This window comes from Schistocerca nitens, chromosome 5, assembly GCF_023898315.1.
Source record: "Schistocerca nitens isolate TAMUIC-IGC-003100 chromosome 5, iqSchNite1.1, whole genome shotgun sequence".
NCBI classification, from domain to species: domain Eukaryota; kingdom Metazoa; phylum Arthropoda; class Insecta; order Orthoptera; family Acrididae; genus Schistocerca; species Schistocerca nitens.
In genome coordinates, this window is record NC_064618.1 from 497,926,313 (window position 1) to 499,079,745 (window position 1,153,433).

At 42.7% G+C, this 1,153,433-nt stretch overlaps 1 protein-coding gene across 1 annotated transcript; it reads right to left on the minus strand.

The window, feature by feature from the left end:
- Window positions 1-25,332: 25,332 nt before the first annotated feature.
- On the minus strand, window positions 25,333-522,162 carry LOC126259379 (inhibitory POU protein-like). Its single transcript, XM_049956129.1, has 7 exons — window positions 522,114-522,162; window positions 225,517-225,630; window positions 152,851-152,907; window positions 58,694-58,873; window positions 41,247-41,331; window positions 40,918-41,120; window positions 25,333-30,130 (listed from the first exon to the last, which is right to left on the minus strand). Exons 1-7 carry the CDS (start codon window positions 522,138-522,140, stop codon window positions 29,651-29,653), a joined length of 1,146 nt encoding a protein of 381 aa, XP_049812086.1. The 5' UTR covers window positions 522,141-522,162; the 3' UTR covers window positions 25,333-29,650.
- Window positions 522,163-1,153,433: the final 631,271 nt, after the last annotated feature.

Sequence of the window (1,153,433 nt, forward strand, 5' to 3'; positions counted from 1 at the left end):
CTTAATATAAGTCTCTTTCTACAATGTTTGTGTCTCAAAATCATGTTCTACGTTCTTTCCAGATGCGAATCCGTCGAGAATCACTCTCCACACCAAATCGGGACTTGTCTGTGTAAGGAACATTGGCTCACTGTTCGATCGTCCAGGTGGCATGTTGATGACTCTTCTGTAGACGCTCCTTTCTGTGAAGAAGCATCAGAGGCAGGCACACAGCAAGTCTCCGACAATAAAGGCCACTCTGTCGAAGCCTTCTGTACACCGCTTGCCTCGATAAAACACGTTTAGTGGATGCTGCGATATCAGATGCCAGTTGCTGAGCAGTACCAAGGCGATACCGTTTCACCCTCACAGCCAAATAACGGTCCTCTCTTTCTGATGTCACACATGATCGGTCCTACCCTGGTCTTGGGGATACAGTTTCGGTCTCTATAAACTGTCGCCACATCCCGGAAACAACTGAACGATTCACATTAAGCCAACGGACCACATCAGTTTGCGACTGTCCTGCTTCCGTAATTCCTTTGCCTCCCCTGCAGAGAGTCTGGTAGGCGTCTTCTCTGAACCATACTGCACCGTCTGTCACTGTGTAAACAGCGATTGTGGATATGGGACTACCCGGCAAAATCGACCCCATTTTATAGGTGCCCTGACGTCATCGTTGGCTTGGTTGTCCGTTGACGGCAATGCCATCTCCTGTGCAGAGCACGATCGTATGAACATCTGTTGAAGAGTTTGTGTGATTATATTGTGAATTAGATCCAAGACGAGGAAATAGCAGTTTGTTGTTTTAATTTTTCACATCAGTGTAGATTATGTGCTAATACGAATGTTTTATCTTAGCCACCATTTATTACTCTTACTCTTCCTGTACAATGTGCTGACACGTTTATTTGAGTTGCAGCGACATCCTGGAGTTAACTGCAATAAAAAGAGTTTTTTTCTATGTTCCTAGCCTCAGGCCACACAGATGATATCATATCCTGTTTCGATTTCTTTTGAAATTTTCATCAAATTATTTCAATACTCTAGAAGGTAACTAGTTAAAGTATTGACGAGATAACTTGAAAAATACGTGTTTCAATGTAGATAGAGATTCTTGTTTGTGAGATTAATTTTATTTGGGAAATGGAAACAGACATTTTCATTTTGCTAGTGTATTTTCAATCCATACATATTGTAAAAATGGATGTATGCTTGTGAGTGCATGTTTATATGTTCCACAGCTCCTCCTAAACCACTGGACGGATTTCAACCACACTTACTAGACGTATCCGTTACTGTCAGTCAACAGTTACTGTGGGGGTAAGAACCACCTGTCTATCATAGTTCAGGAGGTGTGATGTCATGAACTCTGTTCGCGGCACATTTTTCGGCGGTGTCCAAAGATGCCACTGAATTTATCTACAAAATTATATCATTGTATGCCACATAGTTCAGGAGATGAGTGAAAAACTGCTGGATTATGCATGACGTTTAAATTTATTACTTCTTTGCTGATAATTCTATTCACAACAAATTTCGCAGACAGGATCCATATTTTTCGCTGAATGTACTAACACAAATAGATCATTATAAGACGTGTAGTTCAAGAGATGTGACACTATAAACACTGAGATGTGTGAAAATATGGCGTATTATGCATGAAGTGTTAGCACATTTATTCTTTACCTCACTTTACTACAAAGACACTTCTACAGTCTAGTCAACCGAAGGAAATCCCTGACACTTACTGTCAGCGCTTTTAACAGCTTTCAATTGCGAAGCGCAAATGGCTGGAGGTAAAAATAATGGCCGTCTATAGCGCTATGAAGCGGAGTACCCATAGAAGCATTTGATAAATCGCGTTGTACACACACGAGGCAGCTGCACCCATCGTACAAAAACAGTTCGGGATCATACCACAACGAATCTACTTCGTGAGACGTATAAGGTTTCGTTTCTTATAGAAAAGAGGAAAAATGAATACCCGGTGAACGCCAGGACTATCATATAGTAAATACATAAATTTGATGTAAAACGTTTTTGGTCATGGATTTTATTTTTCAGTGATGTGAATCCATGTTTCATATTTTCAATGTAGAATAGATTGAAATGACAAAACCTGTCACTAGTCATCATTCTACACCCGGTTTCATGGCAGTCTAGCTTATCTTCGGAAGCATATTACTAACATATAATTACAGTTGCTTTTCCGGATATCAAGCGTCACTTGTTGAACGCCTTTCGTATTATGTAATGGCAATATAGAAAAGTAGTTGTTTTCTTGAGAATCGAATGTCTCCAAAGGACGTCATAGAATGATAAAAAGTCGTCGAGTCAAGTATGTTGTACTGCAGCTACGGCCAGCACCGATCGATTTAGCGCTCGGAAAGCACTGGCTTCCTGTACCTCTACTATCTACATCAAGATATGAATTCCATAAATCACTACGCACTTGACAGTGCACTCTGTGTTTCTTATCATTATCAGTCGCCCCGTTTTACGTTTTATTCGTTTAAGGAATGAAACAACGACAATAGTAAGTCTTCGTTAGCATTGATGAACTTCAATGCGAGATGCCTTTAATAGGTTCCACAACGAAACATTTTCTCGAAATTTGGTAGAAAATCCGAAGAAATTCTGGTCGTATGTAAAGTACACAAGCGGCAAGACGCAGTCAGTACCTTCGCTGCGCAGTGCCGATGGTATTGTTACCGACGACTGTGCCGCTAAAGCGGAGTTATTGAACGCAGTTTTCCGAAATTCCTTCACCAGGGAAGATGAATGGAATATTCCAGAATTTGAAACACGAACAGCTGCTAGCATGAGTTTCTTAGAAGTAGATACCTTAGGGGTTGCGAAGCAACTCAAATCGCTTGATACGGGCAAGTCTTCAGGTCCAGATTGTATACCGATTAGGTTCCTTTCAGATTACGCTGATACAATAACTCCCTACTCAGCACTCATATACAACCGCTCGCTCACCGATAGATCTGTACCTACAGGTTGGAATGCGCAGGTCGCACCAGTATTTAAGAAGGGTAGTAGGAGTAATCCATCTAACTACAGACCTATATCATTGACGTCGGTTTGCAGTAGGGTTTTGGAGCATATACTGTATTCAAACATTATGAATCACTTCGAAGGGAACGATCTATTGATACGTAATCAGCATGGTTTCAGAAAACATCGTTCTTGTGCAACGCAGCTAGCTCTTTATTCGCACGACGTAATGGCCGCTATCGACAGGGGATCTCAAGTTGATTCCGTATTTCTAGATTTCCGGGAAGCTTTTGACACCGTTCCTCACAAGCGACTTCTAATCAAGCTGCAGGGCTATGGGGTATCGTCTCAGTTGTGCGACTGGATTCGTGATTTCCTGTCAGGAAGGTCGCAGTTCGTAGTAATAGACGGCAAATCATTTAGTAAAACTGAAGTAATATCAGGTGTTCCCCAGGGAAGCGTCCTGGGACCTCTGCTGTTCCTGATCTATATAAATGACCTGGGTGACAATCTGAGCAGTTCTCTTAGGTTGTTCGCAGATGATGATTTAAAAGACCAGTATCAGTTGCAAAGCGATTTAGAAAATATTGCTGTATGGTGTGGCAGGTGGCAGTTGACGCTAAATAACGAAAAGTGTGAGGTGATCCACATGAGTTCCAAAAGAAATCCGTTGGAATTCGATTACTCGATAAATAGTACAATTCTCAAGGCTGTCAATTCAACTAAGAACCTGGGTGTTAAAATTACGAACAACATCAGTTGGAAAGACCACATAGATAATATTGTGGGGAAGGCGAGCCAAAGGTTGCGTTTCATTGGCGGGACACTTAGAAGATGCAACAAGTCCACTAAAGAGACAGATTACACTACACTCGTTCGTCCTCTGTTAGAATATTGCTGCGCGGTGTGGGATCCTTACCAGGTGGGATTGACGGAGGACATCGAAAGGGTGCAAAAAAGGGCAGCTCGTTTTGTATTATCACGTAGTAGGGGAAAGAGTGTGGCAGATATGATACGCGAATTGGGATGGAAGTCATTACAGCAAAGACATTTTTCGTCGCGGCGAGATCTATTTACGAAATTTCAGTCACCAACTTTCTCTTCCGAATGCGAAAATATTTTGTTGAGCCCAACCTACATAGGTATGAATGATCATCAAAATAAAATAAGAGAAATCAGAGCTCGAACAGAAAGGTTTAGGTGTTCGTTTTTCCCGCGCGCTGTTCTGGAGTGGAATGGTAGAGAGATAGTATGATTGTGGTTCGATGAACCCTCTGCCAAGCACTTAAATGTGAATTGCAGAGTAGTCATGTAGATGTAGATGTAATGTTTCTTCCTTTAACCATACTTTTTAATGTAGTCCTTTTTTTGGATCTAAACATTTTTGCAGAGAATACGTTCCAAGCCACAAGTACAGTTGTAGAAGGTGTACAAAATATCCATCAACTGTTGTTCCTAGCGTTCGTATGCGAAATATGTTAAATTGCTAATTCATACTAACACATCCAATGTATAATGTTTCCATTTTAGAAACTTGAAAATGAGTTAAGGCTGAAATTGTGCAGTCGTACATCAAGTAAAGAGAATGGCACAGAAAGCATCAGAAAATCATTCAAAAAGTTCATCGCTGCTGCTGTAGACCCTCTCATAACGTAGTTTTTAGTGAAGAGTGAATTTCTCAGTCTGCCACAGAGAAGGCGTTCGTTTAACATATTTTTGTTCTGCTGGAACGTACAGGGCAATAACGTAAACCAAGTGTCAACTGGTTCCACCAAAAAGGTTTGTTTATAATTTTTTGCTTTTATTTCAAATGAATAACTTGGATAAACTTTTTGATTTTGGACACTTCATAGCCAGTGGATATTTATCAAAAACTCTCCTGGATTTTTGCTTATTGAATTCGTATCTCACCTCAACATTGTTCTTTGACATACTGTTTTGTCACTATGCGACTTCGTTATGAACTAAAATGTCACTGTAACGAACAGTAACTTCTTATTTCAGTACGAACAAAGATTTATTATAGATATGAAAACTACCTGTTTATTAGATACTGTAGTGAATGAGAGAGAATGACAGACAGTGTGTTACTAGCTGAACCTCCGTTACTTAGAAAAACCTTTGTTGTCTGGAAACTTTCCCCGAAAGGCGAGTGATTCTCAGGGTGGGTGACCACTGTACCTTGGGAGGACTTAAAGGCTTTCTGCGCCAGTAAAACAAGTCCTTGCCTATTAATGAAACACCGTCTGGAGGAACAACACGTGGCGGTGTTCAGCCACGCCACAGTCATTCAGTATCTCTCAATGTGTGTAAACTTGCCAGAGATACGTCGTGGGTCACCTCTGGTGCTGAAGGAGTGCCCTTCAGGGAACATGAACCCAAGAGAACGTTTACAATTCATGAGGACTAGAGGACGCAGAAACTGACCGCAGATACAAGATTGTTGAAACTTTCTCAAAAGTCCAGCAGAAAAATTGGCGCAGTGGAACGAGGAACTATGAGGAACAGAACTACCCAGGAGGGATGGCCCATAGGTTGGCAATGATATATCGCCAGCCAATGATAGGATATGACGAAAGTTCAGCGCTCTAGATGCACATGAGTGAGAAGATATGGTTGGGAATGATATATCGCCAGCCAATAATAGGATATGACGAAAGTTCAGCGCACTAGAAGCACAAGAGGGAGAAGATCTGGAGCGAAGCGTCCGAGCAATGGAATGGAAGGCAACGTTTGTACCAGGATATCATATGGAGAGTTGGTTTGAGGAATAGTGTGCATTTGCTCTTCATGCTGATCTGATGCCATGCAGATTTATATCTACTCATTTCTGCAGTGAATTCCCATTCCAATCTGCATCAGGCTTTAGTCCAGTGTGATGATCATTTACTTGAGCATTCGCCTGTTTTTTCACCTTTCTGATGCCTGTCTCCAGGCCCTGAACATGATGCTACTTTTGCAGTCTGTTTCCAATAGTGCTTCGAGTTCTGGATGTTGCAAATGAGTCATATTCATGAGTTGCCTCATTGTGCTTAACTCCGATTACTTTGGTGTTACTTCTGCAATTCCAGTACATGCGTAATTCCACTCCTAAGCTAATTTCAATTCATTTCTTGTCCTACTGATTGGAAGATGACATTGCGTCTGTTGTCAAATCAAGGAGTTCTCTTATGGTTTTGCCGAAGCCTGAAGCCTCGGCTTCTCTGCCTCGTGATGACTGGGTGTTGTGTGATGTCCTTAGGTTAGTTAGGTTTAAGTAGTTCTAAGTTCTAGGGGACTCATGACCATAGATGTTAAGTCCCATAGTGCTCAGAGCCATCTGAACCATTTTTGAAGCCTCGGCCGGCAAACAGGGGTCTTAATTAGGCGATATTCGAACAAATAGACCGAAAGATTTACCTGCCGACCACTTTCAATCAATTGTTTTCCACGTGAAGATCACTGATTCACATGCATTCAAGACAGCATCAAACCGTGCATGCCGTCATGCCGGTCATATCATGTCATCGCTCCCCAACTGCCAATTCTTCGTCATCGACAGCCGAAACAAGCCGTGGTTGAAATTAAACTACCATTTCATCTCGTCAGACAGAGCACATAGCGTTCTACAGACCCAGTAATTGTGACTTTTGAGCCCATTCAAAGCGCCCAGAGATCAAAGATCCCTTCTGTACATCGAATTCATTCATTTCCTTACTCTAGTACACTGACCTTAGAAGTTACAACCCCTGTTCATTACTCAGTTACTTACGTATGTTGCCTCCACCACCACTACAAGTTTTATTTCAGCAAATAGGTGATGTTTTCTGAAGGCATTTTAAGTCTGTCAATTCAACTACAAGGAAACACTGTGATAAAACATACTGCTTCTGCTCCTGTATCATGCCCATAGCAAGTGCCAAAAATTTGTTAAAATGTAGTACGTTGAAATTTGGCTAAAATATTAATTAATCTGTTTTTTGCGGGGTGACAGGCTTCGTCGCCATTAATCATGTTGTTGTTGTTATGGTCTTCAGTCCTGAGACTGGTTTGATGCAGCTCTCCATGCTATTCTATCCTGTGCAAGCTTCTTCATCTCCCAGTACCTACTGCAACCTACATCCTTCTGAATCTGCTTAGTGTATTGATCTCTAGGTCTCCCTCTACGATTTTTACCCTCCACGCTGCCCTCCAATGCTAAATTTGTGATCCCTTGATGCCTCAAAACATGTCCTACCAACCGATCCCTTCTTCTAGTCAAGTTGTGCCACAAACTTCTCTTCTCCCCAATCCTATTCAATACCTCCTCATTAGTTACGTGATCTACCCACCTTATCTTCAGCATTCTTCTGTAGCACCACATTTCGAAAGCTTCTATTCTCTTCTTGTCCAAACTGGTTATCGTCCACGTTTCACTTCCATACGTGGCTACACTCCATACAAATACTTTCAGAAACGACTTCCTGACACTTAAATCTATACTTGATGTTAACAAATTTCTCTTCTTCAGAAACGCTTTCCTTGCCATTGCCAGTCTACATTTTATATCCTCTCTACTTCGACCATCATCAGTTATTTTACTCCCTAAATAGCAAAACTCCTTTACTACTTTAAGTGTCTCATTTCCTAATCTAATTCCCGCAGCATCACCCGACTTAATTCGACTACATTCCATTATCCTCGTTTTGTTTTTGTTGATGTTCATCTTATATCCTCCTTTCAAGACACTGTCCATTCCGTTCAACTGCTCTTCCAAGTCCTTTGCTGTCTCTGACAGAATTACAATGTCATCGGCGAACCTCAAAGTTTTTACTTCTTCTCCATGAATTTTAATACCTACTCCGAATTTTTCTTTCGTTTCCTTTACTGCTTGCTCAATATACAGATTGAATAACATCGGGGAGAGGCTACAACCCTGTCTCACTCCTTTCCCAACCACTGCTTCCCTTTCATGCCCCTCGACTCTTATAACTGCCATCTGGTTTCTGTACAAATTGTAAATAGCCTTTCGCTCCCTGTATTTTACCCCTGCCACCTTCAGAATTTGAAAGAGAGTATTCCAGTTAACGTTGTCAAAAGCTTTCTCTAAGTCTACAAATGCTAGAAACGTAGGTTTGCCTTTTCTTAATCTTTCTTCTAAGATAAGTCGTAAGGTTAGTATTGCCTCACGTGTTCCAACATTTCTACGGAATCCAAACTGATCTTCCCCGAGGTCCGCTTCTACCAGTTTTTCCATTCGTCTGTAAAGAATTCGCGTTAGTATTTTGCAGCTGTGACTTATTAAACTGATAGTTCGGTAATTTTCACATCTGTCAACACCTGCTTTCTTTGGGATTGGAATTATTATATTCTTCTTGAAGTCTGTGGGTATTTCGCCTGTCTCATACATCTTGCTCACCAGATGGTAGAGTTTTGTCATGACTGGCTCTCCCAAGGCCATCAGTAGTTCTAATGGAATGTTGTCTGCTCCCGGGGCCTTGTTTCGACTCAGGTCTTTCAGTGCTCTGTCAAACTCTTCACGCAGTATCTTATCTCCCATTTCATCTTCATCTACATCCTCTTCCATTTCCATAATACTGCCCTCAAGTACATCGCCCTTGTATAAACCCTCTATATACTCCTTCCACCTTTCTGCCTTCCCTTCTTTGCTTAGAACTGGGTTGCCATCTGAGCTCTTGATATACATACAAGTGGTTCTCTTCTCTCCAAAGGTCTCTTTAATTTTCCTGTAGGCAGTGTCTATCTTACCCCTAGTGAGACAAGCCTCTACATCCTTACATTTGTCCTCTAGCCATCCCTGCTTAGCCATTTTGCACTTTCTGTCGATCTCATTTTTGAGACGTTTGTATTCCCTTTTGCCTGCTTCATTTACTGCATTTTTATATTTTCTCCTTTCATCAATTAAATTCAATATTTCTTCTGTTACCCAAGGATTTCTATTAGTCCTCGTCTTTTTACCTACTTGATACTCTGCTGCCTTCACTACTTCATCCCTCAGAGCTACCCATTCTTCTTCTACTGTATTTCTTTCCCCCATTCCTGTCAATTGTTCCCTTATGCTCTCCCTGAAACTCTCTACAACCTCAGGTTCTTTCAGTTTATCCAGGTCCCATCTCCTTAAATTCCCACCTTTTTGCAGTTTCTTCAGTTTCAATCTGCAGTTCATAACCAATAGATTGTGGTCAGAATCCACATCTGCCCCTGGAAATGTCTTACAATTTAAAACCTGGTTCCTAAATCTCTGTCTTACCATTATATAATCTATCTGATACCTATTAGTATCTCCAGGATTCTTCCAGGTATACAACCTTCTTTTATGATTCTTGAACCAAGTGTTAGCTATGATTAAGTTATGCTGTGTGCAAAATTCTACAAGGCGGCTTCCTCTTTCATTTCTTCCCCCCAATCCATATTCACCTACTATGTTTCCTTCTCTCCCTTTTCCTACTGACGAATTCCAGTCACCCATGACTATTAAATTTTCGTCTCCTTTCACTACCTGAATAATTTCTTTTATCTCGTCATACATTTCATCAATTTCTTCATCATCTGCAGAGCTAGTTGGCATATAAACTTGTACTACTGTAGTAGGCATGGGCTTTGTGTCTATCTTGGCGACAATAATGCGTTCACTATGCTGTTTGTAGTAGCTAACCCGCACTCCTATTTTTTTATTCATTATTAAACCTACTCCTGCATTACCCATATTTGATTTTGTATTTATAACCCTGTAATCACCTGACCAAAAGTCTTGTTCCTCCTGCCACCGAATTTCACTAATTCCCACTATATCTAACTTTAACCTATCCATTTCCCTTTTTAAATTTTCTAACCTACCTGCCCGATTAAGGGATCTGACATTCCACGCTCCGATCCGTAGAATGCCACTTTTCTTTCTCCTGATAACGACGTCCTCTTGAGTAGTCCCCGCCCGGAGATCCGAATGGGGGACTATTTTACCTCCGGAATATTTTACCCAAGAGGACGCCATCATCATTTAATCATACAGTAAAGCTGCATGTCCTCGGGAAAAATTACGGCTGTAGTTTCCCCTTGCTTTCAGCCGTTCGCAGTACCAGCACAGCAAGGCCGTTTTGGTTAATGTTACAAGGCCAGATCAGTCAATCATCCAGACTGTTGCCCCTGCAACTACTGAAAAGGCTGCTGCCCCTCTTCAGGAACCACATGTTTGTCTGGCCTCTCAACAGATACCCCTCCGTTGTGGTTGCACCTACGGTACGGCCATCTGTATCGCTGAGGCACGCAAGCCTCCCCACCAACGGCAAGGTCCATGGTTCATGGGGGAAGCCATTAATCATTAATCATAGCAAACGTTATTTAATACTTTATTTGTGTGACTATGTTGTCCATAGTTGCATTATTATTGTTGAAGGTATTTTAAAATCTGTCTATGCGACTTCACGAAAATGCGCGTTTTTGTCACAAAATGGGTTTAGTTTTATTAAAATATACAGCATGGTGGTCTGTACTGTAAAATATTTACAATCTGGTTTGCTTTCTGAGTCGAAAAACCCTTCGTACGAAAGATGTTGACTTTATTTACGATATTTTATGTCCGATTTCCGCTCACATCAGAAAACGTCGTCTGCTTGCACGAATTTTAGGTATTCCGTTGTTTGGCGTTGCTGTTTTCCGAGTGATCCCACACTGCTTTGATGTGAAGCACAGTACTCAGCAGCGCCAAAACTCTTTGTTTGTATCCTTCTGCCTAAACATGTCTCTCTGCGTATTGTGGAAGTATTGTTGCCAATTTAACCGCTGGTTATTGAATAAGCTACACTTATTACTGTTTGTTTCCTACATTTCTGTATTACTTTCCTTTTAACACACTCCGATTATTTGTGATGGTTCTGCGTATGCAGACTCGTGTGCTTTAATCTATTTCATTTTAGACCTTCTTCTGTACTTGTATTTTATGGGTATTGATTAATTGTTATTTGACAGTCACTTCAGCTTTTAACGCACTTTTAATTTACATTTCAATATCATTTGTTAATTCCGTTTTGATTTAACACATTGTTATCTTATTTTCCTTCTTTCCTCCTTTCTGCGCACGTATTTTGCGGAGTGGGTTACAACATCCCACGAATTTTGAAATTTTTATTTTTCTACGTCAGTAAGTTTTGTGATTACATGTATTTTATTTGGTGACTGACTTCTTTGAAAATGCTTCATAATGACGATGCGCCGAAATTGCAAGCGAAATAAATAATATTTTAGCAGCCTAAAGCGGAATGACTTCATTCAAAAATTTCACGCAGTCTGTAAACCCAGTCTTCATAAAAATAACGCCTAGTATTAGTTTTCCCATGATTTAAAAAGATTCTCTCTTTCTGAAATTCGTCGCATGTATCTTATCTCATTTCATTATGTTACCAAGCATTTATTCAGTGTGTAAGTGAAATGAAGGTGAACATTTAAATAGTAATCAAGGAACACGAAAACTACCGGTTAAGTTGGCTACACTACTCATTCAACACACTCATAGACAAGTTTGTTCAGAAAGATATAAATAAACAGTAGTGCTGCTAGGTTTTGTCGTGTTTCACACCAAAAAATATACAATTCAGTAAAGCAATGTGGGATTAAGTGGACAAAAGCAGTGCCCAATCGAGGGACTACCCCAAAAACGTACTATCAGGCGACGATTACTGTTGTGAGTAAAAATCGGTCGTACAACGCCTAACTAAAATCAACGTTTCTCGATCTAAAAAGTAAATCAAATTTCAAATATCTTTTTTTAAAGATCACTGATGATGTTTTATTTATTTTTTTTTAAAAGAAACGCGATTGGTGACAAAAGCACGCATTTTCTTGTAGTCGCAAACACGGATTTAAAATACATTCAATACTTATAAAATAAATTTGGACAATAGGGCCACACAAATGAAGAGGGAAGTGACGTTTGGTGTAATTAATGACGTTCAATCCTGGCAGCTATCAAAAGTCAGATTAATTAAAATCGCACCTCAATTTCAATTTAACATATTTTATTAAAAATTTGGCACCGACCGTGGAAACGATACAGCAATAATAGTAGCATGCTATACCACAGTAGGAATTGTGTCCACATGCTTATAGCTCCTATCTCTCTGTTTTCCTTAAAACATACGAATAGATTTTTGTCCAGTTATTTCAGAGTTTCGGATTCCATCTTTCTGTCATGTTGATACTTTGATGAAATAGTTCACCGTGTTCCTCGTGAAATCAACAAAACTTTCAGAGAAAAAGTCAAGCTGAGTATTCAAAAAGTGAGTTCTGAGGCTCCTCAAACCTCCTAACTGCTTCAAAAAATCGTTCAAATGGCTCTAAGCACTATGGGACTTACCATCTGAAGTCATCAGTCCCCTAGACTTAGAACTACTTAAATCTAACTAACCTAAGGACTGTAGTCGAATTAAGTCGGGTGATGTTGAGGGTATTAGATTAGGAAATGAGACACTTAAAGTAGTAAAGAAGTTTTGCTATTTGGGGAGCAAAATAACTGATGATGGTCGAAGTAGAGAGGATATAAAATGTAGACTGGCAATGGCAAGGAAAGCGTTTCTGAAGAAGAGAAATTTGTTAACATCGAGTATAGATTTAAGTGTCAGGAAGTCATTTCTGAAAGTATTTGTATGGAGTGTAGCCATGTATGGAAGTGAAACATGGATGGTAAATAGTTTGGACAAGAAGAGAATAGAAGCTTTCGAAATGTGGTGCTACAGAAGAATGCTGAAGATTAGATGGGTAGATCACATAACTAATGAGGAGGTACTGAATAGGATTGGGGAGAAGAGGAGTTTGTGGCACAACTTGACCAGAAGAAGGGATCGGTTGGTAGGACATGTTCTGAGGCATCAAGGGATCACCAATTTAGTATTGGAGGGCAGAGTGGAGGGTAAAAATCGTAGGGGGAGACCAAGAGATGAATACACTAAGCAGATTCAGAAGGATGTAGGTTGCAGTAGGTACTGGGAGATGAAGAAGCTTGCACAGGATAGAGTAGCATGGAGAGCTGCATCAAACCAGTCTCAGGACTGAAGACCACAACAACAACAACAACCTAAGGACATCTCACATATCCATGCCCGAGGCATGATTCGAACCTGCGACCGTAGCAGCAGCGCGTTTCCAGACCGAAGCGCCTAGAACCGCTCGGTCACAGCGGCCGGCTCTAACTTCTTGAATTATTGACTACAAAAGACGTGTAATGTAGATCCATTCTGTTGCCTAAGAGTTTAGATACCCGAATGGCACGCAAAGACACACTCAGTCATTTTATATTCAAAATTGGACTCTTCTTTGAATGTCAGTTCCAAAAAGACTCTCTTAATTTCAACAAAGCTTCTAATAGGTGAGGAAACAGCTCACAGAAGTGCTTTAACCATTCTCATTTTTGCATAAGGCTTTCACCGACTGTTTAAGTAGACCCAACGTAATTTGTAGAGGTGGTAATACAATTCCTTTCTATCTAAACAAGAAAAGCATAATCAATCTTAGATCAGGGACAGAAATTTTAGTGGAAATGAAATAGTTGTGGCTTAAGCGTGTTCGTACGGTAACGACGGTGCACTTGATTCAGTTATAACTGTAATAGGATCTAAAATTTTCATTATTAAAATCAATAGAAATACCTTTCTTTTGTACGTTACATGTGAAAAAGAAGTTGTGCGTTATATTGCTTATTTTGTGTCGTATTATGATTCAGCACACAAAAAGTTACAAGAATAAGTCACCTTCATGACAAAAAGTATAATCCACGTGCTGCACATCCGAAAAACTGCAACAGCAGATGGGAAATTCGAGAAGGGATAAAGTGTATTAGACGAAAAACGCTTAGTGGTGTACCAGACGAAGAGCCGAAATGGAAAAGATTCTCATGTGAAATCTCATATTTGTCAGAAAAATCGAGAAACAACCTATCTTTTTTTGTACACGAGTTGTTTCTGTCTAAAAAATCGAGATGGTAGTCTGAAACCGCAGGATTATACTGCCCATCTCATCACAGCAAAAAATTATGAGACAAATGAGAAAAATAAATAATTTATTAAGAACGTTCTATGTGCCATACCAAGAAACTGATTCTGTGTGGTAACAAGAAAGTTTTTTTTTTTCTCAAGTGCCATTAATTCAGAGGCACTACGCTTTATTTGTGATAATACAAGTACAGAAATACTGCAGAAATATTTTAAATAGTGGAACTGTAGTCAGGAAAACCATTCATCATATCTTTTAAAGTTTTTACAAGAGCAAAACGATATTATAATCAAGGAAACAAATCTCTCACTATTGACTTCTGTTTCTTACACAAGTTCATTCTTGGGAATATTTATTGCAAAGTTTACTGTAACACTCTCTATAATTCAAGTTTCTCATAATGGGTAATTAGAAGGAGCGACCTGCATGTACTCTAAAGAAATTTGTTTTAGCCAAGATAGCATTCAAAACTATTTTTTATTTGCCGGTTTCGACAGTTAACTGTCGTCTGCAGATCTGTACCATTAGGTTTTCTTCAGCGCCTGGCGGAGCACAATTTGATGTGATATTGGGGAGCAGATGGTAACATCGTCAACAGGTCTTTCTGTTCTGCAACTAATAAACAATGGCTGGTCTTTCAGGTGAAGTACCAGGTGGCATATATCTGCTTTGGTCTTTCCTCTTCCGAATACACTGACATTTCTCCATTTTTCTGTTTCAGAATATGTGTTTATGTAGAGCTATTTGAGATGAATAAGTATGAGACATTTCGATTGCATTGCATTTGGCTATCTTACATGCGAGGAGGGTGACAACAATATTTCAGCAGCATTTTTAAAATCAGAGAAGTAAGTTGTATGCTTAAAACGACTGCAAATGTTTTAATTTTTCAGTTGTATGTGTTGAAATTAAATGGAATTGCCTTGAAACTGTAGCTGACTCGACGTTCTAGTGAAATCTTATGGAACAAAGGCCTTGCTTACCTTTCTTCGTTTCTCTATAATATCAACAAAATTATCTCATGATGCCGACCACAGTACAGGAACTATGATGTCATAAACACTGAGATGCGTGAAAAACTGCCTCGTGTGCATGGCGTTTAAATTTATTACTTCTATTCTACTAACTCAGTTCGCAACATATTATGGTGACAGAATCCAAATACAGCACTGAATGTACCTGCAAAATTATAACTTGTACGGGACATTGTTCAGAAGATATAACGTCATAGAGACTGAGCTGGGAGAAAACGAAACTGGAGGACGAAATTCGCTACAGATACAGAAAAAATATGTGTACATATATTTGGGAAACTTATTAAATGTGTGAAATATGTGTCACATGTGAGTACTGGACGCGGGTAAAAAGTTCCTTCTGAACCACTTAATCGATTTCAGCCAAACTTGGTAGGCATATTACCTACTGTGTTGAAAGGGCGGGGATGATGATCTGGAGAAAACAAGGGGGGAAAAGCAGGTGGAAAAAGGGGGGAAGGAGAAGATGGACCCAAATAGTTGGAGTAGGATGTGTACAGACCGGGAGCGGGGGGGGGGGGGGGGGGGGGAGGAAATAGACAGAGAAAGGGAAGAGGGTGAGATGAACGGGAAGTGGTGGAGGGAGAGATGGACAGAGAGAGTGGGGAGGACGAGATAGGCAGAGACTGGGTGAGAGGATATTGAAAGAGGTGGAAGAAGGAAATAGCCTAATGGGATTGGAATACATACCCGGGCATTCCGAGTACTCGCGCAATATGTCATAAAATTAACATTAAAATTAAAATTGCGCCTATCTGAATATTTCTCCCACTGTAGAGAACTGCTGTTGTTGAAGCCGTTTCAACTGGACGCCGCCCAGACGTTTGATCAACTATCCATTCTCTCTAGCAACTGGGCGACATATGTTACCCTTGGCACCAGTACTATATTCTGGTACAGAAGAGTGAAAATCAATTTTGTAATATTTTTTAAATAACGTTATGTTTACATGAATAGTGTAAGTTTTTGAATAGGTCTTGAAGAGTGAGAGTGGATTAACGAATGAAGAAAAGCGGGTTATTTTAAAAAGACATACAGTAATTCATATCTTCGTAATGAACAAAGTTACAAGAAAGGCAATCATACTGGTTCATGTCACCCTGGTAGCTAAAGAACATTTGCTAGCCAATTTTTTTTTTAATTTTGTCGTTGTAAAAAATGTTATCTGAGTGGTTAAGGTAAATGGAGCATTATTACGCCAGTGAAAGCATGGGGCTGTCTTCCATATTTTAGAGTCTAACATCCTTTTAGAACACTTTATTGCCTAGATCTCGAGTTTTGTTACATAGATAACCAGATTCAGGCACTTCAACGGCCGTCTTGAGATCTGTAAAGGCTTAGAACGAAATGCAGTTCTTTACATTTTATCCAAACCAAAAACGTTATAATGCAATTAAGTAGAGTATATAACTTATACAATAATATCACCGCTGATAAGTAACTAATCGAATGTTTGTGTTCAACACGTAAAAATGTAACAATTTACGAAACTAATCCGAAGCCATCATATGTACGTTACCCATAATCCCAGAACTTGCATCATAATAGACGTTGTGAGCACTCTCACATAGTGAAGAAAAAAGCGTAGAATCTCATTTGTACGATGATCTTACTCTTTCTAAGATAATAACCATAAACAATATAACACTTTACCCTGTATGACTGAAGTTTCCCACTGATGGGACCAGGCAAACTAACTGCTGCGGATCATTTAGACCTTAAGTCGTAGTCATTGTCACCAGGTGACAATACAGTATGGTAAATCTAACATGTGAAGTTACTCCACTGCATGTTCCGTTATAAATTAAAAAAAAACACCAGTTATCTAAAACCTATTAGTAGCCGTTAGATTATATGTTACACGTAACGGTGTGTAATAGAACATAATGAAATTTGTTACATGCCTTTAACAATAGGAGGATCATACCAATTAATTTCATTGGTGAGCATTGTCTTGCATTTAATAAATAGTGTACGTTTTAACTTAAGGGTCTACTACTTCAAGGGTGGAGAATCATGCATTTATATCAGAAAAGGAACACAGTTCAAATCAAGACATGACAGTACAGTAAGTGAAGATAAACACTTTGAAATATCAGCTGTTGAATTAACAGGGCTTGATATCACCAAGAAATTGACCATTTTGTGTGTGTATAGATCTCCCAGTGATAGTGTGGACGATTTTTTCAATAAATTAACAGAAGTTCTAGATAAAGTCTCAAGTACAAAGGTCAACATAGTTCTGTGTGGGGTCATTAACATCAACACTAATACCGTAAATGAATCCAGCAGCACCTTCATAAACATCCTCCAAAGTTTTAGCATGTCTCTGTTGGCCAATAATGCAACAACGGTTACCAAATGACTGCATCAGTAATTGACCATGTGGCCACAAATATGGACAGGGAAAAATTTGATGTAGCTGTAAAAGATCTCGGACTATCAGACCATCTCTGTCAAGTAACAACAGTAAAATCGGGCATCGAATCATTCCCTAAACTACAAGCCTACAAACGACAACTGTAGGATATCAAAATAAAAGAGTTTTCAAAAGAACTAGAAAAACAAAGCTGGGATGAAGCGTATAAGGAAACCAATGTGAATATGAAATTCTCTAAATTCTCCACAATGTTTAAATTGGACTTTGAAAAGGGATTTCCAAAAGTATGCATGTCTGTATCAACATCTCACAAAACAGATGGATAACAGCAGCTATTAAGAAGTTCTCCCAAACACTTAAACATCTCAGTTCCATGAAAAAGATTCGCAGTGATCCAGTATTCTTAAATTTCTATCATAGATACAAAAAAGACCTATAGGAAGGTGCTGACTGCTGCAAGAAAGTCATTTAATGACAAAATAATATATAATGCAATGAATAAAAGCAAAGCAGTCTGGGATGTTATGAAAAAGGAAACGGGGAGAGGCAAACAAACGTAGAATAACATACTGCTTGGGGAGGGGCATAAGGCAATAAATGATTCACAACACTTAGCAAACTATGTAAAGAGTATGTTTCAAGTATTGCAAAGACGTTACAGCAAAAATTCCCCAAAACAAATATAACACCTGTATATAATGTTGCCCTAAATGCAATGATGTTACTTCCAACCACAGAGAGTGAAGTCAATAAAATTGTTCAAAATCTAAAAAATAAAGGTCAGTAGGCTTAGATGAAGTACAAATGTGTGCTGTGAAACAATACATAGGGATTATACAAGGCCCCTTAACAAGTATAATAAATGAATCCTTCACATCAAGAACTTTTCCAGAGCAGTTAAAACAGGCAAGAGTTGTAACTTTGCTTAAGAAAGATAATGCAGAAGACTGAAAATTACCATCCCATTTCCCTACTGTCAGCATTCTCAAAAATAATAGAAGCAATTATGAAAGACAGATTAATGAATTATCTGAATAAATACAATCTCTTAAGCGAATCACAGTTTGGTTTCCAATGTGGCAAAAGTACGGAGTCAGCTATAGCAGAATTCACGAAAGTTGTACTTGATGCTCTTGATAAAGATGAGAGTGTCACAGGCATATTTTTGGATATTTCTAAGGCGTTTGATACAGTCGATCACAAGATTCTATTAAATAAATTAGAAGTATTAGGAATAAGAGGGATAGCTAATGACTGGTTTCGATCATACCTAACAAGTAGGGTAGAAAGAGTAGAGTTAACACATACTTCAAATAGATCTAAACATTTCGTTAAACACTTATCAAAATACATTAATGTAGAGGTTCTGCAAGGTAGCATATTAGGACCAATACTCTTCCTGATATACATCAATGACTTTCCCAGTAGTGTTACTCATGGTGAAAAAATTCTCTTCGCTGATGACAGCAATATTATAGTCACTGAGAAAACAAGAGAACTCCTTGCCGAGAAAGCAAATGAAACTCTCGAGGAAGTTTATGACTGGTCAATAAGCAATACAGTGACATTGAACATAAATAAAACTGAGGCCATAAATTTTAGTTTGAAGAGGAAAAATGACAATGTTAAATTAAATGTAGATGGTACCTCTATAGACTGTGTAGCAAATGAAAAATTTCTAGGAATGAATATTGATTCTCAGTTGAAGTGATGTGAACACCCAAAGGTACTTGCAAACAGAATGCCATCAGCATGTTATGCCCTTAGAATCCTATCATCAGTGTGTAACATGCAGTGTCTTTCAGTTGTATATTATTCATATGTACACTCAATTTTTAACTATGGCATTCTTTTTTGGTGAACAAATGCACAAACTCCAGAAAAAATCCATAAGAAAAATAACCAAATATACTAGTCCAGCTCATTGTAAAGAGATGTTCAAAATACTTGGGATTTTAACTGCTCCATGTGAATGCATTTACCAGTCAGTTATACACATCAAAAATAACATTCATAATTACTGCACAAACAGCTCTGTCCATGACCATGCAACGAGAGATAGACTCAACTTACATTTACCAAGAAAAAATAAACGTAAAACTCAAAACAACATTTTCTACCAAGGAATAAACTGTACAAGAAATTACCAAAAGAGACTAAAGAAATTGCAAAAATACGCTTATTTAAACAAGCAGCTAAAAGTACCTTTTATGCAACACATTTTACGTGTTGAAGGATTACTTAGATAAAACAGAGTAGGGGTTTGATTAAAAAAATGTTATACAAATAAATAATAATAATAATAATGATTATAAAACATCCAAAATTCCACATAACACCATTATTTTATTTTTTCCTTCTTTTTTCCTTTCTAGAAATACTTACCCCCAAGTTATGCATAGCACTGTACTACCACCTCTTCCTCTTTCTGAGCTCAACATCTCAATCATTATGGAGGGATGCTGACTCAGTTTTTCAGGATAGCAAATGGGAAGCTGCGATTCAAAAAATGGCGCAGAGATCACCAGTGTGTGTGTGTGTGTGTGTGTGTGTGTGTGTGTGTGTGTGTGTGTGTGTGTGTGTGTGTGTGTGTGTGTGTGTGTGAATAGTGAGCGAAGTGCTATGAAACAATGTATGTATGGTATGTGCAGTGACTGATAGTGAAAATTGAGTGAACAGTGTGGCATTACATTATTTAATAAGTTATTTGTGAAAAGAAGTATTGTATACCAGGGCTAAATCTAATGATTGTCTCTGACTAGAAGTCTGCAAATATATGTGTATATGAATTAGTTTATTTTAAATTGATCTAAACATGTAAATACTTTGACATGTCGTATATCCTTGTAAAAAGAGATCTACAGATGAATAAAGGTACTACCACTACTTGTTTTTCATGACTTTTAATGTACCTTGGTGATTTATGGTTTCTGTAAAAGACAAACGTTTATTACAAAAACGGAACGACTTATAAACATTTTTACCTTAAATGGTCTCAGCCTGTCACTCTGTCCGTTGAGATACTTTTTACGTTTCAAGTCTGTAAAGGCTCAACAAAGGATTTTTTTTATCCGTCTAGCTTATTCTGTTTGATTGTTATGATCTTGTTTCCTCTCTCTCTTTACATTTCACTTCAGTTAGTGGAATAGCGAACATACTTAAGTTGCTGTTCTCTGTCAACAAGCTGTTGCGCTCTGCAGAAGTTTAGTGCTCCTCCTCATTACTATGGCCCGAAAGTGTTTTCATCGAATGAAGAATTACTGAATTTACCAGAAGAAGATTCTGCAGGAGAAGATAGTTTGAATGTCGTGAGTTGAATGGTAAAGATGACCAAGATTATAAAGATGGCACGGAATATCAGCCCCACGAAACAGAACAAGGTCAATCATCAGAACCGGAAGATGAATTTTCAGAACCAGTACAACAACATACGAATATCTAGTGCTTCCATGTTAGATTCCAGTGGCACAACAAATTCCTACTCGCAGTCGAGTAAGAAAATGGAAAAAATCGCATCCATCTCAGCATCCGGAAGATGGAAGGGCAGAGACTGTAGCCGACGGAACATGCTGGACTCGAATTGCACCAGGGCGTGCACCTGAAAGATTAGGGCATCACAACGTGTTGGTAGAAACTCTTGGGCCAACGTGTAACGCTAAGAAACTTACAGTCGCAGATAGTTACTTGAGTGAATGGCGAGTGATGATAGGCAATAATATTGTACAAAATATAAAAAAATTTGCAGAAATTTGAGAACGAGAACTTCTCCAGGATGACATTTGGGTACTTGATATTGCACTATTAGAAGTTTCCATAGCTATAATGTATGTAGTGGAGTGTATAGAGGAAATAATTTCCCCGTCAAATTGTGGTCTCAAATGCGGTGCCCAGCAAGTTTTTCTCGCCCTATGGGAAGAAATAAGTTCATAGAAGTCACGCGATTTTTAAGATCTGATGACGAAACACACTTGGACCGAAAGACTCAAGACCGATGGCTTCGCAGCAGCTAGCCCAGTCTGGAATTCATTTGTAGCTAACTGTACCCAGAACTATAAACCAACTTCATTTATAACCGTTGATGAGCAGCTCTATCGGTGCAAGGCACGGTGCCGCTAAATACAGTACATGTGTAAAAACCAGACAAATTTGGTTTGATGCTCTGGCTTGCAGTAGAACGGGTTTCCTCACTTGGGTAACCAAAGTGAAAGATCTACTAACATACCTGTTGCAGAGTATGTTGTCACTCGTATCATGCAACCTTACACTTCCAAAGGAAGAAATGCAATATGTGAGAATTTCTTCACAGTTAATCCATCAGTGAATTCTACTGTCGGATCTTTGTATGATACTATTTTATGCAAACCTATTGACCCAACAATTACTTGTTATCAGGGTAAGACCAAGAAAAATGTTCTTCTATTGAGCACAATGCACCAGTCAGTTGCACTGGACGAACAAACACAGAAGAAACTCCCTGAAACTGTGAGCCTCTACAATTCCACTAAATTTGCAGTTGATATTCTGGACCAGATGTCTCGTCTGTACGTTGTCAAGTTTGGCTGCCGCAGATGGTCTATTCACGTGTTTTTCAGCGATCTAGACCTTGCTGAAGTCAACATCTGGATCCTTTACAGAGTGAAAACAGAAGAAAAAGTGTGCCAGCGAACATTTCTTTTCAGATTAGTAGAAGATATATCCACTGTGTATGTAAGGGAAAGGATCTGTTCATCATTCATTGCGACGACTGAAATTCGTAAGGTACCGCCAAGGTAGACCCGCCAGATAGGAGGATGCAAAAGGTCGAACAAAACTAAAGATATGTGTGTGCAGTGCAAGAAATTCGTATGTGGTCCAAGTGCTAGACGTGTTCACTACGTATGTGCAATTTATTTTGACAAAGATGGTGACTTTGATTGAATAGAAGTCATAGTTATTTTCTCGTTATTGGTACAGAAGTTTGTGTCCATTTGTCTTTATTTTTTGTACTGAATGTATTTTTATGACCTGATTGGGGTGGGTTTTTATTGAGTACAAGTTAAACAGATAAAATGTTATTGTATAATTATATGTTTATTTGCATTTGCAAGTTTAATTTAAATTGATTTTATATTTAAAATGTATTCTTTACTTCGATCTCTCTTATGTAATTAAACATACCTTCTACAGAAATTTTTAAGCGTAACACATTTGCAGGATAAGCATAATGCACTACTGACCTATAAAGACACCACAGTGAAGTAGCTTAAGAAGTAAATCTGGAAACAAAGAGGAAAAACTTCACCGGTCCAAATGAGCTGTAGCGGTCCTTCTATGTAGGTCGATAATGCCGGTCCTCCTGCTGTTAAATACTTAAAACATAAGCTACTCAGATATTTAAGGTAAGAGATTTAAGTTCGTTATTCAAAATTTCCTTTTTGTGAAAAACGCCATTAACAGAGACGCACTCGTGTAAAAAATGGTTACAAACAACCTGATTTCCAATAATGTGTTAAAAACTATAAGCTGCACAGATTTTTGAGGTAATAGATTCAGGGTGATTTTATTAAACTGGTTACATGAAAACACCATCAGACAGAATAGTACCACGGCAATAAGTCCATATAAACAACCTGGCATCCGGTAATTAAATGGATGGGAACCTTTGACAACTACTACATTACGATTCATAAATAGTACATGCACAGAACATGTACATGAGACGCACTCAAATACTGCAGGTGGGAGTACTATTTATTAACTTCTTGATGTAGTACGTTCCAACATATGACCGGTAGAGAAAGGTGCTTTAGAAATATATTTGGGAACGTAATAGGTCTCATGTATCTTTTCTGGCGTTTTTCTCAAAACCAATTTTGATAAACGAGCTTGAGTCTCCCACATTAAATTTCTGTGCAGCTTATGTTTTAAGTATTTAAAGGCGTGTAACCAGTTCCAATATTATCTGTTATATATTATTATGAATGACATAAAGGATTTAACAAAACTGTACGACACAAATTGCAGGAGACGTTACTCACACGTAGGCACAATAACCATGGAGAACACACACGAACAGAGCTCACCAGCACACCGCTTGCAACTCTTTCTCGCAGGAGAGGTTCAATATGCTCTTCTTGAGCATTGAGACATGCATCAGCCCACCGTTGTAGAGAAACTCGTATGGGCTGATGTATCTCTGGAGTATTGAGCAAGGTTTCTTATCCTTTCATAATACGGGCACGGAGACTCTCAGAAACTAGTACTGGGGTTCCATACACACGAGCTTTCAAACGAACTCCACAAACAAAAGTCCATTGGGCTTACCTCCGGAGAGCGCGAAGGCCTGGAAATTGGTCCATCTCTTCCTATCCATCTGTCACCGAATCTGTCATTTAGCGCGAGCGTCATTGCCGTGAGCTAATCCATACATCAAATGGGCATCTGCCATCTCTGTATTTGTGTACTCTGGCATTGCACGAGGCAAATCTGTGATTAACTATACTTAGTAACCAGTAAGCTTTCGTCGAACGCACTGATCGTCAGAACAGTTGATGTTAACAAGCAACGACGTAGGTCGTAAGGCAACAGGTACACGTAAAACAAAACACTGGCGGTACACAACGTAACCAGACATCATCGAGAGTGCATGTTCCACATGATTCTAACATTCTGTTCTTGCGTGTTTTCCATAATCAACGAATTGCAGAGAATGAGTAGTAACATGGAAACAAAGCTTTTTCAGACTCATGTTCATATAACATAATTTCTTCGTCTACGTGAGAGGAATGCGTCCTGCAGTTTGTGCCGTACATTTTTGCTACACACTACATAGTCTAATGGTTACTAACAGATTTTAGGTAAATCATGAATTTTATTTTATTTATAACGAAATATTCAGTGGAGTAACTTCACATGTTAGATGTGTAATAATGTACTGCTAGCTGTGACAATGTCTGCGACATAAGGTCTAAATGATCTGCGGCAGTTAGTTTGCCTACTTCTGTCTGCGGAATAACTTCAACTGGTTCTCATGTCATGCAGGATGGCTTGTTATATTGCTTATCGTTATTATCTTAGAAAGTGAAAGATCACGATACACGTGGGCTTCTGCGTCGCACTTGTTTCCCTGTGTGAGAGTGCTCAGTACCCTATACAGTGTCTAATATGTTGCAAGTTCCGGGAGTGTGTTAATGTACACATCGTGAGTTCGGATCAGTCCCGTAAATTATTGTATTTTTTACGTGGTGTACACGAGTATGCGATTAGTTATTTAACAACATTGATATTAACGTATAGGTAATATACTCTGCTTAATTGTATTACGACATTTTTTGCTTGGATGAGATGCATTGACCAACATTTCGTTGTAAACCTTTACAAATCCAATGAAAGCCACAAAACTGTCTGAAAATGGTTATCTATGTAACAAAGCTTATGTTCCAGGCAATAAACTGTCTTAAAAGGATACTAGACCATCGAATTAACACACTAAACTACACTACGCCAAATACCATAGATGAACATGTTTTTCGTTCTCAGCTGTGTCATTTGTAGTGGATATACCACCACGAGTCAGGTGATCAGTTATCGCTGTTTTGAATACGCAGACAGCCTGTTTTCAACTCTTCAGCTTCTTATCTAAATGACTCTCAAGGCGCGAAGGAATGGTAATTTGCTGCGGCATTCGGTTGTGACCGAACTGGTATACTTACACTACTATGCAACTTTCCGGACTGTCACAGTCCGATATTGTGGGGGGTCATCGTACCCCCATTTCATGCACCAGCCTTGAACATCACCTGCTGGCAGCTGTTTATCAGTTCAGCGGAAATCAGCCTCTTGAAATCCCTGTAGTTAGATTCAAGCAAACGTGCAGAGGAGAAAGGGACTGGACGTCGAGAAAAAAAATAAATCACAGTACCACACTGAACAGTTTGATATGTTAACACCAAGACTTTATTTTCATTGAATGAATTTTATGTCTTAGAACATGACATTGAAAGAAAATGGCTTTTTGTGATGGAAACAGACTCTACAATACTTTACGGTAAGGCTTCATGGAAACTACGTATAAAAACGAGCCTATTACTTTATATATGAAGTACCCACGTGACTGCCCGACACAGCAGGAGGTCCGTGTGACAGCAGTCGTTTCTATGTAAAGAGTCCGGTAATATCTACACAACAGCGCCCCGCCGGCGCTTACAATGATATGTTGAAGTTGGCGAACGCCGTCACTCATTCCTGGCTTACAGAAAAGTGCGGGCTTACGACAAAGGCGACACATTCGTCCTGAGACAGGCGCTTTATACTCTTCTTGAAATGATATGAACTTTTACCCTGTAGTAGCACATTTGTCCGAATGCATGGAGAAGATGCAAAACACAAAATTCGGGATAGCTCTTTATTATATATATATATATATAAACTATGTACATATTTACTTTTCTGCGACTCTTGAAATTTATTTGAGCTTATATGAGGCTATAACTGCAACAATTTGAATACAGATGTATCCACAAAATATCCGTTCATTCCATGCAGCACAGCGATAGTGATAATAAAAAGAAATAAGTATTACGTTACAATTCTACAATATGCAGTGGTACTTAAAGCTCTTTAAAAATATTTACTTTCTAAGAAACATTAGAATAAAACACCTTTGTATCATAACATGAAAATAATGTTACTTCTTCTTCGAGTACTCAATACAAGTCACAATACTGTGTACATTAATATCAAACATAATGAAATAAATTTAAAGCAAATGACTAGATATACGTCAAAAAACATGTTTCACGAGTTGATAAACAACCCACAGTTCATAAACAATCTCAGCGTTTGACCATTAATTATAACAATTGTGTATTGTGATTGTAAAATGAAGGAACAAGTTTATTGTGAGCGCAGTTCGTGTTGGTTGTTCATTGATTCCAAAAATATGAGAAAAAAATGAATAACTGACAAACGATTGCGTTTTATAGTTTTTATAAAAATACGACATTGTATTACCCACGCGAAATCTCAACAGTTACAACAATGGCAAAGAATAATGTCAAGGTTGTGAACTGGTTTCGTATGACTATTCCTTCCGCTGAATATGTTTCTCTGTAAGGGAAAACCTGAATGAAGTTGTGCTAATGGCAAGAATAGTTTACTAAATTGCATATATACGTTGTTGAGACATAGGTCACTTAGCACTGCTTCGAAAGGTATCTAAGTCTAAATTTTATTTATTGCTTTTATTTGTACCTCAGTCCACAGAGTCCAGTCAAGCACAGATCGACGACGACTGTATTTCAGTTTCGGCTTGTAACCTACACCGCAACTCTAGTGCCAACAACGTGACTAATAAATATTATCACAGAAGTAATAGTCCCATCTGCATATTTTGTGGATACTCTGCATGTCGCCTAATTCGTAACATCATCTTTCATACAGACACAGACACAAAATTTGTACGCACTCACGGTTCTCTCGTGGCCAGCTGCTCTGCTACAAACGCTAGCAAAATAAATAAATTAATAAATAAACAAACAATTTGCTCCGAGATCACTATGAAAGCTATGCTAACATACTTAGGCATGTGTCGCTGGTAACCTTAAGTATAACTGATATGTACACAACATCTGCTGGGTGTTTTTCAACAGTCCCATTGTCTGGGTAATATTGCACAAAGACTGGGGCTCCTGCGAGCCCCCACGAATCACAGTTCTCTCGTTGCACCATTCACTTTCCGCCACAATCCACTCACTGGTAAGGCGCCCGTCGAACGCAGCACTCCAGTCATTCGCAGCTGTCCACCGTACGGACACTTCCGTCTCAAGTTCGAGCGCACGTCGTCAAACCGCCTTATGGCAACTCTCAACATGTCCTAAAGCAGAAGTGGAAAAATTCTAGTATTCACTATACGACTTCGAACTTCTTTGAACTTGAAAACGTGCAGAAGTTTTTTTTGTGTAAAAAGTCTGATAAATCCTTTTCTGCTGAAAAAAAAGAGTTAGCTTTACAGCAAGCAGATATTTTTCAGCGCTTTACGTAGAGTATATCACAAATTTTGAGTTTCCTCCTGAATAATGCAAAGATGAGAGCTCTGTTTAAGTTTCATAGCACTGAAGTAAAATTGAGTCCATTTTCAGTTTTGTTCCACAGGCAACTGACGTCCACTGTGTTTCACAAACGAGAAGCTTGACAACATAAATCGTGGAAATATGAAATGTATGTGTTCGTGAGATTAGCAGTGAGATCCGTTCCGAGGTACAGGAGGATGCTTGTGTAGTGTTACGATGATAAAATGATTTCATACAATCATGCGCCTACCGCAGTCATGCCCTTGCATAGAGCTTCTGTCAGGTTTCCTCAATTTATGCTACATCTGTGTATTGACATTGTTGAACTGTGGTGTCTATTTGGTTTAAATTTTTGCTGATCCATAATAATTTTAATTTATTTATGTAATATTAAGAAAGGTCAGAAAATTCTGAACGATATAACTGCCTTATTTACGGTGTTAAATACACCCATCCCTTCCCAGTGTTAAAAGTAAGGTACAGTATAAATGAATAAATGAAGTAACAATCATGCGAGGGACGAGTTGGCGCAGTGGTAAGACATACATGCCTCTCCTTCAGAAGGTATCTCTTTAAAACGAGTTGTTCGCGATTTTCCTGGTGAGTTAACAGAATGTTCCTGAGGTAATATAGGGTGTATCAAAAAGAATCATCCGATTTTTAAAAAATCATAACTGCTATGTTATTTGAAATATGTGCTTGAAAAACGTACTGTTGGAAAGAGCCATCTCTCGAGTTTTACATGGTTCCCGCTAGGTAGCAGCAGTGTGAGTTCATTTCAGTTCTAGTAAAAATGGTATCGGACAACAGAAAGCGTTTTGTTTTCTACGTTTCGCGCAGTGCGAGTCAGAAATAACTGTTATCGATGTGCTTCAGAACTTTCTTTTCCCACAGTTGGAAACTAATTCGAACGACTTCATTTACCAACAGGATGGGGCACCACCACTCTAGCATATGAGAGTGCGGGAATTTTCAAATCAAAGGATTACAGAACGATGGGTCGGGAATTTCCATGTCAAAGGATTACTCAACGATGCATTGGTCGCAGTGGACCAAATGATTCAGCCTTACATTACTTGCCTCCAATGTCACCGGACCTCACTGTATGTGATTACTTCTTGTGGTGGTTTATAAAAGACTGTTTATGTGCCTCCGTTAACCAACAACAATTAACGACCTGAGAAAACGCATAACAGCAGCTGTGGAAGCTGCAACTCAAGACATGCTCGCTGCAGTGTGGGAACAGTTTGAATACTTTATTGACATATCCCGTGCATCTGAAGGTGGCGTATTGAACACCTTTCAAAAGGTATGAAAAAAACTTTTTCAGTTCCCCGTTAATCAGAAAACAAAATTCATTGTATATATTTATTAGTTTGAGGAATGCCATGCCAAATCGGATGATTCTTTTTGATACACGCTGTATAATGGCCGATAATTACCGTAATAAATGACTTATCGAACTCCGGCAATGATATTGGATATTGGATGCTAACCATCATAAAATTTAAATCATGAACTTCTTTGAACTTTTCGGTAAAAAAGTGCAAACCGCGGTTGGATTCATGGAAGAATTTCGGAAGTTCGTTGAATAACGTTAAAGTTAACGTTCGGTAATATAATTTTGTACTGATTTTTAATAATAACTGTATGCAGTGCCTCGTAAACAAACTCATTGCTATGGCAGAGAAGTCTTACGGTCGCAGATAATTCACGTTTACTGTGCGAAGCTGAGGTGGGTCTTTAGTTGAAGAATATTTTTTAACACCGGTTAATGGTGTTGTTTCATGACGTCATTTCCAAACCGAACCGGGATTGTTGTACGAGGGTTTGGACTGCCAACCTTCCAGAAGAACAGTGTCTTAACCACTGCACCACCTCGATAGATCCAGTGTCTTGTGTTCTGCACTACATTACTCAGTCGTCGATGTGATTACGAATGATAGTATATGCAAGGCTGTTTGCGGTAGACACATAAGGAGGCAGACAGGTGCGTCACCCTCGGGTGTGGAGTAATTTAATTTTGAAACGAGTATATAACACAGAATGTGAGTAGTGAGTCGTCTTTTCGACGGGGAGAAAGTCTTCGTGTGCGAGTGAAGCCTCCGCGTGCGAGTAGGTGTACGTAGTCCCAGTCGACGCGGGGAGTGAAATGTTTGGCACTTTGGAGTGTGGTGGGAGGGCCGAGGCGCTCAGATGCAGTGTGGGGTGGAGGGAGGGGCGAGGGCCCCCCCTCCGGCCACTTGTCAGTGCTGCGCGGCGAACTTCATGCGCTTCTGCTTCTGGCGCTGGTTGCAGAACCACACGCGCACCACGTTCTTCTTGAGGTCGAGCTTCTCGGCGATGGCGGCGATCTTCTCGCCCGAGGGCCGCGGCTGGACCGCGAAGTAGGCCTCGAGCGAGCGCTTCTCGGGCGCCGCGATCGACGTCCGCTTGCGCTTCTTCTCGCCCGCCGGCAGCACGGACGGCGCGTCCGGGTCCCGGCGCTTGTTCTTGGCCTGCGCCTCCGCCTCCTCCAGCCACGCCTGCAGGATGGGCTTGAGCGCGATCATGTTGTTGTGCGAGAGCGTGAGCGACTCGAAGCGGCAGATGGTGGACTGCGACAGCGCGCCCACGCCCGGCAGCTTGAGGTTGGCCAGCGCCTTGCCCACGTCCGCCTGCGTCACGCCCAGCTTGATGCGCCGCTGCTTGAAACGCTCCGCGAACGCCTCCAGCTCGCGCGGGTCCTGCAACAGCCGCACATCGGTGCTCAGTCTCTGCTCCACAGGCGGATATTCCGACCCAATATTGGTTCCCAGATAAACACTACTAGCCATTCAAATTTTACACCAAGAAGAAATGCAGATGATAAACGGGTATTCATTGGACAAATATATTATACTACAACTGACATGTGATTGCGTTTTCACGCAATTTGGGTGCATAGATCCTGAGAAATCAGTACCCACAACGCCGGCCGGTGTGGCCATGCGGTTCTAGAGTCTTCAGTCTGGAACCGCGTGACCGCTACGGTCGCAGTTTCGAATCCTGCCTCGGGCATGGATGTGTGTGATGTCTTTAGGTTAGTTAGGTTTAAGTAGTTCTAAGTTCTAGGGGACTGATGACCAAAGATGTGAAAGTGCCATAGTGCTCAGAGCCAGTACCCAGAACAACCACCTCTGGCCGTAATAGCGGCCTTGATACGCCTGGCCATTGAGTCAAACAGAGCTTGTACAGGTACAGCTGCCCATGCAGCTTCAACACGATACCACAGTTCATCAAGAGTAGTGACTGGAGTATCGTGACGAGCCAGTTGCTCGGTCACCATTGACCAGACGTTTTCAATTGGTGAGAGATCTGGAGAATGTGCTGGCCAGGGCAGCAGTCGAACATTTTCTGTATCCAGAAAGGCCCGTACGGGACCTGTAACGTGCTGTCGTGCATTATCCTGCTGAAATGTAGGGTTTCGCAGAGATCGAATGAAGGGTAGAGCCACGGGTCGTAACACATCTGAAATGTAACGTGTACTGTTCAAAGTGCCGTCATTGCGAACAAGAGATGACCGAGACGTGTAACCAATGGCAACCCATACCATCACGCCGGGTGATACGCCAGTATGGCGATGGCGAATACACGCTTCCAATGTGCGTTCACCGCGATGTCGCCAAACAGGGATGCGACCATCATGATGCTATAAACATGACCTGGATACATCCGAAAAAAACTGACATTTTGCCATTCGTGCACCGAGGTTCGTCGTTGAGTACACCATCGCAGGCGCTCCTGTCTGTGATGCAGCGTCAAGGGTAACAGCAGCCTCGGTCTCCGAGCTGATAGTCGAAGCTGCTGCAAACGTCGTCGAACTGTTCGTGCAGATGGTGGTTGTTTTGCAAACGTCCCCATGTGTTGACTCTGGGGTCGAGACGTGGCTGCACGATCTGTTACAGCCATGCGGATAAGATGCCTGTCATCTCGACTGTTAGTGATACGAGGCCATCAGGATCTAGCACGGCGTTCCGTATTACCCTCCTGAACCCACCGATTCCATAATCTGCTAACAGTCATTCGATCTCGATCATCGCGAGCAGCAATGTCGCGATACGATAAACCGCAATCGCGATAGGCTACAATCCGACCTTTATCAAAGTCGTAAACGTGATGGTACGCATTTCTCCTCCTTACACGAGGCATCACAACAACGCTTCAACAGGCAACGCCAGGAACTGCTGTTTGTGTATGAGAAATCGGTTGGAAACTTTCCTCATGTCAGCACGTTCTAGGAGTCTCCACCGGCGCCAACCTCGTGTGAATACTCTGAAAAGCTAATCATTTGCATATCACAGAATCTTCTTCCTGTCGGTTAAATTTCGCGTCTGTAGCACATCATCTTCGTGGTGCAGCAATTTTAATGGCCAGTAGTGTAGTAAATTGTCTGTAGGCTAAAACTTAATGGTGGCACCTTAAGTCTCTGTTTGGGACTGGAACTCTCTTACGACACCTTGCTTTTCGAGGTGAATGATATCGGCCTTGCCGCAGTGGTGACACCTGTTCCCATCGGATCATCGAACTTTGCGCTGTCGGCCTTGACCAGCACTTATATGGGTTACCATCCGGTTTTGCCGAGAGCTGTTACCAAGCGGGATGCACTCAGTCCTTGTGAGGCCAATTGAGGAGCTGCGTAGCAGCGGTTCAGCTCACAAAAACTGACAACGGCCGCGAGAGCGGAGTGCTGACCATAGGCCCATACGTAACCGCATCTATGGACGCCTGTCGGTTGAGGATGTCACGGTGGTCGGTCAGTACCGTTGGGCTTTCCGAAGCCCGTTCGGGCGGGGAGTTTTCGAGGGCAGTGCTCTTCTCGGCAATTCGATTCATCAGACCTTTTCCCACAAAAGGAAAGGTTCTGAATTTGTGGTCTGTTAAGGACTGTACAAGATGTTCGACGATCATTCTAAAAATGAACAACGATTATGAAATATTGCGTTGATACTCGGCGGAACATAGACATATTAAAAACTGAAATATTCAGTACTTGAAATTGTTACTGTCAACAAACACCACTCACAGAATCCTGACCTTTCCCTTAAGACTCAAACTGTTCAATTATTTATTTATTCATTTGTTTATTTAACCTGGGCCGATTTAGGCCATCAGGTCCTCTCTTACATCGGACCATTGTTTCACACATACAATATATATTACACCATAGGTACCTAAGAAAATAATATGCCACCTAGGCACCTAAGAAAATAGAATGGCAACTGGTATCAACATGATTTGATTGTCTGCAATGATGGTGTGAGTAAATTATACTGACTATAAACTAACAGAGTCAATACTGACATTACTTGTACTACTGCAGCTGCAGCCACTAATATTGATAATAGTAATAATAATTATAATAACATAATAATAACAGCAAAAACCATGACAATAATTATGACGTTAATAACAATTATGACAGCTGTAGATAAATGAAGAGTTCTGTAGGCCAACATAAAATATGTTTTCTGATATAGCAAGTTTAGGGAAAAGGAAATCTGAGGAGTCTATATAGGCAAAGAGTACTGGGAAATGAGGTAGATCAGGCTGGAAGGAGGGATGTGGAAGGGTAACGAGTGCATACAGGGTCAATGATAATCTTATTGTTGCTTTAGTTCAAACGTCATTAATGGTCTTATGAAGCTGGAGATGTCATTTAGTCCTCCAATATAATGTGGAAGCTCTTCCAGGGTCGAGTTAGTCACCTTATAACACAGTCAAATAAGAGTCCTACGATACCAGAGGGTATCGATTACTTCGGATGCGTAAAAATAGCTTCGCATAATAATTGTTCATAAAGACTAATTATTCCACACTTAGATACTCCTGTTCTACGTATCTGAATTAATGCGGAAGCACTGCTCTTAAAATTCTGTAAATTCGGTTTTACTAACTTTTAAAGATAAACAGCGACGGCTATTATCAAATATGTAAACTTTGGCGTAAATGCTGCATCTCTGTTCTTGTTTGTTGTTGCGCTGTCTTGGCGGGAGCATATTTGTAATAGAGTTAGCGGGAGGTAGTAGTATTAAACAGAAGTGAAGTGCTTCTGCAGGACTGCTGAAAGCTGATGTATTTTATATTACTACCTCAGAATGTGAAATATTGCTGAATATAATTATTGAAAACTTAGGAAACTGTTTTGATTCAGTCAACTTTGGAAGCCACCTGAATGTCACGATGATTTCATCAGTTAATGTTCCTTTGTGTGAGAATAGCATACGCGACCAGCATCCTGCCTACAGAAGACAACAAACAACCAACGAGATAATCAGCTACTAATAACTTAGAATTTTGGATTTGGCTGTGCAGTTAGATGCAGCTTAATTGAAAATAATGTTAAAATTCTAGTTCGGAGACAAATCATTGAGTATTTTGCATCGCACGGGATTATCCGAGCGGTCTAGGGCGCTGCAGTCATGGAATGAGCGGCTGATCCCGGCGGAGGTTCGAGTCCTCCCTCGGGCATGGGTTGTGTGTTTGTCCTTAGGATAATTTAGGCTAATAAGTGTGTAAGCTTAGGGACTGATGACCTTAGCAGTTAATTCCCATAAGATTTCACACACATTTGAACATTTTTGAGTATTTTGCACTGAAGAGGCGCATTACAACCTTTGCTAAAGTAGTAGCAGCCTGTTAGTATTATCTCACCGTAAGATAATATGTTTGCTATAAATAGTATAACTGTTCTCAACCCACATTCCATCGACTCCTACCTTCCCTTTTGGTCTGCTCTTCACATCCACCAGTTATCCATACAACGTAGTAGTCTATACCAGTATTCACTTCTCTATTGAGCTGTAGATCCTTATACCTTTCATCCTTGAGAGTAATGTAAAGTTTAGCTGTTCACAGCTTCTTTGTGTATTTCATTATGCATATGTTTTTGTATGGTTATATTTTCGTAAAAAAGACACATATGTTTGTGAAAACAGTCATTGTGGTGCTGTAAACCCTCGCTGAAGTTGTCTGGACTACTTGTTTAGCTTTAAGTTGTCAGAAGATAGCCTAAAATGCCGACAGCCTCTTCATAACGAACAACAAAATAAATGTTAATGTGTGATATCGATACTACTGATTTCAATTTTTAAAATATGTGAATAAAAATCTTGGTTCAAGATCACTGGAACTCATATTTTTGATAATTAATTTCAGCTCATTGACGAGCCATCAATAAAACTTTTATTACACATTCCATGTATACCAGCCGCCATTGTGATAATCTGTTCAGCTGAATCACTCTTACTGTCTTGTACATACAGTCAGAGAAATCACAGCCGTCAGGCAAATACTTCCTTGTCCCTGTAGTATTGCGAGTGACACATATAGCCACTGATTGAATGTATGTAACCACGACGACCTACTTTAACTTACGCATGACAATAAGAGTGATAATAGATTATAACGATGTTTAAGGCCTGGTAACTGGTATACATGAAAACAAGTAATAAAAGGTTTACTGATCTGAAGATGGCTCGTCAATGAGCTGAAACAATTTATCAAATAAAGAAATTCCAGTGGTCTTGACCTAGGATTTCTTATCCACTTATTTTAAGACAATAGATCGCATATCTTCCGATTTGACAATGTCAAATAACAACGTAAAGTTCAGTTTTTAAAGTACAGAACGTTTGATCTGTCGAACCTTGCAGTTCTCCCCAATCCTCACCGCCGTGTCACAGACCTTCCTTATCCGTTGGTGCTGGTATTTACGCCAACAGTGAACAGGAATAGTTGCTTGGTATTTACGAGCATTTGTCCCATTTTAAAATGTGCGACAGAGTTAAAGATCCCGCCAAGCGTGTGGTTCGTAGTGTAATACGGCTTCCGAATAGGCGACATAAAAGTCCATCTTCTCGAAATTTACAGACAGATGATCACAATTAATGGAAATATTATGAATGAAGTTTCAGTTTGGAAATGGTTCCTCATGTTTAATGGCGGACGGATGATTATTCATGAAGAACGATGAGGCCAACCTCTAGCTGTGACTGGCAGACTCAAAATATTCAACATTATATACATTTCATTACAGACAGATTGAGCTGGTGCTATCCTGAAATTTTACAATTAGTTCATTATCAAAATTACCCACTTGGATAGTATTACGAGACTCGGGGAGGCGCGCTGTCCCCAGACCGAATCCGCCCGGTATACCGAGCATCCTGGATGTGATTTTTAGGGGCTTTCCAATAGCTGACTAGGTGAATGCCGAGCTGGTACCTACGTCCCGCCTCAGTCATACGATTCGCAACCTCTTAGAAAACGTTCGCATACTTTAGCGTGGGGTAACACTAGACAGATGGGGTACACATACTCTGTCCCAGGAGATGGATCGGGGGGTGGTGACTGGAAGATCATCTGCTCCTCATCTACCACTAACAGTGCCAAATACAAAATGACGCAAAGAAGAAGACGACGAACGATTTCCTTATCAAATTGTTAGTGGGTTGAATTGGGCTATGGAAAAGCCAGAGAAATCTTGAGCACCAGAAGGTTTATAGCCACAGTGTTTTGATCGATTAGCAAGACCTCATCGACTTTTAAGTCTAGGAGAGAGACCATAAATGAGGGAGCCTACTGTCAAACCCTTCACCATAACACTCGCCTACATTATGTTGCGTTGAAGAAGAATTTTCTTCTGCAGTTTAACACCGGTTAACTCTCGTCGCAAAGAGAGCAGCTGTTAGACAAGATCAAAGGAGTGTCCTGTTTAAACTATCTGGGGTGTTCTGCTCCAGAGCCGTGACATCACTGTGCGTGGTGCTTAGAAAACACCCAACTGATATTACTGTCAGATATCGGACAGCAACGTACTGGCTAAAGATTGGTACACTAGACCATGTTAGACTGTAACCATTGTACCTATTAACAACAAGCACGAACTTAAAATATGTAGAATGGAGACCTAGGAAGGTGAATGAGAGGTCAGCGATAAGGGACGATTTCCCCGACGTCTCAGAGCGGTTAAGAATGGAACTTGTCGAACCTAACCGCGGCATGGTGCATTTTTTAACTGGAGACAGGCCTTATACCATGCACTTTAACCGTGTGAGTCTAAGTCAGACACAAAATTGCACAAAGGTTGAAATGGCTCCAAGCACTATGAGACTTAACATCTGATGTCATCAGTCCTCTAGACTTAGATCTACTTAAAACTAACTAACCTACGGACATCACACACAACCATGCCCGAGGCAGGATTCGAACCTGCCACCGTAGGAGCAGCGTGGTTCCGGACTGAAGCGCCTAGGACCGCTCGGCCACAGTGGCCGGCGTCACAAAATTGCACATGTGGGGAATTAGGAACCCCAGAACACTGTGCGTTGGAAAGTTGATCAGTGGAATGATCTAAATAAATTAGCAGACGAAATTTTTGAAATATCTTACAAAAAATAACTAAGCGCTTGGTCATGCAGAGGGCAAGTTAATATCGAGAAAAAGGAGAGAATCGATGAGATGGAAAGAGAAGAAGAAGACACATTAACTGAATATGAACTCAAGACACTTTGACAACAAATATGTTTCATTTAGAGACATTAGGCTAAATAGAGGTCGGTCATTGTTACCTAAAAGTCACTTTAAAACTGTACATATAAATACCGTAGTATTTTTGGCAATGCCAGTGTATTGTTACCTAAGACATTATAAACCTGTACATAAGCGTACTTATACCTATATTATACCCAGCAAGTTAGATCTAGCTCAATCATATTGTCTTACCAGTGATACGCAATAAAGTATGATGTCTGGAGATCAACGTCTCGATGATATATATCGAGGCATTCACCTGCAGACATCAAACGGGCGCCTCTAACATCTGACATCTACCCTATCTTCTGTTTCTTTTCTCCTAAGTTATCAAAAACTTGTTCACATTTACCTTTCACGGAACTGTTGTTTTATTTTAATCAAGTAAAAACTCGTTTCAAAAAAAATGGCCCGCCTCTACTTGGCGGACATGGGCAACGGTGTCTGTGGAAACTGGTTTTCTATTTTTCCTTCCTTTTTTTTAACGTCCGCATTATATCCCGGACTTGCCCCAAAACTATTAGCTTTTTTTCCCATACTGAAAGTTTTTTGGGCGGAAAGCAGTACGGAAAAAAACGAACTTAAAGACAACGTCAGTGACTTGTTCAAAAACTCAGCAGCAACTGGGTACGCAGTAGACAGAGGAGAGCTTGTGGAGCGCTACAAAAATTGTTTGATCTTCACGGCGACTACGTTAAAAAAAAAAGCTAAGGTTTCAACATACGTTGTGGAATACGTTTTCTTTCATTTTCTTTCATTATCTCCCATTAACATGAATTAAGAAACGAACATTCTTCATTTTCTGAATGACTCTCTCATTAAAAATGTATACAAGATGCAACCTAACGACACCGACAGAATTTCTAAGGCCGTTCAGAGATATTTTCGGAGTATTTTACTACAAGGGGTCCATGATCTCTTGGGGATCGTTATAATTCTAAGACGTCATTGTGGACTGAATCTTTTACTGTGCACTGGAGAGTGCGTTGTTTTGAAATTTCCTGGCGGATTAAAAGTATGTGGCGCCCCGGGACTCGGACAAGGAACCTAGCCTTTCGCAGGCAGTGTTCTTTTCTGATTGCATTATCCAGCCACGACTCCCAATCACCCACCTTAGGTGGAAGTGAAACATGGACGATAAATAGTTTGCACAAGAACAGAATTGAAGCTTTCGAAATGTTGTGCTACAGAAGAATGCTGAAGATTAGATGGGTAGATCACATAACTAATGAGGAGGTATTGAATAGAGTTGGGGAGAAGAGGAGTTTGTGGCACAGCTTGACTAGAAGAAGGTATCGGTTGGTAGGATATGTTCTGAGGCATCAAGCGATCACCAATTTAGTATTGGAGGGCAGCTTGGAGGGTAAAAATCGTAGAGGGAGACCAAGAGATGAATACAGTAAGCAGATTCAGAAGGATGTAGGTTGCAGTAAGTACTCGGAGATGAAGAAGCTTGCACAGGATAGAGTAGCATGGAGAGGTGCATCAAACCAGTCTCAGGACTGAAGACCACAACAACAATAAGAAACTATATATTTGGTAAGCATTGTGTGTTGTAGACATAGAGGATCTCTTAATTAAAGTAACGCAAGAAATGTGTAAAGATAATGTATGCCTAATAAAAACTGGTAATATACGTCCAGGGAAACATAAAGCAACCATGGCCATTTTATTAGGCTGCGAATGCATCAGTGCTATTTAAAATATGTATAAATATTTATCTCCTGAAATGGTCCAGTAAATATAAGAGAATGGGATTAGAAACTGTAGATGGAACGTATCTGCACCACTTACCATTTGCTGATGAACAAGCCATCTTCACACAACGGGAGGATTCAAGTTATATATGTAATTAGCTGGCGATAAAAATAGTTATCAAAAAACGGAATATCTTTCTAACGAACTGGATGAACTGTACAGAGCGGGGAAAATCGAAAAGCTGGATTTCTGGAGAAGATCAGCAAAACCCTCAAGGAAAAACAATACAAGGAACACCGAAGCGATAAACATAATGGAAGTGGAATATGTGTTGTAGTGCATCGAAGATAGTTACAGTGGTTACAGTGGTACGGACATGTAAGAAGAATGTAGCAAACAAGATCATCAAAACTGGTACCCTGGTGGAAAGCTGAGGGAAGAAGGAGAGTTCGACCGTTGATTACCTGTCTCCAAAACATGTAGGTGACAATAAGAAAATATGGTGTAGAATCAGAGAATACACAAGATGGAAGTAAATGGAGAGAGATAATGGAGATAATGTTGAGTATTTGTACACTGAAGCGCCAAAGAAATTGGTATAGGCATGCGTATTCAAATACAGAGATATGTAAACAGGCAGAATACGGCGCTACGGTCGGAAACGCCTGTAAAAGACAAGTGTCTGGTACAGTTGTTAGATCGGTTACTGCTCCTACAATGGCAGTGAGTTTAAGTGAGTTTGGACGTGGTGTTGTAGACGGTGCACGAGCTAGAGACGCAGCATCTCTGAGGTAGCGATGAAGTGGGGATTTTCCCGTACGACCATTTTACGAGTCCAGTGAATACCCCGAATCCGGTAAAACATCAAATCTCCGACATCGCTGTGGCCGGAAGAAGATCCTGTAAGAACAGGACCAACGACGTCTGAATGGAATCGGTCAAATTGACAGAAGTGACAGCAAATTGCTGCAGATTTCAATGCTGGGCCATCAGCAAGTGTCAGCGTGCGAACTGTTCAACAAAACATCATAGATATGGGCTTTAGGAGCCGAAGGTCCACCCCTATACCATTGATGGCTGCACGCATAAAGCTTTATGCCTCCCCTCGCTTCGTCCGACATTGGATTGTTGATCGCTGGAAACATGTTTCCTGGTCGGACGAGACTCAAATTGTATCGAATGGTTGGATGTGTACGAGTATGGAAACAACTTCATGAATTTATGGACCCTGCATTACAGTATGTTCAAGCTAGGCAACGGCCTATCCGCAGTGGCTACACCGGTTCCCGTGAGATCACCGAAGTTAAGCGCTGTCGGGCGTGGTCGGCACTTGGGTGAGCGACCATCCAGCCCCCCCTGCGCTGTTGACATTTTTGGGGGTGCACTCAGCCTCGTGATGCCAATTGAGGAGACTGAATAATAGCGGCTTCGGTCAAGAATACCATCTTACGACCGGGAGAGCGGTGTGCAGACCCCACGCCCCTCCTATGCGCATCCCCCGTCGAGGATGACACGGGGGTCGGATGGTCCCGGTAGGCCACTCGTGGCCTGAAGACGGAGTGCTGTTCAAGCTGGTGGAGGTTCTGTAAGAGTGTGGGACGTGTGCAGTTGGAATGATATGGGACCCCTGATACGTGTAGATACGAATCTGGAAGGAGACACGTACGTAAGCATCCTGTCTGATCACCTGCGGCCATTCATGTCCATTTTGCATTCCGACGCACTGGGGAAATTCCAACAGGACAATGCGATACGACACCACAATCGCCCAGAAATGCTACAGAGTGGCTCCAGGAACACTCTTCTGAGGTTAAACACTTCCTCTGGCCATCAAACTCCCCAGATACGAACAATATTGAGCATATCTGGGATGTCTTGCAACGTGCTGTTCAGAAGAGATCTACATCCCCTCGTACTCTTACGGATTTATGGACAGCCCTGCAAGATTCATGGTGTAAATTTCCTCCAGCACTACTTCAGGCATTAGTCGAGTCCATTCCTCGTCGTGTTGCGGCTCTTCTGCGTGCTCGTAGGGACCCTACACGAGATTAGGCAGGTGTACCACTTTCTTTGGCTCTTCAGTGTATATCCATTGCAATAAGTTCAGAGCATCTTGTTATGTTGGAGGGAAAGCTCTGTATTGAGGAAAGTCTCAGTAAATAGCATTCATAAATTTTTACTCTTTGGTGTCACAGGTAGCTGTATAATCAAGTATACGGACAGTAGAGTACGTACAGCAGTAACAAGCTGTGCCGTTACGTACCGTGTCGGAGTCGGGGTGGAGGCCGGCGGCGGCGGCGGCGGCGGCAGCGGCGGCCATGGCCGGGTGGTGCGCGGGGTGCCCGGGGTGGGCGGGGTGGTGGTGCGCCGGGTGGGCGTGGTGCGCGCCGGGCAGCGGCGGCCCGTGCCCGTGGTGGTGGTGGTGGTGTGCGTGGTGCGCGTGGTGGCTCGCCATCACGTTGCCCATCGGCCCGTACACAGCTGGCGCGTGCCCGTGCACCTGCTGGCCCGCTCCCGCGCCGCCCCCGCCGCCTCCTCCGCCTCCGCCGCCGCCGCTGCCGCCTCCGCCACCGCCGCCACCGCCGCCGCCGCCTTCGCCCATCGGCGCCAGAGTCGTCATCGAGGTGCTCGAGATGGGGTCCAGCATGTCGAGTCCCTCCATGCCGTGGTGTCCCATCTGCAGCATCCACAACTGCTTGTCAAGCACCGCCTCCCGGCCGTCCTGCGGTCACAGAAACGAGACACGCCTCCGTTTAGTGCTCGTCCTGGACTTATGTGCTACTTTGCATCGTCATTAATCCAACAAGCACAATTTTGATTAAGTTCTCATGGTTGTGATTCACAGTCATATAATATTTCTTAAAAGACATCATAGTCGCCGTTGACTGTACAAAATATTTATTGTTACTATTGAAATTTCGGCCTTATAGCCATTTTCAAGTAAACTGCAAAAGTTACATTCTGTCAGAATGTAATTTTGACGACGACATGAACTCATGTCAGATAGTTTTATATTCTGACAGAATGTAACTTTTGCAGTTTACATGAAAATTTCCATACGGCCGAAATTGCAATAGTAACAATAAATATTTTATACGGTCAACGGCGACTCTGATGTCTTTTAAGAAGCACAATTTTCATCATACACATTATCCAAAATAAAACTGGCCGTAAAAGTATTTTCGGAATTTCATGTCAACATATTCATAAAATCAAGAAGATTCATACACTATGTGACCAAAATTATCCGGCACATGCTTACTAAAGCGGTATTGTCAACTAGACGTCACGAGAGGTGGATCCACCAGTATAAAAGTAGGCGGAGAGTATTGTGTTATCACTAGAAAAGCAATAACAGCTTATTGGGTCGATCAGGACTCAGAACGTGTACTAGTTTTTGAAGTGCCATCGAACGTGGACTAGTCGCTGAATGTCACCTGAATAACAAATCCATCAACGGCATTTCAACTCTTTTAAAGCTACCCAAGTCGACTGTCGATGATGTGATTGTGAAGTGGAAACGAGAAGGGACAACAGCAGCGAAACGAAGACCAGGCGGACTTCATGAACTGACGAAGAGGGACCGTCGAACATTGCAGGGGAAGGTTGTAAAATTCGCATGAAATCAACAGAAAGATCACTCATGAGTCACGAAGTGTTGTCAGCAGTTCATCAAGCACAATGACTGTGCGCAGGAAATTAAAACGAATGGGATACAATGAACGAGTAGCTCCTCAAAAGCAACACATTTCTATAGTCAGTGTTAAACAACGCTTTAGGTTGTGTAAGGATTCACGCCACTGGACAATGGATGGATGGAAACAAAGGATTTTGAGTCGTGAATCACGATATATCCTCTGGTAATCCGATGGAAACGTTTCAGTTTGGTGAAATACTGGAGAACGTTACCTACTTTCTTGTATAATGCTAAAAGCGAAGTACGGGGGATGTGTGTTACAGTGTGGGGTGGCCGCGCGGGATTAGCCGTGCGGTCTCGGGCGCTGCAGTCATGGACTCTGCGGCTGGTCCCGGCGGAGGTTCGAGTCCTCCCTCGGACATGGGAGTGTGTGTTTGTCCTTAGGATAATTTAGGCTAAGTAGTGTGTCAGCTTAGGGACTGATGACCTCAGCAGTTAAGTCCCATAAGATTTCACACACATTTGAACATTTCTTTGGTGTGGGGTGCTGTGCGTGATTAGGGTGTGGTCCTCTCGTTGCTCGTAAATACACTAAATGCGAAAGGATGTGAACACATCTTACAGCAGTGTGTACTGCGTACAGTAGAGGGACATTTCGGAGACGAAAACTGTATCTGCATGGTAATGCACCCTATTATGAAACAGCATCTGCCCTGTGTCCCGACCTGAACACGATGGAACCTGTTTGCTATGAGACCCCAGCGTGCAACATCACAGCCTTCTATTGTTTCGGCTCTTGACGACGTACGCACAGCCACTCCTCTACAGACATGTAGACACATCACTGAAAGTATCATCAGTAGATTTCAAGACGTCATTCAGCAGAAGGGTGGACACACCGCATACTGTCCACTAATATATGTCCGGATCCCTTTGATCAGGTAGTGTACCGAACAACGTCTTCTTCCACACATACTTGTTTCCAGAATAACTATTGACTCGGCAGCTTAATTCTTCTGGCCAGATGAAAAATGTGTCCCACACCGGGAGTCGAATCGTGGTCCTTCGCCCTTGGAAGCTAGGAGGGGGGGGGGGGGTCATTAACGGAATTGACGCTTTCACGGCATGTCGTATTTGTGGATAGCTCAGTCGCTAGAGAATTTGCCTATAATAAACATAGGCCAGGTTCGAGCCCCAGTCTGTCACACAGTTTTACCCTGCCAAGCACTTCCCCTATTATTTGTATTTTGTCACTGCACTAGGCATTTCAGTTTCTGTAGCCTCATTTCCAGATGTATCGAATTACATTAATTTTCTTTGTCTAGAACAGATTGATGCTGGACAATAGTGCGTTCCTGTTGTTAGAAGGTAGTACTACAATAATGAACAATTATCGGTACTAAACGACAACATAAAACGCAGAAGCATTCTACACAGAGAATTATGTTTCCCATGATTTCCCGGTTAATCATTCTTATTAGCTTTTTTTCACGATTTCCAAATTTAATTTCTAACCTTTTAATAACAGGAACGTACTATTTTGAAGCATCATCACATTTAAGAGCAATAAAACTTATGTAATTGCAAGATACACCATAAGATGGAACCACAGGTCTTGAAATGCACGGTATTGTATAGTGAAACCTAATTATTGATGAAGGCATTGTTCAATTACTTTCAGTGTATTCAGTCTTGTCACGTCCACAACTACGGAATGTGTATAAAATTAAAAATACTCTTATTTGTATAAACCTTTTTCTACTTACTGGTGGTTCGTGTAGATCTAAACATTAACTGGTAAATTCACTACCTATAAGTAGTGAAGCACTATAGTTCAGCTACTATTGCATTAAGATTGAATACTGCTGTAGGTTACACAAAAACGAAACACTTGTTTATCCTGCATATTTCATTTCACTAATGAGTTACTGAATCATTTTTCGGAGGAAAGCAACTTACAGGCATACTATTTTCAGAAACTTTTTGTAAGAAATGACATTTTTCTCCTCAGCTGTTCTTAAATGTATTTATTCAAATTCACTATTTCGGTATATTATGCCATTGTCATGACAGCTCTAACAACATAAACTGCTTAAAGACAACTTCAACTTTAAGAATACATTCTGTTCTCAAGACTTTCTGCGAAAAGCAAATTATCAATTTTTTTTTGTTTTACTATCTTGCTATGAAGTGCGTCTATGTACCATCATCATTTTGAAAGAACATTGTCCTCGTGTCAGGCATGTTCACATATTTCATACGCATAATGAGACAAAAGTTTCCGTCACCTATATATAATGACACTGCTCTCCACTAAAACGAGAAAATTATGTCAACTGAGAAAAATGACATCGACTTGTTCACGAACTGTGTGGTTTCAATCGTGAGACGATAACTGGAGATATGTCTTGAATATCAAGCGATTTCTGTGCATGCGTTGGATTTTCGGTTAATTTTCATCCTCCCTATGCGTATTCTGCAAAATCAAGTAAAACATTGTGATACTGTTGCCTGTAGTTGAGTATGAATCTACTGCATAACGAAAATGATGCTTAAATTTATAAGCTGTTCAGTCGTAGATATGATACTTTGAAACGAAAGAAGTGAACTTAATTACTTAGTTTAAACAAATGTAATCTGTAAAAGCTGTATAAGTATTTTGTTATTCGAAATCGGCAGTACCCGTAAGAGAATTCTAGACACCATATCGGCATATACCGAGGCTGAACAATGCAATATAGTGTACTTCTGTATCTTCCGTAAATATTATTAGTATCACTAAACGTATCACTCATTTTATATCAATCTATTTCTGTTTGCGTTGCGCTGAACAGGCGTTAACTTTTAAATTCGGTGGGGGCGGTTGCCAAGGCTCACGATTAATTTTGAACAGAGCCCTTCGGCTTCCTGAGCAGGCGCCTTTGTGTGGGAGCTTGCGAACTGGGGTGCATGAAATCTTTACTTCCGGCGGCATCACACATTCCACGGGACCCAAGGCAAAAGAGAGGGCACCTGCTACCGTGTGTTAACAATGTGTCTTGCTCCAAAATAAAAATTTGATGCTTACATAAATAATGTAATAAATAATTTATGAACCCAACGGATCCTAGGGACGGCACATTCAACGCGTCATGTATTTATTTCATTTATTTATTCATTGAACGTGATCAGATTACGGCCTTCAGGACATCTTTTACAAGGATGCGACTGACAGATGTTATCCTCAGTTTTTCCTTACTTACTCCCAGTTCCTCATTTTTGTGTATTCACTACATCGAGTTTCCTCTGAAGTTTAATCTAGCTATTCCACTCTTACCTTTATAGCCTGTCTGCATTGGTCTATTGACTGCTACATCGATTACTTCTCTGAACACGCCCTATCTTCTGCTTGACATTCCACCTTGTGAATACTGTATAAATAATCTTTCATTATGCGATTGAGCAACCGATTTATTCCTTTCCTCACTAATACTTTAGTGTCCTCATTTCATCACCACGTTAAACAGCAACGTCAACTGTAATATATTAATATTCTGTTTTTGTTTTTCGCGTTTCTTCTTTCATACGATCGAACTCGATTTCATAAATACTGATTTCCCTTTTTTGTGTCATCAGTCTTCTGACTGATTTGATGGTGCCCGCCATGAATTCCTCTTCTGTGCAGCACTTGCTAGCTACGCCCTCAGTTATTTGCTGGACGTATTCCAGCCTCTGTCTTCCACCACAGTTTTCACCCTCTACAGCTCCCTCTGGTACTATGGAAGTTACTCGTTGATGTCTTAACCCGATCCCTTCTTAAAGTCAATGTTTTCTATATATTCCTTTCTTCGCCGATTCAGGGGAAACCTTCTCATTCCTCAGCTTATCAGTCAAGTATTATTTCAGTTTTCAGACGCGTCTCTTACTGAATCTTCTCTGATTCGCCTTACACAGCATTCTTTCATAAGCATTTGCTCAAATTTACGCCATTTGTTCATTAGTTATAAATGTTTCCTTTGGTCACATCTTCGACTAGATTACATCATTTTGCTTTCTATTTAAAACAATGGATACTCCAGATTGGAATATCACCAGTACACGTGTAAGGATAGATTGCTACTCACGTGAAGACGACACGTTGTGTTTGAGTTACACTATGTGATCAAAAGCATCCGTACATCTGGCTGAAAATGACTTATAAGTTTGTGGCTCCCTGCCTCGGTAATGCTGGAATTCAATATGGTGATGGTCCACCCTTAGCCTTGATGACAGCTTCCACTCTCGCGGGCATACGTTCAATCAGGTGCTGGAAGGTTTCTTGGGGAATAGCAGCCCATTCTCCACGGAGTGCTGCACTGAGGAGAGGTATCGATGTCGGCCGGTGTGGCCTGGCACGAAGTCGGCGTTCCAAAACATCCCAAAGGTTTTCTATAGGATTCAGGTCAGGACTCTGTGTAGGCCAGTCCATTATAGGTATTTTATTATTGTGTAACCAATCCGCCACAGGCCGTGTAATGTGAAAAGGTGCTCCATTATGTTGAAAGATGCAGTCGCCATCCCCGAATTGCTCTTCAACTGTGGGAAGCAAGAAGGTGCTTAAAACATCAATGTAGGCCTATAATGTGATAGTGTCACGCTAAACAACAAGGTGTGCAAGCCCTCTCCATGAAAAATACGACCACACCGTAATACCACCGCCTCCGAATTTTACTGTTGACGCTACACACGCTGGCAGAGGACGTTCACCGTGCATTCGCCTTACCCACACCCTACCATCGAATCGCCACATTGTGTACCGTGATGCGTCACTCCACACAACGTTTTCCACTGTCCAGTCATCCAATGTTTACGCTTCTTATACAAAGCGAGGCGTCGTCTGGCATTTACCGGCGTTATGTGTGGCTTATGAGCAGCCACTCGACCATGAAATCCAAGTTTTCTTACCTCCCGCCTAACTGTCATAGTACTTGCAGTGGATCCTGATGCAGTTTGGAGTTCCTGTGTGATGGTCTGAATAGATGTCTGCCTATTACACTTTACGACCGTCGGCGTTCTCTGTCAGTCAACAGACGAGGTCGGCCTGTACTCTTTTGTGCTGTACGTGGCCCTTCACGTTTCCACTTCACTATCACATCGAAAACAGTAGGCCTAGGGGTGTTTAGGAGCGTGGAAACCTCACGTGCAGACGTATGACACAAGTGACACCCAGTCATCCTTCGTGAGTTCCGCGGAGCGCTCCATTCTGCTCTCTCACGATGTCTAATGACTACTGAGGTCGCCGATATGGTGTACCTGGCAGTAGGTGGCAGCACAATGCACCTAATATAAAAAACGTATGTTTTTGGGGTGTCAGGATACTTTTGATTACATAGTGTAAACACAACGAAAAGACTGTCACACCTTTAGCTTTCATGTGAAGCCCTCTTCAGAAAAGAAAACGCACAATTCATTCAGACAAGCAAGCGCATTTTACGCACACCTAACAGCCATAACCGGCTATCCAGTCCGTACGTCCGTACGTACATTTGGAAAATATGTTACTGATGTATCTATAACGTAGTTATTATTATTATTATTATTATTATTATTATTATTATTATTATTATTATTATCATTACAGGGCATAATAAAAGACATACACATACGTACATTGAATGTAAGAGGTACCGTGACTAAACACATCATCAGGACTTAGCGAAACATGACACCCACAACAGTGCAACTGGATATTCCATTAGTTATGTTAGTCGTTGTTCACTCGAGCCGACTTGACCAGTATTCAAAGAGAAATTAGTGTAAGTGAACACACAGAACGCTACATTTCGGTACATAATAACAAGCAAATTCATGTATGAAATTAAGTAATTCACATATCATTATAGTGTATTACGCTACCTGCCATTATGTTAGGAATTTGATATTACTGAAATGCCTACCAAGACTACACAGGCACGCACTCGTTCTTTCCAAGAAATTTTTCGTAACTTTTCGACATACTTATACATCCAGTTTTGAAATTACACACTGTATCTCGGCCTTGAACTCTGGAAGTGACAGTGATTTGCTAGCGTACTTCGAGATTTCAAATACCGCCACGCATAGAAATCACGTGCCTTCAAATCATAGGATCTTGAAGGCTAATTCAAATCAGCGTTGTGAGAAACCACCCTTCTAAGAAACCTCTCTCATAACAAATCCATTACGGCAGTCGATCTGTTACAAGTTGTGCCGTCTTTAATGAAATCAGACTTCTTTAGCATTCACACATTACAGTTGAGACCATAAAAAACTCTCTTTGCATACTGCAGTAGCGTTCGCCGTCCACTGTTAGTGCGTTTCCGGCGACATTTTCGCACAAGTATGGCCCTCAGTTCAAACTGCACACTACACACTCATTCTCAATAATTACTCGCTGATTTTCTGTGCCTCTAATCCCGCAATCTTGCTTCTTTGCGAGGCCATTCTACAGAAAGTGCGCCTCGTCAGTGAATAGAATTTTCTTGATGAAATTACTGTCCGCTCTTTGTTCCGCAAGCACTCAGTGGGCAGATTCTCGGCGCTTTCCGTGATCGTTCGGCTTCAGTCCTTGTATCAGTTGGTTCTTATAGGCTCAAAGTTGCGGATCCTATTTGAGAATTCGTTGCACGCTGGTTCTGGGGATATCTTATCATCGTGAACATCAGCGAATAAATTTACAGCCACATTTTTATTCACGATGACAATGTTTTCCGCAGGACTAACACTATGACGCTCCCAGGGTTCAATGATCATAACCGAACCGGTATTCTAAATTATCAATCAGTCTCACCACAGTCGACTTACTCGGTGCATTAGGTTGACCAAACATTTCATGGAGTTCGTGAACAGTCTCTGCATTACATTCATCACGTTTTTAATAAGTTTTCCTTACGACAACATGCTTTTCCGCCATGAAGCTCTCCATTCTTAATCACAAATAAAACAGATGAAAATTTTGCCGCCTTACTATAACTTAAATTGTGGGCATTTCAAAAGTTTCGTTCTTTCTGGCACACCCTTTATGCTGCCACGTATCCTCTTTACACTCAGGTTAGGTAATGTGTACTTTATATTAATAGATCGTTGTAAATTGTTGCAAGTCTGTGTTGCCATCATTTCTGCCACATTTTGCCTAAATCTCTTTTCTCTCTAATGAAGCGTTATAGCAACTGCGAGCAAGCGATCCACGTCATAATAGCGACTACGAGGGACATTCAGTAGGTAATGAAGCACTTTTTTCCTCAGCCCGTTTCGTTTGAAAAAATGCAGGATTTGTTATGGGACATTGTGGAATGTTCCCACTTCAGAGCTATAGTTTCATGAAGTTCTGATATGTGAAGGCGCTATACGGAGCCTTCAAAATGGCGTCTGTAATGGAGGTGTGTTCGAAGCAGGGTGCTGACGTAGAATTTCGTTTGAAGCAAAAACCAGAGCATCGCACTTGCAGAATGTCTGCGGAGTTCTGAGAGTGCACAAAAGCACGGCGAGTCGTTGGGAGAGGCGTCTGTCATCATCTGAACAAGGTCGCGGAAATCTGTCCAATCTCCCGCGTGCCGGCCGGCCACACACACAGCTGTGAGCCTTGCAAAGTTGGAGCGTGCTGGCATTCCCATTCGAGGTGATCGACGGATTACAATCGCTGCACAACTGGACGTATCTGTTGGTAGTGCTGATACACTCGTCCACTAGTTAGGGTGTGTGTATTTGTGTGTGTGTATTGAACGAGGGAATTAGAAACGACGGAGAGGCTTCGTTCCGCCGTAGCCCTCAGTGGTTCACAACCCCAAACAGGTCACAGCAGTCCACTCACCAAACCGCCGCCCCACACAGAACCCAGGATTATTGTGCGGTTCGGCCTCCAGTGGACCTCCCCTGGGAACGTCTCATAGCAGACGAGTGTACCCCAAATGTTTGCGTGGTAGAGTAATGATGGTGTACGCGTACGTAGACTGACATAGTGTATGTTGTTGTTGATGGGGTCTTCTGTCCAGAGACTGGTTTTCTACGCTATCCTGTGCAAGCTTCATCTCCCAGTACCTACTGCAACCTACATCCTTCTGAATCTCCTTACTGTATTCATCTCTTGGTCTCTCCCTACGATTTTTACCCTCCACGCTGCCCTCCAATACTAAATTGGTGATCCCTTGATGCCTCAAAACATGTCCTACCAACCGATCCCTTCTTCTAGTCAGGTTGTGCCACAAATTTCTCTTCTCCCCAATTCTATGTAATACCTAGTTATGTGATCTACCCATCTAATCTCCAGCATTCTTCTGTAGCACTACATTTCGAAAGCTTCTATCCTCTTCTTGTCCAACCTATTTATTGTCCATGTTTCACTTCCATATATGGCTATACTCCATACAAATACTTTCAGAAACGAATTCCTTGAATAACAACGGGGATAGCTACAACCATGTCTCACTCCTTTCCCAACCACTGCTTCCCTTTCATGCCATCTCGTTTCTGTACAAATTGTAAATAGCCTTTCGCTCCCTGTATTTTACCCCTGCCACCTTCAGAATTTGAAAGCGAGTATTCCTGTCAACATTGTCAAAAGCTTTCTCTAAGTCTACAAATGCTAGGAACGTAGGTCGGCCTTTCGTTATCTTCTAAGATAAATCGTAAGGCAGTATTGCCTCACATGTTCCAATATTTCTATAGAATCCAAACTGATCTTCCCCGAGGACATAGTGTAACTGAAGTGGAATAAGAGGAACCAGCCCGCAGTCGCCGAGGCAGATGGAAAACCGCATAAAAACCATCCATAGGCTGGCCGGCACACCGGACCTCGACACTAATCCGCCGGGCGGATTCGTGCCTGGGACCGGCACGCCTTCCCGCTCGGGAAGCAGAGCGTTAGACCGCGCAGCTAGACGGGCGAGCACAAAGGTTACTGAAAGATGTGTTTCCAATGGGTTTCATAGTTACCTAACAGAAGAACATAAAGAGCAAAGGACCATCTGCGCAGAATTGCTTCCGCGTTAAGACGCTGGTAGAGACAATATATGTTGAACATTATGATAGGTGATCAAAAATTCATCCATCACTTTGAACCGGACACAGAACGGCAATACATGTAGTGGCGGCATACCACCTATCTCCGAAGAAAAAGTTCACAGCCACATCGTCATCACGTAAACTCGCGGCGAGGGTCTTTTGGGGGCTCTGAAGAGGTTATTCTATTTCATTTCCTACCTCATGATGCCTCAGTCAAGTGTAAAGTGTATTGTGCTACCATCAGGAAACTGAAGGTTCATCGTGTTCGTCGCCACAAAAATGCAAACGATCTTCTCTTTCTCCACGACATCACAAGGCTTCACACACGTCTGCCCATTCGAGAGAAGCTCACAAAACTTCACTGACGCTTCTTTCTTATCCATCCTACAGACTGGATCCCGCACCTTACGAGTTCGATCTGCTTGACCCAATGAAGGATGCGCTCCACGGGAAGCAGTACGTGGGCGATGGGGAGGTTACTGATGCAGGAACGTCTTGGCTGCCACGTCGACAGGTGGAGTGATACCATGGTGGCGTGTCGACCCTCCCAGTAAGATGGCGTAAGGCCGTCGCATTTAACGGAGATTGTGTTGAAAAATAGGGTTTTGTAGAGAAAAGAGTGGGAAATAATTTTGTGTATTGGAATTGAGGAGAAATCCAATTTGGTTTCAGATAATAAATGTGTTGTATTCCTTATTGAACCCCCTTCGTACTTTCGGAGGTAGTGTGTTCTTTCCCAGCCTTATTTATATGTTTGGTGCCTAAAGCATTTGGTGAACACAGCAGTTGTAACAAAACCTTTCGTGGTAGAGAATGCAGCATGGGTTCAGCCTAGGGATCTACACTCCTGGCCATTAAAATTGCTACACCAAGAAGAAATCCAGATGATAAACGGGTATTCATTGGACACATATACTATATTACAACTGACATGTGATTACATTTTCATGCAATTTGGGTGCATAGATCCTGAGAAATCGGACCCCAGAACAACCACCTCTGGCCGTAATAACGGCCTTGAATCGCCTGGGCATTGAGTCAAACAGAGCTTGGATGGCGAGTACAGGTACAGCTGACCATGCAGCTTCAACACGATACCACAGATCATCAAGAGTAGTGACTGGCGTATTGTGACGAGCCGGTTGCTCGCCCACCATTGACCAGACGTTTTCAGTTGGTGAGAGATCTGGAGAATGTGCTGGCCATGGGAGCAGTTGAACATTTTCTGTATCCAGAAAGGCCCGTACAGGACCTGCAACATGCGGTCGTACATTATCCTGCTGAAATGTAGGGTTTCGCAGGGATCGAATGAAGGGTAGAGCCACGGGTCGTAAACTGTAACGTCCACTGTTCAAAGTGCCGTCAATGCGAACAAGAGGTTACCGACACGTGTAACCAATGGCACCCCAAACCATCACGCAGGGTGATACGCCAGTACGGCGATGACGAATACACGCTTCCAATGTGCGTTCACCGCGATATCGCCAAACACGGATGTGACGATCATGATGCTGTAAACAGAACCTGGATTCATCCGGAAAAAAAAAAAACGCTTTGCTATTCGAGCAACCAGGTTCGTCGTTGGGTACACCATCGCAGGCGCTCCTGTCTGTGATGCAGCGTCAAGGGTAACCGCAGCGATGGTCTCCCAGCTGATAGTCCGTGCTGTTGCAAACGTCGTGGAACTTTTCGTGCAGATGGTTGTTGTCTTGCAAACGTCCCCATCTGTTGACTCAGGGATCGAGACGTGGCTGCACGATCCCTTACAGCCATGCGGATAAGATGCCTGTCATCTCGACTGCTAGTGATACGAGGCTGTTGGGATCCAACACGGCGTTCCGTGTTACCCTCCTGAAGCCACCGATTCCATATTCTGCTAACAGTCATGGGATCTCGACCAACGCGAGCAGCAATGTCGCGATACGAAAACCGCAATCGCGATAGCCTACAATCCGACCTTTATCAAAGTCGGAAACGTGAAGGTACGCATTTCTCCTCCTTACACGAGGCATCACAACAACGTTTCACCAGGCAACGCCGGTGAAGTGCTTTTTGTGTATGAGAAATAGTTTGGAAACTTTCCCCATGTCAGCACGTTGTAGGTGTCGCCATCGGCGCCAACCTTCTGTGAATGCTCTGAAAAATTAATCATTTGCATATCACAGCATCTTCTTCTTGTCGGTTAAATTTCGCGTCTGTAGCATGTCATCTTCGTGGTGTAGCAGTGGCCAGTGGTGTATGTTTGGTGCCTTAAGGATTTGGTGAACACAGCAGTTGCAACAAAACCTTAAGTGGTAGAGAATGCAGCATGGGCTCGGCCTAGGGGTCTACATATCATAATCATGACCGTGACCACTGGTACTTTCGACGATATTAACGTCCAGAAACGTTACTCTTTCTGCCCCGTCGCTTATAGGACCTGCGAAGGGTCGTGCCTATGCGAACGTGCCCACGCTCAAAAGTTTCCCCCGACACTGCGGATCTCAACATTATTTCAGCCACTCGCCGTAAATCAGCCCGTGCGCCGGCCTCTGACCGAAGCCGTTGTGGACGTAACTTTTTTGCCGTTAAGAGAGACTGCTGGCGGCGCGCGGTCGGGCCGACGTGGCGTTTGAGAGGCAACCCGCAGTGTGGAGCGCGGCGCAGCAGGGCAGAGCGGAGCGGATTTATTTAGGCGGGCCGGCCGCTTGTCAGCCGGGCGACAAATGAAGCGTAACGCGGCGCGGCGCCGTGGCGGGCCGTCCTCGGTTCCCATTTAGGCGCACTAAATTGTGCCGCGGCGCCGGCCGGGGGCGGCGCGCTAACGATGAGCTATGCGGCCGCTGGGAGCGCCGGCGCGGCGCTGAATCATGCGGTCCGGTCCGGCCTCGCGCGTCCCCCGGGCTGCCCCCGCCGCCGGACACTTGCTGCTCGTGTCGCAGCCGCGCGCGCCGCCCGCCGCCGCCGGAATGAGCTGTTTGTCCGTCATCCCCGCTGCGGTCCGCACTCGTAAATGACCGGCAGCGTCTCATCGAGCGCCTAACTACACGCCACACTGGCCGAGTGTCTCGCCCGCCGCACGGCCCCATCGATATCCGACCGTCCATTATCTGATTGGATTCTGCTACACGACTCTCTCCTACGAATTAATTCCCTGTCTCTCGCGGCAGTTCACATCAGAGCAGAATTTGAGCCTTCCTTTTTTTTTTACTTCTTTTTGGTTTAACGTGTCCCGTCGTGAATTCCTCTCCTCTTCTGTGTCAACCTCTTTACCTCACAGTAGCATGCTCTTGCACCCTATCGTCATCAATTATACGAGGATGTATTCCAGTCTCTGTCCTCCTCTGCGGTTTTTACCCTCTGCAGCATCCATTAGTACAGGAGTGTCCAACACGCGGGACATGCGGGCCAAAGCAAGTACCAAAGCGACCTAACAAGGGTACCTCCCCATCCCATCCCCCTCAGATTTAGTTATAATTTGGCACAGTGGATAGGCCTTGAAAAACTGAACACAGATCAATCGAGAAAACAGGAAGAAGTTGTGTGGAACTATGAAAAAATAAGCAAAACATACAAACTGAGTAGTCCATGGGCAACATAGGCAACATCAAGGATAATGTGAGTACAGGAGCGCCGTGGTCTCGTGGTTAGCGTGAGCAGCTGCCGAACGAGACAACAGCTCCCAATTCCAGTCAGTAAGAGCTAACAGTAGGTTACGAGTGTGGCGCTGAACCCAAAAAGGCATGGACCAAATAGCTATTAAAATTGGTACTCTGAAGCAGAAGAACAAAAAAAATCAATGTATTCAAAAGAGAAAACAGAAGTCAAAGTTGAGAGGTGTTGTCCTGAATACCTCTGTGTTCTTATTTCTGCTACTTCTTATTACTCGTACTATCGTCTTTCTTAGATTTACTCTCAGTCCATATTCTGTTACTCATTAGTCTGATCGTCCCATTCAACAGCTGATGTAATTCTTCTTCACTTTGATTCAGGATAGAAATGTCATCAGTGAATCTTATCATTGATATCCTTTCAACCTGAATTGAAGACCTCTTTTTAACCTTCCTTTTAGTTCCGTTATTGTTTCTTCGATATGTAGATTGAACAATATGGGCGAAGGAGTGCATCCCTGTCTTCCATCCTATTTAATCCGAGCACATCGTTCTTCCTTTTCGAATGTTATTCTTCCATTTTGGTTCATGTTCATATTGCATATTACTTGCCTTTCCGTGTAAGCTACTCCTATTTTTTGTCAGAATTTCAAACATCTTGTACCACTTTACATACATTGTCTAGGCCACCCGACGTTGGGCTTTAGACTATTGGAAAACTGTGCCCTGGTCAGACGAGTCCCAATTTCAGTCAGTAAGAGCTAATAGTAGGTTACGAGTGTGGCGCTGAACCCAAAAAGGCATGGACCAAATAGCTATTAAAATTGGTACTCTGAAACAGAAGAACAAAAAAATAAAATCTATGTATTCAAAGGAGAAAAAACCTTGGCTGCTGTATGAACATACGGTACTTCATCTGAAAGACCAGCGACGTTTATGCGTTGCAAAAGAGAGGAAACTATTGAGGATGTTGTCATTTCTCCGTCAATAGGTCAGGGAGTTGTAAGAAACAGAAGCCAAAGTTGAGAGATGTTGTCCTGAATTTCATTTTGTTAATCTCGAGTAAAAGATTTAAAAGTTATGAGAAAATGTTTTTGTTGACTTAAGTCCTACTAATTAAAATATTACTGTTGTATTTCTGAACTTGTGCTATCGCAAATAAAACGCAGTGCCTCGGTATTGATGGCACCTGGAAGAAAAACATTCTTATTGGCACTTAGAATCAGTCAGTTCCAGGGTATGGTACTTAGAACGTTTTTAATAGATTATTTAGCTTCTAATTTGCTCATTACAGTTTTCAGTGACATGGTTAACAACATATTTCTGTGGTATGAAAATAAGTTCTACTTTGCTTTTTTGATTCTCCAGACAAATGTGTGATATGGCACTTAGAATGTTTGACATTTTCACTTTTCATTTATATTTGTGGTGTAAAAGCATTGTTAGTCGTTAAAATTGTTGTGTTGTTTCTCTCTCTTTCCCTTTAAATTAAGGAAACCTGTTATTCAGCATTTTACCTATATGTCAATCACTCAATCAATTTAAAGAGGAATTCTGCCTTGTGCAAGACTTGTGTAATTTTGTTTTTACTCAGACCCGTTCCAGAATTTTTTGTGCTATCTTCAATAGGTTTATTTGTGTATTTTTCTTCTGCAAAATTGTTGTTACATGTTATCTTTAAAGAAATTTTTGGTAAAAATATTTACATGTGTAAAATGAGCGATTATTGTCAAATAATTTACATTGTTTACACAACCGAGGCATGTATCACTGTGTTGAAGCATTCTATGTTATTTATCTACTATATTTCTAAATTTCTTAGTTTTGTAGTATGTTTGGAAATAAAGTGGATGTATGCCTTTGTTTACATACCTCACATGAAGTTAACGGATGTTTATGTTAGTAGCTCTACGTCTAAGTCTACTACGCAATCTGCAGCTTGTCATCTGTAACCAGCAAAACGTTATTTTGTTTTTCTGTTTACTATTAATTTCCGACCGAGACCCACTATGTACCGTGTTAATAACGCTTTATAGAAGAAAAATAAACAAATAAACCCACTGAAGATAGCGCAAGAAGTGCTGAAACACTTCTGAATGGAAACAAAACTGGAGAGGTGTCATGATGCATAAGGTGGAATTCCTTTCCAATTTTCTTAGCAAGCACGAAATAGGAAGAACTGCAACATTCACAAGATGACCAATGAATCAATGTATTTGTATGTTCTCATATTATGTCACTAATATGTGTTTTGTGCTGTATGACAGTTAATTACCTTTTAGCATTCTAAATACTGAAGGCCAAATAAAACAAAAGAAAAAGAAGAGAGCAGTAAAGAATATTGTCGGATTAGCTACAAGTACAAGGGACGCACCATATTGCTTTACACATTATTGTTTCCCATAGTTCAAGGTGCACCATTTGACTCTTCGTTGCAGTTGCAGCTATGTAGCGCTTTGGTCTAACCAAAGGCTGTAGGATACTCACTAGAAGTGTAATCCCTGCACAGTACAGCCCATTTTCCAGACTGCTGTCTTAGCGTGAGCTGGCAATATGGAGTGTGATGGTCAAGAAAGACGCTGCACACCGTGGTTTCTGTGGAAGGAGGGTGTGAACAGTGTGGGTATTCGGAGCCTATTAGTGTCGGTGTGTGGAGAGAGCGCAGAATTACGAAAAGTGCTCTTGAAACAGAATTCTCGTCCCCATACGAGTAGAAACACCATGGCTACCATCACTGAAATGTGGTTCCAGCTATTGTCACACCCACCGTATTCTCCTGACTTAGCTCTTTTATGTAGAACCTCCTCGAACCCCTCTGGAGTCTGTAGCACGCACTACCGGACAGCTGCTCGCAGTTCCTGGAAGTCTGCGAAGTGATGTCCGCGCAGAGGTTTCTTCATAGCCCCGAATTCGTGGTGATGAGAAGAGGCCAAGTCAGGAGAATACGGATGGCGTGACAGTACCTCGAATACTATTTCAGCGGTGGCAACTGCATTTTGCCGACTCGTATGGGGACGAGTGCCAACGGACTTGCCGCAGCTGTAACACTGGGTGACGTCAGATCACCGAAGGTAAGTGCCCTTGGGCTTGGATAGCACTTGGATAGGTGATCGTCCGGGTCTGCCGAGCGATTCTGGTAAGCGGGCTGCCCTCAACCCTTGTGAGGCCGCTTGAGGAGGTACTTGATTGAGAAGTAGCGGCTCTGGCTACGAAAAGGGTGTGTTGATCATATGCCCCTCCATAACCGCAACCAGTGAGGCATATCGGCTTAGGATGTCACGGCGATCGATCGGTGCCGTTGGGTCTTCCGCGGGCTGTTAGGACAGAGGCATGGGGACGAGTGTTGTCATGTTGGAAGACAACTTTTCGTGGCAGTTCACATATGTACATACTGCCACCAATCACCTGCTATCCACAATTTACACACTCCTTCCACAGAAACCACGTCGTCCAGGGCCCTCCTCGATGATCACACTCCGTGTTGTCCGCTCACGTTATGACAGTTGGTGACATGGGTTTTACTGTGCAGCGATTACACTTCTAGTGAGTGTCCTGCCACCTACGGTCAGACCAACGCACTACGTACCGCCAACTGTTATGATATCTCAAATGGCACACCGTTAATGCCGGGACAAAATAAAGTGTAAATCAACATGGAACGCCCTTTGTATTACGTTGAAAATTGGGAAGGGTGGGTGGTTATTTGAAGGTTAATTGGATTTGCAATGAGTTCTGTGTTGTTAATGCTTCGAGACGATGTCAGGGTGGCAACTTGGCCTGTGGTGGGGTGACGCCGGGAGTGTGGTCTGGGCTACCTGGTGCGGCCGGGCTCCGGGCGCGGGGTGCGGCGCGGGCATGCCGTGGTGGTACATGACGTCGTGCTTGAGCTGCGGCAGCCCCGGCGTGGCGCTCGCCTGGTGCTTGCCCATGTCCACCGCCGCCAGCGCCTCCGCGCGGCTCAGCAGGCCGTCGTTCAGCCCGCTGAACAGGTCGCCCTGCAACACCGAAACACGCGCACACCGTCAGCTCACATGTCATCACTCACTTGTTAGCAACACAGACCTGCATACACTGGTATCCAAAATTAAAGCAACAACCCGCTATTTTCCCGTCCTGTGTCTAGTTCACGACATAATCATAGAAACTGTCAACAGATGTCCGTATGACCGTGTTCTGCGCGGAAGATGGCGTTGAGGTTAACGAACAACCCCGTCGACGATGACGTCAGGGCACCTACCAAATGTGTGTTCGCCGGCTAGTCTCACATCCACAATCACTATGTACACAGTCATAGATGGAGCGGTATGGCACAGAGGCATGGGGACGAGTGTTGTCAAAGATCACTTTTCGTGGCAGTACACACCTGTACCTACTGCCACCAATTGCCTGTGATTGTCCACGTAGTCCGGTGTGGGATCCGTGCTAGACAGGGTTGATAGAAGAGATAGAGAAGATCCAATAGAGACAACGCGCTTTGTTACAGTATCATTTAGTAATCGCGAAAGCATTACGGAGATGATAGATAAACTCCAGTGGAAGACTCTGCAAGAGAGACGCTCAGTAGCTCGGTATGGGCTTTTGTTAAAGCATCGAGAACATACCTTCACCGAGGAGTCAAGCAGTATATTGCCCACTCCTACGTATATCTCGCGAAGAGACCATGAGGATAAAATCACAGAGCCCACACAGAGGCATACCGACAATCTTTCTTTCCACGAACAATACAAGACTGGAATAGAAGGGAGAACCGATAGAGGTACTCAAGGTACCCTCCGCCACACACCGTCAGGTGGCTTGCGGACTATGGATGTAGATGTAGATGTAGATGTATAGAAGACGCCTAACAGACTCTCTGTGGTGGAGAGCCATACGAAGAAGCAGGACAGTCACAAACTTAGGTGGCCTGATGGACCGAAACTCTGTCCCGAGTACCAGGGCATAGCTGAACACGTGTGACATCAGAAAGAGAGGACCGTTATTTGGCATTAAGGGCTCGACGGCACCGCTTTAGTATTGCACGGCAACTGACTTCTGACCTCGCAGCATCCACTGGACGTGATGTATCGAATCAGTGTACAGGAGGCTTTGGCAGAGTGGTCTTTCCGTATATGTACCTCTGCACGTCTTCACAGAAGGGAACGTCTAGAGTGGAGTCGTCAACATGCCACCAGGACGGTCGAAGAGTGGGCCAATGTTCTTTTCACAGGTGAGTCCAGATTTGGTCTGGAGAGTGATTCTCCTTGGTTTCACATCTGGATGGTATACGATTTCGGTACCCAAACATTGTGGAAAGAGCCCGATATCGAGGAGGAACTCCAACGGCATGGGCAGGGATTAAGCTGACCACTCGAACACCTCTTCATGAAATTGTATGGGTGAATCGGCAAGGTTTAACTGCTGTCAGGTTTCGTGACCTGATCTTGGGACCTTGTGCGTGGATGTTGCGAGTTCTGTGAGCCCACACTTCTAACAGATTGACGATAGTGCTCGATCTCGTAGAGCATAGTTGGTTGATGTTTTCTTGGAAACGGAAAATATTGCACTCGTGGCGTAGCCTGTTCCCTCTTCCGATTTGACTACCTGGAGCATGTCTGGTATGCACTAGGGAGACGCGGTGCATCACGTCAGCATCCGGCAGCCACTCTCCAAGACTTGCAAGCAGCTCTGCAGGATGAATGGGCCTTATTCCGACAACATGAGAGTGATTACATAATTTACAGTACACTCCGTCGTTGTCAGGAGTGTATTGGTGCCAGAGGTGGCCACACCCCATACAGAGCACATTAACCAGTTGGCAGAATGTGCGTGCAAATCCGTTAAGTTGGAAAAAAACGTCTACCGTTATGAATGTTGCAGTTGTTTATGTTCTGTATTCTTTACATTATTTCCACTTTATTATCGCCTGTTTATAGTCTTTTGTGGGAAAATAAAAGCAACCTTGAAAAATTTCCGTTTGTTGCTTTAATTTGGGACGCCTGTATATTTACAAATGGTTCAAATGGCTCTGAGCACCATGGCACTCAACATCTGAGGTCATAAGTCCCCTAGAACTTAGAACTACTTAAACCTGCAACCGTAGCAGTCTCGCGGTTCCAGACTGAAGCGCCTAGAACCGCTCGGCCACACCGGCCGGCTGTATATTTACACACTGGTGTCCAAAACTTAAGGACGAAAGTAGCTTCCGCATGATGTGTCTATGCCAAGTAACATAGCTCGATAAAACTTGGACGATACATACAAAGAACAACAACGGTATGGTAGATAAGGTAAATGAAAGAAATACGTAAAGAGACGAACAGAAATGGCTCTTTTACTAAAACACAGTAATTACACTGAAATTACTCTGATTTATGATGGTCCCCTAGACAGTGCAAAGAGCGGGACGTGATTCTTAAAGGGATGTGTGATCACCACGGACGGCAATGCTTGCTCTCCAACGTCCTCTCATGCTGGCCAGCAGATGGGTAAGGGGCTTTTGCGGTAGGTCGCTCCGTTCCACCACCAGCGTCACTGTTAACTGTGGGTGGTCTTTGACGCTTGTGGACATATTGGAATTCATCTCTCCAACATATCCCACACGTGATCGTTGGCCGATTTAAGCTGGGGAGTAGGCAGGCCAGTTCATTCGCCGAATATCCTCGCATTCCAAGAACTTCTCCACCTGTGGTGCTCGATGCGGTGGTGCACTGTCATCCCTAAGATGACATCATGGCTAAATTCACCTCTGTAGAGACGCAGTTGAGGAAGGAGCATATTGTCACAATAAGTTGATCGGTAACTGTACTGTGCTCGCAGACTTGGGGGTCAGGACGCCCATGCAACATTATGCCTCTACACGCCAGAACACCTGGACCACCAAAGTTGCCACGTTTGACAATGTTCCTGTGTGCGTTTTGCGTTCCCAGCTGTAGCCATATGAGGGCACGTCCAGAACCACGACTCAGACTGGATCTGCTCTCGCCCACGAAGAACATGCGATCCCATCCTCGTTGGTGCAGTACGTGTTGGCAACATCACAATCGGTGGCGTCGTTGTGCGAATGTCAATAAACGCAAATATATTCCAAACCTCTGCAGTTGCCCAATTATACGCCACGTTAAATGTATATATCGAAATCTAATCGCTTTCATTAAGTTACATCCAGCAGTCACCGACCTATACGTGGTTCCACAAAAATGTACAATGTGAGATCTGTTGTTACGGAGTTAACTACACAAATCGAATGAGTTAGCAGACAGTTCGGTTGGAAAACAATTTAGCTGTAAAGTACTTTTATTTGTGAGTACATGAACAGCTGGAGCATGTGCAGGTTTTCCCTGAAATTAAAAACCTATTATTCTTACAATTAAGCGCCCACTACAAGCGCATTTAGGATGAATAACGGAAAATTCCGGACACGTTGTTTGGTTACTCCAAATGCGACAACTGTGGCGACTACTGCATCCGTTCACAGGAGAATCCGACTGAAATATAAGAAGTTACATTGGCATCTGTCCCCCTTAGTATATTATATAGGAGCTCGTGGCTTCGTCCTATTACTCGCTGTGGTTTCGCGGTGTAGATGAATTTTGTATGAGTGCTACCCGAATGTGGACTGGATAAAATCGTGGGAAGTCGAGTGGGAACACCAAGTTTCAAACTTAGGTGAAGACGAGATGTGATCCGGCGTTGGCGGAAACACTGTAGAGTAAGCTCGACATTCTCTTCTGGGTATGAACACTTGTGCCTCATTCTTCTCTTCTCAGCTACGCTTGCTTCTCTTGACTTACTAAACGAAGCAATGGATTTATCATTTGGAACACTACAAAGTATGGAAGGAAGATTGAAGTTTAACTTTCCTTCAATAACGAAGCCATTGAACAAATAGCACAAGACAGGAATTGAGAAAGATCCCAAACGGAGCAGAGAAATCGTGGATTTCAGCCACCGCATTATACTTCCCGCGTTTTAACCACTACGTCATATCGCTTTGTTTGCAGCGTATACGCTTGTACACATTCGTACACGTTTCCTCCAAGCTCCAAAATCAAATTTAAGTTCGGAAACCACAAAAAGGAAAAGTGTATTTGTATTACACAGACACCAGGATATTCTCGTATTAGCCGACTTTCAACCGGAATGTTACAATCGGCTACACAGCAAAAATTTTACATACATCTTGTATACAGATAATTATTGTGACAATAGTTTGTATTCTTTATTTGAAAACTCTATATAAGCTAGTCAAATACTTGCAAGGAAGTAGAACAGAGACAAAATTCACAATCGCGGATAAGACACTAAACTTTAGAGCAAAGTTCATAAAACGAAAAAAATTTCTCCGCAGATGTATGTCGTGTACAAGTGTTTCTAAATAACCTCTTTAGGGTCGTCTGTCACACAAAAAGGATCTCGAAAGGCCGAGTAGAAAACAGTAAGTCAGTGTATTCAGCCTGAAACCGGAAACATTAAAAAATCATGAAACGCTTATTCCTGGCTCTGTTCGGTATTGAGATCGTTAATCGAAAATAATAGCGTTGTAATCAAACCTCTTCTTTTTGGAATAATTATATCTACTGAGGAAGTTAAGTTCTGTTGATGACAAAAATGAATATTATTTCGTGATCTTTTGCCTTTGATGTAAGTTGTAAGACACGCAACGGAAGCCTGCGTTGTATTCTCAGTTCGCTTGTTGTTAGTTTCATGTTGTCTACCTTCACGATGTCTGTTACGAGCTATACATGATTCGCTCTGTGAGTGGACTTTATTTTCATCCTTTGATACCATTTCTCTATAGTTAATAGTCGCCATTTCTCTTATACTGAGATCATTTGCAATCTACTACAATTATCCCTAGTGACAGACACTCGACAAAACCTCACCAACGCCTTAGAATACCTGTATAGAGAAAAAGCTTTTTGAATTACGTCTTTCAATCGAAAACGCAAACTTTAGAGACAGCAGCTGTGGATGTTAACGTTGTTCACGCAATGGGTGAATCTCATGACAAGACTGCGTTACCACACTAAAGCTATGAATAGATACGCCCACAATTTCGTTACATAAGGGAAAAAATCATAACAGTAGATAGTTTTGTCTCTATAATTTTGTTATTGTTTGTTTTGTAAGATATCCGATTTACGGTGAACAAGCTTGATTACATAATCTGTTCAATTTTTTGTAGGAAAATACTGAAGAGATACCTAAAATCTGAGGTGTCATCTCATGATAGAACTAATCAACTGATCTGAAGGCCATTAGGTTATTACAGGTGAGGTTAGTTATATCATGATACGACAATCCATTTGCCACAAACGAGCTGCGGAAAAAGCCACCCCTCCCCCTCACTCCCATCCACTCTTTCATGAATTTAGCCGTTGCGATTCAAAGAAAACTATGCAACAATTCTTCTGCCTCTATCGTGTATATAACAACACTATCACGACAATTATAGGCAATTAGGCTCTCTCTGAGATGTGTCATCGGTTTTCCACTCCAGCTGCGCGGTGACATTTACAAACGCACACATGTGTCTGCCCATGTATCATTCGTACTTCAGAGCTGCATCCGAGCCGACTCCTCTAGTTCCCATGTCCTCCTTCAGTTCGTCCAGCCATCTTCCTTAGTCTTCCTGACGATCTCCTACCAATCACGTCTGAATGTAGCCATTGGTTTGATATCCTTCCCTCGCCCATTCGTTTAACATGGGCAAATCACCTCAAAAGAGCCCTTGTCAATTTTTCGTAAGGACGTATACTCCTTCCCTTATTTCTTCATTTCCTATCGTATCCTTCTTAGTTTTCTGTGCCATGGTCGGTAAGAGCTTCGTTTCTGTGACCTACAGTATGCTGTCGCTCTGTTTAGTTGTTGTCCTGTTTTCTACACCATGTGTTACTAGGCGATAAGATACAAATATATTTTGATTTGTTCTTTCCAGAGGATTTCCCAAACTTGATGGCAGAACTGAGACGATTTTTTATTCATTTACTGATCTCAGGCTGAATCCTGTTACCGCTTGAAGTGATTGTAAGGTTTTAATATGTTTTTTGCCACTGTGAATAATTCACCTTTGCTGTACTGGGTCAAGGATGCATGAGCGAGCTGCCCTAGTAGTGGATAAGATCCTCGACTTTGTGTTTAATATAATCTGTGCTTCGCTTGGTGCCAGCCAATTGTGCAACGCTGGGACATTATTGTTACAGACATAGTAGCAAGCAGTTGAGTTTTAGATATGTAGATCTGATATTTGTGAATTGAGAGAAATTATCTAGAATACTTCATTATGGCGATGAAAAATTGTTCATAAAACTATTTTATTGACTGTATTGACAGAGAAGATATTTGGAGGAATATTTCAAGGTAACCCATACGCGTGCAAAAATGAAATGTTTGTTAGTCAGAACAATCAATTGAAGGAAATCTCCGTCCCTTAGATAAGTAATAATATTCATGATTTGTGTACATTTGATCTCTTTGTTTTCATTGTGGCAGAAATTACGCAACTCATCAAATGAATTCTCAGTAACGAACAAGGACTATCATCAGCTGTAGAATGGAATGACGACAATGAAAGGCTGTGCCGGACCGGGATTCGAACCCAGATTCCTTGTCTTACCATTTATCTACCCGTGCATGACTCACGGCCAGACCCAAACTTCCATATGTTGTTAACCATGCGTCTACGACCCGTACTCGTACATCCATTATGTATATTCCTGTAAAGGTCACACGTTGTACTTGAAAGTCGCTTGCCCTGTATCGGCAAATAAATACGATATGGAACTGCCTGTGTTATTCGTATTACGATGCAAAGTTCCTTTGGACACGCATATACAAATAACAAAGGCACTGCAGCAAGGTACATATCGTATTTACGCAACTGGTTTAAATGTTTGTAATTTTGTAATGAGAGAGATCCGTATTTGTTAGAGTGTTCTTTAGGTTGTACAGTATTTTATAAAGTAAAACCCACCTCCATCATTCGTAAAAAATAAAGTTTAAAATGTTTTGTCGTGTGCGGATTGGGCCGTACGCCACACGCAGACAAGGACTGTTTCTGATGAGCCAAGAAAAATGTAGAGTAGATCATTTTTGTTTAACTGCTGCGTTTACTGATTCCAATTTACTTTCCGGAAGTGCAGTACACCATAAAAAAGCACGCTGGGCGAGAGGTAAGTTACTTTTATTTCAGGGCAGACCTCATTTTGCATTCTTGTGGGTAAACGGTACGGAGTCAGAATTTCCAGGTGTTGTGCTAAGTAGGCAGATTATGCAACAGTAAACAGTGTATGTTGTCTTAAACAGTTATTTTCTATCGTGTTGAGCAATATTTTATTTTGTGGATATTTCAAGTATTGCACTTGATGTTACGTAACTTTTATTATGAACTTTAGCACCGAGTGTCAATAAAATAATTTTCTCTGGGGATATAGTTGGTTTCTTTTTTCATTTAATTAGATTTATTTTGATTATTTCAAATTCAGCATTTCATTAAGATTTAAGATGTGTTTCACGAGACTATTCACAAGGGTAACAAAGGACCAACAAGGAGTCAGTTTTTCTCGGCAGTTGAATACAATGTCTAAAACACACGCTAAGCGAGGAGAGAATTTTTTAAAAAAAAAAAACAACATTGCGTATTTCATATATAGATGAATTGCATAAAAAGCTTACATGATGCACCCAAGATATTTGTAGTGATCTCCTGTTTCCAGCTGTGTATCTTCCAGTCTTATTTTTCCTTTCTTGTTCTGTCTGATAGTTAATATTACAACAGTTATTTATCTATTTATTACTAATCCATGTGTTTCTTCTCTGTATTACCCCAAATTCATTGTTGTTCTGCTCCATTCCTTTAATTTTTGCCTCGGTCAATACCCCGACAAGGGATAGGACACAAAATCACTAGTACTGGTACGAAGTACTCCCGGCCATGTACAGTGTGGTAACTAACAGAGCATATACGGACAACATATAGTGACAGAAACTGTTGCGTCACCGCGTACCATGTTGTTCCGCACCGTCGATCCTCTTCAGGAAAAAAGAGTGAAGCTGGTCTGCGAAACAGCGAATTTCGCGAGCCGGTGGCAGATTGCGTGGGGCTGCGTTTACAGCGTGCGCCCGGCGCAGCGCGACCGCAGGGGCGCAATAAATGGGGAGGGGGTTAGGAGGGGAAGGGGGTTGCGGGAGGGGGCTGGGGAAGGGCGCAGGGCGTCCACTTGACGCAGCGCCCTCGCTCCCCTCCGGCAAAACTACTAAGTTTGCTGGTAAAATATTTATGAGCCCGACTCTCCTTCTTTTAGGCCGCCTCCTGCAGGGAAACAGTCCCCGCAGAGTCTCCTGTTTTGTCCGCGTGTTTTCCCCGACATTTGTCGTCCTCCTTTTGCCGTTTATACGCTGCGTTGTCTCTTCTTCTCCGTCTTTCTCTGTCTCTCTCTACCTCCCCCATCCCCCTCTCTCTCTCTTTCTGCACTGTGACTCGCATACGCAGTGCGTGTTATTCGCCGGCAGCCCTTGGCAAATATGACTTGAAAGTCTCTCCTTGCATGGGGAAATAGAACCTATACCTAACACGTGACGTACATACGGTAAATGTATATTTTCAGGAAATTGAGAACTAAACTTATTCCGTCTTCTCGTCATGAAATGTTCGTGCTTTCGCAATATCCAAAGTACGGGAGTTTACAAGTGAAAAAAATCAATAATTCGAATGGTAGTGGTAATATGAGATGCAATAATTGCAGAAATACACAGACAAAAAATAGTACTAAATATTTATTCTTGGTAAATTTACATTTTCAGCTACAGATGGGGTTTTCCGCCTATTATAGTAAACACTGATCAAGCTTTGAGGTGCGTGATTTAACGATATTCCAAATAACATGGGATTATTTCGTTTTTGCTGCTATATACGCGGAAGTATTATTTGGACCTGACGCTTTCTCTTAATTTAAAGCACCCTCAGTTATTGATATTTTTCGTTCCTGTTATTTCCGTGCTTTCTTCTATACACGGGCGTTCATTTGTGTTTAGTAGAACCCCTGGCATTAATCGAGATGTTAAAGAACTGACCACTGAAGATGCTTTAAAAATTTGTATTAGGTCTGGTCCAAACGAGACTTCGTACTGTTGTAAACGGCGGAATCCACACGTTAATAACAGAGGGAAGTGTGCCGAGTAAGCCGGCCAAGGTGGCCGAGCGGTTAAAGGCGCTACAGTCTGGAATCGCACGACCGCTACGGTCGCAGGTTTCAATCCTGCCTCGGGCATGGATGTGAGTGATGTCCTTAGGTTAGTTAGGTTTAAGTAGTTCTAAGTTCTAGGGGACTTATGACCACAGCAGTTGAGTCCCATAGTGCTCAGAGCCATTTGAACCATTTTTTTGTGCCGAGTAAAAATTGTACAGGGAAACCAGGTTGAAATGGATGCAGGATGTAGTAGTTGTTTGGATGCAAAGAGGCTCGCTCAGCGTAGATTAGTGTGGAGAGCTGCATCAAACCAGTCACTGCGCTGACGACCACAACAATAGCATTACCACTTAGGATGAGCAACGACGACTCGAAACCAATATATTGAGATTAACATCTCAATAAATGGTAAATCTGTTCCAGGTGATTTGGTTCATTTTGAGAAAAGTGTTCTCATGCCGGGACGAAAATTTTGAAGGAACTAGAACGAACAGGGTAAACTTCGTAACAGCTGATCGAAGTACACTAACGTACAGGGTACCTCATACCTTTTGGATGAAATGGAAACTGGTGATGTTGGGTCCACAACCTATTATGTTAAGATCGGGAGTGCAATTTTACTGTGTTATGAACATACAAAGCTTACATCGCATAACAGCAATGCAGTTAAAATTGACGACCGCGAATCTCACTGCGTGTGTTGCAAAGGCGCATGCAGATCTACCACACTCTCACAAAGATCCCGGGAATCAGTCGTCATAAAAGCTGTACAAGTTTTCAGATATAAATGTAAAACAAACGGAGATGTTTCTGGAGAATTATACACTTGAAGAAATAAAAGATACAACAGTCACATGATGGACAATTACAGCACACCTGATCGGTAGACCAGTAGATAGAGTACACAGAAAGAATGTATAAAATTTTATATACAGATTTTTTTACAGGTTATACGGCACTGAATGTAGCGAAAAATGCCCTGCGAAATCACCCTACAAGCGTTGAAGTTCAGCTACAAGATACCGTTTCAGTGGAATGTTTGTATTCCGCAAGGAACTCTCTTACATGAAAATTATTGTGGTTCTGTGGCCGTTGAAGTGGATACTTTCATACTGCATTTATCGAAATCCCCTGGCCCTTTGACGTGTGAGCTGAGAAACTATCTTTCATTTTCTCCACATACTTCAGTTCAAGTTAGCTACACCAGCACGACAATCCTAACCAATAGTAGCATGTACTTTACAAGCTGCACGGTATGTCACATTATAGACACCATCGCCTATGTTCGACATAAAAGTATAGTAACCACTCAAAAACGGTAGGTGGCGGCACTAGCAGTGGAGGGTACATAAAGAGTGTCTGTAGGGCGCAGAAAACAGGGCATCCGTTGTTATAATGCGGAAACGGTCCCATTTACCTGAAGCCCAAGGGCCTGATCATTGGTTTTCTGCCCAAGGATGGAAGCATTTCCTAAATAGCCAGCATGGTGAAAGTATACCGTACATGGTAAAATGGCGCTTTACAAAACCAGCTCCGAGGCAACTGTGGTGCACCACGGGAAATAGATGACAGTGGTGAACGACGGCTGGGGAGATGTGTACGGGCGAATAGAAGTGCAACTGTTGAGCAGATTACCGCCCAGACAGTGTATAACTCCTGTGAGTGACGTCATCTGATTATGCAATAGCTTGACAGGTGCGATAATAAACATTTAAAACATAGTAAAATGGTTAGTTACCGAAATCAAAAGCTATATAACAGTAAACTAAAGGAAAAAGACAAAGAAAATTGTAAATGTGGTAGTACAAAAGAACGAAACAATTAAATATAATTATGAGTTACTAAAAAAAGCAAAAAAAATTCTTCCACCCCATAGCTGAGTGGTCAGCGCAACAGAAAGTCAATCCTCATGGCCCAGGTTCGATTCCCGGCTGGGTCTGAAGTTTGCTCTGCTCAGGGACTGGGCGTTGTGGCACCCTAATCATTATTTTATCCCTATCGACGCGCAAGTCGCCGAAGTGGCGGGCTACCAACAGTGTATCCTCAAAACCCGTTCAATGAGCGTTGCTGCGGATTGGCCTCAGGAACAGGTAACTTGGTGCGTGCACCCCTGTTGAGTGATGTCCATCTCTGACGAATGCTGAAATTTGCACATCAATACCGCCCGACTCTCCTTCTTTTAGGCCGCCTCCTGCAGGGAAACAGTCCCCGCAAGAGTCTCCTGTTTTGTCCGCGTGTTTTCCCCGACATTTGTCGTCCTCCTTTTGCCGTTTATACGCTGCGTTGTCTCTTCTTGTCCGTCTTTCTCTGTCTCTTTCTACCTCCCCCATCCCCCTTTCTCTCTCTCTTTCTGCACTGCGACTCGCATACGCAGTGCGTGTTATTCGCCGGCAGCCCTTGGCAAATATGACTTGAAAGTCTCTCCTTGCATGGGGAAATAGAACCTATACCTAAGACGTGACGTACAAACGGTAAATGTATATTTTCAGGATATTGAGAACTAAACTTATTCCGTCTTCTCGTCATGAAATGTTCGTGCTTTCGCAATATCCAAAGTACGGGAGTTTATAAGTGAAAAAAATCAATAATTCGAATGGTAGTGGTAATATGAGATGCAATAATTGCAGAAATACACAGACAAAAAATAGTACTAAATATTTATTCTTGGTAAAGTTACATTTTCAGCTACGGATGGGATTCTCCGCCTATTATAGTAAACACTGATCAAGCTTTCAGGTGCGTGATTACCTGTAGTATTGAATTTTAAAGTTAAGCTTTCTGCATTTAACGATAGTCCAAATAACAAGGGATTATTTCGTCAAATCGAAGGACTTGCACCCGGCGAACAGTCTATCTGACGGGAGGCCCTAGTCACACGACATTTACATTTACTGAAAAAAATTGTGAAATAGTGTGAATGTGTTGCAAATGTCAGCGAGTCGTGTAACTGAGGCGGGACATGGGGACCAGCCCGGTATTCACATAGTAGGATGTGGAAAACCGCCTAAAAACCACATCTAGGCTGGCCGGCACACCGGCCGTCGTCGTTAATTCGTTGGCGGATTCGATCCAGGGCCGGCGCGCCTACCCGAGTCCAGGAAGCAGCGCGTTAGCGCTCTTGGGTATCCTGGCTGGATTTTTGTTTTGCTTTAATATTATGGCCCATATACTGAAGAGCCAAAGCATCATGACCACCGCCTTAATAGCTCGTCGGTCCATCTTTGGAACGCAATACAGCACTTACTCTTTTATCATCGCCTATACAATTTATTAGTAGGTTTGTGGAGGTATGTGGCATTTGCGTACCTCGGGATAGCGCCCGGTAGCTACCCAGAAGGATTTCATGTACTTCACATCAGGCGAATTTGGTGGCCAAGATATAAACGTAATTTCAATATCATGCTCTTCTAACAACTGTAGCACGATTCTGGACAATTACACTGCTGAAAGATGGCATCGCCGCCAGAAAGACATCAAGGATGAACACATGCAAATGGTCCGTAGCTGAAATGATGTCTTCGGTGACTGCATATGTATCATACAAGAGCAGGAGAATGTTTTCCATGGCATGATACTACTCCTACCAGTGTGTGCCCGTACCGCTATGCATGTTTGGAGACACCGTTCGCCTCGATGACGGCGTTAATGGTGATTGTGGAGACGACCATCGACCTGGTGTAGGAGCCGATACGTTGCCAATGATACACGGTCGAATCCAAATGGTCCCGAGCCCAGTGCCGTCGTAATTGTCGATGTTGTTAGGTCAACATGGGAACACGTAGGAATTCCAAGTTCAACTATGTAACATGGACAGTGTGATCCGAAACACACACACACACACACACACACACACACACACACACACACATCCACACCCACACACACACACACACACACACACATATATATATATATATATATATATATATATATATATATATATATATATATATATATATATATATATATATATATCACAGTAATGTATATGGTCGAAAATGCATACCTGAAGAGCTAGATCAATTTTTCATCTTCCATACTGTTAAACAAATGTCTTCTACTGCAAGTTCTTTGCTTTCCATATTTTGGGTATTGGTAGTGTGAACCAAAACAAGAAAAAACGTCCAGTAATCATAAGCTTTAAAATGAATTCCTTAAGAGCTATGAGCACTTGTTCATCTTTACTACTTTGAAACATAACTCTTCTAATGATCAAGTGCTCGTAACTTCTAAGGCATGCATTTTATAGCACATATTTCCTGTACATTTATTTTTTCTTATTTTGGTCCACACTACCACTGCCCAAAATATGGAAAGCAAAGAACTTGCAGTAGAAGAGATTTCTTTCACAGTACCGAAGATGAAAAATTGCTCGTAGCTCTGAACGTATGCATTTTCGACACTATGTTTAGTGAGACTGTTTTGCTTCTAGTATCGTGTATGAGTTTACGCCATTAATTACGATACAGCCTTTGTGTATATATATGAATCCACTACCAGCGAAAGTTCGGTGTGGCGGATGCTGAAACATCGACAAGTGACTAGTTCCAGGCCACTACAATCGGTGAAGGCTAAAACTCGTTGATAACATGGTACTCACAATTATATATAACAAATGTCCCTGAGGGCGGTGCATAATAGGTCCTTCTGAAATGTTACAGCTTAACACAGAATGAAAAGACCGCAAGCATACATCAAACAAATGGAAATGGGAGCGATAAAAGTGGAAAAGTAAGGGAAAATGGTAACATGTTGTTTTGAAATCTTGAATGCGTGTCAGGAGGTTGGAAGTAGTACTACGAGCGGCGTAACGCAATTAAGCGAATGCCGCACGTGCGCTCCGGCGCCCGTCGCGGAAAGAGTGCTAGAATTAGTGCTGTCCGCGACAAAAATGCACCGCGAATCTGTATTCAGTAAATTTTTAATCTCGTTCACTCATTAACATTAAACGATTGTGTTTGCAGTTAATTCGATATAAAATTCCGGTTATCTAGGGAGATCAAAGTGCCGAAGTTTGAATATGAAAATATAATATTCATTGGTTTTTATGTAGATTAAATAACCAATATATAAAATTTTGTGTGGTTTTATTATGCATTAGTCGAATATTATTTCGCGATAATTAAAATTACAAGGTAATCTCTGTGTCTATTTGCTCGGCTTCCGGCGACTTGGCATTTAATAAAATAACGACACGAATCGATATTTCACGCTACAGAGAAAGCAGAAAACGCCAACGTTCTGAATTCAAATGACGACCTACATGTGCCTTTAAAGCTTGTTGTCGTTAAGCGCTACCAATTCCTCTTCTAACTTACTTAGCATCTGCTTTACCGGCAAAGCTTTGTTCTTTTCTGATGATTATTAGCGTTCTGTATCGAAAACTCGTAACTGTGGCTTAAATTTAGCGTATCTTTGATATATCCTTGTGTCTTCTCCTAAAAGAAGCATGTTATCCATTGCACATAAAATTTTATCTACATATACAGTTTGTCCCAAAAAAAGAAAAAAAACACCGAAAAATTTAGAGTCAGGTTCCTTACACAGAAATAACTAAAAAAACCTTGTAAACTTAGGTTCTAAAACCCATATTTAGGAAGATGAGAAGTTGTTTATACTATGAAACTGGTCTCTTCTACTGCAAGATCTTTGCTTTCCATTTATTGGGAAGAAGAAGTATTGACCAAAACAAGAAAAAAGTCCAGTAAACATAGGGTCTAAGATGCATACCTTTAGAACTATGAGCACTTGTTCATCTTCACAAGTGTGAAACTCAACTCATCTACTGAACAAGTGCTCACAACTCTTAAGGTATGCATATTAGAGCTTGTGTTTTCTAGATATTTTTTATTGTTTTTCTCCATTTTGCTCTTCCCAAAATATGGAAAGCAAAGACGTTGCAGTAGAAGAGATGTGTTTCATAGAATCGAAGATGAGCAAGTGTCATATCTCTTCAGGTTTGCATTTTAGACCCCTCTTTACTAGACTTCTTTCCCTGTTTTGGTGTAAGAAACCTGTCCCTGAAGTTTGTCGGTATTCTGCGACGTCCTGTACATCAACACGTACATACAGGGTGTTTCCGTCAAAGCGCGCAAAAATTTAACAGCACATACAGAATGCTCCAATGAACAATTTGAGGTAGAGAACCTGGGGTCTCATACACAAGTGACTTTAGATATCCCCATAGGAAATAATCAAGGGGATTCAGGCCAGGTGACTTCGCAGGCCATGGAATAGGACCTCCCATTCCATTCCAGGAAATACTGTAGCGGTATGCATGTCGATTTGTACCGTACGTCTCTAAATAGCACTGAGTAATGACTGTCGTTGATTCATAGCACGTTCTGTCATCGGACAATGTAAATACGATACAACAGAGCCACCTTATGGAGAAGTAAAATAATCAAAACCTGCATCATGACTTCATGGTAATCAGGCTTGTCCTCCTTGTATAAAGAATGTGCATGTAAATAAACAGCTCAGTACGTAAACTTGTACCCATATTAGTTGTAAATAAGCTGGAAATAGTAATGTAGACGAAGCGGTAGACGAGTTACTTCCCTATCTCCTTAAGCTGGCTTCTCCGATCCCAGGTTCCCTACCTCAAATTGTTCAGTGCAGCGTTCTCTATGTCCTGTTAAATTTTTGCACGCTCTTACAGAAACGTCCTGTATACAGGGTGTTTCACAATCCGTATTACTGACTTATTTGGGTTGTCGAGAGGAATTAGTAGATAAATTTCTGTCAAGGAACCCACGTCCAGACGTGTATCATTTGGATATAAAAAGTAAGTCTGAAGATCGTATCACTTTCTGATCTCCCCCTTCACGGCAGGCACAAAAAAAAGGAGAGCGCCATTGTCAGTCCCTGTTATAATAATATCACACAGTATTATCGTATGACTGTGACAAAGGCTGCAAGAAAACGGTACGTTCGCAAGCTAGGAGGATTGACTGTGGTGCTCCACTAACGCTCCGCACTCCCGACTTTGAAGAGGACGTCCTTCGACACGCAGAACAAAGCCTGACGACAAGTACGCGAAACATTGCCCACGCCATGGGCTCCAATAGGATGCAGGAAGATTTGAAACTGGTCCGATCTTCAATTTTACACACATTAAAAAAATTTTTGCATCACCTCGGATCCGAGAATTCCGGAATCTGCACACAACATTGAAATAGAGATCAACATAAATATCATTTCGGCACTTTTTATTACTCATGAAAACTACACATTGCATGTTGTACCATCATACAGCGAGACCTTCACAGGTGGTGGTCCAGATTTCTGTGCACACCGGTACCTCTAATACACAGTAACACTTCCTCTTGCACTAATGCATGCCTGTCTTCGTCGTAGCATACTATCCACAGATTCATCAAGGCACTGTTGGTCAAGATTGTCCCACTCCTCAACGACGATTCCGCGTTTAATCCCTCAGAGTGGTTGGTGGGTCACGTCGTCCATAAACAGCCTTTTTCAATCTACCCCAGGCATGTTCATAGGGTTCATGTCTAGAGAACATGCTGGCCACTCTAGTCGAGCGATGTCTTTATCCTGAAGGTCGTCATTTACAAGATGTGCACGATGGGGGCGCTATTTGTCTTCCATGAACACGAATGCCTAGCCAAGATGCTGCCAATATGGTTGCACTATCCGTCGGAGGATGGTATTAAGAGGATGGTATTAACGTATCTAACAGCCGTTACGCCACCTTCCATGACCACCAGCGGCATACGCCGGCCCCACATAATGCCACGCCAAAACATCAGGGAACCTCCACCTTCCTGAGCTCGCTGGACAGTGTGTGTAAGGCGTTCAGCCTGACCGGGTTGCCTCCAAACACGTCTCTGACGATTATCTCGTTGAAGGCATAATGCGACACTGATCGGTGGAGAGTATGTGATGCCAATCCTGAGCGGTCCATTCGGCATGTTGTTGGCCCCATCTGTACCGCGCTGCATGGTGTCGTGGTTGCAAAAATTGACCCCGCCATGGATGTCGGGAGTGAAGTTGCGCATCATACAGCCTATTGCGCACAGTTTGAGTCGTAACACGACGTCCTGTGGCTGCACGAAAAGCATTATTCAACATGGTGGCGTTGCTGTCAGTGTTCCTCCGAGACATAACCCATAGGTAGCAGTCATCCACTGCAGTAGTGGCGCTGGGGCGGCCTGAGCTAGGCATGTCATCGACTGTTCCTGTCTCTCTGTATCCCCTTCATGTCCGAACAACATCGCTTTGGTTCACTCAGAGACGCCTGGATACTTGTTGAGAGCCCTTCCTGGCACAGAGTAACAGTGCGGACGCGATCGAACTGTGGTATTGACCGTCTAGGGATAGTTGAACTACAGACAACACGAGCCGTGTACCTCCCTTCTGGTGGAATGACGAACTGATCGGCAGTGGGACCGCCTCCGTCTAATAGGCGCTGCTCAAGCATGGTTGTTTACATCTTTGGGCGGGTTTAGTGACATCTCTGAACAGTCAAAGGGTCAATCAGCTGTCAAAAGCTGCACACGTCTGTAGTCAATGGTAACGACGGTTGAGGTGGTGTAAAGAGCAGCCGCACTGGGTGACTGGAAACGAGTGATCTGGAGTGAACAGCCACGTCATATACTATGGCAATCCGATGGAAGGGATTGGGATTGGAGAATGCCGGACTTTGTCTTGCGTCATATGCAGTCCTAACAGTGAAGCACAGAGGTGGTGTTATTGTATGGGGATGTTTATCGTAATTAGGGCACGCTTCCCTTATTGCGTTTAAGAAGACGCTAAATGTGGAAGGATGTGCACACATTTTACAGCATTATGTACTGCTGACAGTAGAGGACTAGTTCAGATACGATGACTGTATGAGGATGTCAGTCAGCCTTGTCAAGAGTCAGCGTCTGTGAAGCAGTGGTTTGTGGACAATAACATATTTGAAATGGACTGCCCTGTCAAGAATCCCGAACTGAAACTAAGGGAAGACTTTTGGTATGAATAAGAACGTCAGCTTCGCACAAGACCCCAGCGCCCGATATCTCTATCTTCCGTGGCTTAGGGACTTGAAGAAGAATGGGATGCCATGCTATTACTCCACGGACATTCAGGCACCTCAATGAAAATGTCCGTACAAGTGATCATAAATGTGAAGGATGGACACAGTCCATATCAGTGTTCGCTAACAGGTGGCCAGATACTTCTGATCAGATACTATGTAACAGGGAGAGGGAGACCACCCCGTTAGATTATCGTTGAGATACGCAACGTTTGCAGGCATGTTGTTTGGTATTTAAATGCTGAACAACGTAATTTCTGAACGTTTTATTATTTAAAAATGAAACAAATGAGCCGTCGGTCACAATTTTTAGTCTTATTAACCAGGTTTCAACACTTCTAAAACTTGTATTTTTGTTTTAACTTTACATTCTCTACTTCAATAAACAGAGCGTACTAGTAGACGTACGCCTATTATAGAGTCGTGTTTCTTTGTAACACGCTACTAGATAAGATAGTGATTCGAAAGGGAGGTTGCCAGTTGCGAATAAATTAAATGTACAAGAATTTTTTAATACTTTTCAGTTTTAGGTAGAGTGGGCTGGTCGAATAATGATCCGTGTAGAGCCAGGGACCTTCCAGGCAAATATCAGGCAAGGTAGTATATAGGGCAGAGGGTGCCTGAGTGGGGAATATTTTGGAGGAGATTTCAAGTTCCGACATTTGCTTTAACCAAGAGGGACCTTACGAAAACCTTGTTCAGAGCAGGGGGATCAGGAAATTATTTTATTTATTTCTAGGACAATATGTCTCAAAGAACAAAATTGAAGCCTGGCGTACTTGTAAGCGTACTTGTTTATGGGTGTACAGAATAATGTCAGTGACATTTTCGACATGATGGTGAATACGAAAATCATGTAAAAATGTATCGCTGTAACATATTAAACATGCCTGCCACAGCGAGTCAGGATTCTGCATCTGTAACTTCAGTAAGTCGCACTCTACCCTACCTGAAAAAAAATTAGAGGACGATACTGACAGATTGAAACTTTAATTGATTCCGAGGATGGGATAGAATGATACAATGATACAGAAGAAAAATGAATTTAAGTCTTTGCATTTCGCAGAAATGTCCATTTCAGCTCACATTTATCTGAAGAACGATTTTTTCACCTTTAACTGTTGCCTCTTAATCAGAGAGAAGATCCTAGTTGTTTTAGGAGCCTATACAGGCGCATGATCACAGTGAACTTACAACAAGTGTTGGATGAATATAAGTGAGAAGAAAGCCGCGCTAATCCTTCACTGGCAGCCTCGTAAACATCTATTGAGAATCAACTCCGAGCTTTCTGTTCTGAAGTAGTGATTTCGCGATTACAGAGTGCAGACAGCTACGTTGTACGAAGGTGACATTTTAATAACAGCTTCCAGTTTCTGTTTGCCGGTTTCCTTGAGATTTCCACGTGCACCTGTCACCGCGGAGATGGGAACGTGAGATACAACTATCCCATAATGTCAGAAACACAGAGACGACAACTGCGCCTCGCTTCGTTACATTGTATTTATATCTATTCTACATCTACGTCTATATTCTACAAACCATTGCGACGTGAATAGTAGAGGCTTCTTAGAGATTTTTTCCGTTCCATTCGTGAAAGAGACGTAGACAAATGTAGTATATTCCTAGATTCCTCGCTTCATACTAGTTCTTGAACCTTTTAAGTAGACTATCACGTAATAGCTGGCATTGCGGCTTTCTTCGAGTGTGTCTCAGTTCAAGTTTTTCGACATTTCTGTGACGTTTTTCCATAGGTCAAATAAACATGTGATCATACGTGTAGTCCTTTGTATATGTACGACATCCGCCGATCTATTAGATATGGATCCCACACGCTCAAACAATATACTAACGTATCCTCACAAGTGTTTCATAAGCAATCTCTTTTTTAGACTAAATGCATTTTGTCACACATCGACGACATAATGATTTGTACGCTGTTACGCTTAAGGCTATTGCAGTCATCTAGAGCACTTCAAGGTAGGAAGTCACAGATACAATGCAGAGAGTAGGCAACAGCGGTAGCGTTTGGGTTACCGGAGATAAATAGTAACACTAGAGCTGTGTAAATTTCAGATGCTCTCTGCAACTGTCCCAGGGGAGAAGTTTCACTTCAGAGCATTGACTGGTAACTCCATCCACCTCCCAGACGCTGTCGTAAGGGGTAAGATGGCCACGAAAAGGCACGTCTTAGCAGAGACAGCAAGCTTGATACTTGCTCCTGAGAACTACAACGTCGAAGGTCGGAGGGCGGGGCCAAGTGACGTAAAACACTTGTTGCTGGCCACAATAGGAGTGGAAATGGCACTTAGCTTTCAGCTGAGCGCTGTTGATACCAAACATGGAGTTTGTTAATGTAAAATTCAGAAACATCGTTGCCTACAGAGTAGGAGTAGGGGAGGAATCTAAATGCGGTAGGCCAGAGGCACCCTGGAGGTGCAGAGCCACTCGCCAGATTGCCCCAAGCTTGTTAAGTGCCGGTGTATTGCTGAGTCGTATATAGAAAGAGAGAAATGGTGCGTCGCCACGATACTTTAAAAGCCTATGTTTTAAATTTCAGATTTCTGGGGCGTCGACTCCGTGTCGCTCGTGGCCAGTCTTGGTGAACTCCGACATGTCTCTTTTCCGCACTTTAAGTAATGATAGTGTCCGCTACTTCTGTTAGCAGCCGTCCCCGTAGCTGCAGACGCAGACCTGTTGTGCAACCAATTACCTCCTTTGCTTTTTCTAATGTTTAGAATTAGTCTGATCGCAAATAGTGTTAATCAGACCCCTGAATTCCATGAGTCTCTTGCTGCAAGCATCCTGTCGAGTCCCACAATCTGCATTTCTCGTAGGGGCCCTATGAGAGTGTTTGGCGCTGATCCAAGTCATCAACCTGCCTTTACTGGGAATTTGTTTTTCTGCATTTGCTCCTCGCCGTTCCGAAACTGGAGCCTGACCTTAAACCCCCTGTCTTCCCTCCATCCCGTATCAGGGCACGACGATTTTCACTGTGCCCTACTAACGAATTGGAAGTCTGGCACCTATATTTATCTACGGCTGGTTACTATACGATCATTCTGTTTACACTGTCCAGTTACATTAATGTGAGCACCTTTTGTCGGGCGAACCGCTGCGAGACGTGCAGGAACAGGGTCAATGAGTTTTTAAAAGGTGCCGACAGGGACGTGGAGTCGTGCCGAATCCAGTGCCTGCCTAGCTGCGCTAGGTTTGTCGGTTGAGGATCCACGGCGCTAACAGGCCGATCGTAGTGGTGCCACAAATTCTCAATTGGGCTTACATCTGAGGGTTTTGGTGGCCAGCGCATTCTGGTGCTCTTCGAACGTACACTATGAGCTGTGTGACACGTTGCATTGCCTTGCTGGTAGCTGCTATCTTGCTGAGGAAAACCAAACTGCATATAAGGCTGAAAAGGATCCCCAAGAACAGATGCGTATCTGTATTGATCTTTTGTGCCTTCCAGAATGAAGCTATCACCCAGGGAATGCCACGAAAACATTCCCCAGACTATACCGTTCCCTCCTGCAGCCTTCTGACGATTGTTGCAGGCTGTTTGCTTTCAGAAGTTTCACGTCGTACACGCCAACGGCCACGTGTCCGATACAGCATAAAACGCGACTCATCTGAAAAGGCCACCCGTCGATACTCAGTGGACGTCCAGTTGCCGTATTGGCGCGCAAAATCCAGCCTTTGTCGTTGATGAACAGCAATCAGCATGGGTGCAAGAATGAGGCGCCTGCTAAATAGGCCCCTACGAAGCAAAGGTCGCTGAACTGTCGTTGAGGAGATGCTAGCAGGTAGCCCCTTGGTTCATTTTTATCTATCGTCCGTGGTAACCACAGTTGCCTCAGTGATGGTTTTGGATAGCACCGTTTTACTATACACGGTATATGTTAACGACGGCGGCACACGAAGAGTTTACAAACGTAGCCGTTTCGGAAATTCATCCATGGCCTGGAAGCCAATGACTACTCACTTTTGGTGTCAAATTAAACACTCCGTTTCCCCATTCCGCGTGCACCCGGCACGCTTTTTATACCCTTCACTATTAGTAGTGCCACGTGCCGTCTGTGAGTGGTCGACTGGACCGTGCATATCCGTAAAAGCTCTGTAGCATGGTACTTGTATCAACGGACTAATGCCAGTTGTAACTTACTGATGTTGTAGTCATCGGATACTACTTGTTTCTTCGGTTTTATAAGTTCACAGATTTGCATTTCTGAACATTTAAAATAAGGTGCCAACTCTTGTACCGGTTTTAAGTCCTATCAAGATCTTAAAGAATTTGTGTGCACCTATTTTCAGACGTTATAGACAACATTTTTTTACCACGACGAAGTGTTTACAATTCAATAAAACCGAAAAAAGGCGAAGAAATAGCGGGACGTCTAGTCACATTGATTATTAGTGCCAACACTGAGAAAGCCCGTGACCTGATTTTGAATTATCAGCGAGTGACTCAGAATGCAATAGCAAAACAAACGCAAAGTCTGTGAAAAATGGTTCTGAAAAAACTCAGCGATGAGCACAAGCGTAATCATATCAGAATCTGTCAACAACTAGTCGACACTCAATGAAGGTGAAACATTTTTGAAACGAGTCGTTACTGTAGATGAAACGTGAGTTCATCACTTTGAACCAGAGAGTGTACGTAGAATGGAACCATAGAATGGAAACATCTCCAGCCAAAAGAGATTAAGAGTTGCCCATCTGCAGGAAAACTGATGTTCATAGGATTTTTTTGGTACGTATAAAGTACAGTTATGAATTATTGAACATTACCTGGAAATGGTGAAAAGAAAACAGTCAGCAGTAGATAGTCAACATGAAACAAAAACGAGTTGAAGCACGTAACTCGGATCAAACGTCAAGGCTATTGTCTTACTGCATTCCTTTTCTGGATGAAAACAAGTGTCCTCAAATCACCGCTCAAATCGTTCAGACACATCACAATATGGATTTCACGGTGTTGGAGCATCCTGAATACAGTCATGTTCTCACCCCGTCAGCTTTGCATTTGTTTGGTCCACTTAAAGATGGATTAAGAGGTCGTAGGTTCATCCTGTGAGGAGGTGAAGAAAACTGTGCATACATGGCTTGCTGCCCAAACTAAAATCGTTTTTTTGGAGGTTTTGGAAAACTTGTGCAAGGACGGAACAAGTGCATTGAAAACCAAGAAGAATATGTTGAGAAATGATACTGTAATTTTTGCACTGTTGCAATAAATTAGAGAAATGTTTTACAAGTATGACTTAACTTTGTATTAATGCTTTCTCCCGGGTCATTAATATACAACATTAAAAGTAAGGACACCAACACATTTTCGTGAGGTACACTTGAAGATGATTCTGCGTATGTCGACGACTTTGTATACAAGATAACATTCTGCTTCCTCGCTGCCAAGAAGCACGTAATCCGGTCACAAATATTGTTTGATGCCATCAGACATTCGGAAAAATATCACGCACACAATACAGAAGACATAAATAGCTAATAAGCGTGGGGACTAACGCACAATCAGCTTAACAGATAATGCGTCAAATTTGCTGACGAGATTAATATACGGAAGAATGGAAAATAAAATTAGGGGTATGAGGATCAGGTTGGCTTTAGGAAAGGTAAAGGTAGCAGAGAGGAAGTTCTGAAGCTACTCCTAAAAATGGAATCAACGCTTAAGAAATATCACGATTTGTTCATTGGATTGTGAACCTAGAAAAAAAGTTCGACAATGTAAAATGGTTCAGAATGATTGAAATTTTCAGGAAACTAGGTGTAAGCTATAGGGAAGAAACAGATAAACTAGAATATGTACAAGAACGAAGAGGTAGTAACAAGAAAGAGGAACAAAGTGCTTGGATTAAAAAGTGTGTAAGCCAGGGCTGCAGTCTATGGTATACATAGAAGAAGCAATGATGGAAACAAACTCAAGTTTCCAGAGTGGTATTAAAATTCGGGGTGAAAAAATTTCAATGATAAGATTTGCTGATTACAGTTTTATCTTCACCGAAAGTGAGGACGAATTACAGGATCTGTTGGACGTAATGAACACTCGTTTAGGCATCGAATATGGATTGAAAGTAAGCCGAAGAAAGACGAAAATAATGAGGAGCAGCATAAATTAGACTGGTGGTAAACTTAACATCAAAACTGGGGAACCACAAAGTAGTCGAAGTTACATAATTTTATTATCTTGGATGCAAAATAACACATCACAGCCGAAAGCAAGGAGGGCGTGAAAAGCATAACAGCACAATGAAAGAGGGAATTTCTGGCCGACAGAAGTCTACTAAACAGTTTTTGATGTTGCTGAGCGACAGTCTACAATAATTTTTGAATGAACACAACGCCATTTGACTGTGTCGTTGTTTACTTTATTATGACCAAGGTTTAGGCCTTTTATGTCATTTTCAAGAGATTGAGTTTATGTCATTACGATATACTGCAGGGCATCAAACTCAAAACTGACCATAAATTAAGAAAAATATTCGCTCCCCACGAAATACCGGATGTAAGATGATTTTGTATCTGACATTTCGTCTACATCTACATCTACGTGATTGCTATTCACAATAAAGTGCCTGGCAGAGGGTTCAATGAACCACCTTCAAGCTGTTCCACTCTCGAACGGCACGCGGGAAAAACGAGCACTTAAATTTTTCTGTGCAAGCCCTGATTTCTCTTATTTTATCGTGCTGATCATTTCTCCCTATGTAGGTGGGGGCCAACAGAATGTTTTCGCAATCGGAGGAGAAAACTGGTGATTGAAATTTCATGAGAAGATCCCGTCGCAACGAAAATCGCCTTTGTTTTAATGACTGTCACTCCAATTCACGTATCATGTCTGTGACACTATCTCCCCTATTTCGCAATAATACAAAACGAGCTGCCCTTCTTTCTATGTCATCCGTCAGACCCACCTGAATAGGGTGGACAAGCGTGGTATAAGCAGTCTCTTTAGTAGACCTGTTGCACCTTGTAAGTGTTCTGCCAATGAATCGCAGTCTTTGGTTTGCTCTACCCGCAATATTATCTATGTTATCGTTCAATTTAGGTTATTTGTAATTGTAATCCCTAAGTATTTAGCTGAATTTACAGCCTTCAGATTTGTGTGACTTATCGCGTAATCGAAATTTAGCCGATTTCTTTTAGTACTCATGTGAATAAATTCACACTTTTCTTTATGATTTTTTTCGTGGTGTAAGAGGATGATTTTACATCTGGTATCACTTTAAAATGGCATAAAAGGCCGACACCTGGGTTGTAGTTAAATAAACAGCGATACAGTCAAATGGTGGAGTGTTCATTTAAGAAATAATAAAAAGAGGTCTACTACTATCAAACACCATTCTTCATTTGAGAAAGAAATTTGTGACAAAGTACGTTCGGAGAAGAGCATTGCGTGGAAGTAAGTCATGGAATGTGACAGAACAGCCGGCCGCGGTGGCCGAGCGGTTCTAGACGCCCAGTCCGGAACCGCGCGACTGCTACGGTCGCAGGTTCGAATCCTGCCTCGGGCATGGATGAGTGTGATGTCCTTAGGTTAGTTAGGTTTAAGTAGTTCTAAGTTCTAGGGGACTGATGACCACAGCTGTTAAGTTCCATAGTGCTCAGAGCCATTTGAACCATTTGAACCATTTGGGAGAACAGGAAAACGAGAGGTGCTATAGAAGGTTATTGGGAATTAGGAAGAGTGGTAAGATCAGAATTGAGGAGGTTCTTGCAGAATCGGCGAGAACAGGAAGATTTAGAAAACACTGAGGAGAAGAAGAAGAAGAAGCTAGACAGATGGTAGTACATGGGTAAGACTTGGAGGAATAACTTCCATGGTAATTGAGGATGCTGTAGAAAAAAACCAACTGAATACGATCGTATCTTCATTACCTATGTTTGATATAGGACTGATTCATTTTCGGAAGTCAACAAATACTGTGTCTAGCTGACTGCCTCGATCCATATCCTTCAGGACATCATGTGAAAAAAGAGTAAGCTGGTATTCGCATGACCGATGTTTTCGAAATACAGGCCGGTTGGCATGGATAGGGTAATTCCGTTCGAGATACCGCGCAGCGTCAGTCCACACCGAAAGAGTAGAGCTTTTGAAGGAAGCTCAGTTGTGCGTAAGCGGCATCGGCGCAAAACATTTGTTTTTTGCCTTTAGAATGGAGAGAAAGAACCGTTAATGCACAGCACCGTGAGTGTGTGTGTGTGTGTGTGTGTGTGTGTGTGTGTGTGCGTGTGTGTGTGTGTGTGTCGCTCTCCGGGTATATGAGATAAATCCGACAGGGGAAGAGGTGAAGTGCGGGGAAAGACATGGTGGCGGGGGGCGGGGGGCAGGGGAGGGGTGGCACAGCGACGGACGGGTTGGGCCGGGAGGGGGAAGCGTGTTTCAGCTGTTGCGTCTCACAGAAAACTCGATTACTGCCGTCGCAATCAATCGATTGGAGCGCCAGCGCGGCCGGCCGGGCCGCGGTTACGTGCCCCAACTCGCTCCTCACTCCACGGCTCAAAATTACTGGCCGGCCGCGCCACGTGCTCGTCTCCCACGGAGTTTTCGCTGCGCCGCAGCGCTCCGCTCCGTCCGTACACGGAATGACGAAACGCGACCGCACCTCGCCACGTCACGCCACGGAAAGCTGTCTCTCCGGCCTCGGCTTGCGTCGTTTTCAACCCGCTCTGGAGAGCTATTTCTGCCGGCCGCCCCAACACGCGCGGGCCATCACAACGCAGATACACTGCTCGTCCTGTGCTAGGTGCTAAAAGGAATGCGCAACCCTATAGAGTCTTGCAAAAATGGTTCAAATGGCTCTGAGCACTATGGGACTTAACATCTGAGGTCATCAGTGCCCTAGAACTTAGAACTACTTAAACCTAACTAACATAAGGACATCACACAGCCGGCCGGGGTGGCCGAGCGGTGCTAGGCGCTACAGTCTGGAACCGGACGACCGCTACGGTCGCAGGTTCGAATACTGCATTGGGCATGGATGTGTGTGATATGCTTAGGTTAGTTAGGTTTAAGTAGTTCTAAGTTATAGGGGATTGATGACCTCAGAAGTTAAGTCCCATAGTGCTCAGAGCCATTTGACATCACACACATCCACCCCCGAACCTGCGACCGTAGCAGTCGCGCGGTTCTGGCCTGAAGCGCCTAGAACCGCTCGTCCACTGCGGCCGGCAAGATTGCATATATAATGAAAGGTACTAAGCTGGAGTACCACACTCATAGCTCCATATTTAGCTGAACATAATACCTTCAGTTTCAACCATCTGAAATCTAAATCCTCATTTCAAAACATCCGGTGCAGTTAGAACTAAGGTTAACTGTTCTTCACTTATTGAGTCATTATTTGGCACTTCTGGCCAAAAATACGTCATTCCTTGTTTCTGGAGACATTTTACATTATATGTTATATCTGAATCAATGACTGAACCACAACAGCTTGGAACTTCAGCAGTTTACGACTAAAATTTGCTTTTCTTAGTTGTAGGCACGTTAACAATTGAGAAAATGAGGCTTCGCCTGTATACCGATGTTTAATGTTTGTGTTCCTTAGTTACGCACAGTCACTGGAATCAAAATTGTTTAATAAATCATGTATCTGTAATCCTGGAGTAACAATGACCAGTGGTCGAAGTAACCCCGAAACAGAGAAATCATGCACCTGACTTCAGAAATCGTAATATAATGCAGACATATGAGCTAAAAACTAATCAGTGCTTCATTCTGAGAATTAATCGCATGACATACATGATACAGCTGAAAACACCGATGGCTTTGCAGTTAGATAATATCTGTGGATTTTGCACAACCATGTTTAAACACGCTTTTCGTACACAATTGTAAGTTGCATCAGGTTCAGCAGAAGTAGCGCAAGCGCAAAAATGTGAGACTGCGTGGCTCCATCTAGCGGATACTGATGAAACTTTACCACCAAACAGCATACACTAAGAACCTAACTGAGAGCTAGCAGAGAGCTGTAAAACTTTTCGTGTATGAGAGATCAAAATAGCCGTGGCGATCGACGTGTACCCGTGTTGCGGTACGATGTCTGGCAAAAGAATCTACTAGTTCACTAAAAAAATGTTAAAAATTTAGACAGCCTTGAGCGAAGTAAAGTAGACAGGTGTACTATAATTAACGAGGTAAACATGTAGCTGAAAGTGAACGATGCTAGGAGCAAAAAAATCTTAATAAAGACAGATGCGCAAACGTTTGTTGTCTTTGTTGTTACCAGCCACCACTGATTTGATTCTGTGTAAACGTCATCCCAGTTAGTAAAAGGTATCACTAATGCACATTGTTAAGGTGGTAGACGAAGGCAACGCTCGATTTTCGAACCGATATTCATGATCCTTTCTTCAGTGAAATAACAGGCAGTTTACAAAACTAACTTTAAACGTTTATTGTGCACCCTTAACATTGTGTTATGCTTTTTTTAAGTAAAAGAATTGCTGCCATTGACGCTCCACGACATCGACGAAAGACATTAGCACAATGTGAGGGCGGTTCGTGGGAGTTCTGAATGCCACAGTTTTAAACCGAGAACAAATTTCAGCAAACTGCTTTGAAACTGACTATTCTGTCTAACGTATTACGTAGGGATACTTTAAAAACATGGTTTTCAACAAAATGGCGGTGCTCTGAAATAAAAAGTTTTCTCGACAAAAAAGTAGCTATAAAAACGTGCACTAAAAATCGAAAGTAAAATATATCGCCGAAATGCCACGAGCTGAAGTAGGAAAAACGTCGCCTCCTAAGTTACAAAAAGGTATAATGTAACTCTATGTGTATTTCATCAGTTATATATGGTCCTTCATCAAAGATCGATAAGTGATATCAACATCGCAAATGCCCCCTCCCCTATACCCATTCTCCGCATTTCTCTCACTCCCTCCTTCCATCGCACACGTTTACTGACTCTGTACTGCAGAAAATTGCGCGCTATGTACACTCGATGTACTTGAATTACTGAGTAACTGGAGTGCTTGCGGTTATTTTATTTATCACTTGCGAAGCTCGCAATACTTCGCAATTCCTAAATATGTGTGACAACTGGATATATATCCTAAACATCTTCCCTCTCTCTCTGCCCATCTCCTCATTTTGTCCGTCTCCTACCCCTCCTCCAGTCTGTCTTTGTAAATTACTTCCTCTACCCTCCCTCTTTCCATTTCCTCCTCCCCCTCTCTATGTCATTTTCCACCACCCCTCGCTATCTTCTTATTCATATCTCTGACCTTGAGCCTTGTTTATGATTACTGCAAACAAAACCTTTGTTTTGAATTCAGGTAGCTTAAAACGAATGGGTAAATTGGTTGGGATCATTGGTATGTGGGGTATGAGAGAGACCTCATCAGTTGCTGGATCTGTGAGGATAGTATCTTCAGTGACAGTATATCGCATAGTTGTATATGCGAATGGATAGGATTACAAAATTTCGATCGATTCAGATTCCGTAGCAGTATTCTAATCATAAGTCCATAAATCATAAACACACCTTTCCTGTTTTCTGTAAAACCGACGACAAGGAAGAAAACAAAATACTTTGTTATATCTTCTGGTAAACCTTCCGGGATGTAAGGTCGTGGTCTATGAAACTCTTCAGCTCTAACGTTTCGTCCAGAGCTGCGCTGGACATCTTCAGAGGGGTGTTTCTCCTCCGGTGAGTCTTGCCCGAAAAACGATGGAAGAATACAGTCTCTCTCCCTTTTATAAAGGAAGTAACGGATCAGATTGGAAAGATTTTAAGTAAACATGATATTAGACCTGTTTTGAGACCAACGAAGAAAATTTGTCATGTTCTCCGGTCTGTAAAAGATAAACGCGCTCCTCTATCAGCCAGTGGCGTATATAAAATTCCGTGTACATGTGGTAAAGTTTATATTGGAACAACAAAAAGAAGCGTAAATACACGGTTAAAAGAACACAGAAGTCTTTGCCGATTAGGAAAAACAGATAAATCGGCTTTAGCAGAACACGCTTTTCAGGAAATCATCAAGTGAGGTTTTCCGAAACATAAATTTTATCTACAACGACGAACTATTACCCACGGCTTTGTAGAGAAGCAATTGAAATATATAAACATAGGGATAGTTTTAATCGGAAAGAAGAGACCATGAAACTTAGTGATATTTGGACAGTAGCACTACAGAATTGCTAGACAGTTTTATCCGTGACGAGATTACGATCGATACTTCAGTTTTATCTCTGACAAAGATTATCTCTGCATATCACGTGTAACTCTGGTCACGCCCACTTTCTACGATATATAAGTCGCTCTCAGACGTCCGACCCGTCAGTCGGCAAGACTCACCGGAGGAGAAACACTCCTCTGAAGATGTGCAGCGCAGCTCTGGACGAAACGTTAGGAGCTGAAGAGTTTCATGGACCACGACCTTACATCCCGGAAGGTTTACCAGAAGATATGTCATCCGGTCGTGAAAGCCTTCATACAAGTTTTATTATAGTTTAAGTGTCTTCCTGCCGTAGTTGAAATTGACTGCGAAAAACAAAACGAGACCACACGTTTTCACAGCACAGCATTTTCTTTCCACAGCCAGTTTTACAGAAAAAATGGAAATGAGCGTACGGCTTTGTGGGCCGGGAGTCCCCCACTCGGGGAAGTTCGGCGGCCGAAAGTAAGTACTTATTGCATTCGACGCCACATGGGGCGACTTGCACGTCGGTGATAGGGATGAAATGATGATAAGGACAACACAACACAACACCCAGTCCCTGAGCGGAGAAAATCTCCTGCCCCAGCCGGGAATCGAACCCGAGCCCTTTGGCATGGCATTCCACCGCGCTGACCGCTCAGCTAGCGGGGCGAACAGTTTTACAGACAACCTGTAGGCTGTCGTTTTAAAAAAGATTGAAGTAAAGCTGTCAAGAACTTTTCGCCATTTTTGGTATCAACGTTTCCCGTTAATACATTACATATAAATTTATGTATTCTATGTGTTACACAATATGTAGCTTATGCCCGTCCGAATGTTCGTTATAGTGTCATATAAAAATTGAAAGTGAATCAAATTATATATACGAACATTCGGACATAGTCTTTAATATACAGGGTGTACATAAATTCCGGGAACAATGTCAATTATTTATTGCACAAGAACTAAACATTGTACAGATGTCATACATATCGCATTTTGAAGAGAAACTCTGAAAGTTTTTTTTACAAACGTTCGATATGCGAACCGTGAGTGACCCGGAAGACGGCAGTACAATAATCGAATTCTTGTTGTACCCGTCTGCGGCAGTCGTTTGCCGTTTTCTCTCCCGGAGCTCTGCTACATCACGTGGTAGAGGCGGTACATACACCAGATCTTTAATCCCACAGAGAAAAGTCACACAGAGTGAGATTTGGTGATCGCGGAGGCCATTTCATGAAACAGCTGTCCCCTTCCGTTGCACGGCCGATCCATCGATGCGGCAGCTCCGTGTTCAGGTACCCACGAACTTCACGATGAAAATGGGTTGTAGCCCCATCCTGCTGAAAGATGAACGGAGAGTCCGATTGCATTTGAAGCATCAGCCATTGTTGCAAGATGCCCAAGTGGGAATATCCAGTGACAGTGCTCTCGGCGAAGAAGAATGGCCCGTACAGTTTTCGACGTGACAAGGCACAAAAAACATTTACCTTTGGGGAATCACGCTCAAATCCAGTCCATTTGTGTGGATGCTTTGTACCCCAGGTTCGACAATTATTCCTGTTCACTTTCCCATTAGTGTGAAAAGAGGCTTCGTCGCTAAAAATTAAGTGATCAACAATGCCATCCCCATCCTCATTCAACTGTTGCAAACTGCGAACAAAACTCAAAACGTTTGTCTTTGTCGTCGTCTTTGATCTTCTGCACTAGCTCCAATTTGAATGGTTTCATAGACAGCTTCTGTCGCAGGACTTTGCACATTGGAGCCATTTCGAGTTCACGGGATGCACGACTCATCGATTTCTTTGGACGTCTTACGAATGTCTCTCGTACGCGCTCCACATTCACTTCACTCACACTGGGACGTCCTGTTGTCTTTGCCTGGCACAAGCAACCCGTCGTAAGGAGTTTGTTGTGCAAGAGGTAAAAGGCCTTCCTTGTTGGTGGCTTCTTACCGTACTTGGTTCTAAAAATCCTTTGAACAGCTGCAGCACACTTGTTTTTGTCGATCTCCAACACACAGAAAGTTCACTCCGCACCTGAACTCGCCATGTTTGCGATTAGCGCTATCGGCAAATTACCAAAATACGCTGTGGCGGTATACATGAAAAAAAACTTCAGGCTTTCTCTTCGAAATGGCCTGTGCATGATTACCTGTACAATGTTTTGTTCTTGTGCTATAAACAAGACAACCTGTTTGCCAATATTACATAAAAATAAAAGTTTCTTCTCCTTCTTCCGCGTCTTTCGGAAGTAGTGGAGATCTGGGAACTAATTGTAGCTGTGTTTTGATCCTCCTTCTTTACGCTCAGACCATCTCCGAGGCCGAAATGCTCTCACCAACCATCTTACGGACTCACTACGAGCACAAAATGCATGTTGACAGATGATAACAAACGCAGATTTACATTTTCAGTATGAAAGAACGGTCTAGCGTACAAAAATAGTGTAAGCTTTATTGAAGCGCTCCGCATTTTTGAGACATCTCTAGAAATCGTGTAGCAACTGCGGGTAACGCATTAGTCATAATTAGTCGAAATTTTTGCTATGTACTGTCGCCGAAAGCATGCAACTATGCTTAGATAGGGCCACATTTCCAAGTCTGACACAAATACTGATATACAAATAGTGATGGCCGTGAATACACGACCACACACAAGCACACTGCATTGCTTCCCCGTTGGCATTTCCAATATAAATTTAATGCCATTGCCTTTAATGCCATTAACTGCGCGAAGACTGCCGTACCACGACTTACAGCGAAGAAGATAACAACGAGAACGCTCGTAGGGCGTAGGATGGCAGATGACAGTTAACGGCCACTCAGTTGGAACAGCAGTTATGGAATGGCGCAGGGCACAGATCGAGAAGGTGCTTTATGTGTAGTTGGTATGTTATCTTGCGCACGCTCTACGTGTTAGCTTTAACACATCTCCGAGCAATTGCAGTCCATGTGCTTTTATCTAACTTGTGAAAACAAGTGTAAATTCACGGAGCTGCAGGCTTTTATATCTGCGTACTATTGTTCTCCGCATCATCCGTAAGGGCCCCGCGCGTATTAACACTGACGTGAAACACTTGTCACACAGTGCGTGATAACTCGGGGCCAGACAGAAGAGGCGGCGGGGCACGAAGTGCGGCCGCCAGCCACGGGATCAATAAGGAGAGCGGCGCCTTTGTGCCACGGCTAATGCACGCCGGCCGATTGCCATCGCTGACTACAGGACGACAAGTTGGCCGATAAGCGTACCACGTCTCAGCGTCTTGCGTGGCAATTAACAGCGCGACAAATCGCGCCCACAGACGAGCGGTGGCTGTCAGGACCTGGTACTCGCCACGGTCGGCGGCGGGGCGGGCACTACTTTTATCAGGCCCTACCTGTTGTCTTAAGCACGTCCTTTTATTGTTGCACTGCAGAGGACGGAGACGTCTGGCAGTGTTGCAACGAACACAAACAAAGTGTAACAAAACAACACGGGGACACGGAAGGCTAATCGTAATTCAGCAGTTGCGTTCCAAGGTATCTACGAATGCAAAGAGAACTTCAACTCAGATTTAACTGAAGTCAAAGCCTATTTGACAAATAAGAAGCTGACCGAATCGAAAGTGTGGGTAAGGACGGAAATACGAGAAGCAGACATTAAATTAGAAAGTAAAATTTTGCCATCAGTCTGATAAGAAACCTTGAAGAGTAAGAGTTTTTGTCGTTCATGAAGTGAGTAAGTGGATAGAATTTGCAGCCTACGGTAGAAATGGCGGTTACTGCTGAAATAACTGGTTTTCGGTCATGTCGTTTCTTTTCATGCCTCAAAATAAACGGTTTCTGAAATAATCCACTTTCGGCTGAAAAATATTGACTCTCTCAGTTTCAAGATAACTAGAATCAATATATTAAATGAAACAGGCATATAAAAGATAAATCAGTCCGTTCGCCTTCGCTGCTTATCTCGAAAAGTGATAAGTAATTCAGTAGTGCAAAAGATCAGCAGTATTCCCCTAGAGATTCTAATTTTTTGAAACTCTGCTCAAAAATCATTTTGCTAATCGAGGATCGTACCACTATTTGGGCTTAACGAATAGCCTGCAGTACTAAAGGGTGAAAACTGAGGTTGAAGAACTCTGTTTTTCGTGATAATTTGTCCGTTGTCAAGGTCTACAAGCAAATAAAGGTATATTATGTAGACACAGGCAGCACATTAGCTACTTTTTATTTTTATTGAATACTGTGAATGAATAATTTTTAATTTATTAGTGTTATTATAATTTCATTCTTTTATTATTTCATAGATGTGGCAGACGAATATTTACTCAAGCACTTGGATCGTTGTACTCCACTGCTACGTCATTTTATAAAAATATTTCCAGGCTAGGGTTGTCGTCATTCTGCAACACAACAAATGTCCGGCGACGACATAGAGAAAGTACCGGGCCAGGAGACCAGGTGGGGGTAAGTCTTTCACACTGCACGCACACGCACACGCACGCCTTAAGCCACGATCCACGATAATGGAGACGTTATTGCCTCAGCAATACTGTACCAATTCTTAACACTTGTTGCTCGTTTCTGTGGCCATTGTTATTAAAATAGCACAATCACTTTTCCCGTTTTTTATAATAACGCAATATTTCAAACCAATTCAGATTTTAAGAATAAAAGTTACTCGTTTTCTAAAACAGGTTTATTTACAAAGGAAAAATTTTAGCGCCGCTACTAAAACAAATCGTTATTTCCAGAATGAGATTTTCACTCTGCAGCGGAGTGTGCGCTGATATGAAACTTCCTGGCAGATTAAAACTGTGTGCCCGACCGAGACTCGAACTCGGGACCTATGCCTTTCGCGGGCAAGCACTTGCCCGCGAAAGGCAAAGGTCCCGAGTTCGAGTCTTGGTCGGGCACACAGTTTTAATCTGCCAGGAAGTTTCTTAATCGTTATTTCTTTTTTTTTACTCGGTTGTTAGCAAAAAAAATTTAAAAAATGCTTGTTATAGCCGAGAACAAACAAATACCGAAAAAAAAAGATTATTCAGAACTTGAACACCGGTATAGGTTTTAACCAATGGGTTTTTCCCATCCCTCGATTACGGGCCATTTGCCCCTCTACCAGTAACCCGTCTCACACCAGCGTTGTGCAAGTGGCCTAACACGACGATGTCACAGGGGCCGTACCAGTAGACGGCAGGCAGAAAATCATGCACGTTCACCAGGCCGGAAGGCGGTAGCATGAGTGCCACCACATGCCTCTGGCCCAGCGGACCTTATTGCTTCCGCGAGTCAGGTGGTCCCAAATAGCTCCAGTTGTACACTGGCGCCGCCCTGGTGTAGGCCAGTACCGAGCCTCTCCAGGCCAGTCTTTTCCTTCCAGGCCTCTGGACCAGACGCCGACTGCAGCAGTGTTCCATCAGTCAGAGCTTTCGCTATGGGAACTGTCGAAACCGTCAATGCTGTGCCACCGCCAGTCACCGCCGACGTGGGACCTCCAGAGTCTACCTCACGTATTGCCTGGAAGTGGCCTCTACACTAGGCACTGGAAAGGACTTCGGTATTGGCCATTGTTCCACTACAGAGTGAACTCTGACTTTATTTGTTATTGGGGTCTTCTGCTCGTATAAGAACGTGTGTAACAACTGTGCCTGCCTTGAACTTCTACAAACAGTTCTTGTAATTAACTTACTCGAGGGAAGAGCTTTTTGGTGGTAAGTTCCTATGGGACCAAATTGCTTAAGTCATCGGTCCGTAGGCTTATACACTACTTAATCTAACTTACGCTAAGGATAAACATACACACCCATGCCCGAGGGAGGACTCGAACCTCCGACGGGGATAGCTGCGCGGACCGTGTCAAGGCGCCCTAGACCGCGCGGCTACCCCGCGAGGCGAAGAGCTTTATGTACTTATTAATAAACTTGTTCTGCATTGTTTACTTGGGCTTCATTCTCATTACACCTGAACCACCGCAGGACATAGGAGTCATCCATTCAGTCGCTCAGTGATTATACTTTCATCGAAATGAAAGATGGTTGAGGGAAGGCCGAAATAGTCAGTTCTGTCTTTCGAGATTATTTATTGTGGAAGATCATATGTTCTCCAGTTCAATAATTGCACGAAATCCAAAGTGACAGATATTGAGATACACTGATGAGAGAAAATACTACGACCACTGCCCACTGCGAAACTAAAAGCCACCTGCTTGCATAGGCGGCACGCTGAAAGGTTTAGACATTAAATGAAGTGATATTAAATCACAGTTTGTTCGTTACGTTACAACTTGGTGCACCTTCGAATACAAATACAGTGAAGGTTATCAGTTTATTCAGAATCTTATCACCTTAAATATTATTGCATGGTGAACACAAGAGCGATACACCTTCTCTGGTTCTCAGAAGTTGCCCTATTTAGTAGAGCGCGGGCAAGTAAACAGGTAATGCTCGAGTCGAGGCCTACGGCAGTAGTAGTTGCTGAATAATGGAGAGAGGGTGTTGTACCATGGCGGAATTGAATAGTACTGCATCAGGAATCCAAGAAAACGGATTTTTAATAGAAGTATTTTGTAGAAGGAGAAATTATGGCGTATGACAATGCGGAGAAAGGAAATGCTAATTATTCATATTAGTTTGAATATACGTTTGTGTCAGTAAAAGGACTGAACGTGATTTCAAAGTACTCCCTTTTGTCATTTATAAATATTGCAGTTTGCCGTGAACAATAATTAATAATTTTGAAAAGAGAATTATTAAGCTAGTTAGGTAAAACAGCAATTTAAAAGAAATAGAATAAGAAGGCAAACTGTCGCGCAAGTGATTTATTTGATATCATCATCTTGATCCTGCATGGCCGGTGGTTCTAGGCGCTACAGTCTGGAACTGCGCGCCCGCTACGGTCGTAGGTTCGAATCCTGCTTCGGTCATGGATGTGTGTGATGTCCTTAGGTTAGTTAGGTTTAAGTAGTTCTAAGTTCTAGGGGACTGATGACCTCAGAAGTTAAGTCCCATGGTGCTCAGAGCCATTTGAACCAATTTTGAACCTAAATGAACATTTTGACAGAACGTTAGGAACAATTTTCAGTTATTGAAATTTCATGTAAATTCAACAGATGCGTTTTTGTAATGAGGCACATTTAAATAACGCATTGTTACTTTGTGCCAGGAAGTGCTCGCAGCAAGGGAAGTGTCCAGGCGTCTCGGAGTGAACCAAAGCGATGTTGGTCGGACATGGAGGAGATACAGAGAGACAGGAACTGTCGATGCCTTGCCTTGCTCAGGCCGCCCAAGGGCCACTATTGCCGTGGATGACCGCTACCTAAGGATTATGGTACGGAGGAACCCTGACAGCAACGCCACCACGTTGGACAATGCTTTTCGTGCACAGGACGTCGTTTTACGATTCAAACTGTGCGCAATAGGCTGCATGATGTGCAACTTCACTCCCGACGTCCATGGCGAGGTCCATCTTTGCAATCATGACACAATGCAGTACAGTACAGATGGGCCCAACAACATGTCGAATGAACCGCTCAGGACTGGCATCACATACTCTTCACCGATTAGTGTTGCACATGCTTTCAACATGACAGTCGTCGGAGACGTGTCTGGAGGCAACCCGGTCAGGCTGTACGCCTTACACACTATTCAGCGAGTGGAGCAAGGTGGAGGTTCCCTGCTGTTTCGGGGTGGGATTATGGGTGGGGATGTACGCCGCTGGTGGTCATAGAAGCCGCCGTAACGGCTATTCCATACGTGAATGCCATCCTCCGACCGATAGAGCAACCATATCGGCAGCATATTGGTGAGGCATTCACCTTCATGGACGACAATTCGCGCCCCCATCGTGGACATCTCGTGAATCACTTCCTTCAGGATAACGACATCGCTCAACTAGAGTGGCCAGCATGTTCTCCAGACATGAACACTATCGAACATGCCTGGGACAGATTGAAAAGGGCTGTTTATGGATGACGTGACGCACTAACCACTCTGAGGGATCTACGCCGTATCACCGTTGAGGAGTGGGACAATCTTGACCAACAGTGCCTTGATGGACTTGTAGATAGTATGCCACGACGAATACAGGCATGCATCAATGCAAGAGGACGTGACGGTGTGTACAGCAATCTGAGCCACCACCTCTGAAGGTCTCGCTGTATGGTGGTACAACATGCAATGTGTGGTTTTCATGAGCAATGAAAAGGGCGAAATGATGTTTATGTTGATCTCTATTACAATTTTCTGTAGAGGAACTCTCGGAATCGAGGTGATGCAAAACTTTCTTTGATGTGTGTACGTTACTCTGCTGCAGCTAGTCACTCCAGGTGTGTTTCTAGGAAGAGCCTAATACGAGTGGAAATGATGAAGTATGCCGCAAGGAGATTAATGACGGAATGGCTCGCCTCGACGTACCGGTTGCGGCTGAGACGGACGGCCACGTAAATAAGGACTGCAAAAAACTGAGCGAACTTAGGGTAGAACAACAGCATCTGAGCAGTTTTATACACTCGCCTTTCAGAGTCGACTAGGGCCACCAGCACCTGTCTCCAGTACCAACAAAAGCAGGTGTGATCTGAATCATCCGCCTCCGATCCTTCTCCAGTCTAATTCAATGGCGAAGGTATCTTACCGTTGGCAAAACGCGGCTATGTAGTGCTGAAGGCAGCGGAGGAGTATAATGTTCTGTGCCCATGGCGCCAGGCTGTCGGAAGAGTATCCTTCCGACTATAGGTCGCAATTGGCGACCTTCTTACCAGCCTAAAGCTTTCGAGGCAGCTTTCCCACCATTATTTCCATTAGTAAAGTTTACCCTACTAAATGTGCTATCTATGTCACACTTCATCCAGCGAAGATAGAAATGAGGGCAGTTTTGTGGGATGACAGTATACCGAAAAACACTGGAGATTTTAGAGCGGACGAGGAGAAAAATTTACCGCGGATTTCCGTGTGCGAAATCGTCATCCACCAAGGCAACATAGCACGCATCATAGGAAACGAGGCCTGTCTACGCAACAACTAGTTCCATCTTCTTCACTGGCGATCGTGGCAATCCGTCGCGATCACTGCATAACAAAAGACATTGTGAGCCGTTCCGCCAACGGTCCGTCAGCGTACAAACTTTTGTTTGCTGCCGATTGGATGGTCTAGTGGCAGGCGCCGGCGCCTTTTAACTTCGACGGTCTGTGACGTCGCTGGATGACGTTTCTGGACAGGGCTTCATTTCGCAAGACAACCTCTACGATGTCTCGAAGTTCGTCGCAACATCTCTGGGACACCCGTATATCAGGGAAAATGCACTGTTTCCGAAGACTGCTATCCTGTGCCCTCCACGTGAAGGCTATTGAACGTTGTTCTTCCGTTAGCAACATTTTGTCCGCAACGAATTTTACGTTTTTTGAAGGATGGACGCAAGCTATTTGCTAACTTAAGGTCATGTTGTCTACTGTTTCTTGTGGGTTGGGCCATACTGTTATTCAAATATTTTGAATTTTTTGTAAGGTTATCTGAGGTAAACAGTCAACGAGACATCCTAGTTTCCACGTTATCTTCTGTGTCAACAATGGAACTTACTGATACAGTCAAGTTCTCCCAGGATAGTAACATGGTGTGAAGTTAGATTAAAAAACAAAACAATAAACCAAGTTAGCACATCAGTTGTAGCGCTTACTGCTTTCACCAACCTGAACTTGCAAGAGAGTGGCTGGAACCACATTATGTAGTTCATAATATCTCAAACTTCTAAACTATCGGTATAGAGTGAAACATGAAAAAGACAATGTGGTTCTTCTTTCTAAGATATCCTTCTACCAGACTCCATATTACGCACACAGACCGCACAGACAGGTCAATGCGTGACCGTGTACTTCGATTATTAATGTCTTTTTTGCCTCTCTTCTCGCCCTGATATTTCTCAAGGCGTTTAAGTTAGCAAGGTGAGAATACGTATACGTACACGTATGCTGTATCTACTTTAACTGTTTTGGAACAGACCGAAAATCTCTTATCGCCCTCTTTCTGCCACCGTCAGCAAACGTAATTAGCTGAAATTATTGATCTTTCCCTGTTTTCCTCGGTGTTTTTAAGGACCTTGTGCCCACTAGCTAATAATTTATTAATCTGTCAAAATAGTAAATTAATTAATATTAATCAATATAATGAAAAATATTTTAACCATGTTTAATTTTGGTATTCTGTCGTCTTCCATTCTTGTGCGATGGTTCTTCACATTCCTGTATTCCTTACTCTGTTCATTTAAGCTTTTCCTTCCCAGTTCTTTTCTATTGTCAGCATTCCTCCTCGTTTCGGATCGTATGTACCCAGTTAACAGTTTCAGATCAATAAAACTTGATCTTTAGATAACAGTGATACAGGTCGTTTCTATCACGGGCTAAAAACGTGTTTTCTAATATTTTTTATTCCAGTCTTTGATCACAATATGAATTCTTTAGACGATGACCGGTTTCAGTCCGTAATGACCATCCTCATATCTTTTTTACACCATCTGAGAATGGTCATTACGGACTGAAACCGGTCATCGTCTAAAGAATTCATATTGTGATCAAAGACTGGAATAAAAAACATGTGACAGCATTGGATCACTGTTTGTATACGCGACTATGTCGCAATTGGTGAAAATGTGTTTCCTACCCAACCGGCACTAAATGAAAGTTTCAGAGCGTCTTCGACTGTTCAGAGTAAGTGCCTGGTCTGTGATTCTGTCTCTTATTAATTACATTTGCTACCGTTTGCGTCCCTGTGCTTCTCCGATGGAAAATGTTTGTAAAATATATATTCTGTGTGATAATCATGGAGAGTAATAATTAAAAAAATTGCTCCAGTGATGTGCTTGCATTTCACCAGGTGTCTTATTTGCTTCGTTTCTCACAACCTTAACAGCTGTATTTACGCAGACAACACATATTCGTATTATATGTCGAGTTATTCCTCTGTAAATGTATAACATTCGCTGCAAAGTCTGTCTTCCCAGCCATTCATAAATCAAGCCATTAGGTAGATGTTTTATGAAATAAGCTGTTTATGGCACAGTTGCTTCCAGAACGCACGCAGGGGGTGAACATTACAAGCTTTAGTTCGAGTTAAGCAGCCAAACCACCGTATTGGGTGGAAATCGACATTTTGTGCTGGTGGCGTGTTCATAATGTACAGTTCCTTGCGTGTGACGCTTATAAATGCAAGGTAGGCGTGTTTCGGAAAGGAAGTTTTATACATCGGTTGTGGGGAAAAAAACTAAAGTCTGCCGAGTATATCTTACGCAAGACATATGAAAATATCAGGATATATGTTTGGAAAAGAGTGAAACCGATTACTGATATTTGTAGCCGTTGTGTTTACAGAATCGTACAAAAACCAAGCAACACCTTATTACGCACTACTGAAGACTCCCTCTTAACAAAGGATCTTCACGAAATGATGCTTAGGCGTTAACGCATGTGCGCTTGTCCACAAGTAATTTCATTTAGTCTTATTTCATTTGATTCTTGTGTGAACGACATGTAGCAATATGTTATACTTATTCCAAGTGTAAATTAACAGCACTTTATTCTAAGGCCTGGTATAAGAGCCCAGCAACTTCTTGGCTCACAAGAAATTAAGAAGGCATTATAACAGTTTCGTACACTTAGCTTAGTTAAGTGTTTAATTTTAAACTTATGTATTTGCATTGGTAACAAATTATAGCATTCGGTAATCATCTTAGAAACGTTTGGAAAAGTGTGGAGGTATGGAACGTTATACCACTGAGTTCGTATCTTTATATGAAGAACAGTATACAAAACAATTCCCCAAGCTTGCAAGAGAAAAAATCTTTCAGTTAGTTATCCACGTATTCCAACACACTGGAAAAAATTTTCCTGGCGTGCATAGAAGGAGCAATCCAGATATTTTTCTATACAATTTTAGGGTCATTACGGAAGACCTAAATTTATTTGAACGGCAGCTCTCCCGAATGCGAAGTTCCATCCACCACCACTGCAATTTCCTGTTAAATCAGGAAAGAGGTAGGCTCCTTGCTTCCTTCGGTCGGTTCTAGTAAGATTAAAAACAAACTCTGAGACAGAAAATATTATGGCGAAGTGAACACTTGTTTTTATATTATAACGAGAATACAACGGAAGATTACAGTGACGATACACAGCTTTCTTTTAAGGAATCCATTTTCTTATCCTTGCTTATATCTAAGAGAGAATATTAATGATAGGGTCAGGTAAATACGTTCTTTAAATATAACTATTAACTGCTGTTATATATTGAAGACACGGAAGGTCGCTTCGTCAGATGTCGTTCTCTTCACTTCATCTCATGACACGGATCGATAAATTGAATTTATCATTTTCGTAAGCAAAAATTCAAATAAATCATTATAGATTCGTTTTGATGTCAAGTTTGTATAGACAACGATTATCGTGATACTGTCGCATCTGTCGCAACCAAAACTATTCGTAATTTTGCATTAAATTTTTATTTTTACGATACAAAATTCAAATTTCCCAAAATAATTATCTCATTTTGTACAATTAATGTATATGAATCAAAGTTATTGTAATAAGCCTACAAAAAAGAAAACTTAAAACGAAAAGTAATATTGTTTGTCAACTCACAAAAATCGTATTCTATTATCTTTTTATGTGATTTATGGCATTCATTTCCCTAGTATCGAAAGTTTTGCTTGACTTAATTGTATTACGATTGTATTATTGCAAGCGGTGACGGAAGTTATGCATGACCAAGCAAAGTGCTATACCGTTTGACGACCAGGACGTTAAGAATAAGTGGAAATGTTATTCAAAATCATATGTTGAAATCGAATCAAAAATCACCAGTTCCACAAGTTTTATGCAAAATCCAAAGAATCCGGGCACCTAGCGGAATAACTTCAACCAACATTTCTCGAGAATATCAGTCCAGAAAGATAAGTATAATGTATGTTTCGGTTCCTGTTCATGAATGATTATAAATGCGTTACAACTAACGCATTAATTTGGAGTAAATTGCAGTTGCAGTTAAGGCATATGTAGAATCAGTTGTCAAGAATAGAGAGAGCAAAAGTGTGCACTGAACACCCCGCATATAAAATTAACATCTGTCTTCTATAAGTCTATCTGCAATTAACAAGAAAGTTTGGATTTGTTTCAAATGATAATTGTGAGCACCCTAATAACTGAAATCTCGTCTGTGGAGAGGAAAAGTTTACGCACCCTATGCTACGGGACGCTTTAGCTCCGTGGTTAAGGCGCTGAATTCGCCGTCGAGACGAAATGAATTCAAATGATTTGGGTTTTCTTGTAACAATTAAGACGAATGCCGTTCTGGTTCCTTTGATCATTCCAAGACCGGTTTCATACCTCGTCCTTTTCCATTCTGAGGTTGTACTCCAAGTGTAGCGTCTTCGTCAACGGTGGGACGTTAAATTCCAGTGTCCTTTCCTTTCCTTTGGCTCTTTGTTAACGTCAGTACAACGCCTTACCAAACTCACGCAGAGACAACAGCGAGAAGGTAAGCTCACAATGGTTCTACGATAGGCTAGAAATAAGAACAAATCTTGAAGAAACGGGCAAGAGTGTTTTAAATTGCAGACTACTAAACAATTTGTTTACAAAACAAATAGAATAAAATGAAAGATTCCTCTTTTAATAGTAGAGATTACGCTTATTGGACACAGCTGTAATTGTTTGCTACAAGAATAAAAAGAGGCGTCACAGATTAGTAATTGTTTCACTGCGTTTTTCTGATATTAGTAAGGTACAGGACACTTAAATATGAATGTGTTGTGTAGCACAAAACGAGAATAAATATTAACTGGCATAGTGGAGGGCAATTGCCACGTTATGAATTTTATGGTTTTGTCAGTGAAAGAGGTGGGGTAAACAGTGCTGTCTGTAATTCGGTTTTCAAAAATCATAGTGTGAGGATAATGTCGTTTTCTTAAATTAATCAGTTATGGTTAAAATGTAATGGAAGCTACTGCCCAAATAAACCACAGAAAGCTAACCGTAAAATCTCTTATCTGAGGCATGCCACAAGCGTATCGCCTGCTGTGTATGTTTATCTGCAGTCCAAGATCCTGGTGATTTGAGCGCCGGCGCAGTATGCGATGTCTATTGGCCCATCAAATGGCTCTGAGCACTATGGGACTTAACATCTGAGGTCATCAGTTCCCTAGACCTTAGAACTACTTAAACCTAACTAACCTAAGGACATCACACACATCCATGCCCGAGGCAGGATTCGAACCTGCGACCATAGCAGCAGCGCGGTTTCAGACTGAAGCGCCTAGAACCACTCGGCCACAGCGGCCGTCTATTGGCCCATCGACAGGCCACATAGTTTAATCGGGTTCAAAGATTCATAGTTAGTTCCTTTAATGCATGGGAAGTATTTGCTTCTGTTGAACGAGGATCTGAGAAGCCTTGGCTAATGCCAATAGAACCCTTCGGAATTCGTATGGTTATACTATTATAACACTGTACGAAAGTTCTGGATATACAATTTATCAACATTTACCATACACCTTTTGTTTATTGAACAAAATGTGATAGTTGTAAACATTGGTGATATTTACATATTTTCTTCTTCTCCATTTCCACCTCGAACACATATCCGGCCAACATTTCTCTTCCTTGCATCTGTAGACATCTGAAAAGCAAAGCGCAGATCCGTGGCTAACCGTCTTCCGTTACATACTAACCTGCTCCTCTGATGTACACCAAAGAGAAATGTAACCTTAATCGACGTTTTGTTCATCGAGAAAACTGTTTCGTTAGGAAATAATTCTTCTTGCGATTGTCTGTATATGACTTGTCGACATTTTCTGCAATATCATCCAGTGGTAAGTTGCCTCTAGCCAAAATGATAATACATGTATAGGAACCAAGCTATTCACACGTGAATTGGCCTTCCATTTTACTAAGTAACGTTTTGAGTTTCCGCCAGTGTGATAACTGGAGGTAATGCCACGTTATTACCTTGACTAAGGTCCTAAGAAGATGAAAATAAAGGCACAACAACTGGTGCGAGTACTTGTACTTGAACGCAGTGCATCTGCAGTATAACCAAAGCTGTTACTGAGCTATGCAGGAGCACTGAATTACAATCCAATATATAGTAACTATTACTTGTTTGTTCTGTTCTGTTCTCATCTTTGTTCGTTTCAGCTTGTAGTTCAGCAGCGTCTTTATTCTGGTTCCATCTGTTATTGCTACTTATTTCTTAAGTTTGATTCTATTTCTCATTATTTGCCATTCAGGTTAAATATCTTTTAAGTTTCCCCTGGATTCTTTTTCCACCAACTTTCTAAAGATTCTCATCTCTAGCTTGTTTTCACTTAGAAGAAGTGTAATTAGATGAATGACGAACGCTAACTTCACTTACCGAAGGTTTATTCAGCACTTGCTCATACAAGAGCGCGGAGCGAACTGCCTCCGGCCAGAATACGTACGGTATATACACTTACAGAACATTCCAGTAGAATTATTCTTGATATTTGTGGATACTTCTAAAATGTCCTCGCACGGAGTATAGAAATTAAAATTTTCCAGTTCAGAGGAGTTTTGAACTGACCACCCTCCATGCAACAGTATAGTATCATAATCGCTACATCACAGTGACGGTGCTAATAATTTTTTTCTGCGAAAATATTATCTGTTATTCACAGCCATAGAGTATTACAAGCACTGCTTACTATATCTATGGTGCTATTAAAAACGTATCTCAGTACAAAATTTAACTACATTAAATTTCCTATAAAAATGTTCCATCATTTTTGTGTAAGACTAATAGTTTGCGCAAAGTACTCAAGGGAATATTAAAATCTCGAGCTTGGTATTTGAAGAGTTTGTGGATTGGGGCATCTGAATCACACTGTGTGAGCAGGGACGAATGGTGAGTCACTTTAGTGACAATGTGGTCCGCAGATGGAGAAATCCACCGACACAATCGAGTTCGACAAAGGGAAGATTTTTATGAGCCGCATCTGTGAAAGAGGTATTCGGAAACGACGAAGGTGGTTGTCTTACAGTGTGATAATGTTGCGAGCACCTGTGGAAATAAGGTTGAAAACCGTGAAACCGTAAGTAGGCGACAAGGTGATGAGGGGCCACAGCTCATCACAAACATGGCTCTGAGCACTAAAGGACAACTTCTGAGGTCATCAGTCCCCTAGAACTTAGAACTAAATAAACCTAACTAACCTAAGGACATCACACACATCCATGCCCGAGGCAGGATTCGAACCTGCGACCGTAGCGGTTGCGCGGTTTCAGACTGAAGCGCCTAGAACCGCTCGGCCACACCGGCCGGCACGCAATACGTCAATAATGATAAATCCAGGCTGGGAAAATTTCGTTTGTGTTTCCCGAGAATCGTAATATCGTCGAGAAGGAAAGATGACAATTATGTCAGTTTTCGCATTCTCTGTTACTGCTGGAAAGTGTGAGGAGACAACAGCAGTACTGAGTGTGATAAAGGACTGTGCGCTCGTAAGCGCGTGCTCTCGCTATTGCCTGCGGTGCCCGCTTGCCGAGGAGCGTGACGGAGGCGGCGTTTCGGTTTAGTGGCCGGCGGACGTCGTCGGCGGAGAGCCGAGACAGGCGGGGAGCGGCCGGCGCGCTATCGAGCGGCGGGAATCGATGTGGGCCTGCTGGAGAGGCCACGGCGAGTTTTCAAAGTGCGAGCAAACACCGGCTCCGCCGCCGCGCCCCGCCCCCACGTGCTACCTGCCGCTGCCGCGCCTGCAGCAGCTCCCCTACCTGCTACCTGCTTCGTGGTTCTCTTCCTGCTCCACACCACGAGACGCTATACGCTTACACAGTGTTGCTTCTACGTGTTTACGACTGGTGCGCAGTGCTCTGATAGCACAGTGACGCCTTCCCCGTCCTCCCTCCGACGCCATCGTACACACTTCCCAGAACTTTCAATTTGATAAACCGAAATATGTCCGCCCCTGGTAGCTGAGTAGTCAGCGCGGCAGAATGTCGTTCCTAGGGGCCCGGGTTCATGCTCGCAGCCAAAGTATGCCCAGTAGTACTAACAGTTTTTTTTCTTTTTTTTGTCTAGGATACAAGCATCACCTAGTGGAAAGTGCCAACTACTCATAATTTTTTTTTCATGATTTCCTTTACTATGTGCCCTATAAAATTTTTTATTGTTTACTCACACCTTCCTCTCTGCTTCCCTTATATAATATGATATAATTATTCTTTCTTCTTCAATTTATGTATGCTGTTGTTGTTGTGGTCTCCAGTCCTGAGACTGGTTTGATGCAGCTATCCATGCTACTCTATCCTGTGCAAGCTTCTTCATTTCCCTGTGCTTACTACAACCTACATCCTTCTGAATCTGCTTAGTGTATTCATCTCTTGGTCTCCCTCTACGATTTTTACCCTCCACGCTGCCCTCCAATGCTAAATTTGTGATCCCTTGATGCCTCAGAACATGTCCTACCAACCGGTCCCTTCTTCTTGTCAAGTTGTGCCACTCCCCAGTTCTATTCAATACCTCCTCATTAGTTATGTGATCTACCCATCTAATCTTCAGCATTCTTCTGTAACACCACATTTCGAAAGCTTCTATTCTCTTCTTGTCCAAACTATTTATCGTCCATGTTTCACTTCCATACGTGGCCACACTCCATACAAATACTTTCGGAAACGACTTCCTGACACTTAAATCTACACTCGTTGTAAACAAATTTCTCTACCTCAGAAACGCTTTCCTTGCCATTGCCAGTCTACATTTTATATCCTCTCTACTTCGACCATCATCAGTTATTTTGCTCCCCAAATAGCAAAAATCATTTACTACTTTCAGTGTCTCATTTCCTAATCTAATTCCCTCAGCATCACCCGACTTAATTCGACTACATTCCGTTATCCTCGTTTTGCTTTAGTTGATGTTCATCTTATACCCTCCTTTCAAGACACTGTCCATTCCGTTCAACTGCTCTTCCAAGTCCTTTGCTGTCTCTGACGGAATTACAATGTCATCGGAGAACCTAAAAGTTTTTATTTATTTTCCATGGATTTTAATACCTACTTCGAATTTTTCTTTTGTTTCGTTCACTGCTTGCTCAATATTCAGATTGAATAACATCGGGGAGAAGCTAAAATCCTGTCTCACTCCCTTAACAACCACTGCTTCCATTTCATGGCACTCGACTCTTATAAACGCCATCTGGTTTTTGTACAAATTGTAAATAGCCTTTCGCTCCCTGTATTTTACCACTGCCACCTTCAGAATTTGAAAGAGAGTATTCCAGTCAACATTGTCAAAAGATTTCTCTAAGTCTACAAATGCTAGAAACGTAGGTTTGTCTTTCCTTAATCTATTTTCTAAGATAAGTCGTAGGGTCAGTATTGCCTCACGTGTTCCAACATTTCTACTGTATCCAAACTGATCTTCCCCGAGGTCGGCTTCTACCATTTTTTACATTCATCTGTAAAGAATTCGTGTTAGTATTTTGCAGCTGTGACTTATTAAACTGGTGGTTCGGTAATTTTAACATCTGTTAACACCTGCTTTCTTTGGGATTTATGTACAATCTGTAGTATATGTAAGAAGGTTTTCTTCCACCTCTGCTCCATCTATCATGCTGATGTTTCCCCTCATACTGTCCCACCTAACAGTGCAAACTAGAGGAAGAGATCATACCAGAATGCACAATGTGCCTGTGGCATAACAAGTGCATCACATACAAAAATTTGAACTCAAAATCAATATGTCGATGCTACATATAAATTATTATTCCTGTCCTGCAATGCTTTACCCAAAAAAGACGACAAATGGCCATGTAGAAGGGTTCAAGGAACTACAATAAGAGAAAAACGAAAAAGAAAAGAATATACAAACCAAAACATACAAAATGACAAAAATGTTAACCAAGTCTAGGAACATAATAGGTTAATAGAATGAAAATTTTTTAATGTATAATTGTTAATATATTAAAGTAAATATATATGGTTACAAAAAAAGTTTCGATTCTCGGCTGGGTAGGAGATTTTCTCCGCTCAGGGACTGGGTATTGTGTTGTCCTAATCATCATCATTTCATACCCATCGACGAGCAAGTCGCCGAAGTGGCGTCAAATCTGAGGACTTGCACCCGGCGAACGGTCTACCCAACGGGAGGCCCTAGTCACACATTTACATTTATTTTAAATGAAAATGAAAAATAAAATGACTTTTTTTCCTGATGTTATTTTATTTCTTGGTGCGATGGTTTTACTGTTAGTTTTTCGGTTAATAACCGTCCCCCTACAGATGTTACCACTGTGTTCACGGTTCTGGTCTCATTTTTACTAAAACTGCAGTCCATGTGGGGGTTGTGACGAAATAAGCCTTTTATCGGATACTGTAATACTGTTTCGTATGCTTGATTATTGGTAAATAAGTCTCAGATGAAGAAAAACACATTAGATTACTATCCTTTATGTTTATGATCATTAGCTTACATAATAATCGTTTAATATTCTCGTGTATTGAGGAAGCAAAGGTTTCTGACGCATACTATAACCATTTTCGCGACCAACGACACGGGTCTTGTAAAACTCGTACCAACTATTGCTAGACCGGGAGCTTTGTTTTTATGCACTTTTTGAGCCAGAGTGGGTTTTAACTGATGGTTAATTGACTTTCCCATGCTTTGTTAGCGATGCTTCTTTCTGGGCAGGGCGAGGCAGCGAAGACAGTCCACCCGAAACATACAGAATGAATAAAGATATGGTGTGGGTAAATTTACCCAAGCTAATGCGGACAATATGGCAAATTTCCTGGTGTTTGCAAGTAAGTTTTGTCGTCTATAGTAGCCGAATTACGACACCGACTTTCTTTCTTTCTAAATGAAATACAAACTTTTTTCTGTGACGTTTAAAAGAAGCTTCTAAGAGAACGTGAACGATATAACATGTTTTGGATCTGATCAAATATTATAAGGATAAAGGCCCCACGAACTACTGTCCCGCCGTCAGGAGAAGACATTCCTCAAACACCTGCCCTATTATAACATGTTTTGAAGTGATTGTAGAGAAGCAATACTGCATGTTGAATTTCATCTGGAGTTAACCGAAGCACAATCCTGTGTTATAAGCATTTCATGCCGTTCGGGGGTCGTCGGTGTTTCTTAATAGACTTCTTGTTTTAATTTTAGGCACAGATGAAAGTATAAAAGCGTTACGTGTGGTGAGTGTGCAGATCATTTTGCATTTCATGAACAACCGTTCCAATACTCCCCAAATCTTCTCCTAAGAGGGGCTGTCATATGCGTAATGGAAGGGATGATGGCTCTACTCTTAGTGCCCTATGTTCAGAATGAATAAAGGTATGAAGGTGCTGGTAAATTTACCCAAGCTTCCAATAACTGCGGCAGCAGCGTAGCTTAGAAGCTCGAGATACCTGAGAGTATTTAAATGCCCATCAATAAAACAGTGACCAACGACACGGGTCTTAAAAAACCCGTACCAACTATTGCTAGACCAAGAGCGTTGTTTTTATTCACTTTTTGAGTCAGCGTGAATTTTCAACTGATGGATAGTGCGTATTACTAAGATTGGCTTTCCCATGGTTTGTTAACGATGCTTCTTTCTGTAACATAATTTGGAAGACATTGCCATGAAGTTGTAGACGCAGCGAAATGTAAAGAGAATGAAATGGGATGATTCATCCCTCTCGTACTTCCGAGATGCCTCTTAGTGAAATTTTCATTCTGTATTCCTGCTACTAAAATGTTCGCTTCATTTCTTTCACCAGTTGCTTTTCTTTTTTGTTGGAATATTTTATTCTCCACACTTCCAGTTTCCAGAACTTTCTTTTGTAATGCTTTCAGAGGCAGCACGATCTTTATACTCTCCAGCGTACAATCACACAGCTGCTCTAATAATTTGGCGATATTTTTCATAAACGACATTCGCATTTTCGACTCTCGTATACATTGTGAATGTCTCAATACACCGCGCGGGGTGAGCGCGCGGTCTCAGGCATTTTGCCACGGTCTGCGCGGCTCCCCCCGTCGGAGGTTCGAGTCCTCCCTCGGACATGGGTGTGTGTGTTGTCCTTTGCGTAAGTTAGTTTAAGTTAGATTGAGTAGTGGGTAAGCTTAGGGACCGATGATCTCAGCAGTTTGGCCCCATAAGACCTTAACACAAATTTCAAATTTGTCTCAATAGTTTTACGAACAAGCTATCTGACTGCGTCAACAGCACTGGCTCGCAGGTAAACACAAGAATCATGCCTAATTTACGTGTTTGCTTACATTTGGTTCATTAGGCCAGACGTTTGTGGATCCTCTTCTCCCGACGGCGGGACAGTAGTTTGCGCCGCTGTTGTCTAGGCACTATTTGTTTAAGTCCCATACATGTTGCGTCGTTGAAGCTCTCTTAGTTCTTTCAAATTCCACAGAAAAAGTATATAACTGAATTAGAAACAATCATAGTCGGTGTCGTAATTCGCTGACTATAAACGATAAAAATTACTTGCCATACGGCTCGCTATATCTTGGCGCAAACCGCCTCTCGATATATTTACTGATTCTGGATAGATTTTGGGCAGCTTGTATTAGCTTTCTCGTCCTGTATAAGTATAGTATTTTGAGAAACAATTTTTCTTTAAAAATGGCGACGTCTTGTACAAAAATCCGGAATGTCAACCAGATTAATAGGGGCTACAAATTGATACATTGATACTTAGCTTAAAAATTTATCTTTTTATATAGACTTCTCACATTTCAATAATTTACATCTCTGTGAATTTTAGGTTATGTTAAAAATGTTGAGCTGGAATAAAGTTCAAGTATAAATTATATGAACTGCGTCTCAAACTGAATTTCAGAAAGACCCTTGATTCACACAAATACTGCTACTAATATTAGGTTTGTATTTTTGTAGCAATAAAAAAATATTTAAAACTTGAAAAGACTACACTAAACTATAATATTTGACGGTATCAACAATTAGCCGGATCAGATTACTTGGGCTACTGGACATCGGAACGCTGAACTGTAACTGTTCAGAACACAGAAGTGCAGTTACCAACATGTCTTTGATGTGTAATCTGTATCTGAACATTTATCGGCGCCCATCATAAACAAGTCAGTATGTAAGAATTGTGGTGATCGTGCGGCATGTTGGCACAGAGAAACTGAGAAGCGAGTTGTTCGTCAGGTGTGTTATGGGAAAAACGTATATGCGATTTCTATGTAAGTGAAACTATTGAGCAGTGTTAGTGTCCATGTTTAAACTTAAATGGATACGATAAACAAGTGGAATCAGAAGCAAAAATAAACCATCAAATTTACTATAACTGACGGCCTTTCGATAATTTACTTCGGATAGTTTCACAAGATCAATTATGTAAAATTCCTGTAGAACTGCTACTTCGAACCTGGAGACATTTACAAGATCGTCAAGAACAAAGCTATGCCCTCTAGTTTGCATCAGCCTAAACGGATCGGAAGTGAACTTACATCATGCGTGACGGCAGATGCTAATTCCCTCGAGATTTCGAAGGGTGAATCTTACGAGAAACGTTTATGCAATATGCTATTTCACTTTTTATTTAACAAGTATTAAGTGATGAAGTTATAACTGCCGATGAGCAAGTAGCACCCATGTAGCAAATCAGAGCACAGAATCACTACACTGGTTCGAAGTCAGCTAAATGAAGGAGCCCAATGAACTTCCATACTGTGTGCAAATCAATGCATCTAGCATTCCTCGGTCACATGCACTGATTACTATGAGTACTTTCTTCTGCTGTCAACTGCCTCCTACGGTATACAGAATGCTTTCACAGACAATAAAGTACTCATGGCTGCAAGAGCCAGAAATTTACATGGGGGTCGTCGACAACAAGGAAATTCGCTTAGCCTGACCCATGGGCTTGTCGTTTAACTTGTCGAATCGCGCTGTGTAACACCTGACGTCTCCCTTCGTTCCCTTCCATCTAGAGCAGCGTCATTACTTTTCTTATGTTGGATTTTATCCTATATATCCGTAAAGCAACGCTTCAGTGGCCAACAACCTTGCCGCAGTGACAACACCGGTTCCCATCATGTCATCGAAGTTAAGCGCTGTCGGACTTGGCTAGGACGTGGATGGGTGACCGTATGGGTCTGTCGAGCGCTAGTAGTAAGTGGGGAGCATTCAGCCCTTGTGAGACAAAGAGGAACCACTTGACTGAGAAACAGCGGCTCCGATCTCGTAAACTGACAACGGACGGCACAGCAGTGTGCTGAACACGTGCTTCTCCACATCCGCATACAGTGACACACATGGTCTGAGGATGACACGGCGGTCGGTCGGCATCGTCGGGCCTTCCGAGCCTTTTTAGACAGAGAGAGAGACTTGCTCGAATCTTTATCTACCTCACCTTCTCACATTTCGACTTTACAAACAGTGAATCTCGTGCCTAAAATCATTTTAATTCGAAAAGTGATTGTTAAAGAGTCAAAGAGGCACAATATGTTTGCACCAATGTGTATATGCACGTCTCTCTTGTACCACCTGTCACTGATGTTGGATGAGTATTTCTGTGACTCTACCATGCTTACTGAACGAGCCTGTCACTTAACGCGCTTCTCTTCTTTCGCTCTTCTCTATTTCAGCTATGAATGCAGACCGACGAGCAAACTATAGTATCAGTCAAGCTAGATTTTTGTAAGCCACCTCATTCGTTGATGGATAAACTTCCTGAAACTGTTCCTATGAATCTGAATTTGGTATCTGCCTTTTCCACGATTAGTTTAATTTGGTCATTCAGTTTAAAATCTCTCTGTACAGAGAGAGAGACTTGCTCGAATCTTTATCTACCTCACCTTCTCACATTTCGACTTTACAAACAGTGAATCTCGTGTCTAAAATCATTTTAATTCGAAAAGTGATTGTTAAAGAGTCAAAGAGGCACAATATGTTTGCACCAATGTGTATATGCACGTCTCTCTTGTACCACCTGTCACTGATGTTGGATGAGTATTTCTGTGACTCTACCATGCTTACTGAACGAGCCTGTCACTTAACGCGCTTCTCTTCTTTCGCTCTTCTCTATTTCAGCTATGAATGCAGACCGACGAGCAAACTATAGTATCAGTCAAGCTAGATTTTTGTAAGCCACCTCATTCGTTGATGGATAAACTTCCTGAAACTGTTCCTATGAATCTGAATCTGGTATCTGCCTTTTCCACGATTAGTTTAATTTGGTCATTCAGTTTAAAATCTCTCTGTACGTACATTAATGGATAGCAACCTATTTCATGTATTTTTTTTATGACCAGTGGCCAAAACGGTTCAATAAATATAATATTTGAGGTCAACACAAACGTAAAAGTAATTTATATTCATTTAGTTATGACCATTACATGGCAACGGCCTTGCCGCAGTGCTTACACGGGTTCCCGGGAGATCACCGACGTTAAGCGCTGTCGGGCGCGGTCGGCACTTGGATCGGTAACCATCCAGTCCGCCATGCGCTGTTGCCATTTTTCGGGGTGCACTCAGCCTCGTGATGCCAATTGAGGAGCTACTCGACCGAATAGTAGCGGCTTCGGTCAAGAATACCATCATAACGACCGGGAGAGCGGTGTGCTGACCCCACGCCCCTCCTATCCGCGTCCTCTGCTGAGGATGACACAGCGGTCGGATGATCCCGATGGGCCACTTGTGGCCTATAGACGGAGTGGTTATTATGACCATTACATCCCAGTTTACGTTCGTTCAGTATAGTTCCTAGTTTATCAGTAATCAAGGTTTTAAGATCTCTCTATCAGTATGCACAGCATTTTCACTTACCCCTACAGTCCATGAATATGTATATATGACTGTAGTTCATTGTATCGATTTTTTATTTAATCGATATTTCTTTTATACTGTAATTATCGATATTTTTCGCTAAGTACATACGACACTTCGTGAAAACGTGATGGAAAGAAAGCTGTGTGCACTAAAGATTACGTAGTTCTATTACATATTTGTTAAAATGCACTTTTCTACCGGTTTTTGTGCATTTGATGCATATTAGCAACACAAAGTAAAAAAAATCCTCGCTGAATGGGGCAGGCCGTGCACCGAGTCAATATCGCAAATTAGGCGCGGCGGTGCGCAGCGCAGCGCGGCGCGGCGAGTGCGTATTTTAAACTATCAAACAAACGCGTCGCGACGTCATCCACTTACCGCCGGCGGCCATCTCATTACGGCGATGACTGCGACGAAGAATCGGCGGAGCGCGCGAAAGCTTTTTTAAGTCCTCTCTGGCCTGCGCAAATGGTGATTGAGCGCTCGCCCTAATAGCAGCTTAGCTCCCAAATGCGAAATCAGCACATTAAATAAAGTACCGTAGGTATAATTTCTAAATTAACTGACTAATCCCCAGTCATATTCAAATTAATAACGGGCCGGCCTTGGCGTGGTGGGGGGAGGCGGGGTTAGCTAGCGAGCCCGCCGTAAATAATCGCCGTAATACCGCCCGCCCAGCCACGCCGGCGCGTTTCTGCCTCTGCGTCTCCTCCAAAGCTGCGCTGCAGCTGTCAGCCGTCTGTGTGCTGGCATTACTGCTGTCTGTCCTCTCCCGTTCACGGGCAGCCGCGCACTGTCTATGCGACTCCACACATGTCCCAGTTCATCACGTCCTTGCGGCACTCTAGCCGTCTCCGTCTTTTAAGCAGAAGGTCGAGAGAGTTATGGCACTGGCTTTCACGATTGAAAAACCATACAGAATATCAAATAACAGAAGAATATATGATTAAATTTGTAAGTGGAGTGAGTACAGTATGCGAAAGTTAGGGAGCAGAGCTGACACTTCTGACAGCAACAGCGAGAGAGCATCGAGTCCGAATGGACTTGGATAACAGATATATGTGGGTACTTCGTTCCATGCTGCTTCGTACAGATTTAAACTGGTTACTATAATTCCACGTGCCTCAAATAGTCCTATGAAGACAGCCCTGTTAGCATAATTCGTTGTACTATACAGGGTGTTACAAAAAGGTACGGCCAAACTTACAGGAAACATTCCTCACACACAAAAAAAGAAAAGATGTTATGTGGACATGTGTCCGGAAACGCTTACTGTCCATGTTAGAGCTCATTTTAGTTTCGTCAGTATGTACTGTACTTCCTCGATTCACCTCCAGTTGGCCCAATTGAAGGAAGGTAATGTTGACTTCGGTGCTTGTGTTGACATGCGACTCATTACTCTACAGGTCCGCAGCTCGTGGTCGTGCGGTAGCGTTCTCGCTTCCCACGCCCGGGTTCCCGGGTTCGATTCCCGGCGGGGTCAGGGATTTTCTCTGCCTCGTGATGACTGGGTGTTGTGTGATGTCCTTAGGTTAGTTAGGTTTAAGTAGTTCTAAGTTCTAGGGGACTGATGACCATAGATGTTAAGTCCCATAGTGCTCAGAGTCACTTGAACCATTTTTTTGTTCGTACGCTTGTCAACAACAGATTCGGTGACCGATGGATTGGTAGAGGCGGACCAATTCCATTGCCTCCACGCTCTCCTGACCTCAAACCTCTTGACTTTCATTTATGGGGGCATTTGAAAGCTCTTGTCTACGCAACCCCGGTACCAAATGTAGAGACTCTTCGTGCTCGTATTGTGGACGGCTGTGATATAATACGCTATTCTACAGGGCTGCATCAGCGCATCAGGGATTCCATGCGACGGAGGGTGGATGCATGTATCCTCGCTAACGGAGGACATTTTGAACACTTCCTGTAACAAAGTGAAGTCACGCTCGTACGTCCTGTTGCTGTGTGTTTCCATTCCATGATTAATGTAATTTGAAGAGAAGTAATAAAATCAGCTCTAACATGGAAAGTAAGCATTTCCGGACACATGTCCACATAACATATTTTCTTTCTTTGTGTGTGAGGAATGTTTCCTGAAAGTTTGGCCGTACCTTTTTGTAACACCTTGTATAGGGTGTCTCTCCAAAGAGTCTTCAGTCTCTTTTTCTCTGATGTTTCGACAACTAGCTGCAATTTATACAGGGTAAACATTAATAAAATCGACAAACTGCAGGGACTGATTTCTATATTTCCAGAAGGTTTGTGACCGTGTACCTCACAAGCGGCTTGTAGTGAAATTACGTGCTTAGGAATATTGTCTCAGTTATGTGACTAGATTCGTGGTTTTCTGTCAGAGAGGTCACAGTTCGTAGAAATTGACGGAAAGTCATCGAGCAAAACGGAAGTGATTTCTGGCGTTTCTCGAGGTAGTGTTATAGGTCCTCTGCTGATCCATATTTATACTATAAACGGTTTAGGAGGCAATCTGAGCAGCCGTGCTAGGTTGTTTGCAAATGATGCCGTCGTTTATCGCCTAGTAGAATCATCAGAACACCAAAACAATTTGCAAAAAAAAAAAAAAATGGTTCAAATGGTTCTGAGCACTATGGGACTTAACATCTGAGGTTCCCCTAGAACTTAGAACTACTTAAATCTAACTAACCTAAGGACATCACACACATCCATGCCCGATGCAGGATTCGAACCTGCTACCACAGCGGTCGCGCGGTTCCGGACTGAAGCACCTAGAACCGCTCGGCCACACCGGCCGGCGTACCAATTTGCAAAAAGATTTAGAAAAGATTTCTATCTAGTGCGAAAACTGGCAATTGACTCTAAATAATGAAAATTGTGAGGTCATCCACATGAGTGCTAAAAGCAATCCGTGAAACTTCAGGCCGTAAATTCAACTAAATAGCTAGGAATTACAGTTACGGACAACTTAAATTGGAAAGAGCTCATAGAAATATTGTGGGGAAGGCAAACCATAGACTGAGTTTTATTGGCAGAACACTTAAAAGCTGCAACAGATCTGCTGAAGAGGCTGCGTGCCGTACGCTTGTCTGTCATCTTTTGGAGTACTGCTGCGGCGTGTGGGATCCTTACCAGATGATATTAGCGGAGTACATCGCGAGATTTAAAAAAGAGCAGAACTTCTGTACTATAGAGAAATGGGAGAGAGAATGCCGCTGACATGATACAGGAATTGGGGTGGGCAAAACTGGAACAAAGGCGTTTCTCGTTGCGGCGGAATCTTCTCACGAAATTTTGATCACCAATTATCTCCTCGAAAGGCAAAAATATTTTCCTGGCGCCGACCTACATAGGGAGAAATGATCATCGTAACAAAACAAGGAAATCAAAGCTCGCACGGAAAGATATGTTGACTTTTCTTCGCGTGCTGTTCGAGATTGGAATAACAGAGAATTGCCACGCACTTAAGTGTGATTTGCAAAGTAGCCATGTAGATGTAAACAAAACCCAATGCCAATCCCGAGTCGAACATTCCTTCACAATTTTTTGCTAATCTGTAACAGATTCCATGGTGTTATGGAGTACGACGTGGTGCTCGATATGATCTTCGAGGAAGGGGATCCGCATAATGCAATGGTCTTCAAACAGTCTGTTGCGGTTCATGACGTTCTGTAGCCTCCTCGTACACCGAATTCAGTTCTGTAGCACTCAGCCCACTGTTCCTTTGAAACAAAAGTCGTAGATGTCAATCATCTTGTTGGCCTGTAGTACGTGGACGGCATGTGCTGTGTGTGAGTCCTCAACACTATCTGTCGATTGGAACCGATTCCGTGTCGCATCACATCAGTTAGACTTCGGTACACTAGTAGGGAAACTTCCCTGGTGACAAGTCTTCTGCACGTGACGATGCGTCTCGATCATTCGTCGATATTATCCTCGGTAGCATGATGGATGTTCACTCTTCGGCTCCACAGACTCTCTAACGAGTCCCTACTGGTGCTTTAGTTTCATCTAAAATGCTGCAATCCTGCCCGTAGAAAGAGCTCATGGTAACTTTGTCTATGGTTACAAAAATCGTCAGGGGTGACCTTCACATCGGCACAGGAACAGTGTCACAATAGCAAAATAGCTTCTCATCCACGATATTATTAAAGTTGGTCGTTATCGGAAACACTCGGTGACGTTGCAGTAAACAAGTAAAGTGTTGACTAAGGAAAACGAACCGCACTGTGAATGCTTTCAAGACAGCTGTGCATGTACTTCCATGACGATTGCGCGTTGGCTCACGATAAGCGGACCGAAGTGGCCTTATTCCGAGGTGCAGTAATACCGTGGTAGACTTATATTAGCACGACATATCGCGATGATGCAAAAATTTTGTTGATGTTTGTACAAGCAAAGTGCAACACGCGTCTTTTGATATTTCTACTTGTTTATATCCTCGCCAGGAGGCAATTATCTACTTCAACTATCCTATAACGTTTTCAATATCCAATAAACGATGTATTTTGTCAATAAATGAAATTGCTAATTCCGCTATTTTGTTTAAAGCCTATCGGGTATTCCGTGATTGGTTTGTCGTTCTGTAGACAAAGGGACAATCTCTTCATTACATTTATAGCAGAAAAGCTGTAATTTTTTTTTTTCAGAAGAACTTTATAAAAGAACGTATGAACTCAAGGAAGTGAAGTTTAGTAAAGCTATGAAAATTGTCTGGAGTACGATGAAATATACAGCGAGAAACATGATGCATAATTTACAATTTCTACTTTAATTAGTTATTGCTAGGGCAAAATTAGAGAAAATCGGGCGCTGGTGGAATACACATGTAGACTGTTCAGACGTTGAGATTATTATTTAAAAGAAGCTATAGAATTGAACGGTGATGTTATTGAATCTGTGAATGAATTTGTGTACTTAGGAGAACTGAAAATGAAAAGTGTTAGGTTATGATATAAAATAATAGCAGAATAGGAATCATAGAATTGATTTGTAAATAATGATGCAGTATTCAAAAGTTAATTCCCAACTTACTCGAAACTTTAAGCATAAAAATGAAAAACCGACGCAGAAATTTATAGTTTATCAGAGGAACAAGGAATAATGAAAAGGGACAGGAAGATGATTAAATTGGTGAAGGAATAGACAGGAGGAGTGGACAGATCCGGACGAACTGATTTAGCTTGCACCAAAGAATTTTTTTGGAGGTTTTGCTAACATAATATGTAGACGAAGACCTAATAGTTGACTAGCAGACCACATCATAAAAAGGGGAACAGGTACCTGGAAGTGTAAAACTGAAGATTATAACACGTGGAATCTGAAAGATTACTTTATGCAACAGTGCATGAAAAATACAATGAAATCATGAAATTATGTATAAAACAACGGCCACGAGGATTACATTTACGTTACATACTGACTGAAAAAAATCGCAACACCAAAACATAATTAATGTAGAGCAGTGAAATCCCGGGTATACATTTGTCTAGGTTACATATTTAAGAGATTAACACTGCAGGAAAACAGGTTCATGTTAGCTCGAGATAAGCTACTGAAAAAGTGAACTGCTGGTACATTAACAACCGGTGTAACCGCCAGAATGTTGAGTGCAAGAATGCAAACCAGCATGCATCGTGTTGTACACGAACCGGAAGTCAGTTTGCGGGATGGACTTCCATGTCTGTTGGACTTGGTCGGTCAATATAGGGACGCTTCGTGCCGTTTGTGGATGAGGCTGAAGTTGCGTTACAACAGCGATATGTGAACGAGCGTCATCCCGTTAGAAAACACTCCCTGGAATGCTGTTCAGGAATGGCAGCACAACACTTCTAATCATCAGACTACTGTAAAAATTTGCAGTCAGCGTGTGTAGGAATACCACGAGACAACTCCTGTTGTCATACGAAATCGCAGTCTAGATCATAACTTCAGGTATAGGTTCAAGTGTCTAGCATGCAGACAGGTCCTCAACTAGTCTCCTTCTAACCAACACGCGGTCATCACTGGCACCGAGGAGGATCCGTCTCTCATCAGAAAACACAACAGACATCCACCACTGGCCGAGCGGTTCTAGGCGCTTCAGTTCGCAACCGCGCTGCTGCTACGGTCGCAGGTTCGAATCCTGCTTCGGGCATGGATGTGTGTGATGTCCTTAGGTTAGTTAGGTTTAAGTAGTTCTATGTTCTAAGGGACCGATGACCTTAGATGTCAATTCCCATAGTGCTTAGAGCCATTTGAAACATTTGAACCTGACGTCCTGAGCTCTCGATTGACTACACTGAAGTCGCAAACGGTGATGGTTCGGCGTCAATGGAATGCACGATACAGGGCGTCTGGCTAGGAGCTCTCCTTGAAGTAACCGGTTTGTTAACAGTTCGTTGCGTCACCGAGGTGCCAGCTGCTGCCCAACTTGCAGCCGCAAAAAAAAAAAAAAAAAAAAAAAAAAAAAAAAAAAAAAAAAAAAAAAAACCGTGTGGTATTGATGGCCTGGAAGCCCCAGCGGGGTAAGTTCGGACGCCGAGTTGGAAGTCTCATTTCAGGCCACGCACCGTTGGGCGACTTGCATATCAGTGATGATGAGACGATGATGAAGGCGGACATCGTTGTTGCAGTACTATCCCAAACGCCGAAAACTATGGTCTTCCCTCTCGGCAGCGCTACGTGGCCGTCCGGATCCCGGTCTCCTTGCGTCTGTACATTCTCGTGACTACCGCTGCCAGCGATAATGTACAGTGGCTATACTCCTGCCAAGTCGTTCTCCAATGTCGCAGAAGGAACACTCATCTCCTCGTAGCGTTCGCACACGACCTTGTTCAAACTCAGTGAGCTGTTGATAATGGTTCAAATGGCTCTGAGCACTATGGGACTTAACATCTGTGGTCATCAGTCCCCCACTTAAACCTAGCTAACCTAAGGACATCACAAACATCCATGCCCGAGGCAGGATTTGAACCTGCGACCGTAGCGGTCACGCGGTTCCAGACTGAAGCGCCTAGAACCGCACGGCCACACCGGCCTGCTGTTGATAATGGCGTCTTTGTCACGTTAAAGACATTCTTGACTAACATTTAGTCACTATGTCCAATCTCAATGGTAATTAATTAGAGCGTGTATTTAAAGCAAACCTGATATGCGTTCTTATAGTGCCACTACAAGCGTCACTCTTACGCGACCGGCGTGAAATTTAAATAGACATCACTTTTCAGATGTAGAAACATGCCTACTAACTTTAGTTTATGTCGCTCAACTCCCTCTTGGTGCTGCGATTTCTTCCGTCAGTGTATAAATGTTTTAACTTTTCTTGTCTAAATGTGTCTGCTTAACAACCACTTTCGTTATTGAATCTGGTTTCTGAAGTATGTAATGTAGAATGACCGCGTAGCTAGTGTGTCAGCAACTGAATCCATCTTGAGATGAACAATCTAAATATATTTTAGCAAGAATGTAGAAATGTTTCAGTCCTCAATAAATTTTTAAATTTTCATGTAAATAACAAATTATTCCGTTATTACATGAGAATTCAGGCCTTCGGCGTATCTTGTCGGGTTATCTGTCCAGTAATCCCGTAGGGTTGAAGGAACGGTTCTGACAAGTGACCTAGTTGTGAATCGCAAGAGAAAACTTGTCGGAATAGCTATGCTAATAATTTTCAGTACGGTAATTGCGATTCTTGTAATCATTGTTCTGCATGTGCCGATAAACAGAAGAAAATTCGCAGCAAAACAAACACTGGGTCATAAAAACTGATACGTTATGCTACCACAGCTTAAGTGAAGTTGTATACGTTCAAATATGTGAAAATGCATATCACTCTATACTGATCTGCTGTATGATGTCAGTAGCGCCCTTAATTATGAAGTACATCGTCACACAGCAGTCGTCAAAACAGCAGAATTAAAGCTATAGGTACGGTGTCATAAAAAACAAAGAATGGAGACAGATTTGTGTACACATAGCAGAAGTTTGCTCCTAGTAAACTAAAAACACGACGAATGAGCGTGTTTTCGCTGTACCTAGGAATAGGTTGAATAGCATTCACGTGACTACAAATAGTTAGTCGTGTGTGTGTGTGTGTGTGTGTGTGTGTGTGTGTGTGTGTGTGCGCGTGTGTATACGCTGTCGCAAAACAAATCCTGGCATTTCCGTCTGCTTGTACAACCGTAACTGGCTGTTTGGTTGACAATGCTCAAATGAAGGAGTATGGGACGAAAATGTCACATCACATCACGTGGGAAACAAAATCAACGAATCCTGAATTAACAGAAGGAAAAAAAATTCTGTTATTCTACGATGCTTTTCAGAGTTCATGATGTGTGTTCAATGTTATTTTTTATACTTTATACTGGATATTGATCCATAAAAATAATTGTGAAGCCATGCGAAATTATTTCTTGAAAGAGAACTACACAAGCTTATTTCATTCGCTATCATAAAATACTGACATAAAAGACACTTTTTAGCTACTCAATTCCTATCATATGCAATGTATCTGCTAACGAGGAAATAGATATTACTTTATGCGATAAAATTATCGATAAAATACTTATAACAGTGCCTCTGACAGTTTTTGCGAATCGTATTGTCATACCAATGCTGTTGTTGTTGTGGCTTTCACCTGGTTTATTTCGGCTACATGCCATTACCGTTGTTTTAAGTTTGTGCATAATTATCTTCTAGCCATTTTCCAAGACACTATACATTCCGTTCAACGACTTTTCAAGTCCTTTGTCGTCTCTGAAAGAATTAAAATGCCATCAGCAAGCCGCAAAGTTCTTATTTCTTCTCCTTCAACTTTAATTCCCTTTCCAAATTTTTCCTTGGTTTCCTTGACAGATTATTCAATGTAGAGACTAATAACACTAGGGACAGACTGCAGTTCTCGTACCCTTCTCAACTACTGCTTCTCAACCCTACCCACACCTTGAGGTGGTAATTGTATATTACCTCCACAGTTTTTTCATGCAAAAAATTATATAAATAATATAAACAATGAGTCAATATATACAAAATTTGATTTAAGTTACTCCAGAATTTCCTGAGTTATGCTTCTGTCATCTCCTTTTCACCGCAACTCTTAAAGGAGGCAAGTGGTTCTTAACTCCACAGAGCTTCTTACCTGATCATAAGTGGTATGTGTAACAAGTCTGGCTGGTATCGGTCCAGTGGCTTCAGCTATGACGGGTACTGTACACTAAAGACCCCAAAAAATTAGTACATCTGCTTATATCGTGTAGGGCCCCCGCGAGCACGCAGAAGTGCGGTAATACGACGTGGCATGGACTCGACTAATGTCTGAACTAGTGCTGGATGGGATTGAGAACATCAGTCCTGCAGGGCTGTCCAGAAATTAGTAAGAGTACGAGGGGCTGGAGATCTCTTCTGAACATCTCAGATATGCTCAATAATGTTCATATCTAGGGCGTTTGCTGGCAAGCGGGAATGTTTTAATTCAGAAGAATCTTCTTGGAGACACTCTGTAGCAATTCTGGACGTGTGGGGCGTCGCATTGACCTGTTGGAATTGGCCAAGTCCGTCGGAATGCACTATGGACATGAAAGATGTAAATGATCAGACAGGATGCTTACGTAGGTGTCATCTGTCAGAGTGGTATCTAGACATATCAGGGGTCCCATGTCACTCCAACTGCTTGCGCCTCACACCATTACAGAGCCTCCACCAGCTTTAATAGCCCCCTGGTGACATGCAGGGTCCATGGATTCCTTACCCGTACACGTCCATCCTCTCGATACAAATTGAAACAAGACTCGTCTGAGCAGGCAACATGTTTCCAGTTATCAACAGTCCAGTGTCGGTGTTGAAAGGCCCAGGCATGGCGTAAGCCTTTGTGTCGTGCAGTCATCAAGGGTACACTACTGGGCCTTCGGCTCCGAAAGCCCATATCGATGATGTTTCGTTGAATGGTTCGCACGGCGACACTTGATGGCCCAGTATTGAAATCTGCAGCAATTTGAGGAAGGGATGCAGTTCTGTCACGTTGAATGATTCTCTCCAGTCGTCGGTGGTCCCATACTTGCAGGATCTTTTTCCGGTCGCAGCGATGACGGAGATTTGACGTTTTACCGGATTCCTGATGTTCATGGTACACTTGTGAAATGGTCGTACGGGAATATCCCCACTTCATCGCTACCTATGAGAGGCTGCCTCCCATCGCTCACTTAAATCTTAATAACCTGCCATTGTAGCAGCGGTAACCGACCTAACAGTGCGCGAGACACTTGTTGTCTGTATAGGCGTTGCCAACCGCAGCGCCGTATTCTGCCTGTTTACATATTTCTGAATTTGAATACGCATGTCTACACCACTTTCTTTTGCGCATCGGTGTACATACACACAGGGTTGGACAAAAATATGCAAACTTAATAAATCATAATTAATCGCATCGTAAATGGGCTTACAGCATCAGTACTATACATATGTCGTTCTGGTGGCAGGAAACAACAAAATATCGCAAACAAGGACAGAATCGTGTAGAAAAGCTAGCGTGGCACTGCACTTTGGTTGGAACAAGATTGATTTTACACCATTTGTAGCACGAATAACACTTAAATCGGATACAACTTTTCTAACATGCTACACAACTAGCTGGTGGGGAAATATGAATATTTTCGACCAATTTTACTTACATCCGCTTTCAGCTAGACTGTACATTTCTCTGGTTGAGCTCTTCAACCACGTCAAAGGGAGTTTTGTACGTTTCATTTGCGAGATGACTCCACAAGGAAAAATCCAGAGGATTGTGTTGTATGCCAGCGTACAGGAACTGCTCGAGCTGTACACCTCATGGCGCGTTATGTGCCGTCATATATCAGAAGCAAAATATGACAGTGTCCTGTTATACATCTACCACAGTCGAAAATGTTACACAATTGGAAGGGCCTCAAACAATACGGGAAGATCCTTTGCTGAAACCGAAGGTAGCCTTGTCCTTCTGTTCAAAGATTGTGTGTCCCAGTGGGACTATCACTCATCGCTGCTGTTGCGGTTTGATACCACAGAGGTATAATAAGGGGAGTTATCGCGACATCACAAACTTTTAAGCCGACTTCTGCCATGTTAGCTGTACCAAATATTAGCTTCTGGTGGAAATGCCGAAATGCCGATATGCGTCATTTACGAGTGTAATAACCATTCTGACTGTAGACTAAACTGCAAAAGAATCACATTTAATTCGTAAGTGCCCTAGTTAAAGCGATATTTTTTTATATATTCATGAATTTTGGCTGCGCTGTTTACTTTTATTGTAGTGGTTTTATTTCTGTCATTTGACTTCAGGTTTCCGATCCATCCAACCCGAAATGCTCTCTGGGAGGACAGTGTGAGAAGGAAAGGTTGCAAACCGACCCAAACATAGCAAAATATTTCTCAGCATTTTCGGGAAGAGGACATAGTCCAAACATCAGTTTCGTCAGTCCGTATTAAGAAAAATTGTGAAATACGAAAGGAGCCTTCTCATGTAACATATTTTTCTTCTTGGTTATTCGAAACGTACAACAGAAGTTACACTGACGAGGCGAAATACGTCATATTACTGGACCAAATACGGGTTTAAGATCAGAAAAAAGTCTTAAAAAGTCTTCCTGGTGCTGTGTTATTCAAAAATATTCTATTTAAAACAGCAGTTGTGTACATGCGACAGCAACTATGAACAAGAAGCAGTCGTTAACAGAAGTCTGCTAATGTTTTGGGGCATCTAACATGGCGGCTCCAGCTTCAAAGCAACGTATAGCGGAAGTCTGTAGTGCCATTTCCCCTTATTATACCTCCATGTTTGATTCTTCCAATTACAGACACTCTGACTGTACTGATTATCTGTGACTTAACCTGTGTTGTTTACGCCATGATGTATGTTCTTTCCGAAATAAATAAATCTGTGCTACACTGGAATTTCAGTGGTGTGTATCCATAATATTTTGGGACCGAAACGTGTAGAAGTTGCGATTTCCTGCATGATTTCAACAAGTAACGGGGGTCGACAGAAGCGTCCGATCCCACGCGTCGGCTTTGACCCGTGACGTAAGAGTGTTGTCGTGTGTGACGTCATGACGGCGCGGTGTTTGGTTTGAGTGTGGCTGTCTCCAGTTCTGTTTTATCTTATTTTATTTACTTTTCTGATCTGTTCGTTCTATCTCGTGAGATTTGTTTTTATTTAAAAACACTTATTACTTATTTTAATTATCTGTTTCCTCCAATTTCTGTTTTAGTTTATTATATTTATCTTTCTGATCTGTTCGTTCTATGCCGTGAGATTTTTTTTTTAAACACAAAAAACACTAATCAGCTACTGAAGCATCTTTATCTTCTATGGGTTGCAGGGGTTACGACCCCTGGGGAGGTGGGTGGGTATTCATGCATGGCTGTCTTCACTTACACGTTGTAGCTACGCAAGGCGTCTAAATTTGTTTATATTTAGTTTGCCCCCCACCCAAAACACCCCATTTCCCGCGCTTGTCCCGTTAGTGTCATTAGGCTTCTTGTGGAAAGTGTGTGTGTTTGTTTTTGTTTCCGCCATATTTGTGACGTCATGGGTCGAAGCAGACGGGCGGGATCGGACGCTTCCGTATTTCCAGTAACGGATTACTTCACGCTGCAGGAAACGACGTCGGACCGCATCACAAGGTAAGTTTATTCTATACCATCGCAAAAGAATGTTTACGGCGTGATTTATGAACTTTGCTTTGCATTGTTAGATTGTAAGGTTTCGCACAGAGCAGCAAATAAATCAACAAAAGTTTAATTCGTTTTACATTTAAGCATATCCTCTCTGTCAGACGTCTAAGAAATTTACATATGCACTCAAACAATTCTGATACAGCCGTCTTTAGACATGTTGCCAGACAGAACACTGGCGAGCGAACTTCAAAAGAAAGCGAGCTACGCTAAGAACTTACGCTACTCAGTTTTGCACTACAGTATGCCCGTTCGACGATTTAGAGCACTACAGGGAACGTTTTCAAGACACAGCATAGAAGCTCGTTTCTTTGAATGACGCTATTAACATTTTTCTCTGTAACAATGAATGTGACGTAAACCTGCCGAACTGTGAGGAAAATATAAACGAACGTTACTGATGTGGGGTTACGTTAAATTTCAGCCAGTTAGATGGGAACGACATGGAAAGGTCACAGTCACATTTCAAATACGGTGTTTCATACTGTACTGACTGGCGAGTTGTAGCCACACATTCGTAATTATTTCGCCAACGGTTCGTCTGCTGAGCTATTTTTACTAGAACGATTTACATCTATTGATGTATATGTACACCCGCGTTAGTCATTCACTATTAAATATAAAAGACGCTGTACATATTTCTGTATAATTACGTCATCAGCTTCATTCTCACGGATTCTTACTACCGATTTTGTTCGAGACACAAAAATTTTCTCAAAATCAGTTAATCCCAGACGGTGTTATAATTCATTTTCAATGCTCTCTGCTGCAATTTCGTTTCATTGTAAGAGATCTATTGTGCCGTACCCGCTTCTAAATTCAGCTTGTTCCTTTGCTTGATTAAAATCCAACATTTTCTTTCAATTTGGCTGACGATAAGTTCAGTGAATATCTTGTATATTATCACATCACATGCACTGTTTCCTCAAAGTTGAGGATAATTGCTATTCTAAATTTCTGGCAGATGATCATGGTGGTGGTAAACAAACTGTTAATAATGTCAGACGGAGTAGGTGACGTCTAATTGAGCCAAGCTTTGAAAATAATCGTAGGTCCGAAATCCACCGTTTCGGGGCAATGGACATAAGCGACAAGCGCACTATGGTTTGTCCTCTAAGTGAACGTATCTAAATATGTTTAGCAGTGCGGTCTTGTCCGCCTAATATCTAAACAAATTATCAGTCTTACAATAATTTAGAATAGCTGACTTAACAGGTATTATGTGGAAAATATTAGCTTAAAAGCACAAACTTCCACACTCTAATCACTGATTGGCTGTCGTTTGTTTGCCGATGTTCCGCAATGGTGCATTTCGGATTTACAGTTATTGGAAAATTTCGCTCTGTTAGACGTCCCCTACTCCGTTATGACTTTGTCAGGTTCATCTCTCCCATCTTGTATAGGCACACGGAATCCTAAGAAAAGACAAATTTTTGGAATGATTGTATGATTGCATTCTGGTACACCTTATGGAATACACGCAGCTGCATATTTGATCGTGAGCACCGACTAATACTACTGTGGGGAAGATCTCCAGCATGCGCCTCTGTGTTAGGAGCTTTCTTAAGTTGCATTACTGCCTCAAGACTACCGCTAAAACCTGTCATTCTAAAAGAAAAAAATTATCAAAATTGTTGTCAGATATAGTGCTGTTGTTGTGATCGACATAGTGAAGAATGGTCTCATGTTGGTGTTCAAGCTACTCTATGCTGTGCAACTCTCTTTATTTCTGGAAAACTACAGCAACCTACATCAATATAATCCTGCTTACAGTATTCATCCGTTGGTATCACTCTTCAGTTTTCATACCCACACTTAATTCCATTGCCAAATTGGCTATTCGCTGATGCCTCAAGAAGTGTCCTATGAACCGATTTCTTCTTCTAATAGTGCTGTAATATAATTTATTTTTCTTCTTGTCATTAGCTATTCGAGCTACTTATTTAGTTTTCATGACTCTTCAGTAGCACCGTACTTGAAAATCTTCTATTTTTGTCTGAGATATTTACCGCTTAAGTTTTTCTTGCGTACAAGGCCACTCTCGACATAATTACCACCAGAAAGGACTTATTGTCACCTAAATTCACAGTCAATGTTAACAAATTTCTCTTTTTCAGAAATACTTTCTCACTATCGCCAATCTGTGTTTTACATCTTCTGTATTTCGTCATCGTCAATAATGTTCCTACCCAAATAACAAGACTCATCGACTACTTTTAGTGTTTCGTTCCCGAACCAAATTCCCTCAACATACCTTGATTTAATTAGACAACTTTTTTTTTAAGAAACTACCCATTCTGTTGAATTACTCTGCCCTCTGATAGAATTGCAATGTCATTGCCAAAACTTGTTGTTACTTGTTCTTTGTGAACTTTAATTAGCCGGCCATGGTGGCCGAGCGGTTCTAGGCGCTACAGTCTGGAACCGTGCGACCGCTACGGTCGCAGGTTCGAATCCTGCCTCGGGCATGGATGTGTGTGTTGTCCTTAGGTTAGTTAGGTTTAAGTAGTTCTCAGTTCTAGGGGACTGATGACCTGAGAAGTTAAGTCCAATAGTGCTCAGAGCCATTTGAACCATTTTTTTTGAACTTTAACTCTTTCTCCAATATTTTTTTCTTTTTTAATTTTTGGCTTTCCTTTAGTGCTCGCTCAATGTACAGACTGAGTAATACCGAATGTAGACTACTGCACTATCTCACTGCCTTGTCAATCACTGCTTCCCTTTCATGCCCAGCGACTATTATAACTGCAGTCTACGTTCTGTAGAAGCTGTAAACAGCTTTTAGTTCTCTGTTTGTTATCCAAAAAATGGTTGAAATTGCTCTGAGCACTATGGGACTTGAAACTTCCTGGTAGATTAAAACCGTGTGCCCGACCGAGACTCGAACTCAGTTCATATCAGCGCACACTCCGCTGCAGAGTGAAAATCTCATTCTGGCACTATGGGACTTAACAGCAGAGGTCATCAGTCCCCTAGAACTTAGAACTACTTAAACCTAACTAACCTAAGGATATCACACACATCCATGCCCGAGGCAGGATTCGAACCTGCGACCGTAGTGGTCGCCTGGTTCCAGACTGAAGCGCCTAGAACCGCTCGGCCACAACGGCCGGCGTTTGTTATCCCTGGAGTTTTCAGAAGTTTAAAGATTGTATTTCAGTCAACATTATCAAAACTTTATATAAAGTATAAAAAACATTTTGCAATCACGACCATCCTCAGAGCAACAATTATGTCATGTTTCTCAGGATTACTTGTTATGAGATCGTCATTCTCGCGGCGTTTTGCAGATAGTGACAAATCGGTCAAACTGAAATTAAGATTATGTCTACGTACCCTGCAAGGCCACGACTCAGAAGAGGTCGAGGACTGGAATCCGCCATCAGCATCCCCTGTTTCCTTAACAGTTACGATTTTTGGTTGTATTTCTTATAAGAAGTTCCATCTCAAGTACTCGACCGTATCAGTCATATTATGACTTTCGTCTCGGTTAATACTGTCATTGCAGAGACGAATCGCGTCTTTTGTTACAGAGACTCAGTAGTCGATGCGAAAGAGAAGACCTTCATTTTCTCAAAGTTGATCTTGTGCTCTTCCATAAGGTTGAGGGCCACTATCGCTGATCTCTCCAGATTTCACTTGATGTGCCATGTTCAGTGTAACGCTGAGCTACTGTGACGATTGTCTCGCCACACTCAAACTATTATTGCTTCTTCCGAATTTGGCCAACTACCTCGTACAGACCTCGTAGAACTTCATGCTGGTTCATTCTTTTTCTTTCTTCCAAGAACCTCTTCATTCTTTCACTTCTTTTCTCTGCTCTTCGTAAATGTATATACATGGACCTCCTTTTTAATGATTATTCTTCAAATAATTTTATGCTGTTGAGTTTGCTTCTCAATTCTTCTGTGTTTTGAATCATCTGTAGTGTAGTATCAGTTCGTTGTGCATCTCTTTTGACTTGAGTGGTGTAAAGTATTTGAAGTTGTATTTGCCCAGTTATTTTTCGTCCATCCGTACTAGCCGTCCATAAAATTTCAATCATTGTTGGGTTCGTGATTGTTTCTTTACTTGCACGTCTGAAAGAATAGACACCGTTGACGATGCACACCTGAACGAAATACTTCGCAGTTAATTCACTGACTGCAGATTCATTAGCATCAGCTATGCTAGGTATAAATCTACTACCCGACAGCGATGTATGAAAATTTGTGCCGGACCGGGACTCGAATCCGTATTTTCCGCTCATCGCCGGCGGTCGCCTTAGCCATTCAGCTATCCATGCACGCTCCCCGGAGCGACAGACTTCCGGGTGTCACACTGCCTACATCGTAAATCGAAGTCCACTACAAGTAAAGTTGCGAGCATTAGGTTACGAATCTAGTAGACTATGATAAAAGGTGCAGGCAGTGTGACATATGGAAATTTGGGTCAGTTCACGGAGAGTGCATCGTTAGTAGGAAATTAGTGTTCGAGCCCTGGTCTGGAACGAATTTTTGTGTGGCACTGTTCGGTAGATCTGTACCTAATACAGCCAGTGTCAAGCAGTTGCAGTCAGTGAATTCATTTAGACTTGATCTAATCGGTACACCTCTAGAGCTCCTCGTTTTCTTCCTCTTCCAAGTTCTGTTTGCAGTTCTCAGGGGTCCCAGAATTTTTTCGGGAACCTTCGTTCTGACCATTTCAACTTTTTACACCTGCTCCGGATTTTTCTTTCAAAGAGAAATAAAATGCTCCTAATAATAGAATCCTTCTGGTTTTACAACTGAATTACAGTTGCTGATTTTACCCTAGTAGAACATCGCTCGTTTGTTGTGCATGTTCTTCGTTAATGCTGAGTGTTAAAACCATTTTAAATGTCCGCCAGAGGCTGTCAAATCCTTTAAACAGAAAAAATTTATTGCATCATGTATTATATGCTCTGTATTAGTATGTAAGCAAGGTCCAGTTTTCTAGTTCTTCCTTTGACTATTTATTTACCCATTTCACTGGGTTGGACTTTCTTAAAGTATTCGAATTTATCTGTACTTTTACACTTTCCGTGCATTAAATCCAAGCATTTCTCGTCACGCTGTCTGTGTGCCATATATTAGGTCTTTTCATATGGGACTTGGAGATACGTTTTCCCAGCGATTTCATATAAGACCTCTGTTTTTGTAGGCACCAGGTAATTTCAAGTTCAGGTTGTTTTTCATTGGACGCAGCTAATCTTTAACTTTTCGCGGTGGTCAGCATATCGGCTTAGTGCCAGAAAGTACACTACTGGCCATTAAAATTGCTGCACCACGAAGATGACGTGCTACAGACGCGAAATTTAACCGACAGTAAGAAGATGCTGTGATATGCAAATGATTAGCTTTTCAGAGCATTCACACAAGGTTGGCGCCGGTGGCGACACCTACAACGTGCTAACTTGAGGAAAGTTTCCAACCGATTTCTCATACATAAACAGCAAAAAATGGTTCAAATGGCTCTGAGCACTATGGGACTTAACAGCTATGGTCATCAGTCCACTAGAACTTAGAACTACTTAAACCTAACTAACCTAAGGACATCACACAACACCCAGCCATCACGAGGCAGAGAAAATCCCTGACCCCGCCGGGAATCGAATCCGGGAACCCGGGCGTGGGAAGCGAGAACGCTACCGCACGACCACGAGATGCGGGCCATAAACAGCAGTTGACCGGCGTTGCCTGGTGGAACGTTGTTGTCATGCCTCGTGCAAGGAGGAGGAATGCGTACCATCCGACTTTGATAAAGGTCGGATTGTAGCCTATCGCGATTGCGGTGTATCGTATCGCGACATTGCTGCCGCGTTTGTCGAGATCCAACGACTATTAGCAGAATATGGAATCGGTGGGTTCAGGAGGGTAATACTGAACGCCGTTCTGGATCCCAACGGCCTCGTATCACTAGCAGTCGAGATGACAGGCATCCGCATGGCTGTAACGGATCGTGCAGCCACGTCTGGATACCTAAGTCAACAGATGGGGACGTTTGCAAGACAACCACCATCTGTACGAACAGTTAGACGACGTTTGCAGCAGCATGGACTATCAGCTCAGATACCATGGCTGCGGTTACCCCTGACGCTGCATCACAGACATGAGCGCCTGCGATGGTGTACTCAACGACGAACCTGGGTGCACGAATGGAAAACGTCATTTTTTTTTCGGACGAATCCAGGTTGTGTTTACAGCATCATGATGGTCGCATTCGTGTTTGGCGACATCGCGGTGAACGCACATTGGAAGCGTGTATTCGTCATCGCTATACTGGCGTATCACCCTGCGTGATGGTATGGGGTGCCATTCGTTACACGCCTCGGTACCTCTTGTTCGCATTCACGGCACTTTGAACAGTGGACGTTACATTTCAGATGTGTTACGACCCGTGGTTCTACCCTTCATTCGATCCCTGCGAAACCCTACATTTCAGCTGGATAATGCACGACCGCATGTTGTAGGTTCTGTACGGGCCTTTCTGGATACAGAAAATGTTCGACTGCTGCCCTGGCCAGCACATTCTCCAGACCTCTCACAACTGAAAACGTATGGTCAATGGTGGGCGAGTAACCGGTTCGTCACAATACGCCAGTCACTACTCTTGATGAACTGTGGTATCGTGTTGAAGCTGCATGGGCAGCTGTACCTGTACACGCCATCCAAGCTCTGTTTGACTCAATGCCCAGGCGTATTACGGCCAGAGGTGGTTTTTCTGGGTACTGATATCTCAGGATCTATGCATCCAAATTGCGTGAAAATGTAATCACATGTCAGTTCTAGTATAATATATTTGTCCAATAAACCCCGTTTACCATCAGCATTTCTTCTAGGTGTAACAATTTTAATGACCAGTAGTGTATTTCAGTAACATGTGCCCGATGAGGTCACTCCGCAGAACGGAAGGAATGCTGTTGGTTTGTCTCGACTGCGATTTGAAGAGCTGAACACCGAGGAGACTTGATACGAGTTGTACCTGTTGACGAGTACGTCGGCAGAGATGCGAGGTTCGGAGAAGGAAGCGACGAGAGTGTGGGAGGGTCGGGTCGGTCGCATTTAAAGCGCGTCGCTCGCCGTGGCGTGGCGGCGCCGGGCGGCGGCAGGTCCCGGCGGGTGTCCGCCTGCTGAAATATACATCAGCCGCGCGCCCCGCTCACCAGCGCGACAATTAGCGACGCGCGGACAGCTGCGACGTAGCGGCCGCCGGTCGCGCCGGCCTCACGGCCCACATTCACCGGCAGCTCCGGCACGCTCTACGCAACGCTCTCGTCGAAAGTGGTTAGGTCGTGTCTACCCACCATTGTAGCCACAGTAACCTGAGGTTCAGGCCGCTAATGATAATGCGAGCAAGGCCCCTAGCAGAAATGTTTTAAGGGGGCATGATCTGTAATAATGTTACTACGAGGGTGAGTCAAATGAAAACCTTACCTACACCAAGAAGAAATGCTGATGATAAACGGGTAATCATTGGATAAATATATTATACTAGGACTGACATGTGATTAAATTTTCACGCAATTTGGGTGCATATGTCCTGAGAAATCAGTACCCATAACAAACTCCTCTGGCCGTAATAACGGCCTTGATACGCCTGGGCATTGAGTCAAACAGAGCTTGGATGGCGTGTACAGGTACAGCTGCCCATGCGGCTTCAACACGATACCACAGTTCATCAAGAGTAGTGACTGGCGTATTGTGACGAGCCAGTTGCTCGGCCACCATTGACCAGACGTTTTCAAGTGGTGAGACATTTGGAGAATGTGCTGGCCAGGGCAGCAGTCGAACATTTTCTGTATCCAGAAAGGCCCGTACAAGACCTGCAACATGCGGTCGTGCATTATCCTGCTGAAATGTAGGGTTTGGCAGGGAGCGAATGAAGGGTAGAGCCACGGGTCGTGACACATCTGAAATGTAACGTCCAGTGTTCAAAGTGCCGTGAATGCGAACAAGAGGTGACCGAGAAGTGTAACCAATGGCACTCCATACCATCTCGCGGCGTGATACGCCAGTATGGCGATGACGAATACACGCTTCCAATGTGCGTTCTCCGCGATGTCACCAAACACGGATGCTACCATCATGATGCTGTAAACAGAACCTGGATTCATCCGAAAAAATGACGTTTTGCCATTCGTGCACCCAGGTTCGTCATTCAGTATACCATCGCAGGCGCTCCTGTCTGTGATGCAGCGTCAAGGGTAACCGCAGCCATGGTCTCCGAGCTGATAGTCCATGCTGCTGCAAACGTCGTTGAACTGTTGGTGCAGATGGTTGTTATCTTGCAAACGTCCCCATCTGTTGACTCAGGGATCGAGACTTGGCTACACGATCCGTTACAGCTATGCGGATAAGATACTTGTCATCTCGACTGCTAGTGATACGAGGCCGTTGGGATCCAGCAAGGCATTCCGTATTACCCTCCTGAAGCCAGCTATTCCATATTCTGCTAACAGTCATTGGATCTCGACCAACGCGAGCAGCAGTGTCGCGATACGATGAACCGTAATCGCGTTAGGCTACACTCCGACCTTCATCAAAGTCAGAAAAGTGATGGTACGCATTTCTCCTCCTTACATGAGGCATCACAACAACGTTTCTCTAGGCAACACTGGTCAACTGGTGTTTGTGTATGAGAAATCGGTTGAAAACTTTCCTCACGTCAGCACGTTGTAGGTGTCGCCACCGGCGCCAACCTTGTGTGAATGCTCTTAAAAGCCAATCATTTGCATGTCACAGCATCTTCTTCCTGTCGGTTAAATTTCGCGTCTGTAGCACGTCATCTTCGTTTTGCAGCAATTTTAAGAGGCCAGTAGTGTAATAACAAATCGAAATTTCGCGCCGTTATCCTGTAAGTTGATAAGCGTGCTATAAACAGCATGCAGAATGGCCTGTAGGTGGCAGCATAGTGCAGATGCGACGGTTCGCAGTATCAGTACTAAGATGGCCACCCCACTTGCGACTTGCACCAGGGAAGAACAGCGTTCTGTTATTCGGTTTCTGCGTAGCGAATGTGTAAAACCTATTGAAATTCATCGACGATTGAAGGTTCAGTCCGGTGATGCATGTTTGTCACAGCACCAAGTCTACGAATGGAGTATGAAGTTCGCAAATAGTGTGACTTCAGTGGAAGATGCTCCTCGTCCAGGTCAGGCACAACGAGTTGTGACTCCATAGAACATTGCAGCAGTTGAAGCTATAGTGAAGGAAAATCGCCGACTGTCACTGAATGACATTGCAGCATGTTTACATATTAGTCTTGGGTCAGCACACCACATTGTGCATAATGTGCTCCAGTTTCACGAAGTGTCTGCAAGATGGGTGCCACGGTAGCTGACTCCTGAAATGAGAGAACGACGTGTTGATGTTTGTGAAGAACTTCTTCGGTGCTTTGAACGAGAAGCTGATGGCTTCCTTGAAAGAGCCGTTACTGGGGACGGAACCTGGGTTCACTTCCACCAACCGGAAACGAAGAAAGCGAGCAAGGAATGGCGCCATTTATCATCACCAACACAAACGAAGTTTCGAACAGAACCATCAGCAGGAAAGATTATGTTGACTCTCTTTTGGGACGGAAAAGGCGTCATTTTGGAGCATTACATGCCTAGAGACACAACTGTCACCAGTGCATCATACACAGATCTCCTAAAAAATCATCTGCGGTCTGAAATCAAATCAAAGCGACGTGGATTGCTATCAGCACGGCACGTGTCCTTTTGCAACATGATAATGCAAGGCCCCACACTGCCCGTACAACAGTTGGAGAGTATTTGAAGAAAGTCAAACACGAAGAGCTCCTGATAAAATAAAACATTGTTCATGCTACTTTCATACATAGTTATCATGTAATATAAAATTAGTTTAAAGGACATCATTTCGGTTTATTGCTCTACAATTCTTTATTCCATTACTGTAATATCGGCTTTACATCACCGTAAGGCTTGAATACTCTGTGCCTCGTCACGGCACAGATGCGAGTACACCCTTACAGGGAAGCGCTCGAAGGCCGCAGCCGAGACCATTGACGCAACTAACATAACAACTAAACTTGTGGTATTTACATACCGGTAGAGATTATTTGCATCAGGCTATATCGTAACACAGTAAGAATTCTTCTACGCAGCTGTCCGCAGCTCGTGGTCGTGCGGTAGCTTTCTCGCTTCCCAAGCCCGGGTTCCCGGGTTCGATTCCCGGCGGGGTGAGGAATTTTCTCTGCCTCGTGATGACTGGGTGTTGTGTGATGTCCTTAGGTTAGTTAGGTTTAAGTAGTTCTAAGTTGTAGGGGACTGATGACCATAGATGTTAAGTCCCATAGTGCTCAGAGCCATTTGAACCATTTCTACAGCCGGCCGAAGTGGCCGTGCGGTTAAAGGCGCTGCAGTCTAGAACCGCAAGACCGCTACGGTCGCAGGTTCGAATCCTGCCTCGGGCATGGATGTTTGTGATGTCCTTAGGTTAGTTAGGTTTAACTAGTTCTAAGTTCTAGGGGACTAATGACCTCAGCAGTTGAGTCCCATAGTGCTCAGAGCCATTTGATCCATTTGAACCATTTCTACGCATCTTGATGTAACTAAATTTATGCTATTTAAAACTTCTAATCTATTTTGCCGTCTCAGAAGCATTTTTATTTTTCTGGTATAATCATTTTCGATCGAAGCTGATTATCTTCAAATGTCCGCAGCTAGTGGTCTCGCGATCGCGTTCTCGCTTCCCGAGCCCGGGGTACCAGATGCGATCCCCGGCGGGGTCAGGGATTTTCCCCTGCCTCGGGATGACTGGGTGTTTGTGTTGTCCTTATCATTTCATCATTATTCATGGAAGTGGCGAGATTGGGCTGAACAAAGGTTGGGAATTTGTAAGGGCTCTGATAACCACGCAGTTGAGCGCCCCACAAACCAAACATCGTCATCATCATCATCATCATCTTCAAATGTATGAAGTGTCGTAAGCAATGCGTCGTGTCTGTATGGAGCTACACATCGGTTCACTGTATTCTGATCATCTTCAGACCTATCAGAATACAATACTCTGATGTTAGTTCCATATGGACAAAAAGACGCCTCGCTCATCCACTCACGTACATCTGAGGAGATCAGCTTTGATGTTAACTACTGATACCACAAAAATACATGTGCAACTTAGAAGGCAAAATAAGCTATAAATTTTAAATAGCAACGCTGTTGCTGAATTTCTTGTGACGAATATATCGGCAGCAGTGAATTTTGTGTCACATGAAGATGATCGTTTCGTGGAAGCGTTATTTCATCAGCAACTTTTTTCAAATGTGTAGTTCGAGTTCGAGTCTAGGTCCGGCACACAGTTTTAATCTGCCAGAAAATTTTAATACAATGATCGTTTAAACATGGCACATGTCTGAATTGTCTGCGTGGTGCTAAAGTACCCCCGTGGCCTACAAGATCTTCAGATCTGTCCTGAATAGAACACGTAGAGCCAGCTCGGACATTAACCCTATCACAGTGTCAATATCCAGGATATCAAGAACCAGTTACAACAGTCGTGGGACAGCTTGGCTCAGGAGAGATTAGAACGGCTGTCTGACATCCTTCCAAACCGAATCAATTCATGCATCCGGGCTAGAGGGTTTACAGTGTCATACTCATAAGTGGGCTGATAGTGGCAAGTTCTCTGTAAATGTTACACTATCTCGTAATCACTGAAATACCATTACGAGCCCTATCCTTCTCCGCCTTCTGGGTGCTTTCCTGTCAGGCAGAGACGATAAGCCTAATTTGATAGTACGGTTGACGGCGATTCCCAGTTGTAATCATGTGATCTCTCACTCTTTTATTAAAGCACCTCCTCTCATTCTGAGCATTCAGTGCCTGCGCAGTACCTGCAGATAAAGAGGAGCAAGTTTTAACTGCGTGTTCTGACTTTTTAAAAAAAGAGAGAAGATTGAAACAACTTTGAGAAGTTGCAGCCGTAACAATTTTAACGTTAATAGTATCTCCTTTGAGACACCATCTGCGGCAAGTTCTGGCGCTTGTTCCGGGAACGCTATTAGAATGCTTAACGCGTAAGTGGGACATTATGTGTAATAAAGCCGAGAAGTTGTTAAACGAATGACAGAGCGGAGTGGTGTCGCGTCGCGGGAGAGCGCGGCCTGCAAGTCGTTTGCCGGTCATTATAAGTTGGGGCTGCGCGCCGCATTAAATATTTAGCGCGCGCTTGTTCGGATGTTATCGTGTGATTTACGCCCGGCTCTGGAGAGAGCACGGAACTCACGTGCCGCGTGGCGCCGAAGTGTGTCGCCACGCCTCACCCTACCACCCACTCTTCCAGTGGCGCAGGTAACGCGCACCGTTTGTACTCCAGCTGGCGCGGCGTTTAGCTGTAGCGAATAAAAATACGGCGTTCGAGAACCCGTCACTGTGAAGTAAGGAATGGCAATTATGATTACTGAGGATTACATTCGTGATGCCATACCCTCAAGAAACGGCAATAAAATTTCAGAATTAACTGAGCTCGAGAGAATGAGGCATTTAGGGCTAAAATTAACACAGAAAAGTCTGTAGTTAATGAGAGTGAAAACTTGTACAAAAGTGTTCTTTGTGAAGGATGATAAACGTGTGTAAACGGTAATTACGTCGCGTCCCAAACGTGAGTGTTGTCGCGGATTGAGCGACAGGAGCTCGCTGGGAATGTATTAGCCGATTGGCCAATGCGACAGGGTGTCTTGACCTAGCTATTCTGACTAGTAAATCAGTATAAGGACTGGAAGGTAGCTTGAGATAATCTCCCCAAGCAGTGCTTTACAATTCCTAGTTAATTTCCTAAAATGGCTTCTCTTTTGCTACTCTCACTGGTTGGGTTTCGTACCCATAAAGAGACCAAGTCTTTTTACAGAGACGATGATATGACAGCATAGTTCCGTCTATACTGAATGTTGTTGTTCATTGGTACTGTACCCACTCTACGACAAACATCTCTGACTGACTATATTTCTGTACTATTCTCAGACCTTGCCGCTCTGTCGAGGTCCAGCCCGTGTGGCCGAGCGGTTCTAGGCGCTTCAGTTCGGTATCGCGCTGCTGCTACGGTCGCAGGTTCGAATCCTGCCTAGGGCATGGATGTGTGTGATGTCCTTAGGTTAGTTAGGTTTAAGTAGTTCTAAGTTATAGGGGACTGATGACCTCAGATGTTAAGTCCCATAGTGTTCAGAGCCATTTCAACCATTTTTGCTCTGTCGAGGAGTGCCGTGCTCCAGAGTTTTGTTCAGCCTTTCCCCTTCATCCCCGTCTGTCTCTGACATGATGTGATGCTGAAAGTCTGTTGCCTTCTCAAAGGCTCTAATCTGCAGTGAACATATAGTGTGTTGTGGGGCGATCACTCTGTTGTATAAATAATTCAAAAGCGAAGATCGCTTAAACACTGTTTACTAGATGACCGGTTTCAACACACTAAAGGTGCCATCATCGGATCTGTGAAGATATAACATGACAGGTTTGAGGGAGGGCTTACATGAGTTACACTACATACATTACTATTAGTACAGCACCAGATACCTGAATGTAACTTAACATGCATAAATCATTTGGATATAACAATACATGAGGCAGACCAGCTGTTATAAAATTATTGTCGCATAAATAAAAATTAAACAATTGTTTTTAATTTTTTTAATTTTTTATGTAGTGAGGAGACTATACATGAGGCACACCAGCTGATATTAAATCATTGTCGCAGAAATAAAAATTAAAAAATTCTTTTTAACTTTTTAATTTTTATTTCTACGAGAATGATTTTATATCAGCTGGTCTGCCTCATGTATCGTTATATCTAAATGATTTATGCATGTTAAGTTACATTCAGGTATATGGTGTCATACTAATAGTAATGTATATAGTGTAACTCATGTAAGTCCTCCCTCAAACCTGTCATGTTATATCTTCACAGATCAGATAACGGCACCTTTAGTGTGTTGAAACCGGTCATCTAGTAAACAGTGTTTAAGCGATCTTGGCTCTAATTTGTACTCGGTCTTAGTAGCTTTCCCTAGGCTGGGTAGAGGGGAGTCCATCCGTGCAGCGCGGGTCTAGCCTGTCAATGGCTACCCAAAACGTATATAATGAGGAGACAAAACTCATAGGATACATCCTAATGTCCTTTCAGACCTTTTTCCCGCCGTAGTGGCAGGTCCCCTGCAGAAATATTGCGATATGCTGCCTCTACAGCCGCCCATAATGGGTAAAGTGTTGCCGATGCTGAGTTTTGTGCACAAATTAACATTTCAGTTGTGTCCCGTGACTGTTAGATGCGATTCATGTCGGGTGATCTGGGTAGTCAAACGAATCGCTCGAACTGTCCAGAATTTTCCTCAAACCAATCGCGAACAATTGTGGCCCGGTGACAGGGAACAATGTCATTCACAAAAGTTCCATCGCACGTGCCTGCAAATAGTCTCCAAGTAGTTTACCATAACTATTTTCAGTCAATAATCTGTTCAGTTTGACTAGAGGAGCCAGTCAGTTGCATGTAAACACAGACCTCATTATAATGGAGCCACCACCAGCTTACACAGTGCCTTTGGTCCACGGCTTCGTATGGTCTGCACCACACTCGAACCCCACCATCAGCTCTGACCAACTGAAATCGGGACTCGAAGGACCAGGCCACGATTTTCCAGTCGTATTGGGTTCAAACGATATGGTCACGAGTCGTGAGAGTCGGTGCAAACGATGTCTTGCTGTTAGCAAAGCCACTCGCGTCAGTGATCTGCTACCGTAGCCCGTTAACGCCAGATTTCACCGCACTGTCCTAACGGATACGTTCGTCGTACGTTCCACCTTGATCTCTACGGTTATATCACGCAGTGTTGCTTGTCTGTTAGCACTGACAACTCCACGCAAACGCCGCTTCTCTCGGTCGTTAAGTGAAGACCATTGCGTTGTACGTGATGAGAGGTAATACCTGGTATTTGGTATTCTTGACACTTTGGAACTAAGAATATTGACTTTCCTAACGTTTCCCGAAATGGAATGTCCCATGCGTCTAGCTCCATCATTCAGTGTTCAGTCCTTTAATTCCTTTCGTGGGGCCACAGTCACATCGGAAACCTTTTCACACGTATCACCTGAGTGCAGATGACAGTTCCTCCAGCTCACTGCCCTTCTATACCTTCAGTACACGATACTGCTGCCATATGTATACGTGCATATCGCTAACCCATGACTTGTGTCACCTCGGTGTAGGTTCCCTTTCCAGAATACTTCTCTCTAGCCCTGTACTCACAATTACTTCGGAAAACATTCAGTTTCCTTATGATGACCTAGATGTGTATTGATTACTCTTGGCAGGGATGTAATGCTGCTGTGTTGACGTGCTATCCGCTGGTCGCCGCCACCCTGTTGCCGGCTGTGTACTCGCTGTCGTGTGACGCCTGACACCCTGCCACTTCTCGCTACCGCACTGTATCTGACTTACACGACTTAGCCTTTTTTCCTCTCCATATACGACAGCTATTTACAACGGACCACAGTGGCGAAAGGGTATTCGAGACAAAAAATTTTATATGGGGCGCTTAGGCTCCATCGAACCGGGTAACAACCTCAAACTGGCCAATAGAAAGCATCTAATCCACAGTGCACAAGCGTCACGAGCATTTTGCTCCCGCCTCTTAAGCCACCGGCTTCATCTGTCGTAGCCGTTTGAGCTGAATTCATTTTCTCGTTAAAATCACTCTTAAATGTTGGACACACCGTTCTTGAACTAACAAACTGTAAAATTGACATTTGTCTACTTCTGCCTCAAAATTTTCTGAGTTTTAACAGTGTAAAATGAATAATTAAATTGTGTTCTTTCTCTGGCCTCCTTACTATAAGACGTTTGTTCTTGCTAGGATTAAGTTTACATAACATAGTACACGCCTATAGTTTTGAATAACGTTTAACCAGTATTCTTTCTTTCATTACCGTCACGCGAACGTTATAATTCCAATTGTTAACTAAACAAAAAATTTCGAAGGCATGACCGCCTTAGCCGGTTGCATTTAAGTGGAGCTTAGGTGTCTTTGTAACCCAATTTGAGGTTGTTTCCTGGCTTAATAGACCAGAAGTGTTCCTTATAAAATTTTTGGTATCGGCTTCCATTATATAAATTTGATACAATGATCGTTTACATCCTGTAGATATATTTTTGCCAGGTCATAGTGAGTCGATTCCTAGTTGTATTAAAAAGTTACTGATTATCGCCAATAGTCCGATTTTCGTTATAGCTAAGCCCTTGCAGGAACTTGAACGCTTTCACATGCAGCAATACACCTGCAAGGTGACGGTAACAAGTGCCTGGAAACTTTACGTCCCACGGTGGTCCTTCCAGAACCGCTGCGAAAGACTTTCTTTGAAAACAGAGTTTTTAAACGTGTCCCAAAGAAAAAAGTAGATCACATTTTCTACACCCTTCTGGAGAAGTCCACATGCAATCCCACGGTAGCACTGTCGCTTTACAGGCCACATAGAACAACAGTTGATGTGGAATGTCATAGCAGTATTCTTGAGTTCTGAACCTTCATTATTTTAGGGAAGGTTGCCGGTTTACAGTGAGCTAACTGTTTAAGCACCTTGTTGCTCGTTCGTCACAAGGACTTCATTAATAAACATTACTATCGAAAGTACGACTGAAACCAATCCTCTGAGGCTCTCTCTCTCTCTCTCTCTCTCTCTCTCTCTCTCTCTCTCTCTCTCTCTCTTTCGCTGTCTCTCTCACGAGCGCGCGCGCACACACACACACACACACACTTTTATGTACCTGTTCGTTCGTGTCTATCTACATCTACATGACTACTCTACAATTCAAATTTAAATGCTTGGCAGAGGGTTCGTCGAACCACAATCATACTATCTCTATACCATTCCAGTCCCGAACAGCGCGCGGGAAAAACGAACACCTAAACCTTTCTGTTCGAGCTCTGATTTCTCTTACTTTATTTTGATGATCATTCCTACCTATGTAGGTTGGGCTCAACAAAATATTTTCGCATTCGGAAGAGAAAGTAGGTGACTGAAATTTCGTAAATAGATCTCGCCGCGACGAAAAACGTCTTTGCTTTAATGACTTCCATCCCAACTCGCGTATCAAATCTGCCACACTCTCTCCCCTATTACGCGATAATACAAAACGAGCTGCCCTTTTTTGCACCCTTTCGATGTCCTCCGTCAATCCCACCTGGTAAGGATCTCACACCGCGCAGCAATATTCTAACAGAGGACGAACGAGTGTAGTGTAAGCTGTCTCTTTAGTGGACTTGTTGCATCTTCTAAGTGTCCTGCCAATGAAACGCAACCTTTGGCTCGCCTTCCCCACAATATTATCTATGTGGTCTTTCCAACTGAAGTTGTTCGTAATTTGAACACCCAGGTACTTAGTTGAATTGACAGCCTTGAGAATTGTACTATTTATCGAGTAATCGAATTCCAACGGATTTCTTTTGGAACTCATGTGGATCACCTCACACTTTTCGTTATTTAGCGTCAACTGCCACCTGCCACACCATACAGCAGTCTTTTCTAAATCGCTTTGCAACTGATACTGGTCTTCGGATGACCTTACTTTTATTTATATAGCATTATAATCTCCCCGTCGCTCCTTAATTTATGTTAGAAGTTTGATCATAATCATAGTGATTCATGGAGAAGCCACAGTTAATTACGCAGGCAAGTACGAAAAGAAGCTGATGTGTCGCGCTCATGAAATGATGCTGTAGGGCAGGCGGCCATTTTAGTAAGGGCAGACGACACCAGGAAAGGATTTTACACACCCAGAAATTTTGAAAAGTTGAATGACGTTGCAAATAAAATACGATTTCCTTATGTTTTTTGGAGCAGAGGATATGAAAATGAAGCTTAAACTTACTGAATGATGCTCAATTTTGAGCTACTGATGCTCACTGCGTACATCTTACAAGAAAAGATGAAAAAGTATAAAATTTCTTAATTGTGTCTATTTGCAACACATCTTCGGAACTGTGAGGAAGGATGTTCCTCTTTTCCATCCACTAATAATTATTTAGCATGGCTCCATCAGTGCTCGCCACATTCACCCTTCAAACCACAAGAATTTAGAGAACGAAATCATGGTTCATTGCAAAAAGTACATTTTTAGTAACAACTCTTTCTATTAGACTACAACAAGACTCGTATTAGGCAGAACGGAAAATAAATAACACCCATTAGTATGGTTTCTAGGTTGCCTTCAATTCATAGTCAGTCCAAAAGCATTGCGACAAATTTTTCCATTCATCCACGCTATAAGAACACATAGTACAGTATACTTACGTTTTTTGGTGTGATTCGTTATCTTTCAGTTACAATTCAAACAAATATCACTAGTTCCTCGGAGCTAATATCATATCACTGAAAATACAACAGTAGTTGTCTGCATTCTTAACAAATACATATACAAGACGTTCTTGTACATGGGTGTTAATAGATAATTTCCAAGAATATTACAGCTTTCTCATGAAAGCTCTCCCAGAAGTGTCAAAACTCGACCACTTCATTACAACAATCTGCAGGAAATGAAGACATATATCTATCCACAACGCTGCTGATCTCGTAATGAACACGTGATAACCGTCTGTGGTGTCACGTGGTAATTCCACGCTGTGGAGAGTACGCGATATGCTCAGAAGAGGTGCCAACTATTTATGCGTAGATCCCTATATTTAGCGATAACAGTACTTACAGGTAATGTACGAAGTTCGAAAAATAGAGCTAATATACTAATTTTAATGCAGTTTAGAATCTACTAACATCAAATTAAGAATGTGTAACTCATTACATTTCGATAACACTTTGTCCGTTGAAGAACATTATACTTTAAAAGTTTGTCTCCATACAATTTCGAGTAGCAAATGTGACAGTAAAGTAACGCGAATGATATTTTTTTCTGCAACCACAGTCTTTTATTTTTAAAAGTCAGTGTTACCCCATTCAGAGCAGTTTTCTTGAGCAGCTTCCAGTCTTCGTCACACTGCAGAAAAACGTCAGCTGAAACGCACAGCTACGCACCTTTGAATGTTACTAACTGTAACAAAGTGACGTCATTTTAAGTTGTTATTAATCTTCAGAAACAGGTAAAAGTTACTCGGTGTTCGGAAAATGGAAGTTGGAGAACCGCAGAAATATTTCGATATTGATTTTATTGTCAGTAACTAGATGATTGAAAATGGCAGGGTGGCAGGGAGCATTGTCATTGTGGAGCATCACATTGAGTTCCGTCTGAAACAGATCATATCTTTCCCGGCCTTCAAGGATTTATTTATAATTACAGGATTCGAGAAAAATATGGAAATACCAAAAACACATCACCATGGTTAACACGGCGTAGGAAAGCCGTATCTATCCAAAAGAGCTACCAACTATCTCGGAATCGATAAATGCAGCTCCGGTACTGTTTTCAAGGGACTGTTATACCATTATTTGCGCTAAATGATGGCATGTTCAGGTAACGGTGACGGAGGTGGTCACCCACCGTTCTCCCAAAGTAGAACACAATGGCTCAATAATATTAAGATCTGGTAACCGTTGTGACCAGGAGGATTGCAACTGTTCATCCTCGCGCTCGGAAAACTAGTTCTAGAAGATGCGAGCTTTGTCAACAGGAGTGCTGTAGTCTTGGAACACAGCACTCCATCGAAGAATAAACATGGGCTGGAGCTGATCAATCAAAATGGTCAGATAATCGTTGACAGTAATGCGACCTCATACAAAAAACGCGAGGCCCATAGAGTACCACGATATGGCTCCCCAAATCAGCACCGAACCCCCACTGAGTTCCACTGTTGGGACATACACCAACCAAATGACATTGCTCCATACTCCACGTTTTGTTTCTTCGACTCCACGTTTTCCTGTTACGGGCTTTGCACCACTGATGAGTAGCTTTGGAATTCCAGCTCGTCCTCCAGTTTCCTACTTATGGACCTCACTTCGTGGTGTTTTGGAGCTGACAGGCACGAGAGCGACATCCAGTTCTTCAGTGATTTTTACAACTCTTATTTTTCGTCATAATCCTCTTCTGTGACTGTCTGTCACAATCACTCGACACATACTTTCGACTGCGTTGAGACTTGGAGGATGATGGTTTTTTTCCGTAGGAGGTATAAATCTTTGGTATGGTGCCGCTTGAAACACCAAACACTTCGGTCACCACTATAAGAGCACCAAAAATTTCCCGCAGTTCGAATTGACTTATCTCTGTCATAACGTACTCACAACTATATAGAACACTCTTCTGATCACGACTAACTCTTGCAAGTATTTAGGAGATTGCACGGATGCTGTTCCTGGTAAAATACAACGGTATGACCTGCAGGCTTGGCTATCATCTGCATTTATGGTCAAATTTTCATTTCTCGCGGTATTTCCATATTTTTGTCTAACCGCTGTACGTGTAAACATGTTTCTCTTATTCGAGGAGTCTGGGTTATTTTAGATTCAATCGAGAATTCTGCAAACACATTCCTCGCATTGTCGCCTGTTGTGTTGTGAGATATTTTCGCAAACACCTTAGAACAGCTCTATCTCGTCTCCAAATTTCTATTAAAAATCTGGTGACAAGTAATATTGAGGTTATATTCCCAATAGACCAGTTAGCGGGAATATGAATGTACGATCCAATCAGTAGAGCCATTCACTCGTTATATGCTGTTGGCGCTTAATAATGAATCGCGCCTCGTAGGAATATTGCAAACATGCTGCAGGACAAAGGAAAAATCGTACTATTGGTCACGCGTCAATGTAGCTCCGACAATAACTAGTTAAATGAATATAAGCACCTACTATACCAGAAAAATAAATAAATAGAAGCGGAACCAATTGGGTGGACGTGACAGTTGTTTCTCGGACTAGGGAGAGAAAAAATATTTTGGAAGGAATGTGGATTACAAGGTAACGAAATACCGGGTGATCAAAAAGTCAGTATAAATTTGAAAACTGAATAAATAACGGAATAATGTAGATAGACAGGTACAAATTGACACACATGCTTGGAATGACATGAGGTTTTATTAGAACCAAAAAAATACAAATGTTCAAAAAATGTCCGACAGATGGCGCTTCATCTGTTCAGAATAGCAATAATTAGCATAACAAAGTAAGACAAAGCAAAGATAATGTTATTTACAGGAAATGCTCAACATGCCCACCATCATTCCTCAACAATAGCTGTAGTCGAGGAATAATGTTGTGAACAGCACTGTAAAGCATGTCCGGAGTTATGGTCAGGCATTGGTGTCGGATGTTGCCCTTCATCATCCCTAGAGATGTCGGTCGATCACGATACACTTGCGACATCAGATAACCCCAAAGCACGGACTGAGGTCTGGGGACCTGGGAGGCCAAGCATGACGAATGTGGCGGCTGAGCGCACGATCATCACCAAACGACGCGCGTAAGAGATCTTTCACGCGACTAGCAATATGGGGTGGAGTGACATCCCGCATAAACATCGTACGTTCCAGCGGGTGATTATGAGTCAGGCTGGGGACGATGCGATTCTGTAACATATCGGCGTACCTCTCACTCGTCACGGTAGCAGTTTTGCTGTCCAGCGCCATCTGTCGGACATTTTGTGAACTTCTTTTTTGTTCTAATAAAACCCCATGTCATTCCAAGCATGTGTGTCAATTTTTACCTCTCTATCTACATTATTCCGTGGATTATTAAGTTTTCAAATTTATACTGACTTTTTGATCACCCTGTATATGCTGAAACATAGCACTAAATATACTGAAGAAACCGAGTGCTGAGGTTGATCCACAGTGGAACTAAATCTGATAACTGTTTTACTATGTTGAAACCACTGGATTGGAAAGTGTGATAGAACTTATGAGTTACGAAAATAATTCTGGAATATAGCGATTTGTAAGTGGAATTTCGTGAGGATTGTGTTGTGCCAAAACTGAAAACAGATTTAAAGGAACTAACAGCACTAAATGAAATACTGGTTTTACTTCAATTGTAATTTTAGTCTGGGGAACGATCATGACAGCTCTATCTCCATGAGTTTTTTCAGCACATTGAGAAAAATGCTTCCAGAACAGGTTACTACAGAGTGGACTTCTTTGTATTAACTGAATTTTACTGCACAGTTGGACGAATAAATGTGAATTAGCATACGTTATGTTGTGATTAACATACAAATATACACAGTTGACCATCGTGCTGCGGTTACAATAGTGAAGTTCCTTATAACGTCCAGTAGATTTGCCGCAGCACATTCCAAGTCACGCATGGACCACGCGACTATATCTAAAATATAGTCAGTGAAGTTCCTTATAACGTCCAGTAGATTTGCCGCAGCACATTCCAAGACACGCATGGCCACGCGACTATATCTAAAATGTAGTCAACAGGGCTTGTGTCACATCACCTGGATAAGCCAGGTAACGACTCTCACGTCCTACGTGTGTTCTTCGCACTAGTGTGACATGATGGCAAGGTTAGTTGCCTTAGTGAAAGTTCATAATTCAAGCAATGTGCTGTAGGTGAACGAACCGTCGCATATCGTCTACCAATGGGTTCCGTATTAGCAACGAGATCACATCAGACTTCTGTATTATTCCCCTGTAAAGTCGGTAGTACATTCACCCCTTTTATAACGCGTATGCACTTTGCAGGCAGAGGTACTACCAACAACTTTGATTCACTGGTGTCCGCATTACGTAGGGCACTCTAAATATATAACATGAATGTTTCGCGACCTCTCCCAGCAGTAGGAACACTTTTACGTCACCATCTTGACATTATGTAGTGGCTAAACAAGTTCATATTTAGGTCTCTCAAAGAGCTTTGATCGAATAGTTTCACCATGTTTTCGACAGGGAATATGTTCTCTGTTTTACTTAGTACTTTCTTCAACCGTTCTTGCGTAACTACATTTAGCAGTGGAATATAATTTAGTGAAGTGCCTTTTACTGTTTGTATACGACAGCTGGAGATCAGAACTGTTCAGCAAACTTTTCAAAAAGACTTTACGCATGGTGGCACTCTGTATTAGTTAATTAACAACAGAAAACAAGCACTGCACAGACATTTCATTTTTATTATGGCTTGATAACAAGGGTCTCATCAATAAAAATATTCTGTCTCGTAGCGCTGACTTGCATCTTATGATATAATTAAGCAGTAATAGGATGCTACAAATTTCATGGAATAAGGCATTCCAACGTGGGCAGGTTAAAGCATATGGGCATTAAACTACTCAGTTAGTTAGTTACGTGTTCCATAGATTATTTGAACGATTCTTTTACTGAATGATATGGAATGAGTCAGTTTACAGGAAATGTATACATGATTAGTGTTTTGTAAGCCAGATACCAATAACAAACAGCATCTTGATTAGTCAAGATTATCGTTGATGTAAGCGACCCTACTTCTTTGAATAGTTTTTAAAAATTGAATCATCTCGTTTTCCATGCACTTTGAATATGCTAAGCTAAGTGGAGAACTGGTGCTCTTTCTTTGCTTCCTTCAGCGCCAGTAGTAGTCATAATGTAACAAGTGAAGTACATATAACGACCTTTCAACGTTCCAACAGCTCTGAAATTGATAATTATTCATTTTGACAGCGGAGTCAATCGGTCGAATAGAAGCATGGACAAGGAAAATAATATCTCTTCAGCCTTAAAGCAAAATTTATAGCTCTGTAAAGGATCATATTTTGTAGATTCTGGGTAATCTTGGTTCCCTCTGTAGTCTCTGTTCTTTAGAAAATGGATTGACTATGTTATAAAGAACATGCCACGCATTTTCTTCACGAATGTAAATCTGCAGATTACGATATGGACATGCTTCTTTTATATAAATAACTTATATAGTGTTATAATTTCTTGGAAACTAAATCTACAGTTCATGCACCTTCGTTATTGTAGCCAAGTAAGCATTGACACGTGCTTAGATGAATTATAATATTTCTCCAATTTCACAGTAAGCTTATATACAGGGTGGCCAAAAACAGTGTGGAAAGCTTGTGAGGGTGTTGCAGGGGAGGATGTGCTGAGAAATGTTATTAAAAAAAAATTCGATACGTTTCGCCGTTTCCGAGTTGTCAGGTCACTGAGCGCGCAGTTTCAAACACTTGCACACGCGAAAATGCGGTAACGCACAGGCCGTATGTCTGTCCGTGCGTTATCACTTGTTCAGATGCTCATTACCAGTTAAAATATGAGTTTATCGGAAGTGACAAATTTAAGATAGGTAAGCAAGAGCTACTTTTGTCCGATTTGAGGACACCAAACGAAGAAAAAGTTTGGCGATATTGTCTCTGGCAGGCTGCTTCAATTACCTTGCGCGACGACATGGTTTTATTGCTTCAATGCAAAATAACTCGGAACGGCACAACGTATCAAACTGTTTTCATAAGATTTATTTCTCATCATAACATCCCCTGCAACATCCGTACAGTCTTTGCAGACTATTTCTGACCACCTTGTTCATTGGTGAGTTGAACAAGTAGAAAAATTTCACACTTATTCAGAAGCAATACAATTCTGGTCAAACAGCTATTTAACAAATCTTGTGCTATAAATGTACACCTAGTAAAATAAAACTAAGACATATTTTAAAAATAAATCTTTTTCGTGTGTAAACACCATTGTTTTGCCTTGATAGTCGTAGTAATGTTTTGTAACATTGGAATCTCCTTATTCGGATTATAATTTGTAGCGACAGTTAGGCTGTGCAGAGCAAAGAAGTGATGATTATGTACAATTGAAGCCGCGATGACATGATGTAAAAGAGTATGCAGTGCGTTTCAGTACATTCAACTGACAATATTTCCAAAAGTGGTACTTCTGCAACGAGCATTGCAGGCTATGAAAATAATGTCCCTCGTTTTGGAACTGCTAGTGCCATCTTCTGGCCTGTGTATGTTCTTTTCTTGTTTGAAATAATTTTAGAAATGTTGAGGAGGGCAATCTAATGCTGTAATTTATGATATTAGAATCCAAGACTACCTGATGTGAAATAGTTTATTTCATGACCGGTTTCGACAGTAGCTATCATCCTCAGATCCCCAGATGTTCAGCCGGCCGGTGTGGCCGTGCGGTTCTAGGCGCTTCAGTTAGGAACCGCGTGACCGCAACGGTCGCAGTTTCTAATCCTGCCTCGGGCATGGATGTGTGTGATGTCCTTAGGTTAGTTAGGTTTCATTAGTTCTAAGTTCTAGGCGACTGATGACCTCAGAAGTTAAGTCGCATAGTGCTCAGAGCCATTTGAACCATTTGAACCCAGATGTTCGGATACAATTCATTTAATGTAATAATGTACATGAGGGTACAACAGTTACACACAAGAAAACACATTATATCAATTACATGGCAGTCACGTCGACATACTGAGAACATGATTACAATAATACAGCTCCACACTGGTTTGTCAAATATATAAAAATTGCTAAATTAAATATCCATAGCACCAATAAGGAGCACAGGGGCAAAAATAGGTACATCATTAAAGATTCCTGGTTATGTACTTTTATGTGCTGTGAGTCATGTTAGAGTTCATTGAAGTTGGAACTACGTTCCTTTTTAGTTTTTGTATGTAACATGGTTTTTAAAAAATTGGTGTAAATAGTTGGTTAGTACCGCCTACGAAATAATCACGAACATATCGTTGCTTTCTTACGGTGGCGACGCCTGCTGACCGACCTTGAAACCACTTAACATGTGCTCTAAAAAGCAGCGGTTCAGTCTTCCTGAGTCGTCATCGACGCTTCATCTTATAGATCTGACAAACCAGCGTGGAACTGTATTATCGTAATTTGAGCATGTTCTCAATATGTCTACGAGACCGATGTGTAACTATTTCTGGGAGGTATGTAATTTTTATTATTCATGGTTCCTTGTCTATAGCTGTTGGACGACCATGCAGATTGCTACATTAACGTTATTCTATCTGTATCTTGAGAATCTGAGGATGTCAGCTAATTACTGTCGAAACTGGCCATGAAATAAACTATTTCACATCAAGCCATCTTGGCTTTAAAAATGATAAATTACAAGTATTTATCATTTATTTGAAAGTAAAAAAGGAAAAAAATGTAGCTTTTGCATGCATCTTATAAACAAAGCAGATAAAAAGTTTTCAAGCATTAAAAATGTAAGAAAATCGATGTTTAGAAACATGCGACAAAACTTAATCGGTTTGTAACGTACATTATGCCGTGGAGACCAGGAGTTGCACATAATGGACGCATCCTCAAGAATTCGACTCTGTAAATAAACAGGGAAGACACAATCAGCATTGGCTATGCAGTCTCCAAACAACGCGTCGCTTTCTTCTCCCACCTGAAGAGAGACATAATCAAACACAAGAAGCACATTAAAGTCTAAGTTTCCTTTTATGGCTAAAAATGAGACAAGTGAAACCCGCAGATCGACGATTTCACCTATTTACTATGTACGTAAGAAATAATAGTTCTGCAGCAACTGTTGGCTGACTAAACTCGACCACATATTATAGGTTAACCAAACTAACTCGCGTAAATTATATTTAACTTGTGTTCAACACAAGAAAGGTATCATTTCTGTTGGTAAACTGTGGCACGTGCACCGTGTGTTTGCCTGTTGGGCTTTAACCGTAGAAGTTTGCACCTCAGCACCATCGAACTGGACGAGAAATGAACAGGAAGGGCGTCGTAAACGGCAGCACAGTATTTTGTTCACTGCGTCGCGACGCACGGAAGACATTGATTCAGAGTGGCAGGAGGGTCACGTGACAAAGGCAGTCGCCGGCTAGCGGAGACAGTGGATATTCCTGGCTCCTTCCAGCCGTACGACGGCACGGAAGGCGACACGGCACGACGAAGAAGCGAACTTCACTGCTAAGTGTCCAGTCTGCATAATATAAACACTGGTTGTTTTGTTACGAGTTCTGTTAATCACGGTGCAGAATGTTTCGTAACGTCTCAATATTTTCAGAAAAGTGAGATACTTTCTAGGTACATGGTTAGCAGTAAAACAGTGTCTCACTTGATTATTTACGAGTACATTGAACGGAGATTTAGCTTCGTATCTGTAAACACACACACACACACACACACACACACACACACGCACACGCACGCGCGTGCGCGCGCGCGCGCGCGCGCTGGCACGCACACACGTTATAATAATCTCTGTTTGAAAAATTCTTGTACAGAAACTTATAAACTTCGTCTGTTACTCTCCCATCGCCAAAAATACCACTGAGTTCAAGGTGTTCCAGGAAACTCAACTTCTTTTCCTTGACACACGTCCCCCACATTACCAAAATAAAAGGAAGGAAATCAAACGAAACCTCTACAGTTCGTGTGTGTATTCTTAAGTTACCTAAAATCAATATCATACTAATGAATTTTCCGTCAGTCCATGGTAGAATATCTCGACCATATGGATATAAAAACATTAACTATTAATTGTCAATCCATTGATAGCTTATAAGGATATTATCATTTCTTTATTTAAGTCAGAATTTGCTTCTGTTAACATCGACATCCCCATGAAGAAATGTATCAGGACAATAAGTAAATACTGCAGCAAGTAAATAATAAGTAAAGTCATCAAAAGTACAATGGTCATAATAACAATAATAGTATTGTGACGGTATATGACATGAATTTCAAAATAGTAATGAGAGCAGGGTAGGAATAACGTGGGTTCCATGCTCTTTTGTTGGGATTAATCTTTCAGTGGCACAGAATGATTTACGAAAACCCTTATCAGAATAGTAGGACCGGTTAACAACCGCGAGGTGTCACGAAAAATAATTTATCTTAATTTAACGTAAATTTCAACAAATCAAGTGAAAATATCAGTTAAGCAGGTGGTAAGTATTACAGCTGATAACGGAAATAACTACACAAGGAGGATGCTCTCAAACTGCGGTGTACCACTGAAAACTTGGCCCGACTTGGATGCTGCCCCTGTGTATTGTTGTGGTAGGAGTATCAGAAAAATGTTTATTTTTCGAGTTTTTCAACATCTTTCGGAGTTACTGTAATTTTCAAAGTTGTTCACCAGTATGATGTAGTCTTTCAGAACGACAGTCAGTTATTTTCTTTCAAACTGAAAATAGTTAAGCAAGAAAAGAACTGGCTAACAGGCCGTAGAATCTTCCAATTTGTGTATAGCATTCATAAACATAAAATATTACTACAAGACAGGAATTAAGGTGCGTGGAATTTTACTCGAAATGGCTACAGAATTTAGTGAGAGCCTCGATCTCTGTCGTTATCTCCCTTTGTTTATGCCATATCAGTTCTATTGTGCTTGTATATCCTTGGTCTGTAAATACTACCTGCGTTTAAAATATATGACATAACTGGCAATCTTTTTTTTTTCTTATTATATCAACTGCGTTATTTAGTGAAAGAATAACTATTGGTGATATGAAAATTAGTGCTAGAGGGGGACTCGAACTCAGATTTCTCACTTTTCATGAGTAGGCGCCTTAAACACTCTGCTATTTTTTTTTAAGGCGACGGTGGGGGCGCGGGGGGCAAAGTGGGCAGGGGTCGAAACCTGAGGCCTGGCCACAGTGTCTCCCCCACCACCACCGAGCCTGTGGTGCTTAGGGAAATAGGAGACACAGGAATCAACATTAGTGGAAGGCGTTGTTATTTATTTATTTGCATGTGTTTTTGTAAGATTCACTAATATCATGAAATTATGGGAACACATCGGCGAAAAAGAAAAGAAATATAAATTCTGGTTAAAGAAAAAGAAGGGAAAAAGGAAAAGCAAAAATAAATAAAATCCGCGCAATCTGCGACGCGCTCTCCCATCCGCGGAGGTCAGAATTAGAATAGATCGTAGGCGGTTGAAACTCAGACACCGCCGGGGGAGGAGCCAGGTACCCCCCAACTCAGTGGAGGTCTAAAAAAGACCGCTCGAAGATAGCAAATAATGTTCGGTAACGTGGCGAGTTTTCGAGAGCTGCATGGGCTGTTCGTAAATAGGTCCAAAAGTCGAGGCGGGATTTAGGCCCCTCATGAAAGAGATAAGCGACCGCCCATCCTTTGACCCACGTAATAGCATGATATTTGGCGGCGGGAAAATGTCGGTCCTCCGGGTATAGGAACATTCGAGGTTCGATTGTGGCTGGTAGCACCCGGAGATAGCAGGCAATGATTTGCTGCACGAAGCGCCATACATCTTGCGACGAGGCGCATGTCAGACGGTGTTCATCAGTGTCCAGATGCTGGCAAAGGAGACAAAGAGGGGATTCTGACAAGCCAATGTTGCGCAGGCGCTGCTTCGTGGCAAATTTCCTGTTGACGATGTGATACCACAGTGCCCGGACGTTCGTAGGGAGGAAGGGCTGGTGGACGGTAGTCCACACTATGGGCCACTGGATGGAGGGATGTTTGGTCTCCATCACATTCCGGGGAACACAGCGCAGCAACAGGCTGTAAAAATCCTTAGTCCTAGGTGGGCGTGTATCCGGGAGACTGGTATGTATGTAACTGTAGTCGACGAAAAAGGTCGAAATATGGGACAAATAAGCCACGATATGGCCGACAGACACCGGTGGTGAGGTGGAAGCAGGTAGGAGGACTTCAAGCAGGCTGCGTGTTAGAGATGTACCCTGGCCCATCCACTGTTTTCTCATGGTACTCATGTACAAGGCTGCAGCTCGCATACGGACATTGACGAGCCCGACGCCACCATACCGTGAGGGCAGGGTAAGTGTCTCATAACGGACTTTAAACATTGAACCAGCCGTGAGATAATAGCCAAAAGCCGCTTGAAGGTTGCGCCCAATGGCAGTTGGCAGAGGGAGAACTTGCGCGATGTGAACCAATTTTGATGCCACATAAAGATTAATAAACTCAACCCGCTGAAGTGTGTCCTGGCGGCGCAAGAGGTTCTGGCGGACATCGTTGCGGATGACGTGTAACAGGCGACGGAAATTCGTTGCCGCTGTGCGTGTTACCGTGGGGGTAAAGGTAATGCCCAAGTACCGGAAAGTCCGCACAAGCGGCAGGGGTGCAACTTCACCCTCCTGGAGGCCTCGTCCAATGTGCATTGCAGAAGATTTGGTGACATTCATGGCACTGCCAGCGACAGCCCCATAACGGGTAATCAATTCGAGGATTCCCGAATCTCAGAGCCGGAGCGAATGAGGAGGAGGAGGTCATCAGCATATGACCGACAGCGAAAAGTGTGTTGGCGTAGGGTGAGGCCAGAGAGCTTGGTCGTCAAGCCACCAATAAGGGGCTCAAGGGCAATGGCATACAGGAGGGTAGAGAGGGGGCACCCCTGCCGTATCGAACGGCAGATAGGTACCGGCCCTGCCAAACGTCCATTGACTTGGACACGTGAACTGGCACTGTCGTAAAGACGCCGGATGACGTCGAGAAACGGACGGGGGATGCCCATTCGGGCTGCCACCGAAAACAGGAAACGATGACGTACTTTATCGAAGGCGCTGTCGAAGTCTATAGCGACGACCGCTGCCCGGAGTCTGCAGGCCGCCGCTATCGCAATTAAGTCGCGGCATTCCCCTGTGGCAGTCTGTATGTTAACCTGTCCGCCAGGCGTCGTTTGCTCTGGCGAGAGGATATGAGGGAGTGTAGTTCGGAGCCGCATTGCCAGTAAGCGCGCGAAAATCTTGTAATCGGCATTGAGTAGGGTGAGCGGTCTGTAACTCGTGACCATCGAACCTCGGACTGGTTTGTGGACCGATATAATGATGCCCTCAGCAAAGGCGGGTGGGACTGCTTGGTCAGATGTCATCAGTTCTTGATACATAGTCGTTCACCGTGGTGCCATGAGGTCCCGAAAGGTACGGTAAAACTCAATCGGTAAGCCGTCAAAGCCGGGCGATCTGTTGACTGCACCCTTGGCGATGGCGTGGTCGACTTCGTCTAGCGTGACCGCCACTGTCAAAGCATCCGCCTCCGTGTGGGGGAGGGTGCGCGTGACGTAGTGCAAAATGGAGTCATCTGCTGCAGTTTCAGCGTCTTCATCACTATAAGTACGACGGTAGTGCTCGACGAATGCGTGGACGATGTCATTCTGAGTGGTCACCTGCGTTCCATGAGGCGTGGTCAGAGTGCTGATGATCTGCCGACGACGCCTTCGTTTGTCGGACACTATATCATGCATGGATGGAATTTCTAAATCCGCGTGATCGTGGCGCCGCGTCCGTATCACGACCCCTTGCAGTTTCCGGCGCGCCAGCGCAATTATCTTCGCCTTAGTTCTTTGCCGTTCCAACTGGTTGTCCGGGGTTGGCGGTTGAGCATCCAGATCTCGGAGAATCGCGTAATAGAAGTCAACAGTGGTGCGATGCCAGTCGGCCATGTCCTTCCCGTATCTCATCATTGTCCTCCGGATCGCCGGCTTGGCACAGTCCAACCACCATGTCAATGTCGAGTGGTAGCGGGGAAGGCGTCGTTCGCAGGCTGTCCACGTTTCAGTGACTTGTTGGCGACACGCCAGGTCATGCAAGTGTGAGGTATTGAGTTTCCATGGCGCACGGCTGCGCCATACTGATTGCGGCGGAAGGAGGACCGTACAGATGTAAGCGCAATGGTCGGAAAACGCCAGCGGCCATCGTTCGGCGCCCCGTATCGCAGATCTAAGAGTTTGTGAGACATATATCCTGTCTAGTCGGCTTGCGGAATGACGTGTAAGAAAGGTATGGCCAGAAAGGTCAACGTGTTTAACTTCCCAGGTATCGTGAAGCAGGAGGTCTCGCACCACTATACGTAACTCCTGGCATGTAGTATAGTGGGGAATCTGATCTTTAGAATGCAGAACGCAGTTAAAATCACCTCCTAGTAGGCAATGGTCATAACGCCCTACAAACAGGGGAGCGATTTCCTCGGAATAAAACTGGGCTCTTTCATGCCGTCGGTCGGTGCCTGAGGGAGCGTAGACATTAATGATGCGTGTCCCCATGGCAGTGAGTGCCATGCCCCGAGCTGATGGAAGGAAGGCGACATCGGTCACATAAATCCCGTGGCGGACGTAGATGGCCACCCCGCGGCCCATAGGATCACTCGCGGAGGCGTGGGCGGTATAGCCATTGATATCCGGGAGACTAGCCAAGTGTACTTCCTGCAGAAGGGCGAAATCAATATCCGAAGCCCAGAACATCTCCTGCATAAGGCGGATTTTCACCCTGGAACGGATGTTGTTGGTGTTGATGGTTGCTATCCGGTAGGCCTGGTGTCGGATTGCTGGAGGCTGGTCCACTCCGCTGTCCGCGCAAGGGTGTGGGCGTCGCAGCGGAACGTTATCCCGCTGGCCCGCAGGGGAGTCTGGGGAGAGTATGATTAGTGGTGCGGCCGTGACGGCGCAGGGTCCCGTAACGGGTCCTGCTCCTTGACCTCCTCCTCGTGCCACGCCGTGGAAGCGGAAACTGGTGCATCGTCCATTTTGTCTGCGGAAGATGTTGTAATTGTGCGTGGTGTAGTGTCGCCTGTGTTACGTTCATGATTTAGTTCAGCGTCAGCACGGGGCGCAGGCACACCGATAGATGTCTCCGCGCTCATAACGTCTTCGTCAGCAGTAGCGGGTTCTGAGGCCTCGTGCTGGTCGACGGTTACGTCCTCCTCGACGTGTAACGTCTCCTCTTGGCCGGAAACGGTGCGACGTCTTCGCTTGCGACGTTTCGGGGAACGTTGTTTCCTTGTGCGACCCTCCGTGTCAGACGACGCAAGGGAGTCACGTCGTTCTGGCAGAAAGGCCGCTGTAGGAACGATGAGCGAGTCGATCTCCATCGTGTTTTCGAGGCCAGGGTCAGCGTCTGGTTGCGCCGGCATCTTCGGAGCGGCGTCGACGGCCGGCCGAGGCGGCGGGTCGTCCGAGGCGCTCTCCGTCGGTGTCGGGTCGGGCTCGTTGGTGGCGTCGTTTGTGGTGACCGGGCGACGTTGCAAAGCGGTAGGAGAAGCTAGAGCAGCGGCATAGGTCACCGGTAGCACCGTAGGTTGCGACGTGGGTGGTTCTTCGGCAGCTGGAAGTTGCGTAATACGCCGTTGTAGGCATTCGGATCGAAGGTGGCTTTCTTTGCCGCACCCGCAACAGGTCCGAGGCTGGCCGTCGTATATAATTATTGCACGGCATCCGCCAATCTGTAATTAGGACGGGACGTGGCTTCGGAGATCTATGGTGACCTGTCGGACCCCGTTTAGGACAGGATACGTCCGAAACTGTGTCCACTTCTCCGCAGTGTGGCCATGGACTGTGCCGTATGGGCGTAGTGCCGCGACGACTTCCTCAGCAGGAAGTTCGAATGACAATTCGAAAATGCGTATCGTTCGCATACCGAAGCCTGCGTGGTCGACGGTTACCTCCCCCACATTGCCATCAGCGTGACAGAAGCGGAGCCCCTGTTTGGTCGCACGTAGTATGCGTTCGCACGCCGCGTCGTTAATGATTTTCACATAGACCGTGCTGCTCACGATGGACAAATGTATGCCGATAATATCGGTCGCCGGGATCTTCACTTCCTCTCGCAGAAAACGCTCCACCTCGAGTGCTTTGGGTCGGGCATAATCGTTGCAGAAAGTAAATCGGAGTGTTGATTTACGGTAACGGTTCGTCATGGATCGTACAAGGTAAGCCGGCACTTAAGCAACGGCCGTCAGAAAGTAAACAAGGCGAGCTCGCGCGCCGCACGAAGTCAACACGTACGCGTCCGCTCTGTTGCCCTGCCGAAGGCAGACTGCTGCAATCACACTCGCGTTGCATAGGTAAGTCTGTGGTGTGGAGGAATTTAGTTATTTGTGATAATATGGTAGCGAAATTGCTGTAGGATCATTTGAAGGGTTGAGAACAGGCGGTTCTGCATCGTCAGTAACATGCGAGTACGTGCTGAAGGGTATTGTATACGAATATTTCATGTGATGATGCTTTAAAGATTTCTAAATAAAACAAACATTATTAATACTCTACGTCTTCAATCTTCATCTCTACGTATTTGCAGCCCTCTGCCGCTAGAGGGCTCTGAATTGCAACGTGTAACATGGTGGCGTGTAACGGAACTATGTCGGTGTGTGAGAAACAGAATGCCTAACCGAGCGCTGCGACATCAATAATCCAATGCTTTCGGTTCACTGTCATCGATCGTCCTCAATGCCGTCCAGATTTGGCTCCATCCAATTTGCATCTGTTTCCAGAACTTAAAGAACACCTCCGAAGACTTCGCTTTGGATAGTGATGGAACTGTGCAAGCAGAGATGGGTTTGTGGCTCCGTCAAACAGATCAGACATTCTGCAGTGACGGTATCAACAAACCGGTCTCTCGTTGGGAGAAATTTGTTCGTGGCCAAGGTGATTATGTCAAAAAATAAATATGTAGACATGAAAAATAAAGATGTATAATGTCAATAACGTTTGTCTTATCTAAAAAGTCTTCATATAAAAAAATTCAGAGGGGCCTTTCAGCACTCCTTCGTGATATACATGTGTTACTGCTTGTTAACAAAATATTGTGTCCCGCTGAGAAATTTTTTGTTCCACGCAACTTTGTTACTTGAGTATTGCCTTTATTTGTAGAACTATTTTTCGATCCACAGGATAAAAACAAGAAAAGCTGTAAAATTTTATAAATTTAAATTACCAAAAAGAATAACTCCATCGTCGCATATAAAAAAATCTGACACAATGGAGGGTTATAAAAATGGCGTACTTGTCGTATTTAATAATTAGTGGGTTTTGTCTACAATCAGTGTTAAATTCTTCGGTCAGTTTTGGTTCTTCCGTTCGGTAATTGCATAAAGTACTATAAACAATTTACAAGCTTCATAGGAGAAACATCTTAATTGTCTTCTGCGGATGAATTTTTTATTCTATCCTATAAAGTTATCACTTTTCGTTAGAATGGTAAACGCTGTAATCGAACTTGAATCTTTTTGACATCGGTTACAATTGCCTGGAAGAGGTATTTCACCCAGATCCTCAAATAGTATGATGATATGAACTTCTTGAGAGGTAGAAAACGTTCTTGAACAATCCTTGAATGACTTCTTGCAAACGGTTCCAGGTGAGTGCAAAGCAGTTATGGGAGCCCATAGAGTTCACACAACGTATGAGCTGACGGTAATTGAGGTACTTCGCCTGTTTAAAAGCTGTTCTCTGGTGTAAACATTCTCGTCGAATATTTTCAAATAAGAAATAACATATCCATCGGTGTAATTCATAGCATTACATGGTACTTGCAGCTTGTTTGGTAGTTTATCAAAATGAGGAAAGCTTATAGTAATGGATTAAAGATTGACGCGTGGGATTAGCCGAGCGGTCTCAGGCGCTGCAGTCCTGGACTGTGCGGCTGGTCCCGGCGGAGTTTCGAGTCCTCCCTCGGGCATGGGTGTGTGTGTTTGTCCTTAGGATAATTTAGGTTAAGTAGTGTGTAAGGTTTGGGACGGATGACCTTAGCGGTTAAGTCCCATAAGATTTCACACACATTTGAACTTTTTTCTTTTTAGTGAAAGATTGCCCGCCCTCTTGCAAAAACACAACTTCGTTTTGTTTTATTTTGATTTGTTTATTCACCAAACATTTTTCACCACAGTTGTGACATCCTCAGAAGCTTCTTTCTTTTACTGTTTTTGAAATATACACACAAAAATTTTACGTAGGTTAGGAATATCATCAGATTATATTGTTGTTTATGGTACGTGCGAGCGCGCCTATCGATGTTTATTACTCTCACCTATCTTTGTTCAGAGAATTCTATGAGTTCTCTAGCCGGCCTAGACGGCGCATGTTCAGTGAGGGCAACTTTATTAAGCGGCTCCGCCAACAAAGGGAAGGAAGTTGCTGACTGCAGTCATTGTGGACAGTTTTCCTCGTGGCTGCTGGCTTGTCACAACACCGGCAGTCGGCTTGGCTGGTGATTGTGTGTGAGACCGGACGGCGGACTTCGATCTACATTGATGTTGATTTTCAAGCGGCACCGGTTATATGGAATTGTATCTGAGAGAGGAAGGCAGCCTGGACTTACGAATGTTGGTCTACTTCTGCAACGAACGTGGACTGGTTGTCGCCGAAACAAGATTGCGTGGTGAGCAGTTTATGGATTTTACACTCCCTGTGTTGTCGAAGGTGGTTAACGAGGCTGATATATATTGTTCGGCACGTCAGACATTTGTAGTTGCCCTCACCGGAGTAATCATTGATTAACCTTCAATATCGAGTAGATGAGTTGTTATAGAATATAATAAAAAAACTGCAGTTCGGCTGTCCTGAGAGTATGACAGTACTATTTTCTTCTGGGTCGAGTTAATAAGACTTACACATACTACTACGGATTTTCCGTCTTAATTCTATAGAGTTTAACACTGTATATCATAAAGGTGACTATACGTGTGTGTTTTATCTGTCCTAATACTGGTCACTGTTGTCTGGCCAGTAATAACTGTCGTTTTGAGGGGCGTACGGGTTAGCCGCTCAACTCCAATTTATCTGCTGCTACTACAGCGGTTACGCTCGTGGAAAGCTATTGGCTGCGATTCACGTAGTTCACTATAAATTTTGAATTGTTGCCAATAAGCGGAAGTTATCTATCGTGACTGAATTTGGTTTTGAACGTACTTGGAGCGGAATATAAAATTAATTTTACTATTGCTCCTTATTACTTAAGGCATTTACCAATCGGCTCGCCTGAACTTGACATTTCGGCGGCTTTGGTTTTTCTGCCGTGTCTTTATCTTTTTTTTGGGGGGGGGGGGGGGGGCGAGGGGGAGACTCAAAGAAATGGCTAGTTTCCTGTTTTATTCCTTATATTAATAACATAATTTCTTAGCAGTTTAGCCGGCCTGAGTGACCTAGCGGTTCTAGGCGCTTCAGTCTGGAGGCGAGCGACCGCTACGGTCGCAGGTTCGAATCCTGCCTCGGGCATGGACGTGTGTGATGTCCTTAGGTTAGTTAGGTTTAAGTAGTTCTAAGTTCTAGGCGATTGATGACCTCAGAAGTTAAGTCGCATAGTGCTCAGAGACATTTGAACCATTTTCTTAACACTTTAAGTTTAAATAAAAAAGCATTTCTTGCACAGTTGTAATTGGAAAAACTGTGCCTTTCATTTAATCAATGGCGTTCAGCTGATCAGACCTTGTGTTTTCTTTTAATTTTCGAGTGTGTTGCTAAATTGTTTTGTTATTATGGATGTACCTCGACTAAAAAGTTTATAAGTGTGTTATTCTCAAAAAGCAGGTAGTCGGCATCTGTACAATCTTGCCAAATAGTGATTGTTATACAAATTGCACTGCCTTCTGATTCCTTTGATCGCCTTTTGCGTATTCTGCTATCTTTTTCCGATTTTTCTTCACTAATTTCAAAAAAGTTATCTATTGGAATTTTCAGTAAAAATTTTTGTACTTGTGTATTAAAACGCCTTATACGTATTTTGTTATTTTTTTCGAATACCTTCGGTAATTTTAAAAAGGTTATCTTTTGATCATTTTATTAAAAAATTTGTAACTGAATATTAAACAATTATCAATAAAGGCTTGTGCGATATTCCTGGCTAACAAATTTAACACTGGCAGTTTCCACTCCATTTCCCCTACCTCCTTATCCGTTTAGATTACATATGTACCTTAGCTGTTCTTGCACTATGCGTTCCCTGTGCCTGTCAACAAAAACCAGTGTAGCCGGCCGGTGTGGCCGAGCGGTTCTAGGCACTACAGTCTGGAACCGCCTCGGGCATGGATGTGTGTGATGTCTTTAGGTTAGTTAGGTTCTGGTGCTCAGAGTCCAGCCAAAAACAAGAGAATGTTGTGGTCCTGTAATATAGAGTGTTCTGTGTTACGGTAAGACGGTGATATGGTGACCGCTTCGGTTACAAATGCGTGCGCTCTACAGCAGTCGACGTACTGGACTGGAGCTCAGTTGGAGTTGGCGCGAAACTCGGCGGTGAGTGGCCGCCGTGCGACGCCAGCTCATTGCTGGTGTTGCGAGATGACACCGCGGTGCCGAGACGGCTCGGAGAGCACCGGCAGCGGAGGCGGTGTGTGCGCAGCTGATGGCGGCCGAGATTGGAGCGCCGCTATCTGCGTCATCAGGGGCCGCCGCTGCCGCGGCTTATCCGCGCCCATCGGCAGCTCGCGACCGCACAAAGGCGACACGCGCTGTGACGAGCGAGCTTGCCGGCTCCACGCAACGAGCAGAGCGCAGCGCACTAGCGCTCAACTCGCTTCACGCTATTTCGCAGCTCTAAAACGATGAGCTGACTCGGGTATAAATATGGGAGGTCATTCAAGGGTGATTCCAACGTCTTCATTGACTGACGTAGTTTGTCCAGACTGCACGTGTGATTGAAGTACTCTGACTCCTTGGGGGTGTATCTGACTTTAACGTATCCGTAACGGTTTCACGTGGCACAGAAATACGGTTAATGACTCACTGCCGGACAAAAAATATGAAGCACGTGGAAGACACAATTGGATGCCAATGGAACTTCGAACACGTACACAGTATCGGCTGGTATGTAAATGTTTAAAGTTGCAACTCTCTTTCACAGCTAGAACGGCCATCAGAACGTATTATTGTTGTTCGTGTTGTTACCAGGCCTGCTAGGAATGGAAGGGCCGTGGACAGAGTCAGATGTTGGCTGATCGCTGAAGCGTTAACAGCACCTCACAGAGTCAGAAAGGGGCCGCATTGTGGGTCTCCACTTGGCAGACTGCTCGAATCGTGCAATATCAAGATTTGTGAGGCATTCGTATATGTGAGTGGCCCGATGTTATACTGCTAAGGTCATGGTCGACCAAATATGATCAACAGAAGAGACGATCTCTTTGTAGTGCATCAAACACATCATAGCCCATTCACACTTGTGTCTGCCATCTGAAAACAACTGCCTTATTACTTGCAACCTTTTTTGTCACCGTGCACGACCGGTCGGAGACTAGCAGGAACCAGATTTGGGAACTAATATCCCATTCGTTTGCTGCCACTAACATCACAACACAAACAACTGCGTTTGGAGTGGGGCAGGCACCGGGAAGCAATGCTGCTGATTAGCAATATCATATTGTGTCCAGCGATGAATCGCCGCTCCACTCTACCGCGGATGTTCATCGTCGACGAGTATAGTGGTGACCTGGAGAAAACATCCCACTCTTCTAATATTTTTGGAGAGGCACAGCAGTGTTACTGCTGGGTCATGGAAACCATCGAACATAACTTCAGGTGACGACTGACAATGATAAGGAAACTTTGATGTCACAAGAGGACGCCACCGACATCTTTTGCGACAGTATTGTCAGTATGACAATGCTTGTCAACACATGGTACGCATCTCTATGAACTGTGTGCGAGTTGGTGTTCAGCATGATCCCCAGATCTGTCTCTATTACACTGTATACTTTAACCACGACGGGACGCGAACATGCGTCGGTCCAGCTCAGATGCCAACGCCGTCCCAGCCCCAGTACACCAGCTACAACATTAATAGAGGATAGGCTACAGCAGCGTCATGACACCCTTTCTAACCGTCAGTGCATGCGTCCAGACCAGCGAAAGTGCAACAACATACTGATAAATAGATTGATACTTTTAAGTTCTTCGTAAATTTATCTCGATTTTGTAATCACTGATATCGCAAACTCTCTCGACTCGTGAAGTTTCATTTCGTTGCCTTCTTCCCTTGTGAGTGCATCACATTTTTTGTCAGGCTGTATAGACTGTAAACATAATTCCGCTCATTATTTCCTTGTGTCTTTGTCAAAAATGGGTCAAATGGCTCTGAGCACTATGGGACTTAACATCTTAGGTCATCAGTCCCCTAGAACTTAGAACTAGTTAAACCTAGCTAACCTAAGGACATCACACACATCCATGCCCGAGGCAGGATTCGAACCTGCGACCGTAGCAGTCGCGCGGCTCCGGACTGCGCGCCTAGAACCGCGAGACCACCGCGACCGGCGTGTCTTTGTCCCACCTCAACGCGTTATTATGGAGTTGGCGTTGTTATTGTCAGAGCGTGGCTGGATGCCTTTCCTGTCGCCACCCCGTAGCTCGCAGGATTGAATTAATGTACCCCGGCTGTCTGCGTCTAGTGTATGCCACGGAATAGTGCGAACGTGTTCAGATGTCTGCCAGTCGTGTAACTTAGGCTGGACGTGGGGACCAGCCCGGTATTCATCTAGTGGGATGTGGAAAACCGCCTAAAAACCACATCCAGGCTAGCCGGCACACCGGCCCTCGTCAGTAGTAATCCGCTGAGCGGATTCGATCTGGGTCCAGCGCGCCTACCCGAGTCCAGGAAGTAGCGCATTAGCGCTCCCGGCTAACCTGGCGGGTCTGTAAACAAAACTTCGCTAATACTCTACATTTCGGTTTTTACGGATTTTGTTTCCGATATGAATTTCAGAGCGAAAGCTCCATCGTCAGGATTTATGAGAACCAAGTAAGGTTTTCTTTCATGACCCAGTGAAGCACTCGCGCGTAATGAATATTACTTTGTTACAAAAACGTAAAAAGCACATACAATCTCCTTAAAAGCCAGCGCTTCTAAATTCTTGCATATGCGACAGTCGGATCACTTCTTGCTCACTGCGAGATTTCTCTAAATTGCTTACTTTCGTTGCACATATATCGTCAACAAACGAAAGTGTGGGAACACTAGAAATGAACACTCTATCTCACCAAATGTATCCGCGTAACGTAGTTCCACACTATAAATCTGTCACACTGGGCAAACAGCACTACTGTCATGACTATCATTTGAGATTTAGCGAGATAGATATGTAGCAGAATTGTGAAATAACGTTTATTATTTACTTACCAAGTGATTTTTTTTGTTTCATATTTTTCATTTCTCACCCAAACGCAGCAGATGAGAATATTGCAGACTTCTCAGTTATTATCAGCCGAGCAATGAAATTCCCAGTTGGTAATTTTATGCAATTAATTAAAAGTTCCGTCATTTGTTTCACAACCATGGCAAACAGATTTCGGGTGCCGTCATTCGAGAGAAATTAATAATTTGTCCAATACGGGACCGCCGTTAAAAATATTCTAGTTTAACGATCGTGTCTTGTTTGATGTAAGGTGTACACAAATACATAAAAGCCCACCGTTCAGATGGTTGAGGTTGCGCCAGGTTAGGAAAATTCTGCGACAAAAAGGAAGTGGCCACTTTACATGGCCCGGCAGGAGAGAACCGGCCGCTTGACCACCCAGTAAATTTGCACCACAGTTTTTATTTTTATTTTCCAGCGGCACATGCACTCTAGTGCGAAGCACCAGCCAGCTACTAAACACCTGACCGCCACTGCACCCTTCTGTCCTGCAAGATCTTCTCAGGAGGAGCACCAGCTACCGTCTCGTCCATAACCACCTCTTTCCTTGAGGCATGTACCGCCAAGCTGCTATAAAGTTTAACTGTTCATGCAGAGTTTAGCAATGACGCTCGGATTCGGTCACCGTTTCAATCGGTTGGTGATTGCGAGTATTTTGCTAAACTCTACGAGAGCAACGACACTAACCATGCCCTAAGCCTCACCTAAACCTGTTAATCCCACCCCGTTCCTGTTGTTGTCCAAACCTAGTTCTAATGGTTCAGCAGACTGTCCTCGACCTGTTACAGTTAAGACTGTGTGGTTCTACCTCGACGCTCATTCTATACAGGGTGTTATGTGTATAAATGCAGATACTGTTATTGATGTCTGAGGATAGCGTACTGAACAACATTATATCAGTGTTCACTTGATTTGTAGGCGGTTATTGAAGTGTGGACTCGTGGACGGAAAAGTAGAAGTCTAAACTGACAGGCGTAGTCAAAATCGTGGTGCCGTTACGACTGTGCAGAAACCATCAGACAGTAGTCCGCCTCGATAGCTGAGTGGGGTCGGGTTCGATTCCCGGCTGGGTTGGGGATTTTCTCCGCTCAGGGACTGGATAAATTATGTGACATGTCTGGGGGAAGACTGTAAGACATAGGGAAAAAGTTGCTAACACACTGAACCGGGTACCTATTCAGGTACCAACGATCACAGTATCTGTACCTATGAGGTGTGTGAGAAAGGTAATGAGACTGATTTTATATGCTCCAAAGTTTTTACTTTTTTGCAGCAACAATACTGTCACCACCAAAGTAGGTCCCTATGGCAGCCATACACCGGCAGTCACTGCAACCAGGCTTGGTAGCATTGTAGCGGAGCTGAAAGACTTCAGCCGGCAGGGCCTTTAACACGTCGATCACTATCTTTTGAGTGTTCTCCAGTGGCCCAAAATGACGTCCTTATAAGACATTTTTCTATTTCGGGAAACGAAAAAAAGTCACAAGGACTCATCCCTTTTGTCTGCAATATACGGTCGTACCCGCTTCACCCTTTTCCTGAACCTTTCGGTGACATCTTTGTAAAACATTTGGTTGACAGTTTATCCTGGACGAACAAAATCTTTATACACGATTCCTCAGCTGTCAAAAAAAAAAAAAAAAAAAAAAAAAAAAAAGAGGGAGGTTCATCTTCAATGTGTTCTTGGCATCCAAAAACTGATCTGAGGAGGCGAAAAACTTGTGCTCTTGATAAGCAATGTTCCCCGCAGGTCTGTTTCAACTTTTCCAAGGTCGCATTCGCGGATTCGCCAAGTTTAACTCAGAACTTGATGGCGTAACTTTCCTCTAAATTCCGCAGTTCCACTTTCGTAACACGCAACATACAGCACCATTCATTCATGGCGCTCCCAAAAATCACCTGATAGCAGTATGGAACAGAAAGTGGGACTGAGCATCTGGAACGGATGACCACACCGGTCTACTCAAGTACAGCAATACAGAGTAGGCAGATCGCTCGCAATGTTGTCAGTCTCATTACTTTTCTCGCGCACCTCGTATTTCTTACAATACAGAATAATATCAGAGACGTTCAATATTAACATTTTTTGTGATACACAGTATTCGAACTATCGCTTTTGAACCTCTTTACAATACGACTTCAAACATACATATGTAACCGCGGACCTGCGCTCTGGACAACAACGATTTCAACACGAGGGTTGTGGACTTGTAGAAATAAATTGATAAAACTTTGTCAGCATCTTCAGGAGGGATTCAGGATTCACACTCATTGCAGTGGAAGTTCGAAAACATAACAAATAAATTTTTTTACGTGCGAAATTTCATCATTTTTTTCACTTAGTAATTGCTGCATTTGTTGCTATAGGTACACTTTTCTTCACAAGTTAGATTCTTCGATGAATTTTGCACAGCATACATACTATATTCACAGGTGTATGAAACTCTAGAATTTATATAATTTATGAAAAACCAATGAACTGTTATATTTTAAACTTCATGTTCAGAAAAAACACAATTTTATTAGTTAATTACCTCAATTTTTTCCACAAGTTTTAATAGATTTGGAAAATTCTAACCGGCCGCGGTGGCCGTGCGGTTCTAGGCACTTCAGTCTGGAACCGCGTGACTGCTACGGTCGCAGGCTCGAATCCTGCCTGGGGCATGGATGTGTGTGATGTCCTTAGGTTAGTTAGATTTAAGTAGTTCTAAGTTCTAGGGGACTGATGACCTCAGATGTTGAGTCCCGTAGTGCTCAAAGCCATTTGAACCATTTTTTGAAAATTCAAGAGTTTCATACACCTTTAAGTATGGTTTGTATGCTGTGCAAAATTCATCGAAGAATCTCTCTTACTTATGAAGAAAAGTGTACCTATAGCAACAAACGCAGCCATTAGTAAGTGAAAAAAAATGATGAAATTTCACATGTAAAAAAATTATTTCGTTATGTTTTCGAACTTCCACTGCTATGGGGGTGAATTCTAAATCCTTCCTGGCCATGCTGGCAAAGTTTTATGAATTTATTTGTGGAAGTATAGACAGTGGAAACTAAAATGTTCTGTGGTGCCTCTCCTGCTCCAGGTCGGCCCGTTTGACATCCTACCTCCCTTAAGATTTTATATTTACTTCGCTCCTAGTTTCGATGTTTCGTCAACGCCCTCTTCAGGCCCGTAAACTTTGATGAAATCAGTTGTGTGTGGGCCTGAAGATGGTGGAACTAGTAGCGAAGTAAACATAAAATCTTAAGTACAGCTGGAGGAATTTCATTTTTAATAAAATTTATACCAGCTGTGTCGTCCAGTTTAAATATGGATGTACGAAGATTAAATAATAGGTATAACTGAGTGTGTTGTCACAAGGCGCGCCACAGCAAGTGAGAGTGGGCGGCAGAAGCGTCCTGGCTCTGGCTGTGCGCCCCAAGTCGTGACCGGAATGGGGGCGGCCGGTGCCCGCGGCGACCTGGAACGGGCCCGCTATCGACGCGCTGCTATTTCCACTGCGGCGTTTCGACCCGTGACGGCGCGGCATCTTTATGACGGGCACGCACGCGCCGCCGCTCGCCAGCCACTTGTCTGGCCGCGTCACGACACGCCGCTCTCCTCGCTGCTCGTACGTCACGCCACACAAGCCGCGGGCGCACTCTGTTTCCCAGATACGCTCACTTAAAAAGAAAGCGCGCGTGTGGCTGTGGTGGGGAGCGTCGCATTAATTTGATAGCAAAGTGGCGCGATGTGGCGTGACCTAACGTGGTCAGTAGTAATCGCATGCACAATGCAGTAGCTCTCGTGTTCACACACTTCACTACTTCACGCTAAATTTATTCAACTTTACATGGGTCTGTTCCAAAAATAAATCTGCTTTATTTGGTTCAATGTAAGCAGAAGAAAACATACAACGTTTTTAATAAATGTGAGATTCAACCAGACCCATATTATGTTTATAGTACCGAATTATGTTCGTGTCATGCAATATGAATTTGAGTTTTGCGTGAAAAGCTACTGAGGAACTAAACATCGAACAATAGTAACCAGCACGTGTTCCGTATTTAATACCTGTGTGGTAGATAACTTCGTACAGAATAGTATGAAGAGGTGGGCTATAGAGTGGTGCAGCAGCTGTAGTCGTAGGAAAGCTGGACAGGAGCAGCAGTCATGAGTGAAGAAGCAAATACCGGAAGATCAAAAAGTCAGTATAAATTTGAAAACTGAATAAATCGCAGAATAATGTAGATAGAGAGGTAGAAATGGACACACATGTGTGTGTGAGCCTGAAGATGGTGGAACTAGTAGCGAAATAAACATAAAATTTTAAGTACAGCTGGAGGAATTTCATTTTTAATAAAATTTATACCAGCTGTGTCGTCCAGTTTAAATATGGATGTACGAAGATTAAATAATAGGTAGATCTGAGTGTGTTGTCACAACATGAGGTTTTATTAGAAGCAAAAAGATACAAAAGTTCAATAAATGTCCGACAGATGGCACTTCATCTGATCAGAATAGCAATAATTAGCATAAAAAAGTAAGACAAAGCAAAGATGATGTTCTTTACAGGAAATGCTCAATATGTTCACCATCATTCCTCAACAATAGCTGTAGTCGAGGAATAATGTTGTGAACAGCACTGTAAAGCATGTCCGGAATTATGGTGAGGCATTAGCGTCGGATGTTGTCTTTCAGCATCCCTAGAGATGTCGGTCGATCACGATACACTTGTGACTTCAGGAACCCCAAAGCCAATAATCGTCCGGACAGAGGTCTGGGGACATGGGAGGCCAAGCATGACGAATGTGGCGGCTGAGCACACGATCATCACCAAACGACGCGCGCAAGAGATCTTTCACGCGTCTAGCAATATGGGGTGGAGCGCCATCCTGCATAAACATCGTACGTTCCAGCAGGTGTTTATCAGCCAGGCTGGAGATGATGCGATTCTGTAACATATCGGCGTACCTCTCACCCGTCACGGTAGCAGTCACAAAACCAGAATCACGCATTTCCTCGAAGAAAAAAGGCCCGATAACGGTAGATGCGGTAAATCCAATACATCCTTTAGGAGCAATCCCTCTTAACTGCCTTACGCCACCCTGGAACCAGCGCCTGTATACCCGCACGGTAAAATTCTGAACCAACCTGTTGGAGCCACTGTTTGGCAGAGTGCACAAGCGAGTCATCATCTTCAAACCTTGTTCCACGAAGAGAGTTTTTCAGTTTCCCAAAGAGATGATAGTCACATGGAGCCAGGTCAGGACTGTAAGGCGGGTGTTTCAGTGTTGTCCATCCGAGTTTTGTGATCGCTTTCGTGGTTTTTTGACCGACATGTGGCCGTGCATTGTCGTGCAACAGCAAAACATCCTGCTTTTGCCGATTATGAATCTCCTCGAAGGGAACGATCTATTGATACGTTATCAGCATGGTTTCAGAAAACATCGTCCTTGTGCAACGCAGCTAGCTCTTTATTCGCACGAAGTAATGGACGCTAACGACAGGGGATCTCAAGTTGATTCCGTATTTCTAGATTTCCGGAAAGCTTTTGACACCGTTCCTCACAAACGAGTTCTAATCGAGCTGTGGGCCTATGGGGTATCGTCTCAGTTGTGCGACTGGATTCGTGATTTCCTGTCAGGAAGGTCGCAGTTCGTAGTAATAGACGGCAAATCATCGAGTAAAACTGAAGTGATATCAGGTGTTCCCCAGGGAAGCGTCCTGGGACCTCTGCTGTTCCTGATCTATATAAATGACCTGGGTGACAATCTGAGCAGTTCTCTTAGGTTGTTCGCGGATGATGTTAGAAAAGATTGCTGTATGGTGTGGCAGGTGGCAGTTGACGCTCAATAACGAAAAGTGTGAGGTGATCCACATGAGTTCCAAAAGAAATCCGTTGGAATTCGATTACTCGATAAATAGTACAATTCTCAAGGCTGTAAATTCAACTAAATACCTGGGTGTTAAAATTACGAACAACTTCAGTTGGAAAGACCACATAGATAATATTGTGGAAGGCGAGCCGAAGGTTGCGTTTCATTGGCAGGACACTTAGAAGATGCAACAAGTCCACTAAAGAGACAGCTTACACTACACTCGTTCGTCCTCTGTTAGAATATTGCTGCGCGGTGTGGGATCCTTACCAGGCGGGATTGACGGAGGACATCGAAAGGGTGCAAAAAAGGGCAGCTCGTTTTGTATTATCACGTAATAGGGGAGAGAGTGTGGCAGATTTGATACGCGAGTTGGGATGGAAGTCATTAAAGCAAAGACGTTTTTCGTCGCGGCGAGATGTATTTGCGAAATTTCAGTCACCTACTTTCTCTTCCGAATGCGAAAATATTTTGTTGAGCCCAACCTACATAGGTAGGAATGATCATCAAAATAAAATAAGAGAAAGAGCTCGAACAGAAAGGTTTAGGTGTTCGTTTTTCCCGCGCGCTTCGGGAGTGGAATGGTAGGGAGATAGTATGCTTGTGGTTCGATGAACCCTATGCCAAGCACTTAAATGTTAATTGCAGAGTAATCATGTAGATGTAGATGTAGATGTAGATGTGGTCGAACACGACTCAGGTGAGCTTGAAGTTCCTTCAGTATCGTCACATATGCATCAGAATTTATGGTGGTTCCACTTGGCATGATGTCCACAAGCAAGAGTCCTTCGGAATCGAAAAACATCGTAGCCATATCTTTCCCAGCAGAAGATGTGGTTTCGAATTTTTTTTTTTTTTTCCTTGGGTGAATTTGCATGATGCCACTCCATTGATTGCCTCTTCGTCTCTGGTGAAAAATGATGGAGCCGTGTTTCATCACCTGTCACAATTCTTCCAAGAAATTCATCTCCACCATTCTCGTACTGTTCCAAAAGTTCGCTGCATACCATTTTTTTTTTTTTTTGAGCCACTGTCAGCATCCTGGGAATCCACCTGGCACAAACTTTTTTAACGCCAACACTTTCAGTATTCTGCAAACACTTCCTTCCCCTATCCCAACGTATCGTGACAATTCGTTCACTGTGATGCGTCTGTCAGCAGTCACCAATTCGTTAACTCTCTGCACATTGTCTGGAGTGTGTGCAGTACGAGGCCTGCCGCTGCGAGGACAATCCTCAATATTGCCGTGCCCCCTTTCATCACGCAACCTGCTTGCCCACCGGCTAACTGTACCGCGGTCTATAGTAGCATCTCCATACACCTTTTTCAACCTGTTGTGGATTTTTCCCACTGTCTCGCTTTCACACCACAGAAATTCTATGACAGCACGTTGCTTATGACGAACGTCATATGTAGCAGCCACCTTGAAGACATGCTGTGACGGCACCACTCACGGGAACAGGTTGAAATAAGTTTGAAAACAAGCGGGAAGGATGTATCTACACACTGTAAAACTTTCACACATGCACTATTTTGCAAAAATAGTGTGCATTTCTTTTGGAGTGTCCCTCGTCCAATGGTCATTTCTTCTTGTGTAGGTCGGTGTCAACAAAATATTTTGTTACTTGGAGGAGATAGTCTTTGTTTTAAATTTAGTGCAAAGATCTCGCCTTTGTTTTAATGACTGCCACCCCAACTCACTTATCGTGTTTCTGATACTCTCTACCCTATTTTGCTATAAAACAAAACGTGGTGCCCTTCGTTAAACTTTGTCGATGACCTCCATCAGTCTGACCTGACCTCGTACCATGCTCCACTACTCCAGAACAGGACAGACAAGCAGACAAGCGTAGACTTGGCAGTCTCTTTAGTAGATATGTCGCACCTTCTAAGTGTTCTGCAATAAAACGCAGTGTTTGGATTTTTCTCCCACAGTACTTTCTATGTGAAGTTTCCAATTTAAGTTGTTCATAAACTGTAGTTTCTAGATATATAACTGAATCGACAACGCTTCCACCACGGTAGATGGGGATCAGCACAGCAGAATAATCAGTGAAGGGGTCCGGGTTCGATTCCCAGGCGGGTAGGAGATTTTCTCTTCCCGGGGACTAGATGTCGTGTTGTCCTTATCTCCGCAGCGTCATAACTGATACGAGATTTTCCTGAAAGGCGTCATATGACAAGTCTAATCATAGGTAACTTCGTATCATAGTATGGCTTGGCCTCATCAATGTTCTGAACTGTCGAAACACATTGTCGTATCTTCCACTGTTGAGATGCCTATATGAGCACGCCCCGAAAGCCTTTATCGACAATGTTTACATTTCTGTGATTTATCGAGAAACTTAAATTTCGCGGAATTTTTTAGTATTTCTGTGTAGGACCTAACACGTTTTTAATCTATAGGCTTGATTGCCACTTTTCTTACCATGCACGTATCTTTTCTTCCTCAAGTGGTGACACCAGAGAAGTTGGATATGTTGCAGCTGGAGTCAGGAGCGAGGTCGATGTTCTAACTCATGGAAAATGTGCTCCATCGGGTCCATGACGGGACTGTCGGCAGGCCAGTCAATTTCAGGAATTTCTCCACAAACCATAACCACATAGACGCTACTTTCTGACGGGATGTATTGTCATCCTGATGTAAACAATTATCCTCTCCGGACTGTTCCTATAGTGTACGCAGCATTTCCTTAAGCTCAATAAGAGGACCACACCCTACATGAAATACACCCCCAAACCTCATCCACACTTCTATGTTAGCACCACACGTGATGGCATATACCTTTCTGCAGGTATTATCCAATCCCAAACCGCCCCCTGAAACTGCTAGTGGCTGTGGTGTGATTCATCACTCCAAATCACTCGTTCCCACTCTTTCACTGTCGCTCTTTACACCACTTCAAGAGCCGTTCAACATTGACTACATAAATTTGTGGCTTGTAAGGAGTTGCTCGACCATCGCACCCCTTCCTTTTATCCATCTACAGTCATTGTGCTAGCTGGATTACTGCTCTTTGGAACTCAAGAGTGATTGCTTCCGCTGATTTCATGCCAGTTTCTGCAACCACTCTACGCGATGCTCATCTGTCTCTATCCATCAGTACATGAGGTTTGGCTGTGGTTGTTCCCTCGAGTTTCCACTTCATAATTGCATCATCAACAGTCGACTTAGTCAGCTTGATGGATTTGTTACACCCAATGACTAGTCCATTTAATGAGTCCTCATGATTCACCATTTCAGGTGTTACTGTTTCACTGCTGATAACACAATACTCTCCTCCTCCTTTTATACCGGCGGGCCCTCCTCTTGAGACATCTAATTTTCGCATTGAGGTGTCAGTATAGTTTTGATCAGATCGTGCGTTTTCCTATTTATCCGATGTACTTCTAGCGTAAATACGAGGAACGTTCAATATGTAATCCATCGCATTTTTTCTGAGCCAGTTCCCGTTGAAAAAGTACGGAATTCGGTGTGGGACATCGTGTAACACTTCCGCTTCAGCCCCATACTTTCATGAAGTTCCAAGTGGTGGCAGCGCTAATCGGATCCTTCAAAGCGCGTTCCAAGCTGTGACCCTTCAATGAGTTTCTTTTGGCTGTGAACCGCAGCGTTGCAGATATTCATAGGCGCTTGTGGAATGCCTATGGAGACCTGACAGTGAACAAAAGCGCGGTGAGTCGTTGGGCGAGGCGTTTGTCTTCATCGCAACAAGGTGACGCAAAACTGTCCGATCTCCCTTGCGCCGGCCGGCCGCAAACAGCTGTGACTCCTGCAATGTTGAAACGTGCGGACACCCTCTTTCAAGGAGATCGACGGCTCATAATCAAACACATCGCTGCACAACTGGACGTCTCTGTTGGTAGTGCTGACACACTCATCCGTCAGCCGGGGTACTCAAAGGCATGTGCCCGCTGAGTTATTCGCCGCCTAACACAAGACCATAAAGAGCAACGGTGGACCATCTGTGTTTGCGTGTTTTTTTCAACATCGTCACAGGTGATGAAATAGGGCTTCATCACTTCGAACCGGAAGCTAATCGGTAATCCATGGAGTGGCCACACACTACCTCTGCACCGAATAAAATGTTCAAAGCAACATTTTCAGCCGATAAAGTCATGGTGAGGGTCTTCTGGTATTCTGAAGAGGTTATTCTGCTTGATGTCCTCACTTATGGTGCAACGATCAACTCGGAAGTGTACTGTGCTAATTTCAGGAAATAAAATAAACGACTTCACCGTGTTCGTGTCCACAAAAATCCAAACGAACTTCTCCTTCTCCATGGCAACGCAAGGCCTCTTACGAGCCTGCGCACTCTAGAAAATCTCACAAAGCTTGAACGCACTGTTATTCTTCATACAGCCCGGATATGGCACCTTCCGACTTCCATGTGTTTGGCCAAATGAAAGATGCACCCCGCGGGAAGCAGTACATGGATAATGAGGAGGTAATTGATGCAGTAACACGTTGGTTCCGATGTCGACTAGTAAAGTGGTACGATGCGTGTATGCAGGCCCTCACAGTAACGTGGCATAAGACCGTCGCATCGAACGGAGATTATGTTGAAAAACTGGAGATTGTAGCAAAATGAGTGGTGAACAGTATGGTGTACTGGAATCCTGAATAAAACCAACCTGCTTCCAGAACAAAAATTTGCTGCACTACTCATTGAATGCCCCTCGTATCTATAGACATCAGCGATTCTGAATGTAGGTATGAGGGTAATCCCAAATGTAATTTCTCCTAATTTTTTTTTCTAAGTACATAGACCTGTTTATTTCTACAATGGTTTACATCAATTTACAGCTTGAACATTTAGCTATTTTTCGACATAATCACCATGCATTTTTGTAGACGCTGTGGCAGTTTCTGTATGCCGATGTCATACCAGCTCGCCGCCATGCTGTTCAGAAAGTTATCAACCTCTTCTTTCACCTCGTCGTCGGAGCTGAATCGCTTTCCGGCCAAATGTTCTTTTACCCTAGGGAACAGTTGATAGTCACTGGGCGCCAAGTCAGGACTGTACGGTGGGTGGGTGATTATGTTCCACTGAAATTGTTGCAGGAGAGAAACGGTTTGCCGAGCAATGTGTGGGCGAGCGTTGTCATGGAGAATGTGTACGCCCTTCCTCAATATTCCTCTTCTCCGGTTCTGAATTGCCCGTTTCAGTTTTTTCAGAGTATCATAGTATCTGTCAGCGTTAATTGTGGTCCCAGCGATTCATCTCCGACGACGAGGCGAAAGAAGAGGTTCATAACTTTCTGAACAGCACGGCGGCGAGCTGGTATGAAATGGGCATACAAAAACTGCCACAGCGTCTACAAAAATGCATCGGCAGAAATGATGATTATGTCGAAAAATAGCTAAAGATTCAAGCTGTAAACTGGTGTAAACCATTGTAGAAATGAACAGGTCTACGTCATTATAAAAAAATAGGAGACCTTACTTTTGGGATTATCCTGGTTCAAATGGCTCTGAGCACTATGGGACTTAACTTCTTAGGTCATCAGTCCCCTAGAACTTAGAACTACTTAAACCTAACTAACCTAAGGACATCACACACATCCACGCCCGAGGCAGGATTCGAACCTGCGACCGTAGCGGTCGCGCGGTTCCAAATTGTAGCGCCTAGATCCGCTCGGCCACTCCGGCCGGCTGATTATCCTGGTAATTAGTTCTATCAACGCATGAAACAGTGAATCAAATTTAAAGATGGATATATGAAAAACAATGAAACTCTCTGCACGAAAAAAATATTTTCTCCCGTTGTTATTGTAAAAACTTACAGGGCCGACCTCGTATGTTCCGTCACCAGTGGTATCGACGAGAGTAATTACCTCTATACGCTAATAAGTAAGGTGCAGAGTGCAGCCGCGGTCGCAGGTTTGAGAGAGTGGGGGTCTTCAGCTGAGCTGCCAGACGTCCTCCACGGAAGCGTCTGTTCCAAGGAAGCGGCGCCGCGCCGCGCGGCGCTTAACAATGTTTTGCGAGGAGCGCGCGTAACGAAATGTAACACTGCGCGCAATAATTAGCCCCCCCAGGAGGGGTGTGGGAGGCTGGATGGGTGAGCGGGACAGGGTGGGGAGGGGGGAGAGCCGGGCCGTGGCACCGTCACAAGAGCAGCGGGGAGGGGCGCGTTCCCCCCACCCCTCGCCCGGCCATCCGACAGCGCTGCCATAATGAGAATTGTATTATCTATGTGCGCCGGCGGCCTGGGCACAAACGGAATACCTGATGCAGCCGCGTGCAAAACTTTGTTTCAGTCATATCCTGATGATGAGGCAGCAAAATACTTGCGAGCACTTTTGCGCGCTCCTCCTTCGTCGAAAAAGGGGTCGCCTTCGGAAAGTGGACGTCCTACGGTGGTAATCAACTCGGCCTGCACGACACAAGGGGCCTCGGCCAACGCCATCGAGGCGCGCCCAAGCGGCAAATCACCTGTCCACGTGTCCTGAGAGGCCCGAAAACCGTCGTTCATGCGCGTGGACATGGTAGATTTTTGTGTCGTCGTAACATGGAATTTCACTTCCAGAGCCTACCGAAGCATGAAAGACTGAATAAGACATGTCAGATTTCTTCCTCTTTGAGAGTAACCATGAAGCATTTAATATTATTCGCGATGTCTTACTATAGACACCCTGAAGTTTGTTAGTATGTGTAGACGCAGCATCTCCCTGTATAGGGCAGGAATACAACATTACTCGATGTTTTTTGTCTATATTTGATGTCGGAGATTGCTTTTTCTGTTGGGGGGCGACCTTCTGTTTATTAATGACGTGAAAATTAAAACTGTTCATATGTCTCATGACCACAACGACAATAAATGTGTGAATTATGTGCTATTTTCACTTTGGTAACAAACAAAGAGACTGACATACAATACCATAAATGTAACAATCACATACTCGTTTATGTAGCCAGTCCATATATCATTCTAAACAATGATTTGTTGTTTTTTTCATAATAGTGAACGAGTTATCCAGGACTTACTGTAAAAATTCTTGAAAGCCTACCATTGCTTCACATTACAAGCTAGTCGTATTGCAACACAAATCTATTTTTATGTATTATTCATCTGTAATCGTCATGTTGTGGGGTTCTTACTGTCTGTATGGTAAATGTTTTGCGCTGATGGTGTGATATTCTGTAAGTCGTACAAAATATTTATGTAACTGGATATAAGGACTCTACTGTCTCAACCATACGCTATAAAGAAATAAAAAAAGAGAAGGTGGTGAAGATCGCCTTATATGTCACAAGCAGAGCCATTTGGCTTCTGTGGTGGATATTTTCAAGCTGTAGCATTGTCTTCCTAGTTCATAGAATCTAAACACCGAATGGTATAAGCTGGTTCCTCACTCTGTATTAAGCCTACATCATCTGCATATAGCAAAGCGTTCAGGTAATTGCTTCTTTTCTTCTATCGTCTTACGGGATCTTCAGTATATAAGTTAAAGAGTGTCGGTGAAAAGCTACATCCTTCCCTGACATCATTCATGCTGGTCAATTGCTATAACAAATCCTGTGTCGTCTCCAACACAACTGCAGCGTTGCCACCAAACGTCAAAGTTTTAATTTCTTCAACTTGAACTTTAATTTTCTTTCCAGATTCCTCCTTCGTTTTCTTCACTAGTTGCTTAATGCACAGACTGAATAACATCTGGGACATCCCTCTACTTTTCTATTTGCAGTCTGGTTCCTCTACAAGTTGTAGGCAACTTTTCGCATGGAGAAGTGTGGAAATTTTTCCCCAGCATTGTCTCAAAGTTAGATGATCAAGAACCAGTCACAATTTATCCTTACCTTGTCGGCATAATTTCTTCCACCACCACCACCACCACGATTCGAAGCGACTATCTCCGAGTTGGTCGCCACAGCACAAGCGTGTGTTAGCGATGTCGGGTACGGTGCGCGATGCTACTTGTGTGATTAATTTCGTACCAGTCAAAATTCATCAAGCAGTACAGGTTCAAATGGTTCAAATGGCTCTGGGCACTATGGGACTTAACAGCTATGGTCATCAGTCCCCTAGAACTTAGAACTACTTAAACCTAACTAACCGAAGGACATCACACAACACCCAGCCATCACGAGGCAGAGAAAATCCCTGACCCCGCCGGGAATCGAACCCGGGAACCCGGGCGTGGGAAGCGAGAACGCTACCGCACGACCACGAGATGCGGGCAGTACAGGTTCATGTATGTAATGACAAGAGAGAACTCGTCAAGCTTTATAACAATCGCATCTACCATGAAGAGGAAAACGAACTTTACTCTAAAGTCTTTCGTGACATCTAACAACGAAGTCTTTGGATCTAACAAATTTTTTTACTGTGAGAATTTCACGTTTTTATACACAATAAGTATTACTGACAACATTACTATATTTCTGATCCCATTGATAAACTATTGTCCAAACGAAGTTTTGTTGTATAATTCCTTCAAGAAATCCATATTTTGAATGTTGAAAGCACTTTCATATGTTGCCCCATATTTGGCTATCATGAACCAAGAATCGATAGCAACGAGCGGCCGTATTAGCATAATAGGTTTCATTGGGGACCATCTTATTTCGCATATTCGAAAATTCTTTCGCATATGGACAAAGTAACCTGTTGCATAACATTCACATTCACTTAAATGACTGTTGGAAAAAGTGACAGTTATTCAGCAGAAGTTGGAGTTCAAAGGATCATGATTTACACATTCAGCTGTAATCCAAAGGCGTCAGCTGTATTAATATTACCAAAATGTATATCAGAACTTTTAATAGTCCCTAACTTCGGAAATATTACAGAGTAGCACAATATAAAAATGATTTTGAAATTAACAGGAGAATTTCTTTAAAAATAAAAACTTCTCAGTATTTTAAATTTGGTAAAAAATGTGCTTGCTTTATTTGGCTGTTACGGCAGACATATTTGAGGATATAATAATGCAATTAAGTAAGTTTGCTACCACGTTAATATACATGCAGGCAGGTTTAACGTACAAAAGGAAAAATATTGTAAGTTGATAAGTTAATAAAAAGAAAGAGCTTGGAAGCGTATTTCTTTTAGTGCATACAATATTTCACTCGTCTTGTAGCGTCACACCCCTTAAACTTCTAAGGAGACTGATATGTTGAAACACACTTTATGCAGTCGTCAAGCGACAATAGAGATTATGTTGATCTATGGTAGACCACGTATATCTACAACATTTTAATTTATGTGAAGTCCAGCCATATGTGGAATTGGCAATAGTGTAAATATTTCCTATGTCAGTCATGCGCGAGTTCAATCACTTGTTTTCAGAATAAATGCCGCGCTAGAAAGACATGTTCTTATTAATCGATAATGGCGCTGCACATATCTGTAACATCCTACAGCACAAGGGAACTTCAGCACTAGAATCCTAAAGTCGACTGTATTATATTTCTTAAATCCACATGCTGCGTTTGTGCGTTGCTGGCGTTATGTAGCATCGGGACCCAGACTCTTTTAACCGACGCCAGGCATAGGTGACGCCCCAAGGATTGTCCTTAAACCATCCCGACCGCTTCTCACCATAACCCTTGGATCAGCTCTACCTAGTGGTGCCATAAGTGCCTTTTTTCGTGGGAATTCTATTTTAAGGGGTGTCATGTCCCATGCGACGTAAGCTGTGTGAATGACGCCAAATATTCCGACTTTTGGAGACTGCTAACAATTAGAAATACAATTCTTATTCACTTAAGAATAGTCGATTATGTGGGAGCTCCAAAATAAGTTTCTGAACACGTCGATGGCAGCAAACGAAGAAAGTTACAATATAATATTTTAGGGGTTCGCAATCAGCCGATGAAGTAAAGTAACCCCTCAGCGCATGTTCGAGCAGTACGTTTCGAAAACAGCCGCGTTGCTTCAATTCTCGCATCATTACAACCTCGGTGCTCGTTTCTGAACAGTGTTCCAACTTCACCCCTCTCGCCAACTGATTAGCCGCGACTTCTTGCCCATGAATGCCCCTACCGCCCGCCTACTTACTCGATTCATGCTTTCATTTGAATGCGAAGCAAAATCAGTTCTTAATTGTGCACGTTTTTCTTCATATATAATCACTTTAGTGCCTGGTATTTTTGAATTGCGAATTCTTTGTAGAGAAATTTATGAGTCATACATGTTGGGAAGATCAATGAAAAATCCAAGTTTTTTGATTTTGGTGTTGATTTATTTTCTCCAAAATGTTGTGTATCGTCATATCGCGACACACAGCAAGTTCCACCCCACTCAGCAGGTGGCAGTAAAGCCTTCGGCACACGGGCCGTACTACAGAACGTCAACGCTGAGAGAGTCAAGTACAATGTGCTGCTAAACGCTCAGAAGTGATTCAGCCTGTGCGTACGATATGTGTGCCTCAAAAGCGGTGTACTCGATTGCACCGCGCTCTGGCGGCAGTTGTCGGCTGTATCTGGCTCGCAAATCACTCGGTTTACGAAATGGACGGGCGTGATATGCCTACGTGAGGTCTATTAAAACGCACATTTCCTCCCTTGTCCATATACTAGTCATGTTGTTCTGTCTGTAGTACACATAAATAAAGACTTCAGTGTCCTTGAACATATTATGAGGCGAAAAAGTAAAGTACCATGTCCAGTCAGTATGGACATCGGTTTATAGCAGTTCCATTGCAAACGGTGCAATACACATTCACAATAGCTCTTCACATCAGATAAAAATTACTTCATCCTCACGTTTTAGTAACACCCTAACGTAATCCTTACTTGATCACTACTCCTATTCTGTAGTAGAATCTTCACAACTTTTGAAGTACAGAACTTGAGAGGACACGGTGAAAAATATCTTACGACAAGTAATGCAAGTTGTCTTGCAGATAAATCCAATCGAACAAACTCACTCTGCAGGAAGATCGCACTTATATTGACGTAACATCGAATATTATAGACTATACTTCCATTAGACTAATGAAAAGTATAAGAACTTATTATAAAACGCGAAAGTTAGTAAAAAATATATTTAGATTCAGTGAGATTCGAACGAACAACAAACAGATCTATTATTTTACAAATCTACATCTCCCTTCATTACGCCATTCCACCCACGAGTGGATTAAGACCATACTCTGTATGTTACCATCGAATGAAAGCCTTAATAATTTCATTACAACAAATTGTATCATAAACAATGATGTATTTTTGATGGATCAACAATGTACCGTTGCGTTGAAACAGCGTACTTTCGTAGCACTCAAGTTAAAATAATTATGTAACCATCAATACGACGTTTCCTGTCATTTTATTACAACAAATCGTACAATTAAAGACGGCTTTTCGAGAGATTCTCAATTTTCTGGTGCTTATAAATGGCATATATACATAAATCTTCAACTGAAAGCTAATGTCGTGTCTCACGGCTCTGTGCTGAAGAGAAATGGCGTCATGTGAAGTAGGTGGCTGTCACCCGTCTCACTGGTCTAATTTCAAACGCAAGTTCAGAATATCTGACAAGCTAGGCATCGCTCTGAACGTTCGGAAAGACTCCCCAATGCTCTTTTTCCACGCTTTGACGTCAGAAACTCGGCACGTTCAACATCCGAATGCACGGTCTGTGCGCCGACTGCGTAAGGCTGCAGGAGCTTCCTCGCCTTGCCAAGAGGGCGCTAGTGTGAAGAGCTGAGGCTTGACAGTGCCACCAGGAACCGAGAAGCCAGCGGCCGCTGTGACTGAGAGGCGTCTGTTGTGGAGCAGCGGAACAGCCTTGTGTTGTCACGTGCACCTATCGAGCCCTGTGGCGGATGGCCACTGATAACGCGAGAGGGCTCCCAGACGCAAAGAGGACGGGGCGGCCAGTGTTATCTTGGTGTCCGACGAGGCGTTCCCAGCTGTTCCTAGAGAGTACAAGGCTTCCCAAGGACCAGTGCGAACTTGCTTTCTTATCTGCCAACTGTACAGGTGTCTGGCTGTACTGACAGAAAATAGAAAAGGCGTTAGTGTATGGAGTTCACGTGAGCAGTGATTCTGTAAAAATTGGTCATGTGGTCGTTACACTTTAAATCGCTCTAGACGCAGATTCATATATATTTAATTAGTGTTACGATTTCCAGTTGATATCGGCCAATCATGTAAGCTAAAAGCAATTAGTTTTCCCTTCTACTTATGCACAGAACGTTACATTTGTTTTTGGTATCATTAGTATCGAGCTTTTATTTATAAGGTTTTGGTGTATTTATTGTGAATTTTGATCACTGTAACGTGAAAGATAGGCACTGACTTAGCACAGTGTAATTTAATTCTGCAATTTTTTGTTACAATTAGTACTGCCCCTTCATTCTTCAGATTTTGTTCTATTCATTGTGGGGTTTAATTACTGTTGCGATAATTTTAGGCAGTGAGCTTTGTTCCTCATAAAACATGTTTTAATTATTCGGCATTTATTTAGCAAATTTTTATATACTGGTCTTGCAGCTTGTAAGATGTAATCTTGAGTGTGATGAAGGGTTTGCTATATTCATTCTGCGTAATTGACTGTCCATCATTACCTTGGAATTTTTAATAGAAGACTTTGTTAAAGATTTTGCTGTTTGTTTGCAATTGTCTTGGTGATACTGTACTGAGGTTAAAAAGTGTGTCTTATGATAAGAAAAGTGTACGCCCCCCCCCCCCCCCCCACCACACACACACAACCTCCCGTCACTTCCACTCATCAGCCTACGCTACTGGTAAACTTGCCGTACAGGTTCCAATCTTCGTTTTGTAGTGGACATGTGCATCGATATGCATAACAATAAACCTTCTTACGAGTTAAAAAACAATGTTTAAATAGCTTGTTGACTTATGCTGAAGCGCATGAAAAACATTTTATCATCAGGCAAAAACGGTGCTTTTGATGAGCAGAACAGAAATCAGAAATTTTGAGTACAGCTGTACCAAAGTAGCTATAAAGTTCATAATACAGAGCGTTCATAAATTCTCGTTACAGACTTCTAGGACTCGTAGAGCGGAGTCTGTATGTAATATTTTGAATAGGAACCCATGTCCGGAAAAGTACCGTTTCCGTTCTAAGACTGTTCAATTCATGTGTTTTAACTCATAAACGTCTACTTGAGAAATTAAATTAGACGCGATGCAGTTCAGTTGCTAGGTAAAAATTAGAAAGAAAACATAGCGAAACATCCATTTATCACTTAATGACATTTTTCATATTAACACTTAAACATTACGTGTTTACATGATTCCGAAACAAAAAGGAACACAGCATACTGTACGTGCAGAAAAGTACTGATGCCTTACGTGCCGACCGTGAACGTTGTTTCAGACAGTATGCTTACGAAGAATGTTCTGGCACACACACTCCATCCTACCTTGTGTCTTCCATTTCTAGTGCAGCGGCCAGAACTCATGCCAGCAGCTCTTCCTCTACCTCTATAGGAGTTTCGTAAATTAAACTTTGCATCAGGTGACTGTCGGACGTAGTACAAATCGTTCTGTCTTGCCTATTGCATAACAGGACAAACAATTTTGAGACTTTTTTCCGTAACCAGACAGGACGCATTAGACATCTGAATTGAAACTGTCGTAGAACGGAAATGGTACGTTTCCAGACATAGGTTCCTATTCATTATTATGTATTCACTCTCCTGTAGAAGTACTAGAAGTTAATAGCGGGAATTTCCGAACATCCCGTATAAGGAAATATGTATCTAGTGATTGAAAACTGTCCTTTTTACGGTTTGGCATCTCAGTCGGCACAGGATCACTTTATTGTCCGTCTGTTAAGCCCACCTTTTTACAGGAAGGGGTGGACGTATCAAGTTGAAATTTACGTCAAGTACTAAGGACTACGGTCCCTTGGCAGTGCAAACAAAATTTAGCTTCCAAGTCAAAGGAAGCAAAAGATATGACCATGTCACTCATTTTGATACTCGCATACGCACTCATCGAAATCTATAGCGTACTTTTCTTTGACCTAGAATCATGAAATGCGACAAGAAGTAAGATTTAACAATACAAGTCAAAGAAAAAAAAACTAAAAAATTGCTGATATATAATTATACACCGAAGAGCCAAAGAAACTGTTACACCTGCCTAATATCGTGTAGAGTTCCGCGAGCTCGCAGAAGTGCCGCAACACGACGTGGCGTGGACTCTACTAGTGTCTGAAGTATTGCTGGAGGGAATTTACACCATGAATCCTGCAGGGCTGTCAATAAATCCGTAAGAACACGCCGGGGTGGAGATGTCTTCTGAAAAGGGCGTTGCAAGGCATCCCACAGGTGCTGGTCCCATGCCACTCCAGCTGCACACATCCGACACCATTACACAGCCGTTACCATCTTGAACAGTCGCCTGCTGACATGTAGGGTCCATGGAATCATGAGGTTGTCTCCATTACCAGTGCACGTCCATCTGCTCGATACAATTTGAAATAAGACGCGTCCGACCAGGCAACATATTTCCGGTCATCAACAGTCCATTATCGGTGTCGACGGGCCCAGGCGAGACTGAAAGCTCTATGGCGTACAGTCACCAAGGGTACACGAGTGGGCCTTCAGATTCGAAAGCCCATATCGATGATGTTTCGTTGAATGATTCGCACGCTGACACTTGTTAATGGCCCAGCACTGAAATATACAGAAATTTGCGGAAGGATTGTCATTCCGTCACGTTGAACGATTCTCTTATGTCTTCATTGGTCCTATTCTTGCCGCGCGGGATTAGCCGAGCGGTCTAGGGCGCTGCACTCTTGGACTGTGCGGCTGGTCCCGGCGGAGGTTCGAGTCCTCCCTCGGGCATGTGTGTGTGTGTTTGTCCTTAGGATGGTTTAGGTTAAGTAGTGTGTACGCTTAGGGACTGATGACCTTAGCAGTTAAGTCCCATAAGATTTCATACACATTTGAACATTTTTTTGGTCCCATTCTTGCAGGATCTTTTTCCACCAACAGCCATTTCAGACATTTGATGTTTTACCGTATACCTGATAGTCACGGTATACTCGTTAAATGGTCGTACGGGAAAATCCCGACTTCAACGCTACCTCGTAGATACCGGCCGGAGTGGCCGAGAGGTTCTAGACGCTACGGTCGCAGGTTGGAATCCTGCTTCGGGCATGGATGTGTGTGATGTTCCTAGGTTAGTTAGGTTTAAGTAGTTCTAAGTTCTAAGGGACGATAGTGCTCAGAGCCATTTGAACCTCGTAGATGCTGTGTCCTATCCCTCGTTGGCCGAATATAACATCACGTTCAAACTGGCTTTAATATTGATAACCCGCCATTGTAGCAGCAGTAATCGATCTAACAACGGTGCCACACACTTGTTGTCTTACGTAGGTGTTGTCGACCGCAGCGCCGTAACCTGCCTGTTTACGTATCTCTGTATTTGAATACGCATGACTATATCTGTTTCTTTGGCGCTTCAGTGTAGCAGTGGTTTATTAAACCACTAGCCCCTAAGAACCAGACCTTGATCTGACAACATCTACATCTACATTTATACTCCGCAAGCCACGCAACGGTGTGTGGCGGAGGGCATTTTACGTGCCACTGTCAATACCTCCCTTTCCTGTTCCAGTCGCGTATGGTTCGCGGGAAGAACGACTGTCTGAAAGCCTCCGTGCGCGCTCGAATCTCTCTAATTTTACATTCGTGATCTCCTCGGGAAGTATAAGTAGGGGGAAGCAATATATTCGATACCTCATCCAGAAACGCACCCTCTCGAAAGCTGGACAGCAAGTTACACCGCTATGCAGAGCGCCTCTCTTGCAGAGTCTGCCACTTGAGTTTGCTAAACATCTCCGTAACGCTATCACGCTTACCAAATAACCCTGTGACGAAACGCGCCGCTCTTCTTTGGATCTTAGTTCATCTGTCAATCCGACCTGGTACGGATCCCACACTGATGAGCAATACTCAAGTATAGGTCGAACGAGTGTTTTGTAAGCCGCCTCCTTTGTTAATGGACTACATTTTCTAAGGACTCTCCCAATGAATCTCAACCTGGCACCCGCCGTACCACCAATTAATTTTATATGATCATTCCACTTCAAATCGTTCCGCACGCATAGTCCCAGATATTTTACAGAAGTAACAACACTACCCATTGCTCGACATCTCTGGGCTGTTTATTGTGAACTTTAATGCAACTCTAGATTTAGAGAAACTGGACGCTTAGCGGGTGCACTTGCTAAGGAGGCAGCGCGTACTGCGCCTCGTGATGACGACAGAGCTTCCGGAGCGACGTAAGAGAGCGTGCGCCCAGGTGGGGCGGTCGTGCAGGCCTCTGCCGCCTCCACCCGGCGAGTCCGTCCAGCGCGCCGGCTCGCGCCGTCTGCGCTGCCCCCGGCGTCGCGCCGCGCCGCGCCGTGCCGCGCCGGCTTATTAATAACGGATGGCGCGCCCCGGGCCTTTGTCTTGCCGCCAGCCCCTTTTCGCCTAATTAGTATTTTATGAGCCCACCTTTACGAGCGCCGTGTAGGTGTCTGGTCCCACTTACGACGGCCGGCACGGAAGGGGTCGGCTCGCGCGCCGAAAGAAGGGCTCCGAAATTTTCTCAGAAGTGGAAATTAGCGTAAGAAGAAAAGAAAATGGAATTTATTATTCTGGGCCGTAAACGGAGCACATTAGAGGGGCCCGGCGTGCGTGCGACACCGTCTGCAGCCGGCCTGAATTAAACATCGACAGCCGCTGCACCGACGTTTTTATGGCGCGGCGCGGCCCGCTCTCTACAGCCTGCTGTCCCTCTCCCTAAAACAATCAGCGCTGCTGATTACGTTCCCTCCTTGGGCGTATCTTTGGCACTGTATTACAAAATACCTACTACATTAACTACATACCTCTAATGTTTGAATACTCCATTAGTAGTGTAGCGCTTGACACAGTCACTTCGATTAAATATTTGGGCGTAACATTCCAGAGCGATATGAAGTGGGACAAGCATGTAATGGCAGTTGTGGGGAAGGCGGATACTCGTCTTCGGTTCATTGATTGAATTTTGGGAAGATGTGGTTTATCTGTAAAGGAGACCGCTTATAAAGCACGACCTATTCTTGAGTACTGCTCGAGCGTTTGGGATCCCTATCAGGTCAGATTGAGGGAGGACATAGAAGCAATTCAGAGGCGGGCTGCTAGATTTGTTACTGGTAGGTTTGATCATCACGCGAGTGTTACGGAAATGCTTGAGGAACTCGGGTGGAAGTCTTTGGAAGAAAGGAGGCGTTCTTTTCGTGAGTCGCTACTGAGGAAATTTAGAGAACCAGCATTTGAGGCTGACTGCAGTACAATTTTACTGCCGCCAACTTTCATTTACCGGAAAGACCACAAAGATAAGATAAGAGAGATTAGGGCTCGTACAGAAGCATATAGGCAGTCATTTTACCGGAGAGAAGATGCTAGTTGTGGTACGAGGTACCCTCCACCACGCACCCTATGGTGGATTGCGGAGTATGTGTGATATAAACGAAAGTGGGAAACTGTGTTACTACATCTTGTAATGCCACTTCCTCGAACGAGAAATAAAAATCAAAAATTAGCTCAAAAATCCCCAAAGATTCCCCCAAAATAAGTTCCAAATTCCATGAAAAATGAACAAGCAAACAAATTATTTGGATATTAACCAGTAATTGAATCAGGAATCTAATACTTAGTAATTTATTAACATACGAAAGAAAGATAGGGATCCAATAAAATCAAACTCAAAATTCAAAATTATAGTAAATCGCAAAATCATTATAACTAAAATTCGCAAAGTAGAACCAACGTTCTCAAAGAATACTCCGTGTGAGTACTCTTTGAGATTCGTGACTAACGGCTTATTCAATCCATTGTCACTACGTTACGAGAGTTAGCCGAAGCAGGTCATACTTTTGAATGCTCGCATATGTAGGCGAAATTAGATTGTTTTTTCAGAATTGATTATTGCGATCTGCTATGACGCAGTGAAACGATACTTTGACTTCAAATATTACGTTATTTAGAATTCAGATAGAGGATTTGCATATATTAGACAGAAGTGACTTTTAATTAGATAGCCTGAAGTTAATATTATTTAGGAAGTGAACACAGATAGACAATTTCATTCGTAATAACTTATGAACTATGGCGATAGTTATGAAGCATATAATTAATAATTCCCCCCAACACCTGGGAAAGCTTCTTCCTCACGACTTTGTTAGGAAGTGACTAATATTGTGTAATAAACCAGCATATCGTGTCAATTCACGCATGTATCATTCAAGTTTTACAATATTATTTATAGAGATAACGTGCTGGGATATGATTTGACTGAAGCGCTCGATGCTTATATAGAAACTCCTTGACTACAGGAATTAATAATACTCTTACGACTGATTATAGATTTGAAATTACAACCAGTCTATAGAGAATTTTGGTGTCGCCGAAACTAATTTGAACTTATCATTAATATTTAAATAGCAACTGATAAACCATCTATTACAAACGATTTAACTACGGCATTTGGTGAAGTAAATATCTCGCACAAGTCGCGAGTTTAGTTCATCAAGGTTATTTTCGTAACGTCGATACCGATACATAAGAAATAACAATCTCATTCCTCAACCGCTGAGTGTTAGCCAAGACCGAAGATCGGAAGGACGTTACAATCTGAAAGATGATGGCACTTCCAGTTTAGATACAGTCGCATGATATTGGTGCCTGTAGCGCCACTATAAGGATGCAAACCAGATCTGCTTTAAATGCACACTGTAACGGTCGTCAACGTTAGTTACCATTGATGTTGGACGTGGTGAGTTGATTTTAGTCAAGGATACCTTGATGGCGACAAAGAGGCCATTATCAACACCTAACAGTTTGAAAGAGATGCTGCAATAGGGCTACGACGGACTAGATGTTCTTCCTACAATACTGCAGAAACATTCGGCAGGAATGTAGCTACAGTATTTGATTGCTGTCAGTGATGATCACGCGAACGTACCGTCGCAAGAAGAGAGGACTCCAGACGGTCACTCCAGACTGCCTAGAGGGCATGGCTCCCGCGCATCGTACTGCAGCAATCTGAGCATGAGTTGGCATCACAGTGACGCCAAATTGGTTATTCCAAGGACAGCTCCGAGCCAGACGCTCCGTAGCAAGCATTCCAGTGATCCCAAACAACCGCCGTTTGCGATTTTAGTGGTGTTGAGCGAGAGCTCATTGGAGGGCAGGGTGGAGACCTGTTGTATTTTCTGATGGAAGCCGGTTCTGCCTCGGTGCCAGTGATGGCCGTCAGCTGCTTAGAAGCAGGCCAATAGAGGTCCTGCAACCAACCTGTCTGCGTCCTATACACATTGCACCTACACCTAGAGTCTGGGTTGCAATTTCGTATGACAGCAGGAGCACTCTCGTCTTTATCCCACACATCCTGTACGTCAGTCTGCTGATACGTCTCGTTGCGCTGCCATTCACGAACAGCTATGGAGTCTTTTTCTAACAGTATAACGCTCGCCCACATACCGCTCTCGTAACCCAACTTGCTCTGCAGACTTGGCCTGCTCGATCACCAGATCTGACCTCAGTTGAGCACATACGGGACATCATTCGACGACAACTCCAGCATCATCCACAAACAGCGTTAACGGTTCCCGTGTTGACAGACCAAGCGCAACAGACATGGAACTCTACTCCACAATCTGACATCCGGCATCTGTACATCACAATGTATGCACGTTTACATGCTTGCATTCAACATTCTGGTGGTTGCACCTGTTGTTAATGTACCAGCATTTTACATTTACAATGGATTATCTCGAGCTTACACTAACCTCTGATCTTGCAATGTAAATCAGTTAAATATGTTCCCTAGACAAATGTATTCCGGAAATTTCATTACCTTACATTAATTACTTTTTGGCGTTGTGATCCAGACGATGACTGTCACTTTAATCGTCTAATTTAATTAATAAACTTTGTCGCTGAAGAGGGGAGAATGTGAACTGGGGAGGACAAATTTTTAGAAAACTGTCGACGAAGTCCATGTTACATATGCAAACGTACTGATGTGTCGCTGTGTGCTGGGAAGTTAATCCAGTCGTGCTAGAACACAAGGCTACACTAAGCCAGAGAAAATGAAATGCACCGCTTCATAAAGTGTTTTTCTGATATCATCACTTTTCAGACGTGAAAATAGCACTTGGTCAAATTAATCATTTTTTGGTGATCTCTGCATAAATTTAACTGTACCGCCATTGAAATATTCATCTACAGGAGACTACATACCAATAGCACCTAATGTATAAAGATATTAAGCTTAGGGAAACAATTCAAATCGACGATCGCCAGTCGCAACGTAGATAGAATTACGCTGAGCCGTGTGCCTCTGATATTGATCCATTTGCTTGAGGAACACTTTGAATTTCGGTACCTAGCTGATGGTTTTCTACCGTCTCGGTATGGGGGTCTTGTAGCCGCTCGAGCGGGATTTTAGTGCTCGCATAACTCGTAGATGAGGCATAGCTGCTGGAGGTTGACTGTCTGGGAGGGAGTAACTCTGGATGGCGGCTTGAGCTTGCTAGCTGTCGAGGACCTCTCGTCCCGTTTGGACGGAGGATGTTTACTTTGAGGAGCGTGACTCCCTCCCTCCCCGTATCTCCCTCTTCTTCTGCCCCATCCCCCTCTCCTCCAGGAGTCACCGCACTGAGTTATGCAGAGTATTTCTTTTCACGGGAAAAGTGATAGGTGTGTACTGCTTAATCTTTTCCTACAAGGTCCAACAGTAGGTAATGAGCGAGGTAGCGCAGTCGTTAGCACACTAGACTCACATTCGGAATGACGACAGTTCAAACACGCGTCCCAGCCATCCAGATTTAGGTTTTCCGTGATTTCCCTAAATCGCTTCAGGAAAATACCGAGATGGTTCCTTCGACAGGGCACGGCCGATTTCCTTTCCCAGCCTTCGCTAATCCGAGCATGGGCTCCGTCACTAATGACGTAGTTGTCTACGGGACGTTAAACACTGATCTCCTGTTGCTCTTCAACAGGCCAATAGTTTTGCATAGAGAACCTGAACGAACCCTCTACGAATGGAACGATGTTGTCTTTGTGAGTTTCTATCTATAACGATAAATTTCTTCATGTATTGGTGACTACAGTTGCGAAACTTTCCTCTGTACACTCGTTCGGCCTTACGGACACTACGTACTGTAGCATCATGCAGTTAAATGCACGGCGGCAAGATCCTGTAACGAGTAATGCTTCATATTCGACAAGCAGCCATGAACTGTAACCACTGGTAAACTCGATCGTATTTACTCCATAGACGCCCGCGTATTGTTTTTCATGGTACAGCCGCCATCGTCCATACGACATACATTTGTTTATGAGAACTTGACATGATGATAAGTGGAGACAATTCCGCGAAAACTGAGTTATCATTCTAATACTTTTATTGCAGTCTGTTGTCCTAATTTGTCTCTTACAACGATTACCGATTTCGTTCATATTCTGAACATTTTCAGATACCAGAATGAGATTTTCACTCTGCAGCGGAGTGTGCGCTGATATGAAACTTCCTGGCAGATTAAAACTGTGTGCCCGACCGAGACTCGAACTCGGGACCTTTGCCTTTCGCGGGCAAGTGCTCTACCATCTGAGCTACCGAAGCACGACTCACGCCCGGTACTCACAGCTTTACTTCTGCCAGAAGTAAAGCTGTGAGTACCGGGCGTGAGTCGTGCTTCGGGGCGTGAGTCGTGCTTCGGTAGCTCAGATGGTAGAGCACTTGCCCGCGAAAGGCAAAGGTCCCGAGTTCGAGTCTCGGTCGGGCACACAGTTTTAATCTGCCAGGAAGTTTCATTTTCAGATATATTTTAACAAAAGTACAAGACATACTAAGTTTAATTTCACGCAACTAATCTGATGTCTGGTAAAATTAATAGTCTGTATGATACCGATTGTAGTTGCAGAGAAACGCGTCAATTTTATGTGGTGTTCGCAGCCTCCACAACTCACTAATGCTCATAAGTTACAACGTGAGGAACTTTAAATTAGTGTTGGTAAGCATTTTAGCAGTATCGACCTCTATAGGTGAAGTCATTTTGTTAAAAAAGAGTTAAAAGTATGTGTTATGTATTAAACTAAAGCCATAATGGAAGAGTATCACGCATTTCACATTCGACCACGTTTTCTCCAGTTTTGGAGCTTAGTGTGCATCTCTTGCAAGTATTCCACCTGTGGGTGACGTTTGTTCTTACTTCGTGCAGTTCAGCCCCGCTGTCGGACTGGTCTCGTTGTCGGGCTCGTTTTAACATAATGATTTTACCATTTTGATGCACTAGATACCTCCCAATATGCTTACTCAAATTTCTGATATTACAGTTTACGTTCATTAATGGCTGTCCACAGTACAGAAAAATCTACTGGGTTCCTCTTCAACTCCAATGGGCATAGTATACACTGTTATTTTTTATCGTAGGCGTGTTTCAGATAATTTATGCAAAAATCAAACCTAATGTGTGTTTTATTTGCTTTCACAGATCTGAAACTGTACATAATATGAACGAAGCGTGTAATAATTGTAGAGACAAATACGACAACCGACTGTGATAATACATATGAGAACAACAAATGCATTTTTTGTTGTGAAAGTAAGCAGTTTACAAACAAAGGCGTCACAAGTACTGCACATTCAACATTTCATGCCGTCTGAAATACTCATATTCCACCATTGCTTTCCAGTCTCAAAATATTCTGTTTAAGATTACTGCGTGTACAATTTTAGCCCCAATACTGCTTTTCTCCCGTGATTTTATCAGCATGGAGTTCGCCCAACCGTCCATACGTTCCATCTACCTAAATGAATTCTCCCTTAACTGATTCCAAATAATTCTTTCTACTGCTCAGCCCATCACCAACGGAATGCGAACCTCTTATGCCAACTACCCAGCAGAAAAAGGCTACTGCTTACTCTTTTTTTCGCTGAAGGGTGGTAAAACCTGATACTTTTCAGCTAGCGCGTTGCAAAGGTATGTGCTTCATTCTTCTAGTCTAAGTTTTTCTCATCACCATCTCTCTTGGAAACAAGCAGCCAAGTTTTCCATAGAATCCAAATCGACGTTACGATAGCCAGCAAGTGCAAACATTTAGTTTGCCCCGGCGGCCTAGTGCTTGGTACACCATTTATCCTACAAGCTTGCCAAATGGGAAACGTCTGTTACTAGGGCAACAATCGATATTGCTTTTTAAATAAATTCATGGTCAGTGAGAACGCTACATGCTCACCCGAATTTATTTGCCATGACCATATGTCACTCACAAAATAAACTTTTCTTAACAAAATTTAGTTTTACACTTTAATTAAAAATATGCTCCAAGTGTTTAAAAGTGACTGCAAGGCATATTTGAAATCGCCGTTCGAGAGACATGGACAGATGAAACTACACCGGAGGATACGGCTTGCAAGCAATGAAGATTCGACAGCGTACATCGTCTGGCGTAGTTTGGGCTTCATGACACGAGATAGGTCCCATAAGTTTCCGGCCTGAGCTTGAATACGAGCGCGTAGGTTAAAATGCCTTGGAGGGGAGCTAGCGACGTCTGTCAGTAGATGCACACACGAATCGGAGTCCGCTACTTAGTCTCAGGCGAATGGTAACACTCGTTTGAGTAAGACGTTGCGATGCTGAAATGGGTAATTTCGAGTATCGTGCAATGATAATCTTCCTTACAAAAGAAGGGCTTGCACCAGCTGAGCACTGAAATGATTGTCTGTCTGTATGGGGCTTATGGTGATGCTCCCCTTCATACTCCACAGTGAAGGAATCGTCTAAACAGTTTCTTCTGGGCAGATGGAGCACTGCTGATGACGCACGTATTGGTCGACTTGAGGTGGCGACTGAGGATACCATCGCTGTTGTTGAAAATGTAGTTCTGAGTGGCAGGCGGTTGAAACTCAAGGGACTGCAGCAAGGTTAGGGTTATGTAAAACAAACGTTTTCCGGATCACGCGTGATCATTTGCACATGAAAAAGGTCCGTGCAAGATGGGTGCCCAGGCTTCTCTCTGCAGTGCAGAAGGAACAGCGCATGACTTGTTGCACCAAGTTTTTGTCGTATCCTCCCCAGTGGACGCAGGCGGAGCTGGGCGCGCTGAGACAGTTTCCGCCCTAATCAGCAATAGCTGCGCCGCCACCGCCGGCCGAAGTGGCCGTGCGGTTAAAGGCGCTGCAGTCTGGAACCGCAAGACCGCTACGGTCGCAGGTTCGAATCCTGCCTCGGGCATGGATGTTTGTGATGTCCTTAGGTTAGTTAGGTTTAACTAGTTCTAAGTTCTAGGGGACTAATGACCTCAGCAGTTGAGTCCCATAGTGCTCAGAGCCATTTGAACCATTTTTTGCGCCGCCACCAATGAGAAGGACTTCCGCCTTGTGGTAACCGGCGACACCAGGCAGCGTGTTCGGCGTTGGCGTACGACTGCTCTAACACAGAGTCCCAGGACTGCAGTTAGTGGCTACAGTTCGTAGTAGAGATCAGCCGAATGACAATGGGGCGCCCAGGTCGGACATACTCTTGTTGACATTGTATTCAGTAATGAACGCCTTGTCAGACCACTGTCTGTCGGCCTCGGAGCACCTAAACGTAATACGTCGTGTACGAGCCGTTCTAACCAGCCGGCCCCTATACATCAGATTTTGAAGCTGTGCCTTGGCAACGAGAAAGAAGTACCGGGATCCATTGTTACTGAGGATGAAACCATTGTTCTTTATTATGATCTTCTGTGCAAAAGAGAACCTCTTGAATGGCGTAAATCACGTAAAGTTCCACCAAGAAACACTAAGGTCACGCAGTCCACAAAGAATGACAAGGGGGGGGGGGGGGGGGGGTTGGGTTGTTTGCGGGAGGTGACAACGCAGCGATGTCAACGGTTTCACAGGTTTAGTGAAGGACGGGGAAGGAAGTCGGCTGTGCCCTTTCAAAGGAACCATCCCGGCATTTGCCTGGAGCGATTTAGGGAAATCACGGAAAACCTAAATCAAGATGGCCGGACGCGGGATTGAACCGTCGTCCTCCCGATTGCGAGTCCAGTGTTCTAGCCACTGCATCACCTCGCTCGATGAATGACAAGGCAGTAATCTTGTGGGACTCTAGAGGAATTCACTTAAAGTTGATTTCAAAGAAAGCAGTACCACTGTGAACGTACAATACTATGCTTCATTTCTGGGCAAATTACGACACTCAAAGTACAGAAGTGAGGAAGGTTGCCATGTGGCGTTCGTCTTCTCCACTATAATGCGCCAGTGCTCACGGCGGCAATTGCGAAAGCTGCGGTAAAGAACTGTGGCTTCCAGGAGATTGACCACCCCCTGCAGTCCAGATCTAGCCCCCAAGTGACTACTATCTCTGTAGAAAGATCTTCGAGGAAGGAAATTTGATGATCATGATGATGATGCTGATGATAATTGAAAGCTGCTGTAATGGAACATTTTGCCGATAAAGAATGATTTACTGTTTCAAAGGCATAGAGCTGTTATTCGCAGACGTGAAAAGTGTATTGAAATAAAGGGTGATTAGGTTGAAAAATAGTATCATTGCTTTATTTTTACATCTTTAAAAATATAATAAGGCCGGAAACATTTGGAACCTGCCTCGTAGACTGCATGTTTCACTGTCCCCCATAGAAAGAAATCAAGAGAAGTCAAATCGGAGGACACCGCCTGCTATTGTATTGAAGTATTCCGTCCTATCCAATGGTTAGGAGACGTTTCATTCAGTATTTGTGTTGGAAAACGGGAAGAGTGGGGTGGAACTTCGTATACTGAAGCTTATCCAGTGGTACGTTTTCTTGAAGAACGGGTAGAATGTTAGCAAGAAAGTTTGCATGCTTATTTTCATTCAACACCCCTGGGATGAAATAAGGTGTCATACGATAGGCTACACTCCACGGTCGTCGCCTTTGTATCTGACGGAGCCAGCACTACCTTCTCCGACTGCCTGGTTTAGTGACAGATGATAAGGGTGGAATTTAAGTCGATGCTCGCGACATAGTCCTCTATTTGACGTTGAAGCTGCCTGTTCGCACTGCTCGCCTAATAATTCGACGCGACAGACAGCGACGATCGGGATAGACGATCCCATACCACCGTACAGTTTCGGCAGCATTTCTTTGAAATTAATCGTGTAAAAGTTGCATCTTCAACTTCTCACAGGTGTACATGTCTGCATGCTAATAACGTTGAAGCAGAAATGACCTGCCGATAAATGACACCACCCTCCAAGTTCTGCAGTGCAGACAAGTAAACAATCGGAAAGATTGATAAAACAGCGTAGCCTGACATAAGGCGTGTTAACAATGCAACAGTTGATTATAGCTGACTTGGCTTGACATTTTAGAATATTCCTCGGATTCTTTTGCGAAGAGTTTCAGCATCAAAATTAACAAACTTTGTACCACTATACTTTTCTTCTCGAACGTTCTCGTATGCCGTTCCTTAGCGTACGATCAGTGGCCGAAAACCTCGTTTCAGTATCTTGAACCGTTCACGAAATACAAAGGATGTTACTTCTTACGTGACACACCCTGTATATGTTACGTGAACTGAATCTGATCCTACACAATTGTTATTATCATGGTTTATAATGAAGCCAACTATTCACAATTTGTGGCTGGCGCTAAGCGACAATAATAGCTATGATGCCGTACGATTATTTATGACTATAACTGAACTCCACAGCTTTTTATTCGTTATTGAGTGCATAATGTTTTCTGTTTTAAGTTCACTGGAATAATATTTTGAGGTACCACACGATGAAACTGGTAATAAATAAAGTTGTTTGTTAAATCATTAGCTTATCTAGATGAATTTTATGTTTTTTTTTCAGGAATTCATCCTTTTACTTTACCCGCCACATATTACGAGCTTTTATTTTGGTATAGGAGATATATTTGACGTACGTTTTGAGCACAGAATTGTACTGAAGTGAATCATGGGCTGTGGGAAAAGTGGAAAAGAAGAGAATCGAAACGTTTGGGATTTTGTGGTATAGAATGTTGAAAATTGGATAGACTGATAAGAAAGAGGAGGTTCTTCCTACAATCGCCGAGGAGACGAACATGCGGAAAAACTGACGAGAAATAGTGATAGGTTGACAGGTAGAGGAATAACTTCAGTGGTACTTGATGGAGCTGTAAGGGGAAGGCAGGGGTTGAAATATATCCAACAAAGAATTTAGGACGTTGGATGAAAGTACTACTCCCAGATGAAGAGATTGGCACAAAGGAGAGGAATTCATAGAGAGGCGCCTCAGACTAGCTAGAACATTGAGAAAAGTTTAGTTTGATACATTTACACTAGTAAACGAAAACCCCTTCCCTCCCATAGCATTAACCGTAGAACAACAAAGTTGGTAAAATACTTCATTGCCACTAAACCATCGTAAATATTACTTCTCCAAATTTTATTCAAAGGAAGACATAATTTATGAGTTATGCATTACTTAATTACAACTCTCAGATCTCCAATAGTATAAAGAACAAAATTTCATGTTTTATACCCTACTAAAATTGTTAAATTCGAGAGAGTATAGTAATCTAGGGTGAAGGAAAAAAATATTTGGCAAAGTCAATATTATTCACACTAGATTACTAAACCCTCGTAAAATTTACGAATGCAGATGATACCAATTCGCGGTTCCCGCCAGTCTGGTGTTGTCAGATTGGGCGTAAAACAGGACATTTTGTACTTACTTTGTATATGTCATACCTTATACCTTATAGCTGTAATTAAGTAGTGCATAGACAGTAAATTATGATTTCCTTTGAGTAAAGTATAGAGCACTAAAATTTACGATGTTTTAGTAACAATGTTAACGCTTTCTGCTATCAGTGTTCAAGGGTTAAACCAGAATTTACAGAATTTTGGGGACCCATAGTTTGCTATTTCCCATTTGAAAACCTTGTCATTTTGCAAAGATAGTGTTTTTGTTCCAGCGGGTTGATTCTCATCAAGAGTACTCACATCCCGGTAAATTATTCTGCCTAAAATGACGAATGGATACTGAGCAAATGTGCCGATGACAGTGCGAGTAACGTTTCTATTGACGATTTTACGTGGAAAGCTTGAACCATGATAAACATTATCTTGCTAACTATAACGTTTGCAAGTTACATCGGAACGACGACGCGCAGCGAAAAACAGGGTTCTGTTTCTCCAAGAACTGTACAGAGAGTAATTGAAAATGTAATTGCGCTACCGCAGCAGACTCTGTGAATGACTGAAATCCGCTGCCAGGTTAATGAGCACTGTTTGAGAATGTAAATCAAGTTTGGGGAACGTATTGGCGTGAGAAAGCTAGTTTAAACAAGGCGTTGGCAATCAAAGGGCCCGTATTTGCGGCGTGTATTAGTGCAGGCACGGCGAGCCGTGGCCACAACAGGCTCTGTTTTGCCTTCAAACACTTCGTGTTGTTTGAGGACTATTACGGGCCGCGGTAAAGGTATTGCGTCGGTGATTTGCACTGCAAAGTGCTCGTCATATGTATTATACGGGGACTTGTTATGATACGCATGCGCGGCGGTGCGACCCCACGCGAAGATGGAAGGTCGTGGAGTGGGAGGGGAGAAAGAGGAATAAAATGGCGGTTATCAAGCGACCGGCTTGCATACTGTCCGTGCACGTTTAACTGGATGTGTGCCTGTCAGACTAGAACAGTTCTTCTGGAAAACATATGTCACTTGAATCTACGTATATCTACAAATTGCTACTACTATTCTCTGCGAATCCCCGTGAACTTTGGGTAGAGGACGTTTCTTATTGTTGCATTTATTAACTTTTTTTTTAGTCCCATTCGCGGATGGTGTCTGGAAGTACGACTGAAGGTTGGCGCTAAATCTTCGTATGAGCTCTTATTCCGCAGATTCTCTCGTCGTGGTAATTACGCGAGACGTATGTAGAAGGAAGTAATGTGTTGCTCGACTCTTCTTGGAAAGTACAGTTTCGGAATTTCTGCAGTGAATCTTTCCGTGATACACAACACCTCTCTTGTAGCGTCTGCCACTACAGTCGTTGCACATCTGCGCAACGTTCTCGAGCTTACTAACCGATCCCGTTTGTTGTTGAATTTTTTTGTATTTCTTCTATGAATCCAACCTGGTAAATGTCTCAGAGTAATGAAACAAACATATCAGACATGTTTTACCTATTTCAAATCAAAGTCGTATAGGATAATTTTCTGGGGTAACTCATCACTTAGAAAATATTGACTGCACAAAAGTGAAGAGAGTAAGAATGATATATGATGTTCACCAAGGATATCATGAAGTTACCTCTTCAAGGAGCTAGGCGTTTTAACTGCGCCGTCACAATACATATTTTCCCTAGTGTAATTCGTTATAAATAATTTATCACAATTTGAGAAGAACATTGATGTACATACCTACAACACTAGAAGGAAAAATGACTTTTATTACCCGTTGTTAAAGTTGTGAGTGACTCATAAGGGAGGTCAGTGTGCAGCAATAACATTTTTATCATTTGCCCAATAATATAAAATGTCTAACACGTAGCGAAGCAAGTTGTAAATCTAATTTAAAATCATTTCTCTTTACTTCTAGACAACTCTGCTATTCCACTGATAAAGAATTTCTACTCAAAAACTCTTAGCCGGCAAAATAAATAAATAAAATAAAAATAAAAACTGTTTTAAGTGTAGTTGTATGACTCGTTCCACATCATTTCGATAAAAGAATCGTTCAATTTACACGTAATTAACTAAATAACTAATTGAATGAGCAACACTCAACAATTGGTTTTAGAAGTGTGGATGAATTACATTTCCTTAATATTCTTCCAGTGGTTCTTAGCCAGGCATCTGATTTTCCAACAAATTGTGTGATGTGGTCATTTCTGTTTAGGTTGCACCGATCGGGTACTGCTACGCAATAATATAATCGAAAAACAATGAAATTTCTTCCTTTAATTCCAGTCAATGAACGCACAAAAATTGCCCTCACACATTCGATTTTGGTCCATAATGCCCATCTTGCGATTTGATCCAAACTGGAGACGCCTAATGTTCTGCCACTTTGGCTTGATGATATTAAGGATAATATGAGGCTTCGTCTGTTTTAATCAGATCTCGAGACGGTTATTATGAACAGAAATCCACAGTCAATTTGTGATCAATGACTAGAATGAAAAAAGATATTCTGTATTTCCTGGATGACTATCTTTATTTGCGTCTTTGTCGCAGCTTGTGGATTTTTTCGCCTATTTATTCGCAATACGTTGTTTAGTTAATTTTAAGATCAGCTGCTAGTCCCCCTATGTGGGACATTCCCCGTGTTCCAGAAATGTTGCGATAGACTTTGGGGGGGAGGGGGGGGGGTTCTAGGGAGCGACTTGACAGTTTTAATGATAGAGATGTAATTGCCTATCGTACCTACCATAAGTTTGAAATTGCTAATAAAGACTTTGGTAAATCTGCTTATGATTCAACCTCTCCACTTTTATTGTATACACGTAACAAGAGAAAATTGAATCGCCGGCCGCGGTGGTCTCGCGGTTCTAGGCGCTCAGTCCGGAACCGCGCGACTGCTACGGTCGCAGGTTCGAATCCTGCCTCGGGCATGGATGTGTGTGATGTCCTTACGTTAGTTAGGTTTAAGTAGTTCTAAGTTCTAGGGGACTGATGCCCGCAGCTGTTAAGTCCCATAGTGCTCAGAGCCATTTGAACCATTTTTTTGAAAATTGAATCCTAATGAATCTGTATTTATTTGGATTAAAGGTAAAGGTGTATGTGAATATGTAAAATTTGTTGGTGATTGTACTGTATATTTTCATAAATAAAGATCTGTAGCGTCAGCCTGTAACCGGACAAGGGTACATCTCGAACCGGGGGCTCAAGGATGCAACAGTTTGAAAAATATTATAAAACATAGTTCCCCATACTGGGAACACGTGTCCGGAAACGTCATCCGACACTAGAAAGCGTCGAAGTTATAGGCAACTAAACCACTTCTTCGGCAGCAAACGTGATTTTGTACGCTTGTTTGTTATTCTGTGATAGCGACTGGTTGCCGCAATCGCCATGGAAGAAGCTCGAACTGGCTGCTGTGTGCACAGGCCTTGCCTACCGAGTGAGGTGGCGCAGTGCTTAGCGTAATGGATCCGCATTCGGAAGGACGACGCTTCAATCTCGCTTCCGGCCATCCTGATTTAGGTTTTCCGTGATTGCCCTAAATCGCTCCAGGCAAATGCCGGGATGGTTCCATTGACAGCGCACTTGCAAAACTTTATCTACTGCGATAAATGAGTAACTACACACTTTTCCAATGAAATAATGTGTATTATCTTCAGGACCATCAATAAGTTGCGAAACGAAAATTAGTATAGGTTTATAACACCATAAGTGAAAGGGTCACAGCCGGCCGGAGTGGCCGTGCGGTTCTGGGCGCTACAGTCTGGAACCGAGCGACCACTACGGTCGCAGGTTCCAATCCTGCCTCGGGCATGGATGTGTGTGATGTCCTTAGGTTAGTTAGGTTTAATTAGTTCTAAGTTCTAGGCGACTAATGACCTCAGAAGTTGAGTCGCATAGTGCTCAGAGCCATTTGAACCATTTTGAAAGGGTCACACATTTATTTTTATACCGAGCATGAACTTTTCACAGTCTTTTGACCTGACATCCGCAAATGTATGTTTAATGACAGACTGTTTCAGGATTCTATCGTAATTTCCAATGTATTACCATTTTAGATAGGTGATAGTATTAGCAGGGAAAGAAGCATGAATGTGTGAGAGAGAAACTGGGAGCTGACGATTTCTCTTTGTATATTTGTTTGTATTGCACGTAATTAGAACCGCATATCGTTCAGTGTTAGTCCTATGTCCATTCTGTATCCTCACAAAATATGAATTGCATACCGTGAGCAATAAAAATTAATTAACCGCCTAACTACTAAGCTTTTATGCAATTAAAACAATTTCTTTTAATGCAAGTACAGTTTACATATACAAGTAAAGTTATACTACATTTCTTTAATTTTTTGTACTCAATAAAACGTTCTTCACCATGATCAAGGGCAACACTTTCTTGTTGTTACTGATAAGTGTAAAAATAATACGAGAGAAGGAAAGTTGCTACTCACCATATAGCGGAGATGCTGAGTCACGATAGGCACAATAAAAAATTTCACAAAGTCATAGCTTTCGGCAAGTGTAGTTTCAGCTCTCTGAGACTGCAGACGTGTGTGCAAGTTACGCTTGCGTGAGTGTGTGTGCGTGTGTGCGTGTGTGTGTATGTGTGTCTACTGTTGACAAAGGCCTTAATGGCCGAAAGCTATGATTGTGTGAATCTTTTAATTGTGCCTATCGCGACTCAGCATCTCAGCTATATGGTGAGTAGCAACTTTCCTTTTCTCGTATTGTTACATTCCATCCTGGATTTTCCATTGTTTGATAAGTGTAAAAGTTGTTTATGGGTAACAGAAACATGTTTTCTGTAATTCGACGAAGTATTTAGAGAGACGTTTGATATGTTTTTGTTTTGCACTTTGTTACAGTACTTATATAGCAAAACCGAAACTGTCAGACAGGAGGATAACTGTCTTGCACAAAAACGTTCCTGGGTTTACACTGTCCTTTATATATCCTCACTCAGTTCCTGGTCGGTCCACCGCTTCCAGTTTCTAGGGGAATCAGTGAAACACTGATCGTATGCGGAAAAAAAGCGATCGAAATGAGGTAAACCCTAATAGGTATGCAACACGCCTAAAGTAGAGGTAACGCGCTTACGGTGTTATTTGACCAAAGCTGTTAGGTAAACTACCGTAGTCCATGTTTACCCATGAAAATCTTCGATGGCCTACGGTACTTTTATAAATCCCTTGAGACGATATCCAGTGATTAGTCCCCGTTCGAAGTCACTTTGCTCACTTGAACGCACTGTTCTCTGTAATTTCTTCTCTGAAGACAACACATCTGTCTCTAACTCTTTTTATAGTGGTTGGTGCGCCTCTTATTGCTTCTAGTGGTCAGTTGCGCATTATATAGGGGTGCCTGGATACTTTTGATCAGATATTGTATCGATCGTCAGACAGCTTACCAAAAAGCAAAAGCGATACAAAGAAATATCTGTGGTGACAAGCTGTACTGCTGAGGCACTCTTCTGGGGCTGTGGTGGGGAGGAGGGAGTGGGCGGGGGGAGGGTGCTTAGGATACTTTGTGCAGAAGGGAAACTCGTCAGCTCAGAGTGCGCGTTCCCTGGCTGCCCCTCGCGAGTGGACGCGAGCTTGATGCCCCAGGACTTTTTAAAAGCGGACTGCGTTGCATGCGGGCTCCGCGAAATGGCTTATGACGTCACGCCACGCGCAATCTGCGCGCCGCGAGGCCAGAAGAGCCGGCGAGAGGTGTCTCCGCTGAATAGTTAATGCGGTCTCCAGGGGCGCGCGTGCGACTCCCTCCTGACTGATTTCTCCGCTATCTGCAGGCGTCTCGAGCGTCACACCACCACACCTCTCGCTGTGAGTGTCACTGAGTCGTTCCTCACATAAATCTTCCGATTAATGCTTACGACACATAGGAACTTCCTTTATGATGCGTTCGATCAAAATAGCTGGACCACAGTGTAACCTTTTCACTAGCATTTTTTTGGTGTGAAAGAAATTATTGTGTGGTTATTTTAATTTTCATAGTCAGAACTGACAATATGGAAAAAATGTCAGTAGTACCGTTTTGCAACGTAGCTAAAGGTGGGACGCACATGGTTATTCTTTTCTGTCTGACTGTCGGCTACAAATTTTGCAATTAATTTAAAACTAACTTTCCGATGAGTTAGAGACCTGAAATTTTAAACATAGCTCAGAACTGGTTGACAATACAGTATTAACTTGCTTTCTTGTCTATCCGTCCAGTAAGAGTGGGGCGGGCATGGCGTGGGCCAAAAAGGTTAGTAAGCCCAGACATCAAGGCTGCCGTGCAAGACTAGCATGTTATGCAGGTAGTATTGGAATGCGTTATTAGCATTATGTGAATAGACGAAGAAGGCTGTGCAGAGAGAGGCTGTAAGATATGATGGACAGAGAAAGGGGGAGTAGGAGATGTGTGTAATATATGTGACATGGACAAAGCTGAGGGTAAAAAGCTAGTTCATATGGAATGAGATTGTCATTCTGAAAATATTCCCCACGCTGTTTCAAAGCCAGGTCTCCACAGTATCCTTTTTCCGGGATTGCTAGTTCTGCAAGTTTCGCAAGAGAGCTTCTGTGAAATTTGGAAGGTAGGAGACGAGGTACTGGCGGAAATGAAGCTATGTGGAGAGGTCGTGAGTTGTGCTTGGATAGCTCAGCTGGTAGAGCACTTGCACGCGAAAGGCAAAGGTGCCGAGTTCGAGTCTTCGTCCGGCACACAGTTATAATCTGTCAGGAAATTTCAGCTAGTTTATACACAAATAAAAATTTAATCTCATCAAAATGTTGAAAATCCATTAGGCCTGCACCATTTCTTTTATCTCTTCCAGCGGTATGCAAGTGGGTGTTAAGAATACATTGAAAAATTATGTGAAGGAGAAGATGAGAGAAGATTCAGATTGCGTAAGCGCAATAAAAGGCGAAAGAACACCGGTATAAATTTACTTGTGTTTGATATGAGGATGGAAAGTTACTAGTGCAATTAATAAAAAATAAAACAGTTGCCATACATAAGAAAGGAAATCCCAAAGGCCGCTCATATTACAGAAACTTAGCATTACTAAAGCTTTCTTCAAGAATTCCACCGAATAGTGTTAAGGAAAGACTGAAACCTAAGATTAACCGTGATAGAGGAGGAGCGCAATTAGAATTTAATAAAAGAAGAGAAACGAAGGCAGTTACAATGACACTACAGATGATCATGGAAAGAAAAATTGAGGTGTTCAGGAAACTGTAAGATGCATCATTGATCTAGAGAAGGCTTTTGATAGATCGGATTGTAAGATACTGTTTGGAAGAGTGAATAAAACTGGAGTAGGCAGATAAAAGATGGTTTCTCAGTCCATGCAAAAACCAGGAGCATGTATCAACGGCACTGAGAAAGAGGCTACGATAAGAAGATGTATCCGACGAGGCTGTCCTCTCTGTCCATATTTATTTACCTTATTTGTGGAAAATACAAAACAAATAAAGGGATCCAAATTAATGTTAAGCAATTGCATAGTAATCGATTTTATGATGGTGTAGTACTCATGGTAGCACTCTTAGCATATTTTGAAAAGTGCCTCAGTTATATGTTAAAAAATTTGTCTGCCACTGGACTTCCCAAACTAAAAGTAAGCACAAATAACACTGAAGTAATGGTTATGCATAAATTGAATAGACAATTAAGGCGAAGCATTACGATAAGAAATAAGAAACTAACGCAAGTTTAGGAATTTCAGTTCTTCTTCAGTTAAGTAACAGACGACAACAGAAGTATGATGAAATAAGAATTGCAGTGACTAACCAAGCTTTCAGAAATACTGGTGAGTTATTAGCCTTAATATAGAAACAAGAAACAACAGGGAACAATTTAACCCATGGTAGTGAAGGGTGGTCTCTGGTGAGACGAGAAAAAGAAAATCATCGTTATCTTTTTCGAATTGTAGTGGATCACTTACACAAATCTCATGAGGGAATAAATCTACCATGAAGTAGTAATCACACTGTCTGACTCCTGAAACAAATGTCTGCAAGGTGGTTCTTACAGCGTGTGTCAGAGAACTGAAAACTTCCTTTGTTAAAAATGAGTTACCCGAGAACATTATTCCATACGCATTTATTGAATGAAAACAGGCATAATACACTGAACGAAAAATATCGCAAAAGCAAAAAATAATATAGGGTAACGAAATCTCGGGATTACATTTGGTTAGGTAGCATATTTAAGTTATTAACGTTGCAAGATCACAGATTAATGTACACTCGAGATAAAGTATTGCAAATGTGATACGCTGGTGCATTAAAAACCGATGTAATCTCCAGAATTTTGAATGCAAGTATGCAAACGTGCGTACAGTGTGTTGCACAAATGCAGGATGTCAGTTTGTGGGTTGGAGTTTCATGGCAGCTGCACCTGCTCGGTCAATGCAAACTAATCCTGACTGTAGATGATGCTGGAGTTGTCGCCCGATAATGATCGATATGTGCTCGTCTGGAGACTGATCTGGTGGTCGAGCAGGCCAAGGTAATATGTCGACACTCTGTAGGGAATGTTGGGGCACAACAGCGGTATTTGAGAGAGCGTTATACTGTTGGGAAACACTCCCTGGAGTGGCAGCACAACAGTCCGAATCAGCAGAATGTCGTACAAATTTGCATTCAGGGTCTGTGGGGTAACCACAAGAGTACTTCTCATAACATACGAAATCGCATCTTAGAGAATAACTCCAATGTGCCTAGCACGCAGTCAGGTTGGTTGCACTTTCTTAACTGGCCTCCTTGTAACCAACACACGGCTTTACTGACACCGAGGCAGAACAAGCTTTCGTGAGAAAGCACAACAGACCTCCACCGTTCACTTCAATGAGCTCTTTCTTGACACTATTTAAGTTGCAAATGTCGGTGGTCTGTGGTCAGTAGAATGCGCACAATAGGACATCTGCCCTTAAACGATTTATAACGGTTCTTTGTGTCACTGTGGTTACACCTGATGATCAAATTGCTGCTGCAGATACGGTACGATGAGCCAGATCCACACGCCGACCATGATGGCCATGCCTCCAGGTAATACCACGTGACCATCCAGAGCCCGAACTTCTTGCGACCGTAGCCGCGCGGGATTAGCCGGGCGGTCCGATCGCTGCAGTCACGGACTGTGCGGCTGGTCCCGGCGGAGGCTCGTGTCCTCCCTCGGGCATGGGTGTGTGTGTTTGTCCTTAGGATAATTTAGGTTACGTAGTGTGTAAGCTTAGGGACTGATGGCCTTAGCAGTTAAGTCCTATAATATTTCACACACATTTGAACATTTTTTTCTTTCGACCGTACATTCTCGAGCAGCTGCCAGCAGTCATGCTCAGTGGCTACATTCCTGCTAAATTTTCTGCAATATTGCAGAAGGGACATCCATTTTCTCACGACCCTATTACACGACCTCTGTGGGGTGTTGATAATGGCGTCTTTGTAGTCTTAAAGGCATTCTTGACTACCATCAACACACTACATCCAGTCTCAGTGGTAACTAACGCAGCGAATACTTAAAAGCAAACCTGATTTGCATCCTCGTAGTGGCGCTACTAGCACCACTTTTATACGACCTGCGCGAAATTTGAATGTACGACATCTTTCAGATGCAGAAATACGCTTATCAATTTTGGTGTATGTCGTACGACTCCTTGGTGTTGCCATTTGTTTTTCCGTCAGTTTATACGAGATACGGTAGTCGATCTAAGATAACGTCTTGTGTAACTGTACAAGTGATTTCTCCCCACTCAGAAGAATCGGATATCAACGTCCTTGAGAAGTCTGCATAATGTTTGTAAAAGAGGTTCAAAATGGTTCAAAATGGTTCAAATGGCTCTGAGCACTATGGGACTTAACTTCGGAGGTCATCAGTCCCCTAGAACTTAGAACTACTTAAACCTAACTAACCTAAGGACATCACACACATCCATGCCCGAGGCAGGATTCGAACCTGCAACCGTAGCGGTCACGCGGTTACAGACTGAAGCGCCTAGAACCGTTCGGCCACACCGGCCAGCTGTAAAAGAGGACTCATGCCTATAGCACGAGTAGCTGTTGGAGTCACTTCACGCAGTGATTTTATGACTTTATAGTGCATTCGTGTTTGAGGGTGGGGAAGTGAGCAGGACCCTGCGCGATGCGTTAGGTCCTCGCTGGCGACACACTACGAGGCTGGTGAGAGACGATCCCGCGGCTAGAGCTGCAGAGCCGTGAGTAGGCAATTTGTGGGATTGGCGCGTCGGCGCAGTGGCCGCAGCGCCGCCTTAATTGTCCGCCGAGGTCCACGACGGCAATTAGAGTAATTGTGCGAGGAGCCGCGCCGCGGCGCAGCGAGCGCCCCGTGACACATGACGCCTTCCCGCCCGACTGGGCCGCGCCATTTGGCCTGATGACGGGCGGCCAGGCTTGGAGGTTTGCGGTCCGACCGCAGTCCGCCGGCACTCGAGCGCTACGTCTTCGGCGCGCGATCACAGTGCGGGCACTTAGTCCCGGGTTAGACTCCTTGACAGTTGAGGTTCCCACTCAGAAAAGTGAACCATTTCAAGTTACAGAGGTACCACTGAGATCTGATGAGTAGCCGTGGAACTCTGGGGTCACCTGTCAAAAAAATTTCTGAGCACATGTTTGTTTCCAGTCCTTACGCACAATTATCAGTACTCTCCCATGACGTGCATATTCATCTAGACGGTACATTACTAGCAGAGAATCCACTATTCTATCGTAACGTAATGCGCCAAGTATACTAGAAACTGCCGTACTATCATGCATAAGTTCGTAGCATTTTTGTTTGGCATGTTGGTATTCCCGTTGCTACGAGTTTGTTTATCGATTGTCATTTTTTTGTAGTTCATTGTTGCTGTTTGAATTTACAAATTGTCGCTTTGTCATAGGTCAACAGAAATAGTGAGTGGAGCTGTGAACGCTAGAAAATCGAGTGCCAAATGGAGAAATCGGAACATTTCCGATATATCAAAAAAATGTTCAGATGTGTGTGAATTCCTAAGCGACTAAACTGCTGAGGCCACCGTTCGTACACTTACAACACTACTTGAACTATCTTAAGAACGACACACACACCCATACCCGAGGGCGGACTCTAACCTCCGGCGGGAGGGCCCGCGCAATCCGTGACATGGCGCCTCAAACCACGCGGCTGCGACAAATCGTTCTGTTCAATACAGGGCTGATGGAAGGGGAGGCCAGAAAAAATTGCGCCGTGTATGGGGTAATGCCACTGTACAGATCACGGTAAGAGGAGGATCATTTTGACATTATGGGCTCTGCACGTTCAGGTAGACTTTCGGTGTTTGGTGATGATCGTTTAAACGCATTAACACACAACGATCGAACTCAGTGTCCTCGAAAACTGGCAACAGTGATTATCTGTGATCATTCCACCATCGTGTGACATTCGAGTGCAGTGGGGAACGTTCAAAATTAGTGTGTGTGGGTACCGCATGCTCTGAGCCAAAATCGCAAAAATCAGCAGGTGGCCATAAGTGCATCTCTGCATGCTTGTCATCAATTGGTTCGACTATTTTTGTTGTATATCGTTACTGCCTACTGGGAATCGTTTCTTCATGCTAACACAAGGAAAACAAACTAATGGTTCAAATGGCTCTGAGCACTATGGGACTCAACTGCTGTGGTCATCAGTCCCCTAGAACTTAGAACTACTTAAACCTAACTAAACTAAGGACAACACACACACCCATGCCCGAGGCAGGATTCGAACCTGCGACCGTAGCAGCAGCGCGGCTCCGGACTGGAGCGCCTAGAACCGCACGGCCACCGCGGCCGGCAAAACAAAATAATGGTTGGGCCCAAACAAAGCAGCAATTCCCCGTACAACATGAGCTCATTCACAAAATATAACGTTATGCATCTGGAGGGGCAGCGATGGTGTGGTTTACTACGAAATTCTCCCCCAAGGTGTAACCGTCACTGCAAACATTTGTTGTCAACAACTGAAACGTGCTGAAGACGTCATCCATGCAAAACGACCAGGAGGTTGGTTGGTTTGGGGAAGGAGACCAGACAGCGAGGTCATCGGTCTCATCAGATTAGGGAAGGACGGGGAAGGAAGTCGGCCGTGCCCTTTGAAAGGAACCATCCCGGCATTTGCCTGGAGCGATTTAGGGAAATCACGGAAAACCTAAATCAGGATGGCCGGACGCGGGATTGAACCGTCGTCCTCCCGAATGCGAGTCCAGTGTCTAACCACTGCGCCACCTCGCTCGGTACGACCAGGAGGACTGCGTGAAGTGACGCCGCTCCACGATAATGCACGCTCACATTCTGCTTGTCTGGCAACAATACTATTTAGGAGTTGGTTGGGAAGTGATTTCGCATCCACCTTATTCACCTGATATTATGCCCTCAGATTTTCACCTTTTCCGCTCTCTATCGAACAACCTTTGAGGAATTTCCTTTCCGCGAGAAAACGCTCTCCGACCATGGACTTCTAATGTCGCGGAATCAAAAAGTTATCCCAGCGTTGGCAGACTGTTGTAAACAGCGAAGGAGAATATATTATTGATGACTTAAGTCTCTGGTATGTGTATCTGTTCTATTTATTAAATTTACGGAAACACGCTACGAACTTATGCATGAACTAATTACGTATATACCTGTGGTTCTAATGCACTGAAGGGAGAAACTGTAGGACATGTTTCTCTGTTCATAAACACAGGTCTTCAAGATGTTTAAATTGTCGAAAGAAACTTCGTTATTTTCTGTGGAAGCAGACCTCGAAATAAGTTGGATCCCTTCAAGTTTCCACGGTCCTCATTCCATCCGATTCGATGTCAGTTTTGAACTCACTAGGGCATAAGAAGTGAAGTTCCAAAACAAGCAACTTCAAAAATGGCTCTGAGCACTATGGGACTCAACTTCTGAGGTCATTAGTCCCCTAGAACTTAGAACTAGTTAAACGTAACTAACCTAAGGACATCACATACATCCATGCCCGAGGCAGGATTCGAGCCTGCGACCGTAGCAGTCGCGTGGTTCCGGACTGAGCGCCTAGAACCGCTAGACCACCGCCAAGCAACTTCATCGTAGCAATCATTTGGCAGTGCATCCAGTGTGAAATTTAAAGCCAGATGTTAGAATTTCTGTGTGTTAAAACTCACAGCAACACTTTTCGTAATAGAGAAGTCGTTGTCTTGTTCAAGCCGCCACAAAACCAAGAACTTCGATCGACTTCAAGCTTTCACCTTCTGAATTGTATGTTCTGGGTACACAAAATGCATTTAGAAAATGGTAAAAGTGCTGGAAAAGATATTACTTATAAAGGGGAATGTATTATTTCTGGCCGGCCGGAGTGGCCGAGCGGTTCTAGGTGCTACAGTCTGGAACCGCGCGACCGCTACGGTCGCAGGTTCGAATCCTGCCTCGGGCATGGATGTGTGTGATGTCCTTAGGTTAGCTAGGTTTAAGTAGTTCTAAGTTATAGGGGACTGATGACCTCAGCAGTTAAGTCCCATAGTGCTCAGAGCCATTTTTTATTATGTCTGTATTCAGCCTGTTACTGCATGTATACATGTGTTTCACGATATTCACCTACCCAGGCGGCTAATATCCACTAATACACCATCAGATTCAACCATGAAAGTTTTCCGTTGCACATTCTCCATACTGCACTGAATGCAGCTCTGTTCACTGATTGAACAAATATGACAGACAGCAGCATCAGTCGCATTTTCTTTTCACGTGCGTAATGGGAGAGGAAAAGACAGTTCTTTTAGCACCAATTATATTATCTGAAGGCAGGCTCTCTCCAGAAGAGCTGCGATTCTGCTTTCTTTGAGTAATCCCTCACTTAATAAGTAGCTTTTAAAAATCTGACAAGCTACGTAGATACCTTTGGAGTATTAACGTATCACTAGGAATATGTCAACAGTCTTTTCTTGTTAATACCTATTTTACATCTACAGTTATTCCATCTTAGATCTAGAACATTTGTATCGGTACTGTTTTATATTTATTTTCTCTATATTTCTTAAATTTGTGGTAACACAACAACTATTGCAGTCCAACTACGATGTAAAATTGTACACAGTATAGCAATAGCCTTTGTTAACATGCATTTATGTATTTATATTTGTGCAATAATACCATTGTTAAGCGTTAATACTGTTATATTATTCCTCAACCTTTCATTTAAATTAACAAAACCTATTGTTCAATATTTTAAATACATATAAATCAACAGGACCTTTGTTAAACTTCTATACGTTATCATACTAAGCCATCAGTTTATGTTTTGTATTGTATGTTCGTTATTTACCTTTAAGCTGCCTAAATGGCCATTAAATGCCAAAAGCGAAGAAAAAAAAACATGTATTGCTTTGAGGTTCTTACATGGAAGTGTCCTCCAAGGAATTTCTTCAGTATCGCTATTGCTTGCTAATAATGAGAACGATGAGAAAACCAACAAATAATGGAATAAAACGAAATTCCGGACCTGTAAATGACCAGCTGTTTATTAGGCCATAATCATTGCCTCTAAAAGCAGAAAAGAAGAGCAGTGTTTGACATCCTGTCGATAAAGAAGACGTTACGGTTTGAGAATTTGCTCGAATTCTAAAAAAGTTGCGTTAAAGTCGACCATAACTAGTCCAACAGGCTCATCACGGCCTTTGCTTGAAGAGATTTAGGGAAAGCGTGAAAAGGCTACAGCTAGACGCTCTCGTATTATCCTACTTGTCGTCATTCTATATCACATTGATATAACAGTTCATTTTAGAGAAGGATGGAAATTCGATCCTAATAATATCGTCTCCGAAATACTCTTGAGAAACTGCAGTCTTAAATTAACGAAAGCTAAATAACTTTTTCAGAAAACCAGTATCTGCTCTCATTAGTCCTGTTATTATCAATAAGAAACACGCAAAACTGTTTTGGTAACACAACAGACTTATTCGAGAAAGTAGCAGTTCGAATTCCTGTCCAGACATCCTGATTTAGATATTCTTTGGTTTCCTAAATCGTTCAAAGCGAATACCAGGATTGTTCGTGCTGCCTGTTTTCTTTTCGTGTTCCATCTTTTAATGTTGGTCAATAGCTCATCTTCCGCTACATATTGCACATGTCGATACAGTTAAGGAAGTAGACTACTTGATGCACTTAATTAATTTACTACATGACACAAACATGTTAAATATTATAATTTCACATTTAGTATAGCTTTAACGACATCAATAAAATATTTTTGTACACTTATATACAAAACGTGTTCAAATGATGAGTCTGACATAAATAATATTAAATTTAATTATTTTTCAAAAAACTTATCTTTTTTATATAATCGATTATTTAGAAATTTCGTTATTCTATTATATTACATTCTGAACGTATCGAATTTAAACAGTTAATCATAAAGTTTTACAATAAAATGAATACTGATAAGTAACTCATTTGTTATGTAAAAGAATTTCTATGATAGGTATATAATTTTTTAGTTAGCTGTACGAAGTAATAGTTGTATGTTGTTGGTGTGACGTAGATGTAAATGTTTCCACGTACTGCAATTTTTAACACTTGTAGGTTGGTGATTTTCAATATGAAAATAAATTCAAATGATTCCGTATAATGTAAACAGCCAGTGTAATCACGCTTTGATGTATTGTTTTGCTTATGTAAACCTTTTTCTTTTAAGGGAATGTATAACTTATGATTTGGGGAACCATTGTGAATTAAACATTAACAGCTGTCTATTTAATAAGATAACATTGACTGAGGACTTTTAAAATTTAAAATTCTTAAGAACATAACAGTTTAATGAAGCCTTGCGAAAACTTAGTTTTTTGAAAAAGAATGTAAAATAAGGGGAATAGCACTATAGCTGACAACGATCAGTGACATTCAATATACACACATCAAAAAAAGTTTAGCATCACCTCGGTTCCGAGAGTTCCGGAACTTGTACAGGAAATTGGAATAGAGATCAAACATCATTTCCGCCCTTTTTATTGCTCATGAAAACCGCACATTGCCTGCTGTACCACAATACAGCGAGACCTGCAGAAGTGATGGTCCGGATTGCTGTACACACCGGTACCTCCAATACCCAGTAGCACGGCCTGTTGCACTAATGCATGTCTGTATTCGTCGTGGCATACTATCCACAAGTTCATCAAGGCACTCTTGGTCCAGATTATACAACTCCTCAACGGCGATTCGGCGTAGATCCATCAGAGTGGTTGGTTGGTCACGTCGTCCATAAATAGCCCTTTTCAATTTATCCCAGACATGTACGATAGGGTTCGTGTCTGGATAATGGGCTGGCCATGCTAGTCGAGCAATGTCGTTTTCCTGAAGGAAGTCATTCACAAGATGTGCACGAAGGGGTCGCAAATTGTCGTCCATGAAGGCGAATGTCTTACCAAAATGTTGCCGATATGATTGCACTATCGGTAGGAGGATGGCATTCACGTATCTTACAGCCGTTACGGGGCCTTCCATGACCACCAGCGGCATACGTCGGACCCACTTAATGCCACCCAAAAATATCAGGGAACCTCGACCTTGCTTCATTCGCTGGACAGTGTGTCTAACCCGTTCAGTCTACCTGGTTGCCTCCAAACACGTCTCCGACCATCGTCTGGGTTGGAGGCACATGCGACACTAATCGGTGAAAGAAACGTGATGCCAATCCTGAGCGGTCCATTCGGCATGTTGTTGGGTCCATCTCTACCGCGCTGCATGGTGTCGTGGTTACAAAGATGGACTTCGCCATGGACGTCAGTAGTGAAGTTGCGCATCATGCAGCCTATTGCGCACAGTTTGAGCCGTAATACGATGTCCTGTGGCTGCACGAAAAATATTATTCAACATGGCGGCGTTGCTGTCAGGGTTCCTCCGAGCCATAATCCGCAGGTAGCGGTCTTCCACTGCATTAATAGGCCTTGGGCGGCCTGAGTGAGGCATGCCGTCGACAGTTCCTCTCCCTCTGTATCAACGCTTTGGTTCACTCCAAGACACCTAGGCACGCCTTTTTGAGAGCCCTTCCTGGCACAAAGTAACAATGCGGACGCGATCGAACTGCAGCATCGACCGTCTAGGCATGGCTGAACTACAGACAACACGAACCGTGTACCTCCTTCCTGGTGGAATGACGAACTGATCGGCAGTCGGACCCCCTCCGTCTAATGGGCGCTGCTCATGCCTGGTTGTTTACATCTTTTCGCGGGTTTCGTGACATCTCTGAACAGTCAAAGGGACTGTGTCTGTGATGCAATATCCACTGTCAAGGTCTAGCTTCAGGAGTTCTGATGTGTTTATAACTTAAGCCTCAGATCAGTCTGTCATGGATGACGGGTTTCATGTGGAGGGGGAGGGGATGGGTTGAGACAGATGGCTATGTAACTAATAATGTGCTGTGTAATTTGAGTTAAACAGTCAAACCGAGGATTATTGCTATTTTGAGTCAGAGTCATTCAAATGACCAAGAAAGAAGAGGAAGCCAAGTGTAGCATTTCTTTCACAGATTCACTTTTTGAATGTGAGATGGTGGCATAGATGCCAACTCAGAGGTATAGCTTGAGCGACATCGACGCTGGACTACGACATGTTGTTGGCTCCTGTAGCACTTGAGAATGGCTTGCAGGGCCGAAATTGGCCAAACATAATAAAGTAAATACTTCTTAATTAAGCAACAGCCAAGGTAGAACGATTAAAACGTTCTTAAGTTGGGTTTAACGAACTTGTATGACGGAAAACCAATATTAATAAAACTATTGACCGTCGAAGTAGCTCTTAGACAACGAGAAACGTTATGCAATATCTTAACAGTATAATTTACACAGTTTTTCTCTTAGGTTTCGCGGTCACTGGGTCCAGTCTGTAATTTGATGTTGCCATTTACGTAAGGCTAGGCTTTTTGCGTATGTGATAGCTAGCTGTGACATTTCATAATAATGCATACAGTTATATTACGCAAAAAATACTATTTCGTCCATATGAAACCTTACATACTAACAACTTGTGAACGTACATAATTTTAAAGTCTCCTAATAAATTCTACGACGTGTAACGAGTGCTGGGCAGATAATTGTTTGAATTGGAACCATTGTCCTCAGTCCTTCACGAAAGAGAACTTGTATGCTGATCTCCATGAATGCCTGCTGTGTCAAAGAACGATTATAAACCCAGTTCAGTTACTCTAAAAGTGGCCAGCGTCAATCATTGCTAGTGCATTAGTTACTCTGCTAACAAGGGAACCTCCCCATCGCACCCCCCTCAGATTTAGGTATAAGTTGGCACAGTGGATAGGCCTTGATAAACTGAACACAGATCAATTGAGAAAACAGGAAGAAGTTGTGTGGAACTGTGAAAAAATAAGCAAAATATACAAACTGAGTAGTCCACGGGTCGCATAAGCAACATCATGGACAAAATGAGCTCAGGAGCGTCGTGATCCCGTGGTAGCGTGAGCAGCTGCTAAACGAGAGGTCCTTGGTTCAAGTCTTTCCTCGAGTGAAAATTTTATTTTCTTTATTTTTGCATAGTTATTATCTATCCGTTCGTTCATTGACGTCTTTGTTCACTGTAATAAGTTTAGTGTCTGTATTTTGCGACCGCATCGCAAAACCGTGCGATTAGTAGACGAAAGGACGTGCCTCTCCAATGGGAACCGAAAACATTTGTTCGCAAGGTCATAGGTCAACAGATTCCTCCACAGGAAAACACATCTGATATATTCTATACGACACTGGTGACGGCATGTGCGTCACATGACAGGAATATGTTGTCGACCCACCTAACCTGTACACTTGGCGAAGGGGTAAAAAGATTCTTCAACCTTGCCCGATTTAGGTTTTCTTGTGGATGCGATAATCACTCCCAAAAAAGTGATGAAAACATAAGAGTTTGTCACATAAACTGAAAATAAAAAATTAAAGTTTTCACTCGACGGTAGACTTGAACCTAAGACCTTTCGTTCCGCAGCTGCTCACGTTACCACGAGACCACGGCGCTCCTGCGTTCTCAGTCTCCTTGACATTGCATATCTTCCCATGAACTACTCAGTTTGTATGTTTTGCTTATTTTTTCACAGTTCCACACAACTTCTTCCTGTTTTCTCAATTGATCTGCTTTCAGTTTTTCAAGGTCTATCCACTGTGCCAACTTATAACTAAATCTGAGGGGGGTGCTATGGGGAGGTTCCCTTGTAAGAAGTAACAACTAGCGGACGGAGTAAATATCAGTGATTGATTTGCCAGTGTTTGTGAGAGAATTGCTCACGTTATCTTACATGTTCTGCACTCAATGTTCCTGGAAAATTAATACCCTTTTTCTATTCTTCCCATATAATGGAGGATTCAGATTCCCCTACCACTGGGTTTTAATCAACCCACAACGCCCTCAAGTGCTACATACAAGATTTTCATACTCTCTCGCCCACTACGTGCAATTTAATAGACCCACAGAAAGAATGACCAGGACCTATTTGTAGGAAATTTAATGTAGTTAAATTTTGCACTGTGATAAGTTTTTACTAGAGGCCGCAATTTCGAATTATACAAGAAAAAGTACAAAAGCGCTGTTCAAACGCGTTTTTGTTGAATAACTGGAAAACTACGGCCTCCAGCGATAAGGTATACCAGCAAAAAATTCAACTGCACTAAATTTTCTACAAAAGTATTGTTTCTGTAGGATTAGCAGTTTGTCCAGAGCGAACGAGAGACTAAGAAAGCCTTGCAAGTGGTTTTTGAAGGCGTTGCGGTTTGCACAAAACCGAGTGGTAGGTGCAGCTGACTCACCCTGTTTGTAGATAGTCTGAAAATGTGTGCCAACAATAAAGCGGGAACAAAGACAATAATTTCCGTTGGCAAACCCGGTGGATCAGGAAGTGCCGTGTTTCAACTCTGTCAAGTAGCAGTGGGTATGGCTACGGATGACCGTTCTGGAAGCATGGAAAGGCATAAATTTCTGTTGCAAGCCTTGCGATCATGCAGTTTTACGGGGTTTTTACGAACTTCCACGCAGTTATTTCATGTGTAGGGTAGCAAACGGCTACTGTGGTGCCCATCCTTCTCCCTTGGATGAGCATTTTGACGAATCTCACACAGTGGGTACCTTCGTCAAAATATTAATCAAGTTGGCCCACTCCATGTTGGCCACCACGATTAGGTGATTCATTACTCTTTGACTTCTTCGTTTGGGAACCTTTCATGAGCATCACGTCAAACGATCCTACCGCCTTGACATAAAACAAAACTAAAATACCCAACTACTGAAGTAAAGCACTGATTAAGACCCTGGACTTGCATTTGGTTGGGAAGATCTTGAAATTCACGTCCGACTATACTGATTTAGTTTTTTTCCCTAAATCGACTGATGCGAATACCGGGATGATTCTCCTAAAAAGAACACAACCCATTTCTATATTCATACCAGTCTTATCCCAGGTTTTTCTCCGGATTTAATGAATTGGTTGTCGACGCAAAGCTAAACCCAAATCTCTTTACTCCCTTTCCTTTTCATCAGCAGCTTCGTTGCTGCAGTGCCAAACATCTTGAATGTTATAAAATATTTTGGCTACATATTGACCAGCAGTTTCTGGCTTCAGCACCTGTCGGTTGATAAGAACGAAACAAAGTGTATGTTTTATTACATGGGGGTTCTGTTCACCTGTGCTGTCTGTATGAATGCGAAATTTACAGACACTGTACTTTGCAAGCCACCTTCTTGTGTGAGGCGGAGGGAACTTTATTCCACTGCCACTTACCCCATTTTCTGTTCCAGTCGTGAACGGTCCAGGGGAAGAAAGACTTAATAAGGCAGCGTGTGAGCTCTGATCTCTATTACTTTATCTTCACGGTCTTTTCGCGAAATACACTTATATGAGAAAGCAATGTGTTGACTCCTCTAGCAACGTATTTTCACGGAACTTTAATAGCAATCGGTGTTGAGATGCAAAATGCCTCTTTCGTAGCGTCTGCTAGTGGACTTTCCAGAAATTTCGGTGACTCTTTAACGCTTACTAAATGGACCTGTAATGAAACGCGCTGCTTTTCTCCTCTGATGAGCAACATTCAAGTATTGAACGAAGTTTTTACAAGGCGCCTCTTTTGTGTGTGAACAACACTTCCTGAGGATTCTTCCTACGAATCTGTCTGATTCTGCCTTAACTGTTACTAGTTTTATGTAGTCTTTCCACTTTAAATCGCTCAGCATGCATACTCCTGGACATTTTACTCTTATAACTACTTCCTGTGATTATTCCTGAATTGTCTAATCATACAATAATGACTTTCCTTGCCTACTTGTGGACTGTACCTAACATTCATGTTGAGGATCAACTGCCAATCCTCACACAAAGCGTCAATCCTTTGCATTTGCTATTATTTTTCTAGCGTTGCGAGTTTTCTGTACGCATCACCATCTACGAAAGGTTCATGGAACTTCCGACGCTATGCAGTACGTCATTTATAATCATACTTGCTGACAATCCTACCACTGCCCCGTTGTTCATTTTGCCAATTTTCTATTAGAAACGGAAGCAGAAGATGAACAGTGAGTGTAATGTAATATCTAAAAAATTTCCTTTCCATACGTTCTTGGAAACACTTTTAAAATTATGGAAAAGTCGTACAAAGAACAATGCATAATGTACATACGTATGAGTACAGTTGCATTGCGTGTCTACAACGCAATTTAGTAAAGATCTCTATAGCAACGCCTCTTTATAGACGGCTCTTCTTCTACACACGGCTATTATTTTCGCCTACAGCCGTTTGCGCTTTGTAGTTGGAAGCTGTCAAAAGCGCTGCCAGGTGTCAGAGATTTCCTTGAGTTGACTAGGCAGTAGGAGTGCCTTACAAGGAGAGGTCCTCAGCTGTGCGATCGACTTTTTGAAACTATCTGTACTGTGATGTACCTTAAGATTCCATGTATCACACACTGCAGACACTCGCCCTGGTTTGTGAGTAAATGACAAAAAAATATTCGTAATTTTGTGTGATTTCAATATCATTAAAAAAGTTCCTTATGTAGGTTGGTTGCGTGGTGTAATGGATAGGATAACAGCCTTTACATTTAGGAGGTTTTGGGTTTGAAACTTCTCAAGTGTAGTAGGTTTTTTTAATTTTTTAATCTTTATCGAAATGACTTTGATTATCATTTATATTAAATTAATTGATTTAAATGTAATTTTTTGATTCCATTCGTTTGCCACATAATTTTAATCGTAATATCAGCTTCTTCATTTGCTCTCATTTTTCCTCCTGTCATTCTTTCTCCACTTGAAATATTTGTTCATGTGTTTTTAATTAATTTTACGTATTAGTTTCTATTCCATTTATTTTGTTTTATCACACTGTTTTTTCGTCCACATTATTGCGTTCATTGTAACTATTTCTTGTTTCACTTAAATTTCGTTTTACTTATAAACCAGTCTTTCATTTAAATTTTCATCTGCGTTATTTTGTCCATAGTACAATAAGTATTTAGGTAAAGTTTTGAGTGTTTGCACGACGATTTCCATGCAAAAAAAATTACACATCTGATAACAAAAATACGTTTTTCACACCATTACACAAAACAGACTATTTCGATTTTTAACTGGCATATCGAAATTTTCAAATAGTTGAATATTAAAATAGATAAATATAACTAAATTAATATTTACAAAAATTCCGACTGGAAGAAGAATAACATAAAGAAAAATCAAACAAATGAAAAAAGTTCATACGGTGATTAAAATAAAGTGGCATAGGAATAAAATTAAATAAATTGAATTTAAACCGGTTAACTGAATAAAAATAATAACCGAATTAATTTCGTTAAAGATTTTAAAATAAAAAAAAAATCCTCTTACACCCGACGAGATTCTAAACCCACAACCTCCCGCATATGAAACTGAGATTCTGTCCATTATAGCGCGTAACCAGATTATATGATATAGCTTGTTTAATGTTTTTGAGTATCATACAAAATTACGAATTTTTTGGCGTCAGTTACTCGCAAACGTGGGCCCACCAGGGTGAATGGCTGCAGTGTGTGATACCTGGGATCTTAACCTACATCACCGTATAGGTAAGGTCGATCGCACCGCTGGGGAATTCTCCTTATCAGTAGTAGAGAATAAATGAATTAAAACTTCATGCATGATGCGATATTTTTTCACGGATCTCAGTGTTTGTGACGTCATATCTATTTAATTGTGTGTCGTAAAATGATGTATTTGCGTAGGTACATTCAGCGGCGTATGTGGATACTGTTCGTGAAATACGTTGCGAGTAGAGTTAATAGAAAAGATGAAGTAAATTTAAACGCAATGCATGGTGCAGTACTCATTCACAGATCTCCGTGTTTATGACGTCACATCTCTTGAACTATGACGGTTATGTGGTTATTACTCCGACAGCGATTGTTGCTTGACAGTAAGCAATGTGTGTACTAAGTTTGGTTGAAATCAGTCCAGTGATTTAGAAGAAGATGTGGAACATACATAAATACACACCTCATTCATCCATTTTATACGGTGTGTGGATGCAAAAAGGTAATGTTTCATTAACACTCTCTTAGGGTTCTACCAAGGGGACTTATACGTCTGAAGGTTTCTCTCCGTTGGAATTCAAGCTATGTTCTATTTGGTGGAAACTCTTGAATCCAGCCACACCGCTCGTTTGATATTCCATGCTATCGTATTTTGTTTATTAGGTGGGTGTGAGGAATTTTATCGAACGCCTTCTAGAAGTCTAGGAGCACGGCATCAACCTGGGCATCGGTGCCTGCCGCCTTCTGCGTCTCGTGGACGAACAGACCGAGATTATTATTATTAGATTCGTCTTTGGTTTTGTCCAGATGCTTTAATGTCTCCATATTCACAATCATTTATTTGTAATGGGACAGTGAAGTCAGTGCACCTGCACATCACTAATTACTTTGAGACTGATCTAGCGATTCGACGAAACAATTTAGAGAAAATATTGTTGCCGGCCGTGGTGGCCGAGCGGTTCTAGGCGCTACAGTCCGGAACCGCGCGACCGCTACGGTCGCAGTTTGAATCCTGCCTCGAGCATGGCTGTGTGTGATGTCCTTAGGTTAGTTAGGTTTAAGTAGTTCCAAATCCTATGGGACTGATGACCTCTGGTGTTAAGTCCCATACCGCTCAGAACCATTTGAACCATTTTGAAAATATTGTTGATAATAAGAACATATACGAGGACATCCACCGGATCAAAAAGTTTTGTTTGTGCTTTCTACACCTATAAATGATAAAAGAAACGGAAAATATCGTCAGAGACGTCATAGAAAAGGAGCCCTACTACTTCTAGGCGGAACTCCCGATATATGGGATTTAAATTTCTAATCTATTTACCGAAAAGCCGGCCGGAGTGGCCGAGCGGTTAAAGGCGCTACAGTCTGGAACCGCACGACCGCTACGGTTGCAGGTTCGAATCCTGCATCGGGCATGGATGTGTGTGATGTCCTTAGGTTAGTTAGGTTTAAGTAGTTCTAAGTTCTAGGGGACTTATGACCACAGCAGTTGACTCCCATAGTGCTCAGAGCCATTTGAACCATTTTTTATTTACCGAAAAAGTGATAATTATTGGATAGTTAATAAAAATAGGAAAGAACTGAATATCAACTGGTATTGACGCACTTTTTCTTTGCCGTTATCGGAGGGATGTAGAGAGGCGTGGACGAACCGGGCTCCATCCCAGACGGCAATGTTGTGGGGGGCGGAGGTAGCTGGCTGCACCTCCCGCATGTAGTGCTGCCAACAAGAGAAACGGGACCTGCATTTAGTACTTCGTGCCGACCGCCTACCCAGCTCAAGCAGACATACAGAGGTAAGATACACTGCAAACGGCTCGTGTACGCATGCATGGTCTCACGGCGGATATAAACTATTAAAATTTTTTCGAGCTTCCAGCCTTGTCAAGTGGTTAAATACTCTCTAGTTTTCGGACAAGAGTCTTTTAGCCACTACTTGGCAAAGGCCGAGTAACATTCGTCTGAAACTTGCGGATATTTAACCACATGTCGCATCTGGAATCTCAAGAAAATTTGATTTGTAAATGACTCATTTAACAGATTCAAACATTGTTCTCCATGGCGCCCCAGTAGATGACACCTATGAGGGACCAACAGCAGTATCGTTATTGGCTGACATATAGAATAATCTGTACGGCGCATGCAAACTCAAAACAGTTCACCATCGCTGCAGTAGTTAGAACAGTGCAGCCACATTGCTTCATTTAGAGGTGGGGAACGTGCTGTCTGAAACTCATACAAATCAGCTAGCATTCCTGTTAGCTGGCCGTCGCTCTGTTAGCAGACTCGAGGTCGTTGGAAATTCATCCACACAATAAGTAGAATATCCCGATCTTTGCCGGCCGGAGTGGCCGAGCGGTTCTAGGTGCTACAGTCTGGAACCGAGCGACCGCTACGGTCGCAGGTTCGAATCCTGCCTCGGGCATGGATGTGTGTCATGTCCTTAGGTTAGTTAGGTTTAATTGGTTCTAAGTTCTAGGCGACTGATGACCTCAGAAGTTAAGTCGCATAGTGCTCAGAGCCATTTGAACCATTTGAACCATCCCGATCTTTGCTGCAACCTGTAGAGCAGTAACAGGTGCCGAGAAGCAAAGAACGATTCTGTTCTTCACATGCTATTGCAAATTAAGATATGCATCTGACGACCTGAGAGTGTCTATTCGTTAACCAGCAATTGCCCAAATTTTGTGAACCTGCAATCCCACTTTTCAAAAGAGAGACTGTGTTGCAACAAACAATTTCTGGCACGACAACAATATGTAGAGTACGAAAATGTTCGTTGTTAAAATTTCATAGTTACGGTACTTCTCTAAATGACCCTCTTCCAGGAACTTAAGTGTGAAGTGCAGAGTAATCATGTAAAGCTAGATGTAGACAACGTCCAATTCTAAACATTATTTGAGTTAAGTGACATCAACATCCAGTACTTCACCAAAAACTGATGAGATCGCCGTCGCCATTTTCAGACTCACACAGAGTATTGGAAAAATAGCTGAACCTGCTTGCACGCTTCTGGGCAGTGCCCCAGTTGAGATGGTTTACCGTTGCCTTTTTCTAAAGAGCCACGAAGCGTGAAGTGTGTGTGGATATTATACTGGTGACTGTGATGAGGTCTTTGGCATTCTAGCGCCTTGTTATGTGTGGAGCGGAAGAAGAGAGGCTACTCATTTGAACAGCACCCTTCTACATCTACGTCTACATAGGTGCTCAGCAACCCACAGGTGCGTGGCGGAGGGTACCCTGTACCACTACGTGTCATTTCCTTTTCTGTTCCACTCGCAAATAGGACGAGAGGAAAACGACTGTCTGTATGCCTCCGTATAAGCCCTGATTTCTCGTATTTTTGTGGTTCTTTCGCGAAATGTACATTGGCGGCTGTAGAATCGTTCTGCAGTCAGCTTCAGATGCCGGTTCTCTACATTTTCTCCCTAGCGTTTCTCGAAAAGAAGGTCGCCTTCCGTCCAGGGATTCCCATATGAGTTTCCGAAGCACTCCGTAAAACTTACGTGTTGTTCGAACCTACCAACAACAAATCTAGCACCTCGCCTCTGAATTTATTCGATGTCTTCCATCAGTCCGACCTGGTACAGATCCCAAACACTCGAGCAGTACTCATGAATAGGTCGCACCAGCGTTCTGTATGTGGTCTCGTTTATATGTGAATTTTTCTTTCCTAAAATTCTCCCAATAAACCGAAGTCGACCATTCGCCTTCCCTAGCACAGTTCTCTCATGCTCGTCCGCAATAACTTACATTTTTCCACATTTAGGGCAAAATGCCATTCGTCACACCAACTGGAAATGTTGTATAAGACGTATCTTTCTACAGTCACTCAACTTGGACACCTTAACGTACACCACGGCTTCATCAGCAGACAAGGGCAGATTGCTGCCCACCCTGTCTGCCAAATCATTTATGCATATAGAGAACAACAGCGATCCTTTCACACTTCCCTGGGGCTCTCCTGACGATACACTTGTCTCTGGTGAACATTCGCCGGCGAGGACAACTATTATATGAGAAGTCTTCGAGCTACTCACATATCTGTAAACTTATTCCATACACTCGTACCGTCGCGCGGGATTAGCCGAGCGGTCTAGGGAAGCTGCAGTCATGGACTGTGCGGCTGGTCCCGGCGGAGGTTCGAGTCCTCCCTCGGGCATGAGTGTGTGTGTTTGTCTTTAGGATAATATAGGTTAAATAGTGTGTAAGGTTAGGGACTGATGACCTTCGCAGTTAAGTCCCATAAGATTTCACACACATTTCAACGTTTGAACGCTCGTACCTTGGTTAACAGCCTGAAATGGGGCACCGTTTCCGCTTTCACCCGTAGTCCTCAGTATACCATGAGAAAAAAGAGCAAGCTGTGTTTCGCACGATGGATGCTTTCTAAAACTATGCTGATTCGTCGACTTTAGCTTCTCAGTCTCAGGAAAGTTTATTATATTCGAACTGAGAATATGTTCAAGGATTCTGCAGCAAACAGAAGTTAGGGCTAATGTTATGTAATTTTGCTGGTCCGTCTGTTTCCTGTTTTTAGCGATGAACTCTATGCAATCCTAAAGGCACTGGGACAGAGGTACAAGCGCTGCAGTAAATGTACCCTGCAGAGAAAGTGATCCAATTAATAAGGAGACACTGTTCCTCCTCCAACAGTTGAGGATGCAAGTATCATTCTGATGGGTACCAGGGCATGTGGGAATTCAGGGAGTGATCTAGTAGACGTAGCAGCCAAGGAGGCTCAAGGGAATACATAGTGATATCATGTACTGTTCCTCTGCAGACTGCCATTTCGTTGTTGACTAAATAAGCCATGCAGCTGTGGGAGGAAGAGTGGGAAAGCACGGGGCAATAAGCCAACTATCCGGCCGTGTCATGCCTCATACTCCATCAGGATGACGCCACCCTGGCCTGCCTCTGTAGACGGCACTCTCCATGACTTCCTACTCCGGCGAGAAAATCTCCCAGTCTGTGGTGCCTGTGGCGCATTGCAGTGTATCACCCTTAAGTCTTCTGTTTACATCAAGCTAACTGCTTTCGGCAGACTTTAATGCCAAATCTTCCAACACCGATAACCAATTGTTCTGGGTCGACAGCCTCACTAGAAAAGTTTCACACTGTGAGACAAGGAGAATTATTGTAAACAGACGTATTTGGCCATCTTACAGTCGCGAACACCCAGCGTCCGTTCAAAAGGCTCGTCGAATTGTAGGGCAACCAATGCAGAAATACTGAAAGCTGTACATAAAAGTAGTCTGTCATCGCAAAAAGATTCCGGTGGATATTGAAAATGAAATGAGAGTAACTATTACAAATGAAACGGGGTTTAAATGGTTCAAATGGCTCTGAGCACTATGGGACTCAACTGCTGAGGTCATTAGTCCCCTAGAACTGAGAACTAGTTAAACCTAACTAACCTAAGGACATCACAAACATCCATGCCCGAGGCAGAATTCGAACCTGCGACCGTAGCGGTCCTGCGGTTCCAGACTGCAGCGCCTTTAACCGCACGGCCACTTCGGCCGGCCGAAACGGGGTTTACTCACATCCTTTATAAACGTTTCCATCTTTTAACATTTTGACAAGTAAGGTTTGTTTAGTGTATCTATTTATATTGTCTAATAAAGCCTCCTTCTATACAATAACAAACCGTAAGGCTTAATTTTGCCTCTGTAACACCCTCAGACACTTCTAGTCCTTTCTGACAGCTAGTACAATCCACCATCCACCTGTCTTTCACCGATTAGTATTATCTGCTCCCACCCATAGAAAGTTTACTCAGGCGCCTTATCTCTGAAAGTGAGCGACACGCCTCTGCATTCTCCACCGGTCCAAGGCGAAACTGTCACCCTCTTTCTTCACGCTGTTTCCAATTCCTCGAACTGCTATTACCACTTCACATTTGTACTATCGGTCCCGACTCCGGACCAATACCACCGCAGTCACTGCTTTTTCCGTTCCAGTACCCCGATACACAAACCTTGGCCTTTGCCTTCTTTTGATTGGCAACTACTTCTCATTGGTCACTCAGTTTCCTGCTACCCCACTGACTCTCTTGCTCTTCCCAGATGAATTTCAATTTCCCGGTTGGTTATAACTGTGCCCTGGGAGCCAGAGCTGTTAGTCAACCAGGGGCGAGTCTAGAAGCTGGTCATCGGGGGAGGGGGGGGCTAGGCTAATGGCGGGGGGAAGGGGGGGGAATGGAATATCGCTTAACAAAAGGAGAGTTGGGGACCTCCACTGACAAAATGGTAAAATTTGGTGTTGCTTAAGGTAGTTTTTGGTAACTGTTTTGGAGTTCAGGGTAAAAACGTGTCTACAGAATGTGCGTGACCGGGGAAATAATACGATTTGACCCAAATGTCCGGCGATTTCGAAGTTTTTATCTGAGGTCAGCAATTTAAGTATTGGTAGGCATACCCGGCATATTTCGCTTTCTTGATTATCGTAAGTGGTGCTCGTACATCCATTCTATATTTATAGATAATAAGACGCCCATTTTAAATTAAATGATGTTTATTGGTTTAGATAGTAAGCTGTTTGTAGGTCTTATTCTTTTGTTAAAATGTATTTGAAATACATTGCAGCCTATATTGCTACATCATTATAAAAAAAAGGAGTGAATCTGTTGAACTAATATATTCGCTGATTTCTGGTCATTTTATGCAATGCAATATGACACTCAATTTGGGTGGGGGGCTATAGCCCCCATAGCCCCCCCCCCCCCTCCTTTTCCACTGCCCCTGCAGTCAACAGGAAGGTAAGACCTGGCGGCTGCCGACATATCTCCATTCTTGGTTTGTAAAATAGCCTAGGATTTCCCAGAGAGGCTGTAGTTCCATAACAATTGCAGGGATCGCAAGGCGTCGTGTCAAACATATCCAAGGACGGTTGAACACGGTTGTGTCCGGCATCTGGCAGCTGCCGCGAGACTTCCATTGTACAGGATCTTTCATATATTACACAGTTTTTAAACAGAGTGGTGAAATTTTGTTTTCAAGTTTACAGCACAGTATCTATTAATTTTCGATTTTCATTCCGATTACTTGATCAATAGATGTTTGTCTATTTCAGGATTTCAGCGGTTCACAAATAAGAAGCGTGTTATTACTGTGAAAACCCATTATGGAACCGGGGAGTGCTGTGCAGAGACTGTTCGTAGACTTCGCGGGCCCTTCGGACGTAGGCTAATAACGCCGCTGCAGCATCAACAGAAGTTGATAAGGAAATTCGAGGAAACTGGGTCCGTTGCAACCATAAGATCTCCCGGAACGAACCGTATAGTCCATACCGAAGAAAACATTGTATTGGTGCAGGATCGCGTGGCTGTGATTCAAATGGTTCAAATGGCTCCGAGCACTATCTGAGGTCATCAGTCCCATAGACTTAGAACTACTTCAACGTAACCAACCTGAGGACATCACACACATCCATGCCCGAGGCAGGATTCGAACCAGCGTGGTTCCGGACTGAAGCTCCTAGAACAGCTCGGCCACAGCGGACGGCTCGTGGCTGTGAGCCTTCACAAGTCCCTTCAATGTCGTTCTCGACAGCTGGAAATTTTGACAGCCTCTTTGCAAAGAATATTGAAACAGGATCTTCATATGCACCCTTACAAGAACCAGTTGATGCAACATCTTAAACCCACAGATAATCTGAAACGGAGAAATTTCGCCGAGTGGATTCTCACAAAACAAGAAGAGGACAACAATAAAAAAAGGACATATCCTCACTGACGAAGTATATTTTCATCTGTGTGAGTTCGTTAAGCGAGAAAAGTGCCGTATTTGGGGAGATCCAAGTGAGCCACATGCATTCACTGTGAACCACCGTTTGGTATGGATTATGGACAGATGGTGTAGTCGGCACCGTCTTTTTTGAAGATTTTGATGGTAGTGCAGTGACTGTTAACGGTGAGCGTTATATTTAAATGGTCAGGAACATCTTTTGGCTTGCTCTGGATGAAGTGGATACAACTAATATGTTGCTCCAGCTGGATGGGGCTACGTGACACACATCCCGAGAGGCAATAACCGTACTGCATACAACATTCCCTGAGTCTCACTTCTTGGCGGCTTTGAATGGTCTCCCAGATCTTGTGACCTTACTCATTGTGACTTGTTATTACGGTCTTATGTGAAGTCCAAGGGCTACAAAAACAAACCACGAACAGTTCTCCAACTTAAAGAAGAAATTCATCGTGTCATCAACGACATCAACAGAGATGTCTGTGAAAGGGTCATGGCGAACTCCATAGACCGAGTAATTGCCCACAGAGACAAGAAGGTGGATGTATGCCTGATCCGCGCTTACATGGGAGTGTATGTAGATGGAAATAAATATAAAGAATGTTTTATTTCGTCGCTTTCTTGACTTCAGTATTGTATTTTTTTAAATTGCGTAATATATGAAAGACCATACAGTTTTCCAAATAACCTCAGAGTTCCCACACTGCCGTGGTTTCATAACGACTCTAGGGGTCGCAAGGTGTCTTGATAAGCATTTCTAATAACGGATTGAATTCATTGTGTCCAGCGTTCCCAGGGGTCTCGTCTCCTACCGAGCGACCAGCCGCTACCTCCATCGCACTCTTGACGCTATTGAAGTCGCTAACGATTTCCGAAATGAAATGTCCCATGTGTCTAGTTCCAACTACCATTCCGCTTTCAAAGTCTGCTAGTTCCCGTCGTGTGTCCGCAACCACATCGGAAGCCTGTTTACAAGATTCACCTCAGCAAAAATGACAGTTCCGGCAGTGCAATATTATTTTATATCTAGTGTACGCGATATTACCGCCATCTGTGTATGTGTTTATCGCTTCCCATGACTTTTGTCACCTCATTGTAGTGTAGTACACAGAGGTCACTGAATAGATTAAGAACAAGAGTCACAAATGGGGCAACTCTGAAGACGACAAGCCCGAATGCAGATAAACACAGTTGATTGAACGTCTGCTCATTTATCCAATATGGAATTCCTTGCGCTGCATCTATTTTTATGGTCCGGCAAGGCTACGTGCAAAGTTTTGGAAGAAGTGAATTTAGATCTTGCCCGGACAGCGGAAGAAAGTGTCTACGGGGAAGGGAGTGGACAGTAGGATAGGTAAGGGCCCCGCTGGTTGTGCTGCGGCCGCAGCTTTAAGCGAGGAAAGGAAGCGCCGTGGCCAGCGTAGGCGTGCCGGCCGGTCGATAGCCGGCGGTCCCTCCCACCGCGGCCTGAGCGCCGTCTTAATCGTCCGTGCTGGCCCAGCCGCGGCCGACAAACGTTTGCGGTGAGCCCGTCTTACGGGCGCGCGTGGCGCCCGAGCAGTGCCGCGAGCCGGAGGGGTGGGGGGTGGGGGCGTGACCCGGCGCCGCGCCCGCCAATGGGGGCGCGCCCCGCGCTCTGTCCGCCGCCGCCGCCGCTGCCGCTGCCGCACGCAGCGCATCGATCGCGCTGCGTGCGCGCCGTAGTCGGCCATGATCACTCGCTAAGTGGAGACAGGCGGAGGCGCGCTTGTCACGTTAGGCGCGCCAGATTTGCCTCTCGATGCGCCGACCTGTCACGCTGCGGCAAAAAACCGCCCGCCTACGCCGCCGCTCGCCCCCCGGGACGCCTTTGGCTCTCGGTAACAGCTGACGGCGCGGCGTCCTTGTGGCGATCGCGCTCTGGGACGGCCAAAAGCGTCAGAGTGAGACACCTCTACGCAGAAATTTTTCCGAGAGAGGCATGATTCAAAAAGTGCCTTTTTTATTGCTTTCTTGAGTTTGAAAGCGTGTCGTGCCCCAATAAATAAACTTGACAAGAAGTACACTAATTTGCTGTATCTCAAATGTTTCAAACCTATCTAGTGTTTGAATCTTCCAGGTTCTTGGCCGTGCTTCTCGAAACTTTTCCGTTGTTAACGCTTTGTCCAGAGGTCCTACTGAATCTAGCCGACTGACAGGTTGGACGTCTTAGAGTGACATACATACTCTGAAAAATGTGTGCGTAAAGCAACTGTCTAGTATCACTAAGTTCCAAGGCCTCTTCCTTTCTGCGTGAAAAATGTGTGCGTTGTAGAGGATTACATGTTGTCGGCAGAAATAATTCTTTTCCGAGAGAAGTCTCAGGTATCGATTATCAGAGACAAAATCTATCGATTCTGTAAAGCAACTGTCCAATATCACTAAGTTTCAAGGCCTCTTCCTTTCTGCGTGAAAAATGTGTGCGTTGTAGAGGGTTACATGTTGTCGGCAGAAATAATTATTTTCCGAGTGAAACCTCAGATATCGATTATCGCTTATCAGTGATAAAATCTATCGACCCTGTAAAGCAACTGTCCAATATCAATAAGTTTCAAGGCCTCTTCGTTTCTGTTAAAATTATTCCATAGTTCATAAATTTCTATGGCTTCTCCTTATAGCCATGCACAGTAATTCATTGTCATGGATAAAATTTTGGTTTCGAAATCTTCACTTCGTGATACCATGATGTAAGAGAATTCCCAGCTAGAACTGATTTTTCTATTTTACCTAGATGGCAAGTGGAGCCATCGAAATATATAAACATGGCGATAAAGTCAACAAAAAAGAAGAAGCCATGAAACTTAGTGATGTATTGACAGTAGCTCAAGAGAATCGATGGATTTTATCTTTGACGGGTGGTAAGCGACATTTAAGTAGTTAACTAGTCTGCATAAATTATGGCTATATGGCTGCAAGTCGGGCTCGGTTACGCCTATACAATTCCAAAAAGTCTCAACGTCTTTTGAACCATAGTATTTCATAATTTTTTCCAAAAAACTAAAATATGACATTTCTTAATGCATCTGGATCCACAGATGAAGTACCGGCGAAAACATGTTTTATCTCTGACGAGGATTATCTCTACCGATCACGTGCAAAACTACCGTAGGCCTCTTCCATACTATTTATGTCGCCCTGCAACGTCTGATGATTCAGTTAGCACGTGTCAGCGGATCCAAGAGCACCTGGGCAGATCTCCAATGAAGCTCTGACCGGAGCGTTGGAATGCTTTCATGGAGCACGACCATACAACCTGGAAGACTCACCAGAAGCTAAGACATCCGGTTGTGAAAGCCTTCGTTGTATATCCAGTCAGTATTTTTTGAAGGTCTATTACGGTTATACTTTAAAGGGAAGCATATTTCATTAGTATATCCAAAGTACATCTGTTTATATTATTAGTACGCATATCGATGGGGGAAAACTTTCAAAACACCATCAAACTAATCGGTAGAACCAGCTTTTAACGAACTGGCACTGAAACAAAATGGTTCTGGTCTCCCTGGTGTGGCACGTCATCGTGTGCCCATGGCAAGTGGTCTGCATAAATCATGCCCCTATGGCTGCATGTCGCACTGGGTTGCACCCCATACAGTTTCAGAAGGGCCCAACATCTTTCAGACCCTGATATTTCATAATTCTATCCTGCGTTACACGTAAAAAAAAAAATAAAATAAAATAAAATCTTAATGCTAACGGATCGACACATGAAGTAGAGGCGAAAACAGGTTTAGAATGACCTCACCGGGATCTCTACAGTTTATTACAATCGCTCTATCTTTTAAAAATGAATTATTATTACTGTTGATATGAAGTACTGCAGCAGGGGATGTCTTGTGGAAACTGATGACGGGTTTCGAGCACGTAACTTAATATGCAGCCATGTTTATAACGTGTAAAGCCTTTCAACTGCCCATTTACGCAGATCGTCAAATTCTGTACAAGGAAAAGACACTGGAAAGATCGAGAACCCTTTTCCTTCAATGTTCTACAAATGTTCACATCCGCCAACATTGCAAACCAACGCCAATTACACCATGACAAGCAAAAAATAGAGTGTATGCTAAGTTAATACCAAATCTGCGGTTTAGTAGAATCACAGACAATAATATCTAGCATTTTACATTGTTGACTGGAATACTCTCTTCGAAATTCTGAATGTAAAAAATGGCTCTGAGCACTATGGGACTCAACTGCTGAGGTCATTAGTCCCCTAGAACGTAGAACTAGTTAAACCTAATTAACCTAAGGACATCACACACATCCATGCCCGAGGCAGGATTCGAACCTGCGACCGTAGCGGTCTCGCGGTTCCAGACTGCAGCTTCTGAATGTAGCCGTGGTAAAAAAAACAGGGAGCGAAAGGCTATTTACAACTTGTACAGAAACCAGGTGGCACTTACAAGATTTGAGGGGCATAAAAAGGAAGCAGTGACTGAGAAGAGAGAGAGAGACAGTGTTGTAGCCTATCACCGATGTTACGCAATCTGTAAGTTGAGCAAGCAGTTTTTTTTTTTTTGGTCATCAACCACGAACTCCTTTCCTGTGCTAACCTCTTCATCTCAGAGTAGCACTTGCAACCTACGTCCTCAATTATTTGCTTGACGTATTCCAATCTCTGTCTTCCTCTACAGTTTTTGCCCTCTACAGCTCCCTCTAGTACCATGGAAGTCATTCCCTCATGTCTTAGCAGATGTCCTATCATCCTGTCCTTTCTCCTTATCAGTGTTTTCCACATATTCCTTTCCTCTCCGATTCTGCATAGAACCTCCTCATTCCTTACCTTATCAGTCCACCTAATTTTCAACATTCGTCTATAGCACCACATCTCAAATGCTTCGATTCTCTTCTGTTCCGGTTTTCCCACAGTCCATGTTTCACTACCATACAATGCCGTACTCCAGACGTACATCCTCAGAAATTTCTTCCTCAAATTAAGGCCGGTATTTGATATTAGTAGACTTCTCTTGGCCAGAAATGCCTTTTTTGCCATAGCGAGTCTGCTTTTGATGTCCTCCTTACTCCGTCCCTCATTGGTTATTTTACTGCCTAGGTAGCAGAATTCCTTAACTTCATTGACTTCGTGACCATCAATCCTGATGTTAAGTTTCTCGCTGTTCTCATTTCTACTACTTCTCATTACCTTCGTCTTTCTCCGATTTACTCTCAAACCATACTGTGTACTCATTAGACTGTTCATTCCGTTCAGCAGATCATTTAAGTCTTCTTCACTTTCACTCAGGATAGTAATGTCATCAGCGAATCGTATCATTGATATCCTTTCACCTTGTATTTTAATTCCACTCCTGAACCTTTCTTTTATTTCCATAATTGCTTCCTCGATGTACAGATTGAAGAGTAGGGGCGAAAGGCTACAGCCTTGTCTTACACCCTTCTTAATACGAGCACTTCGTTCTTGATCGTCCACTCTTATTATTCCTTCTTGGTTGTTGTACATATTGTATATGACCCGTCTCTCCCTATAGCGTACCCCTACTTTTTTCAGAATCTCGAACAGCTTGCACCATTTTATATTGTCGAGCGCTTTTTCCAGGTCGACAAATGCTATGAAAGTGTCGTGATTTTTCTTTAGCCTTGCTTCCATTATTAGCCGTAACGTCAGAATTGCCTGTCTCGTCCCTTTACTTTTCCTAAAACCAAACTGATCGTCACCTAGCGCGTTCTCAATTTTCTTTTCCATTCTTCTGTATATTATTCTTGTAAGCAGCTTCGATGCATGAGCTGTTAAGCTGATTGTGCGATAATTCTCGCATTTGTCAGCTCTTGCCGTCTTCGGAATTGTGTGGATGATGCTTTTCCGAAAGTCAGATGGTATGTCACCAGACTCATATATTCTACACACCAACGTGAATAGTCGTTTTGTTGCCACTTCCCCCAATGATATTAGAAATTCTGATTAATGTTATCTATCCCTTCTGCCTTATTTGACCGTAAGTCCTCCAAAGCTCTTTTAAATTCCGATTCTAATACTGGATCCCCTATCTCTTCTAAATCGACTCCTGTTTCTTCTTCTATCACCTCAGACAAATCTTCACCCTCATAGAGGCTTTCAATGTATTTTTTCCACCTATCTGCTCTCTCCTCTGCATTTAACAGTGGAATTCCGGTTGCACTCTTAATGTTACTACCGTTGCTTTTAATGTCACCAAAGGTTGTTTTGACTTTCCTGTATGCCTAGTCTGTCCTTCCGACAATCATATCTTTTTCGATGTTTTCACATTTTTCCTGCAGCCATTTCGTCTTAGCTTCCCTGCACGTCCTATTTATTTCATTCCTCAGCGACTTGTGTTTCCGTATTCCTGATTTTCCCGGAACATGTTTGTACTTCCTCCTTTCATCAATCAACTGAAGTATTTCTTCTGTTACCCATGGTTTCTTCGCAGCTACCTTCTTTGTACCTATGTTTTCCTTCCCAACTTCTGTGATGGCCCTTTTTAGAGATGTTCATTCCTCTTCAACTGTACTGCCTACTGCGCTATTCCTTATTGCTGTATCTATAGCGTTAGAGAACTTCAAACGTATCTCGTCATTCCTTAGTACTTCCATATCCCACTTCTTTGCGTATTGATTCTTCCTGACTAATGTCTTGAACTTCAGCCTACTCTTCATCACTACTATATTGTGATCTGAGTCTATATCTGCTCCTGGGTACGCCTTACAGTCCAGTATCTGATTTCGGAATCTCTGTCTGACCATGATGTAATCTAATTGAAATCTTCCCGTATCTCCCGGCCTTTTCCAAGTATACCTCCTCCTCTTGTGATTCTTGAACAGGGTATTCGCTATTACTAGCTGAAACTTGTTACAGAACTCAATTAGTCTTTCTCCTCTTTCTTCCTTGTCCCAAGCCCATATTCTCCTGTAACCTTTTCTTCTACTCCTTCCCCTACAACCGCATTCCTGTCGCCGATGAATATTAGATTTTCGTCCCCCTTTACATACTGCATTACCCTTTCAATATCCGCATACACTTTCTCTATCTGTTCATCTTCAGCTTGCGACGTCGGCATGTATACCTGAACTATCGTTGTCGGTGTTGGTCTGCTGTCGATTCTGATTAGAACAACCCGGTCACTGAACTGTTCACAGTAACACACCCTCTGCCCTACCTTCCTATTCATAACGAATCCTACACCTGTTATACCATTTTCTGCTGCTGTTGATATTACCCGATACTCATCTGACCAGAAATCCTTGTCTTCCTTCCACTTCACTTCACTGACCCCTACTATATCTAGATTGAGCCTTTGCATTTCCCTTTTCAGATTTTCTAGTTTCCCTACCACGTTCAAGCTTCTGACATTCCACGCCCCGACTCGTAGAACGTTATCCTTTCGTTGATTAGTCAAACTTTTTCTCATGGTAACCTCCCCCTTGGCAGTCCCCTCCCGGAGATCCGAATGGGGGACTATTCCGGAATCTTTTGCCAATGGAGAGATCATCATGACACTTCTTCAATTACAGGCCACATTTCCTGTGGATACACGTTACGTGTCTTTAATGCAGTGGTTTCCATTGCCTTCTGCATCCTCATGTCGTTGATCATTGCTGATTCTTCCGCCTTTAGGGGCAATTTCCCACCCCTAGGACAAGAGAGTGCCCTGAGCCTCTATCCGCTCCTCCGCCCTCTTTGACAAGGCCGTTGGCAGAATGAGGCTGACTTCTTATGCCGGAAGTCTTCGGCCGCCAATGCCGATTATTTATCAAAATTTAGGCAGTGGCGGGGATCGAACCCGGGACCGAAAACGTTTGATTATGAATCAAAGACGCTACCCCTAGACCACGGGTACCAGCGGTAAAGGATGCTAAAGAAAGATTTCGAGATGAAATTATAGTTCAGGCAGAAGAAACAAAAACTTTGATGTTTTCCGATGACTTTTTAATTATGTCAGAGGCAGAAAAGTACTTGAATGAGCAATTTAATGCTATGAAGAGTTTCTTGAAAGGGGGATATCAAATGAACATCAACAAAAGGAAAACAAGGATAATGGAATGTAGTCGAACTAAATCAGGTAAATAAATGTCGTGTGACTAGGGTAGACCAATCGCCGGGTGCGAGTCTTTCGATTTGACGCCACTTCGGCGATTGTGGGTCGATAGGGATGAAATGATGATGATTAGGACAACACAACACCCAGTCCCTAAGCGGATAAAATCTCCGACTCAGCCGGGAATCGAACCCGGGCCCTTAGGATTGACATTATGTCGCGCTTACCACTTCTTTTTTCGATATAGTTCGTCGCGTTTGGTCTGGGCGGACGCCACAAGATCGTAGTTTCCTTTACTCAATTTTTTTTTTATTACAGAGGGCAAGCAGCCCTCTGACCGAACAGGCTGAACTACCGTGCCGGCCTTTTAATTGGTTCAAATACCTCTAAGCACTATGGGACATCTGAGGCCATCAGTCCCCTAGGCTCACTTAAACCTAACTAACCTAAGGAGATCACACACATCCATACCCGAGGCAGGATTAGAACCTGCGACCGTAGCAGCAGCACGGTTCCGGACTGAAGCGCCTAGAACCGCTCGGCCACACCGGCCGGCAGACCACTCAGCTACCAGGGGCGGACATTAAATCAGGTGATGCTGAGGGAATTAGATTAGGAAACGAGACAAGTAAAATAGATGAGTTTTGATATTAGGCAGTAAAATCACATGGTGGCCGAAGTGGAGAGGATATAACATGTAGATGGACAACGGGAAGAAAAGCGTTTCTGAAGAAAAGAAGTTGTCAGCGTAGCCCTCTATGCGCTCTGTATAAACGGGACCTGGCAGCCAGTTGTTGACTCACCTCGGCACATGTTGCCCGCAGGTGGCAACGAAACGTCAGGAAGAGAAAGTCTTACAGATTGACGACGGTCTCTCAGCCAGGAAGTTCTAGCTAATGTCAACGTCTGATATTTTGTCGGTGGGGTCGGGTTCACCCTGTCTACAAATAAACATTTGCAGTTCCTATCCTAATAGTATTTTTTAAACTTATCAACTGTACATCGGTTTAAGTAAAATACCAATGCAAGTGCAAGTTTTCTAAGGTAATTTTCCGCCCCAGTTTCTTGCAGTTTCCAAAATTCTCTTCCATACAGACAGGAACAGCGTCTGTCTCCCTGCTCCCTGTCTTCTCCCTCTCTCTTTTGTGTTCATTTATTGAACGTAATTACCATAATAAATGTCACTGAAGAGGCAGATACGCTTCACTAGATGCAAGGCAAATCAGCTTCGTACTTTAACTCACTCGGAAGGTACCTACACAAATATTTGGCTAAGTTATTTTTCACTGGAAGAGTAGCGTCTCAGCATAACTGTGGATTTCAGGGTATTTCCCTTGGTTATATGGCAAATGCAAGACGTGGAATTCCCAGCCAAGCATTCCCAACTGGCAACTTTCACCCCAATCCCAATTTTCCAGGAACTGTATAAAAAGATCCGTACTCTGCAATGGGTCGCGATTTCAAGCAGTCTGCCTTACCAAACAGAATAAGAAATCAAAAGTATAAGAGAAAGGGTAAACTGACAAAAAATTAACAAAAATTTGCGAAACAACACTCACGTTATAGATACAAAAAAAATGTAAAAAATTTGAGTAACCTCAGTTTTGTCTAGTGACGGACATTGGAGAAAGAAAGACCACTGAAATGGTACTTTGCAGAATGGTAAGGGTATGTGCGCGACTATAAGACAACAGAAATGGCACACTACGAGATCAATTGAACATCTTTGTTGCGAATGACAGTACTATAGATTAAACGTAAAGATGATACGAAAGGAAAACTATCATTGACCAAAGTTAGCTGTCACGTACCAAACGGAGCTATGTAAAGCATGGGGATACCGACGAAAAGGTAGGTCGAACGACTGAAAGAAAGAAAATAGACGATTAGAATTTTATGTCCCGTCGACGACGCGTTCATTTGAGACGAAAACGCAAGCAAGGTTAGGGAAAGGTTGGGGAATATTTCTTTTTTAAAATAACCACATCGGCATTTTCCTTGAGAGATGGATGGCCTGGATCTGAATCGCAAGACCGGAATTTGAACAGCTACCCGTCATATTTCAATGCTTCACCGTAAACACTCGTTTAAAATGTGGTGCTGCGGAGTGATGTTATACATGTAATGCAAAATGAAGATGAGCTACGACAGAACAGGTGAAGCAGGAATGCTGAGGGAATTTATTACGACAGTAGTTTAGTGAGAGACGTACCAAGGGATTCAAGACTATTCCACCCTATTAAGAAGGGAGAAGCAGCGGGAGGAAACCGCAACAGATAAAAAAATGTTCAAATGTGTGTGGATTCGTATGGGACCAAACTGCTGAGGTCATGGGTCCCTAAGTTACACAATACTTACTGTAACTTAAACTAGCTTACGCCAAGTACAACAAACACACCCATGCCCGAGGGAGGACTCGAACCTCCGACGTGGAGAGCCGCGCGCACCGAGACAAGACGCCCTAGACCGCGCGGCCGCAGCAAATAGACGAAAATCTGTGTAATAGATGACAAAAGATATAGAGCATAGCGACATATGGATAAAGGAGGATAACGTCAGATCAGTTTAGAGACTGATGTATTCTGGCTTAGAATATCATGCTTCCTCATAATTGTAATGGTTAATTCAGCAAAGGTTGTTCCATCAATCTCACTCTGTTCCTTCTCTCATCTTCACTGGAGACAAAGCAACACCATCTCAAATGACATCGTCTTCGACTCGTCTGTAAACCCTATAAACAAAAGAAGCAAATGAAATAAAATAAAAACAAACAAATGAAATAAAATAAAAACAAACAAATGAAATAAAATAAAAACAAACAAATGAAATAAAATAAACGAACAGAAAATAAACAAAATAAAAGTGAATCAATATATAAATGGTATAGATACTGTGATGATTGGTGCCTTAATGTGTACCTACTTCAGTGTGTTAGTCTTCCCACAAACACGTCACATAATTTACTACCTGATCTTTGTTGCATGCTCGTGGCTGTGCCACTAAATGGACTACGCCTGTCAATATAGACATCCACACGTCCACATTTCACCATCTGCTTGTGACAGCCAGAGCGAGAGCACCAGCAGCAGCGAGTACTGTTTGTATAAAGCGTTTATTTTGCATTTTGTTTACGACCTTCCACTAAGGAAGGGATTCTTTTAGTGTTTATCTGCTCTGCATAGTAACTAACAGTTCTTGATAAAACTTTACGTAGTTTTCGTGTTAGATTTCTTAGTGTTTTCTTGATCGTTTAGAACAGAAAGCGCCCCAAAACCGTCTTTTGTTTGTTTCGCGGCCGTTAGCCACTAGTCACTTGAATCAGCAGTTGTCTTGTGACAGCCAGAGCGAGAGCACCAGCAGCAGCGAGTACTGTTTGTATAAAGCGTTTATTTTGCATTTTGTTTACGACCTTCCACTAAGGAAGGGATTCTATTTGTGTTTATCTGCTCTGCATAGAAACTAACAGTTCTTGATCGTTAGGAGAGAAATTTATTTTGTACTTATTTGCTGCGCTTAGCTTTTAAATAGTTTTTCTGGGAAAACCTAGCGTAGTTTTCGCGTCTCGTATTTCAGTGAGTGTTTCTTGATTATCAGAGTAGCTCATCAGAAGATTATCTTGGGAATTTGTCACCGTATAGAGTAGGGTAAACATAGTCATGTGTAGGGACTGTGGTTGTTGTGAGCGGACGCAAGGAGAATTGGCCACTCTTCGGGGGCAGGTGGAGGCTTTGTCTGTTAGGCTCATCGAGCTCGAGGCGCAGGCGTCGGCTCGTAGTGGCGTTGGGGCAACTGTGGTGAGACCTATGCCTACTTCGGTGGCCTTGGAATCACATGGAACCCCTGATGTCGCTGCGTCTTCCGGCAGTGAGCATCTTACCGGTCAGCCATCACTCCAGGATGAATGGCGGACAGTGGTGGGCTCGCGCGTGCCTGGCCGAAAGGCGAAGGTGGGATCTGGCCGCGTGGCAGCTGCCTTACCCCTTTCCAACAGGTACGGGGTGCTTCCTAGTGGTGATGACATCGTTTCCGAGCCACCACAGGATGCCTCGCCTGTTGGGCCAGTGGCCGATTCTCCGGCAAGGTCCCGACAGTCACAGAGGGCGGGCCTATTAGTTATAGGGAGCTCCAACGTTAGGCGGGTTATGGAGCCCCTCAGGAAAATAGCGGGTAGGTCGGGGAAGAATGCCAGTGTGCACTCGGTGTGCTTGCCGGGGGGTCTCGTCCGTAATGTGGAGGAGGCCCTTCCGGCAGCTATTGAACGCACTGGGTGTGACCGGCTGCAGATAGTAGCACATGTCGGAACGAATGACTCCTGCCGCTTGGGTTCTGAGGCCATCCTTGGTTCCTTCCGGCGGCTGGCTGATTTGGTGAAGACAACCAGCATCGCACGCGGAGTGCAAGCTGAGCTTAATATCTGCAGCATAGTGCCCAGAGTCGATCGCGGTCCTCTGGTTTGGAGCCGTGTGGAGGGTCTAAACCAGAGGCTCAGACGACTCTGCGACTATAATGGTTGCAAATTCATCGACCTCCGTTATTGGGTGGAGAACTGTAGGGCCCCCCTAGACAGGTCAGGCGTGCACTACACACCGGAAGCAGCTACTAGGGTAGCAGAGTACGTGTGGCGTGCACACGGGGGTTTTTTAGGTTAGAGGGACCCCCCCTTGGGCGAAACGATAAAATACCTGACGGCTTACCAGAGAGAACATCAGCATCGTTGATAAAGAACGTCCGTCCTCAGAGACCAAAAACAGGAAAAGTTAACGTAATATTGGTAAACTGCAGGAGTATCCAGGGCAAGGTTCCTGAATTAGTATCGCTTATTGAAGGAAATAGTGCGCATATAGTATTAGGAACGGAAAGTTGGTTAAAACCGGAAGTGAACAGTAACGAAATCCTAGACACAGAATGGAATATATACCGCAAGGATAGAATAAACGCCAATGGTGGAGGAGTATTTATAGCAGTAAAGAATTCAATAATATCCAGTGAAGTTATTAGCGAATGCGAATGTGAAATAATCTGGGTTAAGTTAAGTATCAAAGGTGGGTCAGATATGATAGTCGGATGCTTCTATAGACCACCTGCATCAGCAACCGTAGTAGTTGAGCGCCTCAGAGAGAACCTGCAGAACGTCGTGAAGAAGTTTCGTGATCATACTATTGTAATAGGGGGAGACTTCAATCTACCAGGTATAGAATGGGATAGTCACACAATCAGAACTGGAGCCAGGGACAGAGACTCTTGTGACATTATCCTGACTGCCTTGTCCGAGAATTACTTCGAGCAGATAGTTAGAGAACCAACTCGTGAAGCTAACGTTTTAGACCTCATAGCAACAAATAGACCGGAACTTTTCGACTCCGTGAATGTAGAAGAGGGTATCAGTGATCATAAGTCAGTGGTTGCATCAATGACTACAAGTGTAATAAGAAATGCCAAGAAAGAAAGGAAAATATATTTGCTTAACAAGAGTGATAGGGCACAAATCGCAGAATATCTGAGTGACCACCATCAAACGTTCATTTCTGAGGAAGAGGATGTGGAACAAAAATGGAAAAAATTCAGAAACATCGTCCAGTACGCCTTAGATAAGTTCGTACCGACTAAGGTCCAAAGCGAGGGGAAAGATCCACCGTGGTATAACAATCATGTACGAAAGGTACTACGGAAACAAAGAAAGCTTCATCATAGGTTTAAGAGTAGTCGAATCATAGCTGATAAGGAAAAGCTGAACGAAGCGAAAAAGAGCGTAAAGAGAGCAATGAGAGAAGCATTCAACGAATTCGAACATAAAACATTGGCAAACAATCTAAACAAGAACCCTAAAAAGTTTTGGTCATATGTAAAATCGGTAAGCGGATCTAAATCCCCTATTCAGTCACTCGTTGACCACGATGGCACCGAAACAGAGGACGACCGAAGAAAGGCAGAAATACTGAATTCAGTGTTCCGAAACTGTTTCACTGCGGAAAATCGTAACACGGTCCCTGACTTCAGCCGTCGCACGGACGCCAAAATGGAAAATATTGAAATAAACGATATCGGAATTGAAAAACAACTGCTATCACTTAGTAGCGGAAAAGCATCCGGACCAGACGAGATACCCGTAAGATTCTACAGTGATTATGCTAAAGAACTTGCCCCCTTTCTATCAGCAATTTATCGTAGATCTCTGGAAGAACGTAAAGTACCTAGCGACTGGAAGAAAGCGCAGGTCGTTCCCATTTTCAAGAAGGGTCATAAATCAGATGCGAATAATTATAGGCCTATTTCGCTTACGTCAATCTGTTGTAGAATAATGGAACATGTTTTATGTTCTCGTATTATGACGTTCTTAGATAATACAAATCTCTTTCATCATAACCAACATGGATTCCGCAAACAGAGATCATGTGAAACTCAGCTCGCCCTATTTGTCCAAGAAATTCACAGTGCCGTAGACACTGGCAAGCAGATTGATGCCGTATTCCTGGACTTCAGGAAGGCATTTGATACGGTTCCGCACTTACGTTTAGTGAAAAAAATACGAGCTTACGGAATATCGGACCAGGTTTGTGATTGGATTCAGGATTTCCTAGAAGAAAGAACACAACATGTCATTCTTAACGGTTCAAAATCTGCAGATGTAGAGGTAATTTCGGGAGTACCGCAAGGAAGCGTGATAGGACCTTTATTGTTTACAATATACATAAATGACTTAGTTGACAACATCGGTAGCTCCGTGAGGCTATTTGCAGATGACACGGTTGTCTACAAGAAAGTAGCAACATCAGAAGACTCGTACGTACTCCAGGAAGACCTGCAGAGGATTAATGAATGGTGAGACAGCTGGCAGCTTTCCCTAAACGTAGATAAATGTAATATAATGCGCATACATAGGGGCAGAAATCCATTCCAGTACGATTATGCCATAGGTGGTAAATCATTGGCAGCGGTAACGACCGTAAAATACTTAGGAGTTACTATCCGGAGCGATCTGAAGTGGAATGATCACATAAAACAAATAGTGGGAAAAGCAGGCGCCAGGTTGAGATTCATAGGAAGAATTCTAAGAAAATGTGACTCATCGACGAAAGAAGTAGCTTACAAAACGCTTGTTCGTCCGATTCTTGAGTATTGCTCATCAGTATGGGACCCTTACCAGGTTGGATTAATAGAAGAGATAGACATGATCCAGCGAAAAGCAGCGCGATTCGTCATGGGGACATTTAGTCAGCGCGAGAGCGTTACGGAGATGCTGAACAAGCTCCAGTGGCGGACACTTCAAGAAAGGCGTTACGCAATACGGAGAGGTTTATTATCGAAATTACGAGAGAGCACATTCCGGGAAGAGATGGGCAACATATTACTACCGCCCACATATATCTCGCGTAATGATCACAACGAAAAGATCCGAGAAATTAGAGCAAATACGGAGACTTACAAGCAGTCGTTCTTCCCACGCACAATTCGTGAATGGAACAGGGAATGGGGGATCAGATAGTGGTACAATAAGTACCCTCCGCCACACACCGTAAGGTGGCTCGCGGAGTATAGATGTAGATGTAGATGCCATGCTGCTCAGGGGAAAATAAGCATTAATGGCTTGTTCTCGGCACATGGGCTACTCTTCACTCCTCCCGATCAGGTCATGAAGGCCCAACGGTACCGACTGGCCGGTACACCTCTCTCCCAGCCGTATGTCATTTTCCGAGACCGGGGCCGCTACTTCTCAATCAAGTAAGTCCTCAGTTTGTCTCACAAGGGCTGAGTGCACCCCGCTTGCCAACAGCGCTCGGTAGACCGGATGGTCACCCATCCAAGAGCTAGCCCAGCCCGACAGCACTTGACTTCGGTGATCTGACGGGAACCAGTGTTAACCACTGTGGCAAGGCCGTTGGAAAATACTACTCCTAATAATTATTAGTCTGCAAATGAAGTGATGTAATGTTGTTCCGTACACTGTCCCCAGTCACCCAAAAAAATGTCTGCGCTTATAGCCCTAACACCTGCATGCAAAGAGTTTGTGGGTGAACTTCTCTTGTGTGGTGCGTACCAAGGTTCCCCCGTCCCGTTTTGCACTATAGTGGTTTCATTGTGGTGCTGCTATAACTGAGAGTTCGAAAAAAAATCAGAGAACACAGAAAATGACTTGAAGGGTAAAAGTCTATTCCTTTGATACAATGATAAACCAAGATGAAATTTTAAGTATCCCAATAGAGTTCCTAAATTTTCTCAATGCACCCTGTATGCCGTCGCAAAAAGGCTCCGAAACAAAATAATAGAAATGGAAATATTAACCCGGCTCTAATGGCTCTGAGCACTATGCGACTTGACTTCTGAGGTCATCAGTCGCCTAGAACTTAGAACTAATTAAACCGAACTAACCTAAGGACATCACACACATCCATGCCCGAGGCAGGATTCGAACCTGCGACCGTAGCGGTCACGCGGTTCCAGACTGAAGCGCCTTTAACCGCACGGCCACACCGGCCTATTAACCCGGAAAATGGTTCAAATGGCTCTAAGCACTATGGAACTTAACACCTGAGGTCATCAGTCCCCTAGAACTTAGAACTGCTTAAACCTAACTAACCTAAGGATATCACACACATCCATGACAGAGGCAGGATTCGAACCTGCAACCGTAGCAGTACCACGGTTCAGGAGTGAAGGGCCTACAACCGCTCGGGCAGAATGGCCGGCAATTAACCGGGAAAGGAGAAGGTAAGTCTGTATGCACAACTTGAAATGCACTCGTCTCAACCGACTTATTGGCCATGAAAGGCTCCAAGTTCCGATAATATAAGCGCGCAGTAGAAATATCAGTAAAGTACAAAAGCGAACCTTCCAGTAATGCATCGACAGTTTAAAAGAATCGTGTTCCTTGCACAGACTGCCGTTTGGTTAAACGTATTTGTCTTTGTACTCGAAAGCAAACACCAAATTTAGTTTGTAAGAATGCACTTTGAATGACTTACATGCTCCACCTTTTCTTCCTATGATAAAAATGTGGGAGAACACCTAGCGATCGGGAAGTGAGGTACTGAGGCCCGTATGAGTGGAGATGGTTTCCCCCGAGCTGTGTAGCTAGAGCTAGCAGCGCCTTAGGAGAGAAAACGCCGAGGCTGTGCCAAGTTGAGAATGAGGGACGCGCCGGCAGAGTTAGGGGTGAGTGGCGGCGCCCCCTCTACCCAGACAACCCTTCCCGGCCACCCGTTAATTAACTATTAATTTATAATGAACGCCCGTCTTCTTTATAAGCCGGGTAAAAATTGACATCCATTTCTGGAGTGTAAAGTGGGGAGGTGCGCAAACCCCCTGGGCGTGCACAACACCTGCGGGGATTTCATGACTCAATTAACGTCGACGTCTGCCGGGGACGGGTTCGCGCGAAATCCCCGCGCCGGCAGTGTTTGGACGACTGCCATGCATCCATGAAGCCAGCTCGCGTCGAAAAAAATCTTTCACGAGGCACCACCATGGACTGGTAGCGTGAACATTAATTTCACTTGCGCTCTTGTGCCACTTTATGTTCGGAAACTGTGCGAATGTTTCCACTACAGCAGCACAAACCTTCACGCACACTAATATTTCCATACATTTCTTTTAAAGTGCACATAAATTAAGAAATTACGTAGCTCAAGGGTGTCAAGAAGTATCGACACCACTTATGAAAAGGAGCGAATTGTTGATACTTGTTGAGTTATCTTAACGATTACACCTTGCTATTTGAAAAGGACCCTCTTTTCTTGTTCTTTATTTTACATTTATTTTATGAGTTTCCTAAAAATGTGCAATTGATCATATCATTTGCACAAGGTCTAACTTATTAAAAATATGTTTGGCATTTCGATTTCGGATGCGAAACCAAATTAGTTTTAATGTACTCCAAAAAGCGAAAGAACTGCCTATAGCTGTCGGTGCGTGAGTCTTTTAATTTCACTCCGATTTAATGGAATATCAGCTCTTGGCTTTTTTATAGTCATTCTTTAGGCTAATCTCACCAGAAACTTGGAGCCTTTTGTGGCTGATGGTAAGGTAGCTGAAAGAAGTGGGATTCGTGGTATGCATACTGATTTGCCTTTTCCTTTCCCGGTTAATATTTTTGTTTGTGTGATGTTGTTTGGAAATGTTTCCGCGCGAGCATACTGGGAACACTGAGCGAATTTAGGAATTCTGTTGAGAAGGTTACACTTTCTTCTCGGTTCACCAGATTGAATATTTTTTTCTTCATCTAGTGACATATTCTGCATTTGCTAGTTTTCTTGTAGAACTTGATGTTGAAATTGTAGGCTCACAAAATCACTGTTTTGTACGTTGTTTCTCTGTATAAGCGGATACACTTTTTCGATGAACTGTTCCTCTGTATTTACTGCTCAACTCATCAGTTAAAATGACTTTACCACGGTGCAGATGAATGCGATATGTGCCTTTTTCCAAGTTGAATTCTAAAACATTCGCGAATATCCTGGAGCGTTCGAAAACATTTGTTAACATTCTAGGATATTCGCAACAGTTCAAGGAAACTATAAAAAATACATTGATATGAAAGAGAAGACGTCCTGGTGAGCACCACAGTGTGAAGGCGACGAATACGCACACGTATCTCCACAACCTCAACCGCTACCAACACGCAATCTCTAAAGTGCACCACGTGAGAACAAGGGCCAGCAATAGACACAAAAGCCTGTGTTTAGCGGTGGGCAGTTTTGGAAATGTCGTCAACCTCACCCACAAACACTTTAATTTATATACACATGGTGTTAAAAGTACTCCAAATTTTGTTGGTGATACTAAGTTCCGAAACGACAAAAAAAGTTCTCAGTAAAAATTGGTTCTCAAATGCATAGCTTAAAAGCTCGTTCATCTTTGCCAGTGTGAGATACTTCCCGTCTACAGAAAGCTCTTTGCTATTACGAACAACCTACAGAGTTCTGTAAATGAATAAACAAATGCGAACACATTATTCTCAGTACTTGAGACGCCTATAGGCATTTAAATAAATGAACGGTGTAGGCTGAAAATTTGACCGGAGCGGTAATCGAACCCGAATGTTCCGCTCCTGTAGAACGGTTGCATTAACTGCCTCGTCCATCCAGAATGCTTCCCGTCTAACTCAAATTCTCAACCTGTGACGTGCACGTAGCATCTCCATCCATAATCCCGCAGGGATTCGGCAGATGTGCTGTATTCGCACTGAAAGTGCCTAGAGTCATCGTCGCTCACATACACTGAAGGAAAAAAAGTAGTAACACCTAGAAGGAGTCGTGCGACAAACGAAAGTTGGTTATCGTGTTTCTGTATCTGAAAGATGCCTATTCAAATTTCGCGTTAGTCACGTAAGACTGGCGCCACTAGCGCGACTTTGAGGATGCAAATCAGGTTTGCTTTAAATAGACGCTGTAACGTTTATGCGCGTTAATTACCTTTGAGGTTGGACTTGGTAAGTTGATGTTAGACATTCGTGCCTGTAAGGCGACAAACACGCCATTATCAACAACCCACTGAGTTTGAACGAGGTCGCGTAACAGCACTACCAGAAGCCGGATGTTCCTTCTGCGATATTGCAGAAAGGCTTGACAGAAAAGTAGTCGCTGTACATGATTCCTAGCAGTGGCGGTCACGATTATGTACAGTCACAAGAAGAACAGGCTCCGGACGGCCACGTGGCACTACCGAGAGGGAAGACCATCGCGTTCGGCGTCTGTTTTTGGCGCACTGTACTGCATCTTCAGCAGCAATGTGAGCAGCAGTTGGCAACACAATGACGCAGTCTCTACCACTTGGGCAGTCGGTTCCCAGCTGCTTCACTGACTTTCCATAAGAAGTCCATTGCTGTGAAGTCCTCTCTTGTCAATTATAGCTTCGAACCCAACGCCTTCAGTTCCAAACAGGAATCGTCATCACGGATGAGGAACTGTGCGCTCCAGTGCCACATTTCCTCGCACGGCTATTCGGGGCTATGTTGTGGAGTTACAGCGGCATGCAAGGACAAACTATGTACTGATTTGCTTTTGTTGAGGGTCAGTTGACAGTCCCTGTACCAAGAGCTCTTGAATCTTGCTACTGTTATGCGGCGTCGAGACTTTCCTTACGCTGCAGCACTTTTGGCAGACGGTCGTATGGATCATCCGACAGATAGGGAACGGTAATTCTCCCATCATACTCCTTTGGGTCCCCTGAATGCTAATTTCGCATCGGTGAGTTAACTGCAGTGTCTCTGCCTCCGCGGTGTATAGTACGCATTTGAGGATGTTCAGATTATTTGTCCAAGGTGTGACATCTTCTTTATCGGACAGTGTATGTTACTCGAAACATTGTTTAACAGGAACACGTTGTTCTATGACCCTACAGTGTGTCACTGAGCACTATGGGACTTAACATCTGACGTCATCAGTCGCCTAGAACTTAGAACTACTTAAACCTAACTGACCTAAGGAAATCACACACATCCATGCTCGAGGCAGGATTTGAACCTGCGACCGTAGCGGTCGCGCTGTTCCAGACTGAAGCGCCAGAACCGCTCTACCACACCGGCAGGCCTACAGTGTGTCCTATGGCCCCCAGGGCCAAAGGTGAGCGGATGACTAGGGCATCGTCTGCGTACTTTAAGATAACAATGTAATTCTCAGGCAAGAATATTTAGAATTTTTTTCCACAGACGCACCATGTAGCAACAACTTTAGTGGGTAGAGCTGTTCAAAAAGACAACCTCCAGCCTCAATCCTGCATTTTAACATGGTCCATTAAGAGCACTGAATTATCGCTTCAGAATCTTTTACTTACAAATTTTTCTGTTCGACTGATACTATCCACACTATATTCTTCGTAGTGAGAATTTCATGGGAAATGTGACGGGTTGTACTTGATGAATCTTGTCGCATGCTATCCAATACGACCTCCTGAAATTATCTTCGGCGAACAATTCGCCAGGTTTCTCCGACTACAACGAAATTTCGCTCCACGTGAATAAAATACTTCCATTTAGGCTGTCACCAGATGCGGAAATTTACGCTTTTCATTATTTAGGATTTAAGGACACTACACTGTCTGACAAAAAAAAATTGAAGCAACTAGAGCACATAGTCGGATGTCAACGTAATTTGGTACACGTACACACCAGCTGAGGGAGTATAAATGACTACAGTTGAAATTCTCTTCGAAAGATAGAGTGGCCACCAGGGTGCATAGTGTTCGTGTTTGGTGTTGTTACCTGGCCTGCGTGAATACCGGGCGTGAAACGCATTATGTTGAGTGATCACTTTGAAAGACACGGAAATGACGCGTACACATTGTGAGACAGCGTTATGCGCACCTGACAAAATTTGAAAGGGGCCTTCTTGCGGGTCACCATCAGGCGGACTGATCGAATCGTGCAGTATTAAGATCTGTGTGGCTTCGGAAGTGACAGTTGCCCGATGTTCAACTGCATGGGAACTTGAGTGCAAGCACAGTCGTCGACAAGGTTCCGGTAAACCACCTGTGACCGCCACAAGGGAGCTTCGCCCTGCTGTGCACCAAGCAAGTCATAATACCTTCACATCTGCGCCTGCCGTGCGAGAACAAGTATGGGGCTAGTTGCCACATTCTGCGTCATACCACGCCGTTGTCAGAGATTAGTAGCAACCGCACAAGCAGGGAAATACCGCGTCATACGTAGGCTGTCGTTAGCACAACGGAAACGGCTGCATCAAGAGTGGTGGTGTGACCGGGAAGCATGGATTGCTGATAATGGCGTCACATTGTGTTTAGCAGCGAACCGTGGTTACGTGTATCCCGCATGATAATAGTTGGCGAGTATGGCCGAAACTTGACGAAAGGCTCCACTGTTTTCGAGAGGCAGAGCGGTTTTACTCCTGGCACCATTGTTTGACGAACCATATAGTATGAATTCAGTTCACATCTTATTGCGACTGAGAGTTGACTGACGACAAAACGGTAAATCGCGAACATCATGTATTCTGATGTAACGATATCGTGGTGGCTTTTTTCAACAGAACAATGCTCGTCCACAAATGTCACGTGCCTCAACGAACTGTTTGCGTGATGCTGTGGTACACTGATGGTCTTGCAGTATCATCAGATCTATACCCAATATAAAATGTGTGGGACCAACTTCGACATCAATTTTGTCCCAGTACCACTATCCACTACATCAAGGACCATTTACAATCGCTGTGGACCACCCTGCCTCAGGAGGGGATACAATGGCTTTATGGCACCCTTCCCAACCGCATCAGTGTATGCATCCGGACCAGATGGCGTGCAATGTCATATTGATAAGTGATATCACATTGCTAAGTGGTCTCGGTCTTGTAGTCACTGAAATAACATCACATACTCTCTCTACCGGGAAATTCCATTTTTTTCGTCCTCCCATTTTGGGTGCTACACCCCCTTTTTTTTTATACAGGAAATGTACATGTTGCTCCACCACATACAGAGTGAACCGGACTTAACTAATAAAATTTAGGAATTTGTTCAGAGATATTATCTGAGTATTTTGGTACAAAAGACCCGTGGTGTCTGGTGGCTGTTCATCGAGTAATTGCGTTTCTTTGTATTTCTAACTTCCATTTAGTTTTGTATCAGCTCACAGCAGTGCAAATCTTGGCCGTATGTGATGTGCGTTTTGTTCTATTCACTCGCCTTAGTTGCTGTTGACGACAGAAATGCCCAGTTTTCTCAAGCTGCTCCTTTCTGGCTCGGGTTTGTTTCTGCGCAGTATGGACAAGATTACTGACGAAGAGTTGAGCGATGTCAACCTCGTGTTTGATTCACAAAATGGAATAGAATAGCGGTTATGCTGAACTTTACTCACAGCGGAGGCAACCACATCATAATAATTTGTTTCGTCTGAGTGTTGTTAATTATTCTGTTTATGTTGAACGTTTTGGTGAGTGCATTTTTACGCTTTTTCGGTTTTGTGGAGTTACGTACATAGGAAGATAGGCAATTATGGTAACAAACGCAACAGACCACAATTAAATTATTATTCTGTAACGAGTCAGCGAAGACCACGGTATCGCTGATACCAAAATCCTCATAAAATACACCTGAATACCCTCCGTAATTTTGTTGGTTGGTTCAAATGGCACTGAGCACTATGGGACTCCACTGCTGTGGTCATCAGTTCCCTAGAACTTAGAACTACTTAAACATAACTAACCTAAGGACATGACACACACCCATGCCCGAGGCAGGATTAGAACCTGCGACCGTAGCAGTCGCACGGTTCCGGACTGCGCGCCTAGAACCGCGAGACCACCGCGGCCGGCAATTTTGTTGGTCGCGTTCGGTATCAACACATATTAAAGACATAACAACAAGTTCTTTTAACGAGCAATAATCCACATTCAACTGAATAGTCAAGAACTGTGAACAGTGCTAAACTTTCTGTGGGTACATCAAACAGTGTTGTGTATTATTTATGAAGGTAGTGCTACTAGCGGTGTCGTAGTAGGGAATTGTTTGTTGTGAAACATACGCGGCTTAAAAAATAATGCCTCATCAGTGTTTATACTCACGGCTTCATAGCACCAGAAATGTATAGGGCGTGTTATTTACCCTGACCGCACCAGTTAACTTTTCGTCCAAAAACAAAATTTTAAAAATGTGTGAAGCAAATGATGATTAACCACCATTTGACATTAACCTGTGTGGCTGCCTTTCCTGTAACTTTGTTCGTTAAGAAGATGTGACCAGCAGAACATCTTCTTTAAATAGCATATTTTTATACAGTAATCCACTTCCACTCTCTATGACCGTTTAAAAAAACTTCTCACATTGCTCAATTTAACGCAAAACCTAGGCTCTGCTTCACTAGCACACATCGAAGATATCTGAGGTGTCGTTAACTCGTCTTCTTGCTGGAGTTGACAGCAAAGAGATGGAAAGAGGAGAAAAATGCACAGTACTAATTCAGTCACCTGTCTTAATTTCAAGATTAATGCAAGTGCAACAATGTACGCCAATGAAGTGAAGGTAGAGATGTTACTTATTTATGGCGTATGTACACCACTGGCCATTAAAATTGCTACACCACGAAGATAACGTGCTACAGACGCGAAATTTAACGGACAGGAAGAAGATGCTGTGATATGCAAATGATTAGCTTTTCAGAGCATTCACACAAGGTTCGCGCCGGTGGCGACACCTAAAACGTGCTGACATAAGGAAAGTTTCCAACCGATTTCTCATACACAAACAGAAGTTGACCGGCGTTGCCTGGTGAAACGTTGTTGTGATGCCTCGTGTAAGGAGGGAATGCGTACCATCACGTTTCCGACTTTGATAAATGTCGGATTGTAGCCTATCGCGACTGCGGTTTATCGTATCGCGACATTGCTGTTCGCGTTGGTCGAAATCCATTGACTGTTAGCAGAATATGGAATCGGTGGGTTCATGAGGCTAATACGGAACACCGTTCTGGATCCCAACGGCCTCGTATCGTTAGCAGTCGAGATGACAGGCTGTAACGGATCGTGCAGCCACGTCTCGATCCCTGAGTCAACAGATGGGTACGTTTTCAAGACAACAACCATCTGCACGTACAGTTCGACGACGTTTGCAGCAGCATGGACTATGAGCTCGGAGACCATGTCTGCGGTTACCCTCGACGTTGCATCACAGACAGGAGCGCCTGCGACAGTGTACTCAACGACGAACCTGGTTGCACGAATGGCAAAACGTCATTTTTTCGGATTAATCCAGGTTCTGTTTACAGCATCATGATGGTCGCATCCGTGTTTGGCGACATCGCGGTGAACGCACATTGGAAGCGTGTATTCGTCATCGCCATACTGGCGTACCACCCGGCATGATGGTATGGGGTGCCATTGGTTACACGTCTCGGTTACCTCTTGTTCAAACTGACGGCACTTTGAACAGTGGACGTTACCTTTTAGATGTGTTACGACCCGTGGCTCTACCCTTTATTCGATCCCTGCGAAACCCTACATTTCAGCAGGATAATGCACGACCGCATGTTGCAGGTCCTGTACGGTCCTTTCTGGATACAGAAAATGTTCGATTGTTGCCCTGGCCAGCACATTCTCCAGATCTCTCAGCAACTGAAAACGTCTGGTCAATGGTGGCCGAGCAACTGGCTCGTCACAATACGCGTCACTACTCTTGATGAACTGTGGTATCGTGTTGAAGCTGCATGGGCAGCTGTACCTGTACACGCCATCCAAACTCTGTTTGACTCAATGCCTAGTCGTATCAAGGCCGCTATTACGGCCAGAGGTGGTTGTTCTGGGTACTGATTCCTCAGGATCTATGCACCCAAACTGGATGAAAATGTAATCACATGTCAGTTCTAGTATAATATATTTGTCCAATGAATACCCGTTTATCATCTGCATTTCTTCTTGGTGTAGCAGTTTTAATGGCCAGTAGTGTACCAATCCACCTGGCAAGGCACGTTCAGTTCAGAGCAGGACGTGAACGCAAGACATTATGTGCTTGCTGGACATCCATAGTGTTGATACCACATAATCTTTCTGGTTCTTAGTGGCGCTTCATCCAGAAGGCGAGGAAGAAGGCGGGTGAGAAAGTTGGTGTATGCCCTGCCCTTCACGGTGCAGTTAACAAAGTAAGAGCCAATAATTGTAGTACCAAGCATCCCACACTAGATATTAACTCTCCATTTCCGCTGGTGTTCCACCTGTCTAACCCATCGTGGGTTTCGTTTGACCGATAATGCCTGTTCACTGGTCTGGTGTTTGAGAAGGAACATTCATTGGTAAAAAGAACAACGGAGGAAAAGCTCTGATTGGAGAGGATTTGATTCTGCGCTACTGATAGAAATTTACACGATTCGGGATGTCTTTCGCACGCAGTTCTTGGTAGAAGTGTACATGATAAAGATGACACTGGCGACGTCTTAGGATGCGATGTATACTGAATTTAGGAATGCATGTCTCCTGTCCAAGCTGTTCTGAGCTGAAGCGTCACAACAAGACGATAAAACATCCTTCGGGAAAAAATGACCTTATGTCAGCATATCGCGCTCTATAGAGTTCCTATACCCGGGTAGCATTACGCCTACCTTGAACCACAACGGAAGAAAAGTAATTATGATGCAGTTTTTAGTCAAGCTAGATATCGTTTAATAGTTGTATAGTACTGCGCTACACGTAGCCGTATTCTAAATAAGAAAACATTGTTGCTATTACTGTTCTGCTGACATTCTTTATAGATGAGTGGTATTTATACTTTCTCTTCAGTGGCGTACATTGTTCTCACAGAAACCTTAAACCGAAGACGGTGGACTGAATGACTCTATGCACTTTCCTTGTATTTGCCTGTTTACTGTCAACTCTAGCTAGTGTACGAGATACGTTACTCATGGCACTTGCGTTATATGCTGGTACAGAAGAGTGAAATTCAATTTTATATTACGTTTTTAATAACATTATGTTTGCATAAATGGTGTATGTTTTTGAAGTGGTCTTGAGGAGTGAAATTGGATGAACGAATAAAAAATAGAGGATGTTATTTAAAACAGTCGTAGAGCTATTCATATCTTTGTCGCGAACGGAGTTACAAGAAAGACAGTCACGCTGGTTAATGCCCCTCTAGTAGTAGCTATAAACATATATTAGATAAAGTATTTTATTTTGCTTCTGCACGACATGTTATCTGGGAGTTCAAGGTAAATGGAACACCCCGTACATTACGAAATCGAATTTTTCGCGGTGGCATCCTGCTATAAAATCTTTGCGGTTTTATTTAAATGAGTCCAGTTTCCATCAACCAGCACCAACGCGTTTTATCCTGAGCACTTTATTATACAGAGCGCAGACGGTTTCAGACAATGATAGCCTGAGACTGAAAATGAAACACCTTATGAATCAGTTCAGGAAAAACAGATACGAACAACGTCACATTAAAGCGGCATTTACCGGTAAGTGTAGACGCAAACCGACATAGCCAACGGAAGAAGACAAAGCCAGAGTATTCCTTCCATTCTACGGGGCGACCGCAAGCAAAATGGGAAACTTATTACGTAAATATAGTATTACACCAGTATTCCGATCTCCACGGAAAATCAAGGACTTGCTGCGCAAAGTGAAACATAGCTCTGATTTACGAGTACCCGGTGTCTACAATGTACCGTTTGAATGTGACGAAAATTACGTAGGGCGGGCAATCCCCACTGTAACCGGGCACTGCACTGAACATGCAAGGCATATCATGTAGAGAAATCTTGGGAAATCAGTGACAGTGGAACGCAACGTAACGGGAGGACACAAGGTCAACTTTGAGAAAAGGAGGTTCCCATCTCACTCATCGACGTATTGGGCTTCCGCAATAAAAGAATCTACGGATATTTACATCTGCAGTAACAATTTTAACAGCGACGGAAGTTTTAATCCGAGTGGTGCATTGTGGCGAGCAACTGAGACAGAGCCTCAAAGAAATACAACCAAACATTGTAACTCTTAACAGGATAGGTGATGCTGAGGGTTGTCCTACATTCTTTATAGATGAGTAGAATTTATACTTTCTCTTCGGTGGCGTACATTGTTCTCACAGAAATCTTCAACCGAAGACGGTGGACTGAATGACAATATGCATTTTCCTTGTATTTACCTGTTTACTGTCAACTCTAGCAAGTGGTTGTCCTCCCGCCCCATAATCGCAGTTCGGTGAGGAGGATCTTATCGATACATTTCCTGCATTTGCGCGTGCGATACCCTCCCTGCAGCTGATCCATGTGACGTCACAGCCAATAAAAGTTAGAGCTCCTTGTGAAGTCACAAGCTTGAACTTCACTATGAAGAACGCAGACTTCACCCCAAGCAGAAATCTTTTGATAAAGAACATTTTGCCACTTCCTGGCAGATTAAAACTGTGTGCCCGACCGAGACTCGAACTCGGGACCTTTGCCTTTCGCGGGCAAGTGCTCTACCAACTTTTTTTTTTTTTTTTTTTTTTTTTTTTATTAAAGAGTGTTCAGTTATGAGTAGGTGGAGACAAGGCGGGCAGGGGTCGAAACCCGAGGCCTGGCCGCGATGTCTTCCCCCCTCCCGTCCCTGAAGCACTCCCGCAAAGTAGCTTTTTGATTTATTTTTGTTTTATTGTAATTTATAATTTTTTTTTTACCAGGAAAAGGGTAAATGAAAAAAAGATCTTTATTGGTACAAACTTAAATACAACAGAAATGCCATCCTTCCGGTGAAAATAACACAAGACAATATACTCGTACAAGGCGAGGAATTTTTTTTTTTTTATGAACAAGGTGTAGGGAAAAAAAGAATAATAATTCTGATGTAATCTAAGAGGTGTGAAGCAATATACAGTGGAGTGAGGGAAAGACCAGTGTTGTCTGGGGTAGTGCATTGAAGAAAGGAGGCGCGTGTCCATGCGCCTACTCCACTGTGGGGTACAAATGTAGAAAGTAGCGCGGGGAGTCTCACATGTCAGCAGGGGGGGGCGGGAGTGCTGTCGGCGTGTGGCACCATCCAACTGAGCGGGGGTGAAGTAAAGATCGCATGTAGGTAGTTGGCGAAGAAGGCGCGGTAGCACGGTCGCTGTTCAACTTCACTGTGGGCGGTTTGTAAGTACTGCCAGAAATCAAGGCGTGATTTGTCGCCACCATTATACATGTAGGTGATCGTCCACCCCTTGACCCATACAATCGCATGATTTTTGGAGGCGGGGAAATAAGAATTCTCAGGATGGATAAAAGTCCGTGGGTCAACCGAGTCCGGCGGAACGCGGAGGTAACAGGCAACAAACTGTCGGGCAAGTTTCCAGACGTCACTGGTGGCAGCACAAGTCAGTTGGTGGACATCGTCATCCACGAGGTGGCAAAGGGAACAAAGTGGAGAGTCCTGTAGTCCGATGGCGTGAAGGCGATGATTTGTGGCGAATTTTTCATTTGCGACTTGGTACCATGTTGCCCGGACGTTGGAGGGAAGAAAAGGTTGGTGGATGTGACGCCAAACCGTTGGCCACCGCGTGGACGGATGTCTCAGTTCGATATTGTTGCTGGATATGGAACGAAGGAGTGGGGTGTAAAAATCTTTAGGTCGAGGAGAACGCGTGGTCGGTAAGTGCGTATGAGCATAACTGAAGTCGACGATGAAATCAGAAATGTGGGTCAAATGGTGCTTGATGTGTCCGACTGGTACTGGTGGTGTTATGGTCGCGGGCACAAGAATTTCCAGCAAGCTGCGCGTAAGGGAGGTGCCCCCGTGCCACTGCTTGTGCATGGTGGACAGGTACAAGGACGCCGCTCGGAGTCGCACCAACTGAGCTACCGAAGCACGACTGACACCCGGTACCCACAGCTTTACTTCTGCCAGTGGGTACCGGGTGTGAGTCGTGCTTCGGTAGCTCAGTTGGTAGAGCACTTGCCCGCGAAAGGCAAAGGTCCCGAGTTCGAGTCTCGGTCGGGCACACAGTTTTAATCTGCCAGGAAGTTTCATATCAGCGCACACTCCGCTGCAGAGTGAAAATCTCATTCTGGAAACATTTTGCCAATCTTCGAAAGCTCGAGTTTTAACTCCAACTGGGCGCGAACTGAACACTGAGAATATTTAGACCCTGTACATATCCGACAATTGGGCTCTAACTTCAGAATACTCAGTTTAGGTTTGGAGTTATGTGCGTATAATTCTGATTCTATATGTGCTTCCATTACTTTGTCCACGCTGTTGTTACTCCCTCCATGTGTGGCGAACAGTAGCATCTGCGGTGTGCGGGACACCCCAGCCACACCGCACCAGCTTTCAGTGCGCGGTCAACGAAACGTAAAATCACAACCTGCGCGGCGTGCGGCGTCCGGCGTCCGGCCGAGCATCTGGACAGAGGGGTGGCCAGCGAGCGTGTCCCCTACCGGGCTGCGGCATGGCGTGTGAGAGGCGGCACTTGGCGCGCCGCTGACGCAGACGCCAGCTGCGACCCTCGGCCCGCGCTCCCTACAGCGGCCGTTATTGGCGTTATTAATTACGCTTGTCGCTAGCGTGTCCGCGCGGCCCTAATGATGAGTTGCTAATGGCTATTAGGCCCCCGTGATTATCAGCGTAATGGACTAAGGACCGGCCGGTCTCTCCAATCCACTCGAGCCCGCCGCGTTCTTGCCGAGTGTTTTTATAGGGCGGTTGCGTGGCAGCACGCTATCAGCCGCATCGCGTCCCTGCCCCTGTCCCTCTGCGCAGATTCTATCGTCCGCCCTCGTGCGCCTCGTCGCTCTTCCGAAAGCACAGCGGGACCCTGCTGCGGCACCATCTGGATTCGTGGCACTCGTGGCTGCACTGTAAGCGCCAGCTTATTCGACACAGCAATATACACTATGTGATCAAAAGTACACGGACACCTGGCTGAAAATGATTTACAAGTTCGTGGCGCTGTTGGCCCACACTTAGCCTTGATGACAGCTTCCACTCTCGCAGGCATACGTTCAGACAGATGCTGGAAGGTTCCTTCGGGAATAGCAGCCCATTCTCCACGGAGAATTTGCTTATTTTTTTCATAGTTCCACACAACTTCTTCCTGTTTTCTCGACTGATCTTTGTTCAGTTTTTCAAGGCCTATCCACTGTGCCAACTAAATCTGAGGGGGGTGCGACGGGGAGGTTCCCTTGTAAGTTCTAGGGGACTGATGACCTGAGATGTTAAGTCCCATAGTGCACAGAGCCATTTGAATTTGAACCACGGCTCAATGCTCGTAAAACAAAGTTCACTAATTACGCAAGTACCGACGGTTGAAAGCCTGCAAAGTGAGGTGAAGTGTCTGCATATATCTTAGGAACAACTGTAGCTCGAGCCCTGTGTGTTTGGATTGCTAGATCGGTACTTAGCCAGCCAAGTTACCGGAAGAGATTGAGAGAAGGGGAACTTGTCGGTGATTGTTTGCTAGGCAGCGTGCGCCAAGCGCGGCCCTCTCGTCGAGTGAGGGCGCGCTTTGAGAGCGCTGCGGCCGCGGGCACGGCGAGCACGCCAGGCGAGGCGGGGCGCTGCGGCCGTAATCTGGCGGCCTGATCTGCGACGCACCGGCTCCTCGCTTGATCGATAGAGCGCGCAGGACGGCCTCATTTCCATAATCTCGTGTGCCCGGACAGATCCCATCGGCCGTGCGTGCTTAGCACCCTGCCGCCCTCTGCCGCTTGCAGCAAGTGGCTCTGCCCGGACGCCCCCAGAACCGCTTCCGCTCACTCGGCCTCACTCAGGCCAAATTTGGTGGGCCCACAGGTCGCCTTCCTCTCACCTAAGGGTCGGGCAGTCTGGTAAGGAGTCATCCAAACAGAGTGCTAAGCCTTAAGGATTCATTGCGTAAGACGTACGGAAGTAAGCTATGCGTCGTATGCTGATGAGCCAAAACTTCATGATCACTTGCTCGATATCATGTTGTTCACCTTTGAAACGTAATACAGCAGCGATACTGAGAGGCATGGATTCCAGTACTCCTTAGCATGTTTCCGGAAGTAGCTGTCTACACACTGATCACGCAATTCTCGTAAATTTTGAGCCTGTGGTTTGCAAGCGTTTAGCTGGCGCCTGGTAGCGTCCCAGATGTATGCTATCGTGTGTATATCAGGCGAATTTAATAACCAAGATTCACATACTCCGTGAGCCACTGTGTCGCGATTCCGGCATTCTGAGACGTGTAATTATACTACTGGTAAATGTCATCGCTGTCGGGGAAGACATCAACGCAATGATATGAATTGTGGGTATGGCATATTTGACCGGGAGTCCACTTCTGGGGAATTTGGCCGCCTGATACTTCTTCTTTTTATCTGAGACGACTTGCACAAGACCGCGAGCTGCTGACGTCAAAGCAAAAATGCTCACGTAGTCCATAGTTGTCATGATGCCTTCGATTCCTACCACCAGCCCCATGAGAGCTCAGGTGAATTTCCCCCTTAGTGTACTACCGGCCCCACCGGCCTATGTCCATAGAGCTGTAGCAACAAACGTCACTCATCAGACCAGGTGACACGTTTCCACTGGTCCACGCCCCAGTCTCGATGATCCCGTACCCTCTGCAATCTAACTGACAATGTCTTTGGTTCAACTTGGGAACATGTACATGTCCTCTGCTGCGGAGCCTCATGTTGAACAATGTCTGTTGAATGGTGTGCTCCGAAACACTAGAGCCTGCACCAGCGATGCCACAGAGCCTACTTTACGTAGCAAGCAAATCTCTGCTTTCAACCTTCGTGATTAGGCTTGCAGCTCCAATCCATTGTGCTTAATAGTGGTTTCATAGTCCTTCAACGTCCGCTCCGATAGCTGAGTGGTCGGTGTGACGCATTGCCGTCCTACGGGCCCTGGTTCAAAAATGGTTCAAATGGATCTGAGCACTATGGGACTTAACTTCTGAGGTCATCAGTCCCCTAGAACTTAGAACTACTTAAACCTAACTAACCTAAGGACACCACACACACCCATGCCCGAGGCAGGATTCGAACCTGCGACCGTAGCGGTAGCGCGCTTCCAGACTGTAGCGCCTAGAACCACTCGGCCATCCCGGCCGGCGGCTCGGGTTCTATTCCCGGCTGGTTCGGAGATTTTCTCCGCTCAGGGGCTGGGTGTTGTGTTGCCTTCATCATCATTTCATCCCCATCCGGCGCGCAGGTCGCCCAACGTGGCGTCGAATGTAATAAGACCTGCACCAAATCGGCCGGAACTGCTCCGTAAGGGGCCACGCAGCCAATGACGCCAACGCTCATTTCCATAGCCCTTCAATCACTTTTCATATACGCTCACGAAAGTAACATGCGAACAGCCGATCAGCTTCGCCCGTTCCGAAAGATTGGGTTTAACGTTAGGCCGGTGAAAGGGTCATTACAGATGGACCTCTGGCTCACACAAAAGAAGGAAAAGTCAGGAAATAGGCCGTGTTCTTTTGAAAGGAATCCTCCTGCCATCCATGTAATCGATTTAGGGAAATCACGTAGGATGGAAGTATGGATGGTACAGCGGTCACTTGAATATCTTTGCTCTCTAATGCGAATGCAGTACATTAATCACTGCGTCTCCTAGCTCTTTGTTTACACCGGAATAGGAGAACCAAAGAAAAGATTTTATTCTGTTAGATTTGCCATCATTTGTCAATCCTCTTCGCAAAGATGTGCGTGATGCTACTGGACACAAAAGCGCTTCGTGCAGGATATCGGAGGACAGCAGCAGTCCTTGCGGTTGCACTGGAAAAACCGGTGTCCCTGTGCAGACCGCATGAAGTGTCCTCCCTGCGAACGCAGCAGCTGCCGCGTCACCTGCCGCCTCCCAACGCCGACCTCCTCCCGCCCTCCCGCCTCCGCCCCCACCCACGCACCTCCCCTACCCACGGCCATCCATCCCCAGCAGGGCTATCGACGCCCCCACCGCTGCCTGCCTCGCCGGCAGATCCGATCACCCCGCGTCGCTGCACGGCCCCTTTGCCAGCCACAGTCCCCGTTTGTCAGTGACACCTCGAATCTCCTCAGCTGGCCACGTGCGTCCTCTGCAGACACACACACTGTCGAATCGCACTATGCCTTTCAGTGTACCGAGCGCAGCTGGCGATGTGGGCATATACACTGATGACAAAAAACATTGTGACCACTGTCAAAAAAAATGGTTCAAATGGCTCTGAGCACTATGGGACTCAACTGCTGTGGTCATAAGTCCCCTAGAACTTAGAACTACTTAAACCTAACTAACCTAAGGACATCACACACATCCATGCCCGAGACAGGATTCGAACCTGCGACCGTAGCAGTCGCACGGTTCCGGACTGCGCGCCTAGAACCGCGAGACGACCGCGGCCAGCTGACCACTGTCAACCTCGAGACTGAATTCCCCCATTTGACGCTGCGGGCACGTGATGAAGTAAAAAAAGTGTGTATAATTGCAATGGAGACGAATACGGAATGATGTTAGCGATGATATAATCGACTCTGACAAAGGGCAGATTGTTAAGGCCCGACACCTGCCAACAAGCATCTCTGAGTCGGCGCTGACAGTGGTTCGAGTGTTGAGAGCATCTATGGAAATTGGTTGAAGGATGGCAAGACCTCGAGTGGGCGAGAAGGCGTTACCGTCCACGTCTCATCCCAGAATGTAGAAGACGAAGACTTACCTGCAGAATAGGTGGCGATCTCTGTCATGTCTGGAGACACAGTTTATGTGTTTTGAAGCATACCATTCAGCACACATTACCGAACGTGAGACCGCAACAAACGACCCCAGCGCCAGGTCGCTGGTCGTCTCCGGATACGCCACCTTCCAGGCGAACAGCTGCTCGAAACTTGCTCAATGCGGCAGATGAGCCATGCCCGGCTCGCGTTGATGCCATTTGTCCTTTGGCGTTCCGTCGCAATCGAGCGGCATCTTATTTCTCCCCGAGTTACTACCATAACGAGTTGCTGACTTGCCTCCGTCAGTGGCAGCAGTAGCACTTATCGATACTAGTACTGCTGTACCATGTTTGTTTTGGTGTGACCGCTATATTTCCGTGTTGTGGTGTATGTGCCAGTCGGTCGGTTGGGACAGAGCAGCGAGGAAGTCTCCGCAGCGCGAGGTCAGACCGGGAGCACTGGCGGCGTGCACGCGTGGTCGGATTGTGAGGTGCCAGCTGCGAGAGCTACGAAGTTTGTTGTCCACCAAACCTGGACACTGAAGTTGAGTGATCAGTTAACCTGTTACGAAACCTCAGCTGCTGTGACAACTCTTCATTCATTGCTGATTGTTGCTTCCTGGGCCGTTCCAGCTAGCAGCAATGTATGGTATGTTGGAGTCAGTGATCTTTAACTATTAAATTGGTTGTTACTTATGAGTGAAGTGTACCAGCGGTATTTTCTGCCTTGTGGCCGTTAACACTTAAGTTACATGCCCTGGACGTTAGCCCAGTTTTCCGGCAGTGTGTTCTCCTCGCCGTGTTGATGCTGTCCGGCACAGCATGTAGTTCGACAGCCTTTTAGTTGTTTGCTCTTTTTTTTTTCTTAAGACGCCAATTTGGAAGACATAGTGCTGCTGGTATCTTCGTCCTCAGCTCACATTTTCCGTTGTCGTACCGTCGGTCGGGCGGAAGAGAACTGATTAGGTTGTTGGTCGGTCCATCAGCTGTCCCGCGGTCGGGTTGCCATCCGATTATTTAACCTTACTCTTGGCTGCCTGTTTCACCCCACCTTACGTTAGAGCTACCTCGTCAGGTCGACCCTCAGAACATTTATGAGCACCACTGTTCTGTTGATTTTAGATTGTGATTTTCATTTTAGTCTGATGTACTGTGCAAGGCCATCAGCCGTCTATTAATTTAGTTTGTTTTAATTTCAAATAAGGCCTTATGCGACTTAAATTAAAAATTTGAAGATTGATTTGTTTAATAATTAAAATTTTGAAAGTTTGTTCTATCTGAAATTCTTGTTACCAGGCCCTAAGTCCTGAGTTGTTCAATGCCCAGTGTGTGGCATTCAGCCGAGCTTTTACATGAAATGTTCTTAAGATAAGGCATTCAGCCGTTTTAAATTAAAATTTTGACAATTGATTTGTTTAAAACTAATTTTTTTTAAATTTGCTCTATCTGAAATTCTTGTTATCCGGGCCCAAGGCCCTGAGTTATTCAGTGTCTTGAGTGTGGCCTTCAGCCGAATATTTAAGTGATTTTTTTTAAATAAGGCCTTCAGCGACGTGTATTTGTTTAAAGCAATTTTTTATAAATTTTGTTCAGGCCTTCAGCCGTTCTTGTTTTAGGTGTGGTTTTGGGCCTTCAGCCCTGGAGGTATCACACGTTTTATTAACTATGCCTTCAGCCATATTGTTTTAATTTGATCATTTTAAGGCAATGTTTAATTAAGTGGTTCCTAGGAAAATAAAAGTCTGTGTGTTTTGTGCAACTAACAGTAACTGATGACGGCCCCCTCCACAACGATAACCACCCGCTGTATCCTGCGAAACCAGATTTCAACAGACTCAAGTCGATCCGAGTAGTATTAAGGTACAGAAGACATTCAACTGGACTACTATGGGATCTGTGATAGTAACCGAAGGCATCATAACATCTGCAAACTACGTTAACGTTATTGAACTCCACCTGCATAGCATCTAACTGATAGCTATGGCATTTTCCAGAAGGACAACTGTCAGTCTCACAATGCCAGGATCGTGCTAAAATAATTTGAGGCTCTTGACAGTGAACGTACGATGATGTCTTGGTGACCAGATTCACAAATGTGCCCCCAACGGAAAACATCTGTCACGTTATCGGTGACCAGATCCGCGTCCAAAAATAACTGGTCCATAATTTAAGGGAATTGTGTGACCTGACACGTGCACACACAGTTGGTGCCACATAGCTGCAGAATCTTACGAAGGACTTTTCGAGTCCATGACACGTAGAATCGCTGCTGCATTGCTTTCCACAGGTGGACGAGCATATTAAGAAGGTGGTTATACTGTTTTGGCCGATAACTAGTTATGTTTCACTTTGAAATACCGGGCGATGTGGTGCAGAGGTTAGCAGACTGGACTCTCGTTCCGGAGGGTGACTTTTCAAACCCGCGTCCGGCCATCCTGGTTTAGGTTTTCCTGGATTTTCCTAAATCGCTTCAGGCAAATGCTGGGATGGTTCCTTTGAAAGGGCACGGCCGACCCCCTTCCCCATGCTTCCCCAATCCGACGGGACCGATGACCTCGCTGTTTTGTCCCCTCCCCCAAATCAATTAACCAACGAACCCTTTGAAGTGTACTGCACAACCACCAACGATCGGTGCGTAGTTTGATTCGGTTTAGTGTTTCCGCGATCTAGGTTATAACGAAGATAATAAATAAATCTAAAGCGAGTGATTATTAAGTGCGTGTGTTAGATCGTGCTCCTGTCAAAGATATGAATTGGGTGGTTTGCTGTAGATACCAGCAAGCCATTAAAGAAAGGTAGACAGGAAGAAATCCAGACAAATGCGGTGTTCTGTGCCGTCCTCGCCCGTATGGCTAGCACTGTACCAAAATGAGATCCACTGCGCTGCAACCGGAAAGGGATTCGACCTTATTCGGATGCAGGGGAGCAGAGGCAGCCCCGCATTAACGCCAGTGAGCACTGGAGCCAAACAAGCGTCTGCGCTGATACGGCACGATGATGCCCGGCGTGCGCTGCGCGAACCGGCGCAGATCGCCGCCGCCCCCGCCCCTCGGCCATAACTGTTTTATGCCTACCGGCTCGGCGCTGCGGGCGCGGGAGACGGCGGCGCTGCGGCTGCTCCGTGGGGAGCCGTGCGTTCAGACGTTAAGGCCATTTAGGGATTTACTTCTCGCTGTGTGTAAGCCGCTTGTTTCGGTGGGATGTCGCTGCACCGCCGCTTTTATTTCCATTTTGCTCTCAGGGTTTTGCTGCGAAGCTCGCGTAAATCGACGGTAGTGGACTCGCTTTTGCGCATCTCGCCGAGTCGGACATAATCTGTCCTTGTCAACTTGCGCTGTAGCTCTCCCAGTCACGCCTGACAGTATGCTGTACCCACTATCTGTTACTTAATTTCGCAGTTACAGCAGGAAGACAAGGTTCCTCTGGATCGGCGACGCTTACCTTGAATAGGTCCCCTTTGTTGTCCAGTTGCAACAGCTGTGTAATATAAGAAGAACGATCAAAGTTTTAATTATCACATCGAAAAAATCAAACTTCCAAACTGTACGTTTGTATTAGTCCTCCTACACATTTTCGTCCTCCAACTCGACACGTATTTGCCAATATATAACTTGGTGACGAGATTGGCTATACAAGGCGGTTACAATTAAACTTTCGCTGCTTGAGCCTTCGTGGACGGAAAATTTTTACCGTATGGGCAGCTATCTTTATGGGAATAAAAATCAGACTGTGCGCTGAAGGATTTGCGTTGTTAGTAGTGTTAGTGCCATGAGTCACAGTTAGGCGTCGGTACTGGTACGGACATGTAGGATTGAAACATTACAGCTGCAGACAGTCAACATGGATCTGGACAAGATAAGCGGGACTACAAGTAAAGCTATTATACACTACTGGCCATTAAAATTGCTACACCACGAAGATGAGGTCCTACCGACGCGAAATTTAGCCGACAGGAAGAAGGTGCTGTGATATGCAAATGATTACCTTTTCAGACAATTCACACAAGGTTGACGCCGGTGGAGACACCTACAACGTGCTGACATGAGGAAAGTTTCCAACCGATTTCTCATACACAAACAGCAGCTGACCGGTGTTGCCTGTTGAAACGTTGTTGTGATGCCTCGTGTAAGAAGGAGAAATGCGTACCATCACGTTTCCGACTTTGATAAAGGTCGGATAGTAGCCTATCGTGATTGCGGTTTATCGTATCGCGACATTGCTGCTCGCGTTGGTCGAGATCAATGACTGTTAGCAGAATGTGGAATCGGTGGGTTCAGGAGGGTAATACGGAACGCCATGCTGGATCCAAACGGCCTCGTATCACTAGCAGTCGAGATGACAGGCATCTTATCCGCGTGGCTGTATCGGATCGTGCAGCCACGTCTCGATCCCTGCGTCAACAGATGGGGACGTTTGCAAGACAACAACCGTCTGCACGAACAGTTCGACGACGCTTGCAGCAGCATGGACTATCAGCTCGGAAAACGTGGCTGTGGTTACCCTTAACGCTGCATCACAGACAGGAGGGCCTGCGATGGTGAACCTGGATGCACGAATGGCAAAACGTCATTTCTTCGTATTAATCCAGGTTCTGTTTACAGAATCATGATGGTCGCATCCGTGTTTGGCGACATCGCGGTGAACGCACATTGGAAGCGTGTATTCGTCATCGCCATACTGGCGTACCACCCGGCGTGATGGTATGGGGTGCCATTGCTTACACGTCTCGGTCACCTCTTGTTCCAACTGACGGCACTTTGAACAGTGGACGTTACATTTTAGATGTGTTACGACCCGTGGCTCTACCCTTTATTCGATCCCTGCTAAACCCTGCATTTCAGCAGGATAATGCACGACCGCATGTTGCAGGTCCTGTACGGGCCTTTCTGGATACAGTAAATGTTCGATTGTTGCCCTGGCCAGCACATTCTCCAGATCTCTCAGCAACTGAAAACGTCTGATCAATGGTGGCCGAGCAACTGGCTCGTCACAATATGCCAGTCACTACTCTTGATGATCTGTGGTATCGTGTTGAAGCTGCATGGGCAGCTGTACCTGTACACGCCATCCAAGGTCTGTTTGACTCAATGCCCAGGCGTATCAGGGCCGTTATTACGGCCAGAGGTGGCTGTTCTGGGTACTTATTTCTCAGGATCTATGCACCCAAATTGCGTGAAAATGTAATCACATGTAAGTTCTAGTATAATATATTTGTCCAATGTATACCCGTCTGTCAACTGCGTTTCTTCTTGATGTAGCAATTTTAATGGCCAATAGTGTATTTGCCTATAGATAACTTGAGGACGAAATATTACAAGGTGGTTACAATTAAATTTCCGCTGACTGAGCCTTCGTGGACGGAAAATTTTTACCGTATGGTCAGCTATCTGTAGGGGAATAAAAATCAGACTGTGTGCTGCAGGATTTGCGTTGTTAGCAGTGTTAGTGCCATGAGTCGCCGTTAGGTGTCGGTACTGGTACGGACATGTAGGATTGAAACAAAAGCATCGGTGTCGATTACAGTTGCAGACAGTCAACATGGATCTGGACAAGATGAGCGGGACTTTACGAGTAAAGTTATTACATCAAGACAACAGCAATAGTGGTAGTGCTCTTCGCAAATATCGACGCGTTAATGGAATGCGGAGAGGTCCGCTTTCCGCGCCGGGGTTGAATACATGTCTCTCAAGCCCGAATTAAGTGGAGATTTGAGAATTGCTCTGGGAGAGGTCGACAGTCAATTGCGCGAGAAATTGTTGTAGAAGTTGCTGTTGGCATGGCTGAGGATGTTGGACGCAATGTGCAGTCCTCAAGCAGGCACAAGTTGTGTCACGACAGTTGAATATTCCACAGTGCACCGTTTCGAGAGTGTCGGGAAAAATGTGAAATGTTTCTCCAACACCACGAACTTGAGACATAGTAATCATGAACGTCCGATAACCGAGAACATCACGAGGAGGTACCTGCTCCAAAGACGTAGCTGTAGACTTAGTAGTAAACTATTGCATGATGATAATATATGTATTTTTGTCCGTGGTAGAGGTGTTGATATGAAATGTAAAATAGTTGGTGATATGACTGTATATAATAGTATGTAATAAATATTATTTTTAGTTAATGTATAATTGTTTTTTTTTATTTTAATATACACTTGACAGCAAATAAAGAGACGTGTTGGATCAGCATGAATGACCCATCCCAAATAACCCATTCTTGTATACTTATTTTCTAATTTGTGTGTTTTGTGTGTGCTGCGCGCTAAGTTTGAATAGTGCGGTTTCAGGCTGTCGTGAATGCGGGTAGTCGTCACACTGAGCAACGTCTGTATCATGGAAAGTGAATATGGTACGTAGTTAACAAAGCTTACACTTTCATGTATAAAATAAATTGTGTTTCTTTAAATGGTTTAGTCGTCATTTCTATTCCGCATATCTTTGCAAACGTTTCCTCGAAGTTTGATTGTCGAACGATATCGTTTTTCATGGGTTCCCTCTGCTGTAGCGAAAGTTTAATTATAACCACCTGTATTTTGCGCGCTCAGGAGATGTTTCAACTCTAAAATCAAGGTGCTGTCATTTTAGAAAAGCCTTCTCTGCGATGACACAGTCATCCGAAGAAAGAAGAAGGAGCCAATCGCTTCCTTGCCAGGAGAAAATTCGTTCAAATTTAATAGCCGAAGGACGCAGAACTTGTGACTGTGTCCCGTACACAATATACTGAGACGTTGTTGGGGAGTAAATAAACTCGCCTGGATTGCTTTCTGCGACATTTCGTCCTGTCCTGCAATCCTCCGGCCAGCACGTACTCTGATGAGGCGCGGGCGTCCAACATCGTCTCACGTGCCTGTGATTTCACCAAGGTCTACCACAACTAGTCGCAGCTGGCTTCTAGTAATAGAAGGATGCCATGATGTCAACTGATAGATTGCTATTTTTAATGCTGTTACTTTATTTCTCAGTCTATAAAGGGAGCAGTGATTTTCGAACGCGAATAGAAAAAGAAATTAAACTAATATCATACATCGAGATAATGTTAACGTTTAATGATAAAATCTGAATGCAATGTATCACTGAAAATCTTCTAACACTAGAAATGAATTGTGACCTGAAATGTTCAAGTTTGAAAGGAACTGACTAACAGTACATCCACGTGCCTGCTATGTGCTTTCTAATGCTTAACGCCGATTTCAGTTCGTTTCGCAAGATTCTTTAATGATTTGAGACTCATTTGAGGCTCAACAGTAGGTATGATTTATTCTTAAAAGAACCTTTTGGCTTTGACCTTGCTTCTATGCCTTCTGTGTACCTGTGTTTATCTATTCTGCTTCCCGGGTACCAAATGTACCTGTATATCCCTTCAAGGTTCTCTTTGTCAGCTATAGCATTTAGTCCACTAATATGTCCGCCAGTGGTGCTTTCTTCTTATTAATGTTCAAATGTGTGTGAAATCTTATGGGACTTAACTGCTAAGGTCATCAGTCCCTAACCTTACACACTACTTAACCTAAATTATCCTAAGGACAAACACACACACCCATGCCCGAGGGAGGACTCGAACCTCCGCCGGGATCTTATTAATGTACACATCTTAGCGTACAGCAAGCACATGTTCCATCACATTTAGCACAAAACCCAGTTCCCCTGCTGCATCATCAGTGAATCCTAAGTCTGTAGTACTAATTTTCTGTACTTGACAAAAAACAAAACTTCTATAATTCCATTTTCAAAGGACAAATAAAAATCAATGATGACACTAAAGTTGCCTTACAGCTGTCTTGGTTTTCACTTTTTATGTGGTGTCACCGCCAGACACCACACTTGCTAGGTGGTAGCCTTTAAATCGGCCGCGGTCCGTTAGTATACGTCGGACCCGCGTGTCGCCACTGTCAGTGATTGCAGACCGAGCGCCACCACACTGCAGGTCTAGAGAGACTTCCTAGCACTCGCCCCAGTTGTACAGCCGACTTTGCTAGCGATGCTACACTGACAAACACGCTCTCATTTGCCGAGACGATAGTTAGCATAGCCTTCAGCTACGTCATTTGCTACGACCTAGCAAGGCGCCATTACCAGTTTATATTGAGCATATTAATGTACCGTCAAGAGCGATGTACTCCAATTATGGATTAAAGTTAAGTATTACAGCAACTGAGTCCGTTTTTCTAAGTTCTCATTTCTCTGACCTGTTCCAGACCTCACGCCAGTCTGCGTGTAATTAAACGCGTGCATTTCGGCCTCCTCTAGCAACACGATGTTGGCTCTGATGCCAACACAGCATTTTATACAAAGCTTTAAGTTCAGACTATTATAATTCGCTTAAAGAAATGGGTTTCCCCCTCCGTCTGTTGTCGACACATGGTAGAAAAGGAAAAAAAATATTTTATTTCACCCCACATAAAAAATCGCCTTTGCATATTTATAGCACCACAGTAAGCTCCGAAATACTACGTCATTTGCATTTTTAATGTCCTTTCTACTCCACATATCCAATACACAATCGTTTCGCAGTTTGTTATATAAGCCAGCCGCGTGGCGGCGCTGCAGTAGCGAAGTTGTATAAAAAACGGAAGGGTGTTTTTATTTAAATGGTGACCAGTTCCGGACCTTTGTAGTTCTTTATCAAACCATTCACGGAAGTCCAACCATGACACCACAATGTGTGTTCGCTGGCCGCATTGTTTGTATGAGTGGCTCAGTGCGGGATACTATTTTATCTTACGCTTAGCCATTCATCCAAGCAATGTGGCCAATGTACAGTCATTATGGTGTTATAGTGAGACTGATTTTTTTATCCACGAAAAGTTTTATTTTCTTTTTTCCAAAAAATAATACTGTTCCCTTCAAAGTAGTTCCCTTCGGCAGCTATACGCCGGTGAAGTCGAGGTTCGCAGTCTTGAGAGCAACACTGAGCGGCTTCAAGTGGTAGGATCTTTAACATATCGCTCACATTCTTTTGAATTTTCTCCAGAGTCCCGAAATGACGTCCATTTAAGGCGTTTTTCAATATCGAGTAAAGTAAAAGTGTCACAAGGACTCAAATGAAGTGAATAGGGGGAGGAGTTGTAAAACAACAGGAATACCTTTTGAGGTCAAAAATTCCATGATGGAAGCTGCCGTGTGACTGGGGCGTTTGGCATGATGCAACAGCCACTTGTCTGAAATGTCCGATCTCACTCTATTCACCCTTTTCCTGAGAGTTTCAAAGGAATCTTTGTAAAACACTGTTTTTTCCTGGAAGAACAAATTCTTTATGCACGATACCCCTATCGTAAAAAAAAGCACATTAACATTGTTTCTATCTTTGATTTGCTCGTTAGACCTTTTTTCTGTCGAGGAGATGTCTTAGTTTGCCACTCCTCACTTCGCCGTTTTGTCTCATAACCGTACTGAAAAATCTAGGATTTATCACCTGTGATCACACGGTTGAACCATTCTTTGTTATTGGCAATCCTCTCAAGAATATCAGCTCAGGCGAGTCTTCTGTTCAGTTGTGAGGCACTATTTTGGCACAAACATTTCGCAGGTGCAAAACTTCGGTTAACAATTGATGTTCGGTGAGAGTGTTTACGTTTAACAGGTCACCCATCATACTTATTTTTAAACGTCGGTCTGATGTGAAGTGCAACATTTTCGTTGGTTTTTGAAGTTGCGAGTCTCCCTGAGCAATGTTTCCCTTCAGCGTGTTCTCGGTCTTCCAAAGATGATTTGTGAAAGTGAAAAACTCGTGTTGTTAATAAGGAATGTTCCCCATAGGCCTGTTTCAACTTTTCAAAGGTCACACTAGAGTGTTCCCTAAACTTAACACAAAATTTCATGGCATATCCTTGCTCTAAATTCCTCTGTTTCATTTTCTTAACGGAGAACAAAAGCTAAACTTCACTAATGGCGCTCTCAAAACTTACGTGATGGCTGAAACTCGGACGGAGCATCTGAAAGGGATGAACACACAGTTCTACACAAGTAGAGCAACACAACGTTGCCAGATCGCTCGCATTATTGTCAATCTCATTACTTTTCTCACACACCTCTTTACGTGGATGGACTGCAAAGTTCCGGAATTGCTTACCATTTAAATAAAAACTAACTTCTTTGTAACTTTGACGGTTTTGTGATTTTACTAGAAGTCGCCTATGTGGAAGGATGTGGAAGGATATCCCGATTTGCGGTCTATATCGCAGCTAGAATAATGCCCCCTTGTATCTTATTTTTATTTTCGCAAGCGTTTCATTGTGGTCAAGTTTTGGCAATGGTATTCTTATTTAACTTTGCAGCCGGATGCCCTTCGCATCTTCATTGTCGTTACTTACTGAGGGAGGGAAGTCGTCTCGACCACCCTGTCAGTGAATGTTGTTCTGTGTGTGATCATAATACACCCTTTGTGTCCCCTATTTTCTGATACAGAAACTAGGAACCAGCCCAACATTTTCTTAAACGAGCGTCCGAAGTCGCCTAAAACTTTACACAGGATGGCTGGTCCAGCTACCAAGGGTGATAATCCATTGGGCGGATTCGAGCCGGATCTGGCCCACCTCCTTGTCTCGCAAGCTATACGAGCACATACTTCCCATTCGTCTTTGGCCCATTTAAATAGTTACCGTACCGTGTCAGGTGCCCGTAATGGTAGCAAAAGTCATTCCGTCACGCGGTAGGCAGTAGATATCAGAAACGAAGCGAGTACGAATCGAATGTTGCAAGTTCGATACTTCATACAAGGACAGCCGACGCTGTTACATTACAAATAAAGCGCCTGCTTGGTTCCCGCAGTAGTTCCACGAATATGACGAGTCTGACAACTGTGGTTCTGCGTTCGCTTCGTATTCGTCGACTCATTTTCTCTTACTGACAATCAGGAATGTGAGGCTAATCATGACTTATTGTTAGTACGAGAGATGGTTCAAATGGTTCAAATGGCTCTGAACACTATGGGACTTACCTTCTGAGGTCATCAGTCCCCTAGAACTACTTAAATCTAACTAACCTGAGGACATCACACACATCCATGCCCGAGGCAGGATTCAAACCTGCGACCGCAGCGGTCGCGCAGTTCCAGACTGTAGCGCCTAGAACCGCTCGGCCACTCCGGCCGGCGAGAGATGAATATACGATCTTGGTGCTGTGAAGTAGCACTGTGGAGGGCGTAAGACGAAAATTAATTAATGCAAAGTACACAACTGCAAATGTGTTCCATTAGAGAAGGAGTGATATCTGGACTAAGTTTCACTCTATACGCCACACTTCAGATGAAGAACAAAAATTTTGTCCAATGCAAACAAAATGGTTCTATTCTTATTCATTCCACCTCGACTTCTTGAAAATATACCTGCTGCGTCAAACGAAAACTGAGCACGGAGTAACGTCACTGTTATTTATCTGTGACAAGAAGGCACGCTGTTTCTATATTCATTTGGTTATGACAACTTGCTTTTATGTGCTAACAGCGACTTGTTTATCTTATCATTCACTTCTCTAATTTATTTCAATAATTAATCACCGCTTAGAGATGGCACTCATGTCATATTTTCTGCGACTGTCGTTGAAGACTCGCTAACGCCTCAGAAGTGTGTATATGTCAACGTAACTATTAGATGTTGTCTGAATATATGTTAACTGCTAAAATAAATTTATAGCTAATCGATCATAAGTTATGTTAGGATAACTCACTTCTGTCCTTCAGGCCCACCGGAGGTTCGAGTCCTCCCTCTGGCATGGGTGTGTGTGTTGTTCTTAGCAAAAGTTAGTTTAAGCAGTGTGTAAGTCTAGGGACCGATGACATAAGCAGTTTGGTCCCATTTGAACATTTTTGTCATTTAGGTAGGTCGGACATTTTGTGGCATTTCAGCTTGCAGTTGAGAATGAGTGTAAGGCCGAAATCATGATTACGTGAAATAAATTAATAGCAATTTACAGTTTAATGACAGCAGTTTCTTTCGAAACGCTTGCGCATGTGGTGGGAATGACGCGAGTCCGTGGTTATACTTGCGAACTCGTATACTCGCTCTCCTTTCTGAGCGAGTCGAGTCCACCTGTACCCGACAACAGACTCAGGTGACGAGCGGACTGTGACGGGGACTCACGAGTCGAGGCTACGAGTACACGGAGACGGTGAGTTCGGAGATGACGTCTCAGGACTCGATGACCTGTTTAAAGTGAATACGCGAAGTTCACTTATGATCTCTAGTAGGCAGTGGTCAGAATGTTTTGCCTCTTCAATTTATGAAAGTACTGTTGAACCCACACCGAGCGATGACCAGACACTGGACTCGTATTCTGGAAAACTGTGGTGCAAATCGCCGTCCAGTCACGCAGATCGCAGCTTTCCGTCATTTCCCTAAGTCGTAAAAGGCAACTGCTGGTACAGTTCCTTTGAAAGTGCACGTCCGATTACCTTCTCAGTCCTCCCCCAAACCAATGCCTGATGATCTCGCCGTAGATGGGGGGGGGGGGGGGCAAACTCTAATGTTCTTTCACTTTTTTTCCTTCGTGTGCCCAGGAGAAGTTAAAATAAGACGCTGACCACAACATATTCGGAAATATTTTACTAGGCACGGACTATATGCTCTATATACTACACGTGGGGTAGAAATATATACACAATATATAGACTACTTGTCCGCCGATGGCGATTCCCACGTAGTATCTCTTCTGGAATGTGTGATAATAACTGCAGCCTCTGAACTCGCGTCATGGACCGAATCAAAGCTTCGACGCTCGCAAGTTTACTCCCTCACTTCATTCGGATTCACAGATGCCCTTCCGTGCGACTGTCATCTCCTAGATGATAGATACTGCCTGATCTACAGCCTCAACATTGTTCCTGAGACTTTGAAACTCTCCAGGAGAATCCTGAGACTAGTTCCATTGTTAAGTCGACCTGAGCAGCATTATTGACTACACAACGCGTATCGTAATAAAGACGGAAGGCAGTTCTTTTCAAATCAATTTTAACGTCCAACATGCAATCAATTATAATGTTTCAACAAACCTCTAACAGTTTGACGTGCCTCAGAGAAAAACTGAAATATACGAGGGCTATTCCGAAAGTAAGGTCCGATCGGTCACGAAATGGAAACGACTATGAAAATCCGATAAAGCTTTGCACAGATGTGTTGGGTAGTGTCTCTAGTATAACCCCAGTTAGCATCACGTCGCTCTTCTCATTTCTGAGCTCGCAGTGAGTGCGTAAAGATGTCTAGAAAATAGTGTCTGCCGCCAAGTACGGGGGCCTGGTGAGAAATTTCCCCTGAAGCTATGCAGCTAACATTACATAACTGTCGTGCTGTTTCGTCTTCAAGACAATTCTCAGCCGCATTCTGCAGGGGCAATGAAGATGCTCCTGCATCGTTTTCAAATGGAAATGTGAGATTACCCACAATACAGCCCGTAATTGTCTCCCTCTGAGTTTCAGCTCAGGTCACATGAACCGCTGGTTATGAAGACAACATTTCGGCACAAGACAACGAGCCGTAGGCCAGCGTAGAGAATTGGCGGAGAGCACTGGCGGCTGCCTTCTATAGCGAGGGTATGGGAAAGTTGATACAACGCTACGATACATGTCTAAGTCGGGTCGGCGACTATGGAGATTAGTAGCTGCAAGGTGTATCTAACTGTTGCAAATAAAACATTTTTGATTTTTACCGTGGTTTCCATTTCGCGACCTATCGGACCTTACTTTCGGAATAGCCCTCGTATATATTTTATGAATAAAACTTCGTGGACTGTTTGTAAACTGGCTTTTTTAGATTCTTACTTCTAAGAGGTATTTCGGAGTGAAAACTCCATTCTCAGGCTATCCAAGACTGGTTCCACGCTTTTTGTCATGTTCTGGTGATGCAGTCGCACCTGCATACTGGTGGAATCTGCCTCACTAGTGGTCCTTGATGAAATTACTGTTTGATTTGCATTTCACTTATCAATCTGAAGTATGAAAACACTAGAAAGAATTGTAATATAATGGAACCTTCGCTTCAAAATACGTATTGGAAACAAAAACCTAAAATGTCGAAGTACATACATTTGACAAAAATTTACTCATAAGACATAGGTTATGGGATATTAAGCCCTATTCTACCTTCTTCATTCGCGTGATATCAGTCCCCATTTAAGTCCCATAGTTAGAAGAGTCAGACTATAAACTAATCTATTCACGTTATTTCAACGAATGAAGAAATTCTCATGTCGTTGATCGAGTACATGGGAAGCACTGCAGTACATGAGAAACATTTGGAATTGCAACCCATTATTTGTTACAGTTACAATACCTATTCTTAAGTTTTTTTGTTTTGTTAAAACCACTGTCAGTTTACTGTGTTGATTACTACACTAAGCAGCCAGTTAATAGACCCTGTTAGTTCGGTTAAATCTCCTCGTCCCAGAGTTGGCGAATACTAAAGGACGGCTGGCGTAGCCAGGAAGTGTCAGCGAACATTTTTTTCTCTAGTGAAAGTTGTTTGCCATGTACCATCCTCAGACATTTGTCGTAAAGAAACATCCTGTACAATAATAATAGTTCGTTAGCGATATTCAATAACTTTATTTATTATGGCGGACGGCTCTTGAGGTCAGCTTGAGAAATTGTTGTATTGAATTTTAATCAAGAATTCATTTGTGTCATTTATCTGACGAATGATCTGTATTACTTAAATTGATTAAAATAAAACAACTGATCATCAGCAATTATGGCTTGTCAAAATTAAAGGCTGAACTCTACTGGTCAAACAGAGAACTCTATACAAGCGTTCGAAGTATCAGACCAGCTTAGTGCTTATTTTCAAGAGTTCATAGCAAACAGAGGACGATATGTCATTCTCAACGGAGATCAATATTCTCACATAAACTGACTTGGGGTGTACCCTCCATGACGTTACTCGCACGTGATATACAGAAGACGTAACGCTTCAGGATCATAAAGAACTGCACAGAATCGACTCTTGGTAAAGGGGTTTTCAGGGGACCAACGAAACTGATATACCGTGCGTATAGAGACAGAAAAACTCATCATTTTTTCATTCTTAACTTCGTTCTCCTTTTGTATTGTGTTGCATGTAAAATTATGTTAATATTTACCACTTTTCGCTCGTCTGATTGCAACTGAATTAAATGATTTTTTTCAAACCCCATACCGACAGATACACATATACACAATGACAGTACCACACAGAAACGAAGTGCATGGTACACCATGTTTTACACACAGAACGGCAAAATGCTAAAGAAACAGGGCTTCCATACAGATTATAAGCCTGTGCAAAATCTACAAACAAACGTAAGCTGACCAACACCCTAGAGTGAGAAATTCCATGGATCAGGAATATACCAAATTGAATGTCAAAGTTGTGGTGCAGTGTACAAAGGAATGGCATGTAGGAATTTTAAAACGCGCTACAGGGAACATATCAGACGGAAGCGTGAAACCAACCAAAAAACATTCACAAATCACTTAAATCACCAGTACTGTCATCATACCGATCCGGAAACACACATGAAAATCATCATCGTAAATAACCATAAGAAATGCCTTATCCCAATACAGGAAAACTATCATATTCAGAAAGCGAACAGGTGAGAAACGACCACACACATACCAACAAAAACGCTCTTCTAAACCTAATAAAGGAAATGTCAAAGGAAAAAATTAAAAAGGAAACGCATCCTAAAATACAAATTCACACGCGCTCACTTATACATATGAAAAATGTATACACCTAACCATAGTAAAACAAATAAAGGCGGACACACACACACACACACACACACACACACACACACAAACACACACTGTTCTCCTGATAAATAATGCCATTCCATCATTTCACTGTGTTTATTATGAATGGAAATGTCAGTTAACAAATAGTGAATCATAACTTTAATAAAAATAACACTTTTATTTTTAATCATTAATCACACCCAAACGCTAGTGTTCACAGTAAGTTAAAATTTGATACAAAATAAACAAAATGTCAAATAGGAAGTAATTTTTTTCCTATCTATAGAGCACTATTATTGGTGTATTAGCGACCTGCCCAGCTTTGTACGGGTAGCACTAAGTGCATATGGCTGGATGACTTATCTGTAACGTGGCGAAGAACGAGATAAAGCACCAACGCTCTCGATGAGAGTCATGTCGCAACTCGCTATCAGAGGGAATTTCCGAAGAGCAGGTTAAACCCTGATGTTCTTGAGCCGCAGCAAGTCTCTCCTTACCATTTTCATTGGATTCTTGAACCTACATAGTTGTCAGTCGTTTAACCATTCTAATATACTGATAAAGACTCAGCTGTTTTCTAGGCGTCCTTATTTGGAAAATAGAAGCAATCAAAATGTAGTAAGCAGACATCCAAATCACAAAGGAAACTTAATAAATTCGTTTTTCCTATCCAGGAAGTCAATTACAAATAAAACCTGTCAATAGAAGCAAGCCAGTTTCGTTAATTATTAAGACACAGAGCGAAATCACAAATTCCATACGTCCTAGCCAAGTAAATTTAATGCTAGTTTGCATTCGTAAAGATAAGATTGTGGTGCTTAATTCTGCCAATGACGTAAATATCCGAAGATACTTATACTGAGGTAAAAAAAAACTAATAACACCATGTATTGTTTGGTTGGTGTTCTACAAAACTAACAGCGCCATAGATTGGTTCTGTGGTGTACTAGGTCGTGATGATCATGTCACTGAGGTAAACATCCACACTATTAAGCTGATCAGACGCCTAAAAACTTAAATTGAGATATATTCTCTTCTGTGATTCGATTTTGACGGAATAAAGTCTTTACTTTGCCCCAAGCTAGCTCAAGTTAAGTGTGAGAATCCCATAAAAATTAGTCTAGTAGTTCTGGAGATAGCAGTGTTCAAGAAGACTGAGAAAGTTTTTAAAAATAGTCTTATTGTATTCTGTTACACTCCCTACATCACAATCACTTTTTGTAAAATATTTTCAAATAGGTTCGCACCCGCTGCTTCACTCGTGTTTACTGTATGATTTGGACGAATTTCTTTGTTTTCCTGTATTCGAATTTTTATGTTGTTCGCAAATAGCAACAACTTTATAGTTTTCACGCGAATTAAGGCAGTAGAAGCATCGTCTTTACCGAAATTACTTCTGAGCACAAAATGATTCTGGCAGCTGGAGTCTGAGCTCTTTGTTAATCGTGCCTTTTGAGTTCTTGTGGTGATATTTGCACAGACATTTCCATTCTCTACACATATTTCTGCATATGGCAAATACAAATTTTCGTGGTTTTTGTTTAAAAAATGTTTTAATGTAATGAAATATTTTCATAAAAATGTTCATCCTCAATTTTGCCGGCTTAGGGGTTTAATTTCCAAAAACACTAAAATATGCATGTTTTTATCCCCAATGGTGAAGTCAACTACCAATTCTCATAGATGCAGCTTTAAAAATGCTTTATTAGTATTTCAATAATAATTTATTTAAATAAACTTCCACCCACTACTTTGCCCGCCTAGTGGTTGAATTCCCAAAAATGCTGAAGCACGTATATATTCATTTCTGATCGAGAAACCGAATACCAGTTTTTTGCTTCTGGCTTCAAAATTGTCTTAATAGCGACACATTTTCAAAACACCGTTAGTCCTATTTAACCCCCTTAAGGTTGGAATTTCGAACAATCCCTTACTAAACGATGCATACAGTGCAAGAGCTACACCAGCTATGAATTTCAAGTTTCTCTCCTTGGCAGTTTGGGCTGGGCAATGATAGTCAGAACATTACCTTTTATATATAGAAATCTACAGTCACGACAATAAGGTGTTTTATATGCAAGCATTAAATTTACATTATTTCGACGCGATTAGTAATTCAAAACAAAAATTTTCTTTTAATACAAAATTATGACTTAATATTCCTAAATTAATATTTACGTGTATGCAGAAAATCGAAGAGGCCCATTCCGTTAAGTCTTTATTAGACTAGTGGACGAGATACTGCGAGAAACACAGTGTGCTCTTAAGCTTTCCCTACTGGGTGCCTGTAAAATGTCAAGCAGTTACGTACTCCTTAAACAATTTAATGAACAGTCGTTCATCGGCAGTTCAGCTGCAGCGAACGCTGAGCTTTTGAGTGGCTGCGTGTGTGAGAGGAGTTTGCCACTCTGGGAGCACGGAGCACGTCTGCTGTGCTCCTCCCTGGTAGCCGTCCATCTGCAGATAAGCGGGAGAGGGCGCAGGGGTGAGGTGCGCCCAGTGGTCAGCGGCGGACGTGTTTAGTGCTCCCGGGGCCAGCGTCACTCTGCGAGAAATACTGGCGGTCGCCGCTGGATTTACGGCGCGCACTAAACTAGCGTTTTATAGGCCGCAGGCCGGCTCCGCGCCGCAGGCACAAAGCTGGAATTATATTGTCCGTGGCCGCAGGAGGCTGCGGGCAAGGCGCTCGACCGCAGGCGCACCAGCAGTGGTACACGCTCGCACACAACTTGCGAGGCTCCCTGTTGTACCATCTTACTTTTTCTCCTCGGTTGCTTCGACTTCGTCTACGAAATGTACGGGAGAAAAATGCGATGTACTGTTGGTACGCAGGGTAACTCAGCTGCCCCTACCGATAGGCTTTATGCAGCCCGCAAAGCCTTCAAAACCCAAGCGCTATATTTTCACATTCTCTTGCTTGCTACGTGCGGACTATTGGTCCTACAGAAAAAAAGTGAACAGGACCTTTTTGTAGGCAATTTTATGTAGTTACTGTGAAACGTTTTTGCAGGAGGAGACAGTTTTCGAGTTATTCACGAAAAATGCATTTGATGGTCATTTCCTTGAATAATTCGAAAACTACATCCTCTAGCGAAAACGTACCCTAGTACAGAATTTAGCTACATTAAATTTACTACAAAAATGTCCTGTTCATTTTTTCTGTAGGACTAAAAAATTGCGTGTAGTGAGAGAGAGGATATGAAAATCTTGTGCATAGTATTTGAAGACACTGTGGGTTGCATAAAACCAATCAGTAGGGGCATCTGATCACCTTGTACATAGAGTTAAAAGACAGGGGATTGTTTTACAGGTAATTCATCTTCTGACTGGCTTGATGGGCCCACCACAAATTCCTCTCCTGCTCCCACATTTCCTATCTCTGTCTTATACTATAGTTTTCACCATCAACAGCTCCCTCAAGAACCATGGAACGTATTCCTTTATGTCTTAACATGTCCTATCATCCTGTCCTAACCTTTTGTCTCTGTTTTCCACATATTCCTTACCGATTCTACATAAAACTTCCTCGTTTCTTAACTCCCTACCTAATTGTCAACATCCTTCTACAGCATTACATGTCAAACACTTCGCATCTCTTCTTTTCCTGTTTTCTCACAATCCATGATTCATTTGCATTCAATGCTGTACTCCAAAAGTAAATACTCAGCTATTTCTACCTAAAAGAAAGGATTTTGTTTGATACTAGTAGACTTTATGTACCCAAGTATGTCGTCTTTGGCTGAGCTAGTCTGCTTTTGTGTCCTATTGGTTCGACCGTCACATGTTTTTTTGCTTCCAAAGTCTACTTCGAGATCCCAAACTGGGATGTGGAGTCTATGGCTAATCACGTACGTGCTTCATTTTATGTAGCAAATTCTTTGGGTTTTTCCCCGTGGGAAATTCCATCAACAGCTTGTTTCATACATTCCACATCATCAGTATCGCAGTGATAGGCTAGAAGCACGTGTGACAGGAGAGTGGTTCAATTTTTCGTTCGGTTCTACCGTTTTAGATATATCGTTCCAGGTAAATGCTGGGATAGTCGTCCTTTTGAAAACGACTCGGATATTCCCTTTTGTTTTCTTCCCCATTGCGTTTTTGTGTCCCGTCGTTGACGATGGGGCGATAAACCATAAACTTCTTTCATCCACACACCACTTCTCAATGCTAGAAAATTTAGATCTGTTCCGTTCGGTATTTTTTTATTGGTCACAGCACTGAGACGTCATGGACTATTTGTCTTGGTCTTTCTTGTAATATGTGGACTAAGCCCAGCCAAACTCACTTATAATCTCACTTCGCGACTTCCCACCCTCAGAAGCATCCAAAACTCGTGACATAACGGAAGCACTTCATATTATCCATTGGGCGTCACTAGCAAACGATTTTCAGCAGTCGGCACTTGGCATAGGTCCTGGGTTCAGTTTTCAGTCGGCCCTAGAATTTCTTTTCCTGTTTCTAATCAATTCTTTCCCGTCTGGCACTGATTTGTTAATGTGAAAAATGCCAAGATATACCGCGGTTCGTAGCCCACGATTAACAGTAGATCCTCGTGTAGCTCTTATGTATCACTACATCGAAATTTTGTTTGTTAACAGCGCAAATGTCTCTGACACTTGTATTCTTTGGCTTAACAAGCAATAGATGGTGAACTTTACCTTCAAGTATTTTGTACTGTGACACGTCTTTTCTCTCGCCGGGCTATTATCGTGTCGCACCGATAATTAATGCTTGAGTGGCGAGTGCCTTGAGGCAGCAGTGGTTTAGAGTTAGAATTTACGACCGTCTGAATTAACATCTGGAAATACGGTCCGGGGAAATCTACGTGTGAAAGTTGAGATGGGAAGTATTTAAGCAGTTATATAGAGATGAATATTATTTGATACATGAAGGCTAATTAGAGGATCACGTCACCTAGACAGTCAAGTGGGTATTGCAAATTTTTATTGTTATTTCTAATTTTTTTCTCATTTAAATTTTTGTCTGCTATTTTCGGAAAGGAAGATTAGAGTTGAACGAAGCGTCATTAACGCGGTCGTTAGAGATGGAGCACAAGCACGAATTACATAAGGATAACGAAGGAAATCGCTCTCGCCCTTATCAAAGAAACCATCTTGGCATTTACCTTAAGCGGTTTAGAGAAATCAAGCAAAACCTAAAGGTGGATGGACCGACATTCGAACGCGAGTTCAGAGTGCTAACCATTACCACACCTTGCTCAAGTTGATGTTCTATGACGTTCTAGTATAACTCATTGTGGCCTGTGTACCGAGCAGGATAGCCACGTCCCGGAAGGCGAGCTGACCAGTAACGCACAGCCAATACGGAGCGAGGGGGAGAAATCACTTGCTGGCTGCCAACCGTTGCTGGAGCGTCGGATCGAGAATGGAGAAACCCTTTGGCTCCAGCTTTTAGCGTGCTATGGCGTTAACCATCTAATCTCTCCCCTTATTTTTTCAGATTGTTCTGACACCAAAACTAAGAATTCCCAAGGCCACTACACTGGCAAATGGCCCCGTAGCCCAACTCGGGCGGCCAAATTTATGCCGAATCAGAGAGTATGGTGACATGCTTTCAAATGAACTCTTTTATTTAAAAAGTTCCCTTCGGATGCTCATATCCTCGTCTTTCCTGACCAGGCCCTTCTGCACCTTGACAAAGTGAATTAAAGAATCTTTCACATCGGGCAAAAGTAAATTTCGGATGTTGTTGTTGTTGTTGTCTTCAGTCCTGAGACTGGTTTGATGCAGCTCTCCATGCTCCTCTAACCTGTGCAAGATTCTTCATCTCCCAGTACTTACTGCAACCTACATCCTTCTTAATCTGCTTAGTGTATTCATCTCTTGGTCTCCCTCTACGATTTTTACCCTCCACGCTGCCCTCCAATGCTAAATTGGTGATCCCTTGATGCCTCAAAACATGTCCTACCAACCGGTCCCATCTTCTTGTCAAGTTGTGCCACAAACTCCTCTTCTCCCCAATTCTATTCAATACCTCCTCATTAGTTATGTGGTCTACCCATCTAATCTTCAGCATTCTTCTGTAACACCACATTTCGAAAGCTTCTATTCTCTTCTTGTCCAAACTATTTATCGTCCATGTTTCACTTCCATACATGGCTACACTCCATACAAATACTTTCAGAAACGACTTCCTGACACTTAAATCTATACTCGATGTTAACAAATTTCTCTTCTTCAGAAACGCTTTCCTTCCCATTGCCAGTCAACATTTTATATCCTCCCTACTTCGACCATCATCAGTTATTTTGCTTCCCAAATAGCAAAACTCCTTTACTACTTTAAGCGTCTCATTTCCTAATCTAATTCCCTCAGCTGCACCCGACTTAATTTGACTACATTCCATTATCCTCGTTTCGCTTTTGTTGATGTTCATCTTATATCCTCCTTTCAAGACACTGTCCATTCCGTTCAACAGCTCTTCCAAGTCCTTTGCTGTCTCTGACAGAATTACAATGTCATCGGCGAACCTCAAAGATTTTATTTCTTCTCCATGGACTTTAATACCTACTCCGAATTTTTCTTTTGTTTCCTTTACTGCTTGCTCAATATACAGATTGAATAACATCGGGAACAGGCTACAACCCTGTCTCACTCCCTTCCCAACCGCTGCTTCCCTTTCATGCCCCTCGACTTTTATAACTGCCATCTGCTTTCTGTACAAATTGTAAATAGCCTTTCGCTCCCTGTATTTTACCCCTGTCACCTTCAGAATTTGAAAGAGAGTATTCCAGTCAACATTGTCAAAAGCTTTCTGTAAGTCTACAAATGCTAGAAATGTAGGTTTGCCTTTCCTTCATCTATTTTATAAGATAAGTCGTAGGGTTAGTATTGCCTCACGTGTTCCAACATTTCTGCGGAATCCAATCTGATCTTCCCCGAGGTCGGCTTCTACCAGTTTTTCCATTCGTCTATAAAGAATACGAGTTAGTATTTTGCAGCTGTGACTTATTAAACTGATAGTTCGGTAATTTTCACATCTGTCGACACCTGCTTTCTTTGGGATTGGAATTATTATATTCTTCTTGAAGTCTGAGGGTATTTCGCCTGTCTCATACATCTTGCTCACCAGATGGTAGAGTTTTGTTAGGACTGGCTTCCCAAGGCCGTCAGTAGTTCCAATGGAATGTTGTCTACTCCCGGGGCCTTGTTTTGACTCAGGTCTTTCAGTGCTCTGTCAAACTCTTCACGCAGTATCGTATCTCCCATTTCATCTTCTTCTACATCCTCTTTCATTTCCATAATATTGTCCTCAAGTACATCGCCCTTGTATAGATCCTCTATATACTCCTTCCACCTTTCTGCTTTCCCTTCATTGCTTAGAACTGGGTTTCCATCTGAGCTCTTGATATTCATACAAGTGGCTCTCTTTTCTCCAAAGGTCCCTTTAATGTTCCTGTAGGCAGTATCTATCTTACCCCTAGTGAGATAAGCCTCTACATCCTTACATTTGTCTTCTAGCCATCCCTGCTTAGCCATTTCGGATATCAAATGTGAAATTTACGCATGGATATCCGCTGTTAGTGTGGAATAATTTGTAGGCTATCTTACTACAGTTACAATCAAATTCATATTGAAGTAATATGGAAAAACGGTGACTGTCTGGGATAAATGGATTTTGATTTGTGAATTACGTCAGTGTCAATGAGACGGACATAGTTCTATAAGGAAAGTCAGTGGACTTCGTTTTTTGTTTCATAGAATCCTTATCCTCACTGGTTATTAATTTTGTGTGGTCGTTAATTACACGTCGAGGGCAGCAGACTAACGTTTTCGTCCATTGCTGTTTGTAAGCTCTCTCTCTTCAGAAGTTAAATGAACTGTAGATTTTCGAAAAATGCGTAGCTAAATAAGTCACACAAGCACATGCTTGATTGTTATTCGGTACTATGAGAGAGAAAAACGAATTAATTAAAAAAAATTACTTAGTACACCACAATTTGGATTGTAGATGTGTTACTCAACTGAGAATCCTATTTACACGTTCACTTAGCAAATATAAAAAGTATTAAAAAACAAAATGTCGCCAGCTGGATTTTTTGTGATCTTTCCAATGCAATGGATTGTGTAAATAATGTTACACTCTTAGAAAAACTTGAGATTTATGAAATTAATGGCTGGTTTGAATTATACCTCTCAAGTAGAATGGAAAAAATTTATTCAGACAATGTTGGGAAGTCCATTATAATTATCCGGGCTGTTATGCCGTGGTCGGTTGATGAATTCTGTGTCGATTCCCAACGTTTCGTCTCCGACTGCGGGAGACATTTTCAAGGGGGTCCGTAGCTCGATGGAAGGTCCAACACACCCACTGGCTCGCTACTGACTGCCGCTAAATTCCGTGTCCGCGCGCTCCCATGCCGCGGCGTGACGTCACGTGTTTTGAAAACGTCAGTGCAATTGGCCGCTGTCCGTCACCGTCGATCGCCGTTGCCTTCACCCAGTAGTGGACGGATGGTACACATCTTCTTTAACACCGGCATCCATATACCGTTTAATTTCACGCCCTCCTCCTTTCGGTTGAAGTTATTTGGGTGTTTAGCGATTTCAATTACCTCCCTGTAGAGCCTTTCGTAATATCCGCTTGTGGCCGCTAGTACTTGCGTCTCCTCGAAACGAATATTGTGGTTCCCTGGCTGGAAAGCATGCTCCGCAACAGCTGATCGTTCCGTTTCTCCTCTTCTACAATTTCCCTTGTGCTCTTCCAAACGTTTAGAAACCGTTCTTTTAGTGGTACCCACGTAAACATCACCACAGCTGCATGGGATCCTATACACTCCAGCTTTTTCCAATGGTTTGCGAGCGTCCTTGGCAGGTTTAAGGTATTCCTGTATCTTCCTCGTGGGCTTGTAAATTACGGTAATATTCCGCTTCGTCAAGATCCTCCCTATTCTTTCCGTTACATTTTTAACAAACGGCAGGAAAACCTTAGATTTTGCAGTAGCCTGTACGTCAGTATGATTTCTGCGTGGCTGCCTCAACGCACGTTTTATTTCGGCGGACGAATATCCGTTCTTCATTAGTGCATTGTGGAGATGTTCCATCTCAGCGTCGAGCAACTCAGGTTCACATATGTTTCTAGCTCTGTCCGCAAACGTCTTGATAACACCCCGCTTCTGTTGTGGGTGGTGGTTCGAATCCCGGTGCAAATAACGGTCCGTGTGCGTGGGTTTGCGGTATACTGAGTGTCCTAAACTACCATTTTCGTTTCTAAAAACAACCACATCGAGGAAATGTAATTTGCCGTCTACCTCCTCCTCCATTGTAAACTGAATTCTCGTGTTTATACTGTTCAGATGTTCGTGGAACCGGCTTAGTTCCTCCCTACCATGTCTCCACAGCACAAACGTGTCATCCACGTATCGGAACCATACATTTGGTTTTTTGCTGGCAGTACCTAAGGCCTGTTCTTCGAATTTCTCCATAAAGAAGTTTGCAATTACGGGACTTAGGGGGCTTCCCATAGCCACGCCATCCGTTTGCTCATAAAACTGTTCATTCCACTTGAAACATGTGGTCGTCAAACAACACTTAAACAGTTCTGGAATGTCGGCAGGAAAAATTCGATCCAGCTGTTCCAATACATCATTAAGTGGAACCATGGTAAACAGCGATACCACATCGAAGCTGACCAATATGTCCTCCGGCTGGACCACTATGCCATTCAATCTGCTGATGAAATGTGTCGAATTCTTTATATAAGAGTCCGAACGGCCCACATGTGGTTTTAACAGCGTAGTCAAAAACTTGGCTAACGAGTAGGTGGGCGAACCAAAGGCCCCTAGTATCTGTCTGAACGGCACATTTTCTTTATGAATTTTGGGCAATCCATAAAGCCTCGGTGGTAGCGCAACCGAATTGCAGAGACCTTTCTGTACACTCTCTTCAATGGAGGACTTTTTTATTAACCGCGACACAGTTCTGAGAACGCTGTTAGTGGGGTCCTTATTCAGCTTCCTATATGCTTGCGGATCCAGTAGATCAGTAATTCTACTCTGATAGTCGACCACATCCGTAACCACCGTTGCGCTTCCTTTGTCAGCTGGGAGAACCAAAATACTATCGTCGTCATTCAGGAGTTTTAAAGCTCTTCTCTCACCCACAGTTATATTACTTTTCGGCGGTTTTGCATTGGCTAATATTCTCACTGTTTCTATACGGATTTCTTGAGCTGTTACAGAATCCACACTGCGAATTCCTGCTTCTACACTGGCTATAATTTCTTCCGTGGGCACAAAACGCGGACTAACAGCAAAATTTCCTCCCTTGGCAAGCAAAGATGTCTCATCGTCAGATAACGAACGTTTGGACAAATTGATAACGTTCCGGGAAACGTCTAAATGCCGAACAGTCTGATTAGGTAGCAAATTATCGAACTTCTTCTTCTGTCTACTAGACGTTGTCAACATACGTTGGGAATTGACACAGAATTCATCAACCGATCACGGCATAACAGCCCGAATAATTATAATGGACATGATATTTCCGCCCGTGAAAGTCTACATTTTAGTAATGTTGGGAAGGTTAAATTTTAGTGACAGGGAGGAAATCACAAAAGGAAGTCCAGCAGGTGTTTCTCTGAAAGTGGACTATCCCTAAATTTTGAGAAAACACGCTGTATTCAGCTCTGTTCAACAAATGGACTGATACCAACAACTGATTTAGTATATGAATTGGACTCAGTAAGTAGGCAGAATGCTCCAGATTTTTGGGTGTACGTACTGATGAAAACTTGAACTGAAGGAAGCGTGTTACTGAGTTTCTGAAACAATTAAGTTCAGCTACTTTTTCTCTTCGTGTAATTGCTAGTTGTGGAAGCAAAAGACATCGACTTCCTGATACATCTTGCATATTTGCACTCAGTAATGTCTTATGGAATAATTTTCTGAGCTAACTCTCACTGAGAAAGAAAGTATTAATTGCACAAAATTGAAGAGTAATAAAAATATATGTGGTGCTCACCCTCACCCCTCTTCAAAGAGCAATAGAACTTGCACGCTGCTATTCACAACCTACTGAAAAAAACTGTCACTCTTTTACCCTCATTTTTCGTGTTTTGAGTGTAGTTTGGCTATAAACTTTTCGATTAGGTTCACAGGACGGCGCGCTCTCAACTGGCAGAACCTGTGTGCCATATGGTATCATATTGATGCGGTACGTAGGGGTAGGGGTTACCACAACACTCTTCCGATCTTTGACGGTTTTCCAAACCTTGTAACCGCTACTTCTCAATCAAGCAGTTCTTCAATTGCCATCACGAGGCCGAGTGGGCATTGTCCCGGTCCCCCTAACAAGGAAAAAACACTGACAGTACCGGGAATCGAACACGGCTCCTCCGCGTGGCAGCCTGGCACGCTGACTTTTTTTTTTTTTTTTCGTTACAGGAAAACCTTGTGAGTCTCTTCGCAACATGAGCAAGAGAAAATAAAATGCCATGACAAATCTGATAATACAAGAATCACATACCAATTACAACTGCGCTCTTAATTTGTGTAACAAGTGGTATTATATAAATAGTGTAACAAATAATAAACATAAACTGCTTCTTTCAGTATACAAAACAATAACGGATCACGTCCCACTTCGTGGGCACGTTCCTTTACGATCCCGTTGTACCACGTGTTGGAGTCGGACACGTCTTCGCGTGTGATGGTGAATCCTCTCTGCTTCCTGACCCTTTCTTGTTCAGAATCTACATGTAGATGTAGATGAATCATTATATCTAATAGTAAGTCTCCTACGCGGTGCAGTCCAACGGGGTGGGGTTCAAGCAAGAGTAATTTATTAGACATCTCGGATTTTTCAAAATCACTGACACGTTCTCGTAGAAAAGCCTAAAAGTCTAGCACATTCTTATTGCCCTCTCGGAGAAGGTAAAGTGCAGTCAGAGCCCGGGTATAAGTCACTCACTTGGTCTCCGTTCGGAGAAAGTACGTCATATCCGAGAGAAATGGTACCCGTGGTTCAGTTACTTGTGGCACCACACGAAGGAGGAATGCCATCATTTTTTGGACCGCCACTAAGCTACGGAGTATTTCGACACTGGCTTCAACTCAAAAGTGACGGACGGAAGGGAGTAAAAGAAGTAGCTCGCAATACAAAGTGTGTACCTCGGACGTAAATACTGCTCCAGGCCATAGACGCAAAAACCGCCCCGTGCTGTCGAGTACAATGTCTTTGGCGCAATAACGCGAGTGGGGCAGTTTAGTCGACGGCGGATGGAGGGCGAGGAACGCTCCGGAGCGGGCGACTGGAGGAGGGCAAATAAAGGTGAAAAGGGCAGGGCGGAAGGGCGGAAGGGCGGCAGGACACGCGCCTGGCGGCCGTTTCTCTTCCCGAAATATTCGGAGCCGGCCCTGCGCTGCGGCCGTGCCGTAAGAGGGACACAATAGCGGCGTAAAAGTCTGCAGGCAGAAGGCACGACGCAGCGGGCTCCAGATGCGTCCCCCGGGGCCGCGATAACTTCAGGCCGGAAGTAACGCAGCTTCCGGGAGACATCTGCATCCCCTCTCCTCCCCCTCCCGCGGCCTGCCGCATGCAGACGGCCGCTTAAAAGCCACGCACGCCGCCTCAGACACGTCCGCATTACGGCTTCCCCAACCCGCCGCGCCTGCCTAATCCACATTACCGTATACCGCCACTGCAGCGCGCCGTGCCATCGTGGAGTACTTCATGCCGCCGTTCTTGGACGTTTTTATTTCTGTGCAGCAGCCGCTGTTAATGTAGTTTTAGAAGCTTGGTGCAATACCGCGAAATGAAGACGTAACGGTGGTGTAAGAAATTTTTGCAAGAAGTCGGAATGAGAGAGAAGTCGTGGTAGTAATAGTAGTAGTAGTATTAGTAGAAGATTTATAAATCCGTAAATCATTTTATAACGTAACAACTAAAAGCCATCTTCTGCAAAAGATTTTCATGTGTTGCATCCCTATCGACAGGGTGAACATAAAGTCTGTTAACATTTCAAGATGCACAAATTCAGGGAAAAATGTAGGTAAAGAGGTAACTGCATCTACATACATACTCCGCAATCCACCATACGGTGCGTGGCGGAGAGTACCTCGTACCACAACTAGCATCTTGTCTCCCTGTTCCACTCCCAAACAGAAAGAGGGAAAAATGGCTGCCTATATGCCTCTGTACGAGCCCTAATCTCTCTTATCTTTGTGGTCTTTCCGCGAAATGTAAGTTGGCGGCAGTAAAATTGTACTGCAGTCAGCCTCAAATGCTGGTTTTCTAAATTTCCTCAGTAGCGATTCACGAAAAGAACACCTCCTTTCCTCTAGAGACTCCCACCCGAGTTCCTGAAGCATTTCCGTAACACTCGCGTGATGATCAAACCTACCAGTAACAAATCTAGCAGACCGCCTCTGAATTGCTTCTATGTCCTCCCTCAATCCGACCTGATAGGGTTCCCAAACGCTCGAGCAGTACTCAACAATAGGTCGTATTAGTGTTTTAAAAGCGGTCTCCTTTACAGATGAAACACATCTTCCCAAAATTCTACCAATGAACCGAAGACGACTATCCGCCTTCCCCACAACTGCCATTACATGCTTGTCCCACTTCGTATCGCTCTGCAATGTTACTACCAAATATTTAATTGACGTGACTGTGTCAAGCGCTACACTACTAATGGAGTATTCAAACTTATGGGATTCTTTTTCCTATTCATCTGCATTAATTTACATTTATCTATATTTAGTGTTAGCTGCCATTCTTTACACCAATCACAAATCCTGTCCAAGTCATCTTGTATTCTCCTACAGTCACTCAACGACGACACGTTCCCGTACACCACAGCATCATCAGCAAACAGCCGCACATTGCTATCCACCCTATCCAAAACATCATTCATGTAGATAGAAAACAACAGCAGACCTACCACACTTCCCTGCGGCACTCCAGATGATACCCTCACCACCGATGAACACTCACCATTGAGGACAACGTACTGGGTTCTATTATTTAAGAAGTCTTCGAGACAATCCCATATGCTCGTACCTTAGGAGTCTGCAGTGGGGCACCGAGTCAAACGCTTTCCGGAAGTCAAGGAATATGGCATCCGTCTGATACCCTACATCCATGGTTCGCAAGATATCATGTGAATAAAGGACGTGTTGCGTTTCGCAGGAGCGATGCTTTATAAAGCCGTGCTGATGCATGGACAGCAACTTATCTGTCTCAAGGAAATTCATTATATTCGAACTGAGAATATGTTCGAGAATCCTGCAACAAACCGATGTTAAGGATATTGGTCTGTAATTTTGAGGATCCGCCCTTCTACCCTTCTTATATACAGGCGTCACCTGCACTTTTTCCAGTCGCTCGGGACTTTACGTTGGGCAAGAGATTCGCGATAAATGCAAGCTCTCCACACATATTCCTGAAATGACACTGGGCTTTAGTGAAACCGAAAACGACTGCAAAAACCGGGCATCTGATGGTTTTGGACATGCAGGGTGCAGCTTTCCAAACTGTCAACGTGACGGGTGCACTGATGGCCGGGAGCCGCCACCTGGGGAAGTTCGGCCCCGAGTTGCAAGCCTGTTCGGTTGACGTGACATTGGAAGACTTGCGCGTCGATGATGATGAAATGATGATGGGAACAACACAACAGCCACTTCACTCTCGGAGAAAATCTCCGCCTAGCCGGGCATTGTACCCTGGCCTGCTGCAGGGCAGCTGATGACTCAGCTAAAGTGGAGGATGGATGGTGCGAAGTACGCCGATATGTTACAGAATCGCATCATCCGTAGCGTGACTATTAAACACCTGTTAGGAGGTACGACCACAAAGACGTGCCTTCTTGGTGTCTTACGATGTCAGCCTTTTGCCCTGGCCCACCAGATAACCAGACTTATCGCCAATCGAAAATGTGTGGGACATGGTGAAACGAGGGGTGCAGCACTGTGATCCATTGCCAACCATCCCAGATGAATTTTGGAACCAGGTGAATGCAACATGAACGGTTATGCCACAGGACACGAATCGCGTCTTATACGCGTCGATGCCATCACTCATGGAACAACGTATCAGGGTCCACGGCTGACCCTGTGCCCACTGGGCAACCGGACACATGCTCAACCGGGGTGAATGATATGCTATTCATTTCTGCAGAACATACTAATTTACATATCCTGTGAATATCAGCGTCCTGTCTCTAGTCCTTCAAGGTGTTCTGTTTTCTCTGAATGAAACCATACTTTAAACGTTATGTCTAGCCAGATAATCGTATTGCTTGGTACGAGAACTTGTGCTCGATAGGACGACATGACTGACTTCACAAAGACATTCTATCGCCTCCGCCGGCTGCAACAGGTCCTTTCGCTCACTCCCGTGAATGTACCGGCTTTTAAAGTAAAGACACTTTTCTTGTGCTATTGAGATGCGCACCTTGAAGCTACGTCGTCCAGGAATTTGATTAGATGGCTGGTGGCTCGCGCTGCTTTTGAACAAATATATATTATGTGATTGTTCATGGGTGACCATCCGGTCTGCCGAGCGATCTTGGCATGCGGAGTGCACTCAGCCCTTTTGAGGCAAACTAAGGAGCTACTTGATCGAGAAGTAGCGACTACGGTCTTGTAAACTGACATACTGTCGGGAGAGCGGTGTGCTGACCACTTGCCCCTCCATATTCGCACCCAGTGATACCTGTGGTCTGAGGATGACACGGCGGTCGGTCGGTGCCGTTATGCCTCTATTACCTGTTCGGATGGAGTTTAGTTTTTATGTGATTATTCAGGTTTACTTACGCGAAGTATTTTGTAGTTGTATTTCAGGTGAGCAATGCTAGCTCGAAGTTCGAACTCGCGTTTGGTTAGAACACGTGAGGATCGACATTTAATTTCTTTTCGATCGTCCGAGTACACAAGTCGCTTTTCTCATTACCTTCCCACTGCATATTTTTAAAGGCGTCTTTATGAATATGGGGATATTTTTCTGGTGTTATAAATGTGCAAGACTGTAAAGACACGCAGTCCGTTGAAGAGCATTTGTATGTATTATTCATGAGCTTTTGTATCCGCTTTCTGAACAGTACAGAAATTTAATATTTTTCAGTTCTTCGATGTTTATGTAAATTCACACATGTGCCCACTTGAACCTTGTTCAGGAAAGGTCACGTTCGATTGCAATACATTCTGCTATAAGAGCCCATAAACTACCTTGAGCAGAAGCAATACTTCTTGATTTAAATGAATTTTTCGCCTAAATACGGTGAGTATGAGTTGCAGTGGGTTTTCGGGACACGTGCTCTGAAGTGAGAAACATTCCCAGATTTCGCCTTTAAATGAGTCACTTTCAGTTGTTAAGTATAAATAGAATACAGTGTGCAGGTGATATTTATTGCAGGTATCTTTCCTCTCAGGTGTGATATGCTAACACTGATAGGTTGATTTAGGTCAGTCGAAGGTTTTGGTTGCAGTTTATCTTGACTCAACAGATATTAAATGACCCTTTATTGTTCTGCTGCACTTTGAGATGGTTGGTAAGCTACAACACATTTATTCTTAATAGGCAGATCATTTATAAAATGCTATGTACGCGTAGGTTAAAGTTTACATGGAGTCATTTTCACACACACACACACACACACACACACACACACACGCGCGCGCGCGCGCGCGCGCGCGCGCGCGCGCGCGCACTCACGCACTCTAAATTGACATTTATCTTATGCCATTCACGTATTCGTATGGATCAAAACAAGAATGGAAGTTTAGTAAAATTTGTTCCAAACTGCATACCTCAAGAGCTATGAGCACTTGTTCGTCTTCGACACTGTGGAACGCAACTCTTCTGCTGCAAGTTCTTTGCTTTCCATAGTTTGAGTGGAGGTAGTATGTACCAAAACAAGGAAAAATTGTCCAGTAAGCAAGGATTCTAAAAGGCATACCTTAAAAACTATGAGTACTTGTTTAACAGAAGAGATGTGTTTGCCAGTAGCGAAGAAGATCAAGTGCTCATACCTCTTAAGCTATGCACTTTAGAACCCAAGTGTCCTGAATAAGCATGGAAAGCAAAATAGCTTTTAGTGGAAGATACAGTATGTGTCTCATAGTCATAAAGATGAACGAGTACGCTTAGCTCTTAAGATACATATTTTCGAGCTATGTTTACTTGACATATTTTTCTTGTTTTGCTCCTCTGAAACTTTGTGGATGGAGTTTTGGGTCACCCTGCATATTTTACAGGTACTAATATTTCACATAGAGAACTACTTAACTCATTTGACACGTAACTGTGCCTATAATTCATCTGAAACTGACAGCAGAAACTGCTTGTTTCGAGAAAAAGGTCTGTCACTAACAACTGCCTGATTCTTCGCTGTTATACATCATGTTATATGTATCTGTGGTATTTAGCAAAAAAAATTTTCAAATGTATGTGAAATCTTAGGGGACTTAACAGCTAAGATCATCAGTCCATACGCTTACACACTACTTAAATTATCCTAAGGACAAACACACACACCCATGCCCGAGGGAGGACTCGAACCTCCGCCGGGATCAGCCGCACAGTCCATGACTGCAGCGCCTTAGACCGCTTTTTTTCCCTTCATTTTGTTCGATATAGTTCGTTCCGTTTTGGTCTAGGCGGACGTCACAAGACATCCGTTCAGGTTGATCGTTGATTCCTTGACTCAGTTTTTTTTATTACAGAGAGCACGCAGCCCTCTGACCGTACACGCTGAGCTAACGTGCCGGCAGAGCGCTCGACTAATCCCACGCGGCGGTATTTAGCCGTGTGGTACAATCTTTGGCCCCGAAACATGGTGACAACATTATTGATTCACTGCAATCTTCATTCCCGCGACATATTTGACGTATTTAACACAAATCAGAGACAAACGGCACTTCATAATTTAAAGATTTTAAATAAATACACTAAAGAAATATTAAAAAGACGTTTTAGAACATTGTTATATGTCACCCCTTGTCATCCCTGCCGCCATCCTCTGGGGTAGCAGGGCTGACGTACTCCCACAGTAGTTTTATACAAATAATGAGTGATGTGGATACAAAATTTGGTTGAAATTGCTTCAGGCCTTCCTAAATTGAACATTCACACCCTGGCTTTTCGCCCCAAACCTCATCCAGAGAGGGCTAGGGGCATTGTATTGCCACAGTAATTTTTCCAGATGGCAAGTGGTACGTGTGTCAAGTCTGATAGGAATTGCTTCAGGAGTTAGAGGGATACGCTGAGATGTCTGTCTTTAGTCCGCATAGGAACTGTGTGTGTATGGAGGGGGAAAGGGACGTGTGTGTGTGTGTGTGTGTGTGTGTGTGTGTGTGTGTGTGTGTGTAGAAGTGAAAGACTGTGTTCGTGAAAGTCCTGTGAATAAATATTGACATCACAGAAACCACAGAAAACTTTCGTTGCGATAAACGGATGGGCACTTGAAGCCATCTCCTCCCGAATACGATTTCAGTTTCATAGCGAATCAGCTACCTATATACGCGAGGACGCTAAGAAGCATACAGTCGCATTACAAATTGCACAAATATCCAGTCAGATCTTGTTAAGATATCTGTGTGGTTCATAGATTGGCAGCTTGCTTTAATTGTACAGAAATGTAAACTTTTGTATTTCACAAAAGCAGTATTCTGTCACTGTAATATCAGTGAGACATGAATGGAATCAGTCAACTCATGCAAATAGTTGGGAATAAAAATTTAAATGGATATGAAATGGAATGATCTCATAGGTTCAATCGTAGGTAAAGCAGGTAGCTGACTTCGGTTCCTTGTCAAGTTACCGGGAAAATGCATTCATTACACAAATTAAACTGCTTATAAATAGTGCGTACCATTTCAGAACATTACTCAGTTGAGTTGGACCCATACCAACTCGTATCACGTCTTCTGACTGGTCAGATGCAGCCCGCAGAGCATTCGTCTTCTGCGCTAAACTCTTCATCTGAGAGTAGTATTTGCACCCTATCGGTCCGCAGCTCGTGGTCGTGCGGTAGCGTTCTCGCTTCCCACGCCCGGGTTCCCGGGTTCGATTCCCGGCCTGGTCAGGGATTTTCTCTGCCTCGTGATGACTGGGTGTTGCGTGATGTCCTTAGGTTAGTTAGGTTTAAGTAGTTCTAAGTTCTAGGGGACTGATGACCATAGATGTTAAGTCCCATAGTGCTCAGAGCCATTTGATTTTTGCACCCTATCTCCTTAGTTATTTGTTTGATATATTCTAATCTCTGTCTTCGCCTTCGCCTACAGGTTTTACCTCTGGGAGAATGGAGGCTATTCGATGATGTTTTAACGGATGTCCTGTTGCAATGTCCCTTCTTCTTGTCGCTGTTTTCCATACGTTCCCTTCGTCTCCATTCCTGCGGGAAACCTACTTATTCCCTACACTATCAGTACACCTAATTTTCAACATTCTTCTGTAGCAGCACTTCTCAAACGCTTCGATTCTCTTTTGTTTCTGCTGCCCCACTGTCCATGATTCATTACTATTTAATGCTGTGCTCCAACGTACATTAACAGAAATTACTTCCTTGAAGTAAGGCCTATGTCTGACTCTAGAATTCTCTTGGCCAGGAATACCCGTCTTGCCTGTTTTAGTCTGCTTTTTATGCCCTCCTTCCTTCGTCCGTCATGGGTTATTTTACTTCCAAAGAGGAAGAATTCTGTAACTTCGTCTCCTTCATGTTCACCAATTCTGATGTTAAGATTCTCGGAACTCTCATTTCTGCTACTTCTCATTAATTTTGTCTTTTCCCGGTTTACTTTGTCTATGTCATGTACCAATTAGATGTTCACTCCATTCAACAGATCCAATAATTTTTCTTCGCCCTCACCGAGATTAGCAATGTCGTCACCGAACCTTAGCGTTTATATACCTTCACTCTGAATTATATTCTCGCTCTAAAATCTTTCTTTTATTTGCGTCATTGCTTCTTCATTATGTAGACTGACAGGTAGAGGCGAAAGACTGCATGTCTGTCTTACACTCTTCTTATTCTGAGCGTTCCATCCTTGGTCTTCCAGTCTGATTATTCCCTTTTGGTTCTTGCACGTACTGTTTACAACCTGTATTTCCTTATAGGTTACTACTATTTCTCTCATAATTTCAACATATTGCGCCATTTTGCATTGTCGAACGCTTTTCGCAGATCAACAAATGCTATGAAAGTGTCTTGATTTTTCTTCAGTCGTGCTTCCATTGTCAAGAGCAATGTCAGAAACGCCTTTCTGGAAGCTTTAGGTTGCCTGAAGCCAAACTGCTCCTCATCTAACAGATCCTCAACTTCATTTTACATTCTTCTGTACGTTATTCTTGTCAGCAACTTGGACGCAGGAGCCACTACACTGACTGCGCGATGGTTCTTGCAATTCTTCGGAATTGTGTGAATAATAGTTTCCTGAAAGTCTGGCGGGACGTCGCTAGTCTCATAGATTCTACAAATCAACGATTTTAGAAATTCCAATGGAATGTCATCTATCCCTTTGGCCTTATTTGATCTCAAGTCTTCCAGAGCTCTTCTAAGTTCTGACTCTGATACACGATCCACTAAGTCTTCTAAATCGACTCAACTATTTTCTTCGACCACATCATCAGACAAGACCCACAGGGGACACTGAACGTATTTAAAGAAGAGCAGCATGTGTGATGAGAATTTTGTTTGATATGTTGGAGAGCGTCAAACTGGCAGTAACGCGTATTTACACTATGTGATCAAAAGTAACCAGACACCTGGCTGAAAATGACTTACAAGTTCGTGGCACCCTCCATCGGTAATACCGCAATTCAGTATTCAGTAGCCTTGATGACAGCGTCCACTCTCGCAGGCATACGTTCAATCAGGTGCTCGAAGGTTTCTTGGGGAATGACAGCCCATTCTTCACGGAGTGCTGCACTGAGGAGAGGTGTCGATGTCGGTCGGTGAGGCCTGGCACGAAGTCGGCGTTCCAAAACATCCCAACGGTGTTCTACGGGATTCAGGTCAGGACACTGTGCAGGCCAGTCCGTTACAGGTATGTTATTGTCGTGTAACCACTCCGCCATAGGCCGTACATTTTGAACAGGTGCTCGATCGTGTCGAGAGATGCAATCGCCGCCCCTGGATTTTTCAACAGTGAGAAACAAGAAAGTGATGTGTTGGCAGAAGAGCCAACACCGTGTTGTTAGAGGAGGCCGAAATGCACGCTTTTAAGCTCACGCAGACTGGCGTGAGGTCTGGAACAATTAAAGGAGTTGAGTCTAATAAATAAAGTACGAAGCTCTTTGAATACTTAACTTTAATCCATAATTGGAGAACATCGCTCTTGTTGATACATTAATAACAATCTCAATATAAACTGGTAATGGCGCCTTGCTAGGTCGTAGCAAATGACGTAGCTGAAGGCTATGCTAACTATCGTCTCGGCAAATGAGAGCGTATTTGTCAGTATATCATCGCTAGCAAAGTCTGCTGTACAACTGGGGCGAGTGCTAGGACGTCTCTCTAGACCTGCCGTGTGGTGGCGCTCGGTATGCAATCACTGACAGTGGCAACACGCGGGTCCGACGTATACTAATGGACCGCGGCCGATTTAAAGGCTACCACCTAGCAAGTGTGGTGTCTGGCGGTGACACCACAGAAAGTGCTTAAAACACCAGTGTAGGCCTGTGCTGTGATAGTGCCATGCAAAACAACAAGGGGTGCAAGCCCCGCCGGCCGGAGTGGCCGAGCGGTTCTAGGCGCTACAGTCTGGAACCGCGCGACCGCTGCGGTCGCAGGTTCGAATCCTGCCTCGAGCATGGATGTGTGTGATGTCCTTAGGTTAGTTATGTTTAAGTAGTTCTAAGTTCTAGGGGACTGATGACCTCAGATGTTGAGTCCCATAGATCTCAGAGCCATTTGAACCATTTTTTGCAAGCCCCCTACATGAAAAACACGACCACACCATAATACCACCGCCTTCTAATTTTAATGTTGGCATTACACACGCTGGCAGATGACGTTCACCGGGCATTCGCCATACCCACACTCTGCAATCAGATCGTGACTTCGTGTTCCGTGATTCGTCACTCCACACAACTTTTTCCCACTGTTCAATCGTCCAATGTTTACGCTACTTACACCAAGCGAGACATCGTTTGGCGTTTACCGGCGTGATGTATGGCTTATGAGCAGCCGATCGACAATGAAATCCAAGTTTCCTCACCTCCCGCCTAACTGTCATATTATTTGCAGTGGATCCTGATGCAGTATGGAATTCCTGTGTGATGGTCTGGATACATGTCTGCCTATTACAAAATACCACCCTCTTCAACTATCGGCTGTCTCTGTCTGTCAGCATACGAGGTCGGCCTGTACGCTCTTGTGCTGTACGTGTTACTTCACGTTTCCACTTCACTATCACATCGGAAACAGTGGATCTAGGAATGTTTAAGGGTGTGGAAATGTCGCAGTCAGACATATGACACAAGTGACACCCAATCACCTGACCACGTTCGAAGTACGTGAGTTCCGGGGAGCTCCCCATTCTCGTCTCTCATGATGTCTAATGACTACTCAGGTCCCTGATATGGAGTACCTGGCAGTAGGTGGCAGCACATTGATCCTAATATGAAAAACATAAGTTTTTTGGGGTGTCTGGATACTTTTTATCACATAGTGTAGATGGCAGTCTGATGGAAGCCAACTTACAAAGATTCAAAAACTAGCTTTATGTTAATAACCTTGAAATCTACGCATCGCTCCTGCAGTAAGTGCGAAGACAAGATTAGACGAGTTACAGCTCGCACAGAGACATGTAAGCAGTGTTTCCGCGCTCCATGTGCGTTTGGAACAGGAAGAGACCCCTCACATGTGGGGTAGCGTTGAGTACCGCACACCATACACTTCACAGTGGTTTCTAAAGAATGAATGCAAATGTCCAAATGTGGAACGGCTGTAACGCAAAGCATATCCAGGCCGTTTCGTTCGTGTGCCTGCGGTGCAGAATCGTAAAATTTTTCGCAGTTCTGGCGTGACTTGGCGGACCACCATCTCTCTGGCAGCCACCTCGCCACTGTCGGAGACGCGTTAGCAGAGCCTAATTACGGTTCCTCTACGGCCGACAGCCGGCCACTGTTCTGGCCCGTCAGATGTCACGTCACATCCGGTTCGATGACATTAGCGGATGCATTTACTGGGATCGCCGCTGACCCGCGACTGACGTTACACGCGCACCGCCATCTCCATCCGCGCCGTGTTGATTGCCGGGAAGAGCGTGGCGGGCGGGAGGAGGGGCTTAAGATACCTGCCGCCATGACGGCTGCTGAAGCGGTCGCTGCACAGTGTCTGCAGCAGTAACAGTCGATTCGATCGACAGAAAATTCTACTCTGCGTGTTGGCAGTATAACATGCCAGGAGCAGAAATATCAACCCGTTAACAAGGTGGCAGCAGGGTAGGGGACACCGAATCTATCAACATTTTCTAGATAACGAGAGGTTGCAAATGCTCTATTTCGAAGCTAAGAACGTGAACTGGCAGTAAATCAGCCTCAGTTTGCGAAAGTTTGAAGTCGTGAAAATCAGTAGTAACATGCCAGGAATTTTGGATGGGATGCATCAATTATTTCATCGGCTATTATTTTATTTATTTTCTGTTTACTAGTTGACAAACCCGGCATTGCCCGGGTATTCATTTTGCCAATTTTTTGTTAGAAACGAAGAAAAAAGGACTGTGTTGATAGTGAAGTATTCGTGAAAACACCTTTGATATTATGAAAGAGCCGAACAAGGAAATATGCATAATGCGCAAATGCGTAAGTATAGTATCCAGATTGGGAAACGTGATCGCGGATACTTTCTGTATGCTGGGCGCAGCTGCCTCGCGTGTCTACAAGGCGATTTTATAAACGGGTCAATCGCCACGCCTCTTCATACCTCTATAGATGGCTATCGCTTTCGCCTACAGCCGTTTGCGCTTCACAACTGAAATCTATCATAAGCCCTACCACGTGACAAGAAATTCCGTAAATTGACTGGACGGTAGGAGTGTCTTAGTAGTAAAGATTAAATGTATTGCGACTTCACGCACGATGCAGCAGTTTTTCACGTGTCTCAGTGTTTATGTCATCATATGTCTTGAGCTATGTGTCGTATAGTGATATATTTGTGTAGGTATATTTAGCGGCATATGTGGACACTGACAGCAAAATATATAGCGAGTCGAATTAGTAGGGAAGAAGTAATAAATTTTAAACGTCGTGCAAAATGTGTCAGTTTTTCACGCATCTCAATGTTTATGACGTCATTTCTCCTCACCTATGACAGGTAGGTGGTTCATACCCCCACAACAATTGTTGCCTTACAGTGATGGAAATGTGTACGAAGATTTGTTGACATTCGTCCAGTGGTTTTGGAGATGTCGAACATCACACACACACACACACACACGTACTTCCATTTTTATAACATGTATTAATTTGCTGACATTAAATTTAGACTTGCTGCCTAGGCACTACAGCAGTGGAGTAGCAACTATTATTAAAAGCTGTTGGTGTGTAGAATATATGAGTCTGGCGATATACCATCTAACTTTCGGAAAAGCATCATCCACACAATTCCGAAGACGGCAAGAGCTGACAAGTGCGAGAATTATCGCACAATCAGCTTAACAGCTCATGCATCGAAGTTGCTTACAAGAATAATATACAGAAGAATGGAAAAGAAAATTGAGAATGCGCTAGGTGACGATCAGTTTGGCTTTAGGAAAAGTAAAGGGACGAGAGAGGCAATTCTGGCGTTACGGCTAATAATGGAAGCAAGGCTAAAGAAAAATCAAGACACTTTCATAGGATTTGTCGACCTGGAAAAAGCGTTCGACAATATAAAATGGTGCAAGCTGTTCGAGGTTCTGAAAAAAGTAGGGGTAAGCTATAGGGAGAGACGGCTCATACACAATATGTACAACAACCAAGAGGGAATAATAAGAGTGGACGATCAAGAACGAAGTGCTCGTATTAAGAAGGGTGTAAGACAAGGCTGTAGCCTTTCGCCCCTACTCTTCAATCTGTACATCGAGGAAGCAATGATGGAAATAAAAGAAAGGTTCAGGAGTGGAATTAAAATACAAGGTGAAAGGATATCAATGATACGATTCGCTGATGACATTGCTATCCTGAGTGAAAGTGAAGAAGAATTAAATGATCTGCTGAACGGAATGAACAGTCTAATGAGTACACAGTATGGTTTGAGAGTAAATCGGAGAAGGACGAAAGTAATGAGAAGTAGTAGAAATGAGAACAGCGAGAAACTTAACATCAGGATTGATGGTCACGAAGTCAATGAAGTTAAGGAATTTTGCTACCTAGGCAATGACGGACGGAACAAGGAGGACATCAAAAGCAGACTCGCTATGGCAAAAAAGGCATTTCTGGCCAAGAGAAGTCTACTAATATCAAATACCGGCTTGAATTCGAGGAAGAAATTTCTGAGGATGTACGTCTGGAGTACAGCATTGTATGGTAGTGAAACATGGACTGTGGGAAAACCGGAACAGAAGAGAATCGAAGCATTTGAGATGTGCTATAGACGAATGTTGAAAATTAGGTGGACTGATAAGGTAAGGAATGAGGAGGTTCTACGAAGAATCGGAGAGGAAAGGAATATGTGGAAAACACTGATAAGGAGAAGGGACAGGATGATAGGACATCTGCTAAGACATGAGGGAATGACTTCCATGGTACTAGAGGGAGCTGTAGAGGGCAAAAACTGTAGAGGAAGACAGAGATTGGAATACGTCAAGCAAATAATTGAGGACGTAGGTTGCAAGTGCTACTCTGAGATGAAGAGGTTAGCACAGGAAAGGAATTCGTGGCGGGCCGCATCAAACCAGTCAGTAGACTGATGACGCTGAGTGGTCAGCGTGACGGAATGTCAATCCTAAGGGCCCGGGTTCGATTCCCGGCTGGGTCGGAGATTTTCTCCGCTCCGGGACTGGGTGCTGTGTTGTCCTAATCATCATCATTTCATTCCCATCGACGGGCAGGTCGCCCAAGTGGCGTCAATTCGAAAGACCTGCACCAGGCGACCGGTCTACCCGACGGGAGGCCCTAGCCACACGACATTTCATTTCATTTCATAGTGGATTAGTGTGTTATTAAATTACAGCTACGTTTCTTGTAGTGCAATGGGACTTCAGAAAGTGAATTACACGTTGTTATGATAGGACAAGTAACATTAACTGAACGCTGCACTACACATGAAAGCGGTACCGTTACCGGATACTGTTTTCAACAAAGTCACCAATTCTCTATACAAAACAGTAGAAACGTTTTACCAGTTGTTCAGTTCCTCGGCCATATAATTTCAATCCTTGGTCGAGAACCGCTGTGTGAACATTCTCTTCGTTGGAAAATCTCTTCACTGCCCCCTCCCTTTCCCCGATGTCCTTTTAGCTTGCCAAACAGAGGGAAATCGCCTGGTGCAAGGTATGGACTTCCCCATCAGTATCTCCCACTTCTATGCAGCCTTGGTCAAATTGTTGCCACTATTTCAGTACCGACAGACATGACGTTCCATTTGGTCCTTATGCCACCAGAATTTCAAGGATCCTCTGTGTGCAATTTAGACGTTTCGCCTACAAGAATCGCAGCGTCTGGCGTACTTCAACTTTGGAGTGTGTTTCTAGTTGCCGCATCATTTCACTTGCGCATAGTACTGCACCTGTTATCCGTAACGCATCAGAACTGTGTCTGCAGGAAACGTGGAACATGTAGTCGCTCCTGGTAACGCATCACTTTCGGTGCGGATTGGTCTTAGCGTAGGTGGACAAGTCAACTTATTTTTTTGAAGTTCCTACGTCATATGTTTGTGTTTTAGTATATTATTATAACTTTAATTTTCTGGCACATGTCTTAACGTCATTATTGTATCATAACCAAGTAAGAAAAACATTGTCTACATCTACATCTACATCTATACTCCGCGAGCCACCTTACGGTGTGTGGCGGAGGGTACTTATTGTACCACTATCTGATCCCCCCTTCCCTGTTCCATTCACGAATTGTGCGTGGGAAGAACGACTGCTTGTAAGTCTCCGTATTTGCTCTAATTTCTCGGATCTTTTCGTTGTGATCGTTACGCGAGATATATGTGGGCGGTAGTAATATGTTGCCCATCTCTTCCCGGAATGTGCTCTCTCGTAATTTCGATAATAAACCTCTCCGTATTGCGTTACGCCTTTCTTGAAGTGTCCGCCACTGGAGCTTGTTCAGCATCTCCGTAACGCTCTCGCGCTGACTAAATGTCCCCATGACGATTCGCGCTGCTTTTCGCTGGATCATGTCTATCTCTTCTATTAATCCAACCTGGTAAGGGTCCCATACTGATGAGCAATACTCAAGAATCGGACGAACAAGCGTTTTGTAAGCTACTTCTTTCGTCGATGAGTCACATTTTCTTAGAATTCTTCCTATGAATCTCAACCTGGCGCCTGCTTTTCCCACTATTTGTTTTATGTGATCATTCCACTTCAGATCGCTCCGGATAGTAACTCCTAAGTATTTTACGGTCGTTACCGCTTCCAATGATTTACCACCTATGGCATAATCGTACTGGAATGGATTTCTGCCCCTATGTATGCGCATTATATTACATTTATCTACGTTTAGGGAAAGCTGCCAGCTGTCGCACCATTCATTAATCCTCTGCGGGTCTTCCTGGAGTACGTACGAGTCTTCTGATGTTGCTACTTTCTTGTAGACAACCGTGTCATCTGCAAATAGCCTCACGGAGCTACCGATGTTGTCAACTAAGTCATTTATGTATATTGTAAACAATAAAGGTCCTATCACGCTTCCTTGCGGTACTCCCGAAATTACCTCTACATCTGCAGATTTTGAACCGTTAAGAATGACATGTTGTGTTCTTTCTTCTAGGAAATCCTGAATCCAATCACAAACCTGGTCCGATATTCCGTAAGCTCGTATTTTTTTCACTAAACGTAAGTGCGGAACCGTATCAAATGCCTTCCTGAAGTCCAGGAATACGGCATCAATCTGCTCGCCAGTGTCTACGGCACTGTGAATTTCTTGGACAAATAGGGCGAGCTGAGTTTCACATGATCTCTGTTTGCGGAATCCATGTTGGTTATGATGAAGGAGATTTGTATTATCTAAGAACGTCATAATACGAGAACATAAAACATGTTCCATTATTCTACAACAGATTGACGTAAGCGAAATAGGCCTATAATTATTCGCATCTGATTTATGACCCTTCTTGAAAATGGGAACGACCTGCGCTTTCTTCCAGTCGCTAGGTACTTTACGTTCTTCCAGAGATCTACGATAAATTGCTGATAGAAAGGGGGCAAGTTCTTTAGCATAATCACTGTAGAATCTTACGGGTATCTCGTCTGGTCCGAATGCTTTTCCGCTACTAAGTGATAGCAGTTGTTTTTCAATTCCGATATCGTTTATTTCAATATTTTCCATTTTGGCGTCCGTGCGACGGCTGAAGTCAGGGACCGTGTTACGATTTTCCGCAGTGAAACAGTTTCGGAACACTGAATTCAGTATTTCTGCCTTTCTTCGGTCGTCCTCTGTTTCGGTGCCATCGTGGTCAACGAGTGACTGAATAGGGGATTTAGATCCGCTTACCGATTTTACATATGACCAAAACTTTTTAGGGTTCTTGTTTAGATTGTTTGCCAATGTTTTATGTTCGAATTCGTTGAATGCATCTCTCATAGCTCTCTTTACGCTCTTTTTCGCTTCGTTCAGCTTTTCCTTATCAGCTATGATTCGACTACTCTTAAACCTATGATGAAGCTTTCTTTGTTTCCGTAGTACCTTTCGTACATGATTGTTATACCACGGTGGATCTTTCCCCTCGCTTTGGACCTTAGTCGGTACGAACTTATCTAAGGCGTACTGGACGATGTTTCTGAATTTTTTCCATTTTTGTTCCACATCCTCTTCCTCAGAAATGAACGTTTGATGGTGGTCACTCAGATATTCTGCGATTTGTGCCCTATCACTCTTGTTAAGCAAATATATTTTCCTTCCTTTCTTGGCATTTCTTATTACACTTGTAGTCATTGATGCAACCACTGACTTATGATCACTGATACCCTCTTCTACATTCACGGAGTCGAAAAGTTCCGGTCTATTTGTTGCTATGAGGTCTAAAACGTTAGCTTCACGAGTTGGTTCTCTAACTATCTGCTCGAAGTAATTCTCGGACAAGGCAGTCAGGATAATGTCACAAGAGTCTCTGCCCCTGGCTCCAGTTCTGATTGTGTGACTATCCCATTCTATACCTGGTAGATTGAAGTCTCCCCCTATTACAATAGTATGATCACGAAACTTCTTCACGACGTTCTGCAGGTTCTCTCTGAGGCGCTCAACTACTACGGTTGCTGATGCAGGTGGTCTATAGAAGCATCCGACTATCATATCTGACCCACCTTTGATACTTAACTTAACCCAGATTATTTCACATTCGCATTCGCTAATAACTTCACTGGATATTATTGAATTCTTTACTGCTATAAATACTCCTCCACCATTGGCGTTTATCCTATCCTTGCGGTATATATTCCATTCTGTGTCTAGGATTTCGTTACTGTTCACTTCCGGTTTTAACCAACTTTCCGTTCCTAATACTATATGCGCACTATTTCCTTCAATAAGCGATACTAATTCAGGAACCTTGCCCTGGATACTCCTGCAGTTTACCAATATTACGTTAACTTTTCCTGTTTTTGGTCTCTGAGGACGGACGTTCTTTATCAATGACGCTGATGTTCTCTCTGGTAAGCTGTCAGGTATTTTATCGTTTCGCCCAAGGGGGGGTCCCTCTAACCTAAAAAACCCCCGTGTGCACGCCACACGTACTCTGCTACCCTAGTAGCTGCTTCCGGTGTGTAGTGCACGCCTGACCTGTCTAGGGGGGCCCTACAGTTCTCCACCCAATAACGGAGGTCGATGAATTTGCAACCATTATAGTCGCAGAGTCGTCTGAGCCTCTGGTTTAGACCCTCCACACGGCTCCAAACCAGAGGACCGCGATCGACTCTGGGCACTATGCTGCAGATATTAAGCTCAGCTTGCACTCCGCGTGCGATGCTGGTTGTCTTCACCAAATCAGCCAGCCGCCGGAAGGAACCAAGGATGGCCTCAGAACCCAAGCGGCAGGCGTCATTCGTTCCGACATGTGCTACTATCTGCAGCCGGTCACACCCAGTGCGTTCAATAGCTGCCGGAAGGGCCTCCTCCACATTACGGACGAGACCCCCCGGCAAGCACACCGAGTGCACACTGGCATTCTTCCCCGACCTACCCGCTATTTTCCTGAGGGGCTCCATAACCCGCCTAACGTTGGAGCTCCCTATAACTAATAGGCCCGCCCTCTGTGACTGTCGGGACCTTGCCGGAGAATCGGCCACTGGCCCAACAGGCGAGGCATCCTGTGGTGGCTTGGAAACGATGTCATCACCACTAGGAAGCACCCCGTACCTGTTGGAAAGGGGTAAGGCAGCTGCCACGCGGCCAGATCCCACCTTCGCCTTTCGACCAGGCACGCGCGAGCCCACCACTGTCCGCCATTCACCCTGGAGTGATGGCTGACCGGTAAGATGCTCACTGCCGGAAGACGCAGCGACATCAGGGGTTCCATGTGATTCCAAGGCCACCGAAGTAGGCATAGGTCTCACCACAGTTGCCCCAACGCCACTACGAGCCGACGCCTGCGCCTCGAGCTCGATGAGCCTAACAGACAAAGCCTCCACCTGCCCCCGAAGAGTGGCCAATTCTCCTTGCGTCCGCTCACAACAACCACAGTCCCTACACATGACTATGTTTACCCTACTCTATACGGTGACAAATTCCCAAGATAATCTTCTGATGAGCTACTCTGATAATCAAGAAACACTCACTGAAATACGAGACGCGAAAACTACGCTAGGTTTTCCCAGAAAAACTATTTAAAAGCTAAGCGCAGCAAATAAGTACAAAATAAATTTCTCTCCTAACCATCAAGAACTGTTAGTTTCTATGCAGAGCAGATAAACACAAATAGAATCCCTTCCTTAGTGGAAGGTCGTAAACAAAATGCAAAATAAACGCTTTATACAAACAGTACTCGCTGCTGGTGGTGCTCTCGCTCTGGCTGTCACAAGACATGCTAAATTACTCATTTCAGTGTGTTAGATGTTTTTCCTCAGCATATAACAGCCTTCCCACAAACACTTCACGTGATGTATTCTGCAGAGTCGTAACTGCACCACTAAGTGCACTACACCTAACATAATAGACTTTTCGTTTTCTGCCCACACTTCAATACCTGACCTGGTTCCCAGGGGAAATAAACATTAATGGCTTGCTTATGCCACGCATACTTGGAGGTACTAACCATCCTGAAAACATTCTACCCGTAATAGCTATAGTTATTAGTTTGCAAATGAAGTAAATACCGATGCAATGTTATTCAGTATACTGTCCTCAATCATCAACAGAAATATTTGCATTTATATCCCTAATACCTTGTATAAGTCTTTACCATCTGTTTTCTACTGTTATTCCATCGCAGTTCTACAGATGTGAGACGATCAATAGAGAGTGTGACTTCCTCGACGATGTTAACTTTGTAGCGATGTTGCGAAGTCCATGGAAAGGTAAGGCTACCTGTCGTCATGCAGATGCGGATCCACACGACGTGTCTGCCAAAATTCGATACAATCGAAAGAAAACTCACGTATACTTTTAACTGTATAGAGTGCAGGAAAACAGCTTTGTAATTAGGTCACAGTTAGTTGAAGGACGTCGAACTATCCATGCAACGTTGTAGTGTTAGGACTATACAGCGACAGCCAATCACCGACTGCCGTGTGGTATTGGAGGCGCGACAGTCATTGGCAACATGCCAGGAATTTTGTAGAGGACGCGTCAATCTTTTCTTCAACGATGTCAACTTTACAGCGATGGTGGGAGCAAGAATTTCGAGTAACTGCTGTAAAAAATTTGATTTAAGAAAAAAGTGTTTAAAATTTAATTACTGTTTCCTCTTTCACCACTGTCTTAGTTTACACCTATTGATGTACTGCTCTTGTTAGAATAAAAATTCATTCATGCTCTCTGTACATTACCAAACATTAAAACAGACTTTATTGTTAACGGCATTATTCATACAGAACCACAGGCCGACTAGCTTAATGCAGTGTTTTTTTCTGCAGAATAGCTTATTTTCTTAACTGGTTAATGATATTAAGGTACTTTTAACGTAGACGATAATAGTCATGCTTTACCCGGTAAACATCACAGACAATTCGTGTCTAAGATAACAAGCAACGAATAGGAATTTAAAATTTGCCTCGCTTTGGTTGTTCAGCTGACATCATTATCTTCAGCAAATTTAATTAGTAACTGCGCTTTTAAGCGTAAGAGGTATTAGCTGGAGCATGTTAGTTTAAATACACACACTTCCGCTCGTTCCCCGTTGATTGTCTTTCGTTTTATGGCCGTAGTTCTACAGTAGCTCACTTCCGACCTATGCTCATATGGAAAATTTTGCTCCGTACGATGTTGCTCACCTTCCTCTGACCTTATTGTCAGGTTGTTTTTCTCCACTCTGTATAATTTACTGTTGATTCACTCACCGTATATGACGACTTCGTAGTCGATGGGATGTGAATCAGTAGGCTTTACATATCTGCGCAGCTACTCTGCAAGCACTATACTGTGGACGACAGGCGTCACTTCGTACCAAAATTAGCGATTTTCTGTCCTATTTCTGTCACCTATTGAGCGACCAAAAAGTGGCAATATGCATCTATAGGCGCCTTACTTGCTGTTAATTTTTTCTCCCGATCCTTACACAAGATATATGAACAAAACTCTGTTGTTGCATGCGATTTCCTCTAGAGACGCGCTGCTATTTTCCAGAGCTGTTTGAGAAACTCTGAGTCTTCCAACCGCCTTCCTCATTGCTGGTTGTAAGTGTTAGTCTCATTTCATATCGCTTCTAACAGTGGACTGTTTCAGTCCGACATGTCGGAAAACTACCCTGAAAATTTTCACGCAGGAAGAATACACCTAAATAAATGTAGTGTCAAATATTTCGCTGCTAAAGCGCACTCAAAGTATTTTAAAAAATTGAAGTTCTTCATTTTACCTTCACGAAGAACCACTTTTAACTGGGGATATTGACATCTAAACTGCTGTAGAGGCAATTGCTACACAAGTGACTAACAGATGAAAAAAGTCGAGTCAGTGTATGATAGACGACTTCCGTCAATTGGAGCTTTAATTTGTTAACATTAGATACGTTATAACAGTTCCTCTAGCAAAGTTCTTATGATAATTTCTGAATAATTTCTAAAGTTTTTTAACAAGGAAACAGGTCTCTGTTTATTTGCTCTATTCGCACTAAAATGCGAAGTGCTTGTCGGATGGCGAAAATAAACATTTTATTTACACCAGGCCCGCCTAATAAAACAAAAATTAATACGTTCAGGCACTTCAGATACATTACAATTTTTATTCAGAGAGAATTGGAATCGGGCAAGAAATTGTTGTGGCCGTTGTTCTGCATATCGTGCTACGTACCAAACATACTTGATCAAATTCGTAAAATGTGGTATTGCAAACTCACAATGCAGAAACGAGTGAAGTTTAAAAATACTGTTCCGCTGATAAACCTGAAAATACAAAGAATTATTGTAAATTATATTGCTCGGAAATCATTTGAGAAGTGCTTTACACTGCTGAACTTTTTTCATCGAGAGGCTGCATCACCCTCTTAGTTGCGGGTGGAATCCGAATTGTACTATCTTTTCGTCGTCCTAAACAGGTGTCGTTATGTCTTAGGCCAAGAGTCTACTAAATGATATAAATTATCCTGTCCTGCCCTTTTCTTTGTTTTTTTTTTAATTTTAGTTCCCGCAGACTGAGATAAAGCTGCGGAAGAAGTAATCTACTGACACTTATCACTGGCATTGTTGTATACGAATCAGTTGCAGTATTCATAGACTGCACAAGTGACTTTCTTCTTTTCGCTCGAAATGATAAAAGTGCGGTTTGCACAAAACGTAACTGGCTTTATACGAAAATTTTATGGGATAAAAAGAACCTTCATTTTCACGGCAGCTACGAATTTCTCTACTGTATTACCTATTAATATATAGTTTCTTTTCATATAATTTACTGAATTTGTTAAACCAGGTGGAAGCAGCCTGCAAATCAGTAATGATCATTTCCCTTGCATCTCCTCAGACCACACAGTGTCGTAGGTCTCCCCTGGTAATGGTGCATCGACTTTCACGAACGGTTCTAAATCTTTAGAATAGCTTTTTTTTCCCTTTCTAACTTCTGCGAGTTTCTTTTGGTAAAATATATCGTACTTCGTATGAATCTTTGTTTCATTTATGCAATCTATGTTCAGATTTTACGAAACGAAATCGGCTTTGACACTACATAAGTTTAAGCATTTTCTTCCTCCTTCACTTAATCAAAAAATTTACAGATTTTGTTTCTCACTGAACGCTATTACCCTAGACCTTTTTTTGTTATTTTTTTGAGCTTGGAAGATACTCTATTCTTGTTTTGGACTTCAATTAGCAAAACAGTCATCATTCGAACCACAATTTACGGGATCGTTCAGGCTATTTCCTTTTTCAGCTAATGTTTCCACAATTCTAAGTGAAATGTCAACTTCATTTGAATGAACGTCTGAGAAAGTAACTGATAAATAACATACGCAGTCTTTAGAATAAATAGGTGATTCCATTTGCATACGTCTTACATCTCTGCAGCGTTGAAAACGTTAACTGGATCCCAGATTTCTGTGAAATTGTAGAACCTGTAAAAAGTCAGGCTATTAGCAAGCACATGCTAGGAAATGAGAAAGAAAATTAATTCAGTTTTATCTCCGTTGTTAACACTTCTCGATACCGCAAAGGCAACTGCTAATTATTACGGATATAAGGGAACTGCAAACTTCGAGCGAATAGTAACTGTGAACAGTTTTGTCAGAGAAACTATGAACAGAAACTGAAATTCGATTTTACAGATTACTATTGCATTGTGCCGTGTTATCTGTTTAACGAAGTGCCGTCAACCAAGAATCGTGTAGCGCATGTGCTGTCCGCTACAACTACGGAAGGGGTGTAGATTTCGCCAACAGCCTGGAGAGCTAGGAATTTGGTAAACTTCAGCAATTAAAAAAAAAAAACTTGCAATGTGTCATAGAAGCTAAAATTCTGACATTTCGTTTCTTTATGTGTATCGTTCCTGTATAGAGACTTCAGAGCGTGTTTCGACATATGAGATTGGACAATTCCCGTGTCAGCACAGCCAGTAAAAACATACGGTGAGTAACGTGCTCCAAAAATTCGACTTTAATATTGTAATCGGATATTTTTTCTTTACTTTAGTCGTTATCCTTTATATTTATGCACACTCATTACACTAAGGCAGATTTTGTACAAGTCTTCCTCCATTTTTTTACAATCGTCGAACGAAGTTACTTTTTGCAGACAATGGTATCATATGCGAGTAATTTTACAGGGTGTTTCAGAAGTGATGATCAATATTCAGGAATATTGACAGGAACGATCATTCGACACAAAAAAGTCAAATGCACATGGGCTCTAAAACTCTGAAGAGCTATGAGCAGTTTTTGATCTTCGACACTGTAAAGCAAATCTCTTCTACTGTAAGCTATTTGCCTTCCATATTTTGGAAAGTGGTAGTATGGACCAGAACAAGAAACATCCGGCAAACATGTGCTCTAAAATGCATACCTTAAGAGCTATGAGCACTTGTTCATATTCACTAGTTTGAAACACAACTCTTCTAATGAACAAGTGCACATAACTTTTAAGGTAACCATTTTAGAGCATATGTTTACGGGACATTTTTTCCTTGTTTTGGTTCATATTACAACTTCCCGAAATATGGAAAACAAAGACCGTGCAGTAGAAATTTGTTTCACAGCATCGAAGATCAAGAATTGTTCACAGTTCTCTTAAGGCATGCGTTTAAGAGACCATGTTTACTTGGCTCTTTTTATTTCGAATGATCAATTTTGTCATCTCTCTGAGTGTTGACCATCACTTCTGAAACATCCTGTGTGGTGCTATTGATCGTACAGTACATTGATAAAATGAGCCTAGAGGTCTCGGGGCACACATTGCAATATGGTGTTGAACACCATTCGGAATTCTAGGAGGATGGTGTTCCTTACTTTCTCTGCTGTATAACCCATGGCCATGGCCGAGGTTGCTATAGCATGCTAATCTAGAGACCATCGACCGGAAGGAAGCTTAGAGTTTAGAGTTCTGTCGACACTGAAGCCATTGAAGCACAAACTGGAATTGGGGACTGTTGGGGAAGGAAACTGGCAGTGTCCTTCTTAAAGGAACCATCTTGGCATTTCCCCTATACGATTTAGGAAAGCCATGGAACACCTGCATTTAAATTGCCATCATCCCGAATAGGAGTGTCTTTGCGCCATCTCGTTCGGTGGATTCGAGAGGAAGAATCGTATAGGTGTCTGCCAATTTCTTGGGCAGTGCAGCATTGGTAGAAGAGGGTATCATTGTTGCTGGTGGTAATGCCAGTGCTAACAACATGGTGCTGCTCAAGAGAGGTAAGACAGATATCAAGGTTTTCACTTCTTCTTATTATTATTGCTCTCTCTTTACCTCCCTCCCTCTCCTTTCCCATCTGCATGAACAAAAAATGTTTCAAATGGCTCCGAGCACTATGGGACTTAACATCTGAGGTCATCAGTCCCCTTGAACTTAGAACTACTTAAACCTAACTAATCTAAGGACATCACACACAACCATGCCCGAGGCAGGATTCGAACCTGCGACCGTTGACCTAGAACCGCTCGTCCACTCTGGCCGGCCTCTGCATGTACAGTTATCAACACTCAATAGTCATACAGAAAGACACAATGCCCATATTTTCAATTTGACGGAGTTTAGTGAGTGAGAATAATAACACAAAATAATCCCATTAAGTCACTGGATTCCAAGGGACTTCCCCGTCAGCATTGCTATTCGGTAAAAACATTTTTGCTATTGAGTGTATGGCATAGGTGTGTTCTTTACTACTCAAGGACAAAAGCGTCTATAAAAAAAGTACCTATTTCATTTTGTTGCTCTTCACCACGTGTATTGCAGTCTCTTTTCTCCCTTGTTAGTAGGATTTACCGACCTTTCGACAGTAGCAATTCGCGTGAGCAAGGGTAACGAATATTCCCTGCGTTCTTCTTGAGAATTATTTACAGCACTTGCACCTTTTGAGTATGAGTACGATGTCTTACCAATTATACTCGCATGTTCATTGGTGAATCACAAGAAATAGCTCTCGTATGCAGTTTCACTAGGGTTATCCACGTATTTCACATTGCTGACACCCAAAAATTCTTCCACTGTCTCGAAATAAATTTGTGACGAACAATAATTACACTGTTAAGACGTGTTGTTAGGAACATCAGTCTTAGCCGGTTTTTGCAGGAGCTAAATACGTTCTTATGGCAGATTAACATCACACTTAAAAAAAAAAATTAAATTTTCACTTTCGTTAACTCGAGGTACTTATCGGATAGAACAGTAACATACTAACTGGAAATCTGCGAGTTTACATCGTTTCCTTTAAATTTAGTCATCATTTTAAAATAGTGGTAAAAATTAAAAAGAAAATAAAGCTTTCAGTTACGACATTTTTTAAACATTTCCGCCCTACCAGCTGTATTATTTTGCCTGTCGTTTCCATATCAGTTGTAATCATTGTGTCCAAGCGCGAATTTGCTAGCGTGATGGTGCACCCAAGTGATGAAACCGGTTACGCCATCACCACAACACGACTGCGGTGGGCAATATTGGACCGTAGATCGATAGAAACGTGTCGTGTTGTCCGATGAATAACATTTCTTGTTACATCAGGTCGATATTAGTGTCCCGGTAAGTCGTCATGCAGGTGAAAGTATGCGCGAAACACGCACTGCTCCACGGGCTCAGGCCTCTTGCAGCATTATTATGTGATGCAGGCATTCACCTTGGCTTCCATGGCACCTAAGGCAGTATAACAGCCGTGGATTACCCGAACATTGCTGTGGACGACATGCACCCCTTCATACTTGACGTCTTCCACTACGGCGAAGGCATCTTCCAGCAGGATAACTGTCCGTGCCACAAGGCCAGAATTGTGCTACAGTGCTTTTAGGAGCATAACAGTAAACAAATGGAAATATCTTGTTGGTCAGGTCTTATCTGAGCCCGATGCAACATATATGGGACGCTGTCAGGCTATAGTTCAGAGCCGAAAAACCATGCAGTTTTAATTCATGGGAATCGCGTGACCTTTGGACAGGGATCTGCTGCCACATACTTCCGGAAATCTACCATGGACTTGTCAACTCGATTTAACGTAGAATCGCTGCCAGATTGCGTTCCAACGGTGGCTAACACGCAAAAAGCAGGTGGTTGTTTCGGCTTAACAACGTATATTCTTAACCATGCCTTGGAGTACTATGTGATATATCAGTTTCTCCAGACCCGATGTTACGCAGTCTAGCTGCATTATTAACATTCTGGATTGTTTTACCCTGCTGATTTTCAAGCTTTCTACCTACATTGAAGCGCCTAAGGAACTGGTATACGCATGCGTATTCAAATACAGAGATATGTAAACAGGCAGAGTAAGGCGCTGCGGTCGACAACGCCTCTATAAGACAACAAGAGTCTGGTGCAGTTGTTAGATAGGTTACTGCTGCTACAATGGCAGGATATCACGACTTAACTGAGTTTGAACGTGGTGCTACAGTCGGCGCACGAGCGACGGGACACAGCATCTCCGTGGTAGCGATGAAGCGGGGATTTTCCCGTACGACCAACACGAGTGTACTCTGAATACCAGGAATCTGGTGAAACATCAAACCTCCGACACCGCTGTGGCCGGAAAATGATCCTGCAAGAACGGGACAAACGGCTACTAAAGAGAATCGTACAACGTGACACAAGTGCAACCCTTCCGCAAACTGCTGCAGATTTCAATGCTGGGCCACCAACAAGTGTCAGCATGCGAAACATCATCGACACGAGCTTTCGGAGCTGATGGCCCACCCGTGTACCCTTGATGACTGGACGACACGAAGCTTTACGCCTCGCCTGGGCCTGTCAACACCGAAATTTGACTGTTGTTGACTGGAAACATGTTGCTTGGTCGCACGAATCTCGTTTCAAGTTGTATCGAGTGGATGGACGTGTACGGATATGGAGTTAACCTCGCGAATCCATGGACCCTGCATGTCAGCAGGGGACTTTAAAGCTGGTGGAGGCTCTGCAATGGTGTGGGGTGTGTGCAGTTGGTTTGATGTGGGACCCTTGATACGTCTAGCTACAACTTTGACAGGTAACACGTACGTAAGTATCCTGTCTGATCACCCTCATCCAATCATGTCCATTGAGCATTCTGACGGATTTGAACAATTCCAGCATGACGATGCGACACCCCATACATCCAGAATTGCTACGGAGTGGCTCCAGGAACAATCTTCTGAGTTTAAACACTTCCGCTGGTCACCAAACTCCCCAGACAAGAACATTATTGAACGTATCTGCGTTGCCTTGCAACGTGCTGTTCTCCACCCCTTCGTACTCTTACGGATTTATGGACATCCCTGCAGGATTCATGCTATCAATTCCCTTCAGTACTACTTCAGACATTAGTCGAGTCCATGCCATGTCGTGCTGCGGCACTTCTGCATGCTCGCCGGAGCCCTATACGATATTACGCAGGTGTACCAGTTTATTTGGCTCTTGATTGTATTAGCCTTGACACCAGCGCCGATGTCTCTCGTCAGAGACAATATGTACACACGATTCTGAAACATATTATAAAAGAGAGTTAATTCTGTTCTGATAGTCAATGAAAACGGATCTTTTTTGGCAAAGTGCTTCTTCTAGATGTACTTGTGCAGTTTCGAGACCAACAAATTATATCTTACAAAACAGTTTAATTAAAAGCGTATTTTTTATGACTCAGCCTTTTGTTTTAATATTCGTTATATTAAATCCATACGTATTATAAAAATGTATGCACTTACGTATTTATGTATGTTTCACATCTTCATCTGAACTACTAGATCCATTTCACCCAAATTTGGTATACATGTAACTTGCTATCTGGAGAGAATAGCAGCGAGAGTAAAAATGATTTACCCCTCAAAGGGGATGGATTGCGGCTGAAAAACGTACGTAACGCGCCTAATGCAAATACACTCCTGGAAATGGAAAAAAGAACACATTGACACCGGTGTGTCAGACCCACCATACTTGCTCCGGACACTGCGAGAGGGCTGTACAAGCAATGATCACACGCACGGCACAGCGGACACACCAGGAACCGCGGTGTTGGCCGTCGAATGGCGCTAGCTGCGCAGCATTTGTGCACCGCCGCCGTCAGTGTCAGCCAGTTTGCCGTGGCATACGGAGCTCCATCGCAGTCTTTAACACTGGTAGCATGCCGCGACAGCGTGGACGTGAACCGTATGTGCAGTTGACGGACTTTGAGCGAGGGCGTATAGTGGGCATGCGGGAGGCCGGGTGGACGTACCGCCGAACTGCTCAACACGTGGGGCGTGAGGTCTCCACAGTACATCGATGTTGTCGCCAGTGGTCGGCGGAAGGTGCACGTGCCCGTCGACCTGGGACCGGACCGCAGCGACGCACGGATGCACGCCAAGACCGTAGGATCCTACGCAGTGCCGTAGGGGACCGCACCGCCACTTCCCAGCAAATTAGGGACACTGTTGCTCCTGGGGTATCGGCGAGGACCATTCGCAACCGTCTCCATGAAGCTGGGCTACGGTCCCGCACACCGTTAGGCCGTCTTCCGCTCACGCCCCAACATCGTGCAGCCCGCCTCCAGTGGTGTCGCGACAGGCGTGAATGGAGGGACGAATGGAGACGTGTCGTCTTCAGCGATGAGAGTCGCTTCTGCCTTGGTGCCAATGATGGTCGTATGCGTGTTTGGCGCCGTGCAGGTGAGTGCCACAATCAGGACTGCATACGACCGAGGCACACAGGGCCAACACCCGGCATCATGGTGTGGGGAGCGATCTCCTACACTGGCCGTACATCACTGGTGATCGTCGAGGGGACACTGAATAGTGCACGGTACATCCAAACCGTCATCGAACCCATCGTTCTACCATTCCTAGACCGGCAAGGGAACTTGCTGTTCCAACAGGACAATGCACGTCCGCATGTATCCCGTGCCACCCAACGTGCTCTAGAAGGTGTAAGTCAACTACCCTGGCCAGCAAGATCTCCGGATCTGTCCCCCATTGAGCATGTTTGGGACTGGATGAAGCGTCGTCTCACGCGGTCTGCACGTCCAGCACGAACGCTGGTCCAACTGAGGCGCCAGGTGGAAATGGCATGGCAAGCCGTTCCACAGGACTACATCCAGCATCTCTACGATCGTCTCCATGAGAGAATAGCAGCCTGCATTGCTGCGAAAGGTGGATATACACTGTACTAGTGCCGACATTGTGCATGCTCTGTTGCCTGTGTCTATGTGCCTGTGGTTCTGTCAGTGTGATCATGTGATGTATCTGACCCCAGGAATGTGTCAATAAAGTTTCCCCTTCCTGGTACAATGAATTCACGGTGTTCTTATTTCAATTTCCAGGAGTGTAGCTAGACTATATTCATACAGTATTTGAGAATGAGAGAACTTTATGCGTGACATCGAATGTTTACGAAACTTTTTTCTCGCTGACATCCCTGACAAAAAGATGAAAGGATAAAGGTTCTGCCGCGCGGGACTAGCCGAGCGATCCAGCGCGCTGCAGTCATGGACTGTGCGGCAGATCCCGGCGGAGGTTCGAGTCCTCCCTCGGGCATGGGTGTGCGTGTTTGACCTTAGGATAATTTAGGTTACGTAGTGTGTAAGCTTAGGGACTGATGACCTTAGCAGTTAAGTCCCATAAGATTTCACACACATTTGAACATTTTGATAAATGTTTATCTCTAACTACGGTTTTAATTTTCTTGCATTAAAATTGGCACATCTGGTATGAAGTTTTAATTTGTTACTTACTTATTAATAACGCTATTCGCTGCAAGTTTTTCAGGCAGTGTGTATCTATACCACAGAACGTACCTGAAAAATCGTGTAACTGTACGACACATAGTTCAATAGATATGACGTCATAAACCTGCCGCATCGTGCATGCAGTTTTAATTTATTACTTTACTACTAATGGAATTTTCAATACATTTTGTAGGCCTTATTCACTCATACGTACCTGCTAAATTAAATCATTGTGCGACACATACTGCAGGAGATACGAAGTGGTAAACACTGAAATGTGTGAAAAACTGTTGCATAATGTAGGACGTTTTCAGTGTATTATTTCTTTACTAACTAAATCTATTCACAAGAATTTTATCAGACAATATCCACATTTACCGCTGAATGTACCTCCAACATTATATCACTGCACGACACATAGGGCACGAATTATGACGTCATAGACATCGAGCTGCGTGAAAACGAAATTGCAGGGCATAATTCGCTAGAGATACAGGCGAAATATGTGTGCAAATATGTTGCAGGTATGTTAAATAAATGTAAGATATGCGTGAAATGTGCGTGCATGGGCGAAGACGCCGGAAAAAGCCTCCTTCTAAGCCCCTGGATAAATTACAATCAAATTTGTACGCATATTACTTAATAGCTGCAAAGAAATACTGTGGGAATAAAAACACCACCCTCCTGTTTAGATGGTGGTGATAACGTGTTGATGAACGGAGGATGGGATGAGAAGGAGATCGGCAATGGACACAAAGGGGGAAGGAGGAGATGGTTAGAGGTAGGAGGCAAGAGGAGGTGTACAGAGAGGAAGAGGAAGAGGAGGAGGAGGAGGAGGAGGAGGACTAGATGGACATGGAAGGGAGCGGAAGGATATGGAGAGTCAGAGAGAGGGAAAAAGGAGCGGACACAGATAGGGACATGACAAGATGTACAGACATGGCAGAGAAATGAGGAAGGAGGAGACAGACAGAGAAAGGGGGGAGGACTACATGGACAGACAGAGAGGAAAAGAAAGTGATGGATTAATATAAGATGAGATTAAATATACGGGGTGATTCACGAAGATATGCAAATATTTTAATATGTTATTCTACAAGCAGAGTCGAAGAAAAACGTTCATATAAACATAGGTTCGTAAATGTTTAGTTACGGAGTTGCGGATAATAAAAGATTTTGCCTGAAATTTAGCAACTTCGCTAATATGAAGCTATTGCAAAACTGTACGAGGTTAAAGTAAAGCACGATTTCCATTTAATTCGTTGTTATTGATCTGGCGAATCTAATAAAACATGTCCCAGACGTGTATCTGCAATAGTTTTCCAGAACATCAAGACAAGCAAAGCAGTAATTTTGTAAAACTTTTAATTTATTAACTACTTGGTCCAATTTGTTTTTAAACTCCAGACAATTGCACAAAGTTTTCAACAGAAGCTGTAGAAAATTTAGTTTTGGAAAAATGATGGTAATAACATTAACTGAAACAGTAAGACTGTGTCAGATAATCTACTTTAATTAATACCATAGCACAAGTGAATTCATGTTAAACCGGAAAAAAACAAAGCTCAGTGTTAAGGAAGTTGTACAGTGTACATACAATTTCACAATACATTCACAATAAATGTTCAAAAATGTCTCCACCGCGTTCAGTGCTTTAGCTGAACGTTTATGAACAGAGTTTGTTACTCGTTTCAGTTTCACAGGATTGTTCTTAATTCCATTTATTGCATTCATAATGCGAGCAAGCAATGCCTCACGTGTACTGACTTTGTCCTCATAAACTCTGTTATTCATCCATCCCACACACACAAAAATCCATCGGTGTTAAATCGGGCGATCTGGGTGGCCACAGACGTGTAGCACCATGACCAATTCATTTCTGATGAAAACGTTAATTTCAATGTATAGTAACGGCGTTGGTGAAATGTGAAGACGCGCCGTCATGTAGAAAATATGAGGATTGATTGAAAAGTAATGCGTCCATCCACCTTCGTAGCTCTTCAACAGTTGGCAGCATTGATATGCAGCAGGTACTGGCTTGTTCCGTGGCCTCTTGTCTACAGCTCCAGTTGGCGGGGAGCCTTAGCATTGAACGGTTGTGTTGTTACAGTGTAAAGTATGGAACCCTTTGCAGACGGTCGGCCAATGCGATTTAAGCAACGTGCAGTCATTGAATTCTTGACAGCAGAGGGTGTCACCACAAAGGGAATCCATCAGAGAATGTAAGCAGTTTATGGTGATTGTGTTGATGTGAATACTGCGTCTTCATTCTCGTAACGCGAGAGAAGTTCCTGGCAAATTTCAAGTCTGTGCGCTTTTACTTCAGGAATCAGCATCAGGGGGACCCATCGTGCACAGATCTCCCGACAGCCAAGCAAAGCAGTAATGTGACCCACACGTCATTGTGAAATGTCGATTGTGCTTGCAGTTTCTCTCTGAGTCATATGACGATCATCCTGAATCATTCTGTCAATATTTTGCTTGCGAAACTCGGTGGTTTCTGTCACAGAACGTCCAGCTCTTTGTTTGTCACCGCCGGCCGGGGTGGCCGAGCGGTTCTAGGCGCATCAGTCTAGAACCGCGCGATCGCTACGGTCGCAGGTTCGAATCCTTCCTGCCTCGGGCATGGATGTGTGTGATGTCCTTAGTTAGCTTTAAGTAGTTCTAGGTTCTAGGGGACTGATGACCTCAGATTTTAAGTCCCATAGTGCTCAGAGCCATTTGAACCTTTTTTGTTACGCAGGTCAGATGTTGCCGCCTCGGAATCTTTAAACTCATAAACTGCTTTCGTTCTCTGATGAATCTCCTTTGGGGTGACACCTTCTGATGTCAAGACTGCACGTTACTTAAATCGCATTGACCGACCGTCTGCGCAGGGTTCCATACTTTACACTGTAACAACACAACCGTTCAATGGTAAGGCTTCCCGCCAACTGGAGCTGTAGAGAAGAGGCTACAGAACAAGCCAGTACCTGCCGCATACCAATGTTGCCAACTGTTGAAGAGTTACGAAGGTGGAGTCATTACTGTTCAGTCAACCCTCGTACATTTGCAATTGCGGTGCAAGTGGAACATCATCGAGGAAGTGTGGCATTTATTCTTGAAGGAATTGTGAGTACGTCTCGCCAGTTAGACGTCCTGGGAAAATGAATTGTCCAACAAAGATTTTGTTCATTATACCATACCACATATTTATGCTAAATCGTTGCTGAAAATTGCGTTGCACTGTTGCATATGGGTTTGCTTCAGACCGTAAGCGCTCGTTATGTAAATTGTTTATACGTTGTCGAGTAAACTGTGCCTCATCAGTAAGTAAAATTTATTTGTATAACCGCCGATTAGTGTTTAACCAGTTGCACAACTCCAAGCGAAGGGCAGGATCTCCCGGATGTAAACGATGCACTTTTTGTTTATGGTAAGGATATATATATATATATATATATATATATATATATATATATATATATATATATATATATGGCTCTGAGCACTATGGGACTTACATCTATGGTCATCAGTCCCCTAGAACTTAGAACTACTTAAGCCTAACCTAAGGACAGCACACAACACCCAGTCATCACGAGGCAGAGAAAATCCCTGACCCCGCCGGGAATCGAACCCGGGAACCCGGGCGTAAGGATACAGATTATTGTACTTAAATATACACCATACCTTAGATCGTGAAATGCCTAAGCGTTGAGAGATACTCGTTTACCGGTACCCGGATTACTTTGAAAAGCACCCATAAGATCCTCATCATCGTCTTCAAATATCGAGCACTCGTATTGGTTATCAATTATGGTTCGTGCACTTGTAATCCTCCGAGTTAGATAACATATGCAATATTCGTTAACTGTAACCGTAACATTACCGTCACATCTGCCATAAATAAACACCATATAGGCATATTCCTCTGTCGTAAATTTGAAAGACATCCCCGTTTCATTAATAACTACAAATTACAATAGTTACTATGTAGTTTCACTTAAATACACTGTTGTTATTATGTTCTTTCACTGCACAATACAGAAAACTAACTCGTTTCAAGGTTAGGAAACGACTGAAACAACTCACTAACGGTTGCCAACGATGACATAAACGTTTCTACATTCTTAATGGAAAGTAAACAAATTTGCTGATGTATTACTCTTTGCTTCTCTGGATGTTCTGGAAAACTACTGCACATGCACGTCTGGGGCGCGTTTCATTAGATTCACGAGACCAATAACAACTAAATAAATGGAAATCATGCTTTTCTTTAACCTCGTATAGTTTTGCGATGGCTTCATATCAGCGAAGTTGCTAAATTTCAGGCAAAATATTTTATTAGCCGTAACTCCATAACTAAGCATTTGCGGACCTATGTTTGTATGAACTTTTTTCTTTAGTTTTACTGGTAGAATAACAAATTAAATATTTGCATATCTTTGTGAACCTGTGGTTAGGTAGTATTCTGTATAAATATCCGTTTCAGCTTATTTGTCCTACCTCTTAGTACGAAAATTTCACGTTGTGCCTTCACGAAAACAGAGTTTTGCTTTGTATAAAAGTTGACACGGAAGAGAAATAGGACGACGGATCGGAAAACATATTAGTGTGTATTATGGCGTCACATGATGATTTCTTATTACCTACTGCGGCATATACTCGCCGATAGGTTTCTTCTCTAATTGTTGAGAAGTAGTTTCTGGTGCTTACGAAATTAAAAAGTTTCTCCTTCTCAGTTAACTCCAACCTAAACAGATATTATGAATACTTGAGTATAGAACCTTCTCTATTTATAAGTCACTTCTTTCTAAACGCCCAGTCGAACAGTAAATGAAATGAATTAGTGATAGAGGAAAAGAGGAGAGAGGGGAATAGAGTGACAGCGAGTTTTCTTCACTGACATTGTGTGATGAACATCACACCGCAACGAACTTGCAATAGGGTATGTTTGTGTTAGCCCAGTTTTACAGAGTGATATCTTCAACAGCGTTTTGTCGGTCAGGAAAGCCCCTTTCTTGTATTCGCCGTTGTGTTGCAAACCTGTTGCTGTGTCGGTTAGCAGAGAGAAATGCGCAGACGAGGGCGCCGAAAACCAATATCTCATCTTTGGACATCAACAGATGAAGAAATTTCTCGTGTGCATAGCACAGGCAGTAAGAACCAGAGGTTCATTCGATAAGGCAGTCACACATTGGCGGTATCGCAGAAATATTCAGGATGAAAACGAAACCGTCAAGCAAACTATATTTCTGTGATACCTGATAATAAAGGATTCTCCAAGACCGGAAAATTGTCTCAACCGTACGCATATTATTGCCAGGTTCTCAGAACGACTTTACAAAAACTGAAACACGGAGAAAAAGTGATCACCAAAGTTGTAGTATGTGTTATCTGTTCCGGCTACATACACAAAAAATGCTCTCTATAGTTAAGACTGCGGCTCGAAATAAAAATGTGGTGTCATCAGGCGGTAACATAATTACTTCAATTATTAGGATTTTTATGCATAAATGTTTAATGTAACAATCGTGATATTTAATACAAATATTGTTTTATTTACAGTTCGTGGGAATATAAGCTATTTATATACTAAATATTAATATTATAATTTATTTATAAACCACCAGACTGCAATTAGGCTCAGTTTCGTACCAGGGAACAACAAAATCATGCAAACACTAATTAAAATTTCAAAACATACGTCTGTTTGTGCAATAATTTAAAAATAATAATGCAAACAAGGAAAAGGTTATTCCTCGTGCCGAAACGAAGGAATGGGTACTCGAAAGAGTCCGTCGTTACCACTCATAAGATGAAAGAAAAAATATGTTTCAAGGGCAACACATAGTATTAAGGTAGTCAGTGACAACTTCTGATGAAAATGTGTGAATGCGTAACGTAAGCGGGAGAACTTCTGTGAAGTTTGGAAGGCAGGAATGGGATTATCGGGGAAGTGAAGATGTAAGGACGGGTAGCGAGTCTTATTTGAAGAGCTTAGTCGGTAGAGCACTTGCGCGCGAAAGACAGTGGTCCCAGGTTTGAATCTCGATCCGGCTCACATATTTAATTATCCAGTTACAGAAATTTCCACCAAGGGTAGGGTTTCAAGAAAATGGTGCACTCCCCGCTTAGGGTTATTTGTTCGCCAGTTGATAGATGAAACCTTTCCGGGCAGAGTTAAAATTCTTTCTGAATTTTATGTCATATTATGGACATGTTTCTTAAGTTACAACTTTTGGTCGTAATTAGTAAAACGGATTTGTGACGTTTTCTGCAGAATTTTTGGTAAGTCATCACACCTTGCATACTGCTAACAGTTCGTTTGTAAAATGTACGTTAATTTATCATACAATAAAAAGATGTTACTATGCTACACTCCTCAATGTAAGACAAACGTTGATAGCATCATTGATTTTATACCGAACATTTTTTGTGTGGTAAGCAAACAGGAGACAGAGTATGAAGCGAAGATTCCAATGAATGTGGTGCTTTTTGGCAGGTTTCGGTCACTACACAAGTGATCTCTAATAACGCAAATGTCTCATACATAAGGTAGCTCCTGGCGCGATGCAAGCAGAATGTTCAGACAGCGTCTTTCTCTGTTTGCAAGAATTTGTTTCTAAGAAACTATGGTAGACACAGGTATGCGGTTTGTTGCGAATAGTAGCTTAGCGCTTGAAGTTTTTATGGATACGTTTTTAACATTACGTTGCAGCTCAGTTACGGAAATTTCCACCAAGGGTAGGGTTTCAAGAAAATGGTGCACTCCCCGCTTAGGGTTATTTGTTCGCCAGTTGTTCTCTTTAAAATAATGACTAATGTCCGGCCTGAGGACAGGTCATTGAATATGCAGTGCTCAAAAGGCGCATAACAATACCTAAAAATTTCGGCGATATTTTTCTTTGTTTGTCGAAATTGTCAAGTATATTTTGAGTGTACCTTCAAGTATCAGGTAGATTTCTCTATTTGCTACACTCGTGTGTTTGTTGTTTGTGCACCAGTCAAAAAAATGTTCAAATAGGTGTGAAATCTTATGGGACTTAACTGCTAAGGTCATCAGTCCCTAAGCTTACACACTACTTAACCTAAATTATTCTAAGGACAAACACACACACACACCCATGCCCGAGGGAGGACTCGAACCTCCGCCGGGACCAGCCGCACAGTCCACGACTGCAGCGCCTTAGACCGCACGGCTAATCCCACGCGGCTGTGCACCAGTCACTCAAGCTCATGGTACGTGAGCATACTCTACTACCCCATCTAATGTGTCATCTCCATCTAAGTTGTTTAAGAGCAGCTTGAGAGCAGTATCCCCGAATATGGGCCCAATATCGACCCCTGTGGGCAGCTTTTGGCGGTTTCCTTTACAACTTTTTGGTAACCTGCTCTCTTTTCTACAATTCTGTGTTCATAGCAACCAAGTAGACTATCACACAGGGTTGTTGGAACTTGCATTTTTCTCAACGCTGTGATGTAGGTGCTCCAGCCCTATGGAATGATGCCAGACGCCTACGCGCTACGGCCCTAGTCGGCCCTGAGACACGCCGTAACCGAGGCGGGCGGGGACCCGTGAGTTGCGCCCCAACTGACGTGTGTCTTTTTTCTGCGGAGGGCCGCAGCCGTCTCGCGGCCGTAAACCGGGGCGCCAATAAAATATTCACCGGAATTTAGACTGTAAGCTGATAAGTGCGGAATAAAGGCGCGCACGGCCGGCACAGTTTTACGGCCGGTCGTGCCGACAGCTGCCGCGCCGCGCCGCGCCGGGGCACGCGCCGCCGATTTAATGACGACAACGACGCCGACGCCGCTTCCGATCAATACGGCGGCGGCGGCAGCGCCTAGTGCCTCCTCAAATCCAGGCGCCCGCCCGTGTCTGCAAGCCGCGCCACGCCGCCAAAGCAAGCGCCCCTTGTTCAAGACGTCAGTCTCCGCGAAATCATAACCGAGCTCTGGCTTCAGGAGCCAGCAAGCGTCCCTCGGTCGCGGTAGGGTGATGCCGCTCAACACGGGAGCGGGTAGCGTCCCAAACGTGCGTGTTGCTTGGGACTGGGCGACAGAGTTCGGGGAGAACGGAAATAGTCGATTGGCCTAAGTAGCAGGGAATCTTCACCTGATTACGTTGTTAAAATTCCCTTGACACAAAAGGTAAGGCGTGGAACAGGTAGTGAAATGATAAACATTATGACTATTTTACTACTTCTGCCTTCCTTCAGAAAACAATATCAGCTCCTAAAATACTCACTCTAAAGCAATTCTACCGATGAAGAGACAAATTATGTCTACTTAAAATGGAACTGTCGGTACTAACTGAACCCGCACCCAGACGTTGATGTCCGTAGCTTAACGACTAACCTTCCATCGGCTGCAATGCAACTACTGCAGATAGCACTGCTTAACTCTGCCTTGCTATTCTCTTTGGTTGCCTTAGCTGATACAAATATCAACTTCCTAACCTGACTGCAACAGACCTCAGATATTCCCTGTTTACGAGTCCTACTCAGTTTTCCACTTCGCGCCCGCCAGTCCCTGACATGGCGTGTTGTCGAAGGCCCCTCACCGTCTCATTCTCTCTAGTCGTGCAATATTCTTCGGAGACTGAGTGTAGTGAGCGAGGCGTCTGTTGTCACATCATGACTTAGGTCTGCTGTATGCTCTTCATGACGTTTGACTGCCCCTTCCAAAGACTCACTCCCTTTATCCCTGTCTTACCTCCTCTCCTTGTCTGCAGTTATATCACTCTTGTTTTTACTATTTATGGTGTTATCACTACACACAACCTCGCTATCCTCAAGCCTCTAGTCAGTGTTTACCTCGATGCGTTTAGGAGCCTCTGAAATTTCTTGTAACCGCCCTCCATGGTTTCGCTGTTGTCACGCACCGGCGACCAGCGTTTCTTGACTCTTAACTTTCCCTTTGTTATGTCGTGAACTAGAAGACTCGGCCGTTTCCCGTGTGTACTATAGGGCGCGTGTTCGAAAGCCTTTCATGAGAGGAATTTTCGTCACTGCAGTTACGGCTTCGAAGTCTTTCTCCATGGAGTCTTTCGAAGAAAAGTTCTCGGCTAAATTGCCCAGTTAAATTCGGATAAAATCGGAAGCTTTCAATGACTGCCACTATCATCGTCGTCTGGGGCTAAGTGAAACTGGAGAGGCTCTCATTGTTATATCAAAAGGATGGCATCTGATTGGTTGGATTTCGTCATGATCGATCACGGAAACTGCTTGTATCAGATGACGTCTTCTGCATCCATAGATTACATTTGCGCTCCCTATCCAGCGTCGCTTGCGGCGCCATCACTCACATCGGGCGTTAAACTGCGAGAAGCGTTTCTTTATGTTCTTTCTTTATCAAGTGTACTTTCCTTTCGTGCTAATTGCACAGCCGGTGTCTCTATTGGATTTTTTATCACATAGCTTAATTTCCATTGCTTCTCTAATCAAAGGTCCCCAATAGCTCGAAGTGTGGGTCAGGATTCTCGTATGTTCGAAAATAACGTTGTTGCTCTTTAACAGGTTCGGCCGCCGCTGATTCTCTAAACGCACAAACCTCTTACCTATACCTCCTCCTACGGCACCATCTGCGTCACCTCAGTGTTTGGCAAGGTCTTATAATTCATCATCTCCCGCTGCATCTATCAACACCCAAAGCGACACCACCTCCTTTCCGTTAACCAATGTGGCTCGCGTCCGAATTTCCCCTGTATTGACCAGCTCCTGCACCTCCCCATCTCCCATCCCACCAGCTCAACCCGCGTAAATCAGCTATTTTTGTCTCCCTCGATCTAGAGCGATCGTACCACCGTGTCTTGCAATCAGGTCTACTCTTCAAACTCTAGGTAACCGCACTTCCATCTAATTTTGTCTGCCGTAATCCCTTCCCCTCTAATCGTCTATCCTTTGTAACTGTCACCAAAACCAATTGCCATATCTTCCATTTCACTGCAGGAGTGCCCAATACTGGTTCAAAAATGGTTCAAATGGCTCTGAGCACTATGCGACTTAACTTCTGAGGTCATCAGTCGCCTAGAACTTAGAACTAATTAAACCTAACTAACGTAAGGACATCACCCACATCCATGCCCGAGGCAGGATTCGAACCTGCGACCGGAGCGGTCACGCGGTTCCAGACTGAAGCGCCTTTAACCGCACGGCCACACCGGCCGGCTGCCCAATACTCTGTTCTTTCTCCTCTCCTTTCCCTCCTCTGATCTGCTGATACGTCCAAACCACCTCCACCAGTTTACCTCCCTCAACGTGCTGGACACGGCTTCCCCGTCCTCATCCCTACACTGCAGAAATCCTAATCGACCTCAATCAGCTTATCTTCTGGTGTAAACAATGGCTCCTCAAGATCAACCCAGGCAATAATTATAGAGACGGGCTACGCACACCTTCCATCTCCATGACTTTTATCTTACCATTTACGACCGTCCTACCCAGTTAACTAACACACTAAAATATCTTGGACTAACCTTCCACCGGCAACCAATGCGGAAAACTTACCTACTAACCATCCAGCAGAAAGCCCACAATAGACTAAAACTATTAACAGACTGAAGTTGGGGATTACACATGTCTACTATTCTCCAAAACTACGAAACCCTGATCCAACCATCCTCTGCTACGCAAATACTGCATGGGTCTCTGCCCCACCGAAGTTCTATAAGTCCCTCCAAATCGTGGAACGTCATGCACTCCGTCTCGATTTCCGCATCCGTTTACCTTCCCCACGTGGATCCTCTATCATCTCATCAAATTTATGCTCCTCCTCACCCACACTGAACAGTTCCTTATCTCCTACACTATCTCCTCTGATCAGCAAACCTGGTATCCTGCAGCGTCTTTACACACGCGTCCCACCGTCCCTACAGCTACACACACTCCATATCCTATCCCAATGCAACTTCAACCAACTCCCTCTCCCATACAGTGAGATCCACACCGATAATTATCCCTTCTATTGACTTTAACTCTTCCCAACCTACATCACACCTCATCAGGACTTCTCTCTCTCCTTTTCCTTCCCTATTCATCCGCATCCTTTTTGTTACCACTGCCCTACCCACTCACCAAACTCCTCCTCACCATCTTTCTTTTCACCTTCTGTATTCCCGATATTCATCTCAATCTTACCTTCATTTCCATAGTTTCCATACCTAACTGTCCTGAATGACTTCTATTTCCACCCCTCAACCGTATAAACGTATTCTGTCCTCCCGAAATACTTCACACCCAGTGCAGGTCCTTCCGATTTTAAGTGAGGGTGCAATGGTTCAGGGATTTTTCTCAGAATAAATTCAACCCGTTGCGATATGTTTTTCAAATGTATATATTTTCGTTTTTTAGCTTTCTGTCTTTGATTTTTAATTTAAAATGTTATATTTTTTGATTCCCTTGGCTGAAGAGAAATAAGGTTTGGGAGGGGGGTGGCTCCTATACTACGCAAGGGAGACGAAATAACAATAAAGGAAAAAAGCCCAGCTAATCTTACAGAATTTTTGCACTTAACCTGATGTCGGCAATAGTCTGTATAGACTGACCCCCGTAAGTGCCGCCTCACTGGCAAGGAATGTTACAAACCCTTGGTACAGTAGTTATAACTCCAAGGGAGGTAAGGTGTAGAAATCCAGGCCGGCTTAAACGACTTATGGAAATGCAGCCGGGTAGCGTCTTCGACAACCTCCGATGTTCCTACAGGTGAACACACCGTCATTTTCAAATCCCTATGACCACGAGAGAGTCCTGCACAAGGATATTTAAACCATTGGTAGGTGGCTCTAAGCACAATAAAAACCATATTACGGCATATGCAGAACGACAGGATCGATGGAACCGAAAGCTTTTGCTTCAGTTTTGTTTGTAACCCCGCTCTCTGCCTGTTCAAGTAACGGAGGGATACAGTTCATGCTGCTTGCTCACTCATTGCTAATTAATATTCACTATCGATAACGTCTGATGCTGGTCATCTTTGATTATGTCGTGGATCTAGTTGTTTATAGTGAGTTTGTGTGTTGTCTTTCCACATACACCATATGATCGAAAGAATCCGGAAAGCTATCAGTGAACATTAATATGAGATGTACCCACCCCTCGCCTTTACTACTGTTTGAACCCTGCTGCAGGCAATATCAACGATGTGTCTGGATATCTGTGTTGGATGCTGGCGCTTGAAATGAAGTCGACTTTCTAACTCATCGCAAAGGATTTCCATTGAGTTCATGTCGAGACTCTGAGCAAGCTAGTCCATTGTAGGAATGTTATTGTCCGCAAAAGCAGGCCGGTGTGGCCGTGCGGTTCTAGGCGCTTCAGTCTGGGACCGCGTGACCGCTACGGTCGCAGGTTCGAATCCTGCCTCGGGCATGGATGTGTGTGATGTCCTTAGGTTAGTTAGGTTTAAGTAGTTCTAAGTTCTAGGGGACTGATGACCGCATCTGTTAAGTCCCATAGTGCTTAGAGCCATTTGAACCATTTTTGTCCGCAAACCACTGCCTCACAGTTGCTGTTTTATGACAGAGTACATTGTCAAACTGATAAATCAACCATTGTCTCGTATACTGGGTGTCCACTTCTCGTGTCATCTAATGGTCGGTTCCGCATTTCATAGGGTAGTGGTAAGTTCGATCAGATAGTGGCCGCTTCATATGCCTGTTGAAATATATGTTTCGAGACCAGCTTTGTAGCGTCTGAAGCCACTACGTCGTTTCTATTGAGTGAGAATGAGTTATTTGTAGATGCTAAACCGCTGACTCATCAGAGCCCTATTGTGTGAGGTACTGAGTAAAGTGAGGCGGTGAATAACGCACTTGACTCTTCTAAAAGATAATGCTTCCACCATTTGCCTGTTATTGATTTACTTCTGGATACACTACTGCAATTCGGCTTTGTAGGCATTGGCAAGCGATTTGTTAGTGTTATTCCGAACAACATCATTATTTGACCGACAAAGGTCGTCATATTAACGCCACTCATACGCAGAGTAGAAGTGAAGGTATCGTGCAGGTTTCCAACAGCTCTATACAAGAGTCAAGGTTAATTCTAACACGGTATGTTAGACTACAAAGCGAAAGTAGCATATAGTTGGGCAACAAATTCATACAAGAGCCTGTAGTAATTCTTTTACAGAGCATCCACACGATCACAGTAACTCCAAAAGTTTGCATTTCTTCATCGTTTTTCCTTATATCTCTGTTTGATATATTCCGTATTTTAATCCTCTACAAGCGAAACCATGTTATAATGGTGAAACAAAATTATTTCTAGTTATCTGTCGTTTAACCAAATCCATAACATAATATGTTTAAAGTTTTGTACATTATTTTCTTGTTGGTGTGAGTCATATTTTGTACTTTTATTTCTTTACAAAACATGTAATAGAGGGTGGTCTTCGTCATACGTTACCGACTCAGGAAGTTAAGAGAGCCTTTAAACTTGTTCGTAATTTACAACTCAAGTTCGAGAGCATTTTTATAAAGGCAGTCTACTGACTGCCATACACTGTCTTTTACACCCATATCAGGTGATATTTATATTCTCTTCTTCGCTGTAGGAGTACTTTGGTGTATCCACAATTCCTATTCGAAAGAAATATTTCTTTTACAACCCGTTATTAATATTCCAGTCTCGAATTAGTTATATGAGAGCGTTCCGAAAAGTGACACCCCCAGATCTTTTATGTGAAAACTCTTAAAGCTTCTTAAATCAAACAAAAGTTATTAACATTCTACGTCTTTATTCTTCATGTCAATGTATTTGCAGCTCTCTGCCGCCCAATAGCTCCGAATGATAGTGTGCGACATGGCCGTGTGTAACATAATTATTTCGGTGAGTGAGAAACAGAGTGCTGTGAACGAGTTTCGAATTCGAAGAGTTCGTTCACTCATGGAGGACCCTTTTCTTCAGCATGACAATGCCAGAACACGCTCGAGCGATGCGACATCTGCAACAATCCCACGCCTTGGGTTGACTGTCATGGATCATTTTTCATACGACAGACTTGGCTCCATGCGATATCTGTTTCCAAAACTTAAAGAACACCTCCGAGAGCTTCACTTTAATAGTGACGGAGCAATGTAAGCAGAGGTGAGGTTGTGGCTCCGCAAACAAAGCCAAACGTTCTGCAGTGACGGTGTCAACAAACTGGTCTCTCGTTGGGAAAAATGTGTTCGTCACCAGGTTGACTATATTAAGAAATAAATATGTAGACATGAGGAATAAAGATGTAGAACACTTTCAGATAAAAATTCGGAGTCGTTGCTTTTCAGCACCTCTCGTAGGAATGTTTCTTGAGTATGTAGTTGTCGAGTACCATTTATGTTGCGGGATTCATGCTTGTACACATCCTATACTCCTGTTCTTTTTCTAGATGGTTTCCCATGTTTCCGACCATATCCCTTCGGTGTCTTGTTTCCAATTATATGGTTTGCAGAGAGTATATTTATGGCTTCTTATGGCCTTCTGTGTTGGAATTGAGGATTTTCAAAATTAAGTATCGGTTGCTGTTCATTGTGATTGTGTCGTAATAGTAAGCACTTAAGCCGTATACAAAACACCCTTACAACTGTGGGGTTGTTGTAACATTCCTTTGTGTCGATTTTGTTACTCATTAATATAAGTTGCGAGACGCAATCTTTTAAGTATATTGGCACTGAAACTCTTCGTCTACTGATATTCAATGTATGATTGACATGTGGCAAATAGGGTAAATTTTGAGGTGAAGTGATGTGTACTGTCAACTGAAGATCAGCAGATGTTTGTTACAGATTTATCGGTGAATGCCTTTTCTTGTCACATTTCAGGTATTACATGTGTCTTATGCTTAGTACCGTTTATTTTAGCCAAAGTATTACTGGTCCATATACTGTCATATATAAATTTTCATTCTGTAAAATCGTAGATGAATAACAACACGCACAAAAAAAACGGGTAACAAGTACGTGTGGATGGATAGAAGTACAGAAGCTACATTAAAAGGTCACGAATAGACGTCATGGGAATGTATATATGTATATATTTACAACTCGTTTTTCATATCTTTCGTCATTGGATTGTCCCCAAACATCGTATAGCTTTCAAGACCTCTGCTGCTGACTCGAAGCAAAGTACATCCTTCACTTCTCTTGTCTTGCCGGGCCCACTGATGACGTAAAGGGTAAGTCCACAGGCTCAAAGCTCATTTTCCTGCTTAACGTAAGTGCCCGTTCCGCTGCTGTTCCCCCTCGGCGCTTTTATACCATCTTACTTAATGCACATATATTTAGGGTAAAAAAATCCGTAAAAAATACATAGTAAAAATACGGAGAAAACTTTATTCCAAGGAATGCTTTCGATGGATGAGTGTTTCCATTACGTGCTTTGTCACCTTCTTCCACTTCAGCTGAATGTCTTATAGAGTTTTCACATGTTGCTCCTTGTGAAGTGTACAAAATGGTATTATTTCAAACTCAACAAATTCCAAAGTGCAGTAATAACGCAGCTGCGATTGTACGCATGTACTCAGTTGCTTACCGCTGAGCAAGGCAAACCATAACACTTTCTCTTAATTACTCATCTTTCTGGAATTCGCTCTCATATTTCAAACATCATGACAGATGCCACACAGCGAATAGGTGTCTATAAGAAGTATTTTAGATACGTGTGGTAATGAAAGTTAACCAAGCATGACAAAATAAGACGCTATATACAAGAGAAGGAAACCTTAGTGTAACTAGGACCGATTTTGCTGCTGATTGCCCTATATGGGCTGGTCGTGTTAATTACTTATCACTCACGCATTTTTATAGATACGTTCAATGCTTAGCGGTCACTGAGCCTTTTCATTGATCACGAGCTGCCTTATTAAGTACCTGACGTCCAGGTTTTACTTTTATTTATGCATGACTAATCAGTTTTTCCTTTACTAGCTCAAATTAACATAAATCCTTAGTGGAGGTTCAGCATCTTGAAATGCGTTGTTTTTTGCTTACTGACAAATTATTTGTACACACAAAGCCTACTCTTATTTAAACTGAAGTTTTCTTGCAATTTTTTAAATAAGGACATTATTGGAGGAAAGTACAGCAGTACTACAGCTTGCTCCTACAACTTGGTTTTAAGACTTTTATATCTTTAAACAAAAGCACAATTATCGATTTGGAATTCAATCTTCATTGGACGGCTTGCATTGTTTGATCAGAACTTATGGTGCGTTGACCTACAGGTAAGCTGTTATAGGATAAAATGAATCAACAGACTCAGACTTCTGCCAATGATCATGAAAATCGGTAATGTGCTAAAAGAAACTCCCCTTTGAATCTTACGGAAGAGATGACCGCTTTGACTTCTTTAATTTTTCCATTTTTTAGTTAAGAAAAAGAAGCTTTTTGCCAGTGAACGACATTCAAGCTATTCTTGATGTTTGCAGAATCACGTACATGTGCATGAAATCCCATCAGCTTTCCATTCCCGCAAAAGGGTGACACAAACAGCTTAGCGTACTTGTGAGATAAGAAGCTAATGTTCACTAATGAAAACAGAAGCAACTTAAGCTCATAGAAAGTCTTCACATTTGAACACATTTTTGGTCTGCCTGATTGCGATCCCAGAAATGTGAAACATACTATGTAATCAGTAACTAAGTTAAAGTGGAATGCGCAACTAACAGTTGAAATAACAGATGTTACAACTGAAAAAATATAATACAGATAAAGTGTAAAATGACGGAAATAAAAAGTCCAGGAGTGGGATTAAAATTCATCGTGAAAGGGTACCAATGATGAAAGGTGCGTATGGTATATTTTGACCGGGAGACTCCTATCGAAGAGCTCGACCTCCTGCTGCAAGCCTTTTTATTTAACGCCACTTCGACGACTTGCGTGTAGATGATGACGAAGCCAACACTTCACCCAGTCCCCAAGCGGAGAATATTTCCGACCGGCGAGAATCGATATGAAGGAGATCTGTTCGTGCCTGTTAAGAAAATGTACCTGAATGGGAATCGAAGCAATACCTTACCCATATCAACTTTTTCTTCAGTGGACCCTTCCCTGTGCCTCAAGGGAGAGGCGGGTTCAAAGCGGGCAGGGGTCACAACCCAAGGCCTAGCTACAATGTCCCATTCCCTCCCCAGGGACCAAGCAAAGGGAATGAGGAGAAGAGGTAAAAAATACATTAATTAAACTTTTTTCTCTTCTTTCTCTTCTTTTTAGGATTGCGGACAACTGCACAATGACGTTCATTAAGAAAGTGCCAAAAATCAAGAACATTTTTTCTCGCTGTCAGCACGTAAATATTGAACTTCGTCGCCACAAATCCGTTTCGTGGAGTTCATCTTCGTTTGTGGTAAGTATCGCGAGTCCGAAAAGACGAGCAGGTGAGGAGGTGTCCGATGAGAAGAGTCGTACGGGTAATAACGGCCAGCATCTGTCGCATCAAGAACCAGACACTTGTCACGAATGATTAAATGAATGTTATAACGCATCGGGAATAAAGTTTTCTGTAGATGGTAGCAAACAAACCACGCTCATATACACAAAGGTGACAAAAGCCTTGGGGTACCTCCTAATATCGTGTCGGACCATCGTAGTGCAATAACTCAGCGTGGCAGGTATTTCAAATGGTTCAAGTGGCTCTGACGCTATGGGACTTAACATCTGAGGTCATCAGTCCCCTAGAACTTAGAATTACTTAAACCTAACTAACCTAAGGACATCACACACATCCATGCCCGAGGCAGGATTCGAACCTGGGACCGTAATGATCGCGCGGTTCCAGACTGAAGCGCCTAGAACCGCTCCGCCACACCGGCCGGCTAGGGATTTCACAAATCGTTGTAAGTCCCCTATAGAAACGTTGTGCACGAACTGACCTCTCTGTTATGTCACATAAACGTTCGGTGGGATTCATTTCGGGTGACCTAAGTGGCCAAATCATTCGCTCGGCCGGCCGCGGTGGTCTCGCGGTTCTAGGCGCGCAGTCCGGACCCGTGAGACCGCTACGGTCGCAGGTTCGAATCGTGCCTCGGGCATGGATGTGTGTGATGTCCTTAGGTTAGTTAGGTTTAAGTAGTTCTAAGTTCTAGGGGACTTATGACCACAGCAGTTGAGTCCCATAGTGCTCAGAGCCATTTGAACCATTTTGAACCATCATTCGCTCGAATTGTCCAGAATGTTCTTCAAACAAATCGCGAACAGGTTGTGGCCCAGTGACATGGGGCATTGTCATCCATAAAAATTCCCTCCTTGTTTGGGAACATAATGTTCAAGAATGGCTAAAAATAGTCTGCAAGTCAATGATTGGTTCTCCTGGACGAGAAGACCCAGTACATTTCATGCAAACACAGCTCATACCATTATGGAGTCGCCACGAGTTTGCACTGTGCCTTGGTGACAACTTGGGTCCATGGCTTCGCGTGGTCTCCGCCACACTTTAACCCAACTGAGCTCGGGACTCATCTGACCAGGCCACGGTTTTCCAGTCTTCTAGCGTCCAACCGATATGATCACGAGCCCAGGAGAGGCGCTGCAGGCCATGTCGTGCTGTTAGCAAAAGCACTCGAATCGGTCGTCTGCTGTCACACCCCATTAACACCAAATTTCGCCGTTCCGTCTTAGCGAATGCGTTCGTCGTACGTTCCCCATTGATTTCTGTCGTTATTTCACGCAGTGTCACTTGTCTGTTAACACTGAGAACTCTGCGTAAATGCTGCCGTTCTCGGTCGTTAGGCAAGAGCCGTCGGCCGCTGCGTTGTCGGTGGTGAGAGGTAATGGCTGAAATCTGGTATTCTCGCCACACTCTGGACTCTATGGATCTCGGAATATTGAATTTCCTAACGATGTTCGAATTTGAACGCGTGTAGCTCCAACTACCATTCCGCGTTCAAAGTCCTTTAATTTCCGTCGTGTGGCCTTAATCACGTCGGAAACCTTTTCACATGAATCACCTGAATACAAGTAACAGCTGGGCCAATGCACTGCCCTTTTACAGCTTGTGTGAGCCGGCCGCTGGTGGCCGAGCGGTTCTGGCGCTACAGTCTGGAACCGCGCGACCGTTACGGTCGCAGGTTCGAATCCTGCCTCGGGCATGAATGTGTGTGTTGTCCTTAAGTTAGTTAGGTTTAAGTAGTTCTAAGTTCTAGGGGACTTATGACCTCAGCAGTTGAGTCCCATAGTGCTCAGAGCCATTTGAACCATTTTTTAGCTTGTATGAGCGATCCGCCATTTGTATACGTTCGTATCGTTATCCCGTTACTTCTGTCACCACGGCGTGTTGTAGCGTGTAAACATAGTGTAATGAGTAGAAACCTGGCGTTGTGTGTAACTGGTCCACGTCTCGCTAGTTCCATTGAATTTTCTAAAAGTTTCTGATTTTTTGTGTTAATTTAATATAATGTTGTTCTGTACTACTGGGTGTTACGTCAATGTAAGTGCACTTTCTCTCAGGAGTGACTCTGTTGAGTTGGGTTTATCTACAAGAGAGCTAGGACTAATTGCAGTAACATGTTTTGTACTTACTTATTGGGAGTCGTGTTTTTTAAATGTTCTAAAGATTGTGCTACTGAATAGAAACAGTAGTTAAGTAAGAAATATCGTGGTGTTTAACTAAAAAGTACGAATGATGAAATAATTTTTATCTATTGTGGAAGTCTATTTCACCGATATTCTTACTAACTGGACATGGAACTTAGTTTAGCTTATAACATGTTCATCAATATTGAATTTTTTTATTATGTATGCTTCAGAAAGTACGACTAATATATGGACGAGGGAAAAAATATGAGTTTTAGTAGAGCTAACGTAGGAATTGTATAGCCGTTCATTTTCGTAAACGCACTGCGTGATTTGCGAACCAGGTACATGCGATAGCTGTAGCTGGAAAGCATTGTAGTTATTGTCCATTTCGAGAACTCGTGTGTACCGTGTCGTTGGCATGAGTAGCCTGTAGCGGCGAATTGAGTGTACTGCAGTTGCTTACACCAAGCAGATTGTTTATGCCTAGAGTTGTAAGACTACAGTAGGCTACCGTAGACTATCGTAAGTAAGGGTAGACTACGGTACCGACCGAGGTGGCGCAGTGGTTAGCACACTGGACTTGCGTTCGAGAGGACGACTGTTCAGACCCGCATCAGGCCATCCTGATTTTGGTTTCCCGTGATTTTGCTAAATCGCTTCAAGTAAATTCTGGGAGGGTTCCTGTGAAAGGGCAAGGCCGACTTCCTTCACCATCCTGCCCTAATCCGATAAGACCGATGACCTCGCTGGTCACTTGTCCAGGATCAACCAAACAATTACAGTGGTTTCCCTAGCAGCTTTTGTCAGATAAGGTTGTATGTGTGTTACATGTATGTTAGGTGTGTTGCGTACCTATCAGGCGTTACCGCATAACGATCACTTTCTTTGTCCCCTGTAGCTGAGTGGTCAGCGCGACAGAATGTCAATCCTAAGGGCCCGGGTTCGATTCCCGGCTGGGTCGGAGATTTTCTCCGCTCAGGTACTGGGTGTTGTATTGTCCTAATCATCATCATTTCATCCCCACCGCCGCGCACGTCGCGAAGTGGCGTCAAATCGAAAGACTTGTACCCGACGAACAGTCTACCCGCCGGGAGACCCTGGTCACACGACATTATTATTATACTTTCCTTGCGTATGCGATCAGTGTTTTATTTGGTTTCCCCAAAAACTGGAAGTGGTGAACTGTCTATAAAGAGAGAGGATATATAAAGGGTTCTTTCAGTTTTTCAGTCGATGTTTGTTTGGTGATTTTTCTAATATGTGGCCATGAAACCTTAAAAATTTTTGTATATAAAGGACCATGTAACCTACAGAACATTTTTGTTCTACGTGGTTTCCCTATCTGTTGCTTAAAAGTAAACAGTGTTTATAGTAAAACTGACATTTTCGATGTTTAATTCTGGTTTTATCCGAAAATTCTCGATTTTTAATATGAAACACAAGGACATTGTAGTAAAAATAAGGAAAACAGTTATGGAATTATCGTGCAGCGAAATTTCCTCTACAAAGAGATAAAATTAAAAACAAACGTAAAACAAAAATATATCAAATAATACTTCAATACTTCATCGAACTTACATAAAACATACGTCTTTTGTTCATAAACAACTTATGCATTTGTCAGTTCAAATGGTTCAAATGGCTCTGAGCACTATGGGACTCAACTGCTGAGGTCATTAGTCCCCTAGAACTTAGAACTAGTTAAACCTAACTAACCTAAGGACATCACAAACATCCATGCCCGAGGCAGGATTCGAACCTGCGACCGTAGCGGTCTTGCGGTTCCAGACTGCAGCGCCTTTAACCGCACGGCCACTTCGGCCGGCATTTGTCAGTAATAACAGGAAACTCCTGACTTTGACATGATGAAAAACGTTCTATTGACTACAAAATAACAATAGTTATATACAAGTTTGTACGTTCGTGTATGTAAACTGTACTTGCAGCAAAAGTAGTTTCTTTGGTAACTAATGTTCATTACTTATAACATGAAATTTTAGAAAAAATGGCTCTGAGCACTATGGGACTTAACATCTGAGGTCATCAGTCCCCTAGAACTGAGAACTACTTAAACCTAACCAACCTAAGGACATCACGCACATCCATGCCCGAGGCAGGATTCGAACCTGCGGACGTAGCTGTCGCACAGTTCCAAACTGAAGCGCCTAGAACAGCTCGGCCACACCGGTCGGCATGAAATTTATATTCTGTTAGGATATAAAATACATAATGGACTAACACTGAATAATTTGCTGTTCTGTTTACGTGCGAAATACATATGTATACACAAAGCGAAACCGTTGGCTTCCTGTTTCTTCCTTACACATTCATTTACTTTTCCTTCCCAAACAACGCTACGTCGAATGCTACCGGTAATCCTACCATTTACTATCGCAGAACAGTACTTTTGGTCGAGCGCAACTCCGTTTCTTCCGGATCATTTCTGAGCGTTCAGCAGCACGGTGGAGATCAAGCCAGCGCGTTACGCGTTGTATTTCACGGACCATCTGACGACGGCGTGATGTCCGATCTATTTGTCTACTACATTACGGCAAGACTAGTTGTTCTTATGAATAAGTTTTTATGAATTTTCAAAGTTGTAAAGTACTTTTAAAACCAGCCTGTGGTTTTTCGCATGTGTTTGGTGGCAGTGGGACTTGGTTTATTGGCCGGCGTCGCTCTAGACCGCCTGCCGTTTGATTCCGCGCGAGAGGTGTGCGACAGAGCAGCGTGACAGCGCAGCGCAGCACACCACGGCGTAGACCAGACCGCTCTGCTCGTGTATTCGATTACGGAGGCAGCACGTCGGCTGCTGCTGCTGCCCTGACTCCCCCTCCCCCCCCCCCCTTTCGCAGCAGACGCCAGCTCCTTGGCTTCCCTCTGCCCCTCATCCCCCCTTCCTGCCGGCGCCACGGCAATTCCGGGAAGCCAACAACGCGCCAGCAAAAGCCCTTCGTTTTATTTTATGCCCGGGGCCGGCACAGTCATTCCGTTTCTCTTTCCCATTCGGCGGCCCGGGAGGCGGCCGGCAAGTGTCAGGAAGTGTTGGTGGTTCAATCCCCTATCAGCCGTAACAGCGGCCCGGCCCGCCCAACCAATTCCGAGTTTATTGCCGCGCCGTATACAAGGCGATTTGTGGTTGGCTGCCGAGCCACCGGCGGCCCCCTTCCCGCCATTGGCCGAGCCGTTTGTTTGGGTATAAAGTGGATTGCGAGCCGTGAGTCTGCCCTCCTATCTCGCCGCCTCTCCCTCTTCTTCGCCTCCTCTTTTCTTCCTCTCCGACGGAGACGCGCGTTGCCGCTCGCCGCCTGTCGCCGTATTGTATTGCCGTGGCGCGGTCCGCCCTCTCGCGCTGCGGCGTCTATGCGCTCGCCTCTGCCATCGTGTTACACTCGCGCCAACAGAATACCTCTCGTCCCGCAGTGTTGCTCACTCTAGCAGTTTCCTCTTGTTTCCCACCTGCGCTATTTTCTGCATCACGAAAGTTAGTCCAGTTTCTGTATAACATCTGTGTAGAGGAGCAAAGCCACGATTTTGCAGCCTTCGCCCCTACTTGCATAAAACACACGGAGGTCATTCTAAATCTAAATTCTAAATTGATGTGACGAGCCGCGCTGTTCCTATGCCACTCCTGCCCGAGTGTCACAGACCTTCCTAATCGTCGGCGCCAGTATGACAAAAAACGGCAGGACTCGGTAATCCAACCAATATACCAGGTGATCAAAAAGTCAGTATAAATTTGAAAACTTAATAAACCACGGAATAATGTAGATAGAGAGGTAAAAATTGACACACATGCTTGGTTGACATGGGGTTTTATTAGAACCAAAAAATAAAAATAAAAACGAAGTATTGCTAGACGCGTGAAAGATCTCTTGCGCGCGTCGTTTGGTGACGATCGTGTGCTCAGCCGCCACTTTCGTCATGCTTGGCCTGCCAGGTCCCCTGACTTCAGTCCGTGCGATTATTGGCTTTGGGGTTACCTCAAGTCGCAAGTGTATCGTGATCGACTGACATCTCTAGGGATGCTGAAAGACCACATCCGATGCCAATGACTCACCACAACTCCGGACATGCTTTACAGTGCTGTTCACAACATTATTCCTCGACTACAGCCATTGTTGAGAAATGATGGTGGACATATTGCGCATTTCCTGTAAAGAACATCATCTTTGCTTTGTCTTACTTTGTTATGCTAATTATTGCTATTCTGATCAGATGAAGCGCCATCTGTCGGATATTTTTTGAACGTTTGTATTTTTTGGTTCTAATAAAACCTCATGTCATTCCAAGCATGTGAGTCAATTTGTACCACTCTATCTACATTATTCCGTGATTAATTCAGTTTTTAAATTTATACTGACTTTTTGATCACACGGTACTTAGCTTGGTGTATAAGTTCGTAGCGTTGTTCCCTAAGCTTCATTAATGCAACAGACACGTATAACAGAGACTTTGGTAATCAGTAATATATTCTCCTTCACTGTTTCCAATAGTCTTCCAACGCTGGAATAACTTTTCGATTCGTCCGCTGTAGTCATCACACGGTCTTGAGGCTAGCAAATCGTCGAGCCACGTTTAGAGCGCATTTTCATCTGGAAAGGAAGTTCATTGAAGGTTGTTCGTTAGAGAAAGGATAAGGTGAAAATCTGAGGGTGCAAGCAAGATCTGGTGAACAAGGTGTGTGCGGAATGACTTCCTAACCCCTGTACAGTGTTTTTCGGTTGTCTAACAGAATGCTGGTGGGTGTTATCGAGGGGTAGCTTCACTTCGTCCCGTCTTCCTGGTCGTTGTTCTGCAAAGTGTCTCAGTTCCCGACAGTAAACGTCAGCATTGTCGGTTACACGTCGGGAGATCAATTCGTATACATTACACCGTCGCTGTTCCACCATATTCATAACATTATCTTTTGTGGATGCTCGCAGGCCTTTGTACGGGGAATTGCTATTTTATTTGGGCTCTAAATTTCCTTTCTTTTCCTTATTTTAGCATAAGGATACCATCTCTCATCACCAGCAAAGGTACGGGATAGGAATGGTCGGTGTTGTTCACGAGCCAATTGATAACATCAAATTTTTATGATTTTGGCATAGAGCATGCAGTACCTACACACCAAATTTTTGAAACTTCTCATTGCATGCGAATGTGGAAGGATCACAGTTCATTACATCTATCAGTTGTTGAGCACAGTGACGTGCGTTTAAATGATCTTCATCAAATCCTAAGTTCTTCATGAGCGCGAACTTCGATGAACATCTGGAACATCTACGTCATGTTTTTGGACGATTGAAAGAGGCACGTCTAACCGTTAAACCGTCCAAGGAAAGTGTCGCCCGGAGCGAAATATCCTTTTTGGGACATATTGTGTCCTGCAAGGGAGTAACTATTGATCATAGCAGGACGCATGCTATTCATGCCTTTCCGATTCCTAAAGATAAAACGGCTGTTGCGCGTTTCGTCGGCATCGTGAATTTTTTTAGGAAGTTCGCACCGAATTTCGCTCAACTTGCCGCGCCTATTAACCAATTGCGCAGGAAAGGCGAAAGGTTTGCATGGGGCGACTCCCAACAGGCAGCCTTTGTCGCCTTGAAAGCTGCAATAAGCACCGCTCCAGTATTAGGGATCCCTGATTTCAATCGTACATTCATTGTTCAAACTGACGCGTCGAACGTAGGGGTGGCGACTGTTTTGCTGCAGGAGCAGGACGGGGAAAGGCGTCCTCTTGCTTACGCATCACGAACTTTGTCACCAGCCGAGACTAAGTACTCAGTGTACGAATTAGAGGTTTGGCGGTCATATTCGCCTTGGAAAAATATAAATTCTACACTCCTGGAAATGGAAAAAAGAACACATTGACACCGGTGTGTCAGACCCACCATACTTGCTCCGGACACTGCGAGAGGGCTGTACAAGCAATGATCACACGCACGGCACAGCGGACACACCAGGAACCGCGGTGTTGGTCGTCGAATGGCGCTAGCTGCGCAGCATTTGTGCACCGCCGCCGTCAGTGTCAGCCAGTTTGCCGTGGCATACGGAGCTCCATCGCAGTCTTTAACACTGGTAGCATGCCGCGACAGCGTGGACGTGAACCGTATGTGCAGCTGACGGACTTTGAGCGAGGGCGTATAGTGGGCATGCGGGAGGCCGGGTGGACGTACCGCCGAATTGCTCAACACGTGGGGCGTGAGGTCTCCACAGTACATCGATGTTGTCGCCAGTGGTCGGCGGAAGGTGCACGTGCCCGTCGACCTGGGACCGGACTGCAGCGACGCACGGATGCACGCCAAGACCGTAGGATCCTACGCAGTGCCGTAGGGGGCCGCACCGCCACTTCCCAGCAAATTAGGGACACTGTTGCTCCTGGGGTATCGGCGAGGACCATTCGCAACCGTCTCCATGAATCTGGGCTACGGTCCCGCACACCGTTAGGCCGTCTTCCGCTCACGCCACAACATCGTGCAGCCCGCCTCCAGTGGTGTCGCGACAGGCGTGAATGGAGGGACGAATGGAGACGTGTCGTCTTCAGCGATGAGAGTCGCTTCTGCCTTGGTGCCAATGATGGTCGTATGCGTGTTTGGCGTCGTGCAGGTGAGCGCCACAATCAGGACTGCATACGACCGAGGCACACAGGGCCAACACCCGGCATCATGGTGTGGGGAGCGATCTCCTACACTGGCCGTACACCACTGGTGATCGTCGAGGGGACACTGAATAGTGCACGGTACATCCAAACCGTCATCGAACCCATCGTTCTACCATTCCTAGACCGGCTAGGGAACTTGCTGTTCCAACAGGACAATGCACGTCCGCATGTATCCCGTGCCACCCAACGTGCTCTAGAAGGTGTAAGTCAACTACCCTGGCCAGCAAGATCTCCGGATCTGTCCCCCATTGAGCATGTTTGGGACCGGATGAAGCGTCGTCTCACGCGGTCTGCACGTCCAGCACGAACGCTGGTCCAACTGAGGCGCCAGGTGGAAATGGTATGGCAAGCCGTTCCACAGGACTACATCCAGCATCTCTACGATCGTCTCCATGGGAGAATAGCAGCCTGCATTGCTGCGAAAGGTGGATATACACTGTACTAGTGCCGACATTGTGCATGCTCTGTTGCCTGTGCTTATGTGCCTGTGGTTCTGTCAGTGTGATCATGTGATGTATCTGACCCCAGGAATGTGTCAATAAAGTTTCCCCTTCCTGGGACAATGAATTCACGGTGTTCTTATTTCAATTTCCAGGAGTGTGCTTGGAACATCGTCGGTTCCGCTTGGAAACTGGCAATCAGGCCCTGAGTTGGGTGCTTGCTCGGCCACGCAAGACAGGAAGAAAAGTGCGTTGGGCCGTGAGAATCTCGGCGTTCCAGTTCGATGTTTGTCATATTAGAGAGGGACAGAATCAAGTGGCGGACGTTTTGAGTCGCATGTTTCAAGTCGAGGAAGGGGACGATCATTTGGAGCCCCTTGAAAAGAGAAAATCATTTCGTGCCGTGCTCTGTCCAATGGAATTATCGCCAAACTCGGTGGAAATGTTTTTGGTTGCCTCTACCGCTGTCGCCTCTCTACTGAACTCAAACAGTAAAATCGGATTTTCCGATCTCCCCACTTGGCACTCCATTTTCTAGCGTCTTGATAACACCCCGCTTCTGTTGTGGGTGGTGGTTCGAATCCCGGTGCAAATAACGGTCCGTGTGCGTGGGTTTGCGGTATACTGAGTGGCCTAAACTACCATTTTCGTTTCTAAAAACAAGCACATCGAGGAAATGTAATTTGCAGTCTACCTCCTCCTCCATTTGAATTCTCGTGTTTATACTGTTCAGATGTTCGTGGAACCGGCTTAGTTCCTCCCTACCATGTCTCCACAGCACAAACGTGTCATCAATGTATCGGAACCATACATTTGGTTTTTTGCTGGCAGTACCTAAGGCCTGTTCTTCGAATTTCTCCATAAAGAAGTTTGCAATTACGGGACTTAGGGGGCTTCCCATAGCCACGCCATCCGTTTGCTCATAAAACTGTTCATTCCACCTGAAACATGTGGTCGTCAAACAACACTTAAACAGTTCTGAAATGTCGGCAGGAAAAATTCGATCCAGCTGTTCCAATACATCATTAAGTGGAACCATGGTAAACAGCGATACCACATCGAAGCTGACCAATATGTCCTCCGGCTGGACCACTACGCCATTCAATCTGCTGATGAAATGTGTCGAATTCTTTATATAAGAGTCCGAACGGCCCACATGTGGTTTTAACAGCGTAGTCAAAAACTTGGCTAACGAGTAGGTGGGCAAACCAATGGCACTTAGTATCGGTCTGAACGGCACATTTTCTTGATGAATTTTGGGCAATCCATAAAGCCTCGGTGGTAGCACAACCGAATTGCAGAGACCTTTCTGTACACTCTCTTCAATGGAAGACTTTTTTATTAACCGCGACACAGTTCTGAGAACGCTGTTAGTGGGGTCCTTATTCAGCTTCCTATATGCTTGCGGACCCAGTAGATCAGTAATTTTACTCTGATAGTCGACCACATCCATAACCACCGTTGCGCTTCCTTTGTCAGCTGGGAGAACCAAAATACTATCGTCGTCATTCAGGAGTTTTAAAGCTCTTCTCTCACCCACAGTTATATTACTTTTCGGCGGTTTTGCATTGGCTAATATTCTCACTGTTTCTATACGGATTTCTTCAGCTGTTACAGAATCCACACTGCGAATTCCTGCTTCTACACTGGCTATAATTTCTTCCGTGGGCACAAAACGCGGACTAACAGCAAAATTTCCTCCCTTGGCAAGCACAGATGTCTCATCGTCAGATAACGGACGTTTGGACAAATTCATAACGGTCCGGGAAACGTCTAAATGCCGAACAGTCTGATTAGGTAGCAAATTATCGAACTTCTTCTTCTGTCTACTAGACGTTGTCAACATACGTTGGGAATCGACACAGAATTCATCAACCGACCACGGCATAACAGCCCGGATAATTATAATGGACATGATATTTCCACCCGTGAAAGTCTACATATTAGTAATGTTGGGAAGGTTAAATTTTAGTGACAGGGAGGCAATCACAAAAGGAAGTCCCGCAGGTGTTTCTCTGAAAGTGGACTATCCCTAAATTTTGAGGAAACACGCTGTATTCAGCTCTGTTCAACAAATGGACTGACACCAACAACTGATTTAGTATATGAATTGGACTCAGTAAGTAGGTAGAATGCTCCAGATTTTTGGGTGTACGTACTGATGAAAACTTGAACTGAAGGAAGCGTGTTACTGAGTTTCTGAAACAATTAAGTTCAGCTACTTTTTCTCTTCGTGTAATTGCTAGTTGTGGAAGCAAAAGACATCGACTTCCTGATACATCTAGCATATTTGCACTCAGTAATGTCTTATGGAATAATTTTCTGAGCTAACTCTCACTGAGAAAGAAAGTATTAATTGCACAAAATTGAAGAGTAATAATAATACACTCCTGGAAATTGAAATAAGAACACCGTGAATTCATTGTCCCAGGAAGGGGAAACTTTATTGACACATTCCTGGGGTCAGATACATCACATGATCACACTGACAGAACCACAGGCACATAGACACAGGCAACAGAGCATGCACAATGTCGGCACTAGTACAGTGTATATCCACCTTTCGCAGCAATGCAGGCTGCTATTCTCCCATGGAGACGATCGTAGAGATGCTGGATGTAGTCCTGTGGAACGGCTTGCCATGCCATTTCCACCTGGCGCCTCAGTTGGACCAGCGTTCGTGCTGGACGTGCAGACCGCGTGAGACGACGCTTCATCCAGTCCCAAACATGCTCAATGGGGGACAGATCCGGAGATCTTGCAGGCCAGGGTAGTTGACTTACACCTTCTAGAGCACGTTGGGTGGCACGGGATACATGCGGACGTGCATTGTCCTGTTGGAACAGCAAGTTCCCTTGCCGGTCTAGGAATGGTAGAACGATGGGTTCGATGACGGTTTGGATGTACCGTGCACTATTCAGTGTCCCCTCGACGATCACCAGTGGTGTACGGCCAGTGTAGGAGCTCGCTCCCCACACCATGATGCCGGGTGTTGGCCCTGTGTGCCTCGGTCGTATGCAGTCCTGATTGTGGCGCTCACCTGCACGGCGCCAAACACGCATACGACCATCATTGGCACCAAGGCAGAAGCGACTCTCATCGCTGAAGACGACACGTCTCCATTCGTCCCTCCATTCACGCCTGTCGCGACACCACTGGAGGCGGGCTGCACGATGTTGGGGCGTGAGCGGAAGACGGCCTAACGGTGTGCGGGACCGTAGCCCAGCTTCATGGAGACGGTTGCGAATGGTCCTCGCCGATACCCCAGGAGCAACAGTGTCCCTAATTTGCTGGGAAGTGGCGGTGCGGTCCCCTACGGCACTGCGTAGGATCCTACGGTCTTGGCGTGCATCCGTGCGTCGCTGCAGTCCGGTCCCAGGTCGACGGGCACGTGCACCTTCCGCCGACCACTGGCGACAACATCGATGTACTGTGGAGATCTCACGCCCCACGTGTTGAGCAATTCGGCGGTACGTCCACCCGGCCTCCCGCATGCCCACTATACGCCCTCGCTCAAAGTCCGTCAACTGCACATACGGTTCACGTCCACGCTGTCGCGGCATGCTACCAGTGTTAAAGACTGCGATGGAGCTCCGTATGCCACGGCAAACTGGCTGACACTGACGGCGGCGGTGCACAAATGCTGCGCAGCTAGCGCCATTCGACGACCAACACCGCGGTTCCTGGTGTGTCCGCTGTGCTGTGCGTGTGATCATTGCTTGTACAGCCCTCTCGCAGTGTCAGGAGCAAGTATGGTGGGTCTGACACACCGGTGTCAATGTGTTCTTTTTTCCGTTTCCAGGAGTGTAAAATAGAAGCCTGCCGGTGTGGCCGAGCGGTTCAAGATGCTTGAATCTGGAACCGCGCGACAGCTACGGTCGCAGGTTTGAATCCTGCCTCGGGCATGGATATTAGTGATGTCCTTAGGTTCGTTAGGTTTCAGTAGTTCTAAGTTCTAGGGGCAGATAACCTCCCATAGTGTTCAGAAACATTTGAATAAAATAGAAAACGGCCTGCACGTCCACTGCCAGTAACTGCTGGACCCGTAATTTTGGCACGAATCGAATAACCGTTTCGTTTGAAGGTCCTTGGGCGGTGGATACGTCTGCACCCATTGACGCGAATAATCGTATCACCGCCCCGGGAATAGCTCCAAAGCTCTGTGCGGCGGTGGTGGTTTTTCTTCCGAAGAGATTAAACATCGCGTCCGCATCTCTGAGAGCGCGCCGAGCAAATAAAGTGGAAGAGCGGCCGATGTGGTCGGCTGGGACGACCGGAAAGCATCTGGCATCAGCGTTCGATTCCAGCGCGGGCAAGCAGGCAGCGGCGCGGCCGGGGGCTCGTGAACGATGAGGTAATTTACGCCGACGTTACGGCGCGCGCCGTAAATAATTTATAAGCCGCTGTTATCGCGGGGCCCTTTGTAGCTCATTGTCTTCGCTCGCGCGGGGGATGCAATCAGGTCGAACAAGCGCCGACGCTGCCCCGCGTGTTTCCTCGCGCCAGTGCCCGCAGCCAGCAGCCAGCAGCCAGACGCTAATACTCGACGACAAACATTCTGCCGCGATGAACCGCTTTGCGTCGCAGCCGGCGCTGCTGCAGTCGCGGCGCACCGACGAGCGAAAGGCTGGTTCTGCCAAACCCTTCAGCTATCACGAGGTTACTGGAACGGGCTCACCAATCTACCATAGCTCTGATTTGTTGACATAATATTCCGGAACGTTGGAGTCGTAACGAAAACTCGAGAAGCTGTTGCTTTGCAGCAGGAGCTCCCGCTTTCGTGCACCAGAGTGCAGCAGCGACAGTACAAGGTGCAAACAAAGTTTACATAGTGGTTGGCAATTTTCTGCAAACAATTACATTTTTAGAACTAGATTTTCATTCTGCAGCGGAGTTTGCGCTGATATGAAACTTCCTGGCAGGTTAAAACTGTGTGCCGGACCGAGACTCGAACTCAGGACCTTTGCCGGAAGTAAAGCTGTGAGGACGGCTCGTGAGTTGTGCTTGGGTGGCTCAGTTGGTTTACCAGGTGTGAGAAGAGACAGAGAGATTGCAGATGATGGACTGATGAGAGTCATAAACGGTAATTATAGGGTGTTTCACTCTCGCTGAACGAGAATACGACCAGTGCATCCCGCCGTCTGGCTGCTGTGGACAATCCCCGAGGGAGAAAAAAAATAGAAAAAAATCAAAAATAAATACATAAGAACAAAATGTGCAACAAATAAAATATAATACAGTATTGTACCCTTTCCTTTCTCCTTTTATTTTTTAATAAAATGTTCAGAGGCATATTTAATTTTTCTTCATGGCGGAACCTGAAGTGGTGGCGAACGGCCGCCCTAGTTGGCTTTTGGATGAAAGTGGCGGTAGCACTAGATTTGTTTTTGTTTTTAGGCTAGATATGTTTTTGGGGGTAGTATGGGTGATAGGGGCCAACACCTGAAGTGGAAGAGGTAATTTTCTTTCTTTATATCTAAATAGAAATAACAAAATAGAAAAAAAATAAAAAATAAAAACAAAAATAAAAAACGAAAAACGAAAAAGTAACAAAAAATTGGTAGAGCACTTGCCCTCGAAAGGCAAAGGTTCCGAGATCGAGACTCGGTCCAGCACACAGTTACTTTTTTTTCATATTTCTTTTTTTCCAACCAGGTGCTCATAGCGTCGTTCTCAAGAGCTTCTGCTTTTTTCTCTTTTTTTTTGTGTTTCAGTGATCAGTCTTCTGACTGCTTTGATGATGATATTGGTTTGTGGGGCGCTCAGCTGCACGGTCATCAGTGGCCGTACAAATTCCCAATCTCTACACAGTCAAATTTAGCCACTTACACCGATTATGATGGATTGATGAGGCCAACACAAACACCCAATCCCCGGGCAGAGAATATCCCCAATTCCGCCAGGAATCGAATCCGCGACCCCGTGATCCAGATGTAGTCTGCCTAGTTTGATGCGATCCACAACCGATTTCTCCCCTGTTCTAAATTCTTTATCTCAGGTTAGTACTTGCACCCTACAGCCTCAATTATTTGCTGGATGTATTCCAATTTGTGCCTTCCCTAGCAGTTTTTACCCTCTAGTACCATGGATGTTATTTCCTGACGTCTGAGAATATGTCCTATCATCCTGTCCCATCATCGTGTCAGTGTTTCCCGTATATTACCTTTTCCGCCAATCCTGCGGACAACTCCTCATCCCTTATCTGATCATTCACCTAATTTTCAATTTTCTTTTGTACCACCACATTTCAAACGCTTTGACTCTCCTCCGTTCCGGTTCACCACTGTCTATGATTCACTTCTATAAAATGCTGTACTCCAGACGCATATTCTGAGAAATTTCTTTCTCAAATAAACGCCAACAGATTTCTCTTAGGAAGGAATGCTGTCTTTGCCTGTACTAGTCTGCTTATTATGTTCTTCTTGCTTTTTCCGTCGTGAGTTAATTTGCTTCCATGGTAGCAAAAATCCATAATTTTTTCTACTTCGTGATCACCAATTTTGATGTAAATTTTCCCGATATACTCATTCCTGCTATTTGTCATTACTTTTGTCTTTTTCCGGGTTATTCTCAATTCATATTACAATAATATACTCTTCACGTCACGATTAATGACCTTGCGAAGAGTATTAACGTTAATGTCAACTTTCCACAGAGGGTACAGTTATCTACAACAAGTACAGTCCGAATGAAGTTGCACAAATATTCAATCAGATTTTGATTAGATTGCAAAGTGGTGCAAAGATTGGCAGCTTGCTTTTAATCTTCAGAAATGTAAAATTGTGCACAATTGGTAAACTCATAAAATTACCTGTGCGTAACACATCAAAGTGACATGAAATGGAACAATCACGAAGGTTCAATCGTGGGTAACGCAAGTAGTAGACTTCTATTTATTGGTAGAATACTAGCGGAATGCAGACAGCCTAATAAGGAGATTTCTTACATGACACTCGTGTGACCCACTCAAGTGTGTGGGACCCATACCAACGAGCACTAACCTGTGAAAAAAAATGGCTCTGAGCACTATGGGACTTAACATCTATGGTCATCAGTCCCCTAGAACTTAGAACTACTTAAACCTAACTAACCTAAGGACAGTACACAACACCCATCTAACCGGTGATACTGAATGTATACAGAGAAGGGCAGCACGAATGGTCACACGCAGGAGAGTGTCACACAGACGCTGAAAGAACTGGACTGTGCCACTCTTGAAGATAGTGGGAACTATGCCAAGGAAGTCTATTAATGAAGTTTCAAGAACCGGCTCTAAATGATGACTCTAGGCATACAGGACAGCCCCCTACACATTGCTCTCATGGGGATCACTCCCATTCGGGAGTACGACGATTCACATCCGCGTCCAGCCGGCCGCGGTGGTCTAGCCATTCTAGGCGCGCAGACCGGAACCGCGCGACTGCTACGGTCGCAGGTTCGAATCCTGCCTCGGGCATGGATGTGTGTGATGTCCTTAGGTTAGTTAGGTTTAAGTAGTTCTAAGTTCTAGGGGACTGATGACCACAGATGTTAAGTCCCATAGTGCTCAGAACCCCAACATCCGCGTCCGGCCATCCTGATTCATGTTTTCCGTAATTTTCCAAAGTCACTTCATGAAAATGCTGGGATGGTTCCTTTGAAAGGGGCACGGCCGACTTCCTTCCCCGTTCTTCCTTAATCCGATGGGATTTATGACCCAACTGTTGGACCCCTCCCCGAAATCAACCAACCACCCGTCATGGGGATCGTTAGGGCAGCATTAGGTTAAGTACAGCATGCACAGAGGCTTTTAAACACTCATTCTTCCCGCGCTCCATTCGTGAATATAAGAGGAAAAAGGCCTGATAACTGGTACAACGAGACGTACTCTCCGTTATACACTCCAGATTGGTGTGCAGAGTATAAATGTAGAATAGAAAAAAAAATTAAAGTTCGTTTACAGAAGCGATTGGGAATGGTGCAGCGATCCCCAAAGTAGTATCAAAGAATGAAACACTCAGTTTTAAACAGAAAGACAGACACTGAAGAAATCCAAAACAGAGGAGAAAGGAGTAAAATTTTCGGTCCAAATTATACTGAGGGAGGAACATATAGCATACGAGGAAATAAAAAAAATTGAAAAGTAAACCAGTACTTGTCAGGATATGAAAGAACCAGGTTAAAATTCTGTGGACAGAATGGGACCAAACAGATTAGTTAGACAGCGTGTAGAATTGTACGAAACTCGCACTAAAACTAAAATTGAAACATTAAAAGGATAGGTGTAGTAAAATAAGTCCTGAAAGGAGCAGGAATTTTCAGCCAGAAAATTCACAACTGGGCAGTTGATCTGACAGAAAAGGCCAGAAAGACTGGAACAACTAGACCTGACGAGCGGGAAGAGCGTATTCTGAGAGAATGAAAGTGATGTGGGCACAAGGAAAAGCTAAAATAGAACTCTGAAACTTGTCCTTGTACATCGCGTTGTCCTATAGCGTCGAAACGCGAATATTAATAATAATAATAAATAATGAGGAAGTATACCAGAAATGCAGAGAATATCACAAGTAATGGGAAAGCGAAGGTAAACCTTCTTGCGATACCTCTAGTGCATGAATAAGAAAGGGCTCATGAAAAAAAACATTTCTGAGTTTCTGGAGAAAGAAGCCAACAACTGCATTAATTACAGACATAAAAATAGAACTAGAAGAACACAACATATAAGACTGACAGAAAGAAAAATTTTCAAGAATAAAGTGCTAAAGGTTTTCAAGGCTGATAAAATGATAAATTAGGAAAAAATGGTACAGAAAGAAGTGAAAAGAAGACATGTGGGGAAAATGAAGGAATACTAGAAAAATAGGAAACAACAGAGAAAGAAGAGTAATATAAGCTGATCACGCGATCCTAGCTAGGAAATATAGAAATGAAGAAATAAGGTAACGCTCTGTAGCTGCTATTTTCAGAAGAAACTCTTCATGAGCTACATACCTATAGATAAAACTATCCTTGTAAAATAATGGAGATCGTCAACCTTGAAAGTCTTTCGGATAAGTCTGTTAGAAACATGCAACGACGCTTCAGAACGAGGTTTCACAAGTACCCTCGGAGCGCCCGTCACTCAGTAAATTACCTGATGTAGTGACCATTCGCACAATTTCTACCGAAATATTTGTCTTGTTTGCGAGTATGGCTGCAAGTTGGCGGTTACTGAATAGCGCAGGAACTTCAATTAATAAAAATTAATAAATTAGTCTTTTTAACTACAATATTTGTTATAAATTCGACAACTGCATTTTCGAGTTTAATATATTTTCTAGTGTTATAAATACTGTAACACTGCAACTGCCACTGCCTGAATGCAAGTGAAAAGCGAAATTGCAGTTGTTACGTGCAGTCAGTGACGAAAATATTGTCATTACTAAGCAGATAAGATTCGCTCCTTGTTGTTTTCAGGTGTAGTTACTGCACAATGAAATCCACACATAGACAATAAAAGAGGAATCCGTCCGCATTTGTCTATTGCACTCTGTAGGCTGCGGCAGAAGAGATGGTTCACAGCAGCAAAGGTGAACAGGTGCTCATCGTTCTTTGGAAATGCATTATAAAACCCCATGTTTACTGGATATTTTTGTCTCTATTTGGTACATACTATCACCTCTCAAAGTATTGAATACTTTTTTTAGCATCCTGTGTAAAAACTAATCCCCTGTTGGACTACTCACTTAACAATTCATGTTTGACATATTTCAGTAATAATTTGAAGGAGCGTATATAAGTACTTTAGTCAATAAAATGAATAAAACGGCATGAGAAAGTCTGCATTGTATTTTACGACACAAATGATATGTCTCCGTAACAAGCTGCTACATTACGTGAAATAGGACGACAATACATTAGTAAGTTTACGCCGTGTGAATCTCTATTATTTAATAGCTTTAAAAGATTGATATCGGATATTTATGTAGGCCCTAATCTTACACAGAACGATTATTCTTACCAGGGAACATTGAACATACGCCGAGATTCGTATGATGCAGTGGGCACTGAAGTCTGGCGTTATCGCCTCGGCAACGTCACAGTCAGCGAGGCAGATTGTTAACCGTGTGGGACCGGGTTCGATTCCCGGCCGGGTCGGATATTTTCTCTGCTCGCGGACTAGATACTGTGTTGTCTTTACGTTCGTATCGCAATAATGGACATTCCACTGCTGAGATGGCTGTGTGGGTACATCCTGGCAGCCAACAAAAAAAGTCTGGCGTCCTGCTTCTTTCTTTATTGAAAGAATTTGCTCTCTCTGAGAGAGGCAGCAGGCGAACTCGACCCATCGTGTGCTGACACTGTTTACATGGCAGATGGAACGAAGTGCAGTTGCACATTTTTAATTAGATTATATGTTTCGACCCCTCTGGATTATCTTCAGATCCGACCAGTTGCGTCAGCGTCAGCAATCTGTCTTTGTCTACTCAGGAGCACATATTGAAGCGTGTAATTTAATTAAAAATGTGCAATTGACACCGAACAATAAATGAGAATTATCTTAACTATCAATACAGTTACTGAATTTCTCAGTACGATTATGTCGTCTGTAGTGGGAGTGAAGCGTGGTTATAAAACGTCGTTGGAAATATTGAAAAATCCAGCAATTGCGAACTCATTGTGCTTCTTTAAATTTATCGGCGTTTTTTCCTTCAGAAACTCAAATTTATAATTTATCAAGGACGGTCGGCAACTATAATTTTACTCCTCGGAAAACATTATTTTCTACATAATTTTTTTGTAGGGTGTGTGCACCACTTCCGTTCTCTCCACCCCCACATCCTCCACCTCCAGACACACACAAAGCAGTTATTTCCTTTGTAAGGTGTGTATTTCCTTTTGACTTTTGTAAGTTATCGATGTGCATATCGGTGTGTGTGTGTGTGTGTGTGTGTGTGTGTGTGTGTGTGTGTGAGAGAGAGAGAGAGAGAGAGAGAGAGAGAGACAGACAGAGGGAGCAAGTTATGTTACTGTCAAATAGAGCAAGTTATGTTACTGTGAAATAATCTTTGTTCTTGTTGTGGTACAGTCTTTACCTCTGAGCAGTCTGATACATTCCTAGTTCAACTGTAGTAAGTGATGGACATATTCGGTACCGCTATGTGACTTGTGATTGTATGTGTTAGATGAAGAAAGATTTATTCTAAAGGACAGCAAGAATGAATACGATGTATTTATTGAAGGGTCGAAAGAATATAAATTTTGAATATTTTATCGTTTTGAAGAGAGGTAGTATGAGATAAGATTGCTGCACTGCGCAGCTGGTTTGTCGGAATAATTATTGTCAGCTAGTTAACTTTGTTCACTTGCTCAGAGTTGAGAGAAAGACTCGCCACTTTCCTGAGTCATGCATTAACATATCTACCGATTAAGCTGTTTGGTTTTTATAGAGATGGTCGTGCGGTAGCGTTCTCGCTTCCCACGCCCGGGTTCCCGGGTTCGATTCCCGGCGGGGTCAGAGATTTTCTCTGCCTCGTGATGGCTGGGTGTTGTGTGCTGTCCTTAGGTTAGTTAGGTTTAAGTAGTTCTAAGTTCTAGGGGACTGATAACCATAGATGTTAAGTCCCATAGTGCTCAGAGCCATTTGAACCATTTTTATAGAGATTCTGTAAACATTAAACCTTTTTAAATCATTCTTCACTTTTATAAGCATAGTATTGTTCAGACCAATGTCGTGTGTGAAGAACACGCGAAGTTTTACTCTGTCTTCTTGAATACTTACTTCATTCTAAACTCGTTATCTTGGAATATCAATTCTTTGAAATAGATACTCTCCCCAGCCCACTGTTCAAAGACGGTATCTTCACGAGTACCACATTCAACCACACTGCATGCAACAGTTTGAATATAGTTTGGAAATTTTATTTCAAAAATATAAATCTAGCTTCGGTGCTGCCTGAAATTTTGACTAGGGCCAGGTAAGTGTTTTACTTCAGTTGTGCATTTAATGTAAAGACAAGTTTTATTCAGACCAGTTACAGATCAATTCAAATTTTGTTCTGTTTGGTCAAAGGTTAGCATACGAATTTAAGTTGGATAACAGTTTGTGGGTACATAGTTTTTGTAATACGTAGACCTTTTATAGAGTGGGAGGTAAATTTGGGCTAAATTTCGTACAGAAACAGGTAGAGGAGAACTTACGACTGTAACGGCTGTGAGAGAGGCTGTATTCGCTCCGGAAACTGCAGCACTTCACCTTCCGTGATGTCACGCAGCTGTATGCAGCGCGCCACGACCGGTGTCCAGGCGTGGCCGCCGGGACGCCACAAGCGGCATTTCACGGCGCTGCGCTGCCAGTGGACGCAATATTACATTTGTCAATAATTTTACTTTGAGCGTGGCGCCGCGTCAGAGGCGCGCGCCTGCGGCGCAGCTAATTACGTATTCTCACAGAGCGACGCGCCACGCCCGCAGAGTGTAAACAAATTGTAGCGCGGCGCTGGCACACACAGTGCTTGAACAGCAGCCGCTGTGTACGCGGCTAGCAATTGTGCGTCCGCTGCAGCTGCCTCGTCTTACACGCGCCTCTGCGCAAACTAGTCGCTGCGCAAGCCGGCGCGCTAGTGGATCGAGCTGTGCGACAAACCCGGCCACGTTGTGCTCTGAGCAATAACACACGTTTTGTGACGATAGGCCGTAGTCTGTATCATCGGCCGCTACGGTTACCACAGTTAGAAATAAGTTTGTCAGTGTAGTGTGACGCAACAAACGCACTCGGTTACTAAATTACGCCAGTCATTACACTGACGAAAACAAAATCGCAACACCAAAAACAATTGTGCGACACAAACGAAAGTTGGGACTCATGACTCTACATCTGAAAAATAACGTTTATGTCTTCTAAAAGATGATATGAAAGATGATGTCTGTTTGTGTCCACTTTCGCGCCAGACGCCTAAGAGTGCGCTAGTACCACCAATATGAGGATGCAAATCATGTCAGCTAAAAATACACGCTGCAAGTTACCTTTAAAATTGAACGTGGTGAGTTGGTGTTAGTTAAGAATGCTTTTTGTCGCGCGGCATTAACCGAGCTGTCTAGGGCGCTGCAGTCATGGACTGTGCGGCTGGACCCCGGCGGAGGTTCGAGTCCTCCCTCGGGCATGGGTGTGTGTGTGTTTGTCTTTAGGATAGTTTAGGTTAAGTAGTGTATTTCTTAGGGACTGATGGACTTAGCAGTTAAGTCCCATAAGATTTCACACACATCTGAACATTTTTGAAGAATGCTTTTAAAGCGCCAAGAGGTCGTGTAACAGGGCTACAAGAAGCTGGATGTTCCTTCTCCGATATTACAGAAAGAATTGGTAGGAACATGGCCACTGTACATGACTACTGTCAGTGATGGTCACGAGAATCTACAATCACAAGAAGACGAGACGGCCAAATGGCACTACAGTGAGGGACGACCATCGTGTTCAGCATGGCGCTCTGGTGCATTGTACAGCATCTGCAGCAGTAATTTGAGCAGTATTTGGCACCACAGTGACACAACCAAATGTTACAAATTGGTTACTTCAAGGACATCTTCGAGCTAGACGCCTGTAGCGTGCATTCCAATGACCCCAAATCACCACCATCTGCGACTTCAGTGGTGCTCATTGAAGGGCAGGGTGAAGGTTTGTTGTGTTGTCCAAAGAAAGCTGGTTTTGCCTCGGTGCCAGTGATGGCCGTGTCTTGGTTAGGCCAGTTGAGGGCTCAAGTGGCTCTAAGCACTATGGGATCATCAGTCCCCTAGACTTAGAACTACCTATACCTAACTAAGGACATCACACACATCCATGCCCGAGGCAGGATTCGAACCTGCAACCATTGCAGCCACGCGGTTCCAGACTGAAGCGCCTAAAACCACTCGGCCACAGCAGTCGGCCCAGTTGAGGGCCTGCAACCAACCTACTTCCTTGCCAGACACACTGGACCTACACCTGGGAGTAATGGTCTAGGGTGCGACTTCGTACGACAGCAGGAGCACTCCGTGGTTTTCCCACGCAACCTCACTGCGAATTTGTACTTCCATCTGGTCCTTCGACCTGCTGTGTGGTTATTCATGAACAGAACTCCAGGGGGTGTTTTCCAACCGGATATCTCTTGCCCACCTACCACCATTGTAACCCAACATGCTCTACTGGGTGGCGACATATTGCCTAGCCTGCTCGATCATGAGATCTGTCTCCAGTTGAGGACATATAGAACATCATCGGACGACAACTCAAGCGTCAGCCACAGACCGCTTAATGGTCCGTGTATTGACCGACCAAGTGCAACAGACATGAAACTTCATTCTACAAACTGACATCCGTCAATTTTACAACGCATGCACATTTGTATACTTACATTAAACAGTCTGGCGGTTACAAAGGTTATTAATGGATGCGCATTTCACATTTGCTGTGACTTATCTCCCTTTACATTAACCTGTGATCCTGCAATGTTAATCACTTAAATATGAATGTTTTCCCGAAATTTCAGAACTCTACAGTATTACTTTTTTTTCTGTGACGCGATTTTCTTCCGGTCAGTTAACTCTGGTCGACAAGTGTTCATGAAGGTCGGCGAATAAGCTAATTACGACCGTATTCCCTACAATTTGAATCCTCTATCCGAAAATATTAGTATAGTTTTCTATGTTCCAATTCAGTTGCTTCAGGCTGATAATACAAAGAACAACCGTTTCATCTTCCTAAACGGCCTGATTCAAGGTTTTTAATTTGGTGCCTCTTTGGCGACTTTTGTGTCCTTAACGTACGCTAGCAATATCCGACTTGGTTTGAACTTGCGGGCCGGATGGTATGGCCGAGCGGTTCTAGGCGCTACAGTCTGGAACTGTGCGACTGCTGTGGCGGCAGTTTCGAATCCTGCCTCGGGAATGGATGTGTGTAATGTCCTTAGGTTAGTTAGGTTGAAGTTCTTGGGGACTGATGACCTCATACGTTAAGTCCCATAGTGCTCAGAGCTATTTGAACCATTTTTTTGAACCTGCGCCCTTTCGGATTCCATGTACGAAGCTTTACCACTAGGAAATTTCTTTTGTCTTTGTTCTTTCAATCAATCTCTTCGTTGTTTTTTCGTCAGTTTTTCTATGTAGATGTCGCATGGCATCTTTAAAACTCTGTCGATGACAACAGTTCATTACGTTGCAGTCGGTGGGTAGTCCCCTGACCGAACGCGCTGAGCTACCGTGCTGGCAGATCATTAGGCTCAACATTTTTGGAATGTCAGGATGGTTCCTTCACTGTACGCCATGATTACTTCTTTGGCCAATGATACCACAACAGAGAAAGCAATGGGCCTCTCAAGACGTCCACATTCTAGTCTTTCTGCCACATCTTTGTTCACGCTAAACGTAAGTATTGTCAAGTACACGCACATTTAGAGATTTTCCACCTAAATACCCAGAAATTACAATTAGGAAGTGTCCTATCGTCCAGACACCACCATGCCCTACCAAAATGTCGATACCACAGACATTAGCGATGGCTCGCTACAATCTGCAACAACAAATGGGAGACGTTCCAGAAGACACATCTTCCCACTCAGCTTAGCAGCGCCCTCACGCTAAGGTCAATATAGTGTAAAACGTGCAAGGGCTCTCTCCCAATCCGAGACCTCAGCTACAGCAATCAACATCATAGTGTAGGACCAAAGTGTAGTTAAAGATTATGATGAAATGTGCTTTTCTAAATTTGTATTTTGTACTGCAAGAGAACAGTTTGTTAATCTTTTTATCAGGTGATGCTTTCATAGTCAACAACAGTAGTAACTTATCAAGAAATGTTGTGGCAAAGAAGTGCGTTAAATCTTTTAATAATTTATCTAATTAAGTTAATTAATATTTTTTCTTGTGTTCTAGTTTGAGGAGCGGTCTCACCGAGCGATCAAGAAACCCACATTTATGGCCGAAAGAAAGCAGTTTCATCTGGTCACAAGACAAACATTTTAATTTGGAACCGTTACATAGAAAATTTTGTGGCTAAGGCGTACCAAAGACTGCATTTTCTTGGCGGAAGCCTTGGATGATGCAGCAAATGTGCTAAAGGAACTGTCAACGGCACACTTGTTCATTGTCTTCCGAAGTGTTGTTGGCTGATGTGAAATCTGTGACGGAGAATATCGAAAAAGTTCAAAGATGGGAACTACTTTTGTATTATCGCGAAATAGCGGAGAGAGTGTCACGTATATGACCCGAGAGCTGATGCGGCAGTCATTAAGGCAAATGCTTTCACGAAATTTCAGTCACATTGTTTTTCATCTGCTGCCTTACATTCATTCCATACTTTCCATACTTTTTTAGATCACATCCATACACACGGCCCACATTTCCACTTGACCATAGCTGATAACTTAGAAGGTTGGCAATAGATGGCATTGAGTACTTTCGCATAGCATACGTATGTATAGGATGATTCAACTGCCCCTATTTGCGAGTTTCGCCCGCATCTCGTGGTCGTGCGGTAGCGTTCTCGCTTCCCACGCCCGGGTTCCCGGGTTCGATTCCCGGCGGGGTCAGGGATTTTCTCTGCCTCGTGATGGCTGGGTGTTGTGTGATGTCCTTAGGTTAGTTAGGTTTAAGTAGTTCTAAGTTCTCGGGGACTGATGACCATAGATGTTAAGTCCCATAGTGCTCAGAGCCATTTGAACCATTTTATTTGCGAGTTTCATGCAACCCACAACGCACCTTTTTGTAGGAAACTTAATGTCGTTTAATTTTGTACTGGGATACGTTTTCACTGGAGGCCACGGTTTTCGAGTCGTTCAAGAAAAATGCATTTGAAGATCACTTTTATACGTTTTCTTGAGTAACTCGAAAACGACGGCCTCTATTGGAGACAAGTCCCAGTACAAAATTTAACTACATCAAATTTCCGACAAGACCTATGTATACATATATATATGTATATGCAGGGTGAGTCACCTAACATTACCGCTGGATATATTTCGTAAACCACATCAAATACTGACGAATCGATTCCATAGACCGAACGTGAGGAGAGGGGCTAGTGTAATTGGTTAATACAAACCATACAAAAATGCACGGAAGTATGTTTTTTAACACAAACCTACATTTTTTAAAATGGAGCCCCGTTAGTTTTGTTAGCACATCTGAACATATAAACAAATACGTAATCAGTGCCGTTTGTTGCATTGTAAAATGTTAATTACATCCGGAGATATTGTAACCTAAAGTTGAGGCTTGAGTACCACTCCTCCGCTGTTCGATCGTGTGTATCGGAGAGCACCGAATAACGTAGGGATCCAAAGGGAACGGTGATGGACCTTAGGTACAGAAGATACTGGAACAGCACATTACGCCCACATGCCAACACCTTTTTATTGGTCTTTTTCACTGACGCACATGTACATTACGATGAGGGGTGAGGTACACGTACACACGTGGTTTCCGTTTTCAATTACGGAGTGGAATAGAGTGTGTCCCGACATGTCAGGCCAATAGATGTTCAATGTGGTGGCCATCATTTGCTGCACACAATTGCAATCTCTGGCGTAATGAATGTCGTACACGCCGCAGTACATCTGGTGTAATGTCGCCGCAGGCTGCCACAATACGTTGTTTCATATCCTCTGGGGTTAGGCACATCACGGTACACGTTCTCCTTTAACGTACCCCACAGAAAGAAGTCCAGAGGTGTAAGATCAGGAGAACGGGCTGGCCAATTTATGCGTCCTCCACGTCCTATGAAACGCCCGTCGAACATCCTGTCAAGGGTCAGCCTAGTGTTAATTGCGGAATGTGCAGGTGCACCATCATGCTGATACCATATACGTCGACGCGTTTCCAATGGGACATTTTCGAGCAACGTTGGCAGATCATTCTGTAGAAACGCGATGTATGTTGCAGCTGTTTGGGCCCCTGCAATGAAGTGAGGACCAATGAGGTAGTCGCCAATGATTCCGCACCATACATTTACAGTCCACGGTCGCTGTCGCTCTACCTGTCCGAGCCAGCGAGGATTGTCCACGGACCAGTAATGCATGTTCCGTAGATTCACTGCCCCGTGGTTTGTGAAACCCGCTTCATTGGTAAACAGGTAGAACTGCAACGCATTCTCTGTTAATGCCCATTGACAGAATTGCACTCGATGATTAAAGTCATCACCATGTAATTGCTGATGTAGCGACACATGAAACGGGTGAAAGCGGTGACGATACAGTATGCGCATGACACTACTTTGACTCAGTCCACCGGCTCTCGCAATGTCCCGTGTACTCATGTGTGGGTTCATGGCAACAGCAGCTAACACACCAACTGCACCCGCTTCTCCTGTGACGGGCCTGTTACGGACCCGTTTGCGTGCTACGACCATACCTGTTGCATACAGTTGGCGGTAGATGTTTTGCAATGTGCGGCACGTTGGATGTTCTCTGTCCGGGTACCGTTCTGCATACACCCTGCAGGCTTCAGCTGCATTTCGTCGACACTCGCCATAGATGAGTATCATCTCCGCCTTTTCAGAGTTCGAATACACCATGGTCACAGTTCCTACAACACTACACTATCACAGACGTCTGGTAACACGGTGTACTACAGTTGGTTTGCGTGCGGAGACGAATGCAGAATAACAATAGCAGCAAGCGCTACATGTGGACACTGCGACAGCTAGACCAAACCACAACAGTGCATTACAGCCACACTCGTAAACACGGTCGTCATCGTAAACATGTCCCTGCAGATGCTGCTCGCCGACCGTGGCCCGTGTTTGTTACAACACGCAACTGAACGTCGGAGGTATCAAGCGCCAACTTTAGGTTACAATATCTCCGGATGTAATTAACATTTTACAATGCAACAAACGGCACTGATTACGTATTTGTTTATATTTTCAGATTTGCTAACAAAACTAACGTGGTTCCATTTAAAAAAACGTAGGTTTGTGTTAAAAAACATACTTCCGTGCATTTTTGTATGGTTTGTATTAAACAATTACACTAGCCTCTCTCCTCACGTTCGGTCTGTGGAATCGGTTCGTCAGTATTTGATGTGGTTTACGAAATATATCCAGCGGTAACGTTAGATGACTCACCCTGTGTATGTATACATATATACGTATATACTGATTATTCTCCACACCAGATTTGGATAGAATCAATGAGGAATAAAGGTCAAGAGAAAAGGGAGCCTTTCAAGTGTAGCGCATTCCTCACATATGTGGGTAACAGTCTAAATTAGGCAGACTCTTAAAGAAACATTACGTTTAAGTAATCTTCTGGAGACATGCATGTACCTGTGTCCGTCGCGGCTCTGTAAAAGATTATCTGAGTGGTGCGAAAGGCTGGAGCCTACATGCCATGGTGGCAAACACCCCATTAATCAGTCCACACGTACAGCATATGAAAACTGCTGAACATGTTCGCCACAATCTCCTGTCACTGGCCCGTAAGTCAGCCATATACGAGCATTGTATCTCCATAGGACAGTCTACGGATTGTTTAGCCACGACGAGATCATTCTGGGGTCCAGTTACTAGAAACCGTATCGAAATATGTTTGGCGGTTTTCAGCTTGATAAGGAGTGAGGCTCAGTGACTTTTTTAATACATCCAAGAATATGAAACGATACGCCTATCAACAAGTCCAGCAGCAATTGTTTTTATCATTTTGACCACTGTAGTTTAACTCCGCGGGTCCGTATATCGACAGAGGGCTTGCACGCAATGTCACAGTTAACACACGCGCCTTCGCGCTTCAGATGGAGCAATATTCGACAGTGGTCCGTAGCTTGGCAGAGACCGGTCATGTAACGGTGACTTGTCTCACGTGACAATTCTTTGCTTTAAACTTAGTGACGTGCAGCAGCGATATTCATTGTAAAACCTACTTGTAAGATGGTTGAATGGTTGAAACATCGTGGCAACATGTTAACGTCTTCCGGCTGCAGTCCTGACACCTCATGAAACATATTTGAATTGTTTTCACTTTATGACTCCTCCTATTCAGTCCAGATTAGAATTAAGCACAATTCCGTGTCTGTGAATAGACATCACGTAACGGTATTTATTGGCGATGTTGAATCTGTCGTTCAGTTGATACGTTTACCGTGAATAAGATCTGTAGAAGATGTAGCTAACTATCCCTAATGTGAGTACTGTGAATGTGGAGGTTTCGCTTCCTTCCTGACTGTACAGTAACCAAGAAAATGATGCTTTCGAGAACGCGACAGAAACATATCCCTCTTTGTAGGTAATGATGCGCAATTTCCAACAGTTTTAAGCCCTAGTAACTAGACGACACGGACGAACTCGACGAGGAAAGGGAATTACCTTCGGTCGTCGGGGACGTAAATAGATGTAACCTGGTACGTCACGGGAAACTGTAAAGGGGTTTGGGTGACGCAGAGGGAGGGAGTCGCCTTATTTCCGAAGACTGTCCGGGTCATTAATGACTGGCAAGCCGCCTGTCGCTTTGTCATTAGGAGGGCTCTCCTCAAAGCGGCCGTCTGCCCTGTACCGTAATTCCATTATTGCCATGAATAAGTGATCGCCGACACAACGGCCAGAGTCGGCCGCTCCTGCCAGGCGGCACAGAATTGATCCGGTCCGTCGACGTACCTGCTGGGTTGTGATTACAGTTCGTCCGCAACGGATTACAAAACGTACCGCCGTACCGTACCGCTGCCTCTGACGCGGGATCGACTTCCCTGTAGGAAACAAGACACTACAGCTGACAATGGATGTGTCGACGGTGAACGTAACTCTTATGACAGAATGTTCGTACAGCGCGTGTCTGCATGCAAGGACCCACCAATCGATTTCATCGCCGCGGTAAACTGAATAATGAAGAGCTGTGTGCGACTTCCAGGAAAGGGCATACCACCCCGTCTTTGGATTCCAAGTCGTTACATCACCAACGCAGAGTGCAGGGAACTTAGAATAATACTCCAACACGCAGTGGCTATGGGACACCCATTTGATTGCGACAGGACTATCTATACATCCACAGAAACGCAAGGTTTATCTGCAACAACTTTATTAAGAACGGAGACAGACGCGGTTATGCTTACTCGGATATATGCTGTCATCACATGGGGTGAAAAATTCATGTCGTCTAAAACGCAATAATTATAACAGTAGGACATATGTACCGTACAGGTAACTCTTCTATGCGGTGAGAAACATCTGGATGACAGATCGGTAACCTGTGTGAATCCAGATTCACGCTTAAATTGCCGAATAGTCTTACAGTGGAGGAAACAATCAAAAAATGGCTCTGAGCACTATGGGACTTAACTTCTGAGGTCATCAGTCTCGTAGAACTTAGAACTACTTAAACCTAACTAACCTAAGGACATCATACACATCCATGCCCGAGGCAAGATTCGAACCTGCGACCGTAGCGGTCTCGCGGTTCCAGACTAAAGCGCCTAGAATCGCACGGCCACCCCGCCCGGCGAGGAAACAATCGTCCACTAGCATACGACATCATGAATCTGACATTTGTGCTTACTACTAGCAATCAGGGTGTTACCAGTACTCATTAAATGCTTACTGCGACGTTTCTGGAAATGACACTGTAGACGTGCTAACCGAATCACCCACTCAAAGACGGATGATACAGAAATGGAAAAGATTACGACGCCTTGGAGATAAAGCAACTGGTTTATATTCCTCTATTAATTAATTTTTATATAGTTTACACAATTTAACGGCATTTCACAATACCGTTCACTTTTTCAAGCAGCCAGTGCTCATCTTTAGAATAAAGGCACATGCTACAAGTTTTCAGTGTTGTTGACAACGCCGGCCGAAGTGGCCGTGCGGTTAAAGGCGCTGCAGTCTGGAACCGCCAGACCGCTACGGTCGCAGGTTCGAATCCTGCCTCGGGCATGGTTGTTTGTGATGTCCTTAGGTTAGTTAGGTTTAACTAGTTCTAAGTTCTAGGGGACTAATGACCTCAGCAGTTGAGTCCCATAGTGCTCAGAGCCATTTGAACCATTTTTTTTTGTTGACAACGAAACGAAAAAGGCTTGCAAGTTGTACGTTTAGACCGAAGCTAACCACTGGCTGGCCGAAATGGCATTTTGAAATGCTCATGTGACTGTAAAAGCAGGCCGCAATGGCCGAGCGGTTCTAGGCGCTTCAGTATGGAATGGCGCGACTTCTACGATCGCAGGTTCGAATCCTGCCTCGGACATGGATGTGTGTGATGTTCTTAGGTTAGTTAGGTTTAAGTAGTTCTAAGTTCTAGGGGACTGATGACTTCAGATGTTAAGTCCCATAGTGCTCAGAGCCATTTGAACCATTTGACTGTAAAAGATAGCACACAGCTGCTGATCAAATCTGCAAATAAGTTATCAGAAACAAGTGGAAAGAATGGCAGAAGTCATCCAAAAATAGAGGCACAGCTTATACTTACATTAACCTGCCACTGATGACTAAGTTCTATCAGGAGTCGCATCAAGAAGATTCAAGAGCACTACAATATGCATTACGTTCAGTCACTGTTGCTACAGGTCGCACGTACGTCGCACTGGCTTAATGGACGGCTGCGGAAAGGAAGAGGAAGCGAAGTGCATCGTGTTTGACTGCCGATACTGTATTACAACTAATATAAAATGTGGTCAACGTGATCCGCCGCCAGAAGACTCCTATAACCCTGCTGGTATGCCTAAGGACTTTAGAGTACTATGAAAAATATTTGGAAAGTGCGAAAGCGTTTTGAGGTCAGCTGTACTATTTATTAAAAACACATGAAAATTTGTGCCTGACCGGAACTCGATCCCGGATTTCCCACTTTTCGCGAGTGAGCACCTTAACAATTTTGCTATCCCTGCGCGCTCCTGGGTCCGATATAAACCTTTATATGTCACACTGTCCACTTTAAAATACACAGCCTATTATTTATGTTTACGAGGGACGTTCAATAAGTAATGCACCACATTTTTTCTGAAAGCAAGTTGGTTTGATTCAGGATTCGAATACACCATATCATTCCTCACTATTTTGGCTAAGAAACCCTGTTTTTCCATATAATCTCCGTTCAATGCGACGGCCGTACGACACCTTATTCGGAGGACCTGTATGCTCGCATCTTACCATTCTGCTGATCGACATCGATTCCAACGTCTTGCTGCATCAGTAGCTTCCCCACCACACGCATACTGCTTCCCACGGAGTGCATTCTTCATTGGGCCAAACAGATGGAAGTCGGAAGGAGCGAGATCGGCGCAGTAGGGTGAATGAGGAAGAACATCTTTGTACAGGGAGTCGACGACGACACTTTCCCGCGCACTACGACACTATCTGCTATCAGACGCTCTTGCCGCTCTGCCAACCCGATAGTTAGTTTACGTAAATAGAGAAGAATAACGGCCCTATCTCACTTCCCTGAGGCGCACCTGGAAACACTCGCCGTCCACAACAACTTACTGGGTAACTTAAGAAGTCTTTGAGCCACTCGAATACCCAAGAACATACACTATGTGATCAAAAGTATCCGGACATCCCCCAAAACATACATTTTTCATATTAGGTGCATGCTTCTGCCACCTACTGCGAGGTACTCTATATCAGCGACCTCAGTAGTCATAAGACATCTTGAGAGAACAGAATGGGGCGCTCCGCGGAACTGACGGACATCGAACGTGGTCAGGTGATGGGGTGTCGCTTGTGTCTTACGTCTGTACGTGAGATTACCATACTCCTAAACACCCCTAGGTCCACTGTTTCCGATGTAATAATGAAGTGGAAACGCGAAAGGACACGTAAAGCACAAAAGCGTACAGACCCACCTCGTCTGTTGGCTGCCAGAGACCGTCGACAGTTGAAGAGGGTCATAATGTGTAACAGGCAGACATCTATCAAGACCATTATACAAGAATTCCAAACTGCGTCAGGATCCACTGCAAGTACTATGACAGTTAGGCGGGAGGTGAGCTTGTAATTCATTTTCAGCCAGGTGTCGGGATACTTTTGATCACACAGTGTATTCGTTTACAGTCCACAGTGAGGCACCGTGTCAAACGCTTTCCGGAAATCTAGAAATATGAAATCTACCTGTTTCCCCTGATTCACGATTCGCAGGATATCGTGCGGGAAAAAAGCTAGGAGAACACGGCAAGCGCCACTACTCGATTCTGCAGAAACTTAGCTGAGCTTAAGAGGCCTCATAGTAAGCTAACACATGTCTCAGTTTACCCGTAGGTACCCGTCCGTTTCTGAGAAAACGACAGCCACATTTCCTGCCTTAATTTATATGCCGTGTAACACGTAATTACGTCAGTTGAAGCGTTGGCGCAGGTGATAGCGTCACGGTTCAGCACTTTCGCGCCCAGTGTTCGAAACACGATTATTGTTTTCATTTCATTTTTTTCTCTCTCATTTATCTACCCATGTCCGTAGAACGTTACTACACGAATGTCTCTCAACAGGTTAGAAGATACAAGCTCTCGTATTAATTGTAAAATTACAACTAGGTTTCACAATAAGTGTCGTACATTTGTTATATGATATACGTGCTTACGGTCCATTTCCGTCTGTTCGGGAATGATATGTTTCCGTTAATGATTTCTTCAATAGGATAACACCAGGTGGGTAAGTGAGAATCGACTGAATATAAGACCGTCCTTCTAGGATGCAGGAATAAACGAGTATACTTGCTGGCCGACCGAACCCTGCTTTTCGGGAACAGGTATGTAACACTACCAATGTTATTGACAAGCCAAACAGGAATTTGACAGCAAACAGTTCCAAATTTTTTTAGTTCAAATGGTTCAAATGGCTCTGAGCACTATGGTACTCAACTGCTTTGGTCATCAGTCCCCTAGAACTTAGAACTACTTAAACCTAACTAACCTAAGGGCATCACACACATCCATGCCCGAGGCAGGATTCGAACCTGCGACCGTAGCAGTCGCACGGTTCCGGACTGCGTGCCTAGAACCGCGAGACCACCGCGGCCGGCATTTTTTTAGTTAATTTATTATTTTACACATTCGTGTAGTAATTTTCATCGGACATGAGTAGATAGGCTAAAAAGTAAAAAATAAAAGTAAAATAAAACAAAAGCAATATTCGGGTTTCGAATCCGGAGCGCAAAAATTTGAAACTGCGACGCTAGTCACTATGCCAACACTTCGACGTAGGTGGTTATTTTGAATATGATGATGGTGATGATAGGTTTGTGGGGCGCTCAACTGCTCGGTCAACAGCTCCCGTACCAAGTCCCAATATTTTCACAGCACAGTTTCTTACACAGTCCAGTCTAGCCACTATCACGAATGATGATTGTAAGACGTTGTGGTCTCCTGACCTTCATTGCTTACATATTCCGCCCTCACAATCATATTCCGCACTTCAAGACGCTTCATTCGAACCCAAACTCGATAAGATAAAGTCAATGTTGTATGAATTCATGTAAACTATATGCAAATAACTAGTAAATCGCAAATGCGCTCCGAGATTGAAATACTCGAGGCTGACGTACACACACACATTCAAGACACGACGGTCACACAAAAGCTTTTAGTTCGGGAGAGCAACCGCATGCCAGGAGGCCGGTCCCAACCCCCGGTGACCGCCCGTAGAGCAGACAGCGTTTGCCCGAGTGAAAGGACGACCCTGTGTTTGGCTTAAAAGTAAATACCGCTACATTGTGCGGGAGCGGCCAGCCTACGCATTCTTTACACATAGCACGCAGTTTCAGAGATTTTCACAGGGAGACAGCAAACGCCAAACGCCGATACTACAGATTTCCGGACTGGTCGACTTAAACGAAAAGTCAGTCTCCCGTTTCAGAAGAGCAACGCTGATTGGCAGACAATATTTCTGACGCCTTGATCTGAAGGAGTAATGGAAGAGACCGAAAGATATACCCCTTCACGTCTGGCGTGGAGAGGGGCCGTTCCGTTGTTGCTCTTGGAGCGAGAACACGTAACGAGAGCGTGCACGCTCGTACGTGTACTCAAAGAGCGAGGAACAAGTCTCTCCTCGATACTTCACTGGGAGAGCACCTCTGTCGAGAGCGAATCGAAGTGCGACTCTATATTGAGTCCTTGCGATTAAGCGTTGTTCACTATGTTGGCCGTCACACTTATTGTGCGGTGTGAACGGACAGAGTTATAGTTACTCGCCTGCGAGCGAATTTTGAGTGGCATTGCGGTGGACTGGTTATCTGACCGGTGTACCACGCCAATAGTTAGACTAGGGGCAAATAGGATTCCTTGACTTCATCAAGGCGTAGGGAAAGTTTGATTGGCGAAGGTCAATCCAGATAGAACGAGAGTTATCTTATTTGTCAGCAGCGAGCGGTGCAGACAGCAGTCATCGCAACTTACGGTATTGTGCGCTACAGCTTTTGCGAGCCCCATATTTCCTCCACAACAGTACACTTCACTGCATTTCACATGCGACAGCCTCGACCGTACCTAGCAACATTCTAACGGATAATTATTCAAGTTGAGTAGGCGTGGCTCTCAGCCATTCTGCCAAGTCAATAACAATCTTAAACTTTGTAAAGAAATTTCATTAGCGAATCCTATCCTTGACAGGTATCTTCACATTCCGAAATGAACCTGGAAATAAATTATTCAGTTCATAACTAAAAGTGCCATTGTGATTTCTCAGAATTTTTGCAAAATAAATAATAATTTTCATTAGTTTCATGTTTTTCTTACACTAACTAGCACTACTCCAGTACCAAAGTATCCCACTAGTTACGTAAGAAATTGTGTGAATTTTTGTGTCATTTCCCTACAGCGGACGACTCCAGAAGATATTTATTGCTGAAAGTTTTCCAGGCATTACTCTTTAGAACGTTAGGAGCGTCTGTCTGACTTCTGTAGTAGTGTGGGGGTGGAAATTGCATCTTGCAGGAACCACAGGGTAAAGGGTACATCTCAGATCAATCCCACGCTCACATGATGATGATGATGATGATGATGATGATGATGAAATGATGAGGACAACACAAACCCCAAGTTCCTCGGCAAGGAAAATGCCCAACCAGGCCGGGAATCGCACCCGGGACCCCGTGATCCAGAGGCAGCAGCGCTAGCCACTAGACCACGAGCTGCGGACTATTTTCGATATAAAGTAACCCAAAACATTGTTGTTTTCTCAGAAACTGTCGAGTATTTACGGATAAGCCTGGACTAGTGTTCGCTTACTTTGAGCCCCCTTCCACAGAACGAAGTTTCTGGAAAATCGAGTTATGATACTTGCCGCGTTCTCCTGGTGAGTTTCACACTAGCGATGCTTCCTGAATCCACCTTCATTTGTGGACAGAAGTCTCATCCTTCGATTAAATGGCCCACTTGTAAAGCGTTGTCGGTACAGATTGTGATGAACGCGAGATCGAGGCTTCCTCAAAATCTACGATTCCCAGACCGAGCAGCAATTCATACTCATCGCTGCGTTAGACAACTTTGTTACCGGGACGCAAATGGTCCGCGATTACATGATTATACATATATATATAGCGAGGGACCAACAGGACGTTACCGTCAAAGTGTTTACCGGCAAAAATCTGCCACGAGCGGTGAGCGATCACGGCGTGCAGTGTGTGACACGCTAACAAAAGAGCGCCGGCCGGCTGCGGGTTTTCCGGTGTGCCGCGGGCTTAGCGTCACCTGTGGCAGGCAGAGAGAGGCGTGCCGCGCCGAGCTGGGCCGCGCTCGTAGGCGCCCGCTGCGCCGAGCCGTGAATCAATAATGGCGCGCGGCTACACCGCGGCCTGTCGCGCACACGGCGTGCGTACGGGGGCGCCGGCAGTCTTCCGTGCTCCAACTGACGTCCAGGGTCGCAGCGTACGGACCTGGGCCTCCGCCAGCACCCACACGGCAAGACATGACGGGCATCAGGGCTGATGAGAGATCGCGGAAAACTTACTCGTTCCACATGTAACGTGGCTTAATTATTCATGTAGCGCCGCCCTACAAATTTTATTCATGCTTTTCTGCTCCGATAACATTCCACAGGACTTTAAACGTAATGAATGGTTATTACTACTTGCAATGTGCATGTTTAATTCCACATGTTCCCTACGGTCAAGCCATGAATTGAATTAGCTGTCCACTTCGATCTGTGAGAAGCTATATTTTTCCGTTTATTCTGCACAACAGCCTAACAGAGAGAGAGAGTATGGAGGGATGCAGGCATTCGCGTTTCGTCACGTCCATAAACGTGTAGCTTTAACTGGTCTTCACGGCCAACCCAGCATCGCCACCCCCTTCCATCCCCTTTCATACTTTCCCCAACTCAGGACTGGCCATGTTCATGCAGCGGGAGGTAACACGCCGGCCGGCTAGAAAGTGCTCGTGCAAAGACGTTATATTGTTATTTTATGGTTTGTAATACTTGTTTTCAAATGGTGTATTGAAACGGCCATTGAAACTAAACTCGCCTTGTGTATGTTTCTTCGTATGGTAATACACTGAAGCACCAAAAAAATTGTTATAGGCATGCGTATTCAGATTCAGAGATAAGTAAAGAGGCAGAATACGGTGATGAGGTGGGCAAAGCCTATATAAAACAACAAGTATCTGCCGCTGTTGTTAGATAAAAAAAAATTGTTCAAATGGCCCTGAACACTATGGGACTCAACTGCTGAGGTCATAAGTTCCCTAGAACTTAGAACTAATTAAACCTATCTAACCTAAGGACATCACACACATCCATGCCCGAGGCAGGATTCGAACCTGCGAGAGTAGCGGTCGCGCGGCTCCAGACTGGAGCGCCTAGAACCGCTCGGCCACTCCGGCCGGCTGTTGTTAGATCGGTTACTGCTGCTACAATAGCAGGTTATTAAAATTTAAGAGAGATTGAACGTGGTGTTATAGTCGCGCACGAGCAGTGGGACACAGCATCTCCGAGATAGCGATGCAGTGGAGATTCTCCCGTATGACCATTTGACGGATGTACCGTGTACATCAGGAATCTGGTAAAACATCAAATCTCCAATATCGCTGTCGCCGGAAAACGATCCTGCAAGAACTAGACCAACGACTACTGAAAAGAATCGTTCAACGTGACAGAAATGCAACCCTTCCTTAAATTGCTGGATATTTCAATGTTGGGCCATCAACAAGTGTCAGTGTGCGAACCATTAAACGAAACATCATCGATATGGGCTTTCGGAGCCGAAGGCCCATTCGTGTATCATTGATTGCACGACACAAGCTTTACGCCTCGCCTGGGCCCGTCAACACCGACATTGGACTGTTGATGGCTGGAAACATGTTTCCTGGTCAGAGGAGTCTCGTATCAAATTGTATCGAGCAGATGGATGTGCACGGGTATGGAGACAACCTCATTAATCCATGGACCCTGCTTGTTAGCAGGCGACTGTTGAAGCTGGTGGATGCTCTGTAATGCTGTGAGGCGTGTGCAGTTGGAGTGATATGGGACACCTGATACGTCTAGATACGACTGTGACAGGTGTCACGTACGTAAGCATCTTGTCTGATCACTTGTATCCATTCATGTCCACTGAGCATTCCGACGGACTTGCGCAACTGCAACGGGACACTGCGACACCGCACACGTCCAGAATTGCTATGGAGTTGCTTCAGGAAACTCTTCTGACTTTAAACACTTCCACTGGCCACCAAACTCCCAAGACATGGACATTATTGAGCATATCTGGGATGAATTACAACGTGCTGTTCAGAAAGGATCTCCATCCTTTGTACTCTTGCAGATTTATGGACAGCCCTGCGGGATTCATGGTGTCAGTTCCCTACAGCACTACTTCAGAGTCCATGCCACGTCGTGTTGCGGCACTTCCGCGCGCTCGCTGGTCCCCTACACTGTATTAGGCAGGTGTACCAGTTTCTTCGGCTCTTCAGTGCATGTTCGTAAGAAGCGTATCAGATTTATTGTTGCGCGATCCTGAGTCCGCTGACAGTCGCCTCGTTCGCCAGTCTACCAGCATCTCTCAAAGTCCACGACAACGTAGTGTAGCTTAAACTTCCTAGTGTAGTACGAATGACTAGAAAGAGTAATATTTACTTTCGAGTCTCACCTAATTATTTATCAGAGGTGAGGAATAGTTTATTTCTTCCTTGAATACAACTTTTACTGACGAGCTCTTATACCTAGCATTCGCAATTACACTACTGGCCATTAAAATTTCTACACCACGAAGATGACGTGCTACAGACGCGTGCTACAGACGCGAAATTTAACCGACAGAAAGAAGATGCTGTGATATGCAAATGATTAGCTTTTCAGAGCATTCACACAAGGTTGGCGCCGGTGGCGACACCTACAACGTGCTGGCATGAGCAAAGTTTCCAACCGATTTCTCATACACAAACAGCAGTTGACCGGCGTTGCCTGGTGAAACGTTGCTGTGATGCCTCGTGTGAGGAGGAGAAATGCGTACCATCACGTTTCCGACTTTGATAAAGGTCGGATTGTAGCCTATCGCGATTGCGGTTTATCGTATCGCGACATTGCTGCTCGCGTTGGTCGAGATCCAATGACTGTTAGCAGAATATGGAATCGGTGGGTTCAGGAGGGTAATACGGAAAGCCGTGCTGGACCCCAACGGCCTCGTATCACTAGCAGTCGAGATGACAGGCATCTTATCCGCATGGCTGTAACGGATCCTGCAGCCACGTCTCGATCCCTGAGTCAACAGATGGGGACGTTTGCAAGACAACAACCATCTACACGAACAGTTCGACGACGTTTGCAGCAACATGGACTATCACTTCGGAGACCATGGCTGCGGTTACCCTTGACACTGCATCACAGACAGGAGCGCCTGCGTTGGTGTACTCAAAGTCAAACCTGGGTGCACGTATGGCAAAACGTCCTTTTTTGAGATGAATCCAGGTTCTGTTTACAGCATCATGATGGTCGCATCCGTGTTTGGCGACATCGCGGTGAACGCACATTGGAAGCGTGTATTCGTCATCGTCATACTGGCGTACCACCCGGCGTGTTGGTAAGGGGTGCCATTGGTTACACGTCTCGGTCACCTCTTGTTCCCATTGACGGCACTTTAAACAGTGGACGTTACATTTCAGATGTGTGACGACCCGTGGCTCTACCCTTCAATCGATCCCTGCGAAACCCTACATTTCAACAGGGTAATACACGACCGCATGTTGCAGGCCCTGTACTGGCCTTTCTGGATACAGAAAATGTTCGACTGCTGCCCTGGCCAGCACATACTCCAGATCTTTCACCAATTGGAAACGTCTGGTCAATGGTGGCCGAGCAACTGGCTCGTTACAATAAGCCAGTCACTACTCTTGATGAACTGTGGTACCGTGTTGAAGATGCATGGGCGGCTGTACCTGTACACGCCATCAAAGCTCTGTTTGACTCAATGCCCAGGCGTATCAAGGCCGTTATTACGGCCAGAGGTGGCTGTTCTGGGTACTGATTTCTCAGGATCTATGCACCCAAATTGCGTGAAAATGTAATCACATGTAAGTTCTAGTATAATATATTTGTCGAATGAATACCGGTTTATCATCTGCATTTCTTCTTGGTGTAGCAGATTTAACGGCCAGTAGAGTATAAGTTCCCTTCGTCTTTATCAGAGCAAGAACAAAATCGGAGTCATTAACAGTACATTCAACAACAGAGATAATAAAAATCAGAGATAATGCAATTTTAACGTTCGTTTTCCTTATACAAGGATTAACGTCTGTGTTTCCTACGCACAGCACAGTATCTGACACAGTTATTTCTGTAATAAAATGTGGTATTACGACGAGATGCCTACATGGAAAATGCTTTCTTTATTTAACCCTCTGAGTCATCTAAGTTTTACACATAATTAACTTTTATTAATATAGCAAGCAATGAATACGCGAAGAAATTGGCAAAAAGTTAACAATAAATTGTTTTAACCCTTGAATGGACGCGCCTGTGTATAAACTGGTACAATCACAAGCAACATTCTCTTGTTGTTTTAGAGTTGCAAACACATACCTATTCCTTCCTCTTAGCTTCAGAGAACACCGTGGTAAGTTATGTTGTCAGAGCAGCAAAATATGAAATAAACAGCGAGCAGGGTGAGAAAAAATTAATGATACATGCAAGAAAATGACACATATACTAAGCCAGCAGCACCAATCGCACAATGACGCAATTGTATACGAGTTAATTAGTAATGTTATGAGCATTTGGCAGGGATCTCATACAACTGCGCTGTTTAATGCTCCGAGGGCATCACTACTGTGGGGCAACTCTTGTACACGGCAACAGAGTGATACAAATAACGCTTATTTTGTTATTGTCTAATTAAACAGCGGATATAGTATAAGTTCATTTCATCGTTGTCTAACTAAACTGAAATTAAACTATGATTTTTTTCATCCGCGTTTTAAAGACAGCTATTCTCTACACGTGTACAAAGTATGCCATGCGCCAGCTTGTGTTACAAAAATCGGCGTGCCTGCTCTAGTGTTAAAGAGATGTATCACTTTGGAATATAATCGTAAAATTTATTACAAAATTAATAATTATTATCATAGCAAGCAATGAATACAAGAAGAAACTGGCAAAAAGTAAACAGTCAGTTCTTTTAAGACGGCGGTTTCATTTTAGAGCCCCTGTGTCATACAGTTTTCAGCATCCCGTCATTTCATGTGATATATTTGAAAGAAAATTTGCCTTTTTCCTAGACAAAATACCACATTTTGAAACTTCTATGAATTCATAAAGCCTAAAACAATTTACAGTCCTCAATAAGAACCAAAAATGAGCAGGCAGCTTGGTAATGCGCAGGAGTAACAGACGAAGAACTGCAAGAAGTGAGGAGACGGAGATGTTTGTTTTAGCTGCAGTACACCGTGACTCTCATGTCGGCTTGCGAGCCGTTGCTGCAGTCACTGGTGTCAGTGTCACATCTGTGTGGCGTATAGTACACGGCCACAGGTTTCACCCGTACCACCTGTCACTGATCCAGGAGCTGCATGGGAACGATTTTCGTGCGAGAGTTACATTCTGTGAATGGGCCACGCGTAATTTCACGCTGGAGTCTTTACAAGGTATTGTGTTCTTTGATGAGTCCACATTCACAAATTATGGTGCACTGAATCACCATAACGTGCACTACTGGGCCGCAGACGATCCTCGGTGGGTACGACCTGTCGACTGACAACTTAGGTGGTCTATTAATGTATTGGTTGGAATCCTTGGGGATGAAATCATCGGTCCACACTACTTCCCAGGTACACTAACAGGTGCGTTATATAGCGCGTTTATAGTCGACAGTTTGGGTGGCCTCCTTGAACATGTGTGTCTACACACGAGAGTCACTCAGCCCATTCTGTGCGTGCTGTTGTGGAAGAACTAACAGGTTTGCAGGAAGTTGGTTGGGGCGCCATGGTCCTCATACATGGCCCGCAAGGTCACCCGATTTAACAAAAAAATGGTTCAAATGGCTCTGAGCACTATGGGACTCAACTGCTGAGGTCATTAGTCCCCTAGAACTTAGAACTAGTTAAACCTAACTAACCTAAGGACATCACAAACATCCATGCCCGAGGCAGGATTCGAACCTGCGACCGTAGCGGTCTTGCGGTTCCAGACTGCAGCGCCTTTAACCGCACGGCCACTTCGGCCGGCCCCGATTTAACACCATCAGATTTCATTTTGTGGGGATATCTTAAGGATCGTCTTGATGTCACTGAGCCCACATCCCCAAATGATCTAAAACGGCGCATCGAGGACGCATGTTGCTCCGTGACACCGGCGATATTACATCTCGTCCGCAGATCCTTTACAAGTCTCATTGCATTGTGTATTTAGGAACATGGACACACATTTTGAACATCTCATTTAAATCAACTTCCATCGCCAGAAGATCCACCACACAGCCATGTATTATGTACAGCGTGTAGTATCTGCCCCTGAAACTTTGAAAGGTTGTAGCTCCCAAACTAAAAGTGATAGGAATGTAATTGAAACGGATGTGTACACAGCTGGTGTTACTGATTCCAGTGCATGATAGAAACAACTATTGTTCCATTTAAAAAATTGTATCTTTTTGCTGTAGCTCTTTGGATAATAACACAATATACTACACTCCTGGAAATTGAAATAAGAACACCGTGAATTCATTGTCCCAGGAAGGGGAAACTTTATTGACACATTCCTGGGGTCAGATACATCACATGATCACACTGACAGAACCACAGGCACATAGACACAGGCAACAGAGCATGCACAATGTCGGCACTAGTACAGTGTATATCCACCTTTCGCAGCAATGCAGGCTGCTATTCTCCCATGGAGACGATCGTAGAGATGCTGGATGTAGTCCTGTGGAACGGCTTGCCATGCCATTTCCACCTGGCGCCTCAGTTGGACCAGCGTTCGTGCTGGACGTGCAGACCGCGTGAGACGACGCTTCATCCAGTCCCAAACATGCTCAATGGGGGACAGATCCGGAGATCTTGCTGGCCAGGGTAGTTGACTTACACCTTCTAGAGCACGTTGGGTGGCACGGGATACATGCGGACGTGCATTGTCCTGTTGGAACAGCAAGTTCCCTTGCCGGTCTAGGAATGGTAGAACGATGGGTTCGATGACGGTTTGGATGTACCGTGCACTATTCAGTGTCCCCTCGACGATCACCAGTGGTGTACGGCCAGTGTAGGAGATCGCTCCCCACACCATGATGCCGGGTGTTGGCCCTGTGTGCCTCGGTCGTATGCAGTCCTGATTGTGGCGCTCACCTGCACGGCGCCAAACACGCATACGACCATCATTGGCACCAAGGCAGAAGCGACTCTCATCGCTGAAGACGACACGTCTCCATTCGTCCCTCCATCCACGCCTGTCGCGACACCACTGGAGGCGGGCTGCACGATGTTGGGGCGTGAGCGGAAGACGGCCTAATGGTGTGCGGGACCGTAGCCCAGCTTCATGGAGACGGTTGCGAATGGTCCTCGCCGATACCCCAGGAGCAACAGTGTCCCTAATTTGCTGGGAAGTGGCGGTGCGGTCCCCTACGGCACTGCGTAGGATCCTACGGTCTTGGCGTGCATCCGTGCGTCGCTGCGGTCCGGTCCCAGGTCGACGGGCACGTGCACCTTCCGCCGACCACTGGCGACAACATCGATGTACTGTGGAGATCCCACGCCCCACGTGTTGAGCAATTCGGCGGTACGTCCACCCGGCCTCCCGCATGCCCACTATACGTCCTCGCTCAAAGTCCGTCAACTGCACATACGGTTCACGTCCACGCTGTCGCGGCATGCTACCAGTGTTAAAGACTGCGATGGAGCTCCGTATGCCGCGGCAAACTGGCTGACACTGACGGCGGCGGTGCACAAATGCTGCGCAGCTAGCGCCATTCGACGGCCAACACCGCGGTTCCTGGTGTGTCCGCTGTGCCGTGCGTGTGATCATTGCTTGTACAGCCCTCTCGCAGTGTCCGGAGCAAGTATGGTGGGTCTGACACACCGGTGTCAATGTGTTCTTTTTTCCATTTCCAGGAGTGTATGTTCATAGCTCCGCAGAGAGTGTAACGTTTCTTATGGTGACCAGCGCAATAAATATTTCCGTCGCCTATTACTTCGTAACTTAACAGAGGCAAACACATTTAGTGAAACACCGTGTATACTGAAAGCCAATATGGCACCTTGCGACTCTGTACAGAAGAGAGGTAGTATGCATGTGATTAGGTGGCGCTCTTCAATCTCATTGGTCTACGTTCAAATGCACGTTCAGAATATCTGACATCCAAGCTGTTGCTCTGCACCTTCGGAAAGACTTCCAACGTGATTTTCCATTCTTTGATATCAGAAACTCGGCACTTTCAACGCTCGAATGCACGGTCCGTGTGCCGACAGTCACACGGACGATAACGTGTACGTGCGTATTTGTGTGGTTAGGGCGTCCCGTCGAGTGGATCGTTCGCCTCGTGCAAGTCTTTTTAGTGCCGCCACTTCTGAAAGTCAAGTGTCGGTTAGTATGAAATGATGATGAACACAAGACAACACCCAGTCCCCGAGGGGAGAAAGTCTCCGACCCGATCGATAATACGATCCATGCCTCTCGCTAGGTGTTCTGCCGCGCTGACAATTCAACTATGGAGCTGGACTAGACGATTATAGGCTCTTGCGGCGTTGCTAGAAGGAGGCGCAGGTTGGGTTGACTACCCGCCACACGGCTCTATTACACGTGCTCAATGCGTTCGCTAGCCCCTTGGCCAACGCTGATCGCCATCTCCTGGTCGGTGTAGTGCTACATTCGAGGCGTCTCCCGACAATGGCGACTCGGCCACTGGCACAGCCAGTTCCCGAGTGAGACTCAGACGCCGTCTAGGAAGGGTTAATATTATGACAAAACTATTATTCAAAAGAGAAGAATCTCCTTCATCGTTATTGTTAACGTCACGTGAAAACCCAGACACCCTTCACTTCTTTACACCTCTAATTATGTCACTGACAAGGTAATCTCCACAGAACCATAAACACATTGAGTCACACACTCATCTGCATCTTCATTTTCGCCAGAAACGTCTGAGTAATCAGCGTCAAAGACTTCCGATAGTATTTCAGATTAATTTCTTTCCATCTTCTGAAAAGGCCATCTAAAAGCTGACGGCAAAATTGTAAGTATCTGGAATATCAAAATACAATCAAAACGCTAAATAAGCAAAAATTACATGAAGGCAGTCAAGTGTGATAGACTGACAACTGCCGGCCGTTGGTGGCCGAGAGGTTCTGGCGCTACAGTCTGGAACCGCGCGACCGCTACGGTCGCAGGTTCGAATCCTGCCTCGGGCATGGATGTGTGTGTTGTCCTTAGGTTAGTTAGGTTTAAGTAGTTCTAAGTTCTAGGGGACTTATGACCTCAGCAGTTGAGTCCCATAGTGCTCAGAGCCATTTGAAACATTTGAACTGATAACTGTGAAAGGTCTCTGTTGGATTCCTTTCATGTTTAATTTCTCAAATTTGTTGTCTTTTATGGAATAAATTCCTCTTCTAAATTTACTGTGGCGTTTCTGACTATCTGGGAGGAGACTGAGTAGTGGAACGTGTTACTTTTACATGTAAACAAGAACGATCTCTCACACTACTACACTTTAAAGCACAGTTTATATGTAATTCTTATATGTAATTCATGTCACACAGTCTCATACGGAACCTACATCCGCTTTCTTTTATATACTGTGTATGATAAGATACTGTCATCCCCCTTCCCTTCTGTGTGAGAGGATGAATGATCAAATGTGTTTGTAGCTGCATGCTTGAGGGTAGCAGACAAGGCTGTCTGCTAGAGAACAGTAGGACCAACGTTGAAACAGGTAGCTACGGTTCCTAAAAGCAGAGAGGTTTCCATTCTTAGTATGGTCCGGTCCGTCCCCTGTCATGTTGGTATAGGAAGCTGCCCCTCTGGCGCCTTCCGTTTGTCTTTGTGAGCGACTCTCAGGAGCACGCTGGGTAGTTCAGTGGTAGTCGGCAGTGGGAGTCTGGCAGCTGGAGAGTAAGCAGTTGGAGAGTTGCAGCCGAGCGTCTGAAGTGGTAAGATCTCCGGCCAAGCGCGTGTCTGTTAAGTCCATAGGACAATGGATTTGTTAAGTTCAGGTTAACTGAGAATTTAATCATTTTATTTCGGGTTAGCTTTAAAATGGCTAAGGTTATCTTTAATTGCAGCGGAGTGTGATTCTCGTGTCCAGTTCAGATTATTTGGCGGTAGTTGCTTTGTTACTACTTTGTGAGTAAAGTGGAACCACGTGTTGGTCAGTAACTCTAAGTAAGATCAATCTTAAATGCAAATGCTTGTGTGATTATAACGTATCGTCTTGAAAAGATTTTGAATATACCAACTTTTCTTTATGTTCAACCCACGTGGCGTGTACTTTGTGAGACCAGTACCACGTGCTTATATAACTGTTTGACCCATCAGGTTAATAGTAAGACGTTAGTAACCAGTTCGAGGTTTTTGTTTTGTAATTTGCTTTTTGATCTAATTTATTTTTATTATCTAAATTATTGCGGAGTTATACGCTTTCTGTAAACCAAGTTGACCACGTGAAGGGTAATTACAAGACGGACAGGATTGTGCTATGAAAGTAATCTCTGAATCTGTTTGTAGTGATTAACTTTCTCTTGCATGCGTTTCAATGTTCTTTGTGTGTTGTTTTATGAATGCAGTGTTGTATCCAGTCTCCCAATCTTGATTCCATATTTTATGTGTTCCGTAATATTCCAATCTCACAGTCTCACAATCGTAAATAAGGCACCAGCTCAGTTATAACTCACGTATAATATGCTGAAATTTCAATGAACAATCTTTAAAATAAATTTGCAAATATAAACTGATTTCTTTCTTTTTATTTAAATTCTCCTTTTATATAGATATATTACCGGTTGTTGTATGACTGTAAAAGATTATAATCAATGATAGACTGATTGGTAATATGGTAAACTTAGACTAGTTACCTGCTGAAACAGTGGCCCAGTAAACGCACGGTTAACCTCCCAAGACAGCTCACAGTTTTAAACCGCTTTCATGGTCTAATTAGCACCCGATTTCAGCATACCAAATTCAAGTCACAATCTTACGCTATTCAGCAAAGCAAATTAGAGTTACAATCTTTCACATGGCGACCCTGTTCTGTGATTCCGCTAGACTCTGGAATCTCTGAGACGTTAGATTGCAAGCGTTGAATAATCTTAATTTTTTTCCCTACAGCGCTCAAACAACTTTTGCGTTGTTTCCGAGCAGACGTTCAAAAGATTAACGGCGTTGTTGATCGGCGTTGCGTTGTTTGTCTTGTTTTGTTTTCTATATTTGTGTGTTTTATATGTGTGTGTGTGTTTTTTTTTTCTCTCGCTTGTAAATTCCACTGTTTCGATCTAAGATAAAAATTTGTTTTGCGTGTAAAAAAAAAAGTGCGTACTAGGTTGGGTATCTTTCGTGTGACTGTCGTAATTTTTGGGGGACACATTTATTGTGATTACTGTGTTGCGTACTGGGTGTAAATTGCACTAATGCTGACACGTAACCAAGCTAAAAGTAAGCGCTCCGACAACTTAAGCAACATGGACCAAGGGGATAATTTGATTTCCAATATTAACGCGTCGGGCGGTTCCGAAAATTCAATGAGGAATACTTCAGACGGAATGCAAAACAGCACGAACGGGCTCACATCAGAGCCAGAAATTAATTCGCCTCCAACTAACCAAATTGATTTGGCGGAACTCATGAAAGCCTTACTGCAACAAAATAAAGAATTGTTCCGAGAACAAAAAGAATCATCCGAAAAATCGATCCGCGAGCTAGGCGAACAAATGACACAGAAATCAGAAAAATCTGAGAAATCGATCCGAGAGCTAGGCGAACAAATAGACAAAAAACTAATCCAGCAGACAAATAAAGTCGACAAGTCGATGCAGAGAGTGTCCGATGATATCTCACAAAGAATAAACAATCTGGCAAGTGAAATAAAAAGCGATATTATGAAAGAATTAGGCCGAACATTTGAACAGATCGATGACCGTCTGCAAGCGTTAGAACAGAGCAAGCGCAGTGGCGAGGCCGAATCTAAAGAAAGCGAAGAACGGCTACTTAGGAATTTCCAAGAGCTGAGAGAACAATGCCAAAGACATCGTCAGCAGGTACTCTCGAGGGTCCAAGAGGCTGAAACGCATTGTCCCACGGTCGTTAGCAACACAATAGCGGACAACAGTTTAGCGATCCACGCGTTGGAACTGCAGGTCGAACAATTGAAGCAGACTGGGGCGGAGGACAAGAGACAAATAGATGAGAAGATCGCGGCATTAGCGGACATTGTAGGCACGATGAAGCTGACGGAAAGCGAGAACAATATCACACAGGTAGCGGCCGCAGAGACCGAAGAAGTGCGTTCGCTTCTTAAATTCCAGAAGGGACAGTTTGAAGTGAACAGACAGCACAAAGCTGTAACAGGCGATTTACAAGAACGCGTGGCGCATCTGGAAAACCGCATGGCGTGTGATTCCGAACTCGCCAATAGCAATAAAAATAGCCGTACGAACAGTGCAGAGAGGGACTCCGGCCACGAGGGAGATTGTGACGACAGGGAAAAATGTAATTTAAGGGGCAGACATGAGACAAATAGAAACATTCAAGGGCCTCGCCAGGAGGAAATGCGGGGATTTGATTTCAAACATTTCCTTACGGTAAGAAAGTTTGAGATATTCCGAAATTCTCAAAAAGGCATACATCCACGAGCATGGCTCGAGCAATTTGAGTTCTGTCTTCCTCCCGACTGGGCAAGTTCACATAAAATAGAGTATATGTGTGGCTATTTGGAAGGCGAACCGGCGAGTCGTATGAGGTCGGCAGCGCGTCACTGCAACTCCACTCGGGAGTTTCGACAAGCCTTTCTCTCCGCCTATTGGTCGGAAGCGGCACAAGATAGGGTCAAACATGGCATAATTATGCTGCCAAATTTGAACCAGTCTGGTTTCGGCAGCCCTGCACGCCTATTCGACCACATGCTGCAGGCAAATCAATTTTTATACGACCCATACGGACCTGCGGAACTAATTAGGATATGCATCACCAAATTGCCGATGCACTTGCGGCACGTCATTCTTGCGGGACGATGCAAAGAGGACGTGGAAACATTTAAAACGCTTCTCCAAGAGTTGGAATACAATACACCAGAATGCCCGCCTAATCAGGCACAAAGTTATTACGGGGCACAGCAGCGCGATCGCAGTCGTGGCCGTATTACTAATCAACGGCGTGACTGGTCGTCGCGACGCGAACGAAACAATAATCGGGACAGGCCGTATAGAAACTGGGGTAACAGTCGCGAACACAGATGGAGCAACAGAAATGATAGAGGATGGGGACAAGATCGTGAGCGCAACAGGTACGGCAACCAGCATCGTTACTACGATGAACACGGTGGGAGTAGAATTGTAGGCGGAGCCCCACATGATGTCGAAATTCGGCCGGCCAACCCCAGACATAATCCAACAAATGGGAATGAACGAAACCGGCAATGACAAATGATCAGCCCAGAAGGCGCCAATCGGAACAAATGAGCGACATGGCAAATGAGTACATAGGATTTATAGAGAGGAGAATGAATTGATTAGTTTAAATTTGTGGCGTATGAATTTTGAATAATATGTTAGTAAAAATAATGATAAAGATATTTTTATGTGATTGATTGAAGTGATGTTGTTAATTTGTTTTCTTTCCTTGTGCAATTAGGATTTAGTTTGATTCAAACGTAAAGATAAAAGGTTTCCTTGTGAACAAGTGAAATGCTATTTTTTGTGTCAATTGAAAAGAGTCGCTCCTGAGAGAAGCAAGATCGTTGCTGAAATTGCAAAAACTCAGGGGAATATCCGATCTGTGGATATTATGGGTCTGGCAAACCCAGGTCCCCAGCTGTTAGTAGCCGTGTTTCCGATTTTCTGTTTTCAGTGCTACTATCTGTCTATTACTATTCTATATCTGTCAGTATAAATGAGGATCTCTTACTATAGTATGCGTGCTGTATGAATATTTTAAGATAGGAGAACTCTGAGAAAGGAATGAGTAAATCTGGAATCTTGAAAACAGGATGCGATAATACGATTGTTTAACCATTGGCTTCCCAATATGCGATGATATGTTAATATTGATAATATATGTTTTTTTTGTTCTTTATAGCTGAGTACGTAAAGTGATGTCTGTGGATCTCGTAAGTATATTGATTCCCTTCAAGGTGAAAGAAGAATTGTGGTTTGTGTAATTTACGTGGCCCTGAAATATTATTGTGGTAGTCATACGAGCGGTTTTTTTAGCAAATGGAGAATGGAACGGAAATATGGATCCTTTTTGTAGTCTTGATTGATGTTGAGCCAAAGCCCGAAAAATTATTCTGCGTGAATACTTGTCCCAGAAAAGCGACGTTTATGTGTTTTGCTGATGCTGTGAGCATTACAGCATACTGTTTTCGCTGGTGCGGGATGCACTGCAGCTTATATGGTTTGTACTGAGGAAGTTTCCCTCTTGAAGGTAGAGGATGATTAAATAATTTTTGATTATGGGAACGAAGGAAAGCTTGGTTTAAGGTAATAAGGATGAAGCAAAACATTTGTCATTTATACTACAGGAGGATTCAGATCTTTTGTGTCGGTTGTAAGTTCAATGTTAAGATGATACTGTTTTACAGAATAGAGGTGACCACAATTTTGCCATTCATGAGAAATGAATCCAGAATAACCACCACAGGAGAAATAACTGATTTGAAGGCGAAAGGTAACGTAAAGAAGGAACGAAATCGAAGCAAAATGGGTAAGAGAATGTAATATAACCTGTATAATGCAAATAATTTAACCTTCTCAGAGCCATCTGTGTGATTAATTCTTGTAATAACATAATTTTAGATGAAATTTTCTTACTGTTTTATGTGTGAATCTATGAGTATGATAAATGTATAATTGCGAGTCTCTTTTCAGGTGTGAGAACTGGTATAACTGTTTTTGCGTGTAAATAACCATTGTTTTTTTTTTTACTGTGTATGTTTAAGGAAAGTTTCTACATATTTATCATGTGACAAGACGTATGCCGCGAGCGTCAAGAAGAGTACGAAGTATAAAAAATGTTGTAGTGGTATAAACACTTTGTTGAAGTAGCATTGAAGTGGCTTGTGGGATTAATTAGTAGTGGATAGAAGTAGAATTATGAGTAATGCATGTGTATGGGTAGTTAGTTTGTAGAATAGACAACAGGTGTGCATGTGTGTGTGTAAATAACATGTGAACCCCATGCTCTCCTAACCTATACTTGCGCAAGGTATAACCCTATTCATTTTAGTGAATTAATAAGTGGCATTTGATTTATTAAAACACAAGTGAACCACATTAGTGATGTGGATTTAAATATTGTATTGTCAATTCATTTAATTTTTATTTTTACATTGTAAAGTCATTTCACTTTTATTTTTTTATATTGTCAAGTCATTTAACTTTTAATTTTATATTGTCGATTCATCTAACTTTGTTCTTAAAAATTGTGAAAGACAATACTAAGTGATATTATGTATGACATTGTGTAATCACATAAGGATGATGAAAAATTTCTGTGAATGCAGTTGAGAACGTGAAAGCGAACCGGCAAAACTCTTAAGAGACAGCGGGAGCAGCCAGCTAGTTGTAAACTGGCGGGTTTCCCAGCGGGACACGCTGTCAGCCAGGCCAGTTCGGGAGCGCGGCCGACAACAAAAGACCCTACGCCGCAAACACTTTCCCGTATACCTGCAGCTAATGGAGGGCCGCCCCGCGCGACCCTAGCTGAAGGGAATGACCTGAGATGGGCGAGCGGTCCACCGCGCGGAAATCCATCTCCTGGCAACGCACGCGACCGTGACGAGACGGCCGCGGAGAAACAACACAAGGGGCGTGGAGCCTTTTGACAGGTACTGTCCAAAGAAACTTGCAGACGTCAACGACGCCTATCGACATTTCCTGACGGATGCCTACTGTCAAGCGACAGTAATTCATGGTTAGATGTTCTCTGGTCGCTAAGGGTGACACGAAGAAGAGCCATTGAAGTGTCATCCTTGCCCAGGAATATCAACCTGGCATGTCAATCGAGGATACTGCATGAATTTGACAATACAAACATGGAACAAAATCGAGATGTACGTGACACAAGAGAAACTTCATGAGAGGGCAGAGACGGCGGGATCGCACGCAACAGATGGACAAAAAATCCCTACTGACAGCTGCGGCGACGAACCCCCTCCCCCTCCCCTTATATTGTGCCACGGAACAGTGTAACTAGTGAGTGTATCAGTGAACAGTGATTATACGGTTCTTAGTTCAATGCATATACGTGTGTTTCTGTCACAGAAACTTTGACTCGTGTGTTTTGCAGGGACTCGATTCATTGATGTTTATTAAACTCTGACTCTTGTATTTTGCAGGTGTTCTATATTTTTGTTTTGTTTTGAAACTTTGACTCTTGCATTTTGCAGGTGTTTTATTTATTGGTGTTTTGTTTTAGATGTTGACTATTGTACTGTTTTATTGATCAATGTTTGTTCTTGTGTTAGCTATTAGATTTGTGTTATTTTGTTTGGTAAATTCATTGCTGTGGCACTGCTTCCTTTATCAGTCAGATTGCTATTCATTCTCATTGGACTGTGATCGATTAGCCTTTGCATGGGGCATATTTATTGTGAGGAACCCCTTAAGGGTAACAATCACACAATTATTGTACTTTCAGTATAATGACACAGTGCTCATTGTTTGCTAACTAACTGAAATATTGTAGAGTGATTAAATTAGTGCCACATAGTTAGGTTAATCCTACAGATTATTAGTTTTATAAGATATAGAATTTTTTTGCGATAACCACTTAGTAAAACATGTTTTTTTTTGTCGATTTTTTGCCTTTTGCGAATTGTGCATTGTAATGTTCTACTTTATGATACTGATGTTATTTGATGTTCTTTTTTTTAATTGCTGTGGCACCTTTGCTATTTTCATAAATTTTGCCTGTTAATAAACAGTCATAAATTTGCCTGTGATCAGTTGGCTCTTGCAATGAGCAAATACTGGTGAACTCCATAAGGGTAACAACCAGAAATTGTTTTCATATTAATGACACAGGAACCATTGTTTTTACTTGCTGACCGATTTAGGTCTACATGATCTTTTAAATAGGTGTCACAGATTGTGTGTTTTTATTTTTCTCTCTTTGAAATTGGTAGATTGTAAAGATGTTTGAAATTATTGTGTTTTAGCAAGTAGCTGGTGACCTTTTGCCTTTTTCTCTACACTTTTGGTTTAAGTAGGGTGTGAGAAGCCTGCTTGGGAATGTCCTAGCATGGCCAGAAAATTCCCTGCACAGTCTTTTCCCGGAGCGTTGGGGTTATGAAAGGTCTCTGTTGGATTCCTTTCATGTTTAATTTCTCAAATTTGTTGTCTTTTATGGAATAAATTCCTCTTCTAAATTTACTGTGGCGTTTCTGACTATCTGGGAGGAGACTGAGTAGTGGAACGTGTTACTTTTACATGTAAACAAGAACGATCTCTCACACTACTACACTTTAAAGCACAGTTTATATGTAATTCTTATATGTAATTCATGTCACACAGTCTCATACGGAACCTACATCCGCTTTCTTTTATATACTGTGTATGATAAGATACTGTCATCCCCCTTCCCTTCTGTGTGAGAGGATGAATGATCAAATGTGTTTGTAGCTGCATGCTTGAGGGTAGCAGACAAGGCTGTCTGCTAGAGAACAGTAGGACCAACGTTGAAACAGGTAGCTACGGTTCCTAAAAGCAGAGAGGTTTCCATTCTTAGTATGGTCCGGTCCGTCCCCTGTCATGTTGGTATAGGAAGCTGCCCCTCTGGCGCCTTCCGTTTGTCTTTGTGAGCGACTCTCAGGAGCACGCTGGGTAGTTCAGTGGTAGTCGGCAGTGGGAGTCTGGCAGCTGGAGAGTAAGCAGTTGGAGAGTTGCAGCCGAGCGTCTGAAGTGGTAAGATCTCCGGCCAAGCGCGTGTCTGTTAAGTCCATAGGACAATGGATTTGTTAAGTTCAGGTTAACTGAGAATTTAATCATTTTATTTCGGGTTAGCTTTAAAATGGCTAAGGTTATCTTTAATTGCAGCGGAGTGTGATTCTCGTGTCCAGTTCAGATTATTTGGCGGTAGTTGCTTTGTTACTACTTTGTGAGTAAAGTGGAACCACGTGTTGGTCAGTAACTCTAAGTAAGATCAATCTTAAATGCAAATGCTTGTGTGATTATAACGTATCGTCTTGAAAAGATTTTGAATATACCAACTTTTCTTTATGTTCAACCCACGTGGCGTGTACTTTGTGAGACCAGTACCACGTGCTTATATAACTGTTTGACCCATCAGGTTAATAGTAAGACGTTAGTAACCAGTTCGAGGTTTTTGTTTTGTAATTTGCTTTTTGATCTAATTTATTTTTATTATCTAAATTATTGCGGAGTTATACGCTTTCTGTAAACCAAGTTGACCACGTGAAGGGTAATTACAAGACGGACAGGATTGTGCTATGAAAGTAATCTCTGAATCTGTTTGTAGTGATTAACTTTCTCTTGCATGCGTTTCAATGTTCTTTGTGTGTTGTTTTATGAATGCAGTGTTGTATCCAGTCTCCCAATCTTGATTCCATATTTTATGTGTTCCGTAATATTCCAATCTCACAGTCTCACAATCGTAAATAAGGCACCAGCTCAGTTATAACTCACGTATAATATGCTGAAATTTCAATGAACAATCTTTAAAATAAATTTGCAAATATAAACTGATTTCTTTCTTTTTATTTAAATTCTCCTTTTATATAGATATATTACCGGTTGTTGTATGACTGTAAAAGATTATAATCAATGATAGACTGATTGGTAATATGGTAAACTTAGACTAGTTACCTGCTGAAACAGTGGCCCAGTAAACGCACGGTTAACCTCCCAAGACAGCTCACAGTTTTAAACCGCTTTCATGGTCTAATTAGCACCCGATTTCAGCATACCAAATTCAAGTCACAATCTTACGCTATTCAGCAAAGCAAATTAGAGTTACAATCTTTCAACTGGTGTAATCACCTAAATAGGCGAAGTACTTAAAATATACCCTAATCAAAAAGAAAAACCACGCAACACTAAAGAATTATCCGAATGGGATGGGTATCGTTAGATGTGGTAGACATATACAAACAAGCAAATTATTACAGTTTCAGAAGAAGTGGATGATTTATTCAAAAGAAATACCTTCACAAACTGAGCACGTCAGTAACGCTTTGGTCCACCTCTGCACTTATGCAAACAGTTATTCGGCTTCGTATAGACTAACAAGTTTCATGTCCTGCTAAGGAATATCGTGCCAAATTCTGTCCAACTGGCGTGTTAGATCATCAATATCCCGAGCTGGTTGGAGGGCCCTGTCCATAATGCTCCAAACGTTCTCTATTATGGAGAAATCCGGTGATCTTGCTGGCCAAAGGATGAGTTGACAAGCAGTAGAAAACGGAGCGTAAAATATCGCCGACGTTCCGGTGAGATATAAAGGCGCCGCGGATGACAAGCAAAGGAGTCCTATCGTGAAAAGAAATTGCAACCCATACATTCACTGGTGGTTGTCGGGACGTACGGCGGAAGACCATCAGGTTGGTATCCCACCACTGTCCATGGCGCCTCCAGACAAGTCGTCGCTGGTTATCAAAGACTGAAGCGGGACTAATCACTGAAGGCAATTCTACTCCAGTCAATGAGATTCCAGGCCGAAGACGTCTCTGGAGACGCTCCAGTCAGAGGTGGGATACCAACCTGATTGTCACCCGACATACGGTCCAACAACCAGCAGTGATGAACTGCGATGCCGTTTCTTCTCATGGCAGGACTCCTTTGGTTATCATCCGCCACCATTACAGCAGAGCAGTACGTCGGCGATATTCTACGCCCTGTTTTGTTGCCCTTCAGGGCAAGCCATCCTGGCAAGATAATGCCCAGCCGTTCACGGCGGGGGTTACTACTGCTTGCCTTCGTTCGTGCAAAACCCTAACTAGGCCAGCAAGGTCGCCGGGTCTCTCCCCAATTGAGAATATTTAGGGCATTATGGTCAGGGCCTTCCAGCTAGCTCGGAGGTTTCGTCGATATAACGCACCAACTGGGCAGAATCTGTCATGATATCCCTTAGAAGGACTTCCACGAACTGTAGCAATCAATGGCAAGCCAAATAATGATTGCGTAAGGGCCAGAAGTAGACTAACGCTTTACTGACTTGCTCAGTTTGTGAAGCTCTTCCTCATGAATACATCATCGAATTTTTCTGAAATTGTTACAGTTGTTTGTCTGTACATGTACATCACATTAGCGATTGTCGTCCAGTTCGAATGATTCATTTTTGGCGTGTCGCATTTTTTTTTTTTTTTTTTTTTTTTTTGTGAGTATATCGCAGCAGATGACATCTGCAGACAGTATGTAGAAAACAAAAGCGATGTATCTCAAGATCCATCCGTAACGGATGGCGCGCGTGAAGCTAGTAAACCCGGGATCCGTGTGCAGTGTGGTATGGTCGCATAAGCTGCAGCCAAGCTGCCTGACTGCCAGTCTGTTTGCCTGACTGCCCACTCGACAACTGTTTGCCCAGCCTTGTCCGCCCGTGCCTATGGCCTGCCGACTGCTTACCGGAAAGCAGGTGGTTCGGGACAGCCTAGACTCTGTATTGGTAGCTGTAGGGAAGCTGAAGGACAAATACGGTTGGCTGATGCAATATGGAGAGGGCAGCCGGCAGCTGCCGTGATTTCACACTACGTACAGTGTGTCAACCAAATCGTCCGCGACGATGAGATGTATGCACGCTGGGTACCGAAATGCTTACCAATAAGAGTAAAGACGCAAAAAGAGCAATTGCACCCAATCTGCTGCACTATCGTTCAGAGGAGGTCGTCGGAAGTATGTCTTTGAAGATACAGAGAACGTTAAAACTAGTCTGCTGAGGATGCACGGCCACGATTTTTACCGAACAAATATCTATGCTTTCTCTTTCAAGATGGGTAAAAACTGTGGTTATATATAGTGATTATACTGAAAAGTAACAACTTAATCGTGAATGTCGCAGCTGTTATCCTATGCAAATAGTATTTACTTTTCTTGTAAAATAAAAATGAAGAAAAATAGCAAGCATTACATCCTTACGGACCCTCGTATCACGTGCTGGGTAGAGGTGCACTGTGGCATTCCCGGCAATACAAAAGTAAATAAGCTAACTAAAGAAGATAGGTGGAATACCAGCCGCAAACCATTAAAAACTTATCAAATTAATAATCAGAGACAAGTGGATCACACAAAGGCAAAGTTTATCGCAAAGCGAAACCGGAGCTGATTACTAGCTTCTGCCACGAGAAACGTCGATACTCCAAACAGGGTTTCTTAATCTTTTCGGTAAGTGGAGCTCTTTAAGGTGCTCTTCCGTCGTGCACACCTCGTTTGTTTTTATTTAACTGTATTATTTGCGACCAAAATACAAGTTACAAAATTGTTTAGGCTTTCGTGGCCACTTGTTGACAAACTGCCTATTGGCTTCTGTCTCGGGTTCTTCGGCCGACGTTCATCTAATGATTTTTCTGACGTTTCGCCAGCACGAGTGGCTGGCATTGTCAAAGCTTCACCCTCCATTGCCGGCAATGGAGGGTGAAGCTTTGACAATGCCAGCCACTCGTGCTGGCGAAACGTCAGAAAAATCATTAGATGAACGTCGGCCGAAGAACCCGAGACAGAAGCCAATAGGCAGTTTGTCAAAATACAAGTTGTTTCATAGAATGGTTTCAAAGTTAACCCAAAACTTCTGGAAGTAACTTAAATTTAAAACAACATAATAAAATAAAAATCTTACGAGGTTGAAAAATCAACCAACCAGTTGCAAAAAAAAAAAGGTTTACTAGCCCTTGACCTAGGTTTCGATATTTTTTAAAATAGATGCTTGAGAAGGAATGGGCCTTGTTGCGTCACACGATGGTACATTAGATTAGATGAAGCCGAGCGGCTGTTACGATACACAAAATTGACAAACCAAAAATAATCCCAAGCCATGGCTTAAGATAGCAGCCAGATTACATATATCGTACTGGCTGGCATCTAAAGCCATAGCTTGGGATTATTCTTGTTTCGCAACTGGTTGGCTGATTTTTCAAAAAAAAAAATGGTTCAAATGGCTCTGAGCACTATGGGACTCGACTGCTGTGGTCATCAGTCCCCTAGAACTTAGAACTACTTAAACCTAACTAACCTAAGGACATCACACACAGCCATGCCCGAGGCAGGATTCGAACCTGCGACCGTAGCAGTCGCACGGTTCCGGACTGCGCGCCTAGAACTGCGAGACCACCGCGGCCGGCCGCTGATTTTTCAACAATTTCAGATTTACATAGTTGCTGTTTCGCAGTTATGTTTAAGATTTTTTAAAAATCTTACATTTAAATTTTAATGCCATCAGGGGTACTGGTTCTTATTTTCACAAATATACGGAGTGACCTAAAAGTCCATCAGAATCTGAAAACGCATTAATTCACGGAAGAATGTGGATAGAGAAGTAAAACTTGACACACAAGCCTCAATTGACATGGGGTTTTACTGAACCCCTGAGTGAAAAAGCCGGCCAAAAGCCGTCGTCTCCGCTCCAGACCACAGCGCACAGCGTTACTGTCTTCACTGGTTTCGGCGCCTGAAAAAGAACGTGCAGCCATTCTTTCTCAGACATTCAGACAGCTCATTGGAAGTGTCCCTAGCTGATTTTAATCCGTCATAAAGGCAAAGTCTTGACGTACTGCTTATTAACGTCCAGTGACAGGTGTTCAGATACTTTTGACCAGCTAGTGTGTACCTCTTAATACTCTGTATTAACTTATCTGTAGCATTCTGTAGGTGACCCAAAGTGCAAATCACGTTAACGAACTCTTGTTATTACGGACCCACACTGAGGTGACAACTCACGGGATAGCGACATGCTCATATACAGATGGAGGTAGCATCGCACACACAACGTATAAAGAGGTAGTGCATTGTTGAAGCTGTCATTTGTACTGAGATGATTCTTAAGAAAAGATTTCCGACGAGATTGTGGCCGCATGTTGGGAGTTAACACACCTTGAACAGGGCTATTAGTTGGAACTATACGCATGGGATCTTCCATTTTGGAAATCGTTATAGAATTCAATATCCCGTGATACACTCTGTCAAGAAGGTGCCGAGAACAACAACTTTCAGGCATGAGGGGACGTCCAGGCAACACAGTGACCAAAGGCCATCACTTAACGACCGAGAGCAGCGACGTTACGTAGAGTTGTCAGTGCTAACAGACAAGCAACACTGTGTGAAATAACCGCAGAAACCAACGTGAGACATACGACGAACGAACCCGCTACGACATTGCACCGAAATTTGGCATTAATGGTCTATGGTAACAAATGTTGGACGCGAGTGACTTTACTAACAGTTTGACACCGCCAGCAGTGCCTCTCCTGGGCTCGTGACCATATATGTTGGACAGATGTGCCCGATTGCAGTTGGTAAGACTTGATGGTAGGTTTCTAGCATGGCGAAAACACCATGAAGCCAAGTAGTCAACAAGACACTGTGTAAGCTGGTAGTGGCTGCATAATGGTGTCAGCTGTCTTTGCAGGGAATGTACTGTGTCCTCTGGTCCATCTGGAAATGGCTATTTTCGGCTACTTGGAGGCCATTTGCAGCCATTCGTGATGTCCCGAAACAAGTGACCAGGCCACAACTGTTCCGGATTGGTTTGAAGAAAATTATGGGTAATTCAAGTCAACGATTTGGCCACCCTGATCATTCGACACGAATCCCATCGAACATTTATGGGACGTAATCGGGAGGTCAGCTCGTGCAGAAAATGCTGCACCAGGAATACTTAAGCAATTATGGACAGCTAAGAGGCAGTATGGCTCAATATTTTTGCAAGGGACTTCCAGTGACTTGTTGAGTCTGTGGGACGTCGAGCTGCTTCACTATGGCAGGCCAAAGGTGATCCTTCACGATATTAAGATGCATCCCAGGCGGTTAAAGGCGCTGCAGTCTGGAACCGCAAGACCGCTACGGTCGCAGGTTCGAATCCTGCCTCGGGCATGGATGTTTGTGATGTCCTTAGGTTAGTTAGGTTTAACTAGTTCTAAGTTCTAGGGGACTAATAACCGCAGCAGTTGAGTCCCATAGTGCTCAGAGCCATTTGAACCATTTTTGATGCATCCCATGACTTTTGTCAAAATGGTTCAAATGGCTCTGATCACTATGGGACTTAGCTTCTGAGGTCATCAGTCCCCTAGAACTCAGAACTACTTAAACCTAACTAACCTATGGACACCACACACATCCATGCCCAAGGCAGGATTCGAACCTGCGACCGTAGCGGTCGCGCGGTGCCAGAGTGTAGCGCCTAGAACCGCTCGGCAACCTCGGCCGGCTGACTTTTGTCACTTCAGTGAGAAGCAGTGATGAGGATGCGCAGACTAATTGATCCTGCAAGGGTGGTATTTGATTCTGATGCACGAAGCACTCTCCGCCACATACCGTTAGGTATAATAATAATGGCGTGTGGCTAGGGCCTCCCGTGGGGTAGACCGTTCGTCTGGTGCAGGTCTTTCGAGTTGACGCCACTTCGGCGACCTGCGCGTCGATGGGGATGAAATGACGATGATTAGGACAACACAACACTCAGTCTCTTAGCGGAGAAAATCTCCGACCCAGCCTGGAATCGAACCCGGGCCCTTAGGATTGACATTCCGTCACGCTGACCACTTCTTTTTAATCTCATTTTGTTCGTTTTCGTTCATTGTATCTGTTCTGGGCGGACGTCGAAAGTCACCCGTTTCAGTTCGTTGTTGATCCATTAACTCAGTTTTTTTTATTACAGAGAGCAGCTAGCCCTCTGACCGAACACGCTGAGCTACCGTGCCGGCAGTAAAAAATTACAAAAAAAAAGTAGGGCTCGTGCGGGATTTGAACCCGGGATCTCTCGCACCCTAAGCGAGAATCATACCCCCCACCCCCCCCCCCCTTTTTTTTAATCTCATTTTGTTCGCTTTCGTTCGTTGCATTGGCTCGGGGCGGACGCCGTAAGACATCCGTTTCAGTTCGTTGTTGATCGGTGCACTCAGTTTTTTATTACAGAGGGTAGCTAACCCTCTGACCGAACACGCTGAGCTACCGTGCCGGCTTCTCATTTTGTTCGCTTTTGTTCGTTGCATCTGCTCGGGGCGGACTTCGTAAGACATCCGCTGAAGTTCGTTGTTGATCGATTAGCTCAGTTTTTTTATTACAGAGGGCAGCTAACCCTCTGACCGAACACGCTGAGCTACCGTGCCGGCAAACTCAGCTACCGGGAGCGGACATACCTTAGGTGAATTGAATTGTATAGATGTAGCTACGTGAAGATTTGTATATTGGCATCGGTCTACCTCGTGAGAGAGGTGGTTAGATTAGGGCGCAGAAATGTCGTCGCTACATGAGCCGGGGCAGACAAGTGTGCACGTGTGAGGTGGGCGCTACGACGACCGCCAGCAGGTGTTGCGGCGCAAGCTGGGCGAGTGAGAGGCGCGTGACAGCGCGAGACGGCTGGAAGTGACAGCTGGCGGCTGCAGCGCACCGGCTGACAGCGGCCGCGGTCTGCAATTACCGGCTGTCCGCCAGTGGCGCCGGCGCCGCCCCCGCAGGCTAACGTAATTCTTGTTAATATTGCACGCCGGCCGGCGCGCCGCGTTGTGCGCCAATTAACCGCGCCCGCTAAACCAGGGGGGCGGGCCTGCGCGCGTCCACCGCCGCCGCTGCTCTGTTTTCAAACAAGGCCGCCTCCTGGCGTTGGGCGCGGAAACTAGGGGCCGAACGCTGACACGTAGAGACAGGCTCTACGTCACATGCAACGTGATGCTGGAAAATCGAAGGGCCTAGTAATACCAGATGCTACGCTGTGAAACGTTGAAGCAGTAATGTATACAGGGTGGTCCATTGATAGTGACCGGGCCAAATATCTCACGAAATAAACAGGCTCTACGTCACATGCAACGTGATGCTGGAAAATCGAAGGGCCTAGTAATACCAGATGCTACGCTGTGAAACGTTGAAGCAGTAATGTATACAGGGTGGTCCATTGATAGTGACCGGGCCAAATATCTCACGAAATAAACATCAAACGAAAAAACTACAAAGAACGAAACTCGTCTAGCTTGAATGGGAAAACCAGATGGCGCTATGGTTGGCCCACTAGATGGCGCTGCCATAGGACAAACGGATATCAACTGCGTTTTTTAAAATAGGAACCCCCATTTTTATTACATATTCGTGTAGTACGTAAAGAAATATGAATGTTTTAGTTGGACCACTTTATCCCTTTGTGATAGATGGCGCTGTAATAGTCACAAACGTATAAGTACGTCGTATCATTTAACATTCCGCCAGTGCGGACGGTATTTGCTTCGTGATACCCGTGTTAAAATGGACCGTTTACCAATTGCGGAAAAGGTCTATATCGTGTTGTATGGTATTGTGATCAAAATGCCGAACGGGCGTGTGCTATGTATGCTGCTCGGTATCCTGGACATCATCCAAGTGTCCGGACCGTTAGCCGGATAGTTACGTTATTTAAGGGAAAAATGGTTCAAATGACTCTGAGGACTATGGGACTTAACTGCTGAGGTCATCAGTCCCCTAGACTTAGAACTACTTAAACCTAACTAACCTAAGGACATCACACACATCCACGCCCGAGGCAGGATTCGAACCTGCGACCGTAGCAGACGCGCGGTTCCGAACTGAAGCGTTAAGAACCGCTCGGCCACTCTGGCCGGCCCGACAGATGATACGGCTGGTACATGCATTTATATGAAACAGAGAATGGGGTAAGAAAGGGAAGGGATGGGTGGGAATTCGTGACTTCCAGTCACACAGAATATTAAGGTAATGCAATGGCGATAGTCGAAAATGTCTGCCGAAACGGGACTCGAATCTGGATTTATCGCTTATCATGAGCGGTTGCCTCAACCATTTTGGCCAGCCGGACACGGCACCTGACCGTCTCAAATTTCCAACGCAACGCACTCTGCAATGCAGCGTTCCTTGTGCATTAACCCGAACTTGCTAATTGATTCCCTTAGGAGTGCGCACGATATTTGTGCGTCCGCACTGAAACAAACGTTAAGAAGCCGTCGCGCCCTTACAAATTTATAGCCTTTATATTTGATTCGTGTCATTTCTGCCGGACTTGTTTCAGTGCAGTTGTACTAATATCATCCGAACTCCTACGAGAATCAACAGTTTGCGAGTATGCGGTCGATGTACGAGGGACGCTGCATTACAGCGTGTGGCAAGTTGGAAATTTAAGTTGGTCAGGGACCGTGACGGGGTGGCTGAAGCGGTTAAGGCAGTCGCTCATGAGAAGCGGTAAATTCGAGTTCGAGTTCTGGTCCGGCACAAATTTTCAACTTTTGTCATCGCATTACTACGGTGCCCTGTGCGGCTCGAAGTGACAAATTCCCGCCCATGTCTCACCTTTCTTAATCCTTTCTCTAGTTAATAAGCCGGCCGCTGTGACCGAGCGCTTCTAGACGCTTCAGCCCGGAACCGCTCTGCCGCTACGGTCGCAAGTTCGAAGCCTGCCTTGGGCATGGATGTGTGTGATGTCCTTCGGTTAATTAGGTTTAAGTAGTTCTAAGTTCTAGGGGACTGATGACCTCAGATGTTAAGTCCCATAGTGCTCAGAGCCATTTGAACAATCTATTTCATATAAACGTTGAAAAAGGTCTGCTCTCTCTCCTCACTCCATTACATTGCTAAAGTAATTGTACGCATAAACCCACAAGATGCATGCTTGTGTTAACCTATACTGCACGTGGTACTCAGTATGTTCTACGTGAAACACACGTTCGGGGACTGGCTAGTGAAGGTATTTGGATCTGCATGCGATACGATAATAATAGTATCTTATACGGAGTTGTTTGGTCACGGTAGCTAGTCACACCTTTGGTTGGGAGATTTGGGAGAAGCGGAATTACATCCAAAGTCTATTGCGAAATGACGTCAAAACCACCTGTCTTCCACGAAACTCGTGGCGATCATGAAACTTGACAGCGGTCGATAAGTGAACTTTGGAAATGCCATATTGAATTTCGCTGTATGTCATTGTTTTCGTATTATAACTTGTATTTCAAGGCAACGGCATATTGATGATTTATCTCAAACACATGACTCTTTGTACGATTTGTTATAATTAAATGTCGGTTAGTAACATATCGGCGGTAAAAGCCTTCTGGAGATCCGAACACGAAAGATAAGGGGATTGGAACTTTAATAGTGGCAACTATTTACTTACAGCTCGTACAAAATAGATACGTGTTTAAAAGTTTTACTGACCTTAACGTAGTCACCAGCATTGTGTATAACTTGTTGCCAGCGATGTGGTTGTCGTAGGATACTCCTAGCAGTGCCAGTTGTGTTGACAGTTCGAGCGGCGCGGTCTATTGCCCGACGAATTTGTAGCAGTTCTGAAGCGAATGCCGCAAATGTTTCCTTCAGTATAGAAATCGAGTTTAACTTACGAGGGCTTAAGTGAGGGGAGTGCAGTAGGTGGTATAGCATTTAGCAGTCCCATCAGTCAAACAAATCAGTAACAGCTTCCACTGTACGTGCTTGAGCATTGTCCTGCAAAATGATGGTCAGGTCCTGCAGAAAGTGTCACCACTTCTGTCTCCATGCTATTCATTTTTGGAACAAAACCTATGACGAACTTATGTCCACTCACAAACCGCATTTCCACAAACTTCGATGCGACCACAAAACTCAATAGCAGTGGACAAATGTGCTGGACCAGTTCACGTCATTTTGACATTTCCCAGCAAGCTTCAGGTGAAAATAGCTTCTTTCGGGGGGGGGGGGGGGGGTTACAGTTTAATGGCGGTTTTGTAACACAATTGCTAGTTCGTGCTCTTGGAATTGGCTACACAAGCAGACGTTGCTTTTGATGATGACAACGCTACATGTTTTGGCACGTAGGAAATGCTTTGACAGTACAATCTCTTGCATTCACTGGTGACGAATGTTTTGATTTCCAATCACGCACAGATATTTCTATCATTTACTGACTTTTTGAATGATACTGCAACTATGATATGTGGCCCGACGTATCTACTCAATCCTTCGCAATCCATGCTAGCACAGTATGTACGTACACTCTCACACTTGGATGCGTCCAACTTAACCCACAGAAGCTACACGAAATAGCTTGAACGTCCAATCTCACACTCCGATTTTTTGAGCATGTTGAAAATAATCTATTTCATTCGTTTCGTCATCTGAAGGAAATAGTATTACAGAGTACAAGCTTGAATTCCTGCAGTATATTTCAGCGTAGACGAAATACGAACGAATGTCTTGAAACGTTAACAGTAAGTTACTAAAGCGGAAAGGAATGGAGTTAGCTCAAATAAGAGTGAGAGACGGGATGAGAAATCAGTTGAAACGCTGAGAAGCGTAAGTGTCTAAAGCACACCGCCATCATTTCGAGACATTAATTTGTATGCATTCTCCTATCGCCCGTTGATCTTATAGTGAACCAGTTTTATCTACATCTGTAGACCTACACTGTATATATGAACATTCATGAAAAGCTGTCTCACCGATCTCTCGGATATTCATTTCCGTATGGGTCTAAAGCACAGAGCGTCCCGAGCGAAGTGGTGCAGTAGTTAGCACACTGGATTCGCATTCGGGAGAAGGACGGTTCAAACCCATGTTCGGCCATCCTCATTTAAGTCTTCCGTGATTTCTCTAAACCGCTTCAGGCAAATGTCGGGATGGTTCCATTGAATGGGCACGGCCTATTTCGTTCCCCATCCTCCCCATATTCGATGGGACCCATGACCTTGCTGTTTAGTCCACTCTCCCACACCAACCAACCACCCGCCACAAAGCGTAAGTTTGTTGCTCTGCACTGCTCAAGGTTGGTAATATAATTTAGTGTCTACATCACGTACTTAGTAGTACATCATAAAAGAACGTATTTCAGCATTTTAATATCAGCCTCAAGCCACAGAATATGCTTTATGAAAATGATGATAACGAAGATCATGAAATGTTGGAATAGGTCATAATTGTGTGTGTGGCACATTTAGTATCTGTTCTTTATGTTCCGATTCTAGTTTCACATTAATTACAAACTTTGCAACTGTCAAGAAACATTATTGTCACTAGCGTACATATTGATAATTTTGTGGACTAACATTAATAATAAATATAATATTAAATATTAATTAATATTTCATTACAGAAAAGGCACATTATTTTTAAAATAAATAAAGGATTTTGACACTTGGTTAAAAAATTAATCAGATTTATAAGACCGGTGGTTTGACTACAAATTCGATTTTCACAATCATCTACTCAGAAACTTTGTCTCTGTGCTACAAATGAACGGTAAAAGAAAACTTGTAGTTCTAAGTGCCTCATTTGAATTTTCTTTTACCGTTCATTTGTACCTTATTATGTCTGGCGTAAAATGCCGAGAAATGTTTTCGCCGGTTGCTGAAAGCGAGTTCCAGGAAAAATATCATGAAACAAACGAAGGAAAAATCACTGATAACAGTGCAAATAGCGAGCATAGCTTGAGAAAGCGGATAATTCAGACACATCACAGTGAAAACTATAAATCGCGAAAACATACTGAAAAGACTGTACCGACAGTAATAAATATGTGCTTTTGTAACTGGGCGTTTACTTTCTATTTGTCTTCGATCTCCATGAGGCCATACAACGGAACTGCCATCGTTAGTAGTAACCGTCTTCCCTACCGCCCAGTGACAGAGAAGATCAACTAGTACAGGATATATGCGATTGCAGTCTTACTCAGCGTAGTCCACTGATTACTTCTTCTCGGGTTATCAGCCGAGTGGTGGCGTAGTGTTGTCGCAACGTTTCGATGAGTTTCGCCAGAAGATGATGGGTACGAAACTCATCGAAACGTTGCGACAAGACGACGCCACCACTCGGCTGATAACCCGAGAAGAATTCATCAACTATTACAGTAGGTACTAGGGTTCACTTAAGGTGGCAAGCACAGCTTCGGCAGTGGTATCATATAGTAATGACAAAACTGGCAGTTTTCAAATTAAAAACTTGATGTAATACCTTTTGTAGTGTGCCCAAGGAAGCATTACGTAAGCGCTAGAGTAGACTGGCCGCGCAGACCAACCCAGAGGTCCAAGAGGAGCGCTTCATAATAGTTGTTAGGGACTTTGGCTACGGAGGGGCCCGGCATAGCTCTTCAGGGAAGCGTCACGCTGCAGTATACCGGCCGTGGCCTCAAGTTGAGGGAAGGCAAAGAGGTGTCCCTCGGCCGGAGCGCGGCAAACAGCCCGAACGTGGTCAGAGAGATGGAAGCAAAACAGTGCGGGGGTGAGAGCTGCCACCTGGCTGCAAGGGGTAATACTGCCTACAGTAGCATGACGTAGTAACTCGTCCCGCTCAAGCATCGCAGTTTTTCTGGAAATTTCGAGGGACTTCGCCTTTTGTCCTGCGGGCGGCATCGTCTTGCTGCTTTACGTTCACATGTGTCCAAGCGCTACCAATCACGAGACGATTTTCGAGCAGTGAGTCGTCGTTCGGATTTCGTGCGTGTAGTTTCGTCACACCAGAATTATTTTGTTTGATAAAGCGAGGAATTACGAGTCTGGAAGTATTAGGTCGATGGTAGGGCAAGAGTGAGTAATAATTCGATTCATATCCGAAAGCGAGTGTAATTATTAAATCAGTGGACGAAACGGTGTCGCCTTTGGTAGGCAGTATCTTCCGTTGGTACAATATATTATTACTAAACTGTTGTAAAAAAGGCTGCCGTAGACAGTTGGAACACGAAAGATTAATTTGGAAAAGGAATACGGTAATGGCAGTTTTAAGTATGGACGTGGAATAAATATAGCTGTTTATATGAGCATACATGTGTCTCGGCGTTGTTAGGAAGTGTACTACGTGCAAAAACTCAATAAACAAAGTATTTGTTCAAAGCAACATTTTTCCGTCCAAATTTGAGGTACTTAAATATCCATAAAGCAATGTGGCGCGTTTTCGAGTTAGGCAACACGATCAAATTTAGTTTTCAAAAAATGTTCAAGTGTGTGTGTATTCCTAAGGGACCAAACTGCTAAGGTCATCGGTCCCTAGACTTACACACTACTTAAACTAACGTATGCTAAGAACAACACACCAGGAGGGGCCGCGCAGTCTGTGACAGGACGCTCCAAACCGCGCGGTCACTACGCGCCGCATTTATTTTTCAACGAACTCCGTTTTCACTTATAACCATCTGCCCCCCTTTTCCGGTCGCCGCAAATTATTGTAAAAAGAGTTAAGTGGGAGGTTACGAAGCAAGTCTCAAGTTGCTCAGTAAGACGACACCCTTCACAACGCTGCGCATTGTGAGTTAGGCTGTTACTGTCCAAAATTAAGTCCCTGGCTTTCCTGTGGTCTGTTGGGTAACGTGCTGCAATGAGAGTCCAATGTGTCTACGTTCCTCTTCTACCATTGTCCGCCTGCTTAGCGTAGTGGTAACGTGCTTACCTCTCGTGCACTGGGCCGTGTCGGAGATTTTCTCCGCCCGTGGACTGGATGTTGTGTTGTCCTCAGCATCGGCCGCAAGTCGCCCAGTGTGTCGCGTACTGATATAATACGTTCACTTTGCCGCCGAACCCGAATAGGACATCCCGGCCAACAATGCCCTACGATAATTTCATTTTCATCTCCCATCCCAAATACCATACAGTTCCAGCTGTAAACGACAATCATTTTACATCTACGCGACTATTTACAATGTAGTAAAGTCACTTTATATGTGAAATTAATTTCATCAATATATCACTTTCATGCAGATGTTCTGAACAGGAAGACGACCCAAAGAGATAGCAATCGCTATCAGTGATAATCCCAAACACAGCTTTATACTTTGATAGAGTCAAGCGCTATCTGTACTATGATGACGATGGAATTATCCACTATTCGTTTTCGATATGAGCACACGAAGTGTCATAAAATTTTTTCACATACAGCTCTAGCACATGTACTACTCCCAGGCGTACAAATCTTCAGTGAACGATAACAGCTTTAAAAACACTAATCTGATGCAACTATTGATGGGCATTAGCTTCGGGTACTTCCACGATTCACCTTTACGCCGGCTTAAACTCTGGTGATGCCATTTTCAACGAGCTGTCTGAATGTCTGTGGAGGAATGGCAACCTGTATCTGCGCAAGAGTCAAAGCCAGAGAAGCTAATGATGTTAGACACTGGTGTCTGGAGCAAAGTCTACGTTGTTAACTCATTCCACAGATGGTCCATTTCGTTCAGGTCGGGAGTTCGGTCCACTTCAGGAAAATTATTGTCCGCAAACCATTGCCTTATAGAAGCTGCTTTATGACAGGGTGCATTATCATGCTGACACAATCCATCACCGTCTCCGAACAGTTTTTCTACTCTACGCAGTACACAATGCTATAAAATGTGTTCGTACCCTCCAGTGTTTAGCCTTTTCTTAAGGAAATAAGAGGCCCACTCCCTAACCACGGAAAACACCCCCATACCGTAACACCACGTCCTCGTTACTTCACAGCTGACATTATGCACATAAAGGTAGATAACGTGCTCCAGGCACTCGCCAAAACCAAACCCTTCCTTCGGATTGCTGATAGGTACAGCGTGATTCATCACTCGAAGTCATTCTTTCCCGTCATCCACTGTCCAGTGGCGTATCTTAGCATCGACTACAGAAATTCTTTTCAACTCCCTACGCTAAGTCGTCGTGTTATCTGGGCTCCTAGCTGCACTTAGGTATTCACAAGTGTTTCATTCTGCTGATTACACCGTCCTCCTCAATGCTCGACGCTGCCTGTCCGTCAGTACGTGAGGCCTGTTTGGTTTTGGTTTAGCTGCGGTTGTTCCCTAGCGTTTCCATTTCACGATCACATCACCAGCCGCCGACTAGGGGAGATTTGCATGAGTTGAAATGTCGCTGACGAATTTGTTACAAAGGTAACATCCAGTTCGAATTCACTGAGCTCTGTTGACCGCCCCATTCTGTTCTAGTCACAGTACAATACTTCCCTTTTTTTGTGCTGGTTGATCCACCTCTTGTGACATCGACTGGTCTCTTCCGCATAACATGGGGATGTACTGCTACTTTTGATCAAAGCATATTCTTCTGTACCAGATAGTAGAGCAACTACGTTGCCTGGTTTCTTCTGCCAACGTCCGATCTCGTACCACTGCGCGATTATTGCAGTGATATCGCTGTGTGTGCATTGAAACAAGATCTGACGCTGCGAGCACGCGTGGCTATTACTCGCTCGTGTGCATCGAGCCCAAGAAAACATTACGGTTACTAGCCAAGTCGTAACGGAGTGCGAGGCACAGAGAAGCATCTCCTGCGCGCAATGCAACTTCGTGGTCTTTGTGCATCTGCGTTGAGTTCCGCGTGGCTGTGCAAACTGCACACTAGTCGAGGAAATATCGATCATCTTCGCGATTTCCACCAAGCTGTTCAATTCATTCGCCAGTTTTCTCGTGCTCCTCAGTCGAGAGCAGATCACGGCGATCCGGAACGCATCACTAGTGCTGTACTACAGGGTCCAGTCAGATTAATGAGACCACCGTCTATGTTCATCGTTAGCATGCAATGATCTCTCACAGACGACAGGTGGCAGCGCTGGCATTGGAGGGCACATGAAGCTTGACAGGGGGACTCGGACAACAGAGCAGTCGTTGTCGTGATGCGGAAACGGAGCGATTTGTCTGACCTCCAAAGGGCATCATCATTGGCTCTCGAGCCAAGGTTGGAACCATTCCCCAAAAGGCTAAGTCTGTAAACCGTTCGCCTGCCGCAGTGGTCGAGCGGTTCTAGGCGCTTCAAAAAAAATGGCTCTGAGCACTATGGGACTTAACTGCTGAGGTCATCAGTCCCCTAGAACTTAGAACTACTTAAACCTAGCTAACCTAAGGACATCACACACATCCATGTCCGAGGCAGGATTCGAACCTGCGACCGTAGCGGTCGCGCGGTTCCAGACTGTAGCGCCTAGAATCGCTCGGCCACTCTGGCCGGCCACTCTAGGCGCTTCAGTCCGGAACCGCGCGACTGCTACGGTCGCAGGTTCGAATCCTGCCTCCGGCATGGATGTGTGTGATGTCCTTAGGTTAGTTAGGTTTAAGTGGTTCTAAGTCTAGGAGACTGATGACCTCAGATGTTAAGTCCCATAGTGTTCAGAGCCATTTGAACCATTTTTGTAAACCGTTCGCGTGCCGCCTTGTTTAAAGTATACCGTGCATGACGAAATGGTGCTATTCAAAACCAGCGCCAAGGCAGTTGCGGTGCAGCACGGGCGCTAGATGACGTGGGTGAGCAATGGCTGCGGAGATGTGTACGGCTGAACAGATGGGCAACTGATGAGGCACTGATTGCCCAGATGGACAAAGGGGTTAGCAGCAGTGTCTCCTCAACGATCATTCAGCGAATGTTGCTGTTTATAGGCATCCGCAGCGGGTGTCTGGTTCATGCACCCATGCTGACTGCTGCCCGTCACCGACAAAGGCTCGAATTTGCACGACAGTATCGCAACTGGATGTCGACTGCGGGGTGATAGCTGGTCGTTTCAGCTCAATCTCGTTTTTTGCTCCAAAATGAAGTCACTAACTTTTCTACGGTCTGTGAGGTAATATTCTGGAATGAGGGTGCAATGCCCGTTGAGATCAGACAGATGGTCTTTGGCCTGAACGGCGTGAAACCTACGCGAACACCCCGAAGATCCAGGCCGGAGCGCATTTCCTGGGTGATCTTGTCATTCTGGAAGGCACACTGGATCAACAAAAGTATCCATCTATCGTTGGGGACCATGTCCACCCTTACCTGCAGTTTGATTTTCCTCAGCACGATGGCATCTACCAGCAGAACGACGTAACGTCTCACACATATCGCAGTGTACGTGCGTGATTCGAAGACCACCAACAAGAGTTTACTGTACTCCGCTGACCACCAAACTTCCAGGATTTAAACCCTGTGGTGTCACCGCCAGACACCACACTTGCTAGGTGGTAGCCTTTAAATCGGCCGCGGTCCGTTAGTATACGTCGGACCCGCGTGTTGCCACTATGAGTGATTGCAGACCGAGCGCCGCCACACGGCAGGTCTAGTCTAGAGAGACTCCCTAGCACTCGCCCCAGTTGTACAGCCGACTTTGCTAGCGATGGTTCACTGTCTATATACGCTCTCATTTGCAGAGACGACAGTTTAGCATAGCCTTCAGCTACGTCATTTGCTACGACCTAGCAAGGCGCCATATTCAGTTACTATAATTACTATCTTGAAGAATGTATTCTGAACAGATGATATTGTGAATCATGTACCGTCAAGAGCGACGTTCATCATTAATGGATTAAGTATCAAACTAATTACGTCGGTTTTCTCAATTCTGATTCCTTGTCACGTTGCAGACTTCACGTCAGTATAGTTCTTCCTTCCTCAGGTCAGCCTGCGTGAGCTAAAACACGTACATTTCGGCCTCCACTCGTAACACGGTGTTGGCTCTTCTGCTAACACAAAAACCCAATCGAGAATTTGTGGACCCATCTCTCTTGGGCTGTTCGCGCCACGGATCAGGAACTGAGAAACCTTACTCAGGTGCTGAGAATTCTTCTCGGCAAGACTCAGCACAAGCAGGAGCACCTCCGAAGACGTCCAACGCAAGCCTTGGACGAAACGTCAGGGATAGAAGAGTTCCATGGACCACTGTCATGCAACCCGGAAGAATTCTCAGCAGCTCAAACATCCGGTCGTGAAAGCCTTCATTGTATGACTAACGCAGCTGGCCACTGCACTGGAGTAGGCATGGCTCCACATCCCTGCCGGGACCTTCCAGAACCTCATTGACGCTCTACCTGTACATATCGCATCGGTCCACTCTGCAAAAGGAGGTTATTCAGGCTTTTGAGAGGTGGTCACATTAAAGTGACTCGACAGGGGTCGACGACGTCAAATCACGTGAGAAGCCAACCTCTCAGCTTAACTGAGCGAAAGAAGCGCTCTCTGCCCAACGCAGCAGCTAGCGCTATATAAATTGCTCAGATTTTAATGTGACTTGCAATGGAGGAAAATCAGACAACTATTAGCTGGTCTGACTTCTCTCCGGTGGACCGTGAGTGTGCTTCGTCTCAGCTGGTGCACTGCGGCAGCCGTATCGTGTGGCGGCGCCGCGTATGGGCTGGTTCTGCCCGAGCCGCGGTGCTCAGGGTGTGAGTTAGTGTCCGGCGCTTTACATACGAGTGAGCCGCCGTAAACAAGGGCAGCCGCGCTCTAGCCGGGGCGGCCGGCCCTGCGGGAATTGTATGCAGGCCCGGTACTGGCGGCGGCGGGCCGGCGCGCCGTAAAGCAGCGGCGCTGTGTTTTACTGCGGGCGCACGCGTGCCGCGACTGCACACGGCCTGCTACTGTCTGGCGCCGGAGAAAGGAGCGCTAGGGAGATGGGCTGTATCGCCACAGCCGGCCCGCCATTTGTCTTGCGCCTTATTCCCGCTCCTACCATTCGCCTTCTCCACCTCGCCACCAGTTACAACGCGAGTGCTGCCGAGCCGCGTCTGCCGATAATGGATATTGGGCGGGTGCAGGAGAATCGTGCAATAAATGGAGACAGAAACGAAGATACTGCCTGAAGATGTAAACATTAGGGGAACACACACGCACGTACACATGCGCGCGCATGTCCAAAAACGCACAGAAAAAGAGAAAGAGAATGGGTTGTCCATTACTGCAATACTGACGTAGTACAGGGGTTAGATAAAAATACGGAAATACCAAAAACGCAACACAGTACCATGCCTAGTATACAGGGTGGTCCATTGATCGTGACCGGGCCAAATATCTCATGAAATAAGCGTCAAACGAAAAAAATACAAAGGACGAAACTTTTCTAGCTTGAAGGGGGGAACCAGATGGTGCTATGGTTGGCCCGCTAGATTGTGCTCCCATAGGTCAAACGGATATCAACTGCGCTTTCTTTTACTTATTCGTGTGGTACGTAAAGAAATATTAATGTTTTAGTTGGACCACTTTTTTCGCTTTGTGATAGATGGCGCTGTAATAGTCACAAACATATGGCTCACAATTTTAGACGAACAGTTGGTAACAGGTAGGTCTTTTAAATTAAAATACAGGACGTAACTACGTTTGAACATTTCGGTTGTTCCAATGTGATACATGTACCTTTGTGAACTTATCATTTCTGAGAACGCATACTGTTACAGCGTGATTACCTGTAAATACCACATTAATGCAATAAATGCTCAAAATGATATCCGTCAACCTCATTGCATTTGGCAATACGTGTAATGACATTCCTCTCAACAGCGAGTAGTTCGACTTCCGTAATGTTCGCACATGCATTGACAATGCGCTGACGCATGTTGTCAGGCGTTGTCGGTGGATCACGATAGCAAATGTCCTTCAACTTTCCCCACAGAAAGAAATCCGAGGACGTCAGATTCGGTGAACGTGCGGGCCATGGTATGGTGCTTCGACGACCATTCCACCTGTCATGAAATATGCTATTCAATACCGCTTCAACCGCAGGCGAGCTATATGCCGGACATCCATCATGTTGGAAGTACATCGCCATTCTGTCTTGCAGTGAAACATCTTGTAGTAACGTCGGTAGAACATTACGTAGGAAATCAGCATACATTGCACCATTTAGATTTCCTTCGATAAAATGGGGGCCAATTATCCTTCCTCCCATAATGCCGCACCAGACATTAACCCGCCAAGGTCGCTAATGTTCCATTTGTCGCAGCCATCGTGGATTTTCCGTTGCCCAATAGTACATATTATGCCGTTTTACGTTACCGCTGTTGGGAATGACGCTTCGTCGCTAAATAGAACGAGTGCAAAAAATTTGCCATCGTCCCTTAATTTCTACAGTGTCCAGTGGAAGAACTATACACGACGTTCAAAGTCGTCGCCATGCAATTCCTGGTGCACAGAGATATGGTACGGGTGCAATCGATGTTGATGTAGCATTCTCAACACCGACGTTTTTGAGATTCCCGATTCTCGCGCCATTTGCCTGCTACTGATGTGCGGATTAGCCGCGACAGCATCTAAAACTCCTACTTGGTCATCATCATTTGTTGCACGTCGTGGTTGACGTTTCACATGTGGCTGACCACATCCTGCTTCCTTAAATAACGTAACTATCCGTCGAACGGTCCGGACACTTGGATGATGTCGCCCAGGATACCGAGCACCATACATAGCACACGCCCATTGGGCATTTTGATCACAATAGCCATACATCAACACGATATCGACGTTTTCCGCAATTGGTAAACGGTCCATTTTAACACGGGTAATGTATCACGAAGCAAATACCGTCCGCACTGGCGGAATGTTACGTGATACCACATACTTATACGTTTGTGACTATTACAGAGCCATCCATCACAAAGCGAAAAAAGTGGTCCAATTAAAACCTTCATAGTTCTTTACGTACTACACGAATATGTAATAAAAATGGGGGTTCCTATTTTAAAAAAACGCTGTTGATATCCGTTTGACCTATGGCAGCTCCATCTAGCGGGCCAACCATAGCGCCATCTGGTTTCCCTCTTCAAGGTAGACGAGTTTCGTTCTTTGTAGCTTTTTCGTTTGATGCTTATTTCGTGAGATATTTGGCTCGGTCACTATCAATGGACCACCGTGTAGTGAAGGAAACCCGTTGTCATTGAAAGCAATTTCCATTCCTCTTGGATTGGATATGATTCTCAAGGGACTCATATCATTGATCCTGCAAAATAGTGACCAGTTCAGGTAAAAATTGTTACGTGGGAAACTTGTACATGGCAGCAAACATTTCAAATTTTCTATCTCAGAGTGAAGCTATCTCGTTTACATTACGGTGGTGTGGACACGAGCTGGGAGCGAAGGACAACATTTCACCACCGAGTCTAGATCTGGAGAAAACACAACAATGGCGCTTCTCGCATTCCAAACGGTGGACGTCATCAGAGATGTGGTGGGGCAGGGCGGCTAGGCTAACCTTCGTTACGTCATGAAACAAACGCTATTTCTAATGCAATAACGCATACCAAGAACTTTTACGAACCTGTCCTATACTATAACAAATTCGTTAAACAAGCACGACAGATTGACAACTGCTGATATCATTTTAATAGCAAGACCTACACGGTCACGACTTGCGATGTCGGGTAAACATTACCCATTACTTCCATAAATACCGCAGCATTTTAGTTTGTAAGTCAGGTGGTCAGACTAATCGATGGCGTACGTAACATTAGCACTCGATTCCTTGATTACAGTAGAGTGACGTCTGGCACAAGTCTGTTGTAGATTTCCTGCACGCTACTGAGCAACGACAGCCGCTACTGGGATAGACGGCTACCTCGCCGTAGCGACCAGTCGCAGAGTTCTGCACCACAGCCTGCCGGTGTCACAGATTAGTGGACCGGGGGTTCTTCCCTATTCTCCCGCATCAGGGCACCAGCGTTCCTGATACTTCAGAGGACTACCCATGACCTACCTGAACGGCAGGTCAAGATCGTCGTTCTTAATGATTACACCACAACCGTCATCACGATCCAACAAAGAAGAAGAACGGCGGTGAGCGAAAGGGGACAGAGCACGTCCCAAATAGGCGTGTGTCCAGCACACGCGCGCCGGAACCACCGCTGGCTGCAAATCGCCACAGCAAGCCGGCCAGGGACGGCAAATACGGCGTCATCTATCTACGGGGGGCTGAAGGCCGCTTACTATGCGAATCTTCTACGGGCATCGGCAGCCGATGTCAACATCGTAACAACAGGTCACCATCATCCTTGTAAGGAAAAGTGCGAAGGAGCGAACTGGGAGAGTCCTCCTAACACTGAACCATATGCACTTCTACCCTCCCAGCAGTCGCCTCTTAGTCAACGATGGAGTTGGATAGTAATCACGCATACTTCTCATCTACATAGACCACAAATGCTCAAAAATACTGAGATCTGTCGACTGCGGTGCCCAGGGCAGATCAGACGTTTCACTTGACACAGAACCATATGTACTTCCACCCTCCCAATAGTCGCCCTTTGCACAGTGATGGAGGTGGATAGTATCAAGCACCTTTCTCTCCTACATAGGCCACAAAAGTGCAAAAATACTGAGATTGGTAACTGTGGTGGCCAGACCAGATGTGACGTTTCATCCTCGTGCTCACGAAATCAGTCCAGGACGATGCGAGCTGTATGAACAGGGGCCCTGTCGTCTCAGAACTCAGCATCACCATTTGGGGACGAACATTGCACCACGGAGTGGACATAATCAGCCAAAATAGTCACATGATGCTTGGCAGTAATGCAACCTTTGCAGAGTAACCGTGGTGCCCGTTAAATATTACGATATCGACATGACGTTTGGGCATTTGTATCGCTGATGTGTGGCTACGGGATTCCAACTCGCTCTGCGGTCCCCTGCTTCTGGAGCTCCCTTCGTGCTGTTTTGGTGTGACAGGATTCGCAAGTGCGACAATCAATTCTGCAGTGACTTTTGCAGCTGTCGGTGTCTTCTTTTCGTCTGAATCCCATTCAATTATCTCACAGACACCCAACACACAATTTTTCTCTTGTTTGTGACTTGAAGGATGATGTTTCTCTGCTTTTACTGTATGGGTTATAAATCTTCGATAAGGCGCCTGTTGAAACAGCAGCCACTTCTGCTCCCTTGGTTACGGAAGCGTCCACCATTCGACCACCGACCATACCACATTGTACCCCCTCATGCCTGTGCCTACAATCCGATTACAAGTAATAGACTCTCTGCAACATTGTGTAATCGCGGTCCATTGATAGGAGGATAGCAGTATCCAGAGTAGGAAATTATCGTGCCTTGCCTATAATGCTATTAACACCGCAACCCAAACGGTTTGCGTTTTGGAATGGTCTCGTAACCGAGAGACTTCGATCGCTGACGATTGGAGTCCCATTATGTACAGCGAAGAATCGTGGTTCTTTACTGTCCCCGGATGACCATCGACGACGAGTATTGTAGCGACCTGTGGATAAATCCCAGTCTCTTGAACTGGAACATCCTGGAGTCACGGTATGGGGAACCAGCAGGCATGACTTCAGCTCACGATCGGTACTGACTAAGTGAACTCTGAGCGCACAGTGGTAGATCACGGCCATCCTACGTCCTTGTATGTTACCTCTCATAATACGGCAGTATCGTGGTTCCATTGTTCAAAGGAAAATGCTCGTGTACACATGGTTCAAATGGCTCTGAGCACTATGCGACTTAACTTCTGAGGTCATCAGTCGCCTAGAACTTAGAACTAATTAAACCTAACTAACCTAAGGACATCACACACATCCATGCCCGAAGCAGGATTCGAACGTGCGACCGTAGCGGTCGCTCGGTTCCAGACTCTAGTGCCTAGAACCGCACGGCCACTCCGGCCGGCTCGTGTACACATGGCACGTGCCTCTGTGAACTCTCTTTGTGACGCCGAGGGACTCCCATGGCCTACAAAATCCCCAGATGTGTCCTCAATAGGACATGTACGGACGTCAGCTCCGTCCCAGTGCGATGATCTGGGATGTCAAGGAGCAGTTGCAGCAGTTATGGGCCACATTGCCTCAGGAGAGGTTGCAACGTCATTATGCCACCCTTTCCACCCGCTTCAGTGCATGCATGCAGGCCGGAGGGTCCACCCTTTCCACCCGAATCAGTGCATGCATGCACGCCGCAGGCCGGAGGGTTGCAACGTCACACTGATATCTGCGCTCATACCGTCAAAGTATTTTTATAAATTTCAGTAGATTTTTTGATCATTGAAATAACATCATTTACTCTCTCAGCTCGTGTAGTTTGATTTCACTTCTGTTAGGTTCACTTTTTTGTCAGGAAGTATACATAGGGAGTCTGCCTCGATAGTTGAGTGGCCAGCGCAGCGGTCGGTCACTCCAAGGCGCCCGGGTTCGATTCCTGGCTGGGTCGGAGACTTTCTCCGCTCAGGGACTGGGTGTTGTGTTGTCCTCATTCTCATTTCATCATCATCAGTGAAAGGCAACGGGAAACCACCATTGGAATCACTTCCTAGACGCTCATGCGGTGGGCCTCTCTGACTAGGCTTTCCACATGTAAAGACATGCCTTAAGCCAAAACACAAAGTTTTTTTATAGGGAGAAATGATCATTCGAATAAAATAAGAGAAATCAGAACTCGGAAGGAAAGATTTAAGTGTTCATATTTCACATCTGCTATTAGAGAGACACCAGTTGAGAGATACATATACCAAATGAATTGATATCAGATGGCGCTGATCCCCCATGGTACGCAAAACAGACCAGAACGCTTTTTCGCAAGAACGAAAAAACATGCCAAATTTAAATGAGCTCAAAATTCTCAATATTGGCGAAGTTTTACTCAAGCTAGAAATTTAGAACGGCCGTCTATTTGAAACGGTTTCAACACTTTCCACAACAAAATTCTCTCTCGAAATCTCGCAGAAAATCCAAAGATATTGTGGTCATATATTAAAGTACACCAGCGGCGAGGCGCAGTCAGTAACTTCAGTGCGTGATAGCAATGGTAATGTTACGGATGACAGTCCCATTAAAGCAGAGTTACTAAACGTGGTTCTCCGAAATTCCTCCAGCAAAGAAAACGAATATTCTAGGATTCGAATCAAGATCAACCGCCCGCATGAATAACTAAACGTAGATTTCCTCAGTATAGCGCTTAAAGCACTTAACAATCGTATACAACGGCTCGGTCCTCGAAGGGCCCATACTCAAAGACTGGTAAGTCGCAAATGTCACACGAATACTCAGGAAAGGAAATAGGAGTAATCCGCTGAGTTACAAACCTGTATCACTGACGTCAGATTGCAGTAGTATTCTGGAACATATGCTATGATCAAACATGGATAACCTCGAACAAAACGATTTATTGACAAATGGCCAACACTATCCAGGAAATACCGTACTTTTGAAACACAACTAGCTCTTTACTCTGACGAAGTAATGAGTGCTACCGACAAGGATGTCAAATTGATTTCATATTTATAGATTTCTGCAAACTTTTGTCACTGTTCCTCAAAAGCGATTTCTATTCAAATCTCGTGCCTACAGAGTATCGTTTCAGGAGTACGACTGTATTCGTAATTTCCTGTCAGAGAGCCCGCAGTTCGTAGTAACTCAGGGAATGTCGTCGTGTAAAAGAGAATTAATATCTGGTGTTTCAAAAAGAAGTGTTATGTGCCCTTTGCTGTTTCTGATCTAAATAAACTATTTAGGTGACAATCTGCGCAGTCTGTTGAAGAGATTTCCTACACCATGTTTGTCCATTCTCTTCTGGCGTATTGTTGGGCGGTGAAGGATTCGCGTTAGGTAGGAATGACGGTGGACATCGAAAAAATTCAATGAAGTCCAGCAATGGATATGACACGCGAAAAGGGGTGGTAGTTACTAAAACAAAAGGCTCTTTGGTGCGACAAGATTTTTTCACGAAATTTCAATCACCAGCTTTCTCCTACGAACGCGAAAATATTTTGTTTGGCGCCCACGTGCGTAGGGGATATGATCATCATAACAAAGAAAGAGAAATAGGAGCTCGCACGGTAAGATTTAAGTGTTAGTTTTTCAAAAATGGTTCAAATGGCTCTGAGCACTATGGGACTTAACTGCTGTGGTCATCAGTCCCCTAGAACTTAGAACTACTTAAACCTAACTAACCTAAGGACAGCACACAACACCCAGCCATCACGAGGCAGAGAAATTAGTTTTTCTCCTGCGCTGTTCGAGAGAGGAAGAGTAGAGAAATACTAGCTTGAAGGTGGTTCGATGGACCATTTGCCAGGCGTTTAGTTGTGAGTTGCACAGTAATCACGCACACTGATCAGCCAGAGCCTCATGACCACCTGTCTAATAACCTTTGGCACGGATAACAGCGGTGACGCGTCTTGGCATGGAAGCAGTGAGGCCTTGGCAGGTCGATGGAGTTGGTACCACGTCTGCACACAAAAGAGCCAGCTAATTCCTGTAAATTCTGGAATTCTGGAGAGAGAGAGTGTGTGTGTGTGTGTGTGTGTGGGCGGGGGGGGGGGGGGGGGCAGCGATGAACTGTGACGCCACGTTCTCTAATATCTCAGATGTGGGACATCGGCTTCACATCTGACCTGGTAAGTTGGAGGGCCACCACATCAATTCGAACACGCCGATGTGTTTCTCGTACTACTCCATCACACTCCTGGTCTTGTGACATGGCGCATTATCTTGTTGAAAAATGCCACAGCCTTCGGGAAACATGATCGTCATGAAAGGATGTACGTGGTCTGCAACCGATCTACTATACTCCTTGGCCGTCATGGTGCCTTGCACGGATTCCACCAACGGTTGCCCACATGAGTGTTCCCCAGAGCATAATGGAGCAGTCCCCAGCTTGTCTCCGTCCTGCAGTACAGGTGTCAAGGAACTGTTCCCCTGCAAGACGGCGGATTCGAGGCCTCCCACCGGCATGATGATGAGGGCATCGGAATTCATCAGACCATGTAACGCTTTGCTAATGCGCCAACGTCTATTGCCGACTACCACGTGCCAATTTTAGATGTCGATGTCATGAAGTTGGCACATGTCTGCGTCGTCGGCTTCGGAAGTCTATCTTTAAGAGAGTTCGGTGCACTGTGTGTTCAGACGAACTTGTACTCTGCCCAGCATCTTAGTTCCGCCAGAGTATCCCGCTCGTTATTTTTTACCAATCTGTTCAGCCTACGACGTCCGACATCTGCAATGAGGAGTGCTACCCAACCCCACGGCGTCTGGACGTGGTTCCACCTTGGTTTTGCCACGCGTTAAAGACTCTCACTATAGCAATCCTCGAACACATTACAGGCGAGCAGTTTAGGAATGTTCCTGCCGAGCCTCCGGGGCATCACAATCTGCGTTCAATCAAACTCGGATAGATCGCGCACCTTCCCCATTCTACCCACGGTCAGCACGCTCTCTGATACTACACGCACCGTGCGTGTGTCTGACTAACAGTCATTCCTCACCAGGTGATGCTGCTATCGCTTGGATGGGTTTATATCGATAATAGTTCGGTGGTAATAATGTTCTGGCTGATCGGTGTAGATGTGGATGTAGATGTAGCCTACAAATTGATCTATCAACCCTGTAAGATGCACTTAACATTTGAATTGCGGAGTAATCAAGTAGAGTACCAAAACAACAATCAGAAGTAAATGTGGGAACTTCATCATGTCACCAGGAGTCGGAGGTGCCAGGGGTACATAACGACAACAAAATTTACAGTAGCTCTGCTCTGTACCTCTCTCAGACGAGTGTGTGGGAGGTTCAGCTACGACCGTGCATTGTAGCTGCGGGTGGCTGTCGTGGCTGCGGCAGTCTGGCTGGCGCCTGGAGTCTGCTGGCGAGGGAGTAGCGGTGCAAGCCGGGGCGCCATTACGGGTGTTAATGAGGCGGCGTTAAAACGGAGCCGCAAGATCACGGCGTGCAGATTATTGGACCATTAGACGCGCCGCGCGGGCGCCCGGCCGCGCCGTATTTTATTCGGCGGGCCTTAACGTCAGCGGGCTAATTATCGCAGGTGCGGCCGGCTTACGGCCGCCGTAAAAGCCGACGGCAGGCCGCGACGACCCTGCAGGGAGCCGCCCGCCTTTCTTTAATATTTCACCCCCGAATATCGCCTCAATTATTCTTATTGTCCCCGACGCTGCACCGTCCGCCGCTCCCTTTGTTCATCGCGGCTGCGAAGCGGTCTTCAATGTCGGCGCCCGGCTCTGAGCTAGTGTGCCGAGAAGGCAAAATCCGCAGAGAAAATCAAATGTACCTCGAAACGAGGGACGGTTTGTTTTGGTAAGGCATATTGTTCAGCTCAGTTCATACTTAAGATATTGAACAAAAACATATAAAAATAGGTATATATGTATGTTCCACGTCTCCAGCCGGCCTCTGTGACCGAGCTGTTCTAGGCGCTTCAGTTCGGAACCTGCGCGACTGCTACGGTCGCAGATTCGAATCCTGCCTCGGGCATGGATGTGTGTACTGTCCTTAGGTTAGTTAGGTTTAAGTAGTTCTATGTCTAGGGAACTGATGAGCTCCAATGTTAAGTCCCATAGTGCTGAGAGACATTTGAACCATTTTTTCCACGTCTCCTCCTAAACCACTGCACCGATTTCGGTCATACTTGGTACACACACTATTTACAGTTTGGAAAGAATCACTGTGGGGGTAACAACCACCCACCTACCGGAAGGGTAGGCACGCAAAAGCAGTGGAAAGAAATACTGTAGCTGCCAGAATCACCAGCCTCCAATTGGGGTGTGATAATGCGGAGAGGAAGGCAGGAATTGGAGATGGACAGACAGCGAGGGGGATGGAGAGGATAGGCACAGATAGGGGACGGAGCATGGACAGAGACATGGGAGGGATAAATAGACAGAGAAAGGGGAGAGGAGGAGATGGGCAGAGATAGGGGGAGGAAGAGAGAGGCAGAGAGATGAGGGAGGACGAGGTGAGGAGACAGAGGGAGAGGAGGAAATGGACAGGGAAGCGGAAATGGTCAGAGAGAGGTGAGAGGAAAAGATGAACACAGAAAGGAAAATGGAGGAGATGAACACATAAATGAAAGGGAGGAGAGGGGTACGAGCAGATGGACAGAGTGAGGGGGAGGAGACAGACAGAGGGAGGGAGAGGAGGAGATGGCACTAGAGGGGGTAGAAGGAGATGGACAGAAGAGGAAAGAAAGAATGGCTGGACAGGGGTGGGGGAGGAGCAGATTGACAGAGAGAGAGGAAGTAGAGGAAAATGGACAAAGAGAGAAAGAAGGAGGTGATGGACAGAGAGGTGCAGGAGAGAATGGACAGGGAGTGAAGGGTGGAGGATGTGGATAGAGAGATGGATGGTAGTGGAGAACAGAGAAAGGGGGACAGAGGATATGGAGTAATAGAAGACTGGAATAAATACATTTCTGGGCAATGCCAGGTGCTCAGCTAGTAACAGAATAAAGTAAAAATATTTCTCTATGCACACTTCAGTTGGCAAGACGAAGATTTTTGGTGATCGTGATACACACTCGTCTGGTGCTGTCACGCTGTCATATATATTATTACTGTTTCCTGTGTTGCCTTCCAACGACACCAAATATGATCTGCAAATGATTGGACAGTCGCTGGCGCTGCATCGCCGATGAGAGAGATACATAATCGCTTTGCGAACTCTTTTCATTTTCTTTTCGACGCTGTCTTAGCTCTTCCAGTCTCTTGGCTTTTTAGGCTGTTTGGACATCCTTTCGGAGCACGATTTCCTCTAACTTGCGTTTTTTATAACTCCTAGCATATGAGGGGTATACGGAAGGTATGGTCTGATCGGTAGTGAAATGGAAATCAAAAATGTTTCATTTTCAACAGTTTGCTACCTCTTTCACCTACACCTGTACATAGTCGTCGCTCTGACTATAGCATTGTACCACGTTTCCAATACCCTCGTCATAGAAAGCAGCCGCCTGTGCTTTCTGTATCTTCTATACACTGGTTCAAATGGGTCAAATGGCTCTGAGCACTATGGGACTCAACTTCTGAGGTCATTAGTCCCCTAGAACTTAGAACTAGTTAAACCCAACTAACCTAAGGACATCACACACATCCATGCCCGAGGCAGGATTCAAACCTGCGACCATAGCGATCTCGCGGTTCTATACACTGGTCTGCAGTTCGTTAAAATGTTGTCTTCATAGCCAGCGGTTCGTCTGAGAAGAAATGAAAATCAGAGGCAGTCAAATCCGGGCTGTATAGTGGGCGATCAATCGCTTTCCACCGAAACCACTGCACGGGCGCCCTCATTGCCCCTGCAGAGTGCGGCCGAGAACTGTCATGAAGAATGAAATGCATGACAGTTATGTTATGTGGGGTTGCACGAAATCAGGCGCAACCTCACAGCGGGCACCCATACTTGACGGGACACATTATTTTTCTAGGCGTCTTTACGTATTCACTGTGTGCTCAGCGATCGACAGGCATACTAGAGACACTGCCTAACACATCTGTGCATAGCTTTTCGAAATTTCACTATCGTTTCCTTTTCGTGACCGATCAGACCTTATTTTCCGAAAAGCCCTCATATTTACGAGTCATATGAAAGTAATTTTCCGCGTAACATTGATTTTCACTTATATTCCAGCGAATATTTTTATTGTCTCACTCTGGGTCATAGCTGAGCTCCGCAATCTCTTCACAATGACACCTGAATCAATCTTATAGTTAAACACATTTTAAACTACACTAGTTTATAACTTTCCGCGAAGCTAAACCGCAACAATTATGCACATGCATCTGCACTGGTATGATGACATTACAGGCAAAACAAATACTACGCGTCAACCACTTACAGACATGATCCATGCCTTGTGGGCCCAGTCATTGTATTATTAGTGTTGTAGATTTTAGCGATTCAAATTTGACGCAATTTATCATACAAGTGGTTTCCTATTTGCTGTACGGAGAGATGGTAAGATGTAGCTTGGCTGAGTGCAAGGGGGACACATTTTCGAAACGATTTTGTTAAACATTCACAGTGAACCTGTAGCTCATGCGTAACTATTTTTCGATTCATATAGCGGAGTTACTGAAACTTTAATGATCTGGAAGCTCGTTTCTCATATGGGAATCCAGTCTTTTCGGCATTATGAGGAGAGTTTATTTCTGAGCTCGCTGCAGAATATGTTTGCTATTAATTCATCCGAATGGTAGTACAGTTAATTTCGTCACACTACCAATCAGTGAACATTTGTCAAAGATTTGTGATTCGTATCGATCTTGCATAGTTTAATTTTCTTGCGTGTTTACTGAATTGTGTTTTCTTCTTATCTTCTCTGTCTCTTCCGTTAATAGAACTTCGTAAGGGCCCCAGACTGACCAACAGTGGTACAAAAATAGTCGAATGAGTGTTTCATAAGAGACTTTTGTTGGGGGTGGATTAGACTTCCTTCGAATCTACTCGATAAAACTTAAAACTTTTGTCATTTCTCTCTTCTACACGAAGTTCGTTCCAATCCAAATCGCTCCGCACAGGTAGCCCGACATACTTTTCATGAGACACTATTGTGGCTTCGACTGTTAAAATTATGTATTTAAGAAATCCATGGTTGAACTTTCAGCTTTTAAGGATTTTCAAAAGGACCTAAAGTTTTGTGCTTTTGCAAATACCAGAATTTAGAAATACCCTGTATCATTGAACAGTATAGTCAATTGGATTTCTTTATCTGTCTGCTTCTGTCAGTGGCTTTTCTGTGTCCTGATTTTCTTTCAGTTTAGATATTGCATACTGTGAAACGACTGTCATCCCGGCATTCATCTCCACAAGAGTAGTACGCTATGCTACTTTTACCGGTGGGACAGGCTAACAGTCTGCAGAATAACTGTTTCTGGAAAATGAGTTTGTACATTGAGTACAACTTGTATGTCTCTTAAGCTTTCGTGGTAGGGAGAACGTTGGAAAGTTTATTTCACACGTTCTCTACATGGGTTACAAGCAGGAAGCTGAAGCCATTGATTTCATAATTTCTAAGTAATCTCATTACGCAAAATCGGACATTCTTGTTTCAGTTGCATCAGGTGTTACATGAAGTCGAGTATGAAATCTCAGCTATAAAAATAAACATGGATTCCACAAACAGAAATGTTGCAAAACTCAGCCCGCTTTGTCCGTGCACGAGACCCACAGCGCCGTGGACAGAGGCACCCAGGTTGACGCCGTCTTCCTTGATTTTAGGAATGCTTGCTTCGCGACTTCCTTGCATATAGAACATTTCACGCCGCTCTTAACGGAACAAAATCGATAGAGGTAAAAGTAATTGCATTAGTACAGCAAGAAAGTGTGTTAGGATCGCTTCTGTTTATGCTCGTAATATACTAACGGAAAAGAAGTCGCAACACCAAGAAGGAGTTGTGCGACATAAACGAAAGTAACTGTCCTGACCGCTAATTCGAGACTGGACGTGTTGTGTTGATGTTAGTCAAGAATGCCTTTAAGGAAACAACGACGCCACTATCAAAAAGTCGAACGCGGTCGTGTACTAGTGTAACATTACATGAGTATGTCCTATATACTCGGATCTACTTTGCGTCACGTGAATGTAGGGGAATCGAAACCAGTAGTGACCCATGACGTCATTTCAATTTGAGGTTTTTTTTATACATGTCATTCGTTTCTAAATTTTATTGATTATTTACAGAGTCAAGAATTTAATTATGTACAACATTTAATAGGTAATGAGTTTTAATGAGATAGATATAAATATGTTTTGACACAGCAAATAATCTTATTGCGTTATGCATGATACGTTTTCTCTTTGTAAGAAAAAAAAACTTCCGTGTTGCTCGAGTGCGCGATCAAGTAGTCGTCGAGTGCGATCTGGTGTAACTTTCACGAATTGTTAATATACAACCCGCAGTTGATTTAAAAATTATTCTAGGGAACCACGGCCCGACTTTGGTGCAAACAAATCGCACGCGAATTCTCAAATATCAGCGCGGAGTTCAAGATATGCGGCTGGATATCGGGCGTTATCGTCGCGTGTGTGATTCAGTAACATTAGCCGCAATTTACCGACATTAGCTTCATAATAACTATCAAAGACTTATATGAGCGGCATAGGAATCGTCTTGATGCTTAAAGCAAGCGAGAAGCTATTTACTGTCGGGATACGACAAATATTAATCATTGCATAGTCAGCTCGTTGATACGTTGCTTAGCAACTGATAAACGGACAGTGATAGAATTATTGAAACGATCTTTTAAGTATTAATAATCGTTACACACACATCAGAAACTAATTACTCTAACTGAGTGACTTCAGGATTGGATGAGTTTTTTTTATTTCAGCTAATTGGTGTTAATAAACTTCTTTCGAGGTTGAAACTTCATCAATGGTGTCGCGCTCATTCAGTTTAGTAGAAGGTACGCTACTATTTACAGTTTTAAAAGAAAAGAGAGCACATACCTGTTTTTCTTTTGAGAAATGTTCATTCTTCAGTCGTCAGTCCTCTCAAACCAGAGGCAGGAGTGATGCCCCCTCACAGCACTACGATATCGTGAACCACCACACACACGTGCCCCCTTCTCATTACAGTTCTGCATTGCAAGACCTGAGATACAGGCGCGGTACGTAGAAGGAAGAAAGAAGAGGAAAAATCAGTGGAAGAAACGGAGCAAAGAGAGTTGTAGGTCACACTAGGGATACAAGAAGCTGGATGTTACTTCTGCGACATTGCTGAAAGACTTGGCAGGAATATATCCACTGTGCGTGATTGCTGGCAGTAGTGGTCACGGTGATGTACTATCGAAAGAAGACCGGGTTCCGGTCGGCCACGTGGCACCACTGAGAGGGAAGACCATCGTGTTCGGCGTATGGCTCTCGTGCATCGTACTGCATTGTCAACAGCAGCTGACACAACAATGACACAAAGAACTGCTAGAAATCGGTTACTTTAAGGACAGCTCGGAGCCAGACGCCCTGTTGCGTGCATTCCACTGACCCCGAACCACCTCTACTTGCGACTTCCAGTAGTATCTAGCCAGAGCAAATTTGAGGGCAGTGTGGAGATCTGTTGCGTTTTCTGATGAAAGCTGGTTTTGTCTCGCTGCGTGTTGGCCGTGGGTTGGTTAGAAGGAGGCCAGTTGGGGGTCTGCGTGCTAGACACACTGGACCTACACCTGGATTGGTGTCGGGTGCGATTTCGTATGACAGCATGAGCACTGCCATGGTTATCCCATGCACTTGTCTGCAAATTTGTATCTCAATCTGGTGATTCGACTTGTGCTGCCGTTCATGAACGGCACTCCAGAGAATGTTTCCAAGATGATAACGCTCTGCCGGCCGCGGTGGCCGTGCGGTTCTAGGCGCTCCAGTCCGGAGCCGCGCTGCTGCTACGGTCGCAGGTTCGAATCCTGCCTCGGGCATGGGTGTGTGTGATGTCCTTAGATTAGTTAGGTTTAAGTAGTTCTAAGTTCTAGGGGACTGATGACCACAGCAGTTGAGTCCCATAGTGCTCAGAGCCATTTGAACCATTTTTTTTTATAACGCTCTCGCTCATACCGCTGCTACGAACCAACATGTTGTACAGAATATCGACATGTTGCCTTCGCTTGCTCAATCACCAGATCTGTCCCAGTCGACCACATATGCTACATCATCGGAGGACAACTCAAGGTTGTCCACGAACAGCATTAAAAAAATAAAAAAAAAGGCATCCGGCACCTGTACAACACAATGCATACACGTTTGCATGCTTGCATTCAACATTCTGGAGGTCACACCGGTTATTAATGTACCAGTATTTTACATTTGCAATAGCTTTCCTAGCGCTTACATAAGTCTGTGACCTTGCAAAGTTAATAACTGAAATGTGTTACATAGACTAACGTATAGACAAAATTTTCTTAGTGTACATTACTTTCTTTTTGTTGTTGCGATTTTTTCCCCGTCGATGTATACGTAAATGATCTAGCGGATAGCGGCGAAATTTACGTACGGGTGTTGATAGATCACGCGATTGTCTATAAGAAGGTAAGTACGTCAGAAAATTGTAGTGAACTGGCAGGAAGAGGATCAATGATTGCTACACCTACTGGTACATGACTCTGAACGTAAATAAACGTAACGTAATGCTCAGGCGAAAATTCCATTACTGTATGATTATACTATTGGGTACAAATCATTGAAAAAAATAACTACAGTAAAATACTTAGGAGCAGCAATCTGGAGCTACCTAAAACGGAGCGACCACATGAAACCATTTGTACGTCAAGTAGATGCCAGGCTGAGATTTTTACGAAGAATGTTAAGGAAATGTAATTCATCCACGAAAGGAGTAGATTAAAAAAGCTTTTTCGGGCCGTTTTTGTAGTGCTTAACATCAGTCTGAAACCCTTATCACGTTGGACCAATAGAAGAGAGAGAGAGAGAGAGAGAGAGAGAGAGAGAAGGTGCAGCAAAGAATGGCGCGCTTCGTCGCGAGAGAGTTACGGAGATTCTCAACGAGCTCCAGTGGAAGACGCTATAAGAGATGCATTACCAAAATCGTTTTTCCCATACGCATTTCGCATGGGGAGGAGAGAGGAGGGACAGATAGTGGTACCAGAGGTACCTTCCGCCACACACTGTAAGATGGCCTGCAGAGTATAGATGTAAATATAGAACTGGTCGGCACACCATTACAGCATGGTATAGCTCAACTTGTAATTAGCCAGTGTGCAAACAGTCCTTGTGTTCGCATCAGTTCGGTCCTCACTAGGACGAGCCGCCACTGAAGTGCACGTCAGCTGTCTGAGTACTGAGTGCCCTTGAGCTAATGCGTGGCTGGATCGGCGCAGCAGCACGCACCGGCAGCTGTGCGAATTCTCTGCGCGGATGTCTCTCCACTACAACTGGCTACACACAGGGTAAAACGTGGGCAGTCGCAGAATTTCATCCGTGATATTTGTTTACTATACCGACTTTCAAAATGTGCACTACATCCATTAATCGTACATATCCCGGGATATACTTCCTGCCCCTTAATACTGCAGCTCAACTTACGTAACTCACCGTGGATGCGGGTGATGTATGCTGGATTGCATATCTTAAAGTGCAAGAAATATTTTCCGACCCACCGTTTGTGTTAAATGATGTAAGTGTGACTGCTTAAACTTACCCGGCATATTAACTGATAACATTCTCGTCGAGTATGCAGACAGATCACACATACATGTTGACGCAGTACGTGAGTAGTCCATATACCACCGTCTTAAAATATGAATGCCGTGTGCTAAATCTCGTCGTAACTGATTTCTAGCTTGAACGGGGTCCTTCTTCAGACCGCGAAATACTTTCCGGCGCGTGTTCCAGCAAGCGTCGCTGCCTCCTCCTTACGCAAAATGAAGGTATGGTGCCCCAATGTGAAATATGGTAAAAACTATGAAAATATGTCCAGTATTTCGGTCAGTACATCCTACTGGACGAGTCAAAGACCGCTATTTTTTGTCAGATAAAGCAGCGTTCGACGTTATACTTAAAGGGTACCCCCTATCTCTATTTGTAATTTTATCTTTTAGTCTGATTTCAATGGACTCCTTTAAGACACTGTGAGATGTAGGGGCAACTATCTTGTCTCATAATCGTTCTATGTCCTGTACCCCGGTTATACAGTGTTGCTCCTCTGCAAATTTCTCAGACTTTATTTGTCTCGTGAGATGATGGTGCTCTTCCGTCGCGAACGGTGCTAATTGTCTTGCCATTGTACGTATTCCCACGATTACAGGGAATTTTGTAAACACCGGACTTCCACGCTCGCCTTTAATCGAGCCAAGGAGACCTCCAGTCTTGGCTGGCAGACGAAACACATTAGTCATATTATATATTTTTAAAATCCTTCCCACCTTTCAAAATATGCTCCTAGCATATGGTAGGACAGCATCCGACCTACATGCATCTTCTACTGGCTCTAGTGAAGGTCCAAATTTCAAAAGCACGACGGATCTGTTCGACAGCGTAGCCATTCTTCCTGAACCAGAGCTTAAGGTATTCTACCACTTGTGTCAAGGCTTTCGAGTCCTAAATGACCTAAGCCCTGCTTGCCAGCGTTCTCAGGGTCACCGTGCGTTGCCGCGGTGGCTGACAACTCATCGCATGTAGACACCAGTCCGTTAGCGTTGATTTTCTATAATCATTGTGTCCCAGTGTCTCATCACCCTTTCTGTAGACAATTAAATCCAGAAAGGGACGCTTTCTATCCCTTTCGACCTTCACCGTGAACTTATATCCAGGCGGTTATGGAAATCTTCAACTGCAGAATTTTGGCACCACTCTCGGATACCAAAAAGTGCTTTAATGTTCTGGTTGTAATCTTCTCCTCCATCGAGTGTTCTTCATGTGATAACGAGAAGGAATGAAAGAAAATTTTTGTAGGTTCTCGACAATGACTAGAATATTAGAGACGGAGTTTCGATAGGACAAGGATGAGGACGAAAGCCGACTATGCCCTTTCCACGCTTACTACCTGGCGTTCTTCTTACAGCGCTAAGGAAAACAATGGAAAATCTTGCTCTAGAAGGGCCGGACAGGAATTTGACGCAACAAATTGGTAGTTGGCGATAGCTCGTGTTAAACAAAAGCGCCCAGTATATGATTTAAAAACAGGTATTGAATATCTTCACGTTATCAGTGTACATATTTCAGAGAATAAACTGTGAGGATCATGTAAAACCAGCGGAACAAATAAACAGACATGGGTGTACACCTGCGGCAAACAACTGTTAACTGATATTTGACCAGTTGCTTTGCAAACACACAGCTCGCAATCGACAAAGACCACGCGTCCTATCACACACTGTTACAGCACACAAAATACAAATGGTGTTGTACTGGAAGTAAATCTTTGTTTGTGACACAATTAATCTGGTACAAGTTACTTCTAGATCTTTACTGTTATTCCTACCTAAAGGAATTTATCTAACAATAACAATAACAATTTATATTAAATATTCTCCAATATGTGTCACGAAGCTTCAGAACGTCTCAGCAGTTTAGTTTCTAGCCACATGTTGGTGGAAAATAATATATTGGTATGGAAAACTTAACAACGATTGTAACTTTCGCCTGGTGTGTTATTGGAAAAGAGCAGAGCTCGTTGAAGCTTGGACCACACGTGGGAACAGTCGCTGATTTATAACACGGAAGGTAAGTAAAAGAACTACCGTAGGTTACCTGAAATTACTGAAGAGTACGGTAGTTTTCCTAGTAGCCTTGATCAGGTTAGATCTTAACCGCGTTACAAAATAGGGCTGTGAAATCCAATTTCATCGAAAAAGTAAAACAAAAAATCCAAAACAAATAATTATTAATTGAAGCGCAGCAATTACTCCATCAATTAATTTTTATCACTTGTGAAATGCAACTTACATTTTGTAAGAATGTGAAATGTACACTGAACGATGTGCAGTTCTAATTGTCTGTGAAAAAAAAAAGTGTGAAAGAAATTGTCGCCTCCCAGTTTCTCTCTCACTCAATCATTTCTTTCCCTACCAGTGCTATCAATACTACCTGTAATCCCACCATTTACTACATCATTTATGTATTATATCACAACTACCGAACCTCAACTGTGGTAGAGCACAGCGCTAACAATTACACAAACAGAAATGACACTTTTATAGAAAAATAACAATTACACTGAGGTCACCACGATTCATGATAGTCCTGTGGATGCCAAAGATGGTGGGACAATGAGTTCTTCGGGTAGAGAGTTCCGTTACTCCATCAGTACAGTTGACAGCTGCTGGACGGTCGTCGGTGGATGTGGACTAATGCAGTACGTCTTCGCAACGCGTCCCACACATGCTAAAAGAGATTTAAGTCGCGGGAACGGGTAGGCCCGCCCAACATTCAGTATCCTCTCGTTCAAAAAACTCATCCACCTGCATATTTCGATGCGGTCACGCACTATTATCCATTACACTGAATTCAAGGCCGCATGTAACCCTCAAAAAGATGGACATGGTGAAGGAGTACAGTGTCACGCAATGTTGACCTATTGGTGTACCGTGTTCCATTATCTCTGACCACATCATAACACCTGGACCACCGGAACGATGACGTCCGACACTGCTGGATGTACTTTGATATGCCTGGAGGTGAGAATAGGTTCCGCCATGATCGTTTCGGTAGTCCAGTTGTTACGGGTAAGTAGGCATAATCTTGCATGGGCTGCACTTCTGTAAGCAATTTGAAAATTTAGTGATGAACCACGAGACGTTACAGAATTACGCCATAGTTTGGACTGTAGGTTGCGATTCCTATGGTGCGGGCGCCAATACCGGAGAATGACAGGACGGGGCCGACCAGGGCTGTAGCAAATCGCTGCTGGCGGGACGGCCCGCTGCGCCACGCCCCTCTGCTGTAGCGGGTAATGAACACAGCACGGCGCGGCACAGCACAGGTGGCTAGCGCTGAGTGGAGCGCGACCGCGCCAGATGGGGAGCGACCCCGCGCCGTAAAACAGCTCTTAGTTTAGCGCCTCCTAAAAAGCGACGCCGCAGCCGACGACGACGCCGGCGGGAGTGGCCGCGGTGCCTTTAAAACGCCCCCATCGCGGCCGCCCGAATTTACGCTGCGTCGTCTAGTGCGCCACACACCCGACACCGCCTGACGCGTGGCTCTTCTGTAGCAGGCTACTTCACGTCTGTCCACGTACCAACTTTACCGTGCAAGCGGTCAACAGAGACGCAGATAGATCTCAGCACATTTTAAGAAAGTGCCCCATAGCTCGTAATTATTTGCTAGCGTCGTGATAACTCCCAAGAGTTGTTGATAAAAAACACTGAAGCGCCTGGTATAGGCATGCGTATACAAATACAGAGATATGTAAACCGGCAGAATACGGCGCTGCGGTCGGCAACGCCTATATAAGACAACAAGGGTCTGGTGCCGTTGTTAGATCGGTCACTGCTACTACAATGGCAGGTTATCAAGATTTAAGTGAATCTGAACATGGTGTTACAGTCGCCGCACGAGCGATGGGACACAGCATCTCCGAGGTAGCAGTGAAGTGAGCATTGTCCCGACAATTCCAGGAGCGAACGGTGAATATCAGAAATCTCTGATATCACTGCTGCCGGAAAAAGATCCTGCAAGACGATACCAACGACTAATAAAGAGAATCGTACAACGTGACAGAAGTGCAACCCTTCCGCAAATTGCTGTAGATTTCAATGCTTGGTCATCGACAAGTGTCAGCGTGCGAACCATTCAAAGAAACATCATCGATACGGGTTTTCGGAGTCGAAGGCCCACTAGTGTACCCTTGATGACTGCACAACACAAAGCTTCACGCCTCGCCTGAACCCGTCAACACCGACGTTTAGAGTGTTGATGGCAGATGGTTCAGATAGCTCTAAGTACTATGGTACTTAACATCTGAGGTCATCAGTCCCCTAGACTTAGAACTACTTTAACCCAACTAACCTAAGGACATCACACACATCCATGCCCGAGGCAGGATTCGAACCTGCGACCGTAGCAGCAGCGCGGTTCAGGAATGAAGCGCCTAGAACCGCTCAGCCACAGCGGATGGACGTGTACGAATATGGAGACAATCTCATGAATCCATGGACACCGAATGTCAGCAGGGGGCTCTTCAAGCTGGTGGAGGCTCTGTAATGGTATGGGGCGTGTGTAGTTGGAGTGATATGGGGGCCCTGATACGTCTAAATACGATTCTGGTAGGTGTCACGTACGTAAGCATCCTATCTGATCAACTGCATCATCGTGCATTCCGACGGACTTTGGCCATTCCAACAGGACAATGCGACACCCCGCACGTCCAGAATTGCTACAGAATGGCTCCAGGAACACTATTCTGAGTTTAAACATTCGCCACCAAACTACCCTGGCATGAATATTATTGAGCATATCTGAGATGTCTTGCAACATGCTGTTCAGTAGAGATCTCCACACCCTCGTACCCTTACGAATTTATGGACAGCCGTGCAGGAGTCGTGGTGTCAGTTCCCTCGAGCACTACTTCAGACATTAGTGGAGTCCATGCCTCGTCGTGTTGCAGCACTTCTGCGTTCTCGTGGGAGCCCTACACGATACTAGGCAGGTGTACCAGTTTCTTTGGCTTTTCGCTCTATTTGATAACGTCATGACAACTCTCAAGAGATGTTGATAAAATATCTTCAACAGACTATCATCATGTTCATAAAAGCATTTCTAGTATCAAATTAGGCGTTATTAAATTACTGAGCAGCGGGCTGTATGTCGAATTTCTCCGTTCCTAGCGCTAAGACTGACTGTTGATATAACATGAATATTATAATCGACATTATAATTTACATTACTATGTTACAAATGGTTTTGCTATGTGCACAAATGATTTTACAATCCCTAATATCATGATGTAAGTCCTTTTATGGAGCTGACGAAGATCTGTGGACCGAAACTATTTGTTAAATAAAGAAATTTTATCGGCAGTCTTACCAACTCTCTTCACGTTTAGGTCTGACATGCGTCTGATTTTCTTTTGTGCAAGGCCTTTCAAAAGATTTTTGGCGTTCTTGAGTCTTAGTGGTCCATAAAATTATGGAAATTCAGCCTTCACAAAGCAAGCTGTAAAGACTGACCGTAAAGATTCTTTTGTGTTTATTGGTATCTAACCGCCCTCAGTCCGTTTGGGCGGGACGGGAATGTTCAGCAGTACAAACAGTCCGCTGTTCAGCCAAAGGACGTGTAACATACACAAGGAGAGACAGAAAAAAAAATTAAAAAGTGAGTTGGATGTGTATGTATGTGTATGTGTGTACTGACCTTGGGACCTAGAAACGATGGAGAGGCTTCGTCCTGCCGTACCCCTCACTGGTCCACAACCCTACAACAGGTCACAGCAGTCGTTCCAACCCACCGCCGCCCCACGCTGAACCCAGGGTTATTGTGCGGTTCGGCCGCCAGAGGACGTACCCCCACCCCCCATCCACGCCCACCCCCCGGGAACGTCTCATACCAGACGAATGTACCCAAAATGTTTGCGTGGTAGAGTTGGTTCAAATGGCTCTGAGCACTTTGGGACTTAACATCTGAGGTCATCAGTTCCCTACAACTTAGAACTACTTAAACCTAACTAACATAAGGACATCACACACATCCATGCCCGAGGCAGGATTCGAACCTGCGACCGTAGCGGTCGCGCGGTTCCAGACTGAATCGCCTAGAACCGCTCGGCCACCCCGGCCGGCTGCGTGGTAGAGTAATTATGGTGTACGCATACGTGGAGAGTGCGCAGCAATCGCTGACATAGTGTAACTGAGTCGGAATGAGGAGAACCAGCCCGCATTCGCCGGGGCAGATGGAAAACCGTCTGAAAACATCCACAGGCTGGCCGGCACAGCGGACCTCGACACCAATCCTCCGGGTGGATTCGTGCCGGGGACCGGCACGGCTTCCACCTCGGGAAACAGCGCGATATACCGCACGGCTAGCTTGGCGGGAATAAAGGTGAGGTACTTACTAGTTTTTTTAAAATTTATTCATGAAGTATGGGAAGATTTATAAAAAAATTAGTTTCTTCGTTTTTAATTTAAAACGGGAATACGAAAATGTATAATCAAAGCAATAAAAATACGTTTAAAACACGATGTAAAACACCTATCGGAAAAGCGAGGCACTCGGTTGTAGAGGGGAAAGGTTAGTCGTTTAGTAAGGAAAGAGAGTGTGCGATAAGGATGGTTGGCTGATGGGTAGTATCGACGAAGAAGGAGTGGATGCTGGGAGACAGGAAGGGAGGGGTTGTTGGGGTGGCGGTAAAGCCATAATGTGAAGGGGGAAAGGAGTGAAGTAAGATGGAAACTGAAGGAGGAGAGGGTAGAGGGAGTCTGCGGAGGGGAAGGAAAAGGGAGTCCTGATGAGGAGGGACCGGTGGGGTGGAATTATAGTTGGTAAATGGTGGTACGGATTTCATGATCTCGGAGAGGGAGATGGTTGAAATTTCTTTGGGAGCGGTTGTGGAGTGTGTGCAGGTGTAGGGTTGGTGGTATGGATTGGCATAGACACGGCAGCGTACTAGGAATAAAAATTAGAGATGAGAGAACAGGAACATTGTAGTTTGCGGATGGTGTAAGTTGAACGAAGGTGTTCGGCGCAATTGGGAAGAGATGGGAGACACGGGGAGGAAGGTAAACAGATGCGGAAAGCAAGGCGGAGAGCATGACATGCAAGGATTTGACAGAACGACAGTCCAGCGCTCCCATCCTACCTATAAACAAGTAGGGTGAACCGAGTGTTCTTGAGCACACGGAAAATCATAATAGAGAAAACTGATCGCTGAAGTATATACTACTGTGACGCCCTCTGCGAAGGAATTCTCTCAAATTCTGGTCAACAGGGGGATAGTATCGTTGGCTGTGAGAGTTAAGTATTGCCAGTGCAGGAGTCAACTTTTGTCAAGGTTAAAAACTTCACTAAGATTTATTAAAGCATTCGTCAAACATATTTAAGCTACTTCCCTGAAAACTGAATCACTGAAGGACGATAAAAATATCTATCTGGACCTTCACGTAGTCCGTAATGTGACCTGCCCGCATATAGTACTCGACCACGGCATATTAATCATTTTTCAACTTTTCATCATCTTTGTTTTCAAGCTTTTGGCTGAAGAGCGGGATATAGTGCTGCTGGTATCTCACGGGATGAAGGGGATGAAATAACAACAAAGGAAAAGAAAAAAAAAGGAAAAGGAAAATCAGAATCAGATATCAGGCTGTAGTGGATGGGTATAGCGTTGATGTGCCACACTACGTTCTTGAACTGTTTGCAAAGTAAGTTCGATGAATGAAAGGAAAGACCACAGTGACGGAATCTTATACATATCTGCCTTCCGCAGAATCAAGTCATCCTTGTCAGAGCCAACGAGTGAGGCTACCTTTGGTTCTTTATGTTTGGAGTGTATGCAATCTGCTTTAGAAGACAGATTCGCTACGAACGAACGGAAGGCCGGGTACATGAACTGCTCTGCGGCAACGGCGTATCGGACACGTTGTATGTAATGAGAGTAGCAGCCAGCATAAAGGATACTTGTAACGAGAAAGTGGCTCGACCGTAGTAGTTACTCAAGGACAAATATTTATTCGTCACTTTTACAGCCCAAAGGTGGCCCTGTACATGGTGATTCAGATGCCACACAAATCTCGTTTTAAGCAATCCGCTATTCTATATCGGGACTTCAAAAATTAAGCGCGAGATTTTCATATTCTGTCGGTCGGTAAGCGCAAACGATTAGTCCTATAAAGAAATGAACAAGACATGTTTGTAGGAAATGAAATGATGGTGAGTGATCATCGGAGGTGAGGGTATCATCTGGAGTGCCCCAGGGAAGTGTGGTAGGTCCGTTGTTGTTTTCTATCTACACAAATGATCTTTCGGATAGGGTGGATAGCAATGTGCGGCTGTTTGCTGATGATGCTATGGGGTACGGGAAGGTGTCGTCGTCGAGTGACTGTAGGAGGATACAAGATGACTTGGACAGGATTTGTGATTGGTGTAAAGAATGGCAGCTAACTCTAAATATAGATAAACGTAAATTAATGCAGATGAATAGGAAAAATAATCCCGTAATGTTTGAATACTCAATTAGTACTGTAGCGCTTGACACAGTCACGTCGATTAAATATTTGGGCGTAACATTGCAGAGCGATATCAAGTGGGACAAGCATGTAATGCCAGTTTGGGGAAGGCGGATAGTCGTCTTCGGTTCATTGGTAGAATTTTGGGAAGATGTGGTTCATCCGTAAAGGAGACCGCTTATAAAACACTAATACGACCTATTGTTGAGTACTGCTCGATCGTTTGGGATCCCTATCAAGTCGGATTGAGGGAGGACATAGAAGCAATTCAGAGGCGGGCTGCCAAATTTGTTACTGGTAGGTTTGATCATCACGCGAGTGTTACGGAAATGCTTCAGGAACTCGGGTGGGAGTCTCTAGAGGAAAGGAGGCGTTCTTTTCGTGAATCGTTACTGAGGAAATTTAGAGAACCAGCATTTGAGGCTGACTGCAGTACAATCTTACTGCCGCCAACTTACATTTGCGGAAAGACCACAAAGATAAGATAAGAGAGATTAGGGCTCGTACAGAGGCATAGAGGCAGTCGTTTTTCCCTCGTTCTGTTTGGGAGTGGAACAGGGAGAGAAGGTGCTAGTTGTGGTACGAGGTACTCTCCGCCACGCACCGTATGGTGGATTGCGGAGTATGTATGTAGATGTAGTTAAATTTTGTACTGGTTTACGCTTTTGCTGGAACCAATGGTTTTCGAGTTATTTGCGAAAAACATATGAAAGCGACTTTCAAACGCATCTCCGCTACCATACACCTCTCTCACCAGTCAGGATTTCAGGTATATTCTTCGTGGCACGCCCTCCTATCACGGAATAAAAATTTGTAACTACATGAACTATTTCCGACATTCGACCTTCTTTGTTCTCTTTTGATTGGGCTATTACGCTACCAACATAGTCGGCTATTTCGTTATAATTATTAGTTTAAACGTGCCCTTGAGGACAATGAAAGAAAATCGAGTTTTGTGAACGCTACAGTAAGACAAATTATGTTCTCAATTTGATTCAAACATAACCCTTAACAAAGATAGTAGCTTCGCAGTCAGAAGGCCTGACGAAGACAGCGATGCAATTCTTTGTTTCACGCTGTCAAAATTCACAAAATTGCTAGGTAAAATTTACACATACATCAGTTTTACAGTTTCTCAGTCCTTGGCTAAGCCGGTGGTGTAAAAAAGGTCCGTCGATAAAGAACAAAAGAAGGTCGAGTGTGAGAAATAATTCGTGCAGTGGCGAAATTTTGTACAGTGGTGGGAGGGAGTTCCATGAACAGCGTACTAGAAATCCTGACCGGTGGGGACTGGGTGGGGGATTGGGGTTGAGTTTGAAGAGCAATTTTGTACGTTTTTCTTGGATAACTGAAAGATTACGGTCTCTGCCAAAAACGTACTCCAGTACAAAATTTAACTACAAAAAAGTCGAGTTCAATTTTCGCTCGAATTCATTTTTCCTGTGGGATTAATAGTTTGCACATAGCGAGCGAGAGAATACGAAAATCTCACGCCCGATTTGAAGGCCAGATGCAGAATTGCGAGATCGGTAATGGCAGCTGAATCGCCCTATATGTTGTTATTTTCCATATCGACTATGTCGATAACGCTGACCTTTTATCCTTTGCCTAAGCGAAAAACCTCACCGCCGGCATACGTCTGCTCGCACAGGCACCTTAATGCTGCCGTGACCGTCTACGGTGTAACTGGCCACATCGCTGTTGCTTACTTGCAACGGTAACTTTCAGTTGTGTGAAGGAAATGCATTGCCCTCTTTGTCGCCTGACAACAGTAGCATGAAATGAATTATGTTAGTCGCAACTTATGTGTTCCACGTTTTATTCATGTTCTTTGCACTGTGCATCCAGCATGACCTGTGTGTGTGTGTGTGTGTGTGTGTGTGTGTGTGTGTGTGTGTGTGTATGTACCTAGCCACAGACATTTATGCAATCGGGATCGGCTGAAATCACTGGTTCCGTGATATCTATACTCTTACTTCATATACTGCTTAACAAAAAGAGTGAAGCGCCCGAAAGGGGCGGAGGGAACGTGTTGTCAGGTTATGTGATTTTGTCTCAGTGATTACAATATCAAGTCAAATGTACGTCGAATGTGGCATATGGGCCTATTTATCAGTACGACGTTGCAGCCCCTCTGGCCTGGATCCATGCACTGATCGGCTGGGAAGGTTGTCATCAATCCGTTATAATATCTCTTGGTATACAACTGTTGTAGCTGTTCCTTGATATCTAGGATACTGCCAGTGGGATGGATTCGATGTCAGTACTGGTTCCACGCATCTTCTATCGGGTACAGATCTAGGGATATTGCTAGCCGTGACAGTACCTCAACGCCATACAGATAGTTCATACAGGGTGAATAGTATTTAAACTGACAAGCTGTGGTAGGTTGTAGGGGACATCAAAACGAATATATTTCCCTAATGTCATTTTTACCTATGAGGAATATTTAAACCGGTAGAGGAAGATTTCTCTGGCGGCAAATTAATTAAACCAACAAACACTTTTCCATTTTTTACGACCAAGAGACAACACATTAACACAACCTAATTTCAATTAAAGTAGATTTTCAAAAATGCCTCCATTGACACGTCAACAAAGGTTACACCGTTGGATCATGTTCCGTCTGACACGGGCAAAAAGCCCAGGAGTATCATGAATTGTTCCTGCTGCTGCTACTATCAGGGCAACCAGATCCTCTTCTGATGCAACAGGAGTTGCGTAAACAAGGTTGCCCATCTCTCCCCACACAAAAAAGTCCAGAGGGGATATATCTGGGGATCGAGCAGGCCATGGTACAGGACCACCTCTGCCGATCCACGTTTCTAGGAACTGTCGGTCCTGGAATCGACGCACACGACGACTGAAATATGCCGGCGCCCCGTCATGTTGGAACTACATGCGTTGTCTTGTAGGGAGCAAGTCGTTTTCCAGCAATTCTGGCAATGCTCTGGCGAGAAAATTGTAATAGTGCCTGCCATTTAATGGCCTAGGTAGCAGATACGGCCCAATTAAACAGTCCCCAACAACACCAACCCACACATAACGAAGAACCGCACTTGATGAGCGCTAGTAACTGTGGCATGTGGGTTATCCTCACTCCAGACATGCGAATTGTGCATGTAGAAGACTGCATGACGCCCGAACGTTGCTTCATCGGTAAACAACACAGAGGAGCGAAATGTAGGATGAATTTCACACTGTTCCAGGTACCACTGCGAAAACTGTGCTCTGGGTGAATAATCATCTGGTTCCAGATTGTGAACACGCTGTAAGTGAAATGGAAGTAACAATTGCTGTTGTGCTGTTCTTACATTTGTCTGATTCGTCTCCATGTTACGTGCAGTTACAAGAGTGCTGATTGAAGGATCCCGCTCCACATGCTGCAAGAGAGCTTCCCCAAATTGCAGCGTTCTTACCGTGCGAAGGCGTTCCTGTCCAGGTAATCTGCTAAATGACCCGGTCTCACGCAGACGTTTGTACACAGCAGCACAGGTCGTATGATGCGGGATACGGCGATTAGGATATTGTTGTTGAGAAACCCGCTGTGCAGCTCGTCCGTTGTGGTGCGCTACGTAGTACGCACCAACCATATCGTGTACTCGCGCCAGGTGTATCGCTCCACTAGTAACAGAGACAATGTACTACTACACTGGTGGACAGCAGTTGCCTACAACTGAAGACCGTAATACGCCCTCTAACAACTGAAGATCGTAATACGGCATCTAACAACTGAAGAGCGTAATACGGCCTCCAGCGGTTTAAATAATCCCCATAGGAAAAACTGACATTAGGGAAAAGTATTTGTTTTGATGTCGCCTACAACCTCCCAGAGTTTGTCGGTTTACTTTTCACCCTGTAGAGACACGTGCCTTGTCTGGACGAGCCATGTCCTATCGAAACTTGCCATGATGATACGTCGGCACGACAGGAGACACATCACGATGTAGTATGAACACGGGCTGTTGTACCATCAGAGTTCACTCAGTCACTACCAGAAGTCAACCCCCCCCCCCCTCACGCAATGACGTAGTGACTCTACAAAACAGTAAAGCAATGGAAACTCAATCGATGATCATCATGTGGAGTTGTGCTGAGCCGCGATTCATTACAGAACAAAATACGATGCCACGCTTATGTGGTCCGTGCTCCCCAGTCATGGCACCATTCCAAATGCAGTGCTGTTAACGATAGCCTATGCGAGTAACGGGAATTCCCTAGCACGGCTGCCGCTAGCCTCCGACTAATGGTGAGGAATGACGCAGAATGTTGCACAGAATCCATTAGTCGTTCTCTGATGGTGACAATAGATGTGAAGGGATTACGATGTGCTTGGTGCACAATAGGGCGATCGTCTCATGTGGTGATCAGACTTGGTCGAAGGGAACAGTGATACCGAGTATGACTGCCCTTAAGTTCCCATGCAGGGCAGCATCGGGCCGCTGTCGCATCCGCATAGCTCACAAATTTGGATAGTGCGCGATTCGGCCAGACGGCCAAATGGAGACCTACAATGAGCCTCCATTCAAACTTTGTCAGGTGGTGACAAAGCCGTCTTACACGAGCACACTGCATCTTCGCATCCTTCAACATCTGCCGCTGTTCATGCCCCTTAGATACCCTACCAGGCCTGGCATCAACACTAAAGACGAACAACACCAATGCACTCTGGTGACCGTTATTCTTGTCAAAGAAAATTGCAGCTCCAATTAGTTACATACCCGCCGATTGCTTGTACGTGTACCAAGTTACATCGACATCAGACCGTGTCTTCTGCCTGCTTCACTAAGTCAGGCTGTGTATTTCTGAAGTTATCTCCAAAGTTTACAATGAAGAGTAACACGTTTTGAACTGTCCCCGTTGATGTATATCAACGCCCGTCATCAGCTAATGGTATTGATTTAATTGTAATTTTATTCTAAAGAGCTGCACGGTCACTCTTTCGGACATGTCCGAAAGAACAGATGCCATCTTCATATCGTTAAAGGCTAACCGGCTGATGAACTCCTTCAGTGCAGATGCACACGGATTGCCTGAACTCTTACGGGACTCGGTGGATTGTGTGCCGCGAGTAATGGGTATAATGGCAGGGGCACTACGAATGTAGTGTGTGGACTATAAGTTGAGAATGTGGATCTCACGAGGAGCGTGCCAGCGATAAGTCCCTGCAGTATCACTATCCTCTGTACCCTCGGTGGCTCAGATGGATAGAGCGTCTGCCACGTAAGTAGGGGATCCCCGGTTTGAGTCCCGCTCGGGGCACACATTTTCAACTGTCCCCGTTGATGTATATCAACGTCCGTCAGCAGCTAGTGGTATTGATTTAATTGAAATTTCATAAAGAGTGAAGTCTGCGCTCGCCAGAGTAGTATCAGAACGAGCAAAAAAAAATGGCTCTGAGCACTATGGGACTTAACATCTTAGGTCACCAGTCCCTAGAACTTAGAACTACTTAAACCTAACTAGCCTAAAGATATCACGCACATCCATGCCCGAGGCAGGATTCGAACCTGCGACCGTAGCAGTCCCGCGGTTCCGGACTGAAGCGCCTAGAACCGCACGGCCACCGCGGCCGGCCTCAGAACGAGCAGTCAACAATGGCCTAAGGAGACAAAGCAGCCAATCACAGCGCATGTGCCAGGACTACAAACAATGGTCGCGTATTTAAGCACAAACTAGCATCTTATCCTCGGTTGGCTAGGGTCCTAGAGACCAGCGGGGAAACAGCGCTGACGCAGGTTTAGTGCGCCGTAAAGTCTTAATGTGCCAGCATTCTGCTCGGTTCGAAACAGCTTAAACGTGCTCTTAACTGCCAGTATTGGATGAACTCGTTGTCAGCATAATGCTCCCCCAGTCATAACGGAGACTTTCGAAACCAAAGTAGCTGCTTTTCTTGGCAGCGGCACCTATGTAGTGGCTAGAAAGCTGAGCGTTCTCTGCTCAAGTCTTCCCAACGAAAAATTAGCATTTGATGGTACCGGAGATCGAATGTAAGTTATCTGTGTTCTTCACTACGGAAGCTGAGCCATCACTTAACATAAATACATGGTCTTAAAGAAAAGAAGTTGAGCTACAATAATCATTTTACGAATTTTTAGAATTGACTTTTCTTCTTCTATTATTTATTAGAAATAGTGACTCAAAAGCCCGTTTAATGCTGTGGAGTAGAAGTACCGTGCCTTATGCTTCTGCAGTACGCACCACCGCTTATATCTCGCGTCCTTTCCGTATTTTTTTTATTGACGATTTCCGTGATCTCTTGTTCCCACAGAGGACGCAAAGTAGAAACTGTATTTTGTTAAAATGGAGTAACAGGGAAAGTAGCAAACGCCCGTTTTTGTGAGCGCCTAATGCTCCGTCATAGTATATAAGGCAGTGCTGTCGTATATACCCCATGCGGAGTTCATTTCAGCAAGGTTTATTTTTATAGCAGAAACATTTACAGTGAACCATAGACGAATAAACGTTCTGTGTCACATCGCAAACGTTTCGTTTCGGACAGTCTAGGATGATCCCTGACATGTCTGTTATATCTAGATTTGCGTAAAGAGATTTTGTTTCTCGCTGTTGTTGCGCCGTTTATGTGTTCGCTTGCATATTTGATGTTGTTGTCCCCAGTGCAGTCGGTATTGTTCTGTGTGTGCTGCGCGGCTGTCGCGCAATCCTGTATTTGCCCACGCTCCTAGGCGGCGCGCGCCGACAGTACCGTACCGCATCACTGTATTCTCTTACGCTGTTCTTATTTTTCTTGTATTCCGTGTTCTGATTATTTACAGGACGCTATTTGCTCACTTCGTACGCGCAGTATGGAACTGTACACAAGGGTACCTCGCGTATTCGTTTGTTCTCTCTCATCGCGTGTGTCGCCAACTTAGTGCATCTCGCGAGTATTATTTGTTTACCCTTATTTTCCGACGTTGTGTGCCCGTATGTGTGTGATGCTGTGTTATTGAATGGTGAATAAAGCGACTAAACGTTTAAGGAAGATCCGATAAGGATCGGCGAGGGCGTAGAGTGGAAGAAACTGCTGTAGCATGAATCGAGTATCTGAGGGGAGAGATGAATTTATAATAATAATAATAATAATAATAATAATAATGTTCGCTAACTAGAAAGTGTATTAATACTTTCATGTAACTCGTTTTAATGTCCATTGCAAGCTTATCAGTCTGTGCGGGGATGGCAGTGCAGTAACAAAACTGATTCGGCCTAAAAAAAATGGTTCAAATGGCTTTGAGCACTATGGGACTTAACATCTTTGGTCATCAGTCCCCTAGAACTTAGAACTACTTAAACCTAACTAACCTAAGGACATCACACAACACCCAGTCATCACGAGGCCGAGAAAATCCCTGACCAGGCCGGGAATCGAACCCGGGAACCTGGGCGTTGGAAGCGGGAACGCTACCGCACGACCACGAGCTGCGAGCGATTCGCCCTACCATCCGTGCAGCATTAGCCAGGAAACAAGAGCTGGCAAATTCTACGAGCCGCTTGCATTATGGACCCCGCGCCTGTGTGTAAAAAAAAATTGTAAGTTAGATATTAATGGTGTTCTACCTATCATACAATGGAAATACGGTAGTGTCTAGATCCACAATGAGTAGTAACAACTGAGCTTTGGCCACGCCATACATTATTTGTAGTTAGTTGATAACACTACAAAAAGTACAGCTAGCTGTAATAACTCGATCAATTAGAAAAAGTTTGTATTGATTATCAATAAGAAAGTAATTAATGGATAACCTCCCTATTTTTGTTACTATTAGTCATTCTGTAGTGTATTTACTTTTCATGCAGTACTCTTGATATGAGCCGTCTAGAATGAAGGTTGCTTTCTTATTGGTGGACTCTTTTCATATAACGAGTAGTAGTTTCGCGGTTCCTGCGTTTCTTTTGTGTCGTTGTCTCTTCGCCGGTCGCTGTGGACTAATACGACACAATACCACCGTTTAACAGCAGCATAATTCAATTATTTACTAATACAGTGTAGATTTATTTGCCACCGAGATACTAGCAGTGGGATTGACTTTTTGAAACCACACACATAATGATGTAGAATTGGGTGCCAGGTTCCAAACCGCGCGGCCATCCACAACGGTGGACTCTCGTTCGTGAAAATGCGACGAAAATAATTTCTCGTGAGACACTGAACCATTAAAAATAAAATGAGTTTACCCAGTAGCTCCACAGCATAATGGCTAAGACTCTGGGCTTGGAAGGTAAAGGCCACGTGTTCAGTATTTACAGTGCGATAATTTTCTTTAAATCCTTATCAAAATGATTGTGAGCTTTGGTTTTATTCGATTAATTAGATTTTAAATGTAATTCCTTTCTTAAATATAATTTATGGCCCTTGACTATATCATTTCAATCGTTGTACTTAGTTTATTATTTTTCACAAATGTAATGAAGTGAATTTGTATGAAAAAATTTGATTGCAGTTCAGTAACAATTATAGTTGGTCATGCTGCGAAAATAATTTACGTTTTAAATGTTTGCATAACGATAACCACCCAAGAAAATGTACATATATTTTTGTGACCAAAGTGCTGTTTTATTTTATATCCTAAGCTTTGAGGCCTAATGCAAACCAAGGGCCTCTTCTTAGCATCCGCTAGCGGCACCGCGCTACCTTAATCCAGCACTGCCTGTCACATGTTCTTCTATTCTATGCCACCTCGATGATCCAAGATATTTGTTGGCACAGTATAACGTATCCATGACGTTAGTGAACACATCTAGTAGCTTCGTGCATGCCCCCGCGATATCAGCCTGGGAATTAATATCCACCACACGACTAGTGTTTAACAATCACAAAAATTATTGAAACTACCCTGTTGTTTTTTGTGGTCTTCAGTCCTGAGACCGGTTTGATGCAGCTCTCCATGCTACTCTATCCTGTGCAAGCTTTTTCATCTCCCAGTACCTACTGCAGCCTACATCCTTCTGAGTCTGCTTAGTGTATTCATCTCTTGGTCTCCCTCTACGATTTTTACCCTCCACGCTGCTCTCCAGTACTAAATTGGTGATCCCTTGATGCCTCAGAACATGTCCTACCAACCAATCCCTTCTTCTAGTCAAGTTGTGCCACAAACTCCTTTTTTCCCCAATTCTGTTCAATACCTCCTCATTAGATATGTCATCTACCCATCTAATCTTCAGCATTCTTCTGTAGCACCCCATTTCGAAAGCTTCTATTCTGTTCTTGTCTAAACACCGTTAAGAGGGCATACTACAAACGTGTAATTGGCAAAAATTGTATTACGTGCTTGTACGAGGGACGTTCAATGAGTCATGCAACACTTTTTTCTGAGAGCACGTTGGTTTTATCCATAATTCCAGTACACCATATTTTTCCCCACTCTTTTGGCCACAAAACCCTATTTTTCCGTTTAGTGCGACAGCCTTAAGCTACCCTACTGACAGGACCATTATGCACTCATGGTACCACTCTACTGGTCCACGCCCGGTCCAGTGCCTTGTTGCATTCATAGCCTCCATGCCACCCACGTACTGTTTCCTGTGGAGTGCACCCTTCATTGGGTCAAACACTCAAGAAGTCGGTAGGTGCGAGATTCGGGCTGTAGGGTGGATGAGGAAAACGTCCATTCGTTCCTGAGGAAAAAGGGTCGTAACAGACGAACGGACAGAGAGTCAGCTTGATAATAAATGAGGAAAAATATTTTTTTCGTTGATGATATTACAAATTAACAATTTCGATTTTTTTTTCCTTTAGCTGTAGTGTGAAACCTTGTTTCTTGGCAAATTCCATGGGTGCAGGTCAACGGGAAGTACACTGTAGGTATTGGAGTGTGAGTTTGTGAGTATCAAAATTTGTGGTACAAATGACCGTATCTTTCGACGGAATTGACTTGAAAGCTTCACTTTTTGTCATCACCAAGGGACCTTAGACCAAAATATGTGACTTAAATTTCTACTTGATACCTCTTACTGTTCTGGGGTCTCTTAAAATCGAATACACAGACAGACAGACAGAAGGACACAAAGTAATCCTTTAAGGATTCCGTTTTTACCGATTGAGGGATGTAACATAAAAATGAAAGGAAAAAAATAGAAAAGCGTGACTGCTTCATTATCTCAGTTGATACAAGAGTCTCTAGTATTACCCATGCAACATAATTACGTGCACATCTTTCTATTACAATTTGCCGAAAACCTCGCTTCGATATCTTGAACTATACACGAAATACAAGAATTTTCAGGCGATTTACCCCGTACACACTCTCTCTCTCTCTCTCTCTCTCTCTCTCTCTCTCTCTCTCACACACACACACACACACACAGCATTTGGTGCAGCGTGTATCCAGCGAAGCAGCACTACCCATGAGAAGCTGTTGGTGAAAATGAACACGGGCAACGCGACGGCTCAAACTTTCTTCCTAACCAGCTGTGTCATTAGAAGGGAAAGAACCTCTCTACAGGCATGGGCTGTGCGGTCCACAGCGGTGTCGGTGTCGGGGCAGCTCCCCACAGTAGCTATTTCTGGTACTGCATGAGCGCGGCGATAAAAACGTCAGAAGGGTTTGTCAGAGGAACAGCGCGCAATGCCGCCGGGGGTTCCCCCTGCCAGCCTGCCTGCCCCCCAGGCGCGTGTCGCGTCGCGCCGTGTGTACTCTCCAGCGGGGAGCGCGCGCGCGCCCGCCCGCCTTTGTTCTATTGTTCCATTCTTCCGCTCTGGGTGACATCATTGTGTTTCTAATCGTCCCTCTGTTTCAATAGCGGCCCCCGCTGCCTTGCGCTCGGTCTTCAACAACTGTTTATATTGTACTTCTGTCAGGGGGTTTGCACTCGAAACAGAACCCAGAGTCGTTGTACGGGGAGGGAGGGAAAAATCAGCAAACACGGGCGCCGCCTTTCTCGCCTCGTTTGGCTGTTCTGATCCGGCGATACGGTGATAGGTACGCAGGCAACCCCGCGGAGGGCCCTCCGTGTATGATGACAACCTGATCTCCGTTTCACAAAGGGCTGCTGCACTCGCCGCAAAAATTAGGAGCCGCTGCCTTCACGGCTGTGTACGGACGTATTTCAGCATAGCCTCAGGACTGTCTTGCTACAGTGCAAAGTCCCGCGGCGGTAACAATGAATAAAATGTTCTCGGGCTTCTACCCGCGTGAAATGGTTATAATGCCATTAGCTTTTGACCAAGGACTACTTGACCATTGTCAACTGGAATGACTGCTGGGGGGTACTATCTCGCTATTATGCTCTCTAGCTGCCGCCTGTGACGTACTGGTATTCACAGCATTACCATGTACAACATACGCTTTAACCTAGCACTGAGCTGCAGGCTGCCATCTATATTACGGATATTGTCGGTGACTTTATTTCGATGGCTTCTGTTTCACCTCTGCAGAAGCCGCTAGTGCACCCTACGACAGGCATTTGATTTTTCAGAAGAGGAGAAATACAATAACCAAGCCTCAAACTCGATTTACACGAGAGACTTTCAAGTCAGAATGGGCTACTCTTTGGCGAACGTGTCACGTGCCTGCATGTAAATCAGCCGCCAAACACGTCGCGGGCAGATAAACGCCGTCAGTGGTCAGTTGACTGTCCCGAGAGTAGAAACAAGAGACCGTCCTATCTTCTGCTAACATCGGAAGTTAATCTATTCTTGCCTCACTCACTCATGGCCCCAGTGGATTTTACGCTTTTGTGGCTTCTTAATTTTTATTTTGATGTTTGCCTTGTTTTCGTGGAAACTCAAAAGGCTGTGTGATGAATTGACGTGTTTTATACCATTTTTCTCTAACCAGAGAGATCAAACATCTGAAACCGGAAAAAAATTAATGTTCTACGATGCCTTGTCAAAGGAAAAAAGCCTGCACTGTGTTTGAAAAAAGCCGTAAATAGATAAAAAAATATTTAATGAAAACTGTTTTATCAAAGAAAAACACAAATTATTGAAGAAGAGAAATAATTTTCGATCTTATATGACGCAAATTCAAATGATGATTGAAGCATTTGTACGTATATTTTTTCGGAACAAACAAAAGTTGATACTTTTAAATGTGTGGACACTTATTCTAGTCTAGTTCACTGCAATGTGGAGAACTTACGGTGCGTCATTTATCAGAACAACCACTATCAATTATGCTTTGGTCATCAGTAAAACCTATTGTTATTTTTAGTTACTTAATCTTGTAACTACATTTCGACATTTTGTAGAAGTACGGCCCGTCAGAACACCCACGTTTGCTGTTCTGGAGCCAAACTGCACAGCAGAGAGTTCTCAAAATATGCACCATTTCGGCGCCGACTTGCGAATAAAAACTACCACTCCTAACAGGATGAGAGTACAGGGATAATACACCAGAAGGTAAATTTCCGCGTTCTGGCCCTAGAAGGGCTGATTGAGCCCGGCCGACCGCTCTGTCAATAGCGTCATCGGAAGCGCTATGGCGGGGTATGCACAACGCTCTCCCGAACGTTGTAAAGGTTCTTGACTAGCAGCTCTGCAAATGGTCTCACGACCCTAAGTGCAACCTTTTCTAGCCCTTCGGGCCCTCCACATGTCAGCCAGCTGCGGTGACCATTCAGCTTCGGAGGCGGACAATAGTGCCTCAGAGGCACTGCAGTACTCAGCGGAATGTGAGAAACAATATCGTTCGTATACAAAGGACTCTACGAACTTTTTAATATGAGCACTGCTCTCTTGCTCTTTATGCCTAGTACAATACAATGGATCCAGCGATGACTATGGAATATCAACAGCCAGCCTAGCAGAGCTAAGCTGCATGCAGTATGCAATGCCATGAGCGGAGCGCTGAAAGTGGCAGCGCGCATCTCACCGGTAGCCACCCACCGTTGCCAGCCTTTGATGTCTTCGCTTGTTATGTGTGGTCTCGACATATACTGCAACTGAGTTCACTCGCCCAGTGGGCCTACTTCAGAGCTTTGTTACTGTCCATTTATTGAGTTCAAGTGCTCTAGGATTGCGCTGATGTAACACTTTCGTTGCCTGTTAAGTTCACATTGATTTGAGAAAAGTCGTGGGACGCCTCCTAATATCGTGTCCGATCTCCTTTGCCGGCGTAGTGAAGCACTCGACGTGGTATGGATTGACCAAGTCGTTGGAAGTCCCCTGTAGAAATATTGAGTCATGCTGCCTCTATAGCCGTCCATATTTCCGAAAGTGTTGCCGGTGCAGGATTTTGTGCACAACCTGACCTCACGATTATGTCCCGCAAACAGTCCATAGGTACACAATTAGAAGCCGCTTGTGAGGAACGGCGCTTAAAGGCTTTTTGAAACCTAGATATGTGAAATCAACTTGAGATCCCCTGTCAATAGCACACACTCCTCCATGTGAATGAAAAGAGCGACATTAATGAGCCTTCAGACAACCAGCAATGCTATTTGTATAGTGGCAGAACAGGGCGACCACAGAGTGCCGGCCTCAAAGCGGTGGCTGCAGCATGCAGGTGCATATCTATACTAGGGGTCAATGCGTACGTAGCGTGGCGCCCGGCTGATTAGCCAGAGTGTAGTACGCCTCCCGCATTGAGCTAGCGTGACGGCCGACGCACACACAAGGAGAGCAGGCAGGCACTGAGCTGATGTGGCGGGAGGGGGGGGGGAGGATACTGGGGGGGGGGGGGCGTGAAATACGATAGCGGCTATGGCGGCCGGTAGTGGCGGCCGGCGCGGATTAGCCGCGAATTACGCAGCGGCGGCGCCACAGGCGGAATACCAAATGCAATATCAGGCGAGTGGCCGCGGCCACCAAGACGCAGGCAGCCACTCACGGCTGACAAAACGCCGCGCATCGCCGGGCCTCTGGCGGACGTCCCGTGCATCGACCCGCGCCGCTTGTAACCAACATTCTTACTCCGGAGACGGTGTAGAAATTGGACCTGTATATCCAACCGTACTCTTGAGAGCTTTCACACATGCCAATCACGTGGAGCTGAGGGGGCACATCTGTCTTGGAAACACATATTCTTCACTAGAGAATACAACAGCTGTGTTGATATTTTTAATATACACTATGTGATCAAAAGTATCCGGATACCTCCAAAATCATACATTTTTCATATTAGGTGCACTGTGCTGCCACCTGCTGCCAGGTACTCCTTATCAGCGACCTCAGTAGTCATTAGACATCGTGAGAGGGCAGAATACGGTGCTCCGTGGAACACACGGACTTCGAACGTGGTCAGGTCACTTGAGTCATACGTCTGTAAGCGAGATTTCCACACTGTTTCCAATGTGACAGTGAAGTGGAAACGTGAATGGGCACATACAAGCGTACAAGCGGATCTCGTCTGTTGACTGACAGAGACCGCCGACAGTTGAAGAGGGTCGTAAAGTGTAATAGGCAGACATCTATCCAGACCATCACACAGGAATTCTAAACTGCATCAGGATCCACTGCAAGTACTATGACAGTTAGGCGGGAGGTGAGAAAACTTGGATTTCATGGTCGATCGGCTGCTCATAAGCCACCCATCACGGCGGTAAATGCCAAACGACGCCTCGCTTGGTGTAAGGAGCGTAAACATTGGACGATTGAACGATGGAGAAACGTTGTGTAGTGACGAATCATGGCAGTGTTGTTGTGCTGTTCATGGAGGGGGCTTGTACCCCTTGTTTCGCGTGGCACTGTCACAGCAGAGGCCTACATTGTTGTTTTAAGCACCTTCTTGCTTCCCAGTGTTGAAGAGAAATTCTGGAATGGCGACTGCATTTTTCAACACGATCGAGCACCTGTTCATAATGCACGGCCTGTGGCGGAGTGGTTACACGACAATAACATCCTTGCAATGGACTGATCTGCACGGACTCGTGACCTGAATCCTATAGAACACCTTTTGGGATGTTTTAGAACGCCGATTTCGTACCAGGCCTCTCCGACCGACATCGATACCTCTCCTCAGCGCAGCACTCCGTGAAGAATGGGCTGCCATTCCCCAAGGAACCTTTTAATACTTGGTTGAACGTATGCCTCCGAGAGTGGAAGCTGTGGAAGGGTGGGCCAACACCATATTGAATTCCAGCATTACCGATGGAGGGCGCCACGAACTTCTAAGTCATTTTCAGCCAGGTGTCCGGATACTTTTGATCATACAGTGTGTATATAGTACGATTTTATTTGTACCCTTTAGTACTTTCTGGCCTGAGCCCATGGTCAGATGGTAGCGTTGACTTTCTTACAAGTTTTACATTTGTGCCCTCCTGAAAAGTATACCTTTCCATATTGTAAGACAGAGGTTAAATTTTCTTTTACAATCCATATTGATTATTCATTGGACAAGAAAATCAAACCTCTGTCTTATACACTGAAGCGCAAAAGAAGGTGGTGTGGGCATGCGTATTCAAACACACACATGTGTGAAGAAGAATACGGCGATCCGGTCGGCAACATCTATATAAGACAAGTGTCTGGCGCAGTCGTTAGATCGGTTACTGCTGCTACAATAATAGGTTATCAAGATTTTAGTGAGTTTGAATGTTGTGTTGGCGCACGAGCGATGGGACACAGCATCTCCGAGGTAAGTTCCAATAGCTGGCGGCGGTATACGAAGCCTTCAAAATGGCGTCTGGAACGGAAGTGCGTTCCAAGCAGAGAGTTGTCATTGAGTTTCTTTTGGGGGAAAACCAGAGCGTCGCAGAGGTTCATAGGTTCTTGCAGAATGTCTACGGCGACCTGGCAGTAAACAAAAGCACGTTAGTCGTTGGGCGAGACATCTGTTATCATCGCAACAAGGTCGCGCAAAGCTGTCCGATCTCCAGGGTGTCGGCTGGCGGCACACAGCTGTAACTCCTGCAGTCTTGAAACGTGCAGACACTCTCATTTGAGGTGATCGATGGATAATAAACACGTGGCTGCTCAACTGGTCGTCTCTGTTGGTAGTGCTGTCACTCTCGCCCACCAGTTGGAGAACTAAAGGTATGTGCCCGCTTAATTCCTCCCCGCCTAACAGAAGACCACAACGAGCAATGCAGGACCGTCTGTGCTGATGGATGGGGAGGTTACTGGTGCAGCAAGACGTTGGCTTCGACGTTGAGAAGTAGAGTGGTGTCATGTGGGAATACAGGCCCTCCCATTAAGGTGGTGTGGTCACCGAACGGAGATTATGTTGAAAAATAGCGTTTTGTGGCCAAAAGAGTGGGGAATAATACAGTATATGGTAATCCTGCATGAAACCAACCTGCATTCAAACAACAATGTGTTGCATTACTCACTGAACGCCTCTCGTAATGACATCTCTTGACGCAGCAACAGAGAGAGACGCATGAACAATACTACACCCAACGACAACACAGAACCCAGGATTCGCAGCACGTCATCCTTTTAGATGTGTCCTAGTTCTGTATACTAGTTCACGAATGACGTGAGAATGACCTTCGAGGAGAACCACCTTTGTCAGGTTGCATTCCTCATCTTCGTACGAGGCCAACGACTCGCATGATGGTATGAGATACTATTCGTTACACATCACCTTTGGACAGCAGATTTCTCACGTGTGGAAGTGGGTGGCTGCGCCCTATCTTCGAGGTCTCCGTGATGTTATATTTCAACAAGATAACGGAAGGCTGCGTGTTGCTCGTGTTGTCTTGACCAGTATCCAGCCAGTATTAGACTGTTGCCTCGGCCAGCATTTTCTCCACATCTGTCGCCAATTCCGAGAAACTGATACGCTACAATTCGCCAGTCAGTTCGATTGAAGAACTCTGACACGGAATTGAGTCAGAATGGAATGACGTACCCACACCTGTCAATCACGCTCAGTTCCACTTGACACAAACTGGAGTCAGCGCTGTGTATTACATTTCGTTCTCTGTTCACCCCCAAATCACCTACAAATCTAATCATGTATTTCCCGTTCTAAACTAAATAAGCATAATAACCAAAAGCCGGCCTCAGTGGCCGAGCTGTTCTAGGCGCAATAGTCTGGAACCGCGAGACCGCTACGGTCGCAGGTTCGAATCCTGCCTCGGGCATGGATGTGTGTGATGTCCTTAGGTTAGTTAGGTTTAAGTAGTTCTAAGTTCTAGGGGACTGATGACCTCAGAAGTTAAGTCCCATAGTGCTCAGAGCCATTTGAACTAGTAACCGAAATTGCATAATAAGCGAAATTTCACTACTCGCTATCCTTCCAGGCGTTGTAATTTTGATACCCAGCGGCTCATACGCCAATATTCCCCTCACCTTGCACAACTTTTCACTTCATAATTTTATATTACCCGTCTTTGAGAAATAACGCTAGTTTCTGTATCCTCAAACTAGTGCGTTAGTGCTCTAATCACACGTAGCTAGTCAGCATCTTGGTGAAGAAATTTGTTTACGACTATTTCACAAGCACAGGGGAGTACAGTTCTTGGTAGCATGACTGTGCACCTTGACTCGGGTTCAGTCTCAAAACTAATTTTAGTGACTAAGCAAGTGAGTGTATGTGAGCCTGATGATTCACTTCTGGAGATAGGATGATAAGCTAGTCGTTCCCTTTGACGGTAGTCTCCTACAGATTATCACTGCATAACCTCCACCCCAATCGCTCCTATAGTTTGGTTAAAACAGTTGTTTATATTTTTAGGGCTAAAATATAAATTTGTAAGGTGAAATGTTAAAATTTATTTATAGCTCTTTTTATGAATCTGTGAAATTTGAATAATAAACTGTAAACATTTTTGTAGCTACATCAACGCAAAATTATACTGCGCACGCTTTCACCACAACATCACACACATCTGAACTAACACTTGTGTACCGGTAGCATACCACACTCGTGTTTCTAGTCCCATTAGGGTGTGGTATGCAGGATGGCCGGCCGGGGTGGCAGAGTGGTTCTAGGCGCTACAGTCTGGAACCGCGCGACCGCTACCTCGGGCATGGATGTGTGTGATGTCCTTAGGTTAGTTAGATTTAAGTAGTTCTGAGTTCTAGGGGACTGATGACACAAGTTAAGTCCCATGGTGCTCAGAACCATTTGAACCATTTTATGCAGGATGAATAAATGTTGATACTTCTATGCATAACATCGAATTTTTCTAATGTTGCTCTCATGGTAATCAAGAGAGATGACTGTAATTTGCTGTTTAGCACAGCATGGTGAGGAAATATTGGGATCCTGCTTCTCTATTTCAGCATGAACCACACAAAAATATCTTAGTGTATCATTAAGTTCAGATTCGAAGTACTGACTAAAACGATTGTAGTTATTCATATTCACTTCAAGTACGTGTTTTATTGAACAAAGTAACACTTTTCGATTGCTGATAGTGCTAAACAGCAAGAGAATAAAAATGTAATATTCCAATCGATGCAATCCGCGTCGGAGCACTATTTCAGTTGGTGATCATCTACATTAAGGCTTCAGCCTTTTGGCCCGTTCATGTTCTTCAGAATAACTGTCACCCAATATCGCTTCTTTTCCTATCCATTAAAATGCATCCGATGACATATCTAAGAAATTCAGTAGCTAGAATTGTTTGCTGGTGGGTTTTTGTCGTTAAAACAGAACTTGTCGCTCGTCTACCAAAGTTTTAATGTCAGAAATAGCTAAAACATTCATTTTATTCTCGATTTATTTCTTTAATCCACACTTATTGAGATTTAAACACTTTAGGTCTCCTGTCTTAAAATGCAATAGTAACAGAAATATGCATTTGAGTATGACTGGGGAAAGGATTTCCGTGATAATGTTGGCGGAATAGTACTATCGTTAACGTAAAATCATTCATATGGGTAACGTTAACGACAGAGAGAAAACGTTGCTGCCCACTAAACTGTCCTCAGAGTACCGGAATAGACTGAAAGCCTCTCTGTAATGCGCTATGGAGTGGCAGCCCTGTGGATGCCAATTTCATTGATTCACTCGTCCAAATTAGCCCCTTGCTACCTCCTGAGAAGATCTGAATACCAGGTGGCAACGAATTTGGACACACTTCCTCCCTTGTTTCAATATTGAGCAAAACAAGCAGATCACCCTATTCGCAGAAAACACACTCACTCACTCTGTCACTCAGAACACTTATGCGTAAGACAGTTCACTGCTTTCCGGTGCAGAAAATTTGAAAACAGGGCGAATAACAAGGAAATCTTGTTAGTTCGAAGGGTGAAGAGCGCTGAAACAGCTTCCAGTCAAAAAGCACACATGTATGGTGCTGAATTATAAAACTCTACAATTGCGGTGAAATTGCTAGTAATAAATACATATGAACAAACGGGACTGACATTGTCGTGGTTTCAGTGAGAAGTTCATATTAGTTTTCGCATCTGATTCCATGTGTAAACAGTTGTCCTATGCACATACGAAAAACTCTATTTCCAAGCATTATAAAGAACTTGTAAAATATTTGTCTGTATCCACGTATTTAATATATTGCTGGAACGTTCAAGTAAAGAAAACATGATTAGAACAAAATAGACATTGCATCTGAAATTTGGAGAGAAGCTCTTGTTTCGACATTCGCAATGTGTTTCCATTCACTGCACGTTTTCGTGTTGCTGCCTTATTGCCTTCTGCTGGGGCATCTCAGAGAAAGCTCCCCTCCGTTCGTGAGGGAGATACCTTCGCGGCAATGTTAATGTTCGGACGCGATCAATATGGCATCGAAGCCTACGTAGCTTGGTTCCCCATTCACTCGAAGTGCTTCAGCTGTGTACTCGCTTTTTGTGATATGTCTCCCGAACACGCAGACCCACACGCAAACACACAAACACACACACACACACACACACACACACACACACAAAAGTAAAGTAAAATGCATAAAATATGTACCTCTCCGACAACATTCAATTTTTTTACCTACTGTTTTGGTTTTCTTAATGACACCTGCATTTCCTTTCTCTTTTTAACTGAATCTATTTTAGAATTACTGTAGAGTTCCAGTCCCATCATTCTGGAAACAACTCCTAGACTGTGGCCAAGCCATGTCTCCGCAGTATCCTTTCTTAGAGGAGTGCTAGCTCTGCAAAGTTCGCAGAAGAGCTTCTGTGAAGGTTGGAAGGTAGGAGACGAGGTACTGGCGGAATTAAAGCTGTTAGGAGGGGTCGTGAATCGTGCTTGGGTAGCTCAGTCGGTAAAGTACTTGCCCGCGAAAGGCAAAGGTCCCGAGTTCGAGTCTCGGTCAGGAACACAGTTTTAATCTGTCACGAAGTTTCATCTACCACTGTTGTTTCCAATCCCCAAACGTGTCCATTAACAGACGCTAAACTATTTTCCACTGACAGAGCGAGGTGGCGCAGCGGTAAGGTACTAGGCTCGTGTCGGGGAAGACTATGGTTATAACTCCCGTCGCACCAGGTAGACTTTCCATGCTTTCCTAAATCGCAAAAAGGCAAGTGCTAGAATGGTTCCTTTGACAATGGCACGGCCAGTTTCCTTAGCCAGAGACTGGTCCCGCTCTCTAGTGACTCGTCGTCCCTTCTTTCTTCTCTTCCAGTCATGGGAAGCTTAATGGCTCGCATTTGTCACACCAGCCAAGACCTCTCAGAAAAGTGACGCTACTTTTGCAGTGGACAACGGAAAAAAATGGCTCTGAGCACTATGGGATTCAACATCTGAGGTCATCAGTCCCCTAGAACTTAGAACTACTTAAACCTAACTAACCTAAGGACATCACAAACATCCATAACCGAGGCAGGATTCGAACCTGCGACCTTAGCGGTCGCGCGGTTCTAGACTGTAACGACTAGAACCTCTTGGCCACCCCGACCGGCCGACAGCGGAATATTTGAGCGTTCAGTTCTGTCTTCAGTGTCACGAAGCTAAGTTTGACTGTGAATAAGTCAGATCCCATTCGCACGAACATGGAACATTGTTCGTTACTTCATTTTGAATAACAGCACGAGTGAAAGCAGAATCTTTACAGTAATTATGTTAACCTTTTCTTTGTAGAATTACGTTTCTATTTATATTAATATGTAGCTAATGCAATTTTTTTTTTTCGTTTAATAGTATCTGTGAATGCCCCTTCGGAATTTTATGGAGATGTTCTTACTCTGTTATCGAGTTCTTTCATTTTGATAAGTTATCAAAACCCTGAATGTTACACAAAAACAAGACTTGGCATTAAAATTTTTGTGCAGCTTCAAGGTCCACAAATAGACGAGGATTTTAAAGAAAGAGAAAGTGATGTTTAAGTTAACTTACAGTATGAGGACGGTCAACACTATCCTGCTGTGAATATTGAAAATTTATTGATGATTGAAGAGACAGATCTATCAGGAAGGAAATTGTTCGCGGGATAAAGAATATTCCCTCTTGTTTTGTACAAATAACAATTTTTGATGCAAAGAATAGAAAGGGGGCTCTTGAGGACGTGTAAAGAGCCCTTGGCGACAGCGAAGCAGTTCATTACGACAACGTTTCAAGCCTACAATATGTTATACCGGTCTCCGGTTCTTAAGACCAATCCAGAGAAACATTATTTCACTTAAATGGGCAACTTTTCTAAAAGGTACACAACTCGCTATCTTTCAGAATAAAGAAGTTGATGGGCCGACAACTTGCTAATGACTGCTACTGATCAGTCAGAAATAAGATTTGTATAAATTACTCCTCAAAGTGAAGACCCTGGGCGTTTAGACGAAGAGCTAGTGACGACTAAAATCGAACTAAATAACCATTTGTTTTTTACAGAAAGAAAATATCTAGGATGCAGCAGTTGTATAGCAGCAACCAAGTAATATAGATTTAAGCTTATGTTTTGTTAAGTTCAAAACAATGTAGGTAGCGAAACAAAGATATTCGAACAAATTTGGTACATGATGGACACAACAAGTGAAACAGGCTAATCAAAGAGTGTTTCACGACATAATAGTGTAAGGAGACTATGTATCGCTACAGAGAACGTCGAATTAACATTTTGTAAGATAATGCTGAACGAATGGACTGGGATTGACACATCTGCAGGTAAATATCGACAGAAGATGATAAGGAATGTCAGTGACTAAGCTGTGAGAGGTAACGAGGACTACTATTGGCATCAAGCTAAATCAGTGTGAATTACTGAAATAAAATAAAAATGGGATTTTGCTTAAATATGTAGGCAAATACTTTCGAATGAAGGAAGTAATGTTAGCTGTCTCGAATAACGTCTTCGCGTACGAGGCAGTAGCTAGGGTAATAAATATTTCGCTAAGTTCATCATTACACCGGTAATGAAAGAGAATGAGTAAATCGATGTCCACTCCACGCATTACTTAGTAAAATTAATAGAGTTTTGTTACAAATTTGTTTTGACATGAGAACCATCGAAAGGAAGAAACGCACAGTTTGTAAGATACGGGATTCCACAGAACAAGCTTTGTTCAAACTTACCTACTCATTCATGCTGTAATCAAGCTGATAATTAGTACTCGGAACGTCAGTTGTTAGAAGTGATTCTTTTTAACGAAGGTATGTTAACTAGTCAGCAGCTTCTGCGCCATCAACAACACCGGTTTTCCCGTCACATCTCGGACTTTCATTTTCTTAATGAAGTGCGCATTAAGTAGTTTTGATTGACATAACGGGGCAATTAATTACAAAGGAGTGGGCAAGTTGTGACAGTTAAATGATGAACTGCGAGGCAATTAGCGCGACAATACCCGACGGCCGAATTACTCAGCGATAAAAGCTGCAATTAAATTAATTGGGCGCTGCGAGCGTTTACGGCAAGTGCCGCAAGCTCTGCGCATAGACGGCAGTTCAGTCCTTCGGTGTGGCAAGCGAAGAGGTTGCTCTTTCATCACGGTGTGACACAAAGGGAGACGCGATGCTTACACGAAACCAATGTCTTCTCACCCGCGTACTATTATTGTTAGCAGGCTCGCAAGGCAGTTTCAGAATTATTAGTCGTATCCTAGTTTTTCAAGATTAAATAATGCCAGTTTCTTTGGTTTTGGGGTTCCATTGCTGCTTTGCAAAGACGAGGTCGCTCGTTCGAATCCTACTTTAGGCAAGGCTGTGGGTTTCAAATGTGTTGTTAATACGTACCTTTGGATTCAAGATTAAAAAACATGCATATATGTAGTGTGATTCTGCTGCGTCCTACCTGCTGGTTTCATGCAACACGCGACGCCTTTCAAATCTACTCTCGATATTTCGATATTCTCTCACTCACTAAGCACAACCTATTACTCCTACAGTAAAAATGAACGGGAGCCTTTTGTAGGAAATTTAATGTAATTAAATTCTGTACTGGGATACTTTTTCGCTGGACGTCACGGTTTCCGAGCTATTCAAGAGAAACGTACTAAAGTGACCCTCAGACGCGGTTTTCTTGAATAATTCGAGAACGACGCTCCCTAGCAAACTCCTGTCCATTTTCTCTGTAGGAGTGATAGCTGGAGCGCAACGACCGTCGGTCAACGGCACCGGCCAGCTCGGGTGTGGTTTTTGGGCGGTATACCACGCTCATTAAGGCGAATTCTGAGCTAGCCCACAACCTACGCCTCAAAAAATACGATACACAAATAGCTGAAATAAAGTAACACAGAGAACAAAAGTTTACACGACTCATGGCCAGATCCCAATACTTCCCTCCGTTAGGTTGACTGACAACTGCGGCAACATGAGAGGAATCCGTCACGATGACGAAATAAAAGCAAATTTGGAAAATCATGAAAACAGCGGACCACGTACGACACGATAAGCAGTAGGAAAGAGAGAGAGAGAGAGAGAGAGAGAAGCACATATATAGAGATTTTTTATTTCAAAACTAACGATATGACTGTATGAAATTTAAAAATATATATCGCCGAATCAGTATGGCGATATGAATGAAATTTTATCCATATTTTTTCTTGGTTTTACACTGTTATCGTAATTACAGGACCGTAAATCTATAGGCTGATCGTCCATGTCAAAGCTTTTAGTACTTTGTCACGCCTGCTCGATACTACAATCGTGCCTTCAAATCGTCGACGTGTCGGATATCGTCCTGAACGACTATAGCTGAAGAGAAAATAGTTGCTGCTCGTACAGCATAAAATCAATGTGCAACGGAAAAAAAAATTTCAACAAGCTACCAAGTGCGATTTAGAGAAATCACGGAAAACTTAAATCAGGATAGCCGGAAGCAGATTTGAACAGTCGTTCTCCCGAATGCGAGTCCGGTGCGCTACCCGCTGCACTACAGTGCTGGGTTTGGACACAGAGATCCGGTCGCACGCCGGAGAATGACTGTTGGTTTTTCATCGAGATAGTTCATCGGTAGTTAGGCTTTCATCAGGACTTCCTCCAGGTCACAGTTCTATTGCCCGCCTTCGTAGCAAAAGTTGCTAACGCACGCGTTCGACTTGTTGGAGATAACCCGGTTCGGATGCTGGTGATGAATGGAATTTTCACTGCCATGTTTTCTCCGGCATGTGGTAGAGACGTTGTGGCGTAAAGTTACAGATCGACAGTTTTTGGGGCAACGTCCCGCACTGAATTTCAAACCTCTTCGTAGGGCCTCAAGAAGTGAGCTCATGTGACAATGAAGACGGTGATCCGTCCGGCAGATGGGGACATCAAACTCAGCGGACTCCTTCGTGCTATACGAGAGGAGTAGGCTATGCGCCGTACCAGGTTTCACCGTATCCGTTCTCTCATCTTCATCATACACTACTGGCCATTAAAAGTGCTACACCAAGAAGAAATGCAGATGATAAACGGGTATTCATTGGACAAATATATTACACTAGAACTGACATGTGATTACATTCTCACGCATTTTGGGTGCATAGATCCTGAGAAATCAGTATCTAGAACAACCACCTCTGGCCGTAATAACGGCCTTGATACGCCTGGGCATTTAGTCAAACAGAGCTTGGATGCCGTGTACAGGTACAGCTGCCCACGCAGATTCAACACGATACCACAGTTCATCAAGAGTAGTGACTGGCGTATTGTGACGAGCCAGTTGCTCGGCCACCATTGACCAGACGTCTTCAGTTGGTGAGAGATCTGGAGAAAGTGCTGGTCCGGGCAGCAGTCGAACATTTTCTGTACAGGCCCGTACAGGCCCGTACAGGACCTACAACATGCGGTAGTGCATTATCCTGCGAAATGTAGGGTTTCGCATGGATCGAATGAAAGATAGAGCCATGGGTCGTAACACATCTGAAATGTAACGTCCACTGTTCAGAGTGCCGTCAATGCGAACAAGAGGTGACCGAGACGTGTAACCAATGGCACCCCATACCATCATGCCGGGTGATACGCCAGTATGGCGATGACGAATACACGCTTCCAATGTGCGTTCACCGCGATGTCGCCAAACACGGATGCGACCATCATGATGCTGTAAACATAACCTGGATTCATCCGAAAAAATGTCGTTTTGCCATTCGTGTACCCAGGTTCGTCGTTGAGTACACCATAGCAATGGCTCCTGTCTGTGATGCAGCGACAAGGGTAACCGCAGCCATGGTCTCCGAGCTGATAGTCGATGCTGTTGCAAACGTCGTCGAACTGTTCGTGTAGCTGATTGTTGTCTTGGAAACGTCCCCATCTGTTGACTCAGGGATCGAGACGTGGCTGCAGGATCCGTTACAGCCATGCGGATAAGATGCCCGTCATCTCGTCTGCTAGTGATACGAGGCCGTTGGGATCCAGCACGGCGTTCTGTATTACCCTCCTGAACCCAACGATTCCATATTCTGCTAACAGTCATTGGATCTCGACCAACGCGAGCAGCAATGTCGCGATACGATAAACCGCAATCGCGATAGGCTTATAAAAGTCAGAAACGTGATGGTACGCATTTCTCCTTCTTACACGAGGCATCACAACAACGTTTCACCAGGAATCGCCGGTCAACTGCTGTTTGTGTATGAGAAATCGGTTGGAAACTTCCCTCATGTCAGCACGTTGTAGGTGTCGCCACCGGCGCCAATCTTGCGTGAATGATCTGAATAGCTAATCATTTGCATATCACAGTCTCTTCTTCCTGACGGTTAAATTTCGCGTCTGTAGCACGTCATCTTCGTGGTGTAGCAATTTTACTGGCCAGCAGTGTAGAACGCTACACTATACACGCACCCATTACAAGTACAAGACACAACTCTCAGACATTCACAAGGGCTAATGTATCCTGAAGAATAAAACACTCTCCGACGAGCGGCTAAACCCGCCCCACGGGATATCCCAGCCAACAGTGCCATACGACATTCTCATTTTTACAGATCTACTAGCGATTAAGGTTACTGAGACAGCAGTTCAGTAATATGAAGACTCGGTCCAACGGTCAATGTACCAGACTAAAAAAACCGAATGAATCTCTTTGCTGAAAAAATGATGGTTGAGGCGTAGTAAGTCTCGGCCGGAGGTCATCCAGGTCCTGTGTGCCGCGGATGGGGCGTGTTCTCTGTAACTTCTACGAGAGTCGCAACTGCACAGTGCACCTCGTACGAGATGTTGATTCACATGTGCTCAGCGCAGTCCAGGGTAATCGTCGAAGAACAGGAGAAAGTCTTTTAGCTAAGATGGATGCGTATACGCATGCATTGTCCTACTAGACAGACATTCACAATAGGCTCGGCAAGTGGTTCTTACTAAACCTACAGCACGGCGCCTTTTGTGCATTCTGTCGATGTCTCACGCAAACATGATGCTTCTGCATCTCGTCTTTATAGGTGATCGTTGCTGGAACCAGTCTCGCCTCATGGAAGCTATAATCCGGTCAATCCGACTGAAATCTTGTCATTCAGGCTGGAATAGTTCCAAGAGCCCGCTAAACATGGCTTTCTATTCTATAGCTGCCAGAAAAACGGAGTGTTCATTTTCACCTCAACGAAGCAACTTGCGAGTCAAAAATTTACTATAAAACTCCATCGCTTCTTGCTTCCTTGTGCCACCTAGAGTCGAACCAGATGTGAGACAGGGAGATCAGCTGCCATTCTACGCAGCTTGGGATTATCTCTGCAGCGGAGTGTGCTATTATTTGAAACTTCCTGGCAGATTAAAACAGTGTGCGGACTGGAACTCGAATACGGAACCTTTACCTTTCGCAGGGAAACTACTCTACCGACTGAGCTATGCAGGTATGACGCAAGACTTGATCTCACATCTTTACTTCTGCCACTACCTCATCCCCTACCTTCCGAACTTGGCAGAAGTTCTCCTGCGTACCCCCGAGTTCCGGTTAGATACACAGACTAACAGGAAGTTTGAGTACTCATCTGTCTGGTAGGAGTTCAGGCAGCGGGAACCCGTAACGCCTGACACATGAAGAAGACGAGGTGGTCAGTCGTCGTAATATTGTGCGTAAAAATAGTTTCAACAACTCGGTTGGATGCACAAAGCATACCATTAAGTGGCAGAATGTGTTGTTGTAGCACTGCTATGTACCAGTGCTTAAGTTTTAAAATTTTATGTGCCGGTGCCAGAACGTAAACTCCCCCCCCCCCCCCCCCCCTCCCGCCGCCATGCGATTCAATAAAATTCACAATTTTCGATTTTTGAAAACTAGTGATAAAACAAGCAATGACAAATAACTGTCCTGAGATTCAGGTTTTTAAAACATAATTTCTTATAATAAAAACAATCAAACCACAGTATTTTACATAAACAACAGGTGCTACAGTCTGTCATCGTAGCAGTGCCACTTCGTTCCTAGTTCTCCTCGATACATATCAGTACAAGTCAGTAGCCTTCGTGACTATGACGTCATTTTTTCAATTGCCGCCCGCTGCAACGTTCAAATAGTTGCATTGTACGAGGGCGGTTTAGAAAGTAACCTCCGATTGGTCACAGTGCGGGTTGTGGGGGGAGTAGCGACGCCATCTGTGCGTTCACGCACTCAACAGGTCAGTCGGCATCAAGCCGTGGTCGAGTGAACGTCGTACCTGCGCTAGTTTAGTTTTTGTGGCAGTTTGAAATGTGTGCTGCAATAGAAAACCCCGCCAAATGTGAAGTGCGTGCTGTCATAAGGTTTTTTACAGCCAAAGGATATTCTGCAGCAGCAATTCATCGTGAGCTTTGTGCCGTGTACGGACCAGGAGTTATGAGTGAAGGAGTTGTCCGTGAATGGGTACGTTTATTTAAAAGTGGACGAGAAAACGTTCATGATGAAGAGAGGAGTGGTAGACCATCATTGGTGACGGACGAACTCGTTCAGACAGTTGATGCAAAAGTTCGTGAAAATCGACGTTTCTCAATGTCGGTGTTGTCTACTGGTTTTCCACAGATTTCTAAGACTCTCTTGTACGAGATAGTGAGAGCAAGATTGGGTTACCGTAAGTTCTGTGCACGATGGGTGCCCAAAATTCTTACCGACCACCACAAAACTCAAAGAATGGCCTCTGCATTAGACTTTCTGTCACGTTATGAGGACGAAGGAGAACCATTGTTAAACAGAATCGTGACCGGTGACGAAACCTGGATTAAGTACGTGAACCCTGAGACAAAAGAACAATCAAAGATGTGGGCACATTCAAATTCGCCTACCAAACCAAGAAAAGCCTCGCAAGATTTTTCTGCCAGAAAACTGATGGCAACGGTGTTTTGGGATGCCAAAGGGGTGTTGTTGGTTGAATTCATGGCACGTCGTACGACCATTAATCAAGACGTGTACTGTGAAACAATAAAAAAGTTACGACGGGCTATACAGAACAAACGCCGTGGTATGCTGACTTCCGGTATCGTTTTTTTGCACGATAACGCCCGTCCTCACTCTGCTCGCAGAACAACGGCCCTTCTTGAGTCCTTCAAGTGGGACGTTATCAACCATCCACCTTACAGCCCAGACCTGGCGCCAAGTGATTATCACCTCTTCATGAATTTGAAGAAATGGCTCGGGTCACAGCGGTTTGATGACGACGAAGAGCTCAAAGATGCGGTCACAGGCTGGCTCCAGGCACAAGCGGGTGATTTTTATGCAGAAGGAATTTCAAAGCTTGTGAAGAGATACGATAAGTGCCTCAATCGCTATGGATATGTAGAAAAATAGTGCAAAGATGTAGTTGTAAGATGTATATATTAAAATATTTTTATTTAACTTGGTGTATTTTTTTAAATCAACCGGAGGTTACTTTCTGAACGGCCCTCGTAGATGCGCGGTGAATGACACAACAGCATCTGATATCTTAAAAGGAATTTTAAAGCAGTCACTAGGTCTGCCAACGGTTTTGCTGCAGTGATAACACCTGTTCCCGTCAGATCACCGAAATTAAGCGCTTTCGGGCTGGTCTAGCACTTGGATGGGGGACCATCCTATCTGCCGAGCGCTGTTGGCAGTCGGGGTACACTCAGCCCTTGTGAGGCAAACTGAGGAGTTACATGAATAATAAGTAGCGGCTCCGGGCTCGGAAACTGACATACGACCGGGAGAGAAGTGTGCTGACCACATGCACCTCCATATCCGCACGCAGTGATACGGTGGCCGGTCAGTATCGTCGGGTCTTCATGGCCTCTCGGGAGGAGATTTTAGTTTAGTTTAGTCACTAGGTCCAGACTACGACTTTTTGACAGACCATTTAATCAGTATGATTTGCGACGGAGTTCCTGTCTGCGTTGACAACATTAATCAGGGAGGCTTTAAGTCGACCTGAGACATTAGCGCCTGAAGACAAATTAATATTTCAGTATTCCGACTTGTTCCATTGAGTTCAAAAAGAGTCGCTGGCGCGTTCCGGTAGAAATTAAGCCCTGCTGTGTACCGGATTTGGTGATGAGGGTAAAAGTGACAGGAGTATAAGCATTAAGTTGGAATGAGGTATAGATTATTGGGTGGGCATGAGACACGGGATTTTTTGTAGTAATACGAATATTTTGGTTCGTGACCACCATGTTTTACACACTATATTGAGCCAATGTTAGGTATTTATATATTTTTTTGAACTGCCAATGATACGAGCAAGGGAGATCAAAAAGGAACATCACGGCGCACTTTTGGTGGCACATGGCCTTTGGTTGTGTGTTGAACTGATTTTGCAGAAGGACGGCTTCTTGAGAAAGGAAGTGAGATCATTAAGTCTAAACTCCGCAAATAAAACGGAAATATTGTCAGTGCGGTCTTGTGCAAAATCAACCCTACTAGGAAACCTCCTGAGAGGAGCCAGTGCAGCAGATTTCCTGAAGAACTCCGCCAGCAGTGTTCGGGGTGGAACTGTGGACAGTGATGTAGATGAGACATGTCGTACAGCAGTGTCAGTGGAGGATGGATTTCTTTGTTTGACGCTTCGTCCGTCTTCATTGGGGTCACTGTCACCGCAGCAAAACACCCTCCAATGCGCAGGTAAACTCTCCATGCGTACCAAAAGCCGGGCACAATTGTTCGTTTGATATCTCCCATGCTCTTTTCATTTCTATGCAATTTTATCAGTATAGCACTGAAATGATTTTTTTAAAAAAAGAATCCCATATTCCTACAGGACGCAGTTCCTCTCAAAGTTCATATAAAGCTAGGTCTGGAAAAGCGTACTTGTTGAGCTATGGGCCGTTGAATATCTGCAGTTCACTTCTTCATTTTATTTACAGATGCTGTCTTGAGACACGTTGTTCATACTGTCAACCTAACTGTTGATATGACAAGAGATTGCGTAGTAAACTACCAGAATACACCCGTGTGGACAAATGCAAATTCTCGACCAATCATGGACGTGAGGCACCAATATCGCCTCAGTATCAATACATGGGCAAGAATTGTCGGTGACAGACTCATAGGGCCATTTACTTTACCAAATAGATTGACACGTTCCACGTATCACTGATAATTGAACGATGAATTACCAGAGCTACCTTACCATTGAGAAAAAAAAAGACTATGGTTAACGCACTGCACTACAGGGACTACCCCATTTCCTGTCAGACCGTTTCAAGGGCGATAGATTGTTCGAGACGGTCCAGTAGCGTGTCCCCCCGCCCATTCACCGGGCATGAGGAGGAGGAGGAGGAAGAAGAAGAGGAGGAGGAGATTAGTCCCGTCGACAACTAGGTCAAAAAATGGCTCTGAGCACTATGGGACTTAACATCTATGGTCATCAGTCCCCTAGAACTTAGAACTACTTAAACCTAACTAACCTAAGGACATCACACAACACCCAGCCATCACGAGGCAGAGAAAATCCCTGACCCCACCGGGAATCGAACCCGGGAACCCGTGCGTGGGAAGCGAGAACGCTACCGCACGACCACGAGATGCGGGCAACTAGGTCATTTGAGACGCAGCACAAGCTGTGATTAGGGGAGGATGGGGAAGGAAATCAGCTGTGTTCTTTCAAAGGTACCATCCCGGCATTTGCCTGAAACGATTTAGGGAAATCATGGAAAACCTAAATCATCTTCGTTGATCCATTATGTATCGTGGGACGACGGCTGGCATGAACTTCTTGATGCAATAATTTACCAACAGCCGTATGATTTGTAGAAGTTTATTTTATTTTATTTTATGAACTTCTATGTGCTGCTACCAGTTTCGGCATTACATTGATGCCACTATGACGAGTGGGGCCTGAAGATGGCATCAATGTAATGCCGAAACTAGTAGCAGCACACAGAAGTTCACAGAATAAAATAAACTTCTACAAATCATACGGCTGTTGGTACATTATTGCATCAAGAAACTAAATCAGAATGGCTGGACGCGGGTTTGAACCGTCGTCTTCCCGAATGCGAGTCCAATCATTTGCCCAATGCCACACCACCTGACCTGAATCCTTGGATTTCTGACTACAGGGATATTTACAGACACTGATACACGTCCAAACCGTCGACAGTGTGCTGACAGGAGGGTATGACCATTGCATGTGAGGTCATACGAAAGGAAGGAAGATTAACGCATCGTCGACAGCGAGGTCAAAAAAGAAATGGGCCGTGTCCTTTTCGAAGCAACCATCCCGGCATTTGCCTAGGGCGATTTAGGGAAATCAAGGAAAACCGAAACCTGGATGGCCATTCCCAGAATCTGAGTCCAGTGTGAACACTAACTGACCCACGTGTATTTGAAATGTGCGTGATTCACGGAATTATGTGTGAGGATGCTAGGTAAACACATGCAACACTAGTGATATTGTATACTCTTACGTAATAGAGAAATGAAAAATGAGAGGACAGATTGGCTTGTATCTCAACAGTCATTGGTTCCAGAACGTATCAAGATAGGAACTTTTCTTCTAGTTTATACGAGTACTGCCTACTGAGGAATATATGACACCTTTTTTCAAACACCCGGTATATTCCTATGTTCATACTATAAATTCTTTGAAGTGACCAGACAAAACAATAGATTGTGTGTTACTGTCACCATACATCTTACAGCTCTAGAATCGATATACGGTTACGATATTTTTGTTAAGTAGGGACGATTTGTTACCCTTTGACACACAGCATCTCTGTTTCGATTAACGTGCGAGCTCACTCTTGACGGGGAATCGCTTAGCATCATCAAAACGGCGGCAGTATTTTATGGAGCTATTTCAGTTAACCATATAGACACCGCCGCTGTCACGAATAATTAATTGACGTGGACACCGACAGAGGAGTATAGCTACATTATGTTACTTGGTGAAAGACGTCGAGAAAGGTAAACGGGTCTAGCAAGTGCTGTGTCAGCCTGAGGATACGAGAGAAAGCCACACACCGGAAGGACGCCATGCAGCTGTTTGGTAGACCTGTTGCACCTTTTAAGTGTTCTACCAATGGATAGCAGTCTTTGGTTTGGTCTATACACAACCTTATCTATGTGATCGTTACAATTTCGGTTATTTGTAATTCTATTCCATTAGCATTTAGTTGAATTTACAGCCTTCAGGTTTATGTGACCTATGGTGTAATCGAAATTTATCGGATTTCCTTTAGTACTCATATGAGTAACTTAACACTTTTCATTATTCAAGGTCAACTGCCACTTTTCGCACCATACAGATATCGTATTTAAATCATTTTGCAATACGTTTTGTTCATCTGATTACTTTACAAGACGGTAAATGACAGCATCATCTGCAAACAATCTAAGAGGGCTATTCAGATTGTTTCCTACGTTGTTAATATACACTCCTGGAAATGGAAAAAAGAACACATTGACACCGGTGTGTCAGACCCACCATACTTGCCCCGGACACTGCGAGAGGGCTGTACAAGCAATGATCACACGCACGGCACAGCGGACACACCAGGAACCGCGGTGTTGGCCGCCGAATGGCGCCAGCTGCGCAGCATTTGTGCACCGCCGCCGTCAGTGTCAGCCAGTTTGCCGTGGCATACGGAGCTCCATCGCAGTCTTTAACACTGGTAGCATGCCGCGACAGCGTGGACGTGAACCGTATGTGCAGTTGACGGACTTTGAGCGAGGGCGTATAGTGGGCATGCGGGAGGCCAGGTGGACGTACCGCCGAATTGCTCAACACGTGGGGCGTGAGGTCTCCACAGTACATCGATGTTGTCGCCAGTGGTCGGCGGAAGGTGCACGTGCCCGTCGACCTGGGACCGGACCGCAGCGACGCACGGATGCACGCCAAGACCGTAGGATCCTACGCAGTGCCGTAGGGGACCGCACCGCCACTTCCCAGCAAATTAGGGACACTGTTGCTCCTGGGGTATCGGCGAGGACCATTCGCAACCGTCTCCATGAAGCTGGGCTACGGTCCCGCACACCGTTAGGCCGTCTCCCGCTCACGCCCCAACATCGTGCAGCCCGCCTCCAGTGGTGTCGCGACAGGCGTGAATGGAGGGACGAATGGAGACGTGTCGTCTTCAGCGATGAGAGTCGCTTCTGCCTTGGTGCCAATGATGGTCGTATGCGTGTTTGGCGCCGTGCAGGTGAGCGCCACAATCAGGACTGCATACGACCGAGGCACACAGGGCCAACACCCGGCATCATGGTGTGGGGAGCGATCTCCTACACTGGCCGTACACCACTGGTGATCGTCTAGGGGACACTGAATAGTGCACGGTACATCCAAACCGTCATCGAACCCATCGTTCTACCATTCCTAGACCGGCAAGGGAACTTGCTGTTCCAACAGGACAATGCACGTCCGCATGTATCCCGTGCCACCCAACGTGCTCTAGAAGGTGTAAGTCAACTACCCTGGCCAGCAAGATCTCCGGATCTGTCCCCCATTGAGCATGTTTGGGACTGGATGAAGCGTCGTCTCACGCGGTCTGCACGTCCAGCACGAACGCTGGTCCAACTGAGGCGCCAGGTGGAAATGGCATGGCAAGCCGTTCCACAGGACTACATCCAGCATCTCTACGATCGTCTCCATGGGAGAATAGCAGCCTGCATTGCTGCGAAAGGTGGATATACACTGTACTAGTGCCGACATTGTGCATGCTCTGTTGCCTGTGTCTATGTGCCTGTGGTTCTGTCAGTGTGATCATGTGATGTATCTGACCCCAGGAATGTGTCAATAAAGTTTCCCCTTCCTGGGACAATGAATTCACGGTGTTCTTATTTCAATTTCCAGGAGTGTAGATCAGGAACAATAGAGAGACAGAACACTTCCTTGGGGAACGCCGGATATTACTTCTGTTTTACTCGATGACTTTTGGTCTATTTCTACGAACTGCGAGCTTTCTGACAGGAAATCACAAATTCAGTCGCACAACTGAGGCAATATTTCATAGACATGCAGTTTGTTTAGAAGATGCTTGTGAGGAACGGTGTTGAAAGGCTTCTGGTAAACTAAAAATATGAAATCAATTTGACATCCCCTGTCGATAGCACTTATTACTTCATGAGTATAAAGAGATAGTTGTGTATCATAAGAATGATATTTCTGAATCAATGCTGACTGTCAATAAATCGTTTTCTTCGGTGTAAATCATGATGTTCGAATACAGTATATGTTCCAAAACCCTACCGCAAATCGAAGTTCGTGATATGGGCCTGTAATTAAGCGGGTACTGGTGTGACTTGAGCAATTTTCCAGTCTTTAGGTGCATAATCTTCACACTCAAGATACATTATTTACAATTTCTTTTAATAACTTAGCAGAGTACCCTGTATTGTCCAGGTATATATTTATTCCAATCTACTATTAGTCCATCTCCTCCTTACCCCTTTCTCTTTCTACCTTCTCCAGCCCCGACTCTCTGTCCGTCTCCTCGTGGCCTTTTCTCAGCCCATCTGTTCCTCCCCCTCTGCTCATCTGCTCCTCCCCCTCTGTCCATCCTCTCCTTCCCCCTCTCTCTATCTTCTCCTCTTCTCACTTTGTCCATCTCCTTCTATCCTCTGTCTCCATAACCTCCTCCTCCTCCCCCTCCTCCTCCACCACCTCCTCCTCCTCCTCCTCCCCCTCCTCCTCCTCACTCAAACCATTTCATATTCTTTCCTTTCTCTATCCATCTCCTCCTTCTCCTCTCTCCGCTCAAGTCATGCGCCACCTCTCTCTGTCCATTTGTTCTCTGTCTCTGTCCATCCCCTCCTCTTTCCTTTCTATCTCCATTATATCCTGCCCCCATCTCTCTCCACGTTATCATCCTCACTCCAGTAGGAGGTTTTTGTTTCTTAACCCCACAGTATTGCTTTCAAGACAGTAAGTAATGTGTACGAAGTTTGGTTGAAATCGATCCAGAGGTTCAGGAGAAGCCTTTTACCCACATATGCACATACATTTCGCGTAGGGCCTCTATTTAACATATTTCACACATATTTCATCTGTTTGTCCAGCGAATTTCGCCCTGCAGTGTCGTTTTCACGCAGTTTAATGTTTATGATGTCATGTCTCTTGAATTATGTCGTACAGTGACATACATTTGGAGGTACACCGAGTGGCATATGTGGATACGTTCTGCGAATTGTGCTGCAAATGGAGTTCGTAGTAAAGAAGTTATAATTTAAAGGGGCATGTCTGATGCGGTTGTTTTACTGCATTTTTTGGCGGTGTCAGCGAAAGGATGTCTCCGACAAAAGGTCTGTAATTACGTGAAAAGTTGGTAGTACGTCAGTACACAGTCTCATTGTCAAATACTGGATGAATATAGTCTGGCTACTTGAGCCTCGTGAGCTACGCTTCTTCTACCCCACACGCACCCCTTTGAGAGGAGCCGGCCGAGGTGGCCGAGCTGTTCTAGGCGCTACAGTCTGGAACCGCGCGACCGCTACAGTCGCAGGTTCGAATCCTGCCTCGGGCATGGATGTGTGTGATGTCCTTAGGTTAGTTAGGTTTAAGTAGTTCTAAGTTCTACGGGACTGATGACCTTAGCAGTTAAGTCCCATAGTGCTCAGAGCCATTTTTTGAACCCTTTGAGAGGTACGTGGTTCCCACCCCAAAGCGATCCTTTCCAGTTTTGATGAAATCGATCCACCTGTTTAGAAGGAGATGTGGAACATACATACACTGATATAATATTAGCCAGATATGACCACCTACCTAACAGCCGGTACGTCCACCTTTGTACGGGTAACAGCGACGATGTGTCGTGGCAAGGAGGCAGTGAGACTTGGTAGGTTGCTGGAGGGAGTTAACATCACATATGGACACACATGTCATCTAATTCCTGTAAATTCCGGGGAGATGGCATGTTCAGTCACATCATCTATGTGATCGATCGGGTTCAAATCAGGCGAGTTATGGGGCCAGCACGTCAATTGGAACTCGGCACTTTGTTCCTCGAACCACTCAATAAGACTCGTGGCATTGTGACATGGTGCACTGTCTTGTCGAAACACGCAACTGTCATCGGGAAACATGATCGCCATGAAGGGTTGTACGTGGTCTGCCAACAGTGTACGATACTTCGTGGCCGTCATGGTGCCTTGCACGAACTCGACTGGACCCATGGATGCCCGCGTGAATGTTCTCCAGAGCATAATTGACCCGCCGCTAACGTCTCTCCTTCCCGCCTTGCAGGTGTCAAGAAACAGTTCCCCTGGCAGATGAATTCTCGCCCTCCCATAGGCATGATGAAGGAGGCGTCGGGATTCATCAGACCATGCAACTTTCTGCCACTGCACCAACGTCCAGTGCCAATAGTCACATGCCTATTTCAGTCGTAGTTGCTGATGTGGTGTTAACAGTGCTACATGATCGTGGCCGGCCGCTGTGAACGAGCGGTTCTAGGCGCTTCAGTTGGGATCCGCGCCGCTGGTACATCCGCAGGTTCGAATCGTGCCTCGGGCATGGATGTGTTGATGTCCTTAGGTAAGTTCGGTTTAAGTAGTTCTAAGTCTAGGGGACTGATGACCTCAGATGTTAAGTCCCATAGTGCTTGGAGCCAATTGAACCATTTGAACATGGGTCGTCGGCTGCGGAGGCCCATCGTTAGGTGGTCGGTGCATTGTGTGTTCAGATACATTTGTACTCGACCAGCATTAGAGTCTGAGGTTAGTTCCGCCACAGTTCGCAGTCTGTCCTGTTTTATCCAGTCTGCCCAGCCTGACTTCCGACCTGTAATTATGGATGGCCACCCAACCCCAAGACGTCTGGACATGGTTTCACGTTGGTTTCGCCACGTGTTGAAGACACAGACCACAGCACTTCTCGAACATCCGACGAGTCTGACAGTTTCCGAAATGCTCGTGCCGATCCTCCGGGCCACCACAATCTGCCCTTGGTCAAACGCGAACAGATCGTGCGCCTTCCCCATTCAACAACAAACAGCACGCCTACTGATATTACATGCACCTAGCGTGTGTCAGGTGACGTTGGTATCGTCTGGACGGGTTTATATCGATAGTAGGTCGGTGGTCATAATGTTTTGCCTAATCATGTATATCCTCACATATAATATGTGTGGATACTGATTACTGTGTTTGCGCCGTATTTTATGGGCCCTTAGATGCGTCTTTACAGCTGCTGTGTACAAATACGCCACCACAGTAACAGCAACTACCAGAAGTAGCCGGTTCCCTTCCTGCCACATTCTGCAGTTGACGCCAAAGGTATTTGGCGAACAAAATAGTAAACACATGCCGTTGAACGATTGTCCTGTTACGTACATTGTATTGAGCCTAAGCGTCTCACAGAGGCGACGGAACAAATAAGAACAGTGTGGAACAGACAGGTGATGTGGTGACCCAGAGGACAGCTACGGCCGTCATCTCGCTGCCATCCCTTGGCCGAAATCAGAGCCGGCGGGAAGCACTTAAACAAGTGAGCCACGCGTGATGAGGCGCGGCCCGCCTCCTCACACACAAAAAGCGGCCTCAATAATTCACCGCTGTAAACACGGCAGTATTGACACGCGCGGGGCTATCGCTTCGCGCCGTAAACAATTTACGGGCATTTGCCGACGCGGCGCAGAGCAGCGCGCCGGGCCACACACACTACACAGAATCCGTGCGTCGCCGGCGCGGCCGTTTTAAATAATTCACGCAAGATGGCGCCCGGCGGCGGCTAAGGAGGTAATAAGTAGGTGTCGCTGGCGATGACAATCGCGCGGGCGCGCGCTGTTTGGCTGACATGAATGTTGGATGTAGCCATGCATAATGGAGGCCGCCCGCTAGACTCAGTTAACATTGCGTTATATCTCGGCGGAGGAATTCCGGCGCGCTCGGGTACACACACACACATACACACACAGACGCGCGTACACACACACACACACACAGAGGGATCAGCGGCGATCGCAGAGGCGCGTGCGTTCGCCAGTGCTCGCGAGCGCGCGCGCGTTTGCGCTCGTGCACGACCGCTCGCTCGCTCATTAGCGGCGCTTTCACCGCCCAGCTCGCCTTGTTTGTTCTTCGCCGGAAGCGCGGCAGCGCTCAAAAATCCATGCTGCGAGGAGGTCGACCCTCCCGCGGATCTCTGCGCTCTCGCTCTAGGGCCCGTTTTCGTAAAAGGTTGCCGGCACCACTTTTCAGATGCGCTTCCGTTTTCTACGGACATTCACTGCAACTGAACCTAGTGAAACAAGTTTTTTCTCGAGTTAAACAGTTGCCACGAGTTAAATCGTCGCATTCTGAATGGGACTCGAATCTGGAACATCGCTCTGGCTATCCACGCTGACTGCGGTGCTGTACCTACGTAGTTACGAAGAGACATCTGCATCGACATCTACATGATAATCCTGCAATTAACTCTTGAACTTCTAAGGTAACAGAACCCAGTACGTTGTCCTCGATGGTGAGTGTTCATCGCAGGTGAGGGTATCATCTTGAGTGCCCCAGGGAAGTGTGGTAGCTCCGCTGTTGTTTTCTATCTACATAAATGATCTTTTGGATAGGGTGGATAGCAATGTGCAGCTGTTTGCTGATGATGCTGTGGTGTACGGGAAGGTGTCGTCGTCGAGTGACTGTAGGAGGATACAAGATGACTTGGACAGGATTTGTGATTGGTGTAAAGAATGGCAGCTAACTCTAAATATAGATAAATGTAAATTAATGCATATGAATAGGAGAAAGAATCCCGTAATGTTTGAATACTCAATTAGTAGTGTAGCGCTTGACACAGTCACGTCGATTAAATATTTGGGAGTAACATTGCAGAGCGACATGAAGTGAGACAAGCATGTAATGGTAGTTGTGTAGAATGCGTATAGTCGTCTTCGGATCATTGGTAGAATTTTGGGAAGATGAGGTTCATCTATAAAGGAGACCACTTATAAAACACTAATACGGCCTATTCTTGAGTACTGCTCGAGCGTGTGAGATCCCTATCAGGTCGGATTGAGGGAGGACATAGAAGCAATTCAGAGGCGGGCTGCTAGATTTGTTACTGGTACATTTGATCATCACGCGAATGTCACGGAAATGCTTCAGGAACTCGGGTGGGTGTTTCTGGAAGAAAGGAGTCGCTCTTTTCGTGAATCGCTACTGAGGAAATTTAGAGAACCAGCATTTGTGGCTGACTGCAGTACAATTTTACTGCCGCCAACTTATATTTCGCGGAAAGACCACAAGAATAAGATAGATTAGGGCTCGTACAGAGGCATATAGGCAGTCATTTTTCCCTCGTTTTGTTTGGGAGTGGAACAGGGAGAGAAGGTGCTAGTTGTGGTACGAGGTACCCTCCGCCACGCACCGTGTGGTGGATTGTGGATTATGAAGAAAAAAAACAGTGTTGTAAAACTACCGTAGGCTACAGAAGACCATCGTAAGTAAGTGTAGAGTATGGTAGTTTTCCTAGCAGCATTGGCCACCTAAAACCATGACCTCGTTACCTCTACATTGGGTCTCTTGCACACCTATCGGACGTTACCTCATTTCGATCCTTTTGTTTGCATACGCGATCAGTGACTTACTAGAGTCCCCTAGAAACCAGAAGCGGTGAACCATCTAGAAATTAAGTGAGGATTTGTAAAGGGCCACGTTACACGTGGAGCACTTTTGTTCTATACAGTTATTCACCTGTCTGTTACTTAAAAATAAACAATGTTTATGGCAATGTTTGAAATTATCAGTGTTTAATTCAGGTTTTATTTCGGAAATTATTGGTTTGTAGCGCGATACAGAGGGTTGTCTTAGTAAAAATAAAAAAAACATACAGATCTATAGTATAGAGTAGCACTAGAGAACGTAATTTTCTAAAAAAAAACAAGATAAAATTTAACGAAAAACGTAAGAGTTGTTGTCATCGGTCTCATCGAATAATGGAAGGGCGGGGAAGGAAAGGAAGTCGGCCGTGCACTTTGAAAGGAACCATCCCGGCATTTGCCTGGAACGATTTAGGGAAATCACGGAAAACCTAAATCAGGATGGCCGGACGCGCGATTGAACCGTAGTCCTCCCGAATGCGAGTCCAGTGTCTAACCACTGCGCCACGTCGCTCGGTAAAACGCAAGGAATGTCGAACATCGTCTCCGTACTGCATCGAGTTTTTATAAAACATATTTCTGTTAATCATAGACTATTTACGCACTTATCAATAATAAAAGGAACTCTTCCTTCTGATCATGATGAAGAACGTTATACTAAGCACAAACTAACAGCAATAATTATATAGATTTTTTAATGTTTGTGCATGTAAACTGTACTTACATCAAAAGTAATTGCTTTAATTACATAAAGGCGTAGAAGTTACGCAGCAACTAACTTTTATTACTTATTTTGTAAGGATAACAGCTGATAATACTCAACGATGTGCGGTTGCCGGCCGGGGTGGCCGAGCGGTTCTAGGCGCTACAGTCTGGAACCGCGCGACCGCTACGGTCGCTGGTTCGAATCGTGCCTCGGGCATGGATGTGTGTGATGTCCTTAGGTTTAAGTAGCTCTAAGTTCTAGGGGACTGATGACCTCAGAAGTTAAGTCCCATAGTGCTCAGAGCCATTTGAACCATTGAGCCATTTTGGTCATCAGTCACCTAGTACTTAGAACTAATTAAACCTAACTAACCTAAGGACATCACACACATCCATGCCCGAGGCGGGATTCGAACCTGCGACCGTAGCGGTCGCTCGGTTCCAGACTGCAGCGCGCAGAACCGCACGGCCACTTCGGCCGGCTTGAACCATTTGACGTGCGGTTCTATGTAGAAAAATAAATAAATAAATAAAAGTCGCTGGCTTTTGGTTTCTCTCTCACACATTCGTACATATTTCTTTCCTTGCCGATGATAGCAATACTACCGATAATATTGTACAGAGTAACCGGTAGTTTTTGACTCCGTCACTGTGGAACGTTTGACATTTTTGACGAAGCTATAACCTCACCTCTTCTTGCACCGCTTCATCACTGTAAAACTGAAGTCTTCGAAGGTGCTCCATCACTTCTGGGAACAGATGAAAATCGGGAGCCGGCCGAAGTGGCCGTGCGGTTAAAGGCGCTGCAGTCTGGAACCGCAAGACCGCTACGGTCGCAGGTTCGAATCCTGCCTCGGGCATGGATGTTTGTGATGTCCTTAGGTTAGTTAGGTTTAACTAGTTCTACGTTCTAGGGGACTAATGACCTCAGCAGTTGAGTCCCATAGTGCTCAGAGCCATTTGAACCATTTTTTGAAAATCGGATGAGGCCAAGTCGGAACTATATGGCGGATGATCAGTGATAGTGAACCCAAAGCGTCGGATTGTTTCAATTGACGCTCATGTGTGTTCTGGCATTATCATGCTGAAGGAGAGGGTGCTCCACGTGTGGGTGAACTCTCAGAAATCTACACTTGGTTACAGCACGCTGTTTCTAACGCACCGACATCAAAAAAAGTTTTGCATCACCCCTGTTCGCAGAGCTCCTGAAGACAGACGTTCACTGTGGATATTGTATCACAGACACAGTCCCTTTGACTGTTCAGAGATATCACTAAACCCACCCAAGGATGTAAACAACCATGCGTGAGCAGCGCCTATTAGACGGAGAGGGTCAGACAGCCTATCAGCACCAGTCATTCCACCAGGAAGGAGGTACAAGGCTCGTCTTGTCTGTAGTAGTTCAGCCATGCGTAGACGGTCAATACCTCGGTTTGATCGCGTCCGCATTGTTACTTTGTGCCAGGAAGGGCTCTCAACAAGGGAAGTATCCAGGCGTCTCGGAGTGAACCAAAGTGATGTTGTTCGGACGTGGATGACATGCCACGCTCAGGCCACCCAAGGACTACTACTGCAGTGGATGACCGCTACCTGCGGATTATGGCTCGGATGAACCCTGACAGCAACGCCACCATGTTGAATAATGCTGTCCGTGCAGCCACAGGACGTCGTGTTACGATTCAAACTGTGCGCAGGAGACTGCATGATAGGCAACTTTACTCCCGACGTTCATGGCGAGGTCCATCTTTGCAACCACGACACCATGCAGCGCGGTACAGATGGGCCCAGCAACATGCCGAATGGACCGCTCAGGGTTGGCATCACGTTCTCCTCATCGATGAGTGTCACATATGCCTTCAACCAGACAATCGTCGGGGAGGTGTTTGGAGGCAACGCGGACAGGCTAAATTCCTTAGTCACACTGTCCAGCGAGTGCAGCAAGGTGGAGGTTCCCCAGTGTTATGGGGTGGCGTTATGTGGGGCCGACGTACGCCGCTGGTGGTCATGGAAGGCGCCGTAACGGCTGTACGATAAGTGAATGCCATCCTCCGACCGACAGTGCACCCATATCGGCAGCATATTGGCGAGGCATTCGTCTTCATGGAGGACAATTCGCGCCCGCATCGTGCTCATGTTGTGAATTACTTCCTTCAGGATAACGACATCGCTCGACTAGAGTGGCCGGCATGTTCTCCAGACACAAACCCTATCGAACATGCCTGGGATACAATGAAAAGGGCTGTTAATGGACGACGTGACCCACCAACCACTCTGAGGGATCTACCCCGAATCACCGTTGAGGAATGGGACAATCTGGACCAACAGTGCCTTGATGAACTTGGGTATAGTATAACACGACGAATACAGGCATGTGTCAGTGCAAGAGGATGTGCAACTGGGTATTACAGGTACCGGTGTGTACAACAATCTGAACCACCACCTCTGAAGGTCTCGCTTTTGGTGGTACAACATGCAATGTGTGGTTTTCATGAGCAATGAAAAGGGCGGAAATGATGCTTATGTTGATCTTTATTCTGATTTTCTGTACAGTTTCCGGAACTCCCGGGATCGCGGCGATGCAAACGTTTTTTGATATGCATATAAAGGAAATGCAACAGGTTGGTACCTGAACAGCTACAATATCATGTCATCTCATTATCTTTACTTCAAACATTGGGCCTTCAGTAAAATCTCGTTGAATGTCTAAACAGATCAGCTGTAACCTATATTGGAAAAAAAGTTGAGCGGTCATAAAATGGAACTTGAAAGGCACGCTGCCACCCGTTCGTGACTGATGATAAAAGAACAACGAGAGGAAGGAGACAGTTTGATTAGCAAACCAGTTGCCCGCATCTCGTGGTCGTGCGGTAGCGTTCTCGCTTCCCACGCCCGGGTTCCCGGGTTCGATTCCCGGCGGGGTCAGGGATTTTCTCTGCCTCGTGATGGCTGGGTGTTGTGTGCTGTCCTTAGGTTAGTTAGGTTTAAGTAGTTCTAAGTTCTAGGGGACTTATGACCACAGCAGTTGAGTCCCATAGTGCTCAGAGCCATTAGCAAACCAGTTGGGTTGTAGCTTGTTTTTAATAACAATTTCAAAGAGCGACACGATAATAATATCACTTGCAACCATATTTCCCTAGAGTAAGAAACACGATTTTCACCGATGGAATTAATAGAAATAGTCTACTCGAATTTAGATAATCGTCTGTGCGAGTGGTACAAGCTTTTCCTTACCGACTGCTGACAGTACTATGTACTGTGGGGAAATTTTCGAAGTGAAGCGCTTCCCTGAGAACAATGTCAAGAAGTAGGAGGATAAAGTTCTGGATACCGCCAGAATACTAGTCCGACATACTCCGAGAAGCCAAAACATTATGACCAGCTGCCTGTTGGCCCATATTTCGGAGGCAAAACGTCAACGAATCTGCGTGACATGGCGCCAAATGACTATGTACATGTCATTCAATCCCAATAAATTACAGGACGGTGGATTGAGTCTGGAGAGCTGGAGCGCAGTAGCGTCCCAAATGTGTTCAATCAGGTTCATATTAGACGAGATGTAGGACACTGAACCAATATGTGTTACTATCACTTTACTCAAACCAATTCAGCTGCATTCTGGCATTGTAACACTGACAGTTATCCTGGAAGGTGCCTTCGTTGCTTTGGTGACAGGGGCACAGCTACGATGCGCGGGTCAGAGTAAGCGACGCTCGCGTGCTCGTAGGCCGACCGAGAAGTGCGCACCACAGGGCACATCGTAGGCATTAGCAAGAGGTCACTGCCCGCACCACAAAACCACGCCTCCATTCGATAACGAGACTCTTGGGGGCAGCACGTCTCTTCCTGAAGAGTAACTATTTAAGTCAACGGACTGTCCCTGTCTGTGAGGGCTATCCAAGTAAAGCGCCGACTGTTTGCGGTCCATTACTTAAGCTCTCGTCGATATGCCATTGGAGAAGACTGCGTCACGCTGAGAAGTTAGACTTCGTAGTAGGCAACTGTTCTTCGTATGCTGATTTTGCCATTTTTTTATTCCGGCTCCTGGGAGTTCGTAGGAACCCATACCTCAGATGGTATATCTGAAGCTGCGGTGTCAATTTTTTCCGTCTCGCTATTGAAACCATCAGTTTTTGCCAGCTAATAAAGAAGCTGTTTGTAAAATCTACCATGGCTCTCCTCAATTAGCAACAGAAAGTAAGGTTTCTTAATAGCCATCTGGGAAGACAGCAATCGTAATGGGTTGCTGACCAGCAATAATATTTACGTAGTCTACATCTGTTACAATTCCATCGATTATTACCACAGTGCCCATGAAAACCCAGCCGAACGTCACCCCCAGAATTTACTGCCCTGATCTCCCTGTGTCTGTGGGGAAGTTCATGTTGCGAGCAGCTGTTCGCCTAGACGATTGCATTTATGGAGGCTACCATGGACCTAGTGTAAGAATAAACGTGATTCATCGTTTCCATTGATCAATGCTCCCGTCGCGATTAATGATGATGGATCAACGTGAGAACACCTAGATGTCGAGTGCTGCGGAACCCAATATTCAACAATGAGCCCTGAACTGTTTGCTCCGAAACACTTCTGCCTGCATCAGCATTGTTATCTTTCGTCAGATCTGCTACGGATCAGTGCTTGTCCTCCTTTACGTGCTGTCGAATACCTCGTCACCTTCTCGTAATTTCACCGTTCTTCAACCTCTTTCTATGATCACGACAGTACCACGTGAAAGTCTCCTTCCCAGTCGCCGAGCCATAAGAATCTGTCGCTTATGTCAGCATTCTTCCCATCTGGGTCCGTATTGTCGCTATAGTGATTCCCTATTCGTCTCTGCCCCGCTTATATACTTTCATTAACGCGTCGCGTTTCGACAACGCCACCAGGGTTGTTTGAGTAACGCTGCGGGCAGCGGTCGTAATGGCTCACATGGGTGTGTGAGAGTGGAGTGGCAACCATCGACAACAACGTCATCGTACTTGTAAGAATTCCGCTGCCCTTTATTTATAGATTGCATTCCGCTGTCTGTCTGCTGGAAGTCACTGGCCGTCCTCGTGAGCCGGATGGAGGGTAGCGCTTTAGTGCTCTCTCAGGAGCGCTACGTTTTGTGTAAGCTGCAGCCTCGCGACAGCGGGACTTGCGGACACAATGTCGTGATGGAGAGCAGCCGCTTTGTCACCTGGACCTGTGAGCCCCTCCTGTGCGCCTTCCAATCTTCTAAACACACGGAGCTCTTACGATAATACACAAATATTTCCAAATGTTAGTTTTAGCAGACAGCTCAGTCCTAGTGGAAATCAGAAAATCAAAAAGAATATGATGAAAAGACGCTATAGCGAATAGAAACAAATACGTAGTTTCTTTATTAATGTTAATATCAGCTACCTCTTCCTTTTTTAAATCAGATTCGGATTATTCTTTCATTATTTACAGAAAATGTAGCAAAGACGACCTCGGCTTACTGTCAGCCAAAATTTCTTTGATAACATATCTGCCGTGAAACTTTTTCTACGAAAACTATTGACGCCTGAGATCACGAAACAATAAAGGAACACGCAGTGTAATGCACATTTTTGTGTCTCATCTGCAAAACTAGCATTATTGCCAAACGTTATAGTCTCAAAATGCAGATCAGTTTATAACCCTCGATAAACGAGTATCGGTATCCATGTGGCAATTCATAAGACACGTTTCTGTGAGACCTCGTTAGAGAGGGTGAGGTGGGGAGAGTGAGTAGGAGAGGGAGGGAAGGAAGAAGGAGAGAGGGAAAGAGAGATAGATAGATAGATAGATAGAGAGAGAGAGAATCATAATATAGCATTAACCAAGAATGAGAAAGGGAACTAACCGGTTCTTTGAAAGAGAATCATACTCGCATTGCTCTTAATCGATTTAGGGAGAGGCCGAATGTGAATCTGAATGTGGCTCCTTCGTTATGCTAGTCCAAAGACCTAGTCACTGCGTCAGCAGCTTTCTAGAAAGAGCAAAACACGACAAGGTTTAGAGTCGTATGCAATCATTTCCTAGGCTGAGAGGAAAGTTCTGCTGCTGTTAAGGCGCTGCAGTCATAGACTGTGTGGCTGGTCCCGGCGGAGGTTCGAGTCCTCCCTCGGGCATTGGTGTGTGTGGTTGTCCTTAGGATAATTTAGGTTAAGTAGTGTGTGCGCTTAGGGACTGATGACCTTAGCAGTTAAGTACCATAAGATTTCACACACATTTGAACGTTTTTTCTTGTTTTTTTTTTTTGTTTTTTGTTTTTTTGCTGCTGTGCATCAGTCTGGCTGATTAAAGTCTCATTATCATAGCAGTTATGCAAAACAAGGCAACAAAACACTCATTTGTTCATTTCCCCAGGACATTAGACTTACTGAATAAATAGTACATCTTTTTGCCAGTCCTCAGTTTAATCTAATGTGAATGATATTCATTAGAAATGTCGCGAACACTGAGAAGGAAAGATATATTCCTCGAAACATGTACGGTATTTAGGTCTCTTTCAAATGGTTCAAATGGCTCTGAGCACTATGGGAATTAACATCTGTGGTCATCAGTCCCCTAGAACTTAGAACTACTTAAACCTAACTAACCTAATGACATCACACACATCCATGCCCGAGGCAGGATTCGATCCTGCGACCGTAGCGGTCACGCGGTTCCAGACTGAGGCGCCTTAGCCAGCACGGCCACATCGGCCGGCTAGGCCTCTTTCACTTCCATAAATTGGGTGAAAGTTATGACTTCAGAGGTATGTCTTACTGAAACCCTCTCAACGACAGAAATAATTCCAGTTTTGATTCATTTGTTTGTGTTTACTCTCAACACAATGGGCTGTAGTTTAACCCGGTACTTGTTTACTGGTGTCATGTTAAGAAAAATCACACATGATTCTAAAGCATCTTAACATTACCATATGATACATAAGGTTGTTATAAGTCGTTATGAATCACAAATATAAGGAATAAACAAGAACTGAATAAGTCGTTATAAAGTATACACGTAGTTCTGTAACTATAAAGCAAATTTTTATTTGTGATGTTTCAACAGAAATTATCAGATACTAATTTTACAATAAAATTTTGTAGAAATCATAGAGAAGTGTTGTAAAACAGAACTTTGAATCTCCTAGAAATGTTACTGAAATTTTCAGAGCGTTGTTCTTCAAGTAACTGAACGCAAAGTCAGTTTCCTTGGAGATTTTCAACTTTCTGTGGATGGGCTGATCGGCTGCATAAATGAGCTGATGAACGGGAACCACCGCTTTTAAATATTGTTTTCGTAAGAGAGTAAAACCCAACGTGGAACTGGTAACACTAATGCGTTCGCACTTCCGCAACTTCTAGTTATCGTATCCATTCTACTCTGACTTACTTCTTCTATGACAAAAAAACTTTGGCAGATTAAGCATTACCTGTAGTTAAAACACGTGAATTCTACTGCAAGTGGCCGTAAAACTATACAAGTCCTGTTAAAGGGCACCATGTTATAACTTACTATTTTATATTATTAGTTGTATTTTTGTATATTTCAACGTGATAGTTGCTACGAACCTCCCGCTATGCAAGGAGCATTTGTTAATCAGTTATGGTTGATATAATACGTAAATGTTGTATAAAGACGCCAATGTGATTGAAACGGTATAATATCGAGTGTGAAGAAAACATAACTAACAAGATAGTTGGTCTGATTAACTTTTTTTTCAGGCAGCCACATTACTACATATTTATGTTTATCCACATCGACGTTCGTACCTTACCTGAAAAGCAAACGCCCCTAAAAGCCAAAATCAGAAGAAGTAAGAACAGATATCATTTAAATAGTATGCACTTTATGCAGGGAATTTAATCGTATTTCATCGATTATCTTAACGATTCCTTGTCATTAAAACATACTGCATTGAAATAATAACAGCATGGATAAAAATAATGTAGCTGTCTACTGAAATTCAAGCAAATAACTCATTTAGTGTTATGCAGTTTACGATGTTGTAATAGTTATTTTTACCATAATAGAAACTGCAAATAACCAATAATGTTCAACGATAAGAATGGAAGTACGAGACCACACTGAATATCTCAGGGAGCAATATGGTCTCTATCAGCAACATGCTTTATTATTACTTCTGCGCATAGGTAAAAAACAGTTGTTAAAATGGAGCGTAAATTGCCCACTGCAGAGTGAGTCAACAGCATCCTTCAGTTAATTGTTTTGACAGCACAATAACTACTTGTGAAAGCAAGGAGCATTATTAGGTCTTTTCCTCGCAGAGTGGATCTAAACGATCCAATTCTTGGCTTGTGTGCAGACTTGTACAAAAAAAAAAAAATTGGTGGTAATCACCTTCTAGCTGTAGCTTAGATGGTGAAACATTGTTAGTCTTCCAGAGTCATAACTAAGAAACGATGGCCAGAATTTTTAACAAGTTTTTAGTCGCTACTGGTTCGTCGTTAAGTTATCATTTCGCGTGATCTTAATCAAGTGTAGAACCTCGTCTTTGTAATGTTATTTTTCAAATGATGACGGGCAGGTATCGGAGTTATTTAAGAGTAGAGTAACAACTTAATTGCCCTCTATAATCCAGCATTTGGAACCCTTCTTTCTTTCCCAGTGACTGCCTTACTAAGGACTAAGCATGGGTCATTAGCTCAGGACATGAGGGGCGGCAATTTCAGAACGAAGGATGACGTGTCCGGACGTCATATGTAGACTCATTCAATTACATCAACGCTGCACGATAACATAATGCGCTCGTGTAAAGAATATACTGGGTCACTTTTCAAGCTCATTGCGTGAACGCCTCGAAAGGAAATCTACTAGTATAATCGAGCTGTCGCAGTCTTTATACACTAATGTATTTTCTTCAAATAGCTACCTATACGTACTACTCACTGATATCAAAAGAGTTATTTATTTATGCTCAAATTTTTTTCAGTTTCTATACTAATTAAAGCATAATGGAAATGGGTGACAGAGAAAAATCGGCACGGAGTAACGGAGTCTACAACGTAACATTACTCGTGACACAATATAAGAATAGTATCAGGTTAAAAATGATAATGACAAAATTTTTGGAAAAGTGTACTTTATTATAAATATGTGTTCATTTTTGGTGGGTAGTGAACTACCGATATTGGGTCGAAGCAGTGTTGATTTCGACAGTAATTCGTTCTACGTAATGACTGATGTGCAAGTGCTTAGCGAGATGCATTTGGATTTATAACCACGTCAATCATCGTTCACTAATTTGAATGAGTTTCAAAGCTTCTTCTTTAGGAGTGTTTCAGACCAAAATAACTGCCTTTGAAGTTATTTTCCTTCTCTTCACCTAATGAGTAAACATCTGTTCTTAGTTATAGTGCTGTTTACTATGCAATTTCGAACAACCATTATTCCAGATTATACGTAACCAAGTTTATAATGACCTATTCCACCATCTGCTTGAGTGGTATGGGAAGGCTTAGGAACGGCTTGCTACCGCATCCATACATTTTGCGGTGTTCGAATTAGTGTGATATGGAAAACAAATACAAATATGTGGATGATTTCTTAAAACTGTATTTCCGCTGAAGACTGCACATAAATTCGTGATTTTACTACCATCTCAAAGATGTAAGTATGAGGTTGTGATTTTGTCACTGAATACAACATGTATCTAGTAACATGTACTTGTAACTATTTACGGTTGCAGTTGTTGTTTTTGGTGCAGGCTTGAATGTACAACAAAATAGTCTGCTGTTGCTGTTCGACGGATGTTTACATACAATTTAAGCCGCATATTCTTACTGGGACATGTCCGGAATAGAAAACGAGAAACTTCTCGACGGAGAATGCATTTATTGTCAAAGAAAAATGCTACTTTCTGACTGAATGCTGTCTTTGTAGTAGAGCATCACAGACAAAAGAGTAAAATCTGTTTGTGCACATGTTCCTATTTATCCAAAAGACTCTGACTGAAAAGTATATTTTGGGTTGCTAACATATTCGCTCCCTTTTAACTTGTATCTCACGTCTACCTCCAATAAACTGCCCTAACTTTAATTCGCTGACACCCATTACTTCATCACTGTAAGTAGCTCGTATCCGGTGACTCGCACTCTCCCATTATCACTCATTCCTTCAGCCCAACTAATTTTCATTATCTCTTTCTGTCTTTGTAACTGTCGCTGCCTCCAGTGTCACAGCCACAGACTCCTTCGTTGTGTCCTACTACTACTGCCTCCTTTCATATCGCTGTCTTCCCCTTGCTCTCTCTTACTGCTGCTAGCTCATTCATTCCTTCCCACTGCTGCTGTCTTTCCTCACCGTCACTACCTCTCATATCTCCCTTTCTTGTTATTATTGTCATAGAGTCTGTCTCACATCATCACTGGCTCTCAGGCACATCCACTTTCTCCTTCTCTTTATTCCCTCGCACTGACACTGTCTCCTTCACTCCTTTCCTCCACAGTGTCAGCTGTGTTCCACTACCACTGCGTCCCTCCCCTACTCCCATTGTCTCCTTCGGTTTTTCTGTACCATAATCACAGTCTACTATCTTCCAGTATTTAATACTTTTCCGTCTCTTTCTCACTACCATTGTCTCCTTCTGTCTCAGCATAAAAAACGCAAGTATGTTCGCTTGCCAAAATTTTTGGTAAAATTTATAAAGGTGTTAAGGAAGGTGGAATGAGGCAGCTGGTATCCCATTTTATAATCAGAGTCTTCTAAGTAATCAGGAACACATTCGAATATTTTGTGTTCCGACAGGAGCGTTTTCCCGCTGATTCCCTTCTTTTCTCTGCTGCAGTAGGGCGTGTCACTCATATGAAAAGAATGTATTGGTAAGTAAAATTTTTAAAGTTTTACTTGTGAAATGGAAGCAATGCAAAACTAATTTTACAGCACAGACGGAATTTTACGTACAAAAAAAAAATTGCATGTGCTTGAGTACTATAATACGGGATTTGCAGATAATAATGGAGATACTACAACTTTTCGCCTCACACCTGATTTTACATGTATAAGTAGGTAACTTTGAACCCTTATGTCTCGGAAACTGATAAGGATATCAAGAAATTTTTAAGGTTGTTTGAGATCTGGATCTTAGGAATATTTTGTAAAAATCATAGCCGTATACTGTGCAAAGTCGTCTTGGAATCCGCGGCTCGGCTTTGGTACCCAGAAACCAAGTTTTTAGGTTATTTCATGATAACAAAGAGTTTTCAGAACGGTAAGATGACACCACTAGATTAATTCCTAGAGAGGTCCCGTTAAAATTTGAGCAATATGATACGGTTATTTATCATTTAGATTTCGCCTCATCCCAGATTTTACATGCGTATTTTACGTGTACAAGTAGGCTGAACCTCCGTATATCGGAAGCGGATAAAGATATCTAGATCAGTTTACAGGGTATTCGCGATCTGAATCTTAAGAATATATCTTACAAATTACAGTCTCTTTCTGTGCATAGCCGTCTTGGAAACTGGGGCTCGGTTTGGTACGAAAAATGCTACAAAAAAAAAACGCTTCTCTAAAGTTTTCGAAGGAACAGTCCGTGAACGAATGGTGCCTAAATAAACCCGTAAGGCCCATGGTAAACCAAAAACTGCAAAAAAAAAGGAAAGAACGACTTGCTCCATTTGTAATATTGGTACTCTGACCTTGTGCTGTAGGATAGTGATACTAAGACGGTCCTTATATTGGCTCTACAAGTGGTCCCCAGCCCAAGGGCAATCCAGAAAATTTGACCCTCCCTTTCTATCATCAATAAAACCCGAGATGTGAGCTACAGAAAAATCACGTTTCCATGCACGCCGTTTTGGAACATATTGGTAAGCACACTGTCGCATACTTTCTTCTGTAGAATCACAGACTCTGTTATTACTAATTTGCTCCAAGCGTTACATGATACAACATCCAAATATTATGATGTTTTTTAGATATCATACATAAGACAAGGAATAATTTTAATTTTAGCAAAAATTTCAATTATACAATGATTACATAGAATCGCAATTATTTTATAGAACGATATTTGAAGATCTAATAATAATTTGAATGTTAACAGGTCTATGATTGGGACGCACAGCGTATTTGAACATAATGTGATAAATTAATTACCAAAAAGCAGAAAATTGATGAAGTGTATTGAAAAATAGTGAAAGGAAAAAAAGAAAAGAAAGAACAGAATATAGAGCTATAATTTATGTCCCAACCGCTGATGCCGAGGATTGTAACCTTGCAATATTTATTGACTCTCTCAGCCTGGGTATCTGCGCTGTAGGACTATTTACAATTTGATGATGTCAATGAAGTGGGGCTCAGGCTATGAAGATCTAGAGCCCTTGCTTCCCTTAGAGGGAAGTTGTTACCACTGACTGACCGGCATGTCCTGCTCTTGAGTGGTCTTTTGGAGTGTGTGGCTCCACCACAAGAGTTTTTGTCAACGGAAGCGGTTACGTACTCCACTGTCACACACTTCGCAAGAATGTTCACTTTCATGAACTTTGAGAACTGACGTGGCGCATTACTGTGTACAGCCGCTTAGCATATAACACTTAGGCTCTCGACAGTTACGGATGCGAGATAAATTCTGCTGTAAGTTACATTTCTTAAAGTACTACAGTTACCTAGAATTTAGTAATAATAAGAAAAACATATATAAATCGTTTAACATATGAGAGACAGTGAAATGAAAACAAGGCAGTTGGAAACAAGGCAAGTAAACCGTTAATTATTTCAAAAGTAATCACCAGAACTGTTAATAAATTTATCCGGCAGTGAGACTAGACGGTCAGTTTCCTCAAGAAAAATGTTTGCCGTTTACTACAGAAGCATGATTGTACCCAGGCGGCACCTCTAACTGCGAAGCAAATAGACGGCCACGAATGTCTTTCTTCTGAGCTCCAGAAATATAGAAATCACGCAGGGAGAGATCAGGATGGTATGGAGGATGTGTAAGGGCTTCCCAGAGAAACTTCAGCAGTATAGCCAGAACACAGTTTCACAATTAACGCATCGCTGTACGTGGGCATTTTGCAAACATTAAAGCGCGTCATCAAGTCACAGTGCGCAGGAAAGTTGACAGAGGGCATCATTTGTTGCAGGTTAATGCCCGCTGTTACACATTCTCCATACAGTCCGCGTCTCTCCGCATGCGAGTTCCACATTTCTGGAGCCCAGAGGAAGACATACGAGGCCTTCGATTTGCTTCGGATGAAGAGGTGCGCACTTGGGTACAATCATGGTTCCATAGGCAAGCGTAAACATTTTTCCATGAAGGCACTGACAGTCTTAGGAGTGGAGTAGCGCAGTGGACTCGAGTTCGAGAGGACGCCGGTTCAGACCCGTATCCGGCCATCCTGATGTGGTTTTCCGCCTAAATCGCTTAAGGCAATTGCTCCATCCTTCTGTAACCCGAGCTTGTGTTCCGTCTCTAGCGACATCGTTGTCGATGGGACGTTAAACACTAATTCCTCCTCCTCCTCTGGTCGTATTGTCTCACAGCGGGATACAAGTGTTAACAGCTAAGGCGATTACTTTTGAAATAGTAAATTGCTTGCTTACATTTTTTTCCCATCTGTCTCGTTTTTATTTAATTGCCTCTTATAAAAATAAAACCTGCCTATATTAATGCCTAATACATCGCTTTAGCATAACTTACAAGAAAAAAACACACGCGATTTTCTCAGATTGTGAACACAGGGCTGCATACTATGGTTATCGCCGTCCGAACAGGCCTCGGAATGACTAACGTTACCGCACGACCACCGTATCATCTTCAGCCGATAGGCCTCACTGGACGTGAATTTGAGGGAGGGGGAGGGGGGCACGTGATCGGCACACTGGGCACGCAGCCCTAATCGGTTTTCATCGCTGGACCCGTTACTCCTCAATCAAGTAACTCCTCAGTTGACGTCACAATGGCTGAGTACTCCCCGCTTGCCAACAGCGCTCGTAATACGAAGATCGCCACCCATCCAATGCTAATGAAGCCAGACAGTGCTTAATGTCAGTGATCTCATAGGAACAGGTGTTATCACTTCTACAAGATCGTTGGCAGCTACGGCTCTGTGAGCATGTAAATGAGAGGAATGGAATTTCTTCCAGTCGTTTCCACCTACTGTCAAAAAAGCAATTGTTTCTGTCACTTTTATTGCCAGTGCAGGTCCTTTCGCCGTTTAGTCCTGCATCCTCTACTTCCTGTTGTTTGTCGGTTCTGCCTGTGGACTGAAGAACCGTATCGGATTTGTTGTTGGCGGGTCCGGTCAGCCTAGTGAATAGGTGCCTCTACTTCTAGGAAGCTGTCTGGAGCCGAGCAGTCACAAGCCCATGTGGGCTAGCCCTCCAAGCGAGCGACTGAAAAGTGTCCTGCGTAACTTGTAATTTTATGCAATTCCCTGACAAGTTACACTGTTGTCATGCTATTTATTCTCCGAAATTTGTCTAAGGAACTTGAAAATATATGTAAAGTCATAAACTCTAATAACTGAACTGTTCTTTGAGGTTTGTGACCCTCATAACGATTCCTCTCAACAGACTTGATTTCGTATCTGGTGCTCGAGTATGTTTGCGCAACCTGGAACGTCTGTCCTATTACAGGTGGAACTCACTTGTAGTGCATGGATGTTAATCCCAGAAGTTTCAATTTCCTCTTCTGAGATGGAGGGAAGGTGTTCAAATACGTGAAGAAATGTCTAAAACACGCTACCGCTCTTTACCATTAGCGGTACAGCTTGTGAGTATTCGCTCCCGCGGTCGTTGCACCGCGGCGGCTGATAACTCCTTAGGCCGGCGAAATTAGCATGGCCGCAGTGGGCACCTCTTGGCCGGGGGCAGAGGTCGAGCGGCCGAAATTAATAGTGCCCGCGGCAGGTGATTGCAATTCATGAAGCCCCCGTGGCCGGGCTTGCGGAAGGCGGCCGATCGATTGCTAGTGAGTTTAGCCGTTTTGCATGCAACTTTGATGTGCGTGCGCCGCCCCGGTTGAGCGGGCGGCCAGCGGCTGCGGCCGCGGGCGCGGCTAGACCACCAGCCTAGGTCGCCGGCAGCCGGCAGCCGGCCACGGGCCACCGGGCCCCGCCGCTCAGCGCCTGCAACTGCTGCTGCTGCAACCCGCCACACACGAGTGCTGCGCGCAGTATAAATTTTGACCATATACGGGTACAAGGTCTGGCAGGGAGGTGTTAACGTTTTAGAGTCCGCCAATGTTCGGAGAATCAGCGCATGCGCAGCGGTTGATATACATTCGTTATTAGTTGCCATTTCAGCCGCGATGGAGCCTTGGTCAACAGTGAAACGTGTCTTTGTTTACAACACCTTTGTTGCAACCGGTCATTCTGTAGCATAACGCAAAGAAGATTTCGAAATCAGTTCACTGTTGTTCCACACGATGCTGTCCCATCTCTCCTAAAAATAATAAAGTAGTTCAGCAACTTTAGAACGAGATGAACGGTGCGACGTGGAACAGCTCGAGGAGGTGTTCGGACAGTTAGAACAGCAGGAAACATGGAGAAAGTTCGACAAGATGTGGAGCCCAGCCTTCGGCGTTCAGCAGTGTTTGACTTCCACTTTCATCCTCTTAAAATAGTGGTGGTTCAACAACTGAATCAAAATGAGTATGTTCGGCGGCATATATTTGCAGAAAGGATGCTGGAAATCTTGCAAAATGACAGAATTTTCATGAAGAGTCATGAGGCTCATTTTCAATTGTCGGGTGCTATGAACAAACAAAACTGCAGGTACTGGTCAGAAAATAATCCAATGTGTTGGGAACCATTCCGATTTGGCATCTTTCCCTGAGAACGTGTAACACTCTGATGGCAGCTCACAGTGTTTCCTCACTTGTGGCGACAATTTTTTATGCTAGAACTGAGAAGGTATCAGAATCACCCCAACAATATTTGGGTTCAGCAGGATGGCTACTTCCCATGCCTCATGACAATCCATGGCTTTTCTAAGGCCACCTCATTTTTTGCGTGGGGATGTGGAAGGGCCTCCTCGGTCTCCAGATCTTTTTCCGTGAGATTCTTTACTATGGGGCTACCTGAAAACTCGAACATTTGAAGCTCTTTGAGAAGTCATTACACGAGAAATTCCCCTTGCTATGCTTGGGAGGTGTAGGACAATTCTTCCACTCACCTGCCACAATGCCTGGAAAAAATCGGTTACCACTTGGATGACGTCATTTTTCGTACTTAAATTGCAATGCATTCTTGTTTGTGGTTTGCGTTTATGAAATGACATTGTATTTGTAACCTCTGAGAAGTATAAAAATTGAAATTTATTAATAAAATAAATGAGTTAGAACCTTTTGGAAACTGTGACACCTCACTGTCGGATCCTGTACATTCCACAACGACTAAGACGCTGTATAGTGCAAGGTGTACGATCCCAGTTGCAGGTTTCATGTCTAACCGCTTCCAGGGGCAAGGAAGTTTGAATTTTCAGTATTTCATATAATTATTGACCAAATTTAAAAACTTAAAATGCCGCCATACTCTACTCATTAGAACGTACAAACTTACGTTAAACGTTTAACAGAATAAGACAAGCATTAATCCTAAATAGTACGTACATGTGTTGATGCAGTCTAACCCATGGCTTGCAAATTACCCAGACTACCAATGTTAAAATATCGACTCAACTACCGATTTACAGTTAAAAAACACTAGAAGGTCGAATGTTTTTCTCCAAGAACGACCATCACAAAACATAAACACGAGCAGTTAAAATAATAATATAACGTGACTACTTCCCTTACTGTTGTGGATCCATAAGCTGTATATCCGCATCACCATCGACTGATAAAATATATTTAAATGTAATGGTATATGTGTCATTGGGTAATGGCAGGGTTCAATAACAGCTCTATGGGTGCACAGCCCGTGTATCTCCCTGGAAGCCCAAACTCGCAGACAATCACAGAAGTAACACAATTGAGCTCTTCATGAATGTACACATGAAATCAAAGAGACAACGAAGAATAATTACATTTAAAAAAGAGCTGCATAGTTTCTGAAAACGCTATTTTGGTCGTATGTAGGATGTTCACTGAAGGTATTATGATTCCCCACTCTTTGTATTGTGATCCCAAGTGACCTAGGACATCAAGTTTCTTGTATTTATCTTGTACATTCAAATTTGAGAGATGTTCGTCAATTCCCAAAATAGTGTGGCCAGTTTCATGAATGTGCGTGGCTATGGCTAATTTCTCGAAATTGATGAGTCGGCAAGCGTTATCATTGCATGTATTACAATGAGTTTTGCAGTTTGTAGACTTCATATTCTACATTGTTCCATTTGCTTAAGTCCTAGCGAACTGTTGATCGCCGGCCGGTGTGGCCGAGCGGTTCTAGGGCTTCAGTCTGGAACCGCGCGACTGCTACGGTCCCAGGTTCGAATCCTGTCTCGGGCATGGATGTGTGTGATGTCCTTACGTTAGTTAGGTTAAGTAATTCTAAGTTCTAGGGGACTGATGACCTCAGCTGTTAAGTCCCATAGTGCTCAGAGCCATTTGAACCATTTGAAATGTTCATCTTAAATACGTCATCAACTTCAAAATGTTAACCACTTTCGAAGAAAGATTAGCGAAGTATGGAATTGTGACTTAGTACTCATCGCGACATCCACTTTATTTTCGTACCCTGTTTCTTGCGTATTAATTTATTCAGGCAGTTTCCGTGATAACCGTTAGCTCTCGCTAGCTGGTTTTTGATGTTCAGCTCACTCTGCCTTGCTTCTTCATCGGGACCCTGAATGCTCTATCTATTAGACATCTAAAGGCAGAAAGCTTTTGGCTATTTGTGTGAAAAGAGTTACGGATAAAATCAAAGTGTCCAGACTATATTTTTCTAGTATTTGAGAACGAGAGCACTGAACGATTTCCAACAAACTTTTCACATATTTTCAAATATTTTCGGAACTGTTCTCTCAGTGACACCCCTCACAAAATCACGAAATGGACATGACGTTTTAATTAACTACTTCTTTATTAATACCTCTATTCGCCATATAATTAGCTGACGCCATTACCGAATGTACCGGGAAAAATTTATCACTGTACGACTCATAGTTCAGGAGATGTGACGTCATAAACATTGAGATGCGTGAAAAACTACCTGTATTATACATGAAAGTTCCATTCTTGAAATTATCTGAGGCCATTCCTGTTTCTGAATTCTTCTCCTTCTAGTATTACTACGTGAAATTTAGCCTGTATAAGCACAAATAATAGCGATAAATTACATAACACAGTGTACAAGTTTAGCTTCCGACAGTTACTTCTCGATGAACTTTGTGAACTGTCAAATTGCAATGTTTAGCTAGTTATTGGCTTTTGCTAGCGCTAAAATCGCCGTAATATTTGTTTATTAGCAATTACAAATTGCGTGTTTCAGTAAGGGTGTGCGTTCTGCACACTATTAAATATCAAGACATACGAGAACTATAAGAAGTCTGAGCCAAGGAAATTTCGTCTTGAACTTCTGTTACTCGGAAGTTTACTAAGACAGGACCTCTTTGCTTGAAGATGTCCAAGAAAAATCAAATTTGGTGGACATGTCATCACTCCGAAGCCCTTTCCCTTCAGTCTTGGGTTTGTCCAAAGAACTTTTCTTCAAGTGTTTGGAACAGATGAGAATAAACCACAACAGGCTTGGTTCAGAGCCTATATATTCATAGCTGCCTGCACCCTTACTTCTTATTGAGCCTATATGAACAGAAACCATGTATGTGACCCAGTACACAAAGAAATATTACGGACTGTAATGTGCAACTGGTATCAAATGCATCAGTTTCAACCAGAGCCATTTTGTATACAAAAATAATATAAACAATGCAGTTTTGAAGAAACACTCTTACATTTACACGTGAAAATTTTGTTAGTTCCCTTGACAAAACTCTCTGTTAAGCCATAAGCGGAACGCGCCATGACTGTCTTGCTAATACGTACAAACTGTAGAGACGTTGAAGCCAGGAAAGTGACATCGTGCGCAGTCTACCAGTATCTATGCTCGAAGTGCGCAAGTTGTTCTCGGTGCAGACGCTCTGGCCCAGGAAGCCGTGTACACGGGTCAAGTGAAATACGACACAGTGCCACCTGACTATCTCCTTCGAATCATAACGACTAGGATGAGGCTATAACAGAATGAAAGCCTACACCAGTCTTACGAAATTAAAGTGAAACACTATACCGTAATGGTACCTAATCTTCCATCACATTCTAGGTAACAAAACTGCAAATACAGCAGAAACTTTGTAGTGACACTGACACGCCTTTAATTCAGTTGCGAGAGATATCTATCTTCCAGGGTACTGTTATTTTCATATTGTAATCTTTCTTTGATTGTACAAAAAAAAAAAATGGCTCTGAGCACTATGGGACTTAACATCTATGGTCATCAGTCCCCTAGAACTTAGAACTACTTAAACCTAACTAACCTAAGGACATCACACAACACCCACTCATCACGAGGCAGAGAAAATCCCTGACCCCGCCGGGAATCGAACCCGGGAACCCGGGCGTGGGAAGCGAGAACGCTACCGCACGACCACGAGCTGCGGACAAATCCTTTGATTGTACAATTCCTATCTTCTAATACTCAATTTTGTGTCAGTTTAACACTCCCTGTACGTGTATGAGCGGGCGGGTAGGTGGATGGGTGGGTGGATGGTTGGGTGAGCGGGTGACGTCAAAGTATACTGATCAGTATTTAGAGATATGACAGAAACTGTCACTGAAGCATAAAAACTTTTGAACACTTTCTTACGCTATCATTCGATAGACTGGTCCCGAATTAGTCTAGAACGACATCTATTAGCATGAACAATAAGACACAAAGAATAACCAGTACTCTTGTAGCGCCATTACCACCCTGGTCGGCGCTGGCAACTACCACTACAGAGCAGCTGGTTAACCTTTGTGATGTCCCTGCTAATACATATCGATAAACAAATATCGCACTGTTCTAACGTGAGACCGCTCTATCGAATTAGAACGTAAAATTCCGCTCTGAAAATAATTTTTCTCTGTTGAATTGCAGAGAAAGTAAATAATAGTGTAAATTAAATGTGACCTGTCTCGGAAACTGTTCGGAATACGGCATGTGTCCATTTGAAATGTTTTGCTTTAAATGATCGTTCCTGTCATGTCCCTGAATATTGAGCATTCCTCCCCGGACACCCTTGGGCAAAGGTAAAAGAGGTAATGTTCCACGTTCTGGTGCTAGCGAATCGGGCCCGACTGACCGCCGTGTCATCCTCTGGCAATGATGTTATTGAATGCGGTATGGAGAGGCATGTGATCAGCACAGCGCGCTCCCTGTCGTTGTCGGTTTTCTTGACGTTGGGGACGCTACCAATCGGTCGACTACCTCTCCAATCAGCCCCACGAGGGTGAATGCACCCCGTACCAGCAGTCCCACAAAGCAAACAAAAAATCCCTGGCAATATCGGGATGACAGTCATCGGCGCTGACCACTTATATTATTCTTAGATCTGGTTTTTTATTTTTTGCCGATTTTTCGTTTGTAGTTCTGTGGGGATGACACATTGCATGTTTCAAATTTAATGGATGAGAGCTCCACGCAGATGTTTTTTTTTTGTTTTTTTTTTTTTAAGAGACCTATGGATGCACTAATGACCACTCATCTACGGAGGAGGATAGTGTTACGTAAGTGAAGCAACAAAGATAATGTGTTCTATATGTGGCTAACTGATCAACCGGGTTAAGATAACTAAAATAACTGTGACTACTGCCCACTATGAGAATGAATTGCGAATGGTGACTGTGGTGTTACCGCCAGACACCACACTTGCTAGATGGTAGCCTTTAAATCGGTCGCGGTCCGTTAGTATACGTCGGACCCGCGTGTCGCCACTATCAGTGATTGCAGACCGAGCGCCGCCACACGGCAGGTCTAGAGAGACTTCCTAGCACTCGCCCCAGTTGTACAGCCGACTTTGCTAGCGATGGTTCACTGACAAATTACGCTCTCATTTGCCGAGACGATAGTTAGCATAGCCTTCAGCTACGTCATTTGCTACGACCTAGCAAGGCGCCATTATCATTTGTTATTTATCTTGGGATGCATGTACAGTCAGACCGATGTTCACCAATTATGGATTAACGTTAAGTATTCCAGCAGCTACGTACTTTTCTTGATAGTATAATTACTTTACCTGTTCCAGACCTCACGCCAGCCTGCGTGAGCTTAAACGCGTGCCTTTCGGCTTCCTCCAAACCCCGTGAATTGGCTCCTGCCAATTCACAACAGTGACATTATGAGCATGTAACTTGGGGAGGAAGGAAGAGATGAGTGGGGAATACGTATATATTAGCGCTGATACTGGCCGAAAACGAGGTATCCACTAACATAAGCGATTTTGACAAGGTGCAGCCTGTTACGGTTCCACTCCCTGGAACGATCGTTTTGGAAAGGGTGAAGCCAGTCAGCAGCTCGATGCTCCTGTCGTGAAAGTATACGGAAAGTCGTTGATGGGTGGTGAAACGACGAGTAGGCGACAGGTTCTTGGAGGTCCATGCCTCATCACAGAACATTGACGTCGGAGGCTTGGCCATTCTATAAATCAGCATACGGTGCAGATCCGACAACGGAATTACAGTACTGGTGTTTCGGAGCACACTACTCGTCGCACGTTGGTGAACATGCAGCTCCTCAGAAAGCGACTCCTACGTGATCCCCTATTGACACAATGACATCGTCAATTACGAATGCACTGTGTACGGAATCACCGAGACTGGAAGTTGATCAACGGAGACGGACCGCCCGGCCTGACTACTCACGTGTCTTCTTACACCGAGCCGATGGTCGTGTATGGATCCGCCGTCAACTAGGCGAAGGGCTGCTAGAAATACGTACCACGCAGTGTTATGCTATTCAGCTCTGAACTACATTAATCTTATTGCGACCAACTTGCATCCCTACATGTTTGACGTCTTCCCCGGCAGCCATGGCTTTTTCAAACATAATAAAGGCCCATTTCACAAGGCCAGAATCCCGCCACGCTGATATGAGGAACATGAGTGAGAACTCACGTTGATGTCTTGGCCACGATAGGTGCCTAATCTGAAACCGATGGAACTCATCTGGGGCGCTATCGGCGCCAACTACATCTACATCTACATGACTACTCTGCAATTCACATTTCAGTGCTTGGCAGAGGATTCGTCGAACCACAATCATACTATCTCTCTAGCATTCCACTCCAGAACAGCGCGCGGGAAAAACGAACACCTAAACCTTTCTGTTCGAGCTCTGATTTCTCTTATTTTATTTTGATGATCATTCCTACCTGTATAGGTTGGGCTCAACAAAATATTTTTGCATTCGGAAGAGAAAGTTGGTGACTGAAATTTCGTAAATAGATCTCGCCGCGACGAAACACGTCTTTGCTGTAATGACTTCCATCCCAATTCGCGTATCATATCTGCCACACTCTCTCCCCTACTACGTGATAATACAAAACGAGCTGCCCTTTTTTGCACCCTTTCGATGTCCTCCGTCAATCCCACCTGGTAAGTTTCCCACACCGCGCAGCAATATTCTGACAGAGGACGAACGAGTGTAGTGTAAGCTGTCTCTTTAGTGGACTTGTTGCATCTTCTAAGTGTCCTGCCAATGAAACGCAACCTTTGGCTCGCCTTCCCCACCATATTATCTATGTGGTCTTTCCAACTGAAGTTGTTCGTAATTTTAACACCCAGGTACTTAGTTGAATTGACAGCCTTGAGAATTGTGCTATTTATCGAGTAATCGAGTTCCAACGGATTTCTTTTGGAACTCATGTGGACCACCTCACACTTTTCGTTATTTAGCGTCAACTGACACTGGTCAACTGATACTGGTCTTCGGATGACCTTACTAGACGGTAAATTACAGCATCATCTGCGAACAACCTAAGAGAACTGCTCAGATTGTCACCCAGATCATTTATATAGATCAGGAACAGCAGAGGTCCCAGGACGCTTCCCTGGGGAACTCCGCGTGCAAAAACCAAAGACCAGTAATTTACGGTAATTGTGGTACCTGTGCATAGATATCTGATGCTGTAAACCTCTAGAATGCTACCGCGAACTTGTCATATTGATGCCACACAGAATCGCTGCAGTATTGCGTTCCAAAGATGGGACAATACGATACTTTTCTTTTAGCTAAAGTGTGTAGGTTGTAGGGGTCAGTATGGAAAGTATTAGAATGTAAGGGAATAGTTGTTACAATGCACAGTATTGCATTGTTCTACCGCTGGAAAACAATACAGCAGCTATTTTGAATGACATGCATTCGACAAGTCCTTGCTAGATTTCTTGACGTATACGGTATTAAATGTCTACGCACAGGTCACACAATTCCCGAGCAACAGCAGAGATGCGAAGGCGATCGTAGTTCAATCTCCATCGATGGCGAGATCATTAGAGGCTGTAGTATACAATAGCCTTAGACTTCCTTGACAGCTGGCTACTGTATAAGATTGTATACATGATGGAGAAATAGCCTGCGGAAAACAGATTAGTTGCTGCCTTATTCGTAAAGCTTAGTGAGTAAAGGCAGGTTTTTTTAATCGAACTATCGTAATTTAAAGTAGGAAATACATACATTTCCCGAATAATTTTGTCAGTGAACCACTACAGTTAGCAAAATAAACGAACCAGTGTTACTCATGGCGTTAGGGTTAAAAACAGAACCATATTCTAGACAGATTTAATTGGTTAATTTTTTTCTGTCTTTCATGTTATCTCTTTTACTTTTGTGAAGTCAAACGAAATCATTTGTTAGCCAATTTCATCGAGCCGTTCTTGTGTAACGTATCTCATAGAACGATTTCTTGTGACGCAGGGAGGTGATTCAGAACTTGGTTGGGTTACATCCGTGCCATGTTTTTATTCGGTTTTGTACTGTTTGGCACACGCATTTAGACAAACATTCGTCGATTGTGCATTTTTCGCAACAAACAAACCGTTCGAACACGAAAAAGCAATGGGCAAAATATATGGAATTCGCAAACAGTTGGTGCTGCAGGTTACACATCGCATTTCAGGTAAAAGGGACATTATGTTGTGAGCAAAGACTTATACTCGCAGTAAATGTTAACCAAACGAATGGCTTTCGAGTGGCTAACACGACCACGCCGGAAATTTTGAAATAATATCATGAAAAAGAACTGCAAGTTTACGGTCGACAACATCACTTCTGCTGTAGAACTGAGTAAAATTCAGACTTGTTTGAAACCCGAACCAGTTGTGAAGAGAATGCCGACTTTGAGATACTGCTCCCTGTTTTCGTGTTAAACGCAAATAAAGTGACGGGTTCAGAAATGTTTCCAAGTTTAGTTTCCGTCTTATATGAGCAGTAACTGATTTTATGGTGTTCGAACTCAAGTCTTTTCCTGGCCTTGAACTACGTCTTACCTCTCGTTATTTGTTTTGTTGCAATGAACAGTGTCAGTCTGACAGAATGACACTTTACAAAATGTGTGACGTATCGCAATAAGAAATCACTGAGGAAGTAGTAAAGGAGAAGGAAAGAAAGTAAATCATGGCCTGATTATCATCAGAAGGACAATACTGACGAAACATAGCGCAGGTCCGGGTGAAAAAAAAAAAAAAAACAGCTTTTGAGTAACCTCTGAGGATGTTAATAATGGCGCTCGCGTGCGGCATTCTGAGCTCCATTGCTAAAGGGAAACATTTAATTTCTACGGACGATATCACAATGAAACCAATGAGGGTTCTAGTAGCTTCAGTATATATAACAAAAATATAAATTCATCATAGAAAAAAAGGAACCGAAGTATGGATTTTTTTCAGTATCACTTTATGATAGTTTTTGTTGTCCACCCTGATAGGTGAGTGATCAGCGTGACGGATTGCCGTCCTACGGGACGGGTTCGATTCCCGGCGGCTGTGCTTGAGATTTTCTCTACTCAGGGACTGGGTGTTGTGTTGTCTTCATCATCATTTCATCCCCATCCGGTTCGCAGGTCGCCCAATGTGGAGTCGAATGTAATAAGACCTGCACCAAGGCGGCCGGACCTGCCCCGCAAGGGGCCTCCCGGTCAATGACGCCAAACGCTCATTTCCATTTCCATAGTTTTTATTGGAATCCTTTAAACAGGAAGTGATACCATTTATTGTTCGGAAAGCTTCAGAGTCCTCAATCAGAGGAATAGAACACTGGCGCTAGTAACGATACTGCATCACAAAAATAATTGGCGCCAGTCGTTAGTGAGCAACACATTCCAGATTGACTTGACAATACGGCATAATTTCACTGTACGGAGATTATGTGTACTGTTTTTTTGTTTCAAATTGTGAAGTTTATTTGTACACTTTTTTTGTCTCCGTACTTCCATTTAAAGATGAAATAACTGCAGCTGCCATTTCGGGAAGATAATTATCAAAAACATGGAAAATCGTTTCACAAATGATATCGCAGTTCTGATTCTAGAGCAGAACGTACCATCTCTTGCTACAAACTATCTAGTATTTCAAAGGTTATGACGCTCTACTATATCAAGAGAAAAAGTTGAAAAACTAATTAATACAGACTTCATTACGAGTGAGAGGTTTTGAATGCAGAAAAAAGGTGCTTTCAATAACATGTTCTAAATATAAGCTAACATAATTCCGTTATTTTTTCAATAGCTTATATAGGCACGTAGTTAACACTTTCGCTATAGCAAGATTTCTAACACGATAAAAATTCTTGCAGTTTATGTGATAACATACATCCAGGAATTACTCCAGGGTGTAATAACAGCGTTAGTATTTCTACATTGATAACAGCAGAAAAAAGGCATTTAAGAACTTAATTCACGCCTTACATTAGAGCGATTGCGAGCGATAATTTTATCGACTGTGTGCAACCGCGATTTTCGTCTATAATAAGCGGGGAGGGCAACATTTGGTCGATACTGACGTTAGGTAAAAAGATTGTATCCAATCGTTTGGTCTTATTTTGTACGTCACCCAGCCTTTCGTATCAGCAATATCCGTACTCCGAATTACTTAGTGAAAGCTCAACTTGAAACGGAAACCTGCTACCCTTACGTCACATTACGTTCTTGTGTTCAATACGCAGTTTCAGCCACCACCTGTAGTCCCTACTGTACACACACGATGTCGGCTTGCTTGAGACAAATTTTGAGCATATGCAAGCACTAATCTGAGAGAACCAATACTGAAATTCTTGAGGAGACCAATTTTGTATTATCTCTAATAAAATGAATTAATATGGACTACACAACGAAAGGACGATTACAATTTTTGATCATTCGGAATCTTTGATAGTTGCAACCTAATTTACATAATCGAGCCAGTCTTTCCCATTCTTTGGTATTACTTCTAAGATAAAAAAGCTTTGTAAGTTTTCAAGGTTAGCTGTATTCAGTGAGATCAGCTTTAGCATATTCATTTGTATGGATGTTGTCTTTGATATTGGCTCAAATGGTTCTGAGCACTATGGGACTTAACTGCAGTGGTCATCAGTCCCCTAGAACTTAGAACCACTTAAACCTAACTAACCTAAGGACATCACACACATCCATGCCCGAGGCAGGATTCAAACCTGCGACCGTAGCGGTCGCGCGGCTCCAGACTGTAGCGCCTAGAACCGCTCGGCAACTCCGACCGGCTGTCTTTCATATTGCGAGTGTTAATACGCGATTGTGTTTTTAGTTTGTATTAAAACTGAAACATTCTCAGCGTCATCTGCGGTACGAAGATAGAACACATTTTAGCAGCTAAAATTTAAAATTTTAACTTCTGTATTCTTTAACACCATTTTATTATATCACTGACGAAAAGAAATTCATTGTCTTTGGTCGACAGCTGCCCTCAATCCGTTGTTCATGGCACAATTACGACAGAACGTGTTGATACCACCAGTAGTTTCTGTATGCTCGCAAGCAGTTCCAGAAAACGAAATCTGGTTTCTTTCTCGGGTCTAAATCGAAGATCATTCGGCTTGTAGGCAGCATTCAAGGCTGCTGTAGCTTTTGCTTCTAAAAATTTCTATTAATATTGCAAAGCTATTTGACCAGTCACACGTGATGGACAGCTAATGGAAGTAACGTTACTATTCCCATCATTCGGATTGCGTCGCGTTTGTTTACTATTTCTAACGTAGCCTTACCTTCAGTTACAAGACTAATTAGACACTGTAATGCTTATTAACCCTTCTTTCACATGCTACGACCATGTAAACTTTGTTTTCAAGGCTACAAAGATTTCTCCTTACGAGTATTTCACAATCCTCCACTTCGAAAGATCAAGTATTTCTCAGTTTTCGGCAGTAAAGCATTTTCAGTATTTGAGTTTTCTACACCCAAACGTTTTTCAGTTACACTCTTTCTCTGGGTATTTAATAAAAGAAAAAAAATGGAGGACGTACAACACATTGAATTTTCATGCAGCGTGAGATCAAATTACACACAGTTTTTTTTTTTTCATTTTACCGAGAAAATACACAACGTCAGTGTTTCAAGTTCTTATTAAACAGTTTGCTATGAAACTGACAGACGCTAAAACAGTGCCTGAAAGGCAAAAACATTGTAGGATAATTACATTAATATAAATTAACAGAACATTCTTTAATTTTGAACACTTGCACAAAAATATTTATTCTGACGTTAATTTCTTTATATCGCCTCACGAGGAGATAAATTTGTTCTTACAATCAGGTGGAGTGCAGCTGCATGTTCTACGTAATATAGTAACGGAGTTCAGAGTTATTTTTCCGTAAACAGGACAAAGTTATCAAGTTGTTTGAAGGTAAGCAGTTTGGAGTTGGGGCTACACGCCTTTTTTTTGCGATTACTCTTCAGAAATTCCAATTGACGGCGGTGTTGGAACAGCAGTTTTTAACATATTTCGGAGCGTTCCGGTGTGGTGGCAAATACGCAATGCGTTCGGCCACTGGCACGCAGATGTTTGAATGTGGGCGCATCCCGACGGATTGGCAGTTTTATAATTCACCGCAGGTCATTATGAATTTTGAATCGGCCGTAATACGCGATTTTTAGAGCAATCACGCATCGCTTCACGCACTGGTGAGCAGCAGTTGCGGCGCCCAGCCCGGAACGTTCACTGAATAGTCCGACACAGTGCCATCACTTCGCACGTTCGTGACTCCAAGAAAAACTCTTATACCTCTTTAGCCCGGGGAAAATGATACGTTCTTCAGGCATTCCGCAGCGGTCTTCCAACGCAGTTCACTGTTTCCAGTGATCAAAATTGTAACTGAGTCGTATATTAAGCGAATATAAGTTCCTTCATATCCGTTGTCAGCTATGTTAATGATTCTCATCAAAATTTTAACGAGAAACAACTATGGCTTTAATTTATTTTTAAGACACCAACAGTAGATTTACACGTGTTTGCAAGACGTTTATGTAATTATGATGTTATTTATATAGAGGATCGATCCTCTATGCTACTTGTGTAGTAGATAGCAACACGTAAGCGATACGACGGGTATCCTATCTTCCGACATTTAACCCCAACAGCGTCCATCTAACAGCGATTTTCCGGTGGAGAGCGTATAATGACATAGGTGTCTCCACTAACTGACGTTTGGATTTAGAATAGAGTCAACATATTTGAATAAAATTTGGTGGCACGAAATCGTAATTACGAAACCTTTATATTACGACGTATTGCCTGTTGACGTCTGTCTTGGGATATTCTTCTAACGTTCAGTTGGCGATTTTCTGACCTTTCCTTTCTATTAAGTAAAGTAAAGAAAAGCAAAACGATTTCCATCACGGTTAAATTAGTGTAAATATATCCAAATTAATTTAATATTAAAAAGTCTATAATAACAATAGCAATACTTAAATTAAGAAGTAACATAAAACCTTCACTCAAGTTGAAAAAACTTACAGATGAAATAGGGGAAAGAACATTATGTTCTATGTGCAGATGCAAAAAATGAGCTCTAGCACACTAACAGGAAATAGTGAACAGCTCTTTGCAAAATCGAAAGCCAAACAAAAGTGTTTTAGGGAAGTGAATGAAAACCTAGAAGAAATTTGCATAAAAAGCAAGAAGCCACTAAAACAAAATTAGGAGGTGGGGCGGATTCCAAGACAAAACAATTCCGAAAAGACAGAGAAAAATTGGCTGGCGGAAGAGACGGAAGAAAACAATGATCAACTAAGGCACTGTCAAGAAATCGTAAAAATAATTTAATGCCTCAATCATGCTCCGTATTTGGCTTGTAACGAAAGCACAAAAAATTCTAGCTTCTGTATGTCTCTAGGAAATATTCAAAGCTTTTTTGGTTGAAAACTCAAATTATACTCTATGTTTCTCAAAGATGAGGCAGTATTTTGTTTGTATCCGAAGTATTAGTGCACGTAGAAAGTTAACTGAAAAATTTGGTTCGAATTAAAACGAAGGAGAAAGTGAAGAGAGATTACTACCTGAACAGCAGTTCGCAGGGGAAATAAATTATTTCAATTTCCACGTTAGTTTTACGACAAGGATACTTCAGGAAATATTAAGAACTTCGCAGTTATCTACCGAAGTCAAAATTGCTTCTAATCAGGAAGATGCCAATTTTAAAGTCGTTCGAATTTTTATGTGTTTCCTTCACAATGCAGTTAACACCTTGAAAATTAAAGAATCTGGTGAAATTCCGCTTTTTTCACAAAGTCTCCGATAATTTTTTATCTTATTTTGTCCGTTTTATTCTAATAGACAAAGCAATGGCAATTTTAGCTGCAGTAGAAAAATGCGAAGTAAAGTTAATTTTAGGAACAAACAAATATGAGAGCGTTTTAAACTGTTCATAGGATACTGGAATAACGCGGATGTTCAACAGCTGTCACCTTCACGCCTATTGAAAGGCTATATATGTAGAGTATTACACGCCGCGACGGTCTACTGTGCCTTTTAGTTACCACAAAGCGAGTATGTCGTAATTCAAACTTCAGCGTTTATTTGCATCAGCTACCACTACGATATACGAGGAATTTTGATTCAAAATTGTAACCGTAAAGTATTTAAGTGTTGTGGAAGAGATTACGAATGTCTTACACAGAAAGGCACATCTCTGTACCTAATTTAATTAAACTCACATTTCTTCGAGGGACGTACCTTTTTTTTACATTGTTTGTATGTAAGTTTAAGAAAGTCAGAATTAGCGGAAAGTGTCGATTTTGCATCGCTATCTGTAGTGCTTATTTAAAACAATTTAAATCATGGAAGAAGTACTAGTTCTTGCATGTTTCTGCAGCATTACGCCACAATCGTTTGCAACGTAATACGCTGCGCAGTGATCAGTCAAACGCAATGATGCAACTAAAGGAGAGGGGCGGCATAGCTCATAGTATGTACGAAGGCGCACAGAAAAGTAATTGCTCTGATTTTTTTATGTCAAAACCCTTAAGGCTTTTTAAAGAAAACGATCGTTATTAATTCTACGTCTTTCTTTTTAAAGTCTACATATTTATTTCTCATCATAGTCAACTTGGCGACGAACACATTTCTCCCACGTAAGACCCTATTTTGAGACCGTCGCTGTACCATATTTGACTTTTTTTTTGGTAGAGTCACAAACTCACCCCTGTTTGCACCACTTCATTACTATCAAAGTGGAGACCTCAAAGGGGTTATTTAAGATTCGAAAACACATGAAAATCTGGTGGGGCTAAGTCGGGACTGTGTGATATGTGGCAGCGCTTGTATGTGGTCTGGCATTTTCATGCTGAAGGACAGGACGCTCCATGTGTGGACGAGCTCTTTGAGTTCGAAAGTCGATTACTGGTCTCTGTTTCTCAAACACCGAAGTAGTTACGTTACATTCTGTCATGTTACACGCTACAGTTCGGTCCCTCTAGCGGCAGAGGGCTTCAAATATAAAGACGTGAAGAATAAAGATGTAAAATGTTAGTAATGTTAGTTTTATTTAAAAAGTTTTAAGAGTCTTTACATAAAATATTCGGAAGCATTACTTTTCAGTGTGCCCTCGTATCATCACAAGCGTGTGTAAACTACGTTACTGTGCTGCTAGGTTTTGCATCCAGGGTACAATATAGATAAATCGGAATTAATTTGTATTTACAATAAACACAGCAAGATTTTCTTCAGTACCGACATAAATAAGTGACAAAGTGATTCAAGATGGATGACTAAATACGTTGTTATTGAACTTGAACTTCTAAATAATAATGGACTATATTTCATAACTTTTTTTTAATTTTTGCAGCTGCTTGCAGCAAATTCATCTGACGGCAATATTTTATTGTTAAATAACCAACAAAACTAATTAATAACAGACGATTAATTCCCTTGAACTTCCTGGAACAAGTGTGATCAGAGACTACATCACATTTACTTCAATATTACTTTTAGAACCAACGTAGAGTATTACATTTTGCCCGGAAGAAAACAAGACAACTACAACAATGTGGAAATACCGGCAGTATTTTCATCAATAGAAATTGTGCTTCAGTAGATTCAGCTGTAGCGTCAACACTGAGCACAAGGCGTTAATAATACAGTATTGATTAGCGCTCCAATTTCCCTGTTTATATTCGACATGTGTATACAACGAGAGAAAAGCAAAAATCAATCTTGAGTCGTGGGACGGCTTCCAGAGGTGCATTATCTGTCACGTTACTACTTACCACACATTGGTGTACGATTTCAGACCTACACACGAGACACCGAAAGGTAGTCTGTGAATACTGACTTCCCCGACGTTTCCCAACTCCTTCTTTTTTTTTTAAAAAAAAAAAAAAAACACGCTTCAGTGTTTGATACGGGTCATTGGCAACTTTTTGGAATGCAAAAGTACAAGGGGCCTATATAAACTTAAAATTACACTAATGTAACAGAATACAAGTGTGGTACTCATTTAAGAATAGTAGTTTGAACTTTTAGACGCATCTGTTTGTTAGAATAGAACGACTAGCAACAATAATTAGTAGATAACTAAATCCGTAACCATTGCTTATAGTATCTGAAAATCGAGTGCTAGGAGGTACAGTACACTATAGTCAGGAGCCGCGCGACCGCTACGGTCGCAGGTTCGAATGCTGCCTCGGGCATGGATGTGTGTGATGTCCTTAGGTTAGTTAGGTTTAAGTAGTTCTAAGTTCTAGAGGACTCTTGACCTCAGAAGTTAAGTCCCATAGTGCTCAGAACCATGTGAACCATTTGAGCAAAGAAGCAACATGTTTTGGGAAAATATGCGAAAACGTCTTTCGAGTAAGCGATATAATTCTTAATAATGTTAATTTAAACACAGGAAATTCATCTGTTGCTTTGGCACGAAGGGGAAAATGAACAGATCGTTTCCGTAGCTGTGTTTTCAGCGTGTCCCGCACCCGAACTGAGAACGATGCTTCAGTCTTGCTGCTTCTCATTTGTGTGAAGTCTGGGACGTAGACTGAGAAGCAACTGCAAGCCGAAACAGTGGTTGCAATTTCGAAAACCGACATTAAGGGTCTGGGGTATGGTGTGGTAACAACACGCCTCTTCCGCCATCCAGCGATAGCCCATCCAGAGAGCGAAACAGGAATCAGCCGGTACTGCTCATTCTCCGGAATCAACCTATTTAATTCTTTCTAGTCCGTATTACTGTTCTTAGTGTTTTAGATGTTGTTAGCTACTGGACTGAGAACTAGCGGCTCCGGTCTCGGAAACTGACATACGGCCGGGACAGCAGTGTGTTGACCACATGCCCCTCCATATCCGCATCCGGTGATGCCTATGGGCTGAGTATGACACGGCGGTCGGTCGGTACCGTTGGACCTTCCTGGCCTGTTCGGGAGGAGCAGGAGGAGTAAGTTAGTTATTCATATGGTTCGGAATGTGCTGAATTTCTGACTTGAACAGGTTATTACTCGGTAAGTTCTTATTTATTACACAAGATATGTATGTTTACATTTTTTGTTTTACTCTATCCTGATCATAATACAGGATTCATAACTACTTATTATACTACTGAAATATTGTGTATCTGGAATCACAATGCAATAGTGAGGAAAAATGTGGTTGATGAGTATTGCATGCAGACACACAAGTAGCTTATGCTAGAAGTGGAGGGACCAGCGAATCCACGTTCGTGGACATTATTTGGATTGTTGAGAATGTGAGTGAATCAAATTGTGACAGATTAAGATGGCTCTTCTTGAGATATTATGTATTCGATTCAAACATTATATTTTTAATTACTGATTTCTACACCTCATTTGAATAGATGAGAAAGGTGGTATGCTATATGCGAACAAACGGACGGTCCTACGCTAAGCAACAATTGGAGCAGGGTATGCCATGAATTTATAGACGACAGGAGGGCCCCGCCATTTGAAATCTCTATAAAATGTTGACCGCAAAGCGCATAAGCAGCTGTCGAAGTTACGAATTATTGTAATTTCTGAAACTACGAAAACATGTTCACTTTTCTCAAACAATTTAATTAACTACTCACGATTGGTTTCGGTTACAACACATGTAATCTCCAGGTTATATGAAGTTGTGTTTTACAACCACATACGAGTGTAGTACATCCCAACATATTACCATGAAAAATACATACACTACTTCGAGGTAAATATTCATTATATGCTACATGCCAGTAGCATCGTTAGGTGTAGCTTCACAACACCAGCTCGGTATTTTCGTGAATTATTTCAAGAAACTTGAGTTGCTTCGTTGTTATATAAAATTGGATGGATATAAGTCCGTCTTTGTCACGTGAAAATCATTTACAAAACAACAATTAATGTAGTTGTTGATCAAATGAGTAGAATACCTCGTAACAGATTCAAAACATTGATATTCCTGCGTAACATAGTATAATAGATCTGCTCAAAAAATAGTTGAACCTCTTTTCACGCGTCAACGCAGGTCCAACCAACGTACCGTTGGCAGCAGTATATCAACAACGGTCATCGGAGTAACCATATTGTTTCACGTTGTTCATATTTCCTTCGCTTTTCGAGATATTGGTCATCAGGTGAAAGTGGGGGAGTGTTGGCGGTGCTCTATGCAAAGTCAGATTTTTGGGGGTAATGGTGTCACGAGAAATTTTGGATGAAATATACGGAACGTATTGTCCATGAACTATGAAATGATTTTCTAGATTCGACCCAGTGTTGTGTATCGTTCTTTCAATTTCAAAGTGGTTGCCAATCAGCTGGAGGGGAAACTCGACTAGGAACGTCACTGACATCGGCCTGACTGGGGGCTCACAATCACAATATTAAGGATCCAATAATTACCAGGAGTTGTGTGGTCTTCAGAAAACGTACAGAAGAGGAGAGATTCGCAATTTTTTCGTGTCACAATATTGTAACGAAAAAATTCAACGTCGCTAAAGTTTATTACAAGTTTGACGACCGAAAGGCTGACGGAACGTCGGGCGAATGTGTATAAAGATCACCCCGAAGACACTGATGGAGATACAAAATGGCTCTGAGCACTATGCGACTCAATTTCTGAGGTCACCAGTCGCCTAGAACTTAGAACTAATTAAACCTAACTAATCTAAGGACATCACACACATCCATGCCCGAGGCAGGATTCGAACCTGCGACCGTAGGATCGAGATACATTCAAAAAAAGGACAACTGTTGGAGAGGTATGATGGATTTACTGCTACGACATGGGAAAAAATTGTACTTATCAGAGAGGTCTGGCGAAGGATGTGCACGCTAAAAGAAAAACTTCGGTAGTCTCGATCCAACTCCACTTCAACAATACTAACAGTTCTTAATAAACGACATTACTAACAGTGGGGAGCTCTGCCAGAATTAGATCTGACGATGACCAGTAATATATAAAGGGTCCCAGACGGCTTCTGTTTCCCTTCAGTATATTAAAGATGGTCGCGGTATTCACAAACGTCATGTTTACATATATTGAATTACGGGATGTAATTTGAAGGAAACAAGGACTAAAGACATATAAGTCGAATCAAGACATATTTACAAGGAGTTTGATTATTTTTCGAACAGGACTCGTATGTCACTCATAATCGATTTCATTCTTGATCTGTGCATCAGAGGTGGGCAGATGACGTTGGCGGTGATGTTGAAGCTTGAGGTTTTTCCCAGGTTTGAAGCGGCAACAAAACCGATAATGTTTTATTTTCATTCAATTGTACACTTGTTTTGAAGAACCTGGATCTATTTATTGCCTCCATGATCTTAATATATCTACGACTGACAATTATTTACTTTCGCAAGTACTTATGCTCAAAGAAAAAAAAATGAACCCAGGTACAGTGAAACCTATTTTATCTAGTCATCATTAATCCGCATTTCTGGTTCATCACGATTAGTTCTCTTTTTTTTTCACCATAAAGTAACTGCAACATTAGACATTCCGGACGTAAAAGCGACAACAGTGTACGACTAGAAAAATTAAATTTAAATTCAGACAACTAGCTCACAGAGATTTTGATAAGTGTCAGTTAACAAGTTGGCACTGCATTGTAGAGTACTGTAATCCCCCTTTTGTTGCGAGCGTAAAATGACAACAAAGATAAAAAGGATTGTAGTGTCTCTGGACAAAAGTTAGATGCGTTTCATAGGATGGATAATGGGAGATCCTTGAAAACATCGCCGCTTATTTTGGTGTTCAGGTATATTCAACAATACCATGATGTTCAGACATAGGAGGTAATGACGTAAACGACCGGCTGCGAAGCGACAGTAACGTTGACTAAGGTGCGATTTCTGATAACGCTATGGCCGTTTGCTTGTCTGCATACAATGACGGTTATGGTACTGGATTAACGGACGATATTGACGCTCAATTTGAAAACATTGTGACACATACGGAAGCAATAATATAGCTAGACAAAATATTGGCTTATTTCGAACGCCAGTCGGAAGCAACTTCGGCTGAATATACAATGTAAACCTTTGGTTTAGATGGCTAAATAGAGCACAAACTCTGGCGGCAGAAAAATTTCGTCCGAACTATTACTGATGAAGCGCCACGTAATTGTGCCTGCACATAAAACAACGACGTAATTGGCTCAAATGTAACTTGCTTATTACTCAGTGTATAAAACTCACTTTTTCCCAGTATCTGATCAACATTTACGTGTAAATAATGCACAGTGAAAAAAATGCGATGTGTCTATCTACAGCTTTTAACCCATATCATTCTAGTTTCTTATGATTTCCCGTATTATCTGGATTTTCGCCTATCCGAATGACCTATGGTGCCATGTACTGCGAATAAACGGTCTTTCACGGTACCTGAAAATGTCCAAAGGCCGAAAATGTGCATTAGTGCGAAAACAGAATGAAAATCGATAGCTGCAGATATCATGGAGTCATTAAAGAAATATGACGTAGATGATGGTTAATAGTGTAGCCAAGGCCAGCTTGCAGAAAATCAGGACTTAGGTATTAGTGATTTAGAAAACTTGGTGGTACAAGGACCCAAAAGTCAGGATATACGAAAAAATCATTAGGTAAATATTTCGTTGTTATGTATTATAACAAAGTTGGCACACTGGTACAACTGCACGCAAAAATACAGTTTTCTTCTAACGAAACAACATGTTTACTGGTACAGACACACAGTCAGGCAAACAATGATTGGTAAAAGTAAACTTGTCGTTTCATTAGACATCAGTAACAGTCATGGTAAAGCCTAACCTCAAATGTTCGCATTTAGTGTTATGTTCATCACAAGTAGCAACTACGAGTTATTATTAAAAAATGCGACATTTCGTATAGGTCAACAAACAACAAATTATTTAAACATTATTAACCATCATTTAACATGCATAATCAGTAGTTAGACTATGAAAGCATGAGAGTTCTCTCGCCGTTTTTCGTCACTTTGATTAAATAGAAATACGATTATCTGTAGAAAAGGGCCATTCTCGCACGTGCTTCAGGTAAACCTGTTTCAGGAGGACTGTAGCCATGAAGTTAGACAGGTATCTTTGCACCACCGGCATCATGTAATTACATGGTTTTGGAAACCAGCGGTATGGTGGTAGTAATACAAAAGTGAGTTGAGTGTTTTCGAAACGTACAGTTCGGGCGTCCGTTGAGGCGTCCCTTTACTTCAAGGCCGCTCACGACCTCCATCTTTCTTGTTTACCACTATTGACGTGTTTAGAAATCCACTTCAGAACTTTGATGAACGAGACGAGTGTTGAAGTGAATATGTGTTGTGTTTCTAATTGTAGCAGTGCCCAAAAGTAGAGACATTTAACATCCAGCGTAAGATTACTACTACTCTAGGTGATTTTCTCCGTTAGATAGTGTTCGCGGCTTCCATAATCGTCGATGACTGCTGCACCTAAGACGATTATAATCGTGGCGGATGAAGTCGCGGGAAAATTAAAACTGGGTGTTAGACTTGTGACAAAAATCTTGGATCTAGCAGTTGTGTTAAAAACAGCGTACGAGAGATGAACTCTCATTGCAACCTTAAATATTTAGCAGCAGGAGCATTATACGTAGTGTTTGAAAGTATTGGCATCAAACGTCTATGGTGAAGCTCATGTCATGGCCAGCAATTTTTGTTATAGACAAGATGTTCGATGACGCTTCCTGCCGATTGTAAGGGCCCTTTGGTATTCGCTGGCCCTCCGACGAGATTTCATTAAACTAGCAAGGTCTACTAGGCAGGTGTGCTGCAAACTACTTAGCACAGAAACCTGATTGATTCTCAACAAGAGAACGTTAAGAATGAGTGTCTCTTAGAGGAGAACAAAGTTTTAGAAGAGGATCACGAAATTTAATTTTACTGGGGCTGTTCCCCTTCATTCGAAGGAAATGAATAGATTGTAGTAGGCTGCACAACGCCTAGCGTCTGCGAGAAGCATCAGCCAACACTTTGTCTCTAGCAGAAGTTCTTCCCCAAGCGTGATAATCACCCCTGAATGTTTGATGCTAATACTTTGAAACATGCTGTAGTTGTTTGTTGTTGCAGAAGACGTAACTACCTACGATAATGGTGGAGGATTCATTCATTATTATTATAAATCGTCCAAGTGAAGTAGGGCCTGTGTGTTGTTACACGAGAATCTTAGGGACTATCCTGAGAGGGATTATGCTGAGATTTTTTTTTATTATTACCGTATGTGCGTGGCGTCTTTCGAGTTACCGTTATCAAATATCACAACTACATTATAAAAGAAAGGAACAGAGTTGTGTGGTGGTGTTAGTAAAGAACAAAACATTCTTCCGTACCTTCATCCTTAACACACGATCATTATGATGCGGAGATTTGGTAGTTTAGAGACAGAGATTAATTCTCCGACACAGTTATTATCAGATCAGTGTCCAAATGATCCATGAGACGTTTACTCCTCGGACAGGGCCACACAGAGTGTGCACTACAGAAACACCTCAGCGTGTCAGGGATGCCAACGACAATTGCCGCGAAAATAAATAAATGAGTCACAGCGACAGTCGCGGTTGGAAAGTTGGCGGAGTGGCAGTTTCAGCGCAGTGTGGCACCTTCAGATTGGATCAGATTGTTCAATTTCTGACTCGACAAACTTCATTTAACTTCATTGGAAAACTTCATCGCCTAATATGGTATTAGTCTAAGGCTTATGCGAGAGGAAACATGACACTCAGGACCGGTTATAGAACATTTTTCCACACAAGCGACTTATACTTTGGCGCGACCCCTCTACCCTCACACGTCAATTTACTCATGCCATAATAACCGTACCTTTTCGCGATCTGGATGTGGGTTAGGTTAAGCCTATTGGTGACAGCACAATTTACATTGGCATGCCTGTCACTGAAATGGCATCAAACAAGAATATCTGCACCAAGCTGTGAGCCACACGATATTTATTATTTATTCTTTTATAAACTTTAAGTCGTATATACATGATGAATCGCAATTAATAGGAAAGGTCAATTCGGGAGAAAAAATGAGAGTACAGGAGCATAAAAGTTTCAGTAAATGTGGGAGTGCAATCTATGTGTTTACGAGATCGTTGCGAACATGTGGTTACGAGCCTTTAGTATCATCTGTGGTCCCACTAGGTATAAAGGTATTTCAAATGTAAACTTCTCTATTAAACACGGTCTAATTGAGCTCATATTTCACCCATGGATCATGCTAGTATGCTTCTGATATTGGAACACGCACAACGGGGCACACCGTACTGATGATGTAAGATGCCATGTAAAGCGCCGATATGGTCCAAAAAGGGTAGGTCGAGCCCAGCCTGTAGCTTGATCTCCAAGATCACCTGACCTCAATCGTCTGGATTCTTCTGTTTGGGGTCGTCTCTGTACTCAGGCGTACAGATCTTTATAAAACGCATGACACACAAATGCTGACATTATTCGTATATTATTCTGACCGGTTTCGGTTACAAGCGATGTTCTCGTCGAAAAATTAATCTGAAGCCAGCATTTCATATCAAAACTAAAAGTATCTTTCATTTCGAACATTATAGTATATCTGTATGAAGAGAAACTAAATTAAGATAACCAACACAAGATACGATGTCTCATGTTGGTTCTCTTCATTTAGTTGTTCTTCATACAGATATACTGTAATGTACTAAATGAACGATACATTTAGTTTCGATATGTAATGTTGGCTGCAGATTAATTTTTCGACGACCGTGAATATATTTTATGAGCGAAATCGGTGGGAATAATATTCAAATAAATTTAACATTTGTGTGTCATGCAGTTTATAAAATATTTAGAAGCCGATAACAGTCTTAACAAGATGGACTGAGATCTCTCGTTGATACAGTTGAACTGGAGCAGCGAACTCTACGGGATTGTCTAGATTTACGTACTGATGTTGGTGTGTTTCAAAGAAGTCACAACTCACATGCGTGACAAATGTGATGACAAAATGTTGAAGACCTTTTTCAAGAGGTACCAGTGTACATGTGGTGTGAGGAAGTAGAATTTTATTTCTTGTAAATTATTGTAAATTCTATTTCTTCGGTGAAATTTGAACCCCATTAGATGGAGGTTACTCGCAAAGATTTACGCGTCAATTTTAATTAAATTTTACCAGGACAGTATTTGATACTAAAGTCGGTGGCAGATCGTAACCACAAACAATCGCAATTATCTCACGAACGGCCCTTTTGCGGACCAGTGTTAATTGGGAAGATTTTGCTAATATTATCGCACACTGCCACCAGTGTAGTTTTCGCTACTAATTCTGATGCAACATCTGCACTCTTAGCTGACGGGTCAACGCCTGTGAGTGCCCTAAGCGGGCCCGGCTTCGATTCCCGGCCAGGTTGCAGATTTACTCCGCTCGGGGATTGAGTGTTGTGTTGTCCTCATCATCATCGACATCCAAGCCGCCAGGTGTGGCGTCAACTGGAAAGACTTGCAGTTTGGCGACCGAACTCCCCCAAGTGGGGACTCCCGGCCATCAATGCCATGCGGTCACTTCCTTTTTATGATGCATCCGTGTACACAAACTTTGCCTCAGTATGGCGCCCCAAAGCAGCCGCTTGCCTCTATTTGGCCTTGAATCGGCCCCCGAGGGCACCCCTAAAAGTCGAGTCACATTACGAAAATCGGGTTACACTGACGGTTACATGGGTAATCGCAGCGGGTACCGACACGGAGTGCTGTTGCGAGGCGCGACAGCGCGCGGCGGGACTTACCGAGGGGTTGGGCATGCAGCGGCGCATGGGGTCCGGCGAGCGGTAGGTGGGCGAGTAGCGGCCGCCGGGGAAGCAGGAGCTGGGCGCGCTGATGGGCGGCGGGTGGAGCGCGCCGGCCGCCGCCGCCGGCTTCCCGTTCATCATCTTGTCGGGGCTGTACATGGCTGGCCACTGCTGCTGCTGCCGCTACTGCTGCTGCAGCATGCCGCTCGGCACTGCCCGCCGGCCGGCGCGGGCCGCGGGCCGCGGGCCGCCCGCCGCGCCGCGCTCTGCGCATGCGCCGCCGCCATGGCGGGCGGCCGCCCCCGCCCCCGCTGCCCGCCCCCGCGCGCGCGCTGGCCCCGCCCCGCACATGGCACGCCACGCGCTCCGTCCCACCACGCGCCCGCCTCCGACCGTGTTTACGCTCTTATCACCGGACGCGACTTAAAAGACGAGATGCCGTTTGATAAAAAAGTAACCCGCGTCGGAATCTGGGACGGAGCCCGCTCCCCGCAGACGCAATCACGCTTCCTGCTTGCGGTTTATATTGGCATTTATTCGGACGATTTTCTGTACCCGTGACACACCGACACAAGGAAACCACTCCTCAGAGCACATCCCAAAACCACCCCCACCTTCAGAACAATACTTACACAGTAACTACAGAAAAATGCATTCTCTTCTTTTGTAACACTAACCTCAGGAAAGAGAATAATTTAGCGCGCATTGCTTATTCACTATCCTCGAAATCATAAATAGTACCGAAGTTTACCAACTCTTCTATTACCTCCATCATTACAACTTATCATCCTAATCGTCCCTCGCAGTATTTTTTCGATCTTCTACCTCATTTCAAATCCCGCGAGGAATGCAACGTCTCCGCGGACATCACATATAATTTATACACGATTCAAAGGAGAACGAGACTTTCGAAAATGTTCAGCAATCCCAGTATTTTTCTTTCCTCCGTTCCTCTTCAAATACCTGGAGGAATAAAGGTTTTCTGGAATGACCGCAGTTAGTAACCTTTTTTAATGGAAAATTCTGTAATGATTTCTACATTTTAGATTTGTGGTAGTCAATCTTGTTTCCTCAAGAGCCAGTACTGACATTCTAGGGTGGCATCTCGGGCCGCATTTCTACTGTTAATTGGTAGCCTACAAGAATTAAAACATGGTCCAGATAGACTCCATCCTTTTTAATTATCTATCCGATAGGCCAGTTTCAATCTTTCGCCATTTTCAAGCATGTATCTTAAACTTCCAGATTTTTTTTACATTACAATATACCGCTGGTGCATGTGGACAGGAATACATCTTACTTCTGAGCGTCTGTGGCACAAAAACAATACAATATTGTATATGATTATGTAAAAATATACACTACTCTATTGTTTTTGTACCACACACCCACAGAAGTAAGATATATTCCTGTCCACGAGTACCAGCGAAATATTATAACGTGAAATGAAGCTGGAAGCTCAAGACACGTGCTTCAGAATGACCAGTGACTGAAACTGGCCAATCCCATAGGTAATAAATAGAATACAGCGATGTGGACCATGTTTTCATTCTCAAAACATGTTGACACTGTGGACGCCTACAAAGATAAAATTTTTCTGTGTAAGTTAGTATATTATGAGCCCCCAGTAGACTAGCTATAACAGGGGCGCGACAAGTTGGTCGCCGTATCCCCTAGTACTGATACCTAAAACTCTGCGCCGTTCGGAACACTTCGTGTCGACTAGTCTTTGTTTCAGATTGCTGCCAATCTCGTAAGGTCCCAAAGTTGTGACATTGTAATTGCCTGACGCTATGCTGTTCTGTTATCGCGTTACCTGTGTGAGCGGAAGATTGCTTGATTACTACCATTAAAAGTACTTATTAAACCTTTATACAATATGAGACACGATTACAGACATTTAGAAAATAGTTTGAATGTCATTTTTCTTCTACCCGTTGAGTTGTATTACAGAAGCCCTAATTTAAGTTCACTTTCCGCGCTATAAATACGCACCGCATTTGAGGATGACCGTCTCCATAATGCGCATTCACGGATCCATCTTACTTCCGCTTGAAATTTGTTCTATAGCAACTGATAGTACGCGACATACAAGTCCATCACTTGGCAGCACTGGAAGACAAACGATAAAACGTAGCTCCCCCTCGGCTCTCACTCCTCCACCCCAGTGATGGCCTGCTAACTTGAGTCAGCTAGAGGCCGAACTCAACGACGTCAATTTAAGTAAACACACCTTAAAATATTAGTGACTCTGTAAACATTTTAGTTTGTTACGAGCAGGAAAACCACGTTCTTTAGAAGATCTTACCATTAGTTGACAGTTCTGGATTCGTCTGGAAGTTGCTTGATGCATGTTGCAAAAAAATACGACTGAGAATCGCGGGCCGTTGGAGTGCTGGATACAGGCAGCATAAGGCCCGCGAGGGGCAGTTTGACGACCACTGGTTTTAGAACAGTTCAGAAAGGAACTACCCAAATTCAAGTAATACTGATTTAGGTTATTACTGGTCTCAGTACACTAAGAGATTCTGAAACTGCTTAACAACTGGCACAAACTACCTTCTTCTCCGATCCGTGTGTAAATTACATCTTGATGTTTGAGGACGGTTACATTCTCCGAGGTAAAATTTATCTATTGCGTATATCGAACACTGGCACTGTGCTGAATAATTGTAAGAAAAAGAAACATCTACAGCCGTCCTTGTGATCTTATTTGTTGTGTAGCTACCGTCATTCATTTTCTTACAATAGTGAACGGCCGTGGTCCCCCAGACCTCCAGTCAAAAGGATGGACTTACAAAAACGTGATGAGTAACAGTTTTCTGCAATGAATACAACCAGTCTGCTTTTGTCATAGCATAATTTTTATTTTTTTCCGTTACCGGTTACGAGTCGCCTAGCGGCTTATCTTCAGACGGTAGGCCTATTGTTTTAGTATTTGCTTACAGTACTAATAAATAATTTCGTGTGGCTCAAATGTAGGGATCGGCATGTAGCTGTGACAAGGCAGAAAAATATCTAAACGAGTGAGCACGAGTGTGGCACAGTGATTGGCGTTATTTACACCATGAAATTATTTGTTCTACTTGATGGCATTACTTACAGTCATCTGATTTCGTAGGATAACTCCTGCTTTACAAATCACTTTGGAAAGTTTTGATTAAATTCTCCGATTATATTAATTACACACCACTATAGAAATTTTGTATCAGGTAACGGTTCCCACGTGCTTTACATGTATAAACATATCGACGAGTGTGACAAGCTAGTGCTCACTGATCTTACGTAGGAGAAAGACTTCTTTCAGTCACTGTAGTGTTATGCACACTGATTTTTGTGCAAATTTCGAAAATATGGTATTGGGTTACATTCACTGTAATAAAATTAAAATGTCTCTTATAAATTCTACAAACCTAATGTTCATAATGGCATCTCTATATTTAGGTGCTGAACTGCTTTTAACAGAAACTTCCTGGCAGATTAAAACTGTGTGCCCGACCGAGACTCGAACTCGGGACCTTTGCCTTTCGCGGGCAAGTGCTCTACCAACTGAGCTACCGAAGCACGACTCACGGCCGGTACTCACAGCTTTACTTCTGCCAGTACCTCGTCTCCTACCTTCCTGGCAGAAGTAAAGCTGTGAGTACCGGCCGTGAGTCGTGCTTCGGTAGCTCAGTTGGTAGAGCACTTGCCCGCGAAAGGCAATAGGTCCCGAGTTCGAGTCTCGGTCGGGCACACAGTTTTAATCTGCCAGGAAGTTTCATATCAGCGCACACTCCGCTGCAGAGTGAAAATCTCATGCTTTTAACAGGTTTACTCTTGCTTATCACTTATTACTTGCCTATTTCTTACTACCAGTAATGGGTAGAATTAAAATTCTTCATCATAGGAGGCGACTGGTTAAAGTTATTATTGAAAATCTTTATTCATCACTCTACAGTATTCCGCATCCATAATAGATAAAAGATTTCCCTGCAGGAATGTAACGTTCCTCAAACATCGAGATTTCATTCCATGTATCTGTTCTGTGATCTCCCTACATACAACATTCTTTCATTTTTTATAACATTATTACGTATAATACAAGGTTCCAGGGAATCCCTTAGAGAGTCTTCATTAATGCAATTGTCTGTTCCAAAAAATGATAATGTTTGTTACTTTTCCTCAATAACCCAGTGTCGAGGAGCCAAAAGGAATTCTGAATATTATTGATCGCAGTATGACATTTCGCGCGTCACATTTTGACTCTCGTTTTGACTTTAAAAAATTGAATGTTTTAATCATGTATGTAAAGTGTATTGTAATTTCTCGTTCTGTAAGATAAAATAAATAAAAATGTTACCATTTTATGGTGTACATTCGTACTTCACTGACAAACGAGTTTTTGTTTTCTTTAGTTAATTGATACGTCACATAAAGAGATGCTGATTTTAGAAGGGATTGTTCAATACGTATTGAGTCATTTCAATTTTAAGATACGTGAACCGTCTGCATAAATCATTAACTACAGTGACAGGTAGCTCGAAATTATATTTGTTTTGCTGAACTGCATATCCCTTTAACTCTACGCCATTCATTAAGAGTGTAATTTTGACAGCTACGCCTGCATCCCTAATAATTACATGAATAGTATTTCTTACGCCTAAATACACAATAATGTTGGCATATCTTTGCGTAAGAGACTGCTGCGTCCGCCGAAAGACGCAGCACCTCTCAGTGTTCACTCAGAGTCCCCAGTTTACTACCGGCTCTGAGAGTGCCAGGTGACTTTAAATAAGTTCCATCATCATCTTCTCATATGAAAGGTGATAGTCTGGGAACTACATACTTAAAGCTCTCCTGCCTGTCATGACGGATTGTGTGGCCGGTGCCGCTACATTTTCTCTGAGTTCTTTCCCGTCCTTGCTCTCACGAAACTGGGAGAATCCAATTCTAGACATTTCATTTTTTATTTTTTTTGCTGATAATAGGAAACCAAGTGAGGTCTTTCGTGTAGCCCACCGCCGTTTAACCACGAAAGCAAACCACATTACATTATATTAATTTATTGCACTATTTCTTCTTTCAAAGTTTTATTCTCACCAATTTGTATTTAAGAGATAAGACTACTTACGTAATAACATAATTCTATGGATAAATTTGGTGCACTATAAAGCATTTACTCTTCATTCTCCTACAAGCAGAGCGAGCTGGCCCAATAGTGAGATACCGGACTCGTGTTAGGCCGGACGGCGGCTCAAGTCTTCAGCTGTCTGTTTAGCTGTAGGTTTTCCATGATTGCCCTAAGGTGATTAAGGCAAATGGTGGGCTGGTTACTTTGACAGGTCATGGCCGATTTCCTTCCCCATCTTTTCATCAGCCCTAGATCGCGCTCTGCCTCGAGCAACGTGGGTTGGGTTGGATTGGGTTGTTTGGGAGAAGAGACCAAACAGCGAGGTCATCGGTCTCATCGGATTAGGAAAGGATGGGGAAGGAAGTCGGCCGTGCCAAGGAACCAGCCTGCCATTTGGCTGGAGCGATTTAGAGAAATCACGGAAAACCTAAATCAGAATGGTAGGACGCGGGATTGAACCGTCGTCCTCCCGAATGCGAGTCCAGTGTGCGAACAATGTGGGCAAGACGTGAAATCCAACTCACTAGCCTTCTACGATGACTACTTTTTTAATGCGCTATCGGTTGGTAAATGAAAACCTCACAATGAAAATTAAAAATGTGTTGTTACAACATTTAGCTACGCCCTCCAGGTGCCTTTCCACACAGTCGCCGCTCCGTCTTAGACCTCTGTCGTAGCATTGTGCCAACTTTCCAATACCCTCGTCATAGAAGGTAACTGCCTGGGCTTCCCGCCAATTCCCTACGCCAGTCTTAAGCTGGTTGTCTCAGCTAAAATGCTGAGCTCGTAGCCAGCGGTTCATGGGAGCAGAGAGATGAAAATCAGAGGCGCCAAGTCCGGGCTGTATGATGACTGACCAAACATTTCCCATCCAAAACGGTGCAGAAGCTTCTTTGTTGCAGCTACAGTATATGGCCAAGCAGTATCATGAAGAACGACAATGCCTAATGACGACATTCCTCTTCGCTTATTCTGAATTGCACTTCGTAGACAAATTTCTCGAATCGCCTGTTCCACTCACTGCACAATATAATCAGGTGCCATTCGCTTCATTCCCTGACAACTTGCATCATTAACGTCTGTACTTCATGCTTCAAACTTCCTCCACCGTGGTCGCACTTTTCTGTTACGTGTTTGCTTGAAATCAGGCAGAATCCCTCAGCATGGAGAAATCGAATGACAATACGTACTTAACACTTGGCGGGAAACTCTATTGTTCTATGTATGTTAACACACTCGCTGTGCACTCAGAAGTGAAAATTCCGACGTGACGAGCATACTAAGGACACCGCGCCATACTTTGCGCAGAGCTTCAAGGGATTTTCGTTGTGGTTTTAATTTGGTGACCAGTCGGCCGCTGGGAAACAAGAATAAAAAAGAACAAAAAGACCCAAAAAGCCCTCGATATCAAACATTTCTAAGAAACTTTTGCCTATTGAAGGGGACGTCGGGAGAAAATGCTAACTCACAAGAGCGCATTTTGAGTTATTGCATTTTTTAGGTTGGTTAAACTAAAAGTAAGAACATAAATATAAACTAAATAATTTCATATAATAGCATTTTCTAGTTATACATTCGGAATGATTCGTTGTCAACATGTGGTGCATTCAGAAAGTCATCTTTACTAGATTGATAGCTGGGACTTCCTTCCACCGGCCCCTTCCTTTTCCTTTGTTTGCCCTGCAGCTATTTTCTAGTTATACATTCGGAATGATTCGTTATCAACATGTGGTGCATTCAGAAAGTCGTCTTTACTAGATTGATAGCTGGGACTTCCTTCCACCGACCCCTTCCTTTTCCTTTGTTTGCCCTGCAGCTGAATAGACAAATATTTCGAAACGAATCTAAGATGTCCCTCCGGAATAGGAGTAAAAATGTCTAGGCTTGCAGTATTACGGTTTAGCTGACAGTCAACTATTGATGAGCGTAGTATATAGATATCCTTGAAATGTTAATGATGGTTTTCTTGTGGTTGTGTGTGTTTGCTCCTTCAGAAACGTCAAAAATCGGGTCTGTTGGTTGTGTTGAAGTGAAATGACAGAATCGATTGCTGTCTTCTGTCTAGGTGAATAACGTTAGAAGTTCGCCGGTATGGTTGTAATGATGATAGTTCTCCACGATGTGCTTGTGTTGGTCAGACAGAGCATGTTCCTGGAGGACATGCGTGAGGGCGATGTAAACCGAGGTTTCAACGCGTCCTTGTTTGTCAGATGAGGGAAGTATTTCAGGAGATGTATTTTGACATCTAGTTACCTTGTTAAGTTGGTCTCGGAATTGTATATCATGTAGCTCGAACGTAAGTGTGGTTATGTTAGAAAGAGTCTTCGAAAGATATCGAGGAAGGTTATTTTTCATTTTGTTCATCGCTGAACTTACTCGCAGTAAGCCGTTGTAACTTTAAATTTGCATTTCATCGATATATTTTATGCTTTAAAGCAGATTATAAACCGTACGCATATGAACCAAAGAAACGTTAACTTCCAGCAATGCGCGCACATTTTTTTGTTTCTGCGCGTGAAACAACAGACACTCGTTTTCTGATTATTCAGAAACTGTCATACTACAAGCAAACGCGCTTTTACGTTCTTCCAGATCTTTAAATGCCAACTAATTTTTTCTCGTTCTATACCGGCAACAGCAGCGGGAAATATCGTTACAATAACAATTACGATAATGTGGTGTGCAGAAGAAATATTGCTTATGCGTTCAACGTTTTGCGTCTGGTTATTTGCTATCACTGGATGGAAGATACAACTGAACTTAAGCGAAAATCGACTTCTTCCTTCAAAATCGACTCATGGCTTATGCCATCAGAAATCTTCATCCACTAGTGCGTGACAAAAAATGGGAAACATTTCTCGAAAAGGAAACGCCAAGTACGAGATCTATAAGGCTGGGCACTTACAGAATTAAAACTTATAGGAATGTTAAAACATAGTCTGTGAGAAACTGTTTTATTATTTAAGTACCCAATATAATGAAAAGCCTATTCGGCAAACAAATGGAAAGCATGTGTTTTGCTTTTAATGTTGGCAGCACTTACCGGCTACCTGTAATCTCGCATTTTTACGCTACGTTGCTTAGTTGTGCATTTCTTTCTGTAGAATAAAAAATGCGAGACAACAAGCGAGGTAACACAATGTTTTCATTTTCCGAATTATCGTGTTCGCCTCGCGTTTATTTTACGGTGAGATACATTTGTACACAACCAAATCGATAATGATAGGAGTACATCTCAAGATGGAATGACGGTTATATTACAAAGGAAAGTGGGTAAAGTTGCACGTTAATATCTTTTCCAAGTGACGTATTTGTCATTCATTAGGATCAACAGGCTGTTTCGGTTGAACTTTTTAGCATTTTTTAACTGTAATGTATTAAATTGCATTTGCATATTAAATAAAAGGACTGGGAGCGCCAGCCACAAGGATGTAAGGCCCTTCTACATCTACATCTACATGACTACTCTGCAATTCACATTTAAGTGCTTGGCAGAGGGCTTATCGAACCACAATTACTATCTCTCTACCATTACACTCCCGATGATCATTGCTACCTATGTAGGTTGGGCTCAACAAAATATTTTCGCATTCGGAAGAGAAAGTTGGTGACTGAAATTTCGTAAATAGATCTCGCCGGGAAGAAATTCGTCTTCGCTTTAATGACTTCCAACCCAGCTCGTGTATCATATCTGCCACACTCTCTCCCCTATTACGTGATAATACAAAACGAGCTGCCCTTTTTTGCACCCTTTCGATGTCCTCCGTCAATCCCACCTGGTAAGGATCCCACACCGCGCAGCAATATTGTAACAGAGGACCTACGAGTGTAGTGTAAGCTGTCTCTTTAGTGGACTTGTTGCATCTTCTAAGTGTCCTGCCAATGAAACGCAACCTTTGGCTCGCCTTCCCCACAAAATTATCTATGTGGTCTTTCCAACTGAAGTTGTTCGTAATTTTAACACACAGGTACATAGTTGAATTGACAGCCTTGAGAATTGTATTCTTTATCGAGTAATCGAATTCCAACGGATTTCTTTTGGAACTCATGTGGATCACCTCAGACTTCTCATTATTTAGCGTCAACTGCCACCTGCCACACCATACAGCAGTCTTTTCTAAATCGCTTTGCAACTGATACTGGTCTTCGGATGACCTTACTAGACGGTAAATTACAGCATCATCTGCGAACAACCTAAGAGAACTGCTCAGATTGTCACCCAGGCCATTTATATAGATCAGGAACAGCAGAGGTCCTAGGGCGATTCCCTAGGGAACACCTGATATCACTTCAATTTTACTCGATGATTTGCCGTCTATTACTACGAACTGCGACCTTGCTGACAGGAAATCACGAATCCAGTCGCACAACTGAGACGATACCCCAGTCACAAACAGTTATTTCTGGAAACAGAAGTGCTTTTAGAACACTATTATACAGTTTACAAACTACTAGGTCTATAACTCATGAAAAAAATAATAATTTGCCCATCTTCAGTAACTAGATTCTCGAGGTCGTTACCACTGTTGTAAATTCTGGTTGCTAAGAAACAAACAGAACTGTCCGGCGGAATTTGACGAGAGAGCTGTACGCAATTCCTGGGCGATTGTCAGGCTGAAGTAAGGATGGTAGTTACCACTGAAACAACCGGTTCTCGATGGTATCGGTTTCATCGTCTCAAGTTTAACCTGACTCTTAAAACCGCTCAACGAATCCGGTTTCTGAAACAACCGATTTTCGATTTTTATTGCTATTATTTCCAATAATAAACGTATACATCGAAAAAAGATTAACAAACTGTAAAGAAGTTGAAGAAGTAGGAGATCTCGATCGACGAGGGATTGAGGCCGTGGCAGAAATTAATCTCATTGTCTCCAGCAAAAATTGCAAACGTGAAAGAGACGCACGGCGGTGAGAGCGTAAGGTCACAGGTTGTTGGCTTAGCTGCTACGTCACTTTTGAATGGTATCAGTTTTTCAACTTCAAGGAACCACAAAATTAAGGTTCAGTTAATATCCCAATTTTATAACACACCAATAAAATTATTCTTATATCAGTCAAATTTCCCTTCCTTTCCAAGGAACTATGAAGATACTATCTCCTTCCTGCTCTGATGTCGCAACTTTGTAGTGCCTCGTCCCATTTCTACTCTTTTGAAGCAAAGGGAGCTATTTCATTACTACCCCACTTCCAAATACTTTCAGACTACGGGTGGTAGCGTACTGCAATTCAGCCAGTGTCCAAGTACGACAACGCGAAACTACCGTATGGAACTGATGGAGGCAAGTCTGGCACATTGCGCACACACACGTACCATCTGCTATGCAACAGCAACAGGTACATTAGTGTCTCAGCATTTCTGCAACGATTCTTACGACATGCGTTTGTTTTCGGTTTGTGACTGTCGCTGTTCTTATTGAAATAGTACTGAACACTTACTCCAGTCCGCAGCTCGTGGTCTCTTGGTTAAAGTTGCTGCCTTTGGATCGCGGGTCCCGAGTTCGGTCCCCCGCTGGGTCGGGTATTTTCTCCTTCCGGAGAATGGGTGTTTGTGTTGTCCTTATCATTTCATCACCATTCCGAGAAAATCGCGATAGGGGACAGTGAAAAGATTGGGAATTTGGGCGCTGCTTACAACGTCACAAACTGAAATCATCATCATCATTATTTTCACCATTTCCTATAACAACCCAATAATTTAAAGTAATGGAAATTTTAAGAATGAATATTACTCGTTTGTAAAAAAAAGTTTTACTTAAAAACTAAAAATTTTGGCACTGTTGCTATGGCAAATTTCTATACAGGCTTGTAACACGGTTATTAGTAAACAATGAAAAATCCCATTATCACAGAGACCAAATAAATATCGAAAGATATCGGTTATTCAGGCCTAAAATACCGGTATCGGCTTTAACCGTTCGGTTTTTCCCACCCAAGGCGGAAGTCGCCTTGCAGACGGCTGGCAATACGTCTGGGCGACGGCACGGAGATGGTGATCAAAACATGGTTGAAGTGGCTGTAAGCACTATCGGACTTAAGGTCTGAGGTCATCAGTCCCCTAGAACTACTTAAACCTAACTAACCTAAGGACATCATACACGTCCATTCCCGAGGCGGGATTCGAACCTGCGATCCTAGTGGTCGCGCGGTTCCAGATTGAAGCGCCTAGAACCGCTCTGCCACACTGGCCGGCAGATGATGATCGAGGTGTGTCTTCGTCAGCGGCCAGAGCTGGATATCCGGCATTAGAGGCAAAGACGAAACCACGTGCCCTCTCTCGACTCTCGCCGGGAAGTGTCTCTTTTTCGTTTCGACGACGTCTTCTTCAGGGCGACCTCTTCTCGTTTCCCAGAGATTTCTCCCTGGCCGTGACCGTACATTGGATTGTCCAATTCATATCCTTCTGGGGAATCAAATTGCTGTTCAACATCCTTGTAAAATATTTTTTTACACCCTAGAATTTTCACGGTGGGAAAGGAAGACCACACGCAACGTATTTGTAGCTGGACAAGTTGCATGTCGGCAGGTGAGAATGGATATAACGTGTCGTGCGCATTCATTCGTCACCTCCATCCCTGTACCTGTTAACGTCTTCTTATCTCCAGTTCTGACAATGTGTCTCTATATCAGCGAATGTTCCCACGCTTTTCACATTAGAAAACCACACACAGTTGCTAAAGGAGGCATTTGTAGCAAGCGTTCCTCTCTCTAGCAAACTGTGTCCGTTTTCTCATCTTGAGTTTGACAATGTATTCGAGTCCACACCCCTTTCACTCGCCCGGGGACATCCAGGCTCTTTCCTCTCACCACTATATTGGCGACATGACGCCTAAGGGCAAATGCATTAAGAGATTTTTTTAAAATCAGAGATTTGTTCTGAGTACTGATACGTTCTATAACTTCCTCTGACTCCTAGATAACTGTACATTAAAAACAGAGAGGATAAACGTGCATTACTATTATAAACTTAAGGCTACGTCTTGTCACTGCAACCAGTTCGTTCAGCCTCCCGCTTCACGTTACACAATCAGATTATTTCGATATCTCCGTGTCCTTTTCAGACCTTCGAAGAATTTTTCTCCACGTCTACCTCGGATCCTGTCACAAAGACGAGTTTTCTCTTCAGAAGTTTTTGTCATCACTCTGTTACATTTCATTACGTGATTCAGATGCTGAGAGGTACTTACAGTTTATTGTTTAGTTTACAAATCCACAACTTCTGTGGATATAGTTATCTTGTGTTCTTTGGTTGTCCGGAGTTTGAAGTCCGCAGTTTAATATTTTGACAGAGATGTAATTTTTAACTTTATACATGCTAGTAAAAAAGACGAGGTACCATGAAGGAATATCCGAATTGGATGTAAACCGGTAGATGTTATGAACACGTACAGACAAACAGGTACAACTTCAGAAAAACTGGATGATTTCCTGAAGAGAAAGAGCTTCACAAACTGAGTAAGTCAATAACGCTTTTGTCGACCTCTGGTCTTTATGCAGGAAGTTATTCGGCTTGGCATTGATTGACAGAGCTGTTGGATGTCCTGAGGGATATCGTGCCACATTCTGTCCACTTGGCCCGTTAGATCGTCAAAATCGAGAGTTTCTTGGAGGGCCCTGCCCATAATGCTCTCACCTGTGGAGACATTGTTCGCCAATGTACGGTTTGGCAATCACAAAGGTAAGCATTACAATACTGACAGTGCGTAGACAGCCATTACCTTGCTGAAATGTATGGGCTGCCATAAAGGGCAACAAAACGTTCTGGCCAACAACGTCGTTAGGTCTCTTCCCAGTTGAATGCATTTGGACCATTAGGGGGAGGGCCCTCCAACCGGCACGGAATTCTGACGATTTAACACGGCAGTTGGACAGAATTTGGCACGATATACCTCGGGTGGACTTACAACACATGTACTGTATCAATCTATGCCAGGCGGAATAACTGCTTCGGTAAGAGCCGGAGGTGGACTAACGCGTTATTGACTTGGTCAATTTGTGGAGCTCTTCGCTTGAATAAATAATATAATTTTTCTGAAACTGTAATCATTTGTTTGTCTATACATCCACGTCATATCTACTGATCTCTGTCGCATTCCTTCGTAGTGCGTCGTCTTACAGCGTATATAACAAACAAAAACGCTGCGTAATATTTCCCTATTTGGTTACCATAATAAAAACGCTAACAATATTCACCCAAGTATCTCATTGCATCAGTGATGCTACATTCTCGAAAGAGTAAAGCAATACAGCACCATGTTCAGAAATACGCACATCAGAAACTGTCAAAGCTCTGCTTGCTACATTCGTCGACACCATGAAAAAACTCTCGCCTTAACTGATCACATTCAGCAGAAGCTGCTGCTTTTATTCTAGCGGATTTTGGCGTCATTCCCATGACGTCGCGCAAGTCCTATGTCAGAATTACTGCGCGTCTTATGAATCAAATCAATTTTCAAGTAATTAGAAGTTGCATTGTCTGCCAAAGACGTCAGTAACAAGGATTATCTATATGAGGTTGGGAGCCAATCACAAACTGCTGCTTCTTTTTGCACGCAAAGGGATTTTACACAAGTTGAACCGAGTTAAAAAGGGGTGCGGAAGATCTAAAGACACACAAAAAATCGTTAGACAAACGCTAAAATGGAAATCGAAGAGAATGCTATTGTGAAGTATATCCTGTTATTTCGTGTGATCAGAGAATTATGAAACTGAAACTGGATTTTAGCCAGGTAAAACATTAAAAAAGTTATTGAAGTATCTTTATTGCTGTTTTAATTAATTAATAATTGAAACACCATTTTTTAAATAAAACTAGTTATGCCAATATGATGTTTTAAGCTCATGTTTCGATTGATGCCTAACACAGGACTGAAATACCAACTGGTTGCTGTCAAACATTTTTAAAATCACCATCTCTCATTATTAACTCCACCTCTAGGAGTAGTAGAGGTTTCTTACTCCCAGAATAATTTTATACAAATAACGTGTCATGCGTCTCAGTTGCTATAGGCGTTACTCACTTACACTTTTAAGTAACACATTCTAACTCTGCCTTCGGCATAAGGTTATTTGATCTGTCCGATTGTCACAGTCATTTTTTGTCCCTCTAGCAAGTGATATGTGTACCAAGTTTGGTAGGAACCGCTTCCGGCATAACAGAGATATGCGAAATTCCACTGCCTTCACAAGCACGCACACGCACACACACACACACACACACACACACACACACACACACACACACACAAAGGGTGGAACGAAAACTGTTACACGATAACAATACTAGCAGTTTTCGAATATTTTTGCATGCCATGACTTCTCAGACCCAACCTACCACCACTCATAGAAGGATGGTAAGGAATGAATCTACTAATTCCTTCGTGTTCGTGCACACAACAACTAATCAAAATTTCGTCGTAATCAGACGAATGAAATAGGGACACGTAGAAGACGAACAAACAAATCTTCGTTTTTGTATACCAGATAATGAAATCAAACTTTTGCTGTCCCTGGAAGACGTTATGTAGGCAATCCGTAACTGGGGTAGGACAATCCTCTGAGCCATTTACAGATACGAAGGGAGTTCAATAAGTAATGCAACACTTTTTTTTCTGAAAGCAGGGTGGCTTTATTCAGGATTCCAGAACACCATATTGTTCTCCACTCCTTTCGCTACAGAGCCCTTTGTTTTTCAATATTATCTCCGTTCAATGCGACGGTGTTAAACCACGTTACTGTTGGGTGTGGTTGGGGGGGGGGGGGCTGTGTGTCCGCATGGTACCACTCTACAGGTCGACGTAGGAGCCAATGTCTTGCTGCATCATTTCACGTACTGCTTCCCGCGAAGTGCATCCTTCATTGGGCCATATGAAAGGCGGATGTGGGAGAACAGTCCAATCTTTTGTGAGCTCCTCTCGGGCGCGAAGATTTCTATGAGTACTTGCGTTGTCCTCGAAAGGGAGAAGTTCGTTTGCATTTATGTGGCGACGAACACGCTGAAGCCGTTTCTTCAATTTCCTGAGGGTAGCGCAGTACACTTCAGAGCTGATCGTTGCACCACGATGGAGGACATTTAACAGAATAACCCATTCAGAGTCCCAGAAGAGCGTCGTCATGACGTTATTGGCTGAGGATACGGCTTGGACATTTTCTTCGTAGGACAGCTGATGTGCTACTCCATCGAGTGCCGTTTTGTTTCTGATTAGAAGTAATGAAGGCATGTTTGATCGTCTGTGAGGATGCTCGACAACAAACTGTCACGATCACGCTCGTAACGCGCACAGATCTCCTTTGTTGCTCTTTATTGTCTTCTGTTAGGCTGCGAAAAACACAGAGAGCACATACATTTCAGTACCGCAACTGGTGGACGAGTGTGTCAGCACTATCTATAGAGACATTCAGTTGAGAAGCTATGTGTTCGATTGTGCTCCGGCGACCACGTCGAATGAGTCTGTCACATTTTCCAACATTGCAGGAGACACAGCTGTGTGCGGTCGGTCGGCACGCGGGATATCGGACATCTTTGCACGATCTTGTTGCGAAGAGACAGGCGCCTCGTCCAATGACTCACCGTGCTTTTGTTCCTGCCAGGTCTCCGTGGACATTCTGCAAGTGCCTACGAATATCTGTGATGCTCAGGTTTTCAGCCAAAAGAAACTCAGTGACAGCTCTCGGCTTCGAACGCACCTCCATTGCAGACGCCATTTTGGAGCCTACTTATAGCGCCGCTATCAATTGTAACTTTATAGTGACTAAAGCGGGAATGTTCCAAGATGTCCCTGAATAAACTCCGCATTTTCTGAACAGAAAATGGGCGAGAAAAGGAAGTGCTGCATTACTTATTGATCGCTCCTTAAATAACTACTTGTGCACACCAGAGAAAGAAATTTTCTTGCCTGTAGTTAATTGGTAGGTCTTTCCCTAATCCTCTGAAATGGATAATTGGCTCCGCATACGAGGCCAGGTCAAGGTCGAGTGATTTCTCCATGAGGGGTGGTGTTTTCCATTACAGAGATACTTCTAGATGTTTTGGCAGGAAGGAGCATCTTACAGAAGTGCTTTAAGTGGAAGCAGGAAGTATCCAACGAACATGCCTACATTATTCTCCTTATTCTTATTTGGCTGGAAGATCTAATGATAAGTACTTCTGTGAAATGTTTTGTGGCTCGCGGAACCGCGGAGTCGACCGGCAGTCCTAGAGGGAGAAGTCATGTATCCTCTGCGGCGGAAGTGACGTTTGATAGTATATTTCAGTAGTAGGTTGTTTTTTCTTGCAGTACGGAAAGTTGAGACACTCAAAAAATTCGTTCCTGTTCGGAGGCGTGAATTTTAAGCCCAGTCACGCTGGTTTTGTAGGCGAGCTTTGCCGTTAACGAATGCGCGGAAGCTGAACAGGCACAAATTAGGTTGTGGAGTCAAGTAGGCAGCTAACTGAAGATGTTCAGTGAACGAGTCTGAGGTGGCGAGTGTTTCGCGGGAGCCAATGAATTATAGTAGTTTGTGTGGAAATTCGTGTGTATGGTTTTTGTGTGACTCCTTCTCCATTGACTTTGAACTGTAGAGATTATCGGCAGAAGTTTCTAGGAGTCAGTTGGAGACGGTATGAACTGTTAGCAAGGAATATCTACCATTTCAATGGCCGGATCTCGGAATCTTCCTGGGCGTAATTAGATAACTGCGCGGTTCTTAATAACTCACATCGGAGAAGCGAGAAATATAACCCCATATCACGGTTCAGAGCGCGGCTAGAGGCCCTTATTTATACTGATTTTACGTAGATAGCAGTGCAATAAATTATTCCGGGTCTGCTGATAAACGTTTCGATTAATCTATGGAGCAGTACAGTAAGTAATTTGTGCCACGCGCCGCACATCGCGAAGACTACGTAGATTCTGGGCACGGGCGCGAGGGTGGTGTACAGCGACGCCCACGAAAACTGTGAGGCACGGACGAAACCATTTAGATTCATTCCATTGATTTATGAGGATGACTGGTAAAACTGAATTGGAGGAAAATGGAGAACTGTACCAGTTCAATTCCTAACATGACATGGACTGGAGAGACATTTTAGATTAATTTAGTATCAGAACAGAGTTAATTGATTGGTATTGAGTCGTGGTTGTCACTGTTAAGTAGTCGTCACACTGCGATCTAATGTGGGGGAAGACTGCTGCTTGTCTTGAGGTTGCGTTACGAACAAATGAGAGAGAGATAGCTGTTGAGAATTATAGTGCATAGCAAACTTCATATATTCCTAAAACACAATTGGAACACGCTTATTTACGACCAAAGGTACACACGCGACACGCACTGTCTACAAATGGTTCAAATGGCTCTGAGCACTATGGGACTTAACATCTATGGTCATCAGTCCCCTAGAACTTAGAACTACTTAAACCTAACTAACCTAAGGACATCACACAACACCCAGCCATCACGAGGCAGAGAAAATCCCTGACCCCGCCGGGAATCGAACCCGGGAACCCGGGCGTGGGAAACGAGAACGCTACCGCACGACCACGAGATGCGGGCGCACTGTCTACAATATGCCTGGCCAAACAGTGCATATCGAGCACTCCCGCCGCGTTCATGCCTTGCGCTCCGACCGCAGTGGTGGGTGGGGCTGAGGGCTAAGGAGGAAGAGGAATATGAAGTATTTATATCAATGCGTAGTGTCTGTTCTTTCGGAGACGTTCATATAATTTATTTGCCTAGATGTGCAGTGGATCCACCTTCTTCAGTGCGGATGCACAAGTACATCCGACCTCCTGTGGGAACCTCAGAGTAGCGACTATGGAGGAAATGGACAGGGACTGTGGATAGGTGGCGCTCGGTAGGAATGTTGGTCGGCCGTGAGGCGTGCCCAGGTACTCAGCGCACTGTGTCCCGGCTGTCGCAATGGTTAACGCACCTGCCTATTAAGCAGGAGATCCCGGCTTCGAATAACGGTCCGGTACACATTTTCACTCGTCGCCGCTGATTCTGCGTAATGTCCCGATTCAGCTGACATTACTGATCCTTTCCCTTCCCTTTCCTTTCCTTCTTCACGCCCCCTCCCCCTCCACCTTCAGTTTACGTTTACGGAATACGAAGGCTGCAACTGGACGCCGGTAGAGCGAAGCAGTTACCCTGTTAGTTATTACTGGCTTTCGGGCCATACCAACTCAGTCGGCTCAATAGCGTAACGCTAATTGTGACGATACTAACGTAAGACAACACAACACCCAATCCCCAAGCGGAGAAAATCTCTGACCTGGTCGAGCATCGAACCCGGGCCCCTTCCCTTAGCAAACCGCCGGGCTTTTCGTGCAGCTACCGAAGATGACACCCCTTGTTAGTTACTTAGCCACCAAGCGAGCTGGCGCAGTGGTTAGAACCCTTGACTCGCATTCGAGAGGATGACAGTTCAAACCCGCATCCGGCCAGTCTGATTTAGGTTTTCCGTGATTTCCCTAAATCGCTTCAGGCAAATGCCGGGCTGGTTTCTTTGAAAGGGCACGGTCGACTTCCTTTCCATCCTAGCATAATCCGATAGGACCGATGACCTCATGTTTGGTCCCCTCCCCCAAATCAAACCAACCAACCAACTCTGTTATATAGTTACTTGAATCATACATACACAATCTGAATGACTTTTTTTATCGAAATGATGTGGAACGAGTCCCTTTACAGAATATGTATACGTGACTATGTTAACATTAATGAACACATTACTACTAATGCAAGTATACTTAAAAACAATGCCTTTTTTTCCAAATACCAAGCAGTTTGCTGACCGTACTAATTGCTTTACATTAAGTTTACATTCTCAATTGGAAATACTACGGCGTTTGCCACCACTCCAGCACTGAAAAAGTGAAAAAGCCACACCATCTAATGCCGAATAGATATTGCTTTGCATTTGGTATCGTTTGAAGGACATGAAAAGTGATTAATATGCATCACCGCACTCTTATGAACTGAGAAAAAATACTTATTGGGACGTCATTACTACACCACCCACAAAGACGAAATGATGCACCTGTTTTCTGAAGAACGACAGTGGATGCTGGCTAAACTGATGGTGGCTATTGGGGAACAGACTGTTATGTATAAGAATAGTGGTGACAAAATCTTTTATGCTTAGTATCACCAATTATTTGTGTTGTATCCTGCCTACTCGCCAAATTATGGGGTGTCTAGGAAACCTACTTTCTCGAATCGCTCAAGCAAATGGTATTAATGCGTTTTATTACAGAAAATAAATGAAAATACTTAACTTTGAGAAGTACATAGATGTGTCGCAAAGAATGGGCAACATGCAAAATACGAAATCTCTTCAGTATATACCATTCCTAATACAAGTGAAGTAATACTGCTGACACTTTTATTCAGATCGCTGGTCTTGGGGCTTCTGCTGAACTGGGCCGAGACCAGTCGGCGCGGCGATTATATCCCCTCTGCACAGAGGCCGCTGCCGTCGAGTTTTAGTCCTGGAGAGGGGTAAGTCAGTCAGCTGCTATCTCGTTTCCCACTGTCTTGCCAGCCCTTGACTTTATGCCATAACAATTTGAATTCAGTAAGTGTCTTAATGATAGGGGAGAGTCATTGGTACAAGTATGACGGACAAGATTTGTGCCATAAAACAAAATATTATCCTATGCAAAAATCCGATTCCAGTTCATGACGTGAGTAACACAAGGCAGTTACTTGCGTATTTCTGAGAACGCATGCTGTTACAGCGTGATTACCTGTAAATACCACATTAATGCAATAAATGCTCAAAATGATGTCCGACAACATCAATGCATTTGGCAATACTTGGAACGACGTACCCCTCAACAGCGAGTAGTTCGCTTTCCGTAATGTTCGCACATGCATTGACAATGCGCTGACGCATGTATTCAGGCGTTGTCGGTGGATCACGATAGCAAATATCCTTCAACTTTCCCCACAGAAAGAAATCCGGGGAGAAGCAGTCGATCGAATAGTTTATGTGGGAAGGAATAACGCTCCACCGCAAATGCACCATCTTGTCAAAGTTACACTTGATCACGAAAGCCGCCCAGCACATACTTAGTTCGCTATTCGGTCGTCTAGAAGATGGTAAAGTTAACTATGATACATTCCTACATTCCAGCAGGCCTCTGCATTAGGAAGACTGACTACCTTTCAATAATTGAAACATTTCATGAGTTTTCAAAGAAGATACCAAGATGCTGCACGACTGAAGGCGGATATCGATTTATCTGTCAGATCATTCTCATTTTTGGCTGCTAATGTACCTCATTACTTTGAACCTGAGCTGATAGACGTACCCAACTAAACTACCTGTTTTTTTTTTTTTTTTCAATACAGGAATTTATATTTCTACGTTTACTTTACGTGAACTTTTTCCTGTTACGGTACTAACGAAGTCCCGCTAATGTTCATAATTAACCGATTTCGTCCAACGAAACTCCATATTTCTGATTGCATCACGATTCATGGATCCAGATATTCCATTACATATTATGAAATCGAAACATGTACAAATCTATAGACATCTCAATGTTAAAAGCCCATATCTAAAGCTTTTTGTGGTTCTGTCCAGCGTATTAGTACTACTAAATGTACTTATTTAATCAAGTAATAGCCGGCCTGTGTGGCCGAGCGGTTCTAGGCGCTTCAGTCTGGAACCGCGCGACCGCTACAGTCGCAGGTTCGAATCCTGCCTCGGGCATGGATGTGTGTGATGTCCTTAGGTTAGTTAGGTTGGTTCTGAGTTATAGGGGTCTGATGACCTCAGATGTTAAGTCCCATAGTGCTCAGAGCCATTTGAACCATTTTTAATCAACTAATAAAAGTTTTTGCTTTGTGTGATAATTGAAGAAAGCTTCACAAGCCAAGATGGGCAACAAAGCATTTTATTGGATGATTAGTTTTTATACAGCTAGCTTGTCATCATCGTATCTTTTGCTTCAAAATTTTTACATGTTGTGTGGTCCGATCGTAACAGCTTAGCTCTGTCTAAACTGGTCATCCAATAAAATGCCTTTTTTTAGTGATTTTGGCTTGTGAAATTTCCTTCAGTTGTTAGATATTGCAGATCGCTCCCAGTTTGTTTCAGGAATATATTACTGTTTTTCCAGAAGAAAAAGTTTAAAATAAACACACGTGATAAACTTATAAAATTATGCTGCGATATTCGTCTCTTACAAGAAGTAGCATTGTGTTGCAAGCACGCCTCACCTGTTCGGAATTGTGTGACGGTGGGGATTCAAAAATGGCTCTGAGCACTATGGGACTTAACATCTGTGGTCATCAGTCCCATAGAACTTAGAACTACTTAAACCTAACTAACCTAAGGACATCACACACATCCATGCCCGAGGCAGGATTCTAACCTGCGACCGTAGCGGTCACGCGGTTCCAGACTGAAGCGCCTAGAACCGCACGGCCACACCGGCAGGCGATTGATGAGACTGTGGGGTCTTACTCATTCGTTGCTAATAGCGCGCCTACGGGATGCAGCGTTCTCGGAATCGTATACAACAATTTCAAAGAAATAACATTAGTAGTTTTATTTCCAGAAAAGCAAACTGACAAAACTTTACTACACCAAATGTCGCTAGCGAGAGGCGGCATGATAACAGAACAGTTCTTCCTATACACCAAGTCCAAGGAAACACTTGATGCTGATAGCGTGGCACTAATCACGTTGCAGACTCGGGCCTATTACGTTCGGCCGAGGCTATCAGGATCTGCGTTTATGTGGAGCTGTTGCAGGAGCTCTCCTGGCGCGGCGCTGTCAGATTCTCGCACCATTGGCCGCCGTTTCTTCACAGCCTTCTCTGGTCTTTCGTTTCGCATCTTCGTTCCGGCGTTTGTGGTTACGCGAGAACACAGATGATCTTCTAGAAGACTCGCTTCATTGGCCACATATTCATACGGGAAAACTTGCTTCTGGTCAACTAAATTGAACTGTCAATCATCGGGAAAATATGACCTCGTTATCTTGAGTGCTGCTGGTTCCAGGTAAGATGCATACTTTCCAAGAGAACAGTCAAAAAATTTAGTGAATCTGAAATGTATTTTGCATATCTTCTCCTGACACATTAGCAGAATACTCTTTTTGAAAGGTATATAGTTTTCCATATTTAATGATAAAATAGAAACGCGACCTTTTTTTAATGTAATTTCTTCATCACCAACTATTGTCTTTCACTCACGTAGACTCGTCATCAAGAAGTGTCCATCATAATAGCTCACATTGTGGAACACTATGGACACAGAATACTGACACCTATAAATCACGTTGCAGCTTGGGTATGCTGAAACTCGATACGCACTTGTGAAATGACAATGATCCCAATGCTTTACAGCGTCTTCCTCAAAGGGTTTCTCGCAAATGTGGCAGACGTTTTGCTGTGCAGAATATTGATTCCTCTTATTTCCATTGTTTTATTTTGTAATAAAACGGTATTCACAGTCTCAGCGATTGCGCAGAGCTTTTGAGGAAACCATTCCATGCAATCGCTGCCTCTGATCAATTTAAAGTGAAAACATTCCTTGTTATAGCTTCACTGTATGTTATAAGCGACACCGAATGCTCTATGTAAATATATGATCAGAGTACGAACCTGAGTCTGTACTAAAACTGCAAACGGCAGCTGGTTCCACAACACATTCCATGTTAGCACAGATCACGAAAGGAAGTTTCAACTTATTACTAAATGTTGTAACTTAACTCGTTTTTTCCAGTAGGCATTATATTGATGACTGTGAGAGGATACGAGTATTTCGAAGTTTTAGTTTGGGATATCCTCATGAATATTGTTTTAATTAAAATTTCTGCGCTCTCATCATTACGAATTGTGATTGAGGAAATATACTATATTGTGGCACTGTATTGATACAAGTTACCCTTAAATAAGGTTTCGATTTTGTAAATCAATGATCTGTTCGCGTAACATGTAGAGACTAAGTGCCTGCCAGTACTGTAATTTCTGTCTGAGGTATTTGTTGGGCTTCGTGGGTCCTGTGGACGCCGGAACACATGGTCTGATATCACCGCAAGTACAGCAGAGACACTTAAACGCTATACGAGTATGTCGCTCCACGGAATACTTCCAAGTAGCCTTCCTTGTAAAAATGTTAACAGCGTTGTCTGAAAAAGAATTGCCAACTTGATGTTAGCAGCATTCAGTAATTTCAGACCCCTGACGATGAGAAGTTCTATTGTGTTTAAATACAGCAATAAATCTGTTTGTTTTGCTCAAGTCTTTGATTACTCATTGAAGTAGGCTTGAATAGTTTAAGTACGTCTACATTCTGAAGAATAAGCCGTACGTGAGTTCCACGGGGCCAGAGGAGATAATTTTATCCTGCGGTATACTTGCAACTGGTTTAAACGGTTCAAATTCAACTGAGTCTTCACCTAATATTTCGTGGAAATGAAGGATAACAGAGGCAGCGATCACATATGGATATGGAATCACAATGTGCTGTAATGTTGTAATGTGCTAATCTCGACAAGTTTCTTTAATGTGATAGAAATAGCATATGTCTACGTCAGACCTTAACTTTTCCCGGCGAATTGAATGTTCAAATAACTTACGGGTTTGCTGCCGGGTGACGTCGTCGACCACCGTCGATATTTCGACAAGTGCACACCCTGCCATTCTGCACAAATGCAAGGAGGAAGAAATGTGCAAGGGAATTTAACACCTCGGTTCACAGAGGGAAAACAAGGAAGATACCACACACAGAACAAGTGTCAACACAAACAAAGATAACCAACATCAGAAATATCGATAGTGACTATTAATCAACAGGTGAGGTAGCACTAATTCTGTCCCTCTGTTTTTGGATGAGAGACAGAGCCGGATTCCAAGCAGCATTTAAACAAAATCCACCATCTCTATTTATAAGGTTGCTTGATAGTTTGATTTCAACAGCTTCCTTAATAATACTGTCCCAATAGCTGGACGTGCAAGCCAGAATCTCCGTGTTGGTGTATTCCATAGCATGACCGGTGTCAAGGCAATGTTCTGCAATGGCGGATTTTCTCGGCTGTTGTAAGCGTGTGTGACGCTTATGTTCAATACACCGGTCTTCCACGGTCCTGATTGTCTGACCAATACATGTCATGCCACAACTGCAAGGAATTCTGTAGACACGAGCCTTACGCAAATCAAGACCATCTTTTACGTACGCCAACAGGGCCTTAGTCTTAGAAGGTGGTCGAAAAAAACATTTCACATCATATTTCCGCAAAAATACGGCCAATCCTATTGGAAATGCATCCTGCGTAAGGCAAAAAGGGCTTAGACTTAGGTCCACTTCGTTGCTATCGTCACTCACCCGTTGCACAGAAGGCTGATAGCGTAACGCACGTTTGATCTGCCTCTCACTATAACCATTCTGACGAAAGGCGACTTCGAGATGTGATAGCTCAGCTGCCAAACCTTCAGGGTCTGAGATAACGTGGACCCTTGAAGCAAGGTACGAAGTATTCCTTCACGTTGAGCTGGATGGTGACAACTATCAGCTCGCAGATACAAGTCAGTGTGAGTAGGCTTCCTATAAACAGAATGTCCCAACGTACCATCAGTCTTCCTTCTGATCAACACATCAAGGAAGGGAAGGCATCCATTCTTTTCCACCTCCATAGTGAACTGAATATTCGGGTGGATTGAATTCAGGTGTTCCAAAAATCGGTTTAAATTCTCACTACCATGAGGTGAAACAACAAAAGTATCGTCTACATATCTGAAAAACACGCAGGTTTCAAGGTCGCTGACTCTAATGCTCGTCTCTCAAAATCCTCCATAAACAAATTGGACACAACAGGTGACAACGGGCTTCCCATTGCTACTCCATCAGTCTGTTCGTAGTACTGACCATCGAACAAAAAGTAAGTGGAGGTCAGCACATGTCGAAACAAATTTTTTAACTCGACACCAAACTTAACCTCAATTAGTTACAACGAATCACAGAAAGGAACGCGAGTGAAAAGAGAAACCACATCAAATCTGACTAAAATATCAGAGTCATTCAAACGCAATCCCTACAATTGACGAAAGCAATCTGCAGAGTTCTTAATGTGGTGTTCACACCTACCTACTAGTGGGCTCAACAAACTAGCAAGATGTTTAGCTACACGATATGTCGGAGCACCAATATTAGAAACAATAGGCATCAACGGGACAGCCTCTTTATGGACCTTAGGGAGGCCATATAATATAGGTGATACAGTACAGTAAGAATTAAGACTCTTGATTGTCTCCTGTGACAAAGAACTTTTCTTCAGGAGATTATTAGTCTTTCTCTCACCACTCTTAGTAGGGTCAGCACCGATTTTGCGATACGCCGAATCAGAAAGTAGACGCTCATCTTTTGAATGTAATCGTGCTTGTTCAACAAAATGGTGCATTTCCCTTGTCCGCAGGTTAAATAACAATATCAGGATCCATTCTGAGTGAACGTAAGGCAGCTGCCTCAGCTGCTGTAATGTTACACTTGGGTGGATGTGCCCCAGTCAACACACGACAAGCTTCCCTCCTAACCTGTTCCGCAGCCTCGGAAGGTAGTTTATAAACAGCCTGTTCAATAGGACTAATAAAATCAACGACTGGCAAACTCTTAGGCGTCGGTGCGAAGTTCAAACCTTTCTCCAGCACAGACAAAGCTGCGTCGTCAAACGTTTTCGCCGTGAGATTAATCACAGAACGTCGAGAATTAAAATTAGAATTAGATACTGAGCCAAGGAAACGCTCAAACTTCGCCGAATGACTGAAATTCCCAGTCAGACTGTGACCAAGAGGCACCGTCCACCCAATTCCAAGAAAATTCAGAAAAATTAGACGTCATCATTAAATGAAGCTGTAATAATTCCTTAGAAACAAAATCTAACTGACGGCGAGTATAGTGGATCCTTTCACGAACAAGAGCTAAACCAGCACGTTGCTTGATGCGATTGGCGGCAGGAGAATTAATATGACGCACAACCTGGGGTATATATCTATATTATCGGCAACTTTCAACATTAACCTTATTCACCTGTCTGTAGTGGTGGTATTTTTCACCATGCGGTGGTAGAACTCCAATTTCTTTGTCTTCCGTATCGTCTTCTATAGTTGCCCTTTCATAATGTAATACTGCATGCCGTACACGTTTATAGACACGTCTTCATTCTGTTTTTCGAAAGTGTCAATATGTTTCGTCTCTGCAGGGAATTGTTTGTTGGCAAAGCTGAATTGGTTTTCGTATTTCCTACAGTTAGACACACGCTGTGTATGCTTATTTACTGGATACAATACTGCCAAAATTGACCACTTAAAAATGCATTATTATTTGACTTTATGTTTATTACTGGGTGTTTATCTGCTATTACCTTAGGAAGTTTCATGTGTACTTGTGTCAAAAGCCGCTTATTTTCATTTACGTTAATCCACGCCTGAATTATTTTGTTCAGTGCCCAACCTGAATTGCGAGCTTCGAAGGTTTCGAGTTTTTTTTCAAAATTTCTTGGTTAAGTAACATGCATTGATATCAGTATACAGCATTAGTGCCGCATTCTTTGTACTGATGTACATCTGTTTTCCTGACCTTTCTTTGAAAAGATAAAGTTTCAGATTAGCTAACAATTCATCTTTATACGTTGTTTAATTTGATGAACTTTGTTTTCGAAAGTGGGAAAACAGCCATCCAAAAAATTCTTAGGGCCCTTAACTAAGAGCTCATCGTCTAGAACACCTGTAGATTGTCGTCCTCTGAATGCAGATTCAGCATCAAGCCAATCGAGATTTCGAGATTATAATCTAATTTAATATACTTTGCTGCTGATTCAGGCATAATAATAAGTAATAATAATAATAATAATAATAATAAGTTAGTCGATGAAAACTCAGCCTACCAATGTGTCTTGTGAAGCTCCTCTGCTGCCACTACTGCTTCTCCTTCTTCTTCTTGCAAATTTCCCACCTGCCCTATCCGACTGCTGCTCGATGGGTTGGAATGCCGATTAAATGAGAAACAAACTTGTATTGACAGATATGACAATCAAAATGTCTGAATGACTGTGTCCATAAGAAGAAAAATAAGAAGAATACTTACTTTTTTCCCCCTTGAATTTCCTACTCCCAGCTGCTTTTGAGCAGAAACTACTCCTTCTTGCATATTTCTTTTTCCACAGGTGCTCTCACGTCAGGAGCTTAAAAGATGTTTGCAGGTTGAAGATGAAGCAGAAATGACTTCAGAAAGTTGGAAGCTTTGCTTTTTATAGCTACCGAAAAGTTACGAATTCTTCCAGAAGAACTTTCTTGCTGCTGCAGCCTCTTATCTCCCGTGCTTGATCAGAGGGACAACAGATTCTGTAATATTAAATGACAAGAAAACATGTATTCATAGAAATGACAATGAAATGTTTGAATGACAGACTTGATAAGCAGAAGAATATTTATATTTTTTGTCATATTTCCGACTCTACTCCCAGTTACTCAAGATGCCCTCTCATTGGTGAATAGGCAGAGATTTCTCATCTGATATGCTGAATCATAGACTGCGCGATCATATTCCCGATAGCAAATTTCTCACCAACCATTAGCAAACAGATTACCCTAAGTAAACTGAGACAACAAATAGGTGAGTTGAGATTTATTGCCACAGGTATGCCAGTGGCTTATCCCCCGACCGCAAAAACCTATAGCCTCTCTGTCTAGAAGCAAAGGAGGTGTTCTGCGTTGAATTAAAAAAAAACTGAAACCAGTTTTTAAAACGTCTATATGTGTTCGTAATACCATCCGTGAATTACCAGAATGCGCGGCTTACTTAATAATAAAAGTAGTTCGTAGGATATACCCTCCCATAAATTTCTTGTGTATCAGAATCTGGAATTTATTCCCCATGATCTACTGTGAATCAGAGCCAGCGCATGCGCATTATTTTATAAAAGTAATCCTATCAGACCATCAATAGTTATTTGCAAACCACATGAAATAGAAGAGACACAATGACTCCATCACAGAAAAGAGTGTGTTCGAAAATAGCGTTGGCCAAGATTGTGAGCGCAACCATATACTAGTATAAGAGGCATACAGCGAGTTATCTTGTCGGTTGTTGCTTGCACGTATCAGTTCTCTCATACTATTGGCTATACACTGCGTCTAGGTAAGCTCTACTTCCTGTATCACATAGTTGTTGAATGAAACTAGGCAGTGTCCCTGCTTTCTTTATGTTTCAAATGGGTAGTTAATTGACTGCAGAAGGTTTTCAAAGGGCAAAACAGGCTGTTCTTGCTAGTATATCGATTACAATGGTGGAAAAGAAATTTAAAATACTGCTAGCAAGTTGCGAGACAGATTAAATGGTGGAAATCAATGGGTGTCGAAGGCACGTCCTATTCTGAACTACATAGTCGTCGAATAAATCTCTTGGTAATGCTCACCCTGTAAAAAACTACTCTTACCCCTTTTTTAAAGTTTTAGATGGGTAAAGAATGGTCTGAAGAAGATTTGGAAATGTTGTTGCTGCAGGTTTATTGATTAATAAGACAGCTAACATTTTTAAAATACCTCGAACACACTGAAAATGAGAACAAACAGTGTAAATAAACAAGAATCAAGCTGACGGGCTTCGATTATTGCTTGAAGTTTACAACGAATGTCGAAAATAATTAAGACTGGGAGATCGGGTATGAAGACATTACATTGGTTGAGAGATGTCTACAAAAAGTAGATTTCGCATATTTTGAAACAGTCCATATTGTCTGCTTAATCTGTTCCCTGTCCAGTGCCAACATACTTCTCCAAAGAGAAGTTGTGTTTCCAGGAATACCTCGAGGAGCGGTCCTCTTTCTAGGAAATGAGTCTTTCACAAAAGATATGTAAAACCATGCTGACTAATGCCTGTTAATGGCATTTTTCCTGCTGTGGCAACTCCAACAGTCATGAAGTGTAAAACGTATCACCTCCAAATGTGGAGCAACGGTGCTGTTTGATTTGAAGGACTGGAGGATATATCTACCGTCAAAATTTTCGACCATCATTTTCGCCAAATCCGACTTCCTCAACTGCTTCATTGTGTGCATAATACATTGTGGAAGAGAGAATAACCGAGATACAGTAGATTTTGAAAATATCGGTACATAATTATTTGTGTAAACAAAAACGTCAATTTCTGTTAACAAACAATCGCACATTGGAAGAATACTGGGACTCTTTGATTTATTCACATGAGGGTTTCGTCCACACTTATAAAATAATTGGTGATCTAAAAGTCTTTGCAGATGTAAATGAGAGAATTTTATTTAGAGTGCTCTTCAGATTCCTAAAACTATGTTGTTTTTGAAGTGTATGGTAGGTATCAATGTAAGTGCTACACGGAACTGTTTCTGATTCAATAAGAATCTGCAGTGAAAACGTGGTGTGTAATAGAGTTGTTTCAAATATCTACTCACATTCCAAGAACCTGCTGTATGCAATATACAGTGATGTAAAAAATGTGGAAGAAGATGAAGAATGTGCGCTAAATTTGTATATTTCCACTGCATGTGACATAAATTGTGAAAGTTTTCTGTGAAAATTTGTACATCAAAAATTATTATTATTTATATACTGCTTGTCTTTCCTTTCATTCCCTCAGCAATGTATACTGTAACGATAAGACAGTTTGACTTAGCTTTGTGTATATGTTTGTGTGTGTGTGTGTGTGTGTGTGTGTGTGTGTGTGTGTGTATGTGTGTGTGTGAGTGTGTGTCTGTGTGTGTGTGTGTGTGTGTGTGGGAGGGAGGGAGAGAGACGGAAGGAGAAATGGTTACTAGAGGTCACAGTATTTGGCATATTTTTTTATAAATATAATCCAGTCGTCACTTGCAAATATGTTTTAATACCCATTATCAGTCTCGATAAATTAATTTGTAATCTTCAGAAGCCAGCAAAATTAGGGATATTATAATTCTTTAGACATTGGCTATACATGTATGTCAAGTATAAGAAATATTTTATAAAAACTTTCTTAGTATTGGTTTAGTCTTTTCAATATCTTGTTCAACATTCTGTGAGGTACTTTTTATACTTCACATATATTTATAATCAAGACGTAAAGAATCGTAATGTCCTGAATTTTGTACGCTTCTGGACGCCACAAATCAATTTGTCGAAACCGGTAAAGCATATTAATGATATATTTGCAACTGACGACTGTATTTTATTCTGAAAAACGTATAATAGTTACTGAAAATTACAGAAATATGTTTGTTTATGTATATAATGTACATCTTTGACCTCAGAGTCTTTTAATATTAAACTGGAGGTACGTATGTGCAGCTAAATGATACATAACTTTCAAGTTAACACCACTTTAATATTTACATAAAGGTAAGGACTGGTACATAAATAATGTAACATGACAATTTTTTGTTAGAAACAATTAACACCTTTGACTGTCAAGGAAATAATGAATGTTTTTGACTTTTCAGGCGAAAGTTAAGTAATTTTTTTTCGACTGCTACCTCATATATCGTTTTAATACCATGATGTGATTGGTTGGATATAGAGAGGAGTGTAGAGCCAAGTGTTTGTCCGAAAGAATATAATTTGACACCGTAAATAGTATACTCTGATTTGATGGAACACAGAGATGGGGGCATGGGGTAAACAGCACAATTGGTCAATTTATATCATATCGTATTTATAATACTGTAGTATTAGTGTCTGGAGACATTCATCGATTATTCATGTATTACTGAGTTATGATTGGTTGGAGATAAGACATACTTTACTGTGAATGTTTGAGTTATCGGGAGGAGAATACGGATTTTAATTGTCCACTAACACAATTGGGCTGTTTCCGCTATCTTCCATTATTAATACTGCTTTACGATTGGCTGGTAATAAGGAGGGGAGGGGGGAAAGGTTTGTGGCTCCCCAGTGACAAGGATGATGACATCAATGATACGGATGATGTTATGAGCTCAGATCATTGATGATACCATCTATAATCTACATGACCACTTGATGAAAGTGCGACAGAATGCCCAGCTAATGGTACTGTGCCTATTGTAGGTCGGTTACGGGTCTCATGGCATTACTACTCCCAATATTGCCACGTGGACGTTTTCAAGCTGAAATATCTGCGCTTTAACATACGTCAGAATCTGAAAAAGATTTGATGTGACATGTATAAACGTCACATGATGTTTAGGTTTTGACGTGTATTAAGGCGTAATTAACTTGATAATAGCCACATAGCCGAAATTGCAACTGTGGATTGTACAATTTAGTAATTTTACAGCCAAGAGACGATATTTACAAAAACCAAGAGCAACATTTTATACTGCAAAATAAAGGTAGTCTAATGTCTGCCAGAAACGATTTATTTCAATTTCTGTTGATTAATATTTGTACATATTCAGTCACCTTAATATCGTCCTTCTGTAAATCGTTAACATTGAATAAAGATCCAGGGCTCGATGGAATCCCTATCAGATTCTGTACTGAATTTGGGCTGAGTTAGCCTCTGTTTTCATTATAATCCATCATACCTCCATGGAACAAAATACCAGCCCAATAGTTGGAAGGAAACACAGGTCACAACCGTCTACAAGAATGGTAGCAGAAGTGATCCACAAATCTACCGTCCAACATCATTGAATCTATTTATTTTAGAATCTTATATTATTCGCTCAAACGCAGTGAGATACCTTGAACAGGATGGAGTCCGAAAACACAGACCACGTGAAACGCATCTTGCACTTTTTTCAAATGGCTCTGAGCACTATGGGACTCAACTTCTGAGGTCATTAGTCCCTTATAAGTAGTTAAACCTAACCAACCTAAGGACATCACACACATCCATGCCCGAGGCAGGATTCGAACCTGCGACCGTAGCGGTCTCGTGGTTCCAGACTGCAGCGCCTAGAACCGCACGGCCACTTCGACCGGCGCACTTTCCTCACATGACATGCTGAACACAAGGTTTCAAAGCAGTCTGACAGATGCAGTATTCCTCGATTTCTAAAAAGCAATTGACTCAGTACCATATCAACGCTTAATATCAGTAGCATGTTTTTATGGGGTGTCATTCGAAATTTGGGGCTGGATTGAGGATTTTTTGATAGGGAGGACACAGAAAGTTATCTTGGGTAGAGAGTCATCTATAGGCGTAGAAGTAACTTCAGGTGTGCCCCAGTAAAGTGTGTTTGGACTCTTGCTGTTTATATTGTATATTAATGACCTGACAGACATTATTAAAAGTAATGCCAGTCTTATTTGCCGACGATGCAATTATTTGTAATGAAATACTGTGTGAAAGAAACTGTGCAGATTTTCGGTGAGATGCTTATAAGATTTCAAAGTGCTGCGAAGACTGGTAACTTGGTTTAATTGTTCATAAATGTGAAACTGAGCACTTCACAAAACGAAAGCACGCAGTATTCTATGACTATAATATCAACGGATCACAACTGGTATCCGGCAATTCATACAAATAACTGGTGTTACAGTTTATAGGAATATGAAATGGAACGATCCCACAGTCTCAGTCTTAATTATAGCAGAAGGCGGTTTGCGGTTCATTGGTAGAATATCAGTGGAATTCATTCGGTCTACAAAGAGAGTGCGTTCAAACCACTCGTGTGACGGATCCTAGAGTATTACTCAAGTGTGTGGGGCCAGTACCAAATAGGACTAACAAAGCGTATTGAACGCTACAAAGAAGGGTAGTACAAGCGGTCAAGAGCTTGTTTGACTCATGGGAGAGTGTTACGAAGATGCTGAAAGAACTGCACTGACGGACACACCAAAACAGGCGCAGAATATCCAGCAAAAACCTACTAAGACAGCTTCTAGAAACTGTTTTAAGTAATGAATCTACGAATATGTTACAACCCCCTACGTATCGTTCCTGTAGGGATCGCGAAGACCAGGTTATACATTAAGAAATCATTCTTCCCGCAAACGAAACTTCAATGGAAGAGAGAAAACCTAAGTAACTGGCACAATGAAACGTGTCCTGTGCCACACACTTCATATTTGTTTGCGGAATACAGATGTAGATGCTTCGAACAATAAGAAAAAATCGTCGTGAATTACCTGCACAATTTGTCGTAGCAGGGGAAGAACGGCAGCTTCAGGTCTCTTCGAAATCCGATAGTCATCTACTGCCCAAAAATGGGTGAGAAACTGTTACTGCTGAGTACTATGTATTTCAAAGAAGAAATAGTTGAATCTGACGCAGTAAAACCTATTATAATCCTAGATTACAGTGTAAATACGTCTGGTGCATACACAACGGACAAATTATTCAGGATCTGCACAACAAAACCTTTGACAGTAAAATGGCTCATGATTATTTTTTAAAATATTTTCAACATTAGTGTCTTCAATGATTTCGCAGTTTGGTTGGACTTAAAACCTGACTAGAAGAAAGAAACCCACTACGAAAAGGAAGAAATTCGTCTTGAACCGGGAACATCTCTAGTACAGCCGCCGCTGTAAAGTTTCTCGTCTTCCTCTTCCTCCTGCATCAAAAGTGCAAACGTGGCAGAGCAAAGATGATGCTTCCTATGCGAATGCTCTGTGGACAGAAAACATCAAGAAAAGTACAGAAAATGTTTTTCTTCCGTAAGTAAAAAACTCAGAACTGCTTTGTTTTAAAAGTAAGGATGCTTAAGATGAAGGTCGAAGACAAAATCGAAAAGTGCTTATACACCTAGTTTTACTGTTTTCAATACAGTAAAGCATGTTTTTATGTCAGTGAGGCCAAGAACAAGGACAGGGATTAATTTAAGGAAAAGACATGGAAGGATGACCCAACTTGATGCGTCATTTATCATTATCGAACAAATACTTTTATTTGACAAAAATTCAGTCATGAATCAACTGACAGTTACCAAAATCCATGGCATTATTGCCATACGTGGGAAGCCTTTCGTCAAAAATAGGACGGATCCTCAGTAAACACGAGGTGAAAGTGATTTTTCGCCCTCCGCTAAAGACTGCAGCACTCCTGGGTTCCGTTAAAGATGATTTCGTGCTTCGGAAGCCTGTGGTTCACAAGATCCCCTGTGAGTGCGGCCGTTCATACATCGGACAGACGACACGAACAATCCAGGAGAGATGCACAGACCATCGCAGGTATATCCGTCTCTTACAACCCAATAAATCAGCGGTGGCGGAGCACTGTATTGACACTGGGCACCCTATGTTGTACGATAATGTCGAAATTTTAACCTCGACTTCATCTTTCTGTGACTCAGTATTGAAAGAAGCAATTGAAATTCAGTTGGCGACGAATTTAATTAATATGGTTCAAATGGCTCTGAGCACTATGGGACTTAACTTCTGAGATCATCAGTCCCCTAGAACTTAGAACTACTTAAACCTAACTAACCTAAGGACATCACACACATCCATGCCCGAGGCAGGATTCGAACCTGCGACCGTAGCGGTCACTCGGTTCCAGACTGTAGCGCCTAGAACCGCTCGGCCACTAATTCATAGAGATAGTGGTTTCAGTTTGGATAAATCATGGAATCCGGCAATTTCTCTAATTACATCATAAAGACGTCGCGACGGTGCAACTCTCCGTGACACATCGATATCACCGTGCTGAACGACTGCGCAGCCATAGATTTAATTTCCATGCATATGTTACACCTCTTTGCCACCTATTAACGTCACTGCTGCATTGTGTGTCTTTAAGCGCATACGCAGTGGTTCGGTCCTCGGGGCCGGCCGCGGTGGTCTAGCGGTTCTAGGCTCTCAGTCCGGAACCGCGCGGCTGCTACGGTTGCAGGTTCGAATCCTGCCTCGGGCATGGATGTGTGTGATGTCCTTAGGTTAGTTAGGTTTAAGTAGTTCTAAGTTCTAGGGGACTGATGTCCACAGATGTTAAGTCCCATAGTGCTCAGAGCCATTTGAACCATTTTCGGTCCTCGGGTTTTAAAGGAAGGAGCAAGTGATGGAGCGTCAGTCCCCTCGGTTCACATGGGAAGGTGGCTGGACGGTATTCAGCCGAAAAATTAGCAGAAGAAGCTAAATTTATGCGGCTACACGCCCGAAGCTTTATCGAACAGTCTTTACGCCGCGAAAACATGAAGATGCACAGTGTGGAGGATGGCTGCAAAAATTCGCATGAAATCAGCGGAAGGAATCATTAATGAGTACCACAGGGCCGCTAGCATTCGAAGCACTACAATGAATGTGCGTTTGGAGTTAAAAATAATGGGGTACAATGGTCGAGTAGCTCGGACCATTGACTGTCGTGTCCATTCGAAGATTGCTGGCATGTTCACGATGGTACCGGCAGCGACGGCAATTCTACCAACGTGGTCTTCTTCTGTTTCCACAACGATTTCATAATCTAGCTACTTCTCATGCACCCAGAGGAAGAAATCTACACACGAGAAGTCAGGTGACGTACATGCTCCAACAGTTCTGGCTCACATGTTTCGTACACAGCACAGATTTTTGTAGATCATGTTGAACGACACTAGGGGTGGATTAAAAGCGACTCCTCCGGACAGTGGATGACTGGAAACTATTGATGTCGCACGATACCCCCTGTCGCAATCTGATGGAAGGGTTTCGGTTTCACGAATGCCTGGAACACGTTACCTGCCATCGTGTGTGGTGCCAACAGTGAAGCACAGAGGTGGGGGTGTTACGGTATGGAGGCGTTTTTCATGGTTAGTGTGTGATTCCCTTGTGGCGCTTAAGAAAACGCTAAATGAGGAAGTATATGAACACTTTTGACACCATAGTGCACTGCGTAAAGCAGAGGTAAGCTTCGGAGGCGAAGACTGTTGGTGTCAGCATGACAGGGCACCTGTAACAGGGCAGCATCTGTGAGGCTCTGGCTTTTGGTCAGCAACATTCCTGAAATCGACTGGCCTACTGAGAGTCTCAAATTGAATCCAGTGGGACATCCGCGATATGAATTGGAACATCGACTACACTCCAGACTTCATCGCCCGACATTATTACGTTCTCAGGTTCCGGCCTCTGAGGAAGAATGGGCTGACACTCCTCCACAGATATTCAAACATCTCATTGCCTATGTCCCCAGCGGAGTTCAACAGGTCCTAAAGGCGGAGGGTCCACTTCTGTCTGTCCGGTGCTTTTGATTTGAGAATAGACTTTTATAATCTAATCCGATTCAAAGGTCACAGATCTCCTCCGCAGATCGAAAAGACCTCATTTCGCACACATATTATCATTAATGCGAGTGTTAGTAGTACATAAACATTATTTTCTATTTAATGGTTCGAAAACCTTTCCATCGTGAACTCATATTCTGAGAGGAAAAACTTATTTTTGCGACTCCCCTTTTCTCTTTGAAGTAAAGTAATGTGTAATAGTCAATATACACTCTTTGAAATCGTAATTACTCATAGATCTACTCCTTACCTTTCATATTTATAAAATACTTTAAGCCGGTACTGTACCCGCTTTCCACAGCTTGCAATACATGCAAATATCTTTGAACCGATAGCGTACCCGCTTTCCACAGCATGCAATACATGCAAATATCTTTGACAACATGATATGCCGTAATTTATACCACGGTCAGGATAATATTACAAATAATTTGAGCAGCAGTGCACGTCCGAGTAGGGGAGACGGAAGACATAATGACTCGCCTACAATAAGCATGGCTGCGGCGGCCGTCCCCTGTCGTCCGTCTTTAATCTCTGGTCGACGTTAGGCCTGTAGTTAAAATCCCTCTAATTACAGACCTGGCACAACTGGGCTGTAATATCATTCGCTGTTGGTGGAGGAGTGGGACATCTAAGTAAGAATAATTTTAAGCTGCTACAGAAGTCATTCTCTTCTCGTTTCTTGCTTCCCCAAGCCTGTCCCCTGATTAAAGTCTCTCCGTGCGTGGATGATTATTTATAGGTGGAAATTTGAAGCTAACATTTTCCATTCCGTCGCACTAAAGAATACGAAAACGGTATTCGTTTCGCTTTCTTCTGACTTGCACAGAAGAAGGAATAACAAAGTACAGTAAGAGTGAATGAGCTGAGGTGTGAGGAGTTTTGTCTGTTTCAAGAACATCTCCAGAGAGATAATTGCTATTACACTGCTCATATGAACGTATTGTAGTAACATACTGTATCTCGATGATGTCGCAGAATACATATAGTGCACCAAGTAATATAGAAAACTGTGTCGTGTTCATTGATGATAACGCTTTCAGGAAATTGAAGTCACATTAATGAAAACATATGGAAACAGAAATGCTACTTTCGTCTCTAATCATTGCGGTTAAATGTGTGGTAGCATGGTTAGTTTTTAACGTCCCGATGAGTTCAGTACAGGTGTAATTCTAGTTTGGATGTTGGTGCATCAGAACATTATTGTGTAACCTCTCTCCCCGCATATTTTTGTTGACTGTATATATACTGTATAATTGATAATGTTCTCTTTCCGGCGTTCGGACATTCACATTGAAGTCTGCACTTGCCGTATTGCTTTTTCAGATTAAGCTATAGCGTTATAAAAGTTCGCGTACGCCTTAATAATTGTTCAAGAAATAATATAGCACGCCAAAGGATGCTACATTCTAACGACGACGAAATTGATTTGTCCATTGTTTTCATTTGTAATTAAGCTCACTCTCTGCGAATAACCGATTAATGACTCATCTTGCCCAATCATTGAACGGAAAGTTCCCATTTACATATTATTTTGAACACCTGCCAAGTGTCTATAATAGGCTGCCTACGACCGTTCCACGAGAAACCTTAACAAGACTTCTTTGCTTGATAAAGGCACGCGAATTTTAGCGCTTGAGTTTGCTGAACGCTGAACGAAAGACTAAGACACTTCTCCGCGCTGGAAAAGGTGCGCTCAGCTCCGGATGTTCCACAGATCCAGCGACGCACGAGAGGTGCAGTTGACTACGTCATACCACTACCGAACCCTTAATATTTGTCATGTTCTATTCAAAGGAACCATGTCCTGAGTTTTTTTAAGCAATTAACAATTACGTTGAGGCATTAAAATCCTCTAGTAATTTGTGTTTCGAATTAGATTATCTATTTTATGCTCATACTGCCGTAGTACGTCATAAAGTTCAAGTCCCAAATGAATCAACATTCGTGGGTTGTGGTGAACAGCCTCCAAGCGATGAGTTATGACGTTGTGTGACCGGAATGGTCATTGTCAGTACAATCTCACTGAGTCAAGAGCCTTCAAACGAAGTGGATACGTGAGAGCAAGGAACAGAATGTCACATCGGCGACCAAGAGTGTAAAACAAGTGAGAGCGTTCAATAGAGGCAGATAGATTGTGTTGCACTCATTCCGTGACCTTTCTGCCACCGAGGGAAGCGGCGCAGACGTAGGGCACTGCGGTTTGGTGCGAATTGTGCCCTCCGCCACACGCCGCTTGGTGGCAAGCGGAGTATATATGTAGATGTAGCTGTAGAAAACGGTTCAGATACAGACGTGAATCTTCCGTGCTCTACCTGCATCTCCTAAAGTTGAGATGGTTCATTTGAAAGCGGTACGCTCAGTTTCCTTCCCTTCTCTTGTTCTGTCGCTCACGAGTTCGTCATCACCAGAACGTTAAATTAGATTCTCATTCCCTTCCCTCCTTTCTCCCTTCTCTAACAGCTAATAGGCCAGAACTGCTTGAACCAGCTAACGTAGAAAAGGCTATCAGTGCTCATAAGCGCATAATAGCATAAATGACTAGGAGTATTACAAGGAATGTCAAGAAAGGTAGGAAAATACTTTTGTGTAGCAAATGTAACACACAACACTTGTAGATTATCTGAGCAGTCAGCATCAGATATTTTGCTCTGAGGACGAAGATGTGGAGTACAAATGGATGAAATTGAAAAACAGCATACGAGAAATCTTGGACAAGTATGTGCCGAGCACGGTTTTGAGAGACGGCAAATATCTACCATGGGCCGATAGCTTCGTTAGAAAGTTGCTATTAAAGCAAATAGAGCTTCGTCACAGATTTAAGGGCATTCAAAGCCTATTTGAGAAACAAAATCTGAATGAATTTGTACTGGGAGCAATACAACAGCGTTCAATGGATTCAGAAGTGAAGTTGTGCCAGCCGATTTCACTAAAAATCCTAAGAAATTTCGGTCTTACGCAAAGTCAGCAAGTGGATCTCAATTGTCTGTTCGGTCGCTGTGGACAGTACTGGCGTCTAACCAGAAAATGACAGAGAGAAGACCGACACAGAATTCGGTCTTATGATTTTTTTTTTTTCACCGCGAAAGATTATACTATGGTTCGCATGAGATAAGTGATCGCAGAATAGACAATCAGCTAAAACTGCTCAACAGTGGAAAGGCATCCGTACCGAATGAGGCACTGGCGATATTACGTGAAAGGACATGCTTACCTTTTTGCAGTAGTTTATCGTAGGTCACTGGACATGCACGGTGCCTAGCTAGTGAAAAAAAGCGCAGGTTATTCCCGTTGGTCGACGGACAGTTGCACTGACTTCTATCGCTTGTAAAATTATCGAACCTGTTTTGTGCTCAAGTATTATTCAGTCACTGGAGAACGAAAAACTCCTCTACAAAAATAACCAAGGCTCCCCAGGCAGCGATCTTGGGAAACTCAGTTCGTATTGTTCGTGAATGATATACATTACGACACTCACGGTGATGCCGTGTTCCTTGACTTCAGGGACGCCTTCGATACACACTGTCATTTAGCAAACAAAATACGAGCTTACCGAGCATCAGATTATATTTGTGAATTGTGATTAGATTGAGAGCTTTCTTGCAGACATATCTCAATTATCGTTTCTAACGGATGAAATCTAAGGATGTGAAAGTAATTTCAGGGACAAAATATTTCAAATGGCTCTAAGCACTATGGGACTTAACATCTGAGGTCATCGGTACCCTAGAACTTAGAACTAATTAAAAGTAACTAACCTAAGAACATCTCACACATGCATGCCCAAGGCAGAATTCGAACCTGCGGCCGTAGCAGCATCGTGATTCCGGACTGAAGCGCCTAGAGCCGCTCGGCCACAGTGGCCGGCTTTCAGGAACATCCCAAGAATGTGTGATACATCGAGCCCGGATTTTACGTTATTAGATATTCTATTCCTTTGTATGTAGTTATAGGAAAAACTTAAATGTCGAAGCACTCACTGAGAGGACCTTATTTCAAAGTTTTATGTTACATGTTTTGAAGTATAATACATATTTCACACTATACTATGTAATTCTAAATATTTTGATATTATTACGGAACTGTTATGCATTTTCGTGAGTACCACATAGTTTCATTACAACGTAAGGAAGGAAAAAAAATTAAGTTTTATTATTGTGTTTCTCAGAATGTCAATCCTGTTTCACTCAGACGTTAACTGCACAAGTTCTATGCAGAGAACAATGACTCATATTAAACGCATTGCTTTCTTGTTCTCAAAGGCTTCACACTCTGTAACAGTCAGTTACACTTAAGTCAACTATGGCACCAGTTGCGTCTTCGTTGTCATCGAAGCTGAAAACATGGACTTCTATTCACAGTTTTTTAACCGCTGGTGGTAAAGTAGCCTGCATGCCAAAATTGTGATAAACGCATAGGATGTACGGTGAAATCTCAAACTGAACAACATCTACGAAGCGATCTACATATTAGGAATAAACAACGGATTTCTTCAAAGAAACAGATTCTTCTTAAACAGTTGCAGGAACAGCCTACATAATCTAATAGTGAATTTCACAAAGTGTGTTTCGCGCTAGTTGCAGGGAACAGACCCAGGAACAAGCTTCAGGTACCCGAATTAAAATTTTCTCGTAGAAATACTGCAACCGCAACTTCCTGACGAGTCCTCTCTCAGGCAGAATTACTTGGATTCTTGCTGTGTTGACATATTAGAAAAAAGCAGGGCAGACTTTGTCAAATCATCTATATGGATTTCTGCTGATGGAACGACGGATGCCGCCGACCGTTTCATCGCTGATCTAACTGTGGGCCAGTTGGACTCTGAGGCAGCATAAAAATCCTATTTGATTTATTGTAAACCTTTGGAGGCAACAAATAATTCAACAACTGCTAGAATCATTAATGATGGACTTAATGCCACTATGGTCAGATAGCGTAAAAGAAGAGAGAGTCCCACTGATGTACGCAGATGCAGATCCATATATGTTGAGAGCGGGGAAATCAGTTAAATATCAATTCCGAGACCGAAACACACTGATATCAACAACGAAGTTGGATTTCTTGAAATGTCTTCTCGTGTACAACGCTACAAGTAGCGGCTTCCTGACGTACCTCTGCCTCCATAGCCAGTGATGACACGGTGGGCAACAAGGGTTGATTTTCAACAGTAAGCACTTTGAAGCTCTGAAGTCACTGACGGAGAACTTTTCTTCTAATGCTGCAGTGTCTGTGAGTGAATCCTTGTCAGTAGTCAACAGTTCTGAAGTGCTCACTTCAGTTTCAGTATGTCGCAGGTCACTTCAGTTGGCTTCCCGACAGTATCAATAAACGAGAGATTTCAAGTACGCCTTTACAAGGAGCTGTGGAAATAATGGAAGATGCAGTTCGGAAGATCAGTGTTGTACCAGGTGGTGTGGATGGTGTAGCTTCCAGTACACTGCAATCTGTGCTGAATAAGAAAATGGCTCTGAGCACTATGCGACTTAACTTCTGAGGTCGTCGCCTAGAACTTAGAACTAATTAAACCTAACTAACCTAAGGACATCACACACATCCATGCCCGAGGCAGGATTCGAACCTGCGACCGTAGCGGTCGCTCGGCTCCAGACTGTAGCGCCTAGAACCGCACGGCCACTCCGGCCGGCGCTAAATAAGAACCCTGGAAACTCAAAACTTGTCATTTTGTCTCACTTGTTCAATAATTAATTGCAGAATCCCCTGAGAATATTATTCCTACCACAACCCCTCTGCATGCACCATCGATCTCTTTCGAAGCTTAGAGCTCTCTCTCTGTTTATAAAAACATGTTGACAGTCAGAAAGCTGTGCATGGCGACCGTATATTTGGAAAAGTGTGCTATACTTAACTGTGCACCTCGTGCCAGTGTGGCTTAAACGCTTCAATAGGGGACTTGCTTCAGCTCTTTGTAACAGAAGTGAACTGACTGAGAGTTACTATAGATACTGACTAGCCTACCTGTGGCCTTATATTTTCTATTTTACTTTTTATATTTTATTTTTTTATTTATTTACGTATTTCACCGATGTATATGTACATACACATTTGCCATGAAAACCACACATTGCATGTTGTACCACCATTAAGCGAGACCATCAGAGCTGGTGGTCCAGATTTCTGTACACACCGGTACCTCTAATACCCAGTAACACGTCCCCTTGCACTAATGCATGCCTGTCTTCGTCGTAGCATACTATCCACAAATTCATCAAGGCACTGCTGGTCAAGATTGTCCCGCTCCTCAACGACGATTCCGCGTTTAATCCCTCAGAGTGGTTGGTGGGTCACGTCGCCCATAAACAGCCCTTTTCAATCTATCCAGGTATGTTCGATAGGGTTCATGTCTGGAGAATATGCTGGCCACTTTAGTCGAGCGATGTCGTTATCCTGAACGAAGTCATTCACAATATGTGCACGATGGGGGCGCGAATAGTCGTCCATGAAGACGAATGCCTCACCAATATGCTACCGGTATGGATGCACTAACGGTCGGAGGATGGCATTCACGTATCGTAAAGCCGTTACGGCACCTTCCATGATCACCAGCGGTGTACGTCGGCCACACGTAATGCCACCCCAAAACAGCAGGGAACCTCCACCTTGCTGCTCTCGCTGGACAGCGTGTCTAAGGCGTTCAGCCTGATCGGGTTGCCTCCAAACACGTCTCTGACGATTGTCTGGTTGAAGGCATATGCGACACTTATCGGTGAAGAGAACATGATGCCAATCCTGAGCGGTCCATTCGGCATGTTGGCCGGCCGAAGTGGCCGTGCGGTTAAAGGCGCTGCAGTCTGGAACCGCAAGACCGCTACGGTCGCAGGTTCGAATCCTGCCTCGGGCATGGATGTTTGTGATGTCCTTAGGTTAGTTAGGTTTAACTAGTTCTAAGTTCTAGGGGACTAATGACCTCAGAAGTTGAGTCCCATAGTGCTCAGAGCCATTTGAGCCATTTGAGCCATTCGGCATGTTGTTGGGCCCATCTGTACCGCGCTGCATGGTTGCAAAGATGGACCTCACCATGGACGTCGGGAGTGAAGTTGCGCATCATACCGCCTATTGTGCACAGTTTGAATCGTAACACGACGTCCTGTGACTGCACTGAAAGCACTGTTCAACATCGTGGCGTAGCTGTCAGGGTTTCTCCGAGCCATAATCAGTGGTTAGCGATCATCCACTGCAGTAGCAGCCCTTTGGCGGTCTGAGCGAGGCATGTCATTGACAGTTCCTGTCTCTGTGTGTCTCCTCCATGTCCGAAAAACATTACTTTGGTTCACTCCAAGGCATCTGGACACTTCCCTTGTTGAGAACCCTTCCTGGCACAAAGTAACAATGCGATCGTGATAGAACCGCGATACCGACCATCTAGGCATGTTTGAACTACAGACAACACGAGCCGTGTACCTCCTTCCCGGTGGAATGACGGCAACTGATCGGCTGTCGGACCCCCTCCGTCTAATAGGCGCTGCTCATTCATTGTTGTTTACATCTTAGGGTGGTTTTAGTGACATCTGTGAACAGTCAAAAGGACTATGTCTGTGATACAATATCCACAGTCAACGTTTGTCTTCAAGAGTTCTGGGAACCGGGGTGGTGCAGGTCGACAAATCCTATCAACGCGTACTGATTTTTTTAAGCTGGATTTCATTATCAACAACATCGTCAGAACTGCCTCTCGGGTGCCTTTACCTTCCCTAAAGCCAAACCTATTGTCATGTAACACACCCTGAATTTTGTTTTCCATTCTTCTGTATATTATGTTTGTCAGCAACTTGCATGCATAAGTTGTTAAGCTGATTGTGCAATAATTCTCACACTTATTGCTCTTTTAGTCTTCGGAATTGTGTATGATGTTTTCCCGAAAGTTAGATGGCATATCGGCAGACTCACACGTTCTATACACTAATATGAAGTTTTCAGAATGAGATTTTCACCCTGCAGCGGAGTGTGCGCTGATATGAAACTTCCTGGCAGATTAAAACTGTGTGCCGGACCGAGACTCGAACTCGGGACATTTGCCTTTCGCGGGCAAGTGATGTACCAACTGAGCTACCCAAGCATGACTCACGCCCCGTCCTCACAGCTTTATTTCTGCCAGTATCTCGTCTCCCACCTTCCAAACTTTACAGAAGCCCTCCTGCGAAACTTGCAGAACTATGTGAAGTGTTGTTTCCCACTACCCACGAAGTTTTCAGAAATTCTGCTAGAATGTTGTCTATCCATTCTGCCTTGCTTGAAGTTAAGTTCTGCCAAAGCTCTTTTAAATTATTCTAATATTGAATGCCCTATCTCTTCTATATTGATTCCTGTTTCTTCTTCTACCACAACAAAGAAATCTTCCCCTTCTTAGTGACCTTGAATGTATTCTTTCCACCTACCCGCTCTCTGCTCTGCATTTAACAGTGGAATTCCCGTTGCACTTTTAATGCTACCACCCTTGCTTTTAATTTCACCGATGGTCAGTTTGACTTTGACATATGCTGAGTCAGTCCTTCCGAAAATCATTTCTTTTTCAATTTCTTCACGTTTCTCATGCAGCCATTTCGCCTTAGCATCCCTGCACTTTCTATTTATTTCATTCCACAGCAATTTGTATTTCCGTCAGTTGAAGAGAACACACAAAAAGTTGATATCCCCATATTTTTTTTATTGTTCACAAACATACGTCGGCGTCCACGTCTACACTTCGCAGGCCAAGTCAAGGTATAGGGTGGAGGGTACTTCTCCCCCCCTTCCTGTTCAATTTGCAAATGAAGTGTGGCTAAAATTACTGTCGGCAAACCTCTTAATGACCTGTACTTTCTCTCACTTTCTCGTCGTTGTCATTTCACAAGACATATGTTGGAGCAAGTAATTTGATGCCCGACTCATCCTGGAATACTCAGGAATCAGTGTTACATTTGTTTTGTAAGCCAGTACTTTCTTGACTACATTTCCTTAGGATTTTTCTAGTGAATCTCAGTCTGGGTTCTGCTTTTCCTAGAGTTAATTTTACGTGGTTATTCCATGACCACTCCGAATAATTACTCATAGACAATTTACGGCAGTCTCTGTTTCTGTCACCAATACAGTAATCGAAGGGTAGTGCTTTTCTGAGCCTATTTATGCTCAGCACGTTACATTTATTTATGTTCAGGAGCAATTACAGGAACCTGTACCTTCTGCAAGACTTTCTGTATTTCGTCGCAGTCTTCTGGCAATGCAGCGTTCCCACGGAACATATCATTCATGGATAACCTCACAGAGCCACCAGATCATTAAATACTGTAAACAATAAGAGTCTTATCACTAGAGCGCGCATTTTATGTTATATCAAATGGTGCAAGGTGTTCGAAATTATGAAGAAAATAGGGGTGAGCTGCAGGGAGACACAGGTAATGTACAACATGTACAAGAACCGAGACGGAATAATAAGAATGGAAGACCAAGAACGAAGTGCTCGGATTGAAAAGGATGTAAGACAGGGACGTAGTCTTTCGCCCCTGCTGTTCAATCTATATATCGAAGAAGCAGTAATGGAAATAAGAAAAAGGTTCAAGTGTGGAGTTAAAATTCAAGGTGAAAGGATTTAAATGATAAGAAAATTCACTGATGACGTTGCTATCATCAGTGTATGTGAAGAGGAGTTAAAGGATCTGTTGAATGGAATGAACACTCTTATGAGAACAGGATGCAGATTGAGAGTAAATCGAAAGGCGAAAGTAATGAGAAGTAGTGGAAATGAGAACAGTGAGAAGCTTCACATCAAGATTGATGGTCATGAAGTAGATGAAGTTAAAGAATTCTGCTACCTAAGCAGCAAAATAGCCAATGATTGACAGAGTACGGAGGACATGAAAAGTAGACTAGCACTGGCAAAAAGGGCGTTCCTGGCCAAGAGTAGTCTTCTACAATCGTACATAGGCCTTAATTCGGGAAAGAATTTTCCGAGAATGTATGTTGAAAGCATAACACTGCGTGCTAGTGATACATGGTCCATGGGAAACAGAAGGCAATCGAAGCATTTGCGTTGAGGTGTTACAGACAAATGTTGAAAAGTAGGTGGACTAATAAGGCAAGGGACGAGGAGGTTCTGCGCAGAATCGGAAAGGAAAGTAATATATGGAAAATACTGACAAGAAGAAGGGACAGAATCATAGGATAGCTCTTAAAAACATCAGGGAATAACTTCCATGGTACTAGAGACAGCTGAAAAGGGTAAAAATTGTATAGAAAGACAGACATAGGATTACATCCAGCAAATAATTGGGGACGTAGGTTGCAAGTGCTTCTCTGAGATGAAGAGGTTGGCATAAGAAAGGAATTCGTGGCGGTCCGCAGTCAGAAGACTGATGAAAAAATAAAAAGAGGATATCAAAATCGTCGTACAGGTGGCCTATCGTATGGGACAAAATAAAAGAGATGATTAAATTGTTGAATACTTTAATCAAGAGTGACGGTGAATATAGTTCGCGTAAGGTGCTTGATTTCCTTACATCTTGTCGGAAGTTGTATTATTTCTATACGAGGAACGCCTAAGGAATGAATTTGCAATGGAACATCACTATCACCGCCGAGCAGCAGCCGCTGTTGTAATAAGTACCTCGCTATAAGTTCATAGTTTCGTAAGAGTACGGACAAAAGGAAACCAGAATTTGCACACAACACAAAGATGATAGTTCTTGAAATATCTGGGAACATAACAAATTTCAACCAAGAAAATTTGAAAATTATCTGTTTTGGCAGAGAAGGTTGGAAGACGATTAGTTATTAATTTTCAGTTCGGGGGTAGAGATAACTCTTCACAATTCTGCTTCTTCATTTTTGCACTAACAATGTGAAACCTGATTAAAAAATGTTGTATCGCACACGAGCTGCTACCATCGCGGCACTGCTTCGCTCTTCGCTGTTTTACGTTGAAGATAATAGAAAATACTGGAACGCAAATGTACTCAAAAAGACGTAATAACTATATTTTTCATTTGTTTCTGAATCTTTACAGCCAATGATTTCCGCATTGTCCATTTTGTAAACTTGTAAAATAATGTATGTGAATTTTGAAGCACTCTGAAGGGAACAGCAAAATAGGATTGGAGATGCTCGAAGCATAAAAAAGAAACAATGACAACTAAATGTTTTTAGAAAATAACTGTCTACGCCTCTTCATAGTCTGCCGTTGAACTTCCTTTCATCAATATACATTTTTTCACATAACTGGTGGTTGTTTCCACCCGATAAAAACCATTACCTTTGTTAATATCAAAGAGCGCTCTGTAAGCAAACTACATTAGTTGGTCGCAGAAAAGCGATCAGTTTTCCTGATCGATGTATTGCTGCTTTCTCATGAGGCAACGGCGATGCTTCGCTTGGTAAAGCATTATGATTTCCCACGTGCAGCCATGTTGTTTCTTTCATCTTTATTTTGTTTCAGACATCAGTTTACATTTTCAGACAAACAGCACCTGGCGCCCCGCATCAACAATACAGTGTACATGCGACAACGGCATGAAATGTTTTCTTTGACATCTAGAGCAGAACATCACTGAAAGATACGTTCCACGTAATGTTTGTTTTGTGTTATTGATTCAGAGGCAAGTTTCAAAGCTCTCTACACACAGATCAATGTCCTGCTTGTCAACTTTCCTTTGTCTCCTTCAATTACTGTATCACACTGTTCCAACAAGCAGCAATTCTAGTTAGTGTGTTGGATGTTTGTTATTGAGCAGGCTCTTATTATGTGATCTGCTGTTGGCAGAAGCGAAACACGCTAAAGATAGGGGCTAGGGAGATCATATTACGACAGAGAGGCTTCTGGAAATTACGTTACATGAATCATGATCCCACGAAGTCTCTGGAATCAGGAAAGAAATCGAATACGGATATTTACTAAAGTGCAATAGAGGATAATTGTTTAAATTTGAAAATTACTATAATAAGATAGAGCTAATGTTAACTGTGTTACGCATTAAGATACTTATTTCAAGTACGTCTACAATTATTATTCCCTTTAACTCTATTATATTACTTACTAGAAATTTAATCTGCTCTGACAAGAAGTTGGATATATGTATCTAATTCCTTTCTTTACTAACATCAAATCCTTATCTTCGTAGAGGTTACTTTTTGGCCTTGTACTTTATTCTATTTGCTGAGTAAGAAGGAATGCTTGTAATTACATATGACATTAATAGGTACATATATTGTGGAACAGTAGCTAAAATATCAAGTTCTTAAAAGATATCTGTGTACAACTTTCAAAAACTAACATCAGAAACAATTCTTGAAACAAATCTTCTCCATACAAATAATTAATTTTTAAATCACATATAGTTGTAATCAAGCATACAGCAAAGGTAAGTGAATCAGCGGGCTTCAAAGAGTGAATTTTCCTGTTAAGGAAGTTTTTTTTTTGTAGTTACAAAACCTGAAAAATATCGACGCCTTGTATTTCAGTGACTCAGTAAATGAAAGTTATAGATTACGGCGCTCTTGGAGAAGCCCTGAATTTCATGTGCTAAGTCTAATCAAAATTTAGTGAGAATCCATTTGCATTGAAGCAGCTGCTGATATTTTCAAATATTCCATTAGCCGCCTTTTCAGTAAGATGACTGGTGATTTTCATTCCTGTATTTGCATCTTCATCAAAAAGAAGAAAATGTCCATACTGTGGCGTCGCGAGATACTACTTTTGCGATAATGTTAGTTCTTAGAATAAACCGAAATCTGGGGAACACTGTGAATAAATTGTTCGATGATCTTCAGAGTCATAGTACAATCCCCATTGAAAACATTGAGCACTACTGTTCTACTCGAATATTTTAGATATTGGGAATGACTTTAGGCAGTAGTCCTGCTACAATAGTGTTCTGTTTACAGCATACTCCTCTTTCGTAATGTAACTAACTTTCGCAACTTCTACGAGAAAAAAGTTCATATTTAATGTCCTGTCAACATATAAATCATTACAGAGGGAACAGCAACGTTATAATGTATATGAATGAGGGAAGGAACAGACGTGATCTTTTTCAAGAAACCGTCGAAGAGACAGTAGGAAATTATTTAAGGAGGCGGAAGATAAGTCTTAATCACACTCCCCCCAAATACGTGGCCATTTACCTCGTCATTTTACGGCCTTGCAACTCCAGAATTCAGGGGAAGGCCTGCCATTAACCCTTCGTTACTACGCTGTGGTTTTAAACGCCCTGGCCAATGTGTTTCTCGACATTGTCACGAGATGGCGTATAATTTGTACTCGAAGACTTTCACAGGCTATAGATGGCGTTATTGTAGTTAACATCAGCATAGTTTCGTCTGTGGAGGAAGAGAGGAAGACCACGCGTTCTTCGTCGCTGGGGTTTATCAATCCCCCCCCAATGGTGGCGCAACGTTTCCCCATATAAGGTAACTTGTAACTTGACATTGTAATTTAAATTGTGTAGTATGCAGTCCTTGAGTTGATTATTTACAACTGAATTTTCAATAAACAGTTTTCAAGCGTTAACATATCAGAAAAGTTGTGATGTAGCAAATTTCCGTGGTGTAAGGATTTTTCATCTAAATCTTCAAGTGATCCTGAAAAGGAAATGCAACAAATTACAACTAATCTCACCCTAAAAGTGCGTCATAACAGAACAGGCGCATGGTAGAGCCAAAGATAGGAAAACTAAACACCGGTAGCCTGCATGAACTAAATTTTTTTGCATTGTTCCAACGTGTGAAAGGTGTTTCAGTAATGACGAAGACAATCAGTGAACATAGCATTTTGAGCAAACGAATTATATATTACAACTAAAATTAGGACAATATATGTGCAATTGTTATTTCTCTTAGTTTTGGCAATGATGATTGAAAATCACTAAACTTCCCAAAATATTAATAATATAATGTTTTTTTGTGCAGGAATAAAAACTTTTTGTAACTAATGCATTTTTCACGGTTAATTAATTACGTTTTCATTAATATTTGGAACAAAATACATGTTTTTACCCTGATGAGCGAAAACATTATGACCACCTTCTTAATAGATTGTTTGTCCGTCTTTGGAGCAAAATACATTACTGATTCTGCATATCAGGGATCCGACAGTTTCTGTTAGGTTTGTGGAGGTATGTAGCACTGGATATCTACGCACAGCTTATAGAATTCGCCTAATTAACGGGCCCCTGATATGGGTACGTGGTGATGGCGCCCGATAGCGACCCAGACGGGTTCCATAGGGATTAGATCTACATCAGGCGAATTTGGTCACCGAGACATGAAAGTAAGTTCAATAAAATACTCCTCAAACCATTGTAGCACTGTTTTAGCTCCAAGACACCAATAATTATACTACTGAAAGATGACATTGCAGTCGGGGAAGACATCAAGCGTGAATGGATGTCGGTGGTTCGCAGGATAATGTCTCCCACAGCGTAATACTGTTTCCACCAGCCTGCGTCCGTGGCTACTGCACGTTTCGAGCCGCCGTTCACCAACATGACTGCGTTTCTGGAGACCACCAGCGACCTAGTGTGGCAAAAATGTGATTCACCAAAAGAGACGACACGTTTCCCTTGATCGACGGTCGAATCCCGACGGTCCCATGTCCATTGCAATCGTAACTGATGATGTCGTTAGGTGAGCATGTGAACGCGTAGGGGTGGTATCCTGCGGAGCTCCACGATCAACATTGTACGATGAACGGTGTGCTCCGAAACACTTGTGCATGCACTGGGATTGTTCTCTTTCGGTAGAGATATCACAGATCGCCATCTCTCCTATTTTACGGAGCAGGCAAGCCTCCGAACCCAACGTTCAGTGAAGATCTGTGGACGTCCAACCATTCAGCTCCAAGTGGTAGTTTCACTTTGCTACCTGTTTCTGTAGACTCTCAGGACAGCAGCACGTGAACATTCGACCAGCTTCCTCATTTTCGACATATTCGCTCACAGGCTATGGCTAATGATGATCTGCCCCTTGTCAAAGTCGCTTATCTCAGTGGATTTTCCCATCTGCAGGCCATGACCACCCGCTCGTGTCTGCTCCGCTTACATACTTTCGCTATCGCGTTATGTGCTTGCAACGCCACAGGCGGCATCCAACGTCGCGATGGACAATGGTCATAATGTTTTAGCTTATCAGTGTATTTCCAAATAATAAAATTTAGTACGGGGTTACACGAACCACAGTATCCAAGGTTTAAATAACGAGTTAAATCAAATATTTAATTTTATCAACAACTCTTCGTTTATAAAATATCTGAAGAACATAGCGGCTGTAGTTTCAGGATTTCTGACGAAAGCACTAGTAAGGCTACTAAGATGTACGCTGGAAAGACAGTCGATTATAGGCAGCGAGACAGGGATTGCAGTTCACTGTCTCTTCGCCATCAAAGTACGAGTTTTTCCTTCATTTATTCCTTTACATTTTTATCTCTGCCAAAGCTGTTAGGTTACATTCTGAAGACCATTTACTAGTATGACTAGTGACAATAGTTCACAGCAAACGCAGTACCTAGATGGGTTGCAGGTCACTCAAGTAAGGTACTGATTGATCTCCACTAGTATCTGCAGCCGTTCTATTTTCAGTGCTTCAACTCGATCATCAGATATTTACTTGGGTTCAAATCTATGAATATGTTGAAAAGGAAATCACTTTGAAGTCTCCATCATGTTATTCTGGCAGTTTTCGAATACTGTACTTGTAGCCGAGTGGCAAAGTTCATCATCATTCTGAAGGATACCACCACTTTGAAGGAACACATTCCCGCAGTCAACGTGTCCAGAATGAATTTTCACTCTCTAGCGGAGTGTGCGCTGATCTGAAACTTTCTGCGAGATGAAAACTGTGTGACCGTTCTGGACTCGAATCAGAGACCGTTGCCTTTTTCGGGCACGTGATCTACCTACTGAGCTATCCAAGTACCAAAAGTCACTCGTTGTCTCAATCTTACTTCCGCCAGTACCTCTTCTGCTACCTTTAATATTCCAGCAAGTTTGAAATCAACGCATCCCACACTACGGAGAGAAATTTAGTTCTGGAGTATTTTATAGTCTGAGGTAAAGCCTTTTGTCCACAAGATCCATTCTTCCAACAGTGCTAGTCCCTCACGGTACACAGTTCTACTTCTGTAAAGTTTGGACTATAGAAGAAGAGGTACAGGCGGAACTAAGGCTACAAGAGGGAGTCGTGAGTCGTGCTTGGATATTAGTCGCAAGAGCACTTCATCCCGAAAGGCGGAGATATTCTTTTGTTTTATTTGCTGCCATTTACAAATGACCTGCCATCTACTTACTAAGACAGGTGGTATTTTCACAATATGAAGTTGAACATACACAGAATGTGAATCTTATTTAATTTGACCTTATTTTAATTAGGTTTAACAATGTTGCAGCTATAAATACTTTTAAACTTAAAAGTAATTAGGAAACGGAAATTCTTAAAATCAAACATTCGTGTACAGAAGATGGGAATTCAGAAATATTAAAAGAGGTTGTAAGATATCATAATTTTATGACATATCGTAAATTCGGAAAAATATTATAGAATAATAAACATCTTAACGTAAGAAGAAGAAAATAAAACATAATAGGGAAAAACACAGATTTGTATTAGAGGACCCACTACCTACCTCAGGTGTGAGGGCCATCAAATCATCGAGCCAGCCGCATTCGCAGTAACGTACAAAATATATCTTTGATAATCACTGATAAATTTATATGCAATGACGTGTATTTGTATTACTCTTATATGTGTTAGAGGTCTATGTGCTTCAAACAGGGCTTAATCGGACGTTATTTGAGTACCTTTTGCGTCCTCATTTTGATGTATTTTGTGCCTGGTGTTTGTGTTGTCTTGAAGGTAAGACTTTGTCTAATCTTAATAAAGTGAAGATCCAAGGCAAAAGCCCCGGTTTTAACTTGTAAGGAACTTCAGAATATGTGAGTTTTACGAAAACGCATACACAGCCAAACGGGTGAATAGTGCCTTCCGCGTTAACTAATGGTTCTAAGGTGGACGGTCTCTACGACATTACCCACGTCACAACGTTACCATCACGGTAACTGCTTTGATATTCTCTAGTAATGGTTTCAAAGTATTTGCTCAATGTCATACGTTACCAGGCACCTCAATGTAAACGCACTCTACAAAGCAGAGATCTTTCTGATCGATGTCCAGTAGTTTACATATGTGCAACCACTATTCGTCTTCTGCGGAGCCAGAAAGATCATTGAAGTGGTATCATAGATACGTTTCTAGTCTCACTTGGGATTGTTTACCTTCCTGGAGCAAATAGGCTGACTTGCACTCGTAGATCTACTCTGTTTTCACCTTCGACGACAGTGGTGTATAGAGATGCTAGTTTCTACGAGTGACAGTGCTGCCATTAGCCCACTCAAAATGCACTTTCACCACAGAGGCGCATGAAATACTGCTCTTAACCGCTACTCCTTTCTTCTACATGGCTAGAATACTTTACAGGTGAAAGTAAACAGCAACACGTGTATACAGAATGTTCGTAAACTCCCGTTATAAACTTCTAGGACTTGTAGAGGGGGGGGGGGGGGGGTGGATAAATAATATTTCGAATAGGAACTCATGTCCGGAAATGTAACATTTCCATTTATGACGGTTTCAGTTCATATTTTTGAATCATCAACATCTGCTTGAAAAACTGAATTAGGAGTGATGCAGTAGACTATTAGGTAACAGTTCGAAAGAAAACGTAAAGAAACATCCTTTTATCACTCGAACCTATTTGGCTGTATTAACACTGCGTGTTTACATTATTCCAAAAGAACAAAGAACCCAGCATACTGTACGTTCAGAAAAGTACTGATGCGTTACAAGAGAGGCACGATGTGGCTACTACAAACACTGTAACAGACATTCTACCTACGAAACATGTTGAGGTACACACTCTCCATGCCACTTGGTGTCTCTTCAGTTTCTAATGCAGAGGCCAGAACTTGTGGACACGTTACACATCTGAAATAAAACTGTCGCAGAACGGAGACGGGACGTTTCCGGACATTATATTATACAATCAATCCCATCTACGAGTCCTAGAAGTTTGTAACTGGAATTTCCGAACACCCTGTATATGCTATCTGAACTATAGTACCTGGACACCCTTTGAAATGCGTAATTAACAGCTGGATATCACGTGAGAATAGCCCCACAATTATAAAAGGAGACGGCGAGTTTTGCGCGAGCTTGTTGCGATGTTGACAGACATCTCGGCCAACGGATCACAGTGCTTTCATTCACTACCAGGTGCCCGTAGACATTCTGAAAGAGCCTACGAATATCTGCGATGCTCCGGTTTTCCGCCCAAGGAAACTCAATGACAAGCTGGAATGCACCTCCATTACAGACGCCATTTTGAAGGCTACGCATGGGGCCGCCACCTATCGGAACTTCATGAAACTATAGGGGATTAAGAGGGAATAATCCACGATGCCCCACAACAGTTCCTCATTCTTTCAACCGAAACTGGCCGACAAATAACAGCTAACGCACTGTCCCAGCTGCATGTTGTCTTTCTAATTGCTTCCAGGGGCAATAAAAATTTCATTCTCACTATTTCGTACAGTTATTGATCGAGTTTAAAAGTTTAAATGTTGTCAAAATATACTCATTAAGATATATGTCTTGTGTTAAAGTTACGAACTGTGTCTATTTCTTGATACAACGTAACTCGTGGCGGAGATATTGCCCACACTATATTCATCCAGTACTTTTGATGAAGCACTTAGCTACTTCGCAAACTTTGCATACAGTTTCAAAACTTATCGAAACTTTTACTCCATAACACCCCCTCCCAACAACCAGCGTCCCTCTCTCCAACTACACTACGGGGGATTAAAATTGCTACACGACGAAGATGACGTGTTACAGACGCGAAATTTAACCGACAGGAAGAAGATGCTGTGATATGCAAATGATTAGCTTTTCAGAGCATTCACATAAGGTTGGCGCCGGTGGCGACACCTGCAACGTGCTGACATGAGGAACGTTTCCAACCGATTTCTCATACACAAACAGCAGTTGACCGGCGTTGCCTGGTGAAACGTTGTTGTGATGCCTCGTGTAAGGAGGAGAAATGCGTACCATCACGTTTCCGACTTTGATAATGGTCGGATTGTAGCCTATCGCGATTGCGGTTTATCGTATCGCGACATTGCTGCTCCCGTTGATCGAGATCCTATAACTGTTAGCAGAATATGGAATCGGTGGGTTGAGGAGGGTAATACGGAACACCATGCTGGATCCCAACGGCCTCGTAACACTAGCAGTCGAGGTGACAGAGATGACAGGCATCTTATCCGCATGGCTGTAACGGATCGTGCAGCCACGTCTCGATCCCTGAGTCAACAGATTGGGACGTTTGCAAGACAACAACCATCTGCACCCACAGTTCGACGACGTTTGCAGCAGCATGGACTATCAGCTCGGAGACCATGGCTGCGGTTACCCTTGACGCTGCATCACAGACAGGAGCACATGCGATGGTGTACCAACGAGGAACCTGACTGCACGAATGGCAAAACGTCATTTTTTCGGATGAATCCAAGTTCTGTTTACAGCATTATGATGCTCACATCCGTGTTTGGCGACATCGCAGTGAACGCACATTGGAAACGTGTATTCGTCATCGCCATACTGGCGTATCACCCGGCGTGATGGTATGGGGTGCCATTGGTTACACGTCTCGGTCGCCTCTTGTTCGCATCGACGGCACTTTGAACAGTGGACGTTACATTTCAGATGTGTTACGACCCGTGGCTCTACCCTTCATTCGATCACTGCCCAACCCTACATTTCAGCAGGATAATGCACGGCCGCATGTTGTAGGTCCTGTACGGGCCTTTCTGGATACAGAAAATGTTCGACTGCTGCCCTGGCCAGCACATTCTCCAGATCTCTCAGCAATTGAAAGCGTCTGGTCAATGGCGGCCGAGCAACTGGCTCGTCACAATACGCCAGTCACTACTCTTGATGAACTGTGGTGTCATGTTGAAGCTGCATGGGCAGTTGTATCTGTACACGCCATCCAAGCTCTGTTTGACTCACTGCCCAGGCGTATCAAGGCCGTTATTACGGCCAGAGGTGGTTGTTCTCGGTACTGATTTCTCAGGATCTATGTACCCAAATTGCGTGAAAATGTAATCACATGTCAGTTCTAGTATAATATATTTGTCCAATGAATACCCATTTATCATCTGCATTTCTTCTGGTGTAGCAATTTTAATGACCAGTAGTGTAAATGATGAAAGGGAACAAGTTCATCGCTTACTGTTTCCGCTGATCCTGTAGTATAATTTCAGCATCAGACACGACCTTTTAATTTGCCACTTCTTTACTGCTAACATTATTTGCCCCATATTTTACAGACAATGTCCCCATGTAGAGGGTGTCCGAAAAGACTTTCCCTGATTGCATAAATTGATAACGCAGGCTAGAAGTAAGATACAAATATGTAACTTGTGCAGTGCCCAAGAAGCCAAGTTAACCAATGAGGAGGAGGCACGGTGTGTCCTGTGGTACCATGAGACACGATCACCAACCACAGTGCAGAGACACTTCCAGACAACATTTGTAAGGAATCCACCTGGTGTCAAGAGCATTAAAGCCTGGTATGAGAAGTTCAAGAACACAGGATCGGTTGCTGGCCTTCCGAGGTCTGGTCGACCGAGAACCTCAGCAGTCAGGGTGGAAGCTGTAAGGCAGTCTTTCTTGCGAAGTCCGAAGAAATCGGTGCGCAGGGCCTAACGTGAATTACAGATGCCAAAAAGCTCTCTCCATGACATTTTACGCAAACGTTTATTGCTTCGTGCATACAAAGTGCAAATCGTTCAGGCTTTGTTGCCCAATGACAGTACACCTCGATATGACTTTGCGGTCGAAATGCTATTTATTACGTATTGAGGACGATAATGGTTACCTCAGACGAATTGCCTTATCCGACGAAGTGACCTTTTTTGTCAGTGGAGTAGTGAATCACCATAATGTGCTCATTTGGGGTTCACAAGCCCTGGCGAGGTCATGGAGTGCACCAGGGGCAGTCCTAATGTGAATGTTTGGTGGGCGGTATTGCACGATCGAATTATCGGGCCATTCTTCTTCGCTGAGGCTACCATCACATCTGCAGTGTATCTGGACATGTTGCAACTGTATGCTGTTCCTCAGCTGCTTCAGTATCACCCCGATGTCTTGTTTCAGCAAGACGGTGCACCGCCTCATTGGGGTTTGGACGTCCGTACCTATCTCGATATGACCTTTCCTGGGCGATGGATTGGTCGTGATGGGTCAACGGTTTGGCCTCCACGCTCTCCTGACATAACTCCATTAGACTTCTTCTTATGGGGTTATGTCAAGGACGAGGTCTACCGAACACGTGTACCAGATCTTGGAACCCTGCGGCAAAGGATAACCACAGTCGCTGAATCGATCCCTCCAGCGATGTTGGCTAATGTGCTGACGGAAATTGAATATCGCCTAGATGTGCTACGTGCTGCCAAGGGTGCTCATGTGGAAGTTTACTGATGTGTGAAAAAAAGCTTTGATAGTTTGTAAACAATTAGACACCAGTTTCATATTTGTATCTTACTTCTAGCCTGAGTTATCAATTTATGTGCCGGCCGCTGGTGGCCGAGCGGTTCTGGCGCTACAGTCTGGAACCGCGCGACCGCTACGGTCGCAGGTTCGAATCCTGCCTCGGGCATGGATGTGTGAGTTGTCCTTAGGTTAGTTAGGTTTAAGTAGTTCTAAGTTCTAGGGTACTTATGACCTCAGCAGTTGAGTCCCATAGTGCTCTGAGCCATTTGATCAATTTATTTAATCAGGGAAAGACTTTTCTGCCACCCTGTATAATGAATTTAATTGCAAAATTGTACCATCGGACGACACATAGATAAGGATATATGGCGACATAAACATTGAGATTCGTTATAATAATAAGTCTTTAAGTCTTTAAAGAATAGGTGTTGAGGGTGAGGGGTTTACTGGTTTTATACATCTTGTAGTAAGGACGGGTAGAGTCATAAAATCATCGATTTCTGTCTGCTGAAAGAGTATTGTTAGATCGGACTTGTGATCCTCTGCCTCTCAATGAATGATTTTTCGGCGATGCCAGACTTATCCGTGACGCCAATTACGGCGCCTCCATTATCCATGTCTTAATGGAGTTTACTCGCGTCCTCTGCGACACGAAACAAGCGTGTATTTTCTGTACTTTGTTAGCTCCGCAGCGAGTTAATTTATAACGGCGCGTCTCCTTTCGCCCCCCACCCCCCAGTCGCAGGCCAGAGGAAGCGTCTGTTGGCAGCAGTTTTACGAATGCGCCGCGGGCAATTAGAGCGTCCGCCGGTAATTGTGCCGGTAAACGAGTGCGACGGCATCCATGTTGCATGCCAATCCGGCGCGCCCGATGATTGATTCAGACTCCAATCTCTGATCGCGCCCTGCTTAAAGCACCAGAAACCATTTGGCCGCATGCATTTTGGAGACGGCTTATGATCGCAGGACGGCGGCGCTCCCTGAAGAAGTTAATTGGTCATTTGCGTAATTAGTTACGCGGCCATTAGCGGCCCCGCGGCGCTATACATTTTAGACGCGACCACGCACGTGCCCCTCCATCCGGAGTGATCGTGAACTCTGCTGCCGTGATAGCCATTTGACTTTCATCGAACGTCTGCCGAGTGAGTGCGGCGTTCACTTGTTAATTACGATAGTCTCACTTAGAACGTAATGGTCGACTACTGATGTCATGCTTCCATCGCAACTGACAAAAACAAATTGAATATAAAGGAGCCATGTTCCCGACACAAGAAAATATATTTCGCTTGCAACAGTTTCCAAAATAACCTATTTCAAAGTGACTACTTTATTCATCTTAACGCCATGTGATAGCTCTGTCGCAAACGGGATAGCGCAGAGGTTAAATAACTGAAATCGTAGTCTTAAGTACAGCATTCAAATCCCCTTTCACGCCTTCACATTTAGACTTTCCATGGGTTTAAATGAAACTATGTGGTTCCAGAGCACTTTTCAAGTCCCAAACATCTATGATGTACGCATGCAGACCCAAGCGACGAATGAATATACCAAGACCGGATTTCGAACCTGGATCTCCAGTTCAGTTGGCAAATTCACTAACTACTACGCCATCCTAGCAGAGTGGCTTTTCACGACTGTGCAGAGCTCCCCACCACTTAACCCTCCTCGATACAAATTCCCATTCACTCCTCCACCCATTTCATATTTCCCCTAAAATCGAATAGCATTGCAGAGGTTCTTTAACTACGTATACGGAGTAGCACCTCAGCATCGAATGAAACGGGGGATCCTGCCTGGAAACCAAGGGTATGTTTTTTAATCAAATGAAACTGTGTGGTTCCAGAGATCTTTTCAACTTTTATAACATCTATAACGTACGTATGCATATTGAGACAACGAATGAAAATTTGTACCAAGGCCTAAAGTAACACGAGGCGAATGCGTCATGCTTATTTTAGAAAGATTGTGACCTGTTTCTTAAATGTCTCACGTTGTGTCCTCTCATTCGACAACACGGAAGGTTGCAGACTTCCCTCTTCTAGTTTTCCTTTTCATACAGATTTCTGCCTTTTCCATTTGCACAGGTAGCATTGGAAGAGCGATTACTCATGTACCGCTCTGCAAACTGTTATTAGACAATGTAATTTTCTTCGGATGCAATGTGTGGAAAACATCAGAACATTGCTCTGGCGTCTCGCAACTTGCCCCTCAGATTTATGGCGACATTAGACGTCTCTCTTTGAGTATCTACCAATTCAGTCTTTTCTACATACGTGCAAACTAGTTGAGAAAGTCTACCGCGCCTACGACTATGTTGGTCCAGCCTGATACCAATTGCACCCACTTTTGCAGTAATGCATTGTATGGCATACAAGTCATATATACACTACAACTTTCATACACAAACTAGCTCCCTGGTATCTCATCATTACCTTATTCTTTTTCTGTAGTACGACATTTCAAACTACTGTCTTTTCTTCTTGTCTGAACGGCTTATCGTTCACGTTACAATTGTGTACAAGGCTACACTCGATACAAATACTTTTAGAAAAGACGCTGTAACACTTAAATTTGCATTTGATATTATCAACACTTCTTTAGAAACAATTGTTTTGTTGTTATCAGTCTGCATTTTACACTCAAGAGCCAAAGAAATTGGTATACCTGCCTAAAATTGTGTAGGGCTCCCGCGAGTACGCAGAAAAGCCGCAACACGACGTGGCATAGACTCGACTAACGTCTGAAGTAATGCTGGAGGGAACTGACACCATGAACCATGCAGGACTGTCCATAAATCCGTAAGAGTACGAGGGGGTGGAGATCTCTTTTGAACAGCACATTGCAAGGCATCTCATATATGCACAATAATGTTCATATCTGGGGAGTTTGGTTGTCAGAGTCGTATCTACATGTATTACGGTCCCATATCACTCCAACTGCACACGTCCCGCACCATTACAGAGCCTCCACCAGCTTAAATAGTCCCCTGCTGACATGCAGCGTCCAGGGATTCATGAGATTGTCTCCATACCCCTACGCGTCCATCCGCTCGATACAATTTGAAACGAGACTCATCCGTCCATGCAACATAGTTCCAGTCATCAACATTCCAATGTCGGTGTTGACGGGCCCAGGCGAGGAGTAGAGCTTTGTGTCGTGCAGTCATCAAGGGTACACGAGGGGGCCTTCGGCTCCGAAAGCCCATATCGATGATGCTCATTTGAATAGTTCGCAGCTGACACTTGTTGATGGCCCAGAATTGAAATCTGCCGGAATTTGCACTTCTGTCACACTGAACGATTCTCTTTGGTCGTCGTTGGTCCCGTTTTTGCAGGATCTTTTTGCAGCCGCAATGATTTCGGAGGTTTGATGTTTTACCAGAGTCCTGATATTCACGGTACACTCGTGAAATGGTCATACGGGAAAATCCCTACTTCATCGCTACCTTGGAGATGCTGTGTCCCATCGCTCATGCACCGACTATAACACCACGTTCAAACTCGCTTAAATCTTGATAACCTGCCACTGTAGCAACAGTAACCGATCTAACAACTGCGCCAGACACTTGTCATGGAGCCGCACGGGGTTAGCCGATCGGTCTGAGGCGCTGCACTCATGGACTGTGAGGCTGGTCCCGGCGGAGGTTCGAGTCCTCCCTCGGGCATGGGTGTGCGCGTTTGTCCTTAGGATAATTTAGGTAAAGTAGTGTGTAAGCTTAGGGACTGATGACCTTAGCAGTTAAGTCTCATAAGATTTTAGACACATTTGAACATTTTTTTTTTAACTTGTCATGTATAGGCGTTGCCATCCGCAGCGCCGTATTCTGCCTGTTTACATATCTCTGCATTTGAATACGCATGTCTATACCAGTTTCTTTGGCGCTTCAGTGTATCTTCTCTACTTCAGACATTGTCATTTATTTTTCTGATCAAATACCAAAACTCACTGACTACTTTTAGTGTGCCGGCCGAAGTGGCCGTGCGGTTAAAGGCGCTGCAGTCTGGAACCGCAAGGCCTCTACGGTCGCAGGTTCGAATCCTGCCTCGGGCATGGATGTTTGTGATGTCCTTAGGTTAGTTCGGTTTAACTAGTTCTAAGTTCTAGGGGACTAATGACCTCAGCAGTTGAGTCCCATAGTGCTCAGAGCCATTTGAACCATTTGAACTTTTAGTGTCTCATTTTCTAATCTGATGCTATGAGCATCACCTGATTTGATTCGGTTACGTTCTATCACCCTTGTTTTACTTTTGCTTATCCGTTCAACCGCACTTCCAGGTCCTTTATTCTCTGTAGATAACTTTTCGTTCCCTGTGTTTTAGTCTTGCTACCTTCAGCATTTTATTGACTGTATTCCAGCCAACAATGTAAAAGTCTTTCTGTAAACATACAATCCCTATCACATAAATTTTCAATTCGTCATTCTGCTGCTAACAAGGTGACCATCAGACTTTTTGATGACGGATTTTGATGAGTCTTAGGTATATTGTAAACGGACAGGTCCTGATTAGCTGGCTAGCGGTTTTCCATGTGACAGCCCCTAGTTTCAGTAAAAATATTCAATTTTTATGTGTACCGCCTACATGGGTATCTTCTATCTTCTACTGAGTAGCGGCTAAGCTTCATCGCTACCACTGTCGAGGTACAGTTTCAGATCATGACTGGGAATATTTTTATTTTATTTTTTTTCAGTTTCTTCGTGCAGAATTTTATTAAATGGAATATGTCATGCAAAATTCATTTTCGCCGTAGTAATTTCATTAATAAATCAGTCGCCGGCCGGGGTGGCCGATCGGTTCTAGGCGCTACAGTCTGGAATCGCGCGACTGATACGGTCGCAGGTTCGAATCCTGCCACGGGCATTGATGTGTGTGATGTCCTTAGGTTAGTTTGTTCTACTGATGACCTCTGCAGCTAAGTCCCATAGTGCTCAGAGCCACTTGAACCATTTGATTTGAATAAATCAATCATTACAGCACACTTTCGTCAAATGTGTATTACAGAATCGTCGTACTCGCTATCGCATGTTGTGTTATAACAGAATTCCGGTATTTGCCACAGGAGCAACCGAAACACGAATTCGTAGTGCACGACGCACATTCAATGAAAGCTACCCCTTGCAGACACACGGATCTTTTAGAAGCGACACCAGTAAACTGAGTCGTTTATATTCAAAAAGGTCGTTCTCGCTTCAGTCAGCTTGGATGCCAGGAACGTGTGTTTGATCATTCCTGTGAAACAGGTACAGTAAATTGATGCAGAATTAAAGAACGTATTTTTATGGAACTGTTCCTAGAAGCGATTTCTCTGTTAGTCTTCAGCAAGTCGAGCATCTGGTCTTAAAGTGTATGATCAAACCTGTCCTTCCCACGAATCAATGATGTAAAAAAAAATTTATTGTCCCACATTCAGAAGAAATAGAGACTTTTCAAACTCTTCGTACAGCATTTTCGTGAACTTCTCTGATTTCCTGTAGGTCACAATTACAGTTTTTAATTTATGAGTCGAGTTTTTAACTCTTTTTTTAACAATCCGACCACATTTCCCTTCTGACTGGTTCTTGTGTGAATCAGATTACGCAAGGGAATATCTTTCCTGATACAGTTATAATATGCTGTGATGTGAAAGAGTGACCAATCTTTTCCAAACCTTTTTCCTGAATAGGGACGGTTTTCTTAGCTCCTTGTTCCGCATTAAAAAAAAAATAGAAGCACGCAGGCGAGATCTGGTACGGTGTTCACAGTGGTGGTAGTACTGATGGTAGTGGCGAAGCTTTTTGTAACATTTTAGCAATCATTTTATTGCATAATAACACAATCTATGATCTAGGTCTTCCTTTCTTTTCTCTATATAGGTCAAGAAATGACACATTGGCAACTCTGACCACTTTGATTCGAACAGTGGAATATCACCAACAGCATGACCTTCGTGGTCAAAACCTCCCACCAACACTTCATCGTTCTCCTCAGGACACGTCCTTTCGCGTAGGACGCACCACCATCTAGGACCAATATGGGCCTTCTTGTAATCGTTACCTGCCCACCTCTGTTCTCGCCAGTGGTTTACGTGCTTATGAGCAGGGCGAAGATCGCAAGTTTTAACCAATCTTACAACGAGAAAAGACCCACTCCTCCGAAGGAAAATACTTAGCCACCGTGCTACGCTCGTTTAGCAAAACACGACTAACGCTACAGGTATAGACCGTTTACGCAAATACTCGGTATCGATTTTCTCCGAAACTAGGGGCTGTAGCGTGAAAAGTCAGCAGCTAAGTGCCGGCCGCGGTGGACTAGAGGTCCTAGGCGCTCAGTCCGGAACCGCGCGACTGCTACGGTCGCAGGTTCGAATCCTGCCTCGGGCATGGATGTGTGTGATGTCCTTAGGTTAGTTAGGTTTAAGTAGTTCTAAGTTCTAGGGGACTGATAACCTCAGATGTTAAGTCCCATAGTGCTCAGAGCCATTTGAACCATTCAGCAGCTAAGTAATCAGGACATGTCTCTCTACAACGTACACATAACTCATCAAAGTCCGTGATTAACAAGTCTGATCGTTTCCCCGTAATCAAGTCGTATGGTCAGTTTTTCCTCGCTGCCGGCCGGTATGGCCGTGCGGTTCTAGGCGCTACAGTCTGGAGCCGAGCGACCGCTACGGTCGCAGGTTCGAATCCTGCCTCGGGCATGGATGTGTGTGATGTCCTTAGGTTAGTTAGGTTTAATTAGTTCTAAGTTCTAGGCGACTGATGACCTCAGAAGTTAAGTCGCATAGTGCTCAGAGTCATTTTTCCCTCGCTTGTTCCTACATTTCAAAAAAAAAAAAAAAAAAGAAAACAGAAAAAAATGATGTTTCTCGATTTCAACGATTTTTATAATTTATCTGGAATTAATTGGTGTCAGTATTTTGCAGCCACGTCTTATTAAACCGATAGTTCGGTAACATTCACACCTTGGGACAGGAAATATCACATTCTTCTTGAAGTCTGAGGACATCTCACAGGTATGACATATCTTTAAGATGAGGTGGAATAATTTTATCGTGACCGGTTCTCTCAAGGCTCTCAATAATTCTGAGAGAATGTGGCCTACTACACGAGACCTGATGCGAGTTATGCCTTCAAAATGTATCGAATTTTGAAAAATCATGGTTGCAAACTTACTATAATACATTGTAATCGTTTCAATCATAAACAGACCATCTTCAGGTGTATTGTGACATCAGCTGGGTGAAAGCTAATGACCTTCCAAGCATCATGTCACAAATCAGCATCTCAATTTAACTGTAAATCAGAAACACATTGTGAGTGGGTGGGTGCTAATCTGTCGTTCTCCACAACAGATTAAACTGAGATGTACCCTTTACACTGTGGCTCCAGCAAGATGCAATTTCCACCCCCACACTACTACAGAAGTCAGACAGACGCTCCTAACGTTCTAAAGAGAAATGCCTGAAAAAATTTCAGAAATAAATATCTTTTGGAGTCGTCCGCTGTAAGGAAATGACACAAAAATTCACACAATTTCTTACATAACTAGTGGGATACTTGAAAAAAAAACATGAAACTAACGAAAATTATTATTTATTTTGCTAAAATTCTGAGAAATCACAACAGCACTTTTAGTTATGAACTGAACGAGTTATTTCCGGGTTCTTTTCGGAATGTGAAGTTACCTCTTACAGATAGGATTCGCTACTGAAATTTCTATGCAAAGTTTAAGATTGTTATTGACTTGGCAGAATGGCTGAGAGCTGCGCCTACTCAACTTGAATAATTATCCATTAGAATGTTGCTAGGTACGGTCGAGGCTGTCGCGTGTGAAATGCAGTGAAGTGTACTGTTGTGGAGGAAATATAGGGCTCGCAAGAGCTGTAGCGCACAATACCATAAGCTGCAATGACTGCTGTCTGCGCCAGTCGCTGCTGACAAATAAGATAACTCTCGTTCTGTCTGGATTGACCTTCGCTCATCAAACTCTCCCTATGCCTTAATGAAGTCATGGACTCCTATTCGCCCCTAGTCTAACTATTGGCGTGGTACACCGGTCAGATAACCAGTCCACTGCGATGCCACTCAAAAATTCGCTTGCAGGCATTTAACTATAATTCTGTCCGTCCACACCGCACAATAAGTGTGGCGGCCAACACAGTGAACAATGCTTAATCGCAACGACTCAATATAGAGTCACACTCCGATTTGCTCTCGACAGAGGTGCTCTCCCAGTGAAGTACTGAGGAGAGACTTGTTCCTCGCACTTTGAGTACACGTACGAGCGCGCACACTCTCGTTACATGTTCTCGCTCCAAGAGCCACAACAGAATGGCCCGTCTCCATGCCAGACGTTACGGGGTATATCTTTCGGTCTCTTCCATTACTCCTTCAGCTCAAGGCGTCAGGAATATCGTCTGCCAATCAGCATTGCTCTTCTAAAACGGGAGAATGACGTTTAGTTTGAGGCGACCAATCCGGAAATCTGTAGCATCGGCGTTTGGCGTTTTCTGTCTCCCTGTGAAAATCTCTGGAACTGCATGCTATATTTGTAAAGAATGCTTAGGCTGGGTGCTCCCACACAATGTAGCGGAATTTGCTTTTAAGCTGAACATGGGGTCATTCTTCCTTTCACTCGGGCAAACGCTGTATGCTCTACGGGTGGTCGCCGGCCGACGTAGATAGGTTGACTCGTCCTCTGAAGGTACCGGCCCCCCAGCGTGCGGTTTGCGTCTCTTGAAGTAAAAGCCCCTGTGACCATAGTATCTTGAATGTGTGTGTGTGTACGCCAGCCTCGAGTATTTGAATCTCGGACCGCATTTGCGATTTACTAGTTATTTGCATATCGTTTACATGAATTCATACAACATTGACTTTACCTTATCGAGTTTGGGTTCGAATGAAGCGTCTTGATGTGCGGAATATGATTGTGAGGGCGGAATATGTAAGCAATGAAGGTCAGGAGACCACCCCGTATTACGGTCGCAGGGGCTTTTAGTTCAGGAGAATGTTATTGACAAGGGATTTCAAAATGATTCTGTTTCTAGACTTACAGAAAGTTTTTGACACTGTATAACACAAGCGGCTTGTTGTGAAATTGCGTGCTCGCCTCGTGACTTCCTGTCAGAGGCGTCACACATCGTAGTAATTGACGGAAAGTCATCGAGTGTAATAGAAGTGATTTCTGGCGTTCCCCAAGGTAGTGTTTCCCCAACATAGTGTCATCGTGTGGAACAGGTAGTGTTATAGACCCTTTGCTGTTCCTCATCTATATAAACGATTTAGGAGACAACCTGAACAGTTATCTCAGGTTGATTGCAGATGACGCTGTCATTTATCGAGTAGTAAAGCCACCAGAATATCAAAACGAATTGGAAATCGATTCAGAAAGTATATCTGTACGGTGCGAAAATTGGCAATTGACCCGTAATAAAGAAAAATGTGAGGTCATCCACTTGAGTGCTAAAAGAAATCCGTTGAACTTCGGTTGCACGATAAATCAGTCAAATCTAAGTGCCATAAATTTAACTAAATGCCAAGGAATTACAATTACGAACAACTTAAATTGGAAGGAACACGTAGATTATGTTGTGGGAAAGGCTAACCAAAGACTCCGTTTTACTGGCAGGATAGTTAGAAAATGTAGTAGATATACTAAAATGCCTGTCTACACTACGCTTGTCCGCCCTCTTTTAGAAGAATGCGGCGAGGTGTGGGATCCTTACCAGGTAGAATTGACGGAGTATTCACACGAAATTTCAATCACCAAATTTCTCCTTCGGATGCGAAAATATTTTGTAGAGACCAACCTACATAGGGAGAAACGATCACCATAATAAAATAAGGGAAAAATTAGAGCTTGCACCGAAAGATCCAGGTGTTCTTTTTTTCCGCACGTTGTACGAGATTGGAATAATAGAGAGTTATTTTGAAGGTGATTCAATGAAACCTCTGACAGGCACATAAATGTGATTTGCAGAGTATCCATGTAGACGCAGATGTAGATTCCTTCGTAGAGAGTCGTTTTTTTAATCTTACCCTTTTTCTTTTTTCTTAGAGTGTAGCCTTGTCTTAAGCCACTTAAGCCGAAGCCACTGGCACAGTTTTCTCCAGATACGCAGTCTACAGACGACTGAACAGACTTGATTTATTCGCCTGGAGACCTGCAAGGTGCATTCCACTCACTCTTGGTCACGGGAGAGCCCGTAAAGCCTGGTGTGAAGAATACAGTACATGGTCATTGGAACACTGGTCCCAAATTATGTTCACGGACGAGTCCAGGTATAGTCTGAACAGTGATTCTCGCCGGGTTTTCATCTGGTGTGAATCAGGAACCAGATACTAACCCCTTACCGGCGTTGAAAGGGACATGTATGGAGGTCGTGGTTTGATGGTGTGGGGTGGGATTATGATTGGTACACGCACACCCCTGCATGTCTTTGACAGAGGAACTGTAACAGGTCAGGTGTATCGGGACATCATTTTGCACCAGTATGTCCGGCTTTTCAGGGGTGCAGTGAGTCCCACCTTCCTCCTGATGAATGATAACGCACGGCCCCACCGAGCTGCCATCGTGGAATAGTACCCTGAAACGGAAGATATCAGGCGAATGGATTGGCCTGCCTGTTCTCCAGACCTAAACCCCATCGAACACGTCTGAGACGTCCACGGTCGATGTATCTCTCCACGTCTTCAAACCCCTAGGACACTTCAGGTGCAAGAATGGGAGGCTATACCCCAGCAGCTGCTCGATCACCTGATCCAGAGTGTGTCAACTCGTTGTGCGGCCTGTGTTCGTGTGCATGGTGATTATATCCCATACTGATGTCGGAGTACATGCGCAGGAAAAAGTGGCGTTTAGTAGCACATGTGTTCCGGGACGGTTTTCTCAAGTTATCACGAATACCGTGGACTTACAGATCTGTGTTGTGTGTGTTCCCTATGTGCCTATGCTATTAGCGCCAGTTGTGTGTCGTGCCATGTTGTGTAGCACCAGATTCTGCAGTTATTAAAAATAAAAAATAAATGGTTGAAATGGCACTATGGGACTTAACATATGAGGTCATTAGTCCCCTAGAACATAGAACTACTTAAACCTAACTAACCTAAGCACATCACACACATCCATGCCCGACGCAAGATTCGAACCACGTGAGGTTACTAGGGATACTGTAATAGTATAACTAATTTGCTGAATGTGGTAATGTTTAATGTTGAAGAACAGTTGGGGTGTAGCAAGCACAAGTCAACATATTTATGGAGTCACCTTCTTGATAAAGAGAGGAGGCAGCATATAACAGTTTCACATTGAATCACTTAGTTACATAATTACCTATGTCTCATTGCATAACTTCGTACATATGTTAATAAGATAAGGTGTGATTGTCCTGCTAATCATTGGATTTGCTGGGTATCTGATCACTGAAATAGTACTCCATGAACATAATAGCTCATCAAAATAGTTCAAAACCCAAATTTAAAGCACAGTAGCAGGGATAATATTTTGGAGATTAAAGAACATGTTTTATATAAACATTAAGTTGTAAGGATGTTTGAGAACCTCTGTATAATAAGTTATTGTCTTTTATTGTGAAGGTACTGTTCAGTTTTCGATCTATGTAGAGCAAAATGAGTATTTCGTATGCCACACCTTTTAAGCAGGGACGTGATTAAACAAAACTGCCAAAAAAGAGAAGTGCCCTTAAAAATGTAAATAATCTGATGATTGTCTACAAAATAATATAAGGTATTTAGTTTTACGTATTTTAATATTGTAACGTTGTAAATGCATGATGACCATGTTTAGAAATAATATATTTGACTAATGTAGTGTCACGTGACCGGACACAGGACAGAGGATAGTCGACAAAGGTCGTGGTTTTTTGACCGTGGTCCATCGGCGCGGTAAGGTCGGTGCGGCTAAGAGCCGTGGACATAGTATCACGTGGCCATCAGTTTGTTTTGTGGATGTGATTTAGTAAAATAAAAACGTTTTCATTCCAAACTGTTGTGGGTGTAAATCATTTGTGAACGATCGTGATTTAGACAAATACTTGAATTGATTCACTGCTGTACTCAGGCTGGCTACTCAATATAGGGCGCGAATGCATGTATGCACAACCGAACCCCTTTTTCAGACAAGTCATGATAAAAGGTTGTGTACAAACCCGAGTGAAGTTGGAATTGGGGGCTCGTCCGGGATTGGACTGTTCTGTTCCATACTATTTTTTTGACTGAGTGTTTCAGCGAGATTTTAGGCCTATGTATAGTCAGTGTTGGGGCTCAGAGCTACAGGCAGTGCAATAGTAGCAGCAGTTGCGGAGTACCATAATTGATGTGCATTAGCGGACTACGGAAAAGACTACAGTACAGACAGTACCTGAATGTATGCTTAAAGTCGGAGCCGCCTCGTGTCTCATAAGATTTGAGAACTGCCGTGTTTTCGTGTTAATGCTGCCACAAGACCGTGCTTAATAGTAGCGGGACGTTGCTAAATACACTGCGGTTGTGTACAAGCCCGTGTGAAGCTGCAACCTGCGACTGTAGCGGTCGCGCGGTTCCAGACTGAAGTGCCTAGAACCGCTCGGCCGCATCGGCCGGCTCTGTAGTTATCCTTAATTTATGAGCATGGGTGTAGGAAGCACAGGTACATCTAGACCAGGGGTTCGCAAACTTTTGCTCTGACAGAAACGTTGAGAATCTCGATACTTTGGTGGAACTCCTTGTTTGTTCTAACGGTTAAAAAACTTTAAAAGCGAGAAAAACTTATTTTATTCAGTGATCACTTGATTTTTAAATGAAAAGTAATAACACAAAAACCATAATAAAATTGAAAATCATTAGTATCGTGAAAAATTTGAAAAAGAAGACGCCATGTAGTTGACCGTGTCTGGAGGATCTAACAACCCTACCACAGCAAATGTCAAAAATTAATTATGATTGTATGCTTGCTCACGCTGCTAAATATTGCATTTTCGGGCAACAACAAAGTTATATTGTGTGGCAGGTGTCATAAGAGCACAGTTATTAAAGTCATTTCTTGAATTAATGGATAAACTAGGCACTCATCTTTTCGTGTTTCCCAAGCTGGTCTCGTTGTGAACTCATGGCTCAATCATCGAAAATCTAGGTAGTGATGATTCCAAGCTCGGATGCAAAGAGGCCTAGGTGTTATTCTGCGATATTCAAAAGTTTTATAGATGTGTTTCATAAACCATTCTTGAAGATTAAACTTTTGCAAGTTAGGACAATGGTGATGTAAAAAAGTAATCAGCACTCCGAATTTAAGTTACACTTCTTTTTTATTACGAGGGCTGTCCAGAAAGTAAGTTACGATCGGTCGCGAAACGGAAACCACTGGGAAAATCCGGTAAAGCTTCGCACAGACGTGTTGGTCAGTGTCTCTAGTATGCCCGTCAATCGTGTCGCGACGCTCTTTTCAGTTTTGAGTGAACAGTGAGCACGTAAAGATGCGTAGGGAATAGCGTCTCCCGCCAAGCATGAGGGCCCGGTTAGAGATTTCGCCTGTGTCATGCAGCCCACATAACACAACTGTCGAGCAGTTCCTTCTTCAAGCCAATTCTCGGCCGCACACTGCAGGGGCAATGAAGACGCTCCTGCAGCGTTTCCGATGAGAAGTGTTTGATCACCCACAATACAGTCCGTAATTGGCTCCCCCTGAGTGTCATTTCTGCTCGCAAAAACCGCTGGCCATGAAGACAAAATTTTTCGACAGACAGCTGCAGACCTGGCCGAAAGCACAGGCGGCTGCTTTCTATGACGAGGATATTGGAAAGTTGATACAACACTACGACAAAACTCGAAGTTGGGGCGGCGACTATGTAGAGAAGTAGGTGGAAGGTGTACTTAACTGTTGCAAATAAAATGTTTCTGGTTTTCACTGTGGTTTCCGTGTCACGACCGATGATCGTAACTCTGGACAGCCCTCATACTTTTGTTGCAATATCACGTAACTCGTTCCAAAACATCGCTTCACAATATAAAACATACTTGGAAATATCTTCCTCACAGTTAAAGTTCACATTTCATAAACTGACTACGATTTGCGTCTTTTTAACATGACGACCAAATCTTGACTCTCTAATAACCGCTTACGCGCCAAAAAATCAGAGTTACAAGTACGTCAAAGATCATAATGCCTGACATCGAAGAATAATATCATTGAAATATATACATATCGATGTATCTAAGTACCTCTACATTAATGAAATCAAACCTGAATGTTGTCACTGAAATATGTTAACTATTTTACAGAAACACAGTAGAATATTGCTGGTATCGAGAGGTTGAGGTGAGGTGCCGTAATGGTTACGTAATTCAAGAACCATTACAAGGAGCAGTAATTCACCCTCGGCGGAATACCAGTGTTCCGGGAGCACAGTTTGGGCTAGACTGACCTTCAGTGTGACCCACGAGACGAACACTTGGCAAGCTTTGCCGAAGGGGGAGGTAAGGGGAAGAGGAAGAGGAGCGACCGAAAGATCACGGGTTCGAGCGGAGTCCGCCAAAACCGCAAAGGGGTGTGGGGCCAGGCTGCGGCTTGACGTCCGTGTACAGGTGGCCGGAGCGTCGGCGGTGTAACACAAATCTAAATTTGGCGCTGGGGTCGGCGCCGGTGCCGTGACGGAGGACAGGGGCTAATGAGTTTGTCAGCGAGGCGGCGGCGGCGGCGGCGGCGGCCGGAACTGGTGCGGTGCGCTCGGCTGGGCGCCGGCCTGCGCTGCTCTGCGCTGCGGCTGCGGTCGCGCCGGCCGGGCCGCCCGCGCGCGGCGGAAAAATTGCCGATTTGCCGCAATTAAAACACAATTCCCAGGGCACAGCTGATCTGGCCACATCCGCCGGCCGGAGAATCACATCGCCACCAGCGCTCGTTAATAATGCACGCCGCGGGCGCTGCGCAAAATGGCGCACTTTAGCCCCGGCCGGGCGGCGCGCCTGCGTCGCTGCTGCCGCCGGCGCCACCGCCGCGCCGGCTCCCCGCGTCGTTATCACGAGTAATTGCCGGCCGGAGAAAGGTTGCCGACCTCAGATCACTGTGCCGCGCCAATGAAGGGGACGGCCAGCGGGCATTACAGTGATCCAACTGCCTTAACACGTCCGTCGCGAAACACGCAGGGCATCTCGCAAGTGCTGTGTGGGCAAATGTCCAAGCTTTCTCCAAAGCTGAGGAAGCCGTGACGTGCTCAGTTTGGCTTTAACAGCAGTTTGTCAGCAAGTATCGATATACGAAGTTACGTGTCACAAAAGTGTACACAGTTTGTAACACTAACATTTCATTCATTCGTAATTTTCACTTGTTTATAAATAAAGATTACCTGTATTTTCTGCATGGTTTCTTAATATTTATATTGACTCAAAAATTGTACTGAATATGTAAATTTTCTATACTATTGTAACCTCTAAAATCTATGTAGTGCCCCCTTCGCATTTGCGTTATTCTACCTTCATATGAAATCTCTAACATTCTGCGTGGTGCCTGTTGTTCTATATCGTATCTCTCTACCACTTTCGCGCAACGACGCTCTGAGCCCGTTTTTTAGGGAATTGTCTAGTTTGAACCTGGGACCTGTTGCTGGTAAGGAGACGTCAGACCACACATGACATGTAGAGTTCAGAAGAGTTCAGTGAGACTAGCGATGATATAACCAAATACTAGATGATTTCAGCGTCAGCTCCACTGCACTCCCTGTAAAAGAATCTTAATACTAACTAAATTTAGTGGAAGGGGTTCAAGGCTTTCCTATTTTTAGTTAGCTGCTAAAATAACCTCGAAAAAGCAGTTAATTTACAATTGGAAATTTTATTCTACTCACAAAACATTGTTTATAAATTGCACTATTGATAAAAGGAAATATTTTAATACAGAATGGTAAAAACCAACTGCGTTCAACAAAAATGTGAACGAATATTCCCTGAATAGGTTTCCAAGTTCTACAATGGATCGAAGGATGGCCTATGCCATATCACATCTATAATCTAGGTTTAAATTTTCACAAAAGAGAAAACTATCATAATGATCTACAGTGACCCTCAATTATCTTTAATTACTTATCTACCTTGTCGTAAATTACAGTGGCTGATGTGGCTTCTCAATAACTATATAACAGAAAAATAATCGCGTTTCAGATTTTTACTTCAAGTGCCAAATGTGAACACTAGTATTACGCAAAAAGGGGATGTAACAGATGAGACTTCTGCAGTTCTGAGTGAAGCTTTATGCGCTGTTATGTGGAATCGCATGCGTTCATTACCTTGTCGGTGTTCGTCAGGGGGCAGCGGGCAGCACAGCTCCGCTCACCTCGCCGTCTCGGAAGCAACTCTCCTCTAACTTCTCCTTACTACAATTTACCGAAGTTGGTTTAAAAAAACTATCTGGCTGTGTTTTCATCTGACCAATCGGGGTCTCAATGTTAACCTTAAGCTCCGCCTACAAAAATTCTGTCTATCCAATGAGAAACGTTATACTTTTCGTGGTGGAGCAATGTTTTTAAAGTTTGCAACGTAACAGAGACGCGAAAAAGTCTCACGCTAAAACTTGCAGCTGGTGTGGCCCATTTAGTGTTATCGTAAGATCTATAATGTTCTTTTGGAGGGTTCTAGCTTTTAACATGGGCTGGGGGGTGGTCCTGGTGGTTAGCTGGTGACGTGGGTGTCCGTCCCTTATCGTAGGGCCTTCTAGCTTAACACGGTTCTGCTCTCGGCTTCTGTTCTCGTTTCTCCCCTCGGAACTGCGTCTGTCTCACGGTGGGAAGGTATGACATGCATTTAGGCATTCTTGTGTTAGTCTGTTGTACTCCATTTGCTCACTCGTTACTCGTATTACTTTGGTTAATTTAATGTCACGATTTATTCGGAGCTATGTGACATACTACTGGATTTTCTTATCATGTCGGGGTTTTCATGGAAAGTGTTGGATTTGCCTGACATCTTACAAATCTAATTTCAGGAACTGCTGCAGAAAGTTTGATGAGGTTTTCACTAGTAGTAGTATACACAAGGAAATTTCTTGCCGCTATGGTAAGTCTTTTGGCAGTAGATACTTAGTACCTCACGTATCAAATGGTTCAAATGGCTCTAAGCACTATGGGACTTAACATCTTAGGTCATCAGTCCCCTAGGCTTACGGACATCACACACATCCATGCCCGAGGCAGGATTCGAATCTGCGACCGTAGCAGCAGCGTGTTTCCGGACTGAAGTGCCTAGAACCGCTAGGTCACAGCTGCTGGATCATCACGTATCAAGCCGCTAATATTATGCAGGGTGATGGATTTTATGCAACCCACAACGCCTCCAGAAACAAAGCGCACGTTTTTCGTATACTCTCACTCCCTACCCACAAGATATTAGTCCTATAGAAAAAATTATTTGGACCATTTTTTAGGGAATTCAATGTAGTTACATTTAGTAATGCGGAACATTTACGCTAGAGATCACAGTTCTCAAGTTATTCAAGAAAAACGCACTTCAATCTCACTTTTTTTCGTTTTTCTTGAGTAATTCAAAAAGTACAACCTCCAGCGAAAATGTATACCAGCGCCAAATTCAACTACATAAATTTTCCTATAAAACGGTCCTGCTCACTTTTTCTGTAGAACTAACAGTTTGTGTGTAGCTAGCGACAGAATTTTAAAATCTTGCGCATGGTACCTGAAGGCATTGCAAGTTCCATAAAACCCGTAGGTAGGCAGCTGAAACATCCAGTATAGTTTACTGGTCCACGTACTTGGTCGATAAATAGAGTGGTATTAAGAAACATGAGGGAAGTCCCTCTATGTTAAGGAGGTACAAGCGCATCGGAGGGAAGGGCTGAGGGTGCTAGAGTGTACGCCAACTGAGAACAAAGTACCAGTTAGTTGTCAACCACCACACCGTACATATCCCAGTGTGAATGCAAAGCTAAGGTATCTCCAGTTCCAAGTAATTAGAGCCCATCACATTCTCACATCCAGGCAAAGTATTGTTTGCACGAGAAATGTGAAATGCATAGGCCAATATTTATTGTGTGTTCTTTGCGAATATTTAGACAGATTTTAAATTATAATGTGTATCGAGACTGATCAGACCTGTGGTACAATCCTGGTACAGATCCTAACACCTACGAAGGTGTTACAAAAATAATGAAAAACGCTACAATTCTTCCTGATGAAGACTGTAACAGAATAGTTAAATTGGTCAAGTTGCCTGAAAAATAAGTCGCAGCTTCAACAAAGCATGAAAAGGTTTTCAAGACAGGTATTGTACAACACGGAAGTAAGATTTCAAGTTCATTTAAAACAGTCATTAATTTGAAATTAGCTTCAATCTAACAGCACTGTCTGACAAACTTAAGATACAGTTTTATATTTTGCTTAACATGCCATTGTTTTACATGTGGCAAGAGTGTATTCATCCACGTGTACTCATCCTGATACGGTATCTATGTAGGGAAGGTAGATCTGCAGATTAACTTCCATAATAGCTTCAGATTTTGATTTACTCCGAACCATCCACATTATTTCCGTAATCAATGTTGTTGTTGTTGTTCTGGTCTTCAGTCCGAGGACTGTTTTGATGCAACTAAAAATGGTTTAAATGGCTCTGAGCACTATGGGACTTAACATCTATGTCATCAGTCCCCTAGAACTTAGAACTACTTAAACCTAACTAACCTAAGGACATCACACATAACACCCAGCCATCACGAGGCACTGTCTGCACTATCGTCCATTTTTCACTTCCATATATGGCTACACTCTATAAAAATAATTTCAGGAAAGACTTCCTGGCACTTATATATATACTCGATGTTAACAAATTTCGCTTCTTCAGAAACATTTTCCTTGTCTCTAATTTTGTATCCCCTCTACTTCGACTATCATCAGTTATTTTTCTGCCCACATTACAAAACTCATCTGCTACTTTAAGTTCTCATTTCCTAATTTAATTCCTTCAGCGTCACCTGATTTGATTAGACTACATTCCATTATCCTAGTTTTGCTTTTATTGATGTTCAGCTTATATCCTCCTTTCAAGACACTGTCCATTCTGCTCAATTGCTCTTCCAAGTACTTTGCATACTGTCAATAAGTAATTTTGTTGTTAATTAACACCCCCAGTAAAGAGCAAAATTAATGGTGTCGTGAAGAGCTGTTACCACGAAGTATTTCTCTCATTACACTGTTAGTGAAGAAATTTAGTTCACTTTTTGACATTCTGAGTTTAAAGTTTGTAGTGGGCTTGTTTACTAACTTATATGTCATATTGGTACTGGCGACCGTCCTATCTTGGAAAACCAGTAGCAACTGCTTTGTATGACCTAGGAAAAAGAAGAGTTACAAAACCCGCATTTTCCTGTATACTGATTATGGCGTGTTTCGGAGATCAGTAATTAACTATCCGTCCGATTGCCTGAACAAATTATTAGCATCACGGTCACCGTCAAAATTTAGTAAAATAATAGCTCAAGGAAGACTTTGAAGGTCTGTGGTTTAAAGCCTGGTTGAACACTTACTCTCATCAGGCGAATTCCAGAAGGTTCCTTACGTTAGGCAACGACTTGGGAGCTCGCGCGCCAGGCTCAAATCAGGCTTATGATGATGGTGAAACGCATACACGAAGAGAGTTAGCATTCACCGTAAAAGATTGCAGAGTGTCACTATTTCTTAGAATTATTAGGTAACAACATTCTAAATACTTACAATGTAGACCTGTCTGAAGTACAACTGCTGACCTGAGACGAAACGTAATTTACAACAATGTGCCTCTAGCATCAACAGTGGTAATTCGAGTCTATAGGCTTATTGTTTCAGCGCCTGAACGGAGCACTGTCGTACAATTGTGCGGCAGACGAAGAACTGTTATTTTTTCCAGTAAACAGCTGGGTAACTATTAAATTGTTATTTTAAATTCTTCTGTTGGCTTTAAAATGACAATAATTATTCAACTGTACATGCTGCTCTGAGATGAAGAAATTGGCATCAGTCAGAATGTTGCTGACTCAAAATAAAGCAAATGATTTAAACGTCATATACAAGGCGATCCAGCTGCTCCTACCTATGGGATTTATGCAGTCCACAACACTTTCAAATACCACTTGCAGGAATTTCATATACTGTTACTCGCTATGAGCATTAGTCCTACAGAAAAAATGAGCAGGAAATTTTTATAGGAAATTTAATGTAGTTAAATTTTGTACGTTTTCTCTAGAGGTCATGGTTTTCAAGTTACTAAAGATAAACGTGTTTGAAGGTCACTCTTGCACGTAATACGAAAAGTACGGCCTGTAGCAAAACCGTACCCCAGTACAGAGTTTAACGACATAACGTTTCCTACAAAAAGGTTCAGTTCATTTTTTTTTGCTCTTTGTGAGTGAGAGAATATGAAAATTTCACGCATGGGTTTTGGAGGCTTTGTGGGTTGAGTGAAACTCATGGCCAGGGGCAGATGTGTCACCCTGTATAGGGGAGAATTTTGTACTTTGAGGACAGTGTACCTCAGAACATGTGATGTTTACTCGTTGGAGTTTCAATCTAGTGACAGATTTTAGAGTTACCAGCCGCAATCGGGGATCGAAATAATTCGATGGTAAAAGTTGAAAATTTGTACTGTACCAGGACTCAAAACCCGATCTCCCGCTTAACGCAAGCGGTTGCCTTAACCGCCTTGCTCATCTGGAAACTGTAATACCACTTTCTAAAAATTATTTTTCTTACGTAAAATTTTGTGTAATGATTCCTGACCAAAGAGCCATATGTTAACGTTTACATTGTATGCACTACGAAAGGAATGCGTGGCCTTCAATTTTTTCGAGATCTGGTATGGGATACGTGGCCGTTTGCCTTTGTCTTTTGCAATCCAGTTCTCATCATGTAAGTATCCTACTCTGTAGCTCTGTATAAATTATAACGTATTAAATTAATTCTCAGTCAAAATTTGTTCGAATGCTTCCTTATACACCAGTCCACATGCTTATGCTAACTATCACAGTGACTTAACAATTTCATTTTTGAGCCTTTTGTGGGCGAAACGCAACATTTCGGCGTGTCACCGATCCACCATTGGCGTGACTTTGTTACAAATTTTCAATATCTTCTTTCGCTTGTTGTATAAGCTGAATCTGCAGTTATTCGGAGAAAAAGTCCGAGAATTTTAAATAACTACACAGAATAGAGCAATTACCAGTTCGTGATATGCAATTTCCATTTTCAAAATTGCATCGGTCCACGTATCTAGTTGCAACGTCAATCTGGGACAATTACATAGTGCAGCTTCGGCACATATTTAGTGAGTGTAAGTCGAAGACAACTCACAACATTCTGCCCATCGGGCACAAATTCTCAGCTTGTCACACGCTAGCAGTTTCTGGTGTCCATTCAGCTACTTGCTCCCAGCGAGCCCCATATTTCCACAAGAGACCCGGACCGTATTGTGCATCGCACTAAAATTATCAAGGCAGTCACGCCGACAGATATAATATATACATCTTGATTCACGAAGATATGCATATATATTTTTATATGTTATTCTACTAGTGAAACTAAAGAAAAAGATTAGTTACAGCTAATAAAAGATTTTGCCTGAAATTTAGGAACTTCGCTAATATGAATCCATCGCAAAACTGTACGAGGTTAAAATGAAGCTCGATTTCCGTTTATTTTGTTGTTATTGGTCTGGTAAATCTAATAAAACATGTCCCAGACTTTTATCTGAAGTAGTTTTCCAGGAGCAAAGATTATTATACAAGTAAATTTGTTTACTTTCCATTAAGAATGTAGAAACGTTTATATCATTGTTGGCAACCGTTAGTGAGTTGTTTCAGTCATATTCTAACCTTGAAATGAGTTAGTTTTCTGTATTGTTCAGTGAAAGAATATAATAACAACAGTGTAGGAATTCACGTGTGCTATGCTATTAACAAAAGCAGATTATCTGAAACATTTATACAGTTTCAGTTAACGCCATTACCATCATTTTTCAAAAATTAAGTTCTCTACAACTTCTGCTGAAAACTTTGTGCAGTAATCTGGAATTTAAAAAACAAATTGGGCCAGGTAGTTAATAAATTAAAAATTTTAGGAAATTACTTCTTCGCTTCTCTCGATGTTCTAGAAACTACTGCAGATACACGTATGGGACATATTTTATTAGATTCACCAGATCAATAACAACAAAATAAATGGAAACCATGCTTTACTTTCACCTGGTACAGTTTTGCGACGGATTCATATTAGCGAAGTTGCTAAATTTCGGGCAAAATCTTTTATTACCCATAATTCCGTAACCAAACATTTGCGGATCTAAGTTTATATGAGCTTTTTTCTTTAGGTTTACTTGCAAAACATCATATTAAAATATCTGCGTATCTTCGTGAATCTCCCTGTATATATGTGTGGCGTCCATATATATAGTCGTATAATATAGATTTAATAATCACATGACGATAGGCCTACACATTGGAGACCGCCATAAGCAGTTTCCGGCATTTTACAATGTTTTTGTTGTTTTAAGACATCGAGACCTTCATGACTGCTCTGAAATTCACATTTAAGTACATGGCCACACATTAACTTAGTTTCTTTAATGCCTTAACAATTTTATCTGTCTTGAAAATGAAAACTTCTTTTAATTTCTTCCAGCTTCTATTTTAAAATGTAGTTAACCTGTAAATGGCTTTTGGTAACGCTACCACTTAATTTTATTTCACTTACTAATTATTGGCGTGTAGTAGAGTAATAACGTAACAGATAGACTGTTAAAGACAGTACCGACAAAATTTTCTCGATTTCAACACTTTTAAGCTTCAATAGAGTATTTGTTCCTAGATATATGACGATTTGGAAATACCTTAATTTTCCGGAGTAATTTTTGTAATTTCAGAAAAAAGATTTCGGCACCTAAAAATTAGATGCAATCATTTCAAAATGGAATATGAAAATATATTGAACTTTTATTCAGTCTAAGAACTCTCTTCCAAATGTGTGAGCTCAGGGACTGACAACACAGGTACCTCACAGGCTATTTTTTTTCTCCTTTTTCGTCTTCCTTATCCATCTGACCTGCTGGTTCGTGTCTAATGACCACGTCATCGACGCGATGTTAAACTTGTCTCTTCCTTCCTTCTTTATTACTGCTGATTCTTTTTCGGAACTAAAAACGGTTTCACGTATGATGTGGTAGTAAATGTCGGCAATCTCCAGTGGGAAAAATGTGCTGAACAGTTCCTGATCAAGGCGTTAATACCCAAGAAAAATGTTACGTGCTCACCCATAACCGAAACCTGGACGTTTACGTAACATCAAAAGGCGTCGGCCGAGGTACGACGTATATTGACAGTGAAACAAAACGAATTTAAGATAGCCGGCTGGATGAAAGCCAATGGCAATCAGGAAACATGCATTTCTCACGTGTACTGCAACCAGATAATTTCTTGATGACAGATGCTTGTGAGTCGAGAGAATCAAGGCCGACTCCCTACCGATATGAGACAAATTACTGTTGTTGTCTTCCAGCAGCGCTAGTTTCTCTGTGAACTCCAAAAAGCAGCTGCAAGCTGAGAAGCGGCAGTGGAGAGAACACTGGCTTTCTGAAAGAAAACGGGCAAGAGCGAGTAGGTCTTGTACTGAAACTTCTGTACTAACGTCATTATGAATATAGACAGTTCATCTATAGGTTTTGATGAGTAAGTATGCGAGTATCAACATGTTACAGAAATGACCGTATCTTTTTATTGCACTGACTTATAAGCTTAAATGTCTACTACGCCAAGGAACCGCAGCCCTTAGTATTTGACATAAATTTCTGCTTGACACTTCTACTCGTTTCTGAGAAAAAGGGGACTGACAGACAACAAAGTGATCCTATAAGGGTTCCGTTCCTACCGACTGCGGTACCGAATCCTAAAAAGGATATCACGAAAACTTGAGAATGGAATGTAATGACACCAAGCCAAGTAATAGCGACGCGATACGTGCTGATGAAAACATGAAACACAGTTCGAGATTAAGAGATTATGTTCGGAGTTAGTTATTTGTTTTCCTCTGGTTCCGTGGAACAAAGTCAGTTGAAGTTTTTCGATCATGGGAGAATCTCTACCTATTGCTTAGAATTCTGATAACAGAAATTACGTAAAAAAAGAAAATTTAGAAAAGTGCGATAAACGGATATCTGCTATAATCCAAAGCCAACCAAAGAACTGAAGTATCCAGAAACATAGTCTGATGTCAATATAACTTGGTACACGTGAACACCGTCATCAGATATGTATAAAATTAGAGTTGGAATCCTCTTTCCAGTTACAGCGGCCACCAGAATGGAATAGTGTTGCCCGTGTTTAGTGTTGCCACCCATCCCGCAGGGTATATAACGGCAGGGAACAGCATCAGATGTTGAATGATATGGAGATGTCACATGCTCGTATGACACAGCGTAATCAGCACATGATATAATCTGAAAACGTCTCATTGTAGGTCTCCATTTGGCTGGATGGTCAAGTCGTGCGATTCTGAGGTCTGTGGGGTGTTCTGTGGTGGCAGTGGTCTGACGTTGGACTACATGGGAACATTAGGGTAGGCATACTCGTCTTCAAGATCCCGGTCGTCCGCGTCTGACCATAACAGTGAAGGACCGCCGCATCATGCACCAAACGTGTCATAACTCCTTCAAAGCAGCACCTGTCATCTGAGAAAAAATAACGGACTCCCTGCCATATTCCATCAGTCCACGCCATCGGTCGGAGACTAGCAGCTGCCGGACTAGCGGATCACTGTTTCATGCGCAGGCTGTCGTTTACAATACAACACAAACGGCTGCGTTTAGAATGCTGCCAAGCGTGGACTGCTGATAAATGGTGTCGCATTGTTTTCAGCAATGAACTGCGCTTTTGTACTATCGTTGGCGAATATGATGGCGACTTGAGGAGAGATCCGATTCTTCCTAAGTTTTGGAGAGGGACAGCAGTTTTACTCCGGGCATCATCGTACGAGGAGCCTTTGGGTATGATTTCAAATCACGGCTGGAAGTGGTTGAGGGAACTATAACGTCACAACGGTACGTCACGAACATCCTGCGTCCTCGTGTGTTATCTCTCATGCGACAATATCCTTGTGCCATTATTCAGCAGGAAAATCCTCTTTGACACTTGGCCCTTATCTGTACCAACTTTCTGCATGATGGTGAGGTACTTCCATTGCAAGCAAGTTCCCGAGATCTGTCCTCTATAGAACAAGTCTGAAACCTGCTTGGGCGTCAACGTCTACCCACTTCCAGTACCCAGGACATGAAGCACCAGTCACGACAGTTGTGGGACGTCTTGCCTCAGGTGAGTATACATGATATCCTTCCCAACCGAACCAATGCATGCATCGAGGCCAGAGGGGATTCAACGTCATAATGATAAGAGGGTCTCTGTAAATTTGACACAGTTTTGTAATCACTGCAATAACAAAACATGCCGTCTCAACCCATAAAGTTTCATTTCGTTTCCTCCTCCTTCTGGGGCTTCACTTTTTTTTGTCAGTCACAGTATACACAAATAAATAACAAATCAGAGGGAAAATATCGTATATACTGCGAGGAACTACTCTTCTAATGTCCAGAATAAAACGGAAGAAATATTAGAGTTTGGCTTCTTGTCGACAATCAGGTCACTGGAGATGCAATACTATCTTGACATGTAGGAGGAACCATTCCGGTATTCGCCTTAAATGATTTAATGACACTAGAAAACCTCAGTCTGTATGGCTGCTGGGATTTTTGAGTGATAGTTCAAAGCCTAAACCACATCGCCGTCTGTTTCCGGTTGTACTGGATAAAAGTGCCATTGTAACATTTTCTTTTGTATTGTTTGTGTGTACAAAATGTTTCTTAATTTTCGTGTGTGTCTGTGTTGTAACGTAAACGTGAGCAATGCAACTAGTACGCTTATGTAAACGCTGTCTGATAAAAAGAGTTGCCAAATCCAACTGAAACTGTGTAACGGTATTGCAATTAAGTTTTGCCAAAAATAACTAGAAAATGTAAACTTGTATACCAAATAAGCTATCCAATGAAATTCTGTTTTGTGCAGTGCTGTGAACAGTTTTACTATGCCTGACGTCATAGCGCTTGTCTTACAGTTACAACACACACATCTAACAGAATAAAAATTACATATCGATTTGAAAGAATAAACGTCCAAAACGCTTCTGCGAAAATTCCCTGTTAATTTTATGTACGCAGACTGACTAAATAAAATTCCAAACATTGGATGAAGCATTAGCAAACGTGTAACACTGCACTGTAAGAGTAAGACTGTATGATAACGAAATTAAATCTGAACTGAACTTTACCTAAACTGAACCTGACGATAATTTTGAAATGCTGCGCTTAACTATAAATGATTTTATTGTGTCCTGTGTGTAATGTTAAAGTGGCGCTAGCAAATTTTCATGACTTACTCCTCGCAATACCAAGAGGAGGGGGGGGGGGGAGGGGGGGGAGGATGGAGTGTACTTTATGCCCACCATTTAAAAATATTGAAATCTACTCAGGTACTTTATTTTTTAAAATTTTGTAAAAAATATTTATTTTCTTTAATGAAGTCTTCCTCCAGTTTCTATGTTTGTTTTACATTTATCATTTAAGCATAATCGGAAAATTTAAGTTTAAGAGAGGTTGTCATGAAGTTCCCCCCACTGGTAGTAGATGCGACTTCCACAACGGTCGTCTTACTCCATAAATAATAGCATTACGTAACCTTAGAACACATGGACATTACATTTCTCTGGGTTGACAGCAACAATGATCTCAACAATGAATCATTTCCCTTTGCTTCTTTATTGTTTTCTATTCAGTGGCACTTAGTCCAATGTTACATACAACTGTGATTGAAAATGTATCGACAGTCACTTACTCACAGAGAAATATCACAGATTTTGGAAGAACCCACAGATTTTCAAATTGAAATTGACGATATAGTGAGTGAACCTGAAGAGGAATGTGTTGTGGGAGAGGATGTGGACAGTGATAGAGTACTTATAGATGAAATCTGGGCACCTGAAACTGATGACGACGCGGTTTGCGAAGTTAGTAACAAGTATATTACAAGCACTCGAAAAATTTATAGCTCAAAACCTCCTCATATTAGAAGACAAGTAGCACAAAACATAGGGACAGAAAGAGAAGGCAGAAGAGACGAAGGTAAAGTGGGAACCATAAGCAAATCATCTGAAAGCGTTTTGTCTCCAGAAATTGTCAATATCATAATAAAGCATACCGATGAAGAGGCAATGAGGCAGAAAATACCCAAGACAGACAGACTTGAATTCATGGTATATATAGGAGTATTATTATTATCATTGGGAAATGGGGAAGGAAAACGACAGTAAGTCATCTATACCAATGAAGAGGCAATGAGGCAGAAAATACCTAAGACAGACAGACTTGAATTCATGGTATATATAGGGGTATTATTATTATTATTGGGAAATGGGGAAGGAAACCGACAGTAAGTCATCTGTTACAAATTCATGGTCCTACACTCACGCCACTTTAATTAAATACCAAAAATAAGGTTGAAATCTTAAACTTAACAACGTATTTCAGTTTAGATATGTGAAGTATGACTACTTAGAGCAGCAATACATCAGACGCCTGAAGCAGTTAACAGTGAACTCTTTGAGCGCTATATAAAGTGAAAGCTGTTTCATTTGCACTGCTGCTCACCTAGATTCATCTGTGTTGCGACAAAAGTAAAATTCAGTGTTAGTGATCTGTGGTTACCTTTCATCACTACGATTGTGACTATTAGTTTTGCTCAAAGACAAAATAAACACACGTCTTTATAATAACATTTCTGATAATACCATGTTTATGGGTGTGAAAAGTTTATAATCGAGCCTTTATCGTATCAGTTGTTTACAAGCCACCAGATTGTGACGTTAAAAAGATGAGGTTGATATTTCTTGACTGGATTGATTATTATCACTGTTATTGTGTGGCAGATGAAATTTTAGAAACAAAGGAAATTTCGTCGAGTAATGAAAGTAAATAGGGGGAGGAAGACTAATGTAGATTCTACGGTGGATGCTAGATGAACGAAAGGAATTCGTTGGTGGATTCCAAGACACGTAGACGATAACTTAATGTTAAGAAGGGCAGATGTCATAATAAATACAGGAGAAACGTGGATTCCACATTACTGAACCACAATAGAAAGTGGAATTCAGGCTTGCCTTGGCAGAAGAACCAGAAAATATATATATATATATATATATATATATATATATATATATATATATATATATATATATATATATACCAACCCTGTAATACAATGATCACCCAGAATATTATGACCACCTACTTAGTAGCAGGTATGTCCATGTTTGGCACGGATAACAGTGGCGACGCGTCGTGGCACGAAAGCAATAAGGCCTTGATAGGAGGGAGTTGGCACCACATTTGCACACACATACAAGTCACCTGATTCCCATAAATTTCTGGTAGGAATGTGATGGGCTCTGACGCCATGTTCAGTCACATCCCTTGTGTGTTCGATCGGTTTCCGATCTTGTGAGTTGGGGTCGCCAACACATCAATTGGAATTCACCACTGTGTTCCTCGAACGACTCTATCAGACTCTTCTCCTTGTGACATGGCACATTCTGTTCTTGAAAAATGCCGCTTCCACCGGGGAACATTATCGCAATGAATGGGAGTACTTGGTCTACAACCAGCGCATGATATTCCTTGGCCGTCATGGTTCGTTGCACGAGCTCCACTGGATCCATGGATGCGCACGTGAATGTTCCTCAGAGCATAACCGAGCCGCCGCCAATTTGTTTCCGTCCCGCAGAACAGGCGTCGAGGGCTGTTCCCCTGGAAGACGACGGATTCGCGTCCTCCCACCGGCATGCTGAAGAAGGTATCGGGATTCATCAGATCATGCAACGCTGTGAAACTGTGTCAACGTGCAGTACCTATGGTCACGTGACTATTTCGCTCGTAGTTGCCGATGTCATGGTGGTCACATTGGTACTGCAAAGACCCATCGTTAGGAGTGTTCGGTGCACTGCGTGTTCACATTTGCGCTCTGCCTGATGTTAGTTCTGTCTGATGTTAGTTCTGTCTGATGTTAGTTCCGTCGCAGTTCTTCGCTTGGCCTGTCTTACCAGTCCGCCCAGCCTACGACGTCTGACATCTGTAACAAGAGGTGTCCTCCCAAATGGTTTCACCTTCGTTTCGCCACGTTTTGAAGACGCTCATCACATCACTTCTTAAACATCAGACTAGTGGCGCAGTTTCCAACATGTTCGCGCCGAGCCTCCGGACCATCACAATCTACCCTCAGTCAAACCGAGATAGATCTCGCGACTTCTCCATTCTACACACAGACAGCACCGTGCACCTTGCGTGTGTCTCACCAGCAGTCATTCGTCGCCAGGCTACATTGCTATCGCCTGGACGGTTTTATGCAGACAGTAGGTCGGTGGTCCCAATGTTTTGGCTGATCGGTATGGAAGTTTAATATATTTTCTTTATTTTGAAAAGATGGCATTCACTATTTATGTGCTGCAATCTTTTCGTGAAATTACAGAAAATACTCCGAAAAATTAAGGTTTTCCCAAATGTGAAAATATGTTCCCACGTATTACACGGTCCTGTATCTTGGAACAAATATACGATTGAAATTTAAAAGCGCTGTGAGCAAGAAAATCTTTAAAATACTGTATTTCATAGTTTAGCTGTTACATTATTACTTTTCTAGACACCTACAAATCAAAATAAGCGGAACAATTATCAAGACCCACTTTCAAATACATTTTGAGATAGAAGATAATGGAAACTGCTGCCAACCCCATGTTCAAGATAGGAAAAATTATTAAGACATTAAGAACTCAGTTCATTTGCAAGTATTGCATATTCCATGGTAAAAGATCTTCTGTTTTAAGGTAAAAGACGCTGCACGATGAAATATGACTTAAATGTAAACATGTTGTATATAATTTTAGACCCGAAGTATTAACAGTATATTCCAAATAGCTTATATATTACACAGCTCCTAAATACGTATAACTCGTAATATTTAACAAACGCTACATAAAGTACGTACCGACTAAAAAATCTCATGTATCCTTTAGGTGCAACACTCTCCACTGCAATACCAGAAATGTGAAACACAAAATATTAAAGTATATAAACATTTACAGCATTCTAGCCCGCTAGGAAACTGTTTATGTACTTTAATGTTTTGTAGTTCACACTTTGACCAATGACGTGCTTTTGACCGATGTAATGACTTGGAAATGAACAAATGCGATCGAAACTATTGACCATTAATTCAAACGTGAACTCAGCTAAGACAGAAAACGAACAGTCTAAAGGGATTTACCAGAAGTGGACGTTATGGAGAATAATTTTATTCGGCTTAGCTCATCAGCCGTCTGGCAACTCCTGCTCGATGAAAGACTCATTATAGCATTACTAAGTATATATCTTTAGAAACACGGATTCGTGATGGTCCTGCATATTTCGTAATGTGATCTACGAACCTTAAAAGTTATCAAAACAAAGAACTTCCTTGATCCATATAGCATTCATTCGCCTATGTCCATAGCTCAACAACGTAAATTTCATTTTGATCATGTCTGGTTTCTGTTTCATATGATCTTTCCCCTGTTTCATTTCAAAAGGGTGGGAGTAGAGCAGAGAGGTTCCCAGCCGGGGATCTTATAACTTCGATTTTATATTTGACTCTTTTGAGATTCACGGGCGAAGGGAAACCCAGCTCGGACATTTGCTTCTCATTGAAAGTTAATCTCTCTAACGTTTGTGTCAGAATCTGATAGTAGTAACTATCATTTAAAGTAATTCAGAGAAGATATCTCTCAGGTACAAAATGTGAAGCCTAGTGCATGCAGTTGCGAATTATTTCACGTATGTACTGCGTCAAGTAGATCAGTAGCTCGACATTTAAGGTGCACATGGTGTTTATTATCAAGTAAAACAAACACACTCTGCAACTGCGAGAATAGCTTTTATGAGGCTCAAATAGTAACAGAATCTACGTCTGTAGTTCAACGTCGTTCGTATTTATATACACTCCTGGAAATTGAAATAAGAACACCGTGAATTCATTGTCCCAGGAAGGGGAAACTTTATTGACACATTCCTGGGGTCAGATACATCACATGATCACACTGACAGAACCACAGGCACATACACAGGCAACAGAGCATGCACAATGTCGGCACTAGTACAGTGTATATCACCCTTTCGCAGCAATGCAGGCTGCTATTCTCCCATGGAGACGATCGTAGAGATGCTGGATGTAGTCCTGTGGAACGGCTTGCCATGCCATTTCCACCTGGCGCCTCAGTTGGACCAGCGTTCGTGCTGGACGTGCAGACTGCGTGAGACGACGCTTCATCCAGTCCCAAACATGCTCAGTGGGGGACAGATCCGGAGATCTTGCTGGCCATGGTAGTTGACTTACACCTTCTAGAGCACGTTGGGTGGCACGGGATACATGCGGACGTGCATTGTCCTGTTGGAACAGCAAGTTCCCTTGCCGGTCTAGGAATGGTAGAACGATGGGTTCGATGACGGTTTGGATGTACCGTGCACTATTCAGTGTCCCCTCGACGATCACCAGTGGTGTACGGCCAGTGTAGGAGATCGCTCCCCACACCATGATGCCGGGTGTTGGCCCTGTGTGCCTCGGTCTTATGCAGTCCTGATTGTGGCGCTCACCTGCACGGCGCCAAACACGCATACGACCATCATTGGCACCAAGGCAGAAGCGACTCTCATCGCTGAAGACGACACGTGTCCATTCGTCCCTCCATTCACGCCTGTCACGACACCACTGGAGGCGGGCTGCACGATGTTGGGGCGTGAGCGGAAGACGGCCTAACGGTGTGCGGGACCGTAGCCCAGCTTCATGGAGACGGTTGCGAATGGTCCTCGCCGATACCCCAGGAGCAACAGTGTCCCTAATTTGCTGGGAAGTGGCGGTGCGGTCCCCTACGGCACTGCGTAGGATCCTACGGTCTTGGCGTGCATCCGTGCGTCGCTGCGGTCCGGTCCCAGGTCGACGGGCACGTGCACCTTCCGCCGACCACTGGCGACAACATCGATGTACTGTGGAGACCTCACGCCCCACGTGTTGAGCAATTCGGCGGTACGTCCACCCGTCCTCCCGCATGCCCACTACACGCCCTCTCTCAAAGTCCGTCAACTGCACATACGGTTCACGTCCACGCTGTCGCGGCATGCTACCAGTGTTAAAGACTGCGATGGAGCTCCGTATGCCACGGCAAACTGGCTGACACTGACGGCGGCGGTGCACAAATGCTGCGCAGCTAGCGCCATTCGACGGCCAACACCGCGGTTCCTGGTGTGTCCGCTGTGCCGTGCGTGTGATCATTGCTTGTACAGCCCTCTCGCAGTGTCCGGAGCAAGTATGGTGGGTCTGACACACCGGTGTCAATGTGTTCTTTTTTCCATTTTAAGGAGTGTAGTATGCAATCCTTGAGATTTACGGTAACGATCACTCCAAGCACTTTCTAAGCTTTTGGATCATTAATGGAAAATAAATTGGCAGTTGTTAGTGGGCCTGTCAGTTTTGGCCCCGAAAGTGACAAGATCAGTGGTCTTGGCTTTTTGCGACGAATGCCGATCGCGTTGCACAGTTATCTTGAATCTCTGGCCGTCGATGTTTTGTCGAATAATATTGTTTATCATTGTAATCCAACAGATCAAAAACATCATTTGTTATTCATTCTATTAAGCGTGTACGAAGCTGTTCAAGGCAATAAAAGATCGCTGCTCTAGAAACAGAAAAACATTCGAATCAGATATGTGAGTGCCAGACTTTATTTGCAAAATAGGAAGACTGTGGTGTTGGTGTTCATGGCACGTTGCTAGTCACTCATACTTAAGAACGTTCACCTTCACATTTATTTCACAAATCATAATTCTAAATCACAAAAGCGAGTCTTCACCACATTTTTTCTTTAATTGATATTCACACTACCTCTAATTAAGAGTCGCCTATGTATCAATTATTTTACGCGCGTTTCCGGAGCGATTGTATTTTAACTTGGTGTTCTTTTCCACCACAGATAATATATTGTCTCGTCAGTTACTCACGCAACCAAATATTTCTTTCAATTCTAGTTGTTCTTCCTTTACGTTCTCCCACAATATGGAACTCATAAATATGGCGAACCCTCTGTCTGCGTCTTGTCACGGAAAACAGCACACAGGAGGTGGGTTGAAGAGTTATTCCGCAGCCATCTAATTCACCTGAGCACAATCCCTCAAAAGTTCATCTTTTCCGCTCTTTATCGAACATCTTTCAAGGAACTTCCTTTCCGAATGAAAATACGCTTCAATCATGGTTCGACGAGTTCTTCGCCTCTAAGGCACGTGATTTCTACACTCGCGGAATCGAAAAGTTACCCCAGCTTTGACAAACTGTTTAAATAGTGAAGAAGAATATATTATTGATATTATGTGTATATGTTGTGTTTATTAAACTTAAGCAAAAACTCTACGAACTTTTGCAGAAACCCAATTTCTACATAATATTTCTTATCATGCACGTTGTTATGTTCATTATTGTATCTGACATATACATTGTAACAAATCGGATCTTCTGTCAGATGGATGAATGAATGAATAACAGCGGTAGTTGTATGGCATACTAGTATTATTAGTACGTTATCACAAAGCTTGGTGTGGGCTTATGTACGAGGGTAATACCAAAAGTAAGGTCTCCTAAGTACATAGACCTGTTTATTTCTACAGTAGTTTACATCAGTCTACAGCTTGAACATTTCGCTATTTTGCGACATAATCACCTTTTCTATCGATGCATTTTTGTAGGAGCTGTGACAGTTTTTGTACGCCCAAGTCATACCAGCTCGCCGCCATGCTGTTCATAATGTTATGAACCTCTTCTTTCACCTCGTCGTCGGAGCTGAATCGCTTTCCGGCCAAATGTTCTTTTAACCTAGGGAACAGGCGATAGTCACTGGGCGCCAAGTCAGGACTATAGGGTGAGTGGGTCATTATGTTCCACTGAAACCGTTGCAGGAGAGCAACGGTTTGCCGAGCGATGTGTGGGCGAGTGTTGTCATGCAGAATGTGTACGCCTTTCTCAACATTCCTCTTCTACGGTTTTGAATTGCCCGTTTGAGTTTTTCAGAGTCTCACAGAACCTGTCAGCGTTTATTGTGGTCCCAGCGATTCAGCTCCGACGACTAGGTGAAAGAAGAGGTTCATAACTTTCTGAACAGCATGGCGGCGTGCTGGTATGACATGGGCATACAAAAACTTCCACAGCGTCTACAAAACTGTATCGACAGAAATGGTGATTATATCGAAAAATAGCTAAATGTTCATGATGTAAACCACTTTAGAAATAAAAAAGGTCTATGTACTTATAAAAAATAAGAAACCTTACTTTTGGGATTACCCTCGTACTTTTAAAACCTCAAAATGAAATTCAGAAGTAAAATCATGCCAGTTATTCCTGAAAAAGTAACACAGAATCCTGGCAAGAAATTTTCAGGGAAATGAATCAAATAGATTATTATTAAAAGATAAAATAAACTAATGTGAAAGTACACGCTACTAATAAAATTTTTATTAAAAAAATTGAAACACCTGTTTAAGACGCATATATATGTTACAGAGGATAGGCTATTAATACCTGTTGAAGCAAAATATCGATTTTACAGGTTCTACACTGTTGAGACCATTTATTTATCCACAATGCGTTCATTTACACTAATTACCATGAGATGTATTACGTTAGATTCCCGTTAATACCGATAGAACTGTCTACTGGTGACGTTTATTGAATTGCAAATTGCTGGAACATGCTTTCAAAAATGACTTTATCTTTTTTTTCTATTACTGGTAACACACTTAATGGCACTTCATAGCTAAGATTTAAAAGTGAGTATTTGTGCAAACTGCAATGACATCGACGCACTGACAGTCTAATACAACAATAACTCAGTTCTACATGGAGCTAAACCTCCATGCAGTTCTGTTCGTTTGACATTTCAAGAATATTTCACATAGTTGTTATCTAGAAGTCTAGATAGCACGCCTTGCTTACTTCTTTCCTTATTACACACATTAAGGGCTAACAAGGAAAACGTAGGTAAGTTTTTTGCTAACGTGAACATTTAGAAGGGTGTGCATATGTTCTGAAAGCTGAAAATGGATCAAATACGCATTTAAGACCAGAAAAACGTTTGAAAATACCTTCCTAACACTATGTCATTAGCATACGCACTGTAATATTTACTATTTAAAACGACTGTCCTGTGAACACGACAGAAATTACGATCAAAAAACAATCGCAAACAATCTCCATGTAAATAACACGCTACTAATGTTCTGGAGCATCTAACATAGCGGCGTCCGCTTTAAAAAAACATACAGCCTATGTAGCTCCAACTCACCTAATTTAAGTTGCAAGTCAGTACATATATAAAGGAAATTCTGGGGATTTCGCAGGTTATACTGTTGTCAAGTCATCAATCCACGTGAGACAGATACATGGGTGTCGAGCTTTGACTAAAGTAGGAGTGTGTAGTGGTGCGAAGGCAAAGCCATGTGAGCCAAGTGATTATTAGGGCCACTTAGGGAACAGTGATTAGATTTTTAGATGACATTCAGTGAAACATTAACTGTAGTGATATATATACTGATATTATTCAATTCAGTGGTTGTGCAGAAGTTTGGCATTGGAGATTCAAATACTGACATTAAGTAAAAAGTTTATATGGCAACATAATAAGTACATGTGGTAGGTTAGATGCGTTGTGTATGTAAGAATTGCATATAATGTACGTAACATTGCGCGCGGATACTTTAAACGTAGAAGCTTCATATGTAGTACAATTAATGGTTACATACAGCCACTTATCCCCATGAAGTTACATCACGTACACAATCATGTTAAACATTTCACGCAGATGCAAAAGTAAAAACTCTCTTTTGAAAAGTTACACTGGTATAGACGTCACAAGCTGAGAATTACACTTAGACATTCCCACAGATAGGAAAATTAAATCTAAAACTTACGCTCAAATAACTTACGGAAATGCAGCTGGGTGACGTCGTCTACAACCGCCGGTACACCCTGTCAGTTTGAAGGCAAAAGTGCAGTATTGCCTTGCAAGGCAAGTATGTGTCGTGAGAAACTCAGGTCTCATATAAAACTTAAATTCTGCGACCGTTTCTGCCTAGGATGTGATCTTACTGGAATCTTTTGGTTCAGAAATAAATTGAAGACTTTGCTTTGCGGTGGCATGTATTACTCATGTACCCTGATCTTTTACTCACACTGTGTTTGCACTCTGTACTGCATTGCGAGTGAGAAGCATAATTTTATGTACTAACATTGTATAAAAATGTCTAGTGTTTTTGCTTAGTTAACTGCACACAACAATTTTTTGTTTGTTTGGAATAGTGATAAGTTTTTGTGCTGGGTAAAATACTCGTATTTTGTTGAGAACACTAGAAAATATTGAGCAGTTATCCTACGTGATGGGCTATATGGCACTGTTTATGGAGAATTATACATAATACAAGAATACATAAATAACAATTTATATCAGTAAAAGCCTTTTGTACCCATTCTAGAAGCGACTTAGCATGGAAAACTGCTTATGTGTAATGATTATTTTTACTTGACGTTTTTTTAGGACAGTTAGTTAATGCATGTTATTATCTAATGGGTGGCATCATTTGAACACTGTAATATTTTGAACCGTGATGCAGTAGGATAGGCATCAACTTGAGGGAATTTTTTCTATATTTGTTATGTTACTTCCAGTATGTGCTTATGTAAAGTAAGTAATTGTTTCCGTTAGTTAATATTTTTACATTCTATCGCCATTCTTTACTTTTGTTTCAAGAGTTTTTCACGCTTAATACTATTGTTGAGTATTTGTGCTGTATAGTTAGACAGTGAGCTATGCTGGATGCTTATGTTGATTATTCACTATTGTGTTATTTATTGAAGTGCAGGAATTTCTCCTTTTAGGTATATTTGCAGTAGAACAAGTTTGCATTTTTCTTAAAAGTTTATGTTATGAGATGGTGTTACTGCTAGTAATTTTTCTGAATTGTTATTAATTCTTAGATTTGTTGTGGATTTATTCGTCGTTTAAATAAATATTTTTGTATAGCAATTATTCACTGATAGTGTTAAGCAGGTGTTAGATGGCTAGGGGAAGCTGCCTCGAATGAGTTATTAGGTATATAAAGAGATAAATGTAGAGAGGCCTACTCAGATTAATGATATAAGTGAGGTACTCGTGACAGTGGAAGACAGACATGATCAGAGCAGTAACATTTTGGGACTTAGAGATGCAGAAGAGAATGCAGGAGGAGATCAATATCTGAAAATAACTTTGTAGGACCTGATTTGTCGCAGCATTGTAGTTCAGTGGTTGAAGATTCGGGTCTTGCTTCTGTGACATCAATACAAACCGACACAGCCTGTCTGCCATTTCAGTAGTAATGCTGAACCGGTGAAGGATGGGGAGGAGGGGAGCTGAGGATCCTTCACAACTTACACAAACTAATGTAACCCCTTTCTCTTTAAATAGTAATCCTACAACTGGGAAAATTGATGCTATGCAAACTTCATTGACAAAGTTTTAGGAGAATATTATTAAAAGTCAATCAATAACTTTAGGAGGTTTGAAGAGAGTAATGCAAGAAGTCCGAAAGATAACCTTAAAATAAAGGAAGAGAATATTACTGAGAAGGTTAGAGAAGCTCATGGAAAAGTCAAGAAGATAGTTACAAAGAACGTAGGAAGAAAATTGTTAGATGGAGGCAGACGCATAGTGCGCTGAGCAAGGAAATTACTGGAGTGGCTCTTAAGATAGTGAGACTGACGCTGAAATAAAACAGATCTTAGGTGAACCGGTCAGTACAAGAAATGCAAAGGTAGTTACTGATAAAGGGCTAGTTAAGTAGAGTAATCGAAATCAAGAAGAGAGTAATGAAGAACAGGAGGAAACTATTACTAGTAGGCGGGAAGAGGTTATTGTTATTAGAGATTAAATGGTGTAATAAGGAAATATGAAAACAGTAGATGAGGATTGTAGGAGACAAGATGAGAGTATTAGACAATAGGAAGAGATGATAGGGAACACAGTGGATTTTACTCAGGAGCTAGTAAATAGGAGTCTTGAGATTAGTTAAACAATGCGCAATGGCCAGCCAAGCTCTGAGTATAGCTGTCAGGTTGTACCTATAAACAAATCAAAAACGACTCCAGTAGAGACCGAAAATGTTCATACTTTGATAGGCCAAGATTTAGCATACAATGAGAACAATGACTATAATAATCAGCCAATTAAACACAAACAAATTAGAAACTTCTTCTGTAGAAAGCAAAAAGGTTACCTGTAAAAGGTCGAGAGGATGTACCCAATAAGAATACAGAGTACAGTTGTCATATAATGATAGTATGCCAATTAGTAACTCCTCTAGCAGTAAGTGAAAGTGGTAATGCGGTAGTATACCAAAATACAGTACACCGTGAAGTAGATAATAAGGAAACAGACTAAGTGCAAGATAAAATCTCATCTGAAACTGAAACTACATCCATACAAATCTGTAAACGGTGTGTGTAGCATTAGAGTGTGATACCAGTGGCACTAAGATTAGACCTGAAGACATGGAGGTGGAACCAGCAGCTACTCACAATGTAGAGTGGACGATGAGTCGCAGACAGGCACAACGAAAAGACTCCTATAAATTTAAACTTTCGTAGAAAAGGCCTTCCTGTGAAGTAGAAAACACACACATATTCACACAAGTTTAATTCACACACGGGCCACAGCGGCTAGAGACAGTGGACATATATGTGTGAGTTCAGCTTGTGTACAAGTGTGTGTGTTTTTCGGTTCAGAAGAAGACCTTTTGGCCGACAGCTTAAATGTAAAGCACTCCTTTCGTTGTGACTGTCTGCGACTCAACGACTCCTCTATATAATGAGAAGTAATTTACTCTTTCAATTTTTTTGTTATTCCGACCTGGACTTTTCATTGTAAAGATTGCATACAATGTACGTAATAAAGCGTGTAGGTACTTTAAACACAGAAGTTTCGTATGAGGTACAGTTACTGGTTACGTACAGCCATTAGTCAGTGTAGTGTTAGCAGTTAGCCAACACTAGCACACTACTTGGTTGAGGAGGCCGAATGCACGCGTTAACTCACGCAGGCTGGCGTGCGGTCTGAAACAGGATAAGTAATGAATGCTATAAAGAAAAGTACGTAGCTGCTGGAATACTTAACTTTAATCCATCATTTGTATACATCGTTCTTGATGAGACATGCTTCATACAATAACTATCAATTGCTATGGCGCCTTGCTAGGTCGTATCCATTGACTTAGCTGAAGGCTATTCCAACTATCTGCTCTGCAAATGAGCGAGGCTTCGTCAGTGTGCATCGCTAGCTAAGTCGTCCGTACAACTGGGGCGAGTGCTAGTCCGTCTCTCGAGACCTGCCGTGTGGTGGCGCTCGGTCTGCGATCACTGACTGGCGACACGCGGGTCTGACATGTACTAATGGACCGCGGCCGATTTAAAGCTACCACCTAGCAAGTGTGGTGTCTGGTGGTGACACCACAGTCAGCATGAAGTTACATTACGAAGACAGTAAGATTAAAGTCTAAATGTCTCACTGAGATGCAAAAGTAAAAACTCTCTTTTGAAAAGTTAGCATAAACTGAAAAATTATACACTAAATATTAGACTTTAAAACTGACAAGCTGTAGTACCACATCTCAAATTCTTCGCATCTCTCCTTTTCCTGTTATCTCACATTGACTACCGTACAACCATGCCCTCCAGACGGTCCTTCTCAGAAATTTCTTCCTCAAATGAAGGCCCATGTCTGAAACTAGCGGACTTTCTTTGATCAGAATTGTCGTCTTTACCTGAGTTACTCTACTTTCTATGTTCTCCTTGTTTCGTCCGTCATGTGTTATTTTGCTTCCAAAGAAGCGTAATTTCTTCATTTCGTATACTTCATGGCCTCCAATTTCTGTTTACCCTTAACCTATAGTGTGTGTACACACACTGTTCATTTCATTTAGGAGCTATACAGTTCTTCCTCACTTTCACTGCGAATATCAGTTTCATCAGCCAGTCTTATCATTCACATCCTTTTCCGCTTCTCTATGTCCGTCATTGCTTCTTCGATGTGTAGGCTGCACAACAGGAGTGAAAGTTTGAATCCGACTCTTACAGCTTTTCTAATCTGAGCACCTCGTTCTTGCTTTTCCATTCTTATGTTTCCCTCTTGGCTCTTGTACCCTTCTTTTGTTAAATCTTACTCTATTGTCTATATAATATCGAATATCTTACACCATTTTACATCGTCCAACGCATTTTTAGCCTCACAAATCATATGAACGTGTCTTGATTTTTCTCAAGTCTTACCTTCATTACCAAGTGCGACGACGTAATTGCGTTTCTTGTGACTTTTCCTTTCGTAAAGCCAGAGGGATAGTCATCCAGCAGTTCCTCGATATTCTTTTCCATTCTTCTGCTTTTTGCGGTTGTCGTTAACTTCGATGAGTGAGCTGTTAAGTGAATTGTGTGATATTTCTCGGAATTATCTGCCCTTATGTATGACATATCTCGAATTTATAGGAATTTGCTATCTTCAGGATAGTATGAATGTTTTTTTATGAAAGTCAGAGTGTGTGTCCCGTCACTTCCCTAAACGATTTTAGAAATTCGGAAGGAATATTATAAGTGCCTTTAGCCTCGTTTAATCGCAGGTCTCACAAAACTCTGTTAAACTCCGACTATGATACTCGAACTCCTGTGTCTTCCATATCGATTCCAATATTTTCTTCTATCACTTCATCACACAGCTCCTTCCTTCGTAGAAACCTACAACGAACGCTCTCTCGTCTGGTTTTAACAGCGAAATTCCTTATGGCACACACTTTTGTGCAATCAAGACTTTCTTTCTTAAACATGAATTACTCCAGAGTACAATTCAATATCGGATTTCTGGTTAAAAACACATTAAATTACTGACTTTCCTCTTTCCGAAAGTTGGCAATAACAGAAGCGTAAATTTGGCGGGATTGAGTTGTATAAGAAGCTGTATTTTTTTATTTAATTTAAATTCTCATCAATATGGACACCAAAAAGTTTGAATAATCTGCCTTGCTTAATAAGTCTTGCTCATGCTTTAAATTGATCGCTGTTGTTGAAACGTTTGTTGTGCAAAATTGAAGGAGCTGCAGTTCTGAAAATTAATGGAGGGGCGATTTGTAGATAATCACCATATAATCCTTCTAAACACATTATTTACAATTTCCTTCGTTGCTATATGTCTATTGCAGTTAATTACATTAGCAAAAAGTAACAATTGTGTCTGATGTATATTAAATGGAAGAAGATTGACGTAAATGAGAAATAGCAAATGACCCACTTCCGGACTTAATGATTTTGCCCCAGTAAAAAAATATCCCCTGTATAAACTACATAATTCTGCAACTGGGGTAAAATATCCCCAGTCTACACTCTACAGTGCATCAACTGTAATTTTTCTTCTTAATGGGGGGGGGGGGGGGAATCATTAATAGAGTTCCACAAGTTTCAAAATTGGGTACCATATTGTTTTTCGTGTGTGTTAATTATCTTATATTTAATACAGAATTAGTTCTTTTGTACATTACACAAATATTATAATCAGCACCCATAGCGACAGTGCAAGAGAGAAAAATGCGACTAACGTGTTTAGCATGATTGACTAATTTTTTTGCGAATGATGTATTACTTAGGTTTAACGAAACACAGAATGAGATAAGTTAGTGTCTTTAGAATAACAAGCAAATAATGAACATTTAAATTACAACCAGAAAAAAGATGAGCGATATAAACCTTGCGCGGGTAACACTCTAAGTGACTGATGGCATTTCAGTAGAAACTCCGAAGAAGAAGAAAAAAAAAAAGGGGGGGGGGGGAAGAAAACACCTGATAGCTAACGGAGAGGGCTAGCGAGGGGCAACGTAGTGTTAAGTGCAGCTGTCGGCAATTGTCACCTGTGCGTGCGCAAATGAGGCGCCGACCCGCATGGCTGCCACCTGTTTTGCCGCGCACTGCGTATGAACGGCGGCCGTGCATAATCCATGAGGCGGGCACGCGGCATGGAATTCAAGACCGGCCAGCAATTGTTTGAAATCTGTTAGCAGGCGCGCGTAATTGCCCGCTTAGCGCCCTGTCCGGGCATTGCTCGTCGGGCGTGAATTCGTCGCTCTGGTACCGCCGTCTCCCCTGGTACGTATGTTTTCTGTTAATGCAAGGAATGAATGCACGAATCCACCAGTCGATCTGAACAACAGCTGCCTCCAAAGATTAGGTAATACGCGGTCGTCAATTACTCCGTGAAAATTTTATTTAGTCTCAAACCCCACAACAAGCGCGTGATAATACGGGAAAAGTAGTCATCCATGATCGTCTGTGAACAGAAAAGGGGAAAGAAACTGTTCGTTTGTTTAAAGATACGAGGACCGTTCTAAAAATAAAGAACTTTTGTTTCACCAGACATTTTTATTCAAGACTGTTTTTGTACCCGCGGTTCTACCCTACGAAGTGTATCTTACATATACACTGGCGGGGAAAAAAACGCAACACCAAGAGATAATTAATGTATAGTAATGTAATTACGGGAATATGTTTGTCTAGGTAACATATTTAAGTGACAAAACACTGCAATTCACGGTTCGCGAGATACACCGCTGCGAATTTGAAATTCTGGTACATTAGTAACCAGTGTAACATCGAAAATGTAGAATCCAATCATGCGTACGTGTATGCATACTGTTGTACAGGCGCCGGATGTTAGTTGTGGAATGGAGTTCCACGTCTGTTGCACTTGCCCGGTCAATAAAGGGACGGTTAATACTGTTTGTGGATGACGCTGGAGTTGTCATCCAATGACGTCCCATATACTGTATGCTCGATTGCAGACAGATAGAGCAGGCCATGGCAACATGTGGCATTCTGTAGAGCATGTTCGGTTATAACAGCGGTATGTGGTCGAGCGTTATCCTGTTAGAAAACATCCAATAGAATACTATTTATCAATGGCAGCACAACAGGTCGAATCATCAGACTGACGCCCAAATCTGAAGTCAGGATGCGTGGGATAACCATGAGTGTGCTCCGGCTCACATACGAAATCGCACCCCGGAACATAGCTCTAGGTAGGCTTATAGATCCAGTGTATCTAGCACGCAGACAAGTTCGTTGCCGGCCCACAATTGGCCTCCTTCTAACCCACACGCTGCCATCATTGGCATCGAGGCAGAACCAGCTATCATCAGAAAACACAACAGATCTCAACCCTGCTCTCCAATGAGCTGAAGTCGCAAATGGCGGTGGTTTGGAGTCAGTGGAATGCACATTCCAGAGCGTCTGGCTCGGAGCTGTCCTTGAGGTAACCGATTTGTAACAGTTCTTTGTGTCACAGTGGTGCCAACTGCTACTAAAATTTGTGCTGTAGATGCAGTACAGTGCGCGAGACCCATACGCCGAACACGATGGTCTTCCCTCTCGATAGTATCACGTAGCTGTCTTGAATCCAATCTTCTTCCGACAGTACATTTCCGTGACCACTGCTGCCAGCAGTCGTGTCGAGTAGCAATAACTTTATCTTGGAACTATTCCATTTGGTCCATGTTTGCATAAAAAAAACCGACCGAGCGAGGTGGCGCAGTGGTTAGACACTGGACTCGCATTCGGGAGGACGACGGTTCAATCCCGCGTCCGGCCATCCTGATTTAGGTTTTCCGTGATTTCCCTAAATCGCTCCAGGCAAATGTCGGGATGGTTCCTTTCAAAGGGCACGGCCGACTTCCTTCCCCATCCTTCCCTAATCTGATGAGACCGATGACCTCGCTGTCTGGTCTCCTTCCCCCAACAAACCAACCAACCATAAAAAAAACCACCATATCAGAAATCGAGTGCGCCTTGATGCAAAACACCTTGTCATTTGTTTACTTATTTAGTTTCGGCTACAAATATCACCATCATCAGTGGTTCTTTTTTTTATCTAAATCATGCAGAAAATAGCATAGTTATACAAACACAGTAACACATTATTACTTTTTTACTATTTGTTTTTTAAATATAACCCCACTAATATCGAAAAAGATCTACACATTTTGAAAAACAGCAACAGTCTATACCGACAACTAACAATAGAAGAAAATTACTACATACAAAAGGCTAAACGAAAACACAACACTTTGCAACAACACACTATTTCCAGTTCTGAGAGAACTGACCAAGGACACAGAACAAAAAGCACACACACGCAAAAAGAACCACTTCCCATCACACACAGAGACATAAATGAGGAACAGAAGTCGTCATAATTCCCGCTACAGTTTTCATAGCCTTCTCGCAACATGCGATACACCTCTCGCGACACACGCGACCAGCAAGATGACGTAACGTTCTTGAACATAAACGAAGTGCGAAAGTTTTGTTTTTCTATGTACAGAATCAGCTACATGCACTCCAATGACCTTGAGTACACGAATAACTAATTAACAGTCCAGTACACAACAAAACCGGATTCCAAAACACTACCGCAACTCCAAGAGTATATTGCTGACATTATTTGTTTACTAAGAGCCGCTCAAACAGTTGCAGATGACTGATGTACGCTGAGAAAAACGGCAACAGAAAAGAATGCACAGAAAATACGCCGCAAATAGCGATAATAATTCTTAAAAACATGCGATAACATGCAATAAATAAGATAGCATGAAAATATCCATAGAAAACTATATTTCAAACAACTAACAGTAAAAATGTAATAACGTTTTTCTGTGTTTGTGTAACTATCCTATTTGCTGCATGTTTTAGATTTAAAAAAACACTGATGACGGTGATATTTGTCGCCAAAACTAGTTTGGGGAAATAAATAATTAAACAAATAACAGGGTGTTTTGCATCAAGGCGGACTCGATTTCTGATATTGTTGTGTCGAGTAGGTACATTCCTACCAAGTCCGTTCAAACGCAATGAGGTGCTGATAATAGCGTCTTTGTCGCCTTGAAGGCATTCTTCACTAACATCCACTAACCAAGTCCAGTCTCAAAGCTAACTAACGCTCACGACCGATAAAGCGTGTATTTAAAGCAAACCTGATTTGCATCCTCATAATGGCGCCACCTATGCCACTCTTATGCGATTGGCCGGAGATTTTATTAGACATCATCTTTCAAATGTATAAACACGCTAACCAACCCTTCTCTATGTCGCACAACTCCTTCTTGGTGTTGCGACATTTCTCCGTCAGTGTATTCCACACTCATATATATTTATCATACTTTAATAGATTTTTACACACATTTCATCCAAATCGCTAGCGAATTTCATCCTGAGTTCTGAGGAAAATTATAATTCTGCTACCTCCCACCCATAGTGGTAGTTGGGGATACCTTATTCCCACAGTATTTTTACACTAGTAATGCGTGATTTATGTAGCAAATTTGGCTGTTGCTCCATGCGTTCCTGATTTACACTTTCATGTCATTCCTTTTCACCCCAGAAACTCAGCCCTAGTGGTGCCTAACTGTCACGGTAAACTTTTGGCAGAAAAAATGTGATGCGTGTGCCAATTTTGATGAAAATTCCTGCAAGCGTTACAGAGTTACAGTGGTATGTCACTGTCTTTGCATACCTTCAACCCCTATACTCAACTCTAGGGGTGAAACGTCATCGTGATTGTCGCCAGTAAGTCTATCATCCCAGAAAAATTTGGATTTCATACTAACATCGATCGTTTATCGATTTTTTTTAATATCACATGTTCTTTCCTCCACTTCTATCCCAAGGGGTCAAAAGGGATATTACCTCATTCTATTTTCATACAAATAATGAGTCATGTATATACAAAATTTGAATTAATTTGCTTCATAATTCCTGAGTTAACTCTCTGCGTTACCCCTTTTCACGCCCACAGAAGCCTTCGTTATCGTGCGCACCATAACTAACAAAATTTTCATCATAATCAGATGAGTGGTGTAGGAACGCGAATAGCTGTTTGTTAAAAGGGCAGACGTAACATTTTTTATGACATTCACTCTTTCACAGAATGCGAAACTCTAAAGGCAGACCTATCATTCTATGTTAAAAGGCAAGCAGTATCTTAATTCCAAGTTAAGTTCAAAATGCAGTTATTTTTTCGTATTTTTTTAAAATGTAAACTGTCCTGGACATCTGCCTTTTTAACAAAATACTTCACGTTACCTTGTTAGTAAGCTGGCAGTTTATTTTGGCACCTGTTAGCGGAGATCACAACAATGCGTTTTAGTTGACAATGCATACCCCGTGTTAGTTCAGAGCATAACAATGCATTATAAAATCTGCATCGTTGTGGAAAAATGTTACTGCTTGAAAGCACATTAACCACCATGAAGATGAATGTGTTCTTGGAGGTAAAAGGAAATGAAACCCCCTAAGCTGTAAGAGAAGTATAATAAAGTAAGCAAGACTGAGGGTAGCATCTTATAAGAACTACTCTGGAATGGATGTAGATGACAACACAAACAACATAATTGGTGGAGAATGCAGGTCATTTCGTACTATTTGGTATTTCTGTCCCTTAAATCAGTTCTACAAAAGAACTGCTGTCTCCCTAGAAACTTCATTCTAACAGAGGAATGAGAAAATTTAATTTATCATAAGTTCACTATATGACTCCATTTCTGATTCCAACAACCCTGGCTGTATTGTGGGATCGCCATTCATAAATGGTCTGGTCAAACATACCTCTAATGTTGTCCTAAGCGAGCATGCTGAGTATCTTCAAATGTATGCTATCCTTCCGGTAAAGTGGCCACAAAAAAGCAAAAGATGGACTTTCACAAAATCATGCAGTATGTGGAAGATAGCTGCTGTGAATTTTATGTGGACACTCTTAAGGATACTTTGGTGGAGGAAAATACCGAATTAGAGGAGTAATATAAACTTGATAATCAAGCTTCTTCCCACCCAAAGCAAATTCGAGTACTTAGACAATGCAGCAGAATGTGGGCGAGCCTTACCTTTTCTATAACGCAAATTACCACTAACAGTTAGATAAAGAACTGATCGTGAAATTTCAGAAAAGCATAATTTCAATTGTAAAATATTTCATCCTGTTGAATTTTATGAGTTAATAGCGTGCTCCTGGATATTCTTCCACGCCTCGAGCCATCGCTATTGGTCACAAAGAAATTATGTGCTAAAGACTCTGGTCCATAGACTAGAATGCTTACAGAAAGGAGAGGGTCGCCGAAGGACTACAGCACCTACAAATACTGTTCCGAAGGAATGGGCACTCAGGTCATCAAACTGAACAGGAGATGAGCCAAAACCTGGAACGCCTGAGAAAAAGGCTGAGACTGGGACCGAGGAACAGAAGCCAAAAATCGCTGTCTTCTCAGTATCCGGAAAGTTCGATATTTCGCACCCTTCGACTAAGGCTTCTCGAAAATATGGAAGCAACTTAAATCGCTTAATAAAAGCAAATCTTCCGGTCCAAACTATATATCAACTACGTACATTTCAGAATGTGCTGATGCAATAGCCCCGTTCTTAACAATCATATATAACCGTTCGCTCAACAAATATCCGTACCCAAAGACTGAAAAGTTGCACAGGTCACACCAATATTTAAGAAAGGCAATAGGAGTAATCCACTAAATAACAGGCCCGTATCATTAACGTCGATATGCAGCAGGATTTTAAACAAATATTGTGTCCGAAAACTGTGAATTACCTCGAAGAGAACGGTCTATTGACACATTGTCAACACGGATTTAGAAATAAATCATTGTTGCGAAACACAACTAGTTCTTTACTCACACGAAGTGTTGAGTGCTATTAACAAGGGATTTCAAACTGATTCCGTATTTCTAAATTTTGCAGAAGGCTTTTAACACTGTACCACAAACGCGGCTTGTTGTGAAATTGCGTACTACGGTTTATCGTCTCAGTTATGTGGCTGGATTCGTGATTTTCTGTCAGAGTGGTTACAGTTCGTAGTAACTGACGGAAAGTCATCGAGTAAAACAGAAGTGATTTCTGGCGTTCCCCAAGGTAGTGTTTCCCCAAGGTAGTGTTATAGGTCCTCTGCTGTTCTTTATCTATATAAACGATTTAGGAGACAATTTGATTAGCAGTCGTAGGTTGTTTCCGGATGATCAGAAGATCAAAACAAATTAGAAAAGATATCTGTATGGTGCGAAAATTGGGGATTGACACTAAATAATGAAAATTGTGAGGTCATCCACATGAGTGATAAAAGGAATTCGTTAAACTTCGGTTACACGATAAATCAGTCAAATCTAAGGTCCTTAACTTCAACTAAATAACCAGGAATTACAATTACGAACTACTTAAATTGGAAAGAACATATAGAAAATGCTGTGGGAAAGGCAAACCAAAGACTGCGTTGTACTGGCGCAACTCTTAGGAAATGTAACAGATCTACTAAAGAGACTGTCTGCTCTGTAAAAGATCTACTAAAGAGACTGTCTACTCTGTAACAGATCTACTAAAGAGACTGTCTACACTACGCTTGTCCTTCCTCTTTTGGAGTACTGTTGCGCGGTATAGAATCCTTATCAGATAGGATTAACGGAATACATAGAGAAAGTTCAAAGAAGCATTTCACGTTGCAGTGGAATCTTCTCACGAAATTTCTGTCATCAACTTTCCCCACCGAATGCAAAAATATTTTGCTGTCGCCGACCTGCATAGGGAGAAACGATCATCACAATAAAATATGGGAAATCAGAGCTCGCACGGAAAGACACAGGTTTTCGCTTATTGCGCTTGGTGTTCGAGAGTGGAATAATATAGAATTATTGTGTAGGTGGTTCAATGAACCCTCTGGCAGGCATTTAAGTGTGAATTACAGAGTACCTTGTATCCACAGGACATGTTGCCCAAAATTGAAAAAGTGTCATGATGATCTCTCCGTTTGCAAAATTTCCGCAATAGTCCCCTATTCGGATCCCCGGTAGAGGACTGCCAAGTGGGAAGTGACCATGAGAAAACGATTGCATAATCATTGAAAGGATAACATTCTATGAGTCGGGTCGTGAAATGTCAGAAGCTTGAACATGGTAGGGAAGCTAGGAAATCTGAAAAGGGAAATGCAAAGGCTCAGTCTAGATATAGTAGGGGCCAGTGAAGTGAAGTGAGAAGAAGACAAGGATTTCTGGTCAGATGAGTATAGGGTAATATCAACAGCAGCAGAAAATGATATGACGGGAGTAGGATTCGTTATGAATAGGAAGGTATGGCAGAGAGTATGCTACTGTGAACAGTTCAGTGGTAGGGTTGTTCTTATCAGAACAACTTAATTGCCTCCAAAATTGGCACAGTCTCCACCCCAACTGAAGTACGTTTAGGCAGTTTATAGGCCTTACTGATTTGGATCGATGGTATAGAAAAGTACATCCAATATACTGCTCTTATGGAATTTTGGATCCATCAGCATATATACAGATATAACCAGGCCTCTGAGCTTCACAGTTACATCTGAAATTTTCGTTCACACTCGGCGAGGCTGTGATATAATAATAATAGACAGGAATATGGCAGCTGAGAGTGTCAAGATCATATTCAAATAAACGCAAATGTGAAGAACATCGCATTGAATTTATGACATGATACCAAGAGTCAAAGCTTGTACAGACGGCCGGAATTTTAGTTCTGTTGGAGGCGTTCCTCAATTAGTAAATTCCCATGAAGGCCATTTCTTGAATCAAAAATTTATCTGACGGCATTTGATGTCTAATGCATAAGGCATCTCTCCTGTCTCCACAAAAAAATCATTTGTAGTCCTCGAACGCATGGCACCAATGTAGGTAAGAATGGCTCTGAACTGAAGAATATCTAGTTTGGAGAGGTATATCTTAGGCACATTGAAGTACGGCATACAAGCATAGTCCACTCTAGATCGAACAATCCCTTGATACACCATGAGTAGAATACTTTGATGTGCTCCCCACCATATTCGAGTGAGAGAGCAAATTACATTTAATCCTTTATCGCATTAATCAGCAACAGATTGTATGTGAGGCACCCAGCTGAGCGGAGAGTCAAATATCATACCGAGGAATCGAGCACGAAATTTTATCTGGAAAGTATACTTTTGGCATGTGGCGTGATCAACAATGCAAGCAGTGTTCGATTTATAAAATGGTACGATCACCGATTTCTCAGCGGGAATCGCCAACCCACTATTAGAGAGCCATTCATTGATGTGTTCTATATCAGTGAGTAACTCCGTTTTAGCCTAAATACATGAAACTGCATTTGAATAAACACAAACATCGTCTGCATATTGTAAAACTTGTGTCGGGAGAGTGATTATTTTTCCAAACCATAAGTGTACAGAGCATACAAGAGGGTGCTTAAAACTGCACCATGGGGCAGGCCGAGCATGTTTCTCTTAAATCTGATTTAGATTGTTCTTTAAGCGACCAGACGACTGATGCCAACTCCGTGGCATTACATTACACTTTTCAAGCCACCATTCAAATCACATTTTGACCATTCTTTCCAGCGTTTTTGCTACACAAGACGACAACGCGATCGAATAGTAAAGAACAGTCACTGCTCGCTGTTGTCATACTGGTGCCAATGACTACAAAGGTCTATAATACAGCGGCAGAGTTGGGAAAGAACGCGTGACTCATCAGGTCAAATCGTTCTTCCTTTTTAGAATGACCCTTTTACACTCCGTCAAGTACAACGCGACCCAGTCTGCTGCATTTCACTCGATTATGAATATTCCTGTGATCTCTCGGGTTTCCCCGGCATGACTGACTAACGGTGCGGTCGGTCGTGCGGACATGACATCCACCGGAGCTGGGAAACGCCGAGAGAATGGGCGTTTCACAGAATATCAGCGCAAGTTCTAAAAAACGCAAGAGCAAGATGGGGCGTAGTTGGCGTCGGAAGTCAAACAGTTACACTGAAGCGCCAAAAAAACTGGTGCAGGGATGCAATTCAAAGAGGGAGATACGTAAACAAGCAGATTACGGCGCTGCGGTCGTCAACGCCTATATAAGACAACAAGTGTCTAGCTCAATTGTTAGATAGATTACAGCTGCTACAATGGTTGGTTATCAAGATGTAAGTGAGATTGGACGTGGTGTTATAATCGGCGCTCGAGCGATGGGACACAGCCTCTCCGAGGTAGCGATAAAGTGGGGTTTTCCCGTACGGCCATTTCACGAGTGTACCGTGAATATCAGGAATCCGGTAAAAGGTCAAATGTCCGACATCGCTGCGGCCGGAAAAAGATCCTGCAAGAACGGGACCAACAGCGACTGAAAAGAATAGTTCAACGCGACAGAAGTGCAACCCTTCCGCAAATAGCTACAGGTTTCAACGCTGGGCCATCATCAAGTTTCATCATGCGAACCATTCAACGAAACATCATTGGTGTGGGCTTTCGGAGCCGAAGGCCCACTCGTGTACACTTGAGGACTGCACGACACAAAGCTTTACGCCTCGCCTGGGCCCGTCAACACCGACATTAGATTATTGATGACTGGATACGGGTTGCCTGTTCAGACGAGTCTCGTTTCAAATTGTATAGAGCGGATGGAAGTGTACGGGTTTGGGGACAACCTCATGAATTCATTGACCTTGCATGTCAGCTGGGACTGTTCAAGCTGGTGGAGGCTCTGTAATGGTGTGGGGCATGTGCAGTTGGAGTGATACGGGATCCCTGATACGTCTAAATACGACTCTGAAAGGTGACACGCATATAAGCATCCTATCTGAACACCATCATCCATTAATGTACATTGTGCTTTCCGTCAGACTTAGCAATTCCAGCAGGGCAATGGGACTCCGCACAGGTCCAGAATTGCTACAGAGTGACACCAGGAACACTCTTCTAAATTTAAACTCATCCGTTGACCGCCAAACTCCCTAGACATGAACATTATTGAGCATATGTGGGATGCTTTGTAACGTGCTGTTCAGAAGAGATCTCCACTCCCTGCAGGACTCATGGTGTCAATTTCCTCCATCACTACTTTAGACATTAGTCGAGTCCATGCCACGTCGTTTGCAGCACTTATGTGTGCTCGCGGGGACCCTACACGATATTAGGCAGGTGTACCAGTTTGTTTGCCTCTTCGGTGTATAAATAGCAGCGCGAGAGCGACAATATTTCACAGAGTGTTTGGATCCAGGCAGCGAGGACACTTAACACGACAATTAGCAGCATCTGAAGAAGATGATTACGTCGGATGAGTAAATATTGTGCACTAGCTGAGAAACCCGGAGGCCGCGCGGGATTAGCCGAGCGGTCTGAGGCGCTGCAGTCATGGACTGTGCGGCTGGTCCCGGCGGAGGTTCGAGTCCTCCCTCGGGCATATGTGTGTGTTTGTCCTTAGGATAATTTAGGTTAAGTAGTGTGTAAGCTTAGGGACTGATGACCTTACCAGTTCAGTCCCATAAGATTTCACACACATTTGAACATTTTTTTGAGAAACCCGGCGTTGTCCGCGTGTTTATTGCTACCTATGCCCGAGACTCGGTGCAAGTTTAAAACAGTATACTGGGGGACACGACCGAAGAGCTTGTTTGCTTCGTTAACACAGAAGAGACCTTGAAGCAACTGTGTGAAGACACGGAGAACCTTAGCTGTTTTCTCTGTGAGTGAAGAGTGCTGAGCAGCGAGATAGTGAATGACGCTCTCGATTAGAGTTACACTGCACCTCGCTTTCGGAAGGAGTTTTCAAGCAGCGAGTTACAGCTTGATGCTCTCGAGCTGCTGAAAGTCTCGCCTCATAATCCCCGGTGATTTTCGAGACCACATATTCCTTTTGGGCGTTCTGATGTCTTCAGAGAGACTCCGCCATATTGTCGGTATTTTTATTCGTAATCAAAATGTAAAGAGCAGGCCCCCACATCAAAAAGCAAACTTAATAAATTCATTTTTCCTAGCAAACAATGCCAGAAAAATTTATCGAAAAACGCGAAGAAATGTCGATAAGTTTTAAATGCACAAAGCGAAATCAGTAAATTTGAATATGCTATCCATGTAAATACGTTGTTAGTTTGTATTCGTAAAAATAAGATTTTGCAGCTTAATTCCGTCACTGAAGTAAACTTCCGGAAATACGTCTGCCACTGAGTCAGAAAAGCTATATGCGCCATCTATTGTTCCTTTGGTGTACTACGAAACTGACAGCGCCTATTGCTCCTTTGGTGTACTTCGCAGTAGTGATCGTGTCATTGAAGTAAACATCCGAACTACGAAGCTGAGCAGATGATTTTAGACAAATTACATTAACTTTTTTCTCGTCTTCCCATTTTTATGAAATAAAGCCTATACGTTTCCCAAGCTTCAAGTTGCCTATAAAAAAATTTCTATGAACATAAGTTTCGTTGTTTTGGAGATTAGCACGTTCAGAAAAACATAAAGACAGAAGATAAAACTTTAAATTACGCTATCTATTTTCCGTAATCCGATTTTGATGAAATAATGGCTAAATGTTGCCCCACGATATTCTCAAGTTATCTGTGAAAACCCCATGAAAATTCGTCTGGTAGTTTTAGAGATTAGCCTGTTCAAACAGACAGACACGATAGCTTTACAGTTTTATTGTTAATACAAATAAAATGAGAACAACACCTCGACTGAACATCCGGAAGGACATCATTAATTAATAATCATTTTATTCATGGTCCCCCAGCTGCTTTAAATTCCTTCAAAAAAGTCATTCTGTTGCCTGAAGCTATTTTTTGTTTGAAACACACAGTTTATTTCATTCTCAGCTACACAATTTCGTTCCGTGAACATTATCAAACAAAATCACGCAGGAATTACGTTATATGCTGCCTGTAGGCCATGATCCACACAGAAGTGTGGAAAGATTGAGACTTTAATGGCATTCCATATTTTCTTGGAATTGCCTAATAATTTAACAGTCACAAATGTGAAGTTGTTTACCCAGGACGAAAAAAAGTGACAAACGCGGCAAATGGATACCATGAAAACGCTCTCACATTTTAAAATTTGTAGTTGCTATCATTTCGTGAAACGCGGAAAGAACTGTTCTCTTTCGTCTTCCTAAACGCACGAAAAGACGAGTGACATCAGTATCCAAGACTGCAGCTCTGTTTTTATATTGCTCACGGAGTAATTTGACACAGACTCTATTTTATATTATAGTGACTGCAGTAAAGGTTTCAACTTCGTGCTTCCACGTGAATTATTTGTTCTCTGCCTGAAAACTGTTCCTCATCCTGAATAACAATGAAAAACACGAACAGTTTTTGCTGTCATACTCAAAATGCCTGTCGAAGAAATCAGATACTAGAAATTGCGTGCGCGATTTTTGGCTTAAAAGTTTTTATCAGAATCATGCCGCATTACACCTTGCCGCTTGCATTTCAAATCAAAATTTACTTTTACCCACTACTTCGCACTAAAATAGTTGGCTTTCTTCCTTCTGATTAACATTTAGTGTCTACAAAGCTGTAACAGTGCAAACAAATGAGTGACGGATTTTTGCTGTCTCGGGTGCATGAATGAATGTGTTCGTGCCTTTCGCTCTGATTCCTATGAGTGTTTCGCTGAGGGTTTCCTACGTCACGTGCCGGGCGGTATTGCGAACCAGCTTTGAGACGATATACGCTCACTGAATTTCGTTTTGAGGAAGTGTTTCAATAAATTTATTTCCTTTTTTATGTTTTCATAGTTTTTGCGTATTTTGGAGCGGACGGATTTGTATAGTTCATGTGTGTTGTTGTATGATACACGAAAATGATAAGGCAGGCCTTAATAAGTCCTAATAACAGGTAATTGCGAACAATAATTAACTTAACACAGAGGTTAACATAATCAAATGTTAATTAGGAAACAATTTCCTTTCCGGCGCAACCACCTTATGATCTGAGGATGACCGGTGACGGCTGAAAACGATAATTTCTTATTGAAACTGTTGTGACTCTGCAGAAAAACAAAAGATTCGACAGAGAAAAACTGTATTCCTGCCCCCTTCTCTGAAGGGACTAACTGGTACTAGCACGAAATGGGCCCTTCAGTCATATGGAGGCAGGACTTAACAGGTGCCCACCAGAAAATCTAAATCTAGGAAATATACACAACCTTTCTACACTAGTAATACCGTTACCCACTTTCTATGTAACAGTAAAGACAAGATTCCACGTACAGAACAGGTTGGGATTTATAGGATTTCCTGCACTTTGTGGGTCATTTTATATGGAGGTCAATCAGGTAGGAGTATAACCATTGGACTGCATAACCATTCGATTGACTGAAAATGGAAGGAGTTGTAAATTCCAGTAACAAAACCCCGACTTAACCGTTAATGGTCTACTGAAGGCCCATTACTCCCTTTGTTGCAGTATCAGCAGGCACTTAGTATTATTCTCGCCATAAGATGAAACACTCGTTGTATATTATGTAGCTGTAGTTTGTGCCAATTCTCACCTGGTGCAGTATCTTGTCCTTTCTATTGATATGCTTTCAATCTCTGAGTGTAATGTAACACAAGGTTTATTGGCACATTCCTTCTTACCTGTGTATTTCAATACGCTTTCTGTGTAGTCCAGAGAGTCTGTACAGCTTGTATAGTACAATATGCTTAGGTCAGCTGACCATTGGGTTTCGAGATTTATGGCCACCTGTTTAAAGTCTAAAACATTCAGTAAATCTTTACTGAATATTCCATGTTTCGTACTCGTATTGATGTTGAGTGGACTGGATGATCAGTCTTAAGTTGTCTAACGGTAGTATAGAAACCCGAAAGTCAGTTCACAATAAAATTAAAAGAAACTTCACTGTAGAACAATAATACCGTGTCACAACTCAATTTGTTGAGGCTCATAGGCTCGTTGAATTTTTCAATTGAATTCATATTCGCCATCGACTGTACATTTGTCACAACATACACTGTTGCAGGTTCGACCTTACGCTCGTTTCCAACTGGTTGCAGATGCAGTCAACAATAAAAAGAATAAAACTGAGGTGAGATTCTATGGCTTGTGTTGGCTTTCATCACATACACCATCATATGTTACGGATGCTATAAAAATTCATAAAATTAGATTCGCACTTACTGCACCTATCAGTAATGAACAACGTACGAGGTAAACAAATGATAATCTTTAAAGCGTATCCACAAAAGCTCATTTTATACTAGCTGGTCGACTTCTCGTTACATCTAGTGGTCAGTTATGGGTTAACAGTTGCGCCCAAATACCTTTGATTAGAAACTGTGAAAGCTATTGTTGGGAAAAACTTCACGGTAAAATCGTAACTCTAAGTTACTGAAGTGGAGTATAAATGCCCAATTTGATGAAATATTTTAACTTTTGTTTTCTTTGAGTAGAAACATTGCTTGGAATTTTCTGATTAATTTGGTGTGCAATTTATTAAATTTGAATGACTAGAAGTACATTTAATTCAATTGATTTAATTAGTTGCATAGAATATTTTTAGGACTTCATAAACCATTGTTTAGTTAAAAATTAATATCTCAAGACCCATGAGATGTAGAAGGGTGTGGTTTGATTTAAATTATTGTAGAAGTTGGTAGCAGTGGCATAACAGTTGTGGTTCTTCTTTAATTGTGCAAGCAATATTCTCAGCATAACTTGTTTAAGTACTTTACTCGTTGTGCTGGAGTACATTTGATTATGACAAAAGAAAATGTGTGTTCATGACACGAAAATATCCAAGATGGAATAAAAAAGAGTGTGAGGGCAATCTTTTACCATAAAATATCAACAGATGACAAGCTCATCTACAACCTTTGATCAGGCGAGTGGCGTAAAAATGAAAAAAGAGGAATCGGTTGGAACTTTAGCTAAGTTTATCCACAAAAACTATTTACCTGGCGCTCTTTATTGGCTATAAAACCAAATTACAGAGATTTTTAAAAATCCAGATCTGTTGAAGAAAGGCGTGACAGGAAAGACACAAAATGTAAATGATTCGTTCAACAACATAGTGTGGGCAATAGTCCTAAAATTTTGTCTGTGGGGTATCATACATTGAAGCTTGGTGTGTATGATGCTATCCTCACTTTTAACGACAGTAACACGAATAGGTCGAAAGTCTTGCAGGAACTGGGAATGAAGGCTTGTTGGAATACACAAGCAGTATTGAACGAACTGGACGGGGAACGTGTCAACAAAGATGAGCTACAAGAACAAAAATTGTCCACAGAGGCAAGACCTACAAAGAGGAGGAAGAGAATGCATTCGGACAGTGTAGAAGATGATGGGGATTATAGTGTTGGGGCGTTTTATCTGCTGTTACTATTAAAAAGTGAGTTTTAATTTAAATTAATATTTAATTGAAATCTCTGAGAAAAGAAATTTTCTCAGACGAATGGCCCGTTTTCTCAGAAACAACAGAAGATATACTCTTGATTCTTTTACAGTTAATTTGTAATACCCTTATAACATTATACCTCTGGAATGATAGAGACAGCTTGTGTATTTCCAGCAAAATGTACAACATTTTAAGGAAAAAATGTAATAAAACATATAAAAGAAAAACTTGTACCCTAACTCCAAGGATATATATTTCAGTTGAAACTAGAGTAATAAGTACACGAAGCATGTACACTGAGATGACTGAAGTTATGGGATCCGGCATAATATCATGTCGGACCTCATTTTGCCCAGTGTAGTACAGCAACTCGACATGGTTTGGATTGAACAAGTCGTTGGAAGTCCCCTGCAGAAATATGCAGCCATGCTGTCTCTAGAGCTATCCACAATTGCGAAACTGTTGCCGGTGAAGCATTTTGTGCACCAACTGACCTCTCGATTATGTGCCATAAATGTTCAATGGGATTCATGTCGTATGAGCTAGGTGGCCAAATCATTCGCTCGAATTGTCCAGAATGATCTTCTTCAAACCAATCGCGAACAGTTGTGACCCATTGAGATGGTCCACTGTCATCCATTAAAATGCCATCGTTGTTCGGCTGAAAATTGTCTCCCAGTAGCCGAAAATAAACACTTCCAGTCGATGATCGATTTAGTTGGGCCAGAGGACCCAGTCCATTCTATGTAAACAGCCCGCACCATTAAGGATCCACCTCCAGCGTTCACGGTGCCTTGTTAGCAACTTCGGTCCGTGGCTTCTTGGAATCGCGCCGCACTATAAACCTTCCATCAACTCTTACCAATTGAAATCGGGACTCATCTGACCACGCCACTATGTTAGAGTCGTCCAGATTCCAACCGATATGATCACGAGCCCAGGAGAGGCGCTGCAGGCGATGTCGTGCTGTTAGCAACAGAACTCGCGTCGGTCGTCTGCTGCCACAGCCCATTAACGCCTAATTTTGACGCACTGTCCTAACGGATACGTTCGTCGTACGTCTCACATTGACTTCTGCTGTTATTTCACACAATATTGCTTGTCTATTAACAATTACAACTCTAAGCAAAGGCACTGCTCGCGATAGCTAAACAAAGGCTGTCGGCTGCTGGGTTGTCCTTTGTGAGACGTAATTTCTGAAATTTGATATTCTCGGCACACTCTTGAGACTGTGTATCTCAGAATACTGAATTCCCTAACGATTTCCGAAACGGAATGACCAGCCGGCCACTGTGGTCGAGTGGTTCTAGGCGCTTCAGTCGGGAACCCCGCTGCTGCTACGGTCGCAGGTTCGAATCCTGCCTCGGGTATGAATGTGTGTGATGTCCTTAGGTTAGTTAGGTTTAAGTAGTTCTAAGTCTAGGGTACTGATGAGCTCAGATGTTAAGTTCCAATTGTGCTTAGAGCCATTTGAACCATTTGAAACGGAATGACCCATGCATCTATCTCTAACTACTATTCGGCGTTCGAAGTCTCTTAATTCTCGTCGTGCAGCTATAATTACGTCGTAAACCTTTTTACATGGATCACCGAAGTACAAATGACAGCTCCGCCCATGCACTGACCTTTTATATCTTATGCAAGCGATACTAACGCCATCTGTATATGTGCATATTGCTGTCCGATGACTCTTGTCACCTCAGTGTACAAGTAACATGCAGAAGAATCAGCAGCATGAAATATTTCATGAGAAAATGAGTAATGAAATTAGAAAATTCAACATTAGCAGGATAGGCCAGTCATACACCACTTACGGAGCTGTTCAGCTACACAACAAGTCGTAATCCTCAATCAACTATGGCGCAGTATTTCACCCAGTGACTGCTTCAACCCACCCGATGCAGTACAGTGCAGTTAATCCGGTCTCGAATTATTGCGTGAGGGTGACGGTTCATTTGCGCTAGGAAGAGCGCGCCACGCGGCCCCAGGAGGGGTGCGACCCTGCCACGTGACCGCAACAAGTAAGAGTGCACAGGACGCATGCAGAGCGTGGCACACGGCGGGTTGCTCGCGCGACACCTGACCCGCCGATAACCTATACACGCTGCAGGCCTGCGCCTCTAACTCTCTGCCCATGGAGTTTCGTTTGGGTGGAACACTCAGGCTATCAGCCATATTACAAAACAAATTTTAAGTGGACAATTGGGAGGCCTAATGCCCTCAAACACTCCGTTAACACCTTAACTGTCAATCCCATCGACTCACAGGACGCGCAGATTTTCGTAGACTGCCAATGCCGTCATGTGACAGGGTCCGATTTCTCCACTTCTCGATCTACAGTAGGCAATCCACCTTACAGTAGTGTCAAAGGTACTTTGTGTTTTAATAGTTTCCACAACTAAACTCTCTTTCGAAATCTGGCAGAAAATCCAAGGAGATGCAACCAGCGGCAATAAACACTCGATATCTTCACTGCACTATAGTCATGGTAATGTTACCGATGAGAATGCCACTAAAGTGGCTTAAATCAGTGCTCACTGGCAGCTACTGCCTTATAATTCCATTGGGTCCTTCTCAAATTTTGATTTGTTTCGTCAGGATTGACTTGAATTATTGAGAGTTACTAAGTACGATTTCCTGAAATTCATTCACCAAAGAAGACGAAGTAAATATTCCAGAACTCGAATGAAGAACTGCTACTGACTTGAGTAACTTAGACGCGGATAACCTCAGTGTAGCAAGGCAGCTAAAATCCACATGTATTACAAAAATGGATGTATTTATGTTCCACTAAACCAATGGACCAGTTTCAACCAAATTTGGCAAACATATCACTTCCTTCCTGGAAAGAATCGCTGTGGGGATAAAAATCACCTCGTATCTATCAAAGGTATGGGTGTTAAAAACCAGTGTATTTCACGACAAGTGAATACCTATGATATTTATTCATCCAGTGTTTGAGAATGAGAGCACTTAGTGGGTTGCAACAACTTTACACATAACTGCGGACCTTCACGATTTTTGCCTCGCTAACATACCCTCCCCCCCCCCCCCTACCACCACCACAAAATGATGAAAGCAAAAGAAGCTAATCGTTTACTACATTTTCATTTTCCATGGAGTTAAATTTCCTCATGAAACAGGACATTTTAATTTATTACTTCTTTATTACTAACAGGCACACATTTTGCACAAGTATTGACGTGCATCAGTGAATTAACAACCGAAATTACATCGCTGTGTGACACATACGAGATATGACGTCATAAACACTGAGAGGCGTGAATAACAACTGCATAATCGATTACGCTGTAATTTATTGGTTCTTTACTCCCAAGCGTGTTAGAGATACGTTTTCCATACAGCATCTGCATATGTCGCTGAATGTACCTACAAAAATATGTCACTGTACGACACATAGTTCAGGAAATATGACTTCAAATACTGAGATTCGTGAAAAACTGCCACATGCATCACATTTTAATTTATTCGTCTTTACTACGAACTCTATTCACAACAAATTTCGCAGACAGTAGCCACATATACCACCGGATGTGGTATCAGTCTAGTGCCGGTATGTATTGCACATTGTGTCTCACTGACGAGCAGAACGAGCTGAGTTTCATGCGATTATTGTATTCGGTAACCATGTTGACTCCTACAGAGAAGTTTCCCGTCTCCAGAAATGGCATAATACGGGAGCATAAAACATGTTCAAAAATCTGCAGTACACCAGGGTCAGAGATAAAGAGGAAGAGTTTTGTGTATCTTTTCGACTACCGTTCTGGGTAATACGAATGAACTGCAGTTTTTATCAGGCACTAGGAACGCAAAGCTCCTCCAGCGACCCTCGGTACGCTGTTGCTAGACGAAAAGCAGGTTCTTCCACATACTGCATCGTATCCCATCAGATCCTGTATCCTGTCCAGCATTAGGAAAATTTACAACCAAACCAAAGGTTGGACTTGAGCTGTCTGATCACAAGATGTTGTACGTGGCTTTTGAGCACGTTGCATTTCATTCTTTCCTTATGCGCCTATGAAAGCATGCATTCTCCGCTTGAAAGTAAATAATAAGATGCAATCATTGTCTAAATGCATAAAGGTGTTGTGCATAGAATTACCCAATGTACAAAAACGCTCCCAGATCGACTTTCGAAGAGAGTCAATAGGGCAGGCAGGCTACGTACAGGAAATAATATCCCAGAAAAAATTCCACCCTCAGGCAAAACGAGAACCCATAGAATGTGCCAAGTATGCTCAGCCAAAGGAAAAAAGAAAACAGTAAAGCCTAAAGGAAAGATTCCACGTAGAAAAGTCCGCGCAGGATACAGTGGCCGATGTGCAGTGACCAATTTTCGTCCAAAGTGCTGGGCGAGTTCATTCGTTCCTTGAGAAGGGGACGCCGACAAGTGTTTGCCACGTTCTGGCCACTCAGCGATGAAAGAATCGAGAAGTACACACTGCAGTCTTTCTCAAACGATTGTACAGAAAATATTTGATAAAAAGATTTCATTCTTTACTTACAGCATTATATTTCAGGTTCATGACGATGTGCCTATAATTTCGTTAATGGTCATAGCTATTGTGATATTTACCTGAGAGGAAGACAATGTGCGAAATTCGGAAAAGTTTTCAATGAAAAAGAAACGAGGTCGCTATGATTTTGCGTTGGGTGCATTTTACATAATATGTTGTTGCATATGAAATTTAGATAACATATTGAGGTATGTGTCACCAATCTCGAGAAAACTGATGTGACGCACCACACTCATTTGCGTTCGCACCGCGCCAGCGATAAAGTCGCAGTGAAATATCCACAACATTCCTCATATTTCATAAATGGTTTCCGATTTCGAAATGAGATTATGGCAGACAATAGCACACGAAGAGTAGAGTACATTGCCATATCGTTATTATGTAAAACTTCGTTATCTACCGTGTTATTCCACAAACTACAGACTTTTTCGGTGAAAGAATGTAATTCTTCCGAGCCATCGATAGCTGGTGAAACGACAGATCCCATGGGTTTTGTAGCAACATTAGTGAAGACATTACACGTTTTTTGTACCAAGGATTTGCTTTTTCATAAGCTGCTAACGTTGCTTTAATAAACCACCGTTTCATAATTCTCTTGCAATTTTCACAGCCACTTAAGTGAAGTGACTCTGTGCAAACTCCGCTGTGTTTTGGTAAAAGCAGCACATTTTAAAATGGAAACCAGAGAAATCTCAGGTTTTTCTCAAAATTCGCCACTAATTACGCTCCTCTGGAAGTTGCAAATGCTTAACAAGCCAGGTGAAAACAAATTGCTGCATTTTTGGCAGCATTCTTTTTAGATACTACCCAAAGCAGAGGTGACAGCAGATCTTTTTGGCTCTGAGCACCATGGGACTTAACTTCTGAGGTCATCAGTCCTCTAGAACTTAGAACTACTTAATCCTAACTAACCTAAGGACATCACACACATCCATGCCCGAGGCAGGATTCGAACCTGCGACCGTAGCGGTCGCGCGGTTCCAGAATGTAGCGCATAGAACCGCTCGGCCACTCCGGCCGGCTGATGGGTTTGCTTCAAATACAATTTTGCACGTACTCGTGCTGAATTTGAAGTATTATAGCTACAACGATATTTCCTGATCACTGATATTTAGTGGAAAAAAATTACTGTTCTTACCGGTTACGTTTTTCTCTGTTGTGGACATTTATGTGAAATTTGTTTCGAGTTTCTTTATGATGTACTGCGATGAATTCCTCTTTGCGACCTCGTTGCTGTTGCCGTCGTGTTTCAAGTACCATATGGCACACAACTTTTCAGCTTCAATGATGAAATCGTCTTCCCGATGTTTGGTTCGTGTATTCCCGGATCCAACGCCACTGTCTACGAGGGTAGACAACCAAGCGCGTCCATTTTACAGTAGATACTGCGTAAGGAACAAAGCGACCCGCTACGTTTGCAACGTTACGCTCGCGCGTTCGAAACAGTGCTGAGGCGCAGTCTGAACGCTGCCATTACGTTCCTTGCATAGTCACGAGTGGAACCACCTTTTGTGGTCACCACTCGCGGCGAAGCAGACCGCCGAGTGGCGGCGGCTGCGTGTGAAACCGCTCGTTTACCTGCAACATTCGCCACAGGCAGCGCAGCTAAGTGAGTACGTCTGAATGGGCCCTTGTGGACGGCATTGCGTGACCACACCGAACAGCGCAGGCGGAGCAGCTTATGTTACGAGAGGATATTCGGCGAATGGATCGGCCTGCGCATTTCCCCGCCTTGAATCCCACCGAGCACGTGTGGAATGGATTGCAACACGTCCACATGCGCCGACGACCATCCATCAGTTGTGAGCAGTGCTGGTGGAGGAATAGAACGCCCTGTCACAAGAACTCTTTACCAACCTTGTGGTCAGCATGGGAGCACGTTGCAGATCATGCACTGCCGTTTGTGGTGATCACGCATCTATTTAGAACCATGTCCCGTCTTTTGTATCGTCCAAGAAACCATCACGAATGGCAGAGAATTCGATGCAATTATTGTCCTTAAATGAAAATGTCATTCCTGTTCGTCTCATTGTGTATTTATTTCAGTTACTTTTTGTACTATATTGCAGAAGTTCTGTTATACGAGGGTTATTCGGAAAGTAAGGAACGATCAGTCGCGGATTGGAAACCACAGTGAAAATCCGATAAAGTTTTGCACTGGTGTGTTGGACAGTGTCTCTAGTATGCCCGTCGACCGCGGTACGTCGTTCTTTTTAGTTCTGAGCACACAGGGAGCACATAAAGATACCTAGAACAATAGCGTCTCCCGACAAGTGCGAGGGAATGGTTAGAAATTTCCCCTGAAGCTATGCAGCCAACATTACAGAACTGTCGTGTATTTTTTTCTCCAAGACAATTCCCAGCCGCATTCTGCAGGGGCAATGTTTGATTACCCACAACACAGTCCGTAATTGTCTGAGTTTCATTTCTGCTCACATGAACCGCTGGCTATGAAGACAACCATTTGGCACAGACAGAACCATTTGGCACAGACAGCGGGCTGTGGGCCGGCGTAGTGAATTGGCGGAAAGCACTGGCGGGTGCCTTCTACAACGAGGGTATCGGAAAGTTGGTACAACGCTACGACAAACGTCTAAGCCGATCCTGCGGCTAGTGAGATAAGTAGCTGGAAGTTGTAGCTAACTGTTGCAAATAACACAGTTTTGATTTTCACTGTGGTTTCCTTTCCGCGACCTATCGTTCCTTACTTTCCAAATAGCCCTCGTACATGGTCCAAAAAGTTCCATAGAGCTACATTACTTGGCAGTGACACGTCATGCGAAAGTTACTTTCGTCCATAAGTTTAGGACGCCAATGCATTTATTTTGAAACGTGTAATAATGAACGTACACTACAAGTTACACTTTCTTGATCGTAGCACTATTTTGGAGCCTTGTAATACTAGACTAATGCAGGAATAACTCCATCGTCATCATACTAACAACGGCTCCGCAGTGCTCCATCACATTACTTCGCGCCTGCAGACACGCAACACAAGGAATAAATTTCCAAAACAGGCTAGCGTCATTCCACCTTCCCAGTTCAGCAGCAGTGATACAGAAAGCCGCGGACACATACTAACCTTTACCGCGTCACAAACGTTGGCTATATTGATCACCTGTAGTGTGATTTATCAACTTGGACAGATCCTCCATTCACTGATATGTGTCCTATTTTCTATATCTGTTTTTGTTTTCACACAGTCGTCTTCTGAAAGTCCGGAGGTGCTTATAAATATCCACATAACATGTATTTGGTGTAGTTGTACAGCTTTCCTTACTGCAGTGGAGCTCAAGGGAAGTAGGAATGCAAGTTTCCTTGTTCCTGGTGTAAAGTATGAGAACAGTTCTGTAATGATTTCGCAAATATCGCTGAAGTTTTAATGAATATTATGGCTAACCTATCAGGAGAAAGAAAACTGGCGTTCTACGGAATCGGAGCCTGGAATGTCAGATCCCTTAATCTGGCAGGTAGGTTAGAAAATTTAAGAAGGGAACTGGATAGGTTAGAGTTATATGTAGTGGGAATTAGTGAAGTTCGGCGGCAGGAGGAACAAGACTTATGGTCAGGTGAATACAGGGCTATAAATACAGGGTTAATACTGGAGAATGAATAAGAAAACAGGAGTGCAGGTAAGCTACTACGAACAGCATAGGGAACGCGTTATTGTAGCAAAGATAGACACGAAGCCCACATCTACCACAGTAGTACAGATTCGTGTGCCAACTAGCTCCACAGATGACGAAGAGATTGAAAAAAATTGTGGTGAGATAAAAGAAAGTATTCAGACAGTGAGGGGACACGAAAATTTAATAGCCATAGGGAACTGTAATTCCATAGTAGGAAAAGGAAGAGAAGGAAAAGTAGTAGGTGAATATCGAATTGTGGTAAGAAATGAAAGGGGAAGCCTCCTGGTAGAATTTTGCGCATAACTTAATCATAGCCAACACTTGGTTTAAGTATCATGGAAGGAGATTGTGTACGTGGAAGAGGCCTGGAGACACTGGAAGATTTCAGATCGATTATATAATGGTAAGATAGAGATTTAGGAATGAGGTTTTAAATTGTAAGACATTTCCAGGGGCAGATGTACACTCTGACCACAATCTATTGGTTATGAACTGTAGATTACAACTGAAGAAACTGCAAAAAGGTGGTAATTTAAGGAGATGGCACCTGGATAAACTGGAAGATCCAGAGGTTGTAGAGAGTTTCAGGAAGAGCATTAGGTAACGATTGGGAAATACAAAGGAAAGAAATACAGTAGAAGAAGAATGGCTGAAGTAGCCGGATGCGCGTTGTATATCAGCTCGCCCGTGTGACATCTTCTTGCAGTACTCCAGCAAACATGCAAAAAGTTCACAAACAGTGGACTATCCTTATGGGCATTTTTCCTGCTGTGGGAAAGAACGCACACAGTTATTGGCAGTTATTATTCAGTAGGCCTTCACTAGTCTGGTTTGCACAACGTTTCGTTGTCACAGTAACACGTTTTATGGGCACACAATATTTTTTCACTTTGTCATGAGTTGTCATTAGTCACACGCAAGTTTTCACCTTAGGACAAAATGTATCTCTGTAGTCAATGCGCTTTCCTGGTGTCCCTTGACACACAAAGAGTTATAGTTTGACACTAACTTGGTCTACCGTCTGTTATCGGCTCACTGTTCGTGTCGTGCTAGTTCCTTGTCCACTTGCACACACGGCGATGATACAGTTTCTTATTGCTTGTTCAAAGCAACCTCGTGACGTATTGCTGCAGGTTTAACAGTCACTGTCTGTCTCTGCCACACAATATTGCACTTTTGTTTAAGTTTTTTCATTTACAATATTCGTTGTGCAATTTTTGTAACAGCACATTCGTAACTTCTTTGTTCGCTCTTTACCAAGGTGTGTGATATTTGCATACATGGTAACAAATATTAAAATTTCGTATTAGTTTGCCCAAAAATCATCTATATTTATGTTCGAGTAGATTTTATTTGTGCATTCCAGCCGGATTCAGACATATTGTTCAATAATTCCTTTGCAATTATGTCTCACTTTACTTGCAAGGTCCTACGTAACTACAGTATAGTCTCTGTAGGCTAAAATTGACTTGGACTGTATCAGGCTGTCTCTTTTTTACTGATTGGACCTGCACATGCTTCAATTGAAGCTTCTTTGTGCGTAACCTTGCGCTACTTAAATTTGCAATAAGTTTGCCTCCCATGGTGCCCTCGGGTCACTACTGGGTGCATTATTCTCTTTGATAACACTGGTTTGAAAATAAAGTTCTCGGTCTCTCATATTGTTGATATTATTCTGGGTTCGAATCTGTCAATCTGACAGCTACACACACACACACACACACACACACACACACACACACACACACACACACACACACACACACATATATATATATATATATATATATATATATATATATATATATATATATATATATATTATGTTAATAGCGTTACAATTAGGCACAGGTACCTCTTCAGATTTGAGCATGGACAATTCTATCCTCCTACCCGCGTTCATCAAACTTAATTTTCCCCGAGAAAGGTCGATTACTGCGTCCCTTTCTCTCAAAAAATCTACCCCCAAAATGCAGGCTACCTTTTAAACCCTTTACTACCAGGAATGAGCACGCTATGGCTTCTCCCCCTATATACATCTCTACCCGCACTTGGAGTTTAATTATTTGTCGCTGTGCACTGATGGCTCCAGTGACTTTGCAATTGTTCACAGGAAAAGTCAGCATACGCTTTTCTTTCCCCAGTACTCTGAATAAGTCCATACTCATGACACTGACAGTAGCACCTGTATCTACGATTGCTTGCACATCAATATTGTTAATTTTGATCTCTATTATCGCTTGTACTTTGTCTTTGTGCTCCTTTATGTACGTGGGTGGTTCAGTTATTAATTCATGTCCCATCTGTACCCCGTCATTATACCTGAGGATACAGATTCTCGATGTTTTGTTCTGTGTCGGGCTGCTCTCACTCCAAACCTCAGCCGACGATGGAGAGCGTATCTCGGCTGAATCTAGTTTGTTGGATTATTACTGTTGGATGGGTGTGGCTGCTCTGTGTCGCTGACCTCCACTATGTGTAAGTTGTGTTGCGTCGGCCGCCACGGTTGCGCAATTGGCGCATTTTGTGGTGGCGGTCGGTTATTGTCATATCTTTCACTGTTTTGCCGGTCCGGACTGGGCCTCTGGTTCTGTGGCCAAGTTCGGTTTGCATCGTTATAGGTATTAGTGTTCCACGGCCCCCTGGAATTTTTCCATCTACTATTGCTTGGTGGGTCTGTTTCATATCGGTCATCAGACCTTCTTTTCCGGTCATTATTCACCGGCGGACTATTGCCCTTCCGGTCCCTACCTCTATTCCCGTTTTGTACATAATCTTGTCTCCTATTGTTACCTCCGCCGTTTTCATCATTTGGTGGAGGCGTGTTATTTCGACCATTTCTGTAACCGTTTCCGTTACTTCTAGCCTGTTCAGAGGCTGCCTTAACATCCTCCTGAATCAGGTCAATTGAGTCCAGAACAGACAACCAATGTTCCATGTCATTCTCCGGCACGTGTATAAGTTTTTCCTTTACATGTATCGGCAAGTGTGATTTCAAAAGTCTGATCAAATCCCGGGATGAAATCTGCTCGTCCCAGTAACGGGTCTTATTAATGTATTTCTCAAAATATTTCCGCAAATTGCCTAATCGTGGAGAATACGGCTCTGGATTATATACCTCTTTCCGTAATCTCTCCTGAATTCGTGTTGACCAATATTTGGCCAAGAATGCCTTTTCAAATTGCTCATATGTGTCGCAACTGTCAGCTGCTTCGGTTGCCCATAATGCAGCATCTCCTTGTATGTAAGACATAAGGAACTGTATTTTCTGTGTATGACTCCAAACGCTAGGCAAAATGTTTGTAAATCCCTTGATAAACACTACAGGGTGAACAGATTTCTTCTCCGTTGTAAAAATTTGAAACTGTCGGTTTCTAATCAGGCTTTCTTCAATCACTATTTTGGACTGACATTTGTTTGTTTCGCTAACATTGGTTGCCTGTTCTGTCTCGCAGTCGCAGTTTTTCACTGCTGTACTTATAAGCCTATCATTGTGGAACGTGGCTGACGTGATACACGTCTGTGCGTCGCCGTGCAGCAAGCTGTTCTTCAGCTCCGCAAGACGACGGTTGACATTCCGCTGCCACAGCGAAATACTTCCGCATTGGAGCCCAAGTCTTGTGCGTCGCCGTGCAGCAAGCTGTTCTTCAGCTCCGCAAGACGACGGTTGACATTCCGCTGCCACAGCGAAATACTTCCGCATTGGAGCCCAAGTCTTTGGCCTCAATCGCGGCGTGCACCTTCTCGTCTATTTTATTTATAAATTGGTTTTCAATTTTGTGCCTATCATTGTTGAACCTGGCTGGCGTGATAAACGTCTGTGCGTCGCCGTGCAGCAAGCTGTTCTTCAGCTCCGCAAGACGACGGTTGACATTCCGCTGCCACAGCGAAATACTTCCGCATTGGAGCCCAAGTCTTTGGCCTCAATCGCGGCGTGCACCTTCTCGTCTATTTTTTTTTTTATAAATTGGTTTTCAATTTTGTGCACTTGTTCGGACATTTTGTGCTCAATTACTTGACTTGTGTCAATTTCTAATTGTTCCATTCTGTTAGCCAGTACACTGATTTCACCCACGATACTGGCGTTCGCCACTTGGATATTATCTACTCTTTCGCTCAGTTCTTGCACCGTTTTGGGTATGGTTTCATAGTTTTGTTTCAAACTAACAATCTCACTTTGCATAGCTTCCAAAAAGATTGCATTAACTGCAAATCTCTCTCATGCTGGCGTCGATCACGCTCTGCTTGTTCATGCATAAACGTAGCTTGGAAATTGAGCATGCGCTCGAACATAACTCTTAATGATTGCACTTCTGACACCTCACCACTCTCTGGTCCGTGTCTAGTGCTTGTGGGTGGTACAGTATTTCTAATTTCAACTGAATCACTGGCTGGCAGTGGCAACATTTCTTGCCCTTCTGCCCCCAGGTTCTCACATTGTACTTCCTGAACTACGCCACTAACATTACTTTGTGCCCCACTTTCTAACTCGGTATCACTGCTTGCTAACTGTTGTTCATTATCCATGTTTATATCTTTCTGACTACGCAATCTAACCATAGTCAACAAAAGAAACAAAATCTTAACTAAATATCCTAACATTCAGGTTTCACTGACATAATCACACAAGAAATGGCCATTTGTTGAAACACACTTATTATATACTACAATGACTAACTACTCAAATGTCATGTTATTTTTTAAAAAAAGAACACTAACAACAAGCACACCACTAATGATCCGAGAACACTGCACTGAGGCTATTTTACTACCCATAGGACAACTACACTGTAGCTTTACCTTTTGGTGATCTATCTTGGGTGCAGCTGCCCCCTGGTATTGTGGTAGGTAATTAATTTTTCGATATAATGAGCTCTCTTCTTCTGCTTGCCTCTGGGTATATAGTGTTCTCATACAAAAAATCATATACAGGTATTACCACACAATATTGGTTAGGCAATACATACAATACATGAAAAAAAATATTAATTGTTCTCCAACAAAGTTCGACTACAATAATTCCCTCGTTATCTCATGGGTATTTTGTGGCCACTGCATATTCGAGCCCCACGTTGGGCGCCAATTTAATGAAATAAAAAAAAATAAAAAATAAATAGTTAATGAAATGATTTTGTTTTCAAATGTTACCTTTTTTAAATTATTTTTTGTTATTTGCTCTTTTGTTTTCTTTCTTTCAGTCAGTACGTACGAACTTTGTTGTAGAACCTCTTATTTACGTGTGGTAATAAAAATTCATTTAGACAGAATTAAGTACATTTAAAATTACGTGAATTCATATTAACTGATTAAGAATATTTAGTTGAGAATTAAATCCTTTACATAATTAGGCCTTGGCACACGTTTTCTAAATGCAGTGGTTTTTTTTAATATTCACTGAATTCTTTCCCGGCGTTAGCTATGGAACACAAGACTGTCTCTATTAGCAGAAAATGGTTAAATATTGCCAAGCCGACGTTTAATTATCATTGATAAAACACACTTCACTATACATTTAAGTTATTTGAAAGAACCAAAATTGTTAAATTTCAACGTTAACTATCTGCCTATGAATGCACAAATGTGAAACTAGTAATAAATTCCGTCAGTCTCAGGATCGCTGTAAAAGAAAAACATTTTCTTAATTCACTGCTAATTTTTATCTGCTCCCGATTTACGGGTTTGGTTAATTTTTCTTAGCGGAACAATTTTTTAAATGTGCCGCCGCTGCAAATCGTTCGGTCGCGGCACAGCCCGGCAACACCGCTAAAAATGCTGAAAATTCTTTAAAGAAATATTATAAATGACATGGGCAAGCTAATTTACATTAGTAATACACACTTTTGATAAATTATAATGTATTTAGACCACAGCAATAATTCAGCTTACATTAGTTTGTAATTTCTCCTCTAATGGCGGCTAAATCTAGATACAGACAAAAGAAGTCTACCCATTCATAAAATGCTACGTCACAGGTTCCTCTCACTTTCAGCTCTCCAGGAAGACGACAAAGAATACACACTACGTGGTGCCTTTTATACTACTGCTGACCATTAACATCTCTTTGTAATCTTACAACATTATTTTCCTCTGTGGCTGAATTTTACATTTTTGTTATCACAGATATTGACACATTTCGCAATTACATTATGAGTATAGAAATATTACAATCATAAATACATCGAGAATATTACTACAGAAAATACTACAATAATAACGAATGTCCTTTACACAAAATTAAATAATATTTTTGGTTAAATAATTACAGTATATACAAATTGCTTCATAGCGGCGTATATAGTACAATTAAATTTTAGTTTATTAATAGTGTTGCCAGGGAACGTTACAGTACTTTTGGTACCTAAAATTCATAGTTTTTCGGGTGCATCTTGACAACGAATACAGGTTTTTCGCAAACGGAAAATCGCATTGCTAGATGAATGTCTAAATAATGAACAGTTAAAATGCGAGTCATTGGCTATGACTAATTATTTAGATAACTGTGGCCCATGGTAGAAAAACGGCCAAAAGCTGGTTTTTACCGTTTTCCTACATACGTACAGCAACTTTAAACCTCTGCATCTCGCTGACGGAAAATGACATCGAAAAAAGTTTCAAGGTTCCGAGAACATCAATCATAAAAACGTATGGTAAAAATTTCGACGATATGCTATGAATACAAGTTACAGAAGAGACGATCCTCACAATTGGTAATTTTCGTACCCAAAAAACAGGTTTTTTGCTGAGATTTCACGGGAATCGCCCATGAACAAACGTTGCTCCTATAAGTCGCCTGAGGTACACACCACACCACACCTAATGCAAAAGAACCAACTGATTTGCTCAACTTTCCTGCAATGGAGGAAGAGTGAAATTTTTCAGTTTTAACGCTGTTCTGTAGGATAGCCACAGTGTGCCCGTTGTTCCGGTAAGTAAACAAATGGTCGTTAGGCCAAGGGCTATCCGAAACACTTGTCCCCTTATCTCTGTCATCAATAGAACCCAAAATAAGGCCCTGTAAAATTGGCGCTTGTCTTTTTGGAACATATTGGTACTGAACATTGTGTGCACAACAGATTCTTCACTGAGCATGCTGTTCTGAACAGGTAAATAGGCTACCACCGTTAACTGTCTATAAGATACTCCAGAGAGACTTGAACAAAGTTTTCGTTTGTTCTAATGAACTGCAACTCTCTTCAAATGTGAATTAATGTAGGGCAGCGCTTATAACAAAGAGTAACTCAATTGTATCTAATTAAAGTATACTGCTGAACGTCTTGAGCTAGTCACATCGTATAAGTATTTAGGGGAGATACTAAGCAGACATATTATGAAATGGGACGACCATGTAAAATCATTTTTAGACAAGACGAATGGATGGCTGGGATTTCCTTGGTTTCTGGAAAAACGCAATTCGTCAGTGAAGGAAATCTCAGACAAAATTCCCGTACGACTAATTCTGGAATATTGTTCCAGTGTTTGTAGTGCATATGAAGCAGGTATGGCGACACACATCGAATGACTGGAGATATGCACTTGTAGTATCATAACAGGTCGCTACAGACGACACGGGTCTTTAAGAAAAGTGCTCAGGGTACTTAAATTGGAATCTTTAGAAGACAAACGACCTGGATCTCCGAAAATCGTGTTTTGTAAATGTAACAATTTCCTAATTTCGCCCCCTTAGGCTTATCAAGCTTGGTAGTGTCCAAGAGCGTGAAATAGGTTAATTGCTAAATTATGAAATTGTTTTTCTTGTACATGGTGACACGCGGAAGACGGACGGTTTTGAACTGTATAGTACTGAGAGCATAGTGGTGGGAGAAGATGGTGGTAGGGTTAGTTCTCCTCCACGCGCCGGCCGCGGTGGTCTAGCGGTTCTGGCGCTGCAGTCCGGAACCGCGGGACTACTGCGGTCGCAGGTTCGAATCCTGCCTCGGGCATGGGTGTGTGTGATGTCCTTAGGTTAGTTAGGTTTAAGTAGTTCTAAGTTCTAGGGGACTTATGACCTAAGATGTTGAGTCCCATAGTGCTCAGAGCCATTTGAACCATTTTGAATCTCCTCCACGCAAGTCTCAGTCAGTGCAGCAATGGGACCTGCTACTTCGTCTGTTCGTCCTTGGCAGAATCCTTAGAAGTGGTGAGTCTTTTACAGCTACGCAGCAAATGTTTCCTGTAAATGTTATTATAGCTTATCTGTCTTGAGCTGACTGCAATGTAATTAAAAAGAATTACACCAGACGCGTTTCGCTTTTATTCATACAGCATCCTCTGTGCCATTCTGTAACTTGTATACACACGTTTGTACATTTATTTTTTGATTCTTTTAGGTTAAAAACAGCGTTTTCTTTATGAAGTTAATCTGTAAGCTACTTACGGTGTTTCTTTATATAGTCTGCACCTTCCCCTCTTGCTAGCAGTGGCTGATGTCGACAGGCTTGTAACCTCCCCTCACTTATCGACCTTAATGACAGTGAAAAATTAAACTGCGTGTACCTAATGGAAATTTGGGTAAAAGCAATCGTCACCGAAGTCAATTTGTCGGTAAAGAGGGAGGAAAGGGTTACATCTTGGTGAAAGGAAAAATGCAAATGAAACTGGTGGAAATTAATTTTGAAAAGGGGTAAAGTTAATAAAGAAAGTATATGTGCGGCCGTTACTTTAACAATTAACTAGCGGTAATTAGATATTTGAGATTTGGGGGAAATTACGGTCGCCAGTCCTAAGGACAATTACTATAGTAACTGAAAAAAGAAAGGTTATTACACATATAATTAGCACTAGAAGCGTGGCAACTGAAGGTTGACACGTGTAGTGTGAAAACTGAAAGTTTGTCAGAAGTAATAAATTTCGCTACACTCTGACTTAATTTAGCAAAAGAATTAATAAAACCGGAAAATCGAAAGTTAATTTAGTGACTGAAGTTAATAGTGAGCTTTCTTTCTGAAGCACATCGAAATTCAGTAAAATACGGTTAGTCTTGGAGTACCTCAACAATCATTTCAAAAGCTGCTTGAATCTACGCAATTTAGAAATAAGAGATTTAACTTTGAACTTGAATTAAATGATTCTGAACAATTAACAATAGTAAAATTTAGTACGTACCAAGCTAAGCTGCAGTCACAGGTAACTAAAATACGGTAACAAAACTCACACTCTTAATTTGTGCTTGTGCAATCTAAATATTGTAGCCAGCTATGAATAACTTAACTGAACTTTGAAATTAAAGCAGTGAAATCGAATGAAGCTGGCGTTTGAATTTCAACGACACTCGGGCTCATTTCGGAAAAGGAAGGAACCCTGCTTGGCAATGCAATTGGGACAATGAGCAACAAAGGTTCACGCTAAATTGCTGTAATTTTGTGATGCAACAATTTTAAAAGTTTGAAAAGCTGAGGTCTGTCATACAGTTCTAAAACTTTACGTGCTTCCAGTCTTCCTTGTTGGCTGATTGAAGGTTTGAAGCCGTCGATCGAGGAGGTCGCGACAGTCACTCATTGTCGGCCGTCGCTGTTGCAGAAGCTGGATGTTGGCGCGCCTTCTTCTCGACACGGTCACCAGACGAAACGGGCTCTTGATGTGCGCCAGCTAATTCTTCTCGTCCGCGACACCATGTCAGAAACTATCATCGCAAGTCGAGCGCAATTACATGCTTCCAAACCCCGAAAGCGCGGCAACTCGCGGGAGCTTCACACAACACACCTGCTCCACTGCACCACCCCAGCCAGACTCTCTCTGCTCAGCCCGCGCTCCACGCAGCAGAGGTAACACTACCAAAGATCCTAAACACTTTCGTTCTCCACACGATCTATCGATGTATTCGTTCGATAGCAAAGTTTTCCCTAGCCAGACCCAGCGTATAAATACAAACAATATTCACAAAACAAACCAATTATACATCGACATAAATGCATATATATACAAATAGTAAAACAATTACAATATACAAAGACACAGAAATGTTATATCTTCAGGTAACAAAATGAGGAAAAAAATGTGCAGTGCAATAGATGGAAATAGGAGGATATGCATTTCCGGCGTTACACGTGCCCCACATTGTCTGAGGATGTTCGTGTAACCTAAACAGACTCAGAAAATGTCCAAAAAAAACAGCCGAAATGCATGTGCTCAAAACATCAACAAAATTCAGTATTCGTCTAATGAAGCATAAATCAATTTTTAGACCATAATAATTGAGTGGAGACACTCCTAATCTTATTCCACTCTGTCATCTTGCACAAAATAAAACAGGTTGACAACATATTAAAATTCATAGAAAAAAAGAAAATGGTTTAGCTATTCTAAAATCGTCAAAATTCCAAACAGTATCAAGAAATGTAATTCTATTTACAAAATTAACCAGAGTACATGGTCAAAAGAAACAGGTATATCAAAATAAGCAAATTAATAATTAATTACATAGAATACATATTTTATGTAACCTTTTCATAATTAATATTCTCGACATGAGAGTCCACTTAACGCTAAACAAGAAAATAATATTCAGTAGATCGAAAAACACATAAGTATTGACAGCAGAATTCTTTCACATCAGCTTTCGGGGAAGAAAAACTACTCCGCCTTTCGTACCCGCAAGTACAAAGAATGCCGAGAGCGGCACAAGAGCCGACAGCGGCTCAAGAGCCGACAGTGGCACAAGAGCCGACAGCGGCTCCGCCTCGCCAGTATTGTTGCGCCCGCCTGTGCGGCACGCTTGATCTCACTCGCCTGTGAAACGGCATTTCCAGAACGTCCGTTTCACGGAATTTTTTCGGAAAAAACTCACTCCCGAGTAATCTCAAGGAGTCCATTAACACTATCACAGTGGATAACTCAACACTGTCCATCATCACAAGCATGTACTAGCCTGAAACTTAAAACAGCGTCTAAGTACATCGGCAATGACAAGTAAAACACATATTTATGAAATCTTACAGCTAGTTACAAAATCATATTTACATTGCTTAATCTACTGTGACTCAGCTGAAAACTTAAACTAGCAGCTTGGATTTTTCAATTGATAAATAATCACTCTCTCGTAAATCATTTAGTAAAAATTAATTACTTATTAATTACAACTTCTTTAATGTTCTCTTGGTCAGGCAAAAGCATGGCAATCTAGCAAATCGTTTAAATCTTACACTCTATATTTACATACTGTACAAATTACCCATTCTGTGGTATTAATCAATCCTAGGTTGGTACAATTTCAAGTCTACAATGTTCCGTATACCTAATAGTTTTCCTGAGCTTGGATACTCTAAGCAATAATCATTTGTGTGAGGTATACCAATGACTTTATATGGTCCATTATAAACAAACTTAAATTTAGAGATTTCATTGTCTATCTCGATCGATTTCTCATGAGCTTTTACAAGTACTCAGTCTCCGATTGGAAACTTGGCAAAACGCGCTTTAGCGTCATGATGACGTATGGGAGCATCGGCTTTTAGCTTCATTAATTCTCGCAAACGATCTTTTTTCACACCAATACTAATGTCAATCCGTGGAGGGAATTTGATTATCTCTTCCACTAGTCCCGGTTTGTCTGAAAACACACTCTTATTCTTCATTATCACTTCATACAGGGCTCGTCAATGTTCGTGTGTTACGTTTGACACACCGTCTACAATACTCTCCAATTCACTTTCTACACTATTGTCAATGCCGAGATTCCTCACATTACAGTAGTTCAAATTCATACCTACGTCAATTCCATCCGGCCAGTTAACAATGTGTATAGGCTGGTATTGCCTATGCACACCGTCTCCTGCCTCGTAAAAACTAACTACTATTGTTTTATCTTGTGACGTACATGTCAAAGTTTTGCTTTCGCAATTAATCACTGCACGGTACTTTAATAGCCAATCTAACCCGATAATTACTTCCGTAGTTAAGTCTGGCACGACGACAAACTCTTGTTCAAATCGTGCCCCACATATCTCGAAGTTGACAAAAATCTGTTTTGTGACCGGTTTACTGGCCTTCCCAGTAGCACCGATAATTTTCACTCCTGTTACTGGCATAACTACGATGCCAGGTCTGTCTTTCAGTAACTCAAACATTTTACCAGATACAGCACTCAATTCTGCACCGGTGTCAATCAACACGTTTAGTTGTAGGTCGTGCATATTAACAGACACTACTATCTGTCTACACTTGTCCTCGACTGTTTCTTTATTTTCCCACAGTAAATCCTGGTCTATATCCAGGCCATTCCAGAAAAAACCATCCGGCTTTGATCCTAAATCCGGCTTATCTGGCGGCTTTTTCAGCCTCTGTTCACATACAGTTTTAATTTCAACACGTTTGTCCTGAGGCATAGTCTGTAGCTCCGCCCCCAATACCGAAAACTTTTCCTGTAACTCGTCAACTAGTGAGTGTTGCTTTGCCATCAATTCACTAATTGTCACCTTCGTTGATTCCTCTTTGGTCAGATTGATCTCATCTGCCCATCTACCTGGCCGAATGTGCCCAGTAGTATCTGCAATTACTTCCTCTGGATCTGTGCAACCTACACTGCTACCGTCCGACCGTATAACGTCAGCTCTAACCTCATACACGCTGTAATCTACGTGCTTTTCTACCAATCGTGTCCGGCTATCACCAAAATTTTCGTAATCTGTTTCCTTAATACTCTCGCAATGTTTAAACTGGGGTTTCGCGTCGGATGGGTCGGCTACTTCTACCACTAAAACTTTCGGTAAAGTCTGCCGGTTAGGGCCAGAACTTTCCGTTACTACTTCAACATCTAACTCCTGCGGGACGAAACACGACGAATCTTGCCCGTGCTCCCCATTAACATCAACTGTTTCTGGTAAAGTCTGCCGGTTAGGGCCAGAACTTTCTATCATTTCACAAACACTATCTTCCTGCGTGACGAGACGCGGCCGGCCGAAGTGGCCGTGCGGTTAAAGGCGCTGCAGTCTGGAACCGCAAGACCGCTACGGTCGCAGGTTCGAATCCTGCCTCGGGCATGGATGTTTGTGATGTCCTTAGGTTGGTCAGGTTTAACTAGTTCTAAGTTCTAGGGGACTAATGACCTCAGCAGTTGAGTCCCATAGTGCTCAGAGCCATTTGAACCATTGACGAGACGCGGAAAATCCTGCACGTGCTCCCCATAAACACTTCTCCCATACAGGCCCCTATAATCTCTTAGTTCGTCGTATAAGCGACCGAACTGCCTTAACCAAACCTCATCCCTCTCTGCATCCCCTCGCTCGATGACGGACGTTTTATCCGACATCTGATCTTTCCGGAACACTACTTAAATTGTTCTCACTGACAGTGAATGTACTTTCTACTGCCGTGTATACAGCTGATCTACTACTTGTGGGCGCACTCCTTTCTCTTAACACTGGCACACTCTCCCGCCGTTGATTATTCCATGCGGAATTTTCATAACGACGACAACTGGGTTTTCTCTTGTTATTGGGACTCCAAAATTTCTCCACGCCCGGTCGGCCCCTCACCGGCGCGGCTAATGGTTTCCCTGTCTCGTCCCAGCAGATACGCTCCCCGGATGCTGCTGAGGCGGCTGATCACACCCTCTGGCGTTATTACTATTCTGCGAAGCCCGTATCACGCTAGTATGATACTGGTTTCCGTCATTCCTGTTATTATTTGCATTGTACCGATTGTCTTTACGGCCCGAACCACTATTGTTATTGCTGCCATGGTTGCGGTATGCATTATTCCCATGGTTATCGTTGTTGTGGTTCCCGTTGTTGTTACCACGGCCTCTACCACTGTCCCGATTATTGCGCCAATTGTACTCGTCCTCAACTCTTTCCAGGAAATCATTGATTGTCTTGTAATTGCTTCCTACGTAGCGTTTTGTATCATCTGGAGGCTTCTGGTAGAGTACCCAGACTATTCCGGATGCCATGCGGCGATACCGCAAATATTCCAACTTGCGGATCCAGCCCTCACAAAACTCCTTCATCGAGCCGCGCGAATTCGCATCGAAAGGACTCGATACGACAAATTCGCGCCAGACGCTTTGCTGTTTTTGCTCTGACCAGTATTCAGCCAGAAATAAATTTTTAAACTCGTCAAAAGTCAGGTTCGTAATGTTGAGGTTTAAACCCCAACGCTTGGCATCACCAGCCAACACATCAATAACCGCATTATTTTTTCTCTCATTAGTCCATGATCTGGGTAAAACTCTTTCACAATTTTTAATGAAATCCGTCGCGTGTATACCGCCTTTTTTCAAGGGGTCGAACCGCTCCTCTTTCGTCAACAATTCCGAACTATGTGCACAGATTGGCACATAGCTCTGTTTTTCGCCAAGTTTCTTTTCTAATTCCGACACTCTCGTAATTACTTGGCAAGTGGTTGTCGCAAGCGTTTCTACTTCCCTTTTTTTCTATTCGCAGGTATTAGCCTGCTTCGTCACTTTGGTATCGACTTCGGATACTAAAGCCTTTAAAGTTTCCACCTTCTTTTGATCCTCTTTTTTCACTAATTGAATTTGTTCCGTCACCTTATTCTCGATGATCGGAGCAACTGCTTCTCCTACACTTTTCTCGATTCTGCTAATTTCGGAATAAAAACAAATATTTATGCTCGCAATTTCCGCCTGAACGCCTATCATATCCTGTTTAAGATTACCGATTTCAGTATTAATCACAACAATATCTTCCTTGATTTTATCAACTTTTGTGTTAACAACTCCACCATTGTTGTTAACAACATTAATAGCTTTGTTCTGATTGTCTAGCTTTCGTTCACTTTTTTCAGACAGCTTCTTGCTTGGCTGCCTGAGCTTCTTGCTTGGCAGCCTGAGCTTCTTGCTTGGCAGCCTGATCTTCTTGCTTGGCAGACAGAGATTTAATTTCTGCCGACTGACTCTTGATTTCGTTAATCAAAACATTCAATAAATCAGTTAAATTCCCGGAAACCACCAGTTTTACTTCCGTAGCGGCTTCCTCTTTAATTGTCCCCCCGTATTCGTCATCAAGGGATTCAGATTTGATTCTCACTTCCGGTTGTGAAACATTTTCTAAAGTTTGGAATTCCATTTCTGCTCTTTGTTGCGTTTCGGCGGTCGCGTCTTTCATGCTAGCCGCCTGCCCCTGAACAATGGGTACCGCAGCGCGTTTCCCACTGTTCGACCGATTGTTCCGTATCCAAGTCTACCAAGTTTTGGCAATTGTTGCCTTCACTCATTTTAATAATTTTCAATATAAATGCCAAATCTCAAATCTAATTAGGATTCCTCACACTAATATTCTCGCTTACGTATCGACCATTTCATAACCAGTACTTTGTTACGAGATTTGCACAATGCAAAATTCGTGTCCAGAACAACCTCAAATCTGAAGATTGTCCTGTCACCAGGTCGCCACGTGTAACCTCCCCCTCACTTATCGACCTTAATGACAGTGAAAAATTAAACCGCGTGTACCTAATGGAAATTTGGGTAAAAGCAATCGTCACCGAAGTCAATTTGTCGGTAAAGAGGGAGGAAAGGGTTACATCTTGGTGAAAGGAAAAATGCAAATGAAACTGGTGGAAATTAATTTTGAAAAGGGGTAAAGTTAATAAAGAAAGTAAATGTGCGGCCGTTACGTTAACAATTAACTAGCGGTAATTAGATATTTGAGATTTGGGGGAAATTACAGTCGCCAGTCCTAAGGACAATTACTACTTGAATCTACGCAATTTAGAAATAAGAGATTTAACTTTGAACTTGAATTAAATGATTCTGAACAATTAACAATAGTAAAATTTAGTACGTACCAAGCTAAGCTGCAGTCACAGGTAACTAAAATACGGTAACAAAACTCGCACTCTTAATTTGTGCTTGTGCAATCTAAATATTGTAGCCAGCTATGAATACCTTAACTGCACTTTGAAATTAAAGCAGTGAAATCGAATGATGCTGGCGTTTGCATTTCAACGACACTCGGGCTCATTTCGGAAAAGGAAGGAACCCTGCTTGGCAATGCAATTGGGACAATGAGCAACAAAGGTTCATGCTAAGTTGCTGTAATTTTGTGATGCAACAATTTTAAAAGTTTGAAAAGCTGAGGTCTGCCATACAGTTCTAAAACTTTACGTGCTTCCAGTCTTCCTTGTTGGCTGGTTGAAGGTTTGAAGCCGTCGATCGAGGAGGTGGCGACAGTCACTCATTGTCGGCCGTCGCTGTTGCAGAAGCTGGATGTTGGCGCGCCTTCTTCTCGACACGGTCACCAGACGAAACGGGCTCTTGATGTACGCCAGCTAATTCTTCTCGTCCGCGACACCATGTCAGAAACTATCATCGCAAGTCGAGCGCAATTACATGCTGCCAAACCCCGAAAGCGCGGCAACTCGCGGGAGCTTCACACAACACACCTGCTCCACTGCACCACCCCAGCCAGACTCTCTCTGCTCAGCCCGCGCTCCACGCGGCAGAGTTAACACTACCAAAGATCCTAAACACTTTCGTTCTCCACACGATCTATCGATGTATTCGTTCGATAGCATAGTTTTCCCTAGCCAGACCCAGCATATAAATACAAATAATATTCACAAAACAAACCAATTATACATCGACATAAATGCATATATATACAAATAGTAAAACAATTACAATATACAAAGACACAGAAATGTTATATCTTCAGGTAACAAAATGAGGAAAAAAATGTGCAGTGCAATAGATGGAAATAGGAGGATATGCATTTCAGGAGGTACAGGCTTCATTTCACATCTATAGTTTTTGGCATTTTGCGTTATTTCCTGCGCTGCACTATTTGTAATTGACTTTCTTAACTGTTTTTCATTCATCACTGGTGCAGTGTTTATGCCTATGGCGAATACTTCCTACTAACGAGGACGAACGCCGTTAAATGGCTAAAAGGCATTGCGTTTTACTACATATTTTGTGATGGCCCCTACTGATGACGATACATGTAGCTTTCAGCCGCCTCCCGAGGTACAGGACACACTTCGCTAATCATTTAGGTTCATTACTGCGGACCCACCTGCTCACTGGGGCGTTCCGGGCATGAAACGCTATACCTGAAGAAGAGTCCCGGAGCATATTGGTTCCTTACAGACGGAAAAGGGAGGAACCCCTACCAACGGACGAGAAGACGACTCGGACGCTCTTTATGGCAGTTGTAGGACCTTTCGTTAATACAAAAAATCAATAAATACAAAAAATTAAATAAATGAACATAGACAAACCCGCTAAATCCTCTCCTGATTCTTTGATCCCAGAATATGTTGTGTTGGCATGGCGAAGGGATGGCCAGGCCTCGGCTGTCGATCCCTGCCCTACCCGTCGTGCTGCTCCTGCAACAGTTCCTTAAGGAAAAAAAAAAAAAGTGGTTACGGTGCTGGACTGCCAAGCGGGCGAGCCGTGTTCAAATCTCCGTTGTGCCATTTTTTTCTTTTTTCCCGCTGATCGCTTTATTCAGATTTGTGTCTATGTCGTGGTGTAACGTCAATTTGCAACAGCGAGGTGTAACGTAAGAATTTATAATGACAATTGATTCTGCACAAATACTCTTTTAGCAGCTGAACGGAAGTGACTTTCGAATGGGAACCGCAAACGTTTGTGACAAGGCGACAAGTCAACCGAATCCTCTACCGGAAAACACGGCCGGTGTGTCACACAGGGGATTAGGGACAGTACGTGTGTCATATTATAGGAATCTCTTAGCAACGCAACTAATTTGTACGACTGGTAAGTGAGTGAGATGTGCCTCTTTGCTCGATATAGGTGTTCATATGACTGTGAATGTGATCACACCCAGGGAAATGATGAAAACATAATAGTTTGTAACATAAGCTCCAACAAATGAACGCAACAGTTCCACAATCACACAGTTTCTCTGTCCTCTGTCAAGACGCATCTTCTTTAACATTTTTGAAGTTGCTTTCCGTTTTGCTCTGACTCTTGAATTCCTTTGCTGCATCATAATGCACAGCTGTTTATTTGTTGTTTTCATTTGTGTGAGACGTCACATTTACTTACGACTGTATTGTATTCTTACCGCATGACTCGTATTCTATAATCAGTGTATACTGCCAAGACTACAGAAAGAGAACAAACATTTCAATCACCAGACGGACAGTTCATAACGTTGTATAAAAAAGACAAATAAATAACACGAGGGAGTTCTGAACGGGGCTCGCCCACATGGTAATCCAACACAATAACCACTTACCCACGATGCGCTTGCTGTTTCTGATTGATCTTTATTGAGCTTCTCGTTCTTAGATCGTTCACTGTTCCTACTTTGCCTTTTTTTCACAGGGCATTACACCTTCTTCCTGTTTTCATGCTTTATCTGTGTTCAGTTTTTGAAGGACTATCCACTGAGCCATCTTACAACTAAGTCTGGGGGGGGGGGGGGGGTGCGAAGAGACTTTCCGTTGTCATTATAGGCCTGGGCTTTCGGCTTTCATGTAGCTACAAAGGAGAAAATCCATGGGTGTTAAATCCACGTCTTGAGATGATCCGGTCTCCAGACTCCCTCAACAGCATAGCATTAGCTGTATAGGACGTAGCACTATCCTGTTGAAACCATAAGTTTTTAACACCTGTGGTCTCAAGTCCGTCCACAGAAATTCGAGCAGATCCGTAGCGGTTGCCATTCACGGAAACGGTTCGTCTCCCATCATCTAGAAAGAAATAAGTTTTCTGAGTTTCTGAATGTAATGGCACGTCATGGAACACTTCTGCGTTCCTGTCGCCCCAATAACTGATCCAGTTGATATGGGAGAAGGAGACACTGCCAGAAGAATGGAAACTGGCTATAATATGCCCAATATACAAGAAGGGAAGCAAAATGAAATGCAGTAACTACAGAGGAATCAGCTTGTTGAATGTAACGTATAAGGTGCTGTCCATCATTATCCTCAGAAAATTGCAACCATTCATAGAGTTCAACATACAGGAGTACCAAGCTGGCTTTCGACCAAACCGATCGACAATAGATCACATTTTCACACTAACACAGTTTTTGAAAAACACTGGGAATATGATAAAGATATCTACAGCCTGTTCGTCGATTTTTAACGTGGACATGGCAGCATCCACAGGAGTAGCCAATACAATGCAATGCGTGACTTCAGAATCCTTGAGAAGCTAATGAGAATGGTGCAAGCTTGTATGGAAGGGTCAAAGGCAGCAGTACGTTTCCGAGGAGCCATGTCAGAAACATTCGAGATTGAGACAGGCCGCAGACAAGGGGATGCTTTCTCATGTGTACTGTTCAATGTCATCTTAGAGAAAGTAATAAAAGAGTGTAGGCAACAGGATTGGGCTGCAGTAGAGATGGACGGTAACTTCAATTGTCTCGCATATGCAGATGACATAGTACTACTAAGTGAACCAAAGCACGAGTTGAAAGAAATGTACCAGAAAATGGACAATTATGCACAGAAGACAGGGCTCAAAGTGAATCAAGACAAAACAGAGTTCATGCAATTAGGAAGAAGGCAAGAGCAGGAAGAATTTCTTGAGATAGATGGTAAGAGGTTCAAGAGAGCACACCAGTTCAAATACTTGGGATCTTGGTTTACCACGGACAACAACATAAAAATGGACATCAAGGAAGAATAGCAGTGGGAATGAAATGCATGCATTCCCTCAAAGAGACGCTCGGCTATAAATCGATCTCAGTGAACACCAAGTAGAAAATCTACAACACAGTGATATGCTCAGCAGTAATGTACGGTTCAGAAACATGGAGCATGACTAAGCGAGAAAGGGAAAAACTGTTAATATTTGAAAGAAGAGTAATGAGGCATACATGGGGACCAGTTTTAGATAACGGAGAATGGGGAAGGAGGAAAAACGAGGAAATCTACATTCTGATGCGACAACAAACTATCCTACAGAAGATAAAGAGCAAATGAATACAATGGGTGGGCCATGTAGCCCGTATGCCAGATGGAAGACAGGCGAAGATGGCACTAGTGGGGAAACCAAACAGCAGACGTCCCATTGGACGACCAAGGCAGAGCTGGATGGACAACCTGGCGAAGGACGTAGCAGCCCCGGGAACCCAAGACATCTTGAGGAACTGGGCACAAAACAGGTAGGAATGGAGGCAGTTTATGGAAGCAGCACGTGGTCTGCAGGGCCTGTGATCGCTGAATATCTATCTATCTATCTACGACATTGTGATTATGCCAACAGGGTGAAGAGGGAGACGTACATGACGGAGTTAAAGAGTGACTTAATGGGACTAGGGGTCGCAGTTCCCCACATGGGCTTTTTGAAAGCCCCATACATAGGCTATAAAGGCCTCGTATACAGGGGTTAACTCTTGAAATTGATTTCATGAGAGACAAGCGGAGTAGGCAATGACGACATCTACGTACCCAAGCTACCACGCTTTATATTTCTTGAGAGATGTAAACATCACGAAGATCTCAACATCGAATTTGGGAAGTTTCGTTTCTAATCTCTGTGTGTGTTAAATGAAAACCGTGAGCCCAGGTAAATTAGTAAATAGCTATTCAATTAATTGTCACCATTCTAGACGTTAGGTCATACAGTTTCTGTGACATTCTAAAACAGAAACAAAAGCAACAAACACATTTGTAAACATAATGAGGAAAGGATAATAAAGACCACATCAAACGACTGCGACTACAAACCCATTGTGTTTTAAAACATTGTGCATTGTTGTTAACATTAATAACCATTAACATTTAAACAACCTTTATGACTCACTGAACAATAATACGAGTACTACTTAGGTGTTCATAACAATTTAGTTTACAGAATTCGTCAATAATTAAGAGGGGCCTAAGTACATTTGCTGTACCACTTACATGCCAACAGCCATCATTGCCAAGGTACTCATCCCTCGCCACTGAAGTACTCAGCCAGTTTCTTCCTTGTTTCCGAAGCAGGTTCCTAATATGTGTTTGTCGAGCGAGCCCCTCTCAATGACGGTAGTTTTGCCCCAGTGGGACCAACTCATTTTCCACCACTCTGCGTGCACACGATAAGAGTTAATTGAATGTACGTTCAATAATGTCAAATTTCGTTTGGAAAAGGGCTTCATTAATCTCGGCGACAAAGGAAATGCGTCTTCACCCAAAATAAAGTGCTCATTAGGAAAATTAAGCGTGGGAGTCTCTAAGGCTGAGTAAAGCGAGGAAAGCCGGAATACATGTGCGTCATTGGCTCTTCCATTGGTTCCCATAGGTGTGTATTATAGAAACTTGCTATCAGCATCTACCAGTGTCAAACGTTTAACGCTATAACCTCCTCTGTGGTTGTAAAACTGAGAGCAACTCCCAGACAGATGTTTTATGGCCACGTGCTTTCTGTCAGTAGCAACATAAAGCAAAATTCCATTTGTTTGAAATTTTTTTTGTATTTCCTCCAGTTCCTCTGTTCCCTCCGAAACCAAAAAAAGAAACATTATCTACAAACTAAAATTTGGAACTACGTACAACAAGTTAACACAAACGTTGAGATCTGTGATTGCGGTTAATTATTGGTAGCCTTTTAATTTCAGATTATACCAGCTACCACAGCTGACTACAATAGGACAGATGACAAAACTGGCGCATCTGATCCTCAAACCATTGACATCGTACAGGATGTCGAGGGTTCATATCTACCCCCACTTGAGCCTACTCTTTCAACACCAAATCAGGCAAAAAAAGCCGTTCAAGCAAATTGGCAAAAGATGACAGTGCCATTGAGAAGTTATAGAAGATATCCGAGAATCGTCCATCAATTTCAGATACACTTCAGCTCGGCGAGGTTCACTTATTTCGGAAATACGTTGTAGCTAAGTTGAGGGACTTTTTGATAAACAGATTGACATACCAGCACCAAATTCAATCAATGCTGACAAAAGAGAAACTCAAATTGTTGGAAGTCCACACGTTAAGCGGAACGTCGTCCAAAGCCGGTGCCTCAGAAGACGAATTTATAGCTGAAGGAGATTTTCTTCACAGACATTTACAGTAAAATGTCATTACCCGGCAAACAAGTTTTCTTCTGTATACAATGTTTAATAATAAACTGTACTAAATAAAATATATATATTTTGTTTAATCACTTCTTCTATGGTTGAGATAGTTGTTACGACAGACAACCTCAAAATATTCATGCACATTTGTGCATTTATTTACTTTTAACGCATCTTTATTGCTAAGAATGTGTTCCTCTATGAGTAATGTTTATTACATTATATACAAAGAGAAGCCTACTCTTTTCTTCTGCCTTGCACTATAAATTAACTCGTTAATAAGCAGTTATTTGTGAGACCTCACTTTCATATGTTATTGTAACGCTGTATTTATTACAAATACTTCTTGCATAAAACTTGAAATGCTGTTGTCTGACATTCGAAACATGATGGTTAGATTTTGGTAACTGTCACCAGTAGCTAGAAACCGTAAGGCAGCTTCTAGTTTTGGACGAGCTGGAACTGCGTTTCTCATTAGACTATGTGTTTTTCATATTTTACATCCAATTAAATTATACTGTTCTTTAAATTGATCCATACTCATTCTCATAATTCTCTTGTATTCTAGAGGATCCTCCTCGGCAAGTTCCCGAAGTATTGCAGACGAAGCTCCCAGCTGATCTCTACGACACACCCAGTCTTAAACTCAGCACAACCTACTTCTGATTAATACTTCTTGAAGCTCTTCACATAAACAATGTACAGTTTCACTCACAGCCTCATCAACAGCTTCCTCGTACTCTTCATCAATCTCTTCCGTGTTCTCACACATCCTCGGGCAATCTTGCACTCGCCACGTGCACGCACAAACCAGTTACTGGCTGCCAGTAGAACAATTCCACTGGAAGCCATTACTGTCTTCGTAGGTAAGCCTACTGTCCCGGCCAGTTACTGGCTGCTCCGTGTGCAGCGTGCTATGCTCGGCAGAGTACAAGTGTGTCTGAATACACAGTGCAACGAACACTCCTAATGACGGGCACCGCAGCCGATGACCCATGCATGTTAAAATGTTAACGCCACGACATCGGCAACTGCGACTAAAATGGGCACGTGACAGTCGGCTCTGGGCGTTGGTGCAGTGGCAGAGTGTTATATGACCTGATGAATCCCGATACTTTCTCTGTCATGCCGATGCGAGGGCGCAAATCCGTCGCCTTCCAGGGCAACAGCTCCTTGACATCTGTACTGCGAGACGGAGGCAAGCTGCCAGCTCATGCTCTCGGAAATATTCATGTGAGCATTCAATGATCCAGTGGAGCTTGTGCAAGGCACTATGACGGCCAAGGAGTATCGTACACTGGCTGCAGACCACGTAAACCGTTTCATGACGATCGTGCTACTCGGGGGCAGTAGCATTTTTCAACAAGATAATGCGACAGCAGTGTGATTGAGTGCTTCGAGGAACACAGTAACGAGCTCAAATTGATGTACTGGCTCCCAACTCGCCATATCTGAACCTAATCGAAGACATCTGATTGAAGGTTGCGTCAGAGCTCTTCGCCTCCCTTCCCGGAATTTACGAGAGTTAAGTGTCTTGTGTGTGTGCAGATGTGGTGCAAACTCCCTCCAGCGATCTACCAAACCCTCATTGCTTCCATGCGAGGACGCGTCGCCGCTGTTATCCGTGCCAAAGGTGGACGTTCCGGCTATTAGGTAGATGGTCATAATGTTGTGGCTGGTCATTGTATGTTCCTCACTTCGCGATTTATGTTCTTGGTGGCTCTGGTTGTGCAGAGTGAACTCCCGCTCAAAGTCGACTACAGTGCGGCGTATTGCCAGTATAGAATAACGGTTACGGTGACCCAATTCTCTAGTGAACGAACGACGAGGCTCCACAGTTGAGCTGTCAACGTTTTTAATGATTTCTAAACGCCCAAAAGCGTCAGTCGCTACATGATGAAACTGCCAATTATACTGGACATTTTCACACCTGGAAGCGCACAAAGAAATTTGTTCGAAACTGAAAATTACTATTCTAAAAAGTATCAGTATTAATGAAAGACCCTACATCATCACAGATATTCAATACAAATGTCTAACAATTTTTCGTACATAGACATTTAAATGTTATAAAACTTGGTTAAATACACTCCTGGAAATGGAAAAAAGAACACATTGACACCGGTGTGTCAGACCCACCATACTTGCTCCGGACACTGCGAGAGGGCTGTACAAGCAATGATCACACGCACGGCACAGCGGACACACCAGGAACCGCGGTGTTGGCCGTCGAATGGCGCTAGCTGCGCAGCATTTGTGCACCGCCGCCGTCAGTGTCAGCCAGTTTGCCGTGGCATACGGAGCTCCATCGCAGTCTTTAACACTGGTAGCATGCCGCGACAGCGTGGACGTGAACCGTATGTGCAGTTGACGGACTTTGAGCGAGGGCGTATAGTGGGCATGCGGGAGGCCGGGTGGACGTACCGCCGAATTGCTCAACACGTGGGGCGTGAGGTCTCCACAGTACATCGATGTTGTCGCCAGTGGTCGGCGGAAGGTGCACGTGCCCGTCGACCTGGGACCGGACCGCAGCGACGCACGGATGCACGCCAAGACCGTAGGATCCTACGCAGTGCCGTAGGGGACCGCACCGCCACTTCCCAGCAAATTAGGGACACTGTTGCTCCTGGGGTATCGGCGAGGACCATTCGCAACCGTCTCCATGAAGCTGGGCTACGGTCCCGCACACCGTTAGGCCGTCTTCCGCTCACGCCCCAACATTGTGCAGCCCGCCTCCAGTGGTGTCGCGACAGGCGTGAATGGAGGGACGAATGGAGACGTGTCGTCTTCAGCGATGAGAGTCGCTTCTGCCTTGGTGCCAATGATGGTCGTATGCGTGTTTGGCGCCGTGCAGGTGAGCGCCACAATCAGGACTGCATACGACCGAGGCACACAGGGCCAAGACCCGGCATCATGGTGTGGGGAGCGATCTCCTACACTGGCCGTACACCACTGGTGATCGTCGAGGGGACACTGAATAGTGCACGGTACATCCAAACCGTCATCGAACCCATCGTTCTACCATTCCTAGACCGGCAAGGGAACTTGCTGTTCCAACAGGACAATGCACGTCCGCATATATCCCGTGCCACCCAACGTGCTCTAGAAGGTTAAGTCAACTACCCTGGCCAGCAAGATCTCCGGATCTGTCCCCCATTGAGCATGTTTGGGACTGGATGAAGCGTCGTCTCACGCGGTCTGCACGTCCAGCACGAACGCTGGTCCAACTGAGGCGCCAGGTGGAAATGGCATGGCAAGCCGTTCCACAGGACTACATCCAGCATCTCTACGATCGTCTCCATGGGAGAATAGCAGCCTGCATTGCTGCGAAAGGTGGATATACACCGTACTAGTGCCGACATTGTGCATGCTCTGTTGCCTGTGTCTATGTGCCTGTGGTTCTGTCAGTGTGATCATGTGATGTATCTGACCCCAGGAATGTGTCAATAAAGTTTCCCCTTCCTGGGACAATGAATTCACGGTGTTCTTATTTCAATTTCCAGGAGTGTACGAGGGTTGTGTAGAAGGTAAGTTCCGGTCGATCACGAAATGGAAACCACAGTGAAAACCAGAAACGTTTTATTTGCAACAGCTGGGTACACCTTCCACCTACTTCTCTACATAGTCTCCACTCCAACTTCGAGTTTTGTCGTAGTGTTGTATCAATTATCCAATATCCTCGTCATAGAAAGCTTCCACCTTTGCTTTTGGCCAGTTATCTGCTCTGGTCTGCAACTCATTGTCTGTGGAAAAATTTTGTCGTCATAGAGAGCGCTTCTTGTGAACAGAGATGAGACTCAAGGGGAGCCAATTACGGACTGTATTGTGGGTGATCAAAAACTTCTCATCGGAAACGCTGCAGGAGCGTCTTCATTGCCCCTGCAATGTGCTGCTGGGAACTGGCATGAAGAAGGAACTGCTCGACAGTTGTGTTATGTGGGCTGCATGACACAGGCGAAATCTCTAACCAGGCCCTCATACTTGGCGGGAGACGCTATTCTCTACGCATCTTTACGTGCTCACTGTTCACTCAAAATTGAAAAGAGCGACGCGACACGATCGACGGGCATACTAGAGACACTGGCCAACACATCTGTGCAAAGCTTTACCTGATTTTACCAGTGGTTTCCATTTCGCGACCGATCGGAACTTGCTTTCTGGACAACCCTCGTACATTGCCAGGAATAAAAATTAGTACACCTGGAAAGATGACGTCGATTTTGATTCGATGACGTCATACGCCACCTATGGGTGTAGTATATGTAACAATAATGATTTCAGTATCATCTGCCAACAGAGTAGTGGCATAGTTACGAGAGCGTCATCTGTGTCTACTCCTTAATAGGGAATGCTCACAGTTAGAAGCCCTAATGTGGTACAAATGTGTGAAGTAAACAGGTGAACATACCACGGAGTAGCACTCGTGCTTCCTACAGCCAACTTACATGGTTTGACACGAATAAAATTGTTTCCTTCCGAATGGCGGGATGGTCCTTACGCGGAATTACCATACAAGTAGGACATGCTGCGTCAGTTGTGCAACGATTTTGGTATCAGTAGTCACGTGAGCATTCTCACACCTTTAGACGAGGTTCCGGTTTTCCATGGAGTAGAGACGCCCGCCGGAATCGTCACATTGTAAGAGCAGCAGTGGCACATCGTAGAGCTATCACAGTACAGATAAGAGGGATTGTGAGCCCAGACGTGTCAACACGAACTGCTGCGAACCGGTTATTAGTAGTGGGACTACTGGTACACACACCTCCACTAATGCCACGGCATCGAGAAGCATGGCTCGACTGGTGCAGTCAGAGGAAGATCGAATGGCACACCGTTGTCCTCAGCGATAAAAGCACGTTCTGCCTGCACACAAGTGTACGACGTAGACCTGGTGAGAGTTTTCTCTCAGAATGCATTCGTCCAAGGCACATTGGCCCCACCTGCGCCTTACGGTCTAGGGTGCGATAAGCTACAAATGCCAATCACCTTTGGCTTCTCTGGAGGGGACACTGACCAGCGCTCGGTACGTGCAGAATGTTGTTAGAACCGTTCTGTTGCCGTTCTTGCAACAGGTTCAAATGGTTCAAATAGCTCTAAGCACTATAGGACTTAACATCTGAGGTCATCAGTTCCCTAGACATAGAACTACTTAAACCTAACTAACCTAAGGACATCACACACATCCATGCCCGAGGCAAGATTCGAACCTGGGACCGTAGGAGCAGCGCGGTTCCAGACTGTAGCGCCTACAACCGCTCGGCCACCCGGCCGGCTTTTATGCAAAATTTGTGAATTTGTGTTTTAGTTCATTTAATTACTCATATGTCAGATATGTATGCTATGAAATGGAAGGTCACAAATGTATAAAAATATATTTTTATACAAATTTACAGTTAAATTTATGTGAAGAGATCGATACCAGATGGTATCGTAGACTTCATAAAATCTATTAAGCTTGATTAGAGTACAAAATACTGTACTATTTTTTTTTTTAACTTATGCTCTTAGTACGACTTTTACCAGACTCCACCTTCACCAGTGAAGCCTTCACTAGATCACAGTGACAATCATCCCAACTTTTTTCATTAGATCGACGTAGATGCAGAAGTGACTGGGACGTCAGCTTTGTGTGCCGCGGGCGGCCACAAGCAGAACTGGCCGCTGCGGGCCGTCGCTACGCGGCGTTGTCTTGCAAGTGGGAGCGCCGGCGCGGAGGCGAGCAGGTGGGTCGCTGCTTGATTGCGGCGGCGGCAGCGGCCGAGTAGTTGAGCTGGCGGCTAATTTGGGCCAATATGCAGTTTGCGTGAATAATTGAGCGCTCCTAGTTTTGCCGGCCCGGGGAGCGCGCCGGCCGCCCCGCCGACGATAACTGCTGATGCAAACTGCATCATATGGCAATTTCGTTAATGCGTTCAATTTGACAAACCGCAGAGCGGAATATTGGGCGCGGCGCGCGCGCTCGCGACACTTGGCCGTGATTCGCAGCGGCTAATGTGCCCGCGGCCTAATGCACGCGCATATATGCTTCATTATATCCGAAACGGCGCGCAGGCCCCGTGCTCCGCTCAAGGTGTTTTATTGATGCTCGCCGGTGGACAGTGAAATTTGCGCCTCCCGTCTGTCTGTCGATACCCTGCCCCCCGTCCGACTTCCTCGTCAGTTTTTAATGGCCCGCCACTCACGTCCCGATTTCTTTTCCCGGTGTCGGTGCAGCAGAGACGCTAAATCGCTGTCTATTTAACTCTGGAATACTTATGTGCGGTACCGTATTTACCACTCCCTTTTGTTTTAAATATTTCTCAGACAAATCAGGACTTTGTTATTTCAGATTCCTGCTAATCTTTGGACAAGTACATATCTATTCAATAGAAGGCCCAAACTTGTTTGAAGTGATTGCTGGGACGTCAAGTACCCTACTATAGTGCCAATCTAACCCCTTCTTTCCACGTTTCCGTTTTATGAGGATTTTTTATACACAGGGTGTTTCCGTAAGAGCGTGCAAAAACTTAACAAGAAATAGAGTATGCTCCACTGAACAATTTAGCTAGGTAACCTGGGGTCGGAGCAGCCAGATTAAGGAGATAATAGGACTAAAATCACAGTACTGTCTACTTCTTTATTTACATTAGTTATAATTAACTGCAAATACCATCACTGACTCGATGAACGTATCTTACTAAATGTGCTGAAACTGACGGCCATCAAGCTCTGTGCAAGCATGACATCGGCAAACATGATTCTGACGCACCCTGACAAATACCCCCGGTGTGTTTCGAATCACATCACATGCAGCTACAATTCTGGCAATTAATTCCTCCATATCCTTTGTGGTCTCACACACAGGTGACTATAGATACCCCATAGGAAATAATCAAAGGAATTCAGGTCAGGTAACCTCGCAGGCCATGGAATAGGCCCTCCCCTTCCAATACAATGGCCAGGAAACACTTCCCAGTAATCAGGCTCGTCCTCATAGTTTCCTTGTTGCAGGAAATAAATAATGTCTCAATAACATAGGTGACCGGTTTCGGTTATATTTATATAACCATCTTCAGACCCATGGTTTCCTTGGAGGATGGTAGGCGGAGCTCTCCTCAGCTGCTACGAATTCAATCACTGAGGAGAGCTCCGCCTACCATCCTCCAAGGAAGCCAAGGGTCTATAAATATAAACGAAACCGGTCACCTATGTTATTGAAACATAAGTGTTGTGATCAAGACTGAACTGTAGTTAAAATATAATACTCTATTGATCACTGTTTCCAAAAATGTTTACCAAAATTGTAAATAAAGAATGTACATGTAAATAAGCAGTATAGTACATGTAAACTCGTTCCCATGTTAGTTGTAAATAAGCTGGAAAACAGTAGTGTTAAACAGAGTGGTAGGCCAGTTTACTTCAATATCTCCTTAAAAATTTGTGGTAATATCTTACGGGACCAAACTGCTCAGCTCATCGGTCCTTAAGTTTACACACTACTTCATCTAACTTAACCTAACTTACGCTAAGGACAACACACACCCATGCCCCAGGGAGGGCTCTAACCTCCGACAGGGGGAGCCGAGTGGACCATGTGACAAGACGCCTGAGACCGCGCAACTACCCCGCGCGGAAATATTTCCTTAAGCTGGCTTCTCCGACCCCAGGTTCCCTACCTCAAATTTTTCAGTGGAGCAGTTTCTAAGTCCTGTTACATTTTTGCACGCTCTTGCGGAAACACATTGTATAAAACTGTGCAATTGTTCAAATGATAAAAATAACAGCAATAACAATTGTGGCCCTAGTTATTACAAATGGTATCAGTCCAGGAGGTATTTGAGACTCTCTTTTTATTTTATCAATATTTGCTGAAATGTCGAGAAAAATATTATCAGAAGAAGAGATTCTCAGGATACCGAATAGTGAAGGTGGAACTTATGGAGATGGGGAGATCAATATGGAGACAATGCTACTGACGAGTGTATACGTGATTATCAGTCGACGAGGGTCTGATATTCGATGATGAAGTGATGTTTAAGGGAAAATAATCCCGAAAGAGAATTATACTACAGCAGGACGCCTTTGCGTTTGCTCGAGGAAGAGCAACAGAAAGAAAATGGTTCAGTGTGGGAAATGTATTAGATTTACTTACAAGTCACATAAACTGTGTTCATGCTCTGATTGTATGTAACTCGCATGTAAAAGTTGATTTCATTATTCATTTGATTGTTATCAATAACTCGGATTTGCCCCATTGGAACAGTCACTCTAATTATTATATATTAATTGGTGTATACAGTTCCCCAGTATAGTATTCGCAGGTAGTGCGACAAAAAAAAAAAAAAAATAGCACCACGAAGGAATTATCGGAATGGGACGGAAATCGGTAGATGTGTTCTAATGTAGGCAAACAAATGATTACAATTCCAGGGTAACTGGATAATTCATTCAAGAAAAAGAGCTTCACAAACTGAACAAATCAACAACGAGTTTGTCCATCTCTGGCCCTTCTTAAAACAATTATTCGACATTGTACTTGGCACTGATTTATATTGTGAAAGGTGGCTACACTGAGTCACAGCGCCAGAGATTGCGCCAAAGAGTATTATTCAGCCGCCTCCACTGGCAGTGCTTGTTGAGATGTGGTAGTGGAGAGTGCTTGTTGAGATGTGGTGGTGGAGAGTGGTTGTCGTGAAGTCGTCGTGGAGAGTACTTACTGAGAAGTGGGCAGTAGGAGTTCTGATGTAGCCGTGACTAGTTGTGAGCATGTTGTATGCAGTTGTTCTGATGGGCTAGACAGCCGATGCTGTTCGATTGCGGATGTGGTAATGATCAGAATGTATGTTTCGTCAATATATATGAAGGTAAAGAAAATTTTTTATTTTTTTATTTCAAATGTCTTAAACAATAATGCCTCTTGGTCACAGGTTCAGTCAACAAAGCATCTGGCTTGTGTTCATGTATTAGAGTGTAATTCTGGTTTCTATGTGCAAGTATAGTATTTCAGTTTTATTTAATTAATTCAGTGTAAATGGTATTTAAAATATCTTGTCTTTTTGAGGAAGAACCGTGCCAGATGTGTACGTTGAATCACACTTCCACACACAGAACAGTTACACTTGTGTTTTGTTGTTTCGTAGGTTTTATAGTTGCTGGGGACTTAATTAATTAATTGTGTTAACGGAAGTTTTCTTTCATTCTTTGTTGTTATTCTATGCAGTCAGATTGCGTACTAATACCAGTCAGGGCCAACCGGTTACGAGACAGCGTAACCGGACAGACAGCTACGAAAATTAAAATTATTTGCATTATATAAATAATTAAGCCCCCATGCAATTGTTGGATGTCCTTCTGATGGGTGACGTACGAAATTCTGTCCAGTTGACGCTTTAGATCCACAAATTCTCGAGCTGGTTGGAGGCCCCTGCCTATAATGCTCCATAAGATCTCAGTCCGGCGACATTGTTGGCCAAGGTAGTGCTTGGCAGACTCGAAGACAAGCAGTAGAACTGTCGCCTAAACTGCCTAGCCTAGGATGGCTCGCCATGGAGAGCAACAAAATGGGGCGTAGGATATCGTCGACTTACCACTGTGCTCTAAAGGTGCCGCTGATGACAACCAAGGAGGTCCTTCTATGAAAAAAATGGCACCCCTGACCGTTAATCCTGGTAGTCGGACCATATGGCGGGCAAGTCAGGGTGGTATCCGACCACTGCCTGGGGCGCCTCCAGACACGTCATTGACCTAGAATCACGTTGACTGGAGAAGAATTGTCTTCAGTGACGAGTCCTACTTCTAACTGAGCCCCGATGAACAACGAAGACGTGTCTGGAGACACCTCGGACAGTGGTGGGATACCAACCAGACGGTCGCCTGCCATATGGTCCGACTACGAGGAGTCTGGAGTGTCATCTCTTTTCGTGTCAGCCTTCCTTTCGTTGTCGTCCGCGAAACCCTTACAGCACAGCGGAAAGTCAACGAAATTCCACTCCCAGTTTTGTTGCCCTTTATGGAAAGCCATCCTTGTGGTGGCAAGTATTGATAATACCCCACGGGCGTCATACAGTTGGCAACAGAACAACAAGTTTCTGTCTGATAGCGACAGCGGTCGTGCGGGATCTGGCGACCCAATGGAGCACGCCCACTAAGCCACGCCTCCAGCGGCTTTTGACTTTTAGCGCCCTCTGCCGCTGCCATAAAGGACGGTCGGCGGCAGCCACACTGCCCACTCACACTTGAAGCCGCTTCGCTACGTGACGCTACGCAGACGCCGCCTAGTCGCGACTCCAACACCATCGTTTGTGCTTTAGTACAGAGAGCCTCATCATTGTTAACACTGTGATAGCTGGACTCTTGTTTCTTGCTGTATTATTTCTAAGGAGTTCCGCACACTTGCAAAAATACCAGTTAAGTGAATCTTCTGTTTGTTGCATTAACTTGTTCGTTAATCATTTCTGCTCCTTTCCAGCTCTCCGACTACGACAGTTACCACGCCACTCTGTACGCCTCCTCTCCTTACCGTTGTGTACGAAGTCGACAATCCAAGGCTTAAACTTCAACAAGACAATGCCCGCCTGCGCATGGCGAGAGTTTCTACTGCTTGTCTTATACTTGTCAGACCCTACCTTGGCCAGTAAGGTCGCTGGATATCTCCTCCATTACCAACGTTTGGAGAATTGTGGGTAGGGCACTCCAACGCTTAATGCGCCAGTTAGAATCTGGCATGATTTCTCTCAGGAGGACATCCAACAATATTATCACTCAATGTCAAACTGAATAACCGCTCGCAAGTAGATCATAGGTTGGCCAAACTGTTATTGATTTGCTCAATTTGTGAAGCTGTTTCTCCGGAATACATCATCTATTTTCGTCTGAAATTCTTATCATTTGTTCATCCGTATATGTACAGTCATGCTCAAAAGTATCCTAACGACCTGAATTGCATTTCGCCTGATTCCCATGCAACCCACATAACGCAGCTGTCCAGCAGGTCCTCTAATCGCTCCTTGGTACAGTCGTTTGACTATTGAAAATGGATCCAACAAGTCACTACTCTGTATCGCAAAAACTCAAGATGTAAAGTAATACTACGATACTACAAATATCAGGGAACACCTTATCACAGGTAAGACTGTTCTTAAGGCTTGTAAGCTCACATTTATTACAATAAATGACATACCTGAAATGTTACCACTCTCATTATTACGTCAGATAGGTAATGCACGTAGTAAGTTCGTCGTATTCATGATTTCCTCTTCAAAGTAACATACCGTACTTATTATTTAACACAAAATCACATTAAAAATGTAAGTTACTCATGAGAAACTAGTTGAGAATATGTATGAACTTCAAATGACACTACGAACCATCTCGTTCCGCATATGGATTCAAACCCAGGTCATGCAGACTAAGCAAAGATTTCGTGACTGACGGAAACTAACAGTCATTCCTGATTAGGCATATACAGAGTGATATACCTCAATTTCAGACAGTATTAATTAGCAAATACCAACTTTAAATTACATAACGCAAACATTTTTAACGGACACGAATTCCTACCCAGGACCTATTGTCTCTGTTAACGAACTACGACAGATGTTAAACATTGCTTCTTAACAAGTAACTTACTTGAAATGCCGAGAGGTAAAGCTTTGTGTTGGACAGGGATTCGAACCCAGAACCTAATCGGATAGATATCGAAGCACAATCAACTGTGACATATCGCATTTTCTCGGCAGTAGCTAGATGTTTTAACTGAAATGACGAGAAGAAACATTAATTTTTTCCTTCCCAGGACTCCAACCCGGCACCTATAGCTGTTATATTCTAGAGAAAACGAACGTTAAATATGGGTTTGTTGCGCCAGCAGCGACATGTGAGCATGTTTGAACGAGAAATAATACGACGAAGAGTTCACTGCTGACAGGGAATAGAGCCCCACACATATCGTTGTTGACTACACGTAAAGAGACGTCAGCTACCGAATTTTTCACCACCAGCAGCTCGGAATAACATCTGGAACTTACAGTGATCTCGCAAATAGTTCTCTGTCGCACTGGGAGTCAAAACCGTCAAATATCGTTAGTGTTGACAACGAATGAAAATACATTAAAAATCGAAATTATTATCCACCAGCAGATAGGTGTTCTCATGCTAGATCTTGATAATACATAATGAAATCTTTAGTGCCGCCCAGGATTCGAAAACATTCACGCGCAATATGTGGAGATGTTGAGGAATCAGCAGTTTTGAACAAACAACAAATTGTAGCCGAACTGTATTGTCACGAAGGGAACAAATTCCGCGTTAAGGGCGGTCTGAGTTGCATTCCCAGTTCAGAACAAATTTTATCGACATACAGAAACTCAGATAAAAGATGGAATAAGTGTCCTGTGAGCCTACATAGAGTTTGTTTCATCACTAGAAATAAATAATTAGTACAAGAAAGGTTACTGGTGATAGAGTTTCTACATGTCGCCACTCGATACTTTATTGTGGCTCAACCTAACGTCTACTTGGTAGAGAAGGAATATCATTTTTAATGTGATTTCAGACCACAATGCCATTATATCTTCTTCACTTGGTGAAATCCGAAGAAAATGGGATCTGTCTCTCCGTATCTAAAATCACTGACCGAAGTTGTAATCGAACCAGACCATAGATATATGAACCTATCATCAGCCCAACAGACCACCAAATCCTCTTCTCAGTGGCTCATTTTTCTATCATAACGCTATTGTGCCACACTGCCTGAGAATTCTGACATAGGCTCCCTGTATCAATTTGCAGCATGTTCAGTAAATTCATTTACTTGGTTGACCGAATCACCATGAACTAACTGCCTCGGCTACCCAGTGCATACATTCAACTTTATTTTGTAATCACCAAAATAAAATCACGGAACTGCCACCTACACAGAACTTTCAACAGTGTAGGATGCAGAAATTTAAAAAGGAAGTGTTCCTTTCACTTGAGCTACTCTATTGCGCTATCTGTTTGTTGAAAACGTTGTGCAGTGCAAAAGAAAAGGTATAACTGTTTGTCTCTCATAAGTATTGACCTGGCCATATGCATTATCCCACAGCGCTGTGAAAGGCGGAAGTTCTGGAGAAATTGTTGTTGACTTCCGGAGCTGTTATAGCTACGTGTCGGCTAGTAGCGTAATAATAAGTATCGCCCACGGTAGATGAGATGTCGCGAGTTCGATTACATTCACTGCAATATTTTTTAATACGCAATTCTGCAGTCTGCTTAAGTTATCAATCTAATGGAACTTGTAACATAATTCCCTTCACTTCTCAACCCAAAATAGTCGTATGTGCAAAAAGGGCTAACATCTGCGACATTTTGTTCATTTCAGGTTTAACATACAGCCAGACAGACAGTAGATGCATCTCGAAACTATTGTATTACGTAGGGGGAGAGCGCATTGTTCAAAATACGTCGGAAAAATATTTTCTACATTAGCTGTCGTCTGTTAGTGGCATTTTATTCTTCTTCAAACCTTGCTTGAGATCATTAACTCAGAACAAGTTTTCTACATGCATATAATCAATAAATCGCATGTGCATTTTCAGACTGTTATAGATAACATCAGAGAATTCGCATGTATCGTTGATGATTAATTTCTCTCTCATGTTTACTATTGTTTTAACAACAGTAAAGGAAACCTTACGAAAATTGTGAGCTGTACCATAAGAAATGTAATAAAACTACCCACAATAACCTTACGACAAAAGTCTGTTTTAATAAAACTGAGTATCTGTACACAAGCGTGCCTCTATCGACATGAATTGGTAAAATACTACTCACTTATATTTTGATTGGGTAGGTGTTTAATTGATATGCTGTGTCATACTCAAGAGGTATGCAAATGTGGCATTTCGTAAATAAAGTTATGTACACTCCTGGAAATGGAAAAAAAAACACATTGACACCGGTGTGTCAGACCCACCATACTTGGTCCGGACACTGCGAGAGGGCTGTACAAGCAATGATCACACGCACGGCACAGCGGACACACCAGGAACCGCGGTGTTGGCCGTCGAATGGCGCTAGCTGCGCAGCATTTGTGCACCGCCGCCGTCAGTGTCAGCCAGTTTGCCGTGGCATACGGAGCTCCATCGCAGTCTTTAACACTGGTAGCATGCCGCGACAGCGTGGACGTGAACCGTATGTGCAGTTGACGGACTTTGAGCGAGGGCGTATAGTGGGCATGCGGGAGGCCGGGTGGACGTACCGCCGAATTGCTCAACACGCGGGGCGTGAGGTCTCCACAGTACATCGATGTTGTCGCCAGTGGTCGGCAGAAGGTGCACGTGCCCGTCGACCTGGGACCGGACCGCAGCGACGCACGGACGCACGCCAAGACCGTAGGATCCTACGCAGTGCCGTAAGGGACCGCACCGCCACTTCCCAGCTTCTGCCTTGGTGCCAATGATGGTCGTATGCGTGTTTGGCGCCGTGCAGGTGAGCGCCACAATCAGGACTGCATACGACCGAGGCACACAGGGCCAACACCCGGCATCATGGTGTGGGGAGCGATCTCCTACACTGGCCGTACACCACTGGTGATCGTCGAGGGGACGCTGAATAGTGCACGGTACATCCAAACCGTCATCGAACCCATCGTTCTACCATTCCTAGACCGGCAAGGGAACTTGCTGTTCCAACAGGACAATGCACGTCCGCATATATCCCGTGCCACCCAACGTGCTCTAGAAGGTTAAGTCAACTACCCTGGCCAGCAAGATCTCCGGATCTGTCCCCCATTGAGCATGTTTGGGACTGGATGAAGCGTCGTCTCACGTGGTCTGCACGTCCAGCACGAACGCTGGTCCAACTGAGGCGCCAGGTGGAAATGGCATGGCAAGCCGTTCCACAGGACTACATCCAGCATCTCTACGATCGTCTCCATGGGAGAATAGCAGCCTGCATTGCTGCGAAAGGTGGATATACACTGTACTAGTGCCGACATTGTGCATGCTCTGTTGCCTGTGTCTATGTGCCTGTGGTTCTGTCAGTGTGATCATGTGATGTATCTGACCCCAGGAATGTGTCAATAAAGTTTCGCCTTCCTGGGACAATGAATTCACGGTGTTCTTATTTCAATTTCCAGGAGTGTATTTCTGGAAACCCAAAATTTGCTTGTCAGCAGCGGAAAGAGGCGTTACCTGTTGTGCAGCATTGTAAGTTTTTCATCATGAGCCGAAAGTATTTTCTTGATATTTCCTTAGTGATGTTTGATCTGACTGCTTGTAGCTCTTTCACAGAAGGGATAAAAACGATACACTCAGGGAGACTGGAACTGCAAATCATAATAAACGCTTTTTCACAGGTCAGCGCGTTACCACAGAGCTGGCAAAGAAGTATGGGTCTTAGCTTTCTCTTACGAGACCAATAGTGGTTAGAACTCGTAAACCACTATTTGAAGGACGAGTTTAGTTGCGATTTCCACGTGCAACGACTTCCCTCTGCTGACAACCGTAAATTTACAACATGTTGTCACACATCAACGATAATAACTCAGATTATTCAGTGGAAATGACAGGTAAAAATCAAGTGAACTTTGAGGCTTTATTCCGTGCACACCAGGAAGTAACTCGTAGATCATAAAGTTACCAAACATACATTGCCTTGTTGCCAAATCTCAGTTACAATCCAAAGGGCCCGGGTTCGATTCCCGGCTGGGTCGGAGATTTTCTCCGCTCAGGGACAGGGTGTTGTGTTGTACTAATCATCATCATTTCATCCCCATCGACGCGCAAGTCGCCGAAGTGGCGTCAAATCGAAAGACTTGCACCAGGCGAGCGGCCTACCCGACGGGAGGCCCTCGTCACACGACATTTCATTTCATCTCAGTTACAATACCAGCAGGAAGAAAACGAACTGATGTGATCTTACAGCGGGCTTGGAAGTGACCATAGCTGGTGTCTCCAAGTCGCGGCTGCTATGGAGTTGTTTTTGTATTTCTTTCGTAAGTGTACTCAAAACTAAGAAACTCATTCACAGACGTTTTCATGCCTCGCCGATAGTCGAGCACAACAAAGAAATAAAAATAAAAAAGAATGTGTGTGTGCGTGTGAGAGAGAGAGAGAGAGAGAGAGAGAGAGAGTGAGAGAGAGAGGAAGAGAGAGAGAGAGAGAGAGAAAGAGAAAGATAAAAATCAAAAAGTGTGAGAGAGAGTAAGAAATTGTAAAGAAATTGAATCATGGTATGTAAAGAAATCATTCATTAAAATGACACGTTCCACATCATTACGAAATATCGTATTCATGATCTATGAAACAAGAATTAATCTAATCTAATCATATCATATTGATGACTAGCCATGAAGAGTCATGAATTACCGAAGTTTTTGCCAATACCAGTAACCAAATCCAAACTTGATAATAAACTACGACAATATTTGTAATGAACCGGGACTTCTGTCAAGACCCTTTCGTCCCTGTTAATTAACCACGAAATATGTCGGATATACCTCTATTCTGAAGTAACAAAGCTTGCATGCAGTTAAAGATGAAGTGCATGATGTGAAGTTCTGTAACAGAGATACGAACCCAATATGGTTCTTTCCCTGTCTACGGAATCCTTTTCATGTTAATATCCAACATCAACAATTACTCATAGATTACATTAAAACTAAAGTAATTGATGAAGACGTTGCTTGATAAAAATAAACGCGCTGCCTTTCTTCATTTACTTGCGCCTAGAAACGGCTATCGAGTACTTCCAAACAAAAAGGCAAAAGATCTTACTGCCTTCCGATATACGTCGCTGTCAGTTGTTCCATATGATTTGGTCAACATGACCTGTTTCAAGTTGTGTATGACAAACAATGTTTTAGAAAATCAATGGTTTTCCTTTGCAATAAACAGAAAGATTTTCATTCTAAGTATCGAAGTACAAAATTTTCGCAATATTAGTTCAAATTTAACATTCGCTTCTATAATGTACGAAAATATTTCACAGTTGCAAAACTTGCATCCGACTCATTGACCTTACACTTAGCCAGAGTGACACCAGATTAAGTAACCTAATGTAGCGAAGACTGTTTGCGAGTGCTCTTTCTCACCGGAAAATACGCAATTCACTCATTGGGCTCCATAAGTACACTGTAACAGTAATTTCTGTGTGTATGCAATGCCTACGGATTAGAATTTAGTGGTGCTCCTGACCTAAACGGGCCCTTTATCATTACAGGCCCTGGGAAGTGCAACATCATACCGACAACAGTAATGTGCTTATACTGACAACCTGACTGTTCGTTTTACCTGATTCTGTAATCATTTAAATAGAACAACATGACCTTCCAGTGGGAGACATTTCGTGCCTCTTTTCCTTCTGTGAATTTGTCAGTAACCTTTTTGCTTTCCAGCCAGCGAAATGCGGCAGAGTACGGCCAGTAAACGATTCACAAACCACGATTTAGAGCCGTTAAGACGATTTCTTTAAACATTGTCGTAAATGAAGAAATTTAGTTTCGTCTTAAATCGTGTCAATCAGCAATGCTCACAGACATCTCAAATAGGAAAAAGGTCATTATCCAGGTATGAAGGATATAAAACAAACTTCCCACAGTTTGTGTTAGGTTGATCTTTTCGTCTGATAGCACTGTGTAAGTATTTTGTCGATGAGGTATCACAAGTAGTGTTCCTGTAGCTGTGGGAATCATTGGTTGAAAACGAGTTTAACACCAATGGGTACAGTACCGCTAAATATTGTAAATATTTATCAACCTAAGTCTGAGTTCATCCGCAAACTGAGGCGAATTTATAATATTGGAACTAGACTGTGTATCCTTGTCTTCCTTGAGTGGACATTGGAAGGCATTTACACACACGTATACAATACTATGAATACTTCGAACGCTATAGTTAACGTTGCTCTCATAAACTACTTTTGTTTTTTAATTCTTCTGGGTCTTCGGCGTGCAATATGTGTTGTAGATACAGTCTTAGAGCAAAAAATTGACCGCCGAGTCGTTCACGTAAGGTGGGCAACACAGTCGTGCTCCTCTCAGAATCCTATGTCCGGCAATATGCTCGATCTGGCAACATTGTAGACTGCGGCACTTCCCAGAGGAAGTCTTGACTTCAGTCTTAGTACTTTATTCCGGACTACGACCGTAATCTTGAGGTAAAATGCGAGACTAGCTAGTACGACTTCTAGTAACTAAAAGCACACGTCGACAAAGTTTTTATCGCCCCTTTCCTCTCGGTGCTGAAGCTATGAGTGTAATTCAAGCGAATCTACAATAGATTTCGCTCTCTGTCACACTGGTAATAACAGTTTAGTCCAACAATGTTTTAGCGAAAGATTTGTTTGGCGACCATCTGCCTCTGAACACCGCATGCGTCTGAGTTCTTTGGGACCCGTTTACTGCCTACCGGCGGGGGTGAGGGACTGCATTGTCTCCCTTCTGCCGACAACGTCTGCTCCACTCCGCACTCTCGACCATGTAAAATGCTTTAATGTTGTTCAGTGGTGACCCATAATATCTGCCTACGATTTGTTCAAATGGCTCTGAGCTCTATGGGACTTAACATCTGTGGTCATCAGTCCCCTAGAACTTAGAACTACTTAAACCTAACTAACCTAAGGACATCACACACATCCATTCCAAGACAGGATTCGAACCTGCGACCGTAGCGGTCATGCGGTTCCAGACTGAAGTGCCTACGATTTGTGTTTCACTCTTGATAGCAAAGGAGGCACAAAACCGTTTTTATTTGATGATTATTTTATTACACTAGAATGCAATACATCAATGTGGCACAGAATTCATTTCGTTGTTTCTGATCCTGTGCACTACAATTAAAGCGTCACATTCTGTTCTTTTTCCTTTCACAGGAGGTTCCTCAAATAATTTGTTATTGTCATGGATTCATATGTGTTAGTCAAGGCACAGAGAGTAAATGCAATGTAATGTGTTCGAATTCTTTCTTTGATTCTCTACGGTAAATGTATGCAAAAGATAGTGTCAATACCTATCAGAACCTGCTCTATAGCTACTCAGGCACATTGCTTGTTTTGAGGTCTATACCTTAATTAATGGAGAAGTGAACGCTGTTCACAAGTGATATTTAAAATATTCAATTGGATTTAAGGCGACAAAATTGCCCATATTTGAAGCTACCCAGAGAAAAAGTAAGTTGCTAGAGCCGCTGTTAGCAAATGTCTGCAGGGAGTTCCTAATTGCTACTGTGGAAATTTAGCATAGAGGCCCTATAGTAATCAAGAGGTTCATTTCCTTCATACTTATTACCCTGGCATGTAAGTCTTAAGAGAAGAAACAATATTGAAATTCGTATCGCTGATGGTCGATTCGAATTTCTTCAGAGACGCTGGTATTGCGAAGCAGCTTGGCAGTCAGAAAGCAAAGATCTATGACCATTAACACAACTTACTGAGTCGAGCTACCAAGAGGATTTGATGTGTAAAGATTTTCTTCCGATTTCGATACAGAATTTTTTTCTGGAAATTCGCAAACTCCATAAAATATATCAGAAAAAAAAGCTTGCATGCGCTGGCCCCTACCACGGTTAGAACTGACGACTGATTGAGTCATTCTGACTGAAGACACGGGCGGTACCACCCGGCTACAGACACACTACTGCCTGTCTGCAACTCTCATAATGGTATTTGTGGCTCAGCCTCATAACGCATCGTGAAAGATAATAAAAGTTGTCACTTATGTGAAGAATAGCATTTCTTTAGGCAAAAAATTGAATTTTCTGTCTCAGTGTCTTAGTTTACATGAGGATTATATAGCACGAGTCATTCAAATGGAAAGGGAATATCAAGTGAATTTAGCGAGTCAATTCAGTACCATACGCGGAAGTGATTGCACTGTCACAGTGTTGCCTAATGTTTGTGACGATGTTGCCAATTCTCAGCTGTGCTAGGAACAGCTATGTAGCGGTATGCGAGGAGAATCCCGTGCTCGTGTCGTACGAGGATATGGAGAGGAGGCGCGGGGTTTCGTTAATATACAGCGTTTTCTCCTACCAGTTGTGTCAAACATTCAGGTGTATAATCTTCCATCACGATTACAGTTTCCTACAAAAAATATACTGATAAAACACTTACCTTGTTACTTTGTGACAAAATATTATTTCAGTACAATAAAAAGTCTTTGGAAATCACTTATGCCCACGTGTCACAAAAGTAAGATAACAAACACTTTGCACCTCGAACTCGATTGCACCTATGTGCAGTCTTGTGACGTTTAAATAAATCGTCTTAACGGCACTAAATCGTGGTTTGTGAATCGTTTACCCGCCGTATTGTGCCGCATTTCACTGGTTGGAAGGCAAAAAACTTACTGACAAATTTCACAGAAGCAAAAGGGGGACGAAATGTCTCCCACTGGAAGGTCATGTTGTTTTATTTAAATGATTACAAAATCAGGTAAAACGAACAGTCAGGTTGTCAGTATAAGCACATTACTGTTGTCAGTACGACGTTGCACTGCCCAGGGCCTGTAATGATAAAGGGCCCGTTTAGGTCAGGAATATTGTATACAGAAGTGGAAGAGAGAGCACCACTAAATTCTAATCCGTAGGCATTGCATACACACAGAAATTACTGTTACAGTGTATTTATGGAGCCCAATGAGTGAATTGCGTATTTTCCGGTGAGAAAGAGCAATGGCAAACAGTCTTCGCTACATTAGGTTACTTAATCTGGTGTCATTCTGGCTAGAATTTATGGTCAGCGACTAAGTGTAAGGTCAATGAGTCGGATGCGAGTTTTGCAACTGTGAAATACTTTCCTACATTATAGAAGCGAATATTAAATTTGAACTAATATTGCGAAAATTTTGTACTTCGATACTTAGAATGAAAATCTTTCTGTTTATTGCAAAGGAAAACCATTGATTTTCTAAAACATTGTCTGTCATACACAACTTGGAACAGGTCATGTCGACCAAATCATATGGAACAACTGACAGCGACGTATATCGGAAGGCAGTAAGATCTCTTGCCTTTTGGTTTGGCAGTACTCGATAGCCATTCCTAGGCGCAAGTAAATGAAGAAAGTCAGCGCGTTTTTGTTATCAAGCAACGTCTTCATCAATTACTTTAGTGTTAATGTAATCTACGAGTAGTTGCTGATGTTTTATATTAACATGAAAAGGATTCCGTAGACAGGGAAAGAACCTGTTCTTGGGAAACTACTTCTATAGTGACCAAAAGGCATCACATGATCTTCAAGTACAGTGTTCTAGCAGCGGTATGAAGAAAATGATAGTAATAATGACGGTAATAATCGAATTATCCGGTAACTTCACACTTCCCAGTGGATTTTCTCGAACTAAGAAATTTGCTGAATTTGTGAAAATTTCAAAATGGCTTCACATCGAGCCTATGATGCCTAGAAGAGTCTTTACATCCTGCTGGCATGAGAATAGCATAATCTCCGCTTCAGAAGCTTGCTTCTACATAACCATTTAATAGACTCGCGTTTTTTCCACCGTGACTAATTTTGTAAGCTAAGCAGATCATCTGTTACAGCACGCTCCTGGCGTTGGGAAATGTGGCCACAATGGTCTGGCGGAACGAACTGTCACAGGTGCAATGCGTGGGTTCAGGCATTTACTTTTAAGAGGCACAAACAGATTTATTTTACCCCTGGTAACATCAAGAGAAAGACGTTATAATCCAGAATCCGCATTAAACATCACGTTCCTTCATTAGCAACTGGGCAGAGCCGGTTTACATTGGGAAATGACAAAGCGGAAGTCATGCTAAACAGAAATATAGTCGCCAGTAAACTTACTTACATTAGAACATTTTATTTTATTTGATGAACCGATAGCCATTTAAAGGAACAGGGCTCTTACTATACTTGTACTTGACTGAACTAGAGACGTTGAAAAATTTGGTGCTGGACTGTGATTCGAATTCGTATCTCCTCTTTCGAGGATCTGAATCTCTAGGAACAGTATAGTTCAATCATTTCGTTCCTTTTCTCAAGACTGCTATCTTCTCTAGGTCTCCTCCAAAGGTAAGTATGTGGGTCCGAATCCTGACCCAGTACAAAAATATTCATAATTTCATTTCAAGCCCTATCACGTGCACACCGGCCTGTTAGTGAAAATTAACACTTTTAATGTCTGTTCATGTGTTCCAACAATCGCAATAGGTGTCGTTATTTTTGGTCAAACACGCACACATCTTACTATTGGTGAGTAAGCAATTGATACTTAAGCTATATACGTGGATGCACATTAGGTGTGCAGTTCGATTGTCACTTAGGCACAAAAGTTTGTATCCTTATTTTAGATTCAAACACCTAGCAGCTGGTAAGAAAAACCGATACGAAACATTTCATTTTACTTAGTTAACAATCCGATTACGTGTTGGGTTCGTATCTCCGTCACAGGACCTCACATCATGCACTTCATCTTTAAATGCATGCACACTTTGTTACTTCAGAATAGAGGTATATCAGACATCTTGCGTGGTTAGTTAACAGGGACGAAAGGGTCTTGATAGAAGTCCCGGTTTATTACAAAAACTGTCGTCTTTTATTTTCAAGTTTAGATTTGGTTACTGGTATTTGCAAAAATTTCGGTAATTCATGACTCTTCATGGCTAGTCATCAATATGATATGATTAGATTAGATTACATTAGATTAATTCTTGTCTCATAGATCCTGAATACGATATTTCGTAATGATGTGGAACGTGTCATTTTAATGAATGATTTCTTTACATACCATGATTCAATTTCTTTACAATTTTTTACTCTCTCTCATACTTTTTGATTTTTATCTCTCTCTCTCTCTCTCTCTCTCTCTCTCTCTCTCTCTCTCTCTCTCTCTCCCTCACTCTCTCTCTCTCTCTCTCGCACACACACACACACACACACAATCTTTTTTATTTTTATTTGTTTGTTGTTCTCGACTATCGGCGAGGCATGAAAACGTCTGTGAATGAGTTTCTTAGTTTTGAGTACACTTACGAAAGAAATATAAAAACAACTATGAGAGTTACTGATTTATGATGCTTAGTTTGCAGTCAGTTCTAAGTATTATTAATAACTACGCTCCAGTCCCTAAACCTAGTTACAGAAATGCGAATCAGACGCATTACGTATTCCAGGCCATAGCAGCCGCGACTTGGAGACACCAGCTATGGTCACTTCCCAGCCCGCCGTAAGATCACATCGGTTCGTCTTCTTCCTGCTGGTATTGTAACTGAGATTTGGCAACAAGGCAATGTATGTTTGGTAACTCTGTGATCGACGAGATACTTCCTGGTGTGCACGGAATAAAGCCTCAAAGCTCACTTGATTTTGCCTGTCATTTCCACTGAATAATTTGAGTTATTATCGCTTGATGTGTGACAACATGTTGTAATTTTACGGTTTTCAGCAGAGGGAAGTCGTTGCACGTGGAAATCGCAACTAATCTCGTCCTTCAAATAGTGGTTTACGAGTTCTAACCACTATTGGTCTCGTAAGAGAAAGCTAAGACCCATACTTCTTTGCCAGCTCTGTGGTAACGTGCTGACCTGTGAAAAAGCGTTTATTATGATTTGCAGTTCCAGTCTCCCTGAGTGTATCGTTTTTATCCCTTCTGTGAAAGAGCTACAAGCAGTCAGATCAAACATCACTAAGGAAATATCAAGAAAATACTTTCGGCTCATGATGAAAAACTTACAATGCTGCACAACAGGTAACGCCTCTTTCCGCTGCTGACAAGCAAATTTTGGGTTTCCAGAAATACATAACTTTATTTACGAAATGCCACATTTGCATACCTCTTGAGTATGACACAGCATATCAATTAAACACATACCCAATCAAAATATAAGTGAGTAGTATTTTACCAATTCATGTCGATAGAGGCACGCTTGTGTACAGATACTCAGTTTTATTAAAACAGACTTTTGTCGTAAGGTTATTGTGGGTAGTTTTATTACATTTCTTATGGTACAGCTCACAATTTTCGTAAGGTTTCCTTTACTGTTGTTAAAACAATAGTAAACATGAGAGAGAAATTAATCATCAACGATACATGCGAATTCTCTGATGTTATCTATAACAGTCTGAAAATGCACATGCGATTTATTGATTACATGCATGTAGCAAACTTGTTCTGAGTTAAAGATCTCAAGCAAGGTTCGAAGAAGAATAAAATGCCACTACCAGACGACAGCTAATGTAGAAAATATTTTTCCGACGTATTTTGAACAATGCGCTCTCCCCCTACGTAATACAATAGTTTCGAGATGCATCTACTGTCTGTCTGGCTGTATGTTAAACCTGAAATGAACAAAATGTCGCAGATATTAGCCCTTTTCCCACATGCTACTATTTTGGGTTGAGAAGTGAAGGGAATTATGTTACAAGTTCCATTAGATTGATAACTTAAACAGACATCAGAATTGTGTATTAAAAAATATAGCAGTGAATGTAATCGAACTCGCGACATCTCATCTACCGTGGGCGTTACTTATTATTACGCTACTAGCCGACACGTAACTATAACAGCTACAGAAGTCAATAACAATTTATCCAGAACTTCTGCATTCCACAGCGCTGTGGGATAATGCATATGGCCAGGTCAATACTTATGAGAGACAAACAGTTATACCTTTTCTTTTGCACTGCACAACGTTTTCAACAAACAGATAGCGCAATAGAGTAGCTCAAGTGAAAGGAACACTTCCTTTTTAAATTTCTGCATCCTACACCGTTGGAAGTTCTGTGTAGGTGGCAGTTACGTGATTTTATTTTCGTGATTACAAAATAAAGTTGAATGTATGCACTGGGTAGCCAAGGCAGTTAGTTCATGGTGATTCGGTCAACCAAGTAAATGAATTTACTGAACATGCTGCAAATTGATACAGGGAGCCTATGTGTCAGAATTCTCAGGCAGTGTGGGACAACGGCGTTATGATAGAAAAATGAGCCAATGAGAAGAGGATTTGGTGGTCTGTTGGGCTGATGATAGGTTCATATATCTATGGTCTGGTTCGATTACAACTTCGGTCAGTGATTTTAGATAGGGAGAGACAGATTCCATTCTCTTCGGATTTCACCAAGTGAAGAAGATATAATGGTATTGTGGTCTGAAATTCACATTAAAAATGATATTCCTTCTCTTCCTAGTAGACGTTAGGTTGAGCCACAATAAAGTCTCGAGTGGCGACATGTAGAAACTCTATCACCAGTAACTTTTCTTATACTAGTTATTTATTTATAGTGACGAAACAAACGCTATGTAGGCTCACAGGACACTTATTCCATCTTTTATCTGAGCTTCTGTATGTCGATAAAATTTGTTCTGAACTGGGAATGCAACTCAGACCGCCCTTAACGCGGAATTTGCTCCCTTCGTGACAATACAGCTCGGCTACACTTCGTTGTTTTTTTCAAAACTGCTGATTCCTCAACATCTCCACATACTGTGCGTGAATCGCTTCGTATCCCAGCCCGGCACTAAAGATTTCATTATGTATTATCAAGATCTAGCATGAGAACACCTATCTGCTGGTGGATAATAATTTCGATTTTTAATGTATTTTTATTCGTTGTCAACACTAACGATATTTGACATTTTTGTCTCCCAGTGATACAAAGAACTATTTGCGAGATCACTGTAAGTTCCAGATGTTATTCCGCGCTGCTGGTGGTGAAAAATTCGGTAGCTGACGTCTCTTTACGTGTAGTCAACAACGATATGTGTGGGGCTCTATTCCCAGTCAGCACTGAACTCTTCGTCATATTATTTCTAGTTCAAACATGCTCACATGTCGCCTCTGGTGCAACAAACCCATATTTAATGTTCGTTTTCTCTAGAATATAACAGCTATAGGTTGTAAGACGTATGCTTTGCCGGCGATGGGCGAGGCATGACAGAATCTCTGACCAGAGAGTAGTTTATCGTTAGTTGTTGCTTGTCGTTAGTCTGCGCTTGACTGCGCGAGTCGACAGTAGTAGTCTGGTGTAGTCTGCGTGAGTCTGCGTGAGACGGAATGCGTCGGTTGTGTGCTCTGCTCGCGACTCTGGTCTCGACTCTGGAGAATGAGTATTGTTGTAGAAGGTAAAGAAGCAGCCTTGCGCATATTTAATAATGTATGTTAATTGTAATTTAATTTGTTCAAAATAATGCCCCAATAATAATTTTTATAATACACTCCTGGAAATGGAAAAAAGAACACATTGACACCGGTGTGTCAGACCCACCATACTTGCTCCGGACATTGCGAGAGGGCTGTACAAGCAATGATCACACGCACGGCACAGCGGTCACACCAGGAACCGCGGTGTTGGCCGTCGAATGGCGCTAGCTGCGCAGCATTTGTGCACCGCCGCCGTCAGTGTCAGCCGGTTTGCCGTGGCATACGGAGCTCCATCGCAGTCTTTAACACTGGTAGCATGCCGCGACAGCGTGGACGTGAACCGTATGTGCAGTTGACGGACTTTGAGTGAGGGCGTATAGTGGGCATGCGGGAGGCCGGGTGGACGTACCGCCGAATTGCTCAACACGTGGGGCGTGAGGTCTCCACAGTACATCGATGTTGTCGCCAGTGGTCGGCGGAAGGTGCACGTGCCCGTCGACCTGGGACCGGACCGCAGCGACGCACGGATGCACGCCAAGACCGTAGGATCCTACGCAGTGCCGTAGGGGACCGCACCGCCACTTCCCAGCAAATTAGGGACACTGTTGCTCCTGGGGTATCGGCGAGGACCATTCGCAACCGTCTCCATGAAGCTGGGCTACGGTCCCGCACACCGTTAGGCCGTCTTCCGCTCACGCCCCAACATCGTGCAGCCCGCCTCCAGTGGCGTCGCGACAGACGTGAATGGAGGGACGAATGGAGACGTGTCGTCTTCAGCGATGAGAGTCGCTTCTGCCTTGGTGCCAATGATGATCGTATGCGTGTTTGGCGCCGTGCAGGTGAGCGCCACAATCAGGACTGCATACGACCGAGGCACACAGGGCCAACACCCGGCATCATGGTGTGGGGAGCGATCTCCTACACTGGCCGTACACCACTGGTGATCGTCGAGGGGACACTGAATAGTGCACGGTACATCCAAACCGTCATCGAACCCATCGTTCTACCATTCCTAGACCGGCAAGGGAACTTGCTGTTCCAACAGGACAATGCACGTCCGCATGTATCCCGTGCCACCCAACGTGCTCTAGAAGGTGTAAGTCAACTACCCTGGCCAGCAAGATCTCCGGATCTGTCCCCCATTGAGCATGTTTGGGACTGGATGAAGCGTCGTCTCACGCGGTCTGCACGTCCAGCACGAACGCTGCTCCAACTGAGGCGCCAGGTGGAAATGGCATGGCAAGCCGTTCCACAGGACTACATCCAGCATCTCTACGATCGTCTCCATGGGAGAATAGCAGCCTGCATTGCTGCGAAAGGTGGATATACACTGTACTAGTGCCGACATTGTGCATGCTCTGTTGCCTGTGTCTACGTGCCTGTGGTTCTGTCAGTGTGATCATGTGATGTATCTGACCCCAGGAATGTGTCAATAAAGTTTCCCCTTCCTGGGACAATGAATTCACGGTGTTCTTATTTCAATTTCCAGGAGTGTATAAAGTAACTCTTTTAAAGAAAAGCATTCATTTCAATTTAAAGAATTTTTCCAATGCATTATCATTGCTTCCAAGAATCAAAAAAAAATTATATATATATATATATATATATATATATATACTCCTGGAAATGGAAAAAAGAACACATTGACACCGGTGTGTCAGACCCACCATACTTGCTCCGGACAATGCGAGAGGGCTGTACAAGCAATGATCACACGCACGGCACAGTGGACACACCAGGAACCGCGGTGTTGGCCGTCGAATGGCGCTAGCTGCGCAGCATTTGTGCACCGCCGCCGTCAGTGTCAGCCAGTTTGCCGTGGCATACGGAGCTCCATCGTAGTCTTTAACACTGGTAGCATGCCGCGACAGCGTGGACGTGAACCGTATGTGCAGTTGACGGACTTTGAGCGAGGGCGTATAGTGGGCATGCGGGAGGCCGGATGGACGTACCGCCGAGTTGCTCAACACGTGGGGCGTGAGGTCTCCACAGTACATCGATGTTGTCGCCAGTGGTCGACGGAAGGTGCACGTGCCCGTCGACCTGGGACCGGACCGCAGCGACGCACGGATGCACGCCAAGACCGTAGGATCCTACGCAGTGCCGTAGGGGACCGCACCGCCACTTCCCAGCAAATTAGGGACACTGTTGCTCCTGGGGTATCGGCGAGGACCATTCGCAACCGTCTCCATGAAGCTGGGCTACGGTCCCGCACACCGTTAGGCCGTCTTCCGCTCACGCCCCAACATCGTGCAGCCCGCCTCCAGTGGTGTCGCGACAGGCGTGAATGGAGGGACGAATGGAGACGTGTCGTCTTCAGCGATGAGAGTCGCTTCTGCCTTGGTGCCAATGATGGTCGTATGCGTGTTTGGTGCCGTGCAGGTGAGCGCCACAATCAGGACTGCATACGACCGAGGCACACAGGGCCAACACCCGGCATCATGGTGTGGGGAGCGATCTCCTACACTGGCCGTACACCACTGGTGATCGTCGAGGGGACACTGAATAGTGCACGGTACATCCAAACCGTCATCGAACCCATCGTTCTACCATTCCTAGACCGGCAAGGGAACTTGCTGTTCCAACAGGACAATGCACGTCCGCATGTATCCCTTGCCACCCAACGTGCTCTAGAAGGTGTAAGTCAACTACCCTGGCCAGCAAGATCTCCGGATCTGTCCCCCATTGAGCATGTTTGGGACTGGATGAAGCGTCGTCTCACGCGGTCTGCACGTCCAGCACGAACGCTGGTCCAACTGAGGCACCAGGTGGAAATGGCATGGCAAGCCGTTCCACAGGACTACATCCAGCATCTCTACGATCGTCTCCATGGGAGAATAGCAGCCTGCATTGCTGCGAAAGGTGGATATACACTGTACTAGTGCCGACATTGTGCATGCTCTGTTGCCTGTGTCTATGTGCCTGTGGTTCTGTCAGTGTGATCATGTGATGTATCTGACCCCAGGAATGTGTCAATAAAGTTTCCCCTTCCTGGGACAATGAATTCACGGTGTTCTTATTTCAATTTCCAGGAGTGTATATACGCCAGCACTGCAAAAAGCTGTGTCGAAAAATTACTAATTAAGAGCAGATATAATTGCAGTTTTATTGAGGTAAGAATTTTTGCGTTTTTTATTCAGACAGAGCCGAAGGTCAGCGCTGCTGTCCTCATAAAATTTATCAGGTTACTAAATTTTTTTTTATTATTTTGGTGTTTAGGAATTTTTCTGTTTCGAACTTGACATTAAATGAGAAAAGAATTTTGTGGGAATATTAAATGTGAATGCATTTTTGCACACAGACTATAAATGGGAGCCAATTTTGTTCAGAGGTCACAATATTAATTTTTTTTTTTTTTTTTTTTTTTTTTTTTTTTTTTTTTTTTTTTTTTTTTTTGTGGCGAGGTTACGCTTGGCTCCATTTCCATTTAACAATATTTTTGTGGGGAGGTTACACTTGGCGACATCCGGCCAGGATCGTATTTTTTTGTGAATCTTCTGAGAAGTAGTCATATATCTGCTCTTATTTACTTAAATGTAGTTTGCATCTGGCGCAACGCATTTACTAATTTGTCACTCTTTCTTCCACAGATCATCGGCAATTTGTTGCTCTTTGTTGTAATTTTGTTTGTTGCATTTTGCATTGTCTTTGTTTCATTTGTGAATAATTTTGATTTGTGTAAAAATGCCGCGAAAAACTGTTAACAGTACATCGCGATGTGTAATGAGTGAAATAGCCGAGTCGAATAATTTGACTGATAGTTTTTGCGACACTCAGTGTAATGATGACAATCCTCCATTTACAGACAATCAGTGCGTACCTACTACTTGTAATGATTTTTATCCTAATGATGAACAAACGAATTCAGTTGTGTCCTTTGTTAATTTAACGACAACTGATGACGCGGGAAGTTCTGTTACAATGAACGCTGCCCAGTTCGACACGCCCGATTTGCAAAATTTACGTAGCGAACAGATAATTGTTTCCAATGAAAATGAACAGTATACTCAAAGTAGGACAGATTTATTTGACTCCAAGGTGCACATCTGATTAGCAAAGATTTTCAAGAATCACAGAATATCCAAATGGATACACAAAACGTGACAATTGCAGATACACCATCACACAGCACAGAGAATAGAGTTGCTAATTTTAGCTTGGATCAAATTATGGCATTGTTGCTACAAATGAATGAACATAATAAAATACAAGACGACAACTTCAAACAACTTAGTGAACAGAACAAACAACATAATGAAAGACAAGACAACAATCACAAACAACTTAGTGAAAGTCTCAAACAACAAATTAATGAAATTAATGAAAAACAAGACAACAACTTCAAGCAACTTAATGAAAATAACGAAAATCTCAAACAACAGCTTAATGAAAAACTAGACAACAATTCCAAACAGTTGAATGAAAAATTAGACAACAATTCCAGACAGCTTAGTGAACAGATTACAGGCGTTGCCGCGCAGTGTCATGATACTAAAGAACAATTGCGTGAGGAAATTGAGGCTTGTGCTAGGAAATGTAGTGAAGAAATTAGATCTGTTGCCCAAGAATTAAGGGATATGCCAACAGCTGCAACAGAATCACTTAGAGACGAAATTAGTGCAGTCGGTAAACAATCAGACGAAATTAATACAATCAAACAGTTGAACACCAAATTGCGTGATGAAATTTCCGATCTTAAATCAAAAACAGATACACACACAGTAGACTTTCAGACAGTGACCGACAGACTTGAACAATTACAACTAATTCAGGATCGCGATGTCATCAAAGCTGACGTTAAAAAATTGAACGAAACCACACGTAAAATACAAAAACAAATTAATGTTTGTGACACTAAAAACGATGATCAGGTAAAAATACTGACTGAAAAATATGATGAATTGGCCAGTCGTATTGACGTTATTGAAAGTAATAATGACAGCAAATCAGACGATACTTCACCGATTTCGTTTAATCAAACACCTGAATTCCAAAATTTACAGCAGACAATCAATGAGATAGATTCGTCCAATAATACATTACGTAGAAAATTGTCAACCATACAGCAAGAAGTGACAGAGATAAAAAATATTTCAGTTAATAACACGTCACAGCATACGGCACATTCCGAACATTTCTCACACTCACACAGCCAGTATAATTTAGGTAATTTACAGAGAGTACGTGACTTAGATTCCGAACAGTCACAGACAAATAGATTCTAATACAATCCTGAACCTGTTCAGACATACAGAGACGATAATTTTGATTACAAACATTTTCTATCAGTGAGAAAATTTAAAGTATTTAAAAATGACAGAACACAGATTCAACCATTGGATTGGATACGACAATTTAGCTTTGCTTTTCCACCGACTTGGCCTGTAACGCACAAACTTGAATTTATTTGCAGTTTTTTGGAAGGCGAACCGGCAACTCGTATGAGACCGATCGCGAGGCAATGCTACTCGGTAGAAGAATTTCAGAATGCTTTTCTGTCAGCGTATTGGTAGAAGACGACACAGCGCGGAATCAAGGATCAATTAATTAGTTTACCGAATTATGAGAACTCAAATTTTCCCAGTGTCATGCAATTTTTTGAGCACATGGTCCAACAAAACCAGTACTTAAGTGAACCATTCAGTGAATCTGCACTTATTCAATTATGCATTTCTAAATTACCACGGTCATTAAGAGTGTCACTTTTAACGGGTCATCAGAAGGAAAATATTTCGGCATTCAGAGATCTGTTACAGCTTTTGGAAGTGCAGCAATCGGATTATTCCTTTATAAACAAAAATTTTTCATATAATAACCAAGGTCAACAAACATACAGCAATTACGATCAGCCACGCAATTTCAATAGCAAAGCTAATAGACGCTTCAGGAACGACAACCACCAGAATTTTAATAACAGGCAAAATTTTAATTATCAGTATCGTCAAAATTATCAGCAACAGGAACCACATTTCGGTAACAATAGAGGTTTTTTCCAACAACAGCAACAAAACCAACCGGTTAGCATACCTAACCAACAATGTAATGCACAAGGTCAACCAAGCTTTAATGTTTCGCCGCGTACGCGTATAGCGTCAGCTCCAACAAATAGTAACACACAACAACAAGGAAATCAGTATGTACAGAAAACACATTATTTCAATTCGTATCGCAATGCACCGTATAGAAATGACTATCATGACAGACGTAAAAATAATGAGCACAATTTTCAGCGTACGTTTAATAACAGTCGGTCTTATCAGCAGCGAGAACATCAGCAACAACATATTATCATGAATGAACCAGACAGTAGGTATCATCCAGAACGTAATACGTCAGGAAGAAATAACAGAACAGTTCAAATAGTTTAAATGCCGCAGCATCCTCCTGAGAATAATAACACGTCAGACAGAATTTGACTAGATACTGTACAGGTCGCATCTTCCAGCAACGCAAGCACTACTTTTGACACGCAGAATCTTGTTCACGAAAATGTTATTACTTTTGACGCCATCCGAGACACTCTTTTGCAGGAAACACCAGTTGTTCAAAAAACCATTTCACACCCTGTCATCGAAGTTAAAATTGGATCATCGAAATTTTCAGCTGTAATCGATCCTGGATCACCTATGTCAGTTATAAATGAAGAAACTTTCAACGAGTGTAACAAAGAGAATACCTATCCTACGTTACCATTAGGCAAAACGAAAGTAAAAGGAGCAGTATCTAGTAAAGGAGTAGATTTAAAATTACAGACACATTTATCATTTTGTATTGCAGGTCATACATTTCACTCAAATTTTTGGATTGTTCCCTTATTGACAACAAACGTTATTTTAAGTACGAATTTTCTGGTACAACACGACGCAATTATTGATTTTCAAAATTCCTATTTAATGTTAAAGGATGAAAATGTACAACTGGCTTTAGAATTTCAGCACTCTTTATCTGCGGAAGAACAAACAATTAATCGTACAGAGGTCATTTCCGCATCACGTAACATGGACTGTAATTCCACACTGTTCACAGATACGTACGTACACAACTATAACACTCCAGACGAAGCCGACTATGACGTTATACAGATAATTTCTGATAAAGTTAAACAGAGCTGTGCAAATACAGACGACGAACACACGCAACTACACAAAATTCTTTTACAGCAAGCTCCAGTTTTTGACAACGTTCCTGGTACTATGTCCGGTTTTATGTATGAATTTCAAGTTAAACAGCACGACACATTTAAAGCCAAACATTATCCCATTCCGTATATTCATAGAGAACAAGTTAAGAAAGAATTGCAAGCTATGCTTGACCAAGGAATTATTGAACCGGCAGTTAGTCCGTACATAAACCCGCTCCATATTGTTAAGAAAAAGGATGGTTCACTTCGCCTCGGACTTGATTCGCGTCACATCAATGACATTATTATTAATGAAACAGATCGCCCACAGACACTAGAAGAACTTCTACATAAATTTCATGGTACTGCTATTTATTCCACATTAGATTTGAAATCGGGATTTTGGCAAATTCAGCTCCATCCGAACTGCAGAAACTACACAGCATTTCTCTGTTTTGGTGACTGTTATCAATTTTGTAAATTACCATTCGGTTTAACTATTTCTTCAGCAGCTTTTATTCGCGGTTTGAATACAATACTTCCGGCAGAACTTAAAGACAGAATCACAACGTATGTAGACGATATTCTTATTGCAGAAGCTAACTGGTCTGAACACAATCTGATTCTTGAACAACTGTTGCAAACTTTTCGTGCACAAGGACTCACAGTTAATCTCAGTAAATCGCACTTTGGTAAAACTTCTATAAAATTTCTTGGACATGTAATTTCAGCAGAGAGCATTACGCCTGACCCGGAAAAACTTCAAGCTTTACGTGACATTACTATTCCTACGACGAAGAAACAACTACGCAGCTTTTTGGGTTTAATTAACTTTTTTCGTAAATTTATTCATTACTCTGCTTTAGGCACCCCTACATTATGTCAATTGACAGGTAAAAACACTATTTGGTCTTGGGATAAGCAAGCACATTCTGAATTTGTGAACCTGAAAGAAGCATTGTTGAATGCACCACTTTTATCGCACCCAGGTCTTACCAGAAATTTTTCCATTGCCACCGACAGTTCTAACACCGCTTTAGGCGTACATATTTTTCAGGAAATTGAAGAAGATGGTTGTACAGTAATTAAAAACATCGCTTTTGCAAGTCGCATTCTGTCACCTGCTGAACGTAATTATTCTGTTACAGAACTTGAAACATTATCTGTTGTATGGGCTTTTACCAGATTTAGGCATTTTCTTTATGGAAGACACACTACCGTTTACACAGATCATAGAGCGATACAATTTTTACTTTCGGCTAAATTTACACACGACAGATTAAGTAGATGGAAACTTTATTTGCAGGAATTTAATTTTACAATTGTTCACATTCCCGGTACACAAAATATTGTAGCAGACGCACTATCCCGTTCTCTTAGCAACCAACCAACTTCTGCAAAGCAAATTTCAGCGTCATGTACATTCAACAAGTTGCATTTGAAAATTTCATTTCGTCGTCATTACAAGACATAGCACAACAGCAGAGTAAATACAACGTATGGAAAGAAATCAAACACCTTTGGCAAGATAGGAATAATGTTACCATTAGAAACCATTACACTGTAGGCAATGACATTCTGTTCCGCAGCTCTCATCCTGACAGCAACAATTAGTTATTATGCATTCCTGACGAACTTGTTCACAAATTAATCTGGTATACTCATTTAAGTTACGCACATTACGGAGCCAGAAAATGTTTTCTTATACTGAGACAGAACTGTTATTTTACCAACATGGAGAAACGTATTCGACGAGTTTTAGCGTCCTGTAAAATCTGCCAGAAACCTAAATCAGACACGACTTCACATATTCCTCCATTACATCCCATTGTACCTGTTAAATTGAGACATATGGCCGCTGTAGACATTTTCGGTCCGATTCCCAGAACTAATAGAGGTTTTTGCCACATCTTTGTCGCTGTTGAACTCACTTCAAAATTTGTTACCTTCACTCCGTTACGCAAAGCTACTGCTAAAACTGTTTCGAAAGCATTTGTAAAGCATTTTCTATTTCATGTAGGGCATGTGTTGAAAGTAATTTCCGACAATGGATCACAGTTTCGATCTGCTATATGGACACGTATGTTACGAGCTAGAAACATTTCTCCAATCTATATATCCAGGTACCATGCTTCTTCGAACCCTTGTGAACGATTAATGAAAGAAATTGGTAAACTGTGTAGAATATACTGCCATAAAAAAACATACTGATTGGGACACATACATACTCTCATTCCAGGATGTACACTCCTGGAAATTGAAATAAGAACACCGTGAATTCATTGTCCCAGGAAGGGGAAACTTTATTGACACATTCCTGGGGTCAGATACATCACATGATCACACTGACAGAACCACAGGCACGTAGACACAGGCAACAGAGCATGCACAATGTCGGCACTAGTACAGTGTATATCCACCTTTCGCAGCAATGCAGGCTGCTATTCTCCCATGGAGACGATCGTAGAGATGCTGGATGTAGTCCTGTGGAACGGCTTGCCATGCCATTTCCACCTGGCGCCTCAGTTGGACCAGCGTTCGTGCTGGACGTGCAGACCGCGTGAGACGACGCTTCATCCAGTCCCAAACATGCTCAATGGGGGACAGATCCGGAGATCTTGCTGGCCAGGGTAGTTGACTTACACCTTCTAGAGCACGTTGGGTGGCACGGGATACATGCGGACGTGCATTGTCCTGTTGGAACAGCAAGTTCCCTTGCCGGTCTAGGAATGGTAGAACGATGGGTTCGATGACGGTTTGGATGTACCGTGCACTATTCAGTGTCCCCTCGACGATCACCAGTGGTGTACGGCCAGTGTAGGAGATCGCTCCCCACACCATGATGCCGGGTGTTGGCCCTGTGTGCCTCGGTCGTATGCAGTCCTGATTGTGGCGCTCACCTGCACGGCGCCAAACACGCATACGACCATCATTGGCACCAAGGCAGAAGCGACTCTCATCGCTGAAGACGACACGTCTCCATTCGTCCCTCCATTCACGCCTGTCGCGACACCACTGGAGGCGGGCTGCACGATGTTGGGGCGTGAGCGGAAGACGGCCTAACGGTGTGCGGGACCGTAGCCCAGCTTCATGGAGACGGTTGCGAATGGTCCTCGCCGATACCCCAGGAGCAACAGTGTCCCTAATTTGCTGGGAAGTGGCGGTGCGGTCCCCTACGGCACTGCGTAGGATCCTACGGTCTTGGCGTGCATCCGTGCGTCGCTGCGGTCCGGTCCCAGGTCGACGGGCACGTGCACCTTCCGCCGACCACTGGCGACAACATCGATGTACTGTGGAGACCTCACGCCCCACGTGTTGAGCAATTCGGCGGTACGTCCACCCTGCCTCCCGCATGCCCACTATACGCCCTCGCTCAAAGTCCGTCAACTGCACATACGGTTCACGTTCACGCTGTCGCGGCATGCTACCAGTGTTAAAGACTGCGATGGAGCTCCGTATGCCACGGCAAACTGGCTGACACTGACGGCGGCGGTGCAGAAATGCTGCGCAGCTAGCGCCATTCGACGGCCAACACCGCGGTTTCTTGTGTGTCCGCTGTGCCGTGCGTGTGATCATTGCTTGTACAGCCCTCTCGCAGTGTCCGGAGCAAGTATGGTGGGTCTGACACACCGGTGTCAATGTGTTCTTTTTTCCATTTCCAGGAGTGTAATTAATTCCATACCAAATGAATCTGCTATGCTATCTCCGTCTGTTATACTGAAAAATGTTGAACCACCTAACAAAATTAAAGAATTAGTAACCTTTCCTACATCTCGTCGACTACGACACCATGAAATAATTGACATTGCGCTGAACAACATCAAACGTGCCGCAGAGCGCCGGAGAAGACAGCAAAAACAGGTTTGTACACGCCGTGACTTTCACATTGGACAGAAGATATTAGTACGTACACACTATTTATCCAATAGAGGAAAAGGTAGATGCAGTAAATTTGAGCTTCTATACGCAGGTCCATATCGGATTCGCAGCATTCCTCACCCCAGTGTACTACACGTCGAAACTTTGAGAACCAGAAAAACCAAAGGGAACCACCACATATCCAACATCAAACCTTTTATTGAATGAAGATACTTTATGATTTATCACACTGTAATGCCATTTCCTAATTTTTGCTGACCACTTATGCAATTATATCCACATGAACACTTACTGATGATTATCGTATTTTTTCTTCGCAAGTGCCCGGCAAGGTAAGGTTAGCAGGTAGCTTTTCTTGTTGTTACACATCAGACCGTGCATATTTTTCCAGATGAACTTACACATTTTTTGACCACTTATGCAATTATATTTATGTGACTACTTACTGATGATTGTCGTATTTTTTCTTGGCAAGTGCCTGGCAAGGTAACGTTAGCAGGTCGCTCTTCTTGTCATCATATATCACACCGTGCATATTTTCCATTTTTCATGTATGTATGATTGTTTTCCTGTTTTGTTTGTATGCACTATGAAATATTTAAGATATAACAAACACCAGTTGACTTTAACATTTCTGCCATATGATATCTCAACATCGTGACTACTTTACTTTTTTTTGCTGCTACATTGTGATACACTGTGTACATTTTTGCTTCTGAACACTGTCGATGTTTTTGACATATTACGTTTTCTGTCATGCTATGCTGTATGCTCAATTATGTTACTATAAACCAGTTTTTATTTAATGGGTATATGAATTAAATGCAAGACATTAATCTTTGTTCATCATTTTCAGAAAGAAATAATGTGTAAACGAAATAAATTAAACAGAAATGGGAATTTCACCTTCGGAATGAACGAAAGAAGATGCAATACTTCGTGACGAAGAGTAAATGGATCAGAATTAACAAGCATTAACAAGAATATACTATTCACATCGTATGATAGCAGTCTTAACTAATTTTTTCTTTCAGACTACGAGGCGATTGATGCAGGCTGTCAGACAGAACTACACATCTTAGTTTTAGTGATGAAATATGCTAGAAATAAGGAATAATTGTATAATGAATAATGAAGTGATTTTTTTGCAGATGATAATGAATGGTGATGAATAATGATGAAGAATATGCTACTATGGATAATGAAGTTTTTCTTTACAGGTGATGATAATAATGGAGTTATGGTAATATGAATAATGAAGTTTTTCTTTACAGATGAGGATAATGATGAAGTTCATATATTTACTGTTAGTTAAGAAATGCTATGTAGTTATTTAAGTATTTGTTGCAGTTCGTGTTGACAGTATGTCTTATATCGCATGGTATAATGACTGAAAGTTTTGGAAAGGACAGCTAGAGAACATATATATTTTTTATACACATTTCACTACCTGTTAATTCGAAGTTCACTACTTTTCAGCATAATATGCGTTTCTTCTTTCAGTTTAATAATCCATTTTGTATATTTTGCAGGAGAAATTATTCATGAAATTAATGTGCTATAAGCAGTTGTTCATTAAACCTATGTCATTTATGAATGTGATCACATATAGTCTACTAGTTTTATAACCTTGCTACAGCTGACTCATGACGAATGACGTTACACATCTTCATTTGCAGCAATAACTCAAAAGCAAATATTGTTATCCCCCAGTAATCAATTATCGACCCCAACGCAATGCATTGCTAGCACAAAAAAAAAAAAAAATGTTTTGTAACTCGCCAATGAATGCCACAGATTACTGTAATAAGATGACCTATGATGCCAATGATTACTATAATTAGATGAATTATGTATAAATGCTATGCCAATAATTAACTCATTTTGAATGTGACTTCTGAATAATGCATAAAAAAATGCTTTGTAGCTGGCCAATGAATACCACTGATTATTGTAATGAGATGGCCAATGATTACTATAATTAGGTGAATTATGTATAAATGCTATGTCAATAATTAACTCTCATTTTGAATGATTACTTCTGAATAATGCATTAAAAAAATGCTTCGTAACTGGCCAATGAATGCCACTGATTACTGTAATAAGATGACCTATGATGCCAATGATTACTATAATTAGATTAATTATGTATAAATGCTATGCCAATAATTAACGCTTGTTTTGAATGATCACTTCTGAATAATGCAAAAAAAAAATGCTTTGTAGCTGGCCAATGAATGCCACTGATTACTGTAATAAGATGACCTATGATGCCAATAATTACTATAATTAGATTAATTATGTATAAATACTATGCCATTCATTAGCTCTTATTTTGAATGATGACTTCTGAAAAATGCATAAAACAATGCTTTGTATCTGGCCAATGAGTGACAATAATTACTATATTCAGATAATTTATGAACATTATTCTGTAATACTACATACATGATACAGAAATGTTCAGTAACTGGGCGATGAGTGCCACCAATTACTCAAATCAGTTGTTAGACTAGTGTAATTCTCAATGAAGACTACTATGTGACTTAATGTCCTTCACCTTCTGACCTAATTACCAGAAATTACTGCAATATCCGTTTGTCCTGTCTATCCTCATGATCATGGAGCACTATATTTGGTTTTTGCACTAATTCTACGTTCGTCTACTTTACAAGAACATGGTGTTGACACGACATGCTGTCCACCACCTTGAGCGATGGAGATGTTATTATGGTCCCACTGTTTGGTGTACCTAGTGTACTACCAAACTGACAGCATGGAATATTATTACGACATTTCAGTGTGTTGGCTACACTGATTAATACTTCAAGGAAAAGAACTACAGATTGTCTCACTTGGAGTTGTGCTTCTATAGAATGATATGAACTTTCAGTGCAACTGCGTGCAACCTAAAGTGCTACAACCATGACGCAATCCTTCCCATTCCTTTCCTCGTTCTTGTAAAATGGTAAACACTTATACAATGCGTTTAAATTCTTGTAAAATGATAAAGACTTATACAGTGCGTGTGCACTTTATTTCACTTCATGATATGTTATGTAAAAATGCTAAAGACTTATACAGTGCCTGTGCACTTTATTTTACTCCATGATATGTAAAAATGCTAAAGACTTCTACAGTGCGTGTGCACTTTCTTTCACTCCTTGATATGTTTATTTGTTGTAAAAATGCTAAAGAGTTTTACAGTGCGTGTGCACTTTATGCCATTTGTTCAAAACTGCTGATTCCTCAACATCTCCACATATTGTGCGTGAATCGGTTCGTATCCCAGCCCGGCACTAAAGATTTCATTATGTATTATCAAGATCTAGCATGAGAACACCTATCTGCTGGTGGATAATAATTTCAATTTTTAATGTATTTTCATTCGTTGTCAACACTAATGATATTTGACGTTTTTGACTCCCAGTGATACAAAGAACTATTTGCGAGATCACTGTAAGTTCCAGATGTTATTCCGAGCTGCTGGTGGTGAAAAATTCGGTAGCTGACGTCTCTTTGCGTGTAGTCAACAACGATATGTGTGGGGCTCTATTCCCAGTCGGCACTGAACTCTTCGTCATATTATTTCTAGTTCAAACATGCTCACATGTCGCTGCTGGTGCAACAAACCCATATTTAATGTTCGTTTTCTCTAGAATATAACAGCTGTAGGTTGTAAGACGTATGCTTTGCCAGCGATGGGCGAGGCATGACAGAATCTCTGACCAGAGAGTAGTTTATCGTTAATTGTTGTTTGTTGCTAGTCTGCGCTTGACTGCGCGAGTCGACAGTAGTAGTCTGGTGTAGTCTGCGTGAGTCTGCGGGAGTCGGAATGCGTCGGCTGTGTGCTCTGCTCGCGACTCTGGTCACGACTCTGGAGGATGAGTATTGTTGTAGAAGGTAAAGAAGCAGCCTTGCGCATATTTAATAATGTATGTTAATTGTAATTTAATTTGTTCAAAAAATGCCCCAATAATAATTTTTATAATATAAAGTAACTCTTTTAAAGAAAAGCATTCATTTCAATTTAAAGCATTTTTCCAATGCATTATCATTGCTTCCAAGAATCAAAAAAAAAAAAAAAAAAATACGCCAGCATTGCACGAAGCTGTGTCGAAAAATGACTAATTAAGAACAGATATAATTGCAGTTTTATTGAGGTAAGAATTTTTGCTTTTTTTTATTCAGAACACATGCCGAAGGTCAGTGCTGCTGTCCTCATAAAATTCATAAGGTTACAAAACTTTTTTTACTATTTTGGTGTTTAGGAATTTTTCTGTTTCGAACTTGACATTAAATGAGAAAAGAATTTTTTGGTAACATTAAATGTGAATGCATTTTTGCACACAGACTATAAATGGGAGCCAATTTTGTTCAGAGGTCACAATATTAAAAAAAAAAATTCATTTAATTTTTTATTTGTTTTTTTTTTATTTTTTTTTTGGCGAGGTTACGCTTGGTTCCATTTCCATTTAACAATATTTTTGTGGGGAGGTTACAAGGTGCCGGGTTGGAGTCCTGGGAAGGAAAAAATTAATGTTTCGTCTCGTCATTTCAGTTAAAACATCTAGCTACTGCCGAGAAAATGCGATATATTTGGGTTTGAATCCATATGCAGAACGAGACGGTTCGTCGTGTCATTTGAAGTTCATACATATTCTCAACTAGCTGCTCGTGAATAACGTAAATTATTAATGTCATTTTGTGTTAAATAATAAGTACGGTATGTTACTTTAAAGAGGAAATCATGAATTCGACGAATTTACTACGTGAATTACCTACCTGACGTAATAATGAGAGTGGTAACATTTCAGGTATGTCATTTATTGTAATAAATGTGAGCTTACAAGCCTTAAAGACGGTCTTACCTGTGATAAGGTGTTCCCTGATATTTGTAGTATCGTAGTACTGCTTTACATCTTTAGTTATTGCGATACATTGCAGTGTGGTGACGTGTGGTGACTTGTTGGAACCATTTTCAATAGTCAAACGACTGTATCAAATGTGTGTGTGTGTGTGTGTGTGTGTGTTTAGAAACAGTTGAATGTGAAAATAATGGTTCAAATGGCTCTGTCACTATGGGACTTAACTTCTGAGGTCATCAGTCCCCTAGAACTTAGAACTACTTAAACCTAACTTACCTAAGGACATCACACACATCCATGCCCGAGGCAGGATTCGAACCTGCGACCGTAGCGGTCGCGCGGTTCCAGACTGTAGCGCCTAGAACCGCTCGGCCACTCCGGCCGGTGGAGAATGTGAACACAACCACTTTCCTGTTGGGATACAACTTAATTGTCGACATGGTGCATCCTCTGGGATATGTGGCCAGCGCAAAGAATTTGTGCTGACAAAACCTCATAGATTACACTCCACAGCGAATGTTCAACGGAGTCCAAACGTACAGCAGGCGTATCTGAAAGGAAGTGGAACAGAATCGATAACGTTACGAGTATACTTAAAGCATTTGGGTTATTTGATGATGATGGTGTTGATGACATGACGGTATCGTTGCCTGTAAGGAAATGCAGAATATTACAAACAATTTTTCGACTTAGAATTAGTGAAGTGCATTGTTCCGCACAAGATCGTTGTTCCATGATGATATTTTTCGGGTAGGATGTTACATTAAGGCAGTTGTATTGTAGCCCCGTTTTTTGATTTTGTGTGATGGAGAGGAGTTAGTCGTCTTTCGTCTTCTAGACGCCATACAAAAAGTACGCATTCTGTATATAATATCTCTGTCAAAATAGGTGCCCTCTTAGAATAAATACCACATCCTTTATTTGTGTTAATCAAATCCCGCATATTTTATTGTTGTGGAAAATGTACAGATGAAGGTCAAGCATTTCATTGGCGATGTCGCCATTTCCCTGCAGCAGAGCAAACGTAATCTGGTGACACCGTTACAAACTAAAAGGAAATGTTACAATCTGAGTGAGAGAGAAGAAAGATACAGGATAGACAGGTAAAGTTAGGTAATTAAAGATATTATGGAGTAGTAACAGCAATTTCCGGCGATGCTTGGTAGAACATGATAAAATATTAATCAGGAAACATTTCCTAACGTTCTGTAAAATTATATTTATTTGGTGAAAGCCGGCTTTGTTCTTCATAGGCCATCATCGTGTGATAACTGAATGTCGCAAATACAGAAAAAATGAAGTGCCACTTATACAGATATTATTTGTATAAAAGATACAAAAGTGACGTAGAGTGTTTACGTCGGATAACATTACAATTTTTTGTCCTATAAAAATAGTTACATTTACTGAAAAGGGGGAAAAAGATTTTTATGTGCAGATATGTTTCATAACCGATGAGAAGTAAGTTGAATTTACCGTTTTTATGTAGTATTTATAACGTAAACTTAATTTAATGAAGGGGGTAAAGTAAACTGAGTCTGATAATTCTATGCCAAATTTTTTATGATTTCAGTAGACTCATTTTCTGTTTTTCTTAGCAGACGATAGAGCTTCACACTTTTCATCACATAAATGGTTAAATTGTCGAAGGGATGAGTTTTTCATGAAGAAAGAACGTGAGATTTTGCATTCTGTTTACAAAAGCAGAAAATGATCCTACTGGAAATCAACAAGCATATGACAGAGAATGCAATCTTTTTGTTAAACGATAACACTAAATTTACTTATTCCCAACTGTTAAATTCAGTTTCCTTACGCTTAGTTTTCCAATTTTTATAGTTAATTTAATAATTTCTAAATGACAAAAATTTAATGTTTTCATCCGTAAACCTTCCACGTCAGTTTTGTATCCTCTGTACAAATATCTGTGTAAGTCACACATCATTTTATCTGTGTTTGCGACATTCAATTGTCACCCGAAAACGGTCTAAAGAGCCGAAAGTCGGTTCGTGACCAAATAAAGATAATTTTGTAGATTATTAGGAAGTGTTTCTTGTTTAATATTATTAAGAGTATTAAATTTTAAAGAATTACATGAACACATAGACAGGCCAACAGGTATGATCAGAGAACGCCAACTAACATTCTATGGATACATACACGGCATTAATAGCAACAGACTCACAAAGAAGATTTTTGGTACAGTTAGTAGTTCAATCAAAAGAATCAACTGGTTTCGAGAAATAGAAAAAAACCTAAAACATGCAGGGATCAGTATTGTAATGATAAATGAAAGAGAGGAATTCAGAAACAAAATTACGAGCACGAAATCTGAAGTAAAAGAAAACAGGCAAAATATGGACAGAGGAAGGAAACAGAAACACAGCCATAGAGTGAAGTGGTTTTGGTAAGAGAAAAAAAAATAAAGAACCAAGAATAAAATTAATAATCATATGATATTCAAGTTAATCAATGTCCTGGAGGCAAAAATGTGTAATAATAATAATAAATTTCTGGATCTTGTCACGTTTTTCAAGTAAATAACACAAATTGAAGAGTAAGATTTGTTGGTAGTATTCTGGAGAAATGAATTTCATTTATTAAGGAAACTACATGCAAGAGTCTATGAGGGATAGTCATAAAGTTTCAGTCATAACTCCGAAAAAGTAAATTCAAGTATATATACTTTTAGGTGCATGACTCAAGGCCTGGAACACTCTGAAATCCCTATGCCATTTTACACTACCGCAGCAAATCGCTAGAGGATACAAAAGTAAACCCCACATCATACTGATAAATTGGAACATCGTGTCTTAATTCTCTTTCGTCAGCAACGACAATATTGCGGCTGTATCAGTCGACTCCAGATGACTCATTTTGGCCCTGGTTGAGCGATAGAATCTAAAGCACGAGATGACAGGCTTCTTGTATGCTCGGCCATGTGGGTTCGCATAGTCATGGCACGTATCTTAAGTCAGGAAATATTCTGATTTGTACCAGATGCGACGACAAACATAGTTGCCGCTTTCCTTGTGGTAGCCGAGAGAGATACGCCAACAATGGAAACCCGTGTGGCACTTGTAAGGTGGCTATAATTTCGCACCTTACAGGCACTCATCTACATACTTTGTCATGATTTACAGCCGTAATTAGTTACTATTTGATAGGTTGTACGTCATATATATGAATATTTAAAGAAGACTGACATTGTCATGTACGCCTTCTAAATAGTTGTTAACGCTTATTGCATGAAAGGTGACGGAGTGTCTTTATTATCAAAACGGCGTAATGAATGATTGCCTATACTAGCAGAGGTTGGAACGCCAGTGGAAATGAAGTATCAAGCGTAACTCAAGCCCTGGGTGGGAAAGTCTTGCTTAACACAGGAAGTAGCCAAGACGGACGGTCGGAGCATCTAAGCGCTGAAGCACATTACAGCGACGGCCGGCCGGTTTGTAGCGGGGCCGGAAGTATAACTGGATAATACTTTGGAAACTCGGAAAATCTTGGAAGCAGCAGAGAGGAGCGAGGAAGCGTTACCTCGGAAATCACGCAGGCTGGGTTATTTCCGAGGATTTTTACTCGAAGAAGCGTACCATTGTATGTATTCCTAATTAATGGGGATAGGTATTTCCTCGCAAACGTTCCGCCCTGGACGTCAAAAGATTAAAATATGGTTCGTCAGTGTTCGGAAATATCTGTAGAAAGGGAGAATATTCCGTGGTTTCGAGAATATGATACGCCTTGTGCAGTTACGAAGGAGGGGAGCTGAGCTTTGCTGGGAAACCAGCAGTGGAGAGAAAGAGGTCTCTCGTTTTGAGCACCCGTGTTTGACGGTCGCTCAGTATCAGCTTTTGTTGGTACAGACGGACTTGCTGTCTTTGCTCTCAGGAGATTTTATAGTTAGAGCAGTTAGGCACAGTACTCTTGCGAATTATACGATTCTGAACTTTGCCTCCGGGTAGGGAGCCTTCGTTGAGTACGCAGCGTTCAGTGATTGAGAGCATTTCTTCTCTATACTCACATAGAGACATTATTTGAATTCCGTCCTTATGGCTGGGAGTTCACGTTTCTTGTCTTTAGAACACAGAGAAAAGAAGACAGTAGTAGATTATACTAGTCAGAGGACCGCCTTCTGCCGTTCTAGTGTTTGAAAGAATTTATTTTGTGGCTTTATTTCTTCCATCGTCACAGACATGTATGAGAACCATCACTCCGACGCAACTCCGACGCAACGGACGCAGTACATATGGTGATATTGCTAATTGCTTCGGCTTATTAGGGCTATAAGGCTAAACAGCAGTGGTCACGTAAGTTTTAATTCTACTGAGGTTGCACACAACTGTAGACCATCTTTGAAAATAGTGTCTTCTAGTGTTTAGTATGTAGGTGATGTCATTCATCTCGCGTCATTTATATTAGATAGGGTTGCCATTAAAAGTGGCTCATTATGGCAATCGATCAGTAATATTAGTTAGGAAATATAAACATTTGTAATACAAAGGGGTTTTTAATCTACAATGAATGTGTGAGCGGAAACAACATTTATCATTTAGTAGTTACTAGTTCCCTTAACAATTCATTTATGTTTAGGTTGTAATTTATATGTTAAAGTGCTAGAAGGAGAAAATAATATCAATATTAAGAGATCCTAGGAGTTAGACACGGCCAAATCTTGATTTTGGCGTACAATATATTCCGTTGCGCACATTCATTTTACACCCGCCTGGAGCAGCATCTTGGATATGACTTCCCTTACCAGGACCCTACGTAGAGTCTTCTGATAGTAGTCATAGAGTGGTTTGAAACCTCAGAAATTTTCAAAAAAATTTTTTCCCATTTATAATGTTTAGGTGTTATTGATAGCGATCACCAGCTTCATTGTATAGTTTGCAGTGGTAAAGTCAAGCGATAACATTAAAAATAATATTTGTGTATTTCATTGTATTTATTTTCAGAGGTGTTACGCTTCAGCCCAGTGCCTGCAATTTATTGATATTTATGTTATGTCATTTGTCGTTGTATTTTGTTTCTATTGTAACGACACTGCTCGTTCACGACGTTGCCATTACTTTAGCATGTATGTTGTAGACATTTTATGTTGCATGTCCGTTACATAATAAATGTGGGTCGTTTAAATTGTGTGTACTTTTAAGAGAGAACTGTTGTCAGGGATCAGTCCGTGATAACTAGGGTGGAAGTATGATTAATAGCACAACAGATCACTAGTTGTAACAATATCGAAATGGCAGTTACACAGGGTAGTCAAGAAAGCCTATGGGATGAGAAAGGGTTAGCTATGTTAGCAGCACAAGGCACAGATGAGGAGAATACCGATCCAAGGGAACTTTTTGAGGATGATAGACACAGTCAAGCCCGTGGTGGGCCGTCTGATAGCGAAGATGAGGAACAGAGACACACTGAGGCAATCGTAAAGATACGGGACTATAGCGCAGAGAGTCCAAGTGAACGCGGAACAACTAAGAATCATTGTAGATCACCGTCAGTGACATCGTCACGAGGCAGCGCGGTGATGACTTTCTTGAATACCAAGAAATGTAAAGGGAAAAGGGGAGAAGATCACCTAAGACTAGAAGAAGAGAAAGTCACAATAGGAGAGAAGATTTAGATATCACAGGAGTGTTGGACATCCTTGGTTACCTAAAAGCAATGGGAAGTAAAATTCAGAAGGTCAGATCAGAAATTGGAAATAAAATTCAAAAGCTCAGCTCTGAATTGGGAAGCCAAATAAAAGATGGGAATGATGAAGTACGCTCTGAAATGGGAAGTATAATTCAAAACGTTAGTGTCGAGATTCAGTCGATAATACATGAAACGAGCGAAGTGAAAAATTAGGTAGTGACGCTGCGAACAAAACTAAAACGAGAGATTGCGGAGGTCAGAAGAACCGCGAAAGAGGCGCAAAGCGGATTACTCTTGAAACATTAGAGAAGATAGAAAGTACGACAAAGGTAGGTAGAGGTGCATTAACGCAGAGGCGCTTGAAACAAGTAGAAGCAACGCAGCTGCAAAAGACAGAAATTGCGCCAAGTAAGGCAATGACCGCAGAGCTCTCACAATTTAAACAAAACATAGAAAGTGAAATTAAGCAGTTATCTCTGGATGTCAGATCGCAACCTAGTCAAAAATCACATCTCAGAAAAGAAATAGTAGGCGATTTGGAAATAACAGAAACCGAAAGAGCCAGTTCAAACTCAGCACGATCATGTCCAAGGCCAGACGATATTAGAATGTACTCGAATGTATGAGTTGCTCGTCAACTACAGACTGAAAGCGTATCTGCAGAGCAACGAAATATCGCTAGAGATACGGCCTCCTCGTCTACACAGCGCACGACTGGGTCCCAAATTGCGAATACGGAGATCGGCAATGAGGTCTTTCAAATACATAATTGTTACGCGATAATGCGCAGCATGGGACATTTTTCCGGTGATGAAAACGTAACAGGGAGTAGAAGAGAGGATGCACAAAGTAACGGTACCGTAGACCGGAAACGTTAGCGCTAAGTGAGAATGTGGTAGGCCGAGCATGAAGAAATGCTAATGAAATTTCCGATTTTAAGCATTTTATCTCTGTACGAAAATTCCACTATTACAATGACGAGGGTAATGTTTTACACCCAAAAACTTTCATTGGACAATTTATCATTACTCCTTACTGGCCTCTGATGTGCAAACTGGACTTAGTATGTTCACATATCGAGGGAACATCGGCCGAATGCATGCGGAACATTGCAAAAACGTGCAAGTCATACGAAGAGTTTTGAGACGCATTTTTAAACAAACACTGGTCCAAGGGGACACAGGACGGGATCAAACAGGAAATAATTATGAGCAGAGACTTGGAGAGTGCAGGGTTCCGTAGTTCGGTGAAAAATTCCGAAAACGTGACCAAGAAAATCAGTATTTGGACGACCCATGCACACCGGCTGAGATCATAAGATTGTGTTACATGAAGTTGGCAGTTTCCTGCGAGCAAACGCTCGTCGGCCGATGTGGAAGTAGAAGGATTCAAGGATATCCTAAGAGAGTTGGAGTTCGCTTTCAACGAGCAGCAGGCGCGAGAAAAACGTAGGCAGAGAGACGTGGAAAGTGAAAGAAGGGAGAACAAGGGAGGGAATAATTGGCGAAACAATTTAAATCGGCCGCCTCACCAAAACATAGACCATAGATATCGTAGTGGGAGCAAGATAAGAACTATGGCAGATAATATAGGCAACAAAATGAACGCAGATGGGAGCCACAAAATAATGGCGCATCATGGGTCGACAGTAGACAAACTCGTCAACGGTCTGACCCAGGATGGAGTGGAATGAATAACAACAGGAATCGGGAACAATAAGTTGAAATTAGACCACCTAATCCTGGAGGAGTACGCCAAAATGACATAGAAAGTAAAAAATGACTAGGCCAGACGACGGGCACTAGTGAAAATACGCCCGTAAACCTTCTCGGAAGTAATAACATAAATATTATAGAACATGAGGACATGAGGGATATATGACTTAAAGAAAAGGAAACGTTACCCTAACAGGAAATCTATCCGGTGGTAAAAGTACAAACTGGAGAAATTATGGGTACTGCTGTAATAGTGGAAGCGCACGCTCAGTTATTTCAGATAGGCTGTTCGCTATATGCAAGGATTCAGTTAATCCACCTATGCTCACAGTACAAAAAACAAAGGTACGAAGTGCGTTAGTTGGAAAGGATGTGGAAATATCGCAATAAATACGCCTAGATTTTGAATGCCAAGGACACCAGATGACTGCAGATCTACTCATAATACCGAAACTAACAGCTGATATAACAATCGGTGTAGATTTTCTTTCAGCGCAGAAAGCTATCACTGATCTAGGAAGAGGGTAGTTAATGTTAGGGAAACAGAATAAAATAAAAATCAGATTTGATGAGAAGGCAATAAAAGCTCAAATTCCGGCGAGCTGTTTAAAACTACAATTCGTGGACCAACGTGCAGTTCCAGTTTTTCCTTGTCTCTCTCCGATGATATTTTGTAATGAGTTGGAAACGTAATTAAGAATCTGCACTCGTATAATTTGTGAAAAGGATTGAAATCAGCGTCTCGTTACCATTATCTAGGTTTTTGTATCTGCACTAAATCAATTCCGACATACACCCTTCTGGCTCTCTCAAAATGTCACTGGACCGTTTCCAGCTCATCTTCGTCCAGAACAAGCCTGTAGTATCTAACACTTCGGCAAAAACTGGAAGATAAATTCTAACCCTTTTTATCTATCTAAGGAACGCTCATAAATTCACAAGATGCATAAGCATTTTCATCTCAGTCAGCGTTCAAACATTATTCACTATTTTACTTTTTTCCTTCTCATTTATGTTTTCACCTTCAAAACATAATCGTATTTCTTTATGGTGGCTGCATAAATTCGTAGACTATATGGTACAGGTGCTTCAATATTCTGAATCAAATTTATCTTTCCAGGTGAATCTTGTACGTTTTTTATTTGCTTTAAACAATGTAGGCGACAGTTCCGAAGTCAGTCTTAATATATGACCACGTGCCATTACAACGTTATTCCATAAAACGACCAATGCTTTTATACTGTATAATTATCTCCTTCACGATGGGACAAGTTGGAAACGCTTCTCCTAGATCATGTGAAGCTTACTTTTGCAACTTCTTCATTTTCATAAAAATGCACCCTCGATTTATCAGCTCATTATTTTCCAGAGGTTTGACGTTCACACAGCCATGTATTTCTCACGCTTTACATGGAAAGAAGGGACACTATCGAACGTTCAGGATGCACGCCAAAGCGTTATTGTTCACGGCTCAGTACCGTTGCCACTATTCAGTTTCACACTGAATTAAAAAATACACTGCGTCCATAAAGCCTAGGTACATAAGGAATCCTAATAAATTCTAATAATTATACTACATTCTATAAATATTGATAATTATTAACAAACAAATAAATAATAAATAAATTCTCATTATTGTAGTAAATTTTGTTTTTTCCAAAATGTATGATGGCTCTGTCTACAGAAGAACGAGTGGAGTTGGTACTCTTATGTGCACGAGAAGGATGGTCGAATCGCAAAACTACGGAAGAATTTAACTTTCGATACCCTCATCTTCAACCTATTTGTTTTACTGCCGTCACGAAATTAATCATCAAGGTTAGAAAAATAGGCAATGTGTTGGACAAACCCCGTTTCGGAAGAATAAAGACTACGGACAAAACGAAAGAGGCTGTCTTGACACAAAGTTTATGCTGTCCGCAGCTCGTGGTCGTGCGGTAGCGTTCTCGCTTCCCACGCCCGGGTTCGATTACCGGTGGGGTCAGGGATTTTCTCTGCCTCGTGATGACTGGGTGTTGTGTGATGTCCTTAGGTTAGTTAGGTTTAAGTAGTTCTAAGTTCTAGGGGACTGATGACCATAGATGTTAAGTCCCATAGTGCTCATAGCCATTTTTTAGTTTATGCTGCCCCAAAGAAATCGCTTCGTCGGACATTCACGGAGTTTGGTGTTCCGAGGTCAGCCATCCACAAAATCCTGGCAGAGAAGAGGTTTCATCCGTACAAGTTACAGATATTGCATTACTGAAACGAAGATGACCTCTACAGACGCTTGCAGGCGCATGAAAGGTTTGCGGGCAAATTGAAGGAAAATATTAGTTTTACTAAAACTGTGCGTTTGTTTGTGATGAAGCTGCGTTTTATGTCGATGTTGAAATGAACAGACAAAATCTTCGATGCTGGTTTCAAGTCATTTCAAGTCAATCCACACTGGATGATTCCATCTAAACAGCAGGGTTAACAAATGTGATGGTGTGATGTGGTTTGTGGAAAGGATCTTTCTTCTTTGATCAAAATGTAACGGGTGAGACTTATCAGAACATGCTGAGACAGAAATTGACGTCTCAGATTGAGCGTTTTGGTGGGAGACTTCCAGACTGGTTTCAGCAGGATGAGACCCTTGCCCATTTTGCTGCAGCTGTTAGAGTTTGTTTGAATGACAATTTTCCTCACTGGACGGGGAGAAGAGGTCAAACGGAGTGGTCCTCTCGTTCGCCAGATCTTTCTCCCCTTGATCTTTTTTTTCTGGCGTATACTGAAAAAAAAAGTTTACTCGATGAAGATTACAAATTTAAACCACCAGACAGAACGCATTGCTAGTCAGTGTGCTACAATCGACGTCAATTCAGATCTGTTCCATCGAGTTCATCTTATCCTTACAAAGCGCACCAAATTATGCATTGAAAAGTATGGGGATAATGTTGAAAATATTATTTATTAAGATTAAAGTGACTAAAACGTGCTTCATTATTATTTATTAGAATTCCCTATGTACCCAGACTTTATGGACAGCCTGTATAAGGGGATACTCGGGTTCTTTGATCGAGACGCCAGAATATATACATTTACATATTTACGATATGATCATAAACTTACTTGAAAATGAAACAGAAGAAACTGCATAAGAAACTGGACAAAGCCTTTGGATATACTTTACAGAATAATATTAGAGTTCACGGAAATGTGTAATAACCAAATAGCAATACACTTTACGACTAAAATATCTTCCTCTTGATGGTAAGGAGGTGCAATAACAATACCAATGGAAGGGAACTCCTTTCTGTGGAAGTGTATATTTTTGAAAGGACATACGCGTTACCTCACAAAGCAAGCACATTTTCATGGAATGCTGAATGCATCTTTCGATCACCATTATCTTAAATTTCGAAACACTACTGCTGACAGTCAGAACCTGATTATCGTCGGTAGACTATCAGATAATTTTATATTATAGCAGTCCCCATCACTCCACTCTTTGCCAAAGGCAGCTTTAGCAGACGTATGTCAGAGCATTTTTACTTTTACTTTTTCGTTTGGAAACATCTTTCTCATTCTCAAAGGTGATTCGATTGTTAGCAACAAAATTCATCACTTAATAATTGTATAGTAGAGCAGTAATTAATATTGCTACAAGATATACGTGACTGAGCTCTCTTTTGACAAAATATATTTTTTCTTAAGGTCATCAACGAAAGAAATTATGAAAAACATGTCTTCTTCCGCACTTTTCATCTGTAAAGTTGGGCATTATTTTAATGATAAAATCTAAATAAATTTTCTAACTAGTCTACCACAGGTATTCCCTGTTTACATTCCTATGACTATGCTCATCCATGAATTTCGTACTTTGTCCCCACTGGATCATATCTGGGTTGCAGCTTACATTAGTAAAAACTGGTGTATTTTATATAGGTATTATTAGTTCACTTGTACAGAAGCATCCTTCACAAAAATCATGTATTCTCTTTTCTTTCTATGCTGTTTGGCTCGGACTGGCCATAACACTGGTATCGCCTTGAAAAACGTCTTACTCTGTAGCCCAATTAACATCCAATGGTAGATCCTCTCAAAGAGAAAGAACGTAAATTTCTTCCCATGTAGAAATGTGGCATCTCCCTGTGAATTACAATGAAAATCGCAGATAACGAGAACTTAGACAGCCGTGTCTATGGAGAAAATACGCTTTAAACCAGAAATACATTGTACTGAGGGTCCTATAGGTGATACAGGATATACTAAATGGTTTAATGAAAACACAGACCAACATGACTACCACAAACAGCTAAGTCACATTCTACACCTCGCGCTTAAGTACGTCCTTTTCCATCCAGGTCTCTTAGAATACAAAAAGCATTTTTGGTCGTATGTAAAGGTTGTTAGTGGTACCACAGTTAGTGTCCAGAAACTCAAGGACGAGACAGGGACTGAAATTGAAGGTAGCAACGCAAAATCAGAAACGCTGAAGTCCGTTTTCAAATGTTCTTTTACAAATAAAAATCCAGAGATAGTACCGAAATTTTATTGTTGTGTTGTATTGCTGCCAAGATTAGCGTCAGTGGCGTTGGGAAACGGTTGATATCGTTCAAATTGAAGAAAACTCTGGACATCGATGGAATCCCTATCAGATTCTATACCGAATGTGCGTCTGTGTTATCCCCTTTCTTAACTATAAACTTCTATAGATCTCTTGAACAAAAAGCCAAGTCCAGCAGCTGAAAGAAAGCACAGGTCACATCTGTCTACGTGAAGGACAGCAAAAACGATCCACGACACTACCATTGAATATCCCTGACGTCCACTTGTTGTAGAATCTTAGAATATATTCTGAACGTAAACTCAATGTATTTCGAGCAGAATAACGTCCCTAATGGCAACCAACGTCGATTCCGAAAATACTGATCGCATGAAACAGAATTCGTGCTTTTTTCACGTGTCATACTGAAAGCCATGGATTACAGCAGTCAGACAGATGCAATATTTTTCGACTGAAAAGCATTTTCCTCAGTACCACATCAGCGCTTATTACTATCGTATCAGATATCAAGCGAAATATGTGCCTGGAATGAGGATATTTTTGGCATGGAGAACGCAGTAAGTTAACTTCGATGGAGAGTTTTTGACTTCAGGTGTGCCCCAGGGAAATGTTATGGGACCCTTTTCTGTCTGTGTTATATATTACTGACCAAGGAGACAATATTCATAGTTGAAACGTCCCCTTTGAACAATTATACATGACTGTGCTTAAACTGACACACAATATTTTTTTAGCGCAACGCAATCTGATTTTCAAAAATCCCTACAAAATAATAGCCCTGACTAACATTAACCTATACCTTTCACAAATCACTTACCTCACAAAAATCTTCGTTACTCGAACTACTGCAATACAGCGAGCGCCACTCTTGCCAGCTAAATAAAAGATTCAAACTACGGAAGGCACTAACTACTGATAGGCATAGTTAGCAAATGAAAGATTTTAATAGAGAACAAACAATGTATTTACCTTAATAGTGTTGAAAAATCATAATATACATAGCAGTTCATGACATCCAGTCTTACAAATTTCAAAACTCCGCCATTTTTCTCCCCACATCCACCACTGCTGGCGGCTCATCTCCAACAGCGCAACGCTACACGCTGTTAACAGCAACTGCCCAACGCTACAATGGCAGACAACAATGCAAACAACTAGCCACAGACTGCACACAGCACAGCCAGTCATTTTTCATACAGAGCGCTACGTGGCGTTACCAATAAGAAAACCTAAACAGCCTACTTACATAGCCCCCATGCTCCCCACAAAAAATTTTACAAATTGTTTTGGGCACTGGCCAATACAGATTTGAAAAAATTTTTCATAATTACAGTAAGAAAGATATCAAATGCACACACTTATTAATACAATGTTGGTCAAAAACTAAAATTTTCTCACAGTCCATAAAGACAGTCCTGATCATTCATCACAGTAAAATTGCAGTTTCTTTTCTCCAAGTCTGAGCAGTAAAAGACAATGCACAAGGATGTAGTGGATTTCCATGCAGTCTTGAAGAAGTAGTGTTGTCCTTCCAACAGAAACACAATGCTGACTCTTGACATGCAGACAGGTAATGGGTCACAACAGAGCAAACCCACAGCAGAGTCATTCGAAGCTTTGAAGAATATTGGTAGGTAGGTCATCACAGAGTAGACCCACTGTAGTCCTGGTAGAGATTACGGTATTTGTGGGCCACCAGAGTTGCAGACCCACTGCAGTCCTTGTAGAAATAATGGTGCTGGTGAGTCAGCAAAGGTGTAGACCCACTGTAGGCCTTGTAGAAATAATGGTATTGGTGGGTCATCAAAGATGCAGACCCACTGTAGTCCTTGTAGAGATGGTCAGCAGCCATCTGTTGTGACTGTGCAGGTGCACAATCACCATTGAAGAGTCTTGCGGATAATATAGCAAGTCCATAACCACCACTTGTGCACTCACAAAGTTTTTTGGAATTGTCCTTAGAACCAGCAATGCTGTTATCCAGTCCCTTGCTGAATTATTAACACACGTGCAAACACTAACAGTCCCTACTTCTCACATATTGTCCATATACTATGACCAACAGAAACGTTTTAACAAGATAATAATATGTTGTCGTCCCTTCCTCTATGAATAGATGATGAATGCAGCTAGCCGCTAACTTTGTGTAATGTCTTGTCTGTATAGACGAGTATCTGTTGCCTTTAAGATCCCTTCACCTTCACACATAAATCTATACAGTAAAGTAAGGGCCTCCCATTTGTTGGCTGACTTGCTGTAAGAGATCTTTACATTTATTATTACAGTTAAACACTGTATTCAGTCGGGAGAATCAATCTTGTGGACAATTTGTTCCTTTTACGAAAGATTGCGAATTCCATATGTGTACGAAGCCTTTTTGGACGATTTAACACAGACTCAGTGATTGCAGGCTCTCTTCGACACAGCTGAAACTTCCCCACTAATTACAGGGCCAACGTGATCATCAAATGGTTCAGAAAAAACTCATTCGTTCATTCACTCCGGAACAAAAAGTCACAAACCTTATTTATGAAGGAAATTGTGTATTAAATCCATCTCCGTTACATGTCCAGATCTCCGGTGATTCCACGTCTTAATTATTTTCCGTTTACACTCTCTTTCTATTCAAACAAACCGCTAGTGGCACAAAAGTTACTTCGCTCGATTTAGCGAGAAGAAAATCAGAATATGTATCTCTCAGAAACACGTCAATCCCTCAATCCATACTCCAGAAGCTGTCCTAGTTACTACTCTCTAACAACCATGGAGAATGCATATATGCATCTCTGTTATTTCAAAGAATAAACGCGCTAGAAAATACTTTGGCGTCGTCTAGCTGTCGCCGCATATGTTACGAGAAAATCAGATCAGATACTTTTCCAAAGTGAATGAATGTGGATGGTTTGATTGACAATGATTAATTGGTGCGTGGTATAGGGTATTTTCTGTGGGGACATTACAATGCCCCTCGCAGCGAGCGAAGTTTGTGAGCCTAATTTTGATTTACCGAACACACTTCGCGAGCTATCTATTATTGTGGGTAACCCGGAAGTGATGAGTGTCAGTCCTCCGACTGAGAAAGAAATAATTATGTTTAAAACAGACGAAGAAAATAAACATTGGAAACATAAGAAATGAAGAGACAGGTACCGCGGCTGTATTGCTTTTACGTGCATCAAGGTGTTATGTTTGCTGTGCACAACCAAGGAAGATGATCTTTCATGAGACTGTTATCAGGGTCTACCCATTCGGGAACTTTCTTAAGCAGGGAAACCTTGGAAAACCTCTTAAGCCCAGACCCCTTGCCTACGGTACATAGAAGATAGGAAAGCCTACAGAAGAGAAAAAATAATTTTGAAATTGATCTCTAAAGGAAAGATAGGGATCGTTATATATAACGATTTGGAGAAGAGTGATTTGTGCCTCTAGCAAAAAAAAAATTCACAATAAATAACTCGAGTTTCTTTTTTTTTTAAATCTTGTTCCCAGGACAATATCTTGCGATGCTGAAACTCCCCCGGATCTTGCATGTCCCCGACGTCCACATTTGTAGTCGGTCTTCTACGCGGCCCACAATGGGAAGAGTAGAAGGAACAGGGATACCATATTTCACATGCAACATTCATTCCAAAAGAATTAGCAATGACCGAAAGGGAAACTCTTCCTGTAAAAGAACTGGTTAGGTTCCACCGTCCAAGATGCTCCTTTTTGAAAACAAAATCCCTATGGCTTCATGTATCCTTTTTCTTACGATGTACTGCAAGGAATTTAGCCATTGACTTAAAGTTTCTGTTTATCCATTGACTAATGCTGTTGCCGAAAACATCATAATAATTACTCTAGTTTGAATTTTCTTTTGGACTTCGCATCACCATTTGTGCTTGTAAGTCCAAAAATTCTGACACATTTTCTGTCAATGATTTGTTCTTCGTAATTTAAAGGATTCATGCAACTTGCAGTAGATTTTGGATTCAAATCATCGAATAATGGAAAGTGTGGTTCATTTTATACAAAGACATAATCCATCATTTCCTTGAAAAGTCATATCATTTATCTATACTCATAAAAATTTTATCCTAAATACATATATTACTCCGCTTGATTGCTGTAATGTAAAAGTTATTAGTAGTGAGGAATGTGGATTCTCTTCTTTCATTTATTCTCTGATTCATCCGGCATTCATACATGCACATATATGGAAATGGATTTTCAAACAAAATTCCAAAGTGAACAAGACCCATTAAATAACTACTAATTCTATGAATATTACTTTCTTTTGACATTCAACAATAAATCAAGAACTCTTAACGTCTAATTATGACACTTTTTTGAAGTTCACCATCAATGTTTCCCCTCGCGTTTCATGCGAGTCTCTTACAAAGCATACCTGTGTCGTCTATATCGATTCTAACTCTCGCGCCGGCGTCAATTGTTGTGCGCGGGAAATTATCTTTGCGGTGTTAACCGTCACTCATGATTCACTGCCTAAACGCATCACTTCACACATTTACACATCTAAGCGTGCACTTGAAAGTATATATGAACATTCACTGGGAACCTCTTTTGATTATGCAGCGTCATTTTCGTGAAACATTTCTTTCTTCTTGAAGGTCATTCAGATTCTTTATAAATCTTGATGACATTAGCAATACTAAAGTTCCATGTTTACCCAAACACAGGTGAAACCTATCTCCACTGTCTTCTTTGCAGCACTCAATAGTAATAGTTGATCACTATTTCTACAATCTGTTTCTACAATCTGTGTCACTGATTAATTATTTCAGTTTAAAGTTTTCCTACACTAAACACACACAGTCTATTTTTATGTTTTTTCGAGCGTTCATCTCTGTCACTCGCAATACCATTCCTCCCTATCTTCTAATCTTCATTAAATTTTTTCAAGTCGTTATGGGAAAATAACCCTTTAATTTTGTTAGATCCCGGGTATGCTAACAGATAAGCCCCAGGGTTCGGAATTTGTAGAATGATGTATGGGCCAGTATATAATAACTCCCATTTCTTTATACTCTTCTTTATTAAGGATGATTTGGTATGTCTTTTGACTAGTACCTTCTCTCCGACGTGGTACGCCTGTACCCTTTTTATTAATTTGTCATATTGTTGTTTTCTCTGATCAGCCTTTTGTGTCATATTTATGATGGCTTGCCTTATTTTTTCTTCCCAAGGCATCTCAGTTTCCTGAGTTTTGGGCATATGTTCAGTCCAGAAGTTTTCTTCTCTCGGTTATCATCTGCATCTGTCTCATGATAATTACCAATGGATCTAATCCCTGCTGTATACTTGCTGTTACACCTCCAGCCGTATCTACAGTGCGTTCTATTGCGCTATCTGTAGCCATCGGTCCTACAACACTTATTACTACGTCATTATTATCAGTGCTAATAGCTGAAGGCTGTTGCGTGCTGCTTTACTCTGCCTGACTCATCCTAAACATTGCCCTTCCTCTATGAATAGATGATGAATGCAGCTAGCCGCTAACTTTGTGTAATGTCTTGTCTGTATAGACGAGTATCTGTTGCCTTTAAGATCCCTTCACCTTCACACATAAATCTATACAGTAAAGTAAGGGCCTCCCATTTGTTGGCTGACTTGCTGTAAGAGATCTTTACATTTATTATTACAGTTAAACACTGTATTCAGTCGGGAGAATCAATCTTGTGGACAATTTGTTCCTTTTACGAAAGATTGCGAATTCCAGATGTGTATGAAGCCTTTTTCGACGATTTAACACAGACTCAGTGATTGCAGGCTCTCTTCGACACAGCTGAAACTTCCCCACTAATTACAGGGCCAACATGATCATCAAATGGTTCAGAAAAAACTCATTCGTTCATTCACTTCGGAACAGAAAATCACAAACCTTATTTATGAAGGAAATTGTGTATTAAATCCATCTCCGTTACATGTCCAGATCTCCAGTGATTCCACGTCTTAATTATTTTCCGTTTACACTCTCTTTCTATTCAAACAAACCGCTAGTGGCACAAAAGTTACTTCGCTCGATTTAGCGAGAAGAAAATCAGAATATGTGTCTCTCAGAAACACGTCAATCCCTCAATCCATACTCCAGAAGCTGTCCCAGTTACTACTCTCTAACAACCATGGAGAATGCATATATGCATCTCTGTTATTTCAAAGAACAAACGCGCTAGAAAATACTTTGGCGTCGTCTAGCTGTCGCCGCATATGTTACGAGAAAATCAGATCAGATACTTTTCCAAAGTGAATGAATGTGGATGGTTTGATTGACAATGATTAATTGGTGCGTGGTATAGGGTATTTTCTGTGGGGACATTACAACGTGTACAGTGAAATGGAACTTACAAGTTAATAATATGATGAACTGGTGTCAATTACAATTTTATAACATAAGAATACAATCACAAAGGTACAAAATACATCATTAAAGAACATAACAATACAGATAACTCTGTAGTAGTACAGGCTTTACAAAAGAATAGAAATAAACAGATACATCAGTGTTACAGGAATTATGACATAAGTACATACATAAAGATCAGAATAACTTTTGAAACATCACCTTCACATATGAGCAACAAAACAGAATAAATAATGTCTAAACATCTTTTCAAAGTAAATGACATATTATCAGAAAAATTCTACAATGTAACTCTCATCAGATAAACACATAAAGACAGGAAGAACACAAATATACAAGAGTACACAAACACATAGCGGAATAACGGAAAGGGAAATGACAGGGTTTGTTTTACTGCAGTATCTTGCAAACAAAACTTTCTTTACTTCTTGGAGATCTCCCTTCGTTCTTCATTATTTCAAAAAGTGCTATCTGTACCTGCTTTCTGTACTTTTTTCGTAAAACTTCTCAATGCATTTCTAACAATTCATCGCAACTCATTCTCTTATATAGTCTACCCCCTCTTAAGCTAACTGAAATCTACTGAGCTCAGATGCTAAACTAAGGGACGAGGCAATGCAGCAGCATAAAACAATGAATACAAACAGCAATGAAAAAATGGAAATTGTCAAAGCAAGCTGCAATAAATCTATATTACCAAGCAATACAACATTACAACTAATATGAGCCAATGTGCAGCAACAAGAAAAATAAATCAGTAGTAAAACTAGCTTAACAGAGTAATACAAAGTGAAATTTAGTAGCACTATGCCTGGCAAACAGCAGCAGCAAATGCAATAACTTATCTAAACATGACAAAGCTCAATCAGAAAAAATATTACACTAAAGATGGCCATGTCTAATACCTATGTCACATCTTAATACTAGAGTGATGCATCACGATAAGTTACTGTAGCAGACAAGTTACCAAATCGTTTAAAAAATTATTTATGCAGTTCCTGTGAAGGGAAATGTCTATTTGTGCTCTCTTTTCTAAGAAAGTACATCATAAATGTATTCTTTCCTGGGTCTGTAGACAGAAAATAGTGATATTAGTATATCTATTAAATTTTATAATAACCAATGCCGCAGTGCAGCTAGAAACTGGATATTAAACGAAATGAGCAAATATATATAGCCTATATAGAGCAATGCATGAAATGTCATTCACTAGGCAAATGGCGTCTCCAAAGGCAAAAGAATCTCTCAACTAGATAGACAATAAATGTAAAATGTCTCTCGTCATTTCATTAGGCATTTCAGTAAATATCATAAATTAAGAGCTCCACAGTGTAATCATATGTTTTCAAGTTTGAGTGTGTCGTATTTGCGATGCTTTCTACAAAGAAATGTCAATAGCGATGATAATGGCCTCCCTTTTTTTTACCTGTGCCTCTGAAAAGGCACACACTATTGGCTTTTTCTCCAGGCGTCTGACACAGCTGGCCGCTCAAGACGCATTACGTCAAGGTCACTTGGCTTTCTTACCGAAATATTTACGACACCAGTTTGCACTACTGTGACAGTCTCATAAAAATTTCACAGATCGAGAATTTGCATTGCAAATCTGTAGAAACAAAAATTTATAAATATAACAGTGTCCAAAATATATTCGTCGGCCTTGTGATACATTCACGCATTTAGACACATTTCATAACTCTTAAAGTACGATTCTTGGTTTCCAACATACTTTTTCACAAGTCAGAGTCCCTAACCACTACTGATTATTCCTTACCTTATTACACATATACATATTCATCGACACTTCTTCAATATTTCATCATAATAAATATGTAGCATAATCAAATTCCTCATATAGCATCAGCTTATTGATCATAAACATACCGCAACAGCGTAATACACATCGTAATCATAAAATCATAAAACCTCAGCCAAATCTCAAAAAAGGCATAGCTTTCTGCAATAATGTCAAAAAATAAAAAAAATTCTCTGCTCATTTCAATAGTGTCATCTACCTCCAACGTACTTGAAAAATCATGACCCCATACCAAATGCATCATTCAAAGCTCTCATAGTATCACAATGGTTCTGAAAAAATATGAACAGTTCACAAAGTACAGACAAAATACAATTTCGTAAGTGTGAAATTATCCAATGGTGTAATTACGTAAACATCTGCCACTGATGTAGTAAAACAAATGTTTGTCTCTCTCAGTTAAATGATCAGGTAGCTGTTTATTTTGTGTTGGAGAAATATGGTACCGATGTGTAAAGTTGTATAAGAAAATACCATATTAGCTAGGGCTCCTTGTGCTTGCCACACACATGGTACACAAAGTAATCGTGTACCCCCCTGAGGATTAATGTAATTATACCCTCAGGTGTTACAGATTACAGAAATGGAATGAAATGTATCACGGAAAACCTTTGTATCATTGTACTTCAAATATCTTTAAAAATAAATGATTTGAGTACAAAATTAATCACTCAAATACGTGTACTGTGGCGCTAAACTGTGCATCTTGTTGTAAGATAATCTCTGTGGAAGTGTCGTAGTTATCGTCCTCCGAAAGCTAAGTTCTGCAGAAGTCAATGTACTTACCTCATGATACACAAAAGTGAAATGCTTTGCGTATAGATATCTTAGTTATTACGCTTATTGCCGTGATGAAGAAAGTGCTGTGCTGTAACGTATTGTTGTGCTATGGAAAAGGCTGTCTCATTGTAGCTATACCACAAAAGTTACTACTAAAACATGTTTTACTTTCCAGAATAATTCAGAAAAACTGTGCAGATATAAAACAGAAACACCGCAAAAGCAACATTGTAAATTGTCACTCATTAGTAGTGTCGTGATAAAATCGTGTAGCTGTCACATAAGCTAACCACTGTGTCATCTGGTATCTCACAGAAAGTACTTTAAATCCAGAATGTATTTTCAAGTAAACCAAAATGTTGCATTAAAATCTCATTAGCAGTACCAGTATATGTTCTAAGTATGTAAGCCTTATAGTTGTTACGTAATCGTGCAACTAACAAGCAAGAATGTACACACACAATAACACTGTGTCGTCTGTTCACTATAACAATGCATTCGTAATTTATGTTTAAATAAGTTCTCTTGGTACTCGACTGGATAGTTGCATGTTAACAGTTTCTAAGATTGAAAAAGAGTACTAGTAACGTGAAGTGAAAAATTTTATAGCAAAGACTAAGTTAAAAAGCAAATTATCTCTCAATAAATGGTTTTACATGTGAAATGTGGTGTAACCCTTTGCTCTTCCTAGTACGCAGAGTTTCAACTTTAAAGCAATTATCATGTGGTATACGTCGGTAAAGAATACTGAAATTTTTCTCAAGGTTAGCGTCTATGTTATTTTTCCCTGAGCCAGCGGGTGCACATGGCTGCCTGCGGTGCGAGTCACTGTCTGTTTCTTTGTTGGCGCACGTCGTTGCTGGGATTAGGAGACCTAACTTCTACAAATACACCTTGCCCAGAGGGCCCAGCCCTGTTTAAGTCCCGCCAGTTCTGAAGAAATTCAGGTCTGCCGTTATGATTATATCGTCTGTCGTCATGTCGGTAGTTCCCGTAGTTTCTTTCTTGTCGGTTCAGTGGTGGAGAATTTCTCCCTGAATTATCACTGCACGGTGGACCATTGCGTCTGAAGTTATTCTGTCTCCCGTGATAATAATAGTTCTGGTTGCCATATTGTCTGTTTCTATGATTGTCTGTGTCATATTCATTACTACGGAAATGTGATCTTTCTCTGTAATTATTACTACTCTGCCAACGGTTGTCATACGGGTGGTGTCTGTTTTGGTCACGATTTACGTTGTAAGAATAGCCTTGTCGTGTCCAGTTATTATTTTTCGCGGAATTGTGACGGATGTGACCTGTAATTGTTGTGCTCCTGTTTTCGCGTTCCGCGATTGTCAGTGTCAATTTTCAGTTGTTGTAACAGTCCCTGAAAAGCTTCAGTATCGTCTTTGCAACGTCCTGCTAAAATAGTATGTCGTAAATGTTCAGGCAATTTGATTAAGCAAATGCGGATGAGTTCTGAGGGGCTGTAAGGGTTTGACAGGTACTGATTCTTGTGCAACATGTCTTCAAAATATTTCACGAGACTGGAATATTCAGATTGTTCCAAATGTTTCATCATTATGATGCTGTGTTTTACTCGGTCTTGTGTAGCTTGAGACCATTACGCTGAGAGGAAGGCATGGTAAAATTCTCCTTCACTGTGGCAATCGTAAATGACCGATCGAATTCTTACAGCTGGTTCATTCTCTAAATAGCCACACATAAATTCTAATCTGTGCTCTAATGACCAGTTGGGAGGAAAACAATGAGAGAATTGATGGAGCCATGCTTGTGGATGAATGTCGTTGCCAGAATTCTTAAATGTTTTGAATTTACGTGTAGTCGGCGGTTCCATCTCAAAATTCGGTGTACCTTGCCAATTTCTTTCATAATTTCCGAAGTGCCCTGAGTTATTATTTTGTGGCTGTTCCGTATTTCTATGTCCCTCTTCCCGTATTGGAGCGCGAGTGACCTTTGAAATACGTAATTCTTGAATTACCTGTGTCAGCTGATCTTGTACTTCCCGGATTTCTCTTTGGTGTTGCGTATTAATTTCATTCTGATTTTGTTTGAATTTCCTAATTTGTTTGCAATCTTCTGTGTCATTAAAGACTACCGGTTTTGTGTCACTCAGATTATCATCTACCTTCGTAGATAAATTATTTAGCTGATCCGAAAGTTCAACTACTTTCTCTGATAATGAACTAATTTCCTCCATGTGTCTTTCTACTGTGTCCTTAAGTTTTCCTGAGTTTTTGCCAGTTGCATAACCGAATCGGTAGATGCAACTGAGTCAATTTTAGCTTGCAAGGTCTCATGATTTTCATGAACAATAATTTGCAGTTCTTTTATGGCTGCTTCGTGATTCTGTAATGCATTTTCATGCCGCGAAAAAATAGGTTGGAAATGCTCACAAATTTCTGTTTTACGTCGTTACAGACTTTTTGACATTTCGATTCGGTTTAGATGTAACTCAGTAGTTAAATCTTCACGTGCTTGTTCAAGCGTGGTGTGAAGATTTTGTTCCATTGCGTCTAACTGTTGCTGTGTATGTCTCTGGTGTTGTTCCATTGTGTCTCACTTTTGAAGATTTTGTTCCATTGTGTCTAACTTTTGAAGATTTTGTTCCATTGTGTCTAACTTTTGAAGCTTTTGCTATGTTTGTCCCATTTGTTGTATTAATTGTAATAACAATGCACTGGTGTCTGAAACAGGTTCCTCAGTGCTTTTCGGCAGTGAATTTGCACCGGCAACATTCACATTTTGACAAGCAGAAAATGTGTTTTGACTTATTTCAGAAAACGGTGAGGACCCAAACCCTGAATCTACAGTATTTGCGAGATTGTGTCCTGTCCTTTCGGATTCCTGAGGCAAGCTGTTGCCGACCGATCGATCGATAATGCTTCCCTGTTCACTAATTGTTTCACTGCCTACACCATTATTTGCAGCCCGCTCCATTTCCCTATGCACAATTACCAAATTACTACTTTGAACATTAGTTAATCATTGCACGGTGGCGCTAACACACTGCTTTCGTCTTCAATGTCATGTCTCAGTTTACTTTGGAGCCTAGTATTACGTTTTTCACACGCCATTATTGTCACAATATTTCACACGATAACACAGAAAAACACAATTTGAAGAGCAAAAATAAGAGAACACATTAACATAGCACTAAAAATAATATCTAGTTAATTGCAAGCGGAGCTGCGAAATACTTGGTGCAAATCTACATGCATGTCACAACAAAAAGCAACTACAAAGGAGATTCTCTCTACAATTACGCGCTAGCAATAAACAATAGCTACACTAATTACACAAACTACAAAAAAAAAAAAAAATCAGAAGATTCCAGTGAGGTGCCCTCGGCTAAGGGTCGACATATGAAACGCCCCCTTAGAACAATTATACATGACTGTGCTTAAACTGACACACAATATTTTTTTAGCGCAACGCAATCTGACTTTAAAAATCCCTACAAAATAATGGCCCTGACTAACATTAACCTATACCTTTCACAAATCACTTACCTCACAAAAATCTTCGTTACTCGAACTACTGCAATACAGCGAGCGCCACTACTGCCAGCTAAATAAAAGATTCTAACTACTGAAGGCACCAACTACTGATAGGCATAGTTAGCAAATGAAAGATTTTAATAGAGAACAAACAATGTATTTACCTTAATAGTGTTGAAAAATCATAATATACATAGCAGTTCATGAATCCAGTCTTACAAATTTCAAAACTCCGCCATTTTTCTCCCCACATCCACCACTGCTGGCGGCTCACCTCCAACTGCGCAACGCTACGCGCTGTTAGCAGCCAACTGCCCAACGCTACAATGGCAGACAACAATGCAAACTAGCCACAGACTGCACACAGCACAGCCAGTCATTTTTCATACAGAGCGCTACGTGGCGTTACCAATAAGAAAACCTAAACAGCCTACTTACATAGTGACCTCAGACTTTTCGCCGATGACGCAGTTATCTATAGTCAAATAATTTCCCAAAAAAGCTACACAAACTATCAGTCAGACGTTCATCAGATTTCAAAGTGGTGCAAAGATTGGAAACTTGGTTTAAATGTTCAAGAACGTAAAATTGCAGGCTTCACAAAGAAATGTAGTATCCCATGACCAAAGTATCAACAGATCACAGTTGCAATAGGTCAAATTAAACAAATACCTAGGTGTAACACTTTGTAGGGACATAGGCTCAGTTGTAGGTAAAGCAGGTGACAGACTTCGGTCTATTGGTAGAATACTAGGGATACACGATCCGTCTACAAAGGAGATTGCTTGCAAATCACTCGGTCAACCGATTATAGAATATTGCTCAAGTATGTGAACCATCCAAAAATATTGCTCAAGTGTGTGGAACCCATACCATATAGGACTAACAGCGGAACTGAGGTATACGTAGAAGAGCAGCACGAATGGTCAGAAGTTTGTTTGACCCATGGAAGGGTGTCACGGAGTTGCTGAAGAAACTGGCAGATACTTAGACGAAAACTATTCTGAAAAGTCTACTGAGAAATTCTGAAGAAGTAGCTCTAACCCTAAAACACTAAAGGGGGCAAAATTTCACATTGTCACTAAACCATCGGAAATTTTACTACCCCCATCTTTCATTCAAAGGAAATCATAATTTATAGCTTATGTACTAATTAATTACTGTTCCTGCTGTTGCCGAAGACTACCATCTACGGTTTACGACACGTCAAATTCCTGATCGTAGTCTGTTTACCAGAGTTTTCAGCATACCGCATGAATAGGTATTCTGGCAAGTTCCCATTTCTATTCTGCTCAAGTCATACATAGCTCAACAACCTATGCAGGAACAGCAACACGCCGTTGAAACGGTGTAGCGTAGTGCTACTGCCAGCACATAACGACTTTCTGCAGTTGCCAATGTCCCACGAGCATCTGTATGGCAAACATTACTTCGATTTCAATCATCAGATGATCAAATACAATTTCAAAATAATTGAGACAAGATATCTGTATGGTACAAAAAGTGACACTTGATTCTAAAAGATGAAAATTATTAAGTCATCCACATGAGTTATAAGACGAATCCGCTAAATTTCGGTTACATGTTAGGTCACTAAATCACACAAATTTGAAGGCTGTAAATTCGACTAAATACTTATAGATTGCAACTGCGAATAACTTAAATTGGTGAGATCACATAAATAATGTTGTGAGGAAAGTAGACCAGAGACTGCGATTTATTGGCAGAACGCTTAGAAAATGCATCATGTCTACTAAAGAGATTGCTAACACTACTCTTCTGGAATACTGCCTTATGGCGTGCAAACCACATCAGATTGAAATGACGGACGTCATCAAAAAAGTTCAAAGAAGGGCTGCTCATTCTGTATTACCGTGGAGCAGGGGAGAGTGTGCCAAGGATACGATACATGAATTGGGGTGTCAATAATTAAAACAAAACGTTTTACGTTGCGGCAGGATCTTCTCACGAAATTTCTGTCACCAAATTTCTCCTCAGAGTGTAAAAATGTTTTGTTGGGGCCCATCCACACAGAAAAAATTATACCTTTATGAGATAGCCATGTATGGATGTGAAACATGGACGATAAACAGTTTAGACAAGAAGAGAATATAAACTTTCGAAATGTGGTGCTACAGAAGAATGCTAAAGATTAGATGGGTAGATCACGTAACTAATGAGGAGGTACTGAATAGAACTGGTGCAACTTGACTAGAAGAAGGGATCAGTTGGTAGTTCTAGAGCATCAAGGGATCACCAATTTAGCCCTGGAGGGAAGCGTGGAGGGTAAAATTCGTACAGGAAGACAAGAGATGAATACAGTACGCAGATTCAGAAGGATGTAGGTTGCAGTAGGTACTGGGAGATGAAGAAGCTTGCACAGGATAGAGTAGCATGGAGAGCTGCATCAAACCAGTCTCAGGACTGAAGATTGGTTCAAATGGCTCTGAGCACTATGGGACTCAACTGCTGTGGTCATCAGTCCCCTAGAACTTAGAACTACTTAAACCTAACTAACCTAAGGACATCACACATATCCATGCCCGAGGCAGGATTCGAACCTGCGACCGTAGCAGTCGCACGGTTCCTGACTGCGCGCCTAGAACCGCGAGACCACCGCGGCCGGCCAGGACTGAAGACCACAACAACAATTAGAAAAGAGAAATCATAGCTCGCACGGAAAGATTTAAGCGTTTTCTTTCCGACGCGTGCTGTTAGAATGTGGAACGCTAGAGAAATATCTTAACGGTGGTCGATGAGATGTAGATGTAATGTTTCCTAACTATGCAGATCCACACATGTGTAAGTCTGGATGGATATTGAATAATATAGAAAATAAATAACAATGTACATTAAATGTGTTCTGCCTCGAAAACCATTCAGACTAGGAGGTATTTCCATGTGGAGTTTCTTGCTTCAAATGATCATTTCTGCCATATCCCTGAATAATGAGCATTCCCCCTGGGACACCCTATACTTCCTCTCTTCTAAGTCTGTGGAATGCACCAATGCAATTCAGACAACAAAGAATCCCTGTCCAAGTTTTATGTTCTCTGGTGTCTATCTAAATACTTAATTGTTTGATAATATTAAATTCGATTTTTGGGTTTTCATGTTCAGCATTCTAGAGTGTGAAAAGAAAAGGTAGTCGGATATGTTGAACAGGGACGACGACTGTGATAAACATCATATCTATCTTCATCTATGACATTCATTAAACTTTCGCTTAGCAGCAAAGAGCTTCTACATTACTGTTCAAAAACAATAAATCAAATTTTCCTCTCTCAAAATTTTCATAATAACTAGATACTTCACTAACGTTTTGTCTTGCGACTCACAAACAGCTTACAAGATTGTAATTCGTTCTTCCGATAACATTATTTTCCGTCTGTGAGGTGACAGCTTGAATGAATGTCAATTTCGCACCTTACATGAGATTTTATATCTTGTAACAAGCAGATGAAGATGTCACCTGACATACTTCGGCAATAATGAGCAGATTTGACTATCAAAATGTACAGTATGCAATGCAAAGGGATGACACTCGATTTGATGGTATTAACAGACCGAACCCAAATCCTGGATGTCAATGAGCAAAAGGTGAAAGTATCTGCTGGAAGATACGTTTTATTTTTGGGGCAGACGCGAGTTGCACCGTCACAGCCCGAGTACAACGGAACGCTTCTAAAAAGGATTTGTGACCTGCGGCGAGAGGGACAACGAACGAGTAGGGTGATACATCGAGGGGAGCAGGTAGCGGCGCAGTGCAGCGTATAACACAGAAATTCTTTAGAAAACTGCGTTGGGGAATTTCCAGATGGATAGAAACAGACCAGCGACGCAGTTGATCACGACAAATGCCCGTGGTGCGCTCATGATGTATGCGTGCAACTTTTAGGCGTCAGGAGTGGGCACAAAATGTCCGATTAGCTGAAATAAACTCAGAAGGAGTAGAAAGGGGCGATATTTCGACGCAGTTTAAAGGTAGGCCCTTCGCGATTGGCAGGGGTAGTTTCCACAAGATGAAAGGAACACTCCCATTGATCTGAAAAAGCTGTGACGTGAAGCACGATAGGACACAGGTGGGGGACAGTTTGCTACGAAAAAGACAAGACCGAAAACTTAGAGGACTCTCGTCTGAACCAGCGTCAAGTGCAGAACAGGATGCATCACGATCTGTACGACGCCAAAAGAGGAATTTTGTGTGAACATTGCGTTTACTTTGGCTGACATTCAGCTAGAAATTAGCTGAAGAGTTGTTGAGCTCCGATAGCAGTGAAACGAAACAGCCACATACTTAATTGTTCTTGTGAGAACTGAGAGGGAATTGAAGTATACTTGCTGCACCATCTGTGCACGTGTATATCGCCATATTTTCCAGACTAGGGATGAGTGCATGTTTTCTCGCCTAACGAGAAACATAGGGCAGTTTCAGCTGATAAAATCACTAAAGATTCTAATTAGTTTTTATAAGATTTTCAGATGGCGAGAGCAACCATGCAGTCCACAGCACATAACAGCTAAAAGGTAAATGCCACTGGTAGAGGCGTAAACGTTTTGGTTCACTGTGAACTCGAGCAAACTTGAGTAATCTTTTGCTCATCTTGTCACAAAAACTAACCATCCTCCACAGGTTTGATTGTCATCCTAAATAATACCGAACTTAGAACCGGAATCGGATGATTTGTCGTAATATTGGCCAACTTCACAGTGTATAAGTAAGAACACTTTTGTAGAGAATCTTCTATTTTAATTTGGTATTGTTGTGTTCAGTGTTGTTTCCGCTAAACAAGACGTAATGCGTTATATTACAATTGTCCTGTAAATGTCATGTCACAATCTATGTAAATTCGTGTACTTCTTTGACAATAATTCTGAAATTAAACAAATTGTGTACACCTAAATACCGATGTGCTCTGTCATAGAATATTGGTCCACTCCTAACCCCAGTCATTTATTCTAGTGACGGTAACGCACTCACAGGGTGTTTTTGCTGATGTCTGACACGCGTGAAAGTGAGTGGAGTGTCAGACGTCTCTTCCACAAAATTCAATATAGGTGAATACAGAACAACTTTTTCATTAGCTTTAATACTTTAATAAGTATGTGTTGATATTGAAAGCTTTGTGCATTAGAATTTACAAGCCAGTCTCAGAAAAACTTAACAAAAATCCTTTCAGTTCCCAATAAATTACAAAAGTTAACGATAAAATCACAGCTAGCGCATAAGTCACGACACTCCTGCTTATTTTCGTTATACACTGCGATAACAGCGCTGGAATCGAACAAATAGCTACGTCTCTGAATACGATACCGATTGAGTGCGAATAGTATCGTTTATATTGGTTTTTAACATAGACTTCGCAATCTGGAGCGCACGTAGCGCCAACGAAAGAGGCACTTATAACTACAAAACGAGTCCACATCTGTCTTTATTACTTTCTTATCTATCCTGGAAGGTATGAAGCGTTACATTACAGTACAGTTCATTTGTGGTTCTCCCGTAACATAGACATCTTTACTGAAGGATGTCGTCTTCTTTTAAGAACAAAAAATTGTTATTAAACACCAGAAAACCTTATCGTCTGTACAAAGACGTCGTATGTGTACTCAGTAAGGTGAAGTTTCCTTCTTTACACATCCAGTGAAGTTAGTGAATGTGGAACGTACGAAACTTGTATGGAATACAATACCTACATTGTTTAACATACCAAATAAGACGCCAAAACTGTAACCGAATGAAGAACAACATAGACGTGACAGCAAAAGGTCAATAAAAATAAAACTGGTTCCCAACACGGAAGAAACCAATTCCACAAATGTTGCTACATATGAGCCACAAACGGTAAGAAACTTTAACAGCTTTGCCTTTGTAGCAAAAGTAATTACGTTTAGAGAGATATTCGTGTATTAGAAAATCCAGTGAAGTGTAAGAAAGTGCGAATCATTAGATTCCATACAAAACTGTCGTGCCAGGGGAAGTATCTATCATAATAAGAACAGACGACAACAAAAATATATGCTTCTCATACATAACATATATGTTCTTATTCTCTTGCTTTAGACGGAGTTAGCTGATATTATTCTCATGTTCGAAAGTATTTCTTCATGAATAAGTGGTATCGTATGTCGCCGAAATCAGTGAGATTCGGCTGTTTTTATATTCATTTCATGATAATTCACGTCTCTTGAAAATTTACTAATGCTTGGAGCGCAAAAATATAACTATTCCGTTTCCAGAATGAGATTTTCACTCTGCAACGGAGTGTGCGCTGATATGAAAGTTGCTGGTAGATTAAAACTGTGTGCTGGACCGAGACTCGAACTCGCGACCTTTGCCTTTCGCGGGCAAGTGCTCTACCAACTCTTTTTTTTTTTTTTTTTTAATTTTGTTCGTTATGGTTGGTTGTATTTCGCCGTATCAGACGTCACATGACATCCGCGAAGCTCGTTGTTGATCTTTTCACTCAGTTTCTTTATTACAGAGGTCAGTCACCAACTGAGCTACCCAGGCACGACTCACGCCCCCTCCTCACAGCTTTACTTCTGCCAGTTCCTCGTCTATCTTCCATCCAAACTTTACTTTTCAACTATTCCGTTAATTAACTAGAAAAATAAGTTTAAAAATATTAAACTTACCTGCGTCTTTCTCACCGCTAGGGGCGCTAGTGACATTCGAACGGTCAGACGGCAACAATTTTCACACCATCGAGTATTGTGTCTGTGTATGTTAGACTGCCATAAAAGTCTCACGTAAAGAGCATAGAGTAAATATCTCTGGAGTGAGCACTCACATGCGCAGAACAGATTTTGTGTTGTCAACATACATTGCCGGCCTGGTCACGTGATCTCGGGACGTCGTGTGTTTGTTCGTATAGCGCCCTGTATATTTAGAATGTCACTACATCCCTAGTACAGACGGATTCTTTTCGTACGTGTCGTGGATTATTTATATATGTTGCGAAGACATTTTAACAGTATCCATTTGATACCGGGAATAACCTGCTACGTAACTTTTAAGGGCAAGTGATATTACATTCAGCTTCTTTGCGCTAGGTGTCATAGTTCAGATGCACTCGATTTTTGGTAGTTTTTGGTATGATACCGCACTTTATAGTATTACAGAGCCTGAAGTACATTTTTGCTGTAATAGTTCTGCAAAACGACTTGACAGTACTTTCGCAAGTGTCCGAAAAACACCGAATTTACCACACATTAGCGATTATATCCCTGCTTTTTTCTTGTATTTCTGCGTATTTATTTTCTCGTTTTTGCGACCTAAAGCACAATTTTTCTTACTGGTGGCACTTTGAGGAATTTATTTAACGCATTTTAAGTACTTGCTCCCAGTTCATTAAATAAATAGTAGACGGAGTAATCTATATACACAATTGACAAGTCACTGATAAATGCATGGAGGATAGTATTTGCTGAAACAACTAACCATTCCCTTTCCTGTGCCACTAGCAAATTTACGAGAGGAAGCGATTGTTTGTAAGCTTTTGTACGAGCCGTAATATCTATTATAAAATCGTAGAAAAATAGGTCTACAGAATCAAGCCTTAATTATAATGCGTCTCGAAATTTTTAAACATATACAGTGTCTCTTATTAATATGATAACTATAATTAGAGCTACATGGTATATACCCATGAAAACTTACTATCCCTCCATTCACATATTTTTCTTTGCATCCATAGCAACAACAGTAATTCACCATCGCTGTTACACTATCAACAAACGGTGAAACACAACAAAAACTCTTGGTATTATAAACTTCAAACGCTGCAGAAAGCACACAGGCACAGCGAAGTCCCGAGATCACGTGACAATCGTGGTTTAATGTTGACAACATTCGCAGAACGCAATGCTCACTCCAGAGATATTTACTCTATGGTAAAGAGTAAGGCCAGTATGTGATCTTTGTTCCGAAGGACCATGGCTTTCGACTCATTACGGCTTGTGACCAGGTATTCGACAGCGTAATCAACCGTTTACGCGAAAAGAGAAAAATACGCTTTGTGTAGTTAAATAACAAACACACATCTTAAGCTATAACCACAGTCTAATACATACAGTCGTTATACTCTCTATTGTGAAAATTGTTACCGTTTGACAGATGGAGAGATACTAGCGCTCCAAGCGGTGAGAAAGTGGACAGTGACGTGTGTTGTAAGGATAATGTATGTTTTTTTTTTATTTTGCGTTACATGCATTAACAAATTACCAAGAGACACGGTTATCGATAAATAAATGTAATACGGCAAAATGCAAAATGTCGCTGATTGGATGACATAAGCTACAATTATTCATGAAGAAAGTTTTTCGATTATCTGCACAATTGCAGCTTACCCGGCGGACTGTAAGGAAGCATATGTTTCACTTGTTATTATGACAGGCAAGTTCCTTGACACGTAAAACAATAAAAAATAAAAATTGAGTCTATTGGTTCGGCCATTCTTACACTTCATTCGACTTTATGAGGCACGAATATTTTTGTAAATGTTATTACTTTTGCTTGAAAAGCGAATATCTTGAAGATTTTTGCCGTTTATGGTTCATATGTAGCAACAATTATGGAATTGGTTTCTTCTCTATTGGGAAACAGTTGACGTTTTATTATGACCTATGTGCGGCTTCCCCTTCCGCTAAAGGTGTTGTGGCTTATTTAGTACGTTAAATAATGTAGGTATTACATTCCATACAAGATCCCTACGTTCCACATTCACTGATTTGGCTGGAAGTGTACCTGTAGCGAAGAAAACTTCGTACTGTTGGATATACACACGTCATCCTTCTGCGAAAGGGCAGGCCTTGTAGATTTTTTTGTGAAAGGAAAATGACATTCTTCACGTTAAAACTATGTTACAAATCAATATAAACGATAGAATTCTCACTCATCCGATACTGTGAACAGAAGTGTCGGTTCCTGGCCGCTTGGAGCGCTACTATCGCAGTGACTTGCAAAAACGTGACGGAATGTCGCGACTATTATGTCAGACAGCGGTATAACACAATTCGTAAAATGCCTTGTACTTGCATTGAGTCGCGATAAGAGGTAGCGAGTGTCGCTGACAATTTCGTGACACTACAGAATTCAACTTCATCTTTCATTTATCGTTAAACATGACGATATTCACATAAAAACTAATTTTTCATTTTTAGTTCAATATAACCATTTCAGTACGTCACCGTCAATGGCACGACAAAATCTGTGGACAACTAAAAGTGTAGATATCGCGTCATGAATCCCACCTTCGAAGGCTCTTCCCGCCGCCCCCCCCCCCGCCCCCCCTCCCCCAAGCGAAAGCCTGCAATGTAAAACTGGATTTCCCTCAACAGAATAATAAGTGGTATGTCCAAATGGAACTCTCTTGGGGACCCGTCAACTGTATTCGAATGTGGAGCCGAATAAACCACCAAGCACCTGTACAACTGTGCTCAGTGGCCAATTTCCTGCACGCTGGTGGTCCTGTACGGGCCACGAACAATGTCGTCGAGGTCGTTAATTTTTGGTCTGATTATATTTAGTGTTCATTATCTGTTTATGTATAATTATTACTAATATGGCTCTATTTGCCTCACATTGTGTCTCTATTTCCATTGTATGTTTAGTCTGTGTCTTTCCTTTTGTCTATTTAGTAAACAATGCTTTTGACACGAATAAATAAATTTGTACGTGACAAAAAAATGTCATATTATCCTTTCTAAACACCATGTATGTTATAATTTTTATGTATTTTCTCCTTCAGTATAAGCAATGTGTGTGCAAGTCACACGTCATTTTGTCTATGTTTGTGGCATTCAGTTGTCACCTGACGGTGGCCTAAGAAGCTGAGACCCGGTACGTGACTAAATAAATGGCATTTTGCAGGACGTTAAGGAAGTATTTCCTATTTAATACCAGTGCAATATGTTTTCATATATCCGAAAAGTTTACGATCACGTCCTTCACAATTGTTTTAGGGTATTCGGTGCTCTATTGTAGTTTCTTTTCGTGCCTAAGTGTAGGTTGTTTGGTGTAAGTTACTTCCGATATGTGGCGTAGCGAACCCGGCAGTGGCAGCTGGAGCAAGAAAAGTGGCACTGCCAATGAAATCCTTTGCAGCAGGGTGATAAATAAAAGATCAAGTGGAGCACGAATAAATTTAGCTCGAAATTTCTAAGAACTCTTAGTATGAGAGTTGAAAATTAGCCGCCGCAGCAACAAGTGTTCGCGGCGGGTGAATTTTTCATGATTCGCATCGCGAGGTGGACGTACCGTCACGCCGGAGATGATCCACGGCGCGCGGCCCTAGGGGTGAGCGGGCTGCTAGCTGGTGGCTGCGGTTCCGCCGAGGCGCTCCGGCCACCGAATTACATTAGGCGGATAAGCAGCGTGCCAAAATAAACGCGGCCGGCGCAAAGAGATCAGCGCAAAATGAATCTTTGCTGCCGAGTGAGAGATCTGAATATTTAACAGTATTTGAATTTCCGGGAGTGGTCTTGTAGACTTTTAAGCTCGTGTAGAGCGCGCGGAAGAGGGCCTAACGAGATTAAGAAGTTCTTTACGCTATTTATGCATCATGTTTCTTTCATGGGCTCGGTGAAAGAAAAATGCGAGAGAAATAGCCTATAAAAATCTTAACTTGCGTCCTTTAATTGGCGCTTACTTAGGAGTTAGCAAGTAATTACCGATAACATTTAGTAAGAGGTCTTTAATTCCCTGGCTACTTTCCATCTTTAATACGCTTTACGAGGCGGCAGATAAATCACGAACTCTGTCTTTCCTGTGTTAGATCGAAGGATTAGAGATCTACCTTCGCCGTTATGATTATCTTGCGGGAACCATAGTTTCTTTCTAACTATAAACTTGTCAAAAGACGTAATACCTTTAGTTTCGGTAGACTCTTCCTCAAATGTCCAGTAATTTAATGTGTGCCTCTCTTGTAATGAAGCCTGATACTGCCTCGTGGGTATCCCTTGTAATGCAACATAACCTCGGACGCCACAGACGTCACGTCACATTTTTATTAAGTTATTTTATTCATTTTTAATGAGTAAATTATGCCTTACTTTGCCCCTAAACTCAATGCCCCTTAGATTACATTCCTTAGTTATGAAGGTACCATGAAAAAAAAGGAATTGTTCAAAAAATTGTTGTGCTTAACAGACTAACATGTGAGAAAAGCATGCTGTGTTACAGTGAACCCTTGCGTGGTGGTGACGTGATCAAAGCGAGGCACGCATGTAGAGATAAATAGGCAAAATTCAATGTTCAGTGTTCGCCAACGTATCTAAAAATGGTTCAAATGGCTCTGAGCACTATGCGACTCAACTTCTGAGGTCATCAGTCGCCTAGAACTTAGAACTAATTAAACCTAACTAACCTAAGGACATCAAACACATCCATGCCCGAGGCAGGATTCGAACCTGCGACCGTAGCGGTCGCTCGGCTCCAGACTGTAGCGCCTAGAACCGCACGGCCACTCCGGCCGGCCCAGCGTATATAAAATGGTTGTCAAAGATGGTGCAGTCGATATGACCTCTGTTCATAAACAGTGTCGAGAATCTTAATGCTTAAAAGTAATTCGTTATTCTGAAACGAACACATCTGAGGGATTATTATCTAACATGCTCGCCTGCCCACAAATACAACGTTAAAGGTTTACAGCGGCGTTGCATGATGGTGGCGACGCATTCAACCATGGTCCCCCGTTGTTACCGTTAAAACAGAGCACTTCTCCGGAAATGGTCACTTCGAGAGAAAAAGACAGATCGCGGCACGCTTTCAGTACGAAGACAATTGGAATCAGTATTCGAGAATATACATTTCATGTCGCAAATTCTTTTATTAATATTAAGCAGACAGGTTATAGAAAAAATAAAGGCGTCGTGCAAGACAGTTTTAAATGATGATTTCGTGCATATAAAAAGTAAAAAATAGAATTTTGTTCTACTGTCTTAATACCTAACAGTAGCGCAATTAACTTATACTTCATATTAACAGAATCTTCCGTCGGTTCTTGGTAGAACAACATTATAATAATAAATGAAAAGCACCAGTTTGCTTTTGTTCTACAATATTATTTTTATTGCTAACCGGTTTTCGGCTTACAAGGCCATCTTCAGACATTTACTGAGTATGTCCAGTAAATGTCTGAAGATGGCCTTGTAAGCCGAACACCGGTTAGCAATAAAAATAATATTGTAGAACAAAAGCAAACTGGTGCTTTTCATTTATTATTAACTTATACTTGTCTCTCGGTGCCAAAATAAATCCAGTAACTTAGTTTCACTCATATTTTACAAGGCTTACAGTTTCCATCTTGTTGCAGTGAAATCAGTCTTATTATACCATTCAACACTTATTTTATTCGAGAGGATCGCGGTTCCAATCTATATCTGGTGTTCCTAATTCACATACTCCATAAGCTCTCCAATTTATTTCAAATAACTCATTTGACGAAGACAAAGCATATTTTCTTCTGAACAGTTCACTAACCAAGCAACGGCAACGTCTTTAACGATCTCGTTAAATATTAAATAATCTTGATTGCAATGAACAATAAAATTAGTTTGCAATTGTAGTATTGAACCAGAGTATTGCTATAAGTGGCGTTGTTGTATTGCTGTAGATTATATAGTAGCAATATGACTATTTCAGCTCTATGGCCATCTTCAGGCTATGTGCCGCTAACGAAATTTGTTAACAGTTGCAAAAATAAGACGGCGACAGCTCCATGACGCAATATGGACGTAGGTACCAAAACACAATCAAACAAAATTGTTATTAATTATAAGTTCGTAGTTCTTAAAAAAGCATATTTGTCTGCAGACAGCCTGAAGATGGCTATAGAGCTAAAGTAGACCTGATGCTACTGTACAACGTACAAAAATAAAACATCACTTGTAGCAGCATTCTGGTTCAATACTTCAATTGTATCTACATGTACATAGACACTCCACAATCCACATTGCGGCGCGTGGCGGAAGACATCCCGTACTACCATTAGTCATTTCCTCTCCCGTTCCACTCGGAAATAGAACGAGGTATAAACGACTATCTATATGCCTCCGATACGACTATCTACATGTCTCCGTAAGGGGCCCAGTTTCTCGTATCTTATATTCATGGTCCTTACGCGCAGTGTATGTTGGAGGCAACAGAATCATTCTGCAGTCAGCTTCAAATACCGGTTCTCTATATTTTCTCAAGTGTTCCTCGAAAAGAATGTCGCCTTCCTTCCAGGGATTCCCATTCGAATTCCCGAAGCATCGCCGTAACACTTGCGTGTTGTTCGGACCTACCAGTAAGAAATCTGGCTGTCTGACCCTGAATTGCTTCGATGTCGTTCTTTAATCCGAGCTGGTACGGATCCCAAACACTCGAGCAGTACTCGAAGAATAAGTCGCACCAGTATCCTATACGTGGTCTCCTTTATAGACGAACCACACTTCCTTATAATTCTCCCAATAAACCGAAGTCGACCATTCATGCTCGTTCCATTTCATATGGATTTACAGCATTAGGCACAGATATTTAAACGACCTGACTGTGTCAAGCAGGACACTAGTAATACTGCATCCGAACATTACGCGTATGTTTTTCCTACTCCCCGCATTAGCTCGCATTTTTTTACATTTAGAGCTGGCTGCGATTCATCACACAAAGTGGAAATTTTGTCTACGTAATCTTGCGTCCTCCCATAGTAACTCAACGATGACACATCACTGTATACGACAGTATCATCAGTGAAAAACGGCAGATTATTGACTCCCTGTCCGCCAAATCATTTATGTATATTGAGGATAATACTCGTAGCAGTTCTATCATACTTCCCTGGGGCACACCTGACGGTATCCTTGTCTCTGATGAAAATTCGCCTTCGAGGACAACATACCTGTGAATCTATTCCATATGCTTGTACCTTCTTTAACAGCCTGCAATGGGCACCGTGTTGAACGCTTTCTGGAAATATAATATACGCACCCTGCCTGTTGCCCTTCATCAATAGTTTGCAGTGTATCATGTGACAAAAGAACAAGCTGAGTTTTAAACGAGTTAAGCTTTCTAAAACCATGCTGATTCGTGGACATAAGCTTATCGGTTTCAAGACAATTTATTATATTCGTACTGACAATATGTTCAAGGATTCTGCAGCGAACCGATGTTAGGGATATTGGCTTGTCTGTCCGTTCTTTTGTCCTTCTTATACAAAGGAGTAAACTGCATTTTTTTCCATTTGCTAGGGACTTTGTACTGGGCGAGAGATTTGCGATAAATGCTGGCTAAGTAGGGGGCCAACACCGTTGCGTACTCTTTGGAAAACCGAACTGGGATTCCATCTGGACCTGGTGACTTATTTGTTTTGAACTCCTTCAGTTGTTACTCTACGCCACGGTTGGTTGTTACTACGTCGTCCATACGGAACTCTGTTCGATGGTCAAACACCGGTATGTTTGCACGATTCTCCTGTGTGAAAGATTTCTTCAATGTTGAATTTAAAACTTCGACTTTCGTTTTGTTATCTTCAACTGCCATACCATACACGTCAACAAGTGACTGGGTGGAAGCCTTAGACTCACTTAGCGATTTTACATAGGACCAGAATTTTCTCGGGTTCTCTGCCAGAATTTTTGCGAAGGCATGACAGTGGTCATAACTGTGTGCTTCGCCCACAGATCTTTTCACAGCCGCAAGAATCTCTGCTAACCTTCGCTTGTCGTCATTTGCGCATTCTCGTTTGAACCGAGAATGCAACAGCTTCTGCTTCCTCAGCAGTTTCCGAAACTCGTTATTAAACCATGGCGAGTCTTTTGCGTCCTTAATCCACTTACTAGACACACAGTTCTTTGGACCACGATTTACAGTCTCCTTAAACATTGCCCACAATTCCTGTACGTACATCTTCCTGGAAGTAAGTGATGTCAGTTCACTGCCTAATTGAGATGCTAACAACTATTTATCTGCTCTTTCTAGGAGAAATCCTCCCCTCGCCTTGTTAACTGACTTATTAATTTTCGTAACTATAGTTGCCACTCTCTTTCAAATTCTTAAGGTGGCAGGGGTAAAATACAAGGAGCGAAAGGCTATTTACAGTTTGTACAAAAACCAGATGGCAACTATAAGAGTAGAGGGACATGAAAGAGAAGCAGTGGTTGGGAAGGGAGTGAGACAGGGTTGTAGCCTCTCCCCGATGTTATTCAATCTGTATATTGAGCATGCAGTGAAGGAAACAAAAGAAAAATTCGGAGCAGGTATTAAAATCCATGGAGAGGAAATAAAAACTGTAAGGTTCACTGATGATATTGTAATTCTGTCAGAGGCAGCAAAGGACTTGGAAGAGCAGTTGAACGGAATAGACATGGTCTTAAAAGGAGGATATAAGATGAACATCAACAAAAGCAAAACTAGGATAATGGAATCCAGTCGAGTTAACTCGGGTGATACTGAGGGAATTAGATTAGGAAATGAGACACTTAAAGTAGTAAAGGAGTTTTGCTATTTGGGAGCAAAATAACTGATGATGGTTGAAGTAGAGAGGATATAAAATGTAGACTGGCAACAGCAAGGAAAGCGTTTCTGAAGAAGAGAAATTTGTTAACATCGAGAATAGTTTTAAGTGTCAGGAAGTCGTTTCTGAAAGTATTTGTATGGAGCGTAGACATGTATGGAAGTGAAACATGGACGATAACTAGTTTGGGCAAGAAGAGAATAGCAGCTTTTGAAATGTTGTGCTACAGAAGAATGCTGAAGATTAGATGGGTAGATCACATAACTAATGAGGAGGTATTGAATAGAACTGGGGAGAAGAGGAGTTTGTGGCACAACTTGAAGAAGGGATCGGTTGGTAGAAAATGTTCTGAGGCATCAAGGGATCACCAATTTAGTATTGGAGGGCAGCGTGGAGGGTAAAAATCGTAGAGGGAGACCAAGAGATGAATACACTAAGCAGATTCAGAAGGATGTAGGCTGCAGTATGTACTTAGAGATGAAGCAGCTTGCACAGGATAGAGTAGCATGGAGAGCTGCATCAAACCAGTCTCAGGACTGAAGACCACAACAACATACAGATGCTATAATGACGTCATGATGATTAATCCCCATGTCTATACTGACGTTATCGATAAGTTTCAACCTACTTGTAGCTTCTGGGTCTAAGATATTCCCATTGAGTGTGGGCTGCCTAACTAGCTGCTCAAGACACTTTTCAGCGAACGAGTTCAAAAGTACTTCGCATGACTGTTTGTCTGTACCCCCTGCAATGAATCCATAGACATCCCAGTCCGTCTCGGTAGGTTACAGTCGCCTCCAACTAGCAATGTATGATTTGATTACGATGTCATTACAAGGCATCTACCATGCTACAGGTCCGAGAGAAGATATCTAAAATCAGAATTTTCTGATTGGCTGTTTTGGTTGATTAACAAGCATCTTCAGCTGGGTTTGAACGTTAAAAACATGCTTTGACCAACTTTTTACTATTGATGTGCAACACTTAGTAACGACGATGCGACAGTACCATATTTAGGTATAGATTCATCAGTTAGCATGTTTACTGTTTTTATGTTTTAATACTCTTATAAATACTGTATGTTCTTATAGACTATTAAGATTTCACGTGAAATCAAAGCAATTTTCCATTTACTTCTATAAATCTGAGTTACACTTAGCAACACTGGTGCTATGGTCAACAGTGTACTTAAGTACTGATGCTTTATTAAGCATGGTACAATTTTTACTCTTTTTACGTCTTAATACTTTTTGAAACAATGTACGTTTTATGTTTTTTACGTACGTTATGGTTTTTCTTGTTGTTCTTGCTGGGAGGGTGATAAAACCTAAGACTAATTTGATGCAGTTCTTAATTCCTGTTACTTTGAGAGCTAGCATCCTCATTTCATCAGAACTGATGTATCCTGCTTCATCAACGTTCTCTTTGATACGGGCTGAACCCGATCATCATTGACAAAATTTCGGAGTTATTCAGTGTTATTTCGTGACTGTTTTAGTATTGAGAAAGCATAGTCTCCCGTAGCTTGTTGCAGAGTGATTGAATTTCGTTTGGTTTTTCTTTGAATTTGTGTCTCACGAAAAATATCTGTGCAGTAGTTAAGACGTCGACGGCACGTGTTGTGTGCGTTGACTGGAAACAAACTTGTTCCATTCACTCATGTTATTTGGTGACAACAACAAGAATGCTCGCTTTACTGTTAACTGTAACATTTGGGACAGGTTTATTAATGAAGATTTTTGCCGCACTGTACGAGTACAATGTACCTTGACATAAAAGACTGAACACACTGTAATAAATGTTGTAGGTTTTTCATTTGAGGGTTGGTGCATTACCCAGGTTTCTTTTTGTGTGTGTGCGCGCTTGTGTGTGTGTGTGTGTGTGTGTGTGTGTGTGCCGATGATACAAGTATAGCTATCACACCCGACAGACAAGAATTAACTGGTGAAATTGTAAACGATGTTTTTCAGAAAATCATTAAGTGGTTCTCTGCAATGGGCCCTCATTAAACTTTGACAAAATACAGTATATACAGTTCCACACAGTAAATGGAATGACGCGATTAATAAATATAGACTTCGATCAGAAATCGGTAGCTAAGGTAGAATATTCAAAATTTCTAGGTGCATGCAATGATGAGGGGTTGAACTGGAAAAAACACACTGAGGATCTGCTGAAACGTTTGAGTTCAGCTACTTATGCTATCAGGGTCATTGCAAATTTTGGCGATAGACATCTGAGTAAATTGGCTTACCACGCCTATTTTCATTCTCTGCTTTCGTATGGCATCATATTCTGGGGTAATCGTCATTGAGTAAAAGAGTGTTCATTGCACAAAAGCGTGTAACCAGAATAATTACTGGAGCTCAACCAAGATCATCCTGCAGACGCTTATTTAAAGAGCTAGAAATCTTCACTGTAGCCTCACAACATATATATTCACTTATGAAATTTGTTATTAACAATCCGAACGAATTCAAAAGTAATAGCAGTGTTCATGGCTACAACACTAGGAGAAAGGATGATCTTCACTACTCAAGATAAAATCTAGCTTTGGCTCAGAAGGGGGTAAATTATGCTGTCACAAAAGTCTTTGGTCACTTACCTGGTAGCATCAAAAGTCTGACAGATAGCCATATAGCATTTAAAAGGAAATTAAAAGAATTTCTTAATGGCAACTCCTTCTACTCATTAGATGAATTTTTGGATATATTAAGTGGGTAATTTCCCAACCTCCAAAAAAAAAAAATAATTGAGTGTCATGTAATATTTTTTCTAATGTAATATCTTGTATCGACACCTTTTATTAACCTGACACGTTCCACATCATTACGAAGTGTCGTATTCGTGATCTATGGAACAAGTACTAATCTAATCTAATCTCTGTGTGTGTGTGTGTGTGTGTGTGTGTGTGTGTGTGTGTTGTACGTACTGGCGATTGGACATTACAGTCATGTTCACTGTTGTGAAGGTATTTTACCGAAAACAAAGATAAATGGGTAACAAAATGCATAGGTCGTTGTCATTTTATCCATTTTTCCTATGCTTCAAAATTCATGAAGGCTGCAACTAAATGAAAGGCAGTTTGTTATTTCTGAAGCATCTTTAGTGGCTTTCAATAGGTGTTTGTTTCATATGTATATTACTGTAAGTATCAGATGTTTGGTAAATCCTAGAATTTACCTGTGACACCTAACATTTACCAATGCGGTGTGACAATAGTACGAAATTTCTTATTATATGAACAGATTCCAAACGTCTCCCAAAAGATGGTCTTGAAACTTAGGCTTTACAGATGCAGACTGGTAAAGCAGTATTGATTTAAAAGTCTCCTGTGCACTTATTGAAATAGTTTGTATTGACAGTAAAATTACATATTTAGACAATCTTGCATTGCAACGTGATTATAAAGAAAAATATTTCATATTAAAATCAGTGAAAACTGTCATAGTTATACAAAAATATTATTAAAATATTACCTTGTAAATCTCAATTTTTGTTACAACAATGGTGACTGTAATGACATTAAGAATTACACAACGTGGAAGACGATTTGCACTTTTTGAACCCTTGTCCTCCAACGAAAGATAGTTTGGCAACCACTTCCTGTACACTTACTTCTTGTCTTCGTACTTCTTCGATGCTGATAAAATTTTCCTTGCACAATGTGAACTCGTTCCTAGTGTGCAATGACTTCAGTTTTCTGGCTTTGATACCAAGCTGATAAAATTCGTCATCCTGAATATTTATCGCCACTGCTATTATTAATTTTATGTCAATTTTTTCCTGGTCTACACCCAGTACGTGGTTTCTCACATTCTGTACAACTGAAAGTTTTGGAATTTGTTGCATGTGGCTACTTTAATTTTCTTTTCTTGCATCTGAAGATCTTCTTTGGCAACCTCTCGGACCCGCTTCTCTTTACTAACACTGTTGGAAGCTGTCAGCACCTCGTCACAACCATCAGTTGATGCTGGTTCAAATGGTTCAAATGGCTCTGAGCACTATGGGACTCAACTGCTGAGGTCATTAGTCCCCTAGAACTTAGAACTAGTTAAACCTAACTAACCTAAGGACATCACAAACATCCATGCCCGAGGCAGGATTCGAACCTGCGACCGTAGCGGTCTCGCGGTTCCAGACTGCAGCGCCTTTAACCGCACGGCCACTTCGGCCGGCAGTTGATGCTGGTGTCTCAGAGTTAACAGTTGTTAAATCCTATGTCTCTGGTGCTTCTCCACCTGCTGTAACCGCACTTTCTACCTGTGTTTCTTCCGTTCCAGTATTTAATTCATTGGAATCAATTCCTCGTCCGATAACTTCCCTTTCTTGTGAGTCAGTTGTTGTAGTGTTTGACATTGTTCCCAAATCTTATTCAATGTTTACTTTTTTATTAAATCGCATAGAATTACTGAGCTGGCAATGCCCATTTTCATTGGATCACCAAACGTGGCTTTATATGGTGAATATATGATCCCTCCATGATAAGTCCAATTTTTCATTGCTTGCACAAACTTTAACCATTCAGACCAAATGGTCTTCAACAGTCTTCAAACACTTCAGTTCGAAAACTTCAAAACTGAAGTTTTATTTGGTTCCATCCACGCTGAAAACATAATTTTAGTGTCTCGACTTGCTCTTTCGACACATCTCTGAGACTGACTTTCCATCGGCTTCCCATGGACTATCTTTACATCATTCCACAACCCACATAAACTTTGGTTGACTTGGTTACAAAATCCTCTACCATTATAGAATGAAGGAGATTTGGGGCACCGTATGTGGTGAAAATACCCAAAAGATGAAAAGCTACATCATGAGCCCTTTTAAAAGTTAGTGCTCAGACAATAACATATTTTCTGAAATGATCCTGGCATACAATTATGTACTTCGACTTATTGTCTGGGTTTTCCTGTATGTCTATCAAGTCAATTTGGCTTCGTGAATTCATTTCACCATGTATGATAGGTTCAGTACAACACCCCTTTTCAACGCGATTTTCCTCTGACATGATTCACATAACCACAAGTAAGTAACGATTGATTCAACAGTCACGTTCTTGTACTTGCTCGTACAATTCAATTTCATTACGATCCGAGTTCGGCCACCATGGCCTATTGCATTGTATTACGTTAATCCGTACATTCAAACAAATGTAATAACGACTTTCGTCTTTTCAGCAGGCGATGCAGCTATGAGTTTCTCTTCACCTTCGATGTTGCGAACATCATAACGTTTCAAACGTCTGTAATGAACAGATTTTTAATTGGAAACGGTTTTTGCATGTTTCACTTCAGTTAACAGAATATTGTATTGCTCAGTAGTTACATAAAAATTGTTACCCTGTGTCTTATTCACTGGTTCATTAAAAGTTCATAACATCTGTTTCGCATAACATCGTTGATTCTGATGCAAATCAGCACAGGAAACAACACCACTAAAACACGACACTCGACACAGACTGAAGCTACGCAGCGGTAAGAGGACTGATAACAGAAAACTGCCAATAAAGAAACATGTATGAACATGCAAGGCGGAAGTGGATATCTTCGATCCACATGTCACCGGTTCGCATTGGTAAATCCTAAGATTTAGTGAAGTCTCTTGCTAAAAGCTCGAAACGTAAGCATACAATTAGAAATTTTGGACTGATACCACACAACTATGGTAGATGTTAGGTTTTAGCAGTAAATTCTAGGATTTCGCAGTCATGTTACTTTTAAAGTAACATGTATGATAAATACGAGCAGTTCCAATACGTTACTACTTCACGTTTTCTCTTGTTATTCTCCTATTTTTCAGGTTAGAAGGAACTATTGCAGTACAAGTTTCGAGAGGTGAAATTATCATGTGGTATTGCCTACTATTTATGATGTTGTTAACCCATGTGCATCCTCCTGGAGATCCATTTAGTCGGTCTACCTGCTCCAGAAGGCCGATTTTCACTTACATTTATTCCAACACTTCCCTTCCGCTATTCACTATGTATTGAATGTGTGTGTTTACAGTGTGCAGTGTTACCATTTGCTGTTGTGTGTTTATCCTTCTTGTTTTTTGTGTGGTGTTGTCTATGTGTAATTAGTTATTTGTTGAGTTGTTAAATGTGTGCTTGTGTTGTGTGTGTGTGATGCTGTGTTGTGACTACATTATTCTTTGTATAAGTGGGTAGGAATTTCTGCGCTCGCGTGCGCGCACGTGTGTATGTGTGTGTGTGTGTGTGTGTGTGTGTGTGTGTGTGTGCGAGAGAGAGTGAGAGAGTGAGAAGGGGAGAGAGAAACAGAGAGAGAGGGGGACCGATGGAGCGAGGGAGGGAGGGAGAGAGAAAGAGGGAAGAGAGAGCAGATGTATACCAGTTAGAATACCAGTTAGAATGTAAACAATATGAATCAGCGTATCTGGGAGTGACAGGCAGAAATTTCAAAATTGTGTATATTTTAAAAATAGCCTCGTGGTGTACCACTGAAATTCGTGTCGGGATGAACTGAAAGAAATGAAGTCATTTCGCGCCACAACTAAGAGTCGGTAGTGACTGTAACGTAGAGTCGAAGAGCAGTATTTCTTCTCTAACGCATCGTTCCTGAAGGCTAACCAACTTTGATGTAAACAGTGCGGACTACTGCGACAAAACCCCTGGAAGAGAAAAAAGTAGCATTGCAGAGATGTACAAAGAAAGAGGACTGCAAACTGCAATATCAGAAAGCAACGTGCATTCAGAGCGTCAAACGATGGTAATATATGCCTGTTTCCATCTCATGCGATGATGGCACATTCAGTTTCCCTTGACTTCACATTAGGACAAGTTTCTTTACGAAGTGTGACCTTAACAAACTAAACTGCATTCCCATTGCTCAATAGTGTCATCCAATGGATCACTAAGGTCCTAGATCACTTCCTGTGGAATTTTCGTCTATATTTCCTGTACAGATAGAAACGGTAGTTCTGTAGTTTCAACAGAAAATAAGGAAAATTAAGGTTCAATTTCCTGATAAGGACTAGTTCGTTGGAGACAGAACATAACTTTGAAGTCTTGAAGGCTTGGAAAGAAGTAAGACGTGTCCCCGTCAAAAGAAATCATCCCGGAATTTGCCTTAAGTCATTTAGGGAAATCGTGGAAACTTAATATATTGTTGACCGGACGGGTACATGAACCACCATCCTCCCAAATACGGCCGGCCGCGGTGGTCTCGCGGTTCTAGGCGCGCAGTCCGGAGCCGTGCGACTGCTACGGTCGCAGGTTCGAATCCTGCCTCGGGCATGGATGTGTGTGATGTCCTTAGGTTAGTTAGGTTTAAGTAGTTCTAAGTTCTAGGGGACTGATGACCACAGCAGTTGAGTCCCATAGTGCTCAGAGCCAACCTCCCAAATACGAGTGTAGTCCGTTATAGCTGCATCGTCGTGCTAGGTACACAGGGTGGTTTGGCTGATGGACCGATAGTCGGAAACAGTGTCTGAGAAAAAACATTTGATACGTTGCGCTATTTCCGAGTTATTTAGCATTGAATTTAGCCAAACACTTCGTTGGGCGCGCAGACTCAAGCAATTGCACGCACTAACATGCGGTAATGCACTGACGTCTGTAATTTCATGAGTTAGCATTTGTTAAAATTCTCATTACCACTTAAAATATGCCGTTTTCAGAAGCGATAAACTTAAGATAGGTGAGCAAAAGCTTCGTTTATTCCGTTAGAAGAAACGCGACACGGCCGCGCCGGTGGCAGGCTACTTGATTGTGCTCGCACGACGATCTGATCGACAAACTTCAGGGCTAAGTACTCGTAACTTGGAAACGGCAGAAGTTATCCATTTTTTCTTAACAGTTATATCTCAGCACAACCTCCCCTGCATGAGCCCTCAAGCTTTGCAGACTGTTTCTGACCACCCTACTTGTTACTAACGAGATAAGCGACTATTTCGCAACCCGGAACCGAGTATCAGTTGCAGGTTGCTTCCAGGGGCGAAAAAATTTGATTTTCAATACTTCGCGTAAGTCATTTACCGAATTTAAAATGATGTATTAATCTGTTCTTTAAGGGATGTACTCCTAAGTTAAAAATATAACACAATAAGACAAATACTACAGTCGGGAAATGTGTGTTTGCCTTCAGGCAGCTTAAGTGACAGTGAGGCAATACCCGGAGTTTGTTCATCCAGTAGTTGAGAATGAAAGCACGGAGGGACTTCCAACAAACTTCACACCTTTACGAAACTACTTCTCGCTGACACACCCCACAAAATGATGAAAGAAGAAAGGTTTATCACTTACTACATGATCGCTGTTCACGCAGTAAAACTACATCATTAAGCATGTCGATTTATTTGATTGATGAAAATTATATCATTGTGCGACGAGTAGTTCAGGAGGTACAGCCACATAAAGACTGAGATGAATGAAAAACCAATTGTGATTAAAATAGAGCGAAAACAGTTAGCGGCTTCCAACAAACTTTTAGCCTAATTTCAAACCTTTTCCAAACCATTCCTCTTACGACCTTAACTCTTTGACCCGTTTGTAAAGTAATCAGAGATCTGGATGTTTTGTACATGAGAGTTGGATTTCTAATGAATCGGGGACTTTTACTGGTAGTCTTGTCATATTCGGCAGGCCTTAGGTCTGCGAAACCACGCACGTCAATGTAAAAACGATATGTCTTGGACAACTTTCAGTGGAACGGCTCTGTGATTTATGAATAGGTTGTATTTAAAGCAAGCCAATGGCCTTGCCGCATTGGTAACACCGCTTCCCGTCAGATCACCGAAGTAAACCGATGTCGGGCTGGGCTAGCACTCGGATGGGTGACCGTCCGGTCTGCCGCGCGCTTTTGGCAAGCGGGGTGCACTCAGCCCTTGTGAGGCAAACTGAGGAGCTACGTGAGTTGAGAAGTAGCGGCTCCGGTCTCGGAAACTGACATACGGCCGAGAGACCGGTGTGCTCACCACATGCCCCTCCATATCCGCATCCTGTGACGCCTATGGTCTGAGGATGACACGGCAGCCTGTCGGTACCTTTGGTCCTTCATGGCCTGTTCGGGAGGAGTACTTAAAGCAAGTAATGCACTACTAAAGTTATTTATAGATCGTAAGACGTAACAGATGCTTTAAATGCTACACACAACAGTATGGCCCTACAACAAACAGTCCTCGCTACTGGTCTACCTACAAAATAAATTCTGCTGTGCAGACGGATGCTTTGAAGTTTATTTCACCGCCAAGTAGACCAAAAATTCACTGTAACACCAATCGTAGTGATTACGAGCTATGTTAGTTGTCTGATTGTCAGCGAGGACATTACCTAACACTACAAACGAAACATGAAAGAATTTCCTTCCAAAATACGTAAGCATTTAATTTAGAAACAGTTAAAGACATAAATTATTAATCTATCACGGAGCACTTGATTATGACACTCAATAGCAACCCAGCCAGATCACACAACGCAGCTACACCATATTACTTCGAAAGCTGTGAATGGAAAGATATTAAACACATTCTCGCACAAAAGCGTAACAGCACATCTGCACTGCATTCAGGAACCACACCTAAATCATACCTCACAGCCGTAGTAACAATGATAGCTCTGCCACAACTGAGGCACAAGAGCTTCAAGTCAAATAATATTGTGCAATGCAACACGAAACATTGTTAACAAAACTGCCTTTTATGCAAGGAAGTGGTAGTAAGTCATTTCAACGTTTATCTAATTTACCGTTGCAGAGGAAATGATTTTAACGAACAGGAAGTAGTAACAACAGCGAATACACAGTTTTAACTGAACAGCAAACTATACTCCGACGGGCGGAACCGAACAAACCGTGCAGGACGCTCCAGACCGCTCGGGTACCCAGCGCGGCCGGAGGGGAAGTAAGGAATATTGTACTTGGTTATAAATGTCTATCACCAACGGATTAGTTACTTCCGAAATATAATATGAGAAAGCAAGCCTAACTCAGTCCAATGTATTTCGTTCCTTTTAAGGGCAAATGGTCACTAGCTAAATGGTCGCTATCAAGTACGTAGCAATGTATTCCTTAATGGACGTACGAGTAACGAATTGAACTAAGTATTGAATCACGAAGTCTCGCAGATAAGTGAGAACTGATGTGAAACAACATAAAACAGTATAAAAATGATCGATGAATCTTGAATATTAGCATAGGCGTTCATGCGAATACCTGTGATGACCTTGTTGTCGACAAGACGCTAACCTTAGTCTTCCCTCCTTCGACCACTGTATGAACTCGTACACTCAGCCTGTGATGTGGGATCTTCACTTTACATATACGACCCGAGATGGATATGAACATGGTATCAACCACTGCCGCCAAAAAGTAATTGTTCTGTGTGAGAAAACATTTTCTCCGAGTACTCCAGCAACCTGATTTGCATTACCTACCGCAGAACGTTTACAACACAACAGTTACGTATAAAATTAGTGATACCTGCTCGAAGACCAGGTGCATAATAGTCCTGGTGGAAAACAATGCAATGAGCAGCGTAACACTGATCTACTGCAAGAACTATAGCAGCTACTGTACAGTATGTAACATCCAACACGTCGTTTGCCTGCGAGTGGTGTAACGATCACTGCACCGGAGCATTCGTTCCACTTGACTCACAAGACCGACGTGTGGGACTTGTCTCGTTTCGGATAAGCTGATTCTGAGCCAGTGCTTCACCTACGCAGCCGGCCGAGGTGGCCGAGCGGTTCTAGGCGCTACAATCTGGAACCGCGCGACCGGTACGGTCGCAGATTCGAATCCTGCCTCGGGCATGGGTGTGTGTGATGTCCTTAGGTTAGTTAGGTTTAAGTAGTTCTAAGTTCTAGGGGACTGATGACCTCAGAAGTTAAGTCCCATAGTGCTCAGAGCCATTTGAACCAGTCAGCTACGCAACATTATCTGTTGTAAGTGTATCCGTGCCCCACTTCACGTTTTGTGATTTGGAGACCTACTAGCTATAGTGAGCAATAGCAATTAATATTTGTTAATTAGGGATGGGCGATATTTGACGTAACTATTAAAATAATAGTGAAAACACGCTCTAGATGCTTAATTGGAACTTCATTCAGACCACATCCGACCTGTTTTGGCTTTTATTTTTGGCATTATCAAGTGTCTCTGAAGCTGCCAAATACACACATCAAAAGAAGTTTTGCACCACCTCGGTTCCGAGAGTTCCGGAACCTGTACAGAAAATCGGAATAGAGATCAGCATAAACATCACTTTTGCCCTTTTTATTGCTCATGAAAACCACACAATGTACCACCATACAGCGAGACCATCAGGGGGGTGGTCCAGATTGCTGTACTGCTGTACACACCGGTACCTCTAATACCCAATAGCACGTCCTCTTGCATTGATGCACGCCTGTATTCGTCGTGGCATACTACCCACGAGTTCATCAAGGCACTGTTGGTTCAGATTGTTCCACTCCTCAACGGCGATTCGGCGTAGATCCCTCAGAGTGGTTGGTGGGTCACGTCGTCCATAAACAGCCCTTTTCAGTCTATCCCAGGCATGTATGATAGGATTCATGACTGGAGAACATGCTGGCCACTCTAGCCGAGCGATGTCGTTAATCTGAAGGAAGCCATTCACAAGCTGTGCACGATGGGGGTGCGAATCGTCGTCCATGAAGGCGAATGCCTCGCCAATATGCTGCCGATATGGTTTCACTATCGGTCGAAGGATGGCATTCACGTATCGTATAGCCGTTACGGCGCCTTCCATGACCACCAGCGGGGTACGTCGGTCCCACATAATCCCATCCCAAAACTGCAGGGAACCTTCACCTTGCTGCATTCGTTCAGCTTGACCGAGTTGCCTCCAAACACGTCTACGATGATTGTCTGGACGAAGGCATATGCGACACTCATCGGTGAAGAGAACGTGATGCTAATCGTGAGCGGCTCATTCGACATTTTGTTGGGCCCATCTGTACCGCGCTGCATGGTGTCGTGGTTGCAAAGATGGGCCTCGCCATGGATGTCGGGAGTTGCGCATAATGCAGCCTGTTGCGCACAGTTTTAGTCGTAACACGACGTCCTGTGGCTGCACGAAAAGCATTATTGAACATGGTGGCGGTGCTGTCAGGATTCCTCAGAGCCATAATCCGTAGGCAGCGGTCATCCACTGCAGTAGTAGCCCTTGGGCGCCCTGAGAGAGGCATGTCACCTACAGTTCCTGTATCTCTGTATCTCCTCCATGTCCGAACAACTCCGAGACGCCTGGACGCTTCCCTTGCTGAGAACCCTTCCTGGCACAAAGTAACAATGCGGACGCGATCGAAACGCGAAATTGACCGTCAAGGCATGGTTGAACTACAGAGCCGTCTACCTCGTTCCCGGTGGAATGACTGGAACTCGTCAGCTGTCGGACCCCGTCCGTCTAATAGGCGCTGCTCGTGCATGGTTGTTTACATCTTTGGGCAAGTTTAGTGACATCTCTGAACAGTCAAAGGGACTATGTCTGTGATACAATATCTTCAGGATTTCTGGGAACCGGGGTAATGCATAATTTTTTTATGTATGTATAATACCATGCGCAAATAATCTTTTATATAACGGGAGATGAGAGACAATGCTTGTGCACGGTGGTCTGAAACAGTCTGAAAAACTTGTAAGGGTGTTGCAGAGTAGACTGTGCTGAGAAATAATTAGTATTAAAATAATTCGATACGTTACGCCGTTTCCGAGTTTATTAGCACTGAAGTTAGCCAATCAGGCCGTTGCGCGCGAAAATTCATACGGCCCTCCATAGACAATGTTGTCAAACCTGTTGTTCGTTTGAGTTCCTAAAACTGAACAAGAGAACAAAACGAAAACAGGACATGGGATGGCAGTAAGGATCGAACCAGAGTCAAAGGCTGAGCAGTCTCGTGCGCCGTTGTCTACGCTACGAGAACAGCGGGCTGCTTGAATTTGCGCTTGCAACGACCTGATTGGCCAACTTCAGTGCTAATTAACGCGGAAATGGCGGAAGATAACGAATTGTTTCCTTGACAACTATTTCTCAGCACAGTCTATCCTGCACCACCAGCTTTCCAGACTGTTTCTGATCAACTTATATATGTATAGTACAAATGCAGAAAGAATATTCTAATTACGTTACACTGCAGATGCCAAAGTCAAATGACAAAGTCAAGTGGATTAAAAAAAATGTTTCTCATCCAGCAATGTCATGGGGAAACGGGAGTGCCGTAACTATAAAAACTGTGCACTCCAATACCTTAAAACTGTTAACATGATTTAGCTGAAATAGAGCTACCTGACATGTTTAAAAATTAGACTACATGTTTTTCAGATAAAATGCTAATAATAAACGGTAAAACAGTAACAGTCAAGTAGATTTAAAATAATTCGAGCCCACTGGTGACATGAAAAAATGGGCGTGTCGCAATTGTAAAAACTATACAGTTCGACACATTACAGTTGTCTACATGCTTTAGCTTAAAAATGTAATTTTCTGACATATTTCAGTATTACATTTGAATGTTTCAAATGAAATGCTGGAAGTAATTGTATGGAAAGATCATTTCGAAGTTTTCCACCTCGGCTGTTTTTCGCAAGTATTCAATTTATTATAGGTTACCTTGTACGGTTGGCCAAATTCGGCCTTACTGGCTATTTTGAAGCGCAGTCTGCAAAGAAACAGATCAAAGAAAATCGTAATGGTGTGAAATAGTAGCAATGAACAAGATGTCCATGTCGATGGTAGGGGTACGACTTTTAACGGGTAAAATTTGCGCCGTTCGACCTGATGAGAGCTGTAGCATATCATAGCTCCAGCATAACATCGTCGATTGCTTACAGTAGTATGTTTACAAACAACTAGCTACAGGTGCGAACTTGCAGAACAGCTTTAAACAGCTTTAAAGGAATTTGTCAGTAACTGAGCAGCAGATATCAAAGAAATTGTTTCTCCTTTATGTGTGTTATTTGTTAAGCCTCTTTTTCTTGGCCTTTTTCAAGTGATTGTGAATTTCTGTCTCTTCATAAGTGTCTATAAAGTACTCCTTTTTCATTGTATGAAGTATTACAACCTATACTGTGTGCCTTGTGGCTGTCTTGTATAAAGTGAGCTGCGAATGTGGAATCAGTATCAACCAAACATGAAGGAACTAATATTAAAATAACACTGCTGCAGAATCCTTCCTGATAAGAAAATAACAGGCCTATGTTTCACACTCCTACAAATTTTTGTAATAGGTTATGATTCGCCAAAAGAAAATTCAGTTTCCACTGTTCACCTCGGTCTGGATACTGCTGAGATAGCTACTCACTTTTTATAACACTAATTTTCTTATTTCCCTTTAAAGTTAGATAACTGAAAACAAATTAGTTCCCTTGGTGTCTTGATGCTGCAATAGACAGCCTCAGAGTCCCGTCCCGCAACACATTACGAACACGCGACAGGGTGTGTCCTGCAACGTATTCGTTCCTTCAGAAGCAGTTACCTCTGGCAGGCATGAAATTTTCACCCTGCAACGGAGTTTGCGCTGATATGAAACTTTCTGGCAGATTAAAACTGTGAGTTGGACCGAGATTCGAACTCGGGACTTTTGCTTTTCGCGAGCAAGTGCCCTACGGGCGAAAGTACAGCTGTGCGGACGGGTTCTGACAAGGGAGGCTCCCCATAGCACGCCTCTCAGACTTACAATTAGTGGTAACAAGGCCCAGTGGACAGCTCGACAAAAACTGAACGCAGATCAAGCATGAAAACAGGAAGCTGTACTGAACTGTGAAGAAGAGCAAAACGGAAACCGTGGACGGTCCCAGAACAAACAGTGCAATATAGAGGAGCCGAGTGGTTAAATGGAGTCGTGGTTAAGTGTTCACGGCACGGTAGCCCGGAGTGTACGGTCAGAGGTTTATCTGCCCTATGTAATAAAAAAAAAAACAAATAAAGATAAAATAAAACCCTCAATGAATTGATCAACGATGAACTCGAACGGGTGTCATGGGGCGTCCGCCCCGAACAAATGCAATGAACAGTAACGAACAGTATGAGCTAAAAAAGTAGTTACAGTGTTAGACTGCTAGGCGGGCGAGCCGTGTTCAAACCTTTCTTGTGCCATTTATTTATTTATTTTTTTTTTTTTTTTGCTTTCCACGTTATTGAAATTTATGTCTCTGTCGTAGTGTAATATCCGTTTGTAACAACGATATGTGTGGTACGGTCCTATAATGACAGTTTATTCTGCACAACTACAGGCGACACCTGAAGTGTCGTACATGGCAGTAGTGACAGTACGTGTGTCATATGACAGGAATCTCTTATCGACGCACCTAATTTGTACTGCTGGTAAGTGAGTGAGATGTGCCCCAAGGAAATGATGAAAACAATAGTTTGTCACATAAGCTGCAAAAAATTAAACAAACAGTTTCTCTGTGTTCTGTCAAAACTTATGTTTCTAACATTATTCGTTATTGTATTCCTTGGTTGCAACTTATTTCACATCCGTTTATTTGTTGTTTTCATTTCTGTGAGACCTCTATGTGGTGTCTCGCCTTCTCCCACTGTTCATCACATTTACTTGCGACGGTAAAGTATTCTTACCACATGACTCTCAGTATACAACCAGTGTATTGTATGACAACTGCCAAGACCACAGAAAGAGAACAAACATTTCAATGACCGGACGGACAGTTCATAATGTTGTGGAAAAAAAATTAATGGCACGAAGGAGTTTCGAACTGTTGGCCGTCCAACACCATGGCCACATTTTTTTTCCGCTGTTGGGAGATATGGAAGGGAGGGCGGGGAGAGCAGAGTGGGCAGGAGTCGTAACCCGAGGCCTGGCCACAGTGTGCCCCTCGCCTGCCAGGGTATCAGGGATAGTGCTCAGAATAAACAAAACACCGAGGTAATGTATATGGGGAAACGAAGAATGTGCTTCGTACACGATGCAGAAGGGTGTGCCGGTACTCTCCTTACGCTTCATCATCCAGGTACGTCTTCATGCATGTCAGTTGGACATGATCTTTTCAGTTCAGTCAATGGGTATCTTCTTCTATATTGATGATCCAGCTGCATGGAGGGTCGCGTAGGGCACTCCCTAAGTAATTAGAAAAATATTGTCCATATAGGTTCCGTACAATCTTGCAATGACGTTCTTGTAGTTGGTTCCAAAAGTCCTGTGCATCCTTAGGTACATCGTGAAATAAGTATTGTACAGCATGCCCACGGACCCTTGTGACTGCGTTGGTGCGCGGGAAATACTGTTCATCCAGAAATAGTAGAAGCCGAGTGTGATGTGTTCCGGAGTCAGTCGTAGAAAATATGACAAAATTTATCGCACCAAGCGCCATACGTCTTCTGCCGCACCACATGTAAGACGGTGCTCGTCCGTGTCTGGTACTCCGCAGTCTGCACATAGAGGCGAGTCCGCCATATTTATCTTGTGGAGGTGTGATCGGATGATTTGTTTACCGTTGACTGTGATGTAACATGTGGATCGCATGTCTGTATCCAGTGTAATGGTGTGTATTGTCCCGCCACACCACCTTCCAAATAACCTGAGGGTTTTTGGCCTCCACGATGTTTGGTGGGCGCCTGTGCTGTCCTCGGGAAGCGACAACGCGACAGCGAGACAACGAGCTGCGGACTGCTTCTACACAATAAACTTAGAACTACGACTGACACTTGTAACGTAAAGAGAACATTCTTCCCGTGCCGTAGGCGGTCAAATACAACAGCACAACCTGCAGACTCGGCTAGCATCTACATTTATGTTGGAGCATGCATTTCTCGCTGCGTTTCTATTTTTTTCTTTTTTTTTTCTAATCCCTGTACATCTACATACATACTCTGGAAGTGTAGTGCATGGAGGAGGGTATCTTGTAGGGCTACTAGTCATTCCGTTTCCTGTTCTGCTAGTAGATGGGCTGTATATATGCTTCCGTACGAGAGCTAATTTGTGTTATCTTGTCTTCACTGTCCGTACGTCGGCGGCTGCAGTCAGCAACAGATGCCAGTTCTCTAAAATTTATCAGTAGTGTTTCGCCAAAAGAATGTCATCGTCCTACCAGGGATTCGCATTTAGTTTCAGCAGGTGTTCACGCAATTCCCGCGGCGGACTTACGAACCTACTGGTAACTAATCTACCAGCACACCTCTGAACTGATCCGGCGTGGTAGGGATCCCGAACACTCTACCATTTCTCAAGAATGAGTCGGACTACTGTTCCATATTTTATCTCTTTCATAGATGAGTTACACTTTGATGTACACTACAGCTTCGTCAGCAAAGATCAGTAGGCTGCTGCTCACCTTATGCATCAGATCTTTTATGCGTACGGAGAACGAGAGTGGTCCTATCACATTTCGCTGAGGCACTCTTGATGGCGCTTTTGTCGAAAAAGCGGCGACGTTTCTCACAACTTAACTTTCAATGCTGTAGGTGTGCATTCTTCGAGAAATCTCGTGAATAGGGCTATCTAAATAGTCCGGTTTGCCTAAAACCAGTCTCTGTTACGTACAGTTCTAGCAACATTGCGTAAATCCAGAACCATTTCGTGAATGATCTCCAAATTCTACTATCGCTGGTATTTCCAGACAATGAGAGGACAGCAGAGTTTTTGTAGAGCCTCTGCACGTAGACACGCAGCAGCAGTTGCCGGCAAGCGCAGCGCTCGCTCGCGGATCTGCATAGCGCAGCCTCCGCCGCCAGCGCCGCCCCTCCCTGGTACCTCCCGCGTCCGTCCCCAGGGAGGCGCCGGCTCGCGCTGCTCCCCCCGCGACGTTCGCGGGAACGTGCCGGGGGCTGTAAGCTCTGAAACGATGAGACTCCTCCTCTCTGTTCGGATTTCCCGTCGCTTCTGCCCTCTCTTTAGAGGATAAAGCGCCACTCAGTGTTGTACATTGTGTGCGGACGCTGTCAATACTTACTTTGTCCGAATGGTCCTTACCATTGTCCTCCATACACTGACAAATCCATTACTTCAATATGTGTGTTTCATGTAACGTGATCGTCCAATGGTATTGTGTATACCACTTGCTGATCCACACCGTCAGTCCCGGCGTACGTGTGTACATCTACGTCTACAAAACTACTCTGCAAATCACAGTGAAGTTCCGGGCAGAAGGTTCATCTAACCACCATCAGGCTGTTTCCCTACCGTTCGGAAGGACGATGGTTCAATCCCGCGTACGGCTATCCTGATTTAGGTTTTCCGTGATTTCCCTAAATCGCTCCGGGTAAATGCCGGGATGGTTCCTTTGAAAGGGCACGGCCGACTTCCTTCCCCATCCTTCCCTAATCCGATGAGACCGATGACGTCGCAGTTTGGTCTCTTCCCCCAAACAACTAAACGAACCCTACCGTCCCATTATCGAACAGCGCTTGGAAAAAACTAAAACTTGAATCTTTCAGTGCGACCTCTGATTTCTTTAATTTTATTACGATGATCATTTCTCCCTGTGTAGGTTGGCGCCAATAAAATATGAAGTGTATCACAAATACGTAACCGTATATCATTTGAGATACGTGCGTGGACAACGTGCTTTTGGAAAGAGCAAACGCTCGAGTTTTACATGGTTCCCGCGAAATAGCAGCAGTGTGGACCTACTTCAGTTCTTGTAAAAATGGGGACAACAGAAAGCGTTTTGTGTTCTTGGTTTTTTGCAGTGTGGAACAGTAATAATCGTTCAGCGTGAATTTCGTACCACCTGTGGTGTGGATCCTCCTACAGTCCAGAGTATTTGACGATGGCATGAACGATTCCAAGAAACAGGCAAATCGCCGGGCCGTCCCCGAGTGCCTGACCCAGACGTCGAACGCATCCGCCATAGTTTCACGAGGAGTCCGCAGAAATCCATTCGCCGTATTGCTCGAAAGCTATGTCCGTACGGCTTGTGTTGGGTCGACGTTTACACGTGAAACCATACAAAATTCAGTTACTCCAAGCTCTTCGTGAAGGTGACAGACAACAATGTGTGGAATTCTGTAATTTCGTTCTTGGCAAGATGAAGTATGACAGTTTTCTTCCACGATTAATGTTTAGTCTCGAGGCACATTCCACTTAAATTGAAAGGTGAATCGTCATAATGTGAGAATATAGGGGAAGGAACAACCACATGAAACTGTAATTTTGGACTCTCCAAAATTTAATTTGTGTTGTGTACAGTTTCACGGGAAAAGGTGTATGGTCCATTTTTCTTCGCCGAGAACGCTGTTAAAAGATGAACATATCTCAATATGCTTGAGAACTTTCTTTCCCCTTTTCTTGGAAACTACCGAACGACTTCATTTACCAACAGGATGGAGCACCGCCACGCTGGCATCTGGAAGTGCGTAAAATTTTAAATCAAAGGGCTACTGAACTAAGGATCGGTCGCATTGGTTCAAATGATTCAGCCTTATATTACTGGCCTCCGAGATCACCGGATCTGACTGTATGTAATTATTTCTTGTGGGGTTTATAAAAACTGTTTATGTGCCTCCGTTGCCAACAACAATGTATGAACTGATACTTCGCATAACAGCAGCTCTGGCAGCTGTAACTCAAGACATGCTCGCTGCAGAGTGGAAACAACTTGAATACCGCTTTGACATATGCCATGCGTTTCAAGGGGGGCATATTGAATACCTATGAAAAGGTACGAAAAAAAAAACCTTTTTCAGTTTTCCGTTCATAAGAAAACAAAATTCATTGTATGTGTTCATTAGTTTCAGAAATATAAACGTACCAAATCGGATGATTCTTTTTGACACATCCTGTATGTATTTTCACATTTAGAGGAGAAAGTTGGTGATTGAAATTTCGTGAAAAGATTTCTTCGCAACGAAAAACTCCTTTGATTTAATGTTTGCCACCTCAACTCGCGTCTGTGACATTCTCTCCGCTATTTCACGATAATACAAAACGAGCTGTCCTCCTTTCGACTTTTTGATGACCTCCATCAGTCCTATCTGACAAAGAACCCATATCACAAAAAAAAAATGGTTTAAATGCCTCTGAGCACTATGGGACTCAACTGCTCAGGTCATAAGTCCCCTAGAACTTAGAACTACTTAAACCTAACTAACTTAAGGACAACACACACATCCATGCCCGAGGTAGGACTCGAACCTGCGACCGTAGCGGTCGCGCGGTTCCAGACTGTAGCGCCAGAACCGCTCGGCCACCAGCCCATATCACACAGCAATACTCTAGCAGAGGACGAACAAGCGCATATAGGAGTTATCTTTAGTAGACTTGTCGCATCTTTTGACAATAAAACACGCTCTTTGGTTTGTCTTCACTACATTATCTATGTGATCACTCCAGTTTAAGTTATTCGCAGTTGTAAATCCTAAGCACTTAGTTGAATTTACAGCCTTTAGACCTATGTGATTTATCACGTAACCGAAATTTAACGGACTTCTTTTACTACTCATGTGGATACCCTCAAACCTTTCCTTATTTGGAATCAACTACCATTTTCCGCACCATACAGAATTCGTGTCTAAATCATTTGGCGAACAGTTTTGATCTTCTTTGCTGGGCAGTAAATGACAGCATCATCTGCAAACAGCTTAACAGTGCTGCTCAGATTGTCTCCTACATCGTCTACATACGAGGGTTGGCACTTAAATAGTGGCAACTATTTATTCACAATCGATGCAAAAGAGTTACATGTTTGCACCTGTTACTGTCCTTCAAAGAAGTCACCAGCGTTGAGTAGAACCCGTTGCCAGCGATGTGGAAGGCATAGTATACCGTTAGCAGAGCCTGTTTTGTTGATGATGGGAATCGAGTGGTCTACTACCTGTCGAATGTCTACAACAGTTCTGAAGCAAATGCCACGAAGTAGTTCCTTCATCTTCGGAATCAAATCAAAGTCACAAGGACTTAAGTCCTGGGAGTATGGTGGATGGTACAGTACGTCCCAGTCCCATCGACCTAACAGAGCAGCCACAGCTTGTGCTAAATGCGTCCACGCATTGTCGTGCAAAATGATGGGTGGGTTGCGCAGAAAGTGTCGCCGCTTCTTTCGCAAAGCTGGTCGCAGGTAATGCTCCAGAGCCCCAGTATGTCGAAAGTTGTGATGATTCTCGTGTACGACTGTGATGGTGTTATCCTAACGCATTACGTTCCTCCACGGCAGACAGTCAATGCACAGTATTACTATTCGTTTTTGGAGCATCACCTGCGACCAGCTTCGTGAAAGAAGCGGCGACACTTTCTGCTCAACCCACCCACCATTTTGCACGACAATGCGCAGGCGCATAAAGCGCAGGCTGTGGGTGCTCTACTCGGTCGATGGGACTCGGATGTACTGTACCATCCACCATACTCCCCGGACTTAAGTCCTTGTGATTTGATTCCGAAGATGAAAGAACCACTTAGTGGCATTCGCTTCAGAGCTGTTCCAGAGATTCGACAGGCAGCAGACAGCTCCATTCGCACCATCAACAGAACAGGATCTGCTAACGATATACTACGCCTTCCACATCGCTGGCAAAGGGTTCTGCAAAGCGCCGGTGACTACTTTGATGGACAATAACAGGTTCAAACATGCAACTCTTTTGTGTGGTTGTGAATAAATAGTTGCCACTATTTAAGTTCTAACCCTCGTACATTAGGAACAGCATAGGGCTTATAACACTTCTCCTGGGAACGCCAGATATCTTTTCTGGTAAGAAATCGGGAGTTCAGTAGCACAACTGAGACGATACTCCATGGACACGTAATTTCATTAGAAGTCTCATATGAGGTACGGTGTCAAAAGCCTCCTGGAAGTCCAGAAATATGGAACCAATTTTAGATTATTTCGTGCAAATAGAGCCTTCCACAAGACCGATGATTTCTGAATCAGTGTCAACTATATGTCCATAGGCAACATCGCATTAAGTAGGGTGGTAGCTTGAACAAACAAGAGACGTGCATTCAACAAGTTAGTCGTTAGCAGGCAGTGTTACGCAGTGGATGTGCAGTGCCAGCGCTGGTGTGTCACAGATCGCAATGAAGCAACCGCTCTAAATCAAGTGATCAACACAGTTTCCAGAATGTTTTGAAGAAGAGAAAAGTGTGGTGAAATGTACGTCTCGTACATCTTCACTCCCGAAAAGAAACAACGACGCGTGGTCGTCTGCCACGACCTGACAGAAATACGAAACGCGGACAGTTCCTTTCTGGAAAAATACCATCATGGGTGACGAGACTTGGTGTTATCAGTGCGAAGCTACCATAAAGCGACAAAGCGCAGAATTTTTTTTTTTGAAGACTCAATTTTTACGACATAGCTTACAGTCACGCTAATGTGAAGCGCTATTTGAGCAGCCCTAAGAAGAACTTTCCAGATAGTTTCACATGGTTGTATGGACGTCCTAGGCTATGTAGAACATCTCAAGCATTAAAACCACCATATCAACTTCTCTATATTTCTCTATAAATTCCGGTCTCGAAAGTTTTTGAACTCATGAGGAAATTATTATAAGACCGTTCCATTTCGAAATAGAAGCACACGTTTGAAATATTCTGTATTTACGATTGAACAATATTGGAAAGGGAGTTCGATGTTAGTTCAGTTTGGGTTGCACTCCTATTCCATATAAACCGCCCAACAAAAAAAGCAGAGCACCCGGAAATGGAGTAGGAAATGACATGAAGTTACACGAATTGAGAGGATCTGTGATGTTATTTCGTTGATTAAAAAATCCGATCAAATTAACAAGAACTTGTCAGTATGTGGCGACTTGTGAAGAGTTGCGCTCCTCTGGCCGGGTTGCATGCACAGATTTATTGGCATGGGCGTCATAAAGCTGTTGTATACTCCCCTGAGACTACCTCGCCTACAACAGTTGTAATTGGTTTTTGATTCCTCGATAATGGCACCAGGACTGAGTTGACGTCTGAGCTGTTACCACAAATACTCCATCGTGAACAGATCTGGGGCACATGCTGGCGATAGAAGTACTTCAGCATCACGCAGACAAGTCATAGAGACACGTGCCATGTGTGGAAGAGCATTATCCTTTTGAAAAATGGCACCATGATACTGTCCTATGTTGTTGTTGTGGTCTTCAGTCCTGAGACTGGTTTGATGCAGCTCTCCATGCTACTCTATCCTGTGCAAACTTCTTCATCTCCCAGTATCTACTGCAACCTACATCCTTCTGAATCTGCTTAGTGTATTCATCTCTGGGTCTCCCTCTACGATTTTTACCCTCCACGCTTCGCTCCAATACTAAATTGGTGATTCCTTGATGCCTCAGAACATGTCCTACCAACCGATCCCTTCTTCTAGTCAAGTTGTGCCACAAACTTCTCTTCTCCCCAATCCTATTCAATAGTTCCTCATATGTGATCTACCCATCTAATCTTCAGCATTCTTCTGTAGCACAACATTTCAAAAGCTTCTATTCTCTTGTTGTCCAAACTATTTATCGTCCATGTTTCACTTCCATACAGGACTACACTCCATACAAATACTTTCAGAAATGACTTCCTGACACTTAAATCTATACTCGATGTCAACAAATTTCTCTTCTTCAAAAACACTTTCCTTTCCATTGCCAGTCTACATTTTATATCCTCTCTACTTCGACCATCATCAGTTATTTTGCTCCCCAAATAGCAAAATTCCTTTACTTCTTTAAGTGTCTCATTTCCTAATCTAATTCCCTCAGCGTCACCCGACTTTCGACTACATTCCATTATCCTCGTTTTGCTTTTGTTGATATGCGTCTTATACCCTCCTTTCAAGACACTATCCATTCCATTCAACTGCTCTTCCAAGTCCTTTGCTGTCTCTGACAGAATTCCAATGTCATCGGAGAACCTCAAAGTTTTTATTTCTTCTCTATGGATTTTAATACCTACTCGGAATTTTTCTTTTGTTTCCTTCACTGCTTGCTCAATATACAGATTGAATAACATCGGGGAGAGACTACAACCCTGTCTCACTCCCTTCCCAACCACTGCTTCCCTTTCATGTCCCTCGACTCTTATAACTGCCATCTGCTTTCTGTACAAATTGTAAATAGCCTTTCGCTCCCTGTATTTTACCCCTGCCACCTTCAGAATTTGAAAGAGCGTTTTCCAGTCAACATTGTGAAAAGCTTTCTCTAAGTCTACAAATGCTAGAAACGTAGGTTTGCCTTTCCTTAATCTAGCTTCTAAGATAAGTCGTAGGGTCAGTATTGCCTCACGTGATCCAACATTTCTACGGAATCCGATCTTCCCCCAGGGTCGTCTTCTACTAGTTTTTCCATTCATCTGTAAAGAATCTGCGTTAGTATTTTGCAGCCGTGACTTATTAAACTGATAGTTCCGTAATTTTCACATTTGTCCATACCTGCTTTCTTTGGGATTGGAATTATTATATTCTTCTTGAAGTCTGAGGGTATTTCGCCTGTTTCATACATCTTGCTCACCAGATGGTAGAGTTTCTTCAGGACTGGCTCTCCCAAGGCCGTCAGTAGTTCTAATGGAATGTTGTCTACTCCCGGGGCCTTGTTTCAACTAAGGTCTTTCAATGCTCTGTCAAACTCTTCACGCAGTATTATATCTCCCATTTCATCTTCATCAACATCGTCTTCCATTTCCATAATATTGTCCTCAAGTACATCGCCCTTGTATAGACCCTCTATATACTCCTTCCACCTTTCTGCTTTCCCTTCTTTGCTTAGAACTGGGTTTCCATCTGAGCTTTTGATATTCATACAAGTGGTTCCCTTTTTTTCTGAAGGTCTCTTTAATTTCCCTGTCGGCTGTATCTATCTTACCCCTACTGAGATAAGCCTCTACATCCTTACATTTGTCCTCTAGCCATGCCTGCTTAGCGATTTTACGCTTCCTGTCGATCTCATTTTTGAGACATTTGTATTCCTTTTTGCCTGCTTCATTAACTGCATTTTTATATTTTCTCCTTTCATCAGTTAAATTCAGTATTTCTTCTGTCACCCAAGGATTTCTACTAGCCCTCCTCTTTTTACCTACTTGATCCTCTGCTGCCTTCACTACTTCATTCCTCAAAGGTACCCATTCTTCTTCTACTGTATTTCTTTCCCCCATTCCTGTCAACTGTTCCCTTATGCTCCCCCTGAAACTCTCTACAACCTCTGGTTTAGTCAGTTTATCCAGGTCCCATCTCCTTAAATTCCCACCTTTTTGCAGTTTCTTCAGTTTTAATCTACAGGTCATAACCAATAGATTGTTGTCAGAATCCACATCTGCCCCTGGTAATGTCTTACAATTTATAACCTGATTCCTAAATCTCTGTCTTACCATTATATAATCTATCTGATACCATCTAGTATCTGCAGGATTCTTCCATGTATACAACCTTCTTTCATGATTCTTGAACCAAGTGTTAGCTATGATTAAGTTGTACTCTGTGCAAAACTCTTCCAGGCGGCTTCCTCTTTCATTTCTTATCTCCAATCCATATTCGCCTACTATGTTTCTTTCTCTCCCTTTTCCTACTCTCGAATTCCAGTCACCCATGACTATTAAATTTTCGTCTCTATTCACTAACTGAATAATTTCTTTTATTTCATCATACATTTCTTCAATTTCTTCGTCATCTGCAGAGCTTGTTGGCATATAAACTTATACTACTGTAGTAGGCGTGGGCTTCGTATCTATCTTGGTCACAATAATGCGTTCACTATGCTGTTTATAGTAGCTTACCCGCATTCCTATTTTCCTATTCATTAATTAAACCTACTCCTGTATTACCCCTATTTGATTTTGTGTTTATAACCCTGTAGTCACCTGACCAGAAGTCTTGTTCCTCCTTCCACCGAACTTCACTAATTCCCACTATATCTATCTTTAACCTATCCATTTCCATTTTCAAATTTTCTAAATACCAGCCCGATTAAGGGATCTGACATTCCACGCTCCGATCCGTAAAACGCCAGTTTTCTTTCTCCTGATAATGACATCCTCTTGAGTAGTCCCCGCCCGGAGATCCGAATGGGGGACTATTTTACCTCCGGAATATTTTACCCAATAGGACGCCATCATCATTTAACCATACAGTAAAGCTGCACTATTGATAGGTAACAAATTACGACGCACAATGGTCGTGACATTTGGTTGTGCTGTCAGAGTTCCCTCAGTCATTACCAGCTGTTACTGACGTCATATCCGATGTTTCCCCACACTATTATGCCAGAGGTAAAACCGCTGTGCCTTCCTACAAAATTAGGAAAATGGGACCTCTCTTCAGGTTGCCACCGTATGTGGCGATGGTGGCCATCTGGGGTAGTGCAAAACAACGATTCACCACTGAACAAATCGCGACGACATTCAACATCAATCCATATTTTCCAGTCGTGGCACCTCTCCAAATGCAGTCTTTTGTTTTGTGGTGTTAATGGCAGCTTATGCATGGGACAGTAATTGCCTAGTCCATATGTAAATCTCCAGCCAAATGGTACGGGGAAGACACAATGTTGCAGGAAGCCCATTACTTCTTGTCAGGTGGCAGGCACAGATGTGAAGGGATTACGACGTTCTTGGTGCGCAATGCGATGATCCTCCCTTGTGGTGGTCAGACGCGGTTGACCAGAAACTTGATGATGAGTCTGTCAGCCTCAAGTTACCATGGTGTCCAACAATGAGCCTCTATCACATCTGAATGCCCCACAAATCTGTATGTTGCATGATTAATCCAGCCCAGCAAACGGAGACCCACAATGAGGCCTCTTTCAAACTCTGTCAGATGCTGATAACGCTGTCTTACACGAGTACACAGCATCTCACTATCCTTCACGGTGATCCCTCAACATCTGACGCTGATCACACACGGTATATACCATACCATGCCTAAAAACGAACAACAACAATTTTCTACAGTGACCGTTCTATCTGTAACAGACATGCTGTGTATGTTGTTGTATGTTCGACCTTTGTCTCTGGTACAGTGAGTGTACTTATGTGTGCAAACTTAGCTTACCCCTTAGCATGCAAATGTACAAAACATATAAATTGTCTTCTCAAGCCCAGGGTGTCCAGTAGACATTCTAAATAAATATGACCCTAGCCCTGTAACAGAGCTAATATCAGGTGCGGATCGTAACAAAAATCATTAGAAAGGCTGCTGTCACGTACCTAGAATGCCTGAATTACTGAACGTGAATTTTGGGGTCTATTCTACATATCATTTATCAAATGTGCTGTCAGGGGTCAAGTGATACACACCATTCATGTTCAGTTAGTTTTGACACTCAATAACAAAATTTTTAGTTCTTGGACATTGTGAAATGACGATTATTAAAATCGATATCATAAAACATGAAAATTTTTTATCACTGGAAAGAATGATTTTTAAAATTCCTCCTCAGCTCATTTAAATCTAACCTGTCATAGCTGGTCAATGCACTGAGTTCGTGGAGAATAATTTTATTTTTTGAACTAATGAAAAACCTCTAGTGTACTCAATGTGAGGGTACGTTAGTATCCTAGCTTTTGATATTCGATGGTCAAAGCATATGCAAGTTGGAGTGAGCAAAATCTAGACTCAACATTTACTGTGGCCTAATGCACGATGGCACTTTGTCAAGCGGCATCTGCAATGGCGTTGTCACCATGCTGGTATGAAACGCTAATTTCCTGCTCTGGCCTTGCCTGAATTTACTCAGTCGCAACTTTCCTGTGTTCTGTAGAACGTTAAACTTTCCCTAGTTGAAATAATGGCTATTGCAGACTCGCTATGGGTTGGAGTGACATTCACAATTTCTTTGCCCACAAAAATTCCTGCAGGAATAATTAACTACCCCTTTTGATATCTGTCACCATGATACATGAAATATATCGTCATCACTTTGCAGAAATCAAAGCTGTCAATGCCATTGCTTATGTTTTCCACACACACGCATGGTCCGCTGCAAGATGAGAGAGAGGAAGATAGACATTTTAGGTCCCAAAATGCTTTTATATAATGGGGATCTCCCCACCGTGTCATGTCTGCGTCGCCAAGTATGGCTTCAGCCAATCACCATCTCGTTAAGGGTGAATAAACATTTTTTTTCTTGCTGGGTCGCAGCCTAGCCCACTGAATAACATGCAGCCACTTACCCTCGGTTCTGGCCTTATTTACGTTAAAAGGAATAATGTATTGTTCTGGCCTTATCCCTTTCTGCGCTAAAGTTCACCATTCTCTTGCTAAATAGGAGTTTTATGACATCATTAACCACCTGCTCGGTTCGTCTCGAAAATGTGTTCCACTTTAACTTGTTTCTTCCATGCCATTGTCCATATTGGTAGAGATTGTTATGTTAGTTTTCAGTACATGAGATTAACTGCAATCGCCTTTTGTTGATATAATATAATTATTATTTTCTGAGGATCTCATACTGTATCGTCCTCCTGTTATGGAACAAGCTCATGTAAAGTCCATAAAATCCGCATGCTTTACGAGGTCTATGAAGTTACATGAACACCTGAGGGTGTCACCTGGGCGTCTCATTTATTCTGTCAGGCACTGTATGTACGTGTGACATTCCACATACCGTATATCAATAATGATTACTTTTTGCAGATGATGCATGTTAGAGAGAAAATAACAGAAGAAATTGTCAACAATGTTTTTCAAATAATTTTTAAGCTATTTAGAAACAACATCTTAAAATCGGAAAAACATGTTGTACTTCAATTAATATTAATGTCTGATTTCAATCTTAATTCACCATCAGATAGCTATGTATTACCAACATAACATGTGGAACGGATCTAATAAATAATGTTTGTCTAATTTCTACAAACTGTACTATTTTCTAACATTATGATGCTCGGCACAGTGGACTCATGCATTTTATAGGGTATGACCATTTACTAGGGTATAACCCCCCCCCCCCCCGCCCAACACACACACACATACACACTATGCAGTGTGTTCAACTCCTCACAACAAATATAATAACACTAAAAGTTAAAAGTTAATATATCAGATGACCACTTAGGCTATACTCCTCCAAGCGCTTAACTTTGGTGATCTGATGTGAACTGGTATTACCACTGCGGCAAGGCGATTAGCAAATTTTTAGGTATACTGATGTAAAAATGAAATCTAGAAAAACATTTGTAACCTACGCGAAGCACTAAGTTCAGCAGTTTTTACTATAAGCGTGTTAGTGAGCTTTCAAGTAGCTTGATTGGTTTGCTTAAATATAATAAAAATATTAAAAACCGAAGTAATAATAATAAACACTACAAGGAATGTCGTTTATGCAACTGGCCTGTGTTATTACATACTCGTACATCATAAAAAGGAAGGAATCCTGGAAAGCTACTTATCAGTTACATAAAAAATCTAGACAAAGGGAATAATTATGTAAATTGCAAATTAAATCAGTAGTGTATCGAGCTAATATCAGTACATTCCAGCCCTCCGATTATATCTCGTTCATAAACAAAACATATCGTGTAGGTTAGCTGCTCTGGCACTTTTGGATTCGAACGTTATAAAAAACTGGATCAGTATTTACTCTCGGGTTGGTGCAGTGGGACTTGGTTGACCAGCAAAACAGCGAAATTTGTTGTAACGTTTGTTGTATATGGAACATCAACACATAATTCGATATTGGATACAAAAAACAAGAAACATAAACTGCTGTAACAAGCCACTCACGTAAAAAGCCTTGTTCTTCTTTTCCGAGTGCCTTCTTTCCACGTTGGTACAGGGTCAGCATGATTATTAACGGATTTGGCATCGTTAGGTTAGGTGCGGTTCGATGACTTTTCTGTCGCCACCCCACTACCACCCAGGACAGAATATCTGTACTTCACCTGTCTGCCATGTAGTTTTAGACACGTCGCATAAAAGTGAATAAAGTTTTCCATATGTTCGAGAATTTTGTAGCTGAGGCAGGATGTGGCTATCAGCCTGGTATTCACATAGCGATGTGTGGGAAACCAAATAAAAACCACATCCAAGCCAGCCGGTATATCAACACATTAATCATCTAGGCAGGTTCGATCCCTTACCGGCGCACATCTCTACACTGACTTGCAGAATCATACCATCAATACTAAGTCAGAGGTAAAGAAAACATTGTATTAGTAATAAGGGAAAAATAAACGCTTTAGACGTGGCAGTCCTTAAATACTTGGCTTTGATTGGAGATTTGACTTGTTATAGGACCACTGTTGTAGAGAAGCATTCCAGACAAAAAGCTTTGCACACACAAGAGATACGTTGATCCAACATAAGCCGAGATAGCACAGGGTTGCATTTAAATTTGAAATTACTGCACCCCTGAACTTTCACGTGGTAAAAGCTTGTGTATTTTCGGACAGAGTAAGCAAACCACATCCGTAATATTTTTTACATAGTGAAATAAACACTAAGACCTTGTCGAATTCTAATTAAGCTACGACGATGTGGTTCAGTACACAAAAAAGTATCAGCAAACCTAACAATTAAATAGGCAATTTTCAACCAAGATAGTAATAGAAACATTTCTGTAACATTTTCAAGAGTAAAGAAGCACTACGAAAGCACTGACACTATTTGTGGCGCATATAAGTGACCTACGAGATCATGGTTAAATGCACCAAAAGTATCGGGAAATCGAACAATTAAACCAAAAATTTATAGCAAAACAGTAAGCAAACACTTGTGTAACATTTTTAAGAGTGAAGGAAGCGTAATTAAGATACTCAACTGGTGGCGTATCTAAATGACGTACAATCACCTGGTGCAGTACACAAAGGAAGTATCAGGAACTCGAACAATGTAGTCCACAATTTACATGAAATAATAAGCAAAAACACTCCTGTAGTTCATGACGAAAAATAACATCCCATTAAAGCATTTAGTCAACGTCCCAAAATGCCTGAAGGAAACGTAACACCTTGTAACGGATCAGACCAATTATACCTAAGTAGTCGGAGTGCCTAAGCGCCCGCCTCCGTTCTTTCTCAAAAAACAAGTGTTTCCCTTGTCTGAGTGCAGGTTCCTCTCCCAGAGAGTTAAACACTTACAATTATTTATTTATTTACACGTCTAGTTCCGTAGGACAAAATTGGGGAGCAAATCTCCAAGGTCATGGAATGTGTCAGTACAGGAAATTACAACAGAAGAGTTATAACAGATAAAATAAAATATTTATGAATAAAAAAAAATCAAGTCATAAGTTTAGCGAACGCAATCAACAATATAACATAAGAATAAGCTTAATTTTTCAAGGAACTCCTCAGCAGAATAGATGGAGTGACCCATGAGGAAACTCTTCAGTTTGGATTTGAAAGCGCGTAGATTACTGATAAGATTTTTGAGTTCTTGTGGTAGTTTATTTGAAAATGGATGCAGCAGTATACTGCACACCTTTCTGCACAAAAGTTATGGAAGTCCGACCCAAATGCAGATTTGATTTCTACCGAGTATTAACTGTGTGAACGTTGCTAATTCTTGGGAATAAGCTGATATTGTTAACAAATGGCTCTGAGCACTATGGGACTTAACATCTGAGGTCATCAGTCCCCTAGAACTCAGAACTACTTAAACCTAACATAAGGACACAACACACATCCATGCCCGAGGCAGGATTCGAACCTGCGACTGTCGTGCCTAGACTGAAGCGCCTAGAACCGCTCGGCCACCGCGGCTGGCTATTGTTAACAAGAAATGACAATAAAGAATATATATATTGAGAGTCCATTGTCAAAACACCCAGAGTAGTGAACAGGGGTCGACAAGAGGTTTGCGAAATTACACCACTTACTGCGCGAACTGTCTTTTCCTGAGCCAAAAATATCCTTTTAGAAGGGGAAGAGTTACCCCAAAATATAATACCATATGACAAAAGCGAATGAAAATAATCAAACTACACTAATTGTCGTCGAACGATCACTTACTTCAGATACCGTTCGAATAGTGAAAATGGCAGCATTAAGCCTTTGAACAATATCCTGAACATGGCGTCTCCAGTTTACTATCTATCTGAATACCTACAAATTTGAACTGTTCAGTTTCACTAATCATATGCCCATTCTATAAATTGTTGAATTGTATGCTAGAAATTGTAAAAACTGAATCTTACTGTGATTTAGTGTTGGCGATTTTCTACAAGGCATGAACTTACGTCATGAACTGCACTATTTGAAACAGATCCAATGTTGCACACAACATCCTTTACCATGAAGCTAGTGTCATCAGCAAACAGAAATGTTTTAGAATTCCCCATAGTACTAAAGGACATATCATTTATATAAATAAGGAACAGGAGTGGCCCCAAGACTGATCCCTGGGGCATCCTCCATTTGACCATACCCCACTCAGACCCCACATCAAAGCCATACTCAACACTGTGAATAATGACCTTTTGATGTCTACTGTTACAGTAAAAGGTGATCCAATTGTGAGCTACTCCATGTATTCCGTAATGGTCCAACTTCTGGAGCAATATTATGTGACCAACACAATCAAACACCTTAGTTAAATCAAAAAATATGCCTAGCGTTCGAAACCTTTTGTTTAATCCATCCGGTATCTCACAGAGAGAAGAGAATATAGAATTTTCAATTGGTAAAGGACTTCTAAGGCCGACCTGTACATTTGACAGCAAATTATGTGATATAAAATTATCAATTATCCTTACATACACATCCTTTTCAATAACTTTAGCAAACACTGACGGCAGAGACATAGGTCTAAAATTGTCTACATTATCCCTTTCTCCCTTTTTTTAAAGTGGCTTTACTGCTGAGTACTTTAATTGTTCAGGAAACTGACCATTCTTAAAGGAAACGTTACAAATATGGCTAATTACAGGGCTAACATATGCATCATAGTACTTCAATATTCTGTTAGGCACTCCATCATATCCATGAGAGTCCTTAGCCTTTAGTGATTTAATTATCGACTCAATCTCTCCCTTGTCAGTACCACAGAGGAATATTTCAGACATCAATGTCGGATAGGCATTTTGCAAGAGAGCTATATGATTTCCATATAAATTAAGTTTTTATTTAATTTACCAGCAATTCTCAGAAAATGGTTGTTAGATACTGACTTATCAGTAACAGAAATATTTTTACTATGAACTGTCTTTCTATCGTTGAACTTGTGCTGCTGACCGGACACTTACTTCACAACTGACCACATGATTTTAATTTTATCCTGTGAATTAGTTTTTCTATTTGTTTACCACATAATTATATGTGACATTTGTTTGAGCACAAAAGCCTTTTAGTGTTAGAACTTGAGCATCATGGTCTGAAAGGCCATTACCCTTTCTACTAACAGAATGCCCCTCTAGTAATGAAGAATGAATAAAAATATTGTCTATGGCTGTGCTACTGTTCCCCTGCACCCTACTTGGAAGAAACACAATCTGCATCAGATCATAAGAGTTTAGGAGATCTACTAATATCCTTTTACTTGCACAGTCATATGCAAAATTAATGTTGAAGTCACCACATATAACTAATTTTTGGTACTTCCAATAAAGTGAACCCTGTATGGCTTGAGCAGAAATGCTCTGAAATCAGAGTTAGGGAACCTATAAACAATAACAATTAGAAGATTGGTTTCAGTAAATTCAACTGCCCCCGCACGACTTTCAAACATCTGTTCAGTGCAGTGTCGTGATACGTCTATGGTCTCAATCGGAATACTGTTTCTTACATACATGGGCACTCTCCCACTCCACAAGGAACTCCTTGAAAACCAGTTGGCTAATCTGTATCCTGGTAAAGGAAGCCTCTGAATTGTGATATACCATTAATGTCAGCGTCAACATCCATAAGCAGTTCACTAACTTTTTCTCTAATACCTCTTATATTTTGATAAAATATGCTAATTCCTTCTTTACTTGGATACCTGACCTCCTCTGAAGGTGATTCCTTAGTTAGAGGGACTTCCTTTAAACAGGTATACCTATCAGCTTACTTCAATCTAAAAGAGGTGCAGCTGTAACACCAACTACAACAGGATTTTTTCCTTGAGTGATCCCACCACTACACACTACATAGCTGTGCGAGCCTGCCCACCCCATACCTACTGAGGGGCAGACCTCAGCTGAATGGTGCCTCACAAAGTTTTTTGCCCGAAGTCTTGTGCGTGCAAACACAGAACCAAAACTATATTACTCAGTTCCTCTGAAAGTACGACGTGATTACTGAAGAAAGTTAAGTGAGGCCCTCAGCTACAGTTACCAGTTTGGTTAAGGAAGAAAGTCGTGAATGATGTCTTAAGTCCAAAATTACTAGTTATTTCTACAGTTACATAATTTATTTCGTCTTTATAATGTGCAGGTGCTCAGTCTAACTCGAGTTATGAAATCTGTCGGCATTCTAATAGTGGATGCGTTTCCGATTCAGGAACAAAAGATTCAACATTTAACATTATTTGTATATTCCCACTCATTGATGTCTTGAGGCACAGTTTTCTTGGGTAAATCATCACTTAGAAAGAGCGTACTGATGGCACGAAGTGAATACACTAAATGATATGTACGTTCATCTGCAAACATGTTGGTAGACATTCTGGAAGGGGTTAGGCATTTTAACGCTCGTTTGCAATATGCCTATTTCCTAACAAAATTAGTCATAAAGAAATTTGACTCAGTCGACAGAAAAAGTATTAAAAAAGAACTAGTGAATTTGGAGTTAAAACCAAATTAACAAATATCTGTTAAATACTAACAAATTCAGTAACTAATGTAAAATATCTGGCAGATAATAGCTCAGCTATTTGAAACTAAAACTGCTATCTGACAGTTATTGTTTAACTGCGTACATGAAAACATTCCAGTAAAAAGTAATGTGTTCAATCGAGTGGTTAGTCTCAACACAACAATGTTTCACTACGCTTGATATTATTGGTACTAATGTGCCTTTGCTTTCATATGATATTTTAAGTGACAGGTCCAGTTAATTATTGCGGGACCCACAGCTTAGCAGGGACCCCAATCCACGGTACAGCTTGGAATTTTTCACATTAGAAAACCACTGATAGAGCGAAAGAAGCGATAAGTGACACAAAAAGTCCTATAAACTAGTAGGATTCATCCTTGAGTTTCTGCACTGGTAGTCTGTCACTGAGCCCCCGAATTGGAGGATATGAAGTTCAGAAACCACTACATTAAGCCACTCATTCCAGAAAGAAGGTAAACTACGTAGCGCTCCTGGATAGTCTGTGATATTTTCGCAAAATCTTGCAGATGCTGTCACTCAATTAGAAATTCCTGCATCTTGTAACATGGTCGTCCCGATTTGCTATTTAATTATCCAGATTAATCAGCTGTTGAGACCGTGAGCCTATCACTGTGTTAGAACGCAGTTCTGGAATATTACTTTTGCGTGTTTGTGGAATTTTGAAATCAAAATTTTAAAACGAGAAAAAGTGATTCCTGTTGACTTGATAAATAGAAGTAACACAAAGGCTACACTATACTAAAAGATACTGCACAAGTGCTGAAAACTACTATGTAACTTAAATATTTTGGTAATATTATTAGAAGTTTTAGATGATGATAAACGTACTGAGTTTCTACGTAAAATGTTGTTGTAAGACTACTTTGGTGCAGCTCTCCATGCTACTCTATCCTGTACAAGCCTCTTCATTCCCGAACAACTACTGCAACCTACATCCTTCTGAATTTACTTGCAGTATTTATCTCTTGATCCCCCGCTGTGATATTTACCCATCAAACTTCCCTCCCGTACTAAACGGGTGATCCCTTGTTCAAGACACTGTCCATTCCGTTCAACTGCTCTTCCAAGCTCTTTACTGTCTCTAATAGAATTACAATGTCATCAGCAAATCTCAAAGTTTTTATTTCCTCTCCCCCCCCCTCCCCCCTCTCTTTGTCAATCTGCTCCTCCTCATCCCTTTGTCTATCCATCACCTCCACCCTCTCTATCCATTCTTTTCCCTCTCTATGTATCCGTGTACTCCCCTATCGCTGTCTGTCCATATCCTTCCATATCCTCTTCCTCCTCTCTCTGAGCTTGAGGAGTTTTTTCTTGTTATTGCAATGAAACTTTAAGAACTGAAGTTACTTTAAATGAATTAGTATATCAACTGGGGTCATTGGAATATCGAGTATGTCAGACCTTTCTTGCTGACATATCTGTGAGGCCAACAACTTCAATGACAGTATTTCGCATAGTTTTAACCTGCAAACAGGCAGCATTGCAAAGTACCGGACGATTCAGAATAATAAGCAAATAGTGAGCCGATAAGCCTTGATATAGCTTTTCCGTCTTCTATTACAAACGAGCGCGAGGAAGAAAACAAAACAGCACATAGATATATAAACAGCTTTGTTTAAAATTATATTAAATGTCAAGAATGTGTATGGGAGAAACAATTTGTCTAACATCATTTTGTTTCTCGCAGTCGGTTTTAACAAAAAATCTGTACAGTTTTGTTTCAAAAAAATATAGCTTATGTTTCTCTGTATTTTTATTAGAGTATAGCGTAAAATTATGGATTAAGCTGGTCAAGAACTTTCCGAGATTTTTGCTAACAATTTTTCCCTGTTATATATATATTTACATATAATCTACATTTAAATACATATATAGCATGTGTCCATCCAAATGGTCAGTAGAATATCGTGTAAGACTTCCGAGGAAATTGGTCAAGAACTTTTAGAGATTTTGGCTGATAATGTTTACACATGCGCTTTTGTACTCTTGCGTCTGCGGTGGAGCACCAACGAAGAAGGGTCGTGTGGACGTAAATTATAAGTTACTGCTCGAGACAGCATCGTGTGGTAATAATAATAATAATAATACTTTTAAAAATATAATTCAAGAAGAAATAAACTATACCACAAGTTGAAGAATGAGATTTTCACTCTGCAGCGGAGTGTGCGCTGATATGAAACTTCCTGGCAGATTAAAAGTGTGTGCCCGACCGAGTTTGGAAGGTAGGAGACGAGATACTGGCAGAAGTAAAGCTGTGAGTACCGGGCGTGAGTCGTGCTTCGGTAGCTCAGTTGGTAGAGCACTTGCCCGCGAAAGGCAAAGGTCCCGACTTCGAGTCTCGGTCGGGCACACAGTTTTAATCTGCCAGGAAGTTTTACACCACAAGTTGTTTAACCCGTCAAGCGTATTGATAAATATATATACTATTGTACTCCAGTACTGTTCATTGTTTCATTTACTACAAACAATCGATCTCATTGGTATAAATATACCGACAATACTTCTTCTGATAACCATTCTTATGTTTCTAAATTAGATATCAGTGAACAAGTGAGTAATGGCATGAATATTTACCGACGGTCTTTGAGGCATTTGTCATGAGACTGGTTTTGTTTTCAGTTAATATTTGTCAACTGTGGATTTACTCTTCTGATATAAAATATGGTAAGTTCAATTCACAGTAACATTTCCCACATTATAAAATATAAAATCAATACGGGAGTCGTTTGTAAACGCATTTGCAGCCAGTTTTCTTCTGCACCGTCGACATAACAAATAGTTTGTCGTGAGTTAAGCGCCTATTACATAAAATTTTACTGTTTATGTGCTGCGAAGTGCTTCTGCAAGTAAAGAATGAATATTGATGACAATATTGTGTCACAAATTATGTCAAGAAACGTTCGTTATTCCCTCTGAAATGCGTATGTAGGATGTTTACTGAAAATTATAAATATGATGGAAACAATGTATGCACATATTTGAATGTGATAGTAATATCGTTTACTCGTTTTTTATTTTATTGGGATTATAGGGGTGATACTAACATTCAACAATAGTTCATTCACTTCTGTGAGAATGACGTCATGGAGCTCGGATAGTTCCATAGAAGATGATATTCTGGTTGATCACATGATGAACTGCTGGGAAGAGGTTACAGAAGAGCAGCAGAAGTTTCAGAATTTGGAAGAGACTTTGATACAGATGATGTAGTTACCACTTTTACAGTTTCCTACACAACTGCAATAACTAATGGTAGTCTGGGTAACGCACTGTCAAGTGGAACAGTGTGCGTAGCGTCTGGCACAGATTCAGCAGGTAGGATGGACGCTTCAAATGAACTTGATTAAGCATTTGATGAAAGTCGTCAAACTGACTCTGATGTTGAAGTAGCTGCAAATGCAGATTTGAAAGCATGGTCTTCAGTTGGTTGTAATTCCCACCCCTTTAGGGAATGTCTTCTTCCTGAGGGCACATGTTTACCACGAGAAGATGACGTTGGTGAATTCCCCCAGATTTTTTCAAACTTACCACTGATACAACCACAAATAACTTCGTGGTTGTTGTGTCGATTCCCTAAGGTCTCGACACAATGAGTGGCTAGGTGCACGCGAAACTAACGCAGACGGGCGTAAATTCTGAAACAGGAGACTGGATGAAAACTATAAAGAAAAGAAGAGAGATTGTCATCTACTTAACTTTTAATGATGTTCTTCTTGTTGAAATACATCTCTTGCATAGTAGTAAGCAATTAGCAATGATACACATGGCGCCTTGCTAGGTAGTAGCGATGGACTAGCTGAAGGCTATTTAATCTGTCTCTCGGCAAATGAGAGGAAGACGTGATACGTCTTGTCGCAAGCTATGTCGTCCGTACAACTGGGCCGAGGTCATGTCCGTGTCTTGTGACCTGCCATGTGGTGGCGCTACGTTTGCGAATACACAGTGGCGACACGCGGGTCCGACATGTACTACAGGACCGCGGCCGATTTAAGTTACCACCTAGCAAGTGTGGTGTCTAGCGGTGACACCACAGTGGTCTTGATTCATTGGTATGAATATCTATTAGCCCATAGCTCATGCTGACTATTTCTTCTTCTTCTTAGATCTTCAACCTTTAGGTCGGTTAGCAGCAGTTCGCCAAGCATTTCTGTCTTCGTCTTGAGAGCGCTATACATGGTACAGTTGGTATCCTCCATGATCTGATCGATGTATTCTAGTTTCGGTCTGCCTCTTGTATTTTTCCCTTCTACAGTTCATTCAGTTGAACTTTTAATGATACCATCACGTATGAGCAGATGGCCGACCCATGTGTCCTTCCTGTGTTAGCTAATCTTCAGGAGACAAGGCTTCTCTTCCGCCACTCTATGGAGCACCTCTTCGTTTTATATCTTCTCTACCCAGGAAATCCTGAGCATTCTGCGGTAGCACCACATCTCGAGGGTTGTTATTTTAAGTTTTTCTGCTTCTCCGAGTGCCGTTGTTTCACTTCCGCACAGTAGCACACTCCAACTCCTTATGAAGATTTTCCTGAGATGTTTGTCTATGCTGCTGGACGTGAAAAGGTTTCTTCTCCTTTTAAAATCAGATTTTGCCTGGTGGATTCCGCTTGCAGTATCCTTCCTTGATTTTCTGTCTGATTTAATTTTACTCCATAGGTAGGTAAAGGATTCGACAGTCTCCAATCGCTCATTATTAAGTGAGTATTGAGCGGCGGTGTTTTGTCCGCTCACCATACGATTTTTGTTTTCCCTTTATTAATTTTCCTATTATAGGAAGAGCTTAGGGTGGTTTCCATCTGGGCCAGCACCGCTTCTAATTCTTTTGTATCTTCACTTAACACTGCGATATCAGCAGCACATCTCCGAATGTCTGTTTTCTTTCCGTAAATTGTAATTCGCCCTACAGCTTCATCTATTGCTGGGGTTTAGAAATACATAATAATTCAAAAGTTTTATTGATTTCTGTTCCCAAAGAGCACATTCTGAGACGTATTTCGCTGATGTGAGGGATAAAACATTCTGCACTTATGGGAGCATTGTATGTCCTATGAAGCCAATGTTAAACTATCGAATTTTGTGATCCATTATCTTTGAAACTTTTTAAGACACCAACTTACAATTTTCCATTGTTACTGAACGCGTCTTTCTAGATACACCAAACTATAATTATAGCTAAAATAGTACTGTGGGGCATGTTATCTTTTTTTTCTTCTCACTCAATTTTTGACAGACTTTTATAAATAAATGAACATAAAAACAAAACAACTCACGATATTTGAATTATTCTAGTTACATAGGTGTTCACTCACACACTTGGGATGCTGTGAAAATATCATGTCTCCGCCATCAGTACTTTTTTAGAAAACGGGTCATTTATTGCAAAAAAATTAGTTTAGAGGTATAGAGGTTTAATACTTTTTAATTACAAATTCTTATTCAGACTTACATTTCTGCGTCTGTTATGCACTAGAATTGCCCTGGCCCATAGTCTGCGTCTTATTCAGTGTCACACAGCCCAGTGCTTGCCTCCTTTACTTTCTTGCTTCTTTTGTCATTTGCTGAGCAGATAACTTTGCTTCACGTACATGAAGGTCATCCAATTCCCGTAGACCTTTAGCTATGATCTGTCCAAATATTACCCCTAACATCTCCAGAACCTTAAGTCTTTCATATTTCTCACCATTAAAAGTTATTACAGCATCAGACACTGCTAACTTTAAAGTCATAAGGCCAAGAAATACATTTTTAGGCACACGGCATCACACAACATTATTGAAGAACTCATTCACATTCTGGGGTCTTCCCATGTAAACATTTCTTTAATTGCTCAGGATTTGCCAAATCTCTGTAAATAGGTTTGATTGCCTCCACTACTGCCTAAGGAAGAGAATGTTTATGTGTTAATTCATGCAGGGTCCAGAAAATTCAGCTTGCCTATATTTATTTACACCATGCGTTTGGTGGAGGTGGACACAAAGTATGACATGACTTTTCATCGTGTTTTCAAGTACTTCAGAAGAAAATGCAGGTCTCATGTATCTGTTACCCGGAAATTTGGGTTTCTTAAAGTTGCTTTTACGACTAGTAATTTTATTTACGTCTAAAAAGCAATAGAACATAGCTTACTACAAAAATAGTCGATAAGCACACTACTTTCAACGAAAACTAGTATCAGAAACAAAGGACTGATTTGTTTGCTCGTAATGCCAACTTCTTAGACGTAGCAGTAGGCACAAAACGAAGCAATTCACAGCCTTCTAGACCGTGTAGCTCCCAACATATGACTGCTCAACTGTAACAGTATATGCGTAGCCGCGAAATTTGACAGTCACACGTCAACATTCAAAATATTATTTGAAGGTCTCACAGTTGTCTGATTTTAATGTATCATATAACAAAATGTTCAGGAAAGTCCAAAGTACATTATGGATTAGTTCTTGAGTTCGTGGTAGAATTGCTGCATCCTTGATGACCAGGCCGTTGACTGAACGCTGTGCACCGCCGACGCTTCGCAACCCTGCAGCAATGCACGGACGCGACCCGTCGCAGACAAATGAAGACGCCAGGCAGCGCTGCACCGTGCGCCCTGATCAGTTTAGCAGAGCCGGCTGCTGGCTTCGCCTGCTGTCTTGCTCTCTCGTGACGGCGCGCTCCCCCCGCACGCCTGGCCGGGGGAGGAGGGGAGAATTAGCCTCCCCGATCCCATCCAGACCCCTCTGGGACGCTCAAATGTGGATTTATTTTCTCTATATTAGATTACATAACCCTAGACGCGTGATCCCGCCAGCCGTCCATAAGTCGCGCGCCCGCCTCCCGGTAGCGGCAGTTCCAGCCGGGCTGGCGCCAATAAATACCGGCTGGCGCCAGTGGGCCGGCCCGCTCCGGCGCCAATGCCGGCGCCGGCGCGCACCTGAATTAGGTTTTCCTCGCTGGCGCCCGCCTCCGCTTAATATAGTCGCCGACTTTATCCCTGCAGCGCCGCCTGACAGCGGCGAAATCAACGCCGTCCGTCTCGGCCGGCGAATTTGCTGCCCGTGCAGCAGTTGCCCTCCCTGCGCAGCAGCCTGCAGCTCCGCACCTGACCCACTGCCGCCGCACAGTGTCCGCGTAGCATTCGTACACATTTTATCGGTACACATATGTTGTGCACCATACAGCCCTCTATTTAGCTACAACGCCTCTCTCTCGTCATCAAAAATATTGGTTTCCGTGCAAGGACTAACCGAAACAATACGAATGCGTACAGGATATGCAGGTTATTTCAAATAAATTCATCCGGTGTCATGAGACTATATAAATTATTAACTCACACCTGTATACACTCATATTCAGAAAAAATAGACCACCTTGAACGACTAGAGGTAGGACGTTCATATTCACAGAACATGTACATTAGTATGCTCTGCAGAAATGATTAGTGTTTGAATCATGTTGGCCCGCGGTTCAAGGTTAACATTGATATCGCGGCGCAACACCACCTACCGGTAAAATGTGTGTACGGCTTTTAAGTAGGCTGTTTAGGTTTTTATGTTGGTAACACCACGTAGCGCTCTGAATGAAAATCACTGACTGTGCTGTGTGCAGTCTGTGGCTGGTTGGCATTGTTGCAATATTCGCTATTGTAGTGTTGGGCAGTTGGATGTGAACAGCACGTAGCGTTGTGCAGTTGGAGGTGGGCCGCCGACAGTGGTGGATGTGGGGAGAGAGATGGCAGAATAGAGCGGACGATCTGGACGTGTGTCTGCCAGAAAGAGTAAATTTGTAATACTGGATATCATGAACTGATGTATATATTATGACTTTTGAACACTATTAAGGTAAATACATTGTTTGTTCTCTATGCCTATCAGTAGTTAGTGCCTTCAGTAGTTAGAATCTTTTATTTAGCTGATAGCAGTTGGCTCTGAGCACTATGGGACTCAACTGCTGAGGTCATTAGTCCCCTAGAACTTAGAACTAGTTAAACCTAACTAACCTAAGGACATCACAAACATCCATGCCCGAGGCAGGATTCGAACCTGCGACCGTAGCGGTCTTGCGGTTCCAGACTGCAGCGCCTTTAACCGCACGGCCACTTCGGCCGGCCTTAGCTGATAGCAGTGGCGCTCGCTGTATTGCAGTAGTTCGAGTAACGAAGATTTTTGTGAGGTAAGTGATTGATGAAAGGTATAGGTTATTGTTAGTCAGGGCCATTCTTTTGTAGGGATTTTTGAAAGTCAGACTGCGTTGCGCTAAATATATTGTGTGTCAGTTTAGTGTTGATCAGAATAAGTAAGGAGAGTAATGTCTGAATACGGTCAGTTTTGCTCAGCTGTTTGAAAATCAATTAACGTAGAGGTTTATGAGCACAGTAATTCATAAATTTTTCTAAGGGGACGTTTCAGGCTCTCATTGTCGCTATGGAAATGGAAATGCCCTGTGGCTAGGCCTATCCGTCGGGTAGACCGTTCGCCTGGTGCAAGTCTTTGGGGTTGTAGCCACTTAGGCGACTTGCGTGTCGATGGAAATGAAATGATAATGATAAGGACCACACAACACCCAATCCCTGAGCGGAGAAAAATTTCCGACCCAGCCTGGAATCGAACCATGGCCGTTAGGAATGACCTTCCGCACGCTGACCACTCAGCTACCAGGGCGGACGTTTCGGTATAAAGCGAAGTTAGTGGATCAATGTGACTTGAGCAGACGAGTAGGATGCACTTATGCTCGAACCGTACCTTCAAATCAGTGAGTTTGAAAGGGGGCGCATGATTGGCATGAGAGAATGTGATGCATCTATCCGGGAAACTGCTGCTCCTGTGGGTCGTAGTGTTTCGGTAATGCAACTGGTGTATGCAGACTGAAGGCCATAGAACACGACGAGATGGTTTAGGTCGCGCCGCCCAGCCCACCATCCGAGAAGATGGACACCTCATAAGAATGCTATTGTAGGACATATCTGCGCCTCCTTGGCTCTGGCGTAACAGTGTAACACATCGTACACTCTCAGGGGTGAAATTTCGTCGCCGTTTATTACGGTACGGGTTACGTGCGCGTCGCCCAATTCTCCGCCTTCATTTGGCGAATGTGCAGAAACATGATAGACGGCAACTGTGTAGTGAACGACGTCACTGAGGACAGGAATAGCATCATAGTGTGTTTTCGGAACCCAGGTTCTGTTTGTTTGAAAATAATGTACGCATTTTGGTTCGCCACAGACAGCGGGAGCGACATCACAGTTACTGCATTCGCACAGGACATAGAGCATCAACTCAAGGCATTATGGTGTGGGGTACCATTGGGCACAACCACAAATCGCTGTCTGTGGCTGTCCACGGCACTTTAACCAGTGTGACCTACGTGAATGTATCCTGCGACCCGCAGCCATACCCTTTCTGCACAACACGCCATACACGTTCAGCAAGACAATGCACGACCACATGTTGCTGCACAAACACGTGCCTTGTTGGTGTTACAGTATGTCAGCCTTCTGCCCTGGCCCAATGGGTCTCTAGACTTGTCACTAATCGAAAATGTGTGAGGCTATGGTGAAACGATAAGTGCAGCACTGTGACCCAAAGCCACCGCAGATGAACTTTGAACTTTGGAACCGGATGAATGTAGCATGAATGGTTCTACCATAGGACTCCATTCGCGCCTCATACGTGTCTATGTCATAAATCATCGAGCAAGATACCTGGGCTCATTCCGGACCCTGTGCCGGCTAGGCAACGGGACACATGCAGAACCGAGGTGACTGAAATCTTAGGTAGTTCTGCAGAACATACTAATGTGCATGTCCTGTGAATATGAGCGTCCTATCTCTAGCCATTCAAGCTGTTCGTCTTTTCTGGACATGAGCTTATTTAAAGAAATTAGCACCATGTAGCCATATTTACAAGCAATTTTTTATATTTTATTTTAAAACTACTCGTCCCACATGATAAATATTTACTGTGAAAATGAGGCACTGAACATGAGAGCACCTAAAATTTATACGTCCTCGACCGTAGCTCACCAGTGCCGGCGTGGTAACCCAGCGCGCCCGCTAGCGGGGCTGGCCGCCTTTTGTGTTTGAAAAATAAACTGAGTGAAGTTTTCAATGTAAGACTTTGAGATACGTCATGCAATGAGCGCAGAAAAGCACTCTCCCGTACAAAAGAAAGAAAAGAAAACAATAACAATGAACAAACAGCCTATTGGTGTCAATTAATTGACATACTGGTTGAATGGCAGGTATCGGCCCCCAGGTGTGTTTATTTTCTAGCTGAGTACCCAGCGTTGCTCTGGTATGTATTTATTGCAATCTTCTATTAGTCTCTCTCCCTCTTCCCCCTCTTTCTACCCCTCTCCTCCTTCACCACCTCTCTGTCCATCTCTTCCACCCCCTCTCTCTGACCATCTCCTCCTCCCATTCTCCCTGTCAATCTGCTCATGCCCCCCTAATTCCATCTCTTCCTCTCCCTTTCTTTATTCATCTCCATCTCACCTCTCTCTGTCCATCTTCTCCTCCTCCTCTATCTTTCCAACTCCTCCTCCCCCATCTGTATGTTCATCTCCTCGTCCTCCCATCTCCGTGCTCGTCTTCTCAGATTCCCTTTCTGTGTCCATCCTATCCTTTCCTCTCCTCTCCTCTCTGTTCATGTTCCCCCTTCCCCTCTCTATGTCCCTTTCCCTCCACGTCTCTATCCATCTCCTCCTCACTTGCTGCCTGCCCATCTCTCCTCGCATTTCTCTGTACACTTTATCAGGCTCACATAATACGAGGGTGGTAGTTCCTAACTCTCCAGTATTTCTTTCCAGATTGTAATTAATATGTGCACCGTTCCAGGAGTTTAGGATGACCTTTTTACCCGTGGCTTTGCCTATGTACGCACATGTCATGGAAATGAAATGAGCGTATGGCATAGCTGGCCGGGAGGCCCCTATTCGGGTAAGTTCGGCCGCCAAGTGCAAATCTTATTTCATTCGACGCCACATTGGGCGACTTGCGCGCCGGTGATGAGGATGAAGTGATGATGAGGACAACACAACACCCAGTCCATGAGCGGAGAAAACCTCCAACCCGGCCGGGAATTGAACCCGGGCCCGCTTGCATGGGAGGCGAGCACGGTATCACCCAGCTAAGCAGGCGGACGACGCACATATGTATTTTACAAGTATTTAACATATTTCATAAGTATTTGTACAGAAAAAAAATGAAATGATTGTATGGCATGGATGGACTCCGACTAGCAAATCTTTTCAGTTGACGCCACAGTTGGAGAGTTCCGTGTCGACGATGATAAGTGTTGTGAATTGGCAGGAGCCAATTCACGGGGTTTGGAGGAAGCCGAAAGGCACGCGTTCAAGCTCACGCAGGCTGTCGTGAGGTCTGGAACAGGTAAAGTAATTATACTATCAAGAAAAGTACGTAGCTGCTGGAATACTTAACTTTAATCCATAATTGGTGAACATCGGTCTGACTGTACATGCATCCCAAGATAAATAACAAAAGATAATGGCGCCTTGCTAGGTCGTAGCAAATGACGTAGCTGAAGGCTATGCTAACTATCGTCTCGGCAAATGAGAGCGTAATTTGTCAGTGAACCATCGCTAGCAAAGTCGGCTGTACAACTGGGGCGAGTGCTAGGAAGTGTCTCTAGACCTGCCGTGTGGCGGCGCTCGGTCTGCAATCACTGACAGTGGCGACACGCGGGTCCGACGTATACTAACGGACCGCGGCAGATTTAAAGGCTACCACCTAGCAAGTGTGGCGTCTGGCGATGACACCACAATAAGGACAACACAACACCCAGTCCCTAAGCGGAAAAATCTACCACTCGGCCAGGAAACGAAGCCAGGCCCGCTGCATGGCAATCAGACGAGCTGACCACTCATCTAAGGTGACGAACTTTTGTACACATACGAGTTTTTGTACCTACATCTCCTGCTAATTTCACCTTGCAGTTTCATTGTCAGCAGCTCAATGCTTATGACGTCATATCTTCTGAACTACGTGGTGTAAAATAATATAATTTTCCAGGTAAATCCAGTGGTATATATGCTTCTGTCTGATAAATGTGTTATGAATAGAATTATAAGAAAAGAAATAAGACATTGAAACGTCCCGCACGGTGTGGCAGTTTTTTACGCATCTCATTGTTTACGAGGACATCCCTCCTGAACTCTGGATCATACATTGATATGTTTTTGTAGGTACATTCAGGGACATATTTGGATACTATCTGTGAGATGAGTGGCGAATAGTGTCAGTAGTAAAGAAATAATAAATTAAAATGTAATTCACCCATCTCAGTATTTGATTTCATGTCTCGTAAACCATGTGTCGTAGTCGTATAGTGACATATTTTTGTAGGTGTTTGCAGCGAGATATGTGGATACTATCTACGTTGTATGTTGCGAACAGGGTTAGCAGTAAACAAGTAATAAGTTAAAATGTTACGCACGATGCAGCAAATTTTTACTGATCTCAGTATTTGACGTCAGATCTCCTGAATTAAGTGACGTACAATGATATATTTTTGTAAGAACACTCAGCGGAAAATGTAGATGTCTGCGAAAAGTGTTGCTAATAGAGTTATTAGCAACGAAGTAATAAATTTAAAGGTCTTGCGTGATGTGAAAGTTTCTCATGCGTCTTACCTTTCATGACAGGATATCTCCTGAACTACGTGTCGCACAATAATATAGTATTTCTGATAGATTCAGTCGTATATGCGAATACTGTCTGCAAAATGTGTCGCGAATACAGTTAGTAGTAAAGAAGTTATAAATCAAAACGTCGTGCACCATGCAGCAAATGCACTGCCATGAACAGTTAAAATGTAGGAAACAGTAAACTTTTTTCGGTGCATGATTTTGTGGGGTTTGTCAGCGAGAAGAAGTTTTGTGAAGGTTCGAAATTATGAGTAAAGTGTGTTGCAAGTCTCCCAGCGCTCTCACTCTCAAATACTGGATGACTTAATGATGGGTACTCGAGAGCCGTGCCCTACACTGCTTTCTCACCCTCACACCTCTAATAGGTAGCTGCTCCTTATTCAGAAAGCGATCATTTCCACACGTTATGTAATGTGCGTTGCAGATTTGGTTGAAGTCGGTCATTGGTTTAGGAGGAGACGTGGAACGTATATACATATATCTTTATTACATTTGTGAATTCTTTTTCATTTTCTTGATAACAACAACGCCGTATTGCAGATTAAATTGTGTTATGTAAATTACAGTGAAACATTTTGCGAGTTTTTTTGTCTGTTCGCCGAAATTTGAACTAAATTTAAAATTTCTAGCGCACCGCTTTTTATTACTTCTATTTCTTTTTGCTACTATTATTCTAAGATGTTGATGACTAACCTTACATTATTCTACTACATGTAGTTCCCCTACAGCACCTTCTTTCAACTTCAGTTGGGTGTTTCTTGCCTGTCAGAGAAAAGAGTGAAAGTTTTTCCATATTACAAACTTTTTTAATTAATTTAACGAAAGTGGTGACCCAATGTTCCTTCACACTGCTTCCAAATTACCCCATTGACAGAAGATGACACAGCAGCCTCCACGTCCAGATTGGCCCATCTGGTTCAGATCGCGAAGATGAATTTCATTTACATGCATCCACATACGCTGGTGTGCAAAACTCAAGAACGAATGTAACTTCCGCATAACGTTTCACTCCCAAGTAACATAGCTCTGTGGATCTTAGGCCATACATGGAAGGAAGTGCTACAATATAGCACAGAAGGTAACTAAGAGAAATAAGCAATGAGACGAACGGAAATGACACTGTTATTGAAAGACATTAATTATACTGAAGTCACCCCTGGACATAACAAAAGGAGATTCTTAGGAGGGTATGTAAACACCACAGTCGGTAATGCATACTTCGACGTGCTCCCTTGCTGCCAACAAGATTAGTTCAATGGTTCAAATGGCTCTGAGCACTATGGGACTTAACTTCTGAGTTCATCAGTCCTCTAGAACTTAGAACTACTTAAACCTAACTAACCTAAGGACAGCACACACATCCATGCCCGAGGAAGAATTCGAACCTGCGATCGTAGCGGTCGCGCGGTTCCAGACTGTAGCGCCTAGAACCGCTCGGCCACCCCGGCCGGCAACAAGATTAGTAAGGAATTAGAATTTATATATCAATACCTTCAGCTGCTGACGGGCGTTGATATACAGGGTGAGTCACCTAACATTACCGTTGGATATATTGAAAGGTGGCTGCACTGAGCCACAGCGCCAGAGATCGTGCTAGAGAGTATTGTTCCGCCGCCTCCACTGGCAGTGATTCTTGAGATGTCGTGGTAGGCAGAGCTTGTTTAGAACTGGTAGTAGGCAGTGATTATTGAGATGTCGTAGTGGGCAGTGCTTGGGGAGAGCTCGTGGTAGTCAGTGCTTGTTAAGAACTCGTAGCAGAGAGTGTTCGTTGAGATGTGCTAGTAGGGAGTGCTTGCTGAGATGTGATACTGAAAAGTTCTTGTTGAGATGTGGTAATAGCGAGTCGGTGTGGAGATATATTGTAATGATTAGAGTGATTTTGGTCAATATATGAAGGTAACGAAACTTTATTTATTTTTCATTATTTAATGTCGTAAATAATGCTTCATTACAGGTTCAGTCAACAAAGCATCTGGCTTGTGTTCTGGGATTAGAGTGTAATTCTGGTTTTCTTGAGTAATTATGGTATTTCTATTTTCTTTAATTAATTCAGTATAAATGATATTTAAAATTTCTTGTGTTGTTGAAGAAGAACCGTGCCAGATGCGTACGTTGAGTCATACTCCCACACACAGAACAGTTACACTTGTGCTTTGGTTTCGTAGGTTTTATAGTTGCTGGGGACTTAATTAATTAATTGTGTTAATGAAAATTTCCATTTCATTCTTTGTTGTTGTTCTATGCAGTCAGACAGCGTAATAATACTAGTCAGGGCCAACCGTTTACGAGACTTCGTAATCGGACAGACAGCTACTAAATCAAAAATTAAAATTATTTGCATTATATATTAAATAAGCCCCCATGCACGTGGCGACCGCTGTTTCGGATCGTCCCTTGGAATCTTCTGATTGTAAAAATAGTAGACAGTAGTATTGTTGTAGTAATTTGTAGTTTAGTAATTGTAGTCTATTTTGCATGTGTAGATTTGGTAATTGTCATTCTTCTAATGGTATTTTTTTTTTTTTTTGCAAAATTTCATTTCTGTTGTCTTGTCTACGGGTTTGACAATTAGTGCAATTATTTCAATTGTTCGATTAATCGTGTTTGAGGGAAACATTTCGTGTGAATGGTATTGTTGGAGATAAAGAGTCATTGTGTGTAATTTTCGTACAGTGACGAGTTCTGTACGTTTTGTAAATGATTACGCGATCGATGAAAAGGAAAAAAATGATGAATAGTCGGAATAACGAAATTGTTAACATGGCGAACTCGCCAACAGAGGAAAACAGTATCATGAATAATGAAGTGGAAAACAATTTAATAAGTCGGGAAAATAGTCTGGAACCAATTCAAAATTTTTCTCAATCAGAAAATTCACAGAATACGAGATTAACGATAGAAGATTCTGAAATAGTATCGAACACAGATAGCTTTACAGCCATGACGAAAGAAGTTGGTTTCGCGGGAAATGTTAGGGGCGAAAAGAATTTCGAACCGGCTATTATGGAGCAGTTGATGGGTGCAATATTAAATTTGGGATCTGAATTAAAAACAGTGACAACACGGTTAGATTTACAAAGGGGAACAATGGAAACACGGTTAGACTCACTGGGATCACAGTTGGGATCACAAATAGGAACAATTAAAACAGAGATAGGAACAATTAAAACCGAGATGGGAACTTTGGGATCTGAATTAAAAACTGATATGGGAACTTTACGATCTGAATTAAAAACTGATATGGGAACAATGGAAACACGGTTTGGATCTGAATTAAAGACTGAGATGAAAGCAATGACAACACGGTTATGCTCACGAATAGGGACATGTTTCAAAAATACGAATGATGAATCAAACAAAGAAATTAGAGAAGAAGCACAACCGATTTTGAATGCTCACAATAATAGTTTAATTTCAACAGAAATCAGACAAGAGGAACAGGACAGAGAACGGGAAGAAAAAGATCGCGTCATAGTACAAAAATTTTCAGAGTTAAATTTACAACGTGCACACGATAAGGAAGAAGTATTTGAAAGAATCGAGGAATCCGTACCAAATGACTTAACGCAACAGTATGAACAGTCAACTACTAAATGTGACAATACCGAAACCCGAGTCGCGACACTTACGGAAGACGTAAACTTATTGGAAAGAGATGAGGAGATTTCAGATAAACTGACAAGTCTTAGTTTAAATGGGGAGAGAGATTCAGATGATACAGCTCCATTACCATTTGCAGAAACCGAAACGTACCAGAACATAAATAAGCATGTGGAAAATCAAGGAAAATTTAATGAACGCGTCAAAAGGGAATTTGAGGCATTACTAAAGCAAGACAAACATATTGAAAGCGAAATCGTAGGAAAAGACAGCAAAAGAAATTTGGAATCACAGTTAGCGGAGGGGTTTGAAGAAAATAATTTGTTTCATTTACGGGATGCAACAAGAGAGCGCCAGGCGCGCGAACTTGACAATAATCGACATTGGGACTGGGACAGACGCGGTAGGTCTTTGTCGCCACGAGGCGAAAACTTTGACTATAAACACTTTTTGACTGTTCGGAAATTTAAAATCTTCCGTAATTCTAAGAATGAGATACATCCATGTTCATGGTTAGATCAATTTACGTACGCACTTACGCCAAATTTGCCACTAAGTCACAAACTGAAAATTTATGTGCAGTTATTAATGTCCTCAGGGGATTCACTACACTAAGTGAATATGTGCCGTAGCGATCACAGGGCCCCGAGCTGTAGTGGTGCTATTTCCCTTTTAGTTTTCTGCACCGCTGCCTACTCTTTCACTATTCTTTGCATCTATAAAAAACAATTCTTCTACTATCCATCTATCTAGGCAGTAGGTAAAGATTAACCGGATATGACGATTTTACCCAAAAGTGACTTTGGAAATTACCGTTTGGACTTACTATATTTTCTGCAGCATTCATTCGTAGCTTAAATGAAATTTTACCTGTTTATCTTCGTGACAATATTACTTCTTATGTTGACGATATTCTTATTGCTAAACGTTCTTGGAGTGAGCATAACAAAATTTTGGATTCATTATTACGTATTTTTGCAAGAGTTGGCATTACAGTGAACTTAGAAAAATCTGAATTTGGTCGTTCTCAGGTGAAATTTCTCGGTCACATTATTTCTATAGACGGTATTCTTCCTGATCCAGAGAAACTTGACGCTATTCGTAATTATGCTGTTCCTACCACAAAACGTGATGTTCGTAGTTTCCTTGGTGTCTGTAATTTTCTTAGACGCTTTGTTAGATTGGATGATTTGGCCACACCTCGTTTACACATTTCAGTTATGCGCACTTTGGTCCCAGAAAATGCTTTCATAAATTACGGGAAAATTGCTATTTCAGTAATATGGAAAAACGTATTCGATTTGTTCTTGCCAAATGCAAATTATGTCAAAAGGCTAAGCCGCCAACAATTTCTCACAGAGCACCGTTGTTTCCTATCATTCCAGCGAAATTAAAGGACATGGCTGCAGTCGATTTGTTCGGTCCAGTGGTTCGTTCTACTAATGGTTTTGCGTACATTTTCGTAGCAGTGGAATTGACATCAAAATATGTGTGTTTTACACCTTTACGCAAAGCAACAGCTCGTTCAGTATCTAATGCTTTCATCAAACGTTTTCTTAAAGAAGTTGGTCATGTTGATAAGGTTATATCAGATAATGGATCACAGTTTCGCTCTAAAATTTGGCTTCGTACTCTATGGCGTCGGAAGATTAAACCAATTTTTATTTCACTTTTTCACCCTCAATCTAATGCTTCAGAGAGATGGATGAAGGAAATCAATAAATTGTGCCGTCTTTATTGTCATCAGAATCACAGAACTTGGGATCAGTATCTTCATACTTTTCAAAACATTCTGAATGAACTCCCTAATGATTCAACTTCTTTACCGCCTCTATTGATATTAAAAAATAAAGCACCGTCAAATCGCATTTCTGAAATAGTTCCTTTTCCGCCTTCACGGAAACTGCGGCATTCTGAAGTTGTGAACCTGGCTCTGCAAAATATTGCATCTGCGGCTGCTAGAAGAGAGAAATCAGCTAAACGTCCTGGTCGTTTAAAAATTTTGTCAGTTGATCAAAAGGTGTTAATTAAGTCTCATCGTTTGTCTCACAAAGGAAAAGGCTTGTGTCGCAAATTTTTTCTGCTTTATAACGGTCCATATAGAGTTCGCAAAATCATTCATGATAACACTGTTGAAGTAGAAACTCTTAAATCACGACGCTCTAAAGGAATACATCATATATCAAACGTTAAAATTTTTGTGGAATGACATACTTTAGAGAAACTAACAGCTACATGTAAACATGCGGAGAATACAAGGATACCGCGCTGTGTTTTGGCGGCGGCACATACTCAAAGCAACAGTCAGTCTGCGCGCCGCACAAGGCAGTCGTTGACCGCAAACAATCACTTTCTACGCCACGCGTCGACAGCTGATCGAGCGCTCAGTGCGAATGCACTGACAGCCGTAAACAAATACACAGTCTAATTTCTCCGACTAAATTCTGTATAAAGCTATGGTGACTTTATAAATTATGATATTAACGTTCAGTATTTTTCAGGATATGGTTGTGTAAAGTATTTAAGACCTTCAGGTAAATTCTGTGTGTGTCCGACGTTACGAGGACTTGCTATGGAGAAAATTCAGGAAGAATGTAATTTCGAAAAAAAAAAAAGAAGTAAAAAACCAAAAAGGTAACGATTAATTGAGTTTATTTTTCAGGTAACATATTTCCATTCAGGTACGTACTTTAGACGTACTTTGCTGCTCCCGATTACGTAACTCATACTTTGTGCTAAATTTCATGTTCTATGAATTTACTTGTGAAGCGACGTGCTTGCGCACATTAACTGATTTTGACAATGGTTGATTAATGAATAGGGTTGTTACTTGTGTATATTATGCATCGCTTGGCTGCACTGCTTTTTCACTGATGTTATATTTTTTTATTATGTGCCTGCTGTGCTTATTTATTTAAATTGTAATTGTCAACTGATTAATTGTGCTGACTGTGGTTATGTATGTAGGTTACACTTTGTGATTTATCTGCTTGCGCCTTCATGTTTACTTATTAAGATTACGTATGAACATTTATTTGCTTATGCTGATATGATGATAGTGACCTGTTTATTATGTAAGATACATATTTGCTGCTTTGCGTATGGATTGCATATTAACACATTTCCTTTTGTTGTCATAACTACTCTTTAATTTGGTATATAGAATACTGATATGCGGTGTACGAACATGGAGTTTAGGTCACTCTATGGTATTAATTGTAGATTGTTCGCTTGGCAGAGCCTCGTTATAGGGATTGTGTTGCATCCACTTGTTGACATTCTGTTCTCTACTGGTATATTTACTCGCTATTGCATGTTTTGCTTACGCTCAGTGCCTTATATGTTTAAGATAAGAAAATGAACTGCTATAATTCGACGAACGACATTAGTACGAGAAACTTCATAGAAGCCACATGAGCTGGAGGTTTTATGGAAGCTGTATAAATTTATGCTAATAGGAAGGAAGCTAACGACATGACATACCAACACTAGGGTTAGACCATTGACAGTTATTACCCGGCATTCTTCGTGAGCAATTGAAATAGTAAGTGACACTTGACACAAGAAATATTCCACATGTTTGCTTCTGTTTTTGTTATAATTCTTGAGGTGGTGTACACACTGAAATATCACGATTATTCACACTTCGTAATCGTACTTACTTACTGACAGTTATTCGAACTAAGTCTGTTAGAGGTCATGTACGCATTTCTTTTATTCAATGATGGACAAGGTAAACAAAATGTATCTTATAATTTATGATGAGTAGCAGATTTGGATCAGATGGATTACACGAGAGGTTGTGTGTTGACATTGTGTCTTCGGATTGTATGAGATGATGAATTGAGGTTTGCATTAGGATTTTGTCTGCACTTGTTCGAGGAGACTGACTAGAGGAAAGAGTTGTTATGGAAGTGAAATGATATTGGCAATGAGGTTATATATATCGACGTATTGAAGAGGTATGATTGAGGTATTGAGATTATGTGAAGTTGATGATTATTGGAGTTTTCGTGGACAAGAGGTAAGGTAAATGATATTGATGATCGACGTATTGAAGAGGTATTATTGAAGTATTGAGATTATGTGATGCTGATGATTATTGGAGTTTTGGTGGATAAGAGGTGAAGTAAGTGAGGAGCATATTTTTTTTTTTGTTGCTCTATATGGAACAAGGAGGATAAAGATGGCAGACTAGAACACTCAAGTAGAAGGAAGATTGTCTACACACACACTTTGTTAAATCACTAAGCAGTATATACTTTTTTTGAAGAGAGGAAGTATTTGCATATCTTGGCTCACTGACAGTTGTTCAGCAACCGTACATTTTGATCTGGCTTGGCAAACATTGGTCTTGACATGATGACTATGACGTTGACTAACTATTATTGACTGTTATACATTGCTGCCACTACTACTTGATACACATGATGAACATAAAATTTTGACAGAATTGCATTTACACAGTTAACACTATTCAATTACACAGTAGCACTAATGTGGATGAAAGATGAGTGAGTGTGTTTTGTGTGTTTTCCTTTTCCTATCCCAAATTGGTACCAACCTATCTCCTAAATATTATTTTACTTGTTTGTTGTGGCTTGCACTGACACCCATAAATATTATAGGTTTACTGGTATTTGTGTATTGTAATAGTTAATAGGACAATTATCTGATATCATTTGTGTGTTTGTTATGATTTGTATGTTTAGTGTAAAAGCATTGTATGTGTATTCAAACTATTGTTCATGCCTGAACTGTCTGATTAGTGATGGTGCTGCACTTTTCAACATGATGTGTGACATTTAGTCATGTTTAATTTCTGCTGATGAACAGTGTGATTAGTGAAAGTGAATATTATGGACTGCGGTCTGCACCTGTTCAACATTGCTGGTGCCACTAATGGAACTGCTTATACTGAAATGGTGTTACTTGTTGGTGTCTGCACCTATTCAACATTACTGGGTGCCACTGATGGACTGCTTCTACTGAAAAGATGTCACCTGTTGATATCTGCACCTGTTCAACATTCCTGATGCCACTGATGGAACTGCTTATACTGAAACGGTGTTACTTGTTGATGTCTGCACCTGCTCAACATTGCTGGGTGCCACTGATGGACTGCTTCTACCGAAATGATGTCACTTGTTGGTGTCGGCACCTGCTCAACATTGCTGGGTGCCACTGATGGACTGCTTCTACTGAAAAGATGTCACCTGTTGCTGTGTGCACCTGCTCAACATTGCTGGTGCAACTAATGGAACTGCTTATACTGAAATGGTGTTACTTGTTTGTGTCTGCACCTATTCAACATTACTGGGTGCCACTGATGGACTGTTTCTACTGAAAAAAATGTCACTTGTTGGTTTTTGCACCTGTTGACCATTGCTGGGTGCTACTGCTGGATCTGTCAACTGCTTATTCTTGAGCTATGGAAAGCGTTTATGTGAATATTTGTATAAACTGATTTTTTGTGTATTACTGTTTGTGAAAAGTTATGAGACTCTTACCTGCACATATTCGTCATTGCTGACGCTATTGATTGAACTGTTTAACCACATAATACTTGTGTAAACTGTTATGTAAAGTCACATGTATGAAGGAATTTGTATTGCTTACTGTATTTTATATAATAGGTTATTGAAAGGTCAGTGCAAAGCCAAAATTTTATCTAGTATGTGATATTTACGTATTAATATTATCTTTTATTTTTGTCTGTATTTTTTTGACGAATTTGGTGGTATTTTCACCACCAATGCTGGCAAAAATACCATCAAATTCTAGCTCGTGGAGGAAGGGCATATGAAAGGTGGCTACACTGAGCCACAGCGCCAGAGATCGCGCTAGAGAGTATTGTTCCGCCGCCTCCACTGGCAGTGATTCTTGAGATGTCGTGGTAGGCAGAGCTTGTTTAGAACTGGTAGTAGGCAGTGATTATTGAGATGTCGTAGTGGGCAGTGCTTGGGGAGAGCTCGTGGTAGTCAGTGCTTGTTAAGAACTCGTAGCAGAGAGTGTTCGTTGAGATGTGCTAGTAGGGAGTGCTTGCTGAGATGTGATACTGAAAAGTTCTTGTTGAGATGTGGTAATAGCGAGTCGGTGTGGAGATATATTGTAATGATTAGAGTGATTTTGGTCAATATATGAAGGTAACGAAACTTTATTTATTTTTCATTATTTAATGTCGTAAATAATGCTTCATTACAGGTTCAGTCAACAAAGCATCTGGCTTGTGTTCTGGGATTAGAGTGTAATTCTGGTTTTCTTGAGTAATTATGGTATTTCTATTTTCTTTAATTAATTCAGTATAAATGATATTTAAAATTTCTTGTGTTGTTGAAGAAGAACCGTGCCAGATGCGTACGTTGAGTCATACTCCCACACACTGAACAGTTACACTTGTGCTTTGGTTTCGTAGGTTTTATAGTTGCTGGGGACTTAATTAATTAATTGTGATAATGAAAATTTCCATTTCATTCTTTGTTGTTGTTCTATGCAGTCAGATAGCGTAATAATACTAGTCAGGGCCAACCGTTTACGAGACTTCGTAATCGGACAGACAGCTACTAAAGCAAAAATTAAAATTATTTGCATTTCATATCTATTTAATTAAGCCCCCATGCAATATTTCGTAAACAACATCAAATACTGACGAATCGATTCGACAGACCGAACGTGAGGAGAGGGGCTAGTGCAATTGGTTAATACAAACCATAAAAAATGCACGGAAGTATGTTTTTTAACACAAACCTACGTTTTTTTAAATGGAACCACGTTAGTTTTGTTAGCACATCTGAACATATAAACAAATACGTAATCAGTGCCGTCCCTTGCATTGCAAAATGTTAATTACATCCGGAGATATTGTAACCTAAAGTTGACGCTTGAGTACCACTCCTCCGCTGTTCGATCGTGTGTATCGGAGAGCACCGAATTACGTAGGGATCCAAAGGGAACGGTGATGGACCTTAGGTACAGAAGAGACTGGAACAGCACATTACGTCCACATGCTAACACCTTTTTATTGGTCTTTTTCACTGACGCACATGTACATTACCATGAGGGGTGAGGTACACGTACACACGTGGTTTCCGTTTTCAATTACAGAGTGGAATAGAGTGTGTCCCGACATGTCAGGCCAATAGATGTTCAATGTGGTGGCCATCATTTGCTGCACACAACTGCAATCTCTGGCGTAATGAATGCCGTACACGCCGCAGTACATCTGGTGTAATGTCGCCGCAGGCTACCACAATACTTTGTTTCATATCCTCTGGGGTTGTAGGCACATCACGGTACACGGTACACATTCTCCATTAACGTACCCCACAGAAAGAAGTCCAGGAGAACGGGATGGCCAATTTATGCGTCCTCCACGTCCTATGAAACACCCGTCGAACATCCTATCAAGGGTCAGCGTAGTGTTAATTGCGGAATGTGCAGGTGCACCATCATGCTGATACCACATACGTCGACGCGTTTCCAGTGGGACATTTTCGAGCAACGTTGGCAGATCATTCTGTAGAAACGCGATGTATGTTGCAGCTGTTTTGGCCCCTGCAATGAAGTGAGGACCAATGAGGTGGTCGCCAATGATTCCGCACCAAACATTTACAGTCCACGGTCGCTGTCGCTCTACCTGTCTGAGCCAGCGAGGATTGTCCACGGACCATTAATGCATGTTCCGTAGATTCACTGCCCCGTGGTTTGTGAAACCCGCAACTGAAAGTCGGAGGTTTCAAGCGTCAACTTTAGGTTACAATATCTCTGGATGTAATTAACATTTTACAATGCAACAAACGGCACTGATTATGTATTTGTTTATATGTTCAGATGTGCTAGCAAAACTAACGTGGTTCCATTTAAAAAACGTAGGTTTGTGTTAAAAAATATACTTCCGTGCATTTTTGTATGATTTTTATTAAACAATTACACTAACCCCTCTTCTCACGTTCGGTCTGTGGAATCGGTTCGTCAGTATTTGATGTTGTTTACGAAATATATCCAGCGGTAACGTTAGGTGACTCACCCTGTATATCAACTGGGATAGCTGAAAATGTGTGCCCCGAGCGGGACTCGAACCCGAGATCTCCTGCTTACATGGCAGACGTTCTATCCAGCTGAGCCACCGAGAGCACAGAAGATAGTGTAACAGCAGGGACTATCTCGCGCACGCCTCCCGAGTGACCCACACACTTATCTTACATGTCCACCCACTACATTCGTAGTGTCCCTACCCAACACACTAATTACTCGTGGAAGACATTTTTACCAAGTCCTGTAAGAGATCGGGTAATATATGTGCATCCGCACAGAAGAGGAAGGTCATGGCCGGTATTGCCAGAACTATATACTTATATGGATAAGGTGTCTGTTCTTTCTGACATGTCCGAAAGAACAGACACCATATCCATAAAAGATTAGTAAGGAGTTCTCGGGGTAAGGCGTTCCATTCCTCCGCCAGCTTGACTGACAGCTTCTAGATGGTAATTGGCGATTTTGGACTTGCTGCAATACTTTTCCCCAACGCATCGCACATATTCCATGGGATATAATTGGAGTAACAGGGGCATTTCATTCGCCGGAAATCTTCCCATTACAAGAGCTCTTCCCCTGCGCTGCTTGATACGGTCACTTACTGCCATTTACAAAAATGGAAAGACGCACATGGGAAGGAGTACACTGGCACAATAGCGTTGACCTGTGAGTGTAGCGCGTCCGAAGATTTGGAGGTCAATACGCCCAAGCAGTATTACGACTCCCCGCACCATAACACCTGGACCACTAATACGATCTTGTTCGCCAATGATAGACGTACGTTTACTATATGTCGGGAGTGGGAACACGTAATGCACGCAGTCAAACGTGGTCGTTATTTAGGAGTGACTCATTATGCGAAAGTTTCTTTCGTTCTTAAGTGTTACACACCAGTGTCTAATCTTGAGGTACTTTTTACAATTCAGTTTAATATTAAAGTTTTTATTCACCTTTCACAAATATCAGTGTACCCTCCACGTAAACTAGACAAACATTCACGCAGTAATCAAACTCGTCCCACACTTTTGCGAGTATTCTGAAGTCAGCAGACTAACAGCTGTTGTGAGGCAGCGTTAACGTTCACCCAAAGTTGCAGGAAGACGAATAACATATGAGGGCCACTTCACAAACCTCCCCAAAAAAATTGCATCCATTGATAGATGTCGGAGGCCACTAGTGTAACGCGAGATCATACGCCCCATTCATTACATCGTGGTACGTGATGACTGAGCGACGGAGCTAGTGCCACCGGCCGCACGCAGTGGACGCGCTTTGAGGCGCCATGTCACGGATTGCGCGGCCCCTCCCGCCGGAGGTTCGAGTCCTCCCTCGGGCATGGGTGTGTGTGTCGTTCTTAGCATAAGTTAGTTTACGTAGTGTGTAAATCTAGGGAACGATGACCTCAGCAGTTTGGTCCCTTAGGAATTTACACACATTTGAACATTTGAGATACCACCATCAATGAGGCCCCCACAGCAACAATACGATCTGGCAGCTTACATCTGAGGTCAAGGTGAAATTTTAGTTTGGATGCTTAAGTTAAGATTCACACTAAGTTTCTGTCTTCAATCTGTAGAATATCAGTGTTACGAAAGAGGGTGAATTTTTTTTTTTCAGACGCGCTATAGCTAACGGCTATTCCACATGAATCACCCTTGTAGACAGCACGTATAAATACGGAATAGTTATTAATGAACAGCCGACCAGACTAGGCGCTGCAGTCTGGAACCGCGCGACCGCTACGGTCGCAGGTTCGAATCCTGCCTCGGGCACGGATGTGTGTGATGTCCTTAGGTTAGTTAGGTTTAAGTAGTTCTAAGCTCTAGGGGACTGTTGACCTCTGAAGTTAAGTCCCATAGTGCTCAGAGCCATTTGAACTGAAGGACGGCACGGCTTGCCGTGCGGCTGTCGGCTACGTGTGAAGAGGCGGTAGGTTCCGTGTCGGCCCGGCAAAAATACCGGCTTGTAGGCTGCCGGGTTGATGTGAAATAAGCCACAGTCTTCATAGACATACTCCTACACATCTTGTTTGATGCAACACGCGACTGAACGTCTGAGGTTTCAAGCGTCAACTGTACCTTACAAATTACTATGGATGTACTTAATATTTTACACTGTAACAAGCGGCATTGATTAAGTATTTGTTGATATTTTCAGTTGTGCTAAAAATAATGACAGGTTTATATTAAAAAAACATAAGTATGTGTTGAAAATCAGACTACCGTGCATTTCTCAATGGTTTGTATTAACCAATTACACCAGCCCCCCTACATACTCTTGGTCTGCGGCATTGGTTACTCAGTGTTGGTTGTGGTTTGGGAGGTGTTTCCAGTGGTAATGGTAGGTGACTCACCCTGTATATCGTGAGAGAGCAAGAATTATATGACACTCGGCTCTTTTGGTTCGGGTCTGAGCACAAGTTCACAGTTAGCGACGGAATTTTAGGTTACCTTGCACGTCAATAACAACAGACACTGCAATACAGAGTGAAAATTTCGGTCCACAAATGAAATATTTCGACAGTGTGATTGCCGTGAGACTTCAGTACCTGATACGCGCCGGGTATGTAAAGTATTCGAAGCTTACCTAAGCAAGGGCAATAACAGAGTAGATCCTCACGGAAACAAAGCAAGAAAGAAAGGAAAAAAGATGAGTTTTTTACACCCCATTCAGTGTTTAATCCATTATAATTGCTCAATGAATGAAAGAAACTTCTTTCTGAGGAATGGTGGAAAGTTCATTAATAAAAAAAAAATTGTTCAAATGGCTCTTAGCACTATGGGACTTAACTTCTGAGGTCATCAGTCCCCTAGAACTTAGAACTACTTAAACCTAACTAACCTAAGGACATCACACACATCCATGCCCGAGGCAGGGTTCGAACATGCTACCGTAGCGGTCGCGTGGTTCCAGATTGTAGCGCCTAGAACCGCTCGGCCACCCGGCCGGCCCGTCCTTCCGTGTCTTGTGCATATTCAGTTGACCTCGACTACAAACGGAACACGACCAGCGATTAGCGTGTTATCTCTTGTACAGACGTTTGAAAAACAGAAGAAGGATAAGAGAACATTGGGTCCATCCACTCAATATGAGAAGAAACTAACTGCAAGTAGGTGCATTCTTTGTTCTGTTTTAGGAATTAAGGGGAAATGAAGATAAGTTTTTTAATGATGTTCTGATGAGTTTACGAACTTTTGACGAGCTACATCCACGAATGAAGTTTCCATTGAACGCCGTAATACATCCTTCCGAGAATGTAGGGTTGTTCATTTTATTTCTTCCATTATTGTTTACGTTAGGTATACACTATCCAATTTTGCAGAAAGATATAAAAATGCTCTATTACGGAAACCATTTTTTTTCCAGATATCTGGCCAGTGGCTGTACGTTCACAAATCTTCATTACAGTTACAGACTTGGCATTTACACAATCATTGAAATAGTCAGATGTGTGTGCCAAGCTGTTTGGTCTCTACGTTATGAATGTATGCCTCTACCCACCATAGACGACTTTCAAAACATTGCTGGAAAATTTGAGCAAAGAGCTAATTTTCCTCACTGCATTGCAGCTGTAGATGGAAAGCACAATCGTATCGTCCATCCATGTAACTCAGTGTATTACAACTACAAAGGATGTTCATCTGCAGTGTTGATGAGATTTTCACTCTGCAGCGGAGTGTGCGCTGATATAAAACTTCCTGGACGATTAAAACTCTGTACAAAGATCCAGAGTTCGAGTCTCGGTCCGGCACACAGTTTTAATCTGCCAGGAAGTTTCTTATAGTGTTGATGGCTGTGGCTGACTCTGACTAGAGATTTGTCTACATAGATACCAGCAGTTATGGCAAAGGAAGTGATTCTACTATATTTAAAGAATGTTCTTTGTGAAAATCACTGATGGAAAAAAATGCAATTCCTGAAGACAGATGCCTTCGTAGTACAGTAAGTTCAAAGGTACCTTATTTTTTTTATTGGTGATGAAGCGTTCGTACTTCATCAACACATTCTACGACCATACTCTGGACACCAATTAACAGTTGCTAAAAAGAGTGTTCAATTATCGCCTGTCAAGAGGCAGGAGGTACGTAGAATGTTCATTTGGGGTACTGACTAATAAATAGAGGATTTTCCACACAACTATAAATTTAAAACCCGATTTTGCTCTTGACATTGTCAAGGCGTGTGTCGTTTTGCACAATACCATTCTTAAAAAAGAAGGCTACTCTGTCCATAACTGGAATTGAAGGTATAACAAGAAGTGAATGTGTACGCGGGAGAATTTCTGCAAAGGTGCACGAAAAATGACGACGGATTATTTTATGACACCTGAGAGATCTGTGAAATTATCTAAAATGTAATGCGCCACTGATGGGATTTTTTTTTTTATTTGTACTTGCCATAGTCGTCTCTGTCTTCGTCACACATCCGTTCAAAGCTTTCGTTCAGTTCTTTGCAAACTTCGATGCATGCATTCCTTGTTTGTATTCTGTCCTTACAAGTACCTAAAGTCTTGTCCCACAAAACTGCTCGTTCCAGAACTAACGTTGAAAGGATTTAGATATCAATTTCCGCCATGACACAGTAGACTAGGAATGTCCTGAACAGATTGAAGCACAAACAAAGCAAAACACAACTAGCCGGCACACGATAGTTGTCGGGTAGACGCGTAGCGCTCTACTGTTCTCCATGCCTCAGCACGTGCGCCGATATTTCCGCACGACACCGTCAACGGGCCGACACAGTGGGGGCCGCAGGCATCCCGCAGCCTTGGCCCGGCTGTCGGCTGTCGTTTAGCCGTCCACGTAGTCTGTCGGCCTGGTGTGAAACGTCCCGTAAGCACCTCACCCCGACAACCGGCTAGCCGGTACCGGCTGCCCGGTGCTTTGTAGATGTGAAATAAGCCTACGATGTTTACGAGTTTGGCTGTCTCCGTGCCTGGATTTCATTGTGATTTCAGTCTGTGATAGTGTACTGTACACAAGTAAGAACAGAAGTACGCACAGTAGGAACGTGGGAAGGTGCAAGTACAACAATGTGTATAGTGTTCTAAGAACTGTAAAAACGGTTTATTCTAGCTCTGAAAAGGCAGAGATGATAATCGTCTATGGTGAGTGTAGACAAATTGCTGCTGCAGCCTGCAGGTTGTATGCGGGAATGTACCTGGACAGAGATCATCCAACACATTTGAAAACATCTACAATTATATGCAACAGGTATGGTCGTAACACGCAAACGTGTCCGTAACAAACCCATCACAAGAAAAGCAGGTGCAATTGGTGTGTTAGCAGCTGTTGCCGTGTACCCACACATGAGTCCACGTGACATCGCTAGAGGCAGTGCAATGAGTCAAAGTAGTGTAATGCGCATACTTCATCGTCACAAATTTCACAAATATCATGTGTCGCTGCATCAGCAATTACATAGAGATGAGTTTAATAATCGAGTGAATTTCTGTCAATGGGCATTAACAGAGAGTGCGTTGCAGTTTTACATGTTTACTGATGAAGCAGGTTCCACAACCACGGTGCAGTGAATTTACCAAACATGCATTACTGGGCCGTGGACAATCCTCGCTGGCTTCGACAGGTAGAGTGATAGGTAGAGAACGCCAGGCAAGGTTGGAGAAAACTGCTCGTAATGAAGGCTCCGTCTCTCTCTTGGCCACAAAAGTACTCACAGATGTCGTAAGATTTTCTGGAAAACACTTTCAAAATGAGAAGACTGAACAGACAGTGGCAGTGTGGTATCTTCTGACTAACAAACTGGTCCCTTAGGGAACATCTTGAACACGCAATCTGACGGCGAAATATTGCACGTTGTTCGGACCGTGATCGTAGCAGATTCGCCGAGTATTGTTAATTCGCCAAGAACTCACTGTGCACTGTATTGCAAAACATACTAACAGTTTTTGTGAAGGTCCGGGGATCCAACATCGAATAAAAGTTCGTAAACGATATTTGGCTTTTGAAAAATTAAATTTTTGTTCTTGATAAACGGGACATCTGCGCTTCACATTACTTCTATATGTAAACTTATCTCCGACAAAAAACACAATTTCCAGTCGGCATTACTTATTTCCCACAATTACAAGAAAACATAGATCCTCCTCTCTTTTTTTCAACTAAGAACGTTGTCGTCAGAGCAAATAGCGTTGTCGTATCAAATTCCGGTAGCGCATCATCGATGGTACTCCCAGGCGGAATATTACCACCATAGTACATTATGTAGGGACATTACTAACTGTATGTTGTATTAGTTCTTTGATCGAATTATGTTATGCATATTGATACGGGAGACTAAATGAGATTACTAAAGCGCTAGCAGTACTGATTTCGATTGGTATCGAATAATGTTTAGTGATCCTATGTATCTCTTCAGTCATTATCATTAAGCACAAATTTTTTGTGTCAGTGTGTCTCGTATATCACATAGGTGTTTATTTGTTGGGTTATTTACTGTGTTCTCCTTTATTCTGGCATGAATTCTTTGCCTTTGTTGCCGTTGTATAACTGGTAAAGCCGCCCAAATCCATCCTCCAGTTATCTGTATTTTAGCCAGGCATGGTTCTTTATGATAGTATACACTGTTCGGGCTCTGGTATTATCTTCCCACCTGCTATTATTATTATTATTATTATTATTATTTTAATCTTCGCATTGCCCAGCTGGGATTGCGTAATAACTGTAAGTAAAACAGTTGTGGCATGCATGTAGATTTGTACCAAATATTTCGCAGCTGCGCTTGCAATTTTCTAGATATTATTTACAGTGCTATGTTTATGTGTTTTCTTATTTTTGCTCTTCAAATTGTGCTTTTCTTGTTATCGTGTGAAATACGTAATAATTATGGCGTGTGAAAAACGTAACACTAGGCTCCAAAGTAAATTGAGGAATGATAGTGACGACAAGCGTAGCTTATCAGCACCACCGTGTAATGAATTAACAGGCATTCAAAGTAGTAATTTGGTAATTGTGCATATGGAAATGGAGCGGGCGGCAAATAATGGTGTAGACAGTGAAACAATTAGTGAAAAGGGAAGCATTATCATTCGATCGGTCGGCAACAGCTCGCCTCAGGATTCCGAAATGACAGGACACAATCTTGCAAATACTGTAGATTCAGGTTTTGGGTCCTCACCGTTTTCTCAAATACGTCAAGACACATTTTCTGCTTTTCAAAATGCGAATATTGCCGGTTCAAATGCACTGCCGAATAGCACTGAGGAACATGTTCCAGACAGCAGTGCATTGTTATTACAATTAATGCAACAAATGGGACAAAATCTTTAAAAGTTAGACACAATGAAACCTCCCCTTAGAAAAATTTATGAATTACTGTGCTGATAAACCTCTTACGTTATTTGATTTTCAAACAGATGAGCAAAACTGAACGTACTCAGACATTTCTCTCTTTACTTATTCTGATCATCCCCAAACTGACACAAAATATTTTTAGCGCAACGCAATCTGACTTTCAATAATCCCTACAAAAGAATGACCCTGACTAACAATAATCTATGCCTCTCATGAATCACTTACCTCACAAAAATCGTTATTCGAACTACTGCAGTACAGCGAGCGCCAATACTGTCAGCCAAATAAAAGATTCAAACTACTGAAGTCACTAACTACTGATAGGCGTACTGAGCAAATGAAAGATTTTGATAGAGAACAAACTAGCGCCGGCCGATGTGGCCGTGTGGTTCTAGGCGCTTCAGTCTGGAACCGCGTGGCCGCTACGGTCGCAGGTTCGAATCCTGCCTCGGGCATGGACGTGTGTGATGTCCTTAGGTTAGTTAGGTTTAAGTAGTTCTAAGTTCTAGGGGACTGATGACCACAGATATTAAGTCCCATAGTGCTCAGAGCCATTTGAACCTTTTTTTTTTTTTTGAACAAACAATCTATTTACCTTAATAGTGTTCGAAAGTCATAATATATATATATCAGTTCATGATATCCAGTCTTTACTCTTTCTGATGGACACACGTCCAGATCATCCGCTCTCAAAACTCCGCCGTCTCTCTCCCCACATCCACCACTGCTGGCGGCTCACCTCCAATTGCGCAACGGTACGCGCTGTTCCCATCCAACTGCCGAACACTATAATAACGAATATTCCAACAATTCCAACCAGCCTCAGACTCACACAGCACAGCCAGTGATTTTCATACAGAGCGCTACGTGGTGTTACCAACATAAAAATCTAAACAGCCCACTTACATAACTTCAGAGTTCACTTCCTTCGCGCTTCCTATTTTTCCAGTATTCTTTTATCTTCTCACCACGTTGTCTTTTCTTTACTTCTTCCTATGTTATTCTAGATTTCTTGTTTCTTCTGTCCTGAAAGCCTTCTAAAATTAATATTTTATTCTTCAAAATGTCTTTTATTTTTATGTCCAATTCTGTGGTGTTGTTTCACTCTAGTTCATTCTAATTCATTCCTTATTTTTCTGAGCCACGACTCTTTCGATTTCTTTTTCCAAAAACACAGGAGCATTTGTTTCGTCAGGGTGCTTTCATTCGTTTTGTAGAAGTCAACAAAGAAGAGTAATCTTCACTTTGACATTCCTTACGATATTTGCTCAGATCTTCTCGTTACTTCACATTTTTAACCACCTGCAGTTCATATTTCATCCATTGTTTTTGTAATAATCAACCTTTCAGTACCTCTATTCTGTCCCGCTTACATCGTAGTTACCCGTGAAGCACTCGCGCGCATATAAAGATTACGGTATTATCATGTGATAGAGCGTCTTAGTTTTGTTTTTCTAGATATGCGTATCTTGTTGCGCATTTTTTGTTTCAAAACATCTGCTCCTCCGTTTTATTAATTTTTACATCTATTACGAATTTCTTAAGATGTTTCAATTTACTAACCAGATATTTTTTACCTAACTGTGTTTTAAGGATTTTGTGGAAGTTGTTGTATTTGTTATCAGTTTTTTTCCAGAAGAAATTTTGAGACCAGTTCTGTTCATTATTTTTTTCAGAATACTTATTTGAGTAGTTGCTTGTGTCAGATTTCCTGAAAGTATTTCAAAATGGTCTGCAGAAGCCAGGCAGTATCCTTTAATTTCATTTGTTTTCTTTCCCACAATTATTGGTATATTTTGTTATCTTTTAGCTCAAAATTCTGGAGCCATGCAATTTTTTTTCTAAAACACAGTAAAACTAGAAAGCCATCCGTTGCCTAACACCAATTTGTATTTCAAATAAATGAGATACCTCCACCATAAATTTAATTTTAGATATCGTATTTCTTAGAATTTCATGAATTACGTTTGTTAATTTTGCTTTCCCACCAAATACTCTAGCGATTTTGTCTACTGTGTCTCAGCGTACCGAATGAAATGCTTTCTTGAAATCAATATATTATACTTTTACACGTGCTTTGAGTTACAAATCTGTTCCCTGCATGATCTTCCCTTTCGAAACCATCTTGATAATCCGGTTGTTTGTCTAAAGTTCCTTCAGTTCTGTTCAGGAGCACTTTTGATAATGTCACTTGCTAAAGTTACGATGCTCTGTATTTTTACTACTATTAGTATTATTATTGTTATTATTATTATTAACCCCGTTACATCACATTTAGAATTCAGGATTATTCAGATGGCAACAGTAATTCAAGGTTAACACAAGTTTATTACAAACTACCATCTAACTCAACCTTTTTTAACAAAATATAATACTCTGTGCCATAATGTAGTTAAAATTTTCGGAAATATGAAAGAATTGTTCTTCTAAGGCATTACAATTACAGAAAACATTCAAGCATATACATTATACCAGTGGAAACACATGTGAGCACATTCTTCTGCGGTCAACAATAACAAATATTACTGATTACAAAATATCGTTGTTGGTGCCACAGACTTGAATCTTTCCAGCCTGACAATGCTAATTATCCTCAAGGCCTGCTCTATATTAACAAAATTATTCGAAATAAATTTATTTTCCATAAAATTACACTTCAAACCAAAAGCCTATACAGCTTAAGAGGCGCTGTAAATCCCGGAGGACCAGTTGCCCACGTTCAATAAACATATTATTTCCTGGAACTTACATCTCGTGTAATGGCCTCGGAAGAAAAGTCAAAGTACTTCGACTGTATACGTTAGGGTACCGATAATGTTTCCGCCAGTGACGCTTTGCGAACTGAACAAGAAAGGTGGAAAGCTATTTAAGTGCATCCCACACACTACGTTATACGTCTCACTGTGGATAATGGAATATAAGTGTAGAGGCTTTCAGTTTGTGAAGAATTCTATTTGAGTTAATCACCTGCTCCGAACGTAAACTATAGTATTATCTATTTATTTATCGTATGCTGACGGGAGAAAATGCCAGACAAATATTGACAACAAATGTATATATTTCTACACGGATTCACACAGTTTTGAGTTCGTAATGGGTTCATAGGCCTAAGTCCAGGTTTTAAATCCAACCGGAAGCTACTGTAGATAAAGTGTGAACGTGTTCCATTGTCACTTTGAATGCTCTAAGGGAAGATTCAATGTTATGTGGCGTACAGTTAGCTGCACTTCGCTGCAGTCATGCTGAGGAGAAAGCTTGCAGCAACGCTCCACATCCATCCCGGTCAGTTCTCATCCGATTCAGTTTGCTCCAGTGTAGCCGAGGAAAATGAAAACCTGCTGGTTGTTCCCGAGGAGTTTTAATTAGCTGATAACGCACCAAGGAAATTTGACTCTGCCTTGGGTATTCCAAGCATCTTGCATGTTGAAGTGACTGTTCAGTAGACCCCATTGTATGGAGTACTAATAATGAAAATTCTGAATATATTGATAATTTTGGTTACTTATATTCTTGTCCACAAGAAGTGGTATATCACTAAGGACCGGTAGCCAGCGCATGTTTGTGGGGCGAATAGGCCAGGAACTGATTCTCACGTACGTTTGAATTGTTCCTTAAAATTTACGAACATGTTCTAAAGATGTTACCTTTCATTACAAATATTTGGTCACACTAATATCTACTTACATTTGCGAAAGGTACCTGTTTGTGATATGAATAATACGATTCACAACAGCTTAGAGTTCCTGTATTTACTTTCCAGAATAAAGTAACAACGCTCATTATACTTTTAAAAAAGAAACACTCTTCTTGTTGAATTCTGTTTAACTTATTGGGTTAATCTGTTAACGAATATATGGATAATATTTCAATGAAAAGACTGAAATTGATCATTTAATTGAATATCTTTGGTACATCTCGAAATACCAAAACACAAAAAGTTGGAAAATTAATAAGAGGTAGAGATTATTACTTATATAAGTGACAGTGGTACTTGTAATGTAACCTGCTGCTAACTAACCTAGTGAAAACATTAAAACTATAACATAGGTTGCGGTGCTATTGTTACAGACGATGACGCTAATGTTAACAAGAATGATTTGCCAAATGAGGCAGCCAGACCGAAATGTCACATGTGGGTCGTTAGCAACTGGTATCCAAATAAGGTAACACCGTTTCAGAAAAATGAAAACAGAAATTTCGCAAATCTAGCAAAAAAGGATTATTTTGGTATCATAACGAATATCATGTACACAATGATAGACACGAAGTGTAAAATCAGGCGTTAGTAATTTATTGCGCATGAGCAAACTAGCCTGATTAATTAAAGTTTAATTACATCAGTAATTTTGCTTCACTGTAAATGCAGTATGCGCTTTAAGCCTGTGATTAAGTCAGCTAGACAGAGGCATTCCTAGAAAATTAATCATTCGGTTTTAAATATTTAAAGCACGAGATAATGACGTCCAACTTTCGAACCGAGCTACGTAATCATTATGAATTTTAAAGCTGGTAAATAAATACCTCGGTGAAGGTATTATTCATAGCAAACATTACATAGTAATGTTAAGAGTTATGCAAGTGGCAGAAAGGAATGTAAAATTCAGTCTCATTCGATGTTCGTCACTTCAAAAGACAATGTTTTTTTTAATCTTTTTAGTGCAGTTAACCGTTGCCTTTCTAAATTATTCTGGTTGTAGTTTCTTCATTTCTACAGTTAGAAAAAACTTACATGTATACGCATGTTTGCAAATTGGCTGCTTCTCATGATTGTGAAGAATATTTAAGGTAATCCAAAAGTATAATCTGCTGATAACCGTAAATTATTGCACCCACGATGCTTTCTTGTTTTTCTTTACTTGTGGCTTGACCACAGAACATGAAACCTAAATGTCAGTAACTATTATATCGCGGAGTGGAAGAACAGTGAGAGTTATCTTCTTGATTTTCTTTCTTTTGTAATTGTGTCCTTAAGAGAACAATGGAAATAAACGCAAATAAAACAAGGAAATTTCATAGCAAGTCGGATACAAGTAAAGGACTCTGTAATTCAAATCCACAATTGAAAGTATCATTCGTAAAAGCGGCGCTCTTTAATTACGAGAAGTCAAAAGTAATTACTTCTGAAAAACACAATAAGTTCTGATACATCAAATACACCCAGCTCTCGTTACTTATAGGGAAAGTCTTATTAAGAATTTACTACCTCTTTGAGTCGAGAAGTCAGGCGGCAGAGAAACTGAGGCCGATAATTACAGGAGTCCAAGTGCGTAGCACGCTAGCAACGAACCACGGTCTCCTGAAGGTTGGAGAAAAATCCGTCGATCAGTAAGACTATCGTTACACACCACGAAACGTAGACACACACACACACGCTAGCGCGTGCATGTACGCTCGTTCGTGTGTACCTGTGTGTGTGTGTGTGTGTGTGTGTGTGAGAGAGAGAGAGAGAGAGAGAGGGGGGGGGGGGGTAGAGCGTAAATATGTTTAGTCATTATTTTAAAAAAGCAGCGAAACGTTTCTTACGGTAACTAAATAAATTGCGACACAATCAATGCTTGGCAATCTCTGCAGGTCTTAAGTCTGTAAGTTGGCGCGCAAAGTATTTTCAGTGAGAGGTAGTGTTTAATGAAATGTATGTGGCAAAACAAAGATTACAAAAGAGGAAAGACGGCTGAAGGATGAACATAAACAGAAACCAAGCTTATAAGACCGTCGTCTGTTCACTTGACCAGACCCTTACAAGCGAAACTGATCTTAGAGCTATATTCCAATTTATCTTTACCTTTAAAAGAAAATCTCCTGACTGACAGACACATCATCGCCTAGCCCAAACCGCTAAGAATAGAAAGTTGAAATTTGGAGAGTATTTTGAGCTGATACTGCAGGTATCATTTAAGAAAGGATTTTTCAAAATTCCACCCCTAACAGGGTAAAATATGTGATGAAAGGTTTTTTTGAAAATATATCGGTATCTTGGCAATTTTGAAGCTATACTACGAAAATTGATATTTGGTTCCTCTGTCCGAAATAAAAGGAAATACGTGCTTCAGCATTTTTGGGATTTCAAGCTGAAAGGGGTGGATTGTGGGTGAAAGACCTTTTTTAATAAATCATTATTTAAGAATTACTACAGCATTTTTAAAGCTACGTCTATGAAAATTGGTATTTTGCTTCTCGGCTAGAAACAAAAAAACAAAAGTGTATTTTGGAATTCAACCTCTAATGGGTGCAATAGGGGGCGAAAATTTTTATGAAAATATTTGTTTGTATTAAAACATATATGGTAATGCTCTTATAGTGTAGGCATCCGTTAAGCTGGGATTTTTCACCCCCAAGGAGGTGCAATAGTGGCTGGAAGGTTTTTTGAAAATAGGTCGCTATTTACAGAATTTTGAAGCTAGAACTACGACAGCTGATATTTGGTTTTGAGGTTAGAAATAAAAAAAAACGTGTTTCAGCGTTTTTGAAAATTCACCACCTAAGGAGGTGAAATAGTGGGCGAATTTTTTTCACAAATCATTATTAAAGAACTACTAAATAGTTTTTAGAGTTCTATCGATGAAAATTGGTGTTTGACATCTCGGATAGTGTTTTTGTAAATTCAAGCCCTAAAGTGATGAAATAGGGAACGAAAAGTCTCATGAGAATATTTCAGTGTGAAAGCAGAGTCGCATTTCAGTCAGAAGGACATTAATGAAAGGCTATGTTTCAATGGCCTTAATTCGCATGAAAAGTTATAAAGATGTTGCAATTTGTGAACTAAATCAAAGTAAGCTGTTTAACAGTCACCACGACAGATCGCCTTCGTTATTTTTATTATAATTACAGCGCAAACTAATCGTTGCTGATGACACAGTAGATTCCATGTACAGGAATATCCGTTTGAGATGAGAGAATTCAGTACCGAGTGGAAGACTGGCGCTAATGACTATGAAACCACTTATCCGATTTGTCTTTCTCTTTTCTTAGCTCACCATATGGAATTACATTAAGCCCACTGGAACACTAATTGTGCAAAAACTGGCAGTCCTGTAAACGGTCAATAACTATTTTATAGTACGTATATTTACACTTGAGCAGTGAGCGTAATAATATACAAATAAAACTGAGGAAAAACAAAATATTCTGTCCGGATTTTTATGCGGTTGTGACCTACAAAACATAGCGTCTATATAGTGTTGAACCCATTTTTATTACGATTTCCACATCTAACTTTTAATTCTACAAACTGTTTTAGTCAGAGTAATGTCTTCTAATATAGTCTATTATCTCATTTATTTATACAATGCTCAATGTAAAAATACTTACGGCAGTAGACTGCATTAAAAGACAAGATTACAATTCAGTTTTCATGGATTTTTTCCAGTTGTCATTACGACTATGACTAAAGTTTAAAAAGAGGCTGACAATATAAACCTATTAGTGTTCAAAAGTTCATTTGCTTTTTCATTTACATTTTCTGGCTATGCATCTGAGATAGGAATAGTTTATTAAGTGGTTATTTCAGTAATTTGTGTCTGTCTTTCAGATAGAATTCTAGATCTGGTGCTAACATTTCTTAATTACCTGCTGTTTGTTTACAGTAATGTCTTGTTTGGCGTTCGCCAACCAAGTACTGGTATAACAATAACTGTTTTCTATTTATATGGTTTGTGCGTATTGGGTAAATTCAGGGAGCATGTATTTCGGAGAGACAATAAAACAGTTGTACTGCACCCACACGAGTATCATTCAGCGAGTCACAACGACATAAGGAATATTACAACGCATGTGGAAATATACAGACACAAAATTCTGCGTTGTTCGTGACGCGACGGACCACGAGATGCAATACCACCTACTATGCGTTGTGGATTGGTTTCCAGAGGGAGAATGTAAACATTCAAAAAGAAAGTAAACTTTCCCATCTGTGACAGGTAAGCTGTACTACACCGTATCGGTTCACATAATAAGTGAAGCAGGAGCCAAAATATTTATTACAACTACAAGGAAGAAAGACATGTATTCATGGATTGGACTGACTATATCATTGGACGTGAAATCAGTGCGTTATAAAATTTGTGGTTCAAATGGCTCTGAGCACTATGGGACTCAACTGCTGAGGTCATTAGTCCCCTAGAACTTAGAACTAGTTAAACCTAACTAACCTAAGGACATCACAAACATCCATGCCCGAGGCAGGATTCGAACCTGCGACCGTAGCGGTCTTGCGGTTCCAGACTGCAGCGCCTTTAACCGCACGGCCACTTCGACCGGCAAAATTTGTGGTATCGTACTGCTACACTATTGGTATTCACCTAATATGATAGGTATAGCCGCCGATGCAGTTATGCGTACTGCGCTACAACGTCGGAGATATCGCTCATAATGCTATAATAGCCATCGTGATAATTTTCTAGAGTTGTTTCTCGTTGTAAGTAGTGTAATTATTACAAGAAAAATATCTTTTTTTATAAGGATGCATTTATATTTTTTAAAAAAAGCGCTCGTTTATTCGGCTTTAGAATTACCTACTAAAATAATCGTGGTCGTGGGACATCTACGACGTCACGAGTCATTGTGCTGTCTTGTCAGACACCACGGATCCTACGACATCGTGCGCTTTTCCCGCTGTACCCCGTTAGCGAAAGGCACAAAAATTATTTCTTCATTACATAATTGCTCCACATAATGCAGATGTTTCTTATTCACTTCCTTTCTTCCTCTGTGTTTATCTGTTTTCTCAAGCACAGTAATGTGTCTAATGCTGCAAAACCAGTTATCAAATCATTTCCTCTTAGAGTATGCATAGAAAAGTTTTAGGAGTAACAACATCAAATGCTGTAGCAGTAACCTGTAGTCCGTTCCATTTTCATACTTTGCTAATTTAACAGCATCTCATTTTATAAAATGAACTAGCTGTTACCCGTGGCTGCTCTCACATATCAATAGTTTTGCTACAATAAGTGATGGTGAGTACGTAAGTTCTAGTACGTGGAATAACGTTAGCTGCCCTTACGTGTTTGCCTGTTCAGATGACCCTAGCTTGTGATGTGCTCCCGGTGGCCGCTCCCTTGCCCTACCACACGACCACACATCACTCGCCGTGCCGCTTCTGAGCAGTGTTTGCCGACGGGTCTGGACATGTACACATAGTGTATAGTATGTAACAAATTTAATAACTTTTTTAACACGGCTTGTGTTCACACGTAAAAAATATGTTCAGTTCCTTACTTCACCCTGATCGGGGACAATTCTATTTCTTTCTAAAGTAGCCTCACTGTTCTTTCTCAGGGTTACAGCTATCTCCATACCAAATTTCATTAAAATCGATTTAACAGTTTAGTCGTGAAAACTTAACTTACAGAGATATTTTCGCATTTTATAATATTGGGTAGAATTATGGATCAAACATGATGAGGCTTATGTAAGCACTGTATTCTACCTGCTACCTGCGTCTTCACTCACGTCTCACTAAAATGAAACGAGATGTGCCCATGGCTTTATTGGCCGGAAGACCAACTTCGGAATGTTCGGCCACTTGCAGCAAGTCCTTTTATTTGACGCCACTTCGGCGATCTAAGCGTCAATGATGATAAAAGATCACGAGAACAACACACACACACACACACACAAAATCCCGAACAGAGAAGCCGGCCGGTGTGTCCGATCGGTTCTAGGCGCTTCAGTCCGGAACCGCGCGACCGCTACTGTCGTAGGTTCGAATCCTGCCTCGGGCATGGATGTGTGTGATGTCCTTAGGTTAGTTATGTTTACGTAGTTCTAAGTTTTAGGGGACTGATGACCTCAGATGTTAAGTCCCACAGTGCTCAGAGCCGTTTGAACCATTTTTGAACCGAACGGAGAAAATCCTAGCCGACCGGGAATCGAATCCACGACCCCGTGAACGAGGGGCATCAACACCTACCACAGTACCAGGAGCTGTTTGAGAACATCAGAGGTTGCGATATGACGTGTGATCTTGACGATAGCCGGCGAAAGTGGCCGTGCGGTTAAAGGCGCTGCAGTCTGAAACCGCAAGACCACTACGGTCGCAGGTTCGAATCCTGCCTCGGGCATGGATGTTTGTGATGTACTTAGGTTAGTTAGGTTTAACTAGTTCTAAGTTCTAGGGGACTAATGACCTCAGCAGTTGAGTCCCATAGTGCTCAGAGCCATTTGAACCATTTTGAGCCATCTTGACGATAATAAAATAATTCGGTCTTTCTAAAATTATTTGTGATGATGATGTCCCGTACTCCGAGGAGCATAGGGTAAGATGCGGCAGACCCACACCGCCGACTAGGCAAGGTTCGAGCGGAGGTGGTTTGCCATTGTCTTCCTCCAACCGTAGTGGGGACGAGTGATGATGATGACGACAACATAACAACACCCTGTCATCTCGAGGAAGGGAAAATCCCTGACCCCGCCGGGAATTGAACCCGGGACCCCGTGCGCGGGAAGGGAGAACGGTACCGCAATACCACGAACTGCGGACTGTAAAATCATTAAATAGAGTTAAAATAACGAAGAAAGAAAATAATTAATTTGTAGTTCAGTACAGCGTAAATTTTATAATATTTGTACGTGCAGTAACGCCATTTACCTGACGTGTCTGCATATTATAATCAGATGCTGCCTCACTAAGCTTCTCCCACGCTCTATATGTAAAGGCACGAAATCTCTCTGTCTGTCGTACAGCAACGTGAGGAACAGCGGTTAGAATGCAACAGGCTTGCGGCTGATTCTAGTATGAGAGTATGGATTAAACAGGTTGAGGACTGTATAAGCATGCTACTCATTTACTTTCAGCCGTAGTACGCAGAACATACCAAACAATAAAAGCATTTTCAGAAGTATGACAAAGTTCAGAAGTCAATGATTAAATAACTTTTATCAGAGTCATTATTGTTCGATATTTCGCGTTATAGTCTTCAAATCAATAAGTATCTTGTACTACACACGTTCTAAACTACTCTATGTTCCTCCTCGTCATTCAAGGTATCTCCATACCAAATTTCATTAAAATATATTCAGCAGGCTACCAATCAAAACGTAACACATAGATTTACTTTTATATTTACAATATTATTATGGATTCTGCTCTTCTCGGAACCCGAAGATAATATTGTAATTGCGATTACAGTTCATGACTAACCTTCCTGCGCGTTACTTCTGTTTTTAAGATTCGATGATAGCTGTATAGCCGGAACTGATTATCTGTTTAAATAAATCAAAATTTGACCACGATTGTGAATAATTAATTCAGTGTGCGTGATTGTTCTGTTTACCTCGCTCAAGTATTCCAGAACACAGCAAAACGATGGTAGTACAAATCCGACAAAATCATCTGGAATTAATTAAATATGCCGGTACTGAATTAAACTGTTACATATTTCTAATCCCGAATGAACTGTAATTTTCTCGCAATAATATATTTTCAGTGTAGGTAATAAGTACCTAATTTTCAGACCTATCTTTGCAGTAAGTAATGAACGCCTCCGTCTCCGTCCCGTCGTTGAAAGGACAATTAACTTCCACGGAGCAAAAAAAAAAAAAAAAAGAAAGCAAAAAAAAAATGAAAACGTCTAACTGCAGTCAGTTTCAACTTAATTTCTGGACTGTTGAACAGAGAATTTCTAAAAATATTCGTCGCATTTCAGAGGGCTGTCTCCTATATCAAAGACGACAGAAAGTTACGGTGAATTTTACCTTACGCATCGAAACCAAAACAAAATTTTGGCTCCAGTTCTAATATGCTGCGGTGTCCCTGATAATGCTAGCTTATTCACTCACTCGTTCGTTATGTAATGAGTCTATAGTCGACATGCTCATAACACAGCAACAAAAAGCGTTTTTTGTTCTCCGCTTCCACAGTTGCAATTGAATTACAACTGTGCGGCGTCATATACGAAGATTGTCTTGTAAGTAACGTAAAACTTTTTTTTCGAAAGCAGGTTAGTTTTATTCAGAATTCCAATACACAATATTATTCCCCACCCTTTTGGCAACAAAACACTATTTTTCAACATAATCTCTGTTCAGTGCGACTGCCTTACGACACCTCCCTAATGGTGGACGTTGATCCCCATCATCCAAGTACTGCTTTCTTCAGAGTGCTCCAGACACATGGGAGGCGGAAAGTCCGAGATCCGGGCTGTCGGGTGGATAAGGGAGAAAAGTCCAGTGAGCTTTGGAGCTCCTCTCGGGTGCGCAAACTTGTTTGACTCATTGCGTTTTCCGGGAGAAGAACTTCATTCGCATTTTTGTGATGACGAACATCCTGAAGTCATTTCTTCAACTTTAGAGTTGGTCGTTGCACCATGATGGAGGACAACAACCGCTAACTCCTCCGAGTCCCAAAAGATGAGGGTGCGGCTTTGAACTTTTTCTTCGGAGGGGAGGCGATGTGGCGCCAATACATGTTTTGACGTTCCGTTTCCGGTTCAAAATGATGAACCTATGTTTCATTGCCTGTGACTATGTTCGAAAAGAAATTGTCAAGCGGCGAGAAACCCTGCGGGCACACACCTTTGAGAATCCCAACTGGTGGACGAGTGTGTCAGCACCACCAACAGAGACTTGCATTTAACAGCGAAGTACAGGGTGTCCATAAAGTCCCTTTACAACTCCAAAATTTTATTACAATGGCAGTTGCTGAAATATTTTAACAACATTTCTTTTATTGTAATCAGTGTTTACAAAAGTTTTTGACAGTGTTTCATTGACCTCTATATGGGCACCTTAAGTTGCACGAAGCACATTAAGACAGTACTCGACTTCTTGCCATGTTTGCTGCAGCGTAGCGTCATCAATGGTGGCAATGGCATTACGAATCCTTTGCTTCAAGTCAGCAATGTTCCGTATCTGTGTCTGATACACGATATCTTTTACATACCCCCATAAAAAAAGTCCAGAGGTGTGGTATCTGGCCAACGCAGTGGCCAAGGAACTGGCCCATCCCTCCCAATCCATCTGCCTACAAATGTTTCATTGAGGAACCGACGAACATGCAGTGCCCAATGTGGTGGTGCACCATCTTGCTGGAAAACGATAGTTGGTTGTAAGTCAATCAATTGTGGTGCTACGTATTCGGTCAGAAGGTCGAGGAAAACATCTGCAGTACTTGTTGACTCCTTGAAGAAAAATGGACTAATTATTCGGTTGCACATGATTCCACACCACACATTCACTTTTGGACTGTCCCGGTGAGGCTCCCTAGTCACATGCAAGTGTCCGTTGACTGACAGAGAACGCCGACAGTCGAAAAGAGTCGTAATTTGTGGTAGACAGACATCTATCCAGACCATCACACAGGAATTCCAGATTGCATCAGTATCACTGCAAGTAACATGACAGTTAGGCGGGAGGTGAGAAAACTTCGATATCATGGTCGAGCGGCTGCTCATAAGCCACACGTCGCGGCGATAACTGCCAAACGACGCCTCACTTGGTGTAAAGAGCGTAAACATTGGACGATTGAACAGTGTAACAACGTTGTGTGGAGCGACGAATCACGTTACACAATGTGACGATTTGATGGCAGGGTGTGGGTATGGCGATTGCCCGTGAACGTCATCTGCCAACGTGTATAGTGACAACAGTAAAATTCGGAGGCAGTGGTGTTACGGTGTCGTCGTGTTTTTCATGGAGTGGCTTGCACCCCTTGCTGTTTTGCGTGGCACTATCACAGCACAGGCCTATATTGATGTTTTAAGCATCTTCTTCCTTCCCACTGTTGAAGAGCAATTCAGGGATGGCGATCGAGCACCTTTTTTTATAAATCAAAGCATGTGTCGGTGTGGTTACACGATAATAATATCCCTGTAATGGACTGGCCTGCACAGAGTCCTGACTTGAATCCTATAGAACACCTTCGGGATGTTTTGGAACGCCGACTTCGTGCCAGGCCTCACCGACCGACATCGATACCTCTCCTCAGTGCAGCACTCCGTGAAGAATGAGCTGCTATTCCCCATGAAACCTTCCAGCACCTGACTGAAAGTTTGCCTGCGAGTGTGGAAGCTGTCACTAAAGCTAAGGGTTGGGCAACACCATATTGAATTCCAGCATTACTGATGCAAGGCGCCACGAACTTGTAAGTCATTTTCAGCCAGGTATCCGGATATTTTTGATCACTTAGTGTAGTACGGCGGTGTTCTTTCGAGTGTGCTACAATACCTCTGCTGTGTAAAACTGAATGCAGACTCAGAAAGCTGTCATGCATTTTGTTTTTCCACAGAGAAATGGTTAAAGTACTGTTGTGATTCCGTTGTGCTTCAAGGGGAAGGCCTTCCTTGTGGATATCAGGGACGGATGACTGGCACGTGTGGTTCTGCGACACTTATTGTGTTGGGAATCGGGTATGGAATCGTCGTTCCACAGTATAAGGCCGGCTCCTTTCTGCAGTTCGGTAAAGGCTGAACGCTGAAGCGACAGATAGATTGTTCTTCAGCACGGTTATATAAAGGTTCGAATCCGTTTTGATAGTAGATCAGTGCCTCAACCGCAGTTGCACTCATGACTCGAGATGATTACTCGTGAACAGAGTGACAATTAACAAAAAATAAGACGTATTGATTGCAAAAGCTGCAGTGTTTGTGGTGGTTGTCGGCATCTTTAAATCTGCAGTTTTGTGGAGTAGCAGACAAGGATTGCTAGAAATTCGAGACAATTCTGTAACGAATCGCAAGTCTATGGCTTGAACGTAAATGCTACCCGACCCACTGTTCGATGTAGTTATGTCGAATCTAAAAATTCGAAGATGGGCAAATTGCTGGTGCTCGTATGTTGTGTGCTTCCGTGCCAGAGTGGCCGAAGTGTTTGTTGTTACAAGAGGTACTGTATAAAAGATTTATACCACATACAGGAAAAGCGGAAATAAAGCATAATCCGCTACGTTACAACTCGAAAGAAAGTTTGTGTTGGGTGGTCGTAACAGACTGTCATTGAAGAAGGTTGTAACGACAAATAAGACGACGATAGCTGCAAAAGTCGCTGCAGAACTGAACGTCGCACTCGCAAATCCAATCAGCAGCAAAACATGAAGGCAGTTCCACAAGCAGCAATTGCAGGGAGAACTGACATTCCGAAACCACTCATCAATGATGCAAAGCCCGTGACAGGAAAACGTGGTGCCGAAGCCATGAAATCTGGACTATGGATCGTTGGAAGAATGTCATTCGGTCAGAGAAGTCTTGTTGCAGACTGTTTCCGATTCGTGGTCGAGTTTACGTCCCAGGAGTGAAATATGGCGGCGGTTCGGTGACAATCTGAGCACACGTATCATAACATGCCATGGGCCCCATGATTACTGTACAAGATCGCATGACTACCATTGACTATGTGACCGTATTTGCTGATAAAGTACACCCCGCGGTACAATTTCCGTTGCCAATGGTGATACTGTGCTCCAAAGCAACAGTGCCCCTGTTCGTGCAACTCGAATCGTCCAGGCCTGCCTTTGTGAACGCGGGGATGAATTTCGCATCTCCCCTGTCCACCACAGTCACCAGATCTCAATAGTATTAATTCACTGTCGTGTACTTTGAAGATAAAAATTAGTAATCGCTGTCTACCTCCTCCATCTTCATTACCTGACCTTACCACTAAGTTGCAGAAAGGATGGTATAAGATTCCCTCGAAATGCATACAACATCTGTATTTATCCATTTCGAGAGGCTGTATCGAATGGTAACGTGTTTCCTACACCGTATTAGACATGGCAATATGTTGCATTCTTGTGCTCCCTATTTTTGTTGCATTGCCTGTGGATATGGAGGTGTTCAATGTGGGCAAGGGGGTGGAGAAAAAAGAGATCAGCTAGCAAAGGATTCTTCTAGGCGAGGCATTTCCTTTTGTACAAGGGGTGATCAAAAAGTTTCCGTTTGAGGACGTTGCTGCAGCGTATGTGCAATGTAGCACGACTCCGATGTGGGTATATAAGCACCGACATGTAATCAAGGGATTATTGTGGTACTCCTGCCTTTTCCACGTGCGTGCAATCAATGCAGAAACATTAACTATGAAGAAGTTATTACCAAATGCGTCCAAACAGGACCAACGTTCTGTTATTCTTTCCTCGGCTGCCGTAGGACAAACCTACCTGCGAGGGTAGGATCGAATAGTCCAGCCCCTGCACTTGTGGCCAGGTGCTTCACCTGGTGACGTCATATGCCACTCACATTTGTGGTATTTCCAGATATTTGCAGCCCCAGGTGTCTTGCATTAAGTTACTTGTCTCAGCGTCATCTACTTCATTTCGGGGTTTTTTAAACGTTAATAAGAGTCAAAATCCATAGAGAAGAAATAAAAACTCTGAAGTTTGCCGATGACATTGTAATTCTGTCAGAGACAGCAAAGGACCTGGAAGAACAGTAGAACGGAATAGACAGTGTCTTGAAAGGAGGATATAAGATGAACATCAACAAAAGCAAAACGAGGATAATGGAATGTAGTCAAATTAAATCGGGTGATGCTGAGGGGATTAGATTAGGAAATGAGACACTTAAAGTAGTAAAGGAGTTTTGCTATTTGGGGAGCAAAATAACTGATTATGGTCGAGGTAGATAGGATAGAAAATGTAGACTGGCAATGGCAAGGAAATCGTTTCTGAAGAAGAGAAATTTGTTAACATCGAGTATAGATTTAAGTGTCAGGAAGTCCTTCCTGAAAGTATTTGTATGGAGTGTAGCCATGTATGGAAGCGAAACATGGACGATAAATAGACAAGAAAAAAATAGAAGCTTTTGAAATGTGGTGCTACAGAAGAATGCTGATGATTAGATGGGTAGATCAAATAACTAATGAGAGGTATTGAATAGAATTCGGGAGAAGAGAAAGTTGTGGCACAACTTGACTAGAAGAAGGGATCGGTTGGTAGGGCATGTTCTGAGGCATCAAGGCATCACCAATTTAGTACTGATGGGCAGCGTGGAGCGAAAAAATGGTAGAGGGAGACCAAGAGATGAATACACTAAGCAGATTCAGAAGGACGTAGGTTGCAGTAGGTACTGGGAGATGAAGAGGCTTGCACAGGATAGAGTAGCATGGAGAGCTGCATCAAACCAGTCTCTGGACTGAAGACCACAACAACAATAAGAATCACTGGAAGGTGGCAACTTATATGGGCTACGCACTGGGAGTGCAACGCCCACATCAATCGCCACTTTGTATTTTTGAATAACTAATTAGAGCAGTAATAAAAATAGCTGCATGAACATATTTGCGGTTCATCGCACTATGTTAACAGAGATGGCTAAGGGGTGAGCAATGAGAATGTTCGGCATTGCATTAAGTTCAAATAATGTTTGGAGATATAGAATTTGATCTGGTATTGTGCTCAGGGTGCCGGTGGCGGGAAACCAGCAGCGCGTTAGCCCAAAGGTAGAATTTTACAACCTCCAGCTCCCCAGAAGGTGTCGGCACCATCTGGGTGGTCTCCAGTGACAGGGATTCGATCCTGGCCTACAGGTAGACGGTATTTCCGGCAAAACACTGCGAGGCAAGCAGAATGTCACCCTAAAGTGAATAACGCAGGGAGACGTCGTTTCCCCCTGGGCCGTGTCGCCCTGGTCTCACAAAAGCGTCGCGGCCGACATTGCCAGCAAGGAATGTACCTCCGTGATTCCCCCATTCCATACATTTTTAGCGTGGGACAGAAGAGCGGAATCTGCCCGTTTAAACGCTGGCGCCAAAGAAATGTGTGGAAAGTTCTTCGGATGAACGGCGACTCCCAAAGGCGACCGCAATTGGCCAGATTGACGAGACGTAAGCGGTGTCTCCCGCGCACTCTTAGTCGAGTGGGAGTACTGCTCATTGGTGAAAAATTTGTTAAAATCTTGGGATTGGACAGCCACACCAGCGTAGCGGCATGCTTCACTAGGATTTTGGTAGAAAGGAGACACTTGCATTTCAGCTTCCATCAGATAAAAATGCAGTACTCTGTACCAGGCGATACAGAGTGATTGCGGAGTAGCTGTGTACCTTATCCGAAACTCCTGATTGTGTCGCGTACGCTCTCCGCTGTGGTTGCAGAAACATCACACCTGATCTGCATAACAGCACGATGACAACAGCCAGCTGGGAAGCCTGTCTTGGAACAGAGAGTACAGTAGGTAATATACGGAGCTACGGCCGTAGCACGATCATTCTTGCGGTTCATAGAAGTTAAAGGGGTGGCTGTTGACCTATTGAGTATCGCAGCACATTCACGCATTATTTCTGTGATAAGCTAAAGACGGAAAGTACGTGACCTAGAGTCTTGTGCTTTCATTTATTTAAAGGGAAACGTCATCCCCATCGCTAGGTTTTATAGTTGTAGATTCGTGTTATACTCCTTTCTCCTTATCAAGTTATTAATCTGCGCACACTCAATGCATTGTTAATGCGATTTACACTGAAGCACCAAAAAACCTGGTATAGGCATATGTATTCAAATAGAGATATGTAAGCAGGCAGAAGAAGGCGCTGGCGTCGGCAACGCCTATATAAGACAACAAGGGACTGGCGCGGTTGTTAGATCGGTTACTGCTGCTACAGTGGCAGGTTATCAAGAGTTAAGAGAGTTTGAACGAGCGATGGGGCACAGCATCTCCGAGGTAGCGATGAAGTGTGTATCTTCCCGTACGTCATTTCACGAGTGTACCGTTAATATCATGAATACGGTAAATCATCAGATCTCCGACATCGCAGCGGCCGGAAAAAGATCCTGCAAGAACGGAACCAACGACGACTGAAGAGAATCGTTCAACGTGACAGAAGTGGAACCCTCCAGCAAATAGCTTCAGATTTCATTGCTGAGCCTTCAGAAAATGTCAGCGTGCGAACCATTCAAGAAAAATCATCGATATGGGCTTTCGGAGCCGAAGGTCCACTCGTGTACCCCTGATAACTGCACGACACAAAAGCTTTACGCCTCACCTGGGTCCGTCAGCACCGACATTGGACTGTTGATGACTGGAAACAAGTTTCCTAGTCCGACGAGTCTCGTTTCAAATAGTATCGAGCAGATGGACGTGTACAACCTCATGAAACCATTGAACCTGCATGGCAGCAGGGGACTCTTCAAGCTGGTGCAGGCTCAGTAATGGTGTGGGGTGTGTGCAGTTGGAGTGAAATGGGACCCCTGATACGTCTAGGTACGACTCTGTCAGGTGACACGAGCGTAAGCATCCTGTCTGATCACCTGCATCTATTATTAACCATTGTGCATTCCGACGGACTTGGCCAATTCCAGCAGGATAATGCGACACCCCACACGTCCTGAATTGCTACCAAGTGGCGCCGGGAACGCTCTTCTCAGTCTGAACACTTCCGCTGGCCACCAAACTCCCCATACAAGAACATTATTGAGCATATCTGGAATGCCTTGCTACGTGCTGTTCAGGAGAGATCTCCATCCCCTCTAACTCTTATGGATTTGTTCACAGTCCTGAAGGATTCATGGTGTCAGTTCCCTCCAGCACTACTTGAGACATTAGTTGGGTCCATGCCACGTCGTGTTGCTGGACTCCCGCGTGCTCGTGGGGGTCCTACACGACATTATGCAGGTGTATCAGTTTCCTTGACTCTTCATTGTATGAGCATATGTAAATACTCAGATGGGATAAATCTGATTATCTTTCCCAATATTTCAGACTACCTGCATTGACACAACAACGCTAACCTACAGCCTGGTAAAAATTTTGGTTGGGTTAACTTGATGTTAATAATTTAGAACAACCACTAATTTCTTTGAGGCAAGCGACCTCAGCCAATCCGATTCTTCAACAGAGGCGTATATTGCATAGGCGGAATTTATAATAGAATTTCGAGTTCAGCAAATAGTTCATTTGCATATCGCCTGAACTGTAGCATAGGAAACCCGGTGGTCGCTTCCCATCACCCTGTACACTCTCTGCGAAAATGACTACGCCAACGAACTCGTCGTAGCACTGAAAGCGTGTAAGACATGGTGGTCTTTCAGTTATGCTCCTGACACTGCCGCACCTGGCTACGCTGGCAGTGACCGCCCTCTGCTCCGGGCGCTGGCTGCCAATTCCGCCAGCAGATGACATCAGCCCCGCGCAGGCCGTCTGATGGCGCTGAGGGCCACGGACGTCCGCTTTGTGCTCCAGTGCCGGCACTCCTCCCGAATTCCGAGTGTGCCGGCCACGCGTCCACCTGTCGGCAGGGGGCAGATTGCATCAGCCGCATTACACATGCAGGCAAAAGCAATTATCCGGCGCCAAAGCGGACGACGACCCTTCAGAAGCCTGCACTGAGGGCGCCATCCCGCCGCCCAACAACGCATAAAAGTAATGCCGTCCCCTTCCGCCGGTGTCTCCCGGAGAGTAATAATCCCTCTTTTTTCACTGGCTGGTCGCTTCGGAGCGCGGCACGGGCAAAGGAACAAGTGTGACGGGCGCGAGTGTATCGCGCGCAGCCCGACCCGGAGTGTAGTGGTCCGCCCGCCTCTGAGGTTCCTCTGCGAGCGCTCGCTTCGCTTTTTATTTTTTTTCGCCCGGCTCTGCCGGGCCGGTAGATATATCGCGGCAATAAAGCGCGCCGCGTCGATGGGCGTGCATCCGGCAAATGAAGTAGCAAGTGGCAAGTGGCCCCAGCCGTAAAGCGGCGCCGCGACGCGCCGCGACGACACCGGCGCCCGGGGAGCGCCCTGGCCCAGACTTGTGGCCGCACGCCGCCTCCTCAGCAGGCAGCTGCACACCGCATCCCAGCACCTGTGCTGCTGTTTGTCCGGAAACCACAATATGTGCAACGTTTCTTTTTCTTTGATTTATTACACTCCGCGACATAGGCCACACAACCGGCCACTATTTATACGTGTAGTGAGCATTTGGGCTACATTATTTTCATTATTGTCATTGCATCTTCCTCGCTCTACATGGAAGGGAGCGGGCCGTCAGCGATACGACATTCCACTCTTCAGCCAAGAGCTACAAAAATGCTGTACAGAAAAAGATGGCACTGAGCACTATGGGACTTAACATCTGAGGTCATCAATCCCCTAGAACTTAGAACTACTTCAACCTAAATAACCTAAGGACATCACACACATCATGCCCGAGGCAGGATTCGAACCTGCGACCGTAGCGGTCGCGCGGTTCCCAGAAAAAGACAAAGCAAATATTATTAAAAAGCGAAAACGTACAAAGACTGTTGACAAGGGTTCCTAGGTAGATGTAGTGTCAAACGTCCCCTTAGCAAAATTATACATGACTGTGCTTAAACTGACACACAATATTTTTTAGCGCAACGCAATCTGACTTTCAAAAATCCCTACAAAAGAATGGCCCTGACTAACATTAACCTATACCTTTCACAAATCACTTACCTCACCAAAAATCTTCGTTACTCGAACTACTGCAATACAGCGAGCGCCACTACTGCCAGCTAAATAAAAGATTCAAACTACGGAAGGCACTAACTACTGATAGGCATAGTTAGCAAATGAAAGATTTTAATAGAGAACAAACAATGTATTTACCTTAATAGTCATAATATATATAGCAGTTCATGACATCCATTCTTACAAATGTACTGTTTCTGATGGATACCGCTATTGTAGTGTTGGGCTGTTGGCTGTTAACAGCGCGTAGCGTAGCGCAGTTGGAGGTGAGCCGCCAGCAGTGGTGGATGTGGGGAAGTGAGATGGCGGATTTTTGAGAATGGATAATCTAGAGGTGTATCCATCAGAAACAGTACATTTGTAAGAATTGATGTCATGAACTGCTATATATATTATGACTATTAAGATAAATACGTTGTTTGTTCTCTATGCCTATCAGTAGTTAGTGCCTTCCGTAGTTTGAATCTTTTATTTAGCTGGCAGTAGTGGCGTTCGCTGTATTGCAGTAGTTCGAGTGACGAAGATTTTTGGTGAGGTAAGTGATTTGTGAAAGATATAGGTTAATGTTAGTCAGGGCCATTCTTTTGTAGGGATTTTTGAAAGTCAGATTGCGTTGCGCTAAAAAATATTGTGTGTCAGTTTAAGCACAGTCATGTATAATTTTGCTAAGGGGACGTTTCAAGTGTTTCTCGACTACCGCAAGGCGTTTGATGCAGTTCCCCACAGTCGTTTAATGAACAAAGTAAGAGCATATGGACTATCAGACCAATTGTGTGATTCAATTGATAAGTTCCTACATAACAGAACGCAGCATGTCATTCTCCATGGACAGAAGTCTTCCTAAGTAAGAGTGATTTCAGGTGTGCCGCAGCCGGCCTGGGTGGCCGAGCGGTTCTAGGCGCTACAGTCTGGAACCGCGCGACCGCTACGGTCACAGGTTCGAATCCTGCCGCGAGCATGGATGTGTGTGATAGGTTGGTTACGTTTAAGTAGTTCTAAATTGTAGGCGACTGATGACCACAGAAGTTAAGTCCTATAGTGCTCAGAGCCATTTGAACCAACCAGGTGTGCCGCAGGGGAGTGCCATAGTACCGTTTCTATTCACAACAGTCATAAATGACTTTGTGGACAACATCGGAAGTTGACTGAGGCTTTTTCCGGGTGATGCTGTAGTATATCGAGAGATTGTAGGAAAATTGTACTGAAATGCAGGACCATCTGCAACGAATTGACGCATGGTGCAGGGAATGGCAATTAAATCTCAATGTAGACAAGTGTAATGTGCTGCAAATACATAGAAAGAAAGATCCCTTATCATTTAGCTACAATATAGCAGGTCAGCAACTGGAAGCAGTTAATTCCATAAATTATCTGGGAGTAGGCATTAGGAGTGACTTAAAATGGAATGGCCATATAAAATTAATCGTCCGTAAAGCAGATGCCAGACTGAGATTCATGCAAGTAAATGCAATCCGAAAACAAAGGAAGTAGGTTACAGTACACTTGTTCGTCCACTGCTTGAATACTGCTCACCGGTGTGGTATCCGTACCAGATAGGGTTGATAGAAGAGATAGAGAAGATCCAATGGAGAGCAGCGCGCTTCGTTACAGGATCATTTAGTAATCGCGAAAGCGTTACGGAGATCATAGATAAACTCCAGTGGAAGACTCTGCAAGAGAGACGCTCAGTAGCTCGGTACGGGCCTTTGTTGAAGTTTCGAGAACATACCTTCACCGAGGAGTCAAGCAGTATATTGCTCCCTCCTAAGTATATCTCGCGAAGAGACCATGAGGATAAAAGGACAAAAATGACCATGAGACGCTTTTTTGTTGAATGCCTCGAAAACTGTGGCCTCCAGCGAAAACATATTCCAGTACAAAATTCGGCTTCATTAAATTTGCTACAGAAAGGTCCTGTCATATATATATATATATATATATATATATATATATATATATATATATATATATATATATACTCCTGGAAATGGAAAAAAGAACACATTGACACCGGTGTGTCAGACCCACCATACTTGCTCCGGACGCTGCGAGAGAGCTGTACAAGCAATGATCACACGCACGGCATAGCGGACACACCAGGAACCGCGGTGTTGGCCGTCGAATGGCGCTAGCTGCGCAGCATTTGTGCACCGTCGCCGTCAGTGTCAGCCAGTTTGCCGTGGCATACGGAGCTCCATCGCAGTCTTTAACACTGGTAGCATGCCGCGACAGCGTGGACGTGAACAGTATGTGCAGTTGACGGACTTTGAGCGAGGGCGTATAGTGGGCATGCGGGAGGCCGGGTGGACGTACCGCCGAATTGCTCAACACGTGGGTCGTGAGGTCTTCACAGTACATCGATGTTGTCGCCAGTGGTCGGCGGAAGGTGCACGTGCCCGTCGACCTGGGACCGGACCGCAGCGACGCACGGATGCACGCCAAGACCGTAGGATCCTACGCAGTGCCGTAGGGGACCGCACCGCCACTTCCCAGCAAATTAGGGACACTGTTGCTCCTGGGGTATCGGCGAGGACCATTCGCAACCGTCTCCATGAAGCTGGGCTACGGTCCCGCACACCGTTAGGCCGTCTTCCGCTCACGCCCCAACATCGTGCAACCCGCCTCCAGTGGTGTCGCGACAGGCGTGAATGGAGGGACGAATGGAGACGTGTCGTCTTCAGCGATGAGAGTCGCTTCTGCCTTGGTGCCAATGATGGTCGTATGCGTGTTTGGCGCCGTGCAGGTGAGCGCCACAATCAGGACTGCATACGACCGAGGCACACAGGGCCAACACCCGGCATCATGGTGTGGGGAGCGATCTCCTACACTGGCCGTACACCACTGGTGATCGTCGAGGGGACACTGAATAGTGCACGGTACATCCAAACCGTCATCGAACCCATCGTTCTACCATTCCTAGACCGGCAAGGGAACTTGCTGTTCCAACAGGACAATGCACGTCCGCATGTATCCCGTGCCACCCAACGTGCTCTCGAAGGTGTAAGTCAACTACCCTGGCCAGCAAGATCTCCGGATCTGTCCCCCATTGAGCATGTTTGGGACTGGATGAAGCGTCGTCTCACGCGGTCTGCACGTCCAGCACGAACGCTGGTCCAACTGAGGCGCCAGGTGGAAATGGCGTGGCAAGCCGTTCCACAGGACTACATCCAGCATCTCTACGATCGTCTCCATGGGAGAATAGCAGCCTGCATTGCTGCGAAAGGTGGATATACACTGTACTAGTGCCGACATTGTGCATGCTCTGTTGCCTGTGTCTATGTGCCTGTGGTTCTGTCAGTGTGATCATGTGATGTATCTGACCCCAGGAATGTGTCAATAAAGTTTCCCCTTCCTGGGACAATGAATTCACGGTGTTCTTATTTCAATTTCCAGGAGTGTATATATATGACCTTTTGCCCAGGCAAAAGTAAACATCAGTAGCTTACTTGTGTCAAGTGTATACAGGTGCCCGATCTCGTCCAGTTGATACAGCCTGCTGTCGGTCCACGGAGTCTTCGTATCGGGTGTAGCCGCAGCAGTTCCCCCTAAAAGTCACACAAGATGCTGGGAGGCACTTACGTAATTCTGGTTAGCGCCGTGCAGTCATGTTGCGTGCCTTTGTGGCGGTAAGTGGATCATTCTGTCGCAAACTTCCTTTGCATCGCAGTATTCCGTCCGCAGTGCCCCAGATCATGCTGTAGTTATGCACTTCGTTGGAAGTTCAGAAATTAGATTTAACAGTTTCAACATTGAAACTGTGACGAATCAATTCCGTCACGTCACCGCCATTTTGAAAACCGGCCCATCGTCTCTGGCGCGTCCTGCGCTCGCCGCAGGAGACATACAACGACGAGAAAGAAATCGCATCACCAAAAAATAGTTAATATAAATAAATGAAATTTCGGTAATACTTTGGTCTTAACCTATTTAATTCATTAGACTTGCAAGATCAAAGGTTAATGTATGCACGGGATATGCCATTGCAAATCAGTATAACCGCCAGAATGTTGAAACCAAGCATGCAGATATGCATGTATTGTGTTGTACACGGGCCGTCTTTCAGTTTGTGAGGTAGAGTTCCATGCTTGTTGCACTTGTTCAGCTTAATATGGGGACGGTTAATGCTGGTTGTAGCCGGCCGTTGTGGCCGAGCGGTTCTAGGCGCGTCAGTCTGGTACCGCGTGACGGCTACGGTCGCAGGTGCGAATTCTGCCTCGGGCATGGATGTGTGTGATGTCCTTAGGTTAGTTAGGTTTAAGCAGTTCTAAGTTCTAGGGGACTGATGACCTTAGATGATAAGTCCCATTGTGCTCAGAGCCATTTGAACCAATGCTGGTTGTAGATGAAGCTGGAGTTGTCCGATGATGTTTCAAATTTGCTCGATTGGAGATCGATCTCGTGGTCGTGCAGACCAAGACAACATCTCGACTCTCTAGAGTTTGTTGGGTTACAACGGCGGTATGTGGGCGAGCGTTATTTTGTTGGAAAACACCGACTGGCACACTGTTCGTGAATGGCAGCATAAAATTTCGAATCACCAGCCAAATTTGCAGTCAGTGTATGTGGGATAACCACGATATTGCTCCTGCTGTCGTACGAAATCGCACCGCTGAACTCCACGCAGACTGGTTGGTTTCAGGGCGTCAACTTGGCTCCTCCTAACCAACTTATGGCCATCTTTGGCGCGAAACAGAACCAGCTGTGGTCGGAAAACACAACAGGCCTTCACCTTGCGCTCCAATCAGCTCTCACTTGACACAACGTAAGTCGCAAAGGGTGGTGGTTTGGGGTCTGCGGAATGCACGCTTCAGGGGGTCAGGCTCAGAGCTGTCCTCAAGGTAACTGTTTTGTTAACAGTTCGTCGTATCACTATGGTGTCAACTGCTGCTCAAATTACTGCTACAGATGCAATACGATGCGCCAGAGCCTCACGCCGAACACTGTGGTCTTTCTTCTAGGTAGTGCCACGTGGCCGTCAGAGTCCGGTCTTCTTGCAACTGTACATTTTCGTGACCACTTGCTAGATCATCTACAGTGGCTACATTGTTGCCAAGTCTAGCTAGCGCATACTTTCGTGTCGAACGATCAGCGAGCAAACATCATGTGCCGTCAGACCAGCTGCCCGTTGTAAGGTTTCTAGCTTACTTTTAGTGTTCGATGTGTCATTCTTCGTACTTGCACACTGATATTTTGTCGGACACAGCCGGCCGGTGTGGCCGAGCGGTTCTAGGCGCTTCATTCTGGAACCGCGCGACCGCTACGGTCGCAGGTTCGAATTCTGCCTCGGCCATGGATGTGTGTGATGTCCTTAGGTTAGTTAGGTTTAAGTAGTACTAAGTTCTAGGGGACTGATGACCTCCGATGCTAAGTCCCATAGTTCTCAGGGCCATTTGAACCATTTTTGTCGGACACAAGTCTTTCAAAGTTTATATGTTATGCCAGAGAGATTCCGTGTATAAGCAATGTGATCGTTGATTGTCAGTAATATGTCGTTGCCTTTATAGCATTGGCAAGTATCAAGTGAGTGAGTCTGGTGTTGCTCACGGTGTTGAGCGGTCTGGGAATAACTTGTTGAACGCGGATATACAGGTTGTTGATTTTTGGAAATATGACTTTGTGAAGATTGATTTTTAGAAGTTTGAAGATATTCGTGTAATGTTATCACTGTTCTGTTTGCTCGCACGTGAGTTATGATGAGTTTGTTAAAGCCAAATTTTCAGTATGATTTTACTTTATTAATTCAAGACGGATAGTTTAACTGCCAAATTGGCTTGGACTCGGAGTTATTCATCTCACCACTCCGAATTACATGGCAGAGTTATACATTTTTTACAAGAAGTGAATTTTGTAAAGTTGGTTGTAATTGATAAAAATCAATTTCGTAATATCGTTCTTACGCTAGTCTCTTCTGTATAATTCAGTAAGCTCAATTTCTTTCACTATCCCATATTTAAAGTTTTATTTTGTAATCGTGTGTCACCGCATTGTGCTTGGCGGAACACAGTTACTAGAAGTTTAATGTATGATGTACTTACCATAGTTGTTTTTCCTTGCATTGCATTTGGGGAAGGTTTTCTTTAGCTGCTTTGCTGCTGCACTGCATTCTAACAACACTACTTTCGAGCAGTACCGCGTCTACATTGACACAAGGTAAGTCACGGAAGTTTGTTAGCTCCAGTGTAGCATCACTGTTAGAACGCAATAAGATTATGTAAAGTCAAGCATTACATTTCAAAATTATCCTCAGGATCAATTCAGTTAGAGATGGGATCTCATTTCTCTTATCTGACATTCTTACCCTTACAGTGCAGAGTTATACGTTCGCATGCGTGTCATTTAACGTTCGGAACTAATTTGTTTTGGTGCCTAAATCTGCATGGCATTTGAACAGAAGTAGTTTGTTCATTTACTCTCTTAAGGTTCTGTTTGTAATTTTATGCAGGATTTTGACTCTGTTACTTTTGTGTGTTGGAATTACAAGACACGTACTGTGACGCCACGCATTGAAGCACTGTTCACTGCACTACACTGCATTATACAGAATTTCACAGGATAGCTTCTTTAGTATGTTGTTTCAGATTTGCTAATTATTTTTAGTAAAAGTTAATTGGAATACAGTTACACATTGTCAGACAGATTTGGCGACTCTTTTCATCAGATAGCTTTTGCGTAAGCACACCATTTGCATTGTTCAGTTGACAGAACGTTCATATTACAATACATGCACACACATGAATAGCCAGCGCAACGGAGAATTCGGATGTACTAACACACGACCTCAGCGCAGAGTGACAAGGTAAGGCTAATCACTGGGTTCATTATTATAAATTAATATACCTCCGCTTCTGAAAACATTAACATGTGAATCAAGTCATTGGAATGTATTCGACATGTGGAAAAGGATCTCATTTGGAATCGTGCTAGATATCAAGAAAATAATGAGTTCATAATCACAAATAATGGCAGTTTGTTTAAGAATGAAAAACATGAAATTGTTAAGAAAATTTACAAGGAAGGAACATGAAGTACATGCGTACAATTCACAAAAGACGGCCGTTGTCTTAAAGATATCTCATGGTATTTAATTAATTAAAAGGTCCCTTAACACAGATAATATCTGCAGTACGCGGGTTAGGATGAAGACAAGATGAATTACTCGCACTTATTCACAAAGCCAAATACACTAGGTTCTTAAGGATGGTATTAAATCTCAATGACCACTACAATTAAGCCCATCGGAGCATAAGGAGAGACGACAGAGGCAGGTTTAAGAGCCGATACCGTGGATTCTAAACAACGTAAAAATCTCTAAATTGCAAACGAAAAGAATTCGTTTACACTTTTAGGTAATCGTTCCATACATAATTTTAATTACGAGAAAGATTATAGCATTATTTAATGGAATTTAGACAAGAGGCACGTAGCATGGACTGCCTACCAGAAACAAGTTCGATGTGAAGAAAAAACACGGAAACTCGTGAGAAATATACAAAGGAAAAGGGTCGCGAAATGACAAAAAATAGATAGTTTAAGGCGTTATCCTTTGCACTTAATCACTTCAGATAGATCTTAGTTTGACCATGGTTTTACGCTTAATCAGTTCAGATTGAACTTGATCTGATCATGGCACCACCTGGTAGCCAACTGGCAAAGGACCAAGTTCCAAAATATCGGTTACTGGTTTAAGGATGATGACAATTTTTTAACACAATTTACGTAAAACCTCGCGAGTAAATGTGCCAATGAAGTGGTAACTAAACTGTTGATGAAAGACTAACTGATACGCACTGAGGACACACGAGGCTGCATTTCGAACTGAACAAAGCCCTTCATACTAAACTGCACTCTATAATAAAAATCAAAGAACTGAAAAGTTAATCTCTTAACATGTTCTACCTTATCACGCAGCTGAAACATACGGATTAAGCGCCACTACATGTTGAAATAAACGAAAATCTGTCTACATGATGTCAGCGCTGTAGAGCGGTACGCTATACTCACCCGTCTGGAGCAAATTTAAGTTCACAGATAAGTGACTCGAAGACTTCTTAAGTAATAGAATCCAGTATGTTGTCCGCGACGGCGAGTGTTCACAAAAGACAAGGGTATTATCTGGAGTTCCACAGGGGCGGGTGATAGGGTCGCTGTTGTTCTCTACGTACATAAATGATTTGAGGGACAGGGAAGGCATCAATCTGTTGTTGTTTGCTAATGATGCCGTGGTGTACGGTAAGGTGTCGAAGTTGAATTACTATAGAAAGACACAAAACGACTTAGACAAAATTTCCAGTTGGTGTGATGAATGGCAGCCAGCCCTAAATGTGGAAAAATATAAGTTAATGCGGATGAGTAGGCAGATCAAACGTGTAATGTTCACACACAGTATTACTTTTGGCAGTTAAGTCGTTTAAATATCTGGGCGTAACTTTGCAAAGCGACTGGATATTGGATGGATATCTGAGAACTGTGGCAGGGAAGGCGATTGGTTGACTTCCGTTTATTGGGAGAATTTTAGGAAGGAGCGGCTCAGCTGTAAAGGAGACCGCTTATGGGACGCTGGTGCGACCTTGAGTACTGCTCGAGTGTTTCGGATCCGTACCAGACCAGATCGAAGGACGACATCGAAGCAATTCAGAGGCGAGCTGCTACATTTGTTACCGGTAGGTTCGAAAAACAAGGAAGTGTTTCGGAGATGCTTATGGAACTCAAATGGGAATCCCCGGAGGGAAGTCGTCGTTCTTTTCGAGAAACACTACTGAGAAAATTTAGAGAACCGGCATTTGAAGCTGACTGGAGAACGATTCTGCTGCCTCCGCCCATAAGGACCACGAATATAAGATACGAGAAATTAGGGCTCATACGGAGGCATATAGACAGTTGTTTTTCCCTCGCTCTGTTTGCGAGGGGAACATGAAAGGAGATGACTAGTAGTGTTAAGAGTACCCTCCGCCACTCACAGTACTGTGGCTTGCGGATTATCGATGAAGATGTAGATGTAGAAGTACGTTTGTCCTTTGTCAGGCTCACAGTTTGCGTCCTAACGGCAGGTGGAGGGGGAAACTGGCGCTTACTTACGGTGACAATCCTTGGCTACGGGGGTTTTGGAGGAAACAGCACTTCTCTGGCTTGACCAGAGTTCTCTGCTGTACTGTATTACAAGACTGCCGTGAAGCTGGCAGAAACTCAGACGTACTGTTATTAACCATGGTTCCCCGCGATACTATCAAAACAAACTCCTTTACGAATTGTATCATTCAGGAAGATCTACAGCAAAGGATATCGATCAAACTAATACAAATACATATCAAACGAACACATTTTCCAATTCATCATTTCTCCAGAGGCTCATTATCAAGGCAAAAGCGTAATGTCCTGTGTGACTTGCATGTCGTGAACGCGCTCGGAAATTCTGAATTGACAACTCTTATGAAACGGAATTGGGGAAAAATATGAGCAGGTAATAATTTCCAGCGAAAGGCCAGTAAGTGGCATTTTTTTCTTTGTTCACGCACCACAAGTCGGAGTGGGCGTTAAACGTCTTACATGAAATGTATTGGCAGTTGCGAAAATGGGCAACCATCAGCTGTACAATAAAATGACGACAGTTAAAATTTGTGCCGAAGCGGGATTCGAACCCGGATTTTTTTTTTTCCAAAGAACCGCCACAGGAGCAGGATGACGGGTAGGGCAGGGGGTTGACACCCTAGGCCTGGCCATCCCGTTGCCATGAACACACAACGTGTTCTAGTAACACAGGATCAGGAAGAGGATTTAGCGGGTTTGTCTATGTTTATTTATTTATTTTATTCTTTTGTGTTTATTATTTTCTTTGTATTAACAAAGGATCCTGCAACTGCCGTAGCGAGCGTCCGAGTCATCTTCTCGTCTGTTGGTAGGGATTCCCCCTATTCCGCCCATATGGGATCAATATGCTCCAGACTCCTCTTCAGGTACAGCGTTTCATACCCGGAGCGCCTCAGTGAGCGGAAGCGTCGGCAAATAATGAACTCAAATAATTAGCGAAGTGGCTCCTGTACTTCGTGTGGCGGCTGAAAGCTGCACGTGTCGTCATCAGTAGGGACAAAACGTACAGTCTTCCTTTGTGTGCATCACGAAATATTTGGTAAAGGGCAATGCCTTTTAGCCAGTTAACGGCGTTCGTCCTGGTTGGTGGAAAGTGCGCCGTCGGGGCGCTATATATCAGGAGAGACAGACTCCGGCAATCGCCTCAAGAGTAATGCCAGCATGCGCAGCGTGAGTAGCCAGCAGTCGCTGCTAGCGGCACACGTCAGACGGCGCGCATCCGAGTCAACGATTGAGCATGTCAGACATAAGAGGTCGTCCGTCAAATATCTGGAATGCAGCCTCTGACAAGTAGCGAACTTCCCGTTCACAAGCACGTACCACAATGAATGCACCGTCGTAGGTAGAAAAGGAGTGTGTACTGCTCGCCACACCGTGTTGCACTCAACTTCGGGGTGCCGGTGCGCTACCGTATTGATAGGTTGCTGCTGTTGGTAAAGGCATTCGTCTTGACGGAAGTTCCGATCACAAGAAGCTAAAAAGTGTTCAAATGGCTCTGAGCACTATGGGACTTAACGTCTGAGGCCATCAGTCCCCTAGAACATAGAACTACTTAAACCTAACTAAGGACATCACACACATCCATGCCCGAGGCAGGATTCGAACCTGCGACCGTAGCGGTCACGCGGTTCCAAACTGTAGCGCCTAGAACCGCTCGGCCACCCCGGCCGGCCAAGATGCTAAGATGAATCAAGAACTCTCTGATGTGGGGAGTGCCAGTGAATTTTCGCATACAGAAACCAGTGGATGCAGGGAGCGTGGTGCCACTTCAGCTATCAGGCTGCCCGTCAGATTGGAGTGGGCAGATGTGGAGATAGAGCGATCGCGCACTGTTACAGACATGAATTACACCGATACCGCCCGCCCGCTGTGGGAGTGTCAGGCTGGCGTATCGGACTTTAAAAAGAAGACCGACGCTCACGAAATGTCCATATGCTGCTTCAAATCTGTCAGCCATCGTAAGGGAAAGACATGCGCAGAACAGTTCAGTTTGGAGACAAGATAGCTGTTTACTTAACGTTTTCGTAGCAGCACTTCCATCCGACGCAATTTGTTGTCCAGTATCAGAGCACGTGTCTGGTGTAGTAGCCGGCTGTACGTAGCTGCAGCCGTGCGGCGAACGTTGCTATAGAACAGCACTCTTAATCATTTGAGTGCGGGCACCTTGTCAAAGGGCACCACCGTTGCGTGGAAAAGCCTCCCTCCGACTTACATGTATTTTGTCTTCTTCCTGATGACGCTCCCAGCGATCGCCCCATACTGTCGTAGCCACTGAAGTGTCATGTGTATTTCATCCCCTGATCTGGCCAGGAACACCACATCATCGGATAATGAACCACAACGAAAGGTCACGATCGCCGTTGTAGACCATGAAAAACTGGTTCAAGCGCTGCCGCAAATAATATGTCCAACAAGTGGCATCCTTGTCGCACTGACCGTCCAGAAACAGGGTGACCAGACTGGTAACCGTTCACTATCATGTGGGAACGCTCCCCGTGAATCAGTCGAAGGACCACCTGTGCAGACTCTGGAAAGAGGCACCTGCATTCCAAAACTGCGCGTAGGAATTCGTGGTCGACGTGGTCGAATGCGTGATCAAAATCGACGGCGACGTGGGCGCCTCGTGCGCCGTGAATGCTGTTACGTCCCGGTGTGCACCTAACGCAGTATTAATGTTGCTGACACCATCTAAACATGTCTGATCGATGTGGGTGGCTTTCCCGATAGTGATGTGGAGAAGTGTGTGGAGGAAGCTGTCATCTTATAGTCTTTGAGGAGGGTAAGTGGGCGAAAGTACTGCCATCTAAAACCACCATTTGGTTTCGGTACTGGGATCAGGAATGTGAATTATGTGGGGACAATGAAATCTAGTCTACATCTACATGGATACTCTGCAAATCACATTTAAGTGCCTGGCAGTGGGTTCATCGAACCACCTTCACAATTCTCTATTATTCCAATATGGTATAGCGTGCGGAAAGAATGAACACCTATATCTTTCTGTACGAGCTCTGATTTCCCTTATTTTATCGTGGTGGTCGTTCCTCCCTATGTAGGTCGGTGTCAACAAAATATTTTCGTATTCGGAGGAGAAAGTTGGTGATTGGAATTTCGTGAGAAGATTCCGTCGCCCTACTACCAGTGTAGCCGCCTCCTGCGTACAGTGGACACCTGACCTATTCAGCAGAACCCGAAATCCATCCACCCTTTGGCGTAAGTCGAGGAATTGCAGCCTGCACGGTCGCAGAACCCTCCACTCGGCTCTGTACCTGAGGTCCGCAATCGGCTCTGTCGACTCTTAGCACTTATCTGAGAAAAGGGTTACAACATAAAAAATTATAAAACAGGTGAACTTGTCATTAAATATTTAGGTCAGTACATTCGAAGAGAGAGTACATACATGTGTATAAGAAAGGGATCTGGTGAACAAGGTAGTCTGTAAGAAATGATAAAACACATGTGAAGTGTAGTGTTCCGAGCAAACAATGCTAGAATGAAAAAAAAATACTAAATTGCACAGCCGCACCTGTTGATTGAGTTCAGCTTCTCACTTCACAGACGTAAGTAATGGTACAATGGAGAGCGTTCATGGGCCACGTGAGGGTTGACTATCTTGTCTAAGGTACTGGGGCAAGGGATGTGGGGCAGTAAATGTAATGGATGTTTTTTACGACAAGATAATGTTCCACGTCACCGGGGGCGCCCGCCTCCACACATTGTCCAAAATCTTCTCGAGATGACTCGGATACGTACTTGAGCACAACATGATTCATACAAAGCAAAACCCACGTTTAAAAGCTTCCACATACATTACTCAAGGACTGAAGGTGTAAGGGCTATCTGAAAGCCCAAAAAGGAATAGACTTAAATCCCACCGCTGCCAACACTGTACTATAGCTGAACAAAGCCACCTGCTTTCAACTCTCTAAAATAAACGAAAAATATAAAGTGCTACCCTACACTTTTCGCCCTTATATTTTGTGAATTTATCCTACATATTGAAAACTATTTCCCTTTAGTAACTACATGCGAGAGTAAATTTCCAGTGTACTGCTTCACGTGTGGTACCCCCCCCCCCCCCCGCCCCCCTCTCTCTCTCTCACACACACACACACACTCACTCACACACACACACACACACACACACACACACACACACACACGCAAGGTATTCCGTACCAAAAGTAATGATAAATGAACTTCTATAGTTAGCCTAAAAAAATAATGGTAAATCAACATCAGATAATCCGCCTAAAATAACTAATATAATTTCTCCCTAATATCCGAAAGACCGAAACAAAGGTTGTTAAATATTAAACACTAAGAATATTCGGACAGCTCTACACACAGAATATCCCAAGGACACACCTGTTCTTTCCAGTTCCTCCCGTCCGAGTATCCTAAAGCAAATTCACCGGAACTACTCTTTCGTTCCACAGTAGAGGCTGTAGCCATAGATATCCACGGCCTCTTTCCAGCTTAACTGTGTACTTGCTGCGGCACCCGTCCCTGCAATCACACTAACCTCTCTGCCTCTCCACCTAGGCTACAAACGGTTGCACAACTCCACCAGCAGAAAAAAAATGGCTCTGAGCACTATGGGACTTAACATCTGTGGTCATCAGTCCCCTAGAACTTAGAACTACTTAAACCTAACTAACCTAAGGACATCACACACATCCATGCCCGAGGCAGGATTCGAACCTGCGACCGTAGCAGTCGCGCGGTTCCGGACTGAGCGCCTAGAACCGCTAGACCACCGCGGCCGGCACCAGCAGAAAAAAAATACGTTTATATGTTTAAGGTGAATTCTGGGATTATTCCTTTAGAAGCAAACGATCGATTTCCTTTCATCCCCTTCCCCAAACTGAGCTAGTATTCCATCTCTAACGACCTCCTTCTCGACGATATTGAAACTTCCCTATGAAACTTCCCCTTTGAATAATTTTACAGGACTGTGCTTAACCTGACGCACAATATTTTTTAGCGCAACGCAATCTGACTTTCCACACACAATATTTTGTTAACGCAACGCAATCTGACTTTCAAAATTCTCTACAAGAGAATGGCCCTGACTAACATTAATCTGTACTTTTCACAAATCACTTACCTCACAAAAATCTTCGCTGCTCAAGCTACTGCAATACAGCGAGCGCCACTACTGCCAGCTAAATAAAAGATACAAACTATGGAAGGCACTAACTACTGATAGGGATAGTTAGCAAATGAAAGATATTAATAGAGAACAAACAATGTATTTACCTTGATATCATCATGTATATAGCAGTTCATGACAAATTACAAAACTCCGCCATCTCTCTCCCCACATCCACCACTGCTGGCGGCTCACCTCCAACTGCGCAACGCTACGCGCTGTTCACAGCCAGCTGCCTAACACTACAATGGTTGAGTATTACAACAATGCAAAGCAGCCACAGACTGCACACGGCACAGCCGGTGATTTTCATACTGAGGTGGCGTTACCAATAAAAAAAACTAAACAGCCTACTTACATAGCCCCCATGCTCCCCACAAAAAATTTTACAAATTGGGTTGGGCAGTGCCCAATACAGATTTGAAAAAAATTTTCATAATTACAATAACTAAGAAATCAAATGCACACACTTATTGATACAATGTTGGTCAAAAGCTAAAATTTTCTCACAGTCCATAAAGACAGTCTTGATCATTCATCACATTGCAGTGTTTTTCTCAAAGTCTGAGCAGTAAAAGAAAATGCACACGGAAGTAGTGGAATTTCATGCAGTCTTGAAGAAGTATCGTTGTCCTTCCAACGGAAAGACAGTGCTGACTCTTGACATGCTGACAGGTAATGGGCCACAACAGAGCAAACCCACAGCGGAGTCAATCGAAGTTTTGAAGAATATCGTTTGGTAGGTCATCACAGAGCAGACCCACTGTAGTCCTGGTAGAGATTACGGTATTGGTGGGCCACCAGAGGCGCAGACCCACTGCAGTCCTTGTAGAAATAATGGTATTGATGGATCATCAAAGATGCAGACCCACTGTAGTCCTTGTAGAGATGGCCAGCAGCCATCCGTTGTGACTGTGCAGGTGCACAATCACCATTAAAGAGTCTTGCGGATAATATAGCAAGTCCATAACCACCACTTGTGCACTCACAAAGTTTTTGGAATGTCCTTAGAACCAGCAATGCTGTTATCCAGTCCCTTGCTGAATTATTAACACACGTGCAAACACTAACAGTCCCTACTTCTCACATATTGTCCATATACTATGACCAACAGAAACGTGTGCAGTGAAATGTAACTTAGAAGTTACTTAATTTGATGAACTGGTGTCAATTACAATTTTATAACATAAGAATACAATTACAAAGATACAAAATACATCATTAAAGAACATAACAATACAAATAACATTTGCGGTAATAGGGGCTTTACAAAAGAATAGAAATAAACATATCCATCAATGTTACAAAAATAATGACATAAGTACATACATAAAGATCAGAATAATTATTCAAACATCAACTTCACACATGAGCATTAAAACAAAATAAAATAAATAAAGTCTAAGCATATTTACAAGGTAAATAACATATTATTAATACCAATTATATTTGAGGATAACAGTATTCCTCATCATAGTGAATAGTGTTAGAAAAGAAAAAATTCAATGAAACTACACAGAGACAGGAAGAAAAGAAATACACAAGGGTACACAAACACATAGTGGGATAACACAAGGAAAGGACAGGGTTTCTTTTACTGCAGTATGTTGCAAACAAAAACTTTCTTTACTTCTCGGAGATCTCCCTTCATTCCTCATTATTTCCAAAAGTCCTATCTATACCTGCTTTCTGTATTCTATTCATATTTCTTTCAAAAATAATTATTTCTCAGTGCACAATACTCATTTTTGCCAAATCTGTTTCTTATAGCTTTCAAAGCATTCTTTCCCTATTCTCCATAGTTAGTCTCTTATATAGTCTACCCCCTCTTAAGCTAACTTAAATCTACTGAGCTCAGATATTAAACTAAGGGACGAGGCAATGCAGCAGCACATAAAACAATTAATATAAACAGCAATAAAAAAAATATACAAAAGGCAAAGCAAGCAGCATTATTACAACTAATATAACGCAATGAGCAGCAAACAAGAAATAAATCATTAGTAAAACTGGCTTAACAGAATAATACAAAATCAAATTCAATAACACTATGCCTGGCAAACAGCAGCAACTTATACCTAAATATGACATAGCTCAAGCAGAAAAAATAGTACACTAAAGATAACAATGCAGATAAGGGAAATGTATAATCACATCTTAATGTCTAAGTAATTAAAGTGGTGCACCACAAAAACTAATTCTACAAAAGATTCCTAAGTACTAGAAAAGAAAATTATGTATGCAGTTTCTGTTATTAGTCCCTTCTTATTGTTCTTTCCATTCCAAGAGCTCCTATTTCGAAGAATATGGGTCATAAAATAATTATTTAATAGATCTGTTGACAGAAAGTGTTCACATTAGCAAATAATTTTTTTTTTATATATAAAACCCATGCTGCAAAACAGCTGGAAACTAAATATCAAATGAAATAAGCAACTATGAAAGGCAAAGCATAAAAATATCATTCAATAGTCATGTGACATTTCATAAGTTAACTCTCGTAGAAAGACGCTTGTCGTAATCAGGTGTGCAGGTGTAAAAATATTTCTCGTCATTTCATTAGGCATTTCTGTCGCCATATGGCATTTCTCTCAACTAGCACGACAATAGCCGTGAAATGTTGCGATGCTTTCTACAAAGGAACGTCAATAGCGATTATAATGGCCTCCCCCTTTTTTTTCTTCTACCTGTGCCGCTGGAAGGCTAATGGCTTTTTTTTTTTGTTCGGGCGGCTGTCGCCCAGGTGGGTGCCCGCGACGCATTACGTGCAGGTGGTCTCTTAACTTTCGTACGGAAATATTTACGACAGCAGTTTCCACTACAATGGCAGTCTTATATAAAAATATTTCACAGGTCAAGAATTAGCGTTGCAAATCTGTAAAAACAAAATCCTATGAATATAACAGTGTCCAAAAAATTTTCGTCGGCATTGTGATACATTCACGCATTTACACACATTTCATAACTCTTAAAAGTACGATTCGCGGTTTACAACATCCGTTTTCACCAACCAGAGTCCCTAACTTCTACTCATTCTTCCTTACCTTATTACACATATATATATCGTCGACACATAATCAAATTCCTCATATAGCATCAGCTTATTGATCATAAACGTACCTCAACAGCATAAAACATATCGTCGTCGTAAAAATAACATCATAATACCTCAGTCAACCCTCAAAATCGTCGTAGCTTCCTCCAATAATTTCAAAACCTAAAAAAAATTCTCTGCTCATGTCAAAAGTGTCATCTACCTCAAACGTACTTTAAAATCATGCTCCCTTACCAAATACATCATTCAAAGCTCTCATAGTATCACAATGGTTCCGAAAAAATATGAACAGTTCACAAAGTGCAGACAAAATACAATTTCATAAGTGTGAAGTTATTCAATTGTGTAATTGCGTAAACATGTGTCACTGATGTAGTAAAAAAAATGTTTATCTCTCAGTTACATGATCAGATAGCTGTGTAATTTATGTGTTGGAGAAATATGGTACCGATGTGTAAAGTTGTATAAGCAAATACCATATTAGCTAGGGTTCCTTGTGGTTGCCACACACATGGTACACAAAGTAAGCGTGTACCCCCCTGAGGATTAATGTAATTATACCCTCAGGTGTTACAGATTACAGCAATGGAATGAAATATATCTCGGAAAACGTTCTTTGCAATTTAAAAATCTTTAAAAATAAATGTTTTAAGTACAAAATTAATCACTCAAATACGTGTCCTGTAGCGCTAAACTGTGCGTCTTGTTGTAAGACAATCTCTGTGTAAGTGTCGTAGATATCGTCCTCCGAAAGCTGAGTTCCACAAAAGTCAATGTACTTACCTCATGATACACAAAAGTGAAATGCTTTGCGTATAGATATCTTAGTTATTACGCTTATTGCCGTGATGAGGAAAGTACTGTCCTGTAACGTATTGTTGTGCCACAAAAAAGGCTGTCTCATTGTAGCTATACCACAAAAGTTACTAATAAAACATGTTTTTCTTTCCAAAAGAATTCAGAAAACTGTGCAAATATAAAACAGAAACACCTCAAAATCAACAAGGTAAATTGTGTCACACATTAGTAGCGTCGTGATATAGTCGTGTAGCTGTCAAATAAACTAACATCTGTGTCATCTGGTATCTCTCAGAAAGCACTTTAATTTCAGAATGTATTTTCAAATAAACCAAAATGTAGCATTAAAAGAAAAGCAGATTATCTTTCAATAAACGGTTTTACATGTGAAATGTGGTGTAAACCTTTACTCTTCCTAGTACGCAGAGTTTCAACTTCAACGCAATTATCAAGTGGTATACGTCGGTAAAGAATACTGGAATTTTTCTCAAGGTTAGCGTCTGTGTTATTTTTCTCGGAGCCAGCGAACGCACGCGGCTGCCTGCTGTGCGAGTCATTGTCTGTTTCTTTGCTGGCGCGCGTCGTTATTCGGATTAGGAGACCGAACTTCTACAAATTCGCCTTGCCGAGAGGGCCCAGCTCTGTTTGAATCCCGCCAGTTCTGATGCAATTCAGGTCTGTCGTTACGATCACATCGTCTGTCGTCATGTCGGTAGTTTCTGTGGTTTCTTTCTTGTCGGTTAAGTGGTGGAGAATTTCTCCCTGAATCGTAACTGCGCGCTGGACCGTTGCGTCTAAAGTTATTCTGTCCCTCGTAATAATAATTGTTTTGGTTCCCATATTGTCTGTTTCTCTGATTGTCTCTGTGATAGTCATTACCGCGGAGAGGTGATCTTTCCCTGTAATTATTACTACTCTGCCAACGGTTGTTATACGGGTGGTGTCTGTTTCGGTCACGATTTGTGTTGTGAGAATAGCCTTGTCGCGTCCAGTTATTATTTCTTTCATCGCGTAATTGCGACGGATGTAATCTGTAATTGTTGTGCTCCTGCGTTCCGCGATTGTCAGTGTCAATTTCCAGTTCTTGTAAAAGTCCCTGAAAAGCTTCTATGTCGTCTTTGCAACGTCCTGCCAAAATAATATGTCTTAAATGTTCAGGTAATTTGATTAAGCAAATGCGGATGAGTTCTGAGGGGCTGTATGGGTTTGACAGGTACTGATTTTTGTGCAACATGTCTTCAAAATATTTCACAAGACTGGAGAATTCAGATTGTTCGAAATGTTTCATCATTATGATGCCATGTTTTACTCGGTCTTGTGTGGCTTGAGACCAGTATGCGGAGAGAAAGGCATGGTAAAATTCTCCTTCACTGTGGCAATCGTGAATGACCGATCGCATTCTTACAGCTGGTTCATTCTCTAAGTAGCCACACATAAATTCTAATCTGTGTTCTAACGACCAGTTGGGAGGAAAACAATGAGAGAATTGATGGAGCCATGCTTGTGGATGAATGTCGCTGGCAGAATTCTTAAATGTTTTAAATTTACGTGTAGTAATGAACAGCTTATAGTCAAAGTCATCATGTCGGCGAGTCGCATATCGGTCATTGTTACGTCGTGTCGGCGGTTCCATCTCAAAATTCGGTGTGCCTTGCCAATTTCTTTCATAATTTCCGAAGTGTCTTGTGTTATTATTTTGTGGTTGTTCCGTATTTCTATGTCCCTCTTCCCGTGTTGGGGCGCGAGTGTCCTCTGAAATACGTAATTCTTGTATTACCTGTGTCAGCTGATCTTGTACTTCGCGGATTTCTCTTTGGTGTTGCGTATTAATTTGATTTTGATTTTGTTTGAATTTTCTAATTTGTTCATACTCTTCTGTGTCAGTGAAGGCTACAGGTGTTGTATCATTCAGATCATCATCTACCCTCGTAGATAAGTTAGTGAACTGATCTGAAAGTTCGGCTACTTTATCCGATAATGTACTTATTTCCTCAGTGTGTTTTTCTGCTGTGTCTTTTAAGTTTTCCTGGGTTTTTGCAAGTTGCGTAACCGAATCGGTAGATGCAACTGAGTCAAATTTAGCTTGCAAGGTCTCATGATTTTCATGAACAGTAGTTTGCAGTTCTTTTATGGCTGCTTCGTGATTCTGTAGTGCATTTTCATGCCGCGAAAAAATAGGTTGGAAATGTTCACAAATTTGTGTTTTTACGTCATTACAGACTTTTTGACATTTCGATTCAATGTGATGTAACTCATTAGTTAAATCCTCACGTGTTTGTTCAAGTGTGGTATCTAACTTTTTAAGATTTTGTTCCACTGTGTTTAACTTTTGAAGATTTTGTTCCATTGTGTCTAACTTTTGAAGATTTTGTTCCATTGCGTCTAACTTTTGAAGATTTTGTCCCATTTGTTTCATTTCTCTCTGATTTTGTTCCATTTGTTGCATTAATTGCAATAATAATGTATTAGTGTCTGGAATCTGTTTCTCTATGCTTTTTGGCAGTGCATTTTCACCGGCAACATTCACATTTTGACAAGCAGAAAATGTGTCTTGACTTATTTGAGAAAACGGTGAGGATCCAAAACCTGAATCTACAGTATTTGTGAGATCGTCTCGTGTCATTTCGGATTCCTGAGCCGAGCTATTGCCGACCGATCGATCGATAATGCTTCCCTGTTCTCTAATTGTTTCGCTGTCTACACCATTGTTTGCAACCCGCTCCATCTCCCTATGCGCAATTACCAAATTACTACTTTTAACATTAGTTAATTCATTACTCTGCGGCGCTAACATACTGCTTTCGTCTTCGCTGTCGTTTCTCAATTTACTTTGGAGCCTAGTGTTACGCTTTTCACACGCCATTATTGTCACAGCATTTCACACGACAACACAGAAAAAACACAATTTGAAGAGCAAAAATAAGAGAACACATTAACATAACACTGAAAATAATATCTAGTTAATTGCAGCTGCAAAATACTTGGTGCAAATCTACATGCATGCCACAACTATTTTACTATACAACACTGAAAAACTACAACTACAATGGAGATTCTCTCTACAATTACGCGCTAGCAATAAACAAAATCTACACTAATTATACAAACTACAAGAAAAAATCAGAAGATTCCAGTGAGGTATCCTAGGCTAAGGGTCGACATATGAAACTTCCCCTTTGAATAATTTTACATACGACTGTGCTTAACCTGACGCACAATATTTTTTAGCGCAACGCAATCTGACTTTCCACACACAATATTTTGTTAACGCAACGCAATCTGACTTTCAAAATTCTCTACAAGAGAATGGCCCTGACTAACATTAACCTGTACTTTTCACAAATCACTTACCTCACAAAAATCTTCGCTGCTCAAGCTACTGCAATACAGCGAGCGCCACTACTGCCAGCTAAATAAAAGATACAAACTATGGAAGGCACTAACTACTGATAGGGATAGTTAGCAAATGAAAGATATTAATAGAGAACAAACAATGTATTTACCTTGATATCATCATATATATAGCAGTTCATGACAAATTACAAAACTCCGCCATCTCTCTCCCCACATCCACCACTGCTGGCGGCTCACCTCCAACTGCGCAACGCTACGCGCTGTTCACAGCCAGCTGCCTAACACTACAATGGTTGAGTATTACAACAATGCAAAGCAGCCACAGACTGCACACGGCACAGCCGGTGATTTTCATACTGAGGTGGCGTTACCAATAAAAAAAACTAAACAGCCTACTTACAATATATTTAAATCATAACTTTTGTTCCTTCGAATATAGAATTTACAGACATGAGTGAACCTCACTTTAACACATTATTGCTCGCTACATACCAGTGCTGTCACTAAAACATTGTCAGTCACTTACCTCATGGCTAAAACCATTTTATTACCGTCATTATCGGAGCAAAATTCTGTCTTACGTAAGACTACTTCTGATTAATTTTATTTTACCCAAGCATCTTTCAGCGTTATCTTCATATGTTATATTGTGGAGGTAAGAAGAGTTTCGGCTTAAAGCTATTTATATATACAAGGGAGTGTAATTGGGGGTAAAATTTTACGTTAGCATGTTGTTTACGGTTTTGTGATGTTGTAGTCTTACTTTCCTTGTTTGTGACTTGCTGAAACAGTTATTTCTTTCCCTATTTTCATTTCTTCCTGTTCTGCAGCATTTAATATATTCTATCAGAAAAACACAACGTTTCTGCTACCATTTCACGTGTTGTTATAGCAAAATGATAGTCATTTCTTTCGTTGCGTGTATGTTTGATGAGTTTCGCGCCATTTCACTTCTGAGATGTTTAGCTTGTGCTATGGGGAGTTAGAGAGACAGATACAGTTAATTATAAGGAGGTTCAAATGGTTCAAATGGTTCTGAGCACTATGGGACTTAACATCTGTCATCAGACCCCTAAAACTTAGAACTACTGAAACCTAACTAACCTAAGGACATCATACACATCCATGCCCGAGGCAGGATTCGAACCTGTGACCGTAGCACGGTTCCAGACTGAAGCGCCTAGAACCGCTTGGCCACAGTGGCCGGCTACCAGGAGGGACAGGGAGAATGGGATGTAGACTTTAACACTTAACTACTATAGATGGTTTCCCAGACCGCTACAGTTTTCTGTCTTGTGATATTTTACACACTCCTTGTTAGGTGAAGTAGACACTTCTGTGCATCTTCCTATTAGATGGGAAGCTACACGTGCCAGAAATCTGTCATTGTAATTTGTCTCTTATTTTTAGGTCTTGAGAGGTCTCACAGGCGTACCATAGTGTTTGTGTCTTGTGTTTTCGTTGAACGTTACCGTTTTTCCATGATGACGAAAGCTAGACCTTACATACAGCGTTTTCTATGCGAGACTGATGTAGGTGTTAAAGAACACCTCAGTTAATTCTCAGATGAAGACTTTAACGACAGTGATAATGATACTGATTTCGAGTATTTCGTGATCACAATACTAACTCGGAGAAGGAAATCGAAAGTGACGAAGAAATTCCAGGTGGTGACGATAGATCGAAAGGATGCAAAAAAGGGCAGCTCGTTTTGTATTATCACGTAATAGGGGAGAGAGTGTGGCAGATATGATACTCGAGTTGGGATGGAAGTCATTAAAGCAAAGACGTTTTTCGTCGCGGCGAGATCTATTTACGAAATTTCAGTCACCAACTTTCTCTTCCGAATGCGAAAATATTTTGTTGAGCCCAACCTACACAGGTAGGAATGATCATCAAAATAAAATAAGAGAAATCAGAGCTCGAACAGAAAGGTTTAGGTGTTCGTTTTTCCCGCGCGCTGTTCGGGAGTGGAATGGTAGGGAGATAGTATGATTGTGGTTCAATGAACCCTCTGCCAAGCACTTAAATGTGAATTGCAGAGTAATCATGTAGATGTAGATGAAGATAGAGAAGCGTACTTCTTCGCTAAGAACAGAAAGATGTTTTCGATAGAGAAAACAGAAGCCGCTACCTAACTAAGAACAAGGCGGCTCAACATCGTCTTGCAGTTGTCTGGACTGCAACAGATTCAAAAAAAGTCTCGGAGAAAATTTGCTGTTTTGGAGATATGAGCCTCAAACACAGAAACATTTTTTTTTTTTTTAAAAACGAAAACCATCAGTCTTTTGTTGTCCTTGTTTGACGTAGAAAGCAAAATATCCCTATTTACAGTGTGGGGTTCCGATTTGGTTGGAGAATTGTAAGAGGGTCTGTGTGAAATACATGCAGTCAGAAAGCAATCAAAATCTTATTCAGTGTCTCAGAAGGATAAATGTTCAAATGTGTGTGAAATCTTATGGTACTTAACTGCTAAGGTCATCAGTCCCTAAGCTTACATACGTAACCTAAATTATCCTAAGGACAAACACACAGACCCATGCCCGAGGGAGGACTCGAACCTCCGCCGGGACCAATCGCACAGTCCATGACTGCAGCGCCACAGACCGCTCGGCTAATCCCGCGCGGCTCAGCAGGATACAAAAGGCATTCACTTTCTTATTGATTTTTGAAATAAAAACTTTGGGAAATTCCTCCCTTGACGAATTATGAGGTGGAATAATACTCTAACGCTGAAACGATGAGTAGTAAACTCAAAGCTGATTCCAAGTACAATTTGACGTAAGTGAAATGTGTTTTTCCATAAAGTTCTGTTGCGAATCTGTAAAATTGTCTCCCTGATGATAATCTGTGTGTGGGTAGAAAAGTAATTATGCGCAGTTAATTTAGTAATACCTAAAGTAAAAATAAACTGAAAATTTTTCTGCGTTTTAGATTTCAAGGATTTGTAAATTCTGTATCGTACAAAAATGCAAATTGCCATAAATTCTTTTTCCAAGAAGCGTAACGAACAACAGGAAGTCACGAAAATATATATTCATTAAGACAGTCGTTTTATACATAAAAAATAAAAATGTGGTCTGAGAGTTGCCTTCATAGTAATTGTGTTCCTGTCAACATCCATAGTAGCTAAGGGTTAATATAGGAAGGTAATCATATGTTGTTCAGTGCAGGTGTTATAATAGTCATGCTAGTAGCACTGTCAATATTGTTGCAGTTGCTCTCAATATACTTCTGCTCCATTGTCCCACTTGTTACAGCCATCATTTTCTTAGAACTGCATTTAAATTCACTTAGGTTAACAGATCGTTGACTCGTCTGGAAACTACCATTGTCAACAGTAATTGTTTCCAGAATGGCGCCCCAGGATCGTTTACGTTGTTCGATCAGGCTCGTAAGTCATTGCAACATACCGACTCTCATTACTGAAAAATTTCACACAAATTCGATGAGGGTTCTTTTCGGACATTCCCGTCACTCGATCAGTTGTCACTGACTTCAATTGCCATCTCTCCATCTGCACAGCATGTTGTCTAACATTAAAAGTAGCATGCAGTTTGACCCCTTGCTCAGCGTTCCTTTGAGGGCCAGCGTCCTATTTTCAACTTATACGCACTAAAATTCATAGAAGCCATCTGTGCGCGTCCAGCGTTACTGTTTGTACTAAGTGGTGTCATTGTATAACCGTTCACTCCGAGATACAGAAGTGAAGGTGACCAAACAACAAATTCTGATGCTGCAATGTACGAAACTGAAAACAAAATCGGTACTGGGATACAGTTTTTATTAGTAGTATGCCAAGAAAAGATATAATCGGACTCCCAGTCATCTGTCCAAGGAAAGGAGAAACATATTTTAACGTGTCTTTGACGTGTAAGTTATTAGGAAAGGGACGGAGCATTAGCACATCTGGACAACAACGAATATCCTAAAACGAATTTTGAAAATTAATCCCCTCATATAACCCTGTAACAGATGAATCAGCATACCCGGGCCAGCATTTCAAACTTATTCGTCTCAAACTCTGCGTAGGCTCGTGACTATCATAGTCTGGTTTGAATGACAGTGTGCTTACAGTTAGGGTACACAACACGATGATCATTCACGACTTTACTAAAACGCTGAATGAAGATAAAATCTTCAGCACTGTATTTTTTTTTTTTTTTGGTCATCAGTCTGCTGACTGGTTTGATGCGGCCCGCCACGAATTCCTTTCCTGTGCTAACCTCTTCATCTCAGAGTAGCACTTGCAACCTACGTCCTCAATTATTTGCTTGACGTATTCCAATCTCTGTCTTCCTCTACAGTTTTTGCCCTCTACAGCTCCCTCTAGTACCATGGAAGTCATTCCCTCATGTCTTAGCAGATGTCCTATCATCCTGTCCCTTCTCCTTATCAGTGTTTTCCACATATTCCTTTCCTCTCCGATTATGCGTAGAGCCCCCTCATTCCTTACCTTATCAGTCCACCTAATTTTCAACATTCGTCTATAGCACCACATCTCAAATGCTTCGATTCTCTTCTGTTCCGGTTTTCCCACAGTCCATGTTTCACTACCATACAATGCTGTACTCCAGACGTACATCCTCAGAAATTTCTTCCTCAAATTAAGGCCGGTATTTGATATTAGTAGACTTCTCTTGGCCAGAAATGCCTTTTTTGCCATAGCGAGTCTGCTTTTGATGTCCTCCTTGCTCCGTCCGTCATTGGTTATTTTACTGCCTAGGTAGCAGAATTCATTAACTTCATTGATTTCGTGACCATCAATACTGATGTTAAGTTTCTCGCGGTTCTCATTTCTACTACTTCTCGTTACCTTCGTCTTTCTCCGATTTACTCTCAAACCATACTGTGTACTCATTAGACTGTTCATTCCGTTCAGCAGATCATTTAATTCTTCTTCACTTTCACTCAGGATAGCAATGTCATCAGCGAATCGTATCATTGATATCCTATCATCTTGTATTTTAATTCCACTCCTGAACCTTTCTTTTATTTCCATCATTGCTTCCTCGATGTACAGATTGAAGAGTAGGGGCGAAAGGCTACAGCCTTGTCTTACACCCTTCTTAATACGAGCACTTCGTTCTTGATCGTCCACTCTTATTATTCCCTCTTGGTTGTTGTACATATTGTATATGACCCGTCTCTCCCTATAGCTTACCCCTACTTTTTTCAGAATCTCGAACAGCTTGCACCATTTTATATTGTCGAACGCTTTTTCAAGGTCGACAAATCCTATGAAAGTGTCTTGATTTTTGTTTAGCCTTGCTTCCATTATTAGCCGTAACGTCAGAATTGCCTCTCTCGTCCCTTTACTTTTCCTAAAGACAAATTGATCGTCACCTAGCGCATTCTCAATTTTCTTTTCCATTCTTCTGTATATTATTCTTGTAAGCAGCTTCGATGCATGAGCTGTTAAGCTGATTGTGCGATAATTCTCGCACTTGTCAACTCTTGCCGTCTTCGGAATTGTGTGGATGATGCTTTTCCGAAAGTCAGATGGTATGTCGCCAGACTCATATATTCTACACACCAACGTGAATAGTCGTTTTCTTGCCACTCCCCCAATGATTTCAGAAATTCTGATGGAATGTTATCCATCCCTTCTGCCTTATTTGACCGTAAGTCCTCCAAAGTTCTTTTAAATTCCGATTCTAATACTGGATCCCCTATCTCTTCTAAATCAACTCCTGTTTCTTCTTCTATCACATCAGACAAATCTTCACCCTCATAGAGGCTTTCAATGTATTCTTTCCACCTATCTGCTTCCATTTAACAGTGGAATTCCCGTTGCACTCTTAATGTTATCACCTTTGTTTTTAATGTCACCAAAGGTTGTTTTGACTTTCCTGTATGCTGAGTCTGTCCTTCCGACAATCATATCTTTTTCGATGTCTTCACATTTTTCCTGCAGCCATTTCGTCTTAGCTTCCCTGCACTTCCTATTTATTTCATTCCTCAGCGACTTGTATTTCTGTATTCCTGATTTTCCCGGAACATGTTTGTACTTCCTCCTTTCATCAATCAACTGAAGTATTTCTTCTGTTACCCATGGTTTCTTCGCAGCTACCTTCTTTGTACCTATGTTTTCCTTCCCAACTTCTGTGATGGCCCCTTTTAGAGATGTCCATTCCTCTTCAACTGTACTGCCTACTGCTCTATTCCTTATTGCTGTATCTATAGCGTTAGAGAACTTCAAACGTATCTCGTCATTCCTTAGTACTTCCGTATCCCACTTCTTTGCGTATTGATTCTTCCTGACTAATGTCTTGAACTTCAGCCTACTCTTCATCACTACTATATTGTGATCTGAGTCTATATCTGCTCCTGGGTACGCCTTACAATCCAGTATCTGATTTCGGAATCTCTGTCTGACCATGATGTAATCTAATTGAAATCTTCCCGTATCTCCCGGCCTTTTCCAAGTATACCTCCTCCTCTTGTGATTCTTGAACAGGGTATTCGCTATTACTAGCTGAAACTTGTTACAGAACTCAATTAGTCTTTCTCCTCTTTCATTCCTCGTCCCAAGCCCATTTTCTCCTGTAACCTTTTCTTCTACTCCTTCCCCTACAACTGCATTCCAGTCGCCCATGACTATTAGATTTTCTTCCCCCTTTACATACTGCATTACCCTTTCAGTATCCTCATACACTTTCTCTATCTGTTCATCTTCAGCTTGCGACGTCGGCATGCATACCTGAACTATCGTTGTCGGTTTTGGTCTGCTGTCGATTCTGATTAGAACAACCCGGTCACTGAACTGTTCACAGTAACACACCCTCTGCCCTACCTTCCTATTCATAACGAATCCTACACCTGTTATACCATTTTCTGCTGCTGTTGATATTACCCGATACTCATCTGACCAGAAATCCTTGTCTTCCTTCCACTTCACTTCACTGACCCCTACTATATCTAGATTGAGTCTTTGCATTTCTCTTTTCAGATTTTCTAGTTTCCCTACCACGTTCAAGCTTCTGACATTCCACGCCCCGACTCGTAGAACGTTATCCTTTCGTTGATTATTCAATCTTTTTCTCATGGTAACCTCCCCCTTGGCAGTCCCCTCCCGGAGATCCGAATGGGGGACTATTACGGAATCTTTTGCCAATGGAGAGATCATCATGATACTTCTTCAATTGCAGGCCACATGTCCTGTGGATACACGTTACGTGTCTTTAATGCAGTGGTTTCCATTGCCTTCTGCATCCTCATGTCGTTGATCATTGCTGATTCATCTGCCTTTAGGGGCAATTTCCCACCCCTAGGACAAGAGAGTGCCCTGGACCTCTATCCGTTCCTCCGCCCTCTTTGACAAGGCCATTGGCAGAATGAGGCTGATTTCTTATGCCGGAAGTCTTCGGCCGCCAATGCTGATTATTTATCAAAATTTAGGCAGTGGCGGGGCTTGAACCCGGGACCGAAGACGTTTTGATTATGAATCAAAGACGCTACCCTTAGACCACGGGTACTCGAGCACTTTCTCTAGATTCCCTTAATTTATAACCGCCGTTAAAAACTCTTCGTTAGAGGCACTCTAAGAGAATAAAATAATGCCAAGATATTGTGGACCACTGCTCACATGCATGAAAATTTAATGAGACAGCCACATCCAGAACACACTACAAATTAAATTTAACATTTAACTGGGTCAGAAACGAAGTGTCTGGACATATATGGACACAGGAGATATGCGGTCACGTAGTTTTACGTAACAATAAGCAGCTCTAGCAGCTGCAAGGAGTATTATTTGAGCTACACACAGCAGTGACTTCCTAGCTCTGGGTGATTAGTACGGATATGTACGTGTGCGCTGCTCAAGTGTTGCACAGTTTCAAATTTAATAATTAGTATGTTACAGGTCTGAAACGAATTTTGTCTTTAGGTTTGAAGATGAGCCCCAGTCACGATCGGGTACTAATACTCTCAACATCGATTAATGTCTTGGTGAGTAAACATTTTGTTTATTCATTCTTCATGTGACAGCACAAGACTTCACATATATTTAAAACAAACAAAAATTAGACAGTACTCTATCACATTTACTAACAATTAGTGAAACGGCCTTTTTAAACACTGCTGATAAACTTGACCGGCGCGTTGCATACATTGCTTCAGAAATGCGTAGTGTGCCTATCGCTATGGAAAGTATTACAACGACTAAAGGCAGGCCTTCTGCTCATTGCATCAGTTATGCGTATCATAAATTTAGGGAATCTAAAGAAAGTGTTGTTACATGGGTACGATTTCGCGAAAAGTCCGATTATTGCAAAGGGAACATGCTTTCGATGACGAGAAGTGATTTACGTGTCCGAACACCTCTGTGGAAGGCCTGACGATGCAACTCTAGAAGTGAAGCAATTGGTGACGACGAAGGAAGAAAGTTGGAGGGGAAATTACCCCGTGATTTCCCCAAATCGTTCTAGTTAAATCCCAGGATGGTTCCTTTGAAACGACCGATTTTCTTTTCACAAATCCTTAAAACTATCATAGCTTATACTCCGTCTCTAATGATGTCGACAGAACATTAAAAAGCCTAATCTTCCTTCTTTCTTAAGAAACTACCAGTTATGCGAGATTCACGTGGATGACATGGGGAATCTTCGTGATAAGGGTTTAATAATGCCTCACTCAGAAAATCTGGAAAAGGCCTTGCATTGTCAGCGGAGTCCGGTAACCAACAAGAGCCCACCAACTATTTTGAAACTACTCTTCATGAAGATCGCTTAAAAATCGGCGTTGGCAGTAGATTTATTCTAGAAGACGTTAGGTCAGAGGAGAAAATAAACATCTGTAGTGGAAGCAGAGGAATATAAAGCTCAAAAAGTCTCCCAGTTTTTGTGGATGGAACATTTAAGAACTGCAGCAAGTACTTTGCACGAAACATATGTTCTTCCCATTGTATTTGCTCTGCTCCCTAGTAAGAAGAAAGACATCTGTGTTCGTCTTATTCGTCTGATTAAACAAGCAGTTCGTCAGTGGTGAGGATTTTGAGGCAGAAGCGATATCGGCCCTTTGTCAAGTTTTCACCTCAATGGTCCGCCCCCGGTAGCTGCGTGGTCAGCGCGACAGACTGTCAATCCAAAGAGGCCGGGTTCGATTCCCGGCTGGGTCGGAGATTTTCTCCGCTCAGGGACTGGGTGTTGTGTTGTCCTAATCATCATCATTTCATCCCCATCGACGCGCAAGTCGCCCAAGTGGCGTCAAATCGAAAGACTTGCGCCAGGCGAGCGGTCTACCCGACGGGAGGCCCTCGTCACACGCCATTTCCATTTCATTTCACCTCAATAGAAATTTGTGGATATTATTTACATATGAAGAAGAGTTTATGGAGAATAGTTCAAGATCTTGGTTTAACTGACGAGGAACGTCAGAACGAAGATTTAAGACTCCAAATCAGCATATGTGCAGCACCACCATTTTTAAAACCTAAGGACATAATTTAATTGATGGGTTGATATTCATGCGCAAGCTCCTAGTAACAAAAGACTTTCTAAATTTTTTAATCACTTTGTGCTGCCTAAATAGCGACGATATCACCAACGCTACGAACGACGAATGCTGTCGAATGAAACTACAAAATAAGTAATTTTATTGGAAAGATCGTCCTACAACCGACTGTTTGGTGGAATGCTTGAAGCGGAGCTCACAAACTGCATGTACATGTAGGATGGAGATGAATCTTGAAAGGAGAAAGAGCGAGAAGAAATACTTTAAGCTGGACGACAAGGTAGAGAGAACTGCAAAAAATTATGAAGAGATTGGGACATTATATCCTGCTTCAAAGCCGTTACCCACATTCATAACGTGGAATAAGATCTGGTCACAAGTAACATATTTAAAAGCTATGGAAACCACTGAGTCTTCACAAATTATTTGGTTAAAATTATTAATTATATAGAAGAAGTATTATCAGTGTTAATTTTAAACTATGTTAATGAATAAAGTGTACTACAGTTCTAGCATAAAAATGATGACCGCTACAGAATGTGAATAATGTGAATCTTTCACACTGCTGATAACAGTGAATTCCCAAAGTGAGTAAAGAATTTCAAAAATAAATGTAACAAAATATACAAAACTTGTGCTTGGTTCCTGTTTAGCTTAAACACATCCTTGAAGTGGTCTATCTTGTAACTATTTTTTAAACGTTTACTTTTCATCTTTTTCAGTGGCGATATTATATGTTTTTTTTTTACAGTTTGTTGGTCTTTAGTTAACCTGAATTAAACTTACGCTTGTTCCTCATGGCTGTTTTCTGAATCTGCACTCTTATCGACATTGTTTGATAAGTCGAGGGTATCATTACCACCACGAAATTGCTACCAAATATGACATGGTGGTGTTTCACATGAAAAGGGCAAATTGTTCAAATAATAGTCCATATTTTCTACTCTAGAAACTAGCGGAAAGTCTGACATATGAGTATATGCATCCATGCATTCATGCATGCATTTTGAGCGAAACAGAGACCTAGTTCCCATTTTTTGAATAGCATTTTTATAGAGATTCTACGGTAGCATAAGTCTATTAAGTAATAATTATATGTAACACTACGAATGCGGTTAATAAATGATTCTTTGGACACATTGCTTCCATTTAAATATTAAAACACAGTCTGAGCTTGTGGAATTAAATCACTGCTTTATTTCATACTGCAGTTGCGGAGAACTGTCTTCACTTCGAATAGTACATCGAATTTGTACAGCAAGCGGTCGTCTGTAAAAGGCAGGTCATTAGATTAGATTAGATTAGATTAGATTTACTTTTATTCCAATTGATCTGTAGTGAGGAGTTCCTCCAAGATGTAGAACATCTCAGAAAAACAATAATACATGACAAATATTTACAACTAAAACAAATAAGCTAATGTACCTTCCACAGGTCCCAATTGGAATGATCGCCTTTTTTTTTTTGATTAAGACTATATGAAAGAATCATTTTACAACACTCATTTACTAAGAACGCATTACTACACTGAATTTAAAATAAAAAAGTGTTTTTTTTCATTCATAAGGTAATAAACATATAACAGAGTTACTACAATACTTACTTACAATGAAAACATTACTGCACTGAAATGCAGAAGTTACTCTGTACTTTATACACACACACACACACACACACACACACACACACACACACACACACACACACACACACACACACAAAATCAGTTGGTTCTACTGAGAAATTAATCAGTGGAGTAGAAGAAGTTGGTCACCAATAAATCCTTTAGGCTTCTCTTAAACTGAATTTCATTGGTTGTTAAGCTTTTTATGACTGCTGGGCAGTTATTGAAAACGTGTGTTCCTGAATAATGCACACTTTTTTGTACAAGAGTTAGAGACTTTAAATCCTTGTGAAGATTATTCTTATTTCTGGAACTGATTCCATGAATTGAGCCGTTGGTTTGAAAAAGTGATATATTTTTAATGACAAATTTCATTAAAGAATAAATATATTGGGAATCAGTAGTTAGTATCTCTAGTTCCCTAAACAGGCCTCTGCAGGATGTTCTTGAGTCCACACCACATATAACTCGTATTGAACGTTTTGTGTCCGGAAAACGTTAGCTTGGCTTGATGAATTACCCCCAAAAATAATCCCATATAACATTATGGAGTGAAAGTAAGCGCAGTATGCCAGCTTTTCCATTTTTATGTCCCCTATGTCTGACACAATTCGCTTTGCAAATAGAGATTTGTTTAGACGCTTCAGCAGTTCTGTGGTGTGCTCCTCCTAGTTGAATTTATTATCAAGCTGTAATCCCAAGAATTTAACACTGTCCACTTCTTCTATCTGCTTGTCATCATATGTTAGGCATATATTCGTGAGACACCTCCTACAACTTCCGAACTGCATGTAGTGTATGAATGGTGGGCTCCATGTGGTTCCCAAGTCATGCAGCGACCGTAAACCATAAAATTACCAAATATGCAGCAACCAGTCGCAAAATCATGTTTTATTTATTCGCTTTTGCAAATCGATTTCAACTGATTAACAGCCATCATCGGTGCTTTCAACCAATATGTGCCCTGTCAAACATAAAGTATATGTTTGACCTCTGCTTAAGACAGTATTACTACTCAGGACTGATTAACAGCCATCATCGGTGCTTTCAACCAATATGTGCCCTGTCAAACATAAAGTATATGTTAGACCTCTGCTTAAGACAGTATTACTACTCAGGACACATATTGGTTGAAAGCACTGATGATGGCTGTTAATCAGTTGAAATCGATTTGCCAAAGCGAATAAATAAAACATGATTTTGCGACTGGTTGCTGCATATTTGGTAAATGTAATTGCATGTAGTGTGTTTTTTCAAAATTTAGTGACAATGAATTGGCTGGGAAACAGTGATTAACGCCCGCAAATTTTCTTTCTAATACTTGATTTGCTATTTATTGCAATGTCTGTATCATCAGCAAACAAAACAAACTTGGCATCTGGCAATGTTACTGATGAAAGGTCATTGATATACACAAGAAAAGGTAAGGGCCCGAAGATGGAACCTTGTGCGATCCCACAAGTAATTAGTTCCCAGTTGGATGATGCCTGATAGCTTAATACATGTATCTTTCCTAATAATATCTCTTGTTTCCTGCCAGAGATATAAGTTTTGAACCATTTTGCAGCATTTCCTGTTACACCATAATATTCTAATTTACTTAAAAGTATATTGTGATTTACACAGTCAAATGCCTTTGACAGATCACAAAATATACTAGTTGTATGCAGTTTTTTGTCTAATGAATTTTCACTGTAAGTGTATATAGCCTTCTCAATATCAGTCTGCGACATTATGATCCAAAGAAATCTAGACATCCAACTGTGGCAATACTTAGTTACCTGCCGACCCAAACCTAAATCTGTGTATATTTACGACTGTTATTCCTTTTTTTAAATATACGGTGCGGCATAAACAATGACCAGTTTTAAATTAGGAACCATTTTTTAATACGGTCGCTGTCTGACAAAGGTGGTGTCCGCAAATCTCCGGCAAACCATACTGTCCACAAATCTCCGAATTGCTCTGGCATTTCAGAAACAAAACAACATTTAAAACCCCATACACTAGACTAACAGGCAACGAAAATAGAAGTCTGATAAATTATCCTGTGCCTCTTTGTCACGACAGAAGATATATTCATTTAAAACGTGGCATGCACAAATCTCAACAACACAAGTACAGCAAATCAATGCGCTCCTTGTCTGGAGGATATGTACCCGATGCGGAAGGCCGTTAAAATGACACCATTTCTCCTAAGTAGCCAGAAGGCTGATCACTACCATCGGATAGTGTGCCTTGTCCTCTGCTTCCAGGCTACCCTTCCTCATACCGACACCTTACCCTTTGTCTCTACTACGAGGTGATGTCATACAGGACAACACACGCATGTTCCATTGTGTTACATACTGACATCCTTAAGGGCCCTTTTACACTCTAAGATTTGTCTGAGCAGACCGTCTGCACATCTGTTCTGCAGCATTCAATTCGCATTTACACCTTCCAACCAAAATGCAGCTGTCGCGCTTTCCTGAATCAGTAAACCAAGAGCGCAGAAAGTATTTTCTGGCCGTAGTCAAATTAAGTACATTTGTTAATAAGATACTTATTCCGTCTACTGCTGTTATTTCAGAAGTTATAAAAAGAAAAATATCAGTACAGACAAGATGGACAAAAGAGTGTCTCATAAAACGTGTAACGTTTTCACATGTAAATCTTTTAAAGACAATAAAAATTTAAAAAGAATATTGGTTTAACAGCCTAGGACAAAGAGACATTATTTGTGTGGTTGCAGTATGTTACATCGTATATAAGGAGAAATGACACTATAATGAGCAAATCGACTATGCTTATGAGAGACTTATGGTAACAATGAGATACTTGGCAACCAGCATACGATTTGAAGTTCTCTCCGTTTCATCATCTTTATAGTTGAACCGTATTATTCCGGAGAGATGACGTCCCATATATGAAGTACTAAAGCAGTTCATCTGGTCTGCCTATATTCAAGCGCCGCCAGATTTGGTGCAGGCCGATCACGGGCGATAACACAGGCGAATTTTTCCGTCAGCGATTCATTTACACGCAACAATTTGTCTGTGCAAAAACTGTCTGCATAGATAAGTCGGTGCAAATATAAGGATGTATAAAGAGCCCATAAACTGCTACATCAGTGGAACTGCACTCTGGGAGTCATAACAGACGAGAAAATGTCACAGTTCGAATAGGTCTCACCTGCGCTAGCATAATCGAATGAACCTTTGCACTGAAGTGCGATTTCGTTTCGTTAGCAACTGTGTAATGTGGGTACTTATTCTAGAATTGAGAACAACGGCTTAAGTTGAAATGACAAGTTTAATGTCCCAAATTTTAGCACAAAATTTACAGCTTTTACACAGTTTTCAACTCGACGACATAAACACAGCGCAAAGGATAACGCATCTCGCTAACATCAGAAAGTGAAATAATCCTATACACAACACTATTAAATACTAAGTCTCTGAAAGAACATTAATCCTAAGCGCAGTAATATGAAAGTTTAATTGGAAGTTTCCTTACAAAACTGCTCCTACACATACGTTATGATGTTGGTCAGTACTACGAAAACCGTCCGATTCCGGTTCAAAGTTCGGTACTATTTAGGATGACAATCAAATCTATGGTGGATGGTTAGTAATATGATAAATTTTAGCGCAAGATTACCCAAGGCCGCTCGAGTTTACAGTGGACGCAAGCTGGTGAACTAACAAAGTTTACACCTCTGCACGCGGTATTTACCTTAGGCTGTGACGAGCTCCCGACTGCAAGGCTGCTCTCTTCCACTAAAATTCCTACAAAACTGATCAGTCCTTTGCTGAACTTTCCAACAGAAACTTTCCCTATGTTTCTCGTGTGAGAAAACGTGTACTCAGCCCTAGTCTTAATATGTGGTGATGTACACGCGCATGGTTGGAGCATCGTGCATATTGTAGTGCCCTCTCAGTTCTCGCAAGAAAAATTAACTAATTTGGCTGGTTCGTTTCTTCACAGTTGGAGCTAAACGTTGCCACAGCTAATCTCTATCTGGATTGCAGCTGCTGTGAATGCAATGTCCACACAAATTTCTTCTCTGCATCGTACACAGCAATAAGTGCTCTGTTCTGCACTTGACGCCAGTTCAGAGAAGAGTCCCCAAAAATTTCTCTCTTATCCTACTCATGGCAGAACTTCCTCCCCCACTTTGGTTAATTCGTTCTTCACGTCACAGCCTTTTTCGAGCAATAGGAGCGTTCCTCTTATTTTATGGAAACTCTCTCTACCAATCGCAATGTCCATTCTATCAAACTGTGTCGAAAAATCAGTATTTTTCTCCTTCCTAGTGCGTTTCCGCCAATTGGACGTTTTGTGCCTGTTCTATACGTCTAAAGTACATTGACCTTTCTGTGTGTTGCACTCAATGGACACGTGATCGAAATGCGTTACTAGTTTTTGTTTGTACCCCATTGGAACTCCGAAACGCAGCTTTCTAAAGCTTTCTCTCTGTCCCTTGTGCAGATGTGCCGCTACACACGGTCCTCCCTCCTGAATCACCTGGTTTGGGTCGCTGACCTTCCTCCTACCACCTCTTTAAGTGGTTTCCGTGGTAACTCCTGCATCGCCCCTTCGCTATGCCATCGGCTGCCTGGATTTTCAAACTAAAAACGACTAGCATTGCCTGTTCCACCTTCCGCTCAAAGACATGCATTGTATAGGAACAGTGTGTTAATTACTGTCTATTGACTGTCATCCCTTTTTGCGTTATATACTGATAGGCAAATGTTCTCATAACCGCCGAATTACATTAGGTGTCATATTCACCTTCTCATTGCGATGTATAAAGCTCTCATGTAAGGTGCGAATCTGACTATTTATTCTGCCGCCTTACAACTGTTTGGGACAGATTCAGATAATATCAAAGGACAAGCTGATCAGACCCACCCAGTTATCAATCTGAACCAGCAAACCCTAACACTGAATTAACGCAGGTCAAGTTAACATTCCTTCTTCTCGCCGACTGTCCCCTTCATTTCAACGTAGCCGTTGCATCCCCCATCACGAACGATCTTGCTGTATTCACACATTTAGATCTGTCATGCAACTCTTCCTTTCCACCCTCTGCAGCTGCAATTTTCAGCCTCGACTCGTATTATAATATGAGTGCACCCATTCTGTCTCTTCGATTCACCATGTTCTTACCCGCCTCCGTAGTCAAGGTTGATAATGCACGCCTGTACCATGGTGCTCGTCTCAGAGGTGAGCCAGTTCGAATCCTGATGGTGGATGAAATTCTAACTGCTAGCGTTTGGCCTGCAAGAGAAGAAGACGTGGTGGCGTAAGGTTACTGATCGCCAAGCCTTTGCGCCAACTTCTCCATAGTGTCTCAAAAAAGTCTTGCTTCCATTACCAAGTGCAACATCAGACCTATCTCCCTGGTATCCTTACCTTTCCAAAAGCCAAACTGATCGTCTTGTAACAAATCATCAATTTTTTCCCGTTATTCAGTATGATATTCTTGTTAGCAACCCACATAGATGAGTTGTTATGCTGATTGTGCGATAGTTTTCGCCCTTGTCTGCTCTTGCCCTATTTGGAATTTTGCGGATGACATTTTTCTGAAAGCCTGATGGTATTCCGTAGATGATATACAGGGTGTCCGAAAAGTCTTTCCCTGATTACATAAATTGATAACTCAGGCTAGAAGTAAGATACAAATATGAAACTTGTGTCGAATTGTTTACAACTATCAAAGTTTTTTTCTGTTTTAGGTGAGGTCATGGAGTGCACCAGAGGCAGTTCAAAGGTGAATGTTTGGTGTGCGCTATTGCACGATCGAATTATCGGGCCATTCTTCTTTGCTGAGGCTACCATCACATCTGCAGTGTATCTGGACATGTTGCAACTGTATGCTGTTCCTCAGCTGCTTCAGTATCACCCCGATGTCTTGTTTCAGCACGACGGTGCACCGCCTCATTGGGGTTTGGACGTCCGTACCTATCTCGTTATGACCTTTCCTGGGCGATGGATTGGTCGTGATCGGCCAACGGTTTGGCCTCCACGCTCGCCTGACATAACCCCATTAGACTTCTTTTTATGGGATTATGTCAAGGACGAGGTCTACCGAACACGTGTATCAGATCTTGAAAACCTGCGGCAACGGATAACCACAGTCGTTGAATTGATCCCTCCAGTGATGTTGGTTAATGTGTGGATGGAAATTGAATATCGCCTAGATGTGCTGCGTGCTACCAAGGGTGCTCATATGGAAATTTACTGATGTGTGAAAAAAACTTTGATACTTTGTAAACAATTAGACACCAGTTTCGTATTTGTATCTTACTTCTAGCCTGAGTCATCAATTTATGTAATCAGGGAAAGACTTTTCGGACACCCTGTACATCAGTCTGAACTGTCGTTTGGTTGGCACTACACCTAACAATATAGAAATTCTGAAGAAGTGTCTTCCGCCTAGCCGGCCGCTGTGGACGAGCGGTTCTGGGCGCTTCAGTCCGCAACCGCGCTGCTGCTACGGTCACAGGTTCGAATCCTGCCTCGTGCATGGATGTGTGTGATGTCCTTAGGTTAAGTTAGGTTTAAGTAATTTCAAGTCTAGGGGACTGATGACCTCAGATGTTAAGTCCCATGGTGCTTAAAGCCACTTGAACCATCTTCCATCTAATTTGATTGCAAGCGTTACAAAGCTCTCTTAAACTCCGACTGTTATACTGGATCCTCTACATCCTTCACATCGACACACGTTTCTTTTTCTGTCGTGTTATCAGGCATTTCCTCTTGCTCGAATAGTAGCACTCAGTTTGTAGTCAAACAATCATCAGCCCCGTAGCTCTCACATAAGGAGTGACACCTATGCGGTCATAGATATTTACCGAGGTAGATGACGCAGTGGGCAGCAAACAGCACTCGCATTCTCAAATCCGCGTCCGGCCATCGTTATTTAGGTTTTCCGTAACTTCCCTGAACCGCTCCTTTGAAACAGTGCGGCATATTTCCTTTTCCATTCTTGAAATAAACTGTCGGAAAAAATTAGTACACCCCTTTAGAGGTTTCCAATTCGCTTAAGATGTATTGTTGCGACAGTTCATATCGAGTGCATGAAACGATTACAATTACAGATCAACAGAACAGGTGGTTTTGAGATACCAGATATCGACCCATGATGAAACGCCCACATCAGTAAACGGTATAGCCTCCATTGGCGGCAATGCAGGCGCTGACTCTGGCATTCAGTCGATCGTACAGATGGCGAATACTGCCCTGGGATGCGTTATGCCTCGCCTGCCTAATCTGTTCACATAGTTCGGTGAGAGTTGTTGGTTGGCAACTCTCACGATTCACTTCTTATCCCATCATATCCTACATGTCGACTGGAGACAAGTTCGTGCTAGCCAGGGAAGATGCTGCTCGTCTTGCAGAGCACATTGAATCTCATGGGCAGCGTGTGGTCGAGCACTATCCTGTTGGACCAACACATCACCTTCTTGTTCCAAGAAGGGGTCTAACAACATTGTGCGTGTACCAAACGCTGCTTGGTGTCACCTCCAGACATAACGTAGGTGACCAAGCGTTGTAGCTTGTTGCACCTCAGACCATAAGGCCTGGGGGCCAGTGTGTCTTGGACGAATGCCCTCTACGAGACAGCGCCCAACATATCTACATCGTTTGTGCGAACGACCATCACTTTCAGGCAGAATCTGCTTAGACGGCGCTCCGTTCCATTTCTCAAGTGATCGTCTGAAGAGCCGAGCAAGTCATTGCTGTGGCGTGAGTGGAAGACGGCCTAGAGATTTGTGTGCCTGTAGTCCCACTGCTAAAACCAGTTCGCAACTGTTCACGTTGATACATCTGGACTCACGAGCCCTGTATTTGTTGCGTAGTAACTGTACGATGCGCCCCTGCTGCACTTACAATACCACGATCTCGGCCGTAGTCTGTGTTGCGTGGACGTCCAGAACCTCATACACGGGTGTGAGAGTGTTCACGTGACCACTGATACCACTGACGCAGCACGTCCAACTTGTGTGACGGTTCTGCGAAAGCAGTCGGAAGACCGCAATTTGACACCTTTCAAATTCACTCATTTGGCGGTAGGAGCCACGAGTGCGACTTCATGAAGTAGTTGCCTGCTCGATTCATACGTTTGCATCACACTGAGCGTTTCCTATTAAAGGGTAGCCACTGACGACGCTCTGGTACCAACGCTATCTGATGGCGTAAGGCGTTGAAACCATTATCCGTACAATACAGGGTGATTCAAAAAGAATACCACAACTTTAGGAATTTAAAACTCTGCAACGACAAAACGCAGAGCTAAGCACTATCTGTCGGCGAATTAAGGGAGCTATAAAGTTTCATTTAGTTGTACATTTGTTCGCTTGAGGCGCTGTTGACTAGGCGTCAGCGTCAGTTGATGCTAAGATGGCGACCGCTCAACAGAAAGCTTTTTGTGTTATTGAGTACGGCAGAAGTGAATCGACGACAGTTGTTCAGCGTGCATTTCGAACGAAGTATGGTGTTAAACCTCCTGATAGGTGGTGTATTAAACGTTGGTATAAACAGTTTACAGAGAATGGGTGTTTGTGCAAAGGGAAAAGTTCTGGACGGCCGAGAAGGAGTGATGAAAATGTAGCACGCATCCAGCAAGCATTTGTTCGCAGCCCAGGAAAATCGATTCGCAGAGCTAGCAGCTGCAAATTCCACAATCAACTGTATGGAGAGTCCATAACTACCTGAACGTCAACTACCCGAGGCGATGGATCGGCCGCCAGGCAGCCCGTGACAGAGCACTTCATCACTGGCCTCCAAGAAGCCCTGATATTACCCCCTGCGATTTTTTCTTATGGGGGTATGTTAAGGATATGGTGTTTCGGCCACCTCTCCCAGCCACCATTGATGATTTGAAACGAGAAATAACAGCAGCTATCCAAACTGTTACGCCTGATATGCTACAGAGAGTGTGGAACGAGTTGGAGTATCGGTTCAAAAAAATGGCTCTGAGCACTATGGGACTTAACTTCTAAGGTCATCAGTCCCCTAGAACTTAGAACTACTTAAACCTAACTAACCTAAGGACATCACACACACCCATGCCCGAGGCAGGATTCGAACCTGCGACCGGAGCGGTCTCGCGGTTCCAGACTGTAGCGCCTAGAACCGCTCTGCCACCCCGGCCGGCTGGAGTAACGGGTTGATATTGCTCGTGTGTCTGGAGGGGCCAATATTGAACATCTCTGAACTCGTTTTTGAGTCAAAAAAACCTTTTTAAATACTCTTTGTAATGATGTATAACAGAAGGTTATATTATGTTTCTTTCATTAAATACACATTTTTAAAGTTGTGGTATTCTTTTTGAATCACCCTGTATATAAGAAACTATCAGCTTCGATTGCGGTAGTGAAACCAATCTTTACCTAGGTTTCAGCCCAAGTAACTGGGCCTATTCAGGCTTTTTTGTTTTATTTCTAGTTCATGCCCTCGTAGACATATTATAGAATCAGGTTTATCTTCTGAAGAAGGCTCAATTACTTGGGCAGAAACCTAGGTAAAGGTTGGTTTCATTACCGCAATCGAGGCTGATAGTTTCTTATATATTAGATTGCTGACTCGGCTGCAATGTTGAAAGTACTATCATTATCAGTACCTCTACTGTCCCCCAGGTGGCATATGTCGTCATCGGATCAAAATCGACGTAGTCTTTCCAGGTGTACTGATTTTTTTGCGGTACTGTTTTTCAGGTTTGAGCTCTGTCACTAATGACCTCGTTGTCGACAGTACATTAAATCGTATTCTTCAGTCCGTCGCAGATCTGGAAGCAAATGGATGTTCATCCCATCAGATTGCTCTGCTGGTCGGTCTAGGTTGCATACGTAGTTGCTCCAGTTTATAGTTAGATAACTTGAGTAATGAGTCCCAGTTGCGGCTGACCCCGCAATGTCGCTGAGGGAGAGTCCGTCTGCGGCGGTGTATCGGAGCCGCGGCTAATTCCTTAAGTAAGCCGGCAGGCAGTTGCCTCTTTTTCACGTCCGGCGGTGGCAGCGGCGGCAGGATTAAACCCGCGAGCAGAATTCATTAGCAGAAAGAAGGCGTCAGTCAGAGCGCTTTACTTTTCTGGAGGCGCCTGTATTATTTATCAGGCCTGCAGCGGGGCGCCCGCTAATAATACATGCCGGATGAAAGAGCTAATTGAGTTGTCGTTTTGGGATCCACACATTCACGGGCGACTCCTTAATAATTCGCGCCCGGCCGATGAAATATGCAGTCTCACCGACACCTTCCGCAGCGTGGGAGGAGGGACCGCGAGGCGGCGAGGGGCGCTCTTTCCACCTCCCAAGTTTCCGCCCTCTTTTTATTTTATTTCACTTCTTTTTCATCCGACATTAAGGGCCTCGGGTCTTAGCCATCAAGAGTCTGCCGGTATATGTGAGAGAGATAAGAACAGGACTCGGTGCATAATTTAAATTTACTTTTAACGCCGTGTACGTTAACACGGAGAGCACGCGCGAGCGTCCGCGAGCGTGCGCGCCGCTCGTGAAATTTTATAACGTTCTCTCAGTGGACAGGTAAAAAAGTTTGTCTTGCCGGGGTGTGGCCGGGGGGAGCGGCAGTGGGGGCGGGGCGGGGGTGGAAGTCCTGGGCCGCGCCGCGCGGGGGTGGAAGATCGCCCACCCCCACACCTCCGTCGCTTTATGGCGACGCCCAAACAGCGCAAAAATTGAAACTAAAATCCGGGAAAAGGCGGCCGGCGAGCACTCTTCAGAACATTCGCCCCGCCACCGCCGACAATTTCTCGCGGCGCAGTGCTTCTACTCGGCCGTGCAGTTCCTCCGAATAGCCGCGCACCCTTTCAATATTTCAGACGCACATTCACCTCCGGGTCGCAGTCAGAATTAGCTAGGCGGCGCAGTAACACCAAGTAGAAGTGCAGTGCACAAGAATGGAGAAGTGACGAAGTCACGCCGAACCTTATTGCTTTAAATCGAGATAGAACTGCCGAATATTTTAACAATAATTATCCATTTTATTGGCTGTTGAGTTTAGTGGCTGTGGATTGCATAGGGTAGCCATAAAAGAATGACCCAGTTATAAATATTAATAGTATCAACTGTAAGCGTTGAAGAATACTAGATAGTGGACGACGTATGAGGAATGGCTTAACTGTCCACGTGCTATATAAATAGTTCTAAATATAGCATTTACTCTCCATAAAATTCTGTATCTGAAGAATTAACAATATATTTCAAACAGCTGTAATATAATATACAACAGTCACATGTGTAGAAAGAGAGATATTTATAAATGCCTTATGTCTAACACCAATAAAAACTGTAGGAAATGGGGGAAAATCTGTTACTAGGCTGAATTATCGACCAAAAAACTTCATGTGTTCCTATGTGCACTATCCTCTTGGCGCAACACTTCCGCCTGCTATATAGCATGAAATGCGCTTTGGGTGTAAACGCAGAAGAATGGATCAAATGGCTCTGAGCACTCTGAGGCTTAACATCTGAGGTCATCAGTCCCCTAGACTTAGAACTACTTAAACCTAACTAACCTAAGGACATCACACATATCCATGCCAAGGACAGGATTCGAACCTGCGATCGTAGCAGTTGCGCGGTTCTAGACTGAAGCGCCTAGAACCGCTCGGCCACAGCGGCCGGCTAACGCAGAAGAGAAACCTCATTGTTCGAATATGTCTCACCTTCACTAGATCTCTCAAAATAGCATAAACCTTTCAATCATATTTTTTAATTTCATTCATCATAATCGATTTTTTCTGAAAGCCTGCAGCTATCTCATTCATGATTGAAATGGTGAAAACGGCACCATTTTCCTAATTTTTCATGCTTTGCAGAACACGTTTCGAGAATTTTTTCTTATTTCAAGTGCATTTGTTTACAAAAATACTTTTTGTGCGTCTGCGTTTATGATCTTCTGCTGTCGTGGACTGAAGTTTTTTTAGGATATACTGCAACCTGAAAATCTGATAAATAAACCTTAGAAAGTTTTTTGTATGCAAATGTTAGAAACAGTATTTCTGTCTATCTATTTACAAGTATTTTCCCTCCTCCATTATAGCAGCGGTTTCCATAAATATGTTCCTCATAGACTCTATTCAACATGTACAACAGGGTAGAATATAAATACAATCAATAATAATAGTTAAATATATTCTGTAATTGACAACTTTATGTAAATAATGTAATCCACAGTAAATGTAACAGCTCTGATTGTACACAAACTCTTTGTGAAATTCTGCTGTAGTAATACATCTATAACACGTTTTAATTAGAAAAACAGAAAATGTAAGTGACGATTTGCGTGTGTGGTACTTTGAGTAATGGAGCACAAAAGTGCCACCGAACTAGGTGGCTAAGTGGTTAGCACACTGGACTCGCATCCGGGAGGACGACGGTTCAAACCGCGCCCGGACAGGCTGATGTAGGTTTACCGTGCTTTCCCTAAATCGCTTCAGGCAAATGCCGGGATAGTTCCTTTGAAAGCGCACGGCCGACTTCCCTCCCCATCCTTCCCAACTCCGATGGGACCAATGACCTCGCTGTTTTGGTCCCCCAACCCAAATCGCGAGCCCGCATCTCGTGGTCGTGCGGTAGCGTTCTCGCTTCCCACGCCCGGGTTCCCGGGTTCGATTCCCGGCGGGGTCAGGGATTTTCTCTGCCTCGTGATGGCTGGGTGTTGTGTGCTGTCCTTAGGTTAGTTAGGTTTAAGTAGTTCTAAGTTCTAGGGGACTGATGACCATAGCTGTTAAGTCCCATAGTGCTCAGAGCCATTTTTGAACCAATCCAAATCAACAAACCAACCAGCAAAAATACCATTTCTAACATTAGCATATATGAAACATTCAAAGTTCTATTTTATCCGATTTTAAGATTGCAGTATAACCTCAAAAAGAAAATTGCAGTTCAAGAGATGCAGAAAATCACACTTGTAAACGTCACTGAAATATTTATGTTAGCAAATCCACTTGAAAATGAAAATAAATTCTCCAAACACGTTGTGCTGAGCATGGAAAACTACGCAACTGGTGCAGTTTTTCATCATTTAAATATAGTCAAGTAGTAGCAAAAGTAATAGAAATGCATTCTCATTATCACAATGAAAATAGTGATTGAATCCGAAATTTTAAGAAAAAGAATATCGAGAGGAAACCACTAGACCATGAAATCCCTCTGACGGAATGTCTAAAATCGAGGCAGCTTACAACCACGTTCTTTTCAAGCTCGCTCCCTGACCAACATCGACTAATCCTCACGCAGTCCATATCTCTCCATCTACTTCTATACTCCGTGAGCTGTCTTATTGTGTGTGGCCGAAGTACTTCTGGTAGCTTCATATTTTCCCCTCTTTCTTGTTCCGTTCGCTAATGGCGGGTGCGAAGTATGAGTGCCCATAAAACTCAGTATGACATCCGATTTCTCCGAATTTCTGATAATAATCATTTCGTGGAACGTATTTTGGAGGAAGTAATATGCTTTCCGATTCTTTTTGGAACTTTCGAACCGCTCTCTTGTAGCATCTGCCCCTGGAGAACATTAAGCATCTCCGTAACGCTCTCGCACCGACTAGACGATCCCGTGTCGAAATGCGCCGCTATTTATTGGATTTTCTGTGTCTCTTCCATTACTAATGCTACTTGCTAAGGGTCCCAGTCTGATGAAAAATGCACGAGGATCGTTCGAAATACTGGTATGTAAGCCACTTCTTTCGTGGATTTATTACAGTTCGTTAAGATTCTTCTAGCAAAAGCCTGGCAGCTACTTCTGCGAAAACTTGTTTTGTATGGCCATTCGACGCTATCCGTATAATAAAAGTAAATATAATCTAAAATTTTGAGCCTAAACTATGTCAAGTCAAACATAAGTCAAAACAAACAGAACATTAGATGCTTAAATGAAAGTTATGAACTTCTGATTTCTGTAGGTGAACCACAGCATGCAAATCGTGTAAAAGCTACAGGTGTTTATGAATATTATTTGACAACAGATGTAAAAGTCCTCAGTATGGATGGATATAATTTAGCATCCAGTTACTATAGATCACGTGTCCAGAAAGGATAAGCTGTTGCTTACACTACGAAGATATACAGATAAAACATCGAGACCAATAGATTTTGCAGTGATCAGCATTTTGAAGCATGTGCTCTAGAAACAGTTTTTGAGGGAAAATCTTATAATAGTCAAAATATACAGGGCTTCACCTGGCAATCCTGAATTATTTATGAAATAACCTGACGCATTATAGAAATTCTTGCCTTCAAAACAGAATGAGATGGTATTTAAATATCTTAGAGGACACGTATTCTAGAGTTATACTTGAGCCACTTGTCATTTCTAACAATCTAGCTAACCTCATACAGCTTGCAAAAGATTTATGCGATCATCAACATTCCTGTCGAATACATTCTTATAGATGCATCGAAAGTACAGAGTCATAGTGTAATTCTCGTAGTAAATGACATCTCTGACCAGGATGTCAGCTGCCGACACTCTGTACCAGTAAGTGAAGTACTAAAGTACTAAAAGTAACTGAAATGCTGCAAAAGTAATAAAAGAAAAAGGGACTGAGGAATTCAAGAAGAATGTGAGAAATACAGGCTAGAAAGAAGTTAAGAAAACAGAAGCATATAAATTGCAAATAACCCCTGGATTGCAAACTGAATCAGAATCTCAGGAAAGACTGAAAGAAGACTATAAATGGCATCAAGGGATACAGCTGATGACAGTGTTAAATCATATTATATACTGTACAGTAAAATACCGATCACAGTCATCACCACGTCAGAGTTTTAAGATAGAATAAACCCATGGAGGAACAAGATAAAACCTATTTGAAGCATAGTAAAAAATGATGCAGGAAAAAGTCAAGAAAGTGAAGAAAATTCTTTTAAAGTAGGTGCTGAACTCCTCAAAGACAGTACTAAAACTTCAGATATTTTAATAACTTTTTCTGTCTGTAGCAAGTAGCTTATACTTGAACACTTCCTTTACAGATATCCTAAACTTCTTAACAAAAGGATTCCAAAACAAGTTTGAAAAAATTCAACTTGATTCAACATCTTGAAAAGAAATTACTTATATTACCAATTCAGTCAATAACAAATTTCCAAATGGTTATGATAAACTCAGTAGTAAAATAATAAAATGTTGTTCAGCTGAACTTAGTAATATATTGAGTTACCTGTGTAATGAATCTTTTTGCAGATGTAGTTTCGAGAAAGAGAGAAAAAATACTTTTTTCAAGCCACTTAAGAAAAATGTAGACAATAGTTACTAAATAATTCCAATTTTCAAAAAATTTCTAGGAGTTAATATACACACATAAAAAAAGTTTTGCATCACCCCGGTTTCCAGAACTTCTGAAGATAGACGCTGACTGTGGATACTGCATGACAGAGATGTTCAGAGATGTAAACAACCATACGTGAGTAGCGCTTATTAGACGGAGGGGGTCCGACAGCCGATCAGTTACAGTCATTCCACCACGAAGGAGGTAAACGGCTCATGTTGTCTGTAGTTCAACCATGCCTAGACGGTCAATACCGCGGTTCGATCGCGTCCGCCTTGTCACTTTGTGCCAGGAAGGGCTCTCAACAAGGGAAGTGTCCAGGCGTCTCGGAGTGAACCATAGCGATGTTGCTCGGACGTGGATGAGATACAGAGAGACAGGAACTGTCGATGACATGCCTCGTTCAGGCCACCCAAGGGCTGCTACTGCAGAGGGTGACCGCCACCTACGGACTATGGCTTGGAGGAAACCTGACAGCAACGCCACCATGTTGAATAACGCTACTCGTGCAGTCACAGGACGTCGTGTTACGACTCAAACTGTGTGCAGTTGGGTGCATGATGCGCAATTTCTCTCCCTACGTCCATGGCGAGGTCCATATTTGCAACCACGACACCATGCAGCGCGGTAGAGATGGGTCCAACAAAAGGCGGAATGGACCGCTGAGGATTGGCATCACGTTCTCTTCACCGATGAGTGTCACATATGACTTCCATCACAAAGTCGTCGGAGACGTGTTTGGAGGCAGCCTGGTCAGGCTGAACGCCTTAGATACACTTTACAGCGGGTGCAGCAACGTGAAGATTCCCAAATGTTTTGGGGTGGCGTTATGAGTGGCCGACGTACGCCGCTGGCGGTCATGGAAGGCGCCGTAACGGCTGCACGATACGCGAATGCCATCCTCCAACCGATAGTGCAACCATATAGTTAGCATATTGGCGAGCCATTCGTCTTCATGGACGACAATTAGCGCCCCGATCGTGCACATCTTGTGAATGACTTCCTTCAGGATAACGACATCGCTCGACTAGAGTGGCCAGCATGTTCTCCAGACATGAACCCTGTCGAACAAGCCTGGGATACATTGAAAACGCTGTTTATGGACGACGTGACCCACCAACCACTCTGAGGGATCTACGCCGAATCGCCGTTGACGAATGGGACAATCTGGACAACCAGTCCCTTGATGAACTTGTGGATAGTATGCCACGACGAATACAGGCATGCATGAATGCTAGAGGACGTGCTACTGGGCATTAGAGGGACCGGCGTGTGGAGCAATCTGGAACTCCAGCTTTGAAGGTCTCGCTGTATGGTGGTACAACAAGCACTGTATGCTTTTCATGAGAAATAAAAAGGACGGAAATGATGTTTATGTTGATCTCTGTTCCAATTTTCTGTACAGGGTTTGAAACTCTCGGAACCGAGGTGATGCAAAACTTTTTTTGATGTGTACACAATAGACCAAATACACACATCGTACAGGAAAACGTAATCACTAGCAAACAGTTTGGATTCCAATGGACCTATCAGCTGAACATGTTGTATTTACCTTGACAGCTGACATGCTAGAATAAAAAAAGCCAATAATACTACAATTCCAAATACTGATTTGTGATCTATGATATCTTAACAAAGAAATTAAAATATTACAGAATAGTAGATTGAGAAACTTCATCGTTTTTATGTTTTGTGAATGTCAGAAAGCAATATGTATCAGTTCCATGCCAATCATGTAACGACAGGCAGTCAAAATACGAAGCAAGCAGACGTACTGTACCAGAGGCTTCGATATTGGGTCCTCCGATATTTCCAATGTACATTAACGATCTTAAGCTTTCTGTTCCTGAAGATGCAAATTTTATACCTTTAGGAGATGACGAAAGTACAGGAATAAAAGGTAGTGCCACTTCTCTTACTGAAAAGGCAACTGATTAATAATTTAAAATATCAAGAAATTGTTCCAGATAGATTGATTGTCATTGAATCTTGACAAGGCGCAGTGCATGCAGAATTCCATAAGGTACAAAATAGTTTTTCAAACAGTGGATTGTAAAAAGTAGAAAGTGGTTTTTGGGACTACAGTTAGGTCACAAACTCAGTCTGAAAACCCCGTGCCAAAAATTAATAAATCGCCTTGCTGTGTTTGCAGTATGCACAGTTTCTGCCATAGGTGATTTAAAAATGAAGAAAATAGCTTATTCGGCGTATTTAGATATATGAATAAGTTGCGGAATAATTTTCTGGAGAAATTCAAGTTACCTGGGTAGTATGGTAGTATTTTCAGAATAGAGATGCGTGTTATCAGAATTGTATATGCCGCTAATTCAAGAACCTCCCGAAGAGACCTCTTCAAAAAAGTGGATATTTTTGGTAACTGCTTCATAATATGTACAGGATGATGCAGCTAACACATAGGAACAAGTGTATCGAAGTGCGGTTTTCGGAAGCTTATAGTGCATGATAACAGAGTCTTCCGTCGGTTCTTGGTAGAACAACATTATAATAAATCAAAAGCACCAGTTTGCTTTTGGTCCACAATATTGCTTTTATTGTTAACCGGTTTTCGGCTTTCAAGGCCATCTTGAGACATTTACTGAGTATTATTACCAAAGAAGTCAAAATGTTTGCAAACAACATTGGAAGAGAAGTAACACGTCTATACTGTATGTTTCTACTTCAGTCGTACGTACCGTGAATATCATGAATGCGGTAAAACATCAAATCTGCGACATCACTGCGGGCAGAAAAAGATCATGCAAGAACGGGAACAACGACGACTGCAGAAAAATCGTTCAACGTGACAGAAGTGCAAGCCTACTTTAAATTACTGCATATTTCAATGCTGGGCCATCAACAAGAGTCAGTGTGCGAACTATTCAACGAAAAATCGTCTATAAGGGCTTCTGGAGCCGAAGGCTCTCTCGTGTACCCTTGATGACTGCACGATACCAAGCTTGATACCTCGCCCGGGCCCGTCAACATCGCCATTGATGCCTGGTCGGACGAATCTCGTTTCAAATTGTGTCGAGCGGATGGACGTTCACGGGTATGGAGACAACCTCTTGAGTCCATTGACCCTGCATGTCAGCAGGGGACTGTCCAAGTTGGTGGAGGCTCTGTAATGGTATGGGGCGTGTGCAGTTGGAGTGGTATGAGACCCATGATACGTCTAGATACGACTCTGACAGGTGACACGTACGTAAGCGTCTTGTCTGATCACCTGCATCCATTCATGCCCATTGTGCTTTCCGACGGACTTAGGAAAAACCAGCAGGACAATGCGACACCCCACACGTCCGGAATTGCTACAGAGTGGCTCCAGGAACAGAGTTAAAACACTTTCGCTGGCCACGAAACTCCACAGACATGAACATTATTGAACGTGCCTGGGATGCCTTGCAACGTGCTCTTCAGAAGAGATCTCCGCCCCTTCGTACTCTTATGGATCTGTGGGTAGCGTTGCAGGGTTAATGTAGTCAATTCCTTCCAGCACTACTTCAGATGTTAATCGAGTCATGCCACATCATGTTGCGGCATTTCTGCTTGCTCGCGGGGGCCCTATCGATATTAGGCAGGTGTACCAGTTTCTTTGGCTCTTCATTGTATATCTCAAACTGAAAGTTAATATACGATACAAAAATAAAGCAGAAGCAACGAAACGGCACGATAGTAGGTGTGAAAGACCTTTAACGACTTATGAACAGGACAAAAAGAAACGTAAATAACAAACAATGCCGTATTTCTAAGCAACTATTGCTCTAGTCCACTAATTTCACTAAACGGACAGTCTAGTACTTAATAAACTGAATGCTATACTATTACTTTTTCTACTCTGCAGCCCTGTACCTAGTCGCTTTCACTGAAAATCATAAATACTTGACCTGAGCTAGCCGCGCTGCTGCTTAACTATTCTAGAGCTCGTGCAGCACTAAATATACAATTACGTAATCATTCAGTTATGGACGGCTGCGATCGAAATGCTGACTTCCAGGTAGTACGGGATGAGTCCAGCTACTGTACTCTATCCAGTGATAAAGCTGCTTACAACATTTTCATGCCCCCTGTGGATAGGATTAATTAATTATTCCTACAGGGAACAGGTTACTATTTTATGGAACTATGAAGTCTAGGCATCAATTAACAACTGATGTTTGGTCCACAATAAACACAAATAAATGCAGTCCTGTATTATACTAAACTTCCGCAAAATAACTACTAATCAACGCCAGAGCGTTCGACATTCAATTTTATCTCTATCAAAGAGCAATACACTTGCCTAATACAGCACGCACCTTCAAATCCAACGCTAACGCACGAGTGGGATTACAGTGCATGTATCAATAAGTGGATGGCTAACCCAATTTTAATGACAGAACAGACAGTGTTTGCAAACTGTGACCTAAGTCCGTTTTCTATGTTGAATGAAAGTAACTGAATATGTTACTCAAAGTGATGATGTCCCAGAATTGAAAGAAAAAATGAACTGTTTTATCGATGCTGAAAGTTTGATCATCATAGCATGTGAGGACTGTTAATGCTGACTGGTTGGGTTCCTCGCCAACAAAAAATGAAATGTTAAAACTTGATTCTCTCACAATTCCTATACTCTGACTCAGACTATCAAAACAAATATTATGCAGTGACAGTAAATTTAGTTACCTACAGAGATACAGCACAAGTACAGATCGATAATATGGTTTCATGCAATCACAAGTGATCTTAACTTACTTGGAAAATATAAACAGCTCTTGTAAATATATAAATAACAACTGTCAAACACAAGTCCACGACTTGTCAAATCTGAATATGGTGCCTGTTGCAGCTCACATCCAATAAGGCACAGTTTATGACAGCCTATCGGGGGCAGCGGTTAGAGGTGAACAGAAGGTTTATTTACCTTCTGTAATATTTATTGGCGTAAACTCGCAACCTGGCAGATTTTGTATTTTGCACTGAGTGATATAATGTACATTTTCTTTTCGAGAAACTGACAGAAAAGTTGTATGATTTCAAATGAGAAAATTATAATTTTGGGGTGAATTTGCTGGTGCAGTATGTAATAATAGATTAATTACAATGACTGCAAGAACAATTCATTTTTAAATAATGTTTAGATGCTATATCACATTACAAAGAAGCATTTGGCAATCTGTACTAACCTACTGATGGACTTATGGTTATACACTCACAAAGTTTATGACCATTAAATTAAGCAAAATATAATTTTGTAGCGAAATCAGTGTGGAAAATCATTGTTCTATATGAATCAATGTTGAGTTAGATACGTCTCAGTAGAAATTAATGAATGGAGATAGGGACTGAATGTAGCGTTTTTTCCACATAGTCTATTGTTCATTTTAACTTCTTTATCATTTCACAACTGGTTCTGTTTTTTAAGTCATCATCCAGTGTTTAGCTAGGAAAAGGTGACATAAGTGTAAAAATGGCAGCATGTTCTTGCACTCTCCAAGATAGTGTTATAGAACTTTTGCTGTTCCTTGACTATATAAACGATTTAGGAGACAAACTGAGCAGCCATCAAAGGTTGTTTGCAGATGATGCTGCCGTTTATGGACTAGTAAAGTCATCAGAAGATCAAAACAAATTGCAAAACGATTTAGAAAAGATATCTGTACGGTGCAAAAATTGGCAATTGACGCTAAATAATGAAAAGTGTGAGGACATCCACGTGAGTGCTAAAAGGAATCCGTAAACTTCTATTACACGATAAATCAGTCAAATCTAAAGGCCGTAAATTCAACTGAATACCTAGGACTTACAGTTACGAACAAAGTAAGTTGGAAGGAACGCATAGAAAATGTTGTGGGGAAGGCTAACCAAAGACTGCGTTTTATTGGCAGGACACTTAAAATGTAACAGATCTACTAAAAAGACTGCCTACAATACGTTTGTCCGTCCCGTTTTAGAATACTACTGCGCGGTGTGGGATCCTTACCAGATAGGACTGGAGTATATCGAGAAAGTTCAATGAAGGGCAGAACGTTTTGTATTATCGCGAAATAGGGGAGAGTGTGTCACTGAGATGGCACCGGATTTGGGGTGGACATCATTAAAACAAAGGCGTTTTTAGTTGCGGAGGAATCTTTTTACGAAACTTCAGTCACTAACTTTCTCTTCCGAACGCGAAAATATTTTGTGGACGCCGACCTTAACAGGGAGGAACGATCATCATAATAAAATAAGGAAAATCAGAACTCGTACAAAAAGATGTAGGTATTCGTTTTTTGTGCGATTGGAATAATAGAGAATTATTGTGCAAGGGGTTCGATGAACCCTCTGCCAGTCACTTAAATGGTATTTTGCAGAGTATCCATGTAGATGCAAATGTAGATTCTTCTACCCCTCCAGGGTTGGGCCTAAGGTCTATTCTGATCTCGCAATCTATTTCTCAATCTTCTTTTGCCCAATGGTTTAAAATCCATTCCTAGTGTAGGAAGTCTTTATGCTGGCATGCAAAAACCGTGATTTTTATATTGCAACGATGAAGTCCGTGTGATTCAATTCGACTACACAGGGATTTAACACATATCTCATAAGCACCTATTACCCATGAAATCTTATTAAATGTTATTTTGAATTAAAAAGAAGTTGTTTTCTTCATCTTTCAGCAGAACAACTGTAGCTTGCAGTAATGCATAATGAGGGCAAATATTTGGAAAGCAACTCTGAGTACAACTGGTGATCTACTATAAAGATCGACAATCCAAGTCAAACACATGAACTGCTGTCAAATCAATCCCTTACTTGTATTATAACCATACTTGGGAGACCACACAAAGAGGGGAATAATTCTACATTGACCCGCGTCATAGTGACTGAAAGGGAGAATTCCTTCACCACCACCACTGAACCACATTTGTGAAAGAGACTGTGCTACAGAATGGCTGTTGCCAGTGTCAGGACATTTCCATTAAAGTTAATGAATTCCGTAACGACCATTATATTTGAAATACATTATGCAAACTGGGATTCATTCCATTTAGAATCACTTATTCCACTCTATAGAAATGACGTCTGTGCTCACAATATCTTTACTTTGTTCACACGTAGGGGCCCGACCACACACAGAATACACTACGTCAGAAACAGAGAAATAACTTCAAATCCCATGATCAAATTTGTGTAAATACTACGAGCGTATCACTGCAGGCGATAACTTTCATCAAGTAGTTGCAGACTTTATCTTACTCTATACAAGGATCAACACAAGAAATCGTCAGTTGCTTATACTGGAGAAAATTAATTTATATCAGCAGAGATATACTTGCAAATTGAAGAAGACGCCACTTTTAATAAAATTTCCGGAAGATTCCCAGGGAAAGAGACACCTGTATTGGTGACATGTGGTCGGTATTGAGATGACAGAGGAAGAACTCAAGTTCAAACATTAATAGAGAAAATGATCAGGAAAATTGCACGATTTGAAATAAGAAAATTCTAAGTATTTAGTAAAATTAATTAAGCGATTTCCCAACAAAAGACAAGTATCTACCGTAATGAATCTGTATTAATTCATATCGCACAAGAGTGCGTTCCGAGGTACATTCATGCCTACCAACTTGGCGGTGAAACCCCAGAGTGGCTCTCTAAAATGCCAGCCAGCGACGGTTGCGGTGAAGATCAGCTTTTTTAAAGTATGTGGTAAAAGATTTCATAGCCAATAGTTTGGATGGAAAAAGCTGGAAAGTCCTGAATCGCTAAGAAACAACTTTGCCAGAACTCTGCAGAGAATATTATCAAGGTTCGCACTACACTACCACAGAGCATAAGAAAATGTCTGTTTTCCCCTACGGCAGATTGGAATCAATGCACCCACACACTCATAATTGTGGAGATATTACTTGGATGGAGAAGGCATAAAGGCAGGAAGCTGCTTATCACACAAAATAAAAATTGTCGCACCACGCGTATTCCCTTGCCAAGCGACAACAACACGCAGAAAAACCATCTTTGATAGTGAGCTTAGACATCTCCCTTCCATACGTTCCAAGCTTCCGTGTTAACAGTGATTCGTAATACTGGCATTTGACAATCATGATGCGGAAAATGATGATCCTCGATTCTTTGTCCGTCTATTTCACGTAGTGTTCCAACTGTTGTCTGTTTTCTGTTTTAGCTACTGACTGACCAGACAATTTTTTTTTTTTTTCCTTTCATACAGTCAGTTTTTCCAATCGAATGCAACTAATCGCTGCGGCCGCGTCAGCTGTAGGAATGTTCTTGCTTCACTTTCGTGGAGTAAGTGATTTCACTCACAAGGGGAATCCGCCATAGCTCACTCTCACATCAGCCGACGCATCGCGTGGTGAACGAAGGGGGAAAATAAAGGGATTTCTACTTTCTCTTGCATTCCAACACTCAATATTTACCAAAATAATGACATATTTTTGTGACCTCGAGAAGTACAGTGGGATTACTGGTAAGAGAAATAAGCATTTCAAACCATACTAAAATCGATTTTATAATCAATAAACTTTGTAACCTTACATCGTTAATAGTAATTGAAAATGAAAAACATGTAAATTCTAGCGTTTCATTGTTTGCTTCGGATTTTTTACTTGTATACTACAAGAGAACCAGTGCAATCCTCAGGCTAATATGTATCATAAAACATTCAAAGCATAAAAATTCTGAGTATAATGGACAGCTTGTGAAGGCACATACACCACAGTCGAATAACGAGGGATACCTTCGCTCGTCCGACGAGTCAATAATATACAGAAATGGCTCCATTTTTATGGGTCACAAAACTTAGTCCAGAAACTGATGATAGGTAATTTTGCTTGCTTTCGAGACTTTGTAGCTGTTGCGGACACATTACGATGCCGTTCCGCTTATTGGTTTACGCCTTGTTGGACTCGAGGACTATATTTGCCACTAACTTCTTGTAGACAAACAAAAGCTATGGTAACAGTTTTCCAGAGAGTGTTAACTGTACTGGGCAGTATACTAACGCGTAAACTCGCAAATGCGAAACAGCTATCGTGACGGAGAACCCAAGTGACAAGCGGGATCCCATCGAGATTGATATAAAACGATCGACTCAAGGGTGTTCGATCGCTTTACAGAAGCTAGAAACAACGGACATGTGGTTTCTAAACGAGCATTGCGGCCGTGGGAATTGGCAGCAGGATGGCCTCATTGCTGTCGGAAAATTTTTTAATACAAAGCCTCAACACCTGGTGCTATTCTCTCAAGGGGGAAAACACAATTCAGCAGCGTCATGTCACCAAATACATCAGTACCAAACACAAGCGTACCTTTGATGAATTATTGGGACAACAACACTGTTCCAACTCCCAATCTCTACTATACTTCCTGAATTCTACTCTGAATTTGTTATAAATATGGATCACACAGAATGTATCACTTCACTAGCAAGAGAACCTCATTGTTTTGGAATGAGAAAGTTACACATTAAGCTGTCGCCCAAATGAAACAAATAATCTATCATCAGTTTTTGGACAAAATTTTGCAGCCTTGCGTAAAAATGGACCCGTTAATGTATGTTATTTACTCATGGGATTAACAAAGCTATCCGCCCTGATACAACGGCCCAGTTGTCGATGAAATCGGAACGTCGACGTGTTCATTAAAAGTAATTCAACTAAAGTGTTTGTTGTTCTGTTAACCCTACGACGTGTACTTTACCGCCCATTACACAAGTACCCTATTCCATCGCACAGAAAATGAAAAATTCCAAGCAGAAGCGATGCAATTAATAAAATACACGCCAGCAGCCTTAATCATTTTCAGGTTCCAGCTTTCGAGAAATGTTTTGATACGCTTGGTTTGCCATGAAATTTTCGCCAGACTGCGAGGTATTTAGCAGTGTTAACGAGGTTGCTTTTCCTAATGACATTCGCACTAAAAAATGTGGCATACGTTCCTTTGCGCGTTGCTCGTGGTGCTCTGAATTTTTATGCTTTGAATATTCATATGATGTACGAGGGGCGTTTGAATAGTCCATGCAATGTCCGAGAGATGGCACCACCGGCGCGTATCGAGGCCATGTTTAGTTAGTAGCATCTTTGGAGAGAACGCACACCAAGTTTCAGCCATATTGGTCTATTTATTTGTGTTTGGCATTCATGTGAATCAAGGAAGTCGAGTGATTGTCAAAAAATGGACGAAGTAGAATTTCATGTGGTGATTAAACATTACTTTGTGAAAGGAAAAACGCCTCAGGAGACTAAAGAGAAGCTTGATAAACATTACGGTGACTCTGCACCTTCGATTGGAACAATTTGTAAGTGGTTTCAAATATTTCGGAGTTCCCATATGGGCACAAGTGATGCTGAACGTTCTGGACGCCCTGTGAAGGTTACGACTCCAGAAATCATCGACAAAATCCATGATATGGTGATGTATGACAAGAGTTAAGGTGCATGAGATTGCTAGTGATGTAGGCATCTCGAATGAACGGGTACATAATATTTTGCATAAACATTTGGACATGAGAAAACTATCCGCAAGATGCGTTTCGCGATTGCTCACGCTTGACCAAAAACGGAATCGTGTGAAGTGTTGCAAGGATGGTTTTCAGCTGTTCAGGAAGAATCCGCAAGACTTTAAGCGTCGTTTCGTCATGAAACATGGATAGCCTATATTACTATTCTCCTGAGACCAAACAACAATCTAAACAATTGGTTACCAAGGGAGAATCTGCACCAAAAAAAGGCGAAGACCAGTCCTTTGGCCGGAAAGGTTATGACGACTGTCTTTTGGGACTCGCAATGGATAATCCTCATCGACTATCATGAAAAGGGTAAAACAATTACAGGTGCATATTATTCATCGTTATTGGACCGTTTGAAAACAGAACTGCAAGAAAAACGCCAGCGATTGGACCGCAAAAAAGTCCTTTACCGTCACGACAATGCCCCAGCACACACCTCAGCAGTTGTGGTCGCAAAAATAATGGAAATAGGATTCCAACTCGTTTCACATTCCCTCTGTTCTCCAGACTTGGCTCCCTCCGACTACAATTTGTTCCCCAATCTGAAGAAACGGCTGGTAGGACAAAGATTTTATTCAAACAAGGAGGTGATTGCAGCAACTAATAGCTAATTTGCAGACTTGGACAATTCATATTATTCGGAAGGGATCAACAAATTAGAACAGCGTTGGATGAAGTGTTTAAGTGTAAAATGAGACTATGTCGAAAAATAAAAAAGGTTTACCCCAAACAAGTAAGTAGTTTTTATTTTTGCACAAACTTTTCAAATTCCCCTTGTATATCACCATGTGGATTGCAACGGTTCTCTTGAAAAATAAAAGTAAAAAATAAAAGAAAACAATTAAGTACCATAATATGTATGTTTTTCATTTTCAGTTACTGTTAATTTCAGAAGATTACATCTTAAGAAGATGTGAAATGCTTTTTTCTTTCACCAATAATCGAATTGTATTTCTCGATGTCACAAAAAATATGTATGTCATTGACGTTACATATTTCTGCGACAGAAAAGGGAAAAATAGTAACAACATGTGACTGGATTTGAACACGGACCGCAAAAATTCGAAACTGTACATTCAGCCACTATGCTACAGACTCGCTTGGTTTAATGCCATGCGTGCAATCGGATGAAGTAGCATCAAAACTTGGACTGTCATTTTCTCGGAAATTATTGAGTGTTGGCATCTAAGAGAGAAGAAGTGTCCTTTTATTTCCACAGTTCTTCCACCATGCGAAGGGTCAATTGTGTCAGTGAGCGACAAATATTGTATTGCCCTTGTCAGTTTGAGACAACCTATAGGCCTATCTCCGACAGTCGCGTTAGTTGTATGAATGTTTTCATTCAGTCTCCTCGGGTGAGTCATTTAACTTACACATTTTTTCATCCGTTTCACTTATATACGAACAATGACCAGAGTTTCCGCCTCCGTAGCGCAGCGGTAACTGCTTACCACGCAAGGGGGCCCGCGTTCGATTCACGGCAGGGGACTGGGTGTTGTGTGTCCCTCATCATCATTTTCATCATCATTGACATGTAAGTCGCCGAAGTGGCATCAACTAAAAAGACTTTCAATACAGCGGCCAATAAATGCCATACGATCATTTCATTTTTTTCAAAGACCAGGGCGACAAATAACTTATCTTATTTTAAGGTTTATTCCTAAAAATGATGCAGTTACATAATTCGTGTAGTTATTTATTTGAATATTATTTTATCGTACTTCTGACATTAAATATAGATTTTTGGTTGATTTAATAGCTTAATAAGTGGTACTACATTATAAATTTATTTTTAAATAGGTGTCATTCACTTTTTTTATTTAAATTTATCAAATCTCTCTCTCTTCTCAGTGATTTGCAACCATAATTGATAACTCTCTTGTCATAAATGGTTTAAATTACATTTTTAAAATTGTTTGGTGACTTAATCACTGGCTTTCTCAGCATATACACTTATCGGAAGTGTATATTTTTCTCGAGAAATATCTGTCCTCATTTGTTAATTTTCTTTTAATTTTTAAATTAATTAATCACTTTTTATCCAGTCATGATTTCTCCATTCGAAAGCAACTCCCACGTTTCAACATTTTGATATAGACACAAAGGTCACTATTAAGTAAATGTACATTCACAACATGGACAAAAAGTGCACTAAAAGCTACTTGTGGCTCTCAATAATCAGTGAATATTGTAACAACAATAACAATGACAAAAGCTCGTTCGATGATTTGTTCCTCGGTTTGCTCCTAAGGAACTAGAAGTGTAAAATAAAAATATAAAAACGGACGATAACAGCATGCAGTCAATAACGATAATTTAAACAATACCAAAAGAATCGAATGTTTCCGCTTAGAAGTGAATGCGCCGGAAATGAAGCGACTCCAGTTATAGCTCCCAGCGGTCCAGGGAGGTGTGAACGTGGTTGCAGATTGTTTACAGCGGTGGCTACAGAAAGACTTAGCCACGAAACTGAAATACTAATGTCTGAACGTGAATGGTATTTCTTCATGTTAATGAAGCACTATATTTGCTACTTTCAAAGACTGTAAAATGTAAAGAGGTTAGTGTGTATGGATATAATTTACGCACGTATCCGTGACGTAATTTTCTGCACAATGTATTCATTTTCCACTCAAATAAACAGCTGCAAAAGTGTTTAAATGCTAGATTCAGATAATTTTTAATTGATTGGCGTTATCACACCTTTCCATATAAAAGAATGCAAACAGTCGTTAAAATTTGGCAATGTTCCTTTCTCCTTGACATACTCGTACGGGAACTTTTACATTTGGCAATACTCTTTTCTTCTTTACGTACCTAAAGAACCCTCTATGCTCTAGTTTGTACCTCAACGGTACATTAGCTTCATTAGATATGTGTTAATTGCATTTGGACGAACTTAACCCATAGAAACATATTAATAAACATTGAATGTGAGAAGAGAGCTTTCGCTCACAGGGTTGAGTGGATAGCACAGTCAACTAAAACACGTAAGAGTCATTTCAGCTGAAAAAATATCGAACACGTGTTTCAACTGACAGAAAAACTACTTCACCTGAAAAGAAAGAATGAGTGATCTAGTGACCAGACAAAACTACAACTGACTGTAACGGTTGTTTTCGTTCTGTTGATCCCATAGAACAGTGTAACTCTATAGGATGAATAATAGTCAAACCGATACTACAACCGAATGAGTCGATTGTTTCGCAACAACAGACTGAATCGATTATTTTTATTTTCGAGTCTCAAGAAGTCTGAACATGTACCAAACATGTTTCCATGGAGCACCATTACATTTGCACTATGTCACACCGTAGCACTCAAGAAACTGTAGTTACCCATTTAGTTACATAAAACAGTTCACAGTTCATTCACCGTTAATCACTGTCCACCTGCTGCTCGTATCATAAATGTTACCGTGTTATTTTCAGTATGTTAGCAGCGGTACGGCACATGAAAGTGACGAGCACCCACTCGATTCCGGCTCGATATCGCACCCGACTACTATCGATAGCTCATTTTCAACTGTTTCACCATACCTCACAACGAACTTGATTTACTGAAAAAATAAAACTGCAGTAATACACGCGTATTATCCAATGCAGGAGTCTGAGAACCTGTAATCGTAGAGTATTTCAAAAGTAATCCAATAGGTAGCTAAATTATTTGTAATTTTTTCTCAGTTTGTTGGAAAAGATCTGCTATCCGTAAATAATTGTAACGAAATGTAGGATACATAAGTAAACCCAAGTTTCGTATCCAACTCTTACAGTACGTCTGCCTCGTAGATATACAATACTGTTTGTAAAAAATTACAGCACGAAGAAGAAGACATAAGATTACTATGAAATTTACCCCACAGATTAGGTATATGTCTACCCAAAAATGATTAGAATTACTACAGAACTGTAATTGTACTTCGGCCGTGCAGGAACAACAGTCACTAGATATTGTGGCATGGAATCAAAGAGGGATTCAAATGCTGCCACTTGTTTGTAGCTGCGATACAAATAAGAATAACCAGCTGTCTTCGACGCAGTAATTAATTAAAAAAAAGAAACTACCCATGCTGAAGTTAATTCGAAATAACATAATTTCACTTTAACGTAAACGAGTGCGGTAACGACGTGATCTACGTGGACATAAAGCTCCAATATAATAGGCTGAATCGTCCACCATATGTTCCCCAACGCCGAGGATTCGGTAGTGTTTACCTTGTGGATGGTTAACTTACTCAAACAACTTTTTACAATATTTCTAACAAACTACTTGATACTGCATGTCTGAGGTGTATGGAACAGCCGGCCGTGTGGCCGAGCGGTTCTAGGCGCTACAGTCTGGAACCGCGCGACCACTACGGTCGCAGGTTCGAATCCTGCCTCGGGCATGGATGTGTGTGATGTCCTTAGGTTAGTTAGGTTGAAGTAGTTCTAAGTTCTAGGGGACTGATGACCTCAGATGTTAAGTCCCGTCCGCAGCTCGTGGTCGTGCGGTAGCGTTCTCGCTTCCCACGCCCGGGTTCCCGGGTTCGATTCCCGGCGGGGTCAGGGATTTTCTCTGCCTCGTGATGACTGGGTGTTGTGTGACGTCCTTAGGTTAGTTAGGTTTAAGTAGTTCTAAGTTCTAGGGGACTGATGACCATAGATGTTAAGTCCCATAGTGCTCAGAGCCATTTGAACCATTTTGTTAAGTCCCATAGCGCTCAGAGCCATTTTTGTATGGAACAATAATTACTGTTTATAGGGATATTTAGAATGCCTTTTTGTTCCGGCCTATCGACAAGCGCCGGCACGAAGACGGAGATCGCAAGATCAAAGAGGTCGTTGAGAAGACGCCAGCAAATAGCACGCTGACTAGGACGGCACGACGACAGCCCTCTAGTCGAAGAGAATGTAAGCACCGCTCCTGCCAGCCTCTGGCGGACAGTATAAGCACAGAAGTAGACCGGCGCTACGATAACAGTGACGTGCGATCCATATCAGTAGATTACGTGGACCTTGTATATAGCAAAGGACTCTGGCTTGTTCGCATGTCGTCCATCGCTTGCGACACAGATGTAAATTGAAAATTAAGTATTGTCAGTCTTCTTTATTGTAATAAAAACTATTAATGTGATTTGCTTGAATTGCTGTATAGCATTCCGAGAACGCAACATCCTTTAGGCACACTAAGTGAGTCGAGCGGGCAAGATCCCACACTTTTCATACAACAGAAAAATGAAAGTGTAATATCACTCAGCTATAGAAACTTGCGTGGTAGTTTGTAAATATTAAATGTAATGAGTTAAGAATTCGGTACCAATGTCTTCAAATATGAGTGTTACGAAGTAACAGACTGTGCCTAGACATTACTTTTTACCTGTGTATAGGTACCTGTACAAGTGGTACTTATTTTTTAATCATAAGTGGGTACTTTAAGAAATGTGGCATTTTTATTGTACGGGGAGGGGGGGGGGGAGGGGAGGAGGAGCTACATATTAGTCTACAGTGAAACGAATTTTTATTTATAGTTTCGTCTATCATTCAAGCAGCATTAATTCTGTGTGCTTCATGATGGGTTTGCTACTTGTTGAGTTGAAGTAAAAATTTTATTCCCTGAAGGTTATGTTATTTGTACAGATTCCTTCACAGTGACCAAATCACTATAAAAATATCTCAATCATCACTCGTCCTACCCTACTGATATAGAAAATGGGGTTAAGTATTATCCAGTTTGTGTATGTATGTTTATGATAAACACATATAAATACATGATAAATATTCCTCTCAACTTTGCCATTTGCGAAAATATATCAGGAATCTAAAAATTTTAAGATAAACTGCTTCAGTACAGTTTTCAATTAGGGAAAGAAACGCAATTGCTTGGAATTGGTTTTATGTTTATAACTACTTTAATTAACGTACACTTGCAGTACATAATTCAGGTCCTGGTTCCTAGTTGTCTCTCCAGCAGTTTATGGTCTCTCTTTTTCTTCGTTCGGGGTGACTTCGAAATCTAAACATGCGAAAACGGTTTTTGGAATATTTGTGCAATTCACAGCTGGGCGGTCAATCATATTTACGACGAATTCTTCAACATATTTAATTATAAATCCTCTCTCGCATAGTGACTCGTATGTAAACAAGTAGGATATCGTATACTTTGGGGAAATCATGACGAATAGTTCAGCTCAGGTTACAGGAGTCTTACGCCGACAGCAACCGGGGCGCCAATCGCATCCCAGCTATGCGTGAGACGACAGAGTGCCACCGGGCGAGCTCAATGTCACCAAGTTGTGAAGAAGGGGGGGGGGGGAGGGGGGAGCGAGAGGGGGCGGGCGCCACGCATACACGCTAACACGACTTCACCTGCTCACCTGACTTGCTGGCGCATCAAAACTCGGTCCCAGATCAAGCGCATCTATAGGCTTATGAACATGAGAGTGGAAAATTTGCAGTGATAAAGTATAAGTCAATGTAGTACGATGCTACTATTATTAATATTAAGATACGTACATATGAATAATCATTCAAGTCTATCTGTTACAATCACGTACATTACTATCATTTGTATACAGGTTGAATCACCTAAAATTTACACCGCTAATATTATGCAGTTTTGAAAATTGTTGCCATGGTGGCCGAGCGGTTCTAGGCGCTTCAGTCTGGAACCGCGTGAGCGTTACGGTCGCAGGTTCGAATCCTGCCTTTGGCATGGATGTGTGTGACGTCCTTAGGTTGGTTAGGTTTAAGTAGTTCTGAGTTCTAGGAGACTGATGACAGATGTTAAGTCCCATAGTGCTCAGAGCCGTTTGAAACTTTTGAAAATGGTAGTCTTTTAGCAGCCATATATATAGGTTTCGACAGAGAAATACCACAGCCAACTGGATGCATATCTTTTTTTTTTTTTAAAAAAAAATACATTGAGCTAGATTTAAACACCTCTAAGGATGTCTTCATCAGAATGAAATTTTAACAACCGTAAAGTTACATTGCGAGAAAGCAATAGTCAAAGTTTCGAGCAGACAAGTCAAAACGTGTAAACGTGTGGTGTGGGATAGTGAACCATTTTTCATAGGCGGAGCACTCTACGCGCACAAGTATCGCAGCCTCCTACCAGACCATCTATCACATATACTCGAAGACATTCCGTTGCAGACTAGGAGGAACCTGTGGTACCAACATGACGGACGTCTAGCCCGTAGTGCACGAAGTGCTACAACATGCCTTCGCGAACGGTCTCCAAATCTTTGGATTGGACGCAGATGACCTGTACCTTAGCCGACCCGTTCCCCAGATTTGACGCCTGTAGACCTTTTCCAGAGGGGAAAACTGAAAGACGCTCTCTGCAAGGACATACCAATTACACCCGATGATGTGCAACGACAATTACTGCAGCCCGCTAGGACATCTTCACTGAAATGCTAGCACGTGTGCAGCAATCGTTCCATATCAGACTGTACGCGTGTATCGCCGCCGCCGGTGGTCATTTTGAACTCAGTCTGTGATGGTCAGCTGTCTCGTTACTGATCAGGATTCACGTAACTAGTACATGCAGTTGTGTTGTTCTTCATTGTGTGTTACCATAGATATTGAACAAGGGTTGGTGTGGGAATTTTTCAAAATACGTAATCTCGTAAACGACTCCCACTAGAATCCAGCAACAAACGTCCCTCACTGACATTCTAAATTACCATAATTTTAGTTTCTTAATGTCAATAGGCACAGTTCTATTTAAGAAATCGTAGTCTATGTTTGCACAAAAAAATCACTTTCTAAGTATTATTATAATCAGTTAATTGGCTATCAATACGCGTCACTGACTACCAATCCCTTCTGTGAAAATCGCACATCAATAGCACTTTCCATTTCCACAATATATGCGTTGCAAGTTTTATGCGATTCACCTTGTATATCTCAGCATCACAGAAGAACTTACAGCATTCCCTGTTATTTATAACGTAATTATGAAGTGTACATTGTGTAATGAAACATGTTACTGGGTTAACTTTTTGTAGGCGCCTGATTGTATTTAATTGCCACCTTTTCTACTAATAGAAAAAGGACGTAATGCTGACAACAAACAAAATTTCAGGAGTGCTAGTTCTGCAAGGTTCGCAGGAGAGCTTCTGTAAAGTTTGGAAGGTAGGAGACGAGGTACTGGCAGAAGTACAGCTGTGAGTACCGGGCCTGAGTCATGCTTCGGTAGCTCAGACTCAGTCAGCCTTCGGCGGCGCAGCGGTTCGGACGGTGTTTACGTCCCTGCCGCACGTCAGCGCGAGAGGTGTTTACGTTACGTGTGTAGCGGTGTGTCGCGGTAATACATAGAACGAATCATGGCCTTGTCGTTCCGCAAATCGACACTGAAATTTAGTTTTGCTCAGGAATATGCTCGACCGAAGGCTTACGAGATCGAACGTTATTTACGGGACGAGGTGAAAATCGAACCTGACGTTCTAGTTGGAATACACTTATCTATAGTCAGCAGCGTGGTTTATGTCAAGCTTATAAATGAAGCGGCATGTGACGAACTACTACTTCGACACCGACAAGGACTTCGTTTCTGTCATTCGGACGGGAATGTTGGAGCGGTAACAGTTGAACACGCCGGCATGGGACTCCGAACGATCCGCGTCTTTGAGCTTCCATTCGAAGTGCCAGAAGAATTGGTGACAGACGCCCTGCGTCCTTACGGAACGGTCCTATCCCACGTGGCTGAAAAATGGGCGAGTTTCAAGACGTATCCCGTCCTCAATGGCGGCAGACAAATACGGATCGAACTCCGAAAACACGTCCCGTCATACTTGTACATCGCCGGTTGTAGGGCGATTGTCATTTACGACGGACAACCAAGGACGTGCTCTGGATGTGGGAAGGAGGGACACATACGTTCTGAGTGTGCTCAACGAAGGTTATTACAGCTGCCACGGGATGATCCACCCCTCACGCCGCATCCGACTGTGCTCCCCATGACTTACGTCGCCGCATTACGCGATGACGTGGGCCGCGAGACAGACGCGTACCAGAACACACAGACAGCGGCGGATCGTGGCGAGCCACAGAAAGACGACGTTGCGCTGGACCGCCTGCAGCAGTCACAGGACGCCCTCTCTTCGGTTCCGCTTGCGGCCCCTTCCGATAAGGCACTAGGAGACGTCGATAATACGACGGCGCACGATTCTGACGTCCCCCACGAACAACTGGAGACCATGCTGACCTCTGATTCCGAAGCCCGGCAACGTAAACAGCGCTCACCAAAACGCCGGAAGAAGCGCCGCCTCACGGTGGAGAACGACCACTCTGATCTAGCAGATAATTCTGAGAAGTTTGCGGGTACAGAACAGACGACCATGGATACAGAAGAACTGCCTAGCGTGGATGCAACGGTGGCCAGCGGGACGGCGACACGACCTACCGCTGGTGATGCTCCAGACACAGCGAAGGAGCTCAATAGACGGCAACAGGCTACTGAGGAGGCTACGGCGCCTGCACCGCACGACAACGATGGGACACTAGGGGACTGGTCAGAAGAGCCACCCCCGTGGGGGACAGATGATGCCGGAGGAACTGCTCCCACGCACTCTCCCGGTGTAAGATCGGCAGAGTGCACGGAATAATGGCAGACCATATGAGGGGACGGCGGGGGACGTTAGTCCGACAGCAGCCTATGTACGGCAAAATTAGCGACCGTACGGTACCCTATCTACGTAGACCGCCATGCAACAAGCTTATCGGATAGGGTCTGTTAACATCAATAGCATTGGGACGCCGGTAAAAATCAAGATGCTCAGTGACATGATAAAGACTGCGGATTTAGACATCGCACTATTACAAGAAGTTCGGGTACTTCCCCCCTCGGCCTTTTACGGTTACGACGTTTACTGTTCCCCGTGTGACGAGAGAGGCGTTGGCACAGCTATATTATTAAAGGACGGGATACGTGCAGACGAAGTAGAGTATTTGCCTTCTGCCCGTGGTACGGCCGTGACCATAGGAGGAATACGTTTGATCAACATATACGCACCGTCAGGCTCGGATAAGAGAAGGGACAGAGCAGATTTTTACGCCCATGAGGTTGCACCGTTGTTCCAGGGACGATACGATGGTTGCATACTCGGCGGAGATTTTAATTGTGTGCTTGACAGAAAGGACCAACAACCTAACTATACTACTAGCCCAGAACTTAGGGAGCTGGTCAACGGGATGGAATTAGTCGATACATGGGACCTGAAGTATCGCAACCAACCAGGATATACATTTTTTACTAGCCACTCCGCGGGCCGTTTGGACCGAATCTACGTTTCAAGGGCGTTAGCAGTGTCGACGGTGGACGCAGAAATATGGCCGACAGCGTTTACGGACCTCGAGGCATATATTTGTACGGTTAACCTTGATAGACAGCAGGTATGGAGACAGAGGGGTAATTGGAAGATGAACGTCTCCCACCTGCGAGATGCAGAATGCCGACGCATGGTGGAGGACGCGTGGCATGGCTGTCTCCGTCGCCGAAATTCTTTCGGTTCTATCCTGCAGTGGTGGATCGAGTGCGCGAAGCCAGCTTTACGGAGGACGTTAATAGGTTACGGGAAGGAGGTTTCTCAATGGCAGCGCACGACCACTGAGTTTTACTTTACGGCTCTCCGGGAACTGTTAGCTCAACCACCTACACCAGAACGCCAGACGGTCGTCCACCGAGTTAAGGCGAAGCTGGTACAACTTGCAAAGCAGAGGATTGCAGGTACGATGATACGCGCGAGGTCGCAGGATTTCCTGCCCAACGAGGTTCCCTCGATGCATTACGTGATAAAGGAAAGACGAAGAAGACGCAGGAATTTAATCCATGAGATCGATCTCGGCGATGGCCGTCGTTTTACAACACAAAGGGGCATCGCACAGGCGTTCACGGATCATTTTAGCAGATTCTATGCGAGCAACGGGGAGGGTCCGAGGGAGCTGGGGAACGTCCTGGAAGAGATCCCAGACGCGACGAGTGTGAACGGGGAAGCAGACGGGTTATCTGAAATTACGTGTGAAGAGCTGGAGGAAGCGATTACACGAGGTGCTTGCAACAAGTCCCCAGGTCCAGATGGATTCCCGTTGGAATTTTACCGTGCCTTCGTGACCATTATGACACCGATGTGGCTATGTATGTTTAATGAGCTTCTGCGGCAAGACGTACCGGTTCACATTCAATTCACGGAAGGGCTCATGATACCGATACCGAAGCCCCGTGGTGGCAAACGGCCTTGTGATTATCGCCCCTTGACCCTCCTTAATAGTGACTACAAGATCTTCATGCGCATCCTGGGAAGTCGTATCAAAAAGTCGCTGGAGCATCGAATACGTGCCGATCAGACTTGTCTTGGCGGCATCAGTAATATCCACACAGCCTTGGGAGACTATCGTGACGTCGTCGCCCTCGCGGCTGCATGCCGCCTCCGGGGGGCGATGGTTGCTGTAGATTTCGATCATGCTTTTGATCGCGTGGATCATGTGTAACTCGCGGCGGTGATGAACAGGATGGGTGTCTCGCCATTACTGACCAATGCTGTGATGCGGCTGTTGCACGGCGCCAGATCAGCGATGGTGGTCAACGGAGGGAGAACTGAGTATTTTAAGATCTTAAGATCAGTGAGACAGGGTTGCCCCTCGTCGATCCTCCTTTATGCGATCGCCTTAGAACCGTGCCTCGCAGACCTTCGCCGCCGTCTTACCGGGATCTCCCTACGGCATTTATCATTCAAATGCAGAGCATACGCGGATGATATTGTGTTCCTCGTGCGGAATGAGAGGGAGACTCAAACAGCACTGGATTGGCTACAGACGTATGGGATGGCAGCTGGAAGTGTGGTCAACTACCGAAAATCACAATTCATGCATGTGGGGCGTGGACTAGAACCGGGAACGGAAGGGCCCTTACCTGCGGTGGAAACCCTCCGCTGTTTGGGTATCACCTTTCATAAAGAGACAGCGGGAACGGCTGCGGACAACTACCGAAGACTGTTACTCAGAGTCCGCACGGCAGTACGACTAAACGCCCTACGGTCGATGGATATGCTGCAGCGAGTGTTACTCGTCAACCTTTATCTTGCGCCCATGATGTGCCACCTGACACACCTTCTCCCCTTGACGCGTACGATGGCTATGAGGATTCAGGCGGCTTTTGGGTACTATGTGTGCCTGGGACAACTCTTTAAGGTACAGTACAACACGCTTATCCTCCCAGCGCGAGAGGGGGGCGTTGGTTTAGTGAACGTGCACGAGAAGGCGCGTGCCATGTTTATTAATACTATGCTCAAACGGTGGCGCAACAGGAACCACTCGCTTACGGGGACGATCATCGAAGAACTCGTACCAACATCGCATCTTCCTCCAGTCAGTGTCGGCCATATATCGCCCCCTTTAACGTATGTGCGCACGTTCATCGTGGAACACAGTTACGTTGGAGAGCGTTTACCGACGACCCGACAGTCGACATCGAAGGACGTGTACCATCTGCTTCTTCGACAGATCGCCCGGAATAGGGTGGAACGCAAACATCCAGCTGTTAATTGGCACGTGGTGTGGCGCACGGTCCACCACCCCCACCTACCTACATCAGTCAGATCAACATGGTACATTGTCGTCAACCGAAAATACCCTACAAACGATAGAAAGTACGCAATACATTTGGCGGATTCGCCCTTGTGTCAGCAATGCGGCGTGCTGGATACGGACGACCATCGGCTGGTCTGCGGCGAGGCATTGGCTGTCTGGACTCTCGCAAGAAAGATAATAGCGTTCATGCGGCGTACTATCTATACAGCAGTCTCTTCTGACATAGTATTTTTTCCAGAGGAAACGTATTTTCCGCGTCATAAGACGAACGCGGTGGCGTGGATCACAGGTATGACGGTCCATTACATCTATAGAGACTCACGTACGAACTTACTCCACGTCCTGGATTACTGGCAATACTTGCAAGATGGACACACAACACTATTACGGCTACAAAAGTACAAGGATTGGTATGCCAATTTCCTAGTAACGGTTTTTGCGGACCCGCCATATACCTGGGGTGTGCCGGGTGCGCAAAGATGAGCGGCGGTGCTGTCGTTGTGAAACCGACCAAGTTCAAGTGATCGACTAAGAACACTATGCGAGTATGCGACCTACGAAAAACTCACGCTTGAACAGTTATCAAATGGATGTATTTCAAAATTTGTTTTCATATCCAACATACTTTTCTTTAGGGTGCCGGAGGTGGCCCCACTTCGATTTTGTTGTTATTTCATGCTGCATGGTAGGACGGCAGCGAGGATCCTTCCAGAACAGTTATCATGTGGCAGGACGTACTGTGTTTATTTTGTAAATAATAAAGGTTTCTGTTTCTCCTACCTTCCTTTATATAAAATAAACAAATAAAACCCCTCACTCACAAAAAAAACCGGTAGAGCGCTTGCCGGCGAAAAAAAAAGTTGGCAGTAAAAAAAAAAAAAGTCGGTAGAGCACTTGCCCGCGAAAGGCAAAGGTCTCGAGAAAAAAAAAAAAAAAGATGGTAGAGCACTTGCCCACGAAAAGCAAAGGTCCCGAGTTCGAGTCTCGGTCGGGCACACAGTTTTAATCTGCCAGAAAGTTTCATATCAGCGCACACTCCGCTGCAGAGTGAAAATCTCATTCCGAAAATTAGATATTCTTTAAAGAAAATTACAAGCCATGCACTTCATCGTACTAACCTCCTAACAGTTTTAAAGCAATGCTAATAATAATAGCAATACCTCTAGCATGGAGCAGGCACAATTACGTCGATCCAAAATGGATACAAAACTATGACTCACGAATACATTTTATAAGAAATTTCTTGTTTCGGCACTGCAACAAAGTTGTGGTCTCTGTGATGTTTGGGCCTTTGTGCCGTGACTCCACCGCGTGTTCATCAGTATTCTGGCCACGGCATTCCCAGGAAAAGGAAGCTCACTGACAGCCCTCAATTTCTTAACAGACGATGTGGAACATTATTTTCCAAAAATGTTGACAGTAAAATTTCCCTCCACTTGGCGGCCTCCATCTTTTAATACAGTTATATTTTTCCTACTTGTATTTTAAATTAATGCTTTACCGATGTGATTATGGTACACAGGCCCACAGGAAACATGAAAAGATTGAATCGACTGATTAACTGTGAAACAATTTCCATTTATTGACAACACAAAATTTTTAATTTGATTTACAATGAATAACGCTGCTTCAGCTCATGGAAATGTAAGTCCAAGAGAATAACAATGACAAAAGAACACTAAATGAAAAATTTTGCTCCGTACAGAATATTACAGCATTAAACAACAAGTTGCCACAGCAAACTCAGAACGGCATTCCTCCAAAATTCTAGAGATAACAAGACACTTAGTAAAATCTAATAAAAATTTGGCCCCGTTTTCAGAATTATAGCACAAAAGACAAAATGGTGCATCAGGTTCAGAATGGCACTGAATTGAGAGAATGAGTATTTCCTCATGTTAAACAACAAATGAAGAAAAACATCAAGCAGTTAAGGAGAATAATTACAGGGTGATTCAAAAAGAATACCACAACTTTAAAAATGTGTATTTAATGAAAGAAACATAATATAACCTTCTGTTATACATCATTACAAAGAGTATTTAAAAAGGTTTTTTTCACTCAAAAACAAGTTCAGAGATGTTCAATATGGCCCCCTCCAGACACACGAGCAATATCAACCCGATACTCCAACTCGTTCCACACTCTCTGTAGCATATCAGGCGTAACAGTTTGGATAGCTGCTGTTATTTCTCGTTTCAAAACATCAATGGTGGCTGGGAGAGGTGGCCGAAACACCATATCCTTAACATATCCCCATAAGAAAAAATCGCAGGGGGTAAGATCAGGGCTTCTTGGAGGCCAGTGATGAAGTGCTCTGTCACGGGCTGCCTGGCGGCCGATCCATCGCCTCGGGTAGTTGACGTTCAGGTAGTTACAGACAGATAAGTGCCAATGTGGTGGCGCTCCATCCTGCTGAAATATGAATTGTCGTGCTTCTTGTTCGAGCTGAGGGAACAGCCAATTCTCTAACATCTCCAGATACTGTAGTCCAGTTACAGTAGCACCTTCGAAGAAAAAGGGACCAAAAACTTTATTGGCTGAAATGGCACAGAAAACGTTCACCTTAGGCGAGTCACGTTCATACTGAGTTGTTTCCCGCGGATTCTCAGTGCCCCATATACAGACATTGTGACGGTTGACTTTCCCGTTAGTGTGGAAAGTTGCTTCATCACTAAACACAATCTTTGAAACGAAAGATTCATCTGTTCCATTTGAGCAAGAATAAAATCACAGAAATCGATTCTTTTAATCTTATCAGCTGCCGACAGTGCTTGAACCAATTTCAGACGATAAGGTTTCATAACTAACCTTTTTCGTAGGACTCTCCATACAGTTGATTGTGGAATTTGCAGCTCTCTGCTAGCTCTGCGAGTCGATTTTCCTGGGCTGCGAACAAATGCTTGCTGGATGCGTGCTACATTTTCATCACTCGTTCTCGGCCGTCCAGAACTTTTCCCTTTGCACAAACACCCATTCTCTGTAAACTGTTTATACCAACGTTTAATACACCACCTATCAGGAGGTTTAACACCATACTTCGTTCGAAATGCACGCTGAACAACTGTCGTCGATTCACTTCTGCCGTACTCAATAACACAAAAAGCTTTACCGAGCGAGGTGGCGCAGTGGGTAGACACTGGACTCGCATTCGGGAGGACGACGGTTCAATCCCCCGTCCGGCCATCCTGATTTAGGTTTTCCGTGATTTCCCTAAAACGCTCCAGGCAAATGCCGGGATGGTTCCTTTGAAAGGGCACGGCCGACTTCCTTCCCCATCCTTCCCTAATCCAATGAGATCGATGACCTCGCTGTCTGGTCTCCTTCCCCAAACCAACCAACCAACCAAAAAGCTTTCTGTTGAGCGGTCGCCATCGTAGCATCAACTGACGCTGACGCCTAGTCAACAGCGCCTCAAGCGAACAAATGTACAACTAAATGAAACTTTATAGCTCCCTTAATTCGCCGACAGATATTGCTTAGCTCTGCCTTTTGTCGTTGCAGAGTTTTAAATTCATAAAGTTGTGGTATTCTTTTTGAATCACCCTGTATAATAAAGTCAAACATTACGAATGATGCCTTGACAGAAACCCAAATATTTGCAGTCAGAATACAGCCGTCACATAGGCCTTAGTACTGAAACTCAGTCCACCAGCAGATACATGGATAGTTTACAGGCTACCCAGCAACAAATGAGTGTTAACAGTAGGAAACTAGAAATTCTTGGTGTGGCCAGACAGTATAGCACAGTTCCTAGAAGATTTACAAACCGACTGCACATCAACCAACTGCCGTTCTACAAGGCTACGGTTAAAGAACAATTATCGGACGTTTAGAGAACAATATCAAAACATTCGTCCGATTCATAGACAGTAAAGGTAATCAGACAACTGTCCGTCATGCGAAGTCTATCGCTACATAGAACCAGAGGACAGAATGTGTCGTCAAAATCCGTTAACACAGTCTGTTGGCTCACCACCTGTAAAAACCATAAAATGGCGCTATGCACATACCAAGACACAGTACTTATTTCAGTCAAGAGTATAGGGCCTATATGTTTTTGTGCTTCAAACTCCAGCAGACATGCTGTAGTCACTGCCGGAAGTTCATGAAGCACCGTGTCCAGACTCTACACGACAGCACGGCCGCTGTTGCTCACAAGGGAACCTCCCCATCGCACCCCCCTCAGATTTAGTTATACGTTGGCACAGTGGATAGGCCTTGACAAACTGAACACAGATCAATCGAGAAAACAGGAAGAAGTTGTGTGGAACTATGAAAAAATAAGCAAAATATACAAACTGAGTAGTCCATGTGCAAGATAGGCAACATCAAGCACAATGTCAGCTCACGAGCGCAGTGGTCCCGTGGTTAGCTCGAGCGGCTGTGGAACGAGAGGTCCCTGGTTCAATTCTTCCCTCAAGTGAAAATTTTAATTTTTTATTTTCAGTTTATGTGACAAAACTCTTACGTTTTCATCACTTTTTTGGGAATGATTATCACATCCACAAGAAAACCTAAATCGAGCAAGGTAGAAGAATCTTTTTACCCATTCGCCACGCGTACAAGTTAGGTGGGCCGACAACATATTCCTGTCATGTGACGCACATGCCGTCACCAGTGTCGTATAGAAAATATCAGACGTGTTTTCCCGTGGAAGAATCGGTTGACCTATGACCTTGCGATCAAATGTTTTCGGTTCCCATTGGAAAGGCACGTCCTTTCGTCTACTAATCGCACGGTTTTGCGGTGCGGTCGCAAAACACAGACACTAAACTTATTGCAGTGAACAGAGACGCCAATGAACGAACGGACAGATCATAACTTTGCGAAAATAAAGAAAGTAAAATTTTCAGTTGAGGGAAGACTTGAACCAAGGACCTATCGTTCTGTAGCTACTCACGTTAACAACGGGACCACGGCACTCCCGAGCTCAAATCGGCCTTGATGTTGCCTATCTTGCGTATGGACTACTCAGTTTGTATATTTTGCTTATTTTTTTCATAGTTCCACACAACTTCTTCCTGTTTTCTCGATTGATCTGTGTTCAGTTTTTCAAGGCCTATCCCTGTGCCAACGTATAACTAAATCTGAGGGGGGTGCGATGGGGAGGTTCCCTTGTCAGTGTGTGCCGCCGACCCATAAACAATCGGCATTGACGGGTCCTCCCGAGCGAGTAATCGACCGCCTTTCCTCACGTGGCTCCGCCAGCGATCTAATGATGTCTTCCGTGTTCTGTCCACCGCCAGACAAACACTTTCGCCACCAGAGAGGCAAGAGCACGCACTGTATAGCCAACCAAAGTCTCAGAGCTGCTAACTAGAGATGGGTCGTTCGCGAACTAACGGGTCCGAAGCAACGGTTCACCAAGATGAAGGAGCGAGTAAAGAATTATAAGGAACGGCCTTTCATAGTTCACTTCGGTCGCGGCTTTCTACTTACAGTTCCTGGGAACGGGTAAGGTCGGTCTCCCTCGGCCGGACTCGTCCTTCTCCGCATGGCCACTCGTCTCAGTTCCACTGCCGACTGCTCCTAGTTAGTTCAGTATCGAGTTGTTGCTCGTTACGTTCGCTGCGCATGTCCATTCTAGATCTGCTTCAAACTTTTTTTGAACTCTCGACTTCTGGTTATTTCGTTTTCTGTTCAGCGTCCACGACCAGTAATTAAAATGTGTTTTATAATTACGTAAATTATATAAAAATTACGTTGTATGTAATCACGCATCTTTTCAGGTAACGGAAGGACATATCAGCTTGCTTCACTATTTTGAGAAACAACCCAAGACATAAAAAGGCAAGTTTTTTTGTTATTACACACGAGTGGCCATTTTCCGTTTTTTTTTTTTTTTTTTTTTTTTTTTTTTTTTTTTTTTTTTTCCAAGGTAAAACAGCATGTTCATTGTTATGGAAGGCAGACCGACTTACAACCCGCACTCAATAATCGAGTCTCTGGTGACATATTTTGTAAAGAGCAAATGATAACCTGACAATGTTACTTCAGTGCTAAAGCGTGGCGCACGAAAAATCGACCCCGAGTACTAGACTGCTCATTGTCGCCCACCAATTGTCATATCTTGTTTCGAAGCTAGTGTTTGCATTAGCTTATTTGTTATTTCTTTACTGTCTAATTATTACACGTTTATCTATTCTGCTCGTAGCGAGCAACAAATCGTGCGTAATTGGCGAGTAGTCTGTACTCGGGGCCGGTTTCTGGTGCGCCACCTTATATTATTTCACTGCGATCAGCCACATAACGCTACAGTTGCCTAAACGAGAGGTTTTACAGAATCACGAAAATTACTTCTACAAGTGTGTGAGACTACTGTAATGAATAAAAACTCTGTACTCCAGGGGGGAAGCAAGGTCCCTCTCTTGGCGCCTTCCATCTTCAGTCACCTATGCTAATAATTTTCAATTTTTCATAATAACCATGTACCATGCGCAAGTGAACGCTGAACGACTAAAAATGAACGGTTCCAAGAATAGAGCGATCACCAGCGAATTAGTACCCAAGGATGAAAGAGTTTGCCCATTTCTATTCCTAAGACTAACCTAGGTAATAGTGCCTCACATGGGGCGACAGGGATTAAAGAAACATATGTAACTAGACCGTTACAATTATCATTCTTCAAACAAGTGTACTACGTCTCTTCCCCAATGCTAAATTAGCCAAACGACGTCATATCTTTTCATCTACTTACATGCGTAACATTACGTTTATTTATGTTTCAAGTCAACTGTCATGTACTGCATGTAGCACTGTTCACCTCTTACTCGCTCTCTTCACTTCTAAACAAATTTTTCTAGCGATGACCCCTCCTGTACACAACTGTGTCGTTTGAAATAACCTCCTAGGGTGCAAGAATCCGCCAGGTTACTTACAGACACCGTGAACAGCATCCGTCCTAACACACAACCAGGATAAGCACCCGGATGCTGCCATTACTTCCGACGACACATCTGCATTAAGATCGACAGACGGAGTTCTGTCTGGTAGGGGGTCGAAGCTGCAGTTGCGTACCTATTCGAATACTGGATCTTTGTGGAAATCAAGAGGTATGGCATTAACATGAAAGAGAGAGAAAGCTCGATTTTATGAAGTCAGTGAAGTAATACTAATTGATTAGGCTAAATTGGTTAATTTTCTATAACACATCATAGAAACCGAAAGAAAAGAGAAATAAGCACTCTTCTTCAAACATACGGTAGCGAGTCGCAGCAATGAAATATTATACAGGGTGAAAAGTATTTAAACCGACAAACTCTGGGAGGTTGTAGGGGACATCAAAACAAATATTTTTCCCTAAAGTCATTTTTTCCTATGAGGAGTATTTGAACCGGTAGAGGAAGAATTCTCTGGCGGCAAAAAATTAAACCAACAAACACCTTTCCATTTTTTATGACGGAGAGACAACAACTATATAACAGATACGGCCCAATTAAACAGTCCCCAACAACACCGACCCACACATTAACGAAGAACCGCACTCAATGAGCGCTAGATACTGTGGCATGTGGGTTATCCTCACTCCAAACATGCGAATTGTGCATGTTGAGGACTCCATCACCCCCGAACGTTGTTTCATCGGTAAACAACACAGAGGATGGAAATGTATGATGCATTTCACACTGTTCCAGGTGCCACTGCGAAACCTGTGCTCTGGGTGGATAATCAACTGGTTCCAGGTTGTGGACACGCTGTAAGTGAAATGGATGTAACGATTGCTCTCGAAGGACTGTTCTTACATTCGTCTGATTCGTCCCCACGTTACGTGCAATTGCACGAGTGCTGATTGAAGGATCCCGCTCCACATGCTGCAAGACAGCTTTCTCAACTTGCAGCGTTCTTACCGTGCGACGGCGTCCATGTCCAGGTAATCTGCTAAATGACCCGGTCTCACTCAGACGTTGGTACACAGCAGCAAAGGTCGTATGATGCGGGATACGGCGATTAGGATATTGTTGTTGATAAACCCGCTGTGCAGCTCGTCCGTTGTGGTGCGCTACGTAGTACGCACCAACCATATCAGTGTACTCACTCCAGGTGTATCGCTACATTAGTAAACAGAGACAATGCACTACTGCACCGGTGGACAGCAGTTGCCTACAACTGAAGAGCGTAACACGCCCTCTAACAACTAAAGATCGTAATACGGCCTCTAACAACTGAAGAGCGTAATACGGCCTCCACCGTTTTAAATAATCCTCATAGGAAAAAATGACATTAGGGAAAAATATTTGTTTTGGTGTCCCCTACAACCTCCCAGAGTTTGTCGGTTTAAATACTTTTCACCCTGTATACTGACAACGCGCAAGACAGGCCCGAACTAACGTGTAAGCTAACCACGCTGAAGTTTAGGGGCCCAAACCACACCGGGGCCTTCAGCTCAAAAGACTTAAAATAAAAATTTGACACACTTCAACGACGCAGCTGCATTTGAAAATGGCCACAGGCCGAAACTGGCCACTAATGTACACTGAGGTGGCGAAAGTCATGGAAGACCTCCTAATATCGTGTCGGACCGCCTTTTCCCAGCGTAGTGCAGTAACTCGAGGTGGGGTGGACTCAATAAGTCGTTGGAATGAAACTTCCTGGCAGATTAAAACTGTGTGCCGGACCGAGACTCGAACTCTGGACCTTTGCCTTGTGCGGGCAAGTGCTCTACCATCTGAGCTACCCACGCACGACTCACGCCCCGTCCTCACAGCTTTACTTCTGCCTATACCTCGTCTCCTACCTTCCAAACTCTACAGAAGCTCTGCTGCGAGCGTTGCAGAACTAGCACTCCTGAAAGAAAGGATGTTGCGGAAACATGGCTTAGCCACAACCTGGTGGATGTTTCCAGAACGAGATTTTCACTCTGCAGCGGACTTTGCGCTGATATGAAACTTCATGGCAGGTTAAAACTGTGTGCCGGACCGAGACTCGAACTCGGGACCTTTGCCTAGTTCTGCAAGGTTCGCAGGAGAGCTTCTGTAAAGTTTGGAAGGTAGGAGAAGAGATACTGGCAGAAGTAAAGCTGTGAGGACGGGGCGTGAGTCGTGCTTGGGTAACCCAGATGGTAGAGCACTTGCCCGCGAAAGGCAAAGGTCCCGAGTTCGAGTCTCGGTCCGGCACACAGTTTTAATCTGCCAGGAAGTTTCATATCAGCGCACACTCCGCTGCACAGTGAAAATCTCGTCCTGAAGTCGTTGGAAGTCCCCTGTAGAAATATTGAGGAATGCTGTCTATTCAGCCGTACAAAATTGCGAAAGCGTTGTCGGTGCAGCGTTTTGTGCACGAACTGACCTCTCGATTATGTCCCATAAATATTCAATGGAATTAATGTCGGGCAATCTCATAGGCCAGTTCACTTGCTCGAACTGTCCAAAATGTTCTTCAAATCAGTCGCGATCAGTTGTGCCCCAGTGCCATGGCGCATTCTCATCCATAAAAATTCCATCGTTGTTGGGAACATGAAGTCCATGAATAGCTTCAGATGGTCTCAAAGCAGCCGAACATTAGAATTTTAGTGATCGTGTAAGGTGTCAGGCAAATCAAACACCTTCCATGAAAACCCTGACATGATAAGCAAATCCAGTAGTATGTCACATAGCTCCGAATAAATCGTGACATTAAATTAACCAAAGTAATACGAGTAACAAGTGAGCAAATGGAATACCACAGACTAACACAAGAATGCCTAAATGCATGTCATACCTTCGGACCGTGAGACAGACGCAGTTCCGAAGGGAGAAACAAGAACAGAAGCCGAGAGCAGAACTGTGTTAAGCTGGAAGGCCCTACGATAAGGGACGGACGGACACCCACGTCGCCAGTTAACCGCTAGGACCACACAACCCGCAAGTTTTAGCGTGAGACTTTTTCGCGTCTCTGTTACGTCAGGACCACCCCCACAGCCCATGTTAAAAGATAGAGCCCTCCAGAAGAACAGTATAGATATTACGATAACACTAAAAGGACCACACTAGCTGCAAGTTTTAGCGTTAGACTTTTTCGCCTCTGTTACGTTGTAAACTTTAAAAACATTGCCCCACCACGAAAAGTATAACGTTTCTCATTGGATGGACAGAATTTTTGTAGGCGGAGCTTAAGGTTAACATTGAGACCCTGATTGGTCAGATGAAAACACAGCCAGATAGTATATTTAAACCAACTTCGGTAAATTGTAGTAAGGAGAAGTTAGGAGAGAGTTGCTTCCGAGACGGCGAGGTGAGCGGAGCTGTGCTGCCCACCGCCCCCTGACGAACACCGACAAGGTAATGAATGCACGCGATGCCGCATAACAGCGCATAAAGCTTCACTCAGAACTGCAGAAGTCTCGTCTGTTACACCCCCTTTTTGCGTAATAGTAGTGTCGATCGTCAATTAAAGCTCATGGTGTTCACATTTGCCATTTGAAGTAAAAATCTGAAACGCGATGATTTTTCAGCCACTGTAATTTACGACAAGTTTGATAAGTAATTAAAGATAGTTGAGGGTCACTGTAGACCATTTTGATAGTTTTCTCTTTTGTGAAACTTAATTTAAACCTAGATTATAGATGTCATATGGCATAGGTCATCCTTCAATCCATTGTAGAACCTGGAAACCCATTCAGGGAATATTCGTTCACATTTTTGTTGGACGCAGTTGGTTTTTACCATCCTGTATTAAAACATTTCCATTTATCAATAGTGCAATTTATAAACAATGTTTGTGAGTAGAACAAAATTTCCAATGGTAAACTTAACTGCTTTTTCGTCGTCATTTTCCAGCTAACTAAGAATAGGAAAGCCTTGAACCCCTTCCACTAAATTTAGTTAGTATTAAGATTCTTTTACAGGGAGTGCAGTGTAGCTGACGCTGAAATCATTAAGTATTTGGTTATGTCATCGCTCTTCTGAACTCTACATGTCATGTGTGGTCTGGCGTCTCCTTACCAGCAACATGGTAAAATACCATGATTGAAGGTCGACCACATGCCTAACTAGGTCAGAAAAAATCATGTTAAAAAATTTTCGTCATAATTTTTTTTTTTTTTGAAAGGCATAAATAGTTGAAAACAGTAGCTGCAGCGATAGATAGTGTGACATTCTAGCAGAGACAATAGCATAATTAAGTTATGAATTTTAAAAATTGTTAGAATTAAGTTTTCTCCTCAATGCAAGCGCACAGGTGGCGGATACATCGTTGACAAGTCGGTACTGACCCAACAAGTAAGTGAATGGATTGTCAGTCTTGGGTATAATAAGTGTCAACTCGTGTGAACAAAAAGTTTATGAAACGCGTGAGATCGTATGAGCGCATGTTGACTCGAAGTAGCGCGCGTGAATTGCTTTTAAAACCGAAAATAAGGGATTCGGAAAGATTAGCAATGGCAAATCGAGACCATGACCGAATTGAGGTAGAGACCCAGCATGAAAATGGACAGAGAATAGAGGACAGTACAACAGACGATGCAGTATCGCGAGAAATAGGACATATAACGCACCATAACGAGGATAATGTACGTCAAGACATAGAAAACATAAGTCAGCATACGACAGAGATGCAGGAAAGTAGAGAGACAGTCGATGAGGATTCTAACTTGCGTTTTGAATACGTAGAACCCATAATACAAGTAATCAGAGCTCCCTCACCACAGAGTTCAAGGAATGCGAGCAAAAACGTGTCACAGCACAGTTCAGTGCAATCGGTTGCGAACCAACACTTGGGCGAAAACACAGAGCGTAAGATGTCGAAAGAAAACGCAGTAGGACCCACCAATCTGGCAGAATTATTACAACAAATTACGGAAACCATGACAAGGCAAAATAAAGACATAGCGAACCAAATTCAAGTTCAGAATGCAGAAACCACGAGAGAAATGCGTGCGATTAAAGAACAAAACAAAAAAAATCAGTTACACCTAAGTTACATTGAAGACGAGGCAAAAGAATCTCGAGAAGTGATAGGAAACTTAATAACAGGCCATAATCAATTGAGAACAGACATTGACAAGGTACAAGCGGACGTACAAACATTGCGTAATGACATTCAGGACGAGATCAAAACATTACGTAACATCACCCAGGGAGAAGTCAAGAAACTAGAGAAACAGATAAACGAAATTACTAGACAAGCAGCAGGTACAGCGCGTGAAGTTGTTGAAAACAGTGTGTTACACAAACGTATCACAAAAGCAGCGCTGAAAAGATATGATAACCGCATAGTCAAAATAGAAGCGCAAACGAAGCGACAATTTCAGAAATTGCGAACAGAGTTGTTGCAAACCATTGAAGAGCGTAGTGAACAGGATCGAAAAAGCACAGAGTCTGCAACCACATCCGTATCTGCAACAGCACCGGAAAAACAAGCAATTAACGAAGATATTACGCATTTGCGATTCCAATCACAGGCGGAAAGTAACATACGTGAAATCAGACAGCCTGCACAGCAACAAACACGTTTCGAAATTCTTGATGAACAAACGTCATCACAAACACATGCGGAACCACAAATGTATATTTCAAGACAGTTTGGATCGTGCAATGAAGCAGCAAGGTTAGCCAGACAAGATACCGAACCAATACCTGACAATGGAAAGCCAGGTCGCGAAGAGTACAGTGCAATGCATTCAGCTACACGTTCACAACCGATGGAAGAAAATTATTGCGTATCACTCCAACGATACTACGCAAGGGTAGGCGAAAGTTACAGTAGACAATATCCAACGGATCTACCACAACCGGAAAGAACGACGGGAGAAATGATCAGAAACAAAAGTGGCGAAGAATCGCGAATTTCATATGGAACTATGACGAAGTACGACAACGATCATTTCCTCACAGTCAGAAAATTTCAACACTTTCGAGAAGGAAACTCATTACATCCACGAACTTTTATTGATCAATTCCGAGTAGGATTACCAGAACACTGGACGCTAGCACACAAACTAGACTTTATATGTGCACACATGTGAGGAACAGTCGCAGAAACCATGCAGAATGTTGCAGCGACATGCCGATCGTACGAAGATTTCAGAGAGAAGTTTCTCTCACGATATTGGTCCAGCGAAGCACAGAACAGAGTGAAGTACGAATTATTACAGAACCCATATTTTGAAAATTCAGGAGAGAAGAGTTCCGTGAAATTTTTCGAATTAATGGCAAAGAAAAATCAATGCTTAGATGTACCATACAGTGACGGAGAGTTGATTAAATTATGCGCGATGAAGCTACCATTCAAATACCAGCAATCATTAGTAGGTCGCGGAGGCAATGACGTCGAAGCATTTAAAGGTATTCTAAGGGAACTAGAGTTCATATTTTCGGAAGATGACGCAAGAGAAAGACGAAGCGCACGTGAAAACGAAAGCAAAAAGCAGTGTAATCCACAAGACACAGTACGAAGAAACAATAATTACGAACCATGTGATAACTTCGCACCAAGAAACGACAGTAGATTTCAACAAAGAACCGGTTATGGATTTAGAAGAGAACATGGCAATAACTATAATTCACCCAGGAACGGCAACAACTATTACAGAGGGAATAACGATAACCGGAACGGGTACTGGAGAACCAATAGACCGACAAATTATCAACAAAGAAACCACTATCAACAAGTTGAACAAGAAAAGAGAATACAGATAGAAGAGGTGGAGGTAAGACCACCAAACCCCGATAAACGTTCGAACTGACAGCTAAGCGCCCATGCCAAAGAGAATGACACACCGACCCAGGACAATTGCAGCACCTTGAACAGAGAAGTAAAAATCTTATCACGAGAAGAGAAGAAGGAAGAAACAAATCCGCAGGGACCAGATGAAAACGAAGACAAGAAAATAACAATATCGTGTTGGGACGAAATTAATTGGGAGAATACTGACGAGGAAGATGAATTACCAGAGGCATGCACAACGAATGTAGGAGGAAAGGACGAAGTAATGAGTATTGCAGAGCTGTTTCAGATGGAAATCAGCGAAAGCGAATTCAATGAGGATAATGCGCAGTCGACAGAAGTTGAAAATAAGTTACGAGTGGGCACACAACCCAACGTATATAATGAAGGAAGCTATGAAGCGATAATTAGAGCATTTAGATGCGATTATGTGGAAGTAGCGACGAAGAAGGAGAAGATAGACGAGGATGAGGAAAAAGTAGAGGATGTTGAAGAAAGCGTAAATGAAGGAAGAAATAGAGAAGAGGAAATAAAAGACAGAGAAGTAGCAGTCGAAGCTTATCCTACAGAAAGTTCGAATTCACAAGGGAAATTCCTAAAAAGACTCATGTATGATTCAGTGGAGGATTCGTTGATGCAAGAAGAAGAAGAACAGAACCAACCCTTTCAAATTCAACCAATTGTGAAGGCCATGGTAAAGCATATCCCAGTCATTATTGTAATTGATAGCGGAAGTGAACTGACTGCGATCTCAGAAAATTTAATCATGCAGTGTATGTCCAATGAGGAATTGCCATTTCTGAAAACACGTAAGATTAAAGTAAGAGGTCCTATTAGAAACAATGCTGCGGAAGTTACGAGACAAACAAGGTTAACTTTTTCGTGTCAAGGTCAAAAGATCGAAGCCAACTTCGTGATTATACCTAAACTAACTGTAGATTTGATTATAGGCGCAGATTTTTTAAATGAGAGACGAGCGATAATAGATATGGGGAAAGGTAGCGTAACATTCGGGAATGTCACACTTCTCTTTGAGCAAAAGCTAAAATTAGAAGAAATACCAGTTATACACAAACAATTAAGAATGACGCGAGATAAAGAGGATGAAGAATTAGAATGGTATGCACAAAAGGGGGAATCGCCTCAACTCATGTTAGAAGTCCATAAAGAAATCGACGAAAACTTGCAAGAAGTTGAAGGTATTTCGGAACACAGTAAAAGAGAATTAGAGGGTATTTTACGAGATAAAGCAGAGGTATTTTTATCTAAGACTGGCAGTATTAAACACTTTCAGTACAAGTTTGAAGTAAAACAGCACAAACCATTTAGGGTGCCACCCTATACATATAAGAGCCCGCTCCATATTGTATAAAAACGAGATGGGAGCATCAGGTTAGTGCTTGATTCCAGACAGATCAACACAATCACAATCACTGAGACAGGTCGCCCAGAAAAATTAGAGGAATTGATACAAAACTTCCACAGTGCTAAGATATTTTCATCAATTGATTTACGGAGTAGTTTCTGGCAAATAGAATTGGCCCCAGAATGTAGAAAATTTACAGCATTTATCGTATTCGGTAGATTTTACCAGTTTAAACGATTGCCATTTGGTTTAAACATATCATCAGCAGCGTTTATTAGGGGATTTAATACTACACTCAGTCCTGAAATTTTACAAAAAATTACTTGTTATGTTGATGATGTGATTATAGCAGAACCCTTTTGAGAACATCACAACGACACATTAAATCAGTTTTTACAGATCATGAAAGAGCATGGGGTCACAGTAAATATAACAAAATCCAAATTTGGAAGGCGAGAGGTCAAATATCTAGGACACCATTTCCGAGAAAGGGGTAATGCCCGACCCAGAAAAACTAACAGCAATCAAATAATTCTGTACTCCATATAATAAGAAAACTCTCAGAGGATTTCTAGGTCTCACCGGATTCTATAAAAAATTTATTTGGATCGACTCTCTCGCAACACCACGCCTGTGTTAATTGACTGGAAAAAACACGCCATGGGTATGGGATCAACAAGCCAATGAAGAATTTTTAAAAGTGAAAAACGCACTAACAACATCACCGATTTTAGCACATCCTAATCTAACACAAAATTTTTGTATGACCACTGATAGCGCGAAAACAGGTTTAGGAGTTGTTTTATTCCAAGAATACGAACAGGCAGGGCTAAGATCATATAGAACAACTGCATTTGCCAGTCGGGTGCTCACAAAAAGCGAGAAAAACTATTCAGTCACAGAGCTGGAAGCATTGGCCATTGTATGGGGCTTCCAACGTTTTCGATACTTCCTATTCGGAAGAAAAACAAAAGTATACACTGACCACAAAGCATTAGAATTTCTGTTATCCGCCAAACTAACTCATGGGAGGTTAGCCAGATGGATGTTAATACTACAAGAATTTGACTTCACTATTACACACATACCAGGACCAGCGAATGTATTAGCAGATGCTTTATCACGATGTCCACAGGGTACATCCAATAACATAGGTTTGGAAGCAGCAGAAGACCAGTTTACAATGTACTATATGAAACAAGTACCTTTCGAAAACTACATTACGACAGCATTGAAAAACATAGGCAAAGAACAGGACAAGGATCCCGAAATACTAGGAATCAAACACAAGTGGAGAAGTAAGGATTTTCCAGACATTCGACAGCATTATCTCGTAAAAAACAATGTTTAATTTTTTTACGAAATGTTGCAACGAATGAATGGTTAACTTATATCCCAGATGAACTAATTAATAAGTACATATGGTATACACATTTAAGTAATGGCCACTTTGGACCACAGAAATGCTTTTTAAAAATAAAACAAACAACCCATTTTCCTAATATGTAAAGACGAATTAGAACAGTATTAGTCAAATGCGAAAAATGTATGACGGCTAAACAGGTCACTTTCCAAACCAAACCACTTATGTTTCCAATAATCCCTTAAAGATTAAAACAAATAGCTGCAACAGATTTGATGGGGCCCCTCCCACGCACAAAAAATGGATATATTTTCATATTTGTCGTTTTGGAACTTACTTCTAAATATGTTACCTTGACACCATTAAAACGGGCAACAGGTCTTACTATAAGTAAAGCATTTAGACAAGATTTTATCAGACAAGTAGGTCGAGTGGAACGAATAATTTCGGGTAATGGCCCAAAATACAAATCAGTGCAATGGCAGAACATGTTAAAACAACACAAAATAAAACCCATCTACATATCTAAGTACAAACCTAGCGTAAATCCAGCAGAATGATATATGAAGGCCATAGACACTTTATGCCGATTATATGCAGGCAAAAGACACAACACTTGGGATATATACCTTAAAGATTTTCAAGAAGTAATAAATGAAATGCCACATAGCACTACACTACTACCTCCAGTTACTGTACTTAAAGATATTGAACCCCCAAACATAACCAGAGAAAATGTTAGATTTCCTATTGTACCACTTAGACAGCACAAACAAGTCATAGCAACAGCACTCTCCAACATCAGAAAGGCAGCCATTAAAAGAAAAGAAAGAGGAGATAGAACAGCAATTAAAAGAACATTCTCAGTAGGCCAGAAAGTATTTGTAAAAACACACCATCTCTCCAGCAAACAGAAACACAAAATACATAAGTTTTACGCTGCATACAAAGGACCTGTCATAATTAGCCAAATTGCTCATGATAATGCTGTGGAACTAATGAACCCAAAAACAGGCAAAACCTTAGGACTTCACCATGTGAGCCATATCAAAAAGTTTGAAGATTATTTTTATTACTGGTAAATAATCAGCACAATATTTCAAGATTATTTTGCAGATAAGATCGTCAGGAGAAAGAAGAATGAAGAGAGAGGAAGGTGGGAAAAAGAAAGTAGTTTCAATAAAAACAAAAACAAAAACAACACCAATAGTACCATAGATTAAGATGAAGGGATAAAGCATAGATAGCCTAACAGCATGAAATACTAAAATGCTATACACCACGACACTACACAAAAATAAAAAACGAATTTGAGGATTCTTGTAGACATTAAGACTCAAAATATCTTAGAATCGTAACATGGAAAGGGCGCCAAAATTTGTAAAGCTTTTAAGAAGGCGTAAAACAATGTAGCTACTAGACATATGTTAGATGATTATAAGTAAAACTTTTTGTAAGAACCATTGTAAAAACTCCAGCAAGGACGAGATGCAATGACCTACAAGTTGCAACGTGAGAAGTATCAAGAAAGGAAAGGACGTAATTAGCAAGACACGATTCCTACAAGGCAGAAGCGTCGAGAGAAGGGAAAGGACAGCAAGACCAACAGAAGGCCCTTGTAGCTGAAGTGGGTAGTAAATAAATCTGCTGCCAAGCTGAACCACAGGGGGGCGGAACCAAGCTGGGACAGAACATGGAACCACACAGTGGCGGAACCCTGCAGAGACACAACAGGACACCGAATGCCAGAAGGGTCTCCGAACGCTCTGACTCAGTGGAGCAAGCAAAAAACGGCCCGACGAGAAGACCACTTGGGCAAGCCGCCACTGGCAAAAAAATATGTGTAAAAGTCACAGTACTGCTATTAAACAGCACGCAGATGCACGAAACTGAAGGAAACTTCCACAAAGTAAAAATGACACGCCCAAACAATTTATCAAGCTGTTACTAAGAGGAGAACTTCAAAACGACTAGTTATCAATAAATATTTCCATATCCTGCCCAGAGAAGAACCAAGAAGCAAGTAAGAAGCAGAGAAAAAGCAGGAAGAACAGAAGTTGAAGATTCGCAAGATCAAGAAAGAAGATGGGTGAAGAATAGACGAAATACCTTCCCAAATCCCTATCCTATTGTAAGCTAGTCGTCTGCAAAGTATTACAACGAAAAACGACCGCTTTCAGCGACACATAACGATGACTTTCACGCATAAAAAGCCAGTAAACCACGAGATTCTGCACTCACAGCTCCATTCCATTATGGGACCTCCACAACAGCAACACACACTTGCAAAGCCAACAAGGAACGACGAACGACGCAGTACATCAAATACTTGCCCACATCCATCTTGCTCAAGTCCATCACCTTCGTACAAAAAACATTCGCCAACCTCATGCTTAAACATTCATAGGATTGTGTGAAATCAAATTATGTGATGTAGGAATTGTGCAAAAGAAGCATGTGAAAAACTAAATAAGTTAAGCACACCAGACAGCTAATAAACTACAAAATAAGTCATTGACTATGGACTTAGGTAAAAAATAGACTATCGATAAAAATAAGTCATTAGTTCTGAAATGGACAGTATATAAAGAACAAAAGTAAGGCATAATAAACACTAAAACTATATGCCACTTATTTTCTCCTCATAAAAATAAAAGAATAATTATATTTTACTTATTTTCTCCTTATAAAAACAAAGAATAAAAAATTATCTTGTTGGATGTTTTCCTTTTTTTTTAACATTTGTACCATTTTTTAGGATAATATCTGAATACTTGTGTAAGTATATTTCTTTGTCAAAGCAATTCTTGGAAATAATTCTTATTTGTTAGTGTAACAATGTTGAAATGAGCATCTAGAAACAAAAACATTTTACTTGTACATGATATTTAAAAAATGTGTTAGGAACAGATTTTACTTAATTACTACATTTATAAAAACAATATTTCTAAGAAAATCGATGTGAAAGACTCCTCAATTTCAATAACAAACTTCTCAAAAAACAAACTTCACAATTAAATAAAGAAAGAAAATAATTAAAAGATAATTATTATAATAGAATAAAAATATTCTTCCCTTGTCAATATAAACATATTTTTGATAATAATGTGGAAGAATATAAAAATATAAATTAGTAATACAAACTAGCATAGAACAGAATAACGTGGCTGAACAGTAGACAACAATATTTAGATAACGGAATAATTTTTGACTGGCTTTGACAACGATTCAATCACTGCCTAACTTCAGCACAAAAATTAAGTTCGAAAGGTGGTGATATGTAAGGTGTCAGGCAAATTCAACACCTTCCATGAAAACCCTGACATTATAAGCAAATCCAGTAGATTGTCACATAGCTCCAAATAAATCGTGACATTAAATTAATCAAAGTAATACGAGTAACGAGTGAGCAAATTGAATACCACAGACTAACACAAGAATGCCTAAATGCATGTCATACCTTCGCACCCTGAGACGCAGTTCCGAGGGGAGAAACAAGAACAGAAGCCGAGAGCAAAACCATGTTAAGCTGGAAGGCCCTACGATAAGTGACGGACACCCACGTCACCAGATAACCGCTAGGACCATCCCCCAGTCCATGTTGAAAGCTAGAGCCCTCCAGAAGAACAGTATAGATCTTACAATAACACAAAAAGGGCTACCCCAGCCGCAAGTTTTAGCGTGAGACTTTATCGCGTCTCTGTTACGTCAGGACCACCCCCCAGCCCATGTTAAAAGATAGAGCCCTCCAGCAGAACAGTATAGATCTTACGATAATACTAAAAGGACCACACTATCTGCAAGTTTTAGCGTTAGACTTTTTCGCATCTCTGTTACGTTGCAAACTTTAAAAACATTGCCCCACCACGAAAAGTATAACGTTTCTCATTGGATAGACAGAATTTTTGTAGGCAGAGCTTAAGGTTAACATTGAGATCCTGATTGGTCAGATGAAAACACAGCCAGATAGTATTTTTAAACCAACTTCGGTAAATTGTAGTAACGAGAGAGTTGCTTCCGAGACGGCGAGGTGAGCGGAGCTGTGCTGTCCGCCGCCCCCTGACGAACATCGACAAGGTAATGAACGCACGCAATGCCGCATAACAGCGCATAAAGCTTCACTCAGAACTGCAGAAGTCTCATCTGTTACATCCCCTTTTTGCGTAATAATATTGTCGATCGTCAATTAAAGCTCATAGTGATCACATTTGCCATTTGAAGTAAAAATCTGAAACGCGATGATTTTTCTGTTATATAGTTATTGAGAAGCCACATCAGCCACTGTAATTTACGACAAGTTAGATAAGTAATTAAAGGTAATTGAGGGTCACTGTAGACCATTTTGATAGTTTTCTCTTTTGTGAAACTTAATTTAAACCTAGATTATGTATGTGATATGGCATAGGTCATCCTTCAGTCCACTGTAGAACTTGGAAACCCATTCAGGGAATATTCGTTCACATTTTTGTTGAACGCAGTTGGTTTTTACCATCCTGTATTAAAACATTTCCTTTTATCAATAGTGCAATTTATAAACAATGTTTTGTGAGTAGAATAAAATTTCCAATGGTAAACTTAACTGCTTTTTCGACGTTATTTTACCAGCTAACTAAGAATAGGAAAGCCTTGAACCCCTTCCACTAAATTTAGTTAGTATTAAGATTCTTTTACAGGGAGTGCAGTGGAGCTGACGCTGAATTCATTAAATAATTGGTTATATCATCGCTAGTCTCACTGACCTCTTCTGAACTCTACATGCCATGTGTGGTCTGGCGTCTCTTTACCAGCAACAGGTCCCAGGTTCAAACTAGTCAATTCCCTAAAAAACACGCTCAGAGCGTCGTTGCGCGAAAGTGGTAGGGAGACACGATATAGAACAAACAGAAACCACGCAGAATGTTAGAATCGGTTCAGTTGGACCAGAGGACCCAGTACATTCCATGTTATCACAGCCCACACCATTATGGAGCCGCCACCAGCTTACACAGTGACTTGTTGACACTTGGGTCCATAGCTTGGTGGGGTCTACGCCACAATCGAACCATACCATCAGCTCTTATCAACTGAAATCGGGTCTCATCTGACGAGGCCACGGGTTTCCAGTCGTCTTTAGTCCAACCGATATGGACACGAGTCCAGGAGAGGCAGTGCAGGCGTTGTCGTGTCGTCTAGAAAAGGCACTCGCGTCGATCTTCTGCTGCCATTTCCGTTTCGTTGGACGTCTCATATGCGTTTATTTCACGCAGTGTTGCGTTTCTCTTAGCACTGACAACGCTATGCAAACAGCGCTTCTCTCAGTCCTTAAATGAAGGCCGTCGGCCACTGCTTTCTTCGTGGTGAAAGGTAATACCGGAAATTTGGTGTTCTCGGAACACTCTTCACACTGTGGATTTCGGAATATTGAATTCGATAACGGTTTCAGAAATCAATTATCCTACGCGTCTAGGCGCAACTACCATTTCATGTTCGAAGCTGTTGATTCCCGTCGTACGGCCATAACCATGTCGAAAACCTTTTCACGTGAGTCATCTGAGTACAAATGACAGCTCCGCCAATGCATTGTCCTTTTATACCTTGTGTACACGATGCTACTGCCATCTGTGTGTGTGCATATAGCTGTCCCATGACATGTCACCTCAGTATAATGTAATACATGTTACAACGAAGGTCATCTTACATAAAAAAACTTGACACCCTGTAGTGGATATTTCAAACGGTGTCATCAGTGAAAACTTACGCCGAGGTTGTGGACCCACAGATGAAGAAACTAATAAACTTTATCATTTTTTAGCTTACTCGGATAAATTTCTCAGTGGACAGCTGATACGAAATAGTCAACATACACCTTTCAAAGGCCACTCGCCTTCTCGGTAAGACCTTTAAAAGAACAGTTAAAAGAATTTTAGTAGTTCGAAGTGAAGTCCGTTCGACTTCGGGGAAGACCCACTTCTTCCATATCTCATTTCATCCAACACTCGAAACGGGGCAACGAAATGCTTTTCATAAGCGTTCAGTGCGCCTTGCGCTTTAGCATGCTGGCAGTGTCTACTCTTTCTGCAATTTGAGTCACACTGCAATTAGTAGCCTCCAGAGAAGGTAAGAGCATGTGTGTTTATTTTTTCTTACTCTATCCATTTCGTGTGAGTGAGTAATCTCAAGAGTGCGAGAATTTTGGAATTCGCTCTAGTGTGGCCGGAGTTTTATAGAGCGGTGGTACTGCAATGCCAACTTATTGTTTTCCTACAGGGCTTCAAAAATATGGAAATCTCATACAGAGGGATCGGGACTGTATGGATGATGTGTAAGGGCTTCCCAGCGAAACGTCTGCAGTGTACTCGAAACAATCTTGGCAACATGTGTGCCCGCCCAGGTCCGCCATAGAGTCTCGATTTCGCCCCATGTGATTTCCAAATCTTTGAGGCTCTGAAGAAAGAGATTCGTGGCCCTCGATTTGCTTCGGACGATGTGGTGCACACCTGGACACAATCATGGTTCCGAATTCAACCGCAAAAATGTTTCTATGAACGCAATGACCGTCTATGAAGGTAATGAAAAAGTATTAACACTTATGGCGATTACTTTTGAAATAAGAAACAGTTTACTTATTTTTACTGCATTTGTGTAGTTTTTATTTGATTGCCCCTTATGAATATTTTAAGCGCTGTTAGTAATTTATGAGGAGCAAAGTTAATCTGCTCTTTATTACACACATCGTACTAAAACAAATGTACAACATCTGCCATGAACAATAACATATATATTTCGTTTTACTTCAGTTTTTATAATGTTGATACAATTCGTAAATTATTTGCTACAATCAAACATTTAACAAGTTGCGTACAATATTTTTTCATCAGTATATACTGAGGTCATACAAGTCATGGGATAGCGATATGCACTTACGTAACGGCCGGTAGTATCGCGTACCCGAGATATAAAAGGCCGAGTTATCATTTGTACTCAGATGATTCATATGAAAATGTGTCCGACTTAATTATGGCAGCAGGAAGGAAATTAACAGACTTTGAACATGGAATGGCGGTTGGAGCTACATGCATGGGACATTCCATTTCGGAAATCGTTAGGGAATTCAATATTCCGAGATCCAAAGTGTCACGAGCGTACCGAGAATGCCAAATTGTAGGCATTACCTCTCATCACTGACAACTCAGTGGCCGACGGCCTTCGATTAACAACCGGGAGCAGTGGCGTTTTCATAGAGTGATCAGTGTTAAATGACAATCAACACTATGTGAAATAAACTCAGAAATCCATGTGGGACGTCCGATCGAAGTAAGTGTTAGGACAGCGTGTTAATGGGCTGTTAATGGGCTGTTAATGGGCTATGGCAGCAAACGACCGACACGATTGCCTTTGTTAACAGCACGACGACGCCTGCAGCGCCTCTCTTGGGCTCGTGAAAATATCGGTTGGACCCTGAACGACTGGATAACGGTGGCCTGGTCAGATGAGTCCTGATTTCGTTTGGTAATAGCTTATGATAGGATTTGAGTGTGTCGCAGACTCCACGAAGCCGTATACTCAGTCTGTCAACAAAGCAGACTTCATTTCCGAAACAACGATGAAATTTTTTTGGGTGACAATGCGCCACGTTAACGGGCCACAGTTGTTCGTGATTGGTTCGAAAAACTTTCTGGTGACTTCGAGTGAATGATTTGGCCACCCAAATCACCCGACATGAATAACATCGTACATTTAAGGGACAGTTCGTGCAGAAAATTCTGCACCAGCAACACATTCTCAATTACGTATGGCTGTAGATGAAGCATGGCGCAATATTTCTGCAGGAAACTTCCAAGGACTAGTAGAGCTGCTGCCCTATACTGGGTAAAAGTAAGTCCGACACGAAATTATGAGGTATCCCATGACCTCCTGACCTTTGTCACCTCAGTGTAAGTATATACGGTATCTCACGAAAAGTATCCGGACACCCCAATGTAATGAGGAAATGACCGATAGGTGTCACAAAAGGCGATCTCCCCGTATAAAAGCAACCGGGGAGTATTACGTTGTTAGTAGAGAAGCAATAACAATTCACTGATTTTAAACGTGGACTAATTTAATGTCATCTGAGAAATATATCACTGAGGGAACCCTTCGAAAGCTGCCCAAGTCAACTGTTGGTGATAAGATTGTATCGTAGAAACGCGTAAGAACAACCACAGCAAAGTCAAGGCCGGGTAGACGTCATGTACTGACGGACATTGCGGAGGGTGGTTGGAAGAATCGCATGATAGTGAATCCCTGACGTTCCAAGGATGGGAGATTGGAATGTCAGATACTTTAATCGGGTGGGTACGTTAGAAAATTTAAAAAAGGAAATGCATAGGTTACAGTTAGATATAGTAGGAATTAGTGAACTTAGATGGCAGGAGGAACAAGACTTCCGGTCAAGTGAACACAGAGTTATAGATACAAAATCAAATAGGGGTAATGCAGGAGTTGGCTTAATAATGAATAAAAAAGTAGGCGCGCGGATAAGCCACTATGAACAGCATAGTGAACGCATTATTGTAGCCAAGATGGGCACGAAGCCCACGACTACCATAGTAGTACAAGTTTATATGCCAAATAGCTCTGCAGATGATAATAATAATAATAATGTCGTGTGACGAGAGCCTCCCGTCGGGTAGGCCGTTCGCCTGGTGCAAGTTTTTCAATTTGACGCCACTTCCGCGATGTCGATGGGGATGAAATGATAATGATAAGGACAACACAACACCCAGTCCCCGAGCGGAGAAAATCTCCAACGCTGCCAAGAATCGAACACTGCAGAAGTTTCGCTGGGAAGCCCTTACACATCATCCATACAGTCCCGATCCCTCTGTATGAGATTTCCATATTTTTGAAGCCCTGAAGGAAAAGAATAAGTTGGCATTGCAGTACCACCGCTCTATAAAACTCCGGCCACACTAGAGCGAATTCCAAAATTCTCGCACCCTTGAGTTTACTCACTCACACGAAATGGATAGAGTAAGAAAAAATAAACACACATGCTCTTACCTTCTCTGGAGGCTACTAATTGCTGTGTGACTCAAATTGCAGAAAGAGTAGATACTACCAGCATGCTAAAGCGCAAGGCGCACTGAACGCTTATGAAAAGCATTTCGTTGCCCCGTTTCGAGTGTTGGATGAAATGAGATATGGAAGAAGTGGGTCTTCCGCGAAGTCGAACGGACTTCACTTCGAACTACTAAAATTCTTTTAACTGTTCTTTTAAAGGTCTTACCGAGAGGGCGAGTGACCTTTGAAAGGTGTATGTTGACTATTTCGTATCAGCTGTCCACTGAGAAATTTATCCGAGTAAGCTAAAAAATGATAAAGTTTATTAGTTTCTTCATCTGTGGGTTCACTACCTCGGCGTAAGTTTTCACTGATGAAACCGTTTGAAACATCCACTACAGGGTGTCAAGTTTTTTTTATGTAAGATGACCTTCGTTGTAACATGTATTACATTATACTGAGGTGACATGTCATGGGACAGCTATATGCACATATACAGATGGCAGTAGCATCGCGTACGCAAGGTATAGGATTGACATTCTGTCGCGCTGACCACTCAGCTACCAGAGTCCGCAGATGATGAAAAGATTGAAGAAATATATGATGCGACAAAAGAAATTATTCAGATAGTTAAGGGAGGCCAAAATTTAATAGTCATGGGGGGACTGGAATATGATAGTAGGAAAAGGAAGAGAAGGAAAAGTAGTAAGTGATATGGACTGGGGGTAAGGAATAAAACGGGAAGCGGCCTGATAGAATTTTGCACAGATCGTAACCCAATCATAGCTAACATTTGGTTTAAGAATCATGAAAGAATGTTGTATATGTGGAAGAAACCTGGAGACCCTGGAAGGTTTCAGATAGATCCACTTGTATGAATATCAAGATCTTAGATAGAAAACCAATTCTAAGCAAAGAAGGGAAAGCAGAAAGGTGGAAGGTGTTTATAGAGGGTCTGTACAAGGGCGATGTACCCGAGGATAATATTATGGAAATGGAAGAGGACGTATGTGAAGATGAAGTGGGAGATATGATACTGCGTGAAGAATTTGACAGAGCACTGAAAGACCTAAGTCAAATAAGGCCCTGAGAATTGACAACATTCCTATAGAACTATTGACAGCTTCGGGACGGCCAGTCATGACAAAACTCTACCATCTGGTGAGCAAGATGTATGACACAAGTGAAATACCCTGAGACTTGGTGAACAATATAATAATTCCAATCCCAAAGAAAGCAGGTGTTGACAGGTGTGAAAATTACCGAACGATCAGTTTAATAAGTCACGGCTGCAAAATACTAACACGAGTTCTTTACAGACGAATGCAAAAACTGGTAGAAGCCGGGGATGATCAGTTTGGATTCCATAGAAATATTGGAACACGCAAGGCAATACTGACGCTACGACTTATCTTAGAAGATTATTGAGCAAGCAGTTGAGAACGGAGTGAGGCAGGGTTGTAGCCTATCCCCGATGTTATTCAATCTGTATATTGAGCAAGCAGTAAAGGAAACAAAAGAAAAATTTGGAGTATGATTTAAAATCCATGGAGAACAAACAAAAACTTTGAGGTTTGCCGATGTCATTTTAATTCTTTCAGAGACAACAAAGGACTTGGAAGAGCAGTTGAACGGAATGGACAGTACCTTGAAAGGAAGATATACACATATCCAAAAATGCTTTGCATCACCTCGGCTCCGAGATTTCCGGAACCTGTACATAAAGTTGGAAGAAGGATCAATACAAACATCATTTCCACCCCTTTTATTACTCATGAAAAACCACACATTGCATGTTGTACCAGCATACAGCGAGACCTTCAGAGGTGGTGGTCCAGATTGCTGTACACACCGGTACCTCTAATACCCCGTAGCGCGTCCTCCTGCATTGATGCATGCCTGTATCGTCGTGGCATACTACCACAAGTTCATCAAGGCACTGTTGGTCCAGATTGTCCCACTCCTCGACGGCGATACAGTGTAGATGCCTCAGAGTGGTTGGTGGGTCATGTCGTCCATAAGCAGTCCTTTTCAATGTATCCCAGGCATGTTCGATTGCGTTCATGTCTGGAGAACATGCTGGCCACTCTTGTCGAGCGCTGTCGTTATCCTGAAGGAAATCATTCACAAGATGTGCACGATGGCGACGCGAACTGTCGTCCATGAAGATGAATGCCTTGCCAGTATGCTGCCGATATGGTTGGAGGATGGCATTCACGCATCGTACAGCCGTTACGGCGCCTTCTATGACCACCAGCGGCGTACGTCGACCCCACATAATGTAACCCCAAAACAGCAGATACCCTCCGCCGTGATGCACTCACTGGATGCTGTGTCTAAGGCGTTCAGCCTGGCCGGGTTGCCTCCAAACACGTCTCCGACGATTGTCTGGTTGAAGGCATATGCGACACTCATCGGTGAAGAGAACGTGATGCCAATCCTGAGCGGTCCATTCGGCATGTTGTTGGGCCCATCTGCACCGCGCTGTATGGTGTTGTAATTGCAAAGATGGACCTCGCCGGGGACTTTGGGAGTGAATTGGCGAATCATGAAGTTGCGCATCATGCAGCCTATTGCGCATTGTTTGAGTCGTAATACGACGTCCTGTGGCTGCACGGAAAGCATCATTCAAATGGTGGCGTTGCTGTCAGGGTTCCTCCGAGCCATAATCCGTAGGTAGCGGTCATCCACTGCAGTAGTAGCCCTTAGGCGGCCTGAGCGAGGCATGCCATCGACAGTTCCTGTCTCTCTGTATCTCCTCCATGTCCGAACAACATCGCACTGGATCACTCCGAGACGCTTGGACGCTTCCGAGGTTGAGAGCCCTTCCTGGCACGAAGTAAGAAGGCGGACGCGATCGAACCTCGGTATTAACCGTTTAGGCATGGTTGAACTACATACAACACGAGCTGTGTACCTCCTTCCTGGTGGAATGACTGGAACTGGTTCGCTGTCTGCCCCCCTCCGTCTAATAGGCGCTGCTCATGCATGGTTGTTTACATCTTTTCACTGGTTTAGTGACATCTCTGAACAGTCAAAGGGACTGTGTCTGTAGTACAGCCAATGACTATCCTCAGGAGTTCTGGGAACCGGGGTGGTGCAAAACTTTTTTGAATTGTGTAAGATTAACACCGACAAGAGTGATTCTGAGGGAATTAGATTAGGAAATTAGACACTTAAATTAGTAGATGAGGTTTGCTATCTGGGGAGCAACAACTGATGATGGTCGAAGTAGAGAGAATATAAAATGTAGATTGGCTATATGGCAAGGAAAAAGTTTCTGAAGAAGAGAAATTTGTTACCATCGACTATGGATTCAAGTGTCAGGAAGTCTTTTCTGAAAGTATTTGTTTGGAGCGTAGTTATGTTTGGAAGTGAAACATGGACCATAAATAGTTTAGGCAAGTAGAGAACAGAAGCTTTCGAAACGTGATGTTACAGCAAAATGTTGAAAGTTAGATGGGTAGATCACGTAACTAATGAGGATGTATTGAACAGAATTGGGGAGAAGAGGAATTTGTGGCACAGTTGATTAGAAAACGTTCTGAGGCATCAAGATATCACCAGTTTAGTACTGGAGGGAAGCGTAGAGGGCAAAAATCGTAGAGGGATAACAAGAGATGAATACACTAAGCAGATTCAAAGGATGCAGGTTGCCGTAGCTACTCAGAGATGAAGAAGCTTGCACAAGATAAAGTAGCATGAAGAGCTGTGTCAAACCAGTCTCAGTACTGAAGACCACACAACAGCGGATCCCTCATGAATTCCTCTGTTCTACCAGCAGTCCAACTAGCACAGTTTCTGTGCGGTAGGGAGTTGCAAAAAGTTGGGGTAAATGGTCGAGCGGCTCCTTATAAGCGAAGTGCATCTGTAGCCAATGTTAAGCGACACTTGAGGTAATGTAAAGAGCTACGTCAGTGAACAGCGGATGACTAAATAAGTGATTTAGAATGATATTATACCCAGTGGCAATGCTATAGAAGGTTTTGGGTTTGGCGATTGCCTGGAGACTGTTACCTGTCACTGTGCATGATGCCAACAGTGAAGAATGGAAGAGGCGGTTGTTTATACGGTATGAGGATGTTTTTCATGATTAGGATGTGGTCCCGGTATTGTGCTTAAGAAAATGTCAAATCTGGAAGGTTGTGAACACGTTTTACAACATTGTATAGCATAGGGACGGTTCGGAGACTATGATCGTTTCAGCTTGACAATGCACCCTGTGGTAAGGAAGCTTCTTTGAGGCATTTGTTTGTGGACAGTAACATGTCTAAAATGGGACCGAGAGCGGTGGCCCAGTGGTTAGCACACTCGACTCGCATTCGAGAGGACGACGATTCAAACCCCTGTCCGGCCATTCTGATTTAGGTTTTCCGTGATTTTCCTAAATGACTCCGGGTAAATGCCGAGATGGTCCCTTTGAAAGTGCACGGACGATGTCTTTCCTCATCCTTCCCTAATCCAATGGAACCGATGACCTCGCTGCCTGATTTCCCAAATCAACCAACCAATCAACCTGAAATGGACTGACATGCCCAGAGTCCCGATCTGAACCAAACGGAAACTTTTGGGGATGAATTAGAACAACGGCTTCGGTCCGGACACCAGCGTCCAAAACAACGGCTCTTGAGGAAGAATAGAATGCCAATCCTCCACACATTCAGACACCCATCTTAAAAGTGTCCCCAGCAGATTTCAGGCCCCCATAAAGTCGAAGGGTGGACACAGCCCATGAGGTATTACCCCGTAATGCCCACTTATAAATATCTGTCACTTCTGATCTGGTAGTGTAAAGTCTAACGGCGGCTGTATACATTTTCCAAGCGATCTGGTCCTTCAATTTCATATGCATTGTATTTGCATCTTATGTCCATTCAGCTTAAAGGCAAATGCTGAAATACACTGACGGAAAAGAGATCGCAACACCAAGAAATAATTAATGTAGAGCAACAAAATTTCGGAAATGCATCTGTCTACATCACATATTTAAGTGATTAACATGGCAAGATAATTGGTTAATGTAAGCGCCAGATACACCGTTGCAAATGAGAAATGTCGGTACATTAATAACCAGTGCAGCCGCCATAATGTTGAACGCAAGCTTGCAAACGTGCAGGTGCTAGATGTCAGTTTGTGGGATGGACTTCTCTACCTGCGGCACTTTGTTGGTCAATAGAGGGACGCATAATTCTGTTTGTGGATAACACCGGAATTATAGTCTGATGATGTTCCGTTTGTGCTCGATTCGAGACAGATCTGGTGATCGACAGGCAAAGTAAACTTGTCGACACTCTCTAGTGCATGAAGGGTTGCAACAGCGGTATGTGGGCGGTCGTTATTCGTTATCCTATTGGAAAACACCCCCTCAAGTACTGTTCATGGATGGCAGCACAAAGGACGAATCACCCGGTTGACGGACAAATTTTCAGTCAGGATACTTGGGATAACCACGAGAGAGCTCTAGCTGTCATACGAAACGGCACCCCAGACCATAGCTCGTGTATCTAGCGCCAGATAGGTTGATTGCAGGCCGTCGACTGGCTTCCACACAACCAAAACACGGCCGTCCATGGCACCGTGGTAGAACCATCTTTCTTCAGAAAACAGAACAGACTCCCACCGTGCCCTCACTTGACACCACTGAAGTCGTAAATGGCTGTCCTTTGAGGTCAGTGGAATGCTCTCTACAGGCCGTCTGTCTCGGAGGTATCACTGAAGCAACCGATTGTGTAACTGTGCTGCCAACTGCTGGTCAAATTGCTGCTGCACAGGCAGTACGCTGCGCCAAAGTCATCTGCCGAACACGATGTTCTCCAATCTCGGTAGTGCCACGTGGAAATCCGGAGCCCAGTCTTACTGGAACCGTACATTCTCGTGAGTCTTCACCACCGGCGTCAGCAATCATATGCAGTGGCTACATCCTGCCAAGTTCTTTCTACAGTATAGCAGTAGGAATACACAGCTTCTCGAAGCCCCATTACACGACCTCGTTCAAACCCAGCAAGGTGTTGATAATGCCGTCTTTGTCGCCCTAAAGGCATTCTTGACTAACACCAACAAAAATGGCTCTAAGCAATATGGGACTTAACATCTGAGGCCATCAGACCCCTAGACTTAGAACTAATTAAACCTAACTAACCTAAGGACATCATACACAACCATGCCCGAGGCAGGGTTCGAACCTGCGACCGTAGCAGCAGCGCGGTGCCGGGTTACTAACATCAGCCCACTACGTACAATATCAAAGGTAAGTAACGTTCACGACCGTTAAGCCGTCGGCACACGGACCGTGCTGTCGAACGTTAACGTTGAGCGTGCCAAGTTCAACTTGCTGCTGAACGCTCAGGAACGATGCGACTTGTGCATACGGTACGTGGGTCCCAACGTGGTATACGCGACCGCAACGCTCTCCAGCGGCAGTTGAGGGATGTTCCTAGTTCGTAAATCACACTGTTTACTCAACGGGCGCACGTAAAATTCCCACGTTAGCTCTATTAAAACGCACGTTTCCTTCATCGTCCACGAAAAGGAACGTATCATGTCCAAAAAAAAAAAAAAAAAAAAATGGCTCTGAGCACTATGGGACTCAACATCTTAGGTCATAAGTCCCCTAGAACTTAGAACTACTTAAACCTAACTAACCTAAGGACATCACACACACCCATGCCCGAGGCAGGATTCGAACCTGCGACCGTAGCAGTCCCGCGGTTCCGGACTGCAGCGCCAGAAAAAGTACCATGTCCAATCAATAAGGACACAGGCTTATAAAAGTTCCATTACAAACAGTGCGGTACAAATTTGGAATACTTCTCCGCATAAAATAAACATTATTTCATCATTTCCACATTTTAGTAAAACCCCAAGGTCAGCCTTACTTGATCACTGTTCTTACCCAGTAGCAGAATCTTTGCAACATGTGAATTACGAAGCTTAAAAGATAAAGGAGCAAAATATCTTTATACAAGTAGCGCAAGCTGTCCTGTAGATTAGGCCAATCGAACAAAGTCACCCCTAAAAAAAAAGTGAACTTATGTTTACATAACATCAAATATTATAGTATATACTTACATTAAACTAATAATAAAGTATCAGAACCTCATAAAAACGCGAATGTTAGGAAAAAAAATTTGGAAGTGTTACAACGCGAACCATCGCCCCATCAAAATCTCATGGATGGACAGAGATACTACTCACAACGCTAAACAAACAACAGGCTCCATGCATTTAATCATATTATGTTACCCCTTGCTAACAACGTTAATCGTAGATAATTATGCTACTAATTGAAATTTAATTATAACAAAATGTACCAAGAACAATGCGTTTTGGGTGGATCTTCAGTGTGTCGCTGCCTTCAAATAGCCTACTCTCATAATACGCAAGTTATAATAATTCTTTGGCTTCGAATATGATGTTTCTCATTATTTTATTGGATCGAATCACACAAATAGCAACGGGTTTTCCAGTGATCCTCAATTTGCTGGTCCTCAGAAACGGCATATACAGGGTGTTACAAAAAGGTACGGCCAAACTTTCAGGAAACATTCCTCACACACAAATAAAGAAAATATGTTATGTGGACATGTGTCCGGAAACGCCTAATTTCCATGTTAGAGCTCATTTTAGTTTCGTCAGTATGTACTGTACTTCCTCGATTCACCGCCAGTTGGCCCAATTGAAGGAACATAATGTTGACTTCGGTGCTTGTGTTGACATGTGACTCATTGCTCTACAGTACTAGCATCAAGCACATCAGTACGTAGCATCAACAGTTTAGTGTTCATCACAAACGTGGTTTTGCAGTCAGTGCAATGTTTACAAATGCGGAGTTGGCAGATGCCCATTTGATGTATGGATTAGCACGGGGCAATAGCCGTGGCGCGGTACGTTTGTATCGAGACATTTCCAGAACGAAGGTGTCCCGACAGGAAGACGTTCGAAGCAATTGATCGGTGCCTTGGGGAGCACGGAACATTCCAGCCTATGACTCGCGACTGGGGAAGACCTAGAACGACGAGGACACCTGCAATGGACGAGGCAATTCTTCGTGCAGTTTATAACCCTAATGTCAGCGTCAGAGAAGTTGCTGCTGTACAATGTAACGTTGACCACGTCACTGTATGGATGATGCTACGGGAGAACCAGTTGTTTCCGTACCATGTACAGCTTGTGCAGGCACTATCAGCAGCTGATTGGCCTCCACGGATACACTTCTGCGAATAGTTCATCCAACAATGTGTCAATCCTCATTTCAGTGCAAATGTTCTCTTTACGGATGAGGCTTCATTCCAACGTGATCAAATTGTAAATTTTCACAATCAACACGTGTGGGCTGACGAGAATCCACACGCAATTGTGCAATCACGTCATCAACACAGATTTTCTGTGCACGTTTGGGCAGGCATTGTTGGTGATGTCTTGATTGGGCCCCATGTTCTTCCACCTACGCTCAATGGAGCACGTTATCATGATTTCATACGGGAACTCTACCTGTGCTGCTAGAACATGAGTCTTTACAAGTACGACACAACATGTGGTTCATGCACGATGGAGCTCCTGCACATTTCAGTCGAAGTGTTCGTACGCTTCTCAACAACAGATTCGGTGACCGATGGATTGGTAGACGCGGACCAATTCCATGGCCTCCACGCTCTCCTGATCTCAACCCTCTTGACTTTCATTTATGGGGGCATTTGAAAGCTCTTGTCTACGCAACCCCGGTACCAAATGTAGAGACTCTTCGTGCTCGTATTGTGGACGGCTGTGATACAATACGCCATTCTCCAGGGCTGCATCAGCGCATCAGGGATTCCATGCGACGGAGGGTGGATGCATGTATCCTCGCTAACGGAGGACATTTTGAACATTTCCTGTAACAAAGTGTTTGAAGTGATGCTGGTATGTTCTGTTGCTGTGTCTTTCAATTCCATGATTAATGTGATTTGAAGAGAAGTAACAAAATGAGCTCTAACATGGAAAGTAAGCGTTTCCAGGCACATGTCCACATAACATATTTTCTTTCTTTGTGTGTGAGGAATGTTTCCTGAAAGTTTGGCTGTACCTTTTCGTAACACCCTGTATACATATAGGCTTGAAATGAATGCCAATATGGCGCCTCACAACTCTGTACTGAAGGGAGACGGCGTGCGTGTGACGTAGGTGGCGTTGTTCCATCTCACTGGTCAACGCTCAGACGCACGATCAGAATATCTGACATGCCAGATATTGCTCTGCACGTTCGGAAAGACTCCCGAACGTGCTATTCCACGCTATGACGCCAGAATCTCGGCGCGCTCAACGCTCAACGTTCGGATGCACGGTCCGTGTGCCGACGGCTTTACGGCGTGTATGTAAAGCAAACCTGATCTGCATGCTCATAGTGGTACTACTAGCTCCACCCTTACACGACTGGCGCGAAATTTGAACAGACATCCTCTTTCATGTGTAGAAACACGCCTACCAACTATCGTTTACGTCGCACAACTCCTTCTTGGTGTTGCCATTTTTTTCGTCAGTGTATTTTCAGCAGGGTGAAGCAGGTTACTTAACGCGTGTGGCTGGCAGCGGTCAGTGTCGGAAGAGCGGGGCGCTGACGACAGTGACGTGGACGGGAGGCGGCCGGCGCGGCGCGGCGAGAACGGGCAGGTGCGCCGCCGTCCGGCGGATGAATAATTCGGTAATGGCGGCCACAAGATGGATGGCGCCAGAGCCCGCGGCCGCAGCCGCTTACGTTGCTTTACCGGCCGCGGACTGGACTGCCGGCCGCTTCCTCGCCCTTCCCCCCTCCTTCCCAAACCCCTTTTTTTTATTTTCCCGCTTGCCGAACAACGCTGTCGCCATTTTTCATAATCTGAGCTGGAAACGGTCGCGGCTTGGGACTGCTCAATAATGTAGCGGCGGCGCTCCTGTCTCGGCGCTGTGGGCTGCGGTTGGAGGGTGGGGGCGGCGTTGTTGCGACTGCCGGCCTTCCCGTCACGGCCCTCTGATCGCCCCACGGTTCCAGCAACAAAGCGCCTGGAGGGACCCTCCGCAGTACAGGCGCGAGCTCCAGTCGGCACGCAACACTGATTGATAGCGCTCCTAAGCTGCCGCAACACTGGCTTCAGGAAAACTGCCTTCTGCGATCTCGTTCAGCCGTTAACGTGATACAGTTCTCCCTTCGTGTACCTACGTCTACAAATACATACAAACTCTACAAGCAACCACGGCGACAACAATTGTTCCCGCGCGCTATTCGTGAATCGAACGGGGAATGAGTCACAGAATTATCCTTCGCCACACACCGTACGGTAGTTTCAGACGTATATGATGTGTCGGTATTCGAAGTGGCCGATAAAGTCAGTAAGACATCTACAAAAAGACAATATTTCAATAGGTTTATTTACAATACACTGATAAACCAAAACATTATGACCACTGCTCACATAGTAGTTGGATGCCACCTGGTGTCACGTGACGCGGTAACAAAAGTGTGTGCCGGCCGCAGTGGCCATGCGGTTCTAGGCGCTTCAGTCTGGAACCGCGCGACCGCTCCGGTCGCAGGTTCGAATCCTGCCTCGGGCATGGATGTGTGTGATGTCCTTAGGTTCGTTAGGTTTAATTAGTTCTAAGTTCTAGGGGACTGATGACCTCAGATGTTAAGTCACATAGTGCTCAGAGCCATTTGAACCATTTTTTGAACAAAAGTGTGTAAGCGGAGCAGATACGGACGAGGGATCGCCCTAGCCAAGATATGTGCTGCAAACGGCGAACTCCGTTCAGATAAGCGACTCTGACAAAGGGAAGATTACTATTATTACGCAGTAGCTATGAACGACTATCTTGAAAACGGCGAAGCAGGTCACATCACATGTTCACGTGCTACTGTCGTGTTGGAAAGAGGTAGGAGGACAGTGAAACTACGGCTAAGCGCTAAATGGTTGTACTCCTACGACCTTTCACAGAACGTGAGGTTCGGAGGCTTATCTGCTCTGTAAAGTAGGATAGACGGTGATTAGCGACCTATCTACCAAAAGAGCACCATGCTTGTGCACGCACAAGTGTTTCGAAGCACACCCTTCACCATACATTGTTGAACATGGAGCTCCCCAAAAGACCAACACTGTGCTTTCATATGTTGACTGAACGACACCGTCAATTACGATTGCAGTGTGCACGGGATCATTCCTGAATTCCAATCAAGAACAACTGCCAAGATGAAAAACATAGAAGTAGATATCCTCGATGCAACAAAGCAGCTTAAATCACTTAATAAAGGCAAGGCCTGCGGTCCAGATTGTATACCAGTCAGGTTCCTCTCAGGGTATGCTGTTAAATAGCTCCATATTTAGCAATTACACTCCTGGAAATGGAAAAAAGAACAAATTGACACCGGTGTGTCAGACCCACCATACTTGCTCCGGACACTGCGAGAGGGCTGTACAAGCAATGATCACACGCACGGCACAGCGGACACACCAGGAACCGCGGTGTTGGCCGTCGAATGGCGCTAGCTGCGCAGCATTTGTGCACCGCCGCCGTCAGTGTCAGCCAGTTTGCCGTGGCATACGGAGCTCCATCGCAGTCTTTAACACTGGTAGCATGCCGCGACAGCGTGGACGTGAACCGTATGTGCAGTTGACGGACTTTGAGCGAGGGCGTATAGTGGGCATGCGGGAGGCCGGGTGGACGTACCGCCGAATTGCTCAACACGTGGGGCGTGAGGTCTCCACAGTACATCGATGTTGTCGCCAGTGGTCGGCGGAAGGTGCACGTGCCCGTCGACCTGGGACCGGACCGCAGCGACGCACGGATGCACGCCAAGACCGTAGGATCCTACGCAGTGCCGTAGGGGACCGCACCGCCACTTCCCAGCAAATTAGGGACACTGTTGCTCCTGGGGTATCGGCGAGGACCATTCGCAACCGTCTCCATGAAGCTGGGCTACGGTCCCGCACACCGTTAGGCCGTCTTCCGCTCACGCCCCAACATCGTGCAGCCCGCCTCCAGTGGTGTCGCGACAGGCGTGAATGGAGGGACGAATGGAGACGTGTCGTCTTCAGCGATGAGAGTCGCTTCTGCCTTGGTGCCAATGATGGTCGTATGCGTGTTTGGCGCCGTGCAGGTGAGCGCCACAATCAGGACTGCGTACGACCGAGGCACACAGGGCCAACACCCGGCATCATGGTGTGGGGAGCGATCTCCTACACTGGCCGTACACCACTGGTGATCGTCGAGGGGACACTGAATAGTGCACGGTACATCCAAACCGTCATCGAACCCATCGTTCTACCATTCCTAGACCGGCAAGGGAACTTGCTGTTCCAACAGGACAATGCACGTCCGCATGTATCCCGTGCCACCCAACGTGCTCTAGAAGGTGTAAGTCAACTACCCTGGCCAGCAAGATCTCCGGATCTGTCCCCCATTGAGCATGTTTGGGACTGGATGAAGCGTCGTCTCACGCGGTCTGCACGTCCAGCACCAACGCTGGTCCAACTGAGGCGCCAGGTGGAAATGGCATGGCAAGCCGTTCCACAGGACTACATCCAGCATCTCTACGATCGTCTCCATGGGAGAATAGCAGCCTGCATTGCTGCGAAAGGTGGATATACACTGTACTAGTGCCGACATTGTGCATGCTCTGTTGCCTGTGTCTATGTGCCTGTGGTTCTGTCAGTGTGATCATGTGATGTATCTGACCCCAGGAATGTGTCAATAAAGTTTCCCCTTCCTGGGACAATGAATTCACGGTGTTCTTATTTCAATTTCCAGGAGTGTATATACAACCACTCGCTCGCAGAAAGATCCGTACCTAAAGACAGGAAGATTGCTCAAGTCACACCAATACCCAAAATGAGAAGTAGGAGTAATCTGCTGAATTACAGGCCTATATCACTAACGTCGATTTGCAGTAGGGTTTTGGAACATATATTGTATTCGAACATTATAAAGTACCTCGAAGGGAACGATTTATTGAGATATAGTCAGCACGGATACAGAAAATATCGTTCTCGTGAAACACAACTAACTCTTTATACTCATGAAGTAATAAGAGCTATCGACAGATTTCCAGAAGGCTTTCGACACCGTTCCTCACAAGCGTCTTCTAACCAAACTGCGTGCCTACGGAGTATCGCCTCAGTTGTGCGACTGCATTCGTGTTTTTCTGTCAGAAAGGTCACAGTTCGTAGTAACAGACGGAAAGTTATCGAGTAAAACAGAAGTAATATCCGGCGTTCCCCAAGGAAGTGTTATAGGCCCTCTATTGTCCATGATCTATATTAACGACATAGTAGACAATGTGAGTAGCCGTCTTAGATTGTTTGCAGATGCTGCTGTCATTTTCCGTCTTGTAAAGTCATCAGATGATCAAAATGACTTGCAAAATAACTTAGATAAGATATCTGTATGGTGCGAAAAGTGGCAATTGGCACTGAATAAAGAAAAGTGTGAAGTTATTCACATGAGTACTAAAAGAAATCAGCTAAATTTCGATTACGCGATAAGTCACACAAATCTGAGGGCTGTAAATTCAACTAAATACTTAGGGATTACAGTTACAAATAACATAAATTGGAACGATCACATAGATAATATTGTGGGTAGAGCAAACTAAAAAGTGCAATTCATTGGCATAACACTTAGAAGGTGCAACAGGTCTACCAAAGAGGCTGCTTACACTACACTTGTCCGCCCTATTCTGGAGTATTGTTGTGCGGTGTGGGATCTGCATCACGTGGGGCTGACGGATAACATCGAAAAAGTACAAAGAAGGGCAGCTCGTTTTGTATTATCGCGAAATAGGGGAGATAGTGTCACAGAGATGATATGTGAATTGGAGTGGCAATCATTAAAACAAAGACTTTTTCGTTGCGACGGGATCTTCTCATGAAATTTCAATCACCAGTTTTCTCCTCCGATTGCGAAAACATGCTGTTGGCACCCAACTACAAAGGGATAAGTGATCATCGTAGCGGTCGCGCGGCTCCAGACTGAAGCGCCAAGAACCGCTCGGTCACCTCGGCCGGCATGTGAAGGTGGTTCATTGAACCCTCTGCCAGGCACTTTATTGTGAATATCAGAGTAATCACGTAGATGTAGATGTAGATCGTGATGCGACCGTCGATCCGTGGAAGCCTGCCGGCTCTTCGGGTGAATCACATTTTTACTACACTATGTCGATGGTTGTCTCCACAACGTCGTCAACGAGGTGAACGACGGCTCGAAACGTGCAGCGCGCTACAGACACAGGCTGGTGGAAGCAGTGTTATAGTATGGGAGACATTCTCCTGCACTCGCATGGAACCTGTGGTAGTAATCAAAGACATGCTGACAGCTGTGAATCACCTGGATCCTTTCATGCTAGATGTCGTCCCCGACGGCTATGTCATCTTCCAGTGCCTCTGTCTGTGCCTCGGAGCCACAACTGTGCTACAGTGCTTTGAGCAGCATGATTGTGAACTCACGCTGATGTCTCGGCGACCAAATTCGCCTGATGTCAATCCTGCTGAATCCATCTGGGTCGCTGTCAGGTGCCATCACCGCGTGCGCAAATCAGTAGCCCGTTATTTCCTCGAATTACATGACCTGTGCGTAGACATCTGATGCTACATACCTCCATAAGCCTGCCAACAAACTGTCGGATCTCTGATATGGCAGAATCAGTGATGTATTTCGTTCCAAATAAGCTCAAACACGATATTAAGCAGATGGTCATAATGTTTTGGCTCATTAATGAACGTAGGCTTAACAGCTGGCGTACCGGTAACTTTGAAGTTCGTTTGTGGTGTCGACGAGCAGAAGAAGTCAAATGCCATAACTAATTTCCCAGAAACTTCGCTCAGTGGGAGAGAGGTCAAAATAAGCGAACTCGAGTAGCGGCTTCTGCGTAGATACTCGACCGTTCCTGAAAAAACAACGGTCAAAGTCTTCAAGGTATTTTCGTGGTACTTTATGTGCCTCTCGCAGCGCGATATCCACAGATGTATTGGTGACATAATGGTCTGTAGAAGATTATTCCAAGAATGATCACTTTGTCTTTATTCATCTACTAACTGATGTCAAATGAATGAATTGAAAAAAATGAGAAAATTGTTTGAAATTGTTTTCTGTGAAATGCCTGTAATGCGATTTATAATCAGTTGCAAGCGCCAGTTTTCGGAAATATTATGCACGTTTGTCGTGAAATTATCACCTACGTGCTAAATCTTCATCAGCCTTAAAGACATTTCATTTCCGAGGGATTTTCGTACATACTGTGCCAAACTTGCTTCACGCGTTGCTCGTGGTATTCGGAATATTTGTGTTTCGAATGATTCTACGATCTCCATCCAGGAGAATGACGAAGTCTTCCTGAAGAATAAACGTATGAATGAAACATAATAATTAACGTAAGGAATAACGTGCGAATGAAATGTCACAATACGAGAATTTAAAAAGACTGTGACCACCGAAAGTACCATACACACATTTATTTCATGATAAATCTGTGACACTTATTGTAAAACCCAGTCGTAATTTTACAGTTGATATGACATCCTTGTATCCCCTAATTTAATAAGAAACATTCGTGTAGTAACCTTATACAGGCAGGGGTAGATAAAAGAAAACAATAAAAATAAAGTAAATAAACAATAATCTGGTTTCCAACATGGGGCGCAAAATTAAGAATGTACGACTCTAACCACTGTGTCAGCATTTCGTCCGAGAATATCGCCCTGTAAAAGACATGTAAAGTACCTCGAAAACTTTGGTCGTCGTTTTTTCAGGAACGATCGAGAGTCTATGCATAAGCCGAGATACATGATGGCTTATTTTGACTCCTCTTCCACTGAGCGAAGTTCCCGGAAAGTCGGTCGATGACACTTGCCGTTTCTCATCGTGAGTTATACATTGAGGAAGTGACGTTCTTGATAGAAACAAATAGTCGTGAATGCTGATACAATCTGATAAGTCACTAACACATAGTAATGCTTATCTTTGTACGTCGATGTAATTTACGCACTGCAGTCTTCCCTAGGGAGGTGGATAGGAGATCGAAAATTCACTTAGTGTGGGGGTGAAGCCCTGAATTGAGGCTGCTTAAAAAGACTTGCCGGCCAATCAAGTCGCAGGCAGTGAGGTCATGACAATTCTGCATCCTCTGGTGGCGTATATGCGCACCACCCCTGTCCCCTCCACCCCCCCCCCGCCCCCACCCCCCCACCCCCATCAGAGACAGCGAGAGATGAAAGAGCGAGGTCGTCGTCGGCGCGCTGGTGGGAGCTGTAAACATATCATCTCCTGCATAGCCTATGCGGCGAAACGCGCTGAGTGCAGTCATGGAAGAAACAGTCAACACCGCTGTTTAGATATAGATGTAGACATAATCAATTTATTAACTACTGCTTCATTTATTTTCTCGACTTACAGTGCTGATTTACTTTCGGGTGTTCTTAAATCGCAGACGCTTTGACAAAATTTATTCTGTATTAAGCTGTCGTTCTTTGAAAGCATGGCTGTCTTTGTCCACGTGTAGTAGGTTGCCAGTAGGATATTCTTAAAGTTGGTCGGTTCCGGCGAACCAGTCAAAACCTAAGGCGGCACGTGGCTGGTAGAGGACGTTTGGATTTGAATGGATAGAGTACAGATCTAGCCGGTCGCTGATGTTCGAGAGATGCAGGTGTGCTAAAACATTACCATAGTTGTCTAAGATTTACGAGCAACGGAAGTCCGCGTCCGTCGTACATTTGCAGATATCATGCTCTAAGCGCGTGCGTTTTTTCTGCTTCGTGTTGTATGATTTAGAATCGCAATTTCAGAACTTTAAAGAGCACTGTGTATGTTGAGACAATGCTTTCATTGCTTGGTGAGATGTATGAACTTCGAACCAGAGTACAGAATCCGGTTTATGTTAACCCAGCCGAATATCAGGACATTTAAATTCTCATATCACGGTTTGGAAAGAATTTTTCAATAATTCCTGAAACAAGTCGATTTCTTTGCGATTAAATACTCTGCCCGTAGTGATTCTTTGTACCACGTGTTTTACGGACGGATAATTGTGTGCACCATGATGATTTTACTCACGCTTGAATACAATTAAATATCTTTTACCAATATATTCTCGTGTTCATTGATGATACCTTGTCACTTCTAATGCTTATGTCTTTACGGTCGAGCTCTACTTAGTAATTGCCATCAAGCTATTTCATGTAATAGTCATCGAGCCTTCAGCAGAAGCAGTAGTTCTCTTGAGTTATCATTACGATCAATATACATATGCTTCAGAACACCCATAAGCAACATGCTTCATCTATTTTTATGCGCATGATTTCTACTGTCCAGGAGGTAAATCATCAATTAGTGTCCCAGAAGTTACGGGTGTTTCGTCGTTTTATGTATGATATAATCGCTTGTGTCTGCAGAGATTCAGATTTCTAAATAGAGAGGCTATGCTCACAGACTGCGCAGACATGACCATAGCTCGTGATTTGGACATAAGCTGAATTACTTACACATCAGGCCAATCCCATATAAATACTTAATACCTTACGAAATTCAGTAAAGTGTCTCTTTTATGAGCATTATTAGTCTACGCAAAAAGTAAGCTTCACCTGTCCTTCTGTGATATATCTCCGTAGACGAAGTCAGACAGAGTTAGCATATAAATTCATGGTTCTAAATTTTGTACCTATAAGGGCATCTTTTCATTCTAGGCATATTTCAGATTACGCATTTGCATATAATCTGAATTTAAAACTTTCTCAATAGTTGTGCTTCATCATATGTATAAAAAAAATTCTGTCTTATAGAAATGAATTTTTTGTGTGTACCAAATATATTTCGCCTCTTCAGTGGTGTATAATACAAAGAAAAAAGTTCGTTTATTATACATATTTTAATATGTATGTCCTACTCACATATTCTTGATCACATGTCTTAGGGAGCTGTACAGGGGTGAGAGTAGAGTTGGCTGTTGAGGGTGGATGTGGAGGCAAGGTGGATCGTGCGGCGCTGTGTGTGTGTGTTTATGTTTGTGTATGTGTATGTGTGTGTGTGTGTGTGTGTGTGTGTGGGTGTGGGTGTGGGTGTGGGTGTGGGTGTGTTTGTGTATTTCAATTTCCTTTTCTTTTACGGTGCCGTACCTCAGTCGGTGAATGGAACTATTATAGGATCACTTTGTTGTCTTCTGTCTATCCGTCTGTTGAGAGCCAATTTTCTCACGAATGGGTAGAGATATCAAGTTGAAATTAATGTCTAATACTAAGGTCTAAAGTCCCTTGGCGGTGCAGAAAATTTAAGCTTATAAGTCAATACAATCATCAAAAAAAAGTTCAAATGTGTGGATTTCTGCTGAGGTCATCGGTCCCTAGACTTACACACTGTAAGTAGGCTGTTTATGTTTCCTTATTGGCAACGTTACGTAGCGCTCTGTATGAAAATCACTGGCTGTGCTGTGTGCAGTATGTGGCTAGTTTGCATTGTTGTCTGGCATTGTAGTGTTGGGCAGCGGCAGCTGGATGTGAACAGCGCGTAGCGTTGCGCAGTTGGAGGTGAGCCGCCAGCAGTGGTGGATGTGGGGAGAGAGATGGCGGAGTTTTGAAATTTGTAAGACTGGATGTCAGTTATGACTATTAAGGTAAATACATTGTTTGTTCTCTATCAAAATCTTTCATTTGCTAACTACGCCTATCAGTAGTTAGTGCCTTCAGTAGTTTGAAACTTTTATTTAGCTGGCAGTAGTGGCGCTCGCTGTATTGCAGTAGTTCGAGTAACGAAGATTTTTGGTGAGGTAAGTGATTTGTGAAAGGTATAGGTTAATGTTAGTCAGGGCCATTCTTTTGTAGGGATTTTTGAAAGTCAGATTGCATTGCGCTAAAAATATTGTGTGTCAGTTTAAGCATAGTCTTGTATAATTTTTCAAAAGGGGACGTTTTATTTGTCGACCCTTAGCTGAGGATACCTCACTGGAATCTTCTGATTTTTTTCTTGTAGTTTGTGTAATTAGTGTAGATTTTGTTTATTGCTAGCGCGTAATTGTAGAGAGAATCTCCTTTGTAGTTGCTGTCTTTCATTGTTGTTGTGGCATGCATGTAGATTTGCACCAAGTATTTCGCAGCTGCGCTTGCGATTAACTAGATATTATTTTCAATGCTATGTTAATGTCTTTTTTCTTATTTTGCTCTTCAAATTGTGCTTTTCTGTGTTATCGTGTGAAATATTGTGACAATAACGGCGTGTGAAAAACGTAACACTAGGCTCCAAAGTAAACTGAGAAATACTAGTGACGACGAGCGTAGCTTATCAGCACCACTGTGTAATGAATTAACAGACATTCGAAGTAGTAATTTGGTAACTGTGCATAGGGAAATGGAGCGGGCGGCAAATAATGGTGTAGACAGTGAAACAGGTAGTGAACAGGGAAGCATTATCGATCGATCGGTCGGCAACAGCTCGCCTCAGGAATCCGAAATGACAGGACACAGTTTCGCAAATACTGTAGATTTAGGTTTTGGGTCCTCACCGTTTTCTCAAATAAGTCAAGACACATTTTCTGCTTGTCAAAATGTGAATGTTGCCGGTGCAAATTCACTGCCGAAAAGCACTGAGGAACATGTTTCAGACACCAGTGCACTGTTATTACAGTTAATGCAACAAATGGGACAAAGTCTTCAAAAGTTAGACGCAATGGAACAACACCAGAGACAAACACAGCAACAGATAGACACAATGGAACAAAATCTTCAAAAGTTAGACACAGTGGAACAAAATCTTAAAAAGTTAGACACAGTGGAACAAAATCTTAAAAAGTTAGACACAGTGGAACAAAATCTTAAAAAGTTAGACACAATGGAACAAAATCTTCAAAAGTTAGACACCACGCTTGAACAAACACGTGAAGATTTAACTACTGAGTTACATAACATCGAATCGAAATGTAAAAAAGTCTGTAATGACGTAAAAACACAAATTTGTGAGCATTTCCAACCTATTTTTTCGCGTCATGAAAATGCATTACAGAATCACGAAGCAGCCATAAAAGAACTGCAAACTATTGTTCATGAAAATCACGACACCTTGCAAGCTAAAATTGACTCAGTTGCATCTACCAATTCGGTTACGCAACTTGCAAAAACTCAAGAAAACTTAAAGGACACAGTAGATACGATTTCAACACAAATGGACACTCTGAAACTTGGTTCAGAAAAACACACTGAGGAAATAAGTACACTATCGGAGAAAGTAGCCGAACTTTCGGATCAGTTCACTAACTTATCTGCAAAGGTAGATGATGATCTGAATGACACAAGACCTGTAGCCATCACTGACACAGAAGAGTATGAACAAATTAAAAAATTCAAACAAAATCAGAATCAAATTAATACGCAATACAAAAGAGAAATCCGGGAAGTACAAGATCAGTTGGCACAAGTAATACAAAAATTTCATATTTCAGAGGACACTCGCGCTCCAACACAGGAAGAGGAACTTAGAAATACGGAAAAGCTACAAAATAATAACACAGGGCTTTTCGGAAATTATGAAAGAAATTGGCAAGGTGCACCGAATTTTGGGATGGAACCGCCGACACGACGTAACAATGACCGATATGCTACTCGCCGACACGATGACTTTGACTATAAGCTGTTCATTACTACACGTAAATTCAAAACATTTAAGAATTCTGGCAACGACATTCATTCACAAGCGTGGCTCCATCAATTCTCTCATTGTTTTCCTCCCAACTGGTCAATGGAGCACAGGTTAGAATTTATGTGTGGCTACTTGGAGAATGAACCAGCTGTAAAAATGCGATCGGTCATTCACGATTGTCACAGTGAGGGATATTTTTATCATGCCTTCCTCTCAGCATATTGGTCTCAAGCTACACAAGACCGAGTAAAACATAGCATCATAATGATGAAACATTTCGAACAATCTGAATTTTCCAGTCTTGTGAAATATTTTGAAGACATGTTGCACAATAATCAGTACCTGTCAAACCCATACAGCCCCTCAGAACTCATCCACATTTGCTTAATCAAATTACCTGAACATTTACGACATATTATTTTGGCAGGACGTTGCAAAGACAACATTGAAGCTTTTCAGGGACTCTGACAAGAATTGGAAATTGACACTGACAATCGCGGAACGCGAAAACAGGAGCACAACAATTACAAGTCACATCCGTCGCAATTCCGCGATGACAGAAATAGTAACTGGACATGACAAGGCTATTCTTACAACGCAAATGGTGACCAAAACAGACACCACCCATATGACAACCACTGGCAGAGTAATAGTTACAGAGAAAGATCGCATTTCCGAAGTAATGAATGTGACAGAAACAATCATAGAAACAGACAATATGGTAACCAGAACTATTATTATGAAGGGAGACAGAATACTTTCAGACACAACAGTTCAGTGAGCAGTTACGATTCAGGGAGAAATTCTCCACCACATGACCGACAGACAAGAAACTATGTAAACTACCGACAAAACGACAGACCTGAATTCCATCAGAACTGGCGAGCTTCAAACAGGGCAGGGTCCTCTCGTCAAGGTGAATTTTTAGAAGTTCGGTCTCCTAATCCCAATAACGGTGCGCGCCAACAAAGAGACAGACAATGACTCGCACCGCAGGCAGCCGCGTGCGCCGGCTGGCTCAGAGAAAAATAACATAGACGCTAACCTTGAGAAAAAAATTCCAGTATTCCTTACCGACGTATACCGCATGATAATTGCGTCCAAGCTGAAACTCTGCGTACTAGGAAGGGTAAAGGACTGCACCACTTTTCACATGTAAAACTGTTTATTGAGAGATAATCTGCTTTTTAACTTAGTCTTTGCTATAAAATTTTTCACTTCACGTTACTAGTATGCTTTGTCACACATAGAAACTGTTAACATGCAACAATGATTTAAAGTTAACTATCTAGTCAAGAAACTGGGCAACTTATTTAGACGAGTATTACAAATGCATTGTTATAGTGAACAGACGACACAGTGTTGTTATTTGTACATTCTTGCTTGTTAGTTGTATGATCACGTAACGACTATAAGGCTCACATACTTAGAACATTTACCAGTACTGCTAATGAGATTTTAATGCAACATTTTGGTTTACTTGAAAATACATTCTGGATTTAAAGTACTTTCTGTGAGATACCAGATGACACAGTGGTTAGTTTATGTGACAGCTACACGATTTTATCACGACGCTACTAATGAGTGACAATTTACAATGTTGCTTTTGCGGTGTATCTGTTTTATATCTGCACAGTTTTTCTGAATTCTTCTGGAAAGTAAAACATGTTTTAGTAGTAACTTTTGTAATGTAGCTACAATGAGACTGCCTTTTCCGTGGCACAACAATACGTTACATTATAGTACTTTCTTGATCACGGTAAGGTACGTAATAACTACAGTATCTATACGCATAGCATTTCACTTTCGTTTATGATGAGGTAAGCACACTGACTTCAGCAGAACTTTGCTTACAGAGGACGATAACTATGACAGTTCCACAGAATTATCTTACAGCAAGACGCACATTTAGCGCTACAGGACACGCATTTGAGTGATTAATTTTATACTTAAAACATTTATTTTTAAAGATTTTTGAATTACAGAGAAAGTTTTCCATTGCTGTAATCTGTAACACCTGAGGGTATAATTACGTTAATCCTCAGGGGGGTACACTCTTACTTTGTGTACCATGTGTTTGGCAATCACAAGGAGCCCTAGCTAATATGGTATTTGCTTATACAACTTTACACATCGGTACCATATTTCTCTAACACATAAAATACACAGCTATCTGATTATTTAAAAAGAGAAACAAACAATCTTTACTACGTCAGTGACAGATGTTTAGCAATTGCACAGTTGGATAACTTCGCACTTATGAAATTGTATTTCGTCTGTACTTTGTGAACTGTTCATATTTTTTTGGACCCATTGTGATATTATGAGAGCTTTGAATGATATATTTGGTATGGGATCACGATTTTTAAAGTACGTTTGAGGCAGATGACACTTTTGACATGAGCAGAGAATATTTTTTAGGTTTTGAAATTATTGGAGGATGCTACGACGATTTTGAGAGTTGACTGAGGTGTTATGATGTTATTATTACGATGACTATGTGTATTATGCTGTTGCGGTATGTTTATGATCAATAAGCTGATGCTATATGAGTTATTTGAGTATGCTACGTATCTGTTATGATGAAATATTGAAGAAGTGTCGACAAATAAGGTAAGGAATAATGAGTAGTGGTTAGGGACTCTGGTTTGTGAAAAAGGTTGTTGGAAACCAAGAATCGTACTTTAAGAGTTATGAAATGTATGTAAATGCGTGAATGTATTACAATGCCGACGAAAATTTTTTGGACACTGTTATATTCATAGGATTTTGTTTCTACACATTTGCAACGCAAATTCTCGACAAGTGAAATTTTTTATATGAGACTTCCACTGTAGCGGAAACTGCTGACGTAAATATTTCCGTAAGAAAATTAAGTGACCACCTGCACGTAATGCGTCATGGGCACCCAGCTGTGTCAGACGCCTGGAGAAAAAGCCATTAGTGTGTGCCTTTTCAGAGGCACAGGTAGAAAAAAAAGGAAGGCCATTATCCTCGCTATTGACATTCCTTTGTAGAAAGCATCGCAAATACAACACGCTCAAACTTGAAAACATATGATTATACTGTGGAGCTCTTAATTTATGATATTTACTAAAATGCCTAACGAAACGATGAGAAACATTTCATGGCTATTGTCTTGCTAGTTGAGAGAAATGCCATATGGCTTGCTTTATGTATTTATTTACTCAATTTGTTTAATATCTAGTTTCTAGCTGCACTGCAGCATTGGTTAAAATAAAATTTCTAGATGTACTAATATAAATATTTTCTGTCTACAGATCGAGTAAATAATAATTTTTTTCAAAAAACTGAGGGAGCACAAAAAGACATTTACCTTTACAGGAACTGCATTCATAATTTTCTTTTCAAGTACTTGGTAATTTATTTTGTAGAATAAGTTGTGGTGCACCACTTTAATGACATAGATATTAAGATGTGAATAGACATTTCCCTTATCTGCATTGCTGTCTTTACTGTAATATTTTTTCTGCTTGAGTTTTGTCATGTTTAGATATAAGTTATTGCATTTGCTGCTGCTGTTTGCCAGGCACAGTGATACTGAATTTGACTTTGTACTACTCTGTTAGGCCAGTTTTACTACGAATTTATTTTTCTTGTTTGCTGCGCATTGCCTTAGATTAGTTGTAATATTGCATTATCTTTGCTAATTTATGCTGCTTGCTTTGCCATTTGTATTTTTTGTCATTGCTGTTTGTGTTAATTGTTTTGTGCTGCTGCATTGCCTCGTTCCTTAGTTTAGCATCTGAGCTCAGTAGATTTAAGTTAGCTTAAGATGGGGTAGGCTATATGAGAGAACGAGTTGTGATGAATTGTAAGAAATGCATTGAGAAGCTATAAGAAAATGGTTTGGCCAAAAAAAAAGTATTTTGATAGAGGATTTGAGCAAAAAAGTAGGGTTTAGGGACAACAGGTTTAGGTAGGATTTTCTTGGAAATAAATGATGAGGTAAGATAATGGAAAATAAATAATGAGGTAAGAAATATGTGAACATATAAATACAGTAAGCATGCTTGGATAGGATTTTTTTGGTGGAAACAAATGTTGAAATAAGATGAAATATCTATGGAATGAAGTTTTAGGTTGGACTGCAGTACCAAATGTTACACTGAAAACAAACCCTGCCCTTTCCTCCTGTGTTTTTCTGCTATGTGTTTGTGTACTCTTATATATTTGTGTTTTTCATGTCTTTATGTGTTTAGCTGATATGAGTTATGTTGTGGAATTTTTCTAATAATATGTTTTTTTCTTTGTAAAGATGCTTAGACATTATTTATTCTGTTTTGTTTTAATGCTCATGTGTGAAGTTGATGTTTCAAAAGTTATTCTGATCTTTTAGGTATGTACTTATGTCATAATTCCTGTAGCACTGATGTGTCTGTTTATTTCTATTCTTTTGTAAAGCCTGTACTACTAAAAATTTATCTGTATTGTTATGTTCTTTAATGATGTATTTTGTACCTTTGTTATTGTATTCTTATGTTATAAAATTGTAATTGTCACCAGTTCATCAAATTAAGTAACTTGTAAATTACATTTCACTGCACACGTTTCTGTTGGTTATAGTATATGGACAATATGTGAGAAGTAGGGACTGATAGTGTTTGCACGTGTGTTAATAATTCAGCAGGGGACTGGATAACAGCATTGCTGGTTCTAAGGACATTTCAAACAAATTTTTTGTGCGTGGACATGTGGTGGTTTATGGACTTGCTATATTCTCCACAAGACTGGTGATTGTGCACCTGCACAGTCGCAACAGATGGCTGCTGGCCGTCTCTACAAGGGTCTGCATCTTTGATGGCCCACCAGTACCATTATTTCTACAAGGACTACAGTGGGTCTGCACGTTTGATGGCCCACCAATCCCATACTCTCTACGAAGACTATAGTGGGTCTGCTCTGTGATGACCTACCTACCAGTATTCTTAAAACGTCGACTGACTCTGCTGTGGGTCTGCTCTGTTGTGGCCCATTACCTGTTTGCATGTCAAGAGTCAGCTCTGTCTTTCCATTGGAAGGACAAAACTACTTCTTCAAGCCTGCATGGAAATCCACTACTTCCGTGTGCATTCTCTTTTACTGCTCAGACTTTGAGAAAAAAACACTGCAATTTTACTGTGATGAATGATCAGGACTGTCTTTATGGACTGTGAGAAAATTTTAGCTTTTGACCAACATTGTATCAATAAGTGTGTGCATTTGATATCTTTGTTATTGTAATTATGAAAAAATTTATCCAATCATTATTGGCCACTGCCCAAAACAATTTCTAAAATTTTTTGTGGGGAGCATGGGGGCTATGTAAGTAGGCTGTTTATGTTTTCTTATTGGCAACGTTACGTAGCGCTCTGTATGAAAATCACTGGCTGTGCTGTGTGCAGTATGTGGCTAGTTTGCATTGTTGTCTGCCATTGTAGTGTTGGGCAGCGGCAGCTGGATGTGAACAGCGCGTAGCGTTGCGCAGTTGGAGGTGAGCCGCCAGCAGTGGTGGATGTGGGGAGAGAGATGGCGGAGTTTTGAAATTTGTAAGACTGGATGTCAATTATGACTATTAAGGTAAATACATTGTTTGTTCTCTATCAAAATCTTTCATTTGCTAACTACGCCTATCAGTAGTTTGAAACTTTTATTTAGCTGGCAGTAGTGGCGCTCGCTGTATTGCAGTAGTTCGAGTAACGACGATTTTTGGTGAGGTAAGTGATTTGTGAAAGGTATAGGTTAATGTTAGTCAGGGCCATTCTTTTGTAGGGATTTTTGAAAGTCAGATTGCATTGCGCTAAAAATATTGTGTGTCAGTTTAAACATAGTCTTGTATAATTGTTCAAAGGGGACGTTTTATAACACTACTTAAACTAACTTATGCTAAGAACAACACACACACACACACACGCCCAAGGGAGGACTCGAACCTCCGCCAGGAGGGTCCGCGCACTTTGTGTAACCTGTGTCTTCTTGCGGTTAATCTATGAGGCATGTGATATCGTTTATATATCTGTGCCAGTACAATATATTTTTTGTTACTATTTTTTCTGCAAAAATTTTCTTTTCAGTGTGGTTCATTAGAGTATTCACTAGTTTCTATGAGACTGGGGCTCCCATTGGCAAGCCTTCTTTTTGTTAATAGAATGAACTCTTAGAATAAAAATAGTTTTGCTCAGTGATTACTTTTATAATTTGTATCAGAACTTCTGTAGTGGTGTTTGGAATTTATGAATTTTCTATCACTTGTTCTTTTGTGATGTTAATTGTGTCATCAAGTGAGAATGAAGTGTAGCTATCTTTCACATTAAAGGATATCAGTTTTACATTTTATGTGATGCGTGTATCTTTCATTTCTTGGATTGGAGTTTTTATACTTCTGTTGTTTTCTAGTTTGAAATGTTCAGTCAAGGAAAATAATATGTGAACACAAGTAAATTTCATAATTTGTTCTGTTTTCTAAATGCTGTAGGTTAAAGAAAAAGAGTTGTAAGTGGAAATATTTAATGTATGAATCATATGTTTTGGTCTCAGACATTTTCTGAATTGTGTGTCATGTTGTAAGTGACATAAAGCATTTTAATAATGTATGTACAGGACAGGTACACATATCTCGAAACAAAAACATAGTAGAAGCTTGATTTGTTCTGGAAGTTCTGGATAGTAGAGTCTGTAGACTTTTAAAAAGGTGTTGCTGTCATAAATTAAGATTCAAAAAAATTTTATTATGTTTATCAAAAAAGTCTTTAATTATCAGTCTACGTTTTAGTTAAGAATATTTTAAGACACTATACAAAGTTTCAGCCCTTTATTTCTAATAGCCTTCAAGCAGTGTGTACCTGAACACAAAAAAGTGAACTTACAGGAAATTCAAATTAAAGTTAAAACTTGTTTCTCTCTCTAACCTGTATAACACTAAAACATGTCAGGCCCATATTCATCTTGTTTCTGGTATTTGTTCATCCTCCTGTTTCCTTTTCACACTTCTTCTTATACTTACTTATTGGGTGGCTTCCTACACCGATTTCTCTGGTTCAAAGAGTCTCCTGTGGTCATTGGCAACTGAAGGAGCCTCCATGAAGATTGCAGTGATTTCCGACCACGATAAGACTTGCAGTCGGTCGTACTCTGGGCGTCAGATTCCTCTGAAGGCTCATCATTTCACACCAGGAACATCATCTTGGTCCTTTTCAGGACCACATTTCACCATCATATCGGTTAATATAGAAGGTATATCATCACCAAATGAAGAACTTCTACAAGAGCTGTGCAGACAAACCAAGTGCGACGTACTCTGCATTCAGGAGATCCACAGAAGATGTGAAATGCGCAGACCAAAAATAAACAGAATGTGACTGGCTACGAAAAACCGCACTCAAAATACAGAGGTGCTATATTTGTCCAACCAGATGTACAGGTAATATCAACAGCCTTTACTGAAGCAAATGATCTTGAAGTCTTAACTTCGGAAATCAAATGCTGTAGAATCACATCCGTATACAAGCCACCGGATATTGATCTCAAAATCAATGTACCTGATAACTTTTATAGTCAACACATACAAATAGTGACTGGTGTCTTCAACTGTCAAAGCACCAATTGGGGCTTGAGCATGATGATGAGAATGGTATAGCATTACAAGAATGGTCGGAAGGCAATCATCCGAGCCATGTACATGACCATAAGCAACCTGCACCTTTCATCAGTGGCAGATGGAAACGCGGATACAACCCCCGATATGGCATTTTGCAGCGAGAACATCTCACAACAGTGCATAAAAATTACTGTCTGCAACCCTAGTCCAAATACACAGCACAGACCTATCATAAGCGAAATTTACGCGTTAGACCACAGACAGTTCCGTTTAGAAGTAGGTTTAACTTCAGGAAAGCCAATTGGCCAAAGTTTACAGAAACTCTGGACGCTGCAGCTCGCAATACTGAACCTTCACCTGACTCGTATGATACTTTTGTGGAAGCTGTAAAGAGATGCTCCAGAATTGCCATACATCGAGGATGTCGAACATCATACATTCCTGGTCTAACATCAGAACTCAGTGTTCAATTTACAGAGTACAAGATGCTATTCGAAGAAGATCCATTCGGCGAAACATCGCTGGCGGCCGCGAACAAACTTATTACATCTCTGAAAGAGTCCAAAACGAATTCTTGCTTTAAAACTATAGCAAAAGATGATTTAACAAGAAGCAGCCATAAACCGTGGAGATTATTGAGATGCCTCAATAATGACTCAACCAGATCCGCAGTACACTGCAATATCACCGCAGATCAGATAGCACACAAACTCCTCGTGCATGATAAAGGAAGCCAGAGAATCAAAGTGCCAAAAATACTCCAAGAGGCCCAAGAACAAACAAGGGATCTGACTCTCCCATTCCAGAGATCTGAATTAAACTAATCTATTAAGGAGAGCACAAACTGGTAAAGTATCCGGTTTAGGTGACATCCGTATGGAGCAAATTAAGAATATCTGCCCAGCGACAAGAAAATTGATCCTGCAGCTTTTCAACAACTGCATAAACCAGTGACAAATACCAAAGATCTGGCGAAAGAGCAGAGTGATAGCTCTTCTGAAATCTGGAAAGGAAGCAGATCATCCCAAGAATTTCGCAGCAGTTAGCTTTTTGAATCACCTTTATAAACTGTTCGAACTTATTCTGAATAGAATCTTACCAGTAATAGACACTCTTCTCATACCCGAAAAAGCAGGATTTTGACCAAACAGACGCTGCACAGGGCAACTTTTGACTCTCATTCAGTTTATAGAGGACGGCTTTGAAACCCGACAAGTAACAGGCGTGGTCTTCGTGGATCTCACAGCAGCGTATGATACTGTCCATCATCGGTTACTCCATGCAAAATTATACAGTATGATCAAGAACGCCCATCTAGTTAAATCAGAACAGTCCTCCAAAACTGCAGACTTTTTGTTGAATTTCAAGGACAACGCAGTCGCTGGAGAGCACAGGTAAACGTCTTGGCTCCACTTCTCTTCAACTTTTATATCAACGACGTGCCATTGCCCCGGGCACGCAGAGCTCATGTTTTGAAACAGTGGAAAGAAACCTGACAACTGCACTTAGAACACTGTGAAGCTGCTACATTCGGAACCAACTCAGACCAAACCCTTTGAACACAAGTGTTTACCCATCACCTAAGGAACAGGGAAACTAATCGTGAGCTACATGTTGAATGGTCAGGCATCCAGTTGCAGCATTATCACGCCTCTAAATACTTGGGAGTCACTTTCATTTAGGTGTTCTTGCAGTGGGTTTTGAATGTCAGACTTCTATCTCCACTCGAAACAACCTAATTTGCAAGCTAGCGGGGACACAGTGGGGCTCACACCCACAAACTATTCACTCTTCTGCAACGGCAGTATGCTTCTCTACTGCCGAATATGCTTTCCCAGTCTGGTACAGGTCATCTATTGTCAGACAAGTAGACACGGCTCTCAGCGAAATCTGTAGATTGATCACAGGTTGTTTAAGACCTAACCCAACCGATAAGCTCTACTACCTGGCCGGAATAGCGCCACCAGGGGTACGCAGATCAGAGGCTGCCACAAGGTGAGACTAAAAGTGAAACAGAACAGTGCCCATCCACTGCACGGACATAATCCACCACGGAAACGGCTGAGCTCGCGAAGGAGCTTCCAGAGGACATCCGAGAAGCTCACCTTTTCACCAGGGTTTGCACGGCTGGAGTTACGGAAGAAGTCGACGCCTCACCTGGATAGATGCCAGAAACTGAAGAACTACCACCTGGACACAATGAAAGCTGGCTGGCGTGGCGTTGGACGATCCAGAGACAACCTGAAGAGATGGGGCTTCATAACAGAAGACACGTCCTGTGATTGTGGACAAGGACTAACCGCAACCCACATGCTTCAGTGCCCTTTGTGCCCTACATCCTGCACTAAGAATGACCTCCTGCAAGCCACTCCAAGTGCCTTGGAGGGTGAAAAGTACTGGGTACATGTAATATAAATACAATCTGTATATATATTGATGTGTATGGCTACCGTAAATTTGTATGTTTCTGACTCGAGAATATACACTAATAATATTGGCAACTAAAGGTCATTCCATATTTAGACCACCAAGCACTACCATCAACTCCATAACATTGCTTCTTGACACTGAACCATCACTGAAACATAGCAGTGCATCTAGTACACCCAATTTCAAACTAATTAGTCCTACTGGAACAGTTTTTGGTATCTGTTTCCACATACAGCTGTTATAACTTTCATTTGGGTTTTGAGCCCTGCTGTGTGAACACTTCTTAATAATCTTGTGTCACTAAGATTCCTACATATAGGTTTTATTACTCCCATTATAGCAAAGGCAATGAATGCTTATGTTCGGTGGTTTTGGCTTGACACAAGCCCTCTGGTAGCAACACCTTCACTCACTGTCAAGTGGATGCAGTGCATGACAAAGTTTGTCATCTGTGGATGTTTCATGAAAGAAGGTAGCCTAGTCTGCCATTTTCATTCCAATACGATGTTTTTATTTTGTCTTATGACTTGTCCACAATAATCCTGCAACCTATTTATTTCCTCGTCAGTAAGCCCACCCCGTCCACTAATACACTTGAGGTCAGCTAATTTTTTCCCTTCAAATTACTCTTCAAATTTCTTAGTCTTGTACGTCATCATTTCTGAACATGTCCAACACATTCAATTTTTTGAAATTTTTATGTCAACATAACGTTTGGATTCTCAAACTTTATGGTATCCCTTTGAGTCTCTATGCCCCACATAAGACGTATACATCACAACATATCTCTCATTGCTCTGTGAAATACCTTCACGACGTCTTCAGACTCCTTCCCTCCACTATAACCACTAAAACTTATCAAATATTTGTGATTCATAGCGCCATTATCATAGCCATGACAGAAATTGTTTATACATTCCATACTTAACGATTGTCCAAAATAGCCGTCTCTACACCATTTAGAGAAATATGGCTTCTTCGTTGCCAAGTTGCATCCAGGGCTGCAGTCATGCATGTGTTGCCATCATTCATGTCGACACTTTCTTGAACAGTATTTTTCATAGCATCAGTTCCTACTTCTACTAAACTCTATAGAATAATTCTATTGTACCTGCCAAACCTTGATGGGAGAGGTAAGCCCATAAGAGCACGGAACATTTTTGTACCTCTGTAGACTCTACACCTCATAACATAAGCAAATATACTCGCTGACTGGTTAAACAACATGTAAAACCACATTCATTTAAATTACAAAAATTACAGCCAAATATTAATTCTTATACATAACCTTTATATTCCCTCAAGTACCTTCAGACCACAATTACCACATTCCTTACACTGTGAAGCTTTGTCTATTGGTTTAGGTAGAGCAGTAAATTCAACAATTACACAACCTGAATCAATAGTGGTCATCTCTATATCATCGTCATTAATATTGACGCCCAAGATGTCTAAATTTCAGTTTCTGTTTCAAAGCACTTGATGAAGCTGAAGCTGATTCAAAGGTTACATCATGTACTGCTTCAGTGTTAGCCGAGATAATCCGTTTGATAAACCTACACTACTGCTCATTAAAATCGCTACACCAAGAAGAAAGGCAGATGATACACGAGTATTCATTGGACAAATACATTATACTAGAACTGACATGTGATTACATTTTTACGCAATTTGGGTGCATAGATCCTGAGAAATCAGTATCCAGAACAACCAACTCTGGCCGTAATAAAGGCCTTGATACGCCTGGTCATTGAGTGAAACAGAGCTTAGATGGCGCGTACAGGTAAAGCTGCCGATGCAGCTTCAACACGATTCCACAGTTCATCAAGAGTAGTGACTGGCGTATTGTGACGACCAGTTGTCACGGCCACCATTGACCAGATGTTTTCAATTGGTGAGAGATCTGGAGAATGTGCTGCCCAGGGTAGCAGTCGAACATTTTCTGTATCCAGAAAGGCCCTTACAGGACCTGCAACATGCGGTCGTACATTACCCTGCTGAAATGTAGGGTTTCGCAGCCATCGAATGAATGGTAGACCCACGGGTCGTAACACATCTGAAATGTAACATCCACTGTTCAAAGTGCAATCAATGCGAACAAGAGGTGACCGAGACGTGTAACCGATGGCACCCCATACCATCACGCCGGGTGATACGCCAGTATGGCGATACACGCTTCCGATGTGCGTTCACCGCGATGTCGTTAAACACGGATGCGACCATCATGATGCTGTAAACAGAACCTAGATTCATCCGAAAAAATTACGTTTTGCCATTCGTGCACCCAGGTTCGTGGTTGAGTACACCATCGCAGACGCTCCTGTCTGTGATGCAGCGTCAAGGGTAACCGCATCCATGGTCTCCGAGCTGATAGTCCATGCTGCTGCAAACGTCGTCGAACTGTTCGTGCAGATGGTTGTTGTCTTGCAAACGTCCCCATCTGTTGACTCAGGGATCGAGACGTGGCTGCACGATCCGCTACATCCATGCGGATAAGATGCCTGTCACCTCGACTGCTAGTGATACAAGGCCGTTGGGATTCAGCACGGCGTTCCGTATTACTCTCCTGAACCTACCGATTCCATATTCTGCTAACAGTCATTGGATCTCGACCAACGCGAGCAGCAATGTCGCCATACGATAAACCGAAATCGCGATAGGCTACAATCCGACCTTTATCAAAGTCGGAAACGTGATGGTACGCATTTCTCCTCCTTACACGAGGCATCACAACAACGTTTCACCAGGAAACGGCAGTCAACTGCTGTTCGTGTATGAGAAATCGTTTGGAAACTTTCCTCATGTCAGCACGTTGCAGTTGTCGCCACCGCCGCCAACCTTGTGTGAATGCTTACAAGGGAACCTCCCCATCGCACTCCCCTCAGATTTAGTTATAATTTGGCACAGTGGATAGGCCTTGAAAAACTGAACACAGATCAATCGAGAAAACAGGAAGAAATTGTGTGGAACTACCAAAAAATAAGCAAAATATACAAACTGAGTAGTTTATGGGCAACATAGGCAACATCAAGGATGATGGACGCAGAGGAGCGCCGTGGTCCCGTGGTTAGCGTGAGGAGCTGCGGAGCGAGAGGTCCTTGGTTCAAGTCTTCCCTCGAGCGAAAAGTTTACTTTCTTTAATTTTTGCAAAGTTATGATCTGTCCGTTCGTTCATTGGCATCTCTGTTCACTGCAATAAGTTTAGTGTCTGTGTTTTGCGACCGCACTGCAAAACCGTGCGATTAGTAGACGAAAGGACGTGCCTCTCCAATTTGATCCAGGAAAACATGTCTGATATATTCTATACGACACTGGTGACGGCATGTGCGTCACATGACAGGAATATGTTGTCGACCCACCTAACTTGCACACTTGACTAATAGGTAAAAAGATTTTTCTACCTTGCCCGATTTAGGTTTTCTTGTGGATGTGATAATCACTCCCAAAAAAGTGATGAAAACATAAGAGTGTGTCACATAAACTGCAACAAATGAATGCAACAGTTTCACAGTCGCACAGTTTTCTCTGTGCTCTGTCAAAACATATGTTTTTAACGTTTTCAAATTTTTTCGTGTGTAGACCGTCAAATCCTGCATATGTCCAAGCAAATCTGAACATGTCCTGGAATTTTGGAGAGCGAAGTTGATTATGTGTGAATGCCTGAACTCTGATAATTGTCTGAAAATAAAAGAAACTAGGCAAGACTTGAACCAAGGACCTCTCGTTCCACAGCTGCTCACGCTAACCACGGGACCACGGCACTCTTGAGCTCAGATCATCCTTGATGTGGCCTATGTTACCCATGGACTACTCAGTTTGTATATTTTGCTTATTTTTTCATAGTTCCACACAACTTCTTCCTGTTTTCTCGATTGATCTGTGTTCAGTTATTCAAGGCCTATACACTGTGCCAAATTATAACTAAATCTGAGGGGGGTGCGATGGGGAGGTTCCCTTGTTAGAAAAGCTAATCATAAATGTTCAAATGTGTGTGAAATTTTATGGGACTTAACCGCTAAGGTCATCAGTCCATAAGCTTACACACTACTTAATCTAAATTCTGCTAAGGACAAACACACCCACTCATGCCTGAGGGAGGACTCGAACCTCCGCCAGAACCAGCCCCACGGTCCATGACTGCACCGCCTCAGACCGCTCAGCTAATCCCGCGCGGCAAAAGCTAATCATTTTCATATCGCAGCATCTTTTTCCTGTCGGTTAAATTTCGCGTCTGTAGCACGTCATCCTCGTGGTATAACAATTTTAATGGCCAGTTGTGAACTAAGTCTTGTTTCTAAGTTTGTGTGAGTATGTTTTTGATATCGTTTAATGTATGTTTCAGTTTTGTTTAAAAATTATTCTTTTGTTTCACTCATATATTCCTGTTTATCCATGAGGACTGCAATGTTACTTCTGTCTGCTTTTGTGAGTTTGCCTCCCTTTCCCGATTTTCTTCTTTGTTCTTCATTATTAATGTTTATTTGGTATCTTGATTTTCGTTTGTGTGGGTTTTCTAGTTTCTGATTAACCCATTTACTTTTTGGTGACAGATGCTGATTAGTCCTGCGTTTATATAACTGCCTTGGTGTTTTCTTCTTGTACTAAAAGTATATGTTTTTCTAGTATAATGTCCCTAATGTCTTCGTTTTGTAATTCACTCTTCTTGTATCTTTCTCTAACAAAAGTTGTTTCCGCTTGATTCAGTTATATGTCAGTGAGATTCACTACTGTTGGCCAAAATGTTTGTGTTATGAGAAACCAGCTGCAGGATCTCTCTGTCTCTGTCTTTTCACACATTAAACTGGAAGATTATCTAGCGTTCAAGCAAATAAAGTGGAACTTCCCTTAATAAAAAGAATTTCCTTAGAAGACGACAATCAATAGCAAGTTAATTAATATGGAGAAATATCTTTACCTCCTCGATATAATTTCGTCAGTGTCAAAACTAATTAACTTTTTTGGACTGAAGGAACACCTGTAATTTGGTCGCCCTATTTGCCTACGATATGACACATCGATCTGGCACTGTTTCACTGTTTTAGAGACGATCATTTAAGACGCGTCTAGTGCAATCTCCCAAAATTGTATTTCTGGAAATTATAATAGCAACATCCTGGAGGTAGGACGCAAAAAAATGTCGAATTGACGTGAAGTGTAGTAACAGCTTAGATGTGTGAGTGATTAGCATTTCAGCACAACCACACAATATATGCAACAGTAATTCCACCTACATTCTGTGTATAAGGAAGGAGTATGCAACGGGATTCCCACGCAGGAATGGCATTTGAACGTCATTTTTATGTGAGAAAATCTCGTCACGCTCCATGTAAGAAAGAGGAATATGTCACATCTCGAAAGCGACAGGAACGTGGGTTATCGAGACTGTAATTTATCGTTTCGTGATTTTCTTACTCGAATTGTTTGGAACCTAAAAACTGTCAAGTATATATGGAAACTATGGATTAAGATGACGCATACTCAGTGCGCTGCAAGATCATAGCAGTCCCACACGACTAGCACTCGAGAGGATATTGTTCTCACGGCTACGTCGTGTGTCTTGATACAGGTAATGGATCTGTTTTCAACGAGACAAGTCATCCACGGGCAGTACGACGACGTCGGGAGTGCTGTCAGCACGACGGACACTGTTCCGGCTTCCCCTTTGGCGATTTCCCTGAGAAAGATTAGAGTATACCGTGCGTCGACAAGGGGGTCATTAGAGACGCAGACAAGTCCGGATTACGGAAGGATGGGGAAGGTAGTCGGCCATCCTCACATCAAAGGAACCATTCATATATTTATATTAATGGATAACAGTACTCACGGAAAACCTAAATCTGGATGGCTGGATGGGAATATGAACGACCTCCTCCCAAGTGCGAGTCCAGGCAGCCGGGAGAGGCGCACCGGCAGTGGTGCGCCCAGTGGAAATGCTGGACACGAAGGTGGCACCATGTTGTCATTTCAGAATAGCACCGCTACTGCATATAGCATCAGGATGGAAGTATTCGCGAGTGCAGGCTCCGAGGAGAAAAAATGTAACTACACTGCATCCATCATCATCATCATCAATCAAACGGGTCCAGCACCTGGCGTGATCGTAGGGGATACTATTGGGTAAACGACACGATCACCTCCAGTTTACATAGCCGGTGATTACGACAGCAGGCATTAAACTTCCAGCCAGTTAATGACAGCGACTGTGTCTTATATTTGATACCTCCTTGTAGTCACCACTCAAATAAATAATTTTAGATCTTATGTTGCCCTTACTGTCCAGACCCACCTCGATAAATATGTCGCCCGGGTCAGCACCTTCTGCAAATCTCTAATCCACTTAAAACATCCGGGCTTAGGTTGTCAATAGACTGGGATAACACCATCACTCGCTACCCACCACGATTAAAGAACTATATATCATACTTCACTGATTAGATCTAAGGTTGTTGCTCAGTGTTTCTGGTTATTGCACTGGCCACAGGGTAGCGTAATTTGTAGCTGAGAGAGGTGGTTATTCAGTAGTCGGTCCTATGTGTTGTGTGTTGCTTCACCGTTGTCAGCAAGGTGGTTAACTTTGATAGTTGATGTTTGGAAAGACAACATCTCAGTATCAGGTAGTCTGCATAAACCAGTTACGTTGGCTACTGATGCATTGTGTATACGGTTGGTGTTAACCCCTTTAGCATCAGCTAAGGCATGAAGATGATGAACCGAAGCACAGAACTGGTAGCCATACAATAAATGACATCATAAGGACTGTTGTAGGTGTTTCATCTTCTTACATAAGTGAACGGCCGAAGTCCCCCTTACGTCCGATCGCAACGATGGACATACAGAATGATTTTCCATTCTGCAGCGGAGTGTGCGCCGATTTGAAACTTCCTGGCAGATTTAAAATTTGTGCCGGACCAGGATTCGAACGTGGAACCTTCGTGTTTCGCGGGAAAGTGCTCTACCGACTTTTTTTTTTTTTTTTTTTTTTTTTTTTTTTTTTTTTTTTTTTTTTTTTTTAGAACGAAGTATGCCCCTTCTGTTGCCTTTGTTTGCAACATGGCTTGAATAAAAATAAAAGTAAATTCCATTGAGAAGGCAGTCTCATAATTGTTTTGGAAATGTAACTGCATCTGTAAATTTTGTTCTCCGTGCGTGGAAAAACGGAAAGAAGCAAACTCATTATTCTTGATAAGTATGATGTCCTTTTTCAGAAGGTAATGAAGTAAAATAGGCTTCTTCTGCTTGAGTTTACACTTGATTAACATAAATGTATCTTCTTGTGAAAGAAAAGGAAAGAAAGACAGAAACTAAAAAAAAAAAAGGTGTATACCAGTTTCATCACTGCGTTTCACCGAAACCAAAGTAATAGATACACAGAGGCTTAATTGGTCTATACTAATGATCTCCTCTAACTACTTTCTGTTGGAAATCCTCCTCCTGCTACGTGAAGTACAAACTTTAACCAAAAATCATTCGTCTAATATACGAAATTCTTGGATGCGCAATGTAAATTACGCATTTCCATTGGTTATAGGATTGTTTTAGTTAAAAAGTTTGCGGAATTGTCTTTGTATTTTTTAGTACACATCAACTTGTGGTGCTCAGTTGTAAGGTATACCCAGAAGTCCTCCCTATTGCTTGATTCTTTTGTTAGGACGTAATGCATCGTTTGGCCTTTCAACCAGTTAATTGCATTTCTTTTGGTTTTAGGGTAAGGTAGACCGTCAGGGTTTAAAAATTCAGCAGTCGTAACGGCATTGGGCGTAGTTCTGCTGACGCTCGCTATCTTTTGTCTTATGTAGAGCCATATTTCTTTTACCCTGTCACACAGCAATCTGTGCTCTTCGGTATCTGGTATTTTACATAATGGACACAGCGGTGACTCGGCCAATCGGATAGAGTGAAGTTTAGAGTTCGTCGTAATTTTTCTGTTTGCCGACTGAGCTACTCAAGCACGACTGAGAACCCGCCCTCAGAGCTACACTCCCGCCAGTACCTCTTCTAGTACCATCCGAAGCTCACAGAAGTTCTCGTTCATAACTTGTGCGACTATCACTTCTTGGAGAAAGACAGGGGTCTCAGGTGGCGGCTCTGTAATTGTGTGGGCTGTGTTTACAGAGAACGGACTGGGTCCTCTGGCCCAAATGAAACCATCATTGACCTGTACCGCGAACACTTTCGTAGTTATGGAGGGCTGTAGTGGTAGTTATGATACTGCGTGAAGGGTGAGACACAGCACCGAAAGACCTAAGTTGAAACAAGGCCCCGGGAATAGATAACAATCCATTAGAACTACTGACAGCCTTGGGAGTGCCAGTCCTGACAAAACTCTACCATCTGGTGAGCAAGAATATGAAACAGGCTAAATACACTCAGGCTTCAAGAAGAATATAATAAATTCCAATCCCAAAGAAAGCAGGTGTTGACAGATGTGAAAATTACCGAACTATCAGTTTAATACGTCACGGCTGCAAAATACTAACGCGAATTCTTTACAGACGAATGGAAAAATTGGTAGAAGCCGACCTCAGGGAATGTCAGATTGGATTCCGTAGAAATGTTGGAACACGTGAGGCAATACTGACCTTACGACTTATCTTAGAAGAAAGATTAAGGAAAGGCAAACCTACGTTTCTAGCATTTTGTTGTGTACATAGTTCCGCGTAGTCAGCGCGTACACAACTTTCCCACTAGAGCGCGCCCCGCTAAGCACAACAGCGCAGGCGCAACGCTCGTCCGTCTCCGCACTACCTGCCTTAGAGACGGACCAAATTCTGCTTCCGCCGATCCGCGTATTAATATGTAACGCAGCCAATGAGATTGCTGCTAACGTAGAACCTTTTCTCCTCGTGGGTCACACTCGCGCAGTGATACCTGAACGCGCGAGGTATTATAACGAGTGTACAGACCTCCGATTAGTCAGTCTGCGTTTATCTGCACCTGTCTGCATTAGTCTGCATTAGTCTGTACCAGTCTATAGTCAAGTTTCAGTCTGCGCCTAATAAGATTACCATATTCCTGTACATAGCCATGCAGATAAATGAATAGACACTTTGTCAAGTATCATAGATATCTGAGAATAAGATTAACGTACCAAGGCCAAAGGAACTTCAGATTGTCAATTGTAAACAGCATCCAGAATCAAGTTACGTAATGTCTATGCTTTTTATTATTTTAATAAATGTGTGTGAAAATTAATTAAGTTCTGTTTAAAGTTGGTCACCGTAAATCTGCTACTCTAAGCGTGCAAGTGGCATTTCTATCGTCTGACCTAACGGCAGAAGATAAATACGCCACGATAAGACCACGAGACATATTGCTGACACTCGCCTACTTCGTTACACCGACAAGTAAAATAATCTGATGGTGTGTGTACCGAACGTCTTACAGTACGCACACCACACATTTGTAGACTTTGGGAAAGCTTTTGACAGTGTTGACTGGAATACCCTCTTTCAAATTCTGAAGGTGGCAGGGGTAAAATACAGGAAGCGAAAGGCTGTTTACAATTTGTACAGAAACCAGATGGCAGTTATAAGAGTCGAGGGACATGAAAGGGGGAGCAGTGGTTGGGAAGGGAGTGAGACAGGTTATAGCCTCTCCCCAATGTTATTCAATCTGTATATTGAGCAAGCAGTAAAGGAAACAAAAGAAAAATTCGGAGTAGGTATTCAAATCCATGGAGAAGAAATAAAAACTTTGAGGTTCGCCAATGATACTGCAACTCTGTCAGAGACAGCAAAGGACTTGGAAGAGCAGTTGAACGGATTGTACAGTGTCTTGAAAGGAGGATATAAGATGAACATCAACAAAAGCAAAACGAGGATAATGGAATGTAGTCAAATTAAGTCGGTGATGCTGAGGGAATTAGATTAGGAAATGAGACACTTAAAGTAGTAAAGGAGTTTTACTATTTGGGGAGCAAAATAACTGATGATGGTCGAAGTAGAGAGGATATAAAATGAAGACGGGCAAGGGAAGCGTTTCTGAAGAAGAGAAATTTGTTAACATCGAGTATCGATTTAAGTGTCAGCAACTCGTTTCTGAAAGTGTTTGTATGGAGTGTAGCCATGTATGGAAGTGAAACATGGACGATAAATAGTTTGGACAAGAAGAGAATAGAAGCTTTCGAAATGTGGTGCTGCAGAAGAATGCGGGGAAGATTAGATGGGTAGATCACATAACTAATGAGGAGGTATTGAATAGAATTGGGGAGAAGAGGAGTTTGTGGCACAACTTGCCTAGAAGAAGGGATCGATTGGTAGGACATGTTCTGAGGCATCAAGGGATTTAGTATTGGAGGGCAGCGTGGAGGGTAAGAATCATAGAGGGAGACCAAGAGATGAATACACTTAACACATTCAGAAGGATGTAGGTTGCAGTAGGTACTGGGAGATGATGAAGCTTGCACAGTATAGAGTAGCATGGAGAGCTGCATCAAACCGGTCTCAGGACTGAAGACAACAACAATAATAATAGTGGTAGTAAGGTTTAATATTTCTGTAGGAGACTGCCAACAAGTTACTGAGTCCATGGTACGTCGAGTTGCTGCTTTAGGACCTCTGTGACCTCAGTGTATTTCGGAGACGTTTAAATACAAGCTCATATTTCCTCCTGGCACTCCTTCTGCATCACTATCATTTTCCTTGGCATATGGCTGAAGAACTCCTGCCTGTGAAATGGGTCATCACGGGTACAGTCCCAGAGAAGTGCGCTCTGTCAGATCAGGACTCTTAGGACGGAGTAGAACGTTTTTGTTTGGTTCCGTAGCGAGTGTAGCCACCTGCAGAAGACGCGGGAGGAGTCGTCGCGTCGGCTGACAGGCCGTGCGCCGGCATCCCCCAGCAACCCCCTGCGCTGGCGCCAGCGCCGTGGCAGGAAAGAAGCGTGGAGCGCGGCGCCGAGGCCCCGGCCATGAAATATCCAGCAGCCGGCGCAGTGATTCCTCGTGCAGGCGCTAATGGTGCCACCGGCTGACTTACATTGTCTCCCCGAGGGACGCCCAGAGGTGCATTAGGCGCGCCTCCACCCGACTGCGAATCCTTTCGCTCGCTGCCGGGAGGGCGCGGGAGCGTGCCAAGCATACGGCCGGCTATCTGTCTGCTATCTTGCAGGTTCAAGACCTCCTCGAATGCTGTACGAGGACAGTGAGCTGCGAGCATAAAACTCAGTGTCGGTATTACTCTTTCCCCATCTATTCACCCTTGAATGCGACACACTCTTCACAGCGATAGGTGAACTGCCAGAGATCTTGGGCGTAGAAATCTACATTTGGGCTTCCAGAATGAAATTTTCACTCTGCAGCGGATGGGCGCTGATATGAAACTTCCTGGCAAATTAAAACTGTGTGCCGGACTGAGGATGGACAAATAAATCACTAGTAGCCATGTCAGGAGAATATGGGGAAGGGCCAGGGGAGAGGGTGGGGGCAGATCCACGGTTCGGTTCTGAGTGAGGGGTCACAGTTAGTTACTATTTCCCCCTCCCCAAAAGATATAACTAGCTGTTACCCCTGCTTTTAACAGGCCACAGGTGTCTAAGATCCTGCCGCGCGGGATTAGCCGAGCGGTCTAGGCGCTGCAGTCATGGACTGTGTGGCTGGTCCCGTCGGAGGTTCGAATCCTCCCTCGGGCATGGGTGTGTGTGTTTGTGCTTAGGATAATTTAGGTTCAGTAGTGTGTAAGCTTAGGACTTACGACCTTAGCAGTTAAGTCCCGTAAGATTTCACACACACACACACACACACACACACACACACACATCTAAGATTCTAATAATACGACACAGGAAAGTGAAGCACCCATGGAACACGGTTGGATGTCAATGTAACGGCGTACTCGGACACGCCATCGACAGGTACGCAAATGACTGCAGCTGCAATTCTACGTTACCGAAAAAACCAGAGTGGAATAGTGGTGTACATGTTTAGTGTTCTTACCAGGACTGGTACAGTATGTGAGGGCGTGAATAGCGTCAGATTGTGTACGATCACTATGAAGTACATGGTGGTGCCACTGACTGGACTCTCATGTGGGAAGACGACAGTTTAAATCCGTGTCTCGCCATCCACATTTGGGTGTATCGTGATTTTCCGAAATCCCCCAGGTAAATGCTGGGATGGTTCCTTTGGTAGAGCTTGGCCGGTTTTCTTCCTAATCCTTGAACCAATCCGAGCGTCTGCTCCGTCTGTGATGACCTCTATGTCCAGGGGAAGTTAAATCTTAATTTTCCTTCCTTCCTTCCTGCATACTACTGTGAGACAAGTTTATCACCCAGCTGACACATTTTGAAAGGGACCTCATTGTAGAGATCCGTTAGGACAGCTGGTCAAATCATGCAGTATCCAGATTTCTGGGGCATTCGGATATGACAGTGGCCCGATGTTGGGCTGCAAGGGAACTTGAGTGCAGACATACACATTCAAGATTCTGGTAGACCACATGTGACTACTACAAAGGAGGATCGCAATATTGTGAAGCAAGTACATCGTAACACCTTCACCTCTATGCCTACCCTCTGAGACCAAGCACTGGAATCCTTACAACATTCTGTGTCATCCCACACCATTAGTGAAAGACTGGCAGCAACCGAACTAGGAAATTTCCATCCAATGCCTAGTCTGCCATTAATACCACAACACAAAATGCTTCACATCCAGTGGTGCCGTGACCAGAAAGCTTGAACTGCTAATGAATGATGTCGTAATGTGTTCAGCGATGAATTATGAATCTGCACTTTCCCAGTTGTCCTATGTCAGCGAGTTAGTCGGCGACCTGGGGATGTTTTGAAGAAGTGCAGTGGTGTTACTCCTGCCATCATGGTGTTGGAAGCCTTCAGGTGATTCAGGTAACTCAGATGACACAATGTTATGTCAGTAATCACCTCACAGTATTATGGTACCATTTTTCAACAGGATAATGTTTGTCCACACATGACACATGTCTCTATGGACTTCCTGCATGATGTCGAGGTACTCCTGTGACTAGCAAGATCCCCAGCCATAGTACATATGTGGGCCAAGCTTGGACATCGACTCTATCCCAGTCACTAACAACCATGACCTGAAATCATACTGGGTGGTTCCCTACATCATGACACCAGGAGCCTTTCAAAAGCATTGGAAAACTGGGACAGCTCCCTCCAGCCGCCGTCATACTCATGAGCGATGTTCAATTGGGGGTGCAAAACGGGCAGTCATCGTTGGACGCAATGGGGAACCGTTCATCAGCAGCCCATGTTTTCCAATCGCAGCACCACTCAAACGCAACTGTTTGAGTAATGGTGTGAATGGCAGCCTACTCATGGAACAGTTATTCTCTGGTCCAGCTGCTACTAGTCTCTGGACAATGATGCGGAATGACACAGAATTTTGCAGCGAGTCCGTTACTTACTGTTAGATAAAGGCAGATGTGAAGGGGTTACAGAGTGTTCGGTGCACAATATCGCTATCCACCACTTTGGCGGTCAGACGTCGTCAACCATGCCTGTCCTTATATTCTCATGCATCCCAACATTTTGTCATTGTCCCCTGAAGTCCTTATCCCAGCTCGTACTTACTTCATGAACATCCTCCACCTTGACATATGTGTTTTTGGTCGCCAGCAATTCCTCTCAATCCGCTCCTACTTCTTCACCATATTCATTATACTCTTCCAAGTCTTCCTTTTCCTACAATACCTTACAGAAATATTGTCCCTGCCCTCATTTGTTAAATTCTATTTCCTGAGAAATGGTACCATAACTACTCTTCCATTTATTTCCAAAATGAGAGAATCCTCATTACATTCCATCTTCCCATTGTATTTATTGGAAAAGTCAACACCAACTAACATTTCAGTACTGAAGCCCAAAATTATTAAAAAAAATTGTGACGCAAGGGGACACCATTTGTTTTAATAGGCAACATCATGTTCAAATGATTTCTTTATCTATCCTCCAGCAACTACTTTTTAAACACAGATTGCTGGCAATATTACTAATGCTTCCTTACGAGGTAAAGCATATAACGATTTTTTACTAACAGCGCAAAGATCGCTGCCACTATCAAATAAGAACTGCACTTCTTCACCTTGTACCATCAAATTAATTATTGGCTGTCTTGTCTTTTCCCCACTTTTGTAGACTTCATCGTCTTTCAGTAAAACATGTACAGTTTCGCTTCTATGAAAACATATCTAAAGATAACACACGTTTGCAGGACTGCACTTAGTATTGATCTTTTTTAGCTTAGTCAACAGTCCACTAATGACAGATCAAAACACTTCCCCAAATCTATCTCTTCTCTTTTCACTGTAATCAATCTGTTCACTAACTCCTCCAGTTCACTATCCTTTCCATCCTTTTACAAACTTTCACTAACTGACTGAGCCCCTTTCTGGTCATCATCTGCCTGCACGTCTCCCATTATTACACGTAAATCTTCTTTAATTGACTCCAGTATTTCCTCCACCATTTTCTCGTCCGGTTCCTGCAATCCTTCGTTAACTATGTTTTTTCCCCTTTTTCATGACAAGATTCCTTATCCGTTTCACTGTACATACTTCCCTGTTTATCAGATTCTTTATCCTTTACACTTAAAGTATCGTATTCTGTGTTCCACATCGTTTATTTCAACCCCCATTATCCACAAATTCATCCAAGCAACTGTTAAATACCCATATTTTGACTTCATTAATCTCATTAGCGTCACTTGTGTCACTTCTGTCGTTATATCGAGATTCTGCTACTTTGTAGTTACCGTATACTAAGTGTGTGGATAGCAGGTTCAGTTTCGTGTTACTCGTTCTGCAAATGCTAGCCACTTCACAGACGAGATTTAGTCATAGTTTCCTACTCTCTGATTCTGTATCATTTACGACTTGTGCCCCCACCTGTTGTCTATTTGGGAAATTGCCATCCTAGACCATTGACAAACACGACCTGCCCGTAGGACCTTGCCGTCAGTTTTTCTTTTTGCCGTAGTATGGACCCAACTCTTTACCCTTCTATTACAAGTATTTTGGAACACATCCATTCTATTTAAATTACCACTTCGCCGGGCTTCCACGTTCTTCTAGCATCTAAAGCTTCGATTATCCTGCTCCTCTTCTTCAACAACTTATCAGTTCTTTCCAAGTAATTAATAAATTTATTAATGTCATTCCCACGAGCAGCTGGGAACCTTTCAGGTCAATTCATGGGCAACTTACCATCCAAACTCCGTAATAAATCGTTGAAGTTCCAAGTTATTTGATAAAGATGGCAGATTAGCAACCCATTTCAAGCCAAAGCCTTATTACGTCTCTTTTCCGGTAAACATTTTCACCTACCCAGAAGCTGTTTTTCAACTCCATCTGCTTCAGTTTACCCCATTATCCATTTAAAAATGTTTCTTTAAACTTTTATAACGTATCAAAGTCCACAGCTTGTGGTCTTCCGGTAGCGTTCTCGCTTCCCGTGCACGGGGTCCCGGGTTAGATTGCTGGCGGGGTCAGGGATTTTCCCTGCCCCAAGATGACTGAGTGTTGTTGTGTCGTCTTCACCATCATCATCATTCATCCCCATGACGATCGGAGGAAGGCAATGGCAAACCACCTCCGCTAGGACCTTGCCTAGTAGGCGGTGCGGGTCTCCCGCATCGTCCCCTACGCTCCTCGGAGTATGAGACATCATCATAATCATCACCAACGTATCATACTGTTCAGTAGCAGTTACACCCCTTGTTCTAGATTCTCACAACTATTTCAAGGTAATAAAATCGATATTTTGCCTATCTGTCGACAAACTAGGCAACACATTATCGTTCCAAAATTCTTTTGGATGCATATTTCCAGATGGATGAAAAAAGTTATCTATTTGTAATATAAGCTGCTTGAGATGATTCTATCATAAAATTACATCCAACACTCCTAGTGTCTATTGCGATATATTGCTCTACTTTAGACATTCTGTTGTCATGCTGATACAGCTTACTTCCTACTTTCCCAGTCTGGTTAATCGACTGATCTCTATTAAAGTCTATCACTTCCACACGATCAGATACAGTCTTCACAAATTTTAAACAATTTGCTCTTTTGGCATTAATTTCACGGTCTCAAGCTAAACGTCATTTTTGCAAACCAATTATATAGCAGCAACTTTTTGCTCGATCTTATGAATTTTCTTTGTTATTTTATCTATCGTTTACTTTCTTCCAATAGCCAACTCTTTAACAGTCTTTGTTAGTTGACTTTTAACACTTTCTGAGCACTTCTTTTAGTTTTTATCGACCTGAGACATCCTTTCATCAACCTTCGGGTCAAAAAAGCAATTTTTTTCCCACATTTTCTTTAACTCATCAGCCTTGTTTTTTTTTTCAATTTTGCACTAATTTCAGAGTTAAATTTCTTAAGCTCACCAGCCATACTATTAATACTACTGAACTGGTGCGCAATTATCTTATCGAGATAACCAGTCTGTTGTTTGAGCTCGCTATCTAAACTCTTATCTGGGTCCATAAAACTTCACTTCTGTAAAATTGTTTTTGATAGTATCCACCAGTACAACAAACATTTCCTGCATACTTTCTGCCCTACTTTCTTCACATGATACTTCCTGTATTTTTCTCTCAACAGGCAGCAGACTCAATTGCGCCTGTGCTTCCACAAGTTCCTATCCAGTGACGTTGAATGAACTAACATCAGAAAAAATAGCATAACTCAAATCGTCAACTGATGACTGTCAAAATGTGAAATACCTTCCATAGCTGCATTTGCTGAATCATTCTGTTCCATTTCTGCCCGCATAAATGGTGATAACTGAGGAACATTTTCCAGAGAAACATCATATTTCACTAGGTCTCCTGCTGGTCTTTTCTCAGGAGTGCTTGTCTGACTGATACACTGAATTGAACCTCACCATCTTGCATCACAATTACAGACCTTTGACTTTCTTCCATCCTGGCAAGTCTTTTAATATAAGCACGTGGCAGAGCAAAGAAACTTAACGTATCTCCCGTTGTCTGCCGTAGATACGGTGTGTCTTTGCCGGTCCATACTCCACCCTCTGCTAGGTACCTGTTTTGCGGGTCACCGTCCTCTACACAAGTTGTCAGCGCTGATACGCTCTACCGGCCGCAACTGTAACATCTGCCGCCTCGTCGTCCAATTCTACGCTGAATCCTCCGTCGTATGAATAATCTTCGCCATCCGCTTCCGCTCTAAAAATACAGTTCTCTTTGCATCGATCTCGTTTACTTGTGCGCCATACCATGCTATCTTTCGTTCACCGAGTTACATTGTTCTCTTTCAAAATCCCTCCCGAACACGGTTTGCACATACTACAGCTTTTTTTGTTTCCCGGACAATTATTCACCACGTTCCTACTTATCTTGAGATTATCCTTCTTCTGCAGTCCACGCCTGATCTGTGAGAAAACGAGTAATATTCCCCTGCTAGAGAAAGCTGTAGTGGAAACTAATCACAGTTAATTCTTACTTCTCTGACACAAGTTATTTGCTAAGACCGTGTTTATCTGGAGTTACAGTTTCGTCATTCACACGCAGTCGGTAACTCGTAATAGACAGCTTAAGGCATGCATCTTAATATTGTTACCAGAAGGACTGCAAACGGATTGTCTTGTAAAATAGAATGCTAGGTTCATATTACACAAATAGTCAATCTGAAGACATACTTCCCAGTTGCCACTCGTATAATATGCCGTGCGGATTAAAGTTTTTCATGAAATCGCAGCTCCACAGAAACTCCGGAATTCGCACAGTTTTGTCGTTCGCCTATTGACCCATTACGGCACTTGACGACCTGTATAAAACAATAATTCGGCAGAGCTCGTGCAAACGCGCTCGATCTTGACGAGGGCTGAACCTAGAATGAGTTATCGATTAAAAAAATAATTCTCTAGCTCCAAAAGTTACGCACAGATCTTCTCTTTTCTCTCTTCGGATTGGCTGAGAAGCATTATAATCAATCACTTATCATTGTTAAATCGCACAGTCCAGCGTCTTTTACTATGAACCGATCGCAACATATCATTTCTGAGTAATTTACTAAACGAACAAATTTAAAAAACCAACAAATATCAAAGTAATTGCCTCTTTACCTAACTAAATTGTATGAGTATGTTTACTGTCTACCCGGTACCATAAACTGGCGCATTACACATTACAAATTTTCGTAAGTATATGACTCACTCCCGCTGCCCAGATAAAATCCTCACACTATCATTTACTCAGTTAAGAGAGGCAACAATATTCGTTTATCTTATTACCTTGCTTTCACACCATCATTCGCACTAATCAAGTTTTTGACATTGTCAACCAGGAGATAAGCGATTACGCGATATACTGTAATTTTTTTTATTTATGTTGAAAATCCATGAAGTCCAGGTTGGGAACAATCTTTTTTTGGATGGGTTACAAGTTTCGGCTTTTTCTGTCGTTAAAGTCCTGTTGGTTCAGCTGTCAGAAGAGCTGTATTGATGTCACCTGTTTAATTTCAAATACATTTACATCTCGTTCCTTAAAATATTATTAGGACATGTAGATCTTATGTAAGTTATGTAGCCATCTGCCATAATATGTACTAGCATATAGCGAATGTTGCGTTTCTTGAACATTGTAATGGGCATCAGGTGCCATACTATTCACGTGTACGACGTTACAGCAATATATATATATATATATATATATATATATATATATATATATATATATATATATATATATATAATGAAATGGTATAAATACTGATTGTGTCAGTTACTAAATTTTAACGGAATAAGGTCCTTGGCAAGACGAGAACTTTTACATTTAGTCATTTAGTCATTTTAGTGGATAGTTCCTTATTCAAATATTGTTGTTTTATTTTCACTTCTTCTTCTCTATATTAATGTATACTTTCAGTGTTATGACCGTCGTTCAATTACACTGGCCATGAACGATGAAAAGCTGTTTTTAATTATGTCATGTATTGGTGTTGTCATTTTAACAAAGATTTTTAACGATGTGTGAAGCCGTAATGGCACCAGTACTAATTAAGAATGTTTTACGGTATGTATTCTGTAATTAATTTACGTATATACCCTTGAACCCTGTTACAGTATTATGCGCTGTTCTGTAAGCTATTATATGATGCTAACATGAGAAAAAATCTGATTTATTTCTTAGATCTGAAGATGACTAAATTGTTAGTCGAAACTAGTAATCGATCCAAATAATAGGGGAGAATAGGCGAAGGTGTGAATGAAGTTTGTGATACGGAGGGCATTGGATTAGGGTGGTCTGCAGCAGTGTTACCTGTACTGCTAGGGAACGTTGGGGGTAAGGCCGGTATTACACTATCCAATTACTTTGTCAAGGCTGATATGTCAAATATTTTTAGGCCGGACGTTGTGGCCGAGGGGTCTAGGCGCTTCAGTCTGGAACCGCGCGACCGCTACGGTCGCAGGTTCGAATCCTGCTTCTGGCATGGATGTGTGTGATGTCCTTAGGTTAGTTAGGTTTAAGTGGTTCTAAGTTCTAGGGGACTGATGACCTCAGATGTTAAGTCCCACAATTTTCAGAGGCATTTCAAATATTTTTGTCAAAGAAGTTTGATGGTGTGGTAGGTCACTTTGTCAAATCTTCTCTGTCGTCAAATAAATTTGATCAAATCTAGGGCCTCGCTGTAGATTTGACAATAAAAGTCGCTTGTCTTCTCTTCAGTGCGATGTGACATGTTACCACATGTCGTCAGTAGTGTGTTTATAAACATGGCTGGTAAATACAATTGGTGTGTAACGAAAACTACAAAATCAGTAGAGATGTATGAAGCTGATGAGGTGCTTTACGACGTGAGGCACCCTGAACTCAAAAATAGATTAATAAGATTGGAGACCTAACCTAACATAACTCTCTCCTGTAGCAAGGAATCGGAGTGTGACAGTGAGCCTGTCTTCTGAAGATATAGCAGTTCTTAAGTTAATATTGTGCTTTGTTATTTGAGGATACACTTCATTAAGCACATACAGAAATGTATGCTCATCCATTCTTAAGTAATTGATGTACGACTTGTCCTCCACTATAAGCTCACGTAACAAGTTTTGTTGAATGATTTTATCGTCTCGTCGTAAAACCCACGGCTTCACCCAGGTATGTTTCCTTTTCTTCCCCCGCTTCTCTCCCACATGTGCATACAGTGCAATTGTGATATATGCAACTTCTGTGGTTAATAACAAGTCGTTGTTGTCAGCCATCTTGAACATTGACGAAAAATATGGTGACAGTGTAATACCCCTTTTTAGCGCCACGTCAAAGACCTTTGTCAAATAAATTTGACGAATATTTCATCATATCTTTGATCAAATCTTTGACAAAGAAATTTGATAGTGTAATACCGGTCTAAGCGACAAGGCGGGCAGGACGTGTGCTTAGCGTCCCGTCGGTATAGTGGCATACGCGAGTTTGTTTACTGCCCGCGAACGCGTGTCGCTTACTACCAGTTCACTGAAGTAACATGGCGAACTCCTATAGGAAAAACATTGTCAAGATTACGTTACAAGCCGAATACCCACGACTGCGAGCATATGAAGCAGAAAATTTCTTTCGTGATAAACTACATGTAGGTCCACAGGAAGTAAGCATTGGTATTCAGTTTTCGATCACGGCCAGTGTTGTCAATGTTAAGATGATTAACGAAAAAGCGTGCGCGAAGGTGATTACTGGCTGCCGACAAACTCCAATTTAGGCACTCAAATGGACATATCGGCACTATTACCGATGAACATGCAGGTACCGACAAGAGGAACCTCCTGGTTTTCGAGCTACACTCATGCTCATAAATTAAGGATAATTGCAGAATGGGCTGCCACACAACGAGGCACTACACAAAACTGGCGCTAATAGCATAGGCACATAGGGAACCCACACGACGCAGATCTGTAAGTCCACGGTATTGGTGATAAGTTGAGAAAACCGTCCCGAAACACATGTGCTACAAAACGCCACTGTTTCCTGCGCTTGTACCCCGTCATCGCACAACGGGTTGGAATACTGTGGATCAGGTAGTCGAGCAGTTTCTGGAGTATAGCCTCCCATTCTCGCACCAGTGCCTGTCGGAGCTCCTGAAGTGTCTTAGGGGTTTGAAGAAGTGCAGCGATACGTCGACCGAGAGCATCCCAGACGTGCTCGATGGAGTTCAGGTCTGTAGAACGGGCAGGCCACTCCAACCGCCTGACATCTTCTGTTTCAAGGTACTGCTCCACGATGGCAGCTCGGTGGGGCCGTGCATTATCACCCATTCATCCATCAGGAGGAAGGTGGGACCTACTGACGTCCGGATACACCTGTTACAGTTCCACTGTCAAAGACATGCAGGATTGTACGTACCCCAATCCCACCCCACACCATCAAACCACGACCTCCATACAGGTCCCTTTCAAGGATATTAAGGGGTTTGTATCTGGTTCCTGTTTCACGCCAGATGAAAACCCGGCGAAAATCACTGTTGAGACTATACCTGGACACGTCCGTGACTGTCTGGAGACAACTGTTCCAGTGGCTGCGGTAAGGTCCCGAGCAAGACTACCTGCAGTACGCCGTGGCCGTCTGCGGGCACTAATGGTGAGATATCGGACTATCGGACTTCTTGTGGTGTTGTACACTGTGGACGTCCTGTACTGTAGCGCCTGGACACGTTATCTGCTGGAATCGTTCCATAATCTTGAGATCATACTTTGTAGCACATAGAGAGCCCGGACAAATTACTGTGTTAGACCAGTCGCCCTAGTATTCTACCCTCGTAACGTCATCAATATGCGTTCTTTGAGCCATTTTCATCCTACAGTCACCATTAGCACGTCTGAAAACGTCTGCACACTACTTGCTGAACCGTACTCTGACATGCACCAACACACCTCTGCGTATGTGGACTGCTGCCAGCGCCACAGTGCCGCGACCGCAGCAACCCGCCCACCAGAGCGTTTTTTCACCATGTATCAGCATTATCCTTAATTTGAGTATGAGTGTACCTTTGTGGTATCCGCCGATTCCGTTATCTCCTCTCTTAAGCCGTACGGGACTGTCATTAGCCACGTGGCTGAGAAGCGGCAGACTTTTACAACGTATCCCTTGCTCAATGGAGTAAGACAGGTCAAAATCGAACTTACGAAGCGTGTTCCTTCACATATGTTACCGGTTGTCGTGCAATTACCTTTTACGATGTACAACCTAGCATATGCTCAGGATGTGAACAGGACGGTCATGTTCGCTCTGATTGTTTTCAGCGGCGGATCACCCAGATTCCATCAGAAGAAGCGGTATAAACATGTTCCTCCTTCGATTCCACCAATTAGTTATGCACAAGTGACGGCACCAACGATGTCTGGCGGTGCAGATCGGGACAGGTTACTACCGCAGACAGACACTTTATTCACAAGGCACATACCGCCCGCTCCCTGCAGAGGTAGTCGTCAGATAAACCCAAACAGCAACTGCCACCGCACTACGAGAGGATGGGTGTTGCTCCACGAATCATGCGGTGTTGTAATGGCTAACACTTCTGCCTAGTAAGCAGGAAACCTGGGTTGAAGTCCCGCCCGTGGCATGAATTGTAATCCATTTCTTCAGCTTCTGTCATCATTATAAATAAAGAAGTGTTCATGTGCGATCTCGACTTCATGTGTTTGCAAGCCCTAATAAAAATTTTAAAAAATCACACTAATAATTAAAACATTAAATCAGCAGAAGTCATAAATTTAGTAGCAGGTAAGAATTATTTACAAAAGCAGATTGATTTGAGTGCTTATGATTCCGTTTCCCGCACAATAGTGGATCAGCCGGAGCTGTACCTCATAGCAACTGCTCGATCTGAAGCCCGTATCTGCCACGAGAGCTGTGACCCGTCACCGCCTGTACGAAGCTACTCGCAACCTCCAGGTTTCTATGGATGCGATGCAAGCCGCTAAGTCACAGAGTCCAATGCTTTTGCAGGCACGTTTCGCAACACACCGTTAAGCAAACATTAGTGAACATGACGCTCCGTAGCTGACGAGTCCAACATTTTCGTATGTTGACTCAACAGTACCATCACTTACGACTGCAGTGGACAGAGGATCTTCGAGACTGGATTGTGGATCAATGGAAACGATCGCCTCAGTTAAAGAAGAGGGTGAAAAGCTTTTATTTAGCGTGCGTTATACAGTAGAAGTATCTATGGAGTGAGCACACAGGTGCGCAGAAATGTTCTTGTGTTATCAACGTACATTGGCACCGTGGTCACGTAACCTCGAGATCGGATAGGTCTGTCCGTAATGCATTCTATTAATTTTGAAAGTCATCATGTCGTAAGTACAGAGAGAATCTCTCCGTAAGAACTGTATATTTCATATCGGCGTTTTGCAGACACCGTAACGATCTGAATCTGATACCTGGAATAAATTGGATTCTTAGCGTTGAAGAAAAAAATGAACGGGCATCACGTTACGGCACCGTCACGTCAGCGTGTATTTACACCGTCCGTCACGTCACATGATGACAATTCGCTTAGCCCAGTACCGAACGGCGAAAGTGACGTTATGAGTCATTATCCGTGATACAAAAAAAGTCAGGTATACTATCGAAATTGAGAAACTAACAACGACAAAGTTTTCTAAGGGCCAAATGAACTTGATCAGTTTTTTTTTTTTTTCGGTAGTGTGCTGAGACGTGGAATAACATTTCAAAACATCGAAATTCATTTGCTACGGAAATATGTGTACAGACAAACATATCAAACAGTAGTTGTAAAGCAGTAAATGGGGCCTGGTTACCGTATCCGTTACGTCTTTCTTCTTTTACGAAACTAATAACGCCATAAGCAACTGTATTTTTCTCTTCGTTAAAGCTGACATTATCACTTAATATGCTATACAGGGTGTTACAAAAAGGTACGGCCAAACTTTCAGGAAACATTCCTCACACACAAAGAAAGAAAATATGTTATGTGGACATGTGTCCGGAAACGCTTACTTTCCATGTTAGAGCTCATTTTATTACTTCTCTTCAAATGGCATTAATCATGGAATGGAAACACACAGCAACAGAACGTACCAGCGTGACTTCAAACACTTTGTTACAGGAAATGTTCAAAATGTCCTCCGTTAGCGAGGATACATGCATCCACCCTCCGTCGCATGGAATCCCTGATGCGCTGATGTAGCCCTGGAGAATGGCGTATTGTATCACAGCCGTCCACAATACGAGCACGAAGAGTCTCTACATTTGGCACCGGGGTTGCGTAGACAAGAGCTTTCAAATGCCCCCATAAATGAAAGTCAAGAGGGTTGAGGTCAGGAGAGCGTGGAGGCCATGGAATTGGTCCGCGTCTACCAATCCATCGGTCACCGAATCTGTTGTTGAGAAGCGTACGAACACTTCGACTGAAATGTGCAGGAGCTCCATCGTGCATGAACCACATGTTGTGTCGTACTTGTAAAGGCACATGTTCTAGCAGCACAGGTAGAGTATCCCGTATGAAATCATGATAACGTGCTCCATTGAGCATAGGTGGAAGCACATGGGGCCCAATCAAGACATCACCAACAATGACTGCCCAAACGTTCACATAAAATCTGTATAGCAGTGAGACGCATATCAACACAAGCACCTTCCTTCAATTGGGCCAACTGGCGGTGAATCGAGGAAGTACAGTACATGCTGACGAAACTAAAATGAGCTCTAACATGGAAATTAAGCGTTTCCGGACACATGTCCACATAACATCTTTTCTTTATTTGTGTGTGAGGAATGTTTCCTGAAAGTTTGGCCGTACCTTTTTGTAACACCATGTATAATGGAAATTGCTTCATCAATTTAGGTTCTTATTTATATACATCCTGGGCGTCAGCTCTGTTCTCTTATTGTAAAACCTAAATAGCTATCGCTTTCAGATATTTGGCGTCACTCTCGTAAGACCGTTCAATGGAAAAAATATCATAAGTCGTCAGGGAAAATATGCAGTTTGCCACGAAAACGAAGCACAATAATAAAATAAAGATTAAGAAGACACAAAAGCGCAAAATCCATTATAATGACACGAGTGACAGCAGCGAAAATAGGTTAACTTACGATGTTAGCAGATGAAGATACCGTAAAAACTTTCTTCCCCCGAAACTGTGACGTGTCTTGCCGTGACGTGACGGCCCGTTGACAACCTGTGCGAATGACGGCATTTGAAATGCATTGTGGAATGTTTTGACGTGACGTGACGTGATGGGTAATGTCAACTGGCCTTAAACAGCGACGTGCTGAGATCACGAGACAATTCCAGCTTAATGCTGATAACATGCGCAGGGCGCAATGCTCACTGTAGAGATATTTCCACTCTACGGTGTGCATGAGCGTACCTCGCCAGTGGCGTCACTCCTTTCACATAGCTTTCGGAGATACAGTGCGACTAGCGTCTTTCAGACAGATAACTTAGCCGCGGCCACCGATGACAGATGGAGTGCGAGTACGTATCGCCACACATACACACGGCCGCGGCGAGGCGGCGTAACACCGCAGAACACACGCGCTGGCCTCCGCTACGTTTTAATTTATTTCTTGCCGCTTTCCTTTTTCCTTGTTCGCAGGTGCACAAATAAAAGCTGACTGTGCGGCAAAGCAAATGCGGACGTCCTCTGCGCACCCGCACGCACGCACACACACACACACACACACACACACACACACACACACACGCACACACACAGTCGCTCCGGACGAGAGCGGCGTCGCCAAAGGACAGGGCGCGCGTCCGCGTCCGCGCACCGCCGGCCGACAAAGTATTTGCGCTGGCGTGACATCGTGGTGCGGTCCGCGCCCTTCGCTAATGGAATTTGCCAGCGAGGTCCGCGCTGGCCGGTATGTCGGCGTGTGTGCACTCAGCAAAATGCGATATCGGGAGCTCGAGCAAATACGCGCGCGTCCGTACACACGGGCCGCCGGCGCGGAAGGATTTTTAAAAGATGAGGGCTGCCGCCGTCCCTTGCACGCATCGCCACCCAACCACCACCAGCACCACCCCCTCCCAAAAACCTCCCTCTCTGCGACCATTAAAAATGTACCCCTGGCCGGAGGTGCAGTCCGGGGATCACCGATACATTTACGAGCTTATTTCCTATCGCAAAGTGTCAACAGCCGAAGAGACGGGATTAGTAATGTCTTCCTCTGACGGCGGCGACCATTACGCATTCAGCAGTCGAAGCGAGCGAGAGGCTCCTGGTTCCCTTCTCGTTACGTCGGGCCGGGCCAGCGCCCACTGCTAGGGCGATCACAGATTACGAGTTTTATGGCGCCTCTGTAATAACGTTGTGCTTCACTTTTTAGATTGCCTACCTGCTGGGTAGTCCTGCAGGGCGGTTAACCAGATTTCGGAGCTCCCCCTTGCCAGACTTCCCCTGGTCCCGACTGCAACTTTCATGGGTATTGGTGCACAAGAAATGACGAGGTAGGTTTTCAGAACACCAGCCGCGGATGTTGCTTCAGAGCGCGCCACTCAGCCTATTGCCCGTCAAGAAGAGTAAAATCTGAAAGAAATTCACCTCAATATGTATCCAGAGAAACGTACCATCCATCAACAAGATTGTTAGAGTGGCCATTTTCTGCATAAATTATATAGAAATTCGTCTTATAAATTCAGATGTATTTTTCCTTTTGCAGTATAGCACTTAAGCACGTTGCAGAAGCGTTTCACTTTTTATATTAAAGCCATCTTGAATGGATATTTGTTTTAAATTACTTTTTTAGTTACTCATCTGTCCTACCAAAAGTTGCGTTTTTCTCATGCCGTCATAAATTATATCAGACCTGTTCACCGATCTGTTCGGGCTAGCTAACTCCCACTCACGCCTCGGTGGTGAGCAACAGGCCTGCTCTCGGCGATTAATGGGGAGACAGTGGTTTGTGGGGCTCTCAGCTACCCGGTCCTCAGCACCCTTACAAAGTCGCTATGTGTACGCAGTCCAATTTTTACACAGTCCAGTCTAACCACTGTCACGAATGATGATGATGATGACAACACAAACACCCAGTCACCGGGTAGAGAATATTCCCAACCCCACCGGGAATCGAACCAGGGACCCCGTGATCCAGAGGCAGCAACGCTAGCCACTAGACCACGAGCTGCGGAGATTAGAGTAATGGTGGGGGAAAGGGTGGGAAGCTTCGGGGAATCGAACCTAGGCAGCTCGGCACGAGAAACTGTGGTCAACCATTCTATTCTACAACCGCTAATATTGATTCTACAGGCAAGGAACGCTTCTCTGTAGCTAATCAACACCTTTCGTGACAAACTGATTTCTTAAGTCCGTTACACTAACGAAAACTGATAAAGGAATGTAACTTACACTTATTTTATTTGATGAGGCGAAGAACATGGAACAGATAAGTACGTAACATGATATTTGTTACTAATGTCATTCTCGGAGGACCATAAATTGACATCAGCTTGTATTTAGTGGCTATTTTATTCATACGTTAAACATAAAAACACTGGATGTCAATGAATTCTACTTGTTTTGCTTCCCAGTAAGCCATCAATGTCTGGCACAACTCTCGAGCATAGCTAATTCGAAGCTTTTAAGACAAATGTTGATGGTGTTGAGACAGCAACCAGCAACAAATTTATTTTCAGTTCCTTTATTCAAACAGTACCGTTAACGGTTTCGAATCGCTATGATTCATCTTCAGGCGGTTTTCATGCTTTCATTACATGTGGTGCGTTTTTTTACAGATTAATTGTTGTGACAATTAACAATGCAATATGTTTACTTCTTTCTGCTTTCAATGAAAGCTTTTAAGGATCTAGGACCTTAAGTGGAACTGAATTATTTCTTCTTTTAACATTCAGCACTGGAGTAAGATTCATAAATTTATATCAGTTACAGAGGACTGTACGATTATATGTAGGTTCTCTTTTTTTTAAAAAAAAAAGAAAGAAAGAAAGAAAAACTAGCTCTTTTCCACAATGGTATTACCAAGAGCTGACGGAAGGCAACTAGAGTTTGAAGGAGGGAGGCTTTGGGGTGAGGGGTTTTGCCAAATGATAATTATGTTGCTTATGTGGAAATACGTTCTGAAAGGAGCCCTGGCTGCATTGTCGACACTTCAGGTAGTTTGAGAAAATGTTTCGGTGCACAAGATCTTTAGTAAAGTTAAGTAAACAGTCACTAAACACTATGAAATTCTCTTTACAGTACATTTAGATTCTGCTCCAGTGTTGATTCTATTACACTGAAGAGCCAAAGAAACTGATACACCAGCCTAATATTGTGTAGGGCCCAGCGAGCACGAAGAAGCGCCACTACACGAAGTAGCATGGACTCGACTAATGTCTGAAGTAGTACGGGAGGGAATTGACAGTATGAATCCTGCAGGACTGTCCATGAATCCGTAAGAGCACGAGGGGGTGGAGATCTCTTCTGAACAACACGTTGCAAGGCATTACAGATATGCTCAATAATGTTCATGTCTGGCGAGTTTCGTGACCAGCGGAAGTTTTAAACTAAGAAGAGTGTTCCTGGAGCCACTTTGTACCAATTCTGGAAGTGTGGGGTGTCGCATTGTCCTGCTGGAATTTCCCAAGACCATCGGGATGCGCAACGGTCATGAATAGACGCAGGTGATTAGACAGTACGCTTACGTACGTGTCACCTGTCAGAGTCGCATCTAGACGTACCATGAGTCCTACATCACTCCAACTGAACACGCCCCACACCATTACAGAACCTCCACCAGTTTGAACAGTCCACTGCTCACATGCAAAGTCCATTGATTCATGAAGTTGTCTCCATACACGTCCGATCAGGCAACATGTTTCCAGTCATCAACAGTCCAATGTCGGTGTTGATGGGTCCAGGCGAGGCATAAAGCTTTGTGTCGTGCAGTCGTCAAGGGTACACGAGTTGGCCTTCGGCTCCGAAAGTCCTTATCGATGATGTTTCGTTGCATGGTTCACAAGCTGACACTTGTTGACGGCTGAGCACTGAAATCTGCAACAATATGCGGAGGGGTTCCACTTCTGTCACGTTCTTGCAGGATCTTTTTCCGGCCGTAGCTATGTCGGAGATTTGATGTTTTACTGGATTCTTGATATTCACGATACACAACGGTCGTACGGGAAAATCCCCACTTAATCACTACCTTGGAGATGCTGTGTCCCATCGGAGGTGCGCCGACTATAACACCACGTCCAAACTCACTTAAATCTTGATAACGTGATATTGGAGCAGCAACAATCAACCTAACTACTGTGCCAGACACTTGTCTTACATAGGAGTTGCCGACCGGGGCGCCGTATTCTGCCTATGTCAGTTTCTTTAACGCTTGAGTGAACTTCATTCCTTGTTGAAGACGCTACTGTTAATTACCAGTCTTTGGGTGCATACTGTTTCTTTCTGCACTAAATTTCACTGTTCCACATTGGCTATGTCATTCCGCACTTGTACAAACCAATTATTGTCTCAAGGTACCGCTTCATATAAAACAGATGTAATTAGCGACTGTCGACTCGTTTTACGCTGCAGTCGGTACAAGAGCCCTCTCCGTAAATTTTCAAGTGCCAGCTAACTTGACTCAAATGACTATCCAAAGGTACTTGCATTGCGTTCTCTCGAACTGCTTGGTGGAAGTTAACAGGGTGTTGGTATAGGGGAGAGAGGGGGAGGGAGATTATACCGATGCGTTTACAAATAAAATACTGGTTAACTTCTGCGGATGACGTTCTCGGATTTTAACAGTAAACCACACCACGCTGCAGAACGCCTCCTTGTACCTAGAGGTGAATGAGCTCTCCGTGGCGCTTTTTCTTTAACGAAACGAACCTGTTACGACATGCACTGCTCTATAGTCCGATTAAAATTACTGACAGTTGACGTCTATCACTTGCCGCTACAATGCTGAAACATCCGCTGCCGGCTGTCACTCGGTTATAGGCGACACACAAACACTGCGGGTCACTTCACAAATGTTGTTAATGTGTAACGCGAAGCAATGTTGGAAGCGGGCGTCGCGCGGTGTGACGGAAACGGGAGACGCTCTGCCGACGGGCGATTTTAAGTGACCAATGACTCAACTACGGTAGACCACGGGCTACACAGCCCTCAACTCAAACTCATGTCCTAACCCAGTCACGGTCTCGTGATGTGCAACGTACCCTAGAAAACAGTGATGAACGATCTGTAGCAGAACTAAAATCACGATCGCTTTGTTCACGGCATTTCAGGCTAAGCTCTACGACCAGAGTGAAGACACAAAAATTTCTTAATATGTTTGTTTCCATAGTCATCTTAGTCACCAAAATTTCAGTTTTAGCTGCGGAAGCAAATTACAATTCCTCGCTGTAATTCGTTACCTGAAACTAGCCTCTCGCTTTCTACATGGGATATCACGTTACCAACCTACGAGCAGTCCAGGTTGGCACTTGGTTGCAGTTTATAGGCGACCCAAGCAGTTTCGAAATGAAAATAGAATGACAGGAAGAAAAATAGCCGCATGGGATTAGCCGAGCGGTCTAAAGCGCTGCAGTCATGGACTGAGCGGCTGCTCCCGGCGGAGGTTCGAGTCCTCCCTCGGGCATGGGTGTGTGTGTTTGTCCTTAGGATAATTTAGGTTAAGTAGTGTCTAAGCTTAGGGACTGATGACCTTAGCAGATAAGTCCCATAAGGTTTCACATACATTTGATCATTTTGAACATTTGAAGAAAAATAACAGCAAATGAAAATGTCAATACGATGATGAAAATGACGCTTCAAAGTATTTGAAACAAAAAAACATTTAAATCAGTTAATTGAATTAAAGTGATAAAGTCTTTTGACTGGATTCAGAAAAATAAAAATCTGGGCTGATTTTTACGAAATTCGAACCATCCACCTTTTATACACTACGTTTATTCACTAACTAATACGCTATGCCATTACCCAGTGCAAAAGAGTGGTGTGTTTATGATTTTGGTGTCCCAGTCACAACGATTAAGCCAGCCGCGGTGGCCGAGCGGTTCTAGGCGCTTCAGTCCGGAACCGCGCGACTTGTATTGTCGCAGGTTCGAATCCTGCCTCGGGCATGGATGTGTGTGATGTCCTTAGGTTAGTTAGGTTTAAGTAGTTATATGGGGCTGATGACCTCAGATGTTAAGTTCCATAGTGCTCACAGCCATTTGAACGACGATTAATTGACAACATTCAAAAATTCGGCTTCACTCAGTGTCGTGCGAAGCTTATCTAACGTAAGCTGATCTCGGTGATTATAATAACTATATAAATGACGGCTGAATCGCGTCTTCTGCGGAAGGATCCGGTAGTGATTGGTTAGTGTTGTGTATGAAAAGAGTGTACTTCATATCATCGTTGTTATAGTCGTTGTTCTTGGTGGTGGTCGTGGTGGTTGTGTGTGCGTATGTGTGTGTGTGTGTGTGTGTGTGTGTGTGTGTGTCAGTTCGGCAACGGCATGACGTTGAGCGCTTTGATTGGAGGAAATCAGCCACAACATGTCAAGTGACAACTATCGAGTAATTTTAATCGGACTATAGTTCGTGATATTCGTAGTGCCTGACTTTAGTTGTTGAGCAGAGCGGTTAGTGAAACTGGGATCCTGATTGCCCGGGCCGCGTGTCCTTTGACAAACTGGCGCCGTCATAGCAGGAAAGCGCCGCTTCAGCCGGCATACACGAGGAGCCGAGTCGCCGGCAAAGAGCGGCTAATGCGGCGAGCTCCGGCGGAATCATTGTCAGCGGCAGCCGGGAGACGCCTAATCCCCCGGCCAGGCCAAAGGAGGGTCCGAGCCCGTGCCAGCGGCCGCGGCCGCCACTCACAGCCGGAAAGGGGCGCGACAAGATGAAACGCAAATTACGTACGGCGGCGCGTCTCACACAGCACAGCGCAGAGATCAAAGCCATCGGCAAAATTACTCCATTAAGATCCATCCAACCCCGCTGTATAAAGCGGCTGCCGGCTGCCGCGCAAATCATTCTGTCATTAGCGCGCGCCTGACCTCTGCTCCGCTGCCGCGAGGGACGCACGACGTGTGGGCTCCGCGTAGCTAGCACACGGTACACTCACATAAACTTGCGGCGTGCGCTTTTTCCGTTTTGCGTCACACACACACACATACACACAGCGTAGTGTTACGTTCCAGTTTGTCACAAGCTCCCGTTGCATTGTCTTAGAAATAAGCCGGATAGTGCAGTGTGTGACGTCCCCTCTCCGCCGTGTGCTGGTGTTGTCGACGCCATGGAGCTGTTACTGCTACAGCAGAGTCGAGACGCGATGCGCGATGATCGATGTCTCCGTCGGTTAACTAGAGACAAGATCTGAAAAAGCTCTTAAGAAATCTTTCCTCGCCTACTGATTAAAATTTGATTGCGAGTGCGCACAGTTTCCTTATTAATGCGAACTGCGCACTCTGATTGTCTCTTATGGTTTGAAGTTGAATTATTATGTGCCCGGTTAACACTTTAGTGCAGTAATTGATGAATCTTCCCTCATGCGCATCGTCCACATCACCAAAAGCTAGGAAAAAGTTCAGTTGCAGATGGTATTGATCGTTGTTTGTTCGTTGCTAAGTAAAATTGTTCGCTCTATATGACGCGAGATCCACAGATACTCTTTAACAATGTCTTAATTATCTTGCGTCGTAATATTATGTATGTCCAAACCTTCCTTGTCACAACTAATAGTCCACGAATTTGCTTCCAAGTTAAATAGTCACTGTTCATTAACTTTTCATGAGCAAGTACGAAATATTCATAGAATGATGGAGGCGACACGTTGAATTCCACTTTGGATGAACAACTTTATTGTTTCTTTTGGCTAAATACTTTATAAACATCACGCCACATGCACACACGGTTAATTAGCACTGGCAGTCCTGTTAGTTTCAAGTATCGTGACAATTACGACCGCTTTAACCCTCGGCGTAATTGTATCTTCTTCATGTATTCGTGTAAATGTCTCCTACTCGAGACTAAATGTGTATTACAAGAAAACTTTGTCCATCCCTTTCTATAATTTCACTTATATGAATGTTGAGTCAAATATTGCCTACTTCCGTTAATAAAGTCCAACAACTCGGTATACACAGTCAGCATTCTATCTCGGTTCAAGTCTCTAGTCTAAGTATCAGTTCAGAAAGTCCGTGCGTCTACGTCACGCAATAACGACTCTTGAAAGTAAAACAAGCTCGTCATGCTTCGTTCGTTCAACTATGGCAAGAGCTGCTCTCGTATGGCTTGATAGCACGATAGCTAGCAAGCGACTTACTTTTTCCGTGAATGAGTATTGTAGACGCATTGAATTTCTTCGTTGCGTTAGAACTCTCTTCCACATAAAAGTTATCTCTGACCGACATTTTTTTGGACTTAACTTTCATGGTATTAATTTGCAATTATTACTTAGATGTTTGGCAAATAACTAAAGATGACCTTTCTTTCTTCTCCCTTCCTACCAAAACACACTCTGTAATGCTTAATGTTGGTGTTTTTCAAGACTTTCTGGTGTTACATCATCGGCAAAGTTGTCGTACCTGTCAGAATAACTTTTCCCAACTTTACATCAAGATGGTCTTTCCTAATTGGGTTTTGGGGCTCATTAGGGTGTTACAAGTGGGAGTGGGTGCAAACCTTTGTTGTTGTGTTCATTACAAGAGCCCAGAATGGTCAATATATAGAGATATTTCTTCCTCACCCTCTCTTCATTGCTACACTCACGGAAAAAAACACAGCACGAAGAAGGATTAGTACGACGTAATCGAAAGTTGGTAGGAGTGCTTCTACATCTGAAAGATGATGTATACTCCAATTTCACTCCAGTCGCGTAAGAGTGGAGCAGGTTGGGCCACTGTGAGGATGCCAATCAGGTTTGCTTTAAATACCGACGTGAGCTTGAGTTTGGACATGATGAGTTGATGTTAGTCAAGAATGCTTTAGAGGCGACAAAGACACCATTGCACCATTATCAACACCTCACTGAGTTCGAAAGAGTTCGTGTAATGTGGCTACGAGAAGCTGGGTATTCCTTCTGCAGAAAGACTTTGCAGGTATGTAGCCACTGTACATGACTGCTGGCAGCGGTAGTCACGACACTGTACGGTCGCAACAAGACCGGGTTCCGGACGGCCACGTAACGCTACAGAGACGACAGCCTTCGTGTTCGGTGTGTGGCTCTGGCTCATCGTACTGCGCCTTCAGAAGCAATTTGAGCAGCGATTGGCACCACAGTGACACAACGAACTGCTACAATTCTCTTACTTCAAGGACAGCTCTGAACCAGACGTTCTGTATAGTGCATTCCACTGATCCTAAACCACCTCCGTTCGCGTCTTCAATGGTGTCAAGCGAGAGCTCATTGCAGGGCAGGGTGGAGGTCTGTTGCGTTTTCTGATGAAACCTAATTCTGCCTCGGTGGCAGTGATGGCCGTTTGTCGATTATAAGAAGGTCTGTTGAGAGCCTGGAACCAGTCTGTGTCTATGCTGGACGCGCTGGACCTACACCTGGATATATGGTCTCGGGTGCGATTACGTATGTCATTAGGAGCCTTTCGTGGTTATCCCACGCAAAAATGTACGTCGGTCTGGTGATTCAACCTGTTATGCTACATTGGAAATTTGTTTGAAGTTCCTATGGGACCATACTGCTGACAGCATCGGTCCCTAGACTTAAACACCACTTAATCTAAGTTAAACTAACTTCTGCTAAGGACAACACACACACACACCCATGCCCGAGGGAGGACTCGAACCTCCGATGGGGGTATCGGCGCGAACCGTGGCAAGGAGCCGCAGACCACGCGGCTACCCAGCGTGGCCTTAAACAGCATTCCAGGCGATGATTTCCAACAGCATAACGCTCGCCCACGTACGGCTGTTGAAACCCAAAATACTTCACAGATTGTCGACATGTTGCCTTGACCTGCTCTATCACGAGTTCTGTCTCCAATCGACCACATTCGGGACATTATCGGATGACAACTATAGTGTCATCCACGAATAAACCAAGTGCAACAGACATGGAGGCATGGAACTCCATCTCAAGAAGTGACATCCGGCACCTGTAGAACACCATGAATGCACGTTTGCATTCAACGTTCTGGCGGCTGCACCGGTTATTACCGTACCAGCAATTCACATTTGCAATGGCTTACCACATTCTTACATAAACCTGTGATCTTATAATGTTAATCACTTAAATATGTCACCTGGACAAATCTATTCCCGAAATGTCTATCCTTTTCATTAATTATTTTTGGGTATGCGATTGTTGTGAACTTTTCTCTTCAGTGATCATCACAGTTTCTTAATAGGCTGTTTGCAGAATTAAGCTGATCCGAAGAAAAAACTTCTTGTCGTGAAACGTTTTCTTTTCAAACAGGCGTGAAACGAATTTCTAGCTTTGTTACTCCAAAGATATTCTGTAAATTATATATTGCAGCTGATGTGTAATTGCTGGTTTTTATAAAAAATGGTTCAAATGACTCTGAGCACTATGGGACTTAACTTCTAAGGTCATCAGTCCCCTAGAACTTAGAACTACTTAAACCTAACTAACCTAAGAACATCACACACATCCATGCCCGAGGCAGGATTCGAACCTGCGACCGGAGTGGTCGCGCGGTTCCAGACTGTAGCGCCTAGAACCGCTCGGCCACTCCGGCCGGCCTGGTTTTTATACAAATGATATAGACATTGACTGTAGATTCTTAGAAAAGAACAGACGTTAATGTATAACTTTCAGCCATCACTTCCTATCCCCGACTAATATTACTGTAATCGCTGCAAAATTATTTCACTGCTCATGACAGTCTACGTAAACTCAATACTCCAGAGTTATTCATTATTACTTGTAACGTGACTAGTACAGATCGCTCAATTATCACATATCAGTTCAGTTACATTTATTTCATAGAAAAAAGTGCTCAGTCCAGACTGTGGGGTGATGTCTGAAAGAATATCTCGTAAACAAGCAGATGCCGGGACATTATTTACTGTCCATTTGCGGCAGAAAGGTTTCTCTCAAGTCTTACGTGGCAGTCTGGGGAGATACCCAGGGAATATTTGCCGTTCTCTGAAGCAGCGGTTTCCGTGCGTTCATCCATTACACGCAGCTGCGGGGGTGCCTTATCGTGGCAAGTATCTATTCAGCACTGGTGTCAGAAACGCCCTTCCTTTCCAGTTTTCCATGAAACTTCAGAAATTTCGTACTATCTCAAAATAATTTTTGTCCAATCAACCCTTTGTATTGCCTGTCTCTCTAAACACTGTGTGTGCTGTGTCAATCAGTAGTAAAAGACCGTCAAACTCGTTAACGGTCTCATTTTTTTCCATACTTGTTCGCTGTACCTGGGAAACTTTTGTAGTGGTCCCCTGTGTTTTCATGATTCGAGGCAATTTCACGTTCGTCACATTGGCTACAAGTCTATGCCGTCGGCCCTCCAGTGGACTTGGCGCTGAGAACAAAGAACTTAAAATTACTATCATTTTTCGTCCTGTGCAGACAGTGCAATCTGAAGCTGGTCGTAGGTTGTGTTCCAAAAATGAACATCTTAGAGACAGAAGTGATGACACTTTCTGCAGGACCTGACCATCACTTTTCAGTATAATTCTCAAGCACGTACAGTGCAAGCTGTTACTGATTTGTTTGACTGATGGGGCTTCTAAATGCTATATCATCTACTGTACTCGCCTGACTTAAGCCCTCGTGAGTTCAACTCGATTTCTGAACTGAAGCAAACACTTCACGGCATTCGCTTCAGAACTGTTACAAATTCGTCGGGCAACAGATCGCGCCGCTCGAACTGTCAACATGACTGGCACTGCTAAGAGTATCCTACGACTTCCAGATCGCTGACAACGGGCTATACACAATGCTGGTGACTACTTTGAAGTAGTAAGTCAGTAAGACTTTGAAACACGTATCTATTTTGTACGAGCTGTAAATAAGTAGATGCCACTATCAAAGTTCCAACCCTCGTAGAAAGGGAGTACAGGACAGAAATAAGAGTAGAGGCTTATAAGAAAGCACAGGACAGAAATAAAAGAGCAGAGGCTTATAGAAAGGTAGCAAAGGGCAGAAATAAATAGCAGAGGCATATGTAAACGAAGAAGACGGAAGATATATAAAAGCAAAGGCTGACAAACAAAAACAGAGGCTGACAGACAAAAAGCAGAGGCATCAGCAAGCAATTAAGATTAGATATGGAAGCATTGCACAAAAGCTTTGATCAATGAAAAATCAGACAGTGACCAAAACGCCTAAGGATAATGTGTCTAGGCTTGAACGGGCTGATCTATCTTACACACTGAGGATGTAAATGCTTGCCTTTCACAAAAGGTCGATGCACTGGAGGAGCAGATGTCTCAGGGGTGAATGAGACAGTTCAATCTGAGGAGTTTATCATGCTTAGTCGAGACGCTGACGAACAAAAACATAAAAGCCAGGTGCCACAAATCATGGCGTCGCAATAAGCAAACTGGCAATACAGTTCTGCCAGAATGAGAAAGGCCTAGCGTGAGAGAGGTGTTTATTGCAACGGAGTCATTGTCGAACAGCGGACAAGATTGCGACGACAAGCACTTAAGTCTCTCTAGTCTGGTTTCTCTCTTACACAGCGTACTGCGATCTGTGCATAAAGACATGAATCAGTCAGTTCACAGACAGATTGCCAAATTCTGATTCAGTGCAAACTAGAATTCATGAACAGCCACATCAGTGGCAGCGTGAGTACGTAAGTTCTGCAGCTAATCAGAGATGCAGAGCTTTCACCAATATCGAACTGGAGATCACGAAAGTACTCAGGATGACTGTGGAGCAAAATAGAGTGTGAATAGCTAATAGCCCCACCGCTGCACTTAGGGTACTTTGATGAGATTTTAACCAGGAATCAGGAGCACCTGTTGTTGTTGTTGTGGTCTTCAGTCCTGAGACTGGTTTGATGCAGCTCTCCATGCTACTCTATCCTGTGCAAGCTTCTTCATCTCCCAGTACCTACTGCAACCTACATTCTTCTGACTCTGCTTAGTGTATGCATATCTTGGTCTCCCCCTACGATTTTTACCCTCCACGCTGCCCTCCAATACTAAATTGGTGATCCCTTGATGCCTCAGAACATGTCCTACCAACCGATCCCTTCTTCTTGTCAAGTTGTGCCACAAACTCCTCTTCTCCCCTATCCTATTCAGTATCTCCTCATTAGTTATGTGATCTACCCATCTAATCTTCAGCATTCTTCTGTAGCACCACATTTCGAAAGCTTCTATTCTCTTCTTGTCCAAACTATTTATCGTGCATGTTTCACTTACATACATGGCTACACTCCATACAAATACTTTCAGAAAAGACTTCCTGACACTTAAATCTATACTCGATGTTAACAAATTTCTCTTCTTCAGAAACGCTTTCCTTGCCATTGCCAGTCTACATTTTATATCCTCTCTACTTCGACCATCATCAGTTATTTTGCTCCCCAAATAGCAAAACTCCTTTACTACTTTAAGTGTCTCATTTCCTAATCTAATACCCTCAACATCACCCGACTTAATTCGACTACATTCCATTATCCTCGTTTTGCTTTTGTTGATGTTCATCTTATATCCTCCCTTCAAGACACTGTCCATTCCGTTCAACTGCTCTTCCACGTCCTTTGCTGTCTCTGACAGAATTACAATGTCATCGGCGAACCTCAAAGTTTTTATTTCTTCTCCATGGATTTTAATACCTACTCCGAATTTTTCTTTTGTTTCCTTTACTGCTTGCTCAATATACAGATTGAATAACATCGGGGAGAGGCTACAACCCTGTCTTACTCCCTTCCCAACCACTGCTTGCCTTTCATGTCCCTCGACTCTTCTAACTGCCATCTGGTTTCTGTACAAATTGTAAATAGCCTTTCGCTCCCTGTATTTTACCCCTGCCACCTTTAGAATTTGAAAGAGAGTATTCCAGTAAACATTGTCAAAAGCTTTCTCTAAGTCTTTCCTTAATCTTCCTTCTAGGATAAGTCGTAAGGTCAGTATTGCCTCACGTGTTCCAACATTTCTACGGAATCCAAACTGATCTTCCCCGAGTTTTTCCATTCGTCTGTAAAGAATTCGTGTTAGTATTTTGCAGCTGTGGCTTATTAAACTGATAGTTCGGTAATTCTCACATCTGTCAACACCTGCTTTCTTTGGGATTGGAATTATTATATTCTTCTTGAAGTCTGAGGGTATTTCGCCTGTTTCATACATCTTGCTCACCAGATGGTAGAGTTTTGTCAGGACTGGCTCTCCCAAGGCCGTCAGTAGTTCCAATGGAATGTTGTCTACTCCGGGGGCCTTGTTTCGACTCACGTCTTTCAGTGCTCTGTCAAACTCTTCACGCAGTATCGTATCTCCCATTTCATCTTCATCAACATCCTCTTCCATTTCCATAATATTGTCCTCAAGTACATCGCCCTTGTATAGACCCTCTATATACTCCTTCCACCTTTCTGCTTTCCCTTCTTTGCTTAGAACTGGGTTTCCATCTGAGCTCATGATGTTCATACAAGTGGTTCTCTTATCTCCAAAGGTCTCTTTAATTTTCCTGTAGGCAGTATCTATCTTACCCCTAGTGAGATAAGCCTCTACATCCTTACATTTGTCCTCTAGCCATCCCTGCTTAGCCATTTTGCAATTCCTGTCGATCTCATTTTTGAGACGTTTGTATTCCTTTTTGCCTGCTTCATTCACTGCATTTTTATATTTTCTCCTTTGATCAATTAAATTCAATATTTCTTCTGTTACCCAAGGATTTATACTAGCCCTCGTCTTTTTACCTACTTGATCCTCTGCTGGCTTCACTACTTCATCCCTCAAAGCTACCCATTCTTCTTCTACTGTATTTCTTTCCCCCATTCCTGTCAATTGTTCCCTTATGCTCTCCCTGAAACTCTGTACAACCTCTGGTTCTTTCAGTTTGTCCAGGTCCCATCTCCTTAAATTCCCACCTTTTTGCAGTTTCTTAAGTTTTAATCTACGGGTCATAACCAATAGATTGTGGTCAGAGTCCACATCTGCCCCTGGAAATGTCTTACAATTTAAAACCTGGTTCCTAAATCTCTGTCTTACCATTATATAATCTATCTGATACCTTTTAGTATCTCCAGGGTTCTTCCATGTATACAACCTTCTTTCATGATGCTTAAACCAAGTGTTAGCTATGATTGAGTTGTGCTCTGTGCAAAATTCTGCCAGGCGGCTTCCTCTTTCATTTCTTAGCCCCAATCCATATTCACCTACTACGTTTCCTTCTCTCCCTTTTCCTACACTCGAATTCCAGCCACCCATGACTATTAAATTTTCGTCTCCCTTCACTATCTGAATAATTTCTTTTATTTCATCATACATTTCTTCAATTTCTTCGTCATCTGCAGAGCTAGTTGGCATATAAACTTGTACTACTGTAGTAGGTGTGGGCTTCGTATCTATCTTGGCCACAATAATGCGTTCACTAAGCTGTTTGTAGTAGCTTACCCGCGTTCCTATTTTCCTATTCATTATTAAATCTACTCCTGCATTACCCCTATTTGACTTTGTGTTTATAACCCTGTAGTCACCTGACCAGAAGTCTTGTTCCTCCTGCCACCGAACTTCACTAATTCCCACTATATCTAACTTTAACCTATCCATTTCCCTTTTCAAATTTTCTAACCTACCTGCCCGATTAATGGACCTGACATTCCACGCTCCGATCCGTAGAACGCCAGTTTTCTTTCTCCTGATAACGACGTCCTCTTGAGTAGTCCCCGCCCGGAGATCCGAATGGGGGACTATTTTACCTCCGGAATATTTTACCCAAGAGGACACCATCATCATTTAATCATACAGTAAAGCTGCATGCACTCGGGAAAAATTACGGCCGTAGTTTCCCCTTGCTTTCAGCCGTTCGCAGTACCAGCACAGCAAGGCCGTTTTGGTTATTGTTACAAGGCCAGATCAGTCAATCATCCAGACTGTTGCCCTTGCAACTACTGAAAAGGCTACTGCCCCTCTTCAGGAACCACATGTTTGTCTGGCCTCTCAACAGATACCCCTCCGTTGTGGTTGTACCTACGGTACGGCTATCTGTATCGCTGAGGCACGCAAGCCTCCCCACCAACGGCAAGGTCCATGGTTCATGGGGGGGCAGCACCTATACACCGCAAAATACCACCCACAGGCCAACCCAGACTCGACAGTAAAGTGCATATTAGCGAAGCTCTGTCACATTTCGAGAACATCACATTCACTGCAAACATTTATGTGACACCTAGGATGTGTTTCTTTCTGAACCAGCCATCATGCGACTCAACAAAGGCAGCACCAACCAAAGTCTTAAAAAATAAGAAACCTGAAGGCAGAAAGGAAATTTTGCTGCAAGAAGAAACCAGTAAGAAAATTATTATGGGGATGAGGAAGAAAATGGAAATGTTGTGGAGAAATCAGCAATAGCCCATCACAAAATCACAAGAGCAATTTTCCCCATTAGAGGCAAGGAAATAATGACAGAGTATGTCCAAGGGACGTTTTTCTAGGCAAACGAAGAGAGTGGTATTACAAAGGGGAGTATATACTTGAAATTTGGAGTCCAGTTCCAGGCAGGAATTATAAGGTATGACTAGCAGATCAGAGGAGGACAGTGGTAGGTTCCTGAGGGCAAAAAGAGGTGAACTTCTACCCTACAACAAGAATTCTGACATGGTCTTAATGACAAAACCAGCTAATAAGTATTTAGATTTGGGTGCCATATCTAAATTCAAATGGCTCTGAGCACTATGGGACTTAATATCTGAGGTCATCAGTCCCCTAGACTTAGAAGTACTTAAACCTAACTAACCTAAGGACATCACACACATCCATGCCCGAGGCAGGATTCGAACTTGCGACCGTAGCGGTCGCGCGTTTCCGGACTGAAGCACCTACACCTAGAACCGCGCAGCCACATCGGCCGGCCGTGCCTTATCTGATATGATTCAAAAGTGTAGGGTACTTGAGATCCATGTTAATAATGTTTTGTTTTGGTACTGTGTGATTGTAAATATTCAGCCGGCCGCGGTGGTCTAGCGGTTCTAGGCGCGCAGTCCGGAACCGCGCGACTGCTACGGTTGCGAGGTGCCGGGGCTATCAGTGTATTTATCACTAAATTCTACTAGAATCCACATATGTAAATCATGCTCTAAGCCCCCCCTATTCTAACTCTGACTTTTGCTGTTGCACAAGGATAAAAAAAATACGCGAACTGACTCTAATCAACCCTGCCAGTGGAGTAGAAGAGAGTTTGGCACCTGCAATAATTTAATTTTATAAATAAGTTAAATAAACAAAGGTTTCATTTGCATAGTGAGGAATGATAGGGTTGCTCTATCGATTAACAGAATGAAAGTTCTGTCCAAAATAACAATATGATTTATTAAGACTAAACACTGAATAGTAAAAGAAACACAGGAAATATAATACATCAAATTGGCTCAAATTTGGAGATTCATACAAACACTGTAAAGGTGAAGTTGTCCCTAAACTAGATCGTGAGGTTTAAGACGAGGTGGTATGTGGAGCCAATTCCTTTCCACTCAAATCTCAAGAGAGACACACAGCTAACCCAACAGTAATTGCTGCTACTCGAAACAGAACAAAGTTAGAAAAGGATGAACAGGCGCGCTCTGCTGAGCTCTGATTGTCACCTAGGAAAATCCCTATCTGCCGGTGCTGCGGACGTACATTACCAAACGGTCTTCTTATCTCCCAGAACACGATCTGGCGTACCGCAGGCGAGGGCTGGTTGCTTCGACGTCCTCGACCGAAAAGCCACTCCAGACTCCCCACAAGAGCACCCGTACAGGCCGAACACAGAACATTTCCGCCCCCACGACAGTGTCCGAGGTTAAACGTTCCAATCAGCAACTCGAAAACCGGCGGAAATTCCACTCCATTGCCGGAGCACTACCATTCCACCAATGGAGATTCTTGGCGCCAATTTCTGTGCTGATTTTGCTACGTCACGGCGCTATGCCCTGAGCAAACCAATCACCGTTACTATTTTGCAGAAAGTGCGGGAATTTTCCCGCCACAACTGCCAGGGTACACAAGTCATTCCCACGCCTCGCTGGTAGCCCGCCAGAAAGTGTTTTCGCTAAGTTCCTCCGAAGTAACGGAACCTCTAGCCCAGCCGCTACTTCACACCCCAGCGGGCGTGTCTCTTGACAATGTCGGCGTCTGCAAAGCATTCACTCGACTGCCTCACACACGTCGGCTTAACCCGCCTGTCACCGGACCACCCGGGTGACGAGAGACGCTGCGTGGGAAGTCCGCGTGTGAAGGAATAGCAGCCCTCCACCGCATGCAAATAGAGAGGAGAGTCGTAAGATAGAAATATGAGAGGGGGCTCATGCCACCTCTCACGGTCGCAGGTTCGAATCCTGCCTCGGGCATGGATGTGTGTGATGTCCTTAGGTTAGTTAGGTTTAAGTAGTTCTAAGTTCTAGGGGACTAATGACCACGGATGTTAAGTCCCATAGTGCTCAGAGCCATTTGTAAATATTCAGCTATTGGTTTTTTTATGTATATTTTTATGTGCTTGTGGAGTAATATTATGTTCTGCAGTACTGAAAAAAATGTGAAGTACTTAATACTGCGTCGCTTATAGGCAGTGATGCAGTCAGCGGCCATGTACGTAAACATATTCTTATTTTTATATTTAAATCATGTGTAGAGCATCGGAATCTTAGTCCCACTACTTTTAGAGTACTGTGCACTGAATTGACAAAAGTCATGGGATAGTGATATGCGCATATACAGATGGCAGTAGTATCGCATACACAAGGTATAAAAGGGCAATGCATTGCTGGATCTGTCATTTGTGCTCAGGTGATTCACGAGAAAAGATGTCCGACGTGATTATGGCTGCACGACGGGAATTAACAGGCTTTGAAAGCGGAATGGTAGCTAGAGCTATACGTATGGGACATTCCATTTCGGAAATCGTTAGGGAATTCATTATTCCGACAGTGTCATTAGGCACTATCTCTCTCGACGGAGAACGCAGTGGCAGCCGACCTTCACTTGGCGACGAAGAGCACGGCGTTTGCGTAAAGTATTTAGTGCTAACTGACAAGTAACACAGCGTGAAAAAAACATGGAAATCCTTGCGAGACATGTGACGGACGTTCAGTTAGGACAGTGATTTGAAATTTGGCGTTAATGGCCTACGGCAGCAGACGACCGACTCGGTTGCCTTTGTTAACAGCACGACATCACCTGCAGCACCTCACATGGGCTCGAGACCATATCGGTTGGACCCCAGAAAACGGTGACCTGATCAGATGAGTCCCGATTCCAGTTGGTAATAGCTGATGATAGGGTTCGAGTGTGGCGCAGACCCCATGAAGCCATGGATCCAAGTTGTCAACGAGGCACTGAGCAAGCTGGTGGTGGCTCTATACTTGCGTGGGTTGTGTTAACATGGATTAGGCGGGTTCTATGGTCCAACTGAACCGCTTATTGACTGAAAATGGTTATGTTCGGCTTCTTGGAGACCGTTTACACCCACTCATGGTCTTCATGTTCCCAAACAACAAAGCGTCATGTCACCAGCCCACTATTGTTCGCGATTGGTTTGAAGAACATTCTGGACAATTCGAGCGAGTGATTTGGCCATCTAGATCGCCTGACATGAATTCCTTCTATTTATGAGACGTACTAGATATGTCAGTTGGTGCACAAAATCCTGCACCGGCAAGACTTTCGCTGTTATGGAAAGCTATAGAGGCAGTATGGCACAGTATTTCTGCAGGTGGCTTCCAACGACTTGTTGAGTCCATGCCACGTCGAGGTTCTGCACTACGCTGGGAAAACGTAGGTTTATTATTATTATTATTGTGATTATTATTATTATTACGAGACTAATCGATACAAAGATTAATTAATTACAACATGTTGTAGTCCTGTTATCCTCCGCCAAGCCTCTTTATCCAGCGCCATATTCCTTGTCGATGCTGCAATGTTCTATTACTCCATTTATGTGGTCTGTTCAAGAACGTCGTGGTCTTCCGCGCAAGGTGTTTTCCATTCATAAACCTTCTTTGGCAACCGATTATGTGGCATTCTCATCATATGTCTGTACCATTTTAATGATTTTCTTTCAATTCTACCTATCACTGTGTCATTTGCCCTCATTCTAGCTCTTACCTCATCATTAGTTTTTCTTTCGATTCTTAATATTCTGGCACTCCTACGCAAATAATTCATTTCCACAGCTATTAGACTCCTTTTGAGATCCGTATTTAAGATCCATAGTTCTGATCCATAGCATAACACTGATTCAACCATTATCTTACCTACTCTTTTCTTATTGCTGTTGGAAATTCTTCTCTCACCAAAATGAATTCATACACCCTAACACTTTTCTGCTTTGCTGCATTCTATATTTTACTTCTGTATGGCCCAAACCACTTTTTTCAATATGTGCCCCGAGATATTTAAATTTCTCTACTTGTCCCATAACTGCTTTGTCATTGATGTGTACTTCAAATTTAGCATCACTATTCACTACCAGATACTCTGTGTTTGTTAGACTCATTTGTAATCCTCATCTGTTGTATTCCGTGATTCCCATTCCTCTGCAGCTGTTCTTCCAATTTCAGAGAGCCACTTGTACATATAAATAGAAAAAGACGGCTGACTTACTGAAACCTTGTCGCAAAACTTTAGTGACATTGATAGGTTCCGATAACTTTGAGCCTCGTTTAATCTGTACCATGTCCGCAGCTCGTGGCCGTGCGGTAGCGTTCTCGCTTCCCACGCCCGGGTTCCCGGGTTCGATTCCCGGCGGGGTCAGGGATTTTCTCTGCCTCGTGATGACTGGGTGTTGTGTGATGTCCTTAGGTTAGTTAGGTTTAAGTTGTTCTAAGTTCTAGAGGACTGATGACCATCGATGTTAAGTCCCATAGTGCTCAGAGCCATTTGAACCATTTGAGCCAATTTGTACCACATTATCTTTGTACATTTCAATAATAATCTGTAAAAGGTGATCATCCACACCTATATCTTTCATAACTTCCCACAGATTAGATCTACGGATTGTATCGTAAGCTTTTGCCAAATCTACAAGGGCAATGTGTAGCTACTTCCCTACTGCTATAAATTTCTCCATTAGTTGTTGTAAAATAAATAGGTTATCTGTACATAATCTGTTCTACCTAAAACTGCTCTGGTCTTCCCCAATATGGTGGCCAACGTTTTGTCTAATTTTTTCAAACATTATCTTGCCAAATAAGCGGCTCGTTGTACAGTTGACATTAATGCCTCTATAGCAGTTTGTGTCTTTTCTATCTCTTTTGTTGAAAATACAAATATATATGACTTTTTCCATTCTGAGGGAATTTCAATCCTTTTACAACAGCTGTTCATCAGGTAAGTTATTCGTTTCTTCAGATATCTTTTTCCAGCCTTTAATAATTCAACAGGAATGTTTCCTGGACCATGTGATATGCTATTCTTCATTTTAATTAATGCACAATTCACTTCCTCTATTGTAATTCATTCCCTTGCGTGTAATATGGCCTATCTTCAATTCAACGCAGGTCCGCCACGATATTAGGCGGTATCCCATGGCTTTTGTCACCTCCGTGGATCTGGTGAAATATTTAATTTTGGCAATGGCGTGAGGTTAAAATCTTTGATGGATGAGGTGTCACTTTGGAGTAAATGGCACGTGGAACATTGGGAAATTTCCTTAGATGAACTGAGTGATCAGTACGGTGCACTGTGGATTCCATTTTTTTCTTTTTCTTTAATATGGCATGCAATCAAGCACGATTGAAAGTGCTGGGATATTTGTCAGACGTTTTAAGATATCAGTTTGCCAAGGGAGTTCTGGGCGATCTTGATTTTTATTAGTGAAGGGATGTTGTGAGAGTTTTTATCAGACAATAGTTGGCCACGGAAGCAGTGGGCAATCTTGAATTTATTCATGTTTGCGACTATGTTTTTCTCTGTGCTAATTTGTACTTTTACTAAAAACCAAGAGGAACAAATTATTTTTTCCGTAATTCTGTAACCAAGCAAAACTTTCTGTGCAGCATGCACGTCTCACAAGGACAAAGAAGTGAAGGAGTAGCAAGGATATCAAGGATAAAAAGATCATTTTATGTATTTTCTCTTTTAGGGTTAGCACTTCAAACAAAATTGTAAAGATATTGGCTCTGAGCACTATGGGACTTAACTTCTGAAGTCATCAATCCCCTAGAACTTAGAACTACTTAAACCTAATTAACCTAAGGACATCACACACATCCATGCCCGAGGCAGGATTGGAACCTGCGACCGTAGCGGTCGCGCGGTTTCAGACTGAAGCGCCTAGAACCGCTCGGCCACACAGGCCGGCTGTAAAGATATTATTAAAGTTTTTTAACACACAGTAAAACCCAACTGTGAGAGCCTTTTTGAAATTATATGGCAACTTTTATGAAACAAGTTAACTGTGAGGTTAAGTATTACTGCTTCCCTTTTAAATTTCATAATTACACAAACTCGCTTTTTTTAGAATCAACTATAATTAAATTCTTTGAAAAGATTACAGTTTATTAGATAAAACTGTATTTAAGTATAAAACGTACTCATAACAATGAAGGGGTTAATTTTAAATAATATTTAGTCTGTTTGTTGCTATGATGAAAACAATATGTTGTAAAACAAATATCAATAGAAGTAAATTGTTACGGCATAAAGCGAAGCGCCGGCATGGCAGTCGGGAACGACAGGGTAGAGAGGGCTGTGAAGAAGGCGTCAGCCAATCGCGCACTGGCCGACCCCTCTCCAGGACGACAACACAACGGCAGCGGCCTCTATGTGAAGAGAACATATGCGCCAAGACCAGCGACGTGGATAGGAGCATCGGCAGTATTACTTCACTTGTATTAGGAATTGTACATACTGAAAAACACATTATACAGGGTGATTCAAAAAGAATACCACAACTTTAGGAATTTGAAACTCTGCAACGACAAAAGGCAGAGCTAAGCACTATCTGTCGGCGAATTAAGGGAGCTATAAAGTTTCATTTAGTTGTACATTTGTTCGCTTGATGCGCTTTTTCTTCGAAGGTGCTACTGTAACTGGACTACAGTATCTGGAGATGTTAGAGAATTGGCTGTTCCCTCAGCTCGAACAAGAAGCACAACAATTCATATTTCAGCAGGATGGAGCGCCACCACATTGGCACTTATCTGTCCGTAACTACCTGAACGTCAACTACCCGAGGCGATGGATCGGCCGCCAGGCAGGCCGTGACAGAGCACTTCATCACTGGCCGCCAAGAAGCCCTGATCTTACCCCCTGCGATTTTTTCTTATGGGGGTATGTTAAGGATATGGTGTTTCGGCCACCTCTCCCAGCCACCATTGATGATTTGAAACGAGAAATAACAGCAGCTATCCAAACTGTTACGCCTGATATGCTACAGAGAGTGTGGAACGAGTTGGAGTATCGGGTTGATATTGCTCGTGTGTCTGGAGGGGGCCATATTGAACATCTTTGAACTTGTTTTTGAGTGAAAAAAAACCTTTTTAAATACTCTTTGTAATGATGTATAACAGAAGGTTATATTATGTTTCTTTCATTAAATACACATTTTTAAAGTTGTTGTATTCTTTTTGAATCACACTGTATTGCATGTCGCCCTTTGCTTGTGACACACACATCTGTACTTCTCAAAGTTAAGTACTGTCATTTACTTTTCGTAATAAAACTCATTAATGCAATTCGTTTGAATTGTTGTCTAGCGATCCGAGACAGCAGGTTTCCTAGACAACCCACAGCTGACGAGTAGGCAGGATTCAACATAAATAGCTTTCATGTTTCATTTGTAGACGATGTCAATTGCTACTGTGAAAATTTTGCACGTGGATATAAATTCATTTTATGCAGACGATCTTGCCATGATAACAAGAGAGAAGAGGAAAACTTACTGTGTTAGAATCAATATATGCTGATTTGGACACTCATGAAGTTAAATTTTTACATGTAAACTTCTTTTATTTTCCAGTACGTTGGCACTTCACTTTGTTAAGCAATTATTTTTTTTAACAGTATATTTAGTTGTAAGTTTTTTCTTACATGAACATTTTTGTTATTTCTCACACAGTTAGAAGTTCTAAAAATGACTTTTTTTGTTTGCCATAATGCTAACATGTCAGGTCAAACTATGGTGACATTCTGTGAGTTTGCACACCTAGTTATAACTTCTTTATTCGCCAAACAGGTTTTTCCATCACACTTCATTGTTCTCATAACCCATAAAAGAAAAGATTTTGTATGAATTTGTACACTCAACAGCAGTAATTTTTAAAGATAAGTTTTTGCTTATATTACTTTTAATTTTATATAGATTTTTGTGTTGGAAATAACTATATCAGCACACACCTTATTAGAATATATGCTTCCCCAATCATTTGTACAATAATTTGGAGACCTCTGTGATGCCACACAGAAAAAATTGCTAGGTCCTAAGTCATTTGTCAATATACTGTTATATTAAGCCTCAATAGACAAAGAACACACAAAGTAACTCATTTTTCATTTACACTTTTATGTGGGATTGAATTTTCATAGTAACTCATAATTACTTTGTTTCTGTCATTTGCTTTAGCTTAAGGTTGTGAATCGACACAAGAGCTCGGCTTTATTGCAGCGAAACATCGCCAAATTCTCGACTGAAGCATTCTTACGTCGCTGTTTCTGTTCCCTTGTGAGTAAATGCGCTCCCATCTTGCGCGCTGCTTTCGGGCCTATGATGTCTGCTATCTGGTGCACTTTTAGTCGATGGTCATCGAATGACATTTTGTTGAGTTTCTTCATAATTTCTGACGTGGTCACCTCATGCGGTCGACCACTGTGATGCTCGGCTTGGTAGCTCGTACAGCCTTGAATTTAATTCTTCCACCCAACATTTTGCAGTTGTAAACGAAGGAGCCGATTTCGCCAGAGTAGAATCTAGCTCAACTTTAATATCAGGAGGACTAAGACCTTTCCAATGAAAGGTTCTATCACTTAAGAATGAAGTGCTTTATCCAAATTCGTTGAGAGCGTTCACTATTAATGGCTGCCAAAAAAATGTTAAACAACGTGGCATCGTCAAACTTAAAACATAAGGTGTATAAATTCGGTACTTTCAACCATAGTTATTAATTTGAAACAAGAACCGTTACCTACACCTCAGGTGCGGTACTTCTGCAACAACTCTCATACATACAATTTGAGAAAATATTTTTTTTTTTTTTTTTTTTTTTTTTTGGGGAAGGGATATGTAACGCTTATTTTAGTCTCAATTCAATTTCTTTCATGTAACTTCTATGGTTTCTTATCTGTAATGTAATATCTGTCTTTCAATGTTCTTTGACTTATCATATGTGTAAATAGCCGTTCTTATTTTCTGTCAAACTGTCTAACAAGAATTAATCTGTGAACGTAATTTTCGAAACTATGTTCTTTTATCATGATAAAATGTTAAAGTGTTCAGTTTAAAACTGGTTCATGCATAGGGTACGTATTTTTATACAGGTGTAAAAGCTGGAGGAAAGTCCCTCCGCAACGAAAACCTGTAGGGTGGAATGTAAAATGTGGTTTGGCGTGTTGGCGTGAAGTGCGGCAGAGGTCTCTGTGACACATGTAGCCGATAGTTAGCTTGCAATCGGTGAACATCCTTGAGCTGAAGGAAGCAAGAATAGCAATAAGACTGTATTATACTGTATTTATTTGCATATACGAGTAACTTGCTTAATACGCAAAAAATATGAGTACTTCAATTTAAATTTTGTGTCGAGAGCATTGATTTGTCCTCAGTTACTTACCTTGGAAGGTTTCTACAACTAGTGATGCAATAATTCCGAGTTTCCGATGTCTAATGAACTACAGAATCACTGTTGCGTTAAAATTGTTTAACTTTCCTGCAGCGATAATTTCTTCAAGTGTTTAGTTAGTCCTAATTATAAAAGGTTCCACGTGATCAATACAAGAGAATAGTTACAATATTCCAGAATGCTTGTAAAGACAAAGGCCTAATTACAATATTTAATTAGCTTTCCTATCAAAATACTTACTCAGTATTTAAGCAACAGAATTTCACGGTGACTATAAGAGGTATTTGCAGACCATTACAGTTAAAAGGCCTACTCAGTTATTCTTTATTTTGCAGGTTTGCAATAGTGCTTTGATTCTAATGTTTCCATTTATGCACGTATCTTAGTTGTGTCTGGTTTGAAATGGTAGTTCCACACCTATTAAATAGATAGAACAGCTTCTGGGTCTTATCTCCCCCCCCCCCTCTCGCCCCACTTAATGCTGAACGAATAGTTTAATAATTCACACAGTGAAAATATTTACGAAATGTATTAATAATTTTAGAGACATTTGTGTTCTTGTTAATTCAATTGACACTGCAACTTATCGAGACCACAACATATTCAGGGACTGCATGCATTACATATATTCTGTATAGAGCAAAACACATGTGCTCTATTAGTAAACTAATAGTAATCATGCTAACTAACACAGCAATTTTATGATTATAATACTATCTTTCAAGAGTAAAGTGTTAAAGTCACTTCATGTCCAACTAAACTGTTCTTCTCCCTGATTAAGTGGTACTGTATAATGTACCTTAACTTTTCTGATTTATACTGGTAGTACATCTTACTGGGAGATAGTTTGTTGCAAAAACTGTTTAAGCTTTTATCTGTGTTGGTCATGGCTAGTAATCTTACCAACACTTGCTGAACCGAAGAATTGTTTCTTGTACAATTTATAAAACAGATTTCAGTCTCAAGTAAAGTCACATACAACAGTTAGTCTTCTTGATTAGCTTTATATTTACCTAAGACCACTTTGCCTAATTAGCCTTGCGACTGTCTTTCATTTACATGAAATACCATATTACTTTACAAATTGAATAACATTAGTTCAATCCCCTTTAAAATAACTGCTACCACTTATCCGAGCGGTCTGAAGCACTGCAGTCACGGACTGTGTTGCTGGTCCCGGCGGAGGTTCGACTCCTCCCTCGGGCATGGGTGTGTGTGTTTGTCCTTAGGATAATTTAGGTTAAGTAGTGTGTAAGCCTAGGAACTGATGACCTTAGCAGTTAAGTCGCATAAGATTTCACACACATTTGACGCCACCTATCAATAAATAATCCTTCAGGTGACCAAATTTTCTCCCATAAATTTCCATCAGTACACGATCACATACTTACTTATAGTGGCCACACAAACAGAGTCGGTCCGTGCCCTTTCACATTCCAGCCTTCCACACCCTCGCGTCGGCTGCATCTTGATACCCAGGCCCTGTGACTGCATGTCTCCCATGGAATTAGTCTTCCATGTCGTTCTCGGCCGTCTTAGTGGTCTCTTTCCCTCGCCATCCATCACTGCCTTTATTACAGTGTTCTCACCTCTCCTCCTCACGTGGCCGTACCACCTCAGCCTTTTACTTTTCACACTCGCTACGACGTCAGGTAGTGTGTGTAATTGTGGGTTCTCTTTTTCCTTATTCTCCACTGTTCATTGTTTCACTGGTCCATATATTTTTCTCAGTACTTTCTTCATTTTCGAAAGTGATTTTTTTTTTGGTCAGGGTCCATGTCTCACTTGGTTTGATGATGGTCTGATATATTCTTATTTTTGCCTGCCTGGATCATCCGCGAAAGCACACGATCGCGGTCACCCTCTAATTCATTTCATAGGAGTACTGCGGGCCGAGCGGAGACACCTCTGCGTGAAATTAGGATAGATATTGGGAACCCGTGACGCATCAATGACGCCAGTAAAACTTCATTAGAGTTCAGTTTTTTATTCACAATGTTTACAAGTCGTCGCTCTTTCGCACCAGCCTCGGCTGTTGCTCATTCAGCTGCGTGCTGGATTCTAGCTGACATCCGTCGATTGCGGGCCCAGGAGAAGATGGCAGCAACATTGGCGGCGCGGCGAACTGCCGGGGAGCAGGGGTGGCCATTGCCCAGCCCAAAGTGGTCCTCGCGCTGGCTGCTAGAGTGTACTCAGTCCCACTCCGAATTCTGCGATGACTTTTGAGGACCCACCCGGTTTGTACAGGGCAGGTTTCAGCACCCGAAGGCGCCAGGAACGTAGACCCCCAAGAGGCCCTGTTGCTGCCTTCCTCGTTGAAATCCGGTACTGCCAGCACTCAGCGATTTGGTGTTGCCGCAAGACAGACAGTTTCTCCATCAGTAGACGGTAGGTGGCATGAAGTTCATCAGGTGAAGACCATCTTCTTATGTACATCTTCGGCTAGCTCATAAACTGTGCTGGACGATCTAGGACATAGATTCACTACAGTACCGTATTCATGCAATCGAGTGCTGTTATTGTGAATACCATCGATGCCAATGATCAACTCATGACGAGATATGGGGTATTTAAAGGCAGCTAGCATCAGGCTGTTACACAACACTCGCTTCGTAATGAATGAATGTGTCCTCCTTAGTCTGGTATATTCACTTAACAGGTTGTTAATTGCTGTGTCTGTCCCTCGGCATGTGCACTTATGAAATAAACAGTCACGGCTGCTGTATAAGAGCACAAGGGCACGTGAACACCCTAACTTTTGACACCTTGCAGATTTGTTGCTTTTTCCTTTCAATGTTGTTAAACGGAAATAAATACTGCAATCTGAAACGTACAGCACTTGAGTCTACCGCGCTATGCTACATTGCTACTTCTATAGACTCCGTGAAACTTGACATCAGGGTCGCGAGATCATCTTCAGTTGTACACATTTTAAGGAACTTTTGCGCAAACGCAACTGGCATGCCGTAATTGCCCTGTGGGTCGAATAGAGACGGATTAGACAAACAGCGTGCGCTGTTCATGGCGTGCACAGCTAACCCCCTACCACTCACTGAAAGTTTACATCAGTGCCACTAGGTGGTAGAACAGTGCAGCAGACTTTTATCGCCGATCGCTTAGCATAAACCCCGCTAGACGGTGGCACATTCCTGAGACATCACTCACTATGTACTAAAATTAGATCGGACGTCAATCTGTGTTATTGTTACACTGATCAGAAACTTATTTCTGAATGAGTTATAATACATTAAGTTTTAGATTTTAGCATACAGTAATCCAGTTTTAGTTAACTGACCATGTTGGTAGACTACCACTGGAATTTAATCATTTCGACAATAGTCAGCCGGCCGGAGTGGCCGAGCGGTTCTATGCGCTACAGTCTGGAACAACGCGACCGCTACGGTCGCAGGTTCGAATCCTGCCTCGGGCATGGATGTGTGTGATGTCCTTAGGTTAGTTAGGTTTAAGTAGTTCTAAGTTTTAGGGGACTGATGACCTCAGAAGTTAAGTCCCATAGTGGTCAGAGCCATTTGAACAATTTTCTTCTTTTTTTGACAATCGTCAGATTGTGTTTGAAGTAATTTGTTTACTTTGCGGAAGTCGGCTTTCGCCTTCAGTGTCAACACGAACTCTGTTGAATCTATATTAAGCGCTAAAAGAAAAGGAAATTATCAGTGAGAGTTAGTCACAAAGGAACTAAGGCAACCGCCTAGCAGACACGATGATTGAGAAAGTTACCTAATCAAATATGCGTGACTACAAGCTAACATTTCAAAGAGAGGTAAAATAAGCGTAAGTGGATGTGTGAGTGCAGCGTAAGAATGTCTGATTTTCAGCCCGGAAGTTAATTCGTGTACTAATACAGAAGTTAGGGATGTTGTACACCTGTCCAAAAAAAAATAAAAAAAGCACGAAAACTCCCACTTACACAAAAATGCGAAACGGATAGCAGCTAAAGCTTACATATTATTTCGTTCTTTCCCTAAACTGCACTTAATTATGTACAAAACAATAAAATTCCACAAAAACAATTATTTCTTTTGTTAAAAATGTTATGCATATTATTATTATTATCATTATCATTTTTATTGCTGGCAGTGGCTGTAGTTGCATAAATTTGTTCATAAGTATAACTATTATACAGAAGATGGTATTTCACACTCTCATATTTATCTGAATTTAAAAATTTCTAGCACACAGAATGTACGAGGACTATTCGGAAAGTAAGGTCCAATGGGGTGCGAAATGGAAACCACTGTGAGAAACCGATGAAGTTTTGCACAGATCTGTTGCGCAGTGTCTCTAGTATGCCCGTCGGTAGCGTCACGTCCGTCTTTTCAGCTCTGAGCGCACGTTGAGCACGGAAAGATGGTTACAACAATCGTGTCTCCCGCCAAATATGAGGGCCTGGTGTGAGATTTCGCCTCAATTCATACAGCCCACAAAAAGTAACTGCCATACGTTTCCTTCTGAATGACAATTCTCGGCCGCACTCCGAAGGGGCAATGAAGATGTTCCTGCAGCGTTTTCGACGGGAAATGTTTGATCACCCACAACAGAGCTCGTAACTGACTCTCCCTGAGTTTCATCTCTGCTCACGTGAACCGCTAGCTATGAAGATAACGTTCTGGCACAGACAACGAGCTGTAGACCAGCGAAGAGGAAGTACAGGCGGAAAGTTGGTGCAACACGACGACAAATGTCTAAATCGATGCGGCGACCATGTACAGAAGTAGCTGGAAGATGTAGCTAACTGCTGCATATAACACATTTTCAATTTTCACAGTCTTTTCCATTTTGTGACCGATCGGACTTTACTTTTCGAATAGTCGTCGGATACACACGAGCCGCCGCTGGAAAGAGATAGTCATTTGCAACATGTCTGACGAGCTATCGAATGTATTTATCTCGTTTCCTTTGGTTTCCTAAAGCTGTCTGCTTTCTGCTGAATGCATATCCTTACTCGGACCTGACCCACTTTCGACATACTGCCTCGCTTCCTGCTTCCGCCTCTGTTTCTGGCATGACTTTACTTTGTCTGTGGCTATGTGAGTAAGTTTTAATAGTTTGTTTTCTTATTTCTACCCCTTACTATTCTGTGTCGTGACAGAAGTAACACTACTGAAGATTTCCTCACATAGTAGTACACTGCTGGCCATTAAAATTGCTACACCAAGAAGAAATGCTGCACCTGCAGCTTCAACACGATACCACAGTTTGTAACAACAACGACATTGTACATATAAGTAATTTTTTTCTTCTGATTTTTCGATAAACTTGTGTAATTGATGTTCTGATTTCATGTCTTTTTTGTTTCATGTCATTATGTTAAGAAAACTGTAAATAAGTTTCAATGTGAATATTAATGTTTATGTCAAATGTCAAGCAATATTGTAATAGAATTGAAATGTAACAAATGTGGAGACTGTTGTAAGATGTTTAAAATTGTAATTGTGCGTCTGGTCCATACGTAGTCAATGTGTTAGGATATGTAGAATGCAAAACGTCGGGTGAATACACGGCCTGTCAGGGAGCGGTAAAAGGTGGATGGCAGGCGAGCGCGGCAAAATGCACGCGGGCACTGCACGGCACAACGGGCTCAGCAGTAGTAGTTGGAGTTTGGCATTGGTCTGAGCAACACCTTCTGGAGCGAGGAGGTTCTCCTGGAAGACGTAGTTTCACTGAGCCTCGGGTATGCCGTTCCAACGCCCACATAGCATGGCAAAATTCCATAGGCACTAAATGGAAAAGTATTGCGACGCTAAGAAGAATTAAAGTGCCGATACGTCAAGAGCCATAGCTGTGGTTGTATGTGTGCTCTGTGCCTCGTCATCTTGCCGCCTGCCAACCGCCGCATCGATACTAGCAGGTTGAAACTTTTAGTACTGTATTCGTATGGATCAGAGAGTGAACTGTGCAACAATAACCTAAATTTTACCAAAACTTACCCATCATTTAATTATCCTCACAACTAACCTAGACAGGGTCCTTTCCAAATGTTGTGCAATCTGAGTGTCCCAAAATGAAAATTACAATTTGTGTTAATAATAATTATTTGCAGAACTATGTTAGAATGGTGTTTAAAGATATGTTTTGTTAATGAACCAGTAAATGAATAACGAAGGTCTAACGAAGTTGAAAGATAACTTTAATATTGATATAGTAATGAAGTTTATTATTTCGAGACAGATATAAAGGTATTTAAATGAGCAGTAAATTAGATGAAAAGAGTAGTAACTTATACACTGGAAATCTTGAACGCATAATAAATTCAGTAATCAATTTTTTTAATACAGTGATCATAACAGTTTCAGGCCCCCCCCCCTTTTTTTTTTATTCATTTGAATTCTGAAGTGTTCTAAATTGGTTTGACCAGCAAAAGTTAAAGTCAATATAAAAGTCAAAATTTATCAGTGTTTTATCTTTATTAAAATTGACTTTTTGTGTGTGACACGAAAGTGCTGTGTCTAGGGTAACCTATGCCCGATTTTAATCAGGTTAATAGACAGTATAAAGTTTTGTAGTATACATTATAGTGTAGTGTTGTGTATTCATGGTTTTTCCATATCAGTACAGAACGTGAAACTATCAGTTCAATAGATTTTCTGGTTCTAAAATTCTACTATATTATGCAGTGTTACTACCTGTTGTTTTGCATGAATATATACCAACTTGTACAGGGAAGAAACTCAGTTAATGCCTAATTAGGCTGGCGACCGTATTATTATCAAATTGGTAGCATCTTCTGGTTTGTTTTTGGTCCATCCTGACGTGTATTTGCATTTGGAACTTACTTGATGGATCATTGTTATTACAGAGTGGGTGTAAGTCTGATTTGCCACCATTCAGGTACACGCGGTCGATATCTATACGAAAATCCTTTCTCATAAGGTGAACCCCGCTCACTTACCATAGTACAGGCTTTAACGAGTACTGTGTCACGCGGAGGTTACAAGTTCATTAACAGTAGTGACTGCCATATTGTGACGAGCCAGTTGCTCGGCCGCCATTGACCAGACGTTTTCAGTTGGTGAGAGATCTGGAGAATGTGCTGGCCACAGCAGCGTTCGAACATTTTCTGTACCCAGAAAGGCCCATACAGGACCTGCAACATGCAGTCGTGCGTTTTCCTGCTGAAATGTAGGGTTTCGCAGGGATCGAATGAAGGGTAGAGCCACGGGTCGTAACACATCTGAAATGTAACGTCCACTGTTCACAGTGCCGTCAATGCGAACAAGAGGTGCCCGAGACGTGTAACCAATGGCACGCCATACCTTCACGCCGGGTGATACGCCAGTATGGCGATGACGAATACACGCTTCCAATGCGCGTTCACTGCGATGTCGCCATACACGGATGCGACCATCATGATGCTGTAAACAGAACCTGGATTCAATCGAAAAAATGACGTTTTGCCATTCGTGCACCCAGGTTCGTCGTTGAGCACACCATCGCAGGCGCTCCTGTCCGTGATGCAGCATCAAGGGTAACCGCAGCCATGGTCTCCGAGCTAATAGTCCAAACTGATGCTAACGTCGTCGAACTGCTCGTGCAGATAGTTGTTGTCTTGCAAACGTCACTGTCTGTTGACCCAGGGATCGAGACGTGGCTGCACGATCCGTTACACCATGGGGATAAGATGCCTGTCATCTCGACTGCTAGTGATACGAGGCCGCTGGGATCCAGCACGGCGTTCCGTATTACCCTCCTGAACCCACCGATTCCATATTTCGCTAACAGTCATTGGATCTCGACCGACGCGAGCAGCAATGTCGCTACACGATAAACCGCAATCGCGATAGGCTACAATCCCACCTTTATCAGAGTCGGAAACGTGATGGTAAGCATTTCTCCTCCTTACACGAGGCATCACAACTACGTTTCACCAGGCAACGCCGGTCAACTGCTGTTGGTGTATGAGAAATCGGTTGGAAACTTTCCTCATGTCAGCACGTTTTCAGGTGCCGCCACCGGCGCCAACCTTGTGTGAATGCTCTGAAAAGCTAATCATTTGCATATCACAGCATCTTCTTTCTGTCGGTTAAATTTTGCGTCTGTAGCACGTCATCTTCGTGGTGTAGCAATTTTAATGGCCAGTAGTGTAATTGGTAGTGGTGATGACCGGCAACGACCAACCATCCCTTGGATCCGCGCCCGAAAGAGCGCTGTCATCAGTCAGCACCACAGCAGAGGCGTCCGCTGTCGCTCTTGTGGTGCGGCCTCTTCCACCCCTGCAGCGTCGCGGGCAGGAAGACCTGCCGCAAGCGGGTGCCTTCTGGTCTGGCCCTTCAGCGCAGGCCTGCTGGGCGCCGGTGCCAGTCGCCCGTGGCGCGCCATGCCCATTTTTAGCTACACAACAGCAGAGTTGCCGGCATTGTAAGCGTGAATAATGCATGAGCAACTCGCGTGGACACAAAGGAGAGGCATCCCCCGGCAGGGCGGGGCCCGCGGTCGCTTTTGTCCATTGACGCGAGACGAGCGCCGCGGAAGGCCGGTTCATCCTGGGGGAGGTCAACGAGCGCGGGCCGTGGGGCAGCCGCCTCCCGTCCCATTCATACGCCGAGCCCGGGGTCAACAGCTTCCTGGGCTGCGAACGAGCATTCGCTCTCTTTCAACGCCGCCACATCGCCCCAGCTGAGTGATCTAGTCGCCACTGTCGTGTCAAGTGGAGGGGTTGTGTGGTGACATATGGGCACTCTGTGGCACAGGACACTACTTCAAGTAAAAGCAGAATCCATAATATATTTGTTTTATTGAGATGACATTTTCTTACTCTTTAGCGGAGCATTGGCTGTATTTCAAAACAAATTCTAAATTGTCACAACTTTTCATGTTTACGTTATTTCTTAACTGACACAAAAACGCACTCGCTTTCGAAAGAAATGTTGACCTACAGATGAAATATCCTTTTAATTAATTTTTTTACTAACCCATTAGCTGTCAGCTATTCAGCCAGCTACATTGCTGGTATGTGCTCCTCCAAGCCTATTTAATGTAACTTCTTATCATATTACACTTAAACTATTACTGACTGGGAAAACCTGTAACTTCCGTACTATTTCTTTCTAATAAAAGTTTATTGCAGCCAAGTAGCCATACAAATTCAATTTACAGTGATAATAATAAGATAAATTAGAAATTTCACATATTGTGATTTGCATAGTCACTTATTGCTCGTGTCCTTTTGGTACAGAGCTCTATATGGTAACGTTTGCAAATTTGGTGACACAGTTTACACTCACACATTTCGTTTGGTTCATGATGTGACGTGTTGTTGCAAACAAGGTGGTGGAAACCATGGACTGCCAATCTGGTGATCACGTGTCTCATTTCAAAGTTTTCTTTTGTCCATGTTCGGTCAATCATGGCACTTGTGCTGTAAAATTCTGGAAGTATGTCTTTCCTTTTTTCCTTCAATGTTTTAAGTAGACTTTCCAAGGCGCTGGTATTGGGTAGCATCAGGAGTGTTCGAAGGTCTTCATTGAGGAAGAGTTCCCTCGCCAGCAGGTATACAAGTCTCGATCGTGTTGTTTTGGACACTCCTATTGCTTTCTTTATATAGGTCGTCTTCACTCTTTCTAATGTTGTTAGGTTGTTCACTGTACTATGTGGTCCAATAATTTCTATGCCGTACGTCAGTATTGGGAAGACTTTGGCTCTGAATAGTGCCATTGCTGTCTCTATGCTAAGGGATCTGATGTATTGTATTTCATGTATTGCTATTATTCCTTGCATTGCTTTCTCTGTTACATATTTTGTGAAACATTTTGCAGTTGTTTGTATTGTGACCCCTAGGTACAATCTTCAGTTTTCTCTCTCGTATGAAGATCTCAGCTGATGCAGGTGTGCTTTCTCCATTTCTGAGTACCATCATTTCTGTTTTCGCCACATTTATTTCGAAGCCGTGTTCGACACACCAATCTTCCATATCGATTATCGCTCCTTGTAACTTTGCAATATTCTTTGCACCTATTACAATGTCGTCTGCATATGCATATGAGACTACACCCTCCCTTTGGGGTATTCTTACAATTTCTTCCGCTGCTAGGATAAATAACAGAGGACTCAGTGGGTCTCCCTGTAGTACTCCCTTCGATTGGAGTATCGGCTCCGATAGGAAGAGATTGTCTGATATTCTTACTTCGTTCCATTGCAGTATTGCGCTTATAATTCGTGTCTAGATGTTGCTTTTTCCCAGAGTTTTCTCTAGTTTTTTTGTCATTAATTTTCTGTTTATAAAGTCAAAGGCTTTTTTAAACTCTATGAATACTACATAGTTTTCTCTGTCTTCAAGGGCTTCCCATACGCTCTTTAGCAGGAGTTCTATTGCTGTCAGAGTTGATCTTCCCTTTCTGAATCCCATTTGGCTTTCGGGGAGGTGTTCGTCGATTATTTGCTTTATTCTTTCTGTTATTATGTTTGTGAACACTTTGAAAGGTAAGTTTTCTAGGGCTATGCCTCTGTATTTGCTAGGGTCCTTGGTGTCTCCTTTCCCTTTATAAAGAACTTTTACTGTTGACTGTCTCCACTGTTGCGGAGTGGAGGCTGTTTCTATACACTTATTGTAGAGTTTTGTCCACATTTGCGTTAGTATTTGGACAGTGTCTTTCAGATATTCGCTATAATGTCTGTCAGGGCCTGCAGCTTTTTTACTCTTGGTGCTGTTAATGGCATCTTTGATCTCTTACGTGGTCAATGGGACCCAATCCACAATTGTTTGCAGCATTGTATCCTCTCTGCCCTCCGGTCTCCCTCTTAGTCCTTCCTTATTCAGTACGTTGTCGAAGTGCGTCTCCCATATTTTCATGTCTATTTAATGTGTTTCCGCTCGTTTTCTGGGGCGTAGCACAATATATGGGTCTTTTGAGGCTTCCTCCACTAGTCTCTTTCCTTCCTTTGCCCAGAATGATCTTTCCGTTTAGAGTTGTCTTATAGATGCTTCGTTTTTCGGCGTAATTCCTGAGGAGTATAGGGTTCTCTGCACACTGTTTTAGTTGATGTAGGCTTCCTAGTACATCTTTTCTTAGACTGTAGCACTCTGTGTAGAACCATTTTTTCGCTCTTCTTTTGTATCTGGGGTTGGCGGCATGTCTCAGGAGCTCTCCTATCGCTTCTGTTCCTTCCTCTAGTCGCGAATTGGCTATTAACATTTCTATTTGTTTTGTTTGATCGGATTCTGCTTCCACTTTCCCGACGTCTATTGTTCTCGAGAGTGCTTCTTCCTCCTTTTCTTGTGTTTTTTGTCATGCTCCTTGGATGTACTATTTCTTTCTGTGTGATAGTTCAAATGGCTCTGAGCACTACGGGACTTAACATCGGAAGTCATCAGTCCCATAGAACTTAGAACAACTTAAACCTAACTAACCTAAGGACATCACACACATCCATGTCCGAGGCAGGATTATAACCTGCGACCGTAGCGGTCGCGCCTAGAACCGCTCGGCCACACTGGCCAGCGTTTCTTTATGAAATTTAGCCCAAATTTACCTCCCACTCTATAAAAAGTCTACGTATTACCAAAACTATGTGCCCATAAATTGTTATGCAACTTAAACTCGTATGTTAACTTTTGACTAAAGAAAACCTTATTTCAGGTAGGCTGTAATTGGTCTGAAAACAACTTGTCTTTATATTAAATGCGCAACTGAAGTAAAACAGTTGTATGACCCTAATCAAAATTTGCACTTACCACGCATCTTGTCAACATTGTTGCAGATTTCTTGAAAATACAACAACAAGCAGCAAGCAGGTAGCGGCCAAGCTAGGTTTCTATTCTAAAAATAAAATTTTAAAACTATATTCAAGCTGTTGCGTGCCACATGGCGCAATGTGTAAATGCGTAATGATAAACCTTCTTTAAGCAATGAGATGAGAAGAGTAACTATCCCTATGAAATGATATTCTAAGACAACGAATTTAGAATGAAGTATGTACTCAAAAAGGCGGAGTAAAACTTCGCACGATCTTCAATTATAACATTTGTCTGAACAATGCTGTGCTTAAAGTGAACAATGATTTAAAAAGGGTACAATTTTAACAGAGAATTTCTTTAAAAACCTAAAAGCTTAATCAATTGACATCTTAATGCTTGACTCAGGGAAGTGGGGTGATCTTTCTCTCAGCTCTGAGCAAGTGGACAAAGCTAACTAGCTGACAATAATCATTCCGAGAAAGTAGCTGCGCAGTGCGGCAGTCATACCTCAGACTTCTTCTCGTAAAAAAAACAAAAACAAAAATATCTTTTCGCCTTCCAGTACATATATCATATTCATCCTTGCCGTCCTTTACAATAAATCTTTCTTTATCTAACAGATGCAGTCATCAAGTCAACACAGCAGACTGAATACGTCCATCACCTACCACACTTCAACTAAGAATGTAACAGACTACTCAGAGGCAAAGACAGTGCCACGACAAGACCGAAGATTTTTAACAGTGACACAACTTGCTCTCTCTCGCTTTTCTCTCTCTCTCTCTCTCTCTCTCTCTCTCTCTCTCTCTGACGCGCACGTCGATAACTTACAAAGATAAAAACGGCACGCTCATCATACAGACTAAAAGAAGAAGCGTGCGCAGGAAGTTTCAAAGAAATAAAGAAATAATGACGAGGAAGATTATCTTGGTACGTCTTTCGCCATGGGAGGGAACTGGAGGTAACGTTTCAATCTCTGAAGAATAAAAAATCCTGCAGGTTTAAATGATCGAAGATTAGAGTCAAATAAAATGTTTGGGCCAATAACAAAGCAATGGATCTTAAGCTTAATGAACACTTGCATTTCAAAATTACAGATTCCTAAGATATGGTGCAAAGCCAAAGTTTTAGCACTTCTGAAACCTGGAAAAGAACCAACGGATCCTAAACACTTCCGACCAGTTCCTCTTCTGTGCCAACTGTATAAAGTCTTGGGAAGGATGATCGTCAATCTCATTTCACAACCTGTGGATAAAAACCTTACAAATGAGGAGCCAGATTTCCGCCCAGGAAACTCATGGAGTGGTCAAATTCTTAATATGACTCAGTACATAGAAGCTCGATAAGAAAAATGTCAACTTACAAGGGGCATTCATAGATATGTCATCTACAAATGACACTGACAACCACTAAAGTTTATTATACAACTGTATTTAATCACAAAAGACTACTGTTTAACACAATTTGTACAGCGTTTGCTGCAAAACTGGTGGTGTTCGTCACTCTGCGCAATACGAAGAACCGATGAAGGTCCTTCATCAATGGTATCCCTCAGAACTGTGCATTGGCATTCCTGCTGTACAACATCTGCACAAATGATCAACCAACAACTCTAGAACAAGAAAATTTTATGCAGATCACACATCAACTGCAACTCAAGGCAAAACCTATCAGGAAATGGGGTTGAAGCTTACAGCAGTCCTTGAAGATCTCACCAAGTATTATGATGATAATCACCTAAACCAAACTCCGGAAAGATGCCTTCCATCTGAGAATCCTGGAAGCCGGAAGTAATATTATCTGGAGAGGGTAACAGCTATGACACGACGATACTCCAAAAAGCTGGGAGTAAAGTTGGATCTAGGCCTCACATTGAAATATCATTGCCAAACACAAAGCTAAAAGCATCTGTCGGTAACTTCATCATCCGTAAACTTGCTGGCATCACCTAAAGCTCACAGCCAAACGTGATGCGTGCATCTGCCCTGGCAATATGCTTTTCTGCAGCAGAATATGCAACACCAGTTTGGCGGAATTCCACACATCCCAAACAGGTGGCTATGGCGTTGAATGAGACCGGACGTACAGTGACTGTTTGCCTACGACCAACTACTGCCACCAAAATTTATCAAATTACGGGTGTAGCACTACATGAAACCCACAGAGCAACAGAAAAGGAAAAAAAACGAAGCAGGAAATCGATTCCTACATCCGACATTTGAATATGAACCATAAAAAACTGGCCAGAGGTAAAGGATGAACTTCATGCCTAGAAAATCAGAAATTTCATCAGAACCTAGAATTAGGCGAGCAGAGCTGTGGCGAAATTCATCAACCAAAAGAGCTGGGGAGAACATCAAAGACAAACCTGCTGCCGGCCGCTGTGGTCGAGCGGTTCTAGGCGCTTCAGTCCGGAACCGCGCTGCTGCTACGGTCGCAGGTTTGAATCCCGCCTCGGGCATGGATGTGTGTGATGTCCTTAGGTTAGTTATGTTTAAGTAGTTCTAAGTCTAGGGGACAGATGACCTCAAATGTTAAGTCCCATAGTGCTTGGAGCCATTTGAACCATTTGAACAAACCTGCTGCGGGCTTCTATATGCCGTATGCGACGTGGAAGGCACTAAATCAATTGAGGACAGGAATGTCACGATGCAAGACGAATCTCAGGAAGTGAGGCCTCATGACTAAAGACAAGTCCTGTGAGTGTGGTGGACTGCAGGACCCACAACATCTAGACTGTTGAAACCGCCAAATCCTTGCGCCACAGAAGATCTACATGCAGCAAGTGATAAGACTACCATGACTGTCGAATTCTGGAGCTTACGATCCATCAACACAAAGTCAGCAATACCTGGAATAATTTGGTTTTATTCTTTTTCTATTTTGTATTACATCTACATCTACATTTATACTCCGCAAGCCACCCAACGGTGTGTGGCGGAGGGCACTTTACGTGCCACTGTCATTACCTCCCTTTCCTGTTCCAGTCGAGTATGGTTCGCGGGAAGAACGACTATCTGAAAGCCTCCGTGCGCGCTCTAATCTCTCTAATTTTACATTCGTGATCTCCGCGGGCGGTATAAGTATGGGGAAGCAATATATTCGATACCTCATCCAGAAACGCACCCTCTCGAAACCTGGCGAGCAAGCTACACCGCGATGCAGAGCGCCTCTCCTGCAGAGTCTGCCACTTGAGTTTATTAAACATCTCTGTAACGCTATCACGGTTACCAAATAACCCTGTGACGAAACGCGCCGCTCTTCTTTGGTAAAATAAATATATTGCTAATATTGTCTCTTAAATTTCTGGAGTGTTTCTTCTTCTAATGTTTCGGCCGCATACCCCTCAGCCATCTTCAGAGTGAGGCGAGAGACTGGAGCTACAGCACTCACTTCTTCCTTTTAAACCTACGCTCCACGGCACTACGAATGTAGCCGCAGGTACACAAGCTCCAGACATAGCAAAGAAGTCTGCATGAATCTGTAGCTACACGATCGATCCATGTTCGGATATCCATGTATCCTAATGAGATGCACTGTAGCACATCTTTCCAAGTTTATTCTCCATGGTTTGTCCAAGATGGAAGCGCTACCCTGTTAAACGAATTTCAGCTGCTTCTTTCACCACAGAGTGAAAAAAGAGAAATCGCTATAATTTCGACATTTTCACACAGTACGGAGTGGCTAGTGTCGATGCAGTGTTCTGCCGCGGCTGACTTTTTGGGTTGCAATAGCCGGGTGTACCAACAGTATTCCGTCCCCCTTTTACGAAATGTCTTCTACGCGATGTATGAAAGCCACCCTCTCAAAGAATCTTGCAAACACCAAGCCATCTATCACGCAACCCAATGGAAGGCGAGGAATGACTAATTTGATGCTTGATGAGGATCCGACGTATGGCAGTGGCGAGATTGGGTTAAGCAAGGATTGGGAATTTGTACGGGCGCTGATAACCGCGCAGTTAAGCGCCCAAAAACCAATCATCATCATCATTTTCCTTTTGAAACTGAAAACTGTTTCCGTTCATCCCATTTTACGGTAAATTTCTTGTTTGCTCAGTCGCTCTATTCGTCATTCTATATAATGGAAAAGGCATGGTTCGTTTTAACATCTTATGCCTTTGAGAGAACTACTATGGATTTTTATAGGCTGAAAAATGAGTGATTTAACGAACCCACTACAAATGATGGGGTGTGCTTTCAAGAATTGATCCAAATTTTCTAAGCTTATTAATTATGCTCATAACACTGAGAAGTTGGTGATTTAAAGTACGTAATTTCTTTTTGCTTTAATTCCACAGCTAATAATCACTTTTTTGAAGATAGGGAGGAGACTGTTCATATAAGAGGTCCGGCTGACAGAAAATGATGCTTGATGCGATAACACAGTAAATTCAAACCGTTCTGAATATATTTTGTCTGAAACATTTAGAGTAAGCGGAGTACGTTTATTAATGCTAAAGACCTGTCTTGCTGCTTTCTGATTGTTACCTGTTGAGTAGCGGGTGGAATTAGTTCGGAGAGAAAGATCTGAAACTTTACGTTCGCAGTGTCGGTGCTAATAACTGAAGAAACGAGGAGGTTTTACCATGTAATAACAGGTTGTCAATTATTGACCGCTTTCGTTCCTTCTGCCGTCTCGGTAGCTAGTTGCTATTCCCAGTTGTCCTTTGAGATCGAATTATTTCTTAAGCATCTTTGAAGACACCGTCCGCGACAGACCACAAATCTGTGGCTAGCCTAAGCAGACGAGGAATGGGAATATTCCTTCAGCAAAGATTCTAGTTAAAGCGCCTCAAACGAGAGCGAGATAGACTGTAATGAGAGCATGTATTATTGAACAATAGATTCGGATCACCTTAGTTTCCGTGCTTAAACGTCTTGTCAGAATCGAAGAGGTCCCGGAGTGACGGGCAGTGAATAAATAAGGCCGGAAGCTTTTCAAGGGTTGGTTTAAGAAGGGCCACCTCTCCCGGACCGTTCACAAAGGGCATCTAATATCGGATTTTCTGACAGCAAAATTCCCGCCGATCGTGTCTGCGCGGCCTTTGAGCATGCCCCCAGGAGCAATGGAGATCCGGAAGGGTGGGCTCGCGTGCCGCCTGAATGTTGCAGAAGCCGCACGCCGGGGTACCCACCCCTACATTATTAGTCTCACTGGCCGCGACACGAGGGCGGAAGCACCGCTATTTGTTGTGCTCTGTGCTAGTGTGTCGCGAGGAATTCCAACATACCCTACGGTGTCATGTTGCTATGTTCTCTTATCTCAGGGCTCCACTTCTAACAAACACCGAAACAGAAAGGAGGGAAGTTGTCACTGGAGAAGGAGTTTAAGTTCGGATTAAACAAGGATGAAGAAGAGAATCGGCAGTAGTCTCTCCGCAGGAACCATTCCGGCTCTCCTCTTAAGCGATTAAGGGAAACCACTCAAACCATTAAACCTGGATATATAAGAAACTATATGCCTCGATTGCGGTAATGAAACCAAGGCTGGTTTCATTACCGCAATCGAGGCTGATAGTTTCATACACCGGGTGATCAAAAAGTCAGTATAAATTTGAAAACTGAATAAATCACGGAATGATGTAGATGGAGAGGTACAAATAGACACACACGCTTGGAATGACATGGGGTTTTATTAGAGCCAAAAAAAAAAATACAAAAGTTCAAAAAATGTCCGACAGATGGAACTTCACCTGATCAGAATAGCAATAATTAGCATAGCAAAGTAAGACAAAGTAAAGATGATGTTCTTTACAGGAAATGCTCAATATGTCCACCATCATTCCTCAACAATAGCTGTAGTCGAGGAATAATGTTGTGAACACCACTGTAAAGTATGTCCGGAGTTATGTTGCGGCATTGGCATCGGATGTTGTCTTTCAGCATCCCTAGAGATGTCGGTCGATCACGATACACTTGCGACTTCAGGTAACCCCAAAGCAAATAATCGCACAGACTGAGGTCTGGGAACCTGGGAGGCCAAGCATGACGAAAGTGGCGGTTGAGCACACGATCATCACCAAACAACGCGCGCAAGAGATCTTTCACGCGTCTGTCGGACATTTTGTGAACCTTGTTTTTCTTTTCGGTTCTATTAAACTCCATGTCATTCCAAGCATGTGCGTCAGTTTTTACCTCTAGATTATTCCGTGGTTTATTAAGTTTTCAAATTTATACTGACTTTTTGGTCACACAGTATATTAGATTATCACGATTGCTGACTGGGCTGCAGTGTTGAAAGTATTAAACCTGGATGTCCAGACACTTTATGTTCACACACTCCAAGTTGACACTCGGTGCAGTGAATTATGGGAGTAACCGTAAACACATTTCCCATTTATTGCCATTATCATCAGCCATTATGCGGAGTGTCAGACTTAACTGCACAAAAAGTACTTGCGCACCAATAACAATGCATGGCCCTGAGAGGAGATAGCAGAGAATTATGTAGGTCAAAAGACGAAGTCTGCTAAAAATCCCTCGATAACACAGGGGATACTGAATTTAAACGATGAAAGGGGAAATTATATAAACGCAGTAAAAGAATCAGGTGGAAGGAAAGTCAGACGTATAAAAAGTGAGACTGTAGAAAGTAGAAAATGGCTGACACGTATCGCTAGAGAACAAATGCAAGGGAGTAGAAGTATGCATAAGTCGGAGAAAGGTAGATGCTGCCTACAGGGTAATAAAAGAGATCGTTGGGGAAAAGAGAAGCAGCTGTATGAATATCAAGAGCACATGCGGCAAGACATTTCTAAGAAAAGAAGGGAAAGTCGAAAAGCTGAATAAATATCTAGTAGGCCTATATAAGGAAACCAAAATTCAGGACAATATCGTAGAAATAGAAGAGAAAATAGGTGAAGATGAGATGGGACATATGATACCGCGAGAAGAGTTTGACAGAAGATTGAAAGACATAATTACAAGCAAGGTTTAGATGTCAGAGAAAAGACGAGAAAAAATATTGACTACACTTATATTAGAAGACGGGTTGAAGAAAGGAAAGCTTTTGAAAATGTTGACTGGACTGCACTCTTCAAAATTTTAAGAGTAACAAAACGAAATAAAGGGAGTGGAAAGGTATTTACAACTTCTACAGAAACCAGACAACAGCTATAAAAATCGATGGACATGAAAGAGAAGTCGTAATTGAGACGAGAGAGAGACAAGGTTGTGGCCTATTTCCGATGTCGTTCAACCTGCACATTGAGCAACCAGTGAAGGAAGCGAAGGACAAAATTTGGAAACGGAATTAAAGTTTATAAACGAGATATAAAATCTTCAAGATTTGCCGATTACACTGTGATTCTATCGGAGACGGCAGAAGACTTGGAAGAGATGTTGAACGGAATGAATGATGTCTTGAAAGCAATATATAAGATGCAAATCAACAAAAATAAAAAAGGTAGTGATGGAATATGGTTTAATTAAATCAGGCGATACTGATTAAGTAATAAATAAAAATAGTCGATGAGTTTTGCTAGCTGGGCAGCAAAATAACTTATGATATCTGAAATAGAGAGGATATGAAACGCAGACTTTCAATAGCAAGAAGAGAATTTCTGAAAAATGGAATTTTGTAGGCGTCCAGTATCACTTTAAGTGTTAGAAAGTCTTTTCTCAAGGTATTTGTTGGAGTGTAGCGTCGTATGTTAGTGAAAGTTCAGAAACAAGAAGTTTTTGAAATGTGTTGCTATAGAAGAATGATGAAAATTAGATTAATAGGACATGTGATGAAGCACCTAGTCAGTTTGTTAATGGAAGGAAGTGTGGGGGTGGGGAGAAAATTGTAGAGGGAGGCCAGCGCTTGAATTCAGCAAGAAGAATCAAATGAACGTCTGTTGCGGCAGTTAAGCAGAAACGAAGGGGAATACATAGGATAGACTACCATGGAGAGCTCCACAAACCAACATTCGGACTGAAGACCACAACAATAACAGTAATGGTCCAACTAGGTATCAACTTGAGCATGAATCCGAATCTAACAGTGTAAATAACCTCGTTATTCCGACCAATACCCCTCCTTGATTTAAACACAATCAGTCCATTTCAGACTAAGTAATACAGTAGCTTTATTAACGATCTAGATCGCAAATGCTATGTGGTAGGGCCTTTTGGGACGTAAACAGTATAAAGAATTCAAGGGTCTAATGTAGACGTCGGTTTGACAAAGATTATTTTACTAACATTACAGGATAGCCATTCATGTAGGAAATCAGTGGTAGTGGATATATACTTTCTTAAAGGAATGAACAATCTGTAGCTACAGCCAGTACTTCAGTATGACTCACCTGACACAAAGTACAAGGAAGACATAAATCTTTTACAGGTTCGTCAGTCAAATCTGCGTGGATGAAACTGTGCAGTTGTCACAGGGATGTACTTAAAAGTAAAATCCATAAAAGGGTTCTGAAGGTAGTATGTGCAGGCCATGGAGATACGGAAAAAAGCAATTGTCAATTAAGCAGCAGCAGGAAAAGGCAGTTTTATTTGCAAAACAAGTATGTATGTTAACTAAGTTTTTGACGAACAGTTACAACATTCTTTGTCGATACTGTCGTTTATCACACTAAGAACTTCGTCGAACTGTTTTCTACTAAACCTAAAGTCGTTTTTAATCTGTATGACCGAAAATTCACCCATTAACACAAACTGTCCGTGAGAACCGAGATTTTACTGGTTCTCGCTTTACTTGAACCCTCTCTTAGAACCTGACACTGGCTGCACGAGTCGCCGCGTAACCTGCCGATGAGCAGTCCTAGGTGGTACTTGGTTGCAGATTCTAGGCGACCACAGGCATATTCCAAAGGACAAAAAAACAATAATATGAAGAAAAATAAGAGCAAGTAAAGAAGTCAGTGTGATGATGAAAATGACGTGGCGAAGTATTATACACTCCTGGAAATTGAAATAAGAACACCGTGAATTCATTGTCCCAGGAAGGGGAAACTTTATTGACACATTCCTGGGGTCAGATACATCACATGATCACACTGACAGAACCACAGGCACATAGACACAGGCAACAGAGCATGCACAATGTCGGCACTAGTACAGTGTATATCCACCTTTCGCAGCAATGCAGGCTGCTATTCTCCCATGGAGACGATCGTAGAGATGCTGGATGTAGTCCTGTGGAACGGCTTGCCATGCCATTTCCACCTGGCGCCTCAGTTGGACCAGCGTTCGTGCTGCACGTGCAGACCGCGTGAGACGACGCTTCATCCAGTCCCAAACATGCTCAATGGGGGACAGATCCGGAGATCTTGCTGGCCAGGGTAGTTGACTTACACCTTCTAGAGCACGTTGGGTGGCACGGGATACATGCGGACGTGCATTGTCCTGTTGGAACAGCAAGTTCCCTTGCCGGTCTAGGAATGGTAGAACGATGGGTTCGATGACGGTTTGGATGTACCGTGTACTATTCAGTGTCCCCTCGACGATCACCAGTGGTGTACGGCCAGTGTAGGAGATCGCTCCCCACACCATGATGCCGGGTGTTGGCCCTGTGTGCCTCGGTCGTATGCAGTCCTGATTGTGGCGCTCACCTGCACGGCGCCAAACACGCATACGACCATCATTGGCACCAAGGCAGAAGCGACTCTCATCGCTGAAGACGACACGTCTCCATTCGTCCCTCCATTCACGCCTGTCGCGACACCACTGGAGGCGGGCTGCACGATGTTGGGGCGTGAGCGGAAGACGGCCTAACGGTGTGCGGGACCGTAGCCCAGCTTCATGGAGACGGTTGCGAATGGTCCTCGCCGATACCCCAGGAGCAACAGTGTCCCTAATTTGCTGGGAAGTGGCGGTGCGGTCCCCTACGGCACTGCGTAGGATCCTACGGTCTTGGCGCGCATCCGTGCGTCGCTGCGGTCCGGTCCCAGGTCGACGGGCACGTGCACCTTCCGCCGACCACTGGCGACAACATCGATGTACTGTGGAGACCTCACGCCCCACGTGTTGAGCAATTCGGCGGTACGTCCACCCGGCCTCCCGCATGCCCACTATACGCCCTCGCTCAAAGTCCGTCAACTGCACATACGGTTCACGTCCACGCTGTCGCGGCATGCTACCAGTGTTAAAGACTGCGATGGAGCTCCGTATGCCACGGCAAACTGGCTGACACTGACGGCGGCGGTGCACAAATGCCGCGCAGCTAGCGCCATTCGACGGCCAACACCGCGGTTCCTGGTGTGTCCGCTGTGCCGTGCGTGTGATCATTGCTTGTACAGCCCTCTCGCAGTGTCCGGAGCAAGTATGGTGGGTCTGACACACCGGTGTCAATGTGTTCTTTTTTCCATTTCCAGGAGTGTACATTAAAACAGCTACAGTTACACCAATTAACTGACTAAAAATAATAACAAATATCTTTTGATTAGATTTATAAATAAAATATTCGCTATAGGCCTATTTCACGAGATTCGAACCTTCAACCTTCTGAAAGTTAAGTGAATACGTTAACCACTGCGCTACGTCAGTACACTGCGGTAAATTGTTATATTTACGAGCCTAGTAGCCCAGTTGCGACGATGAATTGCACTATTCATAAATTCAGCTTGACAATGGCGTGCGAAGCTTATCTAATGTAACCCGATCTCTGTGAAGATAATATTTGAATTTGCGACACTGAATCGCGTCTTGAGCGAAAGGATCCAACGTGTTTGGTTAGTGGTGTGTATGAAACTTGTGTATGTCGTTAGCGTCGTTGTGTGTGTGTGTGTGCGTGTGTGTGTGTGAGGGGGGGGGGGGCGGGGGTGCGAGCGTACGTGTGTGTGTGTGTGTTTTATCGGAGTGGTTACGATGCGCGATAAAATACGGAACAAAAAAGGACCAGATCCGGGATTCGGGATACAAACACATCAAGAATAAAGCCGTGTGAGGGATTGGAAGTGAAATGACCGACTGTTGTGGCAGTTTGGCAATTGCGAAAGGTTTTAGGCTCTCTGATTGGAGGAAACCAGTTGCATCACATGAAGCGTTAACTATCAAGTAATTTTAATCGGCCTGTAGGTGTGATATAATTACTCATACGCACATGTTGAGGAAGGGAAATGCACCTGCATGTGTGCCTTCGCTTGCGTGTGTGGAGAACACAAGCCCACTGTGACTAGGCGCAAGTAGCAGGCACTTCAGGCACTGTCTCTGGCTGAGCCAGATGCAGCTGCCTGCCCTGTCTCAGAGAATGATTCTCAATCTTCAAGGTCCGGGCAATCACAGAGGGTGGGCTTATTGGTAGTTGGGAGCTCCAATGTTAGGCGCGTAATGGGGCCCCTTAGGGATATGGCGGCTAAGGAGGGGAAGAAATCCAGTGTGCACTCCGTGTGCATTCCGGGTGGAGTCATTCCTGATGTGGAAAGGGTCCTTCCGGATGCCATGAAGAGCACAGGGTGCAGCCAGCTGCAGGTGGTGGCACATGTCGGCACTAATGACGTGTGTCGCTTTGGATCTGAGGAAATTCTCTCTGGATTCCAGCGGCTATCTGATTTGGTGAAGGCTGCCGGTCTTGCTTACGAGATGAAGGCAGAGCTCACCATCTGCAGCATCGTTGACAGAACCGACTGCGGACCTTTGGTGCAGAGCCGGGTGGAGGGTCTGAATCAGAGGCTCAGACGGTTTTGCGACCGTGTTGGCTGCAGATCCCTTAACTTGCGCCATAGGGTGGTGGGGTTTCGGGTTCCGCTGAATAGGTCAGGACTTCACTACACGCAGCAAGCGGCTACACGGGTAGCGGAGGCTGTGTGGCGTGGACTGGGCGGTTTTTTAGGTTAGAAGGCCTCGGGAAAGTACGGGGTGGGCTGCAATCTCAAAGGGTGCATGGCAAATACAGGACGTGCTTGGATCAAGGAACAGTCGGAATTGTAGTTGTAAATTGTTGTAGTTGTGCTGGGAACGTTCCTGAGCTTCAAGCGCTAATAGAAAGCACAGAAGCTGAAATCGTTATAGGTACAGAAACCTGGCTAAAGCCTGAAATAAGTTCTGCAGAAATTTTTACGAAGTCTCAGACGGTCTTCAGGAAAGACAGAGTAGGCAGAATTGGTGGTGGAGTGTTTGTGTCTGTCAGTAGTGGTTTATCTTGTAGTGAAGTCGAAGTAGATACTCTGTGCGAATTGGTATGGGTGGAGGTTATACTTAACAGCCGAACTAAGTTAATAATTGGCTCCTTCTACCGACCCCCAGACTCCGATGATATAGTTGCGGAACAGTTCAGAGAAAATTTGAGTCTCGTAACAAATAAATACCCCACTCATACGGTTATAGTTGGTGGGGACTTCAACCTTCCCTCGATATGTTGGCAAAAATACTTGTTCAAAACCGGTGGTAGGCAGAAAACATCTTCCGAGATTGTCCTAAATGCTTTCTCCGAAAATTATTTCGAGCAGTTAGTCCACGAACCCACGCAAATTGTAAATGGTTGCGAAAACACACTTGACCTCTTAGCCACAAACAATCCAGAGCTGATAGAGAGCATCATGACTGATACAGGGATTAGTGATCACAAGGTCGTTGTAGCTAGGCTCAATACCGTTTCTTCCAAATCCACCAGAAACAAACGCAAAATAATTTTATTTAAAAAAGCGGATAAAGTGTCACTAGAAGCCTTCCTAAGAGACAATCTCCATTCCTTCCGAACTGACTATGCAAATGTAGACGAGATGTGGCTCAAATTCAAAGATATAGTAGCAACAGCAATTGAGAGATTCATACCTCATAAATTGGTAAGAGATGGAACTGATCCCCCGTGGTACACAAAACAGGTCCGTATCTGTTGCAGAGGCAACGGAAAAGCATGCGAAGTTCAGAAGAACGCGAAATCCCGAAGATTGGCTAAAATTTACAGACGCGCGAAATTTGGCACGGACTTCAATGCGAGATGCCTTTAATAGGTTCCACAACGAAACATTGCCTCGAAATTTGGTAGAAAATCCGAAGAAATTCTGGTCGTATGTAAAGTACACAAGCGGCAAGACGCAGTCAATACCTTCGCTGCGCAGTGCCAATGGTACTGTCACTGACGACTGTGCCGCTAAAGCGGAGTTATTGAACGCAGTTTTCCGAAATTCCTTCACCAGGGAAGATGAATGGAATATTCCAGAATTTGAAACACGAACAGCTGCTAGCATGAGTTTCTTAGAAGTAGATACCTTAGGGGTTGCGAAGCAACTCAAATCGCTTGATACGGGCAAGTCTTCAGGTCCAGATTGTATACCGATTAGGTTCCTTTCAGATTACGCTGATACAATAGCTCCCTACTTAGCACTCATATACAACCGCTCGCTCACCGATAGATCTGTACCTACAGATTGGAAAAGTGCGCAGGTCGCACCAAAGAAGGGTAGTAGGAGTAATCCATCTAACTACAGACCTATATCATTGACGTCGGTTTGCAGTAGGGTTTTGGAGCATACACTGTATTCAAACATTATGAATCACCTCGAAGAGAACGATCTATTGATACGTAATCAGCATGGTTTCAGAAAACATCGTTCTTGTGCAACGCAGCTAGCTCTTTATTCGCACGAAGTAACGGCCGCTATCGACAGGGGATCTCAAGTTGATTCCGTATTTCTAGATTTCCGGAAAGCTTTTGACACCGTTCCTCACAAGCGACTTCTAATCAAGCTGCGGGCCTATGGGGTATCGTCTCAGTTGTGCGACTGGATTCGTGATTTCCTGTCAGGAAAGTCGCAGTTCGTAGTAATAGACGGCAAGTCATCAAGTAAAACTGAAGTGATATCAGGTGTTCCCTAGGGAAGCGTCCTGGGACCTCTGCTGTGCCTCATCTATATAAATGACCTGGGTGACAATCTGAGCAGTTCTCTTAGGTTGTTCGCAGATTATGCTGTAATTTACCGTCTAGTAAGGTCATCCGAAGACCAGTATCAGTTGCAAAGCGATTTAGAAAAGATTGCTGTATGGTGTGGCAGGTGGCAGTTGACACTAAATAACGAAAAGTGTGAGGTGATTCACATGAGTTCCAAAAGAAATCCGTTGGAATTCGATTACTCGATAAATAGTACAATTCTCAAGGCTGTCAATTCAACTAAGTACCTGGGTGTTAAAATTACGAACAACTTCAGTTGGAAAGACCACATAGATAATATTGTGGGGAAGGCGAGCCAAAGGTTGCGTTTCATTGGCAGGACACTTAGAAGATGCCACAAGTCCACTAAAGAGACAGCTTACACTACAATCGTTCGTCCTCTGTTAGAATATTGCTGCGCGGTCTGGGATCCTTACCAGGTGGGATTGACGGAGGATATCGAAAGGGTGCAAAAAAGGGCAGCCCGTTTTGTATTATCACGTAGTAGGGGAGAGAGTGTGGCAGATATGATACGCGAATTGGGATGGAAGTCATTACAGCAAAGACATTTTTCGTCGCGGCGAGATGTATTTACGAAATTTCAGTCACCAACTTTCTCTTCCGAATGCAAAAATATTTTGTTGAGCCCAACCTACATAGGTAGGAATGATCATCAAAATAAAATAAGAGAAATCAGAGCTCGAACAGAAAGGTTTATGTGTTCGTTTTTCCCGCGCGCTGTTCGGGAGTGGAATGGTAGAGAGATAGTATGATTGTGGTTCGACGAACCCTCTGCCAAGCACTTAAATGTGAATTGCAGAGTAGTCATGAAGATGTAGATGTAGCACACTCGTAAATGCAGTTTTAGTTTGCACGAAGGATACTGTGAGACTAGGGGACCGGAGTACACACTCCTCCCCGACAAACCGCACAACTAATGCAACTGTGTGCTCGGTGTAGCCGGAATTCCGTGAACGGCAGTGGAGTAGGATGGCTGCGTTTCTTGAGGGAGGGTCTCCCCTGCTGGCACGACGCTACAGAGCCCCTGCGCGCTCGCCGCTACACGCCCCGCAACGCCTCGCCGGCACAATTAAATCAGGCGTTAACTCGAGCAAAGTGTTACTGCTAAGTGCACATCACAGATTATGGAGATACAATATCGCACAACAAGTTATCTGGCTGTGAGGGGCGCACGATTCCATGCAGATTGGTGTGGGGCGCGTGCGCGCGCGCGCCTGCCTGGGGTCGGCCGAGTCGACGGCGCAGCGGCGAAGAGGTAAGGGACGTGGGATGAGCGTCGGGGGATGAGGCGGGTCTGTCTGAGGGCGTGTGTCGCTGCAGCAGGGGGAGCGGCGCAGCCACTCGTGTCCTAATGATGAAAAAGTGCACGGCTTGTTAAGCGGAACCACTTAACATGTGCTGCTCTACTGTAACTGATTATCAGCAGCCACCGGATGACTCTACTGTGACGTAATTTTCACTCTTTTTGTCGATCGAAAATCGGCTGTAAGCATTCGTTCTAAGGTCACCGGACAAAATATTAGTGACACACTTAGGGTACCCGTACCAAAGAGAGCGCAGCCTCAAAGAGAGGGCAACCACGTGTTTCTGACAGTTGACTAAACTGAGCAGCCGGCCGGCGTGGCCGAGCGGTTCCAGGCGCTACAGTCTGGAACCGCGCGACCGCTACGGTCGCAGGTTCGAATCCTGCCTCGGGCATGGATGTGTGTGATGTCCTTAGGTTAGTTAGGTTTAAGTAGTTCTACGTTCTAGGGGACTGATGAACTCAGAAGTTAAGTCCCATAGTGCTCAGAGCCATTTGAACCATTTGAACTGAACTGAACAGCTCGCCACTGACATAGTAGTGTTTAGAGTTCAAAATGGTTCAAACGGCTTTGAGCACTATAGGACTTAACTTCTGAGGTCATCAGTCCCCTAGAACGTAGAACTACTTAAACCTAACTAACATAAGTACATCACACACATCCATGCCCGAGGCAGGATTCGAACCTGCGACCGTAACGGTCGCGCAGTTCCAGACTGTAGCGCCTAGAACCGCTCGGCCACTCCGGCCGGCAGTTTTTAGAGTGATGTCAGAAACACCTCCTGTAAGTTGTGTGAAGAAATCCTTTGTTTCCGAAATGAAACAGGTAAGAATCACTTATCAGTTTTCTTGACGTAGTTCTGACACTCTGTTGCATAAGTTATACACAGAACACACGATAAATATCCTTTAAACTTTGATTGCATTTTGAAAAGCTGGTTTGCAGTCGACCATACAAGTTTTGCAAATACGACGTGTGCTGCAATCTGTTGACTTCCCTTGAAATCATTGTTTCTGTATGAATGAGCACGCATATAATGACAGCGAAGAGTGCACAACTGCAAATTTGTACACTAAGTACGAAAATCGAACAGGACGCTCATCTAAACCGAAGATATGCTCAATAAGACCACACAACTAATTAAAGATCGAGAAAGCAAACAAAGGTTGCAGCTGCTCTTGGTATGAAGGAATCTGCTTTAAGGAAAAGACTGAAAGCTGTGATTAGAGAACAGATATTTTGGCGTTTCCAGAGAACTGGATGCAGTGCATTAAATGTGGGAGATGGTGGCACGAACAGTGCTCTTCATTTGATGGTGATATTGCGTTCATTTGTGACATCTGCTAAATTCGTGCTCTTTGGGCATGTTTTGCGTACTCTTAAGCGCAGGTGAACGAAAACGTGCGCCTTTCCCGTTTTTTGAATTTTTGAAAAGTTCAATGAAAGTATTACCTCTCTACTGCAGGAGTTTTCTGAACCTATAATGATTTTGTTTTGCTATTGATAATAACTCAGATATTTAAATTATTCCTTAATCGCCCACTCTTAGGCATGGGTCCTTTTACCCGACTACGTCAAATGATGAGCTGTAGTCGTATGCCTTTGCTAAGGCATTTAAGCCGTATGCCGATCTCAGCTCGCAAATGCGCGCATCGCTACTGAATACATTTAGTTCTAGATGTTCTTAAACGTATTCTAAAACCAGGCACAGGCCACGTGTGTCACGTGATAGCTGACAGAAAAACACGCTACACCGATTACGGAACCAACGTTGCACAGGTCCTGCTAGAGAGTACACAGCTACCTGAGTAGTCTGTTCGCGGACAACCGTCAGCGAGTACAGCCCCTATGCCACTTCCGACAAAACGCCGACTAATTTGCTGATACACATGACCCAACTGAGAGGAAAAAAGCCACAAATCGTGTGTTGTGTGCTACTCGAGAGAGAAAGGAAGTAAAGGTCCATAAGAGCGTAAGAAGCGTGGTGTTGCTATACATTTAGGAGACTATTTTAAGGAATACCATGCCTAACAATCATACTAGCTTATCTGTAAAACAATGATACTAGCTGATACGTATTAAATCTGACTTCACAGCAACCAGTAGGGCGACCCCACTGAGTTAACACAACACAGTGGTACATTTAAACATAAAGGTAACAATAACAACAACGACTAATGTAGCAGACACACATTACTCTAGTACAGCTCAGAACACATGAACGGTAGCTATGATACGCGTCGGACGGGACGTACGCCAGCTTTATTATTTAAATATTTAGTTTTTGGGCTATATTCTATGCAAAATACTGAATACAGATTTCCCGTAACATCCCTGTGTTGTGGATGACATGCACGTCAAGCCACCCTGGTTTATGTTTTTTCTCGTCGTTTTTCTCTTTAAATCAGGTCATTCAGACGCCAGTACGTTTCTTTAAGGTCTTTTCTGGTTTTCTGCCACGTAGTTTCTCTCTGTCTGCAATGATTTCCTCGTTGTGACACCTTCCGTCTTTCCTTTAGTTACATCCTTCCTGCTCTTCCTCGAGAAAGCATATCTTCTCACATATTCGAAAATCAGTGTTTTTGTATGTGTGTGCCATACCACTATGGAAAGATATTTCATGCCAACTTTTCAACTCCTAAGCCTCCGCAGCATCGACAGTAGACAAATCAAGCAGAGAGCGGCGCATGATGTTAGTTTATTTTTGAAAGAGTCGGAGGTCATCAGTCTATGGAATAACCAGGCGTAGTCGTAATTTTTGCTTCGTATTTGTTGGTCCATCGCCCATCATAAGTATTGATATTACTCGAATCATTCCCTACACCTGTTGATGTGCTATTAATGAAACGGTACGACGACTTAAATATAATATAACATATTTCTAACAACAAAATAAGCGACTCCGTGGTCAAAGGCGAAGAGTTCGTTGGACTCGCTGACAATAGATAGGTTTATTGCTAGGTTCAGCAAACTCTACAACTATTAGTGTATGATTTTTATGCGAGAAGATGACTATGGTATCTTCACACACTTCAAGATGAGAATATACTTAACTGCTTGATATTTAGTAGTTGCAAAGTACACTGACGTCAAAGTACGTAATAAATTGTGTTAATGTCAAAGAAATTCACTATCGCAGAAGAAATAATAAGTACTCCTCCCTGGGCTTGCTGACTCACACTTTTTCCACTATTTCACCCCTGATGAGCGCCCATATTTCTACCCTGAATGAAGATCTCGTTGTTTCACGCACTTTCCTAGGTTCAACCTTTCTCTTTCCTATATTTCTGTCAGCAAATAGCCTTTTGTTAGCAAATTCAGCAAACTTACCAAGATTCTCAACGGTTCCATTATCTTTAGGATTAGGCATTCATGCAACTGCAGGGTCAGAAATGAAAAATGGTCTGGGAACCAAAAAAGGATTACGTATAGATATAAATGTAAATGTCGTGTGACTAGGGCCTCCCGTCGGGTAGACCGTTCGCCGGGTGCAAGTCTTTCGATTTGACGCCACTTCGGCGACTTGCGCGTCGATGGGGAAAAAAATCTTCGACGCAGCCGGGAATCGAACCAGGGCCCTTAGGATTGTACGTATAGATAATACGTAGATAAACTAGCTATTTTTCTACATAATCACAACACACTTTTCTCGTAACGATGTATCAGCTTTCATACCTTTGTGCAAAATGTCTGCCACCTGTGTGTCTTGTCATGTAGTCACGCACGTGTGACCAAGCGTTTAATTATCTGTCTTTATTTGTTGTTTACTTAGTCTACGAATAATATACATGTTTTCCGACAGTTTTCCTTTGAACATACCAGCAAGGATAATGTCGGCATCTTCATAGGGCTTCTTGCAGACGATGCTCTGTTCTATAGGAAGGTGGCTACGTCAGAAGGCTATAACGAAATGCAGGAAGAGGTGCAGAAGATCGATAATTGGTAAAGGGACTGGCAGTTGACCCAGAGCGCAAATAAATGTAACGTACTGAGTGTTAAAGAATAAGGAGAACAATTAGACTCAATACTGTTCGAATGCGCTATTGGCGAAAATTCACCGGAAACGGAGTACGAGTAACCGTTGGCAATGACCTACAGTGGGATGGCCCTAAATTAAATTAGCTGTAGGAAAATCGGATACCAGGCTGAAATTCATTGGAAAAATCTTAATGAAATGTAATTTATTCACGAAATACATGGATTGCAGAACACTTCTTTCGCCGATTCTTGAGAGTTGTTCATCAGTCTGGGGCGGTACGACTGATTGAAGAGATACAGAGGATTCAACGAAGAGCAGCACGTTCCGTCAGGGGATCGTTTCATCCGCGCTGGAGCGTTACAGTAGCGCACAGCAAACCCTAGTGGCAGTCTCTTCAAAAGGGGCGTCATGTGTCACGGAGAAGGTTCTTGCTTAATCTCGAGCGCCTAAGATCGGAAAGATGTCTGGCAACATATTCGTTCCTCCTACGTTCCTCTCGCGAAATGACCACGACCAGAAAATCAGAGAAATTAGAGCTCACACGGAAGTTCATTGACAGCCGTTCTTCCCAAGTATTAACCTCACACGGTGCAGAGAAGGGGCAAATACCGAGCGAGGTGGCGCAGTGGTTAGACACTGGACTCGCATTCGGGAGGACGACGGTTCAATCCCGCGTCCGGCCATCCTGATTTAGGTTTTCCGTGATTTCCCTAAATCACTCCAGGCAAATGCCGGGATGGTTCCTCTGAAAGGGCACGGCCGACTTCCTTCCCCATCCTTCCCCAATCCGATGAGACCGATGACCACGCTGTCTGATCTCCTTCCCCAAAACCAACCAACCAGCCAACCAAGGGGCAAATGACAACGCTAACAGAGGTATCCTCTCCTACCCATCTTAAGGTGTATCGCGGAATGTAGCTGTAAATACACAAACTGTTAGGCATCTTTTTTGAAACTATCTCTTATTTTCAGAGGAAGGCGTGAGTGAGTATTATACGTACGCTGCGTACCAACCACTGGCTTCCGCAGGAACGTCCTTGTTTTACTGTATGCAGAACGCATTTTTAGCACAGTGCGTCCATCGGTGAGGGTAATGCTGTGTATTTAAATCATGTTCTTGTTATCGAGAGAGTCGCGATTGGGTAACTAGGCGTTCCGAAAAAGAAAGGAGAAACATTTCTTCACTTTATAATGTCGAATTGGTGTCGAAATGCGTGGGACGCTGCAATCTCCAGTCACATTTCACGACGCTCAAGGCATGCACGTTTACGTACAAATCCAAAACAGATGAAAAGTGCGCTTCATTAAGGGCTAGCAAAGATGCAGTTTCTTAATCAATGGCAATATTAGGCTATCGTCGCCTTTTGTACCATTCTTCTTCTCTTTCTTGCGCCTGTCTCCCTCATCGGGGCGTAATCGGCATGGTTATTAACCAATTAGGCATAATTAATTTAAGGGGTGGAGGTATGCACTTCCTGCCACCACCCCTTACTCCCCAGGACGGGGTAAGTGCACCTCAACTGTCTGCGTGCAGTGTTACTCATATTAAAGTGAGCGAAAGTTTTCTATGTGTTTGATAATCGTGTAACTGGGGACGGACTTAGGTACCAGCCCGTTATTCACCCAGTGGTATGTGGAAACCGCCTAAGAATCACATTCAGGCTGGCCAGCACACCAACCCTCGTCGTTAATCTGCCGTCGCTTCTCTCCGTCCTGGAAGCGACGCTTTAACACTCACGGCTATACGGGCTATTAATGAACTACATGTTGTAGTAGTGTCAAGTTGCATGAAAGACATTTAAAATTACGAAAAATATATTTACTTAACTTCTATTGCATATTGTGGGCTAGGGTTAGAGGAGCAATCATCGGATGATCAAGTTAAGTTACTGTTATACGCATTTAAATATTAATGAATCAAAAAGATCCACCTTCTTGCAAGAACAACCTCAAATATGTTTCTCAACAGTTGTGACATCTTCAGTGGATTTTCCTTCAATTGCTTCTGATAGACACACAAGAAGATATACCAATATTTATGTTGATTAGGATTCTCAGTACCTAAAAGTTGAATTTTTTATGTTGTTTAAATTCCACATGTCAGTTGGATTTCGCCTTTTACTACATTATTTGCCTTCTGTGACTGTCAAAAGAAATCAGCCATAGTCTGCCTGGCCCATTGGATCTATAACTTTACTCGACCACTTTCAGTACAGGGATCTATACTTCCAAACCAAGTTACATCACATAGCCGCCAGTCCTAAAGCCCAGTGGTTTCAGATTGCTTTTTGTGGTCTGCGACGGCGTCTTTATCATATCCGAAAGGACGCCCATCACTAGTACCATCTGTGAAGAAGAACAATTCAAACAGAACATGGCCAGGCCTTAGCTTGCAGTTTGGCTGCTAATATCGGAATGAATGGCATTAAATAAAACGCAAGGGAATTCTAGTCATATGTAAAGATCGTCAGTAGCACCAAATTTAATGACCAGACACTCACAGGTGACACAGGAACTGAAATTGTAGGTTGCGCTAAAAAAGCAAACAGAACTTTGATTTCAACTGTTCATTTAGACAGGAGGACCCAGAGTTACTGCCTCAGTTGAATTCACATACCTTTGTAAGGATGAGTGATGTAAATATCACCGTTATCACGAAACTGGTGAAACTGCTAACATATTGCAACCAGGCCCCAAGGCGCGGTACAGTCCTAATTACATTATATACAGGACTTAGTCACTGTTGTAAACATAGTATTCCGTGGATCCTTAGAAAAAAATAAGGAACTGTGCGCAGTAGTTGTAAGAAAGCGAAGCAATATTCACGAAGGGCAAGCCGGCCGGTATGGCCGTGCGGTTCTAGGCGCTTCAGTCTGGAACCGCGTGACCGCTACGGTCGCAGGTTCGAATTCTGCCTCGGGCATGGATGAGTGTGATGTCTTTAGGTTAGTTAGGTTTAAGTAGTTCTAACTTCTAGGGGACTGATGACCACAGCCAGAGCCATTTGAACCCATTTTTGAACGAAGAGCAACAGAAATTATTCACAAAACTACACTCTAACACCACAGACACCGATTTGTTGTGGAATGATGGAACATATTCTGATGTCGAACTTAATATGATTTTTCTAACAGAATGATCTTCATATCAACCAGCATAGATTCTAAACGCACCGGTCATGAGAAAGCTGTTGTCATCAGAACGCTTCTGCCACATTGCATCCTGAAAGCTACGGATCCAGACAGGTGGGTGGATGCATTATTTCTTGTCTTCCAAATACTCTTATATTTGACTTACAAGGGAAACTCACCATCGCAACCCTCTCACATTTATTGGTAAGAGGCCCAGTCGACAGTCCGTCAAAAACTGAACACAGATAAAGCAAACAGGAATAAGAGCAAAATAGAAACAGTGAACGGTCCAAGGGCAAGAAGTGCAATACAGGGCAACATCAAAATGCAAAGGCGTCGTGGTTAAGTGGTCATGCCACAGGACTACCAAGTGGGCGAGCTGTGTTTAATCCCCCTCATGTAAAACCTTTTTTTTCCTTTCGATGCTCGCTGTATTCAAATATATGTCTGTGTCGTGATGTAATGTCCGTTCGCAACAGCGAGGTGAAAGGAAGGGACCTACACTCCTGGAAATGGAAAAAAGAACACATTGACACCGGTGTGTCAGACCCACCATACTTGCTCCGGACACTGCGAGAGGGCTGTACAAGCAATGATCACACGCACGGCACAGCGGACACACCAGGAACCGCGGTGTTGGCCGTCGAATGGCGCTAGCTGCGCGGCATTTGTGCACCGCCGCCGTCAGTGTCAGCCAGTTTGCCGTGGCATACGGAGCTCCATCGCAGTCTTTAACACTGGTAGCATGCCGCGACAGCGTGGACGTGAACCGTATGTGCAGTTGACGGACTTTGAGCGAGGGCGTATAGTGGGCATGCGGGAGGCCGGGTGGACGTACCGCCGAATTGCTCAACACGTGGGGCGTGAGGTCTCCACAGTACATCGATGTTGTCGCCAGTGGTCGGCGGAGGGTGCACGTGCCCGTCGACCTGGGACCGGACCGCAGCGACGCACGGATGCACGCCAAGACCGTAGGATCCTACGCAGTGCCGTAGGGGACCGCACCGCCACTTCCCAGCAAATTAGGGACACTGTTGCTCCTGGGGTATCGGCGAGGACCATTCGCAACCGTCTCCATGAAGCTGGGCTACGGTCCCGCACACCGTTAGGCCGTCTTCCGCTCACGCCCCAACATCGTGCAGCCCGCCTCCAGTGGTGTCGCGACAGGCGTGAATGGAGGGACGAATGGAGACGTGTCGTCTTCAGCGATGAGAGTCGCTTCTGCCTTGGTGCCAATGATGGTCGTATGCGTGTTTGGCGCCGTGCAGGTGAGCGCCACAATCAGGACTGCATACGACCGAGGCACACAGGGCCAACACCCGGCATCATGGTGTGGGGAGCGATCTCCTACACTGGCCGTACACCACTGGTGATCGTCGAGGGGACACTGAATAGTGCACGGTACATCCAAACCGTCATCGAACCCATCGTTCTACCATTCCTAGACCGGCAAGGGAACTTGCTGTTCCAACAGGACAATGCACGTCCGCATGTATCCCGTGCCACCCAACGTGCTCTAGAAGGTGTAAGTCAACTACCCTGGCCAGCAAGATCTCCGGATCTGTCCCCCATTGAGCATGTTTGGGACTGGATGAAGCGTCGTCTCACGCGGTCTGCACGTCCAGCACGAACGCTGGTCCAACTGAGGCGCCAGGTGGAAATGGCATGGCAAGCCGTTCCACAGGACTACATCCAGCATCTCTACGATCGTCTCCATGGGAGAATAGCAGCCTGCATTGCTGCGAAAGGTGGATATACACTGTACTAGTGCCGACATTGTGCATGCTCTGTTGCCTGTGTCTATGTGCCTGTGGTTCTGTCAGTGTGATCATGTGATGTATCTGACCCCAGGAATGTGTCAATAAAGTTTCCCCTTCCTGGGACAATGAATTCACGGTGTTCTTATTTCAATTTCCAGGAGTGTATTATCTTACCTACTTTTTTCTTATTGCTGTTGGAAATTCTTCTCTCACCAAAAAGAATTCATACACCCTAACACTTTTCTACATTCTATATTTTACTTCTGTATGGCCCAAACCACTTTTATCAATATGTGCCCCGAGATATTTAAATTTCTCTACTTGTCCCATAACTGCTTTGTCATTGATGTGTACTTCAAATTTAGCATCACTATTCACCACCAGATACTCTGTGTTTGTTAGACTCATTTGTAGTCCCCATCTGTTGTATTCCGTGATTCCCATTCCTCTGCAGCTGTTCTTCCAATTTCAGAGAGCCACTTGTACATATAAATTGAAAAAGATGGCTGACTTACTGCAACCTTGTCGCAAAACTATAGTGACATTCATAGGTTCCGATAACTTTGAGCCTCGTTTAATCTGTACCCCATTATCTTTGTACATTTCAATAATAATCTGTAAAAGGTGATCATCCACACCTATATCTTCCATAGCTTCCCACAGATTAGATCTACGGACTGTATCGTAAGCTTTTGCCAAATCTACAAAGGCAATGTGTAGCTCCTTCCCTACTGCTATAAATTTCTCCATTAGTTGTTGTAAAATAAATGGGTTATTTGTACATGATCTGTTCTGCCTAAAACTGCTCTGGTCTTCCCCAATATGGTGGCCAACGATTTGTCTAATTTTTTTCAAACATTATCTTGCCAAATAAGCGGCTCGTTGTACAGTTGACATTAATGCCTCTATAGCAGTTTGTGTCTTTTCTATCTCTTTTCTTGAAAATACAAACATATATGACTTTTTCCATTCTGAGGGAATTTCAATCCTTTTACAACAGTTGTTCATCAGGTAAGTTATTCGTTTCTTCAGATATCTTTTTCCAGCCTTTAATAATTCAACAGGAATGTTTCCTGGACCATGTGATATGCTATTCTTCATTTTAATTAATGCACAATTCATTTCTCTATTGTAATTCATTCCCTTGCGTGTAATATGGCCTATCTTCAATACAACGTAGGTCCGCCACGATATTAGGCGGTATCCCATGGCTTTTGTCACCTCCGTGTATCTGGTGAAATATTAAATTTTGGCAATGGCGTGAGGTTAAAGTCTTTGATGGATGAGGTGTCACTTTGGAGTAAATGGCACGTGGAACATTGGGAAATTTCCTTAGATGAACTGAGTGATCAGTACGGTGCACTGTGGATTCCATTTTTTTCTTTTTCTTTAATATGGCATGCAATCAAGCACGAGTGAAAGTGCTGGGATATTTGTCAGACGTTTTAAGATATCAGTTTGCCAAGGGAGTTCTGGGCGATCTTGATTTTTATTAGTGAAGGGATGTTGTGAGAGTTTTTATCAGACAATAGTTGGCCACGGAAGCAGTGGGCAATCTTGAATTTATTCATGTTTGCGACTATGTTTTTCTCTGTGCTAATTTGTACTTTTACTAAAAACCAAGAGGAACAAATTATTTTTTCCGTAACCAAGCAAAACTTTCTGTGCAGCATGCACGTCTCACAAGGACAAAGAAGTGAAGGAGTAGCAAGGATATCAAGGATAAAAAGATCATTTTATGTATTTCCTCTTTTAGGGTTAGCACTTCAAACAAAATTGTAAAGATATTGGCTCTGAGCACTATGGGACTTAACTTCTGAAGTCATCAATCCCCTAGAACTTAGAACTACTTAAACCTAATTAACCTAAGGACATCACACACATCCATGCCCGAGGCGGGATTGGAACCTGCGACCGTAGCGGTCGCGCGGTTTCAGACTGAAGCGCCTAGAACCGCTCGGCCACACAGGCCGGCTGTAAAGATATTATTAAAGTTTTTTAACACACAGTAAAACCCAACTGTGAGAGCCTTTTTGAAATTATATGGCAACTTTTATGAAACAAGTTAACTGTGAGGTTAAGTATTACTGCTTCCCTTTTAAATTTCATAATTACATAAACTTGCTTTTTTTAGAATCAACTATAATTAAATTCTTTGAAAAGATAACAGTTTATTAGATAAAACTGTATTTTTAAGTATAAAACGTACTCATAACAATGAAGGGGTTAATTTTAAATAATATTTAGTCTGTTTGTTGCTATGATGAAAACAATATGTTGTAAAACAAATATCAATAGAAGTAAATTGTTACGGCATAAAGCGAAGCGCCGGCATGGCAGTCGGGAACGACAGGGTAGAGAGGGCTGTGAAGAAGGCGTCAGCCAATCGCGCACTGGCCGACCCCTCTCCAGGACGACAACACAACGGCAGCGGCCTCTATGTGAAGAGAACATATGCGCCGCGGCCGACTGGCCGCGCTCTAGGTCTGCAGCAGCGTCAAGACCAGCGACCTGGATAGGAGCATCGGCAGTATTACTTCACTTGTATTAGGAATTGTACATACTGAAGAACACATTATATTGCATGTCGCCCTTTGCTTGTGACACACACATCTGTACTTCTCAAAGTTAAGTACTGTCATTTACTTTTCGTAATAAAACTCATTAATGCAATTCGTTTGAATTGTTGTCTAGCGATCCGAGACAGCAGGTTTCCTAGACAACCCACAGCTGACGAGTAGGCAGGATTCAACATAAATAGCTTTCATGTTTCATTTGTAAAAAACAAGGAAACTCCTGGCATGGTTTACTGCTGTTCGGAATTGCACAAAACATCAAAATAATACTCATACTTGAAAGCTAGTGTTCCTGGTTTCATTAAGTACAACCATTGCTATTACTGAACTTTGTACTTATATTGGTCGTAAGAGTTAGCAATGTAGTTTATAATCTTTAATAGAATGCACAAGATTTTTCTTTATCTTCACCATTGTAATTTGGAACAAGCTTCGGGGAAACAGACCTGAGCATATTAAAATTACGTTATAGGAGATAAACGGAAATGTACGTGGACACAGCAACAAAATGCTGTGGGTCACTTTGAGTAGGACCTCTTTTACGTCTCCCGGAGTTATTTCAGAAAAGAGCCTGTGTTTTGGTTACCCATAAACATGCAACAATTGAAGCTTTTGGTTTGTTAGGAAGCACCAAATATATCACAATACCGCTAAACGACGCTTGACAGTGACATACCACTACAAAAGATATGGACTAGACGTAAATTTACTGCATACCTTTTCGCCATTTAATCGTGCTATGCTTTCAGATTTCGCACATAAAACATTTGTGACTGCACCACATGCAATAATATTAAGAGAATAACAATACTTCTCTTCAGATGAGCAGCACCATTGTGCCATTGGAAATGTTGTTAAGACGTTAGGGTAGTAGAGAGCAAATTTAGTGCTCTTGTGACAATCTTACCAGTAAAGCGCTGAGAGTGAACGTACTGAATGTTCGAACCATTTCCAATTGCATCCCTCACGGCGAAAGCGCGGTGCGTTTGCAATTCGTGGCCAGCAGATACGTGCCGCTTTAAATGTTGTCCGCGCTGCATTAATTTTTGTAAAATTTATTTTAATCCGATTAACTCTCCAAATAATTTGCTTTCGAATTTCGTCCAGCAGTTATTTGTGGCGAGAAATGTTTTATAATGGCATCAGTACTGTGACAATTCCAACTACATTCCTCTGCACCAAATGTGCGTACATAAAGGTCGCACATAATGTCTGTTTTCGCTACAAGGAAAGACGGATTGATTGAAATATTAGCAAGGTCTGACATTATCGTTATGGAGAGCTGACGATTCGCTTCCGCCAACGTGGTAGCTATATCACTGTCGCGCCGTGGTTCCACTTCTCTAAGTAGACTATTCATATCATAAAAGTGATTCACGCTGGCAACGGGAGCACAGAAGCTTGGCCGTGTCAGCAGTCTTGAAGATGAGACACTAAATTTGTGAGAAGCGACTTTCAGTGGCGTTCTAAGTTTCTCATACCCGCCGTGATATTTTCCGAAGAAGGACCTGTATTATGTGACGCTCAGCAGTTAACGCACTCCGTCAAGGTTTTGTTTAGTCAATGTGATAACATCACAGAAATGATCAACAATATTCATTGCGATACGTGCTTACAAGGGGCCGTACTAATTTCCCCTCACCGACTTAATTTTGACAGGTTGTGCAGGTCACGAACACAACTTCAACATATAAAAAAAGGCCGACACAACTCTCAACCGTTCTCGAGAAATAGAGTTTCACAATTTTAGCCGATTTATTTGTTTTGTATGGTCGCTAATACTGAAGAGCCGCACGGAGTGGCCGCACGGTTTAAGGCGCCATTCATGGTTTGCGCGGCTCTTCCCGACGGAGGTTCGAGTCCTCCCTCGGGCATGGGTGTGTGTGTTTGTTGTTCTTAGAATAATTTAGTTTCAGTTAGTTTAATTAGTGTGTAAGTCTAGGGACCGATGACCTCAGCAGTCTGCTCCCTTAGGTATTCACACACATTTGAACACTTAATACTGAAGAGGTCCACAGCCAAGCATGTTGAACGGTTAGTTTCAGGAACGCGTGGTCAATGGGTCGAGTACCCCCACCTACACTTTTTTTTTCTTCCTACGTAATTATTATGATTGTACGGACTGTCATTATTGGATGATTGATTTATTATTTTCATAATCTTTGTCATGAAAAATGAGGAAAACATTTTCGTAATGGGATCGGAAACATATGGATACACAAGGATTTTCAATCTAATCAGTGTGGTTGAAAGATATATACACAGGGTAAATTAATTCATATTTTGTAAGATAATATTATATTGAACCAGAGATGGTTAAATGTAGTATCGGCTGTGTAGTAGCGTCGTTGCTCAACAGCGATCGCAGATTCAAGATGTTATGGGTTATGTGTTGAGTAACTTTAGATCGCGAGATGTATGGAGGACTCTCAAGTGTGAAGACGAGTTATACTTACTCGCTACGGGCAGTAATGATTTTGTATTTGCAAGAGACTATGATGTTTGCTAACTGTAAAGGGAATCTCAGCAGTAATTGGAAATAATTAAGGTAAGAAAAATTATTTTGTTACGAATGCAAAGCGCGAATTCATAAGTGACGGTTGAGACAAGGTATAGCACTCAGATCCATTGATTGTTATTGCATAATCAGTTAATTGAGTGTGTTAATTCTGAGCATGATTAATTTTTAAAGAGTGAAAATACAAATTTTAAAGTTAGTGCCTCATTGTTACTTACTAGTCCCCAGATCCATGTCAGTTTTGATTAACCATTTTTCTCAAGAAGTTACTGTCTCAATCGTATTAGATTTAATTAAAATGGATGCTAAGCAATAGCCATGCACAGTAACTGTTTGCTAACTACACAATTTAAAGTAGACTACTAACAAAGAGCAGTAAGAAGAGCGTTACCGTTGCGCAGGTGAGGTAAGGAATTTTATTATTTCAGGGATAGCATTCATTGAGCACAGGGACCACGATTTTCAAATTGATCAAGTTTTGTTTTATTACGAGAGCCAGTTTCAAATCAGTAGCGTTGCATCAGATTCAGTTTTTGCTGTACGTAAATTCGTGCAGTTTCAGTTTGGTTTAAAATTATTGTTAACAGTTTACATTCTCGCAGTTAAATTGAATTTACTTCTCGCCGTCAGAAAGTCCAGTACAGGGCAAAGCGCATAAGCGACGAGATAAAATACACGGTCACATGCCATTCTCATTCTACTGTCAGTTACATGATTGCAATCATATTTCAAATCTACATCTTTCACTTATTTCAAACGTACATGTTTCATAGTTATTTTATTCACATACGTGGCAAGTATAATGTGTAACACGTAGAGCAATGTACAATCAGGATGATACTGACGGTAGAAATATGGGAAACAATAATTATTGTGACACCCAACACCTGTAATGAATTAAATAGAAAAAGCGTAGTAGAAGCGACATTCGATACACAGACCTCGCGCGTATGAAACTAAACGCTTACTTGCTAGGCTGCGGAATTCTTGGTTACCGGTGACCATACGAAGTATGTAAACACGCATAAAATATTCAGACTCGATTTTCTCGAAAACGGTTGAAAGTTGTGTCTTGCTATTTACGTATTTTAAGTCCTAGTCGCGTCCTACACAGCCTATCAATATGAATCAAACAGGCGGGGGAACGTTCGTTCGGTCCCTTTGTGACTGTCGCGGACAGTCTTATTCTCAGAATTCCGAGCGCTCACGTTCCAAAAAAGACAAATGTAGGGAGAGCATAAAGTCTATCCCTGATTACAAAAATTTGTTTCTAACGAGGTATGTTAGATACAGCTATGCGGTTTATTGCAAATGGTAACTTAATTCATATAGGTTCTCACGGATACACTTCCACATGTGCTTCGTTTGTTGCCGTAAAAAGTCTACATGAATCTCAGGTTCCCTGTAAGTACGATGTGAGCAGCCGTCACTAGCTACAAGTCCACCTGTTCTCGCCTTGTAACCATAATTGCAACCTCTTTAAAGTTTTCATACCATCCTTTGATTTTCCTCGCATCTGACAGATCTCGATCACAGTCACTTTGGAGTATATTGTCACTGACCTGTACTAGGGATAGCGTTTCGTGAAACCACGAAACACATTGTGCTTTCTTCTGCATAGATGCCACTGTGACACCAACACTCCTAAATTACGCAACCTGTAAGAAGACAGAGAGAAAATAGATGCTGTCAGAGTACACGTAGAAATGTAGCCTTAAAAACTTCATGAGTTAAACTACCACACGAAAAATTCTGCACAGACGTGGAAGTGTGCCGATATAAAACATCGAGACCAGTGCGAAACTTTCGCACATTTATGGTTTTAAATAGTGACAGTATTTGGAATAAATGTAGCCATTGGGATAACGGTAATTGTGGGAATGAAGAGAAAACGTATTTAAAAATGAACCGAACGATGTTGAAATAATAATTATGAATTTATGATACATCCTTGTAAGTACATTTTCATGCATATAATTTCGTACAAAATTCAATAACAATACGCATAATAGACCGTATTACCAATATGTATTTCACAATTCAAAGCGACAACGAAAATATGTTTGCATTTTCGGAAAGTGTATTCGTCTAGAAAATTCAGCTTGTACGACGGGAAGAGATAATGGGCTACTGCAGTGGTCGCGATTATTATCTATGACAATGCAGTATAAAATTATCCAGTAAATTAGTACCTTAAAACAAATAAAACTGTATTTACAGTAAGATAATATGAAAAGTAAGTCCATTACTTGTGATAGTTCGTAAAAAATAGTTATGAAATTGGGCACCAATGATGTCCATTTGCGTATGATAGCTAAAATTCTTTTTGACGTGAAAATTTTCCACAAATAGTAAATTTAATCGCAAAATCGGTGGTATGCAATGTCAGAACTCAATGTAAAAACCTTTTTAATGATACCTCATTCATCCCTGAGTAATTAGTATGTGTTGAGCAAAAGGGGTGTTGACTTGAGAGAGAATGTGATTCGCAACAAACCCCATAGCAGAATCTTTTGCCAATAAGTTTTTGTAATAAGAAAAAGACTTTATGCTCGCCTTGTACAACGTTCTCAAACACATGTGTCCATCGTAAAATTTGAGAAAATCGCACGTATAAAGACGGTAATGGCAATCTACCAGAGCACGGGATGGACAGAAAATAACTCCCACGCCAAACGCCTTAAAGTGACATGTGGAGTATAGATGTAAATATTTTCAATTCCTTTCATGTCTCTGTTCATGAATTCAGTACCCTTAAGTATACTGTACTAGCTTCTTTATCCAAACTTTCGATGAGGTTTGTGCTACAGACTCTGCTGTTCTTCATCTAAACGATTTCGGAGGCAATCAGAGCAGCGAACTTAAATTGTTTGCAGGTGATTCTGTCATTTACCGTCTACTAAAGTCATCTGAAAATCAAAACCAATTGCAAAATGATTTAGACAAGATATCTGCATGGTGCGAAGAGTGGGAATTGACCCTAAAGAATGAGGTTCTCAACATGAGTCCAAAAAAATCTTTTCAATTTTGGTCACATGATAAATAACGTAAATTTAATGGTTGTAGAGTGGGCTAAACACATAGGCATTACAATTATACAGCTTAAATTGGAACCATCAAACATAAGATGTTATGGGGAAGGCAAAGAATAGAATGCGTTTTATTGCCATAACAGAAAATTCAGCAAGTTTGACAGTATCCTTTAAATGTTTATAAATGTAAGCACACCTCGTACCAAGACTGAATATCATGTTTTACACAACACTTCTTGTATTGTTAGCTATTGAAACAGTAGTTTTAAAATTTTACAGCGAAAGCCGTGTGGTGGAATTGTAATGCTATGCACTGTACATTACACTATGCTTGTCCGTTCTTTTCTGGAGTATATCTGTGCGGTATGGGATCCATAACAGATAGGATTGACGGAGGACATCGAAAAATTTCAAAGAAGGGTAGTTTGTTGTCTGTTATCGTGAAGTAGGGGAGAGAGTTTTACGTACGTATAAGCTAGTTGATGTGGCGTCATTGAAACAACTGCGTTTTTCGTTACGATGAGGTATTATCACAAAATTTCAACACCATTTTTGTCCTCTGAATACCCAAATATTTTTGTAACTTCGACCTACATAGGGAGAAACGACCATCTTAACGGACAGATGTTAGTGTTCATTTCCCCACCTGCTTTTAGAAAGTGGAACGGTGAAGAAACGGTCTGAAATAATAATCTCGCTTTAAGTGGTCCTGCCTTATGTTCGCCATGTTACCCCTTTCTACCGCCATTCTCGCACCTAAGGATGAAAATTTATCGCCGCTGTTATATGGCTCTGAGCACTATGGGACTCAACTGCTGAGGTCATTAGTCCCCTAGAACTTAGAACTACTTAAACCTACCTAACATAAGGACATCACAAACATCCATGCCCGAGGCAGGATTCGAACCTGCGACCGTAGCGGTCTTGCGGTTCCAGACTGCAGCGCCTTTAACCGCACGGCCACTTCGGCCGGCCGCTGTTATATGCAAAAGCACCCATGTCTGAGGAGGGTCAGGGAAGGCCGCGCATCCCACCCACCCATTCCCCCCCTCCCCCCCCCCCAAGCTCTCAGGGAAGATTTAGACAGTTTTTCTTTCAAAATAATTCAAAAATTGACATTACGTAGTTTTTTTAAACAGTGTCGGAACAGGAATTTTTTGTGGCTATTTACAAGTCGACATTGTCTTCCAAAATACACTGACGGAAAAAAATCACAACACCAAGGAGTTGTGAGATACAAACGAAAGTTGGTAGGCATCTTCCTACATCTTAAAGAAGATGTCTATTCAGATGTCACGCAAATCGCATGAGTGGCGCTGGTAGCGCCACTAAGAGGATGTAAATCAAATTTGCTTCAAACATACGCTGTATTGGTCGTGAGCGTTATTTACCTTTGCGACTGGTGACAAAGACGCCATTATCAATACCCTACTGAGTCTGAACGAAGTCAAGTAATAGGTCTACGAGAAGTTGGATGTTCCTTCTGTGATACTGCAGAAAGACTTGGCAGGAATTTAGTCACTGTACATGATCGCTGCCAGCGGCGATCAAGAGCATGTACGGTCTTAAGAAGACTGGGTTCCGGGAGGACACCCGGCTCTCGAGAGAGAGAAGACAATCGTGTTCGGCGTACGGCTTTGGCGCATCGTGAAGCATCTGCAGCAGCAATTTGGGCAACAGCTGACACCACAGTGACACAACGAACTGTTAAAAGTCGGCTGCTTCAAGAAGAGCTCCGATCCCGATGCCCTGCAGCGTACATTCCACTGACCGCATACTACCGCCGTTTGCGACTTCAATTGTGTTCTGAGAGAGCTGATTGGAGGTCAGGATCGAGATATGCTGTGTTCTTTGATGAGAGCTGATTCTGCCTCTGTGCCGTGTGTTTGTTACAACCGAGGCCACTTGTGGGCCTGCAAGCAACTCGTCTGCATGCTAGACACACTGCACCTACACCTGGACTTATGGTCTGAAGTATGACAGCTCGAACACTCTCATGGTTATCCCACGCATCCTGACTACAAACTTGTACGTCAGTCTGGTAATTCGACGTGTTGCGAAGCCATTCATGAAGAGCATAGCAGGGGTTTTTTTTCCAACAGGATAACGCTCGTCCGCTGTTTTAACCCAACATGCTCTACAGCCAGATATGTCTCCAATAAAGCACATATGGGACATCATCGTTTAACCTGTGTTTTCGCTCGGGGTAGCCGTGCAGTCTATGGTGCATTGCCACGGTTCGCGCTGCTCCCTCCGTCGGAGGATCGAGTCCTCCCTCGGGCATGTGTGTGTGTGTGTGTCTGTGTAAGTTAGGTTTAATAGTGTGTAAGCCTAGGGACCGATGACATCAGCAGTTTGGTCCCATAAGAACTTACCACAAATTTAAATTTTAATTAGCCTGTGTTCTTGCAGTGTTAATCACTTATATATGTTACCTAGACAAATGTATTCCCAAAATATCGTTACTCTGCATTTATTATTTTTTGCTGTTGCGATTTTTTCCGTCCGTATATTAAATATACTCAACACCCCAGGGCTTGCCCACGCCTCACTCTTCAAACTGTCGCATGTGCCCCCGTAATTGTAAGTTGTGTACAGTTATCAGAACTGACCTACTACCATGGGAAGTAAAAATAAAAGCCCTGAACGTTTGAGCTACGCATTAAACATAAACCTCCGAGCCCCAGAATGAAATTATAAACGCCATCTAAACCATAATATTTAACAGAATAGTCACATGCATCCTCACTTACGTAATCTAAGCGCAGCTGAAAGTAAGATTTTAATGGCTACCTTTTTAACGTTGAGCTGTAAGCAATAATTCGTCAAGAAATTGACGAAGAACTGAATGAGGGTTTGATTTCTGCTGACCAGCAGTGTACATGAGGATGTTTCCTACCATTCGTAACCATTGAGTCTAGGCTTGGAATAATAATTCAACTGTTATGATTAGCAGACGAGTTAAGAACAAAATTTCCATCTAATGTTACTACTAGTAAGCCATTCACTGTCCTGCACATCATATGTATTATTTCTCAAATACACATTCCTTTTCTCAAAACATACTACCTCGTACATGGATGAATGAGATATCATTAGAAACGTTTTTTAACCGTGCTCTGATATTCAGTACCGAATTTGCGCTAAAGCTTAATATTTGTTGATAATTTTAACACAGAAGAGACTTTTAACTATCAAAGGCAAAAGGGCATCTTGGATGGCCAGGTTCATACCTATATTTTACGGAGCTAACCTATTAATCACAAATAAGATGCTCCCTTTTCATATGATCTCATTTCAGATACCATTTAATTTGCTTTAAAGTATTTATTCACTGCATAGACTTAACAACTTCTGATCCAGGTATTCCTTTTCAATTAACAAGAAGACAGTTTCCTATTAAAATTGGGATTTGTGACCACTATAAACAAGTTTCAAGGACAAACGCTTCAGGGAGCAGGATTTTATTCAAATGGCTCTAAGCACTATGGGACTTAACATCTGAAGTCATCAGTCCCTTAGACTTAGAATTACTTAAACCTAACTAACCTAAGGACATCACACACACACCCATGCCCGAGGCAGGATTCGAACCTGCGACCGTAGCAGCAGCGCGGTGCCCGACTGAAGCGCCTAGAACGGCTCAGCCACAGCGGCCGGCGGATTTTATTAACTAAATCCGGTCTTTACTCACGGACAAATGTATTTAGCGTTTTCAAGGGTAATAAAATCAACCAACAATTTTTGTATCCGTTAAAGACAATGAAAAACAAAAAGAACACGAAGATTACATTCTTACGTCAAATATCGCTTGCACCGAGGTTTGTAATGCTCTGTAAAGAACATTGTTCCAAATTATGTGCATAGAAATGTATACACCACGAAGTATCATTAACACATAATTATTATTTCACGTCGTTCGCTTCATTTTTTAAGATCCAGAGTGAGATTTTCACTCTGCAGCGGAGTGTGCGATGATATGAAATTTCCTGACAGATTAAAACTGTGTGCCGGACCGAGACTCTTACACGGGACCTATGCCTTTCGCGGACAAGTGTTCTACCATCTGAGGCATAGATCCCGAGTTCGAGTTTCGATCCGGCCCACAGTTTTAATCTGCCAGGAAGTTTCATTTTTTAAGATGTTTTCTCTTCATCCCCACAACTGCTCTTATCACAACGACTACACCTATTTCAAACACTGTAATTACTTATAACTATAAAACTTTTTCGTGGGTCCCCTGGTTAAGTGGATGTGAGACATTAAAGCATTGTCATAGATAATAAGCGTGACCACCGCGGTACTCCATTATCTCTAACCGCCGTACAAGCTGGCTTTTCTAAGCGAATGTACTTGCCCAAAACGACAAATGTATTTTTCATTGTCGCCTTGAACTGTGATTCACTTATTCCTGCGAGGTGCATTCAAATTCTAAGGCCTCCGATTTTTTTTCTAATTAACTACTCACCCGAAATCGATGAAACTGGCGTTACTTCTCGACGTAATCGCCCTGCAGACGTACACATTTTTCACAACGCTGACGCCATGATTCCATGGCAGCGGCGAAGGCTTCTTTAGGAGTCGGTTTTGACCACTGGAAAATCGCTGAGACAATAGCAGCACGGCTGGTGAATGTGCGGCCACGGAGGGTGTCTTTCATTGTTGGAAAAAGCCAAAAGTCACTAGGAGCCAGGTCAGGTGAGTAGGGAGCATGAGGAATCACTTCAAAGTTGTTCTCACGAAGAAACTGTTGCGTAACGTTAGCTCGATGTGCGGGCGCGTTGTCTTGGTGAAACAACACACGCGCAGCCCTTCCCGGGCGTTTTTGTTGCAGTGCAGGAAGGAATTTGTTCTTCAAAACATTTTCGTAGGATGCACCTGTTACCGTAGTGCCTTATGGAATGCAATGGGTAAGGATTACGCCCTCGCTGTCCCAGAACATGGACACCATCACTTTTTCAGCACTGGCGGTTACCCGAAATTTTGTTGGTGGCGGTGAATCTGTGTGCTTCCATTGAGCTGACTGGCGCTTTGTTTCTGGATTGAAAAATGGCATCCACGTCTCATCCATTGTCACAACCGACGAAAAGAAAGTCCCATTCATGCTGTCGTAGCGCGTCAACATTCCTTGGCAACATGCCACACGGGCAGCCATGTGGTCGTCCGTCAGCATTCGTGGCACCCACCTGGATGACACTTTTCGCGTTTTCAGGTCGTCAAGCAGGATTGTGTGCACAGAACCCACAGAAATGTCAACTCTGGAGGCGATCTGTTCAACAGTCATTCGGCGATCCCCCAAAACAATTCTCTCCACTTTCTCGATCATGTCGTCAGACCGGCTTGTGCGAGCCCGAGGTTGTTTCGGTTTGTTGTCACACAATGTTCTGCCTTCATTAATCTGTCGCACCCGCGAACGCACTTTCGACACAGCCATAACTCCATCACCACATGTCTCCTTCAACTGTCGATGAATTTCAATTGGTTTCACACCACGCAAATTCAGAAAACGAATGATTGCACGCTGTTCAAGTAAGGAAAGCGTCGCCATTTTAAGTATTTAAAACAGTTCTCATTCTCGCCGCTGGCGGTAAAATTCCATCTGCTGTACGGTGCTGCCATCTCTGGGACGTATTGACAATGAACGCGGCCTCATTTTAAAACAATGCGCATGTTTCTATCTCTTTCCAGTCTGGAGAAAAAAAATCGGAGGCCTTAGAACTTGAATGCACCTCGTACTGCGGCTTACATAAAGTAAGAAGTGATTTACAGGATATCGTGGCCTTAGTGACCCGGTAAGAAATGGACAACACTATTTTCTACCCTATATACTTCGTACTTACTTTCTTTTTATCCCCTCATCCCAAAGACTACACTTATTCCACATTGTCATTATTTACAACTATAAAAGTGCGAAAGTTTCGCTGTCCGCATCTCGTGGTCGTGCGGTAGCGTTCTCGCTTCCCACGCCCGGGTTCCCGGGTTCGATTCCCAGGGGGGTCAGTGATTTTCTCTGCCTCGTGATGGCTGGGTGTTGTGTGCTGTCCTTAGGTTAGTTAGGTTTAAGTAGTTCTAAGTTCTAGGGGACTGATGACCATAGATGTTAAGTCCCACAGTGCTCAGAGCCATTTGAACCATTTTTTTGAAAGTTTCGCACCCGATGCCCTAGTCACAATATATTTCAGTAACACTCAAGGTCACTCCGTAGTTCATTCAGAAAGTAGCACTCATCCACAGCAGCAGCCCACCACCTATCTTTCTACAACTGAAACCTACTTTAATGTAAGGAAGAGCTAGCTTGTTCCTAGTGTTGTGCAACTGCAGACCTCACTCCGTAAGTTGTCTCTGACAGACCGGAGTTTTTACGTGTCGTGGTTGGCATCATCGAGTTACAGCAATACGGTGGCGAGGCAACGAGTCGCAGTAACAAAAAAAAATCAGCACAGAAATGAGTTGCTTTTGATGGAAACAATTCATAAAAGAATATCATTAATTTTTGTATATCTTTACCAAAAAGACGCCCATTCAATTACAAGTCGACATAGGTCTACAGAGCATTGAATACAAAAACGAATTTCATAAAAGTTATCGCGAGCAGATGTACTCAAAACACAACTTTTAAATAAAGCAAAGACTCTTTCAAAATGCAGAAGAGGATGATAATTTTTAATCTACAACACAACCGATTGCATAGGTAATATTCGCCCCTATAATCAGCTTCTATTTAACCAAAAATGAGCAACCCGTGAGTTTCCATTTCGTCACCTGTAAGAACACTACTGCAAGCTGGAACGCGGAGTGATTACAAGTAAACTGTCAAGAAATTTAGATGCACTCCCGAACTAGCCTGACCATTTGTCTAATATTCACCATGGCAAATAATTGAAATGCTATCACCCAATTTGATGACCATTGTAGAATCTCCAAACTAGCTCAGATCGACACCAGACAAAGCCAGTCTTCCTTTCAAAGCAAAATTAGATGTGAAATTGACGAAATACGACACAAGAATAAGAACCGAACTCAGGAAGGCGGAAGTACAGTCGAACAAGGAAGACTTCGTAGCTTCAAAGCCGCATACGCTTCCCGTTGGCTAACAGACAAAACTGACCCCCCAACGATGCGAAAATGCCTCATTGGACTCGCAAAGAGGTTGCTAAAAAACTTTGTTTCGATTAACTGAAGCGAGATATAGCAGAGACATGCTCAGTATTGCAAAAATAACTGTCGCGATCTACTAAAAGCAACATATATTGGATTAAAATGGAATTACCGTATGAACAGGCAACTTTCGCTGTCACTAATTAGCCTAGCGAAACTAATAAAAGTTTGTGTCAGATTATTTTCACAGCTTGCCCGTCGTTTCAAATTATTTTTAGATCTTACCCCTTCACATGTAAGAGTACTAGGGGTATCTTATCATAACACCATTTTTTCAGATAATATGTCTGTTCTTACCAAGTTTCCTTTCAAGTGCTCCAGGCATTTCAGAGTTAAGCATTGCCACACCAGTCACCACAAATAGGGCTGCTAGAAATGTCTTATACCTATGTATCGCTCCCAGGTATGTCTTTCATAGACAGAAATCCATATGTGTGCTAAGCTTGATTGAGATTTCTAAATGAGTTCTGTAATTATCCTTACATACAACACCCTCCCCTGCCCTACACTTATCCCTCTTCCTAGCTTTGTTAGAGGTATCAAACCATGGAAACTCCAGATTGGAATATCAACAATATTAGGAAAAGGACAGATTGCAAGACAGGCACAACGAAAAGACTGCTACGCGCTGTAGCTTTCGGCCAAAGCACATGTGTGCGTGAGGTGTGCTTGCTTGTGTGAACGTGTATTTGCTTTGCTGAAGAAGGCTTTGGCAGGAAAACTATAATGTGTAACAGTTTTTAGTTGTACCTGTCTGCAACTCAACGGGTCATGAGGTATCCTAGCGCGGATAGTAAAATATGTAACAGACTTAGTTGAAATAAATTAGACCCAGAGAAGAAACCTTTAAAAACGTAATGCATATACTGTCCTGCCACATGGACAGACGGATGATGTGAACAACGGAAAATACTACTGAAGGCATTTTCTGTGTTTTACGGCTATTAGATGCAGTATAGTTCCACCCAAAATTGTATAGTTCTTCGTAATAATGCCAATAATTAATTAACTCGTAACAAGTGTGCCTTATAATTTCGAAGGTTAGTGTACAAAACTTGATCGTACTTAGCTAACCAACAGGTTTGCTTAAAATACTTGCAAGCGACGTTTCTTGTGTATACAATAATTCAACAGTTGTTGTTGTTGTTGTGGTCTTCAGTCCTGAGACTGGTTTGAAGCAGCTCTCCATGCTACTCTATCCTGTGCAAGCTTCTTCATCTCCCAGTACCTACTGCAACCTACATCCTTTTGAATCTGCTTAGGGTATTCATCTCTTGGTCTCCCCCTACGATTTTTACCCTCCACGCTGCCCTCCAATACTAAATTGGTGATCCCTTGATGCCTCAGAACATGTCCTACCAACCGATCCCTTCTTCTGGTCAAGTTGTGCCACAAACTTCTCTTCTCCCCAATCCTATTCAATACTTCCTCATTAGTTATGTGATCTACCCATCTAATCTTCAGCATTCTTCTGTAGCACCACATTTCAAAAGCTTCTATTCTCTTCTTGTCCAAACTATTTACCGTCCATATTTCACTTCCATACATGGCTACACTCCATACAAATACTTTCAGAAATGACTTCCTGACACCTAAATCTATACTCGATGTTAACAAATTTCTCTTCTTCAGAAACGCTTTCCTTGCCATTGCCAGTCTACATTTTATATCCTCTCTACTTCGACCATCATCAGTTATTTTGCTCCCCAAATAGCAAAACTCCTTTACTACTTTAAGTGTCTCATTTCCTAATCTAATTCCCTCAGCATCACCCGACTTAATTCGACTACATTCCATTATCCTCGTTTTGCTTTTGTTGATGTTCATCTTATATCCTCCCTTCAAGACACCATCCATTCCGTTCAACTGCTCTTCCAAGTCCTTTGCTGTCTCTGACAGAATTACAATGTCATCGGCGAACCTCAACGTTTTTATTTCTTCTCCATGGATTTTAATACCTACTCCGAATTTTTCTTTTGTTTCCTTTACTGCTTGCTCAATATACAGATTGAATAACATCGGGGAGAGGCTACAACCCTGTCTTACTCCCTTCCCAACCACTGCTTCCCTTTCATGTCACTCGACTCTTATAACTGCCATCTGGTTTCTGTACAAATTGTAAATAGCCTTTCGCTCCCTGTATTTTACCCCTGCCACCTTTAGAATTTGAAAGAGAGTATTCCAGTCAACATTGTCAAAAGCTTTCTCTAAGTCTACAAATGCTAGAAATGTAGGTTTGCCTTTCCTTAATCTTCCTTCTAAGACAAGTCGTAAGGTCAGTATTGCCTCACGTGTTCCAGTATTTCTACGGAATCCAAACTGATCTTCCCCGAGGTCGGTTTCTACTAGTTTTTCCATTCGTCTGTAAAGAATTCGTGTTAGTACTTTGCAGCTGTGGCTTATTAAACTGATTGTTCGGTAATTCTCACACCTGTCAACACCTGCTTTCTTTGGGATTGGAATTATTGTATTCTTCTTGAAGTCTGAGGATATTTCGCCTGTTTCATACATCTTGCTCACCAGATGGTAGAGTTTTGTCAGGACTGGCTCTCCCAAGGCCGTCAGTAGTTCCAGTGGAATGTTGTCTACTCCGGGAGCCTTGTTTCGACTCAGGTCTTTCAGTGCTCTGTCAAACTCTTCACGCAGTATCGTATCTCCCATTTCATCTTCATCTACATCCTCTTCCATTTCCATAATATTGTCCTCAAGTACATCGCCCTTGTATAGACCCTCTATATACTCCTTCCACCTTTCTGCTTTCCCTTCTTTGCTTGGAACTGGGTTTCCATCTGAGCTCTTGATGTTCATACAAGTGGTTCTCTTATCTCCAATGGTCTCTTTAATTTTCCTGTAGGCAGTATCTATCTTACCCCTAGTGAGATAAGCCTCTACACCCTTACATTTGTCCTCTATCCATCCCTGCTTAGCCATTTTGCACTTCCTGTCGATCTCATTTTTGAGACGTTTGTATTCCTTTTTGCCTGCTTCATTTACTGCATTTCTATATTTTCTCCTTTCATCAATTAAATTCAATATTTCTTCTGTTACCCAAGGATTTCTACTAGCCCTCGTCTTTTTACCTACTTGATCCTCTGCTGCCTTCACTACTTCATCCCTCAAAGCTACCCATTCTTCTTCTACTGTATTTCTTTCCCCCATTCCTGTCAATTGTTCCCTTATGCTCTCCCTGAAACTCTGTACAACCTCTGGTTCTTTCAGTTTATCCAGGTCCCATCTCCTTAAATTCCCACCTTTTTGCAGTTTCTTCAGTTTTAATCTACAGGTCATAACCAATAGATTGTGGTCAGAGTCCACATCGGCCCCTGGAAATGTCTTACAATTTAAAACCTGGTTCCTAAATCTCTGTCTTACCATTATATAATCTATCTGATACCTTTTAGTATCTCCAGGGTTCTTCCATGTATACAACCTTCTATCATGATTCTTAAACCAAGTGTTAGCTATGATTAAGTTGTGCTCTGTGCAAAATTCTACCAGGCGCCTTCCTCTTTCATTTCTTAGCCCCAATCCATATTCACCTACTACGTTTCCTTCTCTCCCTTTTCCCACACTTGAATTCCAGTCACCCATGACTATTAAATTTTCGTCTCCCTTCACTATCTGAATAATTTCTTTTATTTCATCATACATTTCTTCAATTTCTTCGTCAACTGCAGAGCTAGTGGGCATATAAACTTGTACTACTGTAGTAGGTGTTGGCTTCGTATCTATCTTGGCCACAATAATGCGTTCACTATGCTGTTTGTAGTAGCTTACCCGCATTCCTATTTTCCTATTCATTATTAAACCTACTCCTGCATTACCCCTATTTGACTTTGTGTTTATAACCCTGTAGTCACCTGACCAGAAGTCTTGTTCCTCCTGCCACCGAACTTCACTAATTCCCACTATATCTAACTTTAACCTATCCATTTCCCTTTTTAAATTTTCTAACCTACCTGCCCGAGTAAGGGATCTGACATTCCACGCTCCGATCCGTAGAACGCCAGTTTTCTTTCTCCTGATAACGACATCCTCTTGAGCAGTCCCCGCCCGGAGATCCGAATGGGGGACTATTTTACCTCCGGAATATTTTACCCAAGAGGACGCCATCGTCATTGAATCATACAGTAAAGCTGCATGCCCTCGGGAAAAATTACGGCCGTAGTTTCCCCTTGCTTTCAGCCGTTCGCAGTACCAGCACAGCAAGGCCGTTTTGGTTATTGTTACAAGGCCAGATCAGTCAATCATCCAGACTGTTGCTCTTGCAACTACTGAAAAGGCTGCTGCCCCTCTTCAGGAACCACATGTTTGTCTGGCCTCTCAACAGATACCCCTCCTTTATGGTTGTACCTACGGTACGGCTATCTGTATCGCTGAGGCACGCAAGCCTCCCCACCAACGGCAAGGTCCATGGTTCATGGGGGGGAATTCAACAGTTTCTGAATAATTTTCACCGAGTTTTCTCTCCTGCCACCTTCAGTTTACTTAATGTATTACAATTGACGCACAGTGGTAGAAATCTTAATCAGACTGAATAATCTTACCTTAAAAGAGTCAGAGAGAACTGAACAGCAACAGAAGGGAGACAGCTAAATGATTAGTATCAAAATTACGGAGATAGTCTAGGAGACAAAGAAGGTGCCGCTTTCAGCTAATTCCGCTCGGAACAGATTCATGTCAGCCCATTACTTCTTTCTTCCTTTCGGCCAACTAAAGACCACGTCAATTCAGTTGCCTCTTTTTCCGAGCTTCAAATGCCGCCCAGTGTGCCTGCATTCGTTTCAGGTGTCGTTGATTTCTCTGTTGGGTCTACGTCATCCCTGTTTTCAGACTGCGCTTTTACTGGAGATCTTTGTCTGATCGTAGTTTTTCCTTAAGCGGTTCAAGTTCATTGATATCTTTAAGAGAAGTTTCCACTTTTCAACGTCTGTAAACCATGCCCCTTTGGTTTTCGTATCTTGGAAGTAGTTTAATACCCTTTTAGATATCCTTTCTGGGTTCATTCGTGTCACGTCGCCATAAAGGCAATCCCTTTATGTTCTTCACGAGCATATGAAGTTTGTAGTTGTGACTCCTTATTTCGTCACTGTTTTCTTTTATGGGACCCAGGATTTTTTCAAAACCTTTCTTTCTTTCGCCTAAAGTTTTTACATCAGTTCTTTCTTGTTCATTGTTAATAGTATCTGCGGCAAATGAGGCCTCCAGCCGAATAACAATGCAGTAGTGTCTAATTTTGGAGCTTAAACATATTCATCTCTTATTTTAAACGCCTTTGATCGGTTGATAGGCCATTTCCGTATTGTTAATCCGTGACACAGATGCGAATCAAGGATTATTTTAAGTGATTTGAAAATGCTTCACAAGATGGGCACCTAATCGTACCACCCGTTAAGTTATCATTATCATCATCTTTTCTTCTTCTCCACTTTCAATCATAAGGCGTGGCAGTTGTTCCTGCATCGTGGGTCAGTCTTATTCAAACTGTCTTCTCTTCTTTGGTTTTCCAATACCTACAGGACGGTTTCCTGCGATGAGAAAATATTAATAGCTGAAAATCTTCAAAAGGTAATCCGATGGTGTAATTTCTCCCGAAAAATAGTGTTGTGAGCTGTGATACCCCTAGCCACACGGGATCTGTGTTACATGTGCTGTGTGGATAAACCGCCGTTGCTAGTTTGATGAAGTTGTTCAAATGTGTGTGAATTTCTAAGGGACCAAACGGCTGAGGTCATCGGTCCCTAGACTTACACACTTCTTAAACTAACTTATGCTAAGAACAACAGAGGCACACCAGTGCCCGAGGGAGGACTCGAACCTTCGAGGGGAGGGGCCGCGCTGTCAGTGACATGGCGCTTTGATCAACTGTAGACGCACATAAACATATAGTGAATAAAATTATGATCAGTACTCTGTTCCTACTTTGCCTACAAGGTTCATTTAGTGGTGTCGTTTCCTTAGCTAGTTTCCTCCGGATTATGCTGACGCCATTGGTTTTGGTCGGTGACAAAATTAATGATATCCATGAAAAACTCGAAACAACATTGCCGAGTAACCAGATGATGCGCAAGTCTGAAAACTGCTAGTTTCTTTTAATTGTATTTATTTGGTCACTAGCTACCTAGCTGTTTAGACAATTACATTGTAATTTAGTACAGGCTATCAATAAATCTGCGCTATGATTTCAAACATTCATAACTCGGAAACTATTAGAGACAGAAGATTGTGGTTTGTTGTAAAATGTTTAGCAGTTCTCAAAGTTCATCTTTGTTATGCCAGAAGACATTCGTCTTCGTAGAATCGCATGATGGTATTCGAGTTCTGTCCATATAAGCGTCAGCATTGGAGCATCGACAGTTTTTATTCCCTCATTGATTCGTACTCGAAGGGTAGCAGTGTCTTTGACTGGTGTTGTGTACACGCGATCCTCACAAAATGAACTCTGAAGAGCGCGAGCGCCACGCTCTGGAACCATCGCGAACCTTCCACTTCACCGGAAATGTCATTCAGCACATCCCCTAAGTTCAAACTCCAGTGTAGGGGTGCACCATCATGCTGGAAGATGATGGACAACTGCAGCTTTTCGATCTACGGTAGCAGGAACTGTTGCATCATGATCAAGTAAACATTTCTTGTTACGGTTTTCCCTGTGAATAAAAATGAGCGTATTACCCCACGGTGCATTAGGCCACACCACTAGAGATTGATAACTATTCGTAAATTAATAGTTTCAATTGTGATTGAGATTAGGCACGAACTGCACCTCCACAATGCCCTCAATACGTTGTAAAGTATCAATCGTGATCAAAAGCGTATTCTGTGTGTTTGTCAGCGCATTAAGTAGGAGCTAAGTGAATTCGAAAGTGGGAAAAATGTTGGTGCCCGTATGGTTGAGTGCTTCCATAACAAAGGTAAGAGAAGTGTTTCGTGTTTGAAGACGGTGATTTATACCGCATTCAGGGAAGGCAAAAATAACATCATCCTATAAGTCACAAAGTGTGGTGAGTGATCGTGACAGATGGTCATTGAAAAGGATTATGACGAAAGATGTTGCGTCGTAACAACCGCCGGCACGACGATCAAGAGTAGAAGTGCAGAGAGAGCTGTGAGACGTCAGCCAACAGAACGCTACGAACCCATCTCTAGGACGACACCAAGACAGGAGCGGTCTCTACAAAAAGAGATTAGCCACGCCTGAGTGGAAGACGAGCCGTCATACAAGCGCTACGGCAGTGACTAATGAACTGTTTTGTTTTGCTTGCATTCAAATTGTGTATACCAATGGACATTGATGGTTTGTTTGTTGCCATTTGCTTGCGACACACCTTTGTGAATACGCAGAGATAAGTACTGTCAATTTAACGTATTGTAATAAACTCCATTAATACAATTTGCTTGAATTGTTGTCTGGCGATCCGACAAAACAGCTTCCTAGACACCCTATATTAGACGAGTGGGCAGAATACAATAAAAGAGGACGGCAGCTGCAAAAGTCACTACAGAACTGAAAGTCACACTCGCGAACCCTCTCAGCACCAAACCACCACGAACGGAGCTCCACAAGTTGGGAATTGCAGGGCGAGCTGGAATTCCAGTCACTTATCACTGATGCAAATGCCCGTAACAGGAAAACGTGATTGCCGAAGCCATAATACCGAGACTGTAGTACAATGGAAGATAGTTGCTCGGATGAGACTTGTTTCACGTTGTTTCCAACTTCAGGCCGAGTTTACGTACGCCATCTCAAGTCAACGATTTAGATTGCTTGCTGCCAAGAGTCAAACGTGGTCGGGGTTCGGTGCAGCCATATCGTCGTATTCCATGCACTAGGGGAATGACAGTGACAGGACTGTCACCTGGGACGCCTTTTATCCTGGAGAAAGATGAACGATTAGATAGCAAGCTGAGTCGACCTGGCCGTCCTAGAGGTACTGACACAAGGAAAAATCCGCGCATCTGTCCGGAATTGAATCCAGAAACTCCAGTGGTGCAGTCTAGTGCTCTACTCGCTAGACCAAGAAGGCCGCCAACTGGGGCTGCGTCAGTACAGGTCTCGGAAGGCCAAACGGTACCGACCGACCGCCGTGTCATCCTCAAACGATAGGTGTCATTGGATGGGGATATGGAGCGGTATGTGGTCAGCACACAGCTCTCCCGTCCGTTGTCGGATTTCGTGACCGGAGTCGCTACTTCGCAATCAAGTTGTTCTTTAGCTGTCCTTACAAGCGCAGAGCGCATCCAGCTTGCCAACAGATTTAAGGTAACCATACACGTAGAAAGTATGAGGGGCAGAACAGTCACATCATATCTAAGTCAAATACCCATATATTGTTTCTTCTATCAAATGCACTTTTAATTTAAATTTAAAATACATTCACAACCTATTATATATCTTATTTGTCACCGTTATCTAAGATAGCAAGAAGATTAAACAATATTGTGGATACACACACACACTTATATATATTTGGTATTTTTTTCTTTAATTTATCCTTTTGTAAAATTTTCAACAATGAATTGTGCTAGTAATAAAACTTAATTTGTATGACATATGTGAAATCACACGATGTACGACCTTGCTATATAACAATAGGCAGCAGAATTTTACTCGAGCAATCAATAAATGAATTGCCAACAGCGTTCGGTAGATCTGGGCGGTCACCCACCTAAGTGCTATGTGATTCATTTGGGTTTTGAAACTTCCTGGCAGGTTAAATCGTAGAGCACTTGATAGTGAAAGGCAAAGGTCCCGAGTTCAAATCTCGATCCGCGACACAGGAGATAATTGAAATCACGGGACATAATTGAAATGCATATTGTTAGAACTGTAATTAAATATTTTATAGCCGGCCGCTGTGACCGAGCGGTTCTAGGCGCTTCAGTTCGGAACCGCGCGTCCGCTACGGTCGCAGGTTCGAATCCTTTCCCGGGCATGAATGTGTGTGATGTCCTTAGGTTAGTTAGGTTTAAGTAGTTCTAAGTTCTAGGGGACTGATGACCTCAGATGTTACGTCCCATAGTGCTTAGAGCCATTATTGAAATATTTTATACTTTATTATAGCGGTCATGATGGTATAGCGAGTGGGGTGCTGGACTGCGCCACTAGTGGCGGCTAGACACAGTTTTAACAGGCCAGGAAATTTCACATCAGCGCAGACTCCGCTGCAGAGTGAAAATTTCATCCATTTTTTTATTTACATTAAAAATGGTAGAATTTCACGTAGTAATTCAAATAGGTTACGATAGATTATGAAAGAGATAATGGCCCGTTTTCAAGTTGTACGCATGTTCTAGTTGCGTCGAGTGGTCTCAGGATCGCAGGGCGGTCGGCCGCGCTGCTGTTCGACAGGTACGGGGCGGGAGCCCACGCTGAGCCCGCGCATTCTTTTGACGGCGCCGCTCAAAGCCGGCCGTAATCAGCGCCGGCCAAAAACGCGGCCCCCGCAGCGGCGGCGGTGGCGCGTGGCGCTCGGCGCGCGCGCACATTGGCCCGCCGCACCGGATTGTCCGGCCCTATTGGATGACACAGGCGAATTTAGCCAATTAGCGTCGCGCTTTCAGCGGCCACGTGTCGACCCCGGGGCGGCCGCCGCTGCCGGCGCACACGTCCATACAATACAACGCCGACACAGACACGCACACGCAGCTTCCCCGTCCACCGCGCAGCATTAGCGATCAATTATTGATGTCACTTATCTCATTTCCCTACAGACCCACACTTGCGCCAATCACAAGGAAAGTAACGCGATTACCCCCGCCCGCGCCGGCCGCCGGCACATAACAATAACAGTTTGTTTCGCAGTAACTTCATTCGGCTGCCAAAAACGCGCCGGGCGCGCCCCGGGAGTGCGAGCGGCGTCAGCCCTTAAAAGCTTTGGCGCGCTGCGCCCGCGTCGTGTCCCGTCGGCACCGCGCTGCAACGCTGCCAGTTGCAGCGCGAAATGTTTGCGCAAAACAACCGCTTTGCATCGGTTCCGTAATGTTCGGAATGCGTATAGCACCGTGCCTGCTAACCACAACTACCGGGAAATCCTCTGCATTGTCGATTTTGTTTTACTACATGGTGAGTATCTTTCCTGCAACAACACTAGTTACACTGGATTTGGCTCTTCTAGTCGCTGTCGCCAGGATACTCACCACTTGCTCACCACAAACTATGAGGATATACCGGGTGGTCATAATTAAAGTGTCCGCCTGCTTAGCTGGGTGGTAACGTGCTCGCCTCCCGTGCATGCGGGCCAGGGTTCGATTCCCGGCCGGGTTGGAGATTTTCTCCGCTCGGGGAGTGGGTGTAGTGTTGTCATCATCATCATTTCATCCTCATCACCGGCGCGCAAGTCGCCCAATGTGGCGTCGAATGAAATACGACTTGCACTTGGCGCCCGAACTTCCTCTAATAGGGGCCTCCCGGCCAATGCTGCCATACGCTCATTTCATTTCATAAAGTGCCGCTACTTACAGAGATCCACTGTGGACTGTAACTCGTATGGCAGCGAAAGTTGGTAGATATGCCAATGCGTTAATGCGGAACAAAGTTACCCTGAAAATACCTTAGTTCCAGTTGTAGACATCAGCTACAAAAAGGGCGCTGCACATTATTTGTACCAACACGAATTCTTTACAGACGAATGGAAAAACTGGGGAAAGATCAGTCTGGATTCCGGAGAAATGTAGGAACAAGCAAGGCAGTACTAACTTTACGACTTCTCATAGAAGATAGATTATGGAAAGGCAAACCCACATTTATAGCTATTGTAGGCTCAAGAAGACTTTTCTGAAGTATTTATAGGGAGTGTAGCCATGTATGGAAGTGAAACATGGGTGATAAATAGTCTGGACAAGAAGAGAAAAGAAGCTTTCGAAATGTGGTGCTAAAGAAGAATGCTGGAGATTAGATGGGTAGATCACGAACCAATGAGTAGGTACTGAATAGAATTGGGAAGAAGAGGAATCTGTGGCACAACTTGACGAGGAGAAGGGATCGGTTGGTAGGACATGTTCTGAGGCATCAGGGGATCACCAATTTAGTATTGGAGGGCAGCGTGGAGGGTAAAAATCGTAGAGGGACACCAAGAGATAAATACACTAAGCAGATTCAGAAGGATGTAGGTTGTAGTAGGTACTGGGAGATGAAGAAGCTTGCACAGGATAGAGCAGCATGGAGAGCTGCATCAAACCAGTCTCTGGACTGAAGACCAAAACAACAACAACTATACTGTTTGTATGACAGTGTGATATCCACTCAGTCATTTGACAAGCCATAACGTAAGTGACCAGTGTAGCTACAGAGAACACAGACCGTGCGCTGTTGGTAAAACTGTTTTACGTGAACCGCTGCAATTATACTGGTGCATTGAAAGAGTATCGGGGACTGAAACCCCTGAGGACGGGTCAGATGTCATTAAATTGTTTCAAAAAGACGATGGAAATGGAGATGATCGTATGGCATTTTTGGCCGGGAGGCTCCATTCGGCGGACTTCGGCCGCCGTGTTGCAAGTGCTCTTTAGTTGACGCCACATCGGTGACTTGCGAGTCAATGATGATGAAAATGATGATGAAGGACACACAACACCCAGTCCCCTGCCGGGAATCGATAAGATACGAAAACACTGTTGAGCACACGGAAGGAGGTGTCCATCCCAGTGGAAGTTACTGACGAGGTTACATCATGCAGCACGTGCTCCGTATAGAGCTAGTGCTCGCGCAGTGTCACAAGAATTGTACAACCCATGGGCAACAGTTCAGAAAGTTTTGCGGTCTATTCTACTTTTGTACTCGTACAAGATACAGACTGTGCAGCAACTGAAACTTCATGATCTGCAGCAGCGTCCTGAATTTGCTCTTCGGTTTCTGGCACGGATTGGCATTGATGACATATCGCCAGGCAATATTCTATGGAGTTACAAGGAACATTTTACACTACATGGTGCAGTGAATACACAGGACCGTCGAATTTGGGTTAATATTGAACCACGTATTGTGAACGAAGAGCCGATGCATTCACCATATGTGACTGCATGCATCCACAAGCACCTTCATTCTCGGTCCGTTCTTATTTGGAGCCAATACAGCCAGATGGACTCTCAAGTGAACCGTGACCTCTGCACGTTATCGAGACCCCCTTGTACAGTATGTGATACCTGCATTGGAAGTGTACAACTGCATGGAAACCACAGTTTTCATGCAAGATGGAGTAACTCCTCATGCCGCTCGCCCAATGAAACATCTGCTTAATGCAACCTTCCAGGACTTATGACCTAAGATGTTGAGTCCCATAGTGCTCAGAGCCATTTGAGCCAACCTTCCAGAGCATTCCTAGATGCATGGTCTGCAAGATCACCTCGTCTGAATCCATGTGACTTATGCCTGGGGTTATCTAAAAGAACGCGTTTGCTAGGCACACTTTCGTATGCAGGAACACATTCCTCAGATTCAACCGAAACTACTCCGAGCAACTGTTTATCACGCCGTTCTACGGATACAACATCTGACCGACGTCATAGCTGCTCAAGTTAAACAAACTGTGTAAGCGATGGCTAATAATAAAATCAACATTATGCCTTTCTCACTTATTTGACGTTTTCTGTTCACATCCTGTTCCTTCTCAGTTACTTACATGTGGAAACTTGCATTCAAAGGTTCTGCATTAACGCGTCAGAGTATCTACCAAGTTTTGCTGTCATACGATACAGCCCACACTGGATCTCTGTGAGTAATTACACTTTAATTATAACCACCGGGTATTTCCTAGATCGGACCCCTGCATGGACATCTGTATATCTACAAAAAACTTTGTATATGCACGTACGTTCCACGTCTCCCTCTAAACCATTGGATCTTCAGACTTGGTACACTTAACACCTACTATTTGTAAAGAACCACCTACCACCCAAACGAATGAGGGTATGAGTGATAAGATGGTGACACTGTAGTAAAATCATGTACGTCTTGAGCAATTTTAGCCAAATTTTGTATAAACATGATACATAATTTGTACAAGGACGTGCTGATAAGTAATGTTTCCGAATTTTTACGTGAAAATTCTTAAAACTTTTTAAATAAAAAACTTAACACGCTAAACCTTTATTCTTAATGTCTACATATTTATTTCTCAACATAGTCACCCTGGCGATGAACACATTTCTCCCATCGAGAGACAAGTTTGTTGATACCATCACAGTAGAATGTTTGTTGACGACTCACAGCCTCACCTCTGCTCGCACCGCATCACCACTATCAAAGTGAACACCTTTCAAAGTGTTCTTTATGTTACGGAAACAGATGAAAATCGAATAGGACCATGTCGGACCTGTATAGACAACTATCGACGACAGTGAACCCACGGCGTCGGATTCCTATAGATATCGCAGGGCTTATGTGTGGTCTGACATTGTCATGCTAAAGAGAGGGTGCTCCGTGTGTGGACGGTTACAAACTCGGTTACAGCACCGACACAGTTACGTTACGCACTGCCATGTTACACGCTCCAGCAGCTCAGGGTTGCAACTTGCGTCAGCGAAGCGAGAATGTCGGCCAAGCTAAATGCTTAACATGTAATACCTCAGCCGATATTGAGAGTAGAAAGAAATTCAGAAGCATTACTTTTCAGCACACCCTCGTATAATTATTTGTGTAGAAGTATTGTGGGAGCACTCCTAAGCGTCGTGGTGGGGGAGGGGTGAGAAACGATGAGATATAAAAATAGTCGATAATGATTGATATTGTGTGTATTATATGTGTATTGAACCGGGGGCCTAGAAACGACGGAGAGGCTGCGTCCCCGTCGTAGCCCTCAGTGGTACACAATCCCACAACAGGCTGCAGCAGTCCACTCACCCCACCGCCGCCCCACAGTGTTATTGTGCGGTTCGGTCCCCAGTGGACCCCTCCCGCCCTCTTCCCCCCACCCCGGGAACGTATCATACCAGACGAGTGTAACCCTTCCCAAATCTTTGCGTGCTGGAGTAATTATGGTGTACGCGTACGTGGAGACAGTGTTTGCACACCAATCGCCGACATTGCAACTGAGGCGGAATAAGGAGAACCAGCTCGCATTCGCCGAGGCAGATGGAAAACCGCCTTAAAAACCATTCACAGGCTGGCCAGCACACCCCACCTCGACACTAATCCGCCGGGCTCTTTCGTGCCGGGGACCAGCACGCCTTCCTGCTCGGGAAGCAGCGCGTTAGACCGCGCGGCTAGCTGGGCGGGCTACGATTGATATTAGTATCTAATCATTAGTTTTCGGGGTTGCTAGGCTCACTGGGGACAGTCCCACGGCATTTTACCCTGCAGGAAGTTGGGAACTGTGGTTGCAAACGCGACATACTAGTGTGTGTAATAAATTTAGCACACGTTATAAGCCCCCTATGTTGCTTTCAGTTCCGAATTACATTATAATATGTACAGTCTTAGACATAAAAACTGACCGCCGGCCGGCCGCCATAGAGACTAAGTCCGAGTCGTTCACTTAAGGTGACCAATAAAACTGACCACCCCTGACAACTCTTAAGTCCGGCAATCTGCACAATCTGGCAACACTGTAAGATACGGAAGTGTTAGGAGGAAGTGTGGTGGACTTCCGAGTTCTTCTCGGGTTGTGTGAGCCCGTGGTCTAGTGGTTTGCCGGCACGGTAGCTCAGCGTGTTCGGTCAGAGAGCCGGTTGGCCTCTGTAATAAAAAACTGAGTGGAAGGATCAACCACCGAACTTGAACAGGATGTCTTGCGACGTCCGCAACGACCAAACACAAAGATCAATAACGAACAAAATGCAAAAAAAAGTGGTAATTGTCATGCATTCTAAACTTATAGTCGCCTGTTCGCGTCCAACTGCATCCTTTTTTTTTTTTTTACCACATTTCGGTCTAAAGTTATGAGTCTGGAAATCGAAGATAATTCGCTTAACATTCTACACACCAGCAATAACAAGTACTTCCAGAAACAATTCCACAGGACAGCTCGTGGCAGCGTCGCAATCATAACAGCTTACGCTCGAGCGTTTCCTCGCGCTGCAGCGGCTACCGGCCACCGGCCAGAAGACACCCGCCGACTGAAATCCGGCGCCGCCCACGTGAACGCGGCGCCACGCTTTCAGTGTATGTATCAACTGTCATTTTCGAATTTGAAGTTCTAGTTATCATGTTGCAGTTAAGCACTGGATTTTGCATACTTGAAAATCATGAACTACGGTTAAGCATTGTAAAATTGAGTCGCAAGTGGAAAAAGGTGTAACATCTGCAACACAACGTTTACTTTTGGTATAACATAGGGGTGAATGAAGAGGAGGCACCTACGAAGATTTGAACTGTGTTTGGAGCGAGTGCTTTTGGGAAAAATACGCCAGAAAAAGATATTCTTGTTTCAACAAAGATTGTTCTATCATGAATGATTTTCCACATTAAGGTAGTCTCGAGTACTGATATATGTGATAGCTTACCATATTACCATCATGCGACATTTGCATTCAACAGGTAAAGTTCAGAAGTCTGGTGTAGGAGTACTGCATGCTCTAATTCGAAACAACTAAAATCAACGGAGTGACTATTATTTAACGTCATCAGGTCGCTCATTGAGCATTCCTATGCAGTACTGTTACTGGTGACGTGTTATGATGCCTTTATCGTTAACTTCCTAAGAAGAAATGAAAGGCTGAGCCCCACCAAAAGACGTAAACTAGAGCAAAGAGTAGTGTGAACAGCCGGCCGCGGTGGCCGTGCGGTTCTGGCGCTGCAGTCTGGAACCGCGGGACTGCTACGGTCGCAGGTTCGAATCCTGCCTCGGGCATAGGTGTGTGTGATGTCCTTAGGTTAGTTAGGTTTAAGTAGTTCTAAGTTCTAGGGGACTTATGACCTAAGATGTTGAGTCGCATAGTGCTCAGAGCCATTTGAACCATTTTTGTAATGTGAACATAATATTTTACATGTGATAGCTCCAAAAGTGTGTTTTGGGCTACGAATTCTGCCCCAAGGGGTGTGTGCAACAAAGCTGGAATTAGTTGTCAACAACTGAGACACCTTTCGGTCGCAGTGTAAGAAAATCGAGCAACAAAACTACATTACCTATGCTACTGCATGATAGCGCACTATGTTGATTTGAGAAACAAAACTATTCAGGAGATTGATAGGAAAGTCGTCTCTCGGGCACTTGTATTGATAGGGAAGTTCTCTCTCAAGCACTTGTCCCTCTCGTCATATATTTGTAAAATTTTACCTTTCCCGCTCTTGATCGATCAACCGTCAAGGCAATTCATTTCTAGCCGAAAATACTCTTAAGACTACTCTGGTTTAATGACATCGCTAGAAGCAGTAGGTTTCTACGGGCGTAGAATTTGTAAACAACTTCAGCATTGACAGATTGTTTTAGATATCGTGAAAGAAAATTCTGCTGCTGATTAATATCTCTTTGATGATTATTGTTCCGTTTAGTAACCTAATGGAAAATGCAATTAAATTATTGACTGTACTAATACAAATTAAATTCAGCTTACTACAGAAACATCACGACCGTAGTCTATCTTAATAAAGCATTAAGTGTCTGTAAGACGATTGTGCCTATTTTAACACGAATTAGTAGTATATTACCGCCTTTTGAGTTGGAAAACAACTGTATTTACTTCATTTCCTGTATCATTCGCAAGTATTATGAAAATGTGGCATTTCATAGATAAAATTATGTATTCACAACAACAACAAATATGTCGACAGAAAACAAAAGTGGCATTATGAATTTGGCAGTACCGTCAGGTTTTCGTTCTGACACTAAGGGTTACTGAAAGTAGCAAGACCAATTTTGCTCGAGCCTTGTCTTACGATTCCCTTACTGGGTTCGTATCTGCCTGCTTGTAGCTCTGCTACAAAAGAATTAAAAATCTGGCTTTCAGCGAGTCTCGAAAGGCGAACGAAAGCAGCTTGCACCTGGTAGCCAAGTATGTTACCTGGGAACTGGTTTTTTCCTAAAGTGGGAAAACATCCTTTTGTGGTTGAATTGTTGGCAATGTCAGTCAGACGTGTGCCGTTGGTCTAAGCGTTTCGGTGTGTTGAAATTGCACTAATGATTTTTCTACAGGTTTTTTCTGTCACAAATAGAGTGTTGAAGTCTCCCATTAATATTTTCACGTCATCTTGGTGAATTTTGCTCATAGTATTTTCGACTGTGTTCCAGAATTTTTCGACATTTTCGGTGTTTTTCTTATTTTCGATGTTGGTCGGGGCATGTGCATTGATGAGTGTATGTTTTTTACTGGGGCTCTGAATGGGCATAGTAATAAGTGGATTGTTGATGGGCCGGCCGCAGTGGCTGAGCGGTTCTAGACGCTTCACTGCGGAACCGCGCGACTGCTACGGTCGCAGATTCGAATCGTGCCTCGGGCATGGATGTGTGTGACGTCCTTAGGTTAGTTAGGTTTAAGTAGTTCTAAGTTCTAGGGGACTGATGACCTCCGCCGTTAAGTCCCATAGCGCACAGAGCCATTTGAACCATTTAATTGTTGATGGGTGAGATTTCTTTGACAGAGTTGATGATAGATCTGTGTTCGAGAAATGCAATGCCGAAGATTGGTACGCCTTTCGCTACCTTTTGTTGTATTTTTCTCTTGATGATGCATTGGTTTCCGTAATACAAGGTTTCATTGTCAGTTAGTCGTGGTTCTTGAGGAGCAAGGATAAGAATTTTTTGTCGGTCGCTTTCTTTTGTGAGATTATTTCGTTTTCGTGCTTGGATCAATGTATCGATGTTTAGTTTTCAAATGCATGTTTTCTGCTTGTAGGGAAATTTACCAGAGATCTTCGATATTCTCTGCCGTGCTAACCTGGATTCCCCAGAATCTGAAAATCCAGCTGCCGCCTGCCGACACCCGGGTTGTGTACCACCTGGGGTAAAGTTGACTTTGTTTGCACAATTCATGTTTGTTTCTGTTTCATTGGTTTGACTTGGACCTGACAGGACCAGAGGGTGTTGAAGCCTTCGGAAACAAATATTTTCAGCCGAGCTCATTGAGCTAACAGACGGTGACCAGAATAGCAGTGATTTTCATTCAGACGTGTCTCTGGATTTTGGGTTCAACGGAATGAGTAGCCGTTCAGGATTGTGTTAGTATTTGGTTCACCCCAAGTATTTGATTTCCTCGGTACCACCCATACGGGGGAGGATTTCCCCTAACGGCCACACGGGATTTTTATTATTATTATTGTCATTATGTCATCAGGAATTCGGATATGGTGTATCTTCCCACCACTGAAATAGATGTGTATTGTTCGATTCAGTATTTCCACCACATAAATATGGGTTTAATTACGTTACATAGCTGCTAGTAGGAATATTTCTCACTTTTTCGTAGACAGTTGCAACCTGTTACTCCATCATAGGAATTTATGTGCGCAGCATTGTTGCAATACAGACGTTAAAATTATCCGATTTCTGTAATTTCATTTCGATACCAGATCGTTCGAATCGGATTCAGCCAGTCAGTCTTAATATGGATATCCGACTACGACTCTCATCATTTGATAGACTGGGTAAACGACGTTCTTAATCGGACTGTTGAATCTAGATCAGTTATCTATGACAGGGCCTGAATTCTTAAACACTGTGGAAAATAATAATACAATGTGCTTATTACCAATACGTTATTTAAATATAAATATATGAGCTAACGAGATAACAGTTTATTTACAGGAGCAGAGCCCCATCCATCATAGCAGAGCAGTGCGAGATTGGTTTCAGGGCCAAGAGAGGATAAAGCTGTTTCCGTTTGTTCCACGATCATCGAACATCAACCAGATAGAGAATATATGGGCAGAGGTAACAAGGTCGTTGCCATGTGGACCTACAAATGCAAGTGACCTTTGGACGAATATAGAAAACGTATGGTGGGAAGTAAACAATCACCGCACATAAAATACTAGCTATAGCGTCTTGGTATGTGTGGAAACAAAATATCTTCAAAGTATCCTTCCACACGGCGACTTTGCAGAGGCAAAACGGAGGACTTGGAATTAAAGACGTGTTTTTAAACTAATACATGCCACTAAGACAGGCATCACGAAATTTCTGTTCCTCTAGTTAGATCCTGGGGATAGGAGCGCTCCTGTTAATGTAGCATGCCAGCCTAGATTGCGTCCGAAAGTACTATGGCGATTGAGCGATTGGAGCTGTATAACACTTCCACCAGCATAATCCAACACTATAACCGTCTATGATTATGTTACTAGACATCGTCTTCACGAACGAGTTCCGGTAAAATAATCTACAAAAAACTGGAGGAACGTCTGGAAAAATATGAACAAAAAAATTCTATCAACTAGAGTCAGTGCCGTATGGTGCGACGTCGTAAACGAAACCATACCCTCAGCGGAACGATTATGGAAAATGAAATTGAGACCATCTCCATACTGCGACAAATGTCGGTTTGTAGAAACTGTAGCGGACATCTTATGTGAATATAGAATCAGAATTTGGAACTGGACCATGAAGAAATTAGCACTATCAACAGAACCACAGAACTGTCATATACCGATAACTGAAGCTTTACAATCCGACTGGAAATGTTACCCATCCGCAAAGAATAACAGTTATTCGTGGCTTCTGGAACAGTTTGTGTTTTACGTCGTAATAAACCAAACTTAGAACAGTACATGTTTTATATTGCAGAAGCACATTTTAAGCTGAAGAAGAATAACAAATACAAGGAATGGTTTCAATTTTTTTATCTATTGCTTTACATGGGCTAGGAAGAAGAGAACAGTTTTTTTGATTAGAAGCAGAATACTTTTCTTTCACTTTTTTTTACTCCTGGAATATTCTTTTACGTTGGTTCTAGAATCAGAACTGTTCTAATTTGGCAAAACCCCTCTGGTTCCGAAATTTTTTTCATTTGTTGAGAAATATATGGCTTCCTAACAGACCTCATATGCATCCAGTGCATAATAACTTAAATTGTGAATATTTTTCTGAATGAATGTTTGTTATGTATTTTTCCGTTATACTTTTCACTGTTATGAGTTATGTTCTACAAGGAATGCACGTCATTGGAGGCGGCAATCTGTAATTTATTTTACCTTAATTACTACTTCAAGTTTGTTCTACAATTTAAAGGAATATATGGGTGCAAACATGGAATACATGGGAATAATTCAGCTGCTCAGTGACAGGTATGGGGGAGGCATTGTGGCCAGGCCTCGGATCTTCGCCCCCTGCCCTCTTTGCCTCCGCCTACCTGGTGCTGAAAGTCTTCTCAAACTTTTTAAACCAAATAATAGTGCAGTGATCAGCACGTCTGTCTAGTAAGCAGGAGGTCCCGGTTCAAAGCCCAGTCGGTCACAAATTTTCGTCTGCCGTCGTTGCTGTATTTCAATGCGCTGTGACAGTGTGGACGTCGGTCCTTCGGTATTTAAGATGCAATTGTTTTTTGAGGCAATAGAGGTGATTTGCGAACATTTGTCTTGCCATCAATGTAACGGGACTTCAACGACATACAACCCTTAGTCATTGCTTTGTGCCGGTGAAACGTCCCCTTTTAATAATTTTACAGGACTGCGCTTATACTGACACACAATATTTTGTTAGCGCAACGCAATCTGACTTTCAAAATTCCCTACAAAAGATTGGCCCTGACTAACATTAAACTATACCTTTCACAAATCACTTACCTCACAAAAATCTTCGCTGCTCAAGCTACTGCAATACAGCGAGCGCTACTACTGCCAGCTAAATAAAAGATTCAAACTATGGAAGGCACTAACTACTGATAGGGATAGTTAACAAATGAAAGATATTAATAGAGAACAAAGAATGTATTTACCTTGATATCATCATATATATAGCAGTTCATGACAAATTACAAAACTCCGCCATCTCTCTCCCCACATCCACCACTGCTGGCGGCTCACCTCCAACTGCCCAACGCTATGCGCTGTTCACAGCCAGCTGCCTAACACTACAATGGCGAGTATTACAACAATGCAAAGCAGCCACAGACTGCACACAGCACAGCCAGTGATTTTCATACAGAGGTGGCGTTACCAAAAAAAACCTAAACAGCCTACTTACATAGCCCCCATGCTCCCCACAAAAAATTTTACAAATTGGTTTGGGCAGTGCCCAATACAGATTTGAAAAAATATTTCATAATTACAATAACAAAGAAATCAAATGCACACACTTATTGATACAATGTTGGTCAAAAGCTAAAATTTTCTCACAGTCCATAAAGACAGTCCTAATCGTTCATCACAGTAAAATATCAGTCTTTTTCTCAAAGTCTGAGCAGTAAAAGAAAATGCACACGGAAGTAGTGGATTTCCATGCAGTATTGAAGAAGTATTGTTGTCCTTCCAACGAAAAGACAGTGCTGACTCTACATGCAGACAGGTAATGGGCCACAACAGAGTAAACCCACAGCGGAGTCAGTCGAAATTTTGAAGAGTATTGGTGGGTAGGTCATCACAGAGCAGACCCACTGTAGTCCTGGTAGAGATTACGGTATTGGTGGGCCACCAGAGGCGCAGACCCACTGCAGTCCTTGTAGAAATAATGGTACTGGTGAGTCAGCAAAGACACAGACCCACTGTAGTCCTTGTAGAGATTACGGTACTGGTGGGCCACCAGAGGCGCAGACCCACTGCAGTCCTTGTAGAGATGGCCAGCAGCCATCTGTTGTGACTGTGCAGGTGCACAATCACCATTGAAGAGTCTTGCGGATAATATAGCAAGTCCATAACCACCACTTGTGCACTGACAAAGTTTTTGGAATTGTCCTTAGAACCAGCAATGCTGTTATCCAGTCCCTTGCTGAATTATTAACACACGTGCAAACACTATCAGTCCCTACTTCTCACATATTGTCCATATACTATGACCAACAAAAACGTGTGCAGTGAAATGTAACTTACAAGTTGCTTAATTTGATGAACTGGTGTCAATTACAATTTTATAACATAAGAACACAATAACAAAGGTACAAAACACATCAGTAAAGAACATAACAATACAGATAACATTTGTGGTAATAGGGGCTTTACAAAAGAATAGAAATAGACATATACGTCAGTGTTACAGGAATTATGACATGAGTACATACATAAAAGATCAGAATAACTTTCGAAACATCAACTTCACACATGAGCATTAAAATAAAACAAAATAAATAATGTCTAAGCATATTTACAAGGTAAATAACATATTATTAATGCCAATTATATTTGAGGATAACAGTATTCCTCATCATAGTGAATGTAGCTTAGTATTAGAAGAAGAAAAAATTCTATGAAACTACACAGAGACAGGAAGAAAACAAATACACAAGGGTACACAAACACATAGTGGGATAACACAAAAGGAAAGGACAGGGTTTGTTTTACTGCAGTATTTTGCATGGAGATCTCCCTTCGTTCATCATTATTCCCAAAAGTCCTATCTAAGCCTGTTTTCTGTATTCTGTTCACATCCTCTGTCAAAAATAGTTTTTCTCCACTGTACAGTATCTTTTTTTTTTTGCCAAACTATTTTCTGATAGCTTCTCAATGCATTTCTTATAAATTCATCATAGTTAGTTTCTTATATAGTCTACCCCCTCTTAAGCTAACTTAAATCTACTGAGCTCAGATATATATACCAAGGGACGAGGCAATGCAGCATCACATAAAACAATTAATATAAACAGAAATGAAAAAAAACGCAGATTTGCGAAGCAAGCAGCATTAAGAAATTAGCAAAGCAATTGTAATATTACAACTAATCTAAGGCAATGTGCAGCAAACAATAAAAATAAATCATTAGTAAAACTGGCTTAACAGAATAATACAAAGTCAAATTCAATAACACTATGCCTGGCAAACAGCAGCAACTTATACCTAAACATGACATAGCTCAAGCAGAAAAAATATTACACTAAAAATGGCCATGTCTAATACCTATGTCACATCTTAACACTAGAGTGATGCATCACGAGAACTTACACTAGCAGATAAGTTACCAAATCGTAAAGAAATTGTTTATGCAATTCCTGTGAAGGGAAATGTCTTTTTATGCTCCCTCATTTTTTGGAAATATATCACAAAACTATTATTTACTGGATCTGGAGACAGAAAGTATTTATATTAGTACATCTATAAAATTTTATTTTAACCAGTGCTGCAGTGCAGCTAGAAACTAGATATTAAACAAAATGAGTAAATAAATACATAAAGCAAGCCATATGGCATTTCTCTCAATTCTCGTAGATAGACACTTGTCCTAATCAGGTGTGCAGATGTAAGAATGTTTCCAAGCTATTATTAGCATGTCGTATTTACGATGCTTTCTACAAACGAATGTCAATAGCGAGGATAATGGCCTCCCCCTTTTTTTTTTTCTACCACCTGCGCCACACACTAATGCCTTTTTCTCAAGGCGGCTGGCACACCTGGCCGCTCACAATGCATTACGTGCAGGTGGTCACTTAACTTTTGTACGGAAATATTTACGACACCAGTTTCCGCTACAGTGACAGTTTCATATAAAAATATTTCACAGGTCAAGAATCTGGGTTACAAATCTGTAGAAACAAAATCCTATAAATATAACAGCGTCCAAAAAACTTTCCCCAGCATTGTGATTCATTCACGCATATACACACATTTCATAACTCTTAAAGTACGATTCTTAGTTTCCAACAACCTTTTTCACAAACCATAGTCCCTAACTTCTATTCATTATTCATATACATATAAACACGTAATCACATTCCTTATATAGCATCAGCTTATTGATCATAAACATACCGCAACAACATAATACACATAGTCGTCGTAAAAATAACATCATAACACCTCAGTCAACTCTCAAAATCGTCGTAGCTTCCTCCAATAATATCAAAACTTAAAAAAATTCTCTGCTCATGTCAAAAGTGTCATCCACCTCAAACGTACTTTAAAATCATGCTCCCTTACCAAATATATCATTCAAAGCTCTCATAGTATCACAATGGTTCTGAAAAAATATGAACAGTTCACAAAGTACAAACAACATACAATTTCGTAAGTGTGAAGTTATCCAACTGTGTAATTGCATAAACATCTGTCACTGACGTAGTAAAAAGAATGTTTATTTCTCTGTCAAATAATCAGATAGCTGTGTAATTTATGTGTTGGAGAAATATGGTACCGATGTGTAAAGTTGTATAAGCAAATACCATATTAGCTAGGGTTCCCTGTGGTTGCCACACACATGGTACACAAAGTAAGCGTGTACCCCCCTGAGGATTAATGTAATTATACCCTCAGGTGTTACAGATTACAGCAATGGAATGAAATGTATCACGGAAAACTTTCTTTGCAATTTAAAAATCTTTAAAAATAAATGTTTTAAGTACAAAATTAATCACTCAAATACGTGTCCTGTAGCGCTAAACTGTGTGTCATGTCGCAACATAATCTCTGTGGAAGTCTCGTAGTTAACGTCCTCCGAAAGCTAAGTTCTGCAGAAGTCAATGTACTTACCTCATGATAAACAAAAGTGAAATGCTTTGTGTATAAATATCATAGTTATTACGCTTATTGTTGTGATGAAGAAAGTACTGTACTGTAACGTATTGTTGTGCCACGAAAAAGGCTGTCTCATTGTTGCTATACCACAAAAGTTAAATACTAAAGCATGTTTCACTTTCCAGAAGAATTCAGAAAAATTGTGCAGATGTAAAACAGATACACTGCAAAAGCAACATTGTAAATTGTCACTCATTAGTAGCGTCGTGATAACATCATGTAGCTGTCACATAAACTAACCACTGTGTCCTCTGGTATTTCAAAGAAAGTACTTTAAATACAGAATTTTTTTTTTAAGTAAACCAAAATGTTGCATGAAAATCTCATTAGCGTTGCCAGTATATGTTCTAAGTATGTGATCCTTATAGTCGTTACGTGATAGTGGAACTAACAAGCAAGAATGTACACACACAATAACACTTTGTCGTCTGTTCACAATAACAATGCATTCGTAATTTCTGTTTAAATAAATTCTCTTGGTTCTTGACTGGATATTTAACTTCAAACATTGTTGCCTGTTAACAGTTTCTCAGAGTGACAAATTGTACTAGTAGCGTGGAGTGAAAAGTTTTATGGCAAAGACTAAGTTAAAAAGCAGATTATCTCTCAATAAACGGTTTTACATGTGAAATGTGGTGTAAACCTTTACTCTTCCTAGTGCACAGAGTTTCAACTTCAAAGCAATTATCATGTTGTATACATCGGTAAAGAATGCTGGAATTTTTCTCAAGGTTAGCGTCTCACGTTATTTTTCTCGGAGCCAGCGGGCGCACGCGGCTGCCTGCTGTGCGAGTCATTGTCTGTTTCTTTGTTGGCGCGCGTCGTTATTGGGATTAGGAGACCGAACTTCTACAAATTCGCCTTGCCGAGAGGGCCCAGCTCTGTTTGAATCCCGCCAGTTCTGATGCAATTCAGGTCTTTCGTTACGATCATATCGTCTGTCGTCATGTCGGTAGATGCCATAGTTTCTTTCTTGTCGGTCACGTGGTGGAGAATTTCTCCCTGAATCGAAACTGCGCGCTGAACTGTTACGTCTGAAGTTATTTTGACTCCCTTCATAATAATTGTTTTGGTTTCCATATTGTCTGTTTCTACGGTTATCTGTGTCATATTCATAATTACGGAAGCGCGATCTTTCTCTGTAACTATTACTCTGCCAGTGGTTGTCATAAGGGTGGTGTCTGTTTTGGTCACGATTTGTGTTGTGAGAGTAGCCTTGTCGTGTCCATTTATTATTTCTGTCGTCACGGAATTGTGACGGATGTGACCTGTAGTGATTGTTTTCCTGTTTTCGCATCCCGCGACTGTCTGTGTCAATTTCTAATTCTTGTAAGAGTCCCTGAAAAGCTTCAATGTCGTCTTTGCAACGTCCTGCTAAAATAATATTTCTTAAATGTTCAGGCAATTTCATTAAGCAAATGCGGATGAGTTCTGAAGGGCTGTATGGGTTTGACAGGTACTGATTCTTGTGCAACATGTCTTCAAAATATTTCACAAGACTGGAGAATTCAGATTGTTCGAAATGTTTCATCATTATGATGCTATGTTTTACTCGGTCTTGTGTAGCTTGAGACCAATATGCTGAGAGGAAGGCATGGTAAAATTCTCCTTCACTGTGACAATCGTGAATGACCGATCGCATTCTTACAGCTGGTTCATTCTCTAAATAGCCACACATAAATTATAATCTGTGTTCTAATGACCAGTTGGGAGGAAAACAATGAGAGAATTGATGGAGCCACGCTTGTGGATGAATGTCGTTGGCAGAATTCTTAAACGTTTTGAATTTACGTGTAGTAATGAACAGCTTATAGTCAAAATCATCATGTCGGCGAGTCGCATATCGGTCATTGTTAGGTCGTGTCGGCGGTTCCATCTCAAAATTCGGTGTGCCTTGCCAATTTCTTTCATAATTTCCGAAGTGTCTTGTGTTATTATTTTGTGGTTGTTCCGTATTTCTATGTCCCTCTTCCCGTATTGGGGCGCGAGTGTCCTCTGAAATATGTAATTCTTGTATTACCTGCGTCAACTGATCTTGTACTTGCCGGATTTCTCTTTTGTACTGTGTATTGATTTGATTTTGATTTTGTTTGAATTTCCTAATTTGTTCATACTCTTCTGTGTCAGTGAAGGCTACAGGTCTTGTGTCATTCAGATCATCATCTACCTTTGTAGATAAGTTAGTGACCTGATCCGAATGTTCGGCTACTTTCTCCGATAGTGAACACATTTCCTCAGTGTGTTTTTCTGAACCAAGTTTCAGAGTGTCCATTTGTGTTGAAATCGAATCTACTGTGTCCTTCAAGTTTTCCTGAGTTTTTGCAAGTTGTGTAACCGAATCGGTAGATGCAACTGAGTCAAATTTAGCTTGCAAGGTCTCATGATTTTCATGAACAGTAGTTTGCAGTTCTTTTATGGCTGCTTCGTGATTCTGTAGTGCATTTTCATGACGCGAAAAAATAGGTTGGAAATGCTCACAAATTTGTGTTTTTACGTCACTACAGACTTTTTGACATTTCGATTCAATGTGATGTAACTCAGTAGTTAAATCCTCGCGTGTTTGTTCAAGAGTTTGTTCCAATGAGTCTAACTTTTGAAGATTTTGTTCCATTGCGTCTAACTTTTGAAGATTTTGTCCTATTTGTTTCTGATTTTGTTCAAGTGTTGTGTCTAACTTTTTAAGATTTTGTTCCACTGTGTCTAACTTTTGAAGATTTTGTTCCATTATGTCTAACTTTTGAAGCTTTTGTCCCATTTGTTGCATTAATTGTAATAACAGTGCACCGGTGTCTGAAACATGTTCCTCAGTGCTATTCGGCAGTGAAGTTGCACCGGCAACATTCACATTTTGACAAGCAGAAAATGTGTCTTGACTCATTTGAGAAAACGGTGAGGACCCAACACCTGAGTCTACAATATTTGCGAGATTGTTTCCTGTCATTTCAGATTCCTGAGGCGAGCTGTTGCCGACTGATCGATCGATAATGCTTCCCTGTTCTCTAATTGTTTCACTGTCTACACCATTGTTTGCCACCTGCTCCATTTCCCTATGCGCAATTACCAAATTACTACTTTGAACATTAGTTAATTCATTACTCTGCGGCGCTAACACACTGCTTTCGTCTTCACTGTCATTTCTCAATTTAGTTTGGAGCCTAGTATTACGTTTTTCACACGCCATTATTGTCACAGTATTTCACACAACAACACAGAAAAGCACAATTTGAAGAGCAAAAATAAGAAAACACATTAACATAACACTGAAAATAATATCTAGTTAATTGCAGCTGCGAAATACTTGGTGCAAATCTACATGCGTGCCACACCTGTTTTACTGTACAACAATGAAAGACTGCAACTACAAAGGAGATTCTCTCTACAATTACGCGCTAGCAATAAACAAAATCTACACTAATTACACAAACTACAAGAAAAAATCAGAAGATTCCAGTGAGGTATCCTAGGCTAAGGGTCGCCATATGAAACGTCCCCTTTTAATAATTTTACAAGACTGTGCTTATACTGACACACAATATTTTGTTAGCGCAACGCAATCTGACTTTCAAAATTCCCTACAAAAGAATGGCCCTGACTAACATTAAACTATACCTTTCACAAATCACTTACCTCACAAAAATCTTTGCTGCTCAAGCTACTGCAATACAGCGAGCGCCACTACTGCCAGCTAAATAAAAGATTCAAACTATGGAAGGCACTAACTACTGATAGGGATAGTTAGCAAATGAAAGATATTAATAGAGGACAAAGAATGTATTTACCTTGATATCATCATATATATAGCAGTTCATGACAAATTACAAAACTCCGCCATCTCTCTCCCCACATCCACCACTGCTGGCGGCTCACCTCCAACTGCCCAATGCTATGCGCTGTTCACAGCCAGCTGCCTAACACTACAATGGCGAGTATTACAACAATGCAAAGCAGCCACAGACTGCACACAGCACAGCCAGTGATTTTCATACAGAGGTGGCGTTACCAAAAAAAAAACCTAAACAGCCTACTTACACCGGCGCTAACCCATGACATATGTATGCGAATCAGATTGTAGTTCATATTTAGGCAAATAACAAATGGTCAGTATACAAGTATGCCGGCCGGGGTGGCCGAGCCGTTCTAGGCGCTACAGTCTGGAACCGCGCGACCGCTACGGTCGCAGGTTCGAATACTGTCTCGGGCATGGATATGTCTGATGTCCTTAAGTTAGTTAGGAGGTTTAAGTAGTTCTAAGTTCTAGCGGACTGATGACCTAAGAAGTTAAGTCCCATAGTGTTCAGAGCCATTTGAACCATCCGGAAAGCGACCTTAATTTGACGTTCCCATCAATCTCCTGACGTCTTACTTAATGTCGTCTGAAGCGCACGCATAGTTCTGTTGCCTGCCGCATGGATTCTGTGAAGTGTTGTGGCAGCTGGCAGTCATTGCTGAATACAGACATGTGCAAATATCCCCTCTGCCCTAGCGGAAATCGTCTTTGTTGCATTTTTTCCATACCGTGTAACCTCTCCGCAGGAAATGTTGTTAAATAAGAATGCAAATTGGAGCCAAATGTAATCTCTCAACAAAATAATGTTTAATAAAAACTGTGAAATGGAACCAAGCTTAAACTCCCCACAAAAATTAAGGAATGAAAATGGACCAAAAACCACACAATAATATTGAATAAATAATGAACCATTAACGAAATGTAACCTCCTAACAGAAATAATAATATCTGGTAAATTTTATAAGGACAGCAGCGCTGACCTTCGGCCCTCTATTCTGAATAACAAAAGCAAAATTCTTACCTCAATAGAAACTACAACTATATCTGCTCTTATTTATCGATACAGCTTCGTGCAATGCTGGCATATATTTCTTTTTTGATTCTTGGAAGGAATGCATAGGAAATACTCTTTAAATTGAAATGAATGCTTTTTCTTCAAAAGAGTGAAAAAATTCTTTAAATTGAAATGATTACTTTTATTTAAAACATTTACCTTATACAAAATTATTATTGGGGCATTTTTTCTGAAGAAATTAAATTAGAATTAACATAAATTATTAAAAATGCGCAAGGCTGCTTCTTTACCTTCTACAACAATACTCATCCTCCAGAGTCCTGACCAGAGTCGCAACCAGAGCACACAGCCGACGCATGCCGACTGACTACTACTATATCCAACTGACTACTACTGCAGACAGACTCCGACTACTATTGTCGACTCGCGCAGACTAGCGACAAGCAACAACTAACGATAAACTACTCTCTGGTCAAGGATTTTGTCATGCTTCGCCCATCGCCGGCGAAGCATACACCTTACATATACTAAAACAAGGGCGTTAAGATGAGAAGAGGAAATGAAATATACGCTTCCATGACATAATATTTCCTTGTGTGCTACTACTGCATACATGAAAGACCTGCAGTTAATTTTTGTATGTTGGATAAATTTTGATATCACCTCACATTACTTTGTGAGAAGGTTCCTATTTTCTTGGGATTCAAATAGAGTGGACATTTCATCACTGGTTAATATTCTGATGACTAATGACATGATACCCGTTGCAATTGCTCCATGGCACCTGTGAGTAGAGTCTCACGTTGGTTACTATAAGAACACGCAGGCAGTCATATCCGCTCGCTGCAGTCAGAGCCAAGGTGATTTCTTTCCGTTTATGGCAAAGCGTCTGCTGCAGTGTCCACGCTCAGCCAACATAAACAAGTCGCGGCGGCATTGGGCACCGCTAATCGCTGCACTTGTCGCGAGCCTCGACAACAAGAGCGCACTGTCTCTGCTAACGATACTATGGAGTTAATAGATCTTCCTTAACGTAATATGCAGGTCGTGGGATGGGTAAAAATTCAGTTTGTAACTTCCCATCGCATTAAAATACTTTACAGTCATATTTGATGCAATATTTATTGATGGTTGTCTCTCTAATGTTAATAGTATTGATTCAGATTGTGCATGAACACGAAAACACACACACACACACACACACAGACAGACAGTCATTGATTCCAGTGAGGGTGACTACTACTGTGTGTTGAACAACACATGCACCAGTCAATTCCTCAGTTGGCGTCAAGTGAATGAGATTTTCCAGTTACCTTGCATTGCAAGAATTGTAAGGAGGAGACTGATAGTAAATGGACTTGTATGCTAAAGAGCTGCGACAAAGCAAAGCTTGACCGACTATCAGATAATTGTCCACATGGGTTTTGTGGACGAGTATATTTTTAGTAACCAACCCACCCACGATCATTACGTAAAATTTCTAAAAGGGGTAGGGGCACTGTTTTCATTAAGTCGTCGACAGTGTAGCGTGATGGTTTACTTCCCACCATACGTTTTCTATATTCGTCCAAAGGTCGCTTGCATTTGTAGGGACACATGGCAATGACCTTGTTACCTCTGCCCACATATTCTCTATCTGGTTGATGTTCGATGATCGTGGAACAAACGGAAACAGCTTTATCCTCTCTTGGCCCTGAAACCAATCTCGCACTGCTCTGCTATGATGGATGGGGCTCTGCTCCTGTAAATAAACTGTTATCTCGTTAGCTCATATATTTATATTTAAATAACGTATTGGTAATAAGCACATTGTATTATTATTTTCCACAGTGTTTAAGAATTCAGGCCCTGTCATAGATAACTGATCTAGATTCAACAGTCCGATTAAGAACGTCGTTTACCCAGTCTATCAAATGATGAGAGTCGTAGTCGGATATCCATATTAAGACTGACTGGCTGAATCCGATTCGAACGATCTGGTATCGAAATGAAATTACAGAAATCGGATAATTTTAACGTCTGTATTGCAACAATGCTGCGCACATAAATTCCTATGATGGAGTAACAGGTTGCAACTGTCTACGAAAAAGTGAGAAATATTCCTACTAGCAGCTATGTAACGTAATTAAACCCATATTTATGTGGTGGAAATACTGAATCGAACAATACACATCTATTTCAGTGGTGGGAAGATACACCATATCCGATTTCCTGATGACATAATGACAATAATAATAATAAAAATCCCGTGTGGCCGTTATGGGAAATCTTCCCCCGTATGGGTGGTACCGAGGAAATCAAATACTTGGGGTGAACCAAATACTAACACAATCCTGAACGGCTACTCAATCCGTTGAACCCAAAATCCAGAGACACGTGTGAATGAAAATCACTGCTATTCTGGTCACCGTCTGTTAGCTCAATGAGCTCGGCTGAAAATATTTGTTTCCGAAGGCTTCAACACCCTCTGGTCCTGTCCGGTTCAAGTCAAACCAATGAAACAGAAACAAACATGAACTGTGCAAACAAAGTCAACTTTACCCCAGGTGGTACACAACCCGGGTGTCGGCAGGCGGCAGCTGGATTTTCAGATTCTGGGGAGTCCAGGTTAGCACGGCAGAGAATATCGAAGATCTCTGGTAAATTTCCCTACAAGCAGAAAACATGCATTTGAAAACTAAACATCGATACATTGATCCAAGCACGAAAACGAAATAATCTCACAAAAGAAAGCGACCGACAAAAAATTCTTATCCTTGCTCCTCAAGAACCACGACTAACTGACAATGAAACCTTGTATTACGGAAACCAATGCATCATCAAGAGAAAAATACAACAAAAGGTAGCGAAAGGCGTACCAATCTTCGGCATTGCATTTCTCGAACACAGATCTATCATCAACTCTGTCTAAGAAATCTCACCCATCAACAACTAAATGGTTCAAATGGCTCTGTGCGCTATGGGACTTAACAGCGGAGGTCATCAGTCCCCTAGAACTTAGAACTACTTAAACCTAACTAACCTAAGGACGTCACACACATCCATGCCCGAGGCACGATTCGAATTTGCGACCGTAGCAGTCGCGCGGTTCCGCAGTGAAGCGTCTACAACAGCTCAGCCACCGCGGCCGGCCCATCAACAATCCACTTATTACTATGCCCACTCAGAGCCACAGTAAAAAATATACACTCATCAATGCACATGCTCCCACCAACATTGAAAATAAGAAAAACACCGAAAATGACGAATAATTCTGGAACACAGTCGAAAATACTATGAGCAAAATTCACCAAGATGACGTGAAAATATTAATGGGAGACTTCAACACTCTATTTGTGACAGAAAAAACCTGTAGAAAAATGATTAGTACAAATTCAACACACCGAAACGCTTAGACCAACGGCACACGTCTGACTGACTTTTGCCAACAATTCAACCACAAAAGGATGTCTTCCCACTTTAGGAAAAAAACAGTTCCCAGGTAACATACTTGGCTACCAGGTGCAAGCTGCTTTCGTTCGCCTTTCGAGACTCGCTGAAAGCCAGATTTTTAATTCTTTTGTAGCAGAGCTACAAGCAGGCAGATACAAACCCAGTAAGGGAATCGTAAGACAAGGCTCGAGCAAATTGCGTCTTGCTACTTTCCGTAACCCTTAGTGTCAGAACGAAAGCCTTACGGTACTGCCAAATTCATAATGCCACTTTTGTTTTCTGCTGACATATTTTTTGTTGTTCTGAATATATAATTTTATCTATGAAATGCCACATTTTCATAATACTTGCGAATGATACAGGAAATGAAGTAAATACAGTTGTTTTCCAACTCAAAAGTCGGTAATATACTACTAATTCGTGTTAAAATAGGCACAATCGTCTTACAGACACTTAATGCTTTATTAAGATAGACTACGGTCGTGATGTTTCTGTAGTAAGCTGAATTTAATTTGTATTAGTACAGTCAATAATTTAATTGCATTTTCCATTAGGTTACTAAACGGAACAATAATCATCAAAGAGATATTAATCAGCAGCAGAATTTTCTTTCACGATATCTAAAACAATCTGTCAATGCTGAAGTTGTTTACAAATTCTACGCCCGTAGAAACCTACTGCTTCTAGCGATGTCATTAAACCAGAGTAGTCTTAAGAGTATTTTCGGCTAGAAATGAATTGCCTTGACGGTTGATCGATCAAGAGCGGGAAAGGTAAAATTTTACAAATATATGACGAGAGGGACAAGTGCTTGAGAGAGAACTTCCCTATCAATACAAGTGCCCGAGAGACGACTTTCCTATCAATCTCCTGAATAGTTTTGTTTCTCAAATCAACATAGTGCGCTATCATGCAGTAGCATAGGTAATGTAGTTTTGTTGCTCGATTTTCTTACACTGCGACCGAAAGGTGTCTCAGTTGTTGACAACTAATTCCAGCTTTGTTGCACACACCCCTTGGGGCAGAATTCGTAGCCCAAAACACACTTTTGGAGCTATCACATGTAAAATATTATGTTCACACTACTCTTTGCTCTATTTTACGTCTTTTGGTGGGGCTCAGCCTTTCATTTCTTCTTAGGAAGTTAACGATAGAGGCATCATAACACGTCACCAGTAACAGTACTGCATAGGAATGCTCAATGAGCGACCTGATGACGTTCAATAATAGTCTCTCCGTTGATTTTAGTTGTTTCGAATTAGAGCATGCAGTACTCCTACACCAGACTTCTGAACTTTACCTGTTGAATGCAAATGTCGCATGATGGTAAAATGGTAAGCTATCACATATATCAGTACTCGAGATCATGACAGAACAATCTTTGTTGAAACAAGAATATCTTTTTCTGGCGTATTTTTCCCAAAAGCACTCGCTCCAAACACAGTTCAAATCTTCCTAGCTGCCTCCTCTGCATTCACCCCTATGTTATACGAAAAGTAAACGTTGTGTTGCAGATGTTACACCTTTTTCCACTTGCGACTCAATTTTACAATGCTTAACCGTAGTTCATGATTTTCAAGTATGCAAAATCCAGTGCTTAACTGCAACATGATAACTAGAACTTCAAATTCGAAAATGACAGTTGATACATACACTGAAAGCGTGGCGCCACGTTCACGTGGGCGGCGCCGGATTTCAGGCGGCGGGTGGTGTCTGGCCCGTGGCCGGTAGCCGCTGCAGCGCGAGGAAACGCTCGAGCGTAGGCTGTTATGATTGCGACGCTGCCACGAGCTGTCCTGTGGAATTGTTTCTGGAAGTACTTGTTATTGCTGGTGTGTAGAATGTTAAGCGAATTATCTTCGATTTACAGACTCATAACTTTAGACCGAAATGTGGTAAAAAAAAAAAAAAATAAATAAATAAAAGGATGCAGTTGGACGCGAACAGGCGACTATAAGTTTAGAATGCATGACAATTACCACTACACCACGGGCTCACACAACCCGAAAAGAACTCTGAAGTCGATCACACTTCCTCTTAACACTTTCGAATCTTACAGTGTTGCCAGATTGTGCAGTTTGCCGGACTTAAGAGTTGTCAGGGGCGGTCAGTTTTATTGGCCACCTTAAGTGAACGACTCGGACTTAGTCTCTGTGGCGGCCGGCCGGCGGTCAGTTTTTATGTCTAAGACTGTACCGTGAAACCGACGCTGAGGCTGTCCTCCTCTATACAAAGTTTAGATCCATGGTATCGTAGAAGACCTATCTGATGACACTTTAAGAACAGCATAAGAGAAGGAAGATAGTAACCTGCTTTGTTCAGTGTGATAATACTAGGCATGAAAAGGCACTTGACGGAATTTCATGAACATACTAAGCTGTGATAAGCAAATGAACTAATATTAAGAACGTGTAGTTTACCCAGCTTGTAGCCAAGTTCGGCCAGTTAAAGAGGTCTTATTTGGCACAGTCTTTTCTCCTAACTTTTCTATTTAGAAATCTGAAACTCAAAGACACAGAACAATCACGTCGAATACAAAGCGATGAACTATCAGCTCCCTCTGCAACTCCAACTGCTGGCTTACCTTCATAACATGCAAAGAAAATAGAAAAAGAGCACCACTCACTGCGGCTTAGAAATCTAAGTGTTAAATGCAATAACAGTACAGGAAAACAAGTACCTCCGAGGATACAACAATACGTTGACTGACAGGTGTAGCCCAGCCATAAAGATATCAGAATTTTAATGGAGTGACAAGAGGTCAAAAATAAACTTTAAATTCTTAAAATAAGAAAATATGTAACTGAATTTAAGTGAAAAATTTAAACAAAAATTATTCTATATACATCAGAAAGTATTGAAAAAAACTCACGAAATGGGGATGTGGTGAATTCAAATGTCCTAATATTCTAATGGACTAATGTAAATTCAATTCTATACAGTGCGTCATTAATAATCCGTATCACCAAATAACGAACCTATAGTCTAAAGTCTAAGTATAGAGTAAGTGCTCGCTAAAATTCTGAAAATGCTCTAAATAGCACTGTACCTTGACTAGCAATTCGAACAAGAATATAGACACACAATATGGCACGAGACCTGAGAATAAACAACACACTGACCCAAATTCCACTTAATACTTACCCAAACATAACAGCATCTGACCCCAAGAGCCCATGTCGATCGTCGTCTTCCATCTAGCTCCACCTTAGTGCAATCAAAACTAAGTTTCCTGAGAACAACGCGACGCCTTCACTCTCATTGCCGCCGTAGCTGCCCTACCAAAGTGCGTCCCCACAGACTCTACAGAGTGTGTCAAAGGTACTCATGGTTTCAGACACTGACTGCTCGATACAGAATTATCTTCGCAGAGTTCTGCGATTATCGTGATTATTATTTTAATGTTATGGCACTTGACTTATCGTCGTTCACCTTCTTGTTCCCTAAAATAATGTTGTTAAGTCTCAATTACAATCATTTAAGTTTGTACACTCTTCTTCGTTGATGATCCAACCAATCTTGTGACACATAAAACATTCTGGAGACACCAGAAGGGTGATCTTCTGCAGGCGGATGCATAAACATAAAGTATTTGGTAAGTAATTATTATTGTATGCTTTAACTTGCTGTGGGTCTGCTTTATACATTTTATAAAACAAAATTACTTCCCTACTTTATAAATCACCTTTACTGTGGAACCGGTGGGCGGTTAGAAAATTTTGCTAGTAACAGAGATACAAAAGTGGGCGGTGGGTGACAAATATTGACCACCATTGAACTACATGGTCATTATGAAGTAAGCTAAAGATTGGACAGAACTGGGATAGTACGGGAAACTGGTCGTGTCCTCTGTTGTGGAATCATCCCAAACTACGCCTTAACAGCTTTTGGGAAACCACAATAAAAGGAGGAGGAGACTGGCGTCTAACGTCCCATCGATAACGAAGTAATTAGAGACGGAGCACAAGCTCGGATTACGGAATGATGGGGAAGGAAATTGGCCGTGCCTTTTCAAAGGAACCATCCCGCCATTTTCCTGAAGAGACCTAGGGAAATCACGGAAAATCGAAATCAGGATGGCCACACGCGGGATTGAACCGTCGTCCTCTCGAGTGCGAGTCCAGTGTGCTAACCACTGCGCCACCTCGCTCCGTGAACCACGAGAAAACTAAAACTGTAAGTCTGGACGGAAATTTAAGCTGTCTGTCCTGTCGAAGGCGAGTCTATTTCTTTACGATAAGGTTCTTAAAATTATCCACGTTTTCAATCTAAGATACATTGTTTAAAACTCTTTGCGTGTGCTGAAAGGAACTATGAATTACAGAAAGTATGAATAAGTACAAATCTGTAATTTCGATGCGTAAATCTAAATCCATTGTCTTTCATTCTTTACCAGAAATCCACTGCACGTGAGATTTTTCCTTTGAAGAAGTTGACATTAATTGCAAATTGAGTAATTTAAGTAAATATACAGAACAGCCGCGCGGAGTAGCTGTGCGGTTTGAGGTGCCATGTCACGGACTGCGCGGCCCCTCCCGTCGGAGGCTCGAGTCCTCCCTCGGGCATAGGTGTATGTGTGTTGTTCTTAACATAAGTTAGTTTCAGTAGTGTGTAAGTCCACGGACCGATGACCTAAGCAGTTTTGTACAGTAGAATAAGAAACCAAAAAATAATTTGTCGGAGAGAATCACGTTAAATTATTCCAGGACTACAGCAGTTCTAGTAGCCAAATACGGTGCTGAGTCGTGGATCTTTACCGGCGAGGAAAAATTATATTGCTGCCTCTGAAATGCCGATCAATACGAAACGAAGCCGTGAAGCACTCACTGAATATCTTCACTGTAAATGACAAAATCGTAGAATGTCGCCAGAGGTGGATATCACAGTGTAGAGCGTATCAGTAATACACAGTGTGCAAACATCAGCCTAGAAGATTCCACACAGTCGGAAAATTGAACACCAGGTGGAAAGACTACGTTAAAATGAAATCTGAATTTCGCAATTGGTCAAAATAGACAGATGACAAGTATATAGAGAATAATATCATGTACGAGAATATCTGACTGGTAATTTATTCGAGCCCAAAATTTGGATAAATTCTCTTGTCCGACTCCACCCGCCGTCTCTGAGCAATGATGTCATACCAGAGGCAAGGACGCTACATAGAGGCAATCTTTGGAGACAGTGGATGATATTCGTTAACAAAGGAATGCAGCATACGATAATATTACAGTCATAACTCACGAGACTATTTACCCAGCCGCGAATTATACCGAAACGAATTGAAGATAGCGAAAATAAATAATAACAGAACGAAAGAGAAATACAGGGTGATTATAATAAACTTTCACAAAGCTGTAGAAATAACACCACTGGTCAGAATGACATCAAATTGCAACGGAATATTATCGGAGAAGTGGAAAAACGTCTGGCAGAAGAAAAAAATGCTGTGAAAATTGATCAGTAGATGGCGCTGTATGTGTCAGAATACGTTAATGAAAACACCTGTCATGCGCACTACCCATTGAAGTTGATATAAATACGCCGGGTAGATGGCTTTTCCTCTTTTCGCTTCTGCGACGTTCTCCATCACTGTCTCAATGCAGGATCGCGCTCTGCTTGTAAAGCTGTATTACAAGAATGATGACTGCACACGTCGCTCTGCAGAAGTTCCGGACACTGAAGGGTTTGAAAAAAGGCGTTGGTCCGACTACCAAGGAGAAAATGATTCGGAAATTCTCGCTTGGAAGTGGACAATGGTTGGCCGTGGAAAATTTTGTGTACAGATGAAGCCCACTTCCATTTGACTGGATATCTCAATACACAGAAATGACGAATATGGACAACGGAAAATCCACACGCAAATCAACCAGTACCACTTCATCCTGAAAAGGTCACTGTGTGGTGCGGGTTTACGGCATCGTTTATCAGAGGGCCATATTTTTTCGAAGACACAGGTGCTTCCGGTCCTGTTACCTGTACCGTCACTGCTAAGCGCTATGAGTGTCTTTTGAGCAACCACGTCATTCCAGCTCTCCAACAGCGTCGATGTGTGGATGGGATCAATTTTATACATGATGGCGCACCTCCGCACATTGCAAATACAGTTAAACAGCTGCTGAAGCGCCGTTTCGAAAATGCTAGAATTATCAGCCGCCGTTTCTCTACACCCTGGCCCTCCCCATCACCTGATCTTAATCTGTGTGGTTTCTGGCTGTGGAGCTATCTGAATGATGTTGCGTTCAGTATTCCGATTGCAAACTTAGCTGCACTGAATGCACGCATTGCACAACGCATTCTGAACGTGACCCCGGGAACACATCGATGAGTTGTGGAACATGCTGTTTCTCGATTTCAACTTGTTGCAGAAAATGGTGGACAGCATACTGAACTTGTTTTGCTCCAGTCACACGGAAATTAATGTTCCGATTTGTTTTTAATTGCCGGCCGGAGTGGCCGAGCCGTTCTAGACGCTACAGTCTGGAACCGCGCGACCGCTACGGTCGCAGGTTTGAATCCTGCCTCGGGCATGGATGTGTGTGATGTTCTTAGGTAAGTTAGGTTTAAGTAGTTCTAAGTTCTATGGGACTGATGACCTCATATGTTAAGTCCCATAGTACTCAGAGCCATTTGAACCATTTTTTTTGTTTTTAATTGATGCTTTTTATGCGGTTTTTGGCCTCAGGACAATTAAAAACCGATTTTTCCCATCCGATGTGATATGACCTTGTGGTGGTGGATGGACTTATGCAACTGACAGTATCACATCAGCACACCCGTGCACACTTAGTAGTACAGTTTGTTTAACGTCAAACGTACACTTTAGGGATTGTTGTATGATTCATTTGTCATTTGTAGTCGACCACTATTAAATTATGATGCTTATAGCAGCATCTATTGCTACATTTTCTAATCATTCATTTTTCTTGTGCCATACGTTTTCCCCCTTCTCCGATAATATTCCGTTGACGTTATCCTGACCAGTGGTCTTATTACTACAGCGGTTTGAAAGCTCAACTATAATGACCCTGTATATATACTATGTGCGAAATAAATTACTGTCGCAACTTATGAGAGTAAGAAGCACAGAGAACCTCTAAATTTAATGACGGTGTAGCGCCTGGTGAAGTTGTAATATTAGAAACTAGAGTTTATTTACAATAATAATTATTGAATATAACGGGACTACCACGGGAAAGTGTGAGTTTTGGGCGGGGAGAAACGAAAATGCAGCACAACACGGCTGATCCCGGCGGAGGTTCGAGTCCTCCCTCGGGCATGGGTGTGTGTGTTTGTCCTTAGGATAATTTAGGTTAAGCAGTGTGTAAGCTTAGGGACTGATGACCTTAGCAGTTAAGTCTCATAAGATTTCACACGCATTTGAACACATTTTGCAGCACAACATCAGGAAAATGAAATAAATAATAATGTATAACGAAACAGTAGCGTGAAATGTGGAAAAACCGACGCAGAAATCCTAAAAAAAGCCAGCACACAAATAGCGAAAATTCTCATAAAGTAACAAATATTGGAATCGTTAACCAGGACTGACGTCTTAAATAGCTTAATTCTAGAAAGCGATTCCAATATTTGTAATTTTTTCGCAATAGTGTAGACAGCAACTGAAAATGGAGAAATCCCATTATATTTCAATGTACACACCTATCGGAAAAACGATGTAACTAATGAACCATGGAATTGTTGGAATCGATAACTAGAGATCAATTCTAAATACCTATTCCAACCATTCGATGGTTCATAATTTTGGACATGTTTGCAGTAAGTGTGTGAACTCGGTTTTTGTAAGATTTCTAGAGTTCTTATTAATCTCTGAACTACTGTGAAAAAGTAACTAATATAGTAGTTGCCGCTTCCAAATTTTATTCTTTTTCACGGTAGTGAAGGGAGTAATACCAAATGAAGAATTCCTACAACAATGTAGTGCAGACACTTGTTGCAAAAACGGTCTATATAACGAACCGTGAAATGTCTGGAATCGGTAACTAGAATTAACCTATATAGGTCAGTTCTAGTTATCGATTCCAATAATTGCTACTTTTTCGCAATACCTCAGAGAGAAATTACAAATGCAGAAATTCTATTACATCTAAGTGCACACATATGCTTGGAAAACGATCTAAATAATGAACCGTGGAATGGCTGGAATCGATAACTAGAAGTGAACTATATAGCTTGATTCTGAAACGTCCCCTTTGGAAAATTATATATTACTATGCTGGTAAACCTCTTACGTTATTTGATTTTCAGACAGCTTAGCAAAACTGAACGTACTCAGACATTTCTCTCTTTACTTATTCTGATCATCACTAAACTGACACACATTTTTTTTATTTTATTTTATTTATTTATTTATTTTTTAGCGCAACGCAGTCTGACTTTCAATAATCCCTACAAAATAATCCCTAACAATAACCTATACCTTTCATGAATCACATACCTCACAAAAATCTTCGTTACTCGAACTACTGCAATACTGCGAGCGCCAATACTAAATAAAGGATTCTAACTATTGAAGGCACTAACTACTGATAAGCATAGTTAGGAAATGAAAGATTTTGATAGAGAACAAACAACGTATTTACCTTAATAGTGTTCTAAAGTCATCATATGTATATCTGTCAATTCATGACATTCATCTTTACAGATTTCCTTTTTCTGGCGGACGCACGTCCAGATCGTCCGTTCTCAAAACTCCGGCAACTCTCTCCCCACATCCACCACTGTTGGCGGCTCACCTCCAACTGCACAACGCTATGCACTGTTCACATCGAACTGCCCAACACTACAATAGTGAATATTCCAACAATGCCAACCAGCCACAGACTGCACACAGCACAGTCAGTGATTTTCATACAGAGCGCTACGTGGCGTTACCAACATAAAAACCTAAACAGCCTACTTACAATTCTAGTTAGCGGTTCTCACTTATTGTGAATTTTGGCTACTTGTGTAGTGGCTTTTCTGTCAGGATTTCGCTGTCGATTCCTCCGCGTTTCATGTGATCATTCTCTTTATGTTTCATATATGTTGTTATTTAATTCATTTATCGTTTGGACATACATGCATGTCCGAAGGAACTTGGCATCGTACTTTTGAACAACAAAGCACTGCAATATCGTATTCATTCGCCGACACCGGGCAAGCGATATTCAATTAAAATGTCTTTCCTCCGGAATATAAATAATGGGTGTACGAGTACAGGTTGTGGACATGAGGAAGTACGCGTCTGGCCGTGAATCGTGTTCGGCACGGTAGCTCAGCGTGTTCGATCAGAGGGCTGGCTGCCCTTTGTAATGAAAAAAAGTGAATTATTCAGCGATGAAATTGAAGGGGTGACATTCACCCAGACGAAATACCGACAACAACAACGAACAAAATGGAAGAAAATATGTGGTAAGGCGACCGCTCGCGATAAGGAGGGAATACAGATTCGAGTCCTAGTCTGGCACAAGTTTCCACTATTCAGCTCGCAGTTATCCATTCTCGCTACTGCGAACGCATTTCATGTATTTTATAACGACTACAGTCGCCGCAGTGCGTGTTCCTTTGGATAGGCATGCGTGTCCGAAGGAAGTTTGCATCGTACTTGTGAACACCACAGGCACTGTAGTATCGTATAAGGTTTCCAGAAAGAAATTTTACTGTGCAGCGGAGTGTGCGCTGTTGTGAAACTGCCTGGCGGATTAAAACTGTGTGCCGGACCGAGACTCGAACCCGGGACCTCTGCCTTTCGCAGGCAAGTGCTCTACCAACTGAGGCCACGGTTTGAGTCACGGTCCGGCACACAGTTTTAACCCGCCAGGAAGTTTCACATCGTATAAGATTTTTATTTTCAGTACAGTATTGTGCCAAGTAATCAGGGGATAGTATAATTTGTAACATCCCACCCGTCACTTATCTGGTATTGGTGTGTGTTCACCCCAGGTAATTGACTAACAGATCAACAGAGAGTGCAAAACTGCCACAGTGTCGGATAACGCAAAGAAGGTAATAAGACCCTGTGACTCCTGATTGAACTGCGGTGGCAGTGTTGACATAAATTGATTCAGAATTGATCCCTTTTAATTAAAAGGGGTCCACATTGATGTTATATTCAGCTATTGACCACCACATGCAAATGTTGAACATAAAATTAATTAAGAAAGTGACTTGGGATTTCAACTACTTGTTTGAAAACAGATGCAGTCGATTAGCACAGATTTATTTTAACTCACGACCTTCAATCATCACATTACATGACTCTCCTAACAGGCAGTGGTAATAAATTGCGTTTGCGTGGAATAAAGCGCGATAAATCAAAAGTAATTCCTATCGACTGACCCAGGCGTAATGCGAAGTGCAAGAAGAATTCTACAATACACGGCCCATGAAACCCTCATGGAAACTTTGCCGACATGATCCAACAAATTAATCAGTGGCCGGAGCGGGCGCAATATCACCGAATTCAGCGTGGCGGCTCGGCGTTGTTATGCAGACGTCGGCCGACCTCGTGGTGCTGCAAGGCTACGCTCATCTGTTCACTTCTAGCTATCTTGCTCAGTACATATCTGAACAAAAACTTCCTATCTCCAAGCTCAATCGTTCCATTTGCTAAGTCCTAAACTGCGGAGATGCTCACCCTCTCTCAGGCAAGCTGAGTAAAGAACGCCACGTCCGCACTCTAGGCAAGCTGGGAACGGAAGACCACTACGGGGGCTTCCAGTCCGCTCTTCGCCTCGGTTTCCCCTCCAGCAAAATCACTTACGCCAATTTCAGCGCAAGTCGCGTTAATTACGCGTCGCTTCCCAGTGCCGACCAATGCCTGCTCTGGGAAGTGAACAAATTCCCACAAAATTTCCCTTCCTCTCAACTTCTGCTATTTAGCTCCTCCCAGGCCACCCATCAAGGTTAGCGTCTGCAAAAAACACCATTTTTCCGGAATTCTGACTCCCAGGAGAGTACTTCAAATTCCTTGGTTCTATGTTCCCATCAGATGCCGGCATTGTGCCTTGTAAGTCATTTTTGCTCAGCCCTACTGCTCGCTGAATTTACGTATGTTTCAGACACTCTTCAAAAGGCCCATTCATAAGTTTTGTAGACGTGTTCTTGCATTTTTCCCTCAGTGTGACTCTGAAATATCGAAGGGATTTCGCACATTTGTTACGACGAAGCATGCACACACTGTAAGTAGGCTGTTTAGGTTTTCTTATTGGTAACGCCACGTAGCGCTCTGTATGAAAATCACTGGCTGTGCTGTGTGCAGTCTGTGGCTAGTTTGCATTGTTGTCTGCCATTGTAGTGTTGGGCAGCTGGATTTGGCTCATATTAGTTGTAATGTTGCATTTGCTCTGTTAATTTAGATTTACTGCTGCTTGCTTTGCCAATCTGCATTTTTTTTGTCATTGCTTTTTGTGTTAATTGTTTTGTGCTGCTGCATTGCCTCGTCCCTTAGTTTAGCATCTGAGCTCAGTAGATTGAAATTAGCTTTAGAGGGGGTGGGCTATATAAGAGAATGAGTTGTGATGAATTGGAAGAAATGCATTGAGAAGTTATACGAAAAAAGTACAGAAAGGAGGTATAGATAGGACTTTTGGGAATAATGATGAATGAAGGGAGATCTCCAAGAAGTAAAGAAAGTTTTCTTTGCAAAGTACTGCAGTAAAACAAACCCTGCACTTTCCTCTTGTGTCATCCCACTGCCGGCCGAAGTGGCCGTGCGGTTAAAGGCGCTGCAGTCTGGAACCGCAAGACCGCTACGGTCGCAGGTTCGAATCCTGCCTCGGGCATGGATGTTTGTGATGTCCTTAGGTTAGTTAGGTTTAACTAGTTCTAAGTTCTAGGGGACTAATGACCTCAGCAGTTGAGTCCCATAGTGCTCAGAGCCATTTGAACCATTTGTCATCCCACTATGTGTTTATGTACCCTTGTTTATTTGTGTTTTTCCTGTCTTTATGTGTTTAGCTAATAAGATTTATGTTGTAGAATTTTTCTAATACTCAGCTACATTCACTATGATGAGGAATACTGTTATCCTCAAATATAATTTGGATTAATAATATGTTATTTACTTTTTAAAGATATTTAGACATTATTAATTCTGTTCTGTTTCAATGCTCATATGGGAAATTAATGTTTCGAAAACTATTCTCATTATTTTATATATTTACTTATGTCATAATTCCTGTAACACTGATGTATACGTTTATTTCTATTCTTTTGTAAAGCCTGTATTACTACAAATGTTATCTGTTTTATTATGTTTTTAATGATGTTTCCTGTATCTCTGTAATTGTATCCTCATGTTATAAAATTGTAATTGACACCAGTTTATCAAATTAAGTAACTTGTAAGCATTCATTTCACTGCACACATTTCTGTTGGTCATAGTATATGCACAGTATGTGAAAAAAGAGGACTATTAGTGTTTGCACATGTGTTAATAATTCAGCAAGGGACTGGTTAACAGCATTGCTGGTTCTAAGGACGTTTAAAAAAAATTTTTTTTGTGAGTGCACAAGTGGTGGTTCATGGACTTGCTACATTGTCTGTAAGACTCTTTGATGGTGATTGTGCATCTGCACAGTTGCAACAGATGGCTGCTGGCCGTCTCTACAAGGACTACAGTGGATCTGCATCTTAGATGGCCCACCAATACCACACTCTCCAATAGGACTACAGTGGGTCTGCTGTGTGATGACCTACCTACCAATATTCTTCCAAACTTCGACTGACTCTGCTGTGGGTTTGCTCTGTTGTGGCCCATTACCTGTCAGCATGTCAAGAGTCAGCAGTGTCTTTCTGTTGGAAGGACAACACTACTTCTTCAAGACTGCATGGAAATCCACTACTTCCGTGTGCATTTTCTTTTACTGCTCAGACTTTGAGAAAAACACTGCTATTTTACTGTGATGAATGATCAGGACTGTCTTTATGGACTGTGAGAAAATTATAGCCTTTGACCAACATTGTATCAATAAGTGTGTTCATATGATTTCTTTGTTATCGTAATTGTGAAATTTTTTTTTTCAAATATGTATTGGCCAGTGCCCAAAACAATTTGTAAAATTTTTTGTGGGGAGCATGGGGGCTATGTGAGTAGGCTGTTTAGGTTTTCTTATTGGTAACGCCACGTAGCGCTCTGTATGAAAATCACTGGCTGTGCTGTGTGCAGTCTGGCTAGTTTGCATTGTTGTCTGCCATTGTAGTGTTGGGCAGCTGGATGTTAACAGCGCGTAGCGTTGCGCAGTTGGAGGTGAGCCGCCAGCAGTGGTGGATGTGGGAAAGTGAGATGGCGGATTTTTGAGAGCGGATGATCTGGACGTGTGTCCATCAGAGACAGTACATTTGTAAGACTACATGTCATGAACTGATATATATAATATGACTTTTGAACAATATTAAGGTAAATACATTGTTTGTTCTCTATCAAAATCTTTCTTTTGCTAGCTGTGCCTATCAGCAGTTAGTGCCTTCAGTAATTTGAATCTTTTATTTAGCTGGCAGTAGTGGCGCTCGCTGTATTGCAGTAGTTCGAGTAAAGAAGATTTTTGTGAGGTAAGTGATTTGTGAAAGGTACAGGTTAATGTTAGTCGGGGCCATTCTTTTGTAGGGATTATTGAAAGTCAGATTGCGTTGCGCTAAAAAAATATTGTGTGTCAGTTTAGTGCTGATCAGAATAGGTAAAGAGCAAAATGTCTGAGTACGTTCAGTTTTGCTCAGCTGTTTGAAAATCAAATAATGTAAGAGATTTATCAGCACAGTAATTCAATAATTTTTCTAAGGGGACGTTTCAACACTGCCCAGCAGCTGTATTCAAATCACCGTCTGCCCGCCCACATTCATATTTTCCGCGGTTTTTCCATCCTATATCTTGATAACGTCGGGTTTATTCCTCCAACCAGACCACAGCCAATTTATTTTGCCACGTTTGGCCAATCTGGATATAGCCAGGCGGATGTCCAGTGACACCGAAACACAAGTAGAGTTGGTAGATGATGAAGAAGAGGCGTAGGGGTTTTCTTCTGGGGGAGGGGGTTGGAGGAGGAGGAGGTTGGGGGACTTCTATAGCCGACGAGAGTCAGGAATAAGGCAGAGGAAGGTGCTACAGGAAGCTCTCCACCTCATTTGCCCGACCAAATAGGACGGATGTGCACCCAGTCAGTTTTTTGGCCGGCTACAGGCACATCTGATGAATAAAGGTTTCTAGCGACGACAGTTGCAAAGGAACACATCGGTGGGGTGGGGACGGGGGGAGGCAAAGTTCCGGAGTTTGTAGTGGTATCGACGTTGACAGAAACCATCATCACCTTCCGTCTACTCGGTGTGTTCCGGGTGTTGTAACCGGCCACTTCATTCACTCGATTTCCTCACTCTCCCTTCCTCAGCAAAGAGGACTGTTCAATGAAGGCTGACTGTTTGGTCCAAGAAAACAGTCAGTACCCGTTGCTTCACTGAAGATTCCAACGTATCCCCCTGCTTCCTCAATTAAAATTCTTACCTCTCACCCACCTCGCCAAGGAAATGATTACCCGATCACCCTCAGAAATACATTTGCTGTTGCTGTGTTGGTACACGTTGCGAAAAAAAGTAAAGTGTGAACTTGATGTGTCAAATGATTATTTTTGCATAGCTTTTTATAAAATATTTGTGTTGACTATGTTTCGTTTAAATGAATAAACTGGAACACTGTGCCGATATCAAATTCTAAATTGCGTAAATTTTGCCAGCAACTGAAATTTATCCAAATTTTTTCGAGTTTTATGAGCAGCCTATTGCTACGTTTTCTACAGTTATGGAATGAGTCGGTTAATTCAAACGCAGTCGTAATTCATATGAAGATGATCCACACTACGAATGGTCCAAATGGCTGTAAACACTATGGGACTTGACACCTGAGGTCATCAGTCCCCTAGACTTAGAACCACTTAAACCTAACTAACCTAAGGACATAACATTTTATCTGACAGGTAATGGCCAGTGTTTCCTTGGATACTTATCGGTTATCTTGAAAAGGACATAACCATGACTGATGATTATTCTGCATGTCATCTGGACCAGCTGGAAGGAAAAAAGCACATAAGAAGAGAGCTAGATTGATAACGAGAACAGAAATCACTTTCCTTTGTGGCACTTCCCATCCTTTTAAAATTGCTTTGATAATTGGAAACCAGAGGGATTTGAAGTACGAATTTTTGGAACATCCAACTTCTCACATCCAGCTACACCCACAACTACTGAAATCGGTGTTTGGAAAACGTTTTGAGACAAAAGAATATGTTACAACAGGCGCAATAGGCTATTTTGCATCACTTTAAGAATCGCCCTTCACGGATGGAATCTACTAACTGGACATCAACCAGAGTCACTACATTTGGAGAGAAGTTCACTTTCACTACACACAATCTCTCAATGGTCTTATTGCCCACATTATTACACGATGTTTTTTCACTGATGATGATACCCGCACTGTTCAAGACGCGCAATCACCCTTACCCTCACGCTCCATAATGTTCTCAACACAGTAAAGTTGTCCAAGTTCTCCCCGTACAATTTGCTGCATAGCCATTCGTTACCCTAAATTACCAACATCCTCATATTGGTCGACAGTAATTCTTAAACCAGGATGTGCAGTACATATCTGAAATTCGACGCGGCCGCAAGCAGCAGCTAAAGACGCTATACGATCTTCTCTGAAAATGAAGTCCAACGCTGCGCAGCTATCGTCCGATGACTCCGCCAACAGAATTCAAAATGCATGCCTCGGAACAAGATCGACAGCTGTAAGTGTAATTTCAGGAATAACTCAAGGAATACTATATATGTAGATACTGAAGAGACAAAGAAAATTGCACACCGGCCTAATATCGTGTAGGGCCCCAGCAAACATGCAGAAGTGTCTCAACACGACGTGGCGTGGACGTGGACTCGACTAATGTCTAAACTCAGAAGAGTGTTCCTGGAGCCACCCGTAGCAGTTCTAGACGTGTGGGGTGTCGCATTGTCCTGCTGGAATTGCCCAAGTTCGTCGGATTTCACAATGGAAACGAATGGATTTAGGTGGTGGTGGTTGTTGGGATGTTTAAGGGGGACTAAACAGCTAAGGTCATCAGTCCCCAGGATGCAGGTGATCAGACAGGATGTTTACGTACGTGTCACCTGCCAGAGTCGTATCTAGACGTATCAGGGGTTCCATATCACTCCAACTGCACACGCCCCACACCATTACAGAGCCTCCACCAGCTTGAACAGTCCCTTGCTGACATACAGAGTCCATCGAGTCATGAGGTTGTCTCCATGCCCGTACACGTCCATCCACTCGATACAATTTGAAACGGGACTCGTCCGACCAGGCAACATGTTTCCAGTCATCAACAGTCCAATGTCGGTGTTGACGGACCCAGGCGAGGCGTAAAGTTTTGTGTCGTGTAGTCATGAAGGATACAAGAGTGGGCCTTCGGCTCAGAAGCCCATATCGATGATGGGGAAGGATTGTACTTCTGTCACCTTGAACGATTCTCGCCAGTCTACATCTACTTCTACATCTACATCCATACTCCGCAAGCCACCTGACTGTGTGTGGCGGAGAGTACCTTGAGTACCTCTATCGGTTCTCCCTTCTATTCCAGTCTCGTATTGTTCGTGGAAAGAAGGATAGTCGGTATGCCTCTGTGTGGGCTCTAATCTCTCTGATTTTATCCTCATGGTCTCTTCGCGAGATATACGTAGGAGGGAGCAATATACTGCTTGACTCTTCGGTGAAGGTATGTTCTCGAAACTTTGACAAAAGCCCGTACCGAGCTACTGAGCGTCTCTCCTACAGAGTCTTCCACTGGAGTTTATCTATCATCTCAGTAACACTTTCGCGATTACTAAATGATCCTGTAACGAAGCACGCTGCTCTCCCTTGGATCTTTTCTATATCTTCTATCAACCCTATCTGGTACGGATCCCACACTGCTGAGCAGTATTCAAGCAGTGGGCGAACAAGCGTACTGTAACCTACTTCCTTTGTTTTCGAATTGCATTTCCTTAGGATTCTTCCAATGAATCTCAGTCTGGCATCTGCTTTACCGACGATCAACATTATATGATCATTCCATTTTAAATCACTCCTAATGCGTACTCCCAGATAATTTATGGTATTAACTGCTTTCAGTTGCTGACCTGCTATTTTGTAGCTAAATGATAAGGGATCTATCTTTCTGTGTATTCGCAGCACATTACACTTGTATACATTGAGATTCAATTTCCATTCCCTGCACCATGCGTCAATTCGCTGCAGATCCTCCTGCATTTCAGTACAATTTTCCATTGTTACAACCTCTCGATACACCACAGCATCATCTGCAAAAAGCCTCAGTGAACTTCCGATGTCATCCACCAGGTCATTTATGTATATTGTGAATAGCAACGGTCCTATGACACTCCCCTGCGGCACACCTGAAATCACTCTTACTTCGGAAGACTTCTCTCCATTGAGAATGACATCTAGGAACTCCTCAATCCAATCACACAGTTGGTCTGATAGTCCATATGCTCTTACTTTGTTCATTAAACGACTGTGGGGAACTGTATCGAACGCCTTGCGGAAGTCAAGAAACACGGCATCTACCTGTGAACCCGTGTCTATGGCCCTCTGAGTCTCGTGGACGAATAGCGCGAGCTGGGTTTCACATGACCGTCTTTTTCGAAACCCATGCTGATTCCTACAGAGTAGATTTCTAGTCTCCAGAAAAGTCATTATACTCGAACACAATACGTGTTCCAAAATTCTACAACTGATCGACGTTAGAGATATAGGTCTATAGTTCTGCACATCTGTTCGACGTCCCTTCTTGAAAACGGAGATGACCTGTGCCCTTTTCCAATCCTTTGGAACGCTACTCTCTTCTAGAGACCTACGGTACACCGCTACAAGAAGGGGGGCAAGTTCCTTCGCGTACTCTGTGTAAAATCGAACTGGTATCCCATCAGGTCCAGAGGCCTTTCCTCTTTTGAGCGATTTTAATTGTTTCTCTATCCCTCTGTCGTCTACTTCGATATCTACCATTTTGTCATCTGTGCGACAATCTAGAGAAGGAACTACAGTGCAGTCTTCCTCTGTGAAACAACTTTGGAAAAAGACATTTAGTATTTCGGCCTTTAGTCTGTCATCCTCTGTTTCAGTACCATTTTGGTCACAGAGTGTCTGGACATTTTGTTTTGATCCCCCTACCGCTTAGGATTTTCTGCCAAGTCAGTACATAGAACTTTACTTTCGAATTCATTGAACGCCTCTCGCATAGCCCTCCTCACACTACATTTCGCTTCGCGTAATTTTTATTTGTCTGCAAGGCTTTGGCTATGTTTATGTTTGCTGTGAAGTTCCCTTTGCTTCCGCAGCAGTTTTCTAACTCGGTTGTTGTACCACGGTGGCTCTTTTCCATCTCTTACGATCTTGCTTGGCACATACTCATCTAACGCATATTGTACGACGGTTTTGAACTTTGTGCACTGATCCTCAACACTATCTGTACTTGAGACAAAACTTTTGTGTTGAGCCGTCAGGTACTCTGAAATCTGCTTTTTGTCACTTTTTCTAAACAGAAATATCTTCCTACCCTTTTTAATATTTCTATTTACGGCTGAAATCATCGATGCCGTAACCGCTTTATGATCGCTGATTCCCTGTTCTGCGTTAACTTTTTCAAATAGTTCGGGTCTGTTTGTCACCAGAAGGTCTAATATGTTATCGCCACGAGTCGGTTCTCTGTTTAACTGCTCAAGGTAGTTTTCAGATAAAGCACTTAAAAAAATTTCTCTGGATTCTTTGTCGCTGCCACCCATTATGAACGTTTGAGTCACCCAGTCTATATCCGGCAAATTAAAATCTCCACCCAGAACTATAACATGGTGGGGAAATCCACTCGAAATATTTTCCAAATTATCCTTCAGGTGCTCAGCCACAACAGCTGCTGAGCCAGTCATCGTTGGCCCCGTTCTTGCAGGGTCTTTTCCGGCCGCAGCGATGTCCGAGATTTGGTGTTTTGGCTTGTGTCTCGGGTTCTTCGGCCGACGTTCATATAATAATTTGTTTCGCCAGCACGAGTGGCTGGCATTGTCAAAGCTTCACCCTCCATTGCCGATGGTGAACTGAAGCCGTGCTTGCGGCCGCAGACTATATGTACCTGGTGCGCCAACGTCCGAGGGCTTCTCCGCGGTCATTTCCGGTGCGGTTCTCCTCTTGCTACCTGCGACGGTCGTTCGCTGCAGTACGGGAAGCCAGGATCCGTTTACCTTAAGGCTTTCCTCTTCCTTGTTGACACTGTTCGCGTGTTTTTGTATTTCTACAGCTTCTCTGAACTAGCGCGTGTGATAGTGATTCTCTACAGCCAGAACTTACGTGTCGGCGGACTTTATTACGTGGTCGGTCTCACTCAGTGCGTGCTCTGCCACAGCCGATTTCCCCACCTGCCCCAACCTGCAATGCTCTTTGATCCTGGTGTTGACTGGTCGTCCAGTCATTCCGACGTAAACTTTTCCGCATGTGCATGGTATACGGTATATTCCCGACATTGCAAGTGGGTCCCTTAGATCGGCAAAGAGGAAAGCCTTAAGGTAAACGGATCCTGGCTTCCCGTACTGCAGCGAACGACCGTCGCAGGTAGCAAGAGGAGAACCGCACCGGAAATGACCGCGGAGAAGCCCTCGGACGTTGGCGCGCCAGGTACATACAGTCTGCAGCCGCGAGCTCGGCTCCAGTTCACCACCGGCGATGGGGGGTAAAGCTTTGACAATGCCAGCCACTCGTGCTGGAGAAACGTCAGTAAAATCATTAGATGAACGTCAGTCGGAGAACCCGAGAGAGAAGTCAATAGGCAGTTTTGTCAACAAGTAGCCACAAAAGCCTTAACAATTTTGTATTTGGTGTTTTACCGGATACCTAGACCTCACGGCGCACTCGTGAAATGGTCGTACGGAAAAATCCCTTGTTCATCGCTACCTCGGAGATGCTGTGTCGCACCACTCGTGCGCCGACTATAACATCATGTTCAAGCTCACTTAAATCTCGATAACCTGCCATTGTAGCAGCAGTAACCAATTTAACAATTGCGCCAGACACTTGTTGTCTTATATAGGCGTTGCCGACCGCAGCGCCGTATTCTGCCTGTTTACATCTCTCTGTATTTGAGTACGCATGCCTATACCAGTTTCTTTTGCACTCCTGCGTGTGTGTATAGTATCGGAAGCTTCGAGATATTGTTTGAAATAATGTGTTTGTCTATAGGAAGGTAGCTACGACAGAATAAAATAGCGCACTGTAGGAAGACTTGCAGAGTATCGGTTACTTGTACAGAAACTGTCAGTTCTCGGTGAACATAATCAGTATAACGTAGTGCGCATCAGTAGTCGAGGAAATCCACTAACGTACTAAGTGGTTTTAATTAATCTGCAGCTACTCACAGAGGTCTGGTATGGGCTGTAATTATCGTATAACAGCAAAGCTTGGTAGGTATGTTAGGGTGTTAATACGGAAACGATTTACGCAGGAAGAATATTAGTTCCAAATTTGGCCGCCAGGGGCTAATTCAACGCTGTAGAGCATATCGTCGACGTCTCTGGTGCCCATATTGAACAAATTCTGTCAGTGGCAGTTAATAATGAAATCATCATTATGCTTTTCTCACTTGTTTGACATTTTATGCACGTCTACTGTTCTTAATTCATTAGTTATTTTATTAGTTATATTCACAGAGTCATATTTGCATCTTGTATCTAAAATTGTAACTAATTTTTTTCCAGCATAAATCGGTTCCGCATTAACGCATTAGAACATCTCCTAAGTTCCGCTGCCATACGATAATTGCAGCTTACAATGGGCCTCTATGAGTAGCTTCACTTTAATTTTAAACACCCGGTACGGCCACATTCTTGGGAGCAAATCACAGGAAGTAGTCATTGCCGGAAAACAGCTGGGATTAACCATCCGGGCCTACCTTTAGTGGAACGACCCGATACAAGAAACAGTAGGAAATGCAGATGCCAGGCTCTGATTCATTAGGAGAAACTTAAGAATATGTAGTTCACTCAGGAAGAAGTGGCTAAAAAGATCCTTGTTCGACCGATGCTCATCAGTCTGGAACCCTTACCAGGTTGGGTTAAGAGATAAATAAGTTCCTACGAAGAGCTTCATCAAGGGATCGTTTAGTCGACGTTACAACATTACGGAAATGCTCAACGAACTACAGTAGCACTCGCTGCAAGAAAGAGTGTATGCGGCACGGACAGGTTTACTATCGAAATTGCGAGAGAGTGCGTTCCGAGTAGAATTTGGTAATATAAAATATCAAATTCTAGAAATTAGACCTAATACCAAGGTTTAGCGACGGTCATCATTCCCAAGCGTCAATCAGGAATGGAATAGGTGGGAGGTGGAGGTGGGAGGCGGGGGTGGGGAGGAGGGGAGAAGACAGTCTACCAGAAGTATTCTCCACCTTACATAGCAAGGTGGCTTGAGAAGTATAGTTGCAGATGTAGATGTAGAATGCTCTACAGCTTACATCGTTCAAATAAATTTGTCTTTAATCACTTTCGACTTTCGCCAGATCCGTCGCTTCCCACCTTTATTTCGAGAATTGTCTTGCGATAGACAACATCCTACAAATGACGGTAGTTTATTACACCAGACGTGGGGTCGTCCACCTTATGCTCAACTGGTGCACGAACGATCCCCCCCCTCAGCACGCACCGCAAAATGCGACATCCGCAGTGCTTTACGCCCGCGTACGGCGGCACGCTATTATCGCGTCCAATTATTGCAACAGGCGAAAATGGAAATGGGCGTTCGCAAATAAATCAGCAGACTTACCCTTATATTTGTTCAATAGTCGGACCATTTAATTACACACAATTACAGCCGATTATTTGTATTAAATTGAGTTTGGGTTATCTGCCGCTGAAAATTCAAATAATTAATGCAGTAATTTGTTAGGCTGCAGTGCCGCATTTAACAACGGTCGCATTTGTGCAGTTTTATTGCTTGCCAGCCACGGGTTGTTTGCGGTGCAGACTAGAACCACACGCAATGTGTTCCGAGACGTTTCCGCCCTCCTAGCATCTTAGCGCTATCGGTACGCCCAAAACAGCTATATCTCGCTCTCAGAAAATACACTACTCTGCAAAACTTAAGAACTAGGTAGATAATGTAACGTAATATATTAAAACCTCGATGGAAAGGTATGAAAATGCAGGAGCATGTTGACGGAAGGCTCCCCAGGTGTGCACAGAAATTTGAACGTCACAAGGCGTGAGATCATCGAGATTAGAGCGCCAAATGGAGGTGGCCCCACAATACGACACAGTTGGAGGAACAGGAAAAGATAGCATGCAGTTACGCTGAACTGTGGTGGCGTTCCTCATCACAACGCGGCCCGCAGACGACAAGTGAATGACTTCACGTGGGGAGGAGTAACCGGGAATATGACAGAAGGGCGAAGTGCGAGGAGTGTAACCAAGGAGTTCGGTATTGCTCACACAGCATTCTTTCACGTGCATCGGAAGCGTTCCGAACCAGAGGTACTGCTGCCCTAAGGCGAGGAGGTGGTCGGCCGCAGTCAACTATAGCAGCAGATGACCGCTACTCCATGTAACAGGCAAGAAGGGACGGGCGTCGAACGGCTGGTGTAGCTTGTAATGGGACACCCGTTTCTAACACTACCTTTTTTTTTACAGAAATAACCGATACCATGTATACTGTCGATTCTTGTATAGGTGAACATTCTCAGCTGTTTCACTGATTTTGCATATGATGCAGTATATTTCAGGCTAAAATGTATAAAAATAAATTAATTTGTTGTCCGCCCCCGGTAGCTGAGTGTTCAGCGCGACAGAATGTCAGTCTTAAGGGCCCGGGTTCGATTCCCGGCTGGGTCGGAGATTTTCTTCGCTCATGGACTGGGCGTTGTGTTGTCCTAACCATTCCTGCGAGACTGGTTTAGTAGGAGGGATAGAGAAGATGAAAAGAGGAGTTGCAGTTTTAATCAACGATTCGTTTAGTAAGCCCAGGGACGTTACAGAAACACTCGTCGAAGTGCAGAGGACGATGTTGGAACAGATGCTATGTGAATCACGGCAGCAGTTGAAATTCCGAGAGTACGTTCTAAGGCTTCTCAAGCAAGATACTGCTGCTTCTCACATACATGTCTCGAGATGTAGGAAAAAAAAAAGAGAAATTCGAGTCGATACTGACAACTGTTTCTCTCACTATTCACGAATAGAAGAGAAAAGCGGGACTTGAGAATGAGAGGGAAACAAGAAATACACCTCGCCACATACCGTAATGTGGAGTCGATAAGCAGATGTAGATGGAACTGCTGAAGCATAAATTTGACAAGAGTTATGTCGGTGTACTCGTTTTTTAAATGCTTTCTAATGTCGTTATAATGAGTACGTCGTTCCGTTGCTTCAGCATTTTTGTTGAAACAAGAGCTAACAGGATGAAACACGCTACATGCCCCTTTGCCTACTATCATCCGCTGGAAACCTCGTTTCAATGTGTTGAACAGTTCGCGAAATTGAATGGTCCTTACGTGTTACAGTGGTAAGGTGTCAGGCAAATCCAACACCTTCCATGAAAACCCTGACATGATAAGCAAATCCAGTAGTATGTCACATAGCTCCGAATAAATCGTGACATTAAATTAACCAAAGTAATACGAGTAACGAGTGAGCAAATGGAATACCACAGACTAACACAAGAATGCCTAAATGCATGTCATACCTTCCCACCGTGGGACAGACGCAGTTCCGAGGGGAGAAACGAGAACAGAAGCCGAGAGCAGAACCGTGTTAAGCTGGAAGGCCCTACGATAAGGGACGGACGGACACCCACGTCGCCAGCTAACCGCTAGGACCACACCATCCGCAAGTTTTAGCGTGAGACTTTCTCGCGTCTCTGTTACGTCAATACCACCCCCCCAGCCCATGTTAAAAGATAGAGGCCTCCAAAAGAACAGTATAGATGTTACGATAACACTAAAGGACCACACCAGCTGCAAGTTTTAGCGTGAGACTTTTTCGCGTCTCTGTTACGTTGCAAACTTTAAAAACATTGCCCCACCACGAAAAGTATAACGTTTCTCGTTGGATAGACAGAATTTTTGTAGGCGGAGCTTAAGGTTAACATTGAGAACCTGATTGGTCAGATGAAAACACAGCCAGATAGTTTTTTTTAAACCAACTTCGGTAAATTGTAGTAAGGAGAAGTAAGGACAAGGAGTTGCTTCCGAGACGGAGAGGTGAGCGGAGCTGTGCTGTCCGCCGCCCCCTGACGAACACCGACAAGGTAATGAACGCACGCAATGCCGCATAACAGCGCATAAAGCTTCACTCAGAACTGCAGAAGTCTCATCTGTTACACCCCCTTTTTGCGTAATACTAGTGTCGATCGTCAATTAATGCTCATGGTGTTCACATTTGCCACTTGAAGTAAAAATCTGAAACGCGATGATTTTTCTGTTATATAGTTATTGAGAAGCCACATCAGCCACTGTAATTTACGACAAGTTAGATAAGTAATTAAAGATAATTGAGGGTCACTGTAGACCATTTTGATAGTTTTCTCTTTTGTGAAACTTAATTTAAACCTAGATTATAGATGTGATATGGCATAGGTCATCCTTCGATCCATTGTAGAACTTGGAAACCCATTCAGGGAATATTCGTTCACATTTTTGTTGAACGTAGTTGGTTTTTACCATCCTGTATTAAAACATTTCCTTTTATCAATAGTGCAATTTATAAACGATGTTTTGTGAGTAGAATAAAATTTCCAATGGTAAACGTAACTGCTTTTTCGACGTTATTTTACCAGCTGACTAAAAATAGGAAAGCCTTGAACCCATTCCACTAAATTTAGTTAGTATTAAGATTCTTTTACAGGGAGTGCAGTGGAGCTGACGCTCAAATCATTAAGTATTTGGTTATATCATCGCTAGTCTCACTGAACTCTTTTTAATTCTACATGTCATGTGTGGTCTGGCGTCTCCTTACCAGCAACAGGTCCCAGGTTCAAACTAGTCAATTCCCTAAAAAACACGCTCAGAGCGTCGTTGCGCGAAAGTGGTAGGGAGACACGATATAGAACAAACAGACACCATGCAGAATGTTTAGAGAGTGGAAAAAAAGTGTCTCGGAGCACAATAGTTTATATTTAAATCGTTTCCGTACTGTGAATCATACACGAAATAAAAAGAGTGTTACGTCCCATACGACTCCCCTTTGATCAGCCAGGACACTATGACCACCTATACGTAATAGCCGGTGTGTCCACCTTTGCACAGATAACAGTGGCGTCATGTCGTGGCATGGAAGCAATGAGGCCCTCGTAGGTCACTGCAGGGAGGTGGCACCACATCTGCACACACAAGTCACCTGATTCTCGTAAATTCCGGGAAAGGGGGCGATGAGCTATGAAGCCACGTTCAATCACATCCCAGATGCGTTCGGTGGGGTTCAGGGCTGGTGAGTTGGGGAGCCATCACAGCAATTGGAACTCGCTGCTGTGTTCCTCGAACCACTCCATCACATTCCTGGCCTTATGACATGGCGCATTATCTTGCTGAAAACTTTCCAGGATCTGTGTCTCGTGCTTGTTTCAATGTAAATTTAATGAGTCCTGTTGTAAATCGTAGCCACTATTACGTCTGGAGTAACAGACACTGTACAGTTACTGTACCGAAAAAGCAAAACGACTCAGGTGAACCGGAGAACCGGATCAGAGAGAGCCAGATAAACGATATACAGGGTGAAGAGAAAAAGCAGCACTTGGCGGTCGGCATGGGATTCCTCATGCCAATTCAAGGCAAAAGAGTACCGTGCAAAACTTAGTCCCACCAATAGGTTTAATAGAAATGCGATTTAAAAAATGAGGCTCTGGCAATGCTGTAATCGCATGCTGTGTGGCCAAGAACAGGTAGCACGAACTCTGCACTGCGCCAGAGCTGTCCCATTAGCTCAGTATGCCATAACAGCAGCTTAGCGTTTTCGGTCAGAGGTCTGGCAGCCATCTGTAATAACAAAACTGAGTGAAGTATTCAACTACGAACATGAAGGGGTGTCATGTGAAGTGCGCCAAGACCAATGATCCAATAACGAACGAAGTGACGAATTTTTTTTTAAAGAGAAAAAAGCGCAACGAAGCAATGCCATGGGGAACGATTGCAGAGTCGTCGATGTTCGAGTCGCCTTCACGACAAGCATTTTTTTTTTCTGTTCGAGCATGAAATTGTATCCAGTTATACACCTCCACAGTGCTGTGCCTTGTATATTTATTTCTGTTAAGTACTGATATCCTTATTTAAGCATTAACACATAACATGGACGTCTTACAGATTAAACGACCACTATGGTTCGTCTGCGGTACAAATAAAGCCAACAGAAAATAACAGTGGATACAGGAACATCGTCTGCGTCCAACGCGGCACAAAAACCAGGGTAGGTAGGCTACACTAGATTGAAAATTATGCTACACACAATAATTCCATTCTCCATATCTGGCTCCAGGCTTATCTTCACAGAGCCGGTACGTACAGATACGAGCAACGTTCACTTTACATAAGATGTTTACAGCGACGCCGGCCTCTGTGACCGAGTGATTCTAGGCGCTTCAGTCTGTACCCGCGCGACCCCTTCGGTCGCAGGTTCGAATCCTGCCTCTGGCATGGATGTGTGTGATGTCCTTAGGTTGGTTAGGTTTAAGTAGTTCTAAGTTCTAGGGGACTGATGACCTCAGATGTTAAGTCCCATAGAGCCCAGAGCCATTTGAACTTAAAGCGACCACCGTGCATTTTCAAACACTTCTCAACTCGCTGAATCATAATTTTCTGAACCCTATGCGACACACTTGCATGAATTATTGCCGAAGTGACATGCACACGAGCTATTAGACTGTCTACATCCACGGATGAAGTACTATAAACTTGTTCCTTCAAGTGTCGCCATAAAAATTCAGTGGAATAGGGTTGGGGGAACTTGGAGAACAGAACAGCGGACCTCCACGACCAATCCATTTCCCTGGCGACGCTTCATTTAAATAGTCATGCACATTCATTTTAAAGTGTGGCGGTGCTCCATGACGCTGGAACGATAGCTGTCGCCGAACACCAAGTGGGATGTTTTCTAATCGTCAGTCAAACTATTGCAAAGAAACGTACTGTTCAGGGGCGCATTCAACTGTCCGACATTCGGTAAGGGCCCAACAGCACTCGTCCCACGATTCCAGTCCACAGGTTTATGCTAAAGCGTGCCTAAAACCCCGGTTCACAGGTGACATGTGGGTTTTGTTCCAACCAATAATGATTGTTTTGGAGATTGAAAATGCCTTCATGAGTGAAGCTAGATTCGTAATTCCTACTAAATTAAAAGAATTAGCTGCAGTTGATCTTCTGGGACTCCTTGCTAAACCATTGAATGGATTTTCTTATATTTTCGTTTCTGTTGAACCTACTTTAAAATTTGTTTCTTTCACACCGTTACGTTCTGTATCCAACGCCTTTCTTAAAAATTTCTTACGTGAAGTTGGACACGTTGACAAGGTCATTTCAGATAACGGACCACAATTCAGATCTGCTATTTGCTCACGCATGCTTCGGAATCGTAAAATCAAATCTGTTTTTATTTCATTGTACTCTCCACATTGTAACCCGTCTGAACACGTGAAAGAAATTAATAAGCTTTGCAGACTTTATTGTCACAGGAAGCATCAGCATTGGGACAAACTCTTATTTCAAAATGTACTGAATGAAATGCTTCATGATTCCACTGCTTTACCACATATTCTTGTACTGAAGAATGAGGAACCACCGAACAGAATCAGAGAGCTTGCACCTTTTCCGAGTACACGTAAACTTCGACATAAAGGCTTAATCGATTTGGCTATTAAAAATATAAATTCTGCTGAAGACAAAAGGAGAAAACTACACGTAAGACAAATGCAAAGAAACTACACATTGGTCAAAAAGTTCTCATTAAATCCCATTCACTGTCACATAAGAAGAAACATTTGAGTCACAAATTCTTTCTGATTTACAATGGACCTTGCAGAATCCGACGTACAACGCATGATAATTGCGTTTAAGTTGTGACTCTGCATACTAAATAAGGAAAGGATTACACGATATCTCTCATGTAAAACCGTTTATGGAGAAATAATTTGCTTTCTGACTTATTCTTTGCTATAAAATTTTTTCTCTTCAAGTTACTATTACGCATTGTCACGTTTAGAAACTTAACATGCAGCGATGTTCTGAAGTCAATTATCCAGTCAAGAACCTATAGAACATTTTAAGACAGTAATTTTACGAGTACACTTTTATAGGGAACAGACGACACAGTCTTATTGTCTTTGACGACACGGTCTTCGCTTGTCAGTTGAACGATTACGTCACGACTATAATGCTCACATTCTTGGAACATATACTGATAATGAGGTTTTACTGCAACATTTTGGTTTACCGGTACTTGAAAGACATTTTTAATTAAAGTGCTTTCTGAGAGGCCACAGATGACACAGTATTTGGTTTGTTTGACTGACACACGATTATACTACGACTCTACTGATTAGTGACACACTTTTCATTATTGCTTTTACGCTGTATCTGTTTTATGTCTGCACAGTCTCACATCCATACGTTACAGTACAGTACCTTCAAGGTCACGGCTATGAATGTAATAACTACATTTATACGCATAGCACTTTACTTTTGAATATGGCAAGGTAAGTACATTGATTTTTGGAGAATTTTGCTTATGAACGACGATAACTACAACACTTGGTACATTTGTACTGTTAAGCAATGACAGAAATTTTCTTTCAGCAAGAAGTACAGTTTAGCGCTACACGATACGCATTTGAGTGATTACTTTTTGTACTTGAAACATAATTAGAAATATTTTTGAACTACAATGATACAGAGAATATTTTCCGTGATACATTTCATTCTGCAGTTTTAATCTGTTAGATCTGAGATATAATTACATTATCCCTTATGGGGGTACGCCTGCTTTATGTACCATCCGTGTGGCAAGCGCAAGGAGCCCTTGCTAATATGGTATTTGTTTATACAGCTTTATACATCGGTACCATAATTCTCTCACACAGAATTAAACAGCTACCTGGTCGTTTAACAGAGAGAAATGAACAAAGAAAAATGAACTACGTCTCTGACACGTGTGTAGGTAATTACACCGTTGGATTACTTTGCATTTATGAAATTGTACTGTGTCTGCATTTTGTGAACTGTTGACAAATGTTTTCGGAACCACTGTGATATTGCGAGAGCTTTGGGTGATATATATTGTACGTATCATGATTTCTGATGTATTTTTGAGGTAAATGACAATATTGAAACGTGCGGAGAGCATTTTTTTAGAGGTTTTGAGATTATTGAGGGAAGCTACGACGATTTTGAGATTTGATTGATATGTTATGATGATAGAATTACGATGACGATATGTATCATGATGTCGAGATATGATTATGATCAATATGAAAGGAAAATATATGTGAATGTGAGTACGAGAATGCTGACGGAAATTTTCGGACACTGTTATTGATGAGATTTCGCTTCAACACACTTCTCCCACAATTTTTAAACCTGTGTTTTTTTTTTATTTGTATGAAACTGTCATTGTAGCTGAAACTGTTGGTAAAGAGTATATGTGATCTTAACGTCATACTCTGCTGTGCTGGGCCACCTTGAAATATACTCATTGTTGTGTTGCATGCCAACCTTACTGGTGCCACTTCAGCCGCTTTTAAGCTCGCTGCACTCCCACAAGTGCTCGCATAGCTGTAGAAAGGAGAGGCCGTTGACCTCGCTATTAACATTTCGTTGCTGAACACACGACAAAAACGACATACACGATTACTTGTAAAAATATGATTACACTTTGGAGTTTGAACTTCGTGCTATTTAACTGAAATGCTTATTAATTGATGAGAAATATTTTTTATGTTTACACACCTAATTATGACAAGTGTTTCTCTACGAGAGTTGAGAGAATTTCCACTGACTCATCAAATGCCACATGGCTATTAAATGATGTTTTTATGTTTTGCTTTGTACATATTTCCTTATTTTATTTGATATCTGGTTTCTAGCTGCGCTGCAGCATTGGTTTTATTAAATAAAATTCAATACATATGCTAATGTGAACACTTTCTGTCAACAGATCCATTAAATAATAATTTTATGATCCACGTTGGTAAAAAGGAGCATTTGGAAACGAAAGAACCACAAGAAGGAGAAGGGACTAGTAACAGGAGATGCATACATAATTTTCTTTTCAAGAACTTGGGATTTTTTTTTTTGTAGAATAAGTTGTTGTGGTGCACCACTTTAGTGTTAAGATGTGACACAGAATCATTGCATTTCACATGGGAAATAGTATACATCTTGTTCCTTGTGCTGGCGCTTTGCATAGTTTTATGGTCACAGATTCACACATGCTATTGTAAACTTATACATATATTTCCCTTATCTGCATTGCCCTATTTACTGTAATATTTTTTCTGCTTGTGCTTTGTGATGTTTAGGCATAAGTTATTACATTTGCTCCTGCTATTTATCAGGCAATGTCCTACTGAATTTACTAAGCCAGTTTTGCCACTGATTTATTTTTCTTGTTTGCTGCATGTTGTCTTATATTAGTTGTAATGTTGCATTTTCTTTACTAATTTAGATATGCTGCTGCTTGCTTTGCCTATTTGCAATTTTGTTAGTTTTTTATGCTCCTGCATTGTCTAGTTCTCTAGTTCATGTATCTGAGCTCAGTAGATTTAAGTTACCTTCAGAGGAGGTATGCTATATGAGAAAATGAGCTATGATGAGTTGGGAAGAAATGCATTGAGAAGCTATAAGGAAAAGGTCTGGCCAAAGAGTACTGTATATTGAGGAAGAATTATTTTGAAAGAGGAAATGAACAGATATAAGTAGAGTATAGTAACAACAGGTTTAGATAAGATCTTCTTGGAAACGAATGATGAGGTAAGAAAAATATGAAAGTATATGCATTGGTTGAAAGTATACATTCAGACAGCATGCTTAGATAGGAGTTTTTGTGGAAACAAATGTTGAAGTAAGAGAGGTCTGCGAGAATGAAATGAAGTTTTGGTTCGAAATGAAGTAGTTTTGGCTGAAAGTAAAGGAGATACGTGCATGAAAGATATTCTTGAAACGAGAAAAATGAAACAGAGGTATAAAATGCACACCACAAGTACTGCATTATCAAATGTTACACTTATACTTTGACACATTTGCACTTGAAAACAGATCTTGTCCTTTCCTTTGTGTTATTCCGATATGTTTATGTGTACCCTTGTGTCTCTGTGTTCTTCCTATTTATTTGTGTTTACCTGATAAGATAAATGTAGTAGAATTTTCTTCTAATACTAGGCTGCATTCACGATGATGAGGAATACTGTTATCCTCAAATCTAATCTCTGTTTTTGTACCATGTTCTTTACTTTAGGGTGATGTTCAGACATTATTTATTCTGTTATGTTTACTTTTAATATTCATGTGCCAAGTTGTAGTACTCATATATATGCTTATTTCCATTCATTTTGTGAAGCCTTTATTACTACAAATGCTGTTTGTATTATCGTGTTCTTTACTATAATGATGTTTTGTTTAGAATTGTAATTCTATTCTTATGCTGTAAAATTGTAATTGTATAGAAACCAGTTATTCAAGTTAAGTAAATAGTAGGGATTCTTTTTACTGCACCCATTTGTCTGTTGGTCACACTATATGTATTAAATTTCAGAGACTGTACGACTTTGGTAGTGATTGCACGTTTGTTGATTATTCAGCAAGGGACTGGTTGACAGCATTGCTGGTTGTAACACTATTGCTAAAAAATTTGTGAGTGCACAAGTGGTGGCTTAGGGACTTGTAAATATGCGTCAATCCTGACTACACAAGTGTGGTTCATGGACTTGCTATATTATCCTCAAGACTCTTCAGTTGTGAATGTGCACCCCCACAATCTAAACGGATGGCTGCTGGCCATCTCTCCAAGGACTACAGTGGGTCTGCACCTTTGATACTACAGTGCGTCTGCTCTGTGGTGACCCACCAATTCTCCAATATTCTTCAACATTTCGACTGATACTGCTATGGGTCTGCTCTGTTGTGGTCTATTACCGATCTTACGAAATCAGCTGAAATCTTCATGTCAAGAGTCAGCACTGTGTTTCTGTGGGGAGGACAACACTACTTCAAGACTGCATGGTTGTCCACAACTTACTTGTGGATTTTCATATACTGCTCAGCCTTTGTGCGTAAAACTAGCGTAGACTTCTCTTCTGATGAATTTTTAGGATTGATTTTAGTGACTGTGGAGAGAGTTTTTACTTTATTGGTTCAAAAATGGTTCAAATGGATCTAAGCACTATGGGACTTAACATCTGAGGTCATCAGTCCCCTAGACTTAGAACTACTTTAACCTAACTAACCTAAGGACATCACACACATCCATGCCCGAGGCAGGATTCGAACCTGCGACCGTAGCAGCTGCGTGATTCCGGACTGAAGCGCCTAGAACCGCTCGGCCACTGTGGCTGGCTTTTACTTTATTGACCAACAGCATAGTACTTAAGCTTTGTGTGCATCTGATCTATTTGATACAGCTAACATAAAAATTTTTAACAACTTAATCTTGGCCACTGCCCAAAACACTTCGTAAAATTTTTGAGGTGAGCAGGGGAGGGGGGGGGGCTATGTTAGTAGCCAGTTTGTATGTTGGCAGCGCTATAAACTGTGTTAATATCGCTGACAGCGCTCTGCGCCCTCGGCAAGAGATTCTGTGGTTGGACGCACTAGCAATTAGCGAGTGGATGGAGAAGTGTATGGACATGCGCTTTTTTTTTTTTTTTTTTTTTTTTTTTTTGGAGACTCTTTGTTGTCAGGACATGCCCGGTGGTTATTGTAATGTTTGGGCACTTAAATTATTGGTAACTATATAATTTTTGGAACTAGATGTCACATGAATAAGCTAAAATTTTCTAAATACATTGTTTGCTCCTCAACAAAATCTTTCTTCCGCTAACCGTATGGCACCTAGTAGTTAAGAGTCTGTAGTAGTTAGAATCTTTTTATTTAGATGGCTGTAGTTGCTGCTTGCTTGCTGTAATTCTGCAGTCCGTGTTATGAAGATTTTCTGTGAGGTAAGTGACTTTTTTAAAAAGAAAATGGGGATCGTGACTGAAATGAATTTAGGCAATTAACAGAGTTGGAGGTAGTTTCATATTTTTTTTAAATTTCATGTTCTTTGGATTTTTATTATTTTAGGATTTCTTACAATTCAGGGCCATTCTTCTGTGTTAATCATTGGAAGTCATGTTGTCTCTATATAGCAGTCAGGATGCGTTGGGCTTGTATATTGTGGATCACAAATGAATTGGTTAAGTTTCAGTTGTCTTTGTCAAGGAAAATTCTGTAGGTCAGTGTTTAAACGATAAAAATAAGTAGAAAGACTTTAGTTTCAAGGCCTATGCGAAAAGGACGGTGGCCAGTCGGTATCAAACTTTGAATGACCCTACACTACAACGAAGCAGTCTCCGTCGGTAATACAGGAAGACTAAGATGAGACAGAGAGTTTTACAGGATGTTGATGGGGAAGTTGTTTCAACAGAGGAGAGGCAAGATGACTGAACCGAACTGGATAATAAGTCGCCGGTAGTGAAGTGCGTCTTCGAAAGGAAATCCGCACCTAAGAAACTGAAAGTTATAAAATATTTGCCAGTGTATCGCAATTTAGGTTTAATCCGTCCAACATCAACGGGAGGAGTCAGACTGACCGGCTGGAGGCTTGAAAAGAAATGAAATGTAATGGAAAGCGTCACCAGTGTGCATGTTAAGATATTGCGTCGTAAAAACAAGATGGATCCCTTCACTTTAATATCGGGAAGACCTAATCCTCCGAGCTTGCGGGGCATTGTCACCTCTTCGTACTGAGCTCTAAAGATATATCGTAGCCATAAGAATCGACTGGATTATTGTTTGAGTCTGCAGTTCATCATCGTGGGAAACAGGACTATCTGTACAATGTAATGCACTTTACTGAAAATGTAGTTGCCCAGACCTGCACTTGGTGAAAGAATCTAAGGGAACGGCGTTCGAGTTTAAGTAACGCTCCCTAAACACGAGTCGTAACCTCTCGCCAGTTAAATGTCGTCATTTTGATAAGGTCTTCTGTGATCCCCGAAGTCTTGCGACGAGCGAACACCGTTAGCCAAGGAATTACCACTTGGTTAAAGCTCTGAAATGACAGGAACGTGCATTTGTGATCACTAATGTGGGCACCAGCAATACGACAAAAGGGATCCAGGGTAACCTTGAGCGCGTAAATATCATCGGCATTTCGTACTAAAATCATGACGTCGTCGGCGTAAGCGCGGACCTAGAAACGTTCTCCCAATATAGTCCAGCCACGTAGTTGCATGGCAGAACGCCGAAGCAAGGGTTCTAAGACCAAAACAAGGAATGATATGGATAAGGAGCTTGCCTGGAGCAGACACCGTCGGATCGAAATCCGGGAGGTTAAGGTGACCAGTGAAAAGAACTGGCATGCGTCGTGAGAATCCAGAGCAGTTATCACATTCATCAAAAAACTGTGACTGACACTATCAAAGGCCTTGTGGAAGTCGATAAAAAGCAAGGCCCCGGAATGTTAGTGGCCAGAGCCACCGTCACGACATCTTGACATTCCAAAACAAAAGTTAGTATCACAGTCCATTCACAAAAATTTAGTGAACGGCTATGATTTTGTCGAGCAACTTAGGGAGACAGGAGTTTTTAGCTCGAGTAACAATTTTATAGTCGCAATTTAGGAGAGTAAGGGTACGAAGCGAGTCAAGATCAGATCGACCCTTGGTTTTGGATTTTACCTTCCGTGAAAGGAGCAGGAAGCGTATCACCTCATTGACCATCGACATTATTGTGTCACTTATGAGAGGCCAAAAATGAACATAAAATTCTTTTTCAATACCATCCCATCCACATAACTTGAATGATTGAAAGCTCTAAAGAGCATCACATATATCGTCTTTGTTTAAATCACTCAAAAAAAAAAGGTCATGAAATTTAGAGGTGACAACGCAATCCAGCAAAAGGGAAAAGTCAGGAAAATTTTCAGCCGGAGCATGGACATCACACAGTTTATTAAAGTAGTTAAAAATTAAATTGAAAATGTCACGGTGGGAGGCTGACACACGACCATCGGCGTTAGCGAGGGATGCAATGCAAACGCGTTTCCTGCGCGCCCGCATACGAATAAGATGGTATATTGAAGTCAGTTCGTCTTGTAAAATAGAACGTAGTTAGTAATTTTGTCCGGAGTCCTTCCATCTGAAACTGTTTTAACTGTAGAAATTTGGCTTTAACTCTCCGTACAGACGAGCTTGCCTAGTGCTATCGTAAAGTTTAATTAAATGCGTAGTAATAAAATTCATGAGTCCACCGGACATCTGTCGCCCTTTAGGGCACCAAAACGCATGACAGACTTACGAGTTTGTGGGTTCGCACGCAGTGCCCTCCAATCCACAATAGACAAGTTCCGTGCTATAGTACTAGAGCAACAGGCCCATACTTCCTGAATGACAACACCAAGGGAATGTTCTTGTAGATAAGCTATGATGAACATCCAGGGAAGACGATAAAATTTTACACACTGCTCACACAATTAAATGTGATGGCTACAGAAAAATTATCAGCAAAATAGGCGGGTATCACATGAATGTCCAAAGCTGCCCGTACCAAGGAATCAGGAAGGTAAAAGCGATCAAGTCAGCTGCTAGAGGTGGCAGTAAAAACAGTGTATCGGACAAGTGTAGGATACCGACAAACTCATACGTCACGTAGGTGCAAGGAATGTACCATGTCATCGAGTTCTTTACTAAAACTAAAACTGGGACTGACCCATCGGCTGAAGAACGCTGTTAAAATCACCACCCAATAGAATCTTTGTAGCGGACGAAGTAGGTAAATGGTTTCCTCTTTTTACAAACGCGGACGTTCCATAGAGTGATCGGATCCAGAATGGGTACAGAGAAGAAGTAAAGTGCGATAACAAAAGGTGCATTCGCGACACCTGCCATCATCGAAAACTTCGAAATCTCGTAATGGTATTTCCCCCCTAAAAAAACAGGCAGTGCCTGCAGACAGTTCGGAAACCACATTAAAAATAAAAAAAAAGACCGAGCACCCAGGAATTGAAAACTGGTCAAATAATACTGTCTGTAGAAAAATTACGGGTCATACATAACTGTCGCAAAGCGGCGAGCGTGAGTTTAGAACCAATTCTGTTAATATTCTAAATGAGGAAAGTATATGCTTTGTGGACAACTGAACTGGAACAGAAACTACAAAATTGTAAAATCGTCATCGAACAGACCTATGTACCAGTATCTGAGGCAGAATCAATGGACGAAACGGAGGGAGAAGTGTGAACATCTCTGCCCTTCTCCTATGGTTTTGCTTCTTCTTTGATGAAACTCTCTCAGGATGGATACGTTGTTCACTGCAGCTTCTCGGAATTGCCGCTGCCTCATGCAGAAGAGTTTGACAGAGCACTGAAAGACCCGAGTCGAAACAAGGCCCCGGGAGTAGACAACATTCCATTAGAACTACTGATGGCCTTGGGAGAGCCAGTCATGACAAAACTCTACCATTTGGTGAGCAAGATGTATGAGACAGGCGAAATACCCTCAGACTTCAAGAAGAATATAATAATTCCAATCCCAAAGAAAGCAGGTGTTGACAGATGTGAAAATTACCGAACTATCAGTTTAATAAGTCACAGCTGCAAAATACTAACGCGAATTCTTTACAGAGGAATGGAAAAACTGGTAGAAGTGGACCTCGGGGAAGATCAGTTTGGATTCCGTAGAAATGTTGGAACACGTGAGGCAATACTAACCTTACGACTTATCTTAGAAGAAAGATTAAGAAAAGGCAAACCTACGTTTCTAGCATTTGTAGACTTAGAGAAAGCTTTTGACAACGTTAACTGGAATACTCTCTTTCAAATTCTGAAGGTGGCAGGGGTAAAATACAGGGAGCGAAAGGCTATTTACAATTTGTACAGAAACCAGATGGCAGTTATAAGAGTCGAGGGGCATGAAAGGGAAGCAGTGGTTGGGAAAGGAGTGAGACAGGGTTGTAGCCTCTCCCCGATGTTATTCAATCTGTATATTGAGCAAGCAGTAAAGGAAACAAAAGAAAAATTCGGAGTAGGTATTAAAATTCATGGAGAAGAAGTAAAAACTTTGAGGTTCGCCGATGACATTGTAATTCTGTCAGAGACAGCAAAGGACTTGGAAGAGCAGTTGAACGGAATGGACAGTGTCTTGAAAGGAGGATATAAGATGAACATCAACAAAAGCAAAATGAGGATAATGGAATGTAGTCAAATTAAATCGGGTGATGCTGAGGGGATTAGATTAGGAATTGAGACACTTAAAGTAGTAAAGGAGTTTTGCTATTTAGGGAGCAAAATGACTGATGATGGTCGAAGTAGAGAGGATATAAAAAGTAGACTGGCAATGGCAAGGAAATCGTTTCTGAAGAAGAGAAATTTGTTAACATCGAGTATAGATTTAATTGTCAGGAAGTCGTTTCTGAAAGTATTAGTATGGAGTGTAGCCATGTATGGAAGTGAAACATGGACGATAACCAGTTTGGACAAGAAGAGAATAGAAGCTTTCGAAATGTGGTGCTACAGAAGAATGCTGAAGATAAGGTGGGTAGATCACGTAACTAATGAGGAGTTATTGAATAGGATTGGGGAGAAGAGAAGTTTGTGGCACAACTTGACTAGAAGAAGGGATCGGTTGGTAGGACATGTTTTGAGGCATCAAGGGATCAGAAATTTAGCATTGAAGGGCAGCGTGGAGGGTAAAAATCGTAGAGGGAGACCAAGAGATGAATACACTAAGCAGATTCAGAAGGATGTAGGTTGCAGGAGGTACTGGGAGATGAAGAAGCTTGCACAGGATAGAGTAGCATGGAGAGCTGCATCAAACCAGTCTCAGGACTGAAGACCACAACAACAACAACAACAACATGCAGTTGTGTGTGTGGGTCATGAACAAAATTCGTTTCAGACTCAGATGGAGAGGCTTTCGCAACTCACTTGTCGATGGTCAGGGACTTGCATATGGAGATTTGTTTGGTAATGACAGGGCCCTCCTGCCACTGGGAATCATGCAAATTATGCTCATCACGAGGTTGTGACATGGAGTCCACGACAGAAGGCGAAGTAGTTCAGGAAGCCGAGACAACAGGATAGGTATCCCACAGAGCCAGGGAGACAAGTGGGCTCAGTAGTGGAACAAAGCTAGTTCTGGTCCATTTTGTTAGTGTGGATTAGATATGTTCAGAAGTGAGCATACATTCAGAGATAAAGTACCCCACCTCCTCCCCTTAACCCAATGCTACACTAATTGATTTATGATCCGCTGGGTGTTGATTTATGACCCCCTTGGGATAATCCAGCCTTCTGAGAAATCCCCAACCTTCCAATTCCCCATCCTCCTCCCTCACCCATCTGGGAGAATCGACTCTTGTTCAATTGCACCTTTCCTGGGAAATCCCCCAACCACCACTCCTGTCCCACAATTCACTTTCCCTTCACCCCTCTGGAAATTGTGGGGAAAGACTCAATCTGTCCAGAGTTGATGGAGAGGAAGGATTTCACGACATTAAATTCAAATCGATGCCAGTTATATATTGCTCAGTTCACATGCATATCCTTAATTTAATCAGTTTGTAGGAGGCAGGGCTCCTCTCTTCTACTCCCCCACTCATGAATTACCAGAAAAAGCCTGGAGAGGAAGGTGTTGTCTTTATAAGATGTTGGTGTTGGACAGCGAGAAGTTTAATACGTGTATTACCTCTAAGCATGCAGCTGATGACTGCATTCATAGCCTCCTACATGAGGAATGGAGGGAGGTGATAATGGATGAGTGTGGGGTAAATACTTCAGAGCAAATAACGGCAATGCAGCAGGATGGGTCAAAGATGCATTTCACAACTCATAAAGACTACTGCCTGTGCTGGAGCTGTACATGGTTTTTTTTCTTCAAATGGCTTGTCGATTCACAGTGTAAGAGACAACTTTGTTCTGTTCCACTCTCCCAGACAGAGTGAACCAGAGGAGTTTCCCTTGGTTTACAGGCCTCGACTGAGCTAGTTGAAGACATCACCACCAGTGGGCGCTTGAAATGGGTTTTGTTCCCCCCACTACTTCCCTTGGGAACCAATAGGAATGTAGCATTTCTTCTCCCCCTCCAAAAAATTGACAGGAACCAATAAGAATGTGGGAGCACTACATCTGATCACATGATTGTGAAATCAGGGAACATAAGACAGATGTGGTCTCAGTTAAAGTCAGCCAGTGGAAGAACCATGAAATGTCAACAGCTGTTGATTTCCTCATCTGCCTCTGGCTCACAGAAAAAGCATAAAAGTAGATACATATGGTTCAGCTCCTTGTCTTTGTTCAACTCCATATCTTTATTCATGGATTCGTATCATTTCTTCTTGTTTGTTCAGTGACCTCCAATGTGTCTGGACTGGCAGCAACCTCTAGTGTGTCTGGACCAGCAGTGGAACAAGCACCACATGATCCTGTAGTGACCTGCAGCCTATTTGATCCAGTGGATCCTGTAGTGTACCTGACCAGCATGTTGGAGCAGGACAATGAGCTAATATTATCCAATTCACTCATCAATGAAGACACCCAGCCAGTCCCTGCCTTTCAGAAGAACTTTGCTAGGGTCCCCACACAACACAGTGTGGGTCATAACTGGTCTCTGACACACACACACACACACACACCATCCCAGAATATTCCAGAATTACTACAAGGGCAGGTTGCTGATGTGATGGGTGAGAAGCTGTCAATTTCTTCCAGTCTCTTATCTCTAATATTCACTTCAGCAGTTAAATATTGATAGAGAAGCATCAGTAGACAGTGACTGGCATGCTGTGTTAGAGACTGAAGATGCATCAACAAGGGCTAAAGTGCAGTTTATGGAGTTGGAATGGAATGAAGTGTGTTATACAGAACCCTACATCAATTAACAGGTGGCCACCAAGTATAATCCACCCCATTCTGCCCTGCACATTTACTTTGTTGGCCTGATGCTACGTATAACCTCACTGTATTACTGCATGGCACTTGTGGTGAATTTTGAATGTCAGTCCATTGATTTACAGCACACCACCATTACCAATTTGTTCAGTCTATGGGTAGTGCTATCCATTGTGTTGGAAAGACTGAAATATGGGATGCTTTATGTTCAAACTGGTATAAAGACATTGTGAACTATCTCCATACATATAGTGTGCATCTGTATGATTTAGAGTACTGCATCAAAACAGAGTCAAAAGAAGAAGCTAAGGGAACACACATCAGTTTGAGAGAAATACTCACTGAATTCTATGCATACAAGAGACCTTTATTTCCAAAATACTGTACTATTGTGAAGACTGAACCAGCGTATACTATTGCTGATGTGTAAATGAAAAAAATTTATCGCATATCTTTGTTGTTTTTCTTATTTAACTACCCCATTACTATATAATGTAAGACGTAGTCATTGTAGTAAGATGGTTACACTACTATGGCTATATATATATTATTATTACAAGCGTCGATTTTTTCTATGAAAGCCGACTGCACACCAAAACCTGACATAGTTAGTATCATGACTGGGCAGATCAAGCATCAGGACTTTGTTGTAAGTTACTGGTCCTGTGATGGTGCAGAAGAAGACTGGAAGAGGAAGAAGAAGAAGAATGGGGTACTATTACCCAATAACATAAGGCCGATAATCATAGATCCATTCAACTATGGCAAGGCAAATCTTCCAATGTCACTACTAACACAGTTGGATGGAGTCCGATTTGAGCATGTATGTGTATTTTCAAAAACACTGTTTAAGTACCATTTACCACAAAAGATATTATAAGGTGTAGATAGTGCAACATACAGGATATTCAGTCAAAGCAATAAAATCTCTCTGCAATAAAAAGTAAAGCCAAACACTGTGTTCATATTTGACTATGCTGCTGTGGAAAACCGAGACCAAATTCTACGATGTTTCTGTTTTGGTCGTCATGGGTGTTGATGTATCTTATTTGAGTCAAATATATTCTAGAATTTTGAAACAGTTGGTGACAGATAATGTAGATCTCATTATTGCTTTTAAACAAGACAATTTTAATCTAAAACAAATTCTCTGGGAGCAAGCAGTAACTGACATGTCCTGTAATGATTTTGTAAAGATATGCACAAATTGCTGGATCACACACAGTACAAGTTTCTCGTTATTGATGAATTAAGAGAACTAAAATGATGGTAGATATACATGGAACTTCAAGGAGCTTCATTATTTAGATGTGAAAGAAGTGATGAGTACATTACTTTACATCACACTATGGACAAGTTTGAATATATGTCAGGCACTGAGCCTGAGAGAATAGACAGAGAATGGGTCTATACATAGATGGAAAATTTCAATCCTTTGAACATAAAGTTAAGGACCTAGAGATGTATGCCCAGACCCTTCTGAGACTGACTGATGACTTAGATGGTAGGAGCTAGAGATGTACATTGGGATTATCCTGTGAAAGAAATTAGGCAACTTAGCTGTAAAAGTTGATGGAACTGAAGAGAAAGTACATGACTTAACTGTAAAGGGTGATGGAATTGGATGGAATGTATGTAATGTTCAACCTTCAAAGAGGTCTGCTTGGTATATAACAAGTTGTTGACTAATCATAATGTCATCATGGCACGAAATGCTGTATGAGAGAATTTATGACTGCTAAGGTTGGGACATCTGGATCAAACGCAAACACTGAGAGAGAAGCCTTCAAACCAGATACTGAATCTCTTGATGAACTCTCAACAAAATTACATAATGACGATGGCATGACGGATTTCATTAACTTTTTCAGTGATAACAGAATAGACAAAACATTCAGCATCAGTGGTGAAAAAATCATGCATGTTGGGCACAAATCCCATAAATTTAAAATAAAAAAACCATACAGCTAAGCGACAGGGAATTTTAAAGAACAACCGATCTAATGAACCTCATTTTCCTTAATACCACAAGAACTGTAAATTATTCATCCAAAAATATGGAGATGTATGGTGAAATACTGCAGTTGACCAGGGTACATAGAAATACAGGAAGCGACACTTTGTAAAATACAAAACCATTATAATACCCATATTAAATGCTTGATATAGCATAGACGTTGGTATCCACATCCAGCATAAAAGAATCAGCAAATCGACCCATGCAGTATATATACTAAGATGATCCCACTGACATAACAGATCGACTGCAACTGTTCATGGCATCAGCTGTTGTTGGTAATATTGCTCATTCGAATGAGGGTGATTCAGTAATCTCCAAGATTAGAGAGAGAGTAATAATCGAATGAGTATAGAGGCAAAAGTTCAAGAACTACACAAACCAGCGCGCCCCATAGGCATGTTATTATTAAATGTTTGGATGACTTATGGCAGGCTGATCTTGTACACATGTAGGAATATTCACATGTGAATAATGGATTCAAATATATTTTTATGGTTATTGATACATACTCCAAATTTGCTTGGGCATTATCAATTAAAACCAAAATGGAGAGTGATGTCGCAGAGGTCAAAGATTCTACAACTCCACAGTGCTGCCATCACAGACACAGATTATGTTGCCTAACAAATGTTTCTCTGACCACAATTCTTCAAATATATCATTTTCCTTTTCAAATATTAACACATCCAATAACATCATCAAAAAATAGCCATCTTACCTCACCTCTCACACGTGAAGAAAAAATTTTGTACTTTTATAACTTGTCATGGAAGACTTTTGAAAGCAATACTTAAATTCCTAAAAATAAAGTTTCCTTTAACTATTTGCTCACGTAACTACATTTTTATATGCGGATGCACAACCGCATAGTGAGAAATGTTTGCTAATTCACACCTTAATCAGTAAGCAGTCGAAAAAATGACAAGCTATTTCTCAACACAGATCCTTTTAAAGTTTATATCACGCCCTCCATTAACACAGGGCCAAACTTGGCTTAAGTCCTACTTGTCCAATGGTCACAACATAACGTATCCATTACTTAATACATCATCTAAATGCACTAAATTGTCTGAAGAATAATTTTCCACCGCAGGTGCCTTCACTTAAGAATCTCACACGTAGCAACTATAACGCAAAAATAAGTCACTGAAAAAACTTTCACTGCAGACAGTGCTCCAGTATAGGAAGATAGTTAAAGCAGAGTTATGCCAGTTGGTCGAATAATCTAAAGTACTAGCAATAGGGAATATGTAGTAGGCATTTGCATCTCGCAGACCAACAAGCACAAGTAGATATTCCACTGTACTTGCTCAAAAGATGTGCCACTTCTTGTACATCCATTGATAGGCAAGGCAGTTGCAGGTGTACCACAGGTGCAGAAGAGGAAGTATTGCATGATGTGACGGGATAAGTCTCCTCACTGACCGAAGGGATAACTAGGCACTCGGAGCTAGTCTCTCAGAATAGCACAGTTTCGTATATCATAGTCACCGCCGCAGTATACTGTTTATGGCACAAGTTGAAAGAGAATATTTTTTCGAAACATCATTTCTACCGACCGGACACCACTATAGAGCTGTAAGTGGTGCTGAGTAGACTAGCGTTCCTTTCGAATATGATGCATATCATCATAGGGGAACAGAGTGGATCGCAGAAAAACTGCCTTCTACCTCGAGTGAAAGATTAAAAACCCACACATTTGGATAGACCACTTCTGCATTCGACAAAAAACCCATGCTAGTGGAACTTTCATGATCAGTAAAGGAGCCCTGGGCATTATGACGTAATAATATCCTGCCAAATTTAAGCGGGTCAAGAAGCGTAACGAAAGACATACACTCAAGCACCAAAGAAACTGGTATAGGCATGCGTATTCAAATACAGAGACATGTAAACAGGCAGAATACGGCGCTGCACTCGGCAAGCTCTGTATAAGACAACAAGTGTCTGTCGCAGTTTTTAGATCGGTTACTGCTGCTACAATGCAGGTTATCAAGATTTAAGTGAGTTTGAACATGGTGCTACAGTCGGAGCACGAGTGACGCGCACAGCATCCACGAGGTAGCGATGAAGTGATGATTTTCCGGTACGACCGTTTCACGAGTATACTGTGAATATCAGGAATCCGGTAAAACATCAAATCTCCGACATCACAGCAGCCGGAAAAATATCCTGCAAGAACGGGACCAATGACGACTGAAGAGGATCGTTCAAGGTGACAGAAGTGCAATCTTTCCTCACATTTCTGCAGATTTCAATGCTGGGACGTCAACAAGAGTCAGCGTGCGAACCATTCAACGAAATATCATCGATATGGGCTTTCGGAGCCGAAGGCCCACTCATGTACCCTTCCTTGATGACTGCACGACAAAAAGCTTTACACCTCGCCTGGACTCGTCAACACCGACCTTGGACTGTTGATGATTGGAAACATGTTTCCTGGTCGGACGAGTCACGTTTCACATTGTATCAAGCGGATGGACGTGTACGGATATGGAGACAACCTCATGAATCCATGGATCCTGCATGTCAGCAAGGGCTGTTGAAGTTGGTGGAGGATCTGTAATGGTGTGGGGCGTGTGCAGTTGAAGTGATACGCCTAGAAACGACTCTAACAGGTGACACGTACCTAAGCATTCTGTCTGATCACATGCATCCATTCGTGTCCATTGTGCATTCCGACGAACTTGCGCAATTCCAGCAGGACAATGCGATACCCCACACGTCCTGAACAGCTACAGAGTGGTTCCAGAAACGTTTAAACAGTTCCGTTGGCCGGCAAACTGCCCACAGATGAATATTATTAAGCATATATGGGATGCCTTTAACCGTTCTGTTCAGAAGAGATCTCCATCCCTTCGTACTCTTCCGGATTTACCGTATGGACCTGCAGCATTCATGGTGTCAGCTCTCTCCAGCTCTACTTCAGACGCTAGTCGGGTCCATGCCACGTCGTGTTGCCCTGTGCATTCTTGACGCCATCATTGGGAGCAATTATCATATTTAATCCTGCCTTCCGCCATAGGCTCCTTGTACCGTAGACTTCAGCACATCAGATCCTTCCTTGGATTTGACCTGGTTGTTCCTGAAGATGATGGCGCGTTAAAGTTCAGGTTAGTCCTAGATATTCTACGTCGTTGGCAACGGTATTTTGTCTCTTCTTGATTTCGTTAGGTTTGCACTGTTTGTTTATGAGTGCATTTTTCCGTAATATTTTTGATATTTTCTTCTTTGCTGTGGGTCGATCATATTTTAGAGTGCATAAATAGAGGATAGGCCTACAATTGTTCGTACATCAGCTCTCGGAACTTCATTTGTGGTACGTTCTTGGCTTTCTCCTGGTGACTGCGCAGGCAAGTCATCGGTCAGTGAGGAGCAGCATTTGTCCGTGGGCTCCTGTTAAACTTCTTTGCCTTCTTGAGTTGTTGGAAATTCGGTTCTCTCAGTGATGTATGATGCATCTAAGTCTCCTGCTGTGAAGACATCCAGAATGAACGGGAATATTCCTGTTCATTCGAAATATTACTCAGCTGTTTGGATTAGTAGTCGTTATAAACAAAGAGAGAGAGGGGTGGGTGGAGTTAAGAGTATGCGCGTAATCTTTTCCGTTATCTTACAGCATACTCTTGACCGATGCGCCATACAGTTCAAAAAAGTATCACAAATGGCAGTCTCTGTTTGGTTTCGCTGTTTGTCGTTCTTCATACAACGGCGATTCTTTTGAAAAATAATTTTATTTTCTAGTGGATACCTAGCTGGTAATCATTACTTACGATATACAACTTAAAGATTACGTAATTTGAAACAAAATCTTATATTTACCTGCTACAACCAATAAGATTACATGTGATGGTGTCAATATGGAATCAACAGCTGCATGTAGTTTTCCGTTATCGGTAATAGTTTCCAATGTAGAGAAAATGCCACTGCGTCTTATCAGACCCTACCCCATTGTATGGACAGAAAAAATGTGGCGGGGGGGGGGGGGGGGGGGTGAGAACCACATAGCTGCCCTTTGGGTGCGGACGACGTAGGAGGTGGACATAGGGAAAATGGAGAGGAGGAGATGAGAGCATATAGCTAGGAAGAGAGGGAGGGAGGAGAAGGTTGACAGAGAGAGGGGGGGGGAGAAGGAGGTGGACAAAGAGAGGGGGAGGAGGAGATGTGGTCAACGTATGTAACGTACATGTGCGTAGTCGAAGCCAGGGGTAAAAGCCTCTGTATATACACAATGGGCAGAAACAGTCTCAGTAGTTTGTAGGGATGAGCATGCAAATTCAAGCTGCCCCTTAGGTACCACTAGTGTCAGTTTTTTTCATAGCGTAGATGATAGCGCATGAGACTGTTCAGCGTTTGGCTCGGTTCGATCTTTACCACCGTCCCATGTTCAGATTTTGTATAGCTTCTTGTTCGATTTTAGGAAACCAAACGCAAAAAACATTTGGCGACATTGCCCCTGCCGTGCCGCTTTAATCTGTCCGCGCATAGGTATGGCCGGCTAAATTCAATGTTAATTAACTCGGAAACGGCGCAATTTTTTTCTTAAAAATTGTTTTTCAGCACAACCTACACTGAAACACAGAAGCTTTTCACGCTGTTTCTGACAACCCTGCATGCCACAGTGTAGACTCTACTTTTGAGATAAAGTGTAGCGACAAGTACCAGGTGCCGACCTGAGCTGAGAGACATTTATTAGTACATGGTTTAGCCTCAGTGGGCGGCAGTGCATCCAGTCGATCGTACAAATGGCGAATACTGTCCTGGGATACGTTATTCCACGCCTGCTTGACATGTACACGTAGTTCTGTAAGAGCTGTTGGTCAACGAGTTGCATGAGTGACTTCTCGTCCTATCATATTCCACACGTGCTGGAGTAGAGACAAGTCCGGAGATCAAGATGGCCAGGGAAGCTGCTGCACGTCTTGCAGAGGACATTGAGTTTCACGGCAGTGTATCGTCGAGCGTTATCCTGTTAGAAGAACATATCGCTTTCCTGATGCAAGAACGGCAAAAGAGCGAGCTAACAATATTCTACATGTACGGGGCTGCTTGTCAATTCCCCCCCCCCCCCCCCCCCAGAAACACCAAAGGTGAATGAAAGTTGTAGAGTACCAGGCCCCACACCGTAAGGTGTAGGTTGGGGTCACCTTAATGTCTCGGACGAACGCACTGTACAAGAGAGCACTCACCAGGTCTATGTCGTAGTCCCAAACTACAATCAGTTGCGTGCAGGCAGAACCTCCTTTCATCACTGAAGAGCACTGCACGCCATTTGAACTCCCAAATGATCCTCTGACAGCATCAGTCGAGCCGAGCACGTCGATGCTGTATCGTGAGTGACAGACGAGCTAGAGGTGTGCATGCCCGTAGTCCTACTGCTACTAACTGGTTCGCAACAGTTCGTGCCGACACATCTGAGCTCACAAACCATCTGTGCTGTGGTAACTGTACGATCTGCCTCTGCTCCCCTTATAATTAGACGATCCTGGCTGGCGAGTGTGCTGCGTGGACCTCCCAAATATCGTCTACGTGTGTGAGAATGTTCACGTAAACACTGATACCAGCGTCGTTGCACAACTAACGCAGCACGTCCAGCTTATGTGGCAATTCTCCGAAAGGCTCATCCCGCCATTTGACTCCTTTCAAACTCGCTCCATCGGCTGTAGGAAGCACGTCTCCGTGGCATGGTTGGCTGCTTGCATCACACTGAGCCTTCTGGCTGTGAGCATTCCGTATTAGAGGATAGACAGAAATGGCTCTCAGGTAACTATGCCGGCGGACGACGTTTGAAACGTCCCCTTAGAAAAATTATGAAAGAGTGTGCTAGTAAACTTCTACATTATTTCATTTTCAAACAGCTGAGCAAAACTCAACGTACTCAAACAGTTATCTCTTTACTTATTCTGATCATCACTAAACTGACACACAAAATTTTTTTAGCGCAACGCAATCTGACTTTCAAAAATCCCTACAAAAGAATGGCCCTGACTAACAATAACGTATACCTTTCATGAATCACTTACCTCACAAAAATCTTCGTTACTCGAACTACTGCAATACAGCGAGCGCCAATACTGCCAGCTAAATAAAAGATTCTAACTACTTAAGGCACTAACTACTGATGAGTCCAAATGCCGGCCGCAGTGGCCGAGCGGTTCTAGGCGCTTCAGTCTGGAATCGCGCAGCCGCTACGGTCGCAAGTTCGAATCCTGCCTCGGGCATGGATGTGTGTTTTGTCCTTAGGTTAGTTAGGTTTAAGTACTTCTAAGTTCTAGGAGACTGATGACCTCAGTTGTTAAGTCCCATAGTGCTCAGAGCCATTTGAACTATTTGAGTCCAAACAGCCACAGACTACACACAGCCCAGTCAGGGATATTCATACAGACGTGGCGTTACCAACATAAAAACCTAAACAGCCTACTTACACGTTGAACCCGTTATCAGTACATCTGCTATCCCTTAGGTGGCATATGCCGTCATCGGATCGAAACCGACGTCGTTCTTCCAGATATACTAATATTTTTTCCGGATATACATATATATATATATATATATATATATATATATATATATATATATATATATGTGTGTGTGTGTGTGTGTGTGTGTGTGTGTGTGTGTGTGTGTGTCACATTTTACGACGAAAGTAGAGCCCGAACTGTGATCGTTTTGTCTTATTTCCGAGGGAGTCAGGTCTCTTGCAAGTTAACCTGCAGTGTGCTATAGCAACACGACATACCAAACACGCGGTACTCAGAGAAAAAGATAGAGAGAGAGGGGAATAGAGAGAGGGGGGGAGGGAGAGAAGGAGAGTGAGAAACGAAAAGTGGAGGCGAGGGGATCCCCGACGGCGTGGCGCGGCACCGGATGGATGCCTCGAAGCGGGCAATTATTATAGCAGCGGGAGAGACGAGATTTTCCGAAAAGTGATCGGATATAAGTCTGGCGGGGCGCGCGCTTGAATAATGTATGCGGCGCCGCTCCGTGCTGCGCAGCGCGCAGCGGGCGAGCTTTCTTGAGGCGAGGCGAAGAGGCTATCTGCGCCGCGCCGCTCATTGTCGGTGGCGCAGCGAGGCGGCGCACGTACGCCATTCAGAGATGGTATTACATCGGAAGGCAACTAAGGAAGCGCGGCCGAGGGGGGAGGTGGCGGAGGCGGTGCTACGACTCGCAAGGAGGGGCGGCGGCAGCCAAATAAAGAATTCAGCAATTTAAAAGGTGCGCCGAATTTCTCCCAGCGGGGCCACCGGGGCGCAAGTGTTTGGCAATTTCAGCGGGCGTGGCGGCGCCGGCAATGCATTGTAATGCGCCTCGCCGGCCGGCAGTACCGCGCTCCCCGCCATAAAGCAGCGCGATTTAGGCCCGACGCCTGCCGCCCGTGTACCAGTGCTGCCTGCCTGCGGCTCGGGCACACGGGAACCTGTGGTCGGAGCGCTTCGCACTTTCCCATTGTGACTCGCTTTGTAATGATGAAAGCGATTCAGAACATAAAATATATTCCGCGTAGCACTAGACAGAGTAGACTACCTCAATCGGTAGCGATAGTTTGTGGAATAACAACAAGATTTTCGAGACGACTCCGTGATGATGTTACAATCATTCAGAGCTCATTGAGAAGCGTAAATGTACCAGTTTCAGGTAAAGGATCATGGTCCAGAAACGACCGAGTCGAAACTTACACTATGTGATCAAAAGTGTCGGGACACCCCCAAAACCACACGTTTTTAATATTAGGTGCATTGTGCTGTTACCTACTGCCACGTACTCCATATCAGCGACCTCTGTAGTCATTAGTCATTGTGAGAGAGCTCCGCGGAACTCACAGACTTTGGACGTGGTCAGGTGACTGGGTTTCACTTGTGTCATACGTATGTAGGCGACATTTCCACACTCCTAAACATCCCTAGGTCCACTGTTTCGTGATAGTGAAGTGGAAACGTGAAGGGACACGTACAGCACAAAAGCGTACAGGCCGACTTCGTCCGTTGACTGACAGAGACCGCCGACAGTTGAAGAGGATCGTAATGTGTAATAGGCAGACATCTATCCAGACCATCACGGAGGAATTCCAAACTGCATCAAGAACCGCTGCCAGTACTATGACAAGCGGGAGGTGAGAGAACTTGGATTTCATGGTCGAGCGGCTGCTCATAAGCCATACATCACGCCGGTAAATGCCAAACCACGCCTCGCGTGGTGTAAGGGGCGTAAACATTGGACGATTGAACAGTGGAAAAACGTTGCGTGGAGTGACGAATCACGGTACACAATGTAGCGATCCGATGGCAGGGTTTGGGTATGGTGAATGCCCGGTGAACGTCATCTGCCAGCGTGTGTAGTGCCAACAGTAAAATTCAGAGGCGGTGGTGTTATGGTGTGGTCGTTTTTTTCATGAAGGGGCCTTGCGCCCCTTGTTGTTTTGCGTCGCACTATCACAGCACAGGCCCACATTGATGTTTTAAGCACCTTCTTGCTTTCCACTGTTGATTACTAATTCGGTGATAGCACCTTTCAACACGGCCGAGGACCTGTTTATAAAGCACGGTCTGTGGCAAAGTGGTTACACGACAATAACATCGCTGTAAAATGGACTGGCTTGCACAGAGTTCTGGCCTGAATCCTGTAGAACACATATATTTTGGAACGCCAGGACTCACCGACCGATATCGATACCTCTCCTCAGTGCAACACTCGGTGAAGAATGGGCTGCCCTTCCTCAAGAAACCTTCCCGCACCTGACTGAACAATTGCCTGCAAGAGTGAAAGGTGTCATCAAGGTTAAGGGTGGGCCAACACCATACTGAATTCCAGCATCACCGATGGAGGTAGCCACGAACTTGTAAGTCATTTCAGCCAAGTGTCCGGATTCTTTTGATGACGTAGTGTATAAGAGAAATACGTTCTGATATCTCTGACAGTGGAGTACCTGTATCGGAACTGTTGTTAAGTAAGGTAGGAATATTGGGTATAGCTTCCCGTCGACATCGAGGTCATTAGGGATGGAGCACAAGCTCCGATGGTGTCAAGGATGGAGAAGGAAATCAGCCATTCCCTTTCAAAGAAAGCATCCCGGCAATTGGCTGGAGCGATTTAGAGGGAAAAAAAAGAAAAAAAATGTGTGTGAAATCTTATGGGCCTTAACTGCTAAGGTTTTCAGTCCCTAAGCTTACACACTACTTAACCTAAATTATCCCGAGGACAAACACACACACACCCATGCCCGAGGGAGGATTCGAACCTCCGCCGGGACCAGCCGCACAGTTCATGACTGCAGCGCCCTAGACCGCTCGGCTAATCTCGCGCGGCAGCGATTTAGAGAAATCACAGAAAACCTGTATGTGTATGGCGGAAACTGACCGTCGTCCACCTCGCTCGGTGTTATTGTTGTTGATAAGATCGTGGAGGAGGTAACTTTCAGACGTTGTAGTATGGACCAAGTCCAGTAAAAATGGACTCTAAAACAAATAACTTGAGAACTACGAGCACTTTTTAGCACTTTTTCATCTTCGATACTGTGAAACACAGCTCTTCTACTGAACAGGTGGTAATAGCGCTTAAGGTACCTACTCTTTCCAAACGACACTTCTTATCTACGTTGCGGGACTGCTACGGTCGCAGGTTCGAATCCTGCCTCGGGCATGGGTGTGTGTGATGTCCTTAGGTTTAAGTAGTTCTAAGTTCTAGGGGACTTATGACCTAAGATGTTGAGTCCCATAATGCTCAGAGCCATTTGAACCATTTTTTTTTTCTTATCTACGTTGTGCGTTCGTGTTTGTACAACTAAGTCTTATAATACTACATAATTATGTTTATGTACAACTTTTATGAAGTCACGTGTCTTACAGTCCGTGTCTGACACAATTTACATATTACACAATTATAAGTTTGAAAATAATTATCAAAAACAGTACCTGTACATCTACTTGGTCATCAGTAAAAGGTAGTGTACTAACATCCACATTATTAGCTTTAAAACGTTTTATTGTCTGTACCCATGTTTTGTCTACATGGGTCTTGTCTAACTCCATAGTTTTTTTCTGCCATATTATGTCTGCTGTCTTCTTTCTTCATTCGAATTTTGTTATTCATATACAAAGTGTAATATGTATAAATGCAGATACTTTTATATATGGTAACTTACTATGTGCACATATCAGAGTGTTGGTCGTTTTTGTTCTGTGTCGAGCAGTCTTCCCGCAAACACGTCAGGTAATTTACTACCTGATGTTTTCTTCTCGGTCGTAACTGCACCGCTAAGTGGAATAAGCCTGTTAGTGCAGACTAATCGTCTGGCGTCCACATGTTCATACTAAAACACCTGACTTCCTGCCCAGAGGAGTATAACCAATAAATGCTTTCTCTTGTTTCGTGTATATGGAGGTATTACCCAACCTAAAAACATACCACTTGTAATAGCTATAATGTTAGTCAGGAAATGACATAAATACTTATGTAATATCGTTCAGTACACCTTCCTCAGTCATCAACAAAAATCTCTGCACTTATACCTGTTACATTTTGTACAAGGATAAACTCTGTACAACTCTTTTAACATAAGGTGGTATCCCTCTGTTTCTTAATATTTCTCCCATTTTGTTTCGATTTACTTAATCAAACACCATTTAGCAAGGCAAGGTAAGAAAAGGCGATAAGCTGAATTCACGGTGTTTTTATGTTAATTGTGTCATAGTGAAGATACAGTCTTTACATGCTCTTCCTTTGTTGAGCGCCAATAACGTAGTTTCAGTAACTGTCGCTAAGCGTTTTGTTGAAATTCCAGTATAAAATTTATAACATTTGAGGTTCAAGTCTACTTCCTTTCTTATACATTGGGCCTGTTGGGCTGTATTCCATTCTTCAAGTATACACCCGCTTTACCAGCAATATCCATAAAATCGAGTGTTCTTATTTTTACAGTGTTTGATGCAAATTTTGTCACGTCCCGTAGTCCTCGTGTTCTTGCTAGACGTTATTGCATCCTGCAGTTCGCCCAGCGCTAAATCGACATTTCTTTCTGATTCAACCCTATTCACCTGAGTATCTTGGACATCTGCTCAGAGTGTTTTGTAGTACTGTAACCGATTAGTTACAGATATTGTATTTATTTCCAGTTTGTCCTCATCTTCTTTGCTTTAATATTTTATTAATTTTGATACTTTCTCTTGTCTTCCTCTTCCTTCACGTTCAATGCCTGTAAGATGCTTGTAGTTTTTCCAAGTATGGTTTCCAATTTGCGTGACTCACCTGTTCACTAGAGCTGATTTTCTTTTACAATCTAGTCCCATCTCTTGATAATTTGGGGGATTTAACATTTTTCATTAAGCATATTTCCTATCTTTAATTAGCCTACGTGTTTCATCATCCCTCTATTGCAGACTCCTTTCACAAAAAAAAAATCTTACTTGTGCCAGGTGCTTCTGTTGCTGTTTTAATTAGTTTTTCCTTTATGTTATTCATATCTGATTCATGTTACTCACGTTAGAATTCAAACTTACGAACTCTTCAAGATTTTAATGATATTTAAATTGCTACACCACGAAGATGGCGTGCTGCAGACTCGAAATTTAACCGACAGGAAGAAGATGCTGTGATATGCAAATGATTAGCTTTTCAGAGCATTCACACAAGATTGGCGCCGGTGGCGACACCAACAACGTGCTGACATGAGGAAAGTTTCCAACCGATTTTTCATACACACACAGCAGTTGACCGGCGTTGCCTGGTGAAACGTTGCTGTGATGCCTCGTGTAAGGAGGAGAAATGCGTACCATCATGTTTCCGGCTTTGATAAAGGTCGGATTGTAGCCTATCGCTATTGCGGTTTATCGTATCGCGACATTGCTGCTCGCGTTGGTCGAGATCCAATGAATGTTAGCAGAATATGGAATCGGTGGGTTCAGGAGGGTAATACGGAACGCCGTGCTGGATCCCAACGGCCTCGTATCACTAACAGTCGAGATGACAGGCATCTTATCCGCAAGGCTGTAACGGATCGTGTAGCCGTCTCGATTCCTGAGTCAACAGATGGGGACATTTGCAAGACAACAACCATCTGCACGAACAGTTCGACGACGTTTGCAGCAGCATGGACTATCAGCTCGGAGATCATGGCTGCGGTTACCCTTGACGCTGCATCACAGACAAGAGCGCCTGCGATGGTATATACAGCGACGAACCTGGGTGCGCGAATGGCAAAACGTCATTTTTTCGGATGAATCCAGGTTCTGTTTACAGCATCATGATGGTCGCATCCGTGTTTGACGACATCGCGGTTAACGCATATTGGAATCGTGTATTCGTCATCGCCATACTGGCGTATCGCCCGGCGTGATGGTATGGGGTGCCATTGGTTACACGTGTATGTCACCTCTTGTTCGCACTGACGGCACTTTGAACAGTGGACGTTACAAAAAAAAATGGTTCAAATGGCTCTGAGCACTATGAGACTTAACTGCTTAGGTCATCAGTCCCCTAGAACTTAGAACTACTTAAACCTAACTAACCTAAGGACATCACACACATCCATGCCCGAGGCAGGATTTGAACCTGCGACAGTAGCAGCAGCGCGGTTCCAGACTGTAGCGCCTAGAACCGCTCGGCCACAGCGGACGGCAGTGGACGTTACATTTCAGATGTGTTGCGACCCGTGGTTCTATCCTTGATTCGATCCCTGCGAAACCCTATATTTTCTGCAGGATAATGCACGACCGCATGTTGCAGGTCCTGTACGGGCCTTTCTGGATGCAGAAAATGTTTGACTGCTGGCCTGGCCAGCACATTCTCCAGATCTCTCACCTATAGAAAACGTCTGGTCAATCGTGGCCGAGCAACTGGCTCACTACAATACGCCAGTCACTACTCTTGATGAACTGTGGTATCGTGTTCAAGCTGCATGGGCAGTTGTACCTGTACACGCCATCCAAGCTCTGTTTGACTCAATGTATCAAGGCCGTTATTACGGCCAGAGGAGGTTGTTCTGGGTACTGATTTCTCAGGATCTATGCACCCAAATAGCGTGAAAATGTAATGACATGTCAGGTCTAGTTAATATATTTGTCCAATGAATACCCGTTTATCATCTGCATTTCTTTTTGATGTAGCAATTTTAATGGCCAGTAGTGTACTATTAAAAATGTATCAGCATTATTTCGTTTCAGTTTTGAAGCTATGTTCCATCTTTGAAGTAATTTTATTTTTGAGAT

Excerpts from the sequence above, each read along its gene's own strand:
- LOC126259379 (XM_049956129.1), bottom strand. The coding sequence starts at position 522,140 with ATGCGCCGCTGCATGCCCAACCCCTCG. Across the intron at positions 58,874-152,850 it reads CCTGGTCTCCACGGCATAAT|GGCGACCTGTTCAGCGGGCT; the intron begins GTACGTTACAAA and ends TCGGTGTTGCAG. Across the intron at positions 30,131-40,917 it reads TCCACCCCGACTCCGACACG|GACCCGCGCGAGCTGGAGGC; the intron begins GTACGTAACGGC and ends CGGCTGTTGCAG.